This window comes from Sus scrofa, chromosome 8 (assembly GCF_000003025.6).
Source record: "Sus scrofa isolate TJ Tabasco breed Duroc chromosome 8, Sscrofa11.1, whole genome shotgun sequence".
Classification (NCBI taxonomy): domain Eukaryota; kingdom Metazoa; phylum Chordata; class Mammalia; order Artiodactyla; family Suidae; genus Sus; species Sus scrofa.
Window position 1 is genome coordinate 104270538 of NC_010450.4, and position 1153433 is coordinate 105423970.

Here is a 1153433-nt window from a genome sequence, read left to right on the forward strand (position 1 = left end):
TGCTTTGGGCCATTGCGCTGGCTGGCCTTCTAGTAAGGTGGGTACCCGCTCCTGCCACGCGCTGGGCTGGCGGAAAGCGAGGGGGGACAACGATTGTTCTCTCAGGCCTAAGAAAAAGCGTCCTGGCTATCACCACCTCTCACTTTTCGGGCTCAAATCCCCCCAGCTACTGCTTTCTGAGCTTGGGGTTGGTCCCCACAAGGCGACTTTCCCTTTCTTAGAGTGGGACCCTCAGCGAACACACCCACAGTCACCTTTGCGCGCTCTTCTGGAGCCCGCTCAGCACACAGCGCACCCCAGCGGCCGCGTGGCCTCCTCCTCTAGTTCTGGCCACTTGGCTTCCGGAGAGCTCGCCAGTCGCCGCCGCGGCAGCCTTGGAATCTGGGGACTCGAGAGACTTCGAGAGCCAGTCTGGGCCAGACCCCTGGGAAGGCGCGGGGCTGCTGCACCCAGCCCCGCCCGCCACACCTGAGTGCGGTGAGGATTGGGAGAGGCGGGGCGCGGCAGAAGGCTGGCCCGGTTCCTGAGCAGCTTCGCCGAAAGCCGGCCTGACTGGAGCAGGGCAAAGGAGGAGGGTCTCGAGACAGAGTCCTGCTCCTCCGAGGGAGGGACCCCAGCTGGGGTGGAAAACCAGCACCAGCCAGCCCAGCCGCAGAGACGCTCCGCGCTGATCATGGAGCGGGCCGGCCCCGGCTTCGCGCGGCCGCAGCAGCAATGGGACCAGGACTCGGTCGAAGCGTGGCTGGACGATCACTGGGACTTTACCTTCTCTTACTTTGTTAGGAAAGCCACCAGGTAAGAAGAGGACCCATGGAAGACCCGGCCGGGGCATGGAGCGTGGCCAGGGGCTGGTCTCTCTCCCCTATTGAATTTTCCCTGTGGTTACCCATTAAACAGCCTCCGCTCTCAGGCCCTTTGCTTTTGAAGTAGGTCCTTGATCCTGTTACAGGGTAGAGACCTCGACTTTAAGGCGAGTACAGTCGAAAAACCAAGCGTCGGATTCAATCTAACTTGTTCACAAAAGTTCAAATACGAAAATGTACTTGCCGACCCCCCAACTCCACCTCACCCCACCCCAGTAGCCCTGATATTCCCTGGGAGCAAGATTATTTTCCTACATCCGCGCTCACGGGCCTTGCTCCAGCCCTTCTTTAGACTCCTGGTTCCCCTAAATCTCCTTAGCGAAACTAAAACAGTTTTTGAGCCCCTTCCCTGCAGCTCCGGAAGCACCATCTCCAACGCCGTCCCTGAGGCTCCGCTCCTCCCCCGTCCCCCTTTGCCCCGGCCCTGGCGGGGCGGGGAAGCCCGGGTAGGGGCGAGACCACGAGAAAGCCCAAAGGCAGCAACATGCCGGAACCTCTCCGAAGTGAGTGCTGTCGCCGTTTGCCCCCTTCCAGTCCCCGGATTGTCCCGCGCTCCTCCTTCCCTTTGCTTTTTGCTTGCAAGGCGGCGCCGCCGAAAGGGCTCAGCAGTGGGGTTTGCCGCGCGCACACAAAGGACGCCGGGGAAGCGCGGCGAAGAGCAGACCCTGGGGGGGCGGGCAGGTCCCGTGCGGCCCTAGGCGACCCTAGAGGTCAGCTCTCCTTGGTCCGGAGCCAAGCGCGGGGCGGCTTCTGCGGAGGGAAGGGAGGAGGGAGCCTGTCCTTTGGGAGGCGGCTGCGCAGCGGACAGTCGAAACGCGCGTGGGAAACGCTCGAGGGAGAGTTGAGGAGGATTGAGGCTGAAGCCCAGGGACTAGGAGGGTGGAGCGGAGAGTGCGTGGCGGGCGGGTGCCTCGAAGCCTGAGAAGTTTGTGCGAAACCAGGGCGCGGGCAAGGCTGCTGCGCGCGGACTCAGGCTGACTCCTGGACGCACTCCTTTGGGGGAAGGGGCCCGAACTTCACCGTCGCCGACTGGGGGCAGCGGGTGCTGGCCGCCTCTGCCTGGAGGGAGACGCACGCGGGACGGTGATGGTGGAGGAGCCGGCCGGGGCTGGGCGCTGGGCTCCTACCCGCCGGCGCACGGCCGCGGCTCGGTTGGGCGCTCCCCGCCAGGGGGCGGCGCAGTGCGGGGCAAGCAGGCGGCGGCTGGCGGCGGCGCGGCGACTGGGGTGGTAGGGGAGCGGGCTTCGAGTCACCGGCCTCACCTGGGCACGTCGTCGCCCCCGGAGCCTCCAGGAGTCCAGGGTCCGCAGAGGCCGCCTGCACTGCACCTCCAACTTCCCGCTTTTGCTATGTTGCCTTTTGGAGACAAAACAAGGTACTTCTTTCAGAATCCCCTGGCCTTCCCACTTTCCCCGGGGGCACGGTGAGGCCCGGGTGCTGGGTGGTGGCGCCGGGGTCACGCCGGCGGGACGATGCTTCATTGAAAATAGACCGTATGACATTTTTGTCTTCCTTGACTTTCCTGAGGATGTGTTACCTTTAGGTCTTGGTTGGAGCTCTTTTTATCTGTGTCTTTTAACGAACATTCAGAGTTGGTGTCGATTTGATCACTCTAGGGGGTTTTTAACCAAGGCGATGGTTTCGGAGGACCTATCTTATCTTTTCTGTTAAATTACTCCTCCCTCCTTTAAAAATCCTTTCCCTCGCTTTCGCCTTCCAAAAAATACTAAATCTGTAGCGACCAGAGGATAAACCCTGAATGCAAAGTGGTTTCTTTTCAAAGGGCACTTTTTTGCGAGTTTGGGGTGAGGCAGGCACTAAGACCATCTAGGTCTGGAATTATCGATTGCCTGAGGCCAACAGTTTTAGGAGGTCACCCCTTCTGAGGCCATCTGTCCCCGGTTTCCTTTCACCCTTGCACACTTCCACCCTTCCGCCCTTATAGAATTATCGCGCATAGAATGAGTGGGTGGGAGAACTGGGCTGATATTTTAAGTGTGTGTTGGGGAGGGTGTTCTTTAGAGATGTTCTTTGGGCAGATTATTAAGGAAGAACAAAATTATTTTAAAATCAGTATAAATATCCTTTTTCTTTTTTCTTCCCTCTCCCTTTGAAAACGTACATTTGGGATTGTTTGGCGGTAGCTTTTTAACTCATACATAAAAACACTTCACTTTCAGAGCCTGTCAAAACTTTGAGAGTAACATTTTTTGGTGAAATAAATGGAAAGAGTTAAGTTACATTTCTTTTCATATTACTTTTTCCTCCCAAGTCGCATAGGATTAAAATTCCAGTTCTCAAAGTTACACTGCTTAGTGTAAATTTTAGATCATCTGAGACTCTATTAAAGGCTTTTTTCTCAGGGTTTTTATATTGTTGTTGAGAATAGGCTGAACGCTTTCTGTGATACATACATGTGTATATAATCTTAAGAGAAGTGTTTATAATGAGTATAAATTGGAAAACGAAAGTGTAATATATTCAAGAGTAGTGCAGGCCCTCAGTTTTAGGAGTTACTAAGAGCTGAAAGTTGTCAATGTGAGGAATATAATCTAAGACTTGTGTGTAGCCAGAGATTTTCAAGAAACAATATTTCAGTTTGAGCTTATATTTGGTGGCATTAACTGGAGACCTGAAATAAGAATGAGAGGTTTGGATATCAGTTGATTATAAAAATGCCAACCTGCTCAATCCAGTGTGATTCACTTGGTTGTGGTAAAACCTTATTGCAGACACTGTAACTTCATAGCTAAGTTTTGGTTTTTTGTTTTTGTTTTTTTTAATGGGAAGCTCACATTAGGTTTTTTTTTTTTTTTTTTTTTTTTTCTTTTCCTAGTCTTAGTATGTATAAAATGAGTACTGTAGAATGTGCTTCAGGAAACCGGTGAAACAGAATAGTTCTATAGAGGCCTTTGGCGTGTTTTAAGATTTGAAATAAATTTGGACCCATCTGCACCTGTAGACAGGCCTTGTTGATAGAACTATTTCTACTTTATTTGTTTTAATTGTTGTTTGACATTAATGCTTGCTTCTCTATCCTATCCTTAGACTGATTCATCTGCACTCAGTAATAGTCATTGAACAGAAGGAAGATTCTGGTACTCCTAAAGGCTCCTTTAAACAGCTGTGAATTTTGGTTAACCTTGAAAGTAATTATTGCCATTATATTACAATTGTTTCCTATAATTATCTTCAAATACAGAGCTAAGCACCTCCTTAAAAGCTATAGCTTTGAGCACAGAAGTAGGTTCTTTTTGGCAGTCAAAACCCGTTTAGGTGAATTTGAAAATGCCACTTCAGTCGTAATCTATTGACATAAAAATTAATTTGAGACTAGGAACTACAACCAGTAGAAAACTCTCCCTTGCTATTGTAGAAAACTTGACAGTCCTACAGGCCTAGATGCTATATGTTCATTAAGGGCTTAATGGTCATGTATTCACAGATAAAGACTTTCTGGTACTAATGCCACTTTAACAGCTGTTGTTACTTTTGACAGCATGTTAGAATAATTTACCTTTCATTAGTTACTAATCAGCTCTGTGATTGTGGGATATTGTAGGGGTAATATGATTGACTTTTTATTGCTTTGTTTTGTGTTAGGCAAAAGCTTGAGACTATTTGGCATATACTGGAAATAGGAGATATTAAGTAAGGACAACTTTTTATGACTACTTGGATCAAAGTCCAGAAACAGAAGTTTTACACTCCCATGTAGTTTTGCTCTGATAGACTTTTTATTTGACAATGCAGAGCTGTGGTGAATTAGTTAATGTTCTAGGTCCTATGTTTGGGATTCTTTCTTTCTTTTTAAAATTTTTTTTCTCATCTCTAAGAGCTGTAACTTTTTATGTGCAAGATACTTAGCCTAAAGTCAGTTGATGAGTGTTAAATGAATATTGCTACTCAATCTTAAAAATTACTGTTTCCAAGATCATATAGTAATATAAACTTTTCACAATTTTCGTATCAAAGAATTAAGCATATTTTGTTAAGCAGTCACTAGTATTGAAGATAATAAAACCCTGTGGATGTTGACTCAGCCTGGCTTTGGTATTAGTTCTAATATTTTTGTTATGGTAATTCTGGTGCAGTAATGTCCTTTTATATTTGTATTGGTTGTAACCAGGGTCCGTATATCCAGCTCTCAAGCACCTTTTTGAGCCCTAAAAGTACTCATGTGGGTTGAATTTGGTTAGGATTGAGTCTGGAAGGATCTGTGGGAGCTCCTGAAATGATGTTTCTCATTGCTCTTCTATTACTAGAGTTCTCAAGGCTTTATATTATTCAGTTCCATTTTAGAGCCCATAATACAGGATCATGATTCCTAAAACTGCAGTAGAATTAATACAGTAGCAGTTAGTCATAGATGAATAACTCAAATCTGTTTGCTTAGTATGACACAAACTTAAATAGACTTGTGGTGCAATTCAGTAGTTTTCTCAGTTTATGATACGAAGGTATATAAAAATTGCCAATATTTTCATTAAATCATCTTAGTACCTAAAAATGAGCAATTTTTGGCATTTTGATTATGTTGTGCAACAAAGTTTCCTTCTTAAATAGTTTCTCCTAAAGAAATGATTTGAGTCTGGTCTCTAATATTTCTTTTAAAATATTCACAAGTGCTTACCAGTTATATTGGTAAAGTTTGTACCTTAACCCTTGTCTGATTACGGAGAATATATATTACTGAGATACTTCCCTTCCTCTAGTTTTGAAAACACGAATTAACTTAAAACTCTTGAACTTCCCTGTGCATTTTAATAATGCTTGAGAAAGATTTTTCATAATTGAAAAGGCTAAAAAAGAACTACTTGGTATTTATTAACTTATCCCCAAAATATTTTTCAACCTATTAGTTTCTTAAACCTGTAACTATTGTATGAGTTTTTGTTCTTTGTTCTCAGGACTAATTGTAGGATAAAAACCCTTCCTGGGATTAGTAAGGACTGCGGGGCAATTAAATAAATCACAGTTGATTGATAGGGGAGAGTTGAAAAATGACTAATTTTTGAGTTTATGATGCAGACTAGCTACTGACTTTGCAGGACTTCCTATGAGATTAGTTTAGCTGGACAGATATAGATTCAATTGATCAGTGTTATAGCTGATTGATGGGACCTTGAGAAATCTGTATATCTGTTAAATCAGGTTCTTGGTTTAAAAAAAAAAAAAAGTGCCTGTGAACTACAACCTAAGAATAAAAATTGAAGAAACTCTTTCCACATGAGTCATTCGTTTGATATTTAGCTCTGTAATCTTATTTACTGACTTGGTATTCTCATTTTATTTTGAATCATATTTTTTTTTCCGTGGTGTGCTTTATTCATTTTCTCTAACTGGTAGGAATTTATACTTATTGCCAACCAAATATTTAAGGCAGGTAAAGCAAACTGAGTGTTACGTTTATAAGAATTATTCTGATAATTATTGTAAAAAGCTTTTTTTAAAAAGCTCATACATATATAAATATAAAGCTCATATATATATATACATATATATATATACACACATACAAACTTCCATTTATAGTTTGCAGTGAACATGCTTTTTAAAGTCTTAGGTGCCACTGTTAGCTTCTGTATTCTTTGAGACTTTTCCCTTGATTCTGAATTGTAAAGTAAGATTAACTATTTGCAAATTGTCTTCCCTGAATAATTTTATTACATCTAAACTTAGTAGAGAAAAGATCTCCATCTGATATATCCCTAGTGATAACTATAAAAAAAATCATTTCTGTTCTCTGTTGAATATGCTGAGGTTATAAGAAAATATCTTGATTTTTTTTTTTAAACTGATGAAATAACACACACACACACACACACACACACATGATCTTTGGACTTTAGAGTTAGAGGGAATCTTGTAATCCATTGTTTCTCAAACTTAACTAATGTTCCCCTGTTAAAGAAAGACATTCTTACTGATTTCCTGTATCTTAGTTTTTGCAGATTAGTTTGGCTGTGAAATTCACCTGATGAAATAATTTTGTCAAGATTCTGTTTTACTGTTTATATACCTGCCTAATCTATCCTTCCTTCTTTCTGTCCATCCGTCCACCCACCCATCCATCCATTCATCCTCCCCTTTGTTGCCCTTATTCTCCCGCATCCTACTTCGTGTGCTGGAGGTTTCTTCTTGGCAAGTTTATGTGGATCTTAAACTTCTGATGTTTTAGAAGTAACTTCTTATCCATATCAGTCCATCTCATAATTAATTTGGCTTTGCTTGCATCACTTACCTGCTCTGAACCAATCATTGTGTCCAGAAGAATAAATAGGATTGTCTTACTGCTTTGCTGGGGCAGGTAACTCATAGTGTGTTGTATCAGTGGGGGAGGGGAAAGGCCCAAAAGAAAGTGATGTGAGTGCACCCAGAAGTTCCAGATATCTGCCATACCTATTATTGACTCTTATTTTAATGTTAGTTAAATGTGGAATTCTTAAGAGTAGGTCTAATTTAATCATAATTGTAGTACTTAGGCTACTTAGGCAACTATAATACCAAAATAAATGTATAAGTTAATTATGAATGAAATGATAAAACCCTAGCCAAATGCAAATTGACAGCATTCATTAAGTCACCCTTGCAGAGTGAATATGGCCCCTACTGCCTGATGGGGGTCTGGTGAGGTCAGCTTGCCTTTGCTACAATTGCCTTATGATGATTCATTCATTTCTCCCACTGGGTCTCTCCTAACAATCACGACGCTTTTAGTCCTATACCACAGTATACCAGCTTTTGGGTTTTATTGGCTTGGAAGCGTATTTGCATAGTAAATCTATCTCTTTTATTTTCTCTTTATCCCAGAACTGTTGGGTGGCAGTGTGATTGTAAGCACAAATGTAAACCTGACCACTAAAATTGCAGGATAGTATTTGGTTATAAGATGTTCATCCCAGTAATTTAAAGTATACTTCTTTCACCTTTTCTTTTGGTTTTAATTGTCATTAGTGTAAAAACACAAAATTAAATCATTTCCATAGAAAAAATGCAGATCTTCAAAACATACTTGCTTTGGACTCTCAGGGCTTCTCATACCTCAGATTGAAACATGCCAGTCAAGTCCAGTCTCTCCCATATCTAAGCTGCAGAACTAATTAGTTTACATATTTATAGCATAGATTTCAGTTATTAGGTTTTCTTTCAGATATAAGTAGGTCTCCTTTAAGGAGCGTTTTTCATACATGTGGTTGTATATGCACGGAAAATTACAAAACGTCTGTTCCAACTGTCCGTCAAATTTGAATATAAAACCATATGAAGCAGTTCGCATTTTATTTATATATGGTCCCAGTAAGCCTCTCAGATGTTTTCATAGCTGGAGAAAACTTGGAAATATTAAATAACTTTAGGTAGCATTCATTTCTAATCCATGCCAGAAACATAGTTATGTTACTTACTATAACATCAGAGTAGAGATTATTGGAGGAATCACTTGGTGGTGTCCCAGATCTCCCATTTCATTTAATACCCTGTTATACTATGTTAATCTTTTATTTAAGCCGTTGCTTCTTAAAGGGGATGCTATGCAGCATTTGATAGTGCCATTGTTTGTTGTGAGAAGCTTTTCATGTATTATATATTATAGAATGTTTAACATCCCTGGGCCCCAGACAGTAAATGTCAGGAGCATTGGATCACGGCAATATACATTTCCAAAAGCCCCCCAAAGGCTCGCACCACTGTTTGGTTGATACCACTGTTCTGAACCCTTCAAAATTTATTTCTATTTATGGTGGTTAAGGGCCCCAGGTAGGACAGATTTAAACTTCAACCTCATAATTACCTCTAAGAGTATGACCTTAGGTACTTTATCTGCTTTCTCTATAAAATGGAAATATTAGCATTTATGGTTTTTATTGTAGGTAATTAGTTGTATATTTTATCACATTTATTGTCAGTTTTATTCTGTCTTTGATATTTTGAAGAGTCATCCCCCAAATTCTATAACTTATTTTTTAAAATTAAGTTCTGAGTAGTAATAGAAAAACAAGTTATGTTCTTATACAAATTTTCATCAACTACATGTTCTGCTCTTAATCTTTATGCATTAATCAAAATTATGTCATATGTAAGCATAGTTATTGGTCTAGGGAGTCTGTTTTTTCAGTTCCAATTTGAGAAAATGCTAACATTAAAAAACTTTTTTTTTTGCGCTCTTTGTATAGAGAAATTAGTGCTTTTAAACTAGGAGCTTAAGAAGAAACAAATGGCTAACATCTAGTTATTCTGTAGAAATCCATGAATACATTCTTTTTTATTTATTTTCTTTTTCTTTTTTTTTTTTTTTAATGACTGTTCCCACAGCATATGGAGGTTCCCAGGCAACGGGTCAAATTGGAGCTGTGGCTGCTGGCCTACCCCATAGCCACAGCACCGCCAGATCCCGAGCTGCATCTCTGACCTATACGACAGCTCATGACAACACCATATCCTTAACCCACTGAGTGAGGCCAGAGATCGACCTGCATCTTCATGGATGCTGAGCTACAATGGGAATTCCCATTCTTTTTATTTTTACAAGAAAAATTCAGTTGCTTTTGAAAACATACTCCAGTTAATGTTCAATTATTGTAAAAACAATAACTATTACATATTAAATACTGTTTACCATATTCTATGCTCTCAGTTAATAGGCATCATTTCCCTTGCTTTTCTTAAGGACCCAATGAATGCCATTATCTCCATTTTATAGAGAGAGTAAATAACACACCTGATATTTTATTCTTAGAAAGAAACAACTCTAGGTTGAAGCCTAAGTCTGTCTCACCTAGAGCCCTTAACGGCCATTCTCTACTGAAGTTCGGTATCAATATTAATGGAAGCAAAGCAAAGCAAAGGCTCATAGATTTAATGTTATGAGGAGTTTAATTCAGGAAGAGCTTGGTTTCTTGTAGGCTGCTTAATGTGCAAGCCTAATACTAAATGAGGTGCCTAGAGACTTTGCCCAAGTGGGTTTCATTTCTATATATAATTTTTAGAATATAAAAAGTGGAAACTCTCAAATCACATTTTAAAATAGAGTGGCTGAATATTTAGGTACTAGACTGTTACAATTATATTTTTAGTATTAGAACACAAATACCCTAAGTACAGTATATTTTCAAAGAATAATTCAAAGCTACATTATTTTAGGCAAGAGTACAAAACACATTAAACTATTTGCTCTACAAATAGGTTTTATGTAATTATGTTTTTGACTCATGAGAATTATGCTTATATCAGAATTTTACACTGCAAATTTTTCTTTTTTCTTTTCTAGATGCCAAGAAGTATTCTATAAAACCTAGACAAAGTATTTTAATTATTTTTCCCTTTCAGGGCATTTGGAATACTGAATATGTTTTTTTGTTTGTTTGTTTGTTTGTTTTGTCCTTTTGGGGCTGCACCCGGGGCGTATGGAGGTTCCCATGCTAGGGGTCTAATCAGAGCTGTTGCTGCCGGCCTACACCACAGCTCACGGCAACACTGGATCCTTCACCCGCTGAGTGAGGCCAGGGATCCAGCCCACAACCTCATGGTTCCTAGTTGGATTAGTTTCCCATGCACCATGATGGGAACTCCTGAATGTGTATTTTTAAAGGATTTCTGTCTTTTTAAGATGAGTGAACTATTTAATGTGTTTAACTTCAGTAAAAAAAGAATTGCGGCATGAAGTCCCTGTGGACACAGGTGTGTGTGTTCGTGTGTGTGTGTGTGTGTGTGTGTGTGTGTGTTTTCCTTTTGCTAATCATATTTGAAATGCCATGTGAGAGTTTGCATCCCCCTCTGCTGTCAATACATTTTTGTGTATCCTATATAATATTTCTAGATAGCAGGTATTTGTAATAAGCTGTGACTTGTCTAGATTAGTGGAAAATATATAGAATAGAAACTCCAAATTATAGTTTTCCTTTTTGTGAAAGGTAATAATATTGAATGAAAACGAGAAATTGCAAGGGGGGAAAGTTTTCTTTTTTTTTTTTTTTTTTGCTTTTTATGGCGCACCCACGGCATAAGGAGGTTCCCAGGCTAGGGATGGAATCAGAGTTATAGCTGCCGGCCACAGCAATGTGGGATCTGAGCCACATCTGCCACCTACACCACAGCTCAAGGCCCAGGGATCAAACTCACAATCTCATGGTTCCTAGTCAGATTCGTTTCCCCTGCACCACAATGGAAACTCCCGAGAAAGTTTATATTCTTTTTTTTTTTTTTTTTTTTTTTTGTCTTTTTTTTTTTAGCTATTTCTTGGGCCGCTCCCGCGGCATATGGAGGTTCCCGGGCCAGGGGTCGAATCAGAGCTGCAGCCACCGGCCTATGCCAGAGCCACAGCAACGCGGGATCCGAGCCGCGTCTGCAACCTTCACCACAGCTCAGCTCACGGCAACGCCGGTTTGGCAACCCACTGAGCAAGGGCAGGGATCGAACCCGCAACCTCATGGTTCCTAGTCGGATTTGTCAACCACTGCGCCACGAGGGGAACACCGAAAGTTTTCATTCTTAACAGAGTAATTGCCATATAGTGACCTCCAATTTTTTTTCAATGAATATTACTAATCAATTTGTAAAAGTTTTGTAAAGTATGAACCAAAGTGTACCTGATATACAAAACTTGAACCTATTTAAATAGCCATTAAAAAGATATTATTTGCTTGGTACCATTAAATTCAGTTATTAACTTGAGTCTGTCATTTTAAGAATTATACATTTTTCATCTTCTTTAAAAACACGAGTGCCTAGGAGTTCCAGTCATGGCTCAGCGGTTAATGAACCCGACCAGTATCCATGAGGACTCAGGTTCAGTCTCTGGCCTGGCTCAGTGGGTTAAAGATCCGGTGTTGCCATGACCTGTGGTGTAAGTTGCAGATGTGCCTCGGATCCTGCATTGCTGTGGCTGTGGCGTAGACCAATGGCTACAGCTTCAATTTGACCACTAACCTGGGAACCTCCATATGCCGAGGGTGCAGCCCTAAAAAGACAAAAAAAAAAAAAACAAAAACAAAAAAAGTTTGAGCACATACAATGTATAGTATGAAATATGTAGCACTTTATTTCCACTGTGTGTGTAATTTTGATGAGAAAAACTCTTTTGTTACAACCATTGTAGAAAATGACAGTTTATCTCTTAGTCTTCCTGCCTGCCAGAATTCCTTCAGTTCTTTTAATCATTCACAAATGAATGTATTCATTCCTCTGTGTATTACTAATGACCCAAAATGTTTGTCACTAGAAATTTCAAGCTCACTCTTCCCTGCAGCAGCTGCTAGTACCTAGCTGTCTGACCTTATAGTATATGAACTCATTTAGTTTTGTAGGGCATTCCACCCACATTGAAACATTGTCTTGAAGGATGTAGTGGTGTTAGTGCTATAAAGAACCCTCATGAAATCAAAATATGTTAAACATTATTCCTCATGACACTGTTTTTTTTCGTATTAAATCATCATTGCATGGACAGTGTGAGCTACAAGTCTTCCCTAAGGTAGAATATTAAGACAGTAAACCTTTGATTGAATTCATTGTTTTCAAAAAAAGTGTTGAGATTTATAATTCAGGTCACATTTATGATAACTTACAAGAAACTTAACAACTTCCCGTTGGCTTTACTTCTTACTATCTCATTAATATCAAGTTCTTTACTTGCTCAGTGTGGGAAAGGGTCCGTTAGTGAGCCCTGAGCAGCATTTCTGGTATCTACAAGTTTGAAACCACAGATGGTGTTCACATTCATGTTAACCTGAGAGAGGAATAACTCCCAACATTGATTTTGGTACCTTCTAAGATTTTTTCAGTTACTGTAAGACATATTGTAAATGTTTAAAAACAAAACTCAATCTGATTCACCCATTCAAAAGAGATATATAATACAACTCATTTATGAGGTAAGAGATTTTTATGTAATAAATAAAATGGGGAAGGAAATAACTGACTGGAGGATAATAAAACAGATTTTGGTGAGGAGAGAAGGAATGATTTGGATGAGATGTTAAACATCAGGATCTTGTCATTGATTACAAATTCTTGGCATCGATTTTTATTGCATTTCCCTTGGCCATGGCTTTATTTCAAGTGTCTAGGGCCTGTTGTCTTTCATTAACAGCCTTGTAAAAGTTAATTCAACTCAAAAAGACTTCAAGAGAGCCACTCTGCTTTTGATTGCAGGGCAGTTAGCAAGGACATGCTTGCATATGAAAGCAGAGTCTCTGAGTTAATAGCGCCTGTGGCAGAGGGTAAAAATACCTGTAGAACCTATATCCATTTTGTTCTTTTTGCTCAGATGGCCAGGATGTAATTTTAGAGTTATGATGTAACTCTTCTTTTTAGGGGAAGAACTAGTAGGATTCTATAAAAAATTACAATCTGCAATATCTGCTTTGGCCAAGGACTGACTTTCCTTTGCTTTCCTTTTTTCATTTAGCCAAGGACTCTGAATACTCTGGGTGTATGTAGCCAGCCTGTTTCCAAAACGTTAAACTCACTCAGCCAGTGGGCTTGTATTACCAGGAACATGACCTTTTTTTTTTCTCATCTTCTCTGATCCTCTTGGCTGAACTTTATGAGGAAACACAGCCATTGCTCCTTCCTCCAGCCCTCCGTCTCCAGTGGGATGAGTACTAAAGGTATAGGAGATAGCAAATTCTTAAATACATGAAAGAGATTTCAAAATGCCTCCATTCACATTTTCTAACTGGACTCGAACATCGACTCTGTGTGATAAGTGAAGGAGTAAGAAACCTTTCTCCTCTTTAAAAATGAGGAAGCCGAGAGGCAAAGAGATGACCAAAGTTGACCTAATAATCATCACCTACTGGCCTGTTGATAATGTAAGCCATTATAGGCGTCTTCATGGCTTTGTGGCCTGTTCATTCAGCTGCCCATTTTTTACAATAAAGAACTTGTACTCTGTAGAAAATGAACTCCAGAGACGTTGTGCTTGGTTCAGCCCCACATCTGTGTCGTCTTGCAGCTACAACTAGAGTTATCTCCTGTTGCCCAATTTGGTATCCTTGACTTTATACCCTGCTGAAGACAATCGGCACAATTCATGAAGAAGTTACAACAGGCAGTATTTTCCTTGTTTAATAAAGGATGAAATTGAAACTCAGAAGAAGAAAATTGTTTGCCACTGGTCACAAATCCCATTAGTCACAAATGCTAAGTTATGGCTTAGAATTTAGGATTTATGGCTGAAAAAAAAACAGCCTCTTGGTGCTTTGTAAATCCCAAGAATTTCTAGCAATTAGTCAATCTCACTTTAATAAGTACATTGCAGTTTTTTTCTCTATTAAATATATGGTATAGTTTTGACAGTAAAATAAAAAGCCTTGACTTAAGAAGAATTTTATGTTTCAAATTATTAATCCAAGAGCTTTGCAAAGGTTTAATTATCATACATAGTATCACAGTGTGGGACACAGGATCCTTTTGTGTTCTTTTGATAATAAAATTAGTATTAGGGATTTGATATCCTGGAGCTCATTAGTATGCTACCTTTTCTTTGTTGTCTATCTGCCAACAATTTCAATTGGGAAAAACAGAATATTGAATGACTAGCATGTCCAGCTAAAATATGGGATGCTCAGTAAAATTTGAATTTTAGATATTATGTATATTAAAAAATTACTCATTATTTTTCTGAAACTCAATTTTAACTGAATGTTCTGTATTTTTATTTGCTAAATCTAGCAGCCCTAAGGATTTTCCTTCTCTTGAACTCACTTATACATTCTTTTCAGTGCATCATTTTAGGTTTATAAACCATGACCTGTTTTCGGAGAAACATAGACTTGGGATTCAGTCAGATTTCTTTTTTTTTTTTTTTCAAGGTGCTTATCTATCCTTAAGAAGCTTTGTTCTCTGAGTCCCTTGAGGCAGTGTTTTTACCTCAGTGGTTTGGTGTGCCATCCTTTTATGATCTGAATGAAAAGAATTAAGTTAGAGAATGTGTTATTTTAAGTGATTTTTATCCTCTCAATGCCTTGTATGTTTAGATTTGATTTTTGATTTTCAGATGCAGCTAGAAGTTATGAAGTGTCTTCTTCATGACAGGCATTGTTGTTCTGGGAACTTTTTTATTCTTATAGGATGTAAAACTTGGAATAGGAGACCTGGATTTGATTCCTGCTTTTGCTTCCAATTAGCAGAATATGTTTGGTTCAGCCATTTAATTTAGCTTCATAATTTAGAAAGTAGGATTGTTAATTCCTGCATCACAAGGTTTAAATAAAATGGTGCTTTTTATTTTTTATTCCAGTATCCCTGGTGTAAATACTTTTCAAAAGCTCATAGAATCAAGGAAGGGGAAGAAGGGAAAATAGAGATCCTATCCTGGGCCATAGAAGTGATTTGCCTGGTCAGAGCCACCGACCAGTTTTCTTGAATACCATCTGGTGTATTTATCCTCATCTTTGACATGCTCATCTTTATTCATTTGTATGCAGTTATGTAGGACATAACTTCAGGACACAATGTAAGCTTCAGTTTGGGGAGGAGAGGTCTGGGCTTGCTCATTCCTGTATCCTTGGTGCCCAGCATAGCACCTGAGGCACCCAAGGATCTTCATGAGAATAATTCATTCTAGGAACAAAAAGTATTTAAAAGTGAATCCAATTAAAATAGAAAAATATCAGGGAACATTTTGATTGAAACTTGATCTTAAAAAATGGAACCACAGATTATGAAAGTAAATTTATTTTAGATTTTAATACAATTTAGATTACAGTGAAAACTCCAAGCTAATTTGTAGAATAAACAATTTTCTGGCGAGACTTTACCATAAATAAGTTATCTTTACTTCCTATTTGACTTTTGCAGCAGGATCATAAAGAGAATCTTTTTTTTCCCAAAAATAGTTTTTGAATTAGTATCTGAAGACTTCTTCAGTTTTTCCAACAGCCTTTCTTAATCTATAATATAGTTAGAATTCTCTTTGCAGGTATTATGTGATTATCCTTATTTATTCTTTTTTCAGTTGTTAGCTGAACTTTCATTGGGTATTACCTTTAATTATCAATGGCTTAATGCAATATTAGAATGGCTCTCCAATATCACTTTTGTCTACTTCTAGAATTTCTATATCTTACATAAGAATTTAAATTTCACTCTGCAGGTGATTTGTATTTGCAGAGACTAAAATATGAAGAAAGAACCAACAGGAGATGATATTAGTCTTAACAAGGAAGGCCCACTTCATATAGCCACATAGGTCACACACTGCAAAATGTCAATGGATGCTTGAAGAGAGAGGGGTGTGAGAGATGATTTAATTTTATTTGTGGTTGGTTTATAAGTGATTGTTTTGATGTTATGATAATGTGTTTTTCCCTGCAGGCACATATCTACAGGGAACTCAGATAATCAATAATGTGATCATGAGAAAACCCTTCCTCCCATGACTGCTGGTTCATAAAAATTATTAATCGAGTGACTGAATATACTAGATCTACTTTTTTTTTTTTTTGGCTGTGTCCACATGCCAGGATCAAACCCAAGCCACAGTAGTGGCCCAAGCCACTGCAGTGACAACACTGGGTCCTTAACTCACTGTGCTGCAAGAGAACTCCCTAGATCTCCTTTCTCTGTCATTTAATACCGAGCTTATTTCTCAAGGAAAATATTTTGAAATAAGACACTTTTGAAACAATTAAGTATAGTAATATAGAACACATGACAAAGAATTTTGGGGCACTGGCTCCATTTAAGACATATAGTAGGCCCTATAAAATAATCTGAGGGTAAATTAGCCATGGTTGGTTGTGAGTCTTACATCCAAGGGATGATGAACATTAATAGTTAAAACACAGTGTCAGTTTTCTGTAACAACTATACCAGCATTCAGATATTCACAAGACTGTGGTCCCTTTCAATGCAGTTAATTTCAGAGCCTTCATTTGTTCATTTACTTCACTCAAATATTTATCGAGGACATAGTATGTGATGGGCATTTTCTAAGTGCAGGAATGCAGTCATGAGCAAGACAGACAAGTATAGATTTACATCTACTCGGAGAAGACAGTTAAGCCAACAGATTAATAAATAAGAACAACAGGCGATAGTGAGAATTCAGATAGTATAGGGGGAGAATATAATATGTCAGGGCCACTTGAGGTGGAGTCATTAGGGAAAACCTGTCTACCCAGGGGATGAGGGAGCTGTGATCAGCCAGGTGCAGGTGAGGAGCCCCTTCCAGACTGGGGCCAGTCAGAGTGTGATGTGCTTGAGGAGCACGAGGAGGCCAGCATGCACGAGAGGAACAGATGGGGAATTGGAAGAATTTGTATTTTATTCCCCATTCAGTGAAAAGCCAAGTAGGGTAGTTAAGATGTTGAAGTTTACTTTGTTTAGAGATTACTCAAGCTGCTGTCTGGAGAATGGCTTGAAGGGAGGCTAGTGTAATATCAGAGAGGCCAGTCGAGGGGCTGTGGCCATGGTCCAAGGTGAGAGACGATGGGGCTTGGACCAGGGAGGTGCTACAGGACATACTGGGATATAGGGTTTTGGAAGTCAAGTTGACAGGATTGGATACGAGAGTTGAAGGGAACAGAAATTTATGGCTATTCCTAGATGTGTGGTTGAGTAACTGGGGAGGTGGTGGTGGTATTTATTAACACGAAGAAAACTGACAGGGAGTGAGGTTGGAGCAAGACCATGAGTAGAGTATTAGGAATTCTGATGTCACCATTTTAAGGTGTCTGTTTAGATGGTCACATAGAGTTGTCAAGCGGGTGGTTTGATTAAAAAATAAAAAAGTTGACCACCATCTTCTAACGAGAAGATTAAGTTGAGGCTACATTTCAGATTTCTAACTGAAATAGTTAAAATGCCTATTTTTATATTGATTTGACAATTTAAGTTACACTTACATATTTTTAAGTCACATAAGATATGTTAATTTAAACATATTGCTTTTTTCCTCACATTTTACAAAGTATTCAAGTGCTTCCTGTATATTTTTGACAGATTCACTTGCATATCTGACATCATTGTCTTTGGCATTGCTAGTTGAGATTTTTGAGGTTATGTAAGCATTTCTCAAAATATGTCCCCCTCATTTCTATCAGAGTTTTTGAGATACAACACTATTTTGATATCAACATATGTCCTCATCACTGGAAATTTTGTCAGAAGCCATGACATGCAGTTATAAAACATTAGGATAACTATACTTTTAAAAATTCTGTGCTACAGGTATGGAGATCTATACAGTATACTCACTACATTGCTTTTAGAGAGAGCTTTCACATTTATAGCTCTATCTAACAATTGGAATTGTGAAGTAATACTGATAATACCTCTGTTATCTTTTTTTTTTTGACCCATTTCATTTTAGATTGGTATCATTTCGGGGTAATATATGTTTACCAAAAAAGAGATTGTTCAAAATTAAATAATGAATGAAATATTCCATAAGTGAAAGAGTAGAGAGTCAGGAAAAAGGTGAACTCTTCCCTTTCTGGGTCTGTTTTTCACTTAATAAATCATGGCAGTTCTTCTTATCAGTATCCATGACCATTTTAAAATGTCTGCCCAGTGTTGCATTTATAAATTCACCATGATGTGTTTTGCCACTCTTCTGTTGGTGGCATTAGGTTACTTTTTATCTTTGCTGTGTAACAGACAACAGTAAATAAATACCATGGTACTTCTTTTGCCACGTGTGTAAAATCTCTGGCGCAAAGGATACATGCATTTTAAAACTTGTTAGATATTGCCTACTTACCCTCTGAAGAGGTGACATCAATTTTTACTATAGCCAAAGGAATTGGAGAGTGTCTGTGCATTGTCAGACTTTTTTATCCTGGCTGTTTGGTGAAAATAATCAGTGTCATTAGAGAGTGGAGATTGCATTGCTTTTTATAGGCCAATTCTTTTAAATAGGTTCAGTGATAACAAGTTTTTATCTTTTGAAAGTACATTAGAGTTTTGGAAAAAGTCAAGTTTAATGCCTAAGATATAAAGTTAACTATAACTGTAGGTCTTTTGTGGTTTTATTTGCTTGTTTTCAGAGGGCAGCTCATTGAAAAACAAGATCTAACTTTTAGAGAAAACTAATACTTTTATATGGCTTATGACTTTTTTTAAAGTTAGTTTCAAAAGAAGAGTTCCAAAAATGTCTAAAGTAATGGCACCATCAGTTGACATAAGATTACAATTTCCCAAGAGAAATTATTTGAATTGAACAGCAATCATTTGGATGTGTATGATTTAATATATTTGTTTAAAAAAAAAATCACCTACCGTGAAGACTTTATCTCGGATAGTTTTCTTCATGGGATTGCACATTAACAACATAAATTCAGTTTTCCTGGACTGAATTTTAAAAGTTATTGAGTGCTTTTTTGTTTTCCTCCTTTCTATAAGGAGTGGACAATCTAGGAGAAGAGGTCATTTTTTACCATTATTTAAACAAGCATTATTAGAATGATATTAATGGAAGTCCACAATCTTTCTGCTAGAGTAACAGATCAAATTGTTGTTTTCCTTTTCCCTTTCTAAATCTAACAGTATAGATAAAACTATCTGATATTAAGCATTTTAGCCAGCCAACTTTATTTTATGTTTTTGCTTTTTAAGGTCACACCTGCAGCATATGGAAGTTCCCAATCTAGGGGTTGAATTAGAGCTGCTGCTGCTGGTCTATGCCACAGCCACAGCAGTGTGGGATCCGAGCCATGTCTTTGACATATACCACAGCTCACAGCAATGCTGGATCCTCGACCCACTGAACTAGGGTCAGGGATTGAACCCTCATCCTCATGGATACTAATTAGATTCGTTTCCCCTGCGCTGCAACAGGAGAACTCCGAAGCTAGCCAAATTTAGATACATTAAAAATTTTTTCTAAATATTTAACTTCAGTCCAAGTTGTGTGTTTTAAATAGCTGATTAATTTCCATATTTATGTTTCCCTAAGGGTATTGTCAAATTTAGTGTCTTTTACAAACTGATTTTGAGAGGCACAGCCTTGACACTTGATAAATCAGGTACCTGAATACATGTGTACGTAAGAGTCAGACGTTTATATTACAGCGTTCAGTGAAGCAGTTGTCTTCTACAGTTTTTCAAATTAAAACTGTTTTAAATAAACCATCTTGTTTTTATTTTCTATACAATTCGAATTATTATCTCATCAGTTTACCGTGAGAGGCTTTTTAGAAGCTTTCAGGAGTAGTACTTTTCCTTCTTAAATATTTAATGTGTCTACATGTTCTTGTCTGCAGAGAAATGGTCAATGCATGGTTTGCTGAGAGAGTTCACACCATCCCTTTGTGCAAGGAGGGCATCAGAGGCCACACAGAATTTTGCTCCTGCCCTTCACAGCAGAGTCCCCGTGCAGATAGCAGTGTCCCTGGAACACCAACCAGGAAAATCTCTGCCTCCGAATTTGATCGGCCTCTTAGACCCATCGTTGTCAAGGATTCTGAGGGAACTGTGAGCTTCCTCTCTGACTCAGAAAAGAAGGAACAGATGCCTCTAACCCCCCCAAGGTTTGATAATGATGAAGGGGACCAGTGCTCGAGACTCTTGGAATTAGTGAAAGATATTTCTAGTCACTTGGATGTCACAGCCTTATGTCACAAAATTTTCTTGCACATCCATGGACTCATCTCTGCTGACCGCTATTCCCTGTTCCTCGTCTGTGAAGACAGCTCCAATGACAAGTTTCTCATCAGCCGCCTCTTTGATGTTGCAGAAGGTTCAACACTGGAAGAGGCTTCAAATAACTGTATCCGCTTAGAGTGGAACAAAGGCATCGTGGGACATGTGGCAGCTCTTGGTGAACCCTTGAACATCAAAGATGCATATGAGGTAAATAAGGAACTGTTTGGACAGAGATGGGTGGGGAGTGGAACATGGGTGGGGCATTGGACATGACCGTGAATCATGGGGATATTTGAAATTGAGTTGTAATAATTTACATACTTATAAATAAAATGGGAATGTATGGTAAGAACTTCCCCATCTATTTTTTTTTTTTTGCACCTGCAGCCTGTGAAAGTTCCGGGGCCAGGGATCAGACCCACGCCACAGCAGCCACACAAGATGCTCCAGTTGCTCCAGTGACAACTCTAGATCTTTAACCTGCTGCACCACAAGAGAGTTCCTCTCATCTTTTAACTATCAAAGTTCCTTCACTGGTGGCTGAGTCCAGGATAGGGACCTGAGAAATCTTATATTTCTTCTTAATGATATTTGAACATAGTTCATCTCACAATTATATCCTTTCATCTTTTTACCTGATCACTATACATATCCCTATCTGTGTTATCTCCTTCTGGAGATTTTACTGAGATCCTAAAATGATAGGTCTGGGAGTTACCTGGTGACTCAGTGGGTTAAGCATCTGGCATTGTCACTGCTGTGACTCAGGTCACTGCTCTGGCACGAGTTCAGTCCCTGGCCTGGGAACTTTCACATGCCCTGGGTGCAGCCAAAAAAAAAAAAAAAAAAAAAAAGCCCATAGATCCAAAACCTGTCAGAAAAGCAGACCCATAAATTCATTCAATTAATCTTTTCATTCATTTGAAGTTCCATTGACACCAAAGTCTGATTTTCTTTCTTTCCATGCTTTGTTTCATTTGTTTGTTAAACAGATAAATTATAGATAGCTTTAAAATTTGAAAATTTTTGCCCTAAAATATTTCAGTGGAAAGACTTGATATTTCTTGTACTTTTGCTTTGGTTATGAACAGGTCTTTAGGTATAGACTTAAAGATTAAGTGATTCTTCAAATTTCCTCTTTAAAGTGATTCTTTTAATAATAGAGGTTTTAAATAAAGCATCTTAATTGAATGACACTGATACATTTATGAAGTATGTTCTAGCACCTTGAGAAAGCACTTGTTCCAGTTGCCTATCATGTGGTACACTGTAAAGGCTCCAGGGTTACACCAGCTTGAAGTTTTTCTGTTTAATTTGAGGAATCAGGGCTATTTTATTTACCCCTGTATTCCTAATGCCTAATACATTGCCTGTTGCATAGGTAAGTCTTAATAAATATTAACTCAGAGAAAATAATAGTGGATAAGACAAATAAGTAGAATAGAAGGCAGGTCATTACAGATGCTGAGGAAAATGTGTTACATTAAGGAAAGTAGGAGATCACATCTAACTGGGGAGATGAAGAGAGGTTCCTTTGAGAAAGCAGTGCTTGGTATGGACCCTGGAAAATGGATAAGATTTGAGGAGATTGAGTTGTGTGCCTGCTAAGATCCAGGTGTCAAGAGAAGTTTGAGGAAGAGACAGGAAATTGGACTATGTGGTGCTTATATGGAAATGGGTGTATAATAGTCGATATAGACAGTGAGGAGCTACTGGAGATTACTGGGGTCTTGAATGCTGGGCTGAGGAATATGTATGTGATTCAGAACCATGAGGAATAATTGAAGAGGGTTTGGAAGGGGGATTGGCATGATTCAGACTGTGCTTTAGAAAGAGGAATTTTATGGTGCTCATAAAATGAATTAGAGGTAAAACGAATTAGAGGTAAAAAACTGGGAGGCTAGGTTATTTTAATAGTCTGAACAAGTAAGGACCTGAACCTGATTTTATTTTTATTTTTGGAGCCGCACTCATGGCATATGGAGATTCCCAGGCTAGGGGTCTAATTGGAGCTGTAGCCGCCAGCCTACGCCAGAGCCACAGCAATGAGGGATCCGAGCTGTGTCTGCAACCTACACCACAGCTCATGGCAATGCCGGATCCTTAACCCACTGAGCAAGGCCAGGGACTGAACCCGCAACCTCATGGCTCCTAGTCGGATTTGTTAACCACTGTACCACGACAGGAACTCCCTGAACCTGATTTTAAAGATCAAAATGAGGGAGTGGATTATGGATGAAGTTAAATCTACAAGTCTTGGCAGCTAATAGGTGGAAATGAGGAAAGAGGTATTGATGACTCAGATTTTGAAGTTGGGTAAATAAATAATGCTAACTGGTGAAGAATACTGAGGGCAAGGATCTGGGGAGAGGTGTTCGTTCAGCTGTACAGTTCATATATGTTAAATCCTGAGATATTTTTCAGAATCCATTCTATACAGCAGTTTTTTTTGTTTGTTTGTTTTTTTGTTTTTTGTTTGTTTTTTCCAATTTTGATTCTTTCTAGAGCTGTCTCCATGACCTCTCTGAGCTCTGTAGTAATGTCACACCATAGCCGAGTCCAAGACAGGTATTAAGGACACAGCTGAAGCTGAAGGATTGCTGCCAAATTTGCAGAATTCCCTTCCTGTCTTAGATGACAGCTGGGTTTCCGCTTTTCAGTGGCACTATAGTCCCAAGTAGAGTAGGACCATAAATACGTGTCAGCTTTGTTGAGAAAGCTTTGTTTATCTTCAGGGTCCTATGTTTCTCCAGCCCTGAGAATTTCTTCACTTACATGCATTTTATCTAGTCTGTTTACCATCTTTTGAGTTTTGATGATGTAGTTTTTGTTTTGCAGTTAGTAATGATTTAATTCCTGTACTGCTATCTGAAATAGGCCGAGTGTCCTTGATTTGCAGTGCCCCCAGGCTGAAGCCTCTTAGCCTGTGGATTCCTCGTGTTGCTGCTTCACCCTTGATGCCCTTGATCTGTGTTTATAGGGGCCTTGCAGAAGTTATTCCTGTCCCAAGAATTTCATTAGAAGTTGTGAGGTTGATCTGAGATATACTTTACATTGGTATTAACAGTGGAAGTCAGCTGGTTACTGGGTAATTCATTACTCAGCCCACCCATAAATCTGAATAATCAAAATGCTGTCTCAAAGCCTTTTGTAAAAAGAGAATATGAAAATACATTCTATGTTTTCGAAGTCCTCCTTCTTTAAATATGTATCTGTAAAAATGACACTGTATAGTAGTATTTCTTCAGCTTATGTGACCACAGAACACTTAAAAGTTGTTCTGTAGCAGTGGAAAACCAAGAGGGCTCCATGAAGTAAATCAGTGCTCAGACTGAAGCTAAGTTAAAAAAAAAAAAAAGTCTCCTAGATAACTTAATTGTAAGAAATGGTGAACATTTGATTCACTTTTAAAAAACTTGGTAACAGAATGATATAAATTCAGGAATTCAACTATTTTATTCCTAATAAAATAGCACATTCATACATTTATAAGACAAGATCCACAACCTAGACCAGTGAACTCAGACCACGAATACCTATGTTTAATCACACGTCATCTCCTCCCTCATCAGGCTATCATTCATGCAACTTTCTTGAATGTTGCACACATGTATTAATAAGATACTACTAATAATCAGAGCAACTGATATAAATGTGTTTGTCCTTTTCCTTGCATATGAAAACTAAATGTCATCCAATGTCTAGACTGGATTGTATATTAATCTGTGTTCTGAGAAGAACTAGTAGGACATATGTAGATAAATAATAAGAGATTTATTAAAGGAATTAGCTTTCTTGGATATGAAGGCCTAGAAGTTCCACGATCTGGCTACATCTGCAAGCTGGAGAACTAGGAAAGTTGGTGGTGTAATTCAGAGTCTGAAGACCTAAGAATCAGGGAGGCAGGAGTGTAACTCTGGTCTGGGTCTGAGTCCCAAAGCTGCAGAACTGGGAGCTCTGATAGATGGCAGGGAGCTGCAGAAGATGGATGTCTTCACTTAAGCAGAGAGCAAATTTGTCCTTCTATTCAGATACTCAAGGGATTGGCTGATGCCCACTGGCATTGCTAAAAATCCTCTTTATTCATTTACTGATTCAGATGTTCATCTTTTCTGGTGACATCCTCACAGACACACCCATAATTATTGTTTTATCATCTATGTAGGTACCCCTTAGCCAAGTCAAGGGATTAACCATAAAATTAACCATCACAGCTTGCCTGGAACCCCTGGTTCCATGTCTGTTGGAAGACTTAATCTTCCTTAAAAGATTTCCTATGTCAAAGAATTTATATTGTCTAAACAACCCTCTTTTTCTTAAGTCAACGAGATGCAAAACTTGGACTCTTCTCCTATTTCCATGAGACAGCCTCTCCATGCATGTATACCATGATTTCTAGGGAGAAGACGTGGATGGTCATAGTTTTTGTTTTTGGCTCTGGTGTGCAGTAGCTTGATGTAGGATCATGGTTCCCAGACAAGGGATTGAATCTGGGCCTCAGTGGTGAAAGCACTGAGTCCTAACCACTATACCACTAGGGAACTCCCTTGGAGAGTCTTAGGGAAGAGTCACATTGCCACTCATGTGGCTTTCATCACAGAACTGCGACTCCTCCCATTCCCACTCCATTCTTTCCTTTTTTATCTTTTTCCAGGTAAGTAAATCTTCATGATCTCTCACCCTACAGGTCTCACTTTCTATGCAAGTGAATTTCTGATGAATAAAATTATTTCCAAAATGAATTTCAGAGGAAAGGAAAAACAGTAGCAACTGTTTTAATTTTGATAAATCTGATAAATTTGTCATGGTGTAATTGTGCTCTAGGGAACACAATTTTGGAACTGCTCTATCTTTGTTTCATGTTCGAGTAATCTTTATGTAATTCCACTTGTGGAAGAAAATCAGCATATAGTTTGGCAAGTCCAACATGTTATTTCCTTTTTTGTTTTCTATTGTTTCTATTTTTATAGTATTTCAAACTTTAGAAAAGTTCCAAGACTAGTATCAGAAACTTCTGTGTACCCTTTACCCAGATTCCCCAATTATTTATATTTTGCCCCATTTGCTTTATTATGATTTTATTTTTCTTTTTTGGCCATCACATGGAATGTGAAGTTCCCGGGCCAGGGATCAGGTTCAAGCTGCAGTAGCAACCTATGCCACAGCTGCTGCAATGCCAGATCATTTAACCCACTATCTTGGGCTGGGGGTTGAACCTGCATTCTGGCACTGCAGAGACACCATGGATTTCCCTCATTTGGGAACTCCCCCAGTGGAAACTCCCCCATTTGCTTTTTCTTTTTCTATATATAATGCATCTAAGTAATAAATACCTATTTTTCTGAACCACTTGGAGACAGTTTTACTAAATATTTCAGTATATATTTTCTAATAAGAATATTCTCATACACAATTGTGATACATTAATCAAAATCTGGACATATGACACAATACTATTATCTGACACTCTGTTGTCAAATTTGGTCAGGTGTTCCATAAATGTCCTTTGTAGTTATTTTTTCCCTCTGATCAAGGCTCTAATTTAGGATTATATATTGCACATACTTGCCTTATCTCTTTCATCCCCATTAAATCTGGAATAGTTTCTCAGTGTTTCCTTATCTTTTTTTACATATATTTTGGAAGAATACAAGCCACTGATCTTGCAGAATGGTTTTCTTGAATAGATTCAAGTTAGGCACTTTTGGCAGGAATACCACGGATGTTGATCTTGAGACCTTGTTTGGTTTTATAAACAACAATCAACTCTTCACTTCTGCACCAGCTGAGGTGTCCTACAGTCCAACTCAGTTCTGATACTAGCTACCTGGAATTAGTGCAGACCCCACGGTATTGACCCCACTCAGATGCCAGCCACAAATAGGATCCCCAGCCTGGCCACACTTATTTCTGACTGACTGCAGATTCAGGGGCTCCCTGCTCAGGTTTAATAATTTGCTAGAATGGCTCAGAATACAGGAATGCACTATACTTTAAATTGCAGTTTTATTATAAAGGATACAATTCAGAAATAGCCAAATGGAAGGCATGCATAGGGCAGAGAGTCAGAGGTGGGGGACACAAAGCTTCCATGCCCTCTCGAGGGGGCTGGTGCATCACCATCCCAGCACACAGATGTCATCACCAACAGACAAGTTCCTTCCAACCTGAGTGATTTTTTTCCTTATGTGGGCATGATTGATGCTCTCTCCTATCCAGAGGTCAGTGGTGGGCTGAAAATTCTTTTTTTTTTTTTTTTTTTTTTTTTAGGGCTGCATCTGAGGTATATGAAAGTTCCCAGGCTAGGGGTCTAATTGGAGCTGTAGCTACCTGCCTACGGCACAGCAACGCCAGATCCGAGCTACATCTTCCACCCAAGCCACAGTTCATGGCAATGCTGGATCCTTAACCTACTCAGGATCGAACCCTCATCCTCATGGATACTTAGGGACTGATGGGTTTGTTTATTTAAACAAATGCACACCCAGTAAAAATAAAAAAATAAAAAAAAAAAACCTAGTTGAATTCTTAACCTGTTGCACTACACTACAACCAGAACTCCATGAAAATTCTAATCCTTTAATCACTGGCTTTCCTGGCAGCCAGCCCCGATCCTGAAGCTCTCTGAAGGCCTCTCCCCCCATTGAGTCTTCTCTTTAGCATGAACTCAGGTGTGGTGGTTTTGAATATAAAAAGACTCCTATTGCTCAGGAAATTCCAAGGGGTTGAAGAGCTCTGTACCAGACCAATATTATTTATTATACCACACACCTTAGCATATGTTCTCAGGTAGCAGCTGATGTTACTTTACCCAAATATTGATGATGTTAAATTTGGAAACTGGAATAAAGTGGTGTCCACTAGGTTTTTCCCATTGTAATTAACAGGTATATTAAAGAGAGATGTTTCGATATTGTGTAAATGTTCTATTCCTCATCAAGGTACATTTACCAGTTTGGGCATTCACTGCTTTTCCAACTTCATAATACCTTCTATTTATATTTGTTGCTATTCTAATGTAAGAGGAGCTGTGCCTTCTTTTAATTCATTCATTCATTTTCTATCATTATGGACTCATGGATTTTTATTTTGTTTAATGAGTTATGCTCTGTTATTATCTTTATTCAGATTCTCAAATTATATCAGATTTATAGGCTACTGTGTGTTTTTGGTTTTGTTTTCTTGGCTCTGCCTTCAGCATGCAGACTTTCCTGGGCCAGGGATTGAACCAATGCCACTGCAGTTACCTGAACTGCTACAGCAGTAACACTGGATCCTTAACACTTGCCATAAGGGAACTCCACCCTGAGTCTTTTTGATATGCCCAGATCACTTTTGGCATTTTCTTTTCTTTTCTTTTCTTTTCTTTCTTTCTTTCTTTCTTTTTTTTTTTTTGTTTGTTTTGTTTTTGGTCTTTTTAGGGCCATACCTGCCACATATGGAGGTTCCCAGGCTAGGGGTCCAGTTGAAGCTGCAGCTGCCAGCCTACACTAGAGCCACAGCAACACAGGATCTGAGCCACATCTGCAGTCTACACCACAGCTCACAGCAATGCTGGAACCGTAACCCACTGAGAGAGGCCAGAGATTGAACTCGCGTCCTCATGGATGTTAGTTGGGTTTGTTAACTGCTGAGCCATGAGGGGAACTCTTTTTTTTTTTTTTTTTTTTAATTAAAATATTGTTGATTTATAATGCTGTGCCAATTTCTTCTGTACAGCAGAGTGACCCTAGTCATGCATATTTATACATTCCCTTTCTTATATTACCTTCCATCATGGTCTATGCCAAGATTCTGGATGTAGTTCCCTGTGCTATACAGTAGGACCTCATTGCTTAGCCATTCTTTTTTTCTTTTTTCTTTTTTTTTTTTTTTTTGGTCTTTTTGCTGTTTTTTGGGCTGCTCCCACGGCATATGGAGGTTCCCAGGCTCGGGGTCAAATCGGAGCTGTAGCCTCCGGCCTATGCCAGAGCCACAGCAACGTGGGATCCGAGCCGCGTCTGCAACCTACACTACAGCTCACAGCAACGCCGGATCTTTTAACCCACTGAGCAAGGGCAGGGACTGAACCCACAACCTCATGGTTCCTAGTTGGATTCGTTAACCACTGCGCCACGACGGGAACTCCTGCTTAGCCATTCTAAATGTAATAGTTTGCATCTACTAACCCCAAAGTGAGTCCATCCCACCCTACCTCTGCCCCCGGCAACCACAAGTCTGTTCTTTATGTCTGTGAGTCTGTTTCTGTTTTGTAGGCAGGTTCATATTTTAGATTCCACATGTAAGTGATATCATATGGTATTTGTTTTTCTCTTTCTGACTTCCTTCAGTTAGTATGCGAATCTCTAGTTGCATCCATGCTGCTGCAAATGCTATTATTTCATTCTTTTTATGGCTAAGTAGTACTCCATTGTATATATGTACCACATCTTGCTTTCGGGGGCAGCTGAAAGTTTTTACTGCTTAACAAGATGTTCCAGGCTCGTCTTATACTTTCTCTGCTCTAGCACTAGAGATGTTCTTTTTCCCAAGGAGCTTTGGTTCCTTTCAGTGGAGGGGATGGTATTTAGAAAACAGGACCTGAGCACTCAGGTGTACTTATTGCTGCTAGTTTGTCAGCAGACAGAGCTAGGGGGAAAAATATGTGTACACAGACAGATATACACCTATATTTTACTTACTTCTATATCTAACTACTCACTATATTATGAAGAGTGAATTCTTATGGCTAATTTCAATCTAACACCTCAAGGTATATTTTGTCTTCTTCTTCCCTTCTCAATAGGTGTTTACTCCTCTAAAATGAAAAACCAGATTTCCTTATTCTTTATATGTCTGTACATGTTCTCAAGCCAAGTTCCAAGCTCTCTATTCCCTTCTATAGACTCTCTTATTTTTCCTTTCAGGCTGAAGAACTTCCATTAGCAGTTCTTTAATACAAATCTGGTGATGACAAATCAAAGTTCTTTGATTTTGTTTTCTGAAAATGCCTTTATATTGCCTGTATTCTTGAAAGATATTTTCACTGGAGAGACAATGCTCAGTTAATAGTTTTCTTTCAACACCTGAGAAGTTTTCCCACTTTTTTCTTCTCTTCATTTTTCTCATGAGAAATCTGCCAAAACTTCATTTTTCATCTTATATGTTTCTTGATATATACATTATTTTCATACTATATATGTTTAAGGTTTTCACTAACTTTGGGAAGTTTTTGGTCATGTATTTAAATATTTTTTCTGTCCCACTCTTTTCTCTTTATACTCCAGTTGTATATATGTTAGACCACTTGATGTTATCTCAAAGTTAACTTTGCGGCTCTGTTAACTTTTTATAGATTTTTTTTCTTCTCAGTCCTTTTGATTAGATATTTTCTGTTGATCTGTCTTCAGGTTCACTGGCCCTTCTTTTTTTCAAGTCTGCTGTTATATCCGTCAGTGAACTTTTTATTTTTATTTATTTATTTATTTTTTGTCTTTTTTGCCATTTCTTGTGCCGCTCCCGTGGCATATGGGAGGTTCCCAGGCTAGGGGTCCAATCAGAGCTGTAGCCACCAGCCTACGCCAGAGGCACAGCAACGCGGGATCCAAGCCACGTCTGCAACCTACACCACGGCTCACGGCAACGCCGGATCATTAACCCACTGAGCAAGGGCAGGGATCGAACCCGCAACCTCATGGTTCCTAGTCGGATTCATTAACCACTACGCCACGACGGGAACTCCCGAGTGAACTTTTTATTTTAGACTTTGTACTTTTAAGTTTTAGAATTTCCTTTTGGATCTTTCTTCCTTTCCTTTCCTTTCCTTTCCTTTCTTTTCCTTTCCTTTTCTTTTCTTTTCCTTCCTTCCTCTCTTTCTTTCTTTCACTACAGTTGTGGTGTATGGAAGTTCCTGGGACTGTGACTGAATCCAAGCCACAGCTGAGACCGACACTACAGCTGCGGTAATGCTGGGTTCTTAAACCCTCTGCGTCAGGCTGGGGATGGAACCTACATCTCTTCAGTGACCCAGGCTGCTGCAGTTGGATTCTTTTTTTTTTTTTTTTTTTTTTTTTTTTTGATCTTTTTGCCTTTTTCTAGAGCCGCACCTGTGGCATATGGAGGTTCCCAGGCTAGGGGTCTAACTGGAGCTACAGCTGCTGGCCTACCCCAGAGTCACAGCAGCATGGGATCCGAGCCTCATCTGTGACCTACACCACAGCTCATGGCAACGCTGGATCCTTAATCCACTGAGCGAGGCCGGGGATCAAATCCACAATTTCATGGTTGCTAGTCGGATTTGTTAACCACTGAGCCACAACGGGAACTCCTGCAGTTGGATTCTTAACCCACTATACCATGGCAGAAACTCCTCCATTTGGCTTTTTTTTAAAATAAATTTTTCTTTCTTTGCAGAGAAAGAACATCTGAACATTATCACCATATTTTCTCTCAAGTTCTTAAATATATTTATAATAGCTGCTTTGAAGTCCTTGTTCGTTAACTCCAGCATCCAAATCATCTTGGGGTCATTTTCTGTTAACTGCTTTTTCTCTTCACTATGGATTACAGTTTCCTGTTTCTTCACATTTTTTTTTTTTAATTGTATGCTGGACATTGTGAATGTCTTATTGCAGAGCATCCTTTAAAATAGGCCTGACCTATTTTAGACAGTGAAGTTACTGAAGATACTTTTTGGTCCCGTCAGGTTTGGTATCATTATTTGTTAGAATGGATCTACTTTAGTTTTAAATTTACTCTTAGGGAATGCTGGCCATATCTAGGGTATCATCTTTACACCCAAGGAGTGGCCTTTCTGTGTCTCAGCTGAATGCCTGAGGTGCTTACTGAGGTGTCTCCTCTGACTGGGTGGAACCCTGGTGTCTTCAAATGTTTTCATAATTGGTAGCACCATTCAACTTTCAGTCTTCAACGGGTAGCTATTCCTCGTTCTCTTAGAGCTTTGCCAAATACATGTCTGAAGTGACTGGCCACTCAGTCTTCTGCCATTCCTTCTTTATACCCCTACCCTCACCCCCAACATTGCCTCTCTTATCAGGTACTTTGCTTGCGTAGTCCAGGCACTAAAGAAGCCCTGAATTCAGTTCTGTTTGCAGCTGTTGCTCTACTTGGTACCACCTGCCTTCTCAGTAGAAAAATGCCAGGGAGGGGAAAGCCAGATTGTTGTTGTTGCAAGACAATCTTGTATATTCCCCTCTCAACTCTCTGTAGTTTAATTCACTCATATATTTGTTTAGTCTTATATTTTTCAGCAGGAGGGCAAGTCTGGTACTAGTTGCTTTGTATGGCAGATGGATATCTAAACTTTATGTTTTGTTTTTTTTTTTACACTTATGTTCTTATAAACAGTGAAATAAATAACTACAGTAATAGTAATGCTCCATTTTTCTTTCAGTGTTTCTTGGACCTAGAGGGGTTAGACATTCTCTGTGTATTTGCTACAAACACTAGGTACATTGTTAAAGGAAAATTCTTTGAGATGCCAATTCACATAATTTTGCAGTGTGTATTACCCCTACCTCCTTCAATGAAGAGTGAAATCCAGAGCTGCTGTTTATTTTAAACTTCTAGTATGCACAAAAAACATCTGTGAGAGTCCTGCTAATTTCAGTCTGTCAAACTGTTGCTTTGATAGTTGGATTTAATCCCTTTTTTTTTTAATAAATTGAACTTGTAATTCAGATATTCTTTAGTAAAATAGTTGCTGAGGATGCATTTCTATTCATATTTTGATTAGAATAACTCACTATTTAAACTCATAATTGTACCTCTTTTAACTGACCACTCTCAGTATCCTGTCGGCTTTCTTTTGATACTTTGCAGTATAGTATGTTATTTAAGAACTGTCCCCTGGAAACATTCAGCCAAGATTTTCTCTTTCTTTCAATATAATTTTGAGCATGTTTGCATAAAAGTTAAAAATGCAGTAGTATTTATAAAATATTTTTATTGATTTTTCACCATTTTATCACTTTCCTATTGAAATTGTCCTTAATGGCAAGTTTGGCCCTCTTGGGGGAAAACTGGCCTCATTTCTGACCCCGGTGGATGGAATCTAATGTAATCATTTACTTCATTCACAGCTTTGGCTTTGCATGACTTCAGACTAATTAAAAAATAGAAATGACCTTCAAAGATGAGGATTTTTCCAGTGTGACTATTCCATATTCTCTGAAGGGAATTCCAGAAGCAGAGTTTTTAGAGCTATTATTAGGTTGAGCATGTAGGTTCCCAAGGCTACTGCTTTGAAGGGAGCAATATTCATTCAAATGTTTATGTTCTGGTATGTTTGCTTCCATTCTAAGCATATCTCATATTCTGGGATCTGTCCATTGCCTCCAGTATGTTTTTCCTCCTACTGAGAAGATTTGCTGTAAACTATAGTAAGCTAAAAATGGTCTCATTGGATAGCTATGATACCATTTGTTAATGAATTTCTTCATTTTTTTAACAGATCTTTTTAAGTTCTTATGCTAATCTTGGTAATACAGTGATGAACCAAAAAAAAAAAAAAACCCTCGTAGAGTTTGTAGCCTACCTTTAATCTTCTCAATCTGGTTCAAAGGAAATAGCCTGTATCTGTATTTAACCCACATTTGGAACTTTACCCCTTTTGATTTTGGATGTGCAGGGTGTACTTTGTAAAAGGGGAAAGAGATTCAGAAGATTAAGAAGTTGTTTATACTTTGATGAAGGCCATGCAGCTTTATATATATATAGATAGATAGATAGATAGAATATATATGTGTATATAAAGATATGTATATATAAAGATAAGATTTTAATTTTGGAGTTTCCGTCATGGTGCAATGGAAATGATCTGACTAGGAACCATGAAGTTGTGGGTTTGAGCCTTGGCCTTGTTCAGTGGGTTAAGGATCTGGCATTGCTGTGAGTTGTGGTGTAGGTCTCAGACACGGCTGGGATGTGGCGTTGCTGTGGCTCTGGCTAGGCACTGGCAGCTACAGCTCCGATTAGACCCCTAGCCTGGGAACCTCCATATGCTGTGGGTGCAGCCCTAAAAAAAGACAAAAAGAAAAAAAAAGATTTTAATTTTTATGAACACCTGAGATAGAAATACAGAATACTGAGGACGTATATAAAAAAATCATTACAAGGGGAGTAAAGTCAGAATTGGAAAGGTCATTTTGGAGGGTGGTAGTTTTATAGGAAAAGTTTCAGAGCAAAGATGCTTTTCTTTTTCGGAAGAGTCAATGAGATGGGAGTAGACAAATTGTATTACAGAGGAGGAGAGTTGCCACTTTTTCCTAAATTTAAGTAAGGTTATCTAAACTGGTTAATATTTTTAATTTCCTTTATTTTTTAGTGTTTGTTTACATCTTTTTTTTAAAATAGACACTAGCTTCTAAAAAAACCCCTTAAATTTATCTTCGCCAAAGATGATTTGTAATTACATGATTTGATGCCTTTTGCAAAGATAAAACTGTCATTTAAAGCAGCAAGGTGAGTCAAAGGTTAGATTTGTCTAATCCTATGAATCAGAAAAATCAAATCAATTTTTGAAACAGGTCAGTCACTAAATTCAATTTATTTTTTCTTCACCAGGATCCACGGTTCAATGCAGAAGTTGACCAAATTACAGGCTACCGGACACAAAGTATCCTTTGTATGCCAATTAAGAATCATAGGGAAGAGGTAAGCCAGTTTTCCATTTTACAAAAGGTCATTTGGAAACATTTTTCTTTTTGAAAAAAATTTTTGCTTTACACACATATGAAATAACGCTGTAGTGACAGGTTAACTATGATGTGCTTAGATGTTATGCTTTATATTTCTTATTAAGACTTTAGTAATAGGGTTGAAGCCTGCAGAAACATTACTATGACCTAGAAATAAATTTTAGACCTGTCATTTCCTTACCTCTCTCTCTTGAGGACCTTACTCTCTTCTAAGGTACTTAATTGTGGTTGGGGTTGTAATCAATTTATTTCATATTTTAAGCATCTGAGTAAGCTTACTTCACAAAAGGTTATCCAACTGAAATGGTCATCAGCTGATTTTTTTTTTTAATTCAAAAGGAGGTTTGGAAAAAATGGAAATTGTAGCTAAATCTAAGCAAAATTTATTATGAAATTATAAGCAAATAAAAATAAATTGGTTTATTTATATCTCACCTAAGTAGAAGGTTTGGCTATTGTGTAAGTATTGAGTTCTCTCTTCATTTTACATTTATTTGGAAAAATACTTAATAAGTTATCATTTAAACTGAATACTTCAATTGAGTGTTCTCAACTCTGTCAGCACATCACAATCAACTGTGAAACTTCTAAAATACTACCAGTTAAATCAGAATCTCCAAGGCAGGGTCTGGATACTGATACACTTTTAAAACTCCAACAAATAAATCTTAGGTGTAGCCATGGTTGAAATTCACTTCCCTCAGTGAAAACAAAAAAAAAAAAGCCCAGGTTTCACCTTAAATCAGAATCCCCAGGCATTAGTTAAAGCTCCCAGTTGGTTATCATGTGTTGCTGGGCTTGAGAACCACTGCAAGGACACTAGAAACCCTTTGATCTTTCCACTTGATTTATATTTGGTTACTGACACCTTCCCTTTCCCACCTCCATCCAGTCCTTTACCCAGTTCCATAGTTTTTTTTTTTTTTCCTCTATAAGTATTTCTCAATTCAATCTCTCTTTTTTCATTCCTGCTGCCTGCACCTTAATTTAGATCTTGAAGTAATGTCTGAACTTTCAAAATATTCTTGTAAGGGATTTTTGTACTTTAAGCCAATTTCCCTTCAATTTACCCTGCATATGCCGTTGGGTATTTTCCTAAAACATGTTTTTAAATCAGTGCTTCTAAAACAATAATGTGCATATATGAGTCTTAAAATGCAGATTCTGAATTTAGTATGTCTGTGTGAGACATGAGTGAGATTATTATTTTTTAAAAAATTTTAGGGCCAGATCAGAGTCGCCCGTTTGCAACCTACACAGCAGCTTGCAGCACAGCTCACAGCAATGCTGGATCCCTAACGCACTGAGTGGGGCCAGGGATCAAACCTGCATCCTCATAGATGCTAGTCAGGTTCATTACCACTGTGCCACAATGGGAACTCTTGAGATTCTTTTCTAACAAGCACAAGTTGATGTCAGTGCACCAGGTTTGCAGATCACAATTAGATTAACAGGATCCTAAATCAGTAACTTCTCAGTAATCTAAAATAAGTCGTCAGTGCCTCTGTAATACATGGTTGGTTAAGAGGGTAGTCATGGAGTTCCCATTGTGGCTCAGTGGAAATGAATCTGACTAGGAACCATGAGGTTGAGGGTTCAATCCCTGGCCTTGCTCAGTGGGTTAAGGATCTGGCATTGCCATGAGCTGTGGTGTAGGTCACAGATGCAGCTCACATCCTGTGTTGCTGTGGCATAGGCTGGCAGTTGTAGCTCCGATTTGACCCCTAGCCTGGGAACCTCCATATACCCGGGTGTGGCCCTGAAAAGCAAAAAATAAACAAAGAAACAAAATACGGGTAGTTACTAAAAATACCTGCAGCTAAAACGTGCATAGGAGACTAATGAACTCGCTAATTGTGAATGAATAAATAAAATCGAAAAGGCTGTGCATGGACTAATGGTGATGGTGTTCTTAATTGAATTGCCAGATATAGCAAATAAAAAGTTTATTAGTTTATTGTAACAAATAAAAAGTTTATTAGCAGTATTTGGGACATAGTTATACTAAAAACTTGTGTTCGTCTGAAATTAAAGTTGACTGGACGGCCTATATTTTAGCTGCCTGCCCTAGTTATAAACCGAGGACTGTGATTGTGTGCAGGTACAAAGATAATGTTTAGCTTTTAGTTAGTAAGTATGTTTTAAAACCATGGCCCAAAAAACAGCTTTGTACTGGTCAAGAGACTCAGCTCAAGTCATGTGGTGGTTAAACATCTCTTTCTAAATAGCATGAACAGTGGGGACTGGGGCAGCACATGAGAACGTGCAAGAAAGTTACCAGGACTGCCCTTCTTTTAGAGAGCATCCTCTGGGTGTGTGTGTTTCTGTCTTTAGGACTACCACTGAGGATGATTTACAAACAATAAGAACAAAACAACCTGCTGTATTGAGGTATAATTTACGTACAATGAAATTCACCCATTTCAGGTGTGTAATTTGATGAAGATTTGAAAAATGCATGTACTGTCATGTAACCACCACTATAATCAAGATGTTATTGCATGTATGGGTACTGTGTTCCTTTTACTGCTGAGTGATTATTCCATGGTGTGTATATGCCACCTTTTGATTTTCCATTCCTCCATTGATAAATAAAACATTTGAGTTGTTTCCAGTTTTTGTCTGTTAGGAGAAAAGCCACAGTTGATGTTTGCCTTCAGGTCTTTTTGTGGACATAATGTTTCCATATCTTTTTGGTAACTATAGGAGAGGCACGTCTAGGTCATATGGTGGGTGTATGTTTAATTTTAGAAGAAACTTTCAAACTCTTCCAAAGTGGCTGCACTGTATGCATTCTTACAAGCCATGTATGAGAGTTCCAATTACTTCAAATCCTAGGCAACACATGGTATTGTCAGTTTTTAAAATGTTTAGCTATTCTAGTGGGGAATAATGTAAATTTGATTATGTGAATGAATAAATTCATTCTCGGTCTAGGGCTGTCTGCTCGCTTACAGACCTCATTAAAGTGGGTTCAGCTACAGGTCCCCAGATTGTGGTTGTCCAGAGCTCTCCCTAAGGTTTCAGCTGGGTGCCTCAGCGTTCTCAGGGATATCTGCCTCCATGCGGCCACATCCTCTTCTGTTGTCTCTCTCTACCCTGTGATGACTTGATATGAAAGCTGAGCTCTTCACTGGTTTCCACAAAGGTTTATTCACATGAAGCATTTCATGAGATAAAAAGCCTTCAGTAACTTCACTGGAGTCTTGGTAACTTTACTGATGGGAAGTTTTCCAAACACAGCTATTTAAACATCTTACCGACCCTCCCCATTCTGTGTCCTCTCCCCCTTGCTCACTCTCCTCCCACGCTCACACTGCCTGGTTTGAAATCATTTCCTGTGAGAATTATTTCTTCAGAAAAAAGAAATGAAGAGAAACAGAAGAACAGACATACTCTCAGCATGGCTGTTATAGTATAAAACTTAATTTGGCTGACCCAGAACCACAGCCACTAAGAAGATGCAATGTATGACTTCAGAATTATCTTCAAATTTAGAGCTGCATAAACAAACTCAGGGCAATGTTTGCTGTTGTGTATACACAGTAGGAAAGTACACTTTCTCCCACAAAGCTTTTGAAATAAAAATGGAGGGTCACAGTAAGGCTTTGGGGAGTAATTGTTAAGATTGCTTGCTCTGGGCTTGAATCCCATTTTCACTGCTTCCTTAATGAGTAAGCAGGATGGAATTGGTTAAGCCCTTCACTCTTCAGTTTCCTCATCTGCAAAATGGGGTTATAAAAGGACCTACCCCATAGGGTTGTGGTGAAGATTAAAAGCATTTGTATATGTAGAGGATTTAACATAGTTCTTGGTACACTGGAAGTGATCAATAAATGACAACTTATTTTTTTAAAAGGAGACATGGGACTAACAGAACGTTTAAGAGAAATAGGGATGATGAAGTTGTTTGTAGAGGTCATCAGCCACATCATACCCAGCCAGCAGGGATCAAATGACAGTCAGCACAGGTCCTGACTTAACTGGTCTATTACCCTCTAACAAACTTTAAGCCTACAAGAAAAATATTTTTCATTCTTTTCCCTCATAAATGAGGCAAAATGAATTTGACTTCTTCTCTTGTGTTAGTCCAACTGTATTGAGTAAGCCAAGACCGACTCCAACTAATTACCAAGGAGCCCAAGATGAAATGTAATTATTGATTGTTTATGAAATGTCCCGGCACATTTTAGTGACCCCTGTTTCTTAAGGTACCGACTCTGGAGAGCTGCTCAAATGGAGCGTTTTACTGACTGAGTCTTCGGTAAGATAGATAATCACCCCATCTGCTTCTTTTCTTGTGAAATATTTCAACTAATTAAATTTTTTCAAGAGTTCTTTTCATTAGTGTCGTAATTGTAAGTGTAATGGATATGGCAATGCCTTTTTAGAAGTCAGGATCATAGATACTCCTAAAACTTCTGTGACAGAATTTTTAAAAAGAATCCTAGATGATAAGTTTTTACAGTCTTCTCCTCTCCCTACTCCCTTCTAAGAGAATGGGGTTAATGGGAAAAGTGTGAGGTGAGGGGACTGGAGAAGTTTGAGAAAGCTAAAATAATGAATTGTGGCAAAGTCAGAGAGCTAATGGCTAGAAAAAAATGATTGAAGACAAAAAAATAAAGGGATCAAGGGAGAGAAGCAAGCTAGCCCAGGCTGTGTAACAGAATGGTTTGAGGATGACAGGGTAGAAATTTGGCAATAATTGCCTATCTTGTGGAAACTATTCTAAGAACTTGACATATTCATTTAATCTTCGTAACAGCCATAGGAGGCAGTCGTTATTTTATTCCCATTTAACAGATAATAAAACTGAGACTGGGAACATTTAGAGAACTGGGCCAAAGTCCCACAATTAAAAACTGTCGAAGTTATGGTTCAGACGTAGGCAGTCATGATGAGGGGAAGAGAGTTTTTTAAAATTTCTTGACTGTACTCTCCTTTCTTCCCCCTTAGTGTTTTCTTGAACCACTCCAGTAAACATTTAGATTACTGTTGATTTGGGCTCAGGAGGAAGGGGATGGGAGGTACACTGATGTAAGATGTGGCTCCACGTAGAAGCAGGACTTGAAAGTGGAAATAAGCGAACCTGGATGCATCTGGCAGCTCCTCAGAGTTAAGTGTTGAAACCACTCTACAGACAGACTCTTGACAATGAAAAAGAGGCGGGGGGTGGGGGAGAGGGATCAGAGTTACATCCTCTATAATACTTTAAGAGGACTCCATCCAGTAAACAAGAAGAGATTTTTACCAGAGATAAAAGAGTTAGAGGAGCAGGCTTCATAATAATGTGGACCACTGTGCTCCCGATTATGCACAGATATGCACAGGAAGCATTACGAAAAAAATTGTAGCAAGTGTGTTAATTTTTAGGGCTGCTGTTAAATTTCTTTTAGGCTTAACACTGGACTTTCCAGACCTGGGCGCTTGGATCAGTTATTTTTGTCACATGCATTAGTTATTTCTATAACCAGACAGTTCTTTTATGTTTAGTAAAGAAGTGCAGAGACGGGAAACTCAGCTCTTTCTCTAGAGCTCAGATGACCTATTTCTGAAATAGTGCCCTCTCTTGAAGTATTGCTTGTTTTGATATGTGGAGGTGACTGCCTTTTTTTTGGTCTTTTTTAGGGTTGCACCAGTGGCCTGTGGAAGTTCCCAGGCTAGAGATCAAATCAGACCTGTAGCTGCCAGCCTATGCCACAGCCACAAGCCACAGCAATGCTGTGGGGTCCAAGCTGTGTCTGTGACCTATCCTGTACCACAGCTCATGGCAATGCCAAGTTCTTTACCCACTGACTGAGGCCAGGGATCAAACCTGCATGCTTGTGAATACTAGCATTACCACTATCAGTTCATTACCACTGAGCCACAATGGGAACTCCTACTTTTTTAATTTATGGGTTGCACCAATGTGGTAGAAGCCAGGGTGTTGTGAAATAATGCAAGTTCTGTGGAAATTTAGTATTGATCTGAGTTGGAGATTATGTCCAGTAATGTCAGGCTAGGCTTACACCTGATTTTTCTTGGTTGAATGTCAACTCCAGTTATTATGTAGAAGTCTAATTTGGAATCAGAATTCTTATCCTCTTTCTCTGTTTTTATCATCTTGGGTTTATTTATCATACTTGATAATATAATTTTTTGATGCAAGTATAACAGTTATAAAAGATTTTACGATAAGTATTTTTACAGTGTGATAAAGGAGTATTTTAGCTAAATATCTAATTGTTTTTATCTTCCTTTAAAAGAAACCTGAGAAACTTTAAAAAAATCAGCTAATTTTTATGAGATTTTTATGAGATATAAATACTTTGATGAAACAGAGAGATTTCATGTCTGCTGGAAACCACAAAGTAAAGCATTAATGGAATCAAATGTCTAATTCCTACTGCAATATTAAAAAGTAAATGTTTTCTAGAATTTAAGCTATGTAGCTTTATCTGCTCCTTTAAAAATATTCTCATCCCCCTATAGAAATATTATCATCCCCCCCGAAATTATCTTGGCTTGAAATTAATTGTTGAATCACTGCAGTGTATTGAGCACTGGTTTAGGCAGTGAGGATATTAAAAAGGTAAAACAAGGACAATGCTTTAAACTTTTCAGTTTGTAGAGGTAGATCTTTTATACCCAGAATTAGATATCAATACAGAGTAACAAGATTAATGTTGAATGAGCTCAGTATTTTAGCACATAAGTTCAAAGGAAAGTCTGTGCATTTTGAGAGCTGGAGAAATCACAGAGGAATGACGTAAGCTGTGGTTCTTACAGCAGATCCTGCTGTGTTTATCCCACAGCCTTACGAGAGGAAGCTCCTGCATGCTTTCCGTGAGAGGGCGGAGGCAGGGGAGATGCTTGCTTGTGATATCTTGTTTGCAGCACCGACTGGGGCTTTTCTTAAACTTGACACATCAGCCTGGAACAGATAAATGTTATGGCTTTATGGCTTTATACATAATCCTGCAATTCCATGTCAGACTAGATGAAAATACAGCTCCCGAAATAAGCAGAGTTTAATTGCAGACTGTCAGTTGATCCAGATCTATTTTAGTCTTAAAGAATTTGCTAGTTAATGTGTGTTTTTTTTTTTAATTTATAAATTGTCCATTGCGTTTATTCCCCTGCGATATTTTCTTGTAGCTTTGTTTTAGGAACAAAACAAAAATACTCTGAAAATTTCCATTGGTTCTGGACTTGATATCCTGATGATGATGATCTTTATTTTTCTTTTTCCGTGTTGCTCTTTAAATAATATTTTATGAAGCAGATGGTAACTGCTTTCCTAAGGAAAATGTATTTCATAAAAGCATCAGATGAAAAACATAGTGCTAATAGGTTAGACCCCTGAGGCTACACTAATCCAGGACAATAAAGAGTGAATAAAAGCTTGACACTGAAGATTAAGTTAATGGAAGCCCATATTTACCCAAACTTTATTTTGAATGCTCTGAAAATTTGGTTGAGACTGAATCCTATGTTTTATTCAATATGAGGTTTCTCTTCATTGGTACTTTTAGAATAACCATTCCAGCAGTGGTTGGAATGCATTGAATTTTTTTTTTTTTTTTTTTGCTGTGCTCGAAGCTTGCAGAAGTTCCCAGGCCAGGGGTTGAACCTACACTATAGCAGCAACCAGAGCCACAGCAGCAACAAACTGGACCCTTAACCTGCAGAGACAGAGGGAACTCTCATTGCTTTTTCCTTTTTTTTTTTTTTTTTGGCTTTTTAGGGCCACACCTGCAGCATATGGAGGCTCCCAGGCCAGGGGCTGAATCAGAACTACAGCTGCCAGCCTAGACCACAGCCACAGCAACTCGGGATCTGCTGCGTCTGCGACCTACACCACAGCTCACAGCAACTTGAGATCCTTAACCCTCTGAGCAAGGCCAGGGATTGAACCTGAGTCCTCATGGATACTAGTCGGGTTTGTTAACCAATAAGCCACTATGGAAACTCCTCTTTGCATTTTTAATTCAATAGAGAACTTATAAGTTTAATTTTGAGAAGTTTTATATAGGCCCTGAATTAGGACTAGTGGAAGTTTGGAACCAGTTGCAGATAAGCATAATTAATTTTTTGGTATAATTTCTGACCCAAAGCCATATAATTAGATCTTGGGATGGATTTTGATTATCAACTAGTTTTCATGCATTCTTAAAGAGTTAAGGAGGTGGTTGAAATTGCTGCTCTCATTAGAAATATAAACAAACATCTATATTCATCTAAGAGCTAAGATTATATTAAGGTAAAGTGCTTTATAAACTAAGTACTGTGTATTCCTTCTTATTAAATCCTCTTCTATCATAGAATGGAAATTAATATTCTAGGTAAAATTCAAATTACAGTGTAAGAGATAACCTTAGAAAATTTGAAGGTCATAGTTTTCTTGCTTTTCTTTCTTCCCCCTTTCTTTCTCTCTCTTTCTTTCTCTCTTTTTCTCCCTTTCTTTCTTTCTTTTGCATCACTTGGTAGTGGTGAAATAAAGTGAAAATGACCTGGATGTATAATTCCAGATCCACTTGATCTTACACATTATTTCATGATCATGAGTATGATATTAGTGATCTCTTACAGCATAACATACTAAGCTTAGTGATTTTGAACATCAGCATTTATTACCTCAGTTTCAGTGGTTCAGGAATGCCAGAGTGGCCTAGCTGGCTGGGGGTTCTGGCCCAAGTTCCCTGCTGTGGCTGCACTCAGGATGCAGCAGGGGTGCCTGACTCACGCTTGAGCACGCACTTCCCAGAGGGCTCACTCATGTGGCTTTTGGCAGGAGGCCTCAGTTCCTGGCCAAGCTGGCCTCTCCGTAAGTCACCCCATGGCAGAGAACAAGCAAGGAGGAGGTGGCAGCCCCTAGTATTGACCAAGTCTCCAGAACCTTCCACCTTTTCCTCATGGTACCTGTTCATTAAAAGCCAGGCATTAAGACTTAGAAAGAGGGCTATTAGGCTCCATCTCTTGAAGAGAGGTATCGAAGGATGTGTGGAGAGACTGTGAAGCCACCAGAAATACAAAGTGTATCTTGAGGCTTTAGTCTCGTTAAAATTAGCCAGGTGATAAATGAGGAACTCGCTTGTTAATTAAAATAATATCTTAAACAACAAGGACCTACTGTACAGCACAGGGAAGTCTATTAAATATCTTGTGATAACCTATAATGGAAAAGAATCTGAAAAAGATAATAGCATATATATGTTTTATATATCTATTATACACACACACACATATGTATAACTGAATCACTTTTCCATATACCTGAAACATTATAAATCATAAAAATCATAAATCATAAATCATATTTTTATTTCAATAAAAATAATATCTTAAAAATTGTTGTTTCTCAACCTTTCATGTACTGAAAGATAATTTGAATTACCAGAGGCAACATAGGCTAGGTTTAAAAACAGTGGCAAGTTGGTATGTGTGCTCTGCCAGATTGGCTTGAATCAAAGGGAAAAGAGGAAGTAGAATTAAAAGAGGAAGGCTGAGGAGGAAAACGAGGAAGATGCCTTCTGTTTGAGCTGTGGCAAATGATTGAGGTATTAAATGCCTTCTGAAATGTTGTGTCACAAATGCAGGTTTTCATGAGATCGCTTTGTGTGTAGCGTAATACTTTGTTTCTTAATATCCACGGAAAATGCTCCCTGGTATATCCTTATTATCTCTCTGCTCTGTTGTTCTCTGCCTCCCTCATGGATCAAGAGCAGAGGGAATGTGTCTAGAACTTTGGCACAGTGTTTGCTTGAGTGTACATTGGAGGTCATGCAGACGGGCCTAGGCAAGGAAAGTTTTCCAATAGCCATGTAAAGGAGGTGCTGGACTATTTTTTAAGCCTTGAACCTTTGCTATCATTTAAAGATCTGTGTGGCCACAGCATTCAGAATGAACAGTTTTTGTTTGTTTGTTTTTTTAATCTCTAACCAAAAGCCACATAATTTGACACTTGATAGATTTGGATTTTCTCATTTATTCATACACGGAGAGGATTTGACCCCCACAGACCAGTTCTCCCTGTTGCCTGTTTTATTTTAGGGACTATCACAAGACTATCACGGAGAGGATTCTGTGTCTAGCAGCAGGGAAATTCGTAGAGAGGCTTTTGCATAATCCAGACTAGGAGTGGACCCAGGCTGAGGCAGAAGGAGCAAGAAAAGTGGATTTGTTCCACTTCTGTTTAGGAGGTTGAGGGACTGATTTGATGGAGGGTTAAGTAGAAGGAGGGATCTAGGGTACTTCTTAGGTGTTTCAGATAGATGTCATGAGAGAGAGGCTTGTGATAGTCCCTAAAATAAAACAGGCAACAGGGAGAACTGGTCTGTGGGGGTCAAAACAATTAGCTTTTTTTTGGTTTGTCTTTTCTTTTTAGGGCCACACCTGTGGCATATGGAAGTTCCCGGGCTGGGGGTTGAACACCTACACCCGGCCTACACCACAGCCACAGCTACGCAGGATCCAAGCCATGTCTGCAACCCACACCACAGCTCATGGCATCACTGGATCTGTAACCCACTGAGCGAGGCCAGGGATTGAACCCACATCCTCATGGATACTGGTCGGGTTTGTAACTCGCTGAGCCACAACGGGAAGTTCCAAAACCATTAGCTCTTTTGGGGGGATGTTGTTTCATGGTCTATTACTTTTTCCTCTCTCCTCAAATCTCTGACTTGCAGTTTTCCTCCTGTCTCTCTTCTCTCTCTGACTGCCTGTCTCCTTAGCTGGTGCCGCTCATCACAGCAGTGCCAAATGACTCAGCCCAGGACCCTCTGCTTTGTTCTTACTACACTCACTTCTTCTAATTGACTCTCATGGCTTTAAATACCGTGTGTGGTTGTTGACAAGACTTATATTGCAGTCATACTGTTTCTTCCATTTAAACCCATATATTCAACTGCTTATTTGACTTCTCTACCTTTAGATATATCTAACAGGCTTCTTGAACTTAACATATGAAAACCAAACTCCTGAGCTTTCTTCCCAACACACCTGCTCCATACCTGTCCCCACCATAGTTAACAACTTCTCTGTCATTCCAGCTATTCAGGCTAAATTCTTGAAGACCAAATTCAAGCTAAATTCCCTCTTTCTTTGTCCCACAGTAGACATCCAGCTCATCAGCAAATACTCTTGACTCTCCCCTTTAGTAAGTGTTCTCCACCTGTACTTCTGCCACCCTGGAGCATCAATATGGTGCCATCAGTACGAAGCACCTGAATTATTTTAATACCCCCCCCCTCCAACCAGTGTTCCTGCTTCAAGCCTTAAACTACTTGCGGTTATTCTCAACACAAATTTTATAAAACATGCTAGATCTCATCCCTCCCCTGCTCAAAACCCTGCAGTGGATTTCCATTTCACTCTGTAAGGAAGGTCCCACAAGATCTCCTGAAGCTCCTCCAATCTCACCTGTTATCTCCTCTCTGCCAGTCTTCTCCAGCATACTGTTCTTATGTCCTCAACAAATTAGGTAAGCTCCAGCCCCAGGGCCTTTGGGCATGATGTTTCCTTGTCTGAAGTCCCTTCACCTTGTTATCCGTCTGACTCACTCTCTCATCTCCTTCAGGTTTTTACTTGGATGACATCTCAGTAATGCGTTCTTGGCCAGCCTTATTGAACAGCAGCTATTAACTTCCATCCCTGTTCTGTTTGCTTCATAACACTTAAGCACATAATCATAATTGCCACTTGACACACTATACATTAACCTACTGGTTTATTTTGTTTCTCTTCCCTAGACTGTAAGCTCCATGAGAGCAAGATAACACAAGAATGATTCACAGAGGAGGGGATGTTTAAACTGCACCTATAGTATGCAATAATCTAGTTTACGTGAGAACTCCTTTTTCAGAAGTTTTTTTTTTTTTTTTTTCCCATCTTGAAGCATGGAAACTAAAATAGATTGACAAACTAAGGGGGTCTCAAGTAGAAATGTAATCAAGGCTCTGTGATAAATTGCAGTAGGACTAGGATCTTCCTGCTGACCCCCAGAGATCAGTAATAACTCTTGTGTTGGTAGCATCATCCCCATTTTAGGTAAAGACACATGGACTTTATGGACTCAAGTTAAAATTTTCCAGTATTACATATCCGTTAAGGGAAGAGATGGAATTCAGACTCGTGTCATCTTATTCTAAGGCTGCATTTTTCCCATCCTGAAAATAATTACCTTATTTCATCCTTATTGATGATTGCATCTGCAAAGCTACCAACCAACACTTTTACTTTTTTAGTTTTTGAAAATGCAAATTATGGATTGGAATAATATAATAATAAAATGTGGAATTGCAAACAGTGATTCCAAATTAACTGCCTTGTGTATTATTGAGCACAGCAGTGTGGAGGAGGACCTGTCTCTATGTGCCCTTAACACCTACAGCTAGGAGTTTTGCCCGTGAGACCTGTGTCTCTGTGCACCTGAGATTTCTTATGTGATTATCTTTTCATACTCATCTTTCATTTGGAGGGAAAAAACGCTTAGAGATAGAGTATTATTATAGGTTATATTCTCTATGTGAAGGATTTGTTAAGTATAAAAAAAATAATAAACACACACGTTTTTTTTTCTCTGGATCTCCTAACCTAAATAATAAGGATCTAGCTTCTCATGGCTGTGATACAGTTAGATGGACTAGTAAGGCAAGAACATTGATCTGAGCCCTTAGTTCAACTCTCTTTAAGAAAGTGTTCTTCCTTCGAGTTCCCATGGTGGCTCAGTGGTAAGGAACCCGACTAATATCCATGAGGGTATGGGTTCAATCCCTGGCCTCCCTCAATGGGTTAAGGATCTGGCATTGCTGTGGTATAGGTCAGCAGCTGTAGCTCCGATTTGACCCCTAGCCTAAGAACTTCCATATGCCATAGGTGCGGCCCTAAAAAGAGTAAACAACAACAACAACAAGAAAAACCCAGTGTTTTCCCAACCCTTTGCTGCGAACTTTAATTTGTAAATGAGATTCAGCCTATTCAGTGTTTTGCTATATGAAACTTAGGCTTTTCCACTCTTGCTGTGTTATTTCTCTTCTGTTTGTTTTAGGTCCACATTATGGGCACACCCCTTTACCCTGTAATTATCAGGAAGCTTTATTAGCACAGGATCTGGCCGCACTATAGAAGCACAGACCTGTTGTAAGTGCAGGCAGTGCTGGAACAAACTTGATCCTGGTTTCACAGAGGCCAAATCCAACAGCACTGTCCAGGGTAAGCCTGTGCTTTGCAGACCAGCACCTGGCAGAACACAGGACACCACCCTGAAAATAAATCTTGGTTATTGAATAGATCCAAGGCTCTGAAGTCATTTTTGGCAATGTCATGAGTCAAGGTGGGCATAAACAATGGTAGAAGTATTCCGATACAACGAAGTACAGTTTGTACAATACATATTGGGTACACATTTTTTTGTTTACTTCCAATTAGGCAGAGAACAATAATTTGAAAGAAAGAGTCCCAACTCTAGCCAAAACCCCTGAGTGCTGGTTTTAGATCAGTGATTCCTTAAGCAACTTTTATTACCTCTCTGTGCCTTAGGTGACTTGTCTGTGAAGTTTCACGGTGAAGCACAAACACACAGGGTGGAGGGGAAGGTTGATGGTTAGTTGTAGTGAGACAAGGAATGTGACCGTGCCCACTGCAGAGGTCATCACCTAGTAGAAGTTCAGAAAATGTAGAAAAAAATCTATTTCCTCCCTTCGGAGTGTTGCAAGGCCAGACAGATGGAGGAATGGAAAGTTAAACAACAGACAGTAACTGCTGGGCGCACCCTGCCCTGGGAAAGACAGCAGGCACTTTTCTGCTGTGTAAACCTTGATGTCTGCAGCTTTTAAAGGGCATAGAGGAGCCTCTGCTCACAATGGTGATGTGCTGCTCTGTCTCAGGCCTGAATCTCTGTATCCCAAGGGACAGGAAGGTCTGGTAAGGCAGCAGGTTCCTCTGGTTCTAGGTTTAGAACATTTACATCACTACTTAAAGCTGGTGTGGAAGAGGGTTTGGTATTTGTCAGGGGAGGAGGAATTGTGAGAGAGAGAGTGTGTGTGTATGTGTATGCACGCACACATGCACGCACAAAGGGATTAAGAATAAACACTAGGATAAAGAATTATGCCCAGCATCCTCTTGCCTGGAAGGAATCCAGTCTCAGGTTGGCACCACTCCCACTGGATGTTCCCAGCATAGGTCAGCTACTGACCTCCAGAGGCGGATTTGTCCTGGCCCCATCTGGGGATCATCCGTCCTGCCTGATAGCACAGAGCAGACGGTCAGGACCTCAGCCTGCTTCACCGTCACCAGGACAGCCGAGAACTTGGCATGGACTGCCGCTTTCAAATATCATCAGCATTTACAAATTTACTTTTACAAAAAAAATTGACAAATTTTACTTTTTTAAGACTTTTAAATACTTCTTGAAAAATTAGTTAAAGTTTATGTACAAGTGAAACACACAGATCTTCATGTACAATTTGATGAGTTTTGACCTGTGTGCATATATATCTATCTGTGTAAGTAACACCCCAGTCAAGATAGAGAACCTTTTTATTACCCCTGTCGATACTCAGAACCCATGGGCAACACTGTTCTGATTTCTGTCACCAAAGGCAAATTCTACTTTTTTAAAAAATAATCTCTGTTTTTGAAACTACATTATTATCATCTCTTTTCCCCTGAAACGTAGGACTTTTTATGTTATGTAAGTAGTTCTTGGCTATAAAAAAAAGTGTCGTAAGATTTATAATCGAAGTCAAAGAAAACAGAACTTCTAATACTCACTTTGGATTTGTCTTGGTTTCTTAAAGTTATAATTTTGAAATTGTTCCAGTACTCTTTGATGAAAGCATGCTTTAACAAGGTAAATATATGTATGGGGTCTGAGGATAATCTTGGATGCACTGGAAAACCATTGGCCTTCAGGATTCTTCTAGATTAAACAACAGTGTTTAAGAACCTGTATTTTACACTAGTGCTGGTTTCACTTTCCTCCCCGGGGGAGTAGTAGAAAGAATATAGGCTTCAGATTCAGACCTGGACAGCTTCCGGGTCTCTGCATTCTTGCACTACCTATTTAACTTTTCTGAACATCAGCTGCTCTTGTGATAAAATGGGAATAATAATATCTACCTGAATGGGTTATGACTGAAAGTTAGGTAGACTTAACAGATGAAGTGCCTGGTATGTTGCAGGCCCTCCCTTCTTTGTTCAAATGGCAAACTTTTTAGCATTGTAAGTTTTTTTCTTTTTTTTCTTTTCTTGGGCTGAGAATAGGTTTATTAACTATATTAAAGCCACTGGCTATTGATTGTGTATTTCTGATGCCAGATATCTTCAGAGCACTGCTGTTTATATCTTGCAATTTCCTAGACGCTGCCTCTTCCTAGCGACCCAGTCTGTAAGAGTTAACTAAAACCATCTACTTCCGTATTCATTCTTGTCTCCCAACACTGGAAGATCCATAAACATACTTTTGAGACAAATATGTATAGCCATGCTTGTGCATGCAGATGGATAAATGAATCACAACCAAGTAAAGTTAGTCTTACCATTTCAAGGAATAATAAACCTTGATCCTCAAATTTATTAACAAAAGTAGGACAACCCAAAACAACAACAAAAAGGTCAGAATTGGCAAAGGTACACACAGGTCACACAGAAGAGGAAAACCAATGTGGCCAATAATAAAAGCTGTTCATGCCAGGAGTATGCTAATTAAAGCAACAATGTGATGCATTTTTATACCTGATAGATTGACAAAGGTTAAAAATAACCTGATAGTTCTAGGTACTGTTTAGGCTGTGTGTATAAGAATTCCTATACATTGCTGATTGATAAAGGTATAAATTTCTGTGATCCTTTGAAGATTTCATGAAAGAAGCTCTTGCACCTGTGCCTAAGGAGATCTATACAGCGATGTTCTTTGTGGGTTGTTTGTAATAGCAAAAAATTGCAGACAACTCAAATATTTGGGGATCAAATGAACAATATTTGGCATGGAATACAATGAGACTAGGAAGGAAAAAGTCCAATTTAGTGTTACCTTCATTTAACTTAAGAAAGAGAAAACATTACAAATATTAACACTTAGTAGTTCTATATCAGTAGCTCTCAAAGTGTTTCCCCCTCCCCCTCCCCAGAGCAGCAGCATTTGGTGTCACCTGAGAACTTTTAGATAAATTCTTAGGCCCCCACCCAAATCTCTGAATTTGAAACTCGGGGGGGCGGGTAGGACCCATTGAGATGTGTTTTAACAAGCCACACTTTACCACTGTTGTAGATGATAAGGACATGGATGTTTACCATCTCATTCTCTGTGATTCTCTATATTTTTTAAATTAAAAATTAAAACTAACCATCTCAAGCTTTTCTCTCTCACTCCCAAAGTCCTTTTAGGCTGTAAGTTTCAACTCTGTAACTAAACTTTTAAGAGTGTACATTTCTTACTGCCACAAAAAGTTCTTGGGTGTGGACAGATCTCTTCATATCGAGCAAAGGGCAGAGGAAAAGATGGACAGATATATTAACCAGTATTCCGATGCGAATTGTCCACCAAGTACATCACCCTAAAAACATTTGATCCCTCTGACACTTCTCCCATTATTTTCAGCAGCGTTGTGTCCACCAAGCAGTGAGTACATTCGGAACAATGCAATGTACTGAAGCTTCCGTAAGGCATAAGACATAAATCATGTCCTTAGAAAACAATCTAGTTGGGGATTTAATATGTGAGTAGAAAATGAGGTTAAAGATGAGAATACCTCATTGTCAGATGTATGGTATACACAGCTGCTACACAGAGTTACAGAGGAGTTTGAAGAGAAGCTTTTTGGATACTCAGCCTCAGTGGAGAAAGCGGAAGGTGATATTTCAAGGAAGGACATGAACAAAGGTCATTGTTGCATTTTAATTCAAAGACTCATGTAAGTCATTTTAGTTTAAATTGAGTGTATGGAATCTGAGTCTTCAATTTTCATCCTGTAGATGGATGGATGAAGTCATTAAAAGCTTTGAGTAATGAGATAATCTGTATGTGCAAAGCAGTATTCCAAGAAGATAAATTTGGTATAAGTGTCACAGATGGACTGAAGGCAAGAAAACAATTAGCAATGAGGTGTCAGGGCTTTGAAAGAAAGTAAGGATTTAGATGGTGAAACGCAAGATACTATATGCATGAGGAAGAGTGAAAAAGGAACGGGAGCATGCGAGAGTAATTCTAATGGAATGTATTCGTTTCTTATTGCTGCTCTTAAAAACTACTGGAAATTTAGTGACTCAAAACAACACAAATAAATGTATTACAGTTTTGGAGATCAGAGTCCAAAACAGTTCTCAGTGGAATCTCTAAGGAAGGATCTATACTCTTACCTTTTCCTGCTTCCGTGGGCTGCTCACATCACTTGGCTTATGGCCGCTTCCTCATCTTCACAACCTGCAGGTGCATTTTGAAATCTCTGACTCTGACTCTCTTATCTTCCACTGTCGATTATAAGGATTCTTGTGATGACATTGGGCCCACCCAGATGATTCAGAATAATCCTCCCATCTCCAGGTCCTCAGTCACATCTGCAGGTTTGTTTTGTCATTTAGGCAGCATAATCATAGATTCCAGGGATTAAGATGTAGACATCTTTGGAGGCCATTATTTTGCCTACCACATGGAATATGACCATAATTTGCTGATTGCCTAAGATTTGGAAGCGAGGTGAAAAAGCCCAGATTGGTCATGTGAACCCTCTCCATTTCATTTTGTCTGTGAAATAGGGGTGGGCAAGAGGATGGGGGTGGGATTCCCTTCCAAGCACAACACTGACTAGAATGTCAGCTCTGTGAGTTACAGGGAGTTATATCTGTCTTGTTCACTACTGTGTTGTCTTCATTGTCTAGAACAGTGACTGGTACGTACTAGGTGCTCATTAATTAGTTGTTGAATAAAATGTATTTGTTACCAAATGAATGAACAAGTTCAGGAAAAGTTTGACAGGAGCACTGGGGAGAATTCTCCACTGGCTCCTGTCTACGTGAGTTCTCATCTGCTTGGTGAAGTAAGGTTTTCGGCTCAAATCATAGATGCTTTAGAATCCTGTCATTGTAATAGAGACATTCTGTGTATGGGGGAGAGGGTAGTTAAGATTTGAGGATCCTGTTCCTTTTCCCCCTGCTGATCATACCCTGGTATGAGACACAGGGAAATGTATTGGGATTGACGTGTGGCCTCAGTAAGGGTCCGGGGCAGCTGCTGATTGAAGAAGGAACTGCTCACTGTGGCAATGATCACTTGCCCCTGAAGCGACCAGCTGTCACATTCCTCACTGCTCACCCAGTGAAAGTCAAGTCTTGGCCTTTGCATTCCTAAAAGAACACTTGACCTTGTGAGGACATAATATTCATTTACGCTATGAAATGTGCCAGTGAAACAGAAAACAGGGAAGTTTCTTTGTGCTTTAAAAGAAAAAATAGCATAGAGCATTGGTGTCTGAGGGTCCCTGCATGTAGCCAGAAGGAAGGCAGAAGTGATTGGGCTTCTGATACGGAAGCTAACATTTTGGGGGGCTTTGTCTTTCAGATATGAGGTCTGACAAATGCTTGCCATAAAAGCTGTCTTTGAAAACTGACATTTAAAAACCTATGGTTAGCAGTTCATTACTTGAAGAAAATACATTGATTGGTTTAAAGGAGCAAATAGATGGTAGAAGAAGGAAAGACTCTATCGACACACAGAGGGCAGGGGTGCTAGTTTTGCTTAGATCCTTGAAATTCAGAACATCAAAGTCTTTAGTCTTTCACTGTCTTGTTGTTTTTCTTTCTTTTCTTTTCTTTTCTTTTTTTTTTTTTTTTTTTTTTTTTTTTTTTTTTTTTTTTTTTTTTTTTGTCTTTTTGCCATTTCTTGGGCCGCTCCCGCGGCATATGGAGGTTCCCAGGCTAGGGATCTAATCGGAGCTGTAGCCGCCAGCCTACGCCAGAGCCACAGCAACGCAGGATCCGAGCTGCGTCTGCGACCTACACCACAGCTCATGGCAACGCCAGATCCTTAACCCACTGAGCAAGGGCAGGGATCAAACCTGCAACCTCATGGTTCCTAGTCGGATTCATTAACCACTGTGCCACGACGGGAACTCCTGTTTTTCTTTCTTTCTTTTTTTTTTTTTTTTTGGTCTTTGTCTTTATAGGGCTGCACTGGCGGCATATGGAGGTTCCTAGGCTAGGGGTCTAATCAGAGCTGTTGCTGCTGGCCTACACCACAGCCACAGCAATGCCAGATCCTTAATCCACTGAGCGAGGCCAGGGATCTGAACCCGAAACCTCATGGTTTCTAGTCGGATTCGTTCTGTGCCACGACGGTAACTCTCATCTTTCACTGTCTTATGTTACCTTGGATAGACATTACACCCTTTCTTTGATTTTTATATATTGTTTTCATCAGTGATGTTTTAAAAATGTCATCCATCTAGGGATTAAGGCCCATGTGTGTATTAGATATGTTTTCCTGGTCTAATAATCTCTTGAAAGAACTTGCCTGTTTCTTAAGAAGAATTAATTATATTTAATCAATCATCCCTTAAACAAATTAACCTCTAATATCTAAATCTATAAAATTATTAGATAAGTGGTTACCAAAAAGGCTGAAAAAATTCATCATTGGAAGTCCTCATTCCATGAAGTTGCCTAATGATTAATATCTTGCTCTAATGTTAGGGAACACAGTTAAATATAGGAAAGAGCTGATGTCTAGAGGTACAGAGTAGGCTTTAAAGCCTGTGAACAAGATTTCTGGTCAGTTTGCCAGACTGAACAGATGTGGAATACTGCCCACCCCCTGTTCTGCAAACAAGAAGGTAAAATTTGACCAAAAGCAATTTAAAAAATTACAGATGAGCTCAAGAATGGAAAACCCCGGGTGTCAGAAACAAAGAGGGGAACCCAAGGTAAGCAACGTAGGTGAACAAGGTCCAGATGGACTACAGAGGTGTGAGATTCCGGATTGTCTTAGGTAACATCTGCAGGTGGTAGGGAATGGAGAGGAGGTGGAGGAGCCCTCTTTGGACGGTGGGGGCAGGGAGGTGAAGCTAAACTCCCAGAGGAAGCCTAGATGTCTGAAGTTTCCATCTATGGAATCAGGCCTAGAAAATGCCACCAGCACCACAGCCATGACCAAAAAAAAAGTCAATTTTCATTGCTTGGCAACTGACAATATCTGGAAACATTTTTGGTTGTCACATTGGAGGAAGGGGTGCTGCTGACATCTAGTGAGTGTAGGTCAGGGATGCTGTTAAACATCCTACAATGCACAGGAGTGCCTCTCACAGCAAAAAATGGTCCAGCCCTTAATGTCAATAGTCTCAATGTTGAGAAACACTAGGTTAGAGAATGAATACTTGATCCAATTGAAGTCAATACAAAAGTCCAACCCCAAGACTAGAAGCTTCTCAATTCTCTGGAACGTGCAATAAGGTCTATGATCTTTGCACCTATTTTGCTAACACAAAGAGAAGGCTGGAGCTGTGGGAGTGGGAAGAGAAGTTGGGTTGGAAACCCCACGGAGCATGAGGATGAAACTGATGGCCAGAGGAAAAATCTTTAGAGGTGAAGAGGAACTTGGCCCTTGTTGACTGCATTTGAGCGACTGGATCAAATCTCCTCTGAAGCTGGTCCTTATTTATTTATTTACTTTGCTTTTTAGGGCTGGAAGTTCACAGGCTAGGGGATAGATCAGAGCTGCAGCTGCCGGCCTACACCACAGCCACAGCAACTCAGGATCTGAGCCGAGTCTGCAACCTACGCCACAGCTCACAGCAATGCTGGATCCCTGACCCACTGAGCAAGGCCAGGGATGGAATCCAATCTTTGTGGGTACTAGTTGGATTCATTTCCACTGCACCGGGAAGGGAACTCCCGGTCCTCTTTTAATCATATGAATTAATAAATTGCTCTTTGTTCCTTTAAAAAAAAAAAAAAGAAAAGAAAAGAAAATGCCACCAGCAGCCAGAAGCAGCAGCAAGGAAGCTTGCCTCTGGCTGCAGCTGTGAGACAGAGACACCTGTGAACCATGACAGCAGAACCTGTGCCCCAAACAGGTATGGAGTTCACGTTCGTATCACCAGTGCAGAGCCAGACCAGCAGCAAGCCACTGTGCCTGATACTTCATGACTCAGGGGACATGGGCTCCCATGGGAAACAGCCCCTGCTATGGATGAACTTCCACTCAAAATCCAGTATGTCCAAAGAGTTGAAGGGCAATAGGCTTTAGTATTTAAAGGAAAAAGAAGGTGGGGGAGGTAGCAGGTTTGATAAGAGAATCAAATAGAAATTCTTGGAGTTCCTGTCGTGGCGCCGTGGTTAACGAATCCGACTAGGAAGCATGAGGTTGCGGGTTTGGTCCCTGCCCTTGCTCAGTGAGTGGGTTAACGATCCGGCGTTGCCGTGAGCTGTGGTGTAGGTTGCAGACGCGGCTCGGATCCCGTGTTGCTGTGGCTCTGGCATAGGCTGGCGGCTACAGCTCCAATTCGACCCCTAGCCTGGGAACCTCCATATGCCGTGGGAGTGGCCCAAAGACATAGTAAAAAGACAAAAAAAAAAAAAAAAAAAAATTCTTGAAATGGAAAAGAGTTGTTAAACTACATGAACATTGTTGTGTTGGTTGAAATAACGGCTTATATTTAGAATGGTTTCAGGGATGTCGTTCTTTGATACAGAGAAAACTTTTTAGCCCATTGTTGGAAAAAAATGCTTACCGATAAATGTTCCCAAGTGTAAAACATGCAAATTGAAACCGTAGTTGAAATTGGGGTACAGCTTGTAATAAAGGGAAAGCTCTAGGGACCATCCCATGTGTACTGAAGAAATCTTGTTTGACGTGCTCTTCTAGGATGAAGGTAGGATGCTGCAGACCCACTGGGAACAGCCCTGCTTTGGTTGATGCCTCGCTGACCCCCCCACCATGAACATTTGTATCCCCCATCCTAGCTCTCCCCTGCACCCCAAATCAGTGCACAGATCACTGACTGGTTTAAGGGTATCCATGGCCTGCAGCCTTGGACCACAGCGAGCTAACTGGCTCATGCCAGCTGTCCCCTCATTCTCAAGGGGATGTAATCACCTAAACTAACCAACATTATCACTTTTACTTGAACATACTTTGTATGGCTGATTTTTCTCTTTTAAGACCTTAAACTCCCCTATCATTTCACTGTCATTTTATAGCCATTTAATAACAGCTAGCTTTTTGTCTCTTTATATTTTTGAGAGAGCAGGAACTTTGCTTTCTTGCTTTGAGTACGTTGTCTCACACAGCTCCATGTACAAATAGCGAATCAGTACATACTTTTAAAAATACTTTATGATTATTTGAGTAGGGTTGCATAACAGTATCTTTGCTGTAATCTCATCTTCCTTAAAAATGAATATTTAAAATTTAAGTCTTTTATCAAACCATTTATTAAAGACAAAAACTCAAATGTTATCATTTCTGCAAAGTCTTCTCTTTTATGCATATTTGGTTCTTAGCAACCTGTGGGCATCTGTATCATAAAAGTGATCATACCATCCTATGTATATTGTGCTGTTTATGTATCACCCATTCTTGATTCTTGAGCTCCTTCCTGATAACCTTTCCCTTGGTTTCTATCACTCCTTGGTACATGGTAGGCACTGCAGTATTTGTTGAGTAAATGAATGAATGCTTAAAATAAAATAACTGAGTTAAACTTGTAGCATTATGTATTAGACCCCAGGGACCCTCAAGAGCTTCCCATCAGGTATATTCAAGTGAATGCACTTAGCTGCAGTCCAGACATTTTGACCTTAGACGAAAGCTTTTGTAAAAGCATTTAGTCACTGAGATGCAAGCATCTAGAAATCTGTTAGCCAAGAGTTAAGGAGTGTGCAAAACTAAGAAAGAATTGAACTAAGAACAATTAATGGGTACCAGATAATTGGGTAATTCTGCTTTTTAAATTTAACCTTCTGGGAGTTTCCATCATGGCTCAGCAGTAACAAATCCAACTAGTATCCATGAGCAATCAGGTTTGATCCCTGGCCCCACTCAGTGGGTTAAGGATCCGGCGTTGCCGTGAGCTGTGGTGTAGGTTGAAGATGCAGCTCTGATTCCATGTTGCTGTGGCTTTGGTGTAGGCCAGCAGCTTCAACTTGGATTTACCCCCTAGCCTGGGAACTTCCGTATGCCGTGGGTGCTGCCCTAAAAACAAAACAAAAAAATTAACATCCCTTTGCTTCTTTTATGGGTTGGGGAAGAAATGTGTTGAGAACAGAAAACTATCAGACAAGAATGTATTTCCCCTTCTCTGCTCTGCTATTTTGGAGGGGAGTTTTATATCCATTTCTTAAAGCTAAGGGGCTAGAGTCAGCTGAGAAAAAAAAAAAAAAAAAGGATGAACCATCTACACAAAACTAAGGACTTTATATTTCTAAAGTAAAACTGTTTAAAGGATAATAGCTTTTTCCACTGATATTAAATTGCAGAAAGAAGGAAAGAGTAGAATTTATAAGTACTAAAGAGGAAGCAAATATAAGTTAAAAGTCTTTATAAGACTAAGGAAATAACTCGAACTTTAAGTTAGAACTAAACAAGTAAGTAAAATGTACTTTTATGCAGAAAGATGAGAAGATTCTTAAGTCTTGCTAAATGTTCTGTGGAAACTTAAGACATATTCCCAGAGTTAACTCAGTTTTCTTAAGATGTAGTTTATCTTTCAGATACCTTCTGATTTGAAATAAGGCTCAGTCTGTTAATTCCTCTTTAGATTTTTCAGTACAACTTCTTTTCCCCAAAATGAGACTGCTGGAGGTAAGATAATTTTTAAGGTCAGAAATTTTAAAAGAAGTTGGAACAACATCCCTCATTATTTCTACCCTAATTGATCCTCCTGCATTTTAAATTCTGTGATTAGCCATTGGTCCTGTTTCATTTTTAGTAAAAGAATGTTTAACCCATTTTGAAATATTATATTTAAACCCAATATAAAATGTCTACTTCATCATATATTTTAAATGTGATATAAATTTAATGTTTATTTTTTATTCAAAAGTCATGAGAAGTATTTATATTAAAAAGTGATTGCCCATCACTTCTTTCACAGTGCAATATGAAATCCCAGAATCAAATATGATTTAGGACCCAAAACGTTAGAAACATTTGAACTCTTACTAGGAAAAAAGAATGTACAGAATAATATGGAACTAGTCGAAATGCTGAGGGGCTTGTTTTGATTTTGTAGCTTATTGTAACTTTAAAACACATGTAGAAATTTTTTCTGTAGACACAGTTTGATGAATCTATTACAGTAATCTCAGTCAGCAGAATTACCAATCTTCTCTTCTTGTACCAGGTTGTTGGTGTAGCCCAGGCCATCAACAAGAAATCTGGAAATGGTGGGACATTCACCGAAAAAGATGAAAAGGTACCAAAACTTGTGTCTGGTGTGATCTCTCCTTAGGAAGATGCTTTGTCTTTAGAGTAAATTGGCTTCTAGAATTAGCTGTTACTGAAATCATTGATTACAGAAACCACTGTGGTGTAAATGATGTGAAATGTTCAAAAGTGTGTCTTTTCCCTCTGGCTAAATCAGTGCTGTCCTGAGTGTGGAAGGCCTGTGGTCTTCAACCTGCAGAACCTCTCCAGCACCCTCCTCACCATGCCGCCAAGCCTCCTCCAGGGCTGTGTGCCTGTTAGAGCCATCCAGAGGGTGACATGGTGTTTTAATGCTCTCATTTACTTTTCAGCACTGCTATAAAGAGATTCAACATTAAGTAAAAACCCCTAAAACACTGCTCCAGGTTTGGCTCTCCAGGTCAGCGAAAAATTGGAATTGCCTCCTGGTGAAGCAAATTTCAGAATGTTTTATAAGCTTTGCACACAGACGGTGGGGCGCCAAGGTGTGAATTCAGGCTAGATGATGTGAATTTAGCTTCAGAAAGAGTGGCAGTCAGCATTATTTTATTACTCTTCTCATCCAACTCTGAAGGAATACATTCCTCGCACCACGTCGATGTGCTTTCCGTTAAGGACGGAAGCCCTTAAACCTGTTTATAACTTCATTCTGTTAGTAGGTTTTATTATTTCTCTTCTTGAATATGTAATTATATGGATATCATTGCAGCCTGCTGAATTCTTTCTATTCAATCCCATTGCTATTTATGTCACTTCCCTGAAAATTAGTAGGAGCTTACATTCCAACAAGACAGTTATTTTTGCCTCTGTGCTGTAGGCTGTGTTGGCACTGGTGTTGGTCCCCATGTCTTAATTGCTTCTGAACATAGCAAGTTTAAAATCAGTGTAATAGCTGTCTAGTCTCCAATTCTGCTAAAGACGCCTGAGAATATTTCATGGGGAGCATAGTTCTAGATTGGCTATTTATCTTATTAATTGTTTATTGTCCCTTAATGTAAGCCACTCCTAAAAAATTTGCATTCTTGGGCTGTATCATCCATCTCTTAAGATAAATTCATGATTGTGAATGAAGTGTATCATGTAAAGATTTATTTTAATCAATAATTAGTACAACTGTGAGCATATCACTTTAGTTTAATGAGGGTGTTAGATCATGTTTAAAGGACATATTTAAACTAATATTTACAATTTAGTATGAGACTATTATTGCCAGCATTGCCAGCAAGTATATGAGCTTTCACTTTGCCCTAGTAGTAAGTTAAAAGCTGTTTGGAGTCTTAGCTTAAATCTAAGTCTTAATATCATTCAGAGACTACAGCAAATTTTATATATGGTGAATTTCCGTTTCAAATGATGGAAAGAGATCTGTGTCTCTTCTCTTTCTCCTTGTTAATTTATAACTATTGTGTGGCTTTAGGAGATTATTAACACTTGTAATCTACTAGTTGTACCATTTAACTAGCACTTGCTTTGCATCATTCCTAATTTTATGCAGAATAAACATCTACACTGTTTGGTTTTCTAATATTTATTTCAACTGTAAATATTATGGATGCTGTTTGTGTTTCAGGCAATATAACAAGATAGTTTTATAGACACTTCTTATTTAACTGTTGTCTTACTTGTTTTCTAGGACTTTGCTGCTTATTTGGCATTTTGTGGAATTGTTCTTCATAATGCTCAACTCTATGAGACTTCACTGCTGGAGAATAAGAGAAATCAGGCAAGTCTGATTACTAAAGAGAGTATAGAAATTTTTTTAAAAAAATGATTAAATTGTAATTCAAGTAATATATGAGTATCATTAGAAATCCAAATCGTACAGATTCAGCTTCTAAATATTCAGCTTTTTTCTCTAAGAAGTATTTTCTCCATTTTTTTTCCATTTTGTGTGCTGTTGCTTTATCACTGTTAGGCAATAACCATCAACAGATGAGGATTTATTTAACTTACACCACCCTTTGCTTGCCATTATGGTAACTAGTATTATTATGTCAGTGTTTTAAGTTATGAGTGATTTGCACTTATTAAGTTAAGGGTTTTAGTTCTTGCTCTGTTAATTAGAGATGTCATCTCTTAGTTCCATGCTTTTATAAGATCTCAGCATCCCTCATCTCTTCTTCCCAATAACCACTCCTTACCTCTGCTTTTCCCATCTGGTCTTTTTCTTATATCTTGCCCACATTGATAACATATATACAGATGGTCCTCAACTTATAGTGGTTAGACTTAAAATTTTTTAACTTCACAATGGTGTGAAATCTATTCATGTTCAATAGAGACTGTACTTTGAATTTTGAATATTGATCTTTTCCTGTGCTAATAATATTTGGTACCATACTCTCTAGTGATGCTGAGCAGTGGCCATAGTTCCCAGTCAGCCACGTGATCATGAAGGTAAACAGCAGATATACTTACAACCATTCTGTACCCAGACAGCCATTCCGGTTTTCACTTTCAGTACAGCATTCAGTAAATTACCTCAGATATTCAACACCACTGTAAAATAGACTTTGTGTTAGATGATTTAACCCAATTGTATGCTAATGTAAGTATTCTGAGCATATTTGAAGTAGGCTAGGCTCAGCCATGATGTTCACTAGATTGGATGTATTAATTGGATTTCCAGCTTTTAATATTTTCAACTTACAATGGATTTATCTCCTTGCAAATCAAGGAATATCTATATTGTTCTACAACTATGGTTGATTTTTCTTAAGCTTTGTCTAGATTAATTTTAAAGTTGCAATTTAAAATAAAGTGTTGATTGGAGTTACTGTTGTGGCTTAGTGGGTTAAGAACCCAACTAATATCCACGAGAATGTGGGTTCAATCCCTGGCCTCACTCAGTGGATTAATGATCTGGTGTTGCTGCAGGCTGCGATGTAGGTCGCAGACGGGACTCAGATCGGTGTTGCCATGGCTATGATGTATGCTGGCAGCTGCAGCTCTGATTCAACCCTTAGCCTGGGAACTTCCATGTGCCTTGGGCGCAGCCCTGTGAGAAGCAAAAAAAATAAAGTGTTTATGGAGTTCCTGCTATGGTGCAACAAGATTGGCAGTGTCTTGGGAGTGCCGGAATACTAGTTTGATCCCAAGCCCGGCACAGTGGGTTAGGTATCCAGCATTGCCACAGCTGCAGCTTAGGGGGAGGGCAAAAATAAGTAAGTAAATAAATAAATAAAGTGTTTAGAAGTACTATGATATAACTAGTGTTTATACTACCTTTTTTATATAGCTCAGTTTTTCTTGTTTCTGAAATCTCTTTTTTCCTTGAACTGTTTGTTCTAATGTAGCCCCATGTTGCTGGTCCCCACCCCTGCCCTAAACTCTCCATTATTTAGGTATTCTGTTGAGTTCTATTTCATGGAGAGCTCCAAATTGAGATTCTCTTTTTTCTTTAAAGCAAAACTAGTTCTTCCCATGCTTGCTGCACAGGGGTCATCTTAAAACTTCCCTTCACTGCTTTCTTAGAAAGACTCCACTGGTTATCTACTGGATCCTAGAACCCTTTCTTTCTCAGTTTACTCTCTTGTTCTGTTGTGGACATGTTCATTTAACTCCTTAAGAATGGATACTGGTGATGTAAGCTCTCTGAGTCCTTGCATGTATAAAGATATCTACTGTACTGTTCTATCAGTTTGTCTGGGTTTATAATTCTACACTGAAAACTTAGTTTCTCAGAATTTTAAAGATAGCTTTTTCTTCTATTAGCATCCATATTGTTCTGATTCTTGGCTTTTTTTTTTTTTTTTTTTTTTTTTTGGTCTATAAGCTTTTTTGATTATTTCTTTGTTGTTGCTCCAGTAACTGAATTTTACAGCATGACTTTTTTCATACATCATGCTGGTACCTGGTCATTCCAAGCCCTTGGGTTTTATGTAATTCTTTTTCATTATTTCATAGATAATTCATCTCCCCCACCCTCTAATTTCCCTTTTTAGAACTTGTGTTAATAAGACAGTAGACCTACCATGGCTTTCAACTATAGAATAGTCCTAGCTTCTACATTCTTGCCACCCCGTTAATCCAGTCCTCATTTTTACAAACATACCTGTGATCTTGTCAGTTCTTTCCTGAAATCCATCACAGTCCAAACTGTTTCAAAAGACATACAGGGCTTTTGATGTTCTTTGCTTAATTCTGCAATCTTGTCTCTCCAGTTCTCCTCTTTACACTCTATATTCTCATAAAACTTGATCAGAACTATCAGTTTGCTGCTTTCTCTCAACTCAGTTCTTTTTGACTCTTTTCCTTCCCTACTGCACCTGAAAGATTCCTGCTCATCTTTCAGGCCAGAACTAGGATAGTATCACTTCCAGTAAGTTTCTTGTAATACCCTTTCCCCCTTGTCATTACACAAATATTTTGTAAGATTAGATGAAATTCTGTGGAACTAAGGGAAAGAGAAATTGCCAGCAAAAACACAAAAGAAACTGTTAAAATTTTGTTTATTTTTGCCAATATTTACTGTGCTCTGTGAAAATACTGGCAATGTTGATAAATGTTGATCTCAGAAGTTTGGGTCAACATAAACAGAAGTTTGTTGTATGTATCAGATATGGCTCAGAATGTTTTATAAATGATAACTTATTTAGCCCTCACAACAGTCCCTCCATGATTTTAGTACTGTTATTATCCTCATTTTCAAGGAACTTGCCCTATATCCCAAAGCTAGTAGGAGGGGAAGCCAGGATTAAAAATTACTGGCTGTGACTTCAGAGTCTGCAATGGTAACCACTATACTAATTCTGCCAACAATTGATGGAGAACTTTTTTTTTAGTGGAGACATATATTTAACACTTGAAAGAAAACTTGGTAGTAACTTGTTAAATTATATAGAAACAACTTATATAAATCATTGTATGCTTTAATAATTATAAACAATTACTAAATAAGCTCTTAATTTTTTTCTTTTCTTTTTTTTTTTTTTGGTCTAGGTGCTGCTTGACCTTGCTAGCTTAATTTTCGAAGAACAACAATCATTGGAAGTAATTCTAAAGAAAATAGCTGCCACTATTATCTCTTTCATGCAGGTGCAGAAATGCACCATTTTCATAGTGGATGAAGATTGCTCCGTGAGTACAGAGTATGCCTTTTTTATTTTTAGAGAGACAGAAATTTATGTTCCTTAAAGCACTGCTTTAATCCTCATGTTGGCCTCAGAACTCTCTGTCTGTCAAACCCAGCTGATTATGGTAGTTTATGTGAAGCTCATCAGAGTATGAGCTATTCTGGTTGAGAAGCGGTAGAGGTGAGCTTGGAGGATGCACTTCAGTGCACCCTTTCACCTTGGTGCCCCACCACTAAGTAGTTGCCATGGGAATATCAGTGTGCTGCTTTTGTCAGCGGCTGTAGTGCCTTGATGGAGAATACGTTGTCTTTACAGTGTATAGACCTTATGTGGTCAGGAACAGTGGTGCCCTCTTACCATGAACAGGTAGACTCCCATTCTGAATGGATTGGGTGTGAAAATTTCTTTTTGCCAGAGATTGTGTAGTAACCAAAAGACATGGTCCAATGGAGGCAGTGTCATTCAAGGTGCCTGTTAGTCCCAAATGCTTTATACTCAGTGGAAAGCCACTAAAACCATTGTACCTTGTAAATTTCAAGTCATTGATTTGTAATGTAGAGAAATAAAATGTATGCAAAAAGATGCAGTGTCCTCATAGAGTGCTGTGTACTTCTAGAAAGGCTAATTGAGTTTGCTATTAGAATCAGGACCCTTAGCCCAAGGCCGTTTACTTTTATGCAATTTCTTATCTTTCTCAACCTATAAACCAATGCTTTGGGGATATTTCTTTTTGATATAGTTGTTTTCTTTTTCCTTTAGACCCTGAGATTAGGTCTCGATTGGTAGGTTAGGTGAGAGAATAGGAATTCTCACTTGTATAGGTCAATTACAATTCATTTATGATATCTGAAATGGTGGGGGGTTTTTTGGAAGTCAAATAATAAAAGATATTACACACTTTTATTTTAAAATTTTAAATTGTTTTATATAGTAAGACTGTACTATATGATTCAGCATTATCTGAGTTATTTTGTGTGTGTGTGTATAAAATCTCATTAATAGGAAATCAAGTGAGATTTCACCGTGCTGTAAGATAATCAGTATTCTCAGAAACATTATCTCATATTTTTCAATCAGTTATAAACTCCTTAATAGATAATTACAAGATTGTAGCTATCCTTTTAAAGTTGAGGTCAGGACTTATTAATGCAGTATGTCGATTTATCACTTTGCTCTGTGACCTGCTTTTTTAACATTTAATTTTTGAAAGTTATATGTGAGGACAATCCTTTTTTAGACAATTTAAATATCACTTTAACATTCAGCTCATGCTTCTACCAGTTGACATCTAGCATGGCAGCACTGACTGGTATCAGTGGTCCTTCGAAGTATAGCTCAACAATAGCCCATAAATATATTTTGCTCACTTTTTAACAACTTAATTTGTTGAGTGTAGCAGTTAAGTGACTTGATATTCTTTTACCGTATAATTATTATTGATTAAAAATACTTCAACATGAGCAAAAAGTCCAAATGTAAGGAAGAAAAAAAATGTATGCAGTTCTTTTATCTCCACATTAAACTAATGTTGTTTTATTTCTGTATTTCCTTCCAATTCTTTTTTTTTTTTTTTTTGGTCTTTTTCCCTTTTCTAGGGCTGCTCCCGTGGCATATGGAGATTTCCCAGGCCAGGGGTCGAATCGGAGATGTAGCCGCCCCGCCGGCCTACACCAGGGCCACAGCAACGTGGGAACCAAGACGTGTCTTCAGTCTACACCACGGCTCACGGCAATGCCGGATCTCTAACCCACTGAGCAAGGCCAGGGATCGAACCCACAACCTCATGGCTCCCAGTCAGATTTGTTAACCACTGCGCCGCGACGGGAACTCCTTCCTTCCAGTTCTTTATGCAGTTATAAATATAATGTAGGTGCAGATATGCATTCTTTTTAATATAACTTCAGAAGTACTTATTTATGTTGCTAAAATCTTCATAATTTAATGATCTCATAAAATATTGCTGAATTATGTCTTTTAAAAAAGACCCAGCAAGGAGTTCCCTTCGTGGCTCAGTGGCTAACAAATCCGACTAGGAACCATGAGGTTGCGGGTTTGATCCCTGGCCTTGCTCAGTGGGTTAGTTAGGGATCCTGTGTTACCATGAGCTGTGGTGTAGGTTGCAGACGCGGCTCGGATCCCACATTGCTGTGGCTTTGGTGAAGGCCTGCAGCAACAGCTCCGATTTGACCCCTAACCTGGGAACCTCCACATGCCACTGGTACAGCCCTAGAAAAGGCAAAAAAAAAAAAAAAAAAAGACCCAGCAAGAGCAATCAATGTATGTGTAAAAGCTACAACTTGAGGACTGTGAATAAATATGGAGAAAATTTGAAGTGGATGCATTCATTAACGTTTGGTAGAAAACAAAAACAAATAAAACTCAAATAAGCATTTTTGCAAGTTAATATCAGAAACAGCAGGAGGACGGCTCTTAATAATGGGAAGCAGGTTTGAGGCTGTCATTAAAGTAAGTACTTGGGTCATTTTTGTCTGAAAGTTAAACAACATCACAAGTATTAGGGTCTTTGGTCAGTTCCACAGATGTTTATGTCTGCATCTAGATCGTTTTCATTACATTCTCAAACTTACTTCTCAATCTGTGTTGTTGCTCTGTTTTCAGGATTCTTTTTCTAGTGTGTTTCACATGGAGTGTGAGGAATTAGAAAAATCATCAGATACTTTAACAAGGTAAGAAAACTTATGGCCTGTGTCTATCACAAGTATATAATGCTGGCTGCATGGTTACTTCACAGCCTATTTAATTTAAGACATAGAAGCTACAGCTGCTTTTTTCCTCCTACAAATAATTTCATTTGTGAAAATGCTTTATTAGTTTTTATAGTTCCAGGGCTTTTTTCCACTGCAGTTGATCTATTGGAGAATTCTTTCATAGAGTGAATGGTGTCACAATTATTATAGGTCTGGGTACAGTATTTTTTTTTTTTTTTTTTTTTTGTGAACTGACTCATTTAAGACCTACCAGTACTATATTTCAATTATATTTTTCATTACATCTTGGACCCTTACTGAAAATTTGATAGGTTTCTGAACACTTTTTTTTTTTCCTGTGAGTCTGTTCTGATTCGAAAGCAGCCATGGGATGTAACTAACACCAGAAGGAAGGCTATGACCGCAGTCATACCAGTACATATACCCTGTGGCTGGAATCAGATCAGATCTCTATTGCAGTTCATTTCTTTTTCAGGTTCTTTTGTAATTTTAAAATTTGTATTCATTTTTTGTTATTAATTGCTACTCAGAAACAATAGAAATATTAATATATCAAGGTTATATTGTTACTGCCCCAGTTTTATGTGTGCTTTCTAAAGAATTTTGAAAAAGATTTAAAGTGAATTACCAGATGTTCTTTCTCATGTTTCCTTTTGCACCCCTAGCAAAATACTGGTGGTGTTTGCTTAAGCAATAGAGGATAATCTAAGGAATATAAGTGTGCCAGGGTAAAGCTTCAGGAATTCTTGGGTGTAAGGCAGTTTTACCACAGTATTCCTTTGTTTCAAATTATGTCACCCTCTAAGGTAATTTGTGTCAATTTATACTACCCCTTAATATTGATATTGTCACTAAAAGCCTCATATGATCATGGAAACAGAACATTATCTTACCTTTACTATTTGATTTTAAATTCCAGATTTTTTTTACACTACAGTGGACCTTTCAGAGAACTACTTCATGTAGCGAATGATGTCGGCGTTAGTAATCCTTGCTTTGAAAGTAACCTCTGTTCAAATCTAAACTACAGGACATTCTATAAGATAATTGGCCTGTTCTCTTCAGAAAGTTAATGTCATTGACAGACTCTCCCTCCATTTTATTTAAGTGAGGGAAGGGTCTGTTCTCAGATGTAACAACCAGATTCAGTACGTGAAACTTCCTTAGATCCTGGTTAAAAACAAATAGCTATCTAAGAAATTTGTGAGGACAATTGGAAACTTGAATATGGACTGCATACTAGATATTGGTGGGGAATTCTTGTCACTTTTCTTTGGAATTAGGAAGATACTGTGGTTGGTAGGAGAATGTTCTCATTTTTAGGAGAGTGAATTCATGCTGGTGTATTTAAGGATAAAGTGTTACGATGTCTGCACCTTACTTTGAAATGGTTCAGCCAAAAATAAATAAATAAATCTATATTTAAGATATGTAAACAAATAAATATGTTTGCATATACTTGCATAGATATAGCAAATGTGGCAAAAAAGTTGGCAACAAAAATAGTGAATTTACGAGTAGGATATTCATTTTACTTACAAATTTCTTGTGTATTTCAAACTGTTCAGTATAAAAAATTAGAAGAAAATGTTTGTAAGCAAAAGTTGGAAAGAAAGTAAAATGAAAAATCACCTTCATAGATCATACAGAAGCAACAGTGTCTGAATTTGCATCTGCAAGAACAAAATCTTTCAGTGCATAGCCTGGTTTTGTTCTGGCCCTCTTACTCAAGACTGACCCATGGGTCAGTGTGAGGTCCGAAGATGCTGTCTTCTGCCCTCTGTACCCCTTGCTTTCTTCTTCCCCTCTTATCTCTTCTCGCATATCCTGTCCTTTTTTGTGTTCCCCATTAAGATGGAGAAACTGTTGACTATAGTGATTTAAAGCTGTTAATTTGTTAAGTGATTATATTTATCTCAAAACTCATTATTTCAAGACTATTATTTTAACCATATGATACAATGAAAGTATAAGGTTTTTTTCTTTTATTAAAAAAAATTTAGGAATTAACAAAGGAGACATAAAACTTTGGGGCAGATGGGGAATTCATTTGACTCCACAGGTACACCTGACTTAGGCCTTGACTGCTGACTTGGGTGGGGATGAGTAGTCAAGGGAGGTAAACCATGGTATCTCTACCCAGAGATTTTTCTCTGCTACCCTGGAGTTTTTGGTTCACACAGTTACAATGGAATAGCTAACCTTTATTTCCCTCTTGGCATTGCTGGTCATGAGCTGAAGTTTATAGGCCATCTCCATATCTAGTCTTCCCTAAGCCTCTGTGTGTGTATTTTCTGGCATATTTGATGTTGTTTTAGTTGGTATTGAATCCTTTTTGAGTATGTGATAATATGGACATGTTATCCTGGTGAGGACGTATATATCTTTTTTAAGTGCTGGTGTTGAGCTCTACTGTCTAGGTCAGTTATAAAATCTTATTATTATTATTTTTTGTCTTTCGTCTTTTTAGGGCCGTACCTGCGGCATATGGAGGTTCCCAGGCTAGGGGTCAAATCGGAGATGTTGCTGCTAGCCTATGCCAGATCTGAGCCACGTCTGTGACCTACACCACAACTCGCAGCAATGCCAGATCCTTAACCCACTGAGCAAGGCCAGGGATCAAACCTGCAACCTCATGGTTCCTAGTCGGATTCATTTCCGCTGTGCCACGACGGGAACTCCTAAAATCTTGTTCTTAATTCAGCTCTACTGCATAGGTCAGTTATAAAGTCTTATCTTAGAAGAAACATTAATATATGTTATTTGATTTTATGACGCCATAACATTTAAGTTGCTTTTTATAAAGAACATTTTAGAAAGCTTCTAAAAATGTAAATATTTAATCATTTCACTTTTGGGCTTGCATAAATAATGGATTGCTATGTAGACAAAAAATGAGTATATACATGTGTATGATTTTGTCTATATCGAGGACAATAGAAATATCAGTATGGTAATATGTATTAAATGTAAAAAATGATGAATTATATACCTTTATCTTTCAATATTTGTGCATCAGCATATGCCTCTGTGATTATATGTATTTGCATTTTGGTTTTTTGTTATAAATTCAGAAGTCTTCTGATTTTTCTGGAAGCTGAACAAGCCCAGCGACTTGTATTATAGTGACCTCTACTGGTGAATATGCACTGAAAAAAAAGCTGATGTCTTGCTATGTACTTAAGTCAACTATATATTTGATTTGTTTCTGATGAATATCGTATTCCTTCTCTGTGGGCAAAATAGATATCTTTCCATTTTTAAAAATCATTTCAAAACAGTCTTAATAAAATATATTTTTCATAAAGGATAAATAGGTTGGTATGGTTATCTTAAAAAAAAGACTAATTTATATGGATCATTTACACTGATTCATTAACTCATTTTATGATAATAAAAATTACTCAGCACTGGAGCTCCTGCTTAGGTGCAACAGGAATGACGGCATCTTGGGAGCACTGGGACACAGGTTTGATCCCCAGCCCACCACAGTGGGTTAAGGATCCAGCATTGTCACAGCTGAGCCTTAGGTTGTGACTGCGGCTCGGATCTGATCCCTGGCCTGGAACCTCTATATGTGGGGGCAGCCAAAAAAAAAAAGAACAAGTTAAAAAAAATTATTCAACACCAGTGATTTACATCAGCTAATAGTAAGCCTTCATTCTAATGATGCAAAAGACCTCTTAGTGTTGTAAATATGGTTTTATTTTAATAAAAATTAGATATTAGGTTTAATTTTGTGAAAACTAAGTTAAAGTGGTGTTTAGTAACTTCAGCATTTTGGGAAAGGACTAATGTATTGATACTTGCCCAGCAGTTTCTTTATTATATTTCTAAAATTGCTTATTGATAGAATTTAGACCTCTCCAATTCTCATTATTAAACACTCTGTCAACCCAAACACTTTTCCATGAGATGAAATGCTAGGCAACTTGATGATGTTAGCAATAAGCAAATCATTCTTTTTTGGCAGTTATGTATCAGTTGAAAAGCATGGCTCATTTGGTACTTTTCCAGCCAACACACTGTCTTTTATAAATTAAAATAATTTATTGGAGACAGTTTTGAAATGTTAAGTGTAAAACTAAAAAATATTCAGGGTGAACATTATACATAGTTATTAGAATCATATCATCAATGGGATAAAGCACAGTAAGCTGGCGGGTTTTGGGTGCTCAAGAATTTCAGAAAGGAAGCTCATTTCCAGATTGTGGGAGGTTTTATTGTTTCTGTGCTTCAATTCCGAGAGCCACCTAATTAGAAGGAAAAACTGAGTGTGATGTTGTATAATATATGTTAGCTTGTAATTTCAAGAAATAGGTATTTTAGTGCTATAATTCCATATTAGTTAACTTCATGTTAATTTTATTTTTATTTTTTATTACTCAAAAGAATTTATCACATCTATAGTTGTATAATGATCATCACAGACCAATTTCACAGGATTTCCATCCCACAACCCAAGCACATCTCCCCACCCCCCAAACTGTCTCCAGAGACCATAAGTTTTTCAATGTCTGTGAGTCAACATCTGTTCTGCAAAGAAGTTCAGTCTGTCCTTTTTTCAGATTCCACATGTCAGTGAAAGCATTTGATGTTGGTGTCTCATCGTATGGCTGACTTCACTTAGCATGGTAGTTTCTAGGTCCATCCATGTTGCTAAAAATTCTGGTATTTCGTTCTTTTTAATGGCTGAGTAATATTCCATTGTGTATATATATGTACCACATCTTCTTGGTCCACTCCTCTGTCAATGGACATTTAGGTTGGTTCCATTTCTTGGCTATTGCAAAGAGTGCTGCCATGAACATTGGAGTACATGTGTCTTTGCGAGTCGTGGTTTTCTCTGGATAGATGCCCAGGAATGGGATTGCTGGATCAAATGGTAGTTCTATTTTTAGTTTTCTGAGGAATCTCCATACTGTTTTCCACAGTGATTGCACCAATTTACAATCCCACCAACAGTGTACTAGGGTTCCTTTTTCTCCACATCCTCTCCAGCACTTATTGTTTGTAGACTTTTGGATGATGGCCATTGTGGCAGGTGTAAGGTGGTACCTCATCGTGGTTTTGATTTGCATGTCTCTAATGATGAGTGATGTTGAACGTCTTTTCATGTGTTTTTTGGCCATCTGTATGTCTTCTTTGGAGAATTGTCTGTTTAGCTCTTCTGCCCATTTTTTGATGGGGTTGTTTGTTTTTTAGGTATGGAGCTGCAGAAGGTGTTTATAAATTTTGGAGATTAATCCCTTGTCAGTGGATTCACTTGGAAAGATTTTCTCCCATTCTGTGGGTTGTCTTTTCATTTTGTTTAGGGTTTCCACTTCATGTTAATTTAAAAGCACGTTTTATCATAAAACGACAGATACATAGAATTATCTTTTAAGCTCACTTTCTTGGACTATATATGCTAGTTAATACTTGTTAATTAGTGGCTCAGCAGATTAAGAACTGGAGTGGTACCCATGAGGATATGGGTTCAACCCCTGGCCTCACCCAGTGGGTTAAGGATCCAGTGTTGCCACGAGCTGCAGTATAAGTTGTAGAGGTGGCTAGGATCTTCCGTTGCTATAGCTGTGGCATAGGCCAGCAGCTCCAATTCAACCCCTAGCCTGGGAACTTACATATGCTGTGGATGTGGCCCTAAAAAAGACAAAAGACAAAAAAAAAAGAGAGAGAGAGAGACAAAACACTGGTAAACGTAATTATAGTTACAGTAACACTTAGTATTTTTTAATCACCATTTTACATGTTAATCTTTTTATTTAACCAAGTCAATTTACTTTTTTTTTAATTTATTTTTTATTTTTTTATTTTTTGGTCTTTTTGCCTTTTTTTCTAGAGCTGCTCCCTCAGTATATGGAGGTTCCCAGGCTAGGGGTCAAATCGGAGCTGTAGCCACCGGCCTACGCCACAGCCACAGCCCACAGCCACAGCAACGCGGGATCTGGGCCGCATCTGTGACCTACACCACAGCTCATGGCAATGCCGGATCCTTAACCCACTGAGCGAGGCCAGGGATCGAACCTGCAACCTCATGGTTCCTAGTCGCATTCATTAACCACTGCACCACGAGGGAATTCCCTACTTTTTATTTTAATTGAAGTATTGTTGATTTATAATGTCATGTTAGTTTCAGGTGTACAGGACAGTGATTCAGTTATACATATGTATATATATCTAGTCTTTTTCAGATACTTTTCCTTTATAGGTTATTGCAAAATATTGAGTACAGTTCCCTGTGTTATGCAGTACATCCTTGTTGCTTATCTTTATATACAGTAGTGTGTACATGTTAATCCCAACCTCCTAATTTGTCCCTTCTTCTCTTTCCCCTTTGGTAATCATAAGTTTGTTTTCTATGTCTGTGGGTTTATTTCTGTTTTATAAATACGTTCATTTGTATCTTTTTTGTTTTGTTTAGATTCTATGTATAAGTGATATCATGATATTTTTTCTTTCTACTTGGCTTACTCCATTTAGTATGATAATTTCTAGGTCAAGCTGTATTGTTGCAAATGGCATCATTTCACTATTTTTATGGCTGAGTAAGGTTCACTGCGTATATGTATCACATCTTCTTTATCCATTTATCTATCAGTGGACATTTATGTTGCTCCCATGTCTTGGCTATTGTAAACAGTGCTGCAGTGAACATTGGGGTGCATGTATCTTTTCAAATTAGAGTTTTTCCTGGACATATGCTCAGAAGTGGGATTGTAAGATCATATGGTGACCCTCTTTTTAGGGATCATACTGTTTATGGAAAGTCATATTGTTCTCCATAGTGGCTGTACCAATCTACATTCCCATCAACAGTATAGGAAGGTCCTTTTTCTCCATACCATCTGCAGAATTTATTATTTGTAGACTTTTTGATGATGGCCATTCTGACCTGTGTGAGGTAATACCTCATTGTAGTTTTGATTTGCATTTCTCTAATACTAGCAATGTTGAGCATTTTTTCATGTTCTGTTGTACATCTGAATGTACCTTTGGGGAATTGTCTATTTAGATCTTCTGCCCTTTTTAAAATTGGGGTTTTTTTTCATGTCATGCTGTATGTATATTTTAGAAATTAATCCCTTGTCAGTCCAATCAGTTGCAAATATTTTCTCCTATTCTGTAGGTTGCGTTTTTGTTTTGTTTATGGTTTCCTTTGCTATGCCAAAGCTTTTGCGTTTAAGTCCCACTTGTTTATTTTTGCTGTTATTTCCATTACTCTAGGAGATACATCCAAAAAGATATTGTGGTAATATATGTCAAAGAGTGTCCTGCCTATGTTTTCCTCTAGGAGTTCTGTAGTATCTGGTCTTAGATTTAGGTCTTTCACCCATTTTTAGTTTATTTTTGTATATGGTGTTAGAGAATATTCTGATTATATTCTTTTACATGTAAGCTGTTCAGTTTTTTTCAGTACCACTCATTAGACAGTCTTTCTCCATTGTATATTCTTGCCTCCTTTGTTGTAGATTAATTGACCATAGGTATGTGGGTTTCTTTCTGGTCTTTCTATTTTTAAAAGTAGTAAAAAGGTTTTTTTTTTTACTGCTTTAAAAAATTGTGGATACAGAGTTTAAGGGTCTTGACTTTGAAATCAGACTGACTGTATTTAAATTTAGGTTCCACCACTTACTGGCTATAGAGCTTTGTGTAAATTATTTAGCCTCTCGAAGCCTCAGTTTCTTCATATGTAATGTAGAGATACTGATGGCAAGATTGTAGAAAGGACCAAGTGAGATAATGCACACAAAATGCTTCAGAAAATTTCTGGCACACAATAAGTTGTGTTAGTGTTTCTGGTCTCTTTGATGTGTTTTCCTGCCTTGGGTTCACGTGGCCTGCAGTGATTCTCATTTAGTTCTAAAGCACAGGAAATGCTTAGTGTTCCCAAGCTCCATGTCCCTGTCTTCCCAAGGATGTACTCATGTACAACTCCTCTGATGTCCATTGTGCAGATAGGCCTTCAAGGTCTCAGTTAGCCCGGGCATGCCAAGAAGTGGATGTCAAAACTGGATTAGATGCGGAAGAAATCTATTAAGGGAACCCTGTGTGAAAGTAAAGGGGAAAGAAGCTGGGAGGGGCCAGGAGAGCCATGAGACCCCCCCCCCATAAAGTCTGACCTAGAGTGAAAGAGAGGGAAAGAGGGTGGTGTGGAAGTGTCTTAGACAGCCAAGCAGTTCTAAGGAAAGTTTGGCCAGACTTTTCAGGAGTTCTCTAGCCAAAGCGTCCTGACAGACACATCCTGGGTCTCCCAGGCTTAGACCTGCCTTGGAATCCCTGCTGTGCTCCACCTTTGTCCAGAAGTAGCCCTGAGACATGTGGGCTCAGTGCAAACGTGGTCTTGGGTTCCAGAGCACAACAACAACAGACCCTGGTCATTTAGGCTTCTTTGCAGTTGCAGGTCTGAGAGGCACATTTCCAAGGCTACCAGAATATTCCTGTTATTTAAAGAAAGATTCATATTCCTTGTTGCACTTTCAAAATCATCCACTGCCTGTCCTAACATCTTAAGCCTGAAACCTTAACTTTACTCGTAACAACTTGTAACTAATGTTTCCCGAAGCCACACAGAATTCTTCCATTTCTACAACGTGTTTTATACTGTTTTCCACTTTTTTTCATCCTTGATGTCTTTCTTCGCATCTTTAAATCTTCCCTAGACTTTTACACATTTTCCAAATGTCACCTCTTCTCCAACCCATCCCACTGAGGAGTTACCTCTCTTTTCCACATGTGGTGTTTGTATCATTACCAGTTGTATTAGTTAGGATTAGATTTGACTCTGACTTGTAAAAACCCCAAATAAATACAGCTTAAACAGGAATTCAGGGGAGTTCTCTTGTTGCCTAGTGTGTTAAAGATCTGGCATTGTCACTACAATGACTTAGGTCACTGTTGTGACACAGGCTCAGTCCCTGGCCCAAGAACCGCTACATGTCACAGATGCAGCCAAAAAAATTAAAAAAGAATGCATTATTATATTACTGTCTCCTGTAGAGGCCCAGAAGCAGTGAGCTCAGGCTCCCTGCTGCTGCTCCATTCACAAAGTCCTCAGAGACCCAGGTACTTGCAAGCTTTCTACTCTGCATCGCTAGGGCCCAGGATGCAGCTCTAGCCTTCTTATCCATGTTTCCGCTGGTAGGATGGGGGACTGGGAAAGAAGGGGCAGAGAGCATGTATCAGTGGCCTTTTAGGTAAGCTTGCTAGAAGCAGTCACATTTTATCCTGTTGCCTAGAACTTAGTCCCATGGCGATAGGAAGCCATTAGGGTGGCTGAGAAATGTAGTTTTTGTTCTGAGCAGCCATGTGTCCAGATAAAAAGAAAGGGAGAAAAGTTACTGAGGGACAGCTGGGAGCCTCTGTGCCAGATGCTGTTCCAAGAGGATGGGCAGCCAGACTCTGTATTATTATTCATTCTGTGTCACAGTCTCCTACTGGGTTGTAAGTGCCTTAAGTTTTGTTTGTGGAGGTTTGTCTCCCTGTGATGCTAAGGGTGTGCTCCTCGAACAGGTGCTCTGTCTTTTGTTACCAAAGGCAGGAGCTAAGAACTTATCAGTGATTTTTATTTACAGAGTAAGAAATAAGATGGCATTACATAACCTTAATAAACCTAATGCTAATTTTTCCTAACCATCAAGAAAACAAAATTTTCAAGAAATTGAAGAAAAGAATTAGGTTTCGTGATAAAGTGAGAAAAAGAATGTATATATGTATGTGTGACTGGGTCACCTTGCTGTACAGTAGAAAACTGACAGAACACTGTAAACCAGCTATGATGGAAAAAATAGAAATCATTTTTAAAAGAGAATTAGGTTTCTATTGATTTAAAAAGTAATTTAAATACTTCTGCTTCTCTGTGTCAGTACCTTTGAGTCTGAATTTGTAATCTCTGCCAATTGCTTACCTGGATTTCGTCTGACTCCCATTGTTGGCATAATGATGATGATAAGAATAATAAGTTGTTTTTGTTATTACTATCATTATCAACATCACTTTAAAAGAGATTTGGACAAAGGTATGTTTGCCAGTGTACTTCTTTCCCTTCATAACTACCTTTTCATTTTTCTTATCTTCACTATAGCTTATTTTCTCTTCTTGAAACTTTTGCTGTCCATGAAATATTTGTGGTTTTAAAGTAGTTTCGTTAACCTAAATCCTGCACGTAAAATCTTTTCCTAAGATTCCACCAAGATAATATGTATGAAGTCGGAATCCAGGAGTATCCTAGGTCTGATTAGTATGACATTCTGCAGGCCTTCACAGATTATCATTTGAGGCTCAGTAAATGTTCAGTCTGAAGTTCATCTCTTCCTGCTACTATTGTCATGTCCCTTCCATTCTTTTTTCATATATATATATATAAAACACTGGATATATAGTTAGTACCTGATTTGACCAAATTCGTCTTCATCTAAAATATACAGCAAAAAAAGGAGACTAAAATATCTTGGCCAGGAATGAGGCCACAACTTCAGGAGTCTTTGTGGAGTCACTCGTGCTCATTTGAAACCACTGTCCTGGAAGCAATTCAGGCACATAGGGAGAGAGGGATGGAAGGTAGGAAAAGACTGGAACTTTGAGAACTCAGAACAGTGGATGTTTTTCCTGAGGCACATATTTTACTTTGAAATGTCTCCCGCTATTAGACTTTCCTGTTTTTCAGTTCATGATCTTACAGTTAATAGGCATATCCTTAAAGCTGGAGTAAATTTCCATAACCTGACCCTCTGCTGAATTCATCCCCATCACCAGGGAACACAGGACAGTTCCTGAGGGAAAGACATGCTCTGTTCTGTTTTCCCGACACCAGCACTGGCATTGCACTTATGAACCCTCTGACCTCGGGTTAATGTTTTATGTTCAACCTATTAAGCAAGAAACTAGAGAAAAAGCTGGGAAAACAGTGTGAATTCAGAAACGTTTTAATTTAACAAAGTGGCATAAAGGACCTCAAAGCAGAAAAAAGAAGAGAAAAGAGCTTAATAAAATTATTCTAAGCCTGCTCAATTTTTCCTTTGGTCTGAAATATGTAAAATATTGTTCTATTGGAATGAACAGATTAAGTAAATAATTGAGGAAGTAAAATAAGCACTAGACTAGTCGTTCTACAATCTGATGAGAAAATAAGACATGGGGAAAATTCATATGCGTTTTACATTATATGTTATAAAAATCAACATACCCATTAACAGTGGTAATAAAATACTATGACATTTTAAAACTTGTTTTAGACAGTTGAAGTATTGTGGGTCCTTTTTCTTTTTTCAAAAAACTTCAACAACAGTAACTACCAAAGTTGCAAATCATCGAATATGTTTAAACCTGCATATTCCAATTAAGATGTACATCTTGTGCTCTAATTTCAGACTGATATTTTTCTCTTGTAATCATCTATGTGACTCTGTTTTGCCTATGTTTCTTCACGGCGCGGAAAGAACTCATCTCTGTTATTTCTACAGGGATCGTGATACAAACAGAATCAATTACATGTATGCTCAGTATGTCAAAAATACTATGGAACCACTGAATATCCCGGACGTCAGTAAGGATAAAAGATTTCCCTGGACAGTAAGTAACCCAATTTTAGACTTAAGGCTTGAAAACTGTTTTCCCATCAGGTCTGCACTTATGATTATTACTCTTAACTGAAGGACTGGCTGTAGAGTTGGCTCTTTGGGAGTGATCTGTGCTTTCCCTACTGGTAAGAGGGAGAATAAAACAGTTTATAACATCTGTTGAGAGGTGATGAGCTCTACTTTAGTATTTTTCTCTATACTTTTAAAAATATGTATTAATGAATTGTCATAAACTAATTTTGAGGTAATTTAACTATTACCTACTGAATATCAATGACATTCTTTAGATAAGCATTGCTAGAGTTTTGAGTTTATTTTCAAAAATTAAGTTCCATGTGGCTTGAATGTCCGTCATTGGTAATCTGCCATGGTGAACAGCTCTGTGGAAAATTGAAAATCTGTTTTCTTTTGCGAACAAAGCTAAAAAGATCAGTTTCTCAGATACTGAAAACTTTGAATTCGAGTATTTTTTTTTCATCTCACTTCAGAAAAGCATTGCACCTTGAGGCAGCTGCCTTGAATTTGTTACTTGTGTATCTAGGAGACGTTTGTAAAACTTTAGCAATCTGCACAATTGATACAGTGTTAAACTATAGAAGGATAGATCTGTAACATGTAGTATCCTAGGTGATATAATGCTTTGGCTTCTGCTCCACTTGTTATGTGAGATACCTGCTACACAAGGATAGAAACTGAATAAATATTTTATTCAGTATTACTGTAAGCTGCTTAGAAAGTTTAAAATGAAAAAGGAATATATATATTATTTTTAATAAATACTAATTGCTTTATATTACATTTATGTGAACTTCATTAAATTTGTGCGTTTTCTGCACTCTGATGTTTTTTCTAGCTAATAAAAGATGAATATATTAGTAGCTTCAGAAGTCCAATATAGTTTATTTAGCATCTAATAGGCAAAATAATCTTTTCATAATATTTAACTGTTCTGTTTTTGTTTTTATTTAGAATGAAAACACAGGAAATGTAAACCAGCAGTGCATTAGAAGTTTGCTTTGTACACCTATAAAAAATGGAAAGAAGAATAAAGTAATAGGTAAAGGCTTCCTTTTTTTATTTTTATTTTATTTTTTTTGCTTTTTGGGGCCGCACCTGCAACATACAGAGATTCCCAGGCTAGGAGTCAAATCAGAGCCATAGCTGCCAGCCATAGCCACAGCCACAGCAACATGGGATCCGAGCCGCATCTGCGACCAACACCACAGCTCGTAGCAATGCCAGATCCTTAACCCACTGAGCGAGGCCAGGGATTGAACCTGCATCCTCATGGATACTAGTTGGGTTCATTACTCTTGAGCTGCAACAGGAACGCCGCTAAAGCCTTTTTATTGACTTATGCTCTGCACTTATGAAAGATAAGCATGTATTCTCGGAAACATTTTTCTTTCAAGCATAAATTTAAAGACTAATTTATATGAAAAAAGATGAAAATTGAAATGATAAAAGAATTTTGAAAGAATTTTATATTAATAAATGTCAACAAACATTTGGTAAATATTACCTGATGTATTTTTGTAATTATAATCCTATTTCAACAGAAGTTTTGATTAAGAATGGCATGTTGAAAGTTGATAGACTGAGAGAGATCAACTTGATAATGTTTATTGTTTCAGGGCCTTGCTTCTTCAGTCTAGTACTCTCCCAACTGAGCTATTTCGGCTCCCACTAGGGTCTCCCTTCTTGGTTTCTGATTTTTCTGTTTTGAATATGTGGTTTAGATTGTAGGTTGTATTCACTGAACAATGCTTTAGACACTTGAGGTAAATCGGTGAACAAGCGAAAATCCCCACCTTAGGGGATTTATATTCTTATATGAAGGTCAGTAAAATATATCTACTTCAGGAATAGTAGAAGAAGGCATTCTCAGAAAAATGGGGTGATGGTTCCTATTATTGACATATTTATTTCTTGGCATTGCAAGTTATATTAAGAGTTGAATAGGAAGTGTGGGGGTTTTTTGTTTTGTTTTTTGTTTTTTGTCTTTTTAGGGCCACACCCGTGGCACATGGAGGTTCCCAGGCTAGGGGTCGAATCGGAGCTATGGCTGCTGGCCTGCACCACAGCCACAGCAATGCAGGATCCAAGCTGCTTCTGAGACCTACGCCAGAGCTCATGGCAATGCCGGAACCCACTGAGCAAGGCCAGGGATTGAACCCATGTCCTCATGGATACTAGTAGGGTTCATTAACTGCTGAGCTATGACGGGAACTCGGAGGTTTTTATATGCTAATCATGCATGATTGACACTGTGAAAATGGTCTGAGCTGTTAACATTCTGCCAAGAGTTTGGAATAAAGGAGGTATGAGTACCTTTTGACGGCTAAACTTTTAAATAAAAGACCTAATGGAGCAAGGCTTAACTATACAGATTTACTTCAAAAATTCTGATTATTTTCCAGGTTACAAGAGTTGACTGTAGTTTTATTAAAGAAGAGCGGCAGTCAGAAAGATGGGAAAAGGAGTATCATTCATGAAAATAGAAAAAAAAAGGCAAATATTGAAAGTGTCTCTCCATTTCTGTTTCAAGAGTCAAAGAGCCTTTGTCCCTCACTTAGAGATGGATGTGGAGGGCTATATCTTGGATAGGGTATTCTGGTCAGGCCAGCACTTAGGTGGTGCTGGATGTGGCAGGTTACAGCTGGAACTTGTCAGTGATTCCAGTCCCTTTGCAGGTGTGTTTCCTTGCTATGAGACCTATACATCTTAGCCATTAAAGAGCCCACCAGTCTGACTTCCCTTGTGCTGACTATTTTCCTTCCAAGATACTTGAACTTGTAAGAAGAGAATGCATTCTTTGTACCCTCTCAAATACTTTGATTGCTTCTTCAGTTATTTCTTACTGTAAAGCAATGAGCTGGGCTTGAGCCAATGGGCTGGAGGTGCATGTACTCCTGTCCTGGCACAGACGTGTATCTTGTTGGACATTGATACTATTCTGGGCTTATAAATCAGTCTTGTGAACTTAGGTACTGTTCTCCACCCCAGAATGCAGGATCTGTCCTCAGTATGGTAATCCAGTTCTAAGACTGCAGGGCTGGGCTCACTGACACTGGTGAATTGCCTCGTAAAGCCTCTTGGAAGCCAGCCTGGAAACTCCCTGAAGGCTGTTCATCACCTGCACGCTTCTCAGTTCTCAGAACAGGATGTAGGGCCTAGTGAATTCATATGTCAGCTCTCCTTTCAAAATTGTCACCGATCAGATCTTCTCTAACATAAACAGAAAAAGAAAACTGACAAGGATGCCCTAGGATGATACCGAGTAAATCCTTGGATTATAAAATTTTATATCCTAGGGAGTTAGATGAAAGCTACATTATAAATGTTAATACTTTTTAAAAATACTGCCTTTGACCTTTGAAAATATGAAATGGATTATAAAAGTGATGCATTATTTACTAAAAAGTTTTGGTATGAAGGAGGACAGGGTGGCAACGTGCTACATCAAGTCACAACTTTGCTTTTTCTCAGCAGCGTCTCTTTGGAATAATAACTGGGAATGGGAAGTAGCTGGAGGAAGTTAAACATCAGGCTTTTTCATCACTTTACACATATGATAAATAAGAGTTAGTTTGAGGAAGTGCAAAGATCCCTGGATGGGAATCTCGTGATATCCTGCTGGCTCCACTCTCCCTTTAAGCATTTAAAAGGTTATGAGAGAAAGAATGTATGTGTAAATATGTGTGTGTGTGTGTGTGTGTGTTTGTGTATGACTGAGTCACTATGCTGTCAGCAGAAATTGAACACAATACTGTAAATCAGCTATAATTTTAAAAAATGTTATTGGCACATTACTCAACGAAGTCACCTTTCAGATCCCTTAAAAATTCATAGTTTGTGACCTTGTCATTATTTCAGGCAAGTGAGCAAAGCAACAAAAAAATACCAATTGAAATAATCAGACTTCTCTTGGCATACATTTTTATGTCACTCCACTTGGTAATAGAACCAAAAGCAAGCAAATGTTGGTTTGGGAGAGGAAAAATTCCCTGTCAATAAAAAAAAGAAAAAAGATTATTTCCGTAGTGGAATTTCTGGTGAGGGCTCAAGCTAATTCCAAGAGAGAAGATTTCTAGTATTTCCTGCTATCTCGTAAATGTGACAAAACAGAAAATTTGAGTTCTTGACTATACTTTGTACGCACAGATGCAGCATGGAAATTTTCATGGCTGTAGATAGTTTTTCTTACACATCACAGACTAGATTCTGCTGTTATGTAATTCTAATATAGAATCCCCACAGAGTTTTATGCAGAAGGACAGACGGGCCCATGTGTTTTTGGTAATTTTCCTTTCCCTTCCCTTTTTTCCATTACTGACAATTAGATGAAATTATAGACATTAGACCAGTCTGGGGCCTGTTGTAGCATCACATGTATTCCCTGAGGTATTTTTTCATATCAGATGTTTTCTCAGTGTTCTGGCTAATACAGTGTTTCCACTCCTTTGCTTCCAACCCCATTAAGAAAATACATTCCTCATTCAACATTCATTTATTTTAACCAATTATTTCTCCTATTTTGACAGGTTTAATTTGCTTTTTGCTCATATCATATTTACCAGAAATTCTTATGCCTATTTTCTATACTAATTTCAGGGCATATTTTGAAGAAATTAATTTTATTCCCATCCAAAAATAAAAAAAATAATTCTTGAAAACATCTCTACTTTGAGTAATTTACATTTCCATCTCTTATTTTTTAGTGAAAAAATAATAAAAACTAGACTCTTACACCACACTCTGTTTGACAGTGAAGTATAAGAGAGAAATATGTATTTTTTACTGAGTGTGTTTTCTAAACTGATTACTATCCTAATCCAAGGCATAAATAAATATTCTAAAATTATATGTTTAAATTTGATTTCTACTTAATTTTACTTTTCATATTAAATTATATCACTAGACAATATTACTGTTCATTTGTTTATAAAATATTTGCTAGGATTTTCCTAATGCAAGTATAATTAAACTGTGCAGTGTCATCCATGATATAGTATTGCTTATATTAAAATTAAAATATCCAGTTTTTTCCCTAGTTAGAGAACTGTAAGTTATACCTACTTATAAAAAACATCAGGAGATAAGGCTGTAGGAACAGTAATAATTGGAAAAATGAAAAAATAAAATTATTACTGTAGGAACAGCAATAATTGGAATTAAATGAGAAAAAAATTATAACTTGAAATTATAAAAGTAAAAATCTACAAAATAGAAATAAATACAAAGATTATAGTTTCCAGATTTTGTTTTTTGTCTTTTTAGGACTGCACCCAGGGCATATGGAAGTTTCCAGGCTAGGGATTGAATCTGAGCTACAGCTGTCGGCCTACACCAGAGCCACAGCAATGCTAGATCCAAGCCACATCTGTGACCTACACCATAGCTCAGGGCAATGTCCAGATCCCAAACCCACTGAGTGAGGCCAGGAATTGAACCCATGTCCTCATGGACACTAGTTGGGTTCGTTAATCACTGAACCACAACAGGAACTTCCTAGTTTCAATAATTGATTGAAGAATTTAAAAATAAAAGAAACTTTCGTATTTTGCAGCTATTACTCTTTCTTTTCTGGTTGTCATTTATGTGGAGTATTTTTTTTTAAATTTCTTAATTGTTATTTCCCCAATACAATTTTTTTTCTGCTGTACAGCATGGTGACCCAGTTACACATACATATATACATTCATTTTTCTCACATTATCATGCTCCATCGTGACTAGACATAGTTCCCAGGATCTCATTGCTACTCCATTCCAAAGGCAATAGTCTGCATCTATTAACCCCAAGCTCCCAATCCATCCCACTCGCTCCCCCTCGGCATCCACAAGTCTATTCTTCAAGTCCATGATTTTCTTTTCTGTGGAAAGGTTCATTTGTGCCGTATATTAGATTTCATATATAAGTGATATCATACGGTCTTTCTCTCTCTGACTGACTTCACTCAGTATGAGAATCTCTAGTTTCATCCATGTTGCGGCAAATGGCATTATTTTGTGTGAGGTCAGGGATCGAACTTGCAACCTCATGGTTCCCGGTCGGATTTGTTTCCGCTGGGCCACTGTGGGAACTCCACGTGTGTCTTTTTTAAGGAAAGTTTTGTCCAGATATATGCCCAAGAATGGCGTTGCTTTATCACTTTATACATGTTTTTCAGTGTTTTAAACTAATTATTCAAAAACTGTTTTAGATAAATAGGTTATATTTGTTTTTCAGTTTGAAATTTTGCAGATGCTTATACCAAAATGTATCTACTTCAAGTGGATAATTCTTATGACATTTCTGTTATTTAAATAATACTGTTTTGGAGTTCCCATCGTGGCGCAGTGGTTAACAAATCCGACTAGGAACCATGAGGTTGCAGGTTTGATCCCTGGCCTTGCTCAGTGGGTTAAGGATCCGGCATTGCAGTGAGCAGTGGTGTAGGTTACAGATGTGGCTCAGATCCCGAGTTGCTGTGGCTCTGGCATAGGCCGGCGGCTACAGCTCTGATTAGACTCCTAGCCTGGGAATCTAAATGTGCCGTGGGAGTGGCCCAAGAAATGGCAAAAAGACAAAAAAAAAAAAACCAAAAAAAAAAACAAAACTGTTTTATGTGTTACCTCTGTAACATTTCTTTTAAATATTCAATGCTCCCAAATACTTTGTAGATCATTTAAAAATAATATATGTTCTTTATTTTTGTTTGTAATTTTCTCCTTGGACTTATAAAACTTTGATAAAATTTTTCAAAAAAAAAAAAAAAAAGAGAGAGACTTCATTGTAGCCCAGGAAAACAGAGATGCTTACCTTTATTGGACCAGAAATATGAATTTTTGGAAAATACACAGTGTACATTGTTTCTAAGAACAAATTTTTTACAAAATGAGCAAAATTTGAATAGAGAAAACTATTAATATCAGAAAAGGTAAATTTTTAAGGTAAAAATATGTAGTAAACAGAATCACTTTGTATTGATTAAATTCACAGAGGAAAGTGTAATTGTCATAAATGCTTCTAATAAACGAAATATCATTGTTGAAATATAAAAGCTGAAGCTATTAAAAATACAAGGAGAAATAGACAAAATGGTAGTCACAGTGAGAACCTTTAATATACTTTTTATAGAATGTTAAAATACAGGAAACAATAAACATTAGAATTGATTAAAAATGAAATGGATTTAATTGGCTTATACAGACTTACTTTTATATTTTATCATTTCAGAATACAAAAATTCCTATTAAATATCCATCAGAAATTTACAAATACTGGTGGTGTACACACATACAACACAAATTCTATCATATCTGAAAAGTAGAATTGACAACCACTGTCATGGATCAAGCATTATTAAGCTTGAAATGCATATTTAAAGGGATAAATTAGAAGGAAAAGCTCACTGAGAAACTGAAAAAACATTCTCCCAAATAACAAAGGAAAAAATCAGAAGCCTAAATGACTGTATAACTTTTTGGAAAATTAATGGTTTTATCAATTTAACATAAAAACTCAAGGTACAAGGTCAAAGCTCTACTCAGAGGAGAAATATAGCTTTAAATATTTTGTTATTATTAATCAGGAAATAATGAAACAATTTAAACTAACTGTTCAACTGAAGAAATTAAAAAGATAGCACCTCTCTCTTTCTCATGCTCAATGCTGCCCCCCAAAGTAAATGAGTAACTAAATAGAAGGAAAGAAAGCAGAGAAAATAAATTGAAAAGATAAAATTTATGAAATGAGAAGAGATAGTAAAATAAGAGATAAAGGCCAAACGCAATAATAGTAAACAAACCTCCAACACAGATAATGAGAGAAATAAGAGAAACACAAATATGAATGAGAAAAGAAATGTAACTACAGAGACAGAAGAGATTTCAAAAGCTGTTAGATAAGGCAGTGTACCTAAAAAGTTACATTCTTTATAAAGTGGAAAAATTCTATAAAATTGATAATAACCAGTACTAACTCAAGAGGAGTTTAAATTTTTTCATGAATATAATTAAGAAAGTTATTTTAAAAGTTATTTAAAAATGAGAACAATAGGAGTTCCCTCGTGGCCTAGTGCTTAAGGATCAAGTGTTGTCACGGCTGTGGTTCAGGTTTGATCCTTGGCCTAGGAACTTCTACCTGATGTGGGTATTGCCAGAAAACAAAACAAAAACAACTATTGCCCAAAGTAAATTCTTACCAAAGCAGTGGGAGGACAAGAAAGGATGAAATAAGGTGAGGCATGGAAAAGGAAGAGGCAGAGTAACTTAAAAAATGATAGGACTATTAAATGGAAAAATGCAAAAAAATTAGCTGAAAGTACCTATCTATTAAATTATTAAAGAAAAGTAACTTTCTTACATGCTAAAAGAAGTTAGAAAATAATAATGGAAAAAATCCCATTTACAATAATAGCAAAGAATAAACTTGGCCGGAGATAGGAACATCTATAAGAGGAAAACCGTGAAAGTCTTCTCAGTTACTTGAAAATCTTTAATAAGTGAACTGGCATAACATTTCCTGATAATAAGAATCTATTTCGTAAGATGTTAACTTTTCACAGATTAGATTTACATTAATTTTAATACATAACCTCATAAGGGTTTTTTTGGGGGGGTTAGTTCTTGACCAACATAAATAAAATTCATCTGGAAGAATAACATAAAAATAATCAAATAATCAGAATTGATGGATAGAGAATTAATTACCTTATCAGGAATTAAAATAATCTGTAGAAGTAACATAATTATCCTGTGTGTGCTAGAAGAGATGGCACAGTTAGACACAATAGAAAGTCTAAATGCAAACTCACCCTATATCTGCATATCTGTATCTAGAAAGGTGCATTGTGACACAGACACACTTCAGCTGTTCTGTCCTGAGCTGTGGTTGTTACAGCCAACTCTTGCTATTTGTACCCTTGACATTCCATCTCAGTACCATTCAGTTCCTGAGGTATTCATTAATTCCACTTATTGTGTTCATTCGGTGACTTTTGACTGAGACATAGATTTGAACTGCTGTCCAGGAAAGAGTTGCTTAGCTCGGTCCTAAGCCTGGCATACTGCCTGATGACCACATCTCAACCCCGCCTGGTTGGCTTTTCCTTCTCATACATGCAGTCAATCTTAAGAAGCAATAAAAAGAAAAATCTTATTTATGAAAAATGGCCATCCAGTAGAAGAAAACTTCTGTAAAATTTGAAAGCCCATCGCATTGCGATGTGAGGATAAGGGCATGGAACTCATGACTCAAAGGAAAATGTGACTTGGGAAATAGCCAGAAGCCTATATAAACAGTTGCATGTTTATAATTTGGGGATTCAGAAAGGTTGGAGAACATAACCCATGGCTTTTTACCATACATGGGACATGGTCTCTCAAGATAATGAATGCCAATATCCATTTAGTCATGGTCTATTACTTGCAGTGTCCAGAGTCATTATGTTTTGTTTAAAGTTTGTCTTGATAATGGAATAAATGTTAGAGAAGTAATCTCTCTGCAGCACCAATACGGATAGATAAGGATGCCTTTACTGTCTAAAGTAGAAAAACTCCCACAAACCAAAAAGACCAGAATGAGAATACAGATAATTTGTAGCATTAAAAATAAAGTGCACACCAGTGGTGATAAAGGGACTTCATGTGCAGCCATGTATCCTCTTGGACTCTACAAAATCCTTTTGTGCTCCAGGAAAAATAAGAGATAGCAGACTATAGTCTTCATGGGAAAGTAGTTTGGGTCAGAGCTGCAGTCCTGCATTCTTTCATTAACTAGTAAACATTTTTTTTTGTCCTGCTCTCTGCCAGGCATTGCTACTTGAGTAAGTGGAACTGAAAAAATAAAATCTCTAAGCCCAAGATATATGCAGTCTAGGAAGGGAGACAGAAATAAAATCCATGATGATAATCCGAGTGATAATGTTAAATGGATAGAAAGGAGAAGTGGCTGCCTCACCCGGGAGGTGGGAGGCCCCTGGGAACTCATTGTGAAGGGGGTGCAGGGATTTACTGGGTAATGGGAAAGAGAGCAGTGGGGAGCAATATAGCCAGTGGAAAAGCATAGGCAGAGGTGTGGGCTAGCAGTGCAGTCAGGCAACTGCTAGCAATAATGATGGGGGTTATAAGATAAACTGGCATTTGGAGCTAAGCTGAGCTGGGGTTTGAGTTTTAGACATGAACATACTAGCTGAGTGGCCTGGAGGAGAGGACTTAACCTTCCTGAGATTCGGTTTCTTCATCTGTAAAATGGGTATGGTCACACCTACCTCACAGAGTAAATTCTGTAGACTAGAGTTCACATGTGTACTAAAGTATTGAGCACAATACCTACCCGACAGAGGACACATGATCGAAGTCTTTATTGCATGTGGAGAGGCAGAAGAGATAGGACTTTAACAACACTGTTTTATTCAGAGGTAGGAGGTCATCAAAGTCCTCCCAGAGACTACTAGGCTCAGAATCGCATGGAACAACTAGTTAATAAAAATTTGATGTAATCTCCCATTTATGTTGACTTCATGTTTGACTTGCAAAAAAGGGCCAGAACTTGGGAGGTTAGGTTATTGAGCTTCTTCAAAGATTTCTAAGTAAATAGACATTTATATGTGTGTTTATTAGCAGTGTCAGACATGATCGAATATGATTCTTCGGGATGCAGAGGTGTATATTTGAAATTTGAGACTATGCGAATTGCCTGTTTCCTATATTCTATTTTTATATGTAATTGTGTTTTTTAACTTACAGTTTCTCAGTAAGGAAAGAGTCTCTGTGACCCAAAATTCTGATGCACATCAAAATTGTTCTGTTGGCAAGTGTACAAAAATCCAATTAGTCTCCAAAGGACAGATTGTCTTTGGGGACTTAATTGATCTAAAATTCGAGACTGAGTCTGGAAGAAAATCATACTCTAGGATTTTTTTTAACACAGACAACATACATTTAGGGCTATGTGAAAGAAGTTCTCATTGTAAATTAATTCAGTTGGCTTTTCTAGCTTATGTTTGTAAGAATTTATTTGCTTATTTGGAGATGCCAAGCATTCCTAAGAGAAAAGTATAAGACAGTCTTTGGTAGGGGGGTGTTTAAGTCAGTGAAAACTATGCTAATGAATATCAACATTTGCTCAATTTCTTGGATTGTTACAGGGGTTTGCCAACTTGTAAATAAGATGGAGGAGACTACTGGCAAGGTTAAGCCTTTCAACCGAAATGATGAACAGTTTCTGGAAGCTTTTGTCATCTTCTGTGGCTTGGGGATCCAGAACACACAGATGTATGAAGCCGTGGAGAGAGCCATGGCCAAGCAAATGGTCACGTTGGAGGTGAGCCAACATTTACAGGACTTCTCAGCCTCTATGGCCATACACTCAGCTTATACTTTTCTGTGTAACAGCTCTTGGTGTTTGTTGTTATCCTTACAAGAAGTGTGTAATTTAGATGATCAGACCCTGATTTCCTCATTTAAACAGCTAAGGAAACTGAGACCTAGAATATTTTAGAAACTCATTGAAGGTCACATGACCAAACCAAAACTTGGTCCCTTCAGTCCTCTGCTTCTCTGGCAGAAAGCAATCTTTGACCCTAATATTCCATCACATGAATGTCTGCTGCTGCTGCACCCTATCTGTCCCTTCCCGATTGCCTGAGCCTCCCCGTCTCTCCTTGCAAGCAGTAGTGTTCACACATTTTAAAAAACAAAAACAGGAGTTCCTGTTGTAGCTCTGGGGTAACAAACCTGACTGGTATGCATGAGGATACACATTCAATCCCTGGCTTCGCTCAGTGGATTAAGGATCCAGCATTGCTATGAGCTGTGGTGTAGGTCACAGACGCAGCTTGGATCTGGCATTGATTTGCTGTGATGTAGGCCAGTCGCTATAGGTCCAGTTCAACCCCTAGCCTGGGAACTTCCATATGCTGTACCTGCCGCCCTAAATAAAGTTAAAAAAAAAAACAAAAAAAAAAAAACCAGAAATCCTAAGTACTCAGAATCTTAAATGAGGAAAAGGGTAAAACTCAAATTACACATTTGTAGATCCCACTTCTGAAAATTCTGATTCAGTAAACTTGGGTAGAGGCTGGAAATCTACATTATTACAAAGCTCCCCCAGCCGATTCTGAATGTGAACCACTGGCTTAGGAAACTGACCTCAAGCAGACTCCCTCCCAGGTAGGACTGGCTACCCACTTGGCCAGCCCTTTCCACATGTATTTCACTGACTCCCTGAAAATGTTCACTTCCTGTAACATGGATGTTTCTTACATTACAAACCAATATATGGAAATAGACTTCAAAATGGGCAAATATCTTTACTTATTCATACACTGACGTGAAATGTATTTGAATGTTTGCCTACTCTTATGCAGTCGAGATCAGTGGGAATTGGTGTTAGGGGTATGGATGGTGACTTTTCCTGTAATCCCTGATGAGTACATACTTAACCTAAAACCAGAAAGATATACATTGTAAGCAAAATTGACTAATAACCAAGATGGTATACTTGACTTTCTGACTGTATAACAGTTTTGCTAAAGTATTATGTAAGCAATCTTGGATTATAAACCAGTGGAAATTTGTTTCACACATATGTGTGTATAAATAAAAATCCCTATATTTCAGATTATGTAGATGTAAATTTTAATCCAACTTTTTTTTTTTTTTTTTTTTTACCATTTGCATCGCTTTGCACTGGAGAAATGAATCTAAGCCAGCTATCGATTAAGAATTATCTCTAAAAAAAAAAAAAAAAACCTTTCATTATGGAAAATTTTAAACATAAGCCCCCATATATTTATTAGCTGTCTTTAATAATTACTGACCCACAGACACTATCATTCCATCCATACCCTTGCTCACTTCTCTGGACTCTTCTTCCCTGTTAATCCATTGATTATTTTGAAGCAAATCCAAGATATTGTATCATTTTGTTCAAAATCTTTATTTTCCCAACTGAGATTTATTTCCTATTTTTATAGTAACTTCAGTTAAATATATGAGTAATTAGGCTTTTCCTTAGTATATACATTTTTCAGTTTCAATTCATTGCAGGAAGTCATATTAACGACCACAGGTTTAGCCTTGAAAAAATATTTTCCTCTGCAGCATAGAATAAAAGCTAGGAACACAACCCCTCATGTTTTCTTATGACAGGAAATTATTTTGACCTAGAAAGCATCATTATAATGACAGTAAAATAGCAATAATAGCTAACCTTTATCAAATGCTTCCTCTGTGTTCTCACATGTATTGACAAAATTAATCCTTACAACCCTGGGGATATGGTACTACTTTAATCTTCAATGTATAATGAAGTTTTTTTTTTTAAACTTAGAATGTCATGTTACTCCATTAATCATTTATCCATGTTGTATTGTACTGATTGATATTAGACTAGTTCACAGTCACGGTCTTAGCCTTTTTCAACAAACCACCTCTGGGGTGTCAATATTAGGTTAGGAGCTGTAACTTGTCAATTTCACAGGCACAGGAGACATTGGCTCAGAGATTCCTGAAGTTTCCTAGTGATTAATGGTTCAAACACTAAGACATGTTCAAACACTAAGGCATGCTATTATATTCTTCTGAATTACAAGATAGTAGAAATTTATATACCATTTGGCTTCAGATTTTGAATTGTTTAAAATGTTAAAAACTGGTTCAAGGAAAACTAGTTTGTGCTGCTGAATTATTTGGCTTACCCTTTCGGGTCTGAAAATGGGGTATCTTTTTATCACTGATTCTAAAACTTTGGGAAATTTTGGTAAATCTGTGTTAACTCTGTCAAAAATGAACTTTAAAAAATATTTTTAAAAAATATGATTGACAATTAAAAATGCAACCACCAGTTTAGTTTAAAACAATGTCTAAAATATTATCCCATTGCTCAGAAGTTAGCACTTTTGAAAAGGGAATTAATGCTTCTCATGTTAAGTTGTAAGAAGATAGTAAACCTGCCTTATTATCTTCTTATAACTTAGCTCCACTAGGGTAATGGACAGTGTACTAGATTAGGAGTCGTAAGCTGGGTCCTAGGCCCTCTTCTTCTTTCCCTGGGTGTGAGTTCACAGCCAGGTTGTGAGAATCCCTGCGTGTAGGTGTCCTTAGCACCTCAGCACTTAATGGATGCATTTATAAGCTAGCCCTAGTCTTAGTTTTTTGTTTTTTGTTTTTTTTGGCTACCCTGAGGCATATGGAGCTCCCGGGCCAGGAATCAGATCCAAGCCACAGCTGGAGCTAAGCCGCAGCAATGCCATATCTACTGTGCCAAGCCAGGGATCGAACCCGCAGCTCAGTGCTCCCAAGCTGCTCCCGATCCCATTGTGCCACAGCAGGAGTTCCTACTCTTAGTTCTTGAATCCTCTGAGTGTAAAGGGGTCCTTGAATCCGTCTGACATTACATCTCCACCCTACATTTTTTTCCTTATGAATTCTACAGTGGTTACAGGCTTCACCCGAGAGCCACTTCCAAACATCAATGACAAAAACGTCAGTTTATGCAAAAGGTCTTTTATCTTAATTCATTACACAAGTAAAAATAACTATAAAGTCATTATTTTTTTAAAGCAACACAAAATAAATTTTCTGCCAAGTTTGAGCTAATAGTGTGGCTTATAAATAATGTGTTTGTTATATCAACAATGTCAGAATAAAAGTGACAATTTTCTTTGAACATAGGGAGAATATAAACTTTCTGTTTTCAAAATAAGCGTTTGAATTAAAATCTGGGATTTTTCTCTCTGTTGAAGAAAGCAGCAAACAAGATAGGATGTTATGAAGAGCCTAGTAATCTCTGCAGGCAGTTTTAGCAGAATTCCAAGCCTGAAATGGTGACCTGTGTTTGATAGTCCTCTCTTGTGTGACCTGCATTCCTTCTTTTCTTACCTTGTAGGTTCTGTCATACCATGCTTCAGCAGCAGAGGAAGAAACAAGAGAGCTCCAATCCTTAGCGGTAATCCTGCTCCTCTTTCTTTGTAGAAATGACTAACCACAGGCATCTAATTAGTACATAAATGTGCTTCTCTCAGGATCACTGCTTCTACTAGTAATGGTCCCCTAGACACTTAATGTTGTAAATATTTAGATGGACATTTATAAAAATGTTTAATCAATTCTACTTTTTTAGGGGCTACAAGGTCACTGATAACACAGAGCAAAAGATAACATTAATTTTGTAATACATTATATGATTCTGATTCCCCCCCCAATAATTCTATAATCTTTACATCTTTTTAGGCCAAAGTTAAATTTAGTTCTCAGTTCCTGGGAAAGTGTGGACAGGTGACTACAAAGTAGTTGTTTGGTTAGAGTAATGACAACAAAGACTTTATAGCTTGGTAGATAATATACCCTGCATTATTAATAATTGAGAGTGATTTTAATTTCTGACCATATGGCTTATGGAATGTTATTTGAAATTGAATTTAAAATAAGGTCCATTCCTGAATTCTCACAACATTATTTAGGATGCTCTGAGAGAAAAGCAGGTTGGTATGTAAACAGAATGTTGTATATTCTAGGTCTTGATCGAGATTGCCTTGTTTGGACAAGTGAAAATTTGAGGCACTGGCAACCAAGGCTGGTTTTCCGAGTTTAAATTTACTTGAGACAACATAGATAAAGTCTATATAAGATGTGATGAGAGTTGCATAAGGAATGAGAAGGGTCATAGAGGCCATTTAGATTCTTTTTCTTTGTCATTATCATCACGGCTTGCCAAATGCCAACCCTCTTACATTTGCTCATGTAAATTTCACAGCCATGCTGTGTAGGCCACGCTGAAGCCAGAGAAGCCAAGCAACTTGTTCAGGGTCGCAATGGCAGGAAGTGGGGAGTCAGGATACAAACCCAGGAGTTCCCGTTGTGGCTCAGTGGTTAACGAATCCGACTAGGAACCTTGAGGTTGCAGGTTCGATCCCTGGCCTTGCTCAGTGGTCTAAGGATTCAGCGTTGCCATGAGCTGTGGTGTAGGTTGCAGACGCGGCTCAGATCCAGCGTTGCTGTGGCTCTGGCGTAGGCCGGTGGCTACAGCTCCGATTGGACCCCTAGCCTGGGAACCTCCACATGCCCCGGGTGCAGCACTAGAAAAGACAGTAAGACAGAAAAGCAAAACAAAACAAAACAAACAAAAAAAACAAACTCAGGCTCTTTCTAGAGTACATGCGCCTGACCACTGCCCTATCAGACAAGCCCTCAGAGAGGGAGAAGGTTAAACATGACCTTGGTAACTCAAAGAATGATAGGGCCATGAATTAACAAAAGTAGAAATATTAAGAAGGGAAATGGATAGATTCTATTTAGAACACAGTAAATTTGAGGTGCTAGTGAAACAACCAAATGGACATCGTCACGACTGGGAGGGGCAGGTCGCGAGTGAGGAGGGGTTACTGGTCAGAACTAGAGGTGGTGATTTGGAAGTTAAATCATGGGATTTGGGGGATTCCTATGATAGTGAAATAATGGGAATGGAGCAATTAGAAGAGGGTGTGGAGAGATGTGTAAGGCTGAGGGCAGAACTCTGGTGGATGCAGGTTTAGACAGAGAAGGTATAGGAAAAGAAGCCACCTAAGGTAGAGAAATGGTCGCTAAATGGAGGGAAGATTTAGGATAGGGCAGTGACACAAAAGACAAATAGAACAGGTTTTTAAAGGGATGAGATCCCATCAGTTGTTATAAGAAGGTCGAGAAAAGCTGCTGGATTCAGTAGTTATGTAGTTTCAAGAGTGAAATTGCAAAAGCTAAGAGTCAATGGTGAGAAAATGGAGGACATGAATATGGACTATTAAAAAAATAAGTTTTGAGTGAAAGAGAATGAAATAGCTAAGGAGGGTATTGCCTGTATCGGGTGAAGTTTTTTATTGTTTGTTTTGTTCTATGTTTATGAGTAGGGGTTGCTCACAGGCAAGAGAGCCAACATGTCCTTCGACAAATGGAGAAGGTGCAGGGTGAGTGTGAGACTAACAGTGCAAGACAGTGAAGAGGCCTGAACTTTGAGGTGGCCTAGTCATTAAAGAGACATTTCTTTGGCCAAGACAAGACAAGGGGTATAATAATAATGATGCTGATGACGTAATAGCTGCCCTTACTGAGTGTTTACCATAGACTTGGTATGTTTGAAGTTCCTTTTGTGTTTTAACTAAATTTATTAAATTCACAAGCATCCTATGGAGTCAGTGTCATGAGCATTTTGAAAATGGAATTTGAGGTTGAGGGAGTTTAGATTATCCTACTCAGGGTCTCCTGGATCATGAGTAATGGTGCCCAGTACTAAGTGCGAGCAGTCAGACCCAGAGCCACAAGTCACTGCACAGCACGGAAGATAATGGGTTGAGAGAAGGAAGGAGAAGCAGAACTTTGAGATGATCTTGATTAAATCACCAAGTAGGAAGTTTGAATCATTTGCCAAGTACAGTTGAAGGAACTTGAGATGACTTCATTTTGAAAGGTTAAGCCTCTTTGGGGGTTAGCCTCATTCAGATGGGCTGTATTTCTTTTGTTCACCATGATACTTGAAAGAATGAGCAGTTTTTCAATTATTTACAAAGGTTTAGGAGTTTAAAGTCTCTCTCACATCAGGCTTAATTGGCCCATTTGTCTAATCCTCCTAGAGCGATGAAGTTTTGAACTAACTGCATACTGTGAGTTGGAAATGATCACACGGAGAGATACGTTTTGAAGTGCTTTCAGACACCGTGGGATTGTTTAGTTCTGAAATGAGGGCAAGGTTACACTTTGCCATGTGTTGTTTTAGATAAATAAAAGCTGCCAAATGGAGTCATTTCTAAAGATAATGCTAAAAAAACACACAAGATATTAAACTTTGCTTTTCACTTTCAAAATAGCCTAGTTTTTCATAAAAATCTGAAAAGTATTTTCTCAATTATGTTTATAATTTTAGCAAGAGAAAAGCACTTTGGGAAAACTGAGAATTGGTATATTGCAGTATTGTTCAAAACCATCTGTTGTTCCATTTGGAAAATAGATTTCTGGCAGCTGCAATGAGAAATTTAGGATTACATAGCTGTAGGTCAGATAATTCACTTAAATTGGTTGAAATTCAGCAACCAATGTCAATTCTAGTTTTCTATCAATCTAATAAAAATTCCTTGCAGCCCCAACTAAACAGGTGTCTGCATCATCCAGCAATTACCAAAATTGCTGTCTTAGTCATGTGTCTGGTGGTTTGTTGCAATTTAAAACCTAAAATAAATTGAAAAGCTATCAAATGCTTCTTAATTTTTATTATTATAAATTAGTTCTTAAGAGAATTAAATAATGGGCTTAAGTAGACTATTTTTGCCTTTGTTCAGAACAGTTTTTTAGTTATACGAAAAGTATAACAAAGTTTATGGGAAATTCGGGAGCCCTTTTCCCCCTTGGTTTACTTGAGTTTTTTAATCTCATTTTTAGTCTTATTTTCTTGTGGCATAAAATTGGGTGTAGCAGAAATATGGCCTTAAACAAGCATTTTGCCATATACCTTTTAATGATCTTTAGTCATAAGTTATTGAGATAAAAATAAAGGGGCCCCAGTTGACCTAGTTATGGTTATTAGAAAGTTATTAGTTAAGATATCAGAATGTAATAAATGTTTATTACAAGTAACTGCATATCTGATTGCTCGATTGCCTTTTTTGCCATCCTCTCTTGTTAGAAGAACAATAAATATATATGTATTAGAGTTTAGATTTTTAAAATAGTCTTTTCAGTTTTGTCTTGGAGTCAGTGCTGATTCAGTCCAGTCCCTCTAACTTTTGCTTGATAGCAATTTTTCTTATCACCAGTTATGTACCTAAAAGCAGAGACCCCGTTAGGATCCTAAAGGTTCTTCTGTGTCAAAATATCAAGAGAATTGCAACAGAACAAAGGGTGGGGGGAAAAATGTATACATGTAAGGATAACTTGATCCCCTTGCAGTACAGTGGGGAAAAATATATATACATATATATATATATCAAGAGAGGGAAAAACTGACCACTTTAGCAGGACTTCCGAGGACAAAATTTATACCTCATCTTTCCCCCCACCTCTCTTTTTAGGGCTGCACCTGTGGCATATGGAAGTTCCCAAGCTAGGGGTCCAATTGGAGCTCTAGCCATCGGCCTACACCAGAGGTACAGCAACATGGGATCTGAGCCGCATCTACAACCTACACCACAGCTCACGGCCACACTGGATCCTTAACCCACTGAGTGAGGCCTAGAATCAAACCCACATCTTCATGGATGCTAGTCGGGTTCGTTAACTGCTGAGCCATGACCGGAACTCCCTATACCTCATCTTGACCTTAACCTTTAGAACTAGAAACTTCACATGAACCGTCTGGGTCAGGCATGTGTGTGCTTGCTGCAGGTAAGAGCCGTCAGGGCAGAACTAGACACCTGACCCACATTTCTGATGCCCGAGGCAGTATTAGAGTCTAGAGCCAGCTCCTTAGGTCGAGATGATCAACACATCCCCGCACTTTGGGGGGAAATCTCTGTGGACAGTCAAATTATAGATGGAAAATTTTGAACAGATAATAATAAAGAAGAGTTGACCTTATGATATTGATAACCAGTGTCTCTTTTGACTGTAGTAACAAGGCATCTAGTAGGGTGCTTTCTTCCTCAAAAACTGCTAGAAATAATACTCTGGAATAATTTGAGTCCATTGGTTGCCACATGCAGTTACATAGCTGTCGGTAACATGAATTTGGCTATATCTTTTCCACCTTACAAGACTTAGATTCCTCCTACTTTCATTTGATAAGCTAATCTTACCTGTTTTGCTTTGATATTTTACTAGTGGATTGCTTCCAGTGGTAGTCTTAGCTGCAAAGTGTGGTGGACTGTTCTTGAGCTTCTATGTACTAACTAGATGTTAACCAAATCTCTGTGTATTAGTCCCAATTGTAGTCATACATTTTCTCTGTCTCTGAAGTTTTATATGCTTATACATATTTTATTGGAATCTTGACATTATTTTGTGCGTTCTTTACATGGCTTTTAAAAAATGTATGTTTATTAATGAAGTTGTTTTTTTCTTTTCTTTTCTTTTCTTTCTTTCTTTCTTTCTTTTTTTTTTTTTTTTAGTGCTGCATCACAGCAAATGGAAGTTCCTAGGCTAGTGGTCAAATTGGAGCTGAAGCTCCCAGCCTACACCGCAGCCACAGCAACTCGCTATTTGAGCCCCGTCTGTCCTACACCACAGGTCATGGCAACCCCGGATCCTTAACCCTCTGAGTGAAGCCAGGGATTGAACGTGCATCCTCATGGATAGTAGTGGGGTTCATTTCCACTGAGCCCCAATGAGAACTCCCTTTATCAAGTTTTTTATAGTCTGTGCCTCTTCCTTATTGAGATTTAAAGGAGTTCATTTATATAATATTGGAAAGAAGGAAAATAATAAAATATGTTGATATAGTTATTTGAAGAAAATATGCAAATCCAGTCTTGCTATGCCTCATTCATTTCTTTATTCTCTTTAAGATTTGGTACCTCATGCTGAACTGAATATTCACCTTTCTCGCTATTAGTAGGTTTCTTTCTCATCCATACTTGGATCCACTTCCTTCTTAAAGAAAGATATACTCTAACAGCCTTGTAAAGTAATTGTGTGGGGGATTTTCTTTAAAAAACACATTTTCTGGGGAGTTCTCGTCATGCTTCAGTGGTTAACAAACCCAGCTAGTATCCATGAGGACGCAGGTTCGATCCCTGGTCTCCCTCAGTGGGTTAAGGATCCTGCGTTGCTGTGAGCTGTGGTATAGATCGCAAAGCTTGGAGAATCCCACATTGCTGTGGCTGTGATGTAGGCCAGCAGCTATAGCTCCAATTGGACCCCTAGCCTGGGAACCTCCATATGATGTGGGTGAGATCCTAAAAAGACAAAAAATATATATATATATTCACATAAAAACTTGAAAAAAAAAACCAAAACACACTTTCTGTATATGTTAAACATGGCAAGAGAAACATTAGCTTTCTGTAAAGTGTAATGTGATGGTGGTCAAAGTGGCATTTTTCAGACTCGGACCCAAACTTCTCTGCATAAGAGTGCCCCAAGCTGTAGTGATTTATACCCATAAACAGAACTTGAAATACCTGACTAAGCATCTCTCTTTCTAGCCACCAATAACCGCATCAAATATTTTAATTTTATTCCTGAAAATAATTTCCTTAAAGAATAAATATTGAGGATCATCATCTCTTTTCCTCTTAACGTTTATATTGTGTAAACACCAAGGAGTATGCCTTCATAAAACACTGAAGCTGATTGGAAGAATTTGATATTTTATGAAAGACCAAGTTCAGGGGCTGCCCTTCTCCTCAAACTTATTTTAATAAATAACTCCTTGAATAGAGCCTTTTCTGAACAATAAACTATTGGGAGTTATTTTTATAATTTTTATGTTAGCTTTTGAGATTTGATGCTTCAGACCTTAAGACGGGCTTCTGATTGCATTGTGACCTTTTTTGTATAAAGATTATACAGTTGAGCGACTTATACAGCCACACGTCTTTATTTTTTTCTGAGGTTACCAGAGACTTTGCCACAGGCTAAATTAAACCTTTTTCGTGAGGCATCCACCAAAAATATTAAACTCAAAATTTTTCAAATGACTCTTATATTTACCTTACCCAAGTGTATCATTTTCCATGAACGTGTGTTTTATGGGCTTCAAGAAGACTCTACACTTCACAAATGTATTATTTCCTAAAAAGTTTCATTTCTGCACTTGTGTAACAGGGACCCCACTGTGTCTCTTTTGTTGTATAAATGGACTTCATAATAAGGCATAGTTGAATCAAAGAAGGGCTTATCATTTGTTTTAAGGAGGCATGATAAAGCTCAGGATGATTGTCTTTGACTTTAGAAAAATAGATGACTTTATTAGTCAGGGTTCTCCAAAGAAAAAGAACCAGTAGGAGATCATATACATATATACGCACATAGATATAAATGAGAGGGAGATTCTGAGGAATTGGCTCACACAATTCTGGGGACAGAGAAGTCCAGCAGTGTTCTTGCTGTCTGCAGACTAGAGACCCAGGAAAGCACCTGTTGTAATTCAGTTGTGTCTAAGGGCCTGAGGACAGGGTCGCTGATGGTTGGAATCACATGGGAGCCTGAGAAGATATGAGATATCCCAGGTCCAGCAGGCTAGGAGGAAGCTAAAGGGACAAATTCTTCCACCATTTGTTCTATCCAGGCCCTCAATGGATTGGCTGATGCTCACCCACTTTGGGGAGTATCATGTCCTTCACTGAGTCACGGATTCAAAAGCTCATCTCATCAAGGAACACCCTCACAGATACATGCAGAAATAATAGTTGATTTGTGGTCAGTCAAGTTGAGACCTAAAATTAACTATTACGAGTGACTAAAAAAAAAGTAGTTAAATGTGTACTTACATTCTCTATTGTTGAGTTGTGGGATCACTTGTGCAAACTACCGGCATATTTGTGTTATTGCACTTAAAAAACTATGTACTTCAATTATTTATATGTCTGTCTTCTCCATTAGACTGTTCTTGAGTAGTAATAACAACAGTAATAACAATAACAGCTACTATTTAGTGATTGCTTATCATCAACCTGGTTTACATGTTTTGGTGAATAACTGAATGAATCAATCAATAGATCCTGAAAAATGTAGACTTTTAGATAACCTGTAATCTAGCATGAGATAACACAATTCATAATCCTTCAACTCATTCAACAGGATCATGCTGTTTTTTTCCTTAAAATGGTTATGACAATAGATATAACTTAATAGTTGATGAAATGAATAAAACAGCCTGGTATCTGAACACAGAACCAGATGTGTCAGGGGTGCCGAGATACATTTTTCATTGCCAGCTTTTACTTTCAGGAATATAGCTTGATGGTTAAGAACCTGGGTCTAGAGAGAGAGGTCTAGTTTGAAATTGCTGTTCCATGACCTCAGACAAATCTGTGACTTCTCTGTGCCTCAGTTTCCTCATCTGTAAAAGGAGGATAATAAGAGAACTTACCAGAGAGATGTAGTGACCAGAGTTCCTGATACAGACACCTCCATTAATTCCTAGTTATTGTTAGTAGTGCTAATAGTGGGAGGGAAGTCAGTTCTCCTAATGGAATAGGAGCAGCATTGAGGTCTTCATCTTCGCTGTCATGTTCCAAGTCTTTTTGCCCAAACCATCCTAACTGTGTGCACTCAAAGAAGCTGTTGGAGGTGGGGGGGGGGGAGAATTCCCGTCATGGCACAGCAGAAATGAATCCGGCTAGGAACCATGAGGTTGCAGGTTCAATCCCTGGTCTCGCTCAGTGGGTTAAGGATCCAGCATTGCCCTAAGCTGTGGTGTAGGTCGCAGATGCAGCTCGGATCTGATCCCGTGTTGTTGCAGACAGAGTTGTTGGGGGACAGAGGGAACATAAAGTGCCCACTGAACTGAGAAGGTATCTTGAGACCAAAAAATGAGGCAGCAACTCCATGTAATCAGTGGGTCAGTTTATTGCAGGGTAACTCACAGGGTAGGATCAGGTGGACAACAATCTGGAAGTATTTGCAGCTGCACTGTGCACTGCCGAGGGGCCACTGGGACAATTTTCTAGTTAACCTAGGGTAGTGGGATAGAGGCCTGAAAGCAGGGAGTACATTCCTAAGTCAAGATGTATGAATGGGTTACTAGTCTTGGGGTCACTGAGAATTTGTCAGCCTATCATTGTTGTAGGCTAGCAGTGCGTACAGGATACGTAGACCTAATAATTGTTAAACAATGTCTATTAACTACAGAGCTCTTGATGACAGAGAAGAGATTTACTGCACAGTACAGTTCTGAGTAGGGTCAGTGGAAGGACAGCAGAAACTATACCTGCCCAAGATGGCATCAGTTATGCTAAAAATGTACACTCATTTTCTAATTAGCCAAAGAACAGGTAGGTGGAAAACTTACTGGAAGAAAAAAAAAACACTATGTTTTGTAAAAAACAAATGTAAACCTTTTGTTTGTGAAATATACCAATTCTCTATTTACAGGGAGTAATTTAGAGTTGATCATTTTAAGTAACTTCCTACCAGAGCTATTAAAAAGTGGAAAACTTTGGGTCATTGCTTTCCCATCCTGAGTTTTCAGTGTTCTTGGAAGTAAATGAATCAAACTTCAGTGATACTTAAAACAAGCTGAGGCTGATTTTTTAAAATTACAATAATGAAGTATCCATAAAAGAAGGAATTCAACATAATTAAAATTTTTCAAAAGTAAATAGAAATAATTGAACTATAAGAGCAGGAGGTGTAAGCTACCATTTATCTATTGTGTATGACAGAGCATAGCTCTTTACTAATATTATAGGTCTTTGCCAAATTAAATATTATGGAGGACTGATTAGGTGCTTGGTGATCACAAAAAAATGTGTCATTTATACCTTCACACAGTCACATTTACCTCCTATTTTATGTGGGTTTTACATTGGATGTTTCAATTATAACATTAGATGTTTCAAATGTAACAGTGACTAGTCAATCTCTGCCCTCAAATGTAACAGTGACTAGTCAATCTCTGCCCTCTTGGAACTTCGAGAAGAGTGAAGGATTGTATGTATAACATGTAATGTTATATAATTACAATCAGAAAAAGAGTAATAACCATATAGGCATTGTGAAATTATATACTAGAGAGACATATTCTGGAGTGAATGGTACAGATATGTAGTTGTCCACATCTGCTCAGATATCTCAGTTCTGTTCTTGGTGCCCCACTTGCTGCTCATCGATGCTCTAACGTTCACATAAGAGGTGTGGCAAGTCTGTGATTTCATCCTACACTGTAATTCAGCAGCCTGCAGGATAAGATTCTGTGTGGGTTTCAGCTACAGTGCTTCAACAAATAGAATGCTTCAACATTAGAATGTTTTAGGAAAGCCATAAAAACTCTCTACTTTTCTGACCATGACCTGACCCTTTAAAGCCCAGAGTGTCTACTTTCTCTCTTTAACTCCTCCAAAGCATCTAGCCAACCTTGTACCACACCGTGATATGGTACCACCACTGGGTCCACAGGGATTTCCTTCTGTGTAACCTCATGTGATGATGTAGATGACTATTACATGTTCCTGGTTACTAATAGCCAGTCCCTAATGCAGCAGTTCTCACATCTCAGCACTCATTCAAATCATCTAGATTAGAATCTTGTTACAAGGCAAATGGCTGAGTCCCACTGCCAGAGCTTCTGATTGAGTACATCTGTGTTGGGACCCAGGAATTTGCATTTTTAACAAGTTCTCAGGTGCCAGCCACTGCCCTGGGAAAAAACTTTGAAAACTTTCCACTGCTCTAATGGAAACCTGCTTTCCCTTCTGCCTTCAAAACCCAACAAAGTCAGCTGTCCAATCCCAAATTCCTAGCCTTGAGAATGCACTGCCTCCCAACGCTTTGCCTAATACATTGCCATGGGGTTCAATTGAAGATAACAGAAACTGCTTTAGCTGTTCCAAGCAGAATTTAATTAGGTGCTTTCAAATCATTGGAGAGGGTAGATGAATGACCCCAGGAATGAGTCCTAAAACAGAACTACAGATCTTGCTCATGTAGGCCAGAATCAGAAAGCCTCTGGGCCATCTCCTTCCAGAATCAACCACTGAAGCATGGTTTGGGGGTCAGGAAACTGCTGTCAGAACTACAGTCTCCACAGCTGCATCATACCCTCTAGATCCACATTTTAGAAAAAATAGGTTCCTCATGAGGTAGGCACTGTGTTAGTTTGAAATTCAGGTCTCTCTTGAGTATACCTCATTGAAGAAACCAAAATCCAGCTGGAACCCTAGCTGCAAGGGAATCAGGGAAATACTTCTGGGCTTTCTTGACTCTTCAGAAAATGAAGACTCCCTAGAAAAAGGTTGAAATGGATTTATGTTAATGGAGTCTTGCTACAGCATCTATCACAAAGACCAGTGAATATTTCTGGTTCAGCTGAGACAAAAAATGGGAAAGAACTACCTATATGAAAACATGGGGGTGGAGAGATGCATTCCAGGAAGAGGAGGAAAAACAGTTAAAGAGGCTCAGAAGTGAGAAAGAGTATTAATTAACCTTGAAAACAAATGGCGAAAATATAGACACCTCCCTCCAACCCCGTATTAAAAAAAATTAATGGCAATTTCCAAAAATTCAATTTTGGGCATCACTGCAGCAGGTATAGAGGCTACCTAGAGGTTACCTGGTCTAACCCTCCTCTGCACTCATGCAGAGGCTCAGGTACTCTGTTTAAGCCAGGAGTTCTGGGATATCCCTTCTCTCACTTGTGAGGAAGCCAGACAGAGTGACATGTATGAGGAACCAGACATGAAAAACACAGCATAACCACAACAGCCAAGGCGCCCCATCCATTTATTTAACAAGCCGAGTCAGAGATGGAGCATGGACCTGTACAGGAAGGTCGCTGGCAAGCTTTAGATGCCACTCACGGGGGCAGTGGGTTCCAAAGTGAGAAGACGGAGATCCTGGAGTCCTATGGACACAAGAAAATAGAGAGGTTGAACATCTTGTTCAGGGCGACAAAGTCAGTGTAACTTCAGAAGTAGAACCTCTAATACTGAACATTCGTTTTTACCAGGTGCTTTCGAGTGTCTCTTTTTCTAACCATTATCTAATACCACAATGCAAATGATATAGCTGGGCTAGGATTTTGCTGCCTGGTGATCAGTTGGTTATTTAGCTCCTTATCAAACAGATGGTATTTGAAACAACTGGTTTGGATTAAAAATCACTGAACAATTAAAATATTTTTATAACTGAATACTCCTTGCTTTAAGCCTGTCTAATCCTATTCCCAAAGGTATTTCCAGTTCCACTCCTGGGGAATTTCACTTTCAAAGTTGGTTGGTAGTTTTGCTTTGTTTTTAAATTTTTTGCAATGATGAAAAGGGACCAAGGTATTAAAGAATCATATGGGAGTTCCCATCGTGGCTCAGCAGTTAATGAACCCGACTAGTTCATGAGGACGTGGGTTCGATCCCTGGCCTTGCTCAGTGGGTTAAGGATCCAGAGTTGCTGTGAGCTGTGGTGTAGGCTGCAGATGCGGCTCAGATCCTGAGTTACTGTGGATGTGGCATAGGCCAGCAGCTACAGCTCCGATTAGACCCCTAGCCTGGGAACCTCCATTTGCCACAGGTGCAGCCCTCAAAAGACAAAAGACCAAAAAAAAGAAAAAAAAAAGAAAGAATCATTAAAAAGGGATTTAAATGAAGAATTCTCTAAAGAGTCACAAGAGGGAACTACTTTCTTTATTAGAGTGGCAGATGTAATTAAAAAACTTGGAAAAATAACATTATCCTACCAAACTGTTTGCCAGATTGAATGCTTTAATCTGGTGAGCTTTGTGTATTTTTTGCATTCTATATTTGGTTATTTCGACATAGATAAGAACTTACAGCCCTAGAAGGGCTTAACTGTATTCAAATTAAACACTAAAATAGCTAAACAGTGTTTCCTGAGAATTTGCAGGCATTGTGCTCTCACGTGGAGTAATAGGCAGTATCGGGCAGTGTTAGGTGGTATTACAGCAGCTCCAGAAGTTTTGACTTAGATTAACTGTAACACATATACACTTTTACAGCATCTTATTGCTTTATAGAATCTATAAAATACATTATTTCTGTTAGTCTTCAATATCACCATGCTTAAGTTATATTACCACCATGAAGAAAAACAAAGTCAGAAATCTCACTTTGCAAATTCTAACAAATCATACTGTCAATGAAAGGAGAGGCTGTGAAAATCCAGAATTGAATATACATAATCTTTCCCAGAAATACCACGTACTTTTTCCCTGCTAGTAGGAAAATGTAGAATATTTTGTTTTATAAAATGGTAGAATGACAGACGGTATTTTTTTTTAACATCCCCTTTATCCTAAGTCCTTTCAGGGCAAACAGAAAGTGGAATTCTCTTGTGATGGCCAGAGAAGCCGTTTTCGGGAGTTTTAAATGATGTGTAACTTTCTCATGGCTTATTAGCTATCAGTCCCAAGGATTGTGAACCTCTGTATCATTGGCCACAAGGTTCTCCAGGCCCCCACTAGGTCAGCTCAAAAAGGTTGAGTCATGGTGTGGCATGGCTGCACAAGGGGAAGAAAAGATCCTTTTCTCCCAGTAGAGAGCAGTTGGGAATCAGAGTATTTAATGGAGGGAGGCTCAAGCCGTGTTGGCTCTCTTTATCCTGTGGTATTTAGAATGTCCCTTGTGAAAGGAAAGAAAGAAAACTTCCTGCTGTAATTGTAATGATGCACTAGGAACAAACATCTGTTCTCTTGTGCAATATGTTTAAGGGAAGCAGCTGTTATGTGCTTTGAGTTAAAAGGTGGGCTTGCTCCCACCTCCACACTTCCAGTTCCACTTGAGTTGTCTGCTCCCCCTTTGATGTTTGAGGCTGGCGTCAACAATGCAACCCTTTAGCTAAATGTCTTCAGTCCTCCTCACTTCCCCTAGTTCAGCCCACGCATTGCCTGTGGGATTGACTAAACAGAATGCAGATTTTCCTGTGAATTTGGGCTTGGGGGAAAGAGTTTTAGTTTGGAGTGTGAAGAGGGTGACATTCTTTTACCGTTTAAACACATCTGGTGTATGTAAGTAATATGTGACAGTCAAAAGGAGCAGAGAAGGTGCAAATGCCCTCAGGTTGGTAGGGGGAAAAGCTCTAAATTGCTCCATAAAGTTTTATTATTTGTGACCTTTTTACTTGACAGAAGATGGAGGGAAAGCAGAGAAGTGATATACCAGATGCTCAGAAGAAAATTTGGAGGGAATCAAGGAAAAATCGTTACAGAGAAGAAACCTGGTTCAGATTTCCTCATTTTTCTTCCCTCTGCCCCACACAAGTTAAAGCCTCTTTTCATCAGGTGAACCTCAGCCAAATCTGACTAAGGCAGTTAAAGTGCTGGCAGAGTAAAATAGTCAAGGGGTGGAGGAGTGGAGCTTTTTGTAAGTTCTGATGCTGGCGGGGGCCAGGCAGGAAATTGAGGAGAGAAGCCTGACAGTTCTGCTCAATCTGAGGGAACCAGGGCACCTCCACCATGACAGGTGTTGCTTCAAGGGACTTGCGGCTCAGTGTGGCCTGGTTTTTCAGAAGACATCAGAAATCCTTTTTTGTTGTTAAACTCTCCCAATTTTTAGGTACTATAACAAACTTGGTGATTGTTTTAAAAATTCAGTCTCAAACAAACAAATTGGAGTGCACTTGCCAGGTCTGCAAGTTTTCCAACTCAGGTTAATGGGCAACACCCTCCTAGGAGGTTTTGGGATCTTAGAACTAGAACTTATGACTCAACTGAAGGGAGTGAGATTTTCCCCTCCAATCATTTAATAAACATATTAATAAATATCAAAACTGTTATCCATCAGTAGACACAATGGATACAAAGATCTGTAAGATACAGCCCCACTTGTCAATCGTAGTGTAGTTAGGAGACAGATTAAATTACATGATAGTGAACTTCATGAGATTAAACAGGTATTCCTAACGTGGGGCTAGCTCAGAAGGGCATTTAATAACCCTTCTTTGGATGGGAATGGTGCCTTAAAGAAGTCCTTCAGTTAAAGAGAGCAGGAGAAACAGGAGGTAAAAGGAACACTGATGAAAAAGAGTAAGGTGTATTTGAAGAAATTGCAGGTCTTTACATTTGTTACAACAAATCAAAACCAAGAATGTTAATTAAAAAACATCTTGCTTCTAAAAATAAAACCCGTTTTTCCACCCATTGCCAGACCTACTGAATCAGAATCACTGAGTACTTTTAATAGGCACCCTATGTAATTCTTGTGTTCAGACTTTGGTGAAGTACATTCTGTTGGTCCTAGACTAGAGATGGTGTCAAATCTGAGAACAGCATAGTCTGCCTGCATTGGGAGCTGGGCTTCTGTCCTTAACTAGCTGGGCCACCACAGGTAAGGAGGAGCTCCTCCATGCTTAAGGTTCTGAACTTGAAAAATGTAGCTAGAATATCCATTTCATAAGGTTGTTTTGAGAATTGAACGTAAAATGCTTAGAATATTATCATTATCCTGCTCACCGCCTGATACCTAGCCCATAGTACTAGGATGGGGGTGGAGAACAAATACCTCTGGAAGAAGTAACGCTGAGGAGCTGTAAAGGGGCCAGATCACTGAAGTCCTTAGTTCTGCCTACTCTGCCAGGTAGTCTCCACCTGGCCTCCCCGGAACCATATTAGTTACATGTGGCTCAGTTTTAAAAAGCAGGAATAGCTCCTATATTAAAAGATTTTGTATATTGTATGAAAAGGAAACATAATATATTGTATTAAAAAGGAAACATAATCTACTCTTTCCCTATAGCAAAGCGAGAAAACATAGTGAATCACTCTTGCTTTAATTGATAGCTTTCTTTCCTTTTTTTCTTCTCCCCTTACCTAAGGCTGCTGTGGTCCCATCTGCCCAGACCCTTAAAATCACTGACTTCAGCTTCAGTGACTTTGAGCTGTCTGACGTGGAAACGGCACTCTGCACAATCCGGATGTTCACTGACCTCAACCTTGTGCAGAACTTCCAGATGAAACATGAGGTAGGAATGCAGTGATGTCCTCTGAAAAGCGTGTGTGTGTGTGTGTGTGTGTGTGTGTGTGTGTGTGTGTGTGTGTGTGAAGTAGCTTTGGATGTTAGTATTGAATGAAGATTTTTAAGTTTCAGTGGTTCATATACTATCACCTAATCCATCCCGGAGATAAAAGAAAAATCATCCGCAATTAAAAAGACATTTATTGGGTTCCCACACGTCTCAGGCACCAGGTTAAAGAATAAGGGAGTGTATTCCCAACAGTGAGAGCAGGATGTGCAAATGCAGGGTGACAGAAAGAGGAGTGGGGCGTGAGGCACGGGTTGAGAGGGTGAGAGTGGCAAGAGAAGCAGATGGAGAGGAAGGTGAGAAACAAATCATGTAGAACATTGTATGCTTTTCAGAAGAATTTGGATTTTATCAGGAAAACAATGATGAGTCACTGAAGAATTTTAAGCGGGGAAGTAACATGATCTGTTTGTGGAGGTTATGATAACACAGTAGAAAGAAGGACCAAAACAGAGTGAAGTCCTTTGGAAATGAGAGAGGAAAGGGGTTGATGTGAAGCCAGGCTCTTTGTTCAAACAGGGTCACCCACAAGGGGTGAAGATGGACATTGATTTTGATCCCAGTTGATTACCTTAATTACACCTCTCAGAAAATAGCAAGACTTAAATCAATACTTTCTATTACTAGTTGAGAGATATTAGGGAATTCTATTTTGTTTCATAATGGCTACATGGATTCCATCAAAGAATAAGGGAGAATGGAAAGGACTATTTGAAAAAAAATTCAGTAATTTGCCTGTAAACCTATTTTTTTCTGGTCAGTTGAATGTCTGGTCTCCTCCTACAGATTTCCTATCTGGATATATAAATACCTTGAAGGCCTCTACTATGTAGCAATCCATTAATTCATAAAATGAAGATTTATTAACAATACAGAATGTACCCAGCACTGTGCTAGGTACACGTGTCAGTGATGAGTGTTCCCTTCTCTTAAAGCCTCACTGAAGCACGAAAACTAAGGGCTGATATGGCTAAGGTTAACACAGTGTCATTGATGGTACTACGGGTGGCCCAAATCTAGTTCTTTCTGTAATTTAACCAAAGTGTGTATCACTCTGCAGTGAGAACAAACAACTGTCTGTAGACTTTTCTCTAATAATACTTCATTTCTATTAGAGTACGTTCATTAAGGGACATCATGTCATTTAATTACTTCAAGAAGCTCTTAGGAAAGGTTCTTTGGTTATTATTGTCCCTGTTTTACAAATGAAGAAGATGACACAATATGATAGAGTAGAAAGTACATGGGTTTTGAAGCATAGCTCTGCTAGCAGTTAGCTCTCATTTCCTTGGGCAGTTTAATCTCTCACATTCTCACATTCTCTGTTAATTGAGGATAATGGTATGACTCCCTCTATGGGAGTCTTGTGAGAATTACGCATGCATCCACGTGGTTGTTATTTGTATGCATGTGTGTACACTTGTATATTTCACTTAATACACGGGTATAGCATATGTTCACGTATCCCTTCCTTAGACCGAGTTTGACCATGGTGATATCACCCTATCACATTTCTCTGTTGTAGGTTTAGGGCTCGTTTAAAAAAAAAGCCTTTTCTATTAATAGAATGAAGAGCTCATCTAGAGCCAGAAGTTGTAAATGTGAATCTCAGTTCTGCCTCTGGCTGGTTATAGGACTTAAAAACTAGATACTGACCCCAATCTCATTGCATTCCTGAAATCTTCCATACTTGAAACTCGCAACAGTTCTGTCCAAAGGGCCTGTCCAAAGCAAAGGAATGTGATCTTTATACCAATATATGAAATCCTTATAAGTTGCTTTACTATTTCTTAAAAACATAAGTTCTTAGTTAGCACTTGAGTTCAGAGATGAAGATAGTCCATTCAGAATTTCTTTTGCAATCTTTCTGCTTTCCTCTCCTTGAATTTTTGTTCATTAGATATTTCTCCTCATTGTCTCATTCATCTGCTCTCCTTTTCTGTTTGAATAACTACTGTTCTAATTCTGATTGACGTCAACTTGAGCATTCTGTCATGCTGGTTGGTCTTCTTGCCTTAGTGACCCTTCTGTTTTTCTTATTTCGCATATTATTGCCACTATAATTTTAGGATGATAAAATTAAAATGTTATTGCTAGAGAGGATCTTAGCACCATGAAGCATCTGACAAAGAATATTTCCTACTGAAAGGTATGTCAAATCTTCATATCTCTGCTAGGCTTCCAAATCTTGAGTAACGCTCCTATAACTCGTGCTGATCTCTGAAACAGATTCTTTAGCAGATTTGCGTGTGCTGTACTTGTTTTTTTTCACCTTTTTTTTTTTTTAAATACAGTTGATTTACAGCAGAAATTCACCTTCTGTCTTTTACATGTCATTCATTCCTCCCATGAAAGGACAGGGTGGCTCTGCTTCCAAGTCTGCCCCAAAGACATACTTTTCCTCAGAACCTGACTCAGGCATTTCTCTTCCTGGGAGAACCTAGCATTGACCTCATACTGCTTGGAATGCTCTTGATAGCTTATAAATTTGTGCTCTCATTTTTATGTGGATTTATCCATTTCCTTTATATGTCTACTTTTGTTCTTTCACTACTGATGGAGATTCTCTCTTTCTTTCTTTCTTTCTTTCTTTCTTTCTTTCTTTTTTTCTTTCTTTCTTTCTTTCTTTTCGGCCATGCCCATGGCATGTGGAAGTTCCCAGGCCAGGAATCAAACCCTCACCACAACAGCGACCTGGGCCGCCGTGGTGACAAGGCCAGATCCTTAACCTGCCATGCCACCAGGGACTGCCTGATGGGGATTCTTGAAGGCAGAGGCTGAGCTGTTGTTTTCTGTTTCTTCTCCTTCTCCCGTAGCATCTTAAGTATGCCACTCAGGACTTAGGAAGCCTTTGAAATCATTGGATATGGATTCAGTGTATTGAGCATGCTCTCTAGGGTCATCTAAACTGCAAAAAATTATTAAGTAGTCCTGTACAAAAGATTTACTCCAGATTCGAACATGCCAGACATATCCACCAAGCATGTAGCAGATCTGACCATAATTTTCCTAAATGCTGTTAAGAACATTCTGATAACAGAATCCACAACTCTACTTAATTAAATCTAGTTACTAATTTTAGGGTAGAAACCTAAAATAGTTCAATAGGCCCATCTTAATAGAAGCATGTAGGGTAGTCCATCGGGAATTAGGTTTCATAGAGTCATTTTGGTCATTATTTCACATGATATGATATATGTGCCTATTTAATTATAACTACAGATTATCATTAGTAAAGAGATATGTCCATGGATTAAATTTCTGGGTATTTCTCTTATTTTCTTGGATTCTTTAATTAATACCCATTAATTTTTTACAGCACTTCACTGTCTAGTTTCTAAGCATATCAAGGAAAGTTGACAGCTGTTATTTAAAATTCTCCTAATAAGATGAATCCATTATCTTCAGAGTGGACTTTGCTCAGAAATGGTCATGCTGCGGTTGTACCTGTCAGTCTTAGGCACACAGAAATCCTCTTCAAACTATGGTTACTCAGGGCTGAAAGAGCTAGGGGAATCTGGGTTCTTTTTATCAGAATTTTCTGTGAACTGTGTCATATGAGAGGGAACAAAGAGACCTGAAAAGAAAAGGGAGGACATGGAAGCATTGAATTTTCTGCCAAATCCTCTATAAGCAATTTCAGCCAACAAAGAAGAAACCTTGTTTTTTGGCCTATTTCTATAGCCCATCATACTGTGTGGAATATTGTTAAAGCCACATTCTTTTCCCTGGTACTTTTTCCATTCCCCAGGGCAATGCCCTTTGTGTTTGAAATATTTCCAGTGACATATGTAGAGAGAAGCACATATTTATTTTTAGGGATCCTCAAAAGTATAGTAAATCATTCAGAATTGAAGGGAGGCAGACTCTGATGCTAACACAAACATGAAATTATCATGCTTAGGGCCTGTGGGTCTCTGGGAGTTTTATTGAATATTCTCCTTAGGAGTTGAATTAAACCCAGCTTGCAAGATTTTCCTGAACAATCCAACCTTTTCCCCCCCATCGTTTAAAATATATGTATTTAAAATACACACACACACACACACACACACACACACACACACACACTGGGGCTTTATAAATTACTTCTTGGTAACCAAGCAGTAACTCTGGCCTGAATATTTAAGTGTAGTCTAAAAGGAATGAAATTGAGACTTGGAGCTCCACTTTGTCCTTGGATGTGTGCTGTGTGGCTTGCCCCCAGTCCACCTCAGAGCCTTGCAAAAATAGCTTTGCAGGTATACAAAATGCGGGTGTGAGAAGAACTGAAGAGGGCTGCTTGCATGGCTCTGAGGGAGAATACAGGCACCTGTGACTGTCTACTTGGATGTTCCTAACTGATTACCCACGGACATAATATCCTTCAAAAAGCTAATCTGCAACCTATGCATGATAAAAATACCTTAGAGCTGCCTTGCATTTTATCTTTAATTTCGCTAGTGTGGTGGTTTGCATGATGAGCTCTGGAGTCAAACTGCTGAGGTTTGAATTTGGGCCCCACCCTTTACAAGCACCAAGACCTTGGGCAAGCTACCTCTGTGAATGTCAGTTTCCTCATGTGTAAAATCATCAAAATGGTCGTGTCTCTCTCTGAGTCCTGGGGATTAGGTGTTAATGCTTTGTACAATATATGAAGATTAGTAAATGTGTGATAAACATTAGCAGTTACTGTTAGTATTTATCTTTTATTTCCTAAAGGTCCTTTGCAGGTGGATTTTAAGTGTTAAGAAGAACTATCGGAAGAATGTTGCCTATCATAATTGGAGACATGCCTTTAATACAGCTCAGTGCATGTTTGCTGCACTGAAAGCAGGCAAAATCCAGGTACTTCTTAGAGCCATTTAATTATTTAAGACATTTTGTTGCTTTAGTAGTAAAATTTACAGCATGTTCTTTCAAATTTGTTTTTAATGTGCACTAATGATGATTGAGAATAATATTTATTGCCACTTAACATTTTGTTAATTAAAGACTAGTTTGGCAAAATACTTAATTACTAATTTTCTTTCATATGTAATATATACATCATATTTAAAAATCTTTGAAATAACTTCATGTTAAACTTAATAGCTTATAGGCAAATAAAATACTTCTTTCAGAGGAAAACTCTGCAGTATAAGAAAAATTATCAAATTTCTCATGTTCCCATTCCATCTAACCCATGTTGGAATTCCTCAAAAACCTCTCAGGTCCTGAACTCAGCTCCATAGATGAGTTCTGGGTTCTCTATTGCATTTTTCTCTGGAGCACTCTGTTAGTTTTATAAGTACTTTCATGGAAAAGGTTTTGGTTTCATATACATTTACCAGAGACTGTTTACAAGGAGGATCAATGCAGAAAACATTCAAGAAATTCGTTCCTTTCCAGGCCAAATTTTTCATATCTCTGTCCTTAGATTCTAACTTCAGTGGGAATCGACTAGTTATTCTAGGTAAGTGATTCCAGGCACCCATCATATAACTGTTTTTAATTCAGCGCTTCCATGCTCTTTTTTTATTTAATAAATTCTAAAAATGTTATTCTCTGTCTCTACTTTCATAGAGTGCACGTTTTAACTGGCTAAAGCTGAAAAAAAAAGAAAAAGAAAAAGCGATTGTTGTCCAAGAAGTCATATCACATACCATAGTAGTATTTTCCTATAGCGAACATTTATTAAAAATAGGGTGAACTCATTTGGGGGCATGAGAAGATCATAAGGACTATACCACTGAAAACTATCCTTGCTTTTTGTAAAGAATAACAAAATGGTGATTTTTGTGTACGTTGTATGTATACTCTATAGAATGTTGAACAATTCGAGCAGAGTGAAACTGGTAATAATTTCAACTTGGAGTTTCTGTTGTGGCTTATTAGGTTAAAGAAGCCGACTAGGATCCATGGAGATGTGGGCTTGATCCCTGGCCTCGCTCAGTGGGTTAAGGATCCGGCCTTGCCACAAGCTGCAGCACAGGTTGCAGTTGCAGCTCGGATCCTGCATTGCTATGGCTGTGGCATAGGCTGGCAGCTGCAGCTCTGATTCAACCCCTAGCCTAGAAACTCCCATATGCCTCGGGTGTGGCCCTAAAAAGAAAGAAAATTAGTAATAATAATTTCACTTAGTGTTTTCTTGCTAATAATGAAGAACAGTAGTATACATAATACAAATGGCAGGTATTTTTAAAAAATAAACTATATTTGACTTTGGAGTATATTGTGCAACTTTTTAAAGCCAAATTTTCATTCCTAATCCTTTTTTTTCTCCCATTGTTTGCTAATATTCACATTATCTGTGCTCCTTAAGTATAGAGCAACTGGTAGCAGAGAGTGAAGGAAGCAGAATCTGCAGGGAACTAAAAGCCAGAGAGAAAACAATTACTTAAAGTTTATTTGGATTATTCTTCATATATGTAGATAATTAAGAATTTAAAATATTGACTGTATAGGTGAACATATTACTGATTGTTGGAGGCATTGGTCCTTTTTCTGTTGATAATAGTAATCTTTTTTTTTTTTTTGGTGTTTTTTGTCCTTTTAGGGCTGCACCCGAGGCATATGGAGGTTCCCAGGCTAGGGGTTGAATTAGAGCTATAGCTGCCGGCCTACACCACAGCCACAACAATGCCAGAACCGAGCCGAGCCTCGTTTGCATCCTGCACCACAGCTCACCGCAACGCTGGATCCTTAACCCCCTGAGCAAGGCCAGGGATCAAACCCACGTCCTCATGAATACCAGTTGTGTTTGTTAGCCACTGAGCCACAATGGGAACTCCCAATAACAGTAATCCTATTGTGAAGACAAAGCACAACCAATTTCTTGGAGAATTGGATCCTAGAGTGAGTCCTTTGTGAGTAGAAAGCAGCACGTATGTAAAGCACTGAAGGAAACAAACATGCTTGGCAAAGAGGTCGTATAATGCACTTTACCAAACTGTCCTTTCTCTTTCTTCCCCCCACTGTCTTTGGTGGAGCAGAGGAGGCTGACTGACCTGGAGATCCTCGCACTGCTAATTGCTGCCTTAAGCCACGATTTGGATCACCGTGGTGTGAATAACTCTTACATACAGCGGTAAGGCATTTGCTCCAGCAAAGAAGAAATATTTCTTGTAAATTGTAGGGCTGTCTTTTTAAAAGCAAAAGCCACAGCAAAAACTTGATGGTACAAAATTTCAGTTGGTCAAGGTCCCATCACCTACTCTGGGAAAGGGAAAAAATAATGCAAGTCCAGTATCATGTTGTTAACATTTCTGGCCTGAGGTTCAAAAACTATGTACGTGGAGAACCTTATTTCATTAGGTAATTACCAAGAGTTTTGCTTCAGTTTATGTACACCCAGCTTAAGAGCCTCATTGGAAAACTATTAAGACTAGTTCAAAAGAGGCAGAATTTCACCCTGGAATAAAAGATAGTATTTGAAAAGTGCTTACTTAGCTTGATGATCTTAGGTCCTTAGGAAGTGCTGCCTAGAAAGAGGCTTTTGGCTTTAGCAAAGGCAGCAGAGCACAGTGTTGGGGAGTTTGGGCTCTGCAGTCAGACTTGGATTCAGATCCGCCCCTGCCGCAGAGTTTCCTGCATGACCGCAGCCTGGGCCTTCATCTCTCCACACCGCGGTTTCCTGATTTGTAAAGTCAGATAACAGCATTCCTGCCTCACAGGGCCGATGTAAGTTAAGTTTTAAGAGATAACACACATCACTACCAGGTAGTATGCCTGCTACATATTTAAGTGTTAAATAAATCTCAGCAGCAGATGCTAGTGCTAGTCCTCTTGGCCAGCATTTGCACTGACTTTGAGAGTAAGATGCTAACTCTTCAGACAAGTTTTTCAGGCTCCCTTATGGTCCATGCTTCAGGAACATGTGCACTGACAAATGAGATAATAAAGATGACTTCACATTTCATCAGATTTTTGAGCCATTGTGACACTTTTATTTTCTTGCAGCAAGTTAGTGGAAAGGCCTACATTTTCATGGTGAAATCTCTTACTACTGAGCACTTTTTAAAGTATGCAAGTGATTCAACTAATGCCTAGTTCTCTCTAGGAAATTCCAGATGTCTGGTATCTTGAGGGAATTTCAGAAAGCTCTCTAATCACATTCCCTTTATCTAAATACAGTAAACGGAAAACTTCATGTAAAAAGAATTATAGCGATGTAGCAGCCGTGTCCTCTGCTGACCTTTGATGAGAAAAGATAGCAAGCTGTTGCCTGACTGTCAGAGGCCAGCTGTTTCCTCTTTAAAATCTAATGTTTTAGAGAACTGACTGGGTGACATGTTGTCCCCTGTGCTCTGTCATGTGGTTGTGCTCCTGAGCCTCACAGTGACACCAGAGTAATTATGAAAGGGAACAACGACATGAAAAGAGTCATGGCGCGGAGTCAAGCACATCCTAAAGATCAGAGCCGGCCTGCTGCTTTCTCTTCCTGCCTCAGCACTGAACGTCATCTTTCCAGGATATGCATTATTAGCATATGGATTGCTCCAAGATGCCATATAACCCTGCTTTGGAGTGAAAAAAAAAAAAAAACTCAGCTATTTTTTCCTTTGTTTATTTAAAAATAATTACCCAGAAAAACATCTGGAGAAACGTCATCTTCCCTCTTCAAAAAAAAAAAAAAGTCCTGGGAAAAAGTCACACTGCAGAATCTTGCTTTCACATATACCACAAAGCAGACTTCCACCAAGTAATAATAACTTAAAAAGAAAAATCAAAGGCGTTTCAGAGATATTTATTTTTTTCCTACATCCCTGTGGTTTGAACAGAGGAAGCCAAGAATTTCCCAGGGATGTTTCTCTTTTACTTTGCTTAGTGATAAGCGAGTAATACCTCAAGTAGGATTTTCTTAACCAAGGGATTCTTGGGAGACTAAGAGTCCCAGAAACATTTCCATATAAAGAAGTAACTTCTGGAGTTCCCTGGTGGCTTAGCAAGTTAAGGCTCTGGCGTGGTTACTTCTGTGGCTCAGGTTCAGCCCCTGGCTCGGGAACTTCTGCATGCCATGTGCACGGCCCCCTCAAAAAAGAAAACTACTAAAAAGATGTCTGTGTCCAGACCATCAGAAATTCAAGTACTTTATAAGGAAAAAGCAGTTTTTAAAAGGCACAGAAATAAAAGGAATACATAGGAAAGAGGAAAAAGCCCTCATGTGGTAGTTAAAGTTAGAAACGAAACTTCTCCAGTCACTCATTCTTAAACATCTCTTCAGTAAATTAATTTGAAGTAAGATATTCCTTGTTTAGGAGACTGTACTTTGATTCATGGTCTAATTCTTTGATTCCTTCCTGGCTTAGGGAGACTGCCATAACGAGCGGCACTGCTGGCAGGCCAATGAGATATTTAGTTCACTGCTTGTGCTTTCTTCTGCTGCATGGGTGGATGGAGGAAAGAGTGGTTTCAGATAGATACTGAATTAATTATTCTTTTAAAAACAGGCTGTCATGGGAACAAAATGACTTAAGTACAGACATCTGCTTACATAGAGAGATTTCCCACGTTAGGCCTGCAGTCAATATAAGAGGACTGTTGTAGATGCATTTATTTGGTTAGATTAGGACTAGCATTTTAGAAATATATACATAGTGAAATTATCCTACATTTTTGGCCTGTGGGATAATGTGCATGTACTGCGGCCTGGCACTTTGCTAGGTAGAAAGAGAACTATTAAAAAAAAAAAATGTGGTTCCTGTTATCCAGGGATTTTCATAGTCTGATGAAACAACAGTGATTCATGTAAGAAAGTGGAAGTCCTGTGTTGTTTAATAATGTGGGCAGTAATATTCAGTGGAGAAGGAGATTGGTCATGATCAGCACAGTCCATCTTTACTGTTAATGAAGGAAGTGAGACTTAAACTGGATCTTTGAGAGTGGGGATTTGGAGAGGAAAAAGCATGAAGTTACTCTAGAAACACCACGAGGTAGACATTTCATGGAATGGAGATGGTGGCTAGCCTGACTAGTCAGAAGGCTCCCTGGCAAGGGCTGAAAAGTGAGAGGTTGAACAAGTAGAAGTTAGAAGACCCTTCCAAGGGAGAGCTAGAAAACGAAGCAGTGCATCTTATATTTGATATAGTGAAGAGACAAGGAGCCGTTGCAGTGGATGATGGAGACATTGTTTAGGAGACAAGTCTGAAAGTAAGGTACAAGGAATCTCAATAATCAGAACCCCAGAGTTCAGCCAGAAAACTGTCACAGGAAGGCAAGTGTATGTGAGCATCACATATTGGCTAAAGGGAGGAAGAGACTGAAAGAGAAAATTGTTTAAATTTAATACCAAACAGCTAGTTACAGGCATGAAGGAAGGGGAAAAATCATGACCCCAGGTCCAAGATATTGGAACAGTGATAGTGCCGTTGATCGCAGTGAAAGAACTAAGAAGTATGTATGCATGTGTGTGTCTTTGGGGAGGGAGAATGGAGGGGAGAGGAGTTTGGGCAATGAAGAAAAAATAATACATTGTATGGTGGTTAAAAGAGGTAAAATGAGAAGATCCCATCGTGGCACAGCAGAAACGAATCTTCCTAGGAACCACGGGGTTGCAGGATCAATCCCTGGCCTCGCTCAGTGGATTAAGGATCCGGTGTTGCCATGAGCTGTGGTGTAGGCCAAAGATGTGTCTCAGATCCTGCATTGCTGTGGCTGTGGCGTAGGCCGGCAGCTGTAGCTCTGATTAGACCCCTGAGCCTGGGAACCTCCATATGCCGCCAGTGGGAGGCCCTAAAAAGCAAAAAAAAAAAAAAAAAAAAAAAGAGAGAGAGAGAGGTAAAATGACCAAATGTGTTTTGTTTGTTTTGTTTTTTCCAAGACTAGAGATTCATCAAAATCAGAATAAAAGAATTTCCTGGTAACCACAATCAGAACATCCTGCCCCGTGGTCCACTCTGCTCAATGAAAGAGGAACCAGGGTCATGAATGGGCGCAGTGGTAATAGAGGGTCAGCAGGCTCTGAGAGACTTAAAAGGGCAATAAAGACTGCAGGAATCCCAATGTGTGAGGTTCAGACTGAGTAGAGTCTGTTTCAACCAGGAATGAGATCACCCCTGGTAAGGTCGGAGAGCTTGGGAGATTGGAGATCTGAATGTGAATAAAGTGCAAGTTCATCTAGTCCTAATGTCTGTAGCTAATAATAATAGTAATGATAATAATAGAAGCTAACACTTAACATAGCTTTTATCATGTGGCATTTGAAACTCCTTCTAGCACTTAATATACATGAGTTCAGTTGGCTCTTAAACCACCATGTAGATGATGTGATGGTTATGGGGCCTGGATACAAATTCGAATTCCTGACTCCTCCTCTCACCATGTGACCTTGGGCAAGTCATTTAGCCTCCCTCCCAATATTTCCTTCTCTGTATAGTAGAATCATGACAGTACCTGTCTCACAGTGTTTCTTAGATGGATTAAGGGTATGAATGGATGCAAAGTGCTTGGAACAGGACCTGGCACAGATAACCCCATTGGTTTTAGCTGTTCTCACAGAGAGATGCTGTTAAGGACAGATGCAAGTTCAAGATCTTGCTTTGTCCCAGGGAGGAGCAGGGAGGAGCAGAGACTGCCTGGTGGCATCTAGGAGCTGTAGAACAAAGAAAGGAGTGTCTATTGTTGATGTGAAAAAAGATAGCAGAGTCAAGGAGGTCCAAGAACTGGGGTCACAAGGCCAAAAGAATCATCAACTTGAATGTCTGTGATCATGGAGAAGAGGAAGTAAAATAACCCCTGACTGATAAAAGGCAATAGAGATGATTTACAGAGAAATTGTGAAGTTAAGAATTAAATGGGTTGACCTGGGGCTGCAAAGAGGAGCTAAGAGATTTGTGCCCAGAGCAATATATATGGATGAGAAGCCAGATTAAAGATGGTTGTTGGAGTCAGTGATAAAGGAAGACTGTGCTGGGTGACTGTGTTTATCTCATGGAACTTTCATATTCTATTGATTTCTAAGGCTCTGTATTTCTGGGACATTGGTCTTGTTTCTGCACCAGCATCCTGATTGGCACTCTCAGAGAGCTGGACCAACAACGGCAGAACAAGAGTAGTTGCAGGGAGGGCGTGCTAGTCCATTTGCTGCTCCCAACATCAGTGGGGGCATAAAATTGCAGTAGCAGAACTTTACTAGGTCCTTGTGACATCACCTCAAATAAAGAGGCAAACAGAGCCTTGTGATTGAATGAGTAAAAAATAACAGGATATAGGCTACTTTGGTTTCTGTGAATATCTTTTTTCCAATAAATAAGTTTAATTTATTTATTACTGTAGGTGTACAACAATCATCACAACCCAATTTTTATAGCATTTCCATCCCAAACCCTCAGTGCGTCCCTCCACCCCTGCAACCTGTCTCATTTAGAAACCATAAGTTTTTCAAAGTCTGTGAGTCAGTGTCTGTTCTGCAAAGAAGTTCACTGTGTCTTTTTTTTAGATTTCACATGTAAGTGACAGCATTTGATGTTGGTGTCTCATTGTCTGACTGACTTCACTTAGCATGATAATTTATAGGTCCATCAATTTTGTTGCAAGTGCCATTATTTCTTTCCTTTTAATGGCTGAGTAATATTCCATTGTGTATATGTACCACATCTTCTTTATCCACTCCTCTGTCAATGGACATTTAGGTTGGTTCCATGTCTTGACTATTGTATATAGTGCTGCAATGAACACTGGATCATGGGTCATGGTTTTCTCTGGATAGATGCCCAGGAGTGAGATTGCTGGATCAAATGGTTGTTCTATTTTTAGTTTCCTCAGGAATCTCCATACTGTGTTCCGTAGTGGTTGCACCAACTTACATTCCCTCTAACAGTATAATAAGGTTCCTTTTTCTCCACACCCTCTCTAGCACTTATTGTTTGTAGACTTTTTGATGATGGCCATTCTGGCTGGTGTAAAGTAGTACCTCATAGTGGTTTTGGATTTGCATGTCTTTAATAATTAGTGGTGTTGAACATCTTTTCATGTGTTTATTGGCCATCTGTATGTATTCTTTGGAGAATAGTCTGTTTAAATCTTCTGCCCATTTTTTGATGGGGTTGTTTGGTTTTTTGGTATTGAGCTGTGGGAGGTGTTTATGAATATCTTTGTAAACAGGAAATTTGGGGCATTTATCACCCTTTCATTGATTCATAAATCCATCTTTTTAGAATATAGGTAAAGGCAAACACATAACTTGAATTCATCTATCTCACAAGCGAAGAATTTTCTCTCATGTCAAACAGTCCTTTCTGCATTGTCGAAAATTGTAATGTGCCTTTGAAGTTTTAAACGTGTTTGTGTTACATCTGCATAATCACATTTCTAGCCCAGCTTCTAACCATGTCAATGAGTGGCTTCTGTGTGTGGAGGGCAGTGGGTCATGAGCCATGGTCATGTGGTGAAGAGGACGTGTGTGAAGCCTGGCTCTGCCATTTATGTTGATCGTGAACAAGCTAGATAATCTCTCTGAACTTTTGGTCATCTAAAAAGAAACTGCTGAAATGCCAGTTTTAGAGAGGGCTCAGCCTGGGTCACCCTGGAGGCCCAGCCTCAGACAAAAGCTGGAGTGTACATCTCTTATTGTGCTTGTGATCCCAGGGAGCAGGAATGCAGACGTGGGTGTGAGAAGCAGAGAACGAAAAGCCAAGAGAAGGGTAGAGTATCCAGCTTCCACCCATTCAGGCAGCTGGTGTTCATTCAGCCAGGTGGTTTTTTGTTTTTGTCTTTTTGTATTTTAAAGGCTGCACCTGTGGCATATGGAGGTTCCCAGGCTAGGGGTCTAATTGGAGCTGCAGCTGCCAGCCTACGCCAGAGCCACAGCAATGCCAGATCCGAGCCAGGTCTGCAACCTACACCACAGCTCACGGCAACGCCGGATCCTTAACCCACTGAGTGAGGCCAGAGATTGAACCCGCAACCTCATGGTTCCTAGTCAGATTCATTAGCCACTGAGCCACGATGGGAGCCCCCAGGTCAGGTGTTTTTGAGACGTATTAGGACATGAGGCCCAAAACTTTTCACCAACAGGGACAGGAGGGGGAGGGACAGCTTACCTCAAACCTCTGTGCACCATTGGTCACCAGCGACCTCACACTCTAGGCTGAACAAGCATGAGTGCAGAGAGCATTCCTGTGGGTGGAAGTGAGAGGTGTTCCCCTGGGCCAAGATGAGGTACCTTCTGATGGGTTCCTTATGCAGTCTGCTAAAGCATGCAGGAAGCTGGACCTCCATCGCTGGCTGAAGTATGAGAGGGGACTGAGGATTTTGATGTGGTGAGCTGATGTGTCGCATACAGGATTATTGTAAAAATTAAATATCAGCTACTGTGCATAGTGCCTGACATGTTATAGGCTCTCAGTAAACAGTATTAGCTTTCATCCGGGAAAACAAATCTACCAAACACAAGAGGTTTATAGTCTAACAGAGAGTAGACTTCTAAACACCTAACACCTGGCCAGATAAAACTGATATTAAACTAATATTGTATATGCTTGGATTTCTTATATAAATGAAAATGACATACTCTTAGAAGCTTTTCCTTTTCTAAGTGAAGAGAATGAGGAAGGCTGCAGTTATATTGAAGCTGACTTCAGCACATCTAGTCTGAATGATGAGAAAATGCTGCTGACAGGAGTTACCATTGCAGCTCAGCAGGTTAAGAACCTGACATAGTGTTCGTGAGGATTTTGGTCTCGCTCAGTGGGTGAAGGATCCAGTGTTGCCACAAGCTGTGGGGTAGGTCCCAGATGTGGCTTAGATCCCGAGAGGCTGCGGCTGTGGCTAGGCTGGCAGCTGCAGCTCGGATTCGACCTGTAGCCCTGAGTCAAATCAGAGCTTCCACATGCTGCAGGTGTGGGCCTGAAAAAGAAAGAAGAAAGAAAATGCTGTTGTCAAAACACATGGCAGAGTTTGGAAGGGAGATCATTGATTCTGTTTAAGCCAGACCCTCGGTTATTCCAGGCCATTTCCCTCCATCATCTCATCTGCCCCTGTGGCTTGGATTTCTAAGCACATCTCCCTCTCTAGAGTGGACCTCAGTACTGACATTCATACCCACTTGGTTGTACCTCAGGCACCTTAAAATCACTAGATCCTGCACTGGGATCATCATCTTCCCCTCCTTCATCCCCTAATCACCTTCCCCCTTTTCTCCCATGTCAGTAGATGACCAGGAAGAAGCCTAGTCCTGTGCTTCCCCCTTCATCTCCCCCATCCCCACTCGTTCACAACGTCAGGATGCACTCCAACTCCTAACTAATCCTAAGCAGCTCTCACATAATCTGCTTGTCTTTGTTTGGGATTCTACCCAGGCTGTCTCTTGCCGAGGTTACCAGGACAGTTCCCAGTAGTCTCCATGCATCTCCAGTCTGGATTCCAGCAAGTTTATCTTTCTTACAAACCTCATTTTAGTCCATCCATTGTCTTCTTACTGTCCAGTGATAAGCACAGTATCTGGCCCATTGTGTAACTCACTAAATATGGAAGGAGCAAAGAAGACCAGCAGGCAGAAATAACTCTGGGAAACGTTACAACAGTAGTGGAACATGCAGTTTGGGAATCAGCAATACTGTGGTGGATTACACTTTATTAATTTAAGAGTAGATGAGATGACCCATTCTCTTATATGTTTTTGTTTTCCCTTAAGCTTCTCTCACCCTGCACATCCCCCCCTCCCTGGGGTTATACTTCTTTAGCCTTGGGTAGCTTCCCTGTCTTCAACAAATTAAATGCCAAGGAAAATAATGACTCATGTATAAAGGAATAACAAATCAGTTGTATTATCTAACACTTGTTTTGTGCTTTATAGTTTATAAACCCGTTCTATAAATTCAAGAAACAGAGACATTTAGGAACCGTAACTTTTTCTGTTTCTTTTAAAAGAAGAAATAGTGAACACTGTGCTTTTTTCACATGTGAAGACCGGTCACGAGAAATAGGAAGTGGAGGACTCCGTTTGTCATGATAAGGGACTGTTAAATATAACAAATTCGCTATAATATTCCTCCCGTTCACTACTCTCAGCCAAAGAGTCTCTCCTCTTTTCCCCAAGCTCAGTATAGAGCACAACCACGATGTTCCCCTGGTCCCAAACGGGGAACATTTTCTGACCCAGCTGTCTCCTCCTTTCTCCAAAGTGCAGGGACCATCCCTCTTTTCCTGGCCTCTCTTCACCCACACCTCAGCCCATTCCATCTTAGTCAGCTCTTTTCTCATATACAGGTACCCATCAGGATGCTGACCTTCAGCCTGACTTCAGAGGAAAGGCTTGCATGGAATTTGTTTCATATTTTAAATTAATTGCAGTTTCGAAATTGAAAAATAGTGACACATCTATTTCAGAGATTTTTTTTCGTGTGTAGAGAAAAATCTTTTGAGTTTATTCCTTCTATTTGAATATTAAAACCAATGAAATTATTTATACTCCACACCAGCAGCAGTTACATGGATACTTGAGAACAGTTTGACTCTTTATATGTATTTCCCAGAGATCACCTCACTCTTTTTAGCAAGAAGAGAGGAAATTGATAGATAATTTTTTAGGAAGTAGCCTCTTTTTCAGTTAACCTGTAAAGGAGAAATTGATAAACTGATATATTGGGGAAAGTGATACTTTTTTAAACCTTTTTTCTTTCTTCAACGCACTGTTTTTCAGAAGTGAACACCCACTAGCTCAGCTCTATTGCCACTCAATCATGGAGCATCATCATTTTGACCAGTGCCTGATGATTCTTAATAGTCCTGTAAGTACCTAATTTATGGTTGTGGAATTTTAGAAGAGCTTTATAAATTCAGTTTTATTTTTAAGTTTTGGATTTATTCCCAGCATCATAAATTCTTGAGCATGCTTGATTCCTTTTTGGGTAAGAAAGGCAAAGCCAAAACATTGGAGATCTTCACAGCCTCACTTTTCTAGAAACCAAAACTAAATGTTGCCTGATAAGGGAAACTTGGTTACTCACCTCTACTTGGTTATTAGAAACAAATAAAACAGCTATTTTATGGCTCTTAGTTAATTCTGTTTTTATTTTTGTTTTTGTCCAGTGTTGCTCTCAGAAGTTTACTTTGACGGGGCGATACCTTTTCCTCTTTTTATTGAAACTTCTGACCTCTCATATACATTTTCATTAAGGAATAAAGCTAATCAACAATTTAGCTAAATGAATATCTTTCACTGTGAGAAAGCATATGATATGCTATGCTACACATATTTATTTTAAGGAAAATAAGGTTAAAGTGATATACACGAAAATGTTCACAATGGTCATCTTTGTCTAGTTAAATTATTAATAGTCTTTCTATTTTCTTATTTTATTTGTTCATTATTCACTTTCTCCATTATATACATGCATTACCTTTTTAATAAGAAGTGAAAGTTATAACAATTACGTTGAATAAGCATCATGCATGGTATATAGTCTTAAAAGCAATTTTACCTCTGTTTCTTTACATTTGCCCATTGGGGCTAGTTCTGAGCCGTAGAGGAAAGCTCACAAGGCTCATAACTTTTCTGGTCACTCTTCCGTAAGTAAAAGCCCTCTAGTGAACTTGAGGTCCCAAAATATAGCATACAGTTCTCAATTTAGAAACCAAAATTTCCAGTGCTGAATCCAGATCTTGGACTTGATTTAATGTTTCAGGTTCTCCCCTCACTGCCCTGGTTGGTTCTTTCATCCCTACCTTGTGTTGCTTCTTTCATCCCTAACTCCTTCACTTCTCCCAAACTCCCACATAATTTCTTACTCCTCTGGATATGGAGAATAGGAAGGGAGAGAAGAAAAGGGGCAAGAACATTCTCAACACACTGGTACTGTTATGAGTGGTGCTCTTGTGGCGTCTAGTAGGTATTTAAAACTAAGTTCTTTTCTTACGGGAATTCCGTGAACCTGGCCGGGGGTCTTAATGGTGGACTTTTCCCACTGATGTTCCCTTAATGCGAGTGATCGTCTCTGTCTAGGTGGTCACCTTATGACTCCGTCCTCAGCTCCTGGAAATCTGATTGTTGGCTTTCAGCTCCTTTCTGCTAAGGTTCTTTTGCTCTCTTTGTGGTCCTCTTGAACAAGACAGGACTTAAACTGACCCCCAGCCTCCAAAACTCAGAGAAGGCAGGCCATCCCATACCGAAGCAGCCTCTCCTTCACTGCTTGATCGAAGTGACTAGCCAGCCTGTGTCTTGCCTTTTAAGTTTTCCAGACAGGAGTCAGACACAAGTACACAATGGCCCTGTGCCATCCACCGAACTCCAGGAGACAGACGCTCTATTTTACTTGAGTGAAGGGGAGCACGATCGACCCCACCCCTCACTGAAGGTGAAGGGTTCAGACTTAAGTGGCCGCTTTTGGCACCTCATATTCTGCACATGCTCTAGAGTTCAGACTGTTTGCTACAGATGTGATTATTTAATATGAATTAGTTCATCTGTGAGTGGGAAATAAGAGAATGATATTAGAAAAATGTACAAGCTGTATTGTTTCATGCACACGTTCTCTTAGGTAAGGTGCCAGAATTACAGGAGTTGAATTTCAGCCTTTAGCAGGGAAGGAAAAAGCCCTCTGCTTGACTTCTGCATGTACAGCCCTTTCTGTTCTAACAATATTGAAAATGGGCGCTTGGCCCTGAGGTGCGCTCCCTCACCTTGACTCTTGGGAGGTTGATCTTCCTCCAGTGCCCCCCTTAAACAGCTCCATGGTCTCAGTGATCAGTTCCATCTGCATTGTCCCTGGGCCTCCACAAACCAGCATTTCCACTCAGCTGTTTTTGTGTTTCTTAAATACCCTCAGAGGCAGCCTCTAGACTTGCTAACCTGGCCTGTCCAGTTACCTCCAGATGTGCCAATTCTTAATTTGGTTTGTGCTCTGGCTCTAAAGTTACATAGGCTTTGAGTGGCCTTCTCCACCAGTTTTTCCCATAAACCATGTTATTTTTAGTGTGTAGTTTTTCTGAACGGAGACATCTCAGGAATGTATATGTCAAGTTATAGCAAAAACATCTGTACATAGTTGGAGTTTGCTGTCTGCCCTTCAGCTCAAACGTCACTTTAATATACTATTTAGTTTTCTTGTTTTTTTTTTTTTTTTTTTTTTTTTTTTTTTTTCCTCACTGCGCCCATGGCATGCAGAAGTTCCCAGGCCAGAGATCAAACTACAGCCACAGCAGTGATCTGAACCATAGCAGTGACAGTGCTGGGTCCTCAACCCACTGAGCCGGGGAACCCCTTCATACTTAGTTTTTTTTTTTTTTTTCAACCACACCCTCAGCATGTGGAAGGTCTCAGGGCAGGGATCGAATTCAAGCCACAGCTGTGACCTAGACCAATGCTAAACCTTTAACCCACTGTGTTGGGCTGGGGAACCAGTGCCTCAGCAGTGACCTGAGCCACCACAGAGACAATGCTGGATCCTTAACCTGCTGCCCCACAGTGGGAACTCCCTGTTTAGTTTTAAAGAAAGAAAATATGTTAAGCTTTTTATAAAAAGCATATTTAACAGTACTCCTATCATAGCTACCTGTTACTAGGCAACATAAGTTATTATGTAATACTTAATATATAAGGAATCTGATTGTACATATGGCTGGCCTCACATTATAAGACCTATCTATATATTCTGTCTATGTAAGCACCAACATACAAGAATTTACAGCCTTTGCTTTTGGAAGGGAAAATTAAAATGTAATACCAAAGACGTTTCTACTTTTCCACTTAAAATAGTTTATCTTAAATAAAAGTATCAGAAACTACTTTCTGAATAGCTTTATTTCATGTAGAACCTAAAGTGATTTAGTCTTAAAAATGTTTCTTGTGTAATCGCAGATTCTTTAATTCGACATATGCCACAGTTTCAGCATCTAGTTATCCTCTAACCCGTGTTTGGCCCTGGCCCACCACACTCAGTAGTTTTCTTTCTTCAAAACATCCTTCGCCTCCAGATCCTATTCCTAGGCCTCTGGGTTTTTTCTCAGCCTTGAGGTTTAGGAAACACATCTGACTCAATTCACATATGTTGTTTGGAGTATATTCTGGGTACCAAAGGTGTATTTTACTCAGTTCAAGATTAGAGAGTCACTGTGACTTAAATTGCAGGCAAGAAATAAAAAATGGTTATATAGCAAAAACTTTATATAATTTTCACGTGGATTAGCCACTTTAAAAATCTTCTTTATAATGTTTCAACTCTTGCTTTCTTTATACCACCAATGAGCACACCATTGGCTCATGCCCTCACCCATCTATATCAGCAGCACGTTCCTAAGGAATACACACTGTTTTCAAGATTAAGATAAAATTATATAAATTTGCAACAAAAAGTATCACTGGATTTATTACAAAAACCCAGAGAAATTATTTTCAAAAATAATCAGCTGTCTAAAATTTAATCACTCTATTCTTCATGTCTATTAATATGGTTTTTGATTTTTCAAAGATTCACTTGCTGTCAGATTATAGCAGTTAACCTGCACAAAGGAAAAAGGTATATAGTTGTTAGATTTTTAGGCCTGGACTAAGGCTTAAGGAGTGGACGTTGGGAAAATATGCATATTTAGGCTAATGAACCATCATGAAGCTGTTTTTTGTTTTTCTTTCTTTTCTTTTCTTTTTTTTTTTTTTTTGTCTTTTTGCCATTTCTAGGACCGCTCCCGCGGCATATGGAGGTTCCCAGGCTAGGGGTCGAATCGGAGCTGTAGCCGCTGGCATACGCCAGAGCCACAGCAATGCGGGATCCGAGCCGCGTCTGCAACCTACACCACAGCTCACAACAACGCTGGATCCTTAACCCACTGAGCAAGGCCAGGGATGGAACCTGCAACCTCATGGTTCCTAGTCGGATTCGTTAACCACTGAGCCATGATGGGAACTCCAAAGCTGTTTTTTCCTACATGACAAGGAGGTGAGAGTGGGAGCATGGAGGGGAAACATTATTTCATGGTATTTACTCTATGTAAGCAGGTGTCCCCATCTTCCTTAGTTCAAGTACTAGATGTGTTTAAGAGATGTGACAATATTTTTTTAGATTTTGATTTTATTCTTGTCAGCAGCTTCTCCAGGTGGAGTGTTAATGATGGTTTTCTTTTTTGTGAAGGGCAATCAGATTCTCAGTGGCCTCTCCATTGAAGAATATAAGACCACGTTGAAAATAATCAAGCAAGCAATTTTAGCTACAGACCTAGCACTGTACATTAAGTAAGTTTTAAGAAATATCTTTTTTTTTTTTTTTTTTTGTCTTTTTAGGGCCACACCTACGGCATATGGAGGTTCCCAGTCTAGGAGTCGAATTGGAGATACAGGTGATGGCCTACACCACAGCAACTTGGGGTCCGAGCTGCATTTGTAACCTACACCACTGCTCATGGCAATACTAGATCCTTAACCCACTTCATGAGGTTAGGGATCGAACTTTCGTCCTCATTGATGCTAGTCAGATTCATTTCCACTGAGCCTTGATGGGAACTCCAAGAAATCTCTTGATAAATAGGTCTTAATGTGTTGTTTGAAACTTTAAACATTGCATTGTCTCAAACTTTAAAAACCCATATTGGGATATTTTTATAAGGACAAATGTCCTGGCAAAGCTATTTATCAAACTTTATAAAAGAAAAGCTTTTTTTTTTTTTCCAGCAAAGTTTATTCCTTTGGCTTATTTAATGCTAGAAATTATACAATACAGAGAATTTCTGATGCTTAACCACTGGTACATCTCTGAAGCTGTGTACACGGCAAATAACCATCTCAAGGTCACTGCAAGCTAAGGTGGCTGATCTAGAGATTATGTGGCCATTTGTTTCCTCCTTCCCTTCACTCCCCCAACTTATGACCATTTCACAATTCTCTTACATTGTCATCTAAGCCTGTGTGGGCAGAAAACGGAGCTGAATGCCAGACACGTAAATCTTGTGGTGTTTGTTTACTTGGATTTTGGTAGAAGAAGAGTCTTAATGCAGAACTTTAATGAAGTTAATGATTCAAAAGTTAAAGAATGCACTAGAGTGTATCAGTGCCCTGTGTGTATGTGTATGCATCTGCATAAATGAACCACCTTTCTAAAAGCAAGGAAGGAAAGACCTGGCTACATTTGGGCAAGCAGTTGTTTCCCACACATAAACTAAGATCTTTCCTGCATGTGTGGGAGTGAGTGAGGGGAAGCAGGCTGTCACACTCACAGGATTCCCCGGAACACACCTCTCTTCTCTCCCTCTCACATTATGCACATTATGGTTTTAGCCACTATCTAGAGAAGTAAAAACAAACAGGACAGGCACATGAAAACACATACCAGAGAGCCACTGCTGTACATCTAAAAGTAACAACACCTAAAAGTCTATTTCATTAGATTTTGGAACACTTTAATTAGAATAAAAAGAAAATACAGTAAATTTCAGTTTATTCAAGATGACTGTAGAATAAAGATTATTAAATTACTAAGAATTTGAAAAATACCTGTAACTACAAGGACTTCCCAACCTTTCCAGGCCATATGGGTCTCCCCTCTGAACCCTTTTGAAGCCTGTTTTCATTTTTGGTACTCAGTCACATATAGCCATTTTTGCTATGTAAGTTTATCTTATGTTTGTCTTGTGTCTTTGACTAGATTGTAAACACTGTGAAAAGAACTCATGTCTTAAAATTTCCCAAGATGCTTAACAGTGTGGGCTACATGGAGGTATTCATTCTACACTGAATGAGTATTTTTTTTTTTAATTAAAGTATGGTTGATTTATAATGTGCCAATTTATACACTGAATGAATATTAGTTTACATTTGGTCTTTCTTTGCTTCAGAAGCGCTTCACAACTTTATACTGATATAATTACTTTGAATATTTTTTACCCTATAACATAATATATATTAATGAGATACATGAACTTTAACTGAAACCATATACCAAAAACAAAATTTCTTAAATCATTCTTGGCATCAAATTTTTAACTCATATTGTTTCATTTTCTTAGAATCATGTTCAAGAATTAAAATTACCATTATATATGATCTATAGTTAGAAAAAGGTGAGACTTAATGTTTCAAGCGAAGAATATAGTGGAAGAGAGGAAAATGAGGTATTAAAGATTTTTAAATAATCATGTTTATGTTGGATTCTAAGATAAGGAAGAAACCATTAGAGATTTTCCCCCCCAAATTTTACTCCACAAGTCTTTGTAGACTAAAGAGATAAGAGCTGAGGGGACTCATCATAACCACCAAATATTTTTCTTTCTTTTCAAGGAGGAGAGGAGAATTCTTTGAGCTTATAAGAAAAAATCAATTCAATTTGGAAGATCCTCATCAAAAAGAGTTATTTTTGTAAGTAGGATTACTATCCTTAAAGCAGAAGTTTTGCTACCTAATTAATTTTGTTGCAGTTATTTGTTACAGTTTGATGATCTCAGAGGCTGTCAGAATTCTAAAGAATGTCATACAAAGGGCTGAATATGAATATTTACTTGACCTAAAAAAAGCATCCTAAAGATTATGAGAGTAAGAGGTGGCTGAGAAGTGTTTACTTCTCCTGCATGATGGCAGAGTAGCAATGTCAGAACTTCAGGGTTTCTGTTTCCCCTCACCGATACCCCCATCCCTCCCTTCCCGATGTAGAGACCATCTTTTGCTGCCTTTGCCGTGACAAGAACTGGATCAATAAAAAAGAGCAAAGTGTCAATAATAAAGAAAAGATAGACACAGCAATACTAAGGACTGTGCTCTATTACAATTTTGTAACCAACATTTCTTAAAATAGACTGATACTATTTCACATGCAAACAAAGATGCAAATTATAAGGGAACATTACACAAATGCCCAGATGTCTGTTCAGTAGAATCATGCTTCACTTACAGAGTCTCAACACGTTTTTCAGAACAGTGCTTTAGAAAAGTACAGACATGCCACTGTGATTCATGAACAGTTTCTCTCAATAACAAAGAAGAAAGCTGACCTCAGTTCCAAGTCTGTGCCACAGTTTTCACTGTTCCACTCACCCAACTTCTGACCTTAGAGAAGCACTCCAGACATGTAGCGCTCACTGGAGTCACCTCTTCCACTCTTCACTGTCCAGGTCGTAGTTAAGCTCATACAGGTGCACAGTCTTCTCTGAGGGAGGCAGTTTGTATTGGCAAATGTTACTGAAATCCTCATGATTAAAATATCTCTGGTGTACTCATTACTTGCAAGGGAGTTGGTACAAGAGGTAGACTATAGGCAGTAAGACATTTTCTTTGTGGCCTTGGATGGTTAGGGAGAATGTACCTATAGGGTGAGTTTGCCTAGAGCACCAGGTGATACAGTCCTTTACCTTGAGTGTTTCAATATGACACTGATGGCCTTTTTGCCTATTTCTTCAAACAAGTTAAAGGGACTAGATGGCACATAATTGGATCTGAAATTGGAAAACACTGTGCTAAAGACAGAAATATTTTCATGCAATAAATAAAGCACTGAGTCTGTGGAACCTTATCACTGACTCTAGAGTCCAGCATGGTTTTCATCTTCTCTACCAAGAGAAGGAATAAGAGTACTATCCTATCTTTTTCCTCTTTTTCTTCAGAAGATACTGTTCAGTAATTCAAAGGTTTTTCATATAGGGTCACTACACATGTTGAGTAAATTAGGATAACACACCATAGCTATTGCTGTCATAGGACCTTTATCAGTAGGATATCTGATGTTATCCTTTAATGGTTAATTATTGGCAATCAATGTGTTTTCATCATTCTGTCACTGATGATTGGAAGACCAGGATAAAAAAGTAGTAACAGGCAGTTTTTTGCCCAAAGGTTAATAATTTTTCTCCTTCCGCCAATCTGGAGCTAAATGAGTTTGAAGACAAATTCTAGTAGTTCACTGGGTATCCAAAAGAATGACACTGTGATATCACTGCATCAGTCCTGCTTCTGTATGGATTCTGTATCTGGTGTTTTTTTGTTTGTTTTTTCATTTTTTAATTGTATGACTGCACCTGCAACATACAGAAGATCCCAGGCAAGGGAGTGAATCCGAGCTGCAGCTGTGTCAACACCAGATCCTTTTACCCGCTTAGCTGGGCCAGGGAACAAATCGCCACAGTGAGCCCAGACACTGCAGTCAAGATTCTTAACCCACTATGTCAGAGCAGGAACTCCTGTCTCTTTAGTCTTGATAAACTGTCATCCCTGTAATTTAGAGGATTTTAATTTTTTTTATTAGTAACTATTTACCGAAGGTTTATATTCTCATGAAAGTAAACAGGAGTATTGGGCTTCTTTTTTCCTTTAACAGGGCAATGCTGATGACAGCTTGTGATCTTTCTGCAATTACAAAACCCTGGCCAGTTCAACAACGGGTATGTGCTTAGTGGGAATAAAAGTAATAATTAAAAAGTCTAAATAAGAAATATCTTTATTCTTTTTTTTAATTGAAGTATTGTTGATTTTACAGAGTTGTGTTAATTTCTTCTGTACAGAAAAGTGATTCAGTTATACATTTTTTATATTCTTTTCTGTTATGGTTTATCATAGAACACTGAATATAATTCTCTGTGATATACAGTAGGATCTTGTTGATTATCCCCTCTATATATTATAGCTTACATCTGCTAACCCCAATCTCCCTTTCCATTCCTCTCCCAAACCTTCCTTCTTGGCAACCACAAGTTTAGTCTCTGTGTCTGTGAGTCTATTTCTATTTTGTAGATAGGTTCATTTGTGCCATATTTTATATTCCACATACAAGTGATATCATATGGTATTTCTCTCTCTTTCTGACTTAATTCACTTAGTATGAGGATCTCTAGTTGCATCCATGATGCTATGAATGGCATTATTTCGCTCTTTTGTACAGCTGAATAGTATTCCATTGTATATATATACCACATCTTCTTTATTAGTTCATCTCATACAACTCAACAACAACAACAAAAAAATGAACAACTCAATCAAAAAGTAGGCAGAAGACCTAAATAGATAATTCTCCAAGAAGAAATACAGATGGACAACAGGTACATAAAAAAATGTTCAGCATCACTAATTGTTAGAGAAATACAAGTCCAAACTACAATGAGGTACCATCTTACACTGGTCAGAATGGCTATCATTAAAAGGTCTACAAATAATAAATGTTGGGGAGGTCGTGGAGAAAAGGGTATAATTCAAAAAGATACACGCACCCCTGTGTTCACAGCAGCACTATTCACAATAGCCAAGACATGAAAACCACTTAAATGTCTTTATTCTTAAATGTAGCTTTTGAAGTATTTGTGGAACTTTTCATCTAAATTTCAAATAGTATTAAAAGCATATAATTGCACATAAATAGGTTTTCTTTTTTCAAAGACTCGTTAACACTTAATACCTGTAAGCTATATTAAGAGAGCATCCACATTAACACAGCAAAAACCTAGCTGCCGATAAAGTTTAATTTCAGTACTACTTTTGACTCAATTGGGTTTTTTTTTTTTTTCTTTAGCACATTGTTTTAATAACCTTAAAAATTAGAAGAAGCAAATTTATTTTTTTTTCTACGGTTAGCCTACTAGGCTATAGCTCAACTCTAAATAGACATTAACAAGTACAACTTAAACATTTCTGGGGCTTATATAAGACATGTTGATATAAGATGTCAGGAAGGATCTAATCAGGGCCTGTGGCTGGGAGGCTAAAAATACATCCTCTCCCTAAATAAGTAACTGCCATAACATTTTGCCAGAGGCAGTAAAGGCCCTAAGCTCAAAAAAGGGGTAGGTAAACCTGCAATGATGTTTATATTGTTTTTATTTTTGAAGACTGCATTCTGAATCATAAATGTACTTACTACCTGAGATTATTGACAGTTGCTCTTGGTCATGGCTCTGGGCTGCATAGTCATGAAGCCCAGCAAAGACAGGCTCATCTCATGAAATACACGTTCTGGAGTTCCCGTGGTGGCGCAGTGGTTAATGAATCCAACTAGGAACCATGAGGTTGTGGGTTTGGTCCCTGGCCTCGCTCAGTGGGTTAAGGATCTGGCGTTGCCGTGAGCTGTGGTGTAGGTTGCAGACGTGGCTCAGATCCCGCGTTGCTGTGGCTCTGGCGTAGGCCGGAGGCTACAGCTCCGATTCGACCCCTAGCCTGGGAACCTCCATGTGCCGCGGGAGCGGCCCAAAGAAGTGGCAAAAAGACAAAAAAAAAAAAAAGAAATACACGTTCCAAGAAAACAAGATCAGAGATGCACTCTCCATGTGTCAAAGCTAACATGCCATAAGCACTCTAGGGATGTAGTCTTGACAGACCTTCCTGCTCCCTAATAAATAGGACTATATGCAAATTTCCCAATAGGAAAGAGAATGGCAGAGGAAAGAATTTGTCTTTTTATCTTTCTTCTGAATCAAACTCAAAAAAAAAGTTCAGCAGTGAAGTTGGGATCCAGACATTAAAAGCAACACCATAAAAACTGTACAATTAAAACAGAGCCTCCTCCCCTGCCCTCTTGCATCTCTCACAAGCGTCCTATCTTAATAATCTATCTCTTGCCTATCAAAAAACAAACAAAAAAAAAACAACAAAAAAGTTTAGGGGAGTTCCTGTTGTGGCTCAGTGGTAACAAACCCAACTAGTATCCATGAGGACACAGATGTAAAAATGTAAATGGCTTCGTTTAGTGGGTTAATGATCTAACATTGCCACAAGCTACAGTGTAGACAGCAGATGTGGCTTGGATCTGGCATCGCTATGGCTGTGGCATAGGCCAATGTGTGTAACTCTGCAGCTCCTATTTGACCCCTAGCCTAGGAACTTCCATATGCCACAAGTGTGGCCCTTAAAAAGCAAAATAAAACAAAACAAAAAACCAAAAAAAAAAAAAAAAAAAAGATTTCAAATAACTGGGGGAAAGATAGACTTTACTAAATAATGTTAGGATTGTTAGGATAATTTTCCTATCTTCCATAGCCAGATGGCAAAAGACAAAATTGGATCTATTCTGCATACTTAAATTCTAAATGGAGCACGGAGTTCAGTGTAGAGAATTAAACCACACAAGTACTAAGTAAAAAACATTTGTGGATTCTTTTATAACCAAGGAGAAAACTTCCCTAACTATGGCTTAATGAAACAATAGAGAAAAAGATTAACAGGAGTTCCTGTTGTGGCTCAGTGGTAACAAACTCAACCAGTATCCATGAAGATACAGGTTTGATCCCTGGCTTTGCTCAGGAGGTTAAGGATCTTGCACTGCCATGAGCTGTGGTGTAGGTCATGGCTCGGATCTGGCATGGCTGTGGTGTAAGCCAGCAGCTACAGCTCCAATTTGACCCCTAGCCTGGGAACGTCCATATGCCGCATGTTTGGCCCTAAAGAGAAAGAGGGGAAAAAAAAAGTTGCATCATTTGAAATTCTTTTCTCCCATTCTGTAAGTTGTCTTTTTGGTTTCTTTTTGGTTTCCTTTGCTGTGCAAAAGGTTGTCAGTTTGATTAGGTCCCACTGGTTTATTTTTGCTTTTATTTCTGATGCTTTCGGAGGCTGACCTGAGAAAATATTCATAAGGTGGATGTCAGAGAATGTTTTGCCTATGTTCTCTTCCAAAAGTTTGATGCTGTCTTGTCTTATATTTGAGTCTTTAAGCCCTTTTGAGTTTATTTTCGTGCATAGTGTGAGGGTATGTTCTAATTTCATTGATTAGCTTGCAGCTATTACAGAATGGGAGAAAATAGTTTCCAATGATGCAACTGACAAGGGCTTAATCTCTAGAATATGTAAGCACCTTATACAACTCAACAGCAAAAAAGCCAACAACCCAATTGAAAAATGGGCAAAAGACCTGAATAGACATTTTTCCAAGGAAGATACACAGATGGCCAACAAGTGCATGAAAAAATGCTGCACATCACTGATTATTAGAGAAATGCACATCAAAACTACCATGAGATACCACCTCCCATCAGTCAGAATGGCCATCATTAATAAGTTCACAAATAACAAGTGCTGGAGGGGGTGTGGAGAAAAGGGAACCCTCCTGCAGTGTTGGCAGGAAGGTAAACTGGTACAACCACTATAGAGAACAGTATGGAGGTACCTCAGAAATCTATACATAGAACTACCACATGATCCAGCAATCCCACTCTTGGGCATATATTGGAACAAAACTTTCCTTAAAAAAGACACATGCACCTGCATGTTCATTGCAGCTCTATTCACAATAGCCAAGATATGGAAAAAACCCAAATTTCCATCAACAGATGACTGGATTAGGAAGCTGTGGTATATAAACACAGTGGAATACTACTCTGCCATAAAAAAGAACGACATAATGCCATTTGCAGCACCATGCATGGAACTAGAGACTCTCATCCTGAGTGAAGTCAATCAGGAAGAGAAAGCCAAACACCATATTATATCATTCATATCTGGTATCTAATATACAGCACAAATGAACCTTTTCCACAGAAAAGAAAACCATGGACTTGGAGAATAGACTTGTGGTTGCCCGGGTGGAGGGGGAGGGAGTGGGAGGGATTGGGAGCTTGGGGTTTACAGATGCAAAGTATTGCTTTTGGAATGGATTTAACAATGAGATCCTGCCATGTAGCAACTGAGAACTATGTCTAGATACTTAAGACACAGCACGACAATGGGAGAAAAAATTATGTATACATGAATGTGTAACTGGTCCCCATGCTGTACAGCGGCGGCGGGGGAGGGTGTTGGGAGAAATAACGATTAAAAAAAAAAAAAGACTGATAAATTTTATTACACGAAAAAATTAAAAAGAAAAAGAAAAAATTAAATCTTTTTGCATGGCAAAGACACTATAAGTAAAGAAAGACAATGAGAAACAAGTAAAAATATTTGCAACTTTTATGTCTTAGATAGTTAATACCCCTAATATTAAAGGAGTTCTAAAAAATACAGAAGAAAAAGGCCAACAACATTGCAGGAAAATGGGCCTAAGATTTGAACAATAAGTTGATAGAAAAAAATGTAAATGGCTCTTATTCATTTGAAAAGGTGGGATGGATTGGGAACTCAGGGTTAGTAGATGCAGACTATATTGTCTTTGGAATGGATTAGCAATGAGATCCTGCTGTGTAGCACTGCGAACTATGTCTAGTCACTTATGATGGAGCATGATAATGTGAGAAAAAAGAATGTATACATGTATGTGTAACTGGGTCTCCATGCTGTACAGTAGAAAAAAAATAATGTAAATTAAAAAAAGGTTTATATAAGAAAAAAAAAGGTTCTCAGAATGTCAGATAAAAGGAAAGGTACAAATGAAAACAACACCGACACAAAAGAACTTGTACAGAATCTCATAACAGTGTTATTCCTAGTAGTTGGAAATAGAAACAATCCAACATTTCTCAATAGGAGGCTGGATAAATGAATCGTGTATTCCTTCACACAGTGGAATCCTGCTCAGCACTACTGCTGAGCACTGATACAGTAGCCATAACCATACAGTAAATGTAGTAGTTAGCTACTGGGATGCACCTCAATAACACTACACTGAGCAAAAGAAACTGGACACATAGAAGAATACATACTGCATGTCATTTGTGTGATGTTCTAGAAGAGGCACAACTAATTGATAGTGAAAAAATTAGGATAGTGTTTGAGTAAGGAGGGAGGAAAAAAGGAGTGGGGAGGGAGGAAAAAAGGTACAGGGATTCACTGGGAAGGGGCCTGAGGGCACCTTCTGGGGTGAGAGAAATACTCTTATTTTTTGGATGGGATGTGTGTTACATAGTTACATGCATTTGTCAATACACTGAACTGTATACCCATATCTAACAATTCACAGTATGTAAATTGTACCTCACTTGAAAAAAACACTGAGATACCATTTCTCAATTGTCCAATTGCAAACATCTAAAAGCTTTACAACATACTCTGTTGGGGAAGCTCTGGGAAAACAAGGAAAGCAAAATTCTGTAACTCTTTGGAAGTATATGAATACACATAGTCATTTACCATTACTTCTACCATTACTGGCAAGAATATAAAAGACATTTACACAGGCATTTTAGGGCTATTTGTAATAATAAAGACTGGAAATAACCCAAATGTTCATCAGTAGGGTATTGATTGAATAAATTGTAGTACATTCACATGATTAATTCTTTGCAAATGTTAAAAGAAATGAGGATTACCTTTATACTACTGTGGAGTGATTACAAAGATTTACTTCTAAGTAAAAAAGGTATTTATCTGAGAAGGGGGTGAAATATGAATATATGTACATATTTGCTTATATTTTAACCAGAAAACCAGAAGGATTAACCACAAAAAAAGTTAATTATTTCCCACATGGGGCAGGAGGGAATAGGAAAAGAATCAAAAGAACAGAAATATAAGCTAGAGTTGCTTGCATGTACTTATTTTGTGGATTTAATTAGGAACCATGTAAATTGTTTTTATAATTATAAAATACAAGTGAATCTTTAAAAAAAATCGCCAAACCTTGAAAGTGAAATGAAACAAAATCACACGGAGATTTTAGTTGCAAAACCACACTGAGAAGGACTATTTTATTCCAAGTCATATTAAAACAATAATTTGACCATATAACCTAGTGAGATGTACACTAACAATAAAAAGAACTACCAGAAAAGCCCTTAAAACTTCAGTAATTATTAATGGTGATTTTATATATTCGGTCACCATTGTGGGTGATGTGGCATAAAAGCAAATGAGAAATTATTTTAGTGTTGTTAAGAAGTAGGATTTTCAATGTGAGCAGAAAGATAAAGATCTAAGGTAGATAAGGTTTTTGTGTAGTCCTGAATTTGAAGAGGAAATATTGGATGAACTTAGGTGTATCTTAGTTCCATCCACTAAAAGGGTTTAAAAGTAAGATCACCCTGGTAGTAATGGACCAACCTAGTTACCCAGACTGGTTTCTAAGTACTTCAATTTAAAGGACTGAGAGCTCCAACAATGCCTGATTGCAGTTCCAAAGCAGGAAATGTACAAGATGCACCTAGAAGATCTTGTTATGGTAGAAAAGCAAGAAAGTTATCAGAGGCTGATAAAGTCATGTCTGAAGAACAAAGAAACCAACTTAGTAAGCTCTCAGCTGGCCAAAATGGAACAATGTAATAAGCATTAATACGGATAAAATACATTAAATATGTTTAAATATAAGAGTTCAAAATAATAATTGAACAGAACCTTCCATATTATCTTTGGTGGAGCTTGAGAACCACGTTATTTTTTAAATGGTAGTTAAAGTGGAGAAAATCAGATATTTATCTTGCTTTATTTTATACAGATTGTACTTTAGGATAACTAAATAATTTATGTGGGAAACTTTATTGTATTTCAGCTATAAAGGAAAAAGGAATGATTGCTTTGCATATCACCTTTTTGTAGCCACCTGAATTAATGAATGTAGGTAAAGATCATGAAGGGTTGCTAGTATCACAAAGAGAAGTAACCAGGCTTTCAGGCTTTCTGTCGCCCTTGAAAGAAGTAGATAGCACTGCCTATAAAGTAGCCATTGCAAAAAAATAAATAAATAAAAAAAATTAAATCTCAATCTAATCAAATGTCTAGATATCATTACTGGTTTATGGAAATACAAGATACAGAGAAACATTAAATTTCATCACAGGAATGCAGTGAGCAAAATCCAGACAGTGGGATACTGCAGGATAAACAACCCAGTTTATTCAGCAACAACCAAAATTTTAAAACTTTTTAAAATGAGAGATGATTAAAAGAACCCTAAAAGGCGTGTCAGTCAGTCTTAGTATGTGGACCTATGTGATCCTGGTATAACAGGTATTTAAATATCTCATTGATTATGCATACAGATAGACAAATGGGACTTTTTTCCCACTAACTGCTGAAGCTGAAATAACATATTGCTTTTTTCTGTAGAAGAAATAGAAGATCACAAACTCTGGGCTTTGTGCTTAGGTACACATTAAAATAGATAAAATATAATTTGTGTTACTCATTACTGCTTTATTCTAATTTTACTGATATGGTTGAAAGCTATGGATGTGGTAGATTTTATTATATCCATGCAAAGTCTGTTTTAAAGGATATGTTTTTAATTACCCAAACTTAAGCCTGTTATTGATTTTAGATAGCAGAACTTGTTGCAACTGAATTTTTTGACCAAGGAGACAGAGAGAGAAAAGAACTCAACATAGAGCCCACTGTAAGTATGAGACCTTGTTGGGAGGAATTATTCATATATGTTTTTTATTGCAGACTTTCTTTTCATGTTTTTATGAGCTATTAGGAACACAGTTTCTCATCATTTAAAAAAAGAGCTTTTTCTTACTAGAAGAATTATACATGTTTGTCACAGAAAATAAGCAAATTACAGAGGACAAAAAAGACTGAGTCATACTGTACCTATTTTTTGTAATTTGCTTTTTCCACTTAAATAGAATAAGGCACTTTTCATTCTAACAGATGTTCTCCCATTTATCATTTATAATGGTTACATGAAGTAGATATAACTATAATTTACTATTTGGTATAATGTTTGCAGAGTTCACTATTACAGAAAGCACCTTGGTGAATATCTTTGTTGCTAAATGTGGGCCATTTTTTTCATTATCTTGTTAGGATGTATTCCCAGAATTACTGTGATGTAAGGCCCACAGAATTTAAAGATTTTTTGGTACATACTGCCTTTTTGAATAAAGTGGGGAATCTTGAATACAAGAAGATTCTTCTCAAACCACTGGAGAAATTTTTCCTAGAAATGAAGCATAGTCTTTTTTTTTTTTTGGTCAATTCAAGTGAACATTTATTGAGCCATTATATGACATGGTTATGAGACCCCCCCTCCTCTGTGTACCATCCCCTCCACTCTGCTCTTTATCTTCAGCCAGGTACATCTTATGTGTCATTAGTCCTTTGCAATTATTCAGTCTCCTACAGCATAGTAGTAGGCTTGTTCAGAAGCTCAGAATCTTCTGAGAACAATGAGTCACAGCTAATGGAGAATTTGCTTCATCTTAAAACAAGCACTGAGACTTTGCTTCCCATGGAGCTGCTGGGTTCATCCGGTGCAGCAGTCACAAGTCCTTGGGAATAAGCAGCAGCGACATCTGCATAATCTTCACTCTTTAAGCTCTTGGAGTGACCTGAATGATAATCAACTCTGGCCTCAGTGGCTTCTTCCACAAAACTGAGACTGTTTGATTCCATACCAGTAGACAATTTGAAAGCATGTGTGTTCTCCAAATACACATCAACAGTGGACTCTAGGTCTGTGATCAGTTTTGTGGGTCATATGAGGAAAGCAAGAACCAGGATAAACAAGGGGGTTAAGACCAGGGCCTTCCTGAGCATGTGCGGTGGGGGGATGCAAGAGGCTAGAGAACATAGGAGGCGGGTATCTGGCCTTCCTCAGCTAACCCAGTGAATTCATCTTTTTAGAGCCAACTTGCATTGTGTTCTGCAAGTAAATGCAGATCTGTGTGTATGTCTCTGACTGTGTTTTCAGGATCTGATGAATAGGGAGAAGAAAAACAAGATCCCAAGTATGCAAGTTGGATTCATAGATGCCATCTGCTTGCAACTGTATGAGGTATTATAAAAATTACTAGACCTGTTAAACTTTGTGTTATGAATTAAAATCTGAGGTAAACTTAAGTGATTAATATCAGGCATTTATTTTTGCTTCTTAAGACACGAAGTAAAATTATCAGGGTTATTTCTTTTGCTAATGAACATGCTATTTATATTAAACGAGGAACACATTTTTAATTACTGTTTCTCAAAAACATTAATTCCAAAAAATAAGGGGAGTTCCTGTTGTGGCACAGCAAAAACAAATTTGCTAGTATCCTTGAGGATACAGGTTCGATCCCTGGCCTCGCTCAGTGGGTTGGGGATGCAGTGTTGCCATGAGCTGTCATGTGTCATAGATGTGGCTTGGATCCTGAATTGCTGTGGCTGTGGTGTAGGGCGGCGGCTACAGCTCCCATCCACCCCTTAGCCTGGGAACTCCCATATGCCACATGTATGGTCCTTAAAAAAAAGAAAGAGCAAAACAAAACAAAACCAACAACATTCATTCATCAATGTGTAAGTACCTCGTGAGTGCCTGCTAAGTGCAGGCTCCACAAAATTTGTGAAGGGAATGCTAAGAAAAATTATGTTCCAGTGCTACCCTCAGGTATACTGTGCATGTTCAATGTTAGCATATTCTTTTTAAGTCTAAATTTTGGCCTAAATAAAGAAAGATAGTTATCTAACTTTCTCTCATTGTAATAGTGTGGCTTTACTGTTGCTAAGAAGGTTTTTATGATGATTAAAAGAAGGTGGCTAGAGGAATACTTCGGGGGGTGGGGGTATTGTTAATTTACTTCCTTTTTTCTAAAGATATTCACCCTAAAACATCTGGTTTACTAGTTTAGATATTTATGCCCCCAAACAGAAAGTAGATGTCCTTGTCTTTAAAAGTTAAACAGGAAATTGTCTTAAGTTTTAATTATTTGGAAAAAAGAACATTTATCATGGAGTTATACAGACTGTCAAAACCAAAAGAAACCCTAGAAATCTTCCAATCCAGATGTTTCACAGATTCAGTTATTGAATCTGTAAAGTTCATCTTTCAGGAAGAGAGAATGTTTGTCCCACTCAAATAAGTAGTTAGTAGGAAAACTGTACTTAGAATCCAGTTCTCACCTTGGGTCCAGGGTTCTAGCCATCACATGACTTTATAAAGGGGCTGTGGCTGATGAAGAAAAAACAGGAGAAAAGGTCAGGAGAGACAGCAAAAGACAACAGGACCAAAGAACACCAGGTGTTAATGCCTCTGTACCACTGTCTCCCCACCTTCCTCACAATCCCCTTGTTTATTCCCTTGTGACGTGGTTCAGAGCGGTTTCCCAATACCCTTGAATATCTCATGTCTTCCATAATAGATACTCTCCTATGGGTTGCATTAAGAGTTTCTTAGTTGCTGATACCACTGTCTCTTTTGATTTTTTTTCCCATGCCTGTAAATATAGTCAAAATAACAATCACATCACCCATTATGAATTTCATCCTTCTATATTTCCTATTTGTGCCAGGATTTATTTTATTTGAATCTGCTCTTAAATTCTATGTGATATAGGAGTTCCCACTGTGGCTTGGTGGGTTAAGAACTTGACTATTATCCGTGAGGATGCAGGTTCAATCCCTGGCCTCTCTCAGTGGGTTAAGGACCCGGATTACCACAAGCTACAGTGTAGGTCACATATGCAGCTCAGATCCTGTGTTGCTGTGGCTGTAGCATAGGCTGGCAGCTGCATCTCTGATTCCACCCCTAGCCTGGTAATTTCCATGTGCTGCAGGTGCAGCCCTAAAAACAAACAAATAAATAAATTCTATGTAATACAGACATGCATTTTTACTATTAGTACATAAGCATATATGTTATATAAAAATCAGAATACAGAAAAGCAAAAAGAAAATCAGTTCTAACTCTACTACTCTGAGATAAGGACTATTATCTTGCTTTAGTGTATATCCTTTATGACATTTTCAAATGTTTTCAACAAAAATTGCTCTTAGTGGCATTCCCGTCGTGGCTTGGTGGTTAATGAATCTGACTAACACCCATGAGGACACGGGTTCGATCCCTGGCCTTGCCCAGTGGGTTAAGGATCCATTGTTGCCATGAGCTGTGGTGTAGGTTGCAGACACAGCTTGGATCCAGCATTGCTATGGTTACAGCGTAGGCCAGCAGCTACAGCTCCAATTCAACCCTTAACCTGGGAACCTCCATATACCCCTAGTTGTGGCCCTAAAAAGACAAAAAAATAAATAAATAAAATTGCTCTTTTGTAATCCATAATATAATGTATATCTTTCTGTTTCAAATGTGTTTGTGGACATTTTTAGAGGCTGCAAAATAGTAACACAGCATTCCTAACCCTGTTGTTGAGTATGTAAGTTATTTTCAATGCTTGTCTATTACAAAAACAAAATCTGCAGTGACCATTCTTGTAGCTAAATCTGTATGGCACTGTAGTTGGTAAATAATAATGCTACATAGAGTTATAAGTTAATCTTTACTATCATCTTGGATAAAAATCTACTTAAGTACCTTGTATAAAATCATTTTATATAAAAACAACATCTAAGCAGCTCTCAATGCAGTTAACACTTAGGGAGAGCCATCTGTACTACCCCAAAGCCAGATGGATTATTTTTCCACAAAGCGGATTCCACACAGATCTGTCTTCATAGTTCAGTAGTTATTTTGGAATGTGTACATTTGCTTTCTCTCTCAGCAGATATCTTTGTCAGTATAGCTTAGGAAGAGTCATTCATAAATGATCTGCGTATGTGTGTTCAGTTGGTGAAAACCCCAACAGTGGGCCTGCTCATGAAGTATGAGATGTGGCCCTTTGGGACAGGCCTAGGAAGAGGGCGTATTTCCTGGCTGCCATCTACTCTTTGGCTTTTTTTTTCTTTCTTTCTTTAGGCCCTGACCCATGTATCGGAGGACTGTTTCCCTTTGCTGGATGGCTGCAGAAAGAACAGGCAAAAATGGCAGGCTCTTGCAGAACAGCAGGAGAAGATGCTGATTAATGGGGAAAGCAGCCAGTCCAAGCGGAACTGAGTTGCCTATTCATGAAGAGCTGAAGTTTACAGATGATGTATTCTGCAGTATGCCTAGTTTTGCTATATACTGTACAGATTTGGTGTATACTTTGCCACTGCTGTATTTTTATTTTTGCACAACTTTTGAAAGGACAGCATGAGATGTTTTTAGAGGACTATTGCATATTTTCTGTATATTTGTTTTATGCCACTGAACTGAGATTATCAACAACGTCCACTCTTAGCACATAGATAAGAACGCTGTTTATAATATTTTGTGTACTTCAGAGTACAAGCTGCATTCTTGCACTGAGGCTATTTTTTTTTTTTTTTTTTTTTTTTTTTTTTTTTTGCTGGGGATTTTAAATAATTGGTTTTATGTCTTCTGAACTACCAATATTCCAAGAATGTCTAGAATCTTTCTCAAAAATAGGCTAGGAGCAAATTGAATATATTCTGTGACATTTAAAACCTTCATAGAATAGAGAAAAATGTTGGCTGAATGGATTTTAAGGGGAATGTGGTGTGTTTGCCAAGAGTATATTACCTTAAAGTTAAAACTCAGAACAAATGGAAAATACTATAAGGCAGTATTGTAAAGAAAAGGCATTATTTAACTAAGTTGCACTTTTTTGGGGTTAGAAAACAGGCAGGAAAGCAATATCTCATTTCAGTGTGATACAGCTATCCAAAGGCTACCCATGAACTCACTTTGATCTAACCTACCTGATGGAAAACAGGGGAAACCTCGGAAGAAGATATCCAGTCACTGACTTTATCCAGGGCTGAGTGAGATCCAGAAGTGGAAGGGCCAAGAATGTGTCCCAGCGAAGAGAACTTTCTGTTGGAAGACACTTCTGACAGTGAGTGTTCTGAATACTGAAGTTCCTTTTCCTTTTTAAACGTCCTTACCACTCACCTTACAAGCCACAGTTTGTGAGGCTGCATTTCAAAACACAACAGGAAAGCGAGAAAAAGTGATCTTGGGAGCACTGGTCTGAAGTGAAATATGACTGTACAGGACAAGAGGGTATAAAATGAATCATAGTTTTTCTCTTTGTTAAATGGAGTACAGAGAAAAGTTTTAATTGTGTAAATATTAAGGGGCTATCCTTGATATTGGGGTCAGAAATTAAATTGAGGAAGCAATATGGTAAGAAATCTTCAACCTGAGTAAAACTTAGCAGTATTGAGTTTGTGCTTGAGAATGTGCCATATTTTGGTTTATAGGACTAGGCAACCCAGATCACAGAAATTTGGTTATGCACCCTATACTGGCCCCAGGCTTATAGTTGATGGTATTTATTTCTTTCAGCTTTTAGTACATTTAGAAAACTAACATTTTCTTAGAATTTAAGCCCAGTTAAGTGTATTCCTATTGTTTATGTGTGCCCCTAAAGAACACTTTATTTCATATTGCAAAAGTAGATAATGAATGAGCACCTGCTTCAGGAAAAGAAAATCTGCTCTACATAGGCAATAATGTCTGGAGTTGGGGAAGAGTAGGAAAAGAAGTATTTGATCTGTTCATCCTCTTCCCCACTCCTGAAGAAGGACTATCACTAGTTTGGATAGGAAATCTCTTGGGGATACAGTAACGCAGCATTCTCGAAGACTTTACTAAAACATATTTTCCATTCATATCCTTTCTCCCCCCCCCCAAAGTGCCTAAAATGTGGCATTGATTACGTTTTTAAAATTCTGAGTATGTGTGTATGTATCTTGACATAAAATGGCTTTATTCTTACTCTTTAGCTTTTTAAAAAAAAGCAAAACAGATTGTATTGCCATTCCTTTGTAGCGGTAAAAGCTAGGCTAGAAGGTGATCAACTGTTTAACGCTGTATGTACTATCGTTGTGACACTTGTATTTTCAGGATGTTATTCTATTTTTGTTATATGTCATACACATAAGAGCTGTATGGTTACCTCTTGGTGGCACTGGTGTGTAACTTACACAGACTTTCACTAAAATAATGTATCTACATACCAGTATACACCTATGCATGCAGACATAATTCCTTAGTATAGAAAAACTGTTTAAAGACTAGCAGTCTTTAATAACCTTTCTTTTTGCCATACACACTGTGGTTTAGCAGTTATGTTATAATCTGTAGTCAAATACTTTAGTAGTTTGTTTATTAGAGCCCTCTAATATATGTCACTGAGATGTTTAGAGACGTAGTAGACTATGTATGGAGGATCTGTATGTGCCATTTTAACAAGAAGATGTATTTAGATTAGAAATTTTTGGTTTACCTTTAGAAAATGGTTTATATTACTTGTACTAGTTTAGAAATTCAAAGAAGTTGGGCAGTGCCATGCCTACTTTATATTATTTTGAGGAATTTTAGTTCATACAGAAGAGTGCTTCTTTAGGAGTGGTTAGTTGGTTCAGGTAATTTTTAATTTCTAGGAAAATCATTCCATACATGGATTAATATCTGGTACATGGGCACAAATTTTGTTCTTATGTGAATATTTCCTTTCCAGTATCTTCTCAAGTTGGAAAAAGTATGCATGTGTGTGTGTATATATATACACACACATACACATCGTCTCTTCTTACCCTATCTTATATTTATATTGCTTGTAACTCACAAGAAGTTGTTCTTATTTGTTCTTATTCTAGGTTAGTTCATTCTTGTTATACCTGAGTAACATGATACCATTTCGTTTCAATTTTTGGCCCCCAAAGCCCCCACTATTTTACCAAGTTGTGAGAAGATGTCTATAGAATTTCCCAGCCTTGTACTATTCACAGGATTGGCCTTTGCCAGCCACAGTCCTTGTGAACTTGTGTTAAGTCTCTTAACCTCTGTGGGTGTCAACAAGTTGTGCTATCAGAGGAGTTAGGTTTGGGGTAAGCCTTGTCTCCAAGGAGGCTGTCATAGAAGGCAGCGACTGTGTAAGCCCTAATAGCCCCTGGAGACGCAGTCAGAAGTGGCTCTCAGACCACAGAGCACAGCATCCAATCCCCTTATGTCATTTCCTGTGTTGAGTTTCCAAGACTAAAAAAAAAGACAGTACATTTACTTGGCTACTCATGCAGATCACCAGTGAGTGTGAGATTTAGAGCTCTTGGAGCACCGTGCCTCAAGGTACAAACCCTGGATGATGATGATGTCCTCATCACTGATATCTTGACAAAAAAAGCTTACTTCAAAAGGAGTGTTGGAGATAAGAATGTGTGCAACAATGTACTGGAAATCCTGGATTTGGGGAGGAAACAAGTCACAGATATATTCTTGCCTACCAGTGAAGTGCCTTTATTTTCAGCATAGAGCACAAATGTTAGACCTACTCTGATTTGATTTCCAATTTTCCTGTGTTTTTACCAGATTGTACCCCTAAAACTTTACAGGACATCACAAGCAATGCTGTTTGGTTTGTTTTACAAGAGTGGTTTAAGATGAGAGGGAGGAAAAGTATAATCACTTTGCTCTGTTGGGAACAACTGTATGTAAAAACCAGGTGGTATAATATAGCTGCTCAGCATCAGACATATGTCTGGATGCATCTTCTATTGAGTTCCTGCCACATGTCAGGCACTGTGCTCAGCTGTGAAGACAGAGCAGTGACCCTGAGCTCACAGTATCTGCAGGGAGTGCTGGATAAGAGATTTAAAGCTTCTGATACTGTCGATTTGAGGTGAAAATCTAGGATACAGTTATCACTTTCATCTTCATCTATAATATACATTGTATAGTTTTCCAAGGGTCTTCTTTACCTGGAACTTATTAAGAATCTGTCAGTGAAACATCATGTCTTCTTTGAAGTATGAATCACATAACCTGTTGTTAACTTAAAGAATACTTTATGCAAGTAAAGAGTCATATATTCCACTATATAGATTATTTTTCCATATGCTAGCCAGCTAGAGATTACTCAGAGTTCTCTTAGACTGTTAAATTGTGCACAGTTTGGACCCCTTCTGCTCCACCACAGGGAGCGAGGAAGAAAGTATTAAAGCTCACTTTGCCCTTCCATATGCTTCTCAAAAGCCTGTGTAAACATGTCTTAATAAATGTTGTTGAAAACCATGTAAATAATTTAAAATATAAATTTCTATTACAGTTTAAGAAAAGAAAACCTTATGAGTCATCACTAGCCACTGTTAATATCTATTTGTATTCTTATACCTTTTCAATACATTTGAACAAATATATAGTTTCTGGCACTATTTTTGTACTAGGATAAAGGACTTACTGTATATGTTATGTTTAGCTTTTAAGTCATTTTAAATAATTGTGAATGTTGATCGCTTGTCTTTCCTCTCCCCCACCATGAGAACCACTTCAGATGACTCTTCTATGACAAAATCACTTTAAAGGAACACTTACCCACCTATGCTCCCTATAAAGTCAAGAGATGGTCAGGGTGGTTTCCATTGTGCAAACTCCCTTCACTTGTCAGTTGTTTCCTCATTTTTCCATGCTTTGAAAAAATAAAAAGAAGAATGAACAAGTAGGCATGAGTGTCGTGTGATTATTATGGGACTTTGGCAGAGAGAATGGGTCCAGTAGTTTAAGAAACTTTAATCAAACTCATCTGTGTCTAATAGCTGAAAAAAACTTTTAATAATTTCTTTCCTCAGCCTAGATACTGCTCAGTAATAGTCTTCTTTTTATTAATATCATTTGCTATCAGTTTGAGGACAACATTTTCCCTCTGCCTCACTAGGTCCCTAACAGCTCTATGGAAGGTGACTGTCATCCTCATGTTGCATGAGGAGCTAAGGCTTAGGAATTAATAAATACTTGCCAAATGACATGAGCTGGATTTGAGCCCAGATCTGTGTAATCTCAAAGCAGGTGTTTATTCCATGTAGTTCGCTTTTTGAATTTTAATTGTAAAAGGTCCCCACATCCATTCTTAATGGATCAACTGGGCTACCTAGAAGCATTAAGAGGCAAGATTTCTCACATCCAGTAGATGTGGTTTTGTTGGGGATTTTAGAATTAACATTCCTTCCTTTAGTTCATCTGGTAACAGCTAATGCCATTCCACCGCAGAATCCTAGGTACCACTGTGCTTCAATGCTGCAAGTCTAGAGGTGTGGGGGTATAGTTAAAAGGAGAGTTTCTGATTCATTACTTAGTTTTGCCACTAAACAAGCCTCTGTCACATGGAAGAGAATATCTAGGCTATGCCTATTTCACAAAGCTAAAAAGCCAAAGATAAAATGAAAGCTCATGTAAAACAGTATTTTTAGATTTTCTGACCACTAGAGGGCACCAGAGTTCCAGCTGTATTTAAAGTAATGGTTATTGGGTACAATAGATAAAACTTATTTTTTACTTTAAAATTTTTTTAATTTCAAAAATTTTTCGGCCACACCCACAGCATATGGAAGTTCCTGGACCAGGGATCAAACCTGTGCCACAGCAGTGACCCAAGCCACGGCAGAGACAATGCTGAATTCTCAAAACACTGTCACAAGAGAACCCCACAACTGCTTTTTAAAAGATAATTACTAGCTTAAAAAAAAAAAAGAAAAAAAAAAAAACCGAGAATTAAGACTTGCTTACTTCTCTCTGTCCAGTGATCATTTTTAAAATATTTTCCCCAAACAATAACTGAACATCTGACATCTCTCTGATTGATACTCAATATTCTAAGAATTATTAATGGAATCAAAATAATTATTTGAATCAAAAGAAATTTAATGGCATGTTTGCTTCCTTTTAAGTGTGTGTATATGTGTAAATATACAGGAACAATTTGACTCAGTCATCTGACAGCAATCCTAATGGCACATTTTAGGATTCCTCTCTCTAACTTAATTAAAGGGATACAACTGCATGGCTAGGGGTGGGAGGGGGAGAAATAAACATAAACTAAATGAATATAAACTATCACAATAGTTTTCAACTTCAGTATGTTTCCAACTTATATTAAATACTTCTAGAGCCATATTTCATTTCCTATCACTGTTTCCCTTACCCAACAGGAGTTGTTTCTAGGCTTTATATGACACAATCCAGGATACTCCTGGCAAGACACAAGCTTCCCCCTTTATCAACTAGCACTCTCTGGGAATCAATACTTCTCTGATCTCTCTGATGTGCCTAGACTGAAGAAAGGCATAAAACATGGTCAACAACTACCTTGGCTACAGCTGCTTTCTCCAGAAGAGCCAAGAGAAGTAGTTACTAAGGACGCTCTAGGCAAGTGTGCTGGAATCAAATAATGTACTTCTTAGGGAATGGTATAAAGACAGGACCAAGTCCTATCATTTTTTTCCTTTGTTTTGTAAACACTGGCTTCTTTTTTTCTATTCTGGTTCCACTCCTAAGGCCTTTCAAACATGTAACTCTCCTGCCATAAGAACACCCTGCCTGAATCACACAGCCTTCCCACCAGCATCTTGGCATTCTGTCCTAAATTTGGAAGGTACTCAACAAATACTGAGTAAAAGAACAGATTTCCATCCTTTCCTATTTGATATAAAATTGAACTATTCATAGAGAAAGGAGAAGGTAATTCCAGTGAAGGGCAAGTGGAAATCAAAAGAAAGCCAAAGTAGCAATACTTACATGAGATAAAATTGACTTTAAAAATAAAGTCTGTTACACTGTTACAAGAGACAAAGAAGGACACTGCATAATGATAAAGGGATCAATCCAAGAAGAAGATATAACAATTTTATAAACATATATGCACTCAACAGAGGAACATCTAAATATATGAGACAAATATTAATGGACATAAAAGGAGAAATCAAAAGTAACATAATAATAGTGAGAAACTTTAAACTCTACTAACATCAATTGACAGATCATCCTGACAGAAAAAAATCAATAAGGAAACAGTAGCCTTAAATGGCACATTAGACCAAATGTACTTAAATGATATATAAAAAGCATTCCATCTGAAAGCAATAGAGTACAGATTTTCTTCAAGTGCACTTGGGACACTTTCCAGGATAGATCACATGCTAGGTCACAAAACAAGGTTCAGTAAATTTAAGAAAATGGAAATCATATCAAGCATCTTTTCTGACAACAATGCTATGACACTAGAAATCATCTACCAAAAAAAAAATACAAAAAACCCACAAACATGTGGAGGCTAAACAATACAACACTAAATAACCAATGGATCACTGGAGAAATCAAAAAATACCTAGAGACAAATGAAAACAAAAGCAAGATGATCCAAAACCTATGGTATGCAGCAAAAGCAGAGGGAAGTTGATAGTGATAAAAGCATACCTCAGGAAACAAGAAAATCTTAAATAAACAACCTTACCTTATATCTAAAGCAATTACAAAAAGAAGAACAAAATCCAAAGTTAGTAGAGGAAAGAAATTACAACTAATAGAGCAGAAATAAATGAAATAGAAAAGATGAATGAAACCAAAATCTGGTTCTTTGAAAAGATAAACAAAATTGATAAACTTTTAACCAGACTCATCAAGAAAAAAGGGCACAAAACAAAATCAGAAAAGGAAAAGGAGAAATGACAAAGGATCGATAAAGACTACTATGAACAAAAACATGGCAATAAAATGGACAACCTAGAAGTAATCAAAAAATACTTAGCAAGGTAAAATATCCCAAGATGGGAAGAAATATGAACATGAACAATTATCATGAATTTGAAAAGAAATTAAATCTGTAATTTCTTTTTTCACTTTTGGTTGCCCCTTGTCATATGGAGTTCCCAGACTGGGGATCAGATACAAGCCACAGTTGCAATGTACACCACAGCTGTGGCAACACCAAATCCTTTAACCCACTGTGCTGCATCCTGGCACTGCAGAGATGCTGCAGACCCCATTGTGCCATGGCAAGAACTCCTGAATATGTAATTTTAAAACTCCCTACAAATAAAACTCCAGAACCAGATGGCTTCACAGGTGAATTCTACCAAATATTCAGAGAAGAGTTAAGACTAATCCTCAAACTATTTCCAAAAAAACTGCAGAGAAAGAAATACTTCTGAACACATTTTATGAGGCCAGCATCACCCTGATACCAAAAACAAAGATACCACAAAAAAAAAAAAAAAAGAAAATTACAGGCCAGTTTACTGATAAACATAGGTGCAAAAACCCTCAACAAAATACTAGCAAAATGAATTCAGCAACACAGTGAACGGATTATATGTTATGATCAAGTGGAATTATCCCAGGGATGTAAGGATTTTTCAATATCCACAAATCAATTAGTGTGATACAACCACATTAACAAATTGAAGAATATGGGAATTCCCACTGTGATTCAGTAAGTTCAGAACTCAACACAGTGTCTGTCCATGAGGATGTGGGTTCAATGCCTGGCCTCACTAAGTGGGTTAAGTATCCGACACTGCCATAAGCTGCAGCAAAGGTTACAGATGTGGCTTGGATCTGGAACTGCATGGCTGTGGCAAAGGCCGGCAGGTGCAGCTCCAATTAGACCCCAGCCCAGGAACTTCTATATACCGCAGATGCAGCCCTAATCCCCCCCAAAATTAAACAAATTGAAGGAAAAAAAAACATGATCATCTCAATAAAGAAGGCTTTTGATAAAATTCAACACCCATTCATGATAAAAACAAAAACAAAACTTCCAGAAAGTGGGGTTTGAGGGAACATAGTTTGTTATATTATAGTTTAATATAATACGGGTCATATATGACAAAACCACAGCTAAAATCGTACATAATGGTGAAAAGCTGAAAGCATTTCCTCTGAGCTCAGGAATGAGACACATATGCCCACTCTTGCCACTTTTATTCAACACAGTTTTGGAATTCCAGCACTCAGAGAACAAAAAGAAATAAAAAGATGGAGTTTCTGTCATGGTGCAGCAGAAATGAATTCAACTAGGAACCATGAGGTTGCGGGTTCAATCCCTGGCCTTGCTCAGTGGGTAAGGATCCAGTGTAGGTCACAGATGCGGCTCAGATCCCACATTGCTGTGGCTGTGTGTGTAGGCCAGGAGCTGTAGCTCCAATTTGACCCCTAGCCTGGTAACCTCCATATGGCCCAAGTGCGGCCCTAAAAAGCAAACAACAACAACAAAAAAGAAAAAAAACCAAAAATATGGAAATTTTCCAATTTGGAAATATCCAAATTGGAAAAGAAGTAAAACTGTCACTGTTTGCAGATAACATGATACCACACACAGAAAATCCTAAAGATGCCTCCAGAAATCTACTAGAGATCATCAATGAATTCAGTAAGGCTGCAGGATATAAAATTAATATATAGAAGTATGATGCATTTCTATACAATAACAACAAACTAACAGAAAGAAAAATTAAAGAAATAATCCCATTTACCATCACACCAAGAAGAGTAAAATACTTAGAATAAACCTACCTAGAATCATGATTTTGAATCATCCTGATAAAGGTGGATCTCCTTACTTAGCAACCAAAATTAATGAAGCAAAAGACTTACTAGAAGCAACCACCAAACACTGATCAGTGCTCAGGGACCACTCTGAAGGAGAAAAAGGGAAAACCTTATAAAAAATGTCCTGCAGATTAATCTAAACCATGGCCTTCATAATTTTCATACATGTACTGACGACAATCATTTATTCCACTACTAAGTTATATAATAAAAGATGAACAATCAAAAAAATAAATAAAATGACCATACTACTCAAGGCAATCATCAGATTCAAAGCAATCCCTATCAACATACCAATGGCATTTTTCACAAAACTAGAACAAAAACTTTTTAAAATTTGTAAGGAAACACAAAAGGTCCCAAATACTTAAAACAATCTTGAGAAAGAAGAACAGAGCTGGAAGAATTATACTCCCTGACTTCACACTGCTAAAAAGCTACAGTCATCAAAACAGTATGGTATTAGCACAAAAACAGATACATAGATCAATGGAGAGCCCAGAGATAAACCTACACACTTATGATCAATTAGTCTATGAAAAAGGAGGCAAGAATATACAATAAAGAAAAGAGTCTTTTCAACAAATGGTGCTGTAAAGCAATGAAATTAGAACATTCTCTAACACCATATACAAAAATAAACTCAAAATGAATTAAAGATGTAAATGTAAGACCAGATACTATATAACTCCTACAGGAAAACATTAGGCAGAACACTCTTTGACATAGACTGCAGCATTATTTTTTTGGATCTATCTCCTAGACTAATGGAAATCAAAGTAAAAATGTTTAAATGGCACCTAGTTAAACTTCAAAGCTTTGTCACAGCAAAGGAAACTATTTATAAAATGAAAAGACAATCTAGGCAATGTAAAAAGTATTTGCAAATGATATGGTTAATAAGGGATTAATATCCAACACAGAAAAACACCTCATACAACTCAACATTAAAAAAAAAAAAAACCTGATTAAAAAATGGGCAGAAGAACTGAACAGACGTTTTTCAAAAGAGGGCATGTAGATGGTCAACAGGCACATAAAAAGATGTTCAACATCACTAGTCATCAGGGAAATGCAAATCGAAATCACAATGAGATATCACCTCACACCTGTCAGAATAGCTATCATCAAAAAGACACAAATAACCAATGTTGGCCTGGATGTGGTGAAAAGGGAATCCTGGAACCTTGTTAGTGGGAATGCTGCAGCCATTGTGGAAAAAAGTATGGAGGTTTCTCAGAAAACTAAAAACAGAACTGCCATATGACCCATCAATCCCACTCGGGATATATATATCCAAAAACAAAGAAAAGAAAACCCACTAATTTGAAAAGAAATATATATACACTTTGATGTTCATAGCAGCAGTATTTACAATTGCCAAGACAGGGAAGCAACCTAAGTTGCTATCAATATGAATAGATAAAGCAGATGTGTGTATATGCATATACACAATGAAATATTGTTTGGCCATATACCACTTGCAGCAACATGAACAGACTTGAAAGGCATTATGCTAAGTGAAATAAGTCAGGCCTGGCTTGTCACGGCTCCGCCAGAGGGGTCCCTGTCCAGCTGCCGCCATTGCTCCTAGCACTGCTGGGCCACTGTTGAGGCTGGAGGAGGAGGGAGGAGCAGGGCTTAGAGAGCCTGGAGATTGGAGCAGAGCACAGAGGGACAAGAACAGAATCACCAGCACTGGCTGAGGATGTCCAACCTACAGAATCTGAGAAGGAAATTTATAATCAGGTGAATGTAGTACTAAAAGATGCAGAGGGCATTTGAAGGACTTGCAATCATATAGAAGAGCTGGACATGAAATATGAGAGGCAATCCAGCATCCAGAATATGAGAAGTTGCAAGAGAAGGCATGGGGTGCAGTTGTTCCACTAGTAGACAAATTAAAGCAATTTTATAAATTTTCTCAGAGGTTAGAAGCAGCATTAAGAGGTCTTATGAAAAACAAAATAATGCCATTAGCAGCAACATGGATGGAACTAGAGACTCTAGTGAGTCAGAAAGAGAAAGACAAATACCATATGATATCACTTATATCTGGAATCTAATATATGGCACAAATGAACCTATCCACAGAAAGGAAAATCATGGACATGGAGAACAGACTTGTGGTTGCCAAGGGGGAGAGAGTGGGATGGACTGGGAATTTGGGGTTAACAGATGCAAACTATTGCCTTTGGAATAGATAAGCAATGAGATCCTGCTGTATAGCACTGGGAACTATGGCTGGTCACTTGTGATGGAGCATGATAATGTCAGAAAAAAGAACATATACATGTACGTGTGACTGGCTCACCTTGCTGTACAGAAGAAAACTGTCAGAACACTTTAAACCAGGTATAATGGAAAACATAAAAATCATTATAAAATATTTAAAAAGACGTCTTCTGGGAGCCCTGAGAAGTACCCCATATTCTCCCACCCAGCATCTAGAAATGCTGCAGAAATTCTTCATTTTACTCTCCAGTTTGATGAGCTCAAGATGACAAATCCTATGCCATATGGAATAATTTCAGCTATAATAGAAGAACACAGGGAGATGGGATTAAGATGGCAAAATAGAAGGACTAGAGCTCAACTTCTCTCCTAAAAACAACAAAATTCACAACTAAAGGCTGAGAAATCTTCACCCAAATGGACCGGAAACATTAAAAAAGATATCCTACTCCAGAAGAAAAAGAGGAGGCCACATCAAAAGGTAGGAGGGGAAATTTCATGATATAAACAACCCCATACATCCCAGGTGGGAAGCAACACAGACTGGAAACTAACTGGTTCACAGAGACTCACCTACAGGAGTGAGAGTTCTGAGACCCACATCAAACTCTCGTGTGGAGATCTGGCACTGGGAGAAAGAGCCCCTGGAGCATCTGGCATTGAAGGCCAGTGAGGCTTGTGTGCAGGAGCTCCACGAGACTAGGGGAAATGGAGACCCCATTCTTAAAAGACGCACACAGACTTTCACGTGCACTGGGTCCCAGGGCAAAGCAAAGTCTCCATAGGAATCTGGGTCAAACCTGACCACAGTTCTTGGAGGACTCCTGGGAAAACGGGTGAACATGTCTTGTTGTGAGGGAAGGACATTGAAAGCAAAGCTCTATGGAACATTCAGCAGCATACCTTTCTCTGGAGGTGGCCATTATGGAAAAATCAGTCAGCACTGAGAAGCCACAGGGTGAACAACAATCCAGGTGGTATCACAGCACCACCCCTCAGTAAACAGGCTACCTAAAGACCCCTCAGGCGCACAGCTGCCTCTAATCCCATCCAGAGACTAAGCCCCACCCAACAGAGGGATTAGAATCAGCTCCACCTACCAGGGGGCAGGCATCAGCCCCTCCCATCAGGAAGCCTACAGCAAGCCCCCCATACTGACTTCAGCCACATGGGAGGCAGACATCAGAAGTAAGAGAGGCTACAACTCTATTATCTGGAAAAAAGTCACCACACCAAATACCTATAAAAATGAAAAGACAGAGAACTATAACTCAGATGAGGGAGAAAGGAAAAACTCCAGAAAATCAGCTAAGCAATGAGGAGATTCTCAGCCTCCAGGAAAAAGACTTTAAATTGGTGATGCCGAAGATGATGCAAGACATTAGAAATAAACTGGAGGCAAAGATGGATAACTTAAGGAAACACTGACCAAAGAGATACGAGATATAAAACTTAAACAAGAAGAGATGCAAAATACAATAACTGAAGTAAAACATTCACTAGAGGCACCTAACAGCAGAATACAGGAGGCAGAAGAACGAATAAGAGAGGTGGAGGACAAACAGTGGAAAAAACGGATGCAGAATAGAAAAGAGAAAAAAGATTGAAAACAAATGAAGAGAGTCTCAGAGAACTCTGGGACAACGTTAAATGCACCAACATCCGTATTACAGGAGTGCCAGAAGAAGAGAGAGAGAAGGAGACAGAAAAAATATTCCAAGATATAATAGCCGAAAACTTCCCTCACATGGGGAAGAAATCACTCACTCAAATCCAGGAAGTACAATGAGTACCATATAAAATAAACCCAAGGAGGAACACCCCGAGACACATATTAATCAAACTGACCAAAATTAAAGGCAAAGAGAAAATCTTCAAAGCAGTTAGGGAAAAGAAACAAGTAACATGCAAGGGAACCCCAATAAGGTTATTGGCAGGTTTTTCAGCTGAAACTCTGCAGGCCAGAAGGGAGTGGCATGATATACTTAACATGATGAAAGGAAAAAACCTCCAAGCAAGATTACCCAGCAAGGCTCTCATTCAGATTTGAAGGAGAAATTAAAACCTTCACAGATAAGCAAAAGTTGAGAGAATTCAGCAACACTAAACCAGCCTTACAACAAATACTAAAGGAACTTCTCTAGGCAGAAAAGAACAAGAGAAGAAGGAAAGAAAAAGAAGCAACAAAAACAAACCCAAAGCAATTAATAAAATGGCAATAAGAACATACATGTCAATAATTACCTTAAATGTTAACGGACTAAACGCCCCAACTAAAACACATAGATTGGCTGAATGGATACAAAAACAAGACCCATATATATGCTGTCTTCAAGAGACCCACTTTGCTTCTAGGGACACATACAAATTGAAAGTGAGAGGATGGAAGAAAATATTTCATGCAAACGGGGATCAAAAGAAAGCTGGAGTAGCAATACTCGTATCAGACAAAATAGACATTAAAATGAATATTTTAAGGGACAAAGAAGGTCATTACATAATGATCAAAGGATCAATCCAAGAAGAAGATATAACAATTTTAAATATCTATGCACCCAACACAGTTTCACCACAATGTATAAGGCAACTGCTTACAACCTTAAAACGACAAATCAACAATAACACATTAATAGTGGGGGACTTTAACACCCCACTTACAGCAATGGACAGATCATCCAGCAATGGACAGAAAATCAATAAGGAAAAACAGGCCCTGAATGATGCATTAAACCTGATGGACTTAATAGATATTTATAGGACATTCCATCCAAAAACAACAGAATACACATTCTTCTCAAGTGCACATGGAACATTCTCTAAGACTGAGCATATCCTGGGCTACAAATCCAACCTCAGTAACTTTAAGAAAATTGAAATCATATCAAGCATCTTTTCTGACCACAATGCTGTACAACTGGAAATCAACAAGAAAAATCTGTAAAAAACACAAACACGTGGAGACTAAACAACATGCTACTAAACAACCAATGGATCACTGAAGAAATCAAAGAGGAATTTAAAAAATACCTAGAAGAAAATGACAACAAAGATATGACACTCCAAAACCTATGGAACACAGCAAAAGCCATTCTAAGAGGCAAGTTTATAGCAATATAAGCCCACCTCAGGAAACAAGAAAAAGCTCAAATAAACAAGCTAACTTTACATCTAAAGCAGCTTGAGAGAGAAGAACAGGCAAGACCTAAAGTTAGTAGAAGAAAAGAAATCATAAAGATCAGAGCAGAAATCAATGAAATAGAAACAAAGAAAACCATAGAAAAGATCAATGAAAAGCTGATTCTTTGAAAAGATCAACAAAATTGATAAACCCCAGCCAGACTTATCAAGCAAAAAAGAGAGAGGACTCAAATCAATAAAATTAGAAATGAAAAAGGTGAAGTAACAACGGACATCACAGAAATACAAAGGATCATAAGAGACTACTATATGCAACTATATGCCAATAAAATGGAAAACTTAGAAGAAATGGACAAATTCTTGGAAAAGTACAATCTTCCATGACTAAACTAAGATGAAATAGAAAAGATGAATGGACCAATCACAAGAACTGAAATTGAAATGGTGATTAAAAAACTTGCAACAAACAGAAGTTCAGGACCAGATGGCTTCACAGGCAAATTCTATCAAATTGTTACAGAAGAGCTAACACCTATCCTTCTGAAACTATTTCAAAAAACTGCAGAGGAAGGGATACCCCCAAACTCATTCTATGAGGCCACCATCACCTTGGTACCAAAACCAGACAAAGATACCTCAAAAAAAGAAAACTACAGGCCAATGTCAATGATGAACATCGATGCAAAAATCCTCAACAAAATACTAACAAACCGCATCCAACAATACATTAAAAGGATTGTATATCATGATCAAGTGGGATTTATCCCAGGGATGCAAGGGGTCTTCCATATCCACAAATCCATCAGTGTGATACACCACATTAACAAACTGAAGAATAAAAACCATATGATCCTCTCAATAGATGCAAAAAAAAAAAAAAAAAAAAAAGCCTTTGACAAAATCCAACACCCATTTCTGATAAAAAACCCTTCAGAAAGTGGGCATAACGGGAACCTACCTCAACATGATAAAGGCCATATATGACAAACCCACAGCAAACATCATTCTCAATGGTGAAGAGCTGAAAGAATTCCTGCTGAGATCAGGAACAAGACAAGGATGTCCACTCTCACCACTACTCTTCAACATAGTTTTGGAATTCCTAGCCACAGCAATCAGAGAAGTAAAAGAGATAAAAGGAATCCAAATTGGAAAGGAAGAAGTAAAACTATCACTGTTTGCAGACGACATGATACTATACCTAGAGTAACCTAAACACTCTACCAGAAAACTGTTAGAGCTCATCCATGAGTTTGGCAAAGTCACAGGATATGAAATTAATACACAGACATCGACAGCATTTCTATACACTAACAATGAATGAGCAAAAAGAGAAATTAGGGAAGCAATCCCGTTTACCATCACATCCAAAAGAATAAAATAACTCAGAGTAAAGCCATCTAAAGAGTGTACTCTGAAAACTATAAGACACTGATGAAAGAAATCAAAGACGACACAAATATATGGAAAGACATACCATGCTCTTGGATTGGAATAGTTAATATTATCAAAATGACTATACTACCTAAGGCAATCTACAGATTCCATGCAATCCCTATCGAATTACCAAGGACTTTTTTTTTCTTTGTCTTTTTGCCATTTCTTGGGCTACTCCCACGGCATATGGAGATTCCCAGGCTAGGGGTCCAATCGGAGCTGTAGCTGCCAGCCTATGCCAGAGCCACAGCAACACGGGATCCAAGCGCATCTGTGACCTACACCACAGCTCACAGCAATGCCGGATCGTTAACCCACTGAGCAAGGGCAGGGATCAAACCCGCAACCTCATGGTTCCTAATTGGATTTGTTAACCACTGCGTGACGACAGGAACTCCCCAAGGACATTTTTCACAGAACTCGAACAAAATATTTATTTTAAAGTTTGTTTGGAAGCATAAAAGACCCAGACTAGCCAAAGATATCCTGAAAAAGAAAAATGGAGCTGGAGGAATCAGGCTCCCGGACTTCAGACTATACTACAAAGCAACAATTATCAAAACCGCATGGTACTGGCACAAAGATAGAAATATAGATCAGTGGAACAGGATAAAAAGCCCAGAATTCAACCCATGCACCTACAGCCAACTAATCTATGACAAAGGAGGCAAGGATATACAATGGAGAAAGGACAGCTTGTTCAATAAGTGGTGCTGGGAAAACTGGACAGTCACATGGAAAAGAATGAAATGAGAACACTCCCTAACACCATACAGGAAAATCAACTCCAAATGGATTAAAGACCTAGATATAAGACCAGACACTACCAAACTCCTAGAGGAAAACACAGACCAAACACTCTCTGACATAAACGACAGCAACATCTTCTTAGATCCACCTCTTAGAGTATTGACAATAAAAACAAAAATAAACAAATGGGACCTAATCAAACTTCAAAGTTTCTGCACAGCAAAGGAAATCCTAAACAACACAAAAAGACAACCCACAGAATGGGAGAAAATCTTTGCAAGTGAATCCACTGACAAGGGATTAATCTCCAAAATTTATAAACAACTTCTGCAGCTCCATACCAAAAAAACAAACAACCCCATCAAAAAATGGGCAGAAGATCTAAACAGACAGTTCTCCAAAGAAGACATATAGTGGCCAAAAAACACATGAAAAGATGTTCAACATCACTCATTATTAGAGAAATGCAAGTCAAAACCACAATGAGGTACCACCTTACACCAGCCAGAATGGCCATCATCAAAAAGTCTACAAACAATATGGGCTGGAGAAGGTGTGGAGAAAAAGGAATCCTAGTACACTGTTGGTGGGATTGTAAATTGGTGCACTCACTGTGGAAAACAGTATGGAGACTCCTCAGAAAACTAAAAATAGAACTACCTTTTGATCCAGCAATCCCAATCCTGGGCATCTATCCAGAGAAAACCACGACTCGCAAAGACACATCTACTCTGATGTTCATTGCAGCAATATTTGCAATAGCCAAGACATGGAAACAACCTACATGTCCATCGACATTGGAGTGGATCAAAAAGATGTGGTATATATATACACAATGGAATATTACTCAGCCATTAAAAAGAACGAAATACCAGCATTTTTAGCAACATGGATGGACCTAGAAATTATCATGCTAAATGAAGTCAGCCATACAATGAGATGCCAACATAAAATTCTTTCACTGACATATGGAATTTGACAAAAGGACAGACCGAACTTCTTTGCAGAACAGATGCTGACTCACAGACATTGAAAAACTTATGGTCTCCAGAGGAGACAGTTTGGGGGGATGGGGGGATGTATTTGAGTTATGGGATGGAAATCCTGTGAAATTGGATTGTTATGATCATTATATAACTACAGATGTAATAAATTCATTTGAGTAATAAAAAACTAAATTAATAAAAAACAAAGAACAACACAGGGTCGTATGAGAATTAATAATGTTCCAGAAGAAGGAGAAAATGAAGTAAATAATGAATTGGAAAATCGAATATCTTTGTTTTTGCTGAGGCAATCCCAATACTGAAAACCTTAAGTGATGCCACAAAAAAATTTGTATCAGAGAATAAAAAATTACCAATAGAAAATACTACAGATTGTCTAAGCACCATGGCTAGTGTGTGCAGAGTCATGCTTGAAACACTGGAATACAGAAGTCGATTTACAGATTAAGAGACAGTGTCATTCTGCTTAAGGGTAATGGTGAACATAATACTCTATGACCACATACATCAAGTGGGAGCATTTGCCAAAACTTCAAAAATTGATATGAAAGGTTGTATCAAAGCTCTTAAGGACCAGCCTCCTAATAGTGTAGACGGTCTTCCTCATGCTCTCAGGTACACAATTAAACATTAGAATGATAGGACTACCTCCAAGCAGATTAAATTCATGCTGCGTAACAGTTCTGGGCTAAGCACCTGCTGTAGACAGAAGACAGTGTTCTGCAGTGACTGAGAATGAACAGCTTTTAGTGATTGTAATTATGATCTCATTTACTCTAGCTTTTTATTTCTTTCCTCTGTTCCTTTTCCCTCTTTTTCAATAAGGTTCTTTCTTGTTCTTTTTTTTTTTTTTTTTTTTTTTTTTGGTCTTTTTTTTGTCTTTTTGGGGCCACACCTGCAGCATATGGAGGTTCCCAGGCTGGGGTCTAATTCAGAGCTGTAGCTGCAGGCCGATGCCACAGCCACAGCAACATGGGATCTGAGCTGCATCTGCAACCTACACCACAGCTCACGGCAATGCCAGATCCTGAGCGAGGCCAGGGATTGAACCTGCAACCTCATTGTTTTTAGTCAGATTTGTTTCCACTGCGCCATGACCAGAACTCCATATTCTTGTTTTTAAGACTTCTTTTCTATGCCAAAATCAGAAAAGTTATACTCTGAAGGGAACTTGTCCTTTCAAACAGGCCCTTTAAGGCAGCTAATTATGCATTGCATTGGGGTTTCCACTGAGAAAAATTCTGTGACTTCTGCCAATTTTGCAGGTACCATAGCTGGTGATATGCACATTGTAGAATAAGTGGAAAGATCTCTCCACCTCTGACCAGGGCTTAGCAAACTCATCTGTGAGCCAGGCCTCCCACCACCTGTTTTGTATGGCCTGTGGACTAAGAATACTTTTTACATTTTAAAAAAGTTGACAAAAATCAAGATAATATTTTGTAGAATGTGTAAAATACGTGAAATTGAAATTTCAGTGCCCATAAATAAAATTTTATTGGAACACACACACACACACACACACACACACACACAAATAAGTCAGACAGAGAAAGACAAGTACTCTATGATATCATTTATATGTTGAATCTAAAAAATACAGCAAATTAGTGAATATAACAGAAAAGAAGCAGACTCACAGATGTAGAGAACAAACTAATAGTTACCAGCAAGAAGAGGGAAGTGGAGAAGAGCAATATAAAGGTTGGGGAATAAGAGGTACAAACTGTCAGGTATAAAATAAGCTACAAGATATATTATACAACAAGGGAGAGGAATATAGTCAATATTTTATTATAACTATAAATGCAGTAAACCCTTAAACACTGTGCATCACTATATTGTACACTTGTAACTTATATATTATAGCAACTATACTTCCATAAACACACACAAACGAAACAGAGCAGTTTTGGATTCACAGCAAAACTGAACAGAGAGTACAGAGTTCCAAGACACCCCACCCCTCTCATGTACAGTCCCCCCCCCACTATCAATGTACCCCTAACTTAGCAGAGTGGTACATTTGTTACAGTTGATGAACCAACACTGACACATCATTGCCACCCAAAGTCCAAAGTTGATATTAGGGTTCACTCTTGGTGCTGCACATTCTATGGGTTTGGACAAATGTATAATGATGTATATCTATCCTTATATTATCTTACAGAATAATTTCATTGCCCTAAAAATCCTCTGTCCTAAGCTTCATCATCCATCCCCCTTCAACATCTGACAATCACATCGTTTTTTTCCAATTTAATAATTATTTTTTTAAGAAAAGTTTTAGGTTTACAGCAAAATTTAGAGGAAGGTACAGAGATTTCACATATACTCCCTGCTTGTATCCATCACTACAGTATCATGCAGAGCAGGTCCACGGACTTAAAAACCCTGTGTGCTCTACCTATTCATTCTTCTCCCCTCCCTCAGCCCCTGGCAACCACTGACTTTTTTTTTTTTCCTGTCTCCACAATTTTGTCTTTTCCAGAATGTCACATGGTTGGAATCACACATCACATATCCTTCGCAAACTGGCTTCTTCCACTTAGCCATACACATCTAAGTTTCTCCCATGTATTTTCTTGGCTTGCTAGAACCTTTGTTTTAGCTCTGAATAATATTTCATGTACCACATAGAATACATTTTTTAAGTCAAATTGTTTACATAGACAGGGGCTTCACATACCCAAGGGGGCTGCTTTGTCCTGAGGCATCAGGAAAAATTTAAATTCTATCCAGTATACTCCTTTTAGGTAAGCAAAGAATTTATATGATAAAGTCAATTTTATGGGGTTTTTGAAAAATATAAAGGGAAATGTGTTAAGTGCCCAGTACAGAAAGTAAAATAAATAGTAGACAGACTTCTATTACTGCTACTATGATGATGATGATAATGATAAAAGATTTCTATTCCAGAAATTAAAATAAAAGCTTTTATTCTTAAGAAGAAAAAACTTAACTACTGAAAGTTATTTCACCTATATGACCTTATCTCATCTTTACAGAATTCTGCAATGCAGGTATTATTTTCATTCCTGATTTTCAGATGATAAAACCGAGTCTCAGAGACTCAGTTGTCTCACCTCTTGTAATCTTCAGAATTGCCACTTGAACCCAAGTCTTCTCATATCAAATCTGGTACAGTCTGCATTACAAAATAATTCCATTCTCCAAGGTTCCAAATAGTCAGGCTTTTATTACACAATTCAGCAATTTTCAGAATGTGGTTCCTAGACCAGCAGCATCAGCACCACCTGCTGAAAATGCAAATTCTTGGGCCCCATGTCTGATCTACTGAGGGTCAGGTTGAGCAATCTGTGTTTTTACTAGCCCTTCAGTTTATTCTGATATATACTAAAGTTAGAGAACCACTGATCTAAGACAGTGGTCTTTTCTTCTAACTGCTTACAATCCCGTGATTAAAGAAAAATAAGATATAGCCACACAATGCCATTTACACAATGATTCAATGATTAAAATAACATTTTTATTTGAGGGAAATCTGAAACAACAAACTCATTTAAAACTTTGTTCTCTAATTATTTGGATTTTTCTACTCAACAAAAAGCACAACATATTACATCTATGTAGGGAAAAAAGAAGTCAAAACATGAGGGGTCTGGAATGAGTTTCAGCAGGGCAAAAGTAAGACAATCATGATGGTTTTCAGAGTTCCCTCTCCTCTTATTTTATCTACAATTGCTTAAGCAGGACTTTGAAAGATTAGCTCTACTATCAGTGTTCCTCCTTCTCATAGATCATATCCTCAGAGAACACAACTGCAAAAGGCCAGGGTGATGAGATTAAGGTGTCTCACAGTTGGAACAAAGACAAATGGGATGTGGCATTTCATAGGTTGAGCAGGGCAAAGGGAGAGCTGACATTTTATATGTTACAGATACTGCTTACTGATAATTCTCCACATTGTTTCCAGAGCCAGGAATAGAGGGCAAATGTGCTCTTCCTAATTTATCATCTACATATGTCCTGATGGCTTAGATCAACATCAAGGAGCAATTGGGGAGGGCAAAGATTCCTGCCAGCTGCTGCCCCAGAGGTCTGACTGTCACTGTGCATTATCAGAACGAAACAATCAGTCTAGCTTTGAAAAAGGCCCTGACGAAGACTCTGGCAGAAAGCATCTCTGAGCATACAGCCTGTTGCAAATCTATTAGAGACAAGCAATTCAAAGGAGATTTAGGAGAGGAGGTGAAGCTAATGGCACTTGTATCAGAAGCCAAAGTCTAGGGAAGGCTGGTTCCCCCAATTAGCCCTAGGCCTCCCTTGCTGCTCTAGTTTGCAGCCTCTTCAAACGTCAGGATAAACTCCAGATGAGGCTGGGGCTGTTCCAGCTCTGCAGGGAGAGAGCTCTACCTTAGCAAGGGCAGACAGAGGCCCTAATGACCATCCTGTCATAGGTACAGCGAAGTACGTTTCTGGCCTGAACCTTGCCCCTTAAAGGCCCTAAAGAGCTGTGAAGCCTGTGCCCTGGTCACAGTTGGCAGATGATTTAACACTAAAGAGGCTTTTTCTATTAGATTACTGGAGGACAATTCTTGGCATTACAGAAATGCCTTCTAGCAGAGTGGAGGGAATGAGGTGAACATTTACTGAGCATCAACTATGTGCCAGGCCATTTCCAAACACTAACTTGTTTTATCCTTACAACAACCTCATTAAGCAGACAATTCTGTCCCTGGTTTTCAGATAGGAAAACAAGGCAGAGAAAGGTTACTTACTCCAGGTCACACAGCTTGCAAGTGCAATAGCTAGAACACAAACTCAAATCTAGGTTGAAAGTCCCTCCTCCTGTCACTACTATACAGAAGAGGCCCAGTGGGTTAATCATCTGTCTCTGAGAGGCCACTGCAGGCCTTCCTGTGTGAGCTGTGGCCCACAGGTCAAAGGCAATTACTGTACATCTCACCTGCGCCATCTTTCTTGGTCTGAAAACATAGATTCCAATTATGCTGTCCAGAGAGAAGAATCATGTGCTTCTACCACCACAGAAGGGGTTGGAGATGAAAGACCTGAGTTGAGAGTTTTTCTCACGGATGATCGGAATGATTTCCGTCTACTCCTCTTCCTCCACCCAAACTCTTTCCTCCATATTACCCCCTTATATGCCAGGTAAATAGAAATCCTCATCAATTTCTTTTGTTATCTTCTAATGAGGAACAAACCAGCAAACAAACAAACAAAGGCTGAGGAGAATGAGCTCTTTATTGCAAAGGTAACCAAACAACATTTGCTGCAATCTGCTTATTTCAGCATGATCCTCTAAGTGCCCTCTTCCTTGCCCTGGACACATAATCATAATCATAATCATCGGTGATATTTCAGCCAGTTAATCATTCATTTGTGATTGTCTAAGTAGTCTTAAGAACTGTTTTCTGCGCAGTTTCTTTTCTCATTTTCAAGTTGGCCAAAGTAACTTCTTGTAGAAGTAGATTCCGCTCTTGGGTATATACCTATCATTCCCCACTGGAGATTTATTTAACTGTTATTATGTATTTAACTAACTACACTATTAGTTATACTTCACCTATAATTACATCCTTCCTTTAATAATCTATTTGCAAGGACAACTGCATGATAGAATCTAGTCCTAGGGCAGGGTTCCTGCAAAGCACTACTCCAGAGTACCACTTGCAAGGCAGAACAAACAATCTAGAACAGAATAGGAGGTGGGATTTTGCAGGCAGCCCAGCATATCCTCTGCCATGGCTTAGAGGTAGGAATACTCACCCTCATCTGTGTGAGACCTGATTTTACTATGGCCATTTGGGCAAACAAATCTACTTTCTGAATTTCTCCTAAGGAAATAAAGACATGCATACACTGCAGGGGAGGGGGGCATCAGTCTCCAGGATACAGTACACTTATTTATAACCATTATTTGTGCTCTATCCTCAATAGGTAGAATATCTGGGGGTTAGGAAATAATAAATTGCTATGTTGCCATCACTGCCCATGGCTTCACCTCTGGCCTCAGTGAGTTAGAAATCCTACTGCCCAAGAGAACAATAGACAAGGAAAGAAGTTACCATTCTGGCAGGAGTAACTGAACCAGAGTATCAGAAAGCAGGGCTGCTCTTACACAACGGGGGCAGAAAGGAATATCTTTGCTACCTGGATGATCCACTGGAACACTGTAATATTTCTTTGGCAAATTTGGAAAGAAAATAGGTAAACGCAGCAGCCACAGCAAGAGAAGGGCATGATGGCCAGAGGCCCAAGGCTCCTCAGGGAAAGCCCCCCAAGAGCAAGACAAATCTAGAATGGGTAATAGAAAAGAGAGATTATGAACATCAGCTGTGATCCCAAGGACAGCTGCCACCATAGAGCTAATAACATCCCACTTTTCCTCAAAAAAGAGTCCAGTCAGGATCCTGGACAAGCTGTTCCCACATGAGGTAAACTTAGCATGGTAAGCAAGTTGGTCCAAGCAATGCAAGAGGTAGATTTTAGTGGACACTGTGGTGTACCGACAAGAGTCATCTCCCACTTAGTTACCACCACCCCAGCCCTACACACACACAAAGAACCAAGGTGAAAAGGCACTTATTCTCCAGACTGTCAGGATGGGTTCACTGCTGACAGTGTCAGCCACAGCTGGGTCCCTCCCCTGAAACTGTCCAAGGCCTAAGGGAGCTTCCTGGCTCAAGGTAATCCTCTCTCTAGGGGAGGGCTGCATCCTACCACTGATCAATGAGGGAAACAGAGACCCAACCTCCTTACCTAAGTGAGGAACAACTCTGAAAGGCCATTCCAGTTCCAGATCTCCTCAGAGGATTCGCTAAGAACTTCACTGTTACTGCACAGCAGGTTGAATGCTCCGCTTCTCAGACCTCCTGCTGCCTTCACTCATGCACAGGTGCTTTCCCAAGAGCACTCCCTGGTAAACTCTATGCACTTAATTCTCTATCTCAGGTCTGGTTTTCAGGGTACCAACCTAAAATAGCTGGAAGTAATCCCTAAGTGGGGAGATTACTGAAGGTTATTTCTCCTTTGTGCTTATTTACATTTTTTGATTTTTCAACAGTAAACATATTGCTTCTGTAGTAAGAAGACTAAACAAACATTACTTTTGTAGTAAGAGCTATATACACATACATACATATATGCATGTATATAAAGTTTCTTAAAGTCACTAAGTTCAGGCGAAAAAAGCCATTTTGGATGATCTATAAAATGAACATAAGACAAAACCAACATAAGCAGATTAAACATATTAGTCTGAATACACGTTTCTCCGAGGAAGACACACAGATGGCCAACAAGCGCATGAAAAAATGCTCCACGTCATTCACTGATTATTAGAGAAATGTACATCAAAACTACCATGAGATACCACCTCACACCAGTCAGAATGGCCATCATTAATAAGTCCACAAATAACAAGCGCTGGAGTGGGTGTGGAGAAAAGGGAACCCTCCTGCAGTGTTGGTGGGAATGTAAGCTGGTATAGCCGCCATGGAGAACAGTATGGAGGTACCTTAGAAAACGATACACAGAACTACCATATGACCCAGCAATCCCACTCCTGGGCATGTATCCAGACAAACCTTCCTTGAAAAAGACACATGCACTCTCTCATGTTCACGGCAGCACTATTCACAATAGGCTAAGACATGGAAACCACCCAAATGTCCATCAACAGATGACTGGATTAGGAAGCTGTGGTATATACACACAATGGAATACTACTCCACCATAAAAAAGAACGACATAATGCCATTTGCAGCAACATGCATGGAACTAGAGACTCTCATCCTGAGTGAAGTCAGTCAGAAAGAGAAAGACAAATACCATATGCTATCACTTATATCTGGAATCTAATGTATGGCACAAATGAACCATTCCACAGAAAAGAAAATCATGGACTTGGAGAACAGACTTGTGGTTGCCAAGAGGGAGGGGGAGGGAGTGGCATGGATGGGGTGCTTGGGGTTAATAGATGCAGACTATTGCCTTTGGAACAGATTAGCAATGAGATCCTGCTGTGTAGCACTGGGAACTATGACTGCTCACTTATGATGGAGCATGATAATGTGAGAAAAAAGAATGCATACATGTATGTGTAACTGGGTCTCCATACTGTACAGTGGAAAACTGACAGAACACTGTAAACCAGCTATAATGGAAAAAAATAAAAATTAGTATATAAAAAAAATTAAAAAACAGACATTAGTAAAAAAAGAAATTGATAGGCAAAAAGACACATCCTACCAAAAAAAACTTATAAAGCCTGACATGAAAAAATTATAAAATATGTATTATTATAACAAAACTATATTGTCATATATTATTATATATTAGGTAGAATATGCATATGTTATATACATTAGGGGTTTTATTACATATATAGTAAACAGTACTATAATTAAAGAAGTTCAACTGTTATTTTAAAACTTTTCTCATAAAAAAGGTACTTGTCTCAGACAGATTTAAAGTCAGTCCTACCAAACTTCTAGAGGAAAAAGTAATTACTGATGAGGATGTGGCTGAACAGAACTCTTACACTTTTAGGGAAAGTAAACTGATATAGCAGTTTGAAAAAATATTTAGTATTATATTTCCCATATTTTAAAATCTATTTTAAAGCTTTTTAAATCCAAGGTTTATATGCACATTTTGTCCTCCAGCAGCATATTTTTGTCACTTTCATATATTTCCTGCAAGGTTTGTCACTCGTTTATTAAGGATTCCATTTCTCCCATCACATCTTTAATTTCCAAGAGCTGATATTAATTATAGTTAAATGCATGTTTTTAGTTTGGAGCTCTTATTTATTTATTTATTATTTATTCATTTTTGTCTTTGGGGGTCCACACCTGCGGCATCCATGGAGGTTCCCAGGCTAGGGGTCCAATCGGAGCTGTAGCTGCTGAACTACACCACAGCCACAGCAATGGGAGATCTCAGCCGGTTCTATAACCTACATCACAGCTCACAGCAATGCCTGATCCTTAACCCACTGAGTGCGGCCAGGGACTGAACCTGTGTCCTATGGATACTAGTCGGGTTCGTTAACCAATGAACCACAACGGGAACTACTCGTTGGAGGTTTTATACTTCCTACATATATCTAAAATCATTCCATCTATTTGTTTTGCTCTTTTTCATACTAAAGATTTTTGTCCCTCAAATGTCTCCTTGACTTAATGCTCATTTTTTTTTCCTGTCTGATTTTTTTTTCTTTTATTACATTTTCTGTTTTTTTTCCCCCCACCTTACAGCATGGGTACCCAATTACACACACATGTATCCATAATATTTTCTCCCATTGTCGTGCTGCGTTTTAAGTATCTAGACATAGTTCTCAGTGCTACACAGCAGGATCTCATTGTTAGTCCATTCCAAAAGCAATACTTTGCATCTGTTAACCCCAAGCTCCCAATCCTTCCCACTCCCTGCCCCTCCCCCCAGGCAACCACAAGTCTATTCTCCAAGTCCATGACTTTCTTTTCTGTGGAAAGGTTCATCTGTGCTGTTTATTAGATACCAGATATGAATGATATCATAGGGTGTTTGGCTTTCTCTTTCTGACTGACTTCACTCAGGATGAGAGTCTCTAGTTCCATCCACGTTGCTGCAAACGGCATTATGTCATTCTTTTTTGTGGCAGAGTAGTATTCCATTGTGTATATACACCACAGCTTCCTAATCCAAATGTCTGTCAATGGACATTTGGGTGGTTTCCATGTCTTGGCTATTGTGAATAGAGCTGCAATGAACATGTGGAGGCATGTGTCTTTTTTAAGGAAAGTTTGTCTGGATGTATGCCCAAGAGTGGGACTGCTGGGTCATGTGGTAGTTCTATGTACAGATTTCTAAGGTACCTCCATACTGTTTTCCATAGTGGTTGTACCAGCTTACATTCCCACCAACACTGCAGGAGGGTTCCCTTTTCTCCACACTCCCTCCAGCACTTGTTATTTGTGGACTTATTAATGATGGCCATTCTGACTGGTGTGAGGTGGTGTCTCGTGGTAGTTTTGATGTGCATTTCTCTAATAATCAGTGAGTGACGTGGAGCATTTTTTCACGCGCTTGTTGGCCATCTGTGTATCCTCCTTGGAAAAATATCTATTCAGGTCTTTTGACCATTTTTCCACTGGGTTGTTGGCTTTTTTGCTGTTGAGTTGTATAAGGTGCTGGTATATTCTAGAGAGTAAGCTCTTGTCAGTTGCATCATTTGAAACTATTTTCTCCCATTCTGTAAGTTGTCTTTTTGGTTTCCTTTGCTGTGCAAAAGCTTGTCCGTTTGATTAGGTCCCATTGGTTCATTTTTGCTCTTACTTCTGTTGCTTTGGGAGACAGACCTGGAAAAATATTCATAAGGTGGATGTCACAGAATGTTTTGCCTATGTTCTCTTCCAGGAGTTTGATGGTGTCTTGTCTTACATTTGAGTCTTTAAGCCTTTTCGAGTTTATTTTCGTGCCTGGCGTGAGGGTGTGTTCTAGTCTCATTGATGTGCATGCAGCTGTCCAGGTTTCCCAGCAATTCTTGCTGAAGAGATGGTCTTTTAACCATTTTATGTTCATTTTTTAAAGACCTATGACTAAAGGCCTGGTGAGCTTGCCAACTGTGAACTTCCTTGAAGGGTGACATAGGTGGGCCATCTCTGCTGGGAAAAGTGCCATGTCATTTTCTTTAGGTCTTTCCACATGCGCTGGTCAGCTCCCCCAGAGAAGACTCTTCCAAAATCTTGGCTTGGTTCCCAGTGTTCTAAAAAGTGAACTGGGTGGCTCTCTCAATATTTAACAGGCATACACTCTACTAATCTTCCTGTTTCTCTTTGCTAATTGTGTCTAATTGTGTCTAGAATCCTTCAGTCTAGAATTCTTACCCTCTCTGGAAAGCAATTCTGCTAGCTGTGAAGAACAATTACTCATGGGTGTAGCATAGAGAAGGCAATTTGGGAACTTATCTGATTCTTTAAAAGCTTTCAATCAATTTGCTATATTTCAGCTAGGTCCTTTCATCTCATCTTTCAGAGGTACCCATCATGAAGCCTTTTGAAGATTCTGCAGCACAAATTAAGATGGTTCTCTGATTCCTACCCACTTTGTATCCCTCACCCCATCTTAGATTTGGCTTAGTTCTACAAAGTAACACTCACCATCTACTTTGCAGATTTTATTTTATTTTATTTTTTATTTATTTATTTAATTTTTTGGTCTTTTTTTGTCTTTGTTGTTGTTGTTGTTGTTGCTATTTCTTGGGCAGCTCCCGCGGCATATGGAGGTTCCCAGGCTAGGGTCGAATCGGAGCTGTAGCCACCGGTCTACGCCAGAGCCACAGCAACGCGGGATCCGAGCCGCGTCTGCAACCTACACCACAGCTCACGGCAACGCCGGATCGTTAACCCACTGAGCAAGGGCAGGGACCGAACCCGCAACCTCATGGTTCCTAGTCGGATTCGTTAACCACTGCGCCACAACAGGAACTCCTACTTTGCAGATTTTAAATATGCACTGATATTGTTTCATCTCTTTTCCCCATCTCTGCATTTTTGCCTTTTTAAGAGCTTTAGTGCGGTTTTGAAAGAAAATAAAATGAGACGTATTAAATAAACATGCTTCCTTTATGAGAAAATGTGATTTTAAGAAATGAAAATGTGGAGTCTATTACAAACAGTTTTGCTCCTAACCTCCTGACATGGGTACCAGAACAGATGTGCTGATTCATGGCAGAACTGACATAACTGCACAAATCTAGAAGTAACCAGTAGATGAATCTTAGAAACACAATGGTTAATTTCTTACAAGTTGCAAAAGCATGCAAACAGTATGAAATTAATTTAGTCAGTTCAAAAAAAAAAAACATTAAAAAAATCAAAGCAGTAGTTACCCTTGGTTGGGGGAGATAGTTGAAACTGGGGCTGAAAATGGAGAACTTCAACAGTATTGGTGACTGTTAAGAATACCCAGAAGCAAACCCTGATGCAAGAATTTGAGGCTAAGTACAGCTGACCCTTGAACATGGGTTTGAACTTCTTAGGTCCACTTACGCATGGATTTTTTTTTTTTTTTTTCTGTAGTAAATTTTTAGTGCTACATGATCTGAGGTTGGTTGAATCCGTGGATGCAGAACCACAGACCTGGAGGAAACACGAATATGGAGGACCCACAAATACAGGGTGCTAATACAAGCTGTATGTGAATTTTTGACTGCTCAGAGGGTCTGCCACCCTAACCTCACTTTGTTGAAGGATCAAACTGTATCTTATTTGGAGATTATCCCAGGAAACACTGGTAAAGGAGTAAGGAAATGAAATGGAAAGGGAAAGGTAGGAAGTTAAACAAGGGTGACTTAATAACCAGTTTATTACCATGAGCAACCAATGCTCAGTTTCACTGGGAACTCTTGAAGACTGCATAGAATATATCTCAAAGGCATCCTGAGGGGCAAGGAAGCTTGGATGTTTAGCTACCAGCTCCTGTCCATTATGAGTTGTGGGCTGCTCCTGGTGGTCTTGATGCCCTGGCTCTTCCAGCACGCCCTGCCTGCAGGGGCTAAGCACGTTTCTGTGATCATAGGAAAGCCTGAAAGCAAAAGCACCTTTGGGTGCTTACAGCAGATGTCATTAGTGCTTTCCAGGAACAATGAGTACAAATGGCACAGGACTGCTACAGTGCTACTCTCCTTTTTAAAGTAGAAGGGGCTAAAATGAGATTTATTTGGTTATTCTTTATGCTATATATGTGAAATGTTTTCTTTCATATCAATGCTAATGTTAATAAAACATTAAATAAACTTGTACATGTTTTTTAGATTCCCATTTTATTCTTTGCAAAATGTTTGCTAGATAGGGGTTTACTTTCACTGACCTTCTGCTCACTCACGGCAATGGGGCCATAAACTCCCTGGTGTCACTGGGCCCTAAGTTATTTTTTGAACAAGTTAGCCTTTCACTGCAGGAGGCCTATTATAACTGGGTTTAAATATGGTCATTTATACAGCAGCAGGAACTGATATGCAAGATGTCTTTAGACAACGTATTTCAGGAAAACATCATGGAGTGAAATTCAATTCAACTTATGTGTTTGTTTTTGTATTAAATGGGTCATTTTTACATAGTAAAATTTTTGGTATGTGGGGTCTCAGAGGTCATATGCCTTGGGCTAAGATAACTTTTTGGATTATAACCATTTCAAATGCCAATTATGCTCTTTCAAGCAGGAATGGTCCTATAAAATCCTCCTTTCTGTGGCCAGCATATTACAGTTTAGTTTATTTAGTTTACTAAGCCAAATGCATTATAGGTTGTACTTATGGAGCAGGGTCATTCAACTGGCCAAGGCAAACAGAGCTGACAACTGAACACTCTGCAGAACAATACAATGAAGTTGGACGCAAGAAGAAAACTCAGTGTGATTTGTACTGGGTTACACAAATAGGCTGACAATGCCTGAACTGATTTTTGACAATAGTCTCTGACCACTCTAAATCACTGAAGCCAACTGTTCCGTAAGAAGCAAGCTAAACAGACAGCAAATATTTACTGATTAAATTACCCCTTTAATACATTCACTTAAAAAAAACCTCTGAAAATAAATTTCAAAAAAAAAAAAAATCACCATGTCTACATTGACATGCCTATCGAACTCCTTGATACAAAGTTTAACTTAATCCTTTGTTAACACTATCTCTAAGGCAGCTGAACAATAATAAAAACACTTTTTACAAAGGAACTGACAATCCAACTAGCTTGAAGGGTCCTTAATTTTGCTTTGAACAAGATCAGATTCATCATTCTACTTCTACTTCATTCTAATGTAACAGGTCTCTGTTTACATTGACAAACTGATCACAAACTATGGAACCAGCAGTTTCAGAACAGCTCACAAGATTCTGACTCTACACAGGTGCAGATGTAAGTAGAACAGAAGAGCTGGTAGCATGACAATGTTTTATGGGACACTCCTAACAGGAAAGTAGAATGCACTGTGGCTCCCTTTCATTTTACATGTCAAGCTGTGCTCAGGGCCTGCTTGGTGAGGCAGACCAATTTAGAATTCTCTTTGTGACTCTAAACATTTCCATTTAACAGTCATTAGTTTAACCATCTCTTAAAATGAATTAATCATTACCATGTCTTTATTCTCGTTCATACACAACCCCAATAGACGAACGGATGGGTTGATGGGTGGATGGGTAGATGGACAGATGGATAACTATAAACTGGAAATTTCACTGATGCAGCAATATACAAAACACATTTCAAAGTGAGCTGCTGAGGTGTTCCTGTTGTGGCACAACAGTATCCATGGCTTCTCTGAATCACCACGATGCAGGTTTGATCCCCCACCAACCCAGCACAGGATCCAGCATAGCCTCAGCTACACCGTAGGTCACAACTGTGAGGCTTGGGAACTCCATTTGCCATGGAGCAGCCAAAAAAAAAAAAAAAAAAAAAAAACAGTGAGCTGTTGGAGCATAGAGCCTAAATGTCAACATAGATATAAAAGATGGTGGCAACTGAGAGCATTTTTTGAGGATTATTTCACTGGAAAGAAAGACGTATTATGGGGGAACAATGATGTGGGTTTTTTGCAATATTCTTCAAGAGAATCACGGAACTCAATATCTCCTGCACTAATTTTGTCTTTTTTGTTTTGTTTTGTTTTGCTTTTTAGAGCCACACCCGAGGCACATGGAAGTTCCTAGGCTAGTCGTCGAATCAGAGCTATAGCTGCCGACCTGTGCCACAGCCACAGCAACGCCAGATCTGAGCCAAATCTGAGACCTACACCTACCTCATGGAAATGCTGTATCCCCAACCCACTGGATGAGGCCAGGGATTGAACCCACATCCTCATGGATACGGGTTGGATTCATTTCTGCTGCACCACAACCAGAACTCCAGCACTAACCTTGTCTTTAAAATTTTTCTATCTTGTTCATCATGCTTTTTTGCATTAATATTTATTTTTGCATTAAAATACTGTTTATTTATTGCAGAGGGGTTTTTTGGTGGTGGGGTGGATTGCTTTTTAGGGCCACTGCCATCATATGGAAGTTCCCAGGCTAGGGGTCAAATCAGAGCTATAGCCCTCAGCCTATGCCACAGCCACAGCAACAAGGGATCCAAGCTGTGTCTGTGACCTGCATCACAGCTCATGGCAACATCGGATCCTTAACCCACTGAGTGAGGCCAGGGATCGAACCCACATCCTCATGGATAGTAGCTAGATTCGTTTCCACTATGCCGCAATGGGAACTCCTATTGAGTTTTGGTTTTTTTTTTTGGTTTTTTTTTTGGGGGGGTTGACACCCTCTTTAATTCTGCACTCAAGGCCTCACTAGCTTCACCGCAGTCTGAGTCCTGACTGAGGGGCACAAGGTCATAATGCCTGGCCCTCACCTATACCTGCTAAAGCAATCTATGACAGCAGGACATGGGTGGGTGACTAGGAAGGTACTGCACTCTCCTCTAATACTAAGTCAAAAGGATGGGAATTCTAGAGACTAGATGAAAGCTAATGGTAGAAAGATCCACCTGGGATCATTTAAAAGGTATCCTGTCCAACAGGATGGTCTGAGAAGAGTGAAGACAACCTAGGAATAACTGTTGCAAGGCAGAAGTCAAGGCGCAATGGGAGTAGCCAACTGAAGGTGAGGCACTGCCACAGGTGGAGAGTGAGACTGAGGGACAGGTGACCCCTATCAGAGGAGAGGGGTCCCACTCCTCTGCCCTCCTCCCTACTGTACAGTCCTAGGGGTTAAGCAAGAAGGTTTAGAGCATACTCTTCCCTGAAGACTGTAGGCATGCAAACAGCCAGGCCTGGAATGAAGGTGAGGTGGGTAGGAGGGATCTTAACTGAATAAAGAGCAAAATATTCTTCAATACGGTAGATAAAAGATTTCTGAATACTACATTAAAACTATAATTTTGATATTAAAGTGACCTTAGGACTCAAGGCCATACTGTAATACTCCAGTGGCACCACTCTCATTATAATCTATTGGAGCTGGGCTGCAGGAGTCTATCATTTACAAAGACTACAGTGTAAATGGTGCCCCCTAAGATTGTGTGACTTGGAGGCCTTGATAGAACATTTTATTATTTAAATGGTCCAAAAAACCATGGGAATTAAAACCAAGGCTTTTATGGAGGGAAAGGAAATAAAACTTCTCCCAGTGAAGGATAAAGACAAAAATAAATTTCCATTTCAGTTAAACTCCACACATTGTGCTTATTCAACTTATGGTTACAGAAGGATGGACAGGCTAAAGAAGGGGTGAATTAAAAAAAAAAAAATAGATAGTAAAAGGCAATTTAAGTTACTAAAGAGAGTGATTCCAGTTAAAATAATCTGTTTCCTTAATAGGGAGATGAGTTGAGAAGCAAATTCCTATCAAAAAGGGTGGAAATGGAGTTCCCGTCCTGGCGCAGTGGTTAACAAATCCGACTAGGAACCATGAGGTTGCGGGTTCGGTCCCTGCCCTTGCTCAGTGGGTTAACGATCCGGCGTTGCCGTGAGCTGTGGTGTAGGTTGCAGACGCGGCTCGGATCCCGCGTTGCTGTGGCTCTGGTGTAGGCTAGTAGCTACAGCTCCGATTCAACCCTTAGCCTGGGAACCTCCATATGCCTCTGGAGCGGCCCAAAGAAATAGCAAAAAGACGGAAAAAAAAAAAAAAAAGGGTCGAAATGTTCACTGGGGCAAATTTCAATGTCTGATTGAATGATGTTGTTTAGCAACTTTATCTCTATTTCAAAGGTTGGTCTCCCATACAGATGAACTAGATGAAAAGAGAATACTGTGCCCTGATGCCCTTGGGAGATACCATATCCATCTGTACATCTGTCATCTGTTGTCTTTGTATGCTATGCCAGTCCCTGATACTACCAGGGTGTTCCCACATACCTGCAGTTATCTTTTCTCCAATCTCATTTTCACCATCTTATTTTCAGTCCTCATGTCTCAGCAAGATTACAGTAATACTTAATTAGCCTTCTCTTCCAGATATGCCCCTCAAATCCTTTTTACATTTGGTGCCGAATGAAGCCTTCTAAAATACAAACCTGATCAAATGAAGACATATGTATGGGCATCTACAGACACACAAACACATGTGAGTATACACATATACATACCTACGTATTCGTATGCCTAAAAATTTATATACATAGACATGCATAGGAATATATAAAAATACACACACAAATACATGTAGTGTGTGAGTGTACACACATATACATATACTTAAAACTGAAAGAATCATATATAAAGATTATAGTAATTATGATCAGCCGGTGGGATTGAGTCCTTGATTAATCTATTTCTTCAGACTTTTTAATATTTTCTAAGTTATCTGCATTGACTGCTCATTAAAACAATTTTTAAAAATTTCTTAATGATACAGAACATTTAATGAAATAAGAAAATTAAGACAGTTGTTAATTTTTAAAGTATTTACAAAACAGCATATATAATATGATTTCATCTATATGTGTAAAACTTGTATTTTATATAAATGAATGGGTACGTGTATACATAAATACATCTATACACACACATATATAAATGCTAGCACTGATTACCTTAGGAGATGATACCCTGAGTAATTTTTACTTTTCTATGTGCTTAGCTATACATTCAAAATTGTCTACAGTGAGTAGATACAGTCATGGCACTCTCCCCACTAAGTGTGATTCTCTGTGGCAAGGAGATAAAGCTATATATTAAAGGTATAGCAAAACACATTCCCATTTTCTTGTTTCACTCATTTCGTTTTGAGGTCCATGGTCATTCCAGAGGCTAAACCTGCACTGATGTGCTGGTTAGAAGAAATGTTTCAGACTCTGCTTTATGATAGTATCATACTGTACTGATATGAAAATGAAATATACATATATTTTTTTGTCTTTTTGCCATTTCTTGGGCCGCTCCCGCGGCATATGGAGGTTCCCAGGCTAGGGGTCGAATCGGAGCTGTAGCCGCTGGCCTACGCCAGAGCCACAGCAACTCAGGATCGGAGCCTCATCTGCAACCTACACCAAAGCTCACGGCAACGCCGGATCGTTAACCCACTAAGCAAGGGCAGGGATTGAACCCGCAACCTCGTGGTTCCTAGTCGGATTCGTTAACCACTACGCCACGACGGGAACTCCGAAAATGAAATATATTTGCTTTGTTTTGAAAAATAAATAAATAAATAAAGGTACAGCAAAAACAACTGATGTTTTTCCTGCAACTGGTATCATTGTTAGGGGACCACTGACTGAAACTGCCCACCTTGGCCACACAGGACAACAGCCTTTGCATGAACTGTCTCACAGCAGGAGGCCCTGATAAGGAACAGAAGAATCTGGGAGACAATCAACCTCCCAGGATCCTTGGCGCTGCAAGCCATCTTGGCTGAGAGGTGTGTATGCCACCAAGAAGGAGCCCGGGCCAGACCAAGCACAGGCCAAGCAAGATGACGGGACAGAATCAACCTGGAAACTAACCCCATTCCCATAAAATTGGAGACAGCGAGCCATGTGGCAGAGCAGTTCTCCTGGGTTCCCTTACTCTGCTGCTCTCTGTCTGCATGCCTCTTCCCAATAAAGCCTCTTATTTTGTCAGTACTTGTCTCCTAAGGACAATTCATCTCTGAGTGATAGACAAGAGCCCACTCTCAGGCCCTAGAAGAGTCCGCCTTCCTGTAAAAACATGTTCTTTATTTCTGTAATACTCTTTCTCTATGAGATGACAATTTGCTTCTTTTAATCAAGGAGCCAAAGTCCTTTGTAGGATTTTACCAAGTCCTTTGTAGGATTTTAGCTCTGGAGCCAATTATCTGCAATTAACTTCCTTTTGGAAAGCTTGCAAATAGGTACTCCTCACCTAGGCTGCATAGCAGGTGAAACTGAGCAGAACCCTGTGGAGCTCTTGGGCACAAGTTCCGTGTCCCTCATTTCTCATTTTTAGGAAATAAGCTTCAGCCTGCTGGACCTTCCCTGAGTTCCAAAGGGTAAGTAACAACAATTGCTAATCATGGAAGAGAGGGGATGCAGAGACAAGGGAGGAACAGTCAAGAAACAATAGTGCAGCCTTTGGGCAGGGTCCTGGTTCCTCTTTAAGTAATACACATAACAGTGTCTTTGAGTTCTTCTATTGAACTAAAACCCCCAATGAATGAAAACAAGAGAGCAGGACCACCAGAACCAGTCCTAGGGCCACTGAACACTAACTGTGAAGAAGAATGAAAGCTTGCATCTATCCTGATCCTTATCTGTGGCTCTTCTTTCCACTTTCTACTATAGAACCACTTCCTATTCTCTCCCGCAAGGGAAGGCACAGTCTTCAGGGCATTAACCTGCTGTGGCCTCCATTTCCTGGCAATGCCATAAAGCTATTTTTTTTTTTCCTCCTTAGCGGAAAATTCTCTCTCCCTGTCTCTGTTCGGCACTGGTGGACAGAGGCCAACTTTCAGCAACACAGGCAGGAAGTCAAAATATTACACAAGATAAATCCATGACCTTGGTGTCAGAACAGAAAGCAGTGGGGTGAGGTGAGGATCAAGACGGCGGAATAAGAGGACCTGGAGCTCACTTCCTCCCACAAACACATCAAAAATACTTCTACAAAACGATTCTCATGGAAAACTAAAGTAGAAAATGGCATCAGTACTCCTATACAACCAAAGCTTCAAGAAAGACCTCCATGGAGTTCCTGCAGCAGCACAACAGCATCAGCAGTGTCTTGGGGAGCACTGGGCCATAGGTTTGATTCCTGGCCTGGCACAGTGGGTTAAGGATCCAGTGTTGCCAGATAAGGCAGAAGAGGAAGTCATCAATCCTTCATACAACAGCAAGCCTCATTCCACAAGCCTCATTTGCTTCAGCAATCACCTCCTTTGAGGCAGAGCCCAAACACAGAAGCAAAAGAGTCTGATCAATACTGGCCTTCAGAGCTTCTACTCCAACATCTGGGAGGCCGACCCCACCCTGACAGAGTGGCAACAGCTACAGAGCAGAGAGGGCCCCACCTCACAACCAAGAAAGGCTCTAGATACCACAACACCAATCACACCCCCTTTTAAGAGGATAAAAGCCAACACACCCTGAGGAAGGGTGTGGCTGGCATCCATACCAAAATCAGCCCTTGCATCAAAAACACTGGACAGATACTCTAAAAATAGAGCTATCATATGATCAGCAATCCCCACTCCTGGGCATATATCCAGGAAAAAAAAAAAAAAAACCAACAACTCTGGTCTGAAAAGATACATGCACCACAATGTTTACAGCAGACACAGAAACAACCCGAATGACCAACAACAGGTGACTGGCTTAAGAAGATGTGGTATATGTCTACACACACACACACACACACATACACACACACACATTACTCAGCCATAAAAAATAATGAAATTATGCCATTTGCAGTCCCATGAATGGGCCTAGAGATTACCACACTTAGTGAAGTCAGAGAAAGACAAACACTGTATGATATCACGTACATGTGGCATCTAAAAAATAATACAAATGAATCTATATACAAAACAGAAGCAGACTCACAGACACAGAAAATATACTTATGGTTACCAAAGGGGAGAGGGAGGGAGAAAGGGACAATTTAGGACTATGAGATCAACAGATAAAAACTACTATACATAAAATAGATAAGCAACAAGAAGTCACCATATAGCACAGGGAGTTATACTCAAAATCTTGTAATCATCTATAATGGAAAATAATCTGAGGCCAACGGGGACCTGCTGTATAGCAAAGAGAACGCTACCCAGTATTCTGTGATAATCGTTATGGGAAAAGAATCTGAGAGAGAATGGATATGTGTACATGTGTGCCTTGTAAAGCAACTATAGTTCAAAAAGCACTGGTGTACTATTCATTATCAAACAACCAGTTGGCTAGTCAATACTCATCACATCCTGTAGCCAGAGAAGGAAAAAGTGACACTTCTAGAGGGGCAATAAAAGCATTAATTAGAATACCTCAACTCATTCTGTGCACATAATCTATCAATTTTATGTCATCTCGAACCACAAATCTGAAAGTAGAAGAGCAGAAGAAACAAACAGGTTAATAATAGACTATTACAATCAATACAGTAAGTGGAAAGGAAAAGGGTTATGATGATGATACTGACATGAAGAAAACTTAGCCCAGGCAAAGAGGAAGGAAGGAGGCAAACCAGGCCTATTGGAACTGCTTCTGAAAGGCTGAGTGGATGCTATGCAGGAAAAGCATGGGGTGAGGGGGAGGATTTCCATGCAGAGGAAAGAGGATGTGCAGAGATAGAAATGTGAGAGATCATAGCACTCTGGTGAAGCAAGAGTAAAAGAGGGTGGACAAGAGAGGTAAGAAATTTAGAACTTTATGCTGACGGCAACAGCACGTCAGTGAATGTGAACAGGTGAGGACAGGAGACGGCCAAATTTGTATTTTATAAAGATAGTCTCTGGACAAACTGGATTCTGGGAGAGCAGGGAGTGGAAAATCATTTAGGAGATGATTATCGTTACCTAGGCGAAAAAGGGTGATTATCTGGGAATACAAAGGAGGAAGGGATGTATGCTTATGTGATATTAAGAGGTAAAAACTGTATTGACTTTGTTGATAAAATGGAAAGCCAAGGATAAAGGAGAAGAGAGACTTCAGAATGATTCCTAGGATGGCAGTATCATTCACTGATATAGGATGTACAAGAAGAGCACAAGGAAGGGTAGAAAGTCAAAATCCTTCCCGGTTTGTGGAGTTTGAGGAGCCAAAATAACACAGAGCAACTTGATAAGGAATGGGTACCCCGTAGGAGAGAGATCTGGGTTGTATCTTACAATTTTAGAGTCACACATAAGGAAACTGAAGACATGGGACTAGCAAAGACAGCCCACGTAGATTGTGTGGACTAAAAAGAGATCTTAAGGCGCAACCTCAAAATATAAAGTATTGGCTGAGGAAGAGTCGCCCAGGAAAGATCCAGAAAAGGACATGCAGAGAAGGAAGAGGAATATCAAGAAAGGATAAAGTCAAGAAAAGAAAAGGAGAATTTTCAAAGAGGGAGGAGTCAATGGTCTGGAATGCTATAACAACATAAAACAAGGGCCAAGGATTTGAGAACAAAATTTCATCAATGAACTTAGTGAGCAGTTTCAGCGGGGGATGAATATGAAAGCTCAGCTGCAGTAGACTGAGGCTCTAACAGAAGATAAGAATGTTTGAGTCAATACAGATTCTTTTCTCAAGAAGCCTGGCTATATGGGGAAGGACAGAGATTGAGTAGGCTCCAGAAATGTCAACAGAATCCAGGGAGAGTTCTTCTCATTTCTTGAGATGGGAGAGACTGGATCATCTCAATGTGAAGGAGAAAAGATCTCACCTCAGCCAAATAATTAAAAGGGAGATACGGAGATAGGAAGAAAAATATTTGTACGTATCAGATTATAATTTCAAGAGCTGCTTTCCCTTGAATGAAACTGTATGTGTTCTTTATTCTATAATTTAGCATGGTGCCTAAATCGTAGCAGGAATTCTAATATGTGTTGAATGAATAAGTGGGTGAAAGAAGTTCTAGAAGTAAAGAAAGCAAGTAATACTGAAAATGAGAAGGCATAAAGTGAGAGAATTATTGCTTGATGGCTTATTTCCCCCTTGTACTAGTGTGCGGGTCATTTGCTGACGGCGAGGGAAGAAGACTACAGGAGAATGATTAAAGATCCAGTCACTGTCACAGATGAGGAGGGAGGTGACTAGCGTACAGAGAAGTCTTGCCAGGGCAGATGATTCCGCTGAGACTGGAAACCATGCATGGGCAATAACAGCACCTGGGCCACCACAGGATTTGAGTTATTTTATTGGCAACAGGTATTGACTGGATAGAGAATGTAAACAAACTGGGAGGAGGCTCCAACTTGGGAGAAAACAGAGGCAACCACTGACTAAAGTTCTCTCTGACCTAAGAACTGCTGTCATGGGAGAAAATAAAGCAGCTGAGAGGATGAAAAGTTGTGGCCAGAGAGTGGCATGTTAAATCTCACAGATGGAATAATTTCAGTAGTGACAAATCACAGGTTACAGCCCTGGATGTAAGTGGATAAAGTACAGTAGAAGTAAAAGTTATTAGGGATGAGGAGATCAAGGTACCATGAGGCCACAGCGACAAGCTTATCCACATAGACTTTGAGCTCACTCAGGACGATGGCAAGACACCAGGGATGATGGTGAGCCTGGTGCCAAGGCTCACCATCTATCCATTCCCTGACAGGTAATACATGGATAGATGATAGACAACAGTGATGCAGCAGGCTGGAAGGTGACAGCCAAATGGAAATGGTCTCAAAAGGAAAAGATTTTCTTAAAAAAATTAAAAAGGCAGAAACATAATGGATGTGGCAGTGGGAAGCTGAGATAATGCAAACCCGTCTTCCTCTGTCTATGCGATGAGGGGCACAGAGGATCAGCAACCCCCCATCCAAATTCCTTGAATGGGACTCATCAGTTGGGGGACAGACCCAAATGAAAAAAGATAAGGCAGAAGATGAAGTTATCACTCCTTCATGCAGCGTTCAACTGACACGTGGATCCTATGAAATGGCTGCCTTGTTATTAATGAGAATCAGCAGGCAGCACTCAGCACTATTTGGTAGATAGCCCTCTATGCACTGCTCTAACTCTGTAGTCTTTCTGGAAGAAAAGCAACCAGACATCTCAGGTACAAAATCTAAGACATACTTTAACATAATTTAATTTAGAGGCTTATGGTTCAAACAGAATCAAGTAAACTCTGTAGGTAAACTGAGAATCCTCCCTTATTCCCCATTCACTGCAGAACCTTAAGACTTTCCTGTTACTCCTTCCATCTGTTCCTCAAATCCTTCTCTCAGATGGCCCTAATAGAGACCACTGTTTTTCTCTGACATGTAAAAGTTACACTACTTGGGACTGAAAAGCAAGATTCAGAAATGCTGAGTTGATTAGAAAATACCTAAAAATGCTATTTCCCATAAATTATATTATTGTTATTATTATTTGTCTTTTTGCCTTTTCTAGGGCTGCACCCACGGCATATGGAGGTTCCCAGGCTAGGGGTCTAATCGGAGCTGTAGCTGCCGGCCTACACCACAGCCACAGCAACTCGGGATCCAAGCCGCGTCTGTGACCTACACCACAGCTCACAGCAACACCGGATCCATAACCCACTGAGCAAGGCCAGGGATCGAACCCACAACCTCATGGTTCCTAGTTGGATTCGTTAACCACTGAGCCACGACGGGAACTCCCTATTTCCCATAAATTATATTTTTAAAAAATACTCTAGAAAAACTTTCCTTCCTACTTTACAGTGGTAAAAGGATTTCTGTGACCTCTAGAAAGCAATTCCTTTGAGATGAGCCTGAAACATCCTATTGCCAGTCCTCATGGTATCTCTGGGCTTCATGATGATACCAGTGTTCCTTGGTTATCATGAATCATCTGCTTTTCTCTCTTCGGAGCTATGCTGAGACCTTTTTTTTTTTTTTTTTTTTTATAAAGGTTTTTATTTTATTTATTTATTTTGTCTTTTTGCTATTTTCTTTGGGCCGCTCCCTCGGCATATGGAGATTCCCAGGCTAGGGGTCCAATCGGAGCTGCAGCCACCGACCTATGCCAGAGCCACAGCAACGCGAGATCCGAGCCGCGTCTGCAACCTACACCACAGCTCACAGCAACGCCGGATCGTTAACCCACTGAGCAAGGGCAGGGACCGAACCCGCAACCTCATGGTTCCTAGTCGGATTCGTTAACCACTGAGCCACGACGGGAACTCCCTGCTGAGACCTTTAAGAGGTGATTACACTTGGGAGAAGTAGACTTACCTGACTCACTTTTGGTGGTTCAGGGCAGGCTTCTCAGAGCACTCAGTGACCAAGCTGTGACCTGAAGCAACACAAAGCAAGCATATTCAAGAGACTGAGGACTGCAAGAAGTTCAATATGATCTTAGAATTCTCAGTAAAGAAAAGCCAGATACTGCAGATAGAAGTAGTGGCTTCAGAGTTCCCATTGTGGCTCAGTGGTAACGAATCTGGCTAGGATCCATGAGGACACAGGTTTGATCCCTGGCCTCACTGAGTGGGTTAAGGATCCAGCATTGCCATGATCCTGCATGGCTGTGGTGTGGGCCAGCAGCTACAGCTCCAATTCGATCCCTAGCCTGGGAACTTCCATATGCCACCATGTTCAGCCATAAAAAGAAAAAAAAAAAAAGTAGGGACTTCAAAGCCATCTTAAGGAATGTGGTTTGTACTTTCTCTTGAAGGAATGGGACAGGGGTGAGCAGGAGCGTCTGCTGATTTCCACTGCTTCCAAATGACTCAGTGACTGATGGGGACTACAGAGTCCATACAGAGAGTACCCTCTACCTCCACAGCATCTGCACTCCATCTCCTGACTGACATACACACACACACATCCCTAATCCACCCACTTCTCCAAGCTCCAGGAACCTAAATCTTCTAGTATTATCAAAGGAGAAAATAAAGGACTGGGTCTACCCTCAGCTGACCAGCCCAACTGTATCATCAGTATAAGAGGTCTGTTCTGGTCCAAAAGTTCTGTACAACCTTTTCTAGACAGGGTCCAGGTAAGTGGTAAGAACTGGGGAGCTGGAAATTTCAGGAGCTGCATAATGTGTAATGTTAAAAATTTGATTTGAACATTAAAAAAAAAACCATTAATGATGCCACTATACATAATTAACAGGGATGTCCAACTGACTCTAACTTAGCTTATGACACTGATAAATGGAAGACTGAATGTTTAACATGTCCATTCTTTTAGCAGTTCTGCTTCAGTCCAGGTGCTATGTGCTTTCACCTGATCCTATCCTGTTCTTCCTAGGAAGCCAAGGTGGCCATGAGATAAAGGGCTCTGTGAGGTGAACAACAATAAGAAGCCATTCCAGTTTCCTCCTCTCCACCTTCTTGAGTCAGGCACTTTTATTTCAATTGTTATGAGATCAGAGAGGAAAGTTATATTCCCACAGGGAGCTAAAGCACCATGCTATCCTTAGCAGGCAAATAATCCAAGTCATACCTAGCCCCAAGTTAATCATTAGTGCAAGTCACAAAATACTTAAACAAACACCAAAATAAATTCAAGTGACTTCTCTAATAAACACCAGAAAGACATGGACTTTTTCTTTCTTTCTTTCTTTCTTTCTGTCTGCCTGTCTGTCTGTCTCTTTAAGGCCACACCCATGGCATATGGAGGTTCCCAGGCTAAGGGTCCAATCCCAGCTGTAGCCACCAGCCTACACCACAGCCACAGCAACACAGTATCCGAGCTGCATCTGTGACTGCATCACAGCTCATGGCAACGCCAGATCCTTAATCCACTGAGTGAGACCAGGGATCAAACCCGCATCCTCATGGATGCTAGTCAGGTTCGTTAACCGCTGAGCCACAATGGGAACTCTGATGTGGACTTTCTTTACCAAATATCAAAGTGCTTTGAGACCTGGGATACTTCCAAAAGCTTATTATTGATATTGGATTGTCTTTCTCAGGGAATGAGCAGAGAAACAAATGTTTACAGAGTACTTGATGTCTACTAGTTGCTCAGGTCCATGCTTTATACGATTTTTACATTATCATATTACCTTGATCATATCACTCAATCTCTCTCAGCCTCAGTTTCCTCACCCGTAAAATGAAGGCAATAATAATTACAATTAATTAATAATTCTACAGGTAAGGAAACTGAGGCTCAGAGAGATTAAGTCATATGATCAAAGTCCTAAATAGTGTATAAAGGGTGTGGTAGGCAGTATTGAATCCAGTCTTTTTGCTTCTCAAACACATACTTTATACTGCACTATATTTCTGTTCCAGTGACTACATACATCTACTTTCCTAAACTAGGGGAAAAAAAAAAAAAAAGACTGGATCCATCATCCGTGGCCTTCTAAATACACAAAACATCACAAGCAGTGGATTATTTGGGAGACTATTAGACTTTGACTTTAGGGTAACCAAAAACTTCTCTTCTCTTCTCCAAGCTGAAAGTACAGGAGGGTGATGGTTCCCAAATAATGAGGTTTTCATTATCTCTGATAAAAGAGAGAAAAACCAAGACAAGGCGGTCAATTTTTTTCATAAAGTTACAGAGTTATAAACGTAAAGGACTTCCTAATACTCAAGGATTACTATCTCTCTTCCCTAGCCACCCCCTTTCTCTTGGTCTCTATCTCTGGGTATGTATGAGTACTCAGATGTCTTTCTTTTAGAAAAAAATAAATGGAGCTAACAGAAGGTAGCCTATTTTGTACTGTGTTGACCTGAGAAAATAAAAAGTGGACAACTCCACTCAAAGACTTTGCTCAATAGATATCAAAGTTTAAAAAAAAAAAAACAACTTTATTCTATTTCCCGATGTCCTGTTCAAATCTGTTAGGTACGACCTTCCCCTGATGCTGAATGAAATATTTGACATGCCCTACAACTTCTCTACTAATCTTTAGTTAAGAAGAGGTTCTCTGGTCACATTCACTCATAATATTAGTCTCTTTTTGGTAATTAGTATGTTCAGGCTCTAAATAATCAAAACTGCACTGCACACTGTGTTAATGCTTTTCCTGCACCAGCTAGGGGTTGCTCCAGGCTGGAAGCCTGCATTTGGGTAAGGGAGAGATACCGTGATCTCTTTTCCTCTCCTTTCATTTTTCTAGCCACCCTCCATGCCCCCCAACCCTCCTACCTCCATTGAGTTTTGGCTTATGACTGTACGGGTTCAGGGATGAGAAGATGTGAGAGTAAAACAAAGGAATGGTTTTAGTTAATGGCATAACTGACATCTGCCTTTTGTTTCCTCTGCACAGGGTGGATAATTTAAAGCTGATTCTTTACCTTATGAAGTTTTCATGTTATTCAGCCACACTTCTACCTCCTGAAAATTTTCTCAGTGGTCTGTCATTATTCAAGACCAAAACAAAAATATAATGGGTAACAAGTGTGTGTCATGCACTGTACCAGATGCCAGGATATTTACCCAAGGTCCTGGCAACCCAAAAACACAATGCAAAATGACATATTAGAAACATAAATTTTCTGAGTTCCCACTGTGGCTCAGCAGAAAGGAATCTGCCTAGCATCCATGAGGACACAGGTTCAATCCCTGGCCTCGCTCAGTGGGTTAAGGATCCAGCATTGCCGTCAGCTGTGGTGTAGGTCACAGAATGCATCTCGGATACTGTGTTGCTATGGCTGTGGTGTAGCCAGCAGCTACAGCTCCGACTGGACCCCTAGCCTGGGAACCTCCATATGCCATGGGAGCGTCTATAAAAATCACACACATATTTTCTCAGGTCAGACTCCCAAAGCAATAGAAATTAGAGCAAAAATAAACCCATGGGACCTCATCAAACTGAAAAGCTTTTGCACAGCAAAGGAAACCAAAAAGAAAACAAAAAGACAACTTACAGAATGGGAGAAAACAATTTCAAATGATGCAGCTGACAAGGGCTTAATCTCTAGAATATATAAACAACTTATACAACCCAACAGCAAAAAAGCCAATCAATCAATGGAAAAATGGGCAAAAGACCTGAATAGACATTTCTCCAAGGAAGATATACAGATGGCCAACAAACACATGAAAAAATGCTCAACATCGCTGATTATAAGAGATATGCAAATCAAAACTACCATGAGATATCACCTCACACCAGTCAGAATGGCCATCATTAATAAATCCACAAATAACAAGTGCTGGAGGGGCTGTGGAGAAAAGGGAACCCTCCTGCACTGTTGGTGGGAATGTAAGCTGGTACAGCCACTATGGAGAACAGTTTGGAGATACCTTAGAAATCTATACATAGAACTTCCATATGACCCCGCAATCCCACACTTGGGCATCTATCCAGACAAAACTCTACTTAAAAGAGACACGTGCACCCGTATGTTCATTGCAGCACTATTCACAAGAGCCAGGACGTGGAAACAACCCAAATGTCCATCAACAGATGATTGGATTCGGAAGAGGTGGTATATATACACAATGGAATCCTACTCAGCCATAAAAAAGAATGACATAATGCCATTTACAGCAACATGGATGGAACTAGAGAATCTCATACTGAGTGAAATGAGCCAGAAAGACAAAGACCAATACCATATGATATCACTTATAACTGGAATCTAATATCCAGCACAAATGAACATCTCCTCAGAAAAGAAAATCATGGACTTGGAGAAGAGACTTGTGGCTGCCTGATGGGAGGGGGAGGGAGTGGGAGGGATCGGGAGCTTGGGCTTATCAGACACAACTTAGAACAGATATACAAGGAGATCCTGCTGAATAGCATTGAGAACTTTGTCTAGATACTCATGTTGCAACAGAAGAAAGGGTGGGGGAAAAATGTAATTGTAATGTATACATGTAAGGATAACCTGACTCCCTTGCTGTACAGTGGGAAAAAAAAAATTATATAAAAAAAAAATCGCACACACACTCACACAAAACCCCCCATAACTTTGCCGCCTTAATATCACATTAACCTTAACTTTTAAGCTGTATTTGGTCATAAAGTCCTACTTTACAAGGAAATTGCTATTGTAAAAAAAGGGATAGGTCATTAATAGTCTCATTTCCCGGATGTTATCTGATATATGTTCTAAATTATGTCACATTCAACACAGTGTGCACTTTGAACATGTAAGCAGAAAAATTGTATTTAGACAGTATGCATTCTAAGTCTTAAAATAAATGTGACAACAAATTGTAGTTTAAGACAGAGTAGGTATGCTTATCATCCTTCAATGCAGCTGAATTTCAGGAGAAGACCTAAGGAATTTATAGAAACTAGAGAAACTAGAATGGTTTGGCATTAGTGTAGTTAAGTGATCTCTTGAACTTTAAACTTCCACATCATGGTATGAATTTGGTTCTAAGATAAGAAATAGAATAAATTCTCTCCTAAGGACAGACCTGAATCTCTGATTGCCTAGAGGCTGAATCAGCTGGAGACTATGGCATTTGATGGTGCCTGGAAGATAGACCGCAATGAGAACTATGACAAGTTCATGGAAAAAATGGGTAAGGGCTTAATACTTTAATGGCTTGCCCTTTTGTTTCTCACAGACATTTCTCTCTCTAACACCTTCTAAACCTCAAAGCTTAGGGAATAGTGCCTGTTGTGGCGGTACAGTTCAGAGTAGGGAAACCGTATTTTTACTTCTTATATTAGAAAGAATACACTGTCTCATTAGTGGAAGAAAAGACTCTTGCATGCTGTTCTCTGAAACACAAAAAACATCCAGGTAAGTTTCATTCATGTTAACTGATTATTGAAAGTTGACAGGTTTTTTTTTTTTTTTTTTTTTTTTTTTTTGTCTTTTGTCTTTTTGTTGTTGTTGTTGTTGCTATTTCTTGGGCCGCTCCCGCAGCATATGGAGGTTCCCAGGCTAGGGGCTGAATCGGAGCTGTAGCCACCGGCCTACGCCAGAGCCACAGCAACATGGGATCCGAGCCGCGTCTGCAACCTACACCACAGCTCACGGCAACGCCGGATCGTTAACCCACTGAGCAAGGGCAGGGACTGAACCCGCAACCTCATGGTTCCTAGTCGGATTCGTTAACCACTGCGCCACGACGGGAACTCCTGAAAGTTGACAGGTTTTTTTGTTTGTTTGTTTAGAAAGTAAAATATGGCAGTAGGTAATGATAACTTCCATACTTTAAAACACTGAATTCTAGGGGATGGAAAAGCAAAGACCATATCATAAAGCAACAAAAAAGAGTTCTATGACTTAATGACTTAAATGACCCAATCTCTTTTCCTCTGACTTAGTAAACTTTTGGAATAATCTCATGATACAATGTGGTTTCTATGAAGTTTTGATTTAATGGATTTTACTATCTATCTATATCAATACTTTGGCAGTCCACGGGCAAAAAAAAAAAAAGTTATTACCTAAAAATAAAAATTTGCATCAATTATATCCTATAGTTTAGGCATTTCAAGTTTCAATTAATGGAATATGTACATTCTCACAATAATGAATTTGACTGTAATATTTGCTAATTTTCTTTTTGGTGACTGTCAGAAATGCCGCAAAAAACCAAAGAGAATTATGAAGTTCAAAATTTTAAAGCCATTATGTAAAGCAAAGAAGAATTTAAAAAAAGAAAAGAAAAGAACCATACATGAGGAATTAAATGTACTCTTATAAATATGTAAATATACTTTGAAAATCCTTGACTTGACATTCCTGGGATTTGTTTTACTTAACACTGAAATAAAAATCTTGATAGTTTTTAAAAAACTGCTCAGTTCTAAGATTCTACAATTTTATGCATCATTTAATCTTTCTTAAGTTTTAGAAAAACCATTTGATCTGATCAAGCTTGAACTTCTACAGAAGCAATCTGAATGCTCTTATGCACAGACAATGCTACATCAGGTTTTCTTCTCCACCCTCAAAATATTAATTATTTTAATTAACTAATTAAAATAGAACTTTGAAAGATAAGCACTTTTTATAGTATTCTGACTTTATTTCTTCCAAACTCTTTCCCTTTGCAGGTATTAACGTGGTAAAGAGGAAACTTGCAGCTCATGACAATTTGAAACTGATAATTACACAAGAAGGAAATAAATTCACAGTCAAAGAATCAAGCACTTTTCGAAACATTGAAATTGTTTTTGAGCTTGGTGTCACTTTTAACTACAGCCTCGCAGACGGAACTGAACTCACTGTAAGAAATTTTTATATAAGCAATGTAGTCCTGATTTTTCTACACAGCACTAAAACATCCTCTGCTTTCTGTTATTGGATGGTTTAATCAATGTAGCTCTCCTTCATTTACTGAAGCAGCCAATGGAGCTTATCCATATCATACAAGTTAGCAGAGTGTTTAAACATAATGTTTTGATTTTCACACAGTTCTGCAAAGAACCTGGATTAAACAATAAGAATTAGAAAAATATCTTTTGAATGACTGAGTGTATACCTATTCACAGAGAAAACTAAAGCTTGGTGTTTTCAATGTTACATACCTGAGAGCAACAAAAGCTTTTAGAGTAATCTGACTTGAACATAAGAGACATTTAATTAATGTAACTGAAGTAACAAAATAAATGAACAAATTAGTGAATGAATGATCAAACAGAAAGGTCTACTGCTACAATGTAAGTCACTGGGAATACACCCTTTAATATTTTAAATATGAAATTTTACAGAGTCACATTTTTCAACTGATTTTTTAAAAAATTTTGCCCTTAGAATTTTTCTAGTTAAATTATACATGTTTGCAATGATAATTAATTGCCAAATATTTTATCAGTTATGTTGTATTTTATTTTACTTCACTTTGGTTTACTTTTCTCATTTTTTGACTGTACCCGCAGCACATGTAAGTTTCTGGGTCAGGGACTGATTTTGCGCCACAGCTGTAACCTATGCCTCAGCTGTGGCAATGCCAGATCCTTAACCTACTGCGCCAGGCCAGGGTTTGAACCCATGTTGCTGTAGAGACAATGGCAGATCCTTAACTCACTGCACCAAAGAGGGGACTCCCACGCTTATATTTTAATTACTACGACACGTACATGAATTAAAACAAGCACAAGCTCTTTTAGCTTTTCCATGAAACTAATATGAACCATCATTAAATTTAGAACACTACTCAACGTGAAAGATTTAGAAGCTCTGATGATCTGCCTTAAAATTCAGCATTTGCAAACTATTGAGTGGGATGAGCATGATGGTTACCAGCACAAACTCTAGAGCCCAACAGCCTAGGTTCAACCCTGGCTTTGTGGCTTGAGGTAAATTATGGCATCTCAGTTTTCTGATCTGTGAAATGGAGATATTTACTTCATAATTTTGAAGATATAAATCTGTAGAACTCAGAGCAGTGTCTCATACATTTAAGACCCTAAAAAATGCTATTTACTATTATTATTTTTTATTTTACATAGGGGAATTGGAACTTAGAGGGAAATAAACTTGTTGGAAAATTTCAACGAGTGGATAATGGAAAAGAGTTAAATACTGTCCGAGAAATTATCGGGGATGAAATGGTCCAGGTGAGTTAATTTCGTCTTTCCAAAGAAAAAGCAAATATATAACAATGTTATTTGGGGGCTACTGAATTACACTGAGTTATACCATCATTAAACAGACTGTTACTTTTCTCACAAATCTTACGGATTTTAAAAATACACTTTCTGATGCCTTCTGATTCTCTTCTGATGAAGAGAACTTACACATGTATATGTCAAATACATCAAGCCTATTTAACTGAAAATGTAAGAGACTAAATCAAAATGTGTCTTTAAATGGAAGTATCTGTATAAAATGTTGCTATCAAGTACAAGAAAAAATATTATAAATAAATTTCAAAGCTATAATACTACTACTATTTTTCTTAATTTAGCCTTTAATCTTAAAGGTAAATTCTTCTGTTTGTTAACACCTTTCAGACTTACGTGTATGAAGGAGTAGAAGCCAAGAGGATCTTCAAAAAGAATTGAGCATTGTTCTTGGAGCACAGCCCAGAACACAAATTAGATGGAAAAATCTATATTGAACCAGAACTGTTTTCCTCTCCTCATCAAGCATAAGGTTGCTGACTGATTAGTCCTTTTATAAACATTGGCTAATGGCTTATATTTCCAGTATTGCCAAAGCAAAAAAAAAAAAAAAAAAAAAAAAAAAAAAAAAAAAACAGGTAAAAGCTAATTAGGATTTAAGTTGTTCCACATTCTCTAAGATGTAAATTTATTGGTATTCTCGAATAATTTGCAGCATTTTAAAAACCATGTGAATAAATATTGTTCCCCCACTGCTTTATAAGTAGCCTCCCCTTAAAAAAAAAAAAAAAGTTATGTCACATATGCATCAATAGACTATTTTGGGTTTTTCCCACATTTGGTAAACTGAAAACATTTATTGTGTGGGGGCTTTAAAATCTTGCACTGGTTCTAAATATTTTCCTTAGTGACATTTACTATTATAAAATAATATATATTCAATCAGAAAGTTTAGAAATAAAAGCAAATGCAAAAGAAATATTTGCAAAAACCCACAATCCAGAGATAACCATTACTCTGAATTTAATAGATATCCTCCCAGTTCCTTCTCTGGATGTGGATTTGTGTATTTCCCCATACCTACCACTCTGAACAATATAATAGGAAACAAATGATATACTAAGGCAAAGAACTGTATTCTATTTTTCTACATTGTCAGTGATTCCAGAGCTGGGTAAGCATCAGGATCATCTGAGAAACTTAAAAATTTTTTGCATGATTTCTCTCCACGGTTATCCTACTAGATCAGAATCTCTGAAAGCAGAACCAGAGATCCTGAAAACTCCCAAGTGATTCTGAAGCATCGAGAACACAAACCAGTCTTTGAGAACAGATGGGCTAACAGATGCCAGAAGTGTCACTTTCAAGTGTTGCCACCCTTTTACACATAATCATGAATGCTGATAGTTTTCCAGGGCCCCCAAAGTTTTCTTTCACTCACATACTCATCTAAGGTACTATTTTGTGTATTTCAAGCAATTTGAAGTGGGTGTGTATGATGGGGCTCGGAGGGTGGTCAATATTTTAAGCATTTAACTCTACAAACTTTTGTTTTGACTAATTATTTTTCATACGAATGAAGATAATAGCTAATATTTATACAGTTCTTACCAAGTCCCAGGTTCCCTTCTAACTTGTGAATAAACATGGCAGATGCACTACAATGTGTGAAGAAAAATGTTAGAATACATGATAAAAATGAATAGATCAGAGAATATGTAATCTTTGCAAAAACAAATTAAATTCACTGTTCATTTTATAACTTCATTTAAAACTTCACATAGAAAATAGTAATTACTTAGATTGTTCACATGCTTTTTAAAAATAAAGATTCAATGTGGTTTTACCTCTCTGATCTTACTTATCTACATACTAAAATAGGAAAAGGGCAGGTATTAATCTCATCTCAAAGTAGAGAAACTAAGGCACAAACAAGTTTACTGGCTTGTCTTATGTTGTACAGAGTCCACGAGGAAGACGGGAATTAAATGGAGGTCCTGATTTTCAGCCCAGTACATTATGATCTATGCTCTTACTCAGCCTATTCCAAACAAAAATATCTTAAGAAAAAAAAATGACCCTTAAATCCTTAGTGGCACCCAAGAACAGCACTCCAAGACCTGACTGTAAAACAGTGGCGATTAAGTGGTTAGGCACTTATCTATTTCTAGCCTCATTTCTGGCTTGCTGTTTTTTTGTTGTTTTATTTCCTTGCAATTTATATCCTTCTAGCACTAGAATCTCCACTCTTTATTAGTAGTGGAGAGTAGCCTACTGTTTGCTAAATGACTGCCATTGCTATAACCCCTCTTTGGGAAACTGGCCTTGATATCACACCAACTTGACTGACCAAGAGAGAGTACTTGACCCAAGAGCAACCAATGTAATACAATTTGACCAGGTTATGAACTCTGTGCAGAAGGAACATCACAACTAACTGAACTTAGAAGAACCTCTCTTTAGGGAATCTGAATCTGAGAAATACAGAGAACTGGTGGAAGGAAAAAGGTTTAAAGAGACAAAGAGGGCAAGCAGTAAGTAAAAGCCATGAGTATGTGAAGCTGATAGGGATGGAGTGTAGGATAGTTACACAGGTAGTCACAGGAGTCCCAATAAGGGACCACAGATACAGAGGGAAACCTAGGGAACTTTGGGAGATTACTCTAAGTCAATACTTGCTTAAGAGGGCCATCAGAATGAGGCAGGCTTTCTTGACTAGTGGAGGTGTGAGAGATGCCTCAGGTCACTGGGTGGGGGATGGGGTGAGGCCTGCATTCGGGTTCAGACCAAGGGCAGGAGTTTAAGGACCACTCTTCTGCTAATTTGAATAAGCACCAAGACAGTCCTAGTTTGACCTTAAAGGGTCAAATACCCTCTTACTGGATACCAAGAAAGAAGAAGAGGTGGTCTTTTCCCATCCCCATTCCCCTTGGATTATAAAACTGTAGCCCACCTAATCCTCGGAGCAGAACCCCCTTGCCTGCCCACTTGGCATCTCTAACAAGCGGCCTATCTTAATAAATCTATTTCTTGCCTATAACTTTGTCTCTTGCGAAATTATTTCTGCACAGAAGAAGCATAAGGAACCTGAACCTCAGTAAGTCCAGACACCCGGGTGAGTGATTCTAATTTAAAAACTGTGGGTTCAAGTCCCAATCTGAGTTGCGGCTGGGTTTGAGTCTCGGCACGTGGGTTCTGGCTAGGTTCAAGTCATAAGTGCCGTCAGTTTCAAAGCTACATGGTAAATCACAAAACAGAGGAACAGGTAGAAACAGCTGCAGTAGTAAAAGCTGAAATATTTACAGAGGAAATAGGGCATCTGGGGTTTCCTTCAAATCACTTCCCCCCAATCCAGGGTCTGGAAGAAAGTGGGGAGAGATAAAGAAGAAACATGATTGGTCACAAGCTGATAATTGTTGAAAAGTGCCTGACACATGTTGATACGTGATGGGTTCTCTGGGTACCTGGTGGGAACACAGCAATTTAAAAAAAAATTATTAAAGTATAATTGATTTACAATGTTCTATCAATTTCTGCTGTGCAGCAAAGTGACCCAGGCATACATGTACATACACATATATACATTCTTTTTCTTACACTATCTGGGAACAGGGCAATTTGTTAAACTTTTCTATTTCTGTATGGATTTGAAATTTTCTATAACATAAAGTTTAAACTTTTAACAATACATTTATAACTCCAGAAGCCAACCACTTCCCATTACTTCCACTGCTGTCACCTTGGTCAATCACCATTTATCTTTCCCCTGATTACTGTAATAATCCTAAAAAGCCTCCTACTTTTTACCTTCCTTACTCCACCCCCTTAGTCTCTTTTTCAACACAATAGTCAGAATGACCCTTTAAAAATCTAAATCAGATCCCGTCACTCCTCTGCCCAAAACATTGCAATGTCTCCCATTTCATTCAGAGAAAAAAAGCCATTGTCTTTACAATGGTCTGTAAGACCCTATGTGATCAGAACCCCCATCACCTATCTGACATGCAGTGCTGTTTTCATGGACTGCCTGTGGGGAAGAATACCTCAAGTGGAGGAAATACTCTGGAGCAAGGCAGGAGCGAGACTGGTAAATTTGAAGAACACAGACTACCTTTTAAGAGTCCCCAAGATCATCCAGAAATGACCAAAAATGGAGTTGATGTTCAGGACATACAGGCTGATACGGGCTGAGTGGGCCTTCCTAGAACTCAGGAATGACGTGGTAAAAAGGGAATGGGTTCCGGAATCACACAGACTTGCCTAAACTCTAGCCTTTCCACTTACTAAAATTAAAGTTCTGAGTCTGAATTTTTCTCATTTGAAAAATGGGGAAATAGTGATGATTTCCCCAGATTCTTCCTGACTGAGGTATTATATATAAAACATCTAGCATAGTGTTCAGCACATAGCTGGTACTCAAAAGATGTTACTATGTAATACGAACCTGTTCCCTTCTCTTGAAGAGAAAACAGAGCAAACTATGAGTTGAGGAGAGGGGTGAACTCTTTTCTTAAAATATCCTTCACAGAGTCTGTGTGATAGATGGAACCTTGGCTGGCAGATGAGAACTATTAGTCCTGGTCCAGGCTGTGACATAACTAGCTGGGGGACTTTGCGCAAGTCACTTCATCTCTTTGGAATTTAGTTCAATAATCTTTAAAATGAGTTAACTGGACCAGATGATCTCTAGTGCTAAGATCTAGGGCTAAGATTCTGTATCTGAGTAACAGTGACTCTTCCTTTAAGCAGCCTCTCTGGCATATATCACAGGGAGGTACTGCAGTGACAGAGGGTGGGGTGGGAAGAGGAGATGAGTTTTAGATTCTTGAGTCTGGCTGGCCTCAATGGGTATGTGACCTGTGCAGGCTCAGAGGGCTATGTGCTTAGTTTAATGCTCTGCTGTTAGTATCTTAAAATTATCAATAAATTTTGAACAAGGAGCCCTGCATTTTCATTTTATACTAGACCCTGCAAATGCTGTAGCCAATCCTGTTCCCAGGACCATGAATACGTATAAAAGATACTTTCCTGTGAGTAACTAGAGACTGGCAGCAAGACATTCCTGGGCATCTGAAGAGACTAAGGCAGGTGAGAAAGTTGTTTGGGGTAGAGCAAAAGAGGGAAGGAGTTTTTTGGGTTTGGGAAGGAGGGTTGATGATGGATGGACATCTCCAAGGTCAGGATTCAACCATATTTATTGAAAAAAATCCACACATAAGTGGACCCACACAATTCAAACCTGTGTTGTTCAAGGGTCAACTGTATGCTGAAATATTCCTTTGACTTCTGCTACTATATGCTTTCTCTAAACTACAGCATAAGTCTGCCATCTACTGGTCAATGACAACATGAATTCTTTCAAAGCTTTTCAACTGCATTTCAGTTATCTAGAGGATGCATGTTCCAGAAATGTCTGACATACTATACTGTGCAGTGTGAAATAACTATTAAATGCTTTCTCAGTTCCAGATTTCAAAATAATCAGAAGTAATACAAAGACTCCTTTCCTGTTTTCTTGAACAGTTTCTTAAAGCTGCTTTCATTTACTCAACAAAAAATAATTTTTAAAAAGTACTATGTGCCAAATACCAAGTATTCAGTGATGAACACTACTGGTAGAAATACACAGGTCATTAAGAACTTCATCAAGTAAATTCAAATTCTCAGGTTCATCCTGGGTTTGAATCAGGATACCTAGGATAACACCATAATATTCCAAACTGAATGGTCATTTAGGGGTAGGGTTATGCTTCCATGCAGTGTGTGCAAATACGCAGGGTATTGTATTTTATGATGTTCAGGCTCAAGGACCCACGTGCAGGTTACTGTTTGTAATAGACATGACTTGATGATTGCCTGGAAAAGAAGAGGAAGCAAGCCAGTGGTAGAAGATCAAGAAAGGGGCATGAAGCAAAGGGGCACAGATAAACAACAGTGTTCCAGGGGGCTTCTCTCATCCATGTATCCCCACTGAGAATTCCACTAGAATGAAGGGTTACCACAGATTCTCTCTTCCTGGTAATATGTAGATTACTGGGAAGAAAAGAGGGAACTTAAACATTCATCCACTAATTAGTGGTCAGGACCCTTGTAAAGGGAGAAGAGGAGAAGAAGAAGAGTAGAAGATGAAGTAGAAGAGTAGTAGAAATGTAAAGCAGGGTGAGGACGTTCTCCCAGTATTTCCACTCAATTTTACGGCTGCATCCCTCAGATTACAAGTGGCATAACTGCTTTTTTGCCCGTTTTTTTTCTTCTAACAGTACATGTATGTACTGATACACTCACTACATTCACTGGAGAAAATATCTTAAAGCCAAAAAACAGTACTCTCCCTCCACCCAAAAACAAACAAAAGAGGAGACGGGACTAAGATGACAGAGTAGAAAGACTGGAGCTCTCCCTCACTCATAAAAGTAAATAAATTACAACCAACTGCTGAACAACCTTCAACTAAATATCTGGAAACTATCAAAAAAGATATGCTAAATTCTGGAATTGGGGTGGCTTTCATTGGGACAGGAGGGCTTGGTCTTTGTACTTCTGCCTCAACCTATCCTTGGACGCAGACTGTGCCAGGGGAGAGAAATAAAACACAAACAGGATGATATTTTACCTAGGAGAAATTTCCAGAAAGATTATTAGCTGTGAGCTGACCACAGCCAACCCTCTGGCAGCTGGAAGAATGAGGCCTCAGTCAGCTCACCCCCACATCCCATAACATTCAGTAAGATCCCATGTGGCTCTATGGGGAGAAGCCGGAAGGGTAGGGAAAGCAACTGTAGCCCAGAATAAGCAAATCTTATGTGAGTAAAGATAAATGGCTACTCCTCACTTCAATGATGAGAGGGTGCCACCTAATCAGCCTGCCCCTCACTGGCTGCTAGTATTTATAGGTGTGTTTATCACTGCTACTTATAAATGTGGGCACTCAGCTGGGCAGGAGCCACTCTAGCCAAGATGTGGGGAGGTCCATATTGTTCAGTGCGTGTACCACTTCCACCTGGCTACTGGGAGTAGTCAGCCAAGATGATTATATTTTTTATTCCTTAACTTATTAATATTATATAAATGGATATATTTTCTTTTGATGTTGTATCAGTCTTACATTCTTAAGAAAATCTTTCCTTGGGCAAGATTAAATCTAGACACTTTGCTGGATTTGATCTGCCAATACTGTATTAGGATTTTTCCATCTACATTCATAAGTGTGATAGGGCTATAATTATCTAGTTCTCTACTTATCTAATTTTGGTGTCAAGGTTAAATCAGTCTTATAAAAGAAGTTGTGTATTTTTCTTAATCTTTTTCTGTTCTTTAAAACTGGTTGGAAGGATCATCTCTTCATTGCAATTTAGAGAAAATTTATGGGTAAAATTCTTTTACCAACCTGACCTCACCTTCTATTCCTCATTCTCCTTCAGTTCCTTCTGCTCCAGTGTCTGAAGCCCCTCTGTGGTACCTGCCACATTCTGGGAGCCTGTTTGCATGGATATTCTGCTCTAGCTCTTTCCTATGCTTGGAATGCTTTTTCTGAAGATGTCAGCATGGCTGATTTCCTCCCTGAGTATCTTCTCAGGACCACTTACCTTGATTTTCAATTTAAGGCAAATCACTTCAAGTCAGGAAAACCACTCCATCACACCCATCTTGCTTCTTCTCACCCCTGTCCAGAACTTGTCTCTCTTACCCTGTTCTATATTTTTCTTAGTATTTATCACCTTCTAGCATATTATTTTTTTATATAATTATTATTTTATATTTTGTGTCCCTTCACTAGGATTTCAATTTCATAAAGAGAGAATGTTTTTCTTATTTGGTTTTGTTCACTGATCCAAAATGCCTAGAATATGCCTGACAGACAGGAGGAGGGTCTCAATAAATACTTGTCAAATGAAAAAAAAAAAAAAGATATGCTGCTCCAGAAGACAAAGGGGAGGCCACATCAAGATAGTAGGAGGGGCAATTACACAATATAAGCAACCCCATACCTGCCAGGTGGGTTGCCCACAGACTGGAAAGTAACTATATCACAGAGACTCACCTATAGGAGTAAGAGTGCTGAACCCATGTTAGGTCCCCAAGCCTGGGGATCTGGCATTGAGAGAAGGAGCCCCCAGAGCAGCTGGCATTGAGAGCCAGTGGAGCTTGTGCACAGGAGCTCCACGTGACTGGAGGAAATGGAGACCCCATTCTTGAAAGCACACACAGGCTTACATGTGCACTGGGTCCCAGCAAAAAGCACGGACTCCATAGGAATCTTGGTCAGACCTGACTGTAGTTCTTGGAGGACCAAACAGGGGGTGACTGTGGCTCGTTGTGGAGGAAGGATATTGGAGGCAAAGGTCTCGGGAATAATCATTAGTGTGTACTCCTCTAGAGGTGGCCATTTTGGAAAAATCAGGTCCTACCCATCAGCAAAGAGGCTGTCTAAAGATTTCCCCAGGCACACAGCTGGCTCTAAGCTCACCCAGAGACAAAGCTCCACTTACCAGAGGGCTAAGATTCAGCTCCACCTAGCAGTGGGCAGGGACAAGTCCTTCCCATTAGGAAGCCTACACCAAGCCCCTCTACCAACTTCAGCCACAAGTGGGGAAGACATCGGAAGGAAGAGAGGCTACAACTCTATTGTCTGCAAAAAGGAGACCACACCAAAAATCTATACGAAATGAAAAGGCAGAGAATTATGACTCAGATAAGGGAGCAAGAAAAACCCCCAGAAAAATAGCTAAGTGATCTGGAGATTACCAACCTCCATGAAAAAGAGCTTAGACTGATGATAGTAAAGATGATTCAAGATCTTGGAAATAAACTGGAAGTGAAGATTGATAAGTTACAAGAAACAATGAGCAAAGAAATAGAAGATTTAAGGATTAAACAAGCAGAGATGCAAAATACAATAACTGAAATAAAAAATTAAAAAGAAGCAACCAACAGTAGAATACAGGAGGCAGAAGAACAAATAAGCAAGGTGGAGGACGGACTAGTAGAAATCACTGATGTAGAACAGAAAAGAGAAAAAAGATTGAAAAGAAATGAAGAGAGTCTAAGAGAACTCTGGGACAACTTTAAACGCACCAACATCTGTATTTTAGGGGTGTCATGAGAAGAAGAGAAAGAGAAAGGGCCAGAGAAAATATTTGAAGAGATAATGGTCCAAAACTTCCCTAACATGGGAAAGGAATCACTCACTCAAATCCAGAAAGCACAATGAGTACCATATAAAATAAACCCAAGGAGGAACAGCCTGAGACACATATTAATCAAACTGACCAAAATTAAAGGCAAAGAGGAAATATTGAAAGCAGCTAGGTAAAAGAAACAAATAACCTACAAGAGAACCGCAATAAGGTCATAGGCAGATTTTTCAGTAAAAAGGAATGCACAATATACTTAAAGTGATGAAAGGAAAAAACCTCCAACCAAGATTACTCTACACAGACTCTCACTCAGATTTGAAAGAGAAATCAAAAGCTTTACAAACAAGCAAACACTAAAAGAATTCAGCACCAGTAAACCAGCTTTACAACACATACTAAAGGAACTTCTCTAGGGGGAAAAGAAAAGGTCACGACTAGAAACAAAAATATTACAAATGACAATGCTCACCAGTAGAGGCATAGATACAGTATACGTAGGAAATCACCCACCCACAAATATGCTATGAAAATCAGATGAACTAGAGACTCTCATACTAAGTGAAGTCAGAAAGAGAAGGAAAAATACCATATGATATCACTTATATCTGGAATCAAATATATGGCACAAATGAACCTTTCCACAGGAAAAAAAAATCATGGACTTGGAAAATAGACTTGTGGTTGCTAAGGGGGAGGGGGAGGGAGCAGGAAGGATTTGGAACTTGGGGTTAACAGACTATTGCCTTTGGAATGGATAAGTAATAAGATCCTGTTGTGTAGCACTGGGACCTATATATAGTCACTTATGATGAAGCATAATGTGAGAAAAAAGAATCTATACATGTCTGTGTAACTGGGTCAAGATGCTGTACAGCAGAAAATTGACATAACACTGTAAACCAGCTATAATGAAAAAAGTAAAAATCATTATATAAAAAAATGAGAAATCATGAGGAGAGTACAAATGCAGAACACTGGAGATGCATTTGCAATTAAGAGACCAACAATTTAAAACAATCTTGTTTCTATAGAGACTTCTATATCAAAACTTTAGGGTAACTGCAAACCAAAAATCTACAATAGATACACACACAAATAAGAAAAAAGCAATCCAAATATAACACTAAAGATAGTCATCCAACCACAAGAGAAGAGAACTAAAGAGAAGGGAAGGAAAAAGACCAACAAAAATAAATCTAAAATGGCTAATAAAATGGAAATAAGAACATACATATCAATAATTATCTTAAATGTAAATGGAATAAATGCCACAACCAAAAGATACAGATTGGCTGAGTGGATACAAAAACAAGACCCATATATACACTGTCTTCAAGAAACCCACTTCAGTTCTAAAGACACATACAAACTGAAAGAAAAAGGATGAAAGAAAATATTCCATGCAAATTGGAATCAAAAGAAAGCTGGAGTAACAATACACTTATCAGACAAAATTGACCTTCAAATAAATAATATTATAAGATACAAGGAAGGATATTACATAATGACTAAAGGATCAATCCAAGAAGAAGATATAACAATTGTAAATATATATGCACCCAACATAAGAACACTTCAATGTATAAGGCAACTGCTAATAACCTTAAAAGGAGAAATTGACAGTAACACAATAATAGCGGGGGACTTTTAATATCCCACTTACAGAAATAGACAGATCATCCAGGCAGAAAATCAACAAGGGAATACAGGACTTAAATGATGCATTAGACTAGATGGACTTGATAGATATATATAAAACATTCCAACCAAAAGCAGCAGACTACATATTCTTCTCAAGTGCACATGGAACATTCTCTAGGATTGATCACATTCTGGGCCACAAATCAAGCCTTGGTAACTTTAAGAAAATTGAAATCATACCAAGCATCTTTTCTGACTGCAACGCTGTTCGACTGGAAATCAGTAACAAACAAACAAAAAATGCAGAAACCAAAAACATGTAGAGACTAAACAACATGCTACTAAACAACCAAAGGATCACTGAAGAAATCAAAGAGGCAATTAAAAAATACCCAGAAGCAAATGACAACAAAGATACAACACTCCAAAACTATAAACTTCTAAGAGGGAAGTTTAGAGCAATACAAGCCTACCTAAGCTAACAAGAAAAAGCTCAAATAAACAACCTAACTTTACACCTAAAGTAATTAGAGAAGAACAGACAAAACCTAAGTTACCAGAAGGAAAGAAATCATAAAGATCAGAGCAGAAATAAATGAAATAGAAACTTAAAAAACCTAGAAAAGATCAATGAAACTAAAAACTGGTTCTTTGAAAAGATAAACAAAATTGATAAACCCTTAGCCAGATGCATCAAGAAAAAAGGAGAGGGGACTCAAATCAATAAAATTAGCAATGAAAAAGGAGAAGTTACAATGGACATCACAGAAATACAAAGGATTACAAGAAACTACTACAAGCAACCATATGCCAATAAAATGGACAACCTAGAGGAAATGGACAAATTCTTAGAAAAGTACAATCTTCTAAGACGTTAACCAAGATGAAATAGAAAAGATGAACAGACCAATCACAATTACTGAAATTGAAAATATGATTAAAAACTTCAAACAAACAAAAGTCAGGACCAGATGGCTTCACAGGCAAATTCTATCAAACATTTAGAGAAGAGCTAACATGTACCCTTTTGAAACTATTCTAAAAAACTGCAGAGGAAGGAATACTCCCAAACTCATTCTATGAGGCCACCATCACCCTGATACCAAAACCAGACAAACATACCACAAAAAAAGAAAATTACAGGCTAATTTCACTGATGAACATAGGTGCAAAAATCCTCAACAAAATACTAGCAAACTGAATCCAACAACACATTAAAAGGACCATATACCATGATCAAGTGGGATTTACTCCAGGGATACAAGGATTTTTCAATATCTGCAAATCAATCAGTGTGATATATCACATTAACAAACTAAAGAAAAAAAACCCCACGCAATCATCTTAATAGATTCAGAAAAAAGTTTTTGACAAAATCCAACACCCATTTCTGATAAAAACCCTCCAGAAAATGGACATAGAGGGAACCTACCTCAACATAATAAAGACCATATATGAAAAACCCACAGCTAACATCATTCTCAATGGTGAAAAGCTGAAAGAATTACCACTAATATCAGGAACAAGACAAGGATGTCCACTCTCGCCACTGCTATTCAACATAGTTTTGGAGGTCCTAGCCACAGCAGTCAGAGAAGAAAAAGAAATAAAAGGAATCCAAATTGGAAAGGAAGAAGTAAAACTATCATTGTTTGCAGATGACATGATACCATACCTAGAAAATTCTAAAGACACTACCAGAAAACTGTTAAAGCTCTTCAATGAACACAGTAAAGTTTCCGGATACAAAATTAATACCAATAAATCAACTGCACTTCTGTATGCTAATGATGAAAGAACAGAAAGAGAAATCAGGGAAACAATCCCATTTAACACTGCATCAAAAAGAATAAAATATCTAGAATAAACCTACCTAAAGAGACAAAAGACCTGTACTCTGAAAACTGTAAGACAGTAATGAAAGATATCAAAGATGACTCAAACAGATGGAAAGATATACCATGCTCTTGGACTGGAAGAATCAATATTATGAAAATGACTACACTACCCAAGGCAATTTACAGATTCATTGCAATCCCTATCAAATTACCAAGGACATTTTTCACAAATAACAGAATATTTTAAAGTTTATTTGGAAGCATAAAATATCCAAAATAGTCAAAGCCATCCTGAGAAAGAAAAATGCAGCTGGAGGAATCAGGCTCCCTGACTTCAGATTAAACTACAAATCTATAGTCAGCAGAGCTGTATGGTACTGGCCCCCAAACAGAAATATTTATCAGCAGAATAGGACAGAAAGACCAGAATCAACTAAACTATGACAAAGACAGGAGTAAACAATGGAGAAAAGACAGTCCCTTCAATATGTGGACTTGGGAAAACTGGACAGTCACATGTAAAAGAATGAAATTAGAACACTCCTTTTTTTTTTTTTTTTTTTTTTTTTTTTTTGTCTTTTGCCATTTGTTGGGCCGCTCCCACAGCATATGGAGGTTCCCAGGCTAGGGGTCTAATTGGAGCTGTTGACGCCAGCCTACGCCAGAGCCACAGCAATGCGGGATCCGAGCCACATCTGCGACCTACACCACAGCTCACGGCAACGCCTGATCGTTAACCCACTGAGCAAGGGCAGGGATGGAACCCACAACCTCATGGTTCCTAGTCGGATTCGTTAACCACTGCGCCATGACGTGAACTCCCTAGAACACTTCTTAACATCACAAAAAAAAAAAAAAAAAGCTCAAAACGGATTAAAGACCTAAATATAAGACTGGATACTGGGAATTCCCGTAGTGGCTCAGTGGAGCGGAGTCTTACTAGCATCCATGGGGGATGCAGGTTCAATCCCTGGCCTTGATCAGTGTGCTGGGGATACGGCATTTCCATGAGCTGTGGTATAGGTTGCAGACATGGCTCAGATCTGATGTTGCTGTGGCTGTGGTATAGGCCAGCAGCTAGAGCTCTGATTCAACCCCTGGCCTGGGAAACTCCATATGCCATGTGGGCAACCCTAAAAAGAAAAAGAAAAAGAAAAAAAGACTAGATACTACAAAACTCTTAAGAGGAAAATATAGCTGAAACACTCTCTGACATAATCTACAGCAATATCTTCTCCAATTCACCTCCTAGAGTAATGACAATAAAAACAAAAATAAACAAATGGGACCTAATTAAACAAAAAGTTTTTGCACAGCAAAGGAAACCCTAAATAAAACAAAAATATAATCCTCAGAATGGGAGAAACTATTTGCAAATGAAGCAACTGACAAGGGATTAATCTCCAAAATTTATAAACACCTCCTGGATTTCAATACCAAAAAAAAAAAAAAAAAAAAAAAAAAAAAAAAACCAACAACCCCATGAAAAAAAATGGGCAGAAGATCTAAATAGACAACTCTCCAAAGAAGATATACAGATGGCCAAAAAACACATGAAAAGATGTTCAACATCACTCATTATTAGAGAAATGCAAATCAAAACTACTATGAGGTATCACCTTACATCAATCAGAATGGCCACCATCAAAAAGTCTACAAACAGGGAGTTCCCGTCGTGGCTCAGTGGTTAATGAATTTGACTAGGAACCATGAGGTTTCGGGTTCCATCCCTGGCCTTGCTCAGTGGATTAAGGATCCAGCATTGCTGTGAGCTGTGGTGTAGGTTGCAGACGCAGCTTGGATCCCGCATTGCTGTGGCTCTGGTGTAGGCTGGCGGCTACAGCTCTGATTCAACACCTAGACTGGGAACTTCCATATGCTGCAAGGAGTGGCCCAAGAAATGTCAAAAAGACCAAAAAGACCAAAAAAAAAAAAAATCTACAAACAATAAGTGCTGGAGAGGGTGCAGAGAAAAGGGAACCTTACTACACTGTTGGTGGGAATGTGAATTGGTGCAACCACTATGGAACATGGTATGGAGATTCCTCAAAAAAATAAAAACAGAATTACCATTTGATCCAGCAATTCCATGTCTGGGCATCCATCCAGAGAAAACCATTGACTTGAAAAGATACCTGTACCCCAGTGCTCACTGCAGCACTACATACACTAGCCAAGAACTGGACACAACCTAAAGATCCATCGACAGAAGAGTGGATAAAGAAGATGTGGTACATATACACAATGGAATATTACCCAGCCATAAAAAGGAATGAAATAATAGCATTTGCAGCAACGTGGATGGACCCAGAAATTATCATGCTAAGTGAGGTCAGTAAGACAGTGAGACACCAACATCAAATGCTATCTCTTACATGTGGAATCTAAAAAAAGGACACAATGAACTTCTTTGCAGAACAAATACTGACTCACAGAGTTTGAAAAATTTATGGTTTCCAAAGGAGACAGTTTGGGGGGTGGGGCAGACTGGCTGGGAGTTTGGAACGCAAATTCTATAAAATTGGGTTGTGATGATTGTTGTACAACTATAAATGTAATAAAATTTATTGAATTTTTTGAAAAAGGTCCTTTAGGTAAGAAAGTATATACTCAATGCCATTTCTTGGTTTTGCTTTAGATAATTTTTAAACAAGACATTAAGATAACAAGGATATCCAAGGATATAAATATGACACAGAACTTCTCTTCTATACCTCCTTAGGGCAAAAAAAACAGAACTTATTTCACATTCCCACTTCCCACTGATGCTCATCCTGTGTTCCCACAGCACAATGTGCTCATCAGCAGCACACCATTTTTCTATATCCAATTTGCTTGTCTGTCTCCGATCTTCTGGGAGCTCCATCAGGGCAAGAATAGAGTCTTAGATCTATGCCACTCCCTCCACTAGATCCTTCTAACACATAATAAACATTACTAATTGCAGTGAGGTGAATAAATGGGGTCTATCAGATAGTCTCAGCCTCAGCAAGCCAGCTTTCCCTACACTGTATGCTGAGAACTTACCTGCAGAAGCTTTACAGAGTTCACATCATGGCTCAGCAGAAACGAATCCAACTAGGAACCATGAGATTGCGGGTTCAATCCCTGCCTTTGCTCAGTGGGTTCAGGATCCAGTGCTGCCTTGGGCTGTGGTGTGAGTCGCAGATGCGGCTGGGATCTGGCATTGCTCTGACTCTGGCATAGGCTGATGGCTACAGTTCCGATTAGACCCCTAGCCTGGGAACCTCCTTATGTCACAGGTGTGGCCCTAAAAAGACAAAAAAAAAAAAACAAAACAAAAGGAAAAGGAAAGAAAGAAGTTTTACTGAATGAATCAGCCTTATCTATTCTTATGCACAGATAATTCTGAACCATAAAAAGCCTACTTTGACCCTATCAGATTAGGCCGCTTGATCTGAGGGCTGTCAATTTATACACCTAAGGACAGCCTATAATATGAGAACCTTGTTCAACACCAATTAATTTCAATTAGTTAAACCAGTTAGGGTCTCTCTCTCTTGGGAATATGACTTCAAGACATAGAAAAAGTCATCAGCTAGTAATGATGGTGTAGGGGAACAAAATTTGCCACCCCAAAAATGTATCTCTTTGGCATGATGATTAATTTAGGCTGATTATTTTTCAGAAACAGAAGTCTCAAAAGCCTTTTTTACCTTCCTCTTAGCTGCCCAAAATATTTAAATAAAGGGCTTGTAAGCAGAATAGAAGTATCACCAGAATATCTGCAAAGAATATGAACTCGATGTGGTGGGGGAAACACAGGAGGGCCTAGAGATTAGAGTACACTCAATGTCCCAATTTCTCTGCATGGCCCAGTAAACATTTGTTTATCAAACATTTGCTTTTCCATCTTCATGAGAATGCTTTCCTCTCCTCTGAAGTCCCAAATCACTACTCCTAACATCCTCTTTTGTTTCTAGCTGAAGATGGTTAATTAGGGCAACAGTTTTGTCCATTTTGAAAAGTTACTCAGTTTTCCTGGGTTTTATATATATGTATATATACATATTTTATTTACCTTTTGTTTGATTTTTTCCCTGCTAATCTGTCTCATGTCTATTTAATTCTTAAACCAGCCAGTAGAACCTAGAAGGGTAAAGGAAAACTTCTTCCTCCCTGATAAGGAACAAAAGTAGAAAGACACAGAGAAAAAGGCAGACAAGCAACTTTAAGTGGCTGAACCAGGATTTGAACCCAAGTAGTCTGTCTAGTTCTAAAATCTATATGTTCTAGAGTCCAGATTCAATCTTATTTAATATGGTTATATAGGTATATTTTCTTTCAAAATATGATTCAATAAGTATTTATTGAATACTTATTAGATGCAGGTGCTGATTTAGGTGTTAGGAATATAATAGTGAACAGGACAGACCAAAAAATTCTTGTCCCCATGGAGGGGAATACAAATTAATTAAAAGAGAAAAAGGTAAAATATAAAGTACATTAGATGGTATAAATGCTCTTCCTGCAACCCGGCCAGGAAGAGCAATGAGGAGTGCTAGTGGTGAGACAGTGGATACAATCTTATTTTATTTTTATTTTATGATTTTTATTTTTTCATTATAGTTGATTTACAGTATTCTATCAATTTCTACCGTACTGCAAAGTGACCCAGTCATACATATATATTTATATTCTTTTCTCACATTATCCTCCATAATGTTCCATCACAAGTGACTGGATATAGTTTCCTATACTATACAGCAGGATCTCATTGCTGATCCACTCCAAATGAAATAGTACAATTTTATTTATTTATTTATTTTGTCTTTTGAGGGCCTCAAGGAGGTGGCACATGGAGGTTCCCAGGCTAGGGGTCTAATCAGAGCTGCAGTGCCAGCCTACGCCATAGCCACAGCAACACCAGATCTGAACCGCGTCTGTGACCTACACCACAGCTCACAGGAACACCAGATCTTTAACCCATTGAGAGAAGCCAGAGATGGAACCCGCAACCTCATGGTTCCTAGTTGGATTCATTTCCACTGCGCCACGATGGGAACTCCCAATGGCACAATTTTAAATAGAATAGTCAGGTGATGTTTGAGCCATAACCTGAAAGAGGAAATGACTTGTGTTCTAGTTATGTTTTATATGCTAATGGCCAGAGTAAGTGGCCTGGGTCTGGATCCTTAGATCCATGACATAATAAAATGGCCCTGGAGTTACATTTAGTGAGTTTTTGGGATATGCAATACAAAGAGCTGAACCAGCAGCACATTCTATGGGGGCTTGATTTTGCCAGCTTAGGAAAAGCGAAATAATTCAACTGAAAGAGTTATGAAACAACCAACAACTTCATTTATTCTGAGGTAGAATTTGTTTAGAATTATTTTGTGAGGTGGCAATTTTGAACATTTTATGAACTTTATTCTTTCTAGTTTCTAAAATCAACACACTATTTCAGTCGGCCTGGGTGACCAACTGATGTAGTATATATAATCTGCAGTTTTTGTGTGGAGTATTCTATGTATGTCTATTAGGTCTCATTGTTTTATAATGTTCAAATTTTCTATTTTCTTTATTGAGGCATAGTTGATTTACAATATTACATAAGTTTTAGGCATACAATATAGTGATTCACAATTTTTAGGGTTATACTCTATAGTTACTATAAAATATTGGCTATATTCCCTGTGCTATACAATATATCCTTGCAGTTTATTTATTTTATACATAATAGTTTGTATCTCTTAATCACCTACCCCATCTTGCTCCTCCCCACCTCCCTCTCCCCAGTGGTAACCAGTAGTTTGTTCTCTATATCTGTGAGTCTGTTTCTTCTTTGTTATGTTTATTAGTTTGTTTAATTGCTTGGATTCCACATATAATTGATATCATACAGTATTTGTCTTTTTCTGTCCACAAGGCCTCTATTTTCTTAATGATCTTCTATCCAGATGTTTTAGCCATGATTGAAAGTGCACTACTCAAATTTCCAATTATTACTTTATTTCATTTTGTCTTTTTAGGACCACACCCTGGCATATGGAGGTTCCCAGGCTAGGGGTCAAATAGGAGCTGTAACCACTGGCCTACACCACAGCCGCAGCAACACAGCCGCCTACAACAAGCCTTGTTTGCAAACCACACCACAACTCACGGTAACACCCATTCCTTAACCCACTAAGCAAGACCAGGGATCGAACCTACATCCTCATGGATACAAGTCAGATTCATTTCCGCTAAGCCATGACTGGAATTCCTCAATTATTATTTTAGATATGTCTATTTCTCCCTTCAATTTTCTCCATGTCTTATTCACATATTTTGATTCAGGGTTTGCTTGGTTTCTGTAAACATTTGACTGTTCCCAGAGTTCTGATAAACTTGTTTCAGACAGTTTCTGCTTATTTTTCAATGTTTCTGTGGAGGCACAGAGACATGGAGTTGCTCACTCCACCACTATGAACATGGGTCTTCCAAGGTGACTATTTAAAAGCTCTCAGCAGAGTATAAAAAAATAAGTCTGTTTTCTAAGAGGGCATATTTTCACATTTCTATCTGAGCTTCTTCAGGAAGGGCTTGACGCCTCATTCACGGCATCAAGCTCTTTTATTTCATGTTGATCTCTGAATTTTGAGGAAACATAGTGTAGTGCTCCGTGAAACACAGTGTGAAAAGCACTGTTATAAATCCTTACAATCCCCTGATACTTTTGTGTCTGGTGTTTGTGATCTGATGTTAGAAATAGTTAAATAATAATTTTGAACTATACTATCTCTTACTTGTTTCCTAATTTATTTCAAAACTTTCTCCCCTACTTCCCGACTCTGTGAAAAAACACCAAGAATAAAATGATTTGTGATCTCATCTCCCAGAGTTAACTGCTGTTAACATATTGACATTTCTCACATTTTTAAGTTTAATGCAGATTAATATTTTATATATAACATTTATCACTTTGTCATCCATTTACTTAAAACTGTTATTCTAGTTCATGCTTACGTCAATATTGTCTTGGCTACTCTTGAAAGCCCATATGTAATTTTATGAGAAAATACACAGCATGTATTAACTAACTATTCAATCTCCACCCTCAATGACAGCCCCTCTAATACCTTTCAATAAAACAAAAATAGGGGAGTTCCCGTTGTGGCGCAGTGGTTAACGAATTTGACTAGGAACCATGAGGTTGCGGGTTCGATCCCTGCCCTTGCTCAGTGGGTTAACGATCCGGCGTTGCCGTGAGCTGTGGTATAGGTCGCAGAAGCTGCTTGGATCTGTGTTGCTGTGGCTCTGGCGTAGGCTGGCAGCTACAGCTCTGATTAGACCCCTAGCCTAGGAACCTCCAAATGCTGCAGGAGCGGCCCAAGAAATGGCAAAAAGACAAAAAAAAAAAAAAAAAAAAAAAAAAAGGTTGATAGTTCTACTGGTTAGCATAATGAGATTTCTAAGCTGTGGGTTTCAACATCTTTGTCATCTATGCCTACCAATTAAGTTTGGCCATATTAAAATTGGTTTTAAACTTCAAAAAAAAGCAGAATGCCTTCTTTATTTTGCAATAAAATATTTTATGAAACCCTAAAATATGAAATAAACACAACTGAGTTCTTATGGTTGAAGTGTGTATGTATGTGAGTGGTAGGAGGAAGAGGGTAGGAAGTTTATTCACAGTCAATCCTGCATAGCCTTCCTAACGCACAGTCATGAACCCTAAGGCTCTGAGACAGAGAGTTTGAATATCCTATATCTGTTGGATGCCCTCAGTCAGTAATTCTAATGAACTGGATGACTATTGCACCTGAATCTCCTATGGCTCCTCAGACTGTGCCTGACACACACAGCAGGCATTCAAAAAGACATATATAATATATATATATAATATACATATATAATATATATATAATATATTCAAATTAAAGACATAAAACTCAAAAAGGGAGAACAGATGAGGACATATACATGACTAGTACTCGAAGAAAACCTCAGAAAGTACCCCCACAGAGAGTGAGAGATCAGTAGTGGTAGACCCTAGTGGTATCATTATACCTTTATGTTACAAAAGAGATCATTTAACAAGTATTTTTTGACTAAGATTGTGTTAGTGGTTGCAGAATATAACTGTTCAAAATATAATTGAATAAATATTTAATTTCTTCCACATTCAAGGGACTATGGAGGCTGCAAAGACAGTAAAAATATGGTCTTCATCCTAAAGAATATTTAATACTCTGATGGGGAGATAATTTCCATGAAATTGTGCTACAAAGCAAGCCAATGTGTCAAATAATATATCAAGAAAATCTCAATGTTTTCTAAGCTGAAGGTAGAAAAATTTTGAAAAAATAACCAAGGGGTGGTTATTACCAAATGTAGAGGGTAACTGATACAGAAGGCAAAAAGCTATGGGAATAAGAGTTCCCATTGTAGCTCTGTGGGTTAAGAACCTGACTAGTATTCATGAGGATGCAGGTTCAACCTCTGGCCTTGCTCAGTGGGTTAAGAATCTAACATTGCCACAAGCTGTGGTGTACGTCGCAGATGCAGCTCAGATCTGGCATTGCTGTGGCTGTGCCGTAGGCATGCAGCTGCAGCTCTGATTCAACTTACAGCCCAGGAACTTCTATATGCCCATAGGTGTGGCCCTAAAAAGAATAAGAATAAGAATAATAAAAAAAACCTATGGGAACAAACATTTCAGAACACTTACCTTCAAAAGATAACTCTCTCCAAGAAGAAAGCATGACATATGAAGTACTTAGAGATGAGTTAAATGTGAACTCTTTGCAATTGGTGTATTAAAAATGCGGAGAATGGAAAGATCAACATGAAATGCAGTGAAAGAAAGTTTCTGAAGTTGGCATTTGAACTGAAAAAGGATAGGTAGGATTGGGATAGCTGGGGAAGCCTTAGAGTTTAATGAGAACAACATGCACCAAAACTCAAACACCAAGGTAACAGTTTCAATGAGTTAGATGGAAGAAAGCAATCTGGTTGGAGCAAAGGGTGTTTGCTGGTCACCAGGTTGGCTGAGTGGGGTGCGTTTACATTAATAGTGGGGTATGGGATGGAAGCTGCTGAAGGTCAAGATGAAGATAAAAAAGAAGCTGCAACAACTAGCAATTAGTTTTGATGACTGTACAACTCTCAAAGAAAACTATCATGGGTATACAGAGTGCAACGACGGAAATGAAAAAAAAAAGGAACGGAAGTCCTAAGGATACGGAAGTGGCCTGAGATGTGGACAACGAAACAGATTACCCAGAGAATGTGACAGCATGAAAAGAAGCCAAGGTGACAGGTAGAGATAAGTCCTCTGAATGGATGGTAAAACCGGCCAGTGTCAATTAAAAAGTCCAGTTTCTGACCCTCTACTGTAAATTTAATGGTGAGCTCTGGGGTGTGACTGAGAATCAGGTGGCCATGTCATTTGATGGGGTACTGTCCCTCAGAAGGGAAAAAAGTTACCCTCTGAGAGTGCTGGGTTCCAGGGACATTGTTTTTTAAGCTTCCCTTTCTCTACAGCCATTAGAAACAGAAAACAAGAGTATAGAATACACTGAAGTCACTATAACCTCACAAAACAGCTCACATGAATGTTTTCTCCTGCGATTCTAAACTAAGAAAAAAAAAAAAAAGAAAAAAGAAAAAAGACAAGGAGAGTCTCTTACCATTCTCATTTTGATTGGATACTGCAGGCAGAAATCTGGGAGACTGACCAATAGAATTCTTACTTCCGCTGGCTCATGGTAGGGGTCCAAGGATCTCTCAGCAGCAACAGCCCTGGAGTGAGAGCAGCGTCGAGTCAGTGACAGCCACTCCTGTCATCAGAACTGTGGGTGAGGAAAGCTTCTCCTCTACCACACCACCCCTTGTAGCACTCCAAATGAACTCCACAGATTTCCCTCCAGCTTTAGGCGATTCCTGGTAGCTTACTATCTGTATACTAGTGGACGGACTAAATGCTATCCGACTAGACATGCAGACACCACAAAGCAGTGAAGAAATTAATAACAGATTATTTCTTTTTTTCTTTTTGCTTTTTAGGGCCGCATTCATGATATGGAAGTTCCCAGGCTAGGGGTCAAATCAGAGCTACAGCTGCCAGCCTACACCACAGCTCACAGCAATGCCGGATCCCCGACCCACTGAGGGAAGGCAGGGATCAAACCCACTTCCTCGCAGATACTAGTCAGATTTGTTTCCACTGCACCACAACGGGAACTACTAACTGAGATTATTTCTCACTTTGGTATTTCTTTATGGATTGAGTCAGACTAAGGAATTCATTTTACAATAGCTTGCAAAAATTTTAGGGGGTTACTCATTAAAATTTCATATCCTGTATCATCTCCAATCCTTACAGCAAAAAGAACATAAAAATCTAAAAAAATGGACTTTAGGAAACGTGTGTCGAGAAACTGGACTTAATAGCCAGAAGCACTACCTCTAGCCTTAGAAAAATCCAGAATACTCCAAATAGAAGATAGATTAACCCGTTTTGAAATAATGTTTGGTCACCCTATGCCTATGGCATCTCTAAACCTTCCATTCCTGGATTTAGTGAACACTATAGATTTAATGATATGACAAGCTATTTACAGGAAGTGGCAAGATTTGCTATCCCCTATGATCAGGAGACTGGGTGTACATCAGGGTTTTTAGAGGAAACAATGCATTGCCATCTTGCTGAAAAAGCCCTTACAGACTGCTAATTACCTATACTGTTATCAGAATAAAGGAAAAATCCTCTTGGATTCACACAAGCCATGCCACCTTTGATCCAGCTCAGCAGCACTCCCAGGACAACTGGAAAACCATCCCCAAACTTAAACTAAGGATCTTCAAAGCCAATTTCCAGGCCCCAGAAGCAGACAAAATCATGAAGCAGACAGCTTTTCCCAAGATCGCAGATCAAGAAACTTCACTTCTACCTATTTTCTCACCCTATTCGTTCTCTCTACTCCAAGAGGAAAAAAAGAAAAATAAAATCTTTCTTTAAAAAAAGCCTTCCCTTTCTTTAGCCATTTATTCAATGACATACTGGATATTGCTTGTCTTCGTCTATGCTATCTTTCCTCCGATCTTCCACTGCGGCCCCTCTTTCAAACCGTGTCTTTACTCTTATTAACGCTTACTGTTTTCTCCATAGGTCAAGCACAAACTGGACACCCCTTTATACCAGCTTTCCAAACCTTGGCCACATTAACTAATCAATCTGATTGTTGGCTATGCCAACATCTAGATCATGTAAAAGAACCTGAAATTTTGTTTTTGCCAATTCTATAGACAACTCAGGAAAACGGATGCATGTCAGGTGATGGCATCCATAACCCAGAGAACATCAGCACTTTTCTTTCAATGAGTTAACACGACACGGAAAATCCTCTATGGGAAGTTCAAGGACTGTCCTTTGCTCAGGTAAAGACTTTAGAAGGGAATTTTTCCCTTTGCATTGAAAACAAGCATGGTCCCTGACCTTTCCTATAAGACATACTAAGGCAAACCATGTGGTTTGATTCCACAGTGCATCCTCAAGCCTCTCCTGAAGGTCATAAATGGTCTTAGGACTGACTCTTATGGTATCGACACTTTGTCAAATCACTAGATGTTATGGCTGACTCCTAAGCCACCATTTTGTAACTGAGGGTAGCTGAGTTGCTCCTTTATTAGCTGTCAAAAGATTACATACAGGTAGACCAAAAATCCAGACTAAGCTGGTCAGGGAACAAAACCAAGTCTTACAGTTACAAAGTCCTAACTGTAGCTTCCTGTATCAGATATGTCTGGTCCTAAAGACTGACAGGATACATAGAAGATGGAGTTGTACAGATGCCAATATGACAGGTGACAAGATACACCAAACCCGAGCCTAATATGTCACAAGTACTGTTCTGACCTCATCCAGGAACAACACTGGTCTTTTTACCTTAGTGAGATAAGGTATATAAAGGGTTCCTACATGGATGGTCAGAACAACATGGACTGGAACTTCTAACATCCTTTGTCACCTGATACTCCACCTTAAAAGCCAGCCAAATTAAAAACTTGGGCTTCTTTGTACATAAAGCAGTGCCATATAAACATTCTAGAAGAGACACTATAGAAAACTGGCTTGTATATCAAATTTCTAGGTTTTCAGTACTGAGGTCCCTTTTCCTAGGCTTTGGAACTTATGAATTGGAAAAGGAAGACTTTCAATGCCTGGATTGGACTCCAAAATCACCTTCCCTGGGACATAGAGACAGTCCAAGAAGGAGGAGCTTGTGCAATCACTGATGAAGAGTGCTGCTTCTGTGTAAATCACTTGGGACACATAGGGCTTAATCTGAAGGATAAGAAAAACACTCTCCATCAGATAAATGGGGTTCAGCCACTCTGTTGGACTGACCTTTCCTAGGGAAGGGAGAGACTAACTTAAAGGGATATGGTTAAGTGTGCTTAAGTTTGTTATTTTCTGATTATTCATTCTCATTCTAATCTAACGTTTTCTTTTTCTTTGGAGATCTCTTGCCAATCAGCTGCCAACCCAATTCTTCTCTCCACAGCCACCAACTCAGCTTTTATGTGAAACTTCCAGGGAAGTTTCAGACAAGGCAATGAAGGAGATCAGAGTGTGTCACACCAAAACATGTCACTCTGCCACGTCAATTATTTTGAGTTAAAGGCACCTGAGAAACAGCTCTTGCAAGAAGTATACTCTGACCTTCCTTTTTCTATCTAAAAGCAGGGGATAAAACTTCCATGTAAAAGACGCTCTTCCAAAAAATACAATATTTTGTAGTTCTTGTTGTGGCTCAGCAGTAATGAAGCAGACTAGTATCCATGAAGACGTGGGTTTGAACCTTGGCCTTGCTCAATAGGTTAAGGATCCAGTATTGCTGCAAGCTGTGGTGTGGGTTCAAGATGTGGCTCAGATGTGGCTTTGGTGTGACTGTGACCCTTAGCCTGGGAACTTCCATATGCCATTGGCTTGGCCCTAAAAAGACAAAAAAAACAAACAAACAAACAAACAAAAAAAACAGTATTTTGCTGCTACATCTCTAGCTGACATATCCTAAAGGAAACAAAGAAACAAAACCAAAATCACACTGAAATTATATTCAATGCTCTTATGAATAGTAACATTGGTATTGTTATTTGCTATTTTGTATATTGGTTATTATTATTTTGAAACTAATATAAGCATTATATTTGTACATTGATAAAGCAAATAAATAATTATATGTAATTATATAATTAGGAAGCAAGGTTTTTCAAAGCAACAGAAGAGATACAAACATAAAATCAAATATGTAAGTGATACGTAAGTTCAAAACAAAAAACTCTCTTCCTACACTAGGGGAAGAAAAACATTTTTATCACCAGAGATGGCGATCAGGTCAAGAAATCCATACAAACAAACCTTGTTAAACTAACCCTTATTTTCCTAGTAATTTCTCCACAATTTACTACTACTCCTGCCCAAACTCCTTTGTCTTAATTGTTGCTTTTTCTAAAAGCTTTCTGCCCTGGCCACTTAGTCTTCATTGCCTTCTGAAAGTTCCCAGGTACATGTATGTATGTATGCATAAATAGATAAATAAACAATAAAACTTTATGCTTTTCTTCTATTTTTGTCAGTTTAATTCTTAGGCCCAGCTGGAGACCCTGAGAGGGCCTAGGAGAATTTTTCCTCACCTACAACAGTAAATCATTTTCTTTCTGCTAACATTCTAATCTCCTAAGGGAGTCACACTCCCAAACCCTTGGATTATCCTTAAATTCATTCCCTTGCGGTACATACAAAATCCTCATGTTTTGCTCTCAGACTCCCTTAGAAACTCATACTCATAATTATGATGTCTACCTCATTACCGGCTGTTTCATGAACTAAATAAAAGAGTAACGTGGTAAGCATCGTACAAAGCCCATTAAGGGGAGCATTTTCAAAACCTTGACATAGGACCCAAAAGGAATACAAGGATAAGGAGAAGTGACCATGGGCAGTTCCAAGTTAGAATCCATCACCTGACAGGAATGGGACCTGACAGAGGAGCCCGGTTGCACCACGGAGCACTTCTAGAGAAACCCGAAAAGCCGGCTTCCCACTTTCCCGCTGCAGGGCCGAGTGGGCGGGCCAGCCTCTTCCGCTTCCGGGTGGAGCGGCCGCTACCTGCCCGCAGTCACGGAGACAGCGGACCTCCACGCGGCGCCTGCGCGCTGGGAGGGGCGGGCTCAGGACCCATTTCCGGGGCAGGGAGCCACCCAGTCCTGTGCAGTTAAGAGTTTGTCCGCATACTGGCATGGTAAGGGCGGAAGTACGGGAACTGGGGTCTCTAGCTTTTCGGGCTGTGGCGAGGCGACTGATACGAGATGGAGACAGGCGCGGCCGGGGAAGGTGGTCTGAACGGCCCCCGGGGGCGGCGAGTCTTGGATGAAGCAGAGAGGCCGCAGCTGAACCATGAAGTGCAGCCTCAGTCCGGAGCAAACAGCTGTCCCAAACATTCCTACTGGTTGGATCTCTGGCTCTTCATCCTCTTCGACCTGGTATTGTTTTTCTTCGTGTATTTTTTGCCATGGTGAGTACTCTCAATGCAGCGTTGAAGGAGTAAGGGGCCTAGAGGCTATCTACCCCAGTTTGAGGAGATAGGTGGGGGGAGGCAGGGAAATTGAATTCTGCAGAGTGTGGTCTGTCCATGATCATTAGCAGGGTCGGGTAGGTGGGGGAGTTGGGATGAAGTCTAGAGTTGAAAATGACCCTCCTTGGCACCTCAGTTGAGGGTCTTCAAAGAGGTGTGGAAGAAGCTTGGCTTCATACTTTTTTTCTTATGTTTTGGAATGAAACCAACCGAGTTTCAGTTCCTGGGCTACCATGAAGAAACTGGAGTCCGTATTTGTTTTTTCGGAGCTATAGTTTCTTATTTACCATTTTGGACCAGTAGAAGCCAGGTAATGGGGCATAGTGTTGATTGAATAATATACTAATTTATCTAAAAGCGATTTATTTGCATGTCACTTGGCAGCAGTAGGCGCTCAGCTAAAGCTGTTACTATGTAATAGTTGAGCAGGACATGCAGGATATCTCAAACAGGTCTAGAACTGAACTCTTCTTACCAGATGTACTTATTCTTCAGTGTTTCCATTCAGTAAATGTTACTTTACCCACTCGGTTCTCCTCCCAGAAGCCTGGAGCTCTTTGACTTTCCCCTCTTTGAAAATACACACCGCCTACCTCAAAACATCAACTGATAAGTCCCAAAATTCTGTAGATTCCACTTAGAAAATCCATGCACTCCATTTTCATATTGACACTCACTCTGAAGAGACAGTTTTGGCAGAGGATAAAGAGAATTTAGAGACGGGAGAAGGGAGCAGAACAAGGATGACACAGGACTGAGATAGGTAATAAGGAACAAGCTCAGGAGAGAAGCAGAGCAGGAGGAAAAGCAGTGCAGCTTATTTAGTCATTAAACAGTTCTCTTGGACTTTGGAGTTGTTTACTCCCCATAAGTTAACCTCTGTCAATCAAGGTGCTTATGAATTTGCACTCCTTGATAGGCAGTCATGTCTTTTCCTTACCCATAGCCCAAGTTTTGGCAGAGATTTGGGCATAGGCTTATTGTATCTGAGGCCCCACTGTCTCTGATTTCTAGGATGGTGTGGCATATTAGAAGGCAGAGGGTTCAGTGGGACAAATACAAGAGATGGGCATTTCTGCAAAATTCTCTGTCAATTCATGTGTACAGGAGAATCTTTCTACCCACTTTTCCCATTCTTTTGATGGTTAATATCTCCAGTGATTTTTTTTTTTTTAATCTGAATTTTCAGCTCTGGTTAGAAAAAGGAAGGCTTATATAAGGAATAGTCGAGGCTTTTTTTTTCTCTTATCAATGTCAATCATCTAGGAATAGGCAAATGACTAAGACAAGATTTTAAGAAGTTGGCATAAAGTGTTTAAATGGGGGGAAAAAAAAAAGGAAGTAGTGTTGACAAATATTTGGTTTCTACAGATGGTTCTCCTGATAGCTAAATGATTTTGGGCTCCTGGAGTGGATCCTGAAAGTGACTACACACAACAAAGAAGATTGTGCAGCAGAAGAATTTCAAATTCTAAGGGACCTTCCTTTCATTTCACACATTCTCTTATTCTTTTGGGGCACTATATTAAATTGGTAATGATCTCATCCATTCAGAGCTGTTCCGAAAACTAGACTCCGATTTCTGTTTAAAACCTTTTCAAATATCTGATGTCTTTACAGAAGCTGAATATAAAAGTATTTCTACATAAAGATTTACTGTGCTTATTAGGAAATACATTAATGTTTTTAACATTTTAAGGGTTAGCCAGGATTTAAATTAAGTGAACTTTGTTATGGTTGCCAGATTGGTACAGTCTTAGAGCAAGTATATAACATGCAATAATGGAAAGCTAGAGTGCATGTCCTCTTACCTGGATGCTTCCCCTCATTTGCTTTTAAGCTTTGGTGTGTTTCAAACCTATTTTTATTATTGTGGTTGCATTGAGAATGGTTGTGGCCAAAACAAGTTTTTAATAATGTCTGTAACTTATTTCAGCAAAGTCAGCATATTTACTCATTAACAGATATGTGAGCAGATATTTGGACCAGGTACAACAGTTAACCAAACCAACAAAAATTCTTGCCTTCATGGAGCTTACATTCTTTTTATCTAAATTCATTAATATGTTAAATGTTATTCTAGGAGTGATCAGCTAGTGTGTAATCAGAAAGGTCACACTCCCAAAGCAGCTACTCTAAGTCTTCAGAATCATTAATATGTTAAATGTTATTCTAGGAGTGATCAGCTAGTGTTTAATCAGAAAGGTCACACTCCCAAAGCAGCTACTCTATTATGTAACAGACATCAGAAATGACCTGTCCTTATTATAGGGGTTTCCTTATAATGGGGTGATGTGTTATATATTGGAATTGTCAAATAGTTTGGGGATATTCCCCTCCCTCAGAAACAGGGCATAGATCAGATGAACTCTATCTACATCCTCTACTTTTTAGAATGGCATTTAGGTTAGCATAAAAGCTGGAATGATTTTGGAGGATTTTAGCCTAATGCTAACTATAAGGTTAATAATTATGCCTTCAGAGTATTGTTCCATCTGCCTGAAGAAACCTTTTATGCAAAAGTTGAAGCATCAAGAGAAAACAGAACTGGGATTTCATTGAGGATACCAAGCAGATTGTATGAATTATTTTTGTGCTGCTTGATAATACTTTTGTCCAATAAATGTTTATTGTACAGGCATATGTGGTCTGATTTGCTTTTGTTTCAACAAATTTCTTGTTTGGTCACACACAAAGATTTATAATCCCTACTACATTTCTGAGCCTAAAATCAGCCTACTACAACTATTGAACATTATGAAAATTTCTAGTACAGGGAACATGGAGAGAGCTTAGTGTTGTGACAGGACTGTAAATGGTATATAGAAGGTTGGCAGTATGAGGTTTGCATCTTTCCTATAGGTGAAACTGTGCCTATCATTGAAATGTGCCACCTCAAGTATGGTGACTGCTTACAGTACCCACACTTGGAAGCTTTTTAACTGGAAAAACAGGACACCAAGAAGAACTGGCAAAATATGACAAAATATGACAAAAACAGACATGAGAAGAATTACATCAATGTGATTTTAGTCTGGTAAATTCCTTTGTAACTTTCACAGTTTCAAGTAAGTGAAATGATTATTTTAACAACCATTTAAAGTGAATTAGCTAATGAGCAATTTTGAGGCAGTTTTTAGGGGTCTGTAAACTGGAAAATTTTAGTATATAAAGTGCTCCATATATCTAATCTTACCTAAATGGCATGGGACTACATCTAGAGACTACAGGGTATTTAGTAAGGGCATTTAATGTTGAGGTTATTATGTTCTAGGAAAAGGGTCATTAAACTATACCAATGGGCCAAATCTGGCCCACTGCCTCTTCACTGTGAGTGAAAAATGATTTTTACATCTTAAAAAAAAAAAAAAAAATCAAAAGACTATTTCCTGATGTGAATATTATATGAAATCCAAGTTGCAGTGCTGATAAAAGTTTTACTAGACACAGACATGCCCATTCATTCACATTGTTATGTAAATATTACATTATGGCTGCTTTCATACTACAGTGGCAGAAATAGTTGCTTACAGAGACTCTGCTGCCCACAAAGCATAAATTATTTACTATCTGGCTCTTAGCAGGAAGTTTGCCTACTCCTATGGGAACCCTCCTTTACATCTCATATGGAGTTGAATTCTTTAGAGTCTCCTGTGATAAATGTTTTGATCAATGATATTCAAAATACACCCCTGAACTTTATCTCATTTTATTTATTTTTTTGCTTTTTATGGCTGCACCTGCGGCATATGGAAATTCCCAGGCTGGGGTTGAATCAGAGCTACAGCTGCAGCCTACGCCACAGCCACAGCGATGAGGGACCCGAGCAGCGCCTGTGATCTACACCCCAGTTCATGGCAACGCCAGATCCCCGACCCACTGAATGAGACCAGGGATTGTACCAGCATCCTCATGGATACTAGTTGGATTCGCTTCCACTGTGCCACAATGGGAACTCCAGCCCCTTAAATTTAAACTGACTTATATTTCCCATAAAATATGTAATTCACAGAGGTGAGAGGAAGCCAGTTTATGAATGTAAAGAAAAGTCCAACCACATTAAATTAAAAATCAGTTTATTCCCACAAAATTTTGAACCAGAAGAAATTGACTTCAAATGAAAATACTCTGGAGATGAGTATTTTGAACATTACAACAATTGTTGCTTATACTACTTAAAGTTATCATAATAAATGTATAACCAGAACATTTACAAAAATAAATAGGCACCCTAGAAATAAAAAATTTACATGTGAATGATTAGGAGTTAGACATTCAATCTGTATTTGGAGTGTTGAATCAACATAAAAACAGATGGTCAGTTTCTAGTTTGTTAGTACTATTACATGATTCAAGAGGTTTCAACTGGTCAGTACTTTAACAAAAGCCAAAATTGGACATTTCTATGTGATGTTACAACTCAGTGAGTTGACTCTCATACAAATCTATAAGATTGTTAAATATCAAAAAATTAGTTTAAGTGTTTCAAATGATACATTTTCAACTGGACATAAACCAAAACCAAAACAAATGACACAGTTTTTGAAAGTTATTAAAAATAATTGAAATCCATTTTTCTAGTATTTTACAATGTTACAAAGGCAGTAAATACACTGACATTTCAAATACAATTTTACAAACTTTACAATATCTACAAACCCTCCATACTAAAGGCTATGTTAAAAATAAGCTTTCTTAAAAGATAAAATTTTATTTAGTTGATATTCAAGTATTTCTAAAATAAGAATATAAAGTAATAATCACTATTATAGTTAGAAAAGGCTATTAAAAACTAATCTAGATGGAAGACCACATGGCCAAGATTTGATAACTGGGTGAGCTTAGACTTTTACAAGAAATTATTTTCTCATCTAAAATTATTCATTTTTTAATCATTTACATTTTAGAATATTTTAATTTATGGAATTGGTTAAAATATTAAATTAGCTAATTATTTTATGGAATTAAGGCAATCAAAGTACTTATTTTCACTTGTAAAGTCTTCATAATATTGGGAAATTCCTTTGTTTTTAAAAGAAAGCCTTCTCCATGGAAGTAGGTGAGGTAAACTTACTATCTGTTTAGAGTAGAAAAAAGGAAGGGGTGCCAAATTAATACATTACATAAAAATTACACCTATATAAAAGGCAGAAATTTAATCTGAAAACCTAGATTTTCAAAGATATGAAAATCACTCAAATGGGTTAATAACCTATAAACAGGGAAGATTATAGCAGGAAAAATTTAGGCAGTCACAGTGTAAGACGGCCTTAATGTTAATTTCCAACACTGGTTATTAGCAGCCCAAAGTAAACCAAACCAAAATAAAATCTTTCACATTTCATATAAAATTAGAAATGTAGCAAGATAAATAAATATACTAAAGTGAAGTATTTTAATCATTTTTAGCTTAGGTGGCTGAAATAATGTTTACAAAGGCCTAATTTATGTTAACTAGGCATTCAGAAGATAAAAATTCTAGGAGCAAAATTATGTCTCTTCTGTTCTGACCTTGTGAATTTAATTAAAAAACTGCTTTAAGGCTTTTTTTCCAAATGTTGTCAATTTCATGGGTTGATTTTTTTTTTTTTTTTTTTTTTAAGACACTTAAAGGGACCGTATGTAGTAGACTATCACAGAAGTCAAAAGTAAATGGGTGAAGTCCTCTTTTGGCTACCCACTGGAAAGTGCTTCCTCACAAAGCAAATACTGCTTTGACTACACGAACTACCCATCTCCTGCTATTTTTCAGTTAGCACAGATTACCAATCTACATATGAGTACTGGTTAGTTTAATACTTATGGGTCTAGCAGTCAAAAAGAAAGGAACAAATTACATTTTTACTCAACTGCAGCGTATGATGAATGACTCTGCATACCTCCTCATTTTCTTTTTCTTTTTTTCTTCCTTTTTATGGTGGCACCTGTGGCATATAGAAGTTCCCAGGCGAATTGTAACTGCAGCTGCCGGCCTGCACCACAGCCACGTGGCAACACTGAGCTGCATCTGCGACCTACACTGCGGCTTGCAGCAACTCTGGATCCTTAACCCACTGTTCCTTAACCCTGAGCAAGGCCAGGGATCGAAACCACTTTCTTGCAGACACAACGTCAGGGTCTTAATCCACTAAGCCAAAACAGGAACTCCTTGAATTTCTATTTTTTTGAGGCATTCCAAAACAATAAAGAGGGAATAACCAAAATATCCAATAAGCTAGTCTTCATGAAAGAAAGAATCTGTACAGAAAGATAAAGTGACTAATGACTTAAAATGACATGGTTTGAATTTCATATATCATTAGGTTTGGTCAGTCAATTCCTAGTTAATGGCCTCTGACAAGTAAAAGCCTAACAGTTTCATCATTTATCTACTACAATGTATACCAGGTTTATATCTTTGCTTGGAAGGGCAGTTTGAACCAAGATTAGTATGTGACACAGGTCCTAGCCCTCTTTCACTCTGAGATATGGAATTATTACAAAAGCCACTGTTCTCTGGAAAACAGAGCTTGGGCCTCTGATGGTATTTCAATCTATATGTATCAGTCATGCAGTTATCAACCGAAAAATAGGTAGTTAATGAAACTGTCTCATTTGGACAAGAAGAACCGGAGTCTATTTCTGGTTGGCATAAAGCACCTGCAACTGTACTTGAGTCTGCCTGAAAATCATTAGTTGAAAAGCTGGATGGTATGTGGCTAAAATCCTCCTTTGCTTGAAATGTTTCCTTTGGTCTTTCATCATTCATATATGCATTCACTTCTAAACCTGGTCCTGAAGCTGTACTTAAACTATGCTTTGGAAGATTAGAACAATTAGTTTTAAACATCTCTGTTAGTTTCACATCAGGTGTAGAATCGTTTTTCTCTGACTGTGGCACACTGGTCTTGACATACTTCTTTGGTGGCAGAGGAGGTGGTGGATTCTGGCAAAAAGGTTTTGGCATCTGACAACCATCAGATCTGCGGGTTGACTGAATTAATTTTTCCCTGGATAGAGAGTTCTCAGAGTAACATTGTTCTGTCATATTCTGCTGCTGGAGTACGGGAGCAGTTTCAGGCTTTAACCCCACAGTTCTCATAAGAGAAGACTGCAATGAAGACGGTGACACTGTTTCATTACTGTTCACTCTCTTTCCAGAAGCAGAATTATCATCAACGTGAAAAAGCAAACCTGTTCTCTCAGGATTTTCTACATTAGGCCACTCAGAAAATTTGCATTCACTTGATTTTTCAAGTTTCTGTTCATTTGACAGGTAGGCATGCTCCCTTGCTGTATGGTCCTTGGGTATCTGTGGACTGGACGATGAGAATAACTTTCCATTGGTTTCACGTACATGTGACCTGAAATATAAAAACAAAGCTAAAATTGCATAAGCAAATATGCAAAACTGTAGGGAAAACAAACATCTGTCCTATAGTTTAACTTCTCAGTGTAGTATTTATTTTTGTAACTTAACAGAAATGGAAAGATATTTATAACCATTAACATTTCATAGTCTCCGAGTTGAAAATCTTTATGCCAGAATGCATGAATGTTTATCAGAAACACCTGTTATGACCAAAATCAGATTGATAATAAGTATAATTAAAAAAAATTTCAACTTACAAACACTAAAATTACATTGTAACAAATGTAGCATAGACTCAGGAAAATGTTACTAGCCAACAACAGTTCAACATTCTAAAACATTTCCCAACCAACACTACAAAGTTTATAGTAATAGAAGTACTTTAACTTTGATATATAATGCTATAAAGGTAGTATACCAATTAAAAAAATTTTAATCACGGTTACCTGTATTTGAGTAACAATATCTAAAGATGAAGATAAATAATAATTTCAAATTATTTGTCTTCATAAAATTAAATTATTTTTCTCATGTGAATTGCATGGAATTCAATTAGTACACAGAAATGGAAAAAGTTGAGGCTCTGCTCTAAGAGATAAGAGCTATATGCAAATCTCAACTCCATTGCTTTGGGCAATCACTTAATCTAAGCCCCAAATTTTCTCTTCTGTAAAATACCATCTACCTCAAAAGAATGCTGTGAGGATTAAAACAAACAATCATATATTGTACCAAGTACTTTATAGGCCCCTATCATTAAGGTCTACATCCTTTAATAATTCCCAATAAAACATGATTCGTAATACTCTAGACCCAGTGCTTTCAGAATAGTAATATGTATGTATGCCTTTCTAATAAAAGTTCCTATAATACATGCATTTAATTTAAAGATTTTAGTATCTCCAAATAGCTATGATTACCTTTTTATCAAAGGATTTTTTATTTGTAGATGTGATTCTGAGTGGGACTCGTGAGATTTACAGTCGACTTCCAAGTTCTTGAGTTCTCTTCTAAAGCCTGAGGAGGGGAATGAGAAAACACAAATTATTTAAGTGATCTTCTAAAATTTACTTGGAGTTCCCGTCATGGCTCAGTGGTTAACGAATCAGACTAGGACCCATGAGGTTGCGAGTTCAGTCCCTGGCCTTGCTCAGTGGGTTCAGGATCTGGCGTTGCCGTGCGCTGTGGTGTAGGTCACAGACGCGGCTTGAATCTGGCGTTGCTATGGCTCTGGCGTAGGCTGGCGGCTACAGCGCCAATTAGACCCCTAGCCCTGGAACCTCCACATGCCATGGGAGCGGCCCTAGAAAAGGCAAAAAGACAAAAAAATAAATATAAAAATAAAAATAAAATAAAATTTACACCATCTATCTCCATTATTTACATACAGTTTTCTATAAACAGGTAATTCTCTTCCAAATGAACAAACCAAAACTAATTCTTCAAGACTCAGCTCAAATAATACCTCTTTTCTGAACACTTTATACAAAATTAATGGCTCTTTCCTCAATTATCACTTAAAAATGTCAGGGAGTTCCCATCATGGCACAGTGGTTAACGAATCCGACTAGGAACTATGAGGTTGTGGGTTCGATCCCTGACCTTGCTTAGTGGGTTAAGGATCCAGCAGTGCCGTGAGCTATAGTGTAGGTTGCAGACGCGGCTCAGATCCTGCGTTGCTGTGGCTCTGGTGCAGGCCGGCAGCAACAGCTCCGATTAGACCCCTAGCTTGGGAACCTCTGTATGCCGTGAGAGCGGCCCTAGAAAAAGCAAAAAGACAAAAAAAAAAAAAAAAGAAAGTCAGCAATGCCCCAAAAGCATTCTCAATGGGTTGGGTGGACATGTGTTTGCTCTGTTTACTGCTTACTGACAAAATGGTGGGAAAATCCTACATTTAAAGATAGATGGCTTGAGCCGAAGTTTTTATTCACACTTTTTGGATGGTAACTTTACAATCTTATAATCACCCTTATAAACCTACTACCCTACAGTCTAGTTCTTCTTTTATGTAATGGGATACTGATAGCTCTTTTACCTACCTCACAAGAGTGTTAGGAACATCAACTGAATTAAAATGTTATCTCACCATTAACTAGCTACCATTTATTGACTGCTTTCTCAAGTTACAAGAAATTGATAATCATTTCACTAATCGTCACAACTGAACACCATTTCTACTTGAAAAGACAAAAGACAAACTGGTTATTCAGACTTGAGTATTTGGCAGAAATTTTCCTGAAAATGAAAGAAGTGAACCTGTCACTTAAAGGAAAACAACTGGCAGTATTTATTGTCAATAATAAAATTCAAGCTTTTAGAAGAAAGTAAGAATTTTGGAAAACTTTTATTTACCACCAGTTTTGCAGCTTCCCAATAATTATAAAGACTTTCTAATATTTGTAGTAATATTTTAAAATGTGTTCCTTAAAAAAGACATATAAAGAAATGTATCAACATTTGAAAGACTTGCATAATTTGGCAATGGATGTTTTCCAAACGAGGATATATGGATGTTTCAAAATCATGTGTATGAAAGAATTTATTCATTCTTTAAGTGAATAAGTATTTACATATACTCTTGTTTCTCTTCAGATCGTATAAATCTTTTGCCTTTTAAATGAATAAATATTTAAAATTTTCAGTTTTAAAACCTAATACAAACATTAATAGCCATAACATATATCAACGAATGCTGTTTGAAATCCTCAATACCTTTTGAAAACAACTGTTTCAGCTGATTGCAAATAGGTGTCTTTAAAATCTGAGTCACAACTACTCTGTGAAAAAACTTCCCTTTTCATACCCAAGGAATTGATACTTAGGGAAATTAAGTGGCCACATTTAAGCCAACGCAGAGTTAACCGCAAAGCCAGCGCTCTTTCCACTAATCTCTGTTTCCCATACTTTGACTAAAACACAAGATCTCATTATACAAATGTCCTTCTGATAAGAGTAGGCCATAGTTTGAATATCAAATAACATGAAATATTCTAATGTACTGATGCTCACAGAAGATACCAAAATATATGGTGTTAGCTTGAATTTTCCATTAATTGCCTATACTTCTGTACAATTCCTATACATTCCTCCACATTTTTCCCTTATTTTTAGTTTAACTTTTCCTTACATAAATATATAATAAAACCAAATCACTTTGCTGTACACCTGAAACTAATATAGTAAATTAACTATACTTCCATTAAAGAAGTATTAATTATACTTCAATTAAAGTATTGTTTTTTATTTTATAAGAAAAACCCTAAGCATCTTTCTATGACAGCTACTGTATGGTTTTAAAGAAACTCCTATCAAGAAGAATTGTTGGAGTTCCCGTCGTGGCGCAGTGGTTAACGAATCCGACTAGGAACCATGAGGTTGCGGGTTTGGTCCCTGCCCTTGCTCATTGGGTTAACGATCCGGCGTTGCCGTTGCCGTGAGCTGTGCTGTAGGTTGCAGACACGGCTCGGAGCCGGTGGCTACAGCTCCGATTGGACCCCTAGCCTGGGAACCTCCATATGCCGCAGGAGCGGCCCAAAGAAATAGCAAAAAAGACAAAAAAAAGAAGAATTGTTAAAATTAGGTCTATTATATAGCACAGGGAACTATATCCAATCTCTTGGGATAGAATATGATGGAAAATAATATAAAAAAAGGAATGTACATATATATGTATTATTGGGTCACTGTTATATAGCAGAAATTAGCACAACATCATAAATCAACTATACTTTAAAAAAATACAAATTACAATTATATTAAAAATAAAGTTTTTTAAAAAGAACCATGATTATACTTCAATTTTTAAAGTCTGAAAAACTTATATGCTGAAATTACATTATAATTTCCCACCCACTATGATTTTTAACTTTGGAATGTTTATTTTACGTAACTTATCCATAACTTCAAGTTTAATGTTTACAAATGCAAGAAAAAGGAAATACTTAACACAAAGAATTATTTACTTTGATGAAAGTATCACACAACGGGCAGCAGGAGGCAGCAGAGGTTTTATAAATATGTTTGAAATTTTAATATCACTATGGCAGGCATTCAACCAAGTGGTTTGACTTCAGAATTCCAACTAACTTAAAAATAGATGTGTTATTTTTCGTGTCTGCTGACATAAACATCCATGTGTCTTTACTGGGAATTTTGGCTCCAGGTTCTTTGTAAATGTAAGATAGTCAGATTTTAACACTGGGCACAGAAGATACTTTAACATCTAGGCAAGAAGCTTTAATTAATAATGCTAATTTTGGTACTTTATACAAGAAAACTAAAGCCCAACAGTCAGGAAATAAAAATATATATACTTCGACTGAAAAGTTGAGGTAAATTTAAAACAGACTTACACAGTAATAAAACCAAACTGCTGGTCTAGACACTGTAATCCTCAATCTTGTATAGGGAGATTTCAGACTATAATAAAACTGCAATTAAGGAGCTCCCATCATGGCTCAGGAGAAACAAATCTGACTAGCATCCATGAGGACGCAGGTTCGATCTCTGGCCTTGCTCAGTAGGTTGGGGATCTGGCATTGCCATGAGCTGTGGTGTAGGTCACAGACGTGGTTCGGATTTCTGATTAGACCCCTAGCTTGGGAACTTCCCTAAAGTTTTTAGGGCCGTACCCTAAAAAAAAAAACAAAAAAACAAACTGCAATTACAAAGCCTAAACAATCAAGAGCAGTAACCTAATCAATAACCTGATTTATAATAAAAAGACACAAATAAAATTTAAACACTTTTTAAGAAATCACTATTTTTTTTCATTTTTTAAAGTTTTATTGTAGTTGATTTACAATGCTGTGATAATTTCTGCTGTACAACAAAGTGATTCGGTTGTACCTATACATACATCTGTTCTTTTTCATATTCTTTTCCCATACAGATCATCACAGAATATTGGGTAGATATTCCTGAAAATCACAACATTTTAACTGGATAAACATTTCTGGCTAAACTTAATATATGTCAAAAAGAGCAGAGAGATACTTTAATAAATAATAATATACTCTATCAGATATTAAATTTTGGGATGATACAAAATAAAAGGCAGAAGTCAGTAAATTCTTTTCTCACCGAGATTATAATTTAAAGAAGAAAGCAAAAAACACCATTTTGCTACAAATTAAGTATCAACACTCAAAGTTTGTGGTTTCCGAAAATATATAAATATTTGGTTGTGCTGGGCCGCAGCAATAGAGAAGAAATTGTGTTAATACGCTGCCTCTCAATGATTTATGGAACTCTTACAGAAAATCTAACACGCAAAGAAACAAAGTCAACTGTTGAAAGTACTTCCTTCTCTAAATATACTTTCTAATGTATTTATTATAAATTAATATATTCTGCAGTTTAAACACCTCAGAGAAAATAAACTTAAGTATGTGAATAAACTCTTCCAATAAAATTTTTTTCAAATACTAATTTTAGGATTTAACAATATCAGGATAGTACATTTCACTTAGCATAGTAGAGGCACAGACCTTTTTATATTAAGAATTAAGGGAATTAACAAATTTTATTTGACCACTGGTTAACTAACTTCTTTCACTCTTGTTATTTGCAAGATCAAGCTTTAACTAATCCTGACTTCTATGACTTTTTTTTTTTTTTTTTTTTTTTTTGTCTGTTCTAGGGCCGTACCCATGGCATATGGAGGTTCCCAGGCTAGGGATCCAATCAGCGCTGTAGCCGCTGGCCTACAGCACAGCCACAGCAACGCCAAATCCAAGGCGCATCTGGGACCTACACCACAACTCACGGCAACACCGGATCCTTAACCGACTGAACGAGGCCAGGGATTGAACCAGCAACCTCATAGTTCCTAGTAGGATTCGTTAACCACGGAGCCACAACAGGAACTCCCTGACTTCTATGATTAACTGATGTTAAACCAAGTATTGCAGACTCCAAAGTAAACAGCAAAAGTTTTTAGAAAGACCTAATAATTCCTTTGTGATTTGTTATCTATAATCTTTAACTATCCTAACATATATTTAGTTCAGCAGATAACCTTACTGCATGGAAAAAGAGAGTACATTAGGTATGAACTCCTTCAACTTACTCATCTAACACAGTACACACTGAATGGTGCCTGCACTCACCTTTATATCTCTCCTGTTACAGAAGACTACCCCTTAATTCAAATCCTTCTTTGTTTCATTCTGTTTCCAGAGATCCTACTCCATTAATCATTGTTCTGTTCTATTCTTCCACATTTCTCATCCTCTATACATCATTAGTTCCTTACTGTTTGGAACATAAATACAAAACTAAGCTCTTGGCTTCATTTTTCTCCTTTAGATAAGGTTTTTTGGTTTTGTTTTGAGCTATTCACAGCAAGGGTTTTGACAGACACGTCTTTTTTTCTTTTTATGGCTGCATCCAAGGCATACGAAAGTTCCAAGCCAGAGACTGAGTCCAAGCCGCAGCTGTGGCAACACCAGATTCTTTAACCCACGGCCCAGGCAGGGGGCTGAACCTGCACTTTCGTGGCAACCCGAGCTACTGTGGTCAGATTCTTAACCCACTGCACAATTGCAGGAACTCAGACATGTGCTTTTATTTACTCTTATTTACTCTTTCCTACAGATATTCTCTTTTATTTATTTTTTATTCTACTGTAATCTTTTTGGAAAAACTTAATTTGAAGATAATTTCAAAAAGTTCAGAAAAGTTGAAAGATTAACCTACTACAAAGAATACCTACCTGTATATCCTTTACCCAGATTCACCTATTATTAACATTTTATTCCACTTTTTTTCCCCTGAACCATCTGATAGTAAGCTATAAACATCATGGTTCTTTACTCCTAAACATTTCAGTTCTACTTCAATCTTGCTTCTATTCTAATAATCCTCAAACATTGTTTTTACTGTCACTAATGACGGACTGCTAAACTAAACTGGCACTATTTAATCCTTGTTCTGCTTAATCTGTGACAATTTTTCTTCTTGAAGCTCCCCATTTTCCTACCCTTTCTGTGACAAACCCCTCTTTGGTATTTTCTCATACTTTCCAGCTACTCCTCATTCTTTTCCAAAGTTGCTCCAATCCTTAGCTCATCTCTTTTAGTCAGCAAACCCCATGTTCCTTCATATATTTTTTGCCCTGAAATCTTCCATTTTCCTGAATGATATTGTCCATGTTTGCAGCATTCAATTCCCATATATGTTGAAGGCTAGCAATACACAATCTTTCCTGTGTTCCAGACGTATTTCCTAACTGTCTAATAAATTTGTTTACACAGATGACAACCAAGATAAATCCAAAAATAAATTTAGCATCTCCTATCATCCCCAAAATTTGTTCCTTTTCCTATATTCCTCCATTTGGTAAATGGTTAATCTACTTAATATAAGTCCTAAATCAGCTATCTTTAGCTTCCTCCTTATCCTCCATTATGTACATCTGTCATAGAAACTGACTCCACTGTCCACATGTCTTATAATCTCTCAATTTTTCTTTCATGTCAGTAATACTGCCTTAATTTATGCCCTCATCTTTTCTCTCTTAGACTATTAAACTATTCATCTCACTAATTTTTCTCCCACTGCTCCAAATTCACCCTGTACACAAAGAGTCCTTTCTAAAATGCAAACCAGAATATGCTACTCTCCTTGTCCTTTGGTGCCTTTCCACTGACTGTAGGATTTAAAAATAGCCTAAAAGTTTCATCATGATTTGGTTTCTATCTTATATCCATCATCTCACAATTTCCATGTATGCATTCCAGCCTTGCATATAAACAAACTACCTATGCTTTCACTATGTGATATTTTCTCCTGACCATGTGCTTCTCTTCTGTTCTGAACATACTTTAATACATTTGAAATTCCCCCCATTAGTGACCCATTTTTAAAAAAAGGAGTTAAAATAATCTAAATGGCATATGGAATTTCAACAATGTTCACAAATAATAGCTTTAGGCAATAGGTATGGGTTTTTGCTACAGAACTCAAATATAACACGCTATATAATACTATCAGAAGTATTATAAGTATATAAGTACATAAGATAAGTACAATGGCATAATTATAGATTTTAAATGATCCACCATCACATAAAACTGTATAGACTAATTAAAAGCTGACAAATATCAGAATACAAAAACTAAAAAAATGTCTAAGAGTCCTTAACTTTTTAAAAGTCTTTTATCTATAGATAAAAAGTGATTCTTCAGTTTAATAATTTAAATGTGTCCCCATTTTATAATAAGACATAGGAGAGGAGTGTTCACTGTGGTCAGCAGGTTAAGGATCCAGCACTGTCTCTTTGGTGGCACGGGTTCGATCCTCATGGTGCAGTGGGTTATAAAGATCCAGTGTTCCTACAGCTGTGGCGTAGTTCACAGCTGCAGGTAGGATGTAATTCAATCCCTGGCCTGGGAAACTTCCATATGCCATAGGTGTAGCCATAAATAAATAAATAGATAGACCAAATTCAAGAAAAGCATACTGAGCCACAAAAAAATTAAATTGCACCTTATTGGAAAAAAAAAAAAAATCCATGTGGGGCAGGTCTTCAGCTTGGAAAAAAAAATCCTATACCTGGAGTTCCCACTGTAGTTCAGCAGGTTAAGAATCCAACAAGTATCCATGAGGATGCAGGTTTGATCCCTGGCCTTGCTCTGTGGATTAAGGATCTGGCATTGTCTCAAGCTGTGGTGTAAGTCTGCAGCTGCAGCTCCAATTCCAACCCTGGCCCAGGGAACTTCCATATGCCACAGGTTTGGCTGCTCAAAAAAAAAAAATCCTATCCCCACTTTAACACGTTTACAGTCCTAGACTAGGGGAGGGGAACACACATACAGATACCATAAGGCATGAACATTAACAAAGCTTCTCTAAACAAAGTCTAGCTTAAAGAACTACGGTAGGCTTTGAAGTTTACCAAATTATATATATATATATATATATATATTTTTTTTTTTTTTTTTTTTTTTTTTTTTTTTTTTTGTCTTTTAGGGCCACTTCAGTGGCATATGGAGGTTCCCAGGCTAGGGGCTGAATTGGAGCTATAGCCGCTGGCCTATGCCAGAGCCATGGCAACATGGGATCTGAGCCGCGTCTTCGAACTACACCACAGCTCACAGCAACGCCAGATCCTTAACCCACTGAGTGAGGCCAGGGATCGAACCCACGTCTCATGGATGCTAGTCGGGTTCGTTAACAAAACGGGAACTCCAAGAAATAATTTTAATGTGACGCAATATATATAGTTAAATAAAATGTGGGTTACATAAAACTTCAACAAGATACCACTTCACACCTAGTAGGATGGCAATTATCAAAAAAAGAAAAAATAATTAAGTATTGGTGAGGATGTAGAGAAACTGGAACTCTTGTGCATTGGTGGAGGTAAGGTAAAATAGTGCACCTGCTGTGGAAAACAGTACGGTGGTTCCTCGAAAAACTAAATACAGAATTGCCTTAGGATCCAGCAACTCCACTTCTGGGTATATACGCAAAAGAACTGAAAGAAGGGATTTCATATATTTGTACACTAATATTCACAGAAGCATTATATATAATAGCCAAATGGTAGAAACAACTTAAATTCTATCAACAGATGAATGGATAAACAAAATGTGTTACGTCGTATAATATTATTCTGCCTTAAAAAGGAATAAAATTCTAACACGTGCTACAACATGGATAAACTCTGAAGAGTGTGCTAAATGAAATAAACCAGTCGCAAAAAGACAAATTTTGTATGATTTTACTTAGAGCCCTAAAATAGTCAAATTCAAAAAGACAGAAATTAGAATGGGGGTTGCCAAGGGCTGAGGGGAGGAGGAAATGGGGAGTTGTTTATGGGAACAGAGTTTCAATTTGAGAAGATGAAAGAGTTATAGAGATAGGTGGTAGTGACGGTGGCCATGTGAATATACTTAATGCCACTCAACTGTAACTTAAAAATCATTATAATGACAAATTTTGTGATGTGTTTCACCAAAATAAAAAAAAAATTAAGTGGGATACACATATCCTTTCATGTTAAATGAGGAGTCCATTACAAAGCTCTTTAAGCAATGCACTCTTGACCATCAAAATCTCTACGACCTTGTGTTTTTGTTAATATCAGGAAGCAAGCATCATTTTGTAAAGAGCACTGAACTTGCAGTTATTGTTCAATTTTACCAACTTCTGCTGTTGATTCCCGGCCAGCCCTTTACTGTTTCCTGTAATACTTGGTTACCAGACTTTTATCAGATTTTTTAAACAGGCAGGACATTTTATATGGGAAAGGAAGGTTATTTCCTTAATATAAGTGTTTCCTTCTGATATTATACCATTTGATGAAAACAAAATAATTAAACATTTAACCATATTAAATGTCTACAACCTGAAAAATAATCTCCACAAAAGCCTTAAGGATGATAAAGACCAAAAACAAATTGTAAAATGTGTTCTTTTTTTTGGCTGCCCCTGCGACATGGGGAAGTTCCTAAGCCAGGGACTGAACCCACACCACACCAGCAACCCAAGCTACTACAATGACAATGCCAGATCCTTAACCTACTGAGTCACAAGGGAACTCCTTAAAGTGTGTTCTTTATGGCTATTTTTTGTATTGTGAAAATTATATCCCTTCTAATCCTCTGAATTTTAAAATTTGAAGATCATGTCTTTAATTGCAGCCTCAATAATCCCCTTACTCATCATTTTCTTTGATTCCTACTCCCCAAATCCTTCAGTTATAATCTCTCAATAATAATCTCGAGTTCTATATACATTCAAACATCTAATTTTCTTTGCTTCTGGGCTATGTTTTGCTAACAAACCACTTACAATAATGTCTACGTAATAATATCTATAATATTTATTGTTTCCAAACTGAACTTTTCCAGAAGACTGTTTATCACTTTTTCTCTCTATTCTCAACTCTGGTGGTAGACATTAGGGCTGTTCATACATACGGCAGTATACCAGTACACTGCCCTTTTCCACCCTCTTTGAAATTAGACCTGGCTGTAAGACATGCCTTGGCCAACGAGATGTGAGTGAAAATGCATGTATCACTCCTCGGTTGAAAGTTTTAAGAGCTTACACATGATTCTCCATGTTGTGTCCTCCTTCTATTCCCCTCCCCTCAATACTGCCATAAGCAGAGAAGTATCTGTGGATATGGAGTCCCATTAGCGTGAGTGATCGCTAGGAAGAAACTTCACACTGACTTCCACTGGAATGTGTGTGAGCAAGAAACAATCTAAACTTAAGAGACTGAGATTTTGAAGTTGTTAGCACCACACAACCCAGAACCTAGCCTACCCTGACTGACATACACCACTTAGTCCCTGAAGTAACTATTTCCATTCTTTAAAAAGATTTCTAGCATAAATTCTCTCAACCTCCATCCTCACTACTCATAAACTGATCAGTAACAGGACTGTCTTGGCTTTTTCACTCTTAATACCATGATTTATTCTTTACTGTTATTATTATAATATATTTAAAGAACATTTTTACCTTCCAGGTGGTTTTTACTCTGTTGGGAGGTAGAGTTCACATGCTCTATGTTTAGGTTGCCTGTCTTAATCTTGTCGCTAGAAAATAGAACAAAACATACCAAACACATATCAGGTATCATGGATTATTATTTAGTTTATCCTAAGAAAAAGAAAGGAAATAGCATTCCTTAAACAATTGTTATACACATGTGCTGTTCCAGGGGATTAATGTATATTATTAACCTGTTTCTCATAATAACACTTAAAAGTAGCTACTATCTTCATTTTACAATAGGAGATTAAGGCTGTGACAGTCAAATTAATTTGCACAATAAATAAAATCCAAGCCTATGTGTTTACATAGTCCTGTTCTTTTTTTTTTTTTTTTTTTTTTTTTGCTTTTAGGGCCCCACTGGTGGCATACAGAGGTTTCCGGGCTAGGGGTTGAATCAGATCTACAGATGCCCGCCTGCACCACAACCACAGCAACATCAGATCCGAGCCACGTCTGCAACCTACACCACAGCTCATGGCAACACCAGATCCTTAACCCACTGAGCAAGGCCAGGAATCCAACCCCACAACCTAATGGTTCCTAGTTGGATTCGTTTCGGCTGTGCCACTACAGTCCCACAAAGTCCTGATCTTTCTAGTAACTAAGGCTACCACTTTTTAAGAAGTATTATGAAATTGAAATTACCCTGGCAAATAGTTTCTCTAAGTCCTTGTTTTTGTTTTTTGTTTGTTTGTTTTTAGGGACACACCCACAGCATATGGAGGTTCCCAGGCTAGGGGTGGAATTGGAGCCACAGCCACAGCCACAGCCACACAGGATCCAAGCCGTATCTGTGACCTACACCACAGCTCATGGCAACACCGGATCCTTCACCCACTGAGCAACACCAGGGATTGAACCTGAAACCTCATGGATGCTAGCTGGATTCGTTTCCACTGCGCCACGATGGGAACTCCCTAAGACTTTGTTCCCATGATTATTTTAATAAAATGTGACTGGTTGTTTTTTTTTGTTTGTTTTCGCAAATCTGGCTTTTCAATAATGAATGTAATAAAACACAGCCTAATATCAAATTAGGTGTTTTGGATTAATTAAGAGCAGAAAATAGTGGCTAAACTGTAAGCTGTAGATATGCTTTAGACGTTACATAGGGAAGTGCAAAGAAACTACTAATAGTAATAAAATTGGTATTCAACTAATTCTTAATTCTGAAAACATTTATTACTATTAACAGTCTATTTGTACTTCTCTATGTAACCTCTAAAACATATCCACAGCTTATGTGGCTGTATTTTTTATTACTTACTAAGGGAAAAAGTATCTCTTTCATGGGACTGGGTTGTAACAGAAGAAATTTACCCCAGTTGTGAGTTAAGAGATGTTAGAGATGGTTGAAGAATTAAACAATTAGCCCAATGACTAAGATACACGAATTTAAACCTATGGTTTAAAATCTGTAGCATATATCAATAGGTTTTGGTGGCAACAACAATAATCCATTTTACTCTCTAAATTTCCTAAAAATAAACAGTTGTATTTTTGGAATCAGGAAATAACTATTAAAAATAGAAACTTGAAATATCAAATAACCTGCAATATATACCAGGTTACTCTGAGCTCAAGCTCTTTCCTTTATATTTAACTGACCCCAAGCTCTGAAAGTTACTTCAAATAATTAACAAGAGAGAATCATGGAAGAAAACATTCCTCTAATTTGTGTATTACCTGAAGGATGCGGCTTCTTTACTACCACTGATATCCGTTACTGTACCATTTCCATCAATAATAGGCGAGTCCAAATTAGCAGATCCATTACTGATATGATCACTACTTTCATATCCAGACTCGGTTCTTTGCATCTGCCAACTGTCACCATGAACTTTAGTTTCTTTGAGGCCTTTATTTTTCTCTGTTCCCTTTCCATTAAATTCAAGGGAACTCCTGCTTCCTGTTTCTTGCTTCGTTTCATCTTCATATATAGTCATTAAACATTTTTGTTTTGGATTCTCTTTTGGCCAATTATTAAAACTCTGATCTTTGCTACATTTAGATTTGTTACTAATATTTGATTTATGTCTTGGACTATGCTGCCTTCTTTCACTTTCATTAAAGATACTATCAACATTTAATGTTTCTCTCATAGGTTTCCAACCTCGGTTTCGGCTTTTACTGCTGCCATTATAGCTGCTTCCTTTATCCCGAGAATCTTGGCTACTATCTGTATCATATCCAGTACCACTGTCACTCTTAACTTTGCCAGTAACTTTCTCTCCTGAAGCAAGAATCTGGCATTTACTTGAACTTAATGTTTGTGCAGAAGCTCGACTCTGGTGGGCAACTCGGTCATGTTTATATGGTCCTTTCCCTTGACTATGATATAGATGTGAATTCCCATACTGTCTAAAGCCATTGGAGACAGGAGGTGATCCAGACTTGAAATGTGGAAGGTCTTCATCAACCAAATCTTTAAAAAATAAATGAGTAAATAAAGATACAAATGAATTACTCTTCAGAGCCACTTTTTACTCACAAGCCAAATACCCTGTTTGAGAAAAAATGTTAAATAGTAATAAGCAAACCATAATTACTTAAATCACATAGTGCTTTGAGATTGAAAAGTGCTTTTTCAGTCTGTTTATGCTTGATGAGATACATTTATAAAATAAATGGTTATATAACAATTTTTCAAACCAATCTCTAAAGTAGATCATAATAGTTAAAAGCAGTTTAAAAAAAGTTATTCTATCTCATTCATAATTAATAAAAATCATAAAAATGAAAATATTTTCCACCTCTTATCCTGGTAAAGGTTTAACAGTTTATTAAACCAACTGCTGCTGGAAAGAGACATCTAATCACTGTGGGAGTACAGACATTGTCAAAAATTTTAGAAGACAATGGTGCCAACATCTATCAGAATTGAAAATAAATATACCCTAACCCAGCAATTATTCTGAAAGAATTTTATGCTATGGTTATACATAAAAAGTACACAAAGATACCTGTGAAAGTATGTCACTACAACAAAAATCTTAAATCAAGTTTTTAAAGTCTAGCGGCATCAGTTAAATTATGGTATGTTCAAAAGAAAAGAGCATAAAACCATAAAAAGAAACACATGCCCATAATGAACTGGAATCTATTAATAGTGCAATAGACAGAAGCTCAAAGAATGCAGGGAAAAAGTTCTTTTCAATCACTTTTATAATGTTCCTCATTATCTGAATGTACCATATGGGTGAACTGAATTTATAGCTAAAAGTAAAGTTGAAACATAAAAGCAAACAAAAGTAATCCCAGCTACAAACGAATAAAAACCAGGACAAATTTTATAGATTTAATAGGTATATTAAGAAGAAATCATACTGAGATATACAATATATACATAACATATAAAGAAATTATATTAAATCGTACTAAAGTTAGAAAATTTAGTTTTCAAATAAGATTTTAGCTGCCCCTTTTCAAATGAATGCTATAAGTTCTTAACTTACCTCTTTGTCTGCCCAAATCTCTTCTTTGCCCCCTTTCCAAATCTTTCCTTTGTGAGGAAAGTAAGTTTTTCTGTTCAATGGCTTTTAGAGCACATTCTCTGGAAATATCTTTTATTTTTTCCCTTTGATCATTGTGGCTTGACTTAACTGTAAAAGAATGGTATTATTCTATTACCATTCTTGTAATAATAACATAGACCATTTTTTAAATTGCTCATAAAAGTACAAACTGAATTATATTAAAATTTTAAGATGTTATTAACAAGATTAAACCATACAAAAAACTTGCTTAACTAAAAACTCAATATGATTTATCCTTATACTGGGGACACATGTTGTCTTTTAAAACTTCGTGTATACTCTAAAGAGAATGGAAGGGAAAAAAGAGAAAGGAAAAGGGAAATAATGAAAGATAAAGGTAATGTTGGTTACTATGGGTCAGGCCCTATTCTAAGTGTCTAAACTCATTTAATTTTCTAAGGTGGGTACAATTACTGTCTCCATTTGGATCAGGAAACTGAAGCACAGAGAAGCTGAAAGCTTGACCAAGTTCATATAGCTTGTTGTCTGGGACTATGGACACAAATTGTCTGGCTTCAATGTTTATATTCTTAAAATGTAAAGTATATTCAACTTTACTTTTAGCTGTAAATTCAATTCACCCATATGGTACATTCAGATAATGAGGAACATTATAAAAGTGATTGAAAAGAACTTTTTCCCTGCATTCTTTGAGCTTCTGTCTATTGTACTATTAAGAGATTCTAGTTCATTATGGGCATGTGTTTCTTTTTATGGTTTTATGCTTAAAAGTAGGTATCTCTGAAAAAAGATAACGGCTTAATCAAAGAGTATCAATAATACATACGAGGTAGAGTATAGGAAAAGGTATAGCTCCATTAAGAACTTTTAAGAGCATTTATTACAGTTCTTTTTAATGATAATTGTTAATTTGGAGTCTTATCACCACTGACTAAATGGTTTACTTTTATGGTTAGACATCGTTTCATTAATACATTTGAAAGTTGTTTACAAAATCATCCTTAACATCCACCCAATTAGAGTTTTACATATTTATAAACCATAACTACATACCATATTGTGATCTCTTATTTTGGACCCTAGTCACAGATCTTGGTTTATGAAAATTAAAGTTACGGAATGAAATAACAAAACAGTTGAATAAAAATACGGTGAAAAATAAACTACAACCATAATAACTTCAAGCTACTGTTGCATTCATGGATACTAATTTTAATTTTGGCATATGACCCAAATTATTAACGTGTTTTTCCTCTCCAAGTTAATAATTAACTCCTTGAAGGAAAGGCCATACTATAGCTTTCTTCAGTGACGGTCCAAATTGCCTCCAGCCTGCTATATAAAAGCCTTCAGTGCATGGAGAAACACAAACTCTAGCTGGGTCAAATTGTTCAAATAAATTACAGGTCTCAGAGACTTGCTTAAGTCAAAAGACAAAATTTTGTTTCTATTTGTTACTTTCTCATCCTGGCCAAAGAAAGCTAGTTAAGGACTCTCCTTTTAGTCCTTACCAAGAATTACAGATTCAATAAGTGAAGACGAAAACTTAACTACTCAAGGACAGTATAAAAATAACAATTTAAATACATACCTGGTCCTCTACCACCACTTGTTTGTATGTGGCTCCGAGTAAACGATGAAATACTATCTACTTGAAATCTCTGATTTTCCCTCTGTTTTGTCTGATCACCAAATCCATTTTCTTTTGAATTTTCTGACTTAGAAATTGAGGAATTTTCACATCCTTAAAAAGAACAACAAAAATGTGTCATCCCCTTCCTCCTTTCCACAGGAAGAAAAGACGTTTGAATCATTTTCTCAGACATTTTTAGTAATGTTGAGAAAATTAATTAAAAACTTAGAGGACGGACCTCTTTTTTAAGGATTTCTATATGCTCTGTAATGCATCCAAAAATGACCCAGCTACTTTGGACTTTTCCAGCATTGTACTAACTCACTTTAAATCTCAATATGTACTGCTAGTAAGAGCTACCAGCCAAGTATCCCCTTCCGTGTTTGTGTGGTCACTGTAGTGGGTGGCTCCTGAAGGTGCTTCTGAGGCCACAGATGAGAAAGGTTTTTGGTTTTTTTTTAAATCTTTTCTTTTTTTAGGGCCACACCTGCAGCATGTGGAGATTCCATGGGTAGGAAGTAGAATTGGAGCTGTAGCTGCTGGTCTACACCATAGTCACAGCAACACCAGATCTAAGCCATGTCTGTGGCCTACACCACAGCTCACAGCAATGCTGGATCCCTAACCCAATGAGTGAGGCCAGGGATCAAACCTGTGCCTTCATGGATGCTAGTCAGATTCATTTCCACTGAGCCACGACAGGCAACTCCCAAGAAAGGTTTTTTTTTTAAAGACTAACTTTAAGTATTAGAATTTTCCTGAACTCCACTTTACTGAAACTCAGTTCTGAAATCATCCTCAACATTCATTTCATATTCAGTATATTATTATTCCTATTCCTACTGTGACTGTGCTAACAAAAAAATACTAAAAAAGAACTTTTAAAAAGACTTACCTATATTTTCTGCAACAGATTTATGATGTGACCAGATGATAACCTGCTTGAGCGCATCTTCAGTGGAAACCGCTGTGCCATCTGGGTTTGCGTAAAACAAAAGCAGTGGTTGGAAGTGGCATCGGATACACTTGGAGACTACATCTTTCCATCTAGTTCCAACCTTTAAAAAAATCACAATGAATAAAAACCAAACATTGCAATCTATGTCTTCAATAAATTATTCTGTATATTAAAAAATTTTAAAGACACTCAGATACTAGCAGTTCAACTGTTCATCACACTACATGATTAATTTTATTTTGTTTACTAACTAGTCTAAATAAAAATCTTTTAAACATCATCATTAAAATACTGATGAGCAATATGTGTATACTTTTTATATCAAGGTTTAGACCATCAAGTTTTTAAAAGCTTTGCACATACATGGTTAGCTGACTTTTGACGAAGACTTCAAGCAATTTAATAGAAGAGTCTGGTCAAAAAATGGTGCTGCAACAACTCAATGGTCATGTGAAAAAAAAATCAACTTTGACACCAATCCACTAAAATTACAAACATTAACTCAAAATGAGTCATGAAAAAACTATAAAGCTTACAGGAAGAACAGAGAAAATCTTAACCTTGTGGAAGGTAAAGATTCCTTAGATAGGACACAGAACAAATCACAGAAGGAAAAAAAATATAAAATGAACACCAAAATGAATTATTAACTTCTGCTCCTTGAAAGACACCATTATGAAGATTTAAAAAAAAAAAAAAAAAAAAAAAAGCCACACACATCTCACATAGGACTGGTGTGAATAAAGAATTCCTACAACTCAGGCTCTGGTTTGCCACAAGCTGAACTTAAGTTGAGATGTGGCTAGGATCTGGCATTACCGTAGCTGTGGCCAGCAGCTGCAGCTCCAATTCAACCTCTAGCTTGGGAACTGCCATATGCCTCAAGTGTGGCCTTAAAAAAAAGAAATCCTACCACTCAATAAGAAGCTAATACAACTTAAAAAATATATAACGCATTTGAACAGACAGTTCACCAAAAAGACATAAGAAAAGTCAACAGGCACATGAAAAGATACTCAAACATTATCAATCATAAGGGAAATGCAAATTAAAACCACGTGAGATAACATTATGCATTCACTAGAAGGGCTAAAGTTAAGATGACTATCAACATAAAGTTAAGATGCTGCTGAGATGTGGAGGAACTGGAACACTAGCACACTGCTGGCAGGAATGTAAATTGTACAATAACTCTGGAGATATTTTGCCAGTTCCCTGTAAAGCTTAACAGGCACTAACTATACAACCCAGAAATTCCACTTCTGGGCATTATCTAAGAGTAAAGGAAAGCAATATGTTCATACAAAGACTATTCATACCCCCACAGATGAATGGATAAATTGCTATAAAAACAGCAATGAAATGAAGCAATGACACACACAACATGAATGAAAATTAAAAGATATGCTTAGCAAAGGAAGCCAACCACAAAGGAATACATATTCTAAGAGACCATTTATATAAAACTATGGAATGAGCAAAACTCATCTATAGTAAGAAGAGTGATTTCCTGGGGCCCCAGGTGGAAGACTTACAGCAAAAATGTTTTATTGGCTTTCTTAAGTATAATAAAATAAAACCATCTAGTTATAGTGTACAAGTAAATGAGTTCTGATAAATGTACACAATAATGTAATCCTCACTCCCAAAACCTCCCTTGTACCATCTTTGCAATGCCTGGCAATCAATGGTCTATTCCCTCACTTTGTTTTTCCCTTTTCTAAAATTCTATACAAGCAGAATTATATTATTTAGTTGTTTGTGTCTTACTTCTTGCACTTAGTATGGTTTTGAAATTTTTCCACATTGTTGCACGTTATCAATTATTCATTCCTCTTTATTCCTAAGTATTATGTTCCATTGTATGGTGATACCACGACTTCTTTATCTAGTCACCTGGTGATGGACATTTGAGTTGTTTTCAATTTTGGTTACTTAGATTAAAATTACCACAACCAAGTACAAATTATGTATGGATACATGTTTTCACAGGAGTGGAAGTGCTAGGTTATATGATATAAATTTATAAGAAATTGACAAGCTTTTCTAAAGTGATGGTTCAATTTTATATTTCCATCAGCCTTCTGAGAGATCTAGCTGTTCCACATCCTTACCAAATCTTGGTATATTCAGTCTTTTTACTTTTAGGCATTCTAACAGGTTAAGTAATGGAATCTCATTGTGAAGTGAACTTGTATTTCTTTTATGCCTAATGATGTAGTGAATATTATTTCAAGGGTAATTCATAAATCTTCTTTGGTGAACTGTCCAAACTTTTGCCTACATTTAATTGTTTTGTCTTTCATTATTGCATTGTAAGGGTTCTGTATATACTCTGAATAGGGCCTTTATTAGATATATGCTTAGCAAATATTTTATCCCAGTCTATGGCTTGTCTTTTCATTCTTCTAACAATATCTTACTAAAGAGAAAAAGTTTGATCAAGTCCAGTTTATCAGTTATTTTTATAGTTCATGTTTACTATTATCTAATAAATCTTTATATAGCTAAACAGCACTTTCAGCATTCTTATCTGATATTTCTGTCATTCTTGGTCTTTTTTTCCTAAAGTAATTTAATATCAAAGCTGGCCTGGAACTTTCCTCAGGAATCACCTGGTTTTAAGTCTAAACCCTCATTTCTGAGATGATGATGATAAACTTTCTCAGAGGATAGAATGTGTGCTCCATACCCCTACCATGTTTGCTCACTCCATGTTACATGATTTGAAGAACTGGAATGGCAGAGCAGGTCTGTTATTATTTATATTCCTTCAGGGTATACATCATGTTTTCCTACTGCTTTGTGTATTTGAAATTTTTTAATTAAATGCTATTTATTTTTTATTAAAGTATAGGTGATTTACAATGTTGTACAAATTTCTGCCGTACAGCAAAGTGACCCAGTCATACATATATATATATATATATATAAATATAAATATACACACACACACATATTTCTCATATACACACACACACACATTCTCTTATATTATTTTTCATCATGGTCTATAGTCTTAACAGACACCAAATTAAAAAAGGAGGTAATGAAAATAGTGAAAAAATTAAGAACATATTATCAACAGTAATGCAGATTACTTTAGAAAGGAACTAGTAACTATATGGAGGAACCAAGAAAAACTAAAGAATTCATTTGCAGGGACAAAAGCTGAGTTAAAGGCATTGGAAAGCAGAATGAATAATGCAGAGGAACTAATAAATGACCTGGAAGATAGACTAATAGAAATCACCCAATCAGGACAATAGGCAGGAAACCAAATTTAAAAAAAAAAGTGAAAGCAACGTAAGAAATCTATGGGATAATATAACGCATGCCAGTATGTGAATAGGAATTCCAGAAGGGGAAGAAAAAGACAAGGGGAGTGAAAATATATTTGAAGAAATTATGGCTGAAAATTTTCCACATCTAAAGAAGGAAACCTATTCAGATACAGGAAGTACAAAAGACCCCAAACAGGTGGAACCCAAAGAGACTTATACCAAGACATAATAAAAATGAGAAAAGTTAAAGATAAGGAGAGGATTCTAAAGGCAGCAGGAGAAATAATAGGAGTCGATTATAAGGGAACCCATAAGGCTCTCAGCTGATTTCTCTACAGAAACACTACAAGCCAGAAGAGAGTGGCAAGAAACATTAGAAATTCTAAGAGGGGTCAATTATAAGGCTCCTCTTGTTGGTTTCTCTTCTTTCTTTTCAACTGCATGTCATCCACTGTCTAAAGTAGTTACTTCATCTACTTCATTTTCTAATTTTTAATACTGGAGGACTTTAATGATGCTATTATAATTAAGTTAAATTAACTTAATGATATGATAATGATAAAATGATATAATTATAGAAAATGATTATTATATGTAAATAAGTACTTAAATGTAATAATCTTAAATATTTACATATAATAATTTTTTAATAATTACATCATTTTTATCATTATCATATCATTTATCCCTAAGAAGTAAAAATAACATTAATTATTCCACTTAATAAAGTGCCACTTACCTCTTTCACATTTGCATCATCAAAAAATACCCATTTGGAAGTCTTGGTATGAAAAGCAAAGGCACAATAATGTCGGCTAGTGTAGCAAATCATGCCAACTAGGTGAAGTTCACTATTTCTGGCATTTTCATCTGTAACCCTGTAAAAAAGCTGTTTAAAAATAATGTATACTTAATATTGCATCTTCTTTAAAATGAGGAACAATAATTTGATGAGTCATGCATTCGATTCTCTATGAAAAATATTTCACATACTGTTCCAAACTGATCTTATATTAGTACTGTTTACATTGCACTATAAACAGAATTACTACTTTCAATTAGTCCATAAGAAACATTAAGTCCACTAAAATGTATTTACTACAGCTTAGTTCAGTAGCACAGTATCTCTAACACAGAATTGACACTTCAACTACATAAACTCAAAATTTGAGATAAACTACACATTTCCTGATAATTCATGATTGAATCACATATTTTAACATACATTAAACATATTATATGTAAGATAATTTAAAAGTTTAATTGTAATATAAACCAATTCAAAATACATGAATTAAGATGGTAATAAGCATATTAGGAGATCAGTGCTATAGATAAATTTTAAATCTCAAATTTTTCTAATATATATTTATAATCATTATCATACACAAATATGTACACATATGCATATAATATCATACCACCATCATTCACAATTAAAACAGAGATAGAACATGTGTGAGTTTAATTTGTAACTAAAAGCCATTCCTAGTCTAGGCAAGAGAGGCATTTCTGTTAGCCTAATTTGATTAACTTCATTATAGTTACATCAGAATATTATTTCCATTAGAAAGAAAATTTAGTTATGAAAAACAAAAGCACATTATAATACAAGAGGATGTTCAGAGAAATTTGAAAACAAAAAGGAAGAGAAATAAAAACAGTTGTAATACCCCAGGAAGATAAAGATGTGTTGCTAGATTCCGAACAACATCTTCGGTCAAGTCAGAATGCTCAGAATCCCAGACTAAACCAATTGTAACAATCTCTGGGCAATTCATTAAAACACGTCGAATTTTTATTTTTTGGCCACAATTACTCTACAGAAAAACACAAAACGCAACTTTTGGTATTTCTGAAACAGATATAACACAGATAATGCCTTTAAAAGTTTGTATTGTGCAATAAACACCTTAATATATATTAGACATTTTTTCATCATATTAAAATGACTTTTAACAAATTACTTGTCTTAATGATTGATTAAACATAAAGTTTAATTCAAAGTACTTTTCTTTGATAATTTTTGTATATCTGTTACAACAACAATGCAACCTAAAAAAAGCAGATATAAAACATATCCACTCATTAATAACATCACATGAGAAAAGAATATTTCACTTGTTATGCTTATTTAAAGAAAAACAAAAAAGAAACTTTCTCTTTAGTCAAAAGATAGACTTTACAACTTAAAAAATTAACATACACTTCCTTAAATCCTTCAAGAAGTTAAGAGTTTTTAAAGAAATAATTTGAGATAAACAGTTCACATGGTATAAAGTTACCTAACACTGAAAAAGTAAATTCTTAAAAATTAATTAAGATATAATTAAGGTTTGCTTGATAATTTCTAAATGTCTATTTTCAAATTTACAAAGAGAAGAACACAAATGTTCTCCAAATTATACTTACAGGACACTTCCTATAGTCATCAGTTGTATTCGCTGCTTGTAGCAATTCTGCAAACATTTCAGGCTTAAAGCGTTCATGCCTTTCTATCATTCTTTCAACTTCATTGCTATAAAAGAAAGAAGTAGTCCCAAATCTCACCTATAAACTTAACAAAGATCTAATAAATTTGCATCAAAGATACTAAGTTATCCATGTAGGTATGATCACTTTTTATGTCTTAAAACACAATTTTGTTTGAAAAATTAACCACAAAGTAAATTCACATGAAATTAAAAATCATGAAATTTGGCAGATGCATAATGAAAAAAATTAGGTAAGGAACAAGGTAAAATAACATGAAATCATTCCATTGCTTTCAACTATATGAATGAGGTAAGATGCTCTGTCTGAAGGTAGTTCTAAGTTAACTGTCTCCCTGGTCCACAAACTACAAAAGCCCAGACTTTAAATTCTAAATATAATCTCTCTTTTTTTTTTTTTTTTTCTTTTTTTCTGTCTTTTTGCTATTTCTTTGGGCCGCTTCTGCAGCATATAGAGGTTCCCAGGCTAGGGGTCGAATCGGAGCTGTAGTCGCCGGCCTACGCCGGAGCCACAGCAAAGAGGGATCCGCCCGCGTCTGCAACCTACACCACAGCTCACGGCAACACCGGATCGTTAACCCACTGAGCAAGGGCAGGGACCGAACCCGCAACCTCATGGTTCCTAGTCGGATTCGTTAACCACTGCGCCACGACGGGAACTCCTCTCTTTGTTGGTATTAAATACCAGTTGTTAAATGTTTACTATGTTCCAGGCTTTACATAAATTGTTTTTGCTTTTTTTTTCCTTTTTTAGGGCCACACCTGCAGCATATGGAGGTTCCCAGGGAAGGGGTCCAATCGGAGCTATAGCTGCTGGCCTACGCCACAGCTACAGTCACGCAGGATCCAAGCCACGTCTGCAACCTACACCATAGCTTATGGCAATGTGGGAATCCTTAACCCACTGAGCAAGGCCAGGGATTGAACCTGTGTCCTTACGGATACTATTCAGCTTCGTTAACCACTGAGCCATGAGAGCAACTCCCCATAAATTGTTGCTTTTAATCTTAACAAAAATAGCAGTTTTAATGTTCAAACAATTCTTATTATGTAAAGGCCAGGATTCATTTTTGGATCTCTAAGCTGATGTTTCATGGATAGAAAGAGAAGGAGGGCAGAGACAAGCATGGAAAATTTTTACTTCAGGTAAATGTTGAAGCCTTAAATGCAATACACCTAACAGAGGATTATCTTCACTTCTTTCCTTCTTTCTGCTTACCCTATCTTCCACCACGAAGCAGGGACATGGTGGAATCAACAGGAGACATGGCCACTACAAAGGTAACACCTTAGCAAAAATGAAGAAATCATCTATGGTTCCATTTACCATTAAACCTGTCATTTTAAGCTCTCCTTCATGGTTCCAAAAACTTGCTATTAAATATAAGTAGATATACATTTTGACTAATATTCTGTACATTTCACTCAGTGATACCTATATGTGGTAAATCAGAAACAACCGAGATAGACATCATTTAGTACCCCTGATGGTAGCACATTTGTTAAAATCGGAGAGTAAATATCCATATATATTATAGTTTCATAAAATAAATGCTCAATGTGCCCACATGTGTTATTAACATCTTTGGTGAATATGCTTTTCTAGGTTCTTACCATAGGGCTGTTGTAGAAATGTACCGCACAAATTCTGTAAAGGGTAGTGGATCTGATGATGCTCCACAGCTACGACACACACACTGCAGATGAAAACATGTTTAATTTGTCAATTATAAATTATAAATATAGTATCTAGTAAAATAGTTATGCCATCTCACCTGTTCATACAGAGTCATAGCAAACTTCTGGTGAGTGATACAAGATTTAGAAGTACACATATCTGCGTCTCTGCTTGGCACTATGTGGAAATGAATCCTCTCCAATATATTTTCCTAATTTAAAAATTAAAGGACAAATGAATTGCAAATTTTGCACAGGACATTTCAAAATAGAAGTCTTTTTAACTTTACAAATTTAAAAATCTTAAGATGTTCTAAACTTTTCAATTTAGGAGCACCATACATATTTTCAGCTTTTTATCTTCCTTCTTCAACCAAATCTTCAAATGTTGTTCAATTATTTGCCATTTGCAGCATTTGCTATAAAAAAATATTTTAGCAAAACAAACACTATAATGTAGCATGTGACTTTAATGAAGATTTTTTAAATTGGGAGATCCCGTTAAGGACCTGGCATTGTCTCTGTGGTGGCGCAGGTTTGATCCCTGGCTCAGTGCTGTGGGTTAAAGAACCGGCATTGCTGCAGCTATGGTACTGGTCACAGCTGTGGCTCGGATTGGATCCCTGGCCTGGGAACTCTTATATGCTATGTGTGCAACTAAAAAAAATAAACCCAAACAAATAAGATTTAAAATAATCATTTCATGGTGGCTGACATCTAGAATTTATTATTAGAAAACAAAATTCCCTATGTTCCCAACGTCCTCACATTGAGAAAAAGCAATTAATAACAAAATCTTGCTTGGATCATTTGAACAGTCTATACAACTTAAATCAAAATATCAATGATTAAGGCTTATGATACCTGCACTAACACCATAATGCAAAAAATCTGCTCTGTGACAAACTTCATGAAAGTTTGGGTTTGTAATAAAGATCAATAAGGAGTATTTATTTCTTTAACAAATTACCTTTTTTACTAAAACTTAACCAATGGATTCTTTTACTAGTTAACTTCCTCTCCTCTGCCCCAGGACATTTATAATCATTTGGTTATTCAAGCCTGGATTTTTAGATATTCCATGAAGTGTTACATAATGGACAGTACATTTCATTTAAATGCAAGTAAAATGATAAAAGTTCAGTATTGTACAAAACAGATTTATATTTTAAGTAATGGATCAATTATATGCTAAATATGAAAAGCATACTTCATGACTATATGTGCTGTTTTTGTCACATTTTAGTCAATATGGCAAGTGTGCTAAGCAGTGCACCAGTCAAGGAGCTTTCCTTTTATCTAAGGAAACAGTCAAGATGCTCACTAAAAAAATAACAACATATAAACGCCAAATGAACTCTGTAGAGAGAAATAAATTCTTTAGAAATTTGCACAACTAAATGGAGCATTTTGATTATGCATTATTTAGTAGGCATGATTTAGACTGAACTGTAACAAATAATAGATTGGATAAATTTTGAGTATTTCAGGAACTTGAACAAAGGCTGTAAAACAGGAATTTAAAAGATATGTTTGACGAACAGAATGAAATCATCTGGAAAATCATCAAGGAAAATTGAGGAAGGAAGCCAAAAGATAAATTAGAGTTTAAATGTAAAAATCCTTAAATGTCACAAGTGAGTCAGATTTGAATCTGAGAAATATTTGGAGAGCCAACATTAATCTGAAGAAAATTATATTAATCTGGTAGCTGTTAAAAAACAGACTCTAATTCCCATTATGGCTCAGTGAGTTAAGGACTTAATGCTGTTTCTGTGAGGATGCAGTGTCCATCCCTGTCCTCGATCAGTGTTGCCACAAGCTATAGTATAGGTTGCAGACTTGGCCTGGATTCAGTGTAGCTGCAGCTGCAGCTCTGATTCAACCCCTAGGCTGGGAATTTCCACATGCTGTAAGTGCAGCTGTAAAATGAAAAACAAAAACAAAAAACAAAAAACAAAAACAAAAAAAACACACAAAAAAAAGTGCAGCTGTAAAATGAAAAACAAAAAACAAACAAAAAAGAAAACAAAAAAAAAACTCTTTGGAATTCTCTTGTGGCTCAGTGGGTTAAGGATCCAGTATTGTCACTGCTGTGGTATGAGTTCAATCCCTAGACCAGGAACTTCCACATGTCATGGAGTGCAGCCAAAAAACCAAACCAAACCAAAACAAAAATAGACTCTAAGGAGATAGGCTGAAAGGACACTAGTAAGGAAGATTCAGCAATGCTGAGAGTAGAGGCCCAAGCTAAGAAGTGGTGACAGGGAAATAATGTGGCAAGGCAAACTTTAAAAGGGTTTCTGATGAAAGAATTTATAGTTTGCTGAAGACATACAAGACTAAGAAATCACTACATCTTAAATATAGGTGACATCTAAGTATTTTAATTCAAAAATTACAGCAGCATAGGGAGTTCCCGTCGTGGCTCAGTGGTTAAAGAATCCGACTGGGAACCATGAGGTTGTGGGTTCAATCCTTGGCCTTCCTCAGTGGGTTAAGGATCTGGCATTGCCGTGGGCTGTGGTGTGGGTTGCAGACGCGGCTCGGATCCCGCGTTGCTGTAGCTCTGGTGTAGGCCGGCGGCTATGGCTCCAATTCGACCCCTAGCTTGGGAACCTCCATATGCCACAGGAGCAGCCCAAGAAATGGCAAAAAGACAAAAAAAAAAAATTATAGCAGCATAAATAATCAAAACCAAAGTACATAAAACACCATATGGACTTAAGCTGAGCTCTGAAGTGTAGGTAAAATAAGAATCTACTGAGCAGTTCTGACACATTGTTATAAATTTATGTTTTATTTCTCTCAAAAGGTACATCACTTAAGGAATACAAACTACCATCCTGATTTAAGGATTATTGGAAATACTTACAAAGCACTCTGCAGCATCATCCATAAGACCAAGCTGAAATCGCTGCTCATCTTTGAAGCTTTCTGCAAGAGCATGCCGTATGTTATCAGAGGGAAGTGCTTTTTCTCGACTGTGTTGAAACTGTGCAAATATTGTCTGGGAATTAACAAATACATCAGCCAGTAAGTTTAATGCCAACAACTACAAAAAGACTTGAGTAACTTCATTATAACACAAACTCAAAACTCTACACTCAGAAACTAATACAGTCTTTTGCTCTAAAATTCCATACAAAAGTTATTTACATCGGTAATATGTAGGCATAGTCTCCCCAGCCTATAAATCAAATTTTAGTGCATAACAATTAAATATGTGAAATTCTCAGGTCCCATCCTCAGAGATTCTCACTGAGGTGGGGCCCATTTTTAAACTGTTTCCCAGTTGACTGTGATCTAAGTTGGTTAGAGCTTTGCAATAAATTGCTTTAAATCTTAAAGTATACAGCAGGAATTAAAATTGTATTACACAAAAATATATAATCAAATAAAACTTAGTGGGAACTCAATAGTCTTGAAATAGTGGGAAAAATCATTCAAGAATATGTGATTATAGGTGTTACTCTCATCTTCTATTTTCTTTATTGAATTTAAGCAAGAAAAACGTTTAAATAAGTTCTAGTTTTACGATAATCATCTTAGGTATGGGGGAAGTGGGGAAAAAATAAGGTTTGCAGTGATAAACCACCAAATAAGGACTGGTCATATTAAGTTCTGTATTCATTAGCTCAAGGGATATGTCATCTCAAAAAAAAAAAAAAAAAAAAAAAAAAGCCTTTAAGATCAATATTTGGTAGGCCTGGAAATATTTCAAGAATCTGTTCCACTGATGCAAGAAAACTGAATTTATAAACAAGAATTTTTTTGTTTTGTTTTGTTTTGTCTTTTTGCCTTTTCTAGGGCCGCTCCCACGGCATATGGAAGTTCCCAGGCTAGGGGTCTAATCGGAGCTGTAGCCACCGGCCTACGCCAGAGCCATAGCAACTCGGGATCCGAGCCGCATCTGCGACCTACACCACAGCTCACAGCGACGCCAGATCTTTAACCCACTGAGCAAGGCCAGGGATCAAACCCGCAACCTCATGGTTCCTAGTCGGATTTGTTAACCACTGCACCACAACGGGAACTCCTAAATAAGAAATTTTAAGAAAAGGTGTCAATTATATATATTTTATCAATGATATATATTGTATCAACGATAAAAATTTTAGTTGTAATTACAAATGTGAAAAAATTTTCATGTCACTTCTTATTTAGGTAGCCAACTTTTCCAGGTAATGTTTAAGATATTAATCCTACACAAGATTGCCATTCAACTATTTCCTGATTGCTGTGTATATGCGAGGCACGTTTTAAACCAAGAAACAAAGACCCTGACCCCATGGAGCATATGTTCTACTTTTAGTAATGATGAAAAGGCAAATAATTATGTCAGAATGTAGTAAGTACAATAGATAAAAACAAAGAAATACAAGAGAGAAAAATACTGTAATAGGGATAAGGATGCTGGTGGTAGGAGAGAGGGAGGGAGCTCACCTTTTATCTAGGGTAGTCAGGGAAGGTCTCACTGATGGAAAAACATTTGAGGAGAGGGATAAAGGAAATAAGGGTGTTAGCACAAGGACATCCGGAGGATAACCATTCTAGACAAGAGGAATAATAATGAAAACACTCAGAGATAAAAGACAGCTCTGAGACAAGGCAAAAAAGGACAATCTGGCTAGTGTGTAGCCTGTGTGAGTACATGAGCCCATGTGTTTTGAGGCGGGGGATGTAAGTAGGAGGAGGAGGAAGGTGATGTGTCAGGCTATGGGAAGACCCGGCTAGGAAATTTAACTAGTTTTACAACTGGACAAAAAATTCAAAATTTACATGTGACACTGCTATTTGATCGAAGTTTGTTCTTCATCAACCCTATTTTGCCATGTTCTCAAAAAGAGAATAATAAAATTACCTCCTTTAGTGATTTATTCAAATAGCCTTTTTAGGAACATAAATCAACATAAAGCATGAAAATGGCCTTTTATTTTCCTGTATTATGTATGTGTGTGATAAGAATATTCAAGAATGTGAAAAGACTGAACCGTTCATTTCTGAAACATATTAAATCTAAATTATTGAGTGAATCTTCCAATGACATAAATGAGTTGTTAATATACTGAACTCCCTTTATCCCTATTCCATTTATTCTCATCTGAGCAGTCAAATATTGTATCTAATTAATAAAGGTTGTATCACTCCTCCACTCAAAACAATGCCACGACTTGAGAAAAAAGAAAAATCAAGGTCCTCACAAAGCCCTGGAAGGTCACACGCAATCTGGACTCCTATTCTAGTTATTTATTACTCTATATAACAAAACCACCTCAGATCTTAGTTAATAAAAATAACATTTACTTTGATCACAGATCTGCAGTTTGGGTGAGGACAGCTCAATTCTGCTTCACTTGCAGTCATTTAGAACAGTCTGAATGCTGGCACCTGGAATCACCTGACAGTTGCTCACTAATGTCTAGAGCAACAGTGTTGGTTGCTGGTGCTGTTTGTTGGCTGAGACTTTTGCTGTAGCTGTGACAAGGTTGCCTCCCTTACAGCATGGCAACTCACTTTGATGAATGACCACCCTAACAGAAAGAATCAGAGCTCATCACCTATTACTGTCTCCTTTGCTCACAAAGCTTCTGCCATCACTCAGGTTTCCTTCAATATGTCATGCACACCCCAACACCCTGTCTCAGGGCCTTCGCAGTTGCTGTGTCCCTGCTTGCCTGGAAGGCTCTGGTCTACTCTGTCATCTCTTCCAGGTTGTCATTTAAATCTCTCTCACTGAGGCTTTCCTAGCCACTCAACATTCTCTATTCCCTTTCCCGGATTTGTATTTCTTCCTCTACAATTATTATTACCCAACATACTATATATTTTGTTTACTTATTTTCTTCTCCTGCACAAGAACATAGGGTCCATAACAACATGGGTTTTGTAACTACAGCACTGCCCAGAATTTAGTAGTAATTAAAAAAAAAATTTGCAAAAATGAATACAGGATTATTTCAAAATAATGAAAAATGTAATGTCCCTAACAATGTTATTCTATTTAGAATATTAATTTAAATTGTCATTATAGAAAAATGGAAACATAAACCTGAAGAAGCCACACATTAAGAATTCATCTTCAGGGAGTTTCCATCGTGGCGCAGTGGTTAACGAATCCGACTAGGAACCATGAGGTTGCGGGTTCAGTCCCTGCCCTTGCTCAGTGGGTTAACGATCCGGCGTTGCCGTGAGCTGTGGTGTAGGTTGCAGACGCAGCTCAGATCCCGCGTTGCTGTGGCTCTGGTGTAGGCCGGTGGCTACAGCTCCGATTCGACCCCTAGCCCGGGAACCTCCATATGCCGTGGGAGCAGCCCTAAGAAATAGCAAAAAAAGACCAAAAAAAAAAAAAAAAAAGAATTCATCTTCAAAACTGTAATCACTTGACAATAACTTTAATTACAGAGAAACTAACCAAATATGTCAAACAAACAAAACTATCACATAAAATTAAATTATTAAGGAAACAGTAGCAATTTCTCAAAACTATTAAAAGGTTACCTTCAATGCACAAAATATGCAGGCATCTCCCTGACAAACATGCCCCGTGAGAACACGCAAGCTTCTTCGGAATATATCTAATTGCCATAAAACCTAAAAAATAGTGAGATGTGAAGAAAGATATACAATAATATTTATCTCACTGTGATACATATTTTTAAACATTTTTAAAACTATTGATTCACATGTAAAAACCATGACAGGCATAGAACAAGGAAAAAAAAAAAAAACTCCTCAGTTAAGGATTTTATATGAACAGGAAACAATAGGATCGTAAAGAGAAGACTTGGCAAAGACTTGAAAGAGGATGTGATTATAATACTTGGAATGAACTAAAATTTAGGAAGGAAATATAATGGCAGTTGAAAGTCAGGGTGTAAAAAATAAGGGTCAGTATGTAGTGACAAGAAAAAAGGTAGAGGCACGTGTGGTCACTGTATACAGAATGGTAAAGGAGGCATGTGTGTAGTAATGGGGGTACAGCATAACACAAAACAGCTTTCAAAGAATAACCTCAATATATGTGCTGCAATTATCCATTCATCATTTACTACTAAAATACAGAAACAAAATAAGCAAAGACAACAGGAATTGTTTAGATAAATCAATCCCTTACTTAAAATCATTCTAGAAAAATCTAAAATCTATACAATGGGGATAACTGTGCCGGCTTTATAGTTCTTACAAGGATTAAATATGTATATGTAATAATATGTAAAGTATTTACAGCAGTGCCCAGTACATAATTGGCATACATGGAATTCAAGCTGCTCTTTGTTGTTGTAACTGCTATTATAAGAGACAAGTAAGATCTTCAAGTTTCCCTATATCTTTTGGTCATTTCTCAAATAATCTAGGAAAATGCATCTACCATCTCACATTTCTCCCAACTGAAAACAAAGGTTAATAAAAACAAGCAATTTAAATTTTCCTATGTTTCTAATTACTCAATAGCTAAAAGCTATTTCAGAATTTCCCTTTGATAGACACTTTTATTTTAAAAAAAGCATAATACATAATAAATAGGATCCACTTATTTATCACAAATAAACATAAAGAAAACTATATCAAGCCACTTTAGAATCAGATTACTTTAAACCAATAAAAAAGAGAAAATCTTAAAAGCAGCCACAGAAAAGAGGCACATTACAAAGAGTGGAACAAAGATAAGAATGACAGTAGTTTTTTCATTAGAAATAATAATGCAGGCTAGAAGACAGAGGAATAAAATCTTTAAAGTGTTGAAAGATAAAAACTGTCAACCTAGACTTCTTTAATGAGTGAAAATAACTTTCAGAAACAGAAGTAAAATAGAGATTTTTTTTTCAGACCCATAAAAGCTGAAAATTTATCACCAGTAGACCTGTATTACAAGAAATGTTAAAAGAGGTCATCCTTCAAGAGGAAGAAATGATACCAGATGAAAAGCTGGATCCACACAAAGAAGTGATGACCACCATAAATGGTAACTATGTAGATAAGCAGAAATAATCTTCATGATAAAGGTCAGTGGCATGTTCATTTTTTTTACATCACCATAGAAATACTTCTCCATTTTCTTTACCATGTAAGTGTCCTTATTTAAGCTTTTCACCTCCCTAAAATACACATAGCATTTTGGGAGCCAAAGAAAAGGTCAGAAACAGAGGAATATACATAAACGTATTAAAAAAAAAAAAGTACTGGAAAAGGGGTAACAGGAAAAGACTTGAAATCATAGAAGCCCTTTCTCATAGCCTGATTCAATCAAAGCATATAATTCCACATCTTCTGGTGTCTGGTATTTCCCTATATTAGGTGTCATTCAATAACTATTTTCCAGCCTTTCTAATAGCATGTAATGCCAGTGGGATTTTTCAGCCAGGGCAAAACAGTAACTATCATTTAAGGGTCCCAACATACACTAGAATTAATGTGTTTCTAATAGCAATTGCTTCTGAGTGAGCTGTAACACTTTCAAGTTTGACACATGTCCCACTCAGAGGGCAAATGAAAACACAAATGTGAGTCAGATGTCTGAGCACTTGACACATTTTAGATGTGTTCATTTATCATGAATTAATCAAGCAATATTCCTCTTTCTACCCTCAGTTTTCAGGAGGAAAAAATTCAAGAGAAATAAAATATGTGAAAAGCTTTTTATTCTAAGTAAAATATTTTAAAGCATATTCTAGGGTCAATAGAGTGATGTTCCAATATTCTAAATCTTCTTCATCCTAAGTACCACACAGCCAATGGTCAGAAGGATAAAGGCTCCTTCAACATCTGAAAATGTTCAACAAAAACTATCATACATCAGAAAAGATATTTTTCTAAGGCAGAAAACTGAATTAAAAAACATATTTGTTGGAGTTCCCACTGTGATGCAATGGGATAGGCAGCATCTTTGGGGGAGGGGCACAGGTTTGATCCCTGGCCCAACAAAGTGGGTTAGGGATCTGGCGCTGTTGCAGCTGCAGCTTAGGTCCCAACTGCGGCTTGGATCTGATCCCTGACCCAATAACTCCATATGCTGCAGGGTGGCCAAAAAAAAAAAAAAAAAAAAAAAAAAAAAACATTATTTATCAAAAGAATTTAAACAAAGATTGAAGAAAAATGAATTAACCATTAATTTAACTGAAACAATGGTGAACAAATTATGATTCTACAGAGGTGCTTTAAAGCCACAGTGAGGGGAATGAAGGAACTCTGAGTACTGAGATGAAAAACTCTGCATTCTTATTTTAATCCAAGCAGTTTGTGTCTTTTTATCCTGTCTATGGGAAATCTACTGGATTTCTTAAACAAAAACAAAGGGGTGAGAGGAGATGAATTTAAAAAAATTTATATATTTTAGAAACATTCTTAATTTACTAAACACTTTAAGCCAAGGTATGTGTCATTCTGTTGAAAAAAACCATTTCCATTTATTACAAAAACCAAAATGCCCAGTCAAAATATTTTTGCTACTATTAAAAATGATATTAAAAAGTCATTCCAGTCAATAATAACTTTATTCTTAATTTATAAATTAAAGAAGCAATAAGCAGAGAATATCCTGAAAGGCACTTTTTAAAATTTAGTTAAGAAATTATGGTCTCACCTGTACAGCACTATTAAGAAAGCAGCTGTTTTGTCCTGGTTCATTCAACAAGCCTTTGGTAGGGGCAAGGGATAGCATACTCCCGGGCTGATAAGCTTTTCCAAGATTGCCACCAGGTTTCCGTAAGAATTTTACCCATGCCATTTTCAAGCAATTTTGTTTGCATTAAAGCTAAGAATTATATACTTATGTGATACTTCTGATAATAAAATGGATGATGTCTTGAATGGTCCACTTAAATTTGCTGCAGTCTATTACAATAACGTACGTTTCCAAGTCCATATCTCTCCTGATATTGTAGTGTGGAGGACTTTGTCAAGTAAAAATAGGATATATAGCATAGAAGTTCTGAAAGCTAAAAAAGAAAGCTATTTTAAACAAGGCCTTCAAGATTTAAAAATCTTTGTGTTAAATTTTACGAGTTGTACAGTTTAAGATGAAAAAGATTTTAAAAAAAACTGCTAAAAATAATGTCGAACAAATCATATTCTTTAAAGCACAAGTCATTTAAATCTTTTGTCTTGGTTTAAAAAAAAAAGATGATAAAAAAAGATGTAGAGTTGGTGTATGGTATGATTCCTTTGGTCACATGTTTTCCTTATGTTTTCTTAAAAAGAAAGAAGACTCTTTTCCAGGTGAAGTTATTAAAGGTGACTCCATATTTCATATCAATGTAACCTCAAAGAAAGAAAAGAAATGTTTAAATAAATGTCAAGGCTAATCAACAAAATTCCTACTCTCTGAACACAAATATTAAATAACATAATTAAAACTGTATATTAATCATAAAAGGATTAGAATAATGTTCTAAAATACAAAAACAAAAACAGTTCATCATTCAAATTTTTAGAAAACATCAAGGTAATGTCAGTAACTGCCTACTTCAAATTTCAATGGTTATATGATGGTTTCATAGGGGAAGTATTCTAGAGAAAACTAGAATTAAATTAGATCTCAGGTCATATTCCAAATAATACTAATTTTGTTGTCAATACTATATTGCTTTTTACTAAAATATATCTACAAAGACTCTATATTGTTATCTATGTTTCCACAGAATCATATCATTTCTCCAAGAAAGTCAATAGTTTTTATGCAAACTGACATGCATTAAAACTTAGAAGAAACATTAAATTGATGAACAAGTCTTAGTGAATTAAAGCAAATTCCCACATTATTCATGAACACATGCTCCTGGCTAAAAGGCTTCAAATGTTCAACTTCTTAATTAAAATCGACAGGAACTCCTGGTTTACACTTTTAAATAGGATAGTGGTGGAAAGTCTAATTGTGAAGGTTACCTTTGCACAAAAATGCCACCATGGGGAAGGCATTCCTAGCAGAGTGAACAGTATGCCTGGCATGTTGAAAGGGTCATAAGAAGCCCAGAGCGGCAGAAGAAATGTGAACAAAGAAAAAAAAAAAGATGAAAAGGCAGGATGGGAAAGAGAGATCATGTAGGACCTCAAAAACCCTGTTTAAGGACTTTGGCGTTAAATTTAAACTCTGGGTGAAAGTTGTTGAGTTTCATTTTCACAGCACAAAAACATGAGAGGACGGGTCAATACCAATGATCAAATACCCACTCGACAGCAAAGCACTGAGGAATAAAGAAGGAAAGCATTAGACGCTACGGAATATAAAGTCAAGCGGCTTTTTTTTTTCTAGCTCCACATACTAGCTCATCACTCATTAGCTGTTTGGTCTTAGATAAGTTCTTGTCATCTCTGATTCATAGCTTCATCCATAAAATGGGGATAACAATAACAGTTCTGCTTAACATAGGTCAGTTGTTTAAAGAATTATAAAAACTATATTGTGTTAGTTGTTTTCTTCTTTTTATTTCAAGTCTAGATTGTAACTTCCTCTAAAGTGATCTAAATGATCCTATAAACTTTCACACATACAAATTCTTAATAAATGTAGTTATGACTTTACAACATTAGAGAGTTCTGTATGGGTAGCATGGACTTTTAATGGAAGAATCCTTTGAAATGATATTTTTTCAACAATCATTTAACTAGGCAACAGGTCTATATCAGAAACTGTGCTAAGATACATGAAACAATCTCTACTGAGTTTGGTATTGTGATTGGCACAGACATAACAGATAATTTTAAAATACCATGGCTTCTGTTCCTGTGCAAGATAAGATGTCAAACTAATATGCACTCCTGGTTTTCTTCTTCCAACCCAACTCTGGAGATTATACAAAAGCAACAGGTAGTCTAAGGAGATACAGGAGGAAACATAAGGGACCCCCAAATTATCTGGCCTATAGAGTGGGAGGGAAACAGCAGCCAAGAGACAGAGAGGGTCAAGTGTTACACACTGGGAAAGATCTTTCTAGTTGTGACCTGGTTCTATTAATCACTTTGCTCTGGGTAGAGAATTCCCACCCCACACTATGTAATGAAACAGGAAAAGTTCTGCTACCATACCAGTGCCATCTGGAGGGGTAAGGGAGCTCAGAGCACAGCCAGTTTGGGAAACTGCAACAAGATGCCTGCAAGGCCCCTGAGTGTTCTATCCTCACCCTACTCCATGAACAGAATAGAGGATCTGGAGAAGATCATGTCTCAAGGCAGAACAACAGGAAGTTCTTTTTGCAATCAACTCTCTAGCCTTATCACTCTAAAACAAACCCTTACATCCATCCCTACCTCTGCTCTCTGAAATAGGAAGAATCAGATACATGGAAGAATCGGATATTAGAGCCTAGTGTTTTCATTCTTCTTCTCATGTAACTATCACTAGCTTATAATTTGGTACCCCCCGGAAACAAATAACCAAACTCTTGCAGATTGAGCATTATGAAAGAAAGACAACAAATGAATAATCTACCCTGTAGGAAAAAGAATGAAGAGACCAAAGGGAACAAAAAATTTTAAATAAACTTAATATACATGTATGGCTGATTCACTTTGCTCTACACCTGACACTAACACAGCATTGTGACTCACCTATGTGCCAATAAAATTTATTAATAAAATAAAATAAACTTAATAGCTACCAATTGAATGTGTTTTTTAGAAACTAATGAAATAAATGATGAGTTAACTACCAAAATGAATAGAAGGAAAAGGTTATTCTAACAAACATTAAGTTCAGGTCAGGAAATTCTCCTAAAAGCATTAAAAATATAGAAAAGTAGAAATTCTAAACCTTTTCAAAAAGGTAAGACACACAGGAGTTCCCGTCATGGCTCAGCAGAAATGAATCTGAGTAGTATCCAGAAGGATGCAAGTTTGATCCCTGGCCTCACTCAGTGGGTTAAGGATCCAGTGTTGCTGTGAGTTGTGGCATAGCTCGCAGATACAGCTTGGATCTTGCCTTGCTGTGGCTATGGTGTAGGCCAGCAGCTGCAGCTTCATTTCAACAATCCCTAGCCTCTCTAGCCTGGGAACTTCCATATGCCAGAGAAAGAAAAAGAAAAAAAAAAAAAAAAAGAAAAATCATCAGGAAGAGAAAATGCATTTACAGTACTATACTATATCCATACTGTTAAGTTTATATTGTCTTTACAAGAGAGGTTGTAAAAAGAAAGAAAGAAAAGAAGTAATTATATACATGCTACACAATATGAACATTGAAAACATTTTGATAGTGAAGGAAGTCAGTCCCACTAAAGACTATATATTATGATTCCATTCGTACAAAATGTCCAAAACAGAAAAGTCCAGAGACGGACAGTAGGTTAGTGGTTGCTTAGGCTGGTTAAGAGGCGGGGGCCAGGGTGGGGGGTAGCTAGAGAAAATGGGTGAGGGTAAGGGCAGAAAGTGGTAGCTAAAGGGTACTCAAGATTCTTTTTTTTTTTTTCCCTTCCAGTTTTATTGAGATATAACTGACACAGCACTGTGTAAGTTTAAGGTGTGAACCATAATGATCTGACCTACACACATTAAGATGTGACTACCACACTGTTTGGTGAACTTGAAAAAAACTTTTTTTCCATGCGATGAGAATTCTTAGGATTTACTCTCCTAACAATTTTCATATATAACATACAGCAGTGTTAATACATTTATCTTGTATAATACATCCCTAGTTCTTATTTATAATAAGGAAATTTGTAACTTTTGACAACCTTTGTCCAGTTCCCCCTTCCCTCATCGCCCCTGCTCCCTCCAATCTTTGGTTAGCACAAATCTGATCTCCTTTTATATGAGTTTGTATGTTTTTTGTTTTTGAAGTAAAACAAACATTGTTAGTTTTATACAACACAGTAACTTTTTCCTACAGTTTGAAAATGATCACCACAATAAGTCAGATATTCCTTACTTGACTGTGTTCCCCACATTGTACATTTCACAATCACGACACATTTATTAAGGAGCTGGAAGTATGTACCTTTTAAGCTCCCTCCCCTATTTCTCTCCTCTTCACAACACCTTGTCTTCTAGCAACCATCTGTTCGTTCTCTGTAACTGTTTTATTTTGTTCGATTGTTTTGTTTTTTAGATTCCACATAAAAATGAAATGATGCAGTACTTGTTTATGTCTGGTTTATTTCACTTAGCATCATACTCTCTAGGTCCACCCAAGTTACCACAAATGACAAGACTTCATTTTTTATGGCTGAGTAATATTCTATTGTGTATATACTTCTCATCATTATTCATTCATCTCTGATGGACACTTGGGCTGGTTCCATATTTTGCCTATTGTAAATAATACCACAATGAACACAGAGATATAGATACCTTTTCAAATTAGTGCTTTTGTTTTCTTCTTATAGATACTCAGGAGTGGAAATTCTATTTTTAATTATTTGAGACATCTCCATTCTGTTTTTTTTGTTTGTTTTGCCTTTTTTAGGGCCACACCCACCCACTGGGCTAGAGGTTGTATTGGAGCTACACTGCTGGCCTACACCACAGCTACAGCAATGCAAGATCTGAGCCACATCTGTGATCTACACCACAGCTCACAGCAAAGCCAGATCACCTACCCACTGAGCGAGGCCAGGGATCAAACCTGCATCCTCATGGAGACTAGTTGGAGTCATTTCCGCTGCACCACAACAGGAACTTCCATTCTACTTCATATAATGACTTCACCAACTTACATTCCCACCAATGGTGCATGAGGCTTCCCTTTACTCTACATCATGGCCAACCCCTGTAACTTGTTGTCTTTTTGAATGACAGCCATTACAACAGATATGAGGCGATATCTGATTGTGGTTTTGATTTGCATTCCCCTGATGATTAGTGATGCTGATTATCTTCTCATGTACCTGTTGGTCATCTGTATATCTTCTTTAGAAAAATGCCAATTATTAAATTAGGTTTTTTTTATGTTGTATTGTATGAGAGCTTATATTTTTGATATTAATACCCTATCAGATATACTGTTTGCAAATATCTTCTCCCATTCAGGAGGTGACCGCTTCCTTTCATTGATAGTTTCCTTCACTGTGCAGAAGCTTCTTAGTGTGATGTAGTACCATTTGTTTATTTTTACTTTTGTTTGCCCTGAGGAGCTATCCAAAATATTTTTTTACTAAGACTGATGTCAGAGAAAGTATTGCCTATGTTTTCCTCCAGAATATTTATGGTCTCAGGTCTTATATTTAATTTTTTAACCCATTTTGAGTTATTTCTTGTACATGGTATGAGAGAAAAGTTCAATTCTTTCATATGTAGCCACCCAGTTTTCTCGGTACTGTTTATTAAAAAGGTTGCCTCTTCTCTATTATATATTCTTGCCAACATTGTTGTAGATTAATTGCCCTATTAAGTGTAGGTTCATTTCTGGGCTCTCTATTCTATTCTACTGATCTCAGTACCTGTTTTTCTGCTAGCATCACATTGTTTGGATGACTGTAGCTTTGTAGTATAGTTTGAAGTCAGGCAACATGATACCTCCAGCTTTGTTCTTTCTCAATAATGTTTTGGTTATTCAGTTTTCCACACAAATTTTAAAATTATTTGTTCTAGTTTAAAGGGATTGCATTGAATCTATATATTGTCTTGGGTAGCAGAACCATTTTAACAATATTAATTCTTCCAAATCCATGAACAAGATATATCTTTTGTTCTGTCTTCAGTTTCTTTCATCAGTGTCTTATGGTTTTCTGAATACAGGTCTTCTACCTCCATAGTTAGATCTATTCCTAGGTATGTTATTCTTTTTGATGCAACTGTAAATGGGATTGTTTTCTTTTTTTATTGAAGTATACTTAATTTATAATACCATGTCAGTTTCAGGTATACAGCACAGTGATTCAGTTATACACACACATATATATAAACATACAGTGTATACAGATTCCTTAACTTAATTTCTCTTTCTGACAGGTCACTGCTTACATATATAAAAATGCAGCAAATTCCTGTATACAAATTTTGTAACCTGCAACTTTAATGAACACAGTAATGAGTGCTAGAGGCCTCTTGGTGGCCTCTTGAGGATTTTCTATGAATAATATGTCATCTGCAAACAGTTCTCTCTGCAAAGAACCCTCTACCTCCATATTCAGATCTAATCTATCTAGTTAGTAATGAAGGTAAATTATCTGTAGGACTCTCAGCAATTTCCCCTGTTCATTGCACCTGGAAACCCTGCTCCCACCTTTGGTGTGTCACTACCATAATGCTACTTTTATACTTCTATTGTTCCACTCTTCATTCCAATCCTGTTTTCAGAATCTCTGATTCCTCAGATTATAGTTAACTAAGAATTCTTTTTGCATTTACTTAAAAATATTTTGTATCTTTTTTAAGATTTCAGAAAACAAAAGCATTTTAACAAAGCACTTAAAAAAAACTGTTTTATTTCTTCCTTTCTACTTTGGAGTCCTTTTATTTCTTTCTCTCATCTGACTGCTGCAGCTAGGACTGCCAATACTATATTGAATTTAAGTGGTGAGAGTAGGCATTCTTATCTTATTCCTGATCTTGGAGGAAAAGCTTTTAGCTTTTCACTGTTTAAGTGTGATGTTTGCTGTGGGTTTACAGATTATCATATATAGTGGTTTTTACGATGATGTATATTCCCTCTATACCCAATGTGTTGATGATTTTTATCATAAATGGATTCTGAATTCTGTTCAAAGGTTTTTCCCCATCTATTGTGATGAACATGATTTTTATTCCTCAATTTGTTAACAAGAAATATCATGATGATTGAACCACAGATACTGAAAAATCCCTGCATCCCTGGGATGAATCCCAATTGATCACAGCAATGATCCTTTTAACATATTTTTAAAATCAGTTTGCTAATATTTTGTTTTGCGATTTTGCTTCTATGCTCTTCAGTGATGTTGGTCCTTATGTTTGTTTGGAGGCATTCCTACTTCTGGAATTTTTTTTTTAATTATTTGGGAAGGATAAGATATTAACTCTTCCCTAAATGTTTGGTAGAATTTACCTGTGATCTAGTCCTGGATTTTTGCTTTTTGGAAGTTGTTTTTATTATGGATCCAATTTTATTACTAGCAATTACCTATTCACATTTTCTGTTTCTTTCTAGTTCAGTCCTGGAATATGGTATATTTTTAGGAATTTGTCCATTTCTTCTGGGTTGCCCATTTATTAGTATATATTGCTAACAGTAATCTTGTATGATCTTTTGGATTTCAGGGTGTCAGCTGTAACTTATCTTTCATTTCTGATTTTATTGGTTTGGGTCCTCTTTTTTTTTTTTTGGATGAATTTGTTTATAGGTTTATCAATTTTGTTTATCTTTTCAAAATATAAGCTCTTCGAGTTCCTGTCGTGGCGCAGTGGTTGATGAATCTGACTAGGAACCATGAGGTTGTGGGTTCGATCCCTGCCCTTGCTCAGCGGGTTAACAATCCGGCGTTGCCGTGAGCTGTGGTGTAGGTTGCAGACGCGGCTCGGATCCTGCATTGCTGTGGCTCTGGCATAGGCTGTTGGCTACAGCTCCAATTAGACCCCTAGCCTGGGAACCTCCATATGCTGTGGGAGTGGCCCAAGAAATGGCAAAAAGACAAAAGACAAAAAAAAAAAAAAAAAAAAAAGCTCTTAATCTTTGCTATTTTTTTTTTTAGTCTTTATTTCATTTATTTCTCCTCCAGTCCTTATGATTTCTTTATTTCTACTAAATTTTTTTTAAGAGGGGGTGTTTTCCAGTTTTAGATGTAAGGTTAGGTTATTTGAGATTTTTCTTATTTCCCAAGATAGGTTTGTATTGCTATAAACTTCCCTCTTAGAACTGCTTTTGGTGAATTCCATGGATTTGGGGTATTTTTGGATCATCATGTTTCATTTTTATGGTATTTTTTATTTCTTCTTTGATTTCTTCAGTGATCCATTGGTTGTTTAGTGACACACTGTTTAGTCTCCACATATATGAGGTTTTTGCAGGGTTTTTTCTTATAATTGATTTCTAGTCTCACAGCATTATGGTCAGAAAAGATGCTTGATATTTTAATTATCCTAAATTTACTAAGACTTGTTTCATGTCCTAGCATGTGATCTAGGGGATCTATGTGATCTGTGTCCTTTAAAAGGATGCATACTCTGCTGCTTTTGGATGAAATGTTTCATACATAGACACACACACACAGATATATATAACTGTGTGTGTGTTTATATATATATGAGGGTTGGGAGGAGACAGTTCATTTGGGTTAACGTGTCATTTAAGGCTGGTATTTATTGATTTTCTGTCTGGATAATCTTTCCATTGATGCAAGCATGGTGTTAAAGACCCCTACTATTATTGAGTTACTGTGAATTTCTTCTCTTATCTCTGTTCACATTTGCTTTATGTATTTAGATGCTCCTACGTTGGGTTCACATATATTTATTTATGATTATTATATACTCTTTTCAGATTAATCTCTTAATCATTATGTAATGTCCTTGTCTCTTGTTATAAAGTCTATTTTGTCTCATATATATATATTGCTACCCCAGGTTTTATTTCCATGGAACATCTTTTCTCTATCGTCTCACTTTCAGTCTGTATATGTCTTTAAACTGAAGCAAGTCTTATTATAGGCAGTATATGTATGGGTCTTGTTTTCCATTCAGCATACTCCAGTTTTGACTGGAGCATTTTGTTCAGTTAAAGAAATTATTCCTAGATATGCACTTACTGCCATTTTGATAATTGTTTTCAGGTTTTTTTGTGTTTCTTTTCTGTTCTTTTTTTTTCTGTCCTCGTGATTTGATGACTATCTTTAGTGTTATGCTTGGATTCTTTTCTTTCTTAGTATATGTATCTATTACAGATTTTGATTTGTAGTTCCCATGAGGTTTGTATATGTATCTATTACAGATTTTGATTTGTAGTTCCCATGAGGTTTATATATAGCAATTTATCTCTATCTATCTATCTACCTATCTATCATTTGTTTAAGTTGCTGATCTCAAGTTCAAACATGTTTTAACTACACAGCATTTTTACTGTTTTGCTACATTTACTTATTTTAACAGATTATTGTTTTCTGTGTCTAACTACTTATGCAGATACAAATGATTTTACTATTTTTGTCTTAACCTTCCTACTAGCTCTAGACTTGGCTGCTTTACCACCCCTACTGTATATTTTTCCTTACCAATGAGATTTTTTTCCTTTCATAATTTTTATGTTTTTTAGAGCTTTTTCTTTCCCTTCAATATTTCTTATAAAACTATCTGGTAGTGCTGAGCTCATTTAGCTTTCACTAGTCTGTAACACTTTTGATCACCCTATCAAATCTAAATTACAGCTTTGCCAGGCAGTCTTAGTTGCAGTTTTTCCATTTTATCACTTTAAATATATCATGCAAAGCCTTCCTGTCCCTCACTTTCTGCTGCAAAGTCAGCTGATAGTTACATGGGAGTTCCCTTGTATTTTACTTGTTGCTTTTCTCTTACTACCTTTAATATTCTCTACCTTTAATTTCTGCCATTTTAATTACAATGTGTCTTGACTTGTTCTTTGGATTGATATTGTTTGGGACTCTGTGCTTGCTGGACCTCAGTGCCTGTTACCTTTTCCAGGTTAGGCTAGTTTTCTGCTATTACATCTTCAAATATGTTCTCTGTCCTTTTCTCACTTACTTATCCTTCCGAGACTCCTATATGAAAAATTAGCACAGCTGATGTCCCAGAGATGTCATTTCTTATTCTTTATTTTTTTGGTGTTCAACTTCAATGACTTCCACTACTTTCTTCCAGCTCACTGATCTGCTTCCTGTATCAGCTAACCTATTGTTCCTTCTAATGTATTATTTCAATTATAATATTCTTAAACTGTTTTAGTCTACTTTATATATTCTTATACTTTATTAAATTTCTCACTGTTCTCACCTATTCTTCTCCTGAGTTCTCTGAACATCATTATAATCATTATCTTGAACTTTTAACCTGGTAGATTGCCTATACCCATTTCAGGTATTTTGTAGACTGGTTACATACTAATCTTGGAGAAATGGCCTTTTGTAGAATATGTCCTATGCATCCCGATAGCGCACTGCCCTCTTGTCATCATAGCTCTATACTCTAGGAATGCCCTCTATGTGGGTTGCATGGGTTCTTCTGTTGTAGCAGACTGACTGCTGAAGGGAACAGGGATGTGTGCCATTCCAGTGTCAGGCCCTGTCTTGTGTGGAAACTACCGGACACTGCTGGGTGGGCCTCAGGGGGCCCAGGAACTAGTGCTGGCCAATGAGTGGGCAAAGCCAGGTTTTAGAGTGGGTGGTTATAAGAATGGGGGTCCTGGATCTAGAATCAGTTGTTTGGTACATGGGGCTAATTCCTACACAGCTGCTGCAGGGCTCATGGTGTCCCAAAGCTGTTAGTGAAGCTGGAACCTAGGGTGCCTGGCTGAGTCATCCACGTTGTTTCCAATCTGGTGGCAACTTGCAAGTGGCTAGGGCCAGGACCCAAGAGATTCTAGGCTAGTTCACAATCACTGGTGGGTAGAGACAGATTCTTGGGTCTCTGGTTGTAAGATCCTGGGGATCTGGCACTGGTGTTGGCATGCTGGTGAATGGGGCTGCTCCTGACACAGCCAGCCATGGGGTTTGGTGTAGCCCAAAGCTGGGGTGGACCACTGGCGGGTGGGCCAGATCCTGGGGTGGCTGGCTTAGAGAATGTGTTGATCCTGAGGCTGCTGTCTGCAGATGGGTAGGCTCAGGGACCAGGGGTTCCCAGGCTTGGTGCCTGCCCACTGGTGAGTGAAGCCAGGTTGCAGGGGGTTCCTTGAGCTAGTGTTTTGGCCTGCTGCTAGGTGGTATTGACGCCCAAGGGATCCCAGGGTTAGTGCTGGCCCACTTGTAGGTGGAGCCATGTCCCAAGGTCTCTGACTGCTGGGTCCTAGGGCTAGTGCCCAAGTCCTGGTGTGTGAGTCCAGGTCCTACAGTGGCTGTGGGCTCATGGGGTCTTAGTCATGATGGTGGGTGAAGCTGAGCTGCCTGGTCTGAGGCATCCCAGTACTTGTGTTGACAGGCTGGTAGGCCTGGCTGGGTCCTAGAGCTAATAAGCTAGAGAAAAGTGTGCAAAAATGGTGCTTACCAGTACCAGTGTCCATGCGGTAGAACGAGCCCCCAAATACGGGTGCCACCAGTGTCCAAGTCCCTAGGGTGAGTCCCATCTTCTGCCTCTTCAAGAGAATCTCTAAGATCAGAAGGTCAACCTGACCCAGGCTTCTTTTAAATTACTGCTCTGCCCCAGGTCCCAGAGCATGTGAGATTTTGTGTGCACCTGTTTCTATTTCCCACAACTCTTTGGCTCTCCAGAAAATAAGCCTTACTGGCCTTCAATACTGAATGTTCCTAGGGCTCACCCTCCCAGTGAAGGACCCCAAGGCTGAGGGGCTTGATGTGGGATTTGGACCACTCAGTCCTTAGGATGAACCTCTGCAATTATAATTATCCTCCTGTTTGTGGGTATCCCACCTGGAGATATGGGTCTTGATGATATCACATATCCACCCTCCTGTATCTCCTATCTGGCGTATCTCTTTACATGTAGAAGGTCTTTTCTGATAATTTTCTGGTTCTTCTCACTTCTGTCATTAGCTATAATTTCTGCATGATTGTGGGAGGAGGTGAGTTCAGCATCTTCCTACACTGCATCTTGGCCACTCCCTCTACCACCATACTGTTTTTATTACTATAGCTTTGTAACACAGTTTGAAATCAGGAAGTGTGATGCCTCCAGCTTTGTTGTTTTTTCTTAGGCTAGCATTGGGTCTTTTGTGGTTCCATAAAGATTTTAGAATTGCTTTTTCTCTTTCTGTGAAAAATGTCATGGGAACTTTTATATGAATTGCACTGAATTCATATACAGCTTTTAGTACTATAGACAGTATTAATTCTGCCAATCCATGAATATGGGGTACATTTCCAGTACCCCATATCCATTTATTTATGAGCCTTTAATTTCTTTCATCAATATCTTAAAAGTTTTCAGATCTTTCACTTTGATTAAATTTCTTAGGTATTTTATTGTTCTTGATGCTATTGTAAATGGGGCTGTTTTAGGTTTTTTTTTTTTTTTTCAGATAGTTTGTTGTTAGTATATAGAAATGCAACTGATTTCCGTATGTTTATTTTTGTATGCTTCAATTTTACTGAGTTTATTTATTAGTTCCTAAAGTTTTTTGGTTGTTTTTAGAGTTTTCAATATATAAGATTATTATCTGTAAATAGAGAAACTTTTACTTATCCCTTTCTGATGGAGATGCTTTTTATTTCTTTTTCTTGCCTAATTACACTGTCTATGTCTTCCGGTACTATGTCGAATAAGAATGGAAAGAGGGGGCACCTTGTCTTTTCTTGATCTTAGAGGAAGAGATGTGGACTTTTCAGAGTTGAGGATATTAGTTGTGGGCTTGCAAATATGGCCTTTATTATACTGAGGTATCTTCCCTCTATGATCACTTTATTAAGAATTTTACAGTGAAAGTAAGTTGAATTCTATTAAATGCTTTTTTTTGCATCTACTGAGATACACACATGATTTTTAACATTCCTTCTATTAATGTGGTATATCAAATTTAATGATTTAAAATTTTTGAGTCATCCTTAAGTTGCAGGGATCAATCCACTTGATCAGGGCGTATGATCCTTTTAAGGTGCTATTGAATTTGGTTTGCTAATATTTTGAGAATTTTTACATCTATATTCATCAACAATATTGGCCTACTGATTTCTTTGGCTATAGCATTCTTATTTACCTTTGAAATCAATGCAAAACTGGCCTTGCAAAATAAGTTGGGACATGTTCCCTCATCTTCAGTTGATTGGAAGAGTCTGAGTAGGATTGACAATTTTATCTTACACAACTATTTCGAGTTTATGATTTAAAATTTAAAATTTTTACTCGAAAATGTGCCAAGAGTTTTTTTGGGGGGTGGGGGAGAAAGTTACTGCTATTTCTTATAAATCAGTGATTTACCAGTAATAACGTGACCCCAAAAGGCAAGATTCCAGAGCTTCTTTTCTTTATTACCCTAGATACTAACTCCCATTTTCTTCCCCCAAATTTTAAGCCCATTACCTTAAAAAATTATGAAATTTACAGCATATGATTTTGGGGGGTTTTTTTTGTTGGGCTGCACCTGTGGCATATGGAAGTTCCCAGGCTAGGGTTGGAATCAAAGCTGCAGCCGCTGGCCTATGCCACTGTCACAGCAACACAAGATCTGTGCCACATCTATAACCTACACTGTAGTTTGTGGCAATGCCAGATCCTTTTAACCTACTAAGCAAGGCCAGGGAGTGAACCCACATCCTCACAGATCCTAGGTGGGTTCTTAATCTAGTGAGCCACAACACAAACTCCTTTAGTATACAATTTAAAGTATTTAGTAGTTGTAATTTTTTCCCCTATATTTAAAATGGAGAGGACTAGGCTACATGGAATTCATTCAAATTCTAATAACCAATGATTTTATTAGGCTACTGGAACAGTCTAGGTAAATTATAATAGCTTAAGCTAGACTCATTCTAGATGTTATTGAATTGCGTCCCTCCCAGAAGGTATTTTGAAGTCCTAGCCTCCAGTACCCGTGAACATGACCTCATTTGGAAACATGGTTTTGCAGCTGTAATTAGGTTATGGTGACATCATTAAAATAGGGCCTAATCCAATTAACTATAGCAGAAATCATTAGAAAAAGAGACAGAGACATACAAAGAGAACACCATGTGCTGAGGACAGGCAGAGGTTAGAATGATACAGCTACAAGCCAAGGAACACCAAGAATTGATAGTTATCACCAGAAGCTAGAAAGCAGTAAAGGAGGCTACACAGGGCCCTAGGAGGAACCAGTTCTATCAATACCTTGGTTTTGGACATCGTGCCTCTAGAACTGTGAGAGAATAAACTTCTATTGTTTTAAACCAAGCGGTTTGTGGTACTTTGTGACAGCAGCCCTAGGAAACTACTACACTAGCTGATAAAGTCATAAGGCTCCTTTATTTGTTCTTTTAAATTTTATTGCTTTTTCTTGATTATAAGATAGTATTTGTTTTTACATAAATATCTAAAATAAAGCAAATAAGAAATACCTACAATCCTATAGTAGTAGAAAACAACTGTTAATAAAGCTATTGAAATATACACTTTTTTGAATATTCACATTTATTTGGGAAATTGCTTTACTTGTAAACTCACAACTGATAAGGCACATTGTTGCAAAATCCTGAGGGAGGAGGGAGAGAGACAAATCCAAGAATCTTGATAGAGGACAAAGCGTAAAGAGCTTCCTTGTTTCTCCCCTTCCCTCCTCCTAGTTCAGAACACAAAGAGCCAGGATTTCCAACTCCAGCTGGCCTCCTCCTCACTCCCGCTCTTGTTACCAAACTTCTTTTTAGGCAACACATCCTTAAAAATGAAGTTCTTGTTGTGTTTTTTTAGATTTATACTATGTCCAAAAAACACTGCTTGGAAAATTCATTCTTTGTACTCAAGTATTACCAAGAATTCTTGTACAACAATTGGTCTACATTAAAACCTTGGCAAGAGAGTTTCCATCGTGGCTCAGTGGTAATGAACCCTGCTAGGATAGATAAGGATGCTGGTTCAATCCCTGGCCTCGCTCAGTGGGTTAAGGATCCAGCGTCACCATAAGCTGTGGTGTAAGTTGCATATGCAGCTCAGATCTAGTGTTTCTCTGGCTGTGCTGTAGGCTGGCAGCTGTAGCTCCGATTCAACCCCCTAGCCTGGGAACTTCCATATGCTGCACCTGTGGCCCTAAAAAGCAAAACAAAAAAACCCAAAACCTTGTCAAGATTATTGGCCAAGCCAAATCAAAAACCAAGCAGATGGTGCCTAAGGGCAATAGCTCTGTTAGGAAGTGATGAGCTACTCCTGTGTTGTACAGGGTACCAGAGGTGGTCAGTTTAGGTGCTGAGGTCCTTCTGTCCTCAGAAGCATTAACCCAGGTCTGGGCCAATTCAATACCTCAGCCACAGGAAGCAATGACAGCTACAGATAATTAAAATACAACACAACAAAGTAAACCAAAATAAAGCTTTCGCCCTTGAATTAAAAAGTAAAATAGTTATCCCTCAGGAATGCTCAGGAAATGTTGAAAAAGAAAAAAAAAGTGTTCAGAGGGTATACTGGCTGATATCCGAGTGTACTGCATCTATTCTCCCAGCAGGAGGGAGGAGAGTTTTCTATACAGAAAGAACAGACCAGAATATGTACTGGTGATCATTTGGTTCAGGTGAGTCAAGGGCTCTGCCCATCCAGATGGGTAAGAATTTCTCCAGAATCTATCTATAACATATAGTTCACTCCATTCATATTTAAGTCTGTCTGCTATCAGCTTTATTGTCAAGACATGCAACCAAGAGGGGATTTGACACATATGGTGACATCAGCGCATTTGAACATAAAGAGCATCACAGCAATCACTGTGCTTTTGAGCTGCATGTGGAAGGTCTATGCAGTTCGTCAGCTTGTTTCCCTTGATTTATGGAAGAGGTAGGTCAATTGGCCAAAAAAAAAAAAAAAGAAACAGTCTTCAGGAGGCTAACAAGATGAAGAGTGGTGTTGTGATGTGAGTTTACATGTCATTATCTGCACTAATCCATGAGGGAATTCAAAGGGAAAGACTTGTCACAACAGCCTATCACTGTGCAAAAGAGGCACCCTGGACAAGGGCAATCAGCATCCTCTCCCAAGACAGTTCAGGGAGTGGCAAGAGAGAAACATGACTACCCTGAGTTCCCTGTTATTCAATAAAATATCAACAGGATGTGCTGGGAGGCCATCCGTTTTACAAGACCCTGCTAAATCAGGGCTGGCTTGAGAACCTGGTATAATTCACCTTCTAGAGCAGAGTGTCCTTCATGACAAGACAGAGCAGAGCACACAGAAGAACAGAGTCCAAAATTATCTGCTGAGAATAATTTAAAAATGAGGGGCTTCAGAGGACCACACCCATTACACAAATAAACAAGAGAAGCCAGGGACCCCACAACCAAAGGATCCAGATCACGTGTCCTTTCTGTTTACATAATGTGTTGCTTGTTTCATTCAAATATAAGTTTTTCTGACTAAATTTTTTAATGAGGGTTCCAGAGGTAAAGGCAGTTTCCCAGGAGAAAATAGCATCCAGAGAGGTAAGGGTTGACAGGATGCAGCCTGTCTGCACACAGATGAAATTATACGGGATCAAACCGATGAGAACTGAGAAAACCTGAACGATGAGGATGTTCAGAATCAGGGCCAAGAGGTTCAGGAACAGGTTTGGCGTCATGGGGAAAAGTCTCAAAAACAGTAAGAAAAAAAAAACAAGTTGTTTCTGTTCTCCTCCACCTTCCTTTGCAGCAGGGCCACTTTGCCAGGAAAGTAGGAGACCACCAGCTGTTTGCCGAAAACACTGGAAAGAAATGGCAGCATCTGGCACCCATGGAGGCCAGCACACAGCCCAGCAAAAGCCCCAGCCATAGCCCAAACAAAGCACCAGCTGACATGTTCTCCGTCTTCTTCAGCACAGACATGCTTTTCTTCCAGTTTCCAACAAAGAAACTGCTTAAGTGGATCCAGCCTAAGCTGAATGTTGAGGGAGGAGGAAGACATGCAGGAAGCTGGAGCCGGGGATGGCAAAGCCCTGTTTGTAGAGGTAGGCACTGCAAAAGAGTAGGAACACATAGGCCTGGTGCTCTTTCCAGTACTCTCAAAGGAACTCAAAGAATTCCCGCAGCTCCTCCACATCCATGGGGAACCATAGTGACCTGTCTCCAGCCTCCTCGGCTGAGCCTAGTGTCAGTCCACGGGGCAATTGTGTCGACAGCAAATACAAGGCAAAGACCAGAAGGAGACCAAGCAGGGGACGCATCTGGGCACCCTCACCCCGATCCTCAGGTCCACAGATGAGCGTGGAAGCAGCCCCAGGTTCCTAACTGCTCACGTTGAAACATATTCTTAATAATACCCTAACCTGGTCGTTCAACTGTAAAGTGAAATTTCATTCTAACATTTTTTTTTTTTTACTAATAAGCAGTATAGCTACTCAAGGAAGACACTGAAGACTTTTCAATGATATACTACAAATGCCCATCTTACTAGAAAAAAGTATTTAAGGCCTTATGTTAGATAACTGGATAGCAAGCTGAAGAGGTCTATAGCAAGCTAAAGTAATTTTAAGAAAACTATTTTAGATCTCTCATTTTTATAAAATTGAAGGATTATAGTAAGAAAGATAATTGAAAGATAGATATCCTTTGATATAGAAAACCACTGTCACTCTACAAATGGAGGAAGTGGACATTAGAAACTTTAAAAAACTCAGAAAACAAAATTAAAATAATTAGGACAAACTACATCTCCAACAACAAAAACAGCAAATTTTAAGTAATTTTCAATGTTTTGTATTTTTTTTGCTCAATGTATTTGTATCTGATAAAGAATTGTGCTTTCTTGTGTATTTTACTAATCACCAGTTTTCACTTATAACTAAAGAAAAAGAGTGTATGTATATCCAGAATATAGAGGATGAACATTAAAAGCAATGGCTTATGGCAATCTGCTTTAAGACATTATCTTCAGAAGAAAATTATGCCAAAACAGGCATAACCTAACATTACCTTGACAAAACCCCAAACTGAACTCTTGCTTTACTACAACTTTTTCCCCATCTTAACTGATGGTAACTTCATTACAGTTGCTCAGAACAAATATCTTAGGATCGTCTTTGACTCCTCTTTCTTGCATATCTCAGTCAGAGTATGACCAATTCTCACCATCTCCACTTCTATACTTCTGGTCTTACCCATCATCAGATCTTGCCTGGACTACTAGAAGAGCCTCCTGTCTCCTAACTTCTACCCTTATTCCTTTGAGTCTATCCTCAAGATTAGACAAAGAAATCTCTCTAAAATTAAGTCAAAATGTCATCCCTTTGCTCAAAACCTTGCAACACATCCTTATTACATGCAGATTAAACTGCAAAGCCAATACTATCTGATAAAAGTAAAAAAACCTTTCTCCTGTGCTCACACCACTTCTGAGACCAGATGTATGGGTTTTTCCACAACAAACAATTCTTTAACTCTCAGTGGACACTTTAACACTATCGCAGTTGGTACTAGATTCCACATATCAAAGGCTCAGTCCCACGAGACTAACCTCCAATTTTAGATACCAACCACAAGTGTCACCTGTACTTCTTACCGGCCACCAATAAATTAGGGGTTCCCACGGAATTCTTCCATGAATTCAATTAACTTGCTAGCATGGCTCTAGAAAAAAAGCTTACTTGAGTAGATTTCAAGTTTATTATTAAAAAAAACACAGCAACTCAGGAATAGGTAGATGAAAGAGCTGCACAGGGCAAAATTTTCAGGAAAGAGTATGAAGCTTCCATGCCTTCTCAAGAAACACCTCCCTCCCAGCACCTCCACAAGTTCACCAACCCAAAATCTTTCCAAACCACTTTGGTTAGGATTTTTTGGCATGCTTGGGTTAAATATTTGGTCATTATCAATCTCTACCACTCTCCCCTCCCTGAGATGGTGGGAGGGTATAGCTGAAAAGTTCCAGTCCACTAATCACGTGGTTAGTTCCCTAGCAACCAGCATCGACTCCTGAGGCTATCCCCCAGCCACTAGTCATCTCATTAGCACTAAAAAAACAAACAAACAAACAAAAAAATTATCACTTTGGAGTTACCAAGCATTTTAGCAGTTGTGTGCCAGAAATGGCCAGAGACCAAATATCTATTTCTTATTATGTAACATCTGCCTACCCTCTCATCTCTAAACTTCATCTCTTACTACCTTCCGTTTACATTTTCCATTTCAGCTACATAGGCCTCCTTGACATTCCTGAACAAACCATGCAAACTCCTCTAAAACCTTTGCACTATCAATTCTTCTGCCTGGAATACACGTCCCCTTGATAACCACATGGCTTCTCCCTGGGTAACTTCATGATTGCTTGGCTCAACAATCATCTTCTAGATGAGGCCTATACTTATTTAAAATTGCAACCCACTCCACATACCCAGTTCCCTTTGTCCTGCTCTACTTCTTCCTTTCTTCTTGGCATTCTTCACCAATATAGTAAATTAACTTATTATATTTATTATTGTTTCTAATCCTCTTAGAATATAAAATGAATCCCAAGCATCTAGAATAATGCACAGTACACATGGAAGGTAGTCATTAAATTATTGAATGATTCTCAGGAAATAAAATGAAATCTCAATTAACAAAACCTCTGAAATCAGTATTCCTAACAAATATGACCTAGGCACTTTCCCACCACCTGGCAGCTAGGTAAGTGTCAGTAGTATTCTGACAAGGGAATAACATTATCTCAGGCCTATTAAGCAGTACCTTATAGAAGGAAAAATCTTCTAGGGTTCAAACAGTTTCCTCCCTAATAGCAGAAGGCCATCATTACAGAGGCAAGAGTTTATTATGCAGGCTAAGAAGTTTAGAAGAAGCCAAAACAAAGTATCTAGTAAACAAAGAATGCCTTGATGGGTTCTTGACAAGGATAGAATCCACCTTCTGATACTAACCTCGTGATTCCCAATTATTCTACCTTTGAAAAATTTCCACCAGTATAGCACATTACTCAACTACTCAATCATTAAAAGGCAGATCAGTTAAAAAGCAGATCAGGTCCATCATCTATAATCAAAATCTAAAAAGGTTCATAGAGTTATGATAAGAATCTTAAAGCATGCATAAAATATCTAATAAATGCCTAAAACATAGAAGGCAGTCAGTAAAGGCAAGCTAATTACAATGACAGCAAAAACACAATCCTTGATATAAAATGGTTTTTAACAATAGAAACACACATTTGAATAAAAAGTAAAAACTGTATTATGCTATTTTATACCCCATTTGGTTATCTTTCTCCATTCCCTTAAACGGGAGTATCAATCTTGACTAAAGCCTTAATCCAGATTAGTGGCATCAGATAAACTGTACAATAAACTATTAATTTCTAAGTTTTAAAATTCATTAATAAGTCATTCTTAGTAGAAAACAAGCTATTTATAGAGCTATCCTTCTTTAAGGAAATTTAAAATATGAAAAATTCTAATTTACAAAAAATATTTGGGAATGCTTCACTTTACAGTAAAAGCAGATTTGCCACGGATTTTAAACGTTCATTTATAAACTGTCTGGACTAGAAAAGAAGAAATGAAATTAAATGTTAGAAGAGAATGCTTCAGAGTAAAGAGAAAGCAACGCTAAAATAATGTAAGTAACAGAGATTTTTTTTTACTTTTTAGAGCCCCACCGCAGCATATGGAAGTCCCCAGGGTAGGGGTCGAATTGAAGCTAAAGCTGCCGACCTAGGCCACAGCCACAGCAACTTAGGATCCGAGCCATGTCCTTGACGTACACCACAGCTCACAGCAATGCCAGATTGCTGACCCACTGAGTGAAGCCAGGGATTGAACCCACATCCTCATGGATCTTAGTCGGGTTCACAAAACACTGAGCCATGAAGGTAACTCCTCAGAAAAGATTTAATTTAGAAAAATTCAACCTATGTACAATTTTTTGGAAAAATAATACAAAACTTCCTTCCTGACAATTTTAATTCATAAATAACATGATGATCCATCCAGCCATAAACAATAACTAGAGCACTTAAAATGCACCTTGACACTGTTCTCATCATGTCTCTGGGTCACAAGAATGCTCCCCCACCTCCAGCATTACCAACCCTTGTGTTGTCCATCCAGTATTCTTCTCACACTAAAGATGCAATAGACATATCTCCTTCCTTCGCTTATTCAGTCCTTCTTCTACAGCAACACAGTTTAAACCTTTAACAATACAATTGTACAAAGAACAGTGGTAACACAAAGATGAAGAAATCTGCCCCCTGCCCAATCACAGGGGGTGGGGGTGGGGGGACTAGGAAGTCAGAAAAGAAGAGAAGCAGCATCTCACAAAGGCAAGAATATTGGGGAAAAAAAAAAAAAAGACTTTTATCTTTGGAAACTCAACGTAGTTGGGGGAAGAATGGGAGTAGTCAGAGATGAGGCTTAGGAAAGGAAGAACTCATATTTCTGACTACTTCAACAATGTCATTAATTTTCCAATCTCTATTGCTTAGCATACAACACTAGGTCAATAAAATATTTATTGAATAAATTTGCTGGCTCAGAAAAGTACAATTTAAAAACTTATAAATTCCAAAGGAAAAGTATTTCTCCAAACTGCTTTTTGCAGGTTAATATTCGCAAAAATAGACGACTAATGTAGTTATTTCCAAATTAATTCAAAAATACCGTGAGAACTCAGATAACTGACTTAATTCATTAAAAACAGTAAAGATACTGAAATATGGTCTATGTTGCATAACATGTTATTTTCTAATGAATTACAAATCACAAAGCAAATTTTCTTAAGTGACTCATGTAAAACAAAAATTCTTCAAGAAAAAAAAAATCTTCAACCAGATGCAATGGTTTGTGGTACTCTTGTGTATGTCATGGACACCTTTGGTGGTAGTGAATACTTTGGACCCCTCAGAATAATGTTTGTGAAGTATAAAATAAAATTGAGGGTATTAAAAAAAGAAAAGTAAGTTCCTGTTGTGGCTCAGTGGTAATGAGTCTGACCAGTATCCATGAGGATTCGGGTTTGATCCCTGGCCTCCCTCAGTGGGTTGGCGATCTGGCGTTGCTGTCAGATCTAACCACTGACCGTAGTTTTAATTGAAGATCCCCAGTTTAAGAGAGAGGACATGGGTTAATCTGGAGAAGCAAAGAACTGATACTTTTTGCCTAAATATCCTATATATGTAGTATTCTTATTATTTAAAGAAAACTCAAGAGTTCCCTTGCGGCAAAGTGGGTTAAGGACACAACGTTGTCTCTGTGAGGATGTGGATTCAATCCTTGACCTCACTCAGTGGGTTAAGGATCAGGTGTTGCCAAGGCTGTGGCACAGGCCCCAGCTGCAGCTCAGATTCGACCCCTGGGAGGGCAATTTCCATATGCCACAGGTGTGGCTGTGAAAAGAAAAAAAAAAAGCCTCTAAAGTATAAAATAAAAACAAAAACCTTGTTTTTTCAGGAGTGTAATTAACTCCTACCTGCTGTGAGTTTGTCTATTTGGAATTCTTAAGACAGTGGCAGATAAATCACATATTACTTTTGTAAAATAAATTTCATTTGGTTTAATTTCTCTAACAAGATTAAGATTTCTGCCTAGACCATCATCATGGAACTGAAAAGAACAGAAAATAAAACTAAACACAAGTGTTAATTTAGCCAAAAGTCCATTCCAATCTGAACTGTTAGCGATTTTTCCTCCTTTTAAATATGGAGAATTAGCAGTGCTTTTCTTTAAAGAACCGAACTAAAAGCGAATCAGACCATGATCATAAAAAACCTCCTAAATTTAAGTATCACTCAGAAATAGCCTTTTAAAACTCCTTGCAAAAATATACATATTTTTTTTTCCAGATGAGAAAACATTTGGCAAACTCTGCTATCCAACAAATAAAGCCTTGCAGTACATTTATAAGCATTAATCAGACTTTGCATTGATAAGAAAACCTGTAGCAGGATAGCAAAACCTCAGAGCACGCTCGGTTTGCAGGCTTCAGAAACAAATCCTCCCTGTTACACCTGTGCAAGTACTTCCTGTTCTTCAAAGATGTTTAAAAGTAGTTTGGTAAACGTCCCATAAGTCGCCATTTAAAAGCTAAACATTAACTTTATAAATTATTACTACCACCCAGAAACCACCAGCCCAAAGATTCTCACAAATCATATCTTCTCCCAAGACACCAACATAACCACCTGGATCCCTTTAAAAAGCTGCTGCTCCGGACAGGCAGTGGCTTGGAAGTGAGGGGCAGGCGCCAAGTAAGGATAATATTCGTAACCCCAACGCACTAAACGACCCAGTGGGACCGCAGTTTCTGCCCCTGGCACGCCCTCAAACACTGCAACAATTAACAACCAAGACCCAGTAAGAAAAGCACCCCCTCCTTCCGCGCGGGCGCCTTTACCCTGGCCAAAGGCATCTCCGCCAAATCCCCGACCCGGTGGGGAGTAACCGGGAGGGCTGCATGACCTCGGGCGCCTGAAACCCGGCAACGAGCCCTGAGTCTGCCCCGAGGAGGGTGGAGTTGGGGAGGAGGTCGCAGGGCTGCGAGGGGAGAGACCAGGTCTGAGGCTGGAATGAGGGTATTCCAGTCAGGCCCGTGTGGGAGCAGGTCGTAGGATCTTCGTCCAGGGACTAGTTTTGTAGACTTACCTTGAGCTCTGCCCTTTCAGCGAGAATAGTATGCGGTCCAGGTAGAGAAACAATGGCCTTCTACTTCTACAGAGCTACCTCCCGTTGGCCTAGCTCCGCCTCAGGTCGACACCAAGCTGTTAGACAAACAGCTGCCACCGTAACCGAGGCTCACCGGGAACTGGAGCAGAGGCTACTGGTCTCTGCCGCCTAGAGCTCGACCCAGCGCACGGAGCATGCGCACATGCCTCAGCACTCCAGGGCCAGTGAGGGCAGTGACACCTGCGATCAACAGGTCCTGGTAGCTCCGCCCTTCTCCCCGCCTCACCCCTGCCCCGCCCCCCTGGAGCTGGCCTCGCCTTCCCGCACACCAAACTGGCCCCGCCCCCCGCAGGCGATTTCCCGGCTTTCCGGACCTGCGAAACTGTATTCCCGCGGGGGTTAGATGGGGCGCGCGATCCAGTCGACTTACTCCGAGGCGCCAGATCCCGCGAGAGCAGGAGCTTGACCATTTTTCCTAAGGCGGGAGCGGGCTGCTGGGGCTTCTCTGTTGGAGGAAAGTGGCTGCAGGTTGGTCTGTGTGGTGTAGAGGGAAGGAAGGGATAGTTCCTCAAGTAGAGGTGATTATTCCGGTAGTCTTGGTCATTTATTCAGTATTTTCTAAGCTCAGGGACGCGAATCCACCAACGACTGCCGTTTAAGTTAGGTGTTGTTACCTCAGAGAAAACTATTGCCTGGCATCGAAACCCCATGTGAATACACAGGTCTCTTTAGCTTTCTGTGAATCATTACAATATTTGCAGTTAAATGGCTTCCATTGGCTTAAATGTATATCACCCAGGTTGTTGTTTCGTGACTATTAATAAAATGAAAGCTTTTATAACACGTTGACCTGGTTAATGGTTAATTGTGAGAAAAAATTGGCTACCTCCATACTGTACTCTCAACAGGTTTTAAGTTGCAAGCTAAAGCTTGGAAAATGGGCTAAACTTTGTTCAATAATAACATAATTCTTTTTGTTTTGGGGGGGTGCGGATTTTAGGGCCGTACCCTGTGGCATACGGAAGTTCCCAGGCTGGGGGTTGAATCAGAGCTGTAGCTGCCAGTCTACTCCAGAGTCACAGCAATGGCCAGATCCAGATTAGCTCCTGCCACCTACACCACATCTCACTGCAGGCGGGGATCCCAGACCCACTGAGCGAGGCCAAAGATTGAACCCACGTCCTCATGAATACTGGTCGGGTTCATTATCTCTGAGCCACAGCGAGAACCCCCATAACATATTTCTTACAAATGGTAGTAAAGGAAAAATTCACTGTCATCTTTAGTATCAAAGATTGCTCTCAATAAGTAGTAAGTAAGGTTTTGGAACTCATTTCTAAGCTGTTGCAGGTAGAACATACAGACTATAAAAATCGATTTAACTAAACTCATAGGTACTTCTAAATGTTTATCTGAAGAAACATTTTAGATTGGTATAGGTGAATAGTACCTGAGACTGAATCACTGAGAATTTATTGAGCATTTACTATGTTCCCTTTATTGAATTGGGCACTGAAGAAAATAAAGTGAAATTTAAGATATGGTCCCTGCCTTCAGGAAATTTAAAACTTTTGGAGAAGGAAAAAACTCTACATTTAAAAAATAGCACCATTAACTCTCTCCTTGGTTTCCATAGTGCCGCTTTCTGCTATTTCTGCCACTACCTCTCTGATGCATTTTTAAATATATTTTTTTTATATGTGCCCTCTGTGTTCCCCAACTCTCCATTTTCTTTTGTTGTTACTCCTGTCTCCTTGAGCAGTAGCCTCCCCATGATGAACTTACCAGCTATCCAGAGCACCAAGGACTCCCAAATATCTATCTTCAGAGTAGACCCTTTTAAGCAACAGCATCTTCATTTGAATTTCATACAGGCAGTTTAAGTATGTTCCAAATTGACATGAGCATCTTTACTACTCCTTACCCCTAGTGCCTTATCTCTTCCCACCCATCTGAAACCTAGCCCACTTTCATCTGTATTTCAGATAATAGCATCCAGTTGCCCAAGTCAAGAGTCTATGAGTGCCTTTATATTACATTTCCTTAATTCCTCTATCCTAATATCAAACTCTATTGACTAATCTCCTTAAGGATCTGTGGAATCAAACCCTCTTTTTAATCTCTGCTCTCACTGTCTTAATCCATCAAGTACTCATCATCTCTTCTGACTCCTCTCCCTTGGACTGTTTCAACAGCCTCTAGTTATATCCCACTTGAGTCCAACCTCTAGTCTATTAATAATATTTCTAACATGATATTCCTCTGCCAAGATTTTTTCAGGGGCTCCCCTTCACTTTTATGATCTAGCCCCATACTGTTAATCTCATCTACCATTCTTGCCCATTGACTCCACACCAGTTACACTGAATTCCTTGTTCTTCTGTGATTCTGCTAGATTCTCAAGGTCCTTGAGGTCTTAGTTGAGTACTTACTTCCACCATGGAACTTTTCATAACTTCCTGACTCAGACCTGCCTTTCCTTCACCCTTTTTAGATGTATTTCTAACAATTATATTGTACTGTAATTATCTCTTTGCAAATGTAACTGACAGAGCAACCCCCACCTTCATTCTTGAAAAATAATTTGAACTGTGGATAATAACCACTCAATACTATCTCCCTCATTTAGAGATTATAGAAGAATGCTCTTCAGTTCACCCTGCTCAAGAATTTGACTAAATCCTGACTATATACTTTAATCGTGTAATTTCAAACTTTGTACCAGTTTGTGGCACATCTAAGTACTGGGTTTTAATGGGTCACAAATTAAGCATAAAAAGGGCAGTCTGAAGAAGAATCATGGCAAGAAAGGAAAATTGACAGTGTACTGCATTTTAGGACAGGAGTTGCTGCTAGAAGACTTTGTAGTTAGAAATGTCACAACATAGGTTTTAAATGTATTGCCTCTGAGAATTACAGTTTGTCTTTCAGGGATGTATGTATATGTTTGATTCAATAGTTATTTATTGGGTGGACCAAATTAGTGAAGAAAGATCTCTGCACCTCACACTGGCTTACGATCATGAAAGAGAACATACTTGGAATGCCATAGACCACCTTATATTTTTTGACTGAGACCTAGTCAAAGTTTATATCATCAATACCACCATACTTAACACACCTCTTACTATTATTCTGGCGTGGTTATAACTCAGACTTTGGGAGATGTACCATCTTGTGGCAATATTCACCTTATCACTAAGTGGTAGGAGTAGCGTTCTTCTATCCTGAGGAGTTGTGATCCAATAGTTCCAGGAGGTAATCAAGAGTTGAAGGTGTAGCAAACCATGACTGAGCTGAATAGGGTGAAGTACAGAAGTATAGAGCAGTAGTAGCTGAATGTCTGACTCAGGATTGCATACGAAACAAACTTTATTCTAAATGTATTAAGGAAATGTTGAGGATTGGTGAGTGTTATTTTTTTAGTAAGCTTCTAGAGATCAAGGACCATATTTTTTTTTATTGTTCTATTTCCAGGGCATAAAACTTCAAGTGTTCTTTGGATAGACTGAGACATTGGAAGTTTTGTTGATTTTTTAGAGAATGGAGACATCTATGTGGACCAGAATTGTTAGGGAAGACTTCTGTGGGAAATCAGAGATGAGCTTGAAAGGTTCATGGGTAGGCACATTTGAAGACACTGAGGAGGAGACATGACTACTTCACCAGCAAAATTTTAGAAACAAATGAAAAAGGCCTATTGTGGCAGGGCTATAATAGGAACCCTTTGTAAGTTCTTGAACAGGATGTTTAGTTTGGAACTATATACAGAAGATTTGTAGGGGAAACTGTAGTTAGGCAAGAAGATGAGCTAAACCAGTGCAATTCCAGAGAAATCTTCAGTCTGTGACTTAATGATGAGGCCAACCAGAAAAATCTAGTCACAATTGACTGCTTCCTCCTTGACTCACATCCTAATTTTTGTAATACCATTCTCTCTCATGGCTTTCCTCCAACCTCTTTGGTTGTTCCTTTTCAATCTGCTTTCTTTTTACACTTTCCAGTCTACTTTTATCTTCTGAATGATGGTGTTCCTCAGTGCCTGGTCATAAGATCTCATTTATCCTCATGGTTTTAAATCTGTTTCGCGCACAGAAGCCAAAGTAGTCTATTTAAAATATCCACGTTACTTCCCAACTTAAAATTGTTCAAGAACTTACTATTAATATAAAAAATCCAAATTCTTGTTAAGGCCTACAGACCTCGGTCTATCCTTACCTCCCTAACTCCCTAACTTGAGTATTTTGCATTCTTTATTCCCTACGCCTAGAATAGTGATTTTCAACTGGGAATGATTTTGTCTTTCAGGGGATATTTGGCAAAGGCTAATACATTTCTGGTTGTCACTGTTAGGGTAGAGAGGATGCCACTATTGTTATCCCGTCCATTGAGGCCAATGATGCTGCTAAACATCCTACAGTGGAAAAAACAGTCCCCTACAACAAAGAATTATATGATTCAAAATGTCAGTAGTGCACAGGTTGAGAAACCCTGACTTACAGCACCTTCTCCTGAATCTCCAACTGGCTGACTCCTTTTCATCCTCTCTTCTTCAGTTTTAATTCCATCTTCTTAGAAAAGTCATCCTTGACCTAGAACTCCCTGTTTATTGCTATCACAGTGTTCTGTTTATTCATCTCATATCATTTTTCACAACCTGTGATTATTTAGCTTATTCTGCTTGTTTATTATCTTTCTCACTATCTAGGAAGCAAATCCCATGAAAGGCCTCTCTTGATCTTCATTCTTTCTGTAGAATCTAATGCAGTGGCACAGAGTAAACATCAATAAAAAGTTGTTCAACAGATTTATGGACATAGAGAACAGATTCATTGTTGCCGGGGGAGAGAGAGGGAGTAGGATGGACTGTGACTTTGGAGTTAGTTGATGCAGACTATTACTTTTAGAAAAGATAAGTAATGAGGTCCTGCTGTATAGCGCAGGGCACTAAATCCAATCACTTGTGATGAAACATGGTGGAGAAAAAGAATGTGTGTATATATGTGTGTGTGTGCATGTGTGTGTGTGTATAATTGGGTCACTTTGCTATATAGCAGAAATTGACAGAACATTGTAAATCAACTATTAAAATTTTCTTAAAAAGTTTGATACCTGAATTAGTATCTACAATAAGTCACTGAATGAAAAGTTAAAAATAAGGCTTTCTTTTCTTCTTTTTTTATTTCTACAAAATTAAAGTATACTGTTACCGAGATCAGAGTGAAGACACCTGGAGAGAAGTTGTCATTGCTAAGAGTGTCTCTGGAAGACTCCTGGTCTGCGGTTAGTATTCAGATGCTCTCCATGAATACCCTTCCATCCTAAGTAGCTTCTTACAATTAGAACCAGAAGTAGAGTCATATTATGGCCAAATTAACTAATGTCTGGAGATGATGAAAACCATTCGGGGGGAAAAAAGGAAGTAAGAGGATAGTAACAAAAATGAGATAAAATTATATTTTTAATCAAGTAATCTCTAAGAAGCTTAGAAAACCTAATTTTTTACTATGTGCACATCTGAAAAACTGTTTCAAAAATGTATTAAGGAGTGTCTGGTTAATATACATTTCAGTTTTTTCAATTAAGGAAATATGTATTGTGGACATATATTGCTTTGTCTTTTCCTGCTTTTAAGTACTAGATCCACACCACTGAATCACAGGATGGTTATAACTTCATGTAGGCATTTTACTATTTTTTTGGCTGTAGCTACTGATGTAGGGGTAATTCAGGCTAACTAGCATCCTTTCTCAGGAGTTTTCAAATTAGAGCTTGCAGAAAAGATCCATTTTTTTTCTCTGATTGCAAAGCTATAAAAATGTGAGCTCAAGAGTTCCCTCATGGCTCAGTGAGTTAAGTATCTGGCATTGTCACTGCTGTAGCATGAGTTCAAGCCCTGGCCCAGGAACTTCCATATGCCAAGGGTGCAGCCAAAAAAGAAAAAAAAAATGTGACCTCAGAGGTGTGGTAATGTGCCTTTTCATTTATAATATCTAGTCTGGAAAAATAAGGCAGATATGGGGAAGGCAGGAGAGAGAACGTCCCTGAAGGACCTCTATCCTTTTATAAAATATGGAATTCAAGTGTTGTGTTCATTGGACTTCTCAAAGCTCTGTAACATGACATTTTGTTTAAACATCAGAAGATCATATTTAACATCCAGGACATCTTAGCCAGCTCTTCCATAGCCAAAACTTTACTGGCCATACATCCCAATCTTTCTAAGCCTCTGCTTTACCAAAATCAGCATTAGCTAGTTAACTACAGTTAGTGGTTTAACCAGTAGCCTCCTTAATTTTTGCTGACTTATTGTCAGCTTAGGCAATTTCATTACCTTTGTTTGTTATTTCACTTTGAAACATCCTAATTTTCTTATCTGTAAAATTGAGGTGAGAAATAATACCTATAAATGCTGTCTTTTGATAATGCCCCAGATAAAAGCAACTGTAAGGTCTTATACTGTGTTATTATGGCCATTAGTGTTGTTATTATGATTACCAATACTGCTGTCATCAATGATAATGTGATGCTGTTAGAACCTATATGTTGTTTTTCTTGCTGTAGTATGTATTTTATTATAATCCCAGTGATGCAGGAGACTTTAGATTCCATCTGGTCCAGCCTCCCACTCACTAAAGAATCATCCCTGCCAGTGGCTGTCCACCCTTTGTTCAAATATAGTGACAGTGATAGAAAACCTGATGCTTTATGGGGCATTCTTTTCCTTTTTAAGGCTTCTTTTAACTGTTAAGAAATTTTCATCACAAAGGGTTGAAATCACCTCCTAGTAATTTCTACACACTGGCCTTATTTCTGTCCTTTGCAGCAACAGAAATCTATTTTCTCTCTTCTATAATATCTTTTGTGTTTTAAAGCTAGAAGTATTCCGTACTCTCAACTTTTTGAAAGCCTAGTATTAAACTAATCCACTCATTCATTCATTAACTATTTTATTATGCATCACTGTATCCTACAAAGATTTAAAGTAAATTCTAAAAAATAAAATAGAACAAAATGAATTCTAACATGTAATATAAAACATGGTCAAATATAAGAAAAAGAAGCAGAGCTATAGGAAATTAAATATGAGTAGAATGTAAAGAATGAAAGCTAAAGAACAGAAATATGCATGAGCCTTTGGTTTAAACTTGTTTGGCTCTGATTTAAAATCAAAAGGGAGGAATTCCTGTTGTGGCGCAGTGGAAATGAATCCGAATTGGGACTAGGAACCATGAGGTTGTGGGTTTGATCCTTGGCCTCACTCAGTGGGCTAAGGATCTGCTGTTGCCGTGAGCTGTGGTGTAAGTCGCAGACCCAGCTCGGATCTGGTGTTGCTGTGGCTTTGGTGTAGGCTGGCAGCTGTAGCCCCAATTAGACCCCTAGCCTGGGAACCTCCATATGCTATGGGACAAAAAAAGACAAAAATAAAAATTAAAAAATAAATAAAATCAAAAGGGAATATGATATCTAAGTTATCAGAAACAGGAGAACATTTTTCTGTCATCAAATAAAATGCTTTTTCCCCTATGTCAGCCTCCACCTGAGGAGGCTCTTATCTCTGTTCACTGACAATAGGCTCATCAACATGTCCCTGGAAAATGAAGTAACAGGCTTCAAAAATCCATGAAATGAATTCAGGACGCACTTTTGTTGTCAACCTCTGAAAAAAATGTGATGCCCAAAAATAAAAACAGATTTTTACAATTAGCTTGATTATGGTTTGGAGAAATTATTTCCTCTCTTATTTCAGACACTGTTGTTTTTATCAGGACAGTTTAAGTAAAATTGTTTTAACTTATTGTGCAACTATGTCACTTTGTTAGCCTATATAAGTTTATGTTCAAAATACTAAATTTTGGGATTTCCCATTGTGGCTCAGTGGTAATGAATCCAACTAGTATCCATGAAGATGCGGGTTCGATCCCTGGCCTTGTTCAGTTGGTGAAGGATCCAGTGTTGCTGTGAGCTGTGGTGTAGGTCACAAATGTAGCTTGTATCCTGTGTTGTTGTGGCTGTGGCATAGGCTGGCAGCTGCAGTTCGGATTCGACCCCTAGCCTGGGAACTTCCATTTGCTGTAGGTGCAGCCCTAAGAAGCAAAATAAAAATCAAAAAACCAACAAAATACTAGATTTTTTGTTTCATCGTTTTGTTTGTATGGATTAATATTAAGCCAAGTTTCACAAATTTTAATGCTATTAGTTTTTTTTAAATCTTTCTAGGGCTGCATCCTTGGTATATGGAAGTTCCCAGTTAGGGGTTGAATTGGAGCTGTGGCTGTCAGCCTACACCATAGCCACAGCAACACTGGATCCTTAACCCACTGAGCGAGGCCAGGAATCGAATCTGAGTCCTTGTGGATACTAATTGGGTTTGTTACTGCTGAGCCATGTCGGGAACTCCAATGCCATTAATTTTTTGGGATACAAATGCTTATATTGTCTCAGAGCACTGGCAGCTTCATAATCTGTTTCCTTTATTTCTTTAAAATACCATATACCTAATCTCTTAAGAGTTTAGTCTGTATCTCATGATTCTTCCTCAATTTTTATATTGCCAAAATTAATAGTATCTTCTTTGTCTTCAGCTAATCATTGAGGAAAATGTTGATGAAGGCTAGATTCAGCTCCAGCTATAACTGAAGTTAACCCTAATGGCAGCATTAAAATTGTTTGGAAGCCAAGTAGAGACCGTGTTTAAGGGCAACATGGTACCATAAAAGAGTATCGCCTTTAGACTTAGACAGACTTAGGTTCAAGTACTGACTTCACCATTTATTTTATGTGTGACCTTGAACAGTTATTAACTACTTTTAAAACGCAATTTCCTCATCTGTATGTAGTAGGGTGTCCTAGCTAATCCCTAACTGGATTGCTTTTGACAGGATTAGTAAAATTGCAACCTCTGTGGGCATTGATTTGCATGATTTTATTTTCTGGCAATATTTTGTAATCTGAGAGAAAGAATGAAAGAAAGAGTTGAATTTCTTGTGTTCAGAAGCAACATGATATGATAGAATGGATGTAGAATTATGGAATTCTTGCTCTCAAGTAGCTCTGTTGCTGTGGGCAGGTCAGTTTACCTCTTAACCTTTCTTAATCCCTAAAGAAAGGAATTGGGAGTTCCCGTCGGGGCGCAACTGAAACGAATCCGACTGGGAACCATGAGGTTGTGGGTCCTATCTGTGGCCTTGCTCAGTGCGTCAAGAATCTGGCCTTGCTGTGAGCTGTACTGTAGGTTGTCGACGCAGCTGGGATCCTGCGTTGCTGTGGCTCTGGCATAGGCCGGCAGCTGTAACTCTCTTAGACCCCCTAGCCTGGGAATCTCCACATGCTGCGGGTGTGGCTCTAAAAAGCAAAAAAAGAAAAAAAAAAAAAAATAGGAGATGGACCACATGGTTCTGAAGTAAGGGATTGGACCACATGATTCTAAATACTAAAGATATGAATAAAGGAATCTTTTCCTAGTTCTTACTTAATTCCAAAATATCTCAGGAACTGAATGCTTTATGTAAATTATTTAACTTTCCCAACAACCCTAAAATAGAGATTAATATTCTTATTTTAGAGACAATGAAAGTGAGATGCCTAGCACAGTGTCTGCCATATAGGAGGCACTGAATAAACAAACTGAATGAAATAGAAGAACTTACCAGGTAAGTATGATGTCTGGTTATAGCTGTGGAAATACAGTAGAGTAAGTAGAAATGAAGAAGGTAATATGTACCACTTGAATAGATCAAGGAGTAAAGGTCAAAGATATCTACCTTTTTGATTGAAAGCCATTCAGTAGGATTTTTGGTGCATAAATATAATTTCTCTTTCACTTTTTTCTAAAACAAGTTTTATAACATGTTTTATTTATACAGTTCTTTAGAGTCTTAAAGATAGAAAGGATATCAGAGATGAGTTCTCTAAAATCCCTCACTGTATAGATGAGAACATTTAAGTTCAGGGAAGTAAAGTTACCTTTAGACACTAATAGAACCAGGACTAGAATTCAATTCCTATTCACACAGAATTTGCCTGGTGTGAAGTATCTTTCATGAAATATTCTGAAATTTCAATCAGAAATAGTACTCTTTTGTTTCTTAAAATGCAATCAAATTTCTTCTGTATTCAAATACTTATGGTAAGCATAATTGACATCTTTGTGCTGTGCTGAAAGACAAGGGAAGGGGAAAATAAGGAAGAAGTCAAGAGCATTTCACAGGTAAAGATTTTCTTTTTATAAATCAGAATGTCTATGGTAGTACTCTGACTTTATGAAAAACACTGTGGTGTTCAGATATGTGCCAAACTTATTTTTCTTCCTCTTGGGAATATAACAGATTTAAGTCTTTATGATGTATGTGTGTGTATACACACACAAAACTATACATCTTAGACTATATTGTTTTTGAAGTAGTTCTTTAAGAAATGCAATCATAAAATAACACTGCCTTTTGCTCATAACTTATTGGCGAAAGCTGTGAATCTAACGGAAGTTTCCCTGGAGAGCACTTTTCTTTGTAAGGATGATAAAAATATTCAGGGCACCAGTGTTTTCAAGTTGAACTTCCTTGTTGAAATTCACTTCACAATCAAAAGAAAAAAGGAAAATAAGGTTTGTTTTTTAGTAGAGTAATAAAATTGTCAAAAAATATTCAGTGATAGAAATAATTCAAAGATTTATAGGTAAAAGCAGAAATTTTAGAGTATTTAATTTCTTTATTTCTTAACTGTTACTGCTTATGAGTTTTTCATTCTCTTATTTGTAAAAAAGCCCTAAAACTCAAATTATGTTGGAGGAAAAAACAAACTCTTGGCAAATAATATCCTTGAAAATGTGTGCTAATGCCTTTTTGTATATTTTTAAATCAGGATTTTCTGATTAAATTGTTTTCTACAGATTTTTTTCTGCTACTGTTTCAAAGTCTTTTTATTCTGAAGAACTCTATCAAATTAGTTATAGTAATTTTAATGTGATGGAGAAAAGCCATTCTAGTTGCTTAAAACAGTGCTGACATTTAAATTTTAAATAGCATTTATTAGTACATAGAGCTGGAATTTTCAAACATTTTAGACTACAACCTAGAATAAGCAGTGTATTTTACATTGTGATCCAGTTCACATGAACACATATAAAACAAAATCAGTAGTTTCCTGAAATAATACTATTTCTATGAGTGATATGCTCTGATATTTTCTTTTATTCTCTTCCATCTCCTTTGAAAAGCTGCTGATCATAACCATCCAAATTAGTTCTTATATCCACTTAATAGAACAGAACCATAGTTTGAAAGACATGGACCAAGAGGTTTTTAGTGGACGGAGCAATGTTTACTCTTTTCTTTAATACAGTATGGAAATGTATTCTCTTCTGGTTAGAAAATATTCATTTTGGTTTGATATTGTCACATTAACTTTTTTTTACTGATAAAGTAAAACTTACTAACTTGTAAAAAAAAACAAAAAAAAGCCTTTACTCTCTGGTTCCACATTTTTATTAACATTACCCTGATTCAGTTTTATTTCTCTGTGACTAATAAAGTATACAAGTTTTATAAGGCTATATTTATATAGACATAGATAAATATGAAATCATGTATAGTATGTGATGTCACCAGAAGGTGTGTGGATTGTACCCATGTGGTGGATTGTGTTCTCAACTGGATAGGAGAGAGAATAAAATGGTGGGAGGAGTGTTACAGCAGAAGCAGGACTCCTGGTTCTAATTTTAAACATGCAGTGTGAGACTGGGCGAGTTTCTTAACTTCTCTGACCTGAGAGTTTCTATTCTATAAATGAGGGACTTGATCTAGAATATTTCAAAATAGTGTCTATTTCTCAAGTGTTTTGATTCTAAGCAAATAGTTGTTTATTTAAACCAAAGAGAGTGTTTCATTATACTATTAACGTAATACCAGTGGATTGTATTTGGTCAAATAACATTTTTTGCTTCTTACTCATTTATCTAAAATATCAGGATTTCCCGTCGTGGCGCAGTGGTTAACGAATCCAACTAGGAACCGTGAGGTTTCGGGTTCGATCCCTGCCCTTGCTCAGTGGGTCAGCGATCCGGCGTTGCCGTGAGCTGTGGTGTAGGCTGCAGACACGGCTCGGATCCCGCCTTGCTGTGGCTCTGGCGTAGGCCAGTGGCTACAGCTCTGATTCGACCCCTAGCCTGGGAACCTCCATATGCCCTGAAAGCAGACCAAGAAAATGGCAAAAAGAAAAATAAATAAATAAAAAAAAATTTTAAAAATAAATAAAAATAAATAAAATATCAATATTCTTTGGCATGCAAGCAATTGGGCACTTAAGTAAACGTCAGGGTATGATCATTAACCAGAATTGATATATTTTATATACATATGCATCTGAAAACTTGATAGTTTTTCCCTGTTTCTATGTATCTTAGTCTGTTCAGATTACTGTAACAGAGTGGCATAGACTAGGTGGCTTATAGACAACAAATTTCTTTCTCGCAGTTCTGGAAGCTGGGAAGTCCAAAAGCTAGGCACTGACAGATTGGCGTCTGGTGAGAGCCTACTTCCTAATTCATAGATGGCTATCTTCTCTCTGTGTTCTCGCATGGGGAAAGGGGCAAGGCAGCTTTGTAAAGTCTCTCTTATATGATTCTAATCTCATTCATGAGGACTATACCCTCATCACTTAATCACCTCCTATAAAGGCCCACCCCCTAATATTATCACATGGAGGCTAGGATTTCAACATATTGATTTTAGGTGGGCCATGCTCATTCACAATATAGCATTATGATAAGTTTAATGTGTTTTTGATAGATTTTGATGAGTTTGTGAGGAAATTCATTGTAATTAATCGTGAACTCTATCCATTTCTCTTTCTGTATACCAGAGGTAAAGAATATTTCTTGGATAAATGTGGTCTGTGTTGTCATTTGACCTTATGTTCTGAAGTAAAAACTGAGCTTAGTGCGCTGTATGGCCTAGAAGGTAGCCTTGCCCGGGAGGCCTGAAACATGAGGCAAATCAGTTATGTTGCAGAATCTTCATTAGCGGCAGTTTTGCTTTAGGTAGAAGTAAGGCAAGATAGATAATAGGAACTGAGTTTAAAATTAGGCTTGTAAAGTATTCCTGCCTTTTCAAGATAAGTTGGGAAAGAAGAGAAAGTTGTTTCAGGATGATTGTATTTTCCATTATGTTTCCATTAGCTCATAGAGGAATCTCCTCCTTTCCCTTGTTATGACTACCATGTACCTAATTTCTTTGAGCAAGGTGGAAACCCCACTGAGAAAGGGACTTTGGATGATTGTTTTTATTCATTATATTCTAGAGAAGATCATGTCAAAATAGTGAATTCAGAGGCAACATACTTTCTGATGTGAAAATTTTCAAACAGATATTTAATTAAATAAAAATCCATTTTAGTCTGTAAAAAGAGATGAGGGATTATATACCCATCAGTCCCATGAGAACTCCTTTCTGTGTGTGTAATGTATTTTCTGAACAGGTATCCACCATAATAATGATGTTTTTAAATCCTCGAATGACCTCTAAAATATGTGAATGTTCACAAGAAATAGTACCATTTTAGTAAGATCCTAAAAAGTCTCCCTTAATTGCAATTTTGAGTCTGGAGAACAGAGTTAGCACTAATGCTTATCCTAAAAAGTAGTCACGCCACTTTGGTGTTTATGATTATGTATGTATTTAATATCCTCATTGCTCCAGCATATATTAGTTTCAAGTCAAGTTCAAATATATTTGTCCCAAAGGAGTTCCAATGTAACCTCTAATCTAATTTCATTCTAAATTCCTTTGCTTTTTTACTGTGTGATCTTGATGATTTGTAATTTTGTTAATAATAATAGCTAGCACTTACCAAGCATTTACCATGTATTGGGTAATATACTTTATAATGCATTATTTTTAAGATAGATACTAATTTTATCCCTGTAATTAACATACATTTATTTATTTAACAAGTTTTTGTTTTTCTTTACTATACACCAGGCACAGATACAGCAGCTTTTTTAAAGTAAAGTCTCCACCCCCAGAGAGCATTCATTCTGATGGGCAAGATAAATAATAAAAGAATAAATACAGACATTGTAGGTAGCAGCTACATCTTGTGGATCTCTAACAATGCGGTTGACTAAGGGCCCCAGTTCTACTCAGTCTGACCTCTGTCATTGCATTCTTGCAAGCTTACCTTCCGTGATCTGTTCCTAGCCAATGCCGGACGATGACAGTGACCCTAGGCAGACCTGTTTCTGGGAAACACAGATTGCTTTGGCTCAGGGATCCTGCAGCAGCCTTGCAATCTTTTTTAGACCTCCAGGCAGTCTAGAACACTTCCATGACTTCCTTTTGAGGTCAGCTTGGGTTTCTCCTTGCCTATCTTTAACTATGTCCCCATTTTCTCTCATGTGGGCAATTTTCCTAACAAAATTCTTGCAGGTTTAACCTTTTCTTGACATTGCTCCTCAGAGGACCCAGACTAACACATTATGTTAGGGAGTAATAAGGGCTGTGAAGAATAATAAAAGCACAATAAGGGATTATAAGTGTGCTTTCTTAAACAAGAGTGGTCAGGGAAGATCTCAGGCAGAAGGGACCTTTAAACCACATAAATAGTTGGAGAAAACTGATTTACACAGTGAAGTAAATTGCTCAAGATGTATCACTGATTTGTGATAGATCAGCAGGCAGCTGACATGTTTAAATACAGCTGCTTTCATATACAGTTTATAAGTGAGAGATGATAAAGAAAATGTAATGTGAGTATCAAATTGGGTGACAATTCATGTCAGATGATTGTGTGTATGTAGAACAAAGCTACTTCAAAAGAGGTGAGGAAAAGGCTCTAGAAAACATAAAATAATGCAATCGTTTCCTTTAAGCCTGCTTCATTCTGGCATTTTTGTCCCCATTCTTTTTGATTTAGTTTGCTAATGCTGCAATTTCTATACTAGTACTTCCATCAACAATTGAATTTACATTTTTTCCCTTCTGACTTTCCAGTCCTGTTTTCTGAACCATCTCTATCTCCTACACTGCCTTAATTGTCATGTGTTTTAAATTATTATAAAATCCAGAGTAATAAGAAGCATATTCTTTTTGAATCTGAACTATAACCTCTCAGAAATAGCTTTTTTTCCCCCTTCTTTGCCCACATATACCAAATCTTCCTTTTGAAATCACATTATATTGAGAAGCCAGGGAAAATTTATATCCTGGTTTGAAATCTCATTCTTTTATTTGAGGAATTCAAAGAGAGACACACCCTTTTATTTATCTAATAGTACTTCAGCTTAAGCCATTGAAATTCTTACAATTTTACTTACTTTTTTCTTAGTTCTGAGAAGTTTAACTTTTTTAAGCATTATAATTTTCTAAAAATTCTTTGATATATTTGTGAGGTGCTTTGGTTAGTTAGTTTGGAATAGATTCCCTTTGCTTGTTCTTTTGGCAAAAGCCTGGCACTCTTCCACCTTTCAAAGAAAGTGAACTGCCCTCCTGCCTACAGAATAGAACATGTGGAGGTTGAAAGTATTTTTCATAAGAAAGGGGGCATTCAAAGCAATACTTTCCTAAGCTTAAAAAAAGAAGTTGTGGCTGAGAAACTGCAATGATGTCATGTAAGTTTTATCTTGCATAAGCAGGAGAGTGAGGAAATTCCAGAATTAATAAGTCTGCTGGTACAGCTGTGCCCTGAGTTGGAAAGTTCAGGATGTTCTTTTCACACTCACGACTGGACATTTTGCCCCACATTAGCCTGTGTGAGAATGATTGGCTCCCTCCATTTCCAAGCTGCTAAAACATTTATAAATGGATCTATTTAGGAAGTGTAAAATTTTTCAGTGGATGCAATAAATGGTCAATTTTGACTAAAAATTATTTCTGTATTTGCCTTGATTTTGTAATAACTGATAGTTATTTTAATTATCAAGTCTTTTCAAACATTGAGTTAAGAAATGGAAGATACTGGCCTTGAGAAATGATTGAAGGGAGTGAAGAGTTAAAAGCCAAGAATGATCTTTCTAACCATAGATCTAGTTGTTAACATAGCTTTAGTATTACCTGGAGACCTGTTGGCCAGTTGATCATTAAGAAATTGGCCAAATAAAATAGGACATATAATTTCATGACCCAAATGTCCGTTGAGCAGTATAATGGAAATTGTATTTCTTCTAAAGTTTTGAAAAATAAATGATATTTTCATTTACAGGAATGTTTTTGGTGTGTTTTCACAGTAGATGATCTTGATGACAGTATGGCTATTAGTGTCATACATTTCTGTCCTTTTTTTTCCTGCCCTCTTTTTATTTCCTCTTCTTTCCCCCTTCATCCTTCAGGGAAAGAAAAAAAAAGCTTACATGGATCAGAAGTATGCAGAATGCTGAGCAGAAACAAATGGGTTTAATCAGAATATGTTTCTGTGTTTCTCTAATTTCATAATTAAACATGCATATTGCTTGTTTCAACATTCTGAAAGTTCACCTTTTTATGATTATGAGTGCCTGAATGATTTTTGAGGGTGACTCTAAAATGACTCAGCTTTTAGCTGTATTTTCCCAAAATTAATATAAGGGATATTTTTTATTATTTTGTCTAGACATAATAAAACAGTTTAAGGCTGAAATTATTTTGAAAGACAAGTTATGGACCACGAGTTCTTAGAATATATATTTTAGAGCCAGACTCACCAAGTTCTTCCACTTTTGAGCTAGAATTAAACTAGTCACCTTAGTTCTCTGAGGCTTAATTTTCTTATTTAAAATGGAGAATATTTATAATACCTTTCCCACAGGATAATGATTAAAATAAAATAAGATTTAAAATATTCATTCATTGGCTGTTATAAAGCAGTGAGTATAGGAACTGGCATTTAGAAGCTCATCAACAAATGTTAATTTTATTAATTTACTTTTTTAAAAAATTTTCTCTCTCCTTTATTTCATTTTTCATGTATACAAATGTGGGTGGGGAAAAAAATGCCAGTCTTTCTGCTGCTATAAAAAAGGCGATCATATTTCTTCAGTCTTTGAAAGAGTCAGTTGCTTTTCAGGTCAGTGGAAAACTCATTCAAATTTCCTTTCAAATTCTAATTGTGTAGCAACCAGAGTGTGAAATTTTGGCATGTCTAAAGATGTCAGACAGCTGAGCTAGACTTAATAGACACTTCCAAGGAAGGAAGAAATATGATAGTGATAAAGGATTATACCATATTTTCTACCCGATCTTAAAAAAACCACAAAAACTTAGGATTCCCCCTTTATAAATGGTCCTTTATGATACTGGAGAATACTGTTCTATGGCTAACATCTTTAATAGCTGGCCTTTTTGGTGGTTAACAGAGTGATGATACTGAGTATAGATTTTTAACTATTTATAGATAGTTAAAATCATGCAATAAAATTTCAGTTTAATGAAAAAAGTAGCTCATTTTAAAATTGCTAATAAATAGCTAAGGAATTTCATAAAAATGCATAATAGAATATGACTAATTTTTTTATTTTTTGAAAGATTAAAATGAACCAAAAAATGGTATGATGGGAGTTTATCGCAGATGCCAACATTGTTATTTTAAAATAGGTAAACACCAAAACATAAATAAAACTAAGATATCTTAAAGATATATTTTAAACTATAGAAATGCTCTACAATGATAATACGTACAAATAAGATCCACTGAGTTCCTGTCATCGCTCAGTGGAAACGAATCTGTCTAGTATCCATGAGAATGCAGGTTTGATCCCCGGCCTTGTTCAGTGGGTTATGGATCCAGCGTTGTCATGAACTGTAGTGTAGGTCACAGACATGGCTTGGATCTGGCATTGCTGTGGCTACATTGTAGGCTGGTGGCTACAGCTCCCTTTGACCCCTACTCTGGGAACCTCCGTATGCTCTGGGTGTGGCCCTGAAAAGACAACAACAAAAAAAGGATGATTAAAACTACCACCATTTTCAGCATTACATATGGATTCTTTTATAAATATGTGGTCTTGCTACATAGCATTTTCAGTAATTTATTATACACTCTCCTTCCTTTCTCCTAAACTTAATCTGGCAGATACTTCTCCATGGATGAGACATTTCTTCTCTGGTATAAACATCTATCAGGGAACTTTTAACTGAATTGAAATGGGAAAAACTGATATTTATTTCTTATTAGTTTCATGTTGTATATTTCTTTAACCACATTTTAAGACATATCTGTAATTTCGTATTAGTTTGAGTCTTTTATTCCAGTGTATTAATATATTTCATGATAGATGTGTGCTACATTACTCCCAGTGCTTTTGTGTTCCATTTCTTGTTTTTGTTTGTATTTTATAACATGTATTCTCTAGTGATTAAGGATTTGAGCAGAAGTTAAAGATTCAGCAAAGAAAGCTGCCAATTCAAATTATACTTTCTCTCTCATACATATAGCATGTGTTTTGTTATTACTTTTCTAAAAATGCATAAAGTTGGCCCTAAATGTATAAAGTGGAACCTAATCAACAGACAACATTGGGATCTGTGAACTTGAATTCCATATGTACCTTGGTCATGAAAACTACAGTAGTATGATTTTCTTTGAGTCATTGTCACTCAGTCTCCTTGAGTTAATACAAAATGAAAATAACAACCCAATTGAACTCTGTAGAATGTCATCTGTATTAATTACCTAATGGTTCAAAGCACACTGAAAAATACAAAGCACCTTAGAAATTCTGAAGGAAAAGACTTAATTCAGACAAAGTTATTTTATCATGGAAACTTAACAGAAAAGAAGAACCCAAGCTTTTTTCCATCAGTTATGTTTGTATATCAACTCCAATAGCTTTCATCCCTGAAATAAAACTCTGAATTAATCTAAATAGCTTGCACTGTATATTTTGATTCTAGATCCATTTGAAAAACTTACTCAGGAGTGGCTCATATCAAAGGCAACAAAGATGAAACTTTTGATGTCAGTTACTTTTCTAGACTTTCTCAGTGAAAAAGCTGGATTGTGAACACAAGATTATGAATAAAGACAAATGAGTTAAAAATTTTTTAAATAAGATTTTGAATCGTTTATTAGTATTTGATCTGAGATTGAAATTAAATGCCATAAAAGGAAAATTGTTAAATTGCCACTAAATTATTGCTGCTAATGAAGTGTGTACATGGCTTGGCCTGTAAGTAGAATAATAAAACAGCAGCATTTATATTCAGAGGTTTTTATGGCACATATAACTTTCTTTTCATAGGTCATCTGATTCTGGTATGGTAGTATCCTCTGTGGGTTCAGTTGTTATCACTATAGGAATATTCTCAGATATCCATCCCTTAGGAGTCCTATTGAAGGACCGTCTGCCAGAAAGAGGATTGGCAAAGGCCATGAACCTGGGATCTGTGAGAAGTAGTAGCTCAAAATCTGGAACCTTGAATTTAACTATTTTTGATGCTTTTTCAAAACCTCCAAATGGGGTAGCAACTCTGTGAGAAATGAAAAAAAAAAAAGAATACATGAGTTAGTATTAAAATTTATTTGCCAGAAAATAGAAAACAATTTAATGCATGATCTTATGGGCATTTTTATGTTATATTCTTAGTAAGGTTTCAGTTTTTGAATCATCTATTCAAGAACTGTACCTTTATGATAAAACAGATATTTCATAACAAATTCGTATAAAGTCCTTTTGTACATACTCTTAATTTTGTACTAAACTAATCTGTGATTGCCTTGAGTTATCTCAAACATTTCTTGCCTTTGCGCCTTTGATAGCTAGCAATGTTACACTTGCTTAAGGTGTTTGCTCTGTGTTTCCTCTCCACTTGTGTATGTCCTATGGGTTTTAAAGTCCTAACTTCAACTATCCCAACCCACACTCCATTTCTGAACCAAATTCCTTTAGCATTGATTGACTTACGTGAGTCATTTAGTGCTCATACTATGCTACTTTGTCAGCTTCTCTCTTTCAGAATATGATTTGGTTTGGGATCCTCTGTGAATTATCTTTGAGGGCAAGAAGTATATCTTTTCATCTTTCTAGTTTTACCTCAAAAATCTCAAAATCCTTCTACTTATCTAAAAGTTCACCTTCCTTATTTTGGCATCTAAGGTCTCACATAACATTCTAGCTTTGTTTGATATAGCTATTAATCATTCATTTATTCGGTACCAGGTGCAGTGCTGGGGCTATAGCAGTGAATAATGTAGTCAGAGTCAAAGCTCTTATATTCTAGTGAAGGAAAGAGACAATTTAAAAAAATAAACATGTATAAGTCAACTTTACTGCAATAAACAATAAATTTTAAAAATAAATAAACATATAGACAGACATCCAATAGTGATAAAAACTGTAGAAAATTAAAATAGGATGATGTAATAGGGCATAACTGAATGACTAGATGGGTAGGAAAGGCTCCTCTGAAGAGGTGATACTTAAATTGTCATCTGAAGTTCAGAAGTTAGCCATAGACAATATACCTGAAGCACTTCAGTATTTTAGGTAGCAAAGGATAGCTAATGCAATGAATCTGAGGCAGAAATAATGTTGGCCTTTTTAGGGAAAGAAAAAAGACCAATGTTGCAAGGCAGGTAGGTGAGGGAGATGGTAGAGGGAAGAAAGGGCAGAGAGGCAGATTGGTGAACTTTGTCCAATAAGGAATATGGACCTCATTCTAAGCATGAAGGGGAGCTATTGTAAGGTGTTCAACAGGGTAGTGGTATAATCTGATTAAATTTTTGTAAAGCTGACTCAGACTGCTCATACTGTGTAAACAATTATAGGTGGAAAAGAATGGAAGAAGGGAAGATTCTCCAGCAATTCAAGTGAGAAATGATGGCAGCTTGGATTTCAGGTGCTTTCCACAAAGAAGTGGATGGTTTCAGGGTGTGTCCTAAGGGTAGAGTCAACAGGTTTTGCTGACAAACTGGATAAAAATTGTGAGGGAAATATAGGAATCAAGGATTACTCCTAGGTTTAGACTTTTAGAAACTGGCTGGCAGAAGACAAAGAGGAACAGGTTTGGTGTGTGCATGAAAAAAAATGACTTTAACATCCCAATGGAAAGATCAATTATGCCAGTTTTGCCCTATTCACTTTCATATACCTTTGCCCCAGTCAGACTGATAACATTGCTTGTCTCCTTATGCTTTCCAACTTCATTGACTTTATTCATACTCATTTTTCTCTGAAGTACTCTGACCCTTGTTACTACATTTCTAAATCCCCTTTAAGTTGAGTTCTAAGTCAGTTGGACTTAAGTATTTATATTTAATATTGAAGCTTTCCCTGATCTCCCACAACTGGATATCTCTGCTAAGTTTCCATGGACTCTTATGTTTACCTCCCCTGTATCCCTATTTTCCATCTTTCAGTATATCCAATGGTGTGTCTGCCTTATTTCATACCAGGCTATATTCCAAGATGACTAGAATTCTCTCTGATTTATCTTTCTAACTCACTCAGTATATGTATTTTTATAATGTTTCGTACCTAAAAGATCCTCATAAACATTTGGACAGTAGAATTGGCAAGACTATATAGATTCTCCAGTATTGTGGAAGTTAATTTAAAGCCTGGAAGAGATCTGATTTTCTTTGAAGCTCAATCACTCTGTGATCTTTATTTAATATCTTAAAATTTGGGTAATAATAGTGAGGGACCATGGAGTCTGGTAAGGTAAGGAGAGAGTGATACATGGACTTTGAAAAATGAGACGGCTTTCATGTGTGGAATGGAAGCACCGCTGAAGTAAAGAATAAATGAAATTTAAAGGTAAAATGTGATAGAGAGTGGGATGCTTGAAGTTGAGATTTTGAAGATGATATAGGTATTAGTAATGAAAAACTTTAAGAAAAGCCAAGAGTGGAGTTCCCATTGTGGCTCAGTGGTTAACAAACCCAACTAGTATCCATGAGGATACTGGTTCAATCCCTGGCCTTGCTTAGTAGGTTAAGGATCTGGCGTTGCTGTGGCTGTGGTGCAGGCCTGCAACTGCAGCTCTGATTTGACCCCTAGCCTGGGAACTTACATACGCTACAGGTGTGGCCCTAAAAAGAAAGTAAAAAAAGTAGAAGAAAAGCCAAGAGTAACTGAAGTGGATCTGAGAGAATGATACTTAGCAAGATAGTCAAGGACTTGAAAGGGCCAAGAGTTTAATGGATCATTTACATGGATAGTTAAGCCACCAAAAATTGATGATAGGAATAGTACTGGGGGAGAAGACAGTGAGCCAGGTATTAAAATCTTCAGTGAAGGAATGTCCACAAGAGTGGATAGGTGACCTCAATGACTATAACAGATGTTACTTTATTATATAGTATAGAATCTCATGTCTTATTGGCCCATAATTTTCTTGTCTTCCAGTGTTTTGCTCCCTTCTGAAGAACAGTATGTTTCATTTTCTTTTGCATCTGTTCTCAAGATGACTGAACTTATAATATTTTTCCCAAATTGCTGTGGAAGATATAGATAACAGCAGACCACTGATTTAATCTCAGTCTAAAGTGTATTTCAGCAGCCATAGCAGTATAGACTTTCAAGTCCAGGGCCTAAACCCATTACTCTGCAAGTAAGAGAGATTGGTTTGGAAAAGAACTTTAAGAATTTAGATTATCATAAAAACAAAAGCAAAAAAAAAAGGAGTTCCCGTCGTGGCGCAGTGGTTAACAAATCCGACTAGGAACCATGAGGTTGCGGGTTCAGTCCCTGCCCTTGCTCAGTGGGTTAACGATCTGGCGTTGCTGTGAGCTGTGGTGTAGGTTGCAGACGTGGCTCGGATCCCGCGTTGCTGTGGCTCTGGTGTAGGCCGGTTGCTACAGCTCCGATTCGACCCCTAGCCTGGGAACCTCCATATGCCACGAGAGTGGCCGGAGAAATGGCAAAAAGACAAAAAAAAAAAAAAAAAAAGAATTTAGATTATCAGTGAGATGCTTTATGATCGTTAAACTTCAAAAGGCATAACATTAATCAAAGCTCATATTTATTTACAGAGAACCATGCACTTGATACTGTTTTAAGTACTTCTTCAACTCTATTGTTATAGGAATCACTTTGGGATCTTGTTAAAGTACAGATGCTAATTCAGTCAATCTAGAGTGTGTCCTGAGATTCTGTATTTCTGCCAGTTCCCAGGTGATGCCAGCACAGTTGGTCTGACCACACTTTGAGTACCAAAGCTTTACCTGATTATCTCATTAAATTCTCACAACTTTATGAGTTTTTATATACCCATTTAGTAGAAGAAACTGAAGCACAGAGAATTAAATGAGGTACCAGAGTCATAAGATGTAGAATCAGCACTTAAACCCAGGGATCCAGACTCACTGAAGACTTGCTCTTCTGTACTACCTTATACCATACACACATGAGATAATTCTTAAGGAGTATTGTGTCTGTGATCACTTCCTCAGTAGAGCAGTAAGTTTAGTAATCTCAATACCTGGCTGTGTCTAATGATGTCAGACTGGGTTGCTGTCACATTTGTGATGTAACTAGCTAATTTAATGTCCCATGTTTTGTCGCTTAATTTCATGAATTAAGAGTCTTCATAACTCAAATTTGATTCAGTACATAATTAAAACTTCTTATTCTTAGGTGTCCAAAATATCCAAGGCACTATTTTCTCATTTTAGAAATTTACCATTGTATAGCAATAGTTTGTTCATTTGTTGATTCATTTATTCATATAACAAATTACCGATTGCTTATATCTAAACACTGTGCTATATGCTAGGAATTCAAAGATGGAAAGCTTGCGGTAGGTCTTAAGTTCAGTGAACCCAGAGACAAGTAAAGACTGAAACACGATGGGCGGGGGGGAACACATTATAGACTAAGATAGTTACTTTGGGAGAAAAATATCCTGAATGCAGAGAAGCTTGGGATAAAAAGCTTTGATCCTGGGATCAGGACCAACTACATAATTTTGTAAAACACAGTGTAAAATGAAAACCTGGGATCCCTTGTTAAAAAGTTATTAAAAATTTCAAACATTAAAGTAGAACTTTAAACCATCCCTGGCCTATTTAAGTGTATGGCCTCCTGAAATTACACAGTCCATATGTCCATTTGGGGTACTTGAAGATATATACTTATCCATTGAATAGAAGAGACAGGAATAGAACATCTCTAGATTTAGGCTGAATTTGGTGAATTAATCTTGTATTTGTTAATTCCAGAAATCACTTTTACTTATTTTTTTTTCTGAATTAAATGAAGAAATGTTTCTGTAAATGTCTATAAACAATGAAATCGAGTATTTGAGTTTGGCTTTTAGTGTATTTGTTTTCCCCCTTTCTGTCTAGTTCTGTTTTTTCTTTTTCTTTTTTTTTTTTTTTCCTTCTCAATTTAAGGGTCATTTTCATCTGTAAATGAAAACATTCCCTTCTGTTCCATCACCAATCTCCTGCCTCTTACCACTTATCCAGTGAAAGGTTGCTATTTGAAAAGCAGACTTTTCTTTTCTTTGGCACCACTGAGGCTATGTCCTGTTTGTTTAAATTTTTATTGCCCCCAGCCACAAAAAAGAAAGAAAATCCATTAACAGAGATGTTAAGCATTCAAAATGAGAAACTATTTGTAAGATTTGATTTTTTAATATCTCTGATGGTAGTTTCAAGTTTCAGTCATTTAGCGAAGCAAAAATTCCGCTAAAGATTTGGGATATTCTACTGAAAGATAACTGTGTATCTCTATAATTCCCATAACATAATTTCTTCATAGATCAGACTTAAAATGATTCTTACACTTTGTAATCTAAGTAGTGACTAACGAGCTTGTTTCATTTAGATTCAGTTAATATATGCTTTCATTTTGATTGATCAGTAATTGGTTTGTGTTTATAAAAATTAATAGTGCTGGACACATACTACAGTCATAATAATTATTGTGTATTCTATAAGGTAAAGGATTATGTAAAATGGCTATATAGAAATTAAATTATTCTACTAAATAGATATTGTAATATATTTAAACATACTTAATCATATAATCATGAATATATTTTCAGAGAAAAAGTTAAGTGACATACCCAAGTCATACAGCTTTTTGAAGCAGAGCTAGAAACTTCGTTGCTCTTAATTTACTTTTCTTCACATGGTACATGGGTTTAAAATAGTGTTATTTAAATGTAACACAAATATTTAAATATATAAAAATGAGTACAAGAATATAAAGTTGAATTAAACTATGGGTTATTTTGAAATTGTGATTACACTTTGGAGCCCATTCTCATCTAGTCATTACCCTGCTGAATGTTGTTAGACCACATCTCATCTTTATATGCTTTATTAACAGTACCTAGTAATTATGTATAATAATATGGGGCTACCAAATAACATTATTTTACTCTTTGCAAAAGACTTTAGGAATATTTGGAAACTCTGTTTCTTCTCTCTTTGTTGTTCTCATTTATTTTTATAAAAAGAAAAAAATAGTTATATTAAAATTTTCTCAGGTGAAATGGAGAAGTACTTTAGCAGGTTAAGTTCTCTTTCTCTGTCTCTTTCTCACACACACATACACATATACACACTTTATGTTACATTTGCAAAAGTCCTGATTTAACACAGGGAGCTACATTTCCTAATTATATAGTATTGTGTTCATTGTTATAACTCTCAACTTCGGTCTTTATACAGTCAATAGACATCTTTTTATAATCAACCCTTTTACGTTAGTGTGTAGAACTGGAAGCAAACTACTGAGCAGGTATGGGGTTCTGAAGCCACAGGGTACACAGAAGCCATACGGCATTTCTAAATCACTAATCTCAAGTAAAATCTTCAAGTGTTCTATTATTTTCCATTTCTTCATAGTGTTTTACTTTATGTGATTTTCTATACTCTCATTTCTTGAAAAAAATTATATTGTTGGTTATACTGGTCTTCCAACATCCTTTCATTGCCACCACACTTCAACCCCTCCATAAATTCTATAGTATACCTCATTTATGCAATAGATGCAGTACTAATACTTTTAGTATTACTACTAAAACTAATAGTACTAGATGTAATATTAGTAGATATGTTACTAATGTATTGCCTTTTTTTTTTTACTAATGTAGTACTAATAATAGGTGTAGTCCTAATACTATAGCAATATATGAAAACTAAAATGTTAACAGTACAGTAATTTTAAAAGTACTAAATAAGATTGCTGTTTAAGTGCACACTTTGTGGCAATTTTTTTTTTTTTTTTTTTTTTAGGGCCACACCTATGGTATATGGAGGTTCCCAGGCTAGGGGGCCAATCAGAGCTACTGCTGCTGCTCTACACCACAGCCACAGCAATGCCAGATCCCAGCCGCATCTGCAGCCTACACCACAGCTCATGGCAATGCTGGATCCTTAATCCAATGAGTGAGGCCAGGGATTGAACCCACAGCCTCATGGTTCCTGGTCCGATTTGTTCCTGCTGTGCCACGATGGGATCTCCAGCAATCTTTTGTAAATCAAAAGTTTACTCCTTAATTTATTAATTCTTAAGTGAATAATCATTAAGCATCATATAAACTGGGTGAGTATGAGACAAGATATTCAAGATATTTTTACTCTAAAATGAAGATCAAGTGATCAAAGAATGGATTATGAGACCATTAAAATATATATGTGAAAATTATAAGAAATAGCTAACAGGGAAAGATAAATGTCCATTGTGTAAACTATAATGCAGATATTATTTGGCTATATTTTTGGTGGCGTAAGTTTTGGTTGGTATATATGCTGCAGTCTTGGGCCATAAATCCCTAAATTACCTTTAAAGCCTATGCTAATATAAATTGAATCTGGAGTTAGATGGTAATTCTCACAGTCCTGCATGTAAATTATTTCTGAGATTCTTGAACAGCATTGTCATTTGGAGCAACACGTAAACGAATATCAACCTTTGAACTAGAAATTATTATTAACATTTTAAAATATGGGAGAAAAATCTTGTAACAATGATAGTTTCTGAATCTTAGAGCCTTCATTAAGGCACTGATTCTTGATACATAAGTAATACTGCAAAAATGAGTCTTTGCCTCTAAGGAAATATTATATATTGCTATCTAGAGTTTTTTAAAAAATTTCTATCGGAGGATTCATTTCTCCATACCATGATATAAACACCTTGGTATTACCTACCAAGTGTCACCCAAGATAACTGAATTACCTGTTAAAGCTCCTGTAATCAGGCAGTTCTGCCTTTCCTTCAGGCTTGAAAAGTTTAGGGTATAAAGCCTCTAAAAGTTCCGGATCATTGCTAATGGCCTGTTCCCAGGGTGACTGGTAGTACTTAGGGACAGCTGTGGTGTTGAATCTTTCAGGAGGAATTTCCTTCAGTGGTCCAGAATATCCTTTGGAAAAATATTGCAAGAATAAGTAAACACAGAGTGCCTGGAGTGACTAAACTCCACCTAACATTTTATTTTACCATGTTTAATTTTTCACTCAAGGGTAAATTTATGAAGAATGAATTCCTTTCCAGAAGTACTCTTGCTAAATGTAGTTTAATTTTCAAAAATATGACATAGATATTGCTAATTTCTATGTGAAAGTAGTTGAAATTTTTATAAATCCACTTTACTCATTACTCCTGGGGAAAAACTTAAAGGTATTTGCTTTATGTTATTTTGAAAAGATATTATCTAAATAGGTCAGGTAATATCTCCGATTTAGTATTTTAAAATCTAATAATTCTTCTAGATAACATATACTGTTTTAGAAAATATAGTCTTAAAGGATTACATTTCAAGTACTCGAAGGGAGCAGAAAATAACAAAAGCAGTCTCCACAAGGTCACTTCACATATGGCATCTATAAATTTGGTACTAGACCTGGATTTAAGTCTTGATCAGTTAATAGTGACTTATAGTTATTCACAACTTGAGGTTCTTAATTTTTAAAATGAGGATTATAATAAATGTCATAAAGTTATTAAAGAAGACAAATACAGGGAGTTCCATTGTGGTTCAGAAGGTTATGAACCTGACTAGTATCCATGAGGATGCCAGTTTGATCCCTGGCCTCGCTCAGTGGATTAAGGATCTGGCATTGCTGTGAGCTGTGATGTAGTCCAACAGCTGTGGCTCCAATTAGACCCCTAGCCTGGGAACTTCCTTATGTTGCAGGTGTGGCCCTGAAAAACAAACCAAAAAAAGTAGACAATTATGTATCACAATACATCATAAATTATACAGTTCTAGACAAACAGGGTTTTAACATAACTACAAAGACTTAATTTTTAATATGCTAGGTAATTGCCAACAAATGCAATGGACCATCTAAAAGAACATAAGACTACTGTAAATGTCTTACATGACTCCTCTAGATCTAAATCTTAACATTTATCTTGAATTTATCTACAAAATTGATATATAATGAGAAAAGGTGTAACATTTAGATACCATTTACTTAAGGATCAAGTGATTTGGGTCATATATTTAAGTGCACAGCAATTTTGTCATTCTGTTTGTAAGGGGATTAGTTACCTGGTGCAATGTTTTCTGGATTTGGGGGACTTCGTGGATCCGGGGTGTTGGGAGGAGTAAATGGGGCTTGTTGTGAACCACTTTCCAAGTTGTTCCCATCCAGTTTCCCATTCTGCATGGCAATATTGTGCTGTATTTGATTGAAAGTAAATTCAGCTGAAAACTTTAAAAGTTAGATACACTGATAGGAAATAATCATAAATGTGAGACTCCATTTATATACCTAGAATTTAAATACAGTGCCCCTTCACTGTTACATGAGGTCTCAATAATTTACATGGTAATTGATTGAGCTATTAAATGAGAAATTTTGCTGGTATCAATCCAAGATCTGTTTTGTGATGACAATCCACTTAATAATAATTAATCAAGTCATCGTGTGCCAGGCACTGTTTCTAGGGCTTTGTATCAGTTATTTAATATATTATTCACAACATACCTGTAAGGTAAATATATTTAATTTTTAAGTCTTTACTAATTTAATTTCATACAGCATAATCACCAAACATGTGATTTAGTCATTGTTACATCACTATTTTATTAATAGTTAGAATTTAATTATATGCCTTAATATGCCTTGTTTTAAAATTTAATCTGAAATTTGAACAGCAGTCATATATAACAAAATATACTTTCAGCTGCATTAACATATAGAAGAAAGAATTTGAGATTTATAAAAAATAAAATGCTTAAAAAGAGTTTGTCTTTTAAAGTTTTAGGTGAATTTGTTTTACTGATATAATTTAGGATTTACTTTATGGCAATATAGCACTTTAAAAGCAATCAATTTGCATTTTAACCAAGAAAAATAGACATTGTAATGTTAATAACCTCAGTGATGTGGCTAGGACTTATCTCTATAATAAAGTATTGTTTTAATTATATATGAGAAATTTTTATATTTTAAAGTGAAGTCCATGTATTTAAGAAGTACATAAAGTCAAATCACTTTTTTTTTTTTTTTTTTTTTTTGTCTTTTTGCTATTTCTTAGGCCGCTCACGCGGCATATGGAGGTTCCCAGGCTAGGGGTCCAATCGGAGCTGTAGCCACCAGCCTACGCCAGAGCCACAACAACATGGGATCCGAGCCGCGTCTGCGACCTACAGCACAGCTCACGGCAACGCCAGATCCTTAACCCACTGAGCAAGGGCAGGGACCGAACCCGACTAAGAACCATGAGGTGGCGGGTTCAGTCCCTGCCCTTGCTCAGTGGGTTAAGGATCCGGCGTTGCGCTGAGCTGTGGTGTAGGTCGCAGATGTGGCTCGGATCCCGCGTTGCTGTGGCTCTGGTGTAGGCAGGCGGCTACAGCTCTGATTAGACCCCTAGCCTGGGAACCTCCGTATGCCGCAGGAGCCGCCCTAGAAAAGGCAAAAAAAAAAAAAGACTATTTTGTCCTAAAATCCAAATACTTACCATAATTAAAGGCCATAAATTAACACCTCACCTGACAAAATTATGAGGAAAATAAAGTTTATCCCATTTTCAGGCTTCACCAAGCCACAGCCCCTCTCCAGGTTCCTTTACATTCACCTTACTGTAGGCAATACCCTGGTAAAGCTGCTATGAAAATGAGTAAGGCAATATTACTAGTGGTAAGCTGACTTGTAGAAAAATATAAGAAAGTATGAGAGGTAACATTAAGGAGGTGAGTAAAGGGTCCTCATTACTGGGCATGAGTTTGCATATTCTATAGGCAATAAGAAACAGTTTCTAAAAATGAGTAATGCTATACTCAGATGCATCAGTTTTCAGTGTTTTGAATGTATTATCTTAAATTTTCAACTTAATTGACTAGATTAGTAAGTTTCTTCACTACTGAACCTACACCACCTTTTAGAAAATAGTTCTTGCTAATTTTAATTATAAACAAGAGATAAATATAGAAAGTTTAATTGTATCATGCACCAAAAATACTTCTTTCTAAGTTACTGAAATGTGTCCAAGATATGAATTTCACCTAAGCTTGCAGAGCATTGTACCTACATTAAATTTAAAAATTGTAATATTGATCTTCTTTAAGACAGAAAAGTCAACTCTTTCTAGCTAGTCATTGTCAGGAGGCACCAGTACCTCTGTTGTCATTGTTGAGTGTACGAACAAAACCATTTCCCCAAAGCTAGTTTGTTTTTCTATTAAAAAGTTCTTCCTTTAAAATCTTTCTGACGGTTAAAAGAATGTGCTATTAATGCAATATGTAAAATATAATTTAATTAATTTGTTTTTTAACTTTTGTTTGAGGAAAACCTTTGTCCAAAGAGTTCTGTCCACTCTTTGGTTTTGTTGTTAATAAGTACCAGACTTCTCTACATAATGTGAAGTAAAATGCTTTGAGAGGAGATCAACTGTGTCTGTAGTTCCCAGGCATGTTTCAGTGCCAGGATGTATTCAGCCAACAAAATGATTATACTTACTTTATGGAGCACTGTGTGCTTTGGAAGTGTTTCCATTCCAAACATTTAACCAGTGGTGATAAGACTGTGGAAACTTTTAGTACCACCAATCTCCACTCCCTCTCCCTCCTGTTAGTGGAATAGACCAGTTCTTCATGGAAAATCTGTGAATTTACAATCTCTCTATTGAACTAAAAAGATACTCACATCATACATAATATTTCTTTTGGTTATCCACCTAATACTCCGATATGGGGAAGAAAGTCTAACAGAATCAATGGAAAGAAAATTTGTAGAATACTTGAATGGCAATCTAAAAATATATATAGATCTAGAAATGTTACCCATTTATTTATATACCACATAGTCAAGTTATACCTACGTTTATTTGAGCTTTAGATTCATACTGGAAATTTTCAAATGTGTATTTGTCAGATCTTCTTTGTCGCATCTTAAATAGTCTGGCACCACGGTTACTGAGGTGGGATAATTCTTCCAACATGATGTCCCTGGGAATGCTGACTTTTTTGCCCAGGTCCATGCCATCTACATCTGTAAAAAATATTTATGTGCATGAAAACCCCAAGATGAGCATTTTTAAATGCTGTGCTAAATTCATAATTTATTACCTGTAGAATAGCGACTAAAATACAGGCTCTTTACTCAGACTGCTTTGGGTTGAATCCTGGCTCTGGTACTTTCTAAATGTATGATCATTGGTATGTTATTTTTTTGTAAACTTCAGTTTCCTTATCTTTAATGTGAGGCTAAGAGTAATAATACCACTGGATAGGGTTGATATGAAGATTAAATAAAATGTTTCTTATCAAATACTTAGCATGGCACCTGGCACATACAAAGAGCGAATGAAAGGTGGCTGATGACACTATTAATTTAGTCTTTCCTTATTTAGTGATTTTTCAAACAACATGGCTCATAGTTTTATGTATCAGTCTGACTTTTGTCTGACTTGCCACACTTTTATGTATCAGTTTGATCTATCTCTAGTATCAAGGAAACTAACATAAAGTAGGTAGGTGCTAAGTATTGAATGAACAAATCCTTCTCAATCCAGTTTATGTACCATTTCTGTAAATCCCTTTGTTAAAAATCTCTATTAATAATTATTCATACATTTTCTGTATTCCCATAGCACTGAATCACAATTACTTGATTCCATTTTATTTATTTTATGGTTTACATTTTCTTTATATTTTAGTCCTTTGTATCCCATTCCTTAAATATAGAAGATGTTCTGAAAGCAACTGTTATTTTCTGTTTCTAATACTGAAGGACTCTTCTAAAATCCAAAAGAAATAAAACTCCTCCATTTGCTCTGTTAATCAGGAATGTTTTTCTGTGTAACCCACAGTTCTTTTGCTAATGTGGACTGCTGTTAGATGGCAAAGGAAGAAAAACTGGGTGATTTGTAAAATACATAATTTTTCTGGTTGATGGGGACAGCATTTTCTGATGTGACAAATTAACCCAAATAATTAAACTGTGAGGTGTTTAGGGATAAAACAATAAAATTTACTTAAAATTTTTCTCCCCATTTGCTTTGAAAAAAATGTTTGTATATTTTGATGTACATGGAGAGGAGGACTTCCACTTCTGGGCAGATAAATAGATCTACTTTTCCCTATACCTCTACTAAGTAAAACTAAAAATCCTGGACATTATGTATAAAACAAATATAAGAAGACTCTGAAAGTTGGAGAGAAGAAGACACATCAGCTAGGGATCTCAGGACCCAAAGAACAACATGTTGGTGAATTCTCTGAGTTTTCTTTTAGCCCCACATACCCTAGACTTGGAGTTGAAGATGACATTAAACATCAACAGATGCATCCAAAAACCGCCAATAAAAGATTGTTCTCACTAGCCAAGACCAGGAAAGGAGCAGCGTAGAAAGACAGAAAGCTTTTAGACAATAGCTACTCCACTTCAGCCAAATACCACAGAAAAAAACTTTGGCCTCATCCATCTCAACAAAGTTCAAGTGGGGAGCCCTGAATTTTACTCTTGTGAGGCTGTTAAGAGGTGCCCCAGTGCTCCCACAAGGGTGGTATCAGAGAGAATAAGGAGGAAGCTGGGACTTTCATCCCTGTCAGTTAGTAACAACCCTCTATCCCTACAGTGTTGGAGCCCAGGTGAACTAGCAGTAACTAAGTGACCCTCCTAGCAGTAACTAAGTGACCCTCCTCAAATTTCAATGGGGGCCAACTGGGAAACCTTGACTTTTACTTCCAGCTGGCAGTGATGAGGTGGCACTCTCCTTCCTCTGCTGAAGCAGTGTCAGACTAGGATAGATAAAACAGAGAGCTTAAATAAGAGCAAGATTCTTAGAACATAATATGAAAATACGCAGGCACAAATAAAAAAAAATCATTTGTTATACCATGAATCAAGAAGATCTCAAACTGAATGAAAAAAGACAGATAACAACATGAGAAGACTGAGTTATTAAAATCATATAACAAAGATTTTAAAGCAGCCATGACAAAAATACTTTGAAGAGCAATTACAGGTTTCTGGAAACAAATGAATAAAAAAGAGAGAGAAAACTGTAGCAAAGAAATAAAAAGTCATGGCAGAAGAATAAAAGTTGTAAAGAACACAAATGGAATCTTTAGAACTGAAAAATAAAATACCCAAAATAAAAAGTTCAATGGATGTGTTCAGTAGCAGAATGGAGGGGATAAAGTAAAGAATCAATGAACTGGGAGATAGAATGATGGAAATTACCCAATAAGAACAACAGAGGGGGGGAGAAATAGACTGAAAAAAAATTAAGGAATGGGGAATTCTGTATGGCACAGGGAACTCTACCCAATATTCTGTGATAATCTGTATGGGGAAAGAATCTAAAAAAGAATGGGTGTGTGTATGTATGTATAACTGAATCACTCTGTTGTACAGAAGAAATTATTGCAATATTGTAAGTCAACTATACTTCAATAAAACTTTTAAAAAAAAAGAAAGAAAGGAAGCCTTAGGGGTCAGTGAGACTAGAGCTGTGTGGGGCTGGCAAAATACTCAAACTGGCTGAACACTTCCCAAATTTGTCAAGAGACATAAATCAATAAATTCAAGAATTAAGAGTATTCTATAAAAGAGAAATCTATAGAACTCCTCACTAAGACATAAACTTCTAAAAACTAAAGACAAAGAAAAATCTTGAAAGCAGCCAGAGAAAAATGACAACTTACCTATAGGGAGAAAAAAATGAGAATGACAGTAGATTTTTCATCAGAAACCATGAAGACCAGAAGGAAGTGGCACAAAAAATGCTGAAAGAAAAGAAATGTCAACCCAGAATCTGATACCCAGTGAAATATTCTTAAGAAATAAAGGGGAAATTGAGCCATCTTCAAATGAAGGAAAACTAGATTTGTTGGCTAGAGACCTACTCTAAAAGAATGGTGCATGCTGTTATAATAGAATACTAAAGACCAGTTGCTTATGTCTTTATTTTTTATTATTTTATTTTTTTACATTTTTTTGGCCTCCTGGTGGCATTCAGAAGTTCCCAGGCCAGGGATTAAACCCATGCCACAGCAGCAACCTGAACCACAACAGTGACAGTGCTGGATCCTTAACCTGCTGAGCCACCAGGGAACTACAATTCATTTCTTATAAAAAAAAAAAACACAAAAGTTTATTTCTCATAGGCCTGGAGATTGGAAGTCTGATATCTGAGTGCCCGTATAGTTGGTTCAGTTGAAGTCATTCTTCTGAGTTGCTGACTTCTCACTGTATTTCTCACATGGTGGAAGGGACAGGTAGCTCTCTTGGGCTTCTTTTATAAGTGCATTAATATCATTCATGAAGATGCCACCCTCATCACCTAATCACCTCCCAAAGGCCTCTTCTTCTAATACCATCAGGGCCATTAAGATTTCAGTATATGAATTCTGGGGGGATACAAACATTCAGACCATAGCAAATAACTAAATGAAGTACTTTAAACAGAGGGGAAACAATAAAATAAATTACCTTGGAACATCAGGAACAAAGAAGAGATTATAGTTAGGAAAGGTGTTATAATACAGTAAGTTTCCCTTCTCCTCTTGAGTTTTCTAAATTATGTTTGATGATAGAAGCAAAAATTATAAAACCCTCTGATATAAACATATGTAGAAAATAGTTAAAACAATTATAAATAGGAGGATAAGGGACATGAAGGTGGGAAAGTTTTCTATCCTTCACCTGAACTGATAAAATTGACAACATCAGTAGATGCAGATAAGTTAGGTGTATATATTGTAATATAAAAACTACTAAAAAGTATACATATATACTTGAAAAACTATAGATAATTAAAAACGAAAAATTAAAAAATGTGTAGGTAATCTCATAGGAAGCTAGGAAAAAGAAAGCAAATGAAAAACAGACAAACAGAAAAAAAATAAGATGATAGAAAAACTCTACTATATCAATAATCATATTAAATGTAAATGTTGTAAATATATTAATTAAAGGATTCAGACTGGCAGATTGGATTTAAAAACATGACCCAAATATGTGCTGTCTAGAAAATATTCACTTCTAATAAGTGTGTTGAACAATATAGGCAAGTTGAAAGTAACAGGATAGAAAAAGATACCAAGCAAACATACATCAATGAAAAGCAGAAGTAGTTATATTAATATTAGATAAAGTGGACTTCAGGCCAAAGAAAATTGCCAGAGACATTATATAATGATTATAGTGTAAATCCACCAAGAAAACCTAGAAATCCTAAATATGTATGCACCCAGAATCAGAGATGAAAATAGAGCAAAAATTAATAGAACTAAAAGGAGAAACAGATAAATCCACAATTTTAGCTGGAGATGTCAACCTCCCTCTTTCAACAGTGATAGAACAACACACAGAAAATCACAAGAATATAAAAAAGTCAACACCATCAATCAGAATATAATAAATGTTTACAAAATACTGTACTGAACAAAACAGAATGCACATTCTTTCCAAGTATGCATGGAATATATACCAAGATAGACCATACCCTGGGCCATAAAATAAGCCTCAGTGAATTTAGAAGAATCAAAATTATGCAGAGTATGATCTCTGATCACAAATGATATCACACTAGAAATCTGTGACAAAGATTACTGGAAAATCTCCAAACATTTGGAAACTAAAAAAAACACACTTCTAAAGAATCCATGGGTGAAAGAAGAAGTCTCTAGGTAGATAAAAAATTCATTGAACTTTGTGAAAATGAGAATAGAGCATATCAAATTTATGGGGCACAGATAATGCAGTGCTGCAAGGGACATTTATTATAATAATAATTATTATTATTATTGCTTTTTAGGGCCTCAACCACAGTATATGGAGTTTCCCAGGCTAGGGGTTGAATCAGAACTACAGCTGCCAGCCTACACCATAGCAACTTAGGATCCCAGCCACATCTGTGACCTACACCACAGGTCAAGGCAATGTCGGATCCTTAACCCACTGAGAAAGGCCAGGGATTGAAGCCACAACCTCATGGTTACTAGCTAGATTAGTTTCCGCTGCACCACAAGGGGAGCTCTGTGAGGGACATTTATAGCACTAAATGTGTACATTAAAAAAAGAGGAAAATTCTCAAATCTGTAATCTAAGCTTTCATCTCAAAAACCTAGAAAAAGAAGAGCAAAATAAACCAAAGCAACCAGAAAAAAGACAGAAAATAATAATGAGCAGAAATTAAAAACAAAAAAATAGGGAAAAATCAGTTGAGTACAGTTAGCTTTTGAAAAGATCGATAAAATTAAGAAGCTTCTAGCTAGACTGACACAGAAAAAAATATAGAGGATACAAATTACCAATGTCAGGAGTTCCCTTTGTGGCTCAGCAGGTTAAGTATTGACTAGTATCCTTGAGGTTGTGGGTTCGATCCCTGGTCTTGCTCAGCAGGTTAAGGATCTGGTGTGGCTGTGACTGTGGTGTAGGCTAGAAGTCGCAGCTCCAGTTTGACCCCTAGCCTGGGAACTTCCATATGCCACCGGTGAGCCCCTAAAAAGGAAAAAAAAAAATTACCAGTATCTGGAACAAAACAAAGTATACCTCTACAAACACTGCAGATAGCAAATGGATAATAAGAGAATACTATAAACAACTCTACATATAAATTTACATAAATTTGAAAACAAAAATATGACCAATTCCTTGAAAAGCACAAAGTATCACATCTTACCCCACAGGAAGTAGATAACTATAAGGCAATTGAATTTATAATCTTAAATAGCCCCCCCAAAAAAAGATATCTTCAGACCTAGATGGTTTTACTGGAGACATTTCAAGAAGAATGCTAGACCATCCTAAAAATAGAAGATGCAAGAACACTTCCCAATTCATTTATTAAGCTAATGTTACTTTGTTACCAAAACCAAACAAAAAGGACACACACAAAAAGAAAGCTACCGATATTCCTCATGCTAACAGAAGCAAACACTTCAATAAAACATAAACAAATAGAATCAACAATATATAAAAAGAATTCTGTATCATGAAGAAGTAAGATTTATTTCATTGTATCCAGGGATACAAGTTTAGCTTAATATTCAAAAATCAGTGTCTTCCACCATATTAAAGGGCTTAAGAAGAAAACTCACATGATCATACCTTTGGGATCTAGGGCTGGGTGAAAAGTTGTTAAACTTGATACCAAAAGCACAATCCATAAAAGGAATACATGATAAATTGGACTTTATCAAAATCAAATACTTTTGCTCTGAGACTGTGTTAAGAGGATGAAAAGACAAACTACAGAGTAGGAAACAACATTTGCAAACCACACATTTGACATATATAAAGAACTCTTAAAACTCACCAGTAAAAAACTCACTAGTAAAGACCAAAAACAAAGAACCTCAGTCTAATTAGAATATGGGCAAAAGACATGAAGAGATCTTTCATTGAAGAAGAAATACAAATAGCAAATAAGTGTAGGAAAAGTTGTTTAACATTGTTAGTCATTAGGGAGCTGCAAATTAAAACCATGAGATATCAGGAGTTCCCGTCATGGCTTAGCAGTTAATGAAGTCGACTAACATCCACGAGAATTTGGGTTTGATCCCTGATCTTGCTCGGTGGGTTAAGGATCTGGCATTGCCATGAACTGTGGTGTAGGTCGCAGACTCGGCTCGGATCCCGTTTTGCTGTGACTCTGGTATAGGCCAGAGGCTACAGCTCCTATTGGACCCCTAGCCTAGGAATTCCATATGCCGCAGGTGCGGCCCTAAAAAGACAACCCACCACCCCCTCAAAAAAACCCAAAAAGCCATGAGATATCAGTGCACACATATCAGAATAGCTAAAATGAAAAATAGTGACAACATCTAATGCTGGGGAGTATATGGAGAAACTAGATCACTTACACATTGCTATTGGTACAGCCACTTTGGAAAATAATTTAGTAGTGTCTATTAAAAACTGAACATAGGACTACCAGCAATGCCAGACATTTATCCCAGTGAAATGAAAGCTTATGTTCACACATAAACTTACATGGCAATGTTCATAGTGGTTTTATTTTTAATTATAATGATAAAAAAAAAACCCTCAAGTGTATGGCAATGAATAGGTAAATGGTTAGAAACATTTTGGTCCATCTGTAGAATGGTACTCAGAAATAAAAATGAAAAACCATTGAAACATACAACACTTGGATCTATCTCCAGAGAATTACACTGAGTGAAAAAGGCCAATCCCTAAAGGCTTTACATACTGTATGATTCCATTTTCTAGCATCTTAAAATGAATATATATATAGAAATGGGAGGAAGAGTAGTGATTGGCAGGAGTTTCTTGACCCCCACATTCTAGTTATGATATGCGATATTTTTGTAAGATGTTACTATTGAAGAAAACTGGGGAAAGGTATATGGGATTGCTTTGTATTCTTACAGCTGTGTGTAAGCTACATTTATCTCAAAATTAAAAGTTGAATTAAGACCTATCAAGCCATGGAGTTCCCGTTGTGGCTCAGTGGTTAACGAATCCGACTAGGAACCATGAGGTTGAGGGTTCCATCCCTGGCCTTGCTCAGTGGGTTAAGGCTCCGGCATTGCCCTGAGCTGTGGTGTAGGTTGCAAACACGGCTCGGATCCCACATTGCTGTGGCTCTGGTGTAGGCCTGCGGCTGCAGCTCCAATTGGACCCCTAGCCTGGGAACCTCCATATGCTTTATGACTTCAACTATATGACATTCTGGAAAAGACAAAACTTTGGAAGACAGTAAAAGAGTAAGTGGTTGCCAAAGACTTGTGGAGAGGGAATGAGGATGAAGTTGAACACAGGGTAATTTCAGTAAGACTATTCTGTATGATACAATAATGGCAGATATATGACAGTGTGCAGTCATGAAAACTCATAGAATAATACAACACAATGTGAACCCTAATGTTAACTAGGAACTTCGGTTAATAATATTGCATCTGTGTTGGTTCATCAGTCATAACAAATATAACACCCTAATGTAAGATGTTAATAATTGGAGAAACTGTGTTGGGAAGTGAAGGAGTATATGGGAACATTATACTTTCTGTTCAATTTTTCTGTAAACCTAAAACTGCTCTAAAAAATAACATCTGTTATTAAAAAATATTCAATGTAAAAAATTTCATAACCCTTCCTAATGCAACGCAGTGTGGCATTATCTCCTCTCTAAGATGAAAAAAATAAATAAATGTGCTTTATAGTCCCCGGGGATGGCAGAAATAGCTTATGTAAGAGGAATGAAGGTATATAGAAGAGTAGATGAGAATATTTTACAGTTTCCTGGATTTGTTTGCCAGCTCTGCTGAGTTCTATAGGGAATAGTCACTTCTGTTTACTTGCAAATATTTGGAGTCTCTGTTACTGTGTACTTGGAACATAGAGGGAGGAACCAGGTTATTTTTCAGTGTGTCTATGAATATATCCTTCATTGTTCTAGAAAGTGTGACAGAAATAGAATATTTCAACTTTTTGATTCTGGAACAAAATAGAAAGTTCCCATTAGATCACAAATGATAGAAAAGACACAATATTGCTTATAGTAATTTGATGCAATACTGAGGGGTAGAGGGGAAATCTCCTTTAAATGCTTCTTAAAATAATTGTTAGCAATGAGTAGATGAGAGAAAGAAAAATAATAACTAAGAAAATTAAAATCTATGGATTTTTGTGTTACTAATCTTAATACACATTCTATGTAATGTAATTATATATTAGAAATAATGTTTTTAAACAAATTTAGGCTTTTCCTCAAAAAACCTTTCCAATGGAACATTTTCAGGAAATTAAAAAATGCCCCAAAAGAAGTTCCCGTCGTGGCGCAGTGGTTAACAAATCCGACTAGGAACCATGAGGTTGCGGGTTTGGTCCCTGCCCTTGCTCAGTGGGTTAAGGATCCGGCATTGCCGTGAGCTGTGGTGTAGGTTGCAGATGTGGCTCAGATCCAGCGTTGCTGTGGCTCTGGTGTAGGCCGGTGGCTACAGCTCTGATTAGACCCCTAGCCTGGGAACCTCCATATGCCTCGGGAGCAGCGCAAGAAATGGCAAAAAGACAAAAAAAAAAAAAAAAAAAAAAAAGCCCCAAAGCAGGCAGCCACTAGAAAGTGCTAAGATAATAGTCTTTGTAGTAATGGAATCTTACAGTTAAGGCTACAAAGTTGTTCCATAAGGAAACCAAAACAGAAATGTAACTTTTCTCTTTCCGCTCTTTTCTGTTACCAAATTGAGTCATTATAAACAGTTAAATGAAAATAGGGGAGTTAGCAAAGGAATAGCATTTTAGCACATTAATTTTTATAAGTTCTAAATTTTAAGCTATGGCATAAGTTTAATTGGGGGCCTCAAGATGGAAATTTGAGAAAGTGTTTTTATTTCATTTTCTTCTTACTAATGGTCCCTGATATTAGCTGATTCCACCAATGATACTGAAATAACCACATGGCCTAAGTGGATTCCATCCCTCTGGCCCCTTAGATTTACGGTAGTCCTCTAGTGTTTGACAAGAATTACCTTTGTGATTGATACAGGAACAGGAATGTGCCCTGACCTAGGCCAATGAGAGTGAATATCAGGACTTTTTTTGTATATATTTTGCCAAATATGCTTTCTTTTCCTGCTGAATGTAAGCACAGATGTATATTGCCCTGGAAACTGTGGGTATGCACCTGGTAGAATGATAGAACCAGATTTGGGATGACGTTTAACCCAAGGAAATCAGGGAAAAGGCAGAGACAGAAACTTAGTCCTTAATGGCATTTTCTTGAGCTCCCATATAAAGCCTTACCAGATGACCTCTGAACTTTTCAATTATGTGAGACAATAAATTCCCTTTATTCTTCATGCTAGTTGGTTTCTGATTTTCTGCTGTTTTCAACTAAAAGCTTGCTAACTGATATGGTTATTCTCTCCAGTTCTTAAATTTTACTGATAAAGGTCCCAAAGTCTATTAAGATTGGAATCCCAGAGAAGAGTAAAGAGAGGTAGCCTAGAAGCCCAGCAGTGGGGGGCCTTGAAGAGGAAAGAGAAAAGAGAATAGAAATGTAAAATATGGATATACCTCTGTCCACAATCTCATTTTGGCTCATAAGAAACTTTCATTCCTTTTTAGCAAAACACTCTGATTATCACTCAAGCTGCTACAGGGAATAGATATGCAACAAGAGCCACGAGGAACTTACCTACCTTCAATAATCATCTGATGAACAATCCATTATCCTAGTAAATTTATACCATGAAAGAGAATAAGAGGAAAAAAGAAAAGAGAAGAAAGCACACAAAATAATTAACCAACTCTCAACCTCTTTTCTTAATCTTTATACTTCCTTCCACCTCTTTAAACCTAAAATTTCTCCCTCTTACTCTCTAACAGATAGTGAGTTAAGTGGCTTTGATTGACCATCTAAACATATTGGGGGTCCCAGGGACCAGAGGCACTGCCTGAGAAATCTAGTGGTGTCTGCAGCAGGCTGGTACTGGCTCGCAAGGGTCAATTGATAAATTTTCAGAACTCCTGTGAGCCAGTAGTTAAACTCAGTGAACATAGCCACTATTAAAATTAAATTCTATAGACTTAATAATTAGATAAATTATGTTAAAAACAAAGCAATAAATACTAAAAATATCACTTTCTAAATTTTTCCTCCTTTTTGCTATTATCTATGCTCTTAATTTTTTTTTTAAGTCTTTTGTATCTGTATGGTGAAAATACTATGTAGTGTTGTATTACTATACATCTCTTCCCAACTCTGCATTCAATGAGAACTTCCTTGATGTAACCCAAAATGGTCATGTCAGGAGTGTTTATACCACAGAAAATGGCAAACTACAAACCAAGGCATTCTTCTCCCCCACCTGCAAAGAACTAGTTAGATTTTCACTAGCATACTCATAAACATAGGACATCTTAAGCCAATATATTTTGCATAAACAAGCAAACAATAGAAGACATAAACTAAATCCTCCAGGGTTTTCTGGTAGTTAAGTTTATGACGTAACTGGAGCTGGAGTTCCAGTCCATCTGTTAGTTGGGAAATCTAACATGTGAACACTCTCATTACTTAAACTTTCACAGTGAAGAATATTGTCAACTGAGCACATAGAATCCAAGTTCAGCTGTTCCCTGCCCTTTATTGCAAACCTCTGTGCAGGGTCTTAACAGGTCTTAATCTGGATGCCTGATAAATGATATAACTTATTCAGGGTTCATATCCTTGCCCCGATGGATTAGAAGGTTGTCTTTGTGGCATTAGATCATCTATTGAAAATAATTGTTAGGCATACTTTCCTGTTGATGTCATTTGTAGTAATCCAGAACTTTCCATTTATTTAAAGATTTTATAGGACTTAATCTATTACGGTTTGCTACTTTTTTAAGGAAATCAGTTATTATTTTGGAATAGTTAAATGTCTAACTATAAAAAATATTAAAATATAACTTTAGAGTCTTGACCATAATCAAATAAATTTCCCCCAAAACCTCCACATCTTTCAGACTACTGGAAATATTAAATAACTGTTACCAATATATTCTTTTTCTCAGTGATGACCTCAAATGTGCATTGTTTTTGTAGTTAAATTAAGATTTAAAATCTTATATTAAAAAGTTCAAAATTTTGATTTTTGAGTATACTTTCCTTGTATTTTATCCATATTACTTACTAGGAACCAAATGGAAAATTGCATTTTATTAGGAGAGTATTAGTGATCTTTGAAAATGTGATCAATTCCTTTCTCAAACCTAACTTGATACTTACCTTATGTAGTCTTATGAGTTAACATTGGACCTAAATTCCTCTGAAAGGAAATGTTCTTTTTTTCACATTTATTTCATAGGTTAACATTCTGAAACTTAGTCAACAAAGATTCATGTGTGCACATGTAGTTCTATATTTTTAATTCAAAATTTTGATCCTGCCGGATTTACATGTTTAATTAGATCAGTGAATCCAATTCATAGTTTGTAAAGATACCCACTTACAAATAATTGTAAAACAAAATGTCTTCTAAGACTGTTTTCCCATGATTCACTGGCAGCTGCAATTCTGGTAGAATGGGCAAAACCACAGCGGGGCAGTTAGCTGGAACTAATCTGCTTTAGGGTGGTCCTATCAATTTATTTCAAAGCCTGATTGAAGCCTAAGAGATCTTTTCTGAACTTCCACAGGACTCTTCTACTGTGTTTACAGACAATTAGCCTATGTGGGTTGAATAATAGTCCATAAATTTGCACTACTGCATACTGCAACATGTATATATAATGTTCTATAAAACTTAGTAGCCCAGACTATGATTTTGAATAATGCATGAAAGGTCTACATTTGATAAAGTTTATTAATCATTTTTAATAATTGTTTCTACATTAAAAAGTTGGCTTTGGAACCCATCTAAAATTCTTTATTTTCCTATTTCTTATCTCTGTGCCTTGATTTGAGTTCTAAACTATAAAGGTTTTCAAAATGTACTGTTATTATCATTTAACTGTGCAAATCTATAAACATTTAAAAATGAGATTACCAATGTATTGAATTACACAAATTGAATTACACAAACTAGTAATTCATCTAGTACTCTTTATAGGATGTACAGCTAGGGCATATTAGAGTGAAAAAGACAAAAAAAAAATCTAGGATAATGGAATATGGCATGAATTAAACATTATAATTTCAACTTTGGTATAAACTAGAATTTAGCCTAGTTCTCTGCTGCTACTTTGCTAGAGGGCCTTATTAGAGGTTTAGAAATCTATGGCATGTTTAGAAAATCCATAATTTTACAGCATATTATGGCACACCAATTTTCAAAATAGAACATGCTTTTTCTTGGGGTTATGAAAATGCTAATAGGAAATTTTAAATCAAAGAAAACTAACAAACTTGTACATTAAGCCCAAGGTTAAGTTCTTTTTCTCCCCCAAACTTTTTACATTTGATTTGTAATGTTTAAGACCTTCGTGGCATCCTCATTTTTATATTGATGACTTGATTAATTGCAATTTAAGATATGCTTATACAGGAAAAGTAAAAGGGGTTCTCATATAACCTTTCATCTGAAAGTTGAGCTGTTATACTCTGTGCTTTTCACAGTGCCCCTGCAATTTATGTCTATATTAACATTGCCTTTATTATTGGTAGAGAAATTCAAATATACTGATGTTTGACTTCAGCTCATTACTTAATATATTAGAATCATGAAGTTTTAGAATTAGGTGTCTCAACTACTCCAACCTCTTCATTTTTAGGTGAGGAATCTAATGTCTGGTCTGGAACCCAGGGCTCCTGGTACCATATCAGCAACAGCACTCCATTTAGAAGCTGGCTTCCTGTTTTCAGACCACAAGCTAAACTCTTTTCCTGAAATTGCAAAAACAATCTACTCAATCTTCTGTGTGCTGGGAAAAGCTGTTTACCAGTCATGGGGGGGAAAAAAAAAAAAAACAGACGCGAAAAACATACCAAAAAAAGCCCTTACAGAGCCCAGGTAAGAAAACTGTAGGGTAACTGATACAGCTGTGATTCTCCCCATTTCTGAAGCTCTTTTTCTAATCTGTCAGCAGTATCTGTGCCTAAGATCAGGGGACAGCATACTCCTAGTTCTTACATTATTTTAATTCCAGTTCCTTTTCCTCACCATTTCTGGACAGAGGCCAGTTGCTCTAGAGTACCTCTCCTCCTGGAGTTCTCGTCATGGCTCAGTGGTTAATGAATCTGACTAGGAACTGTGAGGTTGTGGGTTCGATCCCTGGCCTCTCTCAGTGGGTTAAGGATCCGGTGTTACCATGAGCTGTGGTGTTGGTCGCAGACACAGCTCAGATCTCATGTTGCTGTGGCTCTGGCATAGGCCGGCAGAACCTCCATATGCTGTGGGTGCAGCCCTAGAAAAGATAAAAAGACCAAAAAAAAAAAAAAATAGAGTATCTCTCCTTCTGTTCTCATTCTCCTTCTCTTTCTGTGTTGACTTATTACTTCCTATTCTCTTTTTCTTTCTCTGCTTCCTTCAGTATTCAAGCAACATGATCACCACTGGAGAATATGTGCAGATTCAGGAGTAGATAGCATAAGGCTGGTGAGCATAGAAACATTATCAGCTGTCTTTTCTTACCTCCGCAATTAACCCAGGTACAGATAATGGCAAGATATTTTTGTTTTTGTCTTTTATAATAGCACTTGTTAGATGGTGGCAACACAGCTGATATTTCTGTTTAAAGCTTATGTATGGGTTTCGTAACAAAATAGTGGCACAATAGTAACACAAGACAGCTTATACCATCAGCTCTAACACTTCTAATATTAATGTTGATGACCATAATGATGATCATCATGATATGACCATGAGATGGTCAACTGAAAGTGTACGGTCTTAGTGTAAAGGGAGACTTTTGTTGAATACTTAGTAAGAGTGTAGTATATTTGCTTCTGGTACATACTTTGATACCAAATCGTAATGAATCATGAGTGAACAATTTGGGGTTAGTAGAAGCTGGAAGTTTTTACTCATGCTACCCAGTTCTATATATTTTAATCAATATGAATAGGATTTCTCAGTAATTCTTTGAGATTATTTCTCCTTCAAATTCAGTGAGTGCTCTGATATAAAACTCTCCATTTTGATTCTTACATTTTCCTACTGATTCACTTCAAGGCTCTCCAGCTCTCTCCCCATAGTAAGAACTGGACTGAACTTCTAGCTCATGTTTAGAAGACAACTCATTTAGCCATCTCATTGTCACATTTCATTCTCCTTTAGGCTAAATGCTTTTGAAAAGTGATATAAAAAATAAATGAATTACAATACTGAAAAAAAATACTGATGCACAAGGGGAGAAGGGGGTGGGAAAAGAACTTTCTACAGTGTCTCTGTTCATTTTTATAAAGGACAATCCAGTCCAAATTTTTTAATTTAGTCTTAGTGTTAAGATTGAAACAGTTGTATGATTTATGATTTATCCTAAATCATCCAAATTTACTGGTGTGAATTGTTTGAAAGTTTGGCAAATTATTCTCAAAAAGGTTTCTTTGAAGCCCACATTTCATTTCTGCCTCCTTAGAAAAAAATGATACTCCCCTAGCTCCAGATCTCTAAATTAAGTCATATACAAAGAGTAAAGTTCCATATAAGATCACAGGAAATAAACGAGGGAAATTATTTAAACTTCTTCCTAAAGTACTACAGCTATTTTTTCTGCGATGAGTTAAGAAAGAGTCTGTGATTATCCCTGTGTTATCTGGAGTACTTGACCTCCAAACAAAGGCAGAGCATGTGACTCCACTTAAGGAACTGGAAATCTACCCATGACTTGGGAGTGAGGGCTTCAGCAGACTTTACATGGCCAGAACCTGCTGGTGTTGAGATGGTAGTTTTGAGAATTCTTTGCCCCCCCTTGTATTTTTTCATTATATTTTATAACATAGAAAAAGATACTCTTATAGGCCTGTGTCAGGAATAAGAGAGTAGACTCTAACACATGATTTTAACTGGGAATACATTAAAACAATGAATTGATTTATGATTATGATGCAATTAGAAAATAACTTATCCCAAGCCTAGTTTAAAGGTAAATAATTTACTCTCAAACTCAAGTGACTATCTGATTTTTGCCTCATTGATCGAAGAAATTATTAAAACAATTTCAAGTAAACTAGTTGAAGCAGGAAATAAAAAGAAGCATAAAAGTTTAAAAGAAGTGTGAGTTTGGAAACCTTCAATTTGTACAAATTTGGTTCTGGGTCTAATTCAGAATTATTCTCACTTTTTTCCTAACTATTTTGACATCATAATAAAACATGGGACTAGGTTGAATCCAGTGTAGTGATTTCGTATTACATAAAATAGAGAACAAAACTAAACAACAGAACGTGTTAAATATGACTACATTGTGGGGAGGAGGGGAACATTTTACATTCGCTTTATTGTAGGTGAAATATGAAAATCCTATACTTATGCCTGTTCCCAGCTGCCTTCACCAGATCTCATTGCTCTAGATGTCAGTATTGTTGAGGAAAAAGGTTACTTTCCTTGTCAATAGAAGGGAAATAAAGAGGTGCCCTAAAACTCCACAAATATATTCCAGAATGGCTCAAATAAGCCCTTAAAAGGATATGGATATTCTACTTATTAACTTTTCAAATTGATGCTATCCTTTGCTCATGAACAAAGTTGAATTTCCTTTATAACAATCAAAATGCAATTTATAAAGTATACTTTCTAGAGTTTTTTTGTGAGAATGTAAAGAAAATGAGAGTAAAATTTACGTTAAAAATTTTTTTGAGTTTTATGCTTTTTTTTTTTTTTTTTTTTGGCCAGATCCATAGCATGTGGAAATTCCTGGGCCAGGTATCAAACCCAAGCCAGAGGAGCAACAACACTGAATCCTTAACTGCTAGGTCACTAAAGAATTCCTAGAAATTATAAATAGAAGTAGATTTCTACACAAGATATCTTGGTAAATCAACAATTAAATATGAAGACTTCTTTCAGGGTTAAAGCAGTTCACAATAAATATGGATTCCAAATAACAGCTTTTTTTTTTTTAAAGGATGCCAAAACAGAATTTTGAATGATTTTTTTAATTTAAAGGAAAAAAATCAAGATAGATTATGTGGTATGGACAATGAAGATAAGATTATATGAGACCTGTTGAAAAAAAATCTGAAAGTTGTGATATTAACTTATAATGCAAAAGGCAAGCTGAACAAAATGTACATCAGCTGTCAGATTGCTTCATTCCTTTAGAGCAGTTGTTCATCTGAAAATAGCTTTCAAATGAAAAAGGATGACTACAAAAGGATTAGTTACCATAGGCTTTTCTACACCCTCTAGAACTCCAGGTTTGTTGTGACAGAATAGCAAGAATTTAAAGGAAGTAAACTGTAGACTATTAAATAACATCAGGGAGGATCTATATTACTGCTCTCAAGGATTTTTATTGATACCGTTTCCATGGATTTCCTTCATGATGGCTGATGCTTGCTGTTTCCTCTGCTTCACCATGGTATTATGTGATAGCATGATTTTTTTGTTGTTCCCTGTTAAAAACAAAGGAACATTATTGAGGCAATGTGAAGGACTCATTTGGAGTGTTTTATAATCATCCTTTTGAAAGAGAGCATCTTTGTTCTTTATTAAGAGTTTATTATTACTTTCTCCTGAAAGACTTTAATACGCATTCCTTGTCTGGTGACAGAGCATGCTATTCATTGACAGGCAATGTCACAGTGAACAGAGGATGATTCTCAGAGTTTCAGGCCCAGTCCTATCTACATGCTAGTACAATGATTATCAGGCAATGAGAAACAATGAAAGAGCTGGCCTCCTTTCCCCTCCCTCTTTCTTTCCATAGCTTAATCTGTCATTATTTCAAAACTGGCTTTCATTTGGCCATCAATTCTAGCAAGCTATAAGAATGAAGAGGGATACCAGATTAAATCAGAAGTCTTCAGTGGCAGCATTTTAACATTGGCATCAACTGCTGTCCTTTAAAGCAAAGAATGCCCATTAATGAGTCACAACTCTGAACTTCCTTGGACAACTGGCCAGTAAAACATTTTAGGAAAGAGTATACTCACCTTGCTCTTAGATGGTGCTTTTCAGGTAGGATGAATCCCAATTTGTGGAGGAAAGACTGGAGATGGAATATGGATGGCGCTTAGGCCTGATGGTTTTTATCCTTGAGCTTGGGACGGCATGGTCCCTAGCTCTGACTCAAACTGGGGATTGAGCCTTTCTGAAAAGGCTGGCATCCAGCTGACATCAACTGACTATATATAGCTCCAAATACTTTAGCTACTCATATCTTCCTGGCAAAAGGGAGGAACCAAGAAAGATTAGGTTCTCTCCATTGTGTTTCTAGTTTGTGAGATGGTTGAATGAACATACAGAAAATTTTTATGGGGCATCTTCTGTTTGAAGAGATAACTAGCGAAAAGGGATTTTTAAAATGTAGCTCTTACACCACCTGTTAATTGAAGTGGCAAAAGACACATAAGTGAATTAGAACAGAATGAGACGAAAATGAAAATATTGACAATAGTATCTATGGAGTTTTAAGAAGAAAGAAAGCAATATGGGGTAAATTAATAGTTCTGTCCCTTAAACAAGATTGAGAACCTACACTAAGTTCAGAAAAATGGGTGCTATTTGAATGGCAAAGTAGGGGAGTATTTTTTAATGGGCATTAGAGGCTGAGCCTTGAGGCTCTCTGAATAAAAACTTAGGCTCATAGTTGGGTCATAAGTCTTTGTGAAGAGACCCTGTAGAAGACAGTGCTTACAGAATTGACCAAACTCTGCAAGGTCTGGAGTCGAGGATTCCTGTTTGGGAGATAGGATAAAAGGTTGGGAAGGTAGGGCACGTTGGCCTCTTTGCTGGTCTTTGAACACAGAAGCATGTGCCCTCCCATATCTAGGCTTTTGCTTTTATTATTTCCCACTTCCTGGAACATGCTCTCCCATACCACTTGGCCTGCTCATGCATTCAGGACCCCCCTATTGCATTCAGGGCTCTCAAGCATTCAGAACTCTCCCTGTTGATTAGTTGAAATTCTGATTATTCATAAAGTTCTTCTCCACTCACTCTGTCTAAAATATCACATGGTGTCACACTCTAGTCCCTTACTGTGCTTTGTTTTTAAAATATTTTTGTATTATTTAAGACTAAAAAAAACAAAAATAAACAAATGGGACCTAATCAAACTTAAAAGTTTCTGCACAGCAAAGGAAACCCTAAACAAAACAAAAAGACAACCCACAGAATGGGAGAAAATCTTTGCAAATGAAGCAACCAACAAGGGATTAATCTCCAAAATTTATAAACACCTCCTACAGCTTAATACCAAAAAAAACCCAAAAAACCCCATCAAAAAATGGGCAGAAGATCTAAACAGACAGTTCTCCAAAGAAGACATACGGTGGCCAAAAAACACATGAAAAGATGTTCAACATCACTCATTATTAGAGACATGCAAATCAAAACCATGATGATGTACCACCTTACACCAGCCAGAATGGCCATCATCAAAAAGTCTACAAACAATACGGGCTGGAGAGGGTGTGGAGAAAAAGGAACACTACTACAGTGTTGGTGGGAATGTAAATTGGTGAAACCACTACAGAATGGTGCAACCAGTATGGAGATCCTCAGAAAACTAAAAACAGAATGACCATTCGATCCAGCAATCCCACTCCTGGGCATCTATCCAGAGAAAACCATGACTAGAAAAGACACATGTACTCCAATGTTCATTGCAGCACTATACGTGATAGCCAAGACATGGAAACAACCTAAATGTCCATTGACAGAGGAGTGGATAAAGAAGGTTGCGGTACATATACACAATGGAATATCACTCAGTCATTAAATAGAAAGGAATAACGGCATTTGCAGCAACATGGATGGACCTAGAAATTATCGTGCTAAGTGAAGTCAGCCATACAATGAGACACCAGCATCAAATGCTGTCACTGACATGTGGAATCTGAAAAAAGGACACAATGAACTTCTTTGCAGAACAGATACTGACTCGCAGACATTGAAAAACTTAGGGTCTCTAGAGGAGACAGGTTGGGAGGTGGGAGGATGCACTGGGGGTTTCGGATGGAAATGCTGTAAAATTGTTTGTGATGATTGTTGTACACCTATAAATGTAATAAAATTCATTAAGTAATTTTAAAAAACCAAAAAGCTATCAGAGATACATATAAATGAGCTTAAAAAAAAAGACAAAATAATTTTATGTAGAATTTAGAAACAAAAACAAATTATTACATTCTTCAAAACTTTAAAAATTTTTAAAATAGTCTCTTTTCATTTTAGAAACCAAAATCAACATAACAATTATAGTCTGCTGAGGACACCATTTCATTCTGTAAAACTATATATAACACAAAACTGGAAAAATATAAATGTGACCATACAGGAAAATAGTCTTTCTGAATATATTTTCAGTTTTTACTGATTAATGCAGTTGACTGTTCTAGGTTCTAAATTCTTTCATGTTGTAGGAATAAAGTAGTAAAAAGAAAAATTAACACTTACTAAACTTTTATTAAGTATCAAGAATTTCTAAAATTGGAATTCTCCTATGGTGCAGTGGGTTAAGTATCTGGCATTGTCACTGTAGCGGCTTGAGTTGCTACAATCCCTGGACTGGGAACTTCTACGGGCCATGGGCATGGCCAACAAAAAAAAAAGAATTTCCAAAATTGTTACATGTAAAATGTCCGTGGTTCTGTGTGGTAGGTACTGTAACCTCCATTTTACAGATGGGAAAACTAAGACTTTGAGAGATTTGAGTAATAGCATACTAGAGTAAATGCTAAAGCCAGGAATAAAGAAGCAATTGAGAGATCGTAAGAGGGAATTTAAATTCATTGGCTTGGCAAAATGTTTCTCATTGGTACCTAATTAATAACTTCAATATAAATGTTTATTTAGAAGCAACTGCAATAGGTTAGTTTAAACCTACTGTTTACTACCTTGAACTGCCAATCCTCTGAACAGGCACCTATTTCAGTCTCCTACAAAACAACTTCTCCCTTAAGTAGGCACCATCTTCTTATATTCAAGTGACTGTTCATTTATTACAATTCTGTTTCCTCCCAAGTGTTTGATATAACAGAAGAAGATTTCCAAACTCATGACAAACCTTAAATGCATTATACAATTAATCTCCAACCCATATCTTTATTCATCCATCTAATGAATACTGAATGTCTACCAATATACTAGCCACAATTCTTGCTGCTGAAGATATAAAGCTTAAGTTCCTATAAGGTTCATATTTTAACAGGTAGATGACTGAAATGTTCTGTTGGCAAAAAGTGAGAGTTGTCACCTAGTAACCATTAATTTTTCTGTCAGTAAGTTAATCTCTGAATTTAACTGGGCACATGGCCACCCAGAAAAAAATCTACATTTCCAAACCTCTCTTGAGCTGTGTATGGCTATGTAACTAAGTTCTGCCAAAAGGATGTAAACAAAAGAGGTCTGAGCAATATCAGGACTGTTCTAAAGGAGACCTTCACTACTTTTTCTTTTTCCTGCCATCTTTCTCATTAATTTTTCTTTTTCCTGCTGACTGAATAAGAGCAGGCTGACTAGAGCTAGGGCAGCCTTTTAGGCCTAAGGGTCTGCATTTTAGGGACAATGGATCAAAAATTAGAGGTGACTCAGCCCCTGATGATTATATCAATCACACCAAACCTAATTATTTATCTCTGGATTAAGTTTATTTGTGAGAAAAACAGACTTCCATCCTTTTGAAATTTCTATTTTTAGGGTTTTCTGTCACTCCCATTTGACTTTAGCCTTTTTTTTTTTTCCAGATGAAATAGACTATATTTTATTATTATTATTTTTTTATTACTCAAATGAATTTATCACATCTGTAGTTGTACAGTGACCGTAACAATCTAATTTCACAGGGTTTCCATCCCACAGCCCAAGCACATCCCCCCAACCCCCAAACTCTCTCCTCTAGAGACCCTAAGTTTTTCAATGTCTGCGAGTCAGTATCTGTTCTGCAAAGAAGTTCATTGTGTCCTTTTTTCAGATTCCACATGTCAGTGACAGCATTTGATGCTGGTGTCTCATTGTATGGCTGACTTCACTTAGCACGATAATTTCTAGGTCCATCCATGTTGCTGCAAATGCCGTTATTCCTTTCTATTTAATGACTGAGTGATATTCCATTGTGTATATGTACCGCAACCTTCTTTATCCACTCCTCTGTCAATGGACATTTAGGTTGTTTCCATGTCTTGGCTATCACGTATAGTGCTGCAATGAACATTGGAGTACATGTGTCTTTTCTAGTCATGGTTTTCTCTGGATAGATGCCCAGGAGTGGGATTGCTGGATCGAATGGTCATTCTGTTTTTAGTTTTCTGAGGATCTCCATACTGGTTGCACCATTCTGTAGTGGTTTCACCAATTTACATTCCCACCAACACTGTAGTAGTGTTCCTTTTTCTCCACACCCTCTCCAGCCCGTATTGTTTGTAGACTTTTTGATGATGGCCATTCTGGCTGGTGTAAGGTGGTACATCATCATGGTTTTGATTTGCATGTCTCTAATAATGAGTGATGTTGAACATCTTTTCATGTGTTTTTTGGCCACCGTATGTCTTCTTTGGAGAACTGTCTGTTTAGATCTTCTGCCCATTTTTTGATGGGGTTTTTTGGGTTTTTTTTGGTATTAAGCTGTAGGAGGTGTTTATAAATTTTGGAGATTAATCCCTTGTTGGTTGCTTCATTTGCAAAGATTTTCTCCCATTCTGTGGGTTGTCTTTTTGTTTTGTTTAGGGTTTCCTTTGCTGTGCAGAAACTTTTTTTTTTGTCTTTTCTAGGGCCGCACCCATGGCATTTAGAGGTTCCCAGGCTAGGGGTCTAATCAGAGCTATAGCCACTGGCCTACACCACAGCCACAGCAACGCCAGATCTGAGCCACGTCTGTGACCAATACCACAGCTCATGGTGATGCTGGATCCTTAACCCACTGAGCGAGGCCAGGGGTTGAACCTGAAACCTCATGGTTCCTAGTCGGATTTGTTAACCACTGAGCCATGATGGGAACTCCTGTGCAGAAACTTTTAAGCTTAATTAAGTCCCATTTGTTTATTTTAGTTTTTATTGTCATGACTCCAAGAGGTGGATCTGAGAAGATGTTGCTGTCATTTAAGTCAGAGCGTGTTTGGCCTATGTTTTCCTCTAGGAGTTTGATAGTGTCTAGTCTTATATTTAGGTCTTTAATCCATTTTGAGTTTATTTTTGTGTGTGATATTAGAGAGTGTTCTAATTTTATTCTATTACATGTGGCTATCCAGTTTTCCAAGCACCACTTATTGAAGGAGCTCTCTTTTCTCCATTGGATAGTCTTGCCTCCTTTGTCGTGGATTAGTTGACTGTAGGTGCATGGGTTTAATTCTGGACTTTCTATCCTGTTCCACTGATCTGTATTTCTGTCTTTGTGCCAGTACCATATGGTTTTGATGACTGTAGCTTTGTAGTATAGCCTGAAGTCAGGGGGCCTGATTCCTCCAGCTCCATTTTTCTTTCTCAGGATGACTTTGGATTGCATAGAACCTGTAGATTGCCTTGAGTAGTATAGTCATTCTGGTAACATTGACTCTTCCAATCCAAGAGCATGGTATGTCTTTCCATCTGTATGTGTCATCTTTGATTTCCTTCATCAGTGTCTTATAGTTTTCAGAGTACAGGTCTCTTGTCTCTTTAGGTAGGTTTATTCCTAAGTATTTTATTCTTTTTGATTTGGTGGTAAATGGGATTGCTTCCCTAATGTCTCTTTCTGATCTTTCATTGTAGCTTTTTAGTTTTTGTGTTACTATTTGTTCTGAAAAGGAGAAAGAATTAGTCACTGCTATTGTAGTTTTAAGACAATATATACTACCCATTTGCTTCATGACACAATGGCTAAATTTTAAAAAGAACTTTAATGGTTATTATATAGCATTTCGGATGGTCCATTCTATAAACTAATACATTTGAATGTTAAATAAAGCCACAGGTAATATATTTGTTTCATCTGCACAGAGGTCTGGCTCTAGATAAAACTTCTCTCAAATTTGTCATATTGCAAATTTGTCTGCAGCTCCCACCCTCCCACCCCTAAGACCTAGGACTGCCCACCTCCCTGCATCCCCCACAACACACATACACACTGGACTCCTACCCCTATGGTCTTAGTACCTACATGGTCCTACTAATCATTCTTGTCCTTGAAGCATCTCCCCAACCTCAGTGTAAAGAGAGGAGTACTTGATTTTCCCCTCAGGGCCCTAAGTATTTTAAATTAACTGGTGCTAAAGATAATGATAGGATCTTTTCTTGCAGGCAAAGTAATGGGATTCTAATGGTAGTACTTGATGCCCAATGAAGTTAGTGCTTTTGGCAGAGCTTTTCAACACTCCTATGACCAAATTATTTCCATTTCTGGGCCTGCCACAGTTGCATTTCCATCTCTTTTACCATTTGCTAAAGAGAAAAAAAGATTAAGCTGAATTTTACTGCCAATGTACTACCTAACAAAAATCCACACCATGAGAACCTATGAAAGGCAACTTTATTCAGCTGGTAGTAAACATGCGCCCTTTAGCCAAGTGGTAAACAAAGTCTACATTCATCTTCCTCTGACTGAGCACTTGTTTTTTAATTTTCTATTTTTCCTTGAACCATTTTCAGTCTACATTAAGTGGCTGTGGGAAGAAGATTAGGACAAGATCCAGGGGGCCTGTGATGTAGGGACTGACTGTCTGCTAGGTGGACAGATAACATGTTACCATTACTGAGGCTCAGTTCTGGATTAATGCACTCAGAACCCAGATAGGGCAGCTGCCAGGCTGAATGACAAATCTGAGAGAATGATCAGTTCTTTACCAGCCTTCAGGGCCTCAGATAAGGTGGTAACCCTGGGAGGAAAGAATCTGTTGGAAAAGATAACAAATATGTAAAAACTCGCAGGTGGTGAGGCTGTTTTTGGTTTGTGCAAAGATCCCTATGCATTCTCCTTAACAGTTAACTGGCTTGCCATGACTTGCATGGTTTCTGTTTGCCTATATTGAGGTGCATCTGGTTTAAAATTCATCTCCTTGGCAGCTCATAGCAAAGGCAGAATAATTATAAGCAGAGGTGTGGTGATTATCCTACTGGCCAAAGCGAGACTGTGTAAGACAGATAGAGGCCTGAGGGCACCAACTAATAGTAAGAGGAACTATTAGAGCCATTATTTAGTTATGTTTGCTAGGCTTTGCCTTTGTTTTGCAGATGAGGAAATCAGCGTTCTGAGAGATTCAGTAAAATCTCCCATGCAACCTACTTGTAAATTACAGAGATGAATTTAAAAGTTGTTTCTCTCTGTTTTTGTCTTTTTACTGTATTGTGCAGGAATCTCTAACTTCCTGATCTCTGAATATCTCTGTATTGATATCTTCGTGACAAAAATAAAGAAACAGCGATGAGAATTGTCAGAATAATTATTTCAATGTGCTCTTATTGATTCCCTTTGGAATTTAGCATCCCAACACTGAATTTATTTTGGCTGAGGTGCTTTTTACTTATTAAACATTTATTGCTCTTTCCCAATTCATGTTTTTCTGGTTTGCAACCTTCTAGAGCTCCTCATGGTGTCTATTCTCAGGGTGCTTTCCTTTCCTTCAGCTGTGCAAATACTAATGTTATTAAAGTGCTGAACATAAACAATGGAAACATGCCCATTTGCTGTGCAGATCTCTCCTTCCTTTCCTGGCCCATGTACCACACATACAAGCAGACTTACCACCTTTACTGCCAAAAATAAGGATCAAATCCAACTCCATCAAAATAATCCATTTATAGGCAAGCCCAGTGTTTTACTTGTTTTCTTCTGAAATTTATTTTATCTAAGCATTTCCTTTTATGCTCTTGAATTAAGCCTTAAGTAAAGTGAGGAGAAAAGAAGTAAACAGAGCCTGATGACCAGCTTGTCAAGGACAGAAGTTAATGTAATAGTGCTGGAACTTGGAAAGAAGGAAAGTTTCATGTACAGGAATATTAAGAAAAAAGTTGCCAAAGAAAACCTGCGAATCATTTTTTTCCTTTGCTTGCATAATCCCAGCATTCATCCAGAACTTTGTCACATTTCCTTTCCCAATTCTAGCCAGCCTGTATTTTTCCTATAGTCTACAGAAGCAGTTTCTTTGACAATTTTCTCACCTGCAAGGAGTTACCTCTGCTTTTATATATAAATTTAGCATGAAGTAATTAAAGGTCATTAAAGAAAACATCAGTTTTTTTTAAGAATGCATAGTCAAGAAATTTAGTGACAAAATCTGGGCTTCACAGTTGTGTATCATATGCTAGAGTCTCAGAAGCATGGCTAAAAATTAAGGACAGTCATAGTATCAGTCTCATAAGGCTGTGGCATGGCATAGTGCTTACAATGCCTGACATATCTTAAGTGTGTAATAAATGTTAGCCATTATTATTATTATTATCATAAAAAGTAAGTTTAACTTTAGAATAAACATGTGAAAGGATGACAATCAAATATGTTAAGTCATCTTAAAAAAATAATGGCTTAATTCCTATTTGCAGACGAGGCATAAAGAGTTTGTCACATGTTGAAGGTTACTCTATTAGAAAAAGTAGAATAGTTCCTTAACTGAGACAGATATGAATATGAATTGAGCTGTGGAATTAATACACATAAATAAAGCATGTATTTTTCAGAAGAGGGATTGCTAAGAAATAAAGCAGTCAGAAACAAACAGTGAAGGGTGTGGAGTACTTCATAAGTATATATCCTGTATAGGAGTGATTTATCAGTGTATCAGAACCTAATGTCATTAACAAAATCTGAATTGTCCGAGTAACTTTACTTATTCTGATTCAGTGCTCCCATGCAGACTTCCACTAATCTATTGGTTTCCCATGTAATTTGCCTGAAACCTAACCCACCTACTACTTTTTCTCATAAATGTGACACATTTTAGCAGTGAAAAATTAAGTGTGTCTTAAATGTTTGTTGAATGAGTGAGTGAACGAAAGGACGAAAATTCAGGAGAGCAAAGTTCAAGAGAAAAGAAAATTTTAAGGCATTGTCAAATTCTCCGCAGAGATTACAGAGGATGACATATGAGAAAACGTCATTGGATTTAGCAAGAAGTAGGTCATTGGCAAAATTTAGGGACACCTCAGTGTGGTAGTAACAGAACCTAAATAGAAGGGATTTAAGGCAAGAATGAGTGGATGGGAAGTTTGCAGCTGCAAATGAAAACTATTTATTTAAAAGAATTGTTAGTAAACTAAATGTGAGAAAGAGTTCAGTTGCTAAAAGGAAAGCAAGTTGTGTGTGTGTGTGTGTGTGTGTGTGTGTGTGTGGCTTTTCAAAGAGAAACAAACCTGCTTGGAGATAACAGAGAAACAAATATTGATGGGTAAAACAATAAAACTGATAATTTGAGATTAAGGGTGGTTCTATTTATGGTAGGTTTAAGTCTATGATGGTTGATCATTGGAGACGAATCCTGGAAGGAGGGAAGAATTATGTGCCATGCAAGCTTAAAAAGGAAATGTTCATGGAGGTGATAGAGTTACAATTTCCTTAGTTCCTGTCTTGCTGTAGCAAAGCATTGGAACAGTGGACGTTTTAAAAATTTATTAAAGCAAAAGTACATTTACAGAGAGAGACTGAGAACTCACGTGCTCACGGGTTAAAAAGAGAGCCTGACTCACTCTGCAATTGTTTCTATACCACATAATGAGGATCTGAGTGGAGACCCAATTTCTCCTGCTGTGCACAAGGGCTGAGTGTTGTTTGATCTCTGTATGGGACACATTTGATCCAAATGGTTTTGGGCAGGGCAGCTAATTTACGTGGGGAACAGGTTATATAGAGGTGGGGTGAGGAAAGAGTGACATTCCTGCCCTACCAGGCTCTTCAAGGTGGGGGAAGGGGCATTACAAAGAGATATGTGGCTTTTGAAGGAGACTTGAAGCCTATAACAGAGGTTTAGCATCCCAACCAGGTGGTGCCATCAGGAGGCCTTCTAGCATGCTATCACCAGAGTAAATTTGCTAGGGACCAGGTACTAAGCAGGTCCAGACATGCCAACTTCCCAATTTCATTAGTCTTAGGCTGTGCCCCATCGGTTCACTGGAATTACTTTTGAGACAGTCGTAAGTAATGTGGAAGATCCTAACCTATCTCTTGGCCTTCTTAGTTGTATACCAAATTGCAACTAGAACCCCCATTTTGGTGTCCCACAAATATTTCAAAATTAACATGCCACAAACTGGGCTTACCATCCTTTTATATGAGCTCCTCATCTGAATTCCCAATATTAGACACTATACTCATCATTTCCTATCCATTAGACAAAGTCTAGAATCATCTTAGAATCCTCTTTCTTCCTTTTCCCTCTTATAATCTAATCAAGCTCTTAAGTCATTTTTAGTCTGGGGGAATAGAGGTCTACCTCAACTCCACCCCTCTTACCCAAAGAGAGAGAGGAGATGATAATCTGATTGTTGGCTCCCAAGACACAGATCTAGTTAGGCTGAGTGGTGACTGTAATGAAAGTGTGTTGAGAGGATATACAACTAGGTGTTGTTTCATTCTTTTCTCTCTATTCCAAGCAAGCAGCCAAAGTTGTAAGCAACTGTAGTCCTAATCTTTTCGACCTTCTCTCCTGTTTTTAATTGCATATGACTAGTAAGAGTATATTAAAGCTATGTCTAGGCTTTTAGGCCTCTGCCCATGTTCATTGTTTGGAACTTAAAAGTTTTGTTAACAGCAGTTTTTTCCTACACCTGATGAATTCCCTTATTTGGTAAGTCTTTAGTGATTTTTCTATGGTCTCCGTCTACACATATTTCTACCTCCTTAAAACCTTCTCTGACCTTCCCTTCCCAAGGAAAGTTTGTGCTTGCTCTTGGACTACCTGCTCTTCTGGGCTTGTGTTGTGTTATGTTTATATGTATAATACATCTATTATTATAGTCAATATCTTTTTTCTGACAAGTCTCTAATTTTTTAATTCCTAGTAGACTGAATCACTTTGTAACTCCAGTGCTTAATGTAGTGCTGGCATATGGTAAGCATGTGGAGAATATTTGCTGGATGGCACAGCATAACGCTTCGTATGTAGCAGGAGTGTAATGTATGCTAGTTCCTTTCACCCTCATTAGCTTTACCATCTCTTCTCTATTCTTACCTCCTGATTCCATGAAATGCAGTTGTGGGTCAAAAAGTGATATTGCTTAGGGAACTTTTAGCTCCCTTATTTTGTATCAAAGTTCTTGAAGCCAAAATAGTATGTGCATGTTGCAGACTTGACCTCATCACATCTCAAATAAATACCTACATCTTAAATTAGAGAAATGCATCAATATTACCTTTTTCTTGAAAGGCTTGCTTTCCTGATTCCAAAAGACCATATAATCCTGGTTTTCCTCCTCTGTTCCTTCTTAGTTTATTCACTCAACAAATATTTATTGAGCAACCTTCATATATTAGTTACTATTTTAGGCACTGAGTAGTGAACAAAATTTTTTAAATTCTTCATGCTGCTTATCTTCTAGTGGAAGAAATATGCATCAGGCAAGGTAAACAAGTAAAGCATATTGTATGTTAGATAATGATAAGTATAAAGAAAAACAATAGGGAGTTCCCATCATGGCTCAGTGGTTAACAAATCTGACCAGGGATCACTCAGTGGGTTAAGGATCTAGCCTTGCCGTGAGCTGTGGTGTAGGTCGCAGAAGCGGCTCGGATCTGGCGTTGCTGTGGCTCTGGCATAGGCTGGCCGCTACAGCTCCGATTAGACCCCTAGCCTGGGAACCTCCATATGCCATGGGTGTGGCCCTAAAAAGACAAAAGACAAAATAAAGAAAACAAAAAAGAAAAACAGTAAAGCAGGGTGGGCAGCATTTTGGGGTACAGATAGTGATTTTAGATGGAATGACTGAGGAAGACCTAATTGAAAAGGTGACATTCAAGTAAAGATCTGATAGGAGATGCAGGAGGAAGCCAGGAAGATATATTAGGAAAAGAACATCCCAGCAAGAAGAAGCAAGTACAAAGGCCCTGAGGTGGTAACATGTCTAGCATATTTAAGAAAAGTGAACATGCTAATGTGACTAGGACAAAGCAAGGAAGAGAGAAGTTATGAGATTGATTAGAGATAATGTAGGCCTCATCAGCTATCATAAGGATTTTAATTTTGCTCTAGGATAGGAAGCTCCCCCCCCACCCCAGGATAGGAACTCCTTTATGATATAACATGACTGAAGCTCTAATAGAACCACTCTGCTTGCTCTGTGGAGAACAGAGCACAGCAGAACAAGGACAGACCACTTAGGAAGGCTGTTGCAATAATTTAAGCAAGAGATGGTGGTGGCTTGGTCCAGGGTGGGGAGCAGTGTAGGTAATGAGAAATGTTCAAATCTAGATATATTTTGAAAGAGAAGCAATAGAGTTTGCAGATGAACTTAATATCAGACATGAGAGGGAGAAATGACTAAATTTGGGGACGTGAGCAATGGGAAGAATAGAGTTTCCATCCTGAGATTTGGAAGGCTGAAAGGATTGGGTTTTGGGGAGAATGTCAAAAGCACAAAATTGGAAATGTTAATTTTGGGATGTCTATTAGACATCCAAGTGAAGATGTGAAGTAGCTATTCACTACTCACATCTCTAATCACTACTCATGATACATGAGCTTGAATTTCAAGATAGAAGTTTGGGATAGAAATATAAATTTGAAATTTGTTAGCACTTTTATGGTATTTAAAGCCTTGAGGAGTTCCTGTCATGAGCAGCAGAAACGAATCCTGCTAGGAACTATGAGGTTGAGTGTTTGATCCCTGGCCTTGCTCAGTGGGTTAAGTATCCGGTGTTTCTCTGAGCTGTGGTGTAGGTCACAGATGTGGCCCAGATCTGGCATTGCTGTGGCTGTGATGTAGGCCAGCAGTCACAGCTCCCCTTCAGCGCCTAGCCTGGGAACCTCCATGCCACAAGTGCGGCCTTAGAAAAAACAAAAGCCTTGAGACTGGATGGGATCCTCTTTGCCGGTTCCTATTCAGCAGCCTAAGTCTTACTGCTGAGATGCTATAGCATTCTTCTTTTTTCTGCCTTTACTCACTCATCCTGATGCCGGAAAGATGTTACCAGAGTCCAGGTTCTTGTTCACCGTAGTCAAAGAATGAACTCCGCAAACACACAGGCAGCAAGCAAGCAAAGTTTTTATTACAGAAAAGCAAATAACTCCCAGGGCTGCTGGGAGGGGGGAGGAAAGCCCCGCTCTCTATTGTCCTGTAGGGGTTTATATCCCTTAAAGATGGGGGGTACCAACGTGGGGTCCAGAAAGATGTGGTTTTTTTCCTTTGGCCTTGCCCAGTTACCTATATCAGTCCTTATCCAGTAGGGGGTTTAGGGGTGGAAATGTCCTGTAAGTCTCATGGTTTCTTTGCCCATTTCTTCCCATAAACTGAGTCACAGGGGATTAGGGATTAAAGTCAATCTGGGCCTTGGTGCAGCTCCCTATAGTAAACAAGGCCTGTGGGGATGTTATTCCCTGGAGCCCTTAAACCACAAATGTTTATCAATACCAAAAAATGCATTGAAGTCCATGCTCCTACAGTGACTACCTGAGTTAATATTCTGGCTCAATCCCTTGTTCTTTCCTCTTTTTCTCTTACTCCTTATCAAATGTGGTTAGCAAATCTTGGGTATATTTGGATTTTGAAGGTTTCAGAATAAATTCAGAAACTAAACCCTTCTTACCCCATCTCCACTATTACCACTCTTATCCATTTCTCTTGCCTAGATTATAGCAACAACCTCAAAACAAATCTGTTTCTGAAACCATGCCTCAGAGACTCATTCCTGATGACTTACAGGAATTCTTGAGCTTATCTTGCAGAGCCACAGATAGGGGAACAGCTTCTTAAAACCCCTCAGCTTGTAAACTACCTTCACTGATTAAACTCACTTTAGTTATTGTTTTCTTTTTTTCTTCTCTTCAACTGGATATTTTCCCAGCTTCACATAGCCTAGTTATTTTATAGGAACTTAGGGTTAGCTTTTGTCCAGTGCGAGCTAGCTAAGACCGATTAGACCATGGACCCTAAAACTGAGCCTGTGCAGGTGTCTGATAAATGACCTTTAGATGTCAGAGGGCCAGAAAACTCATTCTTGGATCATGCTAAGAACCCTTGATTTTTGCATATGCAGGAGCATGTAACCCAGGTGATTACCTCACCTTTTTAACCCTACCTCTAATCATCTTTCCCCAGGCCTAAGACCACCCTGCTTCTCCCATAACTATTCCACCACCCTTGCCTTCAAGAAGGAGGAATTTAGGCTTGTTATCCTGTCCTCACTTGGCTACACTGTGAATAAACTCTCAGCTGCAGACCTCTGCATCTCAGCATTTGGCTTGCTGCCTATGGGGCAGGCAGACCTGGTTCAGTAACATTTTCACATGTAGTTCACTTAGGTCTGTTCTTGAACTTTTCAAAAATTAAATCAAATTTTGCTCCTCAAAATGCTTCAAAAGTTCCTCTCTTAGAGTAAAATCCAGTCCCAAGAATGGCCTAAAAATATCTTTCCCAATCATGTTATCTGATATCTCACTGACCACACCCCTTATTCTCTCTCTTATTCTTGTGGAGCTAGACCTCATGTTTTCTTTTGTTTCAAACATCCAGGTTGTTGCCTCTGAGAGGAATTCTTTGCTTCAGATGTCCATATGGCTCTGTCCCAAATCACTTTGGGCCTTTATTTAACACCACTTTCTTAGTGAATCATTCCTTGTCTACCCTATTAAAAAATACACCACCTCCTCCCCTGGAATTCTCAATCCTCTCAGATTTATTTTTCTCCATGATACTAATCACTGTCTTCCATATTTATGTAAAGACCATGAAGGCATGAATTATGATCTGTTTTGTTCTCTGCTGTATTCCTAGCATAGGAATAGTGTCTGACACATTGTTGGCACTTAAAAAATATACTTTAATAAATGGATGAATGAAATAAACATACAATGTAAGCAAAAACATTCCGCTAAACATACAATGTAAGCAAAAACATTCCGCTTGCTATGTGAACTTTGTTTCAAATTAGTCTGGGGAGTTCCCGTCGTGGCGCAGTGGTTAACGAATCCGAGTAGGAACCATGAGGTTGCGGGTTCGGTCCCTGCCCTTGCTCAGTGGGTTAACGATCCGGCGTTGCCGTGAGCTGTGGTGTAGGTTGCAGACGCGGCTCGGATCCTGCGTTGCTGTGGCTCTGGCGTAGGCCGGTGGCTACAGCTCCGATTCAACCCCTAGCCTGGGAACCTCCATATGCCGCGGGAGCAGCCCAAGAAATAGCAACAACAACAACAACAACAACAACAACAACAACAACAAAAAAAAAAGACAAAAAGACAAATAAATAAATAAATAAATAAATAAATAAAGACAAATTAGTCTGGACCCTCTTTCCTCAGAATCCACTCTAGGTTCCTAAATGAAATGCTGAAACACTCACAGATGTGCTGGGGGGTCAAGAATTATAACGGAGTGCTTCTTTAGGTCATACCAATGGCAGACATTTATTAAAACAAATAAAATATGGTTCCTGTTTTTGAGAAATTCATAGTCCAGTCGAGAAAGCTGTGTACAATGTGACTTGCACAAAATGAACAAATGTTAAACCTCCTCTTTGTATGTTAATCCCTAAAGAATTTTTTGCACCTAAGGCAGCAGAGTTGCAAATTTGAAGAAGCTGGGCAGATTTATTTCATTTACATTAAAAAGGGGGAGGAGTGTCTCAAGAAAGTTTTTCTTCTGTTGAAGAATGGCCAGATTAGAAAGGAAGGGATTGGGTAGTGATAGTAAGAAGGAAGGCATATCAAGTAATAATTGTGGGCTGAGATCTTGGCAGTAGGGTGCATGGAGGGGAATGAAAAGAAGAATTTCGGAACAACTTCCATAAGAATAAGAAACCTACTTGGCAGAGAGAAGTTTTTAGATTTTTATGAGTCAAGTAAAGAAACTCTCCTTTCTTTCTTCTAGAATATTCTAGTTTTTTGTTTGTTTTTGCATTTTAGGGCCACACCTGTGGCATATGGAAGTTCCCAGGCTAGGGGTAAAATTGGAGCTACAGCTGCCAGCCTACGCCATAGCCATAGCAATGCAGGATCTGAGCCACGCCTTCAACCTACGCCACAGCTCATGGCAACACCGGATCCTTAACCCACTGAGCAAAGCCAGGTATCAAACCTGCAGTCTCATGGTTCCTAGTCAGATTTGTTTCTTGAACAAGCTTAGAGAACTTGAATCTTTTATAATGGGCAGTAAATAAGAATGCTCTTTGTTCCACAGAAAGAGACTATACCTTCTAAGGCCATTAGTCCAGACAAGTTATATCCCCAACAAGTTAGTCCAGAACAAAAGCAGTCAATGTCTCTTCTTTTAGTTTTTAAAGTATTCTCTTATTTTAAAAATCTCTTCTATATCTTCAGTATTCCCCCTTTCCATTCCTAATATTGTTGATTTTACCTCACCTCTTTTTCCCTGGATCAACTTTTCTAGGGGTTTGTTAGTCTTTTCAAAGACCAACATTTCATTTTGTAGCTCATCTATTACATATTTTTTTCTATTTCCTTAATTTCTATGTTTTTTTGCTCTTCCATTTTTGGGGGAGTTTATTTATTATATAATTCCAGTATCTAAAAAATTTTATTATACTCTCCTTTTTATTGAGTTACCATAATTGTGTTTAAAAATTTGTGAATAGAGAGGATTATTTTTAGCTCTTATTTTATGTTAAATATCTGTGTTCTCATAATTAACTATCAGCTGCAACAAACAATTCCAAATCTCAAAGGGCTTAACACAGTATCATGATTTCTTACTCATTTGAAGTCCAGCTTGAATGTTTCCGTATATGACACAAAAAACAAGCTTCTTCCCTTTTAGATTGCCGACATTCTCAACAGGCAGCTCCATATGCTTTTGAAGGAGAAGAAGCAAGAATGTGGAAGATTACACAGGGTATTCTGTGTTCAGCTGACAACAAATGCAACACTTCTGCTCATATTACAGAGGACAAAGCTAAGCCTCCTAAATTTATGATGGGCTGGAAAATGGAGTCTCTTATGTCCAAATAAGATAGGAAAATCAGAATCCCTGCCATAATTTCTAGTGTAATTATATTATGATCAGGAAATGTATTCTGTATGATACTAATTCTTTAGAAATTTTGAGACGTGGTGATTTTTGTAAATGTTCTGTGTTTGAAAGTCATATATTTTCTAATTACTGAATGCAGGCTTCTATGTACATCAATGAAATCAAAATTTGTTAATTTTATTTATTTTTTTTTTTGCATTGGGTTTTAGCGATTTTATTTTGATGCATGAATTACAAGGTCTGAACAAGCTTCCATAAGAAATGGCGTCTCCTCAAAATCAGACACATACATTGAAATGAACCATAGGGGTGGACGTCTCTCAGGAGGAAAAGGATGGCAGTTGATGAAGAAACATCTCTTAAGTCTATTGATCCCCAAATTATGGATTTCAGTTCACAGTACATTTGGAGATGACGATAGGAAGGACTTGTTTTGAACAAGGGAGGTTGTACAACTGTCTTGTCTGAGTCCCGTGTCCAAACATTCAGCTCATTTTTTTTTTTTTTGCTTTTTAGGGCTGTACCTGCAGCATATGGAAGTTCCCAAGCTAGGGTTCGAATTGGAGCTGCAACTGCCAGCCTACACCAGAGCCACAGCAATGCCAGATCCAAGCTGCATCTTCGATCTACACCACAGCTCACGGCAATGCCAGATCCCAGACCTGAGTGAGTCCACGGATGGAACTTGTGTTTTCATGAATACTAGTCGGGTTCATTGCTGCTGCACCACAACAGGAACTCTGAATTTAGCTCAGTTGAATCATTTTCCAATGACATCCAACTCTTCCACCCTTGAGTTGTCTCAGTTAAATGAGAAACTGTCAACTCTCAAGATGGATACCTTTCTGATGTTCTAGGAGAGATTCTTTGTGGAGAGCCAGGACCTGTTTTCTCTCTGCCCAGAGGGATTCACCAAGAGGCACGTTTTCACCCAAACTGCTTTGGTAAATAATTGTGTCAATCTAGACACGGTTGGGACCACACAATCACCTCTCAAAGAAATATCCATCTTTGAAGAGTGTCAAGCTAGCTTGGTGAAATAGTAATGAGAAGAGAGCACACACTGCAAACAAGCTCATCCTCTGCTTGGCCAGCCGCCAAAGGGAAGAATCAGCAAAGTGTCCTTCACACAATCAAGGAGAAATGAAACAACGTGCCATGTGATCAGAAGCCAAGGACCTGCCAGGGGGCTTCTGCCATGTTTTGAATCCACACCCAGAGAGCAGAGCAGAGGAGGGCTCACACAATTCTAGAGGGGTGTTCCTCTGCCTGCATGCAAGCTGAGCCCTCAGGAACCCTCCGCTCTGGGTCGGAGGATGGAGGAGACAGCAGCCAGCTAACTTCAGTGGCTCCGGGCAAAGCTGATGGGAGGTGGCCCCCGCAAAGGTGGTCATGGGAAGCCTGGCAAGCTGTTAATTTTATTGTTCAAATTATTTGCCTTCTTATTGGTTTTTCTTTTTTCTAGCCACCTACCATAATCATTTTATTGTATATTAAACAGTACAAGCCCACCTATCATCATCAGAAGCTTGCATCATCAGTATTTTAGTACTAGAGTCTGTAATAAGAGCTCTCTCATCTGTAGCCTTATCTTTTTTTTTAAGCACCTCTATTATTTTTTCCTTTTTTTTTTTAAGTTTTACTGAAGTATAGAATCTCTTTCAGATTCTTTTCCCACATAGATTATCATACAATACTGGGTAGAATTTGTCTGGGCTATATAGCAGGTTCCTACTGGACAATCATTCCATAAACCTCAGTATGCATTTGCCAATCCCAAACCCCTATCCATCCTTCCTACTGCCCAAGCTGTCACCTTTGGTACCATCAGTTTTTCAAAGTCCATGAATCTGTTTCTATTCTGCAAATAAGTTCCGTTTGTGTCCTTTTTTAAATTTCCATAGAAGTGATATCATATGATGTTTGTCTTTTCACTGTTTAATTTCACTTAGTATGAAAGTTTCCAGGTCTATCCATGTTTGCTGAAAATGACACTATTTCATTCTTTTTTATGGCTTAGTAATATTCCATTGTGTATATGTACCAGATCTTCTTTATCCATTCCTCTGTTGATGGGCATTTAGTTGTGTCCATGTCTTGGCTATTGTAAATACAGCTTCAGCGAACACTGGGGTGCATGTAGCTTTTCAAATTATGGTTTTCTCCAGATAGATGCCCAGGACTAGGATTGCTCAATCATATGGTAGTTCTATTTTTAGTTTTTTGAGGAACCTACTTATTGTTTTCCATAGTGGTTGCACCAATTTACATTCCCACCAACAGTGTAAGAGGGTTCCCTTTCCTCCATACCCTCTCCAGCATTTATTGTTTATAGACTTTTTGATGATGCCCATTCTGACTGGTGTAATATGATACCTCATAGAAGTTTTGATTTGCATTTCTCCAATAATTAGCAATGTTGAGCATCTTTTCCTGTTTTTTGGCCATCTGAATGTTTTCTTTAGAGAAATGTCTATTTAGATCTCCTGCCCATTTTTTGTTTTCTCTTTTTTTAAAAAAACTGCATTTTATTTTATTTTTCATTGACGTATATTTGACAGATAACATTATGTAGATTAAAGGTGTACAGTATGTTGATTTGTTACATTTATACTATCATAATGTGATTGCCATTTTAGTGATAGCACTTTATCATATCACACATTATCACTTTTTTGTGGTGATAAATTAAGGAGAATAATTAAGCTCTAGTTTCTTAGGAGAATTGGTGATTATAATACAGTATTTTTTTTCAATGAATTTTATGTATTTATAGTTGCACAGTGATTATAACAACCAAATTTTATAACATTTCCATCCCAAACCCCCAGTGCATCCCCCCAGCCCACAACCTGTCTCATTTGGAAACCATGAGTTTTTCAATGTCTGTGAGTCAGTTTCTGTTCTGCAAAGAAGTTCATTGTGTCCTTTTTTAAGATTCCACAAGTAACTGACCACATTTGATGTTGGAGTCTCAATGTTTGACTGACTTCACTTAACATGAAAATTTTAGGTCCATCCATATTGCTGCAAATGCTGTTATTCCTTTCTGTTTAATGGCTGAGCAATATTTAATTGTGTATATATACCATATCTTCTTTACACACTCCTCTGTCAATGGATGTTTAGGTTGTTTCCATGACTTAGCTATTGTAAATAGTGCTGCAATGAATATTGGAGTACATGTGTCTTTTCGAGTCATGGTTTTCTCTGGATAGATGCCCAGGAGTGGGATTGCTGGATCGAATGGTCATTCTGTTTTTAGTTTTCTGAGGATCTCCATACTGTTTTCCACAGTGGTTTCACCAATTTACATTCCCACCAACACTGTAGTAGTGTTCCTTTTTCTCCACACCCTCTCCAGCCCATATTGTTTGTAGACTTTTTGATGATGGCCATTCTGACTGGTGTAAGGTGGTACATCATCATGGTTTTGATTTGCATGTCATCCTTGTCTTGTTCCTGATCTCAGCAGGAATTCTTTCAACTTTTCACCATTGAGAATGATGTTCACTGTGGGTTTGTCAAATAGGGCCTTTATTATGTTGAGGTAGGTTACCTTTATGCCCACTCTCTGAAGAATATTTATCAGAAATAGTTGTTGGATTTTATCAAAGGCTTTTTCTGCATCTGTTGAGAGGATCATATGGTTTTTATTCTTCACTTTGTTAATGTGGTATATCACACAGATTGATTTGCAGATATTGAAGAATACTTGCATCCCTGGGATAAATCCCACTTGATCATGATGTACAATCCTTTTAATGTATTGTTGGATGTGGTTTGCTAGCATTTTATTGAGGATTTTTACATCTATATTCATCAGTGTGACTGGCCTGTAGTTTTCTTTTTTGTAGCATCTTTGTTTTGGTATCAGGGTGATGGCTGCCTTATAGAATGAGTTTGGGAGTATCCCTTCCTCTGCAATTTTTTGAAATAGTTTCAGAAGGAGTTGTTAGCTATCCTCTAAATGTTTGGTAGAATTTGCCTGTGAAGCCGTCTGGTCCTGGACTTTTGTTTGTTGGAAGTTTTAAAATCATAGTTTCAATTTCAGTACTTGTGATTGGTCCATTCATCTTTTCTATTTCATCTTGGTTTAGTCTTGGAAGATTGTACTTTTCTAAGAATTTGTCCATTTCTTCTAGACTTGCCATTTTATTGGCCTATCGTTGCATATAGTCATCTCTTATGACCTTTGTGTTTCTGTGATATCCATTGTAACTTCTCCTTTTTCATTTCTAATTGTACTGAGTCCTCTCTCTCTTTTTTTCTTGATGACTCTGGCTAAGCATTTATCAATTTTGTTGATCTTTTCAGAAAACCATCTTTTAGTTTCATTCATCTTTTCTATGGTTTTCTTCATTTATATTTCATTGATTTCTGCTCTGATCTTTATGATTTCTTTCCTTCTGCTAACTTTAGGTCATCTCTGTTCTTCTCTTTCTAGTTGCCTTAGGTGTAAAGATAGGTTGTTTGTTTAAGCTTTTTCTTATTTCCTGAGGTAGGCTTGTGTTGCTATAAACTTTCCTCTTAGAACTCCTTTTGCTGCATCCCATAGGTTTTGGAGTGTCATATCTTCGTTGTCATTTGCTTCTAGGTATTTTTAGTTTCCTTTTTTATTTTTTCCTTGATCATTGGTTGTTTAGTAGCATATTGTTTAGTCTCAACGTGTTTGTGTTTGTGGTTTTTGCAGTTTTTTTCTTGTTGCTGATTTCCAGTCATATAGCATTGTGGTTGGAAAAGATACTTGATATGATTTCAATTTTCTTAAAGTTACCAGAGCTTTACTTATGCCCCAGGATGTGATCAATCCTAGAGAAAGTCCCATGTGCACTTGAGAAGAATTCTGCTGCTTTGGATTGGAATCTACTATAAATATCTATTAAGTCCATCTGGTCTAATGCTTCATTTGGGGCCTGTGGTTTCCTTCTTGATTTTTCTGTCTGGATGATCCATCCATTGATGTAAGTGTGGTGATAAAGTACCCCACTATTATTGTGTTATTATTAATTTCTCCTTTTAAGGTTGTAAGCAGTTGCCTTATATATTGAGGTGATTCTATGTTGGGTACATATATATTTACAATTGTTATATCTTCTTCTTGGATTGATCCTTTGATCATTATGTAATGTCCCTCCTTGTGTCTTATAATATTCTTTACTTAAAGGTCTGTTTTGTCTGATATGAGTATTGCAACTCCAGCTTTCTTTTGATTCCTGTTTGCATGGAATGTTTTCTTCAATCCTCTCGCTTTCAATTTGTATGAGTCCCTAGAAGTGAAGTGGGTCTCTTGAAGACAGCATATATATATATGAATCTCGATTTTGTATCCATTCAGCCAGTCTATGTCTTTTGCTTGGGGCATTAGTCCATTTTCATTTAAGTTATTGATATGTATGTTCTTATTGCCATTCTATTAACTATTTTGGATTTGTTTTTGTTGCTCTTTTTTCTTCCCTTCTCTTATTCTCTCCTCTTGTGGTTTGATGACTAGCTTTAGTATTGTATTTGAGTTGATTTTTCTTATTTGTGTGTGTGTATCAATTGTAGATTTTTGGTTTTCAGTTACCATGAAGTTTTGATATAGAAGTCTACATATATACAAGATTGTTTTAATTTGTTGGTCTCTTAATTGCAAGTGCATCTCCAGTGTCCTGCATTTGTACCCTCCTTGTGATTTCTGATTTTGGTAGCATATTTGCATGTGGATGATTTCCTGCCTTTACTGTATATATGCCTTTAGTGGTAAGCCTTGCCATTTGTGGTATTTTTTTTCTAGTTGTGGCCTTTTTTTTTTCTGCCTAGAGAAGTTCCTTTAGTATTTGTTGTAAAGCTGGCTTAGTGTTGCAGAATTCTTAGCTTTTGCTTATCTGTGAAGCTTTTGATTTTGCCTTCAAATCTGAATGAGACCCTTCCTGGGTAAGTCATCTTGGTTGGAGGTTTTTTCCTTTCATCACTTTAAGTATATTGTACCACTCCCTTCTGGCCTGCAGAGTTTCTGTGGAAAAATCTTTCAATAATCTTATTGGGGTTCCCTTGTATGTTATTTGTTTCTTTTCCCTAGCTGCTTTCAATATTTTCTCTGTCTTTAATTTTAGTCAGTTTGGTTAATATGTGTCTCAGGGTGTTCCTCCTTGAGTTTATTTTATGTGGTACTTGTTATGCTTCCTAGATTTGAGTGAGTGGTTCCTTTCCCATGTTAGGGAAGTTTTCGGCTATTATCTCTTCGAATATTTTTTCTGTCCCTTTCTCTCTCTCTCTTCTCCTTCTGGCATCCCTATACTATGGATGTTGGTGTGTTTAATGTTGTCCCAGAATTCTCTTAGACTCTCTTCATTTCTTTTTAATATTTTTGCTCTTTTCTGTTCTGCATCAGTGATTTCCACTAGTCTGTTTTCCACCTTGCTTATTCATTCTTCTGCCTCCTGGATTCTGCTGTTTGTTGCTTCTAATGAATTTTTTTGTGTATTTTTTTTTTTCTTGTCTTTCTAGGGCCACACCCATGGCATATGAAGGTTCTCAGGCTAGGGGTCTAATTGGAGCTGTTGCCACTGGCCTATGCCAGAGCCATAGCAACACCAGATCCAAGCCATGTCTGTGACCTACACCACAGCTCATGGCAACACCAGATTCTTAACCCACTTAGCGAGGTCAGGGATCAAACCCACAGCCTCATGGTTCCTGGTCAGATTCATTTCTGCTGTGCCATTATGGGAACTCCCTAATGAATTTTTATTTCAGTTATTGTATTTTGCATCTCTGCTTGCTTAAGTTTTAAATCTTGTATTTCTTTGCTCGATGTTTCCTGTAAATTATCAATCTTTGCCTCCAATTTATTTCCAGGGTCTTGCATCACCTTCACCATCATCAGTCTAAAGTCTTTTTCCTGCAGTTGATAATCTCCAGATAACTTAGGTGTTTTTCTGGTGTTTTTTTCTTGCTCCCTTATCTGAGTTATCATTCTCTGCCTTTTCATTTTTATAGGTTGTTGGTGTGGTCTCCTTTTTGCAGACAGTAGACTTATACAGTCTTTTTCTTCTGATGTCTGTGCCCCTTGTGTCTGAAGTTGGTAAGAGGGCTTGCTATAGTTTTTCTGATGGGAGGGACTGGTACCTGCCCTCTCATAGGTAGGGCTGATTCTTATCCCTCTGGTGGTTGGGGCTTTGTCTCTGGGTGAGATTAGAGAAGGTTGTGTGCCTTCAGGGGATCTTTAGGCAATCTGTTTACTGATGGGTGGGGCTATGTTCCCACCTGGATTATTATTTGGCCCGGGGCTTCTGAACACTAATGGGTGGCACCAGATTTTTCCAAAATGGACACCTCAAGGGGAACACATGCTGATGAATATTCCCAAGACCTTTGCCTCCAGTGTTCTTCCCTCACAATGAGGCACAGTCACCCCCTGTTTTCCCAGGAGATCCTCCAAGAACTGCAGTCAGGTCCCACCCGGATTCCTATGGAGTCTCTGCTTTGCCCTGGGACCCAGTGTACATGAAAGTCTATGTGTGCCTTTCAAGAATGCAATCTCTGTTTCCCCTGTCCAATGGAGCTCCTGGGCACAAGCTCCACTGGCCTTTGATGCCAGATCTTCCAGAGGCTCTTTCTCCCAGTGCTAGATCCACAGGCTTGGTGACTTGATGTGGGGCTCAGAACTCTCACTCTGTAGGTGAATCTCTGTGATGCAGTTACTTTCCAGTCTGTGGGCTGCCCATCTGGCAGGTATGGGGTTACTTATATCACATAATCGGCCCTCCTACCTCTTAATGTGGCTTAATGTGTCTTTTGGAGTAGGATATCTTTTTGAAAGTTTCCAGTCTATTTGGCTGAAGGTTGTTCAGCATTTGGTTGTAATTTTGTTGTTTTTATGAGAGAAGGTGAGCTCCAGTCCTTCTATTCTTCCATCTGAATCCTGTCTCTATAATACAATATTTTTATCTATACTATACTGTGCACTGGATCTCCATGACTTATTTATCTACTGGTTGCAACCTTATTGATTTTCTTATCTACTTTAAGTATTAATAACTAAGAGATGTGAGTTATAAATTTTCTGTAATGTTGATGGATTTGTCAATTACTTTTTGTTGTTATTTTAATTTATGCTATTTATTTTGAGACTGTGATACTAATATAAATTTACAAATGTGATATCCTTTTGATTATATCCTGTTACTTTTATAGAGTTCCCTTTGTTATAGGTTTTTTTCCTCAAAAGAATACTTGATCTGATATTAATTATGGCAGTTATTACTTTCTTTTGGTTAAATTTTCCTGATTGTTCTGGAATTCTAACTAGATATATTTTGGACTTTCTCTGTTCTCCTTGTGTCTTCAATTCTCTTTCAATTTTTTTTCATCTTTTTATCTCAGTGCTTTATTCTGTGTAGCTTCTCCTTTTACATAAAAATCTTCCATCTTTTTAATCTTCTTCTCTATTTATCTATCTACTGTTTAACTCTTACATTGTATATTTACTTTAAATTATTAAACTTTTTATTTCTGGTACTGATCCTCCAGCTCTGCCTAATCTCCTCTAGTCGTATATTTCCTCTATCCCCACCAGTTAAACCTTATTTAAACATATAAATACGCTCAATTTATTTTCCAATATATTCCTTGCATTTGTACATTTCCAGTATCCAAATTCTTGCTGGTATACTTTCTGTAATACTTGCTTGGGGTGGCTTAGTTTCTCTTGTGTTATGACTTTTTTTTTTTTTTTTTACTATGAACTTTTATTTGCAATAAAATACAATCTTTTGAACTTTTAAAAATTCATCCTTCCAGGGAGGATCTGTGTTATTTTCTGCTGCATGTTTGAGGGCATTACAGACCTGGGTCCAGTTTAAATGGACCCAGAAATGAACATTTTTTAGCTTGTGATGTTCCTTACCATGTAAACAGTGTAAATTGCGATCCTAAATCTATGTCTGAAGCTTCCAGTGGCTGCAAATTCTGGGGAGTACTTTTCTTCCTCTCTTCTAGACAGCTTTTTTTTTTTTTTTTTCCTTGCTTATCTCTATGAAGGGTTATTTATTTGCTTATATTTGGTGAATCTTTTCCTGTGTGAATGGCTTTTCCTGCGCATGGCTTTTATGTTGGATGGCCACCAGTGGAGCTCTCTGCTCTGGAAAGATGCACAATTCCCAGGGTACCCAACTGCTTCAATTCTCACTTCCTTCCCTACATTTATGCTCCTGCTTAATTCCTGGCAGCTTCTTCCATTCATTTAATAAGTATTTTAATGTAGTTCCCTGGTGGCACAGCAGGTTAAGGATCCAGCATTGTCACTGCTGTGGCACAGGTCACAGCTGTGGTGTTGGTTTGACCCCTGTCCTGGGGACTTGTGCATGCTGCAGGTGTGGCCAAAAATGAAAAGTATTTTAAGTATTTTATCTATCAATTTTTCCATGAATTAAAAGAATTATGAATGAATTTCATGTTTTTATATTTTTTCAGGTAGTGTTTAATACAACTGGAAAATAGTACAAGTATTTGTGAGAGAGAGAACATCATCTTTTCAGTCTATTGCCAATGCTAGCTACCTCAATGAATTGATGGACTACTTGAAAATGATGCCATCGTTGCTCAGAATTGATGAATTCTGAATGGCATACAGATTAGAACCACTGTTCATATGAAGCCTGTGAAAACCCAATCCTTGCTATTTCACTAAGTGACTTTATTTAACCTCTCTGGGGCTTGATTTTCCTCATCTCTAAGATACATTTGTTCATCTAGTATTATCTTCTAAAGCAGTATGGGTTACAGAGGTTGTGGGAGATCTTGATTTCTGTGACCTCCAGGTGTTGCCTGGACCAGCAAGAACCCCTCGACAATCACTGTTAATCCCTAGCAGTCTCATCTTTTTATCCCAGTGTACCAGACAATCGGTATTTTCTAGGTGCACTGTGTTGTGAAAAAGGTTAAGAAGCATGGTATAGAAAATCTTCTAATAGTCCTTATGTCTCTAAAACTCTTGATTCTAAAGATTAACTTTTTTTTTTTTTTTTTTTTTTGGTCTTTTTAGGCCCACACCCATGGCGTATGGAGGTTCCCAGGTTGGGGGTTGAATTGCAGCTAGCTACACCACAACCACAGCAACACCAGATTCGAGCTGAGTCAGCAACCTATACCAGCGTTCACAGCAACACAGGATCCTTAACCCACTGAGTGAGGCCAGGGATTGAACCTATGTCCTCATGGTTACTAGTCAGATTTGTTTCCATTGAGCCACGACAGGAACTCCTTAAAATTAACTATTAATGCACTTTTCTTCTCTGGGCACTTATTTAGTAAATGAGTATATTGTATTCAAGAAAGAAAGGGGTAGGTTTTACATGGAGTTGCTTTGAACTGAAATCTTCAAAAGGAGTTGCATGTCTTTGTGAATGAGGAAAATCTCAAGAATTTTGTGCCAAGTGTCTTACTTAGAGCCACTAATGGCATTCTAAGGTTTGAATGAGCCAAGGCCCTAATGGCTCTTTGTATGCATACCATATTTTGTTACAACTAGTTTTATTGTGCTTCTTCATCTCCTGACTTTTGCATGAATACAGTATTATAGAGGCAGCTGTATGTGGCCTTGTGGCCTTTCCTTTCATTTTTAAATATTTAATATTATATGCCTTTGTTTCACTTTGTCTTCAATCCTTCTGCTTCTCTGGTACTTTGAACAGCTTGAAATAACAGAGGGTGATTTCACTTCCTAATGACTCATACCCATAAAACCTATCAAAAACAATGGTACGTTTTGCTAATACCTGAAAGCATGGATCCCAACACCTTCTTCTTCTGGCTCTTTCTAGCATTTTCTGAGGTATCCTTAAGAACTTTTAGTACTCAGTAACCCATTGTTCTGTGTGGCCCTGAAGTCATATTATTTAGATTGAGATATAATGTGTTTTTAAAATCAATAGATTCCTGTCTCCAGTCCAGACCTACCATATTTGAAATTCCATGAGTTCATGAGTTGAGGTCAAGGAATGCAGTTTTACAAAACTATACTTTTAGCTCTGGGGGACTTCTCTGGAAACAGCTGAGAGAACAAATTATTTGGCTAAAAATGGAGGAAGGGTTGAAAAAGACTTCACAGAAGAGCAATCTTTTTTTTTTTAATTTGTCTTTGAAGGATAAAAAAAAATATTTGCCTGATGAGGAAAACTAGGGAAGGATATTTTAGACAGGAGTGGCATGAATCAAGGCAGAAGAGTGAGACTGCATGGCATATCTTTTAGAGCCGTGAATGATCTAGTGTGAATAGGTTGATGGCAATATAGGAAGTAGAAATAATGGAAGAGTTAGGAAAGTAGCTCTAATCAGAGCTAAGTTGTGACAAGGCTGGAATGATAAGGAATTGCATTTTATTTCATGGATGGTGGAAGTTATCAAAGGAATCATATGTATGACAATAATGTGGCAAGATTTTTATTTTGTAATATAATCATGGCAGCAATGTGGAGGATAAATTCAAGGCAGAAGAAACTGGAGATGATGAGACTAATTGAAGATTTAATTAGAGTAGTTGAAAAGTGATTATAAGGCAGTAGTTGGGAAAATGGAGGAACAGGGCATAGATGGAATCATTCATTTACTCAACAAATATTTGTTGACTATTTTGTATGTGCTAGGTGTGAGCCCTGTGCTATCTGTTAGGAAAAAAACAAAAACCAAACCATGAATGTTCTAAAATAGCTAAAAAAAAAAAAAAAAATGCGTGTGTGTGCATGGATAAAATAAATATTTTTAAAATAATGGGATCCTCTTAATGGAAGAAATATAAATAAGACATGTGAACAACCTATATAGCAATAAGGTAATTATAATAGAAATAGGTTTAAAAAATTACTGAAAAGGTGAGCAGCAGCATTTAAACATACCTTTAAGAGACAAGGAATTTTCATGAAGGGAGCAGCATTTCAAGTGAAGCTTGTAGAATTTGTGGGAATACTAGAGAAGAAATTCTCCAGGCTAAGGAAACAGATTATTTGGAGAATTAATCTGAATGGGTAGGCAGGTGTCAGATTCTGAAGAGTCTTGTATTTTCTGTAAAAGTGTTTAGAATTTATTTCATAGACCATTAGGAAAATGCAAGGAGGAAAGAGCATAGGGTCTCCTGAAAAAGATAAGGATTAAAAAATCAGTAAGATTTAGTGACTGCTTAGATGTAGTTGAAGGGGATTGTTGTGAGGTATTCAAATATAGGATAAAGAATGAGGAAACGATTGAATAGAAGTAAAACACTGAGTTTGACCTTGAGCATTATAAAATATTGAATGTGTGGCAGAGTGATTAAAATGTGAACTCTTATGATGATAATTGGGTTAAAATCCCAAAGTTAGCACTGGAAATCTAGCTCCACGAGCAAATTATTTAACCTCTAAGAAGCTCAGGTTCCTCATCTGTAAAACAGAACTAATATTACTAAGCCATCGAGCTGTTGTGAGAATTAAATGAGATAGTTTATAGAGAGCAATACACATACACACACATATACAATAGATGTTTCATTACATATATTTAGTAAAGTGTGGACAAATTCATTATGCTTTTTAAAAGTACAACATAATAAATGTCATTACAACCAACCAACAGCAAACATAATACTCAATGGTGAAAACCTGAAAGCCTTTCCACTAAATTCAGGAACAAAACAAGGATGCCCACTCTCACTGCTTCTATTTAACAGAGTATTAGAAGACCTAGCCACAGCAATCAGACAAGGAAAAGAAATAAAAATTGTCCACATTGGAAAGGAAGAAGTAAAACTTTCACTATTTGCAGATGATATGACTCTCTGTGTAGAAACCCTGAAGTTTTTTACTCCAAAAGTATTATAATTAGTAAATAAATTCAGCCAGGTTGCAGTATACAACATTAATATATGGAAATATGTTGCATTTTTATACAGCAATAATGAAATATCAAAAAGAGAATTTAAAAAAATAAATCTTGTTTAAAATTACATTAAAAAAAAAACCACCTAGACATAGTAAGCTCAACCAAGGAGGTGAAAGATCTATACTCTGAAAACTATAAAACAATGATGACTGAAATTTAAGATGATTCAAAGGAATGGAAACTTATCTTGTGTTCTTGGATTGAAAGAATTAATATTTTTAAAAGGACCATACCACGAAAGCCATCTACAGGTTTAATGCAATCCCTGTCACAATACCCATGACACTTTTTTTATTTTATTTTTTGGCCACACCCATGGCACATGGAAACTCCCAGGCCAGGGACTGAATCCGAGCCACAGCTGCCACCTACCTCACAGCTGCAGCAATGCTGGATCCTTTAATCCTCTGTGTTGGGATGGGGATCAAACACATACCTCTGCAGTGACCTGAGCCACTGCAGGTGGATTCTTAACCCACTGCAGCATGGCAGAAACTCTACCTATGATATTTTTAATGGAACTAGAACATATAATCTCAAAATTTATATGGAACTGCAAAAGACCCTGAATTGCTAAAGCAATCCTGAGAAAAAAGAACAAAGCTGAAAGTATAGCTTTCCCAGACTTTAGAACGTACTATAAAGATACTATAATCAAAACAGCATGACACTGGCACAGACACATAGATCAATGGAACAGAACAGGGAGCCCAGAAATAAAACTACATACCTATAGTCAATCTATGACAAAGGAGGCAAGAAGGAAATTCCTGGATGGCCTAGCAGTTAAGGACTTGGCATTGCCACTGCTGCAGCTCAGGTTACTGCTGGGCTCAGGTTCAGTCCCTAGCCTGGGAACTTCTACATGCCCCAGGTACAACCCCCCCCCCCCCCCAGAAAGGGAGGCAAGAAAATACAATGGAGAAAAGACAGTCTCTTGAACCAGTGGTGCTGGGAAAATTGGACAGCCATATGTAAAAAGATGAGATTAGTACATTCTCTCACACCATTTACAGAAATAAACTCAAAATAGTTTTAACACCTAAATGTAAGATCTGAAACCTTAAAACTAGAATGAAACGTAGGCTGAACACTCTTTCACATAAATCATAGGAATATTTCCTTGTAACAGTCTTCTAAGGCAAAAGAAATAAAAGCAAAAATAAACAAATGAGACCTAATTAAACTTAAAAACTTTTGTGTAGGAGTTCCCGTTGTGGCTCAGTGCTAGTAGATCTGACTAGTATCCATGAGGATGTAGGTTTGATCTCTGGCCTTACTCAGTGGGTTAAGGATCTGGCATTGCTCTGAGCTGTGGTGTAGGTCACAGATGCAGCTCAGATCCCGTGTTACTGTGGCTGTGGAGTAGCTGGCATTTTCAGTTCCAATTCAACTCCTAGCTTGGGAACTTCCATATGCCTTGGGTGCGGCCCTAAAAAGACAAAACAAACAAACAAACAAAAAACCCTTTTGCACAGCAAAGGAAACCATTGACAAAACAAAAAGACTGTTTATGGAATGGGAGAAAATATTTGCAAATGACACAACGAACAAGAGTTAATATCCAAAATGTTTAAGCAACTCATACAACTGAATATCAAAAAAACAAACAACCCAGTCAAAAATGGGCAGAAAACCCAAATAGACATTTTTTTTCCCAAAGAAGACATACAAGTGTATTATAGGTATGTGAAAAGATACTCAGCATCACTACTTATTATTCTACTTATGTATTAAATGCAAATCAAAACCCCAATGAGGTATCACCTCACACCTGTCAAAAAGGCTGTCATCAAAAACAAAACTACAAATAACAAATGTAAAGTTGAGATCACCTACTGAGAGGGAGGGTAGTGATGACCTAGGAGGTTTAAGAATAATGGAAGTTGAAATAGCCTCTGTAGAGAATGGATAGTGTCTGTGCTTGAAGTTAAATGGGTAGGTGTATCATGATTCAGGTAACTCTTCAAATTAGTGTTAGATATAGCCTTCAGGATAAGGAAACTATGGAGAAATAAGCAAGGGCTCATTTCTTTCCAAGTGGACCATAGTGCAGGACAGAGTTCTAGCCGTAGCAGGGAACTTGGGGATCTAGAAGAAGAGGGAAGCCCAAAAGCAGTGGTGGTTAAGGGTTGTAACTTGATAGGCTTGAAAGAGCCCAGGTTTATATTACAAGATGAATTCTTAATCCCATTTGCAGATGGAAATGAAAGTCTTAACCACATATGTTTCAAGCATTAGCTCCTGGAGCTGTTGGAGTAAAGGCTGGCATATTATGGACGCTCAATATTTTTTGAATGCATAAATTTTACACAATGTGCTAGCACTAGAGATGCATACTTTACTGAAGAAAATGGTCTTTTCTTGCTTAAACTGGTTAGATTTTTGTTTTCTGGCATTTTGACACTGAAAGAGACATAATTGATACAAGGGACAAGCCCAGTGTACTCTGAGACCCATTGTAGAATCATCTAACAGTCTTGGGGGTTCAGAGGGGTCTTCCCAGGAGGGTGAGTCTTGAGTTTGTGTATAGCATGCCAAAGATGAGGCTGGATCATTTTATTTTCATAAAGATGTATCCATGTGAACTAAGGTAGGCAGGACTGACACAGATACTCATCCCTTCCCCTAAATCCCTTTAACCTCCTTCCAGAGAAAAGTTGTGTACAATATCCAACAGAAGCTGTAAGTCTAGGGAAACCTTATATATGTTGTTAGCCAGCTGCCTGTTTCATATGCTTTAGCAAAGACCATATGTATCGATTCCAAAGTCAAATTGCACTAAATTAAGGACAAGTAATTGAAGGAATGGTGAAAGTCCTTAATATAGGGAAGGATGGCAAAGATTTTGCGTTGGTGTCATCGCTTGAATAATGTCACTAATCACTCCAGATGAATTGCTGAATTTCCTACCTCAGTTTCCTTTTCAGCAGCATAAAATTTTTATTATTTGTTGATGTTAATCAGTATCCCAAAAAGGCAGGGGGTTGGGTGGGGCACAGAACTTGGCATGCTTGGAGTAAGGAGTACTAAGTAAAATTTATTTTTCTATTCAAAATAAATATTCAGCTACATTCTCTAGAAAACAGATTTCTTTGTACTAATCCATAACTTAGATATTAGGTTATAAAGCAGAAACAGCTTATTTTTTTTTTTCTGCTGAGATAAAATAAACTTCTGCTTCTTTAGACTTGATGTTTTGAATTGTTGGACCTAATTCTTGCTAATGTGTTTTTTTACATTTGATCTGGTGTACTTGCAACAACTAACCTGCTAATTATTAAAACACCAATGAATCTGATGCACAAAATGGGAGAGTCCCTTTCTGGCTTATACCAGATTCCAAAGATCTAAAGTTTGATAAAGCATTTATTTATAAAGCATTTTGTGTTTTTCAAGATACTTTATCTTATTTTAATAACTCCATAATAATTCTGTGAATTAAGTATCATAATTTCACTCATTTTATAGTTTAGGAAAATAAGAAGGTTAAAGAACTTGGCCTAAGACCCAGGGGCTACTGTGGTAAAGTCAAATCGTGAGGATTGCCTTTCTCATGTGGATCATGTCTATGCTCCTTCGTACTTACGGAAAATTGCTCTTCCACCCTCCCCTGCAATATATGATCTGATTGGCAGCTGCGTCATCTTATGGCCTCAATCTTCTGGGCTACCCTTCCCAACCTTGGAGTGACCTCTTGACCTAAGTTGGACTAATGACAACAATCTTCCTGACCCACCTTGTAAATGCCTGAAGATAGAATGGAATATTTCTTACAGATTAGAGTCTTCCCTCACATTTTTTAAAAACCTGGATTAGGTGAGGGATGGAGGAATGTGAGGGAAGAACATCCTCCTCTCTGATTGGGATACTATTTAGATGGGAGCCAGAGGAAGCCAGTGAAAGTTGTAATAGGCACATTGAGAGCACTATGTGCCTACCAAGAGAAGGAAGCTGGTATACAGACAGAAGCAGAGATGAGGGAACTAACAGCATTCATGTCTCTGATCCAGTTGCTCCAATGACAACTGTGTTTTTATTCTTTTGCCCTTTTGGTTTGCCGAGAAAATAAATGCCCTTTTCCTTTGCCTCAGCTGCTTCTAATTGGATTTCTTCAACTTCAAACACAATTGTAAAGAGGCAGAACCAGAATATAAATGGATGTTCTTCTTGCAGTTTCTTACATATTTTTACCAAACTATAATTTCCATTGTGTCTCTACTCTGGGGTCCTCAGGTCCTTGTGGAATCAACATGTCATTGATACTGGCAATAGTAGATAAGTTGTGCCAGGTGCAATGTTCTGGCTTTCTCTCTTGGCTCCCATGATTTATACCACCTGATCATTCCAGACTGGTGTTTTTATTAAGAAAAGCTAAATATCCAGGTGGACTCAAGATAGGCTAAGTTCTGGGCTTAAGTTAAGTTGTTCAGATATTGCATTTGGAACTAGCTGGAAATCTTTGCTACTAGGTCTCAGATCCAGTTTTTCCCCCTTTAAAGAATCAAAGGCAAAGAAATAAAAACATGAAGAATATTTTTCAAATATGGATTTTGATGGTCTCCCAGAAGAATTAACATTGGAACTACAGCAAGCCCATGTGGTTTAACTACTTCCTTTGTTCATCTTATTCACTAGTATTAAGATGGCCCATTCTTCCTGAATGACAGGAAGTGGTTTTTGCTCTTCTGGATTCATACTATAGCTACCACTACATATTCCAACACCTTTTAAAATCTTTTCTCTAATCCATTCCATTTGTTTTAAGGAAAATATTAGTTATTTTGATGTCATAAAATCATCCAGTATTTGTCTCCCTCTGACTTACTTCACTTAACATAATATCCTCTAGGTCCATCCATGTTGTTGCAAATAGCAAGCTCTCATTCTTTTGTTTGGCTGAGTAATATTCCATTGTATATGTATATACCTTGTCTTTATCTATTCATCTACTGATGGTTACTTGGATTGCTTCCATATCTTGACTATTGTAAATAATGCTGCAGTGAACACAGGAGTGCAAATATCTGTTCTAACCAGTATTTTCCTTTTCTTCAGAAAAATACCCAAGGGTGGAATTGCTGGATCATATGGTAGTTCTATTTTTATTTTTTGAGAAATCTCCAAACTGTTTTCCGTAGTGGCTGCACCAGTTTACATCTTCACCAACAGTGCATAAGTGTTCCCTTTTCTCCACATTCTCACCAATACTACCTATTTGTTGTCTTTTTAATATAGCCATTCTTCTGACATATCTGAGGTGATATCTCATTGTGGTTTTGATTTGCATTTCCCTGATGTTTTAGAGATGTTGAGCATCTTTTCATGTGCCTATTGGCCATCTGTATGTCCTCTTTGGAAAAATGTCTATTCAGATCCTCTGCCCAGTTTTTAATTGGTGTTTGTTTTTCTGATGTTATGCTGTATGGGATCTTTGTATATTTTGGACATTAACTGATTATCAGATATATCTTTTGCATATGTCTTCTGTATTCAGTAAGTGACCTTTTCATTTTGTTGATAGTTTCCTTTGCTGTGCAAAAGCTTTTTCATTTGATGTAGTCCCTTTTTTTTTTTTTTTTTTCTTTTTAGGGCTGCACCCACAGCATATGGAGGTTCCCAGGCCAGGGGTCAAATCAGAGCCACAGCTGCTGGCCTACACCACAGCCACAGCAACGCAGGAATGTCTAAGCCATGTATGCAACCTATACCACAGCTTACGGCAATGCCAGATCCTTAACCAACTGAGCAAGGCCAGGTATCGAACCCACCACCTCATGGTTCCTAGTCAGATTCATTTCCACTGCACCACAAAGGAAACTCCGTAGTCCCATTTTTTAATTTTGCTTTTGTTTGCCTTGCCTGAGGAGACATATACAAAAATTATTACTAAGACTGATGTCAGAGAGAGTATTGACTATGTTTTCTTCTAGAATTTTTTTGGTTTCAAGTCTTATATTTAAGTCTTCAATTCATTTTTAATTTATACTTGTTCTTAGTATAAGAGATTAGCCCAGTTTGATTTTTTTTTTTTTTTTTTTTTTTTTTTTTTTTTTTGGCTGCACCCACAGCATATGTAAGTTCCTGGGCCAGGGACTGAGTTTGAACCACAGTTGCAACTTATGCCACAGCTGCAGCAATGTTGGATCCTTAACCCACTCCACTAGGCTGGGGATCAAACCCATGCTTCAGCAGTGAACTGAGCTTCCACAGAGACAAAACCAGATTCTTAACCCACTGCACCACAGTGGGAACTCCCAGTTTGATTCTTTTGCTTGTAGCTGTCCAGGTTTCCCAGTACCACTAGTTGAAAAGACTCTCATCTCCATTGTATATTCTTGCCTCTTCTATCATATATTAATTCCCCATGAAATTGAGCTCTAGCTCTCTGTTCTGTTCCATTAATCTGTGTGTTTGTTCTTGTGCCAGTACCATACTCTTGTGGTTACTGTAGCTTGGTAATATAGTTTGAAAGCAGGGAGCATAATATCTGCAACTTTGTTCTTCTTTCTCAAGATTGTTTAGGCTATTTGGGATCTTTTGTGTTTCCATACAAATTTTAGAATGATTTGTTTTAGTTCTGAGAAAAATGCCTTTGATAATTTGATAAGAATTACACTAATCTGTAGTCTGCCTTGAGTATGAGGGCCATTTTAACATTATTATTTATTCCAATCCAAGAACACCATACATCTTCCCTTCTTATGTCATCTTCAGTTTCTTTAATCAGTATCTAAGAGTTTCACAGGTACAGTTCTTTTACCTACTTAGTTAAATTTAGTCTAAGGTACTTTATTCTTTTTGAAATGATTGTGAGATTGTTTTCTTAATTTCTCTTTCTGATACTTCACTGTTAATGTAACTAAATGCCAGAATTCTGTATATTAATTTTGTATATTGCAAGATTACTGAAATCATTGATGAGTTCTAGTAATTTTTTTTAATTCTTTTATTATTATTATTATTATTTTTTTTTTTTTTTGTCTTTTTGCCATTTCTTGGGCCACTCTCGCGGCATATGGGAGGTTACCAGGCTAGGGGTCCAATTGGAGCTGTAGCCACCGGCCTACACCAGAGCCACAGCAACGCGGGATCCGAGCCGCGTCTGCAACCTACACCGCAGCTCACAGCAACACCAGATCCTTAACCCACTGAGCAAGGGCAGGGATCGAACACGCAACCTCATGGTTCCTAGTCAGATTCGTTAACCACTGCGCCATGACAGGAACTCCTGAGTTCTAGTAATTTTTTGATGATGTCTTAAGCACTTCCTATTTTTAGTGTCATGACGTCTACAAACAGTGACAGTATTATTTCTTCCTTTATAATTTAGATTCCTTTTATTTCTTTTTCTGACCTGATTGCTATAGCTAGAATTTCAAATATTCTGTTGAATAAAATAGCTGAGAGTGGACATCCTTGTCTTGTTTCTGATCTTAGAGGAAATACTTTCAACTTTTCTCTGTTGAGTATGATGTTAGCTGTAGATTTGTCATATATGGCCTTTACTAAGTTGAGATATGTTCCGTCTATACCAACTTTGTTGAGAGTTATTTATTTATTTGTCTTTTTGCCTTTTCTAGGGCTGCTTCCCTTGGCATATGGAGGTTCCCAGGGTAGGGGTTCTAATCGGGGCTGTAGCCACCGGCCTACACCAGAGCCACAGCAATGCAGGATCCGAGCTGCGTCTGCAACCTACACCACAGCTCATGGCAACACTGGATCCTTATACCACTGAGCTAGGCCAGGGGTCAAACCCACAACCTCATGGTTCCTAGTCGGATTCGTTAACCATTGTGCCATGACGGGAACTCCTGTTGAGAGTTTTTTTAAATCATAAATGAATGTTGAATTTTGTCAAAACTGTTCCTGTAACTGTTTAAATCATCATATGATTTTTATCTTCAGTTTGTTAATGTTGATCGATTTACAGATATTGAACCATCCTTGCATCCCTAGGATTAATCCCACTTGATCATCGAATCCTTTTAATGTCTTGTTGAATTTAGTTTGCTAATATGTTGTTGAGGATTTTTTGCATTTATGTTAATCAGCAGTATTAGCTTGCAGTTTTCTTTTTTTGTGATATCTTCATCTGGTTTTGGTATCAGGGTGAGGCTGGTCTTGTAAAAATTTGGAAGTTTTCCTTTCTCTGTGATTTTGAAATAGTTTGAGAAGGCAGGTGTTAACTCTTCTCTAAATGTGTGGTGGAATTCATTTGTGAGGCCATCTGGTCCTAGACTTTCATTTTGGAGGAGTTGTTTTATTACTAAGCCAGTTTTATTACTGGTAATTGATCTGTGCATATTATCTATTTCTCCCTGGTTAATTATTGGAAGATTGTACATTTCTAGGAATTTGTCCATTTCTTCCAGATTGTACATTTCTAGGAATTTGTCCATTTCTTCTAGATTGTACATTTCTAGGAATTTGTCCATTTCTTCTAGATTGTACATTTCTAGGAATTTGTCCATTTTAATGTTGTAAAATTGTTCATAGTAGTCTATTATGATCCTTTGTATTTATGTGGTGTTGGTTGTAACTTTTTCATTTCTGAATTTATTGATTTGTGTCCTCTTCCTTCTTCTTCATGATTCTGGCTCTAGGTTTATCAGTTTTGTTTATCTTTTCAAAGTACCAGCTCTTCATTTCACTAATATTTTCTTTTTTTTTATTTTTTCACTAATATTTTATTTTCCTTTCTTTTTGTCACTGTTTCATTTATTTCTGCTCTGATCTATATGATTTCTTTCCTTCCTCTAGTTTTGGGTTTTGTTTGTTTTTCTAGTTCTTTTAGGTGTGAGGATAGGTTGTTTATTTGAGATTTTTCATTATTCTGAGGTAAGCTTGTATTGCTCTAAACTTCCCTCTAAGAACTGCTTTTTCTGCATTCCAGATTTTGGATCATTATGTTTTCATTTTCATTTTGTTTCCAAGTACTTTTTTTTTTTTTTTTTTTTTTTTTTTTGGTCTTTCTGGGGCCACACCCACAACATGTGGAGGTTCCCAGGCTAGGAGTGGAATTGGAGCTGTAGACACTGGCCTATGCCACAGCCACAACAATGCCAGATCTGAGCTATGTCTGTGACCTACACCACAGCTCATGGAAACGCTGGAACATTAACCCACTGAGTGAAGCCAGGGATCAAACCTGCATCCTCATGGATACTAGTCAGATTGGTTTCCACTGAGCTGCAATGGGAACTCCTCTAAGTATTTTTTTTTTTTTTTGGTCCTTTTTAGGGCCACTCCTGCAACATGTGGAGGCTCCCAGGCTAGGGGTAGAACTGGAGCTGTAGCCACTGGCCTATGACACAGCCACAGCAATGTCAGAGCTGAGCCGTATCTGCAACCTACACCACAGCTCACAGCAGCACTGGATCCTTAACCCACTGAGCAAGACCAGGGATCGAACCCGCAACCTCATGGTTCCTAGTCAGATTCATTTCCACTGCACCCCAATGGAAACTCCCTCTCTAAGTATTTTGGATGTCTTCTTTGATTTCTTCAGTGATCCATTGTTGCTTATTGTATTGCTTGGCCTCCACACATTTGTGTTTTTTGCAGTTTTCTATTATAGTTTTCTATTATAGTCTAGCCCCATAGCATTATGGTCAGAAAAGAGGCTTCATATGATTTTAGTTTTCTTAAATTTACTGAGACTTCTTTTGTGTCCTAACATGTGATCAGTTCTAAAGAATTTTCCATGTGCCCTTGGAAAGAATGTGTATTCTACTGCTTTTGGTGGGAATGTTTTATACACACACACACACACACACACACACACACACACACACACACACACTCCATTTGGGCTAGTACATAGTTTAAGGCCAATATTTTCATGTGGATGATCTGTCTATTGATGTAAGTGGAGTGTTAGACTATTATTGTGTTACTGTTAATTTTTCTTTTTATTTTTATTAATATTTCTTTATGTATTTAGGCGTTCCTATGTTGGGTGCATATTTATTTATTTACAATTGTTATGTCTTCTTGAATTGATTACTTAATCATTATATAATGTCCTTTTTTTGTCTCTTGCTAAGTTTTTTTTTTTTTCTTTTTTTTTTTTTGGCCATACCCATGGCATGTAGAAGTTCTCAGGACAATGATTGAACATGTGCCATAGCAATGACAATGCCAAATCCTTAACAACTGGGCCACCAGGGAAATACCAATTTTTGTTTTAAAGTCTATTTTGTCTCATGTAAATATGGCTACCCAGCTTTGTTTTCATTTCCATTTGCATGGAATATCTTTTTTTCTTCTTCTTCTTTTTTTTTTTGTCTTTTTAGGGCTGCACCCGTGGCATATGTAGGTTCCCAGACCAGGGGTCAAATCAGAGCTGTAGTTTCTGGCCATGGCCACAGCCACAGCAACACCAAATCCAAGCTGTGTCTATGATCTACACCACAGCTCATGGCAGCACCAGATCTTTAATCCACTGAGCAAGGCCAGGGATTGAACCTGTATCCTCTTGGATACTAGTCAGATTCATTTCTACTGAGTCAAAATGGGAACTCCAGCATGGAATGTCTTTTTCCACCTTCTCACTTTCAGTTTGTATATATCTTTATCTCTGAAAAGAGTCTCTTGTAGGTTGCATATATATGTCTTATTTTTATATCCATTTATTCTTAAAGTAATTATTCATTTATTTTTTATGGCCACACCCACAGCATATGGAAGTGCCTGGGACAGGGTTTGAATATGAGCCACAGCTGCAACCTTTGCTGCAGCTGCAGCAAAGCGGGATCCTTTAACCCCCTGCCCTGGGTGAGGTATTGAACCAGCAACCTGAGCCTCTGCAGTCAGATTTTTAACCCACTTCTCCACAGTTGGAACTCCCAAAATAAGTATTGCTAGATATGAACTTTTTGCCACTTTGTTATTGTTTTGGGTTTGTTTTGTATTCTTTTTTTTCCTTTTTTTTTTTTTCTCTCTTCCCTTGTGATTTGATGACTATCTTGGGTGTTATGTTTGGATTCCTTTCTTTCATGTGGTTGATTAATATTAACTTTACTGTATATTTGCCTTTACCAATGGGATTTTTCCTTCCATAATTTTCATGTTTCTAGTTATGGCCTTTTCTTTTTTGCTTAGAGAAGTCCTTTTAACATTTCTTGTAAAGCTGGTTTGGTTCTGCTGAACTCTTTTTGCTTTTGCTTGTCTGTTAAACCTTTGATCTCTCCATCAAATCTGAATGAAAGCCTTGCCAGGTAGAGGATTTTCTTTCTTTCTTTCTTTCTGCCCCACTGCATATGGAGTTCCTGAGCTGGGGATCATATCTGAGCCACAGTTGCAACCTACACTGCAGTGGCAGAAACAGCAGGTTACTTAACCCACTGTGCCAGGCTAGGGAACAAACCTGCATCCTGGTGCTGCAGAGATGCCGCTGATCCCATTGCACCACAGTGGGAGAACTCCAGGGTAAAGGATTCTTGGTTTTAGGGTTTTTTCCCTTTTATCACTTTAAATATATAGTGCCAATCCCTTCTGGTCTGTAGAGTTTCTGCTGAAGTCAGTTGATAGCCTTACAGGACTCCATAAGACTATATAACTTGTTGATTTTCCTTGTTGCTTTTAATCTTCTCTCTTTATTTTTAATTTTTCCCATTCTAATTACAATATGTATCAGGGTAGCCTTCTTTATGTTGGGGCTGCCTTGTGCTTCCTGTACCTGGATGTATGTTTCTTTTCCCAAATAAGGGAAATTTTCAGCTATTATGTCTTTGAATATGTTCTCTGCCCCTTTCTTTTCTCTTTTACTTCTGGGACCCCAGTAGGAAATGTTAGGATGTTTTATGTCCCAGAGGTCTCTTAAATTTTCCTCAGTTCTTTTTATTCTTTTTTTTCTTTTTTCTATTCAAATTCAGTGATTTCCACTACTCTGTCTTCTAGCTTGCTGATCTATTCCTCTATATCATCTAATCTTATGTTGATTCCTTCTATTATATTTTTCATTTCAATTATTTTATTATTTTTTTTGAAATTTTATTTTTATTTTTTACAGAATAAAATACATACATTTAAACACAATTACATTCACACAGATTATTATATCATGGATCTTAAGAAACAGATTAAGTGACTCCCACTGGAGAAGTGGAATGGAAAATATGCTGAGACAAATAGGAAGTTTATTCTATACTTTATCCCATTTTTATGGCTTTCATCTTTACTACTTAGTTTTCTCTATTACCTTTCAATTTTTCTTTAAAAATTAGCATTATATTAAAATTGTTATATTATGCAACTAAAATTTATAAAGAAGAAAGCCTTATATACCATTAAATATTTTATAAATTATTTTATTCTTAAGCTGTTTGGTTCTTCTTTATCTTTCTAACTTTTTGTCAAGAACTTTTACCTTCTCACTCTATTCATTCAATCTTCTCCCAAGTTCTTTGAACATTTTTATGATCATTACCTTGAGCTCTTTATCTGAAAGATTGCCTGTTGCCGATTAGTTCTTCTGGGATTTTATCTTATTACTTTGTTTTGAACATATTTCTCTTTTCCCTCCTTTTGCCTAATTTGCTGTTTTTATTTCTGTGCATTTGGTAGGTTGATGATATTTCCAAACCATGGGGAAGTGGTCTTTTGTATGAGATGTTCCATGCATCCCAGCAACCCACTGCCCTCTGGTCACCAGAGCTATATGCTCTAGCAGTGCCTCCTATTTGGGGTGCTGACTACTGTGGTTGGTCTGGTAGGTGAGGCTGTCCCCCAGTCCAATTACGTTGGATCCTGCCTTGTTCAGAGGACATTGTCCACTGGTGGGCAGGACCTGGTCATATATCTGCTGGCTGTGGCATCCCATAGAATCTCAGGGCTAGTGGTAGGCAGAGCTTGGTTCTGGAGTGGCTGGTTACAGGGCTGGGGATCCCAGATCTAGTTCAACCTGCTGGTGTGTCGGGCTGTAGCCTGACACACTGGCTATGGTGTTCTGGGTGTCCCAAAGCCTGGGCTAGCTTGCTGATGAGTGTGGCTGGATCCCAGGGAGTCCTGGGGCGAGTGCTGGCTCACTGGTGGGCAGAGTTGGTCTCTGGGTCTCTGGCTGCAGGGCCCTGGGGCTAACAGAAATGTTGTTGACCTACTAGTGGGCACAGTCAAATCCTGGGGCAGCTGCATGAGTGGCCCAAAGTGTCCCAGAGCTGGTATTGGCCTGCTGATGGTTAGGCTGGGGTTCAGGGGTCCCAGTGCTGATTCTTGCATGCTGGTAGGTAGGCTGAGTCCTGGGGATAATACTGGATCACTGGTGGGTGGAGCCTGGTCCTGAGGTCTCTGGCTGCAGGGCCCTGGTGGTCCTAGAGTTGGTGTTTGGCCCACTAATTGGATGGGACAGGGTTCAGGGAGTCCTGGGGCTGGTGCCTACCTGTTGGTGAGTGAGACTGGTCCTAGGGGTATTACCAGTGCACTTGTGTGCAGGGCCTGGTCCCAGGCTCTCTGATGGACAGGACTTGAATGTGGAGAGGCTGTGGGCTCAGAAGCATGGTTGGAAGGGAGCAAGCCTGATGGTAGGTGGGGCTGTGTCTCTGCCAGGCTAGTTTCTTGGCTTTAGGCATCTCAGTACTGGTACAGATAGGTTAGTGGGCTGGGTCCTGGTGCTCACACGAGAGGGAAGATTACAAAATTAAGCTTGTCAGCACCAGTATACACATGGTAAAACCAGCTCCCCAAAGTGGCTGCTGCCAGTGTCTCTGTCCCTAGGGTGTGCTTCTGTTGCCTCTTGCCTCTCCAGGAAGCTTTCCAATTATCAGTGGATGTGTGTGACCCTGGATCCTCTCAAATTACTGTTTCTGCACCATGGGAGCCAGGTATGCAGTTTGGACCCCTCACTTCTTGGGGAGATTCTCAGCAATTGTTTTTTATTTTTATTTTTTCCATTATAGTTGGTTTACAGTGTTTTATCAATTTCTACTGTACAGCAAAGTAACCCATTCATTTATATATATATATATACACACATATATATATATATATATATATATATATATATATATATATTCTCACATTATCCTTCATCATGTTCCATCACAAGTGACTAGATATAGGATCTCATTGCCTGTCCACTCCAAATGCAATAGTTTGCATCTTTCAACACCAGACTCTCAGTCCATCCCACTCTCTCCTCCTCCCTCTTGGCAACCACAAGTCTGTCCTCCAAGTCCATGAATTTCTTTTCTGTGGAAAGTTTCCTTTGTGCTGTATATTAGAATCTAGATATAAGTGAAATCATATGGTATTTGTCTTTCTCTTTCAGTCTTACTTCACTTAGTATGAGTCTCTAGTTCTATCCATGTTGCTGCAAAAGGCATTATTTTGTTCTTTTTGTGACTGAGTAGTATTCCACTGTGCATATATACCACATCTTCTTAATCCATTCATCTATCAATGGACATTTAAGTTGTTTCCATGTCTCGGCTATTGTGAATAGTACTGCAATGAACATGCAGGTGGGTATGTCTTTTTCAAGGAAAGCTTTGTCTGGATATATGCCCAAGAGTAGGATTGCTGGGTCATATGGTAGTTCTATGTATAGTTTTCTAAGGTACCTCCATACTGTTCTCCATAGTGGTTGTATCAATTTTTTTTTTTTTTTTTTTTGCTATTTCTTGGGCCGCTCCCGCGGCATATGGAGATTCCCAGGCTAGGGGTCTAATTGGAGCTGTAGCCACCAGCCTACGCCAGAGCCACAGCAACGTGGGATCCGAGCCTCATCTGCAACCTACAGCACAGCTCACAGCAACGCCGGATCATTAACCCACTGAGCAAGGGCAGGGACCGAACCCGCAACCTCATGGTTCCTAGTCGGATTCGTTAACCACTGCGCCACGATGGGAACTCCGTGGTTGTATCAATTTATATTCCCACCCAAAGCGTAGGAGAGTCTCTTTTTCTCCACACCCTCTCCAGCATTTGTTATTTGTTGACTTGTTAATAATAGCCATTCTGACAGGTGTGAGGTGGTACCTCATAGTTTTGATTGGCATTTCTCTAATAATTAGTGATGTTGAGCATTTTTTCCATGTGCTTATTGGCTATCTGTGTATCTTATTTGGAGAAATGTCTATTCAGGTCTTCCGCCCATTTTTCAATTGGGTGGTTGGGTTTTATTTTTACTGTTGAGTTGTATAAGTTGTTTGTATATTTTAGAGATTAAGCCCTTGTCAGTTGCATCATTTGAAACTATTTTCTCAGCAATTGTAATTATCCTCCCATTTGTGGGTCACCTGCCTGTGCATATTGGTCTTGACTATACCACATCTTGACCCCTCCTACCCATCTCATTGTGGTTTCTTCTTTGTATCTTTAGTGGTAGATCTCTTCTCCTAGTCTGAAAGTTCTCATTAATAGTTGATCTGTATATGTTTGTAATTTTGGTATGCCCATGGGAGGAGGTGAGCTCAGGGTTTTCCTGTGTCACCATCTTGGCTACTCCTTCCCAATAGTCTGTCCTTGACCATTTGGACATGGCCATTTTTATTCAGCTGATTAGCAAAGCAGCAGTAACAAAAATAGCAATAAATACTCATTTAATAAAAATACTTGGAGTTCTTTTGTGGTGCAGCGGGTTAAGGATCCAGCAATGTCACTGTAGGAGCTTGGGTCACTGTTATGACTCAGGTTCGATCCCTTACCCAGGAACTTCCACATGCCACAGGCACAGCAAGAAAGAAAGAAGGAAGGAAGGAAAGAAGGAAGGAAGGAAGGAAGGAAGGAAGGAAGGAAGAAAGAAAGAAAGAAAGAAAGAAAGAAAGAAAGAAAGAAAGAAAGAAAGAAAGAAAGATTCAGTGAAGAACTTTAAAGACAAAACCAACCTTAGATTCATAGTTCATTAAGAGAGAGAGAGAGACCAAAGTTATAGTGAAGATTTTAAAAAGATCAGATTAAATTCTGCTGGTGTTCTCATTGACTTGAAATACTGTGTGACAGGACTCAGTGCCAAGTCACCTTTAGCAATTGCTTTTTTCCTCACCCGTGCTCAGTTTCTATTGCCATCAGTAGGGGTAATAAAAGGCAATAAAAGCAAGAGGCAAAAACAATAAAAGGACAGTAGTGTTGCTTGAGTTTTCAAATGACTCATAGGTCCTTGTTTTTGGTCTTTCCATGAATATGCATGATATTTACTTTTCCTTGCCAAGTCACCTGATTTCTCAAGTCCTCGTTTAGGAAATGTGATAGATAGGAAGGTATGGCATTGACTCTCAGAGAACTGTGTTTGTTACAAGTGCCTTTTGTTTTATTTTTACTGTACAAAGTGCCATGTAATTTCAAGACCTGATTATTTATACTCCAAGGCTAAAGAAGGTAAGGATTAGTCCCTCTATTTTTTTATTCCTATTTTTCCTAGGCATTTCTGCTTTGCTAAACTTTTAGATTCCAAGATATTATTTGCCAAATCAGTGATCTACATTTTGATGTCTCATGTACAAATACTAATCTCTTTAGAATAACTGAAAATGTTCAATGTTTTAAGGATTTTAAATAATACATCATTGTGATGAATTTGAGAAATCATTCCTTTCCGAAGAAGACTTTGCTAAAAGCATTGAGTACCTGAAAAGTAAATGAACAAAATTACCCTAAATTCATGCTATATATGTGTGTATTTTATGTACAATTTTTTATACACGTATTCCTTGCTTAACCATCACAGCAATATATGTGAACGAGACTTCAGTGCCCCCATTTTGCAAATGAGAAGTCTGAGACAGAATTAGTAAGTAGCTTTTCTTCTACCCCAGCTGGTAAACAGAACCAGAATTTGAAGCCAGGTCTGCAAGTTCCAAAATCTACATACTTAAACCCTATACTCTACTCTTTCCTTTTTCATTTGTTTATTAATAATAATAATAAAACATTTTAAAATCTACTTTTTATATTATGGAAAAGAGACGTGCCTAAAGCCCTCATTCTTTCTAGTCTCTAATCCAAATCCTAATAAGTGAGGTCATGCTTCCCAAACTAAAGCTGAAACTTTTGTGAAATTCGGTGCAAGTTCTTTAATTAAACTAGCAGATTCATGAATGCACAATATAAGAATTCAAAGAAAAAAAAAGACACTGGCACACTTATACCATCTGGACAAAGAGCCATAGTCTGAAAACCTATTTGTGTAGAAAAAATTGAATCCTAGCTCTCAAATGCTCTATTTCAGAGCCCATGTTAAAATACCTTAAAAAGAACATTTTTGGAGAAAATATTAGTAACTTAGTGTTAGAAATACAGTAATAAAGAATGAATTACATTTGCTTTGTAGATCTTTCTTCTTTTTTTCCCCTTAATCATCCATTACTGTTATCTGCTGGTAATAATAAAAACGACATTGTCTTATCTTGGATTTTGAGGATTTCTTAGTATTAAGTCATTGTTACTAGATGAAAGGAAGTTGAGTGCTTAGAACTTAAGAGACTTACTCAAGATTACAACAGTGGGTCATTTACTTAGCCAAAAAGGGAGCAAGAAACTTCCAGGTTGTAAGTGTTTTTTGCTGGTGACTCAATCTGCCTTTTCTCTGTTGCTTCCCCTTCAAACCCAAGGACTTCAAGTGCAGGATGAGTGGGCTTGTTCTTCAGTGTGACTATTACTGCTGTTCTCTGACGAGACACCAACTTGAATTAGGATTTGTCTCTGGAAAACAAAGCTGTTGCAGTTCAGTCAGTCTAGAGTCAAGCAGGCATAAGGAATGAGACAGCATGACTCATTGACCTCTTATTTTGAAATGTAGTTTATACTCACTAGGTATCTACCTGGTATGTTGTAATATTTCAGGGGAAGCACTGTTAGCCTGACTCATAAGTATCACTCTTCACTGGACATGAGTGATTTCTAGAATTTATTTCTCATGAAAAAGATTTTATATGTAATGCTATAGCACTTAGAAATTAATTTTAGGTGTTCCTGCTATGGCGCAATAAGTTAAGAATCCAACTGCAATGGCTCAGGTCACCGTGGAAGTGCAGATTCGATCCCTGGCCTGGCGCAGTGGGTTAGAGGATCCAACGTTGCCATGGCTGCTGCATAGGTCACAGCTGGGGCTCAGATTCATTCCCTGGCCTGGGAGCTTCCATATACTATGGGTGCAACCATTAAAAAGGAAGGAAAGAAGGATGGAAGGAAGAGAGGAAGAGAGAGAGGAAGGAAGGAAGGGAAAGTTTTATGTATGTATTGATCATTCTAAATTATCAAGTTAATTCTTCTTTATGTCTATTCCCAATTCTAAACTATTACCGTTTTATTTCCTATACTGCAGTTGTCTCCACTACCATTTTTCTCATGAGCTTTGATTACATAAAATTTGCCTTATTGACCTATACTTTGACATCTTTTGTGAAACAAGTCAGAAATTATTCCGATTGGACTGGAACAACTGGAACATTTCATCTTCCTTTAAGTATTGCCTTTTTCTTCTCCCTGTAGGGCCCCCATGGATAGACAATATTGCTAATTTAATTTTAAACTTTTAATTACATTTTCTAAATTCTTCTGATCACTTCCTACCTTCCTTATGTAATAATGGTCATTGCACATGAGAATACATGCTCTCAGTCGAGCAATGTGATTTCAGTTCCTATGTCCAGGTCATATGATAATCCTCAAAGCTGTTGCAACATCCACTAGTCATTCCTGGAATGTACTTCCTCCTCCTCCTCAAATACGTCTCTTGTCTCTGTTAAAAAATGCTATTAAATTCCCTTCTGTGGATTTCTTACCTGCCCACAATACTTTCTGAATTTATTGTCTTCAGAGAGTAGAAAATAGAAATAAGACTAAGAGAAGAGGGTGTGTTCATTATAGCCCTGATCATCCCTTTCCATAAGCAATCCAGGAAAACATCCACATTCTTCCAACCATATATGCCAGCTTTCCTGCTTCTGTAATGTTATATTTTCCTTCTTTCCTATTATAACAGATTAATTATCCATGATCTTGTTTAGAGTCAAACCTTCCACTTGTGCACTGGATTCTCTCTAACGGCTTGACTTCATTCAGGTTTGCTGCTTCGTTGTCATTAAAAAGACCTCTAAGAACTTAAATTAGCAGCTCTCCCACACCATTGCCTTCTGTCTCCTCAGCCAGTTTTACTTTTCTTCGAGGCAAGTATCATTACCTGAAATGATATTATACATTTTCTCATCTCCTTCCACTTAGAACAGAGGTTGGCAAATTATGGCTTGAGGGACACATCAACCTGCCATCTGTCTTAATTTTAAAAAGTTATTGGTGGGGGAAAAACTGTAATTGTAATGTATACATGTAAGGATAACCTGACCCCCTTGCTGTACAGTGGGAAAAAAAAAAAAAAAAAGTTATTGGAACTCAGCCATGGCCATTTATGTCTTTCTGATGGCTTTGGCACTTACAATGACAGAATTAAGTAGTCATAACAGAGAAACTGTAAAGTTCAAAAAGCCTAAAATGTTTATTGACCCTTTGAAATAGAAAAAGTTGGCCCACGCCTGCACTAAAACACTAGCCTCACAAAGGATTTTGTTTTGTTCCTTGCTGTGTCCTCAGTGCCTATAAGAATACATGGCACTCAGAGTTCCTGTTGTGGCACAGCAGAAATGAATCTGACTAGGAACGATGAAGTTGCGGGTTCAATCCCTGGCCTTGCTCAGTGGGTTAAGAATCCAGTGTTGCAGTGAGCTGTGGTGTAGGTCGCAGACACAGCTGGGATCTCAAGTTGCTATGGCTGTGGCACAGGCTAGCAGCTGTCGCTCCGATTAAGACCCCTAGCCTGGGAACCTCCATATAACTCAGGTGCGGCCCTAAATAAAACAAACAAAAAAAAAAACCAAAAAGAATACATGGTACATGGCACTCAATATATTACTTGTTAGAGAAAGAAAGCAAAAAAGAAAGAATGAATACATCATCTCTGGCACCATCTTGATTCAAACTTCTCTGTTCTCATTATCCTTCTTCCATTTTCCATAAACTCTAACCTCTGATTTGTTTCTTCCATTAACTTTTTTTTTCCACTTTCATCAAATTTCCAGGTGGAGGAAGATCCCTAAAAATACCTAAATAAATGTTGGAAATAGAAAAGTTAAGTTAGAGGAATTTTTTTTCTCTGGCAATAGTATATCCCTTTTTTTTCTTTGCTAGCATCTGTATCATTGTGTTCATTTTGGAGCAGAAACTATGTCAGGAAGAAACAATATTCCTTTTAATAGCCATTTTTCACAACTAGTTACCATCATATTGCTTGGTACTCTTGGCAATTTTTGCTAATAAGGTTGGTATTTTTTTAAACCTTTTTTAAAAAACTCATTTTATGGAGTCTGATTTTTATAGAGCAACCTCATTTTATATTTTGTTGACTGAGCACTTTTCATTATTAATATGTAATATACTTACCCCTTCTTCAGTTTTTGCTCATGAGTCTTTATCCAAAAAGTAAAGTCTCCTGACACATGCAGTTGTTTTGATTTCACAACTTGCCCATGCCAGAGATACTTTCCATACTAACTTTGATCTCTTGCAGATGGGGAGCAAAACCAGAACTCAGTAAGTGAACTTTCTATGCTGAGACTTAAAACAAAAGAAAACAAAAACTTCTGCTGAATCTGTTTACTTCTAGGTGACTAAAAATTCCTTGAACCCATGGAATCTGGAATGTACTGGCAACTAAGAGCTGGGATCGCATCTATTAGAATCTTGGATTATGTTTTTGAAATAGGAAGTTAAAGCTCTAATGTGTCCAAAAACAATCTGTGTTATTGTTACTCACTTAGAGGAAAGTCCACAACTGTGTGATATCTGAGATAAAAATATATCACTCTGAATATACAGTTATTCGTGTTAAGAGTGGATGCATCAAATCAGATTAATCAGAGCTGTCCTAACATGATCACTTCTGTAGTTTGCCTCTAATACTGAATAGACCCTCATGGTTCTTTAGTCAAGGTGATTTCCTGCTGCCTTATGATGAGTAATGATGAAGACGCTTGTCCTCTCTCTCTGTCTCTTGCTCTGGCCTCATTTATTTGAATTCTGAGTTTCAAAATTTTCCCGACAGATCTTCAATTCACATCCCACCTCGCCTACAGCTCTATAGCTCCTTAGGTATAATTTATTTGAGTCTTACAAGTAATGATAATGACAGAGAAGCCTGATAAAGATTTTTATTTATCAATAGCTAAGTAAATTTCTAAGTTTATTTCAAAATATAAAATGTATAAATAATAAAGGTTTTATTCTTAATAATAGTGACATCCCTAAGTAATTTGATGTTTCCTAAGTTTTCTAACTACTGAGGTGATAAAGACCAGTGGGAAATAAAAAGATTAACCTACACCCTGTAATGGAAAGTTTTTTTTAACTGATGATTTTGGTTTCATTTTTCAGCTCCAGTAAATTGTTTTTGCTTATTTTTCATCAATCTTTGGCATCAGGTACTCAAACTAAATGTACAAAATCTACCAAGTTTAGTAGACATGGTTTTTTTGTTTTTGTTTTTGTTTTTGTTTTGTTTTGTTTTGTTTTGGTAAAACAGAACCTGCATGTAACATGACTGCATGATATATTTGAGAGGAATGAGTTCCTGGGAATCAGGAGACTCTGTCCTGGAATTGCTTCTATTGCGTGATGCAGAACAGTTCACATAACTTCTCTGGGATTTGGTTTCCTCATCAGCGATGGGAAAGTATTGAATTAGGTGATCTCTCTTCCCTTCCAGCCTTACACTGGAATAGTCTCACACTCTATTTTAGGGCCTTTGTGATGTGTGTTGTGGAAACAAATTCACAAGCTGGAATCCAGGTATATATTCCTACTTCCATTTTTTTTTTTATTGCTTACTTTCAATATTTATCTCAAAATGAGGATAAAATTAAATTATTTTAATTTATTGATCTTTTGTTATTCCAAAGGCACACCCAAACATGGGTCAGTGAGAAAAATGTTCAAACATTTGTAGACAATCAACTTTCCTAATGTGAAGGTCAACTAAACAGAATCCTGAACAGGGCAAGGCAATAAAAACAGTCTAAGTTCTGGCTTGGATTCCTTTAGGGGTCCAGAATTTGGTTTCTTTGTTAACTGCATCTTTTTATCTCTTTCTTCTACAGCAGCGTTTTATTGCTTAAGGCAAAAATGGTACAGAAATATAATGTAACTGATAATGCAACTGATTCATTGAAACATAAATCTCAGCATAATGATTTAAATCCTGTGACTTTGTATCAGGCTGATCACCAAGCAGGGTGTTCAGGCAAGTTGACTCAATATCAGATTGCACAAACTAAGGACAATATGGTGTTTGGGGTGCCCAGACCAAGCCTGTTGCTAAAAATAACTTAAAATGTTTGTTGCAAAAACTCTTTATTGTATCCAGGAGCTGGAAAATCAGGCCATGTAATCAATGAAGGTGGGAACCTAGAGAAGTAAGCAGAGTACATCTTTTGAGGGTATTTCCTGACTTGGGTGAACTTGAGAGTTAATTTTTAAATCTGTGCAGTTTTATAAGGATGAGTGATACTGGGAGGGGAAAGAACAAGTATCTTTGCTGGTAATCTGGCAGGAAAGGGAATCTGGAGAAGAGAAATGGAAAAATGTCTACAAGAATTTTCAAGTGGTCAGCTCTAGTGTGTGTGCTATAAACTCTCTCTTCCTTTGTTTCCATAAAATCCTGTGTCAAGTCCACATTTCTCAGCAATATTTTTCTGTGAAGTAGATTCATTGTTTTAAGTGTGACGGGGAAGGATGTTGAGGAGCCCAAAGAGAAGGACCAGGAGATAGATCAATCTGGGTTACATTTACACATCATCTCCTAATTTAAGTACCAAGTATACTTTTTCAACCATAGAGGAGACGATGGGGAAGATAGAGTGGGGTTTTGAGTAAAAACAGAAATGTTGTTTCCTCTAAAAACTCAGCATGACATTAGGATAGTGCTGCTTAACCCAGAGGCCAGTGTAAAACACAAATACGAACTGGGAAGAGAATCATTCTTCCCTCTTTGGCCTAAACCTGGGTGCTCTGTGGAGCAAATGCATAGCTATTTTTTTGAGCCCATAGTCCTGAGCAGCACTGAGCCTCAGCACAAGATCTGGCAATAGAACAATCATGACAATAACTTGAGCATGTCAGGACATATATCTTGGGCATGAGGACTTCTGTTGTTAGCCTAGAGGAAATAGCAGGACATAAAAAGAAACTTGCTCAAGGTCACAAAGCAAGGAAGTGACGGAACTGGGATTTGAACCCAGGCCAGCTGACTAGAGAATCAGGTTCCTCACCACCATACCAGATCCTGATCGAGAGAGTAAGTTATGGAAGTCAGATACCTGGGCTATTCCCACGCTCCACCACTATATTCACTAGGCTGCAAGCTCCATGGAAGTAAATTGGACAAGACAAGGAGTATGTCTGCTCTGTGCAGCACTGTACACTCAGCAGTTATTAAATGATAGGTGTTCAGTAAATATTTCTAGAGTGAGTAAAATCAGATGTATCACTGCATACACAGGATGTCCTCTTTCATCCAGACTGGCATTCTCTATGCTGTACAAGCCAGTAAGATATACAAGCCAGAGCAGATTTTTTTTTTTTTTTCATTTTTGCCCATCCCAATACATACGGAGTTTCTGGGCCAGAGATTACATCCGATCCGCAGTTGCAACCTACACTGCAGCTATGGCAACACCAGATCCTTTAACCCACCCTGCTCGGCTGGGGATTGAACCTATGTCCTGGCACTGCGGAGACACTACCAATCCCACTGAGCCACAGCAGGAACTGTCAAAACAGAAGTTTTTTGTTTGGTTGGTTGTTTTTGTTTGTTTGTTTGTCTTTTTGTCTTTTTAGGGCCACGACTGTGGCATATGGAGGTTCCCAGGCTAGGGGTTGAATCAGAGCTATAGCTGCCAACCTATGCCAGAGCCACAGCAATATGGGATCTGAGCTCTGTCTGCGACTTACACCATAGCTCATGGCAATGCTGGATCTTTAACCCACTGAGTGAGGTCAGGAATCCAACCTGCGTCCTCATAGATGCTAGTCGGGTTCTTCAACTGCTGAACCACAACGAGAACTCCAGAAGTATTTTAAATTGTTTGGCTTTGAAAAATGAAAGAGAATGATCTCTAATAGACTCATAGGCATTAAAGGAAGAAGACACATCAACTTCAAAAGTGAACAGCCAGATCCAGAGTTGTAAGGGGCACAACAACTGCCAAGGCCACACCATCAGTAAGAGCTAGGATGGTATTAGAATAGGCCAACCAAGCATTTATCAGGAAAGGGGAAGGGACAGAATGAGAGGGAGAGAGAGAGAGAGATCTGTTCTAACTAGCTTGTTCAAAATGTAAAAATCACAAAATCTAGAAAACATCCCAATTTCAGCATATAGATAAGTTATATGTCATTAAAAATATTAGAGTGTTACCTTGAATTACATAATGGGAGCAATGGTGGCCCCATAGTCTTTTCTGTGCTTGGTGCCCCAAAAGATCTGAATCCTGCCCAAGCCAGAATGAGAAACAGGGCTCAGACACTATTTCCTCCTTCCACCCCACCAACTGCCAGTCTATGCATTACTCTTGAAACCAGGTAGGACCCTATGAGGCCCTTCCCGGTATAAAGCCCCTCCATGCATCCCATTTCTTATTTACAGAAGAAGGCTTTAGTCTCCTAGGCTTTCCCAAGGTACAGATTCAAGCAGTTAATTAGGGAAGTGAGAGAATGCATACACAAAGGAAATGCAGACAAGAAAGAATAGTTCAGCAATAAAACACAATTCTAGTTCTAACTATTGTGTGACCTTGGCAGAGTCCTTTACCACTTTGGGTCTAATTGCTCCTTTATAAAGTCGGCGTGTTGGGAGTTCCCATTGTGGTGCAGCAGAAACGAACGAACCTGACTAGTATTCATGAAGATGTGGGTTCAGTCCCTGGCCTCACTCAGTAGGTCGGGGATCTGGCATTGCCATGAGCTATGGTGTGGGTCACAGATGTGGCTTGGATATGGCACTGCTGTGGCTGTGTTATAGGCTGGCAGCTGCATCTCTGATTCAACCCCAAGCCTGGGAACTTCCACATGCCGCAGGTGCGGCCCTAAAAACCAAATAAATAAATAAAGTTGTTGTGTCATTTTCCTTTAATCCCCAGTTCCTCCTCAAGGGATATCCATAACAATCTGACACATATCTTTGAGTTGTTCTACAGAAGCTAAAACTCCCACCAAGGTAGAGGATGGTGACTTCATGCTGAGTGCAAGTTTGTAGAACCCATACTGGCCAGAACCAGGCTGATGATTGAGATTCCTAAAACACCACTATGTTACCTCACCACCAACCAATCAGAGGAAGGTCACACACCTTGTGACCCTCCCCCCAAATTTTGCCTATAAAAACTTCCCTGACATCTGTCTGGAAGTTCTTATCTTTTGAGCATGAGCTACCCATTCTCCTTGCTTGGCCCTTGCAGTAAACCTTTCTCTGCTCCAAACTTCCATGTTTTGGTTTCTTTGGCCTCAGTGTGCATCAGGCACATGAACTTGGGTGCAGCAATGCTCTTTCTCCCTTTGTCGCATGAAGCTGTTGGGTCAGGGCCCGGCTTGATTCTGAAGGCAATGCTACAGGAAGGGTGGGGTAGAAAGAAGGAATGTGGATGATGGATTCCCAGCCCATTATTCCTTTTCTGATGATCAGGGAGGCCACAAATGACACCAGGAAGAACTTGACTCATTAGTCATGTTCCTCATCTTTGTCAAATGCCCTTCCTCCCTTTTTCTCTTGCTTCTAACTCCCCTCCACCCTCACTTCCCAACCACAGCAAACATGTCTTACTCTGAATTTCAGTCAGGTCACAGGATTGTTGTGAACCTGATGACAGTGAGTGATGCATTTTCTGTTAGTAGCTCAGAACTGCAGTATTCTGCTATTCCTGAAGTATCTGTCATCTGTCTTTTCCTTCCTTGTTTTCTAGTTCACTCCTCATTAGGAGATATGGGAGGTAGAAAAGGAGGGAGGCAATAGGAAACTCTGGTCAGAGCCACACCCTTCTGCTGTACTTCAGGGAGAACTAAGGGGTGGTGCTGAGCCACTCCCACTCAATGCTCAGTCTGCCAGCACAAGGAGGAGGCCTGCACCATGCCACAAACTTGCCAAATCACTACTGACTTTTCTTTAAGCTTTATTTACAGAAATTCGTACCGCAGATAATCATCTAATCTTGGAATCAGAGGTGGGTACAGGTTTTGTGATGCCTGAAACATGTCCAAATTTGGGCCCTCCCTTTAAGAAAATAATGACCTACAATTAAAAATATAAAATTAGCACAGAACTTTAGAAGGGGCCTCTATAAATCAAGTCCCTTAAGCTACCTGAAACCAGCTTAAACTATATTAGCTTCAGGGTAAATCCTGGGAGTGCTTCTGGCTTTTACACTGGAAGGATTTATTTTGTGACCATTAATAAGTTATGAGGGCAAAGGGTGTTTTATCTGCCTTTTCCTCTTCTCCAGTGTTTGGCCACAGCACCTACTCCTGGTGGATAATAAATATTGGTCCAGGAATTGTGTTGTTGTCAATGAAACTATAATAGCCAGGCATTAGGCTAGACTATGGGATCACTGTAATGAGGTGCTGTGGAAACATTCGACCCTGGAAGTGGTGAAGATGTAAGGGAATAAAATGTCAGTTCTATTTGGAGCAGAGGCAGAGTAATCACAAAAAGCTTCAGAGACAAGTTGATTTGTGAGCTGAGACTTGAAAGATGGGTAAAGGTGTGGGGGTGGTGTTGAAAGGCATTTCAAGCAGAGAGAGAAGTGTGAGCCAGAGCTTACTATCTGAAACCACATAAGGAGTTTATGGAATTGTAAGTAGTTTGGTGTGTGTGGAATATGAAGCACTAGAAGAAGAGGGGTTATTATCAAAAGGTAAGGCTGAAAGGCAGGAAAAGGTGAAATACCAGAGGGCTTCTCAGGAGTTGGGACTTTAGCCTGTGAACCATAGGGAGCTGTTGATGGCTTTAAAGCAGGGGAATAACATGATGTGCATTTTTGCAATATTATCCTGGAAAGAGTGTGAAGAATAGATTGTGGGTGCAGCAGTAAGACACTTAGGACCCAATTGCAGTGATAGGCCACATGGGCCTGATGGAGTGCTATGACAGTGGTGGTGGTAGGCGGGTACCTAACCAGAGCTGCTAAGGGGCCAAGTCCGCGAGGGTTGGTGATTAATATGTTGAGTAGAGTAAAGGTTGGGGTGAGAGAAAACTAGGGCAATGATTCCAGTCCTGGTTGAGGTAGTTGAGTAGATGGTGGTGGAACCAGGCACTGAGCAGAGCATGTAAGAGAAGGAGCAGGCTCTGGGGGAAAAGGAAATGAAGTCTCTTCTGAGTCAATGGTGTTTCAGAATCACTCAAGCAGTAAAGTCTAGTGTGAGTCAAGGCTGAAGCTGAAGGGATCATTGAGTCAGGCTTGGATATGGATTATCCATCACCATGATGTAAGTGGTAAATGGCTTACTCAGGGAGAGCCTTCAGAGAGAGGCCAGCAGGTGCAGGGTTGGAGCACTGATATTAAGAACGGGCAAAGAATGTATATATACGTATAACTGGGTCACTTTGCTGTACAGCAGAAATTGATGGAACACTGTAAATTGACTATAATAAAAAGAATTTTTTAAAAAAAGGACAGGCAAAGGCATTTCCTTATTTGCTCCATTAGAGGTTTTAGAAACCTGCTGTCTAGTACTTGTTTCAAATGGCATAGATGCTCTTTACGGTAGTTCCAAAGTGCTCTGTCAGTTTCTCCTCCTCTCTGGCTAAGAAATATTGAACTGCTGCCTGGTTAAATCCTACCAAACTTTTCAGGTCTCAGCTTGAATGTAATTTCCCCCAGAAAGGTTTGGGTGCCCCACTGTGTGTTCTACTTTCAGCATATATTGCAGTTTATTATAATTGGTGTTTTCTTTTTTTCTTTTTCCTGTTTCCCTCTCTAGTTAGGAGCTCTGTAAATGCAGAGAATTGTAGTTCTCATGCTTATTCCAGTGCCTGGCTTATTATAGACAGTCAGTAAATAGTTTCTGCAGTGGTAACTGTGGATAGAAGTGGGTGTCTACAGGTGATTGCCTCTGAACAAGAGCACTAAATGGGGATCCAGTTAATTCGCCTGGGAGAAGTCCTTGCTGAGCAGTAATCTTTACTTGGTGCCCAGTACATAATGTGATTTCTCTAATGGCATTCACAATAAGAAAAATTATTTTATTTTAGCAACAGAATGGTCATGTATTAAAATCAGTTTTAACAAATCCTATCATGTAATGCATGGAGAGCTGTGTTTGTTTCCTGTTGGTTTTATTTAGAGGTGAGTAGGGTTTAATTACTTATGTGGCACCAGGTCATTATTTTTTCTTTATACAGAGATTAAAAGGTCAGGCTCTGGAATCAGAATGCCTGGATTTGCATCCTGAATCTGCCATTTATAAGGGTGAGATCTTGGGGAGGTAATTTGACCAATCTGTACCATAATTTCCTTCCTCATCTGTAAAATGGAGGTCACAGTAGTAACCTCCTTATGGAGTGATTGGGGGAGGATTATATAACGTAATATGTAAATAAAGTCTGACACATCGTAAGCAATCTCAATGATTATTAGCTATTCTTATTGTTATATGGTGGTTTGTTTACTTTAAGACCAGTTTTCCACAGTAAAGCTTAAAATATCCATTCTTAATATCAGTTCAATATGTCCAAACATAGAACTTTTTCTTTTCTCTCTTAAACTTCTTTCTCATTTTAGTCTTCTTTATCTCAGTATATTAAAACTTATGCCATCTAACCAATGATTCAAACCATAAAATCTAAAAATAAACTGTAATGCTTCCCTTTCTTTTTCTGCCCATGTCTAATACATTTCCAAGACCTGGTGAGTCTGTCTCCCAAATATAACTAAAATCCATCTGTGTTTTTCCATCTCTGGTAACTCCACCTTAACCATTGTTTACCTGGACTTCTCAAGAGCTTCCCAGTTTGTCTTCCTATTTTTATCCTTGCTCTGCTTCAGTCCTTTCTCCTCATTTTTAAATGCACAGGTCAGATGAGTTCCACTGGCTAGCAACCCTTCCATATCCTCCTGTGTTTTTTTAGGAGAAAATCCAAATTCCTTATTATAGCCTACAGAACATGCAAAGCATTCACGAGCTGTGATTGCCCTACCCCTCCAAGCATTTTCACCAAACTTTTCTCTCTGGACTGCTATGGCTATAGCCACATAAGGCTCTTTCTTTCCTTGGTCATGAAGAGCTCTTTCATCTTTACCACCATGCTGATATCTCTACCTGAAATGCTCTGCCCCAACTTTTTACCAGGCTGGGCATCTTCTCCTTGAGATCTTCATTAGAATATCACATGGTTGAAGAAGGTTTTTCTGACCCTCTTTCTGAGATGACCTTCCTCAGTTACTCTTTTATCTGCTAGCAGTTACTTCCTTGGCATTTATTGTTTGCTTGTTATTTTTTGGTATCTGTATTTCTTGGTAGAAATAGCTCCATGAGTGTAGGAACCTTAACTGCCTTTTTCATCACTGTGATCCTTGTCCCTAGCAGAGTACCTGGCATAAAGAAATATAAAAAAAATATTGTTGAAGACTGAATGGAAACTATTGTGGCAAAAGTGACTTGAAAATCAAGAAACCGTAATAGTTGTAGTTTGTTCAGTCATTCAACAAGCATATATTGAAGGCTTACTATGAGTCATCCATGTGATTTATTAGATGATAGAATAAAAGATAAGCAGGTCAATATCTCTAATACTGAATATGAACAAAGTATTATAGAAATGCAGCAGAGGGAGTTTGGAGAATGGAATGTGTAGTTTTTGTGTGTGTGTGCTTTTTTCTGTTTTTTTAAATTAAAGCACAATTGATTTACAATGTTGGGCTAATTTCTGCTGTATAGCAAAGTGACGCAGTCATACAAATATGTGTGTGTGTGTGTATATGTATATATATATATATATACATACATATACACATTTCCTTTCTTATATTATCTTCCATCAGGGTCTGTCCCAAGAGATCAGACATAGTTCCCTGTGCTATGTAGTAGGATCTCATTGCTTATCTATTCTAAATGTAATAGTTTGCATCTGCTAACCTCAAACTCCCAGTCCATCCCACTACTTTCCCCTCCCCCTTTGCAACCACAAGTCTGTATTCTATCTGTAAGTCTGTTTCTGTTTTATATATAGGTTCATTTGTGCCGTATTTTAGATTCCACATATAAATGATATATATGGTATTTCTCTTTCTTTTTCTTACTTAGTATGAGAACCTCTAGTTGCATCCATGTTGCCACAAATGGCATTATTTCCTTCTTTTTTATGGCTGAGTAGTGTTCCATTATGTATATGTACCACACCTTCTTAATCCAGAGAAGGGATTTGATGAGTGGTATTTGAGCTGCTTCTTGAAGGATGAATAGGCTCACATGCTAGGAAAGGAGAAGATATTCTAGACAAGGGAAGAGTATGCTCAAACACATAAGGAAAAGAACATGAACAGCAGGATTGTAGAAATGGAGTATTGACCATTGCAGTGATGGGAACAGTGGTGTGAGCTGAAGCAGGCATGATAGATTAGTGCTTGGTAAGGCAGAGCTGGGCCTTCAAAAAAAGGAAGAGAAAACCATTTTGAAGAGTTTAAGTAGTTCAACATTAGCAGGTCTGAGTTTTAGAAATGTAATTATAATAGAAAATAATGCAACAAGAGACAGAGAGACATAGTATGATTATATTTTAACAGTTCAGGTAATGGATGATGAGGACCTGAACTTGAGGAGTAGAGGAGTAGCACTAGCACTGTGAGCAGAAGAATGTCCTTCTGTACCCCACTGGCATTTTGTACCAGCTAGGTCTCCATTGGCTTTCTGCAAAATAAGAGGTTTGATTAGATAATCACTATGATCCTTTTCAGCATAATTATCCCATACATGCCTTAGAATTTTTCTTTTGTTGTAAATGTATCTATCTAGTTTCCCGAATATGAAGAGGCCATGACATCTACATCTTTTTATCATGTATATATAGATAAGTGCATACAGAATAGACTGTGAAACAGGAAGGCCTAAACTCAAATCCTTGATCTACCACTTTCTGTTGGTATGACCCTGTCAGTTATTTATGCCTTCTAGGCCTCTGTTTTTGTTTTTTTTTTTTCATCTTTAAATGGAGATATTAACAATATCAACTGCAAAAAGTTAAGATTAAAAGAGGCAATAAAAGAGTTCCCTTGTGGCACAGTGAGTTAAGGATCTGGCATTATCACCACAGTGACTTAGGTCACTAATGTGGCACAGGTTTAATCCCAGGTTAAAGAACTTCTACATGCCACAGGCATGACCAAAAAAACCAAAGGGACACAAGGACACAATAGAGTTAAAGAGTACACAGTTCAGTACACTTCCAGTATCCATAAAGAGTAACTATCATCATCATCATTATCTCTTTCTACCTAGTAGAGCGCTAACATCTAAAAATACTGTATTCTCCTGTTGTAGCGCAGTAGAAATGAACCCAACTAGTAACCATGAGGACTCAGGTTCTATCTCTGGCCTCGCTCAGTGGGTTAATGATCTGGCATTGCAGTGAGTTGTGGTGTAGGTTGCAGATGCGGCTCAGATCTCGAGTTGCCGTGGCTATGGTGTAGGTGGGCAGCTGTAGCTCCATTTCAACCCCTGGCCTGGGAACTTCCATATGCCGTGGGTGTGGCCCTAAAATGCAAAGAAAAATAAAAAAGTAAAAAATGCTGTATTGATTAGTGATTGGATGAGTGTGGTAAAAGAGAATAATCATTCAGGTAAATTATGCCAAATCAATCTCTATCAACTTTTTTTCTTGATTTTTGAATAAGATTATTGTTAACTCTAGGAAAATAGATAAGCAACAGCTAAGACTCCAGTGTAAATCTGCACCTTACCGTATTTAAGAAGCTTCATTTGAGTGACATACAATCAGGGCAGATCAGAAGAATATGTGGCAGAATTGCTCAGGTTTTGTGACACTTTTCTAGTTTTTTTTTTTTTTTCTGTTTTTAAAAATCCATAATAGTTAAACCCTTGTTAATTTGTTTGTTATAAATTTTCACATACCATCCTGTTGAAAGATTTTCACATTATTTCTGATCTTGAACTATTTATGTGGGTATAATTTACTGGCAATTTCCAGACTCCAGAGCTGCTTTAGTTAGAATGACTATTGTAGTCAACTCTGGCTTTTTCTACTTTACTCTTTTAGAAGCACACATTATTACACATCTTTTATTACTATATTCCCTTCATTTTGTTTCTCCACTTTGGAAGGATTTCAGAATGGAGATAATGATAGAGTGCAACATAAAACTATCCCCTCACTTGCCAATGACATCACCTCTGTCTGTAGAACAGGAAGGGAGGAGGGATGTTAACTGGGCTGTGTCTGGAACCGCATAATGTTGGCTCAAGTCTGTACATATCAAGTGCCCTAAGAGCTTTAAATGGAGTCAGTGGTACAGCAACATTCATGTTTGAAAATGGCATTGTACCAAACATACAATAATACTGCCATCTTAGACCTAGGAAATATTGGGTTAGAAAAGCTCTGCAAAAATTCCTTTAAGAAAGAACACAACATTGAAAGGAGAGAACCTGGTGCTCATTTTGGCTTTTTAAATCCCTCTCTTTGTTTCATTTTATGGTCTCAAGGTCCTCTTCTCATTTTAATAGACTATGAGTTTTGAAAACTTACCAAAGTTATTCCTATTTTAGTTCTTACTCTATTAACTTCAATATAAAAGCATTTTTGTGGCGTATTTAATTTTAAATGCTTTGAAATCAAGACTTCTTAGAAAAGGATAAAATCTTAGATTATGCCACAGGAAAAGCTAATCATTTCAGTTTTCCGAAATGGTCTTACTTCATCTGCCAAATGCAAATTACAAAAAAAGACAGATTTATTCCTGTCAGCTGGAAAATAAATGTTCCAAAGACTGTAACACATCTGTAACATATATTGATAGCTTGGAGGAAAGTTGGGTCATCTGAGTCCTCACTCAGAAATTAGAGAAGTGGGGCTGTTGGGGGTCATGCAGCACAATTCCCTGTTCTCTGTTCTATTGTCGAAAGAATTTTAAAAAGGAGGCAGCGGTGTTGTGTTTGGGGTAGGGGAGTGAGATGAGAAGGGCAGGATAGGAGGAGGAGGCCCCATGGCAGAGAAAGGAGTGGGCAGTGATGGGGGAGGGAAGGGACACCTTGGGGCTATTCCAGTGTTGACTGATTTATTACAAAGTGTTTGAGAAGGCAAACTGTGCCTCCATTTCACAGGAAATGCTCCATTTGACAGCTATCTGTGTACTTTCCTTGAGCCCTCCTATCTCAAATGTTTCTTCCCCACTGCTGCCAAAATGAACTTCCTACCAAGAGGGCTAGATCAGGCCAATTCTTTATTTATATCCTTTAATGACTCTCTATTGTTGCCTGACAGCAGGAATAGGCAAACTGGCCAATAGCCCAAATTTGGAGTAATGCCTATTTTTGTACACACAGTTAGTTACAAATAGTTTTTACATTTTTAAGTGGTTGAAAAAAGCTTATTAAATAATATTTGATGACTTGTGAAAAGTATATGAAATTCCAATTCCAATCTCCATGCTCATTCATTTTCGTATTAGCTGTGGCCACTTTTGTGAAGTTGAGTCAAAGCCATATGGTCCTCTGAGCCTAAAGTATTTACTATCTGGCCTTTTACCAAAAAAAAAAAAAAGTTTATCCTTCCATGTAGCATAGAAAAATCCACTGCTTTCTGATTTACACTTCATTATCCAGTTGTAACACAGAGCTGCCTGGAGTTCATTATCATTGTGCTGTACCTTCGTATAGAAGGGGCTCCCTCTTGGCTGTACTCACCTCTACCAGTTACTCCCACTCAAGTCTTTAAGACTCAAATCTGCCCTGAGTGCTTCCAAAAAGGCTTCCGTGAGGACCCTTTCATGCCATGCACAGCAGTCCTCCCACTTTTAAGCCTGGATGGGTTTTTTTTTTTTTTTTTTTTGGCTGTTCTCGTAATCTCTGTGCACAATCCTATCAGTGTTCTTTGTCTCCTTCCATTGTACCCTCTCTCCAGCTCCCTGGAGACAGAGGCCACATTTTATTCACTAATAATCCCTGACATGAAGCACTGTGTATGGCTCAGAGAAGGTAAATGATGAAGGGTGGTGAATGTATCCATCTCCCCATAACAAGTAGTTGCTGGAGCTGCCAACACAAGGGCTTTATATGCCTTGGTCAAAAGTGCTGCCTTCTAGAGGAATTACTATTTGTCCACCAATCTTGTCATTTCATTGCTTTCCTTGGGCTTTCTTCTTAAAATCTGCAGAGTCTATAGCTATAGGCTATGGTGATCCCATTTATATTAGCTTTCTACATAGGGAAAAGGATTTGAATTTGCTGTCCCTTAAAATTCAATTCTAGGTACATTCATTGTGCCAATAACAACAAAAAAAGTCTAGATCAGAGCAGAAATATCATTCAATGTTTTTAAACCTTCTTAGGCTAATAAAATTTCATGTTTTCCTTTGTCACAGAAATCAAAAATCAGGATGATCACTCCTTGCTCACCTGATATTTCTGCTGTCTTCACCAGAGTCACAGTTTTCTTAGGTTAAAATCAAATCTTGCCATTGATAATTTCAAATAATAATAACTTGGGGAAAATGCAAAGTTGGGTAATTTAATTTCTTACAGTGAATGCAATGCGCATTTTATGGAAATATTTGTGCCATAAATATCAATGTTTTCATGATAGTAAAATCATTTGTTTTGTACTTAATGGCTAAAATTCATCCCCCCCGCTTTTTTTGTCATCTTTGAATGGCCCTCTTTTAATGTGCTATTTAAGAATAATTTTATAACAGGGGAATGGTGAAATATAAATGTGTTACAAATTATTTTGCAACTTCCTCAGGTGAAATAACTATAGAATGTATTCATGCCTCTGATTTTGCCTAGTGTGATAGCGTTTTAGGCCTTGAACAGTTAATTCTTATTTCTTTCTTAATGTTTTCCTTTTTATGCAAAATGAGAACTCCAAATACTTTACTTATCAAAACATTGTGGAAGTTGAATTTCATCAGAAACACTGGAAGATTTTCAAACACCGCTGCTGAATAACACTGCAGAACATGAAACCTCTCCGCTCTTTTTGGTTATTTTCCTTATCAGATTCATGCTGGACAGAGGGGTTGGGCTTAGGTAAGCATTGAGCTTGGGCTGTTTTATCACAAAATCAGTTTTCTTTAACCTCTTCTAGCCCTCTAGTAAGTATCAACTTTAGTAAATTAAGGGTATTTTATATTGCTAATAATTAGAGCTGTAGGTACTATAGAAACCAGAGAAGATACTATTCAAATTTAAGGACAGGAGTTCCTGTCATGGTGCAGTGGTTAACGAATCTGACTAGGAACCATGAGGTTGCGGGTTCAGTCCCTGCCCTTGCTCAGTGGGTTAAGGATCCGGTGTTGCTGTGAGCTGTGGTGTAGGTTTGCAGACACGGCTTGGATCCCGCGTTGCTGTGGCTCTGGCGTAGGCCAGTGCCCACAGCTCTGATTCGACCCCTGGCCCAGGAACCTCCATATGCCGTGGGAGCAGCCCTCGAAAAGGCAAAAAAAAAAATTTAAGGACAAAATTTTACTGGCATAAAGTTCTAAATAAAACCAAATGATGGGAAAATAGGTAGTTCCTCCCTTATTTATTTATTTATGCACTTATTTATTTAGTTATAAAATATTCTTCTTTTTCCTATGTACTGGTCTGGCAGAAGGCTGTGATATGAATAATATGTAGAACAACAAGAAAAAGGACTAACCTCTTGAAATGAGGCTAGTCCTGACAGGTCAGGAATCAGTCTGGGGTGCTGCAAAGCTGCTGTGGACTCCTGTCATGGATTTCTATACTGCTTAAAAGGTGGTTGCTCCATCCGAGTGGGAGTCAGAGCAGTACAAACAGTGTATCTTCCCTAGTGTAAGGATGGAACTTCACTTTCCAGCACATGAACCATACCTGCAGAATACATCTATAGCTCAGTTGTCTAAATGGATAATTTTTTCTAGAAAAGGCAATGCTGATGAAAGGTTAGGAAGGATCCTATCTCTACCTCTGAATGTTTGTTATAATGTTGACAGGGTTCTTTAAGATCAGTTTGGGCTTAAATAAGATTAAGCCTTTGCCTGGGAGTCTCTGCTGTGGTGCAGCAGGTTAAGGATCTCGTGTTGCTGCAGCTGTGGCATGGATCAAAGCTGTAGTTTGGGTTTGACCCCTGGCCTGGAAACTTCTATATTCCATGGTGTGGCCAAAAAAAAAAAAAAAAAATCTGTCTTGTCTATCTATCTATCTTCAATGCCTTTGCCTACATATATATATATATATATATATATATATATATATATATATATACCCTATTATAATTTAATAATTTAGGGCAAAACACTTATTTATTGAAATCATCATGATGAGGCTATCCTTCTCTGTAAAGCCTTTGCAGACCTTCAAGTAAGAAGTTTAAATCTTGAAATCCTCAAGAGTGATGAAGCTTTTTCCTCTTGTGGAGGGGGTGGGAATAGAGGACAATTTACGAGGAAGGGTGACAGAAAAGTCAAGGAGAAAGAGGGTACAATATAGCAAATTTTCCCTACAACTTTAGAGAGGAAAAAATATCAGAGCAAGAATACATTGGTGGCATTTCTTCTTTTAGTTCTTTTATAAAGTTACTTGATTTTTATAAGGAGGATTGCCAGACTCTTTCTAGAAATATAAACTGTCATATTTTACAAGGCTGTAAATAATGAAGTGTTCCTTTGTGAAAAATACTGTACCATTAAATTTGAGAAGTCACAGATCTTATTTTCCAAAACCACTGAGAAAAAGTACTAAATACTTCTGGTATTATAAGGGCTAGGAAAACATTACCTACTGCCCAGGCATCTCTGTTGCTGTCTTCCTGGTAACTAGCCAAGAAATTGGATTCTCCTTGCCTCAAGCTGCTTACTGGCTTCAAGTGGAGATAATACTACCTCTATACTACCTCTTGGCATGTTTTGATATTTAAAGTTTACTGAGTACTAGGAATTCCTAAGAGAAAAGGGGCCTTTATTGTGGCATTAGCATCTTTACGCATGTAAACAAAAAGGAGAGTGTCACTCATCAGTTACACAAGGAATTAAGTTGGAATCCATTGCAGTCTGAATCCATTGGCCCTGTACAGGACAATGTACCCTCAGGGGAATATAGGATGGATAACACAAGATGAGGCATCCTGTGCTTTGAATAAACAGGCCCTTAGATAGTTAAGACGCAATCTCAGGAAGAATTTCAGTGACCCCAGTTTCTTAAAGAAAAGCACCAAAATCATTAATTTGAGATATCTGTTCTATGTGATTAGCAGAACTATTTCTCTGAGATATATGCTTGACTACCAGTATTGTCTAGTTAAAAAATTCGTATGTATACTGGCTCCTCCCCTGCCTCTTCAGAGTAGTTTCTCTGAGCTACAGAGAGGCTGTTTCCCCAGCTCTAGTCCTCAGTAAGACCCTGAATAAACCTTAAACTCACAACCCTATGTTTGAGACAGACAGAAACTGTCTGTCTACTATCTAAGTCATTTTCATCTTTAAAATGGTCCTCATTTTTGAAAAATATTTCAAGTGCTGGCCCTTTAAAAATATTTTTTATCAGAATGCCAAAAACAGCCATTTTACTTATATTTTTTAAAAAAGGCAAAAAGCTGTGCTGCATGACATCACTGACCAAGGAGCTCACATTCCAGGTGATGGTTTTAATGGTATGTAGAAAGAGTCAAAATCATTTTTTTTTAATTTTACTTAAACATGCCTTGTTATAATGAAGATTTCAGTTTAATCCAAGGTCAGTCTTGGGGCAGCTTAAAGAGGACAAGTGATTAGAAGCACTGAAATGCCCAATGTGATAGATCTCTGAGTCCAGAGTAGTTTTAGAAATCCAACCAACACATAATCAGGTTATATTACCACTGGCTATGCTTGTGCATGGGACTAATTTTCAATACTGTTAAAGAAAGAATTAATGAATAATAATACTAAATGATACTAATTTAATAAAGAATTTTATTTTATCAAAATAGGAGTTAAAAGCCTCTTAACTTAATGTGAAATTGATCATATTTTGAGGTAAATTTTTTTTTTTACTTTTTAAATGTTACAGTTAAAATATTGCCAGTCAGCATGAAATTCTTTTGAAGTGTCTGGAAGCTGATACCATAGAAACTAAAATTTTAAAATTTGTAGTGGGTAAGATTAAATCTTTGAAGACTATTTCAAAACAATTTTTATAAGAAAAAATGAAAATGCTCTTTAAGTTGATTTTCAAGTTAATTTTTATTATGAACACAGTTTTGACTTTCAGAATGCATCTTTCAGATACAGTCTTTTGGGTTAAACAAAGGTGGAATGTTAAGCTAATTGCAGGAGAACATAGTCTATTTTAACAGAAAAGTGTGGACAGCATAGATGCTACTTTGAATAGAAATCAAATGTGAAAATCTACTTTCTCTTAAAAACAAACATTTCTATAGTTCCTCTCTAATTAGCTAAGCCTATTTGATATAGTTTTTTATCCAAAGTTTCAAATCATTAATATATATATATGCTTGAGCCCTACAGTGTGTCCCTTTCCAATGGGAGTGATGGGGCCAAAACATAAAAGAGACACATTCAGAGATAAATGGACTAGAATCGTGCAATTATAGCACACAAAATACAAGACAATATTTAAATCATCTTAGTAATAAACACACACACAGGCAATGGTATGATATTTAAACTCAGGATGGAAAGAAGGTGCCAAATTAGTGTACTTTTAGAGAATGCTTTTTAATCTGTGGTAGAACAGAACTCTTTCTACCTATGTGATTGCTACTAGTAGAAAAATGTCTTACAACATATGTGGTATATATTTACAAAACAACAGTTCTAAAAAGGCTATTATTTGGAATATAAGGCAAACTGATTTTATTTTTGTGAGAACAATAGTTATCTAGGTATTCTCACCAGGAATCAGGTATCAGCATGGCAACCTTGGTTCAAACAATAGTTTGATATAAGCAATCTAACTTTACTCCTTTTCAAGGAAACTGAAGATAAATACTCATACATTTTGTGATGATTTGACAATAGCACTTATGCTTTTCAGAATTATGTCTGCAAAGTATGACTTCTTGAAACATTGATTTCTAATAAAAGTGTGAGACATTCATTTCTTCGTGAATTAAAAATGTGCAGCTTTCTATGTATTGTCTTTTTCTTGATGTCTAGAATAAATTCAGATAGCTTAATACTATGATTATTTTGATCTAGAGCATGCAAAGGAGATCTCTCTTTAAAATACTATTTAAGTTTAAAATATCTACTTCTATTTTGAGTCTAGTGAAATGTTTAGTGAATAATATAATGTAATCAACTTCTGGAATTGGAATATCTAAAATCTAAGGAGTAAAGGAAATAACTTCCAGCGTTCATAAAAGAAAGCAACATAAAGTCCCCTGGTGGCTCAGCGGGTAAGGATCCAGCATTGTCACTGCTGTGGCTCAGGTGCTGCTGCAGCACGGGTTTGATCCCTGGCCTGAGAACTTCTGCATGCTGTGGGTGCAGAAAACAAAAAAGATAGCAACAAAGTAGGGCATGATCCTGTCACACAAAATCTTTTACTCTAAATCATGCATATCTTAAAACATTGACATTTAGAATATTTGGACTATAGTAAGGTTGGAAACAAATAAGAATTTTTATATGGGGGATTCCTGAGAATTGCTGACAGAGCAACCAATATACCAGGCATTATTTTTTTAAGATTCCATCAGAAATCTTTAAGAATCAGGAATTATGTCTATGATTTGAGAGAATTAATACTATATCAATTTGAGATAATTGAAAAATAAAACCTTAGAAAGTACTCATTGTTTCTCACTAACTAAACAAATTAGTATCTGGGTGATCCTATTACCAATAGAACTTACTATGATTTCTTCAACTTTTGTTTGTTCCAAGAAAAGGGATTACTTGTATCCTAGCAATTTTTAAAAAGTTTTATTCTGTGAAAGAGACCATCCTAATGATAAACTTAAGAGTTAATAAGTAAAACAAAGCAAAATAATCATATTTAGAAACCTAAAAAAGTTTTGGATACCTAAGATGTTTTTATTTTAAAGTATTCTCAATACTTGTTTATGATGTAAAATACCTTCAATTTCCTTGTATTTAATACTTTGTGGATATGGCAGTGATGAGCATGTATTTGACTGATTATCTCAAGGTCATGCTAACAAGGTATGAGTCATGGAATTGTCCAAGCAACTGTTTAACTTCCTTTAAACATCTTTGTGATGGCTTTCTAAGACAAACCACTTATTGCATAGGCTTCTATGGCATGCTTTCTGTAACTAAATAAATGGTCATAATCTGCTGTTGCATAATAATAGACACATCCATCTACCACTTCCTTAAATCCATTAATAGCTTTTTTCTTCACATCAACCCTCACTCCATGTAACACATAGCACAAAACCTGCTGCCCAACAATTCCTCTTGGATCTTTAATGATACATGCAGTGACACCAATGACCTAATCTTAACTTAATCTTAACTCTAAACTTAATCCGATATTTATATGATGAGCAACAAAAATGAATAATACATCAAAGGTCATTCTACAAATGAGAATCTCAGAACATCAGCACTGTTAAGGATATTGAATAATCTGATCTTCTCATTTAACAGATGAGGACACCTGAACCCAGAGTCTATTCCTGTCTCAGGCTGCTGGCTTTAAATAGATTAAAAATAAATCCTATACCTAAATCTTTCTATTCCCCACACATTACACCATTTACCTCAAAAGTTCCTCTGAAATGTATAATTGTCTTCCTTAACTCAAATATTTCTTTCTTTTTGAGAACATCTATGTTTCAGTTCTAAAACACAAATCTGAATTTTATCAGATTTTAAAATATATTTCAAAGAAATGCTTAAAATAACACCAAGGAAATCCTTTCTTATATAATTATTATTCATTAACATACTCCTGTTGAAAACTTCTCCAATGTTATATTCCTTGCTGCTACTGCTAATAACAATTAGCAACTTCATCGATTCTATCCTACACTAAGGCATATATAAGAAAATACTTAATTTCACTTTAATTGAGAGTTTAGTTACCTAGACTACCACATATTAATGAAATAAATGGAATTAGGATTATGAATTATTAAGTGCCATTGATGCAGAAAATGAAGTTTTTTTCAAAGGATTTCTCTATGCATCAGCAGAGAAGGAAGTGGTTCACAATCACATGTGCACACACACACATACACACACTCAGATAAGTGACTTATGAGAACAAGCTGAGATCAAAAGTGAATTTAAATCTAAATCTATTGAAAAAGTCAAAACACTACAAAGAAACATTTTAAAAAAACTACAGGTGGCACATAATCACTTCTAACTTTCATGTTTGGCGTCTCCACCCCCTTGGGTATGGGTTATAGTTGCAACCGGCTACTGAAAGACAATAATCAGACCTGGTCTCCATGGACATTATTTCAGAATCATGTCTGGAAGGCTGCCTGTAGTATGCATATGGCACCTGTGAACCATACTGAGAGCTGGTGGGCATACTGTTAATGGGTAGGGAGGCAACATTATACTCTTGCCTTCCAGATGAGCCCATACTGGCCTTCTGGGTTTGAGGGACATAGGAGAGTCTTTCATTCCAATTCTCGGACGGCCCTGGAAGCACCTTCCTCCGAGCTGCTGAGACCACATTTGCCACAATGGATTCCTGGATATTTCTGGGTCTAAAGGCATCATCCACTAAACCAAGAGGAGACTTGGCTGCTGCTTCCCAAGGAGTTAGCCTTTTGTTTGCTTTCTCTAGCTCATCAGTTGGTTTGCTAGAGTAGCTATAAGCAGGCTGGTATCCCCAAGGAGATGTTGTAGATATGGCAGGTGGGACAGGTCTTCCAGGAAGAGAAAGCGAGCGTCCACTCTCCTAGGGATAATGAAAATGTTAATATATCTCATTCACTTTGGTTTATGCTGAATAACTTTTATTTCAAAGTATTCTTCACACCATTACCAAGCACTATAAAAAACAAATCCCCACAATGCTTAGTCCTAAAGCCAAGACAGGTTGCCTCTGCCTGGTTTATTATTACCTCTAGTTTGGGACTTGGCCCTCACTTAGGACCTCCTCCTTGCTCTCCTTTCCTGAACCTATAGCTTCAGTTGCTACTGTCTTTCTTAGATACAATCAGTATAGCGGGCAGACCCTATCATCACTTGGAGCCACCCTTACTTCTGTCTGCCCTCTACATATTCATATGTACATCCACAACCCATCCTCATTCTAGTCCTGTTTTCCTGATACCAAATAAACATAACATACTGTGATAACTCCAGAAACAGACCATAGGCTTTGTACTTTTCCCAAGTGACTTAATATGTTACCTTATTTTGATCCAATGAATATAGCAAAAACAAAGAAAAGCTACTCAAATGTATTGATTATTCCTACTCTGATGGATTGGATGACCTTTTTCCAGCCAAATTCTATTTATATATTGGTGAAGATCACATGGATCTTTATTTAAGTGTGGCATATTGCCCGTGTCTCTGAAAGAAGCATTTCGAATGCTTGTTTCATTTCTGTTCCTTTTATGTGTTTAACTTTCCTTATTTCTTTGAGAGAGTAGATATGGCAGGTTTCAGGAGTCCTGAAACACTCCCCTGTGTATGCTAAATGTTCAGTTTGTCTAATATGCAGAAATATAACTTATTGAAAACTTTTATTATCTCCTTTTATCCCTTCTGTATTTCCAGGGACCTTGAAGTCTGGTTTTGTACATTACTTCCTTACACATTCCCATTTGCATGAGATCCTTGGACAAACTCCAGGCAAAAAGTAGCAAAGGCACACTTAAGGGAAATGAATTGACTTGGAAGTATCATAGCATTATGTTTCCTCTTAAATTTTTTTCTTTTTTCTATTTATGGCTGCTCCCACAGTATATGGAAGTTCCTGGGCCAGGGATTAAGTCTGAGACTCAGCTGTGACTCAAGCCACAGCTGCAGCTATGCTGGATGTTTTAATCCACTGCACCAGCCTGGGGATTGAACCTGCACTTCTGCAGTGACCTGAGCCATTACAGTCAAATTCTTATCCAATGTGCCATGGCAAAAACTCCAACATTGTGCTTCTTGAACAAAAAGCATTACCATGCTTAAAAATGTGTTCACATTTAGTGAAGGGTTTCAGTAGCTTTTCTTTCTTTTCTTGTGTGTGTGTGGTTTTTTTTTTTTTTTTTGGTTTTTGGTTTGCTGTTTAGGGCTATATTTACGGCATATGGAGGTCCCAGGCTAGGAGTCTAATCGGAATTACAGCCACAGCAATGCAGGATCCCAGCCGTGTCTGAGACCTACACCACAACTCCGGATCCTGAACCTGCCCATCAAGGCCAGGGATCAAACCCACAACCTCATGGTTCCTAGTTGGATTCATTTCTGCTGCGCCACAATGGGAACTCCTAGCTTTTCTTTCTTAATCAAGCTCTTAAGTTTAAAGCTAGTAGCAACACCTACATTTGGACAAAAACATCTCAGAATAAAATGTTTAAGGGTTTTGTTTATTGTTCCATTAGGCTTATGAAGAAGGTAGTTGGTTCTTTCTTAGTTTGAATAAAAAGAAGAAGGGAGTCAATATAATGGATCTTGTTTCTCTCTTTTCAATCATTGTATCTTTAGCAGTAATGGTTGAATTCCAGTAAAAACTTGTTTTCATTAATTGCCTCTTAATCTAGATCTAATAAGTCCTCTTTGCTGTATAGTGAGAGAGGGGCAAAAAAGCCCGACTTTTGGGAGTTCCCTAGTGGCCTAGCAGGGTAAGGATCTGGCATTGTCACTGCTGTGGCACAAGTTCAGTCCCTGGCCTGGGAACTTTTGCATGCCACCAGTGTGGCCAAAATTTTTAAAAGCCTTACTTTTAGTTACTATTTAAGAACTTTGTTTCTAATCCATATTATTAATGCATTGATTTCATTCATTTAACAATTTTTTTTTGAATGTCTAATATTTCCAGGTTCTTTTCTTTTCTTTTTGCAGCTGTACCTGCAGCACATGGAAGTTCCTATCACAGCCATGTCAAGACCAGATCCGAACCATATCTGTGACCTACACGGCAGCTTGTAGCAATGCCGGATCCTTAACCCACTGAGAAAGGCCAGGGATCAAACCTGCATCCTCATCGACACTATGTTGTGTTCTTTTTGTTTGTTTGTTTGTTTTTTGTTTTTTGTTTTTTGTTTTTGTTTTTGTCTTTTGTCTTTTTGTTGTTGTTGTTGTTGTTGCTATTTCTTGGGCCGCTCCCGCGGCATATGGAGGTTCCCAGGCTAGGGGTCGAATCGGAGCCGTAGCCACCGGCCTACACCAGAGCCACAGCAATGCGGGATCCGAGCCGCGTCTGCAACCTACACCACAGCTCACGACAACGCCGGATCGTTAACCCACTGAGCAAGGGCAGGGACCGAACCCACAACCTCATGGTTCCTAGTCGGATTCGTTAACCACTGCGCCACGACGGGAACTCCTATGTTGTGTTCTTAACCCACTGAGTCACAAGGGGAACTCCAGCCAAGTGCTTTTCTATGAGCTGAAGATACAGAGATGCTTCAGATAAAGTCCATGTCCTCAAGAAGCATATAATCCAGTACTATTTTTAACTCTGCAGTGGTGAGTTAATCAATCAGAGGTCAATTTAGAGAACAAACTCTTTATACCTATCTTGACAGGACCAGTAGCCAGTTTCGTATACTGTGAGAAGTATTAACATTCAATATGATAAAGAGAAATTAGCTCTTGATTCCCATAGTAGATGTATGTGTCTCTCTTTTGTTTTTAGGTGTGGAAGAAAGAGAACAACATTAGTCTATAGAGTCCCTGGGACACTTTTCACATTCTAATGATATCTGTTTTCCATCAGATATTGCACCTCACAGGCCTGCTTTAGTCAGGTCTTTAAAACAATAGAAACTTGGAATTCCCATTTCAGCTCAGCACGTTAAGGACCCATTGTTGTGTCTGTGAGGATGAGGGTTTGATCCCTGGGCTTACTCAGTGGGTTAAGGATCCAGCATTGCCACAAGCTACTGCATAGGTCATAGATGTGGCTTGGATCCAGTATTGCCATGGCTGTGACGTAGCCCACAGCCACAGCTCCGATTCAACCCCTAGCCCAGGAACTTCCATATGCCACAAGTGCAGTTATAAAAAGAACAAAACAAAGCAATAGAGACTTAAAGGATGGCAATAAAAGGATCCAAGTCTCCACAGAAATCTAGGAAAGGCTCCTGAATATACATATAGATAACTAACATCACTGGCTGATAACTGGAAAAAGAAATAATTATCAATTTATTTAGAAGTATGAAGTATAATGTGAATGCATACACCTCAGTGATAAGGCATGCAAAACACTGAATGAAAAGGAATTTATTTTCTGGTCTTTCTTCTACCTACTTAGTTTGAAAATCTTCAGAAGAATGGAATTTTAACAAATTTAAAAGTTCAAAACATTGTTGAATGATATTCTAATAACGAAGACATCAGGGATTGTTTTCAGCTAAGGTATAAACATTAATCTGTTGAATGTGAGGGGGAAAGAGTAAAACTTTGAAGTATGATATTTAAAGAGTAAGTCAAAATTTTCTGAAGAGAAATTTAAAATACAATTGAAGTTGAAAAAAACCTCCATATGCTGCAGTGTGTTGCCCTAAAAAGACAAAACAAACAAACAAACTGCTTTAGAATACACATATGCCAAATATAGCAGTAGTGCTGGTGGTGAAGGACAGTGCAGTGACCTCAGTGAACAAAAAAATGACTATTACTCTTCCATGTTCTCCTCAGACTGCCAAAGGTGACTTCATGCTCCTTTAAGTGTTAACAGTAGAGTAAAATTACAAATTGTCTTGGGTTAGAGATGCAGCTGTGGTGTATATAAATAGTTCTTTAGGTACATTGTTGTTTTTCTGTTTGTGCCAAAAATATTTCAGGCCTCTAGTCTCTGTCTGCACCCCCAAACCCTTAATTCTAATGTATTTCCCTGAGCAGTTTTCACATCTTGTTCTTTGGTGCTATTTCCTTTTGTCAATCTCTGTCCCAAGGCTCATGCTGTTCTCTGCTTGGCTGGCTAAATGAAGCCAAGTGATCTATCCTGAGCCAGAAATGACCAAAAGGGCCTGAAAATAACAGAAGTGTTTTTTCTATTTTAGAGTTTGAATGTCTGATGGTAGAATTCTAGCTTCACATGGTTTGGGCCTGGGTTGGAGTTTCTACCTTGGGTTGTATTATTATCAAAAGAATTTAAAAATTTGATATGAAAGTACTGAACTGTAACCAGTATGTTAAATTGATTATTTTTTGTGTATTGTGTATTATGTGTCATTAAAATGCTTTTTTTTCTTTTTATCTCCTACTACTTTAAGAAAATTTTTAATGAAAGAAATTTTTCCACTGCTGCTGGATGAAAACTTAGCAGGTCCTGTGATATTCTGCTTCCTTTAGGAATAGTCCTATGGTCACTTTAAGTTACCCAATCCACTTTATTTCAACATAGAATAGTCCAGCCCCTGGAATAATAAACTCCAATCTCCACTTAGGGTTAAAACCCCTCTCCTTTCCCAGATGGGCCCTTTTGAGGAGAATCACCTTCCTCCAGGGAAGGTACTGTGATTGCCTTCCTCGCGCTCTCCTCCTTTTCCTCTCCAAGTTTGCTAATCCTGACTTCCAGTCCCCTGGGTTTAGAGTGCAAGGATGGAGATGTAAAAAGAGAAGAAGGAATTTTTTTACTTGATTTGGTAACATCTTATTCTGGCTTTTTACTCTCAGAGCCAGGTAGGCCCAGAGAAGGAAACTTTCAAGGGATATTTGAAGATTCCTGTCACTGGGGACATCGTGTCTGTAGTCCTTTATTCATGCCAATTCATCTCTTTTCTAGTGGTTAACTTATAACTCAATCTGTACCCCCTAGAAAGCTGTCTACCTACAGCTTGTAGCTGCTAGGGTCTGTTTGCACCCTTGGAGAGGCCCCAGTACAAACCCCATCCAGTTCTGCCTTACTCCTGGCCTGCTCTCGTCCATGGGGAACACTCACATCATTTACTTTTGGGAGTACAGCAGCAAATTTCCTGGTTCTTTGCCAAAACAGTTTGTCCACCCATCTCTCACTCTGCAAATACCCTGGGAGAGAGTCAGCACCAGTCCCCTCCCACCTCCCATCCATCTTCATGCTGACACCTAGTATCAGGTTCTCTAAGCAGGTACGTTAAAATGTTTTTTCTCAAAAGGCTGGAGGTGAGAGGGCAGGGCCCCCAACCATATCTGCTCCAAACACAAACACTGATCTACAGCATTCCAGAATTCCTCCTCTTTCCTTGCTAGATTCCGACCCCCTCTAATAACCCGGACCTGACTGAGGGGTTCAAGAATTGTGGAAGTGGTTTGCTATTCTCTGAACACATCAGGAACATTCATGTCTACTGTTCTCTTTTTAAAGTCTGTGTTTTAATCTGGAATCACACTTCAGTGTACAGCATGTCATATTTGAGGGCCATGAGAAAAACTTCTACTTTAATATCCTGCTATATAACATCATTTTCAGTAGAGCATTTAATTCTTGCTCTTGTTTTTCTTTTTAAAATAAAATATAGACTAAAAATAGAATGAAATGTCTTTTTTTTTTTTTTTTTTTTTAATCTTTTCTAAGGCCGCATATAGAGGTTCCCAGGCTAGGGGTCTAATCGGAGCTGTAGCCACTGGCCTGTGCCAGAGCCACAGCAACGCGGGATCCAAGCCACGTCTGCAACCTACACCACAGCTCACAGCAATGCTGGATCTTTAACCCGCTGAGCGAGGGCAGGGATTGAACCCGCAACCTCATGGTTCCTAGTCGGATTCGTTAACCACTGCGCCACGACGGGAACTCCTTGTCTTTTTCTAATAATTAATTTCAAGAAATTTCTCCAGAAACCTCAAATAGTCTTGAGTTAAATTATTTCCAGGCCTTGCTCTAGAGAAGGGGCTCATCTATTTCCAGGGCATCTCAGAATGCCTTTAATCTCTAGTTGTTAACAACGTCTTCCTTACATTAAACCAAGTTTTATTTCCCATAACTTTACCCCATTGATCTCAAAAACATAGAATACATCTACTTACACTCCTAGCCAGCCAGTCTTCCACATATTTCCAGTTGCTTCCACCCTCTTGGAACACCTTCACCACCCTGATGCTATCCTTCATTTTTCAAACTAAGGGGAAATAACACCCATGGTGTTCATTCCCTCAAGTTTTCTTTATCTTTCTTCCTCTACTTGGTTAGGTAAAGCTAGTGCAGATAAAAACTCTTGATCTCTCTAAACAGATGTACTTATGTAAACACAAACACCAAAAGCAAACTCATGAAGAAGTCATTCAAACTGACTGAGGGGCTTTATCATCTGGCTGGTGGTATAACTAATACTGCCTTTAGAGTAACAGTCTGTGTGTACTTAGAGCAGTATGCCATTTAAGTGCTGAACCCATGAGAGTACAAGTCAGTCTTTAGCTGGTCCAATATAATGCATAACAGTAAAGGCTTCAGATATTCGCACTGAACTCGGGAATCATCTGGTGTTACCTGTTCCCATCAAAAGGATAAACACAAAGGAGGCATTTACCTACCTCTGCCTTCAAGAATAACCAACACTGTTAGATCACTTACTGTGTGCCAAGTGGCAGGTACTAATTGCTTTATGTAGAGTATTTCATATAATTCTCATAATAGTCCTATGAAGTAGGCACTTTTAAATCCCATTTTTCCAGATGAGGACAGTGAGACTTAAAGAGAATAACCCCCGCAAGGGTAGAAAGCTAAGTGCTGGAGGGGGGAGTGGTTTGAACCCAGGCAACCTTATGTCAGGGTTCTTAATCAAAAACCTATTACACTATACTTGCAATGAAACTGCTTTTAAAATATATCTTTTCAAAAAAAGATTTGAATTTAAGCAAACTAAATGGGATGAGATGTTAGAAATTTTTGAAAGGGTCATTTAAATCTCAAGTTTGGATTCATTAATGCTGGCATCTTGCCATTTGTCCCAAGAACAAGTAGATGCCCATGCATAGGGAAGACATGACATGTAGATGTACTGCCTCTCTCTGAAGATGAGACTCAAGGTGCTCTGCATTCAGGTAAACTGAAAAGCTCAGAGGAGCTGGGGCCATTCTCCACTTAACATAAATCATCTTTTATGTTCAGTAGATGTTGACATATCTGCACAGCTTGTTAATGAAGCAGCTTAGTTAGATTCCTTGGTAACCAGTTTAACGGACAGGAAACACTTGACGTTTAAAGAAAAGGAAGGGTCATCTGAGGTTTATCTAGGACAAAGAGGTGAATTCTAAAGCAATGCAAAGAAGCCCTAGAAGACAAGAAGTTTAATGTGATATATGTTTTGAAGTTCAAACTATTTAATACCATAAACCTTGAAAGCTAAAAAAAAATTCTCCTGACTAAAATTCTGCCTACACGTGCATAGTAGAGTGTCTCCAACTGACAAATGTTATTCCAAATCCTTCAACTCTAAACACACATAATCAATAAGTATTCAGCACAAACATGTATTTTGCTATAAGCAGATTCCAGTAAAAGCCAACAGGAGTAAATGGCATTTCTTTTGCCCTTTAAATCACTGATTAGAATTTCTACAAAGCAGAGATCCATGAAGGGGCACCCGGATAAAAGAAAGCACCAGGCATTCTCTAGTTTTCCATTTGCTCAGGTCAAAATCTTTGGAGTGATTATTGACTCCTCTCCATCTCTTACACTCCACACCTGAACTGTCAGCCTTAAAATACATCCAACATCTGATCATTTCTGACCACCTCCATTGGTGCTATCCCAGGCTAAGCCACCATACTCTTTTGCCTGCATTATTGCTATAGTCTCCTAATTAGTTTCCCTGGTTCACCACCCTTGCTCCTTTAGTCTATTCTCAATATGGCAGCCAAGATTATTGTGTTAAAACCTAAGTCAGATTGTATCACTTAGTCCTCTGTTTAAAACTCTGTCATGGTTCTCATTTCAAAACAGGAAAATCAAAGTTCTTTCATTGACCCACAAGGCCTCACAAAATTCTGCCGGTTTCACCCCTCCTTACGTCTGGTTTCATCTCTTTCTGTTCTCTCCCTCTCACTTTGCTCCAGCCACACTGACCTCTTTGCTATTCTTTGAACAGATCAGGTATACTCATGCCTCCAGACCTTTATGCTTGCAGATTCTCTGCCTGGAACACTGTACTCCAGATATCAGCATGAACTTACTTCATTCCCTCCAGGCACCACTCAAATATCATATGATCAGTATTTGCCTGTTCTCAAAATCTCTCTCTATCTTTTCCCCTCTTTCTCAAGATTCCCTGTACCCCTTCCCTTCCTTATTTCTCCCTTTATGCTTATGCCTACCTAACATAATAAATATTTCATTTAACATTTATTAACAACATTATCTTGTTTATCTGATTCTTCCCACTGGAATTTAGTTCCATCTAAAGTAAGACTTATTGCAGAGTTCCTGTCGTGGCTCCGTGATAAGGAACCCAACTAGTATCCATGAGGATGCAGGTTTGATCCCTAGCCTCACTCAGTGGGTTAAGGATCTGGCGTTGCCATGACCTGTGGTGTAGGCTGGTGGCTACAGCTCTAATTTGACCCCTAGCCTGGGAACCTCCATATGCCACAGGTATGGCTCTAAAAAGATTAAATAAATAAATAAAAAGAGTTACTCAGAGTTTTCTTATGGCACAGTGGGTTAAAGATCCAGCATTGTCACTGCAATGGTTTAGGTCACTGCTATGATGCAGTTTCGATCCCTGGCCCAGGAACTTCCATATCTGTGGGCATGACCAAAAAACTTAATAAATAAATAAAAGATTATTGTTTTATTCATTGAAACATTCCTTGACCTAGAACAGTGCCTGGGAAGTAGACGTTTAGTAAGTACTTGTGATATGAATGAATGGCAGTTTCTAAACCAGACTGCCATAATCAGAAAATTTGACTATCTTCACCAAAACTTTTAGTCATGTCTCAAGATGTAGCTCTTCTCACATGTCAGTTACATGTGGTGAGAGACTCACACAAATAGACCCATCCCCCCAAATACATGTATGCCAATGTGCATAGCAAGACATGTTTGGCAAAAGAGATAGTATTAATCAACATTTGTGAACAGTTTTTCTATACAGGTAGAAGATTTTAACGTACTTCAAGTAAGTGATTTGCACTTAGGTCAGTAGAAGCATGAAGGTTTTAAACTGCTTTGATTCCCCCAAATAAGGAAAGTCTTAGATAATCATACATGAATCCTAAAGAGAGCCCAAAATATATTTGCAGGATTTAAAAATCAAGGCATAAGTAGAAAAAGATAATGGAAGGTGGGATGAGTTAGAGTAGGATAAGAGAAAACAAAGTTAATTTACTCTTTATTATGAGGCTGCAAGCAGGTGGAGGAAATGGCAGTTTTCTACCAAATGATCTTATAAAGGCACTTCTAGCTCTAAAGAATCTTCAATTGCAATTTTCCTCACAGTGGAAGTGGGTCAACACTGTAAGAAATTTCTCCCTAGGGACGTAGAATTCCTTTATCTAGAGATCTCTAAATATAGAACAAATGCTCCCTTGAGATAATTCAGATACAATCAAGTAGTCGGGGTATTAGGAGAATTTAAGGTCATTTTTGTTCTAGTCTCTATCTCATATTCCCTGAGGCCTGCCTTCCTCAAGTGAATTTTAAATCTTCCATCAAGTGGAGTTTTTAGAAATTCTGTTGTAACTTTCTCTTATCTAAACAATGGAAGAGTGTCTGTTTCTATTGACAGGAATCACCAGTATTATTCTGCTCACCAATAATAGTGCAGACAACTAGAACTAACAAGTCACATTATTGAATAGAAAAGTAGCCAAATAACCATACATTGCTTAAATAGTTCCATGAATGCAAAACATACTTAGACATCAAAATAAGAGATAATGTCTTATAGCTAGAGCTTCTCATCTTGACTTTACCATTAACTATCGTAATTCATTTTAGATTAACTATCAGATTAAATTTTTGGTTCTAAAACAATAGAGGTTTTTTTTTAAGTTTTATTTTATATTTGAAGGAAATCCATTTGTGGGAAAGGGTAAGGGTTGTAACTGACAGTGGAAGCCAGCGTGTTATATTGGAGAGAATGTGAATTTAGACACCACACTGATCTGGGAGTTCTGCCTTTGTCTTTTGTTACTCATATGAGTCAACCTCTTCCAGCCATACTTGCCTTGGTTGTAAAATGACAAGAATGCTGGCTACTATTTCAAGATTATGGGTAGAGATTATGTTTATAAATCAAATGCCACACAACAGATTATTCTTGTTATTGTGAGAAGAGTGTGAGGCCTTAAAAGGTGTCAGAGACCTGGCAGAACCTTTTGTTCAAGAGGCAACTGCATAGGCAGGCTGCTGACCCAGGATAAAAATAGGAGAGAGCCTTGCCTTTGAAGTGGCATTAGCACCACACGCCTCAGATATTGCTGTGCCAGCCACTGACTTCGTCCCATCAGAACACAGGCAGCAGGGCAAGCCAGAAACATCACCACTGACCTCATCTCTCTGGTGGCTCTGGATGGACAAAAGTATAGACTTCTTGATCTTTTTTAACCTTCTGTTATAGAGAAATAAAAACAACCACATTCAGTTTAATGTCATGAAGACTAACATTAGGGAGGAATTTGTGCATACATATATTTCTGTGGTCCCTTTCATCTTAGAACCAATGATAACTATAACTAAAATGTATGGAATTTTTACAGTTTCCTAAGCATTTTTTTGCTTAGTTCTAAGCATTTTTGTCTATTAACTAATTTAATTCCTTAACAATCCTATATTCCCCAATTTCTATGAATAAGAAAACTATGGCACAGGAATTAGGTAATTAACCTGAAGTCATATAGCTTGTGTTTGTATAGGGAAATTGAAGAATTAAGACCATAGATGATAAAGTTTTACCTAAACAATGTATTTTAAAGCATATCTGTTAGTGGAAAGAGATGACTACAGCAGCAATTTTTATCTTCTCACTTTCCTTTATCTTCAGAAAAGAAGTATATCACTCTAAAAATTATAACATGTGAAAATACTGCTAATAATATAGACAGTGTTCTATATATATATATATATATATATATATATATATATAGCTGGAATTGCTATTTTAATTTTTTATAATTCTTGGGTGAAAGTCTTATTTAACTATATTTTTATAAAAGTCTAATTGATTTGAACATAAAAATAAAATCTTATAAACACTTTTCAAAATATTTTCTGAAGTTTTCTTTCTCCTCAAAAGATTTACAGTAAAAGTTATATAGATTCCCACTATAGAAAACAGTGAATAATAGATAGCAAAAGTTCGGATATCATCAATTTCTATAGAAAATTTCACAATAAAATAATGGATGCAGATCTTATATGAAATAAGTACATTTTTGACCTTGTGGGAGGTTTTTGTAGAGAAAAATTATTAGTGCCTGGCATATAGAAAGCACTTCATAAAGGAGAGTCATCTTTATTAGTGTAAAATTAATGCTTATACTATATTCCTTATTAGAATTCTAATTATGATAAATTATAGAAAACACTTAAAATGTTTAACTATGTGATACAGCTTTAGCTGTCCGTAATAGTCTAAATACCTTTCTTTCCTGAAACAAATTCAGGCAACCATCTCCTCCCTCACTCATTCACAAAAAGACTTACCTTGAATGTACATTTATCCCTACCTTCTAGGAAAGTAGAAATAGAAGATTTTGTATAGCTTATGTGCATGCTATTTGAAGTAGAGCTAATATTCCTTGAACAAACTTATTTCCCAAGTAGAATGGCTTTTGCTTTCTCAGAGGAAAATTTTATCTGTTAAGATATGTGTGGGTGCTATTGAACAACCTTGCTCAGGCCCTTTGCATAACTTTCTCTAAATTTCTTGCTGGCAGATTTTTAAGCAATCCTACTGTCACAACTCCTAGTTACATTAAAAAAAAAAAAAAAAAAAAAAAAAAAGACTGAGAAATCCAAGCTGTTAGTGGTAGTGACAGAGACATATCGATAAGTACATAACATGACATTATTTCATAAAAATGCAGAGATTACATTATGAGGAAAATGATTTTCTTGATCTTTGTAACTATTTTTCTATCCATTACATTTCTAAACTTATTAAATAGATCCTTTGATTCATATCCTGGGCTCTAGGGAAAATGTTTAACCTACTGTTCTTGGGAAACTTAAGATTACTGCCAAATCATGTTTATGTTTCCTTCATTGAAAACATGGCCCCAGAGTGATGTTTAAAATTAGGAATTAAAAAATATAACTCTTCCCCTGGGAAATGACCAACTTGTTTTCTTACATGCAGAGTAGGTAACAGTTTTGCTTAATTACCTTGTAATATCTCTCTGGTACAAGTGGTAAATTTTGTTTAACGATATCTTTCTTGTTTGAGGGAATTTACACAATAACTTTATGTATGTCATTTCATTTTAGAGACAGGAGAATGCCATAAAGTAAGTGAAATTTTCAAATGAATAATGGTTTTTCAAATGAATAGCTAAAAGACCACTAAGAAGGAGAGTAGATTTGAGCAGAGTATACAGTGATAGCCCTGATGGTGTGCTTTTCAAATGCAAACAGGAAATATGGAACTACCTTTTATCAAAAGTGTCCCAGGTACATTTCTTCAAAGTAGGGAGCATTTACTTCACTTGAAAATACTAATCCCAAGGACTGAGAGTTTGGGGTTAGTACATACAAACTATTACATTTAGAATGGATAACCTGGAGTTCCCATTGTGGCACAGTGGAAAAGAATCCGACTAGGAACCATGAGGTTGCGGGTTTGATCCCTGGCCTCACTCAGTAGGTTAAAGATCTGGCGTTGTGGTGAGCTGTGGTTTAGGTCACAAACGCGGCTCGGTTTCAGTTCTGGCGTTGCTGTGGCTCTGGCATAAGCGAGCAGCTACAGCTCCTATTAGACCCCTAGCCTGGGAACCTCCATATGCTGTGGGTATGGCCCTAAAAAAAAAAAAAAAAAAAAAAAAGAATAAATAACCAATGAGATCTTACTATATAGCACAGGGAACTTCTGTTCAGTCTCTTGGGATAAACCCTGATGGAAAATAATATAAGAAAGGGAATGTATGTTTATGTATGACTGGGTCCTTTTGCTCTACAGCAGAAATTGGTACAACATTATAAATCAACTATACTTAAATAAAAAGAATAAAGAAAAAGAAAATACTAATCCCAGGTATACATGTAATCCCATTAATTGTTCAAGGGGCTGCCTCATAAAGTATTAGGATACTTGTCTACTTATCAAACTTTCACAATTAAAGAACAAATATTTAATTCGCTCTTGGTATTAGATGTTATTACAGCTTTTCCTATTAGCTTAACTTTCTTAATGCACTTATAAAATAGCAACATGTAATTATCTAAACATAACATTGTATATTAATACTATAGCAAATTTTGCTACATGTGCCACTCATTTATTCAAAGGACCTCATTTCTTATTATTTCCCTAACCATGCCTCATCCCCAAGTTCACTGTCATTTTGATATAGAGATAGGTAGTTATTGACTATCCAATTGTTAAACAATTGTTTCACTTTCAGTATTGATTCATGCAAATGCATAGATAAATTAACAAAAGCCTTATAAATTAGCACCAAACAGTTCAACCCTCTAAGCCACTTTGGATGGCTTCCAACCCTCCTAAGCCTAAAATGAATGATAAATTCTTCTGGAGGTACTAACATGTCTAGGCCTTCATAAATACACATTTGAGATTAAGAGATCATTCAGTAATATATACGTCTGAAGTTCTTAAGCAACTATCCATAAAAAAAAAAAAAAAGAAAAATGCTGAAGAAGGGGTAGGAAAAAAAATGTTACAAGTGCTAATCTATTTGTAAAAAGATTCCTTCCTTAGGAGTTCCCATTGTGGCTCAGTGGTTAACAAATCTGACTAGGAACTATGAGGTTACAGGTTCGATCCCTGGCCTCTCTCAGTGAGTTAAGGATCCAGCATTGCCATGAGCTGTGGTGTAGGCTGCAGATGCGGCTTGGATCTTGCATTGCTGTGGTGTAGGCTCTCAGCTACAGCTCCAATTAGACCTCTAGCCTGGGAACCTCCATATGCCTCGGGTGTGGCCCTAGAAAAGACAAAAAAAAAAAAAAAAAGACTATAAAAGATTCTTTACTTATACCTGTCAAAAAGCTCCTCTCCAATCTGTTTTGATCTATTTCTTAAATATTATGAGACTTTTTCTGATAGTAGTGTGCAGATTTTCCAGTGAATGGTTGTTTCCTTGTTTTACTCTTGTTCTTAATCTTGCTTCTCTCAGTATTGGTAAATCTAATGGAGAAAAGTCCCACTTTTATTTAGCCTTTTTTTTAGGGCTGGACCCATGGCATATGGAAGTTCCCAGGCTAGCGGTCCAATTGGAGCTGTAGCTGCTGGCCCCACAGCCACAGCAACAGCAACACTGGATCCCAGCTGCATCTTCAACCTAGCCCATAGCTCCTGGCAACACCGGATCGTTAACCCACTGAGCAAGGCTAGGGATGGAACCCACATCCTCATGGATACTGGTAAGGTTCTTTACCACTGAGCCATGAAGGGAATTCTAGTAGGTTCCTTTTAAAGTATAATTAGTAGATCAGCAATCATTGACCAGCTAGAATCACACACCTAGTGGCCTAGGCTAAAGCTTTTGTGTGTTTTAGCTGGGAGGAAACTTATTTCCCAATTCTTTCATTTAAAGGGCCTGAAGGGTTGAGTTCCTGTTGTGGGTCAGGGGTAACAAACCCAACTAATATCCATAAAGACACGGGTTCGATTCCTGGCCTCACTCAGCGGGTTAAGGATCTGGTGTTGCTGTGAGCTGTGGTGTAGGTCACAGACGCTGCTCAGATCCGGCATCGCTGTGGCTTTGTCATAGGTCGGCAGCTGTAGCTCTGATTTGACCCCTAGTCTGAGAACTTCCATATGCCTCAGGTGCAGCCCTAAAAAAAAAGACAAAAAAATAAAAATAAAAAATAAATGGCCTGAGGGGAATGGGAGTTGGGGGAGCAGCTCTCACAGTTTCTCTCTGTGAGTCAAATCCTCCCACATGAAATGCAACTTTAATGTTACAATTACTTGTCTAAACCAGTACATTTTTTTTTCTTTGCAAAAGATGTGGTCTAGATGAGATAAAATGAAGTCTGACAATATAGTGCATCTCCACAATACACTGGTAATTAAACATCTATGCATTATTCACAAAGTAGGATTTTGGTTTTGACCATGGTTGACAGTGGGTAGAACATTATAGAAGTTGGAAAGAAAAATGACAAACAAAATAAAGTTTGAATAGTGAAAGTAAAGAAGATAAATACAAAATGGTTCTTTGTAAAAGCTTGCTTTTTGTATGAATGCACAATACCTGGGACATAATTTTATAAAATGGAATATGTGCATTTTAACATGATGGAGATATAGTGAATCAGGTGAAACCATAAGCAAGGGGCAGTAAAAGTTCTGCTTTGCAGCACTGCAAGCCCTTTTCTTACTTCAGGGTGCCTGATGGCTGCCCCAGGACTAAAGGTGTCTCCAAGTTTCATAGTGCTCTCCATTTTCAGGACGCACTGTGTGTGAGGATACCAAGAATTATAATCACACTTTACAGACATTGGAACCAAAGCAAATCCTCTAGCCAGGGCTTTAAGGAAAGAAAAATTATTCTCTAACCTCCTAAGTTCTGCAGGATTTCCTGTTGTGGCTCATCGGGTTAGGAACCCAACTAGTACCCATGAGGATGCAGGTTCAATTCCTCGCCTTGCCCAGTGGGTTAAGAATCTGGCATTGCCATGAGCTGTGGTGTAGGTTGACAGACACAGCTTGGATTCGGCGTTGCTGTGGCTGTGGTATAGGCCGGCAGCTGCAGGAGCTCTGATTCATCCCCTAGCATGGGAACTTCCATATGCTGCAGGTGCGGCCCTAAAAAAAAAATTTAATTTTAAGATACTCTTCCTTTCTTCAAATATTCTGGAAATTAAAATAATAAGGAACAAATTTTGTCTTGTGAGCTTTTAAACTGACCCTGTTTTTTTGTTTTTTTGGTTTTTTTTGCGGGGGGGGGTTGTCTTTTTAGGGCCGTGGCATATGGAAGTTCCCAGGCTAGGGGTCAAATCGGAGCTGCTGCAGCTGCCAGCCTACACCACGGCCACAACAACGCTGGATCCGAGCCATGTTTGTGATCTACACCACAGCTCATGGCAACACTGGATCCCTAACCCAGTGATCGAGGCCAGGGATCGAACCTGCATCCTCATGGATGCTAGTCAGATTCATTTCCCTTGGACCACTATGGGAGCTCCCAATCTGGCCCTGATTTTTCAAAGCATTGAACTACATCAAAATACTCATGAAACTTAAAAACCCAAATGTTTTTAAGGAGCTATTTATATATAGAATTATAAAATCTTAGAGATGGAAAAAATTTTAGAGATCCTGCAATCGAGCTTGCATGAGGTTCGAGAGTTCCTTCTACAACACACCTGATAGGCATTGCAGTGGAAAAGCACAGGATGTGAAAACAGATAAACCTGGATTCTCCTGGTGAGTCTGCCACCTTACTGGCTGGGTGATTCTGGGCAATTTCTTAAGCTCTCTGAGCTTTAGATTCCTTATCAATTAGAAAAAATGAGGATAATTTAGTGGCGGAGTGGCACAATTCATCTACATTGCCAACCACAGTTGTTGACTACCCACTCCTTACCACAGCCTTGGCCTGACAACCTGCACCCGATTTTGCCTGAAGTTATGGCAAGGACCAAGTAACCATACAGAGCAGAGTTCCCTCCATCTAGCACTGAGTCATCTTCTTTTTCTCTCCTCCCTTCCCCTCTCCTATTGCTGTACCTGGGAGCTTTGGATAGGAGATAGTGAGCCCCTCATGACTGAGGGCAGGAGAACTTGCTGGAATAAAGTTGTTGTGTGAATTAAATACATGTATTAAGGCCCTTAACACATTTGAAATTTCTAATATGTATGTTAGTTCTTTCTCTATCCCTTCCCCCAAGTTGTTGAAGCTTTCTTAAGTTAAACTGAAATTTACTATCTTGTAACTGCCATTCATTAGTCCTGTTTTTCTTTTTCACCAATGAAGACCTTTAATCTCTCATCCATATCAAACTTCCTCAAATATCCAGCTCTTCTACCTCCTCCCACTGGTAAATGTACGAACATATCTCCTCTTACAGAACCTCCAGACACCTCACCATCCTTTTTGTTTTAGAAATAAACTTTAGTGCATCAAAGGCCTGAAAACAATACTCTCAATGGGATCAAAGCTGTACTCAGTGGGTCCACCTCTCCCTTTGTTCTGTTTAAGCAGCCTCTAAGGTTTAAGCAGCCTCTGACTGATTTTGTCAATCCACCACACCATTCGTTCATTTAAATGTGAAGTTCAAACAAAAGTACTGGGATATTTCCCTGTGCTCCATAAATGTTTTGAGGATTTTACAATCATATTTGTTTTCATTTTAAAAAAGCTAATTAGCATTCAAAGTGCTTCAAAATTCTCCTTTAGTCTAGATCCCAAAATAAAAATGTTTTCATTACTGCCAGAGAGATTTCAGTTTGTTATTAGTAAGAACATTTTTGATTGGAGATAAGAGACTCTACCGCCCTACGGCCAAGGGAAGTCATACAATCCCTTTCCCCAGAGATAAGAAAAATCAGCCAAAGAATTTTGTACAGTCTCTAGATGATAAAATTGTATCATTCTATACCTAGAAATATTTATTCTCAGGCTTGATTAGAAGCAGAGGGCCAGATAAAATCACATCTCAAAGTCCTCTTTATTCTTCTATTTAAAAAACAAATTTAGAAGACTTTTTAAAGCAAATTATTTGCAACACGTTTTTAGAATGGCTGCCTGTGACGCACTCTGATCAGGAAGAGAGTTTGCTGCCACCTCCTGGGCCCCTAGAATAAAGTCATCAACATCAGCGCTTCAGGGCCTGTTCCTTCAGACAGGGCATCAAGAGCATTTGAAAGCAGGTGCTGTTTACAATTCTGGCTGTCCCTGATTGGATGAACTGGAAAACTATTCATGAGTTTTAAAGAATAAAGTCTACTTCAGTGTTTTTTGTTTTTTTGGCCACGTCCACCACATGTGGAAGTTCCTGGGCCAGAGATCGATCCCATGCCACAGCAGCAATCTAGCTACTACAGTGACAACACCAGATCCTTAACCCACTGTGCCACAAGGGAACTCCTGACTTCAGTGTTTTGTGTGTTAGAAAGTTGTTTTCAAAGTGCAGTTCACAACCATTGATATCAGAATCACCCGGGGTATATATATAAAAAACAAATTCCTGGGCCCCACCCAGAGCTACTAAATCAGAATTTCCCTGGGGAAAGGGGAATCAATTTTCCCTTGGGACCAAAAGTTGGAAAACTATATGTTAGGATACTCTGAGGGCAATAGTTTGCTAACACTAAATCCCTGTATATAAAGGCAATAACATTAGTTAGTGAATTGAAGTGTTAAATTTTAAATCAAAAGTTCTAAGTGATATATTTTGCTTTGCTCTTTATTTCAGTAATACCACCTGAAATGGATTGTAACATTTTGTTGGATATTTTATAATGTAGAATTCAAAATCTATTTAGCTCCTATTAAATTTACATGAAGGAATATAATTGACATCACTGATAAGCATTAACAAGTAGTCCAGGAGTTTTCATTGTGGCTCAGTGGGTTAAGAACCTGACTACTACCCATGAGGATGCTGGTTCAATCCCTGGCCCCATTCAGTGGGTTAACCATCCAGTGTTGCTCCAACCTTATGGTGTAGATCACAGATACGGCTCGGATCTGGCATTGCTGTGGCTGTGGGGTATGCCAGCAGCCACAACTCCAATTCAACTCTGGCCCAAGAGCTTCCATATACTGAGGGTACCGCTATTAAAAAAAAAAAAAAAAAGTAGTCCAGTGGTCCAGACCATCAATAAACTATAAGTATGATTAAAAAACAAACTTATTGTGTAGGGTTTGTATGATCCTTTAATTAGCATTTTATTTATATCAGTCCAGCCTTTTCCTTAGTGATTTTTAGCTCTAGAGGATGGTTTTGTGAACACTTCTTTATCAATCTGAGTTATGCTAGCAGAAAGAACTAATGCAATGCAAGAAAGAGACCTAGTTTTTTTCTTTTTAAGAAAAAAATGTAATTAAATGTCACAAAAGGAAAACTGAACTAAATAAATTTAACTGTATTTGAAACAAAAGCAATTTTGAATTCTGATAAAATTTTCAGAGTCTCAATGTGTTGTGATTTTTTCTTTCTTCACAATCAGTCCTAATTTCTGCTTCTGACTCAGAGGATTCTAGAAGTACCAGAAAACCCACAAAAATTCCCTGGGTTTGAAGGGCAGCTGGAATTTTAGGTTCCTCCCTACATCAGTCACTCAGCTTCTGAGAAATGTTTTTCATCATTTGCCCTTCAAGCTGAGAGTTTGCTCTGTTCAGACAGAGGTTTCACTCTTTTCTGGTTGTAGAAACTGATCATGCTTCTCAGGAAAGGGGATCCATTACTCTAAAAGGGCCAGGTTGCTGACCCTTTGTCCTGGGATGGTGTTGGGGAGGAGGGATAAGAACAGCTGTCTGCTGTGCCATCAGAGGCCAGCCAGGTTCTGTCAGAGCCCCAACTGTTGCAGGCCTGAATATGGGTAGCCTTAAGGATTGGGTTGCCAACTGTTCCACTTTCTGTGTGCTAGGCCTAGAAAAGCTTCAATTATCTTACTACAACCTTGCTCAGGATACCAACTATCCTATTTGGAGAATATATTTCATTTATAAGCATTTTCTATAAGAATTCTTTCTATATTGCTAAGTGTACCACACTCGTTCTCTTTAATATCGGTACTTTGAATTGAACATAGTCCCTTTGTAGTAGAGTCTGAAAATTTTTTTAAAAACACTTTTTACCAGTCTTTTTGAACCCCGTCTCATTTTTCTATACCACTCCAATAATGCTAGTACAATAGATGGAGACAAAAAAGAAAATTGACCAACAGGCTGAATATAGAGGAATATAGACATATAAACTTCAGTAAGAAGAAACAGTAGAGGAGAAACAAAGATCTCTCAGCAAAAAAGACTCCTGGGGATAGATTATTCCTCATGTCAATATGAGATTTGTTCAGATACTGCTTCTGCTTTTTCTATTTTAGTTCTGTTAGATACTTTAAATTGGAATTCATATTAACAGAAAAAAAACAAAAGAACTTGTTTAATTATTGCTTTTGAAATAGAGCTATTGTTTATTGGATGCCCTTTACAAGAATATTAATAGCTAATATATGGTGAATGCTTTCTATATGCCAGGCACTGTTCTATACACATAACACATATTGGTTTGTTTTAATCTTCACAATTTGTGAGGTATGCCTGTTATTCTCTCCATTTCCCAGCAGAGAGTACTGAGACACAGAAAGGCTGAATTATTTGCCTAAAATCTCCCTGTTGGCAAGAGGCAGCTTGGAATTCAGCTGTAGGCATTTGACCCAAGTCCACACACTTACCCACTGCAAAATGATGCCTCTGTAGGCTTGGTGTTTATGTGGAATCCAGTCATGGGTTGATTCCATTTAAGAAATGGTTACATTTTGCTTTCCCTAAATCCAATGATGACTTTTTTTTTAATTTAAATATTTGAGGGAACAATTTTTCCCTATTGTTGTTACTAAAATTTGAGGAGTTTCTCATCACTATTCTTTTTTCCCTTAATTTACCTGGTATAAATTAGCACAGCTATAGTAATATATGACAGCTCAAAGTGGGTGTTGAGGAACTTGCTCTAATACATTACAGATATTCCTTCAACGGTAAGTAACTAGCAAAATGTTAGGCCTCGCCCTATCATTTGAGTTAAAAGCAAATAGGCTAACAGAAATAAAGACAACAGCCTTTCTCCCTTCCCTTCCACCTGTTTAAGAGTGTCTATCATTTGGGGCTACCAAAGTTATAAAAAGCTTTTCCAACATTTCATACTTTGATTTAGAAGGCTTAAAGTAACTTTTGAGTTATTTCTGAAACAGGTTAAAACTGACTGCCTCTGATGGGCAATTCCTTTCATATGTGACCCTTGTCTTCTTGTCATCAAGAAAGGTGTGTAACCTTGTGATTAGAGAATGGCTTTGGAGGCTGACTGTTGGGTCTTGAGTTTTAGGCCCATCACTTTAGACAAGTTCCTTGATTTTATTTTCTCATCTGTAAAGTAGAATGATAATATGCTTCACACACTAGTCATTTTGTGATGCCTAAAAACGTTAACTTTTGTTAAGTATTTAGAATGGCACATAGTAAGCCCTCATAATGATCACTTTATAAGTGGCTCTATGATTTTTAAATTAAGGCAGTGAAGCTCTGCAAATACAAGAGGTTTTTAAAATTGACTTAGAAGTTCACATCTACTTTCTTTGAGGTTAGTGATGAGAATATTCAAACCTATGTTTAGAATCCATTACACTATTTCCTCAGGAGATGTTTTTAAAATGACAATGAGACATAGTTTAAGAGGGGAGCAAAACTACCGAAAGTGCATAGGATATAAAAATTTCCTTTCTAGGGAGTTTTTGACATAAATACTTGTTGAGAAACCTTCCACTGAGAACACTGCAGCAGCAAAGGTTTGCTGCCTCATTCATGTCCAGGGTGAATGCTAGATCATCCAGGAGAGACTTTAAAAATTCAAATGATGACTACTTTTTGGATGTATTTTGAAACACTGAAAACTTGTGACTTAGCATTATTCTGTTTAGAATTATTCTTATGGAAATAGCTCAAGTTATTGGTTTAGTAGCAAGTCAAGCTGAGTGCTCATTCACTACTTGATAAGAAAGTTCTCAGAATTACTTTTAGTCAGAAAGGCGTGAAGCCAAGGGGAGAACTTCCTTTTATGTAGCGCCTTTGATTTTTTTTTTTTAATGACATTCCTTCCCACACCCAGCCCACGAATATCCCCTTTTCACCCTGAAATAAGAAAATGAAAGAAGTTGGGGGAACTCACACATAATTACTGATAAAGCCACAATTTCTATTTATTAATACAGGTGCTTTCTCAGAGACTGGTTTTCCTTTCCAACATACTAACATAGCATCTGATTTTATGAGCAATCTTATGAAAATGGTGGGATCCTTTCTAATACTGAGTGATACGGTCACTCAGTATGGTCAAAACCATCCATTAATGAGATGCAGAGTAGGCTCTTGGTGGATAGTTTGGTGAACAAACAATTAACAGGACTCAAGTAATGGGATTCTGGGGTATAATGAGACTGTGAAAACCACATGGTACTGAAGGGAAAGCCTGGGCTTGGGCGTCAGATAAATATGTATGTCTAACCCTAGCCCACTACTTAAAAGCTTAGTGATTGTCAGACAAATTGGTTAGCCTCTCTGAGCTTCAGATATCTCATCTGCAAAATGGAAATAATAATACCTCACTTTCAGGGTAATTCTGAGAAGTAAATGAAATCATAGTATAATTAGTTAAGGTCATAGGTCTAGACCCAATCCAAGGTCTGCTGCTTAATCCAAGGTCACTGTGTGATCTTGGGCAAGATATACAGCCTCTTTGTACCTCAGAATCCCATCTATAACCTATAAACTGAGGAGAATGATGGTACCTATCTCACAAGGACTACTGATAAAAAAAGATAATCTATGGTAGTTGCCAGAGGAGTCGTGGGGGGGTGGGCAAAATGAGTGAAAGTGGTCAAAAGTACAAGCTTCTGGTTATAAGATAAATAAGTCCTGGGAAATGTATAGCATGTATAGCATGGTGACTATAGTTAACAATACCAAACTGTATATTTGAAAGTTGCTAAGAGAGTAGATCTTAAAAGTTCTCATTGTAAGAAAAAAAAAAAATGTGTAACTATGTGTGATAATGGATGTTAACTACACTTGTGAAGTCAATTTGTAATATATACTAGTATCAAATCATTACATTGTACACCTAAAACTAATATAATGTTATCATCATCTTAAAAAAGAGAGATAATCTATGAAGATACTTGGCACAATTCAGGGCTCAAAGTTTGTGCTCCATTAATGTCAGCTATTGTTATAATTTATGGAAAGTATTTAAAACCATTAGTGGCTTTTAGTGGAAACTGAATACCTCAACCACCCACCCTACCTCCTGCCTTCTCCTTAGATTTCATGAGGTTGTTTGAAAGGTTGCCACAGATTCCATCCTCACATGGCCATGTCAGCCTGACTAGGACCATAATCTTGACTCGGGGCCTTTGGGTGGTCTTGAAAACAGTTTATTTCACTAAATAAAGATATCAAAGATTCTCCCTGACTTCTAAAATGATTCCTGAAAAACCAAAACACTTTTGCTCTTTGATATTTACTTCCAAGAAGAAAAGTTTTCTGTTTATTCCTAAAATGTGAATTTCTTTTCAACTTAGAGCTAACTGCAATTCTTTGTTTGTTTCCATGAACAACTACTAATAGTTATCAAGGTGCTCAAGAAGTCAGGGCTATGAAAGCTGGAGTCCTCCAGGGTGTAAATGTTATTTTAAGTGTTATTATTATTATTGGGTAGAAGAAGAAGGGTAGTCTGGAAAGTAGGTGCTTGTGATTATTTTTATTAGGGACTATGAATATGTATTTCACCAGTCATAAAGCACACATAATTTAGATAAACATATCAAGAATGAGGTATAAAGAGAGGTAAACATGAGGAACTTTATATTTAGAACCATTTAGAATGAAAACTTAAGAAATTCTGTGTATCACTAACAAATGATTATTTAAACTATACGACCCTATAGAGATCTTTTTTCTTTTTATACTTGAGAAACACTTTATTAGCTGGCAAAACTCTGCTAAATATCAGGAGTCTGAGAAGTATCTGACAGGATTTGATGTATTTTTTTAATTTAATTTTTATTTTATATTGGAGGATAGTTGTGTTAGAATTTGATATTTTTAAATTAAATTTCTCTTTATTCAGTTGCCTCTGAGTAGTAAGTTCTATGATTATCAAGTGCCAAATGATAATTTAGTATACAAATATACATACCTTAGAAAAATTTCTTTTAATGTAAGAAACTGGCTGAACCTATTAAAATTAAGGAAAGGATAGTCTGATTTGGGGACTTCTGTATTGTATTGGCCGGATGCTCCATAGGATGTCCTATAATTTTTCTATTTATTTACTTTTTATTCAGACTGGTCTCTTTTAGCAATTTTGCCTGGTGTTTAGGTCCTGTGGGAATTTACTAGCTTGTTTTATGGCCTTTGGCCAATCCTGGTGGGAAGTCTAGAGAAGAATTCAATTCTGCTTTTTCCCAGAATACTTGTTGACAAACTCAGAAGCACTGAAGTGTTACACGAGTCTTTGTGTCCCCCAGAGTCCAGTGATAAGGGGACATGAGGCCAGCAAGGCAGAGTGCTTCTGGGAATATAATGTTGGCTCTCAGAATTTACATATCTTTCTCATGAACCCTTAACAATTTTTAAAACAAACTGAACAACTCTGATTCTATGAGGGAATGAGAACACAGCCCACAACTTCCCTCTGGAAACATTTTAAGCATTTAGCTTTTCGGAAAACAATCACTTCTTTTTGATGACCATGACTTCAAATACCCTTCCTGCCAGGCTGGTGGTGACTCATATAAAAGAGCAATGGATTTCAGGAATTCAGCCCTAGAATATGGGTACTTGCAGGTTCTTGAATTTATAACTGGATGAAATGATACACAGTGACAGACTTTTGTTTGAAAGAGTAAATCCAAACTCAGACACTAACAGCCAAATGTCTTTGTATGTTTTCAAGAGACTTCTGTGAAAGTGCTAAAGTCAGAATGTTTGATAGTCCTGTCAGCAGCAAGTAGCACTCGAATTTTTTTAAACTAGTAACTGTTAACAAAATAATGGTCCCACATAAGTTAGCATACCCCCCTTTAATCATTTGTTTTTGTCATCTAGATGTGACTCTTGCTGCCAGGCTAGAATTCAGCTATGTGATAGTATTCAGTTGCCCTAGGAAACCTACTTTTTGAAAGGGATCAGCCCTGTCTAGAAGAGTTAAAGAATTCTGGATTACTTTTAAGAACTACTGTAACTGAGATCAGTTTTTCTATAGTTAAAATGAGTTGCTTCTTGTGAAGATTAAATGAGAAACATGTTATCATTAACAATCATACTAGATATATTTTGAAGTACAAACTTTTACATGCTCCAGAAGGACAACCCCAATGTATCTTATAAAACATATTCCTAAAAATGTATGTGTTAATGCAGAAACAGTGTGATTTTTTTCCTCTCTCAAAGCAGAAAGTGTTTATTATTGAAATATTAGAAACAAAACTGTTCTAAGATTAAAGTGGCAATGCTCAGAATCACAGTCTTACTAGTTTTATGAATCAATAAGCTCTCCTATAAGACTGAGAAGAATATGTGTAGTTACACTTACATAGTATCTTTCTTCCTAGAATATCTAGTGCTGTGCATACTCACTATGGCACAACATTCCAGGAAGAGAGGTTTGAGACATCATTAAGGGGAAACTGGTGGAAAGAAATTTGCATGAGGTCCTGCAATAAGTCAGTGACTATGATTATATTTTATTTATATGTCAGTGCCTATAAACCATGGAGTGGATTCCTTGGGATAACCTAACACAAGCTCTAGGTAAATACTTGTTGCTATTTTGTTGATGATGAAAACTTGACTTCATAGGTGCTCTGCCTAGAAATTAAGCTAACAAAGGACAAGGGAAAAGGCAGGATTGCAAAAACTAAACAAAAACTGCCTCCTCATAACCTCAACCAGCCAACCAACCAATCCAAAGATCTGCCACCACAACAAAGCCAACAACACCCAGAATTCAAAGGGTGCCCAGTGGGAAGGAAGCTGAAGTCATGAGCCCTAAGTCTCCCACCTGCCACAATGACATCATTTCCATAACTCCAACCTGAAAAGTAGTATAGCTTATTGTGCATATAAGTTCCCAGGGGCTCCCTGATTCAAAAGAAGAGGCAAAGAAATCCCTTTCTCCAGGGTGCCTTCTCTCTCCCATGCCCCTATCCCTTGGGGTAAGATTAGACTCTGCAGTGGATACAATTTTGGAGGATTCCCACACCTTTTCCATAATTTGGGACTGTATAGTCTCAGATGGGCCCTCTACTACCAGCTCATAGTCAAAGTTGTGGATGTTTTGACTGCGTGCCTGACATGTTTCTTAGAAGCTTTTCGGGAACCCCACAACAATCCCAGCATGTTAGTTGTGTCTTTAGTCATCAATTCGCAACAGTGACTCTGCTAAGATGGCCACCTGTCCAATGGGAAATGGACCAAAAGCACTTCTCATTCTTGCATACCACAAACCACTGGACAACTGGGAATACTTGTGGGTGATTACCATTCTAGGCTACTTTTGAACTAGTGATCTCAAATTGACTACCATATGTTCCATTGTCTTCCTTCAAATTCATGCTGTTCTTTAAATGCTATGTTAAGAATGTAAAGTTATAAAAAATGATCTCCTTTCCTGCTTCACCTTAAGATGCCTTTTTTTGGTTGTTCTATTAGAAAAGAATGCAAAATGCCCAGCATTCAACAGACTTCCTTTGAAGGGAATAAGCAGTACAAACAATAGTGTTATATAATGGAAAGAGTGCTTTTTCCTTTATCCTGGATGAATCTTCCTAATTGATTTCCCAAAAAAGCAAATAAGAATCCAAGCTACATCCTGTGGTTCTAAGCTCTAGGTAAATTGCCACCAAAGGTAACAGAAGATTTTCCAGAGAAAAAGCAGAAGAATAAACCCCATTGTTCTGTAGCTGACTTAATTCTCCTCTGTTATGTCACAGAAATACCTATTGTTTGTAGTTTTACAATGTACAGAGAAATGGAAATGCTCACAAAAAAAAGAAATTCATATGTTTTGGAAGCAATAAAAGAGAAACATCAGAGAAATAACTTAGGTCAGAATAGGTCATACAGGGAAGTTTTTTTTTTAATATGTACATTAAACAGATAAAGAAGAAAATAATATTTTAATAGGATAGTGAAAAATATAGCAGATTGACAGTGACAGCAGAAAAAGAACAGGAATACAGATATTTTCAGAGGATGAAAATGGTACCATGTACCCTCACACCAGGCAAGCTTTTATGAGAGGTCTCTAGGTTTATCTCTTGAATCAAGTAGATGGTTTTCCTTGGAGCTGTCAAAAATGCTTTGTGGTTCTCTACATTAATTCATGTTGAATATTTTCCATGGTTGGTCAGACCTGGACTTAAAATAGATATGATAAAGGTCTTCAGGTTTACTGTCAGTAACATTATTAACTTCAGAGCCAGCTGGATGACTGCATGGTGTGTAACCAATCCAAATTTACAAGGTAACCTTGCCTGAATCCTTCTGGTCCATCAAATATAAATAATAAAGTGAAGGTGTGAGAATAGAATTGCAAGGAACAGCAGGAGCAGTTTTCAGAAAGCAAAACAAACACAAGAAAAAAATCTGTGAGGTCACTCAGAAATGATGCTAATAATGGTGTCCTCACCCTACAGTCTCCACTCATCTGGGGTTCCTTATGCTTTGCAATCAGCCTCTGGAGTCAGTAGCCCTTCACACCCAAATCATGTGGTTTCCCAAGGGAAAAGAATAGTTACTTGTACCTTTATCTGCAGCCTGTTCACCTTTTTTTACATTACTCCATTATACTCTACCACTTGCCTCAGCTGAGGAAAACAAACTTAGGTTTTCATGGGCAACTGGAGATGTTGTCACTTAGTTTCTTTAGTAAATGGGGAGAGAGGATGGTACTCAATCTCTAAGGATAATTTCTCTGCCCCACCCACCTTATTTAAGTCTTCTAAAATGAGCTTATATATGTAAAACATCTGGCAAGGAGCCTGGTACACAATAAGTGCTCCGTAATTGTTACTTCCCTCTTTCTTACCTAGCTTACTAAACTATGTACATTCCAACAATCCCCAAAGTACCTTCTCTTCTACATCAAACAAGTGGCTGAGGTTGACAGACCAGAACTGATCCCTGTCCTTGATAAATTTCTTATCCCTTAACATTAGAAATATATATAAAGCACTACTTAAAAAGGAAATATCAGTCAATATGTGTTATATTTTCACTACATTTGAACCTTTTTCACCGCGGGAACACAGCTGTTATGTTATGTAAAGACTATGTCCTAATGTTGATAACACTGATCACTGCCTTTCTTGTGGCTAAAGCATAAACCCTAAGTATCCTGCTTACTTAATACAATGGCCCATGTCTATTTGGGGGTGCTCCCGGATTTTTAAGTGTGCAAAGAAAATAAATATGTTAAGTCAATCTGAGTTAGATTTTTTGACTCAGTAAAAATATTCTGCTTCTTGGACCCAGATTGGGAGGTGACATCTGAAATTAAGTAAGTTGAGGACTTGCTAGGCATTCTCAGGGACTCAAGTAACACTGCAAACAATTCATTTCAAGCAAAGTGGACACTCAGCTTCAGCTACAAGATTACTCTTCTACAACAGATGGTTTCCACACCTGAACTGTGACACCACTTTTCTTGGCTGAGAACTTTGGCCTTGGTGCTACAAGGTAAGATGGTGAGGCTGATTCTTGCTTTGGCGAGGTGGGAATGGCCACAGGCACTGGGGAGGCACTGACTGGTGAGGTGGCCTCAGCAAAGAAGGAAGGCGGAGAGGTATAGGCTGGTACTGAGTACACGGACGAGGCTTGCACATTAGTGGGCGAGCCAGCATTCACTGGCCGAGGAGGAAGAGCTTGCTTCATGCCTGGCGCTGAACTGACCTTGACTGATGCCTTTGGGGGGAGGCCATCCTTTGAATCTGGAGGTTGGAAAGTAAACAAGGACGCATTTAGCTGATACGGTTGGTGCTTCATTACATCCAAAGCATTGAGGGGTTTCTTGCCCTTTTTCTTGCTTGTTTTAGAGGCCTGCGGGGCTGATGGCTGAGACTTGACAGCAGCCAGTGGGTAGGAAGGGGAATGGATAGGATTGTAGGCCACAGGAGGAGGTGCTCGAACGTTGGAGGAGTACTTCCAGCCAGCTGGTAGAGATGGAGTGGGAGACTGTGCACGAGCAGCGTGAGCTTGCACCGTGTCTGAATCCACCACATACTTCTCCATCCTAGACTGCCTTTTAGCAAAGAGCTGGGCTCCTTTCCCGCTCATTCCGGGAAGCTCATTGGATGGTCCCACTGCACCAGCATGAGCAGCATTTACTGTTGGTGTGGGAGCTGCTGGCTTGGGAGTGTAGTTCAGAGTGGCTACTGATGCTTGTGGTCCTTTGAAGGGACCAGCCAGGTTCAAAGCACTTGCAGGCCGGGCAGGAGGATAAGAAGGCTGGGCTATTTTGATGGAGGAGACAACGGTGCCCTGTGATGGACTGGATGTGGGAAAGGCAGGAGGTTGGGTTGGAGCCACTCCTGGCGACCAGACTGGAGAAACTGGAGTTACTGGTTGGGAGGATGAGGACTTGACAGCAGGCTTCGGAGCAACAGGAGGTGGGGTCTTTTGTTTTGTAGAGGAGCCTTGCATGAAATTACAAGCCTCTGCTCCTAAACTGAGGTAGTCTTCTTCCGGTCCAGAATCACCTCCAGCTCCAGTGCCTTTTTTTCCTTCTGAATTTTGAAGAAGTGACAAGAGTTCAGGATTTGGGCTTACTTTGGGCTCTTTAAAAGTGAACATGGGTTTTGTTGTGCTTCTCCTTTTAGCCTCCTGCAATATTCCTGTTCTTTTTGCTGGTACTGCGATCCTTTCATCCCGAGAAGCTATTCTTTCAGATGAATCATAAAAGGCTGGTTGGGACCATGGGACAGGCTGGGGCCATGGAGGGGGCTGTGCTGGGCCAGCTACTGGACTTGACACTGCCCTAGAGAAGGGTTCTGGTGGGGGTGTGACTGCAGAATAAGGTGGAGGTGCAGGAAAGTCAGCGATGGGACTTGTCATGTTTCGGGTTGGAGAGAAGGGCGTTGCTGGCTGGTTCACAGACCCTGGGAAGGGTTTGGCCGTTCTATTCATAGGGGTCATTCTCTGAGCATCTGCCGTCTCAGACATCCCGGTGAAGCCATTCTGTTGAGTCATATGGCCAAGACCTGGGCTCACCTCAATGTAGCTTTTGCTCACAGAGCTCTGCACTCTCACTGATTCTTCTTCCTTCCTTTGGTAGGATGTCATGGTTCTCAAGCCATCCATCTGGGCAGCATTTGGTTCTCTGCTTGGCACTCCACCCACCCTTTCCTCCTCTTTTTGGGCTGTAATCTGATCCATTCTCTCCCTCCTCTTGGCAAACATGAGGGCTCCCTTGCCTGTGGTGTCTGGCAACATCTCCATCTTATCCCCTCTGTTCAGTTTCTTTTCAATTTCCACTAGTCCAGAATCCCAATCAAAGTTCACAACTTGTGTGTTGTCGTCAATATCAGACAATAACTCTTCATCTACCTCTGATTCGCTTGCACCCAGAAATGCTACTTCACATGTATCTTCTTTGTCCCCTTCTTCCTCCTCCTCGTCGGCCTCTCGCTCAAGTTCACCGGTCCCGTAGCTGACTAGGGTGTATTTCCTGGCCCTCCGACGACGCTTCTTAAACATCAACACCCCCTTGGAGTTGGGGTTGGGGGCATCTGTTAGAAGGAGGGCAATGCTTTTGCATTTAGACTTTGCTTCTTTCACCTGCTTTTCTGATAGGCTTTCACTCCTTCTGAGCCCTAGGGAAAGTATAAAAATTATATTGAGTTGAGGAGTTCAAGTAAGACTCCATACCAACCCAGAAATCGACTGGGGGAAAATGAATATGGAAAAAACATGTTTACAATTGGGTACCAAATTTTGAAACAATCCAACTCTTTTCTCTTTCTTATTTATTTTAAAATACATATTTCTATAATAATATATATGATGATATGATAGAATATATATAATTTGTGTGTATACAGTATTTCATTTCATTTTTTCATGTATACCCATGTTAATTAGAATATATATTTCAGAATTTGTTTCTGTATGGATTCTTATACTTTAACAATAAACACTGGCTAGTAAATGTTGGTTAATAAGATGTAATTAAAATTACAAAAGAAATAATTTAAGGACATAATATTTTCGGAAAACAAGTTAAGACACGCCTTGCATTTCCACATTAAAAAAAAAAAAGTCAATGTTTCCAAGCATTTAAAAAAAGCAAAAGAGGGAAGAAAAAATATTTACCTAAATGTTTTAATGTAATAAGTTTAAATATTTGTTTTCTTTTTTTCTTTTGACTTTGACATTCTCTCAGTCTTTGCACTCACAGATACTGAATTAATATAAATTTTAAAAACTGAATGAATGAAGGTACTGAATAAATAATAATTCAGAATACAAGACTATTGTGAATACATTTATGAAATTTTAGTTACAGGATTGTCTAGATAAATTTGTAAATGTATAGGTAAATGTATACCTTGGAAATATATTACTACTTCAGTTGCAGCAAGAATAAGTGTAAATCATGGGAAAATTTAAAAATTGTATGACTAATGACCCTTTTAACTGTGGGTAAAAGCTGATGAGGAAATTAAGTCATGTAAAATCAAAGCTTGACAATTTTAAAATAACAAAAATACATTTTTAAATTTTATTATTATTGTTATAAGAAATTGGTGGCAAATTAGTTTATAGCACCAGCTAATTATAATCACGTATTCAATGATAAAAGAACATGATTCACCAATAAGTTTAAATTCCTCAAAATAGTTAAATGGAAATTTCAGAAAAAAATGTAAATATGTTTTTGATTGAAAATTATTTCTTTCTGTCACCAGAAACAAGATTTAATGGTTAATTTTTTTAATAAAATAAAATCAGAATAGTTTTATAACAAAGTTACAAATATTCACTGCTAATCAAATTTTATTTAGAGACAGTAGTAAAAAGCATGGTCATCCCTAAAAGTAATTCCTTTTTTGAATAGTGTTATACAATTACTATTAAATTGACAGTCACAGTTGCACAGTTGTTGCTAACTTCACTGCCAACATGTGAAGTATGTGAGTGCTGCCTTAATACACTTGTTTAATATGCTATAAATGTGAAGATGCATACAGATGCTTAAAGTATAAGGAATGATTAATAGCACTTGCCAATTCAGCTACAAATGGTTATGCTAAAAATATGCTTTGAAAGGAATAACAATAGTTAGGAGACAATATTCTACTTTAAATAACTGAGTTTATGACTATTGTGTATCAGTCATTTACTCAAGTGCCTTTGACAGTCAGTTTTTACCTCCTCAAATAAAGTTCCAAATTTGTTTTTTAAAAGTACATGAAAGAAAATAACAAAAATCATAAAATCTAACTACTATTCTTATCATCATTCTCCTTTCTATAATCCCAGTCCTGGGTTAAACAAAACACCATAAAAAGCCTGAATTTAAAATATATTTTGTGTTGGGGGACATTTAAATGCCTCCACTTGGCCCTGGAGATTGACTTCTGTGTCTAGAAGGTAGATGAAACGATTTGCAGTCTAGTGAAGACACACAAAACGGAGAGGATCATGTAACTGCTTAGTATTCCACATGTCCTTGTCTATCAAACTCACTTCTGCAAGCATCATCATGCTGCACAATGATTTTTTTCAAAATGAGGATCTGCTTTTAATATCAGTGGTGGAGCCTGTATTTTAAAGACACCTCTGAGCAGCAGACTCAACAGTTTTGACGTTTAAACTCAGAATCCATATGACTTCAAATACTTTCAGATGTTGTTTTAACATGAAATATCTCAATATTCTGAGAAGTCAAAAAGGCACATTAACAGTATTTTCTTTAACAGTTCCTGTGTCTTTGGGAATAAAAGAAAGTGCATTAAAAACACGCAAATTTATTAAAGTTCAAACATTATTACTCCCAATTCAGAAATTAGCGTTTTCCATAATTTCACATTTGTTATTTTGTGTACTAACAATTTTTTTTAAAAAGCCAATGAAAGACATAAGAAAAATCTTAAAAAAAAAAAAAAAATCCATGCAGGCTAAGCAACAGCAAAATGCCCTAAGCTCCCAAGCCCCTTGCGACAGCCCAGCTGTGATCCCCAGGCAGACTTACGTGCGTGGCGTGCTCTGTGCTTGTGAGGTCTGCTGTGATCCCTTTCAGAGCGTGGATCTTCTCCCTGCTCTGTGCCTTCTGATGAGACTGCAAAGGATACCAGAGAAGGAGGTGCTTCTGACTGCCCTCCTTCCACTGGAGAATCCACACACCCCTTTCCTGCCTGAAGCCTGCACCCTTCCGTCTTCTGCCTGTCAGAGCAGTTGAAGATCACTTCCACTCGGGGCAGTTCCGAATCTCCTGCTTCACTACCTTGGATCACTCTCAACTCTTGGCCACTGGAGATCTGAATTATCTTGCTGGACCTCAGAGCAGAGTCCCCTTTCTCACTAGTGGGGACTGAATTTATGCGGACAGTCCCATCATGTTGTAAATTTAGATCTGGGTCAGGAGACTTAGATTTTTCAGCTCCCAGGAGAGCCACTACAGGGGCACTAGCGCCCTTGTGTCTCTCTTGTGAAAGGGATAGTTGTAGCTCAACCACAGTGCCTGCTCGCCCCACTTCTGCATTGTCCCTTAAGATACCCTCCTCTGGTAAGTGTTCACTTTCCAAGTCAGATGTGTGAGGAGCCAGGCTTGCTTCTTCTTTTATGCTCCCAGAAACTCCAGTACCACGTGCTTGGTCCTCAGCTAGGGGAGCTCCACTCTTGACTGGGGCGATGTAGTACTCTCTGCACTGGCTCTTTGTGGCTGGTCGAATCTGTAGGGTGGTACTTTCCACATACCCCTCATGGGTGAGATGTTCATGGTTTTTGTTTTCAGTTTCAGTAATCAAAGTCTCACTTATTCCACTGGATGGTCTGCACGCAGAAAAAAAGAGTCCAGACAGTTAAATCAGAGGGTGTTATACCTGCCAAAGAACTTCCTGACACTTTTATGATGTCTAATACATGATGCAATTAAAATATTTCCTCCTAAATGTCAACTGCAATATATTTAAAAACGGAACTTGGCAACATGTTTATATTACTATTTAAAGATCTTCCAAATAAATGTGTCTTTTAAAGCAAAGCAAATTAAATATGCTCACAAAAGGTTATAAAATCGAAATCCATCCTAAATTCAGCTCTAATTTTATTTTTAAAAGCACAGGTTATAGCCACATGGATGCCCTTCATCTATAATTATTGGGGTGGTTTCAAATAATTATGCTTTTTATAATATAGCACAGCATTTTAGGAGTTCTCATCGTGGCTCAGCAGTTAACAGACCCGACTGGTATCCATGAGGACTTGGGTTCGATCCCTGGCCTCACTGAGTGGGTTAAGGATACGGCGTTGCCATGAGCTGTGGTGTGGATTACAGACATGGCTCAAATCCTGCATTGCTGTGGCTGTGGAATAGGCTGGCAGCTACAGCTCCTATTCGACTCCTATCCTGGAAACCTCCATATGCCCCGGGTGGCATAAAAAAACCCTCTATATCTGTATCTGTATCTGTATCTGTATTTACATATCTACATATAGCACAGCATTTTAATGTCTTATTGACTAAGTTTAGGTCTGGATATTATAAATCCACATAAACATATTCAGCAGCTTCAGAGTAATATTAATATGCAGATAACTCAAGTAATCCTTTTAGAGGCTGTGCTTTCTTGAAAGGAATGAAATAGAAGCTGTTTTTTAAGCTCCAGTGAGCATGTGTTTTGTAATAAGTGGACCCCAGCCCAGTACTCTTGTGTAAAGAGAAATCCTTTCCATGCTGCAATGAATCATTGAGTCATGGAGTATTTATAATCTGAGATGTCTCCCCTTCTCTATTTGAACTTGTTTCTTGGACCATTTTCCTTATAGGATCTTCAAAGTCAAAGTGTTCCTTAATCTCTCAGCTAAGGAGCCCAGAGCTGTTCACCACAATCCTTTGATTTTGACCTTAACCATTCCCAGCTGGTTTTGCAAATTTGGATTTGCAAGAAGAAATATCAGTTAAGGGTTAAACAACTTCTTGCTAAAACTCTAATGTAAACTCTAACTGCTCTTAGAAGAGAAGCATCATCCACAGAACAGCTGTAGGAAACGCCTTCATTTCTTACATTTGTAAGTTTTTTTAAGAAGGAGCAGCATCTATGTCTATCTCAGCCCCTTTATTCCTCCTTCAAAATGTACTGTGACTAATGCATGATTGTCATTTGAAGGGACTGAGCCCCTACTTTTATTCTATTCAAGGGAATTTACCTTAGAATTTATGTAGCAGTAAAATTTAAGACTAATATTCAAAATAATTACTCTTCTATATGCTTTTGACTGCATTTAGCAAAATAAAAGTAAACAAAACACAATCAAATGAAATGCAGCTTTCTCTATGCAAGTAATCTATAAAGGTTGCTCCTAATACCAAAAAAAAAAAAAAAGTATAACATAGTATTTTAAAAACATGACAGCAAATTAGATTTTTCTTATATAGGAAATGATGAATATACTCTATGCAACTGAATTTGAGGGTATTAAAAGGCCAGAGAGTTTCAATTTAGGAAGGTCTTGAGATAGAAGTAGATTAAATCACTTTGGATTAGGTTAGCAATCAATTATGAAGCTGAGAGGAGAGTAGTTTGAATTCATTCCAGGCTTACAGAAGGTAATACAGGCAGTCGGGATGGGTCAGCTAAATGTTAACGAATTTATTGGTAACCAGAACAAAATGAATAGGTATACATGAATAAAAACCATAAAAGAACTAGAGGTGAAAGCTTTATGCCTTAAAACGCTCATTTCTACACAGTGCACATAGATACTCAGTTCCACAATTTATGTCATAATTTTATGTGTAAAAATGTAAAATCATTTAAATAAAATTCATAGTAATAGAGATCTAATGTTAAAGGAGGATTTTAAGACAGTCTGACCCAACCATCTCTGAGTCAGAGATAGTCCAGGAAACAATATTCGGATATCCTGATTGGTGATGATGGTGGTGGTGGTGATGATTACCTTTCGGCTGATTTTAATTTGAGATTTCATTTTGACTCTCATCCTTTATTTACTTATTTTGTCAAAATAAAAATACTTGAGAAAATAATAATACTCATTATTCCAGTTATTAAAAGTAGCGGAGAACTAGTCAATTTAAATCATCAAGAATTTTCCCAATGACAAAACAAGACTAGTCTACAAGTGTGTTCTAAAGAAACTGACCTCATTAAATCAACAAAAATACAAAAAGGGAATTAAATAAGAAAAGGGTTTTCTCACATTTTGGATGTGATTTAACCTTAACAAAGATGAAACTCTTCAAATACTTCAGAGATTTATGCATAATAATGGCCAACACTGTGACGACACTCGGCAGCATTCCTATTAGATCCCTTTCAAGAGCAAATGGCAGCTTTATAAATAAGTAGGATCCCAGGGACTTAAACATTGGGCTTGAAGGGTAAATATTTAGATGGGAGATTCTGAGACTAATGCTAAGTTTCTTCTATTTTCACCATATTTTGGCCAAAATGAGTTCAGATTTATACAGAAATGGAATGATATTGAGTAGGAATAATGCTGTGTGTAGTCTTTCTGCAGAGTTAAAGTAAAACCTGGAGATTATGAAATTCTGTGTGAAAAGCCCTCTCTTGTCTTTCTGAAGGCAGCTCCCTAGGAAGCCAGAGCTTTCTTGTGTGGATTCACTTAATGCCATGGTCAGGCCCTCACTTGCAAAGTTAGTATGGACTATAATACGATTTGCCCGTGGTAAGGATGTTGGTGCTATAGTTTTTTGTGATTACCCTCATTTTTTTTTATGTTTAAGGTTCACTTTTGCATTTTTAAGCAATTCGATGTGGAGGGTGGTATTTGAACACATCAAATTGACAAGCGATTTGCATTGATAGTCCAAAAACTGTATTCTAACCATTGGCTTTTGCTCATATCCAAATAGTGGGATTTTTGGCAAACAGAAAGTAGGTTGCTATTAAGGGTTTTTTTCCCTTCTCCTAGGCATCCTCTTTCTATTCAAATAAATATTATACAGTGTAACATTTTAACATTTAAACATTTTAAATTAATCTGTGAATCTAGGAATTATAATTTAGTTATCCTGACCTATCAAAAAATCTTGACCTAGCAGTATTAAATTACATTCAATATACTGAACTTCTTAAGGAAATAGTCTGAAATACTTAAGATTTTCAACAAGGTTCTTGAGAAAAAATCTTCAAGTTATTTCTCAACCAGAAAATTCAGTTAATTAGAATTGCCATTTTTTTTCTTTTCTTTTTTTTTTAAGGGCTGCACCTGTGGCATATGGAAGTTTCCAGGCTAAGGTAGAATCGGAGCCACAGCCACAGCAACACCAGATCTGAGCCACATTTGTGACTTACACCATGGCTTGAAGCAATGCTGCATCCTAAACCTACTGAGCAAGGTCAGGGATATTCATGGATACCAGTGGGATTTGTAACCCATTGAACCACAATGGGAACTCCTAGAATTGCCATTTTTCAAACACTATAGTTTTTGTTTAACTATACTGACCTTCTATAGCACACCCTCATTTCCCCATAAATAACCAAGTATGTGTGTAGTAGGAGCTATAATCATTCCTATAATCACTCCTTCAGGAGAAACTATATAGTCCAACAAATCTTTTACCTTTTGATGAGCATTTGGAGAGAGTCTGTTATGCTCTCCATGAGCTTGATGACTTCTGGGTAGGTGAGGTTTGCACAAGGGTTGCCATTGATAGAAACCACTTCATCCCCCTCACAGAGCCCAGATCCAGAGGCTTTGCTCTGGCTTCGGATCTAAGTGGAATGAAAAGGAGGCAACAGTTACAATTACATAACTTGTAAACAATGTTCCACTATCTCTGAGAAATTTTTATGTGGTAGAGGTAAATAGATCTGCAAACCAAAATTAGCTCCGATTTTTAATTCATCTGTTAACCTATAAGACCATCTTAAACACTTCTCAAACCTTTCACAGACAATTTATTATATGCCACAATGTCAACATTTAATTCATAGCATTCTTAGTAAACAGGAAAAAAGGAAAGTAAATCTATGGTAAAGGAACTAGAATAACAGAAATAAAGAACAATGTAGAATGGGGAAAGACAGATGTTTAAACTGATTATGCATTAAAAATAACTATTTCACACTGTGAAGTTTGATCCCATCAGAAAATGGCTTCTCCCATTAAAATAAATTGTAAAAGCCCTTGTCATTGCCACGGTGAGTAGAACACGCAGCTACAAAAAGGAGATGTAGGGCACAACAATCAGTTTAAGGAGAGAGCTATACAGCTCAATGAACTGATGAAAACCATGCCAGTACAATGGGGGGATCAGGAAGCAGGATATTAAGAGCTCTGTCAAAGGGAGAAATATCCTTGATCGAAACCAACTATTCAAGACTTGATAATAAGCAAACTTTAGCAAAAAAGAAAGAAGAAAAGATTATTTTGCAAAAAATAAGTAGAGCCCTGCTATCAGGATTGCATGGGATTTCAGCATAGATTGATGTGGAACAAGAACTAAATAAAAACCTAGAAGAAAACCTTCAGCTCCTGGAAGAAGAGAAATTCAGAGGAATAGAATAACAAGAGAGAATTCCCATCAGTCCTTAGTGAGGAATAACATTCAGTTATTCCTGGAGGTTTACATCTTGTGTATTTATATAATTATGGTAAAATGCTCTGCTGGTTATTCTCCTTCGGCCCTTCCAGTCCCTTTTCTTCCCTCCCTGGCACTGTTTTGTGGCAGTCGGGGGAGTGTCCTCTAGAGACTGCATTGCTGGGTGCCCTTGCATAATTGCTTAGTTGGATTGGTAAGCCCCAATAGGAGATCAAAAAGCAAGGAAAATGAGAGTTTAAGGAGATGTTCTCCCTCCTGGATCTGCTGTGCCACGGTTTGGCAATGGCTTTGTTCCTTGATCTAGATAGTCAGAGCTCCTGTCTGTCCTTCTACCATGCCTTAACTCTTGTTGAGTCCCAGTAACACCATCTCCTTACATCTTCAGGCTTAAGGGTAATAATCACTTCCTGCTCTTGATCTCTGGGTGTTTCATTATCATTTGTTGATTCATTTGAGCCTACTGTTAGTCCCTGAATTACATTATTTTTAATTACTCCTTTGAACATGTCACCTATTTCCTGCTGGAACCTTAAATGATAACTAGTGTGTTTAGATTTCATTTTATAATGTGAATTTAATAGTTCACAATAAATCATGTATCACAATCATATAGTCTCAAATTTAGGAATACTTTAGGATAATATTCTATATATTTTCTACCAAGGGGATCTCTCTCTCACTATAAAAATTAAGATTCTGAGTCCAGAGAGGTCAAAACCAGGTAAGCGACACTTCTTAAAGAATGTTTTCATAGCCAGGCTCATTTCTGATTAGATGAGAAATGTATTGTATTTCCATCGATTTCTAATAGCCAGCCATTAATTCTTGCTAAGATCTTTAATGATAATATGTTGATAGGTTTAAAGTTTATATCCACAAGTGCATTTACATTGTAAATGATAATCTTGAAGCAGAAGCATATCTTTAAGTGCCAAAGCAATGATGCTATTGAAATTTGAAGTGATTCAGTTAGTTTTGTTCTGGGAGGGTCTACCCTTTTATTGCCATAAATTAAAGTCCATAAAAGGCCTTCCCCTTTTCTGAAAAATCAATCTCATTCCTTTTGTTTTGAAAGAACACACTAATTTATTGCAAAAATTAAAAGAACAATATTTCCAAAGCTATAAGGAAGCAACAAAAGCACTGAGGAAGAGGATAGTCACGCAATTTTGAAAAATATCTGTTTATTGACTGCCAAATATGTTTATTTTGTCTTGCAGTAATTATTAAAATAAAGACTCATGAGCGAGTTGTTAATAAATCAAGGATAAGACAGTACTCAACAATGAACATTTAAGCGAAGGGTAGAGTTATTCACATTTTATTCTTTAGCATTTATTTAATTTTTTAAATAAAATAAGAATTAGGTGGATAATAACATTTTTGAAGCATAAAACTATTCATTCAATGGAGTCAGATGTACTAGAATACAAACAGAACACTCATCCTTTGGAGGACCAAAGAGGTTTCATGTTGATAAACAGTTGTGTTGTTTTACCCTAAACCTCCCACCTGAAGGCCCAATCTTGAAGCTGGGGTTTCATTTATCAGCAGTAAGTTGTGTGAGTTTTAAGCAGCTTCATGAGTTTGCAAAGCAAGATGAAAAATTGGTCCTTGGAAAATAAACTAATCCCCAACTTAACAGAGCTGTCTATCATCCAAACATGTGCTACTTGATGGGAAAAGTGCAGTTCATCATTATGCTTGTCAAGTGGAGCTTTTAGTGGTATCCAAATAAGCAAAGGCACTACGGTAGGAGCCATTAGCATTCCTTCAGAGTGTACATTCTGAGGTCAACATTTGGAATCAAATGCTATGATTGTGTTTAGCTGACCTTTTACATTTGTCTGAACAGCAGGAAATATTTTTCCCTCAAGAACCATGTTAAATATGGTGATACTTTCCTTGCCACAAGGGCTTTTCTGAAGGACTACTCTTTCTGTAGTTTTAATAGGACTAAACTAAACAAAGGCTGTATACCAGAGTCAATTATGCCCAAACATATCCCTTGCCATCACCAATTCACCAATATGGTTCTGTTCAGAGGTGTATTATGAAGTATAAACACTTGTCAGGGTGCAAAAATCTCTTTACCTTATTTTTTGTATAATTATGTATCTTTGTACTTTCTATAACTGTGCACTATTATGTGTCTGGGTAAAAATTCTATCCCCTGAAAACACTCTTATTTGTTAAAATGAAATATATTATCAGAAATAAGAGTAAGTTTGGATGTAAAAATCATTAGTATTCATAATGCTGAATAGCTATCAGCAAAATTATTAGCAATCTTCTCCTTAGGCCATTAGTCCTAGATTCATAAAATATAAGTACTAGTGCAAAAGAACACCAATTCAGATAAAAGACATGGGTTTCAACTGTGTTGTTCCAGTGCTTACTAGCTGTCAGGACTTAGATGAGTTATATTATCTCCTTAAACTCTAGGGGTTTTTTTGTTTGTTTTGTTTTTTAATGGCTGTACCTGTGGCATGTGGAAGTTCCCTGACCAGGGATCGAAACTATGCCACCACAGGGAAAATGCTGGATCCTTAACCCACTGTGCCACAGCAGGAACTCCAACTTTAGTTTTCTAAAGTGTAAAATAGAACTGATAAATTTGATCTCTCTAGGTGGTTAATAAGGATTAGAAATAATATGTGTTAAGTTCCATGATGCACAATTCATAGAGATACTCATGAAGAGACTAGTGAATAAGAATGCATTGACTTGCTACACACACACAGACACACAAAAGGAACATGCTAAGTATAAAAGAAAAGCTATAAAATCTTAGTACTCTGTCTATAAGATATTTGAAAAATATCTGGATTTATTTTCAGTTTTTATCCACATTTGTGGCACTACCTACCTCATCATACTCTAAGATAAACAACGTTTTATATGTCTTTTCCTCATTACACATTTCATAACTGAAAGATGGAAGAAGACAAGCCTATTTATTAGGTTTCTCAGCAGAAGTAATAACACAATTGTTTAAATATTTAGCAGCTTTTTTCCTTTTTTTTTTTCTTCTTTTTTTGTCTTTTTGCCTTTTCTAGGGCCGCTCCTGAGGCATATGGAGGTTCCCAGGCTAGGTGTCTAATCGGAGCTGTAGCGGCCAGCCTACACCACAGCTACAGCAACGCAGGATCCGAGCCTCATCTGCAACCTACACCACAGCTCACAGCAATGCCGGATCCTTAACCCATTGAGCAAGGCCAGGGATCGAACCTGCAACCTCATGGTTCCTGGTCGGATTCACTGACCACTGAGCCACGACGGTAACTCCTTTTTTTTTTTTTTTTTTTTAAATGGCCACACCTGCAGCACATGGAAATTCCTGGGCCAAAGTTTGGATGAGAGTTGCAGCTGGAGCCTAAGTGACAGCCATAGCAACACTGGATCTGGGCCTCATCTGTGACCTATGCCACAGCTTGTGGCAATGCTAAATATTTAACCTACTAGGTGAGGCCAGGGATTGAATTTGCATTGTCACAGAGAAAACATCAGGTCCTTAATCCACTGAGCCACAACAAGAATTCCGTTAGTGGTTTGTTTTTATTGAGCACTTACTATACTTGTACCTTTTATATCCTTATATCATTTATCTCTATAAAACCTTAATGAGAAGTATGAATGTACTTCCACTTTATGTGTTCAGATGAACTATCATTACCTTCATTCTTATGCTTAGGAAAACAGAGACTCAGAAAACGTAGGTACTTTGCCTAAAATTACACAGCTAGGACCAGAATTTGAATCCTATATTTTTCTTTTTAGGCCACACGCACATCATGCAGAAGTTCCCAAGCCAGGGATCAAATCCACACCACAGCTGCAACAATGCCAGATCCTTAATTGCTAGGCCACCAGGGAACTCCCAGAGCTTGTGATTTTAACCACTACATACGTTGCTTCCCTAGTCAATAGTTTAAATTCTCTACCATGAATCCTCGAGTGAAGAGAGAGGGGAGTAGTGTAATAATAATTGATACATGGTAAGTAAAGTCAGGGAGGAAACGGAAGAAACTAAGCAGAGGGGACAAAAACTTACCTGGTTGGTCCAGAAAGCAGGGTTGGAAAAGACAGATTTTATTTATTTATTTATTTATTTATTTATTTATTTATTTTTTGCTATTTCTTTGGGCCGCTCCCGCGGCATATGGAGGTTCCCAGGCTAGGGGTCGAATCGGAGCTGTAGCCACCGGCCTACGCCAGAGCCACAGCAATGCGGGATCCGAGCCGCGTCTGCAACCTACACCCCAGCTCACGGCAACGCCGGATCGTTAACCCACTGAGCAAGGGCAGGGACCGAAGCCGCAACCTCATGGTTCCTAGTCAGATTCGTTAACCACTACGCCAGGACGGGAACTCCAGATTTTATTTTGTTTTCCTTTTTCTTCTTCCTCTTTATTATTTTAAGAGTTATATATTAAAAAAATTTTAAGGCGTTCCCGTTGTGGCTCAGCAGGCTAACAGGCCCAACATTGTCTCTGTGATAATGCAGGTTCAGTTCCTGGCCTTGCTCAATGGGTTAAGGATCTAGTATTGCCACAAACTGTGGTGTAGGTTGCAGATGCAGTTCAGATTTGGTGTTGCTACAGCTGTGGTATAGGCCCTAGCTGCAGCTCCAATTTGACCCTTAGCATGGAAACTTCCATATGCCACAGGTGGGCCCTAAAAAGGAAAAAAAAAAAAAACCAACTTTAAGATTGGAAAATAGTATTATGACCCAATATATTACAAATTGAAAACTGAATAAAACCGTCTTTTGCAAATTGTGATTTGATAACAACAAACCTATGTGAGCATGTGACGTAATTTCTTTTCTTTGGAAACATTCTCTTAGAGACCTCATTCCACACCTGATGCATTTATCAGATGAGTGAGTTTCTATCCATAAATACTGAATTCCCTTTCAGTACCTCTCAATTTAATCAGACCACACAACTAACATTGCTATTATTAGTAATGTAAATGTTTACCAAATACAATGTTCTGTTGCTTATAGCCTCTTGATCCATGTCAGGAAAGATTTATTTTACTATAACTAAGTGAAAATGTAAAGGTAAGGCCTCTTTAGGAAATTTAACAACATCATTTTAATTTCATAGACTAAATCTGAGAAGAGTGTTAGACATCTCATTTACTTTTATGATAAATAATTCTCTGGTAAAATGAAAAATGCTCCTTTTCTATTAACTTATTACTGCTTCATTTCTAAATCTTCCAGAACTGACTAGAAAGCAAGTATCAGATTTGAGTGCTCATAGAATCTTGCACTATTTTGTGATGTGTATATGACATGTCAATCATGTCAGATTCCTGTTAGTGAAATTAAGTCTGGTCCCATGGGCTGCATTTTTGCATGCAATTCACTGATAGGTCTTCTTGAAAGATACCCAGATTAAGTGATGGGACCAAGACAATCTTCCCTTTAAATCCTATTGCTATGTATGTTAAAATACATGAAAAAGAAAGAGAAAATTAGTATAAAATAGCCTGTCCCGTGTAGGGCTATTCATAATTCACAAGATAATATCTTGGGACCTGGGGATAACTAAGGATGAGAGACATGATCTCAGTACACAGGTAAAAAGATTTTTATGGAAATTGGAAAGTAGTCTTGATCTAGTAGCTCTTTCTGAAACCCCAGTCCTTCCTTAATTTCCTATCTCATGCCTTTGTAAAACATCCCTCATACTTCTGAGACAAGATTTAACAAGCATTCGCTCACTTCATCTGGCTCTTAAACCAAAGACAGATGAATCTATATTTCTTTAGCTGTCTAGAAAAATAGAATAGTCACTGGAAGATGCAGCAAGAGCAATGATGATGGTTAAAGTTTTAGAAATAAGTAAATAACCCTACATTTAGTAAGTTTGCTTTCCAGATTCTGAACTTCATCTTCAGTCCTTGATATAGTTTCCTAGTACCAAACTGAGTTCACAAGTTGTTGGGAATTCATGTTTATGCTGGAACAATATTTTTGGAGATCAATAGCAAACTGCAACATAACCACTTCAGGATGACAAAGCAAAAGAAAACAAGGACCAGAACACAACGCTATAAGAATAAAAATAACCCAAGGAAAATCTCAGTGGTAGGAAGCAAAAGGCATCTTGGAATTTAGTACAGAAATTCGTATAGCAAAGAGGAAAAAATACTTGAGGAAATACCTAGACTATGGGATAAATAAATATAACTAGAAACTGAGTAAATCAAAAGTCAGTGGAGAAGACTGTGGCAAATAGTTGAATGGATTGCTCGACTTTTGTCCCCAACCCCTCTGAATGTGCCTAGTGCACAACAGAGGCTGAGATAATAAAGTAACATTTCCCAGACTCTCTTTGAACTACGTTTCTGGGTGTGATCTAATTTCGACAAGCAAGTATACTTGCAAGAAACTTGGACTTGAAATTGAATTAAGCCAAGAGAAGCATTAGACTGAGGCATCCATCTTGCTGGTGCGGATCTGGAAGATAATTTTACTCTGGATACAGCAGTTCTACTGGCGGCTTGTTTGTGTTGGTTTGTTAGTTTGTTTGTTTGTTTGTCTTTTGCCTTTTTAGGGCCACACTCTCAGCATATGAAGGTTCCCAGGCTAGGGGTTGTTATCAGCGCTTCAGCTGCTGGCCTACACCACAGTCACAGCAACGCCAGATCCAAGCCACGTCTGCGACCTATACCACAGCTCACGGCAACACGGGATCCTTAACCCACTATGCGAGGCCCAGAATTGAACCCACTTCCTCATGGATAGGTTAACTCAGGCTGGTTAACCAGCAAGCCATGATGGGAACTCTTCCCCCCCCCCCCACTGGCTGCTTCTTAATCCCAGATCACAGCTAAGGTGTGTAACTCTAGACCCAGTGCTGGGCCAGCCCAATAGCTTCTTGACTCCTTAGCTTCCTGATTGTGGCAAAAGTTGCCAATCCCTTGGGTAGCCATTTCTGCAGTGTTGTTTGAAGTAATTTCTGGAGGCCCTGCCTAATGCCTGCCTTTCCAGATCTTTCAACAGTTCTATAAGTACTTCTTACATTCCTTTTCTCACTAAAATAACTAGAGAGGCTTCTATTTTCTACGAATGAACCCTGTACTGATACAGAATGATAGGACTAAGGGCAAAAAATGACAAGAGGTAAAAGAACAACTATTTCTCAAATATAGAAGAGGAAAAAAAATGGACAGAGATACTTATATTTCAAGACAGGAGAGACAATGCAGGAACTTACACCAGATAAATTATATGAGGTCACCATCTGCTAAGAATAAAGGAGGAAAGGCGAAGGGGACTAAAACTTGAGGAGTATGAAGGGAGTTCAGAAAAACCACTGTAGAGTACCTACTAGGAACTTGATATGAAAGAAATAAAAGCTTTGTGAAGAACTTGGACTAAAGTAAAATGATTATCAATATGCATTCCGGTCCAGACAAATGTTCTAAATGGAGAGTAGATAATTGCTAAAATGAAGTGAGGCTTTTCTCCTTTAAAACCCTGTTAAGTGTATAAAGAACTGACTAAGAAATTCAATTGTACAAATTGTCTAAATAGCGAAAATAATTTTTTTTCGGTCTTTTTAGGGCTGCATATGTAGCGTACAAAGGTTCCCAGGCTACAGGTCGAATTGGAGCTGCAGCTGCTGGCCTACACCACAGCCACAGAAACACAGGATCTGAGCTGCAACTGTGACCTACACCACAGCTCAAAGCAACACTGGATCCTTAACCTACTGAGCAAGGCCAGTGATGGAACCCTCATCCTCACGGATACTAGTAGGGTTCATTACTGCTGAACCACAATAGGAACTCCTAAATAGTGAAAATAGTTCTTTTTTTTTTTTTTTTTTTTTTTTTTTTGGTCTTTTGTCTTTTCAGGGCTGTACCCTCAGCACATGGAGGTTCCCAGGCTAGGGATTGAATCAGAGCTGTGGCGGCCAGCCTATACCACAGCCACAGCAATGCCAGATCTGCAACCTACAATGAAGCCCATGGCAACACTGGATCCTTAACCCACTAAGCGAGGACAGGACTTGAACCTGCATCCTCATGGATGCTAGTCAGATTCGTTTCTGCTGAGCCACAACGGAAGCTCCTGAAATGATTCTTAAATTGTATATTCAAGTCAGGTCATGGGTGCAAGGACAAGGAGACACTAGGATCTTTTGATTATTCTATATTCCGTTCCTCAATTCAAGCTCAATAATCTGTTCTCATGTTGAGTTTTGAAGACTAGGAACTTTTCTGCCCTGGTCACCAATAAATGTCTAGATACTGGGCAAAAAGTTTTCCCTTTGGATGATTGTCTTTATCCTTAGGGACCAAGTCACCATAAAAGTAAAAAGCATTCCTGGTAGCAACTTTGGAAAGATTCCCAGAGTAAATAACTCTCTTTGACAGGAATGAGGGGCCTAATCCATGGGCTACATACTTAGGAATCTGCATACCAATGTGATTCAACAAGCAGAAATAATGCTGCAGTATAACCGTTATGAGCTGTTATAAAGCAGCCACCATGATGCAGGAAAACGAACAAGTACAAATATGGAATGGTATTCTCTGTTCTTCTTTCCTTCCTAAGAATGTAAACATCCCAGCTCTTTCAGAAAAACACTGATGGACCAGAGCCCATGTAGGCATGTCCCTGTCTGCTCTTTTGTTGGATTAAATTGTGAAAGATTACACAAAGGCTTTGAACTATAGACAGATTCTTTTTGTAAATATTTACACAGAAAGTGAAAAAAACTTTTTAAAGACCCCATTTAAAAAGTACATGTAAAACCTAAAAGATTAGATAAATAAGTAGTATAATCAGGATGACTCAGAGAAGAGAGCAGAACTAGAACTCACTATTTGGGTTTCTCAAATCTCTGTTTATATTTATTAACTGTATACCCAACTATTAACTAAATGATTATTATGCTGCAATATTTTATCTATTAAGAATTTAGTTATCTAAAAAACCCATAAGCTCAACAGTCTTTTGAGTGGTCAAAGTACAATAAAAAATAAAGTTCACTAAAACCTTATGTACATCACTGTTTAAGTGTCTGGGATCCTTTTTCAGTCTATTTTCTCAATTTTTTGTTGTTGTTCAGGGCTGCACCCATAGCATATGGAAGTTCCCAGCCAGGCTAGGGGTGGATTCAGAGCTGTAGCCACTGGCCTACACCACAGCCACAGCAACGTGGGATCTGAGCCTCATCTGTGACCCACACCACAGCTCATGGCAACGCCAGATCCTTAACCCACTGAGCAAGTCCAGGGATCGAACCCGCATCCTCATGGATGCTAGTCAGATTCATTTCTGCTGAACCATGACGGGAACTCCCTATTTGCTCAATTTTATACAATTCTAATAAGCTTTTTAATTTGGCTTACAGAAAATTAGAAATGGAGAGACAAACACATACCCTGTGTAAAAAAGATGTTACAGTAGCAGTTAATACATCAACCAATACACCGGGAATAAAAGTCAACATTTAAAAATACATGAAAATCTGGAGTTCCCGTTGTGGCGAAGTGGTTAATGAATCCGACTAGGAACCATGAGGTTGCGGGTTCGGTCCCTGCCCTTGCTCAGTGGGTTAAGGATCTGGCGTTGCCGTGAGCTGTGGTGTAGGTTGCAGACGCGACTCGGATCCCGCCTTGCTGTGGCTCTGACGTAGGCCGGCAGCTACAGCTCCGATTTGACGATTTGACCCCTAGCCTAGGAACTTCCATATGCCGAGGGAGCGGCCCTAGAAATGGCAAAAAGACAAAAACAAACAAACAACAACAAAAAAAAACCATGAAAATCTTTTTAAAAATAAAATTAAAAAAGACTCAGGGGAGTTCCTGTCGTGGCACAGTGGTAACGAATCCGACTAGGAACCATGAGATTTGTGTGCTTGATCCCTGGCCTTGCTCAGTGGGTTAAGGATCCGGTGTTGCCATGAGCTATTGTGTAGGTTGCAGACGCGGCTCAGATCCCGCCTTGCTGTGGCTCTGGCGTAGCCCGGCAGCAACAGCTCCAATTAGACCCCCTAGCCTGGGAACCTCCATATGCCCTTGACGCAGCTCTGAAAAAAAAGAAAAAAAAAAAAAAGACTCAGGATACTATGGTCATTTAATAAAAGTGTAGAAAACTCTCACATGCTCCATGGAACTTAGTGCCTCTAATGTATTTGAGTAAAATACTGGGTATTAATAGTAATAATGATCTTAAGACATTTAAAATATTTAAATCATCTTAGCTGACTGATTAAATGCAGGAAAATGTGACATCTTTTAGAAAGAGTAGCATTCCAAAAAGCTAAAGTGAAGTTTTTCTATTTAAAGGCAGAACTAGATCTGAAGCATTGGCATATAAATAAAGAAAGGGGACTAGATTAGCATTCATAATCTGAAGTTCTTTTTATTTTTTACTTTTTAAGGGCCGCACCCGAGGCATAAGGAGGTTCTCAGGCTAGGAGTCAAATTGGAGCTATAGCTGCTGGCCTACACCATAGCCATGGCAATACCAGATCTGAGTCATATCTGCGACCTACACCATAGGTCATAGCAATGCCAGATTCTTAACCGACTGAGCGAGGCCCGGGATTGAACCCACAACCTCGTGGTTCCTAGTTGGATTCCTTTCCCCTGCTCCATGACAGGAACTCCCATAATCTGAAGTTCTAAACACTTTCTTGTATTTTTACTAAAATTGTTTCATTTTAGACACTGGATATATCTCATGTACCAAGATAATGAATCTAAAAAAAAAAAAAAAAAGAAAGAAAATGAATCAGCTTTTCCATGTATCTAGACATGCTGGTGCAGGGGCCAGGAGTGTTAATCAGGGAGTATGCCCTTTCAGGGAAGGCCGATTTAAGTGATCTCCTCCAAGTTTTAGTTAACTGGAACTTCATTTAGTCAATCATTAGTATATAAGAGTGTGTGACCTAAAGCAGCAATTTGCAAATGTTTCAGTCTTAGGGCCCAATTACTCTCTCAAAAATAATTGAGGGGTTAAAAACCATTTTGTTCTTGTAGGTTCTGTCTACTGGTACTTACCATGTTAAAAATAAAAAGTAAGAGGAATTCCCTTGTGGAGCAGCAGGTTAAGGACCCAGCATTGTCACTGCCGTGGCTTGGTTTGCTTCTGTGGCAAGAGATTGATCCCTGGCCTGGAAACTTCCACATTTTTGGCACAGCCAAAAAAATAAATAAAATAAAATAAATAAAAGTAAAAATTAAGATAGTTAAACTTTTTTATTTATTAATTAATTTTAAAATAAAGTAACAAATATATTTTATGAAAAACAACCATGTTTTCTAACACTTAGATAATTTGATGAAAATAGCGACATGGTTTTCCATTGCTATAAATTTCATTAATGTCTAAGCTTAATAGCAATCATGCAAAACATAATGCTTTGTTATATTAAAATCCATTCATCTATTTTGCATTTTGTATGGATCTTTAACAGGTGCATGATTCTGTTACATCACACACTGGTCATTTAGAAAATACTGATTCACTGAGTTACGTAGATCGTCCAAATGTTGATATATTTCATCATATAATATACAAAATCACATTCCTTAATATCATCAACGATCTCATTGGAGAAGTCTTTTAAGTATTTGGAACCTATCACATACATGATAGCAGGTGCAACTTTCTAATTTTCCCTTGAAAGCTCAGATACTGTCAGTTGTTTTCCTTAAAGTGACAGGCTCACATTGCTCACTTTCTAGATATGTGTTGAATACGCAGGTCTAAATAACCATATTTTGTCTGTCAGTCATTCTTTAAAATAAAAATGATGTACCATGAAAAAAATCCCTAGTTGGGCTTTTTAAAAAATTAAAAAAACTATACAAGTGCTTCCTCAAAACAAAGTGTTTTACATGTGTTTTCATTTTGTCACACAGAGTATTAAAAAGATATATGCTGAAGATTTAATAAAATGCAAACGTTTACTGCTTCATTAAGAACATCCTTACATGAAGCTGGCATCTTGTTTCTTAAGTCAAATAGTGACAGGAATACACCTCCTAGTACAGATAGGTGTCATTGCTAAGGTGTCATCCACTTTTGCTTTCATATCATCAGTGCAAATGTCAACACAGTGAAAAAGACAAACAGTGTTTTAATACCATTATGAAAATCATTTTGACCTCATGGATCCCCTGAAAGCATCTCACAGACCCCTAGAGATCTGCAGACCACACTTTGAAAACTGCTCATCTAAAGGGACAGGGATATAGTGATACTCATCCTTGGCCTCTTGGGCGTCAGAGTTTGGGAAGAGGAAATTCCATCAAAGGCAATGCAGGGGCTGGAGTTCCCACGGTGGCGCAGCGGACTAGGAACCATGAGGTTGCAGGTTCGATCCCTGGCCTCGCTCCGTGGGTTAAGGATCCGGTGTTGCCGTGAGCTGTGGTGTAGGTCACAGACAAGGCTCAGATCTGGCGTTGCTGTGCTTCTCGTAGGCTGGCAGCAACAGCTCCGATTAGACCCCTAGCCTGGGAACCTCCATATGCTGTCGGTGTGGCCCTAAAAAGACAAAAAAAAAAAAAAAAAAAAAAGGCAATACAGAGGCCAACAGAATAAGGTCAAGCCCAGAGAAGAAAGGCTGACAGAAGCCAAGAAGGGATGCCTTTTAAGAGCCATGTGGTGAGAGAGCATGCCCGAAACCAGCCATGAATTATGACAAAAGATCACTCTGGTGATCTGGGGAAATGGAGAAGCAAGCAGTTTAAGCCCAGATTCCAAGTCTGTTTGTAGAGAGGAGGACAAAGGGGAGAGAGAGGAAAATGTTCACTGGGATGGAGTGTCAAAGGTGCTTTGAAAGTAGCCTCCATTCAGTTTCCAGACTACTGGCTAGTTGAAATTCATTGAGAGCTGAAACTGCACCACAAAGATCTTTGTACCTTTTACAACCTGATGTATGTCTTGCACACACAGGCATGCAGTAAATGTGCTAAATAAATGTTAAAATGAGTAAACTGAATTTTACCCAAAAGTTTGTCCCAGCTTCCCTCAGCGGTGGGCCAATAGTTTCTCCCAAGCCAACTAATTTCTATTTATTCTTTCTTTGTAGTCTCTTTTAAATTTGAGATGACTACAAAAGTATCATGTGGTAAGTGAGAAATTCTCAATGTATTTGTGGAAAAGAATTGTCCTACTGAACAGTGGAAATCAGAGGTAACTGAGTTTTCCCCAGCATAAGGTTTGGCCACACCATGACTCAATAAGCAGTCCTGCAGCTGCTCCTGCCAGTCACTCCATTTCGCCATCATTCCCCTGGCCCCACGAGAGGTAAGGTCAAAAAGGCAACCAGTAAAACATAAAACTTTACTAAATGTAGGTTTCATTGCAGTTTACGGAGATAAGCACATGAGCAGAAGCAGTGTGAAGCACTGGAGCTGAGGCACTACCACAGGTGCTGTCAGGGTTCCTAGGTGCTCTGCCTGCCTTGGGAGTCCCATATGAGCTGAGCTGGGCTGTGAGAGTGGATTTAAAATCCTGTACTTCAGGAAGGGAAATCAGGGTCATGGCAAGTGCCCTCTTGTGTCCATGCAAGTATTCTGTTGATGCATTTTAAAACCAGTCATGCTCCCTGCTGGGATTGACCAATACTTCTCCTATTTATTTCTGATTGAAGAGAGCCTACATGAATGTTAACACCTTGCCAAAAACTTCTGGCTCAGAGGCAGCCAAGGAGAGCCTTGCAGAGAGGCAGGCAAGAACCCTCAGCTACTCTCTCACTTCACCTAGCCAGAGGTCTATGTTGAATTGACAAAGGAAATGGACTTGGAGCTTGAGGCTGTGCTTATGTCATCTTATTTATTTAGCTAAGTAGTTATCCTACATATTCACTGATTGTCTTTCATGTGACGGAGGAGTTCAGAGGTCTGAAGTGCAATCAGAATATTTTCCTCAAGAGCTTTATATTCTGTGATAGATAAGAAAGTAGGTAAATGTGACCCAGTAGGATAACTGCTATGATTAAAGTATGCACACAGCATACAGCAGGGTCATACAGCCAAGGATTATTGGAGGGGTAAGATTTTCTAAAAGGACAAATAAATTTTAGTCTCCTGAGGAGAGGTCAAGGAGAGTCAGAAACACAGAAGCCTAAGAACCTAGCACAGAGCAAATGTTCAGTCAGTGCTTGCTGGATGAATTATTTTCACAACACAGTGCTGCCTCCCATTAATGCTACAGTATCTTGTAGAGTTTGTCAGAACAAATGGTTGTTAGCTCATCTACAAAATGGCTAGAAAAATCCTATCTTTGCTATTCAAAGTGAGATGCACAGATAAGCAGCAGCATTGGAACCACCCGGGGACTTGTTAGAACCACAGAATCCCAGCCCCTAACCCAGATAAACCATCTACATTTTAAGATCCCTTGGCGATTCATACACATATTAGGGTTCAAGTCTGTGCTGTACTAAAGGCTCGTCAACTAGTGATAGCCTTCAGGGACAGTGGTTTATAATCTTTAGGAACATTAGACTCTCTGGAGAGGATTTTCAAAATGCAGAAACCCAATTTTTATCCCCCTATCTTCCACCAAAACCAAATCTTGAAAACTAGAATTATTATTATTATTATTTTGTCTTTGTCTTTTCAGGGCTGCACCCACGGCATATGGAAGTTCCCAGGCTAGGGGTCAAAAAGGAGCTACAGCTGCCAGCCTACGCCAGAGCCACAGCAACTAGAGATCTGAGCCACATCTGCGACCTACACCACAGCTCACGGCAAGTCTGGATCCTTTAACCCACTGAGCAAGGCCAGGGATTGAACCTGTGTCCTCATGGATACTACTAGGATTTGTTAACTGCTGAGCCAAGACAGGAACTCCTTTTGAAGGCTAGGATTATTTTCCATAGACTAGTTTAGGGGAAAATGTTAGAGGCCAACCCTTTTTCTGTGGAAGTGTATTTGTGTGATAAAAGGCAGATATTTATTGAATGACTTTCTCCCAAGCAACTGTAATGTTCACTCTTTTGAGTCTCAAATAACCATACTTTCAAGGAGACTAAACGGTCATGGAGACTTAAAATGATCATTATTTTAAGTTAATATTTTGCACATCCTTTAACTATATAACTTTTATGGTTCTGGAAACAAAGATGATCCAAAGCCAAAACTTGCTGGATTAGAAGTGGTGAACATAATAGAAGCTAAAGTGCTGCTAACAGCTGCTTTGGGGGAAAAAATTATAACCCAGATTATACCCCTAAGCAGATCATACAGGCAAATAACTAGTTCTTCAAAGCTATTTTTCGTAGCCTCCAGCCATATAAAAACTCTAAGTGCCATTTGACAATGCTTGTGCTCAATGTATAATGCAAATATGCTCAATGTATAATGCAAATATGATAACATTCAAATTCTGATTTCAACTATAATTTTTATTCTCTAGATGGTCATAAAAGTTAACATGCTGAAGACAAGGGATTTCCATTTGTTCTTGATTTTCATTTGAAACTAAATGTGATGAAATTTCCATTTCTTCTCTATTATTACATAAACGTGAAGCAAAGAGACAGGATTACCAAGCCTTGTTTTATAAGAAAAAATTATCTTCACATTAATTAAATTGGTTGAGCATAATATGGCATCTTCTAATATTTGAAGGAAATAGAATAATAAAATGGCAGATAAATATATTAAAGTATTTTAGTGAGTTAAAGTTTAGTATAACAACATTTGGTATAACTCGAGTACACTATACAACAGCCTGTAAATTATACTTTTAAAGGAAAAAATAAACCCTTATTAATTTCCTGAGACAATGACTTTACTAATTTTACAAACTGTTTGTAAAAGAAAATTTAAGCAATATTGAGTCTCCTCTTCTTCCCATGAAGCAATTTGTATTTGAGTGAAAATATCAAAACACTACTTTATTTCAAATGAGTGGTTTGGCATCCATCTTTCACAGTAACACATCTCTGTTACTGTTTGATCACTTTTATATTTGCTGACTTGCTTTCATTCAGTCTGCTTTAGAGGGAAATAAAAAAAGCCTCATTTTTGAAGGCATTCAACCATTTACCAAGTACTGAGTGCTTCCAGGATCAGGTACTGTTCTGGGCTTGGCTTCCCAGTCTAGTTCCAGAGACCACGAAGAACTTGGCATTTGAATCTCAATCTTAAAAGGCTGGATATATGATATGCCTTGATAACCAGAGAATTACCAGGATCCAGAGTGAGAGGGGCATTAAACCCATGAAGATTGATTTAATCCATCAACAAATTATGTATTAAGCACATAGTTCATGCAAGGTATTGTACTCTGAAACATAGGAAGATGTTTATGGTAGAGTTCCTGAACAAAGCTCTCATAAGTAGAAAACTATGGGATTATCTGCTATAAAATTTAGTCTCCCATTTCTGAGTTTCATGGATTTGTCTCTCCTTCCTCTCCTCTTTCTTTCTGCCTTTCCTTCATCCTCTCTTCCCCTTCTCCTCTCTCCTCTCACTCTTCCTTTCCCTCCACTTTCTCTCTCTTTCAAACTGATGTCTCTTACAAATTCTCCATGGACTACAATTATATGTGATGGACCCCCAACTACATGTCATTTACAAGAGTATGAAAAGAGGTTCCTTGTGCTTGAGTCTGCATTTAAGATCCATTCTCACAGATTACTAACACATTTACATGTGATATGGCAATAGTCCTTGAAACAAAATATACACAGCAAAAATATGAGCTGATATTAGCATATAAGTATATAAATCAGATGTTCCATCTATTCCCCAAAATCAGTATTAAAAAATTAAAATCCACATTAAAATAGGAAAACATAATTAGAGGAAATACACTAAGAAGTAAGAAGCATGAAGACAACCCAGACCACGGGTAGCCTGACACTGGCAATGAGTACAATACTGTGCTGTACTTTACAAAGTCCACATTGAATTGTGAATTTGGTTCTGAATAGTATAATTGTTTGCCAACAAAATGATGACCAAAACATTACAAAATCTAAAATTTGGCTTATGCCATATAAGTCTTACAGTTATAAATCTGAGTACTTTATTCACTCTCTATTATTCAATAATTTAAAAACCAAACTCTTGGATGAAATGCTATTACCTTCTGTTTTTTTAACATTTTTAGTATGACCCTTTGCTCCCCATGCCCTCCCTTTAAAAAAAAAAATATTACTAGAAACAACAGAAGTGTGTCTTCTCATATACCTTTGTGGTTTTGGTTTGTTTCAGGAATTTTCTGGATCCTCCTTATCTCCTTTTTCATGTGTGTGTGAAGAGAAATGTCTATAAACTGCTTGATACTAAATACCATGTCTTTCTACCTGGTACAAAAAGCTAAATGCATTTCATTACACTTAGAAGCCCACAAATGCAATTTTAAAAAGCCCACTAAAATAGTGAATCAACAAGGCAAAATATTAAGGGGATCAGAAGAAATATGAAATAATCTAGGTGGCTACAAAAATTGTTACAAGCATACAATAAAGAAAAGCCTGGTTGATGATAAATGTAAATTGAAAGATAAATGGTAATTAGGGAGACAGTGTCTGTGTGTTGCCATATGCTGGCTAGAGCAGACTACCCTAGCTCTCACAGCTAAATGAGAAAGCTATTAATATTACAGAGCAGTTACTATCAGATATATCTATTATAAAAATAAAATATTACAAGTATAAAAAAGTTAAAAAACAATCATATTTGGGAGGAATTACCTAAAATCCAGTACATTGTTTTATATATAGATACTAGTGATACTAATTTTATATATAGAAACTAGGTCTTTATTTATTTATTTATTTATTTGTCTTTTTGCTATTTCTTTGGGCCGCTTCCGCGGCATATGGAGGTTCCCAGGCTAGGGGTCGAATCGGAGCTGTAGCCACCGGCCTACGCCAGAGCCACAGCAACGCGGGATCCGAGCCGCGTCTGCAACCTACGCACAGCTCATGGCAACGCCAGATCGTTAACCCACTGAGCAAGGGCAGGGACCGAACCCACAACCTCATGGTTCCTAGTCGGATTCGTTAACCACTGCGCCATGACGGGAACTCCTAGGTCTTTTTTTAGTTTCTCCATTGATATTGACATTTTTTGATGGAATAATTACCTCAATTTTTTTTCCCAAGATGCGTTCCGTTATTTTCCTTGTAAGACTGCCAAAAAACTTGGCAGTCACATGATTTCTCTCAGAAAACCCTAAGGCTTCCATGAGCATTCCTAGAACTTACAGCCAAAGAAGTGGTCCTGGAATTTCAGATATTAAAGCTTTTTTAACAGCCAGAAGTTTCTGTGATATTTGGTTTATTGAACACAAATTTGCTAGATTATTTGTATTCTAGTAAAAGATCTATATAGTCCAATTCTGCTCCTAAGAGTATTTGTTGTGCCTCCTTTTCAATGAAAACTCTATCTTGAACTTCTTCATCAGAATCTTTTTTGTGTGTTCATGTATTGTAAAGTATAAAAAAAAAAAAGGCAATGGTTAAAACACCAACTTCCATACCTTCATGTTTAGTCTTAACTTTAAGAAGTTTTGTGTTGTTTACCCTTGATAGAATCAAGATGAGTGTAGCCTGAGTGGTTTGCTGCTTCAGAGCTAAGGAAGCCAGCATCTTTGCCTTTCTGGTGATCCAGGGCCTCTGGCTAAAAGCTCAGAAACCTCAGTTTCCCTCCATAGATAGACACACAGTGGGCCAATGCATTTTTTTTTTTTTTTTTTTTTGCTATCAAACAATTTATTCTTCTTGTAGAACATAATGATTGTAGTTGCCAAATGCTCCAACTAGATATGTGTTCCTAGACTAGCTTGGTGTTAATGTTATTTTGAATATTACACATGTTGTTTTCCAAAGATAGATATTCATTTTACATTTTAAAAGTCGCTTTGGTTATAAAGAAAAGTAATTTTTAATAGTTCTACAAACAGGCAGACCTGGAAACACTGTCTCCTAAGTCAGGAATGGAGAAAGCCAAGAAGCAACACAATTTGCTCTGTAGAATTCCCTGTGACTCAGGAATTTGTGGGAACAGTTCCCTCTTGAAGTAAGGATGAGGGTGGGGATGAAATCAGGAAAGCTAGTAGGGAAAAAAAAAAAAATATATATATATATATAAGAACCTCCCAGTACCATTTCCTATTCTCCACAACCAAGCAAATGGCTTTTATTCACCCTGCAGGACACTAGGAACAGCTGAGGTTGGGTGTATGTAGGGAAAATAGAGAGTTAAATGAAAGATTTACTACTACTTCTTAAGAAAAAACCCTGCCCCAGCCATGCTCCTGTCTGGCCTCCCAGAACTCTGGCAGCTGGACGTTATATCCTTCTAGAAGGAGATTAGGAGATTCTGATAAGCCAGTTACTTAAGTTAGGGCTTTGCCAAGAAATGGCCCTGCCTGCTCACCTGCAGTAAGCAGATTACCAGAAATTGGTCTTCTTAGGGAAAGCCTCTATTGTAAAAGAGACCTAAACAAGCAAAAAGCAAACATGGACACTGTGCTAGAAGAGGAAAACATAAATAAACTTACCACTAATATCTCCCGAGTGATATGAAATTCATGAAACAGAAACAGGATGATACAGAAAAGAATAAGACTCTTGGCAATTAAACATATCTCAGCAGAAATGAATAGCTCAGTAGAGAATTTGTAAAATAATGGCGAAGAAATTTTCCAGAGTATCCTATAACCTAGCGGGCTTAAATAGCAAGACAAGGACATGAAAATAGAAGGAAAAAAGCTAAGAAAGTTAGACAATGCATACTAATGGTCCAATGGTTAAATAATAGAAATTTCAAAATGAGAAAGCAAAGAAAATGAGAGAAATAGAGAAATAGTCAAATAAGTAATTCAAGAAAATTTCCCATAATTGAAGCACACATTTTCTAGATTAAAAGGACCTATACTACAGATGAAAATATACCCAAACCAAGGCACATCATCGTGAAATTTCACCCAAAAAAATCTTGTACATTTCCAACAGCAAAAGTTATGTACAAGGGATCAAGAAATCAGAATGGCACTGGATTTCACAACAACACTAGAAACTAAAATACAGGCTAATACCTTCACAATACTTAGAAAATATTACCAGTCTAGACTGTTATACCTAGATATATTATCAACCAGGTTTAAGGATAAAGATGGTTTCAAATATACTAGATCTCAAAAAAACTTAGGAAGCAACTGGAGGAAGAATTCCATGAAAATGAAGAAGAAAAACAAGTAAAAGGGAGACATGGGGATCTAGAAAATAGGGGATCAACTCAAGAGAGAAGAAAGGGAATCTCCAGGATAATTAAGGGAGATTCCAGGAACTAGGTGGTTACCTGGCAAAGAGAGCTACCCGTCCAAATTAGAACAGGTCAGAAGACTCTAGGAAATGTGTCTCTAAAACAGACAACACTGATAGAGTTCCTAATATGTTTTTAAATATCAGGAGGATTATTTAGACAGATGGAGAATTGGGGGGTAAGTTAATGACAAATACTTAAAAGACTCAAGAGAAAAGATAGCTGTCAATACTAAGAAGAAAAAAATGGTGAAAGAAAGGAAAAAGAACTCATAACATACTATATGGCTTAGCTTCATAATAGAAGCACTGAAATAAAAAGCTGTCTAGATTTACTAAAAATTCCACTGTAGAATATTAAATAGTTGGTGGGATTTATGGACATGAAAGATTAGCCACGTGCCTAATTCTTAAGTGAACAATATGTATCTAGTTAAGGAAAATGTTAAAGAGCTGTTTTTATTTCAATATCTGTTCTTAATCTGCCAGCCAGGATTAAAACATGAGTATATATACATATATAAATGTGCTTGCAATTTGTGTATAAAAGACTGTTCTATATATGATTTTGAGGAAAGGAAGCAATTTTTCTTTTTTCCTGGTCAATTAATCCATTCTTTCTTTATCTGTACATGGAAGGGCCAGACTGGTGCACAGTTTCAGGTGCACACATCACATTAGATTCATGTTAATGACACCCCTTATCCAGTACAATCAAGGAGAAACAAATGGTGGATTTGAAATGGGAGTGACTTTTGACCTCCTGAGAGGAATGTGTGAGGGTAGAAAGAAAACCAGTGTGGAATAAAAATTCTACAATGGATAGCGAAGCAGAAATGAATCCGACTAGGAACCATGAGGTTGGGGGTTTGATCCCTGGCTTCGTTGAGTGAGTTAAGGATTTGGCATTGCTGTGAGCTGTGGTGAGGTCGCAGACACAGCCCAGATCTGGCATTGCTGTGGCTGTGGCAAAGGCTGGAAGCAACAGCTCCAATTAGGCCCCTAGCCTGGGAACCCCCATATGCCATGGGTGCAGCCCTAAAAAGACAAAAGCCAAAAAAACAAAAAAAACAGGCCCATGTAACAGATGAGTTCCCAAAGACAAAGCTAGCCCCAAGGCCACAGACTACATGGCTCAACAAAACAAAACAAAACAAAAAAACAAAAAAATTCTACAATGGAGAGCTCAAGTAAAATTCCACTTCATTCCACTCATTTCAAACCCTAGACCTCACGGACTTTGCCCCCAGCGAATGACTTCAGGGTTTTGGTGCTTGAAGATTTTCTAGACTTCTCTCTAGCAGGAGTGAGAGAGAAGGGAGGGAGAGATAAAGGGAAGGATTGAAGAGAGGGACAGGGAGAACAGAGAAAGAACAGGAAGACACAGACCCTCTGGGCAAATAATATAATTGAATTCTAAAGGAGGAATTAAATGTTTTAATCACTTCAACTTGCTGATCTTTGCTTCCTCTCCCTCATGTCCTTTTCCCTTCCCCTTTCTCCTGGAATCCAGCCCTGGCAACTCAGAGGGTGATGAGGTCATAGTCTCCAAAATATGGCCATGGTATGAAGGCAGCAGCACAAATTCTTAAACACCATTTCAGCACCACACTGCAGGGCCGAGAAGGGAACCTTGTGTAATGTGAGCAACTATGAGCTCGTGCTATTTTATTAATCCAGGGCAGCGATCCCTGGGGGTTGCATTACGTGTATGTGTATGTGTGTGTGTGTGTGTGTGTTCTTCAGTCTCCAATTTTATACAGCAATCAATCAGATGTCGTCCTTTTCTCACATGTGCCAAAAGGAGAGTGGAGATAACCCTAACTCTGGGGTTCTCACCTATGAGCAAGGTCTTTGACATTAAAAGCAAAGAGATTAAAATGAGAATGACCTCTGACATCCCCTACTTCTAGACTCAGCCTCTGTGTGGGTCAGTTTCTTGCTCCTTATCACCTCATTAAGTCACCAAACCTTGCTACCTGGAAGGAAAGATTGATGGACTGATAATGGGATGGCCCTCTTGTCACACTGCAGCCAGTGTTCTTGCACTTGCTTATTAAAAGATCCTGGCTTTTCCTCCAGGTGGACCCAGATTCTGCTCCTTTCTGTGAACAGGCCATTCTCCAAAGCTCTAACTTTTCCCATGCCAGATCCTTAAAAGGAAATATAGCTTCTTGGGCCAGAACATGGTGGTATTTAACATCTTGACTTCAAAACCTTTAAAAAATATCACACAACAGTGCAAAAGCTTGAAGATGGTAGTTAACTAGAAGAAAATTCTCTGTGTTTAGAATCTACTCTGTGTTTTCCAGAATGTCCACTCTTGTCTTCAAATCTGATTTTTCCTTCAGAACCCTGAACCAATGGCTGCTCCTCCTTCGTGAAGACCTCCCCCTGATTATCCCACTTGTCCTTCCAGGCAGGAGTATTTGCAGTCTAAGAACTCATTAAAGACCACTTTAGGGAGTTCCTGTTGTGGCTCAGTGGTTAACGAACCCAACTAGTATCCATGAGGACGCAGGTTCAATCCCTGGCCTTGCTCAATGGGTTAAGGATCTGGCGCTGCTGTGAGCTGTGATGTAGGTCACAGAACATGGCTCAGATCCCACACTGCTGTGTCTGTGGTGTAGGCCGGCAGCTATAACTCCAGTTCGACCCCTAGCCTGGGAATCTCCCTATGCCTTTTTGGGGGCTGCCCTGAAAAGACAAAAGACCCCCCCCAAAAAAAAACTTTAAAATTCTCTTCTAGCACTTTTAATTATTAAAAAACACATTATCTCGATTCTTAAATTGTATCTTCATGAAAACAGGAAACTTGTTTAATCTCCTTACTATCAGACACTGAATATTAGAAATAACAATAACCACAGCTAAACCATTTGCCATACATACACTAAAACCATTTGCCATACATACACTATTTCTAATCCTCACAACAACCCAGACTAGTGGCAACAGTGGCAAATAGTGGCAAAGACTATTAAGTCCATTTTGCAAAAGAAGGAACTAAGTCTCTGAGATGGTAAGTAGCTTGCCTAGGATCACACTGTCAGGAAGCGGCCTATCATTGAACCTGTCATTTAAACCAGAATCTGTCCTCTTCACACCCTGGTGCAAGTGAGAAGGAAATAAGGGAAGGAAGGAAAGAGAGGAAAGAGAGGAGAAGAGTGGGAACAAAAAGTTAAAAATATCAGGCTTTTACAAATTGTTGAAATAATACTTCACAGACTCCCAGAGTAGTAAGAGACTGAAGAAATTTAGCATAGCCCATCCTCTACTTTTTTACACAGAGAATAATAACTCAGACCAGAGAGGTTAAGATCTCTGGTCAAAGTTGCACAGCCAGTGACACAGCTGGAACTAATGCAGACCTTAGGGATCCCAACTCCAATTACCAAGTTTCTTTCTCTGAAAGATGTAAATTTTGAAGCAGGCACGAAAACATTAACCATTAAAACAATTTAAAGCAGGATAGCAATTCATATAAGCTTCTTCTTTTAAACTTTTATTTACTAAAGTCATCTGACTACTAAGAAGCAAGAATTTGAATTTCTATAAATCTTCTTGAATCCTCATCTCCAAACATATAGGATAATAACATGTCACAAGACAACATAATTCTCTTTTGTTGGTTCACCAAAAAGGAAATATGACTTTAAAATGTACTTTGCTACTTAGCAGTCATAACAATACAAAGAGTAAATGCATCATCTGTGAGCACCCTGCTAAATGCATTCTTTTGAACAGCACAAAGGCAGCAAAGTTTAGAATATAACTAAGCCAGTGAGGTGTGCGTATTAAAAATCTATATATATTTAGAGCGAAGCTCAGGGCCTTGTAATTTTCTCCAATTAGCTGATACATACTTTCAGAAAAATGTGTTTAGCAAGGATGGGCAGTTGACCAAGTCCTAGATGACTCTCAAATCTAAAAAGCAGAACTATGGGATTATATAGCTTCATGCCCACACCCCCAACCACCCCACCCCACCCTCTCTCAGAATCCTAATAACTGTCTCCTTCAGGAAGCTTTCCTCTTCTTCCTAAATTCCTTCCCACCTTTCCCAAAGCGAAATGCACTGTGGCAAGAATCTGGGACATCTAAGATCCTGGGACTAAGGAGAAGGGAGCTGCCTCTGAGAGAGAATTCTAAGATCAACAGCAACAGACGAGAATGGGAATTTTCAGTTACTTTTGACAAATGAACTGAAAACAGACAGAGCCACCTAATGGAAGGTATTACCATATTGAAGGAAAGAATGTGCTTTCTGAATGGGTTGTCCAGAAATAGAACTTAGGAAAGGGTAGGAGCAAACAGTGCCCATAAAAGTACTGCCCAGAGGAAAAAGTGTCCACATGAAGGGCTTGAGCTGCACAATGACAGGTGCATCCAGCTGTGGAGGTGAGGGCAGCAGGTGCTCACAGTACAGTCTTTCACCTCACACTCTTTGTTCTGATTCCACACACAGAGTCAACCTGACATATTAATGTGATTTCTAAGGGAAGACACAGCACTGTCCAGAAGATGCAAGTATTCAGGCTTCTTGTCAAAGTGTTTTTACCTCTCTCTAAAGGAAGAAATCAGAATTCTAGCTTCTTCTCGGTCTTGAGGAACATGAGTTAGTATCCTTAGGCTGGGTTATGCTTCAACCATGACAAGACTGTTTTAGAATTGGGATAATTGATGATGCAGGCCCTGGACTATGAGAAATTTACAAAGATCGGGTCACCTTCCGGAGACCTTTTGTTAGCCAGTCTAACTTTCCCTACTTCATTATATCTTCCAAATATATAATGGAAGTCAAATTTCAGTCAGAATTATTTGACTTCTCTGACCCACAGATGGACATTCATTGATCTCTCTTTCTCTTAGGGCATACTTTATGCCTGATATTATATTTACTTTTACTCTAAGAGGATGTATCTCTTTGAGAGCAGATATTTTGTTTTTTCAGTTGCTGGGTTTTAGTGTCAATATAGAAATAAATAAGATACAGTCAGTCATATTCTCTATATAGTTGGTAGTAGAGGTGATAAACAGAAAAACAAGTTATATGTGTGGCAAAACAATGATAAGAGTATGTATAAAGAAATGAAGTATTGTAAAAGATGGAAAGATGAACCACTCTGGGAAGCCTCCCTGGGGGAGGTGATGTCTGAATTGGATTGTAAAAAATAAATAAAACTTCACCTAGAATACCAGAAAAGGGGAAGAGTATTCAAAACAAAGGGGAAAACACGTACAAAGGCAAAAAAAAAAAAAAAAAAAAGTGTGAAATGACCTGGGAACCAAAACACGGCCCAGTATCATGAGAGTGTGAAGTGCAAGGGAGAGAGTCACATGAGATCCAAGCTTGGGAGGATGGAGAGAAAATGAAGGTTCGTGTACACCCCAGATGGAGTTCAGACTTTCCATTTCAGATGACAGAAGCTGGCGAAGACTTTTCATTACAAAAAAGACTGGATCACATTTGTGTTTAGAAAGGTGTCCTTAGTAGCAGTGTGGACAAGGGAGTGGAGAAAGCTAAGACAGAAAATAGCAAAATTAGATAGAGAGAGGAACAGATAGTGTTAAATTAAGTAAACGAGGAGGCAATTCGACTAAGTTGGCTCTAATGCCATGGCTGCCTACATAAACAAACCAAAACCTAAGCCTGTAAATGCCTCAAGATTACAAAGTCAAAACACAAAGGACAAAAACTTGACTTTCAGTTACAGCCAGCCAATAATTTCCTTTCTTTGCTTCTGCACTTTCTCTGTATCCTCCTGCCTCTCCACCCCCCCCCCACTCCTATTGGAGGGAACACTTCTACCAATTTCTGGTTTGTCACTGCCCATTTAGAATGATAAATGCTCAAAGAAAACTCTTAAAAAAATTTTTTTAAGTATGCCTCAGTTTACTCTTTAACAACAGGTATGTAGATGGATAGATAATAGATAACAGAAGGTATTTGGAAAAGTCCAGACCAGCCCTAGCCAATAGGAATATAATGTGAACCATAAATTTAGGCCACATGTGTAAAAACATAAAAAGAAACAATGAAATAAATTTTGATGTATATATTTATTCCAATATATCTAAAACATCCCTTCAATAGGTAATCAATAGAAAAAATATTCATGAGATAGTTTATATTCTCTTTTCATTCTATGTCATTGCAGTCTGGTATGTATTTTATATTTACAGTGCCTTTCCATGTAAACTAGCCACAATTCAAGTGTTCAGTTTTCACATGTGGCTGGTTGACTACACTCTTGGACAGCACAGATTCACTGCCTACATGATGATGAGGCAGTGACTCAAACAGGAATGGTAAAGACAGGGTACATTTATAATATATCTACGAGATGTGTTTTGGGGGGACTTACTGAATTTGAAATGTATGTGGGACATTGTGCCTAGTGGGTATAAAAATGTGAACAGCATATATTAGATTATTCTTCTATGTTTCAAACACTCTAAGAGCTTTTTGTACGCAAACACATTTAATCCTCAGAACAACACTACAAGATAGGTACTACCACTACCTCCCACATTATAAATGTGAAAACTGAGGTATAGAAAGAATAAGTTACTTGGCCCAGGCCTCGCTGTTATCAGTTATCAAGTGACAGCAAAGATTTAAACCCAGGCAGTCTGGCTCCAAGGTCAAAGGTTACATAGCACCTGCACAGCCACTCTCAAAGCAGAGCCTGTGGTATCAGACGAGTTTGGGTTCAAATAACTCCTCCTCCACTTACTGATTGTGTGACTTTGAACAAATGTATTAATCATTCCTTTCCTCATCTGTAAAATGGGAATGATATACCTATACCATGGGGTTGCTGAGGGGAATGACTGGCATAATTTGTACATAAAATTTCCATCACTGCAATAATTACACATCAAATAGTAAACAGTAGCTGCTATTATTATATACATCAGGCTTGGAATTGAATGTAGAGCTCCAAGGTGGAATATGTATTTTTCTTCAAATACCTAACATTGGATCTGGTCTGAGTTCTGTCTTTTGAAGAAATAACGTTGATTCATTACAAAGGCATATATTTAAAGAACTTCACAGATAAGAGCTATAATCTGGGATGATCCTGAATCAATAGCCAAAACAATCATGGGTATTCAGATCATGAAACAACACTGGTAAGTGTTCATGGCAATTAGATCCTATGGAGAATTGCACTGGAAGTAAAACTCTTGCTGTTACCCTCAAGGAATCTAGAATAACAGGCTGAATGCATCATGGGGACACATTTGTTTGTGTGTATTTTCATTAGTTAGTGATAACAATTATTTATCAGACAGGAATCTATGGTTATTTAGTTAAAATCCCAGACAATTTAATCAAAGGGTCTATCTAGGTTTATCACATCTCCTATTCATAGAATCTCATTCTTGTTTGGGCGGGCATTTAGATAAGAATACAAAAGACAAAATTAAATAAATTAAATAACCCAAAACCATAAACACAGGACATCTTGCTCTATAGTCCCCGGGCATTTTTAACTTTAGATTTTCAACACATTCATGTTAATTACATGCCATTTCCTGCCAAGCTTACAGTCATGTGATCTAAGTTAGCACTGTAATTAGCTTTGCCTTTTACAAAACTCTGCTTTTATTTATTTATTTATTTATTTTCTAGCTGGATTGCTGTGGGATGTAGAACCTCTTAAAAAGTTTTGAGGAAAACTTTCAGCAACCAATTAGCTCTCAAACTCTCATGATCTCCCCTAGTTCATATGCTGAAACAGCAAGTGCTCATATTGATCCATCCTATCCAATTGTCATTCCATCCCGTTCCATCCCGTAATCTCTAAATTCCATTTAGGTGATAGGTCTCTTCTTTCAAATCAGGGCTAAACCAATAACACACTAATGCTTTGAAGCTGAGCTCATGTGATTCTTCTCATCTCAGGTTCCATTCAGAGGCCCTCCTAGAAAACCTCTCCTCTACAAGATGTTCAAGTGAGCCACATACCTGGCTTTGCCCAACAGGCACAGGAGATGAGTAACAAGGGTGTTTATAGATTGCATGATGCTCCAGCTGTCGCTGATGTAAGTGTTTTCTGCTAAAATCAGTATATTTTTGGCTATCTGCTTCATCCCGTGAACAGTTCAAACATCACCAGCAGGGCCCAGTGGTCTGAGGAGGCCACACTTAGATTCTTTGTAGGTATAAAACAATTTGCAAAAGGTTGTCTAATATGGTGGTAGTGACAGACCCAGGGTCCTCCTAGAAGAACTAAATGTTTTACCAGAATAAAAGGGAACATTAATTAGCTCAGGGACAGTGCACAGGACTGGAGATCAGCTGGTCAGGCTCTAGTCCATGTCTCCCAATTGGCTGGAGGTAAAGCATGAAATATCTTCATGGTTCTATCACTGTTAGTCTGGGAATTAAACCTGCTCATAGAATATATTTTCAGCCCATCAGGTAGAAGTGAACATTCATTTGAGAATCCTTTACAATTTAGAAAATTCAGAATAATATTGCAAACGCAAAAAAATAAAACCATGTATATGTGGGGAGGAAGAAAAAAAACCCTTGAAACCATTGAGAAGGTTCTCAGCAGATACCTAGAAACACCTTAGGAAGCTGTAGTGTATGCAGGAGGAAACCTTTATCATGGGAATCTGCAAGCCAAGAGATTTGTATGCTAAGAGAATTGTGCTTGAAAAATAAATGGAAGAAGGAGGGAGGTTGCAGGCTTAAACATAAGTATTCAGCAAGAGGATGGATCCAAGAGTTGACTGGTGAGTTAGCTGTTCGAAGACATCAGAAATTCATGCAGACATGTGAACAAGTTGTACTTGACAATCTGATCCAATGGACTATGTTTTTCTTCAGAATTTTAAACCTAACCTAATCAAGGAAGCCTCATAAAATGATTTAAATTTGTCTAAAGTAAGGTATTTCCAAATAAATTTCAATCTAGTAAAATGTTCTTTACAGTGGCCAACCCTACACACTCTGTTGTGTTTACTATTTCATTTCCACCTGGTAAAGGACTTTTTCACTTTAAAAAGAACATACCCACCCACGCCTACACCCCACCCCATCCTCACACTCTACACATTTCGGCTTCCTGCCTTTGGTTTCCTCCTTCTTTAATTCTGTATATCAGTGTCACATGGATTAATAAATATTTCTCTCATGTCACTTTACTATTCAAGGAGTAACACTGGCTTCGCATTAATTCTCAGATCTACTCTGTTGGTTTAGTAGTTATCTTAAGAAGATAAGCCTAAGTCTCACTTTACCTGACCACCTGCCCGGGTCCGGAGAGGAGGATGCTTTCTCTATGGTCAGAGCCAGAGTAGAGAATTTAGAAAACCAAAGATGCCTCAGATCTGAGTATCAAGAGAAGTTGAAACCGTGCAGAGGAATCAGGATCCAAAAACTGGAGGGCAGTGAAGAAAGCACTGTAAGTGGGAGGGTTTAGAGATAGGCTTGGAAGGCTGGGCAGGGGCTGCTAAGTCAAGGCAGGAGTTCCAAACCTAAAAACTAATAGCAAGTCCAATCGAAACATCTTCACTTATCATACAAGCAAGACTTTCAACAATCTGACCCTCATCCCCTGGCACATCTCCTGCCACTCTTCTCCCTCCCTCACTCCTCCTCCCTCTCGCCTAGAATGTGGTCACAGTGAAGTTCTCCCAATTCTTAGAACACACTAGACTCTTTTTAATTTTTTCCCCTGAACTAAGCCTCAGCTGCGGCAATGTGGTATCTTTAACCCACTGCGCCAGGCTGAGGATCAAACCCAAGTCCAAGTGCTCCCAGGACGCTGCTGATCCCATTGCGCCATGGTGGGAGCCCCAGAACACACTAGATTCTTATGTGACTCTCTCTATGCCTTTGAACATGCTGATCATTCAGGAATGAACTCCTCTAATTCTTTTTTTGTTGAACTTCATTTAATGCAATCTTCTCCCTTTTTTATTCTAGTCTTTCCTTGCTTGGCTAAGCTCTTCCCTGCCTCAGAATAATTTTAATTATACATGCTATTTCTGCCTAGAATATTCCTCTCTTCACTCTTTGAATGGCTTACTCCTTCTCATCCTTTGGTTGTTGGCTGATATTAGGACCAGCATCCTGCCAGCCACTTTCCCTTGTAAGCACAGATGTTAGACCTACAGGTGTCTCTCATGTGGCTCTGCTCCAGCACCCTTCAGACTTCTCTGCAAAGGTCAAGAGGAGTTTCAATAGGATATATATATACACACACACACATATATATCTACATATTTATCTATATATAGATATATATCTCTATATATGTATGTATCTGTTCTTGCTCTCTCTCTTCTCTTTTTTATTCTTTCTCCAAAGTCTAGTCACTTCAGTCTTAAGAGTTGCCAAAACTGACAGAAGGCTCAACTTTGAATAAAACCACTCTAGAAGGTCAGTCAGTTGGTATGGATGATGAGCAGTGGGTCTTGCAGTTCCCTTCCTTGATTAAAAAAAAAAATAATAATAAGGAGTTCCCGTTGTGGTGCAGCAGAAACGAATCGACTAGGAACCTTGAGGTTGCAGGTTTGATCCCTGGCTTTGCTCAGTGGGTTAAGATATGGCATTGCCCTGAGCTGTGGTATAGGTCACGGATGCGGCTCGGATCTGGCATTGCTGTTGCTGTGGCTGTGGCATAGGCTGGCAGCTGCAGCTCCGATTAGACCCCTTGCCTGGACACCTCCATATGCCGCGGGTATGGCCCTCAAAAGACAAAAAAAAAAAAAAAAAAAAAAAAGAATTAAGTGAACATACCAAAAGGTGTTATTGAATTAGGCCATAACCAGTCTTCAGAAATGCATTTGAATTCCTGGAACCAGTGATGTTACCTGCCTAATTTTATATTTACACACAAGGGAGCTGATTTGGAAAGGCATCTTGGTCTGGACCAGCTGTGTTAGCCTGGTGGTCTTGCCAGAAGACTGTAAACGTATCTGGGAGTCACAACTCCCCATCTCAGGCACCCCACTCATAGTTAGTATGTCCATTTGTTTGGGTTTGGCCCGTCTGTTCCTCTGGCAGATAAACTCTAGGAGGTCCAGGATCATGTCTGTTTTGTTGACTGTTGTGTCCCCAGCATCTGGCACAATATTTGGCACATAATTGTGTTCTGCAAACACGTGCTAAATAAGTGACTGGACAAGGGACTTTTTTATTTTTCGAGGTCAAGCAAAAATGTTAATTCCTAGGTAGAGTCTCCCTTCTCTTTCTCAGGCAGCTATTGGCTCTTGCCTTTAAGCACCCACAACACTTTACATTCTACTATTACAGAGCAAGGGGTCAAATATTTTCTGAGGGTCTGTTGTATGCACTCTGGGAGCTATTATTTATATATGTTTCTCATTTCATTCTTTCAACAATTCTAAGAGATAGGTATTATTTTCCAGATTTACAGATGAAGAAACAGGCTCAAAAAAAAAATCCAAGTTGCACAACCAATAATAGGTGGCAAAACCAGTATATAAAGTGAGGTCCATTTCCCTCTTTTGCAAAACTCTTCATTAGATCATGCTGCCATATAGTATTAAGCTTGATATGATAATTTATCTGTTTACAAGTTTGTCTCACCACTGGAAGCAGAGACCATGCAGATACATCTTTATATTCACAGCACTGAGCATGGGACCTGCCACACCACATTTAACATCAGAATTAAAGAATATATGAATGAATAAATGTGGGTCTGTCTATTGGTGGAAAGAGGACTTTGCTGCCTCCAGGCCTCAAGGCTTGCTCTCAGAGACTAATGGTATTGATCACTCTCTGTAGAGCTTCTGCCCAGGTCTCTGCCTGAACACAAGTTGGGCCTCCTCCACCAAGTCCATGACTTTTAATCCAACCACTTGTTTCTTCTGTCTCTGCCACAAGAGTCCCGAATACTGAAAGCATTTGACTTCTGCCTCAGAGTGTATTTCTATCTTAGTGATCAGTGTACACCACAGAGGCATGACTAAATGACACACTCCTTTATTACCTGGAACATAAACTAGTTTTCTTTATTTGCAGCTGAAGTCACTGCTATGAGGGGCTGTCAGTCAGTCAACAAGGTGAGCCCATGACTCTGGTAGATTCTTTTGGGAAATCAAAAATAGCACGTGTTCTGTTTTCAGATGCTTTCAGGCTTGCTAGGGAGATAGAATCACACACGAAACAATTAGAGAACGGTACAAACCAGTCTAGAGTCATAGGCCAATTTGAGTCACAGTTTGAGGCCTTGGCTGTCAGTCTTCAGCTTGCCAAAGCCTTAGCTATTCCCAGTTGCACTCCAGAAATCTCTGTGCATACTGTTCACTCCCCTAGAAGATGACAATCTCCTCCCAGGTTGGTCACAGGGTCTCACAGGCATAATCATGTCCTAGGGCAAGATGCTTTCAAATATATTCAGAGTTTTCTGGCAATAGCATTAGGCTAACACAGCATGAGGCTTAGCCCACACCAGGCTGAGACATCTTTCCAAATAAGCTACCTTGGGTGTAAACATAAAATTATGCAAGTAAGAGCACTGGTTCCAGGAATTCAAATGCATTTCTAAAGTGTGGTTATGGCCTAATTCAATGACTCCTTTTGGTATGACCACATCCACATTTTTCATTTTTTTTTTTTTTAATCAAGGAGGGGAGCTGCAGGATCCACTGCTCCTCATACACACCAGTTGTGATCTTTTAATCACTTTTAACCAGTTTAGAGACGTTTTCAGCAAAATTGAGCCTTCTGTCAAAGTTTGGAGACATTTAAGACTGAAGTTACGAGACTTTAGGAGGAAGAATAAAAAAGAGAAGAGAAAGGGAGGTACACATTGCCCTCTGAAGCTCCTTAGCCACTGACTTTGGCAGAGAAGCCTGAAGGGTGGTTGGGCAGAGCCACATGGGAGGCTCCTGTTGCCTCTAGAGGGAGGCTTCCATGATTACAGGGAAAGGGGCTTGGAGATCTGGATCTGGAACTCTTCATCATAATGTAAAATGAATTCCTTCCTTCTCCCAAAATGAAGGCTATGATATTTATTAATTTACAAATGGAAGCCAAATTCTTACAAATTTTCTTCAGAATAACTCATAAATAGAGATATGATCCTTGGAGCTTTCCTAAAAGAAATGCTGGATACACTCTCCAAAACGTCAGTTAGAAATAAAACAGTCTAAATATCCCAACTTGTAGAGTCCAAATAATTTATATTTTTAGAAAGAGGTGTCACCCAACCTGCTGTATAAGGCTGTGCTAGGAGCCTCTGCTTTTAGGGAAGTTCCCTACTCTTCCCTGGAGCAGGACTGTTTCATTTCACGTTTATATGCCTTTTCCATTAATACCTTCCTCCTATCCCCAGAGAAACTACACATCCTTCTTGGTCTAAAGGTGCTCTTAAAAACATGACAGTGTGCAGTATGAAAACATAAAAACAAATTCAAAACAGAATAAAACACTAAGACACACAGGTGCACATGCACATAAACTGATGTTAGAGATACTGAGAGATAAATAATATTTATATAATATTTGCCCTAGTGTTCAAATAAATAGGACAAAAATAGCTTTTGCTCATGAAATAGAGTCTGAAAATTGAGGCAGTGTGTCTGTAGCAGCAAAAGCACTCTGTTATACTTGAGTCTGAACTCAAATTTCCCCTATTTAATAGTTTGTATGAACTTGGGGGAAAATAATGATAATTTTGGCTAATATTTATTGAGAAATTGTTACTTGTCAGGCATTGAGATAATTACTTCCCATGTTACATAACTTTTTTTGTAGAGTCATGATGATAATATGTCCCTTATATGTTTCCATGAATATAGAAAAAGCATATAAAACACCTAGATATGGAATAAGTGACTATAAAAATGGCCATTTTAAAAATAAAAATGTAGCATTGTAATAGCAATGATAGTATCTTTGAATAGCCATCTGATTCTTTGTCTACTCTTAGATGCATCAGTATTAAGTGAAGAAAAAAGCCTAGAAGTGATGATTTTGGTACATATTAGGTATTTTAATTGAAGAAAGTAAAATTAGAAATAACTAAAGCAACATTATCTTGGAATCAAAGTGAACTTCTAAAGAACGAAAAGCGTATTATTTGATTTTTCCTTGATGTTAATTAGGTGGGTCAATCTGTGTTCCAAGAGAAAATAAATTTTATTACAGCCCTAGAAGAAAATTATTAGACCTTAGTTCTTCACCTATTCTGTCTTTCTTAACTTGTTCTATGAACTTGATCCAGTCAGTTAACTTTTACCCTTGTCCATCTGGTTATCTAAAATTAACTCATTAGAGATTTTATTCATTTGTAATTTTACCTAGAACAATGATAAGGATAATGAGCTATATAAAGAAGACTTTGTCTTGGCATAATTCTGCAAAACTGTGGTGATTTTATTGAGTGAGACATAGAACACATTTGCAATACACATGAATGGGCAAGAGCAATCCACTGGAATTATCAGGCCCTTTCAGAGATGTTGATGGGGAAGTTGTTGGAAGCTTTAGGGGGCAATGTTAATAGTATGCTGAGTAACATTCTGTTTCCTGATTCTTCTGATCCAGCTGGGGCATTTATTTAATGGCTAATGAGATGGGAAGAGGAAGAACATGTACAACATTCAGCCTGAAATTGTATGGAACAATGCAGAAGTACAGTTACAGGCCAAAATCCCTCTCAGTAAAGAACTATGCTTCCTACCTTCCAGGTGGTTTGACCTAGTTCTAACTCCAGCCCACTTGTAGACAGAAGACAGTCAAAATGGCTACATGTGCCCCTCAAACCTAGGATGGGCCAGCAACATTTCCCATAGATACTTTTGGTACCATCATTGCCAACTGAGATCAGAGTGAAGTTTCCAAGCTACTTTTAAAAACACATGAAATCTAAGAAAGATAAAAGGCCAACATTTTTCAGATCTATCCTAGGTGATTGTGCTCAGATAATGATTCTACAGGTAACTTATGATGGCTGAATTGTGATTTTCAGAACCCTGAATGACCTCTCACAGAATGTGTGATAACCTATAGGACACTCTTGGTACAGAAACTCCCATTTGAATTGACATTGTAAAACATGTTGAACTTACTTTACTATCTTTGGTTCATGAAAAGTAAGCTAGTAGAAAAAAAGCAAACTATATTTTACCTTTATGGCTATGGTTTCCACCATTACTGTTAGAAAATAAATGAAAATATGTGTCAATAAATGTGATCTGTAGCACAAGAACCTTCCGTCTGCCTGTAGGTTTGGGAGAGGGGCACATGGCTGGGGGCTATGGGGTAGTTTAAATAATAACCTTCTTAACATGTAAAAGGATTTCAAATTGTGAAAATGAAGGACTTTTATGCTAAGTAGGAGTGTTTGATTGTAATGTGGATTGGTAGGCAAGAAGAAAAATTTCTTTCATGGAGTCACATACTTGTTTGGAGAATTTCTAATTTTAATTCAGTGGAAGTCCAAGGAAAACCCAACATTATCAAACAAACAGCACCAACCTAAGATTGCTAAATGGTTGATCACGTTGAGGGAGCTGGCCTATCCCTGTTCCTCTTTTTTTTTTTTTTTTTTTTTTTTTTTTTGTCTTTTTGCTATTTCTTTGGGCCGCTTCCGCGGCATATGGAGGTTCCCAGGCTAGGGGTCTAATCAGAGCTGTAGCCACTGGCCTACGCCAGAGCCACAGCAACGCAGGATCCGAGCCGCGTCTGCAACCTACACCACAGCTCACAGCAACGCCGGATCATTAACCCACTGAGCAAGGGCAGGGACCGAACCCGCAACCTCATGGTTCCTAGTCGGATTCGTTAACCACTGCGCCACGACGGGAACTACCCCTGTTCCTCTTAATTGCATTAAGGCCTGCAGAATTATGGAGCAAATGGTGGAGTTCATGAGAAATATAGCTGAGCAACCTGGCATAACCATAAAGGCAGCCAACTGTGGACAGCATAGTGCAGAATTAGATCCTAGATCAGGGATAATGTAAGGTCACTGAAACAAGTTCTGCACAGGACCCAGCCCAGCCAGCAGATGTTAAACAAGACACTTCTGGAGGCCTAATCCACATTCAGTAAATACTTGTTGATTAATTGACTGACTTACTGATTGACAAAATGGTCGCTGGAGATGCCAGGCTGGATGACTGGGCTTTTGACATTAACTCTATTAATATGTCAGAGGCTTAAGAAAATCTCAATATTTTCCTGCCTCAGGACTCTCATGACTACAACACAGAGATAATCACTTGCTTCCAGCAATTATAGGAAAGAAGAGAAGACTGAAAAAAAGATAAGATTATTGTAGAAATCTGAGGTACCCCTTTCCAATCAAGAGATGCCAGTGCCAGCTTCTGCAGGAAATCAGCTTGACAGCTCTGCTGTCGATATCCTGAAAGGAGAGACAGAGGGTTAGTCCTGTTCAAGGAGCACGAGGCATAGCCAGGCACATGGAGCAAGCGGGGCAGCAGGGTTGAAGGACTGGTAGAAGCTGAGGAATGCTAAGCAGACAAGCAGGATCAGGCTTGAAAATCTCAGGTAAGAAATCTCAGGGGTTCTCTCCCAAACCCTGCTCTATTCTATTAGAACACAGGCCCTCAATCTTGAGTGTACTGAGTATCACTTGGTATGCTCGCTTTAATTACAGATTGCCAAAATCTACTCCCTGAGATTCTGAACCTGCAGGTCTCAGTTGGAGCCCAGAGTTTTCATTTTAGCAAGCACTCTAGGTTTTCCTGTAATAGGTGGTGTAGGACCACAATTGGAAAAGCATGAACCTAAAGGGAGCCCATCAAGCTTCGTACTTCTTAATGCCAATGACAAGCACCAATGATGATGACAGGAAGATGCCACTGGGCCTCACATCCAAACAATTCTAATTTGGGATTTCTTGGTGTCTCAAGGACAAATGACATTCAGAAAATATTTTCTGAGAATCCATCATGTGAAATGCATTAAACAGCATAAGAATAGTCACATGTGCAGAAAACTTCAAAACCAGGCTTTGATAGGATCAAGTGCTTAGGCCAGGAAACCTGCAGATGATAAGTTATTCTAAATGCTGGGATCTAAGAAAGCACTTTGGAAGTGGTGCCATCTGAGGTGAAGCCAGCAGGAAGAAAGGACTGCATCTGGTATGAAGAAAAGCACCTCAGGCAGAAGGCATAGTTTAAACAAAGGCAGAAAAGCCTCAGAATCCAGAGTGATAGCATGTGTCTGGCCTATGGAGTGTGTAAGAGTGGAGACAGAAAGAAGAAGATTTTCTGGAGATAGAAGACTAGAAGGGTGGGCTGTGACCATACCTCAGAGAGCTCTGAAGAACAGGATAGTTTGATTTTCGTCCTGAAGGCAATGTATGTAGGATTTTGCGAAGAGTAACTGAAAAGGATGTACCATTTTTAAAAAATTTAATAGGTAACATTTAATGTTTAACTTAGTATTCTTAGTAGCTAATATATCCATGGGGCACAGAATTTTAAAGAAACAAGATGGTACATAAATGTAAAATTTCCCTTCCTTCCACACTTTTCCCCAAGCCATTTATTCTGGAAGCAATTAATACTACCCATTTATTTTGTATGGGGAGGACTGTTTGGGAAAGTCGCTAATGGCCAAATCCTGGCTGGACAATTATGGAGAAGAGAAAGATTAATGACAGAGACATCAGTCGGGTGATCATTGCAAAAGTCCAGGTGATGAAATGAAGACATTTCATCATCTTTTAATTCCAGTGTCCAGTCAGTTTACAAATGGCATAGTAGGAGTTGAAGATGACTGAAATTTTTCTTGGGACTTGAAGAATGGTAAGGAGGGGAAGTTGTGATCAGAAGATGGGGAGCCTGTGCAGGAAACACAAATTCTATTTTGGAAATTTGTATTTGAGTACAGAATGTAAAAGTGGAAATGACTAATATTCCATTAGAAGGTCAGCTGTGGGAAGAGAAACATATACTGGGATGTCAAGAGCAAAGAGGTGATAGTTAAAGCTGTGGGACTGGATGAGCTTGGTAGTGGAAGGTGAAGGGGCTGAGTACTGAAAACCTGCCACGTTTAAGGGGGCAGTAGAAGAAGTGGGGCCAACAGAGACTGAAGAGAAATAGTCAGAGAGTGAGTACATGTTACTCACATATTAGTGAATCCAGGGGAAGAAAGAAATTCAAAGGGAGAAGGGTGGAAGGATTTCTGGTCCATAGCACTGCCATGGTAATCGGGATGTGATGCAATAAGGAGAAATGCTGAGAAGAAATCAACGGACCACCTGGTAATGAGTAGATTACTGATGAGTTTTAAAGGGTAACTGCTGAGGGGTGGTGAGGGCAGAATAATACATGGATGGAGTCTCTGTGGAGACTGCTCAAGGAAGCTGTTCTGAATTAAGGGAGAGGAAAGGAAGGGGAATAAGGCAGAGAAAGGATTTTTTTTTTTTTTTTTTTTTTTTTTTTTTTTTTTTGCAAGTGTAGGAGAAAAGTTGGAAGAGAATAAGGTGGACAAGTTCTCTTGTGGCTCAGTGACTTAGGATCCATCCCTGTCACTGCAGCATCTTGGGTCACTGCAATGGTGCAGGTTCAGGCAATGGTTGGGGAACTTCCACATTCTGTGGGTGCGGCCAAAAAAGAAAAAAAAAAAAAAGGTGGCATTAGGAAGATATTTGATGGAAAAAGATGCTGGAAGAGATTGAAGGGGAAAAATTGAAATGAAGGGAGTAAAACCAAGGAATTCATGCCTAATCACCTTTGCACTTTCAGCAAAGTAGCTGAAGTTACCTCCATGCTTGATGGAGAATGAATTTGTTTTTTGGAGGTTTGCTCCTCCACCATCACAATCTCAAAAGAATTGTGCTGAAAGTAGAGTTTGGCCTCTTTGAATAATCTATTATGGTATTTAAGAACCGTCATGTTCTTTCTGTAATCAGTAAAGAAAGGCAAAGAAAAGAATATAGGGAGTTCCCGTCGTGGCTCAACAGAAACGAATCCAACTAGTATCCATGGGGATCCTGGCCTCACTCAGTGGGTTAAGAATCCAGTGTTGCCATGAACTGTGGTGTAGGCCACAGATGCAGCTCAGATCTGGAATTGCTGTGGTTGTGGTGTAGGCCAGCAGCTACAGCTCCAATTAGCCCCCTAGCCTGGGAACTTCCATATGCCGTGGGTGTGGCCCTAAAAAAAAAAAAAAAAAAAAAAAAAAAAGAATACAGAATTTCCAGACAGGTTTCTGGGAGACAGTCAATTGGTCTGCGTTATTTAGATAGCTTGTGCAATGATGTTTGGAAAGAGAACTTAAACATCGCTACTACAGTAGGCTAATCAATTGCAATTTGCTTATTAGCATCCTGTGAAAACTACCAAAAGGTATGTACAAATGACTTTTTGGGAAGGGGTGGGAGATGAGAAGAGTCAGTGCAGTGCACCTCCCTGTGATTTGGGTCACTGTAGACATCGCCCCAGAGAGCAGTACTTGAAGGACAGAGTGCAATGCTTTCCTCCTTCCCCTCCCTTTCCTCCTGCGTGTCCTCCTTTCATCTCCACTTGCCAATCCTGGATTTACTGCCAAAACACGGAAGAAAGGCAGAAAGGCAGCACATTTGCTCAGGTTAAAAGTGGTTATAAGAGTGACCTGTTAGTTGTGAAGAACTATGTGTCCCCCAAAAGGAGCATAAGCACCTGTAAACATATTCTGATTTTGTTCCCAGGTTAATAGTGAGATATATTTAGTTTAGCTTTTTTTTTGTTTTTATACTGTTCCACACCCCACTTTTTTTGATAGCATTCCAGTTTTAAATCTTCTCATATTGTGCCTGCCCCAAGCAATTATGTTACATAAGAAAACAATGTTGGTACCTTTAAAATTAGACATTTACTCCTTCATTCTTAAATGTGAGATAACTGCCAGGGAATGTTTTCTCATTGTTCGTGGTTTATTTCCTGAATTCCAGTAGCAATAGTGTGTAAGTGAAACCCACACTGCCTCATTTCCTGCTTAGGCTGCCTGGTAGGCAGTCAAAACCTACATTCCTAAGGCTTTGCTGCCCTCAAGTGGTCTAGCTTGAGAATAACCAACTATTTTGGGGGAGTTGGGGAGATGGAAACTGGGTTTCCAGTCAGTCCTCCTGTCTGACTCAAGCATTAATTCCTGACTGGGAAAAAAAAATTAGTATGTGCCAAATGTGAGAATCATGAGGGAAAAGGAAGATTTTATTTCTCAATATTCCCTCAAAAGGTATAGAGTAAAAATACAATAGCAACAGCCACAAGCTTGTTTTTGTTAATTATAGAGTAACTGCGTGCGTGTTGTCACAGGGACACAGCTGTAGGATATGAGTTGAACTGACTCCCTTAGGCCTTTGGGGTCAATCAGCTTCTCTAGGGCAACCCCCTCATCAGAACCCATGACATCATGTTCCACAACTAAGGACACACTGTTGTTTGGAAAGAATGTGTTCAGGGAAGACATTCCACTCTTCCCATGTGGCCGAGACTCTCAAAAAAGGAGGCCAGCAATTATGGTGATTACACTAATCACAGGGAGGGCTTGTGGGGGAGGGAACCGATGTGGAGGTCTCTAATGGCAGCTCTGTGGGGACTCTGCTCTAATTGGCCACCATCAAGACCCTCTAAGGTAGGTTTCCCAGACTGCTGATGGAGAAAGGAGGAGAACACCCTCAAAGGGATGAGCAGACTCAGGATGGGCTGGGCTTATGAAGCAGGTCGGTTATGGGGCTGTTGATTACTCAACTAGATAGCTTTTCCTGGAACAGGCGGACCAGCTAAAAATGCATGTGGTGCTGTCCCCTTGTGGCTTATGACCTTGTTCCTGGTATTTTGGGTGATTTTGGGTAATTGTGGAAATCCTTCAATAATGAAAGATTTTGCGATAGGAAAACCCTAGTTCTCGTACACTGCTCTTGGGTTGGGCACAGAGATGAATTGGGCGGGTCCAATGAATAGAAATGAGCTGTGGTTTAGCAGGCATCTGGTGCTATAGGAAAGCCTGGGAAAGAACACTGTGCTTAGTAACCTGGGATCTAGAATCAGCTCTGCCACACACTGGGTATGTGACAATGAGAGAGTCACTTGACCTTTCTGGGCTCAGTTTCCTCTTCTGCAAACTGTGGCGTTTGGCTCAGATTAGTGGTTGATAGACTGATGTGTGGAGGTGTGCCTCACCGGCTACCACCAGGACAGAGTCTTTTCTTCCCTCCCTCTGTAAGCAAAGCAAGCCCACTTTGCTCTGTTTTATAAATTGAAATTTGAAAACCACTAGATCAATGGGAGAGGGAGGTATGGGAAGGAGTAGAAGGCAAGTCTGGACAGGAAGTTGGAGTTACACTTCGGATATATTTTTATTTGAGCTGCAGGGAAGAGAGGGGGTGTATGGCTGCGAGCAGGGAGGCAATGTATAAATGATTTAGAAGGGAAAGCGACTAACCCAAAATTGCCTCTGGAAGACTATCAGGTTAGTCCAGGTGTAAAATGATAAAGGTTTGAGCCAGAGTGATGGCACCTGAAATGCTATGTGAATGTGTGTGTCAGGGGATGTAACTGAAAACTGGAATTGAATTCAAGGCCTCTGCACAGAGTAAAACATTTAGTTGGATAAAATGGAAAAGATTAGAGTCCTACCCATAAAAAGAGTATAGCCACTTTTCAACAGATGTGCTGTGGGTGTGTTTGTGTGTGTATCTGTGTATAATGTCAGGAGTAATTAGTGTGGTATATTTGTACCTATGATTAGCCATAAAGCCCTGGCATCATTTTTCAAAGTAAAAGAATATTCTTTAAAATTGAAAGAAAAAAAAATCTAGAAGCAGGGAGATGTGGTTGGATTCTGATAATCATTACTTTGCAGAAGAGGTTGAGTATTTTTCCATTTCAACAAGTCATTAGAAGTGGAAAACTCATTGGAATACAGATATACAGTCCATAAACAGAGCAAGGTAATGAAAATTATCCTGATTATTCACAAGCCAACTGGTGACAAGGATAATGTGCAGCCCCAATTTCCTGCAAATGGTTTGTAGTGCTTTTTTTGTAAAAAGAAAAATGAGTCTGACTCAATTCTTTTGTGTTTTACTTTCCTTTTTATCATGCTAGGGAAAATGTCATATTTTATGTCAGATGTAACCAGATAATTGGAGTTTTGACAAGCTTTTGCTTTGTTCTAGAGAACCAATCCTGTAACTATATTTCCTCTTGCCTTAACTCTTTGTGACTTCCTCCTCCTCTTCCCAGGATGGAAATCTCGCTTTTGGATTTCACCTGAATGCCTGGATTCTCCTACCACCTGTTAGTCGATATCCCAGGTGTTTTCTGAATCCCTAGGTTTCTCAGAATGTCTGTCTTGGATCCTTCATCTCTGTCTGTCACCCAAGTACTTGTCCATTCCCACTCTTAAAGTTTGGCTCTTTCTGAAAGGAACTGTTTGCCCAGACTACCCCCAATTTTCTGTTCCCATATTTGTCCCAAACTCTATTCTACTTTTCACACTCATCTTCCTTCTAGTACTAGTAGATTCAGGAATTTCCCTCCCAAATTGTTTCTTATTCCATGTGCAGGTCTTTGTCCAGATCTGTTAGCCCTGTAGCTGGGCTATGTGAGACCCATAATGTAAATATGCAGAAGAGTGGTGGGAAAAAGCATAGTGTGTTCTTGAGAGGTGCAGAGCTTGACCTGACAAGGATGGGAGGGTGTGTGTGACAGGTTATTGAAAGTAAAAATGGATTAGTGAGGTAGAACCACATGAAAAATAATTTTAAATGAAAGATGAAACACTTGGATATAACCCAGGAGTGATGAGAAAACATTACTGGTGCAGGATGGACTGGAGAGGAAAAAACTGAAGATAGAGAAACTAAGAAACTGTTAAAGTTGTGCAGACATGAAATGAGAATCTGGGTTGGAGTTTATCTGTAATAACTCATAGGAAGGAGATAAGAGGCACAATGTGAAGCAAAAACTATAGACTCCGTGAGAGACTGGATTTATAGAGAGGCAGAAATAAATGACTGCAAATTCCTAATTATGGTGGTGTTATTCGTAGGAGAAAAGAAATCTAGGAAGGGGAATCAATATATTGGGGAAAGGAGCCTAAAACCCCAAGGTGTTTCAGCAATTACACTGATCATATTTGAGTGTGTTGTTAGCAAGAATTCAAGCAGAGGTATGTGTTGCAATCAGTTGAATTGCTGAAGTGAGACTAGAAGGCAAATAAGAGGATCAGGGCTAAACATATCAGTTTGGACTAGATGTGGGAGTAGAAGTCATAAATATGGATGGGGGAACTGTAAGGGAATTCAAACCTAATCTGGCAAGAGGTCCACTGTTTTACACAATCTTCTGGGGCTGGGCATTTGCTGGGCCAGTGGCCAAAGATGGGCAACGGAGTTATGATGGACTGAATATCATAAATATGAGAATCTGTTATACACCTTGGTTTTTAAAAAATCCACCTCTGTGCCCAAGTATGGAACCTCTGGCGCAGAAAACTCTGATGATTTAGTGCCTGTGTGAGCATCTCACATCTCATCACACTGAGGAAAGCAGAACAGGGTGCTGCTATGATTCCCTCTGGGTGCCAAAATGTATTCTCCCTGAAGGTGCTGCAAAATGCCTCTTTTTAAAGATCAAATGTAATTATCTGAGTTTAACCCTCAGCTGTGTTTAACTCAATTCTCAATTTTCCTTTCCACAATGAAGATCAGGTGACCAAGATAAGCAAGTTGTTGTTTCTAAGTCAGTGTCCTCAGCTATAGAATGGGAGCCTTAATACCTGGCTTTCCATTCTGTGAAGAGGAATGTGAACACCAGTCAATACAAAATTTATATTTTGGTCTGAGTAATGGCAGATGGCTTATTTCAGTGTGGTTCTTTTAGCTTGTACTTTCAGAAATCAGGGATGGGTATAGTTGGTATAACTTATTTAACTTCAGGACCAATCTAGGTTTCTTTCAGCTTTGATCCTAATTAAAATCCAAACTCTGTTTAAAAAAATAAAAGAGAGCTCCCATTGTGGCTCAGCAGGTTATGAAACCAACTAGTATTCATGAGGATGTGGGTTTGATCCCTGGCCTCATTTAGTAAGTTAAGGATCTGGCATTCCTGTGGCTGTGGTGTAGGCCAGCAGCTGCAGCTCTGATTTGACCCCTAGCCTGGGAACGTCCATATGTCACAGGTGCAGCCCTGAAAAGCAAAAAAAAAAAAAAAAAAAAAAAAAAAAATTTTAATTAAAAATAAATAAAAGGAAGAAATTTTACAATGTGGATATTGACAGTGGGTTCTTTTGTGGGGAAAGAACTTTTTGTATACAAACCGGCATTTGCTCAGTAGTATTCTGAGTTCAGTAAATAACTCAGCACACATGCATTAAATTTCCAATGAAAAACATGAAGCTTAAAAAGTAAGTGGAAAGTACTTGGCAATACACATATTTACATTTGATGAAGGGATTTTTTGTTTGTTTGTTTGGTGTTTTCTAACAGGCATAGAAATTAACCTATCCTCATGCATCACAGTAAGAGGAATTGCCAGTTATCATCGGCACCATGCTGTGGCTTTCCCAAAGAGATCAGCATCATCCTGGAAGGAAGCTGACCTTTGTGTGAGTGTGGTGTGTGTGTGTGTGCATTTGCACAAACATAGTCCACAGGTGTCACTCATAAGTGAATGAATCATTGAAGACATGAAGATTTCTATAATATATACAAACTGTCTTCTAAAATGCAGGAAAAAATCTGATAGATGATGTACTGTAATTCTCTTCTTTCAGATATGTCTAAATATAGGTCACTCCTCATGCTAACATTTTTAGCACAATAAAAAAAAAAAAGTAAGACCTTTTAGACAATTTAACTCGTCACATAGCTAATGAACAGTAGAACAAAAATTCAAACCCATGACTATTTCATTCAAAAGTTAAAATATTGTCCACTACATTTGCTGCCTACCAAAAAATGGTGTGCATGGGGAGACAAAGCAGGAGGCTAGTGTGGACAGCCAGCTTACAAAATATGTGTTTCTGATTCTGTGATACTTAATTCATTTCTAACAGTCAAAGGAAAGGCACTGCAAAGAATAAGCACTCACCCTGTAATGAAAAATAAATCCAGCCTCAGAGAGATTGCAGTGGGCTTGCCCAAAGTCACAGAGCTAGTACATCAGAGAGCCAGGATTCAAATACAGAGATATGTGACTTAACATGTTAGGCAAAGAGCAAAAACATTTCAACTATGAAACTTCTTTAACCCTGATAACAATCCTAGGAGAAGAATGCTACAAGTGATGAAAAGAAACTAGAATTAAACACAAGAGACAGATTTACTAGGCTTTCTTATGAGTTATTTTAGACAAATTAGCACCTACATTTTGGGAGGGGGAAGGGAAAAGAAAAAAATACATAAAATGTTTTATTTTCCTAAAGAGGAAACATAAAGAGATCAGATTTTGCTTGCAGGTTCAGAGCTCTTTCTGCATGTACGGTAAATATTTTTCTGTCCTCTTTTTTTTTTTTCTTATGTTCTGATGAGGATTTCAATCTGAAGAAGTTAAGATGGGAGTTCCCATCGTGGCTCAGCAGAGATGAATCTGACTAGCATCCAGGAGGACGTAGCTTCGATCTCTGGCCTCGCTCAGTGGGTTAGGATCCAGTGTTGCGATGAGCTGTGGTGTAGGTTGAAGATGTGGCTTGGATCTGATGTTGCTGTGGCTGTGGCTGTGGCATAAGCCAGCGGCAACAGCTTTGAATCAACCCCTAGCCTGGGGACCTCCCTGTGCGGCCCTAAAAAAGACCCCTCACACACACACAAAAAAGCTGTTTAGATAATTCTTACATCAGAATTTCACCAGAATTAAATGGAATTAATTCTTCATGTAAACCTAGAGTAGTGTTCAGGAAAATCTACAGAGCACTAGGACTGCCCAGTGAGGTCTGTCCCTATAGAATAACTTGTGTTGGGAAGACATTTATTCCCCTTTTTATTATTTCTCAAAAGAGGGAAATTCTATTCCCCTTACAGATGGGACAGTTTAACAGTTCTGGATGTCTCCTGACACTCTTCCCCTGGGAAGAGGAGCTAATCTGTTTGGTAAAGAGCCTGAAAGCCATTGAGCCATGATTTTTCCAAGGACAATGCTCACTGAATTGTGAGTGCTGGCCAACTCTTTCTCTTACTGTCTTAGATGGGCTGTGCTCATGGGGAGTGGGCTCATCTGTGCTTCAAGAGCCAGGAAGTAAGCAAACTTTCTCCAGGTACGGTCAGCTAGGTTTCTGTTCTTGCCAAATTTCTTGACTGTGAATAGGTGAGTCAGGAGACCCATAAACAGAGGCCAATTAACTTTAGTAAATCTTAATTCCCTAAAGGAAATGCTGTTTTAGCTTAACTTAATAAATGTTAGTTTCCTAAAAGGAAGTGCTATTTTAGTCTCAGGTTCAAGTCACAATGCCCAATACACTTTTACTGTGAGTAAAATTGATAATCTGAAACTAAAACCTAAAAGGTAGATGGGCTGTGTGAGTGATACTCTAAGTCTTTAACGTTTAAGACAGGCATTCCAGTCCTCTGCTGTCTTAAAAGCACTGGCATAGCATAGCCATCAGTAGAATCTGGCTCCCTGTTCTTAAGGGTCATGGGTTCCCACTCCTGGGTATATATCCAGAGAAAACCATAATTTAAAAAGATACAGGAGTTCCCGTTGTGGCTCAGTGGTTAACGAATCCGACTAGGAACCATGAGGTTGTGGGTTTGATCCTTCACCTTGCTTAGTGGGTCAAGGATCCCGCGTTGGCGTGAGCTGTGGTGTAGGTCACACATGAGACTTGGATCCCATGTTGCTGTGGCTGTGATGTAGGCCAGTGGCTACAGCTCCAATTCGACCCCTAGCCTGGGAACCACCATATGCCACGGGAGCGGCCCTAGAAAAGGCAAAAAGACAAAAAAAAAAAAAAAAGGAAAAAAGATACATGCACCCCAATGTTCACTGCAGCACTATTTACAATAGTCAAGACATGGAAGCAACCTAAATGTCCATGGATAGAGGAATGTACAAAGAAGATGTGGTACATATAGACAACAGAATATTAGCCTTAAAAAGAATGAAATAATGCCATTTGCAGCAACATAGATGGACTAAGTGAAGTAAGCCAGAGAAAGACATACCATATGATATTGCTTATTGTAGAATCTAAAAAAAAAGATACAAATGAATTTATAGACCCACAGACATAGAAAAAAAACTTACGGCTACCAAAGGATAAAGGGTGGAGGGTATAAGTTAGGAGGTTGAGATTAACATATATATATATGAAATATATTATAACTATATATATACACATAAAACTATGATAACCAACTATATAAAACTGTAACTATACATATACTTGTAAAATAGAAAACCAACAAGGACCTACTGTATAGCACAGAGAATGATACTATTTTGTAATAACCTATAAGGGAAAAGAATACATAAATATATCTGTCTGAATCACTTTGCTATACACCTGAAACTAACACAACATTTTAAATCAACTATACTTCAATAAAAAAAATAAAAATTCAAATCAGCAGGTTAAGTAAAGAGTCAGGTTAGTTTTGCATTTTTCTTTGCTTTCTACTTAAAAAAGCAGATAACAAATAACTGCTGATTGATTAAAGTTACTAAACAGCAGCTGGTGTTTAAATTAATCATGCTTAAGCCAAAATAGCTGGTTTAAGGCACTGGGAAAATCTCAGAAATGAAACATATACCTTCACATAAGAGAAAAACATGTTGTATTTTGAGATTAAGGGAGAGGAGGAAGAGTGAAAGGTGCTGACAGGACCTCTCACTGGCACCAGAAGTGCTCGGTCTGAAAGCCACTCTAGCTCTCTGCCACCTCTGAGAGTGTCATGCTAACAGTTGACAAATCCAAAAAGGCAAAGGGCCATCAAGGGTAAAAACAAATGAAAAGATTACATGTACTCTAGAATTTATACTGAAATTCCTCTGAGGAAAACAAGTAACTTTTTTGATTGATTGCTTCATTCATTCATTTATTGACAAGGAGTTACAAAGCACCTACTGTATACCAGAACTCTTCTAGGTAGAATGGTTTTCTTTGCATTTGCAAATGCTTCCAAGATGAAAGGCACCTGTAGAAAGTGGGAGGTGGTCATAGGTCAACCTTGTATACCAGGCCAACCTGATCAATTATAAAGCTGATTCTTTTTAGCTCCATCTGTCTAACTCTCATCTATCTCTTAATTAGTTCAGAAATTAAAAGGGGGAGAAAGGGATGATTCAGTATTTCCCTTAAAATTTCAAAATATGTTTTTAGTATAAAAACAAGTTTTATGGAACTTGTTTTTAAAATATTTCCTAGTTTAGACTGGTTTGCATCAACCAAATTTTTGGTAAGTACCAATGGATTGTAGTTAGATGTTACACTTTCTGCCACGTTTTTGTGATACAACTAGCTGAAGAACAATGTTGGCTATAGGATGGAGGAGACTGAAGGAAATTGCCCAAATAGAAGGTCATTCTGTTTCCCCATGAAGGTGGTTAATGGGAGACAGGCTGGGCTTGGTTAAGAGTCTCATGAAGTTTGGGATTTTTCATTCAGAGCTCATGTATATGGAAAGGCAACCAAGGTCCCCCATTGCACATCTTACAGTATGACCTCATTGACAATGCTGGAAACATTTTGAAGCATATATAACTAAATGCCTACCTTAATCATAACAAAATGGAAAGCTTTACCAAAGCATTTAATGTTGAGCAATAACTTTAATGTTGACTATTCTTTACATAGCATTTGAGGATTCAAGTCCCTTAAGTATTTCTTATGTTTTCAAAACACGCTCTCGGTAACTAAATAAATGAACTTGTTAAATAGGTTTATCGACTCCTGGCCAGTTAAATGTCAGAATCATTTACTAAAAACATTTACCTTGGTTCTGGAGTGTTGGATCTGTAGCTCTGTTTTGGCAGTAATTGGATATAGCAGGGTCAGTTTTCTGTGATAGCTCCTCTTGATTTATAACAAAATAAGGTTATCTGCTCTGGTGTTGCCATGAGCTGTTTTGGTCACAGATGCAGCTCAGAACTCCCATTGCTGTGGCTGAGGTGTAGGCTGGCACCTGTAGCTCCAATTCGACCCTTAGCTTGGGAACTTCCACATGCTGAGGGTGCAGCCCTAAAAAAGCAAAAAAAGAAAAAAAATTATCTGCACTTGGAAGTATATATTATTTTATTTTATTTTAAAATTTTTATTATTATTATTTTTTGCTTTTTCAGGGCTGCACTTGTGACATATGGAAGTTCCCAGGCTAGGGGTCAATTTGGAGCTTTAGCTGCCAGCCTACGCCACAGCCACAGCAATGAGGAATCCGAACCATGTCTGTGACCTAAACCACAGTTCACAGTAACTCCAGATCCTAACCCACTGAGTGAGGCCAGGGATGGAACCTGCATCCTCATGGATACTAGTCGGGTTTGTAAACCACTGGGCCACAATAGCAACACCTACAGTTGGAAGTATGTTGTTACTTACAAGCACATTTATGATTGCTGAATTAGGGTAGATGCATGTATTCATTTTGTCCAAGGGAGGTATCAAGTTATCAAAAGTGGTGGGAAAAAAAAAAGATGCAAAACCCATTCCTGTTTTTTTCAGTGAGTACTGAGGAGTAAGTACTACAGGACAGAATTAGTCACTAGTGCTACAGATCCTGATGGAAACAAACTACTGGATCTCTAAATTGGCACAAAGAGGAGCACAGTCTTTGGAAATTTCTCCACAACACATCTGTTTACCTTTTGCTCTCACTAAATTGTTTTGAGTACCTTAGATCAAAAATTCAGCTTACTCATCCAAGAGTCTGTGCCTAGCATATAGTAGGCATTTGGTATATAATTGTTAGGTGAATGATATCTGCTGATAATTTATAATTGGGGAGTAAAATAGATTTCAGGTAAAAGCTTCTGCTAGGTAAATAATGAATATAATTTACAAACACATCTCCAAGGAGCCTCATGAATATTGGTTATTAACTTTTGCTATCATTATTAAACAGAAGCCCTAGAGAATGAGCAGAAATGGCACCTAATATTGTTAATTAAAAGTAGATGAAGACCTAATTGAAGCTATAAAAGCATTCAATCCTTTCCTTATGCTATGCACCCAATTTTAAATGCAAATAATAGAACATTCCTACAAGGCAATTCTATTAAGCTCCACTATACTTTTTTTGTGTGTGTGTCTTTTTTAGGGCCACATCCACAGCATATGGAAGTTCCCAGGCCAGGGGTCGAATCAGAGATACAGCTGCTGGCCTATACCACAGCCAAAGAAACACAGGATCTGAGCCATGTCTGGGACCTACACCACAGCTCACAGCAACACTGGATCCTTAACCCACTGAGCAAGGCCAGGAATCAAACCTGCATCCTCATGGGTACTAGTCAGGTTCATTACTGCTGTGCCACCATGGGAACTCCTAAGCTTCAATCTACTTTTTAAAGAAACAAGGTTTTCATCAAGATTGGTTTTGTTGCCATTTCTACTATGTTTTCGTGTTAAAAAAAAACAAACTTATTTTTTTAAAACACCCTGTAAACAACTTCTAAATAAACAGCTATTTCCACATATTAGTGATCTTGTAGAAAGAACACCTAGAACTGAATAAAACCCCACAGGACTTTAGAAAATCCTGATTCAGAAGGACATAGTGCTTATTTGGTTTCAGGCCACTGGCTACTTTGTTGTAAGGATTTTCTAAGCCAGATAGTGTTGCACTTGGAATATGCCAGCAAGCATTAATAATAATGACTATAAATGAAAAGTTTTCTTTTCCCAGTCAGATATAAGCTTAGGCTGTCAAATCCAGTGTTTGCTCTCCTTAGGGCAGCAGAGGGCAGTAAAAGCACTGTCAATTAATGACATAAACCTCTTACTGCAATCTGGAGAGAAATGCTATTTCCATACAACTGCATTTTCCATATTAAACACTATACATGTAAGTGGTTCGAAAGATAATACATTTTTTATCTCAGATGCATTTTTGGAGCCATATAGAATGTTTACAAAGTACAATGAGATATCTATATAGCAATTCAGGGGCTTATAGTTCAACTTAATATATCAGAAAAATGTTTTAGAAAATACTACATTGTGACCTTGGTCTAAAATTTACCTAGACAGTGTTGGAGACAGTACAGTTGTGGTAACCCATTAGAGGCAGTGTGCCATGTTGATATTAGCATTGAATTGAAGAGGTCCAAGGGCCCTTGAGGTCAACTAATGATCCAGGCCTCTCTTTTTAACTGACCTGGAAAGTTCACTGGATTCTCTCAACAGGATAGAAGCTAAGCTATAATCAGAACAATAGTCTCCTCATTCCTCTCCTGTTGTATTTTGCCACGAAGTTCTAGGGATCCTAACGTGGAAATGCAGTAGTGTTCAAAATCACTCTGATTTTGTCTCTACCCAAGTTTCATTTCAAGAGGAAAGGAAAAAATAAACCCATTAATACCACACATTTGAAGCTTTACAAATTTCTCTACCTATGGCAAATTGATATATTTCACCATTTTTGAAAGTAGACCTATAACTCCCCAACCTCAATTCCCAAGACTAAGTAGAAGAGGCTGCTCTTTTAACCTCAGGAAACCCACACAAATCTGGTACTCCTTCCTTCTTGGCATGCTCCAGCACTGTATCATGCGTAGAAATTTTACTAAATGAAACCAAAGTTGGCTACTGATGCTTTCTTAGCTGTGACCTTCCAGAGCCTGTGCTTCAATTTGGAAAGTCTGTCCCTCACTTTCCCTGCTGGGTTAGGAATGTCAGCATCAGGGTAAATGCTTAAATGGCATATGGTAAAATAACCTCTGAGAGAAAAAACATCTCAATGAAGCCAGGACACTGCTATAACAGTTACATTGAAATATTTTACTTGGGGACTTTGTTGATCTATCTGGAACAAGAGGTCTGATTGCCTTTAGCAAGTTCAAGGGCTGCCAGTGACTTTCTCCTGAGCCCTGGGGGCAGTTTCTTCCTTCCTTAAAAACACACACTAAGCCTCAGGCTTAATACCTCTTACTTTCATTTTTATGAGTTGCTTTGTTCTTAGCCTGCTTGCTTTGTTCTAAGTTGTAGTCTTTCAGCAAGTCAAGAATCAGGCTGAAATCCCAGAGCAAATTCCTCCAAGGCCAAACAAGGAAATGTTCAACAGTTTTTGGAAACCAATAACCAAGAACATTAGGTTATCTTATTTGGATGTTAATATATTGGATGTCACATGTTTTTCACCAAAATTAGTCATTTTATGGATTAGCTGTGTATCTTCATTACATCATATTCTTTAATAAAGTTTAAAGGTGCGTGAGTCAGGCCAGGTTTTAAGTAGACTTAATTTTTTCTTTTTTTTAATATGAGGTTTTGCAAAGCCAAGTCAAAGGTCATACCACCATAGAGGCTCTGGTGTTAAAAACTTTACTTAGAATGCTATATATCTTATGATTTATTGAGGAGATAGCTAATACTTAAGGGAATTATTCAGAGCTGTACCAAAAACATGGTGAAAAACATGGAACCTCTTTGTATAGAAACCCTCAGGTACTATTCTATATTCATTTTCCCCAGACGGCAAACAGTTCTCTAGAAGTGGATAGGGAATTCCCCACTGTGCCTTTAGTTGAGTTGGCCAGAAAAGGCACAGAGCTTCAGGCCAAGGCCTGCGTGGAGCTTTGTTTTCTTGTTTGTGTGCTGAAATGTATTACCTCCTGGCAAGCATTAGGTGTGGAAACCTGAAGCTAGAATTTTCAGAATCTTGGCTCTGAGGCAAACCCCAGATGACAAAGGGAAGCCGTTTGTTTGGAAAGCCCAGTGTCTGGGAATGTCAGAGCTAAAAGGGCGATAGTAGAGGAAGCTCAGTGAATACCTTATTAACATGGCTACTCTGGTAGGTTTTTTGTTTTTTCAGAGAGAGAAAGAGAAGAAAAGGAACAGACAAAGGGAGGGAGACAAAAGGACACAGTGTAGAGTGGGAGTTAAAATGGGCTCTAAGTTAAAAAACCACTTACTATTTCAACGACTAAACCTCTGTTTTCTGACACATTAAATGGGAGTAATAATACCCATCTAGGTTACAGGGTTGTTCTGAGAATTCATAAATTTAATCTCTGTAAACAGTTTAGCACAGTGTCTGGAACCTGTCAAGTGCGCTCCGTAGAGACTGACTGCTGTTACTGTTATTTTAAAGTAACTGGGAAAGTATGTATCCTTTGTGAGGTGCAGTACCTTAAACAGTCCCCTGTTATTAGCTAATCATTCAGAACCTTGTGAGGAAGGACCTACTCTTTAAGTACATTAGTGGATTCAGGTCCTATAAGAGCCTCATCAATTTATTCAACCTTTAGACAGGTCTGGCAACCGTTTGTTCAGGGTGCACCCTGCCCAAAAGGAATTGTTTGGGGGGAATCTTTCACTTCCCAAGCCCTACACTCCAGATTTGGGTTGCATCATCCCAGAAGAGGCAATATTCTTTTGTAGCTTTGCATATACGTTCAATATGACCTAGCAGCAGCCCTGGGGTCCGTCTGTCGTACAGCTCTTTGCAATTATGACCAGACCCTCCAGCCATACCCTGGCTTCCCTTCTCCAGGAGAGACTGCAGAGAAATCCCTCCCTTGGGATTGGCCAGGTAAGGAGGGAGCTATGCTCCGGGGGCCCAGCCTCTGGGGAAGAGAAACCAACTGAAGCCTCTCCTATCTGTTATCTGTTCACTCCACCCAGAAACTGTGAAGCAGAGGGAGACTCTGCCTTTTCTTTCTCCCTGGAGAGCTTATACCTCAATTCTACCCAAAAGGTATTACTGGAGTATTGATGTATGAGAGCTAGAGGGAGAGCTGATGGAAATAAACCACATTGTTTGTTTCCCTCTTCATTCCAGCAGCCTGAATGTATGGTGGAGAACTTAACAACCATTGTCACTGAGTCCCTTTGTCTGAACTGCCATCCTCTGATCCACCTAGATTAACTCTGCTTGTCTTGCCAGACTTAGCTTTCTCTGTTCTGCAATCCCTTTCTACTTCTTCATAGCATCTTGGACTTACTCCCCAGAATGTAAATCCATGAGGCCAGGACCTGTACTTATCTTGCACACAATTTTACTCCCAGCACCTAAAATGGTACCTGATATTAGCAGACATTCAGCAAATATTGCTGAATGGATGTCTAAGTGAATCCGTACATGTAAAGGGGGAGGTGGAGAATAGTATGCAACCATAACTGTCTTCTGTATGGACAACAAAGAGTGGGTTCTAGACCATGAAAAGCCCCTTGCCTGAGCACCAGGGTGGATTTAGGTATGAACAAAATGGGCTGGATTTGAATTGGGGGTGCATGAAAGAAACAGAATTACTCCACACAATAGGCAGCAAAATGGCATCCCAGAGCTGGAGTGTGGGGCGGGAGAGCCCAGGGCAGGAGGGGTGTCCTAAGGCGGAGAATTGGGAGGGAGGTGCAAGAGAAGGCTGGCATGAATCTGGGTGCTCTGTGGGGTGAAGCAGTCAGAGAGAAAGCTCTGGTGATGGGGACGAAACAGACCCATGACAGGAATGTGCCCTATGCCATTAGAAGTTTATTGCTGTGTTCTCCCATGACCCAAAAACTCTTAGTTCAAGATTTGAAACATTACCACTTTGTTTTCATGATTGCTTTGTGTGGGAGGAGGAGAGGCAGATAGGGGAGAGGGGATAGAAGAGAAGGAATTGCATCTCAAGCTGGGGTTTATGTCAGGCCAGAGATAAAGGAACAGCTACAAGATGCAGAGTACATCAGAAAGCAGGAAATTGGAGCAGAGCAGACTGCAAATGCAATAGGAATCTTGGGTGGGGGCATGCTTTGGCCTTCAGAAGAACACAACATGAGAATTCTATGCTTCTAATCTTCGTCAGACCGCAAGGGGCCAGGAGGTCCCAGCTAACACCTGGGGCACATTGTACATTCTGCCATAAAGTTTAATTTTTTTGTCTGTGACCCCCATGAAATATGAGTTCCCTGAAGGCAGGGTATTTATTATTTGTAAGATTTTAATGCAGTGTCCAACAGATTGTAGTACTGACTGTTGAATGAATAAGTGAATAGCTTTATCACAGAGCTTCTTCATTAAGAACTACCAGAGATTAATGAAAAATCAAATGGGAGAGAAAGAGGAAGGGAGAGATGGAAATATAAATGACAGAGATAGAGAAAAGGAGGGAGGAAAGGATGAAATGAAGGAGAAAGAGAGTAAGAATGGAACGCTAATATATAAAACCTAAAGGTTTCCTCAGGTAATGTCTTTTCCTTGTCTATAATTTATCTCTAGCATTAAACTTTTCTTGGCACCTGCTCCATATTCTAGAATTAGGTTGAGTGGAACCAAAAGCTTGGTGCATGGTATTCATGGGAGGTCTTCCTCCTAAGAAAACACCATGCACATCCCGACAGGCTGCAGTCCCATCTCAGTAAGAGCCATACATCACCTGGCTCAGTAGAAGTAGTCCCATTTCAAGGACAGAATGTATCTGGGACAGCTGTGGCCTCTCTGCTACTGAGTTTGCCTGGAGGCAGTACTGAAAGATGAGTAACAGGTTTTCCAGACCTTTATGCTAAAAGCTTTTTTTTTTTCTTTTTTTTTTTTGGTCTTTTTGCCATTTCTTGGGCCACTCCCGTGGCATATGGAGGTTCCCAGGCTAGGGGTCCAATCAGAGCTGTAGCTACCGGCCTACACCAGAGCCACAGCAACGCAGGATCCGAGCCACGTCTGCGACCTACACCACAGCTCACTGGCAACGTCGGATCCTTAAACCACTGAGCAAGGGCAGGGACTGAACCCGCAACCTCATGGTTCCTAGTCGGATTTGTTAACCACTGAGCCATGATGGGAACTCCTATGCTAAAAGCTTAATGCAAGTTGTAAGGTCAGAGGAATTGAGGATATACTCCTGCAATAAAGGTCTTACAGACAATGGAATAAATCATAACAACATTTAGTAATACTTATTTTTAAAAAGTTGGTTTGTCCTCATTCCCCTGTGATTTGGTAGTAAAATCTGATGTTTAAAAAAAACTTAAAGATACAAAATTTAAAAACAAGTTTTTGGACAAGGTCTAAAAGACATGAAATTCCAAATATCCTAAGTTTTCCTTATTATTGCCGATATATTAAGCATTGAGATAGCAATTACAGATAATATAGATAAGTCAGTCAGGCAAAATGTCTTAGTCTGTTAGTGTGTATGAATATGCCCTTAAACTGAAGTAACCAGTCTTTGAAACTGTAAATAGGATTAAAGTTTAATTTTTCCTAGATGAAAATATGCTGAAATAGGACAGAAACTACTGTTTGCATCCTCACTGCAGTGATCTAGCAGGATAGATATTTGCCCAGGAACCTGGTGGAAAGCATCTGACTTAGGGCATGAGAATGTACTCTCTCACTGAAGATGTTATGGGAGTGCTTCTTTCCTAGAATCAAATGTAATAAATGAATTCATTCTCAGATATATTTAACTCTCATTCTCTACCCTACTTTCAAAAATGTCTTCTTCACTTCCCTTTCATATGATAGGACAAAATACACAACCACAGGGTAAGCTCAATAATGTGTGCCTGCAGTGGAGTTAGTCCTCACCCAATGGCTGTACCCCAATTTCACATGGTTCTCAATTTATCTGGCCTTAGATCCTGGATATTACAGACAGTTTGCATTCCTCAAGGCCAGGATCATGGGCTAACGGGTGCTAGGGAGAAAAGTGCCCATCATTCTCCAAAGATACGACCTGCCAACAAAATGTGGATAAGCTTAAGAAACCATTTCCAAACATGGAAACAGGACTGGATTAGTTTGGGGCAGATGGAAGTTTTTGCCAGTTCTTAATTTTTTGCCAGTCTCCCTAGCTGATTTCTCAGCCACTCAACACAGGATGAAAGGGAATGAAATGGCTTTTATTTCCAACACTTTGGCGCTATTGGAAACAATCAAAGTTTTTCCTAATAAGTAAAATAGATATTCAAAAAATTAAAGACCTGAGGATTAGCCTGAAACCCACTGAAATAACTGAAATTTCATAGCAGGGTTAAAATTTTTTTAGAGTAAGAACTAAATATTTTCATTACCTTCTCCATTTGTAGGTACTTTATAGCTAAGTTTATTTTTGCATTGCCAGGAAATGTTTAGCTATTTACTGACTAATGGAAGGAATATGTACCCCCAACCCAAAAGCATTAAATACCAAAAATTCATTATCAATGCTTCCTTTATATAAGTTGGTTAGCTTCTAACATTCCATGATTGGGGCTTCAAAGACTTGGTTTTATTTTCCTATTACTTTTCTAATGGTTTGGTTTTTTTTTTTTTCCCCTATTTCCTTTGACTACTCTCCTTTTTCCTCTATTCTTAACATTTGGTTCTCTCAGGACAAACCCTTGGGTCTTCTGTCCGAAAGCAATCCCTCAGTGGGCTTCTGTGCTCTCAGAGCATCTAGTGTTCCTCTGTGGCTGCTTCAAAATCTACAACCACATTAACTACTGGTTACTGGTCATCCACTACATGAAAGCCCACTTGTCTTCAGAACAACAGATCCAAAAGTAAAATTACATCTTTTCTACAAACAAGGGCTCAGCTTCTCATTCTGTCATGGAGTTAAGACTTAAATGAAAGTAACATCCAAAGAATCATATACTAGAAACTGAGGAGGGCTTAGAAATAAGGCTGCATTCCTGGTGATTGAACACATCATGTCAATGTTTTGGGACCAAACATTTTATGGGTTATTTAATTATACTCTCTTGCTTTACATTTGTATGTCAGTGATTTGATGAATAATTTATTAGGCACTTAATCTGTGCCAGGTATTGCTACAGATGCAGGCAAACAACATGCAAGACACTAAAGAAGTTTACAGTTTTAGAAGAAAGAAACCAACAATAAACTCATAAAAAATGTAAATAAAGTACCAATAAGAACAATATAGAAAGTAAAAACAGGTAAATGTGATAGAGCAACTGAGGGTGGGATGGTGGAGGCTACTTTAGATGAGGGATGCCTCTCTGAGGAAGTAGTGTTTGAATTGATGCCTGAATAATAAAGACACAGAGATGCAATGATATAAGGAGGGTATGTTGCAACCCAAAGGGAGAGCATATTCGAAGGCTCTGAGATGCAGACAAGCTTAGCATACTTGAGGAATAGTAGAAGGAAATGAGGCAATAGAAGGCACATCTCAGATCACTTGGACTCTGCAGGACAGGGTTTCTCCACCTTGACACTACTGACTACTGACATTTCTTTGTTGTTGGGGCCAATTTTATACAGTGCAGAGTGTTTAGCAGCATTCTTGGGCTCTATCCACTAGACACCAGTATGTTCTCCATAGTAGTAACAACAAAACCATGTCTCCAGAAGTTGCCAAATGTCTTTGGGGTTTTGGGGGGGCAAAATAGCCTCCAGTTGAGAACCACTACTTTGGACCAAGGTAAGACATTTGGATATTATCCTCTTGGAGCATCCTAGGAAGAGAGTGATGAGACTTACACTGTAGGAAGATTATGCTGGCTTTTATGGGAAGAAATGAGTAGAAGCAGGAAGGAAATTAGAAGGCTACAATAAAAGCTGGGGTCACAGACGATGGACTAAGATGGTAGTAACCAAGAGGATTCATCTAGGAATTAGATTAAGGGTGTTATGAGGAAGAAAAGAATCAAGCATGATGTTTAGGTTCTTTGCTGGAGCCATGAAGTAGTTGGACAACCCTAAGCCTGAGATGGTAGTGCCATTTATTAACAGAGAAGACTTGCAAGCATATTTGTGAGTGAGGGGCTGGAATTCTGTTGGCCACCCTAAATTTGAGATGTCTATTAGATATCCAGGTACAGAGGTGGAACAGGCAGATACATGAGTGTGGCCCTCAGACACAGTTGGGATTAGAGATTTAAATCTATAGATGGAATGTGAAGATGAAAAATAGATGGGATTACCTAGTGTATTCACTTCCTGTGGATGCAGTAACAAACTGAGTACACACTGGTGGCTTAATACAACAGGAATGTATTCTTTCACAGTCCAGGGGCCAGAAGTCCAAAATGAAGGTGTCTGAAGGAGCTACAGTCCCTCTGGAGACTCTAGAGGAGAATCCATTCCTCACTTTTTCTAGCTTCTGGTGGCTGTTAGCAATCCTTCAATGCAGCCTTGTGGCCACATCTCTCCAAGCTCTACTTCTGTGGTCACACTGCCTCCTCTTCCATCAAATCTCCCCTATGTTATTGGATTTAGGGCCCACCTGAATAATCCAAGATAACCTCTTCATCTCAAATTCCTTAACTTAATTATATCTGCAAAGACCCCTTTTCCAAAAATAATACAAGTTCCGGGTATTAGGTTGTTAACCTATCTCTTTGGGGCCACCATTCAACCCACTACACCTAGAGACTATAGTCAGAAAAGACAAAATGCTTTCTCCAAGGCTGACACTCCAACACACAGAAGTTGGTAGAGGAGGAAGAGCTAGGAAAGAACAGTTAGAAATTGCAGAGGTCACAGGCAACTACAGAGAGAGCCTGGGGCTCATGTTTCTTTTGTGTCTCTCATGTTCCTTTGCACCAGATTTGTCCCAGAATAATTTTAAAAGATACTCATTGAATCAAAATAAATGTTTATGGTGATTGTCTTAAAAAGCACATTGTCCATGCCATTAAACTGCCTTGAGATTGTTGGAAAAACTCATGGGTAATCACCCACACATTTATTGCTTTAGGTGAGTACACGGAAAAAGAGAAAGAGAAAAAAATTCTGTTTTATTTTGTGCCAAGTTTTTACTATAAAAGTAACCATCACTCTTCTTTTAATTCTCTATTCCTAAGGCACAAAGGACTAACATTTGAAACCTATTTAGCAAATTCTTTGGAACTTGTAGCAAACTTCCAAAGTTAAATTTAGGATTCAAACCTCTACGATTGGTCAGGGACATGAAAGAGATGGAGAATGATGATTCAAGGAAACTGCTTTCCTCTGATGCCCTGATATGGTTACAGGAAATATATCTTCACTCCTCGGGAAAATGTATTCATTTCCTTTTCACAAAAATAATGGATTCAGTGTTACCCATAACTTTATAGTCAATACATTTCAGCCTTAATTACTGATGAATAAATCTTAAAACTCTTTGAGTAGAAATATATCATGTGGGATCAAAATGTCATCTGTTTTACAATGTAAAAATTGATAACTCGGAGAAACACATTTTAAATTAAAGTAAAATTGAATGTATGACCTTAGAATGCAGGAGCATGAGTCCTTTCCCCACACCCCAGCCCCACCCACAGGTGTGGCTTCCTTAATGGCTAGCAGGGCATTCTCAGGCTTAACTCTCAAAAACCCTAGTGGAAGAAATTTGGGGGGAAATTTTCAACTTTTCTTCCAACAAAGTCATCTTGCTTCTAGAAGGGAGATGATGACTGAAGCGGTCTGTTTCCCGAGCTGGTTGAAGACTGCAAAAGGAAGAGCTAAGAATCTTCTGTATTTTCCCTCAGTTCACACAACTGTGGACAAGTTGTAGGGCAGGGCTATTCGGGGTCCCCACCTCCTCCACTGGGTATAGATTCAATACTTGCAGCCTTGTACTTTTCAGCCTCTCTCTTCCATTTCCCACCCTCATTCTTACCTTCTGGAAGGTCTTAAAGGATAAACAAAATTACATAGGACTGAGACCTGCTTATTTAGGGCCTTATACCTCCCAAGTAAGTACAAAAGCTACTAAATAATGGACCTGTCAGTTAATTAACTTGGTGTACAAAGTTGAACAGAAGCACATTTTATTCTTAAAATCTGGGGATATAAGGTAATAAGACATGTCTCAAAATCTTTGAGATTAAATTTCACTTGCACTTTTTCCTCTTGTTAATTACTCTCCCCATGCCCACTACCATACAGGCACCACATATGTCCAAACCAATATTCTGATTTGAATAAGTGTCTGTGATGGGTCATGTCAACTAATGGAAACATAAAGCATGTTTTTTTGAGATGTGAAAGGATGAAAACAATGCCTACTATTTAAGAATACTAAGAGTAAACTGAAAAGTGCCTTGAAAAATAAAAGTTAAAGCAGAAAAAGTGTTAAAGAATTGCCGAGGCTAAGAAATGATGCCAAAAGTCAAAAGTTCAACAAGCAACCCTTTGATGTGACTGGAGAATTAGCTCATCTCTGCTTTGTGTTTGCCACATAAGTGGAGGGATATTTTGGCAAGAAAAGTGGCAGCAGATTCTTGGCTTTTTCCATCAGGCTCTGACTAGAGTGAAGAGCCCCTGGTACCAGGCTCTGTGACTGTCTCATTTTGTGATTGAAACACATCTTTGCCCCTTTCTAAGGCCTTCTCCATCTGCAAAACAGAAGCAATTACAAGTACACTGACTTATTTGCAGGTTTGTTGCAAGGATAACATGTTAGCAGATATGGAAGGACTTTGAAAAAATTTGAAAAAATTTTAAGTTGCAAGTCATTGTATTATGTAGTAGAAGGAATCAGGATTGAGGTACTTACTACTCAGGCCTCGTAATCAACTAGGATAATCACCATTCTTTCCATCAGACCTCTTTAAATAATAATTAGATTTAGCTACCATGTATTTGGTATCACATGAACAGAGCATTTAACAATGATCTTTGATGTAGGGTTATTGCTTCCATTTTTACAGATGACCAAAATAAAGTCCAGCGTGATCAAATGGCTTTCAAAATCACAGTTCCAATGAATGGAAGATCTGGGGGTTGAATCCAGATCTGATTCCCAAGCATATACTCTCACATACTAGATGATACAGAATGAGGACCAAAGAGAAGTAAAACATGGCCCCTGATTGTATGGGTGGGTGTATTGATGGACCCCAACTTACTTCTTCTCTTCACTAATTCTCAAGAGCCTTTCAAATCAGAAGCATCCACTGGGTCCCATCACCCCCGGACCCTCCCCCAGTTTTAAAGATCCATTACATGGATGAAATCTTCCAAGACACTCTGGGATCTACTGTGTGGATGACTTCATAAGCTTTTTATCACCATTTCATCTTCCTACATCTTTTCTCCACGTGCCTAAGGAAAAGGAATAAGATCACCCAAGGTCATTGTATTTCACTGTGACATACACTTACCTCCATCTCTCCCACCAAGCTTCCTCCCTGAGGTTTTGTTACAGGTGCTCAATAAGCATTATTGATAGACTGACTATCTAAGTAAGAAATGATTTACCCAAAAAGGAATAATTTTGATGTTGACAAGCTTAAAATTACTACAGGTTAAAAGAATGAAATTGTGACTACTTATGTATACACTATGTAATATGCGTTGTTGATTCAATGACTTTTTCTATGTTCTCTTTCCTCTCTGGAACTCCTGAACTGTTGACCACAATTTACTTCAAACCACTTCCTTCCTTGGCTTCCATAAAGCTTATACCATTTTGATTCTACACTGCCTCTACTTTAATAACTGTATCTTTTCAGTTTCCTTCATGAACTTTTCTTTCTCTTTCTAATCCTCGCACATGGACATCACCTGAGATTTTATCAGTCCCCTAGTCTCTTCAAAATCTGCCCTTGTCTATGGAGATGGCTTCTGAATCTGTCTCCAACCCCCTAATCTCTCCCTTCATTTCCAGTTTGTGTCTACTTTTCATTTGGATTCCATCTAATTCTGTGTTTCCCGGGTTAAAAACCTTTGAAATAATACTTAATGTTTTCCCTTAGGTTTCCATAACAATTTAAACAATTCCTACTGATATTTCCTTAGTAATAGTTCTAGAATTTATGCCATCCTTTTTATTTATTTAAAACCTATATATTGAATTCCAGGCCCTCATATTGAGAAATGCATACACTTCTGAGTAAGACTTTGCTTCCTTTTGCACATGGTTGCCAGATTAATATTCCTCAAATACTTTTTTTCACTTTCCCACTCTTGCTCTTGACCTTTTAAGACAACTCTGCTTTATCTATGAAATGAAGTCCAAATTCTTTGCCTGATAATCACATCCTTGTAACATCCGGATATACGCAAACTTTGGAAACACATCTCCTATCTTTCTCTACTTGAACCTGTTGCTTTGGGAACACTGGTCTTCCTACAGCTCCCCTGTAATAATGCTTTGAGCATTTTGATCTCAGAGTCCATCCTCTCTTCTAGAATGCCTTCTGTTCTCTGCTTCTCTCATCCAATTCATCCAGCTAAAAAAGGCACAATTCTTCAGTTCTTTTGCTAAGAAATTTCTCCTGATTATTTCAGTCCAGAATAAAATAGGGGAAAAAAACATCCTCTAAATCTGCAGCTATCACGGCCTCAGAGCCCATGCACCATCTAAACACACACAACTGTGGGATATTTCATCTTTTTTTTTTTTTTTTGCTATTTCTTGGGCCGCTCCCGCGGCATATGGAGGTTCCCAGGCTAGGGGTCGAATGGAAGCTGTAGCCGTCGGCCTACAGCAACGCGGGATCTCAGCCTTGTCTGCAACCTACACTACAGCTCACAGCAACGCTCACGGCCAAGCGGGATCCTTTAACCCACTGAGCAAGGCCAGGGACCGAACCCGCAACCTCTTGGTTCCTAGTCGGATTCGTTAACCACTGCGCCACAACGGGAACTCCTGGGATATTTCATATTGTGAAACTGAGTTATCATTTTACTTGTCATATATGAATATTTAAGCTTCCCATTATGTTGTACCTTCTCTGAGGACAGAAGCAGTTTGGCATGGTGGTAAAGAGTATGAAGTCTAGAGCCAGACTGTCTGGGTTCAAGTCATCACTTACTACCTCTATAATCTTGAGCAGTGTATTTTATTACACCTCAGTTTCCTCATCTATAAAAATGTGGATAATATATTTCCCTAATATATTTATCATGGGGATTAAGTGAGTTAATATGTGCAAGATGCATAGATAGTGTCCAGCATATTAGTACTTTGTGAGTGTTAGCTATTACTCTTCCTTACATATTTCCCCATCTATAGCTAGCTATAATATACACACATTATATCTGTATCTGGACAGATAGCTGATCAACTAATCAGTTAATTTGGGGAGTGTGGAAATACCATCTATTTCAAGATTATAGTGTTCTCTCTAGCTCAGTTTTGTGCCTAAATTATGCCTTGAGTTCCTTCAGCTTCTTATGCTTTTCCTGATTGCATATGAGCATTATTCTGAGACAGAGAGATAGGCAGCAGATTTAATTTCAGTCAAGACTTTGACCAGAATATAAATACTCATTTTTAGTTGAACATTCTTTCACATTTGAGACATTCACATTCCCTAGATGGTAATGATGAGTCTATATAAAAGGGTGCTTTGTATTATAATTTGTGTTCAGTTTGGAAATAGGCTCTAGGACTTTCCCCATGGATAATTTTCCTGAAGTTCAAAAAAAAGAGAAGGAAAAAAATGGGAAAAAAACCCACTATTGAATAACGAAGACATTTAAGGCACAGCTGTAGGCAAAGTGCCTGTTTTTAAAACACCTTCTTTGTTTTAAAGCTGTGTAGAGACTTTAAAATATGATTACATGAAAATTTATGTATTTAAATCTTTTAAAAAACTGAAATAAAAATGATTTTATAACACAGTAAAACTTATATGAGAAAAAAGCATGGGTAACTGGTGATGCTAAGGAGAAATTAGGGGCAGAGTCTGAGGAGAAAGCTGTGGACACCATGTAGACATATGTGGGCCATGGGTCAGGAGGGCAGAGATGGACAAGGACCTGGGTAGGAATCTTGCCCTTCTGGGAGGGGTGAAGGGGACACAGGCTCTGCTATAGCTTTTGGCATTCTGAGCCATTCCTCACCAAGCCCAGAGGAGTCCAGTTTTGTTAAAGAAAAATTCATGGGAGAGAACCAAGAGAGGTCAGTATCTCTACTTCTCCATGGAGCTCAACAATATTCAATTTCATGCTAGCTTATGCTCTTCAGTTTGGTGATTTTTGGCAATCTATATTAATTCCTAGGAATCTACAATAAGCAGGGTGGTTTTAAAGTTACACATGCAAATTATGAAAATGCAACCATATACTCTATATGGCCCAAAGCATTCAAAGCCTCATGGTGTACCTAATTATGAGCAATTTTTCATTTTCAAAAGAAATGGCTATAGTTGGAGAAAGACTGGGTCCTGTAGAATCTTTCCTTTTCTTGCTTGAAGTTGATACCCTCTAACATTTCTGAGAACATTCCTAGTCACTAATTAGTGCATTCCAATAACCAATGGGTAATGAGTACCTGTCCTGTTTTAAATGTGATGAATCCTATGAAAGGAGAAATATACAGTATTATAGAACTTAAGAAACAATAGTGTGCTCATTAAAAACTTTGAATTAGAATCAATGCAGGAGAATTGGTTTCATTTTCTCTAATCTCTCAACATAGTTTGGATGAATCAACCAAACATTTTAGCTGAAAATGCATAATGTGTTTAAATTTATTTGTGAAAGTTAAAAAAGTTGTTTTCCTATCTCTTATTACACTTCCATTAAGTCAAGTTCCAAGGTCATTTGTTAGTTATGCTAACAGAACTACAACCTTGTTTTCTTTCTTTTCACAAATAGAATCTTCCCAGGGGGGTGGCAGAAAGAATGTGGGCTTTTCAGGATTCTGAGTTATAATTCTGACTTTACTAGTTTCAATCCGTGTAACTGGGAAAATTACTCAACCTCTCCGAGCTACAGTTTTCTCTTTTATAAAACTGGGATAATAATAATAATTCCTTCTGGGGTTGTTACAGGATTAGAAACACAGCTTTATAAAGCATCTGGCACAGTGCCTGACATATACAGCACTTGATAAACAGTATATTTTAGTATCACTGCTGAAAGATACCAAATTTTCCTTTGTTGATAATGAGAATGTACCTAATTGTTCTACCTGAAAAGATGAATTAAATACCTATTATCCAATGTGACCAACTAAAATACCAACACGAACATTTGAATAGTAAGATTTAATACTCATGTTTACAGTTTGCTATTATTTCTGGCGTTAGCACCAATCTACAATCTTAGTGGAATGGAATTTGAGAATTATATATAAAATCAATGAGTTAATTCAGAATACATAATTACAAGTAACCTGAATTCAGACAGAGCATCCTCTTTTCTCATAAATTAAAAGTTTAGTCTTGGATATTATAGAAGGAAAAACAAGATTTAAAAAGAGACCTATTTGACTAAATTCAATATCAGAAGAAGGAAAAATCCATACATGATAAATGAAGTCTTGGTGAATTTACCTCTATTTAAAATGCCTATTATGCTGGTTAGGCATCTTGCATATCTAATCTGTAATCTATCTTCACAATAATCCTCAAAGTGCTGCAGGGGAATTTCCATCCCCACTTCTAATTTTTCCAGGGTGAAGAGGCGGGGACCTATTGTCTCCTCTTTACCACTCTTCACTCACTCTTGGAGGGGGAGGAGGCCTGATGCTTGAGGCCAGGAGGAGGCACTGAGCAAGCCTAGCTCATCATAGCCCCCTCTTGCTCTTCTCCCCTCAGGAGACCCCTAACTCAGGATCTGTTCTCAGCTGGTCCATGTAGTAAGTTGAGAAGAGTGGGCTCTCCCAGCTTTGCCTAACCTGGGTAGGGTAGCTTACTGGGGGTGAAAAATTAAGAAGCTCATTGTGACTGTACATCTTGGCCATATCCTCAAAATCAGCGTAATTTAGTTTAAAAATTATGTTTAAATCTTCATCTGTTTTTCTTCTCAATTGTTTCCAATCTCAAAAATAGATTTAATTTGCATTTTATGATTAAAAAACTCATGTTTGGAGAAGTAACATATATAGCCCAAGGCTACACAGAAAATAGCTAAGGTAGAATTCCAGCCCTGGCCTACTTAACTCTCAGTTTAGTTTCTTTTCAGGATACACTGTTACCTTCTTTTTTGTTGAACAGTAAAAATAACATGACAGCAATAATAAAACTTCTGGTCCTATTTGGAAGCTACATATTTTCACCCTTGGGGCCAAATAAACTTGCTATCTCTTTATGTACTAGTACTGTCTGGTAACAGAACAGACAGTGTCTGCTCTGAACTTCAGTCATTACATACTATCTCTGCACAAACCAAGCACATAGAGAAATAAGACAGGAGACAGAATTAATTAGTCCATAATGTCACTCAAATCCTCCCTCCCCTAGCTCCCTCCCAACAAATCTCACTATTTGGGATGAATGATTTTTCTATTTTATCTATACAGTAGCATGACCTGAATAAATTTATACTTGGGTAAAATTTTCTACTTGTGTAGAAATAGATCTTAGTAGTGCCTGGTTACATATTTGCACTTTTGTATATCCTCTCCTTTTCCAGAACCAATTTAGTTTATGGTTCTGACTTTCTGGGACACAATCCTGTATGAACTGTATTTAGCTACGCTCCATATATACTTTTTATTTTCCATATTCTTATGCCCTGACATCTGGGACCTCACTCACCAGAGAGAGGCTGCCTCTCCCAGGGGAGCTAATTCCTAGAGATAGTAAACAACTTGCTTTGCCTCTGAAAACCTTTGATGCAAACTGACCAATTCTGAATCTATACCCCTATCTGCCTCCTCTATCAGGACTCCAGGAAACAATATTCCTCTGCCCTAATCATCTCAGTGCCAGGACCAGCCAGCTAAGGACAACTGTAACAATTCAGAGCCCTGCAAAATCAAACTGTCCAGTTCTAAGCCTGCTCCCCTTGCCTTGCCCACTCCCTCCCTTGAAACCTCACTAAAGGCTTTTACCCATGTTTTCCCCCCCTTTCCCTTTCTCCTGACCAACCCTGGTTCTTCCCCATGTGCCCCTTCATTGTATGGTATGCCCCCTTCCCTTGGGAACTGTGAGTGACAAACTACGGTTGACCCTTGAACAACATGAGTTTGAACTGTGTGGATTCAAATGTATGAGAATTTTTTTTTTTTTTTGGTAGTAAATATGACACTATTACAAGAACTGTGGCTGGTTGAATTTGAGGATGGGAAACTGTGGATACAGAGGGATGACTATACATTATATGTGATTTCCAAATGCAAGGATGTGATTTCCCTAACTCCCACATTGTTCAACGGCCAACTATATCTTTTCAATGGCAATTATCCCCTGATTTGTAGGCCTCACCACACCTGAATAAAAACAAACTTCATTGAATGCATTTGATAGTGGTTTAGGGTAAAAGCAATATGAATCCACCTGGTTGCTTTAAAGCTTCAAATGGAATTTTTCCATAAGCTTCAATGAAGACAGGAGTTATTTTCAATGTAAACATTATGAAGCCAGAATGAGGAAAAACTGATTACAATTTTGATGTGTATTTTAGAGGAAAAATACATGATAATGAGGATTACTCAATACCATATGTTAAAGCACCTAGCTAGATGATCAACTTGCAATAGAATTTTTGAATGCTAATTTCCCTCCAATATCTGCAAGAGCACCCAAGCAGATTTGTGTTGCATTTAGAGGGAAGCTGGAGTACTGAAAACTAACAGCAGTCCCCCACGGTTGGGGCACTATTTCTCAACCTTTTTTTTGTATGATAATTTTCTAAGGAGTCTTTTCCTAACTGTCCCCATCCCCAAGAAATGCTAATGCTACAGATATACTACAAATCTTTGTATGTACTGTGGCCCTTTGGAGGCCCATAAACCAGTACAACAGCCAAGATACTTTTTTGTCCCTGGAGAACTAATTTTCACCTCCATGCGGGCCATTTCAACCCCACTGATAACCAGTGAGAATCTCTGGTTAGGGTTACCAGTGGTTCCTAACCCTGACTTCACATTAGAACTACCCAAAAGGGATTTAATTTCAAGTCCGCATTCAGAGATTTTTATGTAATTCATCTGAGATGGGACTGAGGCTTTGTTTTGTTTTGTCTTTTTGCCATTTCTTGGGCCGCTCCTGCAGCATATGGAGGTTCCCTGGCTAGGGGTCTGATTGGAGCTGTAGCCACCGGCCTACGCCAGAGCCACAGCAATGCGGGATCCAAGCTGCGTCTGCGATCTACACCACAGAGCTCACGGCAACGCTGGATCCTTAGCCCACTAAGTGAGGCCAGGGATGGAACCTGTAACCTCATGGTTCCTAGTCGGATTCCTTAACCACCGAGCCATGACAGGAACTCCAGGCTTTGTTATTTTAAAACTCTCCAGTGAGTTAGATCAAGAAAGACTGGAGTCCCTGTCATGGCTCAGCAGTTAATGAACCCGACTAGCATCCATGAAGACTCAGGTTCGACCCCTGGCCTTTCTCAGTGGGTTAAGGATCCAGCATTGCCATGAGCTATGGTGTAGGTCACAAACATGACTCGGATCCCGTATTGCTTGTGGCTCTGGGTAGGCCAGCAGCTATAGCTCCAATTCGACCCCTAGCCTGGAACCTCCATATGCCACAGTTGTGGGCTTAAAAAGATAAAAAGACCAAAAAAAAAAAAAAAAAAAAAAGAGAGAGAGAGAGAAAGAAATATTCTTCACTGCTAATCAGAGAGGGGCAAGTTTAAGTACTTATTCAATGCTTTAAACCTGTGGAAAGTTAACCAAGTACCATAGAATGATGTACTTATAATTTACCTTCATTATAAACTGATATACATCCTTTCACACAGTAATAAAAACCTGTATGTTTACATGAATTCTCTGTGTACAATTAGGGGACAGATGTGAAGAAAGTACCTCTGGAATAAAAAGAGAAAGTGGGCAATGATCATGATTCCAAGAACACCGTATCTGAAGGAGAAAATCCTCCTTTTCATTTTGGGGCCAGCAGAGGGGTGTTAACTGGAGCCAAATGTGCCAGCAGGAGAGCATGCAGTTTGTACTCTGATCCCAGGAGGGCTTGTTCTCGTAGAACAGTAGTTCTCAAAGTGTGGGCTCTGGACCTTAGAACTTATTAGAAATGCAAGATATTAGACCTTACCCCAGGCCTACTGGAACAGAAATGTAGGGGGTGGGAGACAGTGATCTTTGGTTTATCAAGCCCACCAGGTTACCGTAATAACACTCTCCAGTTTGAGAGCCACTGTATACAACATGCTTCCCAAGCATCACATGTCCCAACTGCTTTTCTTGCTCAAGAAAATTTACCTTTTATTCCTACGGCTTATTTTTATCCTGTACTTCATTAATTTGTTCTTAATTTTGCTCCTATGAATTAAGATCTTAACAATCTGGACCAAATTAGTGTAATCAACGAACCTTAAAAATTCCATCCTTAATAAACCACTGTTGAAAACATTGAGACAAAACTCTAAACCAAACACTTTGAACCATTCTTTAAACAAATTCTACAGAGGGAAAAGAAGAGGTTTTGTTTTGTTTTTCTTTTTACTTCCAGAGTTAACTAGCCAACGAAGATTCCTTTTGGACCATTACAGACATTTAAAATTCTTTAAAATGCCAAACATAATCAGATTCCCCCCAAACAAGGGTGACATTAAACAAAAAACAATGTAGACCATGGTGATAATGATATCCCATCTCTCATTATTACTTAAATCATGCCAATTCCTGAGCTACACTGTCATATAAATATGGGGCTATGGGCCATATATATATATATATATGGAAATGCTATGAAAGCACTTCCTACCAAAACTTAAAACATATCTCACATGCTAGAATTAAACTGCCTTTTCTTTCATTCTACCCTTAAGTTGCTTTCAAAGTGCCTTTTAACAAGGGAAATGATTCTAAGGAGAAACAGGATGATTACTTCTGGACCAAGCCTTATTAATAGAATGGTGATTCCACCCATACAGAGAGAGTAAGAGTTGAAGACAAAGGAGGATACGAACAGAGTTTGGGGCAATAAACTTACTTCAGGTGGCTTTAATCAAACCTAAGAGGACTGGAATGAAGGTCCTCCTCCTCCCCTACACTTTAAGAAGAAAGGCTGCTTTAAATAAGGCTTGAGTTGTTGACGTGAATATGCTTAGAAAATAACATCGTATGGGAATCTGGGCATAAAAACAAAGTGCTGCGTCCCATTTGCTGTGCAGCTTAAAGGGGAAGGCTGCAGCACATTTCATGTCTTACTGCCCATAAAAGGTAATATAACTCTGCTTGTGACCTTATTGTTCAAATATACATTGTGCCTGATGTAAACCATCTTCCCCATCTGGCTGTAAAAGAGATAATACAGAGATGACGGAGAAGTTTATCACCAGAAACTCTGAAGTTCACAGAATTCACTCAGTCCACTTAAGGATGTGACTTGAAGCCAAGTGAAAAATGTGATCTCTGATAAAACCTGAAACACCAGCACAAAAACTGATCTTGATAGAGCAGAGAAATGAAGAATTGTTTGGTCAAAAACCTTAGCTGTAACATCACAAAAGCAAGATAACTAATCAGTTCAATGAAAAACTGATCAACTCAAAGTGCTTGACCCAAAAGTCGTATCCTAAATGTATTTATTTTAACCATACTGATTTTTACAGAAAAATAGAAAATCTTTTTATTGACTTCACTCTTAAAATACTCATGGCATTCCCCTTAGCACTTTACATAAGACATTTAGAAAAGAGAACATGTTAGTTTATTTTATAATGGATTTGAAATGTCAGAGGAAATTATTAAGAGATCTTAGTGTAACTTTTTAGGATTTTACCGTCTCCAACAATGTTATGAAGACAGAAAATGCAATGTAATAATGTACTTTATTAGAAATGTACCAATTCTAATAAAGTTTAAAGAATATAAAAAGAATGACCAATTACTGCCTTAATTTTACAGTTAGAATGCGACAGAGGGTGAGCAAATGACATGGAGGCTCATGTATAGAAAAAAATCTAACCCAGGATCAGATTGCCAGATCATGGAATCCTTTGAGAGCTGTTTTCTTCTTTTTTTTTGTGGGGGGGGGGCAGATTTCTAAAATTGGGTCACAGAAAGAAGGAGATAGTCAGTGACCTCTCCTAATCATCTGTTGGCTGTATTCAAAATAGTGCTAGAGCTCACCAAACAGCACATCTTGAGCCCTCATTTGTCAAGAAAGTGTTGGTTTTGCCTAATGTCTTACCTTTCTTTCTAAATCTTCAGAGTAGGTCTCATACAGAAAATAAAACCATATACATTAGAGCAGAATACATATTTTTAAGTTTACGGCATCTGAACCCACTCATTATGCAGGGAACTTTCTGGATGAAAGTTGCTTCATATGTCCTTCCCTCTCCCCGTCTTTTCTTCCATTCTACCTCTGGTTAGCTTGGTAGATGGCACAGTCATCCCCCCATGCTTTTATCGACAGTGTCCTACAATGGATACATCTTCCTTTTTCCAGGTATTTTCCTGATAGTGTTTTTAAAGAGTGTTAAACTATTCAGTCAATAGCTGCTTTCAAGAAAAGCAATAAGAGGAGGTCTCTCAGTTCTCTGAGGAGTGGCTCAGCAGGTTAAGGATCCCATGTTGTCACTGCAGCAGCCAGGATCACTGCTGTGGTATGGGTTGGAGCCCTGGCCCAGGAAACTTCCACATGCCACGAGTGCAGCCCAAAAACAAAACACAACAGAACAGCCATAAGAGAAACTTTTGAGGGATGAACTGTTGACTATTTCAATTCCATACATGTAGCATCCTAGTTTTGAAGTCATTATGTTAAGGAGCTTTGGAAGATAATTATACAGGAAAATTTGGGGCACATTATCTTGTTTTTTAAAACCCATATGAAAACTACCTTGGGCTATCACGACTTAGTTTCTACATCTTTATCTTATTACATGTGGACAACACAGCTTACTTTCTTGTCCTGGGTAAGGTATGTTTCAGTGTCTCTTGACTAAGATAGATGTTAAGTTGCTTGCAAGATATACTCATAGTTCAAATCTGGTTCTAATGGTTATGACTTTCTCTTCCTTTTAATTAATTTTTTCCTTTTAATTGTTCAGTTTTGGTTTTTAGAATTTCTTTTTGTCTTTTTTAAAATTAATATCCTTTTTATTTTTTATTTTTTTTCTTATTTTTTTAATAGTTATTTCCCCAATACAATTTTTTTTTCTACTGTTCAGCATGGTGACCCAGTTACACATACATGCACACATTCTATTTTCGCACATTATCATGCTCCATCATAAGTGACTAGACACAGTTCCCAGTGCTACACAGCAGGATCTCATTGTAAATCCATTCCAAAGGCAATAGTTTGTATCTGTTAACCCCAAGCTCCCCAACCACCCCACTCCTTCCCCCTCCCCCTTGGCAACCACAAGTCTATTCTCCAAGTCCATGATTTTCTTTTCTGTGGAAAGGTTCATTTGTGCCATATATTAGATTCCAGATATAAGTGATATCATATGGTATTTGTCTTGCTCTTTCTGACTGACTTCACTCAGTATGAGAGTCTCTAGTTCCATCCATGTTGCTACAAATGGCATGATTTCATTCTTTTTTATGGCTGAGTAGTATTCTATTGTGTATATATACACCACATCTTCCTAATCTAAGCATCTGTCAATAGACATTTGGGTTGTTTCCATGTCTTGGCTATTGTGAATAGAGCTGCAACGAACATGTGGGTGCATATGTCTTTTTTTAAGGAAAGTTTTGTCCAGATATATACCCAAGAATGGGATTGCTGGGTCATATGGTAGTTCTATTTATAGATTTCTAAGGTGTCTCCATATTGATCTCCATAGTTGTTGTACCAGCTTATATTCCCACCAACAATCTTTCTTTAACTCATCCTAATTTGGTACAACAAAGGTTTTTGTGTCATTTGTGATTTTTTCATATCAGTATTCTCTTAGAATAACACTATATTGATCTTTGGAACCTAGAATGATACATAGCAAAATATCTTTTATCAGAATTCTTTATGTTCTTTGTATATTTTTTAAACAAGATTCTCCTACAAAGAGTGATGGGTAGGAAATAAAAAGAATAACATGACTCAAATAGAATCGGAATACACTATTACAAAAATTTTTGGTAGGTGCAAATAACAATAATTCAGATTTATTTTGTGGTTACTACACACTGAGCACAGTATTAAGTATTATGCATTCATTATGATTTAATAAACAAAAATTCCAGGAGATAAGTACTATGATTGCACTTGTTTGTTTCATAAAGGAGCTGAGGTTTAGAGAGGCCAATGACTGGTTCAAAGTCATATACCAGTTAAGGCAGGAAGCAAACACACCTTCTCCTGACCTGGTGCTTTACTACCACACCATCCCCTATCTATCTGTATAACCCTAAATGCTTTCGCAATGATGTATATTTTTAACTCTCAGCTAAACTCTGCCATAATTCATTTTTCAAGCACTGTGTATAATTGTTAGAGCCACTGTACAAAGCCTTTGAAGAGCTAAATAAGTAAATAAGCCTATTATTTCCTTGCCCAAGAACATTGGTTTTCAAAATCTCTCCCCTAAAAAGCCAAAACAAATATGATAAGCATGATGGATAAAACATAATTTTAATTTTTTTTTATGTATTTTTTGCTTTTTAGGGCCACACCTGCAGCATATGGAAATTCCCAGGCTAGGGGTGGAATTAGAGCTGCAGCTGCTGGCCTGTGCCACAGCAACATGGGATCCGAGCCACATCTGCACCTCATGGTGATGCCGGATCCTTAACCACTGAGAGAGGCCAGGGATCAAACCTGCATCCTCATGGACACTAGTCCATGCTGAGCCACATGGGTACTTCCTGATTTCAGTTTGATTCAGCATGAAAATTAGTGATTAGCTCAGCCTACTTTCAGCTAACATATGTTGCTGTTTGACTGGAGTTGCTAGCCTACTCCTAGTATGGATATGAGAAGGCATTGTTTTGTTTACACTGTAAGTAGTTCAAAAAGAATGAAACAGTTAGCTAAGCAACAGGGAGTTTGGTAACTGGGTAGATTTGCCTAGGACCAAGGGATTTCCCAGGAAGTAGGACTTTCAGTTTTAAAACTGGGGAGTTCCCATTGTGGCTCAGCGGGATACAAACCCGACAAGTATCCATGAAGATGCGGGTTCCATCCCTGGCCTCACTCAGTGGGTTAAGAATTCAGCACTGCCATGAGCTGTGGTGTAGGTCGCTGATGCAGCTGGGATCCCGAGTTGCTGTAGCTTTGGCGTAGGCCAGCAGCTGTAGCTCTAAGTAGACCCCTAGCCCAGAAACTTCCATATGGCATGGGTGTGGCCCTAAAAAGCAAAAACAAAAATTAAATTAAATTAAAATCAGTATAGTCTCAGTAGTTCACAGCAGGTTAAGAATCAAGCACTGTAAAAAAATTAAACTTTTAGGGGTTCCCATCGTGGCTCAGTAGTTAACAGATACAACTAGGAACCATGAGGTTTCAGGTTCAATCCCTGGCCTTGCTCGGTGGGTTAAGGATCCAGCATTGCTGTGAGCTGTGGTGTAGGTTGACTAGGAACTATGAGGTTTCGGAATCCCTGGCCTTGCTTGGTGGGTTAAGGATCCCGCATTGCTGTGGCTCTGGTATAGGCCGGTGGCTATGGCTCCGATTCGACCCCTAGCCTGGGAACCTCCATATGCCGCGGGAGTGGCCCAAGAAATGGCAAAAGGACCAAAAAAAAAAAAAATTTAAACTTTTATATGTAAAAAATACTATAAGATCTGTCCCAAATATTCTCATGCTGACAGAAATTTTGGTTGTACACAAACCTAGTGTGGCACTGAAATCCATATGACTATCAAGTAATGTCTTGTTAACATTCTATACTTCAATATGAGCAATCCTCCTGAAAATGGTTATCTTGAGAGGCTACACACTTACTCCAATGATGCTGACTTAGCTCAGGACATTTCTAAAACTCCTTTTTTCAGAATTTCCTTTAAGTTCAGATTATTTCAATTAAAGCCTGTCCTCAATTTTTGTGAACATGGTATTAGGAGCATGGACTATTTTCCCTGTTCACCATATATAGGTCCAAATGACTTCATTTCTTTCCCCCCAAAGCAAATTCCTCCCTAAAAGGGCAAAGCTTGCAAATTCTGATGTTATTTAAAAGAGCATGACACAAGCTCTAAAGACAGTTCCAAAAAGGTATGAGAGCATTGCTTTGATCAATAGCAGCATGGTAAGCTTAAGAAGACAACTCCAATTTTAAAGAGAGTAATTTTGGTGCTATTCCTTTCTCCTTGCATCACTTATGTTAACTTAAAAGCCATACCTTTTAAGTGTCAGCTAAAAAGCCTATAATTTCAGTGTGCATTTTAAGCCCAGACTTGAGTGTCGCCAAGCTATGTATCAATCCTCTTAGATTTCCTTTCATGGTGTCTGCTCAGATACTGAACTCCTCTCTTGCAGTTTGCCATGTGTCCTCCTGTAAAAATTACTTTTCCCCTCAGGGCTGCTATCTTTACCTCTAAGATATCAACCAGTTAGCTGTAATTGCCTCATGGAGGTGTTGGGGGACATGGTTGGTTGTGTGAGGTCTTTCCATGTAAATCTGTCAAACGTTATCATCCTCCAATAGAAGGTTTTTTGATGTCGGCACTATTGACATTTTAGGTTGGATAACTGTTGTAGGGAGCTGTTCTGTGTGTGGTAGGATACATAGCAACACTCCTGGCCTCTATCCACTAGATGCCAGTTGTAAGAACTAAATATGTCTCCAGACATTGCTGAGTGACCCCCATAGGATAAAATTGCCCCTGGGAAAGAACCGATGGCTAATATAAGAAATACAGAGATGCACTGGTTTCTTTATAGAGTTTTAAATAATACACATTATGCTGAGCCAGATTAAACGTCACTTAGCTGGAAAGAAAGAAAAAAAAAAAGCTCTCACATTTAAACCAAAGAAAAACATATTGATAGTTATAACAAAAATCTGTATTTAGGAAAAAATGCTGTGCTTTTTAGGTGAAACACTAACCACATATACCAGGTAAAAAGTTGCCCCTTTTTTTTTCATTCCACTGCTATTTACTTAGCATCTGCCAAGTGAGAAACACTACCCTGGGCAATGGGCCTACAGTGCTGAACAAGACAGACAAGATCCCTGCTCTCCCACAAGCCTACAATTTAGCAAGTTTGGGAGATGTAAGCAACACAGTGAGATATGTTTCATGCCACAACAACTGATAGGGCAGTATATTAATCGTGTTTTTTTATTGTCTATATTTTATAATTTTTGACATCTGGGGGGGGGTTCTGATTGGAGAGAGATTGCCATTCCCAGAGCTAGTTAATTCCTAAAATGAAAAACAACATGCCTGAGAGCATTCTTTTCATATGCAACTCAACAAGTCCTGAGTCCACACACCCAACCATCTTCTTTACCCAACTCTCACCCACCAAGCCAATATTTCCCCTGCCCTAAATAAGTGCAAGTCCAGGTACTAGACAAGTAGAACAGCACACTGCCCCTAAGCCTGCTGAAATTATTCAAACCAGCCATCCCTAAACTGTTTTCCTGCCCTGCTTTGCTTTTCCCGTGGAAATCACAATAAAAACTGTAGTCTATGCCTTTCGCTCATTCTTTTCTACATCCTCACCAACACTAGTGCTTCCCCATGTGGCTGTGCATAGCATGGTATGCACCTTCATCTCTGGAAATGTAAGTAATAACCTCTCCATGTTGTCAGTCATTGCTAAAACTTAAACTCCACAGGTATAATCATTGAGATGGCAGATAGGAAAGGTACCCTACTCCAGTCAAGGGGACCAGAAAAGCTTCCCTGAGGAAGCACAGAGTTAGGGTGAATACACAAGGAATGCTCTTTATGCAGGAAGAAAAGACTATATAAATGGTCAGGTGGGACAAAGTTGGGGTAGGAGAGTGAAAGTGCAGTTCACTGAGAGTGTTCATCCTGAAAACAACTGGAAATCAGATCAGTAATAGGATTCACTGTTTGATTAAAAGCTCCTTCTGGCTGCTTTGAAGGGGCAGACACCAATTAGTGGGTTTTTGAAGCAATACAAGAAAAAATTGATAGTGTCCTGAAGAAGTTGGTGACTAGGAATGAATACAAGTTGATAAATTAAAAAGATGTTCAAACTCAGAAATAAACTCACACACTATGGTCAATTAATCTATGACAAAGGAGACAATATAGAATGGAGAAAAGGTGGTCTCTTCAGTAAGTGGTGCTGGGAAAACCAGACACTACATGTAAAAGAATGAAATGAGAACATTTTCTAACATTATATACAAAAATAAACACAAAATGGATTAAAAACCTAAATGTAAGATGATACTATAAAACTCCTAGAGGAAAATATAGGCAAGACACTCTTTGAAATAAATTACAGAAATATTTTTTGACTCCATCTCCTAGAGTAATGGAAATAAAAAAAAATTAAACAAATGGTACCTAATTAATTTTAAAAGTTTTTGCATGGCAAAGAAAACCATAAGCAAAAATGAAAATACAACCTATGAACTGGGAGAAAATATTTGCAAACAATGCTACCAACAGACATACAAACAGCTCTCTCTCTATATATAAAATCCTAATCAAAAAGTGGGCAGAGGACATAAACATTTCTTCAAAAAAACAAACAAACAAAAAACCAAACAGATGGCCAACAGGCACATGAAAAGATACTCAATATTGCTAATTATTAAAGAAATGCAAATCAAAATTACAATGAGGTATCACATCACACCAGTGAGAATGATCATCATTAAAAAGTCTACAAATAATAAGTGCTGGAGAGGGTGTGGAGAAAAAGGAATCTTCCTACACTATTGGTGGGAATGTGAATTGATGCAGCCACTATGGAGGGTCCTTAAAAAAACTAAAATAAGAGTTACCATATGATTCATCAGTCCCACTCCTGGGTATATATCCAGAGAAAACGAATTTGAAAAGATACAAGCACAATTTTTTTGTTTGTTTTTTTAGGGCCATTACCATGGCATATGGAAGTTCCCAGGCTAGGGGCCAAATTGGAGCTGGAGTTGCCAGCCTACACCACAGCCACAGCAATGCAGGAACTGAGCCTCATCTACATCCTGCTCCACAGTTCACGGCAATGCTGGATCCTTAACCCACTGAGCTAGGCCAGGGATCAAACCCACGTCCTCATAGATACTAGATGGGTTCATTACTGTTGAGCCATGATGGGAACTCCCTACAAGCACTATTTACAAGACATGGGAGCAACCTAAATTTCCAGCAACCTTTATCCAGACAGATGACTGGATAAAGAAGATGTAGTACATATATACAATGGAATATTATTCAGCCATTAAAAAGAATGAAATAATGCCCTCTGTAGCAACATATATGGACTTATAAATTATTGTAGTAAGTGAAGTAAGTCAGAGAAAGACAAATACCACGTGATGTCACTTATATGTGGAGTCTAAAAAGTGATACAAATGAACTCATATATAAAACAGAAGTAGACTCACAGATATTGAAAACTTATGGGCACCAAAGGAGGGGGAGGGAGGAATTAGGAGTTTGGGATTAACATGTACACACTATTATATATAAAATAGATAAACAACAAGGACCAACTGTATAGCACATGGAACTATATTCAGTATCTTGTAATGGATAATGTATCCTATAATAGAAAAGAGTCTGAAAAAGAATATAACCGAGTCACCTTGATGTGCACCTGAAACTAACACACACGCGTGTGTGCACACACACGCATACACACATTCAAGAAGAGTTGAGCCCAGCTGGTGAACTGGAAGGGAGGAGCAAGGAAGAAGCCAAGAAACTGGTTAGATGTGTTAAGCAGTGCTTCCCTCTGGGATTAAAAAACTCAGGAGGAGGAGAAGATGTGGGAGGATGGTTCATCTCAATGAACTTGAGATGTCTGTCAGACATTAAAATAGATTATGTCTAGAATTCAGTTGGATATGACAGTCTGAAGTAGAGAAAAGATGCTCTAGAAATAGAAAACATTTAAAATCCATGTCTAGGAGCTCCCTGGTTGCCTAGCAGTTAAGCATCTGGTGTTGTCACTGGCTTGGGTCACTACTGTGGCATGGGTTTGATCCCTGGCCTAGGAACTTCTGCATGCTGCAGGCATGGCCAAAAAACTATGTCTAAATAAATTAGAAGTCATCTACAAGGAATTAGTAACGGCTGCCATAAGTGAGCCTGGAAGTGAGATGAATGACAAGACAAGAGTTCAGGTCAGAAGTCAGGGGAACATTAACATTAACCAACAGGAAGAAGAGGAGCTCTCAAATGAAACCAAGCTGGGATGACAAGAGGTACAGGAGGAAAATCTTGCCTGGAATTTTCTCATTCCTCCTTCTCCTCACAGCCTTACCCCATCAGCACTACTTTCTTCACCTGAGAAACTACTCTGTCAAGACTCTTCGTTGAACACTCAGCCTTAAGCAATGCTTCTTTTGCGATGCTTTTCCTGACTACCCCCAGCTAGAGTCGAGGGTCCCTCCTCAGTCACAGCACTGATCTCATGAGACCATGTCTCCTTGATGGCCAGACCAGTCTTCTCACCATCATGTCCCCAGTCCAATAATAAGCACAGAGTAGGCATTCAACATTTATTTGTTGAATAAATGAAGAAATTCAAGTTCTCATGCTTGCAACATAGGACAACTTTTTGAGCAATCACTTAAAACAAATTTACTCTTATTTTGTTAAGAATTCTAATAACGTTTTCTAACCCACAGGGGATCAGAAACAGAAAATTAAGAAGAGAGGGGAGATGAAATGAGACACACACACTCAAACACACTGACAGGGCATTAAAAGTTAAAAAGGGAAGAAGAAGCTAAAATGCTTTGTACATGGAAGTCTAGCATCCTTTGGTATAAATGCCAACATGTTCACAGATTTTTATTTTATTTTATTTTATTTTAATTTTTTCTCTTTTTGCCATTTCTGGGCCGCTCCCGCGGCATATGGAGGTTCCCAGGCTAGGGGTCTAATCGGAGCCATAGCTGCCAGCCTACGCCAGAGCCACACAACGTGGGATCCGAGCCGCGTCTGCAACCTACAACACAGCTCACGGCAACGCCGGATGGTTAATCCACTGAGCAAGCGCAGGGATCGAACCCGCAACCTCATGGTTCCTAGTTGGATTCGTTAACCACTGCGCCACGATGGGAACTCCACAGATTTTAATGCAACAGGATTCAGAAATTGATGCTCATGTGAGACCATGGAGTCTCCAAGGAGTCTAAGTTATGAGAGGCAAAATTCTATTAAGTCAGTCAAGAGAGGATGTATAAATTTTTAATAGATTTATTGTATAATGGTGATTATTTTTAGTTTTTAAAGCAAAGATAATGTGAATGTTGGAAGGATTCAAAGTGTAAAGTGATGATGCATTTTAGCTGAGCTTCCAGGTATCTGGAACATGTGCATTATCTGGAGTGGCTCATTCTCCCATAGTAGGAATGCGGTATAAACAAGTTGCTGCCATATGTGGAAAAGCATTACTCAGAATGACAAAATGGAATCTCTTGCCTTTCTCATTTATAAACTCATAAAGACAGTGTTTCTTATAAGAGCATGTAAAGCATGACACAACATTTCCAAGCAGCTACCCCACTGTTATCAGTGTCTTCAATGTCAGGACGTACAAGAATTTAGGAAGAATTTTACAATATGAGTTCTCTGTCCTTTATGGCATAGCACGGGCATGTATTCCATTGCCTTTGCAGTCAGCATAAGCATCCCTGCCACCAACTTATGACTGTGTTCTTAGACATTAAAATAAAACTCACTCAAAAAATATTCCTAAATAGGGCACAATGGTTAAACTGGCAAGGCTATAAATATTACAAGGCCAAAGTTTATTTTTGTCTTTATTTCTCTATGCCAGACACTGTTAGGCCAATTGTTAATACACAAACTTTGTTGTTGTTGTTGTCAAGGAGAGCATGCAGCTTCTTTGCGGCTATTTTAAATTCTGTGCCTCATTTCACATAAATATTTACCCAAAGGAAGGTGTTTGACAGTGAAAAATCTATACACTGTCATAATCCTTTTACATAGACCAGTATTTTCACTGTATAGACCCTGCTGAAGGTATAAAAAGCTCCTCTGGGGAAATCTTATTATAAAAAGAGAAATAGGAAAAAAGAAAAGTTATCATCCTTCAGAAGTTGAAGTTTATAAAAACAAAATGTCTTTGTCAAGAGGCCTGACCAGTTTGTCCTGTGTTTAAAATATGTTCAACCCAGCAATATCAATGGAAAAAAAAGATTATTTTTTATAGCACCTGAAAATAAGTGTATATATGTATACATATGATATTTTTATGTTTATATATACTAATGCTCTATATATATAAGAAATTTTAAAGCTGAACATTTAATCTCTAAAGCAGTGATTAAATTATGTATTAGCATAGCTACATTGAAATATTTGACAATTCAAATATACTCTTAGAATCACAGTGAGGCTATCAGTGAAAAACACGTTTTAACTTCTATAATTTAATTTTTTAAATTATTTTAAAAATTATATATAATTTAATTTTTCTAGAGACTTTCAGAATTATTCAAGAAACAGATGTCATTTTCTAGTGGGTTTGCCTATAATAAACATATCCTAAAAGCAATGATAATATACTAATAACCAATATAAATTAAACACCTGTTATGTGCCAGGCACTCCATTAGCACTTTTCATTTTGTGATTTGATCCTTGCAACAACCCTGTAAAAAGATTATCCTGTGATAAAATATGATTTTCTCTATTGGAGAAACTGAGGCTGAGTATTCAAAGCCCCCAATTGCCAAGTGAGGGTACAAAGGCTCAAACCCAGCTACTCTGACCACACCCTGGAGATCCAGTAGTGAGCCAACACATTCCTCCTGCAGTTTGTCACCTACTGCTCAAGGTGAACTTCAAACACTCGAACAGTACAGAGATTTCCGCCCCCCACCCAAGGAGGGTACATTCCAAGAACCCCAGTGGATACCTGAAATTGCAGGTAGTACCAAACCCTATATTTACTGTGTTTTTCCTATACATATATACCTGTGATAATGTTTAATATATAACTTTGGCATAGCAAGAGATTAATAATAACTAACAATGAATCAGAAAAATTATACTGCAGTAAAAGATATGAATGTGGTCTCTTTCTCTCTAAATATCTTATTGTGCTGTACTCACCCTTCTTGTGATGACATGAGATGATAAAATGTCTTTGTGAGGTGAATTATGTAGGCATTGTGACAGTGTTAGACTACTATTGACCTCCTGGCAATACTTCAGAAGGAAGACCATCTGCTTTGGGTGATCCTGGCACATGGAGCCAAGATGATGTTTATGTTTGGATATCAGGAGCAGAGGATGTTGATGGTTGGGGATGGGAATGGGGTGGGAGAGGATGGAGCAGGATGGTGTGAGATTTAATCGTGCTATTCAGAATAATGTGCAATTTAAAACCTATAAATTATTTATTTCTGGAACTTTCTATTTAATATTTTCATACCGAAGTTGACCACAGGTAATTGAAACTAAGGAAAGCAAAACCATGGATAAGAGTGGACCATTATACACAGATAGGTACTCTGAAAAAAAAAGTAGAGAATGCTTTTCGGGAATATAAAATAGGATATGAATTTGGGCTATCAGAGAAGAACGGAGAGTTAATGATCCTAGTCTGAGAGGTAATGGTTAGTAGGAATTAGCCAGGCAAAGAGATGAGAAGTGCTTCAAGTAGTATAGGAGCAGATGGAAAGGCCCTGAGGCAGAAAAGAGCTTGTTCCACTAATGAAACTGAAAGAACACGAAACTGAAATACATTTAATTACCCAGAGAATGAGGGGAGATGGGCTTAGACATGTAGGCAAGCCTAACAGACCACATGAGGAATTTTGTATTCATCCTGAGTGCAGTGAAAGTAGATTGAAGAGTTTTGAGTAAAGAGAAGAATGATCCTACATGCAGTTGTTCTCTGGCTGCTGCTTAGAAAACGGACTGGAGAGTGGGAAGAGAACAGTCTGGAGAACACTGCATGAGTCACGAGTAGTTGATGATGACACTTGGACTAATAGTTGCAGTGAAGTTGGAAGAAAGAGAATGTGCTTGAGGTGCAGGCAGAAGTAGATTTACAAGATGTGGTGGAATGGCTGAAGAGGGAGGAATTCCAGAAACCCCATGAGTCTTTCCTCAATTCAATCCTCGACTCCTTCCTACTTCTCCTGTGTCTGATGGGGACTAGCCCTTTTCAGAGTTAATGCCAGTACAAATATTTCATGAGAGGGATAAGAAAGTGACTTAATAGTTATTGGTTATTTATTAGCTATTAAGTCATAAGAGTAAATTTTATCAGTGTTTCTATGTCGGAGAGATGGACAAAGTGGTGGAAGAAAGTGGTCTACGTCCAGAGAAAAGCTGTGGGACCATCTGTCAAATTTCCCTTACAAATGCCTCAAGTTGTGCGTCCTGGGAGGTTGTCATTCTGTGCTGGAGAACATTTATAGTTAAGACAGAACTCAGAGTTCAAATGACAAATAGAATTTGACCAAGCATTTCATTTTTATGAGACAATAAAAATAATTATTTTTAAAAAATAAACTAGTATATATGTACATATATAATGTCATACATGTAAATATGTTACATGTATTATATATGTAAATATACATAATAAGCCACAAAATCAATTTATATCAATAATATCTATTCTTAGGCATTTATTTATTAAAATGCTAATAGTTTATAACATTTAAAAAATTTAATGACAAACCTCCAACAAAAAAATAAGTGATGAAGCCCAATATTTGTCAGTGATTAGAGAGATCATGTCCCAAAACACACTCTTTGCAAGGTTCTGGCTACGGATATTTTAGTTTAGGTAATCAGTTCTGAGACTGAGCCTATGACTGCTGTTAAGTTATTCTCCATAAGATTTAGTCTTCTTTTCTTTGATATGTTTCTACTCAACATATGGCAATAAACCACTTCCCAGTGGTCACACTGGGCATCTCTATGAAAGTATTTGGAAGTGTGTTGTCTGAGTATGGAATTGATTAGCCAGAATTCTCACAAAGAAGAGAAGCCAAAGGAATGAGGGTGTTTTAAACATTTCAACATCAATAACAGATGAGATAATAGGGGAGCCTGGAAGAGAGAGACTAAAGATGAGTAGATTAACTATTTTAACATATATTAGAAAGCCTGTAATATGGAAGAAGAATTTAATTACTCTTTGTGGCCACAAGGGTAAAATGAGAATCAACAGATAAAGGACAAGGGGAAGCAAATTTATGCTCATTGCAAAGAAGGCCTTTCCTGACGAATTGTTCAAAAGTCACACAGGCTATGGTGGCTCACTGTCCAAAGTGGCACCTGCAGAGACTAAATGACTATTTTGCATTAATGTTTTATAAAGTTTGGTCAATTTGATTGGCTAAATCAGAAAGTTAGGCTAAAGATTCTAAAGTCTCCTATTTCTAAGATTCATCATGTAATTGGTTATGTCTTCAGCCTCTCTTTTCACCACTAACAGTCATAAATTTCTATTTGGTGATTGGGATAGTTCACTGGCATCACACGGGATTGCAAGGGCTGGCATCACACAGGATTGCATTGCAAGGCAGGGGCCTGAAGCTACACCGAGTAATTAGTGCATTTCATTTCTCTGGCCACAGTGATTGGGTCAAGAGTGAGCTTGTGACTTAATCTAGTCTGATTTCTTGAGAATTCTGGTCATCCTCAATGGGGTACAAATTTTACCATCCTTTACTGATCAGTGGCATATCTAAATTGAAAAGTGAAGCCACTGAAGCCAAATATTAGCATCAGCCTTGCCTCCTAGCAGCTGATTTGTGGACCATTAATGTGTTGAGACACTGATTTTTTTCCTTCATTCCTCAAGGAAGCTTGGCAAGGTCCCAGAAAGATCACAACCCCAGATCAGTAGACTCTGGCCAGGAGCAACCTTTTCTGTTCACCCAAAAATGCAGTAGAAATATTTTCATTACCTATGTGTGGTATCATAATAAAAAGTCCAGGATGCACTATCCTAAATAACATTGCTTAAAGAGCCTACCTTGTCCCTCTTTTATTGAACATGATAGATTCCAACTCTGGAAATCTGTAATAATTACTGTTTTGCCAGCATATTGATAAAGGTAAGCTTTCCTTTGATTTTGAATAAAAAGAATTTTTTAAAAATCCAAAATTTATCTTCTGTTTTAGTGTTGAAGGTAGATGTTTTCACTTGAATCTTTCCTTTGAAAATTATTTTTATGTCCTTTTACTCAGTGTTCCTCTTAGAAAAAATGGATTTTGGCAAGTACTGGTTTAAAAATAAAATTGTGTATTTTCAGGGTAGAGCATATTATACAACACTCTTCCTGGACAAGACTCCTACACCGAACACAGAGATGTGAGAAATGTTTTAGAGACCATACAACATGGTCTTTGGAAAATTTGTAGGGGAAACTCCAGAAAGATGGATGCTTGTTCTGATGATGATGTCAATGAACTGCCAAGCACCTGCCTGTCACTCTCACTAACAGTGGTCATTTAACATTTAAGGTTTTAAGTTGCAGAAAGCAAATTCTTACAGAGGTGTTCTCGCATTGCAGCTTAAGGCTAACACAGAAAACACCAATTTATGGCAAGCACTAACCCTAAATAAGATCTATGCCCAGTTCCTATGAAGGTTTCTTATTTAACCAGGATAAAGGAATTGAATATCGATAGTGCATGAAATCTAGTTATTTGTTGGCTAAAGTTTAAATTGTATAGCTAGCAATAGATAAATTGTTTCAAGGTGCTTCCATAGGGAAAAAAAAATCTTATTAACAATAACCAATCACATTCAAGCTCAAAACTTTGGTATATTTATGAAGGCAGGGATAGCAAGCTCTTCCGGGAGCACTTCTTTTCCTAAACTAGAATCTTCTTTTGAACTCCACACTAAGTGCTGCCTTAATCTTGAGGGAGTCAGTGTTGTCTCTATCTCAGAATACAGGCAGGTCAACGAAAACACTCTCATTGATTTTCGATCATGGGGTCTTTGAAGTGAAAACTCTGGAAGTAGTTGAAAATACATTATTAGAAGTCTGCTAGGAAACCATACCATTTTGGTCAGAAAAAAAGATACCTGCTGAGGAAAGAGATTATAAAGTTGTGGATAACCATGAAATCAAATGGTATAGAACAGCTGGCACACTGCTCATGCTTCACTGTGCTAGATTCACACCTTCCAAAGTGGGTAATAGAATTGTTTAGAAACATGTTGACATTTTGAGCAGTGAGAAGTGTTTAATTCAGAAAAAAGAACAATGTAATGAGCCAAATTCAAATTAATAACTGATGTAGTAAGGTGTTTTCACCAGGAAATAAATATTTGCTGGTTTTTAAATTATGTGTTAAGGTTGGCCCTCCACATAATTTAAAAAAGCCTGAGGCATTTGTTGGCAGTCTCAGTCAAAGGCTCTTGATTCAATGAGCCAAAGGGAAGGAAAGAGGTTCATTGTATGCAGGTGAGTGTGAAGCTGGTTTCTGGGAATCTTGGGGGCCACTGATTTGCTCACATAATCTGCTATGTCTCACTTACTCTCTGCTATTTCTGATCCATACAGCAGAGCTGGATTCCTCATACAGCTCTTTTTTTTTTTTTTCTTTTTAGGGCTGCACCTGCAGCATATGGAAGTTCCCAGGCTAGGGGTCGAATTGAAGTTGCAGCTACCAGCCTATACCACAGCCACAGCAATGACCGATCCAGGCTGTATCTGTGACTTACATTGCAGCTCGCAGCAAGGTCAGACCCTCAACCCACTGAGCGAGGCCAGGGATTGAACCCACATTCTCATGGATACTAGTTGGGTTCTTAACCTGCTGAGCCAAAGCAGCAAATCCCATACAGTTTTGATTATGCAGAAAAGAAGTGACATCAATTCATTTCAATATAGGATTGCATTTTATTTCCTTCCAGGGGAAGTCAAGTTTCTTGGGTGTATGGCACAGATGTATAAAATTTTTTCACAAAGGAGGCTACCCATTTTGTAAGTGTTAGATAAATATTTTTTAAAACCCACAAGAATAGCCTAATGACTTAATTGAGGAGTTAAATGTTCTCATAAATTGAAATGTCAGCTGTGTAATAGTTTAATATCATAGCAAGGACCCAAATTAGTAGTCAGAAGACCTATGTTCTCATCCCAGCTCTGCTACTGACAGTTTTGTGAATGAGGACAAGTTACAAACTCTCCAACAGCCCATTGCCTTACTTATAACTCTAATTTCTCAGATTTATTGTAATAATCCAACAATGTTCTTTTTAAATCAGATGGCCCTAAACGATATCACATCTATCCTTTTGAACATCTGTGGTACTATTCTCATATCCTGATTAGCATGATTTAATAGATATAATTTAATTTCTTTATAATGTTTACCAAATATAATAGCACTCATTTTAACTCTCAGTCCATCTCAGAAAATACTGAGTCATCACCATGGGAAAAGAGTTCACAATTCAGATATTTTCCTATCCTCAAGGTGGTCCTAGTCTAATGAAGGTGATGGACCCAGATATAACCACTCATTTATTCGGCAATATTGAATACCTACTAGATGACAGGCACTGTGCTACAAATATGAAACCTTGGACCTTTCCATCATAGTTAACTTAATGAAAAATTATTTCAATTTTGTAGACTCTTGGAAGATGGCTGAAGGACTCTGTACTTATACACACAAAAAATGAAGATCTGAAGAAATAATTTGGCTAAAGTGAGGAGTAGGATTCAAGTGGAAGAAATGAGGTATTAATTTTCCTATTAAAAATTAAAAACCAAATCTTTGCTATTAGTAAAATATCATTTCTTTTTTTCCTACATTATTAGCCAAAATGAAGTAGAAATCCCTTGATTTAAAGGTTTTGAGAAGCTACTTGATTTTCTAAAAGGACATTCTGAATTCTTTATGTTGAAATAAATTTAGAGATATAAACAATTCAGTTACACAAATCTAAAAGGTTAATCTGAATTTTTAAAAAGTTCATAAAATTGGCTAGGTTGTATTTTTATGGCAGATAAAAAAGAGCATTCAACTGGCTTTTTTTCCCCCTGTATGCATCTATTCATTTTTTTCTTTCAGGTTTTTTCTTTTGAGATATAATTGACATATTGTATTATTTTTAGGTGTACAGCATAATGATTTGATATATGTATATATTGCAAAACAATCACTAGAATAAGTTGAGTTAATATTCATCACTTCACAAAGTTACAAATTTATTTTTCTTATGCCGAGAAGTTTTAAGATCTATTCCTGGAGCAACTTTCAAATATATGATACAGTATTGTTGGCTGTAGTCACCATGCTGTACTTAAATCAACTAGCTTTTTTTTTTTTTTTTTTTTTGCTTTTTTGCTTCTGTTCTCTCTCTTCTTTCCCTTCCTCTCTCCTTTTTTTCAACCTCCATCTTTTCCTTTTTCTCTTTCTTCTTTCATTCTTTCTATTCTTCCTCTCTCCCTTCTTTCTTCTCTCTTTTTTCTTCCTTTATCTCTTCCTTTCACTTTTTTTTTTTATATGGCCAGGGACCAGGATCTTTGCTAAGTGCTAGCAAAGAAACAGTGAATAAGATAGACACGATTCCTTCCTCAGAGCTTACGATCTTCTATGGAAAACTGCTAATTAAACAAGTGTTTATTACAACATTAGCAGTGCTGTGATCAGGCATGTATAGTACGATTCAAGAGCACATTGCTGTGGAATATTTAGTTCAAGAACAAGAAAAAGTTCATTTCCCAGGGTTTTCAAAGTTGCTTTACACTTTACTATGTATATACTTATATATAAGTACATAAATGAAAAAATGCAATCTAGTCAAACTTGGCCTCACAGTATCCCAGGGTGATTAGGTTTAAGCTTTTTGGTTCAGTCTAACAAATAGGCTAATCATCTTTACCAGACAATTATAAAGAAATAAATAAAAGAAGGTTAAAGAAAAAACATCCTCTGTATCTGTGTGGGGATGACCTGAAACTTTCTGAGTAAAGTCTAACCTTTCTAAAGAAGTATCACTGCACACATTTGGATGTCGTTGGAACTAGTTCGGATTTTTTTCAAGTCTCAAAGTATCAGTTATGACCTAATAAGACCTATGCCATCTGGTTTTCTCTTGCTTGGAGAAGCTTTTTCTAGTTTACTCTAGAAGGACATATTTTAGATATATTTCTTCCCACACAAATTTATCTGCAGGTTGGCAAGCTTTCTCAAAGATCAACACTTCTGACTTCATCACAAGGGTTTTTTTTTCTACAGTATAATCACAGATGACTATTTTCCAAATGCTTTTTATAAGTTTTGATCCTGACCAATTAACTAATAAATCCCTACCTGGACTGATGAGTTCTGTACAAATAAACCTCTTGCCATAAAATATCAGCATTTCTTAACAGGTAACATATCAAAGATTATGGTCTAGTTCTAATTTACTGCAGCTACTTGCCTTCTTAGAGGAGGGCGGCAGGCTGGGCAGAATATCTGGGCTGGTTTGAAAGCTTGCTTCGGTTGCCTAGCAACCCTTCTGTCATGGGAGCCAGGCAGCCTGGCCTCTGCAGATCCTGAGTATCCAGCACCCTCTTCCTCCCAGGATAAGGTCCAGAAACAAACGCTCTTTTAATAGAATACTTTATTCTCTCCTGTAATCAACCCATGTATATATTTAACACAAAGCATTATAAAGTTGAAAATGGGGGAGAAGTTTACTATTTCTAGATCAATATAGTTTCCTGACCAATTTCTATATAATACTAGCACAATACATATAAGCAGGATGCTTTTTTTCAAGATGGATAGCACAGTTAAATTTTCCAAAATTCAAATTATATTCAGAGAATATATATGTAAAACTAATAACAACCCCTAAATACCAGTAGCTGAAATAGCCTTTGCAAACTCTCAGCAGTCATCTATGGAACATTAAACATCCATTATTTTCCAAAGTTCTGTTTTGACTGTAACTCAGTAATTTTTAGGAAAAAACAAGCTCTAGAATAACATCATTAAAAGCCACCCTATTTCAGCACTGTCACCAGTATGTATCATAAATCAGGTACACGTTTCTACATTAAGAGAGATAATACAGTACTATCTTGCAGCTATTCTACTAGAATGCATAAAATTAAAAGGACAGTTTTTGACCGTTCTTTTTTCCAACAGAGAGGGCTAATGTCTTTAAACCGAAACCTCTTCTCTCTCCCTATCTATCTATCTATCTATCTATCTATCTATCTATCTATCTATCTATCTATCTAATCTCTTTCTTTTCTCTAGTACAATTTCAAGAAAGCTCTGGGAAGCAGCATGGTAATGGAGAAATACTTGCCTGAGAGTCAGGGCACTTGAATCTAGATTCTGCTCAGACACTACCTGTTGCATAGCTTTGAACAATTCACTTTATTTTCTGTGCCTCAGTTTCCTCAGCTGTAAAAGGACAAGATTGGCTGTAGTTAATTTCTGACTCCAAAAATTTGTCTTGCCAATAATATCAATTAAAGAGAATCCAGCAGGCACTATGATTAGGAAAACAAAGGTAAGTATCTGAACAATGTCAATTTTTGGATTTTTTTTTAAAATGCAAAAAAATATTTCCTGTACGAATTTCATCTTGCCTCTCTGCCCAGCACCTGCTAGGCTCCATGCAAGGCAGTGCATGTTGGACCACTTAGTGAGGCAGGACTAAGAGGAGGTTATGGTTTCTGCTGAAGGGGAAAGAAGAAGATTCCAGGAGGAGAATGAAATAGATGGTATCTCCCCAAGTATGCCTCCAAGGAAGAGGTGTAAATCCATGGGCAAGGATGGTCTAGGCAGGGGCTAACAGAGGGTTAGTCCCTAATGCTTCTGCGTCCACTTGTTGAGGTGGGGCCAGGGAGGGAAGCACATTCTCACTCATCTTGGAGAGGAGCTCTGGGGAAGTGGACCAGCCCTGTACCACCAAACTTTGGCAGACTTAAGAGAGCTGGAAGTCAGGACTTGGCTCCTCTAGTGAAAGGCATATTTGACTACAATAGTAATAATTTACATTTATTACATTTTATTACAGCATTTTACAGTTTTTTGTTTTATTACACCTTTGAATAATGTAACTCTTGTAACTGATCGTATTTTTCTCTGTGCTTTGACTACTAGAAAGTTTGGAGAACAAACTGCAGCTTGGCTTGCAAAGCTGCTGAGTGTCATTGTACAGGTTCACACTGCACAACTCCAGGGGGTGCTAATTTCCTTTCGAGTAGTGGTGTCAACACCATTTAATCAAGGCAGAGAAAAACAGTGCTTTAGTCATGCTTATTATTCTTTTCCCCCTACTTCCAACTTATCATCCAAACCTCTCCACTGCATGACCCAAACACTTCTTAACCATATCCTATTCTCAAAGCGTTGCAGCTACCACAATTCACATCCTGATCATGCTCCACGGTTGCACAGCTTCCCAGCAGCTCCAGATACACATAAAAAAGCAAAAGATTTTTTCCTCTCCTGGATGGTTCAATAATTATGTGAATAAATTTCATTCTTGCTAATGCTCTGAATAGCTGCCTATCACACACAGACAGGGCAAAATCCAAGGTCTGTTTCAGGATTTACAAAGGCCTTCCTTATTGCTCCCAACTCCTTCTCCAGTTTTTCCTCCTATAATCCAGCTCTCTTCTCCCTTCTCAGTTCACAGAGGTGCTTGTAGTTCCTCAAACACACACCATGCCATGCCTCCTTGCCACTTCAAATATTGTTCCATCTGCTCTGATTGCATTTCCCTTCATCTGCCTCATGAAAATCTACTACCATCTCCCCTACTAGACTGTACATGCTGGAGGCAGAGTCTGCATCTAATTGATCTTTGTCTTCCCCAGTACCTAGCAAGACGGGGTAGGGGATTAATAGATACAAACTACTATGCATAAAATAAATATCCTACAAGGATATATAAGGAGAACATAGCCATATATATAAAATATAATATTTTACAGTAGCTATACATGGAATATAACCTTTAAAATTGTGAATCCATTTTGAACACCTGAAACTTATATAAGATTGTACAGCTACTATATCAATAAAAAAAATCTTGGCACTTCTTAGACATTTTTTAAATGTCTTGGAATTCTGAAACATGAAAGTTGGGAAACTGTCACACCGAAACTTCAGGGCGCCAATTCCACACCAGCCTATCTACAGTTGTTACCCAAACCCAGCTGGGCAGAGAGTTATAACCACACATTTCCCCCCTAAGTTCATGGAGAACTCTTACCTATCCTTAAGATAATTCCCACCTCTTTCTCCTCTGAGTATACTGGAGACAGAATTAAACTAACCCAGTGATGTTAATAATAATTAAATACAGCTGCACTCAGGAACTCTTTTAGGGTTAGAATTTAATGAACCTGGAGGGAATAAACGTTGCTCTGGGAAAGCTACGGAGCTAGGCTTTTGTCCTCACAGAACAGCTTTAAAGGAAAAGAAAGAATGACAAAGATCATAATCCCTGATACCTAGGGCCTGTAGGAACTCCTGTTTGTACATGATGACAATGAACAATGACTAGCAAAAAATGCAGTAACTAGTGGGTTTTGAGGATGGAAAAAAAAAAAAATCAGTGCATTACTTCCAAGTAGACTGGGCTTTAAGGCCAATAGCCATGTAGTTTGAGGTTGGCATATTACTGGCTGGTGAGACTAGGTAGCAAATCGTATCTGATGCTTCACATGCTGATGAGTCCAGGTAATGAAATTGTATTTCCTTGGGTCAGCAATATTTCCCATTCTGATGCCTCCCTAACAAACATTTATTTCATTACCATGGCGATGAAATGACCACATACTTGAAACTTTGGTGTCCTCCACAAAATTGATTATACTGTAGACATTTTAGCAAAGTTCTACACCCCACCATGCAATGAAATTACAGTGCAAGTGGGAGCCATATCCACGCAAGAGAAAGGAGAATCATTCTCACTCCAAGAAAAATTGGTTATTGGATTCCTATGGTTACAAAGACTGTTAGGTTTTATGTGCCTAGGACAGCATAGAGATGGTATGTCATACATCTCTGGACCAGCATGGATGGTCCTGTCAAGTGGGCACGAATGTGCAGGGGCAGGACAGTAAATGCTGGTAGGCACAACCTATCCAACACTGAGCAAGGTCCTGCTCTTTTTTGCCCTGAATCCCCTATTGGCTTCTGTGTTGCCCATGCATAAGGTACATGTTTGGGGAAATATTTCTACCTTCTTCAGTGCCATATTATTATTATTACTAATGAATTAAGTCAGAATGCTCATTGTTTTGTTGCACCCCAAATGATAACAACTAAAAGGCAATGCCAAATTAAACACTTCTATATTCCTCACTGCAGCCATGCTACAAGACCCTCTTCTGCTAATTCTAGATCCTCATGCTCTGAAAAAATGAGTGGCAAATGCTTCTTGCAGACCTGTACAGTCCTGGAGTACGGGTATACCTGTGACAGAAGGGATTATTTTTGATAAATGTCTGTAATTTTGCATTGATCTGTTGGCCCTTAATCCACTGGGGAATGCTACACACCCACACAAAGCCCCTGGGTAGTACCTTTCACATTTAAACTTTGATTTACTGACAGAAGTGTAAAATCTGATGTATCTAGGCAGTGCCTCTCAACTACATATGTACTGAAACAAAAATTACATAGAAGTGCAAATTATTCCAGCTGACATCAGTCTTAATTGAAACTTAGAATAACAATCCCCTTAAGACTTTCTTGAAAAACTTGTTGCCACATGATCTCTGGTGGTTTTTGTTTTGTGGTTTATTCTGTTTTGTTTTAAGGGTAGCCTGTTACGATATCCATCCTTTCCTCATTTTTCATAAGAAGAGGTTCAGGAAGCTAAGGAAAGGAGCTACCTATAGAGGAGCACAAAGGTTTTATTTACAAGATTTACTTTGTGTTTTAGCACATATGTATAATTAAAGATATAAGGCCAGCCAGCCAGTCCAAATATGGCTAAACTATACTATGTAGATAACACTTCCAGTAAAAGGGCTTTTTGTTTTGTATTTTGGCTTTTTAGGGCCACCAGTGCAGGATATGAAAGTTCCCAGGCGAGGGATCAAACTGGAGCTACAGCTGCCAGCCTACGCCACAACCACGCCAGTCCAAGCCAAGTCTGCGACCTACACCACACACAGCTCACAGCAACACCGGGTCCTTAACCTACTGAGCGGGGCCAGGGATTAAACCCACATCCTCATGGATCCTAGTCAGGTTCGTTATTTCTAAGCCACAATGGGAACTCCCCCAGTAAAAAGGTCTTATTTCTTCCTGACAGCCTGAGCCTATTAGCTGTCTGTGATCCCTAAATAAACGTGATTCTTACCAGACACTTTTCCTTGGAATTGCCAATGTAAGCCAACACTATGTCTCTCCATCCTACTATAATGGCAGCCTTATATTCACAAACAACAGAAATCAGAAACTGCCAGGCATTCATGTATTGGAAAAAGCTGCTGTCTTCAGTTTTATAAACAAATTTGGTATGTGTCTCTTTGTATGAAAAAGTAGGTCCCAACTGAATACATAGGTAGAAAATATAAGTCCTATGAATATGTAGGTAGAAAAGACTTAAGAGCAAAACCTATTTGACCATTGTGCCAGCCTAAAAAGTAAACAGTTGGAGTTTCCTCAGGGAATTCTTTAAAAGGACAAAGACCACCACAAATATAGCATGTTTTTACTTGCATCAGGGAACATCTATCTGTGGGTCTTAGAGCAGAAAGTCAATCTCTTTTTCTCCAAAAGTGAAGGATTTCTTTTTTCTTGTCTTTGTCTTTTCAGGGCCGCACCCACGGCACATGGAGGTTCCCAGGCTAGGGGTCCAATCAGAGCTGTAGCCACTGGCCTACGCCAGGGCCACAGCAACTCAGGATCTGAGCCACATCTGCGACCTACACCACAGCTCACAGCAACGCTGGATCCTTAACCCACTGAGCGAGGCCAGGGATCAAACCCGCAACCTCATGGTTCCTAGTCGGATTTGTTAACCACTGAGCCATGACGGGAACTCCTAAAACTGAAGGATTTCTTGAGGGAACCAAACAGCACTGCACATCATGCAGAGGTTTGTCCACTTCAGATAGTACCTGATTAGGACTGGTAACAAAAAAATTGTGACAGTGACAAATCTCCATGTGGTTAACTGGAATTACTAAGTGGCAAGAAAAATTAAGCGGAAGTACAAAGACATGCTTTCCATGTGAGTTTTCCTTTGACCTTCACTCCTTGCTCATTTATTTAACCATTCTATGAGCATAGATGCGAGACGCTAAAGTCCCTACCCTTAGGGTGCTCTCAGGGTAGTGAAGGAAACAGCAATATAAACAGGTAATTATGAAACAATGTATCAAGTGACAATGATATGCACAAAGTATTATCAAAACATGGAGATAATTTATTCAGGGCCAAGACACCTCACCTTCTGAGGAGATGAGAGAAGTTTGCCAGGTGGAGGTGGGAGAAGCAAGGGTGAAGACAGATGACCAAATAAAAAGCACATATAGATACAAATATATATGCATATATGTGAAGAGTAACTACAAGAAATTGGTGTTACTGGAGTTTAAAGCTCAAATAGTCTTTTTGTAAAAAAAAAAATAAGGCTAGAGGATTAGAGCATCATTGGTAGAGGATCCATTTTCTAAAAGTTAAAGAGCACTGGCTTTAGTCTGAAAGGAATGAGGAAACATTGAAGAGTTTTAATCAGGAGAGTATCATGGGCTGATATGTGTTTTACCAATATCACAACAGCTGGCAATTGTATAGAGGATAGATCTGAAGATAAGATCTGGGCTAGAGGCAGAGCTTTGGAGAGCATTATCATAATAAGGGTAGTAAAACTTCTGAGAACAAAATATAATAATCTCTGAGGGACAGTGTGCAGAGTAAGAAGGCAATGGGCTGACCATGAAACCCTACAGCATACCAACATTTAAAGGCTAAGCGAAGAACTTAGGTAAATTTTAACAGTCTTCCTTTACCAGAGGAGATTATTCTTGATTTGGCCAATGTGCCCACCTACTGTCTGGTTATTCCACAATTAGATTGGTATCCAAAAAAGAAATGGTTTCATATGTGTATTTTGAAACATTCATTTAGGTTTATTTCATCCTCGGCAAAATTGTTCCAGTGTGCAATTTTAATAAAGCTGGAGTATGAAATACATATTTTTTATTAGATCACACTAAAACTACAAAGAGTTTTCTTGATGGTTAAATTACTTTACAGTTGAAAGAGAGAGAAAGCCTAGGAAATGATTACCTTTCCTCTGTTTCATGGTGGGTTATTTTATTCTTAGAGCCCATGCATGGTCCATGACAGAACAAGTACCTGGGAGTGTGTCCACTGTAGGTGCCAAGAACTATTATATCTACTCTAACATATGTGAAGTTGGATCACTTAGATAAAAGTTTTTTTTTTCATGACATGGGTAATCTCACCCACTCCAATGACTTCAACTACCAGCTGCACACAGATGAATTCCAAATCCTTCCTATGCTCCTGAGCTCTGGATCTTTATGCACAATTGCCAGTAAGACACTGTGGATGGCCTCCAGGAACCTCCCACTTCAAATGCATGAAAGTAAACTCATTATTTTTCTTGTACACCTGTTCTTTCTCCCATAGTCCCTGTCTCCAAGAATGACACTAAAATTTGCTCAATTACCCAGGTCAGCTCAGATCCTTCTTTCTCCATCACCATCTCCCGCACCCCTTGATCAATGGGCTTCCTCTCCTCTTTTCTACCCTAGTCCTCTGTCCCCTACACTAGGACAAGAATCATAATTGCTCTCTCAGCCTTCAGTTCTCTCATCCAACCAACCCTTTCTTCACAAGGTCTTCATATTATTCCTTAAAGGTGTAAAATGTTTTTCATAGATTCCCATTGCCTTTTGAAAATTCTAACTTCTTAGCAGTCACAGGTCCCTCCGTGATGTGGATCCTGCTTAAGTCTCCAGCTATATGTTTTTTGTCTGCTCTCCATCCTCAGCCTGCCCCACACTCCAAGGCTATAGCTGCAGCAAACTCCTGCAGTCAGAGGATCTTAACAGGCCGTGCTGGTTTATGCCTTAAGGGTATTCCTAGAACACTACTTGTAACTCCCTCCTCCATCCTACAGAAACTTTCCTGTATTCATTCTTCGGCTTATGTATTTCATCTCCTTAAAAAACATTCTTATTATCCCTTTCTAGCCCCCTCTGTGCCTCTACTTGTCCCCTTCATCTTCTACAATAACACTTACAAAATCCCAAATCGTATTATACTAATTGAATCACATATTTGACTCTCTCTATAATAATGCAAGCTTTTTGAAGAGAATAACCTTATAACATTCATCGTTGCATCCCTGGAGGCTAGTTTGTCATGGTGCACCCTTAATTGATGTTTACTGATGCCACAACAGTTTTTTTGTTTGTTTGTTTTGTTTTGTCTTTTTGCTATTTCTTGGGCCGCTCCCGCGGCATATGGAGGTTCCCAGGCTAGGGGTCAAATTGGAGCTGTAGCCACCGGCCTACACCAGAGCCACAGCAACATGGGATCTGAGCCACGTCTGTGACCTACACCACAGCTCACGGCAATGCTGGATCATTAACCCACTGAGCAAGGGCAGGGACCGAACCTGCAACTTCATGGTTCCTAGTTGGATTCGTTAACCACTGCACCACAACGGGAACTCCCATAACAGTTTTTAAAACTGATATTAAGATGAGAACATTTTTCCCTTTTCATTTAATTACTCTTATATAAAAGTCATGAAAATATGAGGGGCGAAATGACTAAGTACGGTGATTGCAAAGAGATTTAGGTCAAAGTTCAACTGTAATTAATTGCAAATGGCTGATAGGGCACAAGCTTGAGGGGTAGAGAGGCCCAATCCAGGCTCTGAAGGATAAGTGTCATGATCTGTTAGCAGTTTCTGTCCAGTTTGTGCCTTACACTCGCTCTTCCTCACCTAATGTAAGTATTCATTAAGCAAGTCTTTTTAAACAAATATTCAGTAAGTATTGTTTTTTAAGATCTCACTTTGTGGAGTTCCCGTCGTGGCACAGTGGTTAACGAATCCGACTGGGAACCATGAGGTTGCGGGTTCGGTCCCTGCCCTTGCTCAGTGGGTTAAAGATCCGGCATTTGCTGTGAGCTGTGGTGTAGGTCGCAGACGTGGCTCAGATCCTGAGTTGCTGTGGCTCTGGTGTAGGCTGGTGGCTACAGCTCTGATTGGACCCCTAGCCTAGGAACCTCCATATGCCAAGGGAGTGGCCCAAGAAATGGCAAAAAAAGTCAAAAAAAAAAAAAAAAGAAATTCTCACTTTGTGTACATAAGCAAGGAAGTATATGCATTTTCAAAGAATAGATTCACATTGGGGACATTGTACTGAAACTGGCAAAGGGCATTTCTATTTGATACTTCTATAGAAATTTTAAAATATATATTTAATTTAGTAATAGTCTTAATTTTAAGCTATGCAGCATGGTTGGTACAATTATATTTTTAATATGTAATCTGACGGACTTGGGAATCTACAATAGTCTTTGTGTTACCTTGGAGGCATTTGAACAAGAATTAAGTCATCCGTGATTTACCCAATAATCACCTAACATAACAATACATGTCATGTCTTTTAGCAAATACAAAATCTAGATATATTGAGTTTAAAAGGCAAATGAAAATCTTACTCCCACGTTTGAATTGTCTTCTTTTAAAAACAGGGAATAGCTTATTTTATCTACAAAGTAGATTTAGGAAAATACAATTCATAAAATTTCCTTTTAAAAATTACTCTCTTGTTCCACACAGTCTAATTAGGATCTGTTTCATTATAATTTTATCTGAACTCTATATGCTGTAGTGCAGCTCTATAAATGAGTCATAGGATAACTATTCCCAGTTTGTAGCCAGTTCTCCAAAGAAGCAAAGGAAAAAAGAAACAATTGCCTTTTAAGGAAATCAAACCTGTTTCTAGAGATAAACGTCTGTCCATTTCTATTTGAACATATTCTCAGCAACCTAAAAAGAGAATACTATAAATACAGGTCTATTGGATGAGCTGCGGGGCCAAATACATCTGTAGGTTTGTTTAATGTTTCTCCTATGTTATAATCTGTTATATATAAACATATTACGTAAACATGTGCACCTGGGCATATGTGAAATGGTAAAAATAAAAGGACGTGTCTTTCTCTGCAAACATTAAAACATCTGGTCACAGTTTGGAATTATATTTTGGCTGCTTTGTTAAGGAAGTTTGTTTTTAAAAGTAAAAAAGGGGAGGAGACTTGCAGTTTCTAGGAAGTTTATAAAATGTGGAATTTGTAGAATTTGTATAGAAAGCTGAATGGGAAAGATTACAAAAAGTAGGGCAATCAACTATACAGTATAGGGAATTGTGTGTGATTGGGTCACTTTGCTGTACAACAGAAATTGAAGGAACACTGTATATCAACTATACTTTAAAAAATAAAATAAAATAATTAAAAAGTAGGGCAATGTAGCAGGCTCCACTTGCCTAATTCTATAATTTGATGGGAAAACTCTCACTTCAATTTGGACTTCTCTCTAACTCTTCTCATTCTCTGAATGGAAAAGTGAGATGACACAAAATTTTAATATATGGAGCCTTGATATTTGGCTATTTCCCCAAATATTTTGCAATTGTTTTATTATCCTTACATTATACCAAAATATGCCTATGATTAATCTTTTTGTCAGTGTCTTAGAATGAACTAGAAAAATGACTCCTGTCATAATGAAATTCTTCTATTTATTTATTTTTTATGTTGGGCCACGCCTATGGCATGTTCCCTAAGCCAGGAATTGAACCTGCGCCATAGCAGCAACAACGCCCAGATCCTTAACTGGTAGGCCACTAGGGAACTCCTTGAAATTCTTCTTTTAAATTAAAGCACAAATGATTGATGTTTATCTAGTAAAACAATTCCATTGTTACAGACTGAAATTTTTTTGTGTTGCTACCTGAAAGTCATATGTAATAAAGGACACACATATGGGTTAAGGATCCAGCATTGCTGTGAACTGTGGTGAAGGTCGCAGACGTGGCTCAGATCTGGCATTTCTGTGGCTCTGGCTTTGGCTGGCAGCAACAGCTGTGATTAGACCCCTAGCCTGGGAACCTCCATATGCCACAGGTGTGGCCCTGAAAAAAAAAGACAAAGTAAAAAAAATTAATTTAAATAAATAAAAGCTCATAATCTGGGGTTCCAATATTTTAGAAGGCATTATTTTTTAGAAAAAATAATGATCTTATTTGTTTTTCTGTTCTTTTAGGGTTTTGTTTTGTTTTCAGTACTTTTGAAGGACTTCTTTTATATCTAATAGTTTTCATTATTTAAAGAATATTTCCAATTTTCAAAGTAAAATATATAAAAACTAACATATTTAGCACTAAGTTCAATAGATTTAATCCTTCCCAACTACTTTGCTATGTGTAACTACTTTGTTTCTCTCCCTTTCTCTTACAGCAGTCTAAAAAACACTTTCCCGGACCATCTTTTCCCTCAGATAGATGCCATCTTCACTCTTCTTGTTTTCTCACCAGCCACAACCTATTTGCTACCTTTCTTTCACTGCCAAACTTTAAATACAATTATCCATACTTCTCCATTTGTTCTCCTCTAATTCCCGTTCACTTCCCAGTCACTGCTATGTGGCTTCCATCTGTACCATTCTATCAAGAAACAATCACCCCAAACCTCCTATGTATCAATGTATGGTCTTATCATCCTTTTCCTTGAACTCTGAAATATATATCCAAAACTTTCAAAAGAGATTGTTATAGCACCAGAACTGAACAATTTCTCACAAGAAGTTTCTCATACCAGTCTCTCCAGCAGCTTGTCATTCGTTAATCATGCCATGCTCGTGTATGCTCTATGTCCATGTTGAATGTGTTCCCTAAGCCTAGAAAGTCTTTGTCCAGTTCAGGGTCCAGTTTGAATAGTGATTCCTCTATATTTCTATTATGCAGAATTAATTTATTCATGCTTTTAATTTCATAATAATTATATATTCCTCTCTTTAAAACCCTGTCACCTTATATAATTGCTATAAATCTGCTTCCCTCCTGGAAGTTTAACTTTCTTAGGAACAAAGCAGTCTTAATCAGCTCAGAATCTAGCATATTTGTGGTATAATAAAAAATATATTTGGTCTTTGTCCATAGTACCTGGCACACAACTCCTAAGCCCTTGGAATTTCCTGAGTAATAGGAGTATTTTTTGTTACTTATAAGGGAACCATTTTTAGCACACCTGAGTTTATCTAATGAGGTGACTTAGAGTGAGATTCCTGGATAACCCATGGGGCCGGGTTCAGAATGACCAAGTGATTAGAGGGCTAGATGTTTCACCCCCATCCACTGACTTCTGGGAAGGGGAAGAGGGTGCTGCAGATTAAACTCTATAAAAACCCTTGAACAAGATTTGATGAGCTTCCAGGTTGGTGAACACATCACTTGCCAGGAGGGTTCCATAGGGACAGAAGCTGCTGCACGCAGGACTGTCTTGACCTTGCCCTATGTACTGCTTCATTTGGCTAGTCATATGAATACTTTATAATATTTTTATAATAAACTGGTAAATGTAATTAAGTTGCTCTGAGTCCTGTGAGCTACTCTAGCAAGTTAATTGAACCTAAAAGAGGATCTTGGAAACCTCCAATTTATAACCCATCAGTCAGAAGCACAGGAAACAATCTGGACTTACAGTTGGCCTCTGAAGAGGGGGCAGTCTTATGGGACTGAACCCCTTAGCCTGTGGGATCTGACACTATCTATAGGTAAATAGGATCAGAATTGAGTTAAATTTGCAGGATACTCAATCAGTGTCTGCTGAGATTTGGAAAAATGCTTGGTGGTATTGGAAAAGTATATATTGTAATAGTACTTTTCATAAAGCAAGTGGTACATATGCTTGCTGAATTAAAATGGGTATCAGAAGCTAATGCTAAAAGTTAAAAGAGGAGTTCCCATAGTGGCGCAGTGGTTAACGAATCCAACTAGGAACCATGAGGTTGCGGGTTCGATCCCTGGCCTTGCTCAGTGGGTTAAGGATCTGGCATTGCCGTGAGCTGTGGTGTAGGTCACAGACGCAGCTCTGATCCTGCACTGCTATGGCTCTGGCATAGGCTGGCAGCTACAGCTCCAATTAGACCCCTAGCCTGGGAACCTCCATATGTCGTGGGAGCGGCCCAAGAAATGGCAAAAGACAAAAAATTTAAAAAAAGTTAAAAGAATTTCATAAATCTTGGAAGTGTGGTTGATTTTATCCTGAAATAACTGCCTTAATGGTTATGGACCCAATTTGGAAAATTACATGAAAAAAATGTTATAGTGAAATTGAAGCTATAAACATAAATAATAACCATGTGTTTGACTAAACACTTCCTTATTAATGCTGTCTGAGATTATTTTATAACTGCTGAATCTCAGTGTTAATAGTTAGCCTGGCCAACTAAAATTCGAAAGTCTTATTCTTCTGAACTACTGGCTAGCTGGTATCACCCCATCATCTTATAAAGCTGACTTTTAATTTTTTATTATTTTCTTATTTATTTTTATTAATCTTTATTTTATGTTGGGGTATAGTCAATTTACAATGTGTTAGTTTTAGGTGTAAAGCAAAGTGATTCAGTTACACATGTCTAAATATCTGTTCTTTCTCAGATTCTTTTCCCTATAGGTTATTACAAAATATTGAGTAGAGTTCCCTGTGCTATACAATAAGACCTTGTTGATTATCTATTTTAGATATAGTAGTGTGTATATGTTAACCCCAAGCCGCTATAAAATTGATTTTTTAAGTCAAATACTGGTTGACATTTACTGGTACAGCTAGGGCTCCAAGGCAGATGTGTTACATTAGAAGGATAAGTTACAGGGAAAGAATGATTGGCACTTCTAGAAGTCTTTATTTGAACAGCTGTCATAGGAAGAAGGAGTAGACTTGTTATTTCACTGGAGACAGAGTTTGGGTCAGTGAATTGAAGTTACAAGTCAGAAGAGTTCACCTAAATATAAAGAAAATTTTTCTTTGAGTAATGGTGGCCAACAGTGAATTCTTTAGATTTTATCGAGTTTCAAGACAAAAAGTATTTTTTAAAAGGCTCGTTGTTTATCAATTAGTGATATTATGAAAAGAAGTCATCCATCTAGGGGCAAGTTGTATCAAATAAGATGTCTCTTTCAATCCTGAGGTTTTATGATCTCATTAATATTTTCCATAGTTTTCAGTTGTTGCCATTTTGCAGTCAATTTAATTCTGCACCTAGACTAATCCTGTCAATTGACATAACCTGTTAATTCATGTCTGTACCCCAAGGGAAATGTCTCTTTATAAATTAAGTCTATGTTCTCATTGTATATAGATCTATTATAAAGAGAAAAAAAGGTTTCTGGATGGAAATGGGACTTGAAAACAAAATGATTTTTATACATGTCTCATCTCAATTCCTATATTTAATGACCTAAAGCGCTTCTAAATGTTAGTTAACTCTTAGTTCCTACCATGATTGGTGACAAAGCAAGATCTTCATTATGATCGCCCAGACAAATAGTTTTCCTTTGATACAGAAATTTCATGGAAACTGTGGATAAAGAGTGTAGAGTTTTTAATGTTATCATAGGAACATGCCAAGATAATTCCGTGCATGCACAAAGAAAATAAAACAATAAAAGAAAGAACAAAGGACCAGGCCTCAGAGAACATACTGATATTTTTACTTCAGCTACTTGAAAAGTGACTAAATTCAACAGAAAAACAAATAATGAAGGGGAGAAAACAAAGATTAAATTAATCTCAGACATACATCTGGAGTTTATAAGAGAGAAACAGAAAAGGACTATGTGAGTGATTCATAATAATAAATAACCAAGAAATTTCATGCAGGTATAAAGCAGGCAGTTTCCAAGTTATTCATGATAATAGAACCAAAGACAGCAAAAAATGATTTAAAATCCATATAATTCAAAGATAGATTTGTCTCAAAATTCCCTCCTCATACCCTTTACATTTTTCTTAAATCAAAATATTTTATCTTTCCTTTATCCATATTACAGTAAAGATGGTACTCAGTAGTAAAGAGACTAAATAAAGGACAGACAATGCATAGGAAAATCCAGAGCAGATCTCCTGGGTATTTATTGAGGGTCTCATACGTGCAAGAAACCATCAAATAAAAGAAATATAAAATATCTCCCTGCCTATAAGGGATTTAGTATTTTCATTGGAAAAAGCACACACCTGTGAAAAAGCAAATAAATTAACAGTTTATGGTTAAGCACCAAATGCTTGGGCATTGACAGTACATGGCACTGAGAGTTTTAGAAAAGTACTCGTTTTGTTTGGGGAGAGATTCGTGAAAACCACTGGACTGAACTTAACTCTGAAGAATTATTAGGGGGAAAAATGGCTGTATAAAATAAAAAAGAAATATTTGTTGCTTTGTTCCTTTAAATTAGCTTAGAATGACCTATTGGATTAGGTTCCCCATCTCCTCCCACACACACAGCCACCCACAGGCTAAGCATTTTTTTTTTTTTTTTTTTTTTTTTTTTTTTTGACTGTGCCTGTGGCATGTGGAAGTTCCCTGGCCAGGGATTGAGCTCACACCACAGCAGCGACCAGAGCCACTGCAGTGATGCCAAATCCTTAACCTACTGTGTCACCAGGGAACTCCAAACTAAGCTTTTAAACAATGTTGCTTTTCTATGAAATGCTTAGAAGCAGTCAAAATCTTCTAAAGCCCTAGCCCCAAAAGCATTCTTTTTTTTTTTTTTTTTTTGGAGTATAGCAGATTCCCTTTTCTATCCTATCAATTAGCGGAAACTGGCAATACTTAAAAACACCATATTTCCCATAAATACACACATTCACAAAATTAAACAAGTCATTTCTAAGCATTTGTGCTCATGAAGATTAAGTGATTTTGAATGCTACGAAAATGGAAATCCCCAGTGCCAAACTCCTCTTTTAGATATGAGCAGAGGCATGTTCTGCAAGGTCAAGAGCAAATTAAAGGATAAAAGGAAAAATAAAGTTCCAGCACAGAAAAGGACAAGCCAAACTGAGTGATGGCATCTGCATTCTCCACTGCTTCCTGTGCTACAGACCATCCTATCATAAGGCGGTAGGAGTTCAAAGGAAGCATTTGGATCTACAAAGTTAGGGTTTCTCTCTGCAACTTTTAGAGCAAAAACGATGAGAAACAGCAACATATGTTGCTACAAAGACAGAATCTAAGATGAAAAGCAGCAACACTGGAATCAGAGAACTTTCAGCACTTTTGCTAGATTAATCATTTGGGGGTCATTACAGAGCACAGACTCTGGAAACAAAAAACCAAAAAAACAAGGCGGGGTGGGGAAGAACAGGGAATCACGTTCAGGTTATCTGTCTTAAACAAATAGGAAAGACCTGGAGCACACTGTGGGTGATCAGTAAGTGCCTTTGTGCAACTGTGAATCATCTCATTTGTAATTATTTTATTTTACAGATAGTTTTAGTAGGTGGATATCAACTTCTAGAAAGAGTCAGAGATACACCCAGGCTGTGCTCTCTGGAAATCACACAGATATAAGTATAATCACAGTGCCCCAGGAACACTAATAATTGGAAGCTTGTTAGCTCCTCCTCCACGCTCAGGGACAAGCTCACTCACATCCTTCTGCGGCAGCCTTCCTGAGGATGGGTGTGCTCACAATCCATCCACGTCTGCCCCTGTCAACCACTCTTTCCCTATGTCTCCATGACTGCCTCTCTGTTAAGAGCATTGAGGTTTCTGTGTACAAAGCTGGAGAGCTGTAAGACCTTCAAGAGGTAAAACTGCAATGTCTCCAGTCCTTGCCATTCCCTCCTACGTATGAGAAGGAAGGGCCAGAGCCCACTTCTCCACAGCAGTGTCATACATTACCACCTGGATGCTGGCACAGCAAATGCCCTGAGTTTCACAAAAAACAATTCCTGCTGCTGTCAACCTACTCTCCCTCTGTTGGAGTGAAAGGTTGTCCCCAGACAAGGCTGAGGAAAAGACTTCTCCCTTTCTCCCAGGCTTTCCCCCTCCCACACACCCAAATGTGTCACCTACTTTATGTTATGATCCCCATGGACTCATTTTTAGCTTGAGCTTACACAGGACCAACTCCACTGCCGCCATAAAATCAAAGGAAGGGCCGTTACATGGAATAGATGGTCACATGTATGTTAAGTTTCCATTCTCTGGATGTTTAAACACAAAGAGCTTTGTCTTTAATATTCTGCTTCTCTCAGGGAAAATTTACAATCACAAATACTTTTTGTTGATGCCTAAAGGCTGTTTAAGAATGAATACACAGGAGTTATGCACTTGTATCTCAGCAAGGAGTGATTCCTCCTGGGGCCATGTGCCAGGCCAGGCTGCCGGGCCTGCCTACAGGCCCCTCTGCATCACTGAGAACTGAACAGTAAACCAGAGGTGGCCATTCTTCCACACTTCATATTATGTATGTATGATCCCTTTTATTATGTATGATTAAAAATAATTTATCTTTTTCTAAGAACCATACAAGTTAGGAGCGTTTAACTATATTATAACATTATATAAACTGTATTAGAAAATAAATACAGGTTTTGCATTGCTTTTATAAATTAAACCCCCCTCCAAAAACTAAATAAGAATTCTAAGACTTAAATGTCAATGATGGGGAGTTCCCGTCGTGGTGCAGTGGTTAACGAATTCGACTAGGAACCATGAGGTTGCGGGTTGGATCCCTGCCCTTGCTCAGTGGGTTAACGATCCGGCGTTGCCGTGAGCTGGGGTGTAGGTTGCAGACGCGGCTCCGATCCCGAATTGCTGTGGCTCTGGCGTAGGCCGGTGGCTACAGCTCCGATTAGACCCCTAGCCTGGGAACCTCCATATGCTGCGGGAGCGGCCCAAGAAATAGCAAAAAAAAAAAAAAAAAAAAAGACTAAATAAATAATTAAATAAAAGTTTCATTTAAAAAAAATTTTTTTTTCAATGATGTATTTCCTAAAAGGAATGCTTTCTCTTGAAACTGACCCTATAACTTTAGGAAAATAATACTACAATAATATTTATAACAATACTTTTGTATATGTTCTTTATCATGCATACAACCTACTTTCACATATATTTCAAAAGAGAGATAGCAAGTTTAATTACTTCAAGATAGGTTTTAAAAAATCTGACTTATCCAACTCTACTATCTTGATAATTCCATGGAAAGCTGCAAGGCCTATGATTCCCTATGCATTATACCCTATGATTTATTTTAAGACATTGACCATCTTTAGGCAAAATTTTTGTCCTGAAACAATCTTGAAATTTAATAAAATTAAATATATGAGAAGATTTTTCCTCTCAAAAATTATTCTTTCAGGACATTTTAAAAAGTTACAAATCACTATCAATACATTTAAATGTTTAGGAATGAAAGTATATTACCTAAATGATGTGACCTTGAGATTTCCTTATTTTATCAGCCCAAAAGAATTATACTTACTAGTATAATGAGTAACATGTACATAAGAAAATTTATCTTTATGTATAATAGTTGTCCTCAAATTAACTCAGATAACCTTCATTTTCACCAAAAAAATATAGCATACTCTCAGTAATTCTACTTTTAGGCATTAATTCCATAGGAATGATCACATAAGTGCACAAACATATTTTATATATACAAAAGTATTCATCTCAGTACTATTTGTAATGGTGAAGAATTATAATTAACTTACATGTTCAATAAGGAGTAGGTTATATAAATTACAGTCAATCCATACTCCCTAATACTATGCAGTCACTAAAAAGATTCAAAAAAGGATTCATTGACACAGAAAGATGTTCATATTGTATGTTTAATAAGAAAGCATATTTAGTACCATTCCTTTTACGTGGAATTGAATGTAAGCATAACTGTAAGTTGGTGTTTGTGCAAGAGAGAGGGGACTGAGAAGTTGTTCACCAAGATGTTAATAGTGTGTTATTTCTGGATGATACGATTTTTACTTTATTTTTATCCTTTTCTGTAATATTTGGGTTTTTTTTTTACAATGACAATGTGTCACTTTTTTTATAATCCAAAAATAAAAGACATTTTCAGTTATAGTTATTTTAATTTTTTTAAGCCAACTCTAACGGAAAAATAAAAATCATTTAAAAATATAGACTGCAATGCATTTGTGGGGTAGAATCATGATTTGATTCCAAATACCACACTTTGAGATGTGGAGCTAAACTAATCAAGTCCAAGTTTACCAAGGACTGTCTCTTTTTTCTTTTTGATACATTTTACCCAAATGAGAGGGGTTTAAAGAATAGATGAAGAATAGCAAACACATTTCCTCTTCTCCATCAAATTAGGATATGTCATAGATGGGAACAGCCAAGTCAGAATGAGTGGTTTTACTCTATGAGATAATCTCTATCCACTGTCTCTCTGGGTGTTTCTTGAAGGGCAAGGAAAACAAAACTTAAAGGCTGCGAATCATATCGGATGGAGTTTAAGTAAAGAAGTTAGATACATCAATTGTATTTAAATCCATGAATCCTTAATAATATTTTTAAAACATGTCGATTATATTTGTATATGCTAGGGAACTATTAGAAAAATAATAGGGAAAGAGAAAGAATAAAGCAGTTACCAAAAAAAAAAAAAAAAAAGAATCATTAGAAAATGCTGAATTTCAGTAGATTCACTGCAGTAGAATTTTCAGCATCAAAAAAAGTAAAATCTGGCAAAATTGATCCCATTTTGAGAGTTGTTTTTTTTTAACTCATTTCTTTCTTTATAACATATAAATCCAGCAAGTGATTTGGAGAAATTAGAATAAAAGTTTCATAAAAATGCGGTCTAATGAATCGCCCTTTCCAGAAAATACTGCTTTATTTTTCCAACTTAACAGAGAAAATACGACCATTCATGGGTGTTTTCTTTCATCTATCATCTTCTTGATTTAACATAGACTCTAGCTAAAAGGAAACTCAAAATTATGTATTCTAAATCTTTCCTTTTACAAATAGAGAAATTGAGAGCCAGATACTTTTAATAATATAGTTAAGGGCACAGAGTAAAATCAAGTTAGACCCATGCCTAGAATTTAGGTCTCCTAATTCCCAGTTCAATCAGTGGCCTTTTCGCTGAACTTCTTGAATTGGCATCTGCTTACTACATAATATCAAATAAAAATAGGTACACACACATATAATGCATATATATCACTCCTCTGATTACCCTTTAAACAGTTTGCTCATTTAAAAAAGCATCAGATAAAGCTTTAGCAAAATTGGACTTTTCAGTATTTGCCATTCTCACGTTAAGAAGAAAACATGTACATTCACTCATTCGTTCATTTGTTCGACAACCTTTCAATAAGTATATAGCTCACTTAAGTACCTAGTTACACATATATTTATGTCATTCACCTTGAAGGGCACTATTTAGGCGATGCCAAGAGCTAGGCTCCTTCTTTCAAAAAGCAAGGTGACAACATAAGTGTGGCAAAATGCAAAATTTTAAGCTAGAAATGCCAATGAAAAACAAGCTCTTTTTCATAACATTAGTTCTATCAAAACAATAATATTTAAGTACAAAATAGGAAGGCATACTGTGGTCTGAAGTCACCCTTTGCCGCCTTAGCTCCAGGATACTAGGGCCTGAGTAAGAGCTCTGGTTTGATACTAATGTGAGTACTTCTTAAGGAAAGATGCTCACGTTTCATGGTGTGCTGCCCCTTGAAATCCCCATCCCCTTCTCCCTGCCCTTCACTGTCTTCTTCAATCTTGCAGTAGAATCATCCTCTGGTGCCCAAATGCCTTTGACACAGATTCTAAACCTCAACTCATTTATCCTTATCACTCAAAGCATTTATCTTTAATGCTTCTGAGAAAACAATGAGTACTTGTTTTTGACTGAAGGTAATTTTATCCTTTATTAAATGAAAAAGGAGAATCTTTGTTAATCAATCAGGTAAAAAATAATAGTCTTGCTTGCATACATACTATGTTCCTTGGAGAAATAAACATTCCTTTGTGGAAAAGCTCATGGGCAAAATCATAGAGATCTGGGAGAAGAATAAACATGTCATGTACAGGAGAAAATTATAACAGCCTCCCAGGAAGAAGGAAGCTGCTCAGACCAGAGGCAGTGATAAGAGGTAAAGGGCATTAAGAACCTTGAAAAGGAGTTTCTATGAGTGAAGGGCTGGATTGTAGAAATACACTTCTGGAAAATGACTCTCCATACTGGTTCATCTCAGCTCTGAATTGAAAAATTCAGCATGTTATTACCTTTACATGAAAATCAATTAAGATAGACATGCAAAACTCTCTATTGAGCATGCACTCTCTCTCTCATACACACACACTATCGTTCTCTTTTCTTCTGCAGATAAGGTGTCTCAATTTGCTCAGGAAGCTACAGGGGAAAAGAGGCATAAAAAGAACTAGATAATGAAAGAATGAGAAGTTAGAGAATGGGGACAGTGAAGACAGAGAAGAAGGAATTTTTCTTTGTAAATAAGAATAAGAAGCAGAGGGTAAGAATAGTTGAAGGTAATAAAGAACAGAATAGAATAAATATCATAATGGGATCCTTAATTGAATTTGTGTCTACTCTCAGCCCGATGCCTGCAGCTGCAGGAAACCTTTGGTAACTCACTCAACATGAAGCTATATGGTCACTTTGGCATGGAGGAAGCAGATAGCAATAAGCTTCCTCTCCCAGACTGCACTCTGCCTCTGGATGAAATTGCTCTGATCAACATTTCCCCATCTGGCAGGCAGGCGGCCAAAAGATTGGAGACCTGAAAATGGATCACTGCGTTTCGACTCCCTGAAGCAGCCAATACATGTAATCTAATATTTCCACAATTCAATCTAATATCAGTCATGCTGAGCACTGCCCAACGGAAAATGTTATTTTTTCATGAAAGAAATAAAAATAAAGGTGACTGCTTTGGAGACTCTGACTGCCGCAGCCTAAGACTTTCACAAATTGTTTTTCATTTCAGCTCGATCTTGACTGATGAAAATGACTGCCCACTGTTTGAAAAGCTAAAAACACCAAGAATTTAACTATTACCATTTACTTAGAAAAAGCAGCCTTATATAGTAATAATTTCTAATTTAGAAGAAGAGTGCACTCAAGAGTGCGGGGGTGGAGGTGGGGGAGGGACTGAAATGCTCATTAGCCTTTCCCAAAGGCCCTGGCACAGAGTTTTCCTGACTATTGGAGATTAGTGTTCTATATTTACTTACCAGAGGACCATTTATTTTTCTTTTATATTTTCAAAGCACTTGAAATGATTCCTTTTCTTTGTGATGATTTCCATATGCTGTTTCCAATGAAAGGGCTATGGCTTACCCAGTGAGCATAAGGCCACATTCTGAAATCATTACATGCCATCTCACAGGGAGAGGCCCTGAGAATTACAGAAGCTTCCCCTCCTATGATACAGAGATCTGGATCTCAGAAGGCATTTCATGGAAGATAGCAGATAACCTTCAATGTAATAAAGGTTGGTTAAATAAAATTAGAATAACCACAAAAGCAGTAATTTTTAAAACTCCTTGAATGTTTCCTCTGTGTTAAGGAATTTGCATGTGCAATTTCAAACCCTGAAAACAATCTTTAGAGATATATGCTAACACTGTCCCCATTTTATAAATGAGAAAACTGAGGCACAGAGGCTAACATGATTGAAAGAATCAGTTGACTTGCTCTAAACAGAGCTCAGCATAATTACAGGCAACTAATTCTTCATAGCTTGAGGCATTTTCCTTTTAAAATTCTGTACTATTTTTAAGAGGGACAGTCATTTTATTTGGCCTTGTAAAGTATACAACTTAAGAATTTACAGCCTAAAACTGATTAAACTGCATAACAAAGACATCCTGATTAGTAATTGACACTGAATATTTTGTGAAATGTTGAATTTATCGAAAAATGAAAAATTAAATCAGCTATAATGGAAAAAAATAAAAACCATAAAAAAATAAATTAAAAAAAAGGAAAAAAAAAAAAGAAAGAAGAATTGCCCTGGGTAAAGGAATCATCACAAATAATTTATTTGGCTTCTGTGCTCTTAACTTTCATTTACTATCTGGAGTACAAGGTGTTGGATTACTGCTTTTCTTAATTTCTGAAGAAAATAAGTTTGTGTAGAAGACACTTACTTTCCACCTCCAATTAGAATAATAATAATAATGACAGATTCCTTTACTGCGTGATTACTATGTGTCAAGTATTATATTAACCTTTTAAAAGTATAACAAAATATACTATTAACTGATTCCTTGGATCTCAGATTCCACACCTATAAAACTGGTGATATTTTTTATCTATAAAAACAACGTCATTACATAGTATTCCATTTTACAGATGAGGAAACTGAGGCTCAGAGAAATGTGTTTACAGCTACACAGTGAGTGCTAGCCAGCATTAAAATGCTTTTATTGAAATGCTTTTTTTCCCCAATGGGTAAGTTTCTAAACAATATCTAAATAAGATCATCTTTTTTTTTTTTTTTGTCTTTTGTCTTTTCAGGGCCTCACCTACCGCATATGGAGGTTCCCAGGCTAGGGGTCCAATCGGAGCTACAGCTGCCAGCCTATGCCACAGCCACAGCAACGCCAGATCCAAGCTGCGTCTGTGACCTACACTGCAGCTCACTGCAACACCAGATCCTTAACCCACTGAGTGAGGCCAAGGATTGAACCCACAACCTCATGGGTCCTAGTCAGATTTGTTTCCACTGCACCACGACGGAAACTCCAGATTTCTCTTTTCTGAAGGAGAAATGAATTGACACACTAGAAAATATACTAAAATTCTTCTTTGCTTTAGGCTTAACATCAAAATTAAAATAAACAGGATCTATGTATCAAATTCTCTTTGATACTCCTTAAATTCTTCTTCTCTCACTGGGAGAATCAATTTCAGAGGAAGAGGAAAGGATGATATAATTTTTAACCAAACATATATGTAAGAGGTAGTGGTAATTATTCATTTAAAGTAAGTATTCTAAAGACTGGTCAGTAGGTTGCTACGTTACAAAAAGCTGAAATGAATGAAGAAGAAACAGGAAGATGACAGCTCAGAGTTGTTCTCTAGGACCAGCATGTTAATCATTTAATGATAAGAAAATAACCACATGGTCAGGGTTCCCAGTATACTGAGAGAGTTTTTCATCTTTATCACTGTGGAAAACTGGACTTATAGCAATTTCTCAAGGAAATATGTGCCAGCTACACCGGCGTCTTTATGGTTCCTTGAATGTGCCAAGCACGCTTCTGTCCCGGGGCTCTTGTTCTTGTAGTGCCCTGTGCCAGGAAGGCTTCTCCACATATCTGCCAAGCCAGCTGGAACTCCCATGGACATTTCTTTTCAACCAAAAAATGAGAAGGAAATAAGCACTAATTAATGTTTCATCTAATTTATGGACTGACACCAGTAACCTAGTCCAGCCTGGTCTAGACAGTTGAGAACTTTATATAGTACTTGGAGTGACCCCACTGAACAGGGGCTTCCCAGTGGCAGGGGATGGGCGGGGAGGCGGGGAGCCTCCTCACATGTTATTCCCTTTCAGCACGTTGCAGGATTATATATTATGTTTTACAGGCTTGATTAAATAGATTTCCATGTTATCTAGTTTTAACCCCCACAAAATGACACAAGTTTTAAAACATTCCTGAAATGAAACTATTGATTAAAGATAACACTTGCCTTTCAGGTACAAGAGAAAAAGAGCTCACCCTCTTCTATATTCCTTCTGAAACTCTTCATCAACCATGTAGCTAGATTAAACACTATCATTGTTTAATCATATGTGACAAGTAGGTAAAATACTCATAATTACCAAGACCACTATTTGGAATATGGATTTACATCTACTGTTGTTAGAGAAGGACTTTGCCTTTTTGTGATTTATGATATTAGCTAGTGTTAGTGTGAAGTAGTTTGATCTAAGAAGATTTAATAATCAAACCTCTAGTACATGAAAAACTTCCACATTTGTTTTTTTAACAATGGTTGAGGCCAGGCAATACTCAATTTAAAACATTACAGAATTTAATGATAATGTTTAGAAAGGTCCACATGGATGCACTGTCTAAACATTTTTTTTTTTTTTTTTTTTTTTTTTTTTGCGTTTTAGGGCCACACAAGCAGAATATGGAAGTTCCCAGGCCAGGGGTTGAATCGGGTCTGCAGGTGGCAGCCTACTCCATAGCCGCAGCAACATGGGATCCGACTCACGTCTGCAACCTTCACCACAGCTGACAGCAATACCGGGTCCTTAACCCACTGAGCAAGGCCAGAGATTGAACCCACATCCTCATGGATAGGATTCATTACTACTGTGCCACAATGGGGACTTCCCATGGATGCATTTTAAAATGGTTAAAGTAATATAATATGACTGTAAACCAAGATGTATTTTTTAACAGCAAATATTTGAAGATGTAAAAAAAAAAAAGGAACCAGGAAATTGTAAGAAATAATATTACAACAAATTACATGTTGGAGGATTTTTATTCTAAAGTTAGATAAAAGAATATACGTTTCTGGTATGTCCCAGCCTATGGTATTTTCTAGATTCTATTTCTATACTGAAATAAAGACTCCTTTGGTGAGCTAACAAGAAAAAATAATAGAGATAAGTTCTCAAAGTAAATGAATCCTTTAATCCAAAAAAGTCAATGTTTTACGGTAAAAATATAAATAAAACCACTGATGAAGTAGTTGATTTAACAGGGATTAACAACAACAACAAAAAGATTCTAGGATAAGGTTATAAAACGCCTCACATAAAATTCACTCAGTGCATTATCTGTAGGTGAGTTCGTAAAGTGAAAAAAATTGAAGATAGTGCAAAAGTGCTGCAAGATGTCATCAATATGGTTAATTTTATAAAAATGCACATTCGATATATACTGGAATCTATAAAACATGTTGCAGTGATAGAGGGAGTGTAGGGGGTTGTTCAGAAAATATGCTTTGGCATCCAACTGGCCCTGTCCTGGACTTGCCTTAACGTGCTGTATGACCTTAACTAAGAAGAAAAAAAAAAATGATAGTTAAGACTGTTGTGAACAAAATAATTCATAAAGCTCTTAACTGTGCAGAAGATTTCTGTTTAATGTTATGGTTATTTTATGACTATGATGGAGAGACTTTGAAGTATTTTAAGCAGTAGTATAACAGGTGATTTAGGAAAATCTCTCTGGCAGCTCTCTGTAGCATGAACCCAAGGAATGTGAAACCTGAAGCAGGGAGACAGTTAAAAGGCTGAGGTGGTTATCTAAGAGACAACTAGTGAGGGCCTGAGTTGAAGGAGCAAGAAATGAGTGAGCTATTGAGGAGGTAAAGTCAGTACCCAGTTTCCACCTCAATGCGTTGGCTTTATACCCCTTTAATATATCTTATACTACATGGTAAAATTCACAAACATGTTTCTACTGCTAGAAAAATTTAGCTTCCAAAAAAGTAGCATGTCACATTTTTAAGAAGACATGAGAAATCTGATAAGAAAAAAAAATTAATCTATCCTTCATAAGACAGACTAGTGAAAATTTCTAGTCTGTTTCTATTTCATTTCCTAAGTTATTCTAGAAATAAAAGTTTCAAATACAATGATTTGATGCTAATTTAAATCAGTGAAAATATATTTAATGTCAGAATAGAAAAAATAGGTTTGGTTTCCAGGACCACAAAAATCTTTCCACCATAGTCTGTTTAGGTCCTTCTTTCCCTCTTAACTAGTTGTTCAAACTATACTAAACCCAAAAGTGCTGGGTATAGAACCTTAGAAGACAAACAATGAAGCCAAAGTGGGTGAACCTTATTTCTGGCCCTACCTATCTGTGTGACCCAAGGGAGTCACGTCACCACTTTCCACTGTATTGGAAATCTTAAATAAAGGTAACCTCACAGGGTTCTCTTATTTAAAGGGTGATTACAGAAGTGCCTGGCACCACATAAATATGAATACGAGTTTCTTAAAATTGTCTCCAGAAGGTACTGTTAAAGGCAATAAGATGTTTTTAGGAAAATGATGCTTAGATCACTATTATAGATTTCTTCTGGAAAAAAATAATCTGTGTCCTAAAATGGTGAAATTCAAGCCAGGTAAGTTTTAATAAAGGAAGGAGTATCGCCTAGGGTAGGATCAGATAGAACATAAACCCATAGTTCTGTTCAGGAAAACTCATCCACTGAGGTTTTTTTTTTTTGTTTTGTTTTGTTTTTTTTTTTATCAGTGCAATGCCCATACCACTTCCAAATAAAAATGAAAAAGCTAGTCTTGGGTGAGTAGGATTGTAAAAACCAAAAACCAATGGATAGGAAAACTATTTGTTGAATAATCAAGTGACACTCTTTCATGTATAATGTTTCAAATAGTAAATCCACCACATTTTTTAGTACTTTATCTGAAACACACCAGATTTATATGCTAGTTAAGAAAAACTACACCCAGACCATCATGATACCAAACTATCTACTATCGCTAATGATCCACCACATGTCAATGGATCTCACAAAGACTTTCAAGATACAGTTTATTGAGAATCTGGCCATCTCTGTTTCTTAAAAATAAGTAAAGAATGGTAAATATTTCAGACAAATAAAGTGCCTAAAGTAATTCAATACTATAAATATGTTTTCACTGAGGTGGTCAAACAATGAAATATCCCCCAGAGAATAAATGCTATTTTTGTTTTTCAGATGAGCTTTTAACTTCACGAAGTTGCTTTACTCTTTCATATTGTTTAATGAAGCTGATGCAGGAATTTTCCATTTACAAAAACCTCATGGCATTTGGTTTTATCACAAATCTGTTAGAACAGACACAGTAATCATTGTGGAGTCCATATATCTTTCAGGTTTATTTACAAGTAAACCAGTTCCCTTTCCAATCTTGTCTCTCATGGAACATTAGCTTAGAGCTGTGTTTCCTGTAATCTTTGTCCTCTGGTCCATTATAAGAAGAAATCATTACAAACGTTTTTAAGGATCAAGTCTTAGAGTGGTGACATTCTACTTGATACAATTCTGTATTGAGATCATTGCAAATCATTACTAAAGGACAGCCTGTTCTCTTGTCCAGGCTGACGCAGAGACTGCATGATGTCCTGATATAGGGAAATAATTATATTTGACTTTAATCTGTTTTGTATAATTTTTTTGCAAATTTTTTTCAGAATTAGTTTCTTCATCTATAAACTGAGAGTAATAAAACTTTGTCTACCCCACCAGTATCAAATGAGATAATATATGGTAATACACTTAGACGAGTGTAAGATATACACACATGAAGTATTTTTAGATAAATATATAAATTTATATTCTTGAACATATTAACTAATGGAGGTAAATTATTTTTGGAAGCTAATCTTTTAAAACAATTACCATGAAAAATATGCAAATATTATCCAGTTAGGTATAATGTATATGTCACAATGATATTACATACTGGCAATATGCTTTCATTAAAAAAAAAATCACCTTAATTTAATAGCCAATAAAAGTTCAGAGTACTTAATTACTTCTAACCTGAGAGTTCTACCCTCTAATAGTAATGTTCCAGAAATACCTCTTTAGACTAATCAAAAGTAGGCATCTGCCTAGTAGCAAAAAGCGTCTTAGGTTATTAAAGTACCGATTCGCATTCAACAAAAGAAGAAGAAAACGAAAAAGCAGTAGTTTGTGTCTCTTATTAAGCCCAAAGCCAGATTTTCATTCATCCTCGCTAGAAATGATAGCTTCAACATGATCATCAATGGAAGTCTTATGAATTGGTGATAAATATTCAAGCTAACATATATATAACAAGTACAGATGATTGATACTATGAACCTGTGTGATGGAACTGATGTTTTTAAGGAGTGTCATTCGGTTTAAATGTGAAACTTTTATTTTTTTCCAGTGACCATTTTCAACTACTGTAAAGCCAAATCCCTCCCTTAATATTTTGGTTAGATCCCATGCATTTCTGGTGGCTTTTAGTTATTAAAACAGTCTAGTCCGATTACAGCTTTGATCTATCGTCTGACTGTAAGCTCCCTCCCTGAGTGCCATGGCTGGCTTGTGGCTCCAGGGCTTGGCATGGGGAGGAGAATACTGTCTGTTCCTTACTTGCCTCCCACCTGCTCCTCCCAGGTTGAAGGCTGGGAGGGAGATGGGAGAAGAAGGAGGAAGGTAGATCTATGTATTTATAACTGAAAGAGGTAGCATTCCTCTCTTGGTTGGTTGTTGTGCTTCTCTGGTTACTGCTGAGTGGCCATCACTGTCCTCTCTGTAGGTGGTGTCCAAATGCTGGACACTTGTGTGGTTTCTTCTGGGAGCTTTGGAGGGCTTCACCCTTCATGGTTCCCTAACACAGGAAATAGGGTTCCTGCCCAATACTTCTCTATTCCTTCCAAGCCCCCAGTAGTTTCTCAAGATGCCAGCTTGCTCTGGCCAGTCCCTGGCTAAAACCTTGGCCTTTCCAGGTTGGCCCAGCAAGATGGTTGAAGCACTGCCAATGACTTTCTGGGATAGTCATTCATCCACAGGAAATGCAAGGATCCCTGCCTTACCACATGGACAAGTTTCTATTCATTCTCATTGTTTCTCTTTTTCCTTCTCTCCTCCTGCATCTTCCTCCAGTTTTATTCTGCCACCTGCCTCTCCCTATCCCCTAACCCACGGTTCATACAGGCACTAGGCAGGCCAGCAACTGCATGGACAAGGAAGACACCCTACCAGGGATGCACCTGGAACATTTCCTGGCCATGACAAGGGCCTGATAAATGTGAGTTACATATGGACTATGTCTAGATAATGGCAAAGTTCATACATAGTCATGGTCATTATTTTATCTCTTGTCTTTCAACAAACAGTGATGTCTTAAAATATGCAATTCCAAAATTTTAAAAAAAAGTTTTTTTTTCTTTGTCTCTTTTTAGGGCTGCATTCACAGCATAAGGAGGTTCCCAGGCTAGGGGTCTAATCGGAGCTGTAGCTGCCAGCCTACGCCAGGGCCACAGCAATGCAGGATCCTTAACCCACTGAGTGAAGCCAGGGATCGAACCTGTGTCCTCATGGATGCCAGTCAGGTTTGTTAACTGCTGAGCCATGACGGTAACTCCCAAAATAAGAATTTTATATAACATTTGCTCACTAGCTTTAGCTAGCATACATGGACTTCTATAGGCATAGCTGTTTTTAGAATTTCCAGAAAATGCTAAAAAAATCATTTAAAAATGAAGTGATCAGTCATGGTTACTAAGAAAGATGTTTCTAGCTTTCCATACGAAGTAGGGAGCATTTATCCTGAAATATGCATATTTGAACACACAATCTTGCCTATTTTTCCCTTTAGAAATAACTAAGTTTCTTGATTTATTCTATTTGAAACATTTTAGAAATCTCATTGATGGCCCCAAGGATAAGAATATTATTTGAATGTGCTTTGCCTAAATACATTTTTATACAAACTTATAAAAAAGAGAGGACATACAATAATAGATGAGAATCAGTAAATCCACCTCTGCCTCATAAAGGGATGATTGTAATGTGTCATCTCAATTTTAATAGTTATTTGAAACTTTGAATTAAAATTTATTTTAATAAGTACCACAGTGATCTATACTTTTGAAGAAAGCTTACTTTTCTAAATATTAAAACATGGAAAGGATAAACAGTCTAAACACTTTTCATTATTTTCAAAATGCGAGTTATATTTGAATTGTTCATAAGATCAGTTTGTAAAACAAAAATTTCTCCCCATTTCTTTACGTGGAGATTTTCCAAAGTAATTTTCCAAGAGTATGTCCAGAAACATAGCCATTTAAGTACATGTTCCAAAAAAAGAGTTTTGTAAAGTAAAAGTGCTAACCTACTTTTTATAAGAACATCTGCACACACACAATGGGGTTTTGTGCTGTAATTCTGTCTGGATAATTTCGTTTCTGTGGATGATCTCTTGGAAATATACCTTGCAGAGTACTATTTTATGACTCTATTAGAAATGTTTGCTTCCCATCACATGTATTTAGAACATAAGTTAAAAGGTATATAAACATTTAAAAACCAGGGTGATGTTATTGACTATATGGGCCTTTTAAAAATTCAATTTATCTTGAAAACAAAACAATTTTATGGCCTTGAGCTTCAATGTCAATGAAAATTATTATTATTAATATTTCTGTTAGTGATATTTAAAATTTGGGGCTCTCCTACAGTTCAGCCAGCTAAATACTGAAAACATTAACATCTTTCAAAAACTACTAAACATGTCACTAGAAGGATATTTATTGGGAATTAGAAAGCTATTAAATTTCTGATCATTCTTAATAATATTAGACTAGTTTTTCTTTTGCTATTTAAGCTTTCTAGATTGTCATTCAATATGGAATTACTGAAAATCTAAACACTGGATATTTACAAGCCAAAAAAAATGTATTATTATCCATAGAACTGCTTTGTAGCATACCCATTTTAAGGGACATGATTCAAGCACTGTCTGAAATTCTTTTTTTTTTTAATATTTTCAATTCCCAAATTATTCCTTTTCATTTTCTTCAAAACTATGAGCATTTTACTTGCCGGCAGCCATCCCCTATCCAGCTTTTCTGTCTTTTTCCTTCACATCCTCCTACTTGGAGGTAACCTGGCTCTAATGGGTTTTCACCAGTCTTTAGAAGAGGAGAGTCTATGCCAAGCAACATACATTTACCGTGAACTCAATGAGAGACCTTTACTGGAACTGAGTTGACAATGTTATAAATGAAAAACAGCAATCTCAGTAAGGCCATGGCCTTGACAACACAGAAAGTGACAAACACTTTTCCAAGGGTTTTCTAGAACAAATAATGCTAGCATAAGAACATAATAAGTGTTAATTAAGGGGGGGAAGACCAAGAAAAGTGGACGTTGCCATTGTCGTTTAGAAATTTTATCTTCTTTAGAAGACTCTAATCATTTTTTAACGCAGAAAAAACTATAGATAATCATCTCTCTCTTTCATACACACACACACACACACACACACACACACACACACACACACGCATCAGATGAGTCAGGGAGGGTGATTGGTCTCAGGCCTGGCTGCAAGTTAGATCAGAGCTGGAATTAGAACCCAAATCTCAGTAACAGGAGTCAGCCAACTGCTATTCTAGACCCAGGACAAATCCACTTCAGTCTCCTGAATTCTACATACACTGAATTAGGCATTAATATTTTGTCTGATGTTGCCTGCCACTGACTCCTAAAGAAATGCAGTGAAAAACCAGCTTTCTGTACCCTTTAATCACTCTGCCAGTTCCAAGCCGAAGACCTGAGGCAAGGTACTTAACTTCTCTGGGTTCTTTGCTCATCTAAAATTAGCAGATTGAACTGGTGATCGCTGAGAAATTTTCTAGTTCTAAAAATTTCTGCTTTTCATCTCCTGTTTTATGCTTCATGCTTGATGTTTGAAATTTTCACTAGGTGGCAGGATTCCACCATCACATTATGAAAGGGTTTTCTGGGTGCAGAAAATTTCAAAGAAACTCCTGTCTTCACAGTGAACAGTAAAAAAAAGGAATAAGCCAAAAGAAAAGAATAACTACAAAGGTTAGGAGTCCATATATTTCATAAAGATCTAGATCCATTTTTAAGGTAAGTATAAAATAGGAAATTAATCAAACGTTCTTTCATATAGTACTTCAATTTAGTATTAAAAGAAAGTAAAAGCCTTCTTATTTTCATGCATTTTAAGACTTGTTTTAACTGAATCACAATTAGACAATGTCAGATCCCCACAAGCAAACTGGTAAATATGTTAAGCTAAGAAACACACAAGCTAATGGAAGTAAAAATATCTAAAATAGTTAAAATCATTATTAGATGCATCTCAAGGTTACTTCTAAGTTACAGTGTATTCCCAGTGCCTTTGAATTTTATTTTGAGCATATTAGCCAGAAGAATACGCATGATGGAAGAAAGTACTTGAATTTTTCTATCTACTAGCCAAATCCTTAAAAGAGTATTCTTTCAAGTAGATTTTATGACCTCTCCATCATGTTTTTTAAATTATTGCTCCAAATGAGCCTTCCCATGAATGTTGTATAATGAATGTCACTACCAATACTTTATAAGAGTCCCCAAATAGCCAAGCTAATTGGTTATGCTGAGCTGGGCATTTCTCCTCTGCCCGGCCAAGTAAAGTGACATGAAACAATAACTCAACTGTATATTCTAATATTGCCTAGAAGAAACTTTTCCAAGTATCTTGCTGGTTGCTATAGAAGCTGATTAACTAGGCTTTTCTTCATCTGACAATTACAGCACCCTTCTTACCCCCTATTAACGACTGGTTTATTACATACATCCTATGTTACTCTCCAAAGGTTGGTTTGTTTCTTTTGTTCGTTTGGGAAAAAAAAGAAAAGAAAAACCAAACCCACATCCTAGAAGAATTCAATCAGCATCAAAATCAAACTTAAATATAGACTGCTGAATCAGAGCCAGAAAAACCCAACAGGTTGCTTTCATTCCTTCCTTCCCAGCCCGGTGATCCTACCTTAGCAACTTGTAAGGGCTGCTGCTGCTCTTTGCCACCTTGCAATCTGAACCCCCAGGGCGCCCCGCCGGTCATGGAAATGCAGATAAAATCCCCCGTGCCCATTTTCTTCTTTTAGTTGGGTAGCATGAAGAGCTTGAAAGGACAGACGAAGTCTGCGTGCGGTTGAGGCTGTGCACTCAGCTCCGGGGTCCCGCCCAGGACCAGTACTGGGGCGCACAGAGACTGGGCTGCAGCCGCCGCCGCTGGCCGGGTCGCAGCTGCTGCGAGTTTGCGCCGCTAATGGGATCACTGACAAGGCGGTGGAGGCGCTAGAGGCATTGAGGACGCAACCCACTCTTGCGTCACGCTCCTTTGCTCAGCCCACCTTCAGGGAACCGAAAGAGCCTCACACGTAAGAAAAGGTCCCCATTTTGAGCAAGATGCGGGGCTGGGTGGGGGAACCAAAAGTTCTCTAGTTCTTCCTGATTAAATCCCAGCCCTTAAAAGAAAGAATAATGGGAAAACTTCCATTTAATATTTCTATAAATAGTAGAGGACGCATGAAGGTTTTAAGCTGCAGGCCACGAGTGACATCCTAAAATATGAGTTCTGAGAACTCAACTACGAGAGGATTAGATTCTCTCAAATAAATGTTTTGAGAATTACCACACTGATGATTGAAACAGACAAGGGGAGTTAAAATGGATTAAATTATTCATTTTCTTAGCTTTTACTGTTTGCAACCTGCAGAACTAATCCCATAAGAAGAGAAAATAAAAGAAAGCAAAACATTTATTTAAAAGAAAAAAAAAACCCTTTTACTCTGAAATGTACTTTTCTGAACTGGTGTGTTTATAGTTCAGAAGAAAGAAGAGACAAACAAAAAGAGGGAGGAAGGATTTACTCCTGGAAACTGCGTTCTTATAACTATATCTAATTGCACGATTTGGAATATTTTGTTTTATTTTTTATTTATTATTATTATTATTATTTGTCTTTTTGCTATTTCTTGGGCCGCTCCCGCGGCATACGGAGGTTCCCAGGCTAGGGGTCGAATCGGAGCTGTAGCCACCGGCCTACGCCAGAGCCACAGCAACGCGGGATCCGAGCCGCGTCTGCAACCTACACCACAGCTCACGGCAACGCCGGATGGTTAACCCACTGAGCAAGGGCAGGGATCGAACACGCAACCTCATGGTTCCTAGTCAGATTAGTTAACCACTGCGCCACGACGGGAACTCCTGGAATATTTTTAATTTTCATTAAAAATTAAAGTAATGTTTCATTTTCTTTCTTCCTTAACAAGAAGAAAACTTCTTAAATCTTCATGGTCAGCCAACTGCATGCTATGTCATGGACAAATTTCTTTTATAGTTCTTCCGTCATGTGTTCTGAGTCGGGGTGGTCCAATATAAAAGTTGATTTTATATGTGGTCCAAAACATTTTAATGTTTTAAATCTGAATACATCCTACTAAATGTACAAATGGAACATTTTTATTTTCCCATAATACTTTTATTTTCCATGACATTCATCCACATAAAAACAAGCTAAATAAAGAAGAGCCTGGGAAAGTTAGTTTGTGGCACTAGACCAGTGACTTACAGACACTTTCCCTGTTTTAGTACTGGGAAGCATTAGACAATGATCAGTTACACAGTCCTGCTTCCAGAACCCAAACATGTCATGGGATTTTATTTGTGTCTCATCACTAGAGTAAGAAAGATCCGTAATCAGAGACTGTTAGCACCAGAAGAGATCCTTTGAGGGTCATGGGGACCAGACTCTCCGAATTTGATTCTCTTCAGAAAGGTGAATTGACTTTACCAAAAACCTTTCCTTAAAAAAAGAATTTTACAAGTGACATCGTAAATATAAACTCTGAAAACAAAAGAAGAGAACTTTTTACATTTATTCTTTCTACTTTCTCCTGTCTCTTGTCTTCACCCACTCCAATTTAGCTTCTGTCCCCACAAAAGGAAAAGTTCTCAGTATCTTATTACTGTCTTTCTCTTGTGTAGCCTTTGATATTATTGACCACGTTCTCCTTAAACTGTTTTCTCTTGAGGCATCCAGGATACAACATGCTCTTGGCTCTCCTCTTGCCTCACTAACCATTCCTCTCTTGCCTTAAACAGTTCTTGGCTTCAATTAATCCATTAAATGCTGGTGTTCTGTGCCAGGGCTATGTCCTGGTCCTCTTCTCACCTTACTCCCTTTCTATGGGTTCTGTCATTTACCCCAGGGAATTTAACCTCCACCCCTCAATTCCAGATCCCTTTCCTTAACTCCAAGCCAGCATATCCAACTGCTTATTAAACTTCTTTCTATGCAACTAGCTCACAGAAACCTAAAGCTCAGTATATTCAAAATCAAGTTCATTATTTCTCCCCCAAATCCTATCTTCTCCTTCTAGGTTCCCCATCGCAGGATAATTGACTAAGCCATTACCTTTCTCTTCTACATGGTTCCCTTCGACCCTGACTTAAATGTAAATATGATGCTGGAAGGTGGAACTGGGGCAGCCATCTTGTGACCATGAGGTAAAGCCAAGGATAAAAGCAAATACTCCAGTTCTGACTGAATTAATGCCAACAGCTATCCACTTCCAGTCCTCTTATTGTGTAATGATAATAATAATAACAATAACTCATACTTTTAAAAACTGCTATAGATCCAGTTTATTGTTAACTTGCAGCCAGCACACTCCTCACTGCTGCACTCAAGGAACAGCTTCTCCATCCAAACAGTTCTTTCAGATATAGGAACAGGAACTGACATATTGCTATAATTTACTGAAGATTTATTCTGTGTCAGGAACTGGACACATACTATTTTATTTTTTTATATATTTATCTTCAAAGCAGCCATGCTAAGTAGTTATTAGTATCTCCCTTTTGCTGGTAATTAACTCATACTTAGATGCTGTATAGGGTCAGGGTTTGAACCTTTGCCTGTGTGAATTCAAAATAGCTGTTCTTATCATTGCTATCCTGTCTCCAGGCATTATATATTTCTTCATGCTCATTTTGTGCATCCAATTACTCATTAAGACCTGTGGCTCCAACTTCTAAATAGATTGCAGTTTTGCTTCTTCATCCCATTTTTGCTGGTATGATTACTCTTTCTCTGGGCTGGACTTCAACAATCTAATTAGCCTCTATCCAAGCCTCGTTTCTACCCTCAGTTTATTTTTCATTCTATAGCCAGGGTGAGACTTCTGAAATATAGTATCTTCCTTGTTTTCCCTCTGTTCAAAGTCCTTAAGGCTTCTCAGAAAAGTTAAAGCTCCTTTACATAGATAACATTTCTGCCTCCTGCTCCTCACATCTTCTCCCACCTCATCTCTCACCTTGAATTTTATGATTCAGACACACAGAACTATGTTTAGTTTCTCTGACTTGCTTAGTTTTTCCATCTGCTAAGGCATTCTTCCAAGCTATCTAGTCCACACCCACACACCGATCACCTGATAATTCCTACTCATCCTTCTAGTTTTGGATTAGATATCATATTCTCCAGGAAGGTTTTCCTAACTCTTCCTTTCAGTGTTCAAGATACTTGCTCTATGTGTTACCATCACTCTGTATTTTTCTCTCTCATCCTAAACGGTCTAAAGTGAATCATTCTCTAGATTATTATTCGGTGAGTTTAGGGGTCATTTCTGACTTTTTGAGAATTAGATCTCCAAGTCTAATATACTTCCTGACACCTATTTGGTGCTCAATTAATGTGAGTAGTGTCAACTTTAAAAATGTGCGTAACTGGGGTTCCTATTTTGGCTCAGAGGTAATGAACCTGACTAGTGTCCACCAGGATTCAGGTTCTATCCCAGGCCTCACTTAGTGGGTTGACAATCTGGTATTGTGGTGTGCTATGGTGTGGGTTGCAGACATGTCTCAGATCTGGCATTGCTGTGGTGTAGGCTGGCAGTTGCAGCTCCTATTTGACCTCTGGCCTGGGAACTTCTGTATGCCACAGATGTGGCCCTAAAAAAGAAAAAAAGAAAAGAAAAGAAAAAAGAAAAGAAAAGAAAAGCACCACCTGAAAATTTTATTTGGGGCAAAATGAAGACTATAGCCTGGGAAGCAGCATTTTAGATAGCACTGAAATGCTTCTCCAAAGAGGTAGTGGGGAATGTCAGTATATGTGTGATTTTGATGAAGGGGGGAGGTACCTGCAGAAGCACACATTTAACAGAAGTTTGCTGCTAGTCTCATGAAGGTTACTGCTAGTCACGAGGAGCAGACATCACTGTGAAGGATTGTAGTGCTTTTCTAGATACCAGGAGATGCAAGAATTGGATCTTATAAAGTCTTCTGAAAATATCTAACTACTTGAAGAACTGTTTTCAGGTACAGAGTGCCTCACTCCTTATCTCTGCCCTGAGCTCCTTTCAGGGGGTGTCGAGGGTCAGCAGCTGCAGTGGCTCACGATTCAATCCGTGTAGAGGCAGCTAGCAAATGCCAATCTCCAGTTCACAGTAGAATGAAAAAAGAGATAAGATTTCCCAGAATAAAGGCATAGAAAAGAGAACCAAATAGTTCTAATTTCTTTCTCTCTGCTTCATTTGACTTAGAAAAACCTTAAATAGAGCAAAATTCTTGATTTATACCACTCAGAGACCATGTGAACTAGGTAATGTCTGCCTCCTATCATTTTGCCCCATTGGTAGCTATTGGGTAGGTAAAATTGATCTTCCCACCTCAGCAGCATGGATGATCTAAGCAATCAAAGTAATCTTTCCTCCTTAACACAGAGACTAGTTCAGGAATGGGTACAAACCTAGGCCTAAGTCAGAGACAGTCCCCAGGCCTGTGATTAACTCACATATGGTCCAACCAAAGGAAAGCTCAAAACTTTTCCAGGTAGCTGTCAGGGGCAATGGATATTGACTGCACTTGGGAAAGTCAATGTGAGGATGAAACTACCATAAGGTGGTGGTGGGAGAGTCCTCCATGAGGCTCCGACATGTCTTTCTAGATGTGTCAGAATTCAAGATCCTAGTGCTTCTTTTGCTGAGGTATTTCTCAGGGTTGTGTTTGCAATAAGCAACCTTCAAAAACATGGTAATTTCTCAACTAGGGACAAAGAGCAAGTTTATTAGTTGATTGTTAGCCGAAAACAAAATAAAAGGAAGGGACTCACTAAATCTAGTGTTCTTTAACTGTTATGCAAACCCACTGTGTGTGAAGCATCCGACTGGTTCATATCATATCAACCCTATGGAGTTTGGGGCAAGATGAACAGATGTAAACATACTGATGGTCATGCTGCTTGCTGAACCCCAAATAATAAAATTCTTTTCTCTACCCAAGAGTCTCACATATGCTTTCAGCACCCATAAGACAGTAACAGGGTCACTTAGTAGCTTGCAAGGAGGGTAAAATTAAATCCTAGACCCAATGGGGTGAAACTGAGACACCACTAGAGAAAGGGAACCAGAACCCTGGTCAAATGACACATAAGCCTGCTCTTTATTATGTTTGGGATTTAAGAATCATGTCAAGAGCAAAAGAAATATTTTGTTAAGGGAAAAAAATGTGATTTAAGTGGTTTTGAAAATGATCTTCTTAGACCAACTCCACTTCTATGCCACTTAAGAGATGCTCTGTTTTATACTACCATTTATTCAATTTTTCATTCAGCAAATAAAATTTACATTATCTTTCCAAGTTTTGACAGCCTGTTAGGATTTCTGAGCCTAACATGTACTGGGAAGGCATACTGTGAAGCAAAAATATTCATTAAGAATGACGTATTCTACAATAATTTCACGTTGGCTACCCATGCCTACCTCCTGTCTCTTCCTCATTTTCCTAATTCAAATTTTCACTCAAAAATATCATGACTTTCCATTTTGAGCTAAAGTCTATGGTCTCTTGTCTAATTTTTCAAAAAACTAGAAGTACCCTTCACTATAAATGATATAGTAACATTATTTTGGAGAAAAATTCAGAATCACAGCAAAAAGAGTGAACATCTCTTTTGGTTCCTGATCACAATTCCAATGTATGTCTGTGGTGGTGGGGGGATCCCCAGCATCACCAACAAGCAATTCTCAGGACACCAGCAGGGTGTCCAAGAATTCAACTAAATTCTGACACTATCTACCAGGAGATAAGAGCTCAGTCCCACAAGATTGCCCCCCCACACACACACTGTAGACAACAGCTGCAAGCCTAGGTTATCACCTGAACTTGTGACCAACTGACTATAGATTAGAGGTTCCAACCCTCTCCTTTGGGTTTGATTAATTTGTTACAGTGGTTCACAGAACTCAGGGAAACACACTGACCAGGTCATTAAGGGATGTGACAGAGAATTCAGACGGCCATTCAGAAGGAAGAAATGGATAGGGCAAGGTATGTGGGAAGGTGTGTGGTGCTCTCACGGCCTGTCCAGGGGCACCACTCTCCTAGCACCTCCGTGTGTTTACCAACTCAGCTCTCCAAACCCCATTCTTCTGAGATTTTTATGGGAGCTTCATCACATAGACATGATCAATCATTAACTCCATTTTCAGCCCTTCTCAGGAGAATGGGGGGTGTGGCTGAAAATTCTAAGCTTCTAATAATGGCTTAGTCTTTCCGGTGACCTTCCTTCATTCAAGGGCCATCCAGGAGCTCACCCAGAGTCATCTCATTAGAACAAAGGCAATCCTATCACCCAGGAAATGACAAGGGTTTCAGGAGCTCTGTGTGAGGAACAGAGGTCAAAGACCAATATTAGAACAAGAGATGGCCCCAGTGTTCTTATCATTTAGGAAATTACAAGGGTTTTTAGGAGCTCTGTGTGAGGAACCAGGGATAAAGACCAATATCTATTATCTCACAACATTATTATAAAATTAGGTGGAATTTAGAATGACAAAAACTGGAAAAATAAATTGTGATTTCACTATCAAAGCCAAACTGAAGTTTTTCCTCCTTTTGGGCCACCAAAACTTGGTTCTTTTTAAAAGACCTTTAGAAAAAAATGTAGCAAGCATCTTACACCATTAATTAATGTGAGTTAAATTTAAATGAATCACCAAATGAAACCATATGGATTGAGTCCTTATAGGATTAATATATATTAAAAGATTCATTTTCAAAAAGCACACACACACTTTAGGATGATGAAGATGAAATTAAATAGACATAGTAGAAAAAACAGTTTTAGCATCTGATTTTTCTGAAACACTTGAGGGCATTTTGTCTGTAATGTTGAAGACTGAAATACATTGCTGTGACTCATGATGTCTGCTGACCTATATCATTTCACTACTTTATATTTATGCTAATAAGTATTGCATTTTTTGTATTTCAGATACTACTGGATTATCTAAAACATCAGAAAGATAATTTTTAAGGGAAAATGTGAGGTAAAAATTATCTTTCCTTTTTCTGATGTTTTAGATAATCCAGTCAATGAATTATCAAAGATGAGATATATCTGATAGCTTCTATAGTTTTATTTTTGTTTTATATATATATGCTTTTTAGAGCTGTACCCTCGGCATATGGAAGTTCCCAGGCTAGGGGTCGAATTGGAGCTATAGCTGCTGGCCTATGCCACAGCCACAGTAATGCCAGATCTGATGAGCTGCCTCTGCAACCTACACCACAGCTCATGGCAATGCCAGATCCTTAACCCACTGAGCAAGGGATCAAACCTGCAACCTCATTGTTCCTAGTTGGATTTGTTTCCACTGTCCCACGAAGGAACTCCTGATAGCTTCTATATTTTTAAACAAACAAAATCATTATTTATTTATTTATTTATTTTTAAAATTACTCGAATGAATTTATCACATCTGTAGTTGTATAATGATCATAACAATCTGATTTCACAGGATTAAAATCATTTTTTCCACAAGTTACAATCATTATTTGGAGTCGATACTAAATTATACACTCCACAGTCATTGTTAAAATTTGGAGCTTTGAAACTATGTATTTTGTTATTGTTGTATTGTTTCATTTTTTCTCCTGGCAAAAAATGACTAACAACAATTAGACATAAGATTATATACATGAGAAGAAATTAATATTCCAGACAAAGACAACAACATCTTTTCAAATGATTGTTCTTAACCTCTGGAGAAAACATGCTGGCTGGAATTAATGATCAATATCAGAACTTTATCCTAAGTGTTTAAAATACATATACAGATAATCGATATGATGGATAAACATTTGTGAACTCATATTTAACAGTTATGCAACTCTCTGACTACTGGGGAATCACCAGTTCATCATAAGCTGACCGCAGTAGGGCCTGCTGCCACTTGCAGACTTGTATTGTTTTCTGGAATGCAGGTGTGTGAAATGCCATGTGAGCAGGTGGTGTTGGGCTCTGAAGCATTCCAATGGAGGAGAGAAGGAGCCATGTGAAAGAAGACACCCTCAGGCTCTCCTAAAAGCATTTTCCTTTCGTATCTACATGCCTGCTCTTGCTTTGAAGCTGAACGTAGTTTGGGGAGAAACCACCACTGTTGCTACTGCTAGTGATTTAAGGTTCCATCTTGGAGGCTTGCAGAGCTAAGGAGGTATGTGCAGGAAACTCCTCCTTTTACACAGAGCCTAGAGGTTCTGCCTTGAGTAATCTTATAGCACAAGGGAGTATATTTGTTTGTTAGGCCTCCATTACAAAGTACCACAGACTGGGTGGCTTCAAGAACATAAATTTATTTTCTCACATTTCTGGAGGCTAGAAGTCTGAGATCAAGGCATCAGCAGAGCCTTTTGAGGCTTGTCTCCTTGACTTGTAGATGGCTGTCTTCTCCAAGTGTCTTCCTCTCCTTCTTAGAAGGATACCAATAATTGGATTAAGGCCCACCCTAATGACCTCATTTTAACTGAATTACCTTTAGAGCCCAAATGCTGAGATACTGGGTGGCTAGGACTTCAATGCATGAATCTGGGGGGATAAAATGTAGCCCAGGAGTTCCCACTGTGGTGCAGTAGGTTAATGATCCACCTTGTCTCTGTGGATTCACCTGTTCAATACCCTGCCCTGCACAGTGGCTTAAGGATCCAGCATTGCTGCAGCTGTGGCTTGGGTCATAGCTCTGCTCAGATTCAATCCCTGGCCCAGGAATTTCCATATGCTGTGGGGTCGGCAGAAAAAGGAAAAAAAAAAAAAATAGCCCATAACAAAGAGGCACAGCATACAGACATGCCAAATTGCCAGTTAATTTCCTTTCCAGTACACAAGAATATATAGAGTGTTTTTGAGATTTGGATTATTTTGTTCTTCAGGTTTCCCCTTTCTTCCTGTTCCAAGAAAGTAGTGAGGCCCTTACAATTTCCTTAACTCAGGGATTTTGCTGAGCAGAAACAGAAGGTGGTAACAGTGATTCTCAGTTTCATAAGGTCTAAACTTCATGAAATGATGTTGCAAGGTGTCCCAGAGCAGTGTCCTTGAGAAAAGCAAGGGAGAGGGTTAGTCCTTACTAGGAGGGTCTAGCGGTCAATGGGTCTCTCAAGTAGTGCAGCAGTCTTATTACTGTTGGAGAAGGAACAGCAAGTGCTCCCTGGGAAATGGCTGCAAAGTCTTTAGAGGGAGGCCGAACACCCAACTCCCATCAAATTTCTTCAGCCACATGCATGTCCTAGAAGCTGCAGTTAGGACCTGGCTTCTGGACAAGACCATGGACAGTTCAGTGACCAGTGAAGGCAATGACTGATGATTTGCCTCTCCATTGAATTCTAATACCCTTGCAAACCCTGGGGAGGAGGAGCCCTAGCCATACCTGAGATTGGCTTACTGCCAACCCAGTGAAATGGGGGACTAGAATTGGCATAACTTGATTAAAATGATAAAAATCACATACTTAAGTTAATTAAAAAGATATTATGTACTATTGAGCTTATAGTTCATTCATTCATTCAAAAATCATTTGGGAGTTTTCGCTGTGGCTCAGCAGAAATAAATCTGATTAGTATACATGAGGACAAAGATTTGATCCTTGGCCTCACTCAGTAGGTTAGGGATCCAGCATTGCTATGAGCTGTGGTGTAGGTTGGATCTGGCATTGCTGTGGCATAGGCCAGTGGCTACAGCTCCGATTAGACCCCTAGCCTTCCTGGGAACCTCCATATGCCTCAGGTGTGGCCCTAAAAATACCAAAAAAAAAAAATCATTTGAATGAATGAGGCTATATATTCTAGGTTTGGGTGATGCAGCTATAAGCATCCTAGGCAATGTTCCTGCTCTCTTGGAGACCACATTGTACTGGAGAAGCCAGACAATAAATAAGTAAACAAAATAGCTTCATCAAGAAATGAGAACTAAAAAGAGAAAGGAATAGGGTGATATGACAGAGTGATGGGAGTGATACACAAAGGAGCTCAGAAAAAGCCTCCCTGAGCTGAGACACAGATGATAGACAGTTATTTGAAAGGTAGGCAGAGTGGGAGGAAGGGCAAAAATATGCCTTGTCAATGCAAAAAAAAAGAGATGGAGGTTAATGTAGCTAAAGTGTAATAATGTGCACCCATTACACATGAATCCAGCATGAAGTTAATGAAGCAGAAGCCCTGGATCCTCCCTTCCAAGATCCCTTCCAAGACCCCCGAAGGAATACCAACAATGTGTTCGCATGTTCATGTGCCTTTCTAAAATCTGCCTAAGTAAAATACTTGAACTGAATTTGGTGAAGATTTTTCTATTTTTTCACTCCGACTTCCCTCCAAGTGGTGGTGGAGAACTTGGGAGCATTATTGGAGTTCAGCCAAAGGCTTGCAATAAATTTGGAGTTTTTTTCAGCTGGGTTTTGGTGGAATATATTTGTTTGGTGGGCTATATATAATTCACATTCATGTCAAGCTATTGCCAGCTGCACCAGCATAGGAATGCATAGCTCCCAGGCACACTCTCACCATGTGTTGTGCCAATTCATTTGCTGTGGAAACATTTAAAGACAGGGCCAGAGGTTTTAACCATAACATCAACCCATTCTAAGGGTGCTGACACTGTAAATATGTGGGCAGTAGAAGAGAAACATACGTTGAAATGTACGTCACCACAAACTAGTCTGTGGAAACTTTTTCAATAGCTAAACATAAAAATTGCCAGTGAAGAATTTGTTTTTACATGTCCCTTAGATATTACAAAGTTGTCTCATAAGGAGGAAAATCAAAGAGAATTCAATAAAAAATTGTAAGAAAAAAAGAGGTGTATCAAACAATTAGTTAATAAGATTATCATTCTTTATCTGGATTTTTAGATGTTTATAGTAGTTTTCAGCTAATTTGTGTAGGTTTTTTCATAGATAAAACTTACACTTTTTGGATTTTCATAATTTAATTGTCTGTCTTCTGATCTTTTCATTTTATCATCAATCCTTCCACCCCCTCTGTAACTTTATAGCATCACAAGATAAATTAAAATGTCTGCTTTGCCCTTAGGCTTCTGGAAGGTAATGATATTTAAAATAGATACGTTCACATTTATAATGACAAAATGTCTAAGGTACTATTAAAAATGCCTAATAAATAAAATAAATAATGCTGATGGGGTTCTTGGGTGAAACCTTATAATGACGCCAAATTTTAGATAATGAATAATGATTTCGTAAGTTGGGAGTCACTTTTAACCTGTGAAGCAAAAATTTAATTCAAATTGCTGCATTTGTTTCACCAAAGTAATGTTTTTGAGATAAAACCATACCGTGCTGACAACCCCTCTTAGGTTTGCTATGTTAACTTTAAAAACCTGCTTTAATTCATTCAATAACTTTTTTTTTTTAATTTTAGGCACTGTTCTAGGCATGAGGGATATGGAAATGAACAATTCAGACAAGATGCATGCCCTCTAGACGCTCATATTCCAATAGGAAGGACTACTAGTAAAGACAAATGACCATATGTTTTGTCAGAAGGTGGTAAGTGCAATGAAGAAAAATTAAGATGTAGGGGTGTGGGAGGGAGAGGGTGGCTACTTCAGGGAAAGCTTTCTGTCCTGAGGGGGTGAAACTTGAGCAGAGATCTATTCCGTGCTGTTGCAGTTGTGGTGGCTATCATTATTTAAATCATAAAAATATTGGCCAAGCAAGATACTGTACGTATATTTTTTCAGAGGCAGAAGCTTGGCATGTATTCAAACCTCAGCTCTGCTACTATTTTCTACACCACCTTGGGTGTATCGCTTATCTTTTCTGAACCTTGGTATTCTCTTTTGGAGGTGCCCTGAAAAATAAAAGAAGTGTTTTTAATGTTCATTATTTAAAAACAATTTAAAGTAAATGAGATTAAATAGCCATTCTAGAATGTCTTAATATTAGCAGTGCTTGTGTTTGCACTTCATTTATTTTTTTCATTTCATGTATATAGCTCTTTATCCCACCGTTAACAAATGAAGTCTCCCATAATGAGATGTTTTTAAACACCTGTTTTTTAAACAAATTTTACACAAGTAAAATCACAACCGTTTAATAACTCTTTCATTTAACCACTCCCTTTGCTTTCTAAGATGGTCCTTTCTGGGTGGAAATGCAGGTGCCTTAGCTGTGCAGTTTTGGAAGGAAATAGCTTTTCATTGCAGGTCAGTACAATGGACTTCCCACAAACGTGAGGAATTTCTTAGAAAAATGCTAATTATTTGCAAGGCAACCAGCAATAACTAAGTAAAAACAGGGTAATATTTGGGGTAACCACCTTTGAGTTTGAGAGGAGGTGTTCAGCTGACCAGACTTCATTACTCCTCATAGCTCTTTGTAGTAAGGACAGGCCTGTGTTTGTGTCCCAGTTCTGCCACCTACTAACTGGTGACCATGGCTCTCTAAGCCTCAGGTTCCTCATATATGGAAAAGAAAAGGCTGTTGTGAAGAACTGTTGATGTAAATTGATGCTCAACTCTGCTGGAATATGGGAAGCACTTGGTTTATTTTTGTTGTTATTGTTGTTCACGGTGGTTTATCCCCTTTTTGACACAGAATGCTTTCCCACTCAGTATCTTACCGTGAAGCAGTAGATATAGCATCATTCCCTTGAATGGAGTGGTGAAATGAGCCCCTGATAGCACATGGTTTCATCCATAGTTTCATTTGTGCCAGGGACTGCATTTCAGTCTGAATTCTCCGGCATCAAGAATAGTGCCTGCAACCTACTAGGGCCTCAAAAATATTTCCTGATGGATCATCTATACCGTATCCCAGCTTTTCCCCTGGACTTCACATCTGGGTATAATAGAATTGCTGAACCAGATAGTGATTTGGAAGATTCTTTTTTCTGTCCTTCAAGCAAGGGAACCCCTTTACCTTTCAACATGGCCAGGGAACCAATTTCAGTATGTCCCAGATTTTGTTTTCTGAAGGTAATAATAGCTCCTCAGTAAAAACCCATGGAATGAAATTGCATAGAATCACATTGAATTAAATGGAAACACAGTAAACACAACCTTAACTAATATATTAACCTGGTTTGGACTTTTCATATTTCAGCTTTTATTAACCAACAAGTAGAATGACAGGGAAAAATACCTTTCTTCTATCTTTGATAATATTCTCTTTGAAATCTTGAAATGGCTGTAAACCTTAGGCCCCACCAAGTAAATGCCATTTTCAAACTCTCTGGGGAGAGCGAAAATTGGCATCCAGGTGAAGCAAATTGCTTGAGGTCACACTGGAATTAGTGAGAGAGCACACTGGATTGAGAGCTTCTTATCCTATCAACAGTCAACAGAGAAGGTTATATGGTGGTCACTTAGGCCATTGCCCTGACAACATATTCAGGGAATTTTCCTGCATTTTATTTTCCAGGACTTTGGAAAATCTGGCCATAAGTATCTCTAGGGATAGCATTTCCTTTCACTTCTATCTTTCCAACTTGGTAATCATCTAAGAGCTTTGACCGCCAGGAGAAGTTTGTCTCTCACTTAAAGTGTAACTTTCAGATCTCTTTCCATATTTCTGTTCTTCCTATTACATTTTTTCCTTTTTATTGCTGATAGTGGTATCAATTAGAATTATTGGGAATAGGGCCATCATATGTGAAAAATTCCTTCTCTTCAAAAATTTTAAAAGTTTTTGAAAAAATCCTTTTTTTTATATCTTTAACTAAAAGGTATTTTAAAAACCAAAACATTGAAGTGATGTTTGAGCAAGTCATCTGTTCTGTCAGATACTTAGAGAACTTTAGAAAATGTAAGAAAAGTTTTTTGAAAAGCATACATAAACATGCATGAAAATTGGCACATGTTGACAACTTTAAAATGTTACAGGAGTTTTCCTGTGGCTCAGTGGTTTAAGGATCTGGTGTTGCCACTGCTGTAACTTTGGTTACAGCTGTGGTGTGTGTTCAGTCCCTGGTTCAGGAACTTCAGTATGCCACAGGTGCAGCCAAAAAAAAAAAAAAAAAAAGTAAGGTTATGTTATTATTATAGGAAAATCTAATGCACACACGAGTACTTCAAATACATTGTTTCTGATGTACCTCATTTATGAATGCATTAAAAAATCTAAGAATCAGCAGAATTTGGATAATAAATTTTAAAAGCTATAAAATCTATACCAAGTGTATTATATTTTTAGAAGAATAAAAAGTTTTAACAGGCGCAGGCAATTAAAAAAATACATGCATGAAATCCAGCAGAGCCATTGCACAGATGTGTCAAGTAAGATTATGTCTCCTGGGGAGTTCCTGTTGTGGTGTGGCAGAAATGAATCCAACTAAGAACCACGAGGTTGAGGGTTCGATCCCTGGCCTCACTCAGTGGGTTGAGGATCCCACATTGCCATGAGCGGTGGTATAGGTTGCAGATGCAGCTTGGATCTGGCGTTGCTGTGGCTGTGACGTAGGCAGGCAGCTACAGCTCCTATTAGACCACTAGTCTGGGAACCTTCATATGCTGAGGGTGCAGCCCTAAAAAGACAAAAAAAAAAAAATTATGTCTCATATTCCAAAATTTTTTCATTAAGTAAGTAGTTTTTTAAGTCAGAGGTAGAAGGGGAGTGGATTAGATCACTTTAACTTTTATTCCTATGAAGTACATACTCAAAGTTAAATATGACACATCCTGACTTGGAAGGAAATTTTCAGTCCAAAAAAAGAAATCAGATAATGATCATTAAAACTGATTTCACTTCACTCTTTTCAAATCAATCTTATCCTGCCTTAGCAATAAATGAAATCCATATGTTCGAATGATGCAAGATACTTTGTTTTAAGCCCAGTAAAGGAGAGGCACACTTTCTAGTTAGTATAACAATTCATCTGAAAAACAAACCCTTTAGTTTCTGTACAAAATTATTTTGGTTAAGGAAACCCTGGGATGTAAATCGTTAAGAATAACCAGTAACCCTTAGAAGATAAGTAAATGAATAACAGATACTACTAGGTACAATGGCAACTCAAAACCATAAAATAACCAAGTTGCAGAGTTTTAAGTAAATTTTGTTCAAAGACTAAGATTTATAGTATGGTAAGTATGGCATGACAAATACATACACTTTAATGTTCAAGTTGCAAAATGAGCTCAGGATAATATCTAACTTATGATGTTCATCATTAAAGATTAGCAGAACAAAGATTTTGAAGTGGAAGCATACAGGCAGCAACTGTATTTGGTAGGCAGGGTACACAGATGTTATTCTAGTCTAAGGACAACTAATCTCAACAACTTTGAACTATTAAATAATTTCCTTCCTTTGGTGTATGAGGACTTTTGTGACCTATGATTATACTAATTACCTCTATCTCGTGCCTGTGAAAGAAGAGAGAGAAAAATGTAACTATTTCAAGGGTTACCTGTTTTTGGAAGAAATTAAATAGAAGACATTCTTAGTATCAAATAATATACTATCCAACATATATCAAATATAAATTATTATATTCTTCAGATGAATTTAAAGTGGACACATGAGGAGTTCCCACTGTGGATAGGTGGGTTAAGAACCTGACATAGTGTCCATGAGGATGCAGGTGTGATCCCTGGCCTCGCTTAGTGGGTAAAGGATCTGGCTTTACTGCAAGCTGCAGTGTAGGTCTTATAGGCAGCTTGGATCCAGCATTGTGGTGGCTGTGGTGTAGGCTGGCAGCTGTGGCTCCAATTCAACCACTAGACTAGAAACTTTCATATGCTGCTGTAGGTGAGGCTGTTAAAAAAAATAATAATAAAACAAAAATAAAATAAAATAGGACACATAATACAAACGCATATAATGTAAAAACCTACATGGTGAACCCTTATATTAATAGAAAGATGAAGTAAATGACCATCTTTAATGCATATAGTTTTTTAATCTGTAGGAATGATTGCTTGATACTGATATACTTATTCACTTTGTCCTTCAATCAGCTGGTTAAAATTTTAAAAAAAGTAGAACTAAATCAATAATCAATGAATTTTTTAAAAGTAGTTCTTGGATAGTGTAGTCATTTTGATAGTATTGATTCTTCCAATCCAAGAGCATGGTACATTTTTCTATCTGTTTATGTCATCTTTGATTTCTTTCATTAGTGTCTTTTGGTTTTCGGAGTATGTATCATTTACCTTCAGTAGGTTTATTCTTAGTTATTTTATTCTTTTTGATGTGATGGTAAATGGGATTGTTTCCTTAATTTCTATTTCTTATCTTTGAGTGTTAATATATAGGAATGCAAGAAATTTCAATCCCACTTGATCATGGTGTATGATTCTTTTAATGTATTGTTGGATTTTGTTTGCTAGCATTTTGTTGAGGATTTTTATATCTATGTTCATCTGTGATATTGGCCTGTAGTTTTCTTTTTTGCAGTATCTTTGTCTGGTTTTGGTAACAGGGGAATCAATATTGTCAAAATAACTATACTATCCAAGGCAATCTACAGATTCACTGTAATCTCCATCAAATTACCAATGGCATTTTTCACAGAGCTGGAAAAAAAATTTTTTTTAATTTGCATGGAGACACAAAAGACCTTAAGTAGCTAAAGCAATCTTGAGAGAGAGGAAAAAAAAAAAAGGAGCTGGAGGAATCAGGCTCCCTAACTTCAGCCTATACTGCAGAGCTACAGTTATCAAAACTGTATGGTACTGTCATAAAAATAGAAACATGGATCAATGAAAAAGGATAGAAATCCCAGAAATAAACCCATGCACCTATGGTCAACTAAACTATGAAAAAGAGGCAAGAACATAAAATGGAGAAAAGAAAGCATCTTCAATAAGTGGTGCTGGACTGGACAGCTACATGTAAAAGAATGAAATTAAAACATTCTCTAACAAATAAACATTTTTATTCTTAAAAATAAAATCAAAATGGATTTGACCTAAAAGTAAAATCAGATACTACAAAACTCTTAGGGGAAAGCATAGACAGAACACTCTTTTATGTAAATCACAGCAATTTTTTTTGAATCTGTCTCCTAGAGTAATGGAAATGAAAACAAAAATAAACAAGTGGGACCTACCTAAGCTTAAAACCTTTTGCACAGCAAAAGAAACCATAAACAAAATGAAAAGACCATACACATAACGGGAGGAAATATTTGCAAATGAAGTGACTGACAAGGGATTGATCTCCACAGTATATAAACAGCTCATGCAGGTCAATATCAAAAAAACAAATAGCCCAATCTAAATATGGGCAGAAGATCTAAATAGACATTTCTCCAAGACATATAGATGGCCAAAAAGCAATGATAAGATACTCAACATTGATAATTATTAGAGAAATGCAAATCAAAAGTACAATAAGCTATCATCTCACACCAATCAGAATGGCCGTCATTGAAAAGTATATAAACAATAAATACCAGAGAGGAGGTGGAGAAAAGGGAACCCTCCTTTCACTGTTGGTAGGAATGTAAATTTGTACAACCACTATGGAAAATAGTATGGAGGTTCCTCCAAAAACTAAAAATAGAACTACCACATGATCCAGCAATCCCACTCCTAGGCATATATCCAGAGAAAACTATAAATTTATAATTATAATTCAAAAAGATACATATACCTCCGAAGTTCCCAATGTGGCTCAGTGGGTTAAGAACCTGACTAGTATCCATCAGGATGCAGGTTTGATCCCTGGCCTGGCTCAGTGGATTAAGGATCTGGCATTGCCATGAGCTGCAGCCTAGGTCACAGGTGGCGGCTCGCATCCTGTGTTGTGGCTATGGCATAGGCCAGCAGCTGCAGCTATGATTTGACTCCTAGCTTGGGAAACTTTCACATGCATTAGGTACGGCCCTAAAAAGAAAAAAAAAAGATAAATACACCTCAGTGTTTGCTGCAGCACTACTTACAATAGCCAAGACATAGACGCAAACTAAATGTCTATCAACAGAGGTGTGGATAAAAAAGATGTTTTATATATATAAATAAATAAAAGATGTTTTATATATATAAATAAATGTTATATATATATATAAATATATAGATGTTTTATATATATAAATAAATCTAATAATGGAATATTAGCCATAAAAAGGAATGAAATAATATCATTTGCAGCAACATGGATGGACCTAGAGATTATCATACTAAGTGAGGTATGTCAGAGAAAGAAAAATACCATATGATATCACTTGTATGTAAAGTCTTAAAAAGTAATACAAATGAACTTATTTCCAAAACAGAAAGAGACTCACAAACATAGAAAACAAACTATTGGTTACCAAAAGGGAAAGGAGGGGAGGAGGGATAAATTCGGAGTTGGAGATTAACATATGCACATTACTGTATATAAAATAGGTCAAAAAGGACCTAGTGTATAGTGGAGGGAACTCTATTCAATACTCTGTAATAACCTATATGGAGAAAAATCTGAAAGAGAATGGATATATGTATATACATAACTGAATCACTTTGCTGTACACATGAAACTAATACAATATAGTAAATCAACTATACCTCAATATAAAATAAAAATTAAATTTAAAAAAAGAAAAATAATTTACAGACAAACAAAAAAAGGTAATTCTTTGGAACTTGAATATGCAGGGATAACTTTCAACAGAAAATTCCCACAGAGAACTACTCGAAAAGCCAAATGAAATTTTTTAAAAATCTATTTAAAGACATCAGAAGTACTGAGCCAATAAGGATTAGGAAGTGCCAAGATGCAGAGAAGGATGAGAAGCTGAGAATATAGCCTTTGCCCAGAGAGAGGACTCCTGGTGGGAATAAAGAAATCAGCATAGCCTTTGTCGAGCTGATGGAGCTAGGGCAGTTCTTCTTACCAAGGGTAATTTTGCTTTCAGGGGACATTTGACAATGTCTGGGGACACTTTTGGTTGTCATGATACGAGTGAGGGGATGGTTTGAGAGGCCAGGATACAGCTAAACCCCACACAATGCACAGGACGGCCCTCCAACCTCAATGAAGCATTATCTGCCCTAAAATGTCAATAGTAGCTCAGCTGTAAAACCCCGGACTACAGCAACTGGAGGCTTAGAATCTCTCTCTCTCTCTCCCTCTCTCTCTCTCTCTCTCTCTCTCTCTCTCTCTCTCTCTCTCTCTCTCTCTCACACACACACACACACACACACACCCCCAAAGTGTATAATTCTCATTCCTGGTTTGGTTCATACATTTTCTAGGAATCATTTTGTGAGATTCTTACAGTCTCAGGTGTGGGATTTTCCTGCCCCTATTCAGTTTCACATATGAAGTGTTCTGAATCATCTCCATTTCTTCAGGTCTCAATCCCCCCATAGCCATATTCATCCTCAGAAAGTACCTCATCACTTACCATAATGATTTGGTTAAATTCATCCTTCAAATGCTTTGTCTACTTCCTTCCTTTCCACATATTTTTTCCTGTAACTTCACTCATTCTTTCCCATTTTGAAGAAAGTATTTCTTCTTTGTCAAGGAAACACCCTATCAGTTCTCCTTTCCCCTCTCCCTTCCCCTCAAAATCACTTTTTCTTAACCCTGCTATCTTTTTAGGTTATTCCCTATTTTTCTCCTTCCTCTTATAGCCAAAGTCACTGAAAAAGTAGTCAACATAATTTGTCTCCACTTTTATTATAATCTGTTTCAGTGACTCTGCAAATGCCTTCTTAGCCAAATCTCAATTGTAAAACCAATGGTCTTTCTTTAGCCACAATACTGTTAAAAATCTCCTGTGTCTTCCTCTGACACTTACTTTGCTAATCGTCCTTCTGTCATCATTTCTTTTTTCGCACCTTCACTAAAAATTCCCCACAAGTTTCTGTGTTTAGTATGCCAGTTACCATACTATGCCTCTCCTTTTCAAATCTACCCTTCTACCTTGGGCTTTATGATCAGCTAGGACTCAGACTGCATTTCTCCTTTGCTGGTGGCTCCTTATTAGGTTTGCCAGTGGGAGGTGCTGGAAGGAGACTGAAAGGTCTGAGAAGAGAGAAAGGACTTGCTCCTATTTGATTGTTTCCAGTTCCTATAGCAGTTCTGAAGCAGAACTTGATTCTGCTCTGTAGCTATTACCACCCTTTGCAGAACCAGTCTCATGACACCCTTCCTCTGAGGGCTGGCCCAGCTCCACAAGGTCCCACTTTCAAACATCCATGTTTTAATAATTCTAACTTCTTCCCTTGGTTCTCCCAGACGTAAGGGGGATGTAGCTAGGGGAGAGCTGCTTCTTGCAGTTGCTACGTCCATGATGCCTTGGTGTTCTTATTTGCCTTTTCAACTGTTTAGTAATAGAGCAAGTAATATACAGAATAGGCATTATCATAGCCATCATCATCTTATTTATTCAACAGGAGAGTAAGGTAACTTGCTTTTCTCTTAGAACTTTGAGTTTACTTTTCCCCAGGCATGAAGGATATATGGAATTTTGGTGTTCATTTAGTATACTGATGTTAATCATTAGGAAAGATTTGGCCTCTGAGGCTTAACTCACAGCTGAGTCTACCCTGCCATCATGCCTCCAAATAAGGCTTCCATTTCATCCCATTTATGGTTATGATGAGGGTGGAGATGGCATCTAAAACTGCAAAAAGTTTGCAAGTTTGAGTGATGGAGGGTGTTTCCATGACTTACACATAAACTTTGATGGAATGAGTACCTTTGGGCTAAATTAAGGACATCCATAACCTTTACCTCATGATGCAGTAGGCATTATGCATTAATAAAATTGAAGATTCACTTATTCAGCCTTTTTAAATTTTTTATGTTATACCTAAGATTCCCAGGAGTCATGATTATTCACAGAAAGATTCTAGATGTGGTAACATCAGAAGGAATGTGTTCTATTTTGTATTGTAAGGCCACTGAGAAGGGAGTCAAGACTAGAAGGCTCTGAGACAGATACCCTAACACTGACTCTGATTTACACCTTTCATTTTGCTTCTTCAGGCCTATAGAAGGAAGGCAGCCCTTTATAGAGAAAGGAATCTTTGGGCCTGGACACAGCAAAGCTAGGAACACATGAAATCTGCCACCAAAATAAAAGAGCAGATCAGAGTTCTAGGCCTTCTAGCCATATGGGGGAACTGTGAGGGGCAACATGCTCAAAATGGTATAAGGGTAGGGGAGGGGTGTAAGGGAAACCTCTGTACCTTTCTCTCCATTTTGCTGTGAACATAAAACTGCTTAAAAGAATAAAGTCTTTTCCAAAAATGTTATGTTTTTAAAGTTTTATAATTTTCTTAGTCTGACTTTTTTGGCTTTTTTAGGGTCACACCTGTGGCATATGGAAGTTCCCAGGCTAGGGGTCCAATCAGAGCTGTAGCCGCCGGCCTATACCACAGCCATTGCAATGCAGTATCTGAGCCGTGTCAGCGATCTACACTGCAGCTCATGGCAATGCCGGATCCTTAACCCACTGAGCAAGGCCAGGGATCAGACCCACATTCTCGTGAATACTAGTCGGGTTCGTTAACTGCTGAGCCATGACAGGAACTCCTCATTCCGATCATTTTTATCGACTCCATCCCATAATGAATAACAGTAAAATTCTCAAACGAGAAGTTATCTACTATGCTTGTTTTCAAGGCAACAAGGAAGGGGGAGCTGGAAAGACTATGTATAAATCCTCCTTATTTTGTAGCTTGAATTACCAAAAGGCCTGAAAGCACTAGAGAAGATGTTAAAAAGGATGGTGAAGAAAGCTACAGTCCCTGGGCCTTTGCAACAGGGAAAAAAATGAAAGAGGAAAGCCAGCCTAGCATGAAATATAAGTCCCTGGGGACTTAATGGTCAAGAAGCCCTGTGGTTTTCAATTATGTGGAAATATAAATTCTGAAGGAAGCAAGAGAAATGTAAGCTAAACAAAGAATCACCACCACTTCTTGATGTCTTGCAATTTTGTTGTCACTATTTCTCCTCAATTACTTTTTAAAATGATTTTTATTTTTTCCACTATAATTGGTTCACAGTGTTCTGTCAATTTCTACTGTACAGCAAAGTGAAAAATCTCAAATTAACAACTTAAAAACCCACTACCTCAAAGAATTAAAAAAAGAAGAACAAAGAAAAACTAAAGTCAGCAGAAAGAATAAATAATAAAGACCAGAGAGGAAATCGATAAAATAGAGATTCAAAAAAACAATGGGAAAAAAAATCAATAAACCAAGAGCTGGTTCTTTGAAAGGGTAAACAAAATTGACAAACCTCTGGCCAGACTCACCAAGAAGAGGAGAGAAAAGACCCAGACAAGCAAAATAAAAATGAAAAAGGAGAAATCTCAATGGATACTGCAGAAATACAAAAAAGCATAAGAGAATACTATGAACAATTATTTACCAACAAATTTGACAACCTAGAAGAGATGGACAACTTTCTAGAAACTTACAGCCTGCCAAAACTGAACCAAGAAGAAATAGACCAACTGAACAGACCAATCATGAGAAATGAAATTGAATGTGTAATAAAAACACTTCCTTCAAAGAAAAGTCCAGGACCAGATGGCTTTACAGGTGAATTCTACCAAACATGCAAAGAAGAACTTATACTCATCCTTCTTAAACTTTCCAAAAGGTTGAAGAAGGAACAATCCCAAAGACATTCTATGATGCCACCAACAACCTAATACCAAAACCAGATAAAGATACTACCAAAAAAGAAAATTAGAGGCAATATCTTTGATGAATATAGATGCAAAAATTCTCAACAAAATTTTAACCAACCGAATCCAACATATAAAAAAGATTATGCACCATGACCAAGTGAGATTCATCCACAGGTTCACAAGGATGGTTCCACATATGCAAATCAATCAATGTTATACACCACAAATTACTTTTATAAGTCAAGGTAGCCAAAAACTCCCTCAAAAAAGCCACTCATGTTCCTTATAATAAATAAAAACACTCTAAATTTATCTTAGTTATGATATAATGATCAATATTATTCAAATAAAAAATCTGTATGACTCTGTTAGTATGAAAGCATTCTACTCAACTGGAAATTAAAGACAAGCATAAACTTTACACTGAAACTTAGTAATTTTCTTTTAACTAATTTTCATGTTATATTTATCTGTGAAGAAATTTAAAATTTTAACAATTTCACAGATTAATTAAAACATTTGATTAAAAAAATTCTATCCTGTTTCAGTGAACAATTTGCTCCATGTGGTTCTTTACTGAAAAATCCAGAAAATTTTTAAGTAAGGGCTTTCTACTGTCAAATGCAATCCAATATTTTATTAACTTACCATGTTTTGGCTGGCCTTTGGAGTTATTATTTATTTATTTATATTTATTATTTATATGCATACCCATCACAGTCTTTTGTGCCCTCACTTTAAAATGGTTGCCATGGAGTTCCCGCCATGGCTTAGTGGTTAATGAACCCAACTAGTGTCCATGAGGATGTGGGTTCGATCCCTGGCCTCACTCAGTGGGTCAAGGATCTGGTGTTTCCATGAACTTTGGTGTATGTTGCAGATGCAGCTTGGATCCTGTGTTGTTGTGGCTGTGGTGTAGGCCATGGCTACAGCTCCGATTTAGCCCCTCGCCTGGGAACTTCCATATGCCATGGGTGCAGCCCTAAAAATACAATAATAATAATAATAGTAATAATAATAATAAAATGGTTGCCATTTATGAAGTTTCTTGGGGAACTGGGTACTCTGTATGGTTATTGCTTATGCACTACTAATAATTCCTTGAAATAAAGAATTTTCTCATATTTGATATTTCCCTTTTGCTGCTCTATTCAAATTCCCAATGCCTTTAATATAAAAACTCAAAGAAGAAATGCTTGTTTGTATTTTGTTCCTTTGATGTTTCAGAAAGAATGAGGGATGACAGGTTCTACATAGATTGTCCCAGGTTTAATATAATATGATAACATAGCTTAAGTATACATTTATTAACAAATTATTTTTAAGCCAAGATTTTTCTTTTTTTTTCTGGTTGAGTTTTTTTTTTTTTATGATAGTTGATTTACAATATTGTGCCTATTTCTCTGTACAGCAGCGTGACTCAGTCATACTTACCTATACATTCTTTTTCTTACATTATCTTCCATCATGGTCTATCCCAAAAGATTGGATGTAGAGTAGGCTCTCATTTTGTATCTACTCTAAATGTAATAATTTGCATCTACTAACCCCAAACTTCCAGTCCCTCTCATTCCCTCCTCTCCTCCCCCTTGGCAACCACAAATCTGTTCTCTGTATCTGTGAGCCTGTTTCTGTTTTGAAGATAGGTTCATTTGTGCCATATTTTAGATTCCACATGTAAGTGATATCATATGGTATTTGTTTTTCACTGTCTAACTGCTCTTAGTATGATAATCTCTAGTTGCATCTATGTTGCTGTGAATGGCGTTATGTTGTTCCTTTTTGTGCACGAGTAGTATTCTATTGTATATAGGTACCATATCTTTTTAATCCATTCATCTGTCGATGGACATTTAGGGTTTTTTCCAGGTCTTGGCTATTGTGAATACTGCCGCTATGAACATAGGAGTGCATGTATCTTTTTGAATTACAGTGCTGTCTGGATATATACCCAGGAGTAGGATTGCTGGATCATATGGTAGTTTCATTTTTAGTTTTCTGAGGAAACTCATACTGTTTCCCATAGTGGTTGTAGCAATTTACATCCCCATCAACAGTGTAGGAAAGTTCCCTTTTCTCCACACCCTCTCCAGCATTTGTTATTTGTAGATTTATTAATGGTGGCCACTCTGACCAGTGGGAGGTAGTACCTCGTTGCCGTTTTGATTTGCATTTCTCTAATAATTAGTGATGCTGAGCATCTTTTCATGTGCCTATTGGCCAACTGTATGTCTTCTTTGGAGAAATGTCTACTTAGGTCTTTGGCCTATTTTCTGTATTCCTTGCTTTGTTATACTTGTCTAATTGCCTGTCCTTGAACCAATACCTCACAGTTGCAATTTCTGTTTTTCATGATAAGCTTTGTTATCTTTATGTTCCTCCATCCTCTTTGTTTTCCTTTAAGATTCCTTGGCTATGTTAGGTAATTTGCATTTTCATATAAATTTTAGAATAGCCTTTTCAATTGGCACACACACGCAAAAGTCTTGGATTAATAATACAATGAATAACTTAAAGGTGGGATATTTATATGATAAAATACCACACAACAACGAAAAGAAATAAACCCTTGTAATATCCCAAAGCATGCAAGATCTTCATAATGTTAAGGGGAAGAGGTCAGAGATAAAGAGTGCACATTGTAATATTCCTTTTATATGAAGTTCAAAAAGAGTCAAAATTAATTTTTTGGTTGCAGAGGTCAGAGTAGTGTTAACTAAATCAACTGGAAGGAGGTATCAGGGAATCGACTCTGGTGCTGGAATGTTTTCTTGATATTGGTGCTTGCACACATATATATATTAAGAAATCATAAAGCCTTAAGATAGGTGAATTTTATGGCATGTGTTATATCTTCACTTAAAAAATAATTTTAAAATAGCATAGATGTAAAAATGATACAGGCTTCATGTATGTTTCTTAGCCATATATGTCTCTAATACCATGTCACTGGTATTTTCCTGACTATGGTCTTATTATTTTGTATGTTTGCCATAAAATTACTTGTAATCTTTAAGTGGTATTTAATTGTTAATATATTTGAAATTGTTGATACCTTCTGTTGATGTCTTATATTTCAACCATACTATTTTTAATTATGGAAATACTCTCTACAGTTGCTGAGGAACCTGGTCAGATCAAAAATAATGCTAAATTGAAAATATTTTCCATTTTAATTGCATTATATTGAAATATAGTAATATGTCAGCCAAAACATTTTCACAGGTAATTGCTTTTTGTTTCCATTTAGAGTATATTTATTAAATAAATGTTTTATCAGATGAAATTTGTCAAATTATGATTTTTTTAATGTTTTGCCAAATTTAAATTCTTTTCAATTTTATTCTGTTTTGGCACAGAGAATAATTTTCTCTGAACAAAAGTAGGAACACAAAGGACATTCAAGATATTCCAAAGATCTTATCTCATTTCAGAATCAAATGTTGCACCATTTTAACTTTCATTATTTCAGTGCTTGCAAGTAAATTCAATATATTGTATTGCACTTAGATTGATTTACAAAGAACTTCCTTAAGGGCTCATGGGTTTCTAAAATTTGACGATGTGTTGCAAAGAGAGAGGGCATCTACTTCCACACTGAATCTGAATTATTTTTTATTTCAACATCAAATTTGGTTTAAAAAAGTATACAGTTCAGTTACTCTAACTGCATGTATACACAACATATTTATAAAATTTAACAACTATGGCTTCTATTTCAATTGTTAGATCATCACAGTTCTTTTAGTATGCAATTTTGAATTTTATTATGTACCACAACCAATAAGCACATTTCTTCAATGTATATTTCCTAATTTAGTGGAACATTGTTTTTTCCATGTTTTTACAAAGTCATTTACCATATTTTGTGTTCATTTTATTACTGTATAAAGCAAGTAGTTTTATCTCAATGTTGCATGTTTAAACTAAGTTTATAATGTCTTTAACAATAGTGTCAGATGCTTTGTCTTGACAGATGAACTTTAGTTTTACATTGATTCCATGATTTTAATGGGAAAAAAATTGAACCATTTTTAGTTGGCTGGTTTTTATTGTGTAGCACCTGATATGTTTCTATGAGATTCTCATCTTTTAACTATCTGTGAGGTTATTTTGTTAATGCAGCTGATAAATAGCTACTGCTTCACTTTTTGTATGATCATAAGAAAACTAGGAATCTAAAATGAGCAAAATGTAGAAGTAAAATCATTTGATCCAAATGGAAAGTCGCGTTTCACAGGGTGACATGTAAATACTCCTCTGTAGCTGCACATGTTAAATAATGATCTCCAGGAACAAAATCTTAAAATAGCAGTAACTTTTTTTTTTTTTTGCGTTTTAGTGCCACACCCACAGCCTATGGAGATTCCCAGGCTAGGGTTCTGATCAGAGCTACAGCTGCCAGCCTACACCTTAGCTCACAGCCACAGCTCACGGCAATATTGGATCCTCATCCTGCTGAGCAAGGCCAGGGATGGAACCCGCAATCTCATGGTTCCTAGTCAGATTTGTTTCCACTGCACCAAAATGGGAACTTCTTAAAATAGCATTAACTTTTGAAGTGGATACTTTTGGTTTTCATGTGGTCAGCCATTAGGACCCTCTGGTTGGATGGGGAATTTTAACATTTTTTTTTGAAACTTACACCTTCAACATTAGCTTTCTTGAAAAACAGAAACTCAATACTTAATTTTTCACTAAACACTCTTGACTTTTAGCTTATTACTGCCAAAAGAGTTCATTGCAACTTTTAAAGAGATACTGATAAGAAAAGGAAAATTTGAAGATTTTTACTATAGGATACTGACAAGACTGCTGTAGCAAGAGCATTCAGCCCACTTAGGTACACAATATGGTAACCAGTCTCTATTTCCGCACATTTTTCATAGACATCTAATCTGTAATTACCCACATTTCCTAATGGTTCTGCTAATTATCCTCCTGGCAGTGTGTTACATCTTGGAATCTGTGGCATGGGCCATGGCATGATTGGCTAGAACACCAAATAGACTTCTGGGGACAGCTGTTTTAAATACCTCTTCCTCCGCTCTCAGGCCCAGAAGGATTTAACTATTCCTAGCCTCTTGAGTCCAAGCACACATCATTTTATCAGCTAAGACTCCACATATTGTCCTGAACTGCATCTGTTAGTTATGTGGAATTTAGAGAGGTTCTGAAATAGAAAGGTAAGTTCTCTCTAACCAGACAACTCTCTTTATATGTGCTAAGCTGAGAATTCTTTTCCCCGTATTTCAGTCTCCCACTACTTCTAGATGAGACTATGGTAGAAATTGCAAGTACAAAATAAAGGCCCATCAAATTGATTCTCACTTACTTTACTACAATTAATACTGCCTGTTTAAATCAGGAAAAAGAAATCTTAAACTGGATGGTACGAGGGACTAGGCATAAATGGGGATTGTCTCAGGCATAGTGGGGCATGTGGGAACCCTCAAATAGCTTAAATTCACAGTAGAAATAAATTCAATTCAAATTCACAAATATTTATTGAGAACCTATTAAACCCAAGAACTTTTGCTATAAGCTGAAAGGAAAATACAAATAGGAATTGAGCTAATTCTTTCCCCTAGGAAGGATAAGGCATATACAAAGGATTTGTATTCAGAGTAGGATGGTGTGCTATTTCTCAAGAAATAATGAAATGAGACTCTTACATTGAAGAAAATAACTACAGTATTTGTTTCCAATGATAAAAACCTGAGCTTCTGAGTAAAAATGAGAATTTGGAAACACATTTTCACTATTGCGAGCTTGGCAGTTTCACAATATTTAAAGACTTCTGACATGACTGGTAATATGATATTACTATGAACAAATGTGATAATGAAATGTATCAACATTTCAAGGACTTGCATAACTCCGTGAATCAATATCTTCTAAATGACAAATGAGCAAGCAATGTTACAAAAATCACATGTGGGTAGAAAATGGCCATTCAAATTGCAAGATAGACAAATGGATTTTAATATATCCATTTTTAATGTATTTTAAAAAGTTTGAAAAATATATTGATATGATCTCAGATTCCACATTATAACTATACTTTAAGAAGCAACCACTTGAAAGTTCTGGTATATATCCAGAAAAGAAAGAATATCCACAATTTTCTGAAAAGGCTATTAAATATATCCTCCTTTTTTTCAACTGCCTATCTGTATAAGGCTTGATTTTCTTCCTGTCCTTCAACCAAAACAGCTAATCACAACAGACTGAATGCAAAAGTGATAATGATACTCCAGTTGTCTTCTATTAAGCGAGGCATTAAAGGTTTTGCAAAAATATAAAACAATGTTACTTTTTTCACTAAATTTTTCTGTTATAGAAAATATTTTTCATTAAAATATTATTTACGTTGACATGTAATGGCTTTATTGCAATTTCGAAAGGAATTTATACATAAAGATTGTGTTCAGTAGTACAACTGTATATGATTTCATTTTTTAAATAAAGTTTGCTTTTCATTTACTTATGTATTTAAAATATTTCTTTTTAGAGTCTCTCCTGGGGCATATGGAAGTTCCCAGGGCTAGGGGTCAAATCAGAGCTGCAGCTGCTCGGCCTATGCCTATGGCACAGCAACATGGATCCAAGCCACACCTGGGACCTATGTCACACTTGCGGCAATGCCAGATCCTTAACCCACTGAGCGAGGCCAGCGATCAAACCCGCATTCTCGTGGATACTATTCTGGTTCTTAACCCACTGAGGCACAATGGAAACTCCAACTATATCTAATTTCATGACACTAGGGCTATTGGGAAAGCAGAGGAAAGAAAGATTATGGCAGAAATGAACAGGCAAGTTTGTACAAAAGACCTGGTATTCCAGTTTAGACTCTGAAAAGTGGGATTTTAAGAGGAACTCTTTTCAAAAGGATGAAAAGTCATATGTAAAGGCTTAGAAAGAGGAAAGCACCTGATATTCTCAGGCGATAATGAGTTCAGTTGGCTGAAATGTAAGGAAGGCACCATTCTTTCCTGCTTCTCTTTTTACCTCTCTAACTTTTTTCTCTCCACCACCCCCTGCCTCTCTCTGGCTTTTCTTTCTCTCTCACTTTATAAATATTGATACTTCAGTCAATTTGTCCTTGGATCTCTCTTCTCACTCTGTATGAGTATCCCTCACCAATCACCTCCATCCTCAAGACTGGAACTTCACTTCTTGGCTGCCAAATTCCAGAAGTTTAACCTACCTTTCTTCCTGAGCTCCAGAATTATATGCTCTGAACTTCTTGCAAGAAACAAACATGAAGCAGAGTAAACACCCAGAAACCACTCCCTCTCATATATCCCCTTCCTTGGTGCACCCCACTCTCCGCCCCCCGCCCCCCACCATATTCAGGAATAACTCAGGTCAAAAACAGCGAAGTCGCCTTACTCTTCACTCTCACCTTCCTCCCCTGTAATTCATGCAATTTCATCCCCTTCCATTACCACTGTTCCTTGTTTTTCTTTTCTATACTATTACATCATTTCCTTAGTTCTTTTCTGCCACTAGCCTCACAATCTTCTATTTCGTCCTCCATGTTGCTGCCAAAGCCAATAGTACAGAAACAACAAATCTAATCGTGTTTCCCTGTTTTGAAACCCTTCGATGCCCCCACTCCAGAAATCCCTAACACTTCAGCAGAACATAGAATGCTCTCCAGGAGTTCCCATTGTGGCCCAGGGGAAACAAATCTTGCTAGTATCCATGAGGATGCAGGTTTGATCCCTGGCTTTGCTCAGTGGGTCAGGGACCAGGCATTGCCATGAGCTGCGGTGTAGGTCGCAGAAGTGGCTTGGATCCTAAGTGGCTGTGGCTGTGGTGTAGACTGGCAGCTGTAGCTCCAATTCAGCCCCTACGTTGAGAACTTCCATATGCTTCAGGTGTGGCCCTTTAAAAAGCAAAAATAAAAAATAAATAAAAGAATGCCATCCATTACCTGACTCTTGATTACTTATCCAAACTTACTGCTTGGCAGGTACCCTCCTCAGCCTGTGACAAATATGTTTCTTGAACCTGCCCTAGTAAAGAGCTTGTAGTTCTCAAAACATCTGCAGGTTGTTTTACTTTTCCATGCCCTTGCTCAGGTAGTTTTTTTTGGTTTGGTCTTTTTAGGGCCATGCCCACGGCATATGGAAGTTCCCAGGGTAGGGGATCAAATTGGAGCTGCAGTTGCCAGCCACAGTCACAGCCACAGCCAAAGCAATGCCAGATCCAAGCTGTATCTGAGACCTGTGCCACAGCTTGTGGCAATGCCAGATTCTTAACCCACTGAGCAAACTAGGGGTCAAACCCACATCCTCATGGGTATTAGTTGATTCTTAACCTGCTGAGCCACAATGGGAACTCCCATGTTCAGGTGCTTTCTCATCCAAGAATGCCCTTAGCTCCTCCATCAACAAAGAATGCAGTTCATCTTTCATGATTATTCAGGAGATCCAATTCTTCTAAGAATCTTTCTCTTCACACTGGTTTAAATAATATATTTATTTTCCTCTTTTAATAACATTTAAAAAGTGATTATTAGCATGTAAAATCTGTTTCAGAAACTATTCTTAATTGATTTACCCTCTTCACAGCACAAAATACTACTGCACGAAGCATTTTGCAAAGGCTCACATTGTTTAAATAATAAGCTAAGAAATTTTAAATATCTAGCAGGAAGTATCCAAATTGGTATTTCTTCTAACATTCTGACATATAAATGGGCAAACAAAGAACCAAGATATATAAAACACATGTCCAAAAGCTATGTGTGTATTATGTCCTTTAAAATTTTGTTTCACAAATGATTTTTCATTTCTGGGATTCCTTGAATATTTTGCAAATTTTTGATAGATTTGACAGTCTCCTATACCACAGAACATATTTTGTTTTGAGACATCTTTTCCTCAAATTGAGCCACATTTCTAGTCTTTCATATTAACATAGCTGATTATTTCACAGCTCATTTTTAAAAGGATTAAAATTCTTAAGCAGCAATGTCATAGCTGTATTTGCCACCTCCTGAATTCAAGTGATATCAGAGATACAAATAAGTCTGTCAGAGACTTGCTTCATTATTGGGCTCAAGTCCCCCAAATCAGTGAGCCCTTACAGTTTTCTGTGAAAAAGACAGGAACTTGGAAAGAGTGTTTTATGAATTAAATTTGAAGAAACAAAACATGCTCAGTTTTACACAATGCCTTCAGTATATGATTCACCTACACCCAATATTACATATGAACCCCTAATGATCTGAACTCTAGAACGTAGGGGGCTTCCAATTTTAGTACTAAAAAGTAATATATAAGAAGAATTTTGTCAAAGAAAATATTTAAATTGTGGCACCAGCAAGGATGCTCTCATACTCAAAGTCTCATTGTGCTTTGTTTTCTTGCTCTGAAAGGCGGAATGCTAGCACAATGTCCTTATCAATGTTATCTAGAGGCCATGTCAATTTGAAAATTGCCAAAACAGAACTAGAAATAACTGGTTTAAGACAAAAAAAATTCAACTGAATAAAATTTAAAGATTTTTTTGGCCTTATTCAGCAATTCATGAATCAGGAAGCATCCAATATGGCAGATAGAATGGAGCTCTGAGGAGCTATAGGAAATGAAAGCATTTTAAAGGCAGAAGGGAATGGGAGCAAGAACCTTATAGGCAAAAATAGATTGGTTAGTTTCAGATTCTTCTCTTTTAGGGGATTGCAGGGGTTTATCAGAAAGATTACCTAACTACTGCTGACTAGGTGACTCCTAATTGAGTGATTTAAACTTACATGTCTAGAAGAGCTCAAACTGGAATTAAGGTTTGGTGACATGGGGCTTAGCATGAGTGATTCCATTTTGGGCCTGTTGTCTTATTTTAAAAAACAGGATGGAGATACATATGATTTACTGCAGAGATGGAAAATGTTCACAGCTGTTATGCCTAATTATTTTTGAGGAAGACGTTATCCCAGGTGTAGAAATGATGGGTCATGCATTTACACAGGACTCTAGACTTCAGAATTTATCACACTCATGCTAAGAGCAGAAATAATGATCATTAAAGGCAGGGAAGTGCCACTCACTTGGTAACTTGGGTGACTCAGTGACATGAGATTCTTCATAAATCTCTAAGGGCAGTGATGTTTTTTAGTATCTTGTAAGCACCTGAATCATGGAATCAGGGAACTAGTTCTTTTAATAGGGCTAATAGAGAGAGGCAAGAAATAAGTAAAGGAAGCAAAGCAGTGATGAATCATCAAAGAAAAAAGCCAACACTTGGAGAGAGAATATAGAATATAAAGATTAGGGTCCTTAATGATGAGAATGAGAATAATCATGATTTAATGAAACCAAAGTTTTATGACAGAGGGTTAAGAACTTTGACAAATCAGATTTCCCCCCATTTATATTTTCGATTAAAAGATTCTGTTTCTTTGTAAACTGCATGGTCCATTTAGTGGGCTAAAAAATAGTTTGAAACTATGGTAGGGACAGTAGAGCACCTGGAATTAGTAATATGTTTAAACAAAACAGAAAGCTCAGCCTTAGAAATAGAGGAAAGGAGGCTGTCCCACCTCTATGAGAGAATAGATGGAAGGTGAGCCTATATGAGGGGGAAATTTTGGTTTCCCACTTTCTGCTTCCCGGTTAAAGACACTTGGCACCTGCTTTCTGAAAAGATGAGATCTTAAAGCTGAAATTTGAAAGCAGAACAATTGGCTTTTAAAGCATCATGCTGCAAAAACAGATTTGCCTCTTTCCCTGGACAGCTTGGAAACCATCCATGAAAGCCAAAGCAAGAAGGCTAGAGCCTAGAAAGACAGAAGCTGAGAGCCAAATTCCTAGGAACTCAAGGGCTGTGTATAGTATTGGGTTAAAGTGAGCTATAAATGGATGACTTTCCTTCTCCCTTCCCCAGTATGTGCAGGTGGGTGTGGGAGGCATGCCTATAGGTACACATTCATTTTAATATTTATTTATATTTAGAGATAATTCTTTTTTAAGTTTGCTTCAAAGCATCCTCTTGAACTTCAGCTGTAATTCAAAATTTGCTTAACTCTTAAAATATGCTTTTTAAGGAAAATATAGAAAATGTGAAGAGAGTTTGGAATCATGGAAAAGGCACTGGAGTGCAGATTGAGAGATGTGGGTTCTGGTCCCAGTTTTTCAAAATCCATGTGACTATGACTTTGACTATCTGAACTAGCCTTCCTATCTGGGGAATGAAAGTATTGGATGAACTAGAATGATTTTAAACCTTCTTCCAGCTCTGACATTTGATTATTCTATGAAATCTGGGTTAAGTAGAGAGGCACCTTTATAGAGAACATTAACATCTGGTAGAGGTATATCTAAAGTGTAAGAGGTGAGAGGGACAGAATCAGCTTATGAAATATTGAAATTGCCCCCTCAACAAATGAGTAGCTTGCTTTGTAACAAAGTTAGAACCAAAAGGATCACATTATGGCAGCATGTATTATTTGTCACAAGTGAAAAGAGCTAAAAGTAGCAAAGTCAGAGAAAATATACATAAGATCAGAAGAGGACAAGTGCCAACATGTATGCTGAGCTATCCCTATTAAATCTTCCAAGAGAGATAGATAATGCAAATAAAATTTGGGTATCAAATAATGCAATTACAATACAATAATAAGTCCAGTGAGAAGCAAACATGCTTATTAGAAGAGTATTTTGGTGAAAGTACTTTTGTATATTTACATGGCTTGACTACTTACCAGCTCTGTGTACTGGGTAAGTTAATTATGTACTCGTAGAAAATTTGAAAAGTATAGAAAAATATCAAAGAATGAAAAAAAGCCTCATGGAGTTCCGGTCATGGCGCAGTGGTTAACGAGTCCAACTAGGAACCATGAGGTTGCGGGTTGGGTCCCTGCCCCTGCTCAGTGGGTTAAGGATCCGGCGTTGCCATGAGCTGTGGTGTAGGTTGCAGACGCGGTTCGGATCCCGCGTTGCTGTGGCTCTGGCATAGGCCGGTGGCTACAGCCCCGATTCTACCCCTAGCCTGGGAACCTCCATATGCCGCAGAAGCGGCCCAAGAAATCGCAAAAAAAAAAAAAAAAAGCCTCAATGCAAGGAATTCTAAATGTATTTATATTTTTCCAAACTTTATACTAAAGGAAAGCAAATCAGAGCAGGTGTTTCTGTATTTGGGATGCTTTTCAGTTTCACCTCAAATAATATTTAAACACGTGTTAAAGCCATTTTCTTTAAGAGCACAGCAGACAAAAATGTTCACCATCAAGTTTATTAATCAGCATTATTTTGGAAGTTTCAATGAGTGCAGTTAAAAGTGTTAAATGAAATAATTGTAAAACCAATGGGATTTACAAAAATAGGGCTGGTGGACAAAGTTATACATATTTACAAAACAAATTGTGGTTTAAAAGTAATAAAATTAAAAACAGAATTTGCTAATTTGATAATATATATTTACATATGCATATACATATGCATATGTAAGTCAATAGCTTTTTCCTTACTGGCAACAAATGGACATAGAAATGAGAAAAAGCAAACACACATAAAACAGTAGTGTATGTTTAAGTAAAAAGAAACACACAGGACCTATATTAAAAAAAAAAAAAGAAAGAAAAAGAGGGAGTTCTCATTGTGACTCAGTGGGTTAAGAACCCGAAATAGAGTCTGTGAGGATGTGGGTTTGATCCCTGGCCTCACTCAGTGGGTTAAGGATATGGCTCAGATTTGGGCATTGCTGTGGCTATGATATACAGCTGGCAGCTGCAGTTCTGATTCATCCCCGAGCCTGGGAACTTCCATATGGCACAGGGGCAGATGTAAAAACAAAAAAAGTTTAAGAAAAAAAAATGGAAACCAAAAAAATCTACATTAAGTTATTGAAGGGCCCAAAGGCTAAACAATCTACAGAGCATGTTCTGTGCTAGAAAATCTTACTACCACAAAAGTATCAAGCATGTAGAAACAGTAATAAATTCAATTAGAAATATATAACAGCTTTATTGAGGTATAGTTGAAATACAGTAAACTGCACATATTTAAGTATATAATTTGAGATACACATACATGCAGCTCTAAAACCATCATCATGATCAAGATATGAACATGTCTATCAATCTCAAAAGTAGCCATTTCCCCTTTGTAATCTGCCTATCTCTCTCTCCCCACTCCCCATTTCTAGGCAACTATTGCTCTACTTTCTATCACTATATATTAGTTTGCACTTTTTAAAATTTATGGAAATGGAATCTTATAATATGTGCTCATTTTCATTTGGCTTCTTTCACTCACATAATTATTTTGAGATTTATTCTTTTGTTGCATATAGTTATTCCTTTTTATTGCTGAGTATTTTGTTGTATGGATATAATCACAATTTGTGTCTCTATTCACCTACTCATAGAAATTTGCATTAATTTTGGTTTGAGCCTTCACAGATAAAGCTGTTATGAACTTTTGTGCATGAATTTTTGTATGGACATACATACATTTTTGTTCTTGGAATTTTAAAGTCTCTAGAAGAAGACAAAAAAAATTTGCAATCCTGATTTTAAAGTTTTAGGTTTTTCATTATGGTCTATGTTCCATTTTTATTATTTTTTTAATGTGATGTGTAGAGGGGTACAGATTGAAATTCATTTTTTTTCTGCATGTGGATATAAAATTGTTCCAGTACCATTTGTTGAATAGGCATGTTAGTTTTCCTTTTATACCTTTGCTGAAAATCAACTGTATATACATCTGTATGTATATATACAGAATCTGTTTCCTTAATTTTTTTCTGTTTTGATGCTTATACCACACTGATCTGATTATTATAGCTTTATAATAAGTCTTAAAGTCAGATCGTATAAGACCTCCAACTCTGTTCTTTTTCAAAATTGTTTTAATATAGGTCTTTTTTTTTTTTTTTTTTTTTTTTTTTGCTTTTTAGGGCCACACCCATGGCATATAGAGGTTCCCAGGTTCCCAGGGGAACCTCCATATTAAGGGTTCCCCATTGATTAGGGTCCTAATAGAAGCCACAGCTGCCAGCCTATGCCAGAGCCACAGTAACGCCAGATCTGAGCTGCATATGCCACCTACACCACAGCTCATGTCAATGCTGGATCCCTAACCCACTGAGCAAGGCCAGGTATCAAACCCACAATCTCATGGTTCCTGGTTGGATTCATTTTCACTGTGCCATGATAGGAACTCCTAATATAGGTCTTTCATATTTCCATGTGAATTTTTTATATAGCTAGTCATTTTCTCAAGAAAAATCTTGCTGGTATTTTGATTGGTGTTGCATAGAATCTATAGATGAATTTGGGAAGAATTGACTTCTTAAAAATAATAAGGCTTCCAATTTATCAAATCTAAAGTGAGAAAGAGCCCTGCTCTCCTCACTTCTAAGCAATTGCTCTCAACTTTTTTGTGTGTGGAGGTGAATGGGACTCAGAAGTGCTCCTGGAACCCTCAGGGATCTCCAGAGGGAACAGGCTTCTACTCTCACTCCTGCCACCAACACAGGACCTTTGTGGCCAGGATGAGCTCTCCATGTCTACTCCCCAGCTGGCATAGTGGCAGACTTCCCGGTGCTTCTAAGTCTAGACTGAACTCTTAGATCCAGGGAGAAGGAGGAAGGGAAACCTCCCTCCCAGGTCCAAAAAGGCACCTTAGCTATTGGCCAATAAACAATATCTATTTTGATTAACAATAGAAACATCAGCTCCCTTCACATGAAAACGCCACCCTTATCCAGCAGGGCATGGTTTTATTGCTAGACACCATTAAAACAATAGAATCAGCGAATTGCCCACACATTTTCTCATATGTGGTTAATACAGTCTTATTCATAGTCCCCTTGTTATTCTAGTATATATGCTGATCTATTTGTTTATGGTAGGTTTACTTCGACTAGTACAATTTACAAGTCTTAATTTTTTGAATATACTAATTAAAAAAATATGATCATTAAAAGAGGCCCCTCTTCTACCCAAAATTGGTGGCTCAAACTAGAGTTTATTTTTCTCTTGTATAACAGCTCAGAACTTCATGGAGATATCCAGGACAAGAGCTCCTTTCATTTCATCTCTTGTCATCAACCCTAGAGGACTGCCCTCCTCTAGATGGTTAATTTGACTTGATCACTACCGTGTCTACATCTCGGCTGGAAGAAGGAGAGAAAATCAGGATGAATCAAGATGAATCAAGATGAATCAAGATGAATCAAGATTCTCAAGATGAGCCAAAGAAGCTGCACACATAATTTTGACTCTGGTCAGTGAGTCACAAAACGACAACCAGTTGTGGAGTTCCCGTCATGGCTCAGTGGTTAATGAATCTGACTAGGAACCATGAGGTTGTGGGTTCGATCCCTGGCCTCGCTCTCTGATTAGACCCCTAGCCTGGGAACCTCCATATGCCACGGGTGTGGCCCTGAAAACAACAACAACAAAAAAGACCAAAACGACAACCAGTTGTAAGGAAGGTTGGGCCTGCAGTCTCTGGCCAGGCAATCACACACCAGCAGAAACGCAGAAGAATGGATAGCATGCTGGAAAAATTAGAAGAGTCTGTCACAAATATCGTATTCCAAAATCTAAATTTCTGATATTTTTATTTATAATTAGCAATGAGGAACTGCATTATTTTTCTAGGTAATCAAGTAAGTGGATTTGAGGAGGGAATCAAAGAAAATCATTTCTTTTTTTAATGAGCATATATTCAAGCTCCAATTAGGTTCTTAGTACCATTTATACTTCTTCCCAACTAGTTTAGCAAATTGTCAGATGCTTTCTATTTCTTGATTCACTCTTAATAGCAAAAAATTGGGTTTCAGTCACCTCTTTCATTCACCTATTCTCCTGCTTTCTTTACTTAGATCAAGAAAATCAGTGCAATTAAAAACAGTTATATCTCCTTCGCTTCATCAGTTAGAAAATCTTTCAAATCACCAGGAGTGTGGTATGGGTAAGGGAAGAACTATGAATATGGAAGTATGGCCATGAAGCTGTCACAATTATACTTTCTTCCTACTTGTATAACAGGTTGTAAAGCCACATTTAGTGTTCCTCCTGGTACCTTTACCACCACCAAGAAAACTTACAGGAAACCAAATGATTGAAAGATACATCTCTGGTGCCTAAAATTTCATTGAGACTTTATAAAATAAATGTTTTCTGAACACCAAATTCTTTATGAAGAGAGGTTACCTCCCACACAAGTCAAAAATTATTGGAAAGCAAGTCAGATCATGTCCATGCCTCAGTTCAAATCCTGAAATGGCCCCCTTTTTTAAAATTGGAATAAAAACCAAGCTCTTTTAAAATGGCCTGAAGGACCCTTTACCAGCTGCCTTGTTCTTTACCTCTTGGTCTTCCTCTGCTACAGTTTTCCCCTCATTCCCTCTGCTCCAGCTTGGAGGGGCCTCCTCCCCCCTGGAGTGTGCCAGGTACCCTCCTTCTTAACACGGGGACTTTGGGCTGCTGTCCCTTCTGCCTGGAATTCTCTGCCCCAAGGTGATCTGCATGGCTGCTTCCATGACCTCCTTCGAGGCTTTGTTCAGATCACACCTGGAAAGCAGACACCGATGTGGAATTCGACGTACAAGAGAGTTATGGGGGAAAACATGTGTGAAGAATAGAAGAGAGGGAACAGGAGCTGGAGAGGAAGGCTTCAGGTGCTCCACAGATCAACACCTGCAGAGGTGGAGGAAATGGGAGGATTGGGTAGGTTACACCTCAAATTGCAGGGCAGCTTTGAGGAAGTCTTGGCCAGGGCATTGGGACCCCGAGAAGAAAGATCTCTTCCTAGGGGCATCCCATGTTGGGCAGAAATTCTGGGACTTTTGCCCTCTGCCATACTCAGCCATTGGCTTGGAACTGCTGAAGGCTGTCAGCCCCTTACATTCCTTGGAGCAGTTTATCTTGAAGGGAGATCTGAAAGCCTACCTCAAGGGCTCCACGAGACCTAACTACCCCATGTAATACTATAATCGCTTAATTACCCCATTTAATACTACCCAATGACAATTCAGCATTCCTAGTCCTCCTTATCCTGCTCTATCTTAGTTGATTCCATAGCACTTCGTTTATTTTACATCCTTCAATGTCCTCTAATGCGTTTTGGCCACAGAGTAGGCAGAGTGACATTGGCACTGCTAAACCAGTTGACTCAAGTTTGAATCTGACACTATCATTCACTACTAACTATGTGAGTTTTCTTTATATAACAAGTATTAAGTACCTAGGTTTTTTAATTTGCCCATCCCTAAACTATTCATGAACTTTTAACAACCAGAGCAGTATTGCATCTGACTTTGTATCCACAGCATTTAGAACAGTACCCAGCTTCTAGTGGGTATTTAAATACTTGGGAAGAAAGTCCTTCTCTTTCTATGTAGTCTTTTGCGGAGCTGACTCTCTTCTTTCTTTTCCCATTAAAGTTAGAATGAAAAAAACCACACAGAACATGGAACCCCAGCACATGGACATTCCCTGTGACTTCATCTTCCAATTAGAATATGGTTACCAGGGTGACCAAGTTAATTACATACGGAACATTAGAGGCTACCTCAGATGGAAATGGTTCAGGTCAGACCCAGGAAGCCTGGGAATCCAGGCTGACCCTCTAGTGAAGGTCAGTGACCCAACCACAGGAATAAGGTAAGAAGTTAGTCATTTAAGGGATGGGCACTAGGGGCCAAGAGAAGGGGAGCAGGACTGAAATCAGAAGTCCATATCATTAAGAAAAAGAGATTTGTGATTAGTAATTCCAATCACTGGTGGAATTGTGTGGTTTATTAATGTTTTAGTTATTTGAAAGCTTGACCATAAAGCAGTAACAGAATAAAAAGGCAGAACCCATTAATAGTCAATAACAAATCAGAGTAATACCAAAAAGAAAAAAAAAATTTGAGGTGAAAAGAACTTTGAAATTAGAATCAGAAAAGACATGACCTCCAGCTGACTCTAAGACTAATCAGTCATTTTTATTTCCTGAACTCAGTTTATTAATCTATAGTATAATATATATTATAGTATAATATGTATTAATCTATAATATAATTCTAGGGGCTGAATTCAGTCCTCATGGAATATTGAGTTGAATATCCATCTCTCTAAAATCCCTTCCAGCTTTAAACATTTAGGAACTCAAAAGTGTCTTAGAAGTGGAACCAAAATGTGTTTGTCCTCGTGCCCCTGAGCAAGGGGAGAGAACAAATGTACAAATTCAAACTTAGTGGTTTTACAGGGGCCACAAGCCAACCAAGTCTCATGGTTTTCCTATTTCCAAATGACTGTATTCTCCCCTGCATTGTGACACACTTGCGATAAGAAAACTTTTGTTAGTCCTCTTACAAGCTGTACTGCTTCAACTTGGCCAAAATATTTCCATCATATTGAGAATAGAGAAACAAATTTAGGACAAAATTTTCACTGTGGTTTTTCAAACTTGATCGTTGTTGAAGCTGGATGTAGGCAGGGCACCACACTTTAACATCTTACAAAAGAAAAATGGGGAAAGGGACCATTAGTCTTCACAACACTGGAGCAAAATAAAATGTCTGCAAAACTCCTAGGGCATTTCAGCAGAAACATTATCCCCTGTTAAGTTTTCACCTAGGCATTTCATCAGTAAAGGAATTTGTCAAATGGTTTACTTCCTTGTAGCCCAGAAGAAAGTATATTTTGAAAACAAAACACTAGTCTGATTTTGCTTTTCTAAGTGAGCAAAGCGGTAGCTGTACTAAACCTCGGACTGGCTGAAGGCCTTTAATTCAGCAATGGGTGGGGTGGGTTGTGAGAAACTAGCCAGATGATCCTGACGTTTAAGCCTAGATAGAAAAGTCAAGTTTCAGGTCTCACGTGGGTTGCCTTTCTTTCTCAGCTGTTTCTCACAGTACAGTGAGCTAAACGTTGGGTGCTTATTCATGTAATGATCCCTATTTTGGAGTGGGATCAGCTATCCTACTTCATATACAGCGAATATATAGGCCTTCATGGAAGGAATACACAGAAGTCTAGCAATCCCAGCTTCAATGAAGACATCTCTTCCTATACTTTTCAGTTGGGACATCTTTTCCGCCCTTTTTGCGCCACGTTGATGGCTGCCTCAGGCGTTCCTTCCTTTGTAGTGCATCAAACAAGTACGTCATCAAGTTGTCTGTGTACACGTGCCAGATTCGCCTTTAGCCTGTAATCTCTTTGAAATTCGGAAGCTTGCACCTTCCCGAATCCGCAGTGCAGGACCGGAAATATCCTAGTTACTCAAGGAATGTGTAATGAATGAATAGCTGAACCTGCAACCTGTTGAATGAATGAACCCTCAGTACGAACTCCCTCCTTCCTACTGGGCCCGACGATGAAAATATTGCTCTGATTCAGCAACAGCGTTAAAATCTTTGACCTGTTGCAGGGGAAACAAACAAAACATACAGGAAAGGGCGAATAGAGAGAAAAGGAAGGACGGGCGGCCAATAAGCGTAGGGCGCTTGGCTGCTAGCTCCGCCGAAGGCCCCGCCCCGCCGTGTCAGCGTCTGTGCGCGTGCGCTGGCGGGAGCGCGGCCGCTGGTCCCAGTCCCCGCGCCGGGGGCGCGCTGCCGGGAGAGTGTTTGACGTGGCAGTTCCCAGCCCAGCTGCAACTCGGTGAGCTAGACCAGCCTGTAGGGACACCGGCCCTGGGCAAGGCGCGGCGGGAGCAGTGGCCGCAGCGGGAGCTGGGTTACCAGGGGCAACGGCACTGGGAGCAGAGCGCAGGCTCTCGGAAGTCCGGCGGCGTGCGGGAGCCGAGCAGGTAATATCTCCAGCCTAGCTGCGCTCAAACGGGACCCCCCTTCCCAGGCACAGCTGGAGTGGGGTGCTCTGCCGGGCCTGGGGTAGGGAGTGGCCAGAGGCTGGATGCTCACCTGTGGCAGGGCAGCAGAGGAGACCTACTGTGCTCCTTTAGCCCGTTCGTGCAGTTTAATAATGGGGGTAAGGTGGGGGGGGTGGGCGTGGGCATTTTTTACCCGCGCCCGCCCCCATCTTTGCGTTTGGGGATGCTGGAACTCCCCGGTTAGGGTCCCCATAGCCACAGTAGTCCAGTGTCACTGCCAGCGGTTTTCTTGTCTCTGGATCAACTTAATTTCGTCCTCCTTGGAGGAGAGGAGTATTGGAAATACTGGTAGCAATAATGGCAATTGTATCTCAAGCTTCAGGACGGCCTGATAGTGAAACTGATTTATCCAAATGCAGACTTGGTCCAGGGTGAGAGGTGCACCTTGGCTAATTGACAGTGGACTGGGGGTTGTCCTGAGATTGAAGCTCCCCAGCTTTTGATCCTAGGCCTGCCTGCTCGTGCCAAGTGGCTTTCTGCCATGTTGCTGCTTGAAGCTGAGTCAGGTTTCTGTAACTTGGTGCTGGATGTGAGGAAGTTTGACGTGGCAAACTGGGTGGTTTCGTGAGGAAGCAGATTCCTGCCGGGACCAGTTAAGAGGGACCCGACTGCTTCCTGCTCTGTGGAATGAACATCCCTGCCTTTCCTTTCTGTCACTCAGCAACAGGCTGCTACGTAGGTGTGTGTTCCTGCTGACTTCCTAAATGTGCTTGGTTGGATGAGCTTGACCAAAGCTCAGGCTGCCACGTCTCTCTCCACTATGTGGGAGGAGGGAAAATGTGTTGTCAGTAAGAAAGTGGACCAGTAGGCCTATCTTCCCTCTCTTTCATCTCCCCTTCCAAGGAGAAGAAAGTGATCTTATAATATTTTTACTTCGTTGCTCTTATTTGGAAGCTCATAGTTTAATATGAAAATGAAACCAAATGAAGATTGCAATTTCCTGAAAATAGATCTGTATCAAATCTTAGCAGGTCTCACTGAACTTTTACCTTAAAAAGTAGCATCATAAAGAAACAAAAGGAGAAGTATTCCTATGCAGGTTGAGGAAACTGTAGAGAAATTGTAGAATCGTTTTATATCTGAAAAGGCTTTTTAGAGACTTCATTTTATAAGAGGGAACTGAGGCCCAGAGAGGTTCTTCACCTTATTCTATGTCACACAGCTAAATATTGTTAGATTTGTAGTGAAAACTCACTTCTCTAGGTAGGATTCAGATCTCTTTATGTTAGAAAAAAATTTTAAGAATAATTCTATGAAATGTCTTTTTTAGGAAACGTGGGAAAAAGGAAAATTTAAAACAAGTTGATATTTAGGTTCTGAGAAGGATCAAGAGGATCTCTGATATCAGCAAATTTTGTGTGTGTGTGCCAAAACACATGAAATTGCACTTTTCCCCCTTAGTTCCTTAAATATATGTGCATATGTTCTTAGTGCTATGATATTTAAATCAGAAAGTCTGTCATCTTTGATGAGAAACCACTGACAACCCTCAAATAGTTGTAGGCTGCCACCTGGCTTTGTCAATATATGACTCATAAAATCAGTCCGTTATCAACTTCTGCTGCGTTTGTCGGACTTGTGCTTTCTCTTTATCCTAACTGCTTGTTTAAAATTACTAATTAAGATAGCACTAAAATGACACAAGTCAAAACATCTGATTGCAGACTACTGGCAGTTCTGCTGGTCAGTGAATTGAATGACACATGATTTATTGTCAGTGACATTCTCTGTGCTGACAAAGAGTCATGGAAGCCAAAGGCACCAAAATAGTAGATACACTTATGAGAGACTCTCTGTGAAACAGTTTAGTCTTACAATGAAAAAATGATTGGCAGTGGTTATTCAGGATTTCATATAACCTAGGACTATGGAAGTGAGTTACAGAGTTTCACAGAGCTGTAGTTAGAGCCTTTTTAGGGGATAATGATAAGATACATTATATGATATGAAGCCAGTCTCACGCACCTATAATTGTACCTTTCCTCAAACCATCAAAAACATTTATTAGCAGTGCTAGTATTTTTAATAACATTGAGGGATTCACACCTCCTTGTTGATATTTGTTTTCTTCTGTTGCAGGGTTCTTTTTTAGAAGTATTCCTTGGAATGATAATTTCATTATGAGTCAACAAGGTTACGTGGCTACACCTTCCTATTCTCAGTCCCAGCCTGGAATAGGCCTTTCTCCACCACATTATGGCCACTATGGGGACCCATCTCACGCAGGTTCTCCACCAGGTAAAGTGCACTGTTTTGACCTGTATGTGATTATTGAATCTCAAGCTCAGAGACATAAACATAAATGTTCTGAAAGAGCCACTTTGGGAGAGTCGAATGGTCATTATAAATGATGCAGTGGCTTGAGACTAGGATTATTTGGAAAAGACTACCTCATCAGTTTGGTTAGTGCATGGGATATGAGTTTATTTTTTAAATATAGATTAAAACAAAGGCACTTTCTGAGTGTTTTAACTATTAACCTGCTCTTGCTATTAATCAGCAGTGTGAAGTTGTGAACACTCAATAAAAATATAAATTATGTGTACGTATATACATTGCATACTAAATATGTATATATACATACACTAAAGTGGTTTTGGCAATCATATAAAGTCAAGTTTGATTGGAAAAATGCCATTAGATTTGTACACCAAAGATTACTCAGTGATAATAATAACAAGAAAAACATGGCCTTTCCTTGAAATCATTATTGAATAATATTCATTGTTTTAAAGTATGGTACCTAGCAGGGAATTTTGGCTTTGGGGGCAGAGGTAGGAAAAAAAAAATGAGTAATGAAGTGGGACCACTATTGCTCTGATGGCAGTTGACAAGGTCACCCCTCATTATTAAGGAGGTGCTCTGGGGGATCAAGTTTCAGGGTCAGAGGTGAGGCTAGTAATAGCTTGTTTCAATTCCGATGATCCCAAATTTCAGAGAAGTGTTTGTGTGAGACAATTCTTGAGACCTCAGAGGGAATGCTGAGGAATTCAATGCAAATCCTTGGTGGAATGGGCTGTGCCTCAGTCAGTCTCCTCGGGGTTCCCTGGGGCCAACTCAGGTATGTAGGGTTTAGGTGTGCTGGGTCGCATGTATGGAGTGCAGGGTCAGCGAGGGGTGACGAGGGCCCTCGGGCGAGGTTTGGTGGTAGCAGCCGCACACGGTTTGCTGCAGAGGAGGTTGTGAGACTGTGAATTTCATCTGTCCATAATTTAACAAAGCCTCAGGATGAGGCATCCTTCTCTTGTCCAGGACCAATCCTCCCCCTAACATTTATAGATAACAATGCTGTAGGAACCATGTAACCCATCTTGCTCCACTTTCTTTGTGTCTGGTGGTTCATTTCCCATCTGTATTTGTTTGTTTGTTTGTTTTTAGCTTTTTAGGGCCACAGATGCAGCATATGGAAGTTCCCAGGCTAGGGGTCGAATCAGAGGTGCAGCTGCCAGCCTGTGCCACAGCAACACCAAGTGTCTGTGACCTACACCACAGCTCAAGGCAATGCTGGATCCTTGACCCACCAACGAGGCCAGGGATTAAATTTATGTCCTCATGGATACTAGTTGGGTTCTTTTCCGCTGAGCCACAATGGGAACTCCTTGCATTTTTATATAAGGATAATTATAAATGACTTTTTTTTGAGTGCTTGCCATGTATCAAAAACTGCTCCGAAAAGAGTTACATGTGTTATCTTTAATCCTTATGCAGTGCTATGCAGTAGATTATTAGCCCTAGTATGCAGCTAAGAAAACTGAATTTCTGGTATACCATGAATTATCCAAGGTCACAGAGCTGGTGGGGTAGCCAGGAGTCATACCTCTGTCCCTCAAGAAAACAAACAACAAACTCCATTACACGCCTAATTAATTATAACAGTGTTATTTGTCTTTCCTTCTTCCCTTCCTAGCCATCTTAAACAAGTACTCACCTCTCTCACCCACTCTCTATCCTTCCTTTTCAGTCCCTCCATGGCTCAGTGCAGTCTCCACTCCACAGCTTGGGCCCCACCCACCCCTCCTCTTCTCCCACTGGGGTCACTGGTGGTCTTCTATTACCAAACACAGGAGACACTGTCCTGTCCTCTTTGGAATTTGACAGCTTACTGCTCTTGTTTGTACAAAACTGTCTTGCCCTTTGGTCTCAATGACACTATCCTTTTGTTATTTTTCTTCATGGTTTTCTAGACATCTCCATCTGAGGAGTACCCCCCCACAAATGACCCTTAATTGGTGCTATTTCTCCTTTTTTGCTCCGTCTTCACCCCTCTTTTCTTCTCACTCTATAGATTTTCCCCTTAACTGTATCATTCTATATGAAATGCTAGTCTCTCAGATCTATTTCATTGGCCCAGACAGCTCTAAACTCCAGATCTGTATTTTCAATTGCTTACCTGTTTAGTAGGTACATTAAACTCATCATGTCCAAAATAATTCAGTTTTTTTGTTTTTTTTTTAGAAAACCTGTTTTTTTATTTTTATTTATTTATTTTTTATTTTTTTATTCTGGCATTCCATATCTTACCCAGCAGATATCATTCATTCAGCTACCCAAATAAGGAATTTCATTGTTTAAAAAATATCTCTGAAAAAAAAAAATATCTCTGAGTTCCCATTGTGGCTCAGTGGTAACAAACCCAACTAGAATCCATGAGGATGTGGGTTCAATCCCTGGCCGTGCTCAGTGGGTTAAGGATCCGGTGTTGCTGTGAGCCGCTGTGTAGGTCGCAGACATGGCTTGGATCTGGCATTGCTATGGTGTGGTCTAGACCCTGCAGCTGTAGCTCCAGTTCAACCCCTAGCCTGGGAACCTCCACATGCTGTGGGCGCAGCCCTAAAAAGATAGAAACAAACAAACAAACAAAAAACCTCTTCCTTTTACCTTCTCCAATCCAGATTCTTTTGGGGATGATCGTAAATGTCTTTCCTGTCTGCTGCTTCCTTTCTATCCTGTTGTCACTCTCCTTGTTCAGCCGTCCACCTCTCACCTGGATCTCTTAACCATTATCCCTCTCTCCAGTACCGCCTTTCTCCAAACCATCCAGTCCTTGCAAATCTAAATCTAATCTGATTTGCAAAATCGCAGCCTGCAAATCTAAATCTAATCTGATTTGCTTTTGCTTCAAATCTTTCTGGCACCACCGGAAAGCCAGCCTGTGCCTCCGAAGTGGTCCTCCCAGCAGGGCATCTCCTCGCGCCCCTTGTTCAGCCCCAGTTCCTGTGTGGTGCTTGTGGGCATTTCTGACCACCCTTCTTCCTTTAGCTTATTTATAAATCCTCTTCTTCTCTGTGCTCTAACACCTGTACAGCTCTCTACCATTTACCACACTGTAGATAATAGATGTGCTTGAGCAGAGAAGGCCCTTGTTCGATGTCCTGTGGATGACTAGAGATGCCGCATTTATCAGCATATCCCTCAGGTGTTTACCAGTAGTAAAACAAACAGACGGACAAAACTATCTTTGTTGGACTAAATCCTTCATGCTTTAATTTAAATCGCTTTCTCTTTATTCAGTTCTCGGATGGACACCAGGCTATCACAGGCTGTACGTATATCTTTCTGTAAATTGTGGTATTTTTGTTGAATTATTTAAGGCCATCACTAAATTACCCTGGTCTCCATGTCCTCTGTGCTGAATGACCTTAGATCTCTTAGTCTTTAGTCATCACGTGCCTCCTTTTCTAGTCTGTTGGTGATCCTCTTGTTGGTTTTTTTTTTTTTTTTTTTTTTTCTGGTGAGAAACACAGGCCACTTAGTTGTAAGTAGCCACACTGCCATAGGTCTGGCCAGGGCCAAGTCTCCATTTGAATTTCTTATACACCGTATTGTCATTTGTTCCTATTGTATAATGCCAGGGCTATGCAGTAACAAACTGAACAGATTAATGGAGTGAGCAAAATACTTGTGGTGACCCACCAATGAATAAGATGAACCTAATGTCTGTCCTTGTGGTCCGTACTAGTCTAGTGGGAGATGCATTAAGGAAATTGACAATGGGAGGGAAGCACAATCTTAAGGAGGCAGAGGATGGTTAGGGAAGCTCACAGAGGGGTACCTAACCCCTGGAATCTTGGTGAAGGGAATCTCTCTCCCTGGAAGGAAGGATCTGAAAGATGAGTGAGAGTTGGTGAGGTAGGGAGGCAGCCTGCTGGGGTTGGGAAGGGGGCACTTTTGAGGATACGCAAGACGTTCAGCATGGCTGCTGTCAGGTGTGAGCAGTGAGAGGTGCCTGGACTGGAAAGTAGGGCCATCGTAAGCCTTTATTTAGGCTTTGTTTCTAAGGGCAGTAGGGTGCCCCTGAAGTACCATAAAAGCTGGGAAGGGTCATGAGCCCATGTCTATTTTTCAGGTACATTCCACATTAGAAAGTATGTGGGGAGGAGTTCCCTGGTGGTCTAGAGGTTAAGGGCCTGGCATTGTCATCGCAGTGGCTTGGGTCACTGCTGTAGCTCAGGTTTGATCCCTGGCCTAGGAATTCCCACATGCTGCAGGCATGGCCAAAACAATAAACTAAAATATGGAGAAAGAATCAGAGTGAGCACACTGCTTTCTGGAGCAGGGTTTCTTGTCCTCAGCACTGTTGACATTTGGAGCCAGGTAATTCTTTTATTTACTTATTTATTTATTTATTTTGCCACTTCTAGGGCTGCTCTTGCGGCATATAGAGGTTCCCAGGCTAGGGGTCTAATCAGAGCTGTAGCCGCCGGCCTACGCCAGAGCCACAGCGATGCGGGATCCAAACCTTGGCTGCAATCTACACTACAGCTCACGGCAACGCCAGATCCCTAACCCACTGAGCGAGGCCAGGGATTGAACCCGCAACCTCATGGTTCCTAGTTGGATTCGTTAACCACTGAGCCACGACAGGAACTCCAGAGCCAGCTAATTGTTTATTGTGGGAGGCTGCGCTGTGACTTGTAGGGCATTTAGTAGCATCCTTGGCTTCTACCAATTACATACCAGTGCTCCCTCCTGCCTCCAAGCCATGGGAAGCACAAGTCCTGGACACTGCCAGATGTCCCTTAGGGGCAACATCACTCTGGGTTGAGGACCACTGGTCTGGAAGCTGAGAGGCAGAAACTGTTGATGTCCTGGAACTGGGGGCGGGGGCTTTGGGGCAGTGAGGCTTCAAATAAATAGTGAACTTATGCAGGTACAGTCCCAGGCACAGTGCCTCAGGAACAGTAACCCTCGAGGCTCTGCCCATGTAATGGGAGTTTGTTTATTTTAGATAAACTGTTTTTTTTTTTTTTCATATGTGGTTTTAAATTTTGGTTTTAATTTGTCAGATTCAGGGCTGAATCTAACGTATGCTTTTCTGAGATGTTTGCTCAGGGTTCTTTTGCTGATAACAGAAACACAGGGCTGTCCCCTCAGAGCTGGTGCCTTTCTACCCCAGAACTACCATCTCTGCCCTCTGGTCAGCACCTTCCAAAGATGTGTGGCTTTGCTAAATTTAGAGCACATGGCAGCCCAGCTTGTCAGGAAGTCTAGGAAATGGAGATTGCATCTTTCCAGCTCAGGACCATACAGAGGGGTAAGCCAGAAAGCACTTGGAATTGGTCTTGAGCAAGTAGTCTATAAAATCTGCCACTGTATTAAAACTAGTCTTTGATTTTTGATATTTTTGTTTTGGCATAAGCACAGTTAGGTCTTTCTCATGGTGTGATTTTCCTTTCCTATTAAAATTCCCATACTGCTCTGTCAAGAACCTGATTGTTCTTTATCTCTGATCACTTTTGAAAATGCCAGTTATGTGCCCAGGTGAAGACTATGACCTTGCAGATATCACTGATAGTAATGTCCCTTTGCCCTGAGGGTAGAATCCAAATAGCACCCACCCAGGACTTTGCTGTCTGACCCCAACCAACCTGGACACCCTCTGCTCTGGCCATTGTCTCCACCATCTGTTGACACCAAACCATTTGCACCATGTTCTCTCAGGTCTTTGCTTGGGCTTTGCCTTCTGCCTGGAATCCCCTGTCCTGTCTCTGTACTAAGACAACTCCTTCCTATCCTTCAAGATTCAGCTCCAGCAGACCTTCCTCTTTGACCTTTTTTTGAGTCCCTTATTATAACACTCGGTTACAGGGCAATGCAACTCTTTATATGGTTGTCTCTTCCGTAAAATCTCTTAGTGCCTCAAAGGCACATTGAAAATATGATGAATAAGAATGAGTTTGAATCATTGCTATAGAGCTGATTTCCAAAAATGGAAGGGAAAGAACATTTTAGTAAGACTGGTGTATGACAGTTCTGCTTGAATATATAAGAACTGGTTGTTTTGTTTTTAGAAACAGGTTTATTTAATAGGTGCATTTTGCAAACACATGAAAATACCAGGACACGAGTACCCCAAGGACTGTTTTTGATTCTCTAGACATATATGTGAGGGTTGCTGATGAAATTGCTGTTTGCCTACATAAGAAATGAGAATATCTTTGGTTTCTTGTAGTGTATGGAATTATTTACTACTTTAGCACCAATGTGTCGATTTTCTACTTTTGTCCAAAATAATGTTTTAAAAATGAAAATACAAACGTGCTTGTAATTATGGTGTATAGATCTTGTTAGAATATAAATCCTTGAAAGAAGGATTTGGCAAGGCATATGGCCAGGGAAAGGAAACAGATTTCTTGAGATTACCTTCATATATCAGGGATTGTTCTGAATGCTTTTATACCCATTGCTTCATTTAATTCTCTAAATAGTCCTCAGAGACAGGGATGACATTGCCATGGTACAGTCTTAAAAGTCTAGGTTTTGAAAGATAACAGTATCTGTCAGGGTCACAGGTACTAAACAGTAGGGGGGAGTTCCTGCCGTGGCTCAGTGGTTAACGAAAACGACTAGGAACCATGAGGTTGCGGGTTCAATCCCTGCTCTTGCTCAGTGGGTGAAGGATCCGGCGTTGCTGTGAGCTGTGGTGTAGGTTGCAGACGCGGCTCGGATCCCGCGTTGCTGTGGCTCTGGCGTAGGCCGGTGGCTACAGTTCCGATTCGACCCCTAGCCTGGGAACCTCCATATGCCGCGGAAGCGGCCCAAGAGATAGCAACAACAACAACATCAAAAAGACAAAAAGACAAAAAATAAAAAAAAAAAAAGAAATAGCAAAAAGCCAAAAAGCCAAAAAAAAAAAAAAAAAAAAAAAAAAAAAAACAAAACCCAAAAAACAGTAGGGGGGGAATTTAAACTCCAGTCTGTGTGACTATAAGTCTCATGTTTTTCATGTTTCATCTGTCAGTGGACATTTAGGTTGTTTCTATGTCTTGGTTATTGTCAGTATTGCTGCTCAGAACATAGGCTTTATGTATCTTTTTAAATTACAATTCTGTCCATATGTATGCCCAGGAGTGGGATTTCTGGGTCACATGACAGCTCTATTTTTAGTTTTCTGTGGAACCTCCATACTGTTTTCCATATATGCTGCAGCATCTTACATTCCTACCAATAGTGTAGGAGGATTTGAGGAACCTTGTTTTAAGAATAGAAACCTTGGAGTTCCCGTCATGGCTCGGTGGTTGACAAACCCAACTAGTATCCATGAGGATGATGGTTTGATCCCTGGCCTCACTCAGTGGGTTAAGGATCCAGCGTTGCTGTGAGCTGTTGCGTAGGCCAGAAGCTACAGTTCTGATTCGACCCCTAGCCTGGGAACCTCCATATGCCACGGGTGTAGCCCTAAAAAGACAAAAAAGACCAAAAAAAAAAAAAAAAAAAAAAAAAAAGAAAGAAAGTAGAAATCTCTGTAAAAGTTTCAATCATTTTATTCATGAATATTGCCATTTCACTGGTTGTATTTCATTCTAGATTACCCAAGCATCCGAAAGCGTGCTCTCCAAAGTATTATGATGACAACATAAGGAAACTCTTGCTGGGCAATTGCAAGGTCATCCAGTCAGTTCCCTTGCTGGCTGAGGAAATAAACATTCTAGAGGAAGATAGCAGAAGAAAGGCGATACTGAAATGCCATCATGAGGTCAATTGGAAGAGTGCAGTAAGGCAGCCAGGAGGTCACTGATGATGGTGCCAGAGAGGAGGATAGGGTCTAAAGTGTAGCCGAGTGGCCTGGAGCAAAAACAAGCAGGATGGCAGTGGAGAGCACATAGAAGAAATGTACTTTCTATCTCTCCCTCTTTTTTTTTTTTTTCTTTTTTTCTTTTTAGGGCTGCACCTGCAGCATATGGAAGTTCCCTGGCTAGGGGTCAAATTGGAGCTGTAGCTGCTGGCCTCCACCACAGCTACCACAATGCTAGATCTGAGCTGCATCTGTGGTGCTGCAGCTTGTGGCATCCTTAACCACTGAGTGAGGCCAGGGATTGAACCTGCATCCTGCTGGATACTAGTAGGGTTCTTAACCCACAGAGCCACAAATGGAAACTCCTAAAAGGCTGAAAAGGGTGTCACAAGTAATCTGGTCTAAGCCTTTCCTTTTGCAGAGGGAGAAACTGAGGTCCACAAAGATAAACTTCTTGCTTGGTGCAATACATCACCCCGTAGGTGGCCGGATGGGACATTGAGCTGCTCTGACCCAAGCTCAGTGATTTTTCTCCTATATCACAGTTTCTCTAGACAAAGAGATAAAAAATGTCTGAGAACAGTTGTAAAGAGTAACCTTTAACGATCTCTGTTGCAGAAGAGCTTCTTATAAGTGAAAACGCACTCACTGCCAGGAGCATCTCTTAATCACATGTGATCCTGTATTTTGTATGAGTGATCATGTCAACTTGAGCCGTCCCTCAACTCTTTATCACCCCTCTTTGGATCTGGAAAAATTACTAACCCCGAAGGCTGTGCCCCGGATGTGTTGGGCAGATACTGCTCTCCATTTGCTTTCCTCGTGCTGTAACTCAAAGACATTTTCAGAGATCTTTTTTTTTCCCCCTCATAGTTAGAGTTAAGATGCTTTATGATGCTTCATACTTTTTCTTCCCAGATTTATGCTCTGATATCCAACTGGCATTTTTCAGTGTGTAGTCTAGCATTCTTCATGTGATAGTGTGTTCCATCAAGGTGCCTCTAACCAAACGCCAAGATGTATTTCTTCTGCTGTGGTTTCTGTTTAGTGTTAAAACGATTTCTTTCTTTTCTGCTCTCCTTCCTCTGTGATGGTCAAATGATGATGCCAGAGCCTGGCATTGGCTTTGTTGTAACCATTCTGTGATGCTGTTACCATTCTTGCTTTTACCATTCTATGATGGTTACTGCAGGTGTGAAGAACTTGTTCTAGCCTGTGTTTCCCTCTCCTCCTTTGCATTTTTAATCTAATGGCTTTGTGTCCTCTCTCTCTCTCTGCACTTTCATACTCTTCTAAACCCATGCCCTTGTCTTGCAGGTATGATGAAGCCAGCAGGGCCTTTGGGGGCTGCTGCCCCTGGGGGGATGTTGCCGCAGGGCCATCCACCTCCTGCACCCCATCAATTTGGCCAGAATGGAGCTCATGCCCAAGGTCATCCTCCTCAAAGGTGAGCTAAATATAGATTCCAGTCTTCATTTGTTTATTCTACTAAAGTTTTCTCACAAGTCTCTTCTAAACGTGCATGTTTGTTAATTGAAACTTTCACCTCTTGACATGGTCTATGTCCTCAAAAGGACCTACTGGAAAACAAAGTATTTAGAAGAGTTAGCAGGGCAAAAAATAATACTAGTACATATTTTGAAAATTACTTGTGCTGTTGCCACTCATTTTAGCTTTGGGTTATATTCATCTTTTTTTTTTTTTTTTTTTTTTTTGCTTTTTTTAGGGCCGCACTCATGGCATATGGAAGTTCCCAGGCTGGGGGTCTAATCGGAGCTACAGCTGCCAGCCTATGCCACAGCTGCAGCAACGTGGGATCCAAGCCGTGTCTGCGACCTACACCACAGCTCATGGCAACAACGGATCCTTAACCCACTGAGCAAAGCCAGGGAGTGAACCCACATCCTCATGGATACTAGTCAGATTCATTTCTGCTAAGCCACAATGGGAACTCCCAATTCATCTTATTTTAGAGTTTTGTATTAATCTCTAATTCCTTCAGATGTCTGGTTTGTATTCCCCAATGAAATTTTATTTATTTATTTATTTTGGTTTTTTTTTTGTTGTTGTTGTTGGTTTTTTTTGTCTTTTTTTTTTGCTATTTCTTGGGCTGCTCCCACGGCATATGGAGGTTCCCAGGCTAGGGGTTGAATCGGAGCTGCAGCCACCAGCCTACACCAGAGCCACAGCAACGCTGGATCTGAGCCGCGTCTGCAACCTACACCACAGCTCATGGCAACACCGGATCGTTAACCCACTGAGCAAGGGCAGGGACCGAACCCGCAACCTCATGGTTCCTAGTCGGATTCGTTAACCACTGCGCCACGACGGGAACTCCACCCAATGAAATTTTAAATCACGTGTTCTCGAATCCTTTATAGAACTGAGCTCAGTGCCAGTAGGTGCTGAATAAATATTTTAAAAATTAAATCAGATGGTGGCTAGTGGTAAAGATTGTGGATGTGATGTGGAAGAGACACAGATGCCAGTGAAGGCCTCTTTAAAGGCAGGGTGATAATAAAAACAACACAGGAAATACATCTTCTGTTTGTGTTTATGAATTAAGGAGGGGAAAGAGGTGGAGGCAGGGCTGGAGAAGCCAAGGCATGGGATATGGGAGACACCAGGAGCCCTGCAGCCCCTCGGGACTGTCTCCTGCGTAGGGAGCCGGCACCACACCTTCCCTGCTGGAAATCCCACTGTTGCTTGTCCTGTGAGGTATTGCTGGGAGAATCCCCCATGCCAAGCTGCAGTCGGTGTTTACGTTGGAATTTCCCCAGGGATTGCCCAGAAGCTTTGTTTCCCAGGTCCCTTTCCCAGGTGGTCTAGCTGCGAGGTTGGGGTGGGGAGGACTAGCTCCTCTGGGGGACTCTGGTGAGGTGATGGTGAGGCCATTTAGTTACCCTCTCAAGGAGCTTTTAGTCCCTGCTAATGAGAAGACTCCCTCTGGAAGGTTTTAAATCATCAGGTTCATTCACTTCCTTTGTGAGGTTGACATTTCCTGGCTCTTCTTTGTCGTGGTAACATTTGTCATTGAAATGGTAGCTCTGAGAGGCAGAGTGAAGGTTAATGCAGGGAACAGTGGATGGGTGAGTCTAAGTAATTTGGTTTACAGGGGACTGTGGTTTGAACAAGGAGCCGAAGTCCAAGGGCCTGCCTTGGGCCCTACCACTCCTGCCCCTGGGGGGAGAGCGGGAAGACCGAACCAAGATGCTGCCTCTGGTTCAAGCAGCTCACTGGCAGTGTGATGCTGGTGATGTTCCTGGGCCTCTAGACCTCATTTTCCTCGCCTGTAAAATGAGGAAGTAGAATTCTCAGTCCCGAGTAGAGGCAAGAAGATCTGGAGAAGGACATCTTGGAAGTTGCTCTGGGAAAGATCTTAGAGAAGTCAAATAGACCATATATATATATATATATTTTTTTTTTTATTTTAAGAAATACGAAAATCAGGAGTTCCTGTCGTGGCTCAGTGGTTAACGAATGCAACTAGGAACCATAAGGTTGCGGGTTCGATCCCTGGCCTTGCTCAGTGGTCTAAGGATCCAGCATTGCTGTGAGCTGTGATGTAGGTTGCAGATGTGGCTCATATCCTGAGTTGCTGAGGCTCTGGCGTAGGCCAGCGGCTACAGCTCCGATTCGACCCCTAACCTGGGAACATCCATATGCCGTGGGAACGGCTCAAGAAATGGCAAAAAGACAAAAAAAAAAAAACCCCCAAAAAACAAAAATTGAACACCTGTTTTGAAGTTAAAGGATTGGGTCACCGGTATTGGATCGATCTTTTTGGTTATTTCCATTTGTTTCCCTTGAATTAGGTTGCTTAGGGGTAAGTAAATCAAGGACTTTGCCGACAGACAGGGCTTAGCTGTGTGGTTGTGAGCTCAGGACAGCATCTAGCACAGTGACAAGTAGAGGCCCAGGGTCAGGTGATGTTTGATACCCTAGACTCAGGCAGTTGTGGCTGGACTTATTCCTTTGTCTCTATGTGCCTTAGTTTCCGCATCACATTTGTCATGATATGATGTCGTTGTGAAGATTTTGGTCCTTAACACGTGCAGAGAGCCTTCAATGCACAGACCCATGAAAGACTCAGTGCATGTTATCAACACCATTTCCAGTGGATACGAAAAGTCTGCCTGTGGCTTGCCCTTCCTACTAGCTCATATGGCTACTCATGGCCACTTAATTTAGGAATCTGCTCTTATTGTGATTCTCAAGGAAGCACTAACAGATTTTGCCCCATATCTTCCTTCTCCATTATCCTCTTGCCTCAATTTCAACTGTGAATTGAAGGTTGGAAATTTGGTTTAAAAATGGAAAGGTCTAGTCTTCAGGCTAAGCCTCCATGGTGAGCATGCTACCTAGCCTCACAGGACATATTTCTGTGTATATAGTTTAGTGCAAGGGCAAAGGGCTCAGTGACTCTGCAGGTGAATCACACAGGTCTGGTGACAGGTTGTCAGAGATGACAGATCGAGTCTGACCTTTCTGTGATGATTGCAGCACGTCATTGGAGTTGTTTGTGCTTAGAGGATCCATCATAGAAATCTATTCTTTACACTGTATCTAAACTGTTGAATAAAAACATGATTAATTCAGAGGCATTTTGTTGATTTAAACTTTAAAATGTATGCTTTTTATTTTTAAACGTTCTTCTTTCAAAGGTAATGTTTCATAAAACTTAAAAACCATACCTAGTCATTTGTCTTTTTGATCTTGGCTGAGGCGGAATAAATGTCTTAAGCTCGTAAGTGGTATCAAAGTTATCTACAGTGTTACTACTGGGTATAATTCATCTCCTAAATAAAACCTATAACCTAGAGTTCAGTTTTATAATTACAGGGTGAAAAGTCAATTAGCCAGGTGTTCTGTTTTGACTAAGAAATGGCAAATTGAGGGGAGGGAAGGTGGGAAGGAGACTTGTCTTCCCAAATTGAAACTGTTGTAAGGGCGAATCTTTTGACTAAGAAATTGGTTGCAATGATAAAGGAGAAACAAGAAAAATAAGAGAAATACCTAGTTGTTTCCTCTTTCATTCGTGTGTGTATATGTGTAAGGCAGTGACATGATCTGGCAGAGCTTTTGCTTTTTCTTTTCTGTGGGCTCAGTGTTAAAAATCTAGATTTTGTATCAATCAAATCTTGAAAAATTTGGCACCTTTATCTCCACATTCTAACAAGCTTCAGCATGGAAACTCACTTCTTGAACAAATGTGTAAACTTGAAAAGTGTTTGAGGTTGAGTAGACCGTGGACAACCGAGTCAACGCTCCAGAGGTTTAGGGTTAAACTGAGGCTACCTTTTCATGTTTTATTAATTCTCTGCTTATAATTCTTTATGGTTCTTTTTGATGGTGAATCTGTTCTCTTCTGACATTCAATGAGACAATAATTAAAATATGTACTTTTTGAATGTTTCTCAGCCTGGAGACCTGAATGAAGTAATCAATGAGAAGTATTAAATCTGTAGGATTTTTAATTCTAACCACATAATATTTACGTCAGGGAAAGGGCTCGTTCCATTCCGTATGCTCATCTTTATGAACTGAAAGCTGAGAGCTACAGGGAATTAAGTGGCTTGTTCATCGCATCCCAGTCTCCAGGCGAGGGGTCAGCCACCTGGATTCCTACCTAAGCTCTGACACCCTCATGCTGTGTGGCCTTGGATAAACTAATTTAGTAAAGTAATGGAATTGAGAAATATTAAGCCACTTTGTTTAATGTTTTGTTAATCTCTTTTTTTATATGTATGTTAAGATTTTTTGTTTAAGTTATTTAATAGGAGTTCCCATTGTGGCTCAGTGGTAACGAACCCAACTAGTATCCGTGAGGATGCAGATTCGATCCCTGGCCTCACTCAGTGGGTTAAAGATCCAGTGTTAAGCTGTGGTGAGCTGTGGTGTAGGTGAGCTGACATAGCTCGGTTCCTGCATTGCTATGGCTGTGGCATAAGTGGGCAGCTGCAGCTCCAATATGACCCCTAGCCTGGGAACTTCCATGTGCTGCAGGTGTGGCCCTAAAAAGCAAAAATAAATAAATAAATAAAATTATTTAATAAAAATTACCTTATTAATACTGTTATTTTTATTTTTAAGTTGTTAGTACTGCTTTTAAAATCCAAATCCGTTTAAAACTTAGGTTGATCAGAAAAAAAAAATTGTGAATTTCTAATGTCTAACTCCCAGGATATACATTAAGCAATGAATGATAAGTTGGCTTTTATAGTTCAAAAAGTTGTAATGGTTGTACATTCTCTCACTCTACATTTTGTTAAGTTAAAAAAATACTTGGGTGATTTTCATAACTTCTGTTTGAAACATATTTCATCCTACCTGTACTATCGTCATAAAAATTGATTAGTAGAATTTTATATTTTAAAAATATTGGTTATGTTCATGAAATACCTCTAAACATGTTTTGGGGAATTTTTTTTCTCAAATGATTGAGTAACGATAGCCACAGCCTCCTCCTATTAACTAGTGGTTAGCCCAAACCTTGTAACCATACCTACCATTGCATCCACTAAAATATTCCTGTAGAGTATGTATATTCTGCCTGAGTGCAATTGTTTCATACACACACACACACACACACACACACACACTAAGAAATTAACAAGTATTGTTTCTTGGGGGAAAAAAAAGACTCCTTTTTATGAAATGATGAATTTGCAAAACATCTTTAAGACAGTTCTTGAAATCACTTCAAAGAGATCAGAAAGATACAGCCACAAAGCATTTTTGTTTTGATTTCTGTTCTATTGATCATTAGTCCTAGGATAGGTAAGTCTATGATGGACTCAGCTCCCCAAACTGATTTCCAAAGGTTGTTTTGTGTTTACATTAGATTTTTTTCAGGGGAGGGGATTAGATATCTTGACATGTTTAGCATGTGAGCATAGGTATTTAGCATATAACATCAGACATTTTCCTGGTGCCCTCTAGAAGGGCTGATTTAATTTTAGAAGTGACTGTCATTTGTTGTCTGTCATTTGCAGATGAGACTGTATGATATTAACATCCCTTTTCTCTCTCAGGTTTCCTGGCCCCCCACCTGTCAACAGTGCAGCCCCCTCCTATACACCATACTCGCCCTTGACACAGTCACCTTATCCAAGTCCGGTGTCCACGTCATCCGTCGCCCAGCTGGGCAGTCAGCTCAATGCTATGCACATCAATAGCTATGGTAACAGTTTCATTATTTGTGCTCATTGACTGCCATGTCTCATGAGTATTTTTAATAAGAAAGGTTTTCTGCGCTTGCAAAATAGACATTCCTCTGGCAGACCATGTTGAAGTAGGTTTTTGGACATTTTTATATAAATCATTGTATTATGTATGACAATTTAAAAAAAAAATCATGCTGCCATGTATGTAAAGATAATTGAAGGACCCTCAGATTACCTTATGCTCAATACTAGAACAATAAAAAAATGCTGATAAATATTAGAATAGTGAAATAATTTTAGGAAATATGAAGGTAGTTTTAACCCTGGTTTATTATGAAGTCCCACATCAAAACATATAATAATCATTGTTTCACAGTACATTTTAATTCTGCATTTAGATCATGGGAAGGATGGAAGTTGTATTGTGAGGCAGAAAAGGGGATAATAGGAGAGAAAACAGTTACAGTGCTGAAATTTACATTAATAGAAATGCTGTATATTTTAGGAGCCATAGAAATTTTTACTGTAATAGCAGCATAGTTAGCCATTTATCTTACTGAAGGGTGTTTCCATGCCTTAAGATTAGTTTCTTAAAAATATCAGTAAAAAAACCCTCAGAATATTTCTTTTATTGATTTCAAAATGGATAAGTCTCCAAAGCAGCAACTCAGTTCCACATAACCAGAGAAAGGCAAAAATAGTCTGGTTTTATAATGATTTACAGTATGATTGCATAGAATTTTAGTAGTCTTATCCCTTCTCTTTGGTTATTGCTTTTTTTTTTTTTCCGTTTTTTCTTTTTTAATCTTTTTAGGGCTGTACACGTGGCATATGGAGGTTCCCAAGCTAGGGATTAAATCAGAGCTGCAGCTGCTGCCTACACCACAGCCACAGCAGTGCCAGATCTGAGTCATGTCTGTGACCTACGCAGCCCATGGCAATGCTGGGTCCTTAACCCACTGAGCGAGGCCAGGGATCAAACCTGAGTCCTCATGAATGCTAGTGGGGTTTGTTACTGCTGAGCCACAATGGGAATGCCTCTTTGGTTATTTCTACATACTTCCAAAAGCCACTTGATCAAATCAAGCACAGGATGCCAACAATTTATTGAATGTATATGTGACCTGAATGAATAATGCTTGTTGTGCAAAAAGTTTTTTCCTTCTATACAGATTTTGTATATTTTGTACCAGATACAGTTCCTTAATGCCATGTTATCATGAATAGTGAATTCAACTGAGTTAAAATTTATCCTACTAATTTTCTCATTATAATTATAAATGTTGCTTTTACTCTTTTTTAAATTCTCCACTTGTATAAAATATTCCAAACAGCATTAGTGTCACTTTCTGAGTGATGATTTCATCTTGTGGGGAAGAAAAAGTGATTTGTCAAGGCCTTGCTTTACTCAGGAAACAAGTATCCCTGTTGTCTATGTGGTAGAAAGTAAAGATTTGAGAATATGATGTTTACATGGTCTGGTCTTTTCTTGCCTAGGTTCGGGCATGGCTCCCCCCAGCCAGGGACCCCCTGGGCCTCCATCAGCACCATCGTTCCAGGGTCCTCCACGACCCCCGCAGCCATCCATCTTGCAGCCTGGATCGCAGGTTCTCCCACCACCCCCCACGGCACTAAATGGCCCTGGGGCGTCACCGTTGCCTCCATCCACACACAGACAAGATGGGCTCCCTGGGCCAGCTCCTCCGAACGCACAGTACCAGCCCCCACCCCTTCCAGGACAGACTCTGGGCCCTGGATATCCTCCACAGCAGGGTAAGCTGGGCAGGGCTCAGAGGAAGGCCCAGGGCTACCTGGGGTACCCTGAACTGGGAATCAGATTTGTTGCTATGTTACTAAGCATCTATCATTGACTATTTCTTAATAGTGTGGCAAAGGCAAAGCAAAGGGGAACCCTACGATTTCACATTTAACTCCTTGCCTTATTTAAGATGAAAAATGCAACATGCTTGGCTGAACAGCCTAATATTGTCAGTGAGCCCTCCATCTGCGATTGGGGGTTGTAGTCATTTCTTCTTTTAATTTTTTCCAAGCCGCCAACTTTGGTCCCCAGATGGCAGGTGGGCAGCTCTCCTATCCAGGAGGCTTTCCTGGAGGTCCTGCACAGATGGCTGGTCCACCACAGCCTCAGAAGAAGCTGGATCCCGACTCGATCCCCAGCCCAGTAAGTACACTTCTCCTTCTCACAGTCTCCCTTACAAAGACCATTCTTCACCCATTGTTGTCAGAAACTCTTCAGTTTGGTAGCATTTATCCAGTCCCTTATTGTCACGCACAATACTCATCCCATAGATAAGGCTTGCTTCTTCCTTCTGTGTATGTATGGGGGTGGGGAAGGTGGGCTATGGAATACCAGAGGTCTCCACAAGAGCAACAGGCTTTGTAGTTTTTTTTTTTTTTTTTTTTGGTATTGTATAAACTTGACAGTATCTATTGATGTTTATATTCACATATATTGACAGTATTTATTGATATTTAAGGAGTGTTGAGTAGTAAGAGTATATCCTACATAAAAATGCTATTTCAAAAACTAAAGGGGAATTCTGTGGTAGTCTAGTCGTTGATTTGGTGCTTTCACCTCAGCAGCCCAGGTTTAATCCCTGGTCTGGGAACTGAGATACCAAATCAAGCTGCTGCATGCCGTGGCCAAAAACCAAAAACAAATAAAAACTAAAGGACCCTTCACAGGATACCCAAAGTATTTTACATATTTAAAAAATTGTTTTAAATAAAATTAGTACTGTTACTTAATTCTCCTCAACCTAAGTGTCCTTCCATCCTTCCTTCCTTCCTTCCTTTGCTTTTTAGGGTTGCACCTGCGGCATATGGAGGTTCCAAGGTGAGGGGTCAAATCGAAGCTGTAGCTGCCATCCTACAGCCACAGAAGTGCAGGTTCTGAGCCATGTCTGCGACCTATACCACAGCTCACGGCAACACCAGTTCCTTAACCCACTGAGCAAGGCCAGGGATTGAACCTGCGTCCTCATGGATGCTTGTCAGATTTGTTAACCTCTGAGCCACAATGGGAACTCCCCAAGTGATTTTCTTTGATGGATTACTCTTTAGTAACTGGTATCAGTCAGTTTTTATTAGGTTAGTCTGCATAACATATAATTCCAACTCTGCTTACAACCACAAAGATTTATTTATCACTTAGGTTCCATGTAGGCTGTAGTAGCTGCTGTTTGGTTTTGGGTAGTGCTCCATATGCCCTTATCACTCCAGAATCCAAGGTAAAGGGGACCCCTCCCCCTTATTGGGAACATGTATTGCCTTGACAAAAGAAGAAAAAGAGAAAATTTTCGCCGAAAGGTGCAATAGCTCTTAAAGCTTCCAGTCAGATGTGGCACGTGTCACAACCCTGCACATGCCCTTGGCCAAGGCAAGTTATATAACAGAGTCCAATGTCAGGCTTTGGGGCAGGCATGTAAACTCTTCTCTCAGGAGAAACTGCACGTCTTAGGGCACTGACCAGGGATGCAGAGTGCTTTAGGATAAGAATGAAATTGTCTACAGCTAACTTAACATCTTTGAAGTGGTTCTATAAACATGAGTAGAAAAAGTTAGGAGAAGACTAAGGAGCACTAAGAGCTATTATAGAATATACATAGTATTTTATATATTTACGTATTACCTAACTTTTGCATATAACAAACCACCCCCAAATTTAGTAGCTTATAACCACTAGTTATTCATGCTCATGAGTCAGTGGCTCCTCTGGGAAGTTTTGTTAACCTGGCCCAGACTTGACTGATTTTGGCTGGGCTGCTTTGTGTGTCTGGGGTCAGCTAGAGACTTGGCTGGAGCCTGATGGTCTAGGATGGTGTATGAGTTTTCTGTACTCATTGCTATAACCACGTACCACAAACTGGGTAGTTTAAAGCAACAGAAATTCATTCTCTTATAGCTCTGGATGGCAGAAGTCTAAGATCAATGTGTTGGCAGGGCTGCCCTGCCTCCAGGGGCTCTGTGAGAGAATCCACTCCTTGTCTCTTCCAGCATCTGGCAGCTCCAGGCATTCCTTGGCTTGTGGCCACATCATTCCAATCTCTGCCTCTGTTGTCATATCACTTCCTCCTCTTCTCTGTGTCTCTTGTTTTGAGTGTTGATTTCAAAACTCCCTGTGCCTCTCTCATAAGATTTCATGTGATTGCATTTAGGGCCCATCCAGATAATCTAGGATAAGCTCCACTTCTCAAGTCCCTTAATTTAATAACTTCTTTTGCCACATGCGGTGTTAGTCATAGGTTTCAGGGATTAGGACATGGACATATCTCTTGAGAGGCTATATATTCAGCCCACTATAGATGGTGTCATTCATGCCTCTGAAATTTGATAATCATCTGTTAGCTGGGGTTGAATGAGTCCTGCCACCAAGGAGTGTAGCCTGGATTGGGCAGTGCCAGAGATCCAAGAAGGAAAGTAGGAAGTTGCCAGGCCTTTCAAAGCCCCAGGTTGAAACTGGCAAATTTCCACATCTGCAACACTCTCAGCCAAAGCAGGTCACAATACCACCCAGAGTCAAGGGGTAGAAAAATAGACCCTGCCTCTTGATGGAGGGGCTGCAAAGTCCTTAGAAAGGGCACAGGTACAGGGAAGAGTGGAGGATTTTTGCCTATTTTTATAGTTACCACTTATTCTGTATTTTTTTAAATGTGAAGATTTGTGATAAAGTATGTGCTGCTATGTTAGAAATTAAATTTTCATAACTCTTAGTGTCCTTATCGATGGTCCTATTACCAGCCATTACTTTTCTAGTTTCATATTATTTGGTTATTCCAGTTGAAAAAGTATCATATATTTAAATAATTTACATTTTTTTCTCTGCTTGTCTATAACATCCACAGACCCTTTGGATCATTCTCCTTCATTCTATGAAGTTTTTACCTCTTGGTTCATTGTTAATCTCTCTAGTACTATTTCTGTTACAATTATTGGCAATTTTACTATCCATCTGTAGAACTTTCCATTCCCCTGACCTCTCAGTTCTGGATCTTCTTTTACTCCAGTGTTCTTTTCTTTGAGCCCACTCCACTTTTCCAGAGTCCTACCCTAAATCCTGTCTTACCAATTACTTTTCACCTTCACAGCCTCAGTTGAAAGCATCCCATCCTCCAGCTACTGCCTCCCATCTTTTCAGCTCATTCCCTTTAGAATTTAAGTCCAATAATAATTCACCCACCAGGATTTGTAGCCTACCACTTTTTCATGATTCACATCACTTTGATCTTCTCACTTCTCTTATGCAGCTTAGATTATGCAATCCATGATTATAAATCCATCTCTTGCATCTTCTGTCCTCAACTCCTTTGCCTCCTCTCCCTCCACTGAATTCACCTAGAAAATCCCCACCTGTTGAACCACCTCTCCACCTCCATGCTTGTACCCCAGATGCTGCAGGAAACTTGAGAAAGATGCACACCATGCTTACCGGTCTCACCTTCAATTTATAACCACTAAACTAAAGCAAACCTTTAGTTGTGTGTTTCTAAAACCTGGCCGCACAAAGGAATAACTGATGGAGCATTTAAAATTACTGGTGCCTTGCTCCCAGCTCCCCAAGTTATGATTTAATTTGACTGGGCATTGGAATTTTTCAGAGTTCCTCTGTTATTTCTAATGTGTAGCAAGTTTGCAGACCAGCACCCAACTCAACTGACCCTCCCATTTTCCTGGATGGCTGTCTTCTCTCTTGGAACTCCTAATACTACTTTTCTCTTTTATGACTCTTTGATAACCTTGCTTCTTATTTCCCTGGGAAAGTAGACGTAATCCAACAAGAACCTCTTCATGCTTCATTTCCACATCTCACTGCTTCTGGGCCCATCTATGTCCTTTCCTCCTGTTACTGTGGATAAACTTGTCCAGACTCCTGACCAAGTCCTACTTCCAACCTCCATGGATCCCATCCTTTGTGGCCTCTCAAGAACCAGCCCCTCAAAAAATACCCCTTGTGTTAGTCAGAGTTCTCCAGAAAACCAGAACCAATAGGATATATGTCTGTATGTGGAAGGAAATTTATTTTAAAGACTTGGATTTCCCAATTGTTGGAAACTGGCAAGGCCAGAAGTGGCCAGGCTGGTCAGCATCCTGGAGACACAGGGAAGAGCTGATGTCAAAGCCCAAATTTGAAGGCAGCTGGAAGCAGAATTCCCTCTTCTCTGGGGACCTCGGTCCATTTCTCAAGGCCTTCAGCAGGTTGGATGAGGCCCATCTGCACTGTGGAGGGTACTCTGCTTTCCTCAAAGTCTGCTGACTAGACGTTAATCATGTTTTAACAAATGCCTTCACAGCCAGATCTAGACTCGGATTTGTAGTTGGGTACCATGAACTAGCTGAGACGACACATCATCTTAACCGCTACATCCCCACTCTTCTGCGTCATCTTTATCTTTCTGAAGATAAAGTTCAATTTTTCTCTGTCTTGATCATTTTCATCAGAATACAAGTATTGTGCAGTACTTCTCATCATTAATAAAAGAAGCCTCCTTTGTCCCTTCCCCGTACCTATCCAGTTTCCTCCCCATTTTGTGGCTCTCTTTGTACAGCAAGAAATCTCCAGAAGAGCTACCTTTACCCACTGCCTTTGGTTTAGCTCCTCCTATTCCCTCCTGAACCTGTTCTAGTTTCGATCTCATCCTTAAAACCCCACCAGTACTGTGCTTGTCCAGGTCCCCAGTGTCCTCCCATTTCCAAATCTTGTGGTCAGCTCTCAGTTCTCCTCAGTCTTGACCTGTTAGAAGCAGATTTGATACGTCTGTTCATTCCATCCTCCTTGAAAATACCTTTTCAGTGAAGTTACTGTGTTCCCAAAATAGGAACAGCTCCTGGTACGTAGTGCGCACTCATGTATTTGTTGAATGAATGAATGTTAAGAACAAAAGTAATAAGCAGTATACTGTGTCATTCATCCAAGACCCTTAAACTGCACACAAGAATCAGCCCACTGTTACTTTATCTTAAAAGTAATAGCAACACAACCCACTTGTTTACATCTCTCCTTACTTCACCAGTGGCTCTTTCTTGTCTCCTTTGATGGTGTTTCCTCACTTCTCTGACCCCTTAGTGTTAAGCGTCCCAAAGTCTTTGCACCTGTCCCCTTCTCCACCGACATTTACTCTCTAGTCAACTCTGTTCAAAGTGTTCTCCCATCAATGTTGGCTGTAGCAATGAAAATGCCCATCAGAGAGAAATGGATAAAGAAGATGTGGTACTGTATATACAGTGGAATACTACTCAGCCATAAAAAGAATGAAATAATGCCATTTGTAGAAACGTGGATGGACCTAGAGATTATCATACCGAGTAAAGTAAGTCATAAAGAGAAAGACTAATGCCAGATGATATCACTTATATGTGGAATCTAAAACAATGAACTTATCTACAAAATAGAAATAGACTCACAGACTTAGAAAACAAATTTATGATTACCAAAGGGAAAAATCAGTGGTTAGAAAGGGAAAAGGAGTTTGGGATTCACAGATACAAACTACTATATATAAAATAGAGAAACAACAAGGTCCTACTATAGAAGCATGAGGAACTATATTCAGTATTTTGTAATAAACTATAGTGGGAAAGAATATAAAAAAGAGTATATGTATATATGTATATATTTATATATAAAACGGAATCACTTTACACCAGAAACTAACACAACATTGCAAATCAATTATACTTCAATAAAAGATTAAAATGAAACAGAAAAATGCTGGCTGTGAGCTTAATAGAAATGCATATTCTCATACCCGTCCGACCTGAATCAAATCTCTAGGAGTGGGGCACTGGAATCCATGGATCAGCAAGCTCTTCAGATGATTCTTAGGCACACTAAAGTTTGAGAAGTACGACTCTAGATGACTCATTCTCATGGCTTTTTGAGAGTGCAGATATTCCTAGTAAAGACCTTTTCCCTGGAGCCAGATTCTCACCCCATTCTTAAAGTTCATCTGGCCAAATAGCCTGGAGTCATCTTTGGTTCGCTCTTTCTCTCACATCCCATGTTTTCCCTTTATCCAGCTCTCTTGATTCTACCTTTTGTGCTCATCCTGGTCCAAGCCTCTACAATCTGTCCACTTGGATTATCATAAAAGCCTCCTAACTGGTCTCCCTGCTCTTCTAGTCTGCACAGCAGCCAGGTGATCCATCTAAGTCAGGTCGTGTCATGGCTCATAACAAACCCTCCCACATTCCTCTAGTTACACACCAAAGTCCTGGAGTTCCCTGGTGGCTCAGCAGGTTAAGGCTCCAGCATAGTCACTGCTATGGAGTTGGTCCAGTCCCTGGTCTGGGAACCAGTGCATGCTGCAGGCATGGCCAAAAAACAGAAACCAAAACATCCAAAGACCAAAGTTCTTACAGTGGCTTGCAAGATCATCTTATTTGCCATCACTGACACCTCCCATACCTCCTCCCCCGACACACACACGCACCTGCTCCTCTGTCCTGGTCTCTTGTCACCCTTCTTCATCAATTTGCATCAGTTACACCAGCTTCCTTTATATTCCTCAGGCACACCAAGCGTTCTCCTGCCTCAAGACTTTTGCACTTGCTGTTTCCTCTGCCTAGATTTTCTTCCCCTATGTATATGGAGGGCATGGTTCATCCTGCATTTCCTTCACATCCTCATTGCTTATCCAATCTCACTGCACCCCATCCATACCGTTCATGTCGATAATACTTATTACTTGACGTAGGATGTATCTAATTTTTGCATTTATTTATTGCCTGCCTTCCATGCTGGAATGTCAGTTCCAGGAAGTCAGAGATGTGGTTTTGTTCACTACTGTGTCCCTGACGCATAGATCAGGGCCTGGTGCATAGTATGCACTCACGTATTTGTTGAATGAATGAATGAATGTTAACAAAAAAATCAATACGCAGTATATGGTGTGATTTCTTCAAGACCCTTAAAATACACTCATACAAATCAGTCCAATATTATTTTTATCTTAAAAGTAATAATAGCAGTGCCAGATGGAGCCCGTTTATGTTCCTATTACCAAAGTAGGATGCGTTTACTGACTAAATTAGTTCTTCCTTCTGGAAAGAAAGATGTAAAATCATGTTGACTGAAGTCTTGTTGGCATGCCAGTCCTGAGCTAAATGCCCACTGCAGCCCTTTTGGATGGTGGTCCTGTACACATTTTGAAAGTGAGGACACTGGTATCACCATCAGACTCTTCCTCACTCTCTGTATCAGCAGGAGGGTTATTCAAAAGCTGAGCTCTGGAGTTCCCATCACAGCTCAGTGGTAACAAACCCGACTAGCATCCATGAGGTTGCAGGTTCCATCCCTGGCCTCACTCAGCGGTTTAAGGATCTGGCGTTGCCGTGAGCTGTGGTGTAGGTCGAAGACATGGCTCAGATCCAGAGTTGCTGTGGCTGTGATGTAGGCCACTGGCTGCAGCTCCGATTGGACCCCTAGCCTGGGAACCTCCATGTGCTGCAGCTGCGGCCCTTAAAGGACAAAAGACAAAAGAAAAGAAAAGAAAAGAAAAAGTTGATCTCTTCCTAATCCCCTCTTCCTCTCACCACACCAAAGTACAAATAATTCTCCTTGCAGCCTGCCTTAGCTGTGCACAGGCATCTTATTATCTTATTTCCCCCTTATCCTTCTTGTTCTCTTATCTCTGGGGAATCACTTTCTTTTCCTCTCTTTCCTGATTCTATTTTATGAAACCAGAAAATTCTATTCATGCCGGAGAAGTACAAAAGTAATTCTAGTGGCACATCTTCTGAAGGAAAAAGAAATCTATACTGGAGTTCCCTGGTGGCCTAGCGGTTAAGGATTTGGTGTTGTCACTGCTGTGACCTGAGTTTGATCCCTGGCCCGGGAACTTCTGTAGGCCATGGGCGCAGTCCCCCTGCCCCCCAAAAAAGAAAGAAGAAAAAAAGAAATCTATACATTTTGCAGTAGCTTTGGCATTATCAAGAGTCACTGTCAAGTCGACATGTGCACTGGATTTATAATATATATCTTATCTCAGACACCTGATATTACTTGATATTTAAAGATAAATTATTAATTGTGTGACTCTGAGGGAGAATATATTGAAACACTGCCCCCCAAGGTTTAAATTCTTTGTTATACTAAATACAAATTATTAAGCTGTTAAAAATTTCCCAGTGACAGCTATCAAGATTACACATTGTTTACTTCTGTTGTGTATATTTGAAATAAAAGTATTCTTTTAAATATTTTTTTAAAAAAGAGTTACTCTCATCAAATTGAAACCCTTTAAGAACTGAGACAGTCAAAATCTCTATTGAAATTTCTGTGAATTATTTTATATCTGTTTTCTGAAAGCAGGTATTTGACGTTAAAAAAAAATAGCTGTATTTTTAGAAATTACCAGAACTGTTAGATTTCTTACTCTCTTTGTAGTATTCTAGCTGATACGGGGATTAATTTAGAAATGTAGTTACCACTGAAGATGTTGTATCTTTGAAGGCAAAGCTTTGTAAGTTGCAACTGACTAATTTAAACTTTCTGGAAGTAGAGTCTGTTTGAAAACTGAAAACTATCTATGTTTAATATATAGATTATTCTGATTTCACTTTCATATTTGACACTTCATTTGTTGAAATGATGACAATAAATGTTAATAAATAGAAAAACAACTCCGGTTTTGAATGAACCAGATTAACCTTGTGCTTGAAATGCAGAATGCAGTTACAGTGTTTGGATTTTTTTGTTTGCTTCCTGTCTCTGCCCTTGGAAGCTTATAGTCTCATTTGTATCTTACAGTAGCTGTGTTTAGTGCATGTTCTATATCCTTAATTTAATAAGAATTCAAATCCTAGGAAATTAGAAAGAAATGTGTAGATTTAAAAGCAGGCTAAGTCTGTCTCTGATATGCTGTAAAACCAATATCATGCTAGCTAGGGCCTGGATTGGATGAAATGGGAGGGGAAAATGGAGCAGATAACATTTTGGGGGAAGACAGTTTTCATATTATTAGTAGTTTATTTTTAAAAAAATTGAAATATAGTTGATTTACAATATTGTGTTTCAGATATACAGTAAAGTGATTTAGTTGTACATATATATTTTTTCAGATTCTTTTCCTACATAGGTTATTATAAGATATTGAATATAGTTCACTGCGCTATACAGTAGGTCTTTGTTGTTTGTTTATTTTATATGTAGTGGTTTGTATATGCCAATCCCAAATTCCTTTTCCCTTTGTAACCATTGCTTTTTCCCTCTGGTAACCATAAGTTTGTTTTCCATATCTATAAGTCTGTGGTTTTTTTTTGTAAATTATTTGTATTTTTTTATTTCATATGTAATTAATATCATGTTTATATTTATCTGTCTTACTTCACTCAGTATGATATCTGTAGGTTCATCCATGTTGCTGCAAATAGCAACATTTTATTCTTTTTATGACTAATACTCTGTTGTCTGTATATGTGTATCACATCTTTGTCCATTAATCTCTCAGTGGACGCTTAGGTTGCATCCACGTCTTGATTGTTGTAAATACTGCTGCTGTGAACATTCGAGTGCATTTATCTTTTCAAATGAGTTTTCACCTTTTCTAGATATATGCCCAGGAGTGGGATCACTGAATCATTTGGTAATTCTATTTTTAGTTTTTTAAGGAACCTCGATACTGTTCTCCATAGTGGCTGCACAAATTTATGTTCCTGCCAACAGTGTAGGAGGGTTTCTTTTTATCCACACCCTCTCCAGCATTTATTGTTGATAGACTTTTTGATAATGGCCATTCTGACTGGTATGAACTGATACCTCATTCTAATATTGATTTGAATTTCTCTAATAAAGAGCAATATTGAGCTTCTTTGCATGTGCCTATTGGCCATCTGTATGTCGTCTTTGGAGAAATATCTATTTAAATCATCTTCCAATTTTTTGATTGGGTTGTCTTTTTCAGTATTGAGTTCTATGTATATTTTGGAAATTAATCCCTTGGAATTTCCCTTGGAAATTATCAGTCACATTGTTTAGAAATATTTTTTCCCATCCTGTATGTTACCTTTTAATTTTGTTTATGGTTTCCTTTGTTGTGCAGAACCTTTTAAGTTTGATTAGGTCCTGTTTGTTTATTTTTGCTTTTATTTCTTTTGCCTTGGGGGAGTAATCTAAGAAAATATTGCTGTGAATTACATCTGAGAATGTTTTACCTATGTTTTATAGTGTTGTGTCTTATATTTACGTCTTTAAACCATTTTGAATTTGTTTTTGTGTATGGTGTAAGGGAATGTTCTAACTTCGTTGTTTTACATGCAGCTGTCCAGTTTTCTCAACACCATGTGCTGAAGAGACTGTCTATTCTCCATTGTATGTTCTTGCCTCTTTTGTTGAAGATTAATTGACCATAGGTGTGTGGGTTTATTTCTGGAACTTTCTGTTCTGTTTGCTTGATCCCTATGTATGTTTTTGTGCCAAAAAATGGTTTTATGTTTCCATATAAATTTTAGGGTTATTTGTTCTAGTTCTGTGAAAAATTTCCTAGGTAATCTAATAGAGATCACATTAAATCTGTAGATTGCTTTGAGTGATATGGCCATTTTAACAGTATTAATTCTTCCAGTCCAAGAGCAGAGGATAACTTTCCATTTTACTTTATCTTTCTGATATTTCATTATCAGTATAAAGAAATACAACACATTTCTGCATATTAATCTTACATCCTGCTACCTTCCTGAATTCATTTTTTTAGTTCTACTAGTTTTGGTATGGAGTGTTTATGGTTTTCTATGTAGAGTATCATGTTATTTGCATGTAATGATAGTTTACTTCTTCCCTGACAACATGGATACATTTTATTTCATTTTCTTCTCTAATTGCTATGGCTAGGGATTCTATTCCAATTGACTAGAAGTGGTGAGAATGATCATCCTTGTCTTGTTCTAGAATTTAGTGGGAAAGCTTTCAGATTTCTCACCTTGGAATATTATAATGGGTGTGGTTTTGTCATAAATGACATTTATTATGTTAAGATATGTCCCCTCTATACCCTGCTCTTGTGAGAATATGTTGTTGTTGTTGCCTTTTTTTAGGGCCGCACATGCAGCATATGGAAGTTCCCAAGCCAAGAGTTGAATTGAAGCTATAACTGCTGGTCTATGCCACAGCCACAGCAATGAGGAATCTGAACCACATCTGCAACTTACACCACAGCTCATGGCAATCCCAGATTCCCCAACCCACTGAGCGAGGCCATGGATTGAAACTGTATCCTCATGTATACTAGTTGGATTCATTTCTGCTGTGCCAAGTGGGAACTCCTGGTGAGAGTTTTTGTTGTAAATTTATGCTGCATTTTATCAAATGCTTTTTCTGCATCTCTTGAGATGATCATGTGGTTTTTGTCTTTTCTTTTGTGGATATGGTGTGTCACATCGATTGATTGGTGTATGTTGAATCATCCTTGCTATCCGGAATGAATCCAACTTGATCATGGTGTGTAATCCTTTTTATGTGTTGTTAGATTCAGTTTGATAATTTTTTTTGAGGATTTTTGCATCTATATTCATCAAAGATATTGACCTTTTTCTTTTTTTGTGGTATCTTTGTCTGGTTTTGGTGTCAGAGTGATGGTGGCTTCATGGAATGACTTTGCGACTTATTCTTTCCTCTTCGGTCTTTTGGAGGAGTTTGAGAAGAACAGGTATAAGTTCTTGGTGTGTGTGGTAGAATTCCCTAGTGAAGCCATCCAGTCCTAGAGTTTTGTTTACAGGGAATTTTTTTAAAATTATACATTCTATTTCACTTCTGGTGATTGGTCTGTTCAAATTATCAATTTTTTCTTGACTCAGGTTGGCAGGTAGTAAGTATTTAGAAACTTTGTTTCTTCTGGGTTGTCCAATTTGTTGACATATAACTTTTCATAGTATTTTCTTGTGATTTTTGTATTTCTGCAGTGTTGGTTGTTACTTCTCCGTTTTTCTTTCTTTCTTTCTTTTTTTTAATTTGGGTGTTCTCCTTGGTGAGCATGGCTAGAACTTTGTCAATTTTATTTATCCTTTCAAAAAATCGTGTCTTGGTTTTATTTAATTTTTTTTCTATTTTTTTAGGTCTGTATTTTATATATTTCCTCTCTGATCTTTATTATTTCCTTCCTTATGCTAACTTTGAGTTTTGTTTGCTATTTTTCTAATTCTTTTAGATGGTAGTAGGTTTTTATTTGAGGTTTTTTTCCATATTGCTGCGAACTTTCCTCTTAGAACTACTTTTGCTGCATCTCATAGTTTTGTAAGGTTATGTTTTCAATGTTTTTTTGTCTCTAGGTGTTTTCTGATTTCCTCTTTGATTTAGTCATTGACCTGTTGGTTAGTAGCATATTGTTTATTCCCCACGTAATCTTTTTTTTTTTTCTCTCATTTTTCTTTCTGTGGTTGATTTCTAGTTTCATAACAAGGTGGTCAGAAAAGATTCTTGAAATAATTTCTATCCTCTTAAATTTGCTGAGGCTTGTTTTGTGTGCTAATATGTAGTCTATCCTAGAGAATGTTCCATGCAAACTTGAAAAGAACATGTATTGTTTTTTAATTTTCTTTCTTTCTTTCTTTTTTTTTTTTTGCCATCCTATAGATATCAGTTAAGTTCAGCTATTCTTTTGTGTCATTTAGGACCTCTGTTGCCCTTTGGATTTTCTTTCTGGAAGATCTGTCAATGTTAGTGGGGTATTAAGTTCTCCTACTATGACTATATTCATGTTAATGTTTCTCTTATGTCTATTAGTGTCTATGTATTTAGATGCTCCTTTATTGGGTGCATATATGTTAACTGGTGTAATAATCCCTCTTCTCTTATTGATCATCTTGTCATTATATCATGTCCTGCTTTGTATTTTTATGTGGCCTTTGTTTTAAAGTCTATTTTGTCAAATATAAGCATTGGTACCACTCCTTTCCTGTTATTTCTGTTAGCATGAAATATCTCTTTTATTTTATTTTATTTTTTTCCCACTGTACAGCATGGGGATCAAGTTACTCTTACATATATACATTTTTTCTCACCCTTTGTTCTGTTGCAATATGAGTATCTAGACATAGTTCTCAATGCTACTCAGCAGGAACTCCTTGTAAATCTATTCTAAGTTGTATCTGATAACCCCAAGCTCCCGATCCCTCCCACTCCCTCCCTCTCCCGTTGGACAGCCACAAGTCTATTCTCCAAGTCCATGATTTTATTTTCTGTGGAGATGTTCATTTGTGCTATATATTAGATTCTGGGTATAAGTGATATCATATGGTATTTGCCTTTGTCTTTCTGACTCATTTCACTCAGTATGAGAGTCTCTAGTTCCATCCATGTTGCTGCAAATGGCATTATGTCATTCTTTTTTATGAAATATCTTTTTACATCCTCTCACTTTTGATCTTTGTGTGTCTTTTGCCCTAAAGTGGGTCTCTTGTAGCCAGCATATTGCTTATAGGTTCTTATTTTTGTATTCAGTCTGCCACTTTTTTCTTTTGATCAGAGTATTTAATCCATTGACATTTAAAATAATTATCAATAACTATATATTTATTGCCATTTTAAACCTTGTTTTCCACTTGATTTTGTAGTTCTTGTTCCTTTCTTCTTTTTGGTTTTCCTTTTGTGCTTTGATGGCTTTCCTTTGTATTTTTCTTGAGTTCCTTCTTTTTTGTTTTTTCTGAATCCATTGTATGTGTTTGATTTGTGCTTACCCTGGTTTTTAAGTATGTTAACCTATAACTATATCTACTTAGATTGATAGTCATATACCTTCACACACATTCTAAAAATCTACATTTTTTACTCCCCTCTCACACGTTCTATGATTTGGTGTCCTATTTTACATCTTCATTTTTTTTTTTTTTTTGCTGTTTCATGATAGTTATAATTGTGTTTACAATTTTTAAAATTTTTTTAAAAATTCATATACTAGTTTATTTAAGAGATCTTCAGTCCTTTTATATATCTGCCTTTCTTATTGTGTTTCTCCCTTTCCTATAGGTACTTGATTGTTTTCTATTTAGAGAAGACCTTTCAATATTTATTTTAGATTAGTTTTGATATTGCTGTATTCTTTTAGTTTTTGCTTGTCTGAGAAGTTCATAGTTTCTCCTGTTCTAAAGGATAATCTCACTGGGTTGAGTATCCTAGGTTGCAGATTTTTTCCTTTTAGGACTTTGAATATATCATGCCATTCCCTTCTGGCCTGCAAAGTTTCTGCAGAGAAATTTAACTGATAGCTTTATGGGGATTCCCTTGTAGCTGAGTCTTTTTTTTTTTTTTTCTTCAGTCTCTTATTGCCTTTAGAATCCTCTCTTTATTGTTGATTTTTACCATATTAATTATGTTATATCTTGGTGTGGGTCTGTTTGGATGCACCTTGTTTGGGACCCTCTGTGATTCCTATATCTGGATATCTGTTTTCTTCTTTAGTTTGGGGAAGGTTTCAGTTATAAATTCTTCAAACACTTTTTTGATCCTCTTTTCTCTCTCTGAAACCCCTTTTGTGTGTATGTTGGTATGCTTTATATTATTCCATAGATATTGTTCATTCCTTTCATATTTTTTCATTTGTCTTTCTGTCTGCTGTTCTGATTGGGTGATTGCTATTATTTTGTTTTTCAGAGTACTTATTCATTCTCTTGAATTATTTAGTCTGATATTCATCACCTTTAGCTTGGTTTTTTATCTCAGCAATTGTCTAATTTTGATTAGTTCTTCTTTATAGTGTCTAGTTCCTTTTTACAGTGATCTACATTTCTATCAATAATTTTTCTTAATTCCTTTAGTATTTTTATTGCCTCCTTTTTGGACTTGGTGTCTGGTAAACTGGAGAGCTCTGTTTCATTGTTTATTCTTTCAGGGAACTTCTCTTGTTTTAACTAGGAGAAGTTCCTTTGCTTTTCTGCTTTTCTGCTTTTCTTTAATTTCTCTGACTCTATGAATTCAGGAGAAATAATTATCTACTGTGGTCTTAAAGGATTGTTTTTATGTGGGAGCATCCCTGTATAGACTGTGTGAGTCTGATATTTTTGGTGTAAGGGCTAGTTTTGGTGTGGATGCCTGCCGTGTCTTTCCTCAGAGTGCGCTGGCCATTATCTTCTTGATAGGGGTGTGTGTTCAGTATTGTGGTGACCAGAGCCTGCACTGGATGTTAGGTAAGACCTCCTCTTTTTTCTGTGGCTGTCACATCCCTGTCGGGGACAAGGTACTACTCCTTGGTTATTGGAGTAGAACCCCCCAGATCTGGTTCTAAACTGCAATGTGAAGTAGGCAGGACTGGAGCACTCTCACTGGGAAAGGAACCATTGCATATTCCTCCTCAGGGGCTTTCTTTTCGGGAGGTGTGATTCTGTGACACTATGAAGTTCACTGATGCTGATTCCACCCCCCTGGAAGTGTCCCCACTGTGGGACATTTGGGTGGTACATCAGCCCCACCTCTGGTGTGTGCATGCTCCCAAAGCCCACTGCCACCAGAGCCGTGCCCTGCCATGAGCATGCTAACATTAGGATTCATATGGTGGACCCCTGCCCCATCCTTCAAGCACTGACATTAAAGCTCCTGTGGTGGACTTGTGCTCTATCCTGTGCACACTAACAATGGCAACCCACATCATACTCCTGTCCCCTTGGCTGTCCCACACAGCCAAATTGAGTCCCCTCCCTAGGTCTGTCTCCTGAAGCCTGAGTTTCAGCACCTAGCCACTGTGCACACTAGCAGGCATGCATCTCAGGCTGGGAAGTGGAGCAGTGTGGCAGCCCTCAGATATGGTGCTTCTCTCCCCTACCTGCCAGCAAGCCAGCACCTCTCTGTCTGTCCTAGTGGACTTCTCAGGAGGCAAAGGAGGCTCCTAGGGCAAGGGAACCTTTGCTCTTTCATAGCTTTCTCCCAGGTGCCCAAGTCCTGTCCCAATTCCTCCTTCCCTTTTTCTCCCTTTCATACTACCTGGATATGTGGGAATCTTTCTTGCAGCTTTGTTTAAGAGATCTTCTGCCAGCTTTCAGTTGTTTTTCTGTGAGAGTTGTTCCACATGTAGATTTATTATTATTATTATTATTATTATTTTTGATCTGTGCCCACAGCATGCAGAAGTTCCCAGGCCAGGAATCAAACCCACGTCACAGCAGCAGCTATGCTGGATCCTTAACCTGCTGTGCCACCAGGGAACTCGATGTAAATGTATTTTCGATGTGTTTGGGGGAAGAGGTGAGCTCCACGTCCTTCTACTCTGCCATCTTGTTCTCCCCTCACATGAATAGTTTCTTTAGGATAATAAAAAACTGCATATTCTTGGAGTTCCCACTGTGGCACGGTGGCATAAGGGTCCCATGTTGTCTCTGTGATGGCATGGGTTTGATCTTCAGCCCAGTGCAGTGAGTTAAGGCTCCAGTGTTGCTGCAGCTGTGGCATAGGTCACAGCTGCAGCTTGAATTTGATCCCTAGCCTAGGAATTTCCATATGCCGCAGATATGGAACCAACCAAACAGAAGAGGAAAAAGAAAACCCCCCACCCCCACATATTCTCTAAAGCTGTGTATTCCCATTTGGGCACTCATCTCATTTCTCTCCCCTTTTCTATTTACTTACCTCACTTTTTTTTTTTTTTTACTCCCTTGCATCTTTTTGCTTTTATCCTATGAGGAAAGAAGTGAGGGCAGGGAGAAGATGAAGAGAAAGAGGAAGATCCTTTTATTATTAGAATTCCTTCTTAAATCCATGCAACTAGATTTTGCTCATTATTTTCATCCATAGATAGTTAAAACAGAAAGACAGTATTTTGTCTCCATATTCTTTGTCAATGTTTTAGTAGAGAAATATGTTTCCAAATTGAAGGACAAAACTTAGGGACTTTTGTTTCTTCTGATTTCTATACAGCAGGCACAACCTGTATGGCAACACCTGATATTGTTTGCTTCTTATGTCTCAAGGAGCAGGGGTGCAGTGGGGGAAACTTGAAAGGCAAATTGAAGATAAAGATGGATTTGAAGAGAAAAGTTAAGGCTTCTTTAGGTTGCATATTACAAATAATTTTTTCTGAATTTATATTTAGCTTTTTAGAGTTTTCAATGTATTTTGTAATAAGTATTTTTTAAAGCCATTTTCTTTTCCGAGAAACAAATTGAATGAAAATGAAGTTCTCTGAAATATCAGGGTCAGAGCTCAGAGGATTATGGACTAGAATTTGGAAGCTACTGGTTAAAATTGTGAAAGTAAACAAGAGTGAAACCAAAGAGACGGTTAGTTCTCAGTGAAAATTTGATCTGAAATGAGCTGAAAGGATTTAGAAAATGTCTGTGTGTGTGTGTAATGAGAGGGGAACATTGGGAGGTCTTAACTGACTTTAACTTGCTCTTGATCTCTTATTTATCAGATCCAGGTGATCGAGAATGACAGAGCCACCAGAGGGGGACAAGTTTATGCCACCAACACTAGAGGCCAGATTCCTCCCCTGGTCACTACAGATTGTGTGATACAAGACCAAGGTATTTATTTTTAGTTATGTTTTTGATTGAGGTCCTAGTATTTTTCACCATTTTTTAAAGCAAATACATTGACACTCTTCAATAATGCTGTCACTGATGGGCATCCCCTTAATTGCTGGTGACAGGAACTAATTTTGCTGTCAATCAATCAAGTATGAAGAAGTTACTGCCCACTGAGTTCTATTTTCTGCTTGAAAAAGTCTGGACAGTTTCTAGTGAGATATACTGCAGTGTATCAGTTTAAGAAAATTTTAAGTTTTTCATTTATGGGGTTAAATTTGTTGATGCTCTCCGTTTGTTTAACTTATTTGCTTCAGTGGCATTCTGGCAGGATGGCATGAGCAGAGCAGTAGAATGAATCCACGCGTCAGCACACCTGGTTATAGCCCCAGTGGCATTTTTTCAGTAGGTCCTTTAACATTTTGGGTTCTCGTTTCCCACTTTTAAACTGGGATAAGGAGAGCCTGAGCTCTGTCTCTACTGACTCTGTCCCATGTCTGTTACCATTTTCATGTTATCTAGCAAGGCTCATGCAGATTTGATCTTTCTGGCAAACCCGTTGTTTATGGCGAGGTAAAATATAGCCTGATAAGGCACAGTGTCTCAGATTCTGAATATACCATTTTAATGGGTCATATACTCAGTCCTGGAAATACACCATTGGTATACCGGCAAGCATGTTGTCTCACCTCAGTCTTGTCAAGTCCGCTGGTTTCCAGGCAGGGCTCCCTCTCTTTAGTCCATCCTCTGTGCTGCCTTCAGCTCTGGCTTTAGGGAGCAGGCAGTGCAGCGCAGCAGCAACAGCTCTGACTGGGAGCCTCACACATCTGCCCGGGAATCCAGTCTCCCCTCCTTACTGTCCTGGGCTTTGCTCATTTCATTTCCCTGAACCTTGGTGTCTCCCGCTGTAAGATGTGAGGACTAAGACCTTCCCTGCAGGGCCAATGTAAGGATCAGAGGTGACCATGTGTGTGTGCATGTGCTTATATGTCTGTTAGGGGCTTGACATGTAAGAAGGGGTTGACCTAAATCACAGATGATGCTATGGGTATAGATATTAAGACACAGTTCAGGAGTTCCCGTCCTGGCGCAGTGGTTAATGAATCTGACTAGGAACCATGAGGTTGCGGCGTTGCTGTGAGCTGTGGTGTAGGTTGCAGACGCGGCTCGGATCCTGCGTTGCTGTGGCTCTGGCGTAGGCCAGAGGCTACAGCTCCGATTTGACCCCTAGCCTGGGAACCTCCAAATGCCGCGGGAGTGGCCCAAAGAAATAGCAAAAAGACAAAAAAAAAAAAAAAAAAAAAAAAAAAAAGACACAGTTCAGGTTACTTCATTTCCTATTCTAGAAATAATTTGTTCCTGACTATTTAGACAGTCATCCAAATTTGTTAGATGAACTCACATTCATCTGGTATGTAAGAGCTTGAGCTATATGAAATTGCAGATTTTCTTCTGTTATTATTGACCTACAAAAGTGGCCATTTCATTTCAACCTAGTAGTGTCACCTTCATGTTTTTAATATTTATTTGCTTAAAATTTTAGTTTCGGGATCTTTATAGACCTAAAGGATATTCCTGACCAGCTTCACCTTTCCCCTGTTTCCTGCTCTGCTTCTGCCTCAGCCATACCAAGTCCGTCCCCTTCCCCTCATGTCCCTGAGTCTCACTTGGTGCTATTTTCTCTGTAACAGACTGGGATCTTTTTTTGTTCACCATGGTACCCCTGGAAATGCACCTGATATCTAGAATATAATGATTGCCCAATAAACATTTATCAAACAAATCTACTTGGTATATATATATAATGCACGCCTTTTTAATTGGGAAGTTCTTTCCTCTTCCATACTCAATTTAATTTTCTCTTTGAAATCTTCTCTAATTTCTTCCCCTTCAGTGCTTCATTTACACTTCTATCGTAGCCCTTGTTCCATTAATTTTTACTATGGTTTGAGTCTGTCTTTCCCACAAGACTCACATAAGAGAAGGATTGTACTTGTTCATTCATTCATTCGCTTACTCAGCAAATATTTATTCAGTACCTATTAGCAGTGTGGTTAATATTTATTTATTAAGTGCTTGCTAACCATCTAGTCTTCTGAACACTTTATGTGGGTTTATTCATTTAGTCCCTCCTGTAACTTAATGAGCTAGGCTTTAAGATCATCCTTATTTTACAGAGTGTGAGAATGAGGCACAGAATGCCAAGGTAACATATCCAAGATACGTAGCTAAAGGGAAGCAAAACTAGAATTTGAACCCCAGCATTCTGATGCGAGAGCCTGCGCTCCTCACCACTCACTTGCTGCCTCTACTCACAAAGAGAAGATAGGGTTCTGTTCTCGGATAAATGCATATCTGGCAGGAAAAAGAGGTAACTAAATATTAATATTAGAACATTACAGTATATAGTTTATGATATATAATAGAAGTTATACTAGAAGGATAAAAGGCACATTGCCAGAGTTCTTGTTGTGACTCAGCGATAACAAACCTGGCTAGTATCCATGAGGATGTGGGTTCAATCCCTGGCCTCACTCGGTGGGTTAAGGATCTGATGTTGTCCTGAGCTGCAGTGTAGGTCACAGACATGGCTTGGATCCGGCATTGCTGTGGCTGTGGCATAGGCTGGCAGGTACAGTTACGATTCCATTCCACCCCTAGCCTGGGAACTTCCATATGCCTCAGCTGCAGCCCTAAAAAGACCAAAAAAAAAAAAAAAAAAAAAGATTGCCATGGAACCTAAACGTGAGGTAACTAACCCAGCCTGTCTTGCTAGATGTGGGGACAGCTAAGCTGAGTCATGAGTGAGCAGGTATAAACTAGAGCAAAAGTGGGGGTGCTTGGAGAGGAAAATGTTGCCAGGCAATGAAGGTGTATAATAAAGTTTGCCATGTCAGTCATTTTCGAGTATACAGCCCAGTGGAATTGATTACATTCCCCGTGTTCTATGACCCTCTTGATTATCCATTTCCAGAAATTTCTCATCATCCTACACCGAAACTCTGTCCCCATTGAACAGTGGCTCCTCACCCTGCACTCCAGCAGCCCCTGGTATTTCCTGTTTTACTTTCTGTCTCTATGAATTTATCTATTGTGGATGTCTCATATGAGTGGATTCATGCAATATTTGTCCTTTCGTGTCTGGCTTATTTCATTTAGCATAGTATTTTCCAAGTTCATCCATCTTGTAGTATGTGTCAGAACTGCATTGCTTTTTAGGGCTGAATGATGCTCAGTTTTACGTATATGCCACATTTTGTTTATCCACTCACCTGCTGGAGGACATCTGGGTCTCTTACATCTTTTGACTTCGTGAATGACCACAGCTGTGAACACTGGTGTGCAAGTATCTGTTTGAGTCCCTGCTTTCACTTCTTCTGGGTGTGCACCTAGGAGCGGAACTGCTGGGCCGTATGGTACATGTAGGGAAAGAGCATGAGGGAGGAGTGGGAAGAGAAGGAAGGTCTAGGAGGTGGCAGGGTCCAGATCATCATCATCTCTATGTATCCTGCAGCCCAGCCCCTGGCAGGAAAAGAGCTGCTCGTGTGGAGAGAGCCGTGCAGTTGGCGTTGTTACACCCCTTTGCTGTGAAGCCCCATCATCTGGCTCTACTTAGTTGCCAATGCTTTCTAGGTTTTTTAGGATGTGGTCCAAGGATGTCAGACATGTAAAGAAATTCACAGACATAAACAGAGTATAGGAGTTCCCGTTGTGGCTCAGCAGGTAAAGAACCTGACTAGTATCTATGAGGATGCAAGTTTGATCCTTGGCCTTGCTCAGTGGGTTAAGGATCTGGCATTGCCATAAGCTGAGGTGAAGGTCGCAGATGTGGCTTGAATCTGGCATTGCTATTACTGTGGCATAGGCCAGCAACTGCAGCTCCAATTCGACCCCTAGCCTGGGAACTTCCATATGCTATGGGTGCAGCCCTAAGAACTAAAAAAAAAAAAAAAAAAAAAAAAAAAAAAAAAAAAAAAAAGCAGAATATAGAGCCAGAAGAAAGCTTGGACTTCTTTTGCTCTGCTCTCTCACTTTCCAGATGTGAGGGCAGAGAGGCCCAAGGAGATTAAGTGACTTGGCCAAGGCCACACAGCTGGTTAATGGCAGAACCAGTAAAGGAAAGCATCTACTTTAAGAATATCACTCTCCACAGTCACTCACGATGGAGCATAATAATGTGAGAAAAAAGAATGTATACATGTATGTGTAACTGGGTCACCATGCTGTACAGTAGAAAATTGGCAAGAACACTGTAAACCAGCTATAAGGGAAAAAAATAAAAATCATTATTAAAAAAAAAAAAAAGAAAGAAAGAAAAAGCATTCCTAGCTCCTGGCAGTTAGGAGATTAAAGGCAATAACTGATATTAAAAAAGAGTATCACTTTCTTGCCTTCGGCTGCAGGATGTAATTTAAGACTCAACTTGCCTGTTGGTTCTGTGCTTCTGTTCATCCTACAAGACCTTCTTCAAGCAGTGCGTTCTTTTTGTGGTCACCTCCTTTCCATGTGACACTCATTGCCTCCCTTCAGCCACTTTTTAGTGGATCTGCCCTCCTGTGATACTCACCAGCCGTGTTGCCATTATCTGTTTTATTATCATTCTCTCCCACCAGACCTTGGAGTCAGAGGCTTCATTCTCTTTCATCTCTAAGCCCCTAGCATGAGGCTTAGCTTCATAAATATTTGTTGAATAAGTAATTTATTAAGTGTTTTTCAGTCAGATTATCCCATAAAATTCTTTATTAAGCATATCAAAGAGTTTTGAATCACAAGTACCAAAATTACTGTATTATCTAAACCATACCTCTCATGCCCCACTCTTACATACCTGCTTAAAAACAAATTCTCCATTGCTTTTTAAAAATTTTATTTTTTCTGTGTGTTATCTGCTGGAAACAAGTTTGTTTAGTCATTCGTTTGAGTTCTTCATGAGCTCATTTATATGCATATTTCAGTGTAAAAAATAAGTTCTTTAAAGATAGCAAGTGCTCAATTTCAATATGTTACTGGAAATGTTGACTAGTGAAAATTGAGTTCAATGAAAAATTAAGATACACTTTAAAATATTCAGAAATTCTTATTTCCCAGTCTTTGTAACATTGCTTGATAACGATAATGAGGAAGATTTTGTCTAAGTTATATGAAATAGATGTTAATAAGGGCTCAAGCATATTTACATTTATTACCTAATGTTTCTTTTTCTTCTATTTCTGTTGCCCAAGCTCTTGTTTGACCCTGTGTTAGTATTCACCTGACCTCGTACAGCAGTGGAACCATCTACCTGTCTCTGATTTCTTTTACTGTTCCAAGAGGTTATCTAGTACATTGTGAACAGATTAATTTTCTTCAGCTATTTACTTGATCATATTGCTAAAAAAAAAAAAAAAGTGCCATTATTGCCCATGGGTGAACAGGATTAGTCTTAATACCTCATCTAAAATTCAAGGCCTTCATGACCTGGCCCCATCTTATCTGGGATATTGTAGAGAATTGTGGTAGCTTCTAATACCACCTTTGCCATTGACAAACCCTTTGACTTGGAGAGAACACTTAGCCTGCCAGTGTCTCAGTTTTGTCCTTTGTAAAGTGGGGTCCCAGGGTCTCAGTCTCATAGATGATTATGAGATTAGAATGAATTTACATGTAACGATCTGAGAGCAATGCCTAACCCACTGGCAGTTACTGTTATTATTATGAACCCTGTTGTCAGTACCCCATTCTCCCTTTGCTCAGACCCTCTGCGGAAGAGCCCCAGAGTGGGTTCAGCCTAGAGTCATATTAGTTTGTCATACAGAATAATTTGGCTTTTTTTCTATTTAAATTAGTTATATAAAAATCAGAATATTTTATGTAAAAACCCAGATTCCTGACTGATCCGTAAAATTGTGAAACCTGGTAATGATAGATTGAGGATGAAAAGAAACTCATTTCTTCGGTCCTGCCTTCCCCTCATTCTGGGCCCACCTGTGCAGAGAATCATGGCCAGAGAAAGGCTCACAGCCACACCGCAGGGTCAGTTTAAACCAGGACCATGACCTTCCCAGCGCACCGTACTTCCCAAGTCCCTTCACTTTTCCACTCTCCTTATAACAGTTTCCCTTCTGAAACCTGTAACCTCCTATCCTTTCTTTCTGCGAAGGCTGCACAATCAGAGGAGAACTTCCACAGATTCTCACCATCACATCAACCCCTTTTGTAATGGCTGCTCGTGCTCTGCCTTCCTGCTTTTGGCCATAAATGTGCTCCCCTTGGAAGCCAGCTGCTCTTGCTGCTATCCTAAGTCTCTTCTCTTTCTCTTATATCCTCCATACTTCTCTTGACACAATTATTCCCATCTTTTAAAAAACCTTCTCCTGTCTTAAAAAATGGAAATGTTTTCTTGATCCACTTCCTTTACCAGCTACATCTCTTTTCTAACTCCCTTTCACAACAAAACTCGAAAGGGTTATTGCCAATTCCTTGCCTGAGTTCTCTCTTAAACACAGTCTAAGCAGACTTCCCCCACCACCTCCACCCCTGCCCCCCCTCCCCCCCGCCCATTCCACCCACATTCTCTCTTCTGGGTCCTGCACCCTCCATGGTGATAAATCCATTGGCCATGTCGATCTGGCAGCACCACCTGTCACAGATGGTCCTGCCTTTTTCTTGATGTACTTTCTTTACTTCACTCCAGCACACCAGCCTCTCGTTTTTTTCCTTCTCAGTCCTTTAGCTGGTTTTTCCTCTTCCTCTGACCACTTCATGTTCAAAGACCTAGGGCTCAGTTCTCAGTCTTGGCCACCATGATTCCCTGGTTGGTTTTAGTCTAGTTTCCTGGCTTCAGATATCATCTATGTGCTAAGAACTCCAAATACGTATCTCCAGTTCCACTTTCAGCCCAGTGCCAAGACTCATGTCTATAATTGTTTACAGAGCTTCACTGTTGGATTGCTGAACTTCCCAAAAGGACATGTCCAAAGCCAGATTCTGGATCTCCACCCAAACGCCCATTAAAAATCCCTCCCTTCCTGCAGCCTTTCTCTTTTCAGTTGGTAGCAACTTCATGCTTCTGATTCCTCAGGTCAGAAACCTTAGAGTCATCCCTGACCCTGTCCTTCTTGCATACCTTCCGTCTTCACACCTCATCCATCATGCCCATCAACAAGTAAGCCACTCTACCTTCAAACTATGTCCAGAATCTGGCCACTTGTCGACACCTCTGTTGTTATCAGGCCGGTCCCTGCCACCACCATTTCTCACCTGGTTCCCGCACAGCCTCCAAACTGGCCTTCTGGTTCTTACCCCCTATAACAGTCCATCCTTGAAACCATAGGTAGAGTCAGCCTGTCAGATTACAACACTTTTCTGCTCAAAGCTTGTCAGTGTCTCCCCATTTCACTGGGAACAAAAGCCAGAGGGTTTCAAATGGTCTCAAGCATCTAGCTGATCTGGACTGTTAGGGCTCTGAACTCCTGACCAGCTGGCGGGCCCCGCATGCCTCCTCCTGATGTTTCTCTGTCAGGCCAGGTACACCCTGCTCCCATCCCCAGCCCCCAAGATACCTGCCAGGTAAATACCTTATCACCTTGGAGTCTTTGCTCGAATGTTGCCTTTTGAATAAGACCGACTCACTATAGCACCCCTTAACCAGAGGTGCTTTAGTCATAGCATATAACATCTTCTAAGATCCAATATAATTTACTCACTTACTAGGTTTAATATTTACCGTCTGTGTCCTCTGCAAGAACATAAGCTCTCCAAGAAAGCGCCTAGGACAGTGTCTAAAACTTAGTAGACATTCAATAAATATTTGATAGTTATATTCTTTTGCCAAAATATATTTTAGGTAGTTTAAATCTAGTGATTTAAACACGTTCTTCATTCCATGGATGTGGTTTTAATACTTGTGTATGCCTTGAAAAAAATAATTGGTCAGGAAACCTAATGTATTTTTTTAAAAAAATAGATTAGGGTGTTTTAAAAAAATATTTCTATTACAATTTTCATTTCTAAATTGAATTTCAAGTTTTGGGAAAAAACATAGTCAAATGGAATCATATTTGAAAATGTGTAACTTGATATGAAATGGTATACAAATGCTTTTACCTTTCCCAGAGCAGATGTATTGATAGAAGAGGATGAAGAAGAATTTTTATTCTTATGTTTTTTTGCCTTTGCTTTATTTCTCCCATTGAACGTAAATACCTTTTGAGTCTATGAGTAGCTGTATTAATACACTGCTTATGGAAAATAATGATAATAATTTTTAAAATCTCCTGTATATTTTTGTAGTAGATTTCAGAGTGTTTTATTTTACAGGAAACTATAGCATGCTTAGAATATAGATTGTAAAATTATACGAGACTAGCTTTTTCAAAATTTATTTTTTTAATTTTTAGATATTTTGAATTTTTACACATAAGGCAATGCAGTATCTAGAAGTACCTCTATAAATATTTAAATATTATGTAGTGGATCTTTTTGTAAGAAGATTTTCAGTGTATATCTTTGCACCCTGCAGGCAACGCCAGTCCTCGATACATCCGTTGCACAACGTACTGTTTTCCATGCACATCAGATATGGCCAAGCAGGCCCAGATTCCATTAGCTGCCATCATCAAACCCTTTGCCACGATTCCTTCGAATGAGGTAAGAATGATGAAAAAATTGCAATGCAGTATTATACCAATCCTCAAATCCTTCTTTCATCATTTCCCTGTGCATTATTTTATATTGTAAACAGAAAGTGGAGTATATCTAATGTGAAAAATATGTAGATATCCAATTCATTTAAGTAAACTATGTATTTTGGCATCCTGTATGCCAAACACTGATGGGCTGGGTCACTTTTTGGCCTGTTGTAATAATGCACATATGCAGGAAGTAGGGAATGTCACATAATAGCAAATACCCAAGACCTCTTGTGAGGCCCTGATGGCCTAGTTCAGGGCCCCAGCATCTAGGTGCTCTGGTAAAGGAGGATAGTAGAGCCTACAGCCCTTGGTCTTAACTACATCTGCTTTAATAATCACTAGGCCAGGATGCTCATAAACTCTTCTTTAAAGTCAGCACGAAGTAGATACTCTGTATCTTTCAAATGGGAAAGATGTACCCAATTTAGAGTTAAGTGGGGAAAAAAGATAAGTAGTGTATATTTAAGATTCCTGATATTAGGATGCTGTTAGTTGTTACTGTGATTAGGATACCCACTCTCTGCAGCTGCCATTCCTCCTTTTGATGCCCCCGACTGGTGGATACCCACGTGCACACAGAGGCAGGCACAAGGTGCCACAGCAGAGCTGGTCAGAGGGGAGGTGAAGAAAAGCCTTACTTCTGGCTGGAGCTTTGTAACCGCCTAGCAGTGGTCCAGTGAGTTAGGCTGACCCTGGATTCCTTTGGCTCGCAGAAGCTGAAGCCCAAATTCTCTGCCCACTTTAAACCTGACCTTGGCTCAGAGGAGCCTGAGAGGTCACTGATCTGATGTGCACCTAGTAGCCCCTGAACAAGAGGCAAGCATATTTAAGAAAGAAAATATTTGTACCCTTTCTTGGGTCCACCACACCTGCTGGGGTCGGGAGTAGAGTGGCCTGCGATGGAGAGGGGGCCTGCTTTACATCCCTCCAGGGAGAGAGGAAAGAGGAGACAGACGATGTCCCTGTGGGCAGCGGCTTTCATTCCCTTTGAAATGTTCATTCACTTTTTATGAGTGGTAGTAGAATGCTGCCATGCCTTCTCTTTTGGAGGACAGGAAACTGGTCATAAAAGAGGCACTGGGCTGTTCCTAGAAGCCAGTCTTACATGTAGTTTGGTCTCATATTTGTACACTCAGGGGAGTTCATGTTGTGGCTCAGTGGGTTAAGAACCTGACTGGTATCCATGAGGATGCAAGTTTGATCCCTGGCTTTGCTCAGTGGGTTAAGGATCCGGCGTTGCATGAGCTGTGGTGTAGGTCACAGAGATGGTTCGGATCCCGTGTTGCTGTGGCTGTGGTGTAGGCCGGCAGCTGTAACTCCAATTCGACCCCTAACCTGGGAACTTCCATATCCTGTGGGTTCTCCCCTAAAAAGGCAAAAAAAAAAAAAAAAAACCCAAAAAACAAACAAACAAAACCACAGTCAGTACTTACTTTGCTATTTTAAGTGTGGTAGGATGCTCCCAGAAATTTAATATAGTGCTCATAAACCTCTCTTTAAAATATCTATACTTATAAGTAGACCCAAATGTAATGACAAAGAGAGCCATGCTGTATATGATGTATGTGTGTTAAACAGTTAACTACAAGTCTATTCTCCAAGTCCATGATTTTCTTTTCTGTGGAAAGGTTCATTTGTGCTGTATATTAGATACCAGATATGAGTGATATCATATAGTATTTGTCTTTCTCTTTCTGATTAACAATGAGATTCTGCTCTGTAGCACTGAGAACTGTGTCTAAAAAGAAAAAAAAAAGGTTAACTAGCTGTTTTAACTAGATACTTTTCAAAATTTTATTATGAAACTTTTCAAACATATAGAAAATCTGAAAGAATTTTCTATATACATGACACCTAGATTCTGCCACTAACATTTAACTGTACTTGTTTTATCATGTGTTGATCCATCTGGCCATCAATCCATCTTCTTTATGCATTTCAAAGTAATTGCAGGTATCAGTACACTTCCCCTGAATGCTCCATCATGCATATTAGCCAGAGTTCAGTATTTGATTATAGATTATTTTTATGTCTGAGGCAAAATTCATTTACATATCTATATTAAACATTTTTCTGAATTTTGACAAGAGCATACACCTGTGTAACCCAACCCCCATCAAGATATGCAACATCACAGCCAACCTAGGAAGTCATCTCACGCTCCTTCCCCAATCAACCTCCTACCTCTTTGCACAACCTACCTCTTCTGACAACCATTGTTCTGATTTTTTTTCATCATTGGTTTGTTTTGCCTATTTTAGGTCTTCATAAAAATAAACTTCTAAAGTGAGAATTCTTTTGTGTAGGTTTCTCTCACTCAGCATAATGTTTCAGAGAGTCATTGCATTGCTGCACGTGTCACAGTGGTTTGTTCCCTTTGCATTATGTGGATATGCTAGTTGTTGATCTGCCCTTTTACTGATGGACCTCTGGGCTGTTTCTACATTTTGGCTTTTGGTGAAGAAAACATCTTCTTCTTTCTATAAGTACTATAAATACGCTAGTACAAGTCTTTCTAGGGACATGTATTCATTTCTCTTAGATTAATACCTGTGAGTGGATTGCTGGCTAATAGGGTACAGGCTTATTTAGTGTTATAAGAAACTTCCAGACCATTTTCTGAAGTGGTTGTATGGTTTTAAAGTCATTCAGCATCGTATCAGAGTTCCAGCTGTTTTACATCCTCTCTAACCTTTGGTATTGTCGTCTTCTTAATTTTAGCAGTTCTGATGGCTGTGTAGTAGTATTCATGAGATATCTTTTTTATTTCAATTATTGACCCTTGGAACAAAATTTAAATTAAATAGTGGATAATGTCATACCCATATACAGACTACCATCATTGACAAATATTAATATTTTGTCATATTGGCTTAAGATCATTTTCTGAGAATTAAAATTTTATAGCTACATAGGAAGTCTCCTCTAAACAAGCCATTCTTCTCTCTCCCTGCCCCCAACTCCAGGCACAAATACTAATCAATTTGATGTGCATCCTCCTACATGTGATTTTACATATTAACTTCACATGCATGTATCCATAACAATATGTAGCATTATTTTTTGCTTTTTAATGAATCAATTACTTTTTTTTTGTCTTTTTGCCATTTCTTGGGCCGCTCCTGTGGCATATGGAGGTACCTGGGCTAGGGGTCGAATTGGAGCTGTAGCCGCCAGCCTGCACCACAGCTCACAGCAATGCTGGATCCTTAACCCATTGAGCAAGGCCAGGGATCAAACCTGCAACCTCATGGTTCCTAGTCAGATTCGTTAACCACTGAGCCACAACCGGAACTCTGAATCAATTACTTTTAAATAAGTAAAATATAAACTTTCAAATGATGAAAAGGATACACAATGAAAAAGATTCCTTCCTACTCCTCCATCCCTACTTATAGTTTTTACCTGTTCTTTGTGATGCCTTCTGGAAATAAATATGTATATACCAGCAAATAAATATCCATTCTTAAAAAAAAAAATCTAAATGATAGGATAACATACACATTATTCGGCACTTTGTTTTTTTCAGTTAATATGTCTGGCACTCCATTCATGTTGCTACCTAAGCGCTGCCTCATTCTTTGTAACAGCTGTGTAGCATGGTATATTAATAAGACAAACATTGTTGTTAACTGTCTGTGACAATTTTAAGTTGCACACAGATGTTGGAAATGTGAAAATTTAAAAACATGAATCTGAAAATTGAAGGTAAGTATAGTAACATAAATGTGCCTGGAAGAAGGCCTTCCCCCAGGGGCATGGTATTGCTGCAGCTCTACCTCATTCTACCTCACTGGTTCCCATGCTGTGTGAATCTTTCTACAGTCATCTTTTCATAACCAGAAGATGGCAGTTCCACCTTTAAAGAAATCTAGGCAGTAACTTTCTTGTGTATCAGTATATGGGGTGTATGTTCCTGGGCAGGGTTATCTTGAGTCCATCTTGTTCATGGCAATGAATTTGCAATTTTCAGCTACATGCTAGCAAAAACCTTTCCCTCCTGCCCCTCCCCATGAGACGTGAGATCTGGGTCAAGCATGCATGGAACAGAACAAAACTCAACAGTTCTTCAGATCCCAAACCAGAGTGTATAATCATCTTGTTATCACCATTTTGTATTAACAATGAAATTATTTAGTAATGTGCAAATCCTGATACTTAGTTTTTTGGTTGAAAGAAGGTGTCAAATGTTAGTCCAAGCCTCCCCAAATGTGTATACACATTTCATACACACACTGAATGTGTATGCTTTCTATCTTCCAAGGTTGTTTGATCTAACTAAATACTACCTCCTCACCAGCACAAGGTTTTCCTTCAAGCGAAACTTATGCTACGTTTTAGGTTTTATGCTTTCCAAAGTAATAAGCAGATGAGTTTAGAGTGATGGCTTATTTTTAGAATCTGACTTAGGGTGAAGCTCTACTCGAGAAAATAACATGCTCTAATCTTTCAGTGTTGCTATAGACTCTGCATGCTGACCAGCTAAATCTATTTTCTCTATTTAGGCTCTCCTTACCCAAGCCCTTCCTTTTTTCTTAGACCTTCAAGAATAGGATTATTCAATTATTTCTACATATTTGTATTTTAAAATATATATAATTGAGGTATAATTGATGAATGAAATTGCAAGATATTTAATGGATACATTGTATTTAAGGATTACTGTCACTTATATAGCAGCGTCTCCTGGGTTGAATGAAGACAGTCTCTATTTTAAAAAATACTTTACTTTTACTTATTGAAATAGACATAGAGATGAAAAAAATATAAAGGGATACTAAAACATCAGGAAGCAGTTCCTAAAAGTTGTGTCCTCAAAAAAGTTGCCTTCTGGGAGTTCCCATGCCGGCTCAGTGGTAACAAACCCGACTAGTATTCATGAGGACACAGGTTCAATCCCTGGCCTCACTAAGTGGATTAAGGATCCGGCATTGCCATGAGCTGTGGTGTAGGTCACAGATGTGGCTCGGATCTGGCCTTGCTGTGGCTGTGGTGTAGGCCAGCAGCTGTAGCTCTGATTCAACCCCTAGCCTGGGAACTTACATATGCCACAGATGTGGCCTTAAAAAGCAAAAAAATAAAAATAAAAACAAACAGACAAACAAAAAGTTGCCTTCCTCTTTGGTCATTTAACTGGGCCTGACCTGGAGAGTCACCAGCATTAGGGAACCATCACTGCCCACCTCACCGGCTGGACGGGCAGTCTCTCCTATTGTGGTTTCCTTGACACCCCCTTGATATTATTTCCTACCTCACAGGCATGGAGCATTTCAATTCCCTTTGTTGTCTTCCTGACTTATAATTTTGGGGTTCATTAAGGCTTGGACTTAAGGTCTCATCTTTTTCTTCCATATCTTGTCCCCCCAAGACTAAGTGTCATCCATAACAGCTACTAGAGCTACCGTCAGTAATTCTCATCAAGAATAATAATAGTCAACACTTAGAGAACACTCAGTGAGCGCATTCCCAAGTTTTTAAATGTATATTCATTTATTTAATCCTCACACCAACCTCTTTATTATTCTGTTTTAGATATAAGGAAACTGAGGCAGAGTTAGCTAACTGGTGAAGGCCAAAGGCTACTAAGTAGCAGAGCTAGGATTCCGAGCCAGGCAGTCAGAACTGGAGTCCTTCACCATAAATCACTATCCTGGTGCTCCCTCATTCATTCAGCCCAAGTTCACCTATTCAAATTCTTTTCTGAACCTTCTCCTTGGGTACCTCATAGAAACCTCACACTTAACGTATTCAAAACTGAATTTCTGATCTCTGCTCCCAAAACCTGTTCATCCTTCATATGCATGAATGGCACTGTCAGGTTTTCATCTGCTCTGCACTCTCTCTCTCTGCCCTTGCTTACACACAACAAGGATTTGGAGTGCCGGCCGAGAAGTAGCACTGGGATAGAGCCAGTAGGCTTTGTCACACAAGGATGGAGGCAGGCAGTCTCTCCAGGCAGGAGCAATCAGTTCAGGATGGGAGCAGTTCTGGGTCGAAGGGAATTTCCCCTCAAACTGACGCCTTAGTATAACAGCTCTTTTAATGAGCCATTCTGGTCTCTTGCCCCAGTGAAAAATGCTTCTGCCACTTGCACTGGAGAGTCAGGTAGCAATTTACAGCAAGTTTTATTTATGCCCTCAGAGAGAGCAGGACACCCGGGGTAGGGACTAGAGCTGGCTGCACCTGGGTCCTTCCTTATATTCCTATATCTCGGACCTGTTTGGGGACCCCTATTCTCTAATTTCCTATCCCAACCCCCGCTGCATGCATGAGTGCGGTAAGGTGGCATGTTTGGATCCTCTGATTGGTTTCAGGCAAGGATGCCTTATTTGCATGGGAAAAAGTTTCCAGGGAGATGCTCCAAAGAGCATTCCTCTGGTATCTGCATTTGTCTTCATTGTTTGATCTCAAGCCTCCTGTTTTTGGTAAAGATAAATGGCCTGTTTTGAATCACCCAGGTCAGAGTACCTATTCTATCCTACCTAATAGCACTATCATTTATTTAACTGCTCAAGCCAGAAGCCCCAAGCTAAGCAATTATAACTAATCATAAGAAATAAGGGACACACTGATTTTTTGATATTTATAACCTATAATCAAGGAAATAAGTTTTAAAGAATGTTTCTTGAAGGTAAATGGATTACACGAGTACTGTTATTCTCCCCATGAATAGCGTTTTAATTTATTTTCCTCTACAATAAATGACATGCTTATTTTTAGATATAGTAAAACTTTAGCATTTTATTCCTTAACATTGCCATCATTACTGCGATTTTAAAAACCATATCCTTCAAGATATCCTGATTTGGCATATATCGAAAGGATTTATTTAGTACAGTTTTTTTTTTTAAGTCGTTCTATTGTTTGACAGAACCTTTAAAGCATGTCATTGTGTTAGCAACGGACTATAAAAATAAACCTAACCCAAGCAGTTATGATCCCAGAATGTTCCCTGTGAGCATTTGCTTTGGAGATGTATGTGCTTTCCAAGGGCATATCGATGTCGTCTTTGTTTAATAGTTCATGTTCCTTACCATAAATTTTAACTTTTTTTGGTATGTACTTTAGGTAAAACCCATTGCCATATTTAATATAATTAACTATGAGATATTTATTCTGCAAAAGTAATCGGTTGGTTATCTTGTAAGCTCTTCTGCTTAGTAACCTGTGATTTTATTTTTGATGCTGTATTTTCAGACTGAGGTAGGTATATTATAAATTTCCAGGGCAAAGGATTACTGATTATCCTTAATTTTGCATTTCCTTTAAAATAGGAAATCTTTACATTTCGGACAAGCATGTACATCATCCAATCATCCATGAAATTAAGTTAACTTTACCTCTAAACCAGATGGCAGAAGCTTTTACTCCATTTGTGAATAGATTCAAGAATATTTGGGTTTTTTTTTAGATATTAAAGGATGTAATAGTCAAAATAATTTCCTTTCTTAGTGAATTTGTTTAGTCAAATAAACTTTGATCCAAGACTTTAAACTTGACCTGCTTTATAATCCCCTACTAGGTCTGTAGAAACTGAGCTGGACTTTAGGGACGCGCCAAAACCAAGAGCAGTTATTCTTGTCTGGAACTTATAGAAAATCTGCTAGTGCACAGGTGGTTTTTGTACAACGTGAAAAAGGCTCTGATGGGAATAACATCATTCTTTGGAGTTTAGGTTCAGGCAGATTTTGCCTTATTTATGACTTAATGAATAGAGAGGTTTGTGTTGTTATTAAATATTGTTTAAATTATTTTTTCTTGATGATTGTTCATGATAGATTTGGTGGATATGGAGAAGATGCCACTGGAAAGAAAAAGGGATGGGATGTCAGTGAACTGACAGATGGGGTTAACAAAAAAGGAAAAGACTGTCAGAATAACCCAACACCAACACATTACGTCCACATCCATCACTTGCAGCAGGGATCGCTTGGTCATGCATTTGACTCAAGCCAGTCAGTCGATTGGCGTGAGTTGGGAGTGTTTCCACTGCTGTTTAATCCATCAAAGGAAGAAAATTCTGCCTCACTGTAGTATTTTGTCTGTGTGTCAACTTTTTTTAAAGAAGATAGTAGCTTGTGAAATAGGTGTTATCCAAGTTTTATAGATGTAGAAGTTCTAAAGTCATACTAGCTAATAAGCAATGCTGCTGGAACTTGAGATTCCAGAGTCTAAATTCTTTTAGCAACATGTGGCTGTAAATGAGCTTGTTGAGGTTTTATTTGGTTAAATACATAAAATAGCATTCCTTTTTTCCTGTTGGCAATAGTGTTAGCAATGGTGCTTTTGCTTCTGCAAACTTTTGAGTTATCTTAACATGTCCATCTTAGACCTCTTTTCTTAAAGTTTTTTGACTTAGTACTTGAAGGCAAAGACCATTCAAAATCTGCCAGTGGGCTGAGCGTACAGTAGAGATCTTGGTTGAATAAATGCACTTTCCTGAGGGATTTATAGACAGTTAGAAGACAAAGACAAAACTATGGAACAGTAGTTGATTTCTAGGTATTTTAGGCTTCTAACAAACTCTGTGAATAAAGAAAAAAAAATTTTGAGAGATAGTACCTATACTCTATCATGTGTTAATTAATGAATAAACATATCAGTCTATTCTGTCACATTAATGAGAAGTTGTATTCTGTTATAAAGAGCAGAACAGCAAAACAATTAGGAAGAATTTTTGATCATATAAAGATCTTTTAGAAACCAGTAAAAATTGACTACTTTCTCTAAAGCACAATAGATGGTAGCCAATAGATGGAACACTGGGTCAGGAGCCAAGAAATGACTTTAGGTCTCCACTGTGTCTTGCATTGTGACCTTGGACTTCCATTCCCAAGAGTGAGAATTCTGGCTCTGATGTTCTATAAATCTAGAAGCCTACCAATATCTACTTTACTTTTCCACTCTTTATTGGGCTTTCAGCATGGATTACCATGTATTTGTCACTTATCTTCTACATTATTAGAAATTCAGTGAACTGAGAGTTCCCTTGTGGGACAGTGGGTTGAGAATCTGGTGTTGTCACTGCAACAGCTTGGGTCACTCCTGTGGTATGAGTTTGATCCCTGGCCAGGAACTTCCACAGGCCATAGCACAGCCAAAAAAATAAAAGAAAAAAAAAATTCATGTGAACATATTGCCCAACCCAACCCAAAGTGGTTTCATTTATATTATGCTTTTAGTATAAGAATATGTAGTATATCATTCACTTAAAAAGCAAGTGAGGATTGTGCGATGATGCATTTTTAAGTGTAGCCCAATTTAGCTAGCTTTAGTAATAAATATTCTCTGAAATGAAAGCAATTACTGCATAATATTATGTCTTTTAAAGAACTTAAAGAATACACAAATTATTTTAAATGAAAGCTTCAAAAGCCTGAATCTGTTTTTTAATATATGCATTATAATCGTAAATTGTTTGCTTTAATGCAATATTTTTAATGTATTAACATAAAAACTTGGAAAAGTAAAATGCATGTACTCATGAAGAAATAGAATTATGAACATCACATTTAAAATACTTCATGTATGAAGTTACTTTAGAAACTAAATCTTATCCCTTAAGGATTTTGGCCACTGTTTATGTAGTGCTGTGAAAAAAGTACTATGAAAACGTTTGGCAGCTGAGGAACAGAATGTTTTCCCCTTTTAGAATGGTGTTAGAGCAGACTACAGGGAGAGTCACATTTGTCAGGGCAAAGGTTGCTGGAATTCTATTTTAAGTTACAGTTTAAAAGTCAAATGCACCATGCTTATTTTTCGATCACAAAATTATTCATGGAAATCTTTCTTTTTATATTAAATGGAGGATAACTCCAGGAGAAACAAGAATGAGAAAGAAAACATTCTTCCTTGGTTTTAATCTTCATTGAATCAGTGTGGGTTTTATGCCCCTCAGTGCCTGGCACATCCACATAACACAGGTGCCGGAAGACCAGGCTCCCTGGACAGAGAACGCTGGGCATCTGTGAGGGGCCGCCTTGGGAGAGGAAGTATTTTAGAGCCTCTGCCTATCATTTTCATCAATTCTAAGGCTCATATTGTAACATCTCCAAAATAGGGCTATATCTTATTAGCAGTGATTTCTTGGCATTGAATTGGAAACTTTGCTGGGATTTTAGAATCAGTAAAATATGCAATCTGTACTCTGCCTCATGATTCCTAATGTCAGATTTTGTGGGTATTTAGATAATACAGGGACTTAAAATTTACGCAGTCATGTGTCCCCTCATTGATCAAGTATGAGGGTCAAAATAGTAAAGATTTTTCTTTGAAAGTTTCCTAAGCAACAAGTTCTCACTGAATGAAAAGCTAAGAGAATGTAATAAAGTCCTGATTTTAAGGAAGGAAGAGAAAGCTCTATGCAGACCTGTAATTTGGAATTTTTTCATGGAATGTTTGAAAATGGCACTTGAGTTTGTCTGGTATATGCGTGTTTTTGGGAGCAATTCTTTGTCAGGCGGTGGACATCCTTACGGGTAAGGTGGGACGGCAGGAACGAGCGTCCATTGAGGTCGGGAGCACAAACGGACTCTACCGCTTCTAGCGACGGGACCTTGCTTAACATTTTTGAACCTCCTTTCTCTCATGAAATTATAACACAACTTCACTCTGTTGGGGAGATGGCTCGGATCGTCAGTGTTGGAAAGTGAGACACATGAACACGGGGAGATCTAGACAGGGCTCTTTACTTCTGCAGAAGGGCACGGGTACTTAAAAAGCACACGCAGAGAAGAAACGACCCTTCCTATTTATCCCTAACGTGAGTGATGTACGTGTCCCCTTCCCATTGGTCAGGTCGGGGCACACGTTCTTCTCGGCTGGCTAATTTGAAACAAATTGTTACTGGGAGAAGAGGGAAGGGGGGTTGGTGTCGCAGGAAGGCGGTTCAACTGAAACCAGAGCAAAATGGAGTAACTAAGATTTCCTTTAGTAGAAAAGACATTATGTTACTTTCCACAACCCTTAGTTGTTTAAAAATAAAATAAGCTGGGTTAAGAAATGATGTCTGTATCATTAACGTTATGTTTATTTGCTGTACAATATTAAATTCCTCTATGGAAAAATTTTATTTAATCCAACAGTCATTGATTTGGGGTGTCTCCAATATACAAAAAAGACAAGGATGAAAATGACAGTAGCTTAAATTTACCTGAAGTATATACAGCTAAGAGGGATATTACTATCTAGCTACATATCCTACATAAGAAGAAGGAGCCAACTGGGAGTTCCCACTGTGGCACAACAGTAATGAATCTGACTAGTATCCATGAGGATGTGGGTTCAGTCCCTTGCCTCACTCAGTGGGTTAAGGATCCTGCGGTGGGTGAGCTGTGGTGTAGTTCGTAGACACAGCTTGGATCCCGTGTGGTTCTGGCTGTGGCTGTGGCTGGCAGCTGTAGCTCTGATTCGACCCCTAGCCTGGGAACTTCCATATGCCGAGGGTGCGACCCTAAAAAGTAGAGAGAGGAAAAAAAAGGAAGAAGGAAGAAAGAGTGGAGGCCACAATTTATATTCATGTGAAAGGGAAAGAGTTAGCTGCTCATTTACATTTTAAAAAAAGAAATGTTGTATGATCCTTGTCATTTGATATTATATCACTACTTTGTGTTTTTTTTTTTTTTTTCAAATGATAAGCACCTACCATTATGTAAACATTTCTATAGCTTTTGTGTTTTCATAAGATGCCTCATGGGCATTTACTAGAATAATTTTCCCTCATCCCCTACACGTTGTTCTGGCCTTTTTGCCTAGTTAATTCCCATACACCTTTTAGATTTCAGTTCGGAGTCACCTCCTCAGAAGAGCTTTCTAGAATACTCCACATTATACTCCCTGGAGCTCTCCTTATACCATGGATCATAGTTTGCAATTTTGTATTTGTGTATTGGATTGCTGTCTTTCTCCCCCTAGGTTCCATGAGGGCAGCAACTACCTGTAATTTTTCCTCACTACTTCATTCCCAAGACCTAAAACAGTTTTGGGAACATTTCTGGGCTAAATAAATGTTTACTATGATATTTTCATTCCACAATATGATTTATATATGAAGTAAATTAGAATTTGGAAGCCAAGTAATTTGATAAGATTTTCACATAGGAATCTATGCTCAAACACTTACCAAGCATGTACTTTATGTAGAAATGGCTGCATTTGACACTGAGCAATGTTCCAAGGTGATTTTAAAAGGAGCTGATAGTCGAGGAGCTAAACTAGAGTTAGGACTGCATTTTGGAGTCATCTCCACCCAGGCATCTGATATTTACTTGAATTTCTGTGTTTCTATATCAAAGAAAATGCTTTGTTTCACATAGGTATGTTCTTGAAATAGCCATTTTGGGGTTCACTGCAAATGACCCTTGCTTTTAGTGTTGCTGGCAGACAGAAACAGTTGTGCTGACAAGAATAACAGTTGCTTAAAGAATTTCCTGGACAGTAAAATTGTTTATAAGTTTAGCTTAGGTTTCACTTTATTCTCCTCTCCAGTATTTTTTTCTTTCAATATCATCTCACTATAAAGTGAAGATATAGAGTGTATGCATTTGTATTTATGAGAGGGGAGAGGATATATGAGACTTTTTTTTTTTTTTTAAAAGGATTTGAAATTCCTGCTGTGATGCAGTGGGTTAAGAATCCAACTGCAGTGGCTCCAGTCACTGTGGGGGTAAGGGTTCGATCCCTGGCCTGGCACAGTGGGTTAAAGGATCCGGTGTTACCGCAGCTGTGGCTTGGATTCAGTCCTTGGCTGGGTAACTTCTTTATGCCATGGGTGTGACCATTTAAAAAAAAAAAAGAATTAAAAATTTTTAAATGTTGTTGTTTGGGAAAATAAGAGCATCTTTGACTTGCTTGAATAATATTTCTGCAAAATACAGGTAAAATAGAAGAGCCGTAATGATCACTTTTCCTGACCCAGAACTGAAGGACTGAGGCACGTTGACATGTATCATAGCCTTGAACATGGGAACGACATTTAAGTTTCTTTTTGTTTTCTACATTTCATGCTCTCTTGTCCTCCACAGTTTAAAAAGTTTTGAAAAACTCTTTTCTCTAAATACTTCACACATGCAATCTTGTCTACATTTCTCCTTTCCTATAGAAAAAGGATAGAAAGTTCATTAGCTCATCAATTTTTGTTATTTATTTGATAAATTAAGTCGTCTTCTTTCTCCTTCTAGTTCATTATTGATATATATAATAAATATAAACACATTTATTTCTCCAGATGCTTTCAAATTGGTCACATATTTTTTTAAAGTAAAGATTTTCTTTTCAGTTTATTTTATTTTATTTTATTATTATTATCTTTTTTGCTTTTTAGGGCCACACCCACAGCATATGGAGGTTCCCAGGCTAGGGGTCAAATCAGAGCTATTGCTGCTGGCCTACACCGGAGCCATGCAATGCCAGATCTGAGCTGCGTCTGCGACCTACACCACAGCTCACGGCAACGCCGGATCCTTAACCCACTGAGCAAGGCCAGGGATCGAACCTGCAACCTCATGGTTCCTAGTCAGATTCGTTTCCACTGTGCCACAATGGGAACTCCCTTCTCAGCTTTTTTTTTTTTTTAAAAATGCTGTTTTCAGGTCTTACCTCCAAATGGCTTTTGGCAGCTTGCCTCAATTAAATTAACACACTAAAGGTGACTTGCTACATGACTTGGAAATGACCTGGCTAGCGCTTGGGGCTGCCCACCAGGAATGGTGACGTTGACATTGACATTGTATTTTTTCCCCACCCTGAAAGCAGTTCATGTAAGAAGATGTGCTTGGGTAAATGTAGAGCTTCTGTAGGTGTCAACTCTGAAGAGGGAAATGGTAATTTGGCTTTTCCATTATCCTTCTTTACAGAATCAGTTTTATAATTGGATAATCACACCTAGGTTTTAGGAAATTTTCAGTTGCTTGGTACAACATAATCTGGGCAACATAACATTGTTATGTGGTATGATAAGCAATGTCCATTTTCCTGAAGAATCATTACTATATGCTGCTTTATTTCAGCAAGGATGTAATTCAACACATATTTATTGTTTACTTAGTATGTGCCATACTCTTCTTGGTCCTGAGATATGTCAGTGAACAAAACAGAGAAGATCTCTGTTCTCACAGAGCTCACATTTTAACAGAAAGAGGCAAGACAATGAACCTGATGATAAGAAAATTATTGAATGAATGGAGGAAGGAACAAGCAGAGCTGTTGGAAGGCTGAGGGCTGCTTGGAGGAGGGGATAGAGTGTAGGTTTCAGATTGCAGAGGGTAGACAGGTAGGCCTGACTGAGAAGCTTCGATACTTGGCTCATACAGAGGAGGAAATATTTTGAAGGTATTTTCATGGCCATAAAGAAGTGAGATAGGAGTTCTCTGGGGCCTGGTGGGTCAAGGGTCCGGCTTTGTCACTGCTGTGGCACAGGTTCAGTCTCTGGCCTGGGAATTTCTGCCCTAGTGGGTGGGGGAAGTGACATAAATGAAGGAAAGACTTGGCTTAACGTGTAATTCTGTTGGAGAGACAAAGGAAGTTTGCCTCCAGGCTTATTATTTTTAACACTTTCATCTTTAAAGTAGACTATTTTACAGCTTTCCTTCGAGGAACAGAAAACTGCCAGTTATTTTGTTATGGAAGAAACAAACTTGATTCATAGGGTTTTTTAAGTCCAAAATATATTTTGATTGTCCATGGAACATTGTGTGTTCTGATAGCAATGAACTGTGGCTTCTGTAAGTGGCCTATAATTAGACAACAAAATATAATTCTTCCTTAGGGAATGACAGATAAACTATAATAGGTCAAGGTTTAAAAGAAATGTGGGAAAATGCCTCTCAGCTATAGAGTTCCTTGCTGTCATAGCTCCTCGAGGGGAGGATGTCTTACTCAAGTTTCCAACATCTGTTCCAGCAGAAAAATGATGCTGATCTTTGCAAACATGCTCATAACTTGAAAGACTTCATCAGCCTAACCCAATCCAAACAGACCATTTTTTGCTTAAGAATCATTACTCACAGTTTATAATTTAGTCATGAACTATGACTTCCATTCAGGAAAACTGATGCTATGGTGCCCTCTTAGCTGCACTGACATCTTATTTTCTCTTTTGAGACTCTGGGTGCCCTGTCCCCAGGAGCAGCCCTTTCACAGACTTCAGCATATGGTCTGATTTGACCTTCCCACTAAAAAGCTCTCCTGGCATTAGAGGGCCTGGGGAGAAGGTCACAGCTGTGTTTGCTTTAAGATGCTCCTGCCCATTGCAAGAGAAGCGTCTCCCAGTGTAGTTATTTGTGCATATATATTGGAATGAACTTAATGTAACCTGAGGTTTACCTAGGCTGTTAGGAGTAAAAAAAAAAATTTCTTTTCTTTTTGGCTGCACCCATGGCATGTGGAAATTCCCAGGCCAGGGACTGAACCCGAGCCGCAGTTGCAACCTGTGCCACAGCTGCAGCAAGGCCAGATATTTAAAAATCTGCTGTGCCACAAAGGAACTTCCGAGAAGTAAATTTTCTATTTAGGAATGTACCTTAAAAATTAGAACTAATATTCAAACATTTTGTGAGTTTATTTTTAAAAGACTAAAAATTGAATAAAGTACAGGAGATGCTGAAACAAGCAGAAATTCTAAAAATCCCTCATCAGTCCCTCATGGTAATTGTAAAACACGTACCTATCACAATAGGATAGAATTTACTAATTGATACACAGGTTTTCAAAACCTATACCAACCATTCTTCCAAAGACATCGTTTTAGTTTTGTGAGTGGTGAAACCTCTTAACTGTCTTCTGTCAGAGTTGTTACCATCCAGTAACAACTAATTTGAGGTGTGTGTGTGTGAGAGAGAGGGGGGAGAGACAGACAGACAGACAGACAGATACTTGGCCAGTCAGGACCTACTACCTGACTTTGAAAACTTCTTAAAATCATTTCATCCTTCCTCTTTATCTTCCTTCTTCTCAGCTGGACTGGGCTCCTTGCCTACTGGCCACCAACATACCCTGAGCTCCAGCTTTTCTTCCCAAGTTGTGCTGTTCTCATCAGTGTTCTCAGTCAGTGGAAATGTAACTCCTTGTAAACTACCCACCTCTCTCTTGAAAGAAGCCCTTATTGACCATTCTCTGCCTGCCCCCCAACAAGTGATTGCTTCTTTTCTTTGGTACTTTCACTCAGTACCTAGTATGACTTTCCCTGGGCTTAATGATATATTTGTGGGTACCTAGTAGATATTTTGTTTGTACATTCAAAACTATTGACTGCACACTCTCTCAGATATTATGCTAATAGGAGATATGATTAAAAACAAAAACAAAAACAACCTTAGACTAGTGGGTCTGAGAACTTAGTAGTGATACTGGAAAGGAAAGCTCTTTGAGCTGCACAGCCTAAGCCAGTCCTGAGGGGCCAGTTCGAGACTTGGTCCCAGTTTAGACAAGATCTCTGAGAACAAGTCAGGAGGAGAGAGGGATATGTCTCGTATTGTAATAGGAAGGAGAAAGGAAGACATTAGGTAGGTGCTGGTGAATTTTTAGGGGAAAGTCTAGGGGGTTCCTCTCTGATGTTTTCCTGTATATCTTTGTGAGCAAGGAGGCAGAGGTATTTATTGAGGGAGGTGGGAGGGGAGCTTATTTGAAGGATGAAATGGAGTTGCAAAGATATAAAACAGCTCCTATAGAGAAAGAGAGGCACACTTCATGGGTACCAGCAATCATCAAGGGCTCAGTTCAGGTCACAGACCGTGGGTGATTGGCACCTTTCACTGAAGCAGTGCTTCTGTGGAAGCAATCTAAGAGTGGTTTCCAAAAGTATAGCACAGAGAATGAATGGAAATTCAGGCTACAGCTCTGCAGTTGATTGGACAAGTCATTTCCTCTCACTGACTTCCATGCCCTTCTAAACATCATGGTTGATAATCCCACTCATAGGGTTGTTAGCATCTCATCATCACATTGAGGTTTTATATACGTAAAGGCATTTAAACGACAAACCATGCAGATAGTAGTTATGATTTTATAAGTTTGAATCAGTAACATATGCCAGGATTTTTCCATATTGGATAACAGTGAAAAACAACCTCCTCTCCAAAGCAAAACAAACTAATTTCCAAATTAAAGATACCTTTGAATCCAATATAAGCTCTAGATATAACAAAAATAAATAGACTCAATAGCCATGTTGAAGAGAAGAAAATGAAAATAATCTCTGAAGTACCACAAATAAACTAGCAAGAAGGTAACTTTCTGGAAATATGAAAACACAAAGTTTTAGGTTAAGGGCCAACTAAAAACATTCTTAAATTAGGGTATGGCTCTAAAAAGCAAATTTCTGATGCATATGGAAGTTCCCAGGCTAGGGGTCGAATTGGAGCTACAGCTGCTAGCCTGCGTCACAGCCACAATAACACTGGATCTGAGCCATGTCTGTGACCTACACCGCAGCTCATGGCAACATCGGATCCCCAACCCACTGAGCAAGGCCGGGGATTGAACCCATGTCCTCATGGATACTAGTTGGGTTTGTTACCACTGAGCTGCAAGGGGAACTCCCAATATGATACATTTTGAGTGTTTTGTTATCAGGCTCAGCCTCTTTTTAGAAAATGTATAACATTATTTTTTAAAGGCATTCAGAAATTATTCTTTCATGCCATACTTGGTATTTTTAAAAGGCCAACAAAATGGTATTGCTGTTGAGAAAACGTGTACAGTAAGTAGCCTATTGCTCTGTACCTTGCTGTCCATGGAGGCTGACTGAATGTCCTGTACGGTGAAGTCAAAAATAGAAAACACACACAAGCTGCTTCTCATTTCTCTTTCCTATGGAAATATCTTTAATAAGTTCAGTGGATACAGACTCTCTTTTCATTTTAGCTGCTGGCATAATCCTCTGGGAATCTGCCTCTGCTCGTCTTCCAGCAAGCCTAATAGTCTGAATGTTTAACATATTTAAAGGGTAATTGTTCATCACAGGTTCTGGATTATCTTTTCACATACCGCCTTTATGCTTCTACTTATGTCCCCCAATTAATCCAAATTACCAACTGACCTCTCTTGAGGTAGATCCAAAAAGAAAGCCAACACTCCAGCCTCAAAGAAGTAGTGATGTGTCAAAGTCACATTTGACCACATAAAGCCATTGCTGCTGGAGATACGTATTTACACTGATTTACTGGGGACTACCTGATGTTGAATATGATCCTTTATCAAGCTGGAGGACCATGTCCCATGGTGGCAGGTCGTCTTGCTGTAAACCTTCTGATCTGATTTAGGAACCACTGTAGGCAAAAATGTCTCTCCCATTAACAGTCGCTATTTAGCTATTTCCTTCAAGCACTTAGTAAAATATTGGTCATATGGGGACAACTGTACAGTCCCCAGACACTGATTATTTTCCTGGAGACTTTTCTTGCAGGAAATAGAGAGAAAAAGAGAAGAGACTATACATTGAAAATGAGACATATGTATTTTTTCAAAATCAGTACACAGTATTAGAAGATGAGGGAAAGGCAGTTAGAGAGTGAGCTTGCCTTTGTGCGTGTGTTAGAATTTAGGTGAACTCTGGTCCAGAAAAGCAAGGAGGTGGGCAGTGAGGCAATGGAAGAAGAAAAGTGGAGACGGAGACGCTTTTCACTCAGGAATATTTTCGAGATAGGCAGGAATAACCTTCCCAAGTCAGAGTGGCCCTGAAATCTCCGATTTGGCCACTCTGTCTTGTCTCTCCCCTCCTCTGCACCTTCGGAGTTTGATGTTCCAGCAAAAAGTTAGGAGTTTGCTTTAGAAATCACTTCTCCATCGCATTCCCCCGCTGAGTGTCTTCAGGCAAGCCTCCCTGGCTTTTTGCTTTGTTATGCTTCATCTCGATTGAGAATGTGGAGAGCAGGGTGGGTGCTCAGCCGCTCACCTCTACCCCCATCAGCTTCCTTTTTGTGCTTGGGGGCTGCCTATCCCAACAATACCATCATTTCCCTGCAAAAAGTCAAGAAAATGTTGGGAGAGAATTAGAAATTTTACAGTGTTTTCTTGGCTGTTATCTTCTGTAAATTTTCCACCTTCTGTAATTTCTATGTAACTTATGCCTAAAATGCCTAAAACATGATTTCATGTTTAATCACATTTTGTTTCACCCAGAATATTTTTGAACCACAACCAAAGGATTTTTTTCAAGAAAAGTATAGGTTTCTTAATTTTGTGATGGTAATAACAGACATAAATTCAGTTAAATGTTATTATAGTTACGTAAAATGTATGAAGCATAATTATCTTGAGTATTTTATTAACTACTGATATGGTTTTAATTTTTAGTTGTACAGTGCCACCTACTGGATCTGTGCTGTAAGAACACCTCCATATTTTCTTAGCTTTCAAGATTTAGTATAATCAACTTGTAATATTAAACTGCCCTCACTTTTGCTAGAACAGAGACTATATTGCAAGACTTGCACATTCAGACTTTTATTAAGGGTATGCCAAAATAGAAACACATAGGCTATAAACTTTGTCAAAATTCTCCATGTCGGATCTGTCTAGGATGTGCTTCATTTTCTCTGATCATCTATTTTTGTTTTTGATTACAATTTGTAATAGTTTAATGTTGCTTTTATTAATGATCATTTCCTAAATATTCTTTCTGCTCCACTTTGCTCTTTTAATTGCACATGTGCATGCTTGTTTCATGTCTTTCTACCCCACTGGACTGTATACCCCACCACGGCACACAACATACCCAGCACCGACTGTACAAATGTTAAAGAGAATGGCAGGAATACTTGGAAAACTGATACTATATAAACATAGGAAAACTTTAAAAATTGTATTAGTAGTGCCAAGGAAGTTACTGATTGATGTGTTTTGTTGTTTACTTCTTCCATATGGAATAATTACCAGAAGTTTTTTACACTCAACCTGGTTTTTCAATGAATTATATTCTTGTTCGTGGTCCAGAATCAACCATGGGGTTAATATATGCACAGAAAAGAGATACATTTTATTCAATAGAAGCATCTTAATTAAAATTAGTACCAGCGAAGTATTTGACTTAACCCTGGGAGTCCAAAAATACAAACAAAATTTTCAGATATTATTTTCCTCCCTTTTCTTTCCCCAGCATCCTCATCATGTTCATGTTATACAAACTCAACGCACAGGATCAGAACCAAGAATAGCCAGGTGAGGGTTTTAGAGCTAGTCTCTCCATCCTTTTCCTTTTTCCATTTGAGAGAACAGAAAGGAAGACAGGCAGGAATATACTAGAGGCCAAATGATTAAAACATACTTATAAACAAAATGATAAAATGTGAAAATATTTTCTGAGCTAAGTGTGACATAATATAAAAAATTAGGGAATTTTTGGAAAGTAATTCGATTTTTTTTTAAAGCCGTATGCAGTAATGTTGAACTCAGAAGAATAGTGAGATTAGCTATTTATGAGCTCATGCACACCACTGTAGGGCAGATAAGCAGCCATCTGGAGAAAGCAGAGAAAAATCTCCGATGGTTTTTCAACCTAGACCAAGAGATGAAACAAGACAGCATAATTTAGAAACCCTAGTCTTTGTTGCCGAAAAAGAAAATATAAACAGTTAAAAAGCTTTTAACATTCTTTGCTGTCACCTCAATTGTCTGAAGACCTTCTTTACCTATCTGTCATCCAGTTTGTAAGAGTGAAAATAGAAAAAATGCAAGTGTATTTAATAGCCTCGGTACAGTCATTACTCGACTCCAGTTTGTTACTAGACATGCATTTTCAGTTCTGCAAGTTTGAATCTGCCAGGACTGGAATGCTTTAGGTGTTAGCTGCCGACAATTTCACAGTGATTTTCAGCTGGGCCTGCCTTTGCATAAATCTTGGTAAAAATAAGGTTAATTTTCCATTACCTCTGCTTTGTCTAGCAAAAAATTGAGCCAGGTTTTATTTCTAAAGTGTCTCGGGGAATTGGTTGTAGCCTTTGAACGCTTCAAAGATAAAAGGACGAGGGAAGTAAATTTGGCTGGAGTCTATGGAAATTGCAGGCTTTAACCCTAGTTTAACTCTCTTGAAAACATCTTCTGATCTCAGAGGTTGATGCCATAGGACAGAGCAGCAACCCAAACTCCAAAGATGATTGGATTTTTGATGCAGAAAAAGCTGCCTTTTCATGACGTTTTTGTTGTCTTTCACTTCTTATTCAGATTCTCCATTCATTGTCCTAAGAATCTCTTGTTGGTTCCTGCATCTTTTTGTTTGCCTCCCGTTTGTCCCCTCAGATTATTTCTTACTATTAGCAGTTGAAGAGGACACACATTCATCACTTTATGCCTTTCAAACAAAAATATTATATAAAAAGTGTTGTATATGTCAACATTTAAAAGTATATGTATATTTAAATCAAACTCCTGTAATGGTTTTAAAGTCTCCTGTGCCTCTCAACCTTTTTAACCATCAGATTGTCTCGAAAGCCCCCAAAAGGTCAATTCCCTATCTTCTCAATCATTTTTTACAATAACAAGTTAGCTAATTGAAATATTTATATAGATACAATTTAAATTTTATATAAATATTTCTATAAAATAGCTAATTTAAATAGATATATTACATATATAAATATTTATATAAAATGGCTAATTTAAATGTATATATAAATTTATATATAAAATATTTCTATATATAAGCATATCTCAAACCTATCAAACTGTAACTCTCCTATTAAATATATGCTGTCTCCTGAGCTGAGTGGTTTTGAGAGAGGAAAGGTTGTTCTGTTCAGATATGATGATGACACTTAGTTATCTCAGATCCAGTAATTTTGTGCCAGGCATAGTGGTCTCTACTGCACATGGATTCCTCATTTAATCCTTGTCACAGTCCTACCAACGGGACACCAGAGCTATGCTATAGATCAGAAGAGACCAGAAACAAGACAATCCATCTTCGGGTTCCTTGAGACAAGAGGAGGGGAGAGGGCAGTGCAAAGGGAGTGATTCTGAATGTATTTTATTTTTATCCTTCACTGATTCTTTTATGTTTTATACTACTTTTTTTTTTTTTTTCCTTTTCCTGCTCTGAGACCTCACAACTCATTCTGAAACCTTAGCTGTAGATTAGTTTTTACATTGAATATCTCAGCAGGGACATACAGTAAATCTCTCTCACTTTCTTTCATTTTTTTTTTCCCCTAAGAAAATGGCCCTTATGACCCCATCTTATCACCACCTTCCTCCCACTCTTCAAGTCTTAATGAAAAAGCAGTTGGGAAGTTTCCATTGTGGTGCAGCAGAAACGAACCAGACTAGTAACCACGAGGACACAGGTTCAATCCCTGGCCTCACTTATTGGGTTAAGGATCCGGCGTTGCCGTGAGCTGTGGTGTAGGTCGCAGACATGGCTTGCATCTGGTGTTGCTGTGGCTCTGGTGTAGGCCTGCAGCTATAGCTCCGATTCGACCTCTAGCCTGGGAATTTCCATGTGCTGTGGGTGTAGTCCCCCTCCAAAAAAAGCAGTCTGCCTTATTTACATCTTGAAAGAAAAACTTAGTTGATGTGCCAAACCCTCTAATTGTCAAGCTTTTCTAAAAATGTTATTTTGAAGGAGATTTATAAAAACAAGAAGAAGCTTTGTGGTTTTATTCTGAAAGCCAGAAGGGTTGGGAAACAAGGCAGACTTCTAATGCTGAGCTTTTTCACTTTCAAGTTGTAAAAGATGTGTAATGGTTTCTATGTATGTTTATGAGGAAGAAGCAGTTGAAATACTTATTTTTTTGTTTTGGCAACACATAACCAGCCACGTTGAGAGTACTTCCTGAGACATGTTATCAGGGGACAATGAAACAGAAAAGGCAGAATCAGCTTCCTTGCCTAAATAAGTGAACATTGTTGCATATTTCTTCAGAGAGTTGCCATTTTGAAGAAATATTTTGTGTCCTACAATGAAACTATCTAAACAGCACACCACTGTGCAAACTAGAGCTTTTACAATCAGACCCAATTCCTTTCTTTCTTTATACTTAACAAACTTTCCAAAATATGTGCTACAAAGTGTTTAGGACATTTCAACATAGGCTTAATTAATTATTTATTACCATCACAATATATTTCTCTTTCCATCTTTGCACATGTAGGTAAATATACGTACACACATATACATAAATCGACATATGTGCTTATAAATTAGATGTACATTTAAGTTAATTTTTGTTTGGGAATTACCTTTCAGTATCAAGATAGGCATCCTTACTCCCCTGGTGAACACTAGTAGTTGAGTTCCTTAGAGCCCAGGGTTTTCAAATGACAACGAATATGTAGGATCTCTAAAATAACCTAGAAATCCTCTACCCACGTGTATCTTACTTGTGCTTGCTTCCTGTAGACACCCCTCTACTTGGTCAATCATGGGGAGACTGGACCAGTCAGATGCAACAGGTGCAAAGCCTACATGTGCCCGTTCATGCAGTTCATTGAGGGAGGAAGGAGGTACCAGTGTGGATTTTGCAGCTGTGTGAATGATGGTAAGTGGCAGCAACTCATGCGCTCAGGGACAGCTCTGTAGTAAACAGAATACAAGCTACATTTCTTGGCCTGGGAAAAAATATATGTATCTGGAGTTCCCGTCGTGGCTCAGTGGTTAGCGAATCCGACTAGAATCCATGAGGTTGCGGGTTCAATCCCTGTCCTTGCTCAGTGGGTTGAGGATCTGGCGTTGCCATGAGCTGTGGTATAGGTCGCAGACGCGGCTTGGATCTGGCGTTGCTGTGGCTCTGGCATAGGCTGGCAGCTGCAGCTCTGATTAGACCCCTAGCCAGGGAACCTCCATATGCTGCAGGAGTGGCCCAAGGAATGGCAAAAAGACCAAAAAAAAAAAAAAAAAAAAAGTATACATGTATGTATCTGTTACAGTTCTCACACCCTAGCTTTTCCTCAACACATTCAAGAGTAGCTCAAAGGAATGACACGACAGGGAACAATCTCTCAGTCTTGTCTTCTGCAGACATAAGAGGTAACATTTCATTTTGCCTTCAGCTGAGGCTTTATGGAAAGGAATTGCGAAATGAAGTGACTTCTCTACTTTTTTATAGGAAACATAACAACTTCCCTGTGGGACTCAGGCATTTATATGAGGCTAAGAGGGGCTCGGATGTCCTAAACTGAGTATATTCTGGTTGGTTTCCTTTCAAGGAAATGATGAAGAAGAACTTTCTTTTATCTCTATTTATCTATGTTGACAGAAGATAAACTTGAGAGACTGCCCCCTCTTTCACCATTCCTCTGAACTGTTCTTCAATATAAGTTCATTGGTATTTAGGAAAAGCTCATGTATAATTGAGAGCTTTAACGGGTATATAATTTTTTTCCCTCCAAGATGAATGTCCGATTGTTTAAGAAAGAAGAAAACATTTTTACGAAGGACTGTCCCAGATTTGCTGTATTTTCAGCTTCATTCCAGTATGAATTTGCAGATGTTGGAAAAAATGGCCAGCTTGCCAAAAGTGCTTACATTTATCGTATTTATAACATGTCTCTATTTTTAGTTCTTTGGTGTCAAATAAAGCAGATTCTGAGGCTGAGAACATTCCCACATTCGTTTACACTTGCAGAGTTCTTCCAGAGCCAGGGGATGATTATGAGAGCGTGAGGCGTTTGTGTGTTACCCTGTTTCTTATCTTCATAACCACCCTCCCCTGCAGGGCACTAGGAAAGCATAGCACTCTGCCCGGGAGCCAGGTCTCCTGTGGGTGCTGGATGCTCCCTAATGACAAGGGAGCCCAGACCCAGTTTCTGCCCGTGTCATCTTGTTCATGGCCTCTGAGCCCCAAGAGTCTTCTCTGGTGGGAGACTGGTCTCATTGTTTGCCTGCCCCCTTACACAGTCCACGGCTTTGCCCAGCTCCTAGTGCTGGCGAGGCACTGGGTAAAGCTTTCTCATGAGGACCTTTGGTCACTTCTTAAAAATACCTTGCTGTGGAATAGATTCTTTGGTTTCCAGCATCATCTCAAAGACTGGGTTATGGTCCTCTTGGAAGTTCTCTCTGCTTGCTCTGACTGTGGCATCTACTCAATACCAACAGGATATACTCGTGAGACTGGATTCTGTTGGTTCTCCCTGTCACCACCACCCCCTGCCCCAGACTTCTCTTTCTAAGGAAGATCTTATTCCATCTCTCAGCCTGGATGAAACCTGCAACCAAATCCTGGGCTATCACACAATCTCAGGACCTGGATTTCAGGAACCCTATGACCACACACCTCCCTGTGTTTTGGTTTTGGAGGAAAAAAGTCTTGAGACAGCAGAGGCCTCTCCTGAAGCATTTTGATGAATGTCTCCACCAAGGTCACCAGATCCTCAAGGTCTTCACTCAGGCCCTCAACTTTCTTAGCAGGGTGATCAAAAATTTATCAAGGATCTGTCCACTGAGATCATCTGAGATCTTCAGTTTAGCATGACTCTCTGGCCTCACACTTGAAGTGCCATCTCCAAGCCTTAAAAGGTCCTGACACTTCCTGGTAGGGAAAAAAAAAAACTACTCAGAGTTCTTCTACACAAAATTCCCCTCTCTTGGGAGCCACTCCTAGGAAGCTGCCATGTTCATTTTCTAATAGGGTTATTCATATTAGACTGCAATATTTACTCCCACAAGGAGGCCAGACTCCCTTAGGTTTCCACTGACACCTACATTCTTCATTTGGGTTTAAAGAAGGCACACATTTGGAGTTAGAAAGAACCCAGCAGGCTTGGTTACGTGACTCCTCTCTGTTTCCCTTCAAGGTATCCGGACATTGCACAGTGGGAAGCATATGAGGCCAAAAGACACACTGGAAGATGGGTATCATGTGGCAGTGCATAATTTATGGGGAGCATGAATTCTGGTTTATAAAACATGGCAGATAAATGCTAACAGACATAAAATTAATTTTAAGGGGAAACTTTTTTTCGCATATTATAGGCAGGTGTGTGAATGAAAATAAATTGTAGAAGCTGTGTAGAAGCCACCACCCCGATGCATCCTAGAATACCAATGCATCGTCCAACTCATCTAAACATAACACGATAGCAATTTAAGGCCCTCATAGCCTTCTGTTCTCCTTTTTTTTTAAGGGCCGCACTCATGGCATATGGACGTTCCCAGGTTAGAAGTCCAATCAGAGCTGCAGTTGCTGGCCTATGCCACAGCCACAGCAAGTCCAGAACCGAGCTGCGCCTGCGACCTACGCCACAGCTCACTGCAACACCGGATCCTCAACCCGCTGAGTGAGGCCAGGGATCAAATCTTCATCTGCATGGATACTAGTTGGGTTCGTAACCCGCTGAGCTGCAGCAGGAACTCCCTCTTATGGTTTTCTTAGCTCAGCTGAGGCCATCAGTTTCTCACTTCCATAACCTTTTCAAGACCTTGAATTTTCCAGATTCAGAGATCCGTATGTACTTAAGAGTCTTGTTTAAAAAGAAGTGGCTCTGGCGTAGGCCAGTGGCTACAGCTCCGATTCGACCCCTAGCCTGGGAACCTTCATATGCCATGGGAGCAGCGCAAAGAAATAGCAAAAAGACTAAATAAATAAATAAATAAATAATAAAAAATAAAAAGAAGTGGCTATGTGATGATAAGAAAGTGGGAAAAAATTCAAGCCTTAGTGATATTTTCAGTCCAAACTAAGAAAAAAATCCTGTTGTAATCTGTGTGTTAGTTCACAGCTAAAAATAAAGAATACTGAGTTGTTGGTTTTAAAACAAAAGTCATTACTTCTGTTATTTTGCAAATGAAGTTGTTGTTCATTATGAAATGCTTGAAACCAGAGCATTCCTGTTTATTCAGATACTTCTATTGTCAGTGGTTTAATGGCCAGCCCTATTAATCTCAGGGCAATGGGAGTTCGTTTTCACAGAGATACCAGGCCATATTTGTCCAAGTGTTCAGTGTGTGACTCATAAGTGTTTCTGTGCTATTGGATGACTTCCAGGTCTTTGCCAGAACTAACCTTCTTAGACATTTGAATCAAATTAAGAGTTCCTCGGCCGAGAGCTTAGTGGTGTAGTCTTTCCCTAATACAGTAATCCTCTCTGCTCTGAAGCCCAAACATTAAAGATTACCATGCAAACTCCCCATGGCTGAAGACATTTCTTAATTAAAGGATAATAAATACTATAGCTCATAGTATAGTCCAAGTAACCAATGTATATTTGCTGGCACAATGAAAATTTAAATAGAAAAGCCAGAATTCTTTTTAAAAGAGGTAATTAAACAGGGACAATTGTTTCAATTGTGACAATTTAAAAACACTGGTATTTTTATCCCCTATTTCTCTATAATGATCTAAATCATTAATGTTCTTTGTCATCAATAACTGTGGAAGGGTTAAGAGGATATTTTAGAAAACCCTCATTCTTTCTAAGACATGCTTTTTAATATGGATATTTAGAATATACTGCATTCCAGCTTTACAATATTTTTTTCTCATAGTAACTCCTTTCTTCCCATAGTAAATTTTGAAAACTGACTAAATCGTCTGTGTTATAAAAACAAAATATTTCCTTTCCTATTTTGTTTTTGTTAGTTCCGCCATTCTATTTCCAACATCTGGACCACATTGGAAGAAGACTGGACCACTACGAGAAGCCAGAGCTATCTCTAGGATCTTATGAATATGTTGCTACTTTGGATTACTGCAGAGTAAGTGTTCCCAGGACTTGTGTGTTTATATACAGATGTCAAATACAAGTGCCTAATTTTCACTTGTAATGAACTAACTCTTAATTCACAAACAAAGCATGTTGTGGTGCCATGAGGATGAAGAAATGCCTAAGACACAGATCAAGCCTTCTAGGCTGTGAACATGATTAACAACCAGGCCATCCGCTGCAATGATCTTTTTAAAAACTAAGAAGTGGTGGCAGAAGTATAAAATAATTTTATGTCCCTAGCAGATAGAATATGCTAGGTTCTTAATGCAGCAGTTCCATATCGTACCTCTGACTTGTTTTGTCAGTCATCTCAGAAAAACTTCCCTTCTAAGACAAAAACTCAGCCACTATGGTCAGTAAGACTCTGGGCATGTTTCTGTAGCTCCTCTCTCTACTCCATTTGTCACCTCAGTAATGTAAGGCTCTCAGAATCTCCCTTAGATTGTTTCAGCAGACTGGGATCCTGGGCTCTGGTTTCCTTGCTTTAACATGTAACCATGAGACTATAATGAAACACGATGAATGATTTTAGAGGAGTACAGGGTGGGTAGGAAGGATATAGATATGGAAGATCAAGCAAGATCTCAGGATTTGCCAGCTCTGTAGGATTGAGTAGATTCTTATGGGTTTTATTCCAGAGGGTTTGGACACTGTCTCACAGGTAACAGAGGACCAAAGTGTTGTCTAAGCAGAGTGGTTATCTTTTAAGGAGAAAACTCATGAGATATGGGGGGCAGGGAATAGGGGCAGGGGAAAGAGAGATGAGATCAGCAAGCAGTGACAAAAGGACCAGTCAGGAGGCTGTTCACTGAATTAACTTTGAAGAGAAACCTAAAAATTACATTTATGCTTTGGCCTCTGCTGCAGGAGAAAACATTTGCTCAGAGCAATAAAAATGAGCTTTCAGGTTTAATAAAATAAAATGTAACCTGAAAAGAAAAAGAAGAAGAAAAAAATGTTACTATGAGACTCTTTCTTCTACCTTAATCTAAAAAATTAAATTCAGAAACTTAACTGGCCTCATAAGACCGTTAACTGTTGGACCCCAGGCTACCACCTCAGCTGTATCTTCAGTTGTGTGGAACTCTTTCCCCCCATACTCTGAATTCATCACTCTCCATACAACTACATACTTTAAGATACTCTTCTGACCCAACTACCTTTCCATCCTCCCATGTATCCCACCCAGAAAACCCCTACTTATTCTCTAATCTCTGGCTGAAAGTTTATCGTGTGTGTGTGTGTGTGTGTGTGTGTGTGTGTGTGTGTGTGGCGCACGCGTGCGTGCATGCATGCTTGCATACACAAAAGTTTCTCTGACTTCATCGTTGTCATTTACTAAATCTTCAGATTTTTTTCCCCATAGAATTGGTCCATATACCTGTTTTAGCCATTATCCCCATAGAATTTGAAGCTTCTTCTATTTTCCCTCTTCATAGATTCTGATATCCTTAGGGACAAGAATCTTGCCCTAGCTACCTTCATGGCGTCTACCATCGTGTCTGCCACAGTGTAGGCAGCTGATCAGTGCATGTGGAGGAATGAATGAGCGAATCAGTTTGCAGGTGTGTCGCTCTTCCCAGGCTTGGCCATGTCCCTTCTTCAATATCATAATGATTGTAACATCATTATAGGTACCTTGCAGGGCTTTAAAATTCTTCAGAGATTTGAAAATACCTTCTTGGGTATCAGTTCAGATTTCAGCTTGTATCTGAAGTACCATGTTTTAGACTTGAAGAAACTGAATCCTTTTAACTTAATTCCCCTTCTAAAAATGAATGCTTCCCAATCAATGCCCAGTTCTCAGAAAACAACCTCTGACCCAAGGATTTCTTTCCTAGATATTTGCTAGGGGACCAGTCCATGTTGTATTGAATAAAATTGCAAAGAATGTTTTTTTTCCTAAGTAGAAGTTTTTTCAACTGAGTGGATTTTTGTTGTTGTTGTTGTTTGTTTGTTTTGTTTTGGCTTTTTAGGGCCACACCTGTGGCATATGGAAGTTTTCAGGCTAGGGGTCAAATCAGAGCTACAGCTGCTGGCCTGTGCCACAGCCACAGCAACGCCAGATCCGAGCCACATCTGTGACATATACTAACAGCTCACAGCCATGCTAGATCCTTAAACCACTGAATGAGGCCAGGGATTGAACCCGCATCCTCATGGATCCTAGTCGGATTCGTTAACCACTGCGCCACGACGGGAACTCCTGAGTAGATTTTTAAATGTTTTTCAGTGAACGTAATTTTTAACATTTATTTTAGTGCTTTATATGATTTTTTCACTATATTACCTAGAACTATTTATTAAAGAAAGGTGATTACTTTGTTAATTTTAAATGTAATATTTGAACATATTTTGGGAAACATAACATTTTTTGGTACAAATGCTTTATTTCAGGCAAAAAACTTGTCCTAAAGTACTAGTTACTTTTTGACAGCTTACTTATTCTTTATTGCTGTTGACCAAAGGAGAATGATTAGGCAGAACATAAATATTTGAAGTTCTAATTAAATGTAATAAAGCCTTTGTAACTAATGATGGAAAATTTTTTTACCGATCTTTGCAATAGTACTGTAAATCTAACTAAGCCCTGAGTTTCCAGTTCTTTGCCAAAAAGGCTATATTATCTTGATTTTATGCTTTTTTAGTAGAAACTTAGGCAGGGAGTCAAATCTATTTCTGGGAACAAAAGTCTCAGTATCTTCAAACTCTGTTATCTGGAAATGTTCCAGATGCCTAATTGGTGGGAAATCTTATACAGCAGGCAACGAACCAAGTAAAAACTGTACGTTTTGAAAAGTTTTGTGTAAGCTTCACCTTCCTTTTATTGTTCCAAGTAGGGTTCATAATAAAAAAAAAGATACCGTGTTTTCAAATTTAATTATAACTTATAAATGAAGTATGACAATGAATTGCCTTAGAGATTTGGATGATGAAAAAGAGCTTATATAATTTGTATGCATATTTTTAAAAATCACACAAACTTTAAAAAGAATTACAAAAATCACTCGTGTCCTATTCATTTTAGTTTATCTTAATACCAATTTTAGATGATAAAATTAACATTCACCATTTGATGCTCTATGCTAAGTGCTTTCTATGTATTGTATTATTTAGTTCTCACAGTGAATTCATGGGGTGAGTACCACCTTTTTGTGGGGAAACTGAGAGAGTTTAAGTACCAACCTCAGAGTTTGAATCCTGCATTGCTGTGGTGGCCTAGGCCAGCAGCTCCATCTCCAATTTGACCCCTAGCCTGGGAACTTCCATATGCTGTGGATGCAGCCCTAAAAAAACAGCCAAAAAAAGCCGTTTCTCCACTTAATTTTAATTCACTTTGTCATGGGTTATATAACTAGCATGTCCAAGGCACTTTGGCTCATGTGTGTGAGTGATACCAGTATTAGCAAGATTATGAATCTGATCTCAAAGTCCTGACCATGCATAGACCTGATAAGAAAAATATATAACTATGAATTAAAATAAATACTGTAAGAGGAGAATGATCAGAGTGCCATAAGAAAACACATGAGCAATAATTTCTGATTTGGAGGCTGGGGAAGTCTTCAAAGCACGGGGGACATTTGAGCTGGTTAAAACATGAACAGAGCATGGACGTGTGGAGGTGGAAGGAGAAACTAAATGATGAACTGAAGCAGTTTCTCAGAGGTATTTGCAACTTACTCCGATTTCTTCAGGGGCCTTGGGCTTTGTAGATGCGTGACAGGGACTCGGGTAGGGACTGGGATAATTGGAAAGTATATTCTCCCTTCCCCCAAAACCCATTCAAATTCAAATATTTTTTAAAACTGTGCCAAACAAAATTCTTTTCTGGCCAGATTCTTGGCCCAGGCTTACTAGATTGTGACTTCTGGATAGGAAATGTTTTGAAAATGGCAAACACTTAAATCAGTCAGAGGAATGTGTATTGGAGATAATAGGAAGTAAAGCTGGGAAATTGTTTTGAGACACACAGATAATCCTTTTATTTTCCACTGGGTTTGGCATCATAACTTTATCTCTTGGATTTTTATACACGTTTGCTAAATGAGCATTATGGGGAGTCTCAAATGCCAGGCCATTAAAGAATTTATGTTAATTCAGTCGGCCATGAGGACAATCAAAGGCAAAGAGGGAGTTGTTTCTATTAATCTACCCTTCCCTCTCCACATGAACTCACTCGGCCAACAGTGTTGAGCACTGCGTTGAGTCAAGCTCTGTGCTTGGCTCTGGGGACACTGTAAACTTTCTGTCCTCAGAGGCGGTATCACTGGGGCTTTATTGGGCCTTGGACAGTTTATTCTGACAGCAATCTGTGTAATGAGAGGAGGGAGATTGGCGGTAGGGAGGTATTAGAAGTTAATATGGTAGTCCACACCTGAGGGAAATATAGCACATCCTCAGAAAGATGACAATTGAATTACTAAATGATCCAGTAATTCTGGATATGTACCCAAAACAATTGAAAAGACTCAGATGTTTGCACACCCATGTTGATAAAACATCAGTCGCAATAGCCAAAAGGTGGAAGCAATCCAAGTATCCACAAATAAACAAAATGTGCTACAGACATACCATGAAATATTTTTCAGCCAAAAAAGAGAAGGGAACTGACCTATGCTACTACAACGTGGATGAACGTTCACTTATGCTAAGTGAAATTAGCCGGTCACATAAATGACAAATGCTGTACCCAGAGTAGTCCCCTTCATAGAGACAGAAAGCAGAAATGTGGAAGGGGGGTTGTCAGGGGCTGGAGAGAGGGGGGAATGGTAAATGATTGTTTAATGGGTAGAGAGTCTCAGTTTCCCATAATAGAAGGAGTTCTAGACATAGATAGTGGTGATGATGGCACAGTGGTGTGAAATGTACTCAGTACCGCTGAACTGTACACTTAAAAGTGGTTAAGATGGTGAATTATGTTCTGTATATTTTACCACAATTAAAAATAATTTTAGGGAGTTCCTGTTGTCGTGGCTCAGTAGTAACAAACCCAGCTAGTATCCATGAGGATGTGGGTTTGATCCCTGGCCTCGCTCAGTGGGTTAAGGACCTGGCGTTGCCGCAAGCTGGGGTGTAGGTCACAGATGTGGCTTAGATCTGGTGTTGCTGTGGCTGTGGTGTAGGCTGGCAGCTGCAGCTCTGATTTGACTCCTAGCCCAGGAACTTCCATATAAGGCAGGTGCGGCCAGAAAAAAAAAAGAAGTAAAAATAATTTTTAAAAAGAAAATATGGATCTATGGTTTGGTTCTGGAACTAGAAGGAGCTGCAGGGCTTCACAGTTAACTGGGTATGGATAGTAAGGGAGGTGGACAATTCCACAGAGAAAATGAGATGGCAGGCCCAGGTTATCTTAAAGGATCGTGTTTTCTGTAAGTGTCTTGCCGAAAAGACCAGCATAGTGGGAGAAATGTGTTAACTTATGAGAGTTGGAGTGTGAGGTGCTGGCCCTTTCTGAGGAGGTGTGCTGTGGTTGACCAGGTGCCCATCAGGAGCTCAGGTAAGAGACCACGAGGAGAGAATCTGAGGAGTCGCCTGTGCAGAGGTGCTGGTTAAAACTGAGCAAATAAGGTTCTGGGATGGTGCTTGTGGTAAGGAAAGAGAAGAAGGTATCCTTTGGAGAAAGATAAGAAAATGAAAAAACAGAAGAAGTGGGGAGAGGAAATGACCCCATGGTGCCTCAGCCGCTGAAAAAGTGAAAGTGGTCCTCCATGCAGAAAATTGTAGAGATAAAGGAGACTGAAGATGAGCGCCGGATGTTATTTCAAATCCTGCAACCAGGAGATCTGCGGCCTTCAGGAGAGCAGTTTTTGTAAGATGTCACTGTAAACCAGGATTTTAATGAGTTCCTACATGTTCAGCTTGGCCAGACAAAGCAAGCTGGCTTGGATGGGTAGAGTAATCTGTTAAGGCAGCCAGTGATGTAGCCGTTACAACTGTCTAGGCACAGGATGACAAGCTTCCTGGTGGGTAAGAGTAGGGATGAGAGGCGTTCCTGTTGTGGCACAGTGGAAATGAATCCGACTGGTACCCATGAGGACTCGGGTTTGATCTCTGGCCATTCTCAGTGGGTGGGGGATCCAGTGTTGCTGTGAGCTGTGGCTAGGTTGCAGACACAGCTCGGATCCCTCGGTGGCTATGGCTGTGGCCGGCATCTGCAGCTCCAGTTCAACCTCTAGCCTGGGAACTGCTATATGCCATATGCCATATGCCCTGGGTGTGGCCCTAAAAAGCAAAAAAAAAAAAAAAAAAAAAAAAAAAAAAAAAGAGTAGGAATGGAGTAAGACGTGAAAGAGGCATTTTGAAAGAATAAGCCAATGGGACTTGGCAATTGAAGAAAAAGGAATAGTCAACCTTTTTTCATGTTTTCAAGACTTTAAGTTGACCTATAATGATATTATTGGTACAAACAGAGATATTGGAAGAGAATGTCATTTAGAGGAGGAATGAATTAGTTTTGCATACATAGAAAACAAGTTACAGTGAAGCATTCTGTAGAAACGTAGTTTGGAGATATGGTGATGCTGAGTTTAGGAGAGAATGAATGCAAGAATGGTAAGGCATAGTTGGCTGGATCACAAAGAAGTTTTGATTTAATTAATGCAAACAGTTGTTATCTTCAGTCTATGTTATGAATTGGATTACATGGGAATCAGGAATGATTTGCAGTAAAATCATTGCTCAAATAGACAGCAGTATTATTATCTTCATTGGTCTGATTTTGGATGTGGCAAAGCAGTGAAGTTTTCAGGTGGATAATTTTCAAGTCATGCAATATTTTTTTCTATTTTCAAATGAAGAACTTCTATTAGAAAAATGTTAGGAGTTCCCATGCGGCTCAATGGTAACGAACCCATCTAGTATCCATGAGGGTGCAGGTTTGATCCCTGGCCTTGCTCAGTGGGTTAAGGATCTGGCGTGGCTGTGAGCTGCAGTGTTAGTTAGATCCCGAGTTGCTGTGGCTGTGGTGTAGGCTGGCAGCTGAAGGTCTGATTCCATCCCTAGCCTGGGAACTTCCATATGCTGTGGGTGCAGCCCTAAAAAGACAAAAAAAGAAGGAAGGAAGGAAAGAAGGAAGGTATGCAAGAAGGAAGGAAAAATGTTACATCTAGGTGGATATAGATGAATTAGTAAGATAATTTGAAAATACTGTTAACTAATTTTATAATAGTAACAAAGTACAATTTTAGAACATTTTTGTCACGAAGTTAAAAGTTAAATCAGCCTTAATTCTTTATTCTCCAGAGTGAGTCACTCAAGTTGTTTGCCTGGGATTCTATTTTCTAAATATTTTTAAGATCCAACTGAGGAATTGCTTCCTAAGAGCTGTTTGAACACCAGCCAGTAAAGAGACCGACAGCTACAAAACATTCATGTAGCAGCTGCCTTATGTTATAGTGATTGTTTCAACAGATAGGCCCAGTATTCAGTTTTTTAACCATAAATATGTAAGAAATAGGTAAGTAATAATACAGTATAATTTTTAAAGTATACAATTATATTTTCATATCTTTAAAGAGCTTATAGAGGAAGAGAGTTGAAAATGACAATATCAACTTAATGAAGTTTTACTGTAGTTTAAGAAACAACTGCTAACCATAGTTTCGTATTCTTTGGGAGTACAGTTTTCCAGGGTTCCATACACATTTCTTCCTCTAAGGCAGAGTGTTACAAGAAGGGCTACCATAGACCGTACTTACCTTTACAGCTGTGATAAGAAGGTTTTTCAAGCACTGCAAAATTTCTTCTTCACTGTCTGTCATAATCCTATCTAATTCAATAGTGGGACCCAGGTCATATCCTGGGAAATAGCTTTTATCTTTTTTATAGCATCAGAGATTTTTCCAGAAAAAGATTTAATTCCGCAGATGTATATCATAAAATACTCTGATGACCTTCGAGAGTTTCTGGTTGTTCTAATTTGATTATGAAATGTATATAGTTAATTATATGTATGTGGTTTGTTTGCTTTCCTGTAGAAGAATAAACCTCCCAACCCACCAGCCTTTATCTTCATGATCGATGTCTCGTATAGTAACATTAAGAATGGACTTGTGAAGCTCATATGTGAGGAACTGAAGACCGTGCTGGAAAGACTTCCAAAGTAAGGGAACTGCCATTCTTTCTGTAACTTATGCAATGTTGCTGAATTAATATACTGGCCAGAAAACAAGTGCTGAATGGCCCTTGATATTTTTTGCTAATAGGGACATTGGATAATTATTTATAAACTAAACAGCATCAAACAGTCCTTAAAAAGTCAGAGTGATCTTTTGTACAAAGTAAAAGAAACAAATGATAAGAAATAATGCTATGGTAAACAACATTCAAAATACATTTTAAATTATGAGGAGGATCCCAAGGAGTAAAGAGACTTGGTGGCAGGGAGAAAGCCTTCCTGTGTAAGAGGAAGACATGCTTAAGAAAATAAAAGAGGCCCAGAGTTCCAGTTGTGGCTTAGTGAGTTAAGAACCTGACTACTATCCATGAGAATACAGATTGGATACCTGGCCTCTCTCAGTGGGTTAAAGGATCTGGCGTTGCCATGAGCTGCAGTGTAGATGGCAGACACAGCTCAGATCTGGCTCTGATTTGACCCCTAGTCTGGAAACTTCCATAACTGTAAAAAGAAAAAAAAAGAAGAAGAAGGAGGAAAGAAAAGATGCTGGGAAAGACCGTCTGAAACTTAGTGTCTGTACCAGTCTTAATATCTTCTACCTCCCTGCCTCCTGAACAGAAGCAGCCTCTGTTCTGGAAAGGGATGCTTTGAGGGGTGTGTTGGCTGCAGCCCCTGGGTGCCCCCCAGTCCACGGATGCCCCCCAGTCCACAGCTGCCCACTGCTCTGTGATTGTTCCACACGTGGCTGGTGCTTTGGCGCACATGAGGCTCCGCTGAGCGAACTCTGGACCTCCCAGGAATGGTTTTGTTTGTATCCATGAAGCTGAAATCATAATATTCACAAGGATGGTTTGGAAAAGCAGTGGGGAAGTTTAAAAAACTTTGAGGTGATTTCAAACTGAATTCTACAATGAAGAATGAGCTGGGAGCAGATTGAAGATAGGGCATAGGAAAAGCCTCTGATGCCTGCCAATGGCTGTGACTATAGTTTCTGTTACCTCATCCTCAGGGACACTTGATAAGTGTGGACTTTCTGTGGAAAATGGCATATTTGATCACAGACCTCTCACAGGGCCACTTTAATTCGGCATCTGAATTTCAAACTTGAGTATTAGATAAGAAAAAGAGACCATTTCCAGAAATGAGAGTCTCATTTCTGGAAATGGCCTCTTTTTCTTATCTCTCAAACTGGTTCAAAAAATTTTTTATTGGGAGTTCCTGTCATGGCACAGCAGAAACGAATCTGACTAGTATCCATGAGGATGCGGGTTCAATCCCTGGCCTCACTCAGTGGGTTAAGGATCCAGCATTGCTGTGAGCTGTGGTGTAGGCTGCAGACATGGCTTGGATCTGGTGTGGCTGTAGTGTAGGCTGGCAGCTGTAGCTCCAATCTGACCCCTAGCCTGGGAACTTTCATATGCTGTGGGTGCGGTCCTAAAGAGAAAAAAAAATGTTTTGAAGTATAATTGATTAACAGTATTATGTTAGTTTTAGACATATAGTACAATGATTCAGATATACACAGATTTAAGATTTTCCCTTATAGGTTATTATAAGATACTGAGCAGAGTTCCTACTATACAGTAGGTCCCTGTTGGTTATCTATTTTATATATACCAGTGTGTATGTTTTTTGTTTTATTTTTATTAAAGTATGGTTGATTTACAATGTTGTGCCACTTTCTGCTGTACAGCAACGTGACTCAGACACACACACACACATTCTTTTTTTTTAATGTTATTTTCTATCATGGTCTATCCCAGGAGATTGGATATAGTTCCCTGTGCTATACATTAGGAATTAGGACCATGTTGCTTATTCATTCTAAATGTAACAGTTTGCATCTACTAACCCCAAAATTTCTGTTCATCCCACTCCCTCCCCACTCTCCCTTGGCAACCACAAGTCTGCTCTCTCTGTCTGTGAGTCTGTTTCTGTTTTGTAGATATGTTCATTTGTGACCCCCTTTTTTTCTCTTTTTTTTGGCTGCCCATCAGCATATTGAGTTCCTGAGCCAGAGCTGTGACCTGTGCCACAGCTGTGGTAATGCCACATCCTTAGCCCACTGTGCTGGGCTGGGGAATCAAACCTGCGTCTGTCCATGAATCCTGTTGCTCCACAGTGGAAATTCTTGTGCCATAGTTTAGTTTCCACATATAAGTGATATCATATGGTACTTGACTTTTTCTGGCTTCACTTAGAATGACAGTCTATAGGTCCATCCATGTTGCTACAGATGGCATTATTTCATTCTTTTTTATGGTCGAGTAGTATTCCTTGGTGTTTATGTATGACATATTAATCCATTCATCTTTCGATGGACATTTAGGTTGTTTCCATGTCTTGGCTATTGGGAATAGTGCTGCTATGAAGATGGAGGTACATGTATCTTTTTGAATTATGGATTTATCCAGATATATGCCCAGGAGTGAGATTGTAGGATTATATGTTAGCTCTGTTTTTAGTTTTTTAAGGAGCCTCCATACTGTTCTCCATAGTGGGTGTACCAATTTACATTCCCAGAAATAATGTAGTAGGGTTCCTTTTTCTCCACATCCTCGCCGTCATTTATTATTTGTAGACTTTTTTTTTTTTTTTAAACCACAGCCATGGCAGTGTGGAAGTTCTTAGGCCAGGGATCAAACCTGCACCACAGCAGTGACCCACGCCTCTATAGTGATAACTCTGGATCCTTAACCTGTTGTACCACAAGAGAACGCCATTATTATTTGTAGACTTTTTGATGATGGCCATTCTGACTGCCGTGAGGTGATATTTCATTGCAGTTTTGATTTGCACTTCTCTAATTAGTGAAGTTGAACATCTTGTCATGTGCCACTTGGCCATCTGTATGTCTTCTTTGGAGAAATGTCTATTTAGATCCTCTGGCCATTTTTTTGATTGGATTGCTTGTGTTTTTTTTTCATATTAAGCTATATGAGTTTATATATATATATATATGAGATTAATGCCTTGTCAGGTGCATCATTTGCAAATATTTCTTCCCATTCCATAGATTGCATTTTGTTTTCTAGTTTCCTTTGCTGTGCAAAAGCTTTTAAGTTTAATTAGAGGTCGCATTTTTTTGCTTTTGTTTTTATTTCCATTACTCTAGGAAATGGATCCAAAAAGATACTGCTTGATTTATGTCAAAGAGTGTCCTACCCATGTTTTTCCTTTAGGAGTTTTATAGTATCTGGTTTTACATTTATGTCTTTAATCCATTTTGAGTTTATTTTTGTATATGGTGTTAGAGAGTTTTCTGATTTCATTCTTTTACATGCAACTGTCCATCAAACTGGTTCAAATTTCTTTTCATCATCTACTTTCATAGTCACTTCACCAACCCAGTCAGGGTTTCTTTTCAAATGCACTGGTGATATGAAGCTTATAACCCAATGATGTAAGCTGTGAAATCACACTGTTAGGTATCATCATAACTTTTATATCCCATTGGAGAGATGTGTGACTCTGACAAAGGATAGGAGGAAAAAATAAAAGAATACTGCTGGCTATTCCCTTCCACTTCTCAAATATCTCTCTGGAAAGTTTTTATTTAACCCAAAATACCTTTTTTTTTCTTTATCTTCTGAAGCAATTGTTTTTTTGTTTTTTTTTTTCTTTTCTCCCCTAAATTTTATTTTGGGCTGTGTGTATGTAGAAATTTATATTTTTGATAACGATTGCCAGCAATTTGATTTACTTTGAACTGAAACAGGTAATATGCCAAAGAGCCTTTATAAAGCACAGTATAGGTCTGATTAATGGCTAAGGTATGTTCACCTCTTAGCTCATCTTTTGAAAAGGAAAAACTTATGCCTTATTATTCAACTTTGAATTTGCATCTTTAAGATTGCCTGGTTGCCAGACTTTTCTGTCTGACATCTGTAACAAAAAAAAGATTTGAAGTGTTTCGTTTGTTATTCAGATCAAACTTTAGGGCTGCACCTGAGGCACATGGAGGTTCCCAGGCTAAGGGTTGAACTGGAGCTGAAGCCGATAGCCTACACCACAGCCATAGCAACGGGGGATTGGAGCCACCTCTGTGACCTACACCACAGCCCATGGCAATGCCAGATCCCCAGCCCACTGAGCCAAACCAGAGATCGAACTGGCATCCTCATGAATGCTAGTTGGGTTTGTTAACTGCTGAGCCAGGGTAGGAACTCCCTAGTTGTTTGGTTTTAATGCTGCTGTAGCTAAAATGTTCAAAATGCTTGATTTTGGAATGTTCTGGTTCTAGTTAGTATTATCTTCAGTGTTGCTCTATCAGATTCATTCCATTACAGTAATAGGGGCAAGTGTTGAGGGATGGGTTCACTGAAAAATGAAACAAAACATATTGTTCTTTGTTAATATCCCATATATAACTTTACAAAATTTGCATAGCAATATTAAGGAGAGACTGAGATTTCATTTTTTTTTCTGGATATAACAAGGCAGTTATACTGTTGAAAAAGAAAATTTTAGGATAGTTCTTTGTTTCTCAAATTAAAAAAAAAATTGTTCCCATAGAAACATTACTAATATTTTGTAATAATGTGAGTTGACCTGATTAGATGTCTTTAAAAATGTTAATTAGATTTTAAGTGAACCCTGTGAATCCCAGGATACTCCTTTCCCATCACTGAAAATGTTCAAATCCAATGGGAAATAGCAATCCAGATTCTTCTCTGTAATTTTTCTTTTGTGTCTTTTGAATAGTTGACTCCACATTAACTATTAAAAGAGCAAATGCCCTTCATGATTTGCTGGACATTTTTCACTTTATGTAATAAAAGGTTTACTGGGAAATAGCAACTTAACCAGTGGTGTTCTGGAAAACTGGCTCTCAAAGCCTTGATTTGCAGTGTTTGCTCATTCCTGTGGTGTAAATACTTCCAGCTGGGCTGATTTTAAACTCTCGAGGCAACATCACTCATCTGGAGTTGGGAAGAGATGCAGACACTCAGTTTATCAATTTGGGCTCTAACGTGCCATCCCAAACACAGTGTTTCACCATCATAATAATCATCCTCAATAAGACAGAGCTCTGATTCTCCACATTATACTGGACCCTCTGGGAACAGAGCATAAGCCTTGAGCCCTGCCCTTTATTAGTTTATACCCAAGGATACCTGAATTGTTAAGTAAATGGCACTATATACCCAGGGCCAAATGAGAATGGATTGTAGGAGTTTAGAAGGAGGAAATAACTCCTGGTTGCTAGCATCAGGGGAGGTTTCACAGAAGAAGGATTTATGCTTGGTCTTGAAGAGCAAAATTCTAATAAATAGGGAGGGGAAAGCAGAATATGGATACAGTGTATATAGTCATTGGCTGCATGAAGTCCTGCAGGTTAGGGTGTGGAAGGGACCTGTGTTTGTGTGTGTGTAAGTCTGTGTATGTGTATTTACAAAAGGTAAGGATTCCTCTTTCTAAAAATTTTGCAAGAGTCCAAAATATAAACATCTACGCATTGTTCTTGGAAGGGATTATGAGGATCTATTTAAACCGCCCACCAGTTTATCACCACCACAAGGAAGAGTAGATACCCTCAGTTAGCAAAGTAAGTGGAAAAGAAATAAGGCAGAGTTTAAAGTCTGTAGTTTGTTAGCCTGTACTCTGATGAAACATCAAAGAAATTGGGAAGTATGTGGTGGGATCAGCAATTTGAACTTCAGATGCATCCATTTTTCCTTCTCTTGTACTCAAATAACTCTTCAGGTTATGTGCAAAATTTAGAAAGTGAGCAAATGACGTTCTTTTTCAAAAAAAATTGTTCCCTAAGCAAAGTAAATTTTCCCCATATCTAAGGGTCAAAGCAAATGACATCTGTTTTTAGCAGCTGAAAATTAGTAAGAGCATCAGTAGTGTCTAGGTGTATTATTTTAGGAGGTGGTGTGAAAGAAGGGGCAGAGAGAGAGAAAAAACTAGAGCCTAGACCACTCAACTCTGAATTGATGCAGTGTGGACTTAAATACAAATATTCATGCCTTCATATGCTTTTTCAGGAAGATTAAGGTCTTGTCCTAGAATTCTTCAAAAAACTTTTACTTTTTCGTTACAGTTTTGGAACTTTTATTGCTTTTGTTGTCTAGCTGTGACTATCACAAATGGTTACCTAATAAGAATTACATTGTCAGTTTATATATATGATTTATTTTATGTATTTGTACTATATATTTATGTGGTGTATAACTTTCAAAATCTAGCCCACTTTCTATTGAGAGTCTCTAGAATGTGTAAGAAAAGAATCACACAGGGGGAGCAAATCCTTTCTTGATAAAAATAGCTGTCCTGTTTGTAATCTGAATGTGCCTTTCTCTTCAGATATGCCATTTGTTACTCTGACCTTCTGGTGACTTCTGAGATAGCTTTGTTTATAAAGAATGTAATAAGCCTGGCTTGTTTATGAAAAAAAAAAAAAAGAAAGAAAGGAAAAACAACCTTGTAATTGCTATGGCTCAAGAATAAATACATAAGAGAAATATGAGCAGATATCTTCATAGTGTATATTTATTTGGCTTTTTATCTAGATTTTTAAAGAATTTTTTTTCTACTTATTTAATTTTGAAATATATTCATCCCCCTACCACTATGACTCAGTATTATTTACATCTGGTAAATGATAATTAAGACCAAAACTTTAAATATGTCTTCCATATATTTTATGGAATTTCTTATAGAAACCCCTCTAATAAATTTATGAAAGGATCTCACATGCTTTTTTTTTTCCTTTCTTACAGGGAAGATCAAGAAGAGACTTCTGCAATTCGAGTTGGTTTTATCACATACAACAAAGTTCTCCATTTCTTTAATGTAAAGAGTAATCTGGCCCAGCCTCAGATGATGGTGGTGACTGATGTTGGCGAGGTCTTTGTTCCTTTGCTGGATGGGTTCCTTGTCAACTATCAAGAATCTCAATCTGTGATTCACAAGTAAATACCAAGTACTTTATAATTTAGAAATTATAACAGAAATTTACAAATCTGTTGTCTGTTTTTTAATCTTTTGATTCAATTACAATAGATTGTTTTGTCATTAACAAGGGGGGTCTAACACATAATAGAAGTCTATTATTTATGTTAGTTCTGTCTGTTTTTTAATGTAAACAAGTATCTAAAAGGAATATTGGATGTTCCCACTGTGGTGCAGTGGGTTAAGCTAGTTGCTGTGGAAGTGCAGGTTTGATCCCCAGCCCGGCTCAGTGGGTTAAAGGATCTGGCATTGCACAGCTGCAGCTCAGGTTGTAGCTGCAGCTCAGATTCACTCTCTGGCCAGGGAATTTCCATATGCCTTGGGTGTGGCCATAAAAAAGAAAAAAATTAATTGATAGATAGATTGATTTTAAAAAGGAGGAATTTTTTTAATACTCATATTCAACCCTACCAGGCCCTTCTCTTTGCTAGAAAGGCAATGCAAAGGAGTTCTTTCCTGCATGTGGATGAGAGTATCCAGTGATGATATAGCCATTATTCCAAGAATTGATAGTCTGAAAGATCAGGAATGTAGTAAATAGAAAAACAAATGTAAACAGTGTGATTTTTTTAAATGTTCCACCAAATCATGGATTATGGTGCCAAACCGTGCCAGGCTATCATTTCCTGAGGAATGACCTGTGAAATTTGCCCACGGGTGTTCCATGTAAAATAAATACCTATGTATTTAGCCCTGTAGTGTTTGTAATTTATTTCTTGATGTTTATTACAAATATGTAAAATATCTAAAACCTTTTGCTCATTCATTTCTTGTAGTCTGTTGGACCAGATTCCAGAGATGTTTGCAGACTCTAATGAAAATGAGACTGTTTTTGCTCCTATCATCCAGGCTGGCATGGAAGCCCTAAAGGTGAGAGGAAGCCACTTTTAATTGCTGGTAAATAAATTTTAGACACACACACACACAAAGTTTCATCCATGAGAGAGAATACAGCCTTCATTAAAACATGCAGGTTGTTAGAGGCTGTTCAGTACTTCCCCGCAAATCTCAGGAGGAAATGGCCCGAACCACAGATTGCTCTCAGCGTTTACATTCCAGTACCATTAGCATCCAAGCAACTGATGCTGTCAGGGTTTCCAGTTTAGCTCCTCCCTTTGTCTTTTACATGAACTTTATATCATCTATTTTAAAATTATTTCAACAATATCTGAACTACCAGATATGACGAGAAAAATCCCCATCTCTCTTCTTCCTTGGGTTTTACAAACATGTGAGGGCAAGGTGGTGACAGTCAGTGACAGAAGCGAATGCCCTCCGGGAGCCTTGCAGAGTGCTAGAAGCAGACCTGTCTTTGGTTGGGAAGCTGAGCCCAAACACCTCTGGTCATTTTCTTTTCTTTTCTTTCTTTTTAAATTTTATGGCAGCATTCGTGGTTTATGGAAGTTCCCAGCTAGGGACTGAATCCAAGCCACAGCTTCAACTTCCTCCACAGCTGCAGCAATGCTGGATCCTTTAACCCACTGTGCTGGGCAAGGGATTGAATCCACCCTTCTGCAGTGACCAGAGCCTCTGCAGTTGGATTCTTAACCCACTGTGCTGCAGCAGGGACTCCAACTCTGATCATTTCATAGTAATAAAGACAGCAATCTGAGGAAGGCAAAAATGGTTAAAAAGTGCTTACTCTTTAATTGTTATTACCTTAGCACAAGAGTCAGTCTTTGGCCTAGACAGCTAGTTCCTGAAATTTATTTTTAAATTTTATTATTAAGGTTACATTTAAACTAATTTTTAAAATAAAATGCCTAGCAATAATAACAGACAGCAATAACAGCACTTCAGAATTGAGTTTATGAAGTGCCACATAAATTTTGTGTCCACACACTATATTCTGATTCCAGTACAGTGATTCTTGCCTGAATTTTTTGACCTTCAGAGTGTTCATTCATAGGATCAGAGACTTGTAGATGTCTTTTGAAAAGCCTCAAAGTATATTAATTCAATGTAAAATTAAAGACAAATTTTACATCGGAAAGCAATTTGGAAATGTTAAGTTTTATCCCGTGGAAGCCATCAGTGACATTGTTTGGGGTACAGAAAGTCTTGGGAATTCCTATTTTATTTCACATTGCTTAGAGCCAATATTGTCTGTTTCAATTTGAAAGAGTTTTGCCATTGTTCTCTTTTCCAATAAGGTGTCTAGAAATCCATATGTAAAATTTCCTGATATGCGATGTGTTATCCATGACGCTACAAGTCTTTCTACTCTGAGAAGTTAATCCTGGGAGTAAAATTACATTCACGTACTGATGCCTGAGAGGAAAGATGAGTGGATATTCCTAAGCCAATCAATCAGCAGACAGTAAAGTGGGAAGGAGAGCATGGGTATGGCTTCAAGTGGATCTGAGTCCAGAATCCCAGCCCAGCCCCATATATCGTGTCTTAATAAGTACTGTCTTATTACAATAGGCTCCACACTGGCAGTTCAGGGAAGATCTAGAGGCTGCTTAGCAGCCTTGGAAAAAAATAACATATAAAGCAAATTCGTGTACATGCATTCCTCCTGTCTAAAGTGTGTGTTACATATGACACATGACTGAAACACCACTGTGTTCTCAGTAATGTTCTCCAAGGTTGCTCAGCACCAGGATGACCGTGGCCGTCAGTCCTCTCAGCTGCTGGTGATCTGCTGGAGGCCAATTATTTTGGCCAATCTGCTTTCATGTCTTTTCATGTTATTTTCTGTTAAGCTTGCAATTTCAGTGTTAGAGTAACATAGACTTTTAGGCTGATGTTTAAAGATGAGAAGGGGCGTTCCCATTGTGCCTCAGCAGTAATGAACCCAACTAGTATCCATTAGGATGTGGGTTTGATCCCTGGCCTTGCTCAGTGGGTTAAGGATCTGGCATTGCCGGGAGCTACGGTGTAGGTCGCAGATATGGCTTGACTCCTAGTCTGTGAACTTCCATATGCCACAAGTGTGGCCCTAAAAAGCAAAAAAAAAAAAAAAAAAAAAAAAAGAGAGAGAGAGAGAAAAGAAACCAGTATGTAAATATAATCAGAATAACTTTACAAATGTCAAAGTTAATAAGTAGCATTGTTCTTACAAAGTGGAATTAACTCCCTTTAGAGAAGGTAAAAACCGCCTTTATCTAAAGATAAGGAGCTGCCTTTACAAAATGCCGCTGTTGGACATGATGTCAGTGGATTCCTCTCCTGGGCCTGCAGGCAGCCTGTTCTCCCAGAGCCAGACTTCATTCAGACCCCACTGCTGCAGAAGGGTGGGAAGGGCAGTCACTCCCCCACTAACGAGTCATGTGTCATATGGTAAAGCGTGCTGCTTTTTAAAAAATGCAGATTTCTGGCCCCACTTCCAGAGATCCTGATTCGTCAGCTTCCTAATTTGTTCTGCTGATTATCTGTATTTGGGAACCCCAGCCTAAAAAAATTTTTATTCATTATGCAATCTCTAAGAACAGCCTCACCTTAAGTTAAAAGAAAATTGCACACCTGATCAGTACAACTTCCCATGTTATACCTGCACTAAGAATGCTTTCATGTAACCATGGTTTAACATCTTAGCCTAAGCTTTTAATTAATGGTTACATTTAAAAAAGCACACTGTGAAGAAAGTTTCTTTCTTGGGAGTTCCCATGCTTCGCTGGTGTGAAGTATCCATGAGGATGTGGATTTGATCCCTGGCCCCACTCAATGGGTTAAGGATCCTGCCATTGCCGTGAGCTGCAGTGTGGGTCGCAGGGGCAGCTCAGATCCTCCGTTGTTGTGGCTGTGACGTAGGTGGCAGCTGTAGCTCCAATTCTACCTCTAACCCCCAAGCCTGGGAACTTACATGTGTCCACAGGTGAGACCCTAAAAAGAAAAAAAAATCTGCAGAAGCAAAAAAAATTTTTTTTCTTTCTTGTTTAGAACATTAAGTGGAGACATTGTTGCATGATTCAGTCTCTTACATGCAGAAAGATTCACTAGCTGGTTTCCTAGAGTCAGTTGCTATACACAATCTAACTCATGTTTCTTTTAGCCTTAACTACCAAGAAAGATACTAATACTATTTAGGGTAGATTTTCTAACAGAGTTGTTTCTTTTCCTTGACCTTTTTTTTTTTTCCTTCTCCATGAATTTTTATTACATTTATAGTTGTACAATGATCATCACAACCCAATTTTATAGCATTTCCATCCCAAACCCCTGGCCCATCCCCCTACCCCCCAACCTGTCTCCCTTGGAAACTATAAGTTTTTCAAAAGTCTGTCTTTTCCTTGATCTTCCAACTGGTTTCTAGTTCTTTACATTTGCCTTAGTGATTCTATTGTATATGTGCCTTTAATCATCTGTTTCCTCAAAACTTGTTAATAAATAGATTGTTATAAATAACACATTAAAAAAAAAGTGTCTCCTGAATTTTCCAGGAAGATTCTGGATGATTATAATTTATTGTGTAAGAGCACAAACTGCAGCAGTGCAGTTGTCACTTGCTTGTAGTTTACACTTTCTGCTTTATAGCAGCTTTATCAGGTTTGGGTGAAGGAAAAAAAAATTCCAAATAGGATAAAAGTATCTGTGTGAGTAAATGCCTGAGGTGTATATGATAGCATACCTGCCTCTGACACATATTATCTCATCATCTTTTCAGGTCCCATGTTGGTAAAAATCAGACTAAAATTTGTGTAACTTATAGACAAGGGTATTAAAATTCTTAAGTCATTAATTATTAGGCTAGGAGCTAAAATTTTTGAAAATTATCAGGGTGGTATCTAAATATTGATCCATTCATTCTCTTGTTCTTTCAGTCAGCAAAGCTTGATGCAATGCCAGTGTTTGGTAAGGCAGTGTAAGCACTGCTGTCCCTGCTTTAAGTTGCTTACAGCATTTAAAGATGTATCTGTAACACAAGATGTGTTTATTGCTTGTATTCCCAAAAAAGTGTGGGAGGAGAACAAAGAGTAACTTTGGAAATTCCAGAACTGCAGCAGCTCAGTGGAATAGCCCAGGGTATTCTGCACCAGAGGCCAGGGGTGAGAGCCTCACCCTCTGTGGACAGGGAGGAGAAACTGAAAGAACATCAAAGTGCAGTGTTTCCAATTTGTGTCCAAGTAGAGACTGTTTTAGGGCTGGACTCTCCCATTTGAATTATAGCTTTATTTTTCTATCAGATAGATGCCAAGTAAAATCTATATATCATTGGTTGTAATAAACTTTTTGAAGCAGAGAGTAGACCCAAACTAACACAAAACATGTGCTAATTTGTCACAAAGATAAAGAGGGACTGTCTGGAAAGTTCTAATGCATACTTTCTCCAAAGTCCTTGAGCTTTCCAACTAAAGTCTTCGATTGAGTATTTTCTGTTGTGCCTGCTTCCATATCCAGAGCATCTTGTACCCTAAATGTCCTTTTTTCACATAGCCTTTCAAAATCCGACACTCATAACTTAACTATATGCAAATTTCTGGCATTGTTTTTTAACTTGGCCTCAAAACAGTTTTCTGAGTGGGCCCTTACTCGCCACCTCCCCACCTCTGTATAAAACTAGTTAAAGAGAGTTTGGCAAAATGTTGGAGGGAAATACCCTTTAGTGGTTATGCTTCAAATACATCATTAGGTGGGGGCAATTTATCTTTCACTTGTCTTAATAAATGCTTAAATTTGGTTTCAAGGTGATGCATCACGACATTCTTTCCACAAAATTTATGAACCAGCTACAGACTGAAAGGCACTAGACTGAGTGGAGCTTGGAGACACACCCTATAGAAAAATCAAGGTCTGTCTTTTTCATGGAGCCTCTGATCCATGGAAGACAGTAGGTATAACACCTTGATGAAGACATCAAGGTGTAACAGTGTCATTAATTCTGGAATAGTCTGAGCTACAGAGCAGAGTGGGGACATAGGGGTAGAGGCGAGCAGCTCCACTGAGGGTGACAACAACGTGTCTCTGAGGAAAGGACGTTGGAGCTGAATTTTCAACAGTGGATTTTCCAGGCCCGCCTTTTGCAACCTGTTTTCCCTCATAAGAATGACATGTCATTCATCGAAACCCATGTGGTGCACTCATGTGGGCACAATCAGATTTCAGGAAAAACATAACAAACAAATATCGTAGGGAAATAAAACATATAATACCATAGGAGCTCTTTCTATTATTGCTACTTATAACAGATTTTATAAGGATGTGATTAATGAAATTAAAAATCTGAAATTAATAGCCATTATATAAAGCTATCTTATATTAATAGCCTCTTTATTTTTTTTTATCTGGTGCTTTTTTTTTCCTTCAGCATTTTATTCCATAGATAATATAACTAGACAATTATGTGGGTTTAGTTATGATGAACACCATGCCCTAGGTCATTGAATTCCCTCAGTAATACTTTATGTAGTTACTCTTTTTCCTACATCATATAACTGGGTAACTGAGGCTTGGGTGAAATAATCTGCCCAGAGTTACTCATCTAATACAATAGCTGGGATTTTAACCCATGCAGATGGGAATTAGGACCTGTGCTCTTAACTACTGTAGTATAAAATTACAATACTTCTGGAGTTCCCTCATGGTTCAATGGATTAAGGATCTGGTGGTGTTGCTGCTGTGGCTCTGGTTACAGCTGTGGTGCAGGTTCATTCCCTGGCCCCAGGGAACCTCCACATACTGTGAGCATGTCCAAAAAAAGAAAAAAAAAAGTACAATATTTCTATGAGTAGGAAATATCTAATCAGAAGAATTTTTGACAGTGTATTAGGGGAATTGGATAGGCTAGGTAAGAAAAGTCAGAAGACAGGCTTTTAAAAAAAGTTGTATACCTTTTTTGCTACTTGAGTTAAACAAGTACTTTGGTGATAGTAAAAATGATAGAAATGAAAAAACTCAGTTATAGAGTTTCAAAAATTTTAGCGTGTTATCAGTATTACAGGAAATTTTACTTGGGTTTGGTCTTTGGAACTACTGTCTTGATTGAGAGCCTCTTACTTCTGTGCAGTGTGTATACACATGGAGAGTCACTGCCCATGCTCTTCATTCAGCCCTGCTTTCCTTCTGATTAATGCCGTATCTGTCAGTACTTTGCAGTAGATGACTCGGACAGTAGTAAAACCGCTGCACACAACTGGCCACACGGCAAAGAGGAGACATGGCATGGGTAACATACCCTTCCCAGGGTGTCAGCTGTGACCCCCACCTCTGGGACCCACTCTACAAAAGCATATTGAAATGTCACTCACTCTGCGAGACACATGAGGACAGGGCTCACCTTGAATTCCCTTCATTTGCTTTTTAAGGAAGTTATAAACCCAGGTACCTTATTATTAGTAGCAAACGACTTCACAGCATATCTTACAGGTCATCCAGGCACACCAGTGTGTGCCACTAAACCTAGTCTTTGCAAATGACAGCTCCAGGCCAAGGAATGCGAGAGATGGAGTCTAGGCAGAGGGAACAGAACGTGCAAAGATACAGAGGCATGTAAAGCATGTGGTGCAGTCCAGAAAAGCAAGAAGCTCATGTGGCTGAAACTTGAGGTGCAGGAGATGGCAGGGGTGAGAAAATGTTGGAGGTTGTACTGGGCAGACAGATTGAGACTGAACTCCAAAAGCTTGACACTGTTGTTTATAGGCTAGGTGACCTGGGGCAAATTGGATGAGCCTTGGTTTTCCTATCCTTAACATGCAAGTATTCACCATGTTGTGAGTACTAAAAAAGAAAGGTGTGCAAAAGGCCTGGTGTTGACCTGCACACAGTGTATGTGGGTAGCCTTCCCACTCCCACCCAGATAAAGAAGTGTGGACCTTGCACTCTAACTTATAGTGGAAAGCCTTCAGGAGTCTTAAGGAGAAAAGTCCCATATGTGTTCAGTGGCCTTTATTTCAAAGACAGCATTTCTGGCAGCAGTGTGCCTAGGTGGTTTGGAGAAAGGCAAGATTTTGGAGGGGGCAATATATTGGCTTATTTAATTCCAGTAGATTTTGATTGGTAGGTTACTTCTCAATTTTAATTGGTAGTAATAGATCCTTAAATAAAATTAAAAAAAATTTTTTTATGGCTGCACATGTGGCATATGGAAGTTTCCAGGCAGAGGATTGGGAATTCAAGCCCACACCATAGCTGCAGCAACTCTGGATCCTTTAACTCAACATGCCAGGTCGTAGATGAAACCCACGCCTTCACAGCGACTGGAGCCACTGTTGTCAGCTTCTTAACCCACGGCACCACAGTGAGGACTCCAGATTTTAAATATTTTTAATACTGAATGAGCTTTCATGGAACCTACTAGGTCTTTTTGTTGTTTCCCAGGGCTATAGGTACACGATCATAGTATAATCTGGATCCCATATTTTTTTCCTTTTGTCATCCTGCCTGAGAGCTGGTTCCTGTGTCTACTGTTGCCACAACACCACTGCATTCCTGTGCATTCTTCCTTGAAATACGACTTCAGGTTCAATGTGTGTTTACTAAGGATTCCAGAGCAGAGCTTCTACTGCATCATGAGCCTGGAGTCCTATCGTTTACTTTTGTATCAAGGGATTCACCTGGTCCTGAAAGACTACTATTGGATAAATGAGAAAGTATTTTCCCTTTGACACATCATACTAATAGGTTTTAAAGCATCATACTACATCAAAATATTGGCTCTTGTATTTACAACTTGTGTGACTTTAGGCAAATCAGTTACCCTCTCTGAGCCTCAGTTTCCTAATCTATATAAGGCACAAGGTTATTATAAGGATTAAATGAAATGTATACAGTGCTTGGCTCCTCGAAAGTACTTTTATTTTTCTGAGTCCTTAAAAATTAAGCTTTCCTATCCAAGACTTTTATTTATTTACTTATTTACAAGTTTTATTTTATTTTGTTTTGTTTTTAGGCGGCTGACTGTCCCGGGAAGCTCTTCATCTTCCATTCCTCCCTGCCAACTGCGGAAGCACCAGGGAAGCTCAAAAACAGAGATGACAAAAAATTGATTAATACAGACAAAGAGAAGGTATTTGTAAACAGCTGCCCTTTGAAGTGTTCATGTGTCAGTACTTAAAAGGGAGTAAAGAAAGAGGGAATGTGTGCTTTGGGTAGGAAAAATGGGGAAGCTGCATGTAATGTATAAATTCAGAGCACTGTTTTGTAGGGAGATTTTAAATTACAAATAATTTAGGAAATTGTATATTCCTAGAGAAACTGATGTCTGAAAAATACCTATATCAAGATATGGTCTCAGACGTTTTTCCTATATAATCTGTGTAAGAGATTGAGTGATAAGACTACTACAGAAACGGAAGAAATGGGAAATGCAGAAGAAAGATCAAGAGAGAGAAAGGAGTGGACTGCGTGGTAGGACAGTAGTCCTGAGCCATGAAGTAGCGGTGCTTGGGGCTCAAAATACCCTTTGCTCAAACCTCTGGCAGTGTAGCCACCTGGACAAGTCAGGGGGAAGGATGGATCCTGAGGAGGGCATCCAGCCGCGGCCCCCATGACACCAGACGAGTGGCCGCATCTTGGTCTGTGAAGGGAGCAGCATTGGATTCATTAGATACAGTTGTCAGAAGATCCAATAAAATGCGTGCATGCCTGTACCTCACTGGGCACCTGCCTGGCGCCCACCGGGTGCTCCTCAGTGGCTGCTGCAAGGTGGTTACCATGGTTTGCTTCTTCAACCCAGTGCACTTAACTGGAAAAAAAAAAAATGTTCTCATTTTAAAAATTCAGTACGAATTCAACAGAAATGAAAATCAGAAACCAGAAACATTATGTGATTTTCTTATTCCCTTTGTGCCTCTTTGTCTTCAGATACTTTTCCAGCCTCAGACAAATGTCTATGACTCACTGGCCAAGGACTGTGTGGCTCACGGCTGCTGTGTGACACTCTTCCTCTTCCCCAGTCAGTACGTGGACGTGGCCTCTTTGGGTCTCGTGCCGCAGCTCACGGGAGGAACCCTCTACAAATACAACAATTTCCAGGTAAAGGCCCGCAATTGGGTCGCCTCGGGTTTTCCAGGGCCAGATTCCTTGCGGTGTTTAGGTCGTTGGTTGAGAAAGCTGCGCCCCCTTGTGGGAGACTGACAAATGTACATTCTAGAGCCAATGGAAAAGGGTAAGCAATTGCTTTCCTGCTGTTGGCAAGGGATTGAGCTCGTTCAGCCTCAGAGCTGAATATCAGTGTCAGCATCCACGTTGGGGAGGGAGTATATTTTATATAAAAATTTTATATTTTATATTATCTATATTTTAGAGATTTTTAAAAAATGACCGTATTTGTTTTATAAATTGTTATGAAGAGACTGAGCTATGCCCATTCAGTTCCTTTTCCCAAACTTAAGATCAATTAAATCATCTGCCCTCACCTGAGGAAACGGGAAGGGGAGTTCCCTCTCATTTTTGTATCTCCCCATGGGAACATGGAGTGGGAACCAGTGTTCCCCCAACATAAATGACAAATGTTTATCATCATCTGTTTTTATTTTAATAAATAACAATTATCTTTAATCACTTAGCTATATATTTATATTGCAAACTAGCTAAGGGGTTTGATAAGACCAAAGACTACACATGAAATAACCTTGAAAAGACTTTAAGAACCCTTTCTAAGATTTCTGGATAAAGTAAGATTTAATCACAATTTAAAAAAAAAAAGAATTGTTATTGTAAGTGTTTTACTGCCACCTAGTGGGTATGATCATACTTTATTTTTTAGGTGCACTTGGACAGCCAACAATTTCTGAACGACCTCAGAAATGACATTGAGAAGAAAATAGGATTTGATGCTATTATGAGGGTTCGTACCAGCACAGGTACTGTTCATTTATACTATTTTTCAGGTCTCTGTTGTAAAATTGTTTCCTCTTCAAAATAATAACAAAAAGAAAATATCAGTAAAATAAAGAGTAGCAAAATTCCCCTTTTTCTTTACCCTTAGGTTTCAGAGCCACTGACTTCTTTGGTGGCATTTTTATGAACAACACCACCGATGTAGAGATGGCAGCTATTGATTGTGACAAGGCAGTGACTGTAGAGTTCAAGCATGATGACAAACTCAGTGAAGACAGTGGAGCCTTAATCCAGGTGATTTGAAATTTAGCCCCATCTTTGCCTTTGTAGTGATCCGTGGGTAGACTCAGATACCTTCAATCAGGTTGGTCTAAATAAAGAAATTCAAGTCTGAGAGTTCCCGTCGTGGCTCAGTGGTTAACAAACCTGACTAGTATCCATGAGGACACGGGTTTGATCCCTGGCCTTGCTCAGTGAGTTAAGAATCTGGCATTGCCGTGACCTGTGGTGTAGGTCACAGACCTGGCTCGGATTCTGCATTGCCGTGACTGTGTTCTACGCCAGCAGCTACAGCTCCCACAGGACCCCTAGCCTGGGAACTTCCAAATGCCATGGATGAGGCCCTAGTAAAGACAAACAAGCACACAAAAAAATTCAAGTCTATTTCTCCAAAGGCAGAAGTCACTAGATTAGAGCCCTCAGTGGTGTATCCTCCATTCTCAACTCCTATGTGCTGTTTATGTGAAGTAACCATTATATGTCTTTGCCTGAGAGCCCTGCAGGCTTGAGGCCAGAAGGTCAGGAAGGCATCAGTGCCCATTCACACAATGGTTTGCTGCACTCCTGCCCTGCGCCACACCCCATACTGAGCACAGGTTGTCATGTTAGAAGCAGGTGTCCATAGGATTTGGCTTTGTAGTAAAATAAAATTAACTAGAAGCCATGGAGACTTCAGATTAAAACAGGAGACCATTCTGTCTAATGGTCAGGGTCTTGAAACAGGAGCATCACTCTCCAGGCAGGGAGCAAGCTCAGCCTCAGGTTGAGGAAGAACTCTTAACTAATGGTTATTTTTTTAAATCACAGCTCTTTGGGGGAATGGTTACTTGTTTGCATTCTTAAAATGTATGCATGTATCATTAGTATAAAACTTAAGTACATTAGCAAAGCTAGTTGTTTTTAAGCAAAGTGAGCCTTGAGCAGGACTATGAGAACCTGAAGGTATTATTTCTGGATCTGAATCCCTGGTAATAAAATCTGAGAAAATATAGGCTAGTTGTTGAAATGCAAACAGATGTTTGCATGTGAATAGCCCCTCTAAAATGGAAGTTTAAACCAGTGAAATGCTGCATGGAAACCCAGTGTATGTTTCCATGATTGTTATTCCTCCCTTACGTGTTGTTGTTCAGTCTTCAGCAAGAATGGAAAAAACCCTGTGGGAAAGTTTTGAGGTCTTTTAGCCGTACACAATGTTCTGTAAATATCAGTAAGATCAGGCTAGCTTGGGTGACTATGTTAGCCAGAAAAACGTGTGCCCTTGGCGTTGCCTCTGCAGTGTGCCGTGCTGTACACAACCGTGAGTGGTCAGAGGAGACTTCGGATTCACAATCTGGGCTTGAACTGCAGCTCCCAGTTAGCCGATCTCTATAAGAGCTGCGAGACAGACGCCCTTATCAACTTCTTCGCCAAATCAGGTAACACTTTGCTAGTCCTGGGGTGCAGTATACCTTGAGGTCAGAAGGTCAGTACTTCGGATAAGCCTGTTGGTTAACCAGGTTAGTAGCTGACAGATCCTGTGGTGGCACAGCCTTTTGGTGGGCAAATTCCGAATTTATAAAAACAAAGCGTGGTTTGGCATTGGCTAATTTTACTCCACTATTTTGTTATGTATAGGTAGGGAAGTCATGGGGATGATAAATTCAATCTGAGTAAAGTTTAAAACCCTCTCTTTTGTGGCAAAGGGCCTTTAACTTAAGATGACCAAAGCACTGTCATTGTATATTTGCTGTAAAGAGAATTAATTATAAGAGTTTCTATTTTTCTGATATTAAAAGTTACTTAATAAAGATTTGTTTCTATTAAAAAAAAAAAAAAAGCACAGGGTGAAGGAGAATAGGCCGCATGCTTAACTCTAGACTGATAAGGAGAGCACTGATTTAGGCTGTGCTATTCAATTTTGTTTGAAGTTTCTGTCCTGGGGGGACCGGGCTGAAACTGAGGAAGGCGACAGAGTCATTATGGTGGGTGGGCGCCCTCTGGCTTGTGGGGATAATGGAAGAAGATGGTCCCTCACGTGACACTGAGCTTGCTTATCCATACCAAGGTAATTAGGAAATGGTGGGGAGCCCCAGGTGGAGTTTTCCGGCTCCTGTTCTCTGTGAGTGGAGATCTGTTTCTAATATTCTGAGGAAAAATCTGGACCAGTTACCTGCCTTTGTTAAAGGGAGGTTATTGACCTCCATTGGCTAGACCAACATACTTGGTCAAGAAGAGAGCATTAGCAGATGACTTGAGCATTTTGAAATGCTCTTATTCCTTGCTGAGTGGTCTGCAGATAATAGCAATTTGTTCTTTTTTATTATCATTTGACGAGATCTATTTCTGAGCTAACTTTGATGCCCTTTTTATTGTTTTGTACAAATAGCTTTCAAAGCTGTTCTACACCAGCCCCTGAAGGTCATCCGGGAAATTCTAGTTAATCAGACCGCCCACATGTTGGCCTGTTACCGGAAGAATTGTGCCAGTCCATCCGCAGCCAGCCAGGTAAGCCATCTGCTGTGCTCAGGTGCTAAGGTGTTGTTCATTCACCATTCTGCTAGAAAAGGCTTATGATGTTCCTGCCAGGCACTTAGATGTTATAGAGTATGCCATACAAATAAGAAGACTGAGAATCCCATTTCTGGGGACTGTGGTGTTTTTAGAGCCAACATTTAAAAAATTATTGGCTTTGGAGTTCCCGTCATGGCTCAGTGGTTAATTAACCCGACTAGTATCCATGAGGACGAAGGTTCAATCCCTGGCTTTGCTCAGTGGGTTAAGGATCTGGCGTTGCAGTGAGCTGTGGTGTGGGTCACAGACACGGCTCAGATCCTGTGTGGCTGTGGCTGTGGCGTAGGCCAGCAGCTGCAACTCCAGTTCGACTCCTCACCTGGAATATGACACCTTTTTTAGGTGCAGCCCTAAAAAAAGACAAAAAAGACAAAAACAAAATAAAATCTTAGTGGCTTTACAAGACGCATGAAGCCCAAAATGTGTGTGTGTACATACTGAGCTGACAGTCATTACATTATATTTAAATAAAAGGATGTTGTACATAAGAAATGTCAGTATAAAAGGGGTTCTCTTTTGCATATGAAGATGGATATTGCATTATGAAATGAAGGTGTTCAAATGTTTTTTAGACAAACAATTGAAGTTGACGTGAGCTAATGGCAGTAATGACTTCTTTATATTTTATAAACATAAACACAATTTATAACTTTTGGAGTTCTTTATGTTTAAAAGTTAATAAGTATGAAGAGTTTTGAAAGAATTGTCTCTGGCTACCATCTCTAGTCATTTGAAATTTTAGAAGATCCTTTAAATAAAACTGACCCTTGTAAAAACAAAAGAAGACAAAACAAAAGAAGACAAAACAAAAGGTAAACCTCACGTCCACATTTATTCTTGCATTTGTTCTCCTTTTCATATTTTTCCCTGTGTCAGTTGAAGCCAGATGCCGTTTTTCATCATTGTGTATGGAATATTTGAGTATAGAATGTGGATTAAAAAGGAGACCATGAGCAACAGATGGGCAGAACTTTCTGGTTAATTCCCTGTCTCAGTGAGTGCTGAGGGGACATCTGATACCCCCCCCCCTCAGAAGTGATGACAGTGCAGATAACGTCTGGGGGCCCAATTCATAATCTGGTAAAAAGGGAAATTAGAAAAGACATAGTTATTAGCTTGGACTTTTTTAAAAAGTTCCTTTCTGTGCTGTCCAGTGATTAAAGCAGCCATCCTTCCTTTCATCTCCTGTTGATAATCATGAAAGCAACTCTTGAATCTGTAAAAGTCGTGCTCTTGATCATTCAGAGGATTTGCCACTTTCGTAAGTTCCAGTGCCAGCCCCACTTCAGAGCATGTGAGTTTCAGACAGAGCCCCAGGTGCACCTGGATGTCGTCCAGCCATGGCCACTTCACACCCCAGGTTTACTATTTATTTTAGAGCTCGGGGAACACTACTCTGTCTCTGGAGTATCTCGTACTTCAGAAGGATTTGTTGAAGAAGAACAGGTACTGTTAGTGCCCTTTCAGGAAGTTTACTTGCTAACATTAAAACAATTGGATTCAAAGACCTTAAGTTAAAAGCAAATCTGTTGCTTATTTAGGGGAAGAAATAAAACTTGTTGGTTCCTTCTGGCGTAAAGGTAAAAGCTTTGCCTCTCCTACCAGATCATCTGCTTACGCCATGTAGTTTTTCTAGAGTAACATCATGCCGCTAATTTTTTTTCCTGAAAGGCTGATAAAGATTATTCCTGTTCTTATGGAGACTTTTCTTTCTCCGTTTGCACATTTCAAGGGTTCCTTTAACCTAGAATTATCCATCATGGAGTGGGGAAAATGTAGAGATTAGAAAACTATTGGTAACAGTCATATATTAGGATATACCATTATTTAAAAATAGAGAGGCTGGACTTGGGGTTCTCCTCAGAGAATGTAACTTCAGATTTGATGGCCTTCCATAGTTCATTTCTGAGCAATCCTATCCATGGAGAAATTCTTAAAAGAATTCCACTGTTTTACTATGGAGCCCAAAGTTCCCTTGACCCAAGCAAGATGGTTAATGTGCTGCACACTTGGTTTATAGACACCGGACCTTAGGAGATCTGCTTTTACTGAATTGTCGGGGCAAGAGGAAGCACTGCTCTGGGGGTCATGAGATAGAGGTTGTGTTAAGACATATAACTAAAAACAACATGAAGACACCATTTTAAGCTTTCATAAGCAACATCGATTTTTTAATTAATAACTCACTGTTCTGAACTTCGAACATCATATGGGAGTACATTGACTTCAAAAGGCAAGTCACATGACCTTAACCGCAAAGTAGTACATTTTTTTTTTTTTCATCACATCTGTTCCTTCAAAACCCAAAGGAGGGAAGAATTCTCCAAATTTAATCAGAGTAGATTCATATGAATTTCCATTCTCTCCTAACTGGCACCTTTTCTCCCCAGGAATAATTTCATTATTCACAGAGAGGCACAGGGAGGTGGGGAAGTTTTAAGTTGTGATCTGTTGCTGTGTTTTCTTCCCCACCTCAAAAGCATTGACCTAGACCGTCTCCCTATTTTCTTTCACTCTTCACTCCATTTATCTTCCTTATCCAATCTTTCCTTCTTACTTGCCTCCTCTGTTTTCCCCTACTGCCCTCTGTAATCCAGGCTCCTCTAATCAGACATCTTGGTCCGGATAGTGTCATCATGGGCCAGGCTCAACTCTTTGTGGTATTTAGGACAATGGATTTCTAAGCAGTCTTAAGAGGACCTGATTTAGTGAGAAGCAGCCAGTGAGAATTGCAAGATAATATTAAAACACTGTACACATGTGCTTCTCTGTGGAAATCTAAGAACATCTTAATCCACTACATGTAAGATGCCTTACTGGTAATTAGCCCAGGAGTAGCACTGAGGCTCCATGGCCCTGGGATATGACCATGATCTGTGTCCTGCATCTTTGTTTTTTTTTTTTTTTTTTTTTTGGTCTTTTTGCCATTTCTTTGGGCCGCTCCCGCGGCATATGGAGGTTCCCAGGCTAGGGGTCGAATTGGAGCTGTAGCCACCAGCCTACGCCAGAGCCACAGCAACATGGGATCCGAGCCGCATCTGCAACCACAGCTCACGGCAACGCCGGATCGTTAACCCACTGAGCAAGGGCAGGGATCGAACCTGCAACCTCATGGTTCCTAGTCAGATTCGTTAACCACTGTGCCATGACGGGAACTCCTCCTGCATCTTTGGATCGTGATTTTCCGTGGCTGAAAACATAATCCAACCCCAAATGCTATCAAATAAAAGTATTTTATGCTACATAAGTGACATAAGTGAAAGACAAATACCCTGTGTTCTCACTTATATGTGGAATCTTAAGAAACAAAACACACAAACAAGCTTATGGATACTGAGAACAGATTGGTGGTTGCCAGAGGCATAGAGGGTGAGTGAAATGGGTGAAGGGGCTCAAGAAGTACAAACTTCCACTTATAAATATGTCATGGAGATATAATGAGCAGCATGGCAGTTTTAGTTAATAATACTCTAGTGCATATTTGAAAGTTGTTAAGAGAGTAAATATTAAAAGTTCCTATTGGAGTTCCTGTCGTGGCTCAGCGGAAATGAATCTGACTGGTATCCGCAAGGACACAGGTTCGATCCCTGGCCTCACTCAGTGGGTTAAGGATCCGGTATTGCCATGAGCTGTGGTGTACTTTGCAGATGAGGTTCAGATCGGCTGTGGCGTAGGCCAGAAGCTACAGCTCTGATTGGACCTCTAACCTGGGAACCTCCATATGCCATGGGAGCAGCCCTAAAAAGACAAAAAAAAAAAGTTATCACAAGAAAAAAAATCTGTAACTGTGTGGTAAAGGATGTTAACTAGATTTACTGCAATCATTTCACAATATATACAAATATTGAATTATTATGTCATATACCATACCTGAAACTAATATAATGTTGAACATCGCTTATACCTCAGTTTAAAGATAAAGAAAAATTCTATTCTAGGGAAAAGATTACAAGAAGTGTGTCCTACTCCTGTGAGGAAACATGCATTTATTTAACTGTCTGTGGTTCTTTGAGAGGGGAAATAAACTACAAAGCAGAAGTGTTATGAGATATTTTTATCTGAACCAGTTAGAAAGTTCTATCTTACACCTTCCTGACTTAGTAGATCATGAGAAGAGACCTATGATAAAGGGATTTATGTTGAGGAATAAATCCTAACAGAGCCCTGAGGGAAATTTTCTTTTCAGTGCAGATTCTGGTAAGTGTATATTCTTTTTCATCAAGACAGAAAGCTAAAAAGAATCACAAATTTAGAGATCAGGTATTTCGTTTGCAAATTATCATTATCTCCTCTATATGCTTTTCTTTTGGCTATTTCCTTGTCTGTTGATTTATAGTTAAATGGAAGGAATTAACATGGATCAGTTGATCTTGATTCTTAGCCGTATTTATAAAATTGAGTTGGGAAGAAGCTTAAACATACGGGAAAATTATCTGTAATTCTACAAACGGCAAATTATTTGTAATTTTTTTTTTAACCTCTCAAGTTGCGTTTCTAAAATTGCTGCATTATGTTATTTGTAGTGTCACCTTATAGTATGTACTTTGAGGCAGGTAGAATCAAGTCAGAATGAGGTCAGGTGAGCCAAAGTGAGGATGGAGAGAAGAGTATGGGTGGATTATAAAGACAAAATAGAAAGAACTCATATACTAATTGAAGGTAAAGAAAAAATGAAGTTAGGTAGTTCTAGTATCTAAAATAGGAAACATAAGGGGAAGAACATGTTTGTAGAATTGTAGGATTTTGATTTTTCCTGTTACCATTCGGTAGTGAAACACCTAATTCATGAAGCATTTCCTGTTTAATTTCTTTCTTTTTGGGGTGCAGGTACAGCATATGGAAGTTCCCAGGCTAGGGGCTGAATTGGAGCTGTAGCTGCCAGCTTACACCACAGCCACAGCAATGCCAGATCTGAGCTGAGTCTGTGACCTACATCATATCTTGTGGCAACACGGGATCCTTAACCCACTGAGCGAGGCCAGGGATCAAACACACGTCCTCATGGATGCTACTTGGGTTTGTTTCCACTGAGCCACAACAGAACTCCTTCTATTTAATTTCTACCTATATAGTATTGCAATTTCCTTATTATGGTTTATCTATATGACTATCACACAGTGTGGACTCTGCTTCATTCCTCTGTAGATCTTTGATGCTTTGCATAGAACCTGTGACAGGCTGGCACTCATTCAATGCTTGATAAGTCTGTGACTAACTGTGAGTTTAAGATGCCTGAAGAGCATAGAGGAAGAACTATCTCATAGGCAGTTGGAAATGCTGTTCTTGAACTCAAAAGGTAGAAGTTGGTAATACAGATTAGGAAATAATGAACTTAAGTTATTTAATAAACATGTATAAGATACTTATGTGCTAGGCACTATAAGTGCTTTACAAAGTAGAAATCATTTAATCCTTATAACAACCCCATGATCATGAAGTAGAGGTGCTATTATTCCTTTTTTTTAGAAGAGAAAACCAGGAGTTCTGGCAGAAACAAATGAGACTAGTATCCATGAGGATGCGGGTTTGATCCCCGGCCTCACTAGGTGTGGGTCAGGGATCTGGCATTGCTGCGGCTGTGGCACAGGTTGGCAGCTATAGCTCCAATCTGACCCCTTCTAGACTGGGAACTTTCATATACCACAGGTGTGGCCCTAAAAAGCAAAACAAACAAACCTGAGGCTAAGAAAGAGTAAGGAATTTGCACAGGGCCACACACCTGGTAAGAGGCAGACCTGGGACCACATCCTGGGCTGGGTTGTGTTGATAACCACTGTGCCAAGCTGCTGGAGCACTGGATGAAATAAAACCATGTGCTGCTTCCTGAGTACCTACTCTGTGCCAGATTCTGTGCTCTAGGGGTTTTATGTGGCTTACCATTTAATCCTCTCCACAACCTCAAAAGCAAAATGTTTTTATTTTACAGGTAAAGTGCAGCGAGTCTTAAAGCTCAGTAAAGCTGAAGCATCTGAAACCAATGTCTTTCTCTTCCAGCTTATTTTACCAGACTCCATGAAAGTCCTGCCAGTGTACATGAACTGTTTGTTAAAAAACTGTGTGCTGCTCAGCAGACCAGAGATCTCCACAGACGAGCGGGCGTTCCAGAGACAGCTGGTCATGACCATGGGTGTGGCTGACTCTCAGCTTTTCTTCTACCCGCAGCTTCTGCCAATAGTAAGCACACTGTACTGGTTCATTTCCCGGAGTCTGGAAAGGAATCATATTTTCCATATGTTCTATGGGAAACAGTTTGTTCTTAACAAGAAACTTCGTCACAAGCCTTTACCACGTGCGGTGAGAGCCTGAGCGCCCTGGCGGCGAGGAGGGAGTTGCGCATGCGCATCAACCTGCCTGTGGGCAGGGGTGCTGATGGCGGTGGACGGGCTTGAGCAGTTCTTCGCGGAATTGGTCGGGTGACCGCCTTCCTTTCCCTCATTCCTAAATTGTAATCTTAATTGGAATAGGCAGGTTGAAAGGTCAGTAGGAGGTGAAGCAAGCAAGTTTCAGTTGTTGAGGAAACCTACCTCTGGCATGAAAGGCAGCTGATACCTGTGTATGGGATTTCATGTGCACACATGTTTGTCTGTTTTTAGACAATGTATGAATGTCTAAGAGGTACCACATTTAATCCGAATGTCTGTGATTGGTCTTGAGCAAATGCTATCAGGGGTTTGCAAATCAGCATATATTTGCGGTTACCTACACTGCCCTTGCCCTCAGAGAATGTACTTGGTGGTGTGTTCTGCTTATTTGAAGGCAATCCTTCATGTTGTGACAGCCTCTGCTCTGACTAGGCTCCTCTCCCCTGAAACCCAGCAAGTTATAACTGAGGAGTAAGAGAGGAGACGGCTGATGGCTTATTTCTGACTGGAATAATACCACAGCAGTTAGAAGGTGTTAAATTAGGGGAGTTCCCGTTGTGGCTCAGGGGGTTAAGAACCCGACTAGTACCCATGAAGATGCGTGTTCCATCCCTGGCCTCACTCAGTGGGTTAAGGATCCAGCGTTGCTGTGGCTGTGGCTAGGCCTGCAAGCTGTAGCTCCGGATTAGACCCCTACCCTGGGGATTGCCATATGCCGTGGGTGTGGCCCTAAAAAGGAAAAAAGCTGTTGATTCTTTAAATTGATATGAATGTTCGATGTAAATTGTTACAATTGATTTTCAGATAAAATTGGTATGTCAACAAACTTGTGTCTATGGGGCAAGAGCATGATCACTCTCTGCTGAAATTGCCTTGCCAAGGTCACAAGGGGCCAATATGTCGCTAAATCCCATGGGTAGTTCTCAGTCCTTTTCTTTCGGACCTGTCCACAGCATCTGAGAGTTGACTTCTCCCTCTAGAAACCCCCTCCTCACTTGGCTTCTCCGGGTTTCTCTCCTGCTGCCCTGCTCTCTCTGACTGTTGCCTTTGCTAGTTTACTCCGTTATTTTCCGGGTTCAAGTCCCCCGGGCTCAGTCCTGGGGAAGCTTCTTGTGTCTACACTCAACCAACCCCTTGGGGGTCTTACCTGTGCCAAGGTTCTCAGCACTTCTGTACTGATGACTCCCAAGTTCCCATCTCTGCCCTGAGCTCTGGGTGTGTCTGTCCCTGTGACCTCCTGAACACCTGTCCCCGGGGCATGTAACAGCATCTTAAACCAAGGCCTGAAGGCACGCCCTACCCCTGCTTCTCTGTGGTCTTCCCCAACTTCATTTATCACCCCCCCCCACCTCCTTCTAGATCTTCAGGATCAAAGTCCTCCAGTCACCCTTAGCTACTTTCTTCCTCCTCCACCACATCTCATCCATCAGCACACATGCCAGCCATCCTTTCCAGAGGCTGACCAGGTTTCACCCCCAACTGTCACCACCCAGACTGGAGCGTAATCTCCTCGCCTGTGGACCACTGCAGTGCCTTCCCGGCTTGTACCTTTGACCCTTCAGTCTGTTTTTGGAATGGAAGTTAGAGTGATTCTATTAAAATGATTGTCAGTTTATGTCCCTCCACCACTCAGAACACAGCAGGACTTCCTATTTCAGTAAATGCCAAGGCTCTTACTGCCCTGCTCAGTGCTGTCTGTACTGCCTCATCCTCCTGTCTGACGCACCTATTGCTCTCCTTTTCCTCACTCTACTCCAGCCACGCTGGCCTGCTTGCTGATCCTTGAGCACCCCAGATAGGCTCTCGCCTCAAGACCTTTGCACCAGCTGTTCCATCTAGAATGCTCTTCTCCAGAAATCCCCATGGCTCTCTGCTCATCATCTCAGGTCTTTACTCAAAAGTTACCTTCTCAACAATCTTCCTGGACTCCCCCATTTAAAATTGTAACACTGCCACCACTGGCATGCCCTATCCTACATTCCTGCTTCTTTTCTTCATAGCATTTAACACCATCGAAAATTCTATATATATTTTACTTATTCGTTGTCTCTTCTTCCCTCTAAAAACTGGTTGGCTGTACAAGGCAGGGTTTATTGTCTAGTGACTAGATTAACACCTGGCGCATAGTAGGAACTCATTAAGTACTGGAAGGGAGGGAGGGAGGGAGGAGGAAGGAAAAGAGAAGAAGGGAAGGAAGGAGGGAGTTTCTGACTCTCTTGTCTCTGCCTGTACAGCACACCCTAGATGTCAAGAGTACAACGTTACCTGCTGCTATTCGTTGCTCTGAGGCCCGTCTCTCAGAAGAAGGAATATTCTTACTGGCTAATGGCCTAAATATGTTCTTATGGCTGGGAGTAAGTAGCCCACCAGAACTGATCCAAGGAATATTTAACGTGCCATCTTTTGCACATGTCAATACAGAGATGGTAAGTGTATTTTTTGTTTTGTGGTAACAAATTCTGAAATGTTTTTTGTTCATATGCAACCATGTAGTCTAAAGAAAACACTGAGGCATGTAGTTCTATATAAGAATGAGAGAATTTCCTGTTTTGATGAATAACACTTAGCTAGTATAAAGCTGTTTGTATAAAGTATTACCCACCAACCAAAACATATGACTTTAATAGGGATTGCCAGCACTTCCAGATCATTTCGATGTGTCAACCACTAGGTTCGAAATACTTTAAACACACCATTTTAATTCTTATAACAAATCAGTGAGACAGATGTTGTTATCAACATTTTATCAAATGAGGCATGGAGACGAGTTCTTTCAGGTAGTAACTGGCAGAGGGGGGAAGTGAATTTGGCTCTTATGCTCTGGGCTCATCCCTGGTGCTGAACTGCATGTTCAAGAAGATGTTGAAATCTTTGACACATGTTTAGCTATAGACTACAGTAGCCCCACAGAAAAGAGTATGTACCCCCTCTGTTTCACTGATGCTAAAAGACTGTAGGTTTGATGTAGAATGAATACAAATGACTACTTTTAAAGTATATTAGGAAAGCCAGTGATGATAATGTGTTTGCAGGTCATCACTGATCACATGCTTTATCTGCAGACCATTTGTGGTGTGAGCACTGTTGCTATGACGGTTACTGTCTTCCTCTGCTTGACAGTGGATTCTTTATGAACTGAAAAAATAGGACTCAGCAGACAGTTTGTTCCAGAGTCGTTACTTATGTTATGGCAAGATGTCTAAAGGCTAGTTAATTCCCTGACATCTCGTATGAAGGTAGATACATCACATTTTGGAGGAGGGGGGAGGATTAAAATCTCAGGTTCAATAGATAGGTGGTCATTTTAGAGAGCTGCATATCCATTATGAATGTCAAAAATATATTTTTAAAAGGAATTAAAGATGCCCATATACCTACCATTAAGACTCTAGTTTTGGAGTTCCCATCGTGGCTCAGCGGAAGCGAATTTGACTAGGATCCGTGGAGACGCAGGTTCGATTCCTGGCCTTGCTCAGTGGGTTAAGGATCTGGCGTTGCTGTGAGCTGTAGGTCACAGACGTGGCTTAGATCTGGTGTGGCTGTGGTGTAGGCCAGCAGCTGCAGCTCTGATTCCAGTCTAGCCGAGGAACTTCCATATGATGCAGGTGCGGCCTGAAAAAAAGACAAAAATAAATAAATTAAAGACTCTAGTTTTAAGATGAAGATTTAGAACTAGTAAGATGTCTGCATGTGGTTGAAATTAAGGAATGATTAGAAATGCAATTTTTAAAAAGTAAATAATTAAAATTCTTTGGGTAAAGAACTATGACTCTGAAGATATTTGTATAAAATTTTAAGGAAGCCTGTTCTTATTTCACAATGTATTATTAAAGTAAATGTTAAATGCATATAAATGAATATACATATGGAATAGCCACAGTTCTCCACCTCAGAGCAGCATATTGCTAGGTTTGCGCTTGTGTCAATATATCTCTTCTCAACCTTCTTCAAAAAATAAAAGAAAAAACAGCAAATGTTGGCTTCTTTTTAGGAGCGGCTGGCACTTTGAAACATATATGAAGTATAATCTTAATACTCTTAATAACAAAGAATACACAAAGGGAGTGGAATATGAATATAAAAATGAATTTCTGGCTTTTTTTACTTTGTGGTAAAATGTTCTCATTCACTTTTCAATGGCTAACCCACAGACGGTACATTAGCTCTCGGTATCTTCTGGCTTAGAAATAAGCATTCACATTTCACGGTTTTAATGAGAGGAATCTAAGTCCAGATCTTTCATTTCCCCCAGAGGCCACATGCAGCTGAGTAATGATCTTTTGTACACCATTAACCAGATTTCAGGGAAATCTAAAAGGTCATTCCTTTTGAGAAATCAACATTTGGTGGTTTAATGTTGAACAGTGGTACTTGGAGGGCATCTTCCAAATGTGGTAATGCCTCAGGGCCCCACAGCTGGTCTGCTGAAGGAATAAAGTGTATCCTTTTCTTGAAATAGCCATCTTGCAAAGGGATTAAAATCACTGTAAATGGGCCAGAGACATCCTTTGCAAAAAATACGTTCTCTGTGTCATTTCAGTGTCAAAGTCCAGGGAAGGATTTTTATTTTCAAAAGATAGTTCACTGGTGGAAATGCATGCTAAGTATGGGTATGGGTAATTTTTAGTGCATTTTTTCACATTTTTGGTTTTTAGGTAAATGAACTAAGCCAGTAGTTGAGAATATGATTTGGAAGGATGCTTTTTAATTTTATTTAACATTCTAATAATCTCATTCTGCTTGTATCTAAATGTTATAAATTGTACTGAAACTTAAATTTTCTTAAATTTAGACACTGCTGCCTGAAGTGGGAAACCCATACTCTCAAACACTCAGGATGATAATGGGTATTATCCAACAAAAGCGGCCATATTCAATGAAGGTAAGGACGAGATTTTAGTTTTTTCTTTTTCTTTTTGTCTTTTGTCTTCTTAGGGCCGCACCCACGGCATATGGAGGTTCCCAGGCTAGGACTCAAATTGGAGCTGTAGCCACCGGCCTACGCCAGAGCCACAGCAACGCCAAATCCGAGCTGTTTCTGCGACCTACACCACAGCTCATGGCAACACCAGATCCTTAACCCACTGAGCAAGGCCAGGGATCGAACCTGCAACCTCATGGCTCTTAGATTTGCTTCCACTGTGCCAAGATGGGAACTCCCATAGTTTTTTTCTTTCTTCAAGTGTTTTTTTAAATTTCCTTACAGACTTTTAAAATTCATGTCCTATATTTTTATAACATGATTTTTGATAGAAAACTTACATTAACCTCTATGTATATGTACCTACTTGTCAGTCACAAACATAGAAAAATAGCTCTCACCATGGATTAACCATGGAATATCTTACTAAGTATTAACTTAGAAACAGCTGATATTATTAACAGTCTTTGAAATGACTTTTCCTTCAGTGCTTAAAATTACTTAATTATAGAAGTATCAGAACATTTGTTAAATTTGATTTTTACAGTTTTTGATTTAAAATCTCTGAAAAGTTTTGTTTCCCTAGTCCTTAAAGGCCTTTTTTGCATGAGTAAAAGAGTTTAAAATGTCTATAATCAGGAATATATTATGCCTTGTTGCTAAATCCCTCAGTGTTCCTTCTCCAGTTCACTATTAGAATCTCCAGAAATTTGTAACATTGGTGATGATGGTGGTCTATTACTGTGCAGAGGTATAACCTGGGGTCCACAAAAGCCCAGTTATTATGGTGCTATTTTCCCCTGAAACTTAAATGTGGTATCAGATTATATCAACCTTCTTTACCATGATAGACACTCATGCATGCAAACATCAACTTTAAGTAGAACATAGGAAACTGAACTAATAAAGAGCTTTACATTCTCTAAGACATCTGGGTGAACATAAAACCTTTCAAGGTTTTTACACCACTGCTTGGGTTCAGTTTTAGGGCAGGACCTAGAGCTGGCGGTGATGGCTCAAACATGTTCTTCACACAGCACTCTCTGAGCACTCTGGAGACATGTAATGAAGTCTTAGGGTCTTATGAAACACAAAGCAAAGTCAGAATACACAGCAAGGGAGAGGCCCCTTTGTCCCAGCTACAGCAGCCGTATCTCCACGATTGGCCCCCTTTGCAGAGGAGAGGCCAGACTAAGCATGGAGATCATCAGCCTTGTGCTCAGTAGCCCTTCCTTCCAGGAAAAAAAAAAACCTTTCTTCGACTCTGCTTTCTCCTCCCTGCACCAGTAGCCCCATCAAGGTCATATCATCTGGGGTAAGGTCCAAATATGATATGTAAATAAGGTAGAAGCAGTTGTTTAATAATTTTAGCTTGAATACTTAAAGGATCAGATTTTCTTATGTGCCACTTGCACATTTTTCTGTTGTTTGCAAAGATCCTTTTGACATTTTTCAGGGTATCATCTATATAAAAAATTTGAAAATCTAAAATCTAGAGATGTGAGAGCTGAAAGGAGTCTAGGAGAAACCTGGTCCACCCCTAGCCTTTCAGCTCCCCCGTCCTCCAGCTTCATTCAGCAGATATGAAAGTGAGGCTAAAAAGAGTTCACTCCCTTTGTCAGGGATGCATAGCTGGACCACAGCAGACACAGGCCTAGCACTGGCTGGTCAGTCCAGTGAACTTGGTGTCACATCTTTTCCTCCAACATCTGAAAATGGACCACACAAAGGAAATGAAAACACATTTAAAGAGTCTTAAAATCTGCTTTAAAGAGTCAAGATTGACTAGGAGGAAAAGCTGAAATAGAAGGGTCAAGGAGAGCAAAATCAAACCCAGAAGGCACTGCTGCCTTCTAGGTTATGCTAATGAGTTTTTCAGAGAATCAGCCCTCTTAGATCTCATTGTTGCACACTCTTACATTTCTGGGCGAACATAAAAAGACTTCTATCACAGTGCGTTCCGCATTACCTAAATCAAAGGCCTTACTGATAAATTCTAGTCCTGTAGTCCTGCCCTGCTCGTGTTTCTCCATGATCCAAAGGTGTGCCATGATCTCTTCTTCCTCCTGTATTTTCTAGATTACTCCCTCCCCACTGGCTCCTTTCCAGTTTGCAAGCTGTTCATATCTACCTTCTTTGAAGCTGCTGCTTCTCCAAGCATCTGCTTCCTTTTCCTTTCGTTTTATTCCACAAATTTATACTGAACACTAGCAACATAGCAGGCATTTACCACCGTGCTTCCTGAAAAAGTCATCTATGTAAACTGCTTATATTTCCTTATTCCATCTCTCCAGTTCCCTGTAAACTGCCAGACTGCTAAAGACAGTTTGTTCTCAATTCTTTTACAGAATTTACAAGATTGAATACTACTTCTTGCCTCATTTTTTCTTTTCTGTCAGCTTTAAAACATGTTACTCTTTCCTGATCCTCCTCCTTTCTTACTTTTTTCCCTTGGCGTCTCTTCATTCATCTGCCCCTGAAAAAGAGCTGCTGCTTTCCTAAATTGTATCTATGGCTCTTCTCTTTTCATTCAACACACTCTTTCTGGGCCATCCTCATCACTGCTGTCATTTATCTGCTCCCTCTGAAACAGGCAATGAGAGATGAAAATGGCCTTTGAAGTGCAGGAATTCTGTAAGACCACTGGTAATGTGGCCTGGAGAATATCCCATTTAGACAACTTGAATTAGCCAGTCCTTCCATGGAGATGGGTGCACAGGAAGCTGGGGGAGACCAGTGAAGATTGTTTTACTGTTCTTCCTCCACTCTGCAAGGCTATGTCCCTTCCTATAGACATGTTAAGGAAGAGAATAAAATATGGATTCCTAGTCCACCCCCCCATTTTCTCCTCTGGTTTGTGTGGTGTACCCCTTGAGGAAAGACCACCAGCATGTCAAGATGGCATGCCCACCACTTCCATAAATACAATCCCTTGAGACCTGTTACCATCCTGGAACAAGTGCTCAGTGGACCAACTTTGTCCATAGAGACTCGAATGGTGAAGCAGAATATTAACTACTTGACCTTAATGCTGAGTTCCTCCCAAAGTTGAAATTCATTCCCTGTTCTGCTTCCCACTTCAGATAACAGTCAGATAGATTCATCAGAAGTTTTACAGTGAGCACCACATGAAAAGCAAAAAACAAAAACAAAACAAAAAATCCCAAAACCTAAATGAATGGCAGCAAGAGAACATACCCTACAGATGGGCAATATAAACTTGCATTAGTTTACACAGAGAAATTAAATTCTAAGGAAATAGGGCCTCAAATCCTTCCCTCCACAATGATTTATTCTGTCCAGTCTCAGCTGAGTTGTGTCACTGAGGCCAGACCCACATTTCTGTTGCTTGTAATGGACAACAGCAGGGTCCTGCTGGCATGAGGGGAAAGGTGGAGAAAACACAAGTCAAAAGGAAACTGCCTTGACTTTAGGCTCCACCAGGATGCACATCTTAAACTCCTTTGGAGAAGTTTCCACAAAGGAGTGAGTTTTGTTTCCCCATGTCAGAATGGAAGATGCCCATCCACACAGCTGTTCCAGCATCAGCTCCCAGGACCTGGCACTGACATCTGACAGCCAAGACATCATACAGGTCCACATCCACGTGGAATTAGCCAACTTGTAATGGCAGCAGCAGCAGGTCTTATTAGTAGTAATACAGGAGTGGTTCAAAGCTTATCAGCCTAGGGCCCAGGCCAGAATAACATAAAAAAGAGCAAGCTGTGTTGACAAAATTATTCTACTAGATAAAAAAGCACATAAAGCAACAGTAGGGAGGGCTGGACCCTCCCCTCCCAGTCAGTATGAATACACTTTCCCCACTATAGCTAGTGAAGCTGGTAACCATAGATCCTTTGGGTGGTTTCACCACGTGAAAGAAAGTGAGACGATGCCGTGGCTTTTCTTAATCATACAGAAGGCAGGTGGAGACTTTGTTTTGCACTTGTGGCTCCAGTAACCGCACTCCCGGCTCAATAAATATCAAATTCTGATCTGGTCATCTACTCTGACTTCCTGAAACAGGAGCGAGTAAGGGAATCAGTAGAAGGGCTCAGGGTATTCATGACGAGACTGCCTCCTTCTCAGCTTCTTCCTCATGCATCTCTCCTTCTAGAGCACCTGCTGTCCACTAATGCAACCTGCAGGTGTAATTCCAGACTTTGTAGTGGCCACATTTAAGATGTAAAAAATCTGTTTCGAAAATAGACTATATCCAAAATATCATTTCTACATGTAATCAGTATAACTATTTTGAATATTTTAAGAATTTTATTAATTTTAGTAGTTTGAGAACTTTGCATTTTCTTTTCAAACTAGGTCTTAAAAATCCATTGTGTGCTTTATATCGACAGTATATGCCAATGGGGACTAGCCATGTTTCAAGAGTTCAGTAATCACACATGGCTGGTGGCTAGTGTTGGATAGCACAGCCCTAGAGAAGGGATGATGAGCACCCTTGTGAGGTCCACCTTTCTCGTGTCTCTCAAATCTACTTCCTTTGCACGTGCACTGCCATAATTCAGATCCTGATGTCTCCTACCTAGATGCTTCCAGCTGCCCCTATCTAGTGTCCCTCATCTCTCTAATGCCTTCTATGTATTATAACCAGTTGTTCTTAGGCACCTTCACTGCATCACATGTTCTACAAAAACCCAAACTCAATATTGTGGTAATTTTCCCCTAACCTCCCACTGACTTAGTAGTGTGTGCCAATCAACATGCCGGCCACGACTCTGTCTTTGCCACACAGCACGTGGTTCCCCCTGTGGAATGCTCTCTGACCCCACCCCACATCCTTAAGGAACTCCTACTCCGTCCTTTAAGGTTCATGATGGTTGCTACCATTGTGAAGCCTTTCCCACAGCACTTGGCTTATGTTTCCTTGTTGGCACTTATAATTAATTGTATGTCTTGGTTTTTGTGATTTTGGAAACAGTGCCTCTCTCTACTCTGGATAACGGGTACTTTCTCATCATTTTCCAAAGCCACACACACAGTGGACATTATGTAATTTTGGTGAAATTAAAGCATACTAACTTGAACCACATACAGAGAATGTCTATAACTGGCTACCTTGTTTTTTTCCTAGCTCACAATAGTAAAGCAGAAAGAACAGCCAGAAATGGTTTTCCGACAGTTCCTGGTCGAAGACAAAGGACTTTATGGAGGATCATCTTATGTGGATTTCCTTTGTTGTGTCCACAAGGAGATCTGTCAGCTGCTTAATTAACTGAACTCTCTATTATTGATACTGCATTTCTAAGGAGATGATCTCCTTCTTGGTGCCTAATTCTCCAAATGATAACAGACTAGTTTTTGATTTCTTGCTCATTTTCAGGATAGCTTTCCAAGATGGCATTTAGAACTTCAGCTTTGGTGCTCAGGTATAAAGCCAGTGAAGGTACAGTTGTATCTTAAAGGGAATAGTCTATTTCTCATTGCACAATTTTTAACTGTTAAAATGGATGCAGTTTGCATTTCATGAAGGTATAGTTTACAGAACTGTAAACATTCTCAGTTTTCTTTGCGCTAGACATATAAATTATTTTTCAAAATGTATAGATCTGGGGTAAAAAGTTGTCTTGGTTCCTCTCCCATTTGCAGTGAAGGAAAAAAAAAAAACCCTTAATTTTACATTATACTTTTTTTTTTTTTTTTAAATCCATGTAACCCCATTGAACACATTTTTCAACTTAAGGTTTGCATAGCAAACTTTTAAATAACCTTGGAATCTATTTGGTAGAACAATTTGTGTTTTTTTTTTTTTTCATAATTATATGTCGTGTATGTTAAAACTATTTTCCAGTTGTTCTCTTGTCTGTAAAAGTGTCTTTATCAATATTCTTAATGGTTCCCTGTATCATTTTGACAGTTTCTACCTGTATATAGTGGATCTTAACCAGTATCAATAAATCACTTCATATGCTCTTACTCAGCAGGTAGAATTCATTTTTTTGGGTATTTTAAGAGTTTAAAAAGAAGTAAGGGTAATACCTAAAAAGTCTTGGAAAAGGTTGTTTAGATGGAGCACTAAAAAGTTTTCTGAGTTGGGGAGAATTAGGTAAATAAATCTAAGCAATATCAGAATCAATCAGTATACACAAGAAAGGCAATTTAAAAATTCTCCAGGATGTCCTTTTGAGCAAAATAAAATAAATAAAAACAGGACCATTATTAATGATTATACATAAACCTAGGAGAGTGCTTTTGATTGGTGTCATACAGGTATCTGTTCTCTCCCCTGTTCAACTTTGATATCAAAGACATGAACAAATAATAAGGGTTAAAGTGCAGTGAATACATATAATATCCCAAGAACTGTACTAGGTGTTCTGTGACCATTTCCACATTTATTCCTCACAGTAACCCTACCCTTATCAAACTCATTCACAGAAGAAGAAACAGGCTTGAAGTGGCTAAGTACTTTGTCTGTGATTACAAGGCTAATAAAGGTATGCTTTCAGATTTTCAGATATCTTGAAATTGAGAATAACAACACATATACTAACAGAATTAAGATCTTCACAGAATCAGCCGACTGGCATGATGTTTCAGATCAATTTAGATGAGGTTTGACGAGAAGAAATATAAGATCCTGAACTTGTGTCCAAAAAAAACCCCCCAAAAGTAGATGAAACTGCTTCTTGGAAATAATAGGCATTTAAAAAAGAACTTAAGGGGTTTGTCAATATGAACCTATAGTGGGATGAAAGCATATAGAATCTCAAGCTACCTTTTTTTTTTTTTTTTTTTCCCAAACAAGGACAGCCTGTCAAGTGACCACCATGATGGTCCCACTCCGCTCTGGGGTGAGGCCACGCCTAAGTGAATGTTCAGTTCTAGGCACCACCCTCTCCGTGAAAGAGAAGCCCAGAACGCATTCCTTAATTCACTTGAAGATAGTCTAATGAATCAGTTCAGCCCAGATGGAAGGGAGAAAAACCCTTAGCTCACTCCTACCACAGGCACAACAAAATCACAATTCAGAGAACAGCCATCAATGAAAAAGACCACAACCTACCATAAGCGATCTATAAAGACAGAAGGAACCACAAGATGGGTGGGAGGGGTGGAGTCACAATACAGTCAAGTCTCATCGTACCCATGGCTGGGCAACCCACAAATGCAGAATAATTACAACTGCAGAGTTTCTCTCAAAGAAGAGATCTGAACCCGACACTGTGCTCCCCAGCCCTGGGTTCCTGCACCTGAAGATGAGCCCCCAGAGCATTTGGCTTTGAAGGGCAGCAGGGCTGGGGGAGCTAGAAACTCTTAAGAGTGCACACAAAATCTCACAGGCTCCAGGACCCGGGGCGAAAGCAGTAATTTGATAGGAGCCTGGGTCAGACTTACCTGATAACCCTGAAGAGCCTGCCACAGAGGAAGGAGGCATCTGCAGTGCACCCTGCAGTCAAAGACACTGATGTCAGCCAGTGGAGCTTGTTCTACCAGGTCGACACTGGTGCTGTCAAGCTCCATTATGTAATCCTCCCTTTAGTAGCCTCAGGACCCAGCCCTGCCTCCACCCCACAGTCTGTAGGCAGCCACACTGGGATGCCTCATACCAAGCAATTAACTGCTTGGGAACACAACTCTGCTCAGAGGAGACAGGCAGTTTTAAGACCCCCTGAGCACAGCCTTGCCTACCAGAGGGCCCAGTGCCCAGAACCCAGCTCCACACAACAGAGCACAGGCAACAGACCTGAGAACCCCAGGGCTCTCCAGCCAGAGATCTCAGGACCCAGCTCTACCCACCAGGGGGCAGACACCAGCCAAAAGAAAACTGCAGCCCCACAGCCTGCATACCTGGCCCACCCTCTCGCAGGCCAGACCCTGCTCTGGAACCTGCTGAGCCCTGGTCCTGCCCCACTAGCAGGCCAACACAAGCTTCAGAACACCCCAGATCCCATACCCAACTGTTTCAGGAACCAGCCCTAACCACCAGCTCTGGGACCCTGGGCCACATAACCAGACTCCAGGATCCAGTCAACCAGAGGCTGTCAACCAGAGGCTGGGAACCTCGGCACAAAGCATGGTCTGGCAAGCAACTGGACCAGGGGCCAACCTGTCAACCAGAGGCTGGGAACCTCGGCACAAAGCATGGTCTGGCAAGCAACTGGACCAGGGGCCAACCAAGCCTACCAGCCCACGTAAGTCAGCCCAACACAAAAGGACCCACATTGCCCTTACATGGAGAAAACTGCTGGAGCATACAGCTTGCATGGTAAGAAGGGAGTGTGCTGCTGGGATACACAGGACATCTTCTACAAAAGGCCACTTCTCCAGGGATGGGAAGTGTAAACAACCTACCAGATAGATAAAAATAAAAACAGCAACTTAGGCAAAATGAAGTGACAGAGGAACATGCTCCAAATGAAGGAACAGGATAAAACCCCAGAAGGAGAACTAAGTTAAGTAAGAGATTGGTAATCTAACCAAGAAAGAGTTCAAGGTAGTGACTGTAAAGATAAAAAAATTTGAGAAAAGAATGGATGCATTGAGTGAAAAGTTAGAAGTTTTTAACAAAGAATTAGAAAATATAAAGAACCAGAGATGAAGAATACAGTAACTGAAATGAAAAATACACTATAGGAACAGAATAGAAAGCCCAGAAATAAACCCACACACTTATGGTCAATTAATCTAGGACAAAGAGGCAAGAATACATAATGGAGCAAAAAAGTCTCTTCAGCAAGTGGTGCTGGGAAAACTGGAAAGCTACATGTAAAAGAATGGAATTAGAACATTCTCTAACATCATATAGAAAAATAAACTCAAAATGGATTAAAAACCTAAATGTAAGACCAGAAACCATAAATCTGCTAGAAGAAAACATCGTTCAAGATAAATTCTAACAGTAATTTTTTGTATCTGTCTCCTAAAGCAAAGTAAATGAAAGCAAAAATAAACAAATGGGACGTAATTAATCTTAAAAGCTTTTGCACAGAAAGGAAACCAAGGACAAAATGAAAAGACGGCCTACTCAACAGGAGAAAATATTGGCAAATGATATGATCGATAAGGGGTTAATGTAGAAAACATATGAACAGCCCATGTAACAACAAAAAAACTCCCAATAAATAGTCAAGACATGGAAGCAACCTAAATGTCCATCAGCAGAGGAATGGATAATGAAGATGTGTTATGTATATACAATGGACTATTACTCAGCCATAAAAAAGAATGAAATAATGCCATTTACAGCAACATGAATGGACCTAGAAACTACCATACTAAGTGAAGTTAGACAATGAAAGACAAACATCATATGATAACACCTATATGTGGAATCTAAAAAAAAAAAAAAAATAGAAATGAACTTATTTGCAGAATAGAAACTGACTCACAGACTTTGAAAAACTTACAGTTACCAAAGGGGACAAGTTAGCAGGGGTGGGAGGGATGGACTGGGGGTTTAGGACTGGCATATGCTGAGGTATATGGAACAACTGGCCAAAGGGAACCTGCTGAATAGCACAGAGAACCCTACCCAATATTCTGTGATAATTTATGTGGGAAAAGATCAGAGAGAATGAATATGTGTATGTATATGACTGGGTTACTTTGCTGTACAGGAGAAATTATCACAGCCTTGGCAATTAACCATACTTCAATGAAACTTAAAAAAAACAAAAAAAAAAGGACAGTGAAAAAACTTTTTTTCTCATTGTGGCTTTGTGGTAATGAACCTGACTAGTATCTGTGAGGATTCAGGTTCACTCCCTAGCCTCATTCAGTAAGTTAAGGATCCTGCGTTGCTGTGGCTGTGGTGTTGGCTGGCAGCTGCAGCTCCAATTCAACTCCTAACCTGGGAACTTCCATATGCTGCAGGTGCAGCCCTAAAAAAAACAAAAACACAGTAACTCAATAAAAAAATTGGTAGAAGACCTGAGTAGACATTTTCCCAAAGACATACATATGGCCAACAGGTACATGAAAAGATGCTCAGCATCATTAATCATCAGAGCAATGTAAATCAAGACCACACCTGTCAGAATGGCTAGCAATGAAAGGAACACAAACAACAAATGTTGGCGAGGATGTGGAAAAAAGAGAATGCTTGTACACTGCTGTGGATAAAACCTTCATATACTGCTGTGGAAATAGTGGTTTTTTTTCAGGTTCTTCAAAAAACTGAAAATAGAACTACCTGGGTAGTTCCATATATCTGAAAAAATAAAAACAAAAACACCAATTCAAAAATATATGCACCCCAATTTACATTATGTACAATAGCCAAAATAAGGAAGCAACCTAAATGTCCAACAACAGATGAATGGATAAAGATGTGGACTATATATACAATGGACTACTACTCAGCAATAAAAAAAAAATACAACATGAATGGACAACATGCAACATGCAACAACATGAATGGATTTGGAGGGTATTACACTTAGTGAAATAAGTCAGACAGAAAGACAAATACTGTATGTTACTTATATGTGGAATATGAAAAATAAAATAAGCTAGTGAATATAACAAAAAAAGAAACAGGCTCACAGATACAGAGAACAAACTAGTGGCTACCAATGGGAAAAAGAAAGGAGCGGGTCAAGACAGGCCATGAAATTGTATGTAACTACTACTATACGTAAAATAAATAAACTACAAGGGTACACTGTACAACACGGGGAACATAGCCAATATTTCATATTAACTATACGTGAGGTATAACCTTTAAAAAAAAAAGTCTAATGATAGTTCTGTGTGTTTCCAAGGGTACAGAAGTAGAACCAATAAACAGAAGTGACAAGGGGCTGCTCAATTGAAAGAAACTTCTAAGTAATTAGGTGCTTAAAGAACATCTGTTCTAAGAGGTAGAATGTTCTCACTTAACAAATATTTATTTCACACCTGCTATGTACCAGGCACTACGTTCCCTACTGTGGAGACAGACAACAGTAAGCAGCACAAACCAAATACCTGCCATTTCTACCATTACAGGGAAGTTTCATAAATGCCATGACATGCTATATATATTATATGTGTGTATGTTTTCCTGATATCTAATCCAGTCTAGCTATGGGACAGGGTGTAGACAGTAAAGATTTCACAGTGGTTATATTGAAGCTGGTACCTAAACATTTTAGTAGACATTAGCCAGGTAATTGGGAGTATTGGTTAATACTCCAGAAGAGGGAAAACTATGCATGAAGGCCCAGAGTGAGAGTGAAAGAGAGAGCATTTATTACCCTTTTACTATCTTAAAGGACTTTAAAGGCGACTGGAACTTTGGGTGGAGTAACAAAGTGGCCAAAGATAAAACTGGAGGGGTGGGTAGATTGAGTCCTGGTCGAGGAGGAGTTTGGACTTAAGCTTAGAGGCAAACTGCAGGCATTCAACGTGACTTCAGCAAGAGTGACAAGACCCCTCTCTAGGAAGATCACTTTGGGGTTGTTAAGTGGCAGAACTAGAAGCAGAGAGACCACTCAGGTGGCTCTCAGAGCACTCCATTCGAGGTTATGTATGGTGGCCTGAACTACAATAACGGTATTTGACAGAGGGGGACAGGGAGGAACTGGAGTTAGTAAGGAAGAAGGAAGTGTCCGCAAATGATTTCTGCTTTGGGCAGCTGGGTAGATAGTGGAATCATTCCCAAAGAAAGGAAACACAGGAGTTGAAGCAGACTGTGTGTATGTGTCTCTCTGCGTCTAAGGGGTTAGTAGCTAACATTTTACAAGTTGAAGTACCTTGTACGCTATGCAAGTGAGAATAAACTATAGCACCTACAAATAAGGGTCTGAGGTTTAGGAGAGAGCTCTGGGCCGGAAATTGCAAGCCATTTATATACAGAGAAAAAAAGGAAGCCACAAAAATGGATGAAGAAAACATAGGGCAATCCTACAATGACAGCACAGCAAATCCTGGACAGATAGTAAAATAGAAACCTGGAGAGACTGGGGAGAAGGGCCAGAGAAGACAGAAGGAAAACCTGGCAAGAGAATGTCACAAAGCCAAGGGGGTAGCCAAGTCATGGGCTTCTCAAAGGCAAGTTAAAGACTAAAACGTATGTTGGAATAAGTAAAAAGTTCATGGGAAACTTGGTGAGAGCAATTTTATTGGGTCAATGAGCTTGAATGCTGGATTGGAACAGGCTGAGGAATAGAAGGCAGAATGGATGCAACTCAAGACAGGGATGAGGGAGATCACAGAGAGAAGGGGGGATTTTGTTGTTTAAGACAGGCAGGGATGTGACATTTAAATGCTGTTGAAGATTGAAAACAAACAACAAAAACCCTTAAAAGAGCAAGACTCTGGGAAAACAGAAGGCAATATTGCACAAAAAGAGATTAGATTTCAATGGCAGAAGAACCCAATATATAATGGAAGTGCTCCAGTGAATCCTGAATGACCACTTGCCAAAAATGGTGTGAGTGCTGTCCCTTGGTGTTCTTAGTGTTCCCATCCCCCAAACCTTGAGAGGCAAGAGAGAATAACGGCTAAGAGCATGGGCTTTGGAACCAACTACACGGATATCTGTACTAGCTCTACCACCTTTCTGTGCCTCGGCTTCCTACTCAGTTACTGCAGTTACATTAGTAAGGATAAAAGGCTTAGGACAGTGCCTGGCACACAGTGCCACCCAATCATCACAGTTCATTGCTGTTATTGCTTTATTAGGTTTTTGAATTAAACTTGCTAACGATCAAGAAAGCTAGGCCTAGCCAAACTCCTATATACCGTAAGTATCTTAAGTGATAGCCTCAAAACCAAGCATCTTTAAATGCTTATAAAAGTGTCTAAATAAAAGATGGTTTCTGGAAGCTCCCGTCATGGCTCAGTGGAAACGAGTCTGACTTGTATCCATGAGAACACAGGTTCGATCCCTGACCTCGCTCAGTCGGTTAAGGATCTGGCGTTGCCTTGAGCTATGGTGTAGGTGGCAGACTCGGGCTTGGATCTGGCATTGCTGTGGCTGTGGCATAGGTCAGCAGCTACAGCTCTGATTCCACCCCTAGCCTGGGAACCTCCATATGCCTGAGTGTGGCCCTAAAAAGGCAAAAAAAAAGATAGTTTCCAAGGAGTTCCCTTGCGGCAGAGCAGGTTAAGGGCCTGGTGTAGTCACTGCAGCAGCTTGGGTAGCTTCTGTGGCACAGGTTTGATCCCTGGCCTGGGAACTTACACATGCCACAGGCACAGCCCAAAAGAAAAAAAAAAAAGATAGTTTCAGAGATTAAAATAAACTCTTCAATATGAGAAACATGTAGCCTAAGCTGCTTTAAGTATTAAACCAAAACTTCAGTAATATATAAATCAAAGGCAAGAATTCATATTTGGAATGTTGAAGCATTATGAAAAAATAAGGGTCACTCATTGAAGAAGGCACATTTTTAAGGATGTTACTAAAATGGTACTATCTTCACTTCCTAGAAATCTAACTTAATAACACTGGATTGAGAATAATTAGGAATAGTATATTAGTCTTTTTAAAAATGTTGTCACATGGAAACATGTTTCTCTATTAATAACATACTGAAGAGTAAGGATCAAAATTTAGATAATGTTCAAAGATAATCTAAAATTGAACTTCAGCTCCACTAGGAGGCATTATACACTAAAGTGTCTGAAATCCTCCAGAAAGGTTAGTCAATATTCTTCCAGAGAAGATAATTCTTTACGAAGAATTAACTATGTAAATTATAACTGCTAAATTATGACATATGATGCAATACTGAATAATGTAATTCTGAACATTGGACAAAAAGGAAAAAAAAAAAACTTAGTTGAAAGAGGCACTCGAAATCCCCTAGTCATCATCTCTAAATGGATATTTCCTGGCCTCTGCTGGAGAAGTAGTGGTGAGAACTTTCCTCCTTCCCAAGCAGGCACTTATGAACAGTTCCACTTGTTAGAAAATTATATTTAGCAGACTGTTTTCCTGAAACTTCTCCCTTTTATGAAACTCAGTATCTTTTGAGGCCATAGGTGAATACCTCTTCCACTTGATGGCAGTTTTCAGATAGTTCATGTCCCTTGTCCAGGACAGACTCCCAATTCCCAAAGTACGTCCTCACAAATATAATTTCCAGAGCCATTGTCATCCAAACTTAATACATGAAAACCCAGCTTTAAGTCACATAAAGAACAAATTTAATCTGGAGAAGTGAAATGACTATAGCGTCCAGTTAAGGAAAACTATCATTACAAGAGTGACAGTAGATACAGTCTCAAGGGTATGAGTTGTGCAAGGATTTTTAGGGTGCGCTTTTTATTTTCATGACATTAAAAAAAAATCGTTACCAGTTATAAACACAAAGCTCTTTTACGATAAGAATTTTCAAATTTAAGACATTTTACAGAATAAGACTTTTTTTTTTTTTTTTTGTCTTTTTAGGGCCGCACCCATGGCATATGGAGGTTCCCAGGCCAAGGGCTGAATTGGAGCTGTAGCCACTGACCTACACCACAGCTCACAGCAATGCCAGATCCTTAACCCACTGAGTGAGGTCAAGGATCAAACCCATGTCCTCATGGGTCCTAGTCAGGGTCATTTCTGCTGAGCCATGATGGGAACCCCCCCAGAATAAGACTTTAAGTTAGCATTTTTCAAACTGAGGTATATCCCTTGAGTCCATGAAGAATTGTTTCTTTAAAAAGATATTAATGTTTGAAAAATGCAATTTTAAGACACCCCATGAGGTTTAGATTAGTGTTACCCAATCAATGTTTTAGGGACTTAATATGCCTATTTGGCAAAATGGCTGTTACATTTACAAATTAGGGGGAATCAGATTTGGCATACTGATATGAATTCGCAACTGTAAACTCTGGTATACAAAGAGAGAGTCATATTTTAAAAATCAACCTAACTGAATCTGAATCTATTTCACATGACTAGCAGGGAAGCTTTCCTCACTTTGGTCCATACTGATGACTACTGTCCAAGTCTCCTGAAGTCTAGGGCTCTTGCGCTTCCACATGGAGCTTGGGGGAAAGGAATGTGCAATCTAGGGACCAACACCTTCCTAGGTGCAGCACTCAGCTGTTTCCCAGGGAGGTCGTCTCTCCCTGACTCAATGTCATCCACCGCAGCAGTTTGCCAAGATTTCCGGGAGCCGCCCTGTCCCTGCTCTCCACCACTGTGACCTGTCCTAGCCTCAGGCAATCAACTCCCCCTCAGGTCCACCATTAGAAATAGGAGGAATGCCGTCTAACTTTTCACTTAATCAATTGTGAACAAGGTGATGCCAAAGTGGTTAAATAATTGGCCTTACTTTAATAGGCTGTATTTGGCACAAGGATATAAAACACATATGGAAAGAGTCAGATGCCTTTAAAGTAGGAACTGAGGAAACTGATTCTCTAAGTCGATAGATAAGCAGTAAGCCAGTAGAAATTATTTCATTTCCTCAACCTCAAAGATGATTTTCTCTTATTTTCAAGAAAAAAAATCCTTACTAGAAAAACACAGTCCTCTTGTACAGCAAGAAAGTAACAGCAGGAAAAAGAAGTGCAAACAGAAGGATATTAAAAATCCTCTGGGAATTACTTCCAATTATTACTAAAGCAAAGAGTAAAGGACTATTTATTGAGTATTTACCATGTGCCACATGTTAGAAACTGAGAAAGCATACCTTGCCTTTATAAAGTCAATGACAAAGACTAATTCCTAATAGCATGAGCAGAAGGGTTAGAAGCTCAGAACTAAATGACTAGGCAAAGATTGATAGCAAATGGAATGGCAATCCTTCACCTGAGAAAACAGTCAGAACTGGGGATGTCCTCCAAAGAGGTTCTGATGTCATTCTGATCTAATATCATGTCACCATCCTTTCAAGGAGGTGGTAGGATTTAAAATTCAGGGAGTCAGTTGGCTGACAAGCCTACATTTATCTTTATATATTCTTAAATTTTGCTCTGGAATTATTTTTATAAATATTCCTTTTTTTTTTTTTTTTTTTTTTTTGGTCTTTTTAGGGCCACACCCATAGCATATGGAACCTCTTAGGCTAGGGGTTGATTCAGAGCTGCAGCTGCCAGCCTATGCCACAGCCACAGCAATGTGGGATCCTTAACCCACTGAGTGGGGCCAGGGATGGAACCTGCATTTTCATGGATACTAGCTGGGTTCATTACTACTAAGCCATGACAGGAACTTAATACAATATTCTTAATCATGCCTTAAAATTTTTATTTTAATAAGACAGAACAGTAGAAAAGTAAGCTAAAATCCTGAACTCCTATTTATGATGCATATAAGCCTTGCTTTTTGGGCAAGGCCAAATAATCCCTCTATGTGTGTACCTTTTCTGAATCACGGTCAACATTATTACAATAAAAACCTCGTCTTCGCCTAACATGAAATTATGCGCCTACCCAGAAGCTGTCTTAAAAAGCTTAAGCCTATAAAATTACAGCAAATTCCAAAGACATTTAAGCAATTACCTTGGTAATTTAACCAGCATACACGGCTAAACTGGCTATCTCTAAACAAAATTGTGTTTTTGACTTTTTGTCCTCTGCTTTAAAATGACAAAGAAAACAAACCAACCAGCCAAAAACATGCAAAAAAGGCAGAATAATAATGACATAGTTATTCTTTTACAATATTACCTGTAATTTTAAACTAAAAACTTATGCAGGTGTGGGATTCTATAAAATGTGTGTTACGTGAAACATAGGCCTATGCCTCTACATTTCTTCACTAGACAGACGAATGGCTCACAATCACATCACTGTACCCAACTTTAACATGTTTTCAAAGGTGATGGTTTCCTGCCCCAATCAAGTAAGTTTTTTTCCTTCTTCTTTAAGTAAATTTGGTCACAAAGTATTCAGAAGCCAGAATTTTAAAAATGCATCCAGTATTTAGCCAGCCAAATTCATTTTAAAAAACTTTAGTTCCTTGAAAGAAAAATGTAAACAAAACACACACACTATTTCAACTGCCACCATTTAGAGATCTTACACAAAATTTTAGACTTACCGCCTTCCCTCTGTGGTGACAATTAGCTGGAGATTAGCAGTAATGTCCACCTTACCCAGGGCATGAGATCTGTCCCCACCTCTCTCCAATCTCCACAGCCCTAACATCAAGTCAGTGGCTATTAAGGTGTTCTGTACTGCTCCACTTTTCTTAGGGAGGAGCTGAGAAAACCCATCAATGTGGGAAAAGAGCACAGACAAGATAAATGGAAGAAAGTAAATGAGTGAAAGTAAGTATTTCCACATTTAATATGCAATTAAAATGTATCTTAAAAACTGTTATGGACTTCCCGTTGTGGCTCAGTAGTTAATGAACCCGACTAGCATTCACGAGGATGTAGGTTCCATCCCTGGCCTTACTCAGTGGGCTAAGGATCTGGCATTGCTGTGAGCTGTGGTGTAGATTGCAGGCGCAGCTCAGATTCTGCATTGCTGTGGCTGTGGAGTAGGCTGGCAGCTATAGCTCCGAATTCAACCCTAGCCTGGGAACCTCCATATGCCATGGATATGGCACTAAAGACAAAACAAAACAAAGTAATACTACACTATAAAACAAACTCATGGCTTGCTTTGCTGATTTACATTAAATGCTTAGTTCCTATAAGCATTTTACATCACTATTTCAATTTTTGTAAGTATTTTTGGAAAAACCTACCTTATCTGATTTCACTATTTCTTAGCACCTCCAGTTACAGAGATGAGAACTATAATACATACTCAAACCGATCATTTTAACACTTGTCCAAATCTAGAAAAAGGGTTTACTGCCAAAGAACATCTAGATTAAATGAGGTATTATTTTCTCTGTGGATTGTAGGTAGTAATGTTTGTATCTGAGTAAATGACTGGGAACCTTGAGAACAGAAGCAACATGGCTTTTCCAGAAATGGACTTTTCAATGTGTTCAATTTGCTAGATAAATGTTCTAGCCTTCCAGGAAGTCCTAGATTTATAGCTTCAAAATTGACGGCGTATACTTGAGACCCAAGCTGCATCATTGGAGCCCTGTCACCAAACATCAATAGAAGAAAGGATAATGCTAAAAGTTCTACACGGACCCCAATATTGCAGGAATTATTCTAAGAAAGGCCTTCTTTATAAGCGAAAGCTTATGTTTTTAAACAGCTCACAAAATTATGAGACAATTTTAGATCAAAGACTATTTAGAATGAACATCATTGGGCCATTTTTTCAAGATCAATAAAAATTATATTAAATCATTAAAATCTGGAACTTTACCTCAAAGGCAAAATCTTATATTCTTAAACCCAGGGTGAAAACGGGAGGGGTTTTAAAATAAGATGCTGTAGGAATTCTGTTGCGGCTCAGCAGGTTAAGAACCTGACTAGTGTCCATGAGGATATGGGTTTGATCCCTAGCCTTGCTCAGTGGGTTAAGGATCCGGCATTGCCGTGAGCTGTTGTGTAGGTCAAAGATGTGGCTCGGATCTTGCATTGCTGTGGCTGTGGCAGAGGCTGGCAGTTGCAGCTCCAACTGGACCCCTAGCCTGGGAACTTCCATGTGTTGCAGGTACAGCCCTAAAAAGTTAAATAAATAAATATAAAATAAGCTGCTGTAACTAATCAGAATGTTGTAATTTAGCAATTAAGATGAGTAGGAAGTATTTTAAAAGATATGCTGTTGATAGCACACTAACGCCCAGGCGTTCTATCATTATCACCCCATAAATTTAAAAAGAAACTATGGAATAATATTTTCTTGCTTTTCAAAGAAGAGAGACCTGTAGTTTAAGTTTCCACATTTATGACCTAAGGACTCATAAGTGGTTCTTCTACTTACCAAAGCACCTGCTGGCGCAGTCCTGATCCAGTCCAACTCTGGATATGCAACAGGGCCAGACTCCACGCTTGATTCCCCCGCTTCCCAGCTTGACACCTCTCACACCTCTGCACAACTCGGTCTAATCTGGTTCAGGAGTAACTGGGTATGGTAGTCCCACCACAAAATCTACTCCAGTTCACATCAACCTCCTCCCCTTTTTTCTACACAGTGAAGAAAAGACAAAAAGAACAGTAGTACTTTGGGCCTCCCAATCTCCATCCTCTGAAAGGAGCTAGGAAACAGGAAGAACTGCTGCCACTGAAAATAAACATCAACATATGGCCTAGAGTACCTAGAACTATAATTATATATGATACTAGGTACACTGATCTTAAAATTTTTAAACTGAAAAAGTACTGGGGTAATACAGTTATTAGCTTCTATCACCAATAAGGAATCAGTAAGTAAACCAACTGAAAATTTATTTCTGGTGATCCCTAGATAATTTTGTGAAAATATGGGACATGTAAATATATAGATAATCAAAAGTTAGAAGAGGTCAGAGTAATGGCTTTTCACTGGAAACCTTTCCTCAATGAATATTCTATTGTGAAAACTGATACCCCAACCTTTACTGAAAGTAAGGGTAGCAAAAAAAACCCCATCCTGTTATAAAAATGCCCATTACATCATCAAAGGGAAATTCTAGGCCTTGTATTTTTTCTACTGCCAATTCTTTTGTTTTCTCTATTCTAAACACGGTGGACTGTGGCTCCCTTTAACTTTCAATCTACAAGAAAGCCATTCCTAATTCTCTGTAAGATGACACTATGAGACAAATCTCAGAAGACCAGGCCAGGTAAGCACAAGAAATGCTGTGGTCGCTTAGCTAGGCCCAGGGCATGGACCAGACCAGAGAATCCCATTTATGGGACAGTCACTCCCTACCTAGTATTTCTAAGAACCCACACTGGGCAACTGGAACATCTCTGTCTTCATTCCCAGGTCAACTCTGACAAATACAGTTCTATCTCTAGATAACTTTTAATTACTACAGCTGAAAATATACCATCATTTCAGTAAAAACTCTAACCAACAGTTCTATACCATATTTATATCAAGAAAGGGGTGAGTCGAAGGCTGGTTGTACTAGAAAACACTAACAACTTAAGCAAGTTAAAATTCATCAGGCTTTTAAGGATCTCAACCCTATTTCTATAATTTAGTCCTTATGTTCAAACTAAGTCTTTGGTAGATATAACATAACTTCATTTTATGAGCCAGTGAAAAACACAGAATGGCTACTCAAAGATACCTTTTTCATTTGTAACAATTCCAACAGAAAAGAGACTCCCAAATTTCAAAGGTTTTAAAGTTTCATTAGAAAAAAACATACACAAAATAAAAATACATTTATCAATAATGGTATTATTTCATACAGCAAATTCATTTAAAACAGGGGTTACAGTACAGAAAGTGAAATGACAGCCTAAAATCTTACAAAACTAACTTATCTGCAAAACCAGTCCCTTAAAAGGCAATTGCAGTTCCATTTCCAAGCTGTCTTCCTAAGTGGAGGGTTTTCCATAATTGCTTTTACATGCTTTCTTCATAACAAGTTTAAAGATGTATGTCATTTCCCCATTACCGAGTACTTTATTCTCCAAAATGTTCAAACCAAGTACCTGATAACCAGGTGTCTCTGTTGCTCCCAATTCTTTTATTTTGCTAAGGAATATGAAAATGCTTTCAAAGTCAATCCAAGCTCAACTCCAGACCAAAGGTTAACACTTGGATATTTGTCTTCATTTGCTTCTTAGGAAGTATGACCAAGAGTCATCTACAGTCATCTGAGTTTATAAGGAGCATTTTTTTTGCTTTTTAAAGTCTGCCCTTTAGCTCCTACCTCTTCCCTGCCCACCCCTGGGAGCTTCACCTCCTTGATCAGACTGGAGGAGGTGATTTTATCCCAAATCTCTCAATTTCTTCTGTAGTCAAATAATATGAATTTATTTAAATTTTTTTATAAAGAAAGAAAAAAGAAGCCTCTTTTTATTGTTTCATCAAGAATATTTTAAAACCCTAACAGAAGTTTACCATCTGTCCCAGCTCCTTCCATCAAGGCTCCCAAATAGCTTCCCATTTGCTGTGATAGCAGTGGCAGGATGCCCATTATTAACTACTGTCAGCACTCGTATGATCCTCCAGATTGGGTCTTTTTCACCGCTCACTGCATTTCTGAAAAGCAAAAGCTTCGGTAATTAGCTGAAATCTATCAGAATAAACTCAGCCTCTGAAAGTGAAGGTATCTGTGTTGTTGCATTCTGTTCGGTTATGGGAACATGACAAAAGACAGGACAGGATGACTCGTTTATCCTGGACAAAACTAGACAGTGACAAATGCAAAGGAGATTAGCTAGGATATTCCTGCAGCTTTGAGAAACTAAGGCAATGTGCAAGCTGGAAAAGAGTTCTAAACAGTGTCTCCTACATGAAATACAAACTATAATAAAGAAGGTACGGGGCATAAATAGGATCATTATCCTAGAAAACTATCGAGGTGGAAAGCCACCTCTGTGTGCTCCTCCACGGCCTCCTCTGAAACCACCTCTTTCTCCTCTGAAGTTAGATCGATTTCTTTCCCGCCCACGGCCAGCAGAAGTTCCACCTCTTCCTCCTCCTCTGGGAGCTCCACCTCCCCGATCAGATTTAGATTTGGGAGGAGGTGATTTTGGTCGTAGTCTCTCAATTTCTTCTGTACATCCAGTTAAGTAGGAATTTGGGGCACTGAAGTAGGATGCATATGTTTCTGCATTATAGTTGCTATTTGTAAGAGTTGGTCCAACTGTCAGCCAGCCTGCAAATGGAAGAGAAAAAAAAAGATTTTTTTTTCACTTCTCTGTTATTGCTCCTTTATGAGATATTTCAAATTTCTAGTGCAGTCTTAAAGATGTCCCTATCATTCACCCAATATCGGTCTTTTTCTATAGAACACATGGCATTTACTCATGGTCATAAAAGATTTCATATATATATATATATACACACACACACATACACATATCTTGTTTCTCCTTCTAGACTGTAACTTTTGTAATATAACCTTCCTCCTTATTGCCATCCGTATTTCACACTCTGTGAGAATAGTACTTAGGAAAAAAATACATCATACACCATATTAAGTTTGGGCTTAATGAAAATTTAATAAATTTTATATCACCTTCCTACTTGTGGAAATGGTACCATAGTTTTCTGATTATCATCCTGGAACTAACTTCTGCGTCTACTCTTTCCAATCACAACATTAACCCAGCTGATAGTTCTTAGAAATTCAACCACTACCATGTTGCTCCTATTCATTCCCATCTTGTCATTTCTATGCCATCCTTAAATCTGTCTTTATTTTTCCACTAGGCTAGTCCCCTACACATGTAACAGACATACATATATACTGTAATGCTCTCTCAACATCTCCTCAAAAGTGGAATGCCTTTTAAAGCAAAGCTTAAACTATGTCACTTCTCTGCTTCTCACAAAGCCCAAATTTATAAATATGGAATCTAAAGTCTTTTACAATGAGGCTTGAACTAGCTTTCCAATCATATAGCTCATTAATGCTTTTCATGACACCTTCATTTGAGTAAAAGCAATGAACCACCACAGTAACTGTTTCCATACTCTTCACCTCTGTGTCTGTTATTTTTCTATCCTGTTAAACTCTTGAAAATTCCATCCTTCAACATCCACTTCAAATATACATCTTCCATGAGACAAAAATCATCTCTCCCAGAATTTTCATCGTAATTGTATTTCTATGGGTTAAAAGGTATTTATGTCAACTAAACTGCTAGACAACTTTGCTTATAATAAGGATGATTTCTGTTCAACTGAATTGTATCTGGCATGGGGGGAACTACAAATTAGCTATAAATGCCTGATAGAGACATCATGCTTCAGGGTTCTCTGGGTGTGGTGATTCTTGCTCAGTACGGCAGGTTGACTAATGTCTAAGAATTAGGTTCTTCATCTGAAAGATGTGCATGTTCACAATATTTCTACCATGTCACTGTCAAGGATATTTCTTAGAACATTAGGTCCATTATATATAAAAAGCAAAATATTTTACTAGGACCACATTCTAGAATGTACTAGCAATTTTTGTACAAAATTTTGCTCATCATCTAAAAAAATCATCAGTATCTAACAGTGCACAGAATAATAAGATTTATGTTTGAAGAAAAGAAGTAACAAGTAAATCATACTGTGCGTCTTATGTCTCATCTAGTAGATACCCTGCTAAGCAGAGAAGCACCCAATCAGATGAAAGAGCACCCCACACACCTGTGTTGTCTCACTGACAACTGAAACTATGACACTTTTACTTGTTCCCTTCTGGTTTGCTTTTTGGCACATACGTGGTATTGCGGAATACAGCACATAAGGAGTAAAAAAGGAGAAAATTGGAAGATGTAATAAAAATAGTTAATGCTGTCTCTTTCATGCTATACTGTCCCTTACATAAGTAAGACATGCAAATCTTTACAAAGAAACCTACAAAGGACCTAGCCTCCAACCCATGAATGCTTCACTGCAACATGTTACCACAATTTTTAAGAGTATTAGCAAGAACCAAGTAAGTTTAAATTAGCCTGGCTTCAGAGTATTTGACAGTATAGCAGTTTTTAAACCTTTTAAAGCAATGGTAAATAGTATTCCTACAGTATATGTGATACATCCTAGAGCACCTTCTCAAGGAAGAAGTATTTGAGGATTCAACCCAAATAAATTAAGGCCTCTTGAGCAGACTTCTCTCAATTGCTCCTACTACTATTTACTTGATTAACCTCTAACTACCTATAATTTCCCCAAGCAGATATTCCTTCCTAATTTTGTCTTACTATAGCTAATACTATTTTTTTTTGCAAGAATGGACAAGGATAAAGATGGTAGTTTACAAAACAAAAAATAAAATCTGTACCTCTGAGGTACACTGGCATAGCTATAGATAGAAGGATATCCTATAATCCAAAGTGGGTAAAGTGGCCACAGCTAAATGGCGGGAGAAAACCCCCACTATATTATAAATAATAAACTGGCATCGAGCTAAATGTCTGTTTTAGTTGCTGTTTATGCTTATACATATAACTATACTTAAAAATATCTATTCTACTTCTTAGGTTCTTCCACTCAGGTTTTTAAAAACAAAAAACTTTAATTAAAATAATACTATATGGAGTTCCCATTGAGGCTCAGCAGAAAAGAAACCAACTAATATCCACAAGGATGTGGGTCTGATCCCTGGCCCCACTCAGTGCATTAAGGATCTGGCATTGCCTTGAGCTGTGGTGTAGGCTGCAATTTGGATCCCATGTTGCTGCTGGCAGCTATAGCTCCAGTTCGACCCCTAGCCTGGGAACTTCCATATGCTGCACCTGTAGCACTACAAAAATAAAAATAAATAAAATAATGCTACAAAGCCAATAAATGATCATAATTATTTAAAATGTAGAAAAACACTTGACATAATACTGAGAAAATTACATGATGACTATAGTTATCTAAATATCTGTATATACAGGACGACTGGAAAGTATTATGTAATAACAAATGAAACTAATTCTTGGAAATAGACTGAATTTTTTTTCCTCTTCAAAACTTTCTTTAATGTTGTTACAATGACTTTTCAATTATTAAAACATTACCATCTGTTTGATGTTTGCTTTTACTCTTCAAATGGTTTTGCTTTTTCTTTAAAGTTTTCTACTTCCTTTATTGATTGATTGATTGCTTTTTAGGGCCACACCTGAGGCATATGGAAGTTCCCAGGCTAGGGTCTGAATCGAGCTGCAGCGGCCTATGCCACAGCCACAGCAACTTGGCATCTGAGCTGTGTCTTTGACCTATACCACAGCTCATGGCAATGCCAGATCCCCAACCCACTGAGTAAGGCCAGGAATCGAACCTGCACCCTTGTGGATACTAGTCGGATTCATTTCCGCTGCACCACAATGGAAACTCCCCATTTATTTTTTTATATGATTTTTATTTTTTCCATTATAGTTGATATACAGTATATAGTTCATATATATACACGTTATATATATTCTTTTTCTTCGTCCTCCATCATGTTCCATCATAAGTGACTAGACATAGTTCCCTGTGCTATATAGCAGGATCTCATTGCTTATCCACTCCAAATATAAGAGTTTGCATCTACTAACCCCAAACTCCCAGTCCATCCCATTCCTCCCCCGCCCCTTAGCAACCACAAATCTGTTCTCTATGTCCATGAGTTTGTTTCTGTTCTGTAGATAACACAGGGCTGCATGTATCTTTCTGAATGAAAGTTTTGCCTGGATATATGCCCAGAAGTGGGACTGCTGGATCATAATGTAGTTCTACATTTAGTTTTCTGAGGTACCTCCATACTGTTTTCCATAGTGGCTGCACCAATTTACATTCCTACCAACAGTGTAGGAGGGTTCCCTTTACTCCACACCCTCACCAGCATTTGCTATTTGTAGACTTATTAATGATGGCCATTCTGACCAATGTGAGGTGATACCTCATTGTAGTTTTGAGTTGCATTTCTCTAATAATTAGTGATGTTGAGCATTTTTTCATGTGCCTGTGGCCATCCATATGTCTTCAGAGAAATGTCTATTCAGGTCTTTCGCCCATTTTTCAATTGAGTTGTTTTTTTTTTTGCTGTTGAGTTGTGTAAGTTGCTTGTATATCTTGGAGATTAAGCTCTTGTCGGTTGCATTGTTTGCAACTATTTTCTCCCATTCTGAGGTTGTCTTTTCGGGTTTTTTTTTGTTTGTTTTTGTTTTATGGTTTCCTCTGTTGTGCAAAAGCTTGTAAGTTTGATTTGGTCCCATTGGTTTACTTATTTATATTTTTTATTTCTGTTGCCTTGGATGACTGACCTAAGGAAACATTTGTATGGCTGATGTCAGAGAATGTTTTGCCAATGTCCTCTTCTCGGAGTTTTATGGTGTCTCGTTTTATGTTTAAGTCTTTATGCCATCTTGAGTTTATTTTTGTCATGGTGTCAGGGTGTGTTCTAGTTTCATTCATTTACATGCAACTGTCCAGTTTTGCCAGCACTACTAGCTGAAGAGAATGTCTTTTCCCCATTTTATATTCTTGCCTCCTTTGTTAATTGACCATAGGTGTCTGGGTTTATTTCTGGGTTCCCCATTATGTTCCATTGGTCTGAATGTCTGTTTTGGTGCCAGTACCATACTGGCTTAATGACTGTAGTTTTGTAGTACTGTCTGAAGTCTGGGAGAGTGATGCCTCCTGCCTGGTTTTTGTTCCTCAGGATTGCTTTGGCAATCCTGGGTCTGTTATGGTCCATATAAATATTTGGATTGTTTGTTCTAGTTCTGTGAGAAATGACATGGGTAATTTGACAGGGATCACATTAAATCTGTAGATTGCTTTGGGTAGTATGGCTTTTTTTTTTTCTTTTTAGAGCCACACCTGTGGCATGTGGAGGTTCCCAAGTTAGGGGTCTAATCAGAGCTACAGCTGCTGGCCACAGCCACACAGGATCTGAGCCATGTCTGCGACCTACACCACAGCTCACAGCAACACCAGATCCCTGACCCACTGAGCGAGGCCAGGGATTGAACCTGAAACATCACGGTTCCTAGTTGGATTCGTTCCTGCTGAGCCACAATGGGACTCCTAGTATGGCCATTTTAACAATATTAATTCTTCCAACCCAGGAGCCCATACCTTTCCATTTCTTTGACTCCTCTTTAATTTCCTTGATGAGTGTTTTACAGGTCTCAGCATATAAGTCTTTCACCTCCTTGGTCAGGTTTATTCTTAGGGGTTTAATTTTGGGGGGTGCAATTTTAAAAGGTATTGTATTTTTATATTCCTTTTCTTATATTTCATTTTTAGTATCAAGAAATACAACCAATTTCTGACTGTTATTGATGTTACTTTCTTTTAAGCCAGTGAAAAGAAAACATTTGCTTGTCACAAGCTCTGCTGCCAAAATATTTTACTTTGATAAGAGAATAAAATCATCCACAAAACTTCTAAACAAGGTGTTCATTATGCACAGTGGAAGTCTAAACAACTCAAAGCTCATTCTATAGCTTTATATATAATAACTTATGCAAGAATTGAACGTTGAGCAAAACTTGCCAAAAAGATTAAGGAAACTATGAAGTTTAAACCATAGCATTGCCACCCTTTAAAAATCAACATACTATTTTAATTTAGAATTTCATAATTCAAGGATGAATGCTGCAATTTCCAAGATAATCACTGAGGGAACAGTAAAAGAACATGTAATTAACAAGCTAATAAAAAAGAAAAAAATGAGTAATATAAGAATACCTGAATCAAGCCAAAGAAATGAGAGAAAAAGGAATATAAAACAGGTGGTAACAACATAAAGCAAACAGTAAGATGGTAATTACGACATATATAGCAGGAATTACATTAAATACAGACTGATTAAACAATTCAATTAAAAGAAAAAGACAAGGAGTTCTCATTGGCACAGCAGGATCTGGTGGTGTCACTGCAGTAGCCTGGGCCACTGCTGTAACATGAGTTCAATCCCTGGTGTGGGAACTTCTATATGCCATGGAAGCAAACACACAAACAAAAAAAGATAACAATAACTGGATGAAAACCAACTATATGTTGTTCACAAGAGATACACCTTAAAGGTAAGGCTATAGAAGACTGAAAATAAGATGGAAATAATATATGATGCAAACACAAACCAAAAGAAAGCTGGGATAGCTATGATAATGTCAGATGAAGCAAGATTTAGACTAAGAAACAATGGATAAAGAAGGACACTTCATAATATTAAGATGGTCAAGCTACTAGGAAGGCATAAAAATTCTACATTATATACGTCTAACAGCAGAATAGCAAATATAAATAAAAAACTGACAACTAAACAAAATCACAACCCATAAATTTCATATTTAATATACCTTTCTCACAGAATAAGCAGTTAAAAAAATCAGTAAAGTCATGGCAGAAATCAACAATAAATAAATACTACAGTAATAAATAAATAAATCAGCAATAAATAAATACTACAACCAACAACAAAAATAATACATGTTCCTATCAACTGGACTTGGAATATTTATTTAAATTGGATCAAACGCAAATCTCAACAAACTACAAATGAGTGAAATCTTAAGGTGTGTGTTATATGACCACAATATTATGCCAAAAAGCAGTAACAAAATGATAATTTAAGCAACTCAATCCTGAATAACAAACCGCCAGGAGAGAAAACATTTACTTTTAAATATAGGAAACATTTTCTCTAAAGCCAAAATCCACAATAAACCTCCCTCTCTTTTTTTTTTTTTTTTTGCTTTTTAGGGCCACACCTGCGGCACAGGGAAGTTCCCAGGCTAGGAGTCAAATTGCAGGTGTAGGTGCCGACCTATGACACAGCCACAGCAACACTAGATCAAAGCCGTGTCTGCAATCTACATTGCAGCTCACGGCAATGCCAGATCCTTAACCCACTGAGCGAGGCCAGGGATCAAACCCACATGCTTATGGGTCCTAGTCAGGTTCATTACTGCTGAGCCACAATGGGAACTCCCAGAATAAACATTTCACATGCAAAATATTTATTCATAAAAAGAATGTAGTTTTATTTTTCTATCATTTTACACAACTTTATGAAATTCGAGACCATCAGTTCATCAAAGCAATTCACAAAGAAATAGCTGATTAGGCTGGAGAGGTAGGGAGAGGAGGGACAGATTATATTACACATATATACATAGATTATGTATATAAGGCAGCTTTTAAGGATCACTTTTTTTCAGAATGAACATCAGAGTTTCTAAATTCTAAGGTATTTCTAAGGACAATTATTCTACTGTAACTTTTTCAACTTTTACTTTTTATAAAATGTAGATTTAAAACAAGTAAGATTCTGACTCCTTTCATCTTTAAACAGAATTTCTTTTTTTTTTTTTTTTTTTTTTTTGGTCTTTTTGCCTTTTCTAGGGCTGCTCCCGCAGCATATAGAGGTTCCCAGGCTACAGGTCCAATCGGAGCTGTAGCCACCAGCCTACAACACAGCCACAGCAACGCGGTATCCGAGCCACATCTGCAACCTACACCACAGCTCACGGCAACGCTAGATCTTTAACCCACTGAGCAAGGCCAGGGACTGAACCCACAACCTCACGGTTCCTAGTCGGATTCGTTAACCACTGTGCCACAAAAGGAACTCCTAAACAGAATTTCTAGCTGATAGAGCTAGAGCAAATGAGAAAATGTGGTCCATGCCAAATGGTTTTGGACAGGGCCAAATATCAAGAACCTTTTGGCACTGACCTTATGGACCAAACATCTTATGGATGTTTTAAACAAGACTAAATATCAAGGACATTTTGGTGTGGACCAAATGTCCACTTGGCTCAACACAGTATTTACTGAATAACCTGAATGGCAGGTAGAAAGAAGAGAATAAGACAATCTTTGCTTTCCATGAGACTGCATGCTAAAGAGAAAGAGTAAACATATGCTCAAATGAATCTACAATTCAGTTAACAGTAAGTGCTTTATGAAGAAAAAGAAAAGAGATCAAAGGGAGAGAGAGTGGTGAGAGGAGGGAGTGAAGTGGGAAGTTGGCTAATTGAGACAGGGTTGTGACAAAGGTCTGTCAGGTGTCTGCATGATAGCAGAGAGGACCATGGAAGAGTAGTGAGACAAGAATGAGCTTGGCATGTTCTAAGTGCATCAAGAAGAGGAATCGAACACATCCTAACAATTTTATTTTACAAAGCACTGGGTGCTACTTCTTTTTGTCTTTTTAGGGCCACACTTGCAGCCTATGGAGGTTCCCAGGCTAGGGGTTGAACTGGAGCTGTAGCCACTGACCACAGCCACAGCAACACGGGATCCAAGCCACGTCTGCAACCTACACCAAAACCCATGGCAACGCCGGATCCTTAAGCCACTGAGTGAGGCCAGGGACTGAACCTGTGTCCTCATGGATGCTAGTCAGATTCGTTTCCACTGAGCCACGACAGGAACTCCTGTGTGCTACTTCTTAACATCTATGTTCCAAGGAACTATAAAAGTTTTTTTCCTCTGACATCTTACCTGGTCGAATTGTACTATCTCGTCCAAATAGATGAAGGCGTCTTCTACCAAGACAAAAATGTTCAATTATATGAAAAATTTCTACAGGCTTTTCTATATTGCCAATTTCAGGTTCTTCTGTGATAATCAAGTCAATGTCAACATTAGCATGAATGAAGTCCCCGTCTGTGCTACGCTTAACAGTTCCTTTGATTCCCATAAGGCAGTGTTCCTAAATAACAGTAAGAGCACAACGATTAATCCCTTTTCATCAACAGTCATATGTTACAACATTTTACATTTCTGATGTACCCAATTCCAAAACAATCCTCATTTCTCTGAATATCTGAGATAGTTCTACGGGCAAAACCCTGGATTTCTGTATGTGGGAAGAATATCAAGGAAGCTAGACCTGATAGTATTGAACCTGGGGCCATCACATTTTAGAACTGAGTCAACAACAATGGGATCTTTTATTTGCAACACTTGATAATAACTTGTTTTCAGCAGTTATGGGAACATGGTATTTGACTGTGGAATCTTAAAATGATGTTCACATGATCCAGGATCAAAAGTATATACAAGGTGTAAGCTTTTTCAAATGGAGATGGGATTTTTAAGCATGGATACAGACTTCTAAATACTCAACATAAGTAAATGTGAAAATCAAACAATTCTTCTTTGTTCTTGGAGCTTTATTTAATCTGGATAATGGAAGTATGGTTTAAGTAAATTTAACCTCACTTGATTCCATGAACTAAAAGTAAGGATGGCCTAAATTTCCTTCAAAAGAATTTCTAGTCCAAGAAAGACTTAAGAAAGACCCTCCACCGCTTGCTCTCTAAAGAGGCAAAGACTACAGGACAAACTTAAAAGCCTGAAAACTAGCTAGGCAGTCCTATAAAGCAGAGGTTCTTGTCTACGTTCTTCTGTAGGAAAAAGAAGAAGGGAAGGGGAAAGAAATATTAATCTCAGCTGGCCAGCTATGAGTTTTTTTGCTCCATTTCTTTTTTCTGGGCCTAGAGAGAGGAAAAAAATCTGGGGGTCAAAAGTACCAAAAGCCCAACATCACTCATTAATACAGAAATGCAAATCAAAACCACTATGATGTACCACCTTACACCAGCCAGAATGGCCATCATCAAAAAGTCTACAAACAATACGTGCTGGAGAGGGTGTGGAGAAAAAGGAACCCTATTACACTGTTAGCGGGATTGTAAATTGGTGCAACCACTGTAGAAAACAGTATGGAGATTCCTCAGAAAACTAAAAATAGAACTACCATTTGATCCAGCAATCCCGCTCCTAGGCATCTATACAGAGAAAACCATGACTCAAAAAGACACATGTGGAGTTCCCGTCGTGGCTCAGTGGTTAAGGAATCCGACTGGAACCATGAGGTTGCGGGTTTGATCCCTGGCCTTGCTCAGTGGGTTAAGGATCCGGCAATGCCATGAGCTGTGGTGTAGGTTGCAGACATGGCTTGGATCCTGTGTTGCTGTGGCTCTGGTGTAGGCCAGTGGCTACAGCTCCGACTGGAGCCAGTGGCTACAGCTCTGACTGGACCCGTAGCCTGGGAACCTCCATATGCCGCGGAAGCGGCCCAAGAGATGGCAAAAAGCAAAACAAAAACAAAAACAAAACAAAACAAAGACACATGTATCCAATGTCCACTGCAGCACTATTTGCAATAGCCAAGACATGAAAACAACCTAAATGTCCATTGACAGAGAAGTGGATAAAGAAGATGTGGTATACAAGAGGATATTACTCGGCCATTAAAAGGAACGAAATAATGGTATTTTTAGCAACGTGGATGGACTTAGAAATTATCATGCTAAGTGAAGTCAGTCAGTGAGACAGCAACATGAAATGCTATCACTGACATGTGGAATCTGAAAAAAGGACACAATGAATTTCTTTGCAGAACAGATACTGACTCAGACTTTGAAAAACTTAGGGATTCCACAGGAGACAGTTTGGGGAGTGAGGGGATGCGCTGGGGCTTTGGGATGGAAATCCTATAAAATTGCATTGTGATGATCATTGTACAACTATAAATGTAATAAATTCATTGAGTAATTAAAAAAAAATAAAAATAATTAAAAAAAAAAAGTACCCAAAGCCCATATCTGACTTAGAATAAAAGCAGTTTAGGACATGCAGGAATACATATTATCTCCTCCAGCACAGTTTAGTTTGATCTGAGTAAATAAAATATTTTAAAATTAACTTGGATGTATTACTTTAATGCTCAATGCCATTTATACAAGTCTTAAGGACTTTTTCAGCAAAATTAATTAAACAGTATGCAGTCATTTGGAAATGCTTGGGAGAAAAAATGAAAATAAAGAAAACAAAATAGTAAAGGCAATACCTTTGTTCTCTGAAAGACAGCCTTTGGATCTAAAGTCTTAGTCTTCCCAGGATTGTTTTTATTGGTTTTAATCCAACAAATATCTTCACATCTTCTGTAACCCCACTTGCGTAAACACTAGAAATGAAAGAAAAAAAATCCTTAGCCAAAAGAAATAAACAATACTTAAAATAACCAACCAGCATTAAAAACTTCCTAGAGGTTTGAGATGCTAAATTCCAAGGCGTACCAGTAATTATGTTTCAGAACAGAAGTAGAAAAAAAGAAATGCTAGTCTTTAAATATACCTTTTAGATATTAATAAAATATATATAGTTAATATCAAAACAGAGAACTACATGATACTCCAATTCTTTAATACTAACCTCACTGTCATCAACAGAAAGTGGATTTTAAATGATAAGCAAACACTGAGCTCCTCTTTAATCAAAAAATAATTCAGAGACTTTTACATGATGGCAGAGTAGAAGGACTCCAAACCACCTCCTCTCATGAAAACAGCAAAATGACAACTAACTGCTGAACAATCATTGACAAAATAGACTGGAAGCTACCAAAATATAATTCAAAAGATAACTTCATTCCTGCCACCTCAATTGTGTGTCCACTGACAAAGCCAAAAACTGTTCTAAGTAACTACTTCTTTCCATATGAATCTTATAAAATGTTATTTTATATATTTAATACTATTAGCTCAAAAATTCAAAGACTTAAAATTATTATATATATATATATATTTTTTTTCCCTTTACTGGGTAAAATTTTACTTTCATCTTTATATAACCTAGAGAATAGAGAGATATGAACCTTAGTGTCCTAAAATCTGTTACATATGAACACACAAAAAATACCAGTCGGGGAGTTCCCCTTGAGGTTCAGTGGGTTAAGAACTTGGCACAGTGTCTGTGAGGATGCAAGTTTGATCCCTGGCTTCACTCAGTGGATTAAGGATCCAGCGTTGCTGCAAGCTGTGGCGTAGGTTGCAGATGTGGCTCGGATCCCACACTGCTGTGGTTGTGTAGGCCTCAGCTGTGGCTGCAATTTGACTCTTGGCCAGGGAACTTCCATATGCCGCAGGTTCAGCTCTAAAAAGAAAAAGAAAAAGAAAACCAGCTAATTCATCACCCAGAGTGGTGTTTTGAGGCCTACCATATGTAAGTGATGGCTAGCTGCTGGGAATAATAACACAAATGAGATACAGACTTACCCCAAGCTGATTTAAGAGCAAAAGTAGGGGGACATAAGTAAATGGTGTAGTACAAGATTGTTGGTACTATGATCAAATAAAAATAAAGTGCAGTGTAGCATAAAATATACGCACTCTTCAAGAATGCTCAAGATACACCTCAAAATAAAACTTATTTACTTTAAAATCACAAAAATCAAGATCAGTATCTGTCCTGTCCCCCAATATGTGTTTTGCACTGGACGTTCACTAAATATCACAATGGCCTCTGTCCAACATGCCCTAATCAACTTACCAAATGCTCATGAGTATTTTCAAACTGAATTATTCTTGTAATTGTTTTTGGCCAAAATCTACTTATACCAATATGATAAACTGCGTAAAAACAAATAAGATAAAATCTCCTAATCAATTTCAGCCTAATCTAGTGAGCGGAAGGAAAGCCCAAAGACAGACATTAGAGCTAAAAAAGCTAAGTACCAATTTATCTATAAAAACATATAGTGTGTTTCTATTTTCATAGCTTTTCTATAGCATCTTAGAGGAGTGCCAGCAATGAAATAGATATCCAACTGGAATAGAGTTATAGTTTTACCATGGAGTTAACAAATGGCAGAAGCAATGATGTTTTCCAACAGTCTCAAACTTGCTATTCATACAGAGAATATAAAGCAATTGTAGAATTTCAGGATTTGAAACCAAGTTTATCTCAATAGAATCCTACTTAAATTCTTCACCTGTCAAATGGACACCTAAAATTATGAGAATTAAATGAGGTCATTTGCTGTATATCAAGTAATATGTCCTACAAATGGAAATTATTATCCAATAACAAGTGAGGAAACTGAAAACCACAAGAGTAAGTATCTCTTGACCTCAAGTTTCACTGCTGGACAACAGAATTGAGACCAAAACTAAAGACTCCTAATACCTAGCCACAATGCTTCCCTTATTCTTGGATAAAAAAAGCTTATATTATTTTGTTTCCATTTAGAAATCCAAAATAATCCAATCAAAAAACAAAGAAGTTTTGAAATACAAGATAAGGTACTTAAGTTGAGGTGTTACAACTTCTTTCTCACTCTCATTCCTTTGATCAAACTCTGTTTTCCAGATGCTGTGGTATTTTTTCAATTTGATTTGACTTCCATTTGGAATTCAGTTAATGTTATTCTGAAGAATACTTTTTAGCTACTAACACCGAGCAGTAAATGACACTAAGCTGCTTGTTTTTGAGCTCTCATTTCAAACCTCTATTCTCTTCATGAAGCTTTAATAAATCATATTTTGATTTATTCATCCCTAGTGCTAGTTAACTGACTAAGGGGTACTGCCTTTTGCACATGCTTTTCTAAGCATTATTTTCTGAATATTTTAGTACTATTCAAGAAATGAAGGACAAAATAAAATTAATCTCTGAACTTCTTATGCAACATATTGTAATATATTTTTTCTTCTGAATTAAAAAATCCACTTTAAAAAACACCATCTTACCACTCTCCCAAGGTCCAATCCCTCCCCAGAACCACACCAGAGAAAAATAAATGATCGAGGAGCTGCAATCTCATCAATCTCTAACTTCATGATCTGTAAGAAACCAAAACAATAACCACTGAGATCCAAAAGAATAACCACTGAGATTTATCGGGACCACAATAAACGTGTTCTTTAAATGTACTAATTTTCACTAGAAAATACAATGAAAAATAAATTTTATCCTATGTTCTACTCTTGTTTTCTCATTTGGTATTAAGACAACACATATGATATACATACATACACACACATACATTTGACTTTATATGTACAGAAGCTATATGAAACCATACTTAGAGAATTACGGAGTTTTTAAGATATAGCTTGAGAACAACCTATTACCATTTACAGAAAGAGAAATTGAAATGAAAAGGGATTAAATTACTCCAAAGTTAGGGGAAAAATTAAAATAAAAGCTAACAACAAATGTTTGGGGAGGCCTTGGTTTCCAGTAGAGCAGTTCTAAATAAAATAAATCAATACACCCATTTCATTATATTGACTACTTTAAGTCTGAAATGTCAAAAACATACATATTTTGTTTGCTTTGTATGTCTTCAATGTGTCACATTTCAAAAAGTTCTTCAATAATTAAATCTCTAAATTTTGTGAATACTATATACTTATATAAATGACTATAAAAGCAACCATTTTACCACTGTAAAATGGTATTCTTTTTCTTTCAGCTTTCTGTCACAGGAAGTTCCAGAGACCATGGCTCAGCCAAACATTTATTAGTTTCATTTATTAAGAATATCTTAAATTCTGAGGAAAAGACCATAACCATCTTTTACTTACCTAGGCAGAAAAACATTATTCAACAGCAATAATGGAAGTTACAATAGGCATAAACCTATTCAATTTTATAAGTCTTGATAAATCTCCTTCTCTAATAGTCCCATAGGAACATGAATAAATATGTAACACACGCTGACACATATATTCTTGTGCACATTTATACATGGTATGGCTAAAGAGAAGTGATGACACACATCAGTGAAGAATATTAAGCAAATTACTCTCTTGACTTTGCAATCATAAACGCTAAATGCTGGTATTTTAACCAACACACACTAACCACTTCTGACACTCTAATGTGAAAAAGAATACTTGTGAAACCCAAATACTTTTCTTATTTATATTTTATTTGTATTAGCTACTGGCACTTTCTTTAGAATATCATCACATATCATCATCACAGAGCTCAGGGCTCTGGGGCCAGATGAAACTTCAATATGCATATAAAATGGAATTCCTTTAAAAAAATCTATTAGTTCGTCATACATAATTTAAGCTCTTGTGTCTTCACTGACCAAACCTTAGAGATTGTCAAAGTTTAACCTAACTACTATTTGAAGATATAATAAGATTAGTTTTTTCAATTTTCTTTTCTTTTTGACTAAATTGACAAAGAATTGCTTTTATATTATTAATCAGTTTAATGAAGATATGGTGAAACAGATTTTTTCTTTTGGCTTTTTAGGGCCACACCTGCAGCACATGGAGGTTCCCAGGCGAGGGATCTAATCGGAGCTATAGCTGCCAGCCTACGCCACAGCAACAGCAAGCCTAGATCTGAGCTGAGTCTGTGACCTATACCACAGCTCAGAGCAACACTGGATCTTTAACCCACTGAGCGAGGCCAGGGATTTAACCTGCAACCTCATGGTTCCTAGTCGGATTCGTTTCTGCTGCACCACAACAGGAACTCACGAAACAGGTATTTTTCATATACTACTGGTAGGCAGGTAAATCTGGAAAACCTCTCACAATAAATATCAAGAGCATTACTTCTTTAACCTTAAGTTTTGGGGATACTACATACTCTATACCTCCCTAAATTTCAACAATAAACACAGATTACACTTATCAGAGGAGAGTAAAAACTTATGAAGTAAAATGAAAATAAAATGTAAATAAAAGTGTCAGAGGTACTGAAGCTGATAGGAAAAGCTTCAAGGAGAAAAAAACTGAAGGTATATCTTGAAGAATAAGTAATATTAACAACCGTAGCTACCATTACTCAGAAGAGGATGTACAAGGATTCAAAGCAATTTTCTAAGGGAGTTCCATGATAGCGCAGTGGGTTAAGGATCTGGCATTGTCATTGCTGTGGCACAAGTTTGTTCCCTGACCCAGGAATTTCCACATGCTGTGGGTAAGGCCACCACCAAAACTCCCTCCCCGAACCCACTGGAAAAAAAAAAAAAAAAAAAAGGCGGAGTTCCCGTCGTGGCGCAGTGGTTAACGAATCCGACTAGGAACCATGAGGTTGTGGGTTCGGTCCCTGCCCTTGCTCAGTAGGTTAACGATCCGGCGTTGCCGTGAGCTGTGGTGTAGGTTGCAGACGCGGCTCGGATCCTGCGTTGCTGTGGCTCTGGCGTAGGCCGGTGGCTACAGCTCCGATTCAACCCCTAGCCTGGGAACCTCCATATGCCGAGGGAGCGGCCCAAGAAATAGCAACAACAACAACAACAAAAGACAAAAAAAAAAAAAAAAAAAGGCAGTTTCCTAGAAACACAGTCTCTTTTTCTTCCCTCTCTTCTGTGTTTAATGCTCCTGATCACACTCTCCTTGAAACTTCCTATTCCCCTACCTTCCATGACATTCGTATTCTCTTGGTTCTCCTCATTCACCTCTGACCCATTCTTTTCACATCTCTTTTACATGTGCCTCTTACATGTAAAAGTTTCCTGAGGCTTTACTGTCAATCCATACTATCTTAACTGAGACACTGTCTCAGGTCAAATGAATTTATTCTCATAGGTTTAATGTGCTAACCCTCTAAAATCTGTATTCTGAGATGACCAGATCTGCCTGTCCTTAAATACTATCATAACCTTCATGTGAATATCTCACACCTCAAAATCAACATTCAGTATTATCTAACCCCTCAAATCCTGCTCCTCTTCTTAAATCAACTCCCTCGGCTAGTGATAACTCAACCCACTTATCCCAAGACTCAAACCTTTGAATCATCCATAACTCTTCCCCTAATTGTAACCATAGGATCTCACCAGAAGTATCTACTAAACATTACTGAATTTACCACCTCCTTTCTATTCTTACAACCATCACCCTAAATCAGGGTCCCTTCATCTCCAAACTAAGCCTCTGCTACAGCCTTCTAACTGCTCTCCCCTCCCCAGACTTTACTTCTCTAGTTCATCCCCTTCCACACACTAATCTGATCATTTTTCTAAACTGGTTAAAGCCTTTCAAAGACTCCTTAATGCCTTCACGATCAAAATCCAAGCTTCTAAGAAGACAGCATCTCAAGATGGTCCTGATCTGTGTTCCAACAATACTAATCTACACAGAGCTCCCCAATTCATCTTTGCCTCCACCCCTTTTGCTCTTGCTGTTCCTTCTGCTTGGGACCCCTATCCCACCCTTTTCTTCATTGGGCCAAATCCAACTAATCTATTTATATTATTCATGTATCACCTCCTCTCTGTTTATGGCCCCATATTCCCAGACTTGGTCAGTTTTTCTCAGATCACCTTATGCAGTCCGCTATGAATGAACTAATAATGCAATTTAGATCAATGTTTCTCCCAATAAACTGCATGCTCCTTAAGGCCAAATACTAAGTCTTACTTATCTTTGAATATCTAGTAACTAGTTGCCTAGTACAGAGCAGTTCTCAATAAACATTTGTTATTTTTTTAAATGATCAGTAAAAACAGCTAACTTTATGTAATTAACTGAAGTTATCAGTTTCTTTCATTTTATTTAGGAAAATATAACTTTATCACAATTATATTATACTGAAATTATATATCCTTTTTAACTATTACACTGTAAGTTCCTTAGAGTATAAATTATGTTTTTATATACATATATATATACTCTGATAACTACTAAAACTAACCAAGTATAGAAAATTATCAACTATTCAGTCTGTTTCTAGACTTATTTCTAGCTATACATCCAAGGACTCTAAGACTGGAACTGTGAATCTTCTATAGACTATTTATTCAATACCTGCTCAACTTTAGCTTCAAAAAGATAAATCGGGAGTTCCTGTCATGGCTCAGTGGTTAACAAATCTGACTAGGAACTATAACGTTGCAGGTTCGATCCCTGGCCTCTCTCAGTGGGTTAAGGACCTGGTGTTGCCGTGAACTGTGTTGTAGTTCAAAGACGAGACTCAGATCTGGCATTTCTGTGGTTCTGGCGTAGGCCAGTGGCTACAGCTCTGATTAGACCCCTAGCCTGGGAACCTCCATATGCCACAGGTACAGCTCTAGAAAAGAACCCCCCCGCAAAAAAAAAAAAATCAGACTAAAGATAATGTAAAATTTGTTAATGTACCTTGGACCTTCAGCAGTAATATAAACTATAACTCTTGATATGAATCCCAAAAAAGGAGGGATATTTACAATCTTATTTTCTGATCAAATAAAAATATATTCATTTGAAAATTAAATAATTGATTACAACGTAGAAAGTTTCATCATACGTCATCCCAAGTCCAGCATTTTTCATTAGCAGTGATGCCAGTCTCTCTGTAATATTCTTCTAAAGGGGGTTCCAGAAGAATCACATCAAATTTGGGTGTTAGTTCTCTGATGTCAAAGGCTTCTATATCTGCTTGTAAGTACCTGTTTGATTAAAGCATAAAAAGAGTATTTCAAATACTTTACAGATGGTAATAAAAGAAATTTATTATTTCCTAAAAACTACTTACAAAGTCATCATGAACTAATCACTAAATACCTTTTCATGGAGTGGCATCTTTCATCAGTACAGACAGTATAAACCATCTACCAAGGCTCTTCCCTAGGTCACGGACATAATCACACTACAGAGTAAAAGCATAATCTCCCACAAACATCCAGAATCTATACTTCTCTCATTTTTACACTGAAAATCCAGACACAGATGTAAGGCTCAGAGCCCCTTTTCATTATCAACTGAATATTCCAAGGTCTATCACATTACTTTTTCCTCAACTGTTTTGTCAAGTCAGAAAAACTGTCCGTAAGTTTTAAATTCCTCTCTCTAAAAAGAGTTCCTGAAGATGGACATAATTTTTTTTGCTTGTTTGTTGATAATGTTTATAGTCCTTTCCAGCTACTTAGTATAAATTAATACTAGCCTTTACTTAAAGGTTATTTCCACATAACCTTTAGAATAAAAGTATTTTAATAAAAATATAAAAGTATTTTAAATATAAATATAAAATACTTTAAATGTTAAGTATTTTTAAATAGTATGACTATTATTCTGCTACTATTTTTTCCAAAAACTCAGACTTCTTTGTGTTTCTTCTAATCATTAACAGTATACATTTTGGCAAATTGTTAAATGTACAAATAAGTTCAAAGTAAGCTAAATGTGAAATAAACAGTTTCTCCAATTTCAAAGACCTTACGCACATTTTTTTTTTTGAGGGAAATGTTATTCTGTTTGGCAAAGGTTAAAACGATTTTTTTTTTTTTTTTTTTGTCTTTCTAGGGCCGCACCCATGGCATATGGAAGTTCCCAGGCTAGGGGTTGAATAGGGGCTGTAGCTTCGAGCCTGCAACACAGTCACAGCATCACAGGATCCAAGCGGCATCTGTGACCTTCCCCACAGCACATAGCAATGCTGGAGCCTCAATCCACTTAGCAAGGCCAGAGATCGAACCCACATCCTTATGGATACTAGTTGGGTTCATTACTGCTGAGCCACAATGGGAACTCCTAAGATGAATTTCTGAATCCCCAAATGTTAAGAATAGTATCCCTGGATGCTGAATTATAATGAATTTTCATCTTCTCTTCCTTCACTAAGTTTTCTAAATTTTTTTTCAATAAATAATTTTTGAGAAGAAAAGTCATTTACAAACATTTTAAGATAGTCAAGAATACAAATATTTTCTAAGAGATAAACATTTAAAGACACTGTAAGTAAATTATCTATTTAGACACCTGGCAAAAAAATTAAATGAGAACCCATTGTATACTCAGCACTGGAGTTTTAAATAATACATTTTGCAATATAGAAAAAAGACAGTATGTTAACCCTACAGAGGTGCTGAATTTTTTTCAAACAGAAGGGTTACAGGATAAAAAGACTGATATTTTTGGGGAGTTTCCTGTCATGGCTCAGTGGTTAACGAACCCGACTAGTATCCATGACGACATGGGTTCAATTCCTGGCCTCGCTCAGTACGTTAAGGATCCGGCCTTGCCGTGAACTGTCCTGTAGGTCACAGACATGGCTCGGATCTTGCGTTGCTGTGGCTGTGGTGTCGGCCGGCAGCCATAGCTCTGATTAGACCCCTAGCCTGGGAAACTCCACATGCTGTGGGTGTAGCCCTAAAAAGCAAGCAAGAAACAAACAAACAAACAAAGGACTGATATTTTAAGCCTAAGATTGGAATTTTAAAAAACCCACTCACATAGGAGGAGTGTTAGACTTAGCTATTAACTCATCCTTCAGCCTGATGAGCTCCCTCAGTTTAGGGTATTCTTCAAATCTGTCGGCCAAACCTGAGGAGGAAAAACAGTAAATTCTAAATTTCAAGACAACTGAGTATCAGCGAATTCAAAGGTGATGAACCCTCTCAGGAAAACAAAACAATACACAGCTACCTCATCATTCTTATATCCTTTAAAAAAAAAGTTAACTTTGAGTATTTTTCAACATTTCATATAGACATTTTATACCTAATGACACTAAAGCCACATGCAGGCAAACACTCAGGTTTCTAAAGACCAGATCAAGTCAACAAACCATTTAATTCCTCATGTTTATTAAATTAAACAATCTGCTTAGAGCATCAAGTTTAGCCATTCTGTTCTCAGGAAAAGAATAAACAAATTTTTTCTATCATGCTTTTTTCCTTTTCTTTTTACTAAATAAAAATTCTTTCTCTTAATGAATCTCCTAGTGATTGTTAAGATTTTTACTTAGTTTCTTAGTTATGCAAAGAAAATGAGGATTTCTTTTCTTTACTACTGATGATCTTAAGTTAACTGGCTGTGCTTTATGGACACAATTCCAGAACAAATCTTATTAAGAAGATGATGAGTCTGTAACAGCAGAAAATGAGTCTGATTACTTATCTCAGTTGTACTACCAATTCCAAGACAATCTGTTTTCTCTAAGAATATTTCCTACATCAATATTTATAGTTTTAAAGCTCTCACATCTCCTTGTTACTATAAACCAAATCCTCAAATAAATTTTCAAGCTTGGGACCTTAAAAAACATCTATAACTCCCATAAGTTAGAAAGAGGAAACTCATTGTTCCCATGTCCTCAAAAACAGTTAAATCTTTGAGCCTCATAAGAAATTTTAGGTAAAACAGCATAATGCCTACATAAACAATTGTAACGATAAGTAGGGCTTTGACTATCAAAGATTCCTAAAAGCTCTTATTTGCTTTTTTCTTTCTCCCCTGCAAGAAGTATATTCATAGCAATATAATTTGTTTTTTTCAGGACCACACCTGTGGCCTATGGAAGTTCCCAGGCCAGCGGTCAAATCAGAGCTGCAGCTGCCAGAGCCACAGCAATACCAGATCTGAGCCACATCTGTGACCCATATGGCAACATGGGATCCTTAACCCACTTAGTGAGGCCAGGGATCAAACTCATGTTCTCATGGACACTAGTCAGGTTCTTAACCCACTGAGCCGCAATGGGAACTCCCATAACAATATATATTATATAAACATCTTAAATTAAAAACCTAAAGTACATTTTAATAACTTTAATATCAAAGAGTAAAAAAGTGAAAGATTTTGTAAAGCCTCCTCAATCAATGGTTAGAGATCAAATTTCAAATGAAATAAGTTTGAAGATGTGATTACAGTCACAGCAGAGACAGCTCTCAATCATATACAAAAAAGAAGGTACAAATTTTTCTCAATCCATAATAGTTTCCTAAGTACATTTTCTTTGCCTTGGAGAAATAAGTGCCTTAAAAACAGAAAGGCTGATATGAAATTTGGTTATACAACTCATCATAACAAAAAAAAAAGCTTTATTGAAGTATAATTGATAAACAAAAAACTTCTTTATTGAAGGATCATTTTTTTTTTTTCAATGGCTGCACCCACAGCATATGGAAGCTCTTGGGCTAGGAACTGAATCCAAGCCACAGCTGCAATCTACGCCACAGGTGTGGCAATGCCCGGTCCTTAAACCACTGTGTTGGACTGGAGACCGAACCCACGCTACCACAGAGACAACACTGGATCTTTAACCTGCTGTGCCATAGCAGGAACTCCTATTGAAGTATAACCGATAAACAAAAAACTTACATATTTAACTCATATTTAATGTATACAATTTGATGAGTTTGGAAATATGCATATACCAGTGAAACTATCACCACAAACAAAGTAAGACATATTAATAACCTCCAAAAGTTTCTTTGGTTTCATCTGGTTTGAATGCGTGTGTAGTAAGAACACTAAATAAGAAATCTACCCTCTTAAATTTTTTTTTTTTTGTCTTTCGTGTTTTTAGGGCTGCACCCATGACATATGAAGGTTCCCAGGCTAGGGCTGAATTGGAGCTGTAGCCACTGGCCTAAGCCACAGCCACAGCAATGCAAGATCTGAGCCATGTCTCCAACCTACACCACAGCTCACGGCAATGCTGGATCCTTAACCCACTTAGCAAGGCCAAGGATCAAACCCGCAACCTCATGGTTACTGGTTGGGTTCGTTAACCAGAGCCAGAACGGGAACTCCAACCCTCTTAAATTTTTTTAAGTGTTGTCGACTATAGTCAACAGTACTGCTGACCACAGGCTATTTGCTATACAGAAGATCTGTACAATGAATTCATCTTACATAACTCAAACTTTATACCAACTGAATGAGCAACTCCAAATTTTTCTCTCCTCCAGCCCCTGAAAACCACTGCTCTATTCTCTACTTCCATGAGATTGACTATTTTAAGTTCCTCATAAAACTATATATATTTACATACATGTCCTACATAAGTACATGTATACTTGTCACTCTGTGACAGACATTTTCACTTACCACTATCACAACCTTTTATGCCACATCTAAATTTTGCCCATGAAAATAGTTTCTACATGTTGTTCACAAGCAACAAAAGAAAAAAATAAAGTGGATAACATTGGAATTTTTAAAAAGTTTTTTGATTTTTATGGCTGCACCTATGGTGTACGGAAGTTCCCAGGCTAGGGGTTGAATTGGAGCTGCAGCTGCCAGCCTAGGCCACAGCCACAGCAACACAGGATCCGAGCTTCAACCTCAACCACATCTTGCAGCAAAACCCGATCCTTAACCCACTGAGCAAGGCCAAGGATCAAACCCACATCCTCAGGGACACTTTGTCAGGTTCTTAACCCACTGAACCATATCAGGAACAACAAAATTAAAGTGTCTGTGTTTGGAGTTCCTGTCGTGGCGCAGTGGTTAACGAATCCGACTAGGAACCATGAGGTTGCGGGTTCGGTCCCTGCCCTTGCTCAGTGGGTTAACGATCCGGCGTTGCCGTGAGCTGTGGTGTAGGTTGCAGACGCGGCTCGGATCCTGCGTTGCTGTGGCTCTGGCGTAGGCCGGTGGCTACAGCTCCGATTCAACCCCTAGCCTGGGAACCTCCATATGCCGCGGGAGCGGCCCAAGAAATAGCAACAACAACAACAACAACAACAAAAAGACAAAAGACAAAAAAAAAAAAAATGTCTGTGTTGCAAATGATACCATCAAGGAAGTGAAAAGACAACCCACAGAACAGAAGAAAATATTTATAAATCATACACCTAATGAGGGATTTCTACTAAGAATATATTAAAAACTCTTACAATATAATAATAAAAAAACAAATAACCATTTAAAAAATAAGCAGTTTAGAGACATTTCTCCAAAGTAGGTATTTAAGTGGGAAAATAAGCATATGAAAAGGTTTTTAATATTAGTCACTAAGGAAAAGCAAATCAAAGCCACAATGAAATACTAATTCATAGTGGACGGCTAGAATTAAAAAGACAGATAGTAGAAAGTGTCAAGGATGTGAAGAAACTGGAACCCTCACATATTGTTGGTAGGAATGTAAATGGTCCAGTGCCCTGAAAAACAGTTGAGCAGCTCCTCAAAAAGTAGGAACACAGAATTACCACATGATCCAGCAATTTCACTACCAAACACATACCCAAGAGAAATGAAAGCATACATCCACAAAAAACCTTTATAAGAATATTCATAACAGTAGAGTTTATAATAGTCGAAAAGTGGAAACAACCAAATGAATAGATTAAAAAATGCAGTATGAACATACAGCGGAGTATTATTCGGCAAAAAAAAGAAATAAAGTACTGATACATGTGCAACATCAATGGCACTTGAAAACATTGTTAAGTGAAAAAAGCCTAGTCACAAAATATCACAATGAAGTGATATTACACTTCATTCAATTACATGAAGTGTCTAGAATAGGCAAACCAATAGAGACAAGAGTCAATTAATGGTTACTTAAGGCTGGGGAGCAACTGTGGGAGAAGGAATGGGAACTGACTGCTAGTAACTACTCAGATTCTTTAGGGGAGGTGAAAATATTCTAAGGGTGTGGAGAAAAAGGAACCCTTGTATCCACTGGTGGTAGGACATAAATTGGTAGTCTCTGTGGAAGACAGTATGGAGGGTTCTCAAAAAACTAAAAATAGAGCTACCATATGATCAGCAATTGCACTCAAAGCGTCCATCAACACATAAATGAATAAAGAAGATATGATGTGTGTCTGTGTATATACACAATGGAGTACTACTCAGCCATAAAACAGAATGACATTTTGCCATTTGCGACAATACAGATGGACTTGGAGGGTATTACGCTTAGTGAATTAAGTCAAAGATAAATACTGTGTATTATCACTTATATGTGGAATCTAAAAAATAAAACAAATTAGTGAATATAACAAAAAAGAACGACTCACAGATAGAGAGAATAAAGTAGTGGTTACCATAGGGGAGAAGAAAGTAGGAGAGCCGTATGGGGTAGGGGATTAAGAGGTATAAACTTCTACACATATACTAAGCAACAAAAATATATTGTATAGCAGAGGGAATACAGCCAATATTTTATAATAACTATAATAGAGTATAATCTTTGTACCACTATTGGTACACCTAAAACTTATTTAATACTGTAAATCAACTATACCTCAATTTTTTAAAAAAAATTCTAAGATTGCAGTAACAATTGTATAAACCTGTAGATATATATTTTTTAAAAACTGAATTATATTCTTTAAGTGGGTGAATTGTATGGTACATGAATTATCTCAAACTGTTTTTAAAAATGCAGTCTATTGGCAGACTGGACACAGCTGAGGAAAGAATATGACCTTGATGATATTTCAATAGAAATCTCAAAAAGTGAAAAGTAAAAAAAAAAAAAAATTGGGGAAAAAAAGGCCAGAATATCCAAAGAATATGGGACACCACCTTACAAAAGGTGTAATATGTAATGAAAATATCCAGAAGGAGGAAAAACAGAAAGAGGAACAGAAGAAATATCTGAAACAATAATGACTGAGAATTTCCCCAAATTAATGTCAGACATCAAACCCCAGATTCAAGAAGCTCAGAAAGTACCACAGGATAAATGCCCCCAAACCAAACAAACAAAAGCCAACTATACATATACATATATGTATATGTAAATACACACACACATATATACATATGTATATGCACATACATATTTTTCAAACTACAGAAAATCAAAGACAAAGGAAAAATCCTGAAAGAAACCAGAAAGAAAAAAAAACTACCTATTGAGAACAAAGCTAAGAATTATATCCAAATTCCCAGAAACAAGCAAGAAGTGAAATAAAATATATAAAGTGTTCAAAGAAATAAAACACCAATCTAGAATTCTATATTTTATGAAATTAGTCTTTCAAAAGTAAAGGAGAAATAAAGACTTTCTCAAACAAAAATTGAGTGAACTTGCTGCCAACAGACCTGCCTTACAAGAAATGTTAAAGACAATTCTTTAGAGAAAAGGAAAATAACACAGGTCAGAAAATCAGATCTACATAAAGAAAGAAAGAGCATCAAAGTAGTAAGTGAAGGTAAAATAAAAATAAGGGATAGTCACAGAACCAAAATGAAGGAAAGAAGGAAAAAGGAAAGAAGGAAAAAAGTAACACAGCTTGATAGAAAAAGAGCGTGTACCAGAAGTATTAAGAGTGGAAAGGGGAAGCCAAGCCAGGAAACATCATTTTGTTAGAAATTAACCACAAAATGGATAATTACATGCATGTAATCATGAGCTAGCAACAGCATATTCCCAACGAATCTGACATACCTACATCCCTGATGAAATTCTGAGGTCTATGTCCAGTGTCTACAAAATGTTGGCAGTAATCATTATGGGGATTTAAACTCTGTGTTCCCTAAAGAAAAAGTCAAAATAATTAATGGTAGGTATGCTAACTCTGAACTTTATTTTTTATTATAAGGCCGAACAAAATATAAGTGATAGATTAAAAAAAAAGAAAACATCACCACTAAAATGGTAGTACTACTCTTATCTACAGACACTACTAAAGACAGTACTCTACTTTTAAAGCAAATAATAAAACACAATTTAGCAGTAGTTGCAATAGCCAAAAAAAGTCGCTAACATAGTGTTTATAGTGTGGTAAGCCCTATGTTAAAATGCTTTGCATCCATCAACTCATGTATTATACCTTATTTATCCCATGCTGTAATAAATACCTACTTGGTTTTATTCAAGCCAAGTCTGCATATAATGATTACAGGCACCAATACTACACTTTACTTACCTTAAGAAAAGTACTAGAATCTTTGTAAATTTCTTCTTCATATGGCAAATTCTCTTCCTCTTGTTGCATTTCTAATTCATCCTTGGAAAAGGAAGACAAAGTAGACATTTTATATATAAGAGGAATAGTTTATGTATTATGATATCTTGAATATTAAGACTCCTAAGTATTTTATTTCCCTGAGATACAATAAAATTTTCAAATTACTGTTAAAGTCAAACAGTGAAGGCTTTGATTTATCAACATCAGCTCTAACTAGTTATGTTTATAATAAAATAAAAATTTCCTTTTCATTCTCATCAATAATAAATGTCTTTATTTACCTCAGATATAATACCTTAAACATTAGAATTTAGCTCAAATCAGAAAAGATATGACCACTAATGAGGCAATTTTATTTCTATTAGATCAAACTATACAAAACTGCTATTTTTATATTTTAACAAAAAATGTTAAAATGTTAGGAACTGTATATCATTTGACCTAATCATAAATATTTAAGTTCTATGTTAGTATATATAAAAATGCAACCACCACACGATAGTATTTATTAAATTAGGTGTTATACCTAGAGATTTACTGAAACTATTCTCTTCTCTATTGAATACAACTGTACAACAATTAATTTGAAAAAATGGAGGTAGTTTTTTTGTCCTTGGCTTTCTTTTCAACTAAATATTGCAATTACAAATTTAGAAACTGGGGTTTTTCTTTGGGCCTCTGTCAGAAGTGGTTCTACAATGCCATCTAACCCATGAGGTCTCAAAATATTTTAGTTGTACTATCCTTTATCATTAGCATGGAATAATGCAACTTGAAAAAGCACTGTAGCATCTCGAAATTTGATTCAATTCTGCAAAGTTTCTGATACATCTCCCTTCTTATTTTTATTTTTATTTAAGAATGTTATTGCCTAGTGCTTATTAGGCATTATGCTAAGTACTTTATATACATTGCCGAATTTAACCCACAACCTCTTGTGTTAAAAATAAGAAAACTGATATAAAAGTCTGAATTTACTAATTACATATACTCAGTATTCTGTCAAAATTCAGCTTTTGATAAATTTGTTTTCCTGGGTTAAGAATATATGGATTTCAAACATTTATTTTTATCTTGACCATAAAATTGTTCCATTTTATACTTGCCTTGTATTCTTCTATTTTGTCTTCATCTGTCTCTCCTTCATCTTGATACTTACGTTTTGCATTTGGAGTAGAGGTATCATAAGAAGCCCTGAAAATTAAAACCTAAGTATCACACACAAATATATATAAGATGTATAAATATAGCTACAATAATATTAAGTAACAGGTTATGAAAACAGACAGGGCAAATTTTTCCTAACTAAACAGTATCTATTCACCCCTTTTATAAATCTTAAAAGTATCCAACCTGATTAATAATTCTATATTTTTATGAGAAAGCAATCAAATGAGAAAATAAGCTTTTATAACATGTATAGCAAAAAGAAACTTCTACATTATGTATCATTCCAATCTGTCTTGCAAAATTGATGTTCAAGTTGATAAACTACAATACTGAAAAATTATAAATGCTTTCTGAACTACCAAATGAATACTACCTTTAGGGTAAAATGTGTGTTTTATAATGATTTTTTAAAGTAAAATTATTTATGGTATATAAGCTAATTCTTAGTCTAACATTCTATTTTTAAACTACTTGTAAATGAGAATTATGCTTAGAAAATAAGTATTTCAGGAGTTCCTGTTGTGGCGCAGTGGTTAACAAATCCGACTGGGAACCATGAGGTTGCGGGTTCAATCCCTGCCCTTGCTCAGTGGGTTAACCATCTGGCGTTGCCGTGAGCTGTGGTGTAGGTCGCAGACGCGGCTCGGATCCCGTGTTGCTGTGGCTCTGGCGTAGGCTGGCAGCTACAGCTCCGATTCGACCCCTGGCCTGGGAACCTCCATATGCGGCAGGAGGGGCCCAAGAAATGGCAAAAAGACAAAAAAAAAAAAAAAAAAAAGGAAATATTTCATAATTTATGAACAATAAAATACAATATTTTCCAAATCTCCATGTTAATGCTTATCATAACAACATACTTCATACCTGGGATTACTGTTTATTAATATGTTCCTTTCGCAAATATTAATATGTCACTAACAACAAAAATTATCCACTGACCTGCAAGTTTCTCTTGTTTCAGCAATTTCTCTCTGCTCATCTTTGCTATTTAACACAGCACCAATGCTGTCAGCACTTTCGGCTCCCAACTGGGAAAAGGTAAAAACCAAAAATTAGATCACAATGCACTGAATAGCCTTTTCAGCCATTTGTAGCAGCATTTAATATACCAAGTATTAAAAGAAAATACCTGTAACTACCACAGCAGGCAAATGGACTAATCACCTTGCGGGAAAAACAGAAAATACCTTGGGAAAAAAACCATGTTAATTATGAATGATTTTGACAGCTGAAAAGTATTTTATGCTTTCAGTTACTTTGAAATTAAAACAACTCGAGCCGGTCCTCTACTTTTAAAGCAAATAATAAAACACAATTTAACAGGAGTTGCAATAGCCAAAAAAAGTAGCTAACATACAGGGTTTATAGTGTGGTAGGCACTATGCTAAATGCTTTGCATCTATCAGCTCATGTGCTGTACCTTATTTATCCCCATGATATAATAAATACCTATTCAGTTTTACTCAAGCCAATGCTGTATATAATGATTACAGGTGCCAATACTAATCTTTACAAATACCCAAAAAATAGTAATGCAAGTTCTGGTTGGCAGTTGAGGAAATTTTGCAAAATATAACCTTTCTAAACAAATTACTATTGAGATAAGCCTGGCTACATAGTGAGATCAATTCAGGGAAAACTTTAAAAACCAAACCAAGAAGGGTAGAATGCAATTTACAGATCATGAAGAACCATAATATATATAAGTACAAGAAGGGCATGAGGAAATCATCATTAAATAGCCCCTTAAACTCAAGAAAGATGAGAAGGCGTGCTACAATATTAAAGCTGCAAGTCCCCAGCCTTGATCTTAAACAATTACCACTGCCTCTTCAGACTACCCACTTCATGACTCCCCTAAGGATTCTCCAATGATAAATCTCTTCCAAGATATCAACTGTTCCTGCTATTTCAACTTTCCATAAAATATTCCCGATCACTCTTCTCTTTAGTCAGAAGACACATCTACTTCTCACAGGTAGAATGCTTTCTAACCTTCTTCCCACCTCTGACTCCATTCCCTTCAAATCTCAAAAGAAAACAAATTATTTCCTCAGGTGGTTCTTTCCTGAATACTGTATATAGAATAGGCAGCCTCCTTTCATTATTCTTTTCATCTCCTAATTTCCTCATTCAGATCAAAGCACTTAATACAAACTTTTAGCTTTACTTTTGTTTATTCTTTATTTATATTGAATCACAGTCTCTATCACAACTTTCAATTTTTTTATTGATACACTTCAATTACTTTATCAATTTACTTTTGTTTACTTCTCTCCCAAAGAAATGTTAGCTTACTGAGGAGAACTCTGTCCTATTGAAATCTCTAAGTTCAGCAGCTACTTATAATGTCTGACTTATAGCAGATGCTCAATAAATATGTGAATGAACAAATGAAATTTCCTACCAAGGCCTAAATTAGAATACAATGTTTTACAAGACGAATGCTTTTTTTTTTTTTTGCCTTTTTGCCTTTTCTAGGGCCGCTCCCTCGGTACATGGAGGTTCCCAGGCTAGGGGTCTAATTGGAGCTGTAGCTGCCAGCCTACGCCAGAGCTACAGCAACGCGGGATCCAAGCCACGTCTGCAACCTACACCAGAGCTCACGGCAACGCCGGATCCTTAACCCACTGAGCAAGGGCAGGGATCAAACCCACAACCTCATGGTTCTTGGTCAGACTCGATAACCACTGAGCCACAATGGGAACTCCAAGACGAATGCTTTAAATCAAATTCCGCTCACATATATAATTGTCTTCTCAAACTCCAAATTTTTTTTTAAAAACTGTAATAGAATAACTTAAATAACAGACTTTCCATTGTGGTAACCCTAAATAAATTATTTGAGTAATTACAACAATTTGGTATCATCTGAAAGCAAGTGCAATTTTCTGAAACAAAGCTACAAGTTCAGTAAAAAGCACATGTAAATTGCACATCATTTGCCACAGTCATGGTCTGGGCCTATACACTGCATCCAATATCTTCATCCAGCAGCCAAAAGCAAATCAGGGAAATTATACACATTGAGTTGTACTCTAACAGTTATTAATCAACAAAAATTTATTAAAAGCTTACTTTGGACAAGAAACAAAGTTAGGGTGGAAGATGAACACAACAGGAATTAAATGCACACAAACTGTATTGTGTATGATGGTTAGTTACACACAGTAGTGGACTCAACAGTAAGGACAATGGAAGCTGAGCGAGAAAAGAGCCTAAAACAGGGAGATCAGGATAGATTTCATCAAGTTTGGACCTGGAGTGTGCCACAGTGGATAGAAAGAAATCAGAAAGGAAGGACAATTACTAAAAATCAAGTATATATTGCACAAATCACATTCTGGAGAGTAATAAACCAGTCTGTCTTATTCATACAGAGAAAAGTAAGTGAAAAAGAGGCTGAAATTGGTAAAAGTGGAAGTCTGTCATTGACTACATTGAACATCCTTACCTAAGTGGAATGGTTCCTGTCCAACTACACCAGGAGGCAACTAGGTGTATTGCAAAGGGCATGCAAAGGCCTAAAACTGCATCCTGCAAACTTAAAAGCATTGTGGACTGCAGCATGTAACTAAATTCTTTGAGCTTTATTTTCTTCATCTATAAGGTGCAGACAGCACCTGACTTGTACGATCAAATATAAGTAAAAACTTGGCAGAGTCTTAACAATACAAGGGATTTAATAAATGGCTGCCATTATTAAATTCTGCACACCATGTAAGCTCTTCAAGGGTAAGACTACTTATTATTCATAGTTGAATTCCCAATGTCTACGAGAGCTTCTCGCATATAGTGAGACACTCAAATAACTGTTTATAAATGTATTTTGAATCAAATAGAGGTTTGAATTCAAAACTAAACAGTGGGGGTAATAGAACTACTGATCATTTTTGAAGATAACATGATAAAAAAAAAAAAAACTGGGAAAAGAAAGGCCTGGAAAAGATACCTGATATGTCCAAAATCACAACACCAAAAGGACAGGGACAGATCTGATTCCAAATACCCACTTTTTAAACACTGTACCATAAATCTTTTTAAGACATCATAAAAGAAAAGGTCTCAGATTTCCACTTACTAAAAACAAGATTTATTACTGAAAAAAAATAAGATGCCCTATTAAAGCCTATGAGCATTTCCCCCATCACTTTCACTGATCTGAATGATAGAATGGAAAACACAGCCTCAGACTTAAGTAGCAGTCTATACTTTAAGTAAATGCTAACTTATACACAGGGAGTATGAAGATAAGCTTTGGAGAGACAAACCTGAGTTCAATTTTCTGTCCTAGCGGTGAAAGACCCGGGTCAAAAATGACTTAACCTCTGAAGCTTCTGTTTCATTATCTGTTAAGTGATGATAATACTACCTATTTCAGACGTTTGTGGTGACTGATACAGAGTAAGAATTCAAACATTAGCTGTAGGTGTTGACGAGGTTACCGTACACAGCACAATCGACTGCAACACACAAGATACAGAATCTAAGATTTACACCCAGGCTACTTCCAATGCAATCTTCAGACATCATCCCAGAGAAGATACTGTAAATCTATTTCACAAGGAAGCCACAATCTTAAGAATTAAGCGCTGACTATGAAGAAAGGCAAACAACTGTTTAAGTAGTGAAGAGAAATTTAGGGGAAAACAAGTCACTTTTCATTGCTTGAACTGCGGTAACTTGCACACAAAAACCAAAGCTTTGTATCCCCATCACTGAGCACTGTGCCAGACACTGCGCGGGCCATCAAGTTTGCTGAAGACCACTCAAACGTGGCGTTCGGTTTAGCACCACCACAATGACCTCGCATGGAAAAGATTCGGGGCACCACGTGAGTTGAGAACAAGAGGCAGGCCCAGGGATTAAGGTCATGGGAGCAAAAGGGACTGCACCCCGGAAGGTAAGGAGACAGAAAACGGGGGTTACGGGTGGAGGCAAGAGAGCGGCCGCGCACGCGCATTCGCGACCCCTCCCAGGGCCGCGGACCTGCTGCGCGAGAAGCTGTCGCCGTAACTTCTGCCGTTCCCGGATCTCCTGCAAGCGGCTGTCCATGGCCCAACTCTTGTTTTCCACTACGTCGAAAATTTGGCAATGAGGAGATAAATTCCCCCACCAATCTTTCTTCCGAATGTGTGGAACACAAGATTCTCCAGCAGCTTCCAGCGGCGGGTACCCAATATTCTTTTCCTCAATAGGTATTTCCGGTGCGGTCCGAATTTGCTCCTCCAGACCGGAAGTCCCGCCTCTTCCTGGATGCCTGCGATTTGACGGCACCTACAAGGGAACCAATGAGGGTCCTGCAACACCAGCCCAGGAGAGGTTTCGGAAAGCTTTGCGGTTTGGTGGACGCAGCTGTCAAAAATGGAGTGGGCTGGTCTCCGGGCCTCTCATTTGAGCTTTCCTTTATGAGACTTAAGGCTCCCTTGGTGTGTTAGGAGTTGTGGGCCGCTTCGTTGATTCCTTTTGCCGTAAATTCCTCAGTTGCTAGTCCTAACGTTTTAAAAATTGCCGGGTAGAAGTTCCCATCGTGGCTCAGCAGAAAGGAATCTCACTAGCATCCATGAAGACGCAGGTTCCATCCCTGGCTCTGCTCAGTGGGTTAAGGGACTTGCGATGCGTTGAGCTGTGGTGTAGGTTGCAGTCTCGGCTAGGATGGCTTAGGCCGGCAGCTGTAGCTCTGACTCCACCCCTAACCTGGGAACCTCCATATGCCCCGGGTTTGGCCCTAAAAAGACAAAAATAAATAAAATAAAAATTACTGGATAGCATTGTCTTGCTGAAAGCACGAATTCGAGTCAAATTGCGGGGTTTGAACCCTGCACTAGCTGAGTGATTGGCTAGTCAATCAATTTCTTTGAGCCTCTATTTTTCTTATTTCTAAAATGGGCTTGAGGAGTGCCTACCTCACAGAGTTGCAAAGATTGAAAGAATAAACACAGCCAAACACATACTGCTATGGAAGTGTTTATTATTATTAAGATTTTTTTTTTTACGCTTACTTTCCCCTTCAGGCAGGGAACAACTACTTCCTCTGCCGGGGCTCTTCTTCACAACTTATTAGCCTTTGAGAAGTTTCCTATTTTATTTTTATTTTTTAATTTAATTTTTGTTTTTACAGCCGCACGTGCAGCTGATGGCTTACACCACAGCTGCGAGCAACAGAGGATCCAAGATGCATCTGTGTTGCAGCTTGAGGCAATGCCAGATCCTTAAACCACTGAGGGAAGCCAGGGAGCCAACCCTCATTCTCAGAAAGATAGTGTGGGCTCCTTAATCTGCCTAGCCACTACCTAAACTCCAAAAAGTTTCCTATTTTACCACGATGAATTTTATGGAGTGTTTTCGTTAGGGAAGTGGGTGGGTGGTAGTAAAATATGTCTTGGTTCATGTCCTAGAAGTCAGAGGCCAGAAGCCCCCTTTTTGTGTTTTAGCTGGAAATAACCCTAAGATATGAAAACAAGTAGCCTACTGAAATTACCTGCTTGTGGAAAGAGGCAGAGGGAAGGGCAGGGCTGGGGAGCTCAGTGATGATTCTCCTCTTTTAACAGGAAGGCAGCAAAGACCCAAGTCTAAAGTTATTACCATTATACACAACATTTATCATCTTATTCTGAATTCAAAGCAGCAGAAATAAAGACATCATGTTGCCTCAAGTTTAATTGGAAATTGTGGCAAGTACGTACCAACATTAGTAACAAGTCTTTATTCTTTGAGAGAAGATTTAAATTTTGAAAATATTGTTGGAGGAGTTTCTGTTGTGGCGCAGTGGAAACGAATCCGACTAGGAACCATGAGGTTTCAGGTTCGATCCCTGGCCTCGCTCAGTGGGTTGGGGATCTGGTGTTGCTGTGAGCTGTGGCATAGGCTGGAGGCTACAGCTCTCATTGGACCCCTCGCCTGGGAACCTCCATGTGCCACAGGTTCGGCCCTAAAAAAAAAAAAAAAAAAAAAAAAAAGAAAATATTGTTAAATCTTCCAGATCAAAAGCAGGTGGGGGTTTTCCTACTGTGGCTCAGTGATAGAATGCAACCAGTATCTGTGAGGATGAAGGTTGGACCCCTGGCCTTGCTCAGTGGGTTAAGGATCCAACGTTGCCCTGAGCTGCAGTATAGGTCACAGACTTGGCTTGGATTTGGTATTGCTGTGGCTGTGGCTGGCAGCTGCAGCTCCAATTTGACCCCTAGCCTGGGAACCTCCATATGCTGCAGGTGTGGCCCTAAAAAGGAAAAAAAAAAAAAAAAAGCAGGTGGGTCAGCTAGGCCAAAAGTGAGTGGGACTAGACTCTAATTGTCATGTATTTCTCAAGAACTAGCTCTGAAAGGCAATTTTTAAAACAGAAGTAGTCTGCTGAGTAATGGCAGCACTACTGGAAAAAATGTGCTAACTTCCAAGGGGCCTATACTATAAAAGACAATGCTAATTTGTATGGATGAATTAAAGTGTGATTTCTTCACAAATCAGCTGCAGCATCTGGCAGTCACATAAGCTGAGTGTTGATCTGAACTATCAGTGTTGTGAATAGGCATTTTGCTCACCCAAATGAAGGGAAATGCCCCTCTTCCAAAGTGGACTCAAACCAGAATGCCCTTTTTTTTAATACATGCATGTCCTCCTAATTATAAGTATTTTTAAAGCCTCTTACTCTTCTCTCTTCTTGATAGTTTAAATGCTTTAAAAATATAATAAATACATTTTAAAAAACCTATTGCAATACTATATAGAGTGAGTTAAGAAGAAATTCTGGGAGTTCCTGCTATGGTGCAATGGGTTAAGAACCTGACTGCAGTGGCAAGGGCTGGAACCCTGATTGGTGCAGTGGGTTAAAAGGATCCAGTGCTGCCCCAGCTGGATGGGTTTCAGCTGCAGCTTGGACTCCATCCCTGGCTTGGGAACTTCCATATGCCACCGGTGCAGCCTTTAAAAAGAAAAGACAAGAAAAAACCCAAACCAAAAAAACTTGTTTGAAATAACTGTAATAGAATATAGAGTTTTCTCTATGAAAATCACCATACTTACATAAGAAATGAAGTTGTTTATGAAGCAAAATACATTTTGGAGTTTACTCTGTGGTTTATAAAAGTGTAGGAAGTTTTGTGCTGTAGCTCATTCAAACTGACAGCCTTAATGCTTTATGTTGTTTTTAATTTGCTTGGTTTTACAACTTACTTCTTATTTTGAGTTGAATATTCTCTCCCTCCAGAATGTGAAATATTTTAAAAAAATTGGAAAGAGAAAGTACATCCTGTGATGAATCAAAAATAAAACATACATTCAACGACTGATGATATAGTATCATCATTAAGTGCTGCTGCTTCTGCTTTTTTTTTTTTTTTTTTTTTGGTCCACGCCCATGGCATACGGAAGTTCAGGAGCCAGGGATCAAACTCAGGGCACAGCATCAACCAGAGCCACTGCAGTGACAATGTCAAATCCTTAATCTGCTATGCCACCTGGGAACTCCTAGTGCTGCTTAATTTTTAATGATGTTTGGGACTTTAAATATTTATATCAGTAGCAGGTCTTTTCTCAGAATTTACAAAGTACTATTACAAAGAAATAATATACTACTCTAGAAATTTGGATCAAAAAAATACTAAAAGTTATTTTTGTAACTTTATACCAAATTACCATAATGATGATTTAATTGTATACAGTCTTTAAAACATATGATGTTATTGTAGCTAATGCAAATATTGTCGTTTTTACAATATTTAGAATTAAATTTCTAAATTTCAAAGAATTAAGTTTTAAACAAATATGAGAAGACCTTTGTATATATGCTCAAAAATAAAGATATTAAAACCAAATTATGGTTAAAATGCTAAATCTGTTTCAGATTATAAATCAGTGCATCCAAGAGAAATCACTGGAGTCACCCTACATTCTCCATTCCCAGCATCTTCCTCTGGTCATTTAAAGTCAGAGGACTTAGGAATGTGCAGAATTAGTATTCACTGGTTACTCATTGGTTATTCAGAATTCCCTCTGATTTGAATTCTCTCTATTGTTTTTTTTCCTTCCATTCATTTATGTGTCAAATGCACAATAAATAAAAGCATGTTGATCCTGGTGAAATTTGGCACAGAAAAACAGCTCTGGCCACAGAAACTTGAAGAGTTTTACTGAAGGGGAAAAAAAAATACTCTGGATAGGAGCTGGATTCTAACTAAAATTTCCAACTGTCCTAATAGTTTTGTTATTTCTCCAAAGGCCAAACCTTGCACATAATAAGGCTTACCTTAAGCCAAAATATGCTATTTCATATTTTGGAAACTATATTACAAAGAAGCAAATCAAATCTCTCATGTCTTTTTTTTTTTTGCTTTTTAGGGCCATACCTGAGGCATATGGAAGTTCCCAGGCTAGGAGTCTAATCAGAGCTGTAACTGCCGGCCTACACCACAGCTCACAGCAACACTGGATCCTTAACCCACTGAGCTAGACCAGGGATTGAACCCACATCCTCATGGATACTAGTCAGGTTTGTTGACCACTAAGCCATGATGGGAACTCTAAAATCTCTCATGTCTATACCAAAGTCTAGAGTTCTAGCTACTGAAAACATATTATATTCATACTAGGGTGTGAAAGCACATGATTCTGTATGTATGTGTATATACACATGCACATATGCATATATGGTAAAAGTATAATTTGGAAAATTTTTGTTGAGGTGTATAGGAAGATTACCTTTACATTTAGAATACTGAACAAGCAGGGCTTGTAGTGTACATTCATAAAGCAGATTATTTTCTTCCATTACCCTTGCTATGAGGCTGGTTCTTCCCGTGTCCCTGGATGAAAACTTAAGCTGTCTTCATGCCTTTCTGGTCATTTGTATTTATTATAAACAGCTATTTGGTTATTCAAACTTCAGTCTCATTTTAACAAAGTATGAAATCAAAATTTAATTCTGACTTTCAAGTTAAGGCTTACCCCACTTCCAGGCCAGTGGCAGACATGAAGCTAACAGTTCCAGGGGTAGAGAAAGGAGGACACAGTCTGCTGTTTCTGTTTTTCCTCCTGGGGATGCTCCAGACTTCTCAGCAGGCCTACAGATCCTCCCAAGATTGAAATGTGGGAACCTGGGGGATTTCATGGAAGCAACTTAGAGGAAAAGTTCTTATTAAATTGGTACTGTCTTCACAATCTAGCATTGGCTCTTTCTGGACTTGGCAGATGTTTAAAATTGATGCTTTTTCTCAAGAACATTTTCATGGGTTCTTCCAAGACTCACTCTACTCTCCCTTTGGGTCTGTATGGCAGAAGCCAATGCATCTCTGTTCCTACTGGTCCTGAGCTTTCTTTATTTACTTGGCTTCCCTCTCCAGCAGACTATTCACCCTTCTTGGGTAAACCTAAGAAAACCCCACCTTGGCCTTCTAAGTGAGTGGCCCTCATTTGGTTAATGGAAAAATGATATTGTTTACCCCAACAGACTTTGGGAACAGCATTTCCTGCTGGAATTCAGGAAAAACAGAAATCCTATTACAAAGTAGCCAATGTACCCTTTTTGTCTCTGCCCTCTGAACAACTAGTCAGCCATTCCAAAGGGGAAGTAGACACTCTCATGTCCCCCAGACCTCAAGTTCTCCCAGTGATCTCCTTAAAATCTTTCTTGATTTGGGTCAAGGGGGACTTGCCTCTATTTTTCTCCCTTAAGGGGAAGGGTGGTATCACAACATAACTATTATGAACTTTGGAAATTCTGTCCCCCAATCTCTAATTCTTAATCATTTGAGATCTCTGAAGTGGATAAGGTAGTTTAGAGCCTTACAGCCAATTATCCTCTATTTCTTGTACAAGTCCTGCAGGGTGGTTGTGATCCTCACTTGGGAATGTTGTTTTCACCCTTCTGGGGTCCAAGCCAAAACTTCCACAAGTACTGTTGTACATTTAAGTGAAAGATAGATGTAGACAGATACCCTGTAGTTAAATTTTAAAAATCAAAAGTTTAATTTTGAGATAATTATAGATGCTCATGCAGTTGCAAGAAATAATAGAGATTGCACGTACACTCTATTTCCCCCAGTGGTAATATTTTGCAAAACTATAATACAATACCACAACCAGGCTATTGACATTTTTAGAACATTTCCATCCCCACAAGGGTCCCTCGCATAGCCCTTTTATACCCCACCCACTTCCTTCACATGCCCACCTTCTCTTTTAACCCCTGGAAACTCCTCATGCATTCTCCATTTCTATAATTTTGTCATTTCAAGAGTATTATATAAATGGAATAATACAGCTTCTAACCTTTTGGGGTTATCAGCATGATTCTCTGGAGATTCAAGCAAATTGTGGCATGTATCAATAGTTTATTCTTTTGTTATTGCTATGGAGCATTGCATGATATGGATGGAACTTAATTTGCTTAACCATTCATGTCCAATGACGTATCTGATGATATGACCAATGAAGGACATATAGCTTGTTTCCAATTTTTGCTATTATGAATAAATTTACCAAAAAACACTCCTATATGGGGGAAGAATCTGAAAAAGAATGGATGTGTGTACATGTATAACTGAATTGCTTTGTTGTACAGCAGAAATTATCACAACATTGTAAATCAACTATACTTCAATAAAACTTTAAAAAATGGAAAAAAAAACACACTATGCTGTACACCTTAAACTTACACAGTGATGTATGTCAATCATATCTCAATAAAACTGGGGTGGGGGTGGAAACTATATTCTAGGCTTAAAGACATACAGTGTGGCTTATATAGCAATTTGATGAAAAGAGAGAACATAGTAGACACATTCTTTATTTTGAAATGAAAAAACTTTCTGATGTTACTAAAACCATGTCATTGTGGTTTTCATTTATAATTCCGTAATGAATAATGATGTCAAACATCATTTTTTTGTGTTCATTTGCCATTACATATTTTTTGGTGAAATGTCTGCTGTCCAGGTATTAACTGGATTGTTTGTTTTTTACTGTTAAATTTTGAGAGTTCTTTATATGTCCTAGATATTAGTCCTTCATTGGATATGTGGTTTTCAAATATTTTCTCCCAATCTGCAGCTTATTTTTTCGTCCTCTTATAGTGTGTATTTCTTTATCATTTGTGTTAGTACTGTTATTATTATTGTTGTTATTATTGTTATTATTTGCACTTGACTAGCTGAGATTATTTGTTTACTTCATCTGCCCTCACTCAAGGGAGATCTATCAGAGGAGTAGCCTTGCCTGTCATATTCATCACATCTCAAACACCAAGCACATAGGGGTCACTCAGTATTTTTTAAAGGTTTAGCATTTCCATTTCCTTTTCAAAAAGCAAATTTCCTTTTAAGTATTCAACGACTGGTGAATTCAGTATGTCCTTAAAAGAAACTATTTATAATGTTGCTAATCAATTACAGAAACAAAGAAAAGTTCTGGCTTCTGACAAATTCAACTCATGCTACCTCTAAATCATGTCCTTTATTAATGTTGCCTTAAATACAGAAATAACATAGCAAAATATATCTCAAACATATCTTGATTTTAACTGCAAGAGAGGATACTGTTATTGTATTTCACAAGTTCCAGAAAGCATGGAAATTTTTATCCTTTGACTTCACCAGGAGTTCTATGATTTAACTTAGGCAAGTCTGAACAGATCTTTACAGCTTAGTGTTTTCTTGTGTTAAAAGGATATAATACAACTTAGCTCATCAAGATGCTATGTAAAACAGTTTCTATTTATTTCAAGTACCATATGGTTGTTGTGCCTATATTTGTGTGGAACAGTGTATTTATTACACTTTGGCATCAAAAGATTTTGTGCCACAAAGGATGCCACATTCTTAGAGATAGTAGAGGGATTACCTCTGTTAAATTGTGAGGATTGTGTTGCAGTTAAATCTAAATTTGGAATTCAGCTAGACTGAAAAGTTGTCTCAGACCATTCTAAATTGTGTTTTTAGAATAAGACTCTTAGATATCTCAGGATAGCCTTCGAGCTTTAGGAGAGAATCAATTAAATATATCTTATAAACTTATAAGTTTATAAAGTTTGTGTGTGTTACATAATTAGGACATTGAAGATGTATTCCTTATTTTGAAATAAAAAAACTTGGATATTATTAGTATCCATTTACTTGAGACCCTGTGGAACTCAACATAATAATTGAACACGAGAATAGAGAAAAAAAGAAAACTCATCCAAGATGTAACTCTGATTCTGAAGGGATTCTAAAAAAAAAAAATTGAAATATACTATACAGTTTCATACAACGCATTGTGTAGAGTTTTTTTAAAGGTTATTAAAAATGCCAAAAGAGCCTTATAGTTACCCAAACATAAATGGGAGTAATATTGGAATAGCCAGAATTCAGTAAAATAAATAAAAATTGTGATTTAATTTATAAAATTAGAATTTTTATTTATAAGTATAAAGTAGGCTTTTAAAATTCTGGAGCCATGAAGGTGAACTAGCTTTATGACTTCAATCAAGTCATCTAACTGTTTTGTATCTCAGGTTCCTCAACTGCAATTCAAAGGTTCTGATTTTTAAATATCTCTTTTGCTTTTTTTCTTTCTTATTGATTTTTTCCCTCATATGTATTATCTCCTCCCTTCTTATTTCTATGTTTATACTATTGTTTCCTTTCCTAGCTCTTTGAGTTTAACGATTGCTTTATTTTTCTCAATCTTTCTTGTTTTCTTTTCTTATACATATTTTAAAAATTTTTATATTCTCCATTATAGTTGATTTACAGTATTCTGTCGTTTCTACTGTATAGCACAGTGACCCAGTCACACACACGTATATATATTCTTTTCTCACATTATCCTCCATCATGACTAGATATAGTTCCCTGCACTATACAGCAGGATTTCATTGCTTAGCCACTCCAAATGCAATAATTTGCATCTATTAACCCCAAACTCCCAGTCCATCTCACTCCCTCCCTCTCCCCCTTCACAACCACAATTCTGTTCTCCCAAGTCCATGAGTTTCTTTTCTGTGGAAAGGTTCATTTGTGCCATATATTAGATTCCAGATTTAAGTGATATCATACGGTATTGTTTTTCTCTTTATGACTAACTTCACTTAGTATGAGAGTCTCTAGTTCCATCCATGGAAAATAATGCTGCAAATGGCATTATTTAGTTTTTTTTTATGGCGGAGTAGTATTCCATTGTGTATATATACCACATCTTCTTAATCCATTCATCAGGTGATGGACATTTAGGTCGTTTCCATGTCTTGGCTATTGTGAATACTGCTGCAATGAACATACGGGTGCATGTATCTTTTTTAAGGAAAGTTTTGTCCAGATATATGCCCAGGAGTAGGATTGTTGGATCATATTTTAGTTCTATATTTAGTTTTCTGAGTACCTCCATGCTGTTTTCTGTAGAGGTTGTACCAATTTACATTCCTACCAACAGGTGCAGGAGGGTTCCCTTTTCTCCACACCCTCTCCAGCATTTGTTATTTGTTGACTTGTTAATGATGGCCATTCTGACCTGTGTGAGGTAATACATCATGGTAGTTTTGATTTGCATTTCACTAATAATTAGTGATGTTGAGCATTTTTGCATGTGCTCGTTGGCCATCTGTACATCTTCTTTGGAGAAATTTCTATTCGGATCTTTTCCCCACTTTTTCAGTTGGGTTGTTGGCTTTTTTGATGTTGAGTTGTATAAGTCGTTTGTATATTTTAGAGATTAAGCCCTTGTCAGTTGCATTGTTTGAAACTATTTTCCCCCATTCTGTAAGTTGTCTTTTTGTGTTTTTCATGGTTTCCTTTGCTGTGCAATAGCTTGTCAGTTTGATTAGGTCCCATTGGTTTAGTTTTGCTTTTATTTCTGTTGCCTTGGAAGACTGACCTGAAAGAACATTTGAAAGGTTGATGTCAGAGAATGTTTGCCTAAGTTTTCTTCTAGGAATTTGATGGTGTCTTGTCTTATGTTTAAGTCTTTAAACCATTTTGAGTTTATTTTTGCACATAGCGTTGGGGTTTGTTCCAGTCTTACTGATTTACATGTGGCTGTCTAGTTTTGCCAGCATCACCTGCTGAAAAGACTGTCTTTTTCCCATTTTATATTCTTGCCTCCTCTGTTGAAGATTAATTGACCATAGGTGTCTGAGTTTATTTCTGTGTTCTCCATTCTGTTCCATTAGTCTGTGTGTCTGTTTTGGTACCAGTATCACACTGTCTTACTATAGCTTTGCAATATTATCTGAAGTCTGGGAGAGTTATGCCTCCTGCTTGGTTTTTGTTCCTCAGGATTGCTTTAGCAATTCTGGATCTTTTATGGTTCCATATAAATTTTTGGATTGTTTGTTCTGGTTCTGTGGGAAATGTCATGGGTAATTTGTTAGAGATTGCATTGAATCTGTAGATTGCTTTGGGTAATATGGCCATTTTTAAGATATTAATTCTTCCAGCTCAGGAGCATGGAATATCTTTCCATTCCTTTGACTCCTCTTTAATTTCCTTGATGAATGTTTTATAGTTCTCAGCATATAAGTCTTTCACCTCCTTGGTCAGGTTTCTTGTTTTCTTTTTTTGTTTTTGTCTTTATTCTTTTTTTGTGTGGCTTTTTTAGGATCACTCATGTGGCATATGGAAGGTCCCAGGCTAGGGATCGAATCAGAGCTTCAGCTGACAGCCTAACCCACAGCTACAGCAATGCAGGATCCAAGCCACGATTGCGACCTATACCATAATTCATGACAATATCGGATACTGAACGAGGCCAGGGATCAAACCCACATCCTCATGGGTTTTTAACCACTGAGCCACAACAGAAACTCCGATGAAAGAGATTTCTAATCATTCACCAAGACTCCAGTCTAAGTAAAATTTATGGTCAAGTTTCTTAATTTTAGTTAAGCAAATCCTCTCTAGCTAGTGTAGTCTGAAAAGCATTTACTAAGGACTGTATATAAATCACAGAATTTTTGGAAGACTGAACTAATACACAGTGGCTGAGTTTTCAAGAATGATCTCCAACACCCAGCAAAAATGAGTAACCAAAAGAATCGTGGCCAGTATTATGGCTGACCACATTTTATGGCCAGGCATTTGCTGCCAGCACTGCTGGCTTTAGTCTAACATCACGGCTTCCATAATCTATACCATAAAAATTTATACCAAAATTACAGTTATAAGATGAGTAGTAAGGATGTAATATACATTATAAACATTATGAACACTATAGTATGTTATATATGAGAATTGTCAAGAGAGTAACTCCTAAGAGTTCTCATCAGAAGGAAAACATTTTTTCAATTTAATTTTCTATCTATATGAGATGATGGATGTTCACTAAACTTATTGTGGTAATTATTTCATGATGTATGTACGTCGAGTCATTATGCTGTGTACCTTAACTTTATACAGTGCTATGTGTCAACTATATCTCAATAAAACCGGAAGGAAAAAAAAATGAATGCACTGTACCCTGTTTCCACATGACTCAGTCTTGAATCAGAATCTTCTGCAAGTGAATCTTATTGACAGACTTTAAATCGCAGTCAATGTGATGATCATTGTACAACTATAAATGTAATAAATTCATTGAGTAATATTAAAAAAAAAGAATCCTAACTTCCAGGGAATCTGAACATGTAGATTTTATTTTCAGTTTCTGCAAAAGGATTACAACAAAATTTAAAAATTAGGAGTTCCTGTTGTAGTTCAGCAGATTAAGAACCCAACTAGTATCCATGAGGGTGTAAGTCTGATCCCTGTCCTCCCTCAGTGGGTTAAGGATCCTGTGTTGTGGTGAGCTGTGGTGTAGGTCTCAGATGAGGCTTGGATTCCACTTTGCTATGGTTGTGGTGTAGGCCAGTGGCTGTAGCTCCAGTTCTACCCCTAGCCTGGGAACTTCCATATGCTGCAGGTGTGGCCCTAAAAAGGAAATAAATAAGTAAATAAATAATCCACAGGCTTGGATAGTTTTAAGTTTTTCAAAACTTTCAAAGTAAAGATAATTCCAACTGATATAAAGTGTTCCAAGAAAAAGAAAATAAGAAAAAGTTGTGCAACTCATTTTAGATCTCAATTCAAGTTAATTAATTTGTTAGTTATAATCTTCAAACCAACACTGGATTAGGACTGTATAAGAAAAGAAATCCATTAGCCCAATTCACTTATGAACAAAATGTGAAATCCTAACTAAATGTTAGTTGAGTTCAACAGTGTTTTAATAAAAAAAATGGTGATATAAATTTCATTCCAGGAATGTAAGGAGGCTTATCACCATGAAAGATATCAATACAATTTAGCACATTAATGGCCTAAAGTGGAAAAAATTACCTCAACATATGCAGAAAGAATGTTTGATGTAGTTTAATATCTATTTATGATATTTTTAGTGTTAGAAAAATTAGGAATGAAGGATAATTTCTACAACTTGATAAAAGCTTTTTACAAAAACCTATCACTGAAATGAACTCTGTCACTATTTGCAAATTGTTAGATCTTCTACTAGAAGACCTAATTGAATGTATTAGGATTAATAGGATTAATACATTAATAAAAATTATGAGAATTAATAGAGAGTTCAGAAAAATTGTGCAGATGCAAGATCAATAATACACAACAATAGCAAATACTAACACTATAAAAATATCATTCTCTATAAATGAACTTACGAATTCAATTCAGTTTTGATGAAAATTTTATCTGAGTTTTATGAAGAACTAGATAAATGTGCATGGATGAATAATGAGCTAAAGAAAGGGAATATGTCTTATTGGCTATATTAAAACATCTTGTAAAACCATAGCAACAAAAAGAATATCATACTAGCATAGAAAGAGATAAAAAATTGATGCAACAGAATAGAAAACCAATGAAAAAGCACATGTTATATATAAGAATGTGGAATTTAGCATAAATTAGCATGACAAATTAGAAAGGAAAAGAGGGATTATTTAATGTATAGCTCAATATATAGGAACAAGTAAATTTAGATGCTTACCTCACTCAAAATACAAAAATAAATTTCAAATAAATTAAAACCTATCTATAAAAGGCAATATAAAAAGTTAATAAAATATATGGGAGTTCCCATCATGGCTCAGTGGTTAACGAATCTGACTAGGAACCGTAGGGTTGAGGGTTTGATCCCTGCCCTTGCTCAATGGGTTAAGAATCCGGCGTTGCCATGAGCTGTGGTGTAGGTCGCAGACACGGCTTAGATCCCGCGTTGCTGTGGCTCTGGTGTAGGCCGGTGGCTACAGCTCTGATTGGACCCTTAGCTGGGAACCTCCATATGCCACGGGAGCGGCCCAAGAAATGGCAAAAAGACAAAAAATAAATAGATAAATTTTTAAAAAGTTAATAAAATATATGAAGCTGTTGTTATGAACTTGGGATGTTTAAACAAGACTAAAATAGTATAAACCTTAAGTGTGGGTGGTGGAAACTGATGGATGAGTTCATATTAAAGTTAAGTAGTTATAAATGATAGAATGTCTTCAATTTTAAAACTTAAAAGTGGTGATTAACATACAGAATATAAAAGGGACTAGTAAAATCTATGAGAAAACTAAAAATGGACAAGTAGTAAAAATAGACAATTCTTAGAAGAGGAATCCTAAATACCAAACCTGTACATGAAGCGAAATCAGAGAAATTCAAATCAAGTCAACACAGAATTGGGAAAAATTTAAAAGTCAGCTAATACCAAATGCTAGCTTGAATGAAGAGAAATAAGAAACTCTATGTATTAGTGGTAGGAGAGTAAACTCATAATACTTAATGAAATTAATTATCCATATGCTATAAATGTGCGGCCCTAAAAAGACAGAAAAAGACAAAAAGAAGAAAAAGAAGAGGAGGAGGAAGGAGGAGGAGGAAGAGGATGGAGGAGGAGGAGGGGAGGGGGAGGAGAAGAAGAAGTTGTTGCAGGGAGTTCTCATTGTGGTGCAGGAGAAATGAATCTGACTAATATCATGAGGATGTGGGTTTGATCCCTGGCCTCGCTCAGTGGGTTGGGGATCCGGTGTTGCAGTGAGCTGTGGTGTAAGTTGCAGATGCAGCTCACATCCTGCGTTGCTATGGCTGTAGCTGTGGCTTAGGCTGGTGGCTACAGCTTCAATTTGACCCCTAGCCTGGGAACTTCAATATGCCGTAAGTGCAGCCGTAAAAACATTAAAAAAAAAAAAAAGTAATAGGAAGCCTTGATATCTGTCCCTAGGGAAATGGATCATCAGAATGTATGGTATGTACATACAATGGAATACATTACAGCAATAAGTAGTTAACCATTTTTTAATTTTCTCATATAGCAATATAGATAGATCTTAGAAATACAGAAGAAATTCTATAGGCAAACAATCAATGTAATTCAAAACACACATAAATAGAAAATAATATATTCTGAGAAAAAAGAATGTATATATGTATGTGTGACTGAGTCACCCTGCTGTACAGTAGAAAATTGACAGAAAACTGTAAACCAGCTGTAATATAAAAAAATCATTAAAATAATGGGAAAAAGTAAAAAACAAAACAAAAACAATGAAACGCTGCATTAGAGGAACTAAAAAAAGTTTTTTGGTGATAAAATCAAACTTACAGCCATCTATTTAATTCTGTCATCAATTATAACTCTTTTCCTTTGGTGCAAATTGATATTGGTTAGCAATACAAAAATTAAGACTATACATTGCAACAGTGCTACTATATTCTTTTCACTGCTACTCAGAAATAAAATGATAATGTTAAAAAAGAAAAAAAAGAAAATTAAATAATACATTCTTTCTCAGGGTTATATTTTCAGAAGCCTAAGGACATACATTGAATATATTAATGTGACCATCTGATGGGAAGGAAAATATAAATGTTAATGGGTAGGACAAAGGGAAAGAATAATGAAATAAAATGAAAGGAGTATGACATGACTTATAAGAGCACAAAATGAAATTTGTGTATTTGAGAGCCATATGACTCATGGATAATTAGCATGTTTGTCTTGATTTTGCGTAGGAGTAAGTAATGTTCCCAGCAAAAGGCTGCACATGTTTTAAAACAGATTCTGGGAGTAATTGAATGACCTTATGTAGGAGAGAGATGATTAGCATAAATTCTTACTTTAAATATATTCCTCCATCAAAAGTATTAGAAATTAATCTGAAATTTGCCTCTAGCAATCAGAATGGGAAAGGAGTGGAAATGTGAAAATGTGATTATTTTAATATTCAAAGAGAATTGTTCTGTAAATCTCGAAAATACAAAGATACTTTGTCAAAAGTTTGCCTTTTTTTGTTTCATGTAATCTGTGAGGCAGTAGTTTAAAAAGCATCAGTTTGTTTGTTTTGTTCTAATAGTATTATCTCATTGCACATGTTTACTAAGCCTTTTATTCATCAATAAAAGTTTCCCTATCATTAATTCTTGTGTGAACAATATTCTACAAATTATAGCTTGTAGATGGTGTTCTCTCATGCTTAACATATTGCATTATTCAATTGCTTTGGTATTCCTGGTATTAATCTTAGACTCTTTAAATAATGTCTTCTGGGTATTATGTCATTTCTGTCCATATTGTACTTAATAAATCATAGCAATGTGAACTATATAATTAAATGAAGGTTAAATTCTATGGCCTATAATATTCAAAGGGCATTACTTTTTGATAGCCTGACCTCATTTAGAAGCTTACAGGGATGTTTTTCTTGGTTAAATAGAAAGTGCTCAATATAACCACTTTTTCCTATGACTATTTCACATTTTAGAAATAACATGATTTTCATTATTAATACTTTAAATAATACTTAATCATAGTTAAATATCTCTACTAAAATGTCTTGGAACTTGTCAACGATGCTCCTAATACTGTCATATATGTATCATACATAAATATATACACATACAAGTATATTAAAAAATACATATATATTTCTTATTATTTCAGAATTTTGTGATTTCTTATTCAATATCTCATGTTCTTTTCTAACTTAATTGAAAAGTGGGTCAGTATACAAATGTCCTGAGAATATTAATTTTCTTTCCAGTGTTTTTCATGCCCTGGTAACATAAAATAGGATAATATCTGTAAGGCATCTGGAGAAGACACTGTGAAGTTACCTATAGCCAGAGGCAACTGCCCTACCCTGTACCCTCAGTCTGAAGCTGAAGGGGGAGCTCTTTCTTACACACTTAACAGCTATTTGTGCTCCAGCGACCAGATTGGAAAGCTCTAAATTAATGTTTTGATATTTTTCAAAACAAAGATCTTTTTTTCTAGCCTCTAGAGGCAATATTAGTTCTAGAACATAGTGAGAGCTTCTCCTTTATAAAGAAAGAAGGAATAAAAGATGGTAAGGTTGTATGGCCCTTTAAAGAGTAGGGAAGGTGCTCTCCTGTGGTGCAGTGGGTTAGGGATCCAGAGTTGTCACTGCCGTGGCTTGGGTAGCTGCTGTGGCGTGGGTTTGATCCCTGGGTATGGAACTCTCAAAAAGAGAGACAGAGAGAGGGAGGGAGGAAGGGAGGAAGGAAGGAAGGAAGGAAGGAAGGAAGGATAGGGAAGGCTAAGGGAAAAATCTCTGGAAACTACGTCCTAGTAGTAGCAGCAGCAGTAGCAGTAACAGTAGCAACAATTTATATTTGGGATCATGAAATAGATGTCTGTCTAAATGTGACAAGCAAGCAAGAGAGGGCACAAGTAGTGATAAGGTGAAGAATAGGAGATGACACTGCAAGAGAGATGAGGTTATTCATGAACATTGATCCACAAACAGCTCAATCTTTTAATGTCCAAGATAATTGGATGAGACCCTGACTGGACTGGATTCTACAGGACATTTTTGTGAGATATTCATAAGTGTTTGGAGGGAGAAGAAAGAGGAATCTTTTTATCAAATAAACATGAGTAGTTCTCAAATAACAAAATTACTCTTAATGCTTGATTTCTGAGAGTCTTTAATACACTGGCATTATTTGTATGTTTCTAGGAGGAAATTGTAATATAAACCCTTTCTCAGTTGAACAAACTATAGTATACATCCTTTCTCAAATGAGGAAACTATAATATACACCTTTTCTCAAACATGTTTGGCCATGTACACTTAAAATTTCTCGGGACATCTTATTAACCTCTTCAGGACACTAGGGCTTTTTCACCTAAGATATGAGTAGATGTACCTTATTGCCTTAAAGGGTTTCATAAGGAACAATGATACCAACTTTGAGGACTACAAACTGGTGGTAGTAACCTGTCCTTAAGCCGGATCAATAGAAGCATTTTTCTTTTTTACCTTTAATTTGTCTTCTATCTCTGGTCAATATCTTTTAATACCCACTGTTGTAATATAAATCGATCTATGACATGTTTCTCAATTTATATAGCTGATTTCATACATTTTAAACAGTCCAATCAACGTTTCTAGTGGCTGCAATTTTTCCCCATTCTGCGAAAATGTTGGTAACGAGTTATACATGGTTTCTATACCCTTCTAGTGTTAATTTTATGTGCTACATTTAATATTTTTCTTTTTTTTTTTAGGCAAGAAATAGATTTTTTATGATAGAATGCTTGTGAGAGATGCAAGCAGGCAAGCAAGGAAGCTCTGCCTAATTTTTTTCTAATAAAAAAAAGAATTAGAAATTAGTAAAACTGGAGTTCCCATTGTGGCTCAGCGGTTAACAAACCCACCTGGCAAATGTGAGGATGCAGGTTCAATCCCTCACCTCGCTCAGTGGGTTAAAGATCTGGTGTTGCCGTGAGCTTTGGTGTAGGTCACAGACGTGGCTCAGATCTCTCATTGCTATGGCTGTGGTGTAGGCTGGCAGCTATAGCTCCTATTGGACCCCTAACCTGGGACTCTCCATATGCCTCAGGTGTGGCCCTAAAAAAATAAAAAGACAAAAAAAAAAAAAAAAGGAAATTAGTAAAACTGATGAATTTAGTTGGTGAGCTTTTTATAGTTTATAATAAATTTAAGTCATTAACCCAATTGCTTTGTAGTTTTGATGGTTTGTTCTTTATATGCGATATTTTTTCTAAATTTTCTGTAATACATTACTTTCATAGTGAAAAATCAGACTTTGTCCTATTTGGCTATGTGATATATAAAATATAAGGTCCTAAAGAGCTGGAGGAAAATGCGCAACATATAGCCATGATTATCTTGGAATGGTGTGACTTTATGAGATTTTTAGTCTATTTTTCAATTTCTATAATGAACACAGGAAAAATTTTAAGACCGTATCCTAGATAAATGAGCATACATTTTGGCCAATCAGATCTAGCTAGGGGGCAAGGACCTATGGTAGCAGCAGAGTAATTTAAGTGAAAGAAATTACTTAAAAGGATGTTATGAACATGGCAAGCTTGCTGAGATTTGTTTATCCAGTAAACCTAGTAATTGCATTGTGATTTTAAAAATACCACTAAACCAAATGATATATGAATGTACTAAAATGATTATCACCTGTGTTAGGATTATGGATTATTTAAATTTTCTTTTTTATGCTTTTCTACATTTACAAAGTTTTCTATGATAAGCAGGTTTTGCTTTTATTATGAAAACAATTTTTCAGAATTTCCAAACACTCTCCATAGACTCTGAAAAAGCACAAACAGAAAAGAAATAAGTGAAATGGCACATATGAAGTTGATATAAATGACAAGGTCTAAATACACATAATGACCACAAACTCAACTTAAGTTAAGCAATAAACATACTAACAACACTGTGTAACTGTGGATCACATTTCAAAATATGGCAAAATTATCAAGTCAGCCTGGCACAAATTGTTAGTAGCATCATATTTCTTTTCTGAATTTCTAGTACAGGTAAATGTACCATAAAGAGGCTTTAAAATGACTTTAAATATTAGACTGAGGAAATAAGAATTATCTCTTCTGATAAAGAAAATGATGGAAAATGGCTTAAAACATGTTCTGAGAACAGGGATAAACTTGGCAAACACTGAACTTCCCAGTGATTCTGTCTCGGTACCAGGTTGAGTGGTAAAGGAATCAAGAAGTAACCAGGCACTGTTTCTAAAGATGTTCCCAGCCAGACTCTGGCTGCAGGTTAAGGTTATTGAAAACCTCCACCTGATAGTTTTTTTTTTTTTTTTTTTTTTTTTGACTTTTTGCCTTTTCTAGGGCCACTCCCACGGCATATGGAGGTTCCCAGGCTAGGGGTCGAATCGGAGCTGTAGCTGCCGGCCTACACCAGAGCCACAGCAACGTGGGATCTGAGCCACGTCTGCAACCTACACCACAGCTCATGGCAACGCCGGATCCTTAACCCACTGAGCAAGGCCAGGGTTCAAACCCTCATCCTCATGGTTCCTGGTCGGATTTGTTAACCACTGTGCCACGACGGGAACTCCCTCCACCTGATAGTTTTGAGCCACTCCAAACAAATATACCCCACTAGCTGGTGAGACTTGGATTTTGATGACTGATCCAGTACTTGACAGGCCAGGAATATGTGCCTGACACATGGAAAACTGGTTTTCTGCCTCAATTTCCCTGTACCCCTTTCCTAACTATAATCAGAGTTCTACTCAGAACCTCAACCTGTCACAGATTGGCTGGATGACCAACCCCATGCCCACAAGAATCCTAGAACATTGACTCAACCACGTCCAGAAGAGCTGACACACACCATGGAGGGTGGGATTTCCAGAAGCACCATGCCTTTCTTTGATACGGCTATAATTTTTTTTCATTATGAAAGTCATGTAATTACGTGACAGAACCTTAGACAATTTAGAAAATAAGGACATATTTAATACACAATGACACTAACTCAACTCTATCTTTTTAAGTTTGGTGTAATTATTTCTATAAAGTTTTGTACATGCAGCTGCTTTAGAAGCACATAGAGTGTAGTCCTCAGCTTCAGCACAAAATGCTTACAGCTTACCTCAGATCCATCTGGCTACATCCCTAGGTCCTGCTGAGATCTGCCAGGAGAGAGAATCGGGATGTGGGACCCTCGGGTGGGATTCCCTCCAGCTCCACTGACCTACATATGAGTTCTAGGGAGAGGGGACAGCAAACATCAAAAATCCTTCTCATCAACCACCCAACAAGCAAATGGAAACCTGATCTTGTTACTGTTTAAGACTTGGGTGAGAAAAGAGTGATGCTCACAACTTCAGCATTGAAAGCAGAGGGACTTCTACCTTAAAGGCTTGGAGACAGCTTCCTAGGACACGAATACAGGGAGGAAGGAATAGCAGAGGGCCAGATCTGATCAATGAGGTGACAGAGTTCTTCAGCACACGAGATGACCTCCAGGAATGTATAGAGATGGGGCTTTTCAATTGAAGACAGAGAAATGTTGCTATGAACTTGTCATTCTATCTCCAGGCTGGAATGGCATGAAGGAACCCAGACCCATTTTGGAGGCTTGTGGAGGAACATAATATCCTAGTGCACTGTCTATATGCTCCAAAGACTACTTCCTCCCCTTGAATTAATTGATAAATTTAAGACAATGGTGGGGATGTGGTTAGAAGTCTGCATTACCAGCTTCTAGAAGGCTGGGGCTGTGCCTGCTTCTTGTTCTATGCCCACGCTTGGCATAGTGCTGCCCACAGGACATGCTCGGTAAACATGCTCTAGATGCATATGCTGAATGAGGCCTGATGCTTGGGATTGTGTATGCAACATTCAGAAGTTATCACTGATTTGCAGAAACTAGTGAACTCTCCGTGACAAGACTAAAACTATAGAGATCCAGGGGATTGCTTCAAGCTCTTTGGAGAATGAGAACTAACCAAAAGCCTGCAAGTCACTTGAACCTTAGTGCTGATAACTGCATACTGTGATGGAATAGTGTGGGTAGAATGGTGGTTTTGCTCTGACAATATTAAAAGAAGCCTCTTTGGGACACCTTACGGCCAGAAACAGGTCAGGAATTGGATATGCAGTCATGAAGTTATATGGTCAGAGATATAAATTCCAACTCAAAATTTTAGTGGCTTAACAAAAATATTAATTTTTAGGGAGTGCAAATTCATACATGCTGTCTTGAGAGTAATTTGGTAACATGCTAATGACCAACCATGAGCCACACTTTAAATGAATGTACTCATTTGCTTCTCTCAGTAATCTTGTGTTAGGTACTATTATTAACTCTGTCACCAGATGGCTTTAAATGCAGGCAGCAAAGCTTTGAAAGACAAATCTTCAATCCCTACATTGATCTGTTTCTTTGTGTAATAAGAGGTGAGGGCCTTCTGAATCCTATTTCTGCATTTAGGGAACTTTTTATACCACCCGGACACAATGCTGAATGATTGTAAGCATCTAAAGTGAGGCAGCATGTAATTCCCGTCATGGCACAGCAGTAACGAACCTGACTAGTATCCATAAGGACATGGGACTGATCCCTGGCCTTGCTCAGAGGGTTAAGGATCTGTCATTGCCATGAGCTGTGGTGTAGTCACAGATATGGCTTGGATCCCACAGTGTTCCTGTGGCTGTGGTGTGGGCTGGCAGCTGCAGCTCTGATTGAACCCCTAGCCTAGGAACTTCCATATGCCACTGGTGCAGCCCTAAAAAAGCATAAATAAATAAATAAATACAATGAGGCAACAAATCCTAGCTATCAAGCCTCCATAGGTCCTATAGTCAATAGATTCTTCACCTACCATGGGACCGTCAGCAAGTCACTAACCTGTTCCAAATCCCTTCTGTAAAATTGGAGCAGTAATGTACCTACCCCACAAGAAATTAATATAGGAAAATACTGCTTTCTGGGTAGCTAACCTGAAGCTGTGACTACCTGCATGAAAACTAAAGTTCTTTGGAAAATCTCCAAATATTACGATAAAATTATTATACAAGTAAAGCAGTATTTTGTTCCCAACACAATCAGTTCAGTCTTCAGTGAATTAAGATTTAAGGCTCAGTTTGAGGAACCTTGAGGGAAACTGTAAAGAGTGGTGCAGAGAGAGCACAGACTTGTTCTTGCCAAGTGGGAGAAGGAGGGAGTGGGAGGGACTGAGAGTTTGGGGTTAGCAGATGCAAACTATTGGAATGGATAAGCCATGACACCCTATTACACAGCACATGGAACTATAGCCAGTCTCTTGGGATAGACCATGATGGAAGGGAATATAAGAAAGGGAATTTATATGTATTTATGACTTGGTTACTTTACTGTACATCAGAAATTGATGCAACATTTTAAATCAACTCTATTTTAATTAAAAAAAAGAAATTGCAAAGAGTGGAAATTCTAAAATAATCTACAGCAGCTCTGATGAGACAACGGGATATACAACCTCCTTCTTTCTAAAGGCTATCTGCATTTTACTTCGATCAAAATCAACATTCTATGAAGGTGGGGGTCCTACTGCCTGTGTCCACTGAGGCAAGGCCTACTATTGCTCGATTCTAGTTCAAAGATGCAAGGTTACTTTTTTGGTTTTGATTCTAGAAATTATCCTATCTGGTTCTACATCTTTTTTTGTTTTGTTTTGTTTTTGGCTATGCCCACAACATGCAGAATTTCCTGGTCCAGGGACTGAACCTGAGCCACAGTAGTGACAACACCAGGTCATTAACCCACTGAACCACCAGGGAAATCCTGGTTCTGCGTCATTTTGACATTGATATAATTGTTGATGTTCCACCACAAGAGGTGTAAAATGAAAGACAACACCTTGAGGCAGCAATATTTTAGATCAAAGGTGGCTTTGAACCCCACTTTTCTCACGCTGGTCACCAACTGAAATATTTAGTTCTTTGTGTCTGGAGGAATAGAATGAAGGACACTGCTTTGAAACATTTATCTTTTCTGTAACTAATTTTTACTATTGTATTGCCTCTCTTTTCAATTTAGAAAAATAATAAGAGAAAGAATTAGGGGGAAACTATACTTATGTTTCAATGTTTTGAACAAAGCCATCTATTGAGTCTTTGGCATTTTTTAGAAACCACCCACATCATTACAAAAAAAAGTTTGCTGCTTCTTAAGGCTCATTTAAAGAAATTTCAGAATACAAGGAAATGTGTGACAATTATCCTATGAGTCCTGCAATTCAGTGGGGCTCATTTAACTTTAGAGTGCCAGTAAAAATGTTTGCTACCCAACAGAAACACAGAGCCTAGATCAGATGGTTCTGATTACCTGTAACATTGACAATAGCCTGTAGGAACAGGCAATGGATTCTGGGGCCTACAGCTCCTGCTTTGAAGTTTTGGACAACAATTAAGTGAGGCTTCTTACTCCATAATCTATTTTCTGAGATAGAATCAAACTCCTTTTTGATTCCGGTCCAGATTTCACCACTGGCCAAACCTACGGCATATGGAAGTTTCAGAGCCAGGAATCGAATTGGAGCTGTAGCTGCTGGCCTATGCCACAGCTGCAGCAACACAGGATCCAAGCTGTATCTGCAACCTATGTTATAGCTTGTGGCAACACTGGATTCTTAACCCACTGAGTGAGGCAAGAGCTCAAACCTGCATCCTTTCAGTGGCAATGTCAGATGTTTAACCTTCTGAGCCACAGTGGGAACTCCCTCAGGCATTCTTTTTTTTTGGCATCTGCTTTTTAAATTTAAAAATTTTAATTTTTAATTTTTTCTTAAAGTTTTACGAAGTATAGTTGATTTACAAGGTTATGATCCTTTCTGTTGTAAAACAAAGTGATTCAGTTATGCATATACACATACATTCTTTAAAATATATTTGGAATTCCCACTGTGGCTCAGTGGTATCCAAGTGGATGCAGGTTTGATCCCTGGCCTTGTTCAATGGGTTAAGGGTCTGGCGTTACAGTGAGCTGTGGTGTAGGTTACAGATGTGGCTTGGATCCTACATTGCTGTGGCTATGGTGTAGGCCAGAAGTTCAACTCCAATTCAACCCCTAGCCTGGGAACTTCCATATGCTACAGGTATGGCCCTAAAAAAAAAGCAAAAAAACAAAAAACAAAAAACAAAATATGTTTAACACAGTTATTCTAAAACCCTTTCCTTATTTATTTTTCCTGTTATACAACTCATACTGAGAAATGCCTTTAAAAATCAGCAATGCAGGAGTTCCCATTGTGGCTCAGAGGTAACAAACCGCACTAGCATCCATGAGGACATGGGTTTAATCCCTGGCCTTGCTTAGTGAGTTAAGGATCCGGCATTGCCATGAGCTGTGGTGTAGGTTGCGGACACAGCTTGCATCTGGTGTTGCTATGGCTGTGGTGTAGGCTGGCAGCTACAGCTCCGATTTGACCCCTAGGCTGGAACTTCCATATACTGCAGGTGCAACCCTAAAAAGACTAAACAAAAATAAACAAAAAACCAAAAGAATAAAATACAATTATATGTTTTAAAAAAATCAATCCCAGGAGTTCCCACCCTGGCGCAATAGAAAAGAGTCTGACTAGGAACCATGAGGTTTTTGGGTTGTAGGCCAGCATCCATAGCTCCGATTCGACCCCTAGCCTGGGAACCTCCATATGCTGTGAATGCAGACCCAAAAAGCAAAAAAAAAAAAAGAACAACAACAAAAAAGTCAATCCCGGCAACCTCTAAAGATTTCATGCCCCTTACTCCCCTCATTGTTACCTTTGTTTTCTCTTTGTTTTCCTCTTACTGAACATGGATTTCTACAGAATCATCCTTCAAGAAAAAGAACCTGATTCTCTTATACAGATTTTCCACTTTACTCAGTACTATAATTGGAGACTATTATTTTCTACAATTTCAATAAATTGTATTTCGGCTAAAAAATAAGCTTGGGCATATATCCTTATAGTTAATGCTGTTTCAGGGATCCAAATACATATGTACAAATGAGCTTTAAAAATACAATTTGCTTATAAATAAATAAAAGACTTTCAGTATCTCAAAAAGTAAACAATGTTTAGTTAACCTCATTTCATAATTCATATATTACCAAATAACATTGTCCATAGATATATAATTCATCATCAGGTCAAACATAAAAAACTGTCTTTTCTAAGATGTGTGTGTGTGTGTGTGTGTGTGTGTATGTGCATTAAATATTAGATATGGTTGATTCTTTGAAGGACATGGGCATTAGAATTATTAGCATGAGCCTTAAATTATGTTGATCTCCAGAAAGAGGCTGTGAAATGTATCAATGAAGATCCTGAAAAAGCTATATACAATACCATAGTCACCTCTGTTGTTATTATCTCCTTGTTCTGCATTATTTTCTCTTTATAGCATTTATCACCTGATTTATAATAAATTTATATTTTTTATTTTTATTTATTTATTTAGGGGGCTGCACTCGTGACATGCGGAAGTTACCAGGCCAGGGATCAAACCTGTGCTACAGTAGCGAGCTGAGCCACTACAATAACAATGCCAGATTCTTAACCTGCTGCGTCACAAGGGAACTCCTGTTTTATATTTTTTTAATGTCATCCTTTACTAGATTGTAAGCACCACAAGAGTAGGACAGTTCTTTTATTCTCTGCTTTGTTCGCTGGCTAATATATAGCAGGTGCTCAATAAATGCCTTATTTGAATGTCTATTGCGTGAATAAACAGTGAAGATTCTTTGTTTTCAGATTTGTTGCAACAGAAACAATGTATAAAAAAAATTGAAGATTTTGTAAAGTCCAATTTAAAACTTGCAAGTGTCATGCGTTTATTATCCTTTAACATACTGAATGTGTCAAATCTTGAGTTAAATCTGCACAGGAAAGAAATATGAATCTCAAAGCCTACACTAAAAAAAATGTATTTTTTTTCTTTCCAAGTAAATTAAAGAGTTTTATTTTAAAAATTATGAAAGAGGTATAACTCTTTAAACCAAGCAGCATTGATAATGACTTTAGAATGTGGTTGTTCTGACCCTCATAGAAAGAAACAAATATGTTTTTCATTTAACACAGACTTCATTAATTTTATTTGAATAAGTTAAACCTCCCATGCCATAAAATTCACCCTTGGACAATGAATTATATGTAATTCAAATGATCCAAAAGTAAGATTCTCAACAATTCAAAGACAAACTGTTTAGTCTTTTTTTATTTGGAGGGGCAAGGCTACAAAGAAATAATAAAATGACCAGAGTCAAACCTAGTCTGGCTGTTTTTCCCCAACCACTCTTAGGCATTTGTCACAGTGTTTAACAGAAGTTCCCAAAGTTAAATTGAATGGAATTAGAATATATTTTAAACAAATGTTTATTAAGACCCACAACTGTATTCATTTTTGGTAATTGGACCTCCAAAGCACACTAATGAATTAAAATACACAATAACAGGAATGACTCTTTTAAAATTTATAAAAGGAACTACAGTTTAGGTTGGAAACCATAGAGAAGGGGAGTTCCCCTGGTGGCTCAGTGGTAACGAATCAGACTAGTATCCATGAGGACGCAGGTTTGATCCCGGACCTCACTCAGTGGGTTAAGGATCCCGTGTTGCTGTGAGCTGTGGTGTAGGTCACAGAAACAGCTCAGATCCTGTGTGGCTGTGGCTGTGGTGTAGGCCAGCAGCTACATCTCCAATATGACCCCTAGCCTGGAAACTTCCGTATGGTACAAGTGCAGCCCTAAAAAGACAAAAAAAAAAAAAAAAAAAAAAAAAAAGAAACAGTAAAGAAAGAATCACCAACAGCAATCAGTCTTACAACTGAAACCTTTGTTTCATGCATCCTTGAGAAGTGAGCTAGTCAAAGCAACAATGGCCTAATCATCTCCATTATTTCTCTTTTCTATCATCCTCCCCCACATCCCTCCCTTTCCATATCCCTTCCATCTCTCCCACACAGCTACATCACATATGCATGCACACTTACGAGTCTGTCTTTGGTGTGACGCTGCTGTCTTAAGTTTATGGTTGGCAAGTTATCTTTGCTAATGGACCTAGTTACAATTATTTCATTAGAACAACAACAATAATAGCTGCTTATTGGACAGAAAGGGATATGAATAAAAAAAGGAATTCATTTTCCTGTTATAAATGGATACACTCATATAACTTGAAGAAGTAAGAAGAGCTTTTCTGTTTAGTTTGGCCTCTGGAATCATAATAAAAGGTATTTGTATCAAGAAATTTTACTCGATAATCTCAATGCTATCAAATTTATCCTAGGAAAATATTCCAAAATACGGAAAATTATGAATGCAAGTATTGCTGCAAACAACAAAATGAACTCTGCCTAAAGTAAGCAAACAGGAAGAATTCTTTGGAAAGATGAATCACAAATTTAATAGTACATTTGTAAGACAACTTCAATAGATAGGAGCAAAGAAACAACTTTAGGGTGGGTCCAAGCTATAGGAATTCCTAGAATCTCTTGTCACTGTGCTACTGCTGGAATTAGTCAGCTTGAACTCTTTTTCTTTTTTGATTTCCATATGTTAAGATTCAAAAAGGAAAAAAGAGGATTGAATTAAATAAAATGAGAAATGCAAGAGGAGATATTACAACTGCTACTACACAAATGCAAGGGCCATGAGAGACTACAATGAACAATCATATGCCAACAAACTGGACAACCTAGAAGGAATGGAAAAATTCCTAGAAACATATAACCAACCAAGACTGAATCATGGTGAAATAGAAAATCTGAACAGGCTGATTAGCCAGTAAGAAGATTAAATCAGTAATCAAAAGCTTCTCAAAAAACAAAAGTCAAACATTTCACTTGTGAATTCTACCAAACATTCAAAGAAGAATTAATAGCAATATTTTATTTTTATTTTTGGTCTTTTTATCTTTTCTAGGGCCACACCCACGGCATATGGAGGTTCCTGGGCTAGGAGTCAATCGGAGCTGTAGCTGCCAGCCTACACCAGAGCCACAGCAACGCAGGATCATAGCCACATCTGCAACCTATAGCGCAACTCACGGCAATGCCATATCCTTAACCCACTGAGCAAGGCCAGGGATCAAACCCGCAAACTCATGGTTCCTAGTCGGATTTGTTAACCACTGAGCCATGACAGGAACTCCCATTTTTTTCTTTTTGCAATATATATATATTTTTACAAATTCTTCCAAAAACAAAAGAGGAGAGGACTCTTCAAAATTCATTTTATGAGGCCAGAGTTACCCTGATACCAATACCAGACAGGACACAGCAAGAAAAGAAAATTTTGGGCCAATGTCATTGATGAACATAGATTAAAAATCCTTAACAAAATATTAGCAAACCAAATTCAACAATACATTAAAAAGATCATACACCGTGATCAAAAGGGATTTTCTCCAGGGGTGCAAGAATCATTCAATATCTGCAGTGCAGTTCAAAGTGATACACCACATTAACAAAATGAAGGATAAAAATCATATGATCACCTCAAATGCATTTGACAAAATTCAACACCAATGTATGACAAAAAACTCTCAACAAAGTGGGAATGTACCTCAATATGATAAGGCCATACATGAGTTCCTGCTGTGGCATAATGGGTTAAGGATTTGACTGCAGTAGCTTGGGTTGCTGTGGAGGCACAGGTTCAATCCCTAGCCTGGGAACTTCCATACGCTGCTAGTGAGGCCATAAAAAAAAAAAAATTAATAAAGGCTGTACATGACAAAACCACAGCTAACATCATAATCAGTAGTGAAAAGCTAAAAGTCTTTCCTCTAAAATCAGAAACAAGATAAAAATGCCCACTGTCACCAATTCTTTTAACATGATATTGGAAGCCCTAGCCAGAGCAATTAGGTGAGAAAAAGAAATAAAATACATTCAAATTGGAAAGGAAGAACTTACACCTGTTGTTATTTGCAGGTAACATAACATTACAAGAAAAAAAAAATCCTAAAGACCATAAAAATCCTCCATCAAAAAATTAGTAGAGTTCATAAACAAATTCAGTGAAGTTGCATGATATAAAATCAATACGCAAAAATTTGCTGTTTCTGTGTACTAATAACAAACTAACAAGAGAGAAATAAACAATCCTATCTAAAATTACATCAAAAAGAATAAAATTCCCAGGAACAAATTTAACCAAGAAGGTGAAAAGCTTATATATTGAAAACTATAAGACATTAATGGAAGAAACTGCAGAGGACACAAATAAATGGAAAGATATCCCACACTCATAGCTCAAAACAATCAATATTATTAAAACACCCATGCTACCCACAGCAATCTACAAATTCAATCCAGCTCCTGCCAAAATTCCAATAACATGTTTTAGAGAAATAGAAGAAACAATCCTAAAACTTGTACGGAACCACAAAAACAAAAAAACAAAAACAAAAACACCAAACCCTGCATTTCTAAAGTAGTCTTGAAAAAAGAAGAACAATGCTAAAGGCATCACACTTCCTGATTTCAAACTATATTACAAAGCTAGAGTATCAACGGTATGGTACTGGGGGGGGGGGGGAATCAGACACATAGATTAATGGGACAAAATAGAGACCCCAGAAATAGACCCAGGAATATATAGGCCATTGATTTATGATAAAAGAACCAAGCACATACAATGGGGAAAGGACAGTCTCTTCAATATATGTTGTGGGGAAAACTGGACAGTCACATGCAAAAGAATAAAACTGGACCATTATCTTATACTATACACAAAAATCAACTCAAAATGGTTGAAAACTTGAATGTAAAACCTGAACTATAAAATTCTTAGAAGAGAATATAGGTACTAAATACTAAGCTCCTGGAGACAGTCCTTGGTGATGCTTTTTTTAAAAAAAAATCTGATACCAAAAGCCACAAAAGCAAAAGTAAATAAGTGGAATTACATCATACTAAAAAGGTTGTACACAGCAAAGGAAACCATTAACAACATGAATATGCAACCTATTGACTTGGAGAAAATATTTGCAAATTGCCTGATTTGCAAGCTAAAATTCAGAAGATATAAAGACTCATACAACTCAATAGCAAAACTAACAGATAACAACATAGTCTGATTAAAATATGCAGAATATCTACATAGACATTTTTTCCAAAGAGCACACATAGATGCCTATGAAAAAATACTCAACATCATTAATCACCAGGGAAATGCAAATCAAAACCACAGGGAGCTGTTTCCTCATATCTGTTAGAAAGGGTGTTATCAAAAAAAGACAAGAAATAACAAATGTTGGTTGGCAAGAATGTGGAGAAAAGGTAACGCTTGTACTCTGTTGGGATAAATGTAAATTGGTGCAGCCATTTGGAAAAACAGTAGGGAGGTTCCTCACAAAATTAAAAATAGAACTGCCATATAGTTCAGCAATTTTACCTCTGGGTATTTACCCAAATAAAATGAAAACACTAATTCAAAAAGCTATACACCTCCATGTTCATTGCAGCATTATTTGCAACAGCCAAGATATGGAAACAGCTTAACTGTCTGTTGATGGATGAATGGATAAAGAAGATGTGGTGTGTGTATATACATGTTACTCAGCTATAAACAAATAAATATAATAAATATTATTCAGCTACAAAAAATTTAAAAATAAGAAATGAAATCTTTCCATTTACAACATTATAGATGGATCTTGAGGGCATTATGCTAAGTGAAGTAAGTCATAAAGAGACAAATACCATATGATTTCTCTTATATGTGGAACCTAAAAAATAAACAAAATAGCACTTAGATACAGAGAACAGGCTGATGGTTGACAGAGGTAGCGGAAGGGGGTCAAAAGGTAAAAAGAAATTAAAAAAGAATTACTTGTGAAACAGCCAATAGACACTTACTGTTCTACTCTTAAATTTTCCATATTTTTATCAAGAGAAGCATCACTAATTCAGACTTCCTGAGGCATTTAGATGTACAGGAAAAACTAATTTATAAATTAATTCTCTAAAACATAATTTTATAATTTTATAAAATTCACACGATAACTAGAATCAATCTAGTAGAGGATCACAGAAGACATATTGCTTTGTTAATGGATTAAGCCAATTTGTGACTACAATTTAAAATTTTCATACTTTCAACAAATGATTATTGAATCTGGCCAGTTTTAGAAACTGCCAGAATATAATTGTCTGTATAGGACTGACTGTAAAGGTAAATATTTTAAAATGCCCTTTGAAGTCAGATTTATATGTTTAATTTCTAAACTATTCTTTAAAAAAATGGATAATACCAATGTAAATTGAATTTCAGTCTATGAATTATGATGGTTATGCAGTCAGATTAGTAAAAGCTCACTGTCTTCTCAAAAGTGATAATGGGGTTATTCTTGGTGCACACATACCTCGTTTAACTGCCTGTTGCTTGATTGTGTTTCAAAGACACCTTGGCAGCCCTGCATCCAGCAAATCTATTGGCAATGGCATTTGCTCATTTTGTGTCTCTGTCACATTTTGGTAATTCTCACATTTCAAATTTTTTTCCTAATTTTTATAGTTGTTATGATAATCTGTTATCAGTGATCTTTGATGTTACTAACCTGTAATTGTTTGGGGGCACCACAAACAGCACTCATATAAGATGGCAAATAATAAGCGTTATGTATATTCTGACTATTCCACTGACCGGCTGCTCCCTTGTCTCTCTTTCTCTCCTCAGGCTTCCTTATTTCCTGAGGCACAACAACATTGAAACTAGGCTAATTAATAATGCTTCAATGGGGTTTAAGTGTTCAAGTGAAAAGAAGAGTTCATATCACTCACTTTAAATCAAAAGCTAGAAATGATTAAGCTTAGTGAGGAAATCACATAGAAAGCCAAGACAAGCCAAAAGCTAGGTCTCTTGCATAGAACAGTTAGCCAAGTTATATATGTTAAGGAAAAGGCTATATTTTTGGCCACTTTTAAAAAACTTTATTTTATTAATGAAATTATAGTTGATCTACAATGTTGTGCCAATTTCTGCTGTACAGCAAAGTGACTCAGTCATACATATATACACATTCCTTTTTAAAAATATTACTTTCCATCATGGTCTATCCCAGGAGATCAGATATAGTTCCCTGTGCTATACAGTAGGATCTTATTGTCCATCTACTCTAAATGTAATTGTTTGCATCTATTAACTTCAAGCCCCTATTCTACCCCACTTCCTTCCTGCTCCCCTCAGCAATTGCAAATCTGTTCTCTATGTCTGAGTCTGTTTTGTAGATAGGTTCATTGTGCCATATTTTAGATTCCACATGTAAGTGATATCATACGTTATCTGTCTCTTTCTGACCTACTTCATTTAGTTATGAGAATCTCTAGTTCCATCCATGTTGCTGCACATGGCATTATTTAGTTTTTTTATGGCTGAGTCAAATTCCATTGTGTATATAACATATCTTCCTAATCCACTCATCTGTTGATGGACATTTAGGTTATTTTGATATCTTGGCTATTGTGAAAAGTGCTTCTATGAACATAGAAGTTCATGTATCGTTTTGAATTATCGTTTTGTCTGGATATATGCCCAAGAGTGAAATTAATGGATCATATGGTAGTTCTATATTAAGTTTTAGTTTGCACGACCTCCATATTGTTTTCCATAGTGGTTGTACAATTTACATTCCAACCAACAGTGTAGGAAGGTTCTCTTTTCTCCACACCCTCTCCAGCATTTGTTATTTGTGGACTTATTAATGATGGCTATTCTGACTGGTGTGAGGTGGAACCTCATTGTAGTTTTGATTTGCATTTCTCTAACAATTAGTGATGTTGAGCATCTTTTCAATATGTGCTCTTTGGATAAATGTCTATTTAGGTCTTCTGCCTATTTTTCAATGGCGTTATTCATTTTCTTGTTGAGTTGTATGAATTTGTATGTTTTTGAAATTAAGCCCTTGTCAGTTTCATCATTTGCAAATATCTTCCCCATTCTATAGGTTGTCTTTTTTTTTTATGGTTTCCTTTTTTGTGCAAAAGCTTGTAAGTTTGATTAGGCCCCATTTGTTTATTTTTGTTTTTTATTTCTATTGCCTTGGGAAACTTACATAAGAAAAGATTTATATAGTTTATGCCAGAGAATGTTTTGCCTATGTTCTCTTCTAAGAGCTTTATGGTATCATGTCTATATTTAAATCTTTAAGCCATTTTGAGTTTATTTTTGTGCATGGTGTGATGGTTTCACTGATTTACAAGCAACTGTCCAGGTTTCCCAGCACTGCTTACTGAAGAGACTGTCTTTTCCCCATTTTATATTCTTGCCTAAAGGAAGAGTTCTTGAGGGAAATTAAAAGTACTATTTCTGTGAAGACACAAATAATAGGAAAGTAAAACAACCTTTTTGCTGATATGGAAAAATTGTAGTAATCTGGGTAGAAGATCAAACCAACCACAACATTCCCTTATGCTAAAGCCTAAACCAAAGCAAGTTCCTAACTCTTTTCAAATCTTTGAAGGTGGATAGAGGTGATGAAGCTGCAGAAGAAAAGTCTGAAGCTGGCAGAACTTATCAGTTCATGAGGTTTAAGGAAAAAAAAAATCTCCCTAACATCAAAGTGCAGGGTAAAGGAGCAAGTGCTGATGTAGAGGCTGCAGCAAGTTATCCAGAAGATGTAAAAGATAATTTGTAGATAGCTACATTCAACTGATTTTCAATTAGATAAAACAGACTTATGTTGGAAGAAGATGCTATCTAGAACTTTCACATCTAAAGAGAAGTCATTGCCTGGCTTCAAACTTCAAAGGACAGGCTGACTCTCCTCTTAGGGGCTAATGCAGCTGGTGACTTTAGGTTGAAACCAGTGCTCATTTACCATTCTGAAAATCATAGGACCTTTAAGAATGATGTTAAACCTACTCTGTCTGTGCTCTATAAATGGAACAACAAAGCCTGGGTGACAGCACATCTGTTTACAACATGGTTTCTCGAATACGTTAAGCCCACTGCTGAGAATTACTGAACAGAAAAAAAAAAACAACTTTCAAAATATTACTGCTCTTTGCAATGTACCTGGTCACTCTGAACTCCGATGGATGTATACACTGAGATTAAAGTTGTTTTCTTGCCTGCTAACACATCTATTCTGCAGCCTTGGATCAAGGTGAAATTTTTACTTCCAAGTCTTATTATTTCAAAGGAATATAGCAACCATCAGTAGTGATTCCTCTGTTGGTTCTGGGCAAAGTCAGTTGAAAACCTTCTGGCAAGCATTCATCATCAGTCTGTGTTTGTGTTTCCAGGAATGCATCCATTTCATCTAGGTTATCTAATTTGCTGGCTATTCTGTTGTTCACAACACTCTCATCATCCCTTTTATTTCTACAGAATCGAGATCCCATTTGTCTTTATTTTAGTAATATGAGTTTTCTCTCTCTCTTTTTGCCTTGTCAATCCAGCTTAAGGTTTGTCAATTTTGTTCTTTTCAAAGATATAACTTTCGGTTTTTCTTTATTGCTTTTCTAGTCTCTGTTTTATTTCTTTGTGCACTAATTGTCATTATTTTCCTTCTTTCACTGTTTCTTGGTGGGGCCAACCTTATCTCCAATTTAAACCCCTTGCACCGGCTCTTTTTTTTTTTTTTTTTTTTTTTTTTTTTTTTTTTTTTGGCTAGGGATGCTTTTCACCAGGTATTTTCTGACCAACCTTCTTTTGTTTAGGACTCAGTTCCTCTGGAAACCTTTATTGACCACTCAATCTAAAGTAGGATGTAACATTTCTCTACTACATCATTGTTTATTCTTCATAGCCCTTATCACTCTGTGATATTTTCTTTCCTTTTGTTTGTTTGCCCCACCACCACCACACATGCACACACACATGCGTATGTAAGTACACGTGCATGCACACACCTTAGAATACTAGCTCCCCAAGAACACTCTCTTTGTCTCATTTAACCACTGCATCCCCACTGCCTAAGACAGTCTCTGGACCAACAATGAAAGGTGTTTAATAAATATTATTGACTCCTCTAAGATGTTTTGAAGGCTCTATTTTGAAAATTAGTGACTGAAAAAAATTGTTACATCTTGCTCCTAGAAAATTACTGAAGAGAAATTTATAAAGTAGTTTTAAATTTTAAGACGGCCATAACCCAAATCACTGCTGTCTAATATGCTTTATTAACATACTGGGGTTGACTAGGTAAATAATTATGTTTTATATGCTATCTCTATAATAAATCAGTATCTAGTTATTTATTTATTCTTCCATTTTTGTTTTGAGGATAATGGATTTTTGGAGTATAAATATATACTACTCATATCAGGGAGTCAGTATGTGGCACTACAATGTGGATCAAGCTGGGAGTCTGGTATCTTGGTTTCTAGCCCCGTCCTTACCACCATATAATTGTATAGCTTTGAAAAGAGTCACTTCACTTTTTTGTACCTCATTTGTAAAATAAGGGGATTAAATTAGATAAATTGACAAAGGCTTTTCCACAGGTCAAATCTAAAATTGCATAATTCAGGAGTTCCCTTCGTGGCGCAGTGGTTAACGAATCCGACTAGGAACCATGAGGTTGCGGGTTCGATCCCTGCCCTTGCTCAGTGGGTTAACGATCCGGCGTTGCCATGAGCTGTGGTGTAGGTTGCAGACGCAGCTCGGATCCCGCATTGCTGTGGCTCTGGCGTAGGCCAGTGGCTACAGCTCCGATTCGACCCCTAGCCTGGGAACCTCCATATGCCGCGGGAGCGGCCCAAGAAATAGCAAAAAGACAAAAACAAACAAATAAAATTGCATAATTCAGAGCCAGGTTTTAGTGGTTTAACATTTTTAGATATTTATAATACATTTTTGGGGGGCCATGCCCAAGGCATGCAGAAATTCCTGGGTCAGGAATCAAATCTAAGCCATAGCAATGACAACACCAGATCCTTAACCTGCTGAGCCACCAGAGAACTTCACCATAAATCACATTTAAAATTTACTTTTTAAAATGCTAACTTTAATAGAAGTTAAATTATAAAATTGTAACCCCCAATTTGAACATGCAGACTCTTTATGGTTTTCTATTTTATAATGGAGTTTCTAGAACTGAACTACATGAAATTTTCCCTACTCTAGGCAAGATGAATAATTAACTCATTAAATTTTGTTGAATTTTTATGTTGAGTCGGCTAAGGGAAAAGGACAGATAATATAACAATGATCAATTCTTAGGAAAAAAATAAGTAAAGCTGGATATAGCAGAGTAAAAGGAAATAATTTCAAAAGGTAAATAATTAGGTCAACTTAAAACTCCTATAATTTAAATAATTAGGAGTCAAACCAAGTGTCTAAAATATACAAATCACTTCACTGTTTATGTTGAATTTTGTCAATGATGCTGATGCTCATAGTTTGGATATAACTAATTATACTCTAAAAGTGTATAACACTTTAAATCAAGGAGTCTCATTTAAAAATAAAATTATGGGAGTTTTCTTGTGGTGCAGCAAATTAAGGATTGGGTGTTGTCATTGCAGTGGCTCAGGTTGTTGTTGCAGCATGGGTTTGATCCCTGGCTTGGGAATTTGTGCCACAGGTGCAGCCAAAAAAGGTAAAAATAATATAACTAAAATTATAAATTAAAATATATAATAGTTTAATGAGAAAATGAAATATTTTCAGATACTATGGTATCTATAAAATAAATTTTATCTAAATTGGCAATTGCATTTAAACGCAAAAGACATGAATCTTGATATAAAAAAGAACATCAAAAGGACAATGTTGATTTCTTCTCATAAACTTTGGGATCTTAAATATAAACAACTGTCAGAGTAAATAGAAGTTAAGGTAACTCTATTTTTCCAACTTCCTGATCCATCACCTCTACACACACACACACACACACACACACACAAATATTTTGAATACATTTAAAGAAAAAATTTTAGAAAATGTAGTAGGAAATTGTTACTGGGCTAATATAAACTAACTGGAAAATTAGATAAGGGTTACATGCAATGTTATAATGCACATTTCATGTCTTCAGAGATTCGAAGTGGGAGAACTAGCTGTAAAGATCCAATAGGCAGACTTGCTCATTAAGAAAAAGAGTCGCGATGCTGTGAGGTAAAAAGTTTTGATTTATTTCACTGAAGTTGCCATTTAGGGACACTTGCATGATTATAAAATGCCTTCTGTGGATGCAGTTAGTCATTTGATTTGTTAGCATTTCCCTATGGGAATAAAGATAACATAAAGGGAGTCTTTCAAGAGGTATTAGAGACTTCAGTAATGGCCAACCAGTGAGCATCTTTCTAATTATCTTTTTCTCTCCTCTGTATTTAGACCATTTAATTCATTTAGAGTCCCCATTGAAACTTCAGCATCCTCTACTGTGAATTATTTGTGGAAAGACTTCCTCTATACAACCCATTTTGTATGATATAATGAAAGGGCCGAGCAGAAGGGATTTGTTAGGTATAATTTACATCTATTGCATAGTGAAGCCTTAATTATTTGGTGGCTGATTGTCCTTCTAAGGGATTATACAAGCATTTCGTTTCTACTCTCTCACTGTTGCTAACTGTTTAGCCATTTCACTAATCATCAGCATGTCCATTAAGTGTGGTTTGGGGGTAAAGCAGAGGATCACATTGTGAGCCATCATTTTGCTATTTCTTAGAAGACTTAGTAAAATCATTAATGACTGAAAAGAATTGAAGCTTGTTTGTAAATCAGGGAATTTCAATGTTTTCTTTTTACTTTTTACTTCTTTTTTTTTTTTTTTGCCTTTTAGGGCCACACCTGTGGCATATGGAGATTCCCAGGCTAGGGAGGCCAGGGATCAAACCCTCATCCTCATGGATACTAGTTGTCTTTGTTGCTGCTGCGCCACAACAGGAACTCCCCAATGTTGTCTTTATCCATATCATTCTCTGTCTCCTAAGGACAAGTAAAAGTTCTCTCTATATATATTCTGAAACCTTAAGAACAAGATCATGTATCTTAGTTTCTTCAAGCTATTATAACAAAATATCACAGACTGGGTGGCTTATAAATGGCAGAAATTTACTGCTCACAGTTCTGGAGGCTGGAAGTCTAAGATCAGGGTGACAGCTCTCTCTGGACAGCAGACTTCTTATTGTGTCCTCATGTGACAGAAGGGACTAGGGAGTTTGGTGGGATCTCTTTTATAAAAGTGCCAATTACATTCTGAGAGATTCACCTTCACATCAATTCCAAAAGAACCCTACTAATACCATCATCCTTGGGGGGTAGGATTTCCAAAATGAATTTTGTGGGAATACAGACTCAGCCCACAGCAACATGGTTATGCACATTTAAATTTTTAATGGGTATTGCTATACTGTCCTACAAGAAAGTTCTGGCAATGTACACTCCCCGTAAATGGTGTATGAGTGCCTTTTCTCTCTAAGCTTCTCCCAGCAACACTATATTTTTTTTCTCCAAGAGAATAGGTGAAATTATATTTAACGACCAAGTCTTTTTGGTAATTCATCTTTCAGATATTGCATTAATATGCAAAGACATTTCCATTTAAAGGGCTAAAACCCATAGTAGAGAAGTTTGTGGTGAGGCTGGGGGGAAGGTAAATTATTATCATTATTATTTTGTCTTTTTAGAGCTGCACCCATGTAATATTGAGGTTCCCAGGCTAGGGGCCTAATCCTATGCCACAGCCACAGCAACTCGGGATCCGAGACATGTGTGAGACCTACACCATAGCCCCCAGCAAGGCTGGATCCTTAACTCACTGAGCAAGGCCAGGGATTAAACCTGCGTCCTCATGGATAACAGTCGGGTTCATTAACCACTGAGCCACAACGGGAACTATGGAAAAGTATTTTTAATAATATAAAGTGTTTCCTTTGAAATGCATTTTACATTAAAATTTCCTTTCAGAAGCTGAAAAATCAAGGGAAGAAAGATAATTTCACATTTAATTAATATTAATATGAGCTCACATTAAGTGATACTGTTATTTCGTTATAAAGTACCACCAGTAGTTAATTCAGTAAAACCATTTAGGTATATAACAGAAATGTAAACTAACTGGGAAATTAGATAAAGTTTACATGCTATGTTATAAAATGAGTGAAAGGAATATATCAAAAGCTCACCTCCTTTCAAAGTAGCAGCATTTTTTTTCACCATCCAAACCCTTTCTCTCTGAATCACTTCTTTATTATAATTGTTTACAATAGATAGACAATATTTGGAAATGGTTAAAATCTTGAACAACAGGGAAGTGTAAATGAATACTATAGAGCCATTAAGATGGAGGTTTCAAAGACTTCTAATGGCAAGGGAAAGACTCTGAAATATAATGAGTGGAAAAGTCAGAGAATGAAACTCAAAATACAATGTGACTTCAATTTAGTACTTCCATTCTCCATTGGAAAGAGCATGAAAGAGAGAAGAAGGAGGAGAGGAAGAGAGAGAGAAAGGAAGAGAGAGTGAAAGGAAGGAAGGAAGGAAGATATCTACAATGCATAGAAAAAGGATTGAAAGGAAATCAAATCAGCAAAATGTTAACAAAATTATCTGTGGGCGATGGATATAAGAATTTTAATTTTTAAATTTTTATTTCCTGATATTTTCTATAATAGTGATAGTTTTTATTAACAAATTCCCACCCCTTTTCTGCATATTCATGTATATTCATGTACCTATCAACATATACTACAGCAATTTTATCATGTCATCTCTTCCACAAAACTAGGACTTCCTTGGGGAAGAGAACCTTATTCATTTATATACTCCCAGCAAATAGTGCTAACAAATGTTCTTTAAATTTCAAATTGTACAATGCAATGAACACCCAACTATCAGAGTACTCGTCCTCTAATCCAAGTGCTAACATCCACCATATTTATTACCTCTATCTTTGTTGATGTCATAACATGTGACTCCTACAGAAAAAAAAATTACTCTTCTACACAACTGTAATACCATGATCACAATCTAGATATATAATAGTATACAGTAATATTATATTCAAACTCCACCAATTGTCTAAATAATATTTATAGCTTCTACTGTTTGTTTAATTCAGTATCAGGTATTGCATTTAAGTGATAGGTTTCTCTAGCCTCTTTAGAATATTCTGGGAGTGTTCTGGGTTTTTTTTCTTTGACTTTTGTGACTGACATTTTTTTAAGCATCCAGGCCAGGTGTTTCATAGAATGTCCACAATTTTAACGTGTCTGATTGTTTTCTCATGATTAGAAGCAGTTGAAATATTTTTGACAAAAATAATAAAATGATAATATGATGTCTTATTCAAGTACATCATACCAGGAGGCACATAATACCATTAGTCCCATTACATTTCTATTATTTTTCTAATATATGTATTTAAAGTTTTGTAATTCTTTCTAACTACCACCATAGCTGTATCCCACACACTTGGATAAGTAAATTCACTTCATTCAACCCTATATATCAACTTCCATTGTATCTTCTTTAGCCCATAAATTACTTAGATATGTGTTTTGACATTCCAAACAAGTTTTCCCCTTTGTTTTTCATTATTTTTTAGATTTCATATTTTGAAATAATTGGAATTATTGGAAAGTTACCTAAAAGTTTCAGAAATTTACACAAAGCTCTATATACCTACAGTTTTTGAGCACTTCCTTACTGTCTGGCATATCAAAATATTTCAGGCTTGTATTTCCCTAATCTCAGCTAGAAATAGGTACTATTCTGATTCCTTTTATAAGGTAATGGAATTTAAAAACAAGATCTAGAAACTATGTGTTTTCTTTCATGTGTTTTTAAATGAGTATCATCAGGCAGCATGTGATGGAGATGAGCGCATGAATTTTTTGTCCAAGTACAAGTTCCAATTTTGCTGCCGGATGTGTAACTTAGGGGCATTATCCTCTCTGATATTTGGTTTCCTCATCTTTAAAAAAAAAAAAAAAAAATAGGCAAACTACAGATTCAATCCGATCCCTATCAAATTACCAATGGCATTTCTTTTTCTTTCTTTTTTTCTTTTTAGCACCACACCCTGTGGCATATAAAAGTTCCCAGGCCAGGAGTTGAATTGGAGCTGCAGCTGCTGGCCTACACCACAGCCACAGCAATATGGGATCCGAGCTGTGTCTGTGGCCTACACCATGGCTCACAGCAACGATGGATCCTTAACCCACTAAGCAAGGTCAGGGATCAAACTTCGTCCTCATGGATACTAGTCAGGTTCTTTGCCACTGAGCCACAATGGGAACTCCACCAACAGCCCTTCTGATAAAACTAGAACAAAACATTTTAAAATTTGTATGAAAACATAAAAGATCCTGAATAATCCTGAGCAATCTTAAGAAAGAAAAATGGAACTGGAGGAATCAGGCTCCCTGACTCAGACTACACTACAAAACTACAATCATCAAAACAGTAAGGTGCTGGCACAAAAACAGAAGTATAGATCAATGGAACAGAATAGAAAGCCTAGAAATAAACCCACACACCTATGATCAATTAATCTACAATAAAGGATGCAAGAACACATAATGGAGAAAAGAATTTCTTCAGTAAGTGGTGCTTGGAAAACTGAAAACTGGACAGCTACATGTAAAAGAATGAAATCAGAACAATCTTTAACATCATTTACAAAAAGAAACTCAAAATGGATTAAAGACCAAAATGTAAGACTGGATACTATGAAACTCCTAGAGGAAAACATAAGCAGAACATTTTTTTTTTTTTTTGGTCTTTTTAAGGCCACACCCATGGCATATGGATGTTCCCACGGTAGTGTTCGAATTGGAGCTACAGCTACCAGCCTATGCTACAGCTACAGCAATGCCAGATCTGAGCTGCGTCTGCAAACTACACCACAGCTCATGGCAATGCTGGATCCTTAACCCACTGAGAGAGGCCAGGGATCAAACCCCCATCCTCATGGATATTAGTCAGATTTGTTAACCACTGAGCCACAACAGGAACTCCTAGGCAGAACACTCTGACATAAATCGCAGCAATATCTTGTTGGACCCATCTCCTAGAGTAATGGGAATAAAAACAAAACAAACAAACAAACAAACAAATGGGACCTAATTAAACTTAAAAACTTTTGCTTATCAAAGGAAACCATAAACAAAATGAAAAGACAACCCATATACTGGGAGAAAATATTTGCAAACTATGCTACCAACTAGGGATTAACTTCCAAAATATACATGCAGCTTATACAGTTTAACATCAAAATAACAAAAAACTCAATCAAAAAAATGGGCAGAAGATCTAAACAGACATTTCTCCAAAGAAGACACACAGATGACCAACAGGTTCATGAAAAGATGATCAGCATTTCTAATTATTAGAGAAATGCAAATCAAAACTACAATGAGGTTCCACCTCACACCAGTCAGAATAGCCATCATTAATAAGTCCACAAATAACAAATGCTGGAGAGGGTGTGGAGAAAAAGGAACCCTCCTACACTGTTGGTGGGAATGACCACTATGGAGAACAGTATTGAGGTTCCTCAAAAAACTGAAAATAGAACTACTATATGATCCAGCAATCCCACTTCTGGGCATATACCCAAGAAAACTATAATTTGAAAAGATACATGCACCCCAATGTTCACAGCAGCACTATTTACAATAGTCAAGACATGAAAACAACCTAAATGTCTGTCAAGAGACAAATGGATAAAGAAGATGTGGTACATATATACAATGGAATATTATTCAACCACAAAAAGAATGAAATAACGCCATTTGCAGCAACATGGATGGACCTAGAAATGATCAGACTAAGTGAAGTAAGCCAAAAACAAACATTACATGATATCACTTACATGTGGAATCAAAACAAAAAATGACATAAATGAACTTATTTTCAAAACAGAAATAGGCCCATAGATATAGAAAACAAACCTGTGGTTACCAGATGGGAAAGGAGAGGGATAAATTAGTCGTTTAGGATAATATATGTACACTACTTTATAGAAAGCCAACAAGGACCTACTGTATACCACAGGGAATTATACTCAATACTTTGTAATAACCTATAACAGAACAGAATTGGAAAAAGAATGGATATATAAATGAATCACTGTGCTGTACACCTGAAAATAACACAACATTGTAATAAACTATACTTCAGTAAAAAATAAAGTAACAATAAAAACAATAATGATAACAAAGAAGAGAAGGATAATGATATATGGTTATTGTAATCTGATAGGTAATGTTCCAAGGTTTTTACTTATATTAATACAGTTAATTTTCACAATATTGTTATTTTATCCATTTTACAGATGAGATAAATGAGGATCATAATAAAATATTTATTTCATGATGTTATAAGAATCAAACAAAATGAAGTATGTGACAGTCCTGTGTTAAAAGCGCTATACATGTATACAATATGTATGGATGTGTATATTTATATGGTTGACCCTTGAACACATGGATTTGAACTGTTTGGGTCCACTTATATGTGGATTTTTTTCAGCAGTAATTACTAGAGTACTACATGATCTGAGGTTGGTTGAATCTAGACATTACAAATTTGATCCAGAGAACAGCACATCTGGAGGGCCAACTATAAAGTATCTACAAATTTTGGACTTAGCCCCCACATCTGTATATGTCCACATAATAATCAAATATTTGCTGATTTAATCAATAGGTATCTATTGAGTCTCCTAAGTATTATATGCTATGTTTATGCTAAGCATAAAACAATGCATATGTGTCAAGTTTACCATTATATATACATATATGTTTATAACCCCATAGAACATTTCTTTTAAAGTGCTGTACAACAGAAATATAATTTTTGTCACATAAATATTTGTAAATTTCCTAGTAATCTTAGTAAAATGGCTTTACTAAAGGTGAAATGAGTTTTAATTAAATTGATTCAATTTAAGTATATATTTTATTTTACCCAATATATCAAAAATAGTATCATTCTTACATGTAAATGTAAAGCAATTATTAATGATATATTTACAGTGTTTTATATTAAATATTCAAATCCATTTTGTATTTTATACTTAGCATATCTCAATTAGAACAAACCACATCTTAAGTTCACAATAGCCATATATAGCTAGTGGCATCCACTGAATATCTCAGATCTAGAATAATACACAGAAAACTGGTTGGGAGATAGGAAAGGGAGAGCGATTTATCTTTTACTATGTACCCTTTCTTGCTTTTGATTTTTGCATTCTGTGTACTTGGTGCCTATTCAAAGAAACTTGAAAAAATAAATTAATAATTTAAAAGCATCATATTTTTATCTGTGCATGTGTGTGCATTCTTCTATGTTAATGCTTTTCAACTGGGGGGTGATCTCCCCCCCCAAGGGGACATTTGGCAATGTCTGGAGTTATTTTGGGTAGGTGGGTGAGGACTACTGTCGTTTAGTGAGTAGATGTCAGGAATGCTGTTATAAATCCTACAGTGTATGGCACAACTCCCTGCCCCCATAATTAAGAATTATATGACCCAAAATGTCAGTAGTGCTGAGGCTGAGAAATTGTGTTCTATGTATGTGTTTTAAAAAGAAAAAATTTAAGTGTCTACTTGTTACTAGCTAGGCATCATCAAGACTTTGGAAATACAAAGAGGGCTCACATAGGGTGCCTGCATCTCCAGCCTGCTGACAGTCTAATGAGGGAGAGAGGGGAGGCAAATAACTGCAGGAATGTGATAAATTCGAGAATAGAGTAGAAACAGGGCACTAAGCAGGAATTAAAGTATCTGTAAACATATTCATTAACTGGAAAGCCACTTGTTTGAAACATTAATTTGAACTGAATGGTAAAAATCGAAACATCAATTTCAGAAGTTATTTTCTACCAAATCCTCTAGACTGAAAATGTAGCACTTATTCAAAGGCTTTAACGTGCCTCTGTACCAATCTACTGTCCATAAAAAATGTCTGAGAAGAGCCCTTGATTTGGTTATAACATCTGTTACTCTATTTCTGTGCTGAGTAACACATTTTGGAACTTTAAAAGGACTCTACTATATTTTTAAAAGAATGTGTCAGTCATGACTAATGTTGTTGCTGTCTGAGAGAGATGACTATATTTTATAAGAACAACAGTCCGAAGGATTATCATATTCTGCATATTTTCTCCCACAAATGTCTCAGTTTATCTGCGAGGCTCACAAGTTCAACCATATTTCATCACCAATCAAAGAAACCAGACAAAGCTCAGGCTCTGAAATCCATTGGCTCTGTTTAGGTTTTTTTTTTAAACTATAGTGCTCTCATATTTTTGCTTTGGTTTAGTTTTTCACTGGTGAGCTCACGAAGTACTGTACACATCTGTTTGAAGGTCAAAAGAAATTTTTGTGTCCTTCTCACTGCCTGCAAGCTGCCTACACACAGAGTGAAGCAACACGGGCCAGTGGGGCAGTGGTGAAGGTCAAGGGCTTTGGCATCTGGTGAGATCTAGGTTTGAATCCTGGTTTCATGTCTTTAGGTGCAGCACACTGCTTAACCTTGCCAAATCTTGGTATCCTTATGTCTATTGTGCAAGGGTTGTTGGATTGATTAAATGAGATGTATTAAATTCATTTATCATTGCTGGGAATGAATTAATAAAGTGACAGGAACTGTTATTATCCAAATGGCACAAAACAAAAAGCAGAGTTTCAAGTCACAAGTCAAAATAGAGCTCATATAATTTCTCCACTAGAGTTTATTTATTTATGTATTTGCAATCATTATTTTTCTAAAGAAGTAAGTGATTCTCATAGACTAAACAACAAGGTCCTACTGTATAGCTCAGAGAAATATATTCAATATCCTGTGATAAACCATAATGGAAAAGAATAGGAAAAGGAATATATATATATATATATATATATATATATATACACTATATATATATATATATACACTATATATATACACACACACACACACACACACATAACTGAATCACTTTGCTATGCAGCAAAAATTAACACAAAATTATAAATCAACTGTACTTCAATAAAATTTTTTTAATAGAAAAATAAAAAAATATGGATCTAGGAGTTCCTGCTGTAGTACAGTGGGTTAGGGATATGGCATTACCACAGCTGTGGCTCAGATTTGATCCCTGGCCCAGGAAATCCCATATGCTGCAGATGTGTGGGCGAAAAAGAAAAAAAAATATGAAATTTATTTTTACTTTAATTAAACTAGGCAAAGCATTAAAAAAAAAAGGGATTCCTTATTTTTTTATTTGACACCTTAGATGGAGAAATTTGAGTACTGTTTTGGCACTCTGAGTTGAATTAGTTCACATGTATATTCATTACTCATTTCCTACTACCTTTTACCACTGTGCTGTTAAAACATAGTACCAGTTCTTGTCTTTTGTGTCTATGCCTCTTCCCACCTACATTCACATTGTCTATTTTAAAATCCAACTTTTTTTGAAAATTTCCCTTGTGCCCTCATGATCACACTAACAAAACCTCACTAAACAGTAACCTAAATCTCTTGAGCAACAAGTCTGGCCTCAAAGGCTTGAAGAAATACACTGCCCTTCTACAGAGTTTATTTATAGACAGAGACAGAAGACTTCTTGATTGTCATTTCAACAGACCAAGTGATTACAATGTTACTGTAGTTAAAAAAAAAAAAATGCAGCTGCATTTTTTTCATGCTTGCTAGAAAAGTTAAGATTAAAAAAAATCTTACAATCACATCACACATATTGTATAATTTAAATCTCAAAGTGGTTTTGCTTGACTCTAGAAGCTGCAGTTATAAATTTCATCTTATTTGTGTGAAAAGCTATATTGTGATCAATTATTTTTGTAGAAAAGCTTACATTTCTACTATGTTAAAATATCTGCTGTTGTGTTTAACTAAAAGTTGCAACAGTTTTCTTAATCTTTTAATATGTTGATATTTTACACTACACTATTTTAATGATAGCAAAAAATTAATAACTAGATTAGAGATTAGAGAAAGTTAAATAACAAAGAATATGGGTAATTTCATTGCTTTTCTTTCTTTTTTTTTTTTTATTTTTCTTTTTAGGGCCACACCTGTGGCACATGGAGTTTCCCAGGCTAGGGGTCCAATCAGAGCTACAGCTGCCGGGCTACACCACAGCCACAGCAATGCCAGATCATTAATCCACTAAGGGAGGCCAGGGGTCGAAAGGGTAACTTCATGGTTCCTAGTCAGATTTGTTTCTGCTGTGCCACGAAGGGAACTCCTCATTGTTTTTCTTTATTATGCTCAATATTAATTGGGTAGAGCATAGATAAAAGGTACCAATTTTTAAATAATGTCTAATATCTTGAGACAGATAATTGAGGCTTCGATCCATCAAGGGAGATAAGGAACCCTCCAAGGTTAGCAGGGTTTTTTTGCAGTGAGGGAGGGCCTGCTTTCTGTCTTTCCCTTTGCCTCACAAAGGAAGATGAGAAACAGATCCAGGCTCCTTTCATCTTTTGTACTTCTGTTTTTCCCTTTATTCCATTCCTGAGGGGAAAATTTCAGAACCGGTATGGCCATTATACACATAACAGATTTCAAAGGAGGGATTTTTTTAAATGATAGAGCATGTATAGGAACGAGGAAAACACGAACAGGGCAGGGAGAGAACAATTTCAGGCTGAGTAAGCCGTGTAGAAAAACTATAGTCAAAATGGGCGTGGGAAGAGACAAAGAGAGCATTCAGGGGGAAAATGACTGAAAAAATGAGGGGGGAACAACTGGGAATGCAGATGTTTGGAAATCATTCTAGAAAATCTAAAGCATCAAGGGGATCATTTTGTTTTTTCCCCAAAGAATGTTCTCCAGTTGATTCTTCATCCAGTTCTGGAAAGCTAGGTATGTTGGCCACATACCCAGAAGAATTTGAACTGCCCGACAAGCTACTTCTCAAAAGCATCTGTCTCAACCTGTTTGTTACTGCCTTTGCCTCTTTCCTGGTCTAGAATTTTCACCTCTCCTCTCATTCCTTTGGGTGACACACCAAAGTGGATGGTTATCTTAAAAAGCTACAATTAAGACTGCTGGAGGTAGAGAAGAGGCCCTGAGGGTTCTCTTAGTCTAGCACAGAGGAATTTATCAAATCAACCCCTCACAAACTCTATGAGCCTGATATTGTCCATAAGACAGTGTTTGGAATAAGAGGTGAGCTTGCAGCTGGAAGGTTGTACTCCTGAAACCACTTTTGGGTCTGGATAACACCAGATCTAAGAAAGGGGATCCAATTCAGGAGGCTTCCTCCTCCAGGGGGCAAAGGGTGCCCAAAGTGAGGAATGTGGAAAAGCAAGAAGTACAGAGTTTATTTATTTCTTTTTAACTTAATCTATTTTACATAGGGCTTACCTTGGTTTCTGCATGTCGGTTACAGCCAAGACTGGGATGGGCCAGGGTGGGGGTCCTCGCAGTCTTGAGCAGGCTGGTATGAAAATCCGGGATTATACTGCATTTCTTCTTAAAATATATTGTCTGAAATAGGCTGGTGGCACTCTTGAAACTGAGCCAGACTTGCAGGGTTCCTGGGCCCAGAAGCCTTTCTGTGCCCCCATTTCTTGTTTGTAGGGAATAGACTTCAACCTCCATGACCTTCCCTGAGTTCTGAAGCGTAGGTTCAAACTGTTGGTAACCAGGGAAGGAAGGGGATTCGTAGACAAGGGAGGATCAGTCAAGAAAAAAATAGTGCAGCCTTGGGCCAGGCAGGGCCCAGGTTCCACCTCAAGGGATACACAGAACAACACTTTGAGCTCTTCTGCAAAACTAAAACTCCCAGCAAATGGAAGATGTAAGCACTTGATGAAGCGTTCTTCATTCCAGAGAGAAAGTTACAGTTTGATAACCTCAAGAACCCCGGAAGCACATCAGGAGACCACCTGAGACCAAATTAAAGGAACCACAGAAGCTTAATCAGGAGACCTCCTGAGGCCAGGTTAAAGGAATGCAGGCCTTGATCCTTATCAGCAGCTTCACCCTGGAACCATCACTATAAAACTCCTCGCAAAATTCTTCTGTACGGGACACACAGTTTTTAAAGGCATGCTGTATCCTCCTTTACCTGGCAAAGCAATAAAGCTGTTCTTTTCTCCTTTGCCCAAAACTGTCTTGGAAATTCAGTTCAGCATTGGTGCACAGAGGCCAGGTTTTAGCAACATTCTTGAGAATCTTGAGCTAAGTTTTGGGACTAATGCTTTCAGGAGTTACTACATACTCACTGAATAGTTTCTCAGAGCTGCCTGGGATCAAATTTGATTAATTCCAACCTAAATCAAGGGCAATCTTTGGGGTGGACTGACTAGCCATTGGAACTTAGGGCCAAATGGTGAGGGATTCTAAGATGGTCGAGTGCTTTGAAAAACAAGGACTATTATTTTGATCAGCATTGTAGTCCTCTAGAAGGCTATTTCTAGTGGGAAAAAAAATGGACCTTGATAATTGGTAAGATTTAGATAGGTAGAGAAAGGATGAAGCCAGTCATTGATTCATTCATTTACTCCTTCAAGAAATTATTTGTGACGTCTCTATGGGCACTGTGCCAAACACCAGGGATTTTCGTGGAGTGCAAAAGTGGCAAGATCCCTGCCCTAATGGACCTTACCTCCCAGAGCGTGGGGTCAGACGATACACTACCTCCCAGAGTGTGGAGTCAGATAATAAATGTAGCAAAGGAAAAAGATCATTTCAGATAGTAGTAGGTGCCATGAAGGAATGAGAAAAGTTTAATGAGATGGAGAGTGACTTGGAGGGAGGTTTGACGGTGAATGTTTTAGGCCAGGAGTGGAGAGACTTATCTGAGGAGGTGGTATTTGAGATCTAAGAGCTGAAGAGCTGGCCCTGCGAAGGTCCCTAGGAGGGTCATCCTTGAAGAGGGAGTAACTAGTACAAGGGGCCTGAAATAGCAATGAACTTGATAATTTGGAGGACAAAATGAACAACAACAATAAAAACACAGTGTGGCCAGAGAAAGTAAATGAAGGACAAAAAGTCGAAGACAAAGGCAGAAGGATAGGCCACATGGAAACAGTTTCTTTTAATTGCAAAGAGAATTTAAAAGGAAGATTAAAGTAGAGGAAAATTTTGATCCAGAGAAGGTTCAGAAAGAGAGGAAAAGTCAGAATCCTTTAAACCCGCATTGTTCTAGGAGGATATAGAGAAAAGAGGGCTACCCTGCTTGTAGGGCCCCTGTAGTAGTAAAGAGCTAAAAACTGGGTGACACTCAAAATGTCAGCAATCTTTGGTTTAGAAATCTGTGCTCCAGAGGAAAAGGCAAAACCCTCAGGGCTGCTGTCGGCAGTAGCTAGGAACCCTAGTGATCATCAGAGACTGAGTGTCTTGGTTGTCACGGTTGGTATTTGAAATCCAGAGGAAAACGGAGGTCATTACCACTGATATCGTCATTAAACAACAACAAAAACTCCATAGATAAAATTTAATGTCCTAAGTGTTTTATATTCCTGTGTGAGAACCCAATAAAGTATCAGTGTGCGATTTAGTCCGCAGAGGAAGTATTTCATTTGTTTTATGTTTCGGAGCCTCAACGACACTTTAATTTCATCTGAATTCCTTTGTCTACCAATTTAAAAGGCAAAGAAAGTTCACTTCTTTCCCAAAGAAGCTGAGCTTTTAAGTAAATACACATTATTTACTGGATTTCAGGGCCCCAAATACACACTGGGGGAGGTTTTTCTGTTTTGTTTTTTTGTTTTTTTTTGTTTTTTTTTTTAAGTTTAGCATGTTCTCAAGGATCTCTAACAACTTTTCCTGAACAGTCTACTTCAGTCTGAATTGTGAAAGTGCATCTTGACTGAACATGCTTTGGTAGGAAAATACTGTTAGCCTTTCAGTGATATTGAACAAATACTAAGCTTAGACAGGGGGGAAAAAAGAAAAGAAACAGAAAACATACCATCTGTTGAGTGGACATGAAACAGCCAACACAGCATTTTTCACACCCCTGCACAATGTCACTTTGAGGTGGCACTGTCACCCCCAGATGCAACTCAGAGAGAAACTAGCCAAGGTCTGAGCTGTTAAGTGGCTGAGGAGAATTTGATATAATGTGCATTGGTTGACAATCTATGTGCTGTCCACTGGACAATAGAGTGTCCCCTTGTTTAGAGGTAATAGTGACAATACAAAGAATTTATTTGCTAATGTTAAGGAAAAAATTAGGAAATCTATTTTGAATGGTCACCTTGACTGTCACATCCCCTTTGCCAAGGGAAAAGTTACCTATCAGAAATTTGCCAAGGATATAGGTACCTTTCAAAGAGTGTTTGTGCTGGAGGAGGTGTGGGAGAAGGAAGAAGAGTAAAATGGACCACAGCCTACGTGGAGAGGTCTTGGACCCTTTAGTTATCTGAGGTTGAGGAAAGGGAATTTCTTCCAATTCCTCTGACCTGTTATTGGGGAATTCATGCAGAAGCAAAAGGTGAGCACCTTAGAATTTTCTGAAACTAGCAATCTGTTTTTCCTTTCTAAACAACAGAATAAATACCGAAGGGTAGGCGTCCTTTCAGGCAACATTTATGTTTATGGATCAGTATTTTTGCTTGGCAGAAGATTGCTACGCTTGCTCTTAAGCAACCACCACTTGAGACCAGAGAGGCTAATGTTTACCTGGCTCCTGGGCAGGCTGAGTCTAGCTGTTATTGAACTTGTGGCTTCACTAGACCATGTCCAGACTTCCTCTCCCACTCCTTTCTCAGAAGAGAGTCTAGTGGCCTCTAGTCTGGGGCCAAATCCAATTGAGAGTGGTAGAGAAAAGCCAGCATTCTTTTCATCTCCTTTCTCTTGAACTTTAGATGTTCTATTTTGTACTTTTTTTTTTTTGAGGGGGAGGTGTACCTGTGGCATATGGAAGTTCCCAGGCTAGGGGTCGAATTGGAGTTACAGCTGCCAGCCACAGACACAGCAACGTGGGATCCAAGCCATGTCTGCAAACTACACCACAGCTCATGGCAACGCTAGATCTTTAACCCATTGAGTGAGGCCAGGGATCAAACCCACAACCTTATGGATACCAGTCCAGTTCATTTCCACTGAGCCACAACAGGAACTCCCATACTAATTTTTTATTAATAATAATTTTAACAATAATATTAATAGCTATCATTTATCCATAACTTACTATACATCAAGTATTATGCTGTTATTGCATTATTTTATTTAATCATCAAACAATGATTGCCCCTGAGCCAAGTATTAGAGTTATCCTCATTTTGCAGATTAGTAAACTGAGCTAAAAGAAGTAAGCAACTTGCCTTAAGTGATAATAAGTCTGGTCTCTTGAGACCAGAGAGCCATAATATTTATATAATTTCTTTGAAAGATATTTCTGATAATGAATAGCAGTTTTCAAATAACTTTTTATTATTTTTAATAAGAACAGTTTATGAACTAAATACTTCTTACTTTTTCTTTAATGAATACTCTTTTAATCCTTCTCAGTCTCTCTCTCAAATAAAAGATCCAGACCAAAATAAGTACTTTACAGAAATTATCCCACTTAATTCTCATAGCAATTTTAGAAAGCTTATAGAAGTTATGTAACTTGCCCAGATAAACAACAAGGTCCTACCGTATAGCACAGGGAACCATATTCAATATCCTATAATAAACCATAATGGAAAAAAAATGTTTAATGCATATATATATGTATAACTAAATCACTTTGCTGTACTGCAGAAATTAACACAACATTGTAAATCAAGTACACTTCAATTAAAAAAGAAGTTATGTAATTTACCCAAGTGGTAAAATTGATATAGTCTACTGAGACTGATTTGAACCCAAGATATCCGAGCCCAGAGCTTGCATGGGTAACAGCCAAATTATGCCATTAGTACGAGCCTTTGAGGAGTTCCCGTCATGGCTCAGCAGAAACAAATCTGACTAGCATCCATGAGGATGTTAGTTCCATCCCTGACCTTGCTCAGTGGGCTAAGGATCAGGCATTGCTGTGGCTGTGGTATGAGCCAGTTGCTACAGCTCCAATTAGACTCCTGGTTGGGGAACCTCCACATGCCACGGATACAGCCCTAAAAAGACAAAACACAAACAAAACAACTCGCCTATGCAATAAAATCATAACCAGGTCAGGTGTTCAGTTCAGAGGCACGTGGTGGTCTTTCATCAGCTGTAATACTCTGATTTGGTTTTTCAGCTTTTCAATAGGTCAGATCTGTATAGTCAGATGAAGCTCAAGTGTGAAGATCTACCTGACCAATTCAGGCACTGAACTCAAATTAGTACGTCACGTCCCTTAAATCTACTTTTTTATGGCTGTACAGCTGCAATGAACTAAAGCCTGACTCCAGTATTTGGTTTAATATAGCTTTGTAGGTTAATGAAGTCTGCTATCTTTGCTTTGCTTTTGAGAAAGGGTGAATTGAATGTACTGAAATTCATAGCTGAAGCTAACAATCAGGGTAACTCGGTTGAAAACAAAACTTCTCTCTTCTGCAACATAGTGGTTAAGGGCCTGCCTGGGGATCTTAGTCACTTACTACCAGTACAGATTTAGGCAAGTTAAATTCCCTAAGCCTCAGTTTCCTCTTCTATTCTTTTTTCAAGGATAATAATGCCTATATTATGGAATTTGGGAAATATTAATAAATATGTATTAAATGAATGTTTGATAAGGTAGTACAGAAACTTGAATGTAAGTATTCAATTAATGTCAACTCTTAGTATTGAACCGAAATTGTCAGGACAGTCACTTTGACTCTTCCCCTGCTTATAAATTGTATGCTGATAATGTAAGCTTTGAATGGGAGGGTTTCAAATCTGAAGGAATAAGTACATATTTTTAATCTAGTATTTATTAGGTTTATTATTTATAGTTATTCTTCATATTTTTGCTTCTTGTTAGTTGATTTAAAGTTTAAGTTGGCATTCATAATACAGTTCATACAGTTCAGTTTGGGACAAATTATGGTAGATACGTAGTGAGTTATACAAAAAGAGAAACTCTTGATTCTATTATTTGCAAATAAAAGTAAGTGATCATAAAAATTCCCGAGCTCTACAGAGTTACTTAGGTTTAGGAATATTCATGTGTACAGAATGCGAGTTTCTCTTTGAAATACACCTCTTCCTTGACTTACCATGGGGTTAATCCCAATAAACTTAAGTTGAAAATACCTTGTATATTGAAAAAGCATTTAAGACACCTAACGCATTGATAATCTCAGCTTAGCTTCACTTACCTTAAATGTGCTCAGAACACTTACATTAGCCCACAGTTGGGCAAACCATCTACATGGAGCCTATTTTATAATAAAGTGTTGAATAGCTCATATATGAATACTACACTGGAAGTGAAAAGAATGTTTGTGTGGGGACAGAATGGATATGTGTTGTTTGTTTATTGCTGTGATCGTGGGGCTAACTGGCAGCTGTGGCTGCTGCTACCCAGCATGGCAAGATCATATTGTGCAATACTAGTCTAGAACAGGATCAGAGTTCGAAATTCAAAGTATGGTTTCTACTGAACGAATATTGTACCACCATAAAGTCAAAAAAATCATTAAGTCAAATCATTTTTAGTCAGGGTCCGTTTACAGAAGCATTATTAATACAGTCTCTCTCTTTTTTTCTTTTTATGGCCATACCCATGGCATATGGAAGTTCCTGGGCCAGGGGTCAAATCAGAGCTGCAGCTGTGACCTACACTGCGGCTTGTGGCAATTCAGGATCGTTAATCCATTGAGCAAGGCCAGGGATTGAACCTGCATCCTCATGGAGACAACAATGGGTCCTTAACCCACTGAGCCATAATGGGAACTTCTTTTTCTTCTTTAAATACAGCAGTGATTTTTGCTTTGTTTTATTTTTTGCTTTTTAAGACCACACTCATGGCATATGGAGGTTCCCAGGTGAGGGGTCGAATTGGAGCTGTAGCTGCTGGCCTGCTCCACAGCTACAGCAATGCAGGATCCAAGCCATGTCTGCAAACTACACCACAGCTCACGGCAACGCCGATCCTTAACCTACTGAGTGAGGACAGGGATAGAACTGGCAACCTCATGGTTACCAGTTGGATTCATTTCTGCTGAGCCACTATGGGAACACCTAAATACAGCAGTATTATTAATAATATTTCTTTTATTTTTTTCTTTTCTTTTCTTTTTTGGCCAAACTGGAGGCATGCAGAAGTTCCCAGGGCCAGGGATTGGACCTGTGCCACAACAGTGACTTCAGCCTCTACTGTGACAATGCCAAACCCTTAACCTGCTGCACCACAAGGGAACTCTGATATTTCTTTTTTGAAATATCAAAATATCAGTTGATTTTTTTAAACTTTATAATGTCCCAAAATATCAGATCTGTTTTTCCTGAACATAGTATGTGTTAATTTTTGCTGATTTAAATAGAATAATTTATTTTTCATTTAGAATTTTTTGTAAGATTGTTTAATATCCTGCAAACTCAGGAGCCCTGGCAGCTAAAGTGAGGCTGTATAAAAAACAGTGAAATCTCAGCATTCCTCAGTATTTGGAAAAGAGATATACAGTGTGGTTGTATAAGTTCCCTGATTGATTTTGCATTTGTATGATTTACCCTGACCACCAAAAAACACTTTTTAAAAAATTGTTGGGAGTTTCCTAGTGAAACTCCACAATAGTGGGTTAAGGATACAGTGTTGTCACAAGCTATGCCTCCAGTTGCATCTGTGGCACAAGTTGGATCCTTGGCTCGGGAACTTGCGCATGTCATGGGCATGGCAAAGAAAAAAAAAATGTCATTTTTCCAAATTCATCTCCAGACACTTAGAAATTGTATAGGTTACAATCCCTTTAGAATTGCTAATGTAATCCATTTTCTGAGGGAGTCATAAAGAAAATGCAATGGGAAAAATACATATTTGTAGCAAAATAAAATATTCTAAATAAAGTCCATTTTGTTTTCATTAACATTTTCCATAAAGGCCCATTTAATTTGCAGGGGAAAAACTCTGCATTCCATTGCATCCTGTGCATTTAACTTCAGCCAGCCATCTCACAAAGGTAAGCCACTGACCATTAAGAGAGGTAGGTAAGAGACTGAAGATAGAGTCATTAAGAAATATTTATTGATAAGGTTGTACTAAATAATGAGGATACAGAAGTGAGTTAAGTTCGAATACCTCACTCAAGATACATGTGGAATCTGAAAAAAGGACAGACTGAACTTCTTTGCAGAACAGATGCTGCTGACTCACAGACATTGAAAAACTTATGGTCTCCGGAGGAGACAGTTTGGGGGGTGGGGGGATGTGCTTGGGCTGTGGGATAGAAATCCTGTGAAACTGGATTGTTATGATCATTTTACAACTACAGATGTGATAAATTCATTTGAGTAATAAAAAAATAAAAAAAAATAAAAAAAAAAAGATCTGACTTAAAGAGTTCCCATCATGGCTCAGTGGAAACTAATCTGACTAGTATCCATGAGGCTGCAGGCTCAATCCCTGGCCTCGCTCAGTGGGTTAAGGATCTATCTTTGCTATAAGCTGTGGTGTGGGTCGCAGACGCAGCCTGGATCAGGCATTGCTGTGGCCGTGGCCGGCAGCTGAAGCTCCGATCTGACCCCTAGCCTGGGAACATCCATATGCCTCAGGAGTGGACCTAAAATACCTAAAAAAAAAAAAAAATTTCATCCAACCACGTGAGAAAAATTCTTTCTCATGAAGAATTCAGTATATGTTCAGGTAATCACTTCTATGCCACTAAATGGGTGTACATCAAAGATACTTGTATTATTCTTTGTGCTCTTTCTTTCTAAATATTTATCAAACATATTTTGAATATAAAAGAATATAGAAAATTATAAAGTATAAAATTATTGTTTTTAGTTCTGTTATGTATCACAGTAAAAAAAAATCATGGTGTTATCTATATTCTCAAAACTGATATTATTATACAGGTTTCTGTGTTGACTTTCAGTGTTTAAACACTTTAAACTCTTCAAGAGATCTATTTCTTAAGAGGTTACTTCCTTCTACTTTAATCATTATATGCCCTGTTGAGCCAGTTAAGTTCCAAAGGTTAATGCTATTCAAAGTTTCCTTGAGTCTTTAAAATTATTTACCTAAAGCATTTCTGAAGACAAGCATTCCACATGAATAAATGCCATTATTTCACAGAACAAAACCTTACTAGTTAACATTTCCTATTTCAGGCTCTTAGATGGAAACCAGCACCTTCCTCAAAGCTGCGTTGGCTTTGACTCAGCTATGAGCTCCAAACAGAACTGATACTACGTGCCAAGTATTGTTTTTCCTGTTGATTGACCGGCCATATTTCATTTTTCTAATGACTATTTGATAGCAAAGAACATTTGGTCATATGCAGAGCCTTTTTACACTGGGTAGAAGTTTTCTAAGCCTTCTAAAAATAAAGGCTAGTCTAGAGTAGCATCATTTTTAAGGCCCTGAGTTTGCTGTATTACACAACCCAGCTATAAATACTGCCAATGAGTCTCTGTTTCAAAACTGTAACCATCTTTCAGTCTCCAAATGAGGGTATATGTCCTTCACAATGTAACTGTTTTATGGAAGGGAGAAAAAAAGAAATTCTTTCTGATTTCAGCTTCACCAGCAAATTTTGTTTCTAGTTGTTATAGCAGGGTTATCCATAAATATGTCTTCATTAAGGGGTTTTGTGTGGATGAGGGTGTGTAGGAAAGCCACAGTAATGTGCTTAATTTCTTGGACAAGAAACTGTGTTGCATTACAAAATGCTGGGAGTTATTTTACACATGATGAATGCAATTTAACTGAAAAGGTTTGTAATATCATCAAATTAAACCATGGCTATTTTTGTTTTGCTTTATGTTTCTTTGTCTTCAGGAATATTCTAATATGGACAGATTTACAAGTGATATATTTGCAGGAGGCATCTTCCTTATCCAAATTTCTGCTCCCCTGGGATTCAGTTCAAGGAATGCCTAAAAGCCCATAATTCCTTTGTCCATTCCATGCATTCTTTTGTCTGTGTTAAAATGTTAATAACTCCAGACCCGTTGACACATTAAGTCCTATCACACAGCCAGTATACTTCGGAGTTTTTACTAGGAGTCTGGATACCTGAATTCATTGATAAAAAAAATTTTTTTTCTTGCAACTAGACAAAAAACAAAAAACCAAAACAAAAAACCAAGGCTGAGTCTGCTTATAATGTAGAATGGGAGATGTATCTCTGGGGAAATTAAGATACCTTTACTCATGGCTGACCATGTGTTTCATGTAAAGTGATTGTTTAATTGACAATGCACTCCTGGAGTTCCCACTGTGGCTCAGCAGTAACGTACCTGACTAGTATCCATGAGGACACAGGTACAATTCCTGGCCCTGCTCAGTGGGTTAAGGATCCAGCATTGTTGTGAGCTTCAGTGTAGGTCGCAGATGTGGCTTGGATCTGGCATCGCTGTGGCTGTGGTGTAGGCCGGCAGCTTCAGCTCCCATTTGACCTCTAGACTGGGGACTTCCTTCCATATGCTGCACATGCAGCCCTAAAAAGACCGAAAGAAAAAAAAAAAAAAAAAAAAAAAAAACCCATGACAATGTACTCCCAAGATATCTAGCATTTTGAAAATTCTTATAGTCTCAAAGCAAGTAAGTATCTGTTTCAATTCTCTGTCAAGAGAGCAATTTTGCAGTCTGTAACTAAGGTAGCCAGCCTCAAAGACAGCTCCCAATGATCTCCATCTCCTGGAATTCACACTCCTCCTGCCCTGTACCAGGTTTAGTTTACTTGGTGAGCAACAGAATATGGCAGAAGTGATGGTAGGTCGCTTCTGAGATTAGGTTAAAAGTGACAACTTCCTGGTCACTCTCTTGCTCTTTTGGGTCACCGGTACTGGGGGTAGCCAACGCCATGTTGTGAGTGGCCTAATGGAGACTTCCACGTAAGAAACAGAGGCTCCAGCCAACGACTTCAGAAGGGAGCTTGAATGCAGATTCTCTAGCCCAGGAAAGCCTTCAGATAACTGCAGTCCCATCATCCTGCACTGCAACCTCATAAGAGACCTTGAGCCCAAACCACCCAGCTTGGCCACTCCCAGAAACTCTGTGAGATGATAAATGCTTGTTGCTTTAAGCTACTAAACTGTGGGACAAAAATATGTTGCTATCGATACTAACACAATTACCCATTCATCATTAATCTCCAGAATTCATAGGCTGAAATACCTGTGAAATAACATAATTTAGCATGAAATTCCTGCCAGATAAAAATGTATAAACTAGGTGTAGTAAACTCAAACACTTACAAAGTCCAGGCAGATAGTGACCATGCTGAACTGAGGACTGTTCCCTAAGTCAAAGGATGGAAACAGCTATAGACATTTGTTGTCATGTGACAATTAGCATTGTGATAGTGCCATATCTTTCCATTTTTCAAGGTATAGTATATATAGATTGATCTCTTCCCAAGCTCCCAGATAATTAGTCCAAGCTGGTCATAGTAAGCCTATCCTCCCAGGTACTGAATGTTTCAAGAACAAGCATGTGATCTAGTAATAGCCTACAAGCTATGAGAGGACATCTCCTAAGAAGCTTCTGGGAAAGATTACTTAGCTCCTGAAAAAGAGGCACAGAAAGACCAAGTCTCTTTTCTTCTTCTGAAATGGGCTCTATCTAGATGTAATGTGTTGTACTTTGGGGTTAGGGTGAACATGAAGCCAGAATTAAGATGGCCAAGCAGAGATAAAGAGCCTGGCACTTCCACGGCATGGTTAGGCACTGAGACTATCAGTCTGGAGAACTTGGTACTTCCTATTGTAAGAGATCATATAATCCTTTAATATACCTGATTTTAAACCAGTTTGAAGTGTCTTTTACTTGCAGCCAAAAGCTTTTGAACAGATACACAACAGAAGCTAGTAATCCATAATTTTATGGGTGAGCTACCGATTTTTAAACAATGCATGAAGTTCAATTATTTAAATGCTTTTCATATATCTGGGTGGCATGTCATTTTATTTATTTATTTATCTATCTACTTATTTATCTTTGTCTTTTTCTAGGGCGGCTCCCACGGCACATGGCGGTTCCCAGGCTAGGGGTCTAATTGGAGCTGTCGCCGCCAGCCTACACCAGAGCCACAGCAATGCAGGATCCAAGCCATGTCTACGACCTACACCACAGCTCATGGCAACGCCAGATCCTTAACCCATTGAGCAAGGCCAGGGATCGAACCCGCAACCTCATGGTTCCTAGTTGGATTTGTTAACCACTGAGCCACGATGGAAGTTGGGTGGCATGTCATCATGCTGGCTGCTAGTCTGTGATCTCTCTTGTAGGCACTATACTACTGTATTATAAAAAATTTTAAAGCTCATTTGCATTTTATTTGAGGATCTCATTTGTTCACTGTTTATTGGATGCCATTTTTTTAAAAACTGACTTTTTTTTTAAGAGCAGTATTGGGTTTATAGCAAAATTGAGGGGAAAGTATACAGATTTCCCATATATCATCTGTACCACTCATGCACAGTCTCTTCCATTATCAGCATCTCCCAGGAGATGCTTTACTTCCTACAATTGAAAAACCCAACACATCATAATTACCCAAAGTCCATAGTTTACATTGCAGCTCACTGTTGGTGTTATATATTCTGTGTGTTTGGACAAATGTATAATGACATCCACTATTATATTATCATGCAAAGTATTTTTACTGCTCCATGGAGTTCCCTTGTGGCACAGTGGATTAAGGATCTGGCATTGTCACTGCAGAGGCTTAGGTTGCTGCTGTGACATGGGTTTGATCCCTCGCCTTCCATATGCTGCAGGTGTGGCCAAAAGTTCTCTGTGCTCTGTCTGTTCATCCTGACCCCCACATCTCAACCGCTGACAACCACTGATCTTTTTACTACCTCAATAGTTTTGCCTTTTCCAGAATGTCATATAGTTGAAATAATTTACTATATAGTGTTTTCAGATTGGTTTATTTCACTTAGTGACATGTAATTAAGATACCTCCATGTCTTTTCATACTGAGTAATTCTTTTTAGTGCTAGTGCATGGAATAATATTCCATTGCCTCTTGGCTGCCATTTAAGGGTCAATCCCTATGAAATGAAAAATTCATTCTATGGGGGAGTTTATAATGAAGACAAGTCTGGAACAATTGTGGTTGTGAGGGTGGAAATTCTGTATGTGCAGCATGCCAGGCTAATGAATATTTCAAGAACACAATTTGGTTAGGGATGATTTCACAGTTTGAATAGGGCTTTAAAGCATATGGGGCATTTGGTCAGATGGACAAGAGTTTAGGTAATTTTGTGTTTATTGCATAAGAGCCAAATATTATGAGACTGTGGAGAAATTAATGCAATCATAGTGTGGTACTTGAAATAAGGGCAACATTTTTTTTCCGCTGTAATCTGCAATGGGCAAATAATAACTGAGGTTTTTTGTTTGTTTGTTTGTTTTGCTTTTTAGGGCTGCACCTGTGGCATATGGAGGTTCCCAGGCTAGGGGTCTAATCAGAGCTACAGCCACTGGCCTACACCACAGCCACAACAACACCAAGCCTTAACCCACTGAGTGAGGCCAGGGATCAAACCCGCATCCTCATAGATCCTAGTCAGGTTTGTTACCACTGAGCCACGATGGGAACTTCCTGAGGTATTGTTTTTAATTCTATGAGCTGCAATTTACTGCCACATTTGTTCCAGTAACTGTCTTCACATACTTAAATGATGGTCATTTGTTCATTGTCCAGCACTTAACATACTGTCTTTAGTCCTTACAACTTTGTAAAATAGAATTATCTTTATATTACAGAGAGGCAAACTATATTTTAAAAGAGGTTAGCAGTGATTGAGGGATGAAGGGAGCACTAGGACCCGTAAATCCCATGTCCACTCTTACCCACAGACCCCACCTCCCTCCTCAGGCAATGAGTTCTCCAGAGGACTTATGCATAGGATACAAGCCCAGGCAAATGCAGGCTTTTACAATTAGCTGCGGCTTTGATCGCAAACCCCAAAGTAGTTTCCTAGCAATAGGGCAACGGCCAAATAGCTAAACTGCTTCTCTCCCTACTTTTCAACCTCATCCCATGCCCAAATTTCAACTTTACGGCCCTTAACATTCCAGCGATGAAGTAGGAAAAACACTAAGCAAAAGGAGGGAAAATAGCACATTGACCCCTTACGCCTATACAGGCTTATTTCTCTCTCCCATGAGAATACTATTAAAGGAGTCTAGTAATGTGAATCAGTTGCTTTTCTTGAATCTGCACCCCTCCAAATCAGGACCTCTCTCTTTTGAAGGTGGATAAAAGTAGGGGAGAAAGGGGTCTTTAGTGCCCCCTGGAGGCCAAGAATCTAGTAAATAATTTAATGGAGTTTTGAACTCAGGTCTGCTGGATTCTAAATTGACACCAAATCAATAGGAGGGCAGAACAAGAATCATAGCTAGATAAAGTGGGTTTCTACCTGGAGGCAGCTTAGCAGATGGGAAGATTTCCCTAACAATTTGGATTTTCTAGAGATGGAGTGTGCAGGCTTCCAAGTAGAAATTTCTGTCACTGATAGTTTTCAATAAATACCTGGAAGTCCACTTGTCAGGAAGTTCTGGAAAGGATTCCTGCATTTGACAGAAAGCTGGAGCTCTGAGTCCTTTTCAGCACAGAAATTCTGTGCTTCCCTGATCACTGGCTAGCCGTTGTAGCTAGGCTTTTCTTTCAATCTCTTTACTCTTTTCATCTGTGGCCACAGCCCATTTGCACCTGAGGGATTTGAAAACCACTTATTATCCTTAGGCAAAGTCTTCAGGAAAAGTGTTTCAAATTGAAAAAGTTAGTAGTTTGGCTTTCAGGGGGCTAAACTCGTTGAGAGGAAAAAGGGAAAACACATCAGAGACGACTGGCCCTCAAGTGAGCAGAGCTAGGGCAGCCGTGTGCTCATCACTCACATTAGAGGAGGTTTCTGGGGTGCAACAAGAGGCAGAAGCATGACAAGGAGGGAAATCTGGACACATTTCCTGCTTCGATGGGGCATGTTTTCACAGGGTTAGGAATTCACAGGCAGTTACTGAGGCTAATCTACCATAAATTGATACTTACTGAATATTAGGTTCAGTTTACGTGCGTTATCTCAGTTACCCCTTGCAGAGATCTCTCCTGTAAGCACAATTACTGTCCCTTTATCATAGATGTCGAGACTTTGGCTTAGAGAAGAAAAGGAATTTGCTGAAGATCCCACGGTGAGTAGGAGCTAAAGCCAGATTGAGTACCAGTTTAATTGCAAAGATGAATTAACTTTTTTTTCTTTTTTGGGAGATACCTATATTCCTTGTATACAGTGTGTATAATTTGGATAAGTATGGAAATGAATCTGTAGAATTAATTTTCATATAGGGATTATACCAAGGTGAGATGAGTTTTAAAAAATAAATGGAGACTAAAAAGTATTTTGTTTCATAAAATTCAATTTTAAAGTAATGAGAAAAATCAGTGTTCCCTTGTGACGCTGTGGGTTAAACATCTGGCATTGCCACTGCAGCGGCTCGGGTCGCTGCTGTGGCTCAGGTTCAGTCCCTGGCCTGGCAACTTCCCATATGCCACAGGCATGACCAAATAAATAAACAAACAATGAGAAAGACAGAGATCAAAAGCCTCTTGGGAGCATTATGAACATGAGCCAAGCAGAACTTTTCTTTCACTCTTGGACAATGTATGTAAGGGCTATGGCCCTTATACATGGTTAATACACTTAATGTAGAACAGCTGTTGCATTTGTGGGTCCTCAAACATCCTCATATCAGAGCACGGGCACAGACGAGTGTGACCCACACAAAGCAGAGGTACAAACTGCCTCCACTGCCAGGGACCTCCTACCCACAGCGGTCCTCTGCCCAAAATCAATGTAACATTCACTTAGCAATTGATTACTTATTTTCTGGACCTTTCTTTTATTTTCTTCAACTTCTCATGAAATATTATGTGTCCTTTTATTTCCTCACCTTACCAGAGGTCCAATAATGCCTTTTTTTTTTTTTTTAATCTTTTTTGTCTTTTTAGGGCCTTACCCATGGCATATGGAGGTTCCCTGGCTAGGCGCCAATTGGATCTGTAGCTGCCGGCCTACACCACAGCCACAGCAACTCGGGATCTGAGCTGCATCTGTGACCTATATTATAGCTTACAGCAACACCAGATCCTTAACCCACTGAGCAAGGCCAGGGATCGAGCCTGAGTCCTCATGGATACTAGTCATGTTCAATAACTACTGAGCCACAATGGGAACTCCCCAGATAATGTCTTATAATTTCAAATCTCCCCCAGTCCCTAGACAGGGACTTGTATTATTGATATTATTTGATATATATTTTTTCTTTTATGTGAAAGAGCAGCGCTCAGTGTTTTTTAAAAACTTTTTTTGCACTTGGAAATGTACAAGTAAATACTGCTTTAACGCTATATGTTTGAAAGCTCTTAGCTTTTCCAAATACAGGCAGTACCCAAATTGTAAATGGAACTTTTTTAAAAGTTATTTGGTATGTTGGTTTTGGAACTCTGTAAAAATAATATGCATATTAGTTGTATTTCTAAATCAAACTATATGAGAGCTATTCAGCCTATCATGTATGTAAAGTAAAGTGATCCCCTAGAAGTTTTCTTGTGGTACAGCAGATTAACAATCTGGCATTGTCACTGCAGTGGCCTGGGTCATTGCTGTGGGTAGGTTTGATCCCTGGCCTGGGAACTTCTGCATGTTTTGAGCATGGTAAAAAAATAAACAAAAAGTCCCCTAGACCCCCATAAAACCAAATGTTTGCATATAACATATAACATAGTTGCCACAGGAAAGTACAGACATGCAAGTGTATTCATTGCCCCCTCCCCTGGCTCCCAAGGCTGCACATCCTTCCTTCTAAGATATAGGCTGAGAAGCTGGGGAGAGTTGAGCTCCTGGGCCTGTAATCACTGAGGTTGCTTTATGAAATCAGAAGTTGCAGAGGTGACAAGAAAGATTAGGGGAATCCCATAAGGCTTTCTATGTGTTGTGGAGGGAAATGCCTGCACAGTGTCATCTGTTTTTTTTCCTGCTCCCTCCTCTTACTCCTTTGTTGCTGCTGAAGGGATTGGAAGACAGAAAAAGAAACAGCAGTTGTAACATGATGGAGTTGCCACCCCATTTCTTTTGGCTTTAATGTCTGTGATAGAGGGTCAGGAGCATTTGAGGAGGGAGCTGTGGCAAGGTGGTGCTTAAGGGATGCAGAAGGAGAGAATTTCTCCCTCTTCCCCCAACATATACGCTGTGAAGTGACGGAGATGGGAGAGAGAAATGCACATCAGGGACTGGATAGGGAATTAGAAATCCTAAACATCTGTATGTTGGTAGCAGCCAGGAGGAATGAAAGAAGGAAGGAAAAGGTGAGCACAGGAGGGGAATCGTAGATAAAGAGCAGGTCTGTTTAAGTCATAGTTGCCTGTAAATAGAGGATAAAACCTAAATTGAGGCTCCTAACTTTACAGTCCAGTTATATACATGCCATTTCGTCTTCTCAGAAAGGTATGCTTTAAAACTGAAGCGATTAAATCCAGATGTGGAACTCTCTGTGGCTAACTCTACTTTGTATGTGTCAGCTCTATAGTCTGTTAAGTGTAAGGAGAACTTGGAAGATCTTTAGCTCCCCTTATGTGTGCAGATTGTACCAGGGCCCTCCTCTCTGGAGCTCTGTTCCAACCACCTTCTCTTCTACTCACCTCTTCCTCTTTATTTTCCTCTCTCTGAGGTACATAGATGTGTGGGTATTCTGCCCGTCTCCAGACACCCAGGAATTGTGAAAGCCATGGGAGCAGGAGCCACGTAGCGACTAAGCAAGCCAACTGAAATCCCAAGATGAGCCTTCCTGGGCCATCATGTGAGAGGCGGAAGGTGGAGAGACAGTACTGAAGGAAAACAGTGATTCCTCTCAGAATTACCAAGAACCTATGACTGATGAACTCTGTTGACCCTACTAAAATAAGAAAATCAACCTTCCCCAGATATGTATTATACCCTAACACTTTTCCCCAGTAGTTTTAACTGTGCTTTTGGGGCCAGGAAAATATTAGTTAAAAGAATGAAACAGTGGGTAAAAATATCTTTTTTTTTTTGGCTTTTTAGGGCCACACCCGAAGCATATGGAGGTTCCCAGGCTAGGGGTCCAATAAGAGCTGTAGCTGCAGGCCTACACCACAGCCACAGCAACTCTGGATCCGAGCCATATCTCCAACCTACACCCCAGCTCAGGATAACACTGGATTCTTAACCTACTGAGTGAGGCCAGGGATGGAATCCGCATCCTCACTGATGCTAGTCAGGTTTGTTAACCACTGAGCCACAACAGGAACTTCAAAATAGCTTCTTTAGTTTCGTGTTTTGTGTAATTTTTGCCTTTTTTAACTGAAGTTTTCTTGATTAGCAATGTTGTGTTAATTTCTACTGTACAGCAAAGTGATTCAGTTACACACACACACACACACACACACACATATACGCACACTCTTTTTAAAAATATTCTTTTCCATTATGGTTTATCATTGGATTTTGAATGTAGTTCTCTGCACTGTACTGTAGGATCTTGTTGATTATCTCCTCCAGGTATCACAGTTTACATTTGGATAAAAGCATCTTGAATAAGAACATCTTTTTTTTTTTTTTAAGTTGTTATGGCTGCACCCATGGCATATGGAAGTTCCCAGGCCAGGGACTGACTAAGAGCAGCTGAGACCTAAGCCACAAGTGTGGAAATGCCTGTGCCTCAGCAGTGACCCAGCTGCTACAGTCGGATTCTTAACCCACTGCACCATGGTGGGAACCACAAAAACACCTTTTTTTAAATTTTATTTTATTTTTTGCTTTTTATGGCCACACCTATGGCATATGGAAGTTCCCAGGCTAGAGGTCAAATGGGAACTGTAGCTGCCACCCTATGCCACAGCTACAGCAAAGCCAGATCTCAGCCTTGTCTGCAAACTACACTGCAGCTCACGGCAACTCTGGATCCTTAACCCACTGAGTGAGGCTAGGGATTGAACCTCCATCCTCATGGATACTATTCGGATATGTTACTGTTGAGCCACAATGGGAACTCCCAAAAACATCTTGAATAAAGATTTGATAAATACATTCTTGGATTTCTATTATCATTTATTTGCCCAATTATCTCTGAATCAAGATCAAATATTTCATTAATAGGATAGAAAAAATTAAAAAAACAATGATTCAAAAATGTTAAACTAAGATGGATTATCTGAGCTGGGTTTAAGGAATTAATAAGTTTCTAACTGAAATCTGTTTTAACAATAACATCATGCTGAGGTTTCCTTTAGAATACAGTATATTATGGGTGGAGTTCAAGAGACAGACTACCCTGGGCTCAAGCCTGCTCAGGACAGAATCAGGTGGGGTGTGAATAAACATGTTTAACAACAACAGTAACAACAACGAAACAGAACACAATGAAACATGATTATGCCAGAAAGTAAAATATTACCTTCTTCACAGCCTTCCTTTCTCTTGTTAACTTTAGTGGCAAAGACAGAACAACTGAAAGGGGAAATCCTAAAACATCCATCTCCTGTGATCTTTTAAAAAATTCTAAGCCAACTTTTTTTGTGGCTGGAGGGGAGAAGTAGGGGGAGCTGTTGAAAAGGCTTTGCTAAGGTCGACAGCAGCTACAAAATTGCTGGCGGGCACGGTCCACTTCGGAGAGGCAAATGAGTAGGCTTAACTCAAGTCCCTGCCCCGGCAAAAACGAAGCAGGTGTTAGAGGGATGGACTTTTTGGAAAGGATGGAGACCCGGACGGATGAAGTCTTTGTTGGTTAGAAAGGAAATTTGGTATTAAGAGGACCTCGCTGAATCCAAATAATAACCAAACAACTGATGTTGTTCAGGACACCGGGTGGAAAGTGGGAGGCAGGAAATAGAAAAAGGCTCAAGCTGATTTCCCTGGGTCGGTTCAGGAATTTAATTTCAGCAAATGTTTATTGGAGCCTAATAAGTGTTGGCTACGGTGTTAAGCACTGGGATATAAAGCGGAACGAAACGTGGTCTTGTCCTTGAGGAGCTCACAGCTCAATAAAATGGCTTCGACATTCCTCCTGGGCTTTGATAACTTTTACCCTGGGACTTACCAGGGGAGAGGTGCAACTAAATCCATCCACACGTTTCTTCTAAAGATTTCAAAACAGGGGAAACGAGGCTCGGCACGGGGTGGGGAGGAGGATGAGAGATGCTGCAGAGGCTGGTGGCAGGCTCGGCAGCCGCCAGACGGGAGCTACGGGGGTGCCGCCTGCAAGCAAGGGTCAGCCAAGACAGACCCCCGCGTTGGCACCCACGGGCTAGACTCCAGCCCAGAGAGACCGCCGCGGTGCCAGCAGCTGGTCTGGCCAGACCCAGCGGGCTGACAGCCGGGAGCCGGGCAGGGGCAGCGCTGAGGTGCGGCTCCGGGGCGAGACTGCAGGCCCCGCGCCCGCAGCCAGGGGGCAGAGTTCCCGGACCCACACCACTGCCGGCTACCTGGGGCTCGGGCCCCACCACTGCCCGCCGGGTCCGCGCCTTCTCTTTGCGGGTCCTCTTCAACAGCGAGGCTCCGCGGGGCTCAAGATTTCCCCTCCCGCGACGGCTCCGGAGGTCCATGAGCAGAGGCGCGGCGGGGGACCCGCGGCAGGAGGCGAAGTGGGGAGGGGCAGGCGGTCAGCGCGCGCGGGACGGGAGGGGGCTCGAGTGGGGGATTCAGGCGACGCGCAGCCCCGCCCCCGCCCCCTCCTCTCCTCCCCTTCAGAACCCGCCGAGCTGGGGGAGCATGGACCAAACCCCGCTGCTCTGGCACCATGACGCTCGCCCGCTTCGCGGTGGCTCTGATTTTCGGGGCGCTCCCCGGAGTGGTCAGCTTTAATCCAGTCCTCAATTTTCCCCTTCACCATCGCCATCGCCATTCGCCCCCTCCAAGTCCCCGGTTGCCTTATCACTTTCCTACCCAGCAGCGGCCGCAGAGGACGCCTCCGCCGCCCCTTCTCCCGCGCGTCCTGCGCCCCCCGCCTGCGCTCCATGACCCGCGCCTGCACGCTGTCCACGCCGGGCACACGCCCCGACCGCACTCCGGGGACTGCCCCGCCGGCGAGCCCTTGGTCAACATGACGGACTTCGGCGCCCCTTGTCTGCGTTGGGCAGAGGTGCCACCGTTCCTCGAGCGGTCGCCCCCGGCGGGCTGGGCTCAACTACGAGGGCAGCGCCACAACTTTTGCCGGAGCCCCGACGGCGTGGGCAGACCCTGGTGCTTCTATGGGAACGTCCACGACAAGGTGGACTGGGGCTACTGCGACTGCAGATACGGTGAGTGGCGTCAGGGCAGCGGCAGCGACTCGGGACTGGCGGGGTGCCAGCCTGGCTAGGACAGGCGTTAGGTGCTCCTTGCAGAGAGAGGGTGGGAGCGGGTGCGGTTGCGGGTTTGCACTGCTCAGTGTGATGCCACTGTTACCAGCCAAATACATTTGTGCCTTGACTTTGAATTAGCAAGGTACGCTTTGTGTGTGAAGGTTATCTGGGGTGATAGTTTCTCTGCAAGGTGCTGGGCTCTGGGTTCCTGGATAAGGTCTTGTCTCTGGCCACTGTGTATGTGTATGTCTTGTGCGTGTGCGTTGGATGGATGTATGTTCTCTGGATCAGCTTGCCTTGAGAATGTCACCATGTTTACATAGAAGAGGCAAAGCAAAGAAAGAGTTTCTAATTGTTTTGGAAAGAGACATATTAAATCTAATATGACACCTTCCCCAGTCTCCACAGACCCAATTTGGGAAAGTGTGGTAAAATTTCTGCCTTACTCCCACCATTGACATGTGTTTGAAAAAGCCTGGCAAAATTTTCCGGTCAAAATACAATTTATCTATATGATGTTCACGTTCTGGGGCACAGTATGGTAAATATCACCAGTGAGTGAAGAAAAAGGAAAGGGAAAAGAGATAGGAATAGTAACTGTCTTAGAGAAGAAGCAACTTGATACAGTCAAGTGCAGTTTTCAAGAATGCCAGTATTCGGCTGTATATGTTATTTGTGGAAAATCAGGATTAGTTGATGATGAGATAAAGTTGGTAAGATGTTTTAGTTTTGTGGTAATAAAAGCATCCACATTAATAGATTTAATGTAAGTAAATAGTCTGCTTGAGCAGTGCTTAAATTTGAGTTGTTGGGGTTTTGTTTAATAGTAGGACTCCCTCCCCCTTTGTTAGCTTTGGAAGAAAAACCTTATGTCCTTCAAAGTTTGGATTTTTCTTAAAAAAATTTTTTTTTGGCTGCTCTTCTGTGGGACAGGGATTTCGTCAGTCGTGATTCTACGATATGTTGTACTTTGTACCTTTTGGAGGTACTTTGGAGGTTAACTTTCACAGGGCCATTCTTTCCCTTCAGAAATTTTTATTTATCTGTGCCTTCGATTGCATTAGTGCTTTGAGTTAAAGGAAAGTGATAGCAAGGTTAAGATCAATTATCCTTCATCCTAGAGAATGAAGTCATTGCTAGACTTGTGCCTCACAGACAGAATGCCAATGTGGCTGTAAAAAATTTGAGATTATATCAATCAGAGAGCCCTAGCAATGTTTCACTGTTTACTGTAAGAGCTTATTTATAGTAAAATCCATGTTTAGCAAACATTGACGGTTTTTTCATTTTTCTATTTTATAGTTCATGTTACCTATTATATATACAGAAAAAAATGTAATGCAGAGTTAAAACACTGTATAGTAATCTGCTTTCTCTTTCTGAGACATAACTCTTTTAACTTTATTCTGGATGAGAAGAGTAGCTTGTCCTTTGATTCTCTTCACCCTCTTGTGTTGAAAAGAAATTTAAAACTAAGAGCAGCACAGTCTTTGTGATGCCTTTATGTTCATAGCTAGTTCTCACCATACAAGACTCCAAATACTGCATAATAGTGTGTGTACTTCCTGAAGTGAAGTGGTTGAACACAAGAGAAACAAAAGAAACCACCCAAGATGGGAGATAAATGCCCCTTCTCCAAAAACAACAACGATAACAACAACAAAACCAACCCAGGAAAGCAATCTGCTGGCATGTAATAATTTAATTGCTTTAACAGACTCAGTCTTGATAACTCATTCTTTCATTTACTCCTTGGGCATAACTCATACCTTCAAAATGACTGGCATATTCCAAACCTTATGGCTTTCTTGGTTTTACACTTCAGTCAGGAGTGTGAACAAAGCTATTTTTCATGGAGTGGTGAAAAGAATATGGAATTGTGCTTTTGAAAACTCTAGTGTCTGCCTTAGTTCTGCCAGTAGCTATGCAGTGTTGAGTAAGACTCTTACCCCCCAGAGCTTTAGTTTACTTATCTGGAGAAAGGCGGTTTTTAGAATAGATTGATTCCGGGACTTTCTCAGCTCTGAGCATATACCAAAACAGCCTGGATTGATAATAACAGATAGTATTTATTGAGTATTTACTCTGTACTGGATGCTGAGCTAAGCATTTTATATATTAGTGTTCTCATTTAATTCTCATAGTGACATTATAAGATAGAGCACATTTCATTCCACAGCTCATTTTGTTCTTCACTTACAAATATCTATGCATTCTAATGATCCTATTTTTGTAGCTTAAAGACTAGTTTAAAAGAGAAAGAAAATTATGTTTGGTCCAATGCACATGATTTCCAGTTTGTTATGATTTGAAAAGATCCAGGGTTTTCTTTTTCTTTTCTTCCTTTTCCTCTTTCTTTCTTCCTCTTCCTTCCTTCTTTTCTTTCTTTCTTTCTTTCTTTCTTTCTTTCTTTCTTTCTTTCTTTCTTTCTTTCTTTCTTTCTTTCTTTCTTTCTTTCTTTCTTTCTTTCATCTCTCTCTGTCTCTCTCTCTTCTTTCCTCCCTCCCTTCCTTCTTTCTTTTTCTTTTTGAAAAAACAGCTAGGACAAAAGGAAAGAAACGTTATTGTCATGAAATCTCTCCTAGAAAAAATCAACCTGAGGCCAGAGTCACATATCTGGCTGCATGAAGAGAAGTGAGGAAGTTGGTGCCCTAGGTGGAGTTGGTTTAAGCCTAGTTGAACGGGTTGGCAGGGAGATCTCGGGAGAGCCAGGGCAGGTCATGGACACTCCAGTGACTCAAATGTCTGGGACTAAGAAAGATGATGGGCCCTGGTTGTGTGAAACTAGTAATAAAGAATCATTCAGGGAAGGTGTGTGGGGGGGATTGCAACACCCTGAATCACATCTGGGAGTTAGGTCTCTTAATGAGCATTAGAATCACCTGGGAATTTGTTAAAATACAGATACCTGAGTTCTAGCCACCAGAGGCCCCGATTAAGTAATCTAAGGAATCTGGCTTAGTTATGTGCATTTATAATGTGAGTTAGGATGATTTTCATGCTGAAGACCCTTTGCCACAGTCAGGGAAAACCTTGGGAGGGCATCAAGGACCCACCCAAGCTGTGTGGTGGTGGGTGATCCTCTTAACTGAGTCCACTTTCTGTGATGTAATCCTGCCAGATTTAGCATCAGGCAGAATGGAAGCCTATGGTAACTTTCTGTGTGGTTTTCAAAAATGGCACCGCAGTTTTTTTATTTGACCGGTGTGGGACGATAACAGCTTGGTTCATCAGAATATGATTTTCAACTGAATGTGAGGCAGATTAATTTCACATTTCTACAGGAAGAATTAACAGGCAACTGATTTCCCCCAATAATACTTTGCATCTTTGCAATAATTTAGTTTCCTGACTAAATGGGGAAATCCCTTTTCCAGTTTCTGGTTGGCGTAGCAGGTGGGGCAAGTTGCTTGTGCAGTGCTAGTAACTCCTCTTTGTCACAAGCAGCCAACTAGAATCAACCATAGGTACTGACGACTGATGGGTAAAACAGGTATAACAAATGATAACGCTCTATGATTGAGATTTTACCAGAAAGAATGATTCATAGATCTTTTTGTCATGTCATGCTAATCTGTTCACCCAAATCTCCTGATTCAAGTGGAAAGTATGGCTATTGTTTACAGGCTGCACTCTTTGAAGTCCATCTGGTATTTGAAGTGAATGTTAATTAAAAAGTTGGCTGGAAGCTGTCCCTTTAAATTTTTTTTTTTTTCCTAAGGGCTGCACCTGCTGCATATGGAGGTTCCCAGGCTAGGGATCTAATTGGAACTGTACCCGCTGGCCTAAGCCACAGCTACAGCAATGTTAACCTGGTATTGGAGCCCCATCTGTGACCCACACCACAGCTCATGGCAGCACCAGATCCTTAACCCACTGAGCGAGGCCAGGGATTGAACCCTAAACCTCATGGTTCCTAGTCGGATTCGCTTCTGCTGTGCCACAACGGGAACTCCTTAAAAATTTTTTTTAATGCTGCATCTTGATTCTATGTAGCAGATGCTGAAAAACATTTATTAGCAATACCATATTTGATACATATCCTGGCTGGATTTAAAATTTTGAGCTCACTCTGCTTTTAAGGATAGGCAGATAGAAAACACTTTGATTTGGGACATTATCTGACTCTTTACTAGGTGTGATTTTTTTTTTAAGAAGAAAATTAGATATCCAATTACTATTGCCTTTTACGAGTGATTATCCTGAACTATATATATATATATCTATGTCTATAAATCTTTGACTGTATGTGTGTGTGTGTGTAACCTTTGTAAAAGTAATTTGGCTTATAATTGTGAAGCAATATCCAGCAATAAGGTACTACTCAGAGATACCATTATTTAATGGATACTATGCAACTACTAAAGTGATAACCACAAAGACTGTATATTAAAAAATGGGCAAATGCTTATGGTAATGTGAAAGGGAAAAGATGGATACAAAATTTATATACATTATAGCTGTGAAAATAAAGATGGCTGTGAAAAATTTGGAAGAGCAAGCAAATTATAATTATGAACTTGGGTAGGAGTGTGGCTTGGATCAGTTAGGATGGTTTTAATGGCAAAGAACAGAAAACCAAATTCAAAAATGATTGAAGAGAGAAGGAGAGGAGATTTGTGGTTTGTATTACATGAAGTAAGGCTCCAACATGGTACACCTCTATTTCTCAGCTCTCTTGATTCCTTTATTCTCAGGGTGTGGCTTTCATCCTTAGGTTAGTGGTTATTCCAGGGTTCATATGGAGGTAGAACAACTTGAAGAAGAAAGATAGGGTCCCCTCTTTATGTATGTCCCATGGAAAGAGCAAGGAGACCTTCCCAGAATTCCCCCACAGACTTCCTCCTGAATTGCATTGGCCAAACATTCCTGGCACTCTCTGCAAAGGAAAATGCAATTTTCCTTGCTTAGATTAGTCAGGATTGACCTCTGAACACAGGGACTCTTCTGGCAGGGAGAAGCAGATGATTACTGAAGAGAACCGACAGGGGCTGCTAAGAAGTGTGACTGAGGTTTTTGTTTGTGGGCTGCACCCCCATAGGCCTGCAAGCCATGTACTTGCCCAGCCTCTAGATCACAGAGTCATCGATGGTTTGGAGGATATGTGATCTTACATGTCTGAAGCAAAGTCCTGGAGCCACCATGTGTACAGACAATGGGCAGCAGTCTTCCTTACTGGGGAGGTGGGGGTGGGGAGGGGAGGAAGGAAGGTTACCAGTTATAGAGGGAATTGATGTCAGGTAGGCTCATTGGTTCCCATGGAAATCAGCAGAAAAGCACGCCCCTCACCACCCCTTTGATAAGCTATTGTAGTGGGGATGTTCTGATCTAAAATTTAGAACAGTCACTGGCTGGAGCTGGGGCAAGCATGTAGGTGTTTACTGATTAGGCTCTATGATTAAGAGGGAAGGTCAGTCCTATGAGTAGGGTGTAGGTGAAGCAGGGACTGGTCTAGGGGGGGATTTACAGAGAGCCAGAGAATTGCCCTCTGGGTGGCCTGATCATACAGTTGTATAGGTATCCCCCACTTTTTAAAGTTTGCTTTATGCCACTTCACTTTTGAGAAAGACCTACATTGATATGTGTTTTCACTAACCAAAAGAAATCCAAATAGAATTTTCACTTTTACAAAAAAGGTGAAAATTGAAAAAAGCGTTCAGCATTTGTTTTACAGGGAGCTCTTATAGAGCCTGAACACAAGCTGAGCAGTGGGTGGGGCGCCCCCAAGCTTTTTCTTCAGGAACTTCACTCAGCATCTCAGCATCAGGCTGCCATCTCGCTTTGGACTAGGTCTGTGAACATCTGTACTTTTTCTCAGTTTATTTTGTGCATCCCTGAGCAAGATGTTTCCCAAGATTAATTGCTTCTTTGTTTTATGCCATTTCTGCTTACAGCAGGTTTCACAGGAAAATTCTGCTTTCAGATAGTGGGGAAAATCTGCATTGGGGAAGCTTAATGCAATTAAAAAATAGTTATAATTAATTTACAAAATTATGCTTTGAAATGCTTCATGCACTTTTTAGACATGTGCAGATGAGTAGCATTCAGACATCAATTTGATTGGTGAAGCATATTTACTTGTTTTAAGATGCTGTTTGCAGCTCTAGCAATTTATGTCTGAAAGGAATAATTCCATTGTTAGGAATATGGAAGTTAAGTTCAGTTGCTAGGTGAACATAGTTTAATTCTAGTTTTTAACCTTTCCCCCTCGAATGAACCTATAAAGAGAGCACCTCTGAAATCTGTACCTTTTGTATGCATAGACAGGTGTTTAGTTTTTCACCCTACGAACAGTTGTTGTAGACTGCATTTTACATGGTTGTTTACATGCATTAGACAGTTGTTAGGAAAACAAGAAGTGTTGATTTTTGCCTCTTTTGTATCTTACTTTTCCAGAGCAGTCCCCTCCTCTTACCTCTTCTCCCTCTTCCTGCAAATCATACACTATTGATAAAAAATTCATTGCATGCAAAGCACTGAAGTAATGAGATCCCCCCACTCCATAAGCCGCACATGCACATTCAGCCTCATACTTTTTATTAGGACACAAAGAATGGGAAATGCTGATTCTTGTAGCTAGATGAGAGTAGATCTCATTAAACATTTACTGAGTTCACACTAAGAGCAGAATTTACAAAGATGAATAAGAAATCACCTGTGTCCTCTTGTTGAGGATGCCCATGCTCTGGTTAAAACGGCAGCAGAATACTGAGCATTTTTATTACCTTTCCTGTGATAGGTACTCTGGGAGACATAAAAGATTACTTTAAGTGTAGTTTAAGTTTATCACTCAGACCTGTACGGTAAAGTGGTGATACCCATACCATTTGCTGATAATAGTTCAGAGACATTTTGTTAAATTTTCTGCTACAGTTAAATGCATGTATTATTAATGTACTATAACTTAACCATGCATAGAGTCTTCTTCTTTTGAATAATATTATGTAATGCTTTAAACCCAGGAATAATCTATAAGATATTTAAATCTCTAATAAACCCAATGTAAATGGGTAGAATAGCTTATTCAGAGCTATTTCGAACCAGACCAGTTCATATTTTTTCCTCAGTACTAAAGGTATCTACATGAATAATAGATGAACAATTAATATGAATTATAGATGTGAATTAATGGAGGCAGATATTCATTCACACTAATATCCAGTTCAGTTGGATATTCCGGGGAGTGCTCCATAGGTTAAAAGATAATTTGATTGCATTTTGGCATGGCATGATTTAAATAAAATCTGCTGTTTCACAATGCTAAACTGGTTTCAGTTATGGGTAAATGCAAACATAGACAAAAATAGCATACCTCAGTACTGTCAAAAAAGGTGTAGGAAAAAAATAGCATCACAATTAATGTAGCCTCCCTTACTGTACTTGAAAAATTCAACTAACTGCTGCCCAATTCAGTTGTTTTTAGGCAATGTTAATTTTTTTGTATATTTTATAATTAAGATAGGAAATGTAAGACATAAAATTGTTTAATTCAGTTGTCAAATATATGTACTGCATTGTCCAACATGTAATGGACTTTTTTCTATTCTTTTAAATAGTTCATAAACTGAAATTTGTGTATCACTTTTTTTTTTTTTAACTTTTTAGGGCTGAACTTGCTGCATATGGAAGTTCCCAGGCTAGGGCTCAAATTAGAGCTGCAGCTGCTGGCCTACGCCACAGCCACAGCAACGCCGGATACTCAACCCACTGAGGAAGGCTAGGGATCAAACCTGCATCCTCATGGATACTAGTTAGGTTTGTCACCACTGAGCCACGACAGGGAACTCCCGCATAACTTTGAATATACTTTTTTTTCCCCCTTTTTTTGGCTGTGCCCATGGCATGTGGAAATTTCCAGTCCAGGAATGGAACCGGAACCACAGCAGTGACGCAAGCAGCCATGACAACGTCGGATCCTTAACCCACTGTGCCACAAGGGAACTCCTTTTTTTTTAACTTTATGTCAGGGACGTAAGCAATAGCTTGAGGTTACTAGCATGTATTCCTTCTGATTCCACCAGAAAAATAGAAATGACTAAAATTAATTATTTTGTGCCCCTGTGAGTTCAGTAATAGATGAGAAACTATTTGTGTGATAACAGTTTTCTTTTACTCACTTATAAAACTGTGATTTTTAAAGGATTTAAAAGATATTTATTATTCTGTTCAGAATGGGATGGGTCTTTGTTTTCGCTGCTTATTCTTTCTCTTTAAGTGAATGAGTGCTATTTTGTAAATACAGTTTAAGTAGTTAACTAAATGAGCATATCTTGGAGTTCCCGTCGTGGTGCAGTAGTTAACGAATCCAACTAGGAACCATGAGGTTGTGGGTTCAATCCCTGGCCTTGCTCAGTGGGTTAAGGATCCAGTGTTGCCGTGAGCTGTGGTGTAGGTTGCAGACGCGGCTTGGATCCCATGTTGCTGTAGCTCTGGCATAGGCCGGCGGCTGCAGCTCTGATTCAACCTCTAGCCTGGGAACCTCCATATGCTGCAGGAAGCAGCCCTAGAAAAGGCAAATGACAAAAAAAAAAAAAAAAAAAAAAAGCGTATCTTTTCATTTGGCTTCTTTGGGAATGAACTGGATTTAGAGAACGAAGAGCTGACCTATTTGGTTCCTTTCTTAGTATTTCTTTTAGGCCTCCTTGAAGTATGGAGTATGAGAAGGGAGGTTTTCCTTGCTGTCCAAGGAGGGGTGATACCATAGTAGTTCTATTGGTTTGTTAGGACTGCAGTAATGAGTAATGCAACTGACTTATTATTTCACATTTCTAGAGACAAGAAGTCTAAAATCTAAGTATCAGCAGAGGAAGTTCCCGTTGTGGTCTGACAGGATCCATGAGGATGTGGGTTTGATCCCTGGTCTCGCTCAGTGGGTTAAGAATCCTCACTCAGTGGTTGCCATGAAGTGTGGTGTAGGTTGCAGATGTGGCTTAGATCTGGTGTTGCAGTGGCTGTGGCGTGGAACCCCTAGCCAGGAAACTTACCTATGCCACAAGTGTGGCCCTAAAAAAAGCAAAAAAAAAAAAAAAAAGTGTGTCAGCAAAGCCATGCTTCCTCCGAAGGCACTAGGGGAGCATCTATTTCAGGTCTCTCTCCTAGCCTCCGATAGTTCCCTGGCTTGTAGGGGAATGTCAACTGCATTCTCTCTCTCTTATCTTTGTCCAGATTTCTTCTTTTTATAAGAACTTAGTCATATTGGATTAGATCCTGCCACAATGACCTCATTTTAACTTGATTGTCTGCAAAGACCTTATTCTGAAATAAAGTCACAGGTATTCATATGGCCTGGAGGTCAATACTTCAACATCTATTGGGGGAAGAATATTCAGCCCATCACAGTAGCCTTAAACACTGACAAACCAGTGAGCCTTGTAAAGAGAATTTTAATCTAGTTAGCTGTCTTTCTCTAGATTACCTTGTACTGACTGAGACCAATAACATGGTTAAAGAGTACTCCTCTGGAATGTCTCTTTGTTTTGGGAATTCCTGTTTTTTAGCAGTTACCCATAAAGCAGATTTCTGTAACAAAAATTTCTCATGTTCTTTTTCCTTTATAAGACATTTACATAGAAAAAAATAATAGTAAACTAAAATGACAGTAAGTTCAATATTTTGGGCATTGTTGTGCATTGATACATTTTTGCCTTTAGATGTTGTAATACTAGCAGACTGGTACAGCTGACTATTTTGTTTTTGTTTTTAAATTTTGGCCATGTAGAAGTTCCTGGGCCAGGTATTGAACCTGCACCACAGCAGTAACCAGAGCCACAGCAGTGACAATGCTAGATCCTTAACCTGCTGAGCCACTAGGGAACTCCACATGACTATTTAAAAAAATTTTTGGAGGGGCAGCAATTCCTTTCATGAACTTTGAGAGCTTTTCTCCATGATATGCCATTGTGCATAGCTTTATAGTTCCAGAATTTCTTCTATTACTGGTTAGCCTATAAATTTAATGCCTGTTAGAGTTGACCTAAAACCTCTATTTGAGACTTCAAAATTTAAATTATTGTTATTAATACATTTTAGAAGTAGGAATATTTAGAATAGAATTTTTTCGTCAAATTGACACTTGAGAGAATTTAAGACAGTATAGCTCTGGGTCTCCTGAGATGTGGCCCGGAGACATTAGCAGAGACTTTAAGGAACTCAGTAGGCTGGAGTTGGAGAGTGTGAGCAAAGGAGGAAGGATCAGGTTTTGATAGTAAGAGATGATGACAGTGTCTTCTTTCCTTCCTTCCTTTCTTCCTCCCTTCCTTTCTTTCTCTCTTTCTTTTTTCTGCCATGGCATGTAGCAGCTTGAAGCAGGACCTCTCAGTTACCCAGTCAGGGATTGAACCTGGACCACCGGGGTGAAAGTGCCAGATCCTAACCATGAGACCACCAGAGAACTCAAGATATGGTGACAATGGAGAAATATTTGCCAACGAATTTAATCTAGAATTTATCTGAAGAACTTTATCATTAGTAAGATAGATATGAGTTTACCAGGCTCTGACCTTTGTGGATTGCTTTCTTGTTTCATCCTCCTTTTTTTCCCCTTTCATGGAGCTAAGGATCTTTCCTCTTTCAGTTGTGCACCAATAAATTTGTGCAAATATATAGTTCTCCAACAAATTTGTACAGCCCATGGGACAAGTCAGCCTCCACTTGAGAGCTGAGCTCCAACACAGGTCACCAGAAAGCCGCTTCTCTCCTGTGGTGCAGTGTAGAGAACTCTTCAGACTGTCTTATGCTTCTGCCTGGCTAGTTTATCCTCATGTAATGTTTGGTAGATAAGTTGCAATATTTCAAATAGAATAGTGAAAGCCAACGGGACACTGCCTAAAGTGGTATGTGCAGTATTAAAATGTGCTTAATACATCACAAGGACTTTGCTCAGGTTCCAGGATGAGGGGACAGCAGCAAGGGTGGGAATCTAAGAGATAGTTGGTCAAGGCTCTGCAGCTGCTCAATTGATTGGGTCCATAGCTTCCTCATCTATAAACTGAGGGAAATGAATTACAGTTGTTTTTTGTTTGTTTGTTTACTTCTTAGGGCCATACCTATGGCATTTGGAGGTTCCAAGACTAGGGGTCGAATCGGAGCTGTAGTTGCTGCCCTACACCACAGCCACAGCAATGCAGGATCCGAGCTGCGTCTGTGACCTACACCACAGTTCATGGCAATGCCAGATCCTGAACCCACTGAGCAAGGCCAGGGATCAAACCTGCATCCTCGTGGATGCTAGTCAGATTTATTAACTGCTGAGCCACAACGGGAACTCCAAATCACAGTGTTTAAGATCTCAACCAACTCTACCTTTCTGAGAATGAGTGAGGCAAGAACAAGGTAAAACCAAAACCACACAAAAACTACTGCCTATCTTAAATCCACAGTGTGAATTATATGTTCACACTTTCATTATTTTAGGCACATTAGTATACTGATACTTTTAAAAAAGCTCTTTCAAAAACTTATTAGAAGAATTATGAACTTCCTAGAATTACATACCAGTAAGAAATACTCAGTCTGAGTTCAAGGGAGATGATTACTCAGAATATTTTAGAAATTCTTATGGCCTTAAGGAAAGCATAAACTATGTGGAGGGGCTTTGCTAGGAAGGACAATACTTGCATTGGAGATGTTGGTGTTAGGAACAGATTTTGACAAAGAATTCATTAGTCATTGACATGCAAATTGTCTTTGCAGAGTTGCAAATATTTGTATTCATTTGTTAAAGTAAAATTGAATGAGCAGTCCTTATTTCTTGCCATGTAGCAGATACAGCTAAATGAATCCAGGCTTTCACAGCATTTTTGGAGCATTTGAGAAATGACGGTGGAACTGATAGTTGACCGGGAAACTATTTCCAGTGCTATCATTTTCACTATAATCATGTTATGATAACGGTTATACTCCAGGCAGAGTTTTCTCCTTTTCATTTGTAGATGCCTTAATCATGTAGATGATATGAATGCATCGTTTCTTCTTGATAGCTTTTTAGTGATTTAAGCAATATTTTATATCATTATGATTGTTTAACATGCATAAGTAGAGTTCTGGTTTGTTTTCATTACTAGGACTTTCTTCCAACCCTTTGACGTGAATCATTTGGTGGTGGTGGTGGTGGTGGAGAATTAATAAGCAGATAATAATTAAATACCATTTCAAATAACATTTGTTTGAGGTGAGCAAATGAATTCTTTAAGCTGAAATACAATGCTGGCATTCGTAATAGGCATAATATTATATGGGTCTCTATAGAAGACATTTTGTAATTAAAAATATTATTAAAATTCAGTTAAACTCATCATATATATTTCTTCAAAGATCTACTGCAGTTTCCACTTCTCACTGAGCTACACAGGGCTTCCCCTTGTTTGGTCTGAAAGAAATTTAGAATGTGTGAATGATGTTTAGATTATCTGCCATTTGAATGACCCATGGCCGTGAATAAGCTCCTGAATAATCAGGATCTGGCAGTGCAATGTTTGCGTCCATTTATTTTTGCCTTTTGTTTCAATTAAATGACGCTTGGTATTTGTCATGATAAATAGGATATATTTTTCTTAAATGGTTACTTTTTTTAAGGATGATGATGTGGAAAATAACAGTGGTTGGTGACGAGGCTAGTGCAAATGAAATGATGGATGATTTGTGAATCTCATGTTTTTGGAAAATTATTGTAAAGCCATGCATAATGACTTTGAAATATGCAAAAGCATGCCAGAAATTTTTGATAGAATTTAACTTCTTTTTCTTTTCTTTTTTGGCCATCCTGCAGCACATGGAGTTCTCGGGCGAGGGAGCATATCTGAGCCAGAGTTGTGACCTACACTTCAGTTGTGGCAGTGCTGGATCCTTTAACCCACTGTGCCCAGGGAGCTGGGGGCTGGAACCTGTGTCCTGGAACTGCAGAGGCACTGCCATCCCACCACAGTGGGAACTCCAGTTTCTTAATTTCTTTGCCTGAAATAAAGGCCTTCCTAAGTGACTTTTCACAGAATTTTATGACATTTCTAAATTGTCTGATTTGCATTTATCTCCACTAGTGTCCAAATTGCTGCCCATCAGTATCCATTCTATGAGCCAGTGCCAAAGAGAAGAGAAATGTAGGGTTTTGATCCATACTTTTAAAAAAAACTGTAATATATTCAATGTACGATATTATGTCAGTTTCAGATGTATTACATAGTGATTTTACATTTGCATACATTATGAAACAGTCACCACAATAAGTCTAGTAACCACTTTGATCTACACTTAAAGGATAAAACTTAAAATATTACTTTTCCTAGGGATGCTTATATTTAAATTTTGACTCTTTTAAGACTGAAAAGAATGACACTAGGGACTATGGAACATTGAGTGGGGATGGCATGTGAGGAGAAGTAAAGCTTCAGTGCATTCAATGACACCAAACCACCCTACCTAGTGGCAGTTTCCCTAAGACTTCCATTAGGCAATGTTTTTAACATTTAACACCTTTCTGAAATTATAGACATAATCCTCAGAATTGTCATGACTACTGCTAGAGACTAAAAGGGGAAAAGCAATTTATTCTTCTTGAATAGAAGAACAACTCAGAAGGACAATATAACAGCCGATAACAGGTAATTTATAAGCAGGGCATTAAATTTTGTTTCTGTATTTTTAATCTATGACCCCAAGTGAAAATGGAAATAAGAACTTCACATGTGATGTGATCTTATGCTTGGGATGCAGTAGTAGCCATTAATCATACTCTTCTACTTTCCCCCTTTGAAAATTATAATTGGACTTGTCTGTTTCCTAGATAAAAAAGTAGAATCAGTGTTGACATCCGGATGTTAATCCCCCCCCCACCCCCCAAAAAAACCTGCTAAATTTTCATTTAAAGAAGTACTTGCTGTGACCAGTAGAGGCCAAATCATTCTGACTGGATCTCTCACTATTTCATTTGGGCATATTATGTTACTAGGGGACTGCTTCAGTATGTTCAAATGATGATTTGCTATTAAAGGATCTGGGGACTCTTTTCTTTTTTAGGGTCAGTACGACTTCGTGGTGGCAAAAACGAGTTCGAAGGCACAGTGGAAGTATATGCAAATGGAATTTGGGGCACAGTCTGTAGCAGCCACTGGGATGATTCTGATGCATCGGTTATTTGTCACCAGCTGCAGCTGGGGTGAGTTCACCCATCCTTGACCAAATTAATCTGCTAATTAATATCCCAGAGTGAAGCTGGGCACCCAGAGAGGTTACATCTTCCTTCCTCGTTTTCGCATTCCTTACTCTTCTCAGCAGAGTTGAAGAGAAAGGATGCTAAGGGAAGGAGTGGGTTCTTTTACATACATATGCACTTCACTTGTGGCTACCCCTGCTGGCTAGGAAATGGACAAATGAATGCTAAGTGATCAAAAGTTAAAAGCATCTTTTGGTCTTTGATTTTAACAAAATTATTGTTCAGTGCTCGTAAGCAAGGAATTGGTCCTAAGAATTGTAATTTCTCAGTAGCCCATGCAACCTGGGGTTGCTATCATTTGCTTTTAACTTTCTACCTTGAGCCACCTACAAATTCCATTTTTGCATATAGGAAGGAAGTGGTGGTCACCTGTGCTCTCATCCCGTGCTGGGTGAGGGGTGAGGTCCCAGGGTGTAGGTTTTTGCACTAAGGGGTTCTGTGAGAGATGGCAGCTTCCCTCAGCCCCAGCAGCATCACCTGAGGAGCTGCCTTGCTGTCAGGACTCTGGGCACTCCCCTTAAAACGGATCTGTGTGCACTGGCTCCCATCAGGCCCAGCACCTTTGTGCCTCTTGCCAAGACGTTTCACCAGCAGCACAAGGTTCCATTTTGGAACAAAAGATTTTCTTTTTGTTGTTATTCTTATTTGTTCTGTTTTTGTGTCTCCTGTATTTTTTTCTAAGTATACAAATCATGTGGTTTTCTTGGCCTTTATCACCGGAGAGCTTTAGAGAGCATGGAAAATATCTTAAGAAAAATGCAGGTGGAAAATACTAAAAGAAAGGCCTGCAGTTTACAGATATTTTGGATTAATAATCAGTGAGTGGTAATATCTAATGGAATGATACAAATGCAATGACACAAATGAAAAGATTAGTCAACTCCAGTTGAATCAGTAAGAATTTTAATTTGCCAGCTTATGTCTTCCTTTAGGAAGGTGAGGAATGACTATTTAGTAAAGGGAAATCTTGAGAGCTTAAGTTTTGTTCAAACTTTTTCCTTTTTTTTTTTTTTTTTTTTAGGGCCGCACTTGTGGCATGTGAAAGTTCTCAGGCTATGGGTCGAATCAGACCTGCATCTGGCAGCCTACACCACAGCCACACCAAGGCCAGATCTGAGCCACATCTGCGACGTATACCACAGCTTGTGGCAATGCTGGATCCTTAACCCACTGAGGAGGGCCAGGGATCAAACTTGCATCCTTGTGGACACTATGTTGGGTTCTTAACCCACTGAGCCACAAAGCGGACTCCTGTTCACACTTTTTAATGCTACTGAAATAGCAAATAGGGTTAATATGCTTAATTAATTAACTAACTTTTTAAAATGAGGGTTGGAATAAATCAGGATAAAAAAGGAGTAAGACAAGAGACTCAAAAGTGTTATGGTTTTAGGATGTTAATCAGTGATTTTATCAATGAGTATTGTGTCTGGCAGACTGTCATTGGAAGGTGGGCCGCTCACAAAGAATGTTCCCTGAATGCTTTTTCTACTGAGGGCCAGAAAATATAACAGATTTGTAGGCTGGTGTCGGCATCTTCCTCTATGTACATATTTACTTGTGCTTTTATTACCTTGAAAATCAGGGACGAATAAAATTTTTTATGAGACTCCGACTTAAGAACACAACACTGTAATGGCGATGTGAACTACAGTGGCATGTTGCTGGTCTCTTCATTGATGAAAGAATGTAAAGCATCTTTCTGCAAACATAAATTTCAGATAAGCTAATCTGATTGTTTTTATCTTCTCTTAGTAGTCCAATAAAAAAGAAGAATTGCACAATAAGAGCAGAGCAACACAGCTTTATTACTGTTAAGACACATTCATAATTTAGATATACCCCCAAATATTTACTGTTTGGTTAATGGAGCTGTTGCATGGAGACAATTCTAGAAATTACCATGTTCTTCAGATAAGCATTTAATCTTTTTAAGATCAGTTTGTGCATGTCAGACATTAAAATATGTGGATTAGACGAGGTATTATTTTCTTAATTGGTTTCAAAGTCTTGCTGGCAAATGCTATGAATAAGGTTTTTAAAAATGTGAGTAGATTGCCTCTCTTGATATTACCTTGCTTAGATGTGGTAATAATAATTGTTTTGAAAATGATAACCTGAAATATTGGAGTAAGAAAGAATCTTCAAGCATCTAGACTTCTCTTTTTAAAAATTAGAGAAACTTCGGAGTGATTTGCAGCTGAGTTCAGACTAGAATCCAAGTCCCACTGGGCCACATGACACATTTCTTCTACAAAGCCTCCCAGACTCCCTTTTTGTAGCTGTGGTATTTGCCCATTTTCTTCTAAAATCAGTCATAGATAGTAAAGGTACATGCCCACCTCTAGTTATTTAAGATTAATTACAAGATTCCATGTGTTCTTTTTTTCTTGCCATTGGGTTCAACCTAAGTTCTCATGTTTGGATTTCCTTGAAATGTACATAATCTATTATGTTTTTCTTTTTCTTCCTCACCCATCTTAATATATTTCTTCCATTTAAAAAAATCCTATTGCTTTGATAAAAATTCACCTGCATTTAATAAACCTAACTTCAGTCATCGTACTTCCAGAGGAAAAGGAGTAGCAAAACAAACTCCGTTTTCTGGACTGGGCCTTATTCCCATTTATTGGAGCAATGTCCGTTGCCGAGGAGATGAGGAAAATATACTGCTTTGTGAAAAAGACATCTGGCCGGGTGGTGCGTGTCCTCAGAAGATGGCAGCTGCTGTCACGTGTAGCTTTTCCCATGGTAAAAAGAAATATTTATTCTCCCGTTTTACTTGTATTGTGTTTTCAGCATGATTCCAGATGATAAAAGTATCTTGGTTAAATCATTTCGTAAAAGAGTTTAAATACAGACACAAGTCTGAATCATCATAGTCTATTCACAGGCTTATTAACTAGTTTTCAATAGCAGTTCATCTGACAATTGGATTTCCATTTGATCTCACTTTTAACCTATTTTGTCTCATCTCATTTGCTTACAGAAATGTTATATACTGTATGTGAAATGCATATTTTGGTAATAGAAAATTGTAGTGGAATCAAGTTAAAAATCATCTTGAAGCCACATGTAAAATACAGCAACTGTAACAAAATCTTTTCACTTTATAGGATGGAATAGAATCATGGTACTATTGCCAGAATTCGGCCTCTGTCTGCCGGTTCCGAATTGAAACGCAGAGACAGAGTTTTGGGTAAAGGAGAAAAAATTAGCTTTATTGCTTTGCCAGGCAAAGGAGGGTCACAGCAGACTAATGGCCTAAAGACTGTACCCCCTAGTTGGAAAGAATTGTGAGGAGTTTTATGGTAAAAAGGAGAAAAACAGTTTTTCAGATAGCATTGGGATTAACATGGGGGCAGGATCTTAGTCATCAAAGCTGGAGTCAGGAGATCTTGGTATAATCATGATGGTGCTTTTCTGGGTTATTGCCTAGAATAACAGTACTTGTGAAAAGGGCATACTGATCAGAGATTAGAAACACTAGGAAAGTTCCTGAAAAACATCATGTGCTAGTAATCTTTAACCCCTAGACAATTATGCTCAGGGTGCCTAATCTTTAGCTTATGGATAATTGTGTTTAGGGTGCAGTTAAGTCAGGGAGAAGGACAAGGAAGGACTCTAAGCTGTTCAGTTTTTAAATATTCATTTCTTAAGCATAAGGAATATAACTTTTCTCTTAGGTATACAACATGCCTATATTATTATGTGTATTCCTTGAGAGGGAACCAGGATCCTGCCCCAAGGTGTACTGTTCCCCAAGGTGTACTGTTCCTCCCTTCCCTGATCAGCAACTGTCTGAAACTGTCTCTAGGAACTCAGAGAAGGTCCTGGTGGCTGAATGAGGCCCATTTCCTAAGAACAAGAAATGGGGGACATGGAAAGGCTTTTGCACCCAGGAGCCCCACAGGGCTGTGCCTGGTTTCAGTACCAGTGATCTTTGGAGTTGTAGATAGCACAGTCCACTAAACAAATTACTACTCTGGATAAGGGCTCCCGCTAAGCACCGTATACTAGGCATGAGGTGGTTAGGGTATGGTTTCAGTATACAAATATACATATGTTCATGGGAACGGAAGCAGAGGAGGAGACAGCTACCTTTCACAGTGGCTGATCGATTATCAGGAGATCATGGCTATTTTAACGTGCAACCACAACCTGAGGCTACCACAGTGTCACAGTATCTGTCTTTGTGTTGTCCTTGGAGATAGCAGCATGACCAGATGTCCTGGGTCTTAGAATGCCAGCCACCAGCCCAGGGCAGTGGTTTCTGGTTGACTACAAGTATTGGGGAAGAATTGAAAGATTCTACTGCAAAATACACAGACACCCAACTTAGGATCATTCCTGTGAACTGGCTGGAAGAACCAATGGAAATGATACAGGATATGGTACAGTTGTATGCTCAGAGAGCTGCAGTCCTTTTTTGTGTGGGCAAGGTGTATGTTAAATCGTGATGTTATGTAAGTTTTTCCTTTTCTCTCCACTTTTGAGTATGGCTACCTTTGGCAAGTGCCTGTTTACACTTTGCTACTCCAGGGATGCTGTGAATTGGGCTCAACAGTGAATTGCTTTGGGTAGATGATTGCTTGCATTTTGTCATTTTATGTTCAACCTAATTGATAAAATATGTTTAACAGTTTTCGAGTAGTGAAGTAAAATCTTTAAAACAATCTTTTTTTTTTTTTTTTTTTTTAAGGATCTCTATCTCCTTTTCAAAAAACTTCTACTCTATAATCTGTCTACTTATACTCTGGTTGTGAAGATCAATTTAAGGTCGGTTGTAAGCATATAAAAAATATAGAAGATTGAGGTAAATTAGAAGTGAGAATGGAAAAAGGTGCTTTTATGGTAAATTAGATGAGAATGTGAAAGCAAATAGCTTAAATCAGCAAACGCTGAGTTTACCTTAAGGCTCAGTGGGAGACCTTTAATACATTCTTTTTCTTTGGAATGTACATTTAGTGTCTTGGCATCTGGTACTTTTCCAGCACTTACAAAGTAGAAGATTGTGTGAGTCCTGGACATAGGAAATAGCAATCTAAATGAAAACAAACAGCTGGGGAGTTTTATTTATCTGTAAGTTAAACATGATTGAACTACTTTAATAAATTCTCTTTCAAATGATTTTTGTGTATTTGTTGGGAGGATTGAGATGACTAAACTTCGAATTTGAGCTTCTCTTTGTTTTCACAATTACTTGTATAACCAGTGGAAAAAGTACATTTTAAAATAAAACGTGACATTAAAAAATGTAAGGTAATATATGTTGTAACATTTCTAGGTTGTCGGTCATTTTAAATTTCCGCTTAAAAATTTTTGTTTTTCTGGAGTTCTTGTTGTGTCTCAGTGGGTTAGGGACCATTCTGTTGTCTGTTGTCTCTGTGAGGATGTGCATTTCATTCCTGCCCTTGCTCAGTGGATTAAGGATCTGGTGTTGCACTGGCTGTGGTGGAGGTTACAGCTGCAGTTCCGATTTGACCTCTGGCCCAGCAACTTTCGTATGCAGCAGGTGTGGCCATAAAAAAAAAAAAATTGTTTTTCTGTTTTCTCTAGGCTTACTGTGGTAGGGGGAGGGGAGGGAGAGCAGAATATAATTTAAGAAACTTACACACTTTCCATCATCTTCTCTATATTTTCTAAGCTTCTTAAAAGACATAATATCATGCAAATTTTTTCTTATCATAATCCAGTGATCAGTGATTAAAGAAGCTAGTATATAATATTGAAAACAGTTATGTTTATTAAACCTGTCTTTAACCTTTTACAAATTACAAGTGCTAGTTGACTTATGTAAGAAAACTGTATTACAAATATCAGAATATATGAGGACTTATTATTTATTGTAGTAAATATGTTCACTGACCTAAATCCCTGCTCAAGTGTAACATTTGAATATAAATATGGATATCCAAATGTCATTTATTGACAGCCACTTAACACTGTGGAGGAATCAGAAGCATATTTCATGTGGAGAAATGATTAGCATTTGGCACAAGATGCACCTAAATTTTCTAATAGGGACCAAGCTTGTTCTGAACCTTTTATCCTCTCACATCCTTCATTCCAGAAAAATTAGACTGCTGTACTGCTTCCCAAACACATACAACTTTTACTTCTATGCTTTTGTTCATACCGTTCATTCTACCTGAACTGCACTTCCCCACATCCAGCTTCTGAAATCCCATCCATCATTTGGCCCTCTTCAGCCAGCAGCTTCTTCAGAAGAGATTCCTCAGTCACCCCCAGTGGTGAGCAAGCACCCCTTGCACCTGAACCCCTGCAGGGTCTTCTTGATGGTCTCTCATCTGTACTCGTGTTGTCCGTGTCATGATGCAGGACAGTTCTCTACGGTAGCATCTGTGCAGTGCCTCCTGAATGCCCTGCAGCACCTGGTGCAACACCTTGCACACAGCAGATGCCTAAACACTTGTTTGTTAAACAGAATTGAGTGAATGGATATTGCTAATTATTTTTCCTTGCTTGGACTTACTGTCCTTTCTATGCTTTTCATTATTACTTGCTGATCCAGTCAACAAACATTTATTATACTCCTTCTATATATGCTGAGTATCTAAAGTACATGCGTGAAACGGAAAGGCATGCCTGTGTCCTCAATTCTAGCCCAGGATAGAGAGAAATTCATAAAATGGTGAAGCTAGATCAAGGCATTGTCGACCATAACAAGGAATTTGCAGTGAGGAAGCCTCTGGCAGGTCTTCACAGAGGAAATGTGTATGAACTGATTCACACCCAAATGAATTTTCAAAATTATTTTTTGAAGGTACTGGTACCATGATGTCCACCAACTTGTAATGTGTTAGATGTTAAATTTGATTTGATTTTTGCAAATGTAAAAGTATTTCTATACTGAAAACAAGAATGTCATAGACATCATTGCCGTTCTTAATAATTACATGTTGGTAATGCTCAGATTGCTGTAAATAAAAAAATCAATACCACCGCCACAATACCTTAAAAAGCAAATGGATTTTCAATAACTACAGTTTTGAGCATGTCTTTTGGTTTCTGAGGTCATTGGGGAAATAGGAATTTAGACCATTTCCTCTTGAGAGTTATTTGTAATGAATGAATTCCATGTTGGAGGATTTTAATTGGTTGACATTACCATAAAATATGTTAGACATGCCTGGGTGTGTCTGTATCACCGAAGCAGCTTAATAAGTATGATTTAATTATTGAGATTGGCAAAGAACTATAGCTGACCTTATCATTCAGTGTAAATACATAGGTTTAATTTGTTGTTAATTTCACATTGCACAGGCCCCGGGTTCCCGGTCCTACGCCTTACTGGGGGGAGCAGTGCACATGAGGGCCGAGTGGAGCTCTACCATGCCGGTCAGTGGGGGACTGTCTGTGACGACCAGTGGGATGATGCAGATGCAGAAGTGGTCTGCAGGCAGCTGGGCCTGAGGTTGGTTTTTCTGGTTCTTGCTTTGTTTTGCTTACGTTTTTGAGTCTATTATTTCCGTATCCAAAGGCAGGTGCTGTGTGTCTAAACTGTACGTTTCTTTGAACAAAATGGAAAAAGTCACCTTTTGATCTTTGTACTAGGCTGTAGGCTCCCTGAAGAGAACGTCTGTGTACTCTTAGGTCTAACCTGTTTGTATCTGAATTCAACTGATTCTGGAACACTAAGGATCTAAGCCTCATTCTACTTTTCATCTAGAGTAACTTTATGTTACTCCCAGGTAATGACCAGTCCTGTCACCACAGTGACTTATCAAAGTCATATGATGAAACTAGTTGTCAGGTTTTAACTGAAGCTTGATTCCTCTCCACCAGATATTGTCTAAACCTTTGACCTTTGCTTCCTTATTTGTTAGGTAAGTGCTTAGAACAAAGGATGTTTATTCTTGTACAAAGGAAATAATTCCTATGCAGGATGTGGAAATGAAGCATGTGAAATAAAGACAGCAAGATGAAAACCAACATTCCATGTTGCCTTTGTTGTGATTATTTTGGAATAGAATGTTATAATTCTGGATATTCTAATCCTTATCTTTAGTGATTCTGAACATTGGTATGGCAAGTCTTAAAGCTTCTCTAAGATTATATTAGAGAATCTTTTAAAAGTTGTATTTTACTTTAAGTTTGAAAAAAAAAAGAATTATTTAGCACTTGTGGTGGGTAGGGATAGGTTGATGGGGAGGCTTCTTGAGATTAAAGCATCTCTGTCCATTTATAATTTTGTCCAATTAATAATCTTTGACACTGGAGTGTGATTTTTTTTTTCTTTTGGCCATGCCCATGGCATGTGCAAGTTCCTGGGCCAGGGATCAAACCTGCACCACCTCAGTGACCCAAGGCACTACAGTGGCAATGTCAGATCCTTAAACTGCTCTACCACAGGAGAACTCCCTGGAGCATGATTTTTGAACCTTGAAGCATTTATGCTAATCTTTTTTGCAGTTGTTTTTACAACTGCTCCCACTCTTTTTCAAAACTGTATGTTAATATTGAAGTATTTTAAAGCAGAATATGGACATTTAAACATTTTACCTCTAAATACTTTAATATGCATCTCTTAAAATTAAGAACCTTGTCCTACATAGAATTGTCATGATCCCAACTCATATAAGTGGTAACCATTCTTAAATTGTCTAATACACTGTCATATTCAAATTCCTGTAATTGTTCCAACCATGTCCTTAGCAGATGGTTTGTCTGAAACAGAATTTAGTCCAGAACCTTTTAGTGCATCTGGATGTTATGTCCCTGAAGTCTTTTTTAAATCTAGAACAGCCTCTTGTTTTTCATGACACTGACTTATTGGCGAGACCAAGTTGGATGTTTTGGAGAACAAGTAGATTTTTTTTTTCTAACTGTTTTTAGATTTTTATTATTTCTTCCTCTTGATGTCATTTAATTTGCTCTTCTGGTTCTTCTTCTTGCTTTTTGTTTGTTTGTTTGTTTTTTTGGCCGCACTTGTGGCATTATCAAAGTTCCCGGACCAGGGGTTGAATCTGAGCTGTAGCCGCAACCTATGGTGCCACTGCAGCAATGCTAGATCCTTAATTCACTGTGTGGGACTGAGGATTGAACCCACACCTCTGCAAGGATCCAAGCCGCTGCAGTTGGATTCTTAACCCACTGCACCACAGCAGAGCTCCTACACTTCTGGTTCTTGTTAACTCCTGTGATGGGAGGCTAGGTCCTAAAGCTTGATTACCACCTTGCTTCTGGAGTCCCAGGACAGTTCTGGTTTTCCCCATTGATGATGATAAGATTAAGCACTGGGTTAAGGTGGCATCAGCCTAATCCTTCATTGTGAGGTTACGTGTTCTCCCTGTAACTGGGATCTAAATGCTCCTTCGCAGTTCATGCATGGGACAGGAACAAGCATGGAAGCCCCTGTGTCTGTAGGGTTTATAATTACTGTTGGTGTGTGATCAGACTGCTATGATCATTTTCTTTTGATGGGTCAGGAACAGCGCCAATTAGCTCTTTTTGAGAAAACTGTTATTAATCATTATATTTTGAGATTAGAATTTCAAAGGTTCTGATTGGGTATTAATTTCAAGACTAATTTTTCTCAACTTTTTAGGTGTTGCTGTCGGAGTCAGCATAGCATAAGATTATGAGTGTGTGCCCTGTACTCGCAATGACCCAAATTCGAGTCCTGTTTCTGGAGACGAGAAAAATTATGGAAAATCTCTTAGTTACAGTTTCCTCATCTCTAACATATTTCCTGAAGTAGAGGGTTTAGTGTTTTTGAAGCAGCACACAAAGTAATTGTACAATCTAATTGGCTATCAAAGTCAGTCTAATTAGGAGCTCTTATAGCTGAAGATGTTATTAAACATTCAAAGAAAGATGTTCTTGAACATTTCAAAGTAAGCTGGACATTTGGTAGGTGATCATCAAACACTATTCCTCTACAACTTCTATTTAGTGAGCTGTATCTATGAATTTCATGTTTTTAAAATACTCTAATGGGTGTATATATGTATTTATTGCATTACCAATTATGTTGTCAGTGGTATGCTGATTGACTTTCATGTTAGTTACTAAGAAATCTATGTCTTTGCCAAAAATACTAAAAAATTTAAGGGTATAGTAATAGCATATTTAACATTACCAGCTGCATTACAGATTAATCTAAATTTAAGCTATAAGGCATTTATTATTACTAGTATGTTTCTATGGGAAAAGGGTAGCTTTTGTTACATAGAAAAATGCCTAGAAAATTTGGAGTTCCTCTGTGGCTCAGCAGGTTAAGGACCTGGTGTTATCACTGCCAAGGCTCTGGTCACTGCTGTGGTGCAGGGTTGATCCCTGGCCTGGGAACGCCCACGTACTGTGGGAGTGGCCAAAAAAATGCAGTGCAAATTTAAATGACACACAGTAAATTTTTTTTTTTTTGTCTTTTTATGGCTGCACCAGTGGCATATGGAGGTTCCCAGGCCAGGGGTTGAATCTGAGCTGTAAAACTGCAGACCTGTGCCACAGCTATGCTACATCCGAGCCTTGTCTGCAACCTACGTCACAGGTCATGGCAATGCCCGATTCTTAACCCACTGAGCAAGGCCAGGGATCAAACCCGCAACCTCATGGTTCCTAGTCAGATTCACTAACCACTGAGCCACAACGGGAACTCCTAAACAGTTCTTAAAGACAGTGTTAACAAACAATAGTCTATTACATGGAAGGAATTACAGAGGAGTTCCCGTCGTGGTGCAGTGGAACCGAATCCAACTAGGAACCATGAGGTTGAGGGTTGGATCCCTGGCCTTGCTCAATGGATGAAGGATCCGGCGTTGCTGTGAGTCAGCTGTGGTGTAGGTCGCAGATGCGGCTTGGATCTGATGTTGCTGTGTCTGTGGTGTAGGCCAGCAGTTGTAGCTCTGACTAGACCCCTAGCCTGGGAACCTCCATATGCCATGGGTACAGCCCTAAAAACCAAAAAAAAGAAAGAAAAAAGAAAAGAAAGGAAGAAAGAAAGGAAGCATTACAGAGATCGAATCATATGGAAGACTATATTATTGTTGAACACATGCGCAGGTTGTGTAACGTGTTTACATCTTTCTCAAATATTAGCTCATTGCTATCTTTTGTATGAGGAGCTTCATGTTCAGAAAAGTGATTAAAAGGAAAAATATCTCTAGATATTCAAGGCAGCAAAAATCCTCCACAAGCCTTATGTAATAACCAATAATACAGCTTGTTGGGAATTTGTTTTTATTGTAAGTACTCTAGGCTCTGAGCTGAGTTGTTCGTTTGCTTTTCTCTCACTTGATTTTATACTTCTCTCATAAGCTTGCAGTAAAGCTATGTTCTTCAACTGCTCTTCCCCTAGAGTTTGTTTGGCTCACTTAAAGGCACAGTACTTTCAGATGAAATAATATTTAATGGCACATGGTTGATAGCAGACAGCGTAATGGTTGCTTGTCTCAACTTATTATATGTTCTTAAGCAAATTTCATCTCACTTGGACTTGCTTTGTTGAATTCCCTTAGGGAAACTACACCGTGCCTCCCTGGAGGGCTGGTTATAATTTCTTTGTGAGATGCTGTCTTTGGTGACCCTCATCTTTTAATGGTGTCTGTAGATTTTGGTAACTGGCAGGCTTCCTAAAACAAAAAAGAAATTACTGTACTTAAGATATTTAAATTTGATTAACCCAGCACTTGGAGAAAGAAGAGGAGCTGGAAAGAAGGCAGCCAGATGTTAGAAAATTGAACTTGAGAATGCATGTGTACACAGTCAAGTTTCAGGTATAGACATTTTAATTAGAGTTCCTTTTGTGCACTTAACATGGAAGCATTTCTTATGTCTTTCAGAACTCAAAAGCATAGTGACATCATGTTTTATTGTGTGGATATGCTATAATTTACATAGGAATTTTAAATTTTTGAATGTTTTTTCTTTGTTTTGTTTTTTTGTTTGTTTGTTTGTTTGTTTTTGCTGTAAAATTATACAGAGGGAGTTCACATTGTGGCTCAATGGTAATGAACCCAACTAGTATCCATGAGGACTTGGGTTCGATTCCTGGCCTTGCTCAATGGGTTAAGGATCTGGCATTGCTGTGAGCTGTGTTGTAGGTCACAGAGGAGGCTCAGATCTAGCATTGCTGTGGCTGAGGTGTAGGCCAGCAGCTGTAGCTCTGATTTGACCCCTAGCCTGGGAACTTCCATATTCCATGGTGTGGCCCTAAAAAAAAAAAAAAGAAAAAGAAAAAATTATTTAGAACCAATAAAAATTCTTTTGGGGCAATCTAAAAAGTGTTTCTTTGTTCTTTTATTTGATAGTTCATTAATTTGTTTCTTTTTCTTTTCTTTCTTTTTTTTTATGGCCACACTGTAGGATATGGAAGTTCCCGGGCTAGGGGTTAAATAGGAGCTGCAGCTGTGTGCCTACGCCACAGCCACAGCAACACTGGATCCCACCTGCATTTGCCCTCTACCCCACAGTTTACGGCAACACTAGATCCTTAACCTACTAATAAGCAAGGCCAGGGATTGAACCTGCATCCTCATGGACAATATGTCAGATTCTTAACCTGCTGAGCCACAATGGGAACTCTGGAAGTTCATTAACTTTTAAAATCTTTATAAAAATTACTGGTATATGGAATTATTGAGCAGGAAAGAGACCTTATTTTAACAGATGAGAATGTTAGGCCCTCTGTGATTACTCAGAGCCCCCAAGTCATAGTATGAGTGAGGGCTGGAATCTTGAGATTTATAGCTTCCAATGTATGATTTTTCTTCCATGTCACACTGTTTGCAAAAATAGCCAGGTGTTAAGAAGAATAAATACAAATATAGGGCTGAGAGAAATAGGGCAGTCAAGAGAGAAAATTAATTGTAGGAAGACACTGATAGTATGTTTTAGACAGACTGTATTTGAGGTGCCATAGGCCCCTCACTGAAAACTCTCAGGAGACTATAAGGAAGCAAAGTGCTTCAGGATCTGTTCTGTAGCAAGACAGGCTTCACCATCGACTGGTGGGTAATGCTGAGCAAATTACTTAACTTCTGGACCTCGGTATCCTCATCTGAAAATGACGTCATGAGCTTATAGGGAGGGTTCAAAGAGTTAATACATATAAAGCTGTTAGACCAGTGTCTGACATACGTAGTCATTTATTATACTTCAAATATCATTATTGGAGGTGGAGGGGACTGTTTTCCAGGGAAAAATGTCGGCTATTGACCATTAAAAGTGAGTTCTTTCATCCGTGTGTTACAGGTGTCACAAACTGATATTTACTGTCAAAGGATCAATCTTTTATAATCTAACAAGGAATTATCTTGCACGATAGAATTGCCTAACTCTATTCTGTGTCTCTTCTATTTAGTAGTGGCTAAACCTGGGGATTGAGTTAATCACATGGTGCTATTTATTTGCTCTTTTCCTATGAAGGTTTGTTTTAAACTTTGTATGAATACAATCAGATTAGCTAAATAGGTTTAGGAATGTTTTGGATAAAGATCAGACATAGAATCATTTTGGTGTTTAATTGGGGATTGCAGCTATGTGGGTCAAACAGCTTTTCTATAAGAAAATAACCTAATGAATCAATATATTATATCAGAGCACCCCTATTCCACAATTTTATTCTGTGGTTAGAAGATAAGAAAGTAGGCAACACTGGGGCTATTACCACAAGCGAACTGCCAGGACTGGTGTGGAAATCATTTCCATAAAGGAAGGACAGAGGACACACACTCTTATCAAATTCTCATTGCACTTACTTGACTTTAACAACTCAGGAATTTTATGTTGCTTTCCCGAGGATTGTACAGTCTCTGGAAGGGCTGAGTCATCCATTTCTTTGGTATTCCCTGAAAAGCCCGCACAATCCAGGGTACCAGGAAATACTAGTGACTAGCTGAAGGAATGTGCATATTTGTAAATATCATCTTCTTAATTTTAATAAACTCCAAAATTAGCTAGGAAACCTAATTTGTTTTACATTATAGTTTCCTAGTTAGTTTCTTTTCTGGTTCTCAAATTTATTGTTAGTTTCTTCTGATTGGTTTATATTTATTAAACATATTTGTGATCATTAGAATAATGCTTATAAACAATGGAAAATGTGGCGATATATAAGGAAGAAAATAAAACACCCAAGTGGCATTTTAAGACTGCATCATAGCTTAGATGACTTTCCCCAGAGTCACTTTTCAGAGCTTCTGCTTTCTCGTTCTCCTTTAACAAAGGGACACAGTTCAGAGGCAGTTAATCAGGGCTTTTGCTTTTTCCTAGAACTTCTATCACATAATCGGTAACATATCTGAAATACAGTGTATTTCATTTATTCTCTCCAGCCCATCTCAGCTCACTCCCAACTAATGTATATTTTAGGGTTGGTTTGTTATTTATTCTTGGGACTAACAAGCCTTAGTTGGTGACTTTTTAGCCTAAATATTTAATGAAAATGATATTAATGATAATGTGAGAATGTATTCTTATTGTTTTAATTTTATCACTGATTGAGTATTTTACCATATGGTCAGTGGCCATGGGTATGTATTCTGTAAATAGCCTGGCCTGGTCTTCTATTGCCTTTTTTTTAATGTTGGTTGTTTTGTCTTTTGTTATTATAATAATAATGGTGTTATTATTAATTCCTAGGAGTTTTTTCCTTTGATTGCTGTTATATTTTAAAAATATTTCTGGGGAGTTCCCGTCAAGGCACAGTGGAAACGAATCTGACTAGGAACCATGAGGTTGCAGGTTTGATCCCTGGCCTTGCTCAGTGGGTTAAGGATCCAGTGTTGCAGTGAGCTGTGTTGTAGGTCGCAGGCACGGCTGGGATCCCTCGTTGCTGTGGCTGTGGCCTAGGCCGGCAGCTGCAGCTCCAATTCGACCCCTTGCTGGGAACCTCCACATCCACATGCCTCTAGTGCAGCCCTAAAAAGAAAAAAAAAAAAATTTCTTACAGCTTGTTGGTTTGCCTCAGATTATGGTGTATTCTGCTATATAGTAGCTTAAATTTATACATGATTAAAGTGAACTTTTTTAGTCTTTGTTTTCTGACTTCTGTTGTTTTTATCTTGCTCAGGAAATCCTCTTATTGCCAAGGGTATAAGAAATATGTTCTTATTGTTTCATTTTATTAACTTTTCAGCTCACTTCCTTCCCCCTTCCTCCCTTCCTCCCTTCCACCCTCCCTCCTCCTCTCCCTCCCTCCCTTCTTCTCTCCATCCCTCCATGCGGTTGGGATCACATGTTATATTCTCTCATATTGGTCCCTGGTTTTATAGCACCTAATCTTGGCTCAGTGAATTATCCCCACTGAAAATTTCCTTAATAGATCTTTTTCTTTCCTAGCATTTATTCCAGGGCAAAGATCCAAGGAGGTTGTTAAGCCGCCTTTCTCCAAAGCTTTCCTATCTGGCTTCCCAGTGACCTGCATTAGTCATCCTGTCTCCTCCTCCTCTGGTCTCCAACTTTCAGTGTTCTCAAAGTCAGTTTCCGTATTTACTTTCATTAATCTCTTTCCTCTAGAACAAGGGTCAACAAACTTTTCTGTAAAGGGCCAGAGAGTGAGTATTTCAGACTTCTAACTATTCAAGTGTGCTTTTGTGTCGTATACAAGCAGCCACGGGTAATAAGTTGGGAATGAGTATGGCTTTGTTCCAATAAAACATATTGCTGAAGAGTAAAATCTGAATTATATGTATCAAAATTATATTGTTTTAGTTATAAATACTCAAGCTACTTAAAATGTTATAAGAAAAGGACAAGTTAAATAATGGGGAATAGATACAGTATGATTGAAAAATAAACTAAAAATATAAATGCTGTCATCTACAAATTAAAAGGCCAACAGGGGCTGAAGATGCAATTTCTGAAGTCAATCATTCTGACAGGCAATCATGATCTTCATTTAAATCTGGAGTTCTAGCATATGGTATCACTTTGACTCGAAAAGGAGAAATATATTTAGTCAAATAAATTCGAACATACTTAGTGCCATAGAATTATACATTTAAAAATGTAAAATGGTAGATTTTATGTTATGTGTATTTTTGGGGGGTTTTAGGGCCACACCCATGGCATGTGGGGGTTCTCAGGCTAGGGGTGGAATTGGAGCTATAGCTGCTGGCCTGTGCCACAGCCATAGCAATACCAGATCAGAGCCCCATCTGTGACCTACACCACAGCTCATGGCAACACCGGATCTCTGACCCACTAAGTGAGGCCAGGGATCGAATCCACATCCTCATGGATTCTAGTTGGTTCATTAACCACTGAGCTATGATGGGAACTCCTATGTTATGTATATTTTAATTTTTTAATTTTTTTTTTTTTGTCTTTTTGTCTTTTTAGGGCTGCACCCGTGTCATGTGGAGGTTCCCAGGCTAGGGGTCTAATTGGAACTACAGCTGCCGGTCTACACCAGAGCCACAGCAATGCTAGATTCGATCTGCGTCTGCGACCTACACCGCAGCTCACAGCAATGCCAGATCCTTAACCCACTGAGGGAGGCCAGGGATCGAACCGTCAACCTCATGGTTTCTAGTCGTATACGTTAACCACGACGGGAACTCCTGTTACGTATATTTTAAAACAAACAACGAACTCAGCTGGAAGCAAGGGAGGATGGTAAGGGTGGTCTTTATTTTGGATAGCCATTGTCCTCCTAAAAATCTGAAGATCCATTGCTAATAGATCTAAAAGGGTAGTAAATATTGGGGAATAACTAGTAGTCTTTGAAACATTTGTGATGGATGAAAGTGTAAAGAACAACAACCAACCCCAAAAAGAAATAGAGCAAGTCATATGTGGTCTATGGGAGGGAATCAATGAGGGAAAATATGTATTAATCATAATTTTACCTTTGCCAGGGGCAAAAGAAAAAAGTCAGACCAGCCTTTGGTCTGACTTGTGTTCTTATTGTTTGTTCAGTGGCATTGCCAAAGCATGGAGTCAGGCATATTTTGGGGAAGGATCTGGCCCAGTAATGTTGGATGAAGTACGCTGCACCGGGAATGAGCTTTCTATTGAGCAATGTCCAAAGAGTTCCTGGGGAGAGCACAACTGTGACCATAAAGAAGATGCTGGAGTGTCCTGTACCCCTCTGACAGGTAAGAATTTCACCCCATTAATCTACCAACTCTTGCCTCCAGCACCATTTGGGCTTGCCTTCCCTTTTCCTCAATTTAGGAAATGTTACTAAATGAGTATGCAAATAAATCCCTCAAATAAAATTAAAAAAAACCCCTCCAGATACAAACTGTATATTAAAATGCTATCTCAGAGTTCCCGTTGTGGCTCAGTGGAAATGAAACTGACTAGTATCCATGAGGACGTGGGTTTGATCCCTGGCCTTGTTCAGTGGGTTAAGGATCCAGCATTGCCATGAGCTGTGGTGTAGGTTGTGGATGCAGCTTGGATCTGGCATTGCTGGGCTGTGGTGTAGAATGGCAGTTACAGCTCCGATCAACCCCCCAACTTCAGCCCTAAAAAACAGAATAGAATAGAATAGAATGCTGTCTTCATATTCCTTGATATTTCTGAATTTTTCGATTTAAGGCCAAATAGTCCTGTAAGACTAGATCAGAAAACATGATCTTGTTGCAGTATATAGTACCCAATAGTCAAAATCACTGTGCAATGATAAATTTGGGGTATTAGGTATTAATTATACATCTGGTCAATGCACATATTAACCTGGCTTGATTCTCAGAATATAGCTGGTAAAAACGTATTAATGGGATTTTTTTTTTCTTTTCTTTTTATGGCTGCACTTATGGCACATGGAAGTTCCCAGGCTAGTTCCCAGCTGCAGGCCTACACCACAGCCAGAGCAACGTGGGATCCTAGGTGCATCTGTGACCCAAGCTGCAGCTTGCGACAACACCAGATCCTTAACCCACTGAATGAGGCCAGGGATCGACATAGGGACACTGTGCCGGGTTCTTAACCTGCTGAGCCACAATGAGAACTCCAATGGGATTGTTGAATAAAGCGCACTTTCTTTTCTTTTTTTCTTTTCCTTCTTCTTTTTTCTTTTTTTTTTAAATTTATTTTTTATTTTATTTTTTTTATTTTTAGGGCCGCGCCTGTGGCATATGGAAGTTCCCAGGCTAGGGAACAAATTGGAGCAGCACCTGCCAGCCTACGCCACAGCAATGCAAGATCCAAGCCATACCTGCAGCACAGCTCACGGCAACACCGGATCCTTAACTCACTGAGTGAGGCCAGGGATCAAACCTGCATCCTCATGGATACTAGTCTCTTTTTTTAATTTTTTCTGGCTAAACCTGAGGCATATGGAATTCCTGGGGCCAGGGATTGAATCGAGCCACATCCTTAACCTATTGCACCAGGTGAGGCATTGAACCAGAAATGACACAAAGATAAGCCAGATCATTAACCCATTGTGCCACAGTGGGAGCTCCAAGATGGGCATTTTCGAGTGCAAATGAGTGTATGTGTATGCGCCTGTAATGTTTTGGGGGAAGAATAAGGAAATGGGCAGGCAGGAGAAGTTGGGTCATCACAAATCTGTTGTTTCTATAATAAAAAGAGCTTGAAGAAGAAAATGGGAGTTTTAATCTTTAAAAAAATTAAATGGAAAACTAATGCCGTGTTCATGAAATGCTGTGAAATGCTGAAGATCTGCTTTTTTTTTTTTTTTTTTTTTTTTTTTTGCCTTTTCTAGGGATGCTCCCACAGCATGTGGAGGTTCCCAGGCTAGGGGTCTAATTGGAGCTGTAGTCACCGGCCTACGCCACAGCCACAGCAACGTGGGATCCGAGCCTTGTCTGCAACCTACACCACGGCTCACGGCAACACTGGATCCTTAACCCACCGAGCAAGGCCAGGGATCAAACCTTCAGCCTCATGGTTCCTAGTCGGATTCACTAACCACTGCGCCACGATGGGAACTCCAAAGATCTGCTTTTTAATTTACATAGTTCTGTAGACACTGTTTTTTTTTTTTTTATTACAGTAACGCATTTATACACAATAAAAATATAAAATTTACACCAGATTGTAAGTCAGGGTGCTTCATCTTCTTGAGCCCCCATTTCTTCTTCTTTCAAATGAAGATAGTCTTGTAGCGTTGCTGTGATGGTCAAATGAGGTAATAAGTGTAGCAGTGCTTTGCAGAGAGTAAAGTTTTACATTAATAAGTGATTCTGTTGCTAGGAGACATTCATTTACTTTAAAAGATCCCAGAGATTCATCAAAAGTATGATTATTTTTACCCAAGATTATTTATGTATTTCATTTGGGAAGTCTTTGGATTATTTTGGGTGGAAATGGCTTTTTAATATGCTTTTTGGGGAATAAATTCATCGTATATCTGCTTAGAAGCTTTTTATAGGATTCTCTGGGAATTAGTTATTCAGTGAATTCACAAAATTCCAATTTAGATTTGTATTATCAATAAAAGAGCAAAGGTGAAACATGTATCTCACTTTTTGTAATCTATGAATGCAATGCCGAGGGAATTATTAATTCATTGACATGATTGATTACTTTTTTAACCAGAATAGCTTTTTCTGTCTTTGTATATCAGTATTTTTTTATTCACAGTTAAATTTTTGAACTATTTCCAAGTTAGTATTTTTTTTGGTACTTTTTCAATTTAAATGACTAAATACTGCTCATACTTAAGGAGATTGAAGCCATCGGAAGTTTCCTAACTATTATTTAATCTGGAGAAATCAAAACAACTGCTTTGGAATTTTATCAGAATATATTTTTCTGTTTAGACATAGGAGTACAAATAAAAAGGAAAGACTATTTTGTTAAGACAGATATGTGTTATGACTTACTTCAGAAACAATTCAATGACCTCAGATCATTGGGCACAGTTCTAGTATAAGTTTAACAAAAGGTTGAGAGAGAGAGATCTGAGCAGGGTGATATTTCTTGTAAAATTAAAATGTTGTTCTATCTTTTTTGGACAACTATTTGCTTAGTCTCTGTGTCTCCTTCTTGTCACAGACGGGGTCATCAGACTTGCAGGCAATAAAAACAACCATGAAGGTCGCCTGGAGGTGTATCACAAGGGACAGTGGGGGACTGTCTGTGACGATGGCTGGACTGAGCTGAATACATATGTGGTTTGCCGACAGCTGGGATTTAAGTAAGATCCATTGATGCAAGGCAGCAAAATGCCAAGTTATATTTTCTAAAGTCTCATTTTGTAATCCTTACTTGTAATTTCCATTATACTAAAAATAAAATGATGTTCTCTCTCATTATCTACCTACCTTCCTACCTTCTTATCTGCTTATCTACATATTATAGTTCAACAATAAAAGGCAATCATTTTTTTTCTGATGGCAAATAACCTTTTTTTGCTATTTATCTCATTTGCCTTTCCTGCCACCACCCCTCTTCTTGAATAATTGGTTGGAGCCACAGATGACTTTTAGGTCCCATCGTGTCTATTCAAGTAAGACTGTATGCTTTGAATGCTCAGTTTTGTTCTCAGGCATCCCTGCTATTGGGTGTTATCAGTGCTGACATCATTGTATCTAAAATTGAAGAGAAGTCCAATGTCAAATGCTTTAGTATTACATTATTTCCTTTCTCAGAATGTGATGATAATTATCACTTTTATTTGAGAAAAACAGCTTTCTTCTCATGAGATGACCTTTCGAACTCACCCTTGACCTCGCCCTCTTAAAAACTGAGTATCATGCTTTGGGTGATATATTTCATGACACACACATAATGCATTCCAGAGTAAAGACTTAAGTTGGTTGAAGTAACTGCAAATGATGCCTTTGAGCTAATATCTGAATGAAGCCCATGAATGCCCATTCTTTCTTGTTTTCCATATTTCTATATCATGCTTGAAGTAATTGTCTCATGCTTGCAAAAATGAGCAAAATTATTTCATTTCAGATTGAGATAGAGCTAATTGCCAACATTGATTAAACCTTAAGAATATACTTTCATTCGAGCAGGTTATGACCATGTTTAAACATATATTTTTAAATTTGTTAGATTTAAATCTCTAAATAAAATGTTAAAGTTTGGAAAATGGAGAAAATAAAAAACTATCCATAGTTTTTCCATTCTAACACCATCATTATCATAACTTGTGTGTATAACTTTATGACAGCTCTAGTAGTAGATAAGCAATTTTTCCTATGTATTATTACAAGAAATATGCTTTCAATTTTTTATTTGTATATTACTGCACAGTCATAATTTTAATAACATGATAATTGTTGAATATTCATACCATAAATTAATATTTAACCTAGTTTAATTTTTACTGTTACAAATAACGGTATCATGAAGATATAGATACATGTTGTTGCTGGATATTTTGAATTTTCATGGGCAGTGCAGTTATTATACTTGAGTCAAGGAGTATGACTTACCAGCCAAATAAATATTGATGTTTAATTAATAAGAATTACTTAAATGTCATTTCATCTGAGTGAATCTCTGTTAGTCTGAGAACTGTATCCTCTTTTCACAAATTTAGAAAAATTCAAAAATACTAATATTTCCTATTTTCATATTTTTCCTTATTAATGAAAACAATTGAATGACACTGTTTTTTTTCTCCATATTTTATTTTGTTTCACAAGTACATTCAGTTTCTCTTGCATATACAGAGTATCAGAGCTTAATGGTTCTAAAAGTGTTCTCAATAATATTTGTTAAAAGTTCTAAATGATTGTGTTAGAAAGTAGAATAGGCATGTGCTACATTTACATTTTAGTTTACTGAGGAGTTTCTAGAGAATACTCTTTAGGAATGAGAAAGTAGAACTCTGGGTTTCTTTATACAAATGAAATTCTGAAGTAAAATGACCTCCTGTTATCTGCTGTATAGTTGACATGGATGGATGGTAATCAAATTGATGCATTTTTTTGAAATATGGTATAAATTGAAATTGATAGCAATATGGGATTTAGAATAATTACTTTTCTAGTTGAGACTTGGTTAGTCAGCAAAATAGAAGTCTTAGAATGACTCAGTAAAATTACATTGTTTTAATTACTGAAATGTTCATCTTATTAAATACATTTAATAAATAAGTACCTGGGAAAAAACAATTAGGGAAATTCATGGAGAAACAATTAGGAAAAATCATCTTGCAGACAGAAAGACCTCTTCATATTCTTAGTTAAAAAACATCCAATGATGGGAGTGATTGACATAAAATTTATGAGTAAGTGTTTAATCATATAGACTGAGAACTGAAAGACACTTCCAGTATCTTTTAGGGATTTCTAAAGGTTTGTTTGGATTTTACAGAACAAAAGAAAACAAAATTGGGTGGAGGAAGAATAAAGGTACAGACTGACCTAGTTACCAATTTTTAATTTTGCAGATCTTTCCCATTTGTACACCATGTGTATTTAGTATAATACATTTAGGTTTTTTTTTTTTTTTTTTTTTTTTTGGTAAGGTAGTGTTACAAATAAAGTCAGTTGGAACACAAATATAATTTATAAAAATTTTATTTTATTTTTCTTTTTTTGTAGTGGTCACATCTGCGGCATATGGAAGTTCCTGGGCTAAAGGTTGAATGGAGCTGCAGCTGCTGGCCTGTGCAGCCACAACAGATCTGAGCCGCATCTGCAGCCTACTCTGCAGCTTGTGGTAATGCCGGATCCTTAACCCACTGAGCAAGGCCAGGGATCTAAGCCATATCCTTACAGATACTGTGTCAGTTTCTTAACCTGCTGAGCCACAATGGGGATTCCTAATTTATAAAAACTTTAAAAACCAGATTTATGTAATCTTATGAAAGCTAAGAACATTGTCATTAACCTGATTTTGATAGACTTAAACCTGAGTTTCATCATGGATGAATAAATCACTGAACTAATACACACTTTTTTTTTCCTTGGAAGAGAGGATACTAAGAGGGCCTTGAGCAGCTAATGAAATCCAATGAGCTCAGATGGCTTTTCAGAGGCTGATGCAGATGATCTCATTTTGGGTCCACTGTGTTATTTCCACAGTCAGGAATTTGAGGTTTATTTCTTTGTCTACCTTCTCTCTGGTTGATGGGTTGAATTGTTAAAAAAATACAAGAATGGATGGGGGAAAAGGATTAATTATCCACTAGTTACCCATTCAATCAATCCAAAATTGTTAAGACGTTCAGAATATGTGATGGAGTGAGCACTGCTCTTAGAACTAATTTCTTAAGCTAGTAGAAAGAACAAATACCCACTCTGGAGTCATGATGCTTAATTTCATTGTTTTATGTTTTGTGGTTCCATGAAATGAGAGACAGCAGACCTATGAATGGTGTTTATTTTATTGCTGCAGATATGGCAAACAAGCCTCAGCAAACCACTTCGAAGAGAGCACAGGGCCCATATGGTTGGATGACGTCAGCTGCTTGGGAAAGGAAACCAGTCTCCTTCAGTGTTCCCGGAGACCGTGGGGAAGGCATGATTGCAGCCATTGGGAGGATGTTAGTATCTCCTGCCACCCAGGCGGGGATGGACACAGACTCTCTCTGGGTGAGGTCCTGCCACAGCTCTTGAGTGTCTGTATTTCAGTAGCCACTGCACCTCTATTCACTGGTCTGGAATGTGAAGCGGTTCTCATTTTTGGCTTTTTTTTTTTTTTTTTTTTTTGTCTATTTCCCATAATACTCTAATTTTCAGTAAATTGCCTTCAGAAACAAAATAATCTTTCGACTCTTTCCACCAATGTTATTAAATTTCTACTCCTATTTTTTTTTCTAACTATAAGCCTATGTTCTCACTAAAAATGTTTCTACTCACATATGTCTGAAAGATGGAATAAAGAAGCTGCAATGTCCATTCCCCAACTGATTAGTCACCTATTCTGCTTCTCACTTAACTTGAATTCTAATGAACTATTTGAGAAAGGATTTAAAAAAAAAAAAAATCAGGAGTTCCCATCATGGCTCAGTGGTTAAGGAATCCAACTAGGAACCGTGAGGTCGAGGGTTCGATCCCTGGTCTTGCTCAGTGGGTTAAGGATCCAGCATTGCTGTGAGCTGTGGTGTAGGTTGTAGACACGGCTGGGATCCTGTGTTGCTGTGGCTCTGGCGTAGGCCAGCAGCTATGGCTCTGATTAGACCCCTAGCCTGGGAACCTCCATATGCTGCAGGAGCAGCCCTAGAAAAGGCAAAAAGAAAAAAAAAAAAAAATCAGAACAAAATGATAGCTCTCTCTCCCGCCATTCATGATTTATTTCTTCTTTAGTCCTGAGGCCTTGTCAGTCATTGGTTACCAGCCATTCATTACTCTGTCCTAACCTAGATCTTTCAAGTTTCTCAGCTCCTAGGTGGATTCATTGGTGTAAACAGTCCATCTATCTTTCTAAGATACCCTGTTACTAAAAACCATTAGTGTGCTTTATTATCCCTAGTTCCAAATTTCTTCAGACTTTTAGTCAGATAAAAGCCCATCTAATGGTCTTAAATATTTATAGGTAAAGATCCCTTTGTGAGCAGAGAGCAATTATATATCCTCGACAGACTTAACCTCTGATGAGGAGGACAGAATAAATATGGATGAAAAATATAGAGGGAGATATTCAAAAGACGTGCCAGGACACTACCATGGCTCTATTTCTAGCTATACATGTGTTTTGGGGTGCTCAGATGTTAAAATAACCTCAGGTCATTCTTAGTTTTCACCTCAGGCTTGAATCAACCCCTTTCTTATTCTCATGTTTTGAAGCTGTGAAGTTGGAATCTTCACGTTATAAAATAATGGAATGAGTTGAGTCCCACAGTATTAGCTTGTGCGTATATTTAAGTTTGTCAGGGTACCTGGGTGATTCCTCACTGCACTCAACAAACTGTGAGCTCACAGTTACTCACTGTGCTAATCTAGCATTATACCAGGTGGAAATGCAGCATTTTACTCCATCCCTTGTAGGTTCTGTTTCCAATTTTTCTCCTTTCATTTGTTCTTCTCTCTTGCTTGTTTCTTCTTATGGAGGATTTATGATCCTCCCAGGATTATGTGATGAATGATTGTGGGTGGTTGGCGGAGATAGAGCCTCTTTGCTAGAAATGGATCCGCTTAGTCCCAGATAGCAGGTATTTTCAGGCATACTCCATTAGTATTCCAGGTGATGACATATTATAAATACTATATGAAATACTGTAATCTGAGTTTGTTGAAAACCTGTACAGTTAAATACATGCATATAGTTAGGACAGCTAATCTTTTCATTCTCCTAAAAATCTTTTTATTTCTAGGATTATAGATGTATTTTTTAAAAATTTAAAAAGCTGAGGGTGATAATTATTCATAAAATATGGGATCATCATTATGCATTCTTTGGGACTAATTTCAGTAACGTCTATTAACTATTCATTTGTCAGAAGAACATTATATTTGAGCTAAATTATCCTTTTGGAATAGAATCAGATTACCATTTATTCATCCAAAGAGATCATTACTTTCCCACTTATCAAAAAGGATTGCATAATTAAAAGAGAAGCTTAGAGAAGGAGATCATGGAATAGTGATATAAACAACAGCATTTTAAAAACACTTGAGATTTTTTTACTTCTTTGGAACTATGATAAGAGCTGTTAGACCATTACAGTTTTTGACTCTTTGAAGAGTAATTTGTGGACCTTAACTTTAAATGTGCATGAAACTTTTCTCAAAATTAGTAATAGTTCAATAGACACTTTCTACTTTTGGGTGTGTGGTAGATGGAATGCTTGAAAGCAATATTCTAGGTCAATGGAAATAATTTTAATAATGATGCAGTTAATACCTATGTGAGTTGGGGGAAGTTTGTGGAATGGTTAAATATGTGGATTTCTCATTTTAATATTGCATTAATTCTAAAGTTCAGAGTTTTAAATCTTAGCAGAGAGTTCTTTCAGGGTGAGAATGTCTCTTGCTTAATTTTATAGTAAAAATTTGACTTAGTTTACATTTATGCTGGATTTTATCTTTGTTCTAGGAAAATATTTTCTTAAATATTAACATATATTAAATCATATAGGAAAATTGAAATAAAGAAAACTCTACTGTAATCCAATTTGCGATATATAATTAGAGATGCTATATATCCATAGAACTGTTTAGTTTTCCCAAGCATTTTATATTTATTGAAGATCTTAGAAATAAAGCCATATATATTATTATTGCCATAACAGAAAAAACATAAACAGTGAAGTAGTATTGATTGAATGACTTCTGTCATTCAGTTTCCCTTCAAGCATTGAAAATCCAATGATTTTCTAAAATGAATGGCTAAGATTAGGTTCAGAAATATTGTTTGTATTATCTTTATGAAGTATTCAACTTAGGCTTTTTTTTTTGTCTTTTTGCCTTTTCTTGGGCCGCTCCCGCGGCATATGGAGGTTCCCAGGCTAAGGGTCTAATTGGAGCTGTAGCCACCGGCTTACGCCAGAGCCACAGCAACGCGGGATCCGAGCCGCGTCTGCAACCTACACCACAGCTCATGGCAATGCCGGATCGTTAACCCACTGAGCAAGGGCAGGGACCAAAACCTCAACCTCATGGTTCCTAGTCAGATTCGTCAACCACTGCGCCACGACGGGAACTCCTCAACTTAGGCTTTAAAAATACTTCATAATTTTTATTTTTATGGTGTATGAAAAACTGCCCACAAAACAATTAGGGTGGAATGTGGAGGTCTAATTCCATGGACCTATGATTTCTTAACTTTGTACCAAAGATCTAAAAAATGTAAAAATCAAAAACTTTAAGGATTTCGTCTGTTTAGATCTTTTTCTCTGAGGGTCACTTATTTTGCCTTGCTTCTCTTGCAAAGAACCCCCAGATTTCAGATACGATACAAAGAAATATGAATTTTCAAATATACTGCATTTTGTGACATACCTAAACACCAAGATTTTTAACTAATGTTAAGCAGTGCCGAAAGTAGGCACGCCACAGACGTTTATTGATTTTGACTTTGTTCTGTTAATTCTACTGTGATGCCTGTCCCACGAAGTGAGTATGATTACGGACAGAAATGAGAGAGCCAGCAACCCCAGGGGCCACAAAGAGGATCAGAGGAATCGAAGTCGGATGTGTCCATCTTGCCAACAGTATTTTCTCTCAGTTACCAGATGTTATCTAATGATTACATATGTTAGTTTAAACTCATATCTAGGAGTTCCCGTCATGGCTCAGTGGTTAACGAATCTGACTAGTGGGTTAAGGATCCAGCGTTGCTGTGAGCTGTGGTGTAGGTTAGGTCGCAGACATGGCTCGGATCCTGCGTTGCTGTGGCTCTGGCGTAGGCCCGTGGCTACAGCTCCGATTAGACCTCTAGCCTGGGAACCTCCATATGCCATGAGTGTGGCCCTAAAAAGACAAAAAGACAGAAAAAAAAAAAAAAAAAAGAAGGCTAAACTCATATCTAGTGAGTTCATTAGCTGCTTACTTCACCGCTCTTTAGTTCTGATAATTTCACCATGTTTGATTGTAGTCCGTAAGTCCTTATGGACAAATCTTAGTGGCCCTGAAGCTGAGACCCTTCTAGGAACTAGGTAATCAAAAGTATGTATATTAGTTCGCTTAGGCTGCTGTACCTGGTGGTATAAACAACAGGTGTTTATTGTCCCATACTTCTGGAGTCTTGAAGACCAGAATCAAGGTGTCTGTAAGGTTGTTTCCTTCTGAGGGCTGGGAGGGAAAAATGTGTTCCAGGCGTCTGTTCTTGGCTTGTACATGGTCTTTTTCTCCCAATTCTATTCAAACCATCTTCCATCTGTATATCTGTGTACAAATTGGATTAGAGCCCACTCTGATGCCCTCACAATTCACCGTATGACAGTATGTAAACCATAGTTAGGGCTTAGGGCTTTTTTTTCTTCTTTTTTTTTTTTAGGGCCACACCTGTGGCATGTGGAGGTTCCAGGCTAGGGGTCAAATCAGAGCTGCAGCTGCCAGCCTATGCCACAGCCACAGCAATGCAGGATCTGAGCTGTGTCTGCAGCCTACATCACAGCTCATGGCAATGCCGGATCCTTAACCCACTGAGTGAGGCCAGGGATCGAACCTCATGCATCCTAGTTGGGTTCGTTAACCACTGAGCCACGAAGGGAACTCCATTTGCTTTTTTTTTTTTTTTTTTTAAATTGCTCTCTCTCCTTACCCAACTGATTTTTAACTCATTTTAAAAACAAATAATATTTTATAAAATCTCTCGTGCTTTAGCATCAGAGATGCTTTGTTTTGGCTTTTCTGATACTTTTGAATCATTCCTTAGGTTTTCCAATCAGACTGATGGATGGAGAAAATAAGAAAGAAGGACGAGTGGAGGTTTTTATCAATGGCCAGTGGGGAACAATTTGTGATGATGGGTGGACTGATAAAGATGCAACTGTGCTCTGTCGACAGCTTGGCTACAAGTAAGCAAAACCTAATTATTTGGGATGGTTACTTGAGAATATTTCTGATTTTTTTTATACTTGTTCTTGCCTAAAATTAATTTCTATGATTCAACTGAAAGTACTGGCAGCATGCTAATTTGATTCAGAATTATAAAGAAATACTAAGTAGAGTCTATTTAAAGTTTTTTATTTTTTCACAAGAAATATAATTATGTTACATAAGAAATGTAGCTTTAATAACAGTCTGATAAATCTTGACTCTTCATAGTACTTCTTCTGTCTGCCAAAGGTGTTATGATTTATGTTTCAACACAGTAGCCTTAGAAGGGATTCATTCTATAGTTACTGAAATTGTAGTTGGTTTTTACTCTGTACAGTAATTATGTTCTGTAGTCACTGGGAACGTTGAATTAGGAGATACAGAGTCATTGCCTCTAGAGCTGGGGTTGAACCGAGTAATGTCCTGCCTTCTTATTTTAGCTCTCGTGCTTGCAAGCAGCAGTACTTTTTTGTAGCCTACTAGTGTTTTTTTGTTTTTGTTTTTTTATTTTTTATTTCTGTGCCTTTTCATTGATGATTTCCATTTTTTTAATTTTTAATTTTTATTTTTGTCTTTTTAGGGCTGTACCCATGGCATATAGATGTTCCTAGGCTAGGGGTTGAATCAGACCCACAGCTGCCAGCCTATACCACAGCCCTAGCAATGCAGGATCCAAGCCGCATCTGCAACCTACACCACAGCTCACAGCAACGCTGGATCCTCGACCCATTGAGTGAGGCCAGGGATCGAACCTGTGTCCTCATGTACACTAGTTGGGTTCATTACTGCTGATGCACAATGAGGACTTCTGATTTCCATTTTAAATGGCCCCTAAGCATTTTGCTGAAGTGCTGTCCAGTATTTCTGAATGAAGGAAGGCTGTGTGATGTCCCTTTTGGAGAAAATAAGTGTGTTTGATAGGTTTCTTTCAGGCATGAGTTATAATGTGAAACATGTGGCAGTCAATGAGCTGGGAGAAGGATACTTAATTCCAGTTTGGGAACTAAACTAAAAAGGCAGCTTATTTCCTTGTGAGACCTCAGCTGGGCAACTCAAATTTTTGAAGACTATGCATGTCTGCAAATGACTGTAAAAGGTCTGATTGATTTTGGAGTTGGAAATATATGGAACATATTACAATTTAGAGGGTTATGGAATTTAAGCTAATATACATAAATTGCTTAGCTTATGTTGGATTACTAATAGTGGTTTGGATTTTAAAATAGATCCTTAATTTTAAATCTAAGTGTATCTTAAATGTTGATGAATTTAACTGGTTATTCCTATGCAGAATATATTTCTATTTTTCTTTTCTTTTTATGGCTGTATCTGTGGCATATGGAAGCTTCCAGGTTAGGGGTTGAATTGGAGGGGCAGCTACCGGCCTACACCACAGCCACCACAACACCAGACCCAAATCACTTCTTCGACTTACACTGCAGCTCGTAGCAATGCTGGATCCTTCACCCACTGAGCAAGTTCAGGGATGGAACCTGCATCCTCATGGACACTGTGTTGGGTTCTTAACCCACTGAGCCACAATGGGAACTCTTTATTTTTCTATTTTTAAAACTATTTCTATTTTAATAAAAGTTCAAAATTTTTTCTGAAGTTTTAAGTCAAAATTTGTTTTTGGTTATTCAGGTACTACTTCAGTTTACTGCTCAGTTTTGGACTTAGTTGCAGTTCCAATTGTCTTATGGTCAGTGGGTCCCTTATTTGTAATACAGATTTTCTGTATTCAAAATGGGTGATCTGTGACACATTTTCAGCTTTCAAAATAAGGGGTGGTAAAGGAAGGTAGGAAGAATCTACATTAGATGCCTACATGAGTTTAGTCAACAGTTTGTTTCCTTTGCTCACTACATTTCTAACATTCCTTTCTCCAAAAAGAACAAACTTTTTGTTCTTATATTCTCAGTCAATTCCCTTACCTAAAATCAGCCTTTAAATAATATTTAAATGAGAATCATTTAGATACTTGATGAATCTAAATATACTTGAACATTTTTATGATTTCCCACTGAGGAGAAATGGAATTTCATGTAAGAACATGTATGTAATTGTAAATAAGTAGGTGATTAGAACAGGGGATATTTTTCCCCATGTCTCCTTCGAATGATTAAAAAATTTTAATAAAGCATTTGTTTGTAGAAATCAATCCAGAAAATGTTGAAGCTGTCAAAAGACTTGAGCTTTATTAACAAGAATTCCAGAGGCCTGTCGCTCAAGCCAGCTATATCATACTTGAGGATTAGTCCTTAGAAACACTGAGAATCCAAATAGCATTGGAAAGCTTTTTCATAATGGCAGAAACAGCAATGAAGTAGTAAAACCCAGAAATGTGATTGGTAACTAACATAGATATGCTGAGAGTGGACAGAAAGTAAAAGACACTTTTTAATGACATATTACGTAATGTCTGACAAAGTCTAGCATATGAGCACTTTTTTTTAGAGGGCTGAGAGAACATGTGTTGCTAGCTGTCAGTTAACCTTGTTAAGATAGACTAAATAGCCATTATGGAAATTCCATTCTATTTGAACTTTGTGTGAATCCATTAGCATATCTTTCCATTTGATGTTGTCCTTCAACCCTGTGTTTATTAGAATAGTATCCCTTTAAAGAATTTTTAAGTGATCTACCCCTATTGTTTTAGTACAGACCTCAAATTAAGTATTTTTATCTTACATTTAAATAACTGCAAGGCATTTAATTTTTGGAATATTTTTGTATGACATTTAAAAATAGAATGGTTACATCACTCTCTTAATTATATCCCATAAGATATGGATATCTTAGTGCTTTGCTACTCTGTTATTCACTTAAAAAATACACAAACAAGCTCTTCTTTGACCTTCAAAAATTTACATATTTGGAGTTCCCGTCGTGGCGCGCAGTGGCTAACGAATTCGACTAGGAACCATGAGGTTGCGGGTTCAGTCCCTGCCCTTGCTCAGTGGGTTAAGGATCCAGCGTTGCCGTGAGCTGTGGTGTAGGTTGCAGATGTGGCTCGGGTCCTGCGTTGCTGTGGCTCTGGCGTAGGCTGGTGGCTATGGCTCTGATTAGACCCCTAGCCTGGGAACCTCCATATGCTGCAGGAGCGGCCCAAGAAATAGCAACAACAACAACAAAAAAATACATATTTCCTTTTTCTCCTTGAAATTGTAGTTTTTTCCTCCCCACAGAATCCTAATGTTCCTATGCTTTTAAAAATGTGTGTGTGCATATGTGTACACATAGAGCAAGAGAGAAATTAAATTCTTCTAATACGTTCCTCTCAGGATTTTATGATTTCTAGTACACAAATAATTAAAAACAGCACCAAAAAATAATAAAATTCGGCAAATAATTATTAAACATAGGAAAGAAAAGTTGACCAAACTCCTACTTCTTAGACTGATGGGTTGGGTTTATGGTGTTTGAATTAAAGGAGGCTTCATTGCTATCATTTATTTTTGAATTGTTCTTTTGGCCGCTTTAGAGGCTTTTAAATCTTAGAGCAATGGACTGTGATTGGTTTTGAGGTAAGTGAAAGGTAATACCTTTCTTTTGTGAAGTGGGAAAAGGGAAATTTTGAAAGAGAAGTTGACTTGGTCTTTAGCAAGACCAGTTTTAGAAGAGAATGTACATGGATTTCAATGAAGATTTTATTGTGTCTATAAAGATGATTTTATTGTTTCTATAAAGTCCTGATATGCCTTGGAAAGTCATCATCTACTCCCAGGAGCACTTGGTACTCAGATGAAAGGGATAATTTAGGAGGTTGGGATTTATATATACACACTACTATATAGGAAATGGATAACCAATAAGACCTACTGCATACTACAGGGGACTATACTCAATATTTTATAACTTATTAGAGAAAAGAACCTAAATTGCTGTGCTGTACACCTGAAACTAACATGATGTTATAAATTAACTGTACTTCAATTTAAAAAATTAAACATTAAAAAAAGAAAGAATAAAAAAGTTAATTGCATTAAAAAAGGCTAATGTAGAAGAGCCTACTACAGTTTCAGCTATGAATTCTAGTGGTGACACAGCCCTTAATTATTATTTTTTAAATCAAAGAAAAATTTATTAGATTTCTCTGTATAATTGAAACCATCTTTGATTATTTACTTTTATTAGAGTGTTCCCTAGTTCTTGTTGATATATCTAAAATAGTGCATTCTTTTTAGTCTCTGCATTGATTGGTAAATGGCTAAAAAAAAAAATCATCCTGTTTGGAGTTCCTGTGGTAGCTGAGTGGTAATGAACCTGACTAGCATCCATGAAGACTTGGGTTTGAGCCCTGGCCTTGCTGAGTGGGTTAAGGATCCAGCATTGCTGTGAGCTGTGGTGTAGGTTGCAGACACGGCTTGGATCCCGTGTTACTGTGGTTTTGGTGTAGGCCAGCAGCTACAGCTCCGATTGGACCCCTAGCCTAGGAACTTCCATATGCTGCTAGCGCAGCCCTAAGAAGACAAAAAAAAAAAAAAGAAAAAAAAAAAATCCTCTTTTATTTAATGAGTTAATTTTGTTTTCTATGTATTTACTTCCACCTATCATCTGCTTTTATGCTATTTATCATGCTTTATTTTCTATTCTTTTTGTAACCTTTTGTTTTTTTGATTTGCAAGCAATCCAATTTTCAATTTTCCCTCTTTCCTTTCTCTAGTGATCTGGAATTTCAGCATTCTTGTTTTACTAGAAATTCTCTAAATTTTTTAGCAAGCTTACTGGCATATTTTCTTACCAATTTCAAAAATTATATGTAACTTTCCCTTCCTGAAAAATATCAATACATTTAACATACTATTATTTACTTTCCACCTCTACTCATCTTCATGTCCAAAACTGGTGAATCATTTGGGATGTTAGTGTCAGGATGCTATTAATTTTGAATTTTATTCAAATTATGCCTATTTGAGTTTCAAATTGCTCTATTTTACACATGAACATATCAACAACTGTTTCCATTTTAAAATATTAGTTAAATAATATCTGGCAGTTCTGATTAGGAAAAAGGATAGAGAATATAAGTAAACATTAGAGAAAAGAAATGTAAGCAAAGCTACAAAGAAGGGTGAAAAATTGTAGAATATTATGAACTACTTTTAGCTAATGAATTTGGAAATCTAGATGAAATGAACAATTATCTAGAAAACTATATTTTCAACAAAAATGTAATTATCAAAGTTGATACAAAACCCACAGAAATTAATGACCACAGAATAAATGACTCAGATTTTTTTGCTGAAGCGTTTTGACCAATTTTTTTTTTTTTTTTAATTTATGTCTGCACCCATGGCATATGGAAGCTCTGGGGCCAGAGGTTGAACCTGAACCACAACCACAGCCTACACTGCAGCTGCGGGAACGCCTGATCCTTCCTTTAACCCACTATGCCAGGCTGGGGATCGAACTTGTGCCTCTGTGGTGACTGGAGCTGCTGCAGTGAGATTCTTAACCCACTTCATCACAGTGGGAATTCCTTGACCAATTTTTAAGACATAGCTGATTCTTGAGTTATATAAATTGTTGAAAATGAAAAAAAGAGAGGTGAAAATCTTGCCAGTCATTTTTTGAGACTAATATAACTTGACTTTAAGACTAGGCAAGTACACATACACAAACTCATAAATTGACATTAAAATTTCTAAACAAAATATAGCACAATTTGGCAGTGTATTAAAAGAATGATATACCATAAACAGAATCTACTCCAAGCATGAGAGTGGTTCAAAATGAGGCATTCAGTTAATGTATTTCAGTGTTGTTTATAAATGAAAATAAATAAAGTCTCTTAATAATGCTGAAAAGCTACATGATAAAAAATTAACACTCCTTCAAATCTCTTAGGAAGCTGAGAGTAAAATAAAACTAACTTTATATCACAAACAGGCATCAAGTAGGAACAAAGTAAGTGTGTATGCTATTACAGCCAAGACTCAGCATTGTCTGGAGTTCCCACTAATCATCAGGAATTGAGGTATTGGTAATGAAGAGAAAGTCAGAACTGTAATGTGAGTATTACAATTGTCCACCCAGAAAACCTCAGAGAATCAAGCGAAAGGACACTAAAACTAGTGTTTATTAATATACCAATATGAAATATAAATGTTTTTAAAAAGCATGTTCCTGTATGCTAGGTAGAAAACTAAAATAATCTCATTTATAGAAGGTAAAAAACTAGAGAAAATAGTCAAGGAATAAACTTTATAAGAATTGAGGTCTGGAGTTCCCGTCGTGGCGCAGTGGTTAATGAATCTGACTAGGAACCATGAGGTTGAGGGTTCGGTCCCTGCCCTTGCTCAGTGGGTTAACGATCCGGCGTTGCCGTGAGCTGTGGTGTAGGTTGCAGACGAGGCTCGGATCCCGCATTGCTGTGGCTCTGGCGTAGGCCGGTGGCTACAGCTCCGATTCAACCCCTAGCCTGGGAACCTCCATATGCCACGGGAGTGGCCCAAGAAATAGCAACAACAACAACAACAACAACAAAAGACAAAAAGACAAAAAAAAAAAAAAAAAAAAAAAAAAGAATTGAGGTCTATATGAAAAAAAATAAGTCTTTACTAAAGCTGGAAGACTTCTGAAGTGATCCACCACAAACCTGAATGGGAAGACAAAATAGAAAGTAACCTGTATATTAAATGCTATTCTCATAAAAATCTTATGTTTTTCTTTGTGTGTATGTTGGGTGGGCAGGGGAACTTGGCTTGCAAATTCATCTGAAATCCAATCCATGTAATAGTGGCACAGGAATAGGCAAGATGTCAGTGATACCAACTTCAGCAGTGGTTAACAGCTTGGTTGTGCATTGAAATCACTTTGGGACTTGAAAAATATTACCCGTGCCTGGCCCTATTCCCATTTGACGTCTTAATTCTACTTTAATTGACATCAGGTAGGGTTAAGGTTGTGTTATGTTTTAAAAGCTCCCACAGGTAGTTCTAATGTGTAGCCAATTACTGAACTATGAAGACCAAGAAATGGCTTCTGTACTTATAGTCATGATAAATCAGTAAATAAAAAAGCCCTTTGCATCAGCAGGAAGAGTAATTGAAACAGTTACTTTAGGGACAGAAATAGAACCCTTACTAATACTAGACAGAAATGAACGCCAGATAGATCCCAACTGTAGTATACAAAGTAAAACAGAAAAATACCTTTTTTTTTTAAAGTTACATTTTACTTATACATATTTCAAATGAATGACTTGCATTCCAGAGATGTGCCCTGTATTCAGCAATATATATCAAGAATCTTAAAAAAATGTTTAGACCTGTTGAATAAAAATTCCACTTCTAGGAAGCATTTCAAGTTTCCCATAAAGATATATGTATACAGCTGTATATAATTGTAAAAAGTCTAATATATATATTTTTTTTGGCTTTTTAGGGTCACACCTGTAGCACATGGAAGTTACCAGGCTAGGGGAAAAATTGGAGCTACGGCTACTGGCCTATGCCACAGCCACAGCACACCAGATCTGAGCTACATCTGCAACCTACACCACAGCTCATGGCAATGATGGATCCTTTAACCCACAGAGCAAGGCCAGGGATCAAACTCGAATCCTCATGGATCCTTGTTGGGTTCGTTAACCGCTGAAACATGAAGGAAACTCCAAAAGTCTAAAGTTTTTAAAATAAATGTGCAACAGCAGGGAAATAATTTTTTTCCACACTGAAATTTGATTTATATGGAGTTCCCGTTGTGGCTCAGCGAAAATGAAATCCAACTAGGAACCATGAGGTTGAGGGTTCGATCCCTGGCTTCTCTCAGTGGGTTGGAAATCTGGTATTGCCATGAGCTTTGGTGTAGGTCGTAGATGTGGCTCAGATCTGATGTTGCTGTGACTGTGGCGTAGGCTGGTAGGCTGGTGGCTACAGCTCTGATTCGACCCCTAGCCTGGGAACCTCCATATACTGCAGGTGTGGCCCTAAAAAGCAAAAAAAAAAAAAAAAGAAATTTGCTATAGAACCACCTGCATAGGAATCACCTGGGGCTTATTAAAAAATAAATCTAAGACCCACTTAGTTTGAGATACACTAATTTGTACAATGAATTTTTTTAAACTGTTAACCATTAGTATTTTCCCCATAAATGTGTACCTAAATGCTAGCAGTGTGTTGTTGAAATTTTTTATACTTTTATTTTGCACACTTGATACAATGAGCATTTATTACTTATACAACTATTAAAAGTTTTATATTAAAAAAAGATTCAAGAGCATCTTTAGAGTCACCTGTTTGATTTTCTATGACTCTGTAGCATTTCTAATGGGTTAAATATTATTTTAATTTGCAATTTACATCAGAAGAGCAGTTACCAATACAGAAGAAATGATGAAGTATATTTCTGAAATGAAAATGCTGCCAACTACAAGCATGTGAGGCTAGATCTCATTGCTAAAAGGGGATTATTTAAGCAAATTCCTCAGATAATTCATATCAATAAACTACTTTGCATGATTTCCTTACATAACTATAAGGAAAGTATAATAACATGTCTTAATTAAGAGGAATCTATTTTGATTTTAGAAGTCTGGTCCAAATTGTCATTTTTAATAATATAGTTTCTTTTATTTTTAAAGCTGTCTTTTGCCTGTTTTTCTATTGTTTTTTTTTATTTTTTAAACGAAGTTTGAGAATTATTTGTATATTATATGCTATTTCCCTCTATTAGAGAATATATTCATGAACAAATATATATATATAATTATGTATTGCAAATGTATTCATCAACTTTTAAATTTGTCTTTTCACTTTCCTTTGGGTGGTTTTTACTACAGTAGCATTCTTAATTTAATTTTTGCTGAATTTATTAGACTTTTAATTTAAGGTATACCATCTAAGTTTTGTTTCATAAATCGCTCCCAGACTTGAAGTTCAAAGGATAATTTTCCTGTAATTCAAACCTTAAAACTTTGCCATTCATAATTATATCATTAATTTATCAGGAATTGAGTTTTGAATATATTAGTTTGAAGTATTTCATTAAAAAGTTTTTGTATTGGGGTATTTAAAAGAAGTAATATGTTATTATTATTATTTTTTCTTTTTTGGCCACTGTGCGGCATACGGAGTTCCAGGACCAGGGATCAGATTCGAGCCTTAGTCGCAATCTAAACTGCAGTTGCAGCAATGCTGGGTCCTTAATCCACTGTGCTGGGCCAGGGATTGAACCTGCATCCTGGAGCTCCAAAGACACCACTGATCCAATTGTGCCACAGCGGGAACTCTCTAGTAATATATTATTTTAAAAGACAGAAATAAAAGAAAAGGGATATACCAAAAGTAAGTCTGCCTTCTAGTCATGATTTCTGGTTATCTCCTTCTCAGTTAAAAGTTGTGGTTTTTTACTTCTAAAGTAGGCTTTAAAATTCTTAGCTCTCTAGGTAATTTTTTAATTCTCATAATTTTCTTGGAAATATCATACCCATTTTATGAGGCTATTATGCTCTGGAAGGGAGTAGAAAATTTTGAGATAATTTTTTTCCCCCTGCTTAAACTAGAGTTTAAGACTATCATAAATTTTTGACACATCATTAAATGTGACTTTCTTAGTAGAAGCTAAGATATAATCAAGAAACTGGGATATAAAAACAAAGAATATATAGTTACTAACTCTCTTACACTTTTTTTTTTTCTTTTTCTTCTTTTTAGGGCCACACCTGTGACATATGGAAGTTCCAAGGCTAGAGGTCAAATTGGAGCTACACATGCCCGCCACAGCCACAGCCACAGTAACCTGGGATCCGAGCCGCATCTGCAACCTATACCGCAGCTCACGGAATCACTGGATCCCCTGCCCACTGAGCAAGGTCAGGGCTCAAACCCACATCCTCATGGATACTAGTCGGGTACGTTTCCACTGCGCCATGACGGGAACTCTAAACTTTTTTTGACAGAGTCTTGAAATCAATAATTTTTTTTAGCCCAGAGGGATGATAATTTTAATATATGTATAATGGAGTGGGGGTGTCCGTTGTGATTTATTCAAGTATATGACCGACTGCTTCTCCACATCCTCAAGAATGCTTTATTTTCAGGGGTCCTGCCAGAGCAAGAACCATGGCTTATTTTGGGGAAGGAAAGGGACCTATCCACGTGGATAATGTGAAGTGCACAGGCAATGAGAGGTCCCTGGCTGACTGTATCAAACAAGATATTGGAAAACACAATTGCCGCCACAGTGAAGATGCAGGAGTTATTTGTGATTATTTCGGCAAGAAAGCATCAGGTAACAGTAATAAAGGTAAGTCACCTTCTGGGGCTTAAACAAGTTAAAGAATGCTAATCCCCACTTCATTATTATAGGCAGTAATTTGATAATGAAAATCTCCTTTCATAGGAATATATTCAATCCTTGTTCTTTGTGCTAGTAGAGGCAGTGATTCTTGATAAACTTGCCTGGGTGGGATTTATAGAAAGAGCAGGGTTTAGGGGAAGGAGTGCATTTACAGGATTTTATAATCTCTGGGATTGTCCGCTTTTGACATTCTCAGCCATTTCTAACCATTCCTTCTCTGGATGTAATAAAACTGTCAAACTTGCTGGTATTCTTGAAGATTCAGAATTGACAATTGCTTCAGAAAAATAAAGAAATGAAAATTTAAAGATGAGTCAGAGAAAGGCATTTCTTCCACTTATTAATATCTTACACAATAGGGATATTTTTAAAAATTAATTGCAAAAAGAAAATTATCTTTTGTAATTTCTATTCTCTTAAATTTAAAAATATAAGGAAAATGAGAAGTAATCTTTTAATACAATATAGTCATGGATGTTTCATGCTAATGTAAATAGAAGAGTTATTAAAAGTTTTGAGTTTAATTTTTATGAAACAGATACTGTTTTAAATGAATAAGGGGAAAAACTAGCTCTTTTGGAGAAAACTATGGTTGTATTTTATGAAGAGAACAGTCACTTCTTTATGTGGATTGAAAGTTCACAGTTTTGATACGTCAGATTTTCTTTGTTTTTGTTTTGGGGTAGTTTTTGGCCACGCCAAGAGCATGTGGAAGTTCCCAGGCCAGGGATGGAACCAGAGCCACAGCAGACAACACCAGATCCTTAACCGCCAGGGCATCAGGGAATTCCTACATTGTTTTCTTTCTTTTTCTTTTTTTTTGTCTTTTTGCCATTTTTTGGGCCGCTCCCACGGCATATGGAGGTTCCCAGGCTAGGGGTCCAATCGGAGCTGTAGTCACCAGCCTATGCCAGAGCCACAGCAACACGGGATCCGAGCCGAGTCTGCAACCCACACCACAGCTCACGGCAACGCCGGATCGTTAACCCACTGAGCAAGGGCAGGGACCGAACCCGCAACCTCATGGTTCCTAGTCAGATTCAGTTAACCACCTCGCCACGACGGGAAATCCCCTACATTGTTTTCTTAAAATCAGATGCATTTATATCTGAGCATTCTCTTTTTCTAACATCTTTTAATAACTGTTAAAGACAGTGCAGTAAGTAAATTCGGTATTAATATGATTCTTCACTATCTGAGGTTCTTCTCAGTGTGAAGAAGAATGCTTATAACCCTGCATGCTTTGTTTTATGTCTGTTATGTTTATTTATCTATATCCATTTGTATATTAAATGTGTGTATGTAATAACTATGATTTGATAAGCCAGTTGATGGGATCCTTTTATAAGTGAATTTTACTTTATAATTTTTTTGGTCTTTTTAGGGGTACACCTGGGCATATGGAGGTTCCCAGGCTAGGGGTCGAATCAGAGCTACAGCTGCTGACCTACACCACAGCCACAGCAATGCAGAATCCGAGCTGTGTCCTCAACCTGTGTGCCATAGCTCACAGCAATACTGGATCCTTAACCCACAGAGCAGGGCCAGGGATCCACCCTGCATCCTCATGGATACTAGTTGGGTTCTTAACCTGATGAGCCATAACAGGCACTCCTACAGCTTTTTTTTGGTAACAGTGGATTTTATGTTCTTCAATAGATTTTATTTCCTTAAATTCTGGTACTTTTCTGCAGAACGATATAAACTTTCAGTTTTGCTTGCTCAGTATTACATCATCCCTTGTCTTGGCATTATTTACGCTGACCTGACTTGGACCATTATTGGAAACTTATGTTTTTCTGGTATTTTATAATTTTCAGTGTCATGTAGGGAACTCATATCCTAAGAGATGAAGATTAAAGTTTGACAGCATGTCTCTGAGATCGTTTGACAAATTAATGATCTTGGTACATATGCAATGTTGACCCTCTACCTTAGTGAAGAAATAACTAGTGCTGATTCCCTGTGGGCTCCCTTCTGCCTGGTTATTAAGGGAAACCATTAGTGCTGACTAGATTTCCATGGTCTTGGCAGAGTTTCCACCCTTCTCTTTTTTTGTTTTTGTTTTTTGTTTTTTATTTTTAAGTGTTTGTTTGTTTGTTTGTTTGTTTTTGCCTGAGCCCACAGCGTGTGGAAGTTCTTAGGCCAGGGACTGAACCAGAGCCACAGCAGTGACAATGCCGAATCCTTAACCTGTAGGTCACTAGGGAATTCCTCTTCTTACATAGATAGAAACACAGTATATATATACACTTTATACACAGGTATTTAACCAAAGAAACAAAATACCCCCATGTGCATTGTCCTACTTTCTAAAATTACTTTTAAAACTAGTCTACTTTATTCTATTTTCCCTTCTTTTATACACCACCTTTGTGTGTGTGTGTCTATTGTATATATGACTGCAGCCACTGTCTGTGAAAGTTCCCAGAGCCATGGATTGAATCTGATCCACACCTGTGGCAATATCAGATCCTTTAACCCACTGCCCTGGGCCAGGGATTGAACCCCTGCCTCTGCAGAGACCTGAGCAGGTGTAGTCAGATTCTTAACCCACTGTGCCATAAGTGAGAACTCCACTTTTAATATATAAATAAATATATATAGGTATATGTGTGTATATATATATATATTTTTTTCTTCCTTTTTGGGCTTCCCTGTGGCATATGGAGTTCCCCCCTGGGCCAGGGATTAGATCCCAGCTGCAGTTATGATCTATGCTGCTGCCATGGCCACACTGGATCCTTAACCCACTGTGCTGGGCCAGAGATCAAAGCTGTGTCCCAGAGCTCCAGAGATGCCCATTGTGCCACAGCGGGAACTCTCACATATTTTAAATTTAAGTCTTCTTTGTTTTACGCTCTTGATGGAAATCTGTTATCTCGAGACGTTTGACTATGCATACTTAAGTACAGTTTGCCACTGACATGGGCTCGGTAAAGCCTTTCCATATAGTAATACGCTATATGAATAAATAAATTTATGTCAGAATTCCATCCGGGAAATTTGCTTTGCTCCTCTGAGTTACATTTGTATATGTGGCTTGGCAGAGTGTTGTCTGTGAAAATCAAGTAATTCAAACCATTGTTACCTTCTGTAGTTCTCTTCTTAGTATTTCTGAACTCCTGAACTGTCTTCATAATCAGCAGAGGAGGAGATGTCAGTTCCCGTAAGGATGATGTGCTGGACAGGGTCAAACCATTCAGCAGCTGGTGACCTCTCTTTGGAGCTGATTGTCAGAAACCTCAGAAAGTTCCTGGTCTACTTGTGAATTATTGTTGCCTTGGTTCAATGACAAAATGTTTAATTTTTATAAGAAAAATATCCTAAAATTTGAAGCAAAAAGGTCATTTTAAAATGGAGGAAGAAGCAGTAGGGGAATGTGTCACTTCTCTCTTTACCCCACTATCAGCCGTATGATAGGTGAATTAAAAACCTCTTTCTGGGGCGTTCCCATCATGGCTCAGCAGTAACGATCCCAACTAGTATCCACCAGGATGCGGGTTTGATCCTTGGCTTTGCTCAGGGAGTAAAGGATCCAGTGTTGCTGTGAGCTGTGGTGTAGGTCACAGATGTGGCTCGGATCCCATGTTGCTGTGGCTGTGGTGTAGGCTGGCAGCTGCAGCTCCAGTTTGACCCCTAGCCTGGGAACCTCCATATACCACAGGCGTGGCCCTAAAAAGACAGACAAACCAACCAACCAACCAACCAAACCTCTTTCTGTTTCAGAGTCCCTCTCATCTGTTTGTGGTTTGAGATTACTGCATCGTCGGCAAAAGAGAATCATTGGTGGGAAAAATTCTTTAAGGTAAAAGTTTCTTCAGAAGAGATTTTCCATGTTACAGAATTATGTATATACATAGCAGGTTACAATTTAGGCAGAGTTTTATTTACTTATTTTATTTTCTAAATTAAATAATTACACTGATAACTTCACTATCCGTTGACCTGTATTTACTTTTCATGGACCATGTTCCTCCTCAAATCACTCTTCCCTAATTTATGAGCTAGATGGCTCACTGAAAAGTTATGTGGCAGAAACAAACTAATTTAACGCGAGCTAAAAAAAAAAAGTATAACTACAAATTCATTTAATTTAGAATGTATTTGTTTAGGATGTGACTCATTTTCATATAATTTTTTTATTTGATGAATTTTCTAATGGGAAGCCAGGACTTTGTTTATTGAATATTTCTTCAGGCTGCTTAGGTGAGGGTAGAGTGAGGGGAGAAAATATGCTTCGAATCATGAAATATAAAGAGGAATGTCAGAGATATGTGAGATGCATGCAAATGCCTATGCAGAAATCTTCAGGGAGTTCTGCTTAAAGCTGCAGGAATATCCTTCTCTAAGTAGGAGAGGGTCTTACATTCCAGAGTTCCTTTTATGCTCCTTTCCTCTCACCTGCAAGCCATTTTTTTTTTTTTTTCTTTTTCTTCTTAGCGCTGTGCCCACAGCATATGGAAGTTCCCAGGCTAAGGGTTGAATAGGAGCTGCAGCTGCCAGCCTCCACCACAGCCATAGCAATACCAGATCCTTAACCCACTGAGTGAGGCCAGGGATCAAATGTACATGGATTTGATACTAGTTGGGTTCTCAACCCACTGAGCCACAGCAGGAACTCCTATACAAGTAGCTTCAGTCAACCACTTTCTAAATTTCATACAGACAGTAGAGAAAAACAGATTCTAGTAAGTAGCAGATGTGTACTGGCAGATATAAAATCCTGTCTTTCTCATGGAGACATCAGATTCTTAAGCTGCTGAGCCACAACAGGAACTCCTTTTTGTTTGTTTTTTGTTTTGTTTTTAAGCCTTCTAAGTCATTGTTTTAGTGGAAGATTTTTCTGCCATTTATGGATATTGATGCGTGGCTTCCTTTCTTGTCAGGGGCGGTTGGCCTTGGCAAGTGTCCCTCCGACTGAAGTCATCTCATGGAAGTGGCAGCCTGCTCTGCGGGGCCACACTCCTGAGCAGCTGCTGGGTCCTTACAGCAGCACACTGCTTCAAGAGGTATGTGTCCACCTTTCCAAACAACTTGGTTTGGCTCTTGTTTACCAGTTCTTCCAATCCCTTCCTGCTCTGCACTGTTCCAGAAACTTAGGCTGTCAGAGCCAGGTTACCCCCAGCCCTCCTTGTCTCTGCCAGTGGCACCTATGGGAGTGAGCAAGGTAATGTAAGGAGCAAGGAGAGCTCTCAGGAAGCCACTGGCTAACCTGGTGTTAAAGCAGACCCTCGATTTAGGGAGAAGAGAAGATGGGTTTTTGGAGAGGAGGCAGCTGTGTTAGTACTTCCCCCAGGAACATATCTGAGGCCGAAATCATATTCTCCATGGAGTTAGAAGAGATCTCAGCTCATTTGATTATGAATGCTAAGGCATGGGGAGTCCAATTTTAGCGTTTTGATTTGAGTTTTAGATCTCGTAGTGTTTTGAGTTTTCGTGTTTTGATTTGTTTTAGATCCTCTGAGTCTTCTTAGTGTTTTGCGTCTTTTAGATGTCTCTCTTTGTATCTTCTGGAAAGTTTGCTTCCTGATTATTTCCTTTTGCCCCAGACATTTTATTGTCCAATTGGAAGTCTTCCCAGTCCAGAGTTTGAGGTTAGTGCATTGCATTACACTTAGAATGGATAAGCAATGAGGTCCTATTGTATAGCACAGGGGACTTTATCCAATCTCTTGGGATAGATGATGATGAAGATAATATATGAAAGGGAGTGTAGGTATATGTGTGACTGGATCGCTTTGCTGTGCAGCGGAAATTGGTACAACATTGTAAATCAACTATACATAAATTAAGAAAAAAAGATGAAGTCTTCTGACTCCAGAGGGGAAGCTGTTCAGAGAAATTCAGTGTGCAAGGGTCACACTGCTTATGATGGTAGCGCCTGCATTAGAACGTGATGGTCCTTTCGCCTTGTCCCGTGCTCATTTGTGGGTCCTGGCTTATGGCCATTTCCTCAGCATGAATTTTGTTATTCAAAAATATATACCAGGCTTGGCAAATATTGACAATTATTGAAGCAAGGTGATGACTATAATTTAAAAAATACTGTTCTGATTTATTTAAAAAATATTCATTATCAGAGTTCCTGTTGTGGTGCAGCAGAAACTAACCTGACCAGGATCCATAAGGATGTGGGTTCGATCCCTAGCCCCACTCAGTGGGTTGGGGGTTCGGCATTGCTGTGAGCTGTGGTGTAGGTCACAGATGTGGCTCAGACCCCCAGTTGCTGTGGCTGTGGCACAGGCTGGCAGCTGTAACTCCAATTCAACCCCTAGCCTGGGAACTTCCATATGCTGAGAGTACAGCCCCCCCCCAAAAAAATACTCATGATAAAAAATTTTAAATAAAATATGTATCACAGTACTGAAAAATTCTTACAAGCCAAAGTTTGTTTATATTTTTAATGTGTGAAATTATATAGCTTCATTGTGTATTTACAATCCATCCATGTAGATTTTGTTTACTTCAACTGCTGTGTAAATGTTAACTCCTATTTTAAGACTAAAGCAACCAGAGTTTATTTTTTCTCTTACTGGTGAATAGTTAAGTGGTTTCCATTCTTTCATTATTAAAAAACAATGCTGCAGTAGATATCCATTACGTGTCTTATTGGTATATACATGTGAGAGCATTTTGCTGGGTCCTGGATTATGGGTGTTCTTCAGTTCAGCTAGGCACTACTAATTTACTTTCTAAAATAGCTATATCAGTTTATACCACAGCAGTATCTAAGTTCCTGTGTCCTTACATCCCCACCTCAACTTGACACCATCAGCATTTTCAATTTTTGCCCATCTTAGAGTTTTTGGATTTTTTTTTTTTTTTTTTTTTTTTTTTTGTCTTTTTAGGGCTGCACCCACAGCATATGGAGGTTCCCAGGCTAGGAGGCCAGTTAGAGCTACAGCTGCCAGCCTGAGCCATAGCTGCAGCAACACAGGATCTGAGCCGCATCTGTGACCTACCCCACAGCTCAAGGCAACCCTGGATCCCCAACCCACTGAGCAAGGCCAGGGATCGAACCCGCAACCTCATGGTTCCAGGTTGGATTCGCTTCCCTTGTTACCATGACAGGATCTCCTGGATTTCTTTCTAATTCTGTTTTCCTGAATAGTCCTTTCTCTTTCATGAATTATTTGTTAACATCCTTTGCTTTTCTATTGGGTTGTCTTTTGTAATTGATTCACAGATTTTTTCGGATATAGTCTTTGTACAAAGACTTTGTCATTATGTGTTACAAATACCTGTTCCTAATCTGGAGCATGTCCTTTCACTTGTTTAAGGTATTTCTCTTTAATTTTAATATATTTAAATATATTAGTTTTTAAAGTCTTATAAAATCTTTGTATAGCTTATTTTAAAAATCCTTCCTGGAGTTCCTGTCATGGCTCAGTGGTTAACGAATCCAACTAGGAACCATGAGTTTGTGGGTTCGATCCCTGGCCTCACTTAGTGGGTTAAGGATCTGGTGTTGCCGTGAGCTGTGGTGTAGGTTGCAGACGCGGCTTGGATCCTGAGTTGTTATGGTTCTGGCGTAGGCTGGTGGCTACAGTTCCTATTCGACGCCTAGCCTGGGAACCTCCATATGCCGTGGGTGCGGCCCTAGAAAAGACAAAAAAAAAAAAAAAAAAAAAAATCCTTCCCTAGCCCCATGACGATATTATCTTAGTTTTTTACAAAAAAAAAATTTGCAATTTTACCTTTCCTGTTTAGATTTTTAATCAGTTTACAATTTTTATGTGTATGGTTTTTGACATAAGGGGCAAATTTTATGTTTTTCTTTACAGATATATCATTTTCTCAGAACTTTTGAAAATTGAACATTCCATTCTTTACCCACTGATTATGTCAACTGTGTTGTATGCAAAGTTCTCATATATCTTTGTTTCTAGGCTCTCTATTCACTTCCTCTTATCTATTTTGATAAATACTTAAGGAGTAATCATGCATGTTCAAAGTGCTGCGGGAGACACAAAACTGTGTTTTACATAGCCTTTGTCATTTCTAGGGTAATAATTGAGCTTGAGAGTTTGTGTATATACCAGGGGTTTAATACATTTATGTGTTTCGTGAATGGCACAGACAATAGATGTTTATTTACTTAAGAAGTTATTGAGCCTCTGATAGTCCCAGGGGTGTGCTGTGCACTAGGAATATCTTGGAGAATAAGCCATTAGGACCCTTGGTATCATGCGTCTTCAGTGTAGCTATAGGAACACAGAGGAAGGAGATATATAGGATCAAAACAAGTTTAGGGCTCTGGTTTGTTTGCTTGTTTGTTTTGCTTTTTAGGGCAGCACCTGTTGTATATGGAGGTTCCCAGGCTAGGGGTCGAATCAGAGCTGTAGCTGCCGGCCTATACCACAGCCACAGCAACGCGGGATCTGAGCCGCATCTGCAACCTACACCACAGCTCATGGCAACGCCGGATCCTTAGCTCACTGAGGGAGACCAAGAATGGAACCCAAAACCTCATGGTTCCTAGTCGGATTCGTTTCTGCTGCTGCACGACGGGAACTCCTTAGGGCACTAAGGCGTGGTCTTTTCACAACAATAGATACATCCAGCTTATTAAAGCATGGTCTTTTCACAACAATATTAGATACTTCCAACTTATTAAAAATCCAGATTCCTGGGCCCTATTCCAGATCTACTGAATCTTTGGAGCTGAGACCCAGGAGTTTGCTTTTTTCGCCATCTCTCGGCACATAGAAGTTCCTGGGCTAGGGATCAGATCTGAGCTGTAGTTGCAACCCACGCACAACTGCGGCAACACCGGACCTTTTAAACCACTGTTTTGGGCCAGGGATCAAACCTATGTCCCAGCACTGCAGAGACACCACTAATTCTGTTGTGCCACAGTGGGAACTCCAGAGTTCACATTTTTATCAAGCATCTTGAGTGATTCTTAGGAACATTGAGAGTGAAGACCCTCTTGCTTTTTCTGGTGTGACTCAAATTGGTCCATGTGACCAACTGACTGAGACTCACTGTGGCAGGAACAGAGGGAGACTAGTTATACAGCTTATTGTAGTAAAGATAGAAGGTAGAAAAGAGAATGAGGGAGAGAAGATAGGGACACTGATAGAAATCAATAGAACTTGGTACTTCGCAACCAGAGACTTGGATCTGGTCATCAAGACCAAGGTTATACAGTTCCAGCTCCAACAACTGTTACTGGTTTTACTGCATGGAAATTATTTTAATGTCTTGGAGCCTAAGTTTTCTCATCTGTAAAATGATGTCAGTAACATTCCAAAGTGAGGAACAAATGATTTGCAATGTATGTGAAAGCATTTTGTAAACTGTGCAATTAAAAATGAATGTTGGTTATTTTTATGTTGGGGTTCAGAAAAAGGAATCAAAGGTTATTATTATCAAAAGTAGGGAATTCAGGATTTTTTTTTTTTTTTTTTTTGTCTTTTTGCCTTTTCTGGGGCTGCTCCCGCCGCATATGGAGGTTCCCAGGCTAGGGGTCTAATCGGAGCTGTAGCTGCTGGCCTACGCCAGAGCCACAGCAACACAGGATCCGAGCTGCATCTGTAACCTACACCACAGCTCACGGCAACGCTGGATCCTTAACCCGCTGAGTGAGGCCAGGTATTGAACCCACAACCTCATGGTTCCTAGTCGGATTCGTTAACCACTGAGCAACGACGGGAACTCCATTTTTTTTGTTTTTTTTTGGGGGGGGGAATTCAGGATGATTTTATTCCACTGACTAGTGGAGAAAAATAAGGGAGGAAGCTGCAGAGAAACTGGGCAAGCCTGTCTTGGGCTTAGAATTTAAGCGATGTAATTGAATATATTCAGTTGAGATTACCCTCCTCTTGTTCAAGACTCCTTGTCTTTTGAGTAAATCTTGCTCTGCTAAAAGTTATAGACTTAGGGGTTTAAGGTATTAAAATAGGGAAATTGCCCAAAAATTCCACATGAGGTTGAAAACTTAGTGATCTGACTTTTCAGTTGCCTGGAAGGCCCCCCCCCCTTTTTTTTTAAAGGTACATGTTTGGGTTTATTTGTTTACATGTCATTATTCTTCGCTTGGCCCACTCCTTCTAGAATACTGCTTAAAGTCAGCAATTGTCTCATTTGTGTTTATAAAACCAAGTGTCTAGTGTATTACTTGGCACATAATGGACCCTCTTAAATGATTGCTGCATGATGAAATTGGGGGCTCAGTTGCCAGATAGTGGATATATTTCAGAATGTTGGACTCTTTAGAGGATGGTGGTATTTTAAACCTAGATCAATAGATAACTCCTTCCATATGTCATTCTGAATTTCTTCCCATTATTTGTGGAGTATAAAATAAAGACAGTTGATTAGAAAGCAGGGGAGCAGATGATGATATGCACTGTTTTGATGAGCTTTGGATAGAATGCAAGATCCTTTTAATATGAGTAGGGAGAAAATTGTTTTGCAAATGTGTTCTATATCCATCTGATGTGGTCTCTAACTTCTACCAGATTTCATAGACTGGTTTTGAAGTGCCCAAGGAGACTACAGCTCCTCTCTGTTGCAGTGAGTTTATTAAAAGCCGCAAGGACAGTTACCAGTGATTAGTCCAAGATATAAATTTTATCTTCTGGATTCAGGGACTTTGGATTAAAACGACACTCCTTTAATCATCAGAAACTCTGAAATATGCAAAAAAATACTTTTTCTCTGGAATTATAGATGCTGTAGTGTAGTGTAGAAGCAATGTAGTCAGGTTCTGTGAGGTTACCTTCCTTTTAGATTTCTTGGGAATCTAACTGAAGGCCTCCTGGCAGGGAATCTATTCATATTTTGTTGGCTCTCTTACTCCCTTTTTATTTCTATTTGTACCTCCGCTGCTCTAACTAATGGCCTTCACTATATAAAAAAATTTCTTGTTCATGGGCCTTCTTTGGTGCCTAATTCCTGATCCTATGGGATGGTGCCTTTGAACACCCATTTCTAACAATAAGGCCTAGATTGCTATCACCATCTGTGTTATTTTATTCTATAGGATGACAGTTTTTTATGTTTATTTTGTTTTGCCCCTGTAGAGTAGTCACTCTTTTATGCAGTCCTTATATTAGAATAATCCAGGAATGATGGCCTGGGAAGGATGAGATCAGAAGGCGGCTACTCAGCATCTACCATCCTGTTACCCTCATTTCCTGTAGTGGTGTCTCTTTACAGGATGAGGGTACTCGATTGGAAAACTGACCAAGTTCCAATAATCCACTGTACTCTCATAACTTTCACATCCTGTGAATTGTGCAAAACATTCTTTTATGCCAACATTAAACAAGGTAACTGAGGTAGTTGGTAAATCACCATTGATTTATTCATCTTTTTTGCCTTTTTTTTTTTTTTTTTCCCCTAGGGCTGTACCCGAGGCCTATGGAGGTCCAAGCTGCGCCTACACCACAGCTCACGGCAACACCAGTTCATTGACCCACTAAGCAAGGCCAGGGATGGAACCTGCAACCTCATGGTTCCTAGTTGGATTCATTAACCACTGAGCCACGACGAGAACTCCAGTAAATCACCATTTAAAGGCCTTCTATCTCATTTTCCACATTTTTCCTAATGTTAATGTAATACAGACTTTGGAATGCAATATCCTGTTGGCAATTTGAAGCAGACACTTGGATAAGTTAAGGTGTTTTTTTGTTTGTTGGTTTGTTTTTTTGCAGTTATCCTGTGAATTTTACACTATATAAATTGCTTGCTTTTACTTTCTACTCTGAATCATGACTACAAGTACCATAAAATGACCTTTTCTCTATGACGGTACAATATAATTGAGAGAAAAATTCCTGAATATTAAACTAATTTCTTTCAATTGCTTATTCTGATAACAAACACCATTTTGGAGAAAAAAATGTACCTGAAACAAGGACTCTTTTATTTCTGTAATTCCACTGCAAAATTTGATTTGATTAAATATGTAGCTTTACATGATTTTATCTTTTTTGATTTTTTGCCTAGAAACATCATAGCAGCTTGAATTTGTAAGAAATTGATGCTCTGAAAGTCAGAAATATCTAGATTATTAGCCATTATAATTAGAAAAATGAAACACAGAGGTAACGGAGCTTTTTCTTTTTTTTGGGCCACACTCATGGCCTATGAAGTTCCCAGGCTAGGGGTCAAATCGGAGCTGCAGCTGCCAGCCCACACCACAGCCACAGCAATGCTGGACCCAAGCAGCATCTGCAACCTACACCATAGCTCATGGCAACACTGGATCCTTAACCCACTGAGCAGGGCTAGGGATTGAACCTGAGTCCTCATGGATACAAGTTGGGTTTGTTACCTCTGAGCCACAGTGGGAACTCCTGGAACTCACTTTTTAAGAACAAAATGTGTCTGGTACTTAACATGTTCCACCATGACATGGTAGAGTTCTGCAGAACAAGGTCTTTGGCAAAATATACAATACCATCAATCATGCCAAAACCAGTTCCTGAACACACACTATGTGTATATAAGGGACAGTACAAGGTTCTACAGAGAAGGTCACTTCTCTGTAAGCAACTGGAACCATTTATACAAGAAACTTCAATGAGCCACTTTTTGAGTTTCATCCAGACAACAGAGAAAAACAGATTCGAGTAATAACAGATGTGTACTGGCTGATGTAAAATATCATCTTTCTGAAGAGATGAGTCTATGTAGAAGACACATATAAAAAATGACCCTGCCACCTAAATTAACTCGTCTATTTTTAATTCTAGAAAACTTTAATTGTTTTTATTAACTCTAGAATCTCAGAGAAATTGGAATAGTGGATTTTACTAACTGCTGTCTCAGATCCTCTCTTGCTCAAACTTGTCCAGGAGTTTCATCCAATTTTTATTTGAGGGGGAGTTGAAGGCATTTCAGTAACGCAAACAACTGAATGGTGTGTCAGTCAAAACCTGAAATGTTTGTTTTAGGAGCATTTTTGAATATAGTAAATATCAAAATAACAAAAGCTCTATTAGGAAGACCTTAAAATACATTGAAAAAGAGAATTTCTTGAGACGCCTAGAACCATAGAAAAATGTTTTCCAAGTCCAAAATCATATTGGGAAACACTCAGCCAAAGTGTTCCCCCCTAAGTATATAATCACACGTACTAGGAGTGGTAACACTGAAAGACAAATATTTGGTTAGTAAACTAATTCAGTCTTTTGTTAGATGCTTTTCAATTTCCAAGCATAAATCTTGTTCTAAGAATAACTGGAATGAAGGTAGTGTGGGAATCACTGCCTAGGTTTAGCTGGTACATTTCTTAAATCACAACAACTTTAAAAGTATAGGTACTTTGGGGAGTTCTCATCGTGGCTCAGTGGTAAACGAATCCGACTAGGAACCATGAGGTTGCAGGTTCAATCCCTGGCCTTGCTCAGTGGGTTAAGGATCTGGCGTTGTCGTGAGCTGTGGTGTAAGTCGCAGATGCGGCTCGGATCCTGCGTTGCTGTTGCTCTGGCGTAGGCTGGCAGCTGCAGCTCCGATTCGACCCCTAGCCTGGGAATCTCCATATTTGGAGGGAGCGGCCCTAGAAAAGGCAAAAAGACAACAAACAAACAAACAAACAAACAAAAAGTATAGGTACTTTTATTTATCTTCATTTTGACAAGAATGGTGCATTTTTCTTTCTTGTCAGGTAAACATTTTATTTTTATTCTCAGTTTAATATCAACTCCTGACTGGTGAGAGTATTAATTTGGGGGAATACTCAGAAATACTTTCTGAAAGCTACTCGATCTGAGAGCACAGACTATGTATGGAATGTTTGTGTGTGTGCGTTTTGGCAATGTATTAGTAATCTCTTAGGATGCTTGCTTCAGCCAGTGCAATTCTAGGCATGAAGGGGCAGGAGTTATGCCTGTGCCCTTATGTCTTTGCTTCAGTGGTTCTCAAGCCTGATTATGAGTCTAGATCACCTGTGGTCCTACATCGGCCCTATTAACTTAATATTCTGAGAATTCGTATGGCCTGGACATTTGTGTTCATCAAAGGTTATTCCGAACAGTCAGCATTAATGGGAAAAGTAGATATTTGTGGGGACTTTTTTTTTTCCCAATGAAATAAAAACTTGTGATGGTGTGGTATAACATAGCTATTTGGTGAGAAGGTGTCTTCGTTTCAGTAAATTAGGGATGAGCGTGTGTGTGGACATACGTGTCTTCCAAAGGAGGCCACTTAATGTATATTTATTAAAGGCTTTCTCCACGCCAAGCACTTTGCTTGCTGTTGAAGATACAAAAGTGAGCATAACATGGTCCTTACACTTAAGGAGGCTTTAACTGGGGAGACCTAACATCTTAACAAGTCCTAGAAACAGTTATAAATGCTCTGACAGTGCTATTGGCAGTGTTTGAAAGAAGGCTTGGCCAGCTTTCGGGCAGGGCAGGAAGAGTTTCCTAGGAGATCTGAAGACTTGAAAGATAAAGTCAGTTTTTTCCATAGCAGGATGAGGGGAGGCAGGAATGATTTTGCAAGTAGTTTGAATAAAGACAGTTTGTGAGACACTGAAATGACAGGGCCACAGAGGTGGTGTCGGAGAGGTGGACGATGGCCATTCTGGGATGGTTTATATGTTATTTAAGGAACTTGGACTTTATTATGTAGACAGTGGAGAGCCCTTGAGGGGGATTCAGAAGAGCAGTTATATTATCATTTGGAAACATTGCTCGATGGCAACGTGAAGGATGGCTAGAAAAAATTAAAACTTGGAGCAGCAAGGCCACTTAGCAGACTATTGCAGCAATCCAGGTGTGAAGTAACACATTAAGGCAAGATTGCCTGAGACTTTAAGACTAGGATATTTTAAAAATACTTTCCTTACTGTCTGTCCTGTTTCTCTGTTCACTGGTTGAAGACACAATTTTTAGATAATGTAAGATATATTTATACAGCCAATTTAGATGCAAGGATTATTTTAGCTAAGTGTCACAGCTCTTTTTCAAAGAATGGAAAACATTGTTGTGATAAAACTTTTTTTTTTTTTTTTTTAGGTTGAACAGTAATGTAATTATCTTAAAGGATATAAAAAGTTGACAAGGAAATGTCTCATAACTTGAGATTAAAGGTTATAAGCAGGGATTCCCATCGTGGCTCAGTGGAAATGAATCTGACTAGTATCCATGAGGATGCCAGTGAGCTGTGGTGTAGGTCGCAGACACGGCTCGGATCTGGCGTTCCTGTGGCTGTGGCATGGACCAGGGGCTACCGCTCTGACTCAGTTCCTAGCCTGGGAATCTCCATATGCTGCAGGTGCAGCACTAAAAAGACAATAAATAAATAAAGGTTACAATCAACATAAGAGACTGCATTAAAAAAAAATAAAATAAGGAGTTTTTTTCTGGGGCAGGAGATTAAGGATCCAGGGTTGTCACTGTAGTGGCTTATGTTGCTGCTGTGGCATGGGTTCAATCCCTGGCTTAGAAACTGCCACATGCTGTGGGCATGGCCAAAAAAACCCAAACCTCCAGAATGAAATAGGATGCCTAGTTTATGCCAAACTATTTCTCTAGACCAATGCTATCCAATAGAAATAAAATGTGAGCCACAAGTGCAAATCATATGTAACTTTAAATTTCCTAGTAGCCACATAAAAAGATTAAAAAACCGAATGACCAAAATTAATTTTAATGATATATTTTAATTCAGTATATCCAAAACATTATCATTGCAAAATATAAAATTGAGCTATTTGATACTCTTATTTTCTATAGAAGCCATGTATTTTGCATTCTTTTTTTCATGCTAAATATTCAAAGTCCTGAGCATAGTTTGTACTTTTTGCAAATCTTATTTTGGACCAACCACATTTCAAGTGCTCCCATAGCCACATGTGGCTACTGGCTACTGTATTGGATAGTGCGACTCGAGAGAACTTCTTCCATTCCAAAGCTACATGAAACATTTCAGCAGCACTTTCAAGGATGTGTTGATAGTTATTCTTGTGAGAAAGGTGTTAAATCACTTGGGGGTTGACTTTAAACCTGAGTACATTAATGAGGTGTATAGAACTTTTATAATACAGTAGTATCAGTACACAGAAAGCAGAAGTGAGAGTCATTTAAATATCTGATTATACTTCAAGACTATTACTTTTTACAGTTTCAGGATGTGAAATAATCCTAAACTTATTTAAAGTTCAAAGTGGAACCCACAAGAAGATAGTCTCTATATGCAATATATTCAAAAAAGCCTTCTAAACTTTAAAAGATATGTGATGATTTAAGGTTGAAAGCAGAATTATAAGGAATTGCAGGAAAGTTTAGTTTCATAGGTCACTAGCAAGTGCTTATATAAGCTAAATCATCTTTGTTGCATTGTTCAGTTTTTTGAGCTGACATAGTTAAGAAAATCAGTTTATATATTGCAATGTTGTCAGAGACCTATTTAGGGCTATTAGAATGTTTGAGCAACTTATAACTTCCAGTAATTTTATAGGAGTAAATGAAAGCTTATATTTAAAGTAGATCATCATTAGAAAATTCCAACTTTTGAAAACCACTTCTCTAAATTCATATTCAAGTACAGGCCTTATGCCCAGTGGAAGACTTTGAAGTTTTGATTAAAAAATTAAGGTGAGAGCTGTTAAATCTTTTTCCCTTTCAACAGTTAGATGCTCGTAGAAGGTAGGTGGTAAGTTGATAAACCTAGAGTTGGAGTTTTGGCAGATAAAAGGAAAGGATTGAACGTTTTTGCAAAAGGGTGATTATGGAATCCAAGCCTGGTAAGAAGGGATGTCATAAGCAGAGTGAGATTGAAATGAAAAAACTAGAGGCACCCAAGGACTAAAGTCCAGTGTCGTTCAAGAACTGTACAGCTGTGAAACTATAAAGATAGGACGTAGTTGAGTATGAGGTGCTTGAAATTGAGACTTCAAAAACGTGTCGTATTTGGTGAGTATCAACTCCAGGTGGGGGGCTGAGATGAAGTGGAGGATGTACTCTGCACGTGAGGAGGTTAGGGAACTAAATGGGAAAGAAAATTGCCGGGAATTGAGTCATTGAGAACTTTGTAAGTAGCAGTAGAGGGGAAGTGGGCAGGGGCTGAACTCTTCAGTGAGAAAAGAGGAAGTGACCAGGAGGTGGGCCAGATCCTGTACTCTAGGTTGGTGATTCTAAAATGTGGAAAATTTGTACCTTAGTGTTTATTTGGCAATGTCTGAAGACATTTTTGGTTGTCAGACTAGGGTGGTGTGTGTGTGTGTGTGTGTGCGCGCGCGCAGGCTACTGGCCTCTAGTACAGGGATGCTTTTAAACATCATGCAATGCACAGCACAGCTCCTTAGAATAGAGAACCATCTGGCCCCAAATGGCAGTAGTGCTGAGGTTGAGAAACTGCTTTCAGCAGATGTATCAGAATCAAGGTTATGTTGGCTGAAAAACAGGCTGAGAACTCTCAATCAAGTAAATACTGTGTTTCTATTTTAATTGAATAGTTTCTATGGAAAAAAGACACGCTCATTAAAAAATATACATTTTTTCATTCACTAAATTAATAAACATGTACTACATTGCTACTTAAGTGGCATCACTATTCTAGATGTGGAAGACAAATATCCCTGCCCTTGAGTCCGTCTTACTCAGGCAGAGGGAGACAGAGAACAACATATGTAAAAAATAGCAAATTGGATTGTTGTCAAGTACTGTTTTCAAAAAAAAAAAAGGAAAAGTAGAGCAGATGAGAGACTAATGAGTGAAGAAAAAAAGTCATGACAGTGGGTTAGAGTAGGAGGAGAGTGGTGAGGTCAGAGAAATGTAAAGTTAACCTTATAAAAGGGGTTAATAATTTGGAAGAGAGGCTTGAAAGTATCTGTCAAACTTCCTGGCAGATAGTGACCAGTTTTCAACATCTGAGACACCTTAGCTCTCTCTGCTTCTCAGGTATGGCAACAGCACGAGGAACTATGCTGTTCGAGTTGGGGATTATCATACTCTTGTGCCAGAAGAGTTTGAAGAAGAAATCGGAGTTCAGCAGATTGTGATTCACAGGCAGTATCGACCGGACAGCAGTGACTACGACATTGCCCTAGTTAGGTTACAAGGTCCAGAAGAGCAATGTGCCAGATTCAGCAGCCACGTTTTGCCAGCCTGTTTGCCGCTCTGGAGAGAGAGGCCACAGAAAACAGCCTCCAATTGTTACATAACCGGATGGGGCGACACAGGTAACATAACAAAAACAAAGGAACAAACAAGACCTGGGCACTTCCTCGTGTGTGAGATTATCCATACATTGGGGTGTAGAGTGGGGAATAAAATCTTAAAGGGGTTGAGGCTTTGTTGTTTGCTAACTATGCCAAGTGAGATGCAAGCATGTAATTTGGATTCATCTGCTGAGGGTACTGTGATTCCTATTAGAATTTAGGCCCTACCTCAGGACTAGGGCCTGGCTAGCAGTATTTTAAAAGGCTTTCCCACATGACTTTGATGTAGCTACCCCAGGAGGGGGCTTTGGTGTTTGACGGTTCCTTTGTAATGGTGGAGCACTTTTTCACACTAAATCTTATGGAGAATTCCTAAATAAAGAGCAGACAAAAAGTAGAGCTACCAAGGTTCAAGGGGAGGGATCCAACCCCCTTGAGTTTCTCCTTCATTGCCACCTGCTTCCCGTTCTTCCCATCTTCCCATCCTCGAGCAGGAGTGTAGTGTTCAGTTTATGTTCTCTCAGGCAAACAGCTTTTGAAAGTAGTGTTGCTAGAGTTAACCTCGACTGATGTTTGCTCAAGATGGTCTCTGAAACGGAACTAGGTCTCACCTGGACTAGGTGATTGATCACAAATGACTGTTGAGTACGGAGAAGTGATTAAGCTGACTGCTCTCCATTAAAAATCATTAGCACTGTTAACTATACTCTTGCAAAGAGCATCAAATATGTATTTCCACAGGTGATAATCCCAGTGAGGTTTTAGTGAGTAATTATTTCAGTGTTCATTTTATCTCATGCTACCTGAAATCTGGACTGGAGCTAATGCAGTGACAGTGCCAAACCCTTAAGCCACTGCACCACATGAGAACTCCCATAATGTCTTACAATGAATTATTCCAGTTGAGTAAATTGGATTGGAGAATAACGGTGAAATTTAGATCCAAGAAAAGGCTATCATGGGGGACCTATCAATTAAACATTTTGGTCACTACACAAAGAACTAGTGGCTTACTAGTAAATAATGAGTCCTGGACTTCCCCGGTGGCTCAGTGGGTAAAGGATACGATGTTGACACTCCTGTCGTACAGGTTCAGTCCTGGGCTTGGGAAATTCTGAATGCTGAGGGTTATGGCCAAAACCAAAACAAAATATCAAGTGGTTAAACTTAAGCCTATTTGTACCCTATTTGTTTCTGAATCATTTTTATAAAATACCACATTTCTATTTAGGATAGTAATTGTCACTTAAAATCCTCAAAAGTCAGTGAAGTAGATGAGTCTTAGAGGAATGGATATGCTAATACAAAACCAGCATGAATGCATCCTCAGTGTTTTTATAGAGAATGCAAATTCTAAAGCCTGCACAAATGTGCTTGCTCTTAGGCAAGTCCATAAATGTCACTCAAGTATTCTTCAAAAACCTCAGTACTGAGAAACAGCTTAGTGAAGGGTTTAGTTAAGTGCAGACGTTAAAAAAAAAAAAAGAAAACCAACCATTTAGGTTATCACTAATTTAAACTATACTAATGCCATAATAGGGCTTATTTCAAAACTATTATAAGTGTTTTTTAAACTGTTGCATTTAATTTTTCTAAGATTGTTAGCTGGAGTCTAACTCAATTATTTGGCCTGCATAGGACGAGCCTATTCCAGAACTCTGCAACAAGCAGCCATCCCCTTACTTCCCAAGAGGTTTTGTGAAGAGCGTTATAAGGGTCGATTTACAGGAAGGATGCTCTGTGCTGGAAACCTCCATGGACACAAACGTGTGGACAGCTGCCAGGGAGACAGCGGAGGACCCCTCATGTGTGAACGGCCAGGAGAGAACTGGGTTGTGTATGGGGTGACCTCCTGGGGATATGGCTGTGGGGTCAAGGATTCCCCTGGTGTTTATACCAAAGTCTCAGCCTTTGTACCTTGGATAAAAAGTGTCACCAAACTCTAGTCCTTCATGGAAACCACAAGAAAACAGTATTTAAAGGAACTGTTGGGAAATTTTCAGCATTGGCATTTAGCCAGACATGCCAACTAATGGGAATGGAGAGAGACCCATAATTCTCTGTATTTTTTTGTGATAAAAATTGGGTACCCTTTGCTGCTTGAGAATTTTTGATGAACATTTTGGTTACAGATACCTCAATGTAGTACTGATGGTCCTTAATTAGCATTGTTGTCTACGGAAATTAATTTCACCAGAGACTAAATTGTCAGTTGACTTGTCTCTGCCCATTTTTCAGCATTCTCCAGATTATGTTGATTGTGCAATAAGGCTTTTTCCACCTTTGGACTGAGAACTCCCTTATAATTGAATAATATGGTATATGCCCATCCCTTTAGGAGTGGCATTGTTTTCTGTTTGTACAATTTTTAAGCTCAGATTTTTTCCAAAGGCTGTTAAGAAAGGCAATATGATCTTTGACAAACTGAGGAAATTAAAGGTAGAAAAATTAGTATCATTCTCACAATACATTCCTGAATGAAGCCTTTGTACCAAGCACCATTGCAACTAAAGAGAAAAATATTCCAGCTACTTTGTATGTTGCTACCACAACTGTCATAATAAAGAATGCTTTCCATTTGTTTATAATTTATCCATCATATTTGCTAATGTGACCTGCTTGGTTGCTTTTTATCACTTCAGATTTACAGCTTGATAAAGTGTTTTTTCCTTAGCAGCATGCTGTTATACAGACTATGATCCAAGAGTGACATCTACCGCAATTTTCTGGTAACTGACTTGAAATCTGCAGATTTCCTAAGACTATCCTGTCATAGTCCTAATAACACTATTAAAAAATGCTTTCCCTGCTACAGTGTGGGTAAGCTTTAAAATGACTGCTATACCACATACCAGTAACAATGTACTAGGCAGCTACACACCTGGCTGACAATTTACAAAGGCTGGTAAGATTTCATAATATCTCTAGTTTTCAAATGGGTTAAAAAGCAGAGACCAGCTGATGCAAATGCCCACAATGATATCCTCCTCCCCATGGTTTCTAAAGGGATAGCTGCTTACTATGAACTTACAGGGCTTTCTTGGTAGCAGTGCAAAAATCTCTGCCCATATATGAAAGGTCAGCTCCCCAAGATACTTGAGTAAACCTCATGAGATGAGGTGATTGATGATAATCATGAGTTCTTCAAAAAACAATTTTTATCTCCAATAGATGCATTAAAACAAAAACAAAACAGTCTTAGATGTGGGTGCAAACTGTAGGGTTATGGGTAAGTAATCCTCTTGCAGTGGCTAAGACCATAGAGAGACTTCACCGTTTTGCTTCTGCATCACATTGTGTCCTTTTCGTAAATTCTGAGCTTTGTACAAAACTGGTGCTAATCTGAAAGTGCTTTATAGTTTAGTATTTAGAACAATTGCAATGCAGTGTCAAGTAGAATAGCATTAGAACATTTTCTAAACAGGCATTTACATCTAAAGACAGTTATAGAAAGTGCACACTTGCACAAGGGCTTGGGAAAAATGACCAACACCGGTGAAAAAAATCTTAGTGTAACTTTCTCACTCTTGTAATTAAACTGCATTGCTGCTGCAAGCAACATTTATATTGAAATTTTAGCTAGACCAGATATTGGCCAACTTAAACGGACTGTTAACGGGTGGTCTGCAGTTCAGTCTTGAGGTAGAAGACTTGGTTTGTAAAATACCTTTATTATAGCTTAATTTTCTCTTGTTACATGTGACTTGTTAAATGTAAAGATACAAATGTTTAGTGCACATCGATGTAAATAAAGTGCACAGCTTTCCACTTTGCATAGCTCCTGTCATCTTCTGTGGTATAAAATGACCCTGCTCCCTCCCTGTCAGGGGTAACTTGGTTTTTATGTATAAGAATTTCCCCCAAATGCTTTAACACCTTACACAACAATACTCAAAATATTATTTCCACTTAAGCTCTTAAGAGTTGAACAAGTAGCCTGTTCACTATTTGCAGTCACCTTTGCATTTATTCAGTCAGGGAACACTGATTTTCTGTACAAATCAAGCATTTTATGTAGTTATATACAAGGAGGCACTCATTTATTGACTTAAATATCATACTTGAGATTTAAAATCACTTGGCAGCATACTGCAGGATAAGACTTCACTCACATCGCTTTGGATTTCTTGGTATCTGCAAGAGAAGAAAACCAGCTTTATACAACTGATTTGTGCTACCTCTGGGTGCTGAGATCTTTGAAGCTATTTGAGTTACTTTCTAGTCAGTTGATTAATTACAAAGTGCCAGGAAAATATGCCAATTTTGGCGTTCCAAATCCTTAAGGGTTTCAGATTAAAAAACATATGAGCAATATACCTTTATGTATTTTCCATCATCACTGGAACAATTCGTTCGGCTTCCTAGAAACATATGGACAGTGGTTAGAAGGCTGCCCAATAACCCAGTACCCTCCAGCTTTTTAAAGTGAAGAATGTCACTTGTGCAAGTCAGAATCTGATACCAATTAAATGGTGACAGCTTTGCCAATAAACAAGAATATGCTCTTCCATGGCTAGGAAGGGAGACTGCCACAGCTGACAGGTCCCAAAGACACATGGAGATTCATAATCCCAGAAACGATCAGCAAGCACAATTATTAATGCTACTCACCACCTGGATTAAACTGGCGGGCTACCCGGATGCAGTGCTACTAAACGGCGGAGTAGATTCAAGATGGCCACATGACGCTGACGGGAGAACTAACGACCTTCTTCACTGAAGTCATCAGCTGTATTTAATCTTTGGTGGAGGGCCCACGGCCCACGCGCGCTTGACTTGCGACTCAGCGCCGGGGCTGCACATGGCTCCCGCGGGAACTAAAGAACACTTAAGTCTACTCAGGCTTCTGAACGGACAGGTTTTCAAAGCTGACGTCGACCTACTACTACAAGACCGCTGCATCTTCTGCATTTTAAATTAAGCCAAAGAATTCTGTCCCGAGTACTTTAGCACGCAAAAAAGACCACATACTTTAACCCATAACCGACGCTTTCCGGATGTAAAAGACAGAGGCTCGCTGCTCCCGCTCTCTTATAGAGCCGATGACGCTATTCCGGGAAAGAGCCGCGAGAGGCGGGGCCTCCGCGCTTTCTTCCTTCCGCCCCGCCTACCCAGTCCCGCCAAGGTTCCACCCCATCGGTTGGCCACCGCCTTCTTGATGGCCCCTCCCCTTCCTCGGGTTCGTCCCCGCCTCCCTATCTTTTAGCTCTAGGCAGGCTCACCCGGCCTCCGATTCTGACGCATGCGCATTCAGTCCGCGGAAAAGTTGTCGCGAGACCAATGAATACCGAAGATCTCGAGCGTTTGCTGCGTGAAGAAGGTGAAAGGCTTGCGTTGTTTCTTGTTTAGGATAGTTACTTTAGTTGTCACTCTTGTGACCAAAACTGCAAGTTCGATAGTTCTCTGCATATTAACCTTTTGGTAGGTTGATTTATATGGTGTTAGCTAATTTAAAAAAATCTTTGCTAAAAAACTCCATATCCTCCATGTTCCGCTGGAATTGCTGTTGTTGAAGCGCAGGTGTCAGTGGTCTACAGTCGGTTTCTGTTTTGTGAAATGGGGAGTCTAATCTCTTAGGAGTATTTGCACCCGTTGCTGAAAGCCCCTCTACACGATACTTTAGTCACAAGATTAGAAAAAGGAAAGGGTGTTAGACTGGATGAAGCGTGAGGGAAACCCATTTACGTGACTTTGGGAACATTTCCCTTGTTGCGCTCAGACTCACAGTTTGTAGTACACGTCTAACCGCTGCTGAGCTTTCTTTGACTCTTCAAAGCGGACGCCTGGGTCCTGACTCCTGGTATGTAGTTAAAGAAATGGTGGAGTTCCCTTTTGTGGAGGGAAGTTACTAACGTTTAGGAATAATTTTAATCCTAAGTATGTGCTTATTAAATGCCAGTAAATTTACTATTTTCCCTTCCTATTTTCCTCCCGTATGGAAAAAAGAGAAGCTTTTACTCAGTAGAACACGTGGGGCGTTATGTTGCAGCAGTTGCTGTCAGGGATAAGGTTAGTAAGAGGTCTGGTGGATGAAGTGTCACAATAGAGATCCATGAAGCTTCATGAAAGCATACTTTTCTAGGGGGAAGAATTTAATTACAGCGAAAATTGCTGTTATGGTTAGGGTTGGAATGGACACGTTTACAGGGCATAAATTTTAATTTGAAAGAACTAAAGCTGTTTCTAAAGCTCACCTTATCTCGCCCTGTCTTTTTCTTCACTTTACTCTCTTCATGTCACTAATGATTGGAAAGAAGTGTTCAATAACAAGACTTAAATAACAAGTCACGGTAGGGAATTTTGCCAAATTAGATTTTATTCAGAATCTCTAACTGACCCTCTGTGTTATTTTGTTAGACCACAGACTGGGTGGGTTAAACAGAAAAATATTTTCTCAAAATTCTGGAGACTAGCAGTCAAGGTGTCTGTTGGTTTGTTTCTTCAGAGACCTCTCCTTGGCCTGTAGATGGCCCTGTTTCTTCACATCCTCTTCTCTCTGTGCCTTATCTTGTTGTAAGGGCACCAGTCATTGGATTAGAGCCTGTCCTAATGATTTCATTTATCTTTAATTGCTTAAATTTTTTTTTCTTTTATGGTCACATATTCGGCATATGGAAGTTTCTGGTTCAGGGATTGAATCTTAGCTGAAGCTGTGACCTATTTTGCAGTTGTGGCAAAGAGGTGTCCCTTACTACTACTCTGAGCTGGGCGTTGCTTCAGCAGCAACATGAGCCACTGCAGTCAGATTCTTTCTTTCTTTCTTTTTTTTTTTTTTTTTGGTCTTTTTGCCATTTTTTGGGCTGCTCCTGCGGCATATGGAGGTTCCCAGGCTAGGGGTCCAATCGGAGCTGTAGCTGCCAGCCTACACCAGAGCCACAGCAACGTGGGGTCTGAGACGCTGCAACCTACACCATAGCTCATGGCAACGCTGGATCCTTAACCCACTGAGCAAGGTCAGGGATCGAACCCACAACCTCATGGTTCCTAGTCGGATTCCTTAACCACTGAGCCACAACGGGAACTCTTGCAGTCAGATTCTTAAACTACTGCACCACAGCAGGAGCTTGTGTCCAAATATAGTCATATTGTGAGGTACTAGGGGTTAGGATTTCAACATAATGAATTTTGGGAGGACTCCATGCAGCGCATAACACTGGCCACTTATGCTAAATGATTAAGACTTACTATAGATCTTATATATATATATTTTTGCTATTTCTTTGGGCCGCTCCTGCAGCATATGGAGGTTCCCAGGCTAGGGGTCGAATCGGAGCCGCAGCCACTGGCCTATGCCAGAGCCACAGCAACGCGGGATCCGAGCCGCGTCTGCAAACTACACCACAGCTCACGGCAACGCCGGATCGTTAACCCACTGAGCAAGGGCAGGGACTGAACCCGCAACCTCATGGTTCCTAGTCAGATTCGTTAACCACTGCGCCACGACGGGAACTCCCATTACTATAGATCTTAAAATGAATGTTTCCAACAGGTTATGGTGCTAAAACACTGGGTGAATGAGAGAGCAAGAGAGCCAGAGCCCTCATATTTTCTTTATGCTCTTTTCTTCATCTTGAATGCCTCCCCATCTATTTCCCTTCTGTTTTTTTCTTCTTGTGGTTGACATAACATTAGTTCCACGTGTACAAAATAATGATATGTTATTTGTATATATTGTGAAATAATCACCATAATACCACTAGTTAACCTTCATTCTTGTATATAGTTACAAAAAATTTTTTTTTCTTGTGGTGAGAACTTTTAAGATTTACTCTCAGCAACTCTCAAAGGTGCACTACAGTATTATTAACTATAGTCACATTACATTCCCCAGGACTTATTTACTTTATAACTGGCAGCCTATACTGTAAGTCTATTAATTTTTTTTATTCCACATATAAGTGAGATTATAGTGTTTGTCTTTCTCTGTATGATGTATTTCACCTTGCATAATGCCCTCAAGATCCATCCATGTTGTCACAATGGCAAGATTTCATTCTTTTTTATGGCTTAATAGTATTCCTCGTTTGTGTGTGTGTGTGTGTGTGTGTGTGTGTGTGTGTGTGTCTATACCACTCTTCTTTCTTCATTCATTCTTCTGTGGACACTTAGGTTGCTTCCATATCTTGGCTGTTGAAAAGAATGATGCAGTGAACATGGGGGTGCACATATCTTTTTGAGTTAGTGTTTTTGTTCTAGTAAAAATGAGGGATGGAATTGCCTGGTTGCATTGTAGTTCTGTTTTTAATTTTTTTTGAGGAACCCTCATACTGTTTTCTATAGTGGCTGTACCAGTTACATTCCCACCAGAAGTACATGAGAGTTCTCTTTTCTCCATATTCTTACCAAATCTTGTTATTTCTTATCGTTTGATAATAGCCATTCTAACGTGTGAGTTCAGCTCTTATATTTTTGATTTGCATTTCCTGATGGTTAGTGATGTTGAGCATCTTTTCAAGTACCTCTTGGCTATCCATATGTCTTCTTTGGAAAAATATTTATTTAGATCTTTGGCCCATTTTTAATTTATTTCTTTTTAGCTCTTGAGTTGTATGAGTTTTTATTTTATTTTTAATTTTTTATAATTTTTTTTAATTTTCCCACTGTACAGCAAGGGGGTCAGGTTATCCTTACATGTATATTTTTTAACTTTTAATTTTTTTTTTCCTTTTTAGGGCCACACCTGCGAGACATGGAGGTTCCCAGGCTAGGGGTCAAATTGCAGCTGCAGCTACTGGCCTACTCAAAGCCACACAGGATCCAATCCGCGTTTGTGACCTGCACTACAGCTCATGGCAATTCTGGATCATTTGCCCACTGAGCAAGGCCAGGGATTGAATCTGCATCTTCAAGGATACTAGTTAGGTTTGTAACTTGCTGAGCCATGATAGAAACTCCCTGAGTTTATATATATTTTGGATATTTACCCCTTATCAGATACGTGTTTAGCAAATATTTTCTTCCATTGAATAGGCTACTTTTTCATTTTGTTGATGGTTTCTTTGGCTGTGCCAAAACTTTTTAGTTTGTTGTATTCCCACTTGCTTATTTTCCTTTTGTTGCCTTACTTTTGGGGTTTGGTCCAGCAAATCATCACTAAGATTGATGTCAAGTTATCACCTATGTTTTTTCCTAGGAATTTTATCATTTCAGGTCTTATATTCAAGTCTTTAATCCATTTTGAGTGCAATTTTGTGTATGATGTAGGATAGCGGCCAACTTTCAGTCTTTTGCATGTGGTTTTTCCCATTTTCCCACCACCATTTATTGAAGAGACTATCCTTTCCCCATTGTATATTCTTGATTTCTTTGTCGTAAATTAACTGACCATATGTATAATTGGTTTACTTCTCAGATCTCTATTCTCTTACATTGATCTATGTTTCTGTGTCAGCATCAAAATGTTTTGATCTCTAGAGTTTTGTAACATAGCTTGGAAATCAGGAAGCGTGATGCCTCCAACTTTGTTCTTTCTCAAGATCGTTCTGGCTATTTGGGGTCTTTTGTGATTCATACAAATTTTAGGTTTGTTGTTCTTTCTGTGAATTTTGCCATTGGAATTTTGGTAGGGATTGCATTGAACCTGTATATTGCTTTAGATGGTGTGGACATTATAACAAAATTCTTCCAGTCCGTGAGCTTGGACTATCTTCCATTTGTTTTTGTTCCATTTATTCATTTCCCTTCGTCAGTGTACTATAGTTTTCACCTCTTTCACCTCTGGTTAAATTTATTCCTAGGTATTTTATTCTTTTTGATGTAGTTGTAAATGGTATTGTTTGTTTTATTTCTCCTTCTGATGGTTTGTTTTTAATGTGTAGAAATACAACAGATTGTTGTATTCTGCAACTTTACTGAATTAGTTTATTAGTCCTAACAGTATTTTGTTGGAATCTTAGGTGTTCCATATATGAAGTCATGTAATCTGCTATTGCCATTGTGATTCTTTTACTTCTAGGTAAAGATACCTTTAGGCTGAAAGGTATCTTTGGATACATTTTATTTCTTTTTCTTGCCTAATTGTTCTGACCAGATCTTTCAATAATGTTGAATAAAAGTGGCAAGAGTAGGCGTCTTTGTCTTGTTCCTGATCTTAGTTTTTCACTGTATGATTTTAGCTATGGGATTGATATATATGGCTTCTATTATGTAGAGGTATGTTCCCTCTATACACACTTCATTGAGAGTTTTTGTCATAAATGGAAATTGAATTTCCATCTGTCAAAATTATACTCAGCTTTAACTACTTTGCTTAAATATCTCTTGTTCTATGAACTGTTTCATTACTCCAGCTGAATGTGATTTCTTTCTCTTTGTGACACTGTGGTTCTTAACTATCACTTTTCTTGTGTTATCTTTATTAAATAAACTGCTTGTGGTGAAGGACTGTGTCTATCCCTTATTTGAAGTGCGTAGCAGAGTGACTTGCGTTAAATGGGCACTAAATTGCATCAGCAAATGCTTTGAAGTAGTCTATGTCAGGAGTTAAGTTTCATATTTATTTTCAAAAGCCACTTCTCTCCAGGAGATGGAGTTTTATTTTTAATTTATTTTATTTTATTTTTGTCTTTTGCCTTTTTTTAGGACTGCACCCATGGCATATGGAGGCTGCCAGGCTAGGGGTTGAATTGGAGCTATAGCTGCCAGTGTACGCCACAGGCACAGCAACGCCAGATCTGGGATGCATCTGCAACTTAGACCACAGCCCATGGCAACGCTGGATCCTCAACCCACTGAGGGAGGCCTGGGATCGAACACGTGTCCTCATGGATCCTAGTCAGGTTTGTTAACCACTGAGCTTGATGGGAACTCCGAAATGGAATTTTAAATCCCTCTTCCCCACCCAACACTATTTTGCATATAGGCTATGCTGAGTAACTTGCTTTCAGAGGGTATGTATGATAAGGCAAGAGGGGGAAAGCCTAACTTATACAGTAGAGAAATCCAGCACATACTGCCTAGGTCAGGTAATCAATAATGACATCAGTGATAAGTCATTTTGATAGTGTGTACTCTGATCAGATGTGATGAGAACACTTCACCTCCTTCTGTGTTACTCTTCCTCAAAGCCCTAACTTCATCTAAGCATGTTAAGAAACATCAGATGAAATTAAATTGATGGACATTCTACAAATTCCCTAACCTGTACTTAAAACAGTCATGATCATGAGAAACAAAGTCTGTGAAACCGTCACACCAGAGGAGAAGAGACATAATGACTTAACGTGGTGTCTTGGCTGGAATCTTCTAGCAGAAAAAGGACATTAATTGAAAACTAGTGAAATTTGAATTAAATATGAAATTTATTTGATAATAATGTGCCAGTGTTGGTTTCTTAGTCATGACAGACCTTCATGATATTGTAAGATATTAACAATAGGGGATGAAGGGTGAAGGGTGTGTGGGAAATGCCTGTACCATTTTTGCAACTTTTCTGTACATCTGAAACTATTTTAAAATAAAGTTTAATAAAAACAGTCAGCCCTGCAGTCTATATTTTCATTTTAAGAAGTGGTGTTTGGTGATAGTTTCTCTCTACTGTTCGTGTGAAATTTGTGGCTGAAATGGCAGTATTTCTAAATTAGGGGAGAGAGGTTTGAGATCATACCTAATGAATTTAGTCTCTATTCAAGCCAAATCTTTGAGGCTTAGAATGAGTTCCCAGGAAAGATAATGTGGTAATAGATGGAAGAATTAAAAATTGTAAATGTTGATTTTTAAAGGTAATATGAGAGGTGATGCTGTTAGACTGATAAAATGATGGCTGGATAATATTTGAATTCTGCATTTGATACACGAACTGAAACAGTCTGTTACAGATTACTCATTCTTCAGTTGTAGTACTTTTTCCTACTCTATTTCCTTTTTCCTTTGAGTGTTTTAGTATAGAAACTATGGTAATTATCAGAGAACTACAATTAACATAACTGCACATCTCTTATATGAATGTTGAAATAAGTGGGTGGAAATATAATCAGGAAATGGCCTGTGGGATTATTTTCATCTTAAAAGACTTTGGGAACTTAAACATACAGTTGCGCTATACTAGCACTGTGATACTACTGCTAAGAAAATTGTAATAATAGTGTCTAGATGAGGAGATGAGAGTTCTTTCCTATCTGTATTGGAATATTCTTTTCAGTTCTGAACACTTTTTTTTTCACCTGTTAAACATTTATAAGCCTCTAGCAAATGTTTTTTCAGCAGACATGGCCCTATTCCTGAATGCAGGTTCATGTGCCTGATGCATTGAGGCCAAATGAACTGAAATATTGGAGCAGAGAAAGGTTTACAGCAGGGCCATGCCCCAGAATACCCTGAAATCCCCAAGGGGTTTTGGGAAAGTATTTTTAAAGGCAAGGTGAGGGAGGGGCATCTATCCCAGGGTGTGTGATCTGCTTGTGCAAAATCTTCTGATTGGTTGAGGTTGAGGTAACAGGGTGCCTAACTTTATTTTTTGTTTTTTTATTTTTAAATTTTTTTGCTTTTTGCTTTTAGGGCTGCACCTGCGGTATGTGGAAGTTACTGGGCTAGGGGTCAAATCCAAGGTGTAATTGCTGGCCTACACCATAGTCACAGCAACTTGGGATTCAAGCCACCTCCGGGACCTACACCACAGCTCGCAGCAACGCTGGATTCTTAATCCACTGAGAAAGGCCAGGGATGGAACCTGCATCCTCATGGATACTAGTTGGGTTTGTAACCCCCTGAGCCACAACAGGAACTCCTGGGTTTCACCACTTGTAATGATTCTGCACAACATGAAGGGAGAAGGGAAGGTAGAGAATCACATACTTGTTCTTAAAAGTTTCCAGTTTGAGGTGACAGCCATCACATTGCTTCATATTTCTGGGACCAAAGCAAGTTGCATGGCCATACATAACTTCCAAAAGTGTGGGAAATGGAACCCTACTATGTGTTTAGAACAAGGAGAATCAGAAATGTCAATGAACAGCACTAATGATTTCTACAGTTGCCATGTTATAACTTTTTTTACAATTATTTTTATATTTGCTTTTGCCTTTTCTCTATTGTCATACTACTAATCCAAGACAACACATCTGAGTTGTCTCTCTACTTTTCTAATTCTCCCTTTCCAGTCAATAAAGTGTGTTCATAAAAGATTAAATTTCCTGAAATAGCATTTTCTCCATGTTAGTCACTTGCTACAGAAACTGTAATGGTTTCTCCACAGTTAAGTCAAATTCTTAATCCCTGGATAGCATAAAATGTAAGGTACACTTAGCATGCTCATCCCGATTTTTCTCATGCTATTCTGTAGTGTAGACTGTATTTCCTTTCTACCCACCCATGAAGACACATTTCAGTTTCTATTTATTTTTTATAGGAAGCTTATTTTTAGATCATCTTTTAGACTCATCCATTTCTTGCCATCCCTAATATTTATTCTTGGTGCCTTATTTTTTAAAAATTGTTAATCAATAAATATGAGTTCCTACAGTCCCAAGCACTCTTTGAGGTGCTGGGGCAAGAGCAGTAAACAAAATAGACAATTTTTTTTTTTTTAAACCCAGAGAGCATATATTTTAATGGCAGAAAACAGACATAAATGAGTATGAGAGAGTTCTATTAGAGGAGCAGAACTAGTTGCAGAAATTCAAATCAATCATCAAGTGGAGGAAGCAAGGAAAACCAGCAACTGTAAGGATGAACTGGAATCCAGGAGAACGGATTGGAATCTGCATGGGTTTCTCCCTAGTTCCCAGGGTTCAATTTGGATGATGAATGTGGTCTGCAGGAGGAGCTGTCCTTTGCCACAGATCCAAGAGTTGCTGAATTTGGAAGAGAAGATCTGGCAGGAGTAGAAGATTTGGACCTGGCTGTGCCCCATACCCACAAGAGGAACCAGCAGAATAGGTGACAGCTGGCTTGATCTGCCTCCCTGCCTCGTGCCCTGCACTCAACCTTCCTGTGTAAAGTACATGCCTGCTGTTTCACTTCCACCTACCAAGACTCAGTCTGTGGCCCATGCCATCCTGGAACTCTTCAGGGAAGGAAGTGGAAATGTAATACCAGCTTAGCTAAGCTAATAAAATAAACACTAGCCACCATAAGTAGATTATATGGTATATTAGAGTCTATAAGTGCTGTGGAGAGATGAAGGAAGGGAATGAGAAGTGTTGGTGGAGGTGGGAATTATAATTTTAAAAAGAATGTTCAGGGAAGGTCTCACTGATAAGGTGACATTACATCAAAGACTTGAAGAAGGTGAGGGTGCTGATGTCTAGAAGAAGAATATTCTAGTAATCAGAGCTGCCTGAATGACAGCATGCATGGTAGGCAGTCTTTCACAAGGCTCCAAAGAGTCCCCACCACACGTTACTCCCTCCCTCAGGTAATTCCCTTCCCTGGCGTGGCAGAGGAATGAGATGTCACTTCTGGGACTAGGTTATAAAAAGCTCCAACTTGTGTCTTGCTTCCATTCTTTCTCTTGACTTTTTGTCCTGCTCACTTTGATAAAGTACGCGGCTATACTGGAGAGGTCTATGTGGCAAAGGACAGAGAGTGGCCTCTGGCTTACATCCAGTAAGGAACAGAAGCAATCAGACTAACAGCCCCTGAGGAGCTGAAGGAAAGAACAGAGGCAATCAGACTAACAGCCCCTGAGGTCCTGTCAATGACCAGGTAAGTGAGCTTGGGAGTGAATCTTGAACAAGCTCCAGTGGTTGATTGAGATCTGTGAGAGACACTGAAGCAGAGAACCCTGCTCAGCCAAACCTTCATTCCTGACCTACAGAAAGTGTGTAAGGTAAATTTGGGGCGAACTTATTGAACCATCAATAACTCATGTACCTGGTATATTCAAGGAACAAAAATGAGACCAGGCTGGAGTGGGGTAAGCAAGTGGGAAGTGCAGTTAGAATGGTAATAAGGCTAAGTAGGACCTTGTATGTCATTGTGCAGTTTTTGGTTTTATTTTGTTTCCTTGAGTAAGCATGGTAGCCACTGGAAAATTCTGAGTAGAGGAATGACATGATAGGACTTTGGATTTACATGTCCTTTCTCAAAGCTCTATTAGAGAGTAGGAGTTCCCATCTTGGCTCAGTGGTAACAAACCCATGAGGACTTGGGTTTGATCCCTGGTCTCCTTAATGATGAGTTAAGGATCTATCGTTGCTATGAGCTGTGGTGTAGGTCACAGACATGCCGCAGATTCCTTTTTGCTGTGGCTGTGGTGTAGGCTGGCAGCTACAGCTCTAATTTGACCCCTAGCCTGGGAAATACCATATGCTGCAAGTGCAGCCTTAAAAAGATTAAAAAAAAAAAATAGTGGTGGAGATAGGGTTGGAGCAGGTAAACCGGTTAAGCTAATGCAATAATACAGAAGAGAGAATGGTGTTGGCTTAGTGGAACCAGTGGAGGAAATAAAATAATTTAATTCTTAATGTATTTTTTATGGTAGAGCTGACAGTATTTGATGACAGTGGGTATAGGATAGAAGAGAAAGGGAAAAATGAGATAAATGGCTTTAGTATTTTTTGTTGAGATTATATGTTAAGACAGGGATGACTGTGGAGGTAGCAGCATCTGGGGAAGAGTACTCAGGAACATAGTTTTGTACATGTGATGTTTGAGTTGTCTTTTAGACATCCAAGTAGCATTGTTGAGTGGGGAGTTCATTATGTGGGTATGGAGTCCTGGGGAGAGCTCTGAGCTGGAGAAACATGTGTGAGCTGTTACGGTGGTACTTAAAGCCATGAGATTGGATGCTAATACCAAGGGACAAAGTACACATACAAAATAGGATCCAAGACTGAGTCCTTGGGCATGTCAACATTTATCTACAGGAGAAGATATCAGGAACTTGCCAAGAAGACTGAGAAGTGAGGTAAGGAGAAAAGCCAGTGGAGGGTGGCATCCTGAAAGTCAAGAGGAAAGTTTTCCAAATAAGAGTGATCAACTGTTCATGGTACAAGTAAGATGGGAGCTGAGAAATGGCTAATGGTTTGCAGTGTGGAGGGCATTTGGGACCTTGTGAAGAACAGTTTCAGGGAGAATGGGAAAAGGGGAGATGGATACCATGGATTTGGATGACTCATCTGAGGACTTATACTATAAAGGGAAAGAGAAATGGTGCAGGATCTCAGGGATGTGGGATCAAGAGTGGATTCTTCTTTTATATGGGAGAACATTAAGCATGTTTGTATTCTGATGGGAAAGATCCAGGAGGAATTAAAAAAACTGATTATGCAGGAGAGCACTGGTGAATTCTGAGGTTTGTGAGGGGGGTCTTGTGCACAGAATAGGACTTAGCCTAATGGTACTTCATGCAGCTCATCCACTGAAGCAGGATTGTCTGGGTACAAATGTTGGTAGGTGAATGATGAGGTGGCATGAACTTCTGAATGATCTCTTCTAGTAATTTTTCCTCTTTTTTCAGAATAATGGAAAGCAGGACCAACCACTAAGAATGAAGATGAGGAGGGTGTGTTGGATAGTTGAGGAGGGAGAAGGTATACTTAGGAGATAGTGTGACTAGACTAGGAAATGCATGGGATTCCTGGGCCACATTGGGGGCCCACTTCAGTTCTTGTTATGAATTAAAATTCACTTGTATAAAAATTAGCATGATTGTGTATTTTCTCCAAACCACACAGCTGCATAGGTGTAGGTGTAAAAGTGAAAAAGTTGGAATTAACTAAGGTTGGGATTTGCCAAGAAAGTAAAGCAAGTGAAAAAGGGAAAGGGAACATATGCATAGGAGAGGTTATGTTGATTTGCCATGGAATTTGAACTTGAGGAGGGATGCCAGCAAATGAACAGAGTGGGGGACACTGACGATGTGAGCAGGATTAATGAATTTTGAAGTGATGTTGTGTCAAAGGAATTTTGGAGCTGGGATACTAGAGTAAATGACTTCATGAAGTATCTTGTAATGTATGTATTTATTGGGAAGTCAGTCAAGCAACATGCTGAGCCTTTTATGGTTTAGCATGACAAACTGGAGCTGCCAAGTGTTCTGTCATACCCAATTTGCCTCCATCACCTCAAGAATTGGCTTGGTTGTGAGATGTTGCACTCATGTTTCATTAAATATTTAACATCTAAAAACTTGACTTTTTCTTTCTCCCCTTCTCAGATAACTTGTGACCTTTGACCTTTATTCACTAATAAGGACTTTAAGAATATTTTTTGGAGGGGTAGTTCAGGGCGGGTCACTGAACCAAGCAGCTCTGTCTGCCTCAGCTCATGTCTGGCTGCCAAGAGTGGACATAGGTCCTTAAAGGCACACCACTGCAAACAGACAAAAAGAAACTTTGGGGTGCCAGAGTGAGGGCTGGAGGTGCATTATTTTGGCTTTTCACGCATGGTCTTTAGGATCAGCCAATCCGGGAAGAGATGTTGAGGCCATAACTTAAACTGGCAAACCAGGGCAAGTTAGAGTGTTGAGAGCTCTTTGTACAATTTGAACCCAGAACTCAAAATGAATTGAACTGTGAAGAAGGTGATATTATCTATATTACTGATACGAGTGATACCAGTTGGTGGAAAGGCACCTCCAAAGGCAGGACTGGACTCATCCCAAGCAACTATGTGGCTGAGCAGGTGGAATCCATTGATAATCCATTGCATGAAGCTGCAGAAGAGGCAACCTGAGCTGGTTGAGAGGGTGTTTGGATGACTAAGTCCATGTTACCAGCTTGGACAAAGCCTTGTACTTTGCTTGTACTGGGCTTGTCATGGGGGTCACAAAGATATAGTGGAAATGCTATTTACTCAACCAAACATTTAACTGAACCAATGGAACAAGTTGGTAGACTCAGCTTTGCATGCTGCTGCTTTGAAGGGTTATGCAGATACTGTCTAGTTGCTTCTGGCAAAAAGGTGCTGGAACAGATTTAAGAAACAATGAGAAGAAACTGACCCTGGACATGGCTACTAATGCTGCCTGTGCATCTCTCCTGAAAAAGAAACAGGGAACACATGCATTTTGAACATTAAGCAACACCGAGGACTGTCTTGATGATGAAGACTCAGTTAATTTCTTTCCAGAGCTTTATGAGCTAAAACTTCTGTTGCTTTTGGCATTCCAAAACCTTGTCTTTGCCAGGAGAATATATGTAATTATATATAAAAAAGTATATATGAACATGGCAATGTTGCACTGTGTTTGAGTAAAACATGTAAATGAATAGTCTTCACCTCAGTTTGCCAGTAAGTGCTGCTGTATAAAGTATATTTTTGTTCTGAGTAGAATAAAAAAGGATTATTTCTATTTATCAAGCTTAAAGGAATTTTAAGAATTTTTTTCTTAAAAATTTTTTTGAGTTCTTCAAGGATTAAGATATTTTGAATGGATTTTTCAAAGGAGAATGCATATATAATAATAAACCAAAAAAACTTAATAGAAAATCACCAGCTATTGTGACAAAAATAAACACTTTAAAAGACTTTCTTTTGTCTGTCTTATGGTATCACTCTTTGCTGGTAAGTAAACAAAGCCTTTTATATTTACATTTATGTAAAGGCTGATTTGATTTCATTTTCTTTCTATTATTTTTTTTACTGTACCTGTAGCATATGGGGGCTCCTGGGCCAGGGACTGGGTCTGAGCTGCAGCCATGACCTATGTCATAGTTGCAGCCATGCTGGATCCTTGACCCACTGGATCGGGCTGGGGTTCCAGCTGCTGCAGTCAGATCCTTGACCCACTGCACGGCAACAGAAACTCCCTGGTTTGATTTTTTAAATTATATTTTGTATTATTAGCACATAAGAATCACAGTAGCCAAATTTCTATTCAGCCTTCTATATCTGCTTTGATTAAAGTCAACACAACCATCATTGAAAAGATACATTTCTAATAAAACATTAAAAATATTTTTTTGGCTTGCATGCCTTTATGCAAGAGAAAATTATTTAATAGATAATATAGCAATATAATCCATTAAAATAAAAGCTGTTATTACTGTTTTATAGTATTTATAAACTAATATTCATAAAATATATAATGCTTTTTATACTGGACATATTAATATAAGTTGAAAATTTAATGATCATTTGGTAAAATTCTCTTTGATTTTCTTTTTTACACTATAATATACTTTGAGGATGTTTAATAATATCAAACATTTTCTCTAGTGCTTTAAGTATTATTAAAATCTATATCTGAAAAGAAACATGCTTAATGTAAAACTGAATGAAAATGACAAGCATCCAATTTTTATTGGCCACTAGGTGGTGCTATCATCCTATTATTTAGGGCTGTGTTCAACCCTAGGTTTTAATTCAATGCATTCATTTATTATTGTGGTATAAATGAATGTGTGGATAATAACATGAAAATTTCAGGATATATAATGGATTTACCAACCTACACCCTGGATTCCAGTTTTTTATGATAAATACACATAAAGAATATTGAAAACCTTTTATTCTACTAAAAAGGAACAAATTTCCCCAGATGCAGATTCTAAGAATGTAACTGAAATGCCACAAAGTTTTTTATATGTGAACTTGGTGTATAGATTTTTAAAATACTTAATTAATAGAGATTTAATTCATTTACTGTTGGCTGAAGTATTTAAGTTGGAGTGTATCAAATTAGACAGTGATTTGGTTGGAGAAATGAAATATTTTTGCCCAGTGTTCCAGAGAGCAAGGAGTAATCATATTCATCTTACCTATAGCAGTACTTGGTCCTTGGTACATGCTCAGTGTTGAATGATGAAGTTAGGATGATAAAAGTGCAAAAAGTTGTGTTCAAAGGAAAAATAAATTGCCAGTTAAAATTGCCATATTAAAGTAAAAATGACAATTTTTTTTGATTTGGTACATATATTACCCCTGTCTTTGCCAAAAGGTTTAAATTTAAGGGTTTTTTTTTTTTTTTTTTTTTTTTTTTTTTTTTTTTCCCTTCTGTGGGAATATAGTCCAAGTTTTATAGTGGAAGTCATTTTACAGAGAAAATTTTAGGATAAATTTTGGAACTGATCCCTATTAGTTAAAATTTATAATTGAAATTGATTTCACTGTCTTGAATCTCAGTATTAGGGTTTACATTCTTCATGAGACTGTAAGGATTGTGTTGATTAATTTCTATTTGATCCTCAAAGAACTGACGGGACTTATACTATGCTCTCTGAAAAATTTTAGCTTGAAGTGAATTTAGAAAAATCTTAACCTTTTTTTAAAAATGAAAATAAAAGACTTCAGGTGGTATGTGAGAACACTCCAATTTACTATATGACATGTTTTAGTAGTTATTTCTTAATTCTATCCAAGTAAATTTATAGAAAATCAAGTAGAATTAGAATTAGATAAATGACTTTCAAATTTCTTTAATGTAAAAAACCCTTTTATTTGCATGATAATTTATATAAATGGACTGTATGTCTTAGAAATCAGAAGAGTCCTAAAAAAATATCCCTGGAATTCTGTACATTTGATAAAAGTACTAGGAATTTTGGAATATTCATCATTCTTTTTTTTTTAATTTTTAAAAGTTTTGTTGAAGTATGGATTTACAATATTGTGATCATTTCTGATGTACAACAAAGTGATTCAGTTATACGTGTATGCACATCTATTCTTTTTCAGATTCTTTTCCCACATAGATTATCACAAAAAATTGGGTAGAGTTTCCTTTGCTATACAGAAGGTCCCCACTGATCAATCATTTCATATACCTCAGTGTGCCTATGCCAAACCCAAACCCCCAGTCCATCCCTCCCCAACCATGTCCTTCAGTAATCATAGTTTTTCAAAGTTTGTGAGTCTTTTTCTCTTCTGCAAATAAGTTCATTTGTATCTTTTTTTAGATTCCACATATAAATTATAGCATATGATGTTTGTCCTTCACTGTCTAACTTAACTTAGTATAATAATCTCTAGGTCCATTCATGTTGATGCACATGACATTATTTCATTCTTTTTTATGGCTGAGTAATATTCCATTGATGGAATACTCATCATTTTTTAGCACACTGAGCAGTAATGACTGAGAAGGTCCAAAGAGGGAAATGTAAAATGAGCATTTTACAAATGGGGTTCTGAAAAGAACAGTAAATGAGCATTTTACAAATGGGGTTCTGAAAAGAACAGTTATAATACAGATATTAATGGTAATAGCTAATATTTATTGAGCAAATATATGCTAACTCATTTTATTGTTACAACAAAAATGTGAGAATGTACTATTATCTCCATTTTACAGATGAGTGTATTGAGGGATAGAGAAATGATATGATTAGCCTAAGTTTAGGTTTGGGATTTGAATGTAGTCTGGCTCAGGTCTACATTCTTAATTGGTGTGTGTTGTAAAGAGGAAGAGTGATACTAGGTATAAAATAAATATAAATCTGGGCTCAAATCTCACATTTTTGACTTTGCTTCTGTGTGACTTTGGGAAAATTATCTGTCTTTCCCATACCTGTTTCTTTGAGCAGTGACCTCTTTTTTAGCATTGTTGTTAGGGTAATTAATATGTGTAGTTTGGTAAGTAGAAGGCACCACTTAAAAGTCTAGAAATTTTTTTGGTCTTACATTTAAAACTTATTTTTCCAATTTTAATTCTTTATTAGAAATTCATTATTACTTTATGTGTGAATTTGTTTCCTGTTATTTAGGAGAAAGACATAGTATTTTAAGTCTGCATAATTGGGGAAATATATATCTTTGTTTATCAAATGTACTGATTTGTAAAAAAATTATACTTTTTTCTAACATTTAAATGTAAGAAGATGTGTCACATTAAAACTGTCATCCTTTGACTTTTTTTTTTTTTTTTGTCTTTTTAGGGCCACACCTGCAGCACATGGAGATTTCCAGTCTAGGGGCCCAATTGGAGCTGTAGCTGCTGGCCTATACCAGAGCCACAGCAATGCGGTATCCAAGCTGCATTTGCAGCCTACACCACATCTCATGACAACGCTGGATCCTTTAACCCACTGAACAAGGCCAGGTATTGAATCCATGTCCTAATGGATGCTAGTAGGGTTCATTAACTGCTGAGCCACGACAGGAAATCCCTTTTGCCTTTTTTTCTTCCCCTTATTTATTGCTAAATTAATTAATTCACAAGTATTTGCTGAACACCTATTGCATGCCAGAGACTAGACATGTAAATGATGAAAAAAAGGAAATACACTTGCCTTCATGAAGCTTATTACAATAGGAGACAACAACAAAAGTAATCAGTAAATTATATCATAAGATTATAGATGCTATGGCAAAACAAAAATTAGGTCAGGGTACTGGGAATCAGGAGAGCCAGGGAGGGAGAAAATTTATATAAGGTTGTTGGCCTTCTAAAAAATATATTTGGGCAGACATGCAAATGAATTGCAGGAGTTAGGCGTGCGGAGCTTTGAGGGACTGTCAGCAAGGAAGCCAGTGCAGCTGCTGCAGAATGAGAGCGAGGGTGGAGGGTGGTGGTGGGGGGAGAGGAACTGAGGCTCAAAGGCAATAGACATCAGATCACATGAGAAAATAGAGCCAGTGGGATTTCTTGACAGATTGAAAGTGGGGTGTGTTAATCAAGAGAGTGACCATCCTAACATAGTTACAGGTTTAGTCCTCATTCAAGGCAATGTTATACAAAGGCATGACTCTTAGAGTATATCCACTTAAGGATGAAACAGATTTCTTTTGCAGGAAGATGAAAATCTGCCTCCGTGCTCCATTTGCAGACTCACACCTAGTAAATCACCACCCCCCCCACCCCCGCCCCCTCGACTCTTCTGACCTGAGGCTGCCTGTCCACCTGTCCATACTCTTGACCTGGCTCTTGGCTCTTTTTCTGTGTCTCCATTGTAGCTAAGGGAATCTGGGATATAATGCTTATACAGTGGGTATAAATTCCATAATCCACAACTTGTGCAGAAGTGTAACTTTCTTTAGTTTTCAATAACTGTCTCCATTTAAGACATAGTTCATCACTTTAGGGATTTTCAATTCTATTTTAGAAAAACCCAGTCAAATTCAGGATTTGTCTTTCTCTTTCTTCCCAAGGTAGCCTTGGACATGAGATGAGAGGGTGACACTTCGGCCTTAGCCATCATCTGTCCTCTCTTAGCAGTGGATGAATCTCAAGTTCAGTCTCTGGTAAGTGGCCTTTGGCCTCCATAGTCTGGGCTCTTCCTATGCCCTGGAGTCACCATCTGTGCAGGTCAGTAGGTGTCCTGGTCCTAGCTGCTCGGTCACTTTGGATCTGAAAAGACCTATTCTGAGTGTATTCTGCAGGTTCTGTGGAAAATGGGGATTTTTATGAGTTCTCCAGCGCCACTGTGAAGCCTGTGCCATCAGAAATGCCTAAAACACCATGTCCTGGTTTTACTAGTTTGCTCCCGTACCATAGGGAGGCAGAGGACACAGAGGAGGTTTCTTCTTGGCAGACTTTTAGCTGTAAAGTAGGACACAGTTTCTCTACTCTTGGGTCCTCAGTCTTAAAAATCTCCCATCCTTTGATTTTTAGGACTCACTTTGGTGACAAGGAAGAAGGGTGGGAGGAGAAGAAACTCATACCTGTGTTTACCCCTCTTCTCTGTTTGCAGTATTCCTTCATCTCCAGGCCGGGAACTTCTGGTCTGGGGTGATGTGGATTTGGCTCTCTGTTTTCTTTCTAGTCTGTTATTTATGGTGTTAGCTTTACTTTAATTTACTAAATTACTTTCAAGATTACTAAATTATTTTTGAGCCTATGCAGAGGTTCTTACACTTTTTGGTCTGAGGATCCCTTTATGTCTTAAAAAATGATTGAGACCCTCAAATGGCTTTTGTTTATAAGGGTTATATCTCTCAATACTTACTCTATTGGAAATATAAACTGAAGAACTAAAAAATATTAATTGTTTAAAAGCAACCAGAGCAAACACATAATAAAATCACAGTTCTAATGAAAAAAGTTACTTTTTTTCCAAAACAAACAAAAACATTAGTGAAGATAATGGCATTGTGTTGCATTTTTGCACATCTCTTTAATGTTTGGCTTACTGGAAGATAGCTGGATTCTGATATTTAATTTTGCAATTCAATCTGTTTTGAAATATTATTTTTGCTGAAGTGTATGAAGAAATCTAAGCTCACCCAAATATGTATTTAGGAGAGGGAAATGTGTATTTATTGCCTTTCAGGTAACTGTGGATGTTTTTCTTTGATTATTAAGCTAAAACTTGACAAGTGCTATTTTCTTAAAGATTATTTGTAATGTAGAATCTGATTATGAGCTGTTCACACTCTGATACATTTAATAACTCTTAGTTTATCTTGCCCTAAGAATGGGTCTTTTATAATTATAATTGTTATACCATATATAATGTTTTTGTGGTCTCATGCATTGGTCATTTAGAAAATACTGGTTTACTGAGTTGTGCAGATCTTCCAAATATTAATATATTTCAATATAATATTAGAAAATCATATTTGTGGGAGTTCTCTAGTGGCCTGGTGGGTTAAGGAGGTGGTATTGTCAGTGCTGGGGCTTGGGCCATTGCTGTGGCACAAGTTTTATCTCTGGCCCAGGAACTTTCACATGGTTCAGGCTCAGCCAAAAGAAAAAAAAAATATATATATATATGTATATATATATATATATGTGTGTGTGTATATATATATATATGTGTGTGTGTATATATATATATATATATTTGTTAATATCACCACCAGTCTCATCAGAGAAAGTATTTAAATAATAATCTGCTGTTAAATTGCTAGTGTCAGACACAAGTATTGATTACCTCTCGAATTCCAACTATCACTTACCTTAATTCCTTGGTTCATCAACTTTAAGCAGCATTTGTAGGCTCCCACATGAGACATTTGGCTTATTTAGATCACTGTTCTTCATTTATACTCTTGCTCATCTTCCTAACTTTTTAGTTATATTTTTTAATTTATATTTTTTAATTTATATTTTTATTTTTGTTTCTGCTTTTTCTGTTATGTTTGTGGCTTTACATGTTGTACTTAGACATAGATTTCTGCTGAACTTGTTACTGCAGACCAAAAGCAGACCAGAGTGTTCTCCAAAGAGAAGAGAGGGAGGAGGCATTGAACTCTTCAGGCCCAGTTTCTGCCTCCAGCTTTACCACCTAGATAATTCATGGCTCCTGCCCTATGGCAGAACGTGTGAGAGACAGGGAGAGTCACATGTTTCAGTAACTGGTGATAAAAGAGCACAGGGAAAGTTGGTGCCAGTGACACATTTGACATCTGCCATTGACAGAGGAGGAAATTGAGGTCCCAAAAGGAAAAGTGACTTACCCAGTGTTATTTGGTTAAGAACGGATATCATCCTATCCTATTTGTTATTCCAATTGTACTTAGGACGTTGAGTATGAAAACAACATGGTTTTCTCAACTTGATTATAGATGAGAATGAGAATGTATCAACATTACATTTTCATAGATTTTATTGTTTTTAAAATTAGAATCTTTATAAGTTTGTTCTTTAATTCATTTGTACGTGAAACAAACCCTATTTTTTGTTAGTATTATGTTTCATGGGCTTTTAAAAGTTTTTTTTTTTTTTTTTTGCTTTGAAAAATATGTTAGGTTCTGAAAAGGTAACACCACAGCCCTAAGAGTATATAGCATTTTGAGCTTGCATTTCTGTTTAAAGTCATTGAAACTGAAAGGAAATTCAGATTCAGGATACTATTTACCAAATAGAGAAAATAAGACCAACTGTATAAATTATGCATAATATTTAAGAGCAAGATCTGGTTTCCATTTCAGTTATTGATTTGAAATAGAACATTTTGGCAGCAGAAATGCAGACAGCAGGCATTTCCTGCACTTAATTAATTCCCTCATAACCAAGAAACAGCTTGTTATAGACAGTTTTATGTAAGATTTGTCACAGATCCTGTGCACTTTGGAGATGTTTCACATTTTATTCAGTTTAATTCAGTTTTCTGCATGATAAAACGTGGGTAAATACATTCTTCCTAACAATATCTTGGAGACTTTATGCTGTGAGTATTTAATTTGTGAAATTTGCTTTGACTTCCGTGAAAAGGATTGCTAGGCGAATAAAATACTTGACCTGAATCTGGTAAATGAATGTCTGTCTTAAACACTTATTGACACTTTTCATGATTCCTCTTTCTCTAAAAAGGATATGGTGAAAATATAGCCGGCTGCAATTTTTGTGATTTATTAATCTTTGTATATATAACTTTTGGGAATAGACTTGAGAAATGATAGAAACTCAATGGTTAGTACAGTTACAGGATTAATGGAAGAAAGTGGAAGGGGAGGTTAAAAAATAAATTTCGTTTACTAATAAATAAGTGAATAAATTCTTGGTGAATTTTTGTTAAGAGCACTAAATATGTAGAGAACTGAATAGACAACAAGTTGAGGACAAAAAAAGAACAAGAACTAGTAGTCTCACTGAATGGAGTAAAGTGGCCCTCAAATTCTATGAGGTACCCTTGGCCACAGGTGAGAGGCTGACTCAAAGCATATTCTAGATTTTCTTGGGAATGGAATGAATACCACACTGTGTCTTTAGCTTTCAGCCTTAAAGCTAAAATTCATGGCTTGACCCAAGGAAATTTAATTTGCTTCTAGGTAAAGTTAAGTGGAGAAAAGGTAAACATTTCAAGCCAACACAAATAATTTCTTAAGGATCATCCGCCACAAGTATTCATGGCTCTTTCCACGACTGCCAACTATTTGGAGCTGGGTGTGTGTGCATGGGGTGGGGTGGGCAGCAAGAAGGTAGCAGCTATGTTATAGAGGGTAACCAAACAGAGTCCATTTTGGCAGAATAGAATTCAGCTATAGAGTATGATTTGAAAATAGAGATATCTTGGGACTTCCCTGGTAGCCTTATGGTTAAGGACCCAGCATTATCACTGCTGTGCCTTAGGAGTCCTGGCCTGGGAACTTTTGCATGCCATGGGCACAGCCAAAAAAAAAAAAAAAAAAGAGAGAAGTCTCTTTATTTTAAAATATTTGAACTATTTAGTGCCTCCCCCCTTCATGAGCCTTTAGGCTAAAACACAACTCCTGGAAAATACAGTGCTGATATCTCTGAAAAGTATAATGTCATAAGATATTATAAGCCACTCACATTGATGGGATTGGTTTATTAACCACCTACCAGTTGGTTCTGGAATAGATAGAACAAAGGATGGCATATTTTAGGTAGAATTATTGGGAGTCAGATGAATTGTAGATTGGGGAGCTGTGTGTGGGAGGGATAATTCTATGAGGCCCAGTTGGTGGGTTGCAACATGAGAAAATCTGATGTTTAGAAAAGAAAGGGACTGGAATAGAGAAAAGGAAGTTTGTGGAAAATGTTGATAAATATCTAATCCTCTGCCCCTCCTCCCTTTTTTTTGCAGAGATAGTTGTTTTGCTAGATTTTTGTTTGTTTTTGTTTATTTTAAAAAACCATTTATTGGAATATAGCTGCCTTACAGTGTTGTGTTTGTTTCAGGTGTACAGCAAAGTGAATCAATTATACATATACACATATCTATTTCTTTTCAGATTCTTTTCCCATATAAGCTCTCACAGAGTCTTGGGTAGGTTTCCCTGTGCTTTACTGTAGGTTCTGGTTCCTTATCAGTTTTGTATATAGTAGTGTGTATATACCAATTCCCAAAGAGAGAGTAGCTCACACCTTTTAAAGCTCAAAAGAGAGGAGTGGATTTGTGGGGAGCAGAGTGGAGCACTGGGAGTGAGAAATGCGGTAATTATTCAGGTTCTCAAGTCTGTTACGTAATATCTATGTTTTTCTCTATTCTCTGGTCTCACGAGTGACCCTAGAAACTGCTTTATATCTATTAGGACTAAGAAAAAAAGCTTATAAACATCGATTAGAAGATCTGTTAAAAATTGTATTATTGAAAAGAAGCTTACTTATTTGCAATTGGCACATTTTCTATGCGTCTCTCCACTTTGAATCGTGTTAGTGGTATCTATATTCTACGACAAGCCCCACTCCAGGCAAACACAATCAAATGCCTACTCATTACCCCAAATCACCAGGCCCAAACTCTTCATTTTCTTATCACAGTTTATTGTTGTACATATGAGGTACCATGCTACTATCAGAATTATATCCAGGTTTTTTATTTTAAAAAACTCAGAGAAAAAAACGTTTCCATTAATTTTCATTCAATGTGAATGACAAGAATATTATAGCTATAAATACTGAAATAACCATTTCATTTCTTCCTGAGGAAGTTTCATATTTGAAGCAATGAAAAAGGAATTCTGTACAAAGCTAGTTTAAAATCACATTATCTCTCATTCTTTTCTCATGTGTATTTATGTCACTTTCAGAAAAGCATAATAACCAGCTGGAGTATACAGAAAATATTCAGGTCCTCTAGAGTTTGAGGTGCCTCCCAGATACAATGAGTGGTCAAAATTCCTTTCAAAGGTTTGCTGTTCTTAGTAGCATAATATCTGTACTATGAATGAGTACATTTTGGTATGATTTCTTCTTTTTTCTTTTTATTACACAAGCATCCAGTGTGTTTTTTTTTTAAACGTTTCTTAAAGAGTGAGCCATTTATTTTAATTTTATTTTATTTTAAGAGTGTGCTGTTTAGTTGACACAATTTACCCAGACAAAATTATACCAATTGCAGCTTTGTTTTGAAGTTGAAATGCACATCTCATCCTTGAAAGATCTATGTATCAGTTTTTCTTTTCTTTTCTTTTCTTTTTTTAAATCAGTAGAAATGTTATCAAAATGAAAACATTATACTGTATGCAACTGTAAGGGCCTATTCTCACTATGTTTGACCTTAAGCCAGTTTTCTTAAATTAGTGGAGATTAAAGACTATATTCCTTTTTCTACCATGTTGGGAACATGCTGTTTCAAAAACGTTAGCTGTAAGCATGAGCACTGAGATTAACACATTTGTCCAAATGCTTTGACTTTGCTTTTACTGTCAGGGATCTTAAAACCTGGTTCTTTCTCCAGGTCTTTCTGCCAACAGCTTGTTTCTTTAAAAATTAGTATAGCATTTGGGTACATAAAACTTAAACAATTTTATTAATAATTATAATGCAGTTTAAAAAATTATAGTAAGTGGAAGTATCTCAAAATTTGTTTTTTATTTAGTGAGTAATTTATAGACTTTAGTTTCACACATTATAATGGCAATGAAAAAATTAGGGCATACTTTTTTTTTCTAATCATACTTTTGATAACATTGCATAAAAGCTTATGTAATCATAGCAGGGAATTTATTTATTACTTAAACTTTTTACATGTACAGTATATTTAAAAATTAAATAAATGTAAGCACAAGAAAATAAGTATGACATTCATTTTTTGAATACTTTACTAATCACAATAATTAAAAATTTAAGTGTAAATATATTGTAAGAACCATGCCTAGCTCATTTTTTCACTTCTTCCATTTAATTTAGTAGATAAGCCATAAATTGGACTACGTCCTATTGTCTTCTGTGAGAATTGTGTATGAGATATTCTAAAAAAATGGGACTCATCTTTGCTTATCTTTTCCTGCCTTGTATCATTGCAAATACCATATTAAAAATCATATATTAATTTGTTTTTTGTAATAGATCTCTAAGTTACAGAATTTCATTTTGAATTATCTGAAAAAATGTAGCTTTTCTATAATTGACAAGTAAATAATCTAACATCATCTAGAGAAACTGTCCTTACTTTCATTTAATATGTTTTGTTCTAGGGAACATTAAAAACAATTTTATTTACACGTAAAAGTCAATCAGTTTCTGTAGATGACACATCCCTCAGATTCTAGGCAAGCATTTCTATAGAACCACTGAGGCAGTGATCTTCAGTTCACAGAAAAGCGACGTAGTTTGCCAATATATCTTCAAACCTCTACAGTTTCTCCCTTTTAGAGGATTCGGCCAGTACACTTTACATTGTTATTTACTGTTTTGGTATACTCATTGTGTTTCTCTTTCCCATCCAGTGAATTTAAAACCTATCTTTCAGAATAACAATTATGATAGAGAAGTTAGTTATTTTACATAAATGCACTAGACTATGTTATGAGAGATCACTTTTTTTTTTTGCTATGACAATTTTTGATGCAGAAAAGCTCATAGATAGCTTTCCCACTCTCTGATCTAGCACAAATTTTAATTTATAATCCTTTTTAAATACATCAGTGGACTTATATTTTGGCAAGCATTTTTCATGGGTGTTAGGCCTTTGGCATTTTATGCTACATTGCGATGTTTACTTTGCTTCTTGTTTTGTAGGACACTTGATAGAATCAAAGAATAAGAAATCATTGTACAGGCAAACAGTGGTCTAAAAATCTACAGAGACACAATTTTAGTTGATATATAAAAGTGTAAATATGACTACGAAATGGAACAGTTCTGCGTTTGTGTTTGATATTTATATTGGTTGTGATTGATTTCCACATGAATGCACAGTAGTCTCCACTAACCCCACAGGCTCAGATACGGGCTAAGAGAAAGGCCATAGGCCTCAAGGCGTGTAACAGACACTTTTTTTTTCGCATCATCCAAGTGCCAGCACATGGACAGAACCTTGTTCTTGTTTTCTCATTTGAAGAGGTATATTTTTCAACCGCTTTTTGGTAGCTTCTGAAAGTTTGGGAGAGGTGAGCGTTCCATGGAGATGGATTCTCGAGCTTTCTCTCAGTGCTATCTCACTTTCTGCAGCTCCTGCCTCAGCCAGGACGGCAGGGGCTGGCCCAGTCTGTGCAGCAGCTTGGAGAGCTCCACATTGTGGTCCCGGTAGTAGCTGGATAGGAACGCTCTGCTCTGAGGAGGGAGGAGGTGATGGAAGGACATTTTATCTCATTTGTTAAAGTATATTTCATATACTCTGATGATGTTCACATCTGTGTCAAGTAAACCACACTGTTTGAAAACATATTAAGCACATAGACTACTACTTTAGCACAATATAAACACAGTGACTCTCTTCTTCAAAATCCACACTTCACACACTTATGCTATTTGTACTAGGGGAAGGTTCTTTTTTTTTTTTTCTTCTTCTTTTTTTTTTGGTCTTTTTGCCTTTTTATAGGTCGCTCCCACAGCATATGGAGGTTCCCAGGCTAGGGGTCTAATCGGAGCTGTAGCTGCCGGCCTACGCCAGAGCCACAGCAACGCGGGATCCGAGCCATGTCTGTGACCTACACCACAGCTCATGGCAACGCCGGATCGTTAACCCACTGAGCAAGGCCAGGGAACAAACCCGCAACCTCATGGTTCCTAGTCAGATTCGTTAACCCCTGCGCCACAACGGGAACTCCATAGGGGAAGGGCTTTTGTATTTGGTTTACTTGATTGTGCAGAATTAAATGTTCAAATAACTAGACTGAGTTGCTAGAAGTATACTGGTAACAACTGATGGTGACTAATATGCACTATTAAAACCATCCTGGCTTTGAAGAAAGAGTGGGTTTGGTAAATCTATAAAAGAAAATACTCCTCTGTAGTCATTAATTTACATTTAGATTTTGAAAGTAATATTTTCTTAAGAGCTCTTTTAAGGCGTATACATTTTAAAGCATATACTCACAGCTAAAACAGTACTGTGGTAAACCTTAAAAATATAGTGGGTAAACAAGACAAGGAAGGAAGGGAAGGCCTTGTAAACTCTCCTGACTTATGGGGAGGTAGACTTCCCTTTAACAAAGAAAAATAGTTTAGGAGTTCCCACCATGACACAGTTGGGTTAAGAACTGACTGCAGTGGCTCAGGTTGCCAGTGCAGGTTTGATCCCTGCCTGGCACAGTAGGTTAAAGGATCTGGTGTTGCCTTAGCTGCAGCTTGGATCCAGTCCCTAGTCTGAGAACTTCCATATGCCATGGGTGCAGCCAAAAAAGAAAAGAAAGTTTCATAATTGAAACTGTCAGAAATGGCAAGTGCTGTGTTGTAATTTGACATTTATTGAGGTTTATGTGTAATTTAAATGACCCTTGTTAGGAATGTTGTAAAGGGTGGATTTCTGCATCTGTATCTGTCTCTCTATACTAACCTGAGATTTTTAGTTGAGTTGAATCTTTTAAAGGTTTTAACTCCTTGTACTCTTCTTTTCAATTTTTTTTTTTTGCTTTTTAGGCCACACCTATGGTATATGCAGGGTCTCAGGCTAGGGGTCTAATTGGAGCTATAGCTGCTGGCCTACGCCACAGCCACAGAAATGCCAGATCCTTAAACCACTGAGTGAGGCCAGGGATCTAACCCGCAACCTCATGGTTCCTAGTTGGATTTGTTTCAACTGCGCCATGAGGGGAACTCTGTCCTTGTACTATTCTTTTTAAATGTCATATCTGGTACCCCATGTTAAATGCCACGGAAAAGCATTTTGTTTTATATTGATAATTTCAATGTAACAGAGTGGTTTTTGCAGTAATTATGATCACTGGCATGAGACTGAACATTTGTGCTATATTCTAGCCATCTCTGCGATAAAGTGTGAATCCAAACCTTTGCGTGGCTTATACATCAGTCTGTCTCATTCTCCATTTTTGGTCTTCTTCAGCCGTTAAGTCTAAAACCACTGACAAGCCCAGCTGGCAAACCCAGGCAAGAGAAAGGTGGAGACGTATTACATTTCCCAGATACACCCTCTGGGGGCCTGATGACCCTGGGACTCGTTTGCTGCCAGACAGACCTGGGGTCCAGGGATGAGCCCTGGGCTTTTGTGCTCCAACCTCCCCACTGGGTACTCCTTAGTCTCTACGCATAGTTCCTCTTTACGACTGAAGCCCTGTTTCAAACAACAGCAGCCTGGGGCTTCCCAGCTCCTGCTAGCTTGCTTCCCAATTTCCCCTATGGCAAAGGATTCTCTAACATCTTAACTAACTTTAGAATGGAAGCTCCTGGGATCCATATGTATACACATCCCTCTGAAGTTTGGAGTGTACCTTCTGAATCTAAGGATTATCTCCATAGCTCAAATTCTTGGCCTTTTGGGCATTATTTGCCAACCTGGCTGTTTGTCCCCATGCTGCCTCTGCACCCACACCCTGTCCTGTGTCTTAGGATGTGTGTTTATTGGTACCCATCATCAAGTACTCTTTCTTCTTGTTGCTCTGCTCCCTCATTTGGCAAGATAAAGTGATAAGAGAGAGATCTGCAAAGCACAACATGACCTATTTCAGAGTCTAATATTCTCAGGTCAAAAGTTACTAAGACAGAACTCAGTGATATGCAGGATTTCTTGTAAACACATTGTGATCTGACAATCATTCAGAAAGGGGAACATTTTAGATGGCAAGATCACAGGTAGGATATATGTTCATGTATGCCAAGGGAGTCTACTTCATGCACACTCATGTGAAATTAAAGTCATTAGAGGGAATAATGATGACACATACTTTTATAATATAAAATATGATCAAAAAAGCACTCATATAATAAATTCAGGTTGATTACTGATCTATTGTTAATCTATTCAATGCTTTTGATTTGGAGAGGTAATAGACTTAGTAGTTAACTTAAAACGACAGTTTTTATTCCTTTCCTACAATATATTTTGATAAATAAAGTCAGAGTACAAGCAGACCAACAACATTCTTAATTTCCAGGATCAAATGCATACTATGATGTTTTGTTGATACTTGCAGGGGAGGGTACTGCAAAAAAAAAAAAAACTCAATCCCCAGTCCCTTTTTCCTTCCATAGGTGGAGGAGAAGCAAGCAATGCGGTGACAGTACACCTACTCTAATTTGTTCTACACACTTGTGTTTCCATTATCTCCACGAAGGGTCCTATACTCTTGCCTCCTCTCTGGGCACTATTGGCACAAAATAAGCCACACTGTTCCCTCAAATAAACCCAGTCTGTATATGCTATTGTGATATAATAAGAAATATACATTTGTTTTTTTGTCTTTGGTTCCTAGCACAGGGCTCCTAAAACACTTGTAATTTCCTGAGTGACAAGGGTGAAAACAGTGTCTTTTGTTATTTATAAGTTCCTTTAAACCTTACCTGAGTTTCTGAGTTTATGCTAATGAAGTGACTCTTACACGGCCCCTAGGTAGCTTCCCATTGGGGCTAGTTGCTAGAGGAACCTAACATATATTAGACGGTTGGAACTTTGAGCCCTGCCCTTTGACCTCCAAGGGAAGGGAAAAGGGACTGGGGATTGAGTTAATCACCTATGGCCAACTATTTAATCAACCATGCCTAAGTAATGGGACCTCCATAAAAACCCTAAAGGAAGGGAATTGGAGAGATTCGGGGTTGGTAAATGCATCCATGTGCTGGGTGGGTGGTACACCCCAAACTCCACAGGGACAGAGAAGGTCCTAAGCTCCTACATACCTCTTCTTTTATAATAATAGGAAGTAAAGTGTTTCCCTGGGTGGTATAAATCATGATAGCATATTATCATGACCTGAGGAGGCAGTTGTGGGAGCCCCTGATTCGTAGCCAAATTGGACAGAAGTGTGGGTAACCTGGGGACCCACCACTTGCTATTGAAGTCTGAAGGGAGGCAGTTTTGTGGGACTGTGCCCTCAAACTGTGGGGCCTGTGCTGTCTCTGGCTAGATAGTATCAGAATTAAATTAAATTATACCTAGTTGGTGTCTGTGGAAAACTAGAGAATTGCTTGGTATGGAAAACTCACACATTTGACGTCAATCCTAAGAAGAAACACCTTAGGATTATATTACACAGTTACCTTGTTGAAAGATATGGAAATGCTGATAACCTGAAAAGTTACATTTTTTTTTAATCTTTCTCTACCACTAAATTTAATCTTATGTCTCAGTGTATGTTTGTAAAACAAAATAAAATGCTAAGAAAGATGTCCTACAGTGTTGCTTAAGTGGTTTGATTTTAATACATGAACAGAGAAATAGCTTTAATATACATGCAAGTGAGATGTTTTTATATTGCTGTCTTGAAATACTATGGAAATCACCCTTAAAAATTTATTAATGTATAAGGATTGTTTTCATAGTGCTCTGAAGGTATATTTTAATAATCCACCAAAGAAAACTGGAGCCTGAGAATGCAATCTGTTTATCAAAAAGTAGGAAGAACCTCCACAATGCGTTTTAGATAGACTTTAATTATGAGTTTAGTGAAGATAAGGCCTTGTTTTTATCAGGTTGGAGTTAAAAAAAAAAAAAGATCCTTGGAGTTCCTGTGGCTCAGTGGGTTAAGAATCCGACTTAGTATCTGTGAGGATGCAGGTTCGATCCTCACAGGCCTCCCTCAGTAGGTTAAGGATCTGAAGTTGCTTTGGCTGTGGCATAGGCCTGTAGCTGCAGCTCTGATTCTACCTCTATCCCAGGAATTTCCACATGCTCCAGGTGTGGCCCTAAAAGGAAAAAAATAAAGGTCCTCAAAGTCTTCAGGTATTAAAAAGTATTCAGAGAAGTTTAGGCCATGCTAGGATTTTCGGACCACCGTAGAATTCTTAGTTAATGTATTAAACACTGTGGGGAAACAATCCTAAATAATTTAATTTTCGAGTTTAATTTTTTTTTAAACAAAGTTACTCTACTTGCATTCTTATAATCAAAACTGTTTGTTAACTAGACTGATTATGAAATCAAAATAATATCAATAAATTTTAATATATGTGCAATAAGCATTACAGTAAAAAAAAAAAAATAGCGTCTACAAACTGGGAAAACTGTAATATTAAGTGATCACCATGTCACATTCTGAACAGATATCTGCTGCACTGTTTGGTGTCTCCATTCTCCAGAACCTAAATTATCTGCTAGCATATTGTACATTTGGGAAACATATTCATTCTTTCATTAATAATTCAAAACTTAGTATACCAATAATTCATGTTACTATGTAGGCCACTTACTACTATAGAGTGACTAAGTGAAAAAAGAAATTTTTAGTGCTAAAATTTCTGTTAATGTATCATTCTTTTTGGCATGAGATATTACCTTCTTGGTTTTGATTCAAAATGGCAAATTCTATTGTTTTCCTTTTTTCTTGCATGGCAGGTAATATATAACCAGAAAAATCAAAACAAGCAACCTGGATGCATTCCAATCCAAATGTCACTTTTAATTTTCATGAAGGGTGAATTTTTATTTTAATCATTTTTCTAAGAAAATAGATATATTATTATGTATCATTTTGCTTATTTAGTTTGTACTTTTAAGCTCTGTACTTACATCAGGATCCATTGGAGGGTATTTTCTTCCTTTGCTCTTTCCAAGGCATTTTGTTTTACCTTCTTCTAGTAACTGACACCAGAATCCTTTATGAGAATCAAACCTTGAAAAAAATTACAGAGGACAAAAAGGCATTTTTTCAAGCTACTTATAATAACAACCAAAAATATGAATATTTTTATTTGGATATTAATCTATAACCAGGGAAACTGGCATATTTTTTTTCTTACTACATTACTTTGCACAAAGTCTTCTGGCATACTTCTGAATTCTCAGTCCATCTGTCATATTTGTGAGTTAGCCAGATTCCTAATAGAAAAATTGTCAGCAGAAGGTCTCCTATTAATAGAAATTAATAAGCCTACCTCCTTCATCTGGAAGGAAAAAGTTTTATAAATTATAAATTTCAAGCCCATTCTCTGCCTTTGCAGGGTTTAAAAATGACAAGTCAGGCTTCATCCATATCTATGGGTTTACATACTACTTGTACTATTCAATTTCAGGGTAATAGAAGAGATAAAGTTTTGATGCATCCTGGAGTGATTAACTTTAGGATTCTCTAGCTATAATCCATTTAATTTTTTTTTTCCAAAGCCACTTTCTTATTTTGGTATGAGCTCTGCATTAAAGTAAGAGAAGCTATAAATGAGGATTTTAATTGCATAATTATAATCAAAATAATAGCACATTAAATTTATATTTTGGTTTACCAAAATGTTTCATTTAACTCTTTCTCATTTGGGCTTTCCTTATAACCCCTTAATGATATGGAGTACAGCATTTGTCCTATGTTATGTTTAATGGCACTTAGTATAGTGTTTGGCTTTTTGTGAATGCTCATCAAATGTCAGTTAAATAAAAAATGGTTAAGAAGGATGGAGTTCCCATAGTGGCTCAGTGGTTAACGAAACTGACTAGTGTCAATGAGGAAGTGGGTTTGATCCCTGGCCTCTCTCAGTGGGTAAGGATCCAGCATTGTGGTGAGCTGTGGTGTAGATGGAAGATGTGGCTTGGCTCCTGGGTTGCTGTGGCTGTGGTGTAGGCCGGCAGCTGTAGCTCTGATTCAACCCCTAGCCTGGGAACTTCCATATGCCACAGGTGCAGCCCTAAAAAGACAAAAAGCAAGAAAAAAAAAAAAGATAAAGAAGGAAATGTTTGCCAAGGTGTATTTAATCTTGGACTATATACTTTTTCAGTACGCAGGTGATGACTCAAGTCTAGGGTTCCTGACCCTAGGTCCAGAGACTTTTTTTTCACTGGTTTCTGAGTATATTTTGTATTACCTTTTATTATGAATAAATAGTACTATCCATGCTTGAATATAAAAGTGAAAGTAATAGTCAGCGGGGATAATTCTTTTTTATTTTACTTTATTTTTTTTTATTGTTATGTCACCCAACACAATTTTTTTTCCCCACTGTACAGCATGGGAACCCAGTTACACATACATGTATACATATTTTTTTTTCTCCCATTGTCGTGCTCCATTGTAAGTATCTAGACATAGTTCTCAGTGCTGCACAGCAGGATCTCATTGTTAATCCATTACAAAAGTGATAGTTTGCATCCGTTAACCCCAAGCTCCCAATCCATCCCACTCCCTCCCCCTCCCCCCAGGCAACCATAAGTCTATTCTCCAAGTCCATGATTTTCTTTTCTGTGGAAAGTTTCATTTGTGTTGTATATTAGATGCCAGATATGAGTGATATCATATGGTATTTGTCTTTCTCTTTCTGACTTACTTCACTCAGTATGAGAGTCTCTAGTTCCAGCAGAGATAATTCTTTAATGTTGCTTTCATTATGCAATGATTCTATTGCTATAATTTCTTCTACATTAGAAAGAATTATCATTTATGGCCACTTTTTCCTTTTATCTTTAGTATATTCTACTTCTCAGAATACTGCTTCTTAATTTTTTCTTAATAAGTATGAACAATTGTAAATTGAAATTAAGGCACATTTAAATTAGCATAAACACACGAAATACTAGGGATAAATTAACACAAACTATGTGCAAGATCTACATACTGAAAACTACAATTGTTAAGAGCAATTACAGAAAACATAAACAAGTTAATTAATTTCAAGATTTCTTATAATGCCACAGTAATCAAGGCTGTCATATTGGTACCAATAGATCGATAAATGAAATAGAATCTAGAAACAGACCAACACACCTGTCAAATGATTTTCAAAAACAGGTGCCAAGGTGGTTCAATGGGAAAGGACAGTCTTTTAAACAAATCGAGCTGAGAAACTTTGATATCTACATGGAAAACATGAATACTGACTCCTCACACTGTATATGGAAATTAACTTGAAATGGATCATAGAGCTAAATCTACTAAGAGCTAAAGTGTAAATATCCTGGAAGCAAACACAGGAAAAAAACACACATGGAATTTTTCGTATCCTTGGGTTAGGAAAATATTTCTTAGAACAAATGATAAAAGAAGAATAATGATAATTTTGAATACATAAAAATTTAAAAAATTAGCTTTTCATAAACACTTTAAGACAATGAAGAAAGAAACTACAGGTCAAGTAAAAATACTTGAAAAATGTATTTCTAATAAAGGACTAATATTCAGAATATGCAACTCAACTTAGTAAAAAAAAGATGACATTACTAATGAAAATTGAATAAAATATTGGAAAAGACACATCATTAAAAACATAGATGAATGACCAAAAAACAAATGAAAATTTGGTCAATGTTATTGGTCATTAAGGAAATGTAAATTAAAATCACCAATAAAATACCACAAGACACTCATTAGAATGGCTTAATTTAATAAGACCAGTACCGAGTGCTGGCAAAGATGTGGAACAATTAGAACTGTGACACCTTGTTGGTAGAAATTTAAAATATCATAGCCAATTTGGAAAATTTCTTATAAAGTTAAATATGTAATCACTATATGACCCACCAATCCCATTTCTAGGTATTTACCCAAGAGAAATGAAAATACGTGTCTTTATATGTAAAGATCTATATACAAATGTTCATAGCAGGTCTGTTCTGAAGTGCCCCCAAATGGAAACAACTCTATGTCCATCAACTGGTGAAATGATTAATAGATGGTGGTATATCTATAAAATGAAATACTACTTAACAATAAAAAAAACCAATTACCGATGGATGTACCAATATGGAGGAATGTCAAAAGCATTATGCTAAGTGAAGGAAAGTAGAAGATTGGTTGCTGGGGTCAGGGCTGAGGGGGAAGGATTGACTGCAGAAAAGTATGACGAGGCTTTTTGCATTAATGAAAATGTGCTATATCTTTATTGTGATGGCATGTTCAACTGTACATGTTTATCAAAATTCATCAAACTGTACAATTAATATAGGTGGATTTTATTATATGTATATTATATATACATCCAGTAAAGCTGATTTAAAATCATACTGTGATTAAATGTGATTTAGAGAATAGTCTTTATGTATCTAATCTTTCAGAGTTTATAACTATAGCCCAATGGAAAGAAGGCAAATCTATATTTCTGCCTCTCACTGCACTGGATATTAGAGACACTAAAGTATTATTTGCATCCCACTTATGCAAAGCCTGTTTCTGATCATTATTAAAGCAATTGTGTGGGGTCAATATAGAACATGATATGTTCACATGTTGTTTATATCCTTTGAATCAGTAAGGCAACTGAATAAATTAATTTCATACCCAGAGGTGGAAGAAAGGAGAGCATTAATAAAGACTAAGATAGAAATAATCTATACATGAAAGCTGGGATGTAAAACATTTTTGAAAATCTGTTATTCATGTAATTTTTTCATTTAACATTTTGTTATTAGTAATTTCCATAACTGAATTCTGACTCATTTTATGTATTTAAGTGATCAAAATTCAGAATTTGGAACAATTATTATTGTAATTTTTTTGCTAATATACCTAACTATAGATACATATCTGGAAAATACACATGCCTTATGTTAAAATGAGCAGCCTTCCTTTTTTTTTTTTTTTTGTCTTTTTGCCTTTTCTAGGGCCGCTCCCGCGGCATATGGAGGTTCTCAGGCTAGGGGATTAATCGGATTTGTAGCCACCAGCCTACGTCAGAGCCACAGCAACGTGGGATCCCAGCCGCGTCTGCAACCTACACCACAGCTCACGGCAATGCCGGATCGTTAACCCACTGAGCAAGGCCAGGGATCGAACCTGCAACCCCATGGTTCCTAGTCAAATTCGTTAACCACTGCGCCACGACGGGAACTCCTAAAATGAGCAGCCTTCTGAATGAATGTTGAAGAAACACTAAACTTTACACATATTAAATAAAATTAAAAGAAAAAAATTAAAGGAAAAATAGGTTGTTCTCTCACCTCTGCCAATTGATTTTATCTCATGCAGTGGGCTGTCATGCTGGGCTTTACTGTGAAAATATGTATGTGTGTGTGTTTGTATGTGTAGTGGACACCTAGCCCAGACATTGTGCATAAGTTTACAGGCAGTGGTGTAAGGCTATCACAGTGGAAACAGAAAGGAGAGGAAGGTAGAATGGAGATCACATTTGTTTTCCCAGGTGGCCTGAGTTAGAAGGCGAGGGATTGATGTTGACCTTGTGACTTTGAGGACATAAGCACTTCAGAGCCCACGTGAAGAAGCTCAACAGGAGATGGAGAAAAATCTCCCATATCTGTCCAGAATATCAGCAGTGTCCTTCTGAAGATTAGCCTTAGTACTACTGATATCTGGTAGAACAGCAAGGAAACCTTTTTGTGTAGGTACTGGCAGCTAGTCCTCTCACGGAGACATTAGTCACAGTTAGGACCTCCTTTACAGGATTTCAGGGAGCGAATATTTTGGAGAAAATTTTATGTGTTGTTTAGTGTCTCTCCATGGATACCCCTTCCTGGAGGTAGCAATAGTTTGTCATTGTGTCCCCAGAATCATGCCCATAATAATTTAATAAATCATTGTTGAGTTAAAGAATGAAACAGGAATGGACTGGTTCTTCAGTTTATATGGACTATCACTTGGGGACACCTAGAGGTAACTGGAAGAGACTGGTGGGTGGGGACAATCAAGAGTCTCCAATGATTTGGCCTCCAACTGGTAACATTTCTATATTAATGAAAATGTGACCTTCATTTTACTCTTGGACAGGTGAATCCCAGGGAACATTCAGATTACATTTAGAAGGTTCAAGAATGTTTGAAATGACTTTACCTTTTTTTTTTTTTTTTTGGCCACACCCACAGAAGTTTCTGTGCCACAAAATCAAATCCTCGTATTGCAGTGACCCAAGCCACTGCAGTGACAATGCTGGATCCTTAAGTTGCTGCACCACAAGAGAACTGAAATATCTTTACATTAAAATAAATTTCCATGAAAGAATACTGAGTTGCAAATAATGCCGGTAAATTTTAAAAACAAAATAAACATGATTTAGGTGTTACTAATATGGAAAAAGTACAGAAGTTCTTTTTAATCATTTCCTTCTCTATAAACATACTTTTATGATGTAATAAACCATTTTACTAATATACATTTTATTTTTAACAGCTTTTTTGAGATATAACTTATATATTGTAACACATTTTAAGTGTATAATTCAATGATTTGTAGAAGATTTATATAGTTTGTATAGCCCTAGAACATTCCAATTTTAGAATATTTCCACCTTTCCCCCCAAAATTCCTTAAAAAGCCTACTGCAGTTAATCCCTGCTGTCACCTGCCCTTCCCCCAGCCCTAGGCAAGCACTGATCTGTATTGTCTCTAAATTTATTTTTTCTAGATTTTTCTGGTGTGTGTGTGGTGTGGATATGTCAAATTTTCTTAAATCCATTTACCATTTTGGTTCCAACTTTTGGCTATTAAGGGTAATGCTGCTGTGGGAACATGGATGCAGCTAGAGATTCTCATACTACGTGAAGTCAGAAAGAGAAAGACAAATACCATATGATATCATTTGTGTGTGGAACCTATCAACAAAATAGAAATAGACTCACAGACATAGAGAACAGACTTGTTGCTAAGGGGGAGGGGGAGGGAGTGGGGGCTGGGAGTTTGCGATAGTAAATGCAGATTATTACATTTAGAATGGATAAGCAATGAGGTCCTATGTACAGCACAGGGAACTGTATCCAGTCGCCTGATGGAAGATAATGTAAGAAAGGGAATGTATATGTATATATGTGACTGGATCACTTTGCTGTACAGCAGAAATTGGCACAACATTTTAAATCAACTATACTTTAATAAAAAATAAAAAAGAGTAATGCTGCTGTGAATAAATCTTTATAGACATAGCTTTTCATTTCTTTTGGGGTAGATTCCTAGGAATGGAATTGGATTATTTGTAAACTTCTGTTTACTTATTAAAAAACTGTAAAACTGCTTTTCTAAAGTGGCCATGTATTATCTATAACCATCAGCAATATATGAAGTTTCCATTTTCTCTACACTCTTGCCAACATTTGGTGTTGTCTTTTGGATTATAGCCATTCTAGTGGTATTTCGATGTGGTTTAAATTTGCATATCACTATGCTTACACATTTATTATGCAAAGTGACAATGTGTCTGGAGATAGATTCTTTATAATGTCTGAGACGACTTAAAAAGCTCATTTTAAGGTTTTGATTTTTTAAAGGAAGTACTTCCTGTCATTAAGCTCTCCATCAGTAAAAATTCACAATATTGTTTTTCTTTCATTCTTGTGCCAATCTGAAGGGCTTAATAAATTGGTAGTTAGGCTCCAGAGGAATGACTGCTTTTCAATCCTGCTTCCTCAGCTTATTTGTGGAGTGATTTTTGAGTTAGCTTTTCTGTGCCCCAGTTTTTCTAGCTGAAAATTATTTTTAATTATTTTAAATTTTAATTATTACTAAAAATTCACATAACTCAGTCTGGTTTCATTCACATTAATAAACAGGTTAATTGACTGAGAAATAAAGATATCATGTAATATTTAACTAGCTAGAATTTGTAAGTGTGAAGACTCTTGTCATGATCATTGATGGCTAGGTATAATTGTAAATGGATATATTCTTGGGAAAATTACAAGTTTATATCTTTCATTTTAATTTAGATAAATTAGCACAGTTCCATGTTGAGCATTATTTTCCCTGCTTTTTCTTAAATGATTAGACAGCTTTTAAACACTGTGTAACACATAACGTGCAAGCTAAAATAATGTTAATGTATCAATCCTATTTATAACTTAGAGATTAAGGCTATGTTGAATAAAAATTGGAAAGTGTGAATTTACTTAATTGAATGAGAAAGTTTACAGCCACATATGGAAGTTCCCAGGCTAGGGGTCTAATTGGACCTGTAGCTGCCAGCCTACACCACAGCCACAGCAACACCAGATCCAAGCTGTGTCTGTGACCTGTACCACAGCTCACAGCAAGGCCAGATCCTTAACCCACTGACCGAGGCCAGGGATCAAACTTGGATACTAATCCAGGTTACTAGATCCATGGATATCAGTTGGGTTCATTACCACTGAGCCAAGACGGGAACTCCCTCCATTTATATTTTTAAAAGATTGTATTGCTTATTTCAGATCACAACCAACCATAGTCACTAAGAAAATCGGATTTTTTTTAACATATTCAATGTTATTTAAAATCCATGATGATAATACCAAGTCATTTTAAGACATCATAGACTATCCACAACTGTATGAAATTTGAAAGTCTTGAACCCTTTCTGTAGTGGTTGTGGAAGGGAATAAATAATACCCTTAATTATGGAAATTTATTGTCATTTTTCTTGAAAATAGTTTTGGAATTGGGTTTTTTTTTATATTGAAGATAATTAGTTTATAGATCTCTTAAATTGGAATGCAAGATTGTATGGTAAAACGTTTGCATCAGTTTACTTTCATTCATTTATTCTACTGTGTGCAAAGAACTGGATTTATGTGGTTTGTTGAGAACTCATCTGTTTGCAGTTCTGGACCTTCTTAAAGGGCTTTAAATAATTTTTTTCAGTACTGTTTTTTTTTTCCTCATCATTATTATCAGGAAAAATATGCAGCAATAAATGACACTCCTGAGAACATACATGTTCTACACCATCATCCCAACACACCCAAAGCACCATTCAAACAACCTACCAGCACAGTTACTTTTAACAAGAGTAACTACATTTTGAGGGCAGGATCCAGCTCAGTTGCAAACGGCATAGGTGAAGGAGGATTTAGCCCTAAATAAATGACATGAAATCCCAAATATTGTACCACAGGTACACTGCTGGTTTTTACAAGGCATATCAAGCCAACTGAGTGACAAGAAAATATAAGAAGAAACTGAATGGCAGTACCTTATCTCTATCAGTAGGTTGAGTGCTTGGGCAACCTGCTGGACCAGAAACTGTGGTTTCAGAGACTACAAACATCTTATCTTGCTACTTTGACCACTGAGCCCCCAACCAGGCTACAGAATCACATAAGGGGTACGTTTAGTCAGATACATCCCAGGTGCAAAGTGACCCATGGTTCTTTGTATCTGGTACATTGCTTTGATACTATGTCTCTCGAGTTTATACTCCCTTTACTTGGCAGTGGAGGTGAATAAAAAGCTTGCTGCTGAGCTGGATGCAAAGGGGACAAATACACAGCATGTAGGTCAAGGACCATTCCATAAGAAAAAGATTATGTCTTTACAGAATACTCCACTTACTCTTTCTGAAATACAATGCTTTGCTATATATGCTATTAAAAAAAAAAAAAGGCCCAAAGATAAGCCAACTTGAAATAGAAAACTGTTTAGAAAATAAAAGCTTTCTTTTCTAAGAGATACTTAAAAAGATATAAAGCATAAAGTGGACTTGAAGTTCTAAGTGAAGCTAAAATCACTCAGCTTTCCTTAAGGTCAAGCTGAAAGTTAAATACCTAAGGCTAGCATCTGTGTTAGTACTTCTGCTAAACTCTACAAAGCTCGAATACTACTCACACTACAGAAAACACAGAGGTCAAGAGGTTAATAGTAACAACAAAGTAGATGACTCTTAGGAAGGAAGCTCAAAAGTCAAATTTCACCTACTCCTTTGTCCTCTAAATCAAAATGTCTCTCTTACATGTGCCTTTATATATGATTTGTGCAAGATGTACATGATATTTGATGTTTTTCTGCCAATATTTTACTGTAAAGGATGGTGAAAGGCAAAGGAATCCTGTCTCTCACTTTCTAAACTGCTAAAGCATAACGAGTACAATGAAAAGTGAAAATCAGTTGATCTAAATAACTGAGTTTTATACTGAAAAACACAATGGAAAAATTCGACAATTCAGTCTTATTTGGTTTAGTTAAGCCTCAGTCTATAATTTAAAATTAATACTTATATCATAGAGCCAGGTCCACAGCTCATTCAACTCAGTATCTTCCAGTTGCTTGTTCCGGTTGCAAGTGAAATAGGAACAAACTCAATCCTCATACATTTGATTGCCAACCATTATAATGGACAAAGTAAGATGAAGTCCAGAGTCAGGATTAAGGTGAGCTAAGGGAGGTATCTTGGCTGACAAATTTTAGGAGGCACTCACTCTTAGGTATTTGTAGGGGAGAGAGTATGTGCCTCCTTAAATCCTAGTGTCTCTACTGCCTCACCTGGACCCCCACCCTGTTAGAGCTGATAACCTAAGAAAATCAGAGGGAACAAGCAGAAGAAAACCAGAGCTGTAACTGCTGGGGCCTCTGATGGAGAGGCCATGGGGTCAGTCATACAGAAGGTAAAGACCAGCAAAAGATGGAAGTATGTATAAGAGTAACAATAACACCTTTCTCTCTGCCTGTTCAGTCACTTGTTGGGCTACTTCTTGCTGTATGCCATTAGTTTTGAAAGTTACACAAAAAAGAGAGGAGTTTATAAACCACCTAGTTCATAAATCACCTTTTTATGCTTTCAAGAGGTCTCAATGTTGTCTGTTCAGTAGGCTCAGTGCTTACCAAGTCATTTTAAGTAGCCTATTTTAAGGTTAGTTGTTGCTTTTAAGATTTATAACTGTTGAGTTCCTCTACTTTCCCTCCAGGGGAAATCTTTCATAGTTAGGAATCAATAGAAGATTTTAGACATTTCTTTGCCATACTGTTGAAATGTTCTTTCCCAAATGGTTAATGGCAACTGGAAAATAATCAGTATGTAAGGAACAGCTAAACTGACAGTTGCATCACCAAACTACAATTTCTTTAAGATAAGTTCTCTGCCAAAACTTCAAGTAAATTAGAATATAAACTTACGTTAAAGCTTCTGAGTAATTATAATGAGGAGAGACTCCTAGAAACTTCTGTACTTCATCCATCACTGTAGCAGGATCAGTTCTTAGCTGTTGCCCATCGATAATTAGCAACTAAATTACCAAGGACATAAAAAAGAGGACAATGAACATTGAAAAAAGACATGTAACTATATAATTAAAAAATTCTGCACTCTGAATTTATTCAGTGAGAGATACTGTACTGAGGGGATTTGCATGCATTGTTGTTAAGAATTAACCAGGCCATCCTCATTAATTAACTGGAACAAAAAATAAATCACACTAATTAAGTGCACTCATGTTTTGTCATCTGAGAAGTCGTACAAACACTATGAAATCATAAAAGACATTTGAGGATACTAAGAGAGCTTAAGAAATGTGACTACAAAAGGAAAAAAAAAAAAAAGAAATGTGACTACAAAATCACAAATGGAAAGCAGGTTTAATTTTTTTTAATCTTTATTATTTTTATTTTAGGGCCGCACCCGCAGCTTATGGAGGTTCCCAGGCTGGGCGTCTAATCAGAGTTACAGCTGCCAGCCTACGCCACACTACAGCCACAGCACCGCCAGATCCGAGCCGTGTCTGTGACTTACACCACAGCTCAAGGCAACGCCAGATCCTTAACCTACTGAGCAAGGCCAGGGATCAAACCCACAACCTCATGGTTCCTAGTCGGATTGTTTCCTCTGTGCCATGACGGGAACTCCGGAAAGCAGGTTTAAAAACAGACAAAACAATGATTTCGTGATTCAAGCTGGGAAGGAGCACTTAGGAAAGAAAAAAGTTTACATGACCAGGTACAATGAATGGAGGACTTGTTAATTCTCCATGATTCCATTCAAAGCAGTGAGTAGCACTGTAAAGTTTTAAGAAATACTTTGATAATGCATTTGGAGAAAAAGGTAAGATTCCTAGAAAACCCGAAAGTAAATAAAAGTTCAACAGACTAAAGGGGAGAATTTGCTTGGTACTCTGGTAAGGGAAGGGGGCGGACCCAGCAAGATAAAATGACAGGAGACTATGATGGAAGGCCATAAAGCCTGGAAAGCAACCCTTGCTCACACCTCTTCTCCAATATTTCTATTTAGTCTATACTGGCATTCATTAGAACTTTCTGTGTCAATGGATACGTTCTATGGCTGCTGTATCTAACTGGTGGCTATTGAGCATTTGAAATGTGGTTGTGATTAAGAAACTTAATTTTTAATTTTGTATAACTTTAATAAAAATTTAAATAGCTATAGATGGTTGCCTATGTGGTATCATTTTAGATAGACTGGTTCTAGACATGCAGGCATACACCCTGTTTGATGTGACTGGTCTGCTTTATACAATCCAGTGTAGGGTCTGACGTTGTAATCCAGGCTAATGCCAGGTAAAGGAAGAAGCAAGGAAGCCAAGAAATACATAGGACTTGTGCAAAAATCAGCGAGGTTGTTCAAAGGGAAATAATGGCACTTAATTAAGCAAAACAATGTTTGCCTTAACAATGTTTGGGTAAGAGGTTCTCAGGCTTTATTCTCAGAATAAGAATCAGGAGTATCAAGCTTTACAATCAGGAAAGGTACGCACTAGAAAACAGGGCAGGGAGAATCATCCAGAAAACTTCTAGAAAGAGAATAAGACAGTTTTTCTACCTTTCCCTATTATTGTCTGCCAGAGACTCATTTACAACTAGAGTAAAATCTGGTAATGTTTTAATGAGTAAAAATTTCCTCTAACCTAGAGGCAAAGTCATCAGCTTAATGAGATTGTAACATGTTTTAATTCTTATTGCTCAATACCTGAAAGGGAGGGAAATAAACAAGCCATCTCTCGATGTGGCTGGCATACCACCCTGGGACCAGACATCTCTTCTGCAAGGCTCTGAGCTCAGAGGGTGCACGGGGCCCGGCTGAGATCACTTCGTAGAAGCTGAACTTCAGCGCTGCAGGGTCTTCATGTGATCGCTGATGCTATGATGAAAAGGTGGATAATTAAGCTGACTTCAACCATAGGCATAAATAATTAAAAACCAATCTCTGTGACAAGTCTCAAAGCTAAAGGAAGGAGTGCCTCACTGCTGGAGAGTTATTTGTTTTGCAATTAATAAAGGATGAAAATGTTTGCTTGGAGCATCAGGATTTAAAGTTATGACACTGATGAGAGGATGTGTTTGAGAATTATTTGGTAGAGGCAGAATTCTTCTTGATAGGATTCCCTAACCAATTTCACTGAGTCATTTCCTTAGTATATATATTTTATTCTGAAAGTCAACTTTTAAAAGTTGCATTAATGCCCTCTTTTCAGCTCATAGGAAACCATTTATCATGTCCGTTGAATATCCTTAATGCACAAAGCTCTCTGCTAGTTCTGCCACATGGTTTTGCTTCATCTAGTAATGCTGTTTTAGATTAGAAAAGCCCTATCGGCTATTTTAAATGGAGAAACTACTGAAAACTCTGACATGTGCATTATCTGAAATCCACAGCTTTTATCATATACCACCTAGCATCCAAAAGCCAAGATTATTTTACCTAATGGTAACCTTTGCGATGAATCAGAATCACTTATTGTATAGAAAATGCAGAAAGCAGCAATCCAAATAGGAAAGTATTTCATAATGGCTCAGGCTCAGGCCCAGGGATTTGAGGAAATCACCTTTTTCCTAAATTGACCAATAAATATTCAGGCTTAGTAGTGGATTGGTGGATGTTTACCACATCTAGTTGAATAGCAAATTTGCTGCAATTGAGATTCAAATTACTATACTACAAACTCTACTAGACTTTGTTAAGGCCTGCATTTTGCCACTGTGGAGTGATTTATTTGTAATATTTAGGACATTTTGTTAGCTTGCAGCCTTGAAACCTCCTTTTTCAGCAAATTCTCCATTTTTAAGGGGCTAAGTGGTTGTCAAGCTGCAATTTTCTTCTTTCTCTTTGAGTCAGTTAAAGCTTATTTCTCTTTTCTCCAGATATCCAGTAGAAAAGGTAAAAGGTGCAAGATCAAATCAATTTGCAATTTTTTGTATTTTTTATTTAAAAGATGGCTCTAGGAGTTTGGCATGGCTGGTTAGTGTGGAATTGCGGATTTCAGCTTTCCAAGCTGTCTCTCTTCCTCTTATTCAGATGATTATCAATACGCCTAGCCAGGATCCCATGACTTTTTCCCACTTTACAGTGGCCATGAAACCTTTCCTGACAATCTGTCCTTCTTTTTGTGAACCTGGAAAAACTGCTTGTGTTAAAAAAGACCCCATGCTGAGAAACTTTATTGTCTAATATCAGATATTGTCAGGAATGTAGATATTTGAAATCACCGACAATGGAACATCCCACTCTTGCCTGAAGGATCCAAGATTTGTGGATTATTTTAACACAGAGAAGTAGCCTATTTCCAACCCAGGAGCAGAGTTGCAGACAAGGGGTTTTTGGACACAACAGTCCACATTTATCTTAACTTTATAGTTTCCAAGGAAATAGGACCCTTAGTCTGCTTTCTAGCCCTGACCTACTGATAACCCCCTTATACATAGCCCTGCTTGCACCTATCAAGCACGGCATTTGAATTTTACCTAAATTTTGTCCCTTACAAATCTTTCCCTTCTGTAGGGAAATGCCCAATAGTTCAGCTGTTCAGTCTCCTCTGCTGCCACCAATTCATATACCTAACTTTTTGTTCCTGGTGGTCTTTATCAAATGGACTTTACCACTCTGTAGGAGTCTGTCACTTAATACTTTGAGATTTATATACTGGTTATTTATACATATTTCTCCAGACTGAAAGCAATCTCAAGTGCAGCATCCTCATTTATTAATTTACCTTCAAATTGCACTTAGAACAATACTTTGCACATGGTCGTTATTAAAATAATTTAATGAATGGAAAAACACATGAACATTAGGAAAGTGGCTTTTAAATAACAAAACAGGAAAGATAACTAAAGATTTTAGAGACTAAAGACACTGACTCTATTAACTTTATTATGTTATATATAATTTCTAAAATTAAACTTTTTTTAATAAAGTACAGTTGATTTACAAAGTTGTGCTAATTTATGTCATATAGCAAAGTGACTCAGTCTTACATATTCTTATATATTTAATTTTGACTGTTTTTTATTGAATTTTTTTCCATTTGGTGATTAAGAAAATTGACAGCTTTTCTCCTTTTTTTTTTTTTTTTTTTTTTTTTGTCTTTTTTTTAGGGCCACACCCGCAGCACATAGAAGATCCCAGGCTAGGGGTCATATTGGACCTACAGCTGCCGGCCTTCATCAGAGCCACTGCAATGCCAGATCTGAGCCACATCTGTGACCTATACCACAGCTCACTACAACGCCAAATTCTTAACCCGCTGAGCGAGGCCAGGGGTCAAACTTGCGTCCTCATGGATACCAGTCAGATTCATTTCTGCTGAGCCATGACAGGAACTCCCTTTTCCCTACTATTTTAAATGACTTCTTAAAGCAAAAATGTACTTGATATGTAAGTATTATTATTAGAGTCTGTTACATTATTTCAAAGTGATCCTTTCTGTGCTAGGTTTGAACCAGCATCAGAGACATAATGGCAGTAAGTGTGTGAGAAAGAGGCTTAGAAAAGGGAACACTGGCTGGGCTTTTAAGGATGAAGAATTGTGTTTGCTTTTGCTACTAAGTTATTTCTTCAGTCCAAATAGTTATTTAAGCTCTGTTAGAATCAGGGTCCTCAACCTATGGCCCATGGGCTAAATTTGGCTTGCTGCTTGTTTTTGTAAATAAAGTTTTACTAGAACACAGTTAGGCTTATTAATTTACATATCATCTATGGCTGCTTTTGCAATACAGTGGTAGAATTTCAACCATATGGCCTGCAAAGCCTGAAGTATTTACTCGCTGGCCCTTTATAGATAAAACCTGTGGGGACTTCCCCTTTGGGGAATTAGTTATATTCCTTATCTGTAAAACTGAGATAATAATAGCAGTATTATACATATATTAAATGAAAAATAATGATTTTAAGTTATAACATTTTATGTTTAAAATGCAAATATATAGAAGCACAGATATATATGTAATATTTTGCTGTATTTAATTTAATTTCTTCATTGCATTAATACATTTTATTAAATAAATACATTTTATTGAATGCAAAATCAATAAAACTTAAGGACAAAATTTCTCCACAGAAACAAACAAAAAATGTATTCACCTTCCTGAAGATATAAAACTAGCAAATCTTCTCTTTTGTTAAAACCCAGGGAGGTGGCTAATTGCTGAAAATGACCCTCCCTTCCTCATACTTCTCTTCTACCTGCTGGATTCTGTCTGAATTTTCCTTACCTGGTACCAGGAATATGCTCGGTCTGAGGGGTCAATAAGAATGGTGATGATCTTGGCTTTAGGGACCAGAGAAGCCGCTCTTTTAGGAGCTTCCTCTGAATGGAAGTAATTGGCACTCTTCTCAAACAGAAAGTCAGTGGTAACATTAGATGGGACTGGGAAGAAATCCATATACCTAGAAAAGGAATATTTCTCAAAATAAGACTGGTTTATATACAGACCCTGGTGAATGAAGATGTTAACGATGTCCCACGAACAAAGTTCATTTGTTTGCTAAACAGAAGCCTTTTCCTTTAAGGCATCTGTCCCATAAGCCTGTTAGCAAGGAAAAAAAAAAATATACAGAACAATAATAATGTATTTAAAAAAAATTTTTTTTTGTTCTGCTTAGTATCAAGAAAAAAGGTTTGGGAGATAACAACAATGTAGACACAGAGTGAGTGATCAAATAGCACTAATAATCAACCTAATTGTGTAAAGTGAATGCAGAAATATCTTACAGAGAAAAATTGTTAGCACTCAACCAAACAATAAATTTTTGATCAAAACAAATGATATGTTCAGTTCAAAGGCATTTTAAAAGGACTTAACGCCAAACAGTTTTTTACTTCATCACAAGTAAAATAATTTCATTGTCACTAATGCTGCTGTTACATCCAACTCCTATAAAGTGTCAAAGGGCAGAACAGATCCTGTGTAAGCACTGCCTATTTGCTTATTTTTTCCCATATAGAGCCATTTATATTCTTTGGGATAATTATGAAAGTTTTAAAGTATGTACATATTTCCAGATATAAAATCCTATCCAATTTTCCAACATCAGTTCCTGTATCCTTAAGTGGGGTGAGAATTCAAATCACCAGCAGAGAGAACATAGGAAAGCCTATCGCCTCCAGCATAGAATCATAGGACATGATGGATTTTGTGTAATGTTCCATTTGTACAAAATATAAAATATAAATGAATTCAGCATATAATATTAGCTATTTCTGAAGCATCAAGGAATATCTTTTAGAGGAAAAGGGGCCTTTTTAGAAAGAATATGGGAATTTAACTTCTAGGGTTTCTTACCTTTTATAATAATGGCCTCACCCTCTACCCACATCCTCTTTGATTTATATGCCACTCTGACTATGAGTTATCAAGACAAGGTGGTTCAATAATTACTGAACAAGAAAGTCATTAACATTTACGTGATGACTTCTTTTTGCTGAGTGTTGTTTGCTTTCAGTCACAAAATAAAGCTTCCAGTAGGTTTCCAGTTTTTAACATAATATAAAGTTTGGCTGGTACAACAAAGTGAGGTCTTGAAACTCAGGGCAGTAAGGAAATCCTTTTATGTTTTCTTGAAATAGCCTTGTTGGTGATATATCATTCTGATATCCTTTTGTTTTAGGGGCAAAGAGGTATACAGACATTTCTGGAAAGTCTGATCTGCTATCTGTCCTGGTGTATTCTATTTATAGAAAGTGCCAAATTTCAGGATACTTTAAAATTTTTTTTATTTTTATTTTTTGGGGCCACATCTGTGGCATATGGAAGTTCCCAGGCTAGGGGTTGAACTGGAGCTGTAGCTGTCAGCCTATGCCACAGCCACAGCCACATGGGATCTGAACCATGTCTGTGACCTACACCATGGCTCACGGCAATGCCAGATCCTTAACCCACTGAGCCAGGCCAGGGATGGAACCTGAATCCTCACGGATACTAGTCGGTTCGTTATCACTTAGCCACAATGGGAACACCAAAATTTCAAGATATTTTAAAATTTAGATGACCACACTGATTCCAGCGTTGCTAAGGTTATATCAAGTATCTGGTGGTATCTTATTTGGTCCAAGCTTGTTTCAAGGCTCCAAAAATCACAAAAAAGTCCTCCAAAAATCACAAAAGAAGGGCAGAAGTTACTGAATTCAGATAACTTTTAACTTCTAAAAGCTGTCTCACCTTCCCAGTAGTCTTCTATTCCTACGACACTTGAGGCTTTGAAAACTTCCTCAAGCAATTCTGAATCTTGGACCTATGATGTATTGGTTTTGCCTGGCTCCAGAGGCTCATGGAGAAAGCAGGGGCCAGTTCCTTGTTTGCCTATATGCCCATGTTTTTCTAGCACAGTGACTGGTACATATAGCACTTAAGAAAGGTCTGATGAATAAACAAGAAAACACAAAGGATTCAGCTTCATATTTCCAGGGTGGAAATAGGCCCACATTTGGAGAATATGAATTCAGGTTATTCAAATAATTGGTGAGCAGGCTAGAGTAGTTCAACAATTTGGGAGTTAAAAGTGAATGCTTCTTTCATTTAAGCTTTGCCACCCCCATAACAACTCAGTAGTTCTTTTTTTTGTTTTTGCTTTTTTTTTTTTTTGTTTTTTAACTGAGAGAGAGATGTGGTTTCTGCAACACTCTACATTTATTTGTTTCTTGGGTTGACCCTGTATTTCCAAGTGATTTTACTCAAAGCTAGATTGAGATGTGTAGAGGTTCTAAATGTTAGCAGGAATTTATGGCCCTTCCTGTGCCACTCCAACCCTCCTCTGCCTCCTTATATAATTATAAAAAATAATACCAAACCATAAAATATAACATTTAGCTATATGCATAAATCAAATATTTTTCTTGGAAATTCTAATGGCAAATTCTTGGCTATTTTGTCAAAGATGGAGTTTTCTCATTTTCCTTTGCCCTGCTTTGCTTGTGCCCTAAATCTGTGTTTAGGGCTGCCTGTTACTCAAGGCAGCCCTGATTTTACCCCATTCGTCAAGAACAGATCCATTAACTACCTATGCCTGCGCTAATTCTCTAAGTGACCTTGGCATGCTGAGACACATAATCTCCAACTTTGTGGCTCTGTGGTTCTAAAGGGATTGCTGGGGTCCTGATGCTTTGTGGAAAGGCAAGGCCAGTCGGAGGACTGTTGAGTACATTTGATATCCTTGAGGGCAAAGCTATAGTTATTGCTAATAGATTGACATTTGCAGGTACTATTATTTGTTATTTGTGTTAACTGCCTTTTATAAGCATGTAATTTGTCGATCAAAAGTGGGATATTGCAATTGGGATATTTTTAGTGAGATATAGTTAAAATCTTTAATCCTTTCTACCTTTCTACTATTTATGCCATCTCTTTGTAACCTACTTGAGGGACTTTCTATTCCTGTTATAGTGACTATACACATGACTGGATTATATACAGTTTTTTTTTTTTTAATTGAATAGTCTCACAGATATTCTTAAGTCCCAGGGAATCCAAGTATTATTGTATTTCTCTCCACTTCTATTTTTTTTTTTAAATTTTGTTTTTGTCTTTTGTCTTTTTAGGGCAGCACCCACGGCACATGGAGGTTCCCAGGCTAGGGGTCTAATTGAAGCTGTAGCTGCCAGCCTATGCCACAGCCATAGCAATGCCAGATTCGAGCCATGTCTGCAACCTACACCACAGCTCACAGCCATGCCGGATCCTTAACCCACTGAGCAAGGCTGGGGATCAAACCCACAACCTCATGGTTCCTAGTCGGATTTGTTTCTGCTGTATCATGATGGAAACTCCTCCTCTCCACTTCTAAAGCAAATTTTTTTTGGCTGCACCCATAGCATATGGAAGTTCCCAGGTCAGGGGCTGCATCCGAGCTGCAGCTGCCACCTATGCCAAAGCTGTGGCAATACCGGATCCTTAACCCATTGTGCTGCATCAGTTTTTAACCACTCCCTTTAGTTCTGGTGTTAAAATCATTTTATTATACTCTAAATCATATATATTTGAGTCAGTGGGAAAATAGCTGCTAAAGTAGTTGCTGGTTTCTTGATTCTCACAGCTGTTATTTAACACTATGCAATTAATCAATTTCAAGCATGGATGAAATTGGCAGGGAATTATATATAATCAGGATATATGTAAATCCTAGTAGGTGCTAAATTCTACTCAATTCATTTCTTTAGCTTTTCATTTGGACTACTCACAAGCAAACCTTGTGGGAGCTGATGCATGTAAAATATAGATCGTGCAATTTGATAACAGAAATTAATATATAACACCTTTATGCTAAACTACATGCACAATGTTTATGTTCATGTTTGAGAGTTATTATACTCTTTTATATCACTTTCTGTCCAGAATTTATACCTTAACAGAAAGACTTCTGAGATACATTTTATGATTATGTCTGTTTGCAACTGTATTCCTGCTACATTACTATATTTTGTGTATATTTAACATGCTAACTTTTAATTTTAATTTAATTCTTGTCCTCAAATGGTTAGTATGGTCCTAATTTCAATTCAAAAGTCAAAAATTAAATTTTGTGATTTATTGATAGCCTTTTTATAACTTTCATTACTTATGAAATACATACACATTTCTAGTTCTATTTATTTATTTACCCTTTATACCAAAGTGAAATAGAAAACTATACACGTGACCTGTAGCATCACTTTAAGGCAAAGTGCATAATAACAGAAAACTATGAAAGTGTTTTCTTGAGTAGAGAGGAATGAAATTCCTGAGTATTAGGTATTTCTCTGACTTTAGATCTGTAATTACCATCAAAAATAATTAATGCAGGAGTTCCCGTCGTGGCGCAGTGGTTAACGAAATTGACTAGGAACCATGAGGTTGCGGGTTCGGTCCCTGCCCTTGCTCAGTGGGTTGACGATCCGGCGTTGCTGTGAGCTGTGGTGTAGGTTGCAGGCGCGGCTCGGATCCCGCGTTGCTGTGGCTCTGGTGTAGGCTGGTGGCTGCAGCTCCGATTTGACCCCTGGCCTGGGAACCTCCATATGCTGCGGGAGCGGCCCAAAGAAATAGCAAAAAAAAAAAGACAAAAAAATAAAAAAGTAAAAAAAAATAATTAATGCAAAGTAAAATTACATGTGACTCTCTTGAGGCGACAGGTCTCTTCATAAACTGAGAAAAGTTTGTTATAAATAATTTCTTTGCTCCTTCATGTTATTCAATCAGTTTCCAAGGCACACAGGATAACTTCTGTTTAATTTGCTACAAGTTCATATGTTTATAAATATTAGTGCTAAATTTATTCTGTGAACAGTACATATACTTTTAGATTTATACTAATAACCCATCTTACCAATCAATCCCCCTGTGGTAGTTATTTCTATTAAAGAACTGTACCTCCTCAAAGGTTTTTGGGCTGGGGGAGTTACTAAGGATGGAAGGATGCATAACCAGGAACAAATACAAAGCAGTGGTTCCTGAAAAGACAACAGAGGTTCAGAGATTAATTAAGGGAAAATACAGTTTCCTACTATTGGCATTTCAAAGTCATTAATAAACTACATATCACAGAGATCCAAACATACATATAAGTATTCCTTGAATTAAACTGAATAGATAACCAGCATCTTAAAATAAGAAAGTTCTGAAATATGGGGAGAGTGTGATGTGAGAAGAGGCCTGATGCAGGAATTGGAAGAACTGGCTTTTGACCTCAGCTCAGTCACTGACTTGGTCTGTGACTTTGGCGTCTAGCTCCTCTTTGTCTTGACTTATTAGCGGAAAATTGCCTGCCTTGCTTATTTCCTAGGCTTTCTCTGAGGATGAAAAGACATTTTGTACCTGAAGTCATTTTGATATTAATAGAGCATCATATAAATGAAATATATTATTATTTAATATGACACTACATGATCAAATCAATACTTTGATTTTCCTATAAAGTTGTTCCTGAGGACTATGAAAGCTTATTACATTTGAGACAGAATTTAAACCCTCAACAAGTTTCAGTTTGAATGTACTATTTACATACTTAAAAAAGTAGTGTCAAAAATTGTTTACATTGCTAAATTTGAAAAGAAAAATCGTGTCCTTTCCTAGTGACATAACAAACTCTGCATTTTTTAAAACGTATCAGAGGTACCCATATAAATGTGACTTTTAATTTTTTTATAATGAGTAATGTCATAAACTGTTAAATTAGTGTTTTAGAGCCTAAATTACAAGTAAAAGGTTATAACTTAGTTACAGTGCTCCAGGAGAAAGTAAGGCAGTCTGAGTTCAGGTGTTTAATCAGGTGCTTACAACTGTGTATAAAATCATAATAAAAACAATCTTTTCTATGTATTCAATATTCCTAAGAGAGAAATATACCCTCTATTTCCACTTCTCTAATGTGATTTACATTCTTATACAGTCTCATGGAGCCAGACCTATTAATTGTCTTCTAGGTCAATAGCTAGCAATGGTAATCAGATATGGCCTTATCATATTTCTCTTGCTTGGAGAAATTACTGTTGTAATTTTGCTTACTATGAATGTTATGTTGCCATCTATATCAAACTTTGAATCTTCTTATCTTTCTGACAAGCTTTATTTAGTATTATACTTAAATCTACCATATCAACACAACAGAAAAATTGTGAAAATAACTCTGTCAACAGCAAATATTGTTTAAAACAATGAGTTGGAAGAGGCAGTGTTTCTAAATTATATCTGAGCCAAACAATGAGCATTTTATCTGTGATCAGACATAGCTATAGGGAATGCAGACATAGTAATCCACAATTTACAAGGCAAGAATGCTGTTCACAAGTTTGACAACGCAGTGGTTCTCAGGAGTTACCGTTGTGGCTTAGGGGGTTAAAAACCCAACTAGTATCCATGAGGATGCAGGTTCTATCCCTGGCCTCACTCAGTGAGTTAAGGATCAGGTGTTGCCACCAGCTGCATGTAGGTCACAGATACTGCTTGGATCCTATGTTGCCATGGCTATGGTGTAGGCCGGCAGCTGCAGCTCTGATTCGACCCCTAGTGTGGGAACTTCCATATGCTGTGGGTGTGGCCCTTTTTAGAAAAGAAACAAAATAAAACAAAAAAGCCAATGGTTTTCAAACAGGTGCATGTATCAGATTCACCTGGAGGGTTGGTAAGACAGAGAGCTGTGCTGTATCCCAGAGTTTCTGATTTAGTATACTTTGAGAAACACTGACTTAGAAGAAATGTGGGACAAAATCTAAAACTTATTGGGGAATGAAAATGGTAAAGCATTCTAGAGCATGAGTCAGGTAACTTCTAGGATTGAGAGTTTTAGTTCTGGGAGGTCCTGTCATGGCTCAGTGAAAATAAACCCGACTAGTATCCATGAGGATGCAGGTTTGATCCCTGGCCTCGCTTAGTGGGTTAAGGATCTGGCATTGCTGTGAGCTGTGGTGTAGGTTGCAGGTGTGGCTCAGATCCAGTGTAGCTATAGCTGTGGTGTAGGCTGGTAGCTACAGCTCCAATTAGACCCCTAGCCCGAGAATATCCATGTGCTATGGGTGTGGCCCTAAAAAGACAAAAAAAAAAAAAAAAAATTTCTATTTCTGATGTTTATAAGCTGTGTGAACTTGGAATGAAAAAAGAATCTCACCTGAGTTTTAGTTTTCTTATCTGTATAGTGAGGAAGAAAATATTTAGCTATCAGTGTTTTATGAGGGTCAAGTGAGATAATCTCTGTGAAAGTACCTAAACAGCTCCATATCTGAATATTAGTAAGGTATTTTTAAAATTAACATTTTTACTGAGATAAAATTCAGTAATACTTTTTTAAAAAACTGAATAGAATTTGTGAAAACGGAGTAACTATTACAATGTGAAAAAAGATTAATTCCTTTTTAGATCAACCGATAACCTTTTCTGAGTTTTATTTTTAAGAACTGTATTAAATCATCTTGCTTGCTTTTTTTTTTTTTCCCTTTTTTCACTGCTCTGTGGCATATGGGTTTCTAGGGCCAGGGATCAAATCCTAGTCACAGCTGCCACCTATACTGCAGCTGTGGCAATGGATCTTTAACCCACTGTTCTGGGCTGGGATCAAACTTGCATCCTTCAAGAGACACTTCTGGTCGTGTTGTGCCACAGCAGGAACTCTGTGTTGTTCGCTTTAAATAACATGATGAGCATTAAAAAGACAAACAAAAAATGAATATGATTTAATCATTTGCATAAATTACAGGTACATTGTAATTTATTAGTGGTCAAAAATTAAGTTGTGGTTTCTGAATTCGGCCTTTGCTTACTCAAATTCTTGGGTGTGAATAAACTAGTGTGTGTGTGTGTGTGTGTGTGTGTACATAATCCTACACACACACATTTAAAAAAAGCTTCAGGGAGTTCCCATCCTGGCACAGTGGTTAATGAATCTGACTAGGAACCATGAGGTTGCAGGTTCGGTCCCTGCCCTTGCTCAGTAGGTTAAAAAGATCCGGCGTTGCCGTGAGCTGTGGCATAGGTTGCAGACGTGGCTTGGATTCCGCGTTGCTGTGGCTCTGTGGTAGGCCGGTGGCTACAGCTCTGATTGGACCCCTAGCCTGGGAACCTCCCTATGCCGCGGGAGCGGCCCAAGAAATAGCAAAAAGACCAAAAAAAAAAAAAAAAAAAAAGAAAAAAAAAGAACCAGTTTGGGTATTAAAAAAAAACCAAAACACTTCAGTTTTCATATTTTTGTTAGTTTCAACACCAAAAATATTTGCAAATCCAGATAACTATATGTCACTGCAAGATTATTCAGAAAAATACTTTTTGACAAAACTGAAGTTAAAAATAAAGCTGCTTAATTTTTATGGAACTAATATAAGAAAATATTTTTGTTCATTTAAACAATAATTTCATAAAGTATCAATATATGCAATAATGTGGATGAATCTCAAAAGCATTATTCTAGGTGAAAGAAGTCAAACGGGAGATTACAAACTTTTTAGGGAGGTCAAAGTGTTCTAAATCTTGAACACTGGAGTGTTCAACAGTGTACAATTTCCAAAATTCATCAAACTGTGCATTTAAAAATGGGTGAATTTTATTGCCTGTAAATTATACCTCTGTAAAACTGGGGAAAAATTCAATTTCTATAAAAAGGAGTTAAAATTCCTGTCCAAAGGTAAATGTCATATACAGATTGTAACATAAACATTTGGAAACCCAACTGAATTCAAGATGACAAGTAATAATTCTGCCATCTAACCATGATATTAAAATGTCTGCATATCCAGCACAACACAAGAGGAAGCATATCCTGCAGGGCTTTCTGAAGCAAACTTGATCTGCCAAGCTTCAGAGAAGAGATGTGATTGTTAATGACAAAGCTACATGATGACAGTAGGAGTTCGATGAAGAGACTTTAGTTTAAATGTGTTTCTGGTTGCTTCTTGACTTTAAATAGATAAAGACAAGTGAAATAAATAAGGCCAAGAGAAGTAGTTGTCCTATTTATTACTGTCATCAGATTAATATTTGTAAATGGAACTAAGAGAAAATGAATAGGCTATACGTACTGTGTACATTGCATAGAATTCTCCCCATTTATTACTAGAGAAATAAGGGAAAGGAATGTATCTCTCTTAGGAAAGGATGTGGTTGAAATGGCTGTTTTCTGTCAAACAAGAAACTAAGAGCCCAAAATAATTTCTCATGCGGAATACAGCATGAATGTCTGGCATTTTAAAGCTTCCACTGGGCTTCATTTTAATACTGTCTTACAGAAATAAGAAATTTATGGGAAAAAAATTGCATACCAATTTAAGAAAAGGTGCAAAAGATTTCTCCTGGGTATGAATAAATACCTTTCTTAGCACAAAGTTTTGTTTATGTCCAGGAATTCTGCTTGTCAAACATTCTTTATAGACTTTTAGAAAATGGTCACCTCTGCAAGAAATAGTTTAGAAATAAACTATGTAATGAAGACGGCAGGAAGAAGCTAAAGTTCTAGAAGATTTATAGATGTTTATATGTGTCCATCTCTATTTTTCATGAAATCCTATCAGTCACTCTTCAAACACATGATTAATTTTCATTTTATAAATGTTAGTAGCAACACCTTTCCGTTAAGATCTTTGGAAAAAATAACATTTCCCACCAAATTGATTGCAGGATATTCAAACCGTGTGACATCTATCTTCATCCTTTTTACTTTAAAAAAGACTTCAGCAAGAGCTTTTAAGTACATTATTGAGCTAAACAAAGGTTATGTTGGAGAAAAAAATGTGTTATGCATTCATCAATATTTATAGGAAGTTTGAGAAGTTATGTAACAAGACTCATTGTCTAGTCATCAGGATTTTTACACTGTTTGGTTAATGGTAACATAAAAAGTTCTCACCAGTTTTCTGGGGTCCTATTACCAAGAATTTTGGTAAGCGATCACAGGTTTTTTCTTTAGACCAAATGTCTCTATGGCGTTTGTCATCACAAGGATTCTGAAGAGGAGAAGAAAATAGAGATGCATTTTTTTTTTTTTTTGTGGGTGCTCATTGTGTGCTAGAGTTTTTCAACTTCTGTCCTTGAAATGATATCCTAGGAAACAAGGCTATGTGACTCCTTCTTTTAAATGAAAACCTTCAAGTGGCATCACGGAAGATATCAAATAACTTCTTTTCATCCCAAAGCTGAGTGTCTACAAAGGAGGTGGGGGAGGGAAGTCATTTCCACTATGGGTAAACAGCCTCATGATACTGAGGGTTTAGTATTTTTTCCTGCCGTTGGCAGTTCTGTATCTTAATTGTATGTGTGTGTGGAGTGTTTAAAACAGTGAGCTTGTTGAGGAGAGGCTTTGCTTCCTGCCAGCCTCAAATAGATATACCCTCAGCATTCACAAATTACTGAAATATAAGGTGTTAGATTTTTATTGCAAGTAACTTTGAGCTTTCCTGCTGTGCTTCAAAGGGATATGAATCTGGCAGTAATAGTACTCTTTAAAGAGACAGCAGATTCTTTCTGATGCCTTCAAAGGTTGGTAAATGTATGTCTAAAACTATGACTTTACAGATGCTAAAAGGCACTAAATTTCAGCAAAAGGGTAAAATAAGGATGCATTACTACCTTGGGGAATCTGCTTTTGGCCTATAGTTCTTAAATCAAAACCACTGTGTAAGGAACTAGAATATCCTAATTTTAACTGCAAAGTATATATTATATAAAGCATTAACATCAACCTTTAATACTCTTTAGGAATAAGCAAACAGGACAATACTTTATTTCTATTCAATTAACATTATAGATATGTGTAGTTAAATAAAACTGCTTATTTAGCATAGACAACAGATTTTTCAGACTAAAATAAGTGTATTCTTTTTGGCTGTTGTTCTAGAAAAAAAAGTGGTTTCACCTGAAATAATACCAATTTCAATGTAAAAACAAGGCGTTAAGGAGTTCCCCCTGTGGCACAGTGGATTAAGAATCCAACTGCCTCGGCTCAGGTTGCTGCAGAGGCATGGGTTTGATCCCTAGCCTGGATCCCTAGCCTGCAGTGGACTAAAGGATCTGGTGTTGCCACAGCTGCGCCTTGGATTCAATCCCTGGCCTAGGAACTTCCTATGCTGTGGGTATAGCCATAAAAAAAAAAAAAAAAAAAAAAAAAAGTATTAAATTAGCAGGAAAGTTGCAAGTCTTTCCACATTTGGTTAAGTTTTGGCACTCAAAAAGATAAAAAGATGTTTGTTTTTTTTAATGTTATCTACAAAATAATATGCAGTGACAGTTCTACAACCATTAGTTTTAACCTCCTAAAATGTGTAGATTTTGTTTCTTCTTAGGGTTATCTGTTTGTGCCCAGGAGGTAACTGGCTCAGCTTCAAAGCTAAATGAATAGAGTATGAGTGCAGCATTTACTGCGCTTCAGTCTGTGAAATTTACTGAGTTCTTCTTCTGAAGATGGTTATTTCTATACCATCAGTTCTGTCATTCACTCTCTAGCAGCATTTAGGACAATGATTCAGAATGTAGTCTCTGAAGCCAGGTGGCCTGGAACTCTTTCCCACTCTGTCACATAGTAGCTGTATGACCTTGTTTAAGTGTCTCAGCCTTTCTTGTTCTCCAGCTTCTTCTTCTGTAAAATGAGGATAATAAGTATACTTACCTCATAGGGTAGTTGTGAGGATTAAATGAATTAACATATGTAAAGCACCTAGTCTCACATATAATTAGCACTATGTAGTTATTTCATAAGAGTATTACTTTGCTCAGGTCATGGAGTAGGCAATTTAAGCTCAAGGTGTTTTTGCAATTCTAGGCCACATGAGAGTGTAAGCTTTGAAATCTGGGTTATGCCTAGAACAGTTCGAATATGCCATTTCTATGTGACATTTTCTCTTAAGAAGCTCAGTGATTTTGCCACTAAGCACTTCCCCATGTCCAAAGTAATTCTCAATTAATATGTTTGAAAGCCTCCTATATTCTGCAGCTGCTGGTGCATCCTGTGATTCAGAGGCAGTTATCAGTTCTGAACTCTCTTCACCTATCCCTCTAATGTAATTTAGTCATGAGAGGTATGGGGAGGTGTTCAAGGCTGACCAGCTGACTACCTCCCTAACACACCCTGAAACCACCTTCTGCTCTTTCAGCCTATTGCGATCTGCAAATTGGTCCCTTGCTCCTGATTGAAAACATTACATTCAACCTCTCACTGAGCTTTCAGAATCCCATAATTTCTAATGGGCATGGGAACAGAAAATTTGGTCTGCTATGAAGTTTCTCAAATCTACTAACACGTCCAAAATGCACATTATTTTACCCCCCAGACGCCGTCACTTTTCAGATTTGGATTACCTCCTAGAACTCCAAGATATGTTTTTGGGATTATTTCATTATACCAATAATCGACTCAATCTTACCTGCCAGAGAGGGTCTTTTTGATCAGGAAAGAGCTCAAAATATTTGTGAGCCAGCTGTACTGGCGGCAGTGTCTGAAGTCGCAAGTTGGTCCAGCTCTGCACGAAGTTTGCCAGATTAACAAATGTATACAATCCCAGCCGGTCATTCCCATAGTTGGACAAATGGGTCATGAAAATGCTGATCTGAAAAAGGCAAATGAACTTCGGTGTTCAAACACAAGTTATTTTAACTCTAGGGGGCAGTGCAATCATAGCAACACTAGTTTTTCTCATGAAGTCTTTGTTCAGATGTTCAGTTCATGCCATGTTTATGATATCCCAAATACTCTCACTGTATTAATGCACACTGAAGAATGTGTTATTAGTAAGATCTGATGAGCATTTCTATGGGGTTTTAATATATTTAATAACAAAAAATGGGTGCAACTGCCATATATCCATGTTAGTGCAATTAGATTGCTGCTGAATGACATAACCTAGATGTTCACACATCATGGATTCCTGATATGTGAACTATTCATAATTTGAGGCAGCAGGATCCCAGGAGGCTGGGATTTTATCATGCCAATCAGTTTAATTTGATTTGTAATGTAGTACATAAAGTTAAGGGGTATAAATAATCAATGAATTGTCATTATTAGCATGAACTGAATATCCTCTGATTTGTATTTATTAGAGGCCATGATGACAAAAGACTAATGACTGAATTTTTACTAAAATAAATGTCAACTATTTTCCATCACTAACACTCTAAAACTATTTTCCGTATTTATTGCATCATCTGTTTCCAATATCAAATACTTTTTTGAGGCAAGTTTTCAGCGCTTGGCTAGATAAAATAAATTCTTCCTATGGAAGCAGGTGTCCTAGATTGAATCCATGTATTGAAATAAAATTACAGCAAACATGGGGAACTTCTTATAATAAAATAAATTTGAATTCTGGAGGTTTAATTAAATTGGTCAGGAATGTAGAAGGGTCATTTTTAAAGCTACTGCTTTAAGTGAATGCAAATAGTTTTTGTTGGTTAGTGTTGAAAAATGGAAATAATTCTGAATGAGATTTTCAATGGCAATAAAAATGACTGTGGCATTCATGTAGCTATAAAAAGATCATAAAAATAATCTTATGAAAGTAATACTTCCTAAAATATATAATATTATATAAATGAAGAGTAATAACACTTGTTATAATTATCACAGTAATGAATATAAAATGTTCATTCATTGAGAGACAAAGAAATATTCTAGAAAGCTTATTGAGGTAAAGTGATAGAAATGAGAGTAAGGTTTGATATAATGAAATACAAAACATATAATTATTTACAACTATGAATAAGAGGAAACAGTGATATCTTGTATTTTAAAGAACAAATCCTGCGGACTTTCACATAAAAAGCTTGAAGAATGATCAATTGTGTTTAATTGTGTTTCTATTCACTCTGCCAAATATATTTTAAATCTTAGAATTTTCACAGAAAAAATACTCTGAGAGTGATTTTATGTAGCTACCAAAAGACTGATGAAGTCATGGAATTGATAAGACTTACCATTGGAGGTATTTGTGAGAAATGAGACTTTAAAAATTTAACCTTCTGGTCATTTATTGATTGTTTATGGCCATATCGATGGCTTATGGAAGTTCCCAGGCCAGAGATTGGATCTGATCCACAGCTGGGACAATGCCTGATCCTTAACCTACTGTGCCGAGGCCAGGGATTGAACCTGTGCTGCCACAAAGACAACACTGGATAATTAACTGGCTGGGCCAAGAGTGTGAACGCCAAACCTTCAGGTTATTTTTTTTTTATAGTAGCTTATATTGTTTAACTTTTCCCTCTTCCTTTTTCATCCAAAATTCATCAATGGGGTATTGAGAGACTTAAGAGAAGCATACTTAAATTTGGAAGTTCTTTTCTAATGTCTGCTAAAGGCAGTCTATTATCATTAGTTTTATATGCCACATTTTTCAACATAGCCCAATAACAATGGCAAAATGATACTTCAAGTTTACTTTCTATTAAATTTTTTTTCATACAATGTAAAACTATATTATGTTAACTTAGCCACTAGTTCAAGTTTCTTGCTTTATTTTTATGAAAGATTTATCCAAAAATCTGTGTCTGTATTTCACTTGAATAATATCTACGTTGGACAGAAAATGAAAAACGTGGAGATACTATGTGACTTGTTCTAATACATGTGACCTCCTTTTGAATTTACTTTTCGACCTTGGAAAGCATTTTATGATGTGACATTTAAAACATAGTGCCACCTTTTTACTTGTATGAGTATAAAAAGTAAAAAAATGCTTCTTTCTTTGGTAAAAGCAAAGTGACCTAAAGTGAGTATGAACTGCTTGATGACACCGCTTTTGCTGAAACTGAACTTGATTGGCAAGAATTATGGTAACACTTATAAGGTATTGAACTTAATCCTGTAAAAGAAAAGCTACTTATCCTCCAACCATAGACCCTTTCTAGATTTTCAATTCTATTTTTGTATATCTGCTTTAATATAGTGCAAAGTGGAAAGGACTATTTCAAAGTGCTGGTTTTGCAGTGCATGTCACCTCCTGACAGTTTTAGACTTTGGACTCAAGGCTGGGATTTGTTTTGTGCTCCTAAAGAAATATAAGGCCCTAAAAGGAGTATAATTGATCAGACACAAAACACCTCAGTTTCTTTCTTTTTTCTTCTTTTTAGTACTTTGCCTGTAGCATATGGAAGTTCCCAGGCTAGGGGTTGAATCAGAGCCTATGCCACAGCCATAACATTAGGTCTGAGCCATGTCTGTGACCTACACCGCAGCTCATAGCAACACTGGATCGGTAACCCACTGAGCAAGGCCAGGAATTGAACCCACATCCTAATGGATACTAGTCAGGTACGTTAACCACTGAGCCACAATGGGAACTCCCCAATTTCTTTTTAAACTTTTTTTTAGGGAATGAATCACAACACTCTCTCTGTACATGACATATAGTATAATCTTTTACTGAATATATAACCTCTCCAAGTTTTATTTACTGTTTTTTTTTTTTAGTTGGGAAGGTGTGTGCAACAGGACAGGTGGGAACAGATATAATGAGAATGTTTTGCCCAAAATTTAGCTTGCTTTCCAAACAATATTTCTTCTTATTTTTGTTCTGACCTATGACAACTATAGTGTCACCTTACTTCTTGGCAGTTCTGTATCTGACAATTGCTGCATGGACTAGAAAGTAACAAATAAGCAGCTTGAAAATGTTGCTATTTCAGGGACAGCAGATATTAGCTTTTCCCCAAAGAAGATGCCTTTATAATTTTAAGAGTATTTCAGAACTGAGGGTTTTTGTTTGCTTTTAAAAAAGCATTGAATATATCAAAGTATGTTTTCTTTCTTTTTTTTTTTTTAAAGAAAGTAAGTTATCTTTACTATACATGCAGAATCCAACAAGAAGGAAAATGTCAAAAAAAAATTACAAGAGCATTTCTGTAACAGTTTTAGTTATAAGCACACTACAGGTAATTAGTTGTTGTCCAAAAGACTAATCAGCCGCTTAAAACTCAAATCACTGGAAACTGCCAAAGGCATAAAGCTTATCTGATTTACAGTTGAAAAAAATTCTAGCCCAATAAACATAGATTTGCATCTATGATTTTTTTTTTTTTCTGTAAAAGGCAAAACGTAAATACCAAGTATCATATGTACTGACATTTATGGGAAAGGAAAGAGATACCAATTGTAAAAGTGTGGCTAAGAGAAAGATATCAGGAGCTTTAGCTACACTTTCCAGACTCAACCATGTGAATCTAGTAAGTTACAAGTATCAGAGATGGATGGATAACTGCCAGGAAGAATAAGGAGCAAAACATGCATCCCATGCAAACACAATGGACAATGTATAATTACTGTTTGTTTTGAGAACATAAGGGGGAGGGGAGAAGAATTAGGGTATTAAAAAAGTATGTTACTTATATGTTGATTATAAACCATGCCATTTATGACCATGCTGCTCAGTTCAAATCCACAAGCATTTTTGTTTGTTGGTTTATTTGTTTTACCTATTTGCTAGATACTCCGACTGGTTTGGGCTGGTGGTACAAATATATATATGTTGTTCATTCTTTTTAAGTCTTACTTGAGAAAAAGAATTCAAAAGGCACAAAAGAGCATATAGTGAGAAAGATTTGCCCTTTACATCTCTGGCCTTCAGCCAACCGGTTTTATTTTGTTTTCGTATCCTTCCATGTGACCAAAGCTTCAAGAGAATTAGCACATATACAGATCACGTAGGAAGTTTATAAAAGTTCAGATGACTCAGATTCTGATTTTCTAGGTTTGGAGGGTGCCCTTGTACCTGCCTTTTAGAGAATCATCCCTAGTTTTCTTGATGCAAGTGCCTGTGGAATACGATTTGAGGAAAACTGGCCAGACCCATTGTTTATTCCCATGGAAAAGATTTTGTTCACCAAAAGCCATCAGCTTTTCTATAGCGGTCTTTTAAAATACATTTTAAAAAAGAAGCATATCTTGTCAAGTTTATAAATAAAGTTTGATGTTCTAGACTTAGAGCTAATCCTGCCACAAAGGACAACTTGGTAAATGCCCTGCCTGTGCCTTCGGAGGGCTTTTGCACTGCTGACACACATGTGGAGATGCACAAAGGATAGTTAAAAAAAGAACTGGTCCATATAGACATGTTCAGTTGTTCCTAAATCCCCTTCGATCCTGTTTTTATTATTATTTTTTTTACCAAAGCAAAAATTCTTCATCTCCACATGTACCTCTCAGATGCATATTACCTTATGACTTCTCTATTTTAAAGGCTGCTCTTCACATTCATTTTTACTTCATTTCATAGCATTGAAAAAGTTGTGTGGAAGAGAACAAACATACTTAACTTCTTTAGGAGAAAAAATGCGGAAAGCAGTTTATTTTGGGAGAATAGTGAGCAAACTGGGAACACTTCATTTTTATTACTATGAAAGATGTATGAGTTTTCCCATTCTCAGGATGGTACTTCATTACATGAGCATGTATTTTTCTGGAAAATAAGTTAAAAATTCTAAGGCGAAGGCTCTTCTAATGAGGCACTGGGCCTAAACTTCCAATTCTGTAATTTCCCAGGTCAAACCCTCTAATATTTCCTCACTGTCTTCTGAATTAAATAACATTCAGGCTGTCTTCCTAAATTATAACAGGAACTTAGGTTACCTTTCCACTCTTATGTGTGCTCAGGGCCCCAGTCAGCTTGCCTTGCTTACTGTTCCCCTGTGTTCCCTGGACTCACCTGCCTCTGTGCTTTGTCTAGTTTCTTCTCTAGAAAACACTGCCTTGCTTTTCTACTGATGTCAGTCCCGGGTATCCAGGGTGTAACATTTACCTTTTCAGAGCTCTCTAGGCAAATGCAATCTTTTAAAAATTTGAGCCCCAGGGCATTCCAGTTTAGTCTTTTAAACATTTTCTTACTCTGGCCTGTATTATGCTTTAAAAAAAAAATCCTTTAACTTGAGTCTAGATTATAAGTTCCTTGGGGGCTGGCATGGGGTCCTTTCAGAGAACTTTATTCTCTGAACTGCTTATGATATGTAGTATGTGTCTTGAATTGGCACCAATAATCTTATTTAAAAAGTTGGGAAATTTAGGGTCAGTTATCTTTTCAGAGTCATTCATTCTGATAATCCTTTAGCACTGTTCAAATTGTGAGCCTCCTCAATGATTTATTCTTGTTTCTTTCAACTTTGTCGCCATTTGTGCTGTACTCTTCTCGCTGAATTCCTCCTGCCCAGTCTTCACTTGTTTTTTTTATTGCCTGCTTCCCTCCATTTCCTGTGAAACCTCCTTCCTTTGTAAATAAATGTTATATTTAGGTCTTTGACTTTGGCCTGCATGGTGGTTAAGAACGTGGGCTCTGCCACATACTGGCTCTTTGATCTTAGCAAGTTATTCAATCTCTCCGTACTTTAATTTATTTATCTAAAAAGGAAAAAAAGAGTAGAATAAATAGTAACTACCTCACAGAGGTGTTGTGATGATTAAATGTAATATAACAAAACATTTAGGAGTTCCTGTCGTGGCTCAGTGGTTAACGAATCCGACTAGGAACCATGAGGTTGCGGGTTCAATCCTTGGCCTTGCTCAGTGGTTTAAGGATCCGGCATTGCCCTGAGCTGTGGTGTAGGTTGCAGACGTGGCTCCGATCCCACATTGCTGTGGCTCTGGCGTAGGCCTGTGGCTACATCTCTGATTAGACCGCTAGCCTAGGAACCTCCATATGCCGTGGATGTGGCTCTAGAAAAGGAAATAAAAAAAATGAAAAAAACCCCAAAACATTTATTTAAAGCACTGCTTGGCACACAGGAATTGTTTAATAAATAATAGCTTTTCACTATTGTTTTTATTGTTGTATTACTGTGGTTTTGGAGGAACATCATTTCTCACTTATAGCCTCCTTCCAGCAACTCATCAACCTTATCTATACCTCTAGACTTTGAATCCCTTAATTTTTTTCTGCATCTGTCAATGTACATCTGATCATTTCCTCCACCAGGTAAGATTCTATGGTCAACAATTTGAACTTCTCTCCTGCTATCATCCTCAGATTCCCAAACCATCTCTTTGCTTTCAGTGCACTGCAGATCTGAGACTTTGAATCAATTTTCCATCCAATTTCTTCACACCCGCATGTGAACTATACAGCACAGCTAGAAAAAGATGGGAACTCTTCAGATCACTTAGGCACATGGTCCCCAATTTGAATGGAATCCCCCATACTACTGGATATGCTTTTTATTCATTCTTTATCCCCTCACTTGTCAGTTCCCTTCAGCAGTTATTTCAGACTCTCATTCTTCTCTTGAGGCCTTTTGCTCAGTCTCCACTCACCACAGTCTCCCTAGTTCATCATCCCATGATTAATGGGGAGTAACGATCATTAGGCAGGAACTCTTTCAACTTCCTACCCATATCCACAGACATTTGTCTTTTAAAAATTCTTCCTGACACTTTCAGTATCAGACAGAGCTGTCCCATTTTGTATTCAAGATTAATATATCTCCAAGTGTTTCTTACCCCATCTACTTTCAACTGCCAAGAGATCTCATTTTAACACTTATTTCTCTGTTTTCCTCTATTTTTAATCCTTTCTACTGGTCCTTTCCTACTGCCTGAGAACATGCTTGAGTCTCTCGCATTTAAGGTTCTCTCGAGTTTTGTACTTTTCTAGGCACTGTCCTTCCCAGCCAAGGTCTTCAAAGGAGTAGTGTATAGGTGCTGTCTTTACTCCCCATTTCCATTCACTTTTCAATACTTTGTAATCTGGCTTTTGTTCCCACCATTACATTGAAAATGCCTTGTCAAAGGTGAGCAGGTACAAATAAAATATCTATAGTCTTAAAAATCATTATGTAACTCACACATTAAACTCTTTGATTCATGGAATATAATCATTAGAGTAACCTAATCACTTTTTTGCACTGTCCCTTCAACATTTATTCAGTGTGGGTGGTCTTCCCCTTATCCCTGGATGAAGGCTAAGGTAGGAGCATGGCCTCCCTGGTTTCTTAGGTGAACAGAAAGCTCTCCTGTAGCTACAGTTGCTAACACTGTATTGATTTTGTAGTTTAAATCTCCTAATCCAGAGCATAATCAAGACTCCAAACTTCTTGCTAGCTGAGGTTTCTGATCCCTTAGTGTCTGGAACATGGAGATGAAGGAGGTAAAGGGATGCAGGGAACTATGATGTGACTGATATTGTCACAAGGTGGTGGGCAGTTAAAGCCATTTGAGATCTTTGGAGATACTCCCTTGAGGCCCCAGAATGCAGTTTCCTTTATGAGGCTAGTGCATTCCTCAGTCTTCTGTCAGGAGCCCTTTTAAAAGGATTCCCAGATAACATTCCTACTAAGAATTTCACATCTGGTCCCTGGGATTTGGGGCCCTTTGACTTGACTTTGGAACAGAAAGCACATACTTCTTAGATGTGGCCCCTTCCTCCTCTGACACAGACCATTTTAGCCAATTTCTCTCTCATGCTTTAATTTTATGAGCCATGAGGCAGACACCAACCTAACACATCCCCATTATGCAGGAAACACATACCAAGCTCTTGGATGGTTCCAGTGACCCTCAAGCCAGAGGTGAGATGAGCAGCCGGGCAACCATTCACCCTCTGCTCTCCCACAGGTAGAAAAGTGGTATGCTCACTGCACAGCAGAACTCTCGCCAAAAGTCTGCCTCACAAATTCTCCTTGATTTCCAGAAACTTGGTCATTTTATCCTGGATGTGGGTGAGACATTGGAAATTTCTTTTCATAATGGTCCCACTCACAGCTCACTTTGGTGCTAATATCTTTCGTATTTTGTGTTGTTACAACTGTTTTAGGCTAAAAATTACTTTCATGAATTTTATCACCTTGTCCAACAGGAGAAAAAAGGATGTCACTTCCATTTTTAAGGCTTAAATTCATTGAGTACCGTTTTTCTACCTGGCTTGTGCCTTAATCATCATTTAAGAATATCAGTGGGAAAGCTCAATTGCGGAATAATTTGGCAAAGGGCCCTTAACATTTTGAATTTGGGATAGGCTTTACAGGAAAGCTGAAAGGGTAAATCAATTGCTCTCAATTAGGGACAGGTTTCAAAGGTACAGTGATGAGGTCAATGTAATTTAAAGCAATTTAGCTTGGAACATTTGTCTTTTTTATAACATTTATGTCTCTCACTTAATTTTTCTGGCTATACATTCAGAACTGCAAGTTCAGCCCTTTTATTACAAGCTAATGATTGATGATCAATTAACATTTCTGTTAGGTGCCAGAAGAGGTAATTCTATTGGTTTAATGCATTGCCATTACTTGAGCTGCTGAACAAATGTTTACATGCACAAGAGCATCTCCAGCTCTCAGACCAGCAATTTTCAGTCCATTTTGCATTGTGTACCTTGGGTGTGCTGATCTGATATTGTCTCCGCATTACTCTGAAAGACCCTGTTGCAGTTGTTTGGAGACTAGACAACAGCTGTTCTTCTGTGAGACTCACAAAGTGACAGGATAATGAATACAGTTATACCTTATGATAAATTTAAAAATGATTAATTAAGAGAAATGCTTATTTAAGCAGCAACAGAGTATGAAGGTTATATTCAATTTTGCAGTGAAAACATTTTTTTTTTCTCCTAGCAGAAAACATTTTGCTTCTTAGTTTTAAAGCACTGCTTCCAAGGCATAATAAAGATATAGAGAGGAGATGAAATTGAACCTCCCTGAAGGGGTTTAATTTAACTGGAAAAAAAAAACAACAACAAAAAACCCCAAACATGACAAAATTAACAACAACAACAAAATCCTTGAAGTAAATGGACCTACATGAAAATCTGATTTTGGCGCATCTGTGAATGAATTACATTTAGATAATCACAAAAATCAGCTTCATTATCAGGAGGTTTCAGTTAATTGCATTTAGTCATAAAGCTGAATTCAGTCGGGGCGGGGGGAGTTGGAATGTAACCACACCAGACAAGTGCCTTTATTTTGTATTTAAAAAGCTAGGTTTTGCTGTCAAGTTTCTGAATATTCAAAAATACAAAAAAAAATTCCTTTTTATTTATTTATTTTAAGGCAGTCCCTCTAATAAAATGGTTTGTAAAATGTTGGAAGATTTTGGGTATATCCATTTTGTACAGAAATTTATGTAGAGGGAGTTCTCATCCTGGCTCAGTGGTTAACGAATCTAACTAGGAACCATGAGGTTGTGGGTTCGATCCCTGGCCTTGCTCAGTGGGTTAAGGATCTGGTGTTGCCGTGAGCTGTGGTGTAGGTCGCAGATGCGGCTCAGGTCCTGCGTTGCTGTGGCTCTGGTGTAGGCTGGCAGCTACAGCTCCAATTGGACCCCTAGCCTGGGAACCCCCATATGCCATGGGAGCGGCCCTAAAAAACAAACAAAAACAAACAAAAAAAGAATAAACACTCTAGGTATTAACAGAGTCACTTAGGTCTCTATACCTTCAACAAAAGGAAAAATATCCTGGCTTGACTGGGCCCATACAGCCATGGTTTAGTGTTTTGACTGAAAAAAGGCATTTTAAGAAAAAAAGTTTGGCACAAGATGGCACAAGTGAATTAATTCTTTCAGGGCTTTGAAGGAAACAAGCCTGGATACAAGAGTCAGCTAAGGTACCATATGAAACTTAATTAAAAGCAAGATAACGAGAAGGGCATTTCTGAAGAAATGGATTGAGAGAAGAAATATAAAGGATTCCAAACCTTTATGTGTCAGCACAGCTAGAGGCCACCTACTGCCAAAGCTACTGGCAGCTGGAGGCTCTCTTTCAGCTGTGGTGAGAAAAATACTCTTGAGATAAAAGGTGATAAGGTCAGAAAAGATTGTAGCTAGATCAAATATCTATTTTTAAAAAAAAACTGCAGTAGGAATCCCGCATTTAGTCTATAATTAGTTATTACTGCTTAGTTACAAGTTCTTTAAAAATAACTTATTCATAGATAAACCAATCTATAAGTAATACTGTTATGTAACTGAGAAGTTACATTTTCTAAAAGTGAATTATCTGAGGAATTAGGTAAATCATCTTAAGAAGAACTGGAGTTTGTAAATGTTTCCTTTCTGAATCTGTGAACCCTTTCACATAGTAGCAGCTACCCAGAACTGCACATAACAGGTACCAGGTACAAGGAGACTTAACAGTTATGAAATCTGAAGTGTAGATTTAGTCCTCTACTAAAGGTCAACGTTTTCGTAGTGACTTAAAGGAAAGTCCTAAGAATATTTACTTGGATATCATCAACATCATCATCATCATAATCAGGAAAGCTTCAGACATATTAGAATTTTGAAAGAACTGCAAAGGTTTTTATAAATGGTTTCATTAAACACCAATGTCTGGGGAATAGTGCCTGCTGAATAAGAAAATTCACTTTATTAGGTGGATAGCTGGGCAGAGGGCAGAAGGGCAGGGTTCTCCAGTTGCTTTCTGCTGTGAAGGCAGTTTTCTATATTTTTCTATATATGGTTCCTGTTCGAAGCTTTATGGAACTTTATGATGACACTCATGTTTAGGTGTTTCATCTGGAAGGATGCCTGAACCACTTGAATGACTTCCTAAATGATCTCTTTGCCTTTGTTTCTCCCAACTCTATTATGTTCCATATACTAATACCAGAGAAATCCTCCAAGGCAAAACTCCTTTGCTTAGAAAATATCAATAACTCCTTATTTGCCATTAAGTTAGCCTTCTTTTCCTAGTATGCAGAATCCTTGACAAAACAGAGCCATATTCCTTCTTGAGTTTTATTTTCCTCCACAAACACTCTCCAAGGAGAAAACTGAACCACTTCTTTTTCTCCAAATGCTCATGCTTTAGGCTTGATATCTACTTCCTCTGTAAAGAATACTTCTCTATCTATGTGTCTTTCAGGCTAAATTCTATCCACTGTTCAAGTGCCATCTCAAATATTACCTACTTAAGGTCAAAATTGATCAGTCCTTAGACTTATTCTCTTTATTCTGCTAGTAGTCAGTGTACACCTAGAATAAACAAATACTTATACTATAATCATTGACTTTTGGTCTAGGTATAATTCAGACCTTCTTGGTTGTATAGATGTCTACTTCACAGATGAAAGGAAGGAAGAGGTCAGAAGCAGGATGGGTGCAAGGTTTCTAGTTTGAATGTTGTAGAGGGTGATGACAAGGAAAAAATATATATTGAATGCTCACTATCTGGCCAGTATTATATATTTTTAATCTCATCACTCATAAGAAGAACGCTAATGAAGGTGGATACTACGATTCCCTTTTTACAATCAGACAAGCCAGATAGCTAGGAAAGAGCTGAATTAAGAACTAAACCCACATCTATCTGGAAGCAAAAGCCTGGACTCTGTCACACGGCACTACACTGACAATGTCTGGTAGAGAACAGCAAGAAGAAATGGCTAATATCTTGAACTGTATCTCTGAAGATGGAGAAAGAAAAACCTACAAAAAGCTAATTTGAGAACATTAGCATCACTTACTGGAATCATCTAATGTAAAGTGTCTTATACTCTATGGATATCAATTTATTAGAGCACAAGGAGATAGGCAAATCATATGCAGAAGAGTGTGATTTAGAAGGTGGGGAAAGATTTTCTGTATCTAGCAAGACTTCCATTCTACTTTTAAAATGATAGGCGAATGTGTTGATTCTGTCTGGAAAATTATATCACTTGTCTGTCATTCCATAAACAGGATAAAATGGGTAAGTGTGTGTGTGTGTGTGTGTGTGTGTGTGTGTGTGTGTGTACATGCATTGGAGTTTTTGTCTTTCTTTTTAGGTATCTGTTTGTATGTCTTGAGGCCCATCTACATAAGTGAAATCCTTCCCTATTTCCACATAAACTGATATCACTATAAACTAGAAGATAAGGTCTGCTTCAACTTTAGAGAAATGTTAAGCATATAGAAAACAGGAGCAATGATAATATTAAGAGTATTAGTATTAAGTCAAAAAGAAAATGAACAAAAATATTTCCAGAATTTACAGTTTTTTTGGAGTTAACAGAAAGTGAAGTTAAAGGCCAGTTTTATATGAGGCCAATCACTTTGAAAAGTATAAGATGCTGATGAAAGAAACCAAAGATGACAGATGGAAGATATACCATGTTCCTGGATTGGAAGAATCAATATTGTCAAAATGACCATACTTCCCAAGACAATCTGCAGATTCAATGCAATCCCTATCAAATTACCAATGGCATTTTTCGTAGAACTAGAACAAAAAATTTTAAAAGTTGTTTGGAAACACAAAAGACCTTGAATAGCTGAAGTAATCCTGAAAAAGAAAAACAGAATTGGAAGAATCAGGCTCTCAGACTTCAGAATAGACTACAAAGCTACAGTCATCAAAACAGTAGGGTACTGACAAAACCCAGAAATAAAGATCAGTGGAACAGGATAGAAAGACCAGAGATAAACTCATGCACTTATGATCAACTAATCTATAATAAAAGAAGCAAGAATATTCAATGGGGAGTTCCCACTGTGACTCAGTGAGTTAAGAACCTAACATAGTGACCATGGGGATGTGGGTTTGATCTCTGGCCTCATGTAGTGGCCCCTCCATCTATCTGGAGAAAACCATAATTTGAAAAGATCTGACATTGCTGCAAGCTGCAGCGTAGGTTGCAGATGTGGCCTGGATCCTATGTTGCTGTGGCTGTGGTATAGGCAAGCAGCTGCAGCACCAATTCAACCCCTAGCCTGGGAAATTCTATATGCTGCAGGTGCAGCCATAAAAAGAAAAAAAAAAGAGTATATAACGGAAAAAGAGACAGTCTCTTCAATAAGCAGTGCTGGGAAAATTGTTTATCTACATATAAAAGAATGAAATTAGAATACTATTTTAGACTCTACACAAAAATAAACTCAAAATGGAATAAAGACCTAAACGTAAGGCCAGATACTAAAAAACTCCTACAGGAAAACATAGGCAGAACATTCTCTGACATAAATTGCAGCAATATCTTTTTTGATTCACCTCCTACAATAATGAAAATAAAAACAAAAATAAACAAATGGGATCTAATTAAACTGGAATGCTTCTGCATAGCAAAGGAAACCATAAAAAAATGAAAAAACAACACACAGAATGGGAAAAAAAACTTTTCAAATGAAGCAACCAACAAGGGATTAATCTCTAAAATATACAAAAATCTCATGCAACTTTATATGTGTGTATATATATATATATATATATATATATATATATATAACCCAATCAAAAAATGGTCAGAAGATCTAAATTGACATTTTTCCAAAGAAGACAGACAGATGGCCAAAACACATGTGAAAAGATGCTCAATATAGCTAATTATTAGAGAAATACAAATCAAAACTACAATGACGTATCACCTCATACCTGTCAGAACAGCCAACATCAAAAAGTCTACAAACAATAAATGCTGGAGAGGGTGTGGAGAAAAGGAAATCATCCTACGCTGTTTGTGGGAATGTAATTGGTGCAACCACTATGGAGAACAGTATGGAGATTCCTCAAAGAACAGAAACAAATGCACAGATTTCAAAAGCAATCTTAGGTTACCATAAGGGAAACCATGCAGCAGGGAGAGAGGAACTGGGAGGATGGGAATAAAATATACACACTACTGTATGAAATAGATGTTTAACACTAACCTACTGTATAGCTCAGGGAATCTACTCAATAGTTTGTAATAACTTATATGGGAAAAAAGAATGGAATATAAACTAATTCACTTTGCTGTACACCTGAAGCTAATACAACATTATGAGTCAACTATACCCCAACAAACAAACAAACAGCCAAATACAGAACTACCATATGACCTAGTAATCCCACTCGTGGGCATCTATCTGGAGAAAACCATAATTCAAAAAGATACATGCCGCCAATTGTTCATTGCAGCAGTATTTACAATAGCCATGTTGTGTAAGCAACCTAAATGTCCATGAATAGAGGAATGGATAAAGTAGATATGGTACATATATACAGTGGAATATTACTCAGCCATAAAAAAGAATGAAATAATGCCATTTGCAGCAACGTGAGTGGACCTAGAGATTATTATACTAAGTCAAGTTAGTCAGACAGTGAAAAACAGACATCATATGATATCACTTATATGTGGAATCTAAAAAAGGATACAAATGAACTTATTTGCAGATAATCGTGAGACAGACTCACAGACTTTGACAACAAAGTTATGGTTACCAAAAGAGAACAGGTAGGGGGTGTGGACAGAGGGTTTAGGATTGGCATATGCACTCTGTGGTATATAGAATGACTGGCCAATGGGGACATGCTGTATAGCATAGAGAACTCTACACAATATTATATAATATGATAATATTTTATTATTAAAATATCTGTGACAATCTATGTAGGAAAAGAATATGAAAGAGAATGGATGTGTGAACATGTATAACTGAATCACTTTGTTGTACAGCAGAAATTATTGCAACATTGTAAATCAACTATACTTCAGTAAAACTTTAAAAAACAAAAAAAATCAAGAGATTATTAAAAATGGTCTAGTTCGCATATAAACACATGAAATGAAACGCTTTCTAGAATATTAAATGATGTCATCTCATATGTCTGAAATTCTGTAGGCATTTAAAAATATAATTTAGCATATGTATCTATTACATTTCAATTATATTTTAATGTTATTTGGAGATGTAATTAAACATCTATTTCCCATTACATGTTTCTTTAGAATTATTACTTCTTAAGAAACAAATAAACCATTGGGATGTTCTGCACAGAAATTTGGTGATTCGTATTTACTGTCCTTGAAATAAAGTGGAAAAGTCTTATTTGTCCTTCATTTGCCAACTAATTAACAAAGCAGGGAAAAAAAACTGATAGAGAACAAAGAACTTCATGGAAAATGTAAAGGCCTAGACATGTTTTGTAACCATCCAACTTTCATGGTCACAGGGCACAAGTGAGAATGCAGACCACAAACACAGATGTGCTCATGATTAGAGCAGGTAAATATGATTTATTTTCTTTGATATGTGAAATAAAAGCACATTTATACTAATCAGTTATGGATACTCGATACCATGTATGATTATATAATAATGAGTACATCAGTTACAGTTTTCTAAAAAAATAGAACCAACAGGATGTATGCACGTATGTATACACCCCCCCCCCCCCACACACACACACAGTGTAGACCAGCAGAGCTGAAGACCCTGGGAAGAGCTGCAGTTTGAGTCCAAATACAGTCTGCTGCAAGAATTTCCTCTTCTTCTGAGGATGTCAGTCTTTTTCTATTCAGGCCTTTAAATGACTAGATGAGGCCAACCCACATTATGAATAATAATCTGCTTTATTCAGTCCACTAATTTAAATGTTATCCCATCTAAATAATGTCTTCCCAGAAATATCTAAAATAATGATTGACTCAGTATCTGGGTACCCTGGCCTACCCCTGAATTTGTGAAAATAACCGTCACAGAGAAGAGGAATTCTTTTTTTTCATTTGCTTTTTAAATACAACATGCAACAAAACAATTCATTAACTATTTTGTCATGCCCGTTCTCCTTAGAACCTAGAACCCAGTTTTTCTTTTTTTTTTGGTCTTTTTGCTATTTCTTGGGCCGCTCCTGCGGCATTTGGGAGGTTCCAAGGCTAGGGGTCCAATCGGAGCTGTAGCCACCGGCCTACACCAGAGCCACAGCAACTCGGGATCCGAGCCGCGTCTGCAACCTACACCACAGCTCACGGCAACGGCGGATCGTTAACCCACTGAGCAAGGGCAGGGACCGAACCCCCAACCTCATGGTTCCTAGTCAGATTCGTTAACCACTGTGCCATGACGGGAACTCCCAGAACCCAGTTTTATGAGAGGGTTTTGCTCAGAAAGAAGAGGGAGAGAGATGTGTAAAACTCTGCAAAACTAAAGCTAAGACAGAGGTTTTGTGAGTGAGGAGCTGCCTTTGGCACCCTTTGACTACCCTGAGTAACTGGCAGGACCTATCATTTGAGTGAAAGCCTCTGAGGTATATCTGTGTAGACCAGGGCCTAGGATTCTGGGTTCCCAAACTCAGTCCAGAATCCCTTATCCCAGTCTGACATACATAGAAGCCATAGATCTGCTGGCCTTTGCATAATCACAGAGGCTTAGCCAGTGAATAATTAAGAGGATGTGAACCTGCAGTTATTTTAGTTTCATTTTCATCTGAGGTCCAAAGATAAAAGCTGTTAAATCCTAAATTTCAGAGTGAGAGCCTGGGCTACTTATCTTTCAAGGGCAGTGGCAGAAAACCTTTGGGCTATTTACTCTCTAGAGGATTGTTGTTACTAAAGAATTTGAGTGGTCTTTGTCCCAGATTCCTGGGAGGAAACTCTAACCCTTAGAACTTCCCACCTAATAGAAGTTCTTTGTTATTCATGGTGGGTCCCAATGGTTTATGCTAATGGATTGACTCACAGAGGGCCCTCCATAGCTTATGCTAATGAGATGATTCAGTATAGGGATAGACTAAGCCAGAAAGACCAACCATGTAATCAGAGGGTTGGAGCTTTAACCTACTTGATATCAAACTGAGCTCCTCTGAAGACAAGGAAGGAGGAAAGGGTTGGAAATTGAGTTCTCGATCATGTGGCCAGTGATTTAATCAAATGTGCCAATGTAAAGAAATCCCAATAAAAACCCTGAACACCGAAGGTCGGTGGAGCTTCTTGGTTGATGAACACATTGATTACCAGGAAAGTGATGTGTCCTGATTCCACGATGAGTGGGCAAAGAAGCTCTGTGTTCTTTCCCAGACCTTGCCCTCTGTGTATCCTTTAAAATAAAACTGCAGTCATAGCTGGAGTGCTCTCCTGAGCTCTTTGGGTCCCAACCTGAGGGGATAGTGGGAACACTTGAATTTGTAGCCCACTGGTCAGAGTACAGGTGGCCTGGGGAGCCCCTAGCCACTTGTGGCTGACATCTGAAGTCAAGGCAGTTTTCTTGGGAACCAGGCCTTTAAACCTGTGGAGTCTGAAGCTAATGCCAGGTGGTGAGCATCAGAATTGAACTGAATTATGGTATACTCTGTTGAAGTGAAAACAGAAAAGGATATAAAAGAGAAAAGTAGTGAAGTGGCTGAGGGAGTTTGAAAATTATAATTTTTTTAATGAAAGTTATCAGTGTGCTATGAATGCCCTCCTTCCGACTCCTATGGAGGAAGTAGGACTATTTCTCACCTGAAGACTAGTGAATAGAGCATCCAGATCACACTGAGAGATATATATTTAGCATTATTTAGGGAATCGAAAGTGAAAGTTTAATAGAGATAGCAACTTTTAAACCAGAGAAAGTAGTACAGGTGGCAACACTTGGTGATGGATGGGTAGTAATTATCAACATTTGATATTAATGAGATGGAAAAAAAAAGGGAACTAAATGGAACCAAGAGCAAGAGGAGCCTTATGTTAGTAAAAGAACGAACACTGAGCAGAAACTAGGCAAGAAAAAGGTGGGGAAAAGAAGAAATCAGAAGAAAAAATTTATGGTTTCATGGTTAAAGGGAGTGTAGTTGGTAATACTGGCATGGATAGGCTATTAGATAAAAAGGGCAGGGAGATTCTGGTGGAGGTCTTTAGGTATTCTCTGCGAGGCAAGAAAACCTCAGGGAAATCAAGGCTAAATGTTTGGAGCACTGAATTGATGAAGGGAGCAAAAGGGTTCACAGCCAAAGCTGAGAGAGGGCTGCTGGTAAAATATGGGGTATTATAAAAGCAGCATGAAGCACTCTGTAGACTATGATGAATGACTGGGGTTCTGGTCATGGATTTAATCTTAGGAGGGTTATAGAGTGGTGGGTCCAAGCAAAAGAAATGAGAAAATTACAGGTGACAATGGGGAGGAAGGTAGAAAGGGAATCACAGAAAGGGATCCTTACAAAGGCTACTAAGGATGAACTCCAGGATATTTGCATCTGGAAGAGTGACTAAGGAGAGGATTCTTTCAAGACTCAGAGAGTCAAGGAGAAGTAAAACATTAGAATGAAAATGGTGCCAAACATTTTGTGAATGCGCACGAGTCTCTGAATTGGAAATAGTGGTGGGAGTATTTAAACACAAAAATTACATCTGATAGAAATGTTTAAGTTAGCAGCACGCTATCAAAATATTCCATCTCCTTTCACTTGGAAGCATAAATGCTTTAGGAACATACTGGGCAGCGCTGCTGAGATCTCTGTTCAATGACAGTTAGTTCACAGTCCAGCCAGCCATGCAGAGTGATGAATATAGCTTTAAAAATTCTGAACAAAATGGTGTGTTACTTCCTATATTCTTCATCAGATCTGATTTCTCTTGTAAATATAAGTAGGGATCATTTGCAAAATAACAGAGTAGAATTTCCTGTGCAGACAGATGCTTTTTATATTTATAAAGCTTGAGCTCCTTTTTTTTCCTTTTTTTCTTTTTTTAAAAAAAACGCTCTGGGAGACTAGAAACTGATATGATTTTTCACATCAAGTTTAGTTTAACATATGGCAAGAGCTCTATGAGACGATCTCCAAACTTTGCAGTTAACAGTTTCCAGCCTACACAGGAAGCAAAGCTGTGCTTCTGACGCATTCCCGCGCTATGGGAAGACCGCAGAGAACAGCCTAAAGTTAAACCACATAAATTATGTTTATACAAAGCGCAGCATTCCATTTAAACCGCAGTAGTGCAGAAAGCTTCAGGTGATGTTTCGATTCCATTTCTACATTGTTCTAGCAAAATATTTCAAGGCTTATCAATAACTAAGCAGCTGATAAGTCTATTCTTGAAGATTTTACTTAAACAAAAAACAAATTCTGAATTCGATACTGCCTATTCTGAGGGGCCTCAGTTGAGTAATCACATTGTGTTTCTAAGTCTTCTGTTAGATTCTTAAGTATCAAACAAAACAAAACAAAGCAAACAAATATGTCATCTCTCCAGAACCCCTGGAGAAAACCGCTAGGATAACTTTTGTGCAAAATTTTAGGTACTACATTCCTCCTGTATTACAGAGTATACAGAAAATAAAGTATTGAATATAATGGTTACCTTACTCAGTATGGCATCGAGTTGTATGTCTTGTCATAAAATTGTTCTACATAACCACATAGCTATGCTTTTTGAGTTCTTAAGTGCTCTTTAACAGGTGGGTTTTTTTGGGGGTGGGGGAGGGAGGATCCTGCTCTTGTGTCAGCTTTCATTTCCCAGGGCCGTTGCTATAGCATTCTTTCTCTCCTTTCTCTCATGTTCTAATGTTTGTGTGTGATATGCCTCTTAAGATGAGAAACTGATCAAGAAGTGTGGCTTATTTCTGTTTAAAAATGAGGCTATTCACAGCTGAGCGTGGGCCAGGGATAGTCTATCAACAAAGCACAATCACAGAAGAAAGAATGAGGACCTTCCTTTTACTGTTTGTTTCTCTTTGGTCAAATTAGGGAATCTCTTTGAACCCCAGTTTCCTTATCTATAGCATGCCCCATAGGATTGCTGTTAAAGTCAAATAAAATAATATACACAAAGCCTCATAGAGTCGTTGCTAGAATGAACTTAGGTCCTTTAGAAAAAGCATATGGCACATGGCCTTTGTCTCTTTTCTTTCTACGGAGGGACCTTCTTGCTAACTGCCTTGTTCTTGCTGCAGTCCACTCAGTCGTTAAAGGGAAAAGGCAGAATTACTGATAGTTGAAATATTATTATCAGTGTTTTACTGCATGTCCTATGGAGTTTTAGAAGTTGCTAATATGTTGATATTGAAGAAAGTTACTTTATATTCTCAAAAAGTATTGTTCAACCAAACTTTTCAAATTTGAAGAAAGTTACTTGATATTCTCAAAAAGTACTGTTGAACCAAATCCCTTAATATAATACTTTGTCTGAAAATAATTTGTATAAATGGTAATTCATAAGTCAACTGGTTTGATCATTCTTTGCTAGTAGGAAATCTTGTGTTACTACTTTATAAATCAGTGCTTTACACTTCTTGTTAAAAAGATGATGGAGGAGTTCCCGTCGTGGTGCAGTGGTTAACGAATCCGAGGTTCGATCCCTGGCCTTGCTCAGTGGGTTAATGATCTGGCGTTGCCGTGAGGTGTGGTGTAGGTTGCAGACAAGGCTTGGATCCCGCGTTGCTGTGGCTCTGGCGTAGGCCGGTGGCTACAGCTCCGATTCGATCCCTAGTCTGGGAACCTCCATATGCCGCAGGTGCGGCCCTAGAAATGGCAAAAAGACAAAAAAAAAGAAAAGAAAAAAAAGATGATGGAAATTGAAAGAAAAACTTTAAAATACAGAAAAGCAGAAAGAAAAAAATACTCAATTTTCAACATCCAAAGATATATTTCTTTTCAGTATGTACAGTTTTTTTAAACAAAATTTTGATGCCTTTTATTTAATTTTGTATCCTGTTTATCCATATCTTTTACTTCTCATGTTATTGCCAAATTATTCATACACATACATTTTAAAACCTGCATAATAATCTAAGTGGACATAATTTATTTATACTTTCCCTTCAGTTGGATATCATTTATTTCCATTTTCTTTCCTCATTACAATTAATGCTTTTTTCTATATCCAGTATAGATTCCTAGAAGTGGAATTATAGTATTAAAGGATATAAATATTTTTTAAGTCTTTTGCCAAGTTGGAAAATGGCAATTTTAGAATTATAATTTTGTACAGAGGACACCTAGCTAAGCCTTTCTGGCATTTAACCGTCCTGCTTCCTCCAAATGAATGTCAGCCTATTTCATTGCAGATAGAGAATCATACCTGAGGTTTGCTTGCTTTACAGATGCCAGTGTGGTGAGCATTCAGATGGTCCACTAAAACTTCTTTGAACATGATTTCTAATGTCTGTTAAATGCTTAACTTCTAATAAGAGGGACCTGTGTTGTTGTTGTTGTTATACCAGTGATACTGATATTGTATAAAAGCACATGGAAGCACGGAATAAACGCTGCAGGAGAACCAGAGTGAGCATGCCCTTTCTTGCCTGTCCCAGAACCTACACTACTTCTTGGCCCCTTATCTGGCTGTGAGTTCCTGACACACTCAATTTACCAACGATCCCTACTTAACATGGGGTTCACTGGTTTGGAAGGAAAAATGTGGCCAATCTACTCACCTGGGAAATCAAAAGGCCCAGTCATTTATGGGACCAATACCTCCCCTGAAGAGAGTATCATATGACCTTCAGAAAAGAACCATAAGGAGTTCTTGTCATGGTGCAGTGGAGACAAATCCGATTAGGAACCATGAGGTTGTGGGTTTGATCCCTGGCCTTGCTCAGTAGGTTAAGGATCTGGCGTTGCCATAAGTTGTGGTGTAGGTCGCAGACATGGCTCAGATCTGGCATTGCTGTGGCTGTGGTGTAGTCTGGCAGCTGTAGCTCTGAGGAACCTCCATATGCTGCGGGTGTGGCCCTAAAAAGCTAAATAAATAAATAGAAAAAAACATAATTCTGTAGAGACCTAAGACTGAAACATCAGGGACAAAAATATCCAATGACAATATGGCTTCTGTAAGGGTCTCCATTCAAGACAGGAAAACACTAATGTCTGTGATAGGTAGCACCATGCTCTAGGGCCATGGACAAGTGAGGTCCTTCAGAACCCTGAGCATTAGGCAAAGGCTGCCAAGCAAGAAAGCCAGTGGATTAAATCCTGCAAAGTAAAATCTTGTTAAGAATTTGCTAGTTACTGTAGGGCATGCTTAGACAATCTAAACCTCAAATATAATGCAGTATACTTTGGAAGTAAGATTGAAACTGAGTATCAAGCATCCTGAGGGGAATATCAAATAGGTAAAATCCCAATTTTATTTTATTTTATTTTATTATTTTTTATTTTTTAATTTTTTGTCATTTTGCCTTTTCTTGGGCCGCTCCCACGGCATATGGAGGTTCCCAGGCTAGGGGTCTAATCGGAGCCGCAGCCACTGGCCTACGCCAGAGCCACAGCAACGCGGGATCCAAGCTGCATCTGCAACCTACACCACAGCTCACGGCAACGCCGGATAGTTAACCCACTGAGCAAGGGCAGGGACCAAACCCGCAACCTCATGGTTCCTAGTCGGATTCGTTAACCACTGCGCCATGATGGAAACTCCCTAATTTTAATATAACTGGAAACCTTTTTAGGTTTTCCCAGCTGGTTCTGATTTCCCTTTCCTAAACTGAATTCTCAGGCATTTTGGGGGAAGTGAGAAATGATCTGGCTTTGAGTTCTTCTACGGCTAAAGTTCCTACAACCAGGAAAAAAGTCAGTAGGCAGGGAATCGAGGTTTCACATCTGAGATTTTCTAAGACATGGTCACAAAGATTTACAAAGATGTTTAAGAGGCATCAATTAAAACAGGATATTGTAAGCAACCTGCTGTTTCTAAAACAAGCCAAGCATACTCATTGGGTTTTTGTTGTTCCCTTTGCCCCAAGATGAGATCAGGGAGTAAGGGTTTTAGATCACACAAGGTCCTGCAGGTTGTGGTAAGGAGTCTGGCCTCTACTCCGAGGAGTATGGTTTGGAGGATGTGAGAAGAGAAATAACATAATTATTTGAGAAGCATGTTGTAAATCTATAGGAAAGCAAAAAGTAGGACAATGAACATCTGTATATCCTTCACCTATTCTCCAGTTGCTTATACTTCACTATGTTTGCTTTGTATTTTCTTTGTTTTTCTCTTAAATATACCTGGTATTTTGCTAAATCACTTTAAAATAAGTTCCAGCAAGGAAGGCCCCCCACAATTTCTGTCTCTTCTGGAACTTTGCCGCTCCCCTATAAAGAGGTGGAATTGAATTCTACTTTCGAATGTGCGCAGGTTTTGTGAAGTAGAAATGCTGCTTTGACTTCTGGATTCAAGGTGATTCTGCTTCTGCCTTGGTTGCCTTAACACTTGAGGAGCCCTAAAGCCCTCTGACTGCCCTGAGGCCATCCTTCTGTGAGGAAGCCCCTTGGGAGAGGTCACATGCAAAAGCCCTGAGACCCTGTGAGGAGACTTCAGCAAGCTCACAGCTGCTCCAACTGCCTGGTTTTCTGGCCCCATGACTGCAACCTCATGAGACACTGGAAGTCAGAATCCCTGCCCAGGCCAGCACTTTCTGAATTCTAACCTGCAGATACCATGAGGGATAATAAAATGATGAACTTTTTAAAAGCCATTATGTTCTGAGATATTTCATTAGCCAGCAGTAATAACTAGAAACGTGATCTTTATAGATACATTTAAAAAAAATTCAGGATCCAAGATTTAGAAATTATGTTAGGTTATTATGTCTTTTAGTTTCTTTTAAACTAGAATAATTCTCCTTGCTTATTGTTTTAAAACATGTTATCTTTTTCAAAAAGTCCAGGACATTTGTTTTATAGAATATATCTATCAATTTTTGGATTTGTGAGATTGTTTCTTCATGACTGGATCCATCTTTAAAAATGTACTGTCAAAAATACAAAAAGGTATTTCTTTCAATTTTTTCTTTAACTGTGGTTAAAAAAAGTAAGATGAAATATACCCTCTTCACAAATTTTTAAATGTGCAGTGCAGCAGGTGCGCGTTGTTGTACAGCAAAGTTCTATAACTTTCTCATCTTGCATGGCTGAAACTCTGTAACCACTGAACAGCAACCCTTATTCCCTACCCCCAGCCCTGGCAACCACCATCCTACTTTGTTCCTATGAGTCTGGCTACTTTAGATACCTCGAACAAGTGGGATCATGCAGTATCTGTCCTCTGTGACTGGCTTATTTCACTTAGCATATAATGTCCTCAAGGTTCATTCATGTTGTAGCATATGACAGGACTTCCTTCCTTTTTAAGGCTGAATAATATTCCACTATACATATATACCATATTTTCTTTATTCATTCATCTGTCAGTGGACATCCAAGTTATTTCAAACTCTTGGCCATTGTGTATAATGCTGCAACAAACACAGGGGAGCAGGTATCTCTTTGAGATCCTGTTTTCAATTCTTTTGGATAAATATCCAGAAGTAGGATTGCTGGATGAGATGGTAATCCTATTTTTAATTTTCTTTGCATTCTCTCATTAGTGTTGTACCACTTTGCATCTCTACAAGGATGTATGAGAATATCTGTTTTCCCACAGCCTTGTCCACAGAATATTTTTATCAGTGTTTTGAATTTTTGGTAATATGATGGATAAGAAATGGTATCTCAATGTATATATATATTTTGTTAATTAAAAAAAAAATTAGGGCTGCACTCTTGGCATATGGAAGTTCCCAGGCTAGGGGTCTAATCGAAGCTGCAGCTGCTGGCCTCACCACAGCTAGTAACACCACAGCTGTGAGCCACGTCTGTGACCTACACCACAGCTTGCAGCAATGCTGGCTCCTTAACCCAAAGAGGGAGGCCAGGGCTCAAACCCGAATCTTAATGGATACTAGTCTGGTTTGTTTCTGCTGAGCCACAACGGAAACTCTGGTATCTCAATATATTTAACTTTGCATTTTTCTTCTATGAGTGAAAATGAATATCTTTTTATACGTTTAGTCACTTTCAAAATGATCTCTCTGGATATCATGTTGGGTGAAAATGACAGCACAGCATGTAAACTCTTGAATCAAGTGAAATCTGTGAGTAGCTACTCTTAAGGCAACTAGATTTTCCTTCAAATTCAAAGGCTAGTCCATATACAGGCATACTAAATTAACGAGTGCATTGTTCTTTATTGAGAACCTGCTATAAGCCTACCAAAGATTTTGCAACATATCTGGAATAAGACATGATGCTTTCAATCAAGGAATGCAAAAACTCAATGGATGAAAAAGATAACTGATTATAGTACTAGGGCAAGTTATGGTAGGTTATGCCTGGTGTTATGAGAACACAGAGGATAAACAGGAAAGTTGGGGGAAGCCTCTACACAAAGATGATGTATGAGTCCACATTTGCTGGAGGGCATTACAGTCTGAGGCAGTAGCACTTGAAGGCACAGAACTAGGTAACAGGTCTTGTTTAGGGAACTACAAATTCTGTATGGATGGCGTGAAAGATGCACATATGAGATAATTGAAAACAGACCATAAAGGTGGGTAGGAGCCAAATTTCTTTTTTTTTCCAAGTGAAGGACTATAAATAATAACATATATACTTTTTATCATTAAAACAATAAATCTTGATGTTATTTATAAATTGATCATTTACTTTTTAATTGATAATTTTTAAAAATTAAAATTTTTTTTACTTTATTAAACTTTTTAAACTTATAAAACCAAAATATTTTATTTCATTTATTTCCTACTTTCCATATCAGCCCTATTTTTCTGTCAATGTTCTTTATGACTAACTGTGGTTTTATATAATTACTTGCCACTGTGAGATTAAGAATATTACATGAAAGCACAATGAAGTCTTTTTGATTCTATAGTTAAGAAAAATAGGAGTACAATAAATTCTCTAGCCATTGAAATGGATATTTTTTAGAAATTTATGAAAATAGATATTAAGGTAAAGAAATGAATATTATGTTATTCTTTTTTAATCCTTTCATAATTTCACATAACTTACAGGATAAACAAAAAAAGTCCTTCAAATGTACTTTTAAAGAACTATAAGTAATAACATATATACTTTTTTATCATTAAAACAATAAATCTTGTTGATGTTGTTTATAAATTGATCATTTACTTTTTAATTGATAATTTTTAAAATTAAAAAAAATTTTTTTTAGGAGTTCCTGTCATGGCGCAGTGGTTAACATATACCACCTAGGAACCAGGAGGTTGCGGGTTCGATCCCAGGCCTTGCTCAGTGGGTTTAGGATCCAGCATTGCTGTGAGCTGTGGTGTAGGTCGCAGACGTGGCTGGGATACCATGTTGCTGTGGCTGTGGTGTAGGATGGTGGCTGCAGCTCCAATTCGACCCCTAGCCCGGGAACCTCCATATGCTGTGGGAAGTGGCCCTAGAAAAGGTAAAAAGACAAAAAACCTTTTTTTTAAAAAATTTATTAGACTTTTTAAACTTATAAAGCCAAAATATTTTATTTCATTTATTTCCTACTTTCCATATCAGCTAGAGTTCTCTAGTCACTAAGAAAACCATTAATTCTCACTGATTTTTAAAAATCCCACTATAGCTTTGGGCTCATTTTCCATTCTGATACCTTGATCACAGGTCCACAATTTCTATTTCTCCATTTTATTCTTCTGCAAATATTTCCCAAATTTGCCTGATCATGAGTCACCTAAAGTTCATGATAATCATGCAGGTCCCTGAAACTGTCCCCTGGAGGTTCTGATATATTAAATCTGGACTTTTTTTTGGTTGTATCCCAGATAATACTCATTACTGGCCATGTTCAGAGTTTATTCTTCTATTATCTAAAGTTATTATCATTTATTTTTCAATAAAGGGTTTTCTGTTATCACAATGTTTTCCAGGATTAGTAAACAAGAAAAGAAAGAGACATAACATTTCCCATTAGGAAAAAAAAGCTGTTTCCTTTTAGATGAATTTTATAGATAAGCACGCATAAGCCATACACACATGTAAATTATAGTTTTTTAAAAAAATTTAATGTGGGTTAATTTCAATTAATGCAAGCTAACTTCCTGCATTAATTTTATTTTATTTTCATTGTAATTCATATTTAAACTCCCAGTTTAAAATACTCATTCTATTTACCATGTTTATGGTTTTCCTTTAATTAGAGAAATGCAATTTAGATTGAGCTTTCAGGGATTTAGGTAAGGGGTACAGAGGATATGGTGCATAGGTGCTATATTAAACTGAGAAACATGGAGACAAAGTATTTACTAAAACATGGACATAAGGGAATTGGCTACTGTTTGTATGGGATGTTTAACAGTTTGATGAAGGAAGTAAAATATTGCTATGCTGTCAGGAATTGGGGTCGAATCAGCTGTAGCTGCCGGCCTATGGCCACAGCAATGCAGAATCCAGGCCACATCTGTGACCTACACCACAAGATCATGGCAATGTTGGATCCTTAATCCACTGAGTGAGGCCAGGGATTGAACCTGCGTCCTCATGGATGCCAGTCAGATTTGTTTCCACTGAGCCACAATGGGGACTTCCATCCTGATTTCTAGATACACATACTGACTTGCCCAAAGATGAGTTACCCTTGCTTCTATCTCATTTTCTAGGAGCTGAGAAATAGACAGTTATTGAATAGAAGTAGGTGATGAAAAACATCTGCAATTTTATTTGCAAAACCTGTAAAAGTAAGGTCAAGAGGAGTCCTACAAATTTTATTTTTTTTAATCCCTATCTTATCCAACTTTTATGCTGATAGAATTTTTTTCACATTTGGAAAATTATATTTTTCTTTCATCTTGAGTCTTACTAACACCAGGGACAAATTTTCTATAAACAAATCTTTACTTTTTATGTCAGTGATTTTCAGAAAGGAAATAAAAACCCCTTCTTTCCCTTATACACCTTACTTCAATTAGTTCTTTCTCTATACAACATTACAACACTTGCATCAAGGAGAAATAAGTACAAATGGTTCATTCTGGAGCTGGTACACTGGTATCAAGAAGTAAAGGAGGAACAACAGGGGCCCCTTAAAACAGGCTGTTATGTCTTAGCCTGAGACACGGCTAGATAAGATCTACATGAATGCACAAAAATGACCATATTTGCTTATCTATTCCTCTCTCATTTTGATTCTACTTTTACTTTAAATAGGAAAAACATAGAGGTAATCATCATTAAATGAAAAACTAGTCCCACTGGGAAGAGGAAAGTTTTAGAGGTGAAAATCTTATTCTGCCTAAAGGTAAGAATCTCTGGATTTTGATCACTTCCCAATGCAGAGGAGAGTTTGCTGGGTCACTTCCTTGGCTCTTCTGTAAGCTTTTTATGTCATTATTACTTGTAGAATGAGTTTGCCCCCATCTCCAGAGGTGGTTCCATTTCGTTTTCACTACTGTTTTGGAACTGAAACTTCATGATATGACTGATGACTACCAACCCCCTGGCCTCTTTGTCATCTGCCCTGACATTTCTCATTATTTATTTGGAGAATAACTCAGAGTACTTACTGGGTTGAGGACCACAGTGAAGAAAAGTTCACCTCCTTGGATACTCTTGTCCAGCTCTTTAGGACCTCCTGGATATTCTTTGTAAAAAATTGTGTGAGTGAAAAGCCCACAGGTTTGTCTCGGGAGAACCTGAAGGGAGAATGAACAAGTAAGGAAAAGGTTCCTTTCCACCAATTAATATCAATTAATATGTTGAAACTTAGCTTTTTTTTTCTCATGCAAGATAATGCACAAGCTGGTGCTACTATTTGACTCTTAACCACACCCCCGAATCCTGCACAATCTGGAAAAGTGGGGATGACATCACTATAGCAGGGATATTGAAGAGAGTTGGAAGAAATATGTTAGAAATAAGATAGACTTCAAACTATTTTAGCCAGTTATCTATTTTAAATTTCCAAGTCAGTACTTCTTTTCTGAAGCCTAGTATGTTCCAGTATTTTGATATAAAAGAAAAAAGAAGTAAAAATGAGACTTTAAAAATATTGGAATCGGAGTTCCCGTCGTGGCGCAGTGGTTCACGAATCCGACTAGGAACCACGAGCTTGCAGGTTTGTCACTGGCTCTGCTCAGTGGTTTAAGGATCTGGCGTTGCTGTGAGCTGTGGTGTAGGTTGCAGACTCGGCTGGGATCCCGCGTTGCTGCTGCAGCTCTGGTATAGGCCGGTGGCTACAGCTCCGACTGGACCCCTAGCCTGGGAATCTCCATATGCCATGGGAGCGGCCCAAGAAATAGCAAAAAGACAAAAAAAAAAAAAAAAAAAAGAAAAGAAAAATTGGAATTGCTTCTACTACATTGTAATTCCAGTAGACAAAAATTTTAAGGGTAATACTTGTGTCAAATTCTACATGTGCATTAGAAAAAGAAGTCAATTATTAACTTAATGTGATTCTTAGGAAATGACATTTTAAATTAGAACAAATATTTGAGAAACAAATCATGGTTTCTGCTCTACTCTAAAAGGACTACTGTAGGTGGTAGTAACTGCCCCAAATTTTAAGACTGCCAGTTCCAAAAGTAAGAAAAAGATGATATATTTGGTTAATAATTTTATAAAAGGCAACAAACAAAATGATAAAAGATCATTTAGTAAAAAGTCTTATTTTCAACCCCTGTATAAAGGCCATTATTTACTTCAATTATACTCATTTGTGATAAGGATTTTTTTTCAAATTCTTATAACTTTCCTGGTAAAATATCAGTACAATATTACAGAAGATGTGAGGATGTGCAAGATGTTACATCTTTAGCTGAATTTTATATAATGACTTCTTTTTGACCTGCATTTGTCATTAAACACTTGAAGTAGCAGAAAATTAATGCATGTATGTTGGAGAAATACAAGTTTTACAGAATCGAATATAGGCAGGTCTTCTGCTTATTGTCCTAAGCAAATCAATCTTTTATCTTTTTCTACTTTGGTTCTTAAAGCACATTTAGTCAAGTAAGTGCTTTTAAAAATATTAACTGTTTGGGACTTACCATGCTTTGCAACCCTCTAGAAATATACTAGTTCTTTTTCTTTCCTTTCAATGTATAGTAAATTTCAAAGGTATTCTAACCAAATCAAATACATTCCCTAACAATTCGTGGAAATGTAATTTCCTGGAAATTAAGTTTTACATAGCACTTATTTATTTAACAAATACTTATTTGAAATTCTATGCAAGTCCAGGTGGGAGAACATGAAGATGTATCCTTTATATTCTTCAAGGATTTAAAGTATATTGGGGTAAAGAAAAATACCCCAAAGATAAAAAGTGAAATGCCTACATGAAGTTAAATGCCAGGTTCATTTTACATTTTAAAAGTTCATGATTCTGAATCATTTTTAGGGTTCAATTTGACTATTTTGCTTGAAAAACTGTGGTAACATACAGAGCCATCTTTGGGACTTGATTGCCTAGCTGATTCTATGCAAAAGGGAGAGAGAAGTGCAAAAAGAATCTGAGTTTCATTTACGTCTTAAATTATTTGAATTTGAACACAGGGAAGAGAAAGTGTCAGGCTTTCCCCTGCAACCCTGAGGAGGTTCACACTTCCAAAAGGATAGGAGTCACTGTGAGCCCTAGGACGGTCAGTGGGCCACCAAAGGAGGCTGAGGAGATACCTGGAGAGTAAGAGGGTCGTATCCCATTGCCTTGCTCCCTAAACACAATGCTACAGGATACTAAACATGTTCCTTGAAGTAGCTCTCTTGTGTTAGAGAAAGAATGAGGAAAGTGCATTGCTCTCTAAAATGTTTCTGGGAGTGTAACACTATCAAATTCAAACTTTGAGATATTGATGAGCCCCCTGGAAACCTTACAGCTTCTGACAGAGACTGGGAGGTGGTTATGAAAGCCATAGTCGGAAGAATTATGGCCAGTGGACCTAATGCCAATATTCTGTTCATAAGGCCTTAATCTAGAGCAACTACCAAAAAATGCTCCAGGTAAAGACCACCTAGCATGCTGCCAGAGGATCTGTGGGACTCTCTACCAATGGGCATCTCCATTAGAAAGAGTAAGTAGTAGATAATTGGATCTATGGTCCAGTTGCTTTGAGTAGGGCTCACTTCAGAGAGTCACATTTAACAACCAGGGAGGGGTTAGGATAGAGAGTCCTGGTTTTCCATCAGTGCCTTACTGAATGGAGAGAACAACTGCCCAGCAGATAATGCAATAGGGCTGGAGCCTCAAAGACTCTGGTTAGGGCACAGACACTGAAAACATCTTGGTAAGCTTTTATGTTCCTAATAGAGTTACAAGATGATGTGATACAGGAATTCAGAAGAAAATAAGATCAGTAGAGGCCTGACATAGGTATTGAGTTGCTATATACACACCAAGGTGCTTTACATTCAATTATATAGGATAAGGGACTTGATACTATAAAAATAAAAGGAACAGGAATATGTAGAGAGTAGACGGAAAGTCTTTCAAAGTGGGAAGAATGTCAATGCATGGACACAGCAATACTGCTGCAGAACCTTTTTGGCTGGAGTGAGTCTGTGTCAGCTAAAGGAAAAGAGAAGATAGAAAGGTAGAGCTAGTTTAAATTGTTTTCAGGTCCTTGAGGAGCAAGTTGAGAGGTGTGGAAACAATTGGAAGGAATCAAGTTGGGAAGGCCAAGGTGAAGGCAGAGTCTTAGAAGGATTAAAATGTTGGCACTATCCATGGGATAGATTGCAGTTGGAGGGGGGGATAGAAGCTGTAAATAGGCAAAGTAGGAACCAACACCATGGTTTACAAATGAAAGTCAAGGCAATGAATTAAGCTGTGGGAAAGAAGAGAAATAAAAAATATATATTATGAAGGAATTATTGATGGAGTGTAGACACTGATTGGAAAGGGGGGGAGGTCAGTGGATGTTCAAATTGCAGCTGAATTAGGGATAGCGAGATCCATAGACCAATAGCTAGTTTGAAGAGAAGATAATAAGTTTCATTTCAGGGCTTATGAGTTTGGCTTGTGAATAGATAAAAACCCCAAAGTTTCCCTCATTTCACATATAGGTGTGATCTAAGTAAGGTTCACTTCTCAGTTCTCTGTTCTTTTTCCTCTGCAGTCTCTCCCTAGGGGGGCACACTGGCTGCTGTGGTCTCAATTTACAACTCTATCTGGATGACTCCAAGCCCTGTCCTCTCTCTCTAACTGCACATTCAACTGGGGACATTGCCAACTTGGAAATTCTGATGCAAGGGCCCACAAAGTAAACAGAGTTCCCATGGATTGATGCATAAGTGGAACCACAGCAATGGTTCTGTCAAAACAGGAAATCTGTTAGAGCCTTTATGACCTGTAAGATTCATACATTTATAATGCAGGTAAAATAGGTTTTCAGGAGAAGTGAAAATGAACATATCTCATGGGACATATCCAACAAAGTTTTCTGGCAGTATAAAGAGAAACAGAAACAAAAGGGAACAACATTGAATAAAGTCCCTGGAGACTTAAGTGTACTAGTCTACTAAGACTGTGTATGATTTAAATATGATGGGAGAGTATTGACATGCTTTTAAATTATAATATAATGCAGGGAAAAAGACTGGCAGCTTGAGGCACAGTCAGTTCATTTTCAATAAGGAGGGATGGCAGGCTGGGATAAAATGTGGCCATCATGTTCCCATCTCGCATTTACTCAGTTTTTATTGAGGGAGGCGTTAAGATGGAAGTTGATCCAAGTTAAATGTTATTATCCACTCTGTAATTTTTGTAGACATAGGAAAAATGTCTGAAAAGGAGTCAATTATACCTCATTCTAGAGGGTAGACATCTGTTCAAACAGTTTCACAGAGTTATGGTATCTGACCCCAATAGTGTCCTGCGTGTTGTTCCTTTCCAGCGCGTGTCTAAACCAGGAGGCCCACTCCTAATGTCACCAGCATTCTTTGACTTTTCTGATTTGGGAAAAAATTAGGATTTAATTACTTACTTTGAGAGGTCTCACTAAGCAGTAAGTAATAACATATCTTGACAATATACATTTGTCACCCATGTTAAAAAGAGTAGAGACGCTTTGGAGAAAAATTGACAATGGATATAAAGGACTTAACATCATCTCCCATTTGTACTTTATATTATGATCTGTTAATGATTATGCAGGACATGTGGCTTCTTGTTGAGTTTTTTTTTTTTTTTTTTTTTTTTTTTTTAAGTCTGACATGATAACCAGAAAGATACAGTTTGGCGTGTAAAAGAGTGGCATGGTTAATATACAGAGAGACGGTGTCAGTTTTACATGCTAAATAACTTTTTGAAGAAATGATGGCTTCTGTAAACTATCTGCAAGTTAAATATAATGTTTCCTTAATATTTTAACATTAGTGTCTGCTTAATTGCAGTAGTGTCAGTAAAAAAAAAAACACTTTAAAGTTACATTTGAAGAACTGAAAAGAAGTGACTTTCGTTAAAACATCCTTTGCTTAGATCTGAGAAACATTCCTCCTGCAGCATGGAGCATTTCATACTGTTAAACATTTAATATTTCATCCTTCTCTTCTGTTCTTTCCTCAAATTTGGAATGTAAATCTGGCAGAATGAGTTGTACCCTATGCCTACCGGAGGAAGCTCACCATGATGTTCTTGTGGATGAAGCCCCTCCGATATCTAGCTGGTTTCAGGTGTGGATATTCTTCAGTGCTGGTGATTCTAATATTCCAAACCTTCTTCCAGGCCTCATAGAGCTGCACGTGTACGGGGTAGACACCTGAATGGTGAGGGGCCACTGCATAGCCCATGTCAGTGGGGATGCCATGCTCCTACAGCCAAGCAAATGTTAGTTAGAAAACGGGGAGATTCATCTTGACCCTATTTTTACCCCAGGATTTTCAAATGTACTATAAACACATTTGTCTCAATCCATCATTACTTACCTGTGTGGTGAAATTAGAGGGAGCAATATGAAGACTGCTAGACTTCATGAAGCTCAGTGGCCATTCCACCAACCTTTATGATGATACTTTTGTGTTGAAGAGGTGGGAGAGGACTCATGATTTTCACAAAAAATATGAGAGTCTGCATCTAGTGCATCCTGTCACAGTCACCTGTTCTTCTTTCTCCACAATTTTAGTAAATTAAATGACAATCACTTGCTACAAACAACCACTCAGCACTCCCCACAAAATAAAACCAACATTTATTCGAGGGACAGAACACATTCTGACATCACTAGGCTTGCTAACAGGATCTTATTTTGCTGTATTGCATCCCAGTTTCTACCACGTTTGCCACATTTCTGGTGGTCCCTCAGCAAGTGGTCCAGTAATAGACAATGCTTAGACAATGCTCCCTGCCTCAGGAGAAGCACACTTTTAATTAGAAAATGTAGTAAAATTTTATAGAGCAATTTTCTTTGAAGCCAGAGCCCTGGTTATAATGAAAGTAGAAGGTACAGAAAGAGCCAAAGAATCTGGAAATTTAGTTAAGTTGAAGTCCAGCTTTAACACATAAAATGAATCCATTTAAAAATATACTATCCGAATTATCCACGCACCTAGACACACACACACATACCCACCCCCAGACACACACAGACCCCCAGACACACACAGACACACAGACACACACACACTCATTCACTCACTACTTTCTTCTATTTGCTTGGTCCTGATCAGATCTGGAAATTCCAAAAATAAATCTCTATGACAAGTGGACTATTCTGGAATGGACCTGGGCAACTCTGTATAATTGTGATTATTCTTCTTCATTTGAGATGCTCCATTAACCCTGATAAGTCTCTAGCATAAAAGACGAAATGTCTTTTATTAAAAGAACACTCATGGCTTCAGAAGTAGAGGTGTATTTTTTTCCTGAATGATATTCTATTTTTCTCCCTGTATTTTTCAATTGCTTTATAGTTATCAAATGTTCCACCCAAGTAGAATTCTTTTGAATTAGTTATGGCTTTTGTTCATGGCAAAGCACAATTTCACATACAGAGAACCACACTATCAGTCTGCTAAATGCATTGCATTGTAGAAATATGCTACAAATGGATATGGAGAAAGTGGAAAAGGCATGGCAAGCTTTGTTTTTTGCCCTAAGTAAAAGCAGGAAGTAAGGAAGTATAAGAGCACCTGAACACAGAAGGAAAATGGGTTGCCAGTGGTTTATCATTAGTACCTGCCAGACTCCTTCAATACACCATAAAACTCTCTCAAAATTTGGTCCCAACCTAACATGGCTTATCTCCTGTCAGCATTTATCCCCACCCCACCCCAGTTTCTGATGATTCCCTTCAGGTCTTTGCTGTACATTGTACATATTTACTACCCAGTTGGAATCTTCCTTTCCTCTTGTAAACTTTTCATCATTCAAAATTCAGTTCAGGAGTTCCCGTCGTGGCTCAGTGGTTAGCGAATCTGACTAGGAACCATGAGGTTGCGGGTTCGATCCCTGGCTTTGCTCAGTGGGTTAAAAGATCCGGCATTGCCGTGAGCTGTGGTGTTGGTTGCAGAGGCTGCTCAGATCCTGTGTTGCTGTGGCTCTGGTGTAGGCCAGTGGCAAATTCAAATATCTCCAAATTTGTGAGAAATTATGCTGGCAGAAAGCTCAAGGTAGTTTTTAATACCTGTTGGTGGTCAGCTATGTCTTCAGAAAACAGTGTAAGAACAGGACAGTTCCACACAGCAGAGACTTTTCCCTTATTTTAGAACATTTCCAAATATTTGCAAACCACTGTCTACACATTTTTGTTTTTCTTCTTAACTTTTAACAGTAAAGAAATACTGCTTTATTTTTTTTAGTCTCATCTTTTATTTGTGTGCTGGTACCTTGTGGTACAGTGGCAGAAAACTCCATCTCTGGAGTCAAACAGGTCTAGCTATTTCACTCTTGCATTTACCACTTGTGTGGCCTTTGGAGAAATATTTATGGCCTCTAAGCCTTATAAATGGTTCAGAGGAAATTAAATAATACATGGAAAGCATTTAATACAGTTCCTGAAATGTGATACACATTCAATGAATGTTGTTTATTGTTGTCATTACAACTCCTTTTTTTTTGTCTTAGGGCCACACTTGTGGCATATGGAGGTTCCCAGGCTAGAGGTTGAATCAGAGCTGTAGCTACTGGTCTACACCACAGCCATAGCAACTTGGGATCTGAGATGCGTCTTCGACCTATACCACAGCTCTCAGCAACAATGGATCTTTAACCCACTGAGTGAAGCCAGGGATTGAACCCGCATCCTTATGGATACTAGTCAGATTCGTTTCTGCTGAGCCACGACATGAACTCCTACTGTTTCAATTTTTAATAAGCTATCATCCTACTTAACTATATGCGGAAATTATGAAAATATTGGGCTACCCCTTTTTTCAATAAAAAATATAGTTCTTTTTTCTCTACTTTCTTTGTGGATTTGGGGCTCTCCCACGTGAGACTTCTGTGGCTTTTAGCCTGCTATCCCTTCTTGGGCCAGCTTTCCTCCTGGTCTGTCTAGATACTCTCAACCAGTGCCATGTGGCTCCAGCCTGTGAATCATTGAATATTAGTTAGTAGGTGGTGTCTTTCAAATGAGATAAAGGCAACATAAATTAGCTCCATAATTTGCATTCAATACCAGAGAGAACAGCTAAAATCTTACTGTATAGAAAAGTTTGGGACAAAATTGCAGGTAGTGTGCTCATTATTATATTTAGAAGATTTTGTCAAAATGCTAAATTCTTGATCGATTATTCTCTTCCAGATCTTTTTTTTTCTTTCTTTTTCTTGGTCTTTTTAGGGCTGCACCTGTGGCACATGGAGGTTCCCAGACTAGGCGTTGATTCGGAGCTGTAGCCTCTGGCCTAAGCCACATCCATTGCAATGCCAGATCCGAGCCGGATCTGCAACCTACACCTTAGCTCATGGCAATGCCAGATCCTTAACCCACTGAGCAAGGCCAGGGATCAAACCTGCTCTTCACAGATCCTAGTCAGATTGGTTTCCTCTGAGCCACAATGGGAACTCCCTCTTCCAGATCTTTTAATTTGAAATTAAGTACACTATTATTTTGGAATCTGGGGCAAAAAGTCTAAAAGAGTAGACACTTTAGCTTAAAAAGTTAATTATCCTTATTCTTTTCATTAATCCTTGATTGAAAGTAGCATCTTAGATATAGGAACTCTGTAATCGCCATCAAAATTTCCCTAGTAGACCACATGTGCCAAAAACACTGGGCGACTGGCTATGTTCTAGTATGTATGTTAAATACTTAGAACACAAATGGGATTACTTAGTAATCACAATTGAATTCTTTATCTCCACCTCTCAGGTCTACCAGAAATGCTCTTTCCACAGGGTTCCTCCATGCGACTAAATGACATGGATCAGTTATCAGCCAACTAGTTGCTGTGTCAAAAAGATACACGCTTGCTATTCTTGATACCTGTTTCCTCATTCTTTCCTAAATCTAGCTCATTATCATGTCCTATCAGTATGCTTCTAGTATAAATCTTAAATCTATCCACTTTTCTCCAATTCTATTATCATAACCATCACCCTAATCCAATCTACCATTTTATTCCATGGCCTTCTAGAATAGGCTCCTAACTGATCTACCCATTTCCACTCTTGCCTGCTTCCAATCCATTCTCTACATAGCAAACTGAGTAATATTTAAAAGAGCCAAATATGACATGTGACTTCCTACTCACAATCCTTCCATGGTTTCATCTTGCACTTTAGATAAAATACAAAATCCTTAGGATGGTCGTGAGACTTGCATATGACTCTTGCTTCTTTCGCTTGCCTTATTTTGCACCACCCTCCACTTTTCATTGTATTTAGTCACATTAATGTTTTCCCCAAATTCGCCAAGTAATTTCCTACCTCAGCATCATCTCACATGTATGTGGTTTTCCCAGACTAGAGTTTCTCTATCTAACTTTTCATCTAGATAAATTTGACACCTCTCTTAGGAAAATTTTCTGTGATATCTTCAAAGAAGCCTCCTCTGACAAGTCCCAATTCAAATTAAGTCCACATTAAGCCTTCTCTTAGTAACATTCATGTTTTTCCACAGTACAGTTTGCAAGTCGATATTGCTTCATATAATTATTTCTTAATGTCTCCCTTCCTCATTACACAATAAGCTCCATGAGTTCTGGGCTCTGTTTTATCCACTGCTATATGCCCAGTGTCTTGCCAACAGCAAGCGCTCAACGAATATTAGTGAATAAGTGTGGGCACTGATTCTGACTCCCTTCCTCTCATTATAATGTTTACTTTCTCAGTTATCTCAAACTGTCAGTACATCTGCAGAATGGGCATATGGTAACTCATAGGAATATTTAACACCTATATAAATAATACTTGACAACACTTTTGAGACTATAGTTAAAATTATTATTCAAGTGAAAAGTGGACATTTATTACTATGAATTTCTATTTAAATCACACAGTATAGTTAAAAATCACAAGATTTCCCTAAACTGTGCATTCAGTATAGTCAAAAATCACAAGATTTCCCTAAACTGTGTATTTCAAAATGAAGAATGTGATGATAATACAATTTTATCAAATAAAATAGGACACAATATTTCTTAGAGAAATTTCCCCAAAACCAAAATAAACAAAAGAAAAAAGTGGTATTCAAGTATTTGAGAAACACAATCACTTAATTCCTGAAGAAGTCATCATTTATTACTATCAGTGATAATATTTCTGTATTTAAATTCTTGCTAATAATCAAGAATGGTACTTTACTTTTAATATTTTTCTCTAATTCAATCTTTCTAAAGAGAAGAACATTTTTAATTTCCACTAATGACCTGAAGATTTATTACCTATTTCCATATTTCTCCAATTAGCAAGTACACAAACTAATGTAATTAGGAAACCGCACAATAATAGGAAATCAAACAGACGTTCGGCATTATACAGTTGAAAAAAATCTAAAACTGCGTTACGACATAATTTCAAAATACTTCTAAATGCTTTTCTGTGGTTCATTTTGGTTAGAAAGTCCCATTTTCTCAGTATATAGAAATTCATGCTTTGGCTAACTATCTCACAGTATTGAGAATTTACATTTACAATTAAAAATTGGCTTATAATAAAGTTTCCCTATGTTTATGTTTGGTGGTATCCTTTGAAGTTGTTTCTAGAAAAATTTTGCTTTGATTTTTAAAATGGCTTCCTTAAAAGCTGGGGCAGTTTGAGATATTATTTCACATGGAAAACAATACATTTTCCCAGATCATAGGAGAATGTTTGAGAGTAGAAATAGAACCTTTTCACTAAAAGACACATGCATGCACAAACACACATGCATGTATACACACACACACAATATGTGAAGAAAACAAATTTATGAAACTACTCCTCTGAATCTGAGGAGCATTTTAAAGCTTCTAAAGGCAGTTTGTTTTCCTAAGATAAAACTAATGGGTCACACATGAATTTTAGCTTATGAGAAGCTGTGGGGCCTTTGGCACTTGGAAAAGGAGTCCGATAGCTGTGACTCAGGGGAAGTAAGAAATGGCATAAAGGTGGCCCAATATATTTAAATTACTATTTAAAAGACTCTTACTTCCTCTTCACCAGGAACAAAACCAGACAAGTTAGGATTTATTTTTAGTTAGAGGATAAGGCTTGATACTGACTGCTAAGAGTGTAAATATTAGAATATGTTTCTGTGATAAATGACGGTATTTAGGGTATGGTATGAAATGAAAGATCTTGAAAGAAATAATTACCTTTACAGGAATCTTATTGTTAATTTGTTTTCAATTGTGAAATAAATGAGTTGTACAAATAGTCACTAAGTTTCAGATTTAAAATTCTGTTTCTTTCAAATAATCTTTGTGGTTTTAGAAGTGATCTTATATTCAGATGCTAAATATATATGCACTATTTTAAATCCATGATCTAATCTTAAAGTAACATGCGTAATTTTCTTCCTTCATATTTAAGAAAGTGATGATGCCTAAAATGTGATAGGCATATTTATATACATTTGGATAATATCTATAGATTTGGCCACTAGATTCCTTTCTAGTTTTTTTTTTTTTTTTTTTTTTTAAACAGAGTGTTCTTTAATTCATAATATAAATTCTGTTTCCTGGCTGGTAAATGAAAAATCTGGAGTGATGATCATGTGGTTTTTAATAGATTTGGTTTAAGAGTTTAAAATCATCCTCTGTTGGCAGCTGTTGTGTAATAAAAAAGTTGGCTGGTCTTCATCATCCCTGGTTCCTGGGAGGTAAGCCCTAAATCCTTGGAATTTCCTGAGAGATAGGAATGTCTTTATTATTCATGGTGGGTCCCTCAGATACATCTGAGTTTATGTTAACAAGATACCACTTCAGTGTCTGACCATGCCAGAAAGAACAACCATGCACTAGGAGAGTTGGGGCTTTGAGCCAGATGTTATCAGCCTGACCTTTAGGGAGGAGAGGATAGTTAGATGTTGAGTTCAATCATGTGGCCAGTGACTCAATCAATCATGCCTATGAAATGAAACTCCAATAAAAATTGTGAACACCAAGGCTGCGGTGACCTTCCCCAGTTAGTTATATTCCTATGGGTCCAGAAACCCAGGCAGGGATATGCTTTCTCTCACAGTTCGGATTTTAAAAAGGCATAGCTACAGTAACAAAAGATACAAGTGTCTTTAGATAAAGGTGTTAATAATAAGAAATAGAATGGCATTATAATAACTTATGAGTTCATCACTCATGAACCTCATCTAAACTAAATGTCCTCATCACTGTAAAGTTACTCAGATCTGGAGAAGAGTCTGTAGTGTTTCATTAACTGTATAGTGAGAAAAGAATCTAATTTGTCCTATATTAACCCATGACAATAACATGGTCAGTATCTACGGGGAATCTGGGGGGACGGGAACAGTTTAGTACCGTGGTGGAAGCACACATTTAGAAGTCCTAGGCTCAGTTTCAGTGCTGCCCTTCATTAATGATAGAACCTTGGGCAGTTTATACAACTTCACCAAACCTCAATTCCTTTATTTGCCAAGTAGGGCTAATAAAATAAAGAATGAAAGATACAAGCAATGTTATAGGTCAAGTGTCATTTAATTTCCTTTCATCTTATTAACATTATTCTCCTGCTTAGTGAAACAACAAATCAAACAAAGAAATGAAGGTAAACTAAGAATCCTTTCACCATTGCTGCCAGCCCGTAAAAACTCAGGATTCTTATTTAAGAGCAGATATTCCTGAAAGAAGATACCGTATCATTATCAATCTTATCTAAAAAAAGATTTACCAAACAGTATACACTGCTTCTGCAAAAAGTAACTGATATCATGTATAAAGTAGGAAGTAAAAATATACTTATTGAACTATAAATTGATAAGGTCATAACAATGCCAACAGCAAAAGTCCTTTCTCAACACCACATATTCCCCTTCAAGTTTACTACTCCAAGTTAATGGCTGAATTATTTGAAGACTTTAAACAAAATTTAGTAAGATTAATGTGTTAAGAAATTCCAGAAATATGTATAAAAATATCTAATCACTATGTTGTATAATAGGAACTAGCATGGCATTGTAGGTCAATTATACTTTAAAAACAAACAAACTCATGGAAAAAGAGATCAGATTTGTAATTACCAGAGACGGGGATGGGAGAAGGAGGAATTGGATGAAAGTAGTCAAAAGGTACAAACTTCCAGTTATAAGATAAATAAATACTAGGGTTGTAATATATAGCATGATAAATATATAAGAAAGTTGTTAAAAGAGTGAATCTGAGGAGTTCTCATCACAAAGAAAAATTTTTTTTTTCTATTCCATTAATTTTGTATCTGTATGAGATGATGGATGTTCACCAAGCTTTTTGTGGTAATCATTTCATCATGTATATAAATCAAATCATCATGCTGTATACCTTAAACTTACACACTGCTGTGTGTCAATTATATCTCAATAAAACCAGAAGACTAAAAGAGAAATTCCAGAAAAAAAATTAGCTAAACTTCAGTACCAATACAGAAAAAGATTATAAAAGGTATGTATACACAGTTTGAAACTTCATTTTCACTTGTAACCTCTAAAAAATAATTGTTTGGGGGACAGTGACAGATTTTCTTCTAGTTTTCCCCCAAAATTATGTAATTTATTTCAAGTAAGTTTCCATTTAACAGAGCATACTGTTTTCCTCTCTTAGAGTTCCCTTCAGAATTTCTGAAGTGTTCTCAGATTTTTGTTGAGTGTCTCATAAATAAACACACCACTAAAGGGTACACTTTTATAAGAATTCTCAAAAGAATGATGTAAACACTTGTACTTTGCACAGGCCAGGTTGACTTCTTTGAATTGCTAAAATTTCTTCAAGCAAACACATGAAGGAGTTTGCAGAAATGTAAAAAAAAAATGAATCTATGAAGCTTTATTTTCCTATGCTGTAGCAAAATAACTGAAAATAAAATTATCTTGAGACACAATGGAGGAATTGGAGGGTTTAATTTAATCCAGTTTTCTCAGAGTTTGAAGCCATGAGTTTAATATAGACCTTTGAGGGTCCTTGAGAGGTAATAAAGCTATAAACAATTCAGGGACAGGCTTAAATTTCCAAAGTATTTGCAAACACATTTAATCTTTCTAAATACATAAGGTTGATTAGGCTATAAATCTTTAGGTCTGCATGGTACTAATTTTAACTGAAGTAATATTACTGACAGAATAGAAAAGTTGCTATTGATCTTTGTTATAACTATTGCATACCCTCTGATATTTATAATAGCCATAAGGATGGTTAATACTTGTGGTGCTGATGACACAAACACAAAAAATTATATGAATCATATAACAAACAGCTATTGAAAAGAAAAACATTGTAAAATGCCAGGTTTAACATTTTGACTTTGTTTAGAAATATAACTCTTCAGAATTTCCGTCATGGCTCAGTGGTAATGAAACTGACTAGTATCCATGAAGAAGTGGTTTGATCCCTGGCCTTGCTCAGTGGGTTAAGGATCCCGCATTGCTGTGGCTGTGGCATAGGTCAGCAGCTGTAGCTCTGACTTGACCCCTAGCCTGGGAACTTCCATATGCCACAGGAGTGGCCCTCAAAAAGCAAAAAAAGAAAGAAAGAAAGAAAGAAAGAAAGAAAGAAAGAAAGAAAGAAAGAAAGAAAGAAAGAAAGAAAGAAAGAAAGAAAGACAACTCTCCAAGGAAGTAAGAGCATTCTGGTTATGAAGTTTTTCTAATAGCAGTCAATAACAGAATCAATGGCATGGCAGTTTTCAGTTATAAAAACCATGCTGATTATGTGGGCTTTGGAGCTTGACAGATCTAGGATCAAATCCATCCTTTCTCTACCTTTCAATGGCTGTGTGATTTTAAGAAAATTGTGTAAGCTCTCTGAGCCTTACCTTTTGCATATTAAATATGCAAAACTAGACTCACAGGTGGTTGTGAGGATTAATTGAGGATAGGTGAAATCTGGAGAGTCAAGAATCTTTCTCACTGAAACACAAGGTTCTGTTTCATGCAGGGGAAAGAGAATAACAGAATTTTTTAAAAAAATTTTGTATTTATACTTATTTATTTTTGCTTTTTAGGGCTGCACCCGCGGCATATGGAGAGTCCCAGGCTAGGGGTCAAATAGGAGCTACAGCTGCCGGCCTTTGTCACAGCCACAGCAATACCAAATCCTTAACACACAGAGTGAGGCCAGGGATCGAACCCACAACCTCAGGTTCCTAGTCGGATTCGTTTCCGCTGAGCCACGATGGGAACTCCAATAACAGAATTTCAAATGTCACAGCTTTCCCTGATCTAAGCATAAATGAAAGGAAAAGAATAGGGGGGTGGGGAGACTAGTTTGGATGCTGCTGCAGTGATCCAGGTGTGGGATTAAAAAAAATTGGAAGTAGAGCAAGGATGGGCAGTTTTGAAATGGAGTAGGATATGGTGCAAAAGAAAGAACTCATAGAAACTGAATGTTTGGGAACTTGGAGTGAGAGAGACGAAAAAGCCAAAGAAGACACAAGGTCAGCAGTTGTGTGGATTTTACTCTCATCGATGGATTGACAGAATGATCTTATTCAGGGATAGCACTCAAAGTATTTACCAGTCTGCATGCCATCCACCGATCCATGAGACCTTTTGCCAGCTGGAGAGCTGGAGCCAGATGTTGGAGACTCTGAGCCAGGCCCCTTTAGTTGCTGAGTAGTTGGGTGGTTTGGGACATCCCTGGGGAGGGTCGGAGGTGGTAGTTGGGAGTATTGGCACTTTTCAATATTGTAATAACTGACAGGGCCATACCAGTACTTTTAAGTTGAATATTAACCCTGATGATATAAACCAGTACTTTTAAGTTGAATATTAACCCTGATGATATAACCTTAATCTTCTTGTCTATCTTTTACCCTAAGTTTCTTCAGCCATTCTCCTTGTGAAGTAAATCATATGCCATTTTGGTCATCCTGCCCTGAATAATGGCTGGTGTCTTTACTAAACTGTGCTGCCTGCATTAATGGATAAGTGGTCTACCAGCTCAGAGGAGAATTTCTGCATCACGATTTGAACTCCATTTCTATTAGGACTCTTGAAATTATACTTTATTTTCAATATCAATAAAATGAAAATGTAAATCTAATGTCCCTTTTTTATAAAGTGCTTCACTGAAGTAAAAATGATAAAATTCATTTATTCTCTAGCTGGCAAGAAAACTAATTAAGAGATTATTATATATTCCTTAAGCCAGCAAGTCTTTCAATATATTTTAAATTACATTTTGATATTATAATCTTTACTTCCATTTTGGAAAAGTTAATGTGCTCACTAATCTAAAAAGTTGCATAATTGACACTAGACATTTCAGCTAATATAAATTAGCAGGTTCTGCTGAACCTGGAAAAGAGGGAGGAAGAGGACACGATTTGACAGAATAGTGATAATGCAGTCAAAAGTACAATCCTAGGCAAGATTTTATGATTTTATATTTTCAGGATCAGGAACATTGTCCCACTTCTACTAATTTTGATAGCATCATTTATAACAGAGCTAAGTATCATTGATATTGGCAATAAGTTCTATGATAAAAATTTCTATTAATTATTTTATCATTAAAATTAAACTATTACAATTCACTAAAATTTAAATCCAGTTCTTCATTTGAGAGTATATATACTGATGATTTTTTGACATTTAAATGTAGTTATTTTTCTAATAGAATTTCATCCAATTTTTAAAGCTGTATAATAGCTATTTTAAATTGTGTTATAGGTCAGTAATTAATGTTACAATTAATCATTGCCTCAGAAATGGTACCTTTCCAAAAAAAAATCCCCTGTTGAAATTTCATTTTAATACCTGCATTGGTCCATATTTGACAACTAAAAATATTTTCTAATCAACCTCTGAAGCTGTATTTTCTGATGGTGGTAATCATCAAATGCAAGTTTGCTTAAAGGATTTGCTTGACCTTCCATCATAAGCACTCAGACAGAGCTTTCAAAGCTAAATTAAAGTGGACCTAAAATTCCCTTGTGATATAGAAGTGTCCACATGGTGCAAAAGGATTAATAGATCAGTTGTGCTTGCTAAAACACAGTGAAAATAGCAGGTGTTTGGCTGTAAATGGTGATAGAGAAGGCCCAACCAAAGGGTTTTACATCATAGCCTCAGATTCTCTCAGAAGGAAGTGTTGAAATGTCCTTTTAACCCAATTACTTGTTTGACTATTGAATTTTATCCATGACCTCGAGTTTTGTTTGAAAATCCAGTTGCTTCTTTGTATGTTCTTTCAGCTCCTTCATCGGGCAACATTCATGCTCATCTTTAAATTTAGAGCCTCCACGCTGGTGGAAAAAATAGCAGAATGTGACCCAATTTAGAAATGCAATATTAGCACAATACTGCTTGTTCCATCCAGTGAGCTGAGAGTGGAGGCAGAATTTTCTCCAGAATAAAGTCTCTTGGAATTAAAGTAGAGTGTATATCTATACATGATAAATGATATCTAGTTATATGGAAATGTTGTGTGTCTTCCTTCCCAACATTTTAGAAACTCTGCCAACCTTAGAGAACCTTTGGGAACCTAAGGTTAAAGTTGCTCTATGAGTTCCACCTCTTGTTCTCAATCTCCCCCTGTGTCAGCAGAATTCCCACATAATCTCTTGGATTACTGGGAAAAGAGAAATCTAGATTTATACCTGTGAATTGCTTTGGGAGCCTACTGAGGAAGCTTGGAGATCACAATTTATGAAGTTTTAGAAAACTGGGATTTCTCATTTTAAATTATACCACTAGTGAGCCTTATCATCATGAGGGGGCACCTGTATTTTTCTGACAATAGTTTTCTTCTCTATAGCGTGAGAATAAATATACCTACAATGCAGAGTTGTTGTAAGAATATAGAATACATCCAAAATTAAGTCAGAAAGAGAAGGACAAATACCATATGATACTGCTTATATGTGGAATCTGAAATATGGTACAAATGAACCAATCCACAAAACAGAAACAAACTCACAGACATGGATAACAGACTTGTGGTTGCCAAGGCAGGGGTAGGGAGTGGGACGGACTGAGAGTTTAGGGTTAGTAGAAGCAAACTGTTACATTTAGAATGGATAAACAGTGAGGTCCTACTATATAGCACAGGGAACTATACCCAGTCTTTTTGGATAGACCATGATGGAAGATAATATAAGAAAGGGAATGTGTGTGTGTGTGTGTGTGTGTGTGTGTGTGTGTGTGTGTGTGTGTGTGTGTGTGATATACCACTGAGTCACTTTGCTGTGCAGCACAAATTAGCACATTATAAATCAACTATAATACTAATAAAAAACTAAAATGAAACACTTGAACTTTTATTACATCTTTAAATTTAGTAACAAAGCAGTTTTATAACCCTAAAGCTTTAGTGGGAAGTAAAAGAGGTAACACATATTGGAAAATGTGTAGAATTCACATTAACTAAATATCTTTTGAATACAAAATAAGCTTTTAAACTTGAAGATTTTTGTCCCTCTTGCCTATCACTCCAAATACCTCAGGAACCCAGGCAAAAACTGAAGATGGCAGTTTTATGATACTGAATATAGTGATAATAAAAACAACAGTTATTATCTACTTAGTGTGTGTTAAGTACTAATCACTGTTCCCCAATGCTTCTATTATTCTTCATGTTTTCTTGGCTCAGAAGGGACTGATCCTGGATTCAGTCTCTTCTCATGTGTGTCCTCTCTTGACAAAAAAGCTGACTGGTTCCGTATTTGATGAAACTTTTATGAATGTTCCATACTGCCTCAAGGACCATAATTTGGGTTGTCAACCTGAAGCTAGGAATGATACCTTTAAGAAATGTCCTCTGCTTGGAATTTGAGGTTAAGAATGACCAAATTTCAATTCTGAATTACTCTTTCGGTTCATGATGCTTTTCAGTTGAGAATTCCAAAAAAAATGTGTAACTCCTGTGTATATCTGTTCTTACTGTATGTACTCTCAAGTATGTTTTGAGCATAATCATAATACTGGCATACATTGATTCATTCATCCAAGTCACAATAGAATACCATTATTTTAGATAATATTCTATTTTCAGGAGAATATTTATATGAATATCATGTCTTTGATCAAATCTGCCTTGATAAACTATTGTTTTTGAAGGCTACCAAAACAGCAATAACGACAAACCTCAAAATCTTCCTCCTCACTTCTTAGTTTATCTTTTACTGGTACTTTCTGTATGTATTTTCCTCTTTTACAAATTCCTTTCTTTCTCCACAATTTTAAAAAGAAACCACAAAGTAATTTTCTTTTCTACATCCTCTCTCGCTGATGAATGTTACTAACATGAGCAGTCTTTTAGACTTCTGAACATGATAGAATTAATGCTTGCAGCATGGAGGGGATTTTTAGTGCTCTCTATTACAAATTGTGACATTTATCCATTTTTACATGCTGTTTATTACGCCTATTTATATTTTTGGGGAAAATGGTGGCTCTCCATCTCACAGGAGTTTGCAAATGCTGTCAAAACATAGTCACAATAGGAGCATTATAGGACACTATTTTTGCTTTCTTGACAAAATCTCAGTACCTGGCAAAGGTGCACTTGAAGCTGTGTATTTATTTTGGGGAGTAGATTGAAGTTAAAAGATAAGCATGGGCCCCTGATGCTAGCCGTAAGCATCTGGCCTTCTGTATCCTCGTGGAAAAAGCAATGCATTTTATAAACTCTAACTTTTCTTGTATAAATTTGAGTTAGGTACCATGTGGATCAACTACCCAAACATCTCCGGGCTTTAAAGTTGATGTAGAGTATATTCCATGATAATTGGGCAAGGGGACATCATACTTAAATTCTGATTAGCCAAAAAACTGATAGTTACATGGCTGGGTGGCCAGCAGAGGGAGATGTTACACTTGCTCGTGTTTCCACAGTGTTACAAGCCCAATCTATGCCATTTTACAGTAAAATATGTTGAGGGTAGATATATAAGGAAATCATATATCTTCAGGTTTAGGAACTATAATGTTGGTAAAGGCATATGCACGTGTGGAAGTGTCAAAACTGAGTAGATTGTACTTTAAATCAGTCATTTCTGGTTTGAAAGTCAGGACTTCACATCTCTAGTAAAACATTTTCTGTCTGTCAAGGGAGTGGCTACATTTTAGAATTTTTCAAATCATACCCAAATTAACCAGTGCAGTGTATTTTAATTTGTTTTGCACACTAGGCTTAGTCTACAATTAGTAGGATTTGCCTAGAAACATAATTTGATGGTTTTAGATTTATTAACATAATCTACAAACACTATAATATAAGTTTGGGGGTTTGCCAATGAGAAAAATGCTGTAACAGACATATTACACTTCAATTGCTTTTTGAGTGGTAATTTCTGCTGCCTTGATCATTTATACTATAAATACTTACTGAGTATCTTTATAAGCTAGGAACTATGATGGACAGACTGTAATTTCTAGCTCAGGGTACTCCCTGCCCAGGGAGGGAGAATGCTGGGTAAATAATGGCTTGTCTGGATTACCTCCACATGTTTGTGTGCCCATTAGAATAATTCAAAGAAACAAAGGTCAAACATCCTCCCCACCCCAAACACATGGCTTATTCACTTGTTAACCATTATCGACCATCTCTACTTTTACTGTATGTTTTCCTATCCCAAATCTGAATCCCTTTAGCATAAAATATTGTTATCTTCCTTCAGTCAAGTGAATGTTCCATTCTTATGTTATATGTATGTGATGGCTTTGAAATGGTTTTCTTCCCATTTCTGTTGCTTCTTCATTGCCTTCTGCCCACAATATAGTCTCCTACCTGCAGTTTTCCCTCAGCCTCATTTAACTCCAAATTCTCTCTGACGCTTAAATCTTATTCTTATTTTAGAGGGTACCTAAAATCCTATTTCTACAATATTTCCCTAGGTACTCCCAATGACATTCATTTCTCCAAACTGTGGGTTTTATGTCTGTGTGGTTTGGCACTAGGTCAAGGAATATTTTATCTTGTTGGAGACTTTTTAAAAAAATTGAATTATAGTTGATTTACAATGTTGTGTTAGCTTCTGTTGTAGAGCAAACTTATTCAAGTATGTATATATTGAAGAACTTTTTCCTGTTCTTTTCTATTGTGTTTTATCATAGGATATCGAATACAATTCCCTGTGCTATATGTAGGAACTTGTTTATCTGTTTTATATATAGTAGTTTGCATCTGCTAATCCCAAACTCCTACTTTATCCCTCCCACAACCCCTTTGTTAACCATAAGTTTTTTTCTGTGTGAAGATTTGTTTTATGTGTATACTTTGTCTTCCCAGTATAGCAGGAGCTCCTTCTGAATATCATATTTTATGAGCTCTGTCTGCAATGTCATGTAACTGAATCTTGTGAGTGTGTTGTGAAGTTCCTTTTAAATTAGACCACTCAAAGCATTAAGAATAGTGATGAACAACCAATACAAACTCAAAAGTCACATAATGAAAGGCTGAAATACCAACTCGTTCTAATGATCACACAGGAAAACCTGCTTAAAAGTGCCAATATGCTAAAAACCTCTAAGATGTTCTCAATATAAAAAGCTAGTCATTTCTGTTATCAGTGTACATTAGTTCAATGTAATATTCAAAGTGAGTTACTTACTAAGGCAAATTTTTTGTTGAGAATCATCTGCTCCACCAAAGATGACTCATTATGGAAGAGGTGCGGCTGCATATGGCTCCACATATGTGGAAACCACCAGAACTCATCAACAGACCCCAAAAGACGGTCATCCCCTTCATCTTCCTCTTCAGTTCCTTGGATGGAGTGAAAGGGGGAAAGATTATTTAGTTAATTTCTGTTGTACTGATTGCCTATTTATATGTCTGTATGTATCTATCTGTCCATCTATCCATCCATCCCTCCATCCAATTATGTAATCCTAAATATGTATTTGAAAGATACCATTTATACTATCTTAGATACATAAAAGACTTTGAAGATGAAATGTAGCAAAGGAAAATCTGTCACTTGGAGAACAACCAGACACTGCAGCACAACTCTTTTAAAAGTTTTAAAACATGAGACATGGATATAAAAATCACTGCAAGGTGGAAACACACAACCTTTCCAAAGGACTTGAGGACTTTTAACTTTAGGGATTTCTGTGTAATTTGTCGTTTGGAGAGAATGGGGGATAAGTAAGGAATGCAGTCAAGGGCATATGAATGAGGCAATGACCTCTCGTGGTAGATCATTTCATCATGGGTTGTGACGCAACAGTGCAATAAAATAATTCCATAATTTATCTGGATTACTCCTTAGGTCTCAGAATAAGTTACTCAGTGTATATTTAGTGAAAACTAAGGCATAAAAAGGGGAAAAAGGGAAGGAAATGTAGGTGTTATTAGGAAAATTAGAGAAAGCTGAAGGAAAGAAAAAAGAAAGTATGAAAGTGATGGAAAGAAGCTGAGAAGTGGTAAAACTGTAAAACAATCTAAGTAGCACCATGCTCCTTGGTGGCACTCAAGTCCCTCCCACTTGTCCTTTCTCTCAAGTTCTTGAAAGCTGACTTTCCACCCAGAAACCTCTATTTCCTTGAGACTCAGCTTTGTTGTTGTCCCTCTGATTTTTCACATTTGGGCTTGTTTTCTTTCTTTCATTTTCTCCAATCTGCAGTTTAGTTTAGTGTGGGAAATTACACAGTTCTCTGAACTTCTGTGAGGGGGTAGGAGTCTCTTTCTGTACTTCCGCAGGCAGAATTTCTTTACTGAAGCATGAAATGAGAGCAATGTAATGTGCCTGTCCTTTGTGATATTAACCATCACAAAGTTAGGCGGCCACACTTTAATTTCAGCCACAAACTGAATCCAATAAGGTCCTAGAACAGCGGATTCCTCAAATGATGTCCTCTTTGTGTGTAGGAAAACCTCCTCTCATATTTTCAACCATAATTCTGATGTGACTGGTGTTAATACGGCCCTACAGGCTAAAAATGGGAAGTGGACTTCTCCCCTGGCACAGCCAGCTGAGTCCAGAGCTTGTTACACTGTGCTTTCATTTAATTTTCCAAGAGAAGAAAGGCAGAACCCATTGGTGGGAAAAGAATCGGATTCTATGATGTGGTGGGCAATGCAAGACACCAGAGATAAAGACATAGTATGAGGCTGCATGGATGTTCTCATTTATATAGGAGGAATAGGATGAGTGGTATAGAATGAGTGGAATAACAAATCTTTCAACAAGGACAGTCTTCAATTTCATTTTCAAGTGCTTAAGTACTCTGCTGATATGAAGGAACTTTTTCTCTCTGTAAAGAGCATCTTTAATCCGTTTTTTCCCCTTATTTTTTCTTCTTTGTCATATAATCATGCTACCACAGCACAGTTTAACAAGTATAGCCTTGGGAGTCACAGATTTTTAGTTTATTTGTAGGTTACATCACATTTGAGTTGTGTGATTGTGGGTAGGTCACTGTTCATGTCAGCAAAAATATCAAGTGTCTACATAGTCCTGACACATACTGGGTAATCTAAAATGCCTATCTTTTTTCCTCCTATATTTCCTGCTCCTGCTCCTGTTCTTCTTGTATCTCTTACATGTGTCTTTCAGGTTTTTTTTTTCCCCACTATAATATTGCATGGGAGGGTGTTTCACTGAGTGTTATGTAGCAGAGGGGACACTGTATTTAAGAATTTAAGAACTAGGAGTTCCCTAGTGGCCTAACAGTTAAGGACCCAACATTGTCACTGCTATGACTTGGCTTACTGCTGTGGCGAGGGTTCTATTCCTGGCCCAGGAGCTTCCATATGCCGTGGGTGCGACCCTAAAACAACAACAACAACAACAACAAAAAAAACAACAAAACAAAAAAGAAATATTTGCTGCATATGACTGGTTATGCTTAAATACATATATATATATTTATACATAAGAATGATGTCATTTGGTTTCCTTGCAGTTAAACATCTCTACTCTCCCCTTGCTGAACATTTTGTATGTCCTCAGAATACCATATTAATTGAGATTATAGTCAGTTACTTGTTACAGTTTTACTTTCCCATACTGAAAACAGGCAGACATCTCTTGGGGTTTCCCAGTAATCAGTTTGTTCCTGATTTCCACCGCCCCTGCCTAAGCTGAAATTTCTAGTTTATGAAAAGTCACCCCTTCTATGACTTTTAATCTCTATTCCTTCTCTCCTACATCTCCTATCTTTCCCTGCATCCTTCTTATCTCCCCTTTATGTATTTTTCTAGTCAACCTTTCCCAAAGTTTATTTATCAGGATAATACGACAGATTTCAGAATTCTTTGGAAAGAGTTCAGGCATGTGTTGTCCTTTCCTGAATATCATGGTGAAATCTGCTATTAAAATATTCATAATTTTAATCATGGAAGAGTCAGACAATGTCTGCCCTCTGACAGATTTATGTAAATTCACAGTAGGCGTAATTGTATGCCTATCCTTTTTTCTTCATAAGTCGTTCTTATCTAATTTCCTTTAAATCCTACTTGGTGGATATTTTACAGTAGAACTAATTATATTGAGAACAAGTATCTATTGCTTATTACTTAAAACATCATGATAAAAAGCAGTTGAAACATAGTTGTTCATAGCTGATTGTCCTCGCCTCTTGACACTGCTTTATCCCTCTACTTTACTAATTTTTGTCAGAACTGGAGAAAGAGAGAACTAGAAGTCAAATTCCTCAATTTTTAAGTGTCATTTCTTAAGTTGTTATAAAACTACACTCAGATCTTATAGTTAATGCAAATTATTATTTTATGTATCTATTCGAATAACCTATGTCTCTTTTGTATTTTCTCTGTAGTATTTCCTACTCTGATATTATATTAAAAACCATCATTGATGAAGACTGTGTTATGTTTTTCAACTGTCATCTCATTTAATTCTCACTACAACCCTCCGAGCTAAGTGCCACTGCTAACTCTGTTTTGCAGATAAGAGAATTGATATTTGGAGGGGTGAAGTAATTTGTCACAAGTCATTGGGAATATTTCGATAGAAGCTGAATTCTGACCCAGATCACACAACTCCAAATTCAGGACCTTTAGCCATCACTGACCAAACTGACCAAGTTAGAAATAATTAGCATTTACTCATTCATCTAACATTATTCTTCATCTTGTTAATTCTGTGCTATAATTGGAATTTACAAATACTATTGTTTCTCAGTGATTTGGGAAAATATATAGTCCTAAAGAACCCACAGATTAGGGGAAGGAACCTTTTGCCATTCAACTTCCTTAATCAAAGGTTGCCCATTAAATGATGAAAACTGATTTTTTCTAGTATGTAAGACTTGGGCTCTGACTGACCTAAAGTTAAGACTATTTTTTAACACTTAACTAGCTATATGACCTTGGGCCCCCTCTAAGTTTCTATGTTATTATTTAGAAAACAAGATAACACATCCTTTAACTCCTAGCATTCAGTGAAAAGGTACATGAAAAGTGCTTAGCTAAGTACCTAGAGTATGGTGATGCTTACAAAAAAGGAACTGTAATTTGTATTCCTTCATCTCTTTATTTCTCACAAAGTGCACGAATCCTTCAAAAACTAAAATAAATCAAACAAAAGGAAACCCTCTTCTGAAATAAAGTCTTACTATTATGACAGTGCTATTTTACTCCTTCCCTTCAAGACTGAATAAAATAGAATTTTTAGTAGAAAAAGGAATTACTCATTTACAAGGCAAGACAATGTAATTCAATTAAACTTTACAATACGTAATTTTAAAAGGATTCAGAGTATTAAATTTTATATCTGTTCCCATTGAAAGTTGATTTTATGCAACCCTAGCTAAGTTTTTGTGGATGCTTTCAGACCTTATACAGACAACAAAACTCTTCAAGCCTTGGCCTTAGCTTCCTCCTCTGTTCTATTTTCCCTGGCTTAGAGAGGGGACATTCTTACTGTGAGCTGTGGGAAGTACCCGTAAGGAAAAAAGGACAAATCTGTCAGAAAAAAGAATGAAGGAAAGCAACTGGCTAGAGACATTCATTAGTCTTCAGCACTGGGCAAAAAATTGAGTTCCCAGGAGTGTTTTCTTATATTTCTATTATGTTCGAGGAAGTAATTATTCTTAATACTTAGGGTGATTTTCCTTCACAACACAACATGGTCAAATTTTATTTGAACAACCTGACCTTGTTTCATATAAATACTAATAGTTAAAATAAGAGTAATTTTGTTTTCACTGAATCATTTGTTGACTAATTCATTTTTTTTTTTTTTTTCAATAGACTCTGTTCTACTTGCTGGTGTTATAGCAGGAAAGTCTTTGTGGAGTGTTCACTTTAGTGAAGGAAGAAAAACAATTGATAATTTAAAAATAAAGTGCATTCAACATCCATTCATGATAAAACATTTAGCAATTTAGAATTTCTTAAGCTAAAAATGAGTTTCTATAAAATAGTCTGTTCAAAGAATTCCCCTCAAAAATAGGAACAAAACTACTGAAGCATTTTCCCTGAGGTCGGGAACAAGATATGAGTGTTACTATCACCACCTTTATCTAATATTTACTGGAGATCCAAGCTAGTGCAATAGGCAAAGAAAAGAAAAAAATTCATAAAGCTCAGAAAGAAATAAAATTTCTACTATTCAAAAATTATATGATTGAATAGGTAGAGAATCCCAAAGAATCTATAAACTATAGAATTTATAAATGAATGTAGCAAGGTTGCTGAATATAAGGTCTATACATAAAATAAATTACATTTCTACATGCTATCAACAGAGAAATGGCAAGTAAAAAATTAAAAAGACACCATTTACTACTGCACCAAAACACTCTACCATGGAATAAATATAAAAACAATAAAGTTTTGTGAAGTATAGTTAAAGACGACCTACATATGTTCAAGGGTAGGAAGGCTCAAGATTTAGGGTAGCAATTCTCCCCAAATTAATTAATGGATTTAATGTAATCACAATCAAAATTCTAGTGAGTTTCTTTGTAAATATTGGTAAGATTTTAAAATTTATATAAAAATGCAAAAAGAATTGCCAAGGAAATCTTGAAGATGAACAAACTTGAAGGACTTACAATAACAGATATCAACATCAATTATAAAGTTATGATAGATAAGCTAGTATGATGACACAAATAGATCCAATAGACAGGAGAGTCCAGAAACAGAGTCCACACGTATGTGGACTTCTAATTTATGACAATGATGCCACCAGGGTACCTTGGGAAAGGGATGACCTTTTCAATACTTAGTACCAGTGAGATATCTTTATGGAAAAAAGAGGATATTTTGACCCCTATATCACACATACACAAAAATTAATTTCAGATAGATCTCAGATGTATACATTTTAAGAATGTAGGAACATATTTTCATGATCTTGTGGCATGTGAAGATGTCTTTAAAAAGGTACAAAAAAGGAAAAAGATAAATTGGACTGTAATAAAATTAAGTATTTTTGTTCATCTAAAAACACCAGTAGGAGTGTAAAAAGACACCTACACATTAGGAGGAAGTATTTGCAAAACATAACTTACAAAGGGCTCATTAGAAATATATAAAAAATTTCTACAAATCAGTAAGTAAAAGCAGACAATCAGTTTAAAAAATACCAAGGTATTTCAAAATAGAGGATATCTAAATGGTCAATAAATACACAAAAGAAGCTCAGTTTCACTACTCATCAGTAAAATGTGCATTTAAACCATAATATGATATCTCTATATACCCACCAGAAAGCCTAAATTAAAAAGACAATATCAAATACTGGTCAGAATGTAGAACAACAGGACAATTCATAAACTGTTGGAAATATAAATTGGTGTAAACATTTGAAAAACTGGCATTATCTACTAAAGCTGATCATAAATGTACCATACAACAAGCAATTCTTCTCCTGACTGATAACCAACAGAAAAAACTACTTATGTCCTCTGAAGGAGAGGTACAAAATTGTCCTTAACACAACTATTCAAAAACAGTCAAAAGTCCAGAAAAAATCTAACCGTCTATGTTGGAAAGGAACGGAATAAAGAAATTTTGATGAATTCAAAACAGTAGAATCCTAAAACCAATGAAGATGAGAGAATTACAAATATACACACCAATTTCTGTAAAACCAAAATAATATTAAACCAAACAGCTGCATATGGAAGAGTATATATACTATACGTTTTCTTTTATACACATCTCAAAGCCTGGCAAACTCATTTATGCTATTAGAGGTCAGGATAGTGTTTCTCTGTGAGAGAAGCTAGTGACTGTAAGGCAGTACAAAGGAGAGGGTGTGTGAGATTCTGGTAGTTTCTCTTTCTTGATCTGCATGTTGGGTAAACAGCTCTGCACATTTTGTGAAAATTCATCGTGCGCTATACTTATTACTTATGCACATTTATACATGTAAATTATTGTTCAAAAGAAAAGAAAGGCCCTTAGATAATAACATGGTGGATAAAAGTTCAAACTATTAATATTTTTAAAGGTTGAAAAAATAATAGGTTAAATGAAATTGAAAAATATGAGGAAAAAAAGTAGGGGAGAGATACAGGTACTATCGGAAGGTGTGAAGAGGAAAGGGTCACAGTTTTAAAGAGCTTGATCAGAGAGGCTTTAATGAGAACAGTTAATCTCCTTTTTCTTACCTGTATGGTAAAATTTCCCTGAAAATCCCAGGTTGAATGTAAAATTTGTGATTTGTGTGCGCAAGAGATTCTGAGTATCAAGCAGGGCCTGAAATACATAATTTAAAAAAATGTATCAGGTAGAGAATGGCCTTGAGAAGACATCTTCCTTCAGCCTTAAAATATAAAACTTATGCATCAGAGTATTAAATGATGGAAAGTAGTTTCTTTACCACTTTGCAACTACAGAGATGCTTCTGAGATTACATAAATATATACACAAATGTATCCTTTAGCTTGCAATAAGACAGCAGAAAGTATCAGCCAGAAAAGGGAGGTTAAATAAAAAGTTTATTCTTCATGTATCAAAGGAACTAGTGTCTAGGACATAAAATACATCTTGTTTTACCCCTCAGGGACATAATTCACCAACTGTCAAAAGAAGGACTCTGTTTAAATGAAATTATGCAAGAATATATATTAAAAGAAACAGATTGTTGCTTTTCAGATACATCTTTGGTCTTTAAAATCCAAGACTTTTCAATCTTTAAGTCTTAGATTCCCCAAAGATAACAAAAACAAACTCATAGATACAGAGAGCAAATGAGTGGTTGTCAAAGGGTGGGGCTGCAGGGGAAAGGAGTGGAATAAGTGAGAGAGATTAAGAGGTACCAACTTCTGGTCATGGAGATGTACTTGACAGGGGATATGAGAACTACAGTCAGTAATACTATAACAACTTCGTATGGGGAAGATGGTTTCTAGACTTAGGATGTCGATCATTTTGTAGTGTATTTAAATGTATAATCACTATGCTCTACTTCTGAAGCTAACATAATACTGTATGAAATTTTAATTTAAAAAGAAGTAAATAAGAGATAGATAATATATAGATACAGCTATGATTTTCACTAATATATAATTATATAATATAATTATATTACTATATAATATCTTGCTGACAAATATAATAATGCCTGGTATTTTATGCTGCTTTAAAAAAGTTTATCAAGCACTCCTCTATAATCTCTTTTGTATTCCTCATCACAATTCTATGAGTGGAGTTCCCGTCGTGGCGCAGTGGTTAACGAATCCGACTAGGAACCATGAGGTTGCGCGTTCGGTCCCTGCCCTTGCTCAGTGGGTTAACGATCCGGCGTTGCCGTGAGCTGTGGTGTAGGTTGCAGACGCGGCTCGGATCCAGCGTTGCTGTGGCTCTGGCGTAGGCCGGTGGCTACAGCTCCGATTCAACCCCTAGCCTGGGAACCTCCATATGCCGTGGGAGCGGCCCAAGAAATAGCAACAACAACAGAAGACAAAAGACAAAAGACAAAAACAAAACAAAACAAAACAAAAAAAACACAATTCTATGAGTTAGATTATTATCTCCACTTTAGCAAATGAAGGGCCAAGTTCAAAGAGATAATATGTATTAACTATCACTAACAATAACAACTGTATTAGTAGTAGTAATATTAGTAGCAGCAGTAATAGAGGGGCAGCAGCTGATGACTGTTGAACACAAACAATCATGGGATCTCTGAATAAAATGTATAGTTTCTCCCCCCAAAAAGATCAAGACCATGAACATGAGGGTCAGGGCTTCCACATATCAGTTATACTATTAAAAGATTTTGTTGTGGATCGAGCTATATTATGGAGGGGTAGGGAAGGTTTTGGTGTTGTATAGCAAAAAGAGTATCTAATCTGGAATCAAGCGACCTACATCCTTAATCTAGGATCTACCTACCAATTTTATCTGTGAAAATGGACAAGTCATTTCTCTTCAGTTTCTTCATGTGTAAAAGAAGTGTTGACTAAGATCCTTTGCAAATCTATTTAGTGTTACCTTATGCTTCACTGGAGGAGAGAAAGAATGTAAGAATGTGAATTTAAATAAGAATGAGAAAGAAAAGAAGAAGGAAAATCCATTAAATACTGATAGCGTGATAAATACTTTAAAGAATATAGCAATTAAAACTCCGATTCAAAATAGATTTAACTGTCATTAGTAGGGGGGTTTTGTTTGTCTGTTTGTCAATGAAAAGGTAAATTAGAGGAGGTTCACTATTATTGTGCTACTGTCAATTTCTCCCTTAATGTCTGTTAATATTCGCTTTTTACATTTACGTGCTTCTCTGCTATGTGCATACATACATACAGGTTTTATATCTTTTTTAAAAAATTGATCCCTTTATCATTAGTAAGCCTTTCTTTGTCTCTTTTTACAGTCTTTGTTTTAAACTTTATTTCCCCTAAGTATTGCTATCCCAGCTTCTGTTTTATTTCCATTTGCATTAGAATATCTTTTCTCATTCCCTCACTTATAGTCTGTGTGTGTTAGAGATCAGCTATGAATCTCTCGTAGGCAATAAATATTTGGGTCTTAATCCATTCAACTCTATGTCTTTCGATTGGAACATTTATCTATTTACATTTAAAGTAATCATTGATAGGTATGTACTTATTGCCATTGTGTATTATTTTCCAGTTTTTTTTTTTTTTTAAATAGTTCTTTCTTTCCTTTTTCTCCTGCTCTCTTCTCTTGTGATTTAATGACTATTGTTAGTATTACGTTTGAATTCATTTCTCTTTATTTTTTGTGTATCTATTATGGGTTTTTGGTTTTTGGTTAACATGACGTTTATGTATAAAAATATTTATGTATGGCTGATGATCTGTTAAGCTCAAATACCTTCTAATAGACTTACATTTTTACTCCCTTCCCCCTGGATTTTATGTTTTTGATGTTATATTTTATATCTTTTTATTTTATGTATCCCTTAATTACTTACTGTAGCTATAGATGAATTTACTACTTTCGTCTTTTTTTTTTTTTTTTTTTTGGCCATGTCCATGGCATATGCAAGTTCTCGGGCCAGGAATCAAATCTGTGCCTCAGTAGCAACCCAAGCTGCTGTAGTAACAGTGCTGGATCCTTAACCTGATGTGCTACTGGAGAACTCCCACTACTTTTGTCTTTTAACCTTCTTACTAGCTTTATAAGTGATTAGTCCACTACCTTTACTGTATTTATTTACTATATTTATTTTTACCTGAGATTTTTCCTTTCATAATTTTCTTATTTCTACTTATGGCTTTTTCTTTTCTACTTAGTGAAGTGCCTTATTTCTCGTAAGGCTAGTTTAGTGGTGATGAACTCTTGAAACATTTGCTTGTTCGTAAAACTATTTATCTGTCTTTCAACTGTGAATGATAACCTTACTACGTTGATATTCCTTGTTGTATGTTTTTCCCTTTCAGCATTTTGAATGTATAATGCCACTCCCTTCTGGCCAGCAAAGCTTCTGCTGAGAAGTCAGCTCATGGTCTTATGGGAGTTCCCTTGTACATAACTAGTTGTTTTTCTCTTGCAGATTTTAATATTCTCTATCTTTAATTTTTGCCATTTTAGTTAAAATGTGCCTTGATGGGATGAACTTCTTTGACTTCATCTTTTTTTTTTTTTGGCCAGAGTTGAATTGCATTTACTGTACAAAGAAAGTAAAACCCTCCCAAATGAGCCCAGGAATGTCACAAGTGAGGACAGCAGCAAAGGGTAGTGTTGACACAGGACCATCTTTCCCCAAAACAAAGTCCAAAGAAGGGGCTCTTGCGCCTGACCCTGCTGGAAGCCAGGCCTTGGCCAGGCTCCCACTCACAGGTGCTGCAGCCCCTCCCTGCCTCACCTCCCAGAAGAGCAGCCCCTGGGGAACCCACCACAGAACAGTCCCCAAGCACAGGGGTCACAGGCCAGGGAAGGGCCCATAGGCAGGAGGTGGAGTTGAGTACCACTGTGACCTGCGGTCATGTCACCAGCCAGATGGATGCAAGGAGGCCAGGCCTCCAGCTCAGGCTGGCTGGTGGGTCCTCGAGGAGGGGCTCAGCCTCCACCACTAAGAAACAAGTGACAGGTGACCTCACAGAGGGGTGACACCAGGTGAGGAGCAGCTATGGGATATCACCCAAGGTCAGGAGACCAGCCGGCCAGAACAGGGTCTAGAAACCCGAGGAGGCAAGTGGAACAGGCTCAGACCAAACGTGCCCAGGACCTGGCGGCCCCAGCAAGTACTTATTGTCTACAAATAGCTTGCGTCTTCCACTCAGACAGACTCGGAGCCAATTTCGTGTAGCAGCATTTTGTAAACAGAACCAGGGGAGGCTGTCTGTCCCCATGTGGGGTGGGAGGGAGCTGGGGGGGTTGGGGGGTATATTCCCCACTCCCCCTTTTCCAAGAAACATGGATGGAAATTCCACTTGGGAACCTGCAAATTGCTCATGGCTCTAAACCCATAGCTCTGTGACACACAGGATGTCATCCAGGAAGGCTGACAGGAGCCCTGGAAGCTGCAGCCCAGCCACACAGACTGCTGGGGCCTGGACCCTTGCCACTGCCCAGCATTACACGGTGGGGACACTGACCACTACACTCAGAAAGGCTGCCGCGGGTGGCCACAGCGTCTGACACTGCTGCTGCCCAAGGCTTCCATGTGTCCCCACTGGCCCTCACACAGCCCACATCCCTGTGACAAGTGTCATGTGAACTCGGATTCACACCTTGATGGTGGATTTCTTCCCATCTTTGGTTCAAAGACCCGCCCTCTCCCAGGGTCCCCAAGCTTATCCTCCCAGCTGTCATGGCCTCACCCAGTGGTTGCAAGTAGGCTTCCCTGCTGGTCCTTTGAAATTGTACAAAAGGGGTGAACCATCTTTTACATAAATAAGAAAGGGAACTGGCCCCCAATTCCAGGGACAGCCCTTTCAAGGTGGGGGGGAGGGAAACGGGGAGTTGGGAGTGGCAGGCAGAGCTGCCTACTGGGCTTTTCTGAGCTGCACCTCGGGGTCTTGGGTGTGGCTTGCCACCATCCCGGCAGCACAGCCCCACACTGGCCTGTGGAGCTGGTCTAGCTGAGCCTACCAGCCTACGAGGTGGATCCCCAAGCTTCCCAGGAGGGACTGTGTGGCCAAAGTTTCCCTGCACACAGCACTGGGCCTGGTATCCAGCCAGGAGTATTCCCCAAGCGTGAGCTATCCCAGAGGGTGTCTGGATGAGGCGCAGCCTGCCCGGCTAAGAGATCTTACAGTTGCTCTGAGAGCAGTTCTGGGGCGGCCTCTGAGGGGGTCGGATGGACTTGGACCTCTTGAGGCTGTTGTTGCCTTTGCTGCCTCTGCCCCCTGTTCCACTAGCCAGTGAGTGGGATCTCCCAAGCGTCATGGTGGCATTCATGCCATTGGCCATTGAGAACGACCTGAGGTGGCTCTTGATGGTGACAGGCAGCGGGAGCTTGTCGATGAGGTGCACAGGGGTCCAGGAAACCATGGCATGGCAGCAGAGGTCCTGCAGGCTGAACACTCGGTTTAGCTTCCAGATCTCCATGCCATGCTGCATGAGCACAATGCGGGACAGCTCTGTGAAGGACTCAAGACGTTGAAGTTGCACAGCGGGCTGACTTTGAAGAAGGTTGTGAAGTTTTTCTCCATGTAGGCGCTTGCCTGCTCTGTCAGGACTTGGTGCTTGAAGACCAGGTGTAGCCGGTGGCGACCAGGATCCAAGGGACCCTGGGAGCGTGCTCATTGATCTCCTTGATGCACCGGTCAGTGCTGTGGAAGGATCAGCAGTTGGTGATGTCATATACCAGGAGGATCCACTGCGCATTCCTGTAGTAGGACCCGAAGATGGTGCAGAACCTGCTCTGGCCCGAAGTGTCCGAGAGCTCCATCTTGACCCTGCCGGCCGTCCATCAGGATGGTGGTTGTCTTGTAGTCAATTCCATTGCTGTAGGTGTTCGGGGACTCGGCTGCGCCATCCTGTAGGCTCTCCAGGATCTCCCCCTTGCCCACGTCACTGTCGCCCACCAGCAGGAATTTAAGCAGGTAGTTGTAGCTCTTGACTGGACTGCCCTGCGTCCCCATCTTGGCTCACGTGCAGGCGGGCTGCACCTGCATGCCCACACCACTGTGGAGCCTGCCAGTGGAGACCTCTGACCGACCTGCGGGTGAGGATGAGCAAGGCTGGTGGACTGCGAGGCTGCTCCGCCTGCGCCTGCACCTGCTCTGTCGCCCTGGCTTCGCTTCCCTTTGCCTTGCCTCAGTGCCACAGCCCCCTTGACTTCATCTTCTTGGATTCTCTCTGTACTTCCTTAATCTGGATATCTATTTCTTCCCAACCTAGGGAAGGTTTTCAATTTTTTTTTTTTAATAAGTTTTCTGCCTCTCTCTGTCTTCTCCTTTTGGGACCTCTATAATGTGAATGTTAGTATGTTTGACGTTATTCCAAAAGTCTCTTAAACAATTCTATTAAAAAATTTTGTTTCCCTCTTTTATGTTCAGCATGGGTGATTTCTATTACTCTGAATTTCAGATTGCTAATCTATTCTTTTGTATCATCTAATCTACTGTTGATTTCTTCTAGTATATTTTTTTATTTCATTTATTGTATTCTTCAGCTGATTGGTTCTTTCTTATATTTTCTAACTCTTTGTTGTAGCTTTTACCGTGTACATCCATTCTTCTCCTGAGCTCAATGATCATCTTTATGACAATTACTTGAGATCTTTATTGGGTATATTGCTTATCTCTGTTTTAGTGTTTTTCCTGAGATGTTTGTCTTGTTCCTTCAAATATCTTCTCATTTTTCCTAATTCTCTCTCTCTCTCTTTTTTTTTTTCCTGTATATTAGATAGTACTGTTGTGTCTTCCAATCTTGGAGAATAGCCTTATGTAGAAGACATCTTATGGGGACCAGCAGTAGGCTCCCGGCTGGCTACCTGACCTAGATGCTCCAGAGGTGCCTCCTATATGGTCTAAGTGTGTGCCCTTTCATTGTATCAGGGCCAACTACTGTGGATATGCTGGTAGGTGGAGCTGGATCCTGGCCCAGCTGATTTCCAGGGGCCCACTAGTGGGTGGGACAAGTCCCCCGTGATAATGGGCTAGAGGGTGGATTCCAAAATGTCACTTGCTAGTACCAGTCAGCACAGTACAAGATCCCAAAGATGGCTGTCGCCAGAATCTCAGGGGAATCCCAGCTGCCTCTTGCCTCTCCAGGAGGTTCACCAAATTCAGCTAGTGATTCTGACCCAGGTTCCTCTCAAATTGGTGTCTTCACACTGGGACCTGGATGGATGCCCTTTGTGTATGCTCTTTAAACACAGAGTCTCATTTTCCTATAGCACTTTGCCTCTCCTGAATGTAAACTCTGCTGGTTTTCAAAGCCTGACTTTCTAGGGGCTTGTCTTCATAGTGCAGAACCCCTGGGCTAGGGAGCCTGACGTGGGGCTCAGACTCCCTCATTCCTTAAGAAGGACCTCTCGTTTGTGGGCCACCAACCAGGAGGAATGCGTCTTGACTAGATAGCCTCTCCTACCCATCTTGTTGCAGCTCCTTCTTTAGATTTTTGATTGTGGAAAATCTTTTCTGCTACTCTTCAGGTTTTTCTATAGGTACTCTGTATCTGGTTTTAATTTTGGTATACCCATGGGAGGAGGTGAGTTCTAGGTTTTCCTGCTACATCATCTTGATTTTTCATTTATTTCTTGAAGTTTTTTCCCCCCTCATTTTATTTACCTTCAGTCTTCTCCTACCCTGTCATTTCTTCTACCAAGTTGAATATTCTACCTGGATTTTCCTCTTAGATTGTATCTTTCTTTATTCATCTTAATTTCATTCTCTCATTTTTCTCCTTTCAGTGGTAAGGATATGGAGAGAAAAATCCATTTTAAAATTATTTCTTGTGTGGCCAGTGCTTTACATCTTAAAGTTGGAATTTTTTTTCTGTTGTTTCCCTGAAAATAATTCATTTGTATTTATTGTATGTGGAAGGTTAGTTATGGTTCTCAGCCTTGGAGAAGTGGCCCTCTGTAGGGTATGTCCTTTGTGTCCCAGAAGCACACTCCTCTCTCATCACCCAAGGGCCAGGGACCAGCTGGTTCAATAGGTTCTGAGGTGTGTTTTCAGACTTCATTCCACAGGCTGCTGGATTGCAGTTTTCTTGTTTCTGGTGTCTGTCCACTGGTGACTGGAGCTAGGTCTTGGGCCTCTGGTGGGCAGGGCCATGTGAAGGGGTATGTCCAGAGGTCTCTGTGGGCTTAAGAAGTCTTTAGGTAGTCTGTCTGCTGATGGGTGGGGCTGTGTGCCTACTGTTGGTCGCTTGGCCTGAAATATTGTAGCACTGGAATCTATGGGTTGTTGTGTATATCTGTTACGAGTGTTCTTGAACCCACAGTGAGCCACAGCTAATATCTAAAATCCAAAATCTAATCATAGTAATCTAAATCATAGTAATCTCCTTCACATACCACATTCAGAAAACCACATGTGTTCTGGGTAAGCAAATGCTCTCTGATATGCAAAGCACTTTGGCCATGGAGGAGGTAATTAATCACTATCATTTACAGAGTTATCATTTACTGATCTCTTCTGATCTAAGAACCCTAAGAACATAGATGTCTATTGTCAAAAATGGGCTGATTACTGAAAAAAATGGTGCTTTATTTTTGAGTGTTCCATAACTTTAAAAAAATTTTTTAATCACAAGCTTTTTTTTTATTATAGTTGATTTGCAATGGTCTGCCAATTTCTGCTGTAGAGCAGTGACTCAGTTATACATATACATACATTCTTTTTCTTACATTATCCTCCCATCACGTTCCATCACAAGTGATTGGATATAGTTCCTTGCAGCTATATAGCAGGACCTCATTGCTAATCCACTCTAAATGTAATAGTTTGCATCTACTATCCCGAAACTCCCTGTCCACTGCACTCCCTCCTCCTTCCCCTTGGCAACCACAAGACTGTTCTCCATGTCCAAAACTTATACATATATATATAACATATAAATAATATATATAATTATATAATATATATATTTCAGGGAAATTGAACATTCTACACATCAGTGATTATCTTTAAAATAACATGTTTTTTCTAATTAAAAAATTAAAATCATGAATAAATCTACCTCATAGCCCAAGTTAATATTATGATAGAATTCCATCCAATTTTTATTAAAAACTTCATATACTTGGGTTGATGTAGATATATAGATGTGTAAGCAAAATTAGAGCCATAACGTAAAAATTGGAACTGCATCAATTTTGATTAAAAATTAGTTTTGAATTTTGCCTTTTCCATTTAATAGTACATTATGAGCTTTCTCCTATCACATTAATCTTCCAAAATAAAAAATTTTAATGGATGCTGAATATTGCATCAAATGGGTATACTATAATTTATTCAACCATTTTATACTACTGTTGTGCATTTAGATTCTTTACATTTTCTAAATACTTCTCTGTGTATCAATACCTATTTATATAGCAATGAAGTAACCATTTCTGTAGGAGAAAATAAATCTGTTTATTCTTCAGCAAACAAAACAATTTTTGAGCAAATGTGAAAATGCTTATGAAAGTATTTAAGGGAACATAATAGCCAATTAATATTGTAAGAGAATTGCGTTACGAATATAATTTACATGACAATTTGTCTATTTCCAAAATTATTTTTTCAAATTTGAATTTATATGCTACCCCACTAAGTTATTTTTTTGAGGCTTCCTTCTATAAAGCCAAAAATACTTGCAGGTATTATAACATCTAGTTGATGGCAAAAAAAAAAAAAAAAAAAAAATCAAATTTAAAGAAATTGAGCTTTGGGAACTGAGCAAAATGGGAGCTTTTATATATCTTTGGGTTTTCTCCAACTTTCTTTCCAGAATGAAAATATCAATTAAAGCAAATCAAAAAATAAAAATTAAACAATAATTTCAAAGGAGTTTTATATGGAGATTCATGTTAGGACTCATTACATGTGTGACATTCTTTGGGGAACTATCTGCTAGCTTTTTGTTTCTTATCTGGACTTCCCAGATTATATCTTGAGGTACTTTGTTATATGATCAGCACTGAGAAGTATAAACAAAGAGTAAGATGGTCCAAGTAGCTGTATTTTGGTAACTTTTACAAGGCTGTGTATTTCTTTCTAAGTGATCTTAGTGAATTTATTCTCTAAAGCAATACTCATGTACTTTATTGTTTACATTACAGTAACAGAGGAAGGACAAAAGTTTTTGTGAAAGCCAAGGAGAAAAGAGTAACATGGCAATCTTGAATTATTTGTTATGTACTTAAACTGTCCAGAGCATACATTATACATAACCTCTAAATTGTACAGGTGAGAGATGGTTTTGCTAGAACACTTGTTGAGTTGAAATTGGCAAATAATGATACATGAGTGGCAAAATATGAAACAAGTAAGTACTATTCTCATTAAGTGTTCATTTGAAATTGTTATGCATATTCTATTTAGCATATAGTTAATATACTTAAATATTCAAAATACTAATATGCTTAAAAAAATAAACATAAAAGTAGTTCAGTTTCTTATAATATAGTGCCTTTAGGAAGCTAAGTTACATTTCATTCAGTTGTACAGAAGGGGTTTTATGTGTTGTAAGAAGTGTAATTTTAACACCTTAATAATTTAAAATACCTGATTCTAGCAGAAAGGAAGGACAGCTGTAAGATTCTATATGAGGGGACTAAGCATCATAACCTATGAACTATTTCTAGAGCAAATTAGGTTTCCTTTAACAGTTGCAGAGCTATGTTAGAAACCCCTAAAGTAGCATATGTGTGTTCTGCTTAAGAAGTGAAAGTGGTAAATACTTAAAAAAAAAAAAAAGAAAAAAAAACTGGTAAAATGTTTCTTAGTCACTACCCCCCACTGAATAAAAGTAAGTTTGAGTTTTATGTTAAAAGCAAAATGTGAGATTGAAGCTGGACTATAAATTCCATGAGATGGTGACTACGTCCAATTCAATTTTCATCCCCAAAGCTCAGCATATTAGGAGTAAAAGAGGAGCAAGTAACTATTTCTTGAATGGGGCCACGAGTGAGTTTCTGATGGAGCACATAGTGTGGGTAACCTCATAAAGACTTGACAACAATGATGCGAAACATTTTTTTGCTATTTTCTTTTCACGAACTGTTTTGAATCTTGAATTAATTACAACATATTTCATGTTCAAAAACATAACTATAAAGCATTTTATTTTAAAATTATTTGTTAAGTGCTAAAATAAAAGCATTCTCTATTTCAGTGCTTTTCAAACTTCTATGTGCATGAAGATCATCTGATAAAATGATAAATAAAATGCAGATTCCTGGGTTCTAGCTTGGAGGTGCTGAATAACAGTGATGAGGCAGGGCCAAAACAACCCAGGTGATTTTTATATAGGTGACATCTTACCACACTCTAAGAATCACTGTCCTTGATTTCAAACAGTTCAATGCAGTTTTTCATTAATTATAGGCATGTTTTTCTTTGAGAATATGAAATCTTTGATGGCTACTATATAGCAAAAATGTTGGTACACAGTAGGCATTAAGCTAATCAGCGATTTTATGAGCTACATAATTGATGAGTATTGTGAATTCTAAAATAAAAATATTCTAGAAAAAAAGGAATATGCAGGATCACCAGAATTCATTTGAGGTCCTATGTATTGGCCTCAAAGTACCCTATCATGGCTAGAGTAGTGTGAGTTAGAAATTATACAATACAGATTGTAGCCTCTAAAGTTTTCATCTATGTCTTTATCAATTTTATTTTCCTTAGTTTTTCCTAATAAAAATTCTTCTCAGCTGGGTTCCGGGAACCAGTTACTCAGGTTGCCACTTGAGGTAAAATGTGGTAACCTAGGACAACCAGCTTCAATCGAGGCAAGATAAGGTATGAGAAGGCAAATGCTTATAGAAGATAGAGGTATCTTAAGAATCAGATCATCATGGGACTGTGAAATAGTTCAGCTGATATGGAAAAGTTTGGCAGTTCCTGGAAAAGTTTGGCAGTTCCCAGAAAAATTAAATGTAGAATTATCATATGACCCAGTAGTTACACTCCTCATTTTATCCCCAAACAACTGAAAACAGGTGTTTAGGCAAGTACCTGTACACACATGTTGATAGCACCACTATTCACAGTAGCCGAAAGGTAAAACAACTCGTGTCCATCAGTGGATGAACAGCTAAACAAACTGCAGTTCAGTACATACAATGGAATATTGTTCAGCTATGAAAAGAATGAAGTGCTAATATATGCTACAATGAGGATATCTAGAAACATTAACGTTAAGTGAGAGAAGCCAGACATAAAGTGTCACACACTCTATGATTCTATTTATATAAAGTACCCAGAATAGGTAAACCTATTGAGATAGGAGGTAAACTGGTATTGCCGGGTGTAGGCAGGAGAAATTGGGTATAACTGCTTAATGGGTTTCTTTTTAGGGTGATGGAGATGTTCTGTACCAGACTGAGGTGGTGGTTGCACAACACTCTGAGCGGACTAAATGCCAGTGAAATGTTTATTTTAAAATAGAATGTATACATGTATGTGTAACATTTTTTCTACCGTACACCATGCTGTACGGTAGAAAAAAAATTGTATTGGGGAAATAACAATAAAAAAAAAAAAGGTAAAAGAAAGGTAGTTTTATGTAAGTGAATTTCACTTCAATAAACAAAAAAGTCAGAGCGTGCAACTATGTGTACTATTGTCCTTATGTTTTTTTCATACATTTTATTGAAAAGGTATTACATGAATTATGCTACAAAAATTATTTCTAATACATGCCCTATATCCTTTACATTGACTTTAAGAAAACTGTTCAGAAACAAGACCAAATAAACACTTCAGGAACTGTTAGGAAGTAGTGACCATTGATGTTCAAAAATTCCTTCGTTATTTGGCCTTGCCTTAGACTTTATCATCTATCAACTTCCTTCCTGTTCACTCAGCTGTGGATTTACTTGTCTTTATCCTATTCCTGGAACATAACAAGTCTGTTTTCAGTTTAAGGGCTTTAGTCTTGCTGTTTCCTCTTTAAAGATATTCTTTCTCCAGATATTCATGTGGTTTATCTCCTCCCCTCTTTCAGGTCTCTGTTAAACATCATCTGCTTTGTGAGGACTTCCTTAACTACCACCCCTTTTTAAAACTGAAGGATTTATAAGGTTATATTCGTTTCAGAGGTACAACATCACGATTTGATACTTTTATAGCTTATACTCCTTTAAAGTTATTATTAAATAATGGTTATATCCACTTTGCTGTATGTTATATTACTTTATACCTCTTAATCTCCTTCCCCTATCTTGACCCTCCCCCCACTCCTCTCCCCTCTAGCAACCACTAGCTTGTTTTCTGTATTTATTACTCCATTTCTGTTTTGTTATAATCATTTGTTTTATTTTTTTAGATTCCACATATAAGTGAAAGCATGCAATATTTGTCTTTGTCTGACCTACTTCACTAAGCATAATACCCTCCAGGTCCATCCATGTTGTTGCAGATGGCAATATTCCACTCTTTTTTATGGTTGAGTAGTACTCCATTGTGTGTTTTTGTGTGTGTGTGTGTGTGTGTGTGTGTGTGTGTGTATACACTACATCTTCTTCATCCATTCATTTGTTGAGGAAACTTCAGCTGATTCCATATCTTTGCTATTTTAAATAATGCGTCTATGAACCTTGGAGTGCATACATTTTTTTTCAAATTTGTGTTTTCATTTTTCTTTAGATATATTCTCAGGAGTAACTGCTGGATCATATGGTCATTCTAATTTTAATTTCTTGAGGAACCTCCATGTTGTTTTCATTATGACTATTAATCATCCTCTTTTAAACAGATGATTATATATTTGGTTTCCCCCTTTATTTTCCTTTTCACAGAATTTATTAGTATGATTGGTATATATTTACTGATAGTCATTAATTTTGCTTTCTCCTATTAGAATCATTCATTTAGTTTTCCAAGAGAGTAGATATAATATCTGTCTTTACAATGCTGGATCTACATTGCCCAGAGCAGTGCTTGGCATAGTAGGCCTGCAGGAGCCACTTGTTGAAAGATGAAAGAATAAATGAGATGGCGGTAATACCACAGTAATTCCCAACCAGCAAAGAAGAGAATAATATTTGACTGAAAAATTTTGTGGGACAACTAAAGAGTATACAGAGGTGATGGAGAGGACATATTACTCATATAACTTGACTATTAATACTCACGTTACAAGAGGCACATTAGAATCATGTTCCACAAGTGGGTAGATCATCAGCATTGGGTGGGAGCCCTTGCTCTGGTGAGGGGTTAAGTAGTGCTCAGACAAACCTATGGGTTCTTTAGGTAATGAGGTCCGGTTTGGTCCAATGAAGAAGCTTTCAGTGTGGCTTTACATCAGATCACAGAATCTCTTTGAGATGGACTGAAATGCTTTATAATTTTTTCTTGAAGAAAGCTGAGGTAAAGGCATAAGTGTGTACTTTGCTTAGCAACTTAGTCCACTAGAGCCTAACTGTAAAGGTATACATAAGAAAAATGTTTATGAAATCAAAACAATTATCAGGAAGCCAGTATTAACATTATTGGAGTTATTCTTTAAGAAAGCGTTTCATGCTCCTCACTTGGAATCTCTTTATTTTACTTTATAGGCCTGATAAGCTTTGTGATATGGTTTCAAAGACTATATCAGATTAGTGATGATAAATTGAGTCTATAGAAACTAATTTCAAAGAAAAATATTAAAGAACTTAATAGAAGAATTAGGCCGAAAAAGTGTACGTCATCACAAAAACTAAATCCATATACATATTAGGGTGGAAGCAAATAGCCTGACACATCTCCATAGCCTCTGAAGCTTCACTGCATTATAGTCTAAACACTGATCAATAAAAATGAACATAATGAAGTTGAAAAAAACAATTGTGCCATTGAATTTATAAATCAATTTATTAATTCAGTGTACATTCACTGAGTGTTTACTATGTGTCAGGTCCTGTGTTCATTGCTGGGATAATCAAATTAGATCCACCACTCAGTCATAGGGCATTTCAAGGAGAAAATGAGATAAAACTGAGAACAGTCTTTTTACACTATAACGTACCAATGTATAAGAATATTAATATTGCCTAAAATAAGTTTTCTGGAAAATGGTTTACATTATTAAAGTCAAATGCCATTCTTGAATGACTTAGATATGAATCTGGCAATTTCAGGCCATCGCTTCATTCTTCTCAGCTCTAGCCCACAGACCTTCTTATTGTCGGGGAAATGCTCCAGGCTTCTTCCTGCTTCTGCACCTTTACTTTCACTATTCTTTTTCTCTTCTCCATATAGTCACATTTTAAATTTACATTTATTTTATGTCTCTGCTCAAATATCACCTCATCAGAGAGGCTTTCCCTGACCATCTACGTAAACTTGGCAACAACACACTTCCACCCCCAAGGCCCAGATTTTCCTTATCTCCTTTGCTCTACACTGTATTCTCCACAGCACTGTCAGTGCCTAAAATATCGTATTGCAGACTTGTGTGCATTATTGACAACTCCCACTGAACATAAGGAATATGAGAGCAAGGACCTGGCTTGTTTCATTCACTGAAGACTGCCCAGCCTGGCATGTAGCAGGTACTCATAAATATTTTTTGAATAAATAAGTGAGTAAATGGATGTTCCTGAATTGAAATTTAGGATAGTTTGAGCTGAAGTGGAAGTAAAATTCTGGAGTTAAAACAGGAACTAAAATTGAGGAAAAATTATTTGGACTAGTCCAGCTTCCCTGAAACAGCAGCTTCTCTGAGAAGCAAAAAGAATGGAGGCTCTAAAGATGGAAAGAGAGAAAAGTCCAGCTGACTTGAAGAGACCAGAAATAGAAATGGCCTAACATCTGACAAAGACTTCAAGCCAAGTCAAGCTACCAGAATAACTTACTATGACTTTCTGACAACATTCTAATTGGGAGGCTACTGAGAAAGATAATAGTGTGGTTTCTGGAGGGAAGGTTCCTGGGCTTGAATCCCAGTGAAGTACACTGAGTAACTTTTCACCTTGGCAAGCATCTTTCCTGAGCCTCAATTTTCTTATTTTGAAAAAAAATGTGTGACAATACCAATATCACAGGGTTGTAGGTTTTAGGTGATGTAATCTATATAAAGAGCAGTGCTTGGAACATGATAACCATAATAGAATTTTAATATGTTATCCTGATTCTGAAAAGAAAGACTTAAAGTCTCACAAGTAGATGTAACATTAAAGTCATAAATATTAAAGCAGGTGGTTTAAGAAGGAAAAAATGATAGAGAATAAATGGATTAAATTAGAATACAAATATTAAAAATGCACAATCCTTGGGCACTAATATTAGCTCTATATGGACTGTACTACAATGGGCTGAGTCTGGGAGGCATATTACTATAACTGAAGGGGGGGGGATTCAGTTCTTTCATGGAGGGGATCCTCCATTCCTTCAGGGGGTGACCGCAGGACATATTTAGCAATCAAAACTTAACTAGGGAGTCCTCTGTTTAGGGCCGAACTAAGGAGGCATCATAAATAATGATATTCAAAGAGTAGAATCACAGAATCTGAAGCTGGAAGATATTTAAGAGATTGCCAAGCCCGGTACTTCTCAAATTGTTGCATTGAAGTATCTATCTTTGAATAGGATGATAAGCTTATTAGTGCCGATTCCTCATACTCCTGGATTTTGCTCTATAGATTGTTCCTAGCATACCCCAACCTAGCCTATCCTAGCTGAGAACTGTTTTTTTGTTGTTGTTGTTTGTTTGTTTGTTTGTTTTTAAAATTTTATTGAAGAAAACTGTTAGGATCAGTGTCCATAGCATTAAAATCAAGGCTTCTGAGCTTGGAATGATTTTGTCCTTTATTTCTCTGTTGGAAAATATGGATAAACTATGCACAGTGGGTTTTAGAAAGGCCTTCCTTACAGAGGGAGAGTCTTTGGGTTAGTCTGAATACAAATATTTCAGAGATGAATGAAGTTACACAAAATTGACATAAGCTAAATTACAACCTGTATACTTATATAAAATTAATATCCCAAGACAAACTGTAAAGGTGTTGACAGTACTGGGGGTTGAAGAGTACTGAAGCCACAACCCCAGGTTGTACTTGGGGAAGACTATCCTAGCTGAGAACTGTTTTTTTTGTTGCTGTTGTTGGTTTTTTTTGTTTGTTTTTTAAATTTTATTGAAGAGAACTGTTAGGATCAGGGTCCCTAGCATTAAAATCAAGGGAGCTGCCTGTGAGCAGCACCAGGCGAGGTAGGCACGCCCTAACCCTGTCCCATTTTGAGTCAGCTGAGGAGAGCAACGGGCACTCCATCCAGACAATGTTAAGTTTCATATTTATTTGTATTCTGTGAATATTATTAGCTTGCTTGTCATTCACAATTAAATGCCCTAGGACCTGCCTATGGGTAAAAACACATATTCTATTTTGGCCATGGTTTTAGTAACTGCAGATAACCCTAAAGATCTACTTTCATCAAATTATGAATAGTGATTAATCTGATAAGGAGTGTTTTAAAATACTATTTCCAAATATCTCATTGCTATTATTTGTATTCTCAATATTTAAAAAATATTTACCACTGGAGCTTCCCTAGATGTCTGTCATTTCTGTGATTTGACTGGTATTTTCACAGAAAACCCAAGTGGTAACTAAGGCTTTATGGTCAATGGTTCCACTTATTTTCAACTTCACTGTGAATGAGGTGGGAATTGAAACCAAAGAGAGAAAAACATGTAACCTTCTAACTCTCCTCTAACAACATCTCTAGTATGGTGAGTTTTCTTATATCTGGCAACAACCCCAGGTTGTACTTGGGGAAGCCTATCCTAGCTGAGAACTGTTTTTTATTGTTGTTGTTGTTGTTTGTTTGTTTGTTTGTTTTTAAAATTTTATTGAAGAAAACTGTTAGGATCAGTGTCCATAGCATTAAAATCAAGGCTTCTGAGCTTGGAATTATCTCTCCTCAGAGAAGCAAGGTAAGTTGGAATTTGGCTATAAGTGTGCACACTTCTCTTGCCCTCTGTGTGCTACCCTTTGAAACAAAGAGTCTGATAAGCAGATTGAAAAGAATCTTTAAAAAGCAGTCATCCTCAGTATAATGATTTACACTTTTCAGAGATGCCCCCCACTCCCCTACCTTTCTCCACCAAAATAGTCCAAATATGAACACTGGAGAAGGTCTGGGTTGGCAGCCAAAGCTCCTGTTCTAATAGGTGGTGATGAGTAGTATCATACACTGAATTCTTAGGATAGTTTGGAACTGATTAGGTCTATACTCGGGTTTAGGAGAAATCCTACCATTCTGAGATATTATGGCAGGGTGTCCAGACAACCTCAATGGGATTTCTTTGAGGTTCCATCAGTTTGTGAATGTGAGGGTGGGGGGTTGGTGAGAAAGAGAGGAAGAGAATATGGAATACATGGGACCTTCCAGGATTCTCTATCAGCTAGAAAGCATTATGACCTTGCCAGCCTTTCTAGTGATCTCCACAACTGCAGCTAACTCAGGGTCCCACAGCCACCTCTGAGAAAAGCCACAGAGGACCTAACAGAAAGAGTGAACTGGAACTCTATACTTTGTGCCACCAAGAGAAAAATGACTGAACATACTACCATGCTGCAATTCTGATTTTGCAATAAAAAATAATGTAATTTTACATTTGTATTATTGCTTATAATTCTTAAAAAGCTTTCACAGATCATCTCATCTGATCTTTACAAGACTCAGGAATAGTCAGGGTAAGCACTATTACTGCCACTTTACACTTACATTTAATCTCAGATATGTTAAGTGCCTTGCTTAAACCCACACAGTAAAGAAGAGGCAGAATGGGGGATTTAAACCCATATTTCCATATGGTATAAGCTGTCTTGTCTAGAAACAAGAAAACTAAAAATATCTTCACTAATATACTTTCCAAGTATAGTATCTTACATAGACAAGTCTTTCAATTTTTTTTAAGACTATGAAACAGTCTTTCCTGTCACAAACTACGTCTTTTTTATTTTTCTACACTAATATTTTTGTACTGATATGGAAAGATAATGTGTTTTGTTTGTATGTTTATTTATTGACCAATATTCTCTCCCCATAGTCATATTACCTTTCTCTCTCCCTCTTTCTATTTATGTAATCTTTCTGGAGTATGAGTTAGCTCTTCATTTATCTATCACAAGAAGTGCATTTAAAAATGGAAGAAGCTCAGACTAGACTGATGAAAGTATAGCGCTTATACATTCACTCATGTATAGTATAGCATATAGATTAAGGCTTGATAGCCTGAGAGATAGTCTTAAAAGTGCTCTATTGTGATTTTCCACAAGCAAGAATGACTTTCATGTTGACACGAAATATGATTTTTCTGTCCTTAGACTAAGCTGGTAAGCAGATTGCTTTTATGTAATTCCTGTGAAGCTGGCAGGAGGTGACTCATATACATAAATGCCTCTTTCAATCAGGAAGGTGTCAGAGGGCGGGTGGGTGGTGTCTGAATGACTAAGTTTTAAGATGTTAGCGGTACTAAAAAACAATCTCCTGAAATGAGGGTGCCTAGGGAGATGCACACCTGAGGATCTGGATCACATCAATGAATCAAAGGAGAATTTCGCAAAGATTTTACTACATTGTTTGAATCTCACTCTTTACTTCATAACTCAATGCAAAGAGAAATTCTTTCAATTACTCATAAATTAAAGAGCTCAGAGTTTAAAAAAGCTCTAGGTATAAGACTTGGTTCCAAGATGCTCAAATTGAAATATTAAATACATTGTATGAAAGAGACAGAAGAGTTATGGGATGGAAAATTTATGAGAAGGTCACAGAAATTTTTAGAAAGACCCACAGTGGAGGAGGAGACTGTTCCTGAGAAAATGAAGTGACTACTCACTATGTCATTGAAGTAAAATAAAACGTTCCTACAAATGAACAGAATAAAAATCTCTATTAAAATCCTTGAAAGAATTTCAGATAAATGTGAAGTTACAAAATAGCCAAGTATCTAGGTGGTAGTCCCTAAGAGCCGATGTTTTCAGTAAACGCTCAGTGGAACAGATAAAAGCTAATATGGTAATTGAACTCCTAGGGAAAGCTAAACGTATTGACAGGGTGAAATTCTTCATTTCATGGCTTCGTGTTCTGGTTTTCTCATGAGGCCATGTTACATATCTGCTGTTTGGGGGCAGAGCAAAAACAGAACAAACAACCGTGAAAACCAAACCAAACCAAACCAAGCCAAAGCCCCACTAAGGGTGGAGCAAGTTGTTAATAACCAAGAATGATCAGTGTAAGCAAGGGTAAGAACCTGGATTCAACAATGTTGTCAATAAAAGGCTGCAATGTTTTCTTCACTCACTTATCACTGTGTACATTATGTTGGATGATGACTGCCTTTCCCTAACATCAGCTTATTCAGGGACTGTATGATTAATTTCAATTATAGCAGCAGAACAGTGTCTTTTAGTACTTTCCCCCCTTCATATCTGTTTAAGAATATATATGAATTCTAAATGTTTTCAGGCAGTTCTGGGACTGCTGTCCAAACTCAGACCCTTTTTAAATTTTATTTTGCTAAAGTTTTCTTGATGTGGTGAATTTCTGAGAGCACTCAGAAGCATTATTTCAGGAGACTTTTTGATATGGTCCACCACTGTCAATAAAGATTTTGGGAAATAACGAAATCTTATTTCTGTAACAGATCTATTGTGTTAGGAAGCAATCATTATTTTCTTTAGTCTTATTTTTATATGAGTTGCTTTAAAGAACATGTAATTGATTTTCTGTGAAAAGTTGCTAAGAAAGAAAATCCCTATAGAATGGTGAAAAGGCATATTTTCATCTTTGTTTGTTTTAGTGTAGGATTAAGAGTCCATCTTCTAAAGTTGCAAATAAGTTTGTATGATTTACTTGAATGAGGGTTTTGTTATTCTTGCAGCCTAATTATAATTTACTTTAATAATTTCTGCTTAATGTAATGGTTCTTTAAAAAGCCAACATATTACAAAAGTGGTCATGCTTGACATCACATTGTTATTAAGGGTTCTGAGAGAGATTTGAAAACCACCAAAACCAGGAGTCATACATTCAAAGTGACTGAGAAAAACATGCTGATCGAGCCTATAAGTCTGGCAATAGGCTCTGGTGCAAAAAGTGGCATTTAGGCCACAAGTACAGCTCAAACTTTGCAGGTTGTATATACTATTGTTCCTAAAGGTAGGGAGTTAGTTAAGGGAAGTAAGATTGTTTTTTTTTTTATTTTTTTTGTCTTTTGTCCTTTTAGGGCCACACTGCAGCATATGGAAGTTCCCAGGCTAGGGGTCTAATCAGAGCTGTTGCTGCCGGCCTACACCAGAGCCACAGCAATGCCAGATCTGAGCTGCATCTGGGACCTACACCACAGCTCACGTCAGCGCTGGATCCTTAACCCACTGAGCAAGGCCAAGGATTGAACCCGCAACCTCATGGTTCCTAGTCAGATTCATTTCTGCTGTGCCATGACGGGAACTCCAAGACTGAATGTTAAAAATTAAGAAGGCACAGAAGCAGACTAGAGTTAGATAGGGTTTGACTTCTGCTCTTCCATTTACAAGCTGTATGACCTTGGTAACGTTTGAGTCTAGTCTTTTGTTCAAATGACACCTTCTTTATGAGAATGCTATGAAGAATGACTGAAATAATACATGGAAGCACTAGACTAGATAATCAGCTTAAAACACATAAAATATCTCCAAAAATATTCCTTTTATCTCTGCCCATTCCTGATACATGCTTCTACAGCAACAAAAGGCAAACTAAGGACACCCAAGGTACATGTGGAAATGGGTCCAATGGCGTGGATTAGTGAAGGGGGTGTTTTAAGTACCTCTCATGAAACTGTACTTAGAGTCAGTTCTAATTAAAGCTAACATTTATTGAGCAATGGCACTTAATGTTGACTAGACTCTGTGCTAAGGATGGTCAATCTCATTTAAATCATTCAGCAACTTGTTTTTGTTGAATTATTTCAATAATCAATTCAACAAGTAGATACTATTATTTAATTCATTATACATAGAAGGAAACTAAGCCACAGAGAGGTTAAGTAAATTGAACAGAAATTAAAAACAGAAATTTAATTTAGTTTAAAAAAGGAATATGGGATATTCCTTTGCAAGAGGACTATGTGACTTGGAGATTATATGTTCATAGCACTAAATCCATATTAATTTTAAAAGCATGCATTGAAAACATTAATAAAATGTACACACATTCATGAAGAAAAGCTTAGATGGTGTTGGAAGTCATCTCTCCATGGTATTATTGAATTCCTGCATATCTTGTGAGCAGAGGCACCAACACTCAAAAGATCTTATCATTGAGGCAGCAAACACATCCTACACAAATGCTTGAGCCCTACTAATAACACTAATCGCTACATCCCTAACCACCGTCTACAGCACCCGAATTATTTTCTTTGCACTTCTAGGACAACCATGCTTTTCACTCCTAGTTCTAATTAATGAGAACAATCCTTTATTAATCAACTCTATCAAACGCCTTCTAATCGGAAGCATCTTGGCCGGCTTTCTTATGGAAAAGACCTTTGGAGCTGTCTTTTCAAGAATTCTATAGAGCAGATAGTGTTGTAAGACAGAGATAGTGTCTTTCTTCAGAGCAAAGGGCAAGTCTGCTTACTTTCCAGTATAAACAAGGCCTTGTTTACTTCCAGGGCAAAGGTTAGGCAGGATTACCATGCATTTTAAAGGATTTGGGTGCCCCAATATTAGGGTTCCTCTTCTGTAATGCAACCTACTGTATGTGCAGGTGTCAATAATCTAGACCTCCTCACATCACCCTGAGGAATTGGGACTTGGAGAACCAGCTCAGATGTGACTATTCTGGCTACTGCTATTGCTATAAGAAAATATTTCTCTCTGACTCAGGAGTCTTATACTTTCTGATAGCATCCAGGAAACTACAGCAGGCTGACTTGCTAGCTTGCAAACAGGATGAAAGTTCAGACTCTTCCTTCCCACTTATTAACAAGTCACAAAAGGAAAATTGTAAACATCCAAGGACAAGAAAGGATCCAGTTTATTTAAGGTACTATCTAAAGCAGCTGCATAAAGATGTAGGTGGGAAAAATAATCATCCCTGAAGGCTGTGTTTTACAATGAACCAAAAGGCTTTGGGGTAGAATCAGCGTGTGTGTGTACAAAAAATAGGAGAGGACCCCTCCCACCCCCGCAAAAAACCCCAAAACAACACATATTGCTTGAAGCCAGGGAAAACTAATAAATATACATGACCATAAACAGCTTTCTAAAGACAGGTACACTGTGCTTCACATGATTTATATGTTTGCTCCTGGCTTAAAAATGAGCACCAGGACTAAGTTCACAAAAGCTGTTAAATTCTTCTGATGTTCAGAGCTGCAGGACGTTGTTTCCTATCTATATTTTTATGAGGCCAGTAGGCTGGTTTGTAACTTTATGCAACTATTTTGTCTGACAAACTGAGTGGAAAAAGAAGGGTTAATTTACTGTGAGTTATAATTCATGGTTAATAAATTGTAATAGGCAACAGTGAGTACAGAAACAGTAGCTTAATGGGGATACAGAAAAGAGGTGTTTTTTCACTTTAATTTTACTTCACTAACACAGTCCATCCTCTTGGGGGCAGGGAATAATGGGACCCTAAGAGCCCTTACCTCTGGATCTTGCTAAGTCTGTTTAAAAGCAATAAACAACCTGATTTAAAAATGGGCAGAAGATCTGAATAGACATTTTTCCAAAAAGGAAGTGAAGATGGCCAACAGGCACATGAAATCTGCTCAACATCCTTAATTATCAGGGAAATGTAAATCAAAACGACAATGAGGTATCACCTCACACCTGTCAGGTTGCTTATCACCAGAAAGAGCACAAATAATTAATGTTGGTGAGGATGTGGAGAAAAGGGAACCCTTGCTGGTGGGAATGTAAATTGGTGCAGCCACGGTGGAAAACAGTATAGATGTTTCTCAAAAAAACAAAAAATAGAACTACCATATAATCCAGCAATTCCACTCCTGGATATATATCTGAAAAAAACAAGAGCACTAATTTGAAAAGATACACACATCCCAATGTTCATCGACACATTAATTTATGGTTGCCAAGATAGGGAAGCAACCTAAGTGTCCATGAAGAGATAAATGGTTAAAGAAAAAGTGGTATATATATGTAAAGGAATATTACACACCCATTAAAAAGAATGAAATGTTGCCATTTGCAGCAACATGGATGGACTTGGAAGGCATTATGCTAAGTGAAATAAGTCAGACAGAGAAAGACAAATAATGTATATCACTCATGTGTGGAATCTAAAAAAGTACAACAAACTATTAAATAAAACACAAAAGAAGCAGACTCACAGATATAGAGAACAAACTAGTGGTTATCAGTTGGAAGAGGGAAAGGGGAGGGGCAATATAAGGGTTGGGGATTAAGAGGTACAAACTATTCTGTATGAAATAAGCTACAAGGATATATAGTACAGCATGGGGAATATAGCAGTATTTTATGATAACTATAAATGGAGTATAACCTTAAATTTTTTTTTTTTTTGTCTCTTTAGGGCTGCACCTGCGGCATATGGAGGTTCCCAGGCTAGGGATCCAATTGGAGCTGTAGCCGCTGGCCTATGCCACACCCACAGCAACTCAGGATCCGAGCCACATCTGTGACTTAAACCACAGCTCATGGCAATGCTGGATCCTCAACCCACTGAGTGGGGCCAGGAACTGAACTCATGTCCTCATGGATACTAGTTGGGTTTGCTAACCACTGAGCCATGACGGGAACTCCTTAAAAATTGTTAATCACTCTATTGTACACTTGTAACTTACATGATGTATATCAACAATACTTCAATAAACAGAACATTGTAAATCAACCATATTTTAATAAAAAAATAAAAAAAACTTCAACAATAAAAACCCAAACCAAAACAAAAAATGCAACAAATTAGTGGCTGGCACAGAAGGAGTGCTCAACCCCAGGTGCATTTACTGCAAGCCAGACAAGTGCAAGGTGCTGCGCTTCTCAGGAGCAGTTCAAGATGGTAAAATCCTGAACTCACCATTTCCCACAGACACACCAAGTCTGCAGCTACATATGGAACATTCCCTCTGAAAAAGACTCGAAAACTAGCCAAGCTTCCTTGCCCCTAACCCCGTCCCAGTGTAGCAACGCATAATTGGGAGGGATCTCAGAAAACAGCACTTCTTCTACTTGAAGAGTGAGAGGTTTATGCCCCACATCAGGCACCCCCAACTCTTGGGACTTGCCCCAGAGAGACAAGCCTCCAAATCGTCTGGCTTTAAAACCAACAAGCCTTATGTCTTAGAGATGGAGAGGGCTGGAGGGAACTGACACTCTACTCTCAACATGCTCACACAGACTCACTGACCCTAGAACCTAGTGCAGAAACAGCAGTTTGAAAAACACGAGGATGTGGGTTCGATCCCTGGCCTCGCTCAGTGGGTTAAGGATCTGGTGTTGCCACAGCTGCGATGTAAGTAGCAGATGTGACTCGGATCCAGCATTGCTGTGGCTGCATTGGCCAGCAGCTGGAACTCCAATTCAGCTTCTAGCCTGGGAACTTTCATGTGTGGCAGGTGTGGCTGTAAAAAGAAAAAAAAAAAAAAAAGATCACATGTGAAGCAGATTCTTTTGCTAGCCTTAAAGCATCTGCTGGAGGGGTAGGGGCCTGTTGGGACTCTCTGGGCATTGAGTCACTGGCAGGAGTCATTTGCACTCTATTTCTTCCTTGCTAGCTCTGGGGGGCATGTAGTCACAGCTCTCTCCTGCTGCCCACTAAAGCCAGCAAGCATGCCCCACCCCTGAGCTCTCCTTATTAAAAGTGTCTGGCATGTCTCAGCCCTGTGTTTTTCCACTTCCTTGATAAAGCTGGCAGGCATGCCCCAGCCCTGCACTCTGCTGCTGCCTTGCTAAAGCCAATGGACACGTCCAGTCCACAATAGGGGACACCCTTGAACACCATATTGACCTAATAAGTATATATAAAACATTCTATTCAAAAGCAGCAGAATACATATTCTTTCCTCTTAAGTACACATGGAACATTCTTCAGGACAGATCATATACTCAGCCACAAAACAAGTCTACATAAACTTAGGAAGACTGAAATCATATAAAGCATCTTTTCCAACCACAACATTATAAAATAATATTATATAAGATGAAAACTGGAAAAAAAATCACAAATATGTGGAAATTAAACAATATGCTACTGATCAATGAGTTAATGAAGAAATCAAAGGAGAAATTTAAAAATGCCTTGAGACAGATTTAAAGTACACCATACCAAAATCTTTGGGATGAAGCAAAAACAGTTCTAAGAAGGACGTTCATAGCAATAAAGGCCTACCTCAAGAAACTAGAAAAATCTCAAAAAATCTAACACAACACCTAAAAAAAAAAAAAAAAAAGAAAAAGAAGGACAAATGAAGCCCAAAGTTAACAGAAGGAAGGAAGTTATTAAAATCAGAATGTAAATAAATGAAAAGATACTAAAAAGACAATTGGTAAAAAAAATCAATGAAACTAAGAGCTGATTCTCTGAAAAGATAAAAAAATTGACAAACCTTTAATGAAATTCACTAAGAAAAAAAGAGAGGGAGCAAATAAATAAAATCAGAAATGAAAGTGTAGAAGTTACAACTATGCCAATAAATACAAAGGATCATAAGAGACTTCTATGAACAATTAAAGGCCAACAAATTGGACAACCTAGAAGAAATGAAAAAATTCCTAGAAACACACAATCTTCCAAAACTAAATTATGAAGGAAAGGAAAGTCTGAATAGACTGATTGCTAGTAAGGAGACTGAATCAGTAATCAAAACCTTCCAACAAACACGAGTTCAGGACCAGAAGACTTCACTGATGAATTCTATTCAAACATTCAAAACTTCAGGACCAGAAGACTTCACTGATAAATTCTACCAAACATTCAAAGAATATTTAATTCCTATCCTTTTCAAACTTTTCAAGAAGCTGCAGAAGAGGGAATGCTTCCAAACTTATTTTATGAAGCCAGCTTTACCCTGTTACCAAAACCAGACCAGGACACCACCAAAAAAGAAAATTAAAGGCTAATACCTCTGATGAACATACATGCAAAAATCCCCAACAAAATATTAGCAAATCAAATAAAACAGCACTTTAAAGAATCATGTACCATTATGAAGTGGGATTTTTACTAGGGATGCAAGGATGGTTCACCCTCTAGAAATCAGTCAGTGTGATACAACACATTAACAAAATAAAGGATAAAATCAAATGATTATCTCAGTAGATTCAGAAAAAGCATTTGACAAAATTCAACATCAATTTATGACAAAAACTATCAACAAAATGGGTATAGAAGAATGCAGTTAACATAATAAAGCCTATAGCTAACATACTCTTTTCAATGGTGAAAAGCTAGAAGTCTTTCCTCTAATACCAGGAATAAGACAAGGATGCCCATTCTCACCAATTTTATTCACAAAGGATTGGAAGTCCTGGCCAGAGCAATTAGGTGAGAAAACAGACATAAATGTCACCTAAACTGGAAAGGAGGAAGTAAAACTGTCACTTTTTGTCAATGATGTGATATTATATACAGAAAACCCTAAACACTCTATCAAAAAAATCGTTAGGATAAATGAATTCAGTAAAATTGCAGGATATAAAATTGATATGCAAAAATCTATTGCATTTCCATATACTACTAATGAACTATCAGAGAAATGAAGGAAACAATCCCTTTTATAATTGCATTGAGAGAATAAAATCCTAGTAATAAATTTAACCAAGAAGATCAAATATCTGTACATTGAAAACCACAAGACAGTAATGAAAGAAACTGAAGACACAAACAAATGAAAAGTTAGTCTGTCTTCATGGATTGGAAAAATTAATATTGTTTAAATGTCCATACTTCCCAAAGCAATCTACTGATTCAGTGCAATCCCTATCAAAATTCCAGTGGCATTTTTCAAACAAAGAGAACAAACAATTCTAAAATTTGTTTGGAACTGTAAAAGACTACAAATAGTGTAAGTAATCTTGAGAAAGAACAAACTAGATGCATCATGCTCTCTTATTTCAAACTCTAATACAAAGCTATAGTAATCAAAACAGTATGGTATTGGCATAAGAGCAGGCACATAGATAAATGGAACTTAATGGAGAGTCCAGATATGGTGAATTAATTTACAACAAAGGAGCTAAAAATATACAATAGGGAAAGGAAAAGTGTTTTCAATAAATGGTGTTGGAAAAACTGTACATCCACATATGAAAGAATGAAATTAGACTACTATCTTAGACCATTTACAAAAATGAACTCAAAATGGCTTAAAGACTTGAATGTAAGACCTGAACCCATGAAGTTCCTAGGAGAAAACAGGCTGTAAGCCCCTTGACATTGATCTTGAGAGGATTTTTTTTTTTTTTAATTTGATTCCAAAGCAAAGCCTACAAAAGCAAAAATAAGCAAGTGGAACTACATCAAATTAAAAGCTTCTGCACAGCAAGGGAAACCATTAACAAAAGGAAAAGGCAACCTACTGAATGGGAGAAAATATTTGCAAATTATACACTTGACAAGGAGTGAATACTCAAAATATATAAAGAACACATACAACACTATGACAACAACAAAAAACCTCCACAAAACAATCCAATTAAAAAATAGGCAGATGATCTGAAAAGACATTTAAGATATACAGGTGACCAGCAGATACATGAAAAGATGCTCAACATAACTAATCATCATGGAAATGCAAATCAAAACCACAACAAGCTATCACCTCACACCTGTGAGAATGGCTACCATCAAAAAGAAAAGAAATAGCAAATATTTGCAAGGATGTGGAGAAAAGGGAATCCTGGTGTATTGTTGGTGGGACTGTAAATTGGTGCTGCCACTATGGAACCATATGGTGGTTCCTCAAAAAATTAAAAGTACATCTCCCATGTGATCCAGTAATTCCACTTCTGGTGTTTATCGAAGAAAATAAAAACATTAATTTGAAAAGATATATGCACCTCTTATTATTTACAATAGCCAAGATACCTAAACAATCTAATAGTCTATTAACAGACACACACACACACACACACATGAATGCACATACAGGAATAATACTCAGCCATACAAAAGGAAATCTCGTTATTTGGGACAACATGGATGGATCTTGAAGGGATTATGTTAAATGAAATAAGTCAAAAAGGAAAGATGGTCTCATTTAGACTTCAGACTTTATGAGGTAGGTATTTTCAGCATCCCCACTTTAAAGATGAGACTAAGATTCAGCCTGGTTGAGTAACTTGTTTAAGCCTCACAACTTGCATGGATCTGAGATTTGAGCATAAGTTTGCTTTAGTCCAAAGCCTCACTATATTTTCATTTTAAGTGTCTTTCTTGTGCAATAGATAGACAGAACCTATCTTCCTAGGTCTAGGAAGATAAATTTATTCATGAATCAGGACTCCTCTGGTTTTGCAAAAGGGTTATATTTCTTTTTCTTTTCACACTAAAAAAATTTTAGTTAATCTTCTTCCTTAGAGCAAAATAATTCATGTCCTCAGTAACTAGTCCTTCATATGGTAACATGGAAAAGACAAATTATTCATTATAATTCTTTAAATACTTGATATCCAACAGACATTGATATAGTCTATATGTATTACTCTGTAGTAGGTACAGAGAAGGACATGAAGAAAAAGTATGCCATGTAATCTTAACATAAGGAGCCTATAATCTGAAGGAAAAAGATATACGTGAAACGCAAAATTAAGGACAGTTCATAATCCAGAACTTCAAATGAGACTTTTATGAATTAATTTAAGAATAAGATGTTCTCTAAAAATAACGAGTGAGATAAAGAATTCATTCAGACTCAGCCATTCCTCTGACATCTAAATCTATCTGAGCTCTGACCTTAATGGTAAGCGCCCCGGGACTTTTCCTGTTCTTTTCTCTTCTCTGTTGTCTTTTCCTCAGTGATTTCATCCAGGGTCAGGGCTTTAAATACTGTCAATATGTTAATGAGATCTTGATTTATATCTTTCCACCTGACAGCTCCCTGAATTCTAAGCTTGCATGCCCACCTGCCTGCATATCTCCATATGGACATACAAAAAACATTGTAGGAGTTTCTGTCATGGCACAGTGGAAACGAATCTGACTAGGAACCATGAGGTTGCGGGTTTGATCCCTGGGCTCGCTCAGTGGGTTAAGGATCCGGCGTTTCCGTGATCTGTGGTGTAGGTCACAGATGCAGCTCGGATCCTGCATTGCTGTGGCTCTGGTATAGGCTGGTGGCTGCAGCTCTGATTCAACCCCTAGCCTGGGAACCTCCATATGCCGTGGATGCAGCCCCCAAAAGACAAAAAGACAAAAAAATAAAAAATAAAATAAAAAACATTGTAATAAGTCTGAAAGAGAACTCCTGCTCTTTCTCCCTTAATAGTACCTAATACCGTGGGATAGGCACCTTTCTAAGTACTTTACATGTATTTAATCCTTAGGGCACACCTATGAGATGGGTGCGATGATGGTTCTAATTTTACACAAGAGGAAACAGGCACAGAGGCTAAGTTCATTGGCCAAGGATAGTAGGTAATGAAGAGGAGAAGCCAGCTTAGCTGGTGTCCTCAGGGCATGCTCTCACAGCAGCTGCAGGGTATTCCTTTCTCTTGTCTCCAACTCAGGGACTACACCAATGCCAGGCCAAAATCTTAGGAATTATCCTGATTCCATCCTTTCTTGAAGCTCCCAACCATTAGCATTTTCTTTCATTTATATTTCCAAAATAGAGCTCAATTCTGCTGTCTTCTCTCCATCTTTCTTCCCACCATTATTACTCACCTGGCCTGCCATGGCTGCCTACCTGGGTTCTCACCTGTTATTTTTCTACAGTCTATTCTCCAGATGACAGCCAGTATGATTTTTTTAAACCCCCGCTAAATCCAACCGTATCATAACCTTGCCGAAGGTCTCCAGTGGCTGCTCACTGAAATTAGAATAAAATCCAAACTCCTCTAGAGGAGAAAGGCAGGCGACTGCCTTTCTGAACTAACCTCACTGCAGGCTCCTTCACGCCCACCATGCTCTACTCACACCAGCCTCCCTTTTCTCCCTCTTGACCCCACTCAGCTTGTTCCACAGCGTCTCTCTGCATGGACCTCTCTTAGCTCAGATCTTTGGATTCACTGCCGGCTCATCTCCTCTTTCAGGTCTCAGTTCAAATACCACATCTGAGAGAAGTTTCCTCTCCAGCTTCTCCCAAATCAGAACTCTCCTCGTGCCCTCCTGCCCTACATTTTCCACAGCTCAACTCAAAGAACTTGTTTTATTTTTTTCATCGCTCTCTCATCTCCACCAGAGAATATTTTATTTGTTCATTTGTTTGTGTGTTTATTGTCTGTTTCTTCTCATTAGAGAAGTAAGATGCACGCAGTCAGTGAACGTGTCAGTTTTGGCCACCACTGTATCACCAGTTCCGAAAAGGATGCCTGGCACCTAGTAGGCGTTGTTCATATTTTTTGAGTGGATAACCAAAAAAGGTCTTATTTTCTTTTAGCTGAATTTATACCTCCAAGGTATTTAGAAGAACTAATTTTAGCCATTTTAGAATTTTTTCCAAAATGCTGCTCAAGTACGCTCTCCTAGGGCATACGTTCATACTAAAACATTGCTGAAATTTATTGAGGGCCTGCTGGAATTAGGCATTTGACATACACCGTCATTCTCACAAGCAACACACCCTCTGTGAGGTAGGTACTGTTCTCATTTTAAAGATAATGGAAACTGATGCTGAGAGAGATTAAGAAACCCCCCCAGGATTATTCAGCTAGAAAGGGACAGAATTGAGATTTGGGACCAGGTTGGTCTGTCTGACTTTATATCCCAAATTCTTTTCAGCAGGAATATTATGTTCAGCTATGCAACTGGGAAGAAAGAGTAAATAATCAGAAAGATGAAACGATAACAAGCTTTTCAATCTACGAAAATGTGAAAGCCAAGAGGAGAAGAGTTGAGGTTTACAAATGGTTCAACTTGAACCAAAATGATAACAGATTTCATAAGAATTAAGGGCTGGGAAATTTATTTCAAATTAAAAGTAACCTTACATTATCCTCCATCAAGAGAGAAAAAGAACTGTAACTTCTTAAAGACAAACGTTTAAAATTTCCTATGATAAAATTTCTTTTCTTTGTTTAAAAATACTTCCTTGTTCAGCAGAAACTGATTTATAGTTGTAAATCAACTATACTTTAATAAAAAAAAATGCTCCCTGTTTAGTTGTCTGAGGAACCTCCATCCTGTTCTTCATAGAGGTTGTGCCAATTTACATTCCCACCAACAGTGTAGAAGGGTTCCTTTTTTCCACACCCTCTCCAACATTTGTTACATGATGGCCATTCTGACCGGTGTGAGGTGGCACATCATTGTAATTTTGATTTGAAAAAAAAAAGTACTTCCTTATTAATGGCTTTTTAAAATCATCTGGTGTGGTACCTCTATCCCATCTATAATTCAGCCCAAGCCTTGGTAAGTTCTTTGATATCATATAATAAGCATATTCCATTAAACTTGAAACACAAAGAATATTTCTTTCTCTTCCTACCCTGCTTCCTGTCTTTCTTTGTTCCTTCTTTTCTCCTCACTGTTCCCCACTCTCCCCAAAAGGTTTCTTTTTCCCAGTTCTTTTAAACCTCTTGCTCATGGCCCTCTTTGCCTCTTCCTGAAAGATCACAGAAGCAAAGTAATGCCTTTCATTACTCTGTCAAAATTTACCCACTGTTTCTTTATTAGGCCATACTAAGGCATCCATTTATTGGAATCACTTTCTCAAATACTCTGCTTCTTGTGCCTACTCCGTCCATCTCCACAGGAAGTTTCACATATGTACATACTGGCTAAAATATTGTCAAACAGTCTTGATGTATGGCTCAAAAGTAAGTGAAAATAAGAACTCTTCCACTATTAGGTTGAAATCAGTCACAAAACTATTAATTCCATTATATATGGGCTTATATACATAGAATTAAATATTTTTATACAAAATTATTTTAACATGCTTTCTATAGAGAAAGACAATAGGACTCCTGTCTTTGTCTTTTGCGATAATATTGAATGTAGTTTATTTAAACATAATTTCCTCAAACTTGCATGTCTGCCATCAACATTAGAATCACCTAGGTGAGCATATTAAACATAGACTCCTCTGCTCTCCCTAGGTCTACCAAGTCAAAATCTGTGAGTGTGGGACTGGGAAATCTGCAACTTAAACAAGCATTTTAAGTGACTATTTTGCCAAATCTGATTTGGAGATTCATGAAAACAGTCTAATCCTGATAAGCGATTAAATACATCTAAATATCTCTTAGGGAAAGATTGTCAGGATGAAACTGGTGGAAAATTCTTTAGATTGTTCCTTAAAAAAAAACTATTTAACACCCTGCTTTTTGTTCATTTACAAGTTATAAACTGATTCATTATTGGCGACTCTTAAAAGTATCTCTGTTTTAGGCTCATCAACAATAAAAATACAGTTATAAAGTATTGACTTTGTCATACAAGACTGGCTTAAAGAGGGAGCTTAAGTTTGGTAATGATTTTGCTCCTTGGAGGCATTCAGTTATAACAGAAAACTAATGTGAAAACATGATGGCTTAAACAAGGAAGATGTGCAGTGAATCACCTTCCTAGGCTACCCCTGCTCTTGAAGATGCTACATTGACAGTGTATAAATTTCCAAGTATGGAGCATTGAACACTGGCCTCTGTTAAGGCTCTGAATTATCTGGAAGGGTTGATGAACAGCCATTGTTACTGTATCCATTAGAGATTGATCCCATTTAGGGAAATGAAAATTTTGAGTGCAAGGAGCCACTGGGTCTTCCTTGAGAATGGCGATTGAGTACTCATTACTTCTTGTGAAGTTACATGTGGCAGTAATTTTGGAGATCTAGTTCTAGCAATGAAGTTCTAACAAGAATGGAAAGATACAGCTTTCTTTTTCCATTATTCATTTGCCCCTCAGACCAATGGTAATTCTCCTCCATCAGATAGGAAATAACAAAGTTTGGAGAAGTCTTTTCTCTCTTTACTCCCTTTAAATGCTTATTACATTTCTAAAGCAGATTAGGACATTATGCAAAGCTATTTTGAATATCAACTTAAACTATTTTTTAGCAAAGCAAATACACTAGAGTTCAAATGAGTTCCTAATAATTCCCTCTTTCTCTCAAAAATATTGTCAGATAATTTTTATTACAACATTACATATAAACTTTCTTAAAGGTATTTTTCAGTAGTATATCAGAAATCTAGGTCTGACAGGACACAAGTATTAACTGATAACAGCATCTCTAACCTTTGAATGGTTTATGGTCAAAACCACTCAATTCAATTACTCAAGGGTATCAGGTAAGTTGTCTTTCTATGTGAACTCAAATACCTTGTTTCTCAGGATTCCTAAACAAGGAATGGTTCTTTTATATGGTGTTCTGCTGTATATAGATTTTATACAAGATAAAGAATAGAATAGTGAAGATTTTTTTTTTTTTCTTTTTTAGATCATTGTTCAATGCCCCAGCCAGCTGGCTTAATTTCTACAGGCAGTTTTTTTTTTTTTCTTTTTTTGGAAAGCTGATTCTCCTCAGTATATATAGTTCAAGGAAAAAATAGAGATAGTAAGTTACGTAAAAATAAATATGTAAATCTAAAGGAGGAGAAAAGAAGCATTGCTATACAAATCTAAACACCGGGGAATCAAAGCAAGGGAGTGGAGGAGTGAAAGAATAAGCAGATGGATCAGAACTCCACTGTTGTTTTTGGATTGGGGTAATTAGAGGAGGGATTCTAAAGAGGGAAAGCAATAAAATAAGGGTACTGAAGCTGAGGGGGTTCAGCAACACAAGAGAAGTCAAAAACAATAAGATGGAAAGAGAAAAACAGGTCTACAGAAACTGGTGACCAGTGCTTAAGCAACTGTGTGGTAGTCCTAATAAACTGGCTTTTAACATTGGTTTTTAATTGGCCTCATAAGGGATGCACTTTTAGAAAAATGGCCTTAGAAATCACTGAAGTAGTGAATTGGTGATGGTCACCTATCTGCTCCTACTGAGCCATCTTTGGAGAGCTCAGTTTCTTAATCTGCCCAGGTGAAAAAAGGGTTACTTGCTTGCCAGTGTTAACCTGTAGAGTGTAAGGAATAGGAAGCGTTTATGAGCACAATAATTTAATTTTCTCTAATTAATTACTATTGACTCAAGAGAGCTAAATTAATTATTTGATCGTAGGTTATGTCATCAAGGTTGCACTTCCCAATGAGAAAGTAGTCAAGTCTTTGGGGTGATTGAGCAGCTATAAAAATTGCTGACATGATGACATGAAAAACATAGACTGTGGCAGAATAATGCTTCCTTCTTCCTCTGCCCTCCTCAATATAAACATGTCCTAATCCCTGAAACCTGTGAATATGTGATGTGGTATGGCAAGGATTTTGCAGCTGTGACTAAATTAAGGACCTTGACATAGGGATTATGTGGGTTGGTGAGCTAATCACATGGACCCTTCAAAAGTGGAAAACCTTCCTAGTTTATTAGAGGGAGATGTGGCTATGAAAGAAAGGTAAAAAGAGATGTACCACTGCTAGCTCTGAAGATGAAGGAAGGGAACACGAGCCAAGGAATGTGGGAAGACTTTAGAAGATGCAAAAAATGAAGCAATAGCTTCTCCCCTAGAGCCGCCAAAAAGAAACACAGCCTTGCTAATTTCTGGAATTTAGCCCAGTGAGACCCCTGGCCTCCATCAATTGGTTAAGGATCCGGTGTCACTGTGAGCTGTGGTATAGGTCACAGAGGCGGCTTGGATCTGGCTCTGGCGTAGGCTGGCAGCTGTAGCTCTGATTAGACTCCTAGCCTGGGAACCTCCATATGCTGCGGGTGGGGCCCTAAAAAGTAAAAAAAAAAAAGAAAAAAAAAAGAAAAGAATTATGGAGTATTTTAAAAAATCAATCCACAGAAGGACATAAGCCAGTAATTGGCAAATAGCAAAATTTTCTCCTTTGTTCTTCACTTCCTTTATAAAAAATTGTGTTTCATTAGTCATCAATGTACCCCTTGAAATCCTTATCATACTGCTGTGACAGAGCAGATGTTAATAATTTTCTGAACTGAGTATCTTTAGAACTTAAATCTGTACTTAGCGCTTTCCTCTCGGAATCTCTTGCCCATCTACTGCGTTAAACTTGGCATTGCCTGGTTGAGCTTTAGTACCATCTATGATGGCCCTGCTCTTTATCCTGCTTGGGAAGGATTCACCACATCAGACCTTTAAAAATGTAATGAGTCCCCAAATATTCTCTTTATATATTCATGTGGTGTTCAGCAACAGCATTTTGTCTCCTTTAAATGATTTAGAACTCATCCTTTTAGAGTGTCATTGCTTAACAAATGACTCCTTGATATGAAGAGTAATAAAGACACATTTCATCTCAGAATGTAACAAATTTAATGAAGTTTATTAAGCATAAGTAGATTATGAATGTGATACAGTTTTTCCCTTCGCTAAACTCTTTTCTTACTTCCTCATGTGAAATTATTGCTGAAAACTATTCCCTGAAAATAGTCCCTTAATATCAATGTCTCTATAGTTGCTAGCACAGACTGGCTATTTGCTTTTGATAATAATATTGAGGATGATTCTTGTATATTATAAATCACATTACATCAAATTTAGAAGTATTCCACCAAACTTAAAAAAAAAGAGAGAGAGAAACATTTTATGTACATTCATAAAGACAGTTCCAAACTGCCTAACTTTTTGATAATTATAAAAAAGTTAGGGACTTGTAGGGTTCTGACATCATTTACTACCACAAACATTCAGGTGACTTCTAGGAAGCTGTATTTTTCCTAGTATGGGCAGCAACGGCTAGACATGAGAGAACTATTAACTAAGCATTGTGAACTCAACAAAATTATCTTTCCAAGATGAGGGTAAATAAAGACATCTACCTTCCATGAAATCTGAGAATTTACCATGAACAGACTCTCACTAAAGAACATCGAAAGGATATGCTCAGGAAGAATGAAATTCATTCATTCAACAAATACCTGTGCAGCCAAGCACACTTTGATGCTGGCGTACCTCAGTGAAAAGATGGTGTGTAAGGAAACAGTGGGGAGGGTTAGGGGTGAAGACAGGGAAGGGCTGCTGAGTGCCTCCAGTCACACTGCAGGCTTCTCCTCAGCATGGCCTGGCTGGTTCTTCACTTTCTCATAGATGTTAGGAAGTTTGTCAAAGTTAGAAAGGGAGTGTGTGCCTATTACAGAAAGAGAAGGAGGGAGAAACAGTCAGGAGAGTGACACACAGCTCTTTTATTTGTTAGGAGTGTAGCTGCAGAGTGTTCACTAAAACCCTAAAAGACCACTTTTATCAGAGCCTCCTCCCTGTCCCACTTCCCATCTATTTTAGGGGTGAAGTGTTACAGGAAATGGTCTAAGTCTAAAGATGTAATGAATCTTAGGCCAAGAGTGAAGTCATTCTTCTGAGAGAGAATTTGAATTGTTAGTATTCATTCAGTCGTGCTGTGCTTTCATGTATAACTTTAAAATGCTTTAATGGGAGAAGCATCTATTTATACACCACTTTCACTTTCCAAAAGCCCTTTCTCCAAAAAACCATTAGTCTCAGGAAGTTTGAGGACAGGTCTTAGAACACTAGGAACTTGAATTTTCTAGTATCACAAAACTAGTCCATGGCGAATTTGAGACAAATCTTGTCCATATAGTTCAATAACACACAGACACACACACACACACACACACACACACACACACACACAGACACACACACACACACACACGCTTTCCTGACTTCAATTTAACTGAAAGCAGTAATGCCCTTTTGAAGAACATTTTAATTGTCTAAACTATATTTTTTGGTTCTTTAAGGACTATGGCTCATGGCTTGTAAGTTCTGCAACTAATGAAGACAACATCTTAGGTCTGTAATTTACTTTCTTTGAAGTCATATTTTGTGCCACATCATAGCTTCTTCTGCAGCTTTGAGGCTCTTTGAAACATGCTCATATTATTCAGTAGCTAGGCAGGTAAAAACTGATATTGCATTGCTAATTCTAATCTTCCTATTAAGTAAGGAAACAGGTTTTTTGTTGTTGTTGTTCTACATAAGGAAAAAAAGAAGCACTTTTGCAGTAATTAGCATAGTAGTTAAAATTTATGTTATGCACCATCTTTCTAATTTTGCAAGAAACATTCTGTTACCTTTGATTTTTTTCCCCATTCTTTTCAGTTTTCCTAATACACCAAATAAGGAAAATATAATACTTTTTATTAGTGGTAATAATTAAATAAATAAATTTGATGAAAATATTTCAATTGATAATATATTATTAATTCCGCATCCATGACCTTTTCTTAGATTGCCTGCTATTGGATTTTTCTCTGTAGGAAAAAAATCCTTCCCTTACCGTAGTTATTTAGGGAGAACTATCATTCCAGTTTGCCCGGGACTCTGAGTTTTAGCATTGAATGCCCTCGGTCTAAACAAACCAGGATGGTTGGACATTCTGACTCCAGTCCACGCTCCAGTTAATTTCTATTCTCTCTTTTATATTGAAATTTCTCCACGGAGTACTCCACACTCTCCTTTTTCATATCTTAACCCTCTGATTTACCCCTGAACTTACTTCAACTGTGCCTCTGCCTGGATCACTCTGGATTTTGTAACAGCCCCCAGTGACCTTTTTCTTCTGCCAAAGGAGACTTTCCACTCTTCAGTGGACCCTGCTATTAGATTTTATATTGCTCATACCCTCACTGAAGCTTTTATTCCCAAGGCTTGTATAGCATCATAGCTTTCCAGTCTCTGACTATTCTTTTTAACTCTTATTCACAGGATTCTCTCTACTTGTTTTCTGAAAGACTATTCTCTTCACGATTGTGCACTTGATCTTCTTCTCTTATCACCCTTATTATAAACCCTTCCCTTGGCTTATCTCACATACATGCTTTGAACCATCCCTTATAGTGAATAACCTCAAAAATCACCCAGACTTCTTTTGTGAACCAGCTACCTGTTAAACATTGTTCCTGTATGTCCCAGATGCACTTGAATAAAACTGAAAATCTGCATATGACCTCTATGACCTTCACTATGATCTGCATGATCTCTCCTCTTTGGTGTTGGAATAATCAACTATTATTTACCTGTGCCCAAAATGTCAATGTCATCCTTGATTATATTCTCTTTCATCTCCATTGATCCCATCACTAAGTTGTTCAGTTTTACCTTCCATATAGTTCTTATATTGGTCTTTTCTATTCTTATTCTCATTTCCTAGTGAAGAAATCTCCTTCTTTTGTCTAAATATCATCGCTACAGACTCCCAAATCATCGTATCAGTATAGTTTTGCCTTCTAAATCTGTTCTGTTTAATAGGACTTAATAGTTCTAGTACACAGCTTACAATATGGTATTTCACAAAGCATGAATTACACAAAACAGGTAACTTTACTCTTGTACTCACCACACTTCAAGCTATCCACCTATTTATCACCTCCCACCCCACTTGTAGGAAGATGTACACTCAACAAGGGGGAGACATGCTTTACGTATCTTCGTATCCCTAGTGCATGCCTCCGTGCCTGACGTGTGATGTGGCTGCATCAAGTACTAAGCCGGTGGATACTCAGAACGGAGTTCACCTATGTGCTTTCCAAGCTTTTCTAACTATACACCCCCTCACCTTCTCTTCTAAAGCGATAAGACCATGGTTTATGATCCTACTCACATATCACCAAAAATACTTCACATATAGTATATGCTTAGTAGTAACAGAATAAATCAGTGAAAGAATGAATGAATGATTGGGTAACTATGTTTAGACTATTGTTTTGCGATATAATCACAAATACAATTTTAAGTAGTTCAAAAACCCCAATAAATTCAAAACATACTTTCCTTTAAGCCTTTAGGAGCGGTTAGAAAATAAATTCCCGTCTAAATGTGGGCAATTCATAAACTATTTTGCACATGTTAAATTCTTACTGAATTTATTCAGAAAGGTTTTAATTTTTTATACCACTTAAAAATTGCTTAACCTTAAGAGCCCTAAAGGCATTTTGTATTTCATATAGTTTTAGACGATATAGTACCATTTGCATAAAAAAACTCAGATTTATCTGGCATATTTTTCATTGGTATAACAACATATTTTGGCAGTTTTAAATACTTATATTTCAGAAATAAAATCTTAAAACATTTTTATCACAATATCTTGTAATGGAAAAATTCAAAAAAGAATTATACATTGTAAGTTTCAAGGACATAATAAGTGTTTAAACTACCAGCTGGTTTTTAATTTAGCTACATTTTCAAAGACTGTTTCAAAAGACTAATGAAAACCTTAAGCACAACTTTATTAATTAATTTGTATTGACTTATAAGGAAGAGTCTTCTAGAATATAAAAGTTGTTTTTTTCTTTTTCAGTCTTCACACTCTCTTATGGTAACATTTAATGGTCCTTCTGGTACTTTTAGCTCATTTAAATAGTGTGATGAACATCAGTATTATTTGCCAGATGCTTAGTGTCTGGAGACAGGAATATAGTTTCAAGACTTTCCGTCTGATATAATTCTTTATATTTTACCAAAAGGTCAAAACTTTATAGAATAAAAAATTATGTATCAAAATCTCTCCTTTCACTTTTATGAGAAATCAATATACAGTGTAAAAGAGATAGAATCCAATGGCATTTTGAATGGAAAACTAAGACAAATGTAGGTAATTTTAATTTTAAATTCCATTAATATTAAAGAGCCAGTTGTTTATGTAATATAATCCATTCACAATAATAACCAACTATCTTCAATAATTGTTTCCTAAGGGCAGCAGTTTCACACAATAAGAAATCTAATTCAATATACATGTGGCATGATAGGCTTCATATGTGTACCAGAAGTGTTCAATGAATTCTGAAAGTTAATGTAAATCCTTATATTTATATGTGAGTAAGTATGCTTGTGTATTCATAGCTCTCCATATTTAGTAGTGCTAATTTTCAGAGTTTTAAAAAAGTAAGAGTAAATGAGTTGTACATTTGACTTCCAAAAATATCTGAACTTGCCACTTGTGAGATCTTTAATTCTTGAAAATTTGTGGGAGTATTTACTGTCATTAAAACAAATTCACCTTGATTTCATATTTAAATAGACTAAAGTCTTAAATTAGTAAGCGTTTACTAAGGTGGACAGTTTCCTGGAAAATAATTAGACAAAATGGTTTCCATTCTGTAGTTTTAAATACACATAGAAATGCATTTCAGGATTCTTCCATAATCTTTTAGTACCATCTTCATTTCTTGATTCAGAGAAAAATATATTATCGGTTTAATTGTCCTAGGGCTGAGAGATAGCCCCATATCTCAAAAATAGTTGAGGGCAGAGAACTTATCTCAGTTTGCATAAGAACTTCCCTAATAAAAGAAATAGTCCCGTGCCCCAGGAAATCCCTTAGCCTTAGACAAAACTACTGAGAGATAAAGTAAGCTTTGACACTTTGAGATAAAGAATCTTACCTTAACATCATTGGTGTTCATTCTTGTTCCTTCCTTTCCCACAAAAATATCATCAATATCCACAAGAATGTACCTGTCCAAGGACAATGTTAGTCTCTTCCCTGACAAGAAGGAAATGGCATCTATGAAGATGAGCTTGTGCAGCCAAAAGTTCAAGTTGTTGCCAAAAAGAACTCTTTGAATTCCATCATGGAGCCCCAGGTCATGTATGACAGTGGCATGAAAAGCACCTTTAGGGATAGGAGGAGAAAGGTTTTCTGGGGTTTTAACTTTGGCAAATATCACTGGTTGGTAGGCTGAGTGATTAATCTGGAAAACGGTCCAGTCAGTTCCAGGTAAAGAACCTTTTTCAAGCTTAGAAGATTTGGTCACATGAAGCAATGGAGAATGAGGATTAATACAGCAATCTTTTACTGCAAGGTTTCCATACAGAGAAAATGGGAAACCTTTCAACTGAAAACTCTGTAGACTCTTCTCACTAGTTTTGTGGAATCCAATGACACCCACACTGTATTCAACACAGTATTTATCTAAAAGGCTTCGATTCCAAGAGTCCATGTTTATATACTTTAAAATATTCTCATAAATAATGAGAATATATTTGCCTCGAGTTTTTTCTATAAGTGCTGGGAGATCCCCCTTCCCAGGAGCAATTTCAATGTGATACTGGAATCTACTGGATTCTAGGATCATGATGATGTCTTGACCAAGCGATGAGTACTGGCTCTCCACAAACACCAGGACTGTGGGCTCCGTCCTCGAGGCATCAGAAAGCTTCGTTGTCCTCACTTCCATCAACCTGTATGGTAGGTGCTGGAAGGCACCACAGTCTACTTCAGAAGCCATCTCAGAGAGTTCATTTTCCTGTTTGTAGCCACTGTACAGGTAGTAAGCAGAAATAATAATGCTCACCATGCAAAATGTGGCAAGCAGAATCACTGTCCTTTGAAAGTGTCTGTGCAGCTTCATGATAAAACTCATGTTGTATATAGTTTGCTCAGACTGTTCTAATAGAAGCACCATAAAAAAAATAATAAAAGAAAAGACGGTGTTTCAGATACTTTTCCAGTCTTAGTCAATAATTTATGTAACCATTGCAGCACATTTGTATCGCTTGATCAGGACTCACAGAAAATATAGCCTGAAAAGTAGAATGGAATAGAATAGGATATTAGTCATTCAAATAAAACGAGCAAGGTAATGTTAGTTTTCATCTCCATAGGTACATGATTAAGGACTCAACCTAGAGCAACTGGGCCTTGAAACTTGAAATCTACCTGAGAAAGGTGGTTTGTGGATGTGTGCGTGTGTGTGTGTGTGTGTGTGTGTGTGTGTGTGTGTGTGTCCATCTAATCAGAGCTACAGCTGCTGGCTTATGCGACAGCCACAGCAACACCAGATCCGAGCTGAGTCTGTGAACTACACCACAGCTCACAGCAATGCCGGATCCTTAACCCACTGAGCAAGGGCAGGGATCAAACACGCAACCTCATGGTTCCTAGTTGGATTCGTTAACCACTGGGCCATGACGGGAACTCCAAAAAATGAGCAAATTTTTATCTTGTTGACTGGCACGAGTGGCAACCTGTTAGGCAGATAAACCTGTGTATTGTAAGTAAGAAAACCTCTCTTTCATTCTCCCATATTTGGATGAAGACATGGGAGGGGTAGAAAGAGGAACAGGACTCTTTGAACAGAAAGTTTCTATCCCTAGTATAGAAATGACATTGGGCTAAGAAGGAATTTCCTTTTACTCACAGGGATTTGCACCAAACTCTGTAGATCATATCAACCTAAGACCACAGAGAGGTCACCTGAGCCATAAGCTGCTGGATCACGTAACAGAGGCTCAAGCTATGTGTACTTAACTACATATACTTAATACTCATAAAAGTGTGGATGTATTTCAATAAATGTTACAATTAAGATATTAGTTTCTGCTTTTAGGAAAAGCTTGGCAATTATATCAAAAAGTACTATAAAAGTACTTTTTCAAAAATATAATGAAAACAACTGAAACTTCATGAAACACCTGTTAGGCAATAATTTCAAATCCTTTTCAAGTCTTATTAACCTTTAAAAATGTAGAAACTTTTGAAAAATGACAAAAAAGAAACACAGTTGCTTTTCAGAGCAGAAGTTTATTAGAGTCTTACGGTCCTGGCACTTTGCAAGGAAATATCATGGAATATAAAAAAAAATATTAGAAATGGACTTATTGTTGTCCATAAAGCAGGCTGAAAGCTAGCTGTCAGATAATGAGCACTGGGGGAAAACACTGTAGTTGATATTTTCCCTAAGATTAGGGTTTATTACACTTCTTCCCCTTATTGCCCTGGTACCTTCTAAGTAAGATGTTAAGGTTAGAATAAATGGTCACTAAGAACATTTGAGCTCTAATATTCTGTGATAGTCTCTATGAAATAAGCAATGAACCCTATTTTGAATTATATAATTATTTTTATGAATAATATAATACTATGAAATATAACTGCAGGATATTTACATGATAAATATCCTATTTATCTTGTACATTATATATTGCAGTTTATTTACTCAAATGTTTAGAGAATACATATCATTCATTCAAATATTGATGGGGCTCTGTTTAGAAAGTCAATGTTCAGCAGAGTGAATTTCTTTAAAGGGTCCAAAATGATAAGATAGAGACAGTGACTAGAATGGCAAACAACAACATATGATTGTTGATTAGAGATAAATGACTGTCACAGGATGAGAAAAGAAAGACGCTGTGGCAAGTGGGGGAGTCTGCAATGCTGGGGTGGGGGTTTGGATGTGGGCAGAGCCTTGAAGGATGAGGGTAATATGAATAGGCATCTGAGAGAGAGGGAACTTGACAGAGGCAGGTGTGAGTACAATACAGGGCAAGGGACCCTCAGATGAATTATTGAAGGAAAGAGTAAGGAATACTAAAAAGTAAACTACAAAGTACGGGTGGCTTGGAGAGATTAGAACGCATAGAAGTTCATCATTGAGAAAGCGTGCAGGGAGCCATCCAACTTTTCTGATTTGAGAAATGACATGATAAGGGTGAGATTTTGGGGGAGGGGTGAATTAATCAAGACTGTGGGGGTAACACAGAGCAGTGTTAGAGTCAACTCTGGCAAGCTACTATGTCCATTTCGCAGAGTTTAATCACAAACTGTTAGTGATTCCAGAGCAGACAGAATGTGGGCAGGGACAAGTCGGATGGCCATCGCAAAGGAAGGAGGTGAAGAATTTCATACGTCCTGTCATACGGAAGTTCCTGGGCCTGGGATAGAATCTGAGCTGCAGCTGTGACCTACGTCACAGCTGTGGCAATGCCAGATCCGTAACCCACAGCCCTGGGTCTGGGGATCAAACCAGCAAGGCCTCAGAGATGAGCCAGATCATTAACCCGCAGTGCCATAAGGGGAACTCCAGAAGTCCTACTCTTTTAAACTTTCTCACATAAGTTTAGATGTGATTTAAACAAATCAAAATTACCAGGACAGCTGAAAGTTTTCATTCTAACTGTAGTTATTTCATTTTGAAAAGTAATTGCACTTTTAAAGTTAGGTATAGGTTTATGAATAATATAATAGTCTGAGGTATAATAGCAGGATATAAAATCTCACATCTCTCTAGGCCTCTGTTTCAATTTTAGCTGTGAAGTTTCTTTAACTAGATACAAAATGTATTACCACATTTTACATTTCAGATAGCAGTGTCTCATAGTTTGTTCCTATTGTCAGAAGTGAAAGGCATGTAACTCATACAATTCTTAGCCATCATGAGGCAGAGGGGTTAAGAGTATTTGCTCTTACTTTTTAGGATGGTTAGAGGAAACTACCAAAGCTAACTTCTCCATGAGCAGGTATAAAATACTGAAAGAGGTGTCTTTTCTACTCAATGCTTCAAGTTTCCTCCTAAAGCCAAAGGGAATTCCAGTGTATGTCCTTGAGCCTAAGATTTGGTCTAACATATTTAAATGGGTACGTTAAAATTCTCTTACTTTTCTGCAAACCCTTTTCGTCTGCACATCTCACTTTGCTGTGGCCAAATTTAGTCTTTGCTGTGGACTCTCAAAATTTCCTCTTCCTACTACAACCTCATCCACCACCACCAACTTCCCATTCTTTGGCTGTCTCTATTAGCTCCAAAGATCTCAGGATGGACTGAACTGTTGCTGGTACCCCTCATTCTGCACTGGATAGCTCTGTGGCAGCTTCGCCTGAGTCAGTGGTGAGGCATCACTAGGAAGACAGTTACATGAGGGAAATTAAGCTCTTCCACACAATTCCCTTGTGCAAACTTCTTAGTATGGAGCTCACCTTCTAAGCATGGCAAGACCCAGCAGTCCCACACAGCCACTGTGGAAAGTGCCCCTCTCTACTTCGTGACACTATTGTAATTAAAATTTTGTTTAAAAACAGTGTCCCCTATTTAATTGTAGACTCTAGGAGGGTGAAGAGAATGCTTCTTTTTTGTCTATCATTGAGTCCCTAGTGTCAGGCACAGAGTAAGATAGCACCCAACTATTTGTGGAATTAGTTGAGGGGAAATACAATGGCATATTAACCTTATAGGTTAATTTGACACTTCTACTTTTTTCTAATGCCATAAATTATTTTTAAGGCTACACATCACTATTACTGTGATTACAATTATCTATAAATTTGCTGGATTTAATGTCTCTGTTTTATCTAAAAACTAAGAAAATATATTCATACCATCCTAACACTGGATAAAAAGCAACTATGATCAATTTTAAATCTTTACCCACCCAAAGATACCTTTCAATTAATCATTCTGCAAGCAGTCTTCAGGTATTTATTGAACACCTGCTTTGGGCTTAGTGCTATACTAAGTGCTGGGGATCCCACAGAAATAATTTTAGGACTGATTCTTGTCTGCTGAATCATGGTTTCTACTAGGGAAAATAAGTTTTGTGAAACAACAGCCAACATTATATCACACATAATAAGTAGTGATTGTGATATACAGACTATATCTGTTACAAGTTTCAGAAGAAAGAGTAAGAGGGATTAATAAAACTTATGACAATTAGTGGCACTCTCTAAGAGACATGGTGCTTGAGGGGGACATGACAGGATGGGCAGGATTTGGATATGAGGCTGAGGTGAACATGTCAGGCATAGGAACCTGGCAAGGTTTAAGAAATGCAATACTTACAGTATGTTTATTTTAGAGTCAGACTAAACTAATCACAAGGTCCTATGGGTTGGATTTAAAGTGGAACTATTTCATTGAAAGACTTCTGTGGGTAGACGAATGTCCTTGGAAGTGATAATGAACACAAGAATGGAGTGTCGACTTGGAATTAGCATTGGATATATCTGAACAGAAGAGAGACAATAAAAATAGTGTTTACGGATGACTAGTGTAGCAGTGACAGCCAGAATGGACAAACAGCAGTAATATGAAAAGAGAGAGCACACGCTGCATTGCACAGAGTGAAGTAGGTGGTGTTGGGGCAGTCTCGACTAAGATTCTGTTGCCTAATCCAGGTGGAGAGTGGTCTGAGTCTGGGCAAAGGTGGTTACCAGGGAGAGTGAAAACAGGGACTTGGGAGGAAAAGAGAAAAGGACATGATTACTGGTCGGGGATAGGCAGGCTTGGGGACTAGAAGAATAAAAGTGCCAGTAATAAAAACACCATAGTGCAGAGTAGAATTGGCTTGAACCAGTGATGGACAGTTAGGGTTCAGGCAGGCGACTAAAGGATGTGTGCAGAGAGAGCAAAATCACAGTGTTCTACAAAACAGCTGGATGTTGACAAATAAGAAAGTCAAGGAAGTATTGGACATTGATGGATCACAGGCAAATCTAAATATGCGACACAACTTGATTCCTTAGGGAAGTCCTTCTGAGCAACTCCACTTCCCCCTTTAGGCCAGGTCCCCAGATTATACATTCTACACTTTGACGCTTTTATCGCAACTCCTATTAAATTTTATTAGCAACATTATTTAATGTCTCTGTTTTGTTAGACTGAACTTTCCAAAGGCATAGGATTCTTATTATTCCCAGTAACCTTTCAAACAAGACACAGGAGGAAAACATTTTTAAAGGTCAACAAGTTCAACAGGCAAACACTCCAGTGTAGTGATGACTGTGTTCTTGAAGTGCTCTCACAAAAATACATGGAAAATTTCAGACTTCTGCATGATCAGAAGGGCTTTCTGATCACTACAGAACAGGCACCCTAGCCTGCATGTCGGAGGGTTTCCATGGACACATCTGTCTGTCTTAGAAAGTACAGAGCTGACAGTTGTGGTTGAATTTGGCTACCTATTAGACCTATGGTGAGGAATACGGTAGATGACAATATATTACATTTAGAATAGGCAGGCATTGTGGAAGAGTCACAGCAGTCCCAGGAAAGTTGCAAGGCTTGGCTAGTTGTGGACATCACCACCTCATCAAGCTTTCCTAGAAGGCACACTGAAGGAAACAACATCCTGTGGGAAGGCAGAGTAACAACCACCGCAACACTGTAATATTAACAAACACTTACTACATGCCAACATGGTCTTGGGCTCTTCAAAGGCTAAGTAACCTGCTCAAGAAGCCACAGTGTGCAGTAGCTGAACTTATTGTGAACTTGACAGCCTACCTCAAAGATACTATACACCTGGGATGGCACCTGCAACACATCCCTTTCATGCCAGGAACAAGGAGGGAATGGATTATCAGGAAGCTCTTTTCTTTTGATGCTGCAGTTTCTTCATGAAAGTGGGGATACTTGTGGTATATACTTAATAGGGTTCTGAGGAAGATTAGAAGATACAGGTATAAAAAGCTCTTAGAAAATTGTCTTGCACAGACAATGAATATACTAAATGCTACCTGCTATGATGGTGATGACATAAATAACATCTGAAATGAGAGAACTATCCTGATGATGGCCAATAAAAATGCACTAAGTGGAGTTCCTTTTATGGCTCAGTGGTTAATGAACCTGGCTAGTATCCATGACGATGCGGGTTTGATACCTGGCCTCGCTCAGTGGGTTAAGGATTGGGCATTGCTGTGGCTGTGATGCAGGCTGCAACTGTACTTCTGATCCAACCCCTAGCATGGGACCTGCATATGCTGGAGGTACAGCCCTAAAAAGCAAAAAAAAAAAAAAAAAAGATAGCTACAAGCATTCTTGTGTAGGCAGAGCTGTGGGAAGTACAGAAGTCCATCTTTGATGCAGGAATATTCAGATGGGTTTCAGTGCAGAGGAAGAGGCCCAGTAAGAGGTATAACCAGCACCATGTCCATCCTTGGGCTTCTTCTTCTAATCCATCCTCCTTTTCCCAGATGAGCTGACATATTCCCTGGCTTTATTTATCATCTACGCTCCCCAAATTCCAAATGCTTATTTGCAACTCACACCTCTTTTATGAGCGCCAGGATTTCAAATTGAACTATCAAATTTATATAATAACAACTGCTCACAGTAACCATGCCCTTTCTTATTAGAGACCAGTCACTCCTTAGCTCCACTGGAACCATGTCGCAAGCAAACTCAACCTGTCCATGGCTGAATTTGTGATCTATCCTCTAAAATCATCTTTATCTTTCCACAACCACCTAGTGGCTCATCCTTGACACTTTTTTTCCTCACTCCTGCTTATCTAAATAGAAGTGCTATCATTTCCATTTTCCAAAACTCATTTGACCCAGTGCACCTCTCCCTTTTTCCCAGGCAATGTCCCTCTCGCTTGAACTACTGCAATGACTAGCCTCACCATAAACACTCCTGGCTCCCTCTATACTTTTCTCTCCAGCATCACAGTCCAAATCTGATTGTTTCTTGCCAGCTGAAAATCCAACAATGGCTGCCTATCTCACTTACTGATTAAAACCTAAAGTCCAACACACGTCCCTCAAGACACTGAGGTATGCTTCCCACTCTTATCTCTCAGGCCTGATTTTGACGGCATGCTCCCTGCTAATTTCCAGGTAAATGCGTCCTCTTTCAGTTCCCCTGAAGAGGTTACAGCCTCTTTTCTGCCTCAGGGTCTTCTTACATGCTGTTTTCTTTGGAAGTTTCCTCCCCTGTTCTCCTTTGGCTTCATCCTCCAAATCCTGTGGCCCGAAGCAGAAGTGTCCCTGCCTCACAAGAGCCTCCCTAATTCCCCAGATCTTTCAGGTGTCCCTGTAACACCCTCTGACATCACCATCTATTTGAATTCTGCAGCACATTCCATAGTTATAATTAGTCATGTGATTTTCTGTGTAAAATTTCTTCATAGTTTGGAACTATCTGTAAGCACTTGTTCTGTTCACATCTGTATTCTTGATATCAACACAGTGCCTGAAGATAGAACAGCCCACCGAATACTTAGTAAATGAGTGGAAAAGAACCCCTACCAAATTTTACAAGTAACAGCTGCCTTCACAAAGTAGGGCAGTCATCAAGTAAAACTATCTTCATGAACGGATAGCTCCATCCATCACACTAGCCTCAAACTGTCAGGGTGATAATATAAACACTGTAAATGGCAGTGACCACCTTGACCACAGCCATACATCAGGCATATCCAGACCATACCCTTCACTGACTCTTATTCAAACCCCTATGTTTCCCATTCTGATATTTTTCAGAATTTGGAGTGGTTAGAGTTGTTTTGCAAATGCATCTGTTTTTAAAAAGGAAAACATCTGTTTTCCAACAAGGAGACATTAGCCATTGTTTAATTATCTACCATTAATGAAAGTCAGAGGGAACAATTACTTTTTGGAATCACAGGCCATTCCATATACACAGTGATGAACTGACTATTAACAAACATACACTTTGCAAAGCATTGCAAAATCTGCAAGGGGAAGTACCCAGTTGTCACTGTAACCTATCTTTTTTCTTCCACTAACACCCACCGTTATCCCAAAGTAAAAATCAATTTCTAAATGAAATAGAATCATGTTGGCAGCACAAGAAATGTGAAAAAAAAGATTGCCATCTGGAAAATGAGTATTAATAACTAAAGAACTTCAGGTTCTAACATAAATGAAAGATATTTAAAAGATCTTGACAATATTCCTCTTTCACAAAATTAACCATATTTTATAGTGTTGAAAAATGCATTGGGAACCTCGAATATATTATATGAATTTGCTAAAAGTAATTTAGCAATATTAAAAATTGACAAAGAACATGCCTTGCTCTGAGAAAGAATGTGTGAAATTGTGTCATATTAATTGAACCCTGCTGTGGTAGGCAAGTGAGATGGTGATTTGCATGGTGTATGACCAAGAATATGCTCTGTCTTCAGAACTGGGATTTTTTTTTGTTGTTTGTTTTTATGATGGATGGGAGAAAAGCTGCACTTGGGGGTATTAGCTTTGTTTGATATATTCAATGGAAAATGACTCTTTATTGCAATTTTCCATCCTTTGTTATTTAGAAACTATGAAGGAAAGAATACATTTTGTTCACCTCCCTCAGTGTTATGCCATCCAGTGAGACAAGAGAAGAAAACTATCCCACTGCTGCTTGCTGTTTGTTCTGCTTGTGTGACTCAAAGGGGGAAATGTCTGCCTATATCCTCTGAAGTTCAGCTAGAATGTATGCATCAATGCACGCCTAACTGCAGGGCATTCTGACTACTGTCAGTGCAGTTTTCAGGGTATAATTTAACTCTTGTCATTTTTATCCTTCTCCAGAGTCATGAGAACAAGAGATTATTAACCCAGGATCTCATTGTTTGCTTGGACCATAAGATGTAGAATTACAGATCAGTTTTTGGCTATGTTTTAGGGCAGGTTATAGAATCCAGAGAAGCAGAGGCAACCAATCCTGAGAGAGAAGATAATGCAGCGAGGAGAGAGGAGGAATGAGAGGAGAAATCAAAACATATGATGGGAGTCCTGAGGAGGCCTGAGGTCCTGGCTCTATTAGTCTCTGCCCTATGGATTCATCAGTGAATAAGTCAGACAGATTCATCCTCTGTTTCCTTGGGCATCTTTCAGAACAAGTGATATCCAACCCAAATGGTATAGCAAGAAAGGAGAAAGAAATCACCTAAACTAGACTGTACATACCTCATTAGGGAAGGCACCACATGTAATGGTCCTGGAAACTGCTTTATGCCTGGCACAACAGTAGGTGCTGCTTAAATATTTCTTGAATAAATGATCATTTCATACTTAAGAATAGAAGTGTTAAAAATGATTGGAATAGGACATGAATTTCCTATTTCATTTCAACAGGCATATCAAGCACAAATATTTGAAACCTATAGAGAAACAGTGTAATTTAGTTGTTAGAGCATGTGCATTGGATCCAGACTTAAACTGAATACCAGGTTTATCACGTGCCAAGGATGCGATCTTAAGACAGGCAGGTCACCTCGTAGCACCTCAATTTCCTCATCTGTGAAGTGGAAATATTTACAGTTATCTACCTCAAATAATCTTTATGAAGATCACATGAGCTAAAAATTAATATATATATATAAAGTACTTGGAACAGTGCCTGGTACAAGTAACCATTCTATGAGCCTTAGCTGCCGTTTTAATAACTTATCTATTTCTAAAAATCTAGGCAAAAGCATTTATCCTCAGTAAGTTCAGTTTTTCATTATTCTCTTTTTTCTTTTTTTTTTTTTTTTTTACATGTCCGTTTGTCCTATCCTCCAGAACAAATTCTACAGCGTTGGGCAATACAGAGGATAGGAAAGGATCTCTGAGATCCTCAGTTTCCAGGGGAGGGACCGATGTTCAGAGCCAGCAAAGGACTTGTCCGAGCTACAGCTCTCATGGCAGAACCAGGCTTAGAATTCAAGTCTAGCGTCATGTTCTCAAATACTGCAATCAAAGAAAAAGATTTAAAAGTGAACTGTATGTAAAATGGATACTCATCATGGATACTGAGATGCTAAAAGGTTTTAGTACAGAACTTCAAAACTTGATTTTTTGACAAGGTAGTGAAGAGTTATAGGCCTCCGGAATTTGTAGGAGTTTTTGTGAAATAATTTCTTATACTCAATAATTACAGCAGGTCCAGACCTTTCCTCTAGTTATACAACATGCATGAAATTGATGAAAAAGGTTTTAGTACAGCATGAGGAATATATCACTCATTGTGACATCCCATAGCCTAAGAATATAGGTTTTTTTTTTTTTTTTTTTTAAATTAAAAACAAACAAGCAGACAAACCAACCAGCTGGTTTTCTAAAACCAATTCTTGGGTATTCTAAGAGAAACTTCAGTTATGAAACAATTTTGAGCACCATTCGGACTAGTTACCATTACAATACAAGCTGTTACTTTTGTGGCCTGGCAGCATCCTCTACTCTATGTAGGTGTTCAGAGTTCTTGCACTTCACTGTGGATGCTCATCTCCGACAGCCACAGCACAGGTTAAGTCAGCTTCCACTGTATTCTCCCTATTGTCTAAACTGATAAGCAATTAGAAATCCAAGGCATTTATTTAGCTGAGAATAGTGTTTTTACCACCTATTCTATTTCCCTCTTTTTTTTTAAAAAAAATCTTTTATTTATGTGTATATTTTTTTTCTACTGTACAGCATGGTGACTCAGTTATACTTATATGTATATATTCTTTTACAGTGCATATAGGTCACAAAGTATTTTATACCTCAAATTTTACTTAAATTTAAAAGTTGCCCCTGGTTGCCAATGAACAGTTGAGACTCAATCAGGATTCAAGGAAGTCATGGAAGATGCCCCGAATTAAGAGAAAATCTGTAATTTCTTTATGGTTTTAAAATTCTGAAATGACAAGTCAACCTTTGACTCTACAGATTTTACCTCATACTAACTTCTGCAGCAGAATATATTGTTCAGAAAAAAGAACTTCAAATCCCCTATTTTTTTCAAAAAATCTTTTAGTTATGCCACAAATTAAAATTTGCGGTACTCTTCAGAAACAATACTTTTCTTAAGAAAATGTATTAAAAGAGAAGGTATACTATACTTGATTGAACTATAACAAATCTCTCCAGAAAGAGATAAAAGTTTTGTTTTATCTAAAGTGTTTTGGCAACATGATAATCTTTATTCTAAAGACTATAAAGAAAATTAACTTATGCGACCAGTTTAATATCAATATTTACTTATACAAAGAAAGAAGTCTTCTGTTTTATCATCAAGACCATAAAGAAAAACAATAAAAACATCATAGAGATGGCAGGTACTGTCTGAGTTAACTGGAGAAAGAAAAGGAAAAGAGCTTCTGTTAAGGCAAGCCTCTCGATATGTTCAGTTCTATTTTCTAAAAGAGTCTCTTTCAAATTTAATTTTGAAATCTCCTCAAATACAACATTAATAGAGAGTTGAAGAAAGAGAAAAAAATGCCCTTCAGCTGAATATCAGATGTTGGAGAGATTATCTTCCACATCATTCTGCTCTCTTGTGGTGAACAGCACTGTTCAAGAGTTGATAATATGATATTTTCTAAGAAAAAGAAAAAGTGGATCTGAGATCAGCCTCTCATGTGTCTCAAGACTGGATGTGTATTTTAATATTAAGATACAGCTGTTTACATTACTTAGGAGTGATTTCCTCAAAACTCTTTCACATTACATATGCAGCTTTACTCCAATATGTTTCTAAAGAATATGGATAAACATCAACTTTAAATGACTTTGAGGTTTAAATAGTTTCCAGATATTGGATCTAGTTGGAAGATGATCTAGGTAAACCTCTTAAGAAAATGTAACTTAGTTCCTCAAAAAAAAAAAAAAAAAAGTGGATGTATTACATGAAAAATACATATATTTTCTTTTAAAGTTTCTATATTCAATACCTAGGCTATTTCTTGCCAGTTGCATTAAATTTTATTAATTATATAATTTTAATTAATGTTTATAAATGAATTGTGTCAAATAGGAAGATTTGTTGAGGATCATTATTGTCTATACAAGTGGTTTTAGTTTAAACCTCTGATATTGCTCACAAATTTCTAGTCCATCAAGCACAGACGTGTCCTGTTTAACAAATCTGCTGCAGAATAATTACAAGTTGCTGGAGATCTTAAACAATTATAAGTGATCATCCCTTTAATACTTTAATTTTATAAAAGAGAAGCTTTAAAATTACATCAGAATGAGAAGATATCTGTTTCACTCAATTTAATTAAATGCTCTGTTTCTTCTCTAAGGATAAAAGTAAGCACTTGTTCAATCCTGAAATTCTTAAATTAATTGAAAACAAAGTTGTTACTCCTAAATTTATAAGTGAGCAATTAATGCACAGTATAAATAAATGGATGAACTTACCTGGAATTAAAATTGAAAGAGCTGAAAACGCTTGAGAAAGTTTCAATAGAAAAGAAACTGAAACAGCAGTATCCACCACCACCGGCTCAGGCTTTTGGCTTTACAAGTGGCAGCAGTAGCAGTTCAGGCCCAGTAGCCATGTGTTATGTAACATCTCATTAATATTAGCCATCAAACTGCTACCAAGCTGGTGAGGCACTAGAGGGCAAGAGTGTCACATGCAAGACCCGTCGCCAAGGGACAGGCTTTGGTACCACTTTGGCAGACAGATGCTAACTAAGCTGATAAATAACAATACCTGAATGCAGCAGCGAACTTGTAATGTTCCTCAAAGAATATTTTACATGTCAATTTGCTGTCTAGTTGGAGTTAACAGGTTAATAAATACGCATAAGCAAATAACCAAACCATGCAAAACTTTCCAGATTCTATTTACAAACCTACAGTCATCCAGGAGGCTTTTTTTTTTCATTGTCTAAATAAACTTATTTAAAACAGGAGAGGAAAGGATGATTAAAACGAGTTTCAGGACCTCTTCAAACCACGAGAAACTTGTCCTGACCGTGCTCGCCACTTCTGGAGTCCGTATTTCAAGTCCCCCGGGTCCGGTGTCTGGGCGAGGACCGCCTGGTGATTCCCTCGGGCTTCGGGCGTCCGCTGGATCCTCGTTCCCGGGTCCTCGGCCTCCGCGGCTGCTCGCGGCGGCTCCGACGTCCGGGCGGCACTCGTGGGCGACCCGGTGCTGGGAGCTGGGCGGCGACCACGCGCAGGCAGCCCTTCCCCTCGCACGCCCGGGTCCCAGCGGACTTGGCTGGTGGACACCTCGGCTGTTCCGGGAGCACGGGCGGGGCCCAGCCGGAGCGGCTGCGGGGCGAGCGCGGCGGGCGCGCGGGGGACTCCTGCGCTCGCTCGGATGCGCTCCGCCGACCGGGGACCCGCCTGGCCGCGCCGCCGCCGCCCTCACGCCGCCTCCCGGGGCGGGCGCCACCACCTCCCCGCTCCCGGCCCGCGCGCGCCTGCCAGCCGGGGGAAGGGGAGGGGGCAGGAGCCGGGTACTGGAGGCTCCTCCATCCGCCTGCCTCTCACCGCAGTCGGCCCAGCTGATCAGCCTCCGGGAGCCTCGGCGTGGGGACCCCGGGCGTCCCCCACCCCGCGGGTTACGCTGTGTGGGAAGTGGGTGTGGAGTCCTAGAGACGCGCGGGGAAGGTGGAGCAAGCATATCCGCGTCGTTCCCTCAGGTCGCGTTCCTGCTGGTGACACTGGTCTTGGCAGTGCAGTGAGGGGCGGGGAGCTTCAAGGTTGTAACCTGGGAGCTGCCTCTTTGCCGGCTTTCTAAAGGCCATGTGTTCCAGCTCCTGAAGACAGGTGGAAGGCCAGCAATTGGAGGGACATTTTGGGTACAAGGTGTGAAGTTATGCTCTTCAAAACTATAGATTGGTTAGGAGCCTCAATGGAATGATTTTTTTTTAGTCCCACTTTGATCCATTAATATAACATATGTGAAAGTTCTAATAAGTAGGGGCAGTGAGTCCACTAATGATAATTAGCAGTGGGTATTTGTGATTGTGCTTTCCAGCTACTTAACTCCTCTTTATGGCAACAGTATTGCCTTCATTTTGGAGTATTGAACCAGCATCCCTCAGCCAGTTTGCTTCAGGTAATGTTAACCACTGCCTTCACTCAACTGGGTGACCCACGACTCAGTTCTAGCCTTTGGATGTGTTTTGTCCTCCTGCTAGGTAGGACTGATTTACAGACAGGTATATGAATGAGCCAAATCTGGCCAGAGACAAGAAGGCACCGTTTTGGAGACTTTCTTTTGTCCCCCTTAGGAGGTAAACTCTCTTCTATGGCACTTTGCAGAGTGAAATGTGTGCTTAGAGCTTTTTCGTGTTGCCATGTGACATCTGGGAATGAAGTTAATATTCAGGATAGCATACCTGAAAGTTGGAGAAAAGCTAAAACTAGATGGGAATATTTGAGTTTCGAATCCAGCTGTTGCTGAAACAAAGTCTTAACGCTGGATATTTTCAAATATGAGTCAATAAATTAAGATTGGTCTTAAGGCAGCTTGGGTTGAAATTTCTGCCGTTTGGAACTGAAAGAGAGCCAAATGTTACAGAAATTAAATATTTGGTCATCTATTAAGTTTATGGGGACATTTGGGTACTCTATAGAAAGACCTTCGATTAGATCCTGTCTTGAGTTTGAAATTTTAGAAAGTCTGAAAAAAAAAAAAAAGTTATTCCTTCTGGAAGACTCTGGAAATGTCAAAGTGGTAGATTTCTTTCATTCTTTTAAATTTTTTAATTATAGTTGATTTACAATGTTCCTTTAATTTCTGCTATACAGCAAAGTGGCCCAGCCACCCATACACACACATACTTTTTTTTTTTTTTTCATTTTCCACCATGTTCTAACCCAAGAGACCAGACACATTTCCCTGTGCTGTACAGCAGGACCCCATCAGCCATCCATTCTAAATGTAACAGTCTGCATATACCAATCCCAAACTTCCTGTCTGTCCCCCTCTCCCCCCTCTCCCCCCTGGCAAACACAAGTCTGCTCTCCATGTCCATGATCTGTTTCTGTTTTGTAAATAGATCATTTGTGCCATATTTTGGACTCCACATATAAGTGATATCATATGCTTTCTCTTTCTGACTTACTTCACTTAGTATGAGAATCTCTAGTTTCAAAGATGGTAGATTTCTTTTGCCAGATGACATATACTAAGATTTTTAAGTTAATTAACTTTATTGTAGTTCCCTCCAGAGTCTTGTGCCTTTTGAAATTTAAAGAAACTCTATCTGTCTGTCTGTCTGTCTATCTATCTGCCTACCTATCTACCTTTTTTGGCCTCCTGCAGCATATGGAGTTCCCAGGCCAGGGATCAGATCCAAGTCTCAGTTGCAAACTTTGCTGCTGCTGCAATGCCAGATCCTTAACCCACTGTGCTGGGCAGGGGACTGAACCTGTATCCTGGTGCTGCAGAGGCAGTATAGATACCACTGTGCCAAAGCGAGAACACCTATATTTTTAAAAAAGTATTTCTTTTTCAGAGAACTTGCTCTGTCATCCAAGCACCTTTACATTCATTATTCTACTTATCAAAAAAGAAAAAAATAGAAAAGAAAAAAAACAGAAATTATGGAACATCTACTAAATGGCCCTGAGATTACAACAATATTTTTATGAGAAAATAAAAGCAGGAAACTTCCCTGCCTTTCAGTTACTTATGTGTTGATATAGGGATAGGAGGTCAGGCTTGTCTACAAGATTTCAGGAAATCGAAAAGATTCATGGATTGATACATTCCTGAATATCTTTAGGTATATATCTAGGTTCAGAAATGGCATTCACTTTTCTTTCCCTTTCTGTCTTTCCTGCACAAAAACAAGCAAACAAAAAAATAGAAAACTTCTACAAAATCATATCTTTAGTATTTGGGGGTGTTCTTCAGCTAGGTTTGATTAGAGGCACAAAGTTCCTGATGCCTTGAAAAATTGCTACCTTCACCAGTGACTGCCACTCTAACCATCTATTTGGAAGTACAGACACCTTTGGGTTCTGAGGTTTCTTCTTATGAGTTAGTTAAATCTTATAGCTCTATTCCTCAAATTTTTATCTGTACACATATGAAATTTAAGCCCGTATAATAGCAGATCGATATGTTGCCTCTATTTTCTTCCTCTTTACTCGCTTAGCAGAAGCTAAAACAGCAGTGTCAACCATTGTCCCCTCTAGCCCTCCCCTCCTGTCTCCTTTCCCTATCTCAGGAATATTAAGGCAATATTTTTTTCCTCCTGAGAGATTCTAACTTATGGAACACTCATTATAGGCAACAAAGAACTTGTGTCAGTGGCTGAGGCAAAGGTGGGGAAGGTAATCTGGTCCAGAGACTTGTATTAGCAAAGCACCTCAAACTTAGTATAATCTCCAAATGAGCTTATACAGTATTTTTTAATGTGATAAACATGTTAAGTTTAGCCTATTCTTATGGGATATACCACAGTTTTTGTATCTGCCTTTGGCATATCTACCATTACTATTTACGGAAATACTGGGGACTTCAAAAAGGAATAAGTTCAGGCTCTGTCAGCCTCTGAGAAGCCCTGAGACAATGTGAAATATGTTTTTCAGAAAACTGATTTCAAATCAAAAGTAAATTAAATATGTGTAGACACTATTAAAAATAAGAGAAAAGAACAAAACTATAGACTTTTGCATATTGAAATATTTAAACTTTGTATTTAGTCACTCTGAAATAAGACATTGAATGATGGAGGTTTACCAATTTATGCTTCATATAGTTTAAAAATTGTTTCTTTTGATATATTTTGTCCTTTATCTAAATACTTCTACATGGTGGTGATGATTAGGAAGGACTGGGAAGCTCATCTCAAGCTGCAGAGTCAATTTCTAATTTTTGGTGTCTAGATTAAAGCAATATATTTAACAGATTTTTAAAACTGCAGGTGTTAATAGAGAATACATTAGTATTTCTGACCTGAAATAGCTAGGAAGTGTAAGTATTACCTTCCTTGAAAGATACTCATCTTGGATTTATAGTTATAGTAATTAATGACACTGCAAAGTTACTGAAAGCTGATGGGATTAAGATTTAAAAGAAAGCACATTCGGAGCTCCTTCCATGGCAAAGTGGGTTAAGAATCCCTACTGCAGCAGTTTGGATTGCTGCAGAGGTACAGCTTCAATCCCTGGCCCTGCACAGTGGGTGAAAGATCTGGTATTGCTGCAGTTGTGGCTCAGATTTTGTCCTTGACCCAGGAACTTCCATATGCCATGGGTGTGGCCATTAAAAAAAAAAAAAAAAAAGCAAGCAAGTAAGCATATTCTAGCTGGAAAGGAAATGTACCCATCTTTCTTTATTGTCTCAAGAAATGCTAAGTGAAAATAGATCAAAACTGAAAAGCAAAAGGACTGATTAGGAGGAAAGGAAAGGGAAGTGGTATCTTTCTCAAAAGCCAGAGAAAGGTGAATTTTACCTGCCTCTAAGTCTCCTTGCAAGCATGCCTGTGAAAAGTGTATAAGTTTGAATTAGTAGTAAGAAAATTTCATCATATTTTATAAAACTCCAATTTAAAGCTTAGTAGACCAGATTGGAGGGGTGGTCTTCAAACTTTAGTGTGCAGCAATATGCTCTGGAAAGCTTACTAAATCACATGTTGCTGGGCCGCACCCCCAGAGTCTCTGATTCATTAGGAGTGGGATAGGGCTGAAAGATTTGCAAAAGTTCCCAGGTGAAATAGACATTACTTATCTGAGAGCCCCTGGATTAGCACATTACTAAGAACACACGCTGTGTCTTTGTGTAGGTCTAGAAGAATGAGCATTTTATTATTTAAATTACTTGGTTTTCAAAACTAATTCTCTTTTTAAATTTTATTTTATTTATTTTGTTCTTTTTAGGCCTGCACCTGCAGCATATGGAAGTTCCCAGGCCAGGGTTTGAAGCAGAGCTATACCTATCAGCCTACGCCACAGCCACAGCGATGCCATATCTGAGCCACATCAGAGATCTGCACTGCAGCTTGTGGCAACACTGGATCCTTAACCCACTGAGTGAGGCCAGGGATCGAACCCATATCCTCATAAATACTAGTAGGTTCTTAACCCACTGAGCCACAATGGAATGGGAACTCCTTAAGTCTCTCTTTTTTATGTTAATCATGATAAATATACACTAAAGTCAAGATTTGGCTTCTCATATAGTCAATTAGGTAAACTATCAGTGAAAAGAAATGGTTTGTTAAAATAGATAGGGCCTTTGGTATAGTGGCATAGTAAAAAGTAGCTAGATTTGAACAGAGGAAAACAGATGCTGCCCTCTTACCTCTTTGAGTGCTGCCTCCCCGGCTGGTTCATTTTGTGGTCACCACTGCCCCAGGTACAGGGCCTTGCACAAGAGTGTTCATTTAAAACATTGTAAAGAAGAGAAGGGTATTATTTTCTTAGATAATAGGTCATGTTTTTCACTGTCTCTGATAAAGGAGATCGCCTTACTACATCTTGTCATTAAAATTTGTTTTTATTCTTTAGCCAAAAATACCTGTATACATTATCTTCTATCATTTCTGTTTAATTTTCAAATGCTTTGTCCTCAAATAGCTTTTCCTGGAGTTCCCGTAGTGGCTCAGCAGAAACGAATCTAACTAACATCCATGAGGATGCAGGTTTGATCCCTGGCCTCTCTCAGTGGGTTAAGGATTGGTGTTGCCATGAGTTATGGTGTAGGTCGCAAACATGGCTCAGATCTGATATTGCTGTGGCTGTGGGTGTAGGCCAGTGGCTGCAGCTCTGATTTGACTCCTACCCTGGGAAACTCCATATGCTGCAGAGGCAGCCCTAAAAAGAGAGAGAGAAAAAAAAAAATAGCTCTTTCCCAACTAGTTTAAGTTCTTCTGTGCTGATCATAATATATGTAGTTTATTGCCAGCCTTGGGTGATGTCTGTTTGGCAGTATAAACATATTCATATCTATAGGTTTGACATAAAGTATGAAATAACTATTGTTTTATTCCATATTAATGAGGAAATACAAGCAATCATCAGATTATGAAACACACTTTGTGAGTATTCAAAGTTGTATCTTGATATTCAGGCAAGACCAAACATCATTAAGGTGTTTCTTTGATCTAGCTTCCAACATTAAATCATCATTTTATAGCTTGGCCTCATGCTATGTAGTACAAGAGAGATTCATTGTGAGAGTAAAATGGATGATTTCTCTTTCAATTTGTGTGAAAACAGCCTTCATAAAAAGATCCCAGAATACTTTCCCTATCACCGTAGTATGATGTTTCTCCATTATATCTGATCCTTCGATTTCAAGAGGTTGAGGAAAATAATAAATATTCAGAAAGCAGGAGTTGTATGAATTAATTTTATTCTGCTCCTCTGAAGGTATGTCTTTGAGATAGTGATATGAGAAGTTGTTAGGAAAAAAAGAGAAATAGTATGTTATGGATTGACAAATCCAATATTCTTAGGCTTGAGGCTTGAGGCTTTTGGATTGAATTATCTACCAAACATTTGAATTAGAGAACTGTGAGTATAAAAAACGAAAATTTAATTGGGAAAGGGAAAATTTATGCACATAGTTTTTCTCCCTCAGACATGAGCAAGTGCCCTCTGTAGTAACAGAAGAAATAGAAAATGGAAATTCTGCTCACTTAGCATTAAATTTAAGTATTGCTCAGCATCTTCTGCATTCTGAGAGAAAAGGTAATAAATGCCCTCATTCATTTTTTTTTTTGTAAAATCCACACTTGAAATCAAACACTTCCACTTAAATGAAATGAAATTACTGGAACCTAATGGTTAAACCCAAAGTATTTTTCTAAAAAGTCTCACTTTAATTGTTGGGAATCCATGATCATTTTGTTTTCCCTCCATAGGATACAGCTCAGCCCTCTGAAAAAGATAAATAAATATGGATTGGGCAAATGAATCTAGATCTTAAAATGTTCTTTTCCTTAGGCTCTTTATGTGAAATATATTTAATTTCTAATAGATTCCATTAGCAGTTTGTGCCTATGGATTTATGTGTAAATTACTTATTTAGAACATTATTCTTTTGTTGATCAGGGCAGAGAATAAAGTTAGTGAAGACCCTCTAGATTTCTAAAACTTGTTTTAGAGCAAAAAAAAGAAAAAAAAATTAAACTGGGTTAAAAGATTTGGGGTGGTAACAGAAGTATTTTTTATTCAAGCCTGACTATTCTGGGGGCAACAGCTTTTTGGCTCTTGAGAAACTCTTAACTTTAACCCAATATGTAAAACTATTACTTTTCAGTATAGGATAGAATTTAAACCCAATAAAGCCAGGAGAAACATATCAGTTTTATTTATATTACTTTATAAATAATAAGCTGTGTATGAGCATTTCTTGAAGTCAGTATTGGTTATTTTATATACATATCCATCACTGTGAGTTTTATGTAACTTTACCTAAGAATTAACCATTTGGACAAATAGTGATGATAAAACCTTTACACAATAATAGCAATGAGAATGGCAGTAAGACAGAAAAACACAATTAAGCACTTGTCACATGTTAGAGCTCTGTGTATCTGTGTTATATAATCTATGTAAAAGCTCAACAAAGTATATTATAATTGTGTAGAAGCAGAAAACCAAGCTTAGGAAGTAATATTCCACAGTCCAAGCATACTCTGAGGTATGTTAGGCGATAGAGATAAAAGAAAAAAAGATGACTGGCAGAAATTTAATCCCAAAAGTCAGGCTCATTTCATTATTGTATTAGTTATATTTATACTATCATCAAATATATATGGGATATCTACATATATGTATATAATATGCTGCATAAATGTAGTGTGAACTAGAAAGATTGCAGCAGACCTTGCCCTTCTGATTTTCACCTTGTTATTACACAGCTAAATTCACAGTTAATTTAATTACATAATTTACAATCACCCTGTACTATTGTAAGTGCCACAGAGAAAAGATACTGGGTAATGAGAGTGAGTATCAGGCAACCTGAACTGCTCTGGGGAGAAGTGAGGGGGTTAAGATATCAGGGAAACTTACCCTTGGGGCTGACTTTCAATCTCTCATGGTACCTAGCTTAATTTCATTCTTTTGCAGGAAACAAACAAACAAACAAACAAACAAACCAAGGGTCCAGGGTAATACAGTGTGAAAGGTAGAGCGTGTATGTGAAGGAATTTAATTTCAGTAATATAGCAATAACCTAACCTGTTTTGGAAAGATCCCAGTTTAAAAAAAAAAAAATTCAGTGTTTACAATCACCTGACCCCACTAATTGTTTTCTGGAGGATTGGCTTGACTATGTAACTGATAATTTTTATAAACCCTTAAAATGGTGCAGCACCCTTTAGTAACCAAACCTACTATACCTTCCTCTGGCCTGTCTTCTCTTCCTTTTGTTCTTTCCTTTTCTTCATCAGTCCTTTTGCTTGGGGGTATGTTGAACACCACAGAGAAAGACCAAACAAAATGCATCAATTATCTAGATATTTCCACACTTCTGGAGCTTGGCCAACACTTAGCATTTGTGCAAATGAATAATAAACTCACATTTTTGTACGTCAATAAAATTTATTTCTTGACATTATATTGTAGTAGAATCTATGTAAAGGTATATAACCTGGGCCCCAGCTTGGGTTGTGCCGTTTTCCAGTTACTTAACTTTGGGCTGGTCACCTGGTAAATAGAGTAATGGACACTCATCAAGAGAGTTGAGATAAAAAAGTAGAAATGTGAGAAAGTGCTATGAAATTTGCAAAGGGATAAATGATACACAACCATTTTAAAAACAGAGTTATCAGGTTGATCACATTTATAAAAATGAAAAGATAGTTAAAAGACTAGGTCAAATTGATTTACCTGAGAATCAGTTCCTAGTGTACATGTGAACTGAACATGATATTCTTTTCAAACACTTTTCTTCTTCTAAAGGAATTTAATTTCTATCCTTCTACTAATAAAACTACAACTACAGGTCAAGTTAGTAGATGTAACCAGGGAACATCATTTTGCCACCTCCTAATCTATCCCAGACACTGTCATATTCCTCATCTCACTGACAGAACTGTGTTTAGAAGTTCTGATGGGAAGGTCTCTGACTGGAAGGCAGTCTGCTAATTATCTTCCAATATTCAGTCTCTCCTCTGACCACAGTAATAGCACTTGTATCAGGACATATGGATACCAAAAAAAAAAAAAAAGGCTGCATTTTTCAACTCAGTGTGGCTCAGCTCTAGCTAATGGGATCCAAGAGGAAAGATCGTGTGATTCTTTCTGGGAAACTTTCTGTGGTAGACAAACACTAAGAAGCCCTCATTATCTCTGTCTTCTGGGGTTCAGGTCCTTGTACCATCTTCCTCCCTTTGAGTGTGTGTGGGACCAGTGACTTGTTTCTAACCAATAAAATGTGCAAAGATGATGGGATATCGCTCCCATGGCTAGGTTATGTTACATAGACTCCATCTTGCCAGATGGCTAACTCTAGACATTCTCCTTCTTGGCTCAATAAAGTAAGAGGGCACACTGGGGGAATACATGTGTCAAAGAACTTCAGGGGCCCTCAAGAAACTGTGGAAGGCCTTTAGGAACTGAGGGCAACCTCCAGGCAACGGCCGGTAATAAGCTAGATCATCTGTCCTACAAGCACAGGAAACAAATTCTGCTAACAACTTGTCATCTTAGAATTAGATTCTTCCCTAGTTGAGCCCCCAGATGAGAATGCAGCCTGGCCAATAGCAACATTGCAAAACCCTAAGTAGAGGAACTAGCTAAGTTGTATCTGTATTCCTGACCCATGGAAACTGTAAGATAATAAATATCTATTATTTAAGTTGCTAAATATGTGATAATTTGTTTTATGGAATAGATAACTAATACACCCCTTCAGAGACAGTTGGCACAAGCCCTTCGCCATCTTACTTTCTTTCATGTCTTCTTCCATCCTGCTGCCTAAAACTCAGCTACTACTTTCCTGGACCAAGGACTACAATTTTGGGATGATGGAGCCTTCAAATGAAGACATCTAGGTTCCTAGGGAGAGAGGAATTCATATAAGCATAACCATTTATCTTGTTTGAGCCTTTTCTAGTTTTCTATCATTATTCCAAATAGTTTATTATTATTAACGGGACTTTGTTTTATTTTACTGTTTATTACAATAAGAACTTGTGTTTACTATTGGATATTTGGAAAGAACAAAGTATACAGAAGAAGGGGTAAAACTCATTAGCTTACATTCAGAAACATATCCATTAACATCTACAGCATTTTGATCTAACTTTTGAAAAAGACTTCCATAGCAAATATTGGTACCACTTAAATGTCATGAGTTCTCTGTCATTAAGATAGTTTATTGAAATGACTTTAAAACATCTGTTTGGAATGTGAAAAAGCCAATCAAACAAGTATTTGGCAAGAAAGAGACAAAATGTCCCACCTTTTTTTTTTTTTTTTTTCTCATTATATTTGAGCTTTTTAAAAAGTCAATTTAGGCCATTTGTTTTTATGTTCAGAAATGTGACCTCAGTAACTTAACAGATAAGTAAGAGTCCCAACCCCTGGCTATAGACGTAGAAGTTAATTTTTGGTACCCCAAATATGTAGATTTTCTGCATTCACTGATGAATCTTAGATTTTTTGCTTAACTCTGTGTGTGTGTATATATGTGTGTGTGTTATATATATATGCTGTGATTTTACTAATATTTTCACATGATAGGTTAAAAGTTTGCATAAACTCAAACTTACCATATTATTCATTGCTGCTTTTTAAAAGTTGAAGATTTACTATTCTTAGTTTGAGAGTTTTATTTTAAAAATTCTCAAGTTCAAGGTTGTTAGTAGTTATGGTCCTTCTCATAATAGGGCCAATGTGTCTTTCAAGCTGAACTCTTAGTTTCTTCATAGAATCTCTGATTTTTCCATCCCCCAATTCAGATTATTTCCTCTCCACATTACCCAGATGACATTAAGAAGCAGCCACTTTTTATATAATAAAACTTTCTTATTTCCACCTCCCTTCTGCTGATCTGCATGGAGTAGAGATTCATTAGCATTTTTGTTGGAAATTTAATTGATAAATACTGCTGAAAGCTGTAATATCTGTATTTTGCACTTATTAAAATAAGGAGGATAATTTTCTTTTTGCTTTTTAGGGCCGCACTCATGGCATATGGAGATTCCCAGGCTAGGGGTCAAATCAGAGCTACAGTCTCCAGCCTACACCACAGCTGACAGCAACGCTGGCTCCTTAACCCACTGAGTGAGGCCAAGGATGGAACCTGCCACCTCATGGTTCCTAGTCTGATTCGTTTCTGCAGCGCCACAATGGGAACTCCAAGAGGATCATTTTCAACGAAAAGTCCATGAATTTACCTCATGCACAAGGAAAGATTTAAGAAGAATATATAAAACTAGGAAATGTAAGTCTAGATTTTGGAAATCTGTAACTTTATCTTCTGAACCGAAGTCATGTTAAGGAGACATGGTTCTTGTCATTGTGCGTCACATGTTTCGTCCTTCTCAAGAGCAAACCTGTCCATGGTATCTTACTGTATTTCCTTTGAAAATGAGGAAAATAGAAGAAAACGATGCGAAGAGTACAATATGATGTTTTTAAAAAAATGGTAATTTATAGAAACTCTCCCATTCAAGGCGAAAGTGTCAATTAGCACTTAGAAGATTTTGTGTTCAAGAGTACTTCACAGAAAATAGATAACCAAATTGAAGCATTCCTCTTTAAAAATCCTCTCAGAGTATTTAGCTGTTTCTTTGTACCCTGAGCACAGGAGAGCACTGAGGGCGGGATCCCATGGTGCACAATTCATGCTTAGGCATTCCTTGTTTTATTGCACTTTTTAAAAAACTGTGCTTCGTGAATACTGCACGCTTTACAAATTAAAGGTTTATGGCAACAGTGCATGGGTCTCTTGATGCCATTTTTCCAACAGCACTTGCTCAATTCTTTCTCTTTTTCACATTTTGGTAATTCTTGCGGTATTTCAAGCCCTCTTATGACTTGAAGACTCAGAGGATGGTTAGCATTTTTTGGCTTGGAAGAATTTTTTTTTTTTTTTTTTTTTTGTCTTTTTGCCTTTCCTGGGGCCGCTCCCTTGGCATATGGAGGTTCCCAGGCTCAGGGGTCTAATCGGAGCCGTAGCCACCGGCCTACGCCAGAGCCACAGCAATGCGGGATCCGAGCCACGTCTGCAACCTACACCACAGCTCACGGCAACGCTGGATCCTTAACCCACTGAGCAAGGCCAGGGATTGAACCTGCAACCTCATGGTTTCTAGTCGGATTCCTTAACCACTGAGCCACGACAGGAACTCCATGGCTTGGAAGAATTTTCAAATCAAGGTATGCATATAGGTTTTTTAGACATGATTCTATTTCACGCTTAATAGATTGTAGTATAGTGTAAATATAACCTTTATATGCCATGGGAAACCAAAAAAATTTGTGTGACTTGCTTGATTGTCATATTCACTTTATTGTGGCCATCTGGAATTTTGGAGAACCTTCAGTATCTCCAAAGTATGCCTGTACTTAATGGAGTAAGTTTTTAAAAAAAATTAATAAATCCTCATAGTTATATTAGAAACTTAAAAAAATGGAAATAGATCTCCTAATTTGAAAATCAAAATGTAAGTGGGATTGAAAAATTGACTTAGTGGTTTGCAAAATACTTTTATAATCTAATAAGTCTTAGATGATTCTTTGTTTTAACTACACGTGAAGCACAAGTTCAAGATTCAGGCTTAGAGACATTCAAGTTAGTGGTAGAAAGAAACCTTCAGCTCTGATCCTTTAACTCCTTTGAATAAACTTCTCCCATCTTGTGAAATGGAGCTTTTATTTGTGGTGGCATGGTATTTTAAATCCATTCCGGATAATTTAGTTGAAAAATAGGAAACTCTTTGTTATTTAAATTGGAAAAAAGTTGGTGCTTATCCTAAATTAAACAACTTTTTTTCCCTTCACCTTCTGAAAAAAAAGGAAAGAAAGAAGAAAGAAGAAAGAAAGAGAGAAAGAAAGAAAAACTTTGTGCATTGTTTCTTACATTTGGCACAATTTTAGACATAGTCAGTTTTGTGCTTGATCAAGGTAGAATGGGCAGACGACTTTGCCTCTAGGAGGTAAACTGGAAAGCTGGTGAAAGGGGAGGAAATTTGTTTTTTCCTCATCATCAAGTTGCTTTATATATTTGATGTACAACTCCAGATTCCATTTTGTTGCAGTTTTATTTTCTATGTTTCTATGTAAGGTAAAAGATTCCAGTGATTTGCCATTTTAAGAAGAATTTCTAATTTCAGAGAGGTGAAGCCCTTTTAAAAATTAATTAATTAATTATTATTATCATTTTTTACCAGAGCACATTTAATGATGGTAAAGCAAATGCTGCTACTTGTGTATTCATAGGGTAGTTCTTGTTCAAGGTGGTGATGTCCTTGTAAATCTCACCATTGGACAGTGGTTGTGTTCCAACCCAAGGGTCATGTTTTGAGTCCTAAGCTATATCATTGACCACATACCACATCTTGATGGTCTTTCTCTGTAGCCAGAAACGCAATAATATGGAAACAGTCAAAGCGAGCACTGTGGAGCCAGATTGGTAGAGCTGAGTATTCCCAAGAAGAAAGAATGACATTTCTAATGGCTAATTTCTGTAAATGACGGCAAAAACTCAATGGACATTTTGCAGTTATATTTCCAAATGATACCACCTTGTTTGAAAATGAAATTAAAATATTTCGTAAAAGTCAATAGCCTTGTGGTATGGCAGAAACAGTATTGAACTTGGAATCAAGGGCCCTGAGTTCACTTTTATTTGAGTATTTCTCAAACAGACTCTCTGAATCAGAATCACTGGGAATATTTGCTAAAATGCAGATCCCCCAAATTCTGCCCAAATGAATTAAATTAGAATCTTGGTGGAGACATATGGGAAGCTGTTCTACCAATTGCCTTAAGTGATTTTTATGCACGCTAAAATTCAAGATCCTCTATTCCTATTTCTGTTTCTTAAATTTCCCTAAGTTTCTTTTATTTCCTAGCTATGTTGATTCTGCTAGTCTTTAAGTATTATATTTTGGGGGTATAGTAGTTATTTTGTTAAGATTATTATCACTTCTGTAAGTGAAAAATTACATTCTGTAGGTATAGTTAATGATTGACCTTAACAACATTGTAATCTTCTTTTATTTACTTCTCTGCTATTTTCAAACTGAAATTTCAGAAGAATTTAGTGCTGTGTGATTTCCCTTGCTCCTGATTTTAGAACATACAGAAAAAAAATTTCTTCCCATAAAAAGTATAATGTGGGTGTTACGTTACGCCCTTAGAAGGAGATAGATAACAGAGATGAAGGAAATACTCACACAACCTTAATGATCACACCGCCAACAAATCCTGCAATGATTCAACAGTCAGGTTTTATTTCAACAAGATTTTGGTACTGAAGAAAAGCACTGAAAATAAATAGGATGATTGAAGAGCTTTGAAGAGGGATGAAGAGAATAATAAAATGAAATTATTGAGGGAGGTATTAAAATCAGAGATGATGATGAATCTTCAATCCTCTGTAAGTACCACAAGCTTCATAAGGGCAGCAGATTCTCATAAAATTCCTCTGAGTAGCATTTTAGCTTGATTTAAATATATGTATATTACTGCTTCTTATTAACATTTTTTTTTCCCTCCCTCCTGTGGTATCCTGAGTGACTTGCAGGGGAAAAACACATAATTCCTTTGTAAGAATAAGGAAACCATAGTATGAAAGAAAATTTAATGCAGAGCAAGAAAGGGGAATGTAGAATCGAGTATGCTTTACATCGAGTTTGCTGAGATTATATTTGAAGACTCTGATTGACACTGTGATCTGTCACCATGTCCCAAAAGTTTACACTGGAGAGAGCAGATTACAATTTTTCATCTAACTTAATACTAATGGGAAAAATATAAAAACAGAAACTCAGCCTGAGGCCTTTCTGCTGCAGTAGGAAGAAAGAATATAATTACTTTTGTCTTGGGAATAAGGTGATGTATGTAGATCCGTCATTTGTAAAAAGCACTGGCTGGATATTAATCTTCCTTTTCCCACTATCTTTGTAGTACTCTCACTACTTAGAACCCTTGGGTTGCATTTGAGATTTTTAGCTTTAGTTATTGGCTTCCAATTCAGGATGTAATGATTTTTTTTTTCTCATCTTCTAAAGTGCATAGTTAAAACAATGAAGAACTGAAATCGGAATACCAGATATATCTAAGAACACTTAAGAGTATATTTATCACTGGCTAAATATTGGCTTATAACAACCAGTTAAAAAAAACAAATTGCTTCTCTAGAGTTTTTATAGTGTCAGATGTCAGAAGCATTCCGTTTTGGAAGTGGATAAACAAATAATTACAAAATATTTATAGGAATGTAAACATAGCAAAAATCAGCAGAGTTGAGGGACTTTTTCCAAGTGCCCTTTTAAAAGAGCTCATTAATCTATTTAACCTCCGTCTGTTTAATGCATGATATTATTCAACATGTGTCTTCTGCAATGTATATCCTTCTAATCCTTCTTGTAACAGCTTTAAGGCAGACCTCCAAGAAATAAATTATTAGAAAATGATTAATGGATAATATGTTGATTATGTATGATATCTATTGGTTAAGGTTGTAAGGCTCTCTCCTGCCTTAAAATGATTGATTTTGTCTCTAATGCTATATTACCTGATAAAAGATATTACTTATGGTAAATTTAGAACAGCTAGAATTTGAAGCATTTTTGTTTCATGTTTACTAAACCAACATTGTTGGCCAACATGAGGTAATTTTTGAGCATGAAATATCAAGTTATGTCATGTCTAATTTTTCTAATTCCAGCAGTCATTTGGAAGTTGTTCCTGGTCATAGATTAGGGGATGTGAATTCTGTGCCTTTAGCAAAGGAGTCTAGCCTTTCTTTGTCAAACTGTTGTAATATTTCTCCTCTTGACATCAACAATGTCCAAAGTACACCTATCAAGGTACATATGGTACAAATGGAACAAACATAAAATGATTTATGCACACTTAAGTGTGTCCTATACCTTACTAAATGAAGATGAATTACTGTGCTTTGCAGGAATGCATTCTCTCCCCCCTTGTAGATTCCAAAAGCATGGTCTTAGGTCTACTGAAAATGTGTTTTAATGTATTGCCGCTGTTTTTCCACTTTCTGATGTCTGCTATATGACTGATCGTTGCAATGTTCCTGTAGGGAATCTTAGTTGGATTTTATTTTGGATAGAACTTAACATATGCAAGATTTAGATTTCTCTTTATATTACTTGTTCTTATGTGATTTCTATTAAAATATTTTATATAAAAAGAAATAGTAATAGTCAAGTTTTTGATGTGACTTAACTTATTATTTTCCTTTTGCGTGTGTGTCATTTTATGAGGTCACTAATGAACTTTCTACTGAGGCACTGTGGTTAAAGCACTTTAGCACAAAGAATGGCTTTTAGGGATCAATAATTATGGTGAATAAAGTAATGCATTAATGTAGAAAAGGAGCATTTATCTTTAACGTCATAAATGCACACTATTTTGTGGTATAATGGACAAGCTCGCCCCAATCTATCACTCTGCAGAGTATTACCATTCATAGTCTGACTGATGTTTTATCAGAAAAGTGTTAAGGCAAAGAATTAAGAGTTTTCAAGGAGCCAAAGAAAGACTATATGATCTCACCCATAAGCCTCAGGGAAATATTTTGCATAAAATCTGTTCCCTGATGCTTTTAAGTTTAGGATTGTGAAAGTCCTTTGATTTTTCTTGTTTGATTCTGCCAATGTGCTGAAAGGTCAGACAGAAAAGACAGTTAAGTAATTTGGATGCTGAAAGACTTATTGTCCCCAAACTTATGTGGTTTACATTCCATTGCTGGAGAAATGTATAGTTGTTCATATTTCTGTGAAAAGAAAACCCTCAGCTAAAAATGTATTACAGATATGTAGCAGTACAATTGTCAATCTATTTAGGATCCAAGGATTTTATTTTGAAGTACTTAAAAAATCTTTTAATCTTGTTCTATATTTGAAAGGTTGAAACATAGTCTGATGTGAACCATAGAAGACCTCTAAAATTTTTGTAGGTCAACTGGATTTTCTTTTTATAGCAGTTCTTATTCGTTGTTCAGCAGAAAGGCAGGCAGGGATCCAATTGCTAAACTTGTTATCCAACTAGTATCTCATTTTAATAATGAAGACACCAAAGACTGGAGGAATTAACCAAGTATGGAATTTTACATAAATAAGTAATAGAAAAATTGAAGTATTTTGATTTGGAAGGAACATATAAAAGGCATAAAAATCAGAGGAAATTAGATTAGATAATTTCATACAGATTAGATAATCACCAAATGCAAATAGTAATACAAGCTTTGTTTCCAGTGGCTTAGAAAAATCCTTCTACAACTTTCATATATTCTGAAACAATTCTTAACTGTTCAGAATAGGTAAGAGATTTCCTTCTTTATGTAATTATGATCACGTTCTAAGGTGAATAAATAGCATTAAATGAACATTTTTAATTTCAGATAAGTTTTTTATTGACGAATTATTTTTTTCAGGCACTAAAATATTTTATTATTTACTTTGATTTGTATTAATGTCTACTAATAGTTATTGATTTTATTTTCTTGAATCTGTATATTATATGGCTACAATTCACATATCCAGAAGTTTGCCTTTCATTCAAAAATATATCTACATTTATTTCAGTCTTTTAAATATCTGTCTCAGAATGCTTTTTAGGTTTTCTTTATAGGTCCTTCAGATCAAGATTTTATTTTCATATTTCACATTTTTTGTTATTGTGAAAGGGATGATCTCTTAAAATATTTTATTACTGATTATTATAATCTAACTACTTAGATTATTTCTTCTTTTTGATCATGTACTATTGCATTTAGATTGTTTTTAATGTTTATTCAGTTCATTGCAGCTATGTAAAATATTCTCTTGATCTCAACAAAACCAATTTGTCTAACTTTGACTAGTAATTTATGAGAAGAGCATATTTCCCACCAAAGAAATTGTCGCACTATTTGTGTGACTGTTTGTATATGTCCCCAAATTATTGTTCTGTGTGGTTTTATTTGGCTGCTTTGTTGAATCTTGTTATTAAATCTAAGAGTTTTATGGTTGGTTCTGTTAGTTTTTCTGGGCAGTCACAAAATGTAAAAAATTATAATTTTGATCTTTTCCAATTGAAGTGGTCATTTTTTCCTTTTTTGATTAATTTTTGGCAGTAAAAAGAAATTTCATGATAAGATTTTAGTGTAGATAGGTGAAAATCTTGATTTATTTCCAGTTTGAATGGGATATCTTTGGTATTTGACATTGGGTAATTTTTTTAATAGGCTGTGTTTATCCTGTTAAGAATGGCTCATTTTATTCCAAGCTTAATTTACTTTTCTTCTAATCAAAAACCTTTTCAGCATCTGCAATAGTATTATATTTTCAAGCTTGACCTATTAATTTAATTATATATTATATCTCTTATTTGTGGAATACTTACCTCTTTCCTCCTTCTTTACTTGTCTCCTCCCTTCCTTCTTTCCTTCCTTCTTTCTTCAGTAAAAAACAAAACAAAAACAAAACACACAAAAAACACCTTGTCTTGTCATAGATTATTTTTTTAATGTAAACATTTTAATCTTTAAATAATGTTAGTTGAGGAAATGGATCCTTAATTGGATAATATTTTCTTTAGAATATTCTTCAAAAAGGTGTGTGAAACACTTGCTGAGTTCTTTTTCAGAAACTATTCTGCAGTACAAATCATAGGACCTAGATTTGTTGTGTCTGACAATTCTCCCAAAAAACAGTTAAGTGTTCTTTGATAAGACACACAGAAATCTAGCAAACAAAAATAAAGAACAATTTTTGCAAATTATACACTTAGTAGAGAAACCTATCTCATTTTCAGCATTATATAGACATTTAATATCAGTCCATTTTAAAGCACTATTTTAAAGAAAAGTAATAGGAAATAAATTTAGATAACTAACATTAATATTTGGTTAGTTTTTTTCAACTGTGGAACTCAATTTTATGACAATTATCTTTAAGCATGTTGTTTTATTTATTTATTATTATCAATTATTTTGATTAAAGCAAACTACAAAGAAAAATAATTTGGAAACATCTGTAAATAGTCTTTCGTGTGATAATCCTTTTGGTGGAAGGTATACTCTTTTCATAAATTACTGCTAAATCAAAATTAGACAGATTTTGTTGGAATTAATTCTACAAAGCTGCAATGGTAAATAAAGAACCATCTAACTGCAATAGGACCTAAAGAAAAAATCAGAAAGTATGTGTTTTGCTGGTGGCAAATTAGAGTATCTTGTGTTTGTTAACCCCCCTAAAACTATTTTGTGTTTAGTTGCAACTCTAAAGTTCCAAGTGCATCAAATTTCTTGAGTTGTTTCTCAGTTATTGTGAACCAACCAATGAAAAACATTTTATTTATTCAAGGCCATAATAAGGAAGTTTAAGTGCTTCGTATTTTGAAGATTCAACTACTTAGAACTATTTCATAACTAAATGAAAATACGATGAACAGAGTTATTTGACAGGTGAATATATTTAGAATATTAGACAGTTGAGTATATTATAGGTATCACCTTTAGGAAAATAATTCTGTGTGGATGGGTGGTTTCAAGACAAATTATCATGTGAGATAAACTGAGGAAAGCACTTTCTCATCTCTTTTTTTCATAGCTTTTCTCTTGTGTTAGCACTCATGAAGATATCTCACTTCTACTTTTTATTTAGGAAAAGAAAAATTGATTATCTAATTCTTGAGCCTGGTATACTGAGTCCCATGGTAAAATTTTTGGCATCCCTAATATTCAAAAGAATGCAAATTTAAACAATAACGAGTCAATTTTAACATCTTTTAAATTAGCATAGACATTAAAAATGATAATAGCTTAATGCTGGCAAGTTCCTAACAAAGCTGGTACATTACATGTAAATTCATATACCTCTCAGAAAATACTCCAGCTATATATATATCATAAACATCATACTTTTTGATTCTGTAGTTTTACTGTTGGGAATTTACCCTGAGGGAACTCTTCAAAAGAAGAAAAAAACTATGAGCATTAAGAAGCTCTTTATAAATAATAATTATAATGAAAAATTGAGAGTAAATTAAATACTAAAAACATGGGGATAATGAAGTAAATTAAGGTAGAGGCAGCTGATGTCACATTCTATTGTCATTAAGTAAAAATCCTGAGAATTGTTCAACATGGAAAAATGTTTCAGATGTCAGGCTAAATGGCAAAAAGTGAGAGGCAAAATTTTGTGTACTCACCACTATAGACTCAAGTCTACATGTACATATTCTGGAAAGAAAAGCTAAAAAGCTCACTTTAGACATGTATATTATAGATTTTGTCTCTTAAAATGTATGTTGATATTTTAAATGTGTGTATTGCATTTTAGTGGATAACTAGCTAACAGTTTATTGATAATTTATATTGAAAAATTCTTGAAAAATAATTCCTTCCCGTAGTTCGTAGCTTAAGCCACATCTACTTTATATTTAACATTATGGATGCATAACACTATCTAAAACATATGCAGCGTTGGATGGTTTCAGTGAATCTGCTGTGGAGATATGTGTGATCTGGCACATCACTTAAGTTTGCTTAGCTGATAAAATATGTTCTATATATTTCATCTACTTATATACCTAGAATTTATTATTTTTCCAAACACATTTGCATTTGCTTACAACAAAATCATATATATAATCACAAAGGTATTTGGATTTTAGACTGATAAAGTTGTAGAGCAAAGTTATATTATTTGATGAAGAAAATGACATGTCATGAAAATAACAAAATGAGAGTTCCCTTGTAGTGCAGCAGGTTAAGGATTTGGTGTTGTCGCTTCAGTGGCTTGGTTTGCTGTTGTGGTGCGGGTTTGATTCCTGGTCCAGGAACTTCCACAGGTGCAGCCAAAATAGAAAGAAAGAAAGAAAATAACAGAATGAATTATTTATAGGATTAAATGATACATTCATACATGTATATACATACCTAATGGCATTCTATCATTTTCTCTGTGTACATTATATATTTTTAGACATTTTTGGACCTCAACAATCATGTAGATCAGGGCTTCCAAACTCAAATCCTACATGAACAGTACTACTATGTACAAAGCTGTTTGGGTTTCATTTACAGTGTGTGACCCATCCAAAGAGGGCAACAGTGACTGAGGTCTTCCTTGTTGTCTTGGGAGAATAGAAGCTGAATGTTCAAAAGAAGACCATCAGGTACTAGAGCTTTAGGTGAAAACTCTCTATAGCACTGAAATTAATTCATATGATGAAAATGAAAACACAGTGGGCCAAGCAAAATACATTTTATTTGTAGGTCACACCCAGCCCAGATCAGCCGGATTATGATCTCTAGTTCTAGTTAATGTCACTTCATTTTATTTTATTATTTAATTCGATTTTAGAATTAAAGTATGACAGTCAAAGAAGAGGAATGACTTGTCACAGCAAATTAGTCACAGAACCGCCTCTAGAACTAGGTCTTCTGACCTTTGGCCCTTTGATTTTTCTGGTGAAACCAATTTTTTATTTTTGTCTGCTAAGGAAGTATTCTTTATTTAAAAACATTCATAACTGTAGAACACAGAGAATACTTCATTTGTTCGGGAAATTTAATTTTAGTGCTATGCTTTTAGAACTACTTTTGCACAAATCTTCCAAAAGCTCAAATTTCCCTGAAAGTCAAACAGCAGCCATTCCTACTTCCCTCACACATATGCATGGATAAACTCTGGGTGTGAAGCATTCTGCCAATATAGAGCAAATGATTCCTTTTATAAGAGGGCATCATAAAGAAAAGTGGGAACCTAGTCATCTTTCCACACTCCAAATGACACTGGCTTTTGAGACCTTATTTTTTTTTTTTTAATGATGAAGATGATCATTTTTATGTTATGTTTTTCCCAACAATTGAAAATTCAAGTAATGTCTAAAAATAATAAACTTTTCAAAAATTAATTTCAATTCAAAAAATTCCTCTCACACATAAAAATAAATTTACCAATAAATAGAGATGAAATTAAGACTAGTTCCATAACTATTCACCAAGACAAATTTAAAACATTGATCATTAACCAAGAAGACAAATAAATTGTATGTCGTGAAACAAGTAGGGGTAATTAGTTTTACTGGCAATAGACATGTGGGGAAATTCAACACCCAATTACTGAAACCCTATTTTGAATGGAGTTTTTGTGCTCTCTAGCTTATTTGTCAAATGTCTGCTCCAAGAAGGGGGGAGCTGCAGAATGTTGAGCTTTGGAACTTCTTGCAGTTTTAGAATAATGAGTGATTGACAATATTATTTACATTTTAACATCTCTTATATCTAATCAGTCACATTCTCTAGCCCAAGACAGTGCTTGCTTTATAATTTTTTCCTCCCATTAACATGGCACCCCCTACTTGCCAATCAACTCAAAGGCCCTTCATTTATAAGAAATTTTTGCATATATTAAACAATGGCTATTGTAAAAAATATTTTAGTGGAAACATATCTAATTCTGCGTCTCCTTTCTTTAGTCTTCTTTTGCAGCCTAGTCTGCCTTTCAATCTTCAATCAGTCTTCCTAAAAGCTTGTTTTGATTAGATCATTCCTCTGATCAAAATCTTTGAATTTTTGTCCTTAGATACTAATGCCTAAGCCAAAGGTTTTACTGACCGCGAGCACCCAGATTACTGCAGTGAATTCATAGGGATGCCATAGAATTTTTGTAGAAATTGAAGGAAGGACAGTAGACACCTACCAGAAACTGTGAAACTACTACCTCAAGATAGTTTGCAGTTTAATATTTGCTTGTCCTATAATTTCTTTGGGTGACATTTTATCTTTTCAAAGTTTTTAACAATTGTTATGAAAAAAAAAAAAGCAAGTACCTCTTGGAAAACAATGTGGGACATGAAGTGAGGATGGTGGCACTTGGTCTGATTTTGACTCAAGAAATTATGCAGTGCTCAACTGGCATATGCATCCCGTTAGTAATTAATTATGGTTTCTTAAGGGTGAAATAAAATATAATTTTTCTTTACATGTATGTATATTTATTTTTCAAATGATTAGTAACTTGTTAGAACATAAACAGTTATTAAGTTGTTTGAACCTAATTAATAAACGGAGATATTAGGTATTTCTTTTGGTCTAGAGGTGCCATGAAAAAATTACTGAGATGAAAAAGTACCATGAACCGAGAAGATTTGGCAATCTCTGGCTAAGCCTTTTAGCCTTGAATTCAATGTTCTTTAAATATTTCCCCAATTCTTTTTGATTTCTGTTAGGCCAGTTCCTTATTTTATTGCACTTTTATCTCTAGAATGGTATGTTCATTGTCTCTTGATCATGGTTTATCCAGTCAGTACTTTGCGTATTTACTCACCAACCTGCAATTTTTGGCCCCTATACTTTCCACATGTACAATTTGTTGAGATAATGATTTTCATTTTGGAATCTCATCTTCCCTCCTTTGTCCAAACAGGTTCTCAGGCATTTGTAAATCCTCAAATAAGCAGAAAGGGGGGGTTTCTTTTCATTGGAAAAAAAAGCTGTTGATAGACAAACTGTTTTATGGACTTTATTTTATTCAGAAGGACAGAGTCCTTGAGAGATTTGTTTGGGATTGAGGGAAAGTAGGAAGGGGACCTGTTCCCAACCTCAGTCCTGGCTTCTGCCGATTGCTGGCAACGTAGCTCTCCATTCATTGCTTCCATCTTCATGAGGTATACCGTGTGTCTCTGTATCTTTCCTTTTTCTTTTAAGGACACTTACATTGAATTTTGGGCCCACCCTGAACCCAGGGTGATTTCATCTCAATATCCTTAAGGAATTTCATCTGCAAAGACCCTAATTCCGAATAAAGTCACGTTCTGAGGTTCCAGGTAGACATGGATTTGGGGAACACTCTTCATCCCACTACAGAGAGTAATACACTCTGGGAATCTTAGGAGATCTGCAGATAAAGAATATGGGAGACCTGTACTTACAACCTCCCTGGCAAGGCCAGCAGGGGTGGCACAGTGTTAAAAGGAATGAAAGGGATCCTATTTCACCAAGTAGGAGAAAACTTGGGTACCAGAGGTCTGGCATAACTGATTATCCTGTCCAAACTTGGCACAGAAGGAGCAGTCACTTGCCTTCAAGGAACCACTTGCCTTGGGTCATATTTCATTTGAATAAAGTAATTTCACAATTACCATACATTTTGTACATTCAAGTGTGTAAAACACAATTCGTCACTACAGCCACCCTATTCTACTCTTCCTGTAAGACTGAGCTCCAATTCTCTTTCTCAGGGAAAACTCAGACTGAAGTTATTCCTTTCTTCTTAGTAGTGATAGTGAATTTCTTTCAGTAATTAATACTGTGTTGCTTCATCTCATTTTTCTCTCTCAGAGTATTTACATTTCAAGTATGCAAAACTGTTTATCATTTCGCATATTTATATTGTTTTCTGACTATATTAGATTTTAGCTCCTTTAAGGAAGGGACTATGTTTTATATATCTTGGTAGTGGTCACAATTCTTACCATCATGGGTTCATTAGATATGGATTTAACTTGACTTACTGCTTTTACTTTTTGTTCTGGGTATTCATATCATGTCCTATTTCTCCTTTGATAAAGTTTTAAATATATTTTTTAAAACATAGCAGCATCTGGTATTTATCCAATGCAAACAAATTATTTGGGTTTTTTTTAAAAGCGCATTCAGCTGGTAAACATTCTTTATGATTTTGACCAATCCATTCCAAGATAAACGGCAAGTAAAAAATAGTAGGTTTTGTTTTCTAAGTCCCTTGGCACCGCAGGTGTACCAAAATTGTTTCCTTTTGTGTTGAGCGGCATTGCTAGCCAACCTTAGCAGTTTCTGAATTTCACAATCTGGTTTGTTTTATCAGAAGTATATAGCAGTGAGCTCTGGGTAAGTGGGAAATGAATTGCAATCTGATATACAAACAAATCCTCTGGGGCTCCATAGATGTTCTTATGGGGTTGCTCTGCTCTGCTGAATTTCTTTTCCTTGGTGTGTAACTTTTATATTATACTGGAACTGAGAAAAATACAAAATTTAGGAAAAAATGTAATCTCAAAATACTTAAATCATGTTCAAGAAAATAATTAGTCTGCCATGTCTAGGAGAAAGAAACATTACTTTCCCCCTGTTTTACTGAAAAGAGTGATAGACTTAAAAACAAAGTGAGAACAAATGGTATCAATGAAACTTTTCTTCAGTTCCAGAACATTCAATGCCCAGAATAGATTTGAATATTTCCCAGGGAATCTTTGAACTTGACAAAGTTATTTCTTGTTTAAATCTGAGAAATTTAAAAGGCAGTATTATCCTTATGAAACTCCTAATTGTGTTTATTTGCCTGCATATAAATCTGCATATGAATTTGGCCTGATTTTTAGCTGATACCTCTTCAGAATTTTTTTAATTTAATTTTTATTGTTATAGTTGATTTACAGTATTCTGTCAATTTCCATTGTACAGCAAAGTGATGAAGCCACCCCTCCCGCCACATGTATATACTCCTTTCTCATAATATCTTCCATCATGTTCTATCACAAGTGATTGGAAATAGTTCCCTGTGCTACACAGAAGGACCCCGTTGTTTATCCATTCTAAATGTAATAGTTTGCATCTACTAACCCCAAACTCCCAGCCCATCCCACACCTTCCTTCTCCCCCTTGGCAACCACAAGTCTGTTCTCCATGTCTATGAGTCTTTTTCAGTTTCTGCAGATAGATTCATTTGTGCCATATTTTAGATTCTACATATAAGTGATGTCATATGATATTTATCTTTCCCTTTCTGACTTACTTCACTTAGTTTGAGAGTCTCTAATTCTACCCATGTTGCTGCAAATGGAATTATTTTGTTCTTTTTTATGTCTGAGTAGTGTTCCATTGTGTATGTATAAAACATCTTCTTAATCCATTCATCTCTTGATGGACATTTAGGTTGTTTCCACAGTCTTGGCTGATGTGAATAGTGCTGCAATGAACATAGTGGTGCATATATCATTTTCAATGAAGTGTTGTCTTGATACATGCTCAGGAGTGGGATTGCTGGATCATACAGTAGTTCCGTATTTAGTTTTCTGAGGTACCTCCATACTGTTTTCCATAGTGATTGTACCAATTTACATTCCTACCAACAATGAAGGAAGGTGCCCTTTTCTCCACATCCTCTCCAGCATTTCTTACTTGTTGACTTGTTAATGATGGCCATTCTGAGCTGTGTGAGGTGGTACCTCATAGTAGTTTTGATTTGCATTTCTCTAATAATTAGTGGTATTGAGCACTTTTTCATGTGCCTGTTGGTCTCTCTTCTTTGGAGAGATGTCTATTAAGGTCTTATGCCCACTTTTCAATTGGGTCATTTGTTTTTTTGTTGTTGAGCTGTATGAGTTGTTTGTATGTATTGGAGATTCGGCCCTTGTTGGGTGTGTAGTTTGAAACTATTTTCTCCCATTCTGTAGGTTCTCCCTCTCTCTCTTTTTTTATAGTTTCCTTTGCGGTAAAAAGCTTGTAAGTTTAATTAGGTCCTATCGGTTTATTTTTCTTCCTTTTGCCTTGGGAGACTGACCTAAGAAAACATTTGTGTGGTCGATGGCAGAGAATGTTTTGCCTATGGTCTCTTCTAGAGGTTTGATGGTATCTTGTCCTATGTTTAAGTCTTTAAGCCATTTTATTTTTGTGCATGGTGTGAGGGTGTGTTCCATGTTAATTGATTTACATGCAGCTATCCAGTTTTGCCATCACCTCTTGCTGAAGAGACCATCTTTTTCTCATTTTATATTCTTGCCATCTTTGTCAAAGATTAATTGACCGTAGGCGTCTGTTTCTTTCTGGGTTCTTTATTCTGTTCCACTGGTCTGTATGTCTGTTTTGGTACCAGTACCACACTGTCTTGATTACTGTAGATTTGTAGTATTGTCTGAAGTCTGGGAGAGTTATGCCTCTTGCTTGGTTTTTGTTCCTCAGGATTGCTTTGGCAATTCTGGGTCTTTTATGGTTCCGCATAAATTTTTGGATTGTTTGTTCTACTTCTGTGAAAAATGTCATGGGTAATTTGATAGGGATTGCATTGAATCTGTAGATTGCTTCAGTTGGTATGGCCTTTTCAACAATATTAATTCTTCCAATCCAGGAGCATGGAATATCTTTCCATTTTTTGAACCCTCTTTAATTTCCTTGACTAGTGTTTTATAGTTCTCAGCATATAAGTCTTTCATCTCCTTGGTCAGGTTTATTCCTAGATATTTAATTTTCTTGGATGTGATTTTAAAAGGTACTATATTTTAGTATTCTCTTTCTAATATCTCATTTTTAGTATACAGAAATGCAGGCAATTTCTGAATGTTACTCTTACATCCTGCTGCTTTGCTGAATTCATTGTTCAGTTTGAATAGTTTTTGTGCAGAGTCCTTAGGGTTTTCTGTATATAGTATCATGTCATCTGCATACAGCGACAATTTTACCTCTTCTCTTACAATTTGGATACCTTTTATTTCTTTTGTTTGTCTGTTTGCTCTGGCTAGAACTTCAAATACTACATTGAATAAAAGTAGTGAGAGTGGGCATCCTTGTCTTGTTCCAAATTTTAGTGGGTAGGCTTTCAGCTTTTCTCTATTCCATATTATATTGACTGTGGGTTTGTCATAAATGGCTAAATGACTATTCTTAAAAATCTCTCTAATCAACATAAAGAAAAGAACTTCTTAGATTTTCTTGCAAAATTGCACACTCTTTGCCACAAAAATAAGTATTTTTTTCCTCCTAATTCTAATGTAAAAACTATGTCTCCATTAAATTAGAAAGTGAATCTACTTCTGTACATTTCACTGATCTTTTTTTTTTTAAGGTAATGGCCTCCCTTAATTTCTACCCCTGCATGTGCAGTCTGTATAGCAGTGTCCTGTAGCCTCTGCCTCTAGGCTGAACAGTGCCTACGTTTTGAATTGGTGGCCAACACTGAATATTTGGTAATTTGATAACATGAAATTTATCTTCTGTTTAAAATCAGAAAATCCAGCTTTACATAGTTCACATTCTCCAAATCATTAGCCCATTAACTTCACAGTTTATTCCTTTATGCAGGTCCTGAAATAAATACATCATCTACGTAATCCAGTCCTCTGGGGTTCTTTTGGCCAGGCTTGTTCTGGCCTTGAGCAGGTAGGAAGACTTTTGATCCTAAGAACAGATGTTCCTTGAGGATGCTGGTTTTAGTAAATGGTAGCTGTCCTAATAACCTTAATGCTATCTTGATAATTTGTGTGCTCCCTTAGCCCTTTGTCTGTATTTACATAATACCCTATTTAGGCTACTGAGCTCTACTGTATTCACTTGGAGCTCTTCACTGCCTTGCATTCCTGATCTCTGTATATGGCCCTTTTTAGAACCCCTTGCCCATGCCTCATAGAACTGTGCTCAGCCTCATTATGATTTTTTTGATATTAATTTCTATTTTTGTGGCCATAACTTTATTCTGAAACTCAGCTAAGCTTACAGAGGGGGATGAAGAAAATGAAACCCAAAGAGAGGTAACAGGTAAGAGCACAGAGTAGTTAGTGTATGAGGGCAGTTTCTTCAAATTCAAAAGGATTTGGTGGGTGTGGAAGATCCTACATTAAAACCTTGATGACCTTCTCACTGGAATTGGCATGGCTGGCTCTCCTTGGCACTGACCACCACCATAGGGCTATGTTTCATTAACCTAGAGACCTTGTGATTGCCATACAGCTAACCAGAAGGACAAATGAGAACTCTAGAGCCACTGGTATTGGGTCCAATATTTGCCTTAGACAGGTTCCAGGACTGGTAGACTTCCATAACATGTTCTTAGCAATGTATTTATCTTAGCAGATGGCTTTTCCATCCATGTTATTACTGCATGTGAAATTACCACTCAGATATGAAAACAGAGTAATCATTCTGTAAATATAGAAATCCTTGTCACACAGCCCTTTCTCTGGTTCTCAGAAAAAATACATTTTCTGCTGTTTTTAGAACTTTGTCTGAAAAGACCCTCACAAAAGGCAGGGGCTCATTTCAATAATAATACTGAATTATGCAACTATGAGTTGGTCCTGACTGGAATCAGCCTGGCATTTACATGGTGGCAGCTTTAAGAAGTAGCATGTGCAAATTATCTGACCCTTTCTTTGGATTTCCACCTAAGTCTGTTATCTTCTTTTGGATACTGTCTTCTCTCCTGGCTGGAATCTTATCACCTGAAGCTGATCATCAACCTGGGCACTGCTCCTTCCTCAGTGGGGGATGTTGGTTCCCAGGTTCAGGCTTCCCCTATATCTTATGAACCACCCTGTTGTGTTACTTACCTGGGCCAAGGGATTTAATAGACTGCACGTTTCTAGATCTGTGTTCTGGTTTAGAATTAGAAGAGATGGAGTGCATGAAGCCATGGCATTGACTGTGGAAAAGTGAAAATAATTAGAAGAACAAATAGGGTTATAGTAAAAATTTGGCAGTGGAGAAATAAAAGAGGACTCTTTTGTGGGCATGAAAGGAATGGCATCAGTATATAGCACTTTATTTCACATGATCATTTTGGTAACTAAACATGTAGTTTAGAGGTAAATACAGATGATTAACTGTGAAGCCTAATAGAATTTCTTACATTCATTCACTGAGTCGTAAATGTTCCACCTTGGCATGTCCTGGACCAGGGCCCGCTTCTGCTCTCTTGTTTAGAAAATGAGTTTTCATTGCTGAGGAAATATTCTCTGTGAATAAAATACTGAGAAGTATTAATAAAGAGAAGTCATACCTATCATCTCACCCTTACTTCTCTTCCTACATAAGGTTTAGAGCTTGTACAAATTGAATGAAACTGAGTTTAACGGACAACACTGAAAAATTCATGTAAAAGTCTTGATATGACTTTCTCTTAAAAACAAACAAACTGGAAGCTGTAGCAATGTGAGGTCGACGTTTCTAAGCTGTCAGTGCGCCCTCTTTAGGACAGGGGGTGTATTTTCATGCACTTCCTCTTGATTGTTCCTACATCAAACTTGCTTTTCTTAGGCATGTTACTCACCAAGCCCCTGTAGACCTTTGAGCGCCACCCTCCTTTCATTATGTTAGCCTTTTGTTCTCAGAAAAACCTCATTGTGCATTTTATTTGTATAATACAGGTATTTCAGGAACCAGCTGCATCCTTAATATAATAATATCCAGAATCTCCAAACTCTAGTAATCTTCTGGCAAGAGGAATCAGGAGTCCAAGGCCCCAGGTTTCTCTTTGAAATTTCCATGCTCTAGCAACTAGTGCAAGCATTGTGGTGACCAACCCCTGGGGATACTGCGCCTTTAGTGGGCACTTACTTTCTTGGCCACGTGCATGAACTTGAATTTTGACTTTAATTTTTTTTCTTAAAAAAAAAAAAAAACTAAGAAAAACTGAGCTTTTCAAACACCTTACTCAGTAGTGAGAAATAACCAAGAAAATTAGATACAGCATGGAAGAAATCTAAACAGTCTTGTTTACAAAGGTATAGCTCACTCCTTGGAGAGAACAGACCCCATCAGATTCCATATGATGTGATAATCACAGCTCCTGTTTTCTGAGTGCTTACCATCTGTCAGGTACTATATTGGGGTGAGATTTATTTATTTATTCATTAAATCTTTATGAAAACCCTATAAGGTAATGATATTTTCTCCCATTTTCCAACTGGGAAACTGAGGTTGAGAGGCAAAGTAACTGTCAATATATCACACATTTTATTAACTGAAAAGCAGGGTGTTTATTCCCAGATCTGATTCTAAAGCTGACACTTTCTTATTTTACTATACTTTATCAAAGACTGAGTGGAGGGTATATCCTGGGGTCTTTGAGTAGTGAAATCAATGAGAAGATGGGGAATATGAATACAGAGAAAAATATTAGCTTAAGCTTTCCCCTTCTTTGCTACAGGCCTACACGGGCAATCAGACTGGCAATGTCTTTAACATCTGTTCCCCAGGATGCCAGACTTATTTTTTGCTTTTTTTTTTTTTTTTAGTGCCACACCCAAGGCATATGGAGTTTCCCAGGCTAAGGGTCGAACCAGAGCTGCAGCTGCTGGCCTATGCCACAGCCAACGACATAGGATCTGAGCTGCATCTGCAACCTCCGCCACAGCTCATGGCAATGACAGATTCTTAACCCACTCACAGAGACCAGGGATCAAACCTGTGTCCTTATAGATACTAGTCAGATTCATTTCCACTGAGCCATGATGGGAACTCCAAGACTTGGTATCTTGATAGCCAGGATGAATGATGCTGCACGCTTCTGTAAAAGGCTTGTCTTTCCAATTGTGTTCTCTATATTAAAATGCATCCTTTTAAAAACCTTTGAATCTTCCAGCCCAACCTATAGGAGACTGGCCTTATGGCCCTCATATCTGGTAACTGCAGTATTGGTCTTCACATTGCAGCAATGTCTTCTGAATGTCACTTATGTTGAAATGTGTGGAGAGTGTTTCCTCACAGGGTCCAGAGTGGGAGAGGGGAATTCTTTCCATCCCATGTTGAAACCTGGGTGGGCTGGAAGGGAATGTGACCCCAGCTGGAGGAAGGTCAAGTCTTAGTTGTTGAGTGTTTTCTGTAGGGATAGGTGGGGAATGTAGGGGTTACGGAGACGGGAAAAACACATTCTCTCTGGAGAGAGTTTTGGACCTTCCTAGTTTCTAACTCCTGGAAGGATATAACACAGCAGCAGAAGCACTGTCTCAGAGCAGTGGGGAGGCATATTTTAATTCTGTGTTTTCTGAGTTTCACTTTCACTTATGGGTGATGGTGCTATGGTCTGAATGTTTGTGTTCCCCCAAATTTGTATGTTGAAATTATAATGCCAGTTGTGATGGTATTGGGAGGTGGGGCTTTTGGGTGATGAGGGTGGAGTCTTCATGAATATAAATAGTATTTTTCTAGAAAATACCCCACAGAGATCCCTTGCCCTTCTACCACATGAGAAGACCATGAAAAGGCACTGGCTATGTATCAAGAGAAGGGCTCTCGACCAACCAGGCAGACACCCTAATCTTGGACTTCTCAGCCTCCAGAACTGTGAGAAATAAATTTCTTTTTTCTGTAAGCCATAAATTTCTTTTGTCTATAGCCTGAATGGGCCAAGACTGATGGTTATAAAGAGAAGCAGTTATAGTTTTATTCCAAGGGAACATAGAGCCATTGCTCCATCATCCAGTGGAAAGGTTTGAAGGAAAAACAATTTCAATTGTGCACAGACCAAGTTGTGGCTGGAGATGACCAGAAAACAGAGTTTTTCCTGAATGGGACTTTTTTTGTTAAGGCTTCTTATTTCCTTGTCTCTTTTATCAACGACTGAGTGGAGGGTATATCCTGGGGTCTTTGAGTAGTGAAATCAATGAGAAGACGGGGAATATGAATACAGAGGAAAAGCACAACCCTGTGCTGAGGGCCTGCGGGGGTGTTGGGCTGATACAGTATTAATGACATGGGCCATGTTTTGGACACTGTGATAAGACCCCCAGCTTTCCACTTTAGAATTGAAGGATTTACTCCCCCCAGTTGCTAAAAATACTGTAATCTCAGTGGTCATCCCCTACAGAGTATGCTTCTGCTGAGAAGCAACCCACTCAAGGTCACACTCTAATTTCTGGGGTGGCCTGTATCCAATGATTAATATACATGGGATATGAAAATGTTGGCCTTATCTCCTTAACTCAGGACAACTCCAAAGGCTCACTGCAGCTTTACAGCTTCCCAAGGAGTTGGCTGGGGCCTCCATTGAGATTGCATTGATGCTCAATTCCTTTTGATCAGTTCAGATTTTTTCCTCCTCCTTTCTGTATATATTGACCCTAAGAGCACTTCCTAATAACTGTCTTACACAGTTAACTCTGTCTCAGATTTTCTTCCTGGGGAACCTGACATGTGACAGTCACAAACAGGAGGGGAACAGAGGGGGCTTCTTTGTTTACAGTGGCAGATGTGCTAGTGATCCAGGAGGGTTGTTCTAGTGAAGGATGCTCTATCAGCTACAGAGTTGGAGGACAGTTGTGCCTGGAATGATCACACTGTCAAGGGCTTTGTAATGTTCTTGCAAATACTGTGTCCTTATTTGTTTCCTTTTATAAGCTTCTGAAGATTTTGGAAATACATGGAAGTTTATATCTTGGTTTATTTAGAGGCCAGTGGAAGAGACACAGGCGTTTCTCTGTAGACAACTATAGAAGATTCCATCTGACATATGAAAATTTTTCTGATTATTCGGTCCATGTGAATTTTATTTCTAAGTCTGAATCTCTTAATCTGTATTTCCAAATTTGCTACTCATCTTTAGGCTTCTACTCTTTGCTGCTCTATATTCCTAATAAATGTATGCATTTTCTAAGAATGATTATTGCTTAGGTTTACAGCCATCACAACAAATAACTCAGATTTGGGCACAGAGGAAATATTAATAAATAATTTCTGATTAGATTCAGATTATGCTCTCATTAATGGTTTGAGCAATGGGTATATGATTGAAAAAACTCTATTACATAGGGAGCAGAATGAGCCATTGGGGCAGTTTGTCAAGGAAATAGCCTGGGATCATTTATTTTATTTTATTTTTTTGGATTGTGGGATAATTCTATTTTTTGAGGAACCATCACATAATTTTCCATACTGGCTGCACCAGTTTACATTCCCACCAACAGTGCACACAGGTTCCCTTTTCTTCACATCCTCACCAGAATTCGTTATTTGTTGTCTTCGATGATAGGGGTCAGACAGGTGTGAGGTAGTATCTTGTGGTTTTGATTAGTCATGTTGAGCATATTTTCACATGCCTGTTGGCTACCTGTATGCCTTCTTTGTAAAAATGTCTGTTCAGATCCTCTGCCCACTTTTTTTTATGACTCAAATGAATTTATCACATCTGTAGTTGTATAATGATCATAACAATCCAGTTGCACAGGATTTCCATCCCATAACCCGAGCACATCCCCCTCACCCCCCAAACTGTCTCCTCTGGAGACAAGTTTTTTCAATGTCTGTGAGTCAGCATCTGTTTTGCAAAGAAGTTGTCTGACCTTTTTTCAGATTCCACATGTCAGTGAAAGCATTTGATGTTGGTGTCTCATTGTATGGCTGACTTCACTTAGCATGATAATTTCTAGGGCTATGGACGTAGAAATTAGCCTGGAATCATTTAAAAATTTTATTTCCAAATCTCCATTACTTGCTTTCCTCTCACCTTTACCTCTTTTCTTTAAAAAATATTTTCTTTTTATTTTATAAATTCCTGTGCAATATCAAAGATGTCTTAAACACACACACACACAATCACTTATATTACCACAACACAAATAATTATTATTATATTCTTTTAGGGATTTTTATATTCAAGGCTCTACATATTTATATCATACACCTAAAGCAATGTAGGGCAGAGTCACCATCATTCATAGTCACTAACCTGATTGGTGAAAAAGAGCGTATCATCATGTTATATTGTATTTCTTTTATTAATGATGAAATTAAACATTGTTTACCAGGTGTCTATTGACATTTCTTTCCCCTTATTGAGAATCTACCAAGACCCAGACAGTATGCTAGGTACCTAACACCTATTAACTCATTTAATAAACCTAACACTTCAGCCGATATTCCTTTATGTCCATTCACTGGGAGACTTATTTCCTCCTATTGTGTTATGATCTGGTACCACAAAAATAAAAATCGCTCTATATCTTCTTTAGCAACTGAAAAAGCCTGTTCAACTTATGGTCACTCCAATGAGTCTTGTAAATATGGAAGTTATCTTAGGAGGGAATGTCACCATTTTAAAGTGTTAAACATTTCAAGAAACTGAGCCACAGAATGAGAAGACCCAAGCTGCTTGGACTGGTTGAGGGGCTGGGGTGGTGTCTGAGTCCCCTGGCTGCTGGTCTTGTCCTCTTTCTGTTACATTATTTCTTCTTTACACACACACAGACACCATCAGAGACTGATTGTAGAGAAATCTCTAGATAAAAATTAAAATAACCCTCATGAATAAAAAAGACAGGAACTATCAAGAAATAACTTAGAATTGAGCACACAGAGCTTTGAGCTAAAGGTCACGGTTACCTCATGGCACAAGTGGAATAAGCTTGTGAGATGGGGAAATATACCTCTTATTCAGGGTTGGCAGAGATGAAATATTTAAATGGCCTTTAAAAAATACTGCTTTCCCGAACCCAAGAAAATATTTGTCAAACAGCTATTGCTCTTACTTTAAAAACTTTAGTTTAAAAAAGAAAAAATAATTTGCATATTATAAAGAAGATAAATCAGCAGGTAGCAAATAAATGCCAGGTAATGTATATTTGTCTTTTGGCTGCTATCCAATATCCATTCCCATTTCCAATCAACACCTTGGTTTTTCTGGGAAAGACACAAATTTCTCTTATTCTAAATACTCCTGTTCAAACTTTTTCACTGCAGTTCACAGAAAAAAAAATTACGAGAGAGGACAAGATGGCGGAGGAGTAGGGGGACACGCTCGCCCTCTCCCACAAACACAACAAAAAAAGCACATCTACAGAATAAATGACTCGCACAGAACAGCAACCAATCGCGGGCAGAGGAACCTAAACTCCCATAACGGCAAGAAGTTCGTGACATTACTGGGCAGAACGGGAGAAAAGAGGAGAGTGAGAGAAGGTGAATTCGAGCGGGACGGGCACTCCTGAAAGGGAACTGCAGAGGAGAAAGGGATCCCACACCCTGGAAAGTCACCTACTCGGGGGGAAGATCAAATGAACCGGAGGAATCTCCAGATGCAGAGAAGAGTGTAGCAGTAAGTTGGAGTACGGAAAAGCTGATCAAGAACCGAACGGACCATCTGAACTACGGGCACAGTCACCAAAAATTGAGACGTCTGGGTGGGGGCTGGGCACCGAGTCCTCGGCTCCAGAGGTTAGTCCCTGGGAAAGCGTCGGGGGATGCCTGGGTGGGGGCTGGGCACCGAGACCTAGGCTCCAGAGGTTAGTCCCTGAGAATAGGCTGGGGGGGGAGGGGCAGAGTGGAAACTGCTTGGGAGACTAGAAAACAAAGCTGTCGCAGAGGAAGGGAGCAATACTCTAGGGGCAGGGAAGTGGAAAGCCACATCAGAGGGAACCAGGGAGAAGAGCCTGGTCTGCGCCCGTGCTGGGGAGGGGAGAGAAGAAGGGATGGGTCCCCACAGAATACTCCCCACGCCACAGCAAGCTTACAGGCCTACTAGCTAGCAGAAAGCTGTGCTTCCCAGTGCATCCCCTCCCCCCACTCCTGCCACTCCCTAAGCTCTCACCGGACCTGGGGCTGCCTGCCATCCAGGAGGGCTGGCCTCAACAATTGCCTGAAGCCTACCACCGCAGGGGCTGTCCCTGCACAGGCCTGCTTGCCCATTGGAGGGGCTACACTTCCGCAGAGCAGCACCAAACACCACCAGCCCCTGAGAAAAGGCCTGCAGCCCAGAAAAGCTAGAACAAGCCTAGCCAGGCCGTGAATAGATCTACCTAATTCTCGAACGGTTTTTCTGAGTCGGGCTGCCCCAGAGAGGAGGCTCTTGGGTTTTCAGTGGCCCTGCTACCCGCCCAAGCCCCCAGGGGGTGCCAAGACCTAGTGGATCAGCTTCATAGGACTGCCAGCTCCAGGCAGGACCCCCTGCAGCCCAGAAAAGCTGCAACAAGCTTGGCCGAGCTGGGAAAGATCTCAGACGGTCTTTCTGAGTCGGGCTGCCCTGGGGAGGAGCCTCTTGGGTTCTCAGCAGCCCTGCTAGCCACAAAAGCCCTCAGGGGGTGCCCCACTCCCGCAGAATAGCTGCTCAGCACCACCAGCCACCTGGAGGAGCCCCTGCAGCCCAGAAAAGCTACAACAAGCTCGGCCAGACTGTGAAAAGATCCGCCTACATTCTCAGGCCGTCCTTCGGAGTTGGGCTGCCCTAGGGAAGAGCCTCTTAGGTTCTCAGTGACCCAGATAGCTGCTCCAGCCCCCATGGGGTGCTGCACTCCTGAGGAACAGCTGCCCAACACTGCCAACCCCCTGCAAGAACCCCACAGCCTAAAAACACCAGAGCAAGCTCTGCATGACCAAGTGAAATCTGCTACCATCGTGGTGCAGAACTCCCAGTCCTGTCTGCCCTCAGGAAGTCTTCCTTTGCTTCAAAGAAACACTGTTAGCCCCATCAACACTCCAGAAAAGCCACACTGCCTCAAAAAAGATTGACCAACAACGCCAGCCCTCAGGAAATATTCCACGGCAGTGACAAGGCAAACACTGCCCAATCACGGAGAGTACAACTCCCTCAGGAGAAAGAAAACAACAAGCAAGATGAAGAAGCTGAGAAACCACCCCCAGTCAAACCAACAGGAGAACTCACCTAAAACAGTCAACAATGAAACAGATCTCTGCAGTCTGACAGACCTGGAGTTCAAAAGAGAAATAGTGAAAATACTGAAGGAATTAAGAGAAGATATGAACAGTAATGCAGATACCCTCAGAAAGGAACTAGAAAATATAAGGAGGAGCCAAGAAAAACTAGAACATTCATTTGCAGAGATGCAAACTGAACTAAGGGCAGTAAAAACCAGAATGAATAATGCAGAAGAACGAATCAGTCATATGGAAGATAGAATAATGGCAATCACTCAATCCACTCAACAGACAGAAAACCGAATCAAAAAACTGGAAAGCAATATAAGAGACCTATGGGATAATATAAAGTGGGCCAATCTACGCATAATAGGAATTCCAGAAGGAGTAGAAAAAGATAAGGGAATGGAAAATATATTTGAAGAAATTATCACTGGAAACTTCCCAAATCTAAAGGACACTTAGTTCAAGATACAGGAAGCACAGAGGGCCCCAAACAAACTGAACCCAAATAGACCCACACCAAGACACATCATAATAAAAATGGCAAAAGTTAGTGATAAAGAGAGGATCCTAAAGGCAGCAAGAGAAAAACAGAATGTTACCTACAAGGGAACCCCCATAAGAATATCAGCTGATCTCTCTAGAGAAACACTACAGGCCAGGAGGGAATGGCAAGAGATATTTAAAGTGCTAAAAGGAAAAAATATGCAACCTAGAATACTCTATCCAGCAAGAATATCATTTAAAAAAGAAGGGAAAACAAAAATTTTTTGCAACAAACAAAAACTAAAGGAATACAGCAACACAAAACCCAGGTTAAAGGAAATATTGAAAGGGCTTCTCTAAACCAAAAAGAAAGGAAGGAAAGGGAAGAAAAAAGAAAAGAAAAAAAAAGAAGAAGAGGAAGAACTAGGACTGAAGAAACCGCAATCAGAGAGCAGTCACTCAAATAAGCCAGCATACAGATTTAATCATGAACATGCTTCAAACAAAATAAAATTAAAAAGAAAAAAATAAAAAAGAGTCATCAAAACCATAAAATGTGGGCAAGGGATGTTAGGAAATAAATAACCCTTTTTGTTTGTTTGTTTGTATGTTTCTCTTCTTAATTTTAATATAGTAATGAAGTGTTTGAACTTAGAGGACCATCAGGCTAAAACACACAAGTATGGGAAGGGGTTAGCATACTTAAAAAACAGGGCAACCACAAGCCAAAACCAAATATTGCATTTGCAAAAAATGAAAAAAAAAATACACTCAAGCAGATAATAACAGGAGATCATCCAACCAAAAAAAAAAAAAAAAAAAAAAAGAAAGGAAGAATGGAGAACCATAGAATCAACTGGAACACGAGGTTCAAATGGCAGTAAATAATCATCTATCAATTATCACCTTAAATGTCAATGGACTAAATGCCCCAATCAAAAGACACAGAGTGGCTGAGTGGATAAAAAGGCAAAAACCTTCAATATGCTGCCTACAAGAAACTCACCTTAGGACAAAAGATATGTATAGATTGAAAGTGAAAGGGTGGGAAGAAATATTTCACGCCAATAGACATGACAGAAAAGCAGGAGTCGCAACGCTCATATCAGACAAAATAGACTTTAAAACAAAAGACATAAAGAAAGACAAAGAAGGACACTACTTAATGATTAAGGGATGCATCCAAGGAGAGGATGTTACTATTGTCAACATATATGCCCCAAATATAGGAGCACCCAGATACATACAACAAATATTAACAGACATAAAGGGAGATATTGATGAGAATACAATCATAGTAGGAGACCTTAATACCCCCCTCACGTCAATGGACAGATCCTCTAGACAGAAAACCAATAAGGCAACAGAGATCCTAAAGGAAACAATAGAAAAGTTAGACTTAATGGATATCTTCAGGACACTACATCCAAAAAAATCAGAATACACATTCTTCTCAAATGCTCATGGAACAGTCTCAAGAATCGACCACATATTGGGACACAAAGCGAACCTCAATAAGTTTAGGAGCATAGAAATTATCTCAAGTATCTTCTCTGACCACAATGCCATGAAATTAGAAATCAACCATGGGAAAAGGAAAGAGAAAAAACCTACTCCATGGAGACTAAACAACATGCTACTAAAAACCAATGGGTCAATGAGGAAATCAAGAAGGAAATTAAAAACTACCTTGAAACAAATGATAATGAAGACACAACCTCTCAAAATCTATGGGATGCTGCGAAAGCAGTGCTCAGAGGGAAATTTATAGCAATATAGGCCTTTCTCAAAAAAGAAGAAAGATCCCAAATTGACAACTTAGCACTCCACCTAAACGAATTAGAAAAAGAAGAATAAAAAAGTCCTAAAGTCAGCAGAAGGAAGGAAATTATAAAGATCAAAAAAGAAATCAATAAAATAGAGACTCAAAAAACAATAGAGAAAATTAATAAAACCAAGAGCTGGTTCTTTGAAAAGGTAAACAAAATTGACAAACCCCTGGCCAGACTCACTAAAAAGAGGAGAGAAAGAACCCAAATAACCAAAATTAGAAATGAAAAAGGAGAAATCACAACGGATATAGCAGAAATACAAAAAACCATAAGAGAATACTATGAACAACTATATGGCAACAAGTTTGACAATCTGGAAGAAATGGACAATTTTTTAGAATCTTACAGCCTGCCAAAAGTGAATCAAGCAGAAACAGACCAAGTGAACAGACCAATCACTAGAAATGAAATTGAAGAGGTCATAAAATCACCCCCTACAAATAAAAGTCCAGGACCAGATGGCTTCACAGGTGAATTCTATCAAACATAAAGAGGAACTGGTGCCCATACTCCTTAAACTCTTTCAAAAGGTTGAAGAAGGAATACTCCCAAAGACATTCTATGAGGCCACCATCACCCTCATTCCAAAACCAGACAGAGATACCACCAAAAAAGAAAACTATCAGCCAATATCATTGATGAATATAGATGCAAAAATTCTCAACAAAATCTTAGCCAACCGAATCCAACAACATATCAAAAGAATTATACACCATGACCAGGTTGGGTTCATCCCAGGTTCACAAGGATGGTTCAACATACGCAAATCAATCAGCATCCTATACCACATTAACAAAAGAAAAGTCAAAAATCATATGATCATCTCAATAGACGCAGAAAAAGCATTTGACAAAGTTCAACATCCATTCATGATCAAGACCCTCACCAAAGTGGGTATAGAGGGAACATTCCTGAATATCATCAAAGCCATTTATGATAAACCCACAGCAAATATAATCCTCAATGGGGAAAAACTGAAAGCCTTCTCACTCAAATCTGGAACAAGACAGGGATGCCCACTCTCACCACTGCTCTTCAACATCGTTTTGGAAGTCCTAGCCACAGCAATTAGACAAACAAAAGAAATAAAAGGCATCCATATAGGAGGAGAAGAGATCAAACTGTCACTGTATGCAGATGACATGATACTATACATAGAAAACCCTAAGGACTCAACCCCAAAACTCCTTGAACTGATTAATAAATTCAGCAAAGTGGCAGGATATAAGATTAACATTCAGAAGTCAGTTGCATTTCTGTATACCAGCAATGAAACATTAGAAAAGGAATACAAAAATACGATTCCTTTTAAAATTGCACCTCACAAAATCAAATACCTCGGAATACACCTGACCAAGGAGGTAAAGGACCTATATGCCGAGAACTATAAAACTTTAATCAAAGAAATCAAAGAAGATGTAAAGAAATGGAAAGATATTCCATGTTCCTGGATTGGGAAAATCAATATTGTGAAAATGGCCATACTACCCAAAGCAATCTACAGATTCATTGCAATCCCTATCAAATTACCCATGACATTTTTCACAGAACTAGAACAAACAATCCAAACATTTATATGGAACCACAAAAGACCCAGAATCACCAAAGCAATCCTGAGAAACAAAAACCAAGCAGGAGGCATAACTCTCCCAGACTTCAAGAAATACTACAAAGCCACAGATCAAAACAGTGTGGTATTGGTACCAAAACAGACAGACAGACCAATGGAACAGAATAGAGAATCCGGAAATAAACCCTGACACCTATGGTCAATTAATCTTTGACAAGGGAGGCAAGAACATAAAATGGGAAAAGGAAAGTCTATTCAGCAAGCATTGCTGGGAAACCTGGACAGCTGCAGACAAAGCAAAGAAACTAGAACACACCCTCACACCATGCACAAAAATAAACTCAAAATGGCTGAAAGACTTAAATATACAACAGGACACCATCAAACTCCTAGAAGAGAACATAGGCAAAACACTCTCTGACATCAACATTATGAATATTTTCTCAGGTCAGTCTCCCAAAGCAATAGAAATTAGAGCAAAAATAAACCCATGGGACCTCATCAAACTGAAAAGCTTTCGCACAGCAAAGGAAACCAAAAAGAAAACAAAAAGACAACTTACAGAATGGGAGAAAATAGTTTCCAATGATGCAACCGACAAGGGCTTAATCTCTAGAATATATAAACAACTTATACAACCCAACAGCAAAAAAGCCAATCAATCAATGGAAAAATGGGCAAAAGACCTGAATAGACATTTCTCCAAAGAAGATATACAGATGGCCAGCAAACACATGAGAAAATGCTCAACATCACTGATTATAAGAGAAATGCAAATCAAAACTACCATGAGATACCACCTCACACCAGTCAGAATGGCCATCATTAATAAATCCACAAATAACAAGTGCTGGAGGGGCTGTGGAGAAAAGGGAACCCTCCTGCACTGCTGGTGGGAATGTAAACTGGTACAGCCACTATGGAGAACAGTTTGGAGATACCTTAGAAATCTATACATAGAACTCCCATATGACCCCGCAATCCCACTCTTGGGCATCTATCCGGACAAAGCTCTACTTAAAAGAGACACATGCACCCGCATGTTCATTGCAGCACTATTCACAATAGCCAGGACATGGAAACAACCCAAATGTCCATCGACAGATGATTGGATTCGGAAGAGGTGGTATATATACACAATGGAATACTACTCAGCCATAAAAAAGGATGACATAATGCCATTTGCAGCAACATGGATGGAACTAGAGAATCTCATCCTGAGTGAAATGAGCCAGAAAGACAAAGACAAATACCATATGATATCACTTATAACTGGAATCTAACATCCAGCACAAATGAACATCTCCTCAGAAAAGAAAATCATGGACTGGGAGAAGAGACTTGTGGCTGCCTGATGGGAGGGGGAGGGAGTGGGTGGGATCGGGAGCTTGGGCTTATCAGACACAACTTAGAATAGATTTAGAAGGAGGTCCTGCTGAATAGCATTGAGAACTATGTCTAGATACTCATGTTGCAACAGGAGAAAGGGTGGGGGAAAAATGTAATTGTAATGTATACATGTAAGGATAACCTGACCCCCTTGCTGTACAATGGGAAAATAAAAAATTATATAAAAAATTACATTACTACCCACCAAAGACATACCTATTTATATAAAATTAAATGTTTCAACAAAAAATATGACATCAGGTGATGCACTCTGGTATTTTTATTTCTACTCTACATTAGTCTATTCTTTTTTTTTTAACCCTCTTGAATTTTATTTTATTTATTTATTTTTTTAATAATTTTTTTAAATTAGTCTATTATTTTAAAAAATTGCTTGTAGTCCATTGTATTGAGTGTATGGCCCACAAATGGGATTTTTTTTTTTACTGTTTTTTTTTTTTATTACCAAATGAATTTATCACATCTGTAGTTGTATAATGATGAGATTTTTTTACACTTTGAAAAATACTCATCTAATTCTGTATGATTTGAGTGTGGTTGAATTGATCTCAGGAGTGGCTAAATTACTAGCAATAGACATCCATTGAGGGACAGGTGAATAATCCAGACAAAGCCAATGAGATGAAGGGAAACATTTGCTGGGACACGAAGATGTGAATTTTATAAACCACAGACACTTTACTACCATCAAGGTAGAGTGTACTGTGGCCAGCCACTGTGGGGAGCCTGAGGCTGATGATTTTACTGCAGCAGCAGAGTGGAGACTTGGTAAGAGACAGATCCTGGGTGATAACATTGGAGTCCCTCTATCAAGTCACTTTATCAGTCACATTTCCTGACAGTTCAGAGACATAAGCCAATAAATTCCCTATATTGTTAGACAATCTCATAGGATGAACACTTAAATTCATAATTTATAATTTTATCTACTACTTTCCATTTGATTATAAAAGGATATGATTTTTTTAAGGATCTAAGTCACTGTTTGGAATTATTCACAGGCAGTGGGATTAAGTGATCCATTTCAATTTATTGCTTGCCACAGTGATTTCTGGATTAAAATACATCCCTGTGACATTGACAGCTTAAGATTTTGAGGAGAAACTTATTCTCTAAATGACTCATTCTTGGGAGAAGTGAGAGCTCTGTTTTAAGATCAGGGGTCACATCTATTAGGAATTAAGGTGATGCCACACTGGACATTCATCATGGACAGTTCAAGAAGATTGTCTGTGTGCTTCTAAAGACTAATGGAAGTCACCGAGGGACCAGAGGGTATGATCCTTCAGCTCCAGAAGGGGGGAGTGTTTGTCAGCAGGCATGCAGGGAGCATACCTAGTACCCTGATAAGGCTTTTGAATGAATTACAAATCTGCAGAAGGCCCCCATCTAATAAGTGCTCAGGGACCCCTAAAGGCTTGGGACACTAGGAAGGGACAGAAGAGAAGGATTTGTTACTTTGTGTCATGGGTGGACGATGTAACTAAACCTAGTTCATAATCTTCGGTTAATTTTGGTCTTTAATAAACCCTTTCAGATATATCTGCTTATAAGTATAGTGTTCTTATTTTCTAGGGCCTCTTTAGGAAAAATAGCACAAGCTATGGAAGTCTCGCGCTTGAAGTTAGAAGCCCTGGTTTTACTTTCTGTGTTTTTTAAGCAGTTTTTTTTTTAATTTATTATAGTTGATTTACAATGTTCTGTCAAAATCATATGTATATATAATCATAATATATGTTCACATATATAATCATATATATATTCTTTTTCTCATATTATCCTCCATCATGTTCCATCACAAGTGATTGGATATAGTTCCCTGTGCTATATAGCAGGATCTCATTGCTTATCCTCTCCAAATGCAATAGTTTGCATCTCCTAACCCCAAACTCCCACTTTCTGTCTTTGTGACACTTAGAGGCTCTTTGTATTGTTATCTAGGAAATGAGGATAATACCAGTACCTATTCTACTGATTTCATTGAGGTCATTTTGGCCGATAGATGGAAAATGCAGGTAGAAATGATTTGAAAATTGTGAATAATTGTATAAAAAGTAAGAAATGTTTTATCTATATTTATAGGAAGAAACATAGCCCTTCTTTTCACAAATGCCCTGTCAGTAATAAAAAAAGAAATTAAACTAATTGTTAATTAAAGAGGGCCAAAAATCAAAGAGTCTCAATTTCCCAAAGTTCAAAATCCTTATTCTATCTGATAATGAGTATGATTATGATATTTTTATTTTTAAGTGACTTTGTCATTAAACTTGGCAACTAATTACTGAAAGTGTTAAGAGTCAAATCTCTTTAAAGGTTAAGAATAAGTACAGTAGGTGCTTTTGTCTGTTATTCTATACTGTTCAAAGTACAATCATATCACTTTAGTCAATCCTGTGATGTTAAAATAGGATTTTAGAGATTAATAATCCACCCCAGGATTTTGCAGATCAAGAACCTCATGTTAGGGCTTTTGCACTGTTTAAAGATATAGAACTAATTTTTGAGAGAGCTGGAACTGACATGAAGGATGTTTTTTGTTTCATTCAGATATTTTTCTCAATGATCCATGTTGATTCTCAAGGAAAAAACAAAATCCTAGCTACAGTGGTTTTAATTCTTGAGTTTCTCAAACCTAAATACATATATTGCTCCCACATCAGAGAAGTAGCTGACTTATAGCATGAAGTACTGTCATAGAAGATGAGAAACAACATCTTCTATGGATATTGGTTATAAAAGAGCTGCTGATAGTAGGACTAGGGAGAAAGACCCATTAAATATCTACTGATCATAAGGGTACTTTCAGTCTCAGAATACAATTATCAGAAAAATAATGGCATCTCTCCTTTGAATATTTTCTTTGCTCCAAAAGTTAGTGGTGATTTCCAAAGGTAGGAACTGAAGGTTGAAACCAAGGGATTGTTTAGCAATCCAGAAAGATCAATTAGACACTTTAGTTTCCTCCTGTATTCTATGCAAGTAGAAACCCATCCCTCATTGATTTTGGCAGGAATCTGGAGGTTTCTTGTTTGGAGAAACTGAACCAAAAGATTTCAGGCGAGGGACAGCAGGAGTAGCTGAATATAAGCAAGAGGGGCCATACCAAAAAGAAAAGATCATGTCAAAACCCACATACTGAATGATGAGACCACCCAGACCTCTTGTACCTTTTGGACTTGTGCCTCTTGGCACAACATTACGGGTAGATTAGAGTTACTCAACAGATTCTTCCCTGGAGAAATTATATAGCTCTTCAGACAAGACACGTGATTACAAACACCTGCAGATATCCTGACAATTGGCTGCGTGCCACTAAACAAAATGCACCCATGCATGTAGAACTTCCAGTCTGACAGCTATTATCTCAAATATGAAGAAACAAAAATTAATAATTAAACATTTTAGAGAAGCCTCCAACACATAATACTAAAACCCAAACAAAATCAATAGAAAATGAAACACTGAGAAAAAAGAGAAAATGCAGGGAGTGGAAGAATCCTTCAAAGGAGAAAATTCCTATTTATAAAAAAAACTTTAAAAACTCCCAGGGATAATCAGAGCATATTTACATATTAAAAATATAGAGCTAATCAAAAAAATCTATTGTTAGGAAGATAAAGTCAAATAAATCTCCCAGAAGGCAACCAAACTACAAGGAGATCTAAAATTTCAGGGCAAAGATAAGAAATTTGGAACGTGAATCCCAAGACATTAAAAAAAAAAAAAAGATTAGGAGACTGGAAAAGGAAAGCAGAGAAAAAGGAGGGAGAAATCTATTTAGGAAAATATCGAAGAACTGAAAGACGTTTATTTTCACATTCAAAGCTTTCACCACCTAATTTCACAGATGTGTTAATATCATTCATGAGTATAACAGAAATGTATTGAGTGTCCACTATGTGTCAGTTCTGCTACTAAGTCCAGGGATAAAGCAGAAGCCACATCACTGAGAGCCTGCCCTCACGGACTTTAACCTCCGGTGAGGCAGAAAGAGAGGAATAAGTCATCCCACCAAAAAATGTCAAACTGCAGTTATGACACATGTTAGGAAGAAGTACATGGTGCCAAGAAAGACTATTCATTCTTAGAGGCTCTGATCTAATAAGAGAGATCGGGAAAAGTTTTCTGAGGAAATGGTGGTTGAGCTACAATGAAGGAAAAGCAAACTTCATCTAACCAGAGAGGGCAGGATAAGCATTTCAGGCAGGGGGAAGTACACTGCAAAGGTTCACTGAGGTAAGGAAGCATGGGGAGTACAAGTGACTGAAAGAAACCAGTGTGGATGTAATGGGGAGACAAGTGGGGAGCATGGAGTGAGATGGGGCCAGAGATCAGAAGCCAGTGCGGTGCTGACTGGGCAGAACTTTATAGGCAATGTTAGAGTCTGCCTTTTTCCTGTATGTACACAGTTTGCACTCATTGAAAAGTTGTAAGCAAGAGTGGGGATGGGGTAAAATTTGTGTTATGTAAAGGTCACTCCACCTCCCATGTGGAGTATAGATTGGAGGAAGGTCAGGGAGAGAGGCTGTGGTGATGCTAGGCAGCTTTCACAGTTGCCATGCAGAGGATGATGGTAGCTTGGACAAGTGTGATCATGATGAGGATGAAGAGAAGAGGAAGTTCTTGAAATACTTGGTGGGTTAAATTGGCAGGAATTTGAGATCAGTTGTATCAAGGGTTGCGAATGTTCTAGGGAAAACAGCTTGGCTAGTCTGACCAAAAAACCAAAAGGAGGTAAATATAAATTAAGGACATTAGAATTGTCAAAATGAATATATGTACATATGACAAAAGTGTTTAAAACTTTTATGAGTAAGTTCTGGGTATAATTCAATACAGTAAGCTTGAAAATCTAGATACAAAGTAAATTTTCTAGGACAACAAAAATAACCGTTTCTTTTCATGATTTATGACATCCTGGATCTCCAAGATGGAAGTAAAAGAGACGGGCTCAGTGGTGACTGCTGTAAGGGGTGAATCATGGAAGAGTTGGGTACTATTGGTTAGTGCTCTAATCATGGCATCTGAAAATGCTCTAATCAGCTCTTCTGTGGCCCTTTAAAAGTAACCTTGATAATCACACCATGGTCCACTTTTGCTCTCCACCCTAGTGAATAACCAACTTGTCATTTCTCTGGGGCGTTACTGGCCAGAGAAGCCGCAATCTCTGCAGCATCCTCTCCTGATACAGAGCTTTTAGGGATGTGCTATTTTTCTCATGTATTTTCCTGACATTTCAGCAGTACTGTAGGGAAAGGGGAAATAATGTATGCTTTTTATTCTATCATATTGAACTAGACATAGTGGTTATTTTTCTAAATATATCTTTGTAGTTAAAACTCATCATTTTCATTATTTTTAAAAATTTAATTAGTATGATAATCTTTGAATTAAACGTTTCAATAAAAATACTTTTCTCAAGCTTATCTTTGTCTTGGTAATCTTATTTATGATGAAGTTTATTTAGACATAAGGAACATCATCATTACTTATTGGTACTCATATATTATGTCCGTATAATTTAGAATTATATAATTTGTGGAATTAGGAATAATTTAAGGGAAAACATTTCATGAAGATGTGAATGCCAAAGGGGTTTCTGTGTCTCAGAGCTTCTGGTTTCTCTGCTTTAAAATATCTGGCAGAGATGAACTCCAAGTAAAGCAGGGTGAATAAATAAATTCCTCTTCATACAACTACAAGGCATTTTGGAATAAAAAAAACAACAACCATACAGTGAGTTACATATTTTTATAAGTTACAAATTTTGCAATCATACAAACCAGTGCTGTGGTGTGCTAACTTGTCATTAGAAGACTAACGGCAGCATTCTCTGAAAAAGTGATTTGGTTGAATGGTCCTGACTCAGCTGTACTTAAAATCTTATCGCTTTCACCTGCTTTCATAAATGGTGGTCTGGCTCAACACTCAAAATCAGGGATCACCTTAAAGGGAGAGGAATTGAAATATTTAAAATATCCACACCATGCTACTGATTTGCTATTTTTGTTGGAAGAAACTATGTGATAATATATTTTGTGTCTTAAAATACTACATTTGGGCCAAAGAAATGTTCATGTGGATTTATTTTATTTTATTTTTCCCAAATGCTCTCTTAACTTTCTTTTGCTGGGTAATTACTTGTGTGTCACCAGAAGAACCCTACATGGACTTATATCTGCATGCGTGAAAAAGAAAGCTTATATTACCTCTCCATCACTGAGGACCATTGATTTTTACCTCCTAAATATCTCTCACATCATCTACATTACCCTCTCTCCCTACTATCCGTTCTAAGCCAAAACTCCATTGTTTGGCTCTAAGGCTGGTGAAATAGCCTCTCAATTGTTCTTTTTTTTTTTTTTTTTTTTTCTCTTTTTCATTTATTTTTTTTATTAAAGTATAGTTGATTTACACGGTTTATTCAAGTTCTGTTGTAGTCTATTTTGCCCTAATAAGCAATTCTTTAGGGAGTAACTAGAGTGACCTCTTTAAAATAAAAATCTTATTATGATACTCCTAGCTTATCATTTCTTCATTTCCCATGCTCTTGAAACACAGTTCAAAAGCCTTAGTTTGTTCTGTAAAAGCACAAATGACAACTTCTGGAAAAAAAAAAAAAACAAAAAAAACCTGGAATGTTTCTTTCACTGCACCTGTTATAGTTTATGATTACTCATTTGTGTAAATTTTTGCCTTGCTTCCTCATTTGTGATAGTTTTTTTTTTCATTTGATAGTTTTGTTTTTGATTTCACTTCTACATATGTATAAATCTCACATAGATTGTTACTATTTTAATTTTAAACAATTATTTAAAATCACTTTTTATTGAATTAGAGATTTTAAAGTCCATATGCTTTACAATTTTCATAGTTTCATACAGATGATTTCATATAATCCCATAATAACTCTCTTTTTTCTCCTACCACTTTATTGCTTCTCTCTCCTCCTCTCTCCCCACTGGTAACCACTAATTTCTTCTCTGTATCTGAGTCAGCTTTTTTTGTTTGTCTGTTTTATTCACTAGTTTGTTGTACTTTTTAGATTCCACATGAGATATATAGTATTTGTCTTTCTCTGTTTAATTTATTTAACTTAGCATAATGCCTTCCAAGTCCATCCATGTTGCTGCAAATGGCAAAATTTCATTCTTCTTTTGGCTGAGTAGTATTCCATTTATATATATATATATGAAATATTTATAAGCTCATGTATATTTATAAACATATATATTTTCTTTATCCATTAATCTGTTGATGGACACTTAGGTGGCTTCCATACCTTGGCAACTGTAAATTATTTTTTAAAGAGACCTAAAAATCACAAAATGGCTTTAAACATTTACCTTCTTTTTTACCATTTCTGTAGCTGTTTATTTCTTTATATAAATAAAAATTTTAATATTGTCTTAAACCTGTTGGCTAAAGAATCTCCTTTAGCATTTCTTGTAGTGTAGGTCTTCTGGAAATGCATTTTATTTACATAAATAAAAGCAAAATAAAGAATTTTTCACTTAGTATGAGAATCTTTAGTTCCATCCATGTTACTGCAAATGGCATTAGTTTATCTTTTTTATGGCTGAGTAATATTCCATTGTATATATGTACCATATCTTCTTAATCCATTCATCTGTTGATGGACATTTAGGTTGTTTCCATGTCTTGGCTATTGTAGATAGTGCTGCTATGAACATAGGGGTGCATGTATCTTTTCAAATTATAGTTTTGTCCAGATATATGCTCAGGAGTGGGATCCTATGGCAACTGTGTTTTTTTTTTTTTTTTTTTTTTTTTGTTGTTGTTGTTGTTGCTATTTCTTGGGCCGCTCCCGCGGCATAGGCAACTGTGTTTTTAGTTTTCCATAGTTGCTGCACCAATATACATTCCCACCAACTGTTTTGGAGGGTTCCTTTTTCTCCACCCCCCCTTCCAGCATTTGTTATTTGTAGATTTTTTAATGATGGCCATTCTGACCTGTGTAAGATGGTACCTCATAGTAGTTTTACTTTGCGTTTCTCTAATAATTAGCAATGTTGAGCATATTTTCACTTTTTTTTTTTTTTTTTTTTTTGCCAATCTTTATGTCTTCTTTGGAGATATGTCTATTTAGTTCTTCTACCCCATTATTTTTTAAATTCCCTTTCTTATATTAAGAATGTAGTCCCCTGTGCTATACAGTAGGACCTCATTGCTGATTCATTTAAAATAAATTATTAAAGTATAGTTAATTTACAATGTTCCTTCAATTTCTGTTGTATAGTAATTATACACGAGAAAGAGGGAAGGTAATAACAAATGATATTTCAAGGCAATATAGTATGGGTTATGATTTTAGAAAGTAGTAGATTGCAAAAGGGTTGGCATGAACACAGACAAAATGTCTTTCAGAAATCCTATGAGGATCCGATTATCATTATCTCATATTTTCAAAGAATATTTGATGACAAACAAAAATGTTCGTTTTAAACTTTTAATTAGGAAAAAGTAGTTTTAAATTTTGTAATTAGAAATTAATTTTAATTAAAAAAGTTTAAAGGCTACAAACCAAAATGAGAAACTTAGTTATTGTTGGCAGTTTGAGAATATAAGCTATAAATTATATAGCATTTTCAAATAACATACATTTGACCTGTATTTTAATAATAAAATTAGAAAAGCATAAATATTAATATAATTTTATTTCTAATGAGTTTTTAATGATATGTTTATACTATAAAGAAAATACATAATGAGGTCATGTTAGAGAAATTATACATTTTTTATGCTTTTGAGGACAGGGACGTAAATCCACTAGAAGTGGCCAAAAAGTGTTATAGAAAAATGTGTAATGGGAGTGGCTAATATGGTATTAGATTTCCACACACTGGAATTTTATTTGATTATACTTTCAATTCCTGCCAGCTAAAGGAGCCTGCAGAAGAGACATTATTCTTGCCTGAATTGGAATGTTACACATAATCAAGTCAGAAAAGAAAGAGGAAAAACAATATTTGTCATGTTGAAATTATATAATCTTTAAGCAAAAGACAAAGGTATTTGAAGCAGGTAATATATAGATTGTCAGAATGAATTTATCAATGTCAAAAAATGACGACAATGCTACAAAATTTGTCTGAAGAAAATTGCTTAAATAGCAAATAACATGAAATAAATGATGATCTTTATAAAAAATTAAAATTCTAATATTATACCTCTTCCATCTGTATTTGTAGTTCTCTTTCATTTGTCAAATATAATTTCTGTAGTGTCTTTTTACATTTGTACTATGAAGTAGTTTATTGGAGAATTTTTTGCTCCATTTGCATAACTCATTTAATCTTTGTGCAGTTGTATCAGTTTTACTATTTATCCTATTAGTGTAATTCACTTAAATTTATTTTCATAATCTATTCTTTTTAAAAAAGATGCTGGAATAAAAATTTGAAAAGTACCTCTACATTTTACTTTTCTAAATAAAAGAAACCATATTATACTTTTTTATATATAAAAGTTAACTTTAGAAGGAGTTGATTGTGTCATTTTGACTTATTATTTATTTCACAAAGTGTTTTTATACCAGCCAGACAAACATACTTGCAAAAAAGTACATTTTTTTCTTTTTATTAAAGGCATTCAGTTTGCATAATATTCTGTCACTTGGATGGTATTTTTTTTCCTTGAAGAATAATATGGAAAGTGTCGTGAAATTGTGTTAGAATTTGTACAGTTATTCCACTTACCATGTAATTTCTATGAAAGAGTTAACTTTCCAAACGTATTTTAAAAACTGTGATACTGTTTCCAACCCTTTGCAATTCATTTTTTTTTGTAATAAAGCAATTTTTTCTAGCTCAATTACTTGGCACTATTTATAACTAAAGAATTTACATGATATTTGTTGCCAAGTTGTGTTATGCCCCAAAATGAACAATTTGTTTCAGCTTTGGAGAAGTTTAGCATTTTTCTGTCTCTAAAGAAAAAGGAAAATGATACCATTCTGTGAACTTGCTAGCCATTGGTCATAACTCTGTCTAGCACACATTTATTACGATGATCTCTTACTGAAGCAGAATCTTTTATACATCTATTTATTTATTTATTTATTGTTTCCTTTTATAGGGCTGCTTCCTGTGGCATATGGAGGCTCCCAGGCTAGGGGTCTAATAGGAGCTGTAGCTGCCGGCCTACGCCAGAGCCACAGCAACATGGGATCTGAGCCGTCTGCGACCTATACCACAGCTCATGGCAACTCCGGATCCTTAACCCACTGAGCAAGGCCAGGGATCGAACCTGCAACCTCATGGTTCCTAGTCAGATTTGTTAACCACTGCGCCACTATGGGAATTCCCTGAAGCAGAATCTTAAACTTTCTTTTGTATTTGCAGACTTGTTTCCTCTTTTTAACTTATTATACCAAATAAAAATAGTCATTCATTCACTTGAATATTTCTGAATGAATGCTATAGGCGAGGCATCATTCTTTTTTTTTAATTAATTAATTAATTTTTTATTTTCCCACTGTACAGCAAGGGGATCAAGTTATCCTTACATGTATACATTACAATTACATTTTTTCCCTCACCCTTGTTTGTATGTATGTCTCTCTTCTTAATTTTAATATAGTAATGAAGTGTTTGAACTTACAGAGGCATCATTCTGAATACTGGACATACAACTGTGAACAAACAGGCAAAATTCCCCAGCCCTCAAGTAGCTGGCATTCTGGTGGAGCCCGAGACAGAGGGTACATAAAGGAGAGAAAGAGCTCATATGTCATGTGGTCAGTGCTTTTGTCTGTTTGGGCTGTTATGATGAAATACCACTCACTGGGTGGCTTATAAAAGTTATTGCTCACAGTTCTGGAGGTTGGATAGTGCAGGATCAAGGTAACAGCCTGGTTGCCTTCTGGGCAGGATCCCTTCTGGACATCTTGTTGTGTCCTCATATGTTGGAAGGGGCTAGGGATCTCCCCAGAGCCTCTTTCACAAACGCTAATCCCATTTATGAGGGCACCACCCTTATGACCTACCAAAGGCCCCACCTTCTACTACATTACAAAGGGCACTTGGATTTCAGTGTATGAAGTTTCCAGGCACACATTCCAGTCACAGCAGTCACAAATGCTATGGAGAAAAAAAAAAAAAAGAAAGAAAGGAGATAGTGAGAGAGGAGGGACCGGGGACTGGGAGCTGCAGTTTAAAGACTGGAGGAATGCTGACTCACGGACTTTGAAAAACTTATGGTTTCCAAAGGA

The 1153433-nt window shown here is 38.0% G+C and overlaps 10 protein-coding genes, 2 long non-coding RNA genes and 4 pseudogenes across 25 annotated transcripts; 7 read left to right on the forward strand and 9 right to left on the reverse strand.

Moving 5' to 3' along the window:
• PDE5A (phosphodiesterase 5A) lies at nt 321-150418 on the forward strand. 6 transcript variants are annotated; one of them, XM_021101648.1, is made up of 22 exons: nt 321-795; nt 20072-20660; nt 34017-34106; nt 58474-58545; nt 60169-60258; nt 63477-63614; nt 66230-66297; nt 77802-77910; nt 78888-78975; nt 89053-89228; nt 92796-92855; nt 106611-106763; nt 108296-108442; nt 113204-113329; nt 115456-115550; nt 125103-125190; nt 129526-129626; nt 131664-131741; nt 133690-133753; nt 141478-141552; nt 142855-142938; nt 145831-150418. In XM_021101648.1, exons 1-22 carry the CDS (start codon nt 674-676, stop codon nt 145966-145968), a joined length of 2751 nt encoding a protein of 916 aa, XP_020957307.1. In that variant the 5' UTR covers nt 321-673; the 3' UTR covers nt 145969-150418. The 6 variants fall into 6 exon arrangements, with proteins under 6 accessions (XP_020957307.1, XP_020957311.1, XP_020957309.1 ...); XM_021101650.1 differs by lacking the exon at nt 321-795 and adding an exon at nt 858-1366; XM_021101649.1 differs by lacking the exon at nt 321-795 and adding an exon at nt 1398-2238.
• LOC100524157 lies at nt 163937-164736 on the forward strand (annotated as a pseudogene).
• FABP2 (fatty acid binding protein 2) lies at nt 193805-197522 on the forward strand. The gene is given in 4 exon segments (NM_001031780.1): nt 193805-193908; nt 195398-195570; nt 196796-196903; nt 197300-197522. Coding segments are annotated over 4 exon segments (399 nt in total). The 5' UTR covers nt 193805-193841; the 3' UTR covers nt 197351-197522.
• On the forward strand, nt 223625-226754 carry LOC100515290. Its single transcript, XR_002346821.1, has 2 exons — nt 223625-224053; nt 225485-226754. It is a non-coding gene; the product is annotated as an uncharacterized LOC100515290 (long non-coding RNA).
• Nucleotides 229667-290174, reverse strand: USP53 (ubiquitin specific peptidase 53). Of its 3 annotated transcripts, none has more exons than XM_003357043.4 (16): nt 289770-290174; nt 266103-266780; nt 263021-263113; nt 259395-259529; nt 256618-256731; nt 256457-256539; nt 254763-254868; nt 254024-254170; nt 253090-253239; nt 249004-249166; nt 248067-248219; nt 246434-246580; nt 244665-245403; nt 242943-243019; nt 232385-232481; nt 229667-231456 (listed from the first exon to the last, which is right to left on the reverse strand). In XM_003357043.4, the coding sequence occupies exons 2-16, from the start codon at nt 266244-266246 to the stop codon at nt 230478-230480; spliced, it is 3327 nt and encodes a 1108-aa protein (XP_003357091.1). In that variant the 5' UTR covers nt 266247-266780; nt 289770-290174; the 3' UTR covers nt 229667-230477. The 3 variants fall into 3 exon arrangements, with proteins under 3 accessions (XP_003357091.1, XP_013844793.1, XP_013844795.1); XM_013989339.2 differs by lacking the exon at nt 289770-290174 and adding an exon at nt 289310-289753 and having other exon boundaries at nt 230011-231456; XM_013989341.2 differs by lacking the exon at nt 289770-290174 and adding an exon at nt 289274-289753 and having other exon boundaries at nt 230011-231456.
• LOC100626577 lies at nt 281175-286878 on the reverse strand (annotated as a pseudogene).
• Nucleotides 290186-734863, forward strand: SEC24D (SEC24 homolog D, COPII coat complex component). 3 transcript variants are annotated; one of them, XM_021100700.1, is made up of 26 exons: nt 290186-290318; nt 294990-295073; nt 538404-538511; nt 585066-585193; nt 618149-618307; nt 627402-627531; nt 633119-633267; nt 634748-635023; nt 635302-635432; nt 652600-652711; nt 661212-661339; nt 684713-684851; nt 688890-689005; nt 696996-697120; nt 703864-704055; nt 704872-704965; nt 712926-713042; nt 713840-714010; nt 714744-714840; nt 714966-715111; nt 716373-716511; nt 717462-717580; nt 723641-723820; nt 726243-726434; nt 728801-728890; nt 734022-734863. In XM_021100700.1, the coding sequence occupies exons 5-26, from the start codon at nt 618190-618192 to the stop codon at nt 734160-734162; spliced, it is 3102 nt and encodes a 1033-aa protein (XP_020956359.1). In that variant the 5' UTR covers nt 290186-290318; nt 294990-295073; nt 538404-538511; nt 585066-585193; nt 618149-618189; the 3' UTR covers nt 734163-734863. The 3 variants fall into 3 exon arrangements, with proteins under 3 accessions (XP_020956359.1, XP_003482499.3, XP_020956360.1); XM_003482451.4 differs by lacking the exons at nt 290186-290318; nt 294990-295073; nt 538404-538511; nt 585066-585193 and adding an exon at nt 615722-615988; XM_021100701.1 differs by lacking the exons at nt 290186-290318; nt 294990-295073; nt 538404-538511; nt 585066-585193 and adding an exon at nt 615818-615840.
• Nucleotides 308405-338830, reverse strand: MYOZ2 (myozenin 2). Of its 3 annotated transcripts, XM_021100518.1 has the most exons (8): nt 338659-338830; nt 338026-338118; nt 323816-323896; nt 322839-322906; nt 320986-321155; nt 318212-318341; nt 316894-317077; nt 308797-309226 (listed from the first exon to the last, which is right to left on the reverse strand). In XM_021100518.1, exons 3-8 carry the CDS (start codon nt 323854-323856, stop codon nt 308992-308994), a joined length of 828 nt encoding a protein of 275 aa, XP_020956177.1. In that variant the 5' UTR covers nt 323857-323896; nt 338026-338118; nt 338659-338830; the 3' UTR covers nt 308797-308991.
• Nucleotides 407043-573632, reverse strand: SYNPO2 (synaptopodin 2). 2 transcript variants are annotated; one of them, XM_021100699.1, is made up of 5 exons: nt 573340-573632; nt 448600-448751; nt 444020-444819; nt 439720-441638; nt 407043-410728 (listed from the first exon to the last, which is right to left on the reverse strand). In XM_021100699.1, exons 1-5 carry the CDS (start codon nt 573442-573444, stop codon nt 410186-410188), a joined length of 3519 nt encoding a protein of 1172 aa, XP_020956358.1. In that variant the 5' UTR covers nt 573445-573632; the 3' UTR covers nt 407043-410185. The 2 variants fall into 2 exon arrangements, with proteins under 2 accessions (XP_020956358.1, XP_020956357.1); XM_021100698.1 differs by having other exon boundaries at nt 439453-441638.
• METTL14 (methyltransferase like 14) lies at nt 749002-783066 on the reverse strand. Its single transcript, XM_003129231.6, has 11 exons — nt 782820-783066; nt 778770-778858; nt 777767-777854; nt 776619-776699; nt 776138-776225; nt 770238-770328; nt 768311-768452; nt 763804-763896; nt 761124-761240; nt 758768-758978; nt 749002-750500 (listed from the first exon to the last, which is right to left on the reverse strand). The coding sequence occupies exons 1-11, from the start codon at nt 782883-782885 to the stop codon at nt 750196-750198; spliced, it is 1371 nt and encodes a 456-aa protein (XP_003129279.3). The 5' UTR covers nt 782886-783066; the 3' UTR covers nt 749002-750195.
• PRSS12 (protease, serine 12) lies at nt 850992-926605 on the forward strand. The gene is made up of 13 exons (XM_003129227.4): nt 850992-851819; nt 865872-866010; nt 868640-868818; nt 873355-873505; nt 882955-883133; nt 886009-886150; nt 889315-889511; nt 894238-894379; nt 904447-904652; nt 908436-908514; nt 909596-909718; nt 922574-922854; nt 924472-926605. Exons 1-13 carry the CDS (start codon nt 851318-851320, stop codon nt 924777-924779), a joined length of 2628 nt encoding a protein of 875 aa, XP_003129275.1. The 5' UTR covers nt 850992-851317; the 3' UTR covers nt 924780-926605.
• On the reverse strand, nt 926774-927882 carry LOC100525935. Its single transcript, XR_130811.4, has 3 exons — nt 927445-927882; nt 927151-927194; nt 926774-926967 (listed from the first exon to the last, which is right to left on the reverse strand). It is a non-coding gene; the product is annotated as an uncharacterized LOC100525935 (long non-coding RNA).
• LOC100526121 lies at nt 940212-940967 on the forward strand (annotated as a pseudogene).
• Nucleotides 950807-1099530, reverse strand: NDST3 (N-deacetylase and N-sulfotransferase 3). 2 transcript variants are annotated; one of them, XM_021101656.1, is made up of 14 exons: nt 1098868-1099530; nt 1085627-1086767; nt 1044121-1044208; nt 1037142-1037296; nt 1020650-1020835; nt 1015594-1015722; nt 987044-987226; nt 984535-984631; nt 979534-979657; nt 974451-974625; nt 970930-971100; nt 969126-969235; nt 958911-959013; nt 950807-953560 (listed from the first exon to the last, which is right to left on the reverse strand). In XM_021101656.1, the coding sequence occupies exons 2-14, from the start codon at nt 1086647-1086649 to the stop codon at nt 953441-953443; spliced, it is 2664 nt and encodes an 887-aa protein (XP_020957315.1). In that variant the 5' UTR covers nt 1086650-1086767; nt 1098868-1099530; the 3' UTR covers nt 950807-953440. The 2 variants fall into 2 exon arrangements, with proteins under 2 accessions (XP_020957315.1, XP_005666957.1); XM_005666900.3 differs by lacking the exon at nt 1098868-1099530 and adding an exon at nt 1095667-1096134.
• Nucleotides 1047556-1052729, reverse strand: LOC110262166 (annotated as a pseudogene).
• Nucleotides 1095897-1100174, reverse strand: LOC102165266 (translation initiation factor IF-2-like). The gene is made up of 2 exons (XM_021101657.1): nt 1099400-1100174; nt 1095897-1095997 (listed from the first exon to the last, which is right to left on the reverse strand). The coding sequence occupies exons 1-2, from the start codon at nt 1100084-1100086 to the stop codon at nt 1095956-1095958; spliced, it is 729 nt and encodes a 242-aa protein (XP_020957316.1). The 5' UTR covers nt 1100087-1100174; the 3' UTR covers nt 1095897-1095955.

Excerpts from the sequence above, each read along its gene's own strand:
- SEC24D (XM_021100700.1), top strand. The coding sequence starts at position 618,190 with ATGAGTCAACAAGGTTACGTGGCTACACCTTCCTATTCTCAGTCCCAG. Across the intron at positions 689,006-696,995 it reads CTACTTTGGATTACTGCAGA|AAGAATAAACCTCCCAACCC; the intron begins GTAAGTGTTCCC and ends GCTTTCCTGTAG. Across the intron at positions 714,011-714,743 it reads ACAAATACAACAATTTCCAG|GTGCACTTGGACAGCCAACA; the intron begins GTAAAGGCCCGC and ends TTTATTTTTTAG.
- PDE5A (XM_021101648.1), top strand. The coding sequence starts at position 674 with ATGGAGCGGGCCGGCCCCGGCTTCGCGCGGCCGCAGCAGCAATGGGAC. Across the intron at positions 60,259-63,476 it reads TGGAGAATAAGAGAAATCAG|GTGCTGCTTGACCTTGCTAG; the intron begins GCAAGTCTGATT and ends TTTTTGGTCTAG. Across the intron at positions 108,443-113,203 it reads ACTTCCAGATGAAACATGAG|GTCCTTTGCAGGTGGATTTT; the intron begins GTAGGAATGCAG and ends TATTTCCTAAAG.
- NDST3 (XM_021101656.1), bottom strand. The coding sequence starts at position 1,086,649 with ATGGTGCTTCTATTAGAACAGTCTGAGCAAACTATATACAACATGAGT. Across the intron at positions 1,020,836-1,037,141 it reads TCAACAAAAAATTTGCCTTA|GAGCATGGCATCCCCACTGA; the intron begins GTAAGTAACTCA and ends GCTTGGCTGTAG. Across the intron at positions 969,236-970,929 it reads TTTATTTCCCTCCCTTTCAG|TTGCTAATTATCGATGGGCA; the intron begins GTATTGAGCAAT and ends TTGGTAATTTAG.
- PRSS12 (XM_003129227.4), top strand. The coding sequence starts at position 851,318 with ATGACGCTCGCCCGCTTCGCGGTGGCTCTGATTTTCGGGGCGCTCCCC. Across the intron at positions 866,011-868,639 it reads TGTCACCAGCTGCAGCTGGG|AGGAAAAGGAGTAGCAAAAC; the intron begins GTGAGTTCACCC and ends TCGTACTTCCAG. Across the intron at positions 908,515-909,595 it reads GGTGGGAAAAATTCTTTAAG|GGGCGGTTGGCCTTGGCAAG; the intron begins GTAAAAGTTTCT and ends CTTTCTTGTCAG.
- LOC102165266 (XM_021101657.1), bottom strand. The coding sequence starts at position 1,100,086 with ATGCTTGCTCCACCTTCCCCGCGCGTCTCTAGGACTCCACACCCACTT. Across the intron at positions 1,095,998-1,099,399 it reads GTTTCTCGTGGTTTGAAGAG|ATGAGGAAATTGAGGTGCTA; the intron begins GTCCTGAAACTC and ends TCCACTTCACAG.
- SYNPO2 (XM_021100698.1), bottom strand. The coding sequence starts at position 573,444 with ATGGGCACGGGGGATTTTATCTGCATTTCCATGACCGGCGGGGCGCCC. Across the intron at positions 444,820-448,599 it reads CTCCAAATGCTCATCAAAAG|ACCATCCAGTGGAATAAGTG; the intron begins GTAAAAGATTTG and ends TTCTGCGTGCAG. Across the intron at positions 441,639-444,019 it reads GCACAGAGCACGCCACGCAC|GGCTCAGAAGGAGTGAAAGC; the intron begins GTAAGTCTGCCT and ends TACTTTCCCTAG.
- USP53 (XM_003357043.4), bottom strand. The coding sequence starts at position 266,246 with ATGGCATGGGTAAAATTCTTACGGAAACCTGGTGGCAATCTTGGAAAA. Across the intron at positions 256,732-259,394 it reads ATGATGCTGCAGAGTGCTTT|GAAAATATATTGGAGAGGAT; the intron begins GTAAGTATTTCC and ends TTTTTAAATTAG. Across the intron at positions 249,167-253,089 it reads ATGATGCAAATGTGAAAGAG|GTTGGAACTAGATGGAAAGA; the intron begins GTAAGTGGCACT and ends ATTTTTTTAAAG.
- MYOZ2 (XM_021100518.1), bottom strand. The coding sequence starts at position 323,856 with ATGAAAAATCTACTGTCATTCTCATTTTTTTCTCCCTATAG. Across the intron at positions 321,156-322,838 it reads AGCTGGAAGTAAAAGTCAAG|ATGTAGATGGCATGGACCTG; the intron begins GTTTCCCAGTTG and ends TATTTTTTACAG. Across the intron at positions 309,227-316,893 it reads GATTACAGGAGCTTTAACAG|AGTTGCTACCCCATTTGGAG; the intron begins GTAATTCAGTTA and ends CATTTCTCACAG.
- METTL14 (XM_003129231.6), bottom strand. The coding sequence starts at position 782,885 with ATGGACAGCCGCTTGCAGGAGATCCGGGAACGGCAGAAGTTACGGCGA. Across the intron at positions 777,855-778,769 it reads GAAACAAGAGAAACTTGCAG|GGCTTCTTATGATACCTCTA; the intron begins GTCAGTGGATAA and ends TTTAATTTTCAG. Across the intron at positions 768,453-770,237 it reads AAGTCTAACACTCCTCCTAT|GTACTTACAAGCAGATATAG; the intron begins GTGAGTGGGTTT and ends TTAATCAAACAG.